Raw genomic sequence first — 1,113,123 nt, forward strand, 5'->3', positions numbered from 1 at the left:
TAAAATTCTGATTCCTCTCTCCCCCTGACCCCGTTTAAAAAGTAATTGAGAACCTCTGGTCCATTCTGACTATTTGTTTCTTCTCCCTGCTCCAGCAGATTAAAGCTGTGCTAAATTTGGCTTAACTGGCCATAGGGCTTCTAGATGCAACTGCAATACAATACAAATAAATAATAATAAATATTCCAGAGGAACGTACACAACCCTGATAATGGATAGTTTATGGAATCATTTTCCCATGGGGGATTTTTCTTTTTTAACTAGTGGAAGCATATGCTTTCTGGTTTAAAAAAAAAAAGAAAAGAAAAGAAAAAGAAAGCCAGATCAAGATATACCTAGGAAATCAAAGAGTTCATTGCTAGACAAGCCATGTCAGTAGTTGCTCACTATAAGACCAAATGTCTCGTTTGATGCTGTTCTTGTCAAAATCATATTTCACCAGGAAGCTTCCAGGGAGCATGAGATTCTTTGAATTTGTTGTTGAAATGCTGTGCAAAAGTACTTCAGGTTCAAGATAAAACCTTCCCTCCACACTTTTCCATCCCCTGCCCCTTCCCCATATCACTGCATGATGGGATAGGGATGGGTGTAACTTGTTTGAATAATATATATATATATATATATATATATATATGTGCACAATTTTGGTTGATCCACAACTATTTAAAAATTTGACACAATAGTTTTGGCTAGGAAAAAGTTTCCAGGTCAGCTTCCGAAAAGTGAATATGTTGTCTTCCTCCCATACTTTCAACCCAGTGGTTGGGACACGTGTTTGAGATGTGGGAGACCCAGGTTTAAATCCCCACTCGCAAGCAGACAATTGAATTCAGATTTTACTTTCACCCTTTTAGGTGACTCCCCTAACTATCAAGTGATGGGCTATTCTGCTCTCAAGGCTCCTGTTGAAGCCATTCCACTTTGTATACTTAATTAGGCGAAAGAGAATATGAGTGATTTTATAGCCTGGTGATTAAGGCACTTGGCTGTGACATAGGGAGATATGGATTCAAATCCCTCCTCTGAGTCAGGGCATGTTTACACTTAAAACAATGCAGCTGCACTGCTGTAGTGCTGTAATGAAGAATCTCTACGCTGATTGGAGAGAGCTCTCCTGTCAGCATAGTTAATCCACCCCTCTAAGAGGCTGTAGCTATGTCAACAGGATAAGCCCTCCTGCCAGGGCTGGCTCTAGCCATTTCGCCGCCCTAAGCACGGCGGCACACCGCGAGGGGCGCTCTGCCGCTTGCCGGTCCCGCAGCTCCGGTGGATCTCCTGCAGGCGTGGCTGCAGAGGGTCCGCTGGTCCTGTGGCTCCAGTGGACCTCCCGCAGGCACAGGCTCCACCAGAGCCACGGGACCAGCGGACCCTCCGCAGGCACGCCTGCTAGAGGTCCACCGGAGCCGCCTACCGGCAAGCGGCAAAGCACCCTCCATGGCATGCCGCCCCAAGCACGCGCTTGGCGCCCTGGGGCCTGGTGCCGGCCCTGCCTCCTGCCCACATAGAGCTGTCTACATGGTGGGCTGAGTTGGTATAACTGTCACTCAGGAGTGTGGCTTTTTCACATATCGTATTTACTGATCTAGGTTTGTAGTGTAGACCAGCCCTCAGACAGAGAGAATATTTGAATCTAGTTCTGCTTTCTGAGATCTGAACCATGGGAGGGGTATCAGCAGGACAGTGTTTTGGTCCCTGGAGAGAAACAGAAGCAAGAGCACTGTTTCTTGGGACCAGGCAGAAATGCCAGGCTCCTGCACAGGAAGACGTGGCTGCATTTTGATTGGTTTCTGCTGCTGTTTAAGGAAATAGGATGTATGTACATTATTTTACAAATAAACTAATGATTGTCACAGATTTCTCTTTTGAACAAAAATGTCCCAGACTTTACCTACCACTCAGCTAAAGATAAAGAGGCAACAGTAAAGTGGCAAGAATCTCTTGAAAGACCATAATCACTATTTACCTCCTTTAGTTTTTACTGCAACAAGTTCCTGGTAATTAATTTCAGAGATGTGCTGGACAGTCTTTGTGACTTCAGCAATACACCAAAAGGTCTGTATGATGCCAATACAAATACTGTAGGCAATACGTATACTTCCTGTGACAAAGTTACTAGTGTACATTATATCCTGTTATACACAGTACCAGTATTATACACAATCCAAATAAACATTTACCTCTTTCTCTAAGTGCTGTTCTTGGCAAATGTGTTGCTTTTTGTTCTGACATCTCTCTTCTGCTGTGGAGTATGTGTGTGGGGTTTTGTTTGTTTGCAATCCAGCCAAATCTAGCTACACCAAGAGGAAGAAGAGCAGCCAGGTCACACTCCAGTAAAAAGAACAAGAAATGTGTTAGTTAAAACAGCCTTTGAATTCTTTCCCCCTTGGAGATAATAGTGCCTTCTACTATCAGAAATCTGGATTAAGTAGAAGTTAGCACAAATCTTCCCATGAAGGGGTCAGGTTACCACTGGCACCTCCTGGTGGCCAGACAAGACATGGTGGCCAGACAAGTGCTCTCTTCACTGGTACATGCTGGTTCTGGCAGTTCCCCACTGTTGTGGCCTGCCTCTTCCTGTGACTTGCCTTTTGAGTCAGATGACTTCAAAGTCATCAGAACCTCCTGGATTTTCCCTCAGGGAGGGACCTTCAGGCAGTGGTTGTCAAGTAAACGCCTGCCTTCTGTCAGCTCCTCTCCTCAGGAGCTGAGGGTTGGAGGTATAGTCTGTTCCCTGGTCTGGCCACAAGAGAGCTGTTCTGCTTCCCTTTTAAACTCCTTCTCTGGCTGTGCATCTCTTGCAGGTGTGGTGGGGCAGAGCTGGCTGAGCCCAGAGCAGCTCCTTAACACTTGTCTACCCCATCATGCTTCCCAGGTAACAAATGGATAGAATTACTGAGGGGAACAGGAACGAACGGCAGTAGTAGTTAATTATGATTTGGTACATGTCTTTCATTAACCTGTTGTTTCCTTCCCTGTGGTCCTCAATAAGCCATTTTTCAAAACTCTCCTTGTGATTGCTTTTCTGGATGAATCATCCCATCCATCTGTAACAGCCATGATGTTGTGTTACATTCTGTGCTATGGCATTAATGAGCCTTGACTTATGCATTTTGAAACAGACTGATCGATATAATGAGTTTATAGAGAAAACCTGAAGAACACAAGGTTCCTGGCAAGCAGAGCTTTCACAGCAAAGTAACTTTTTGTATTTTTTGTTTTTAAACAGACTGACCACTGAGCGAAGTGTTTGGGTAATATGCATAAAGCAGCTGTTACGGCAATAGGTGTTGTGGGATAACAATGATACCAAGGTCATGTCAATCAAACTCTAACAAACAGGTTCCTTGGAATGAAGGAGACTCACAATCACTTATATGTGTAGTGACACAATGCAGTAACCATTCAGTTATGAATAGTGCACCCTAGTATTTGCAGTCCCAGATCAGAGTAGGACTTAAGTGGTGGATAAGTCTTGTGCTGGCCCTCTGTCTGGGGTGAAATTCTTTGAGTAATCTGGCCCCAGATAAGGATGACAGTCTACCCATATGAAAGCTCTAGTCCCTATCGAAAAGAGAATTGTTATTTTATGGAGGTTGGTCACAAAGACAGAAGAATGTTCACTAGTAGACTTCTTTGATGTTGGCAAGTCAACAGCTGGGACTATTTTGATACATGCTTTTCTGACAATAAAAATCCTAGTGGAACATGCAGAATTAAAATACTCCCAGAAATAATGGAAGGATTTGAGATTGAATGGGGCTTCACAACTGTGGAGGAGCAATACCTACTTACCATTAAAAGCAAGCAAGTGACTTATGGAGGGCTGAACTGATCTGATGGATACAATAAAATATCTAAAATATTTATATGTACTACTTATATACCTTAAAAAAGCCATCCAATTGCCCAGGAGAGGGCTGGACAGTGTAATACTCATGTTTTGGGGAAAATTTGGGATTGGGAGTGTGTTGCAAACAATAACCAAAGCTGCTGGAAGCCAGACTATGGCTGGTGCTCGCTGACTGGCTGCTGGGGTCAGATCTGCTGGACAGGGCTGTGCCTTTACACAGACACTCAGGGTGTGACTTGCATGCTGGCAGGCTGATTGTGAGCAACCCAAGTTGGAAGCTACAACGGAGAAGCATTGTGAGGCACCCCAGGTTGCATGGTAGGGTGACAGCCCCTCACTAGTCTGGATTTCACCCTGGAATGTCATAGTGGTCAGGCCAAGTATTCGTGGTGTGGCAGAAGGGAGAGGGCACAATGCAAAAGAAAAACAAGGGATGGAAAAGGAGGGACAAAATTGTGCATGACTTTCACAGTGAATAATGCCGTCATTCAGTAAGGTAGCTAGGCCTTTGCTTAAGTACTTTACTGAATCAGGGCCTAAGGCCCCAAAAGATGGATGCTTACCTAAACATCTCGTTTATGAGTAACTGAGCCAAAAAGTCTTGTTGATTAAGCTTTCTTGCAAGATTTCCAACACTTCCTCTAAGCTGTGATGCTGAGAGTAAAGCTTCTTTTATGATCCCTTAGCCCATCCAGGCAAAATAAAAAAGTACAATGATTTCCAAAAATTATATAATACTACGGTGTTCACTTAAGTTTCAGTTTAGATTCTAAAGTGGGTCTGGTTCAAACTTTGAACTCAGATTTGTGATGCTTCTCAGGGCTTGTCTACATCAGAAAGTTGCAGCGCTGGTGAGGGAGTTACAGCGCTGCAACTTTGAAGGTGTACACATCTGCAGGGCACCACCAGCGCTGCAACTCCCTGTTTGCAGCGCTGGCCGTACTCCCGTTTTGTCTCGGGTGTAGAGGATCCAGCGCTGGTGATCCAGCGCTGGTAATCCAATGTAGACACTTACCAGCGCTTTTCTTGACCTCCGTGGAAGGAGGAAGCCTCTGGTAATCAAGCTGGTCTCCTTTCCCGGTTTGCTCTCTCGTTCCCGGAGCCCAGAGCAAGCAGGTCTCCTTCCCTGCGGTTTGCTGGGTGGCTCCGGGAACGAGAGAGCAAACCGCGGCGAAGCGGGTCTCCTTTCCCGGTTTGCTCTCTCGTTCCCGGAGCCACCCAGCAAACCGCAGGGAAGGAGACCTGCTTGCTCGGGGCTCCGGGAACGAGAGAGCAAACCGCGGCGAAGCGGGTCTCCTTTCCCGGTTTGCTCTCTCGTTCCCGGAGCCCAGAGCAAGCAGGTCTCCTTCCCTGCGGTTTCCTGGGTGGCTCCGGGAACGCGAGAGCAAACCGGGAAAGGAGACCCGCTTCGCCGCGGTTTGCTCTCTCGTTCCCGGAGCCACCCAGCAAACCGCAGGGAAGGAGTCCTGCTTGCTCTGGGCTCCGGGAACGCGAGAGCAAACCGGGAAAGGAGACCCGCTTCGCCGCGGTTTGCTCTCTCGTTCCCGGAGCCACCCAGCAAACCGCAGGGAAGGAGTCCTGCTTGCTCTGGGCTCCGGGAACGAGAGAGCAAACCGGGAAAGGAGACCCGCTTCGCCGCGGTTTGCTCTCTCGTTCCCGGAGCCACCCAGCAAACCGCAGGGAAGGAGACCTGCTTGCTCGGGGCTCCGGGAACGAGAGAGCAAACCGCGGCGAAGCGGGTCTCCTTTCCCGGTTTGCTCTCTCGTTCCCAGAGCCCAGAGCAAGCAGGTCTCCTTCCCTGCGGTTTGCTGGGTGGCTCCGGGAACGAGAGAGCAAACCGCGGCGAAGCTGGTCTCCTTTCCCGGTTTGCTCTCGCGTTCCCGGAACCCCCCTTGAAGCCGCCCAACAGCGCTGCAGTGTGGCCACATCTAACACCACTTGCAGCGCTGGTTGCTGTAAGTGTGGCCACTCTGCAGCGCTGGCCCTATACAGCTGTACTAATACAGCTGTAACAACCAGCGCTGCAAAACTTTAGATGTAGACATGGCCTCAGTTCTAACTCCTGCGGTGGAAGAAATCCATTAGGTGAGCCAGTCTATTCCTTTGCTAGTGCAGGTCTATTCCCGCCCCCAGGAAAAGTCCCACCATTTCTATAAGGACATTCTTCAACAGCTTAGGAAGTTTCAGCGTCAAGAAATTTGCTCTAAACTTTTCTTTTCAAAATTACATCCCATTAGTACTTTCTCACACTCTAAATGATTCCTAGAATCTGAACTCTTGATAATAAAATTTGGCTTATAAAGACAACATGTAATCTAGTTTAGCTTCTTTCTTTTCTGCCCAAAATGGCTGGGGATAATATTTTCAAAAGCACCTAAACAATTCAGGAGTATAAACCTCATTGAAAGTTGATAGGGTCTAGGCTCTTAAGTGCCTAAGTCCATTTGGAAAATAGAACTAGGGCTCTTAAATCACTTAGGTGCTTCTGAAAGTTTTGCCTTAGGTATTTATTCATAGAATATCAGGGTTGGAAGGGACCTTGGGAGGTCATCTAGTCCAACCTCCTGCTTAAAGCAGGACAGCCCCAGACAGATTTTTGCCCCAGATCCTTAAATGCCCCCCTCAAGGACTGAACTCGCAACCCTGATCTTCTCTGGAAGTGTGTTCCAAAGATAAGGGGCCAGCTGCTGAAAAAAAGCTCAGTCTCCCATCCTCACAAGTATTGCTTTTTAAGGATCTCTTAGGTAGCTTGAGCCAATTCCACGGGGGGCTTACCACATGCCCCTCTAGTGGTCACTTAGCCAAATGCCATTTAGCTCTTTTAATCTTTCCTTATAAGACTATCCTCCAGCTTTTTAATCATTGTTGTTTTTCCCTGAACTACCTCCAGTTTGTTAATAGCTTTCTGGTAATAGAGGTGCCCAGAACCAAACATAACATTCCAGGTGCGATTGCACCAGAACCATATTTTTCATTTAGCATTTTGGAAGTTCCTTAGTCATAGTCATTTGGCAACATATAGAGCATGCTAAGTGACTTTTTCAGTCCAGGCAGTTTTATCTATTTTTTTTAACTGGCATATCCAAGTGTGCACCACAATTCATTAGCAAACCTGGCTCACCCATCTGACAAAAGGCTTGCAGCTGAGCAGAAGTCTCTCCGTTGCCATTTGTGGCAGTATATTAAGGTGTATATGTGGGTGGGGGTGAGGGAGATGACGTTCAGTGAATGCAGTAAAGTCAATTTCTGTGTGATTTTAATGAGACAATCCTGGTGACATCATGGGGATATAAACCACAGATCTAGACCATTTTCTGCAGTTTATATATAAAATATAAAGAACTTCAGAAAAAACAGATGCTTGGGGTATTAAATTCGTGCTTTATTCTCCCTTTCAAGTTAATTTCCTGTCTGACACTGGTTCTTCTTAGCTGACAGCGGCACTGCACTATTTATTCACTGCAAATCATCAGACAGAGGTTGGGAGAGTGGATGTCTGCCCCTTGAAGCCATTTGTTTAGCAATGCTGTTGGAGCACAGTTCAGAATTATCCTTAATACAGTGGTTCTCAAACTTTTGTACTGGTGACATATAGAAAACCTATGAGTGTGACCTCCCTCCCTCCCCCTTATAAATTAAAAACACTTTTTAATATATTTAACACCATTATAAATGCTGGAAGCAAAGTGAGGTTGGGCTGGAGGCTGACAGCTCATGATCCCCCATGTTATAACCTTGCAATCCCCTGAGAACCTCTGCCTTAATATGAAGGAGATGCTGGAACTACTTGGGAAGGCAGATGGAGGTTTTTTCAGATCCATAAACTTGTCTGCTGCATGTTTTACAGCACATTCATCATGTCTGCTTCTCTTGCAGCTTAACCTTGTTATGCCATCCCTAGGTTTTAGCTGGATGGTCCTGGGAATTACCTGGCTTGCTAGAAGGCCTTATTTTGCCCTCTCTGTCATACATGCCTCAGTTCCTCATACAAGTTGAAACCCATGGGACCGCTTCAGTCTCAGCACATTGCTGTTTTTGCAAACCACATGGGGAAGGAAGTAGATGAATGTGGCTAGTCAGATGGTTGACCATCCAAGAAGGCATGGGAAGGTCATATAGATGACTGGCAGTGGCCAGATATGTTGCCTTAGTATCTTGGAACCTGATCCAGCTCCACTGAAATCAGTAGAAATTTTGCTATTAACTTCAGTGCAAGCCGGCTCAGGTTCAATACAATACAGCAGTGCTATCCCATAAAGTGTGAGGTCTTCTTAATTTCTACTGGACTGGGCCTGCTGGGTACAGTTTACTGTGCTGGAGACGATGATGACTGCAAGTCTGCTAAGAAAAAAAAGAGTTTATCTTTGTTAAACAAGTCAAATATTTCTGGTGGATAGCCCAGATTTAATTAAAATAATGCCAAACAGACAGCACAGATGTTACCAGTTTCTCATTGGGAAGGTAGCAATGTTCTACAACTTTATTAAGAACAACATGTTACAATGCATGTAACTTAAGACAGGGAATGTTGTTTTTAAAGCCTTTATTTTTATTGAAACAAAGAAAAACACCATCTGAAAAGCCAAGAGAGAAAATAACTTTAGCAGTGTGCTAGCCCTTGTAATTTTAAGTCGTGTAATATTTGATGTTTTATTTAAAGTCCCAGCTGCTGGAGTCATGTGAATATATGAGGATTTCTTCTTTCATTCTTAGAGGACATTCTGATCCCTCCTGGTAGCAGAAAAAAAGCTTGAAAATGTGACCCAAATGCATCCCAAAGCTCACAAACCATAATGCAAATTAATTTAAAAAAATCTAGCTTGGAAATTCTGAATTTCTTTGAGGGGGGAGGCAACCTCATGATTTTGGAATATTTGGGTTTGGCAGTATTAATACTGACAATACTGTATACAAGAAACTTGTAGCAAGCAGTTTTTCAATTATTATAATCCAGTCAAGACAGATTGCAATGCATACCAGCCCAGACTTGTTTTCCCCATCTGTGTGTGTGTGTTAGCCCCAAGAATGGAGCTCTGACAGAATAGAAGGTCAGAGCACTCATCCCTAGTCCTCTGAGGAGAGGAAATATCAGGGAGAGCAAGTTCTGGGAAAGCTCCACCCTGGTTTCAAGACATGGTGCACACCAGGCTTGCTCTATAGGTAAGATAGGAGAAAAGCCTCCCTTAGTAAAGCATAGGGGAAGGAAGGTCTAGTTATCATGCCTCTCTTGGCAAAGCATGCTGGGAAAAGGGGAGAAATCTGGGACCTTCATAATTAAGTCTCCTCTTCTTCTCAGATAATGCTTCAGAGAGCAATAATATGGGGAGCCATAATGTCTGGGCTGAAAAAGGCCAGAGGTAAACTTTAGAGAGTACAGGTAGGGGGGAAACAGGGGTTTTCCTGATCCTAATGTCCAAAGTGGGGGAGGAAAGCTTTTTATTTAAATAATTCTAGGAAGTTATTTTTAGTATGACGACTAGAACAAGAGAACCAAGGTCTGGTGTCACGAGGGACTTTGTTGACTGCAGCACGAGGAGCTCAGAAATACAAACCGAGCTCAGACCACTTGCCCATAAACTCTAGAGCTTCACTCACCGCTCAGTGGACTAATAAGATCCCTTTCCTACAACTCTGCTGGACTGCTTGCACTTACTGCTGATGAAACATATATCACTGAGCACATTGGGGAACTGGCCCATGTAATCCATCTCTAATGGCATGATACTTTGGTTTTAAGAACCTATATCTCCATGACGTCTTCATCATATGGACCCATAGGAAGGAGGCCCTTGAAGAATTCCACCTGGATTTCAACAATTTCCACCCCACCATCAACCTCAGCTTGGACTAGTCCACACAAGAGATCCACTTCCTGGACACTACAGTGCAAATCAGTGATGGTCACATAAACACCACCCTATACCAGAAACCTACTGACTGCTATACTACCTACATGCCTCCAGATTCCATCCAGGACACAGCACACGATCCATTGTCTACAATCAAGCCCTAAAATACAGTCGCATTTGCTTCAATCCCTCAGACAGAGACAAACAGCTACAAAATCTCTATCAAGCATTCTTAAAACCACAATACCCACCTGAGGAAGTGAGGAAACAGATTGACAGAGCAAGACGGGTACCCAAAAGTCAGCTACTAAAGGACAGGCCCAACAAGGAAAATAGCAGAACACCACTGGCCATCACATACAGCCCCCAGCTAAAACCTCTCCAGTGCATCATCAACGATCTACAACCTATCCTAGAAAATGATTCCCCACTCTCATAGGCCTTGGAAGGCAAGCCAGTCCTCACTTCAGACAGCTCCCCAACCTGAAGCAAATACTCACCAGCAACTACAAACCACACCACAGAACTAACCCAGAAACCAATCCCTGTAACAAACCCCGTTGCTTTCTCTGTCCCCATATATACTTTAGTGACAACATCAGAGGACCCAACCACACCAGCCACACCATCAGGGACTCATTCACCTGCACATCTACTAATGTGATATATGTCATCATGTGCCAGCAATGCCCGTCTGCCATGTACATTGGCCAAACTGGACAGTCTCTATGTAAAAGGATAAATGGACACAAATCAGACATCAGGAATTGTAACATACAAAAGTGAGTAGGAGAACACTTCAATCTCCCTGGACATTCAATAACAGATGTAAAAGTAGCCATTCTTCAACAAAAAACCTTCAAAAACAGACTTCAAAGAGAAACTGCAGAGCTGCAATTCATTTGCAAACTTAACACCATCAATTTAGGCTTGAATAGGGACTCGGAGTAACTGGCTCACTACAAAAGCAATTTTCCCTCTCTTAGTATTGACACCTTCTCATCAACTATTGGGAGTGGACCACATCCACCCTGACTGAATTGGCCTTCAACATTGATTCTCCACTTGTAAGGTAACTCTGTCCTTTTTATGTCACCACTTTTGTGGTGGGCAAGTAGAATTGAACCCAGGGGTGAAATCCTGGCCTCACTGAAGTCACTGGCAAGATTTTTACTGACTTCAGTTGAGGCACGATTTCATGCCAGTTGTCTAATACACCAGACCTAAGTTTTATCCACACAGCTACACTATGTTTCAATGTTAGTTCTAGATCTCTGGCTTTGGTTCTCCTGTCTAGCCCAGCTAGATCACATTCACTTCCCAGAGCCAGAATAGAACTCAGGATTCCTGATCTCTAATATTCCTAAGCAAGTAGAGTGTGTATCAATTTGTCTTCTAGTGGCTGATTTGCAGCAGAGCAATTTCTCCTTAAGTTCAGGTGGTAGCAACCTGAAGCTCCAGGGTTCAACTTTTCTTAATGATATATGTAGTTTGGTCCTTATGTGTGTGTATAATGCAATCTATTTTCCCAGTTTTCTTTTGTAAAATGGCTTAATTCACACCGAGCAAACGTCCTTAAAAACAAGGTTTATTTTTTAAATGACATCTATCAATGACAGCATGAGGTGCTACAGATTTTCCTCATTCTAGTTATTTGTCACATTTTGCTTCTCACAATTGGCATGCTTGAAGGTTGAGAGACATGAGCACAGCAACTGTTCAACAGTGCACAGCTATGCTACACAACAGTTGACAATGAATACAATATTTTTCACTTCCTGTCCTAATAAAATAAAAGGACAGTACATAAGTAAACTTTAAATGCCAGCAGTGTTTAATTAGCAACAGAGTTATTTAGAGACTTTTAGCTTGCACATGGCTTATCCTTTAAAAATGAGGTTTTCAAGAAAATCATCTTGCTGAGCATATTTGTCATGTCTCTGTGAATCATGCAAATGTCTTTTTACCCTGTGGGATTTCAGACATTCCTTTTATAAATACTCTGTGGTCTGCATAGAAGTAATCTCCAACCCTAGGATTTTAACTATGGAGAGAATAATTGCTTTTTATGAGATCTTGACCTTTTGCTTAATATAAAGTTACACTGGCACTACCATTTTTTTTCTAGCCTCTTATATTCATCCTTCCGCTTTATTGCTTCACTTGTCTGTATCCACCTTACAGTGTATGTCAGAACTATTGGTCTTATTTTCAGCTTGGTAATAGAGCTAATAATTAGGTCTCAGTGCTTAATGGCCAATATCCATTTTCCCCATTTTTCTGTTGTGAGCCATTACACATGGGAGACAATGATTTCTGTCTAAAAAGAGTATCTACATTTTTAACTTTGAAGAAAAAAGAAGGAATACAGGAAAGAAGAATTTGTTTCCACATGGGCTATTTTTAACGGCTACATGGTTTCAGCACAAAAGTTGCCATTAGAATACATTTTGATATCCATCAGGTTACTGTGCAAACTTGGGTCACGTTCTAGTTCAGAAACCCTTGACTAAACTCATCCGGGAGGTATGCATATTTAGGAGTGCTGATCTTGCACAGGATCATGGATGCCTCATAGCAACAATGATGTTCTATTTAATAAAGTTCCAGAGGTGGGTACCTTTTTGCATCAAAACACTTCAGTGTTGACAAGCTTCATAATGAAACCTTCACTAATAGGTACATGCTAGTAATTTCCAACAAATATATTCTATGTGTTTACCATGATGGAAAAGTGGACTTTATTTCAAGATTCTATCATAGAAATTACTGGAAAACAAGTGTAACTAAGGAGAATGAAAAAGCAATGTTGGATTACAGATGATACAATCAAATTATGGGAGTGAAAAAAAAGGCATGGTGCAGAATGGATGCACTGGAAAGTCAGAGTCAAGTCAGTGAACAGAGGAAGATGAGTGGAATAGACAAAAAGGAATGCCTTGAGCAAGCAGTGTTAAAGGCCTGTTGGAATGATCGTAATCAGTGGTGGAATAGTATGGTGCAGTGTATTGAGGAAGCCTCTAAAAGACATGCCCAGAAATATATTTGAGACTTTGAAGGTCCTAACTTGAAGTCAATCATCACAGTGTCTGCAGGTTAATGACAAAAATGGGGGAAATGTACCATGGCTACATCATAGCAATGTGAAACTGCTGCTGCTGCAAACCTATAGGATAGGTGTCCAGAGCATAGGATTAGTGTCTGTAGCTGTATTTAAAATTCAAAGAAATAATAACATATTGAGAAGACTGCTTCTTTTACTCACTGTAAAAACTTAACCTTGTTAAAATTCAAAACTAGTTTGTGTTATTTTGCTGAACACAGGGATCGTAGCAATGCAATTTATAGCATTTGCCATCCCCTCTTAATACAAACAAAAAGAAAACAGCTGCCCATTAACACACTGACAATTTGACTCTGTCCTGACACAACTTGTCTGGATAAGTGGAAAGGTAGCTGAAGATAATGTTAACTTTGGTTTACATGTTTGCCAAATTATTCTGTATAAAAGCTAAAATAAATTCTGTAAATCAAAAGGCCATTTTGTTTTGGTAAAAGGACAAGGCGACCTCCTTTTTGGGTCAGGTTCTTATTCCTCAGTACCTAGAAAAGGCGAGAAAATGAGAAGAGCGGGAATCTAACCTTGCCCAGCAAACAGGGCTGTTGCTACCATTAAGGCAAACTAGATGGTTGCCTAGGGCACCAAGATTTGGGGGCACCAAAAAGCGGTGCCCCCAATTTTTTTTTCAGAGTTCCTCCCCGAGCGCGCGGTCGCTGCACCACTTCTCCCGCCTCCCAGGCTTGCAGGGCCAATCAGCTGTTTGGTGCCGCAAGCCTGGGAGGAGAATTAGAGCAGGGGCGGTGTGCTCGGGGAGGAGGCAGAGCAGAGGTGAGTGGGGTGGGGAGGTGCTTCATGGCTCCCCGGGGGGGAGCTGCCGCAGGGGTGGGGGGCACCTCAGGGTGGGGGGGGCGAGGAGCTGCCACAGGGCTGTGGGGGGGAGCAAGGTGGAAGTTTCGCCTAGGGCTCGAAACTTACCTGCACCAGCGCTGCAAGCAACAGCTCCCTATAAAGACCAATGAGGGAAAGGGCCAGGTGCACTGGCCCTTGTGCTTTGGAGCTGTCAGAGGTTCAAATGTCTAGCTCTCTCTTGTAGTACAGTATAATCTTGGCAGTGGCTATTAGCCTGCAGTAGTTACATAAGTTGGGGGTTGTTTGTTTGTTTGTTGTTTTGGGAAAGCAAACTTGCATACGCGGACCTGCTCCGATTAGTTAGATCAATCGTGCACGAGGACAATGCAAAGCAGGCTAGGGTGGGAGTCAAGATAGAGATACGCACCTGTTTATTTCATCTGTCATCCACAGTTGGTGTTCATCCCCGGCTTCTGTCATCTGGATCCTGCAGCCCCTTCATCGCTGACATCTGGAAGGTAGAAGAACATCTTGTATTATAAGTTCATGTGTGTGCCTGTGTGTTATTCTGAATCTCCAGAATCATTAATCCACTCCCCTTTCCTTCCTTTCCTTTGTCCCTTAGTAAATAAAGGTTGTTGTTAGTTTGCAATCATGTGTGTGTGGCTTATTGGAATCCAGCTCTGATAGATGGGCTTAACAGGGGGACTCAGCTGGAGGTAAACTGTAAGGCTCCCCGAAGTCTTCTGATCAGATCGGCCTAAAAGAGATAAAAATCCTTATAATCAGGTGTCCATGTGTATGTGTATACATATATATATATATATGTGCTAGACATTTATATATATATAAAAACCTCCTTTTAATTAGTACCTGTGATACTGAGTTGAGACCTTTTCTGTCTTTCCAGCTGGCACACTTATTAACAAAGCCTTCGTTGAAGGTTAAAGGGAACTGAGGCTGGGACATCTCCATTCTAGTCAGGATTCTTTAGTGAAGTTCTAGCCACCTAACCTTTGTTCCATTACCCCATTCCTTCTCCCATCTCAGTTCCAGTAATCTCCTTCTTCTTCTTGCCTGCTGGCAAACCCTGTCCTACCAGCCCTTTTCATTTTCATTACTCACCTCATTTTTGCTGGTGGCTAGTATCGCCTACTACATACCTTCCTTGTTCCCAGTCCCACTAGGAACACAGATGGACTACCACTTTGAGCTGTACAGTCAATTCTATTCCAGGATAATATCTTACAATAGCTAATCCCAGCTACTTCAGAGGAAGGTACATTAATCTCTAGGATTTACAATAATGGTATATAAGACATTTCTTCTTAACCCCTCTCATTTAGTTATTGTCTTCTTACCTGAAACATGGGTTTGTCTCTTATTACTTATCTAATATAACTGTGGATGTTCTATTCATATAATAACCAATAACTTGCTGTCTCTGTCATGCCCCTACATCCCAGTATTTATATTGGCTAAATTATTAACGCCTCTGATTTGGTAATAATACATATAACATCTGTTTCATCACTTATGTAAAATGTCTTTGTATTCCCTTACACAAAAGTTGCAAAGTCTTAGCAGGTTGCCTTTCCGTAAACAAGTAATTAAGAATAGAGCTTGTCAGAGAACTTTGACAGAACCATATTCCATCAGAATATGCAGTTCTGTTGAAGCATTCTCAGAAATCTGGTTATTTTATGCTGGACTTTCATTTTGGGAGAATGTGGAAATGTCCAGGATTTTTGTTTTGAAATGACTTTTCACTCTGAGTATTTTAAATTTTGTTTTCTATTATAAAGAATTCAAAATTAAAAGTAGAAATTAGGAAAAAAAAGTATTTCAGTTGATTCCAAACTATTTGTTTAAAATTTTCTTCATGGAGAATTTTAAAATGTAGGGGGGTTGTTCTTATTCAGAACAAAGCCAAATTTTGACATATCAAAATCCTTTGTGAAGTGGATCTTCCATCCTCTCACTGCTCTATTAATTTTGATCCTTCAGATTTAATTCAGGCAAAACTTCCATTAACTTCAATGATTTTTGTATAAGTAGGTTCTACAGGATCATGTCCCCAGGAAGTACTAACAGATGCTTTAAAAGGCCACAGGTTAATATAGAGAAACTTTATCCAGCTAGCCACCCAGGAAAGTGAATTTTCCTAATTTCTGGTATTGTCCTTTATTCTTCGCTGCAAGTCAGGTCAGTTAAAAACTCTTAAACATTTCTCATTTTGCTACATTTTTTGTAAGCCTTTGTCTGATCTCACCTACACTGGTTGTATGAGAGTGCAATTCCTTTGACTTCAACTGGTTTCTTTCTAGTTCTCACCAGTGTGAGAATAGAATTGAGCTCTGTTTTCAAACAGGTCCAATAACAATTGCTAGGGGCTTTCATTGCCCATCCAAAGCATGAAGATGTGCAACCTGCCACCAAAATTGTAAAGCAGTTCTCCAGCTGAGCAGCCCATGCTTATTGGATGCAGAGCATTCATCCATCTGTAGATTTTCTTGCTGTATTTAGGATGCCCAGTAGGAAAAAAAACCCACAACAATGCACCCTCTTTCTACCATCTGGCTGGAGCAGCATGAATTATTTTGAGTCAGTGGCATTAACACAAAGCAAACATATGTGATATTTTTCTAACTGCTTATGACTGATTTTCTATCACTCAGAGATTATAATTAATCCTAGTTCATGTACAAATAAAAGACAAGAGGAGAACTTTCAACACTGATTCCTGTATAAAAGCTCTCTGGTGTGCCAGCTGAGCCTTAACTCCTAGAGTGCTATGCTCTTCTGCCATGGCACTCAAAGATGTGGCTTTCAATGCAATTCTAATTCAGGGGACCACAAGCTGTGCTGTATATCCAACTGTATAGCTGTAGGGCTACATAGAGTTTGAGATGGTTGTGTAATATCTTACTGAAGCAATAGAGAAGCTAATGAAGCCGTCCCATTAAAATTAAGCTGCTATCCCTAGAACACTAATTTAAGGACATAGGATTTTCCACACCAGATTAGGCCTTTGGACCATGACTTCAGTATCCTATCTCCTGCGTGTGGGTTAATGCTGGATTCAGAGGGAAAGATACATGCCCCTACCCTATACATGGCCTCAAGTCCATCGCTAGGACTGGGAAAGAGATTCTTTTCTGTAGGTTATGAGTTTACACCAGGAAACATGAGTCTTTGTTTCCCTTGTATATTTTTAGCTCTAGTTCACTGGCAGCATTCATCTGAATATGGCAATGATAACTATAATCAGACAAGTGAGAAATTCTGAGCTGAGTCTTCGCATTGAACTGAATAGTCTTGAACAGCACAGCCATGCATCAAGGATGCAAACAACGCACAGAATTCAGGCGAAATGTACCTATTTTCTGTTTGCACTCACAAACGAAACCGGTAACTGGTATGTGGTTTACAGTCTCTTCGCAATTTATGGGGGGCTAATCTCACCCTATCCCAGACTTGCTTTGAAGAATATGTACACAACAAGGAATGGTGCCATTGTCACTGGAGGAGGGGCAAATGGTGACTTTGGGAAAACAGTGTAGGGTTTATATAAGAATCTGTTTTACTGTTTTACCCTAACTTTGTGGCCTGAGGCTGGAATTCTATGAGCATTGTTGGATGGAATTCTCCTCTGTCTTCAGTGATGAGAGATAACATTGACCCATGGTAGTTGGCCTACCTCTCTGAAATCCAGGGAAGGCTGGGATTTGTAGTCCAGCGGGCAGTCGTATCCAGACTCCTAGCTTCTGGCAAGGCCTGACGGGATATCAGGGGTGTATATAAATACTGGAGCACATATCCCACAGACCCAAGAGCGATATGGAAGAATTTGGGATATGTGAGCTATCTTTCCTGGAAGACAAGGGCAAGTAACTCCATTTCCTTATGTTTTACATTGTAGGAGTTTTCTTTGTAATGACTCCAGGGTGGACACCTCCAAAAACATCTGGAACAACCATGAAATGTTGTGCAGTTCTGATCTCTTTTCAGACCCTGAAAATAAAATTATCTATAAAAGAGGGATCTTTGTGTTAACACATTCCAAGAACTTATTCTTTTTTGGTTGGCCTGCAACAGCAACCTGGCAGAGTGTCTTAGATGCTGTACTAGATACCAGGTAAACATCAGGAGAGAGGTTATACATTTTCTCTAGCCCTATAAGATACATTTTTTCAAGCAGAGATGCTAAGAAAATTTGCTACACATGTGCAGACCTGAAGAACGTATGACATCAGGACCTGCATGTTTTTGTTAAATGGGAGACATTCATTTGCACAGGGTGCTCTATCTAATTACAATCCAGAGAAGATCCTCAGCTGGTGAAAATTGTTATTGACTGGAGCTTAAGTTGTGCCGTAGAATTCATTTCCCACCTCCGAGTAGTTCTTTTTAAAGGAAATAACCCTACATTTCACTGCAAACCATTATCAGTCTAACAGTTGAAAGGAGACCAGTTAAGCAAACAGCAGAGGTGATTAGAATCTAGGCTCAGTTGTGGTAATGGCACCACTGTGCAAAGTGAAAAGAGGAAAAGGTCAATAAACCAGTCACCAAGGAAACTGTTTTAGAAGCTAAATCCCATTTCTTCATTTAGAGGGATTTCAGCACTTTATAATGAATTTCCTAGGTGTCTAATACACTATCTCTACCTCTCACCACTCTTCAAAATATGCCATCACAAGCACGTCACCCCAAATCCTTTATAACCAGCTCTTCTCTAAACCACTGGTGTCTTGGAGGGTGGAAGAATTGTTAGAGAGCATGGCCAGAGGACTGTCTTTCCTGTTACTTTAAGAGGGTAGAGAATGAAGATAATAGAAAGTAATTCTTGTAAAATAAAACACTCCCCCACTCTCCAAAAAGACTAGGGTGGCTCAGATTAATCCCTGATCTAATTCTATCAGAGCTGCTTGGCCTATATATTTCAGACAATACACTTTTTTTTCATTTTTTCCCTTTTCTGCTCTATTTGTGAAACTTTAGTCAGCTGATCCCAATTTAAGTGAATATATTAGAAGTAGTAAACAAATGATTTTATCCTGTTTATTTGGAAGCTCTGCATTTTAACTAGTGGGCTGTTGTGTGGCCAGTAACCTAAATTGGATGCAATTATTTCTCCTTCAAGATTTGATGGCTGAAATTTCTAAGAACAGGAGATTTCTGAATTTGACAAATTTTCCGACAATGCTGTTTTTAGAATTGTGAATATTTTCATGCATAGCAATTGGCACACTGAACTCTTGTGACTATTAGATTACATGACCTCATGAATAATAATCTGAACATGGTGAATCCTTCTTTGGGTTTTTACTGTCCAATTAACTCACATCTATTAACAAAGGGATTTAAACTAAAGGAAGAATTTGGACCCATATATGAGAACTAGTGGTAAATATGCAGCCTCCAGGCTGTAACCTACCAGTCAAACCCATTGCACTGAAGCAGAAGTTTCTTGGGGTGGAGAGCAGGCTGGGTTTACACTGGGTGTGGTGCAGCCTTAACTCACCTAGGGATTCTTTTTTCCCGGCATGTTCATAAATCTCTTGAGAATTTGCACTTCTGCAGTAGCATTCTATTTGCCTTAAACATGCAGAATCTCTATTCATTTTTTGCAGCTCTGTTCATCCCTTTTCCCTCCTTCCCTCTCCTCCTAGCAGGTATGGTTACAGCCATTTTCTGCCTGAGAATTCTGGACTGCAAGCAGTTTTTCTCCTCAGGGACTTCCACCAACATTAACAGCCAGCGTTAGCAATTACTGGTAAATAAAGCCCTTTATGCCTACACAGGAAAATAACCATTCGCACATCCAGTAGTTCTCCTGAGGCCTCATTTCTCATTAAAACAAACTGGAGCCTACATTATGTATTTTTGATATAGGTCACAGCAGTGGCCTAGGAAAATGATGGCAGTAAATCCTGTTGTTTTCCCCGAGCAAATGCGTCCATGCATGATGAGATTCTGAGGAGACAGAGTGCAGAGACCAGTCATGGCCTCAGTTGTCTGAGTCCTTGCCAGGACACTTCTGTGCAAATCCCTTTCTTTCTGCTGTTCTGAATGGCACAAAGGGATATGAAGTTAGGGAAATGTTAGGCAATCATGAGAGATGAAGGCTGTGGTGTTACTGCAGGGACTTATGAGCATCTCAAGCAGCTGAAAGCAAAATGACAGGAGGCAAACTACTCTCTTCCCTGAAATCCTAACACTTGGGAAATAACCTGGCAGGTTTCAAAACAAAAGGAACCCAATTAAAATGGCTACATTACATCCAACAGATAAATAGTTTTCATTTCAGGAAGGCCCGTGCCTGTGATGTGCCAATGTGCACAGCACCATGCAGAATCAGATCCAAACGGAGGGAATCAGATAGGGAAGATTTCTTTCAAGACCTGATCTTTGACTAACTTAACTTTGAATATTTTCTGTGCTGTGATTTCAGTCTGTGAAGCTTTCAGTGCAGTCCTTCCGTAATCACTTCACTTACAGAAAGGAACTCTGCTGTTAAATGAGACCTTCAAAACTGAGGCCCTGACTGAATGAACTTTGGTGATATGTCTCAGAATGAGGGGTGTTTGCCCCAAAATATTCTGTCAAAATTTCCTTTCTTGGCAGCATTCAAGGTGTTGTGAGCCAGTTGGTTGCTTCCCTCCTCCCCAGAGGTATCTGCATTTCAGCAGTACTGTAAGAGTTTTATTTTTAGATTTTTAAATGGGCACCCATCATATTTTTTCAGGGCATATGGACTTAAATTACCAAAAAGCTCAATACCGATTTCAACTGACTAATAATATCAACTAAAACACAATCTCATAACCAGCTATAGAGAAATACTTCTCTATCACTCAGTCAGGTAAAAGCCTAAGGGCATGATTTTCCAAACTGCTGAATAACTGAATAAATTTGGAGTTGTGGGCTCAGCACATGTAGGTACATGTAGCTCCACAAATGTAGGCGCATTAGATTGTGATCCTATCGGAATATGTTTAGACTAAAGTATGCTATATAAACGTAAGCTATCACTGTTCCTGAATATAGTCCACTGTTGATTAAAATGAAGACAATGGTTTTGTCTTGTGAAGATACATATGACCTGATTTTGATTTCGTAGATCAGAGAGCTAACACTGTTGAGATCAGTGGAGTTACTGGTGTAGAAGTGGTTTTAGATCAGAGTTGGGTCTCTCTTTTAGTTCACAGATACTTCTGCTAAGGGCCTGTCAGTAAGTAGCTTAGATTTTGGGTTGGAAGATTCATGGAACATATTCTGAATCATTTTTAAGTTGTATCATTTAACACCTTCTTCATGCCATATGTCCAGCCATATCTTTTCCAGCTCCCACTCATAACTTAGATGCCATCTCTTAGAGTGCTAAATCTCAAGGTTCTTCTTTTGTTTTTTGAAACCACTGAGCTAACATCTTCAGTGATTTTTTTGCCCAAAGCAAAGTTTGCACATGTGCATGACAATTGTGCTGCACATTTGGCGAAAAAATATCTATCTATCTATCTAACAACTATATAGTTACAGTGCTATCTATTTTATGAAAAGGTTAAAGGCAGAAGGATTTGAATTAGATTAAACCTGGCTGGCACAAAGAGATACAAATTGAGCCTTCTTGCATAAAGGAGGCCAGATGTAGGAGGTACTTTTGCGGAATGACACATGGTGTTTCCACCGCTGCTATCCCTCAGAGATTGTGCTGGCAGCAGCTTTAATGTCTGCTGAGACCTTCACAAGAACTAGAGCTGGTCAGAATATTTTCAACTAAATAAAATTTTATCAAAATATTGTGCTTTGGCAAAGCTGAAACATTTTGTGGAAATGTCTCTATTTCAGCAAAGTTTTCTTTGGGAATGCTTTTTGGGTCCATGGCTCTCTGGTCTTAGGCTATGTCTACATTACAAGCGAGGGGCGTGATTTCCTCTGCTCATGGACACTTACCCATACTAGCTGTCATCAAGCTAGCATAAGTATACATAGCAGTGTACTAGCCAGTTTCAAGCAGGTTTGTATTCTGCATAGCTGCTGCTGCCCAGGCTACTGTGGCTACTCCACTGTTTATACTTGCACTAGCTAGATAAGAGCTACAGTGAGTGTGTGTGCATGAGCAGGGGAATCACATCCCTAGGGTAGTGAGAGAGAAAGAGAGAGCTCAATTTAAAAGCTCAGATTTTCAATGTGCAAATCACCATTTTGACACACAGCCTTTTGAATGTTTTTGCTAGATGGATTTTGGTTTGGTTCCACTGCGGAACAAAAACAAATGTTATCCTCCAAAGTTGCTGTGAAGCAGAATTGCCATCTTCCATGCAGCTCTCACAGGAATCCAGCAGGCAATGGTTGCTGAGAGGATGTAGTGAATCAACACCTTCATTGACCACTCCCCTCACTAGCCAGCAGCAGCCCATTGTTGGGTAAGTTCTTTCCACCCACTCCCCTGATGAGAGAGGAGGTTATCATCACTGTTCAAAAACAACAAGGAGTACTTGTGGCACCTTAGAGACTAACAAATTTATTTGGGCATAAGCTTCATCAGATGCATTGAGTGGAAAATACAGTAAGCAGGTATAAATATACAGCACATGAAAAGATGGGCATCGCCTTACCAAGTGTGTGTGTGTGTGGGGGGGGTCAGTGCTAACGAGGTCAATTCAATTAAGGTGGAAGTGGCCTATTCTCAACAGTTGATTACTTTTGCTCCTCTGCCATATACATTGGCCAAACCAGGCAGTCGCTGCACAAAAGAATAAATGGACATAAATCAGACATCAAGAATTGTAATATTCAAAAACCAGTAGAAGAGCACTTCAATCTCCCTGGACACTCAATAACAGACTTCTACAAGAAACTGCAGAACTGGAATTAATTTGCAGACTGGATACCATCAAATTAGGCCATAATAAAGACTAGGAGCAGATGGGTCAGTACAAAAACTAATTTTCCCTCTAGTGATACTCAAACCTTCTTGTCAACTGTTTGAAATTGGCCACCTTGTTTACATTGGCCTCATTAGCACTACAAAAGTGATTTCCACCCCTTCTTGTCAACTGTTGAGAATAGCCCACTTCCACCTTAATTGAATTGGCTTGTTGACACTGACCCCCTACTTGGTAAGGCAACTCCCATCTTTTCATATGCTGTGTATTTATACCTCCCTAGTGTATGTTCCACTCTGTGCATGTGATGAAGTGGGTTTTAGCCCACGAAAGCTTATGCCCAAATAAATGTGTTAGTCTCTAAGATGCCACGAAGACTTCTTGTAGCTTTTGTTTAGACTTAAAAGTGGAAATTCTTCAAGAAAAAAAAACTTCAAAAACAGACTTCAATGAGGAACTGAAGAACTAGAATTAATTTGCAAACTGGACACCATCAAATTAGGCCTGAATAAAGACTGAGAGTAGATAGGTCACTACAAAAAGTAATTTCCCCTCTGCTGATACTCACACCTTCTTGTCAACTGTTGGAAATGAGCAATGTCCACCTTTTTGACAGACTTTCCAGTGGTGGTGGCCACGCACTCTAGCTTCTGATGATGGAAGCCTATATAAACCTAATGCATAAAGCCTGTTAACTCAGGGAAGCCCTATGGTCTGTGTTATGCGGTAGGTTAGACTAGATGATCACTGTGGTCCATTCTGGCCTTATAACCTCTGAATGTACTAATTATTTTCCACAGTAGATTATAACATCCTATGGCTCACAAATGTTAGGGGGTAATAAAACCACTTCAGTAGTTCATATATCATGTCTGTCCACACGGAAAATTAAGGGTCAGTCCTGCAGTAGGTGTTCATGCAAATTTCCTGTTGGTCGCAATGCAAGTTTTACCTGCATGAAGCCCTAAGTGGATGTCATAATAGATTGTCTAATATATGGAGTGCAATGATGTTATGAAACCTGCAATAAGAGAGTGGAACTGGAGAAAGATAATGAAGTTTCTGGAGGGATGGCTATTGGTGTGGGACTAAAGGCCTGGGAGCTTAAGGGTATGTCTAAACTGCAATTAAAAACCAGTGACTGGCCTGTGCCAGCTGACTCAGGCTCGGGCTGCAGGGCTGCTTAATTGCAGTGTAGACTTCTGGGCTCGGTCTGGAGCCCAGGATCTATGACGTGCAAGGTGGGAGGGTCCCAGAGCTCACGTTCCAGCCTGAACTAGAATGTCTACACTGCAATTAAGCAGCCTCACAACCCGAATTCCAGAAGCCTGAGTCAGCTGGCATGGGCCAGCTGTGAGTGTCTAATTGTAGTATAGACATACGCTAAGTCTTGGAGTTGTTCCTCGGTATTGTCAGGAGAGAAGCAGTAGTGCCTGAGCATGTGATACTGGGCTCCTAGTATATTTAAAAAAAAACAAGGTTTCTTATTACTTTTCCTACTATTTTCATCACTTATTGCCAGTGAAATAGAACCTATTAAAGACTGAAACCAGGATGTGCAGAAACAAGCAAAAACAATGTTAAATAAAATATTGACCTTTGAATAGCTATAAGGTTTGGGTTCCCTTGGAGAGTTGGACAAATGTTTGGGTTTTATTTATTCAGAAATTACTTACATCAGAAGTTGTCTAGTAAGCTTTCTCTTCCTATATGATTTTGCAGTGTTTGCTAAATTTTATAGTGTCATATTGCAAAGTAAATGACCCTAGATATGAAAACAGGCAACATGTGTATTTATAAAAGGGAATGTAGATGTTTATGAGTAACTGTGAGCCGCTGTGGGGTTTTTTTTAGGCCAAAATTTGCAATATAACTGCCAATTTCATTGCTCTCAATGATTTTGATGGGATTTTGGGTGCTTAGCAGCTCTGAAAAATGAGGCCTCTTATATGTGCCTAAATATGGATTTAGGTGCCTAACTTTAGAGTTTAAAAAGGTTAACCAAAGTTTCCAGCATGACTGCCTTCAAATAGTTCCAAAATAACAGTTTTATTTTGGGTGATGGATGAGAGATGTCTTGGCTTTACATCCAAAGCATACCATTATAAATCACTGCTTTTCATTTGTAAGGAATAAAATTTTATTCAAATGCTGGCATCATTTATCATTTTGAGGCCAAGCCTGATATGAGTTCATTGTGGAAATGCTGAGAACTCAGGGAATGTATCTTATTAAAAGCATGCATGGTTTGCTATTACACCTGTATATACATGTTTCAAAAAGTTAAAAAAGATGAGTCCTCCTTAGAATGGTTCCTGTAAGTTAATATGACTACATAAATCTGTTGTTCAAAAGGCTACAGAAGATGTAAGTTTTTTGTCATTAGAAGTAAAGCACAGACCTAATCATGCCAGTATCTTTGACTTTTCATGTCTCCTTAATGATCCAATATGGTCTATTTATCTAAGGCTGCTTACTCTGTGAGCTAAAAAAAAGGAATAGCTACCATATTTCTGTTCATCAATTTGTCCTGTGGGAAATTGTCTCTTTATCTTTCTAAAGGGCCTTCATCTAAGCCATCTCTCCAGAGGTCTTTAGCCTTAGCAGCTAAAGTGGGTAATTAGGGCTGTCCCCACTGATATAGATTTTCATGAAATCTCTCATTTCTTATGTTGTCATTCCTCTAAAGTTGCCCAGCCTAAATGGAGGCTGTCAACAAAATTTCTGTTCAGAAATTATCCAGGTGTCTCTTCCTGATAGGAACCAAGTGCTACTGAGCCCTTTTGACTTCAGAGGATGTAAGGGTGCCTGAAACCTCAGAGGAGCCAGCTCACTAACTATAGCTCCACTAACCTAATGGGGCAACCAGGATACAGATTTTGATTGTACCATGAACTAGAGCATCATTCTATGCCTGAGCATTTAGACTCGAGGCATATGGTGTATGGAACATTTGGTGAAATTCACCCCTGACACTCAAGGCCAGCGGGTGGAGCTGCTATTCCAACCTAGCTGCAGCCCCTCTGGGCCAATTACACAACATACTGTTGACACTGGATTTGCATAAATGTGAATCTCTGGCAACTCAATTGACTTATTGTGTTCTTTCATGCTAGACTAGTTAGGGCTTATGAAGAGACCATTTCTATGGTTAGGGTATGGGTAAGCAATCTTCTACAGCCTCTTAGAAGCCTCTTACAAGCAATCTTCTACAGCTTCTACAGCCTCTTACTCTATGAGGCTTCAATGTTGCACAGGGCTTAATGCTAGTCCATTGCACTGCACTTACTTTTTTAGATAACTAATCACCCAAAAGACACAGACAAAAATAACTTCAATAGGAGACCTTACTGTTAAGAGATATGTCTATAGAAAAATGTCAGAAAAGCCTTTGTTCAACAAAACTGTGAAAAGAAAAGAAAGAAGAAGCAAAATACTCAGTAAATCTAACCTGAAATTCATTAGATATATGCAAGCCTTAATATTATCCAGAGAATGTGTTTTCTTTGTACTTTTTTTAGAGCTTATAGTAAATGTGTCATTATTTTCCTTCTTTCTTCACAAGGCTGATTCTCCTCTCTTATGCCAGTGTAAATCAGTAATGACTCCATTTATGTCAATGGAGTTACACTACAGTGCACATTTATTTAAAAAAATAAATAGAATCAGACCATGTATGTTTCTAAGTAGCTAATGGGAGAGGAAAGGGGAAAGAGACCTGGAGCCAAAATGATGCCTATAAATCTCCCTGGATTCCAAAGGCTATATGGCCTGTGGGTGAGGCTGTGCCTTTTATTTCAAGTGTTTGATGTTTGTTCTCTTTATTAACATTTCTATTTTGTGTGATTCTAGATTATTTCTGAAAATATTTCTAAACTGGGGGGAAAATATGAACCAAAACATTTCACACTGGGGTTAAGGAAAGTCAAACTGGAAAAAGAAAACAGTCATGTCAGAAAAAGATCGTGTAAACTGCTAATCAAATTAAATAAGACGCAATTGGCCCTAACTTCATCTTCTTTCCGCTGCAGAGCTCTTATGTGTGAGTTTACAAATACTGGGGCCAATATTTTGTTCTACTTAATCAAGAGGGGGGGGACGGATAGATCAGTGGTTTAAGCATTAGCCTGCTAAACCCAGGATTGTGAATTCAATCTTCAAGGGGGCCCTGTGGGGCAAAAATCTTTCTGGGGATTGGCCCTGCTTTGAGCAGGGGGTTGGACTAGATGACCCCCGGAGATCCTTTCTAACCCTGATATTCTATGAACCCTGCTTTCTTTGCATAGCCAAAGCTTCCATTCACTGCACTGGGAACTTGGAGTGCAGAAGGAATGCAGGATCAAGTCCAAAATTTTACTTCATTTTTCCAAACAATTCTCATTTGGCTTTTCTCCTCCTCTTGAAGAGCCTAACCCTGATGCCACTGAAGTGCATGGCAAAATTCCTAGTGCCTTCAATGGGAGCTGGGTCAAGCCCAGATATCCCATATTTATACAGCTGAACTAATCTTTTTCAGATCTGTCTATGTTTTACTTATGTGAAATGTTTTCAGTGATACACAAATTCACAGAACCTGTAACTATTTTAAATGACCAGCTTTGTTTGTTGCTAAGTCTTGCCACATCCTTCATTTACTTCACTTAAGGTCATTTTCCATGACTGCTTACTTACTGTGTAACTGGCAGAGTTCAAACACACCCTTCTGACCAACACTTCACTCATTCCCCTTCATTTCAATATGCGTGCAAAATAACTTCCTGCTGTGGCATATGCATTTTTTAAATGGACAATACTTTTCTTTTGGCCATTTAATACAGAACTGTTTAGATGCTCACAATCCATGTGCTTGCTCTGGAATAGATGTAAATCTATAATTTAAAGAATTTAACACCCCTACCCCTCCCAATTTGATGCTTTGGGAAAGGATTGTGTATAGAGATTATTCTATATTATGGAGGGGCCAGATCCTCAGCTGCTATAAATTGGTGTAGCTCCATTAAAGTCAATGAAGCACCCCTATTTCACTATAGCCCTTTGAAATCCTGGACACTGGAAAGAATAGAATATGAAATGTTTCTCCTAAGGTTTTGTCAACAGGGCTTATTTTCTTTCCTTGAGAGGAAGAAATTTGAAAGAAATACTGTTAAATGGAACCTCTTTTGTATTTTATTTTCCTGACAAGTGGAATTGTTTATTGTCTAAGGCACTATTTCAATAGTGATCAGTTTGTGATTTGTTTTAAAGTTTATACACACACTCACACAGAACCCAGTGAGAATGTTACAGAAAACAGAGTTTTTTGTGTATATTTTACATTCTCTGTGGGTGTAAGAAATTGGGGCTACCCACCTTGAGAGCGAGACTGTGTCTTGCCTTGCAGGAATAAGCGAGAATGCACCAGGAACCTTCTTTTCACGTATACTGTACAATGGCAGCCCCTTCACTTTGGGGAAAACAAGGCCTGCTTCTGTGTCTTCCCAACACCTCAGGGTGCAAGTTGCCCAAGGAAGTGGCTAGAAGAGAGCACAAATCACATTCCCCTCCTCTGTACCCTGTGCAAGAACCAAACACATTAGCAGTTGTGATCTGGGGAGACTGGAAAGGGGGACTTACTCCTTTCCCCTTCAATATTGACCCATGAAGAACCCTTGTCTCATGATTGCTATGATTTTTCCTCCCCTAGCTTCCTGGGTGGGCAAAGAGCAGCAGACAGCAGCATCCATAGGAAGTTCATTGTGCACATTCCGTCTGGACAGCAGGAAGCTGAGGGAAGGACAATTCTTGGTGCAGCTCTTCACTGCCTCGCAGGGGCGGCTCCAGGCGCCAGCGCACCAAGCGTGTGCCTGTGGCGGCAAGCTGCGGGGGACGGCCTGCCAGTTGCCATGAGGGTTGTAGTCAGGCTGCCTTCGGCAGCTTGCCTGTGGAAGGTCCACTGGTCCTGCACTTTTGGCAGCAATTCGGCGATGGGTACACCGAAGGCACGGGACCAGCAGACCTCCTGCAGGCATGCTGTTGAAAGCCATTTGACTGCCGTGCTTGGAGCGGCAAAATACATAGAGCCGTCCCTGCTGCCTCATCAGAGGCCTGTGCCTGTCTAGTGTGATCTTGTCCCTAGAGTCTAATAGGATGTCATTTTGGCTTATGGGAGATGTTTAATTTTGCTGACATATTTACCCCTATTTTGTCTGTTAGGTTGAGAGGGTGTTTGTTTTGTTTTTTTTAGAAGGCAAGCCACAGCTGAGTCACTTCCATCCTCCAGATGAAATGCATGCAGGCTGCTGCAAAACAGTGAACAAACAGCAATATTCTCAGCAGTGCTGACGGGCCCTATTCTGCCAGGGGCTGAGCATCCTCCATTCCAAAGGGAAGCTGAGGAATCCCTGCATCTCTCAGCAGATACTTGGCATCTCACAGGATTGGGCCAAAGACGACTGCAGTGGAATGGTACATACTAAGAGGAAGGACAATCCAGTGGTTAGGGCATTAGCTGGAGACTTAGAAGACCTAGGTTAAATTCCCTGCTTTTCCACAGATTTCCTGTGTAACCTTTGGCAAGTCATTTTGCCTTCTGTGCCTCAGTTCCCCATCTGTAAAATGGAAATAACAACACTTCCCTACATTAAAGGAGAGGCGAGGATATGAGGATTAATACGTTAAGGATGGTGAGGTACTCAGATACTGTGGAGACAGGGGCTATATAAGTACCTTAGATACTTACTATTGCTACTACTTTGAAAGTTCCCAGTAGACTGAGAGAGATTTTTCAATCCATATTATGGGGAATACAGATAGAAAATCTTGAAACTGGTAGAAATGTTTTAAGTGTATCGTCGGGATGGTGTTCTCTTACTGAGTGTCATCTGGACTTCAGAAGATGAGAGATTGTGAGGGGGCTTAATTTCAGGTCTAAATGTTTCAAAGAAAGAATTTTTTTTTAAATATCCTTCAACTAATTGAATACATGGATTACTTTCAAACTCCCCCTTCCCTCCAGACCTACCCATCATGCACTTGGAGAGATGATATGGAAAAGATAAGTTCTGGTACAAAAGAGGAAGGGAAAGGACTTGAATAAGAAAACCCAGAACAAACACAAAAGAAAAGTGTGGTGTGTCTCTTTCTGTCCCTTTTTTGGAAGGGCATTAGATGAGGCTGAAAAGGAGAGTTAAGACTTATCAGGGGCCTAAAATCTATGAGCTTGGGCAGCAAGTTGTCTAAGCACATATATAGTCAGGGCTGGCTGCAGGCACCAGCTCAGCAAGCAGGTGCTTGGGGCGGCCAAGGGGAAGGGGCAGCATGTCGGGCTCTTCGGCGGCAATTTAGCAGCGGGTCCCTCAGTCCTTCTTGGAGGGAAGGACCTGCCGCCAAATTGCCTCCAAAGAAGAAAGTGGCGTGGTAGAGCTACCGCCAATCACGATCGCTTTTTTTTTTTTTTCCGCCGCTTGGGGCAGCAAAAACCCTGGAGCTGGCTTTGTATATAGTCATTTCTTATGCAAGTCCAAAGGTATTTATGGTTATCCTGGGTAACCTACAGGCCATGAGACTCAAAGCTAAACTTGGCAATTGTTCCCTGAACAAAATCAACCATGTCCAGAGGAATCTATTTCTCATATTTCTAAGATCCCAACACCAATATATTTAGGTGCCAGAAGCAGACTTTGGCATGTACCTTAAATGTAAATCCCCTTTTGGGTATCTTTTCCATTGATCCTGTTGTAGTTGGGGGTTGCTAGTGTTGGATTGAGATAGTACAGTCTGCCCAATATTTTGCATTTTCAATTACCAAAATACTGTGATCCACCTAGCAAGACAGATGAACAGCTCTTGTCATCTTTTTCTTTGTGTTACTTATAAAGTTAGTATCCTGAATGCATTTTGCTATCTGCACAGGGCTAGCCAAAAAAAATAAATGTCACAAGACCAAGTGGGGCATATTCTGTCATAGAATCATAGAAGATCAGGGTTGGAAGAGACCTCAGGAGGTCATCTAGTCCAATCCCCTGCTCAAAGCAGGACCAACCCCAACTAAATCATCCCAGTCAGGGCTTTGGAAAGCCGGGCCTTAAAAACCTCTAAAGATGGAGAGTCAACCACCTCCCTAAGAAACCCATTTCAGTGCTTCATCACCCTCCTAGTTAAATAGTGTTTCCTAATATCCAACCTAGACCTCCCCCACTGCAACTTGAGTCCATTGCTCCTCCTTCTGTCATCTGCCACCACGGAGAACAGCTGAGCTCCATCCTCTTTGAACTCCCCCTTCAGGTAATTGAAGGCTGCTATCAAATCCTCCCTCACTCTTCTCTTCTGCAGACTAAATAAGCCCAGTTCCCTCAGCCACTCCTCATAAGTCACATGCCCCAGGCCCCTAATCATTTTTGTTGCCCTCCACTGGACTCTCTCCAATTTGTCCACATCCTTTCTGTAGTAGGGGGCCCAAAATGGGACACAGTGCTCCAGATATGGCCTCAATGGTGCCAAATAAAGGGGAATAATCACTTCCCTCAATGTGCTGGCAATGCTCCTTAGCATTAGTAGCCCAATATGCCATTAGCCTTCTTGGCAATAAGGGCACACTTTTGACTTATATGCAGCTTCTCGTCCACTATAATCCCCAGGTCCTTTTCTGCAGAACTGCTGCTTAGCCAGTCGGTCCCCAGCCTGTAGCAGTGCATGGGATTCTTCCGTCCTAAGTGTAGGACTCTGCATTTGTCCTTGTTGAAACTCATCAGATTTCTTTTGGCCAAATCTTCCAATTTGTCTAGGTCACTCTGGACCCTATCCCTACTCTCCAGCTTATCTACCTCTCCCCACAGCTTGGTGTCATCTGTGAACTTCGTGAGGGTAAAATCCATCCCATCATCCAGATCATTAATGAAGATGTTGAACAGAACTGGCCCCAGGACCGACCCCTGGGGCACTCCACTTGATATCGGCTGCCAACTAGATATCAAGCTGTTGATCACTACCCGTTGAGCCCAACAATCTAGCCAGATTTCTGTTCACCTTATAGTCCATTCATCCAATTCATACTTTTTAAACTTGCTGGCAAGAATACTGTGTTAGACCGTATCAAAAGCTTTGCTAAAGTCAAGGTATATCATGTCCACTGCTTTCCCCATATCCACAGAGCCAGTTATCTCATCATAGAAGGCAATTAGGTTTGTCAGGCATAACTTGCCCTTGGTGAATCCATGTTGACTGTTCCTGATCACTTTCCTCTCCTCTAAGTGCTTCAGAATGGATTCCTTGAGGACCTGTTCTCTGATTTTTCCAGGGACTGAGGTGAGGCTGACCGGTCTGTAGTTCCCTGGATTCTCCTTCCCATTTTTAAAGATGGGCACTATATTTGCCTTTTTCCAATCATCTGGGACCTCTCCTGATAGCCACAAGTTTTCAAAAATAATGGCCAATGGCTCTGCAATCACATCAGCCACCTCCCTCAGCTCCCTCAGATGCATTGCATCTGGCCTCATGGACTTGTGCATGTCCAGCTTTTCTAAATAGTCCTTAACCTGTTCTTTCACCACTGAGGGCTGCTCACCTCCTCCCCATACTGTGCTGCCCGGTGCAGCAATGTGGGAACTGACCATGTCTGTGAAGACTGAGGCAAAGAAAGCATTGAGTACTTCAGCTTTTTCCACATCATCCATCACTAGGTAGCCTCCCCCATTCAGTAAGGGTCCCACACTTTCCTTGACCATCTTCTTGTTGCTAACATACTTGTAGAAACCTTTCTTGTTACTGTTCATATCCCATGTAACTGCAACTCCAGTTGTACTTTGGCCTCCCTGCATGCTCAAGCAATATTTTATACTCCTTCCTAATCATCTGTCCAAGTTTCCACTTCTTGTAGGCTTCCTTTTTATGTTTAAACTCACCGAAGATTTCTCTGTTAAGACAAGCTGGTCGCCTGCCATATTTGCTATTCTTTTTGCACATCGGGATGGTTTGTTCCTGTGCCCTCATTTAGGCTTCTTTAAAATACAGCCAGCTCTCCTGGACTCCTTTCCCCCTCATATTAGCCTCCCATGGGATTCTGCCCATCAGTTCCCTGAGGGAGTCAAAGTCTGCTTTTCTGAAGTCCAGGGTCTGTATTCTGCTGCTTTCCTTTCTTCTTTTTGTCAGGATCCTTAACTTGAACATTTCATGGTCACTGATGCCCAGGTTGCCACCCACTTCTACTTCCCCTACCAATTCTTCAGTGTTTGTGAGAAGCAGGTCAAGAGAAGCACGGCCCTTAGTTGGTTCCTCCTGCACTTGCACCAGGAAGTTGTCCCCACCACTCCCCAAAAACTTCCTGGATTGTCTGTGCATTGCTATATTGCCCTCCCAGCAGATGTCAGGGTGATTGAAGTCCTCCATGAGAACCAGGGCCTGTGAACCTGTCCGCAGTTAAAGTCAATGATTTGCTAACATCTAGCTAAACATAGAATTTGGCTCACTGAAAGTAAACATGTCCACATAGCAGTTGTCAAAAATGAACGTTGCTCACAAAATAAGGTGTCGGTTTCAGCTCCTGGCAATGACTATTAAAAACAAGCTGTGGTTCTCTAGGTCAGAGGTTCACATAGGTCACAGAGCAGACTGCATAAAGCTGAAGGGGAAAACATATAGCTTGTCTCCCAAGCTCTTGCTCCTGGTATTTCTGTCATTCAGCGTAGATCCAATTTTCTCTGACACAGTGAAAGAGAGAGAGAGATATTAACCCAAACATTGGAGACACCACCTGAGGGGCGTCAAAACTATAGGAGGGCTGCACTGGCAACAAGCCAGCAGTCTAAGACTGATCTAATGTTTATATCTAAATTTACATTATTTGTTAATGCTAATAACTGAACATGGACATAATACTTGCTTAGAACCTAACTCTTCTTGTATTCGCATGGGTGCATCTGTGTAAATGAGAGCGGGATTTGGCCATGAGATGGATGAAACTCTCTGATGCTTGAAATCACCAACAATAAGAACCTGCAGCCTCTCAACTTCATCCTTGCCCTCCAGCTACAATGAGACTTCATTTTAGGATGCTCCAGCTGGGTGTCTCTACACTACTTCCAGGTGAGTAGTGATAAATCTATCAGTGACACAGATAGGAGAAACAGGTCCTAAGCCCTTGGGAGTAAGGTCAAGGCTTTACTAACAGTATCATGCTCTTGTCATACAGCACATCAAATGGGTGAACTCGTTCATATAAAATAAGAAATGATCCCATATCATCTAAAAAGAGCAAAATATGTGTTGATATTTGATTTAATTTCACTTGTGTCTCCACTTTATGGTTGTAGCTGGAAGTGGAAAATATTATTCTTGATCACCATATTTCTGGCCCAGTAGAATCCAGGTACATATATATACTTCACGGGATTACAGATAAGTGGCCTCCAAACTAGATATGATCCCAAAACAGAACACAGCATCCAAACTCTAGTTTGCAGCTCAGGATAGGAATTTTGCCTCTCAAGCCTAAATGCAACCTCCTGTTTTCCTTTACTGTCACTTCACCCACCCCCACATTTCTACTCTGCCTTTTTCAAACTGATTTCATGTTCTTTCTATTAATGGGGTTGTTCCCAGCTGTCAGGAAGCAAGTTCTGCTAATAGACTGTCTGGGTTCTGAAGCCAGGGTGTATCATATGTATTTTCTCTTCCTGCCTGCAGCACTGCTCATATGGTTTGTTACAGAACTTTTTCATCTCTAAAATGAGAGTAGTTGCAGAAAATAGAAAGATACATATTTTGCCAATGCACAAAGGAATTGAGTAAATCTACTTAGTGATACAAAAAGGCATAATAAATAGTAGTTTTGTTAGGAAGTTGGTAGATGCTTCGGGGAACAAATTTGACAACGATGTAGGAAGCGTCAGTAATTTTCCTGTTACATGACTGGCAAATTGGCAGGAAGAATAATAGGCAGCTTGATTCAGGAACCTAAATAAGTGGCCTGATTTCTCCATCCCCATCTCCCCTTTCTCCCCAGAGGTAGTTCTATTGATGTGACTCAGCTAAGGTCATGAAACAAGTCAGTTACAGAACATGGAATAGCTAGGATTCCTGACTCCCAATCCTTTGGGCTGACAGCCAGACCACGCTTCCCTCCCACTCACCCCTGGTAAAAGAATAACAGCATTCCTATATTACGGCTAAATGATTAACTAAAATAATCCTTCAGGTGCCAATAGAAGTCATTACAATTTGCCCAGTGCCTCTGCATGCAGTCCTATGGGGACAAGAAGGAGCCATGGAGTTCCAACTATCTTTATCATATGTCTTTTGATCACTTCACTATTTCTATTAGCGCCTGCATAGAATTTTTTATTGTTTTTTTTATAACAACCTCCCATTTCTTCTATGATGGGAGCCAACTTGAACAATAATAAAACCTCAGCAACAAAGAGACTCACATCCCCTTGTGCTCAAATTTCCGAAATGAAAATGGCAGTCTGCCGTAACAGTAACTCTTGCAGAGTACTTAATTTAATCTCCTTCAAGTGTTATTCAGAATGCATTTAGTGCTGCTGAGGATGCCCTTCTTCACAGTAAGGTGTCAGTCAGGTGTCTTCAATTTGGAGAATGTAGAGCAATCAATACCGTTAATAGTACTGCAAACAGAGAGATATTGGGGGTGTTTTATCTAGAAGATGCTACCTACTGAAAATGGTCTGGCTTCTGACATTGATCATGATAAATAGACTGTTATATCAGTCCAAGATGAGAACTTATAACAGCGTGAAAAGGATTGAGCTGAACATAAGTCACGTGGCAGAACTCTAGACATTCCTGACTGTGAGATGATTGACTAACTGGTATGTTTCACACACATACAGAGTCCCAAAGACTTGCTGCAGTTTGTATATGCCTCCACCTCCCCTTATTCTGTACTCTTTTGTAGTCAGAGCTGTTCACAGAAGTTCTGAAAGCTACACATTATAGAACATCACGGAGCTGTCTGTTGAAAGCTCCAGGTGAAAGTCTTTGAGTGTTGAGGTTAGGGATGGCACAAGCATGTTGGATTTTCATTATGGATCTCATCCTGTGCCAAATTTGAATTCAGCGGCAAAGATCCCATTAACTTTAATGGTACAGGGTCAAATTTTAGGTATGGGACAGCTGCGATTAAAACCCTGCTGGAACAGGCCCCAGTATGAATCTAATGTTGTTGCCTGGGATTATAACTAGGATAAACATTTTCTGGAAGAGGGAGTGATTACGGCTGGACTAAGGTCTGAATGGAATACAAATTGATTATAATAATTAGAGATAAGTGAATTATTTGCATTAAGTAATTCACTAGATGAACTAGTTTAACCTGTTTCTATGCTTGTGGAATGCCCCAAAGCAGACAAGTTTCCACAAATTTACTTGATAATCAAATGCATTTGACAGCATTTTTAAAATGTCTGAATTGATTGTGAATCATTTGAGCATTCAATAAGCAATACATTGAGTCATGTGGGTTAGTTGTGATTGCTGATATATCTCAGGGGTGTTTTTCTTTTATAATATTATGTTTTCTCTTATACTCTTGAATAAATTTCTGTTATCTTGAAGAAGGAACTGCAGTTTTGAATCTCAGGCAGGAGGTATCCATTTAAGGAGATAGAATAGGTAAACATGGTGAGGAAAAGATTAAACCGTTTCCTTTCTGGACCACAATAGACCTTTCCTGAGGCATCACTCCTATTAAAAATAGGCCACTATAAAAATTATTGACTGGCACAGCATTTTAATATAGTCTTCCATATGGCATTTATACGAAGTAAGGGCTGTGCATGGTCTTAGGCATAAAAGATCAATTGCATGCCTCTGTGTGAATGTGCCATCCTTTTGTCAAGGGAGTTTGTGCATTTGCTATGCTAAATTATGTCCCATATAAAAGGTACTGTCTACTTTCACTGGTCATCAGCCAGTGAGGAAAAAGGAGAGGATGGAGAGATCTGTTTGCCCAAAACACAGATTTAAGCTCCATAAAGACACAAGGGGCTGGTCCTAACAGTGGCACCAGCATAGCTTCATCCCAGCAACCTGGTCTTTCTGCCGGTCATAGGGAAATTCTACAAAGATGCTGAAAATATTAAAATATTGTTCTGTTCCACTCACTGTTTAACCTAGCAGGTAGTTGCGGGCAGGGGGCTATCATTTAAATTGAAAGGGTGTGGCGGTGCAGTTTGCCTAGGCAGAGGCTGATGGGTGTGATAACAATACACACGCATTTGGGGGAGGGGGTGAATCTAGCAGTGTTACATCTTTGAGTCATTCAGACATTGCTGCAAAGGCAGATACTCAAGAAAATATGAAGGAGAAGGAGTAGGAAGGTACTGATTTGAAATGCCATTTAGAAGGAAGTAGTAGAAATATGAGGAACTTGCTGTAGGATGCTAACTTCTATTATTTCTGTGATTGTATAGTATTTATTACAGCAGCTCCTAGCACCACCAGTCACACTGGGGCTCCAATGGGCTAGGCACTGTGCATATCCATAGTGAGAGTCAGTGCTTGTGCCACAGAGCTTACACCCTTAATACACAGGACAAAGAACAATAAGGGCATCAGGCACAGAGAGGGGAAATAATTTGTGCAAATTCACCGAGCAAGTCGGTGACACAGCTGGGAATAGAACCCAGGTCTCCTGAGTCCCATTCTAGTGCCGTATCCACATGTGAAGTATTCTACTTCGACAATGTCCAAAACTAAAGAACACATAGTATGGGGATTATGCAGGGAGAAATTGGCACTGGAACTAGCAAGGCTATGTAGAATAGTAGAAATAGAATTTTCTACGCAACAATCTCTACTGCTTCATAACAGCAACAAGCAGCAGCACTGAGTACAGTATCTGAAACATACCAGTGGCAGAAATCATGTAGATGAGTTTTTTTTTTTTTTTTTTTTTTAAACTTATTTGGCTTGTTTGGTATGCCAACTGATGATTAACTGTGGAACTGACCCAAACAGTTGAGTACCTCTTTTTGCTAAACCAGAAGGTCCAGAAGGTGAGAGGCAGACCAGCTGAAAGTCTCTGAGTAAAGATATAATTGGTAAAAAATAGGGGTGACATCATGTTAGGGGGTTCTACTGTATACCACCAAAGCAGAAAGAGGAGGTGGATGTGGCATTTCTAGAACAAATAACATACATATCCAAACAAGACCTGGTAGTAATTGGGGACTTTAACTACCCAGATATCTGTTGGAAAAATAATATGGCAAAACACAGAATTTCTAAGTTCTTGGGGACTACATTTTGTTTGAGAAAGTGGAGGAAGTAACGAAGGGGACAGCCATTTTAGTCTTGATTCTGAGCGACAGGGAGCAATCGGTAATGAATCTGAAGGCGGGAGGCAATTTGGGTGAAAGTGACCATGAAGTGATTGATTTCATGATTCTGAGGAAAGGGCGGAATGAGAGCAGCAGAATAAGGACAATGGATTTCAAAAAAGCCGACTTTAACCAACTCAGAAGTGGGAAGAAAATCTAAGGGAGAAAGGGTCTTCAGGAGATCATTTTCTCAAGGATACTATAGTAAAGGCACAACTGCAAATTATCCTTAAGCAAAGGAAATACAGGAATAATAGTAAAAGGCCAGTATGGCTCCACCAGAAGTTCTTTAATGACCTGAAAATCAAAAAGGAATCCTACAAAAAGTAGAAACGTGAATAGATTGCTAAGGAGAACAAAAGGATAGCACACACATATAGAAACAAAATCAGAAAGGCTAAGGCACAAAATGAGTTACTCCTAGCAAGGAACATAAAAGGGAATAAGAAGAGGTTATTTAAGTATATTAGGAACAATAGAAGGACTAATGAAAGTCAAGGTACTCTGCTTAGCAGGGAAGGAGAGCTAATAATTGATGTCAAAAAAGCTGAGGTGTTTAATGCTTATTTTGCTTCTTTCTTCACTTAAAAAGGCAAAAGAGTGACCAGATGTTCAACCCAATTAATATTAACAACAAGCGGGGAAGGAATGCAAGCCAAAATAGGGAAAGAATAGGTTAAGGAATATTTAGATAAGTTAGATGTATTCAAGTGAGCAGAGCCTGATAAAATTCATCCTAAAGTACTTAAGGAACTGTCTTATGCAATCTAGGAACTGTTAGCAATTAGCTTTGAGAGCTCCCAGAGGATAGGTGTTGTTCCAGAAGACTGAAGAAGGGTAAACATAGTACCTACCTTGAAAAAAGGGAGCAAAGAGGACTTGAGGAATTATAGACCAGTCAGCCTTTGATACCTAGAAAGATACTAGAACAAATTATTAAACAATCAATTTGTAATCACCTGTAGAATAATAGGGCTATAAGGAATAGCCAGCATGGATTTGTCAGGAACAAATCCTGCCAAACCGATCTAGTTTCCTTCTTTGACAGAGCTACTGATCTAGTGGATGGGGAGAAGCTGTAGATGTTCTATATCTTGATTTTAGTAAGGCTTTAGACACAATCCCACATGACATTCTGACAAACAAACTAGGGAAATGTGGTCTAGATGAAATTACTACAAGATGGGCACACAACTGATTAAAAGATTGTACTCAAAGAGGAGTTATCAATGGTTCGCTGTCAAACTGGGAGGGTGTATCTCATGGGGACCTGAAAAGGTTGGTCAATGGTCTGGAACTATTCTATATTTTCATTAATTACTTAGAAATGGCATGGAGAGTATGCTTACAAAATTTGCAGATGAGTTCAAGCTGGGAGGTTTTGTAAGCACTTGGAGGACAGGATTAGAATTCAAAATGACCTTGACAAATTGGAGAATTGTTCTGAATTCAACAAGATGAAATTCAATAAATACAACTGCAAAGTAGTTCACTTAGGAAGGAAAATTTAAATGCACAACTAAAAAATGGGGAATAGCTGGCTAGATGGTAGTACTGCTGGAAAGATTCTGGAGGCTAAAGTCTATCACAAACTGAATATGGGTCAACAATGTGATGCAATAATGAAAAAAGCTAATATAATTCTGGGGCATATTAAGAGGAGTGTAATATGTAAGACATGGGAGGTAATTGTCCCCTCTATGCATCACTGGAGAGGCCTCAGCTGGAGTACCATGTCAAATCATGGGTACCACACTTTAGGAAAGATGGAGACAAATTGGAGAGAGTTCAGATGAGAGCAACAAAGATGATTAAATGTTTAGAAAACCTATCCTGTGAGAAAAGGTTAAAAAAACTGAGCATGTTCAGTCTTGAAAAAAGAAGATTAAGGAAGGACCTGATAGTCTTCAAATATGTTAAGGGCTGTTATGAAGAGGACTGTGATCAGTTGTTCTCCGTGTCCACTGAAGTGAGGACAAGTAGTAATGGGCATAATCTACATCAAGGGAGATTTAGGTTAGATATTAGGAAACGCTTTCCAACTATAAGGGTAGTTAATTCTGGAATTGGCTTCCAAAGGAAGTTGTGAAATCCCCATCATTGTAGGTTTTGAAAAAACAGGTTGGACAAAGACCTTTATTTGATTCTGCCACAGAGCAGGGTGCTGGATTTGATGACTTCATGGTCCTTTCCAGCCCTCCATTTCTATGATTCTGTAATCTGCACGATTCTGTAATCTGCACAAAACACAATCCTAACAATTTCTATGCATTATCCCAGGTAGAGGGCAAGCCATTGTTGTGTCTGACAATACAGAACCTTTTCTTGAAATTCATTTTCTGTATCTGTCTCTGGTACCTTGTGAGGTCTCTCTATTCCCATCACCCTCTTTCTCTCTCCTTTCTTTGATCTCATAGACTCAGACTCTAGGACTGGAAGGGACCTCAAGAGGTCATCGAGTCCAGTCCCCTGCCCTCATGGTAGGACCAAATACTGTCTAGACCATCCCTGATAGACATTTATCTAACTTACTCTTAAATATCTCCAGAGATGGAGATTCCACAACCTCCCTATGCAATCTATTCCAGTGTTTAACTACCCTGACAGTTAGGAACTTTTTCCTAGTGTCCAACCTAAATCTCCCTTGCTGCAGTTTAAGCCCATTGCTTCTTGTTCTATCATTGGAGGCTAAGGTGAACAAGTTTTCTCCCTCCTCCTGATGACACCCTTTTAGATACCTGAAAACTGCTATCACGTCCCCTCTCAGTCTTCTCTTTTCCAAACTAAACAAACCCAATTCCTTCAGCCTTCCTTCATAGGTCATGTTCTCAAGACCTTTAATCATTCTTGTTGCTCTTCTCTGGACCCTCTCCAATTTCTCCACATCTTTCTTGAAATGCGGTGCCCAGAACTGGACACAATACTCCAGTTGAGGCCTAACCAGCGCAGAGTAAAGCAGAAGAATGACTTCTCGTGTCTTGTTTACAACACACCTGTTAATGCATCCCAGAATCACGTTTGCTTTTTTTGCAACAGTATCACACTGTTGACTCATATTAAGCTTGTGGTCCACTATGACCCCTAGATCTCTTTCTGCCATACTCCTTCCTAGACAGTCTCTTCCCATTCTGTATGTGTGAAACTGATTGTTCCTTCCTAAGTGGAGCACTTTGCATTTATCTTTATTGAACTTCATCCTGTTTACCTCAGATCATTTCTCCAATTTGTCCAGATCATTTTGAATTTTGACCCTGTCCTCCAAAGCAGTTGCAATCCCATCCAGTTTGGTATTGTCTGCAAACTTAATAAGCGTACTTTCTATGCCAACATCTAAATCATTGATGAAGATATTGAACAGAGCCGGTCCCAAAACAGACCCCTATGAAACCCCACTTGTTATACCTTTTCAGCAGGATTGGGAGCCATTAATAACTACTCCGAGTACTGTTATCCAGCCAGTTATGCACCCACCTTATAGTAGCCCCATCTAAATTGTACTTTCCTACTTTATCTATAAGAATATCATGCGAGACCGTATCAAATGCCTTACTAAAGTCTAGGTATATCACATCCACTGCTTCTCCCTTATCCACAAGGCTCGTTATCCTATCAAAGAATGCTATCAGATTAGTTTGACACGATTTGTTCTTTACAAATCCATGCTGGCTATTCCCTATCACCTTACCACCTTCCAAGTGTTTGCAGATGATTTCTTTAATTACCTGCTCCATTATCTTCCCTGGCACAGAAGTTAAACTAACTGGTCTGTAGTTTCCTGGGTTGTTTTTATTTCCCTTTTTATAGATGGGCACTATATTTGCCCCCTTCCAGTCTTCTGGAATATCCCCCGTCTCCCATGATTTCCCAAAGATAATAGCTAGAGGCTCAGATACCTCCTCTATTAACTCCTTGAGTATTCTAGGATGCATTTCATCAGGCCCTGGTGACTTGCAGGCATCTAACTTTTCTAAGTGATTTTTTACTTGCTCTTTTTTATTTTATCTTCTAAACCTACCCTCTTGCCGTAAGCATTCACTATACTAGACATTCCTTCAGACTTCTGAAGACCGAAACAAAGAAGTCATTAAGCATCTCTGCCATTTCCAAGTCTGCCGTTACTGTTTCCCCCTCCTCACTGAGCAGTGGGCCTACCCTGTCCTTGGTCTTCCTCTTGCTTCTAATGTATTGATAAAAAGTCTTCTTGTTTCCCTTTATTCCCATAGCTAGTTTGAGCTCATTTTGTGCCTTTGCCTTTCTAATCTTGTCTCTGCATTCCTGTGCTATTTGCCTATATTCGTCCTTTGTAATCTGACCTAGTTTCCATTTTTTATATGATGCCTTTTTATTTTGTAGGTCACGCAAGAGCTCATGGTTAAGCCAAGGTGGTCTTTTGCCACATTTTCTCTTTCCTAACCATCGGAATAGCTTGCTTTCGGGCCCTTAATAGTGTCCCTTTGAAAAACTGCCAACTCTCCTCAGTTGTTTTTCCTCTCAGTCTTGATTCCCATGGGACCTTACCTATCAGCTCTCTGAGCTTACCAAAATCCGCCTTCCTGAAATCCATTATCTATTTTGCTGTACTCCCTTCTACCCTTCCTTAGATTTGCAAACTCTGATTTCATGATCACTTTCACCCAAGCGTCCTTCTACTTCCCAATTCTCTAGTTCCTCCCTATTTGTTAAAATCAAGTCTAGAACAGCTTCCCCCCCCCAGTAGCTTTTTCAACTTTCTGAAATAAAAAGTTGTCTTCAGTGCAGTCCAGGAACTTATTGGAAAGTCTGTGCCCCGCGGTGTTATTTTCCCAACATATATCTGGATAGTTGAAGTCCCCCATCACCACCAAATCTTGGGCTTTGGATGATTTTGTTAGTTGTTTGAAAAAAGCCTCATCCACCTCTTCCACCTGATTAGGTGGCCTGTAGTAGACTCCCAGCATGACATCACCCGTGTTTTTTACCCCTTTTAGCCTAACCCAGAGACTCTCAACACTTCCATCTCCTATGTCCATCTCCACCTCAGTCCAAGTGTGTACATTTTTAATATATAAGGCAACACCTCCTCCCTTTTTCCCCTGTCTATCCTTCCTGAGCAAACTATACCCATCCACACCAACATTCCAGTCATGTGTATTATCCCACCAAGTTTCAGTAATGCCAACAATGTCATAGTTCTATTTAGTTATTAGCACTTCCAGTTCTTCCTGCTTATTACCCATACTTCTTGCATTTGTATATAGGCATCTAAGATACTGGTTTGATCTTGCCTCCCAGATTTGCCCTGACCCTCCTTTCTCTCTGCCATTATAGCCCGTGCTCCCGCCTGTTTCCAACCCATCTCCCAGGTCTTGTTCCCCACTTACCTGTGGGGTTTGCTCACCTGTCCCCGTCGAACCTAGTTTAAAGCCCTCCTTACTAGGTTAGCCAGTCTGTGCGCAAATAAGGCCTTTCCCCGCCTCAAAAGGTGAACGTCATCTGTGCCTAGCAGTCCTTCCTCAAATAGCATTCCGTGGTCGAGGAAGCCAAAGCCCTCCTGGCAACACCATCTTCGCAGCCAGGCATTCACCTCCATGATGCATCTGTCTCTGCCCGGGCCCCTACTGTCGACAGGAAGAATCGAAGAGAATGCCACCTGCACTCCATACTCCCAGAGCCCTGTAGTCACTCTTGATCTGCTCAGTGTCACACCTCACAGTATCATTTGTGCCCACATGGATGAGTAGCATGGGGTAGTAGTCAGAAGGCCGGATAATCCTCGACAATGCCTCTGTAACATCTCGGAGACGGGCCCCTGGCAGGCAGCACACCTCCTGGGATGAACGGTCAGGGCGACAGATGGGTGTCTCCGTCCCCCTCAGCAGAGAGTCTCCACCACCACTACCCTATGTTTCTTATTATCAGTGGTGGCAGCAGACCTCCCAGCCTTAGGGGTATGAGGCTCCGCCTCCTTAACTGTTGGGGGTGATTCCTTTTCTCCTGTATCAAGAAGAGCATAATGGTTATCTATTACCACAGCAGGAGGGTTCGCAGCAGGGGTGGAGCACTGCCTGCTGCCAGAAGTAACCAGCTGCCAGTGTCCACCCTGGGCCATCTCCTCCTCCACTGGTGTGTCAGTAGTCCTGTGAACTGGGACAGCTACGTCATCTGTCTCCACATGGATACTGTCCAGGAATTGCTCATGGATACGGATGTTCCTCAGCCTAGCCACCTCCTTCTGTAGCTCTCCCACCTGCTGCCTGAGAGATTCCACCAGTAGGCACCTTTCACATTGGATGCCACTCTCAGCCTGGATATCAGTAAGTGGAAATTGCAAGTTACAGTCTTTGCAAGCCCACACCAGAATCTGGGTAAAAGCATCCATGCTTTGGTGCTCTGTCTGGCTACAGGCGCAGGTGGAGGAGACAGAAGCAGTGCTGCCACAGGTGTTGCGGGTCCTCCTCACCATCGTAAGCCTCCCTCTGTCAAACTCTCTCAAATTCCCATCTGCAGCTTCCTGTCCACTCTGCTCTGCTTTAAACAGAAAGGTTTTGGATGTGGCTTGGTTTATAGGTTCAGGGGACTAATGGGTCACAGATGAGACCGACAAGGGACCCCCACTCCCTTCCTATTCCCCTTCAGAACTCCCTTGCGAAACTCCGTTAGCAGCTCCTGTTCACTAACCTCCCTGGTTGCTTGTGCGCAGCTTTATAAAGCCCTGGCCTGAGTGAATGCCCCACCCACTGGTTAAGGCTCAGCCAATTACCAGAGGCTTCTAGCTTTCAAACCTTCCTTGGTAGCTCCGCCTCCAACTGCCAGCTACAGCACATGGTCCTTCAAACAAACAAACAAACCACCACCACAACAACCAAACAGACTGACAAACACAAGCTCAGCACACAGCAAGTAACCCCCAAACACAAGCACAAACTGCAGACAGTCACTTACCCCACAGATGCTGTATGTGCTCCTCCTTCACCTGGAGAACTCCCTGTTAGCAGCTCCTGTTTGCTAAGCTCCCTGGTCGCTTGTGCGCAGCTTTATAAAGCCCTGGCCTGAGTGAATGCCCTGCCCACTCATTAAGGCTCAGCCAATTACCAGAGGCTTCTAGCTTTCAAACCTTCCTTGGTAGCTTCCTACTCAAAGTTATTCCCCCCACCCTATTCCTTTCTCCAGTCCCACTATTTGTTCTGCTCTGCTGGTCTCTGCAGCTATAGCGTTTAAGCTGAATACTTGAAAAACTCATCTTAAAATTTCAGTCCTGAAAACATGCCACTGTGACAAAACTTATTCTTAGCTGTATCTTGCCAAATGTCTCTCATGCTGTGTCCTTTAATTTACAATTATTAATCAGATGTTCAGACACTTGAGTTCAGTGAAGTCCCTCCTCCCCTCAACAGGCCATCAGTAATCAAAATCCATCACTGATTTAGTTGCTTTATAAAGAATATTAATGTTAAATTCCTGCCTATTAGAGAAGACCTGCCCTACTGAGATTGTTGAGCCTTGCAGGCAGCCTCTGCTGCTTTTCCCTCTATAAACATCATCAGAGCTACTTAAGCTAATTAATTACAGGCTCAAGGATGTTAATACCTCAAGATTTATGTACCAGGCACAAATCATTCTAAATCTTCAAATGACGAAATACAGCTATTGGTACTACATTTATGCTGGATCTTTAAAGCAACATATTGTCAGTTTTTGACAATATCCGATACCAGCCCTGAAAGAGTTAACTGTGCATTACAGGCTGAGGAAGCCCCACCCCTCCAACACTGCTAGGCATGCTCAGCCTGGAGGCAGAGTATAAAAGGAAGCAACCCAACTCTGTCTGGGCAGGCTGCTGAAAGGGGAAGATGTAGACTGCAATCTCTCCAAGGAGCTGCTACAGGCCCTGACTGAAGAGCTACAGGATGCAGAGTTCCAGATGGACTCCAGACTGCCTTATGAGCCTGGAGAGGAGACTGCGCTGGCAGGAGCTGTACTACTTGAGGACCCCAGAGACCTTGGGGAACTGTGCAGCATCACTGAGGAGAAAAGGTAGGAAGCAGTCCAGGGGACTTAGACTCTTCTCTGGTGAGTGAACTGAGGAACCAGTCAGTGTGTTTTTGGAGGATCCCTGCTGACTTGGTGGTGAGTACCACACCACTGCCAGGGCCCTGGGCTGGGACTTGGAGGAGCAGGGAAGGTCTGAGTCCCCCACCTTGGGTGCCACACACCTTTAGGTGGTGCCTCACTTCCCCAATGAGCCAATAGGCCACATGGCACCCCAGAAGTGGGGACCTTTGTTGACTCTGGCCGTTAGGCCATGCTGCCCTGAGTGGGAGGGCCACTCTATTGATTCTAGCCATTGGGCCATGCAGCCCTGTGTGGAAGGGAAGCTTTATGGACTCCAGTCACTAGGCAGTACTACCACGTAAAGTAGTAAGGGTCATCAGCATAGGACCTAACTGGCTGTGGTACAGCCTCTGCACTTCCTTCTGAGACACCCAACACCACATGACAGGATGTACCTACCTCATGACAGATACCTAGGTAACTAATTCTATCTTTGCTCCCACTAAACCTAGAAGATACTAGGGCTGAATTCTGCAAGGCGATACGCAGCTTCAGGAGTACTGAGCTTCTTGAGCTCCTGTTGGCTTTGAGCCCTCAGTGATCATAAGCATTACTTGCAACCACATTGATGACTGAAGAGAGAAAGTAACTTCCCAGAAGAAATCATCTTCCCTCTAGAAGCCATAATCACCAGTAAAAAATGTATGGGTCTAAATTCAGAGATGAGCATAAATCTAAATTCAGAGGTATTTCTAGAGAGATATTAAGTTGGTGCAACTTGTATCTTCCGTCCCCTCTCCCATGTTCATTAACATTACACAAACTTATACTCTGTCTACCATCTCTTAGACTTGGATTCACACTCACTCACCAGTGTGTGCCTTGCCTTACATATCACCTCAGAATTGATCCCACAGAATATAAGGGTCCCACCCTGGTCCCTTACAATTCAATGGTGAAATTTCTGTTGACTTCAGTGGTACAGAATGGAGTCTTAAATGCATCTTAAGTAGTGTAATGTGAACACCCAAGGTCCAAAAGAAGAAGGAATGCAACAAGCACAGTAACTAGCTGAAGGATGCAAGAACATGTAAGGGTTTGCCTACATCATAGGTGCCAACTCCATGGGTGCTCCAGGGCACAAGCACCCAGGAAAAAAAATAGAGGGTGCTCAGCATCCACCAGACACAGCTGTTTGGCAAGGTCCTGGGGCTGGACACCAATCTGCTGTTCGGTAGCTGGTGAGTGGTGCTTGGGGGAGAGTAGAGAGGAGCCAGAGGCAGGTGGAGGGGCCTTGTGGGAGGGGACTGAGAGGCACAAGCAAAGGGCAGGAGGAGTGGAGCGGGACTGGAAAGAGGTGGAGCGAGGGGGGGGGGGGGCTTCGAGGAAAAGGCAGACTGGGGTGGAGCCAGAGTGGAACACCCACTGGGAAAAATAAAATAAGCAAATGAGTGCATGGCAAACCAGAGTATGAATCTACAACACATCAGCTTGCTATGCAGTGATTCATTGTGTAGATATTGCTACGGTGCAGTGAAAGTCTTGGAGTGCACTGAAAATTCACACCCTGGCTTCCTGCACAGTAACTCATCTAGACAAGCCCTTAGTTATGGCAGGCCACTCCCTGTCATAATTCATACTTCCTTCCAGCTCCTTGACACGTGGCCTCTAATTTAGATTCAGGAAGTGGGTGCAAGTAGGTCTAAGGCCCAGATTTTAAAGTTATTTAGGCATTTGCTCAGCATTGCAATGCCTAACTGATTTAGGAGTCTAAATATTTTCAAAGGGATTTAGGCATTGTGCTAGGCACTGTGTTTACCGGGGTTTCAAACATGCTGCCCGCGGGCCGCATGCGGCCCGGGAGGTTATTTTCTGTGGCCCATGAGGACCTTGCAGCCCTCCCGCCCTCCTCCAGCATTTACCTAGAGCGGCTCCGGCCTGATGCGCACCGGGGGCAGGTCATCCCATACAAAAGGTCATATGCAGGATGGCGATTCAGATTATAACAGATGAGATGTATATGAAATCCGTGAAGTCCCCAGTAAGGACATTAATTGTATCTGAATTATTGCCAGACTTTGCCCATCTTCAGTATTTTTTGTCAAATGGAGAAATCTAGTTAACCTTTGGATATAAAAATGCAAATAAAAGATGGCTGCTCAACAGGAGCTAAGAATATCTAGCCAGCATTTTCTTAAAATAAGCTAATTCATTTGGACCACTAAATTGGACCAGTATTTTGGAATAGTATTTGAAATGAAGTTTTTCCCAGTTTTTTCAGTCTAGTTAAAGGTGAACAAAAGTCCACATCACACAACCTGCAGTCACCATTGATGTTGCATTAGTATTAATATGGGTGAAACTTAAATGATCAAGAAGCTGACTTTAAATAAGCCTCAAAATATTATTGCCATTAATAAATATTTATATTATAATGTCCAAGGTCCCAGTCAAGATTAGGATGTCATTGTGAGAGGTGCTGTAGAAACACATGTGAAGATCAAGTCCTTGTCTGTGGTATTTGAAATTTTTTTATTTAAGTATTCAAATCTTTTTTTCGCAATTTAGATTATAAATACGCTCTCTTTCATCTTCCGTCTCAGTCCATCTCCAGCTCTTTGCCTGTTATCCTTCTTTTAACCCATCCAGATTTCCCTTTCTCTCCTCCATTTAATCCTTCAATTATCCTAACCACCTTCCCAAATTGCTCTTTATCCCTGACCATCAAGCTTGTCAGGGAAATGTCCCTGCTGAGTTTGTAGGTCATGAGTTATCAGGTTTCCTTGTCAGGGGAATAATAGAATCTAATCTCCCATCCATCCTTGATGGGCCCTGAAGTCTTTGGTATTTGAACACTGTGACTAGCCTAGAAGATGTTAACTGTAACCCCAGTATAGGTTTCTGTAAGTGCAAGAAGCCTGTGGGGACCAGAGAGACATAGGGAGTTCTTATCTTACCTACCTTGCAGGGGTGCTGTGAGACTTCATTAACTAACGTTTTGTAAGGTGCTTTGATATCCTTAGATGAAAGGTGCTAGAGAAATGCAAAAATTGTATGTGCTAAATTTATCTCAAGACTTGGCTTCCACTCAGGCTAAATCCTTCTGTTTTCCAGACCAGGGCTCCAGTGATTCATTAACTCTGGGCTGGATTGGCCTGCACTGGAGGGCTTTGTAAGCAAAGAACAACATCCAAATGCATAAAAGAAATATGATTTTCCATTGTAGTTTTGCACTTTTGTATATAATGTACTCTATCCCACCTTCCATTTTGGTGCACTGAATGCTCTCTGATCACCTAAATGCTTCATCTGCTGCATGCCTGCATATACATGAAGTTGTGCTTCTGCTGAATTGACCTAGGTAGCTTATGGGATTGCAGCTTTTTCACTTCTTGCTGAAAGGAATGAATTGTTACAATTTGCCTATCCCTAAATAACTCCATTTTCATTCTAACTAACATGAAGAGGGAAAGGGTCAATTTGCTATTTTTATCCTCATTCATATTTGTGTTCAGTGTATCAAATTAAAAAAATTTATCTTGATGTTCATAGAGGTAGCAATTTCCTTTTTGTGTGTTTCAGTTCAAGGCTTCTTCAGGAAAAAACAAAATTGGCCTGTCTGTGATTGAATATGTTATCTTGTTTGTCTCCAATATTGTTTATAACATTTAATAATGAACATCCCTTTATCCATGATTTCATGGGTAAAGTGGCACATAGGATGTGAATCAGCCAGCAATGTGGAAATACTAACTATTTGTACCCTAGGCTCTTGAAGATGAATCAGAATCAAAAAAGGTGCCGGATCCCAGTACGTCAAATGAAATTAAGTCCCCTTTTGAGGAGAGGAGATGTTGCAGACACCATATGTGCAAAGCATTCTCAGGCAGGAACTAAATGAATCCTTCAACAGCAATGTACTATTTCACAATTACCACGCAGTTACAAATGAAGCAGTCAAGGGATTAAGGTATTATTCACTTTACCTGCCTAAGGATAGGAAAAAAAAATTACCTCATTTCTCAAAGGATAATTCCATCCAATGACCACCTAGAAGGTTGCAGGAATTGGATACTGAGTCCAAAGCTGTATTCTGAGGGGAAAAACCCTATATTCCTGCAAAAATCTGTTACAGGTGTTAATATTGCACAGTTAAGCACACAACAGTCAGAAAATACCAAAGTTAAGGTTGCATTTTGGTGTAAAGTGCTCTATCCACCTGAATGAGTGGTTGACTCTAAAACCTACTGCTCTAGTGTGGTTCCTTATTTATGCTACCCAACCAGTGAAAAGAATGGAAATGTCTTACTGCCAACGTCCCATCATGGCTCAGCTCAGATGGATGAGGACCGAATCTTCCCTCTTCTGATTTCCAGTCCAGGTCCTCTGACAACAGGGAGTAGTGGCTCAAAGGTAGGGGATGCTTAGTCTGCCCAAAAAGATGTGGCCCTACCAAGCCACCAGATGACTCTCGTGTGTGGGTTGCCACTGCCATTCAAGAAGGGGTGGGATCATGGACTGGCACAACAAGAGAGCCCTTATGTTGGGGTGTGCCAAGCATCTTGGATTATTTTAATCTGCCCCTGCTGCATAAGGGGTACCAGCTAGTGTTGCTATTTTTGCTGAATGTACTTAAGGGAATGTCTAGTTTGGGTGGGGAAGTGGCCATAGCTTTACCCCCATGTATGAGCAAGTGCCAGGAAATTGTACCAGATGACTGCAAGATTATCCTATATAATGGTCTAAGAACTCATGCAGGAAAGAGCTTTCAGGGACCATGATGAAGCATTACGCCTTTAGTAGTCAAACCACAAAGCCTTCAGTGATCATGGCTCAGGCATTGTATCCACTTCCTCTACGTACTGCCCTCAGAGCAACTCCTGCTCCTTGAGCCACAATATAGACCTCAGAGAGTAGTAGATCTGTCCTGGAGTGGTCAGGAGATCTGCAGAATATGTGCTCCATTCTTCCAGGTGTAGGGAGAATGTCATGTCTGAATGGAAGACAGGGAGTTCCAGAGAAAGTAAATATATGTACACACACCAATTTATATACATACAAATTATATACACACACACACGCATACCAGAGTACACAGCCAGACTATCTGTTGGAATCACTAAAATACCACTGATTTGCAGTCACTTCTGGGATGGAAGATGGCAGGCACTGGATGCTAAAGTGAAGAATAATTTCTGCAAAAACAGAAGAAAGTACAGGGAGAGTTTTTGTTGCTAATTTGCTTTACTTTTTAGGTTGATTGCAATAAATGGAAATGGTGTTTGGTAAGTGTGATAGATAAAATGGGGGGGATAGCTCCCTTTGATGGACACCCACCCAGCCAGTTAGCTGTACAATCCCTCTTGGTAGCTGTTCTTTACTTGCTTTACCTGTAAAGGGTTAAAAGTCCCCCCCCCCAGGTAAGGGGGGAAAAGTGGGCACCTGACCAAAAGAGACAATGGGAAAGTAGAACTTTTTAAAACTAGGAAAGAAACTGTGCCTTTGTCTGTCTGTTGGACGGACAGAGCAGCCACGCTATAAGCAGCTAAACCAGGTACGACTATAAGTCATCAGATCATGCCTAGAACTACTTATCTGAACTCCAAATGTGTAGGTAGATCAGAATGTTTAGCTAGACGCGATTAGGGTATGTCTTCTATTTCTTATTGGCTTGTGGACTCCTCTGTGCTAACCCCAGACACTTTTGTTTGCTTGTAACCCTTAAGCTGAACCCCCAAGAAAGCTATTTTGGGTGCCTGATTTTTGGAATTGCTCTTTTAAAATCTAGCAAAAGTTCCAGATGCATTTTCTTTCTTTTTGTTTTTAATAAAATTTACCTTTTTTAAAGAACAGGATTAAATTTTGGGTGTCCTAAGAGGTTTGTGTATGTTTGATTAGCTGGTAGCCATAGCTAATTTCCTTTGTTTCCTTTCTCAGCTCTGCCTCGGAGGGCAAGTGAAAGGGCTTGAGGGTACCCCACAAGGAGGAATTCCCAAGTGCTCCTTCCTAGGTTCAAAGGGGGGTTTGTTGCTTTTAAGTGGTGGTCAGAGAAAAGTGTAACCTTGGGAGTTTAATACAAGCCTGGGGTGGCCAGTATTAATTTTTAAAATCCTTGCAGGGCCCACTTCTGCATTTGGAGTGACATAGTTGAGATTCAGCCTTGACAGCAAAATTTAGCTTTTCCCTTGAAAAAAGTGTCATGGGATTGCCAATGGATTTCATTTATATGCAATGCTAAATACAGCCCTTCTGGAAGTAGAGAGCCCCCCAGTGGCATGCCAGGAAATTAGTTCAATACGAACTCAGAGAAAAGAGTGCTATCTACCTACTGATTTATTCATCTCACTTCCAGCAATTAGATTTTCATTGATGGTCTCACATCCTATGCTGATGAATCTTGTGAGATCTGATGAGAGTATAGTGCAAAGATAATAGTCCAAAACACCACTTTGACGGTACTTTTTTCTGGGAGCAGGAAAACCTTATTTAGCAAAAAACCAAAAACAAACAAAATACTGGCCATATTTTCATTAGTCTTGTTGCTCTATATTGGAGTCTTGTCAGGCATGCTGGTATGTTTAAGAAGTGATGCTTTAAGAATGTTTTTTGGCATTTAACGAAAAATCAATGTCAAGCATCTAAAATTTACAAACACCCTTTCCTGGCAACAAAGAGTGAGTCATTGACAGAATATACTGTGAATGGGCCAAATGCCATTTTGCTCCCTAGAGGTGTGCAATGGTTAATTATTAAATATGCAAAAACCTGTCATTTTAAAACTGCTTGTAAAATTTCTCCAAATGTAAGCAAATGACCAATCATCTAAAATGCCTGATTTACAATCCCTTTACCAATAAAATAACCAAAAAGTGTAATATTAATGATCTTTTATGCTTGTATCTCCCTCCATCTAAGGATATCAAGTCATGTTACAAACATTAATCAAGTCTCATGACTCTCCTGAGGTAAGCACCAACATTTCTTATGCCCATTTTCAATACCATGAGTGTGTGTTAGTCCTGATGAAAGCTGCATTATTGGAAGGACTTGAGGTTTACAGGATCCACAGTACAAATACAGCAGAGGAATATGCCTTTCCATCCAGATCAATTTATCTAGTTCTCTTTTAAACCCTGTTATAGTACTAGCCTTCACAACCTCCTCAGGCTATGAGTTCCACAGGCAAGGACTGTGCACTGTGTGAAGAAGAACTTCCTTTTATTTGTTTTAAACCTGCTGCCCATTAATTTCATTTGGTGGCCCCTAGTTCTTATATTATGGGAACAAGTAAATAACTTTTCCTTATTCACTTTCTCCACACCACAGGTGAGTAAAGTAGGGCACAGAAAGATAATTTGTCTAAGGTCATTCAGCAATCCAGGAATAGAACCAAGTAGTTTGATCCAATACTTAAATCAAACCTATTTTAACACTGCAAACAAAATAATGTAATAGATATAAGTAGACTAGCATAGAAGGAGATATATACACCAAAAAGACAAGACTAAATAGCATACAGATGATCTAAAAAAAAGAATTGAGAGGAGAGATGTATAACTGCACACTTGCTCAGTATGGTACTGTAGTTTGTCAATAAGGAGGAAATTAATGATAGCTTCTAGGCTGTCTCAATTTCTTTCAGAACATAGTTTGCATCAAAAGACACAGTTATTTGTAATAGCACATGTGTTCTTATTTAGCCAGCCTTCACACAATGCAGCCACAACCCTTTTCCAAGTACTTGTGGCTTAGCTTCATGACTAACTGTGGTAAGGGTTAGCATGATGGTGCCACTGGCTCCCACTCAGATAAGCCACTGACACATCTCCCAGATCAAATGACGTAGATTCCTGAGGGAATTTTGATCTTGGAATTTCTCATCCCTTCCCACAAATCCTCAGCCGAGGAGGCAAAAGTAGGGCATGTGTTGTAAAACTCAGGGAAGGGCCATATGTCAGACACAATAATGTATGCAGTGCCCAGAAGTGTGGGAGTTGCAAGGCTGATTTATTACTGTGCTAGAGAGAAGATTATTCTGAAAGGCCTCTTGCCATTTTCCCCTAACGCAACCGCAATGAGGATCAGCCTTGCAAGAGGAGAGAGGTCAATGACACAGGATTACATAAGGCTGTTTGCTATGTAGAAAAACGCAGATGGTCTAAAAGTGTTTCATGTTTTTAAATGAAGTCACATGTGAGAGAACTGCAATTTAAAGCAGAAGAGAAGTCTCTGAAGACTGAATACAGCAAAGGTTGTTTTGTTTTGGTTTAGTTGGAAATAATTTGAGACCGTCTCCGAGAAATAGATTTAGAAGAAAATGCTTAGCTCTCTGACATTCCAAGTGATTTAGAATAATTCCAAAAGCCTCCCATTGCTTATGCTTCATCTTAGAGCACTTTGAAGATACATTGCAGAGACTTGCACATGTCCTGGTCTAAAAGTAACTGATTCCCAATACGTATTGGGTCATATTACTGTTCCATGAGGCACCAAGCAAGATCAAGGCACAATAACTCTTTTTTTTTTTTTTATACTTGTTTATTCATGTATGTTCAGGATAAGCCCCTCTCTGTTGCATCTCTGAGGTATGTCACTTACTTCACTCCCAATTTACCTCCAACCCACCTAAACCTAGTGCTATTGTACTGTTTTTTTAAACCCATGTCCCATAAAATTTCCTTTATTTCTTGTATTTTTCAATCTGGGTCTTAGTTATATAATAAAAGTGTCCTTTTATTCCTGTGGATCTTGAAGGGTTACTTTGCATTTACTCTAACCAGCTTTTCCTTATAAGCAGCCCTTTCCTTAAAAAAGCATGGTGTAACAAAATGAAACTACACTATGATAAAAGAAAAGAGAACTCACTGTAGAATAATAGTCATTTCTATCAAGGTGAAAAATCATTTCAGATGCAGACATAAAAAGAACAGCATTTCAGTAAGTTAATTTATAAGATAAGTGAATTACTGTGCTAGATATTATATATTAAAGCAAACTTAATGCTCATGAAAAGTAGCAGACTTGACAGAAAGAAAGACTGAATGAGACTGGAATGTTCTCTCCTAAAAGAGGTGTAGCATCAGCTTTAATAATACTTAGCTCTTATGTAGATCTTTTTATCAGTAGCACTTCACACTATCATTATCCCCATTTTACAGGTAGGGAAACTAAGGCACAGGGAGGAAAGTGACTTGTCTAAGGTCATCCATTAGGTCAGTGGCAGAAGTGGAAATAGAACCCAGGTCCCCTGAGTCCCAGGCCACTCCTCAATCCACTAAGCAACACTGCCTCTTACAGTAGCACTGTAAGTGCCTTCCTCTGCCACATCAAAGTGCTATAGCCTTAGCTTTGAAGGACAGTCAGTAGTGCCAAGAGTGTAGGTCACTCAGTGTCCATCAGTCCTGGGAGACTGGCAACGAAGGTGCCAATTAGCACGTCTCTGATGTGAAAGCCTGTTCATCAGTAACTGGATTGAGATCTCGTCTTCATTTTAATGGGGCTTTGAGATCAACATTTAATAAACTTAAACATTCTCATATATTTGGAGAGCCTCCAAGATCATGTGTTAAAGAAAGAGAAAAAGATAACTGAGGCAAGTAAGAGAAGTTTCCAGTTCTTTACTTGTTCATTGTGACAGACCCAGACCAGTGGGGTACAGAAGTCTGGTAAAGGGCAAACATACTGGTCACTGGATGAGTAGTTTTCTGTTCCCTGAGTGACCAGAGCAGGGGCTGCACTAGAGTAATCAGGAACCTGCTAGAACCAATTAAGGCAGACAGGCTGATTAGAACACCTGCAGCCAATCAAGGCAGGCTAATCAGGGCACCTGGGTTTAAAAAGGAGCTCACTCCAGTCAGGCCAGGGGGAGCCAGAGGAAAGGAAGTGTGGGTGTGCTGCTGGAGGACTAAGGACTACAAGTGTTATCAGACACTGGGGGAAGGTCCGGTGATGAAGGAGAAATAAGGTGTTTGGAGGAGGCCATGGGAAAGTAGCCCAGGGAGTTGTAGCTGTCATGCAGCTGTTACAGGAGGCACTATAAACAGCTGCAATCCACAGGGCCCTGGGCTGGAACCCGGAGTAGGGGGTGGGCCTGGGTTCCCCCCAAACCTCCCAACTCCTGATCAGACACAGGAGAAGTTGACCCAGACTGTGGGGAAGATCACTGAGGTGAGTAAATCTGCCAATAAGTGCAGGACCCACCAAGGTAGAGGAGGAACTTTGTTACATCATGTATTCACTTAGGCAGGCTTTTCACTTGTCACTCAAATAATCATAGGGAGGGGGCAGTTAAGATGAGAGAACTCTGATTATTAGGCACCAAGACAATCTGGTAATAAAGGTGTGATACACAAGATGAGACTGAAACATTATTTTCTGGCCAGACACCTGACATGGTTCAGGGGCCAGAATTTGCTGATTCCCACAGCTACTGTTACAAACACAACTGTAAATGTAAATTGCACATGATACCGGGGTGGAATTGTTTTCTGGAGTAAGTCCATCATATAAGAACAAAGCCACTTGCCTCTTGAAAGTAGAATAACTTGTGGTGAGTAACTGAATGTGTCTAAAAATAAATCCATATGAATAAGTTTTAAGAATGTAACAACACACCAACTTCTGGAAAGATTTCACAGCAGTCTGTGTTGCCTGCTCTTTCAATATCTGGGAACAAATCAGGAAAGAATTGAGCCTCATTAGCAAACTTAGTTATTTCAAGAACTCTTTGATTATTAAAAAAATTGTAGTGTATTGGAGTGACAGGATTAGAGTTTTACATTTGTTTGGTGGGAGAGTTGTATCACAATGGCTAAATTTGCTAAGAAGTTACTCTGTGAATTAACACTTAACAAGGGGAGTTAAAGTAAATTAGAGGAGAAGGAACAACAGACCTCTCTCCCCTTCCCTCATGGTAAAATCAAAAGGGAATTTGTTCCCCCCTCCTTCCTCTCCCAAGGTTGATTAAACTTCTCTCCCACATAGCTCTTCTTCCTCTTTGGCTGGTGTGGTGAGAGCTCCCCCTCCTGTTTCACTTTCCTTTAATGACAGAATAACAGCCAAGAGTGTTTAAAAGGTTGAAAATAATACTGTGGAGAAGATTGATTGGGGGATTGAGTCATGAATGCCTGTCAGTAGTTCTACTCAAGAACCCCAATTTTTAGTACTAGAATGCAACTGGGTTTGTGCATAGATTTCCCCAATGTGCCTGTGACACTCTGTACCTCAAAGTAGCACCCTGGAACCCCCATATTCACCACTGTCATATCATTCTGATATGTGTTGTACGAAGTATGCCTTGTAGGGTATCATTTTAAAAGTCCTGATCTGTTGAACATTAATATCCTGTTGGATTATATGTGCTAGCATTGTATGTGAAGTTATAAAGTTTTGCTATGTGTGTGTGTGTTCCTGAAATACATTGTGAGGATGGGAGATAACTTTCAATTGCAACAAAGGACCTGGCAGCTAGTATTAATGGCTTATCCACATCCATCAAGGAAAGAATCCACTATTATCCCAGAGACTTCTCAGAGAGAGCACATATGCAGTGGGGACTGCCTGATCCCCACATTATGGCAAAGATCTCTTCAGCAAGCTGGAAGAAAATATAAAAGAAAGGAAGTGACATCATCACTTGCCCTCTTTTCCCCCCTCCCCTGCCCCCAACTCAACACCTGGAAGAATGTCTGGAAGACAAAAACTTTCAAGTAGGGAAGGGTGGTCTCAAGCTGGAAAAGGGAGTCCAGTCTGTGTATTGAGGATCTGTAACCTGCTTGTACCATCTGTTAGGGTGAGGCACCCCTTGATTCATATCCTGTTTTATTTGTAGAACTTAGACTGCAAATTTATCTTTGTTTCTTAAGTAACCAACTCTGATCTCGATGCCGCCTGCTTATTATCACTTACAATCTATCTTTCTGTAGTTAATAAATCTGTTTTATATTTTACCTAAAACTGTGGGTTTGGTTGAAGTGTTTGGGAAATCTCAGCTCAGATTACAAAGGCTTGTGTGTGTCCATGCCTAAATGAGAAAGTGGTGAACTGGATAATGAACACACACTGTCCAGGCTCCTGACCAGTGCAAGATGGTATAGTTCTGGGATGCAAGGCTGGGGAGCTGGGGGAAATTGGCTAGAACCTCCCTATTGATGGCTTATGAGTGGCTGGGAGATCATTCTTATAACACAGATGGGTTTGTCCCTGCCTCTGGATGTCTGTGAAAGTGCAGTGCCTGTCAGAGGTTTGTAGCTTGATATTAGTGTGAGAGGCAGTCTAGGTTGGTGAGTTCAGAAGGCTCAGCAGTTCCACAGTGCGGGATGCACCCCGGGGACCCAATCATAGTGCACTTCTGCCTGTGTATTGTTCACTTATGATCATACAAACTTGTGTGTATTAGGGAAACAACTCTTTAAAAAAGTTAGAAGAATCTAAGTTTGTCAACTGAGTTTATCATACCGCTCAAATGAAATATGCAATATGCTAAAAATCAACTCAACGTTCCATGCCAACAGGACAGATCTTTGAAAGTTATAGCTTTGTGCAGAGAACTGGTATAGCCCAGAGTGACAGTTTATTGACATCAGCCATACTTCAGACAGTCTGAAATGTCCAGAGACTTTAGTCTCTTTTTCACCTTTCACATTAGGCCATAGTGTGTTTATCTCTCTTGCTTCTGCTGAAATTTTCCATTCCTCAGTCCACAGGGTTCTGCGGATTCTTCCCTTATCTGCTACTTAACCCTTTTCCACAACAGGAGTTAGTAAATCTCTTCTTATTGCCCAAATTCTCTGTAATTTTCTTCCCCACATTTTACGCTTCCATTTTTCTGATGCTAGAATACCCCTCCTCCCCACTTTCATCCTCTTCCTATTATTGTGTGTTTCTTTAGTCCCACAATTGTTGAAAATTCCCTTAGTTATAGTATCAGCTGGAAAGAACACAGCCAGCATCTGAAAGTTGTCCTTCAGATCAGCTCTGCCTAGAAACTGCTTATGGCCTTCGGGTTCCATTTTGAGATTTCTATTTAATGACCTTTCCAAGGGTCAAGTGGTAGCATGAATTGGTATTGAAGTGTAAAGTACTTTCTATAGTTGATTGTATTCTGTAACATGTATTGCAGGTTTTTGTATTCTGAGATGTGACTTGGTATTATTTATTATCTTTATTAAGACCTGCTTGAAATCCTTTACAATGTATGTTTTGGGGAGGTTGAAATGACAAAATATGGTACCTCATAATGTGAGGAGAGTTATCCTCTCCCATTTATCTCACAATTTATCACAATGGTATGTCTTGCAGTGCAGAAAACTTTAGGGAAATTACTGTGGATTAAAGGTCCATAATTCATCCCTCTCTGTATGTCATCTCTGACTGACCTCATCACATATGATAAACTAAACAGTGTTGAGTCTGGCCAGTAGATGAATTTTCCATGGAGGTTTCCTATCCAAGTGCCACAAGAAGTGTCATTAGAAATTATGTGGCACTTCTTCCTCCTACTAAGCACTGAGACAATGCTACCACTGTTGTGTTAGGGGGTATCATTTGGGTTTTGTAGGTGCCCTCTTTCAATTAGATGTTGTGACGAAGTGGGACTGTTCTTCACGTTTCCTCTGAATACTATGTGGGTGCCTCAGTTTCTGGACGACACACTGTCTCCTGGCAACTAATGGCCTGGGCCTTTCCCCGCTGCAAGGGGATGCTAAAGGTGTGGGAGAACAAAGAGATCAGGTGACCTGCTGGCCTGGCAAAGAGACAAAGGCCAGAAAGGAGGGGCTGGAGGGAGTTTCAGACGGGAGCTGGCTGGGGATGGGAAGTGAGTGCAGACGGAATTGTCTGGCTCGCTGGGCCCCAGAATGGACCTGGCTGAGGGGTCCCGTCCTCTGTACCTACAAGCTCTGTTTTAGACCGTGTTCCTGTCATCTAATTAACCTCCATTTTACTGGCTGGCTAAGAGTCACATCTGACTGCAAAGTGGGGGTGCGTGCAGGACCCTCTGGCTTCCCCAGGACCCTGCCTGGGTGGACTCGCTGTGGGAAGCGCACGGAGGGGCATATGCTGAATGCTCCAAGGTCAGACCCAGGAAGGTGAAGCCATGCAAGCTTCTTGCCCTGAAGCTCTGCTCCAAGGGAGAGGAGGCCCCCCCGAAGTCCTGACTGGCTTTGTGGGAAGCAGTTCCAGAGCATCACCCGGGGACTCTGTGACAGACGTAAAACCAAAATGTTCAATGTTTGTGGTCATTAGAGGTCCCATGGCACTTTTCTTAACAGTAGGAGTGTTAACATCTGGTGTCCTGCCAAATGTCTTCCACCTTCTCTCCACCTAAAATTCCTCCTCCACTTTCAGTCTGATACTTTCGTCTTCCTCTGTAGTACTGGGAAAACTGATTTCCGTATATTGTAAACAAAGCTAGTTGAAATTTTTAAAATGAAAAGTTTCTAGTCAAAACATGGCATTTTTTGAAAAAAAAAATTCATGAAAAATTGTCAACATCATCCAAATATACTTTTTTTTTGTGGGGGGAGGGGACTCTTTTCAATATGGTGTTTTTTCATTTTTTAAAAAATAAAAATGTTTTGAAAATTGTTCTTTAGTTAAAATTGGGGATTTAAAAAACAATGTCAGTAACCATTTTGAGTTTTTTTAAAAAAATGAACAAATAGAAAAATGGATCAATTCCTGACACATTGAAACTAAAACAGCTTTGAAATTTTTAACAAAAACAGGTTGTTGGTTTGTTTGTTTTTTAAACCATCTCTAATAGCATAGTGTATAAACTGCTCTTCTGGATGAAAGACACTTCATAAATGCAACACTATTAGCATACGCTGTGATTCTGACACTGAGAACAATCTTCAGAAAGTATCTCCTGCCATAAGCAAAGCAACCATTTTAAAGTATCTCCGAGGTTTCCACTGCAATTCTGCTTGACCTTTGCAGGCCTCCTCTGAGAGGTAACTGATTTTGCTAGTCCCTTGAGTGATTGCTTAAGAAAGGCATCACTGCAAAGTAATCTCTGTCAGTCTTCCAGATCTGCTACATTTCAAATATCAGCTCCTGAGTTGCTTGACCCTCAAATAACTGAGCTAGTCTGTGGGTGTGTTACAGTTGTAAATAAATACATCCTACATCTCCCCTCTTGCTCATCATCTGGGGAAAAGAAGCCAATCAGGACTGCTACAGGAGCCAGGTAGCGCTCACTCTCACCTTCCCTCAAGGGGAAGAGGCATTTTTAGTAGGGGAGGGGGGAATAGGGGCACCTGCCACCAGGTTCACAAGAGGGCAGGAGGAAGCTGAAAGAACCCAGCACCTCAGGGCTGCTCAGCTCCATCCCCAATCTGTGAAAAATGAGAAATTCTGCTCTCCGCTCCTCTCCCCCCACCCCCAATCCCTGCAACATCTCACCCGGTAGGGAAGGGTGAGAGTGAAGAATTCCTTGCTATTGCCCAACCTCTATCCTGCCATATCAGGAAGGGACCCTAATGGAGCTGATTCCCTCAGGTCTGGGAGAAATGGGGTGGAGCTGGAAGGGTAGAAGTGCACTGAAGGGGAAGGGGCAGCTGTGGGGCTGGTGTGGGAGATAGAATTGATGTGAGGCTGAGAGGGCAAAGTTGGGGTGAGTGCATGATTACTTACTGGAAGTGGGAATGGCCAGATGTGGGGCACTGAGTTTGGGGGTTTGACGAGAAGCTGGCAGCCGTGAGAGCTCCTGCAGCAGAGGCTGATGTGACCTACTGTATATATTTGTGAGAGCTGGTAAATCACCACACTTATACCTGGAGGGTGGGTATTCAGCAATTGAAAGACGGGCCAAAAACCACAATATAAACTAAAATAAACAGAAAAAAAACACCTCATCATGAGCCAAGGTTCTATATCAATGTGGTTTCAGTGGCCAACATAAACACACACACAGCCTGTAGATGGTGATACAGTATCCAGTAGTAGTAGCTGCTGTTTTGAGCTGTGCTTCAGGCACTCACCTGCTTCTGGGTTTGGAAGTGGATTTTGCTCTCTAGGCCCAATATGCATCACTTGTATGGAGCCTCTGGCTTAATGTGTGTGAAATGAATTTCACCACGTGAGAATAAATCTCTACAATATAATGCACCCAGATCATCACACATAGATCTGCGATTGAGGGGGAATCTGTGACATTCCCCTCTGGTGTTATCTGGACTGGTGATCTGCTAGGTCACTCCAATCCTTGACTCTGGGAGCCAGCCTTACCCTGGTCTGCTGTGAGAACCCCCACTCCGAGGCTGTTCACGCACAGCCTCTAGCATGTAAACTGCTCCTTGGATTGTGCAACCAATGACACTAGCCAATATCTCCAGTCCCAGATGCAACCCCAGGAACCTCTGTCTTGTAGTGTCCAGTTATGCCTGCTGAACACTGCAAGCTTGTATGAGTTTGTCAATTTAACAAAGACATTGATATGGACCAGGCTTGTTATCTCAAGGAGAGTCTCTGACACATTTCAAACCAAACACACTGCTTCAAGTAAAATAAACAAACACATTTATTAACTACAAAAAATAGATTTTAAGTGACTATAAGTCAAAGTGTAACAAGTCAGATTTGGTTAAATGAAATAAAAGCAAAACTCATTCTAAGCTGATCTTAACACTTCCAGTGCCCTTACAAACTTAGATGGTTCTCACCCCAGACTGGCAGGTTGCCCTTCAGCCATGCTCTCCCCGTTGATCAGAACTTCAGTTGCTTGGTGGTGGTGTCTGTAGATGTAGGTAGAAGAGAGAGCAAGAGCATGGCAAATGTATCTCCCTTTTATAATGTTCTTTCTTGGCTTTGTCCCTTGCTTCAGAGTCAGATGAGCCTTACTTCGTTGTAGTTCCAAACTGACCAAGGGAATGTGGGTGACTAACTCAAAAGTCCAACAGAACCTTTGTTGCTGCCTAGTCCAGTGTCTTTTGTTCCTGTGAGGCAGGGCCAGGTTTGTCCCATACATACCCTGATGACGTGTGAACTGCCTTTCTGTTCCTGGAGAGTTTTGCCTGCGCTTGTTTTAAGTCATTAGGACACATTTTCAGCCTCATAACTATTTACATGAAATTGCAACCTAAAACATTACTATAACAACCATAGTCAGTGCATTGTGAGCCTTCCAAAAATACCCAACATGACAAACTTTGTATTGGATACCACACAATCATATTATAAGGATGAACGCTGGGGTGCACACTGTTCCCCCGAGATACAGAGTGTCACAGAATCTTCAGTGCTGCCTGTTTCAGAAGTGAAACAGCAAAGAAATACAGTCACTGTGCCAAGGTTGTTCCCAGGGCTGGGGAACAAAGCTCAGGAGACAGCCTTCCAACACACACAAGGCAACTTTATTAACCTCTACCCAAACCATGACATCCATAACAGGGAAAAGCCCCATCTTTGCCCACAGAGCATTGGACATCAAGGACTGAAGTTTCACACAATCCCATGGAGCTCCTCTCAATGGCTCTTCTCATGTGTGCAGCCCTTTCTTCTTCTTTCTTTCATACTTCATTGGTACTTGTCCCATAAGTATCTCTTGGTGTTTTTGTCTCCCTATTGTGCAATCTCTCATGGTCCTGCTGCTGCCTCATGTTCCACCCTGTACTGCTCCTGCTGCATCATCCCTCATGGTCTTGCTCTCCCCATTTCTGCCATCGTGTCCTGCTCGTGGTCCCCTCACTGCGCTGCTGCACTGCACCATCTCTAGTCATCTTGTCCCTCCATTGCTGCCACCATGCCAACCCTTGTGCCCCCTCCCCCATTGCAGCTACCACATAATGCCTCATCCTGCCCCCACTATGCAGGCCCAATTGGTCCCATGCCACTGCTGTGGCTGCACCATCTGTTGTGGTCTTTCTGCTGTCGCACCATCCCTCGTAGCACTTCCACCTCCTCCACCGACCACCTCTGCACAATCTCTCGCAGTCCCCCTGTGACACATATTGCAACTCAGTGCAGTACCTTGGGGAACCATATAATCTTAAGTTTATGATTGTTTTGTGTATCATGGTGGGCCAGGGATTGTCTGCAACATGTGAGGAGGGTTACTGCAGCTGCTTCAGGAACTAAAAAGTGTGTCTGTGAGAGAGAGATTACTACAGTCCCAGAGATTGTGAAAAGCTCCAGAGAAGTCCTATCCCTGCGGTGGGTTGCATATACTCATTTAGGGCAGTCCCAGAGTAGAGGCAAGAGACAAAGTAGAAATGGGCTATACAGGCTGAGTTTAAACACTCAGAGGGTTTTTTTTTGGTTCAGCAAATGGACAGGACCTTTAGTCCTGGGGTGGGGGGCGGTGGAGGAGCAGCTCTCACAGAAGGGTTGGAAGGACTTCAGCCTACCAGAGCCCCATGGGACTCCTGGGGGATTTCTGTTATGTTTAGTGCGCATGTAGGTTGGGGTGTGTGTATGTTTGTCTGTTTGTTTTTCTCGGCATGCTTTTATCCTAAATGAAGGTGCTGTGCTGAGACAGGTCTGTGTGGTAACTTGTAACTGCTGGCCATACACTGTTCATAGCCCTCAGGGAGAAAGCAATGCCCTACAGGAGCTGGCCTTTGGGCAGACTAGCTTGCTGGGGATATCACAGTGAACTGCAGACAGGCAATTGCAGCTTAAAACCTCCATCTGGAGATTCCTTCCCAGAAAGAGATACATTCCTTCCCAGAGCTAAATGGCCGAAACCTGACTGGACATTCCCAAGAGCCAGCCTTGTGGGAGGTACAAAGGTGTAGTTACCCTGAAACTGTGACACCTGCCATGGTGTGATCCCTGAGGGTCCTATTGCCTCTGTTGTGCCATTCCTTGTGGTCCTTGCACTGCCTCCTGTGTGTGTTCCCTCACTGCCCTTAATTTCAGGGAGCTCCCTGGTTTCGCTTTGAAATCCATTGCCTCGGCATTAGAAATGCAGATAATGATGTCCACATTTGGGAATCCTCTGAGTTCAGTTGTCCGCAAATGCTGCTTTTGTGTAGAACCATTTTCACTGATCACCCTGAAACTTCAACATACCTTTCATGCCTGGCTTCAGTTTTTTCAGTTTTTGTCGGTGGCTTGTGAAGTATGCCTTTAACTTGCTTGCAAGGACCTGAACTGGCTCCAATTGACTTCAATGAGAGCTAGATCAAGCCCTCAGCTGGCTTTTGAAATAAATCTTGGCTATATGAACTTCCTGTCATAGAAGCAGTTTTGAAGTCTGCAGCTGAAGTCCATTACAAGTTGTGGGGAGGTCACAGTCTTGCTAGTTACAATGTGTTACATAGTTGTAGTCAAAGGATTCTCTATATTTTAGAAAAAAAAAGTTCCTTCAAATGAGAGGGGAATCAAAATAGCATAAAGCAACCTCTCAGGTTTCAGAGAGCTTTTATTTATTATACATAGTAGTGAGGTAAAGAATTAGGAATTTGATTGGTGTCATTACATCCTGTCAGGATGGATGTCTACCTAGAATAAAAAATCTCCCCCAGGTACCCTGAAATGTCCCTTCTTGACAAGCAGTGAATCCTAGGTAAAAGCTGGAATGGATTCTTTGGGGATTGTCTCTACTTTATCTCCACACACCCCCAATGCCTGTTGAGGGTCACGTAGGGAATCATTACAGGACATTACGCACTCAGTGAGACCTTCACTTGGCTAGTTATGATCTTTCTTCTAAACTTTTCTGACCCCTTTTCTCAGAACTTAAAATCAGACAGCTGCATTGATTGTATTTTAATTTATATAATGGAAACATCCCTCCTCTTCCTCCTTCCTATTTCCCAAAACCCAGTAACATCATCCACTTTTTCATTGTTTGTTCTTTCAGTTTATAAGCAAACAGTAAACAACCGCCCATTGTCCTGGGTGTATTTACAATACATCAATATACACAGTATGAAAATATAAATTCATTACTAACTGTCAGAGGTAAACATAAGCCCCCATGCTAACTTTATTATCTTCTCCAGGTACCAAGGAGAAATGTTGATCTTCACAGCATAGATGGAGGGATAACAAATTCTGGCTCTGGAAGACCAAGGGTGAGATAGCACTACCCTTTGTATGCCAGGAAAAGGGATGAGAGGAATGCAAAGGGGCTGTGAGTCTACACTGCACTGTAAGCCCAGAGTTCGAACTCAGGCTCAAGCCAAACCCTCCTTCCATTTACATACAAATTGTACTACCCCAGGGCTTGGTCCCAGAACCTCAGAAGGGTTGAGTTTGAGTCAAGCCAGCACCCAGGATTTGAGCCCTATTGCTTTGCAGTATAGATGGAGATCCACTGGACTCGTGCTCTGGGAATCCACCACAAGTATTCCACAGTCCCCCAGGCCAATGTTCTTTGTTCTGTGGACAGTCAAGTTTTCCCACACTGCACCACAATCTAAGGGCTAGAACACCCATATTTTGGGAAGGCACTAAGAACTCTGGTATATGGGTGGCTAGGCCCACATAATGCAGTGTAGATGCTGAAAACTTCGCTATTATCTTTAACTCAAGCTGCTAACCCAAGTGGAAAGCTGTTTCCCTGTCTTCAGTTCTATTTTAACCCCAGGTAACATGGGTTAGCTACCATGAACTAAGAACATTTTTATTTTTTTGGCAGTGAAAACATACCTTGCATATGTAGACAGCAATTGCACCCAGCTTCATTTTCCACTAGGCAATTCATCTATTTCTTCCTGTGAACATTTCATTGAGGATTATTGCTTTCTAAGGTTCTTGCTCCCACCAAGTATCTTTGTGTTCAGTTTCTTCCTCCAAGATGATTTAGGCTGCATTTTTCAAACCCAGATCTCATGTGGTTACTTCCTTGCCTATGCTTTTAATCTCTCCAGGTGCTTTTGTACTCCTCTCAGTTTAGTGTCAGCTGCAAAATTTCATTAATTTGCAGTTTGCTCAGTGTCCTCGATCATTAATGAAGAGATTAAGATTCTGACACAGAGCGCCTCCCTTGCCACCTGCCTTTGCTGACACAGAGTATATTACTGCAGCAGCATGTAGAATGTCCATTGTTGCAAAGCAGCCCAGGCTCTCCTGAAGTTAGGCTTCTTTCATGGCAGCTCAGTGACTGCTGCCATCACCCCAATGCAGCAGTGAACATTACTAAAAACAAGACATTAAATTAAAAACTCCTGAAATGTACAATTTAACTCCCTCTCCCATCAGCACAGACACATTTTCCAAGAATCAGAGGGTAGCCGTGTTAGTCTGGATCTGTAAAAGCAGCAAAGAATCCTGTGGCACCTTATAGACTAACAGACGTTTTGGAGCATGAGCTTTCGTGGGTGAATACCCACTTCCTCAGATGCATGTAATGGAAATATCCAGGGGCAGGTATATATATGTGTGCTAGCAAGCAAGCTAGAGATAACGAGGTCAGTTCAATCAGGGAGGATGAGGCCCTGTTCTAGCAGTTGAGGTGTGAAAACCAAGAGAGGAGAAACTGGTTCTGTAATTGGCAAGCCATTCACAGTCTTTGTTCAATCCTGAGCTGATGGTGTCAAATTTGCAGATGAACTGAAGCTCAGCAGTTTCTCTTTGAAGTCTGGTCCTGAAGTTTTTTTGCTGCAGGATGGCCACCTTAAGGTCTGCTATAGTGTGGCCAGGGAGGTTGAAGTGCTCTCCTACAGGTTTTTGTATATTGCCATTCCTAATGTCTGATTTGTGTCCATTTATCCTTTTCCGTAGAGACTGTCCAGTTTGGCCGATGTACATAGCAGAGGGGCATTGCTGGCATATGATGGCGTATATTACATTGGTGGATGTGCAGGTGAATGAACCAGTGATGGTGTGGCTGATGTGGTTAGGTCCTGTGATGGTGTCGCTGGTGTAGATATGTGGGCAGAGTTGGCATTGAGGTTTGTTGCATGGATTGGTTCCTGAGCTAGAGTTATTATGGTGTGGTGTGCAGTCACTGGTGAGAATATGTTTCAGGTTGGCAGGTTGTCTGTGGGCAAGGATTGGCCTGCCACCCAAGGCCTGTGAAAGTGTGGGATCATTGTCCAGGATGGGTTGTAGATCCTTGATGATGCGTTGGAGGGGTTTTAGCTGGGGGCTGTATGTGATGGCCAGTGGAGTCCTGTTGGTTTCTCTCTTGGGTTTGTCTTGCAGTAGGAGGCTTCTGGGTACACGTCTGGCTCTGTTGATCTGTTTCCTTATTTCCTCTTGCGGGTATTGTAGTTTTGAGAATGCTTGGTGGAGATTTTGTAGGTGTTGGTCTCTGTCTGAGGGGTCAGAGCAGATGCGGTTGTACCTCAGTGCTTGGCTGTAGACAATGGATCGTGTGATGTGCCCGGGATGGAAGCTGGAGGCATGAAGGTAGGCATAGCGGTCGGTGGGTTTTCGATATAGGGTGGTGTTAATGTGACCATCACTTATTTGCACCGTGGTGTCAAGAAAGTGGACCTCCCGTGTAGATTGGTCCAGGCTGAGGTTGATGGTGGGGTGGAAGCTGTTGAAATCATGGTGGAATTTTTCCAGAGTCTCCTTCCCATGGGTCCAGATGATGAAGATGTCATCAATGTAGCGTAGATAGAGAAGGGGTGTGAGTGGACGAGAGCTGAGGAAGCGTTGTTCCAGGTCGGCCATGAAGATATTGGCATATTGTGGGGCCATGCGGGTGCCCATAGCAGTGCCACTGATCTGGAGATATATATTGTCATCAAATTTGAAATAGTTGTGTGTAAGTATAAAGGCACAGAGTTCAGCAGCCAGTTGTGCTGTGGCATCATCAGGGATAGTGTTCCTGACAGCTTGTATTCCATCTGTGTGTGGGATGTTTGTGTAGAGAGCCTCTACATCCATGGTGGCTAGGATGGTGTTTTCTGAGGAAACTACAATGCATTGGTGACCTCCCAGAAAACACCATCCTAGCCACCATGGATGTAGAGGCTCTCTACACAAACATCCCACACACAGATGGAATACAAGCTGTCAGGAACACTATCCCTGATGATGCCACAGCACAACTGGCTGCTGAACTCTGTGCCTTTATACTTACACACAACTATTTCAAATTTGATGACAATATATATCTCCAGATCAGTGGCACTGCTATGGGCACCCGCATGGCCCCACAATATGCCAATATCTTCATGGCCGACCTGGAACAACGCTTCCTCAGCTCTCGTCCACTCACACCCCTTCTCTATCTACGCTACATTGATGACATCTTCATCATCTGGACCCATGGGAAGGAGACTCTGGAAAAATTCCACCATGATTTCAACAGCTTCCACCCCACCATCAACCTCAACCTGGACCAATCTACACGGGAGGTCCACTTTCTTGACACCACGGTGCAAATAAGTGATGGTCACATTAACACCACCCTATATCGAAAACCCACCGACCGCTATGCCTACCTTCATGCCTCCAGCTTCCATCCCGGGCACATCACACGATCCATTGTCTACAGCCAAGCACTGAGGTACAACCGCATCTGCTCTGACCCCTCAGACAGAGACCAACACCTACAAAATCTCCACCAAGCATTCTCAAAACTACAATACCCGCAAGAGGAAATAAGGAAACAGATCAACAGAGCCAGACGTGTACCCAGAAGCCTCCTACTGCAAGACAAACCCAAGAGAGAAACCAACAGGACTCCACTGGCCATCACATACAGCCCCCAGCTAAAACCCCTCCAACGCATCATCAAGGATCTACAACCCATCCTGGACAATGATCCCACACTTTCACAGGCCTTGGGTGGCAGGCCAATCCTTGCCCACAGACAACCTGCCAACCTGAAACATATTCTCACCAGTGACTGCACACCACACCATAATAACTCTAGCTCAGGAACCAATCCATGCAACAAACCTCAATGCCAACTCTGCCCACATATCTACACCAGCGACACCATCACAGGACCTAACCACATCAGCCACACCATCACTGGTTCATTCACCTGCACATCCACCAATGTAATATACGCCATCATATGCCAGCAATGCCCCTCTGCTATGTACATCGGCCAAACTGGACAGTCTCTACGGAAAAGGATAAATGGACACAAATCAAACATTAGGAATGGCAATATACAAAAACCTGTAGGAGAGCACTTCAACCTCCCTGGCCACACTATAGCAGACCTTAAGGTGGCCATCCTGCAGCAAAAAAACTTCAGGACCAGACTTCAAAGAGAAACTGCTGAGCTTCAGTTCATCTGCAAATTTGACACCATCAGCTCAGGATTGAACAAAGACTGTGAATGGCTTGCCAATTACAGAACCAGTTTCTCCTCTCTTGGTTTTCACACCTCAACTGCTAGAACAGGGCCTCATCCTCCCTGATTGAACTGACCTCGTTATCTCTAGCTTGCTTGCTAGCACACATATATATACCTGCCCCTGGATATTTCCATTACATGCATCTGAGGAAGTGGGTATTCACCCACGAAAGCTCATGCTCCAAAACGTCTGTTAGTCTATAAGGTGCCACAGGATTCTTTGCTGATTTTCCAAGAAGGCACCAGGCTTTTGGTTTTTAATCTAGCCTGTGTTGCCAGATTCACAGCTTTGGAGACCAAACACTTCCATTCAGCCACAGAACAGCTGCCACACAGGTCTCAGCAGTGCAAGCTTCTTCACAGCATCCCTCAGGGGCTGTCTGTCAAGCTTCAGAGAGGAATTCAGTTTTCACAGTCATGTCCTTGGCCTCCTTATTGAGACTGCTAGTGTTGAAACCAGTCTAGAGGAACATCCTCATACCCACATCTATCATCAGGGTTTGTTGTTAGCCCCTTAAAAATATGTATATAATCAACAAGGATATGTGGGTGTAAACAGTCGAGGTACTTATTAAACCATCAACAGTTCTAAACAGAGTAAACCAGAGGTAAACGAAATTAATAGGAACACAGGTAAAGCGAGGACTCCCACAACAGGTGATATAAAGGTAAGTAAAGGACCTGCATTATGCTGACTGTGATTGAGGGTAAGTTCCCTTCCCTAGGACAGGACCCAGGTAAGAAAATGGAGGATCAATGGACCACTACCATGTCTTGCAGAGCTGAGGACCCTCACGACGACAGGACCGCTCTGGACTCCGTCCAGGTAGGTGGAACCCACAGGTAAGGAGTGGACCTCAGGATCAGGCGATGACAGCTCTTCCCCAGTGATGACTCAGCTTGTACTCCCCCTGCAACGTCGTGAGTGTGTATTTGTCCTCAGTGAAAGAGTGGCAGCTGGTGACACACTCTCTGCATGCAAGTGAGAATTACCCTCCCGCAACAGATGGAAGAGCACGGTTCTCAGCACATTCCTCTGAGGCAATCGAGAGAGCTGAGGTGTCTGCTGTGCTTTACGATGGTTGCAGCAGCAACACCTCCAGACTCTGACACTCAAAAGGGCAGCCTCCTCCCTCTGCTGTGCTGGTCCTTATATGCCCTACTGTTACCGGGGAGATCACAGGTCACCTGGTTTGCTTGATTTCCCACCTTTTGGCAGAAAAGGCGGGACACTACACCTGAGGAGCGGGGGAAACCGGCAACCAAGATGGATTCCCAGTTGTTGTTTGGGCATTTCAAGATGGTGCGCCTATGATGTTAAGTGCCAAAGTTTTCCCCTACACTAGGATATGTGTGCCAAGCAGTGTCAATTGTGGGATAGTGTCTATCGTAGAAGAAAACTAGTGGATACTGTGATCATACTGCAGAAAGTAACCATCTTTCCCTAAACATACTTGTATGGCCTCCATTACCACAGTATCTGAGCACTGAGTTAATCACTTGTTACAGTAACCAGTGCTATTGTATGTTACTTACACTTATGTCTGGGTCAGGGGCAGCTCTACGTATTTTGCCTCCCCAAGCATGGCAGTCAGGCGGCTTTCAGCGGCGCGCCTGTGGGAGGTCCGCTGGTCCTGCGGCTTCAGTGTACCTACAGCTGAATTGCTGCCGAAACCACGGAACCGGCAGACCTCCCACAGGCAAACCGCTGACTGCTGCCCTCACAGCGACTGGCAGGCTGCCCCCCGCGGCTTACCGCCCCAGGCACGTGCTTGGTGTGCTGGTGCCTGGAGCCTTCCCTGGTCTGGGTAGAACACACCTACTGGCCTGCTGAATGAATCAGGTTTCAATGGACTATTAATAAATGATAGCAGCACAAGAACTACAGTAGAGGTTTTTCAGCTTTGTTCAGGATCAATGTGAGTAAAACCTGCAGGAAATAAGGCTGGTGCCTTTGATCTGCAGTACTTAAAAGCAGTTCTTGCTTGGGTTTAGAGTCCATCGGGAACAAGGGCAAAAAGCTACAACAAAAAAAAAAGTGGAGGGGGGGGGAGAGAAAGCTTTACTTTTTAAGTTTGTATCAATAGGAGTTCACCCAATTTTCAGCTTTTTTACAATCATATATTACAGGAGGAAAACAAACATTCGCTACCAGATAAGATCACCAATGCATAACACAGGCTACAGTGCTTTGTACCATCACACACAGTAAGTCAGTTATGAAAAGAAGAAAAGGTGCTACGGTTTCTCAATTGTGTTCTTTCCGAAGCAAATAGGGAGATATCTGGGGGCAATTCAAAAGGCAGTACTGTGTTGCAGGACCAACCTTTTGTTTGGATAGTGTTCCTCTGGAGAAAAACCAAAGCACTGTCATGCTGCAGACTCCTGAATGTTAATATGTCTTGGTGGTTGGCTCTTTGAGTCGTAACCTAGTCCAAAAGATTTGCAAATAACCATAAAATAGATGTTGTTCAGAATACTCAAAAATACTTCTAACGCCTTTCAGTACTCAGGCAACTCAATCTGCCTTCTAAGCTTCTGAAGGAAGGGACTGGGGTAATCAAATCTTTAATACCTTCAGGAGACAATGAATGAACAATGAACAATGAATATTTGAGTTCAGATCTATCTATTATCTGAATTCAGCTTTAACACTGTAGGATGAAGAGAAGGGCTGGGTGGGATCCAAGGGATCCAAGAGAAATGCAAGGAGATAAGGAAAAGAACAATAAGTAAAATGCTGTAATGTAATCTTCTCTCTCCCCTCCATCACATCCCTGGCATATGGCAAGCTCTGCAGATTGCTCACCAGCTCCTCCTCTAACTGAATGCAGCATATCTCACATTTTTTCCAAGTTGTATTTTGTGTTATTTTCTCCCTAGCTACCCAGAATGTGGTGAATGAAATGATCCAATACTGCTCATATTAAAAATCTATGGGAATTTTGTCATTGAATTCAGTGAGACCAGCATGTTACTTTCAGACTGTGTTATATGCACATTGGGTCTGCTGTGGCACTTCTGTACCAATACAACATGGAGCTGTAAAGCCAACAGATCTGGCCAACTGAATATCCAGATGCTATAGACCCAGTACAACAGCTATATTGCCACCCTTTCACCACCTCACCTCCCTCCATGTAGAAGGCATGGCTGGGGAAAATAGGCTATACTCTGGCAATTGCTGAAACAGCCTGTTAGAGGTATTGGCAGCCAGGTATAATTTAGAGCCCTCAGGATAGCCTCAGAACTGCTCTAACTTTATGCTGGGGGTCAAAACTATTCCTAGCTGTCCCTAGAGGAGCTGCAAAGCTGCCATCAAGCCCCCTTTTGCCCCTCCCCCTAGTTCTGTGCTCAGCACAGCTCTATGTGACCCAAAATTAGTCCATGGCATAATGCCATGAAAATGAACGCCAGTACTTGCTTGGTGGTCAGCCTCATTGTACCTTGTCAGTTGCCAGGCTATATATAGTATCAAAGGACACAATTATGGTAGCATCATGTTCAGTGATAATGTGTTGAGATTACGTTTGTGAGGAAAATATCCAGTATAGTAATTGATAGGCTGTTTGAGAACCCACTGAGCCAACTGCTCTTTCATGCATTTTTAGTGTAAAGAAAAGGGTTGTCTCTTATCAGGTTTCACTCTATCCTGGAAGATAATTGATACTGAATTAAGATGAAGAAAATGTCTGTTTAATGCTTTTCCTTGCTATCTGGGAATTTAAAGTCTGGCTTAGGGTAACCTTTTCGTACAGGATAATGAAACATGTCTTTCTAATATATATTAGTGGGATTTTGCTTTGAAAGGTGACTGTAAATTGTGTTTCACTGATTACTAATTCAAGCAGCATATTTTCCTTCTAAAAAATCAGTGTCAATAATAAACATTCTGCAGCCCAACAAGGCTTGCAGAAACACCTGTGTAACCTTAGCATCCTCAGTGAGGTTGCACTTGCAAACATGCAATTGATTGAAACAATCAACCATTCTCATGATGAGGCACAAAAAGATAGAGGCCCCAATTTACTCTCCTAGTTGGTTTGGCTTTGTGGAGTTAATAGGATTAAACAAACGAGAACGGTTACTTTGCCTCTGCAGGCAGAAGGCATGATTCCCTATAAGTACAGGGACTAGATGTGTGAAGTTAAGGGAGGCTTTTTTACGTTGTCACTTTTCAGAGCAAAGCTGTACTGCAAAGTTGAACAGAAAAGGAACATTGTGGCTAATTTTTGTTGTTGTTTTTTTTTCATAAACCTACTCTGAGTGGGATTATGGATGTAACCAGTAAGTAAACTGTCATTTTTAAATTATCTCTCTTTTTGCAGTTAAGAATAGGTAACTGAATTGCAGGAAAATTTAATTGAGCAGACATTCAAATACACTCACATAATGGCATTTAACTGATAGCACTATTTTCAAGTTATGTCCAATGCAGGATCATTTTCAGATTAAAGATAGGCAAAATGATTCAGATTCAAATAAAAATTAACTATAATTTTTGCTCAAAGCTTAAACTAAGCTATTTTGTTGTTGTTGTTTTTTTTTAAAATCCTCCCATCCCTTCATTCCCTAGTTTTAGCCAAAACAGGGTAGCAAAAATAGCTGAAAGCCAATTTTCAATGTATTTTCAAATGAGCCCTAACCAAAAAGAACCAGCGAGAGCTTGAAATCATAAATGACTAGGATAAAAGGGTTCTAATAATTACCTTAGGCATTCAGATATTACCCTGTTGGACACAGTATAAGAATCTAAATAGAATATATAGAAAGTACTTGAGGTTGGCCTCACTCTAGTTCTGACTATGGCTGGTAGATGACAGCTGTGGCAGCTAATCAAAACAGTAGTAGCTTTTGCAATGGCCTCTACACAGGTAAGTTAGAATGGAAGCACCTACAAGTTACAGTGGTTAACAGAAAACTATGACAGTATCCTGCCATTTTAAGGGCTAGACTGAAAGATTGAACCTTCCTTTGGCTGCAATGCTAAAGGAAAAAGACATTTCATTATGACAGATACAGCGATTTCCTACAATATCTTGGATAAACCTTATTGAATTAAGCTTAAGTATCATGGGAATTTCTCCCTTAAGAATTCATTGTATTAAAAATGGAAATATCTGTGGGATTGTATGTAACTTCTTTAAGGGGGAGGTAGGACTAAAGAAAACCTTGAAGTGTTATGTACTTCAAAGGACTCAGTGAGACAGACAAGATTGAATTTTTAGTTGAGTGGGTTTCCTAGGAAATATTTGGGAGGAGGGGAATTCAAATTACCCACCTCTGGACACATCCTTTTGAAGCCACGCTAAGGAAAAAACCTATTGTCTATTGTTCGCTTGTTATGCGAGGGCAAAATCAGAGGCCCAAACTGGATAAGAGTGACTCTCCAATCCATGGGTTATGAACTTGTAACCACAGAAAAACCCCTTGGTGGGGTCTGAAGGTCTGCTCACTGGCTAGAGAGCTTGCTGGCATTAGGGTGATCATCCTTATTAGCATTCATGTAGGTTTTTACTGTTTTTAATGCTTTTTTTCCCTCTGAAATGTTTTTATTTTAAGAATAAATGTGCTTGCTTGGAAAGAGCTATATGGTAACTTTTAGCTGTGTCAATTGCACTGTTTATAGTCTTCAAAGAGAGAACAAAGCAGAGTAGGTCTGCTTAGGCAGTTTGACTTGCTGGGGAACTCATAGTGTATGCAGGGAGCAGTGCAGCCTAGGAGTACTCTGCACTTAGGTGGGGAAGAGAGAGAGAGCAAGAGAGACACATGCCTCTGTCCAAGAGAGGTGACCTCCGGGGAGTCAGAAGCCAGTGAATGGCTGCTGGACCACAGAGGGTAAATACAGGTGCAGTTGCCCTGAGCTGTGATACTCAGTAGCTATTGTCCAAATTAAAGCATATAGGGCAGGGTTCATTGTAGAAAGTGACAGCATAGCCATTATCAAACCATGCTGGCTTAGCCCTTCATGTACCCTTATTCTTCACTACACTCTATCGCCACTTTTCCTTACAAAAACTTATCTAAAATTTTAAATGCTGCACCATTGGGAAATCTGATATTGGCTGCCAGTGAGGTCAGTTCACATTCCTGAGAGTAATGCTTTCTAATCTACCTTCCCTGTTTCTGGAGTGGAAGGATGCTAGGCTGCTTGGAAAGGGCATTAAGCCTGCCCTCCTGCTGGAATGGATACCCTTCACGCTATCATAGCATCACTTCTGGGGAGTAGAGTCAAAAATCAATGTACGAAAGCTGCTTCAAAATAGGTCCTGGTCATGATCAAGTTTGACATGACTGCAGCCACTGATCTGTACCTGAAGAAGAAAGGCAAGAATTATACTCAAAATACTCTTGCAGCATAAAAGAAAATGACCATAATGTGAGTGATATATGCTGGAAAGAATGCAGCTGGTAACATAAAGTTGGAGTTAAGTTTGTTGGTCTTTGCGGCCTTGAGATAATGGACTCCTGCCTAGATTCTCAAAAGTATTTAGGCTTCTAATTCCCACTGAAATCAATGGGATTTTGGTGATCTGGGGGCCCATATTATGGTGCTAAACCACAGTTTGCAGTGGGGTAGGTTGAAGGGAGGCTCTGCACAGATGGCAACTGCTAAAGGATGTCTACCTAAGGCAGGTAGAATCTCCAGGAATGCAAGGGACTGCCTGCAGCATTACCTATTGCTTTCTCTTTTGAAAGGTGTAGTATGGGCCAGCTATGGTCTATTGGATGTTTTGGAAGGGACAGAGCATTGTCCTTGTACCCATCCTTAGTTTCCATGACCTTTTGGCATGGTGCTAGACACCATGCACTAAGGGAGTATAAGAATTGGGATTGTGGCCAGGCTGTGCCTCAGGAACTCAAATTGGGAGGCCTCCTTTAACCTTCTGCTGCTTGTGTGAGCTGACACAATGCTGGCCACAATCTGGCTCTGTACACGTAACTCTCCATTACTCTAGAGAGCACTTATACATTTGCATTAGAATGAGAGCATTTGTCTACAAACAGCTCTGTAGAGAGTTGTTCTTGTCTGTTGTCAGCTCAAATAATGTTGATTATTCTGATAAGGAAGCTCTCAAGGAGGTATATGAAATTTCACTGTGTGTCCAAGAAGACACTACTATGGTTGTAATTGTCAGTACTGTGTAGTAACAGTTATCTAAGATACCATGGGCCTTCCTTAGATTAGAAAATAGCATGCCAATAGATTGCTGTGACATTACCCAAGGTACAATCTGGTCTGATAGTTGTATCCCCTCAATTCTCCAAGCTGGGGTGCCTTTTACACAGCTTTGCTGTGATAGCAACTACTCATGGTCTGCCCCAATACAGCTTCTAGCATGTAAATCACTCCCAGCTATACTGTATGAGTTCTATATCCTGCTAGCCAGCCAGACACCCATGAATTACATTAGAGCAACACCAGCAAATTCCCAGTCCCTGGCTTTCTCCCAGAAATGTGCTTCTTTTACTGCCCAGTATCCTCCTGGACAAGACAAGCTCTTATAAAGTCCATTATTTCATTAATCAAAAATAATATACATAAATCTTGTTATCCCAAATGGAAGTTCCTAAAGACTTCAATCCAAATATACAGCGGTTTAGAGAAAACAAGTTTATTAACTGCAGAAAGATGGATTTCAAGTGACTACAAGTAATGAGGCATAAAAGTCATAATTGGTTACAAGTAAAAAAAATGCACACTAATACCTAACTTAACAAGCTAAAAGAATTGAAAGCAAAGTTTTCTTTCACCACATGCTTTAGCAATCTTACTGACTGGTATCCTTTCAGACGGGACTCCTCCTCCCAGTTCAGTGTTGATTTCCTTGTCTTTCAGGTGTTGAAGCCATGAGCAGAGATGAAGGGAGAAATTATTTGAGGCCTCTATTCCTCGTTTTTATCCTTTTCTTTGAGAATCATCTCCAGATGAGGTTCAGGAGACAAGAAGTCTGGAGAGATGGGAACTTCCAGCTGCTTCTTTGCTAAGATTTAAACTTCTCACTCACACCCTTTTTCCTGCCAAAGAATGGCAGTTTAACATGGTGTTGGGCTGTTTGATTTCATTGACACCTGGTGAAGGTGTCAGTTATCCTTTTGTCTTCAAGGAACTGGTTTGTGCCTGCTTTTCTAAACTGGAGTATGTCTCAGTAATGTTTGAGAATAGACTCTTATAATTTTATATACAATGTTGCCACACGTATTTTACCAGAACAATAACGATCAGCACATTATGAATTTTCAAATGATGTCTCAGAAGACTTACCTTTTTACAAAATCCAGTTTTATAAAAAGTGTGAACATAGGAATACAGACGGTCACAATTGCTAACACTGATTCTTTAATGGCTACTACCGTGTGTCATAATGAGAATTGTTGAACTTGGATACAAAGTATATGTTGATAGGCTGTGTCTGCCAGGGCTACAAGAACAGATTAGTAATACAGCTAGAATGAATCAAATGTTTCAGTGCAGTCTAATATTCTAATATTCATCATTATCCACTGAGCATCTCTGTAGATTTCTACACTAATGTCACAGCAAATCTATTCAGCTTTTCAGAAAGGAGACCATATTAATTTCTATTAATACCTAGCATAACAGGCACTTGTTTCACAAGCGCTTTAGACCTTACACCTACAATTAGTTAAAATTTACATGCTTTATCACCTTGTCTCGTTTACTGAGGTCTGGGTCTCCTCATTATTTGTGAATATTGTAAGCTGACAATATTTTATATTAGAAGGTACAGTTCTAAAGTAACTAGTCTTGGTAAATTTTGCCACTGCACAAGATTATTTTATATTAAGTTTTCACATTAACAAAATGAGATGAGAGTCAACTAGTCCTGTTCTAATTTATATCAGTTACTTGACACTACTCAGGCAGCACAGATGGCCTTAAAATGAAAGTAAACTATATTTGCAACCCGCTTTAAAATTCCCTTACACAACTAGAATGGTGTAACATGGCATTAGTGTAAATGAAAACAGAAATAGTTGGTGTTTTCATCTACACGTATATAAAACTGGTCAAATGTTGCCACCGGACAATGCTTAGAAAAGCAATTTTTTCAACACCTTCAAAGATTTCTTTTTGGGACAGCTAATTTTAATGGAGCCAGGATGAGGTGTTCTTCTCCATTTAATCCTACAGTAAGTAGCGCACAGAAGCTGGTTGGCAAGATGGTGACCACAGAGTAATTAAGTTCAGCATTGTGGCAGGGGAATCATAAAACAAACAGAAACAGCAACGTGTCAAACTTTAAAAGGGGATTTTTTTTTAAGAGGAGCCTATTCTCCCTAGTCTGTTATAAAATTAGTTATTGGGCTTGGACTAGCTGTTTTACAAGTTATAGTATGATGAATATTTTGCTATTTAAATGGTTGGCTATAAATTTTATTTAGTTGCCTAAAAGGAACATCTGGTAAAGACACATTTACTGACAGATAATGAGTTTAGTATCAAACCTTATCCCCTTAGTGGAAGTGATTGCATTTCAGCAATTAAATTAGGTTTCCCTGAAGCAAGTTAATAGAACTGATGTGCAGTATTTTTGCCAAGATTTATTCTTTTTGATAAATCTACTTGGTTCAGCTCTGTAGCTAAACCAGGTCTAATAATTAAACAGAATTATGAGGTTCAGATAGTTTAGGAAATTACCAAAGGTGGAGGGAAGCAGTTTGTACCTATGTCCAGATAGATGTGGTGGTTGTGATATCCATGAGGTAAATTATGAAACCATGTAATAAACTGCATTTACTGAATACCTCCGCTAACTTACTCTACCTCTGCTCACTAAGGCCTTGAAAAGTATATTGTGAGGAATGCCCAGTGATTACGGCACTAACCAGGGACATAGAAATCCAGAATTTTCTTCCTTGCATTGCTACAGACTTCCTGTGTGACCGGGGTCAATTCACTTAGCCTTTCTGTGTCTCAGTTCCCCGTTTGTACAATGAGGCTAATAGTATTATACTACCTCATGGGAGTGTTGTGAGGATAAAGACACTAAAACTATTTTGCCCTGCTCAGTATGATGATAGGTATTTACTTATATGGTCCTAAGATAGATAGAAACTGCAGGGGCTGAGTACCTCCTGGGAGTTAATGAGTATTCTCAGCTTCTATATCTATTTCTTGAATAGCTGTATTCCTGGAAAGTTATAGATTGTATATACTGGGACTTATGATTCATCCCCTCCAATCAAATGACTTGTATGTGAATTAAGCTGTTCTTTACCAAAAGCCTCTGAAGAGAGCTGCTGTGTCTCAAAGTCAATTTAATCTTTGAGGTCCGAAAAGACTGTGTGAACATTTGGGCCAAAAAATGCACTTGCTGACATTGCCCTTTTCAGTGACTCTCTATGTGCCTATATCTTCTTCTGACCAATGACAGTAAACGTATCATAGTTGAGACGGTCTCTGTGCCGTGATGGGTGCCATCACCAAGGAAGTACTGACCTAAGAGACCTCATTCTGTTTTCATTTTGACCCCAACTGCAAACAGTCTCCAAGTATAAAAAAGCATATTGAATTCACTTGACTAAGTTAACCTTAAAAGGAATATTAGAAGAGTTTAGGAGTGAAATAGTGCATGCAAAGGTGAATAGTTCAAAGAACAATCCTTACTAGAGAAACAGTTTCTCAGTACCCAGCAGAGAATAAAGCACATAAATTACATATATGCCAAACTACTTGAAAATAATCTGGATCCTCAGTGAAGCAAAGTATTGTATCCAATGGTTCACTGCTAGGGCAGATCCATCTGCTTTTCATTTCACTTTATCCACCATAAGAAAATCAACAGAGCCGCACTTTTGCACCCCAATCTACGATCCTTAAAATCAGAAATACCAAAACACCTTCTATCTAGAATGGAAGTCTGAAAGCTTAATTTCATGATAGGAAAAGGAATTCTGTGTGGTGCCTAATTACCTAATTTGAACACTATATTTTAGTGCGTGTAATGTGAGGGGAAAGAATATCAAATTTAGATCCAAGGAGCTAAACCTTTGAAATCAATCCTGTTGGGGTTGGATTGGAGTCAGATCCAAATCTAGGCATGTTTTGTAGATTCAAACTTGGCTCATGCTGATAGAAATCTAACAAAATCACCAGAAATTGTGGGGCTTCCACTGTTTACAGCTATGATATCACTCAAAGAGCAAATATGTGAATGGGAAGCCTTCAAGGAAATCTAGAGAAGGATTCAATAGATGAGTCTTTCCTCTGAATCAATATTGTATCAAGGTCTCAGAATGGTGTTAAGGAATCTCTGTGCTGTCTTTTAATGAGACATAAAACCAAATTTTCCTCATTACTTACAGTAATGAAAGAGCCAGTGGGACTGTTTATTGTATAATAGCTTTCTTGGCATGAGTCTGGGATGTCTACATTCAAAAGTGCTCAGCAATGGAATAGGAATTTTACCAGTGACTTCAACAGCGGTAATTGGGCTAACACTGAACTCCTTTAAATACCTAGGCTAGTTGTTTCAGAGACATTTAAAATGTTTGTTTGTACTGTTTGGGGATCCCTTCCCCTGTAACATCAGCCTCCACTAGTTACCGTGGGTTGGTATGATGAGGTGTGCTTCCCACACTTGCTCTGAAGGGGTTAATGTAGGCCAGATTGGCCTATTAATCTTTTAGGCAGCAAGCTGGGGGATATTTTGGATGAGAGGCAAGCCCCAATTAAGGGAGGTTCACTTTCGCAGGAACAGGCAGGACTTCTATAAAGCCAGGGAGCTGGTTATAGGGAGAAGGACTACAGTCCCTCTCTATGGGATAGGGGGAAGAAAGAGAAACTTAGAGCCAAGAGGAAGGGGTTGTCTAACAAGCCTAGGGGAAAGCCTGGCTGGAAGGATGGATAATGTGATCCTGGGATGGGTAAGATAGGAAGTAGTACAGGGGAGTATCAGGAAGGTTTGTGGTTGCCCAGATCTTCACTGCTGGATATAGGGCCTTGGACTGGAACCCAGAGTATAGGGCAAGTCTGGTTCCCCTACAAGCCACTGGCACAATCTGGGAAGTGAACTTGGATGCTGTCTGGGACCATGCATTCTAGCCACTGAAGGAGTGGCCCAGCCAGGGCAGTGGGTTTGAGGACTTTCTGGGACAGTGAGGAAGGAGTTATTACCATCGATGGGGAGGCTAAGCCGCAAAGGCAAGGTGCTGCAGCTCCTGAAGAGCAAGAAAGGGGCTGCAAACAAAGAGAGAAAGACAAGGGGCAGAGGAACTGCAAGAAGAAGGCATCAGGCTGAAAGAGCTAACCTCAGATTAGCCAGTAGGAGATATGCTCTGGCAGTGAGTAGAGCTCCCATGAGAGTCTGATTTGCAAAGGTATTTAAGCACCTAAAGATGCCGATCAGTACCTGCAAAACTGACCATACAAAATCAAGAGATAGAACAATGTGTTTTATCTTGTGAGGTTTTAAAAACTATTAAAACGTACTGCTGGTACTCTGACTTTTTTAAATATAAGCATTAGTGTAGTATAGTCCAATGTCTTGGCATGCTCCTTAGTTATAGTAGAAACAAGTGCTGTGTTCCCCTATTAGAAACCTGGGCATCTCCACTTCCCAGCTCCATTAAACACCTGTTTCTAGTAATCATAGGTTATAAGATATTGGACTTTATAACCCTCACTTTCCACAGCTAACTATTGCCAATCATGATCCTTGGACTACTGTAATTTTTTGAGGGTTGAATATTCTGCATTTGGGGGAAATATTTATCTGAGAGCAGGATTTTTACAAGACTGACAGCTAGCTGAGCTGCTGCTATATTAGTAATATTGCAGTAATCTCTGTAGAGAGATTAGTGAGCCCAATGCAGATGAGGTGGTCAAAACTTCACCATACATGCTATTTATCTGCTGGCTATCGCCACTATAGAGGTGATGCCAAGTAACTAATTTTACACTTCCCTGTGATTCATTGGGAGTTGCACCCATTTATGCAACAGCTAAATCTGAGGCTGATAAAGCACCTTGGGATACTTCTCACTGAAAAGTATTCTGTACACACATAAAACATTATTATTTATGAGCAGATTGAGTCAGACTGTCATGCCTGATACATTTCATCAATCTGAGATTAGACTCAGGCCTGAGATCAGCAACAGCTCAATAATACACACTGACAAAGAAATATTTTACCAGGCTAAAAACAAATCCGAGCAAAATAATAAACAAATCATCACAAACAAGCCTCCCCAAGCATGGCATTTCTGTGACTTGGCATTTGGAATGGCAGATGGGGTGGTGCAGAGATTTTCCCACTGGGACAAGAACCTGTGTTCCTTCTCCAGTCTGCTGCAGACATGTTTAATTTAGAGCACATAAAGATGAGGTAATTTTGCTGTGTGGTAGAACTGTAGAATGGTTATCAATATTTTATTAATCCTATGAATTTCAGCTGCATAGAAATGTTAGTAATACTGAAACCCATTGCAAACTACTGTAGCATGTTCTGTCCTTGGGAGAACCCTTGTTATTCAGTGAGCTCTCATCTGCCATGTGTGTCAACAGGCACGGAGAACAGATTCCTGTTTGCCACATTCAGCACTTCGTAGGCCAGCCTCATTTCCCCAGTCTGTATTCAAAGCTTACCCCATCCCTCCATTCAGATCTAGGAGAACACAGCCCTCCTCATGGCCACTACTTTATGTGCTTGATAATATTTCATTTTCTGAGCCAAAAGAGTTATCCTTTTCCAGTCTTACATTTTCTCTCCATTGGCTTTAATTAAGCTTACCCTAAGAAGCTTGTGAGGCTAGATAACCTTGTTACATGAAAGGAAAAGCTTACACACTAGGGGTGGCTCTCAAGCTTGCCCATTCTTTATAAAGCCAGGATTTAATATCTTTAAGCTTTTCAGACTCATTTTATTTAAACAGTATTTATATAAACTGCTCAACAGATTAGAGGGGCAGCTCCATAGCCTTAATTTCAAGTGTCACTTTGCAGATGTTTTGATCAGTCTTCATGCCTAAATTTAGTGTATTCGTGCACCCAAATACAAATATATCTCAATGATAAATCCTCTGGAAAGCAGGGGGGGGGTGGGGGAGGGAGAACCACAGGAAATAGCGTCTGTGAAAATCCAATGTAAATAAAAACAAAGGCCCACAGATAAACCAAATACAGTGAGAAAGTTTGAAAGCAAAATGAATGCTGAGTTTGGGCTTAAAACCCAATTATCCAGATCCTTAAAATTATGCATAAATACGGGGCTTGGGATTTCTGACCTAGTGTTTTCATGGATTTGTCAGTAACAGATGATAAGGGGATTAGTTATTAATAGCACATTGGGCTTGGGACCTGATCCAAAGCCCACTGAAGTCAGCTGAGGATCTCTAAGTGTGTTACAGATATTAATGAAGTTGTCAGATTACCTCAAAATCAATTTTTACTGTGGTAAATTCTTGCAATGGCATTCACCCCGAGCCAAAACAACAGGGCATGTTACAGAGGTCTTTTATTCAACTACCTATTAAAAGGATAGTTCCTCAGTGTATCACAACTATGAAAATTTTGTCATACTTGGTGTCTAAAGTTAAGCACCTAAATAATTGGCCTGATTTTTTTTTCCAGAGGCAGACACCTGCAGCTCCCATTAAAGTCCACCAGGATCTATTTGATACAGAGAACCTCTCAAAATCAGACCACTTACATAGGTGCCTACATTTGAAAATTTGGCTTTACCAAATTGTACTGAAGCATCTAATTTTGTGTGGACTTGAATTTATATTATTTACCCAGCATCTCTACATAATGTACCATTTTCTTTATATTTGCTATGGGAGAGAATATGTTTGAAAATCACTTTTCCAATTCCTAGTGCATTGAGATTGTTGGTTTTATGCCATAGTTAGGTTGTGCAATACTTGCAATATAATTTCCTATGACAAGGCAGAACTTAACCCTGTAAGGTGCATTCTGCAAAACCACTGTTTTGGGTTTCTCTCCTAAGCATTGAATAGTCTAAACCAAGCAGGGGGAATACTGTGAATTCCACAAGTGTGCAGTTGAATTTGAAAATGGTTTCACTTTCGCCATGTTTGCAAACTGAAAATCAAAAAATATGTTTTCAGTTTTTGAAAATTGATTAAATGAAATCGCAATTTGAAACAAAAAGAAAATTCTTGTATTTTTTTCCAAAATACTTTGTGGAAAAATTGAATTGTTTTCACAAAACATTTTAATTAAATTGATTTGAGGTCCTTTTGCATGGAAAAATGTAGGGGTTTTAGAGGGACAAGTGAGCTATTGTGATGTTAGTCTCAAACAATGAGTCAGCCATTCACTGTGTGAATGGACTAAACTGGTTTGCAAAACACTGGAGAGTGGGGATAGACACCAAGTTTGAAAATGACATACAAGTACGTTAATTTGTGGCTCCCATTTATCAACTGCTCTGAAAAGAGCATGTCACTGAAGGCCAACCTATTGCATACACATTCAAACTATGCATTTCTTTTATTGTGGCAATAATAATCATTTTGATCTAAGTATGTCTTTGGTAAATTTCATCTGGTGCATTGGCTGTATATTTTTTTCCTGTCATATAAATCCATTTAAGCTATTCAACCTTTTGGGAACTTCTTGCTCAGTTCAGCCTCGATTCAGCATTCCATCCCTGTTCAGCAAAGCACTCAAGCCTGTGCTTAAGTACTTTGCTAAATAGGGATGGGATGAAGTATAAGTTTAAATGTTTAGCTGAATTGGAACACTGAGAAAAAACACCTTTATCACTAAGGGCAATAAATATATCTGGAACTTTCCACCTTCAGTTATGTCTATATCTCATTTCCATCCTCTTTATTACCTTCAGACATGTCTCTTTGGCCTGAATTTTTTCCCTCTCTTTTCTGATCATATTTAGCTTTCTACCATTTTATCTTGCTGATCAGCTTTTTTTCCAATATTATAAGATGTTCCTTTTTAGGTAGGTTTTTTTTTTTTAAATTCAGGTCATCTTATAGAAGCTTAAAACTAAGTTGGACCATATCTTAGCCATGGCATGCATACCATATAACACATGGGCTACCTGAACACCATAGCAGACTTTAGATGCTCATGTATTCTGAAGGCATGTTCTAGGTGAATTGTTTTCTCTGTATTGTTTTGGGGTGCTTCACAAAAGCATAATGGTGGTGCCACAAAATTGCAGTAGGTTCTTTCTGCTTCAGGGCTTGTGGCAGCTGCAGGCTGTGTGGGGCACAAAATGTGGTTAGTGACTAATTAGGTTTGAAATGTCTGACTCATCCAGCCATTCGTGATAAGATTCTTCTTTTGTCCTGGCCACAAGTCCTTCCTGTACTAGTTGCAAGTAAGCTGATCACTGGAGGGCAGCCATCTGGTGTGGTATCAGTGATCAGCCATTCCAGGGAACCTACCATAGACATAATTCTATTTAATCAACCATAGTCCCTAGCCCCATCCTTCATTACACTTGTGTTGGATCAACTGTGGACCCTGAGGCCATACGGTTCTGTTCTTTAGAATGTTCCTTATAGCAGCCTTTTGGGATTAACTTTGCCATAGTTACAGATCTAGCTGCACATCTGTCCCATATCTGGGTTTTCTGAGTGCACCCATTAAGGTGTTAGGCCTTATGCTCTCACCTACTCTTGGACTGGGTCCTAGACTACAGTACCCTGGGTACCAACTATGCTTACTCAGCAGGTCCAGCTGCATTTGGCACCTGCAGTTCTTCCCTAAAGGAGTCTGATTCGTGGTGTAGAGAGAGACTAGACAGCCTTGTCTAGGGGCCCCTGTTTAATCTTAATAGTAGGAACAATGCATAACATGAGAGAGGATTTTAAAACCATAAACAGTCCTAACCTGTAGTTTTATTATCCAAAGCCCAACAAATCTTGAACAGCTTTCCAATAACATCATCCCTGCAGATGGGAAGAGAGTCATTTTTTTTTAATCCATCTAGCATTCCTTTGTCCTCTCAATTCCCAGCTTTTTGCCCCTGCTTGGCAAAACAAGTTCTATAACTTGGTAGAGTCAGGAGGTATAATCCTCACCACTACTAGCTTGAGCATTGCCACTTAGCAACTCTGAAATGTTTACCCAGGGGAGGGGGAGTGGCTTATATTGAGCCATTATTTTGCTTCCTGCCTGTTTTTACAACAACCTCCTATTAAACTAAACCAATATATGAATACAGGAAAGATCCCAATAACCAAGTCACATTAAGTATTCATGAATTATTACAGTATAGCCCCTTGTCTGTCACAAACTCAACTGGTTGGTGTCAGTGGTAGCACAGACCTAGTGAGAGAGAGAGAGATATGATCATATGCAAGGCAGAGAGCATAGTGCCCTGTTTGTCAGTAATGCCAAGTGAAATAATCCACTTTGCTTCTGGCATAACAGATGCATCTACAGAGATATGGAACTGTAGTTAGCTTTCAGAGTGTGCATGGGTCTCAATATCCCATGTACTCTGAGATCATACATCTTAGTCACTCCCAGAACATCAGCCTGATGGTGGGGGAGAAGAATAAATGCAAACAAACCCCATGTGGACTCAGTTGCCTGAGGGCATCCAGAATTATGATGAAGGTGCCTTGTACAGTCTTTATAAGAAAGCTAGGGTGTAAAACAAGCCTTCGTTAAGCAACTGCTTAACTGATTACCCATACCACCTTTCTTAGAGTCCTTTTAATTTTGATTGCTTAACTAAATAAAATGGACTCAAGGGTTGGAATTAGTTTTATAGAGTTTATTAAATATCCTTCACAATAGCAACTAATGTAGGATATAAGAAGGCAAAAAATATACTTAGTCCATACATTATAAAGTTGGTCAATATAACCATTTAGATTTTTCAGAATCAAATTACACAATCACAATAGAAAATAACATTTATACTCAACTATCTAGGGAAGTTGACTTTGTTTAGATTTTTGACAGAGTCCCGCAGAATGACCTTGCTTGTGTCAATTTGTTATCATCTTCAGCGTTGCTAACACAACAGATGAAAAACAATCCCAAGCTAGATCAATTATTTACATGCCTATTAACCAGTGTCTCCGTCCCAACAGATCTAGAGTAGCCAACCTATTTTCCAATGAATATTAGACCTAGTAGCTGACTAACAATCCTAACTACCTAAAATAAACTTCCGCATTTATGACAGACTGTATAGACTAGGTGCGGTATAATAAGTTTGCACACTTGATCTCATTTTATGTCTGTATACCCCAAGAACTTGAAAGGCTATATAAAACCAATAAATATGGTAGACATCTGTACATTTCTAAAGTCTGAAGTAACAAGAGTAACTTCTTCAGTTTGAAAGCTACTTTACAACAATCTTGACTGGAACTTGTTCCAAACAGACACACAGTAACTGTTACAATCTTTAAAAGCAGCAAAGAGTCCTGTGGCACCTTATAGACTAACAGAAGTTTTGGAGCATGAGCTTTCGTGGGTGAACACCCACTTCATCGGATGCAATCTTTAAAACACATACACAAGCATGTACACTTCCTTACTAATTAGGTATTCCACTTCAGGAAGTGTTCAGTTGACTGAGTTGGGTCATCACCCAAGAGAGTCTGTATTAGTTATCATCAGATCTTTGTTCAGCCATCAGTTTTCAGCTCAGTTATCATTCACAGCAGGAGTGAGCACTGCAAACTCAGTTGGGGCACAGGACAGAAACAGCTATAGTGTTTTCCTACATAGGCATAGTATGACTTCTATGTTTGGCGGTGGTGGGAGGAGCAGCTTCAGTCAGGCCAAGGGGGCTGTGCATGGGTTGGGGGAATTCTGTGCCTGACTGAAGTTTGTGGTTTGGGGATGGGCAAGGCCCCCAGCATGCCCCTCCTATACTTTGCCCATGATTTCCTAGTGTGCTAGCAGGCAACCCAAATTTCTGGAAAATTGAAAGAGAGTTAAAGGTTCCTATCTAAGGTAGGTACTTGATGTCACCAGGAGGAATCCCAGGTGGCCAGCCCAGAACCTCAGCCTTTTCTCTTCCAGCAACTTACCTCAGCAAATGACTTTCCATGGGGCCCTATATAGTGCATCTCTTGGCCAATTTTACAATTTCTCCTTCAACACTCTGCTAACTGTTGAAATGTCCAGTTTAAAGTTCATATAATTTGTATGAAGTCCCTCCATATTCTTTGATACTCTTTAAACTTGTTTTAATAGTTCATTATACAATGTAAAGTCACTTCAAGAACTATTGTTCTCACCAGGCTGGAATAGCTGGATAAATCTTTCATTTCTGTTTTGCTTGACAACAATAGAAGGACCTTAGTATGTGTGTCTGAGCTGAGTCTGTGCATCATTAATCAAACAGTTACGCTTCTGATTAATTCCACTCTGCGGTCAAGTTTCCTTATAAATACACTATTGGGTTTCAGTTCCTTTAATTTACTACCTCTTTCAACGCAGATGCATTTCACTAACTTGATAGCATAAGCATACTTGATTGCCAACAATAGCCTGCTGCTTCAATTTATCACTTAAACTAAAAGAAATCAATATGAATGCAAACCCTTTCTTTCCTAACAGGATTGCTCATGAGGTGAACCCTGTCTTTAAAGCTTACAATATTTTGCCCAAGCTGTATCCCTTATAGCTGACTTCCCTTTGCACATTTTAATGATAATATTAGATTCTGTCAAGTTCTTCATTTTACTACTGTATCTGGCACATCACATAAAATCAACGTTTGATATTAATGTAATATGATTTTTAATTAATTCATAGACAGGAAAAAAGGAGATGTCTCTGAACTACACCAGGGGTATACTCTTGCCAAAGGCTGCAGCAACTCTATTTCCTCAGACTGTTGAAGAAATCTAGTTATTAGACCTGAGTTGTTTTTATTCTTTCAGCCCTCTGTTCTATCTGTACTAAAGAGCTGTGATGCCTGGGCAATTCTTAAATAGTAATACTTTTTTCAGTTGAAGTAACTAAGGCCCTCAAACTATGAATTAACAGAAGCCCAATCCAGTCATTGACAATGAAAATCACTAGCCACAGATGGTGGCAGATCCATCTCGGGGCACTACAGAAGAAACTGTTTTGAGAACAAGAGGTGCTTGTGTGATCAAAAAGCTATTAAAGTTCAGAAAACGGTAGTTGCTAACTGATGTCCAATAACCTAACCTCCATCCTAGATATCTGTTTGTGTGCCTTTCATAAACTGGCCAAGTTTGTGGTTGTATTGGCTATTGTGTGATTTGCATTTGTTGAGGTTTTTAATTATTAAAAGTAGAGAGAGATCAGTAGCCACTAGAGCTGGTGATACTGACCAGTGAGTTCCTTTTCTGATGTCCAGCTTTTGTTGATGTTTTGTCGTCTGCCTTCTCTTTTGGTCCACACTTTCATTGTTCAAGTGAAGCATGGTGGTTGTGAGAGGTCATAACATGATTTTTGGAATCATGATCCATGCCATATGACTGGCCGGGAAACAGATCATTATCTCACTATGACTCATCAGAGTCACTGATTTATTGCAGTCTGCACCCTTCCCATGCTTTTTTCTGAATCCTTAGGTGAGTAGCTTTCTCCTGCCTTGGTTTCATTCCTTCCTTAGCAAGGAAAGCACTTTTGCACATTTGCAAACAGTCACCTAGTTCAATTCAGGTTGTCTTACTTAAACTCTGTTTTTATTTGAAAAAAAATTAGGGAGAGAATTGATCGGAAGGTATAAAAACAAGGAATCATGCATGCGTACCCTTCCGATTAATATTGCTAAAAATATCACGAAGTTGTTTAGAAAGGTATGTTACCAGCATGGAGTGTTACCACAGAATTCCTTTGTCTGACCCATGGCTGAAAATGCCATCTGCCTTGTCAGGGTTCCATTGAGGAAGAATCCTCAAATAAGAGGAAGAACCTCCCTTAAGCCAGGGTGTTAATGTCCAGGGAGTGACTTGCTGTCTCATTGGGAAGCCCTGGTCATGTGTTAAAGGTCTCCAGCTCCCCTCTTGCCCTATCTACAAGGAATTCACTTGCCTAACATTTTATCATCTTTCTCTCTCTTCTTCCCCAACAGAATCCTCCAGGCACAATATTCCCTTTGATGGCTTTCTTCATTGCTTGCTCCCTCAGCGAGGAGGCGTTTCTCCACTTTCTGCCTGTCTGGCTTTAAGCAAATGTAACCTTTTGGAATGGGATTGTAGCTTTCATCCAGATATGTTATCCTTTTTAACTCCCACTCCTTAATAGCTGATTACTGTTACTGGGAACTATTAAATGCTGGCTGGCCACATTCCAGCAGTGAGCAAAGTCACACTCTAATACCTCACAGGCAGTGGGTGAAGGAGAGCAAAATATGATGGGGAGCTCATCAGTTTTAGTGAGCCCTCATCACTGGTCTCATTGTCAAGGGGTGATAGGTCTTGTTGTAGTGAGACACAGAAAGCAGAGGAGGAGAATGGGGACAAAAGAGTTGTGCAGGAAAGGGAGTTCATGTCCCCAAGCAGTAGCCCTGTAACTGCGAAGCAGAAGTGTCTGTATGGTACATCTCTACAGTGGTCCTGATTTCCCCATACCTAGAACTGCTGCACTGTTATGCTTCTTTAGGATGGAGAATGTGTTGCTGTTAAAAAGAAAAATGGGGGAACCACATCTTTCCTCTTCCATGGAAAAGTCTGAAATACCTGGTGCAGGTTTCTACATTTCAGAAGATTTAAAGACTATTACAAAGGGATTTTTGTGCAGAATTGATTATGTACAATTTATCTCCTCCTGTTCTGCTGGAGGGAAGGGGGAAACTAAAGAAGATAGATCATATTTTAGAAAAGAAGATGACTCCCAGCAGGGATAACACTTATTCCCTTGTCAGATGTGGCTGCTGTTCCAGCTATTGTCAGGAAGGCTGGGAGAGCCCAAGAAACTTCTCAGCCATGCTCCTCCTCTTCCAACTTCAAAATGGCAAGGAAAGGACTCTCGGGAATCAGGAGGTAGGAGAGTGTCCTCCTTGTCACCAGGGTGAGGGATTGTTGAGGGGATGTCCTCTTCTGCTTTTAGTAGAGGTGAAGAAGTTATGCTCTCGAACACTCCCTTTCACTTTCACCCAGCTCACACGTGAAGCTGAATTCTCTGCGGTGGCATGGCTTGAGTATAGCTGTGCCAATTTACAGCAGAAAATTTGGTCCAGCATCAGCTGGGCTCCCAGCCTCATCTCTAAAAGCACTCTGTTTCTTGTGTCAGTTGTGCTGCTTTGAGCTGTTTGGACTTTCCACTAACTTTCACAGCTCACTGAAGAGCTTTCGGAAAACAGATGCTCTTTAAAAATGTTTATTTTTAAACGTATTTTATTTTTCTCACCTTTTTTTCCTCTGATATAAAACTGGCTGCAATTTGAGAGCATCAGCCAAAAAAAAAATAAAAAATCAGACCCTGACTAGATTATCTTCTGTAGTTGGTAAGCACGAAAATCTGAATTGTGTAACCACTGGCAACCTATTCCACTTTCCTAACAGGTACTTTTGCTACCTAGGGATCACAGGGGACTAGAAGAAGGGAGACTTTTTTGTTATCATAATCACCTTTGTCTGTATAGAACTAAGGGAAACTTCCATTTCTTCCCATCTTCTGAAAATCCCCAAGTTGCATTACGTATTTTTATTTTTTGTTGTTCTTGTTTGTTTTTGCAGCAGTTCTCCTAGTACTGGTTGATCTATGTCTCAAGACTTGGTTCCAGGGCTGGTTTTAGAGGCATTCAGAAAAAATGACTGTTCTCATCACTGTACATAAATATTGAGCATTTGCTACCTTGTTTGCCAGGAGAGAAGATATTATCACTTTATCATTATACTGTACTTTGGAAAACAATTGCTATGATATTTGTAGTTAGTTTCATCTTTAAAAGTGCTGTGGTGTTTTTTTCCCAGTTGAGGCTGTACATCAACTCCTCTACCAGAACATATATAAATATTTCAGTATGTGACAAACTGAAACTTGAAAATATCCTCAAATGCCCCATCGTAATCTGGCAAAAATGTTTAGTTTTGTACTCCATTATTAATCCTTCTTATTTCTTCCTCACTCCATTGCATTTTAAATGGCAATCTGGGGGCAGGGGATGGAGGATTGTGCTCTACTGTCTCTATGCACAGTATCTCTTTGTTGGGAGTTTACTTTACTATCCTTGTTTGCAGTAATCGGTGAATTTGCATGATCTATAATAATAAATCCATCAGCTGAAGCATGTTTTTTCTTCAGAAAACTCAGTACGGTTTCTTAGAGTCAGGTGCCAACTCCATTTCCATCATGTTACATAAGACAAGGCAAAGCAACCTACAACACTGGATGCAGTAGCACTTGGAGGAAAAGACTCTGGAGGGAATGCACTTCCAAGGAGCTGAGAGACTCTGCCCTGACTATTTTTCAGCTATTTCATTTAAAAAACAACAACCCAGAATATATAAAGGACCTGCTCATCATTACCCTACAGCCATTTTGGGTCTCAGGCCTTTACAGAGGCAGCCTCTGTAAAGTCCCATTTGGGCCAGTGAAGCATGAGTGCAATTTATAGGGGAAAAACTGACAGGATAACCCTGCCTCCCTCCAAGCTGAGGCTCTGAAGAAAAATCAAAGACTCTAAAGCTACATCTGCACTACAGCCGGGATCGACACTCTGAGCTTGATCCACTGGCAGTCGATTTAGCGGGTCTAGTGAAGACCTGCCAAATGTACAGCAGATCACTCTCCAGGCAACCCCTGCACTCTAGCCTTGATGAGAAGAATAAGGTAAGTCGATGGGAGAGTTTCCCCCATCAACCCCCTGCAGTGTAGACCCCACGGTAACTTGACCTAAGGTACGTCAACTCCAGCTACGTTATTTACGTAGCTGGAGTTGCGTAGCGTAGGTTGACTTACCGCGGTAGTGTAGACATAGCCTTAGGTATGTTGAGAAGGCTACATAATATTGCATCGATATCTTCCTTGTGGATGTCTCTGGGAGAGAGATTTGCCTGCAATAGAACTTTTCCCATCAAGTCACTGCACCTCGCAGCATCCTAGAACCTGAGCCGGAAATCTATATAGCAGTGAAACAACCTCATGGCCCGAGCCCGAGTCGACTGCCATGCACAAGCCGTGGGTCTCTAGTTGCTGTGTAATCATACCCTTCCTTAGAAGCCTGAGCAGGCCAGCACAAAACCAAAATAAATGGTGGAAGCTAGTGGAAGCCCTATGCAGCTGAAGGTGTGAAAAGATAAAAGAAATAGACTTGTGAAGTGTGAGACAGATGCATGGGCATCTAAGATTCAAAGGTGCATTAATGTTTCTGTATCAGTTAAGCTCTCTGTTGATAAACTTGATTGATAACACTGACTCTAGAAATATCATAGGGTAAAGTTATCCAACACGGTAGCCTTATTTTTTCAGAGATGCTGCGCACATCCAGCCCCAGTTGAAGTCAATGGGAAATGTCAGTGTTCTGAACTGGAGAAAATAAAGTTGTGGATTAGACTCCTATTTAAGCAGCTTGATTTTCAAAAGTGTTGAGCAACCACAAATCTCATTGAAATCAGTCTGCCGGTACTCAGCACCTTTTGGCTATTCAAGTAAATATGGATTTGGGAGCCAATGAAATCAGTGGGAGTTAGGATCCTAAATACAATTGAGGATTGGGGACCTAGATCTGAAAACATTGGATATCCTCTGTAAATAGTGCCAGCTGAATGTATAGTGAAATCAGAAATATAGATGTGATATTTTGTCCTTTTCCGGAAATGTACATTTGTTACAAAATTATGTGCAAAGAGCAAGAGACACCCAGAGTGGACGATGGTGGGGGTTTGAAAATAAAGATACAGGATTGCTATATTCAGAAAATATTTTTACCTCAAAGATGGTTCTAGTCTGATTGGAACTTGAGAAGGTGTCAGGGTTGTAAAATAGAAATAAACCAGAGAGCTGTAGGACTGCCACTTGGCAGCAGCCCCAGTTCAGCTTTTACAGTAAAGCAAATTAAGTATCACAGCATGAATTTGCTCAGCAGGTGCATGCAGTTGGTGTGGTATCTCTTCCCCCCCCCACCCCAAAACCGCCGTACATCTCATTTCTAGAAAATGAGACTAAAAACTGTCTGCACTGAGCTCCTGGCAGCTGCATGGGAGTCTGAGATGGTGCTGAGCAGTCTATGAGAAAAGGCAGCAAAGCATAAAAAACCAGCACAGAGTGGCTGTCTTGTGTTCCACAGACAGGAGCCCGGACACAGATTGCCATCCCTGGAAAAGGATCTGAGACTGAAGCATGTTGGTCTGAACAAGTGTATTCACCTGGAAATAAAATAGTCACTATTGCCATATTTATATTAAGAGGCTGAGTTACTTTCAGTTCTTAGGTTAAATAAACTCCCCCTCTTTTTTGAGGCACCCTGATTCTGGGCTGCTGCAACCAGCAGCAAGGAGTTAATTGTAAACCATGGCGACCAGCTGGTGATGCTAATTACAGTGCTTGTGAATTCAATGCATGTTGCTGCTGCTTTGATTATCTCAGTCACACCCAACTGATTTATCTTCTACACTTTTGAAATTTGTGGCTTCATTTACTTCAATGCATCAGTTCCGCAGAATGGTGTTTTGTTTTTGTTTTTCTTTTTATTGTTATGTGCTTTCTTTGGCTTTCCCTGAATTAGTGAGCAAGCAAACAAGCGATCTTTGGGGAGTTTTCAAAGTCAGTTGTGTGGAGCATAATTTATGATGCTGCTAACCCCTGTTCAGTGTTAACTCTTTCAAATCCATCTAATTACATGTTAAGAGAAGTATATTAATACCATCAATCTGCACTGCTAGCTCAGTATCCCAGACACTCAGCCCTTTGGCAACTCTCTTATGTAATAGAACAGCATAATTAATGTTAAAAAGGAAGTGTTCTGCATAGCATAGTATTTCTATCAGCTAGTTTGTAGTCGCTAAGCACATGAAAGTGAGGTTAACAAGCTCAAGGCCTGGTCAGCCATTGCTGGGGGTAGGGGAGTCATTCTTCCTCATTTCCCCACAATATGGCAGCAGGTATTTCTAAACTCTGGCTCATAAAACACAGAGATCTCAGGGTTGTTTTCCACCATATTCCTGCCTGCTGAAAGTTGAAGTGTCAGTCGATGCCTATTTTGGAAAAGCAGCTGGAAAGTTTTGTGTATATCACCAGTGCCACCTGGTGTTGGACGAGAACAAAAGCAGTGAAGACATTTCCTTCTCAATTAGCCTGACCTTCAGCGGTAAGCGAAGGGAGTTCATTTTTTCAGTCCCCGAAATGCACTGTCTCACTTCAATTCTTCCCTGTTCGTGGAATCTTTAGTGCTGTAATGACGCCTCTGTATCCATAATGCATTTCACTCTAAATATATGGGCTTATTTTGCAGGTAACTCAGCAGAGTGGCAAATACTTACGTTGGAGCTGTCAATTTCTTAGACACTTTGAGTCAAAATCAGGTAGGATATAACTGGTGCTGGACATTGGTGAGGCTCTGCACTGGTGTAATACAGTAAGTCTCCTCTCTATTTTATCTTACACCCCTGCCTGGGTGCTTTTCCTGTTTCAACCCCACCCTGTGTTTCCTCTCTGTATAACTTCCACACCCTTCCACCGATTTTCATCCTTTATGCTCCCTATGCATTTGGCTCTCTCTCTCTCTCTCTCTCTCTCTCTCTCTCTCTCTCTCTCTCTCTCTCTTTTAAACAAGATAACAAAATAGAATATACTGGCCAGTCCAGAATGAAGATCTCATCCACAGCAAATCAGAAGAGAGACAACTGTTGGGTTGTTGCAAGTTTCAGAATTTAAATAAGTGTGAAGGGATAATAGTCATCTTACCTGCTGGGAGGGTTTATTTTTATTGTAAATCGAGTCAAATGTATTTGGTCCTTTGAACTGCTTCTTCACTGTGATATACCAGAGTGTTCTTTTTAGTTCACATTGAGCAGCCGCCAGAAGATATGTAAAGGATTGTATTTTCAAGCTCAGATACTCACAACCCACCCTTCAATACCTGATATCAAATGAGAATAAGGATGATCCAGTGATTTGGGAACTAGTCTTGGACTCAGGAGACCTGGGTTCAATTTTGTCCTTTGCCAGAGATGTCGTGTGTGTGACCTGGGCAAGTGCATGTCATCTGACTGTGCTTCAGTTATCCACATGTAAAATGGGTTTAATAGCACTTCCTCACCTCACTGGGGTGTTGTGAGGAGCAAGATTTTGAAGTGCTCGGATATTACAGTTACGGGAGCCAGAAGTGCCTAATTCTACATATACAGAAATATTTAGATTAACTAGCTGAACCATCTTCCAGTTGCTCCCAGAAAGATCCTAGTCTGGATCTTACTTTCAGTTGCTGTACCTTCCCTTGATTGTGGTCCCAACCCCATTTCTCAGCTGTCACAGTCTAAGCTTCCAGCAACTCCAGCCTTTCAGACCTTACCTACCCACCTGCTGATAGCTCCCATTGTCTTCCCATTCAACAACTAATGCCCCAAACCCAATATCTGTCAGAAAAAAAGCCTTGTTTCCATTGTCCTCCTGGAAATTAAGTAGAAAAATTTGCTGCTGTTACCCCCCAAAAACCAAACAAACAAAAACAAAACCCACCACAAATTGCTGTAGCTTATTGAACTGTTGTTCTTTTCTCCTAGGAGGTAGAGTGTTTTATTCATTCTCTAACAAAAAGCTTCAGATTTTTCTGGATTTTTTTCGCCTCGTGCTATTTGATACTTTGAACCAAATGTTACCTTGAGGCAGCAGACAAAAATAAAAATTTAATTGGCCATTGAAATCAATAATTTTAAGCAGTGCTAGAATAAATGATTTTTGTTATACCATTCGTCCTGCCCCAGCATTGCTATTTTTAGTCAAGGGTGTAAGTTGCATTATAATAATCATAATTTGAAATAAAAACAGCTTGTAGAGATGTGAGCTGAATAATCATGCCCTATTTCCTACCCACTTCATTTTGGCATTTCTGGGTTGAGCTGCCATGTGAAAGAGCAGATGTTTGTGAAAATGAAGAACATTGACAAAAAATACTAGTTTTATAAGCACCTGAACAGAGATTCCATTTTAAATTAGAAAAATGGGCTATTTCTTATTGTATCAGAAGCAATTTATTATGTCCACTGTCCCTTCAGTTACCCTAAGCAGTAGGGCTAGGCAGAAAACAAGAATTCTGTTCAGCAAAAAGGTTGAGGTTTTGGCATTTTTTTTGTTCCATCGCCATAAGTGGAGTCTGAATGAGCTCTCCCCGACATCCAGTGGTGAACTGTGGGAAAGGACTTGAGCTGATCTCGTTTTCATGGGCACACCTACCCTGCCTAGATGCTCGGCATGATCGGATTACTTGCCCAAATGATCACTTGTGGCTGGTGTTGGATCCCCAGTTTCCTTGTTATTGGGGCAGGAGTAATAAAGGGTGGTTATCCTTGTTGTGTGAATTGAGGGCAACAGAACTGTACCTGGCATACCCCAATGGAGGGACTTACCCTCAACTGAATGGCACTCACTAGGAAAGAGACATGGGTTCCAAAGTCCAGTGAGTTGAGAGAGAGAGTGGGGACAGGTACTTGTACCTGGTGGTGTGGGCCCTGTTTAAGGGTCCTACACACCATTTGACTGTTCTTCTCTATGGTATAATAAAAGAGCTAATTTAGACTCATTTGAAAATCTTGTTACATGCTGAAATTACTGATACCTAGTATTAGACCTACTTTGGGACAGTGTCTCTGGTGTAAGACTGCCCACTATGCACCAGCAGTGAGGCTCCCCCACTAACAGCTGAAATCACTGAGAGCTTTGTTAAGTGGTGGGCCCAGAAAACATCTCAATGAGCAGCCAGGTAGGCAGCTGGCGGAGAGGTAAAGCAGGCAGGCAGCTGGTGAGTGCCCAAGTAGCAAAGCATGTAAAATGCCTCATCTCCCTCCCCTTCCACCTGTGATGTGAGATGAACTCTGCAGATGAACCTCTGAACTCTGGGGCTGCATTGACCAAGGACCACAACTGTGAGTGGGGTGCAGAAAAGGGACAGGCATGTTAAAGGGACTTTTGGGTTGCTGAACTTAAGAACCTGAGGGGAAAAGGACACAGCCCAACTTACTTGGGGGTGGGTTTTTTGCTCATCATTTGTTTATGAACCCTCGTTGTGGTGCTTTCCCAAATTAATGTTGAGTTACTTCCCTCCTTTTATTAACAACTTTTACTACACTCAGACTCTGTGCTTGCGAGAGGGGAAGTATTGCCTCTTAAAGGTGCCCGCGGGGTGGTGTGTAATTATCCCAGGTCACTGGGTGGAGGGCTCAAGCCAGTTTTGTGTTGTATTGTTGAAAGGGAACTCTTAGATACTGAACTCAGCCTTTGTTGCTACCAACTCTGTCTGGAAGAAGGGTTACATCACAATGAAATCTAGATATTTTGAAAATTTTTCATGAAAAATGAGAGAGTAGAAAAAAACAACCCACTCAGAATTGCCTGGCAGTTACGGCACTCACTTGGGATGTGGAAAAGCAGGGCTAAAGTCCCTGCTCTGAATTGGGCAGAGCTGGGACTTGAGTCACTCAGCCTTGGTCTACACTCCAGAATTGATGTTGAAAAATCTCTGTCCCTGAGCGATGCAGTTACACTGACCAAATGCCCAGTGTAGACAGCACTACATGGGCAGGAGGGCTTCTCCCATTGACACACATACCACCTCTGAGGAAGGTGAAATATCTATGCTGATGGGAACAGCTCTCCCATCAGCATAGCTGGCATCTTCACTAAGGCTTTGTCTATACTGGCACTTTTGTTGTTAAAACGTATGTCTCTTGGGGATATGAAAAAACACCCCCCTGAATGACACAAGTTTTAACAACGAAAAGTGCTACTTCAGTGGGAACTGTGCTCCCGGCAACGAAACTACCATCCCTCATTGGAGGTGGTTTTATTTTGTTGCCGGGAGAGCTGTCTCCCAGCAACAAAAAATGGCTACACAGCACACCCTACAACAGTGCGGCTGCAGTGGCACAGCCATGCCATTGTAAGCTGTGCAGTGTAGGCATAGCTTAAGTGCTATAGTGACAAAGCTGCACTGATGCAACTGCACCATTGCAGCACTATAAGTGTAGGCAAGTCCTTACTTTCTCTTGCTCGCCCCCGCATCTGTCCCCTATCCACTCAATCAGTCCAGGAACTGAGAGATCTTACCATGACATTTTTACTAAAACTATATTACATTTCCACAAAAAGTGTTTTGGTTTTGATGATGAGGGATTTTCTGTGGGTGTGTTTTTTTTTTTAAGTCAAATTGCTAACTCATCTTCCTAATCAGTGGATACTGTGACAAAATTCTTAGCTAGAAACCCTTCTTTTCTGAGACTGACTACATGTTGGAATGACATTGCTTCCACAATGTAGACAGGAACCCAGGATATGTTCATCTATTACATCTCCTTGCTTTCTACAAGTATAGCCCAATGTATGGGCCCAGTCGCCTCTCACTCTAGTGAATACCACCCTTAAGCCTAGGCAAATGAGAGCCATATCAGGTATATGGGTGAAATCCTGGCCCCAAAGTCCATCGCAAAACTCCAATTGGCTTCATTAGGGCCAATATTTTATCATATGACTTTAACAAATATATACATCACTTTCATCCTCTGAACCCCACTTTTTTGGGACCTACCCCTTGGAACCATGTGTAGGAATGACATACAAATCATACTCAAATGGCTTTGCAAAACTGACAAGAAAATTGACTGGCCCAAACATTAACTCTGCTTATCTGCCACTTTTGCTGATAATTGAAAACTGATGATCTGTTACTCATCTGCCAAGAAACAAACTCCCTGGATTGAGTGGGCGAGAGGAATTTTGCAAGGCGAGATTAAAATGTGCTCCCCTGTCTGCTGGGAGTCAGGAGTCAACTTTTTGTTTGTGAACCACAAAATTAATTGCTCCACAATAGAATCAGTTTCTATATTAATGAAAAATCGTGTTGTCACTTTGGTTCAATATCAGTAACTCAGCTAGCAAAACTGCTTCCATGAGCAGCTAGATAACAATCTACCCTTCATCCATCCTTCCCAATTACATTTTTCATTCTGATTTTTAAAAAAATGAACAGGAAAAAATGAAACTACAGAAAACTATGGAGTATCATATCATATGTGTCTGACAAGAACTCTGTTCCATACAGACTAACTCTAGTGATGAGAGAGTAGTTGCATCTCCATGCTCAACCAGTCCTTGGAGACTCTGATGACAGTGCCACCAGCAAGGGCCAATTAGACCCAGTTATTGTCATGGTTTCTTTGCAATGTGGACATCTCTCCACTTGGAACTCGGCTGAGACCACCAAACTCATGTCACAGTAAATCTCTTTCAAAGGGTAGCAGCTTTTTGGCTGCTACTCAATTGGCCTACCTTTTGAATCTGTGATCTAGAAGAAAAAGTCTTCAACATCCTGTTAATCTGTTAACAAAAATGGTCTGTAAAAATGGAGAATAGCCAGCGTCTCAAAATATCCTTAATTATATATCTCCTTAGTCTATCCTTACTCGGTGTCAAACCAGGACCCTGTGTCTGTTAGCTTACCCAGTTGCCCTGAGTTATTTGTTTCCATTGATACGGCACCCAAAAGGACTGTGGTCTGGCCAAAAATAGGTGGAATTTTATTAAAAAAAACCACTTGTTTCATTGTGATACTATAAAAGTAAGATGATTTTGGATGAGAATGTTGAGCATTAGTAAATGCTACCCTTACCTGGGTTAACTTAGAATTTTCAATCAATCCAAACATTCATTCGGGAGCGATCTGGCTGCACATGAGGTCTTGCACATCTGCTTACAAATCCAGAGATCCAAGTGCAGAATCTAGCACAGTGAGGCTCCATGTGGCAAGTAATGCTGCCTGAAAGGCTTTGGGACCATGAATCGGTGTATAGATTTACAATGAAAGACAGTATTTTCTAAGCTGGCAAAAAATAACCTACATAAACTAAGAGTATGTCAATTTTGCCTAAAAAATGACACTCTGAAATTCCCAGTGGTGAAAAAATCTCGCTAGGAATTACCTGGAAAATGTGTCTGAACTTTAATTTGACATCTTTTGAAACATCACCATTTTCTTTTAATTACTGTACAGGGCTGAATGAACAATTCACAGTGAATGGTTTACTTGGGGGCATAGTGGGGCTTATAACTATGTCTATGCGGCAGCTGTGAGATGCAATTCCCAGCTCCAGTAGACATATGCTAGCTTGGCTTGTGCTAGCATGAGTGGCAGCTTGGGCTAGCCACTCAAGTACATATCGAGAGGGTGGACAGCCTCCTACTCAGATGGCTAGCTTGAGCCGCTGTCTGTGTCACTGCAGCCACGTAGATATTTTTAGCACACCAGCTTGAGTGTAGCTAGCTTGTCTGTCTACCTGTGCTGGGAATCGCACCTCCCAGCTGCAGTGAAGGCTATGAGAACCTTGGGCCAAAGTGCACAGGAATAACTGGGTCCTCCATGCAGTAAGTGGGTGGGTATTGGTCAGAGCTTTTGCTACTCGCTCATTGGCCACAGGGGATGAGCCTGTGTGTGTGTGTTGGGGTGGGAGCATTAGTCATTAACTACTGATATAGCGCTGCAGGAAATAACTAGCCCCCAGGAGCAGGGGAGGAATTATGACCCAGAGGGCAATCTCTGCATCACAATGCCACTCGATGGGGTGGGGTCTTACTGTCTATTACTTCACTGTGTGGGTGTGTAGGGCCCAGACACAGTCTCTCACAACACGAGAAAGGGCAATAATAAGCAGCATGAGCTGTCTCCTCTCAGGTAAACAGATTATCAAGGAGTCGATTTTCTGATTTGAAGTCAGAACATGGCACCTTAAAACAATTTTCTTTTTAAATGCTTACACCTAGCTCGCAGATGCAGGGCTAGCTATAGATTGAACACTGGACATGTGTGTCGGAAGTTCAGATAGACAAATATCTCTCACAACCAGGTCAATGAATGCAGATCTATGAAAATGCAAGGGAAAAGTCAGGCATGTGCTGCTAACCAATCATGTCAAGAGGTCCACTAAACTTTCATCCTCAGAACTTTTTTTCCTTCCAGAGAACAGGAACTAACCCACAGTATCAAGAGCAAATATTTGTACTGTCCATTCAATCTGTCTAAATGCTTCAGCATTTATTGTACAATTATTGTCCTGCAATGTAACTAAAGTAGATAGACCTTAACTGTCTCCTAAACTAAGGTATTCTTAAAGTGCCTGTTGTATATAACAAAGTGCCAATTTATTCCACTTCCAGACAGTATATGTGCAATAAGAGTTAACTACAAATAGATCCAGTATTGAATGTTGTCAGAAATCTTTTTTTTTTTTTTTGACTATCCAAAAGACTTGCCACCATTTATAGTGCTCCTCTACTCTCTGTTCAGTAATCAGTTTTCTGTCCAGGTTATTATTCTGACTCTGATTCCAGAAGCTAGCATTTCATTCATTAACTTCTCATGCAAAGCCTTGTCAAAAGACTTTCTGAAGTCCAGGTTAAATGATAGCAGCCTCATGACCCTCATTTCATTTCTTGGTCACCTCATTAACTAACTCTATCAGATTTTTCTGACAGGCCTCTTTTTCGTGAACCCCTCACTGACAGTCTCCCTGTATAATGAGCTAAGAAGTTTTGTTCCTTTAGAAATATTCCCAAATCTTTTCTAGGACAAAACCAGATCAATTAAATTAGGTACTTACATGGCCCTCAGCACCTTGATGCCTGTAATTCACTGCATCACCTCTATTTCCCTGCTAGAGAATAAAGGGATATTGTTTCAGCTTCTCTCCATTCATTGAGAGCCTTAGCATTGGGAAGGTTCATGTACACACTGCCACTTATGTTAGTATAACTTATGTCGCTTGGAGATGGGAATAAGGCCATGTCTATACATATAGCTGCGCCGTTGTAATGTGTCTGGTTAAGATGCTCTATGCTAATGGGCAAGAGCTCTCCTGTCGGCATTAAAAAAAACCCCACCTCTGCGAGCAGCATAAGCTCTATTGGCGGAAGAAGCTCTTCCACCGACTGAAAGCCGTGCACATGAACATTTATGCTGATATAATTTATTTCCTCAATGGGGTGGAATATTCATACCCCTGAGTTTTGCCAACATAGGCTGTCATGTAGACATAGCCTATGCCACCACCTTAAGTGACGTAAATTACATCGACCTAAGTGCCGGTGTGGAGAGCTCCTACTGACATAGCTATTGCCTCTTGTGGGGCCTGGAGTAAAGTCAATGGGAGAGCTTTCTAGTCGTTGATTGCCCATCTTCTATTTTATTCCTTTACACTGCAACTGAGGTTAAAAAATAAAAAATCACCACCCATCAATTACAGCAAACTTTTGGATGGTGTTGTGTGTTCTTGTCCATGTTTCCAGCTTAATTTCTACAGGCCAATGGAAATGGCCAGCCATGGAAGGGAACGCACGTTCGTGTCATAACCAGTGCAGTGAGCTCTGAGAGGGTCCTGGAGTTGTTTTTTCCACGTCACCAACACAGGCCTGTGCCTAATAGGCATCATCTGGCCTTGTGTATACTATAGCACACTATTACTGCTGATAAAATGGATGTGCAGTACAGTTAGTACAGTACCACACATAAACATATTTATATGCAAAACTTGTTTAGAAACTGAAGACTTGACTATGTTACAAATAAAATGCAGTGGTAGACTGATGCCATGAAGGATCTTAAATCACTATTTTCTATTAAATAATCACATACTTTATTGCTCTATTTAGCTTTCTAAATTGCATGTTTCATTTTGATTTGATGAAACTGGTACATTGCCATTACTTATGAGTCCAAGAACCGTCGGCAAATTTTAAGTGAATGTGCTGATTAAATAGGAAAAAAAAATAGCTGGGGCCTCCTACACAGACCAGAGAGAGGGATATTTTCATGTACTGAAGCCTGTTATGCATCCCTCAAACCATCTATATGAATACCTATAATAGATGATTTTTGTGGTCTTTAGCTCAGAGGATATATTTGGGGTGACTATAATAACCTTGAGGTTTTGGATACTGTAACTTACCTGCCATTGTCTTCATTTCTAGTCTGTCATTTCCACAATGTTCTATTTATTCCTTTAAATAAAATAACCTGTCTCCATTTTCTGCTTCACTCATCTTTTCCTACATACAGTGGGTGACACTGGCAGCTCTCCACCAAAGCTGTTGCTGCTTCTGCAGTTGCAGAAATCAGATTCTGCTGCATAAGACTTTTCTTAAATTATATCTAAAATTGAGGGGGTGCATAAAATTAATTGATGAAATCTCACCTCAGGTACTGGTAGAAAACATAAATGGATGCCACAATCATAACAGTCAACAAAGGTATCTACCCCGGTCTCACCAGAGGGGGGTGAGTGCCTCATAAGAATAGAAGTTCATTGGGAGTTCGACACTTAACTCATTTAGGCTCTTTTGAAAATCCTAACTTGGATGGATATTGTAGACTTAACTCTCTTCTCAGCCCAAATGTGATCGTGCCTGAATGGTAACTTCATGCAGAAGCCAACCTGTCTCCAGGTAAAGCATCTTCAGGCTTTGGAAATTACCACCGACTGGGCAAGTCTCTCAGGATTTCTTTGTTTGGATACAAATGTCTGTCATTTGTCAGATGGTTAATTTTCAAGTTTTGTGATCCCCTTCATTAATAAGGCCACTCAAAGAATGCATGCTGTGCTTTTATTGCTACATCTTACTCATTAGTAATTAACAGTTTTACAGATGGTTGTGATGTCTAACTGTATTTTTTCAGTTTAAACTTCTACAACTTGTGGATGTGATTTAACATACCATTTAAAATTCAAAGCCCCCCTTGAAGAAAACATGCTTATCTGCTGTAGAAAAAGAAAATGCCTTTCATTTAGCATGTCCAGACAGTGGACAGGACTGGGCGGTACTTTTTTTTTTTTAAGTACACTTCAGATCAAAGTATCCAGTCAGTGACTGACAACCACTGCAAATTATGGCATTGTGAACTACGAGCGTGTTAAATGACAAGGAGACCCCAACATTGCTGGGGATAATTAAATAAAATGATGTTTTCTGCGTTAAAGCTGAATGCAAATAAGGGCAGCATAATCTCTGATTGACACTTGGCTCCTGCACAACTTGACTGTGATCAGACAAGGTCCTGACAAGCACATCAGCTTGACGAGAACAATTCTCCCAACACTAGTGGGCCCCAAAGTCAGAGCAGCTGCTTGCAAAATGAGATCAGTTTAGATGGCTAAAACGCAGACTAATAATCAGGAATTATAGCCATGTATTTGGTGGTTGTCAGCCATGTATTTGAACATAGTCACTATGGCATGGAATTCTTATAGGCGAACTCCAGTCAAAGGGAATTATTTTTGTCCCTACTATACTGTAGTTATTGTTAAAAGGGCAACATTTGCCCCAAGTAACTGACATCAGAGATTCTGCAGAAATGCAATGTACTTAGGATGGTATCCAGATGCCATAGTGACTGGCAATATGTTATATAGCAATATAAATAGTGCTGTGTGGTAGCTGTTACACTGAGATAGAATTAATATTTACTCTGTGTATCTAAGTTCTTGCACAGGGACTTTAGTTTTCAATGAGATTCATTTACAAGGATTCCCATCAGACATTATAGGGATACACAGAATATACTGTACCATTCCACTTTCTCTTAAAAAATAGTCCTCTTTCTGTCTATGCAATTGTTCCAAATAGGACAGTAATCAGAGATGGGAAAGATCTGATATATTTCATTGTTAGTATTTTTTTAAAATGATAGTCATCCTCAATTGTCCCAAACTTCATTTTATCCCCTTGCTCCCACTTCTGTCCCCTTGACACCAGTCCAAATAATTCCTTTCCCATCTACTGTTTACACCATTCAAATTAATTGAGTGAGAGACACAGAGAGAGAGAGAGAGAGTGTCACCATTTGGCCACTGTATATGATACATGAGGTCAAATTCAAATTCACCATATGCTCAAGGGTGTAAGTCAGGGCAGAACATTGCTCACTGGGCTCTTTACATCATAAGCCAGTCCCTCCAGACTTGCTTTCCAGTTGCTGAATCCTTTTCCTCTCTAACACAAGCGAAACACAAAGCTATTGCTCTTATATTGCTACCACCATCAACGAGGAAGATGAAGGAATGATACTGCTTTGAGCCCCTGGGTTGCTTGTAGCGCACAACAGACTTGACTAAGTATCCACCAGAAAATGAGAGTAAAAATATCAGAGGTCATTACTAGCCAGACCCGTAACTGACAGGGATATAAAACCATATGCTGGTGACAGCATGAAATTTAGACCCAGACTCATGTGATCTCTTCCTGGCTGTGCCAGTGAACTGTCTGACCTTAGGCAAGTCACTTAACCTCTGAATTTTATTTGTAAAATTGGAGATATTTTCATACTTCACAAGAATCTCTGAGACAAAATGAAATAATTATGTCAAGCACTTTGAATTCCTCAGACAAAAGATAGTATAGGAAAGCAAAGTATCATTTCCACTTATAATATAACAATATGCTTTTTAGAAGGTACAGTCTATTTGCAACCCACAGTGCAGAACAAGCTGAATAATCTTCTGGTGCTACAGTCTAGCTGCTATTAGATACACTAGAAGAGATCCTCAACTGGCATAGATCCACAGCAGTCAATGGAGCATCACTGGTTTACATCAGCAAAGGACTTGACCCATTGTTAGGCCATCCAAAAAAAAGTTAGTGAGCATTTAAGTTGCATAAATTATGCACATTAAAGTGGCATATTCTGACTCAAATTAGTATTTTCAAGTACTGAATACGTATTCAATGTAAGTAGAGATGGGCAAATTATGGGAAAAATACTTGTTAATTTATGTGAAGAAAAAATCACCAAATTCATCAAGTAAATTACTTGGTGAATGTTATTCAGCCAACTCTAACTAATCTGAGATATAAAAGGAGAAGAATGGACTAAATTCTGTGTGTTTGCTTTGCAGGATTTTGAGGATTGATTTCAGCACAACTGCATAGGGAGTAATTTAGCACATAATCTGTCCCCTTGATTCTAGAAAAAGACAGCAGTTCATGAGAGTTACAGTCAAGAAACAAACTAAGGGTTAAGAAGTGTGCAATCATTGCATATCTCTGGGCCTATTAATCTATCCATTCATGTGGGATTTATGCACAATATTTAGTGGGGATTTGCAGAGAAAATGTGCATGTCTCACTCCCATTAGCATTAACAGGAGTCATGCATGCAAATGTCTTGCACATTGATGGGAGAATAAATCCCCTTGAAGTATGGAAAATACGACTATGAATGAAGTTCATGGTACACTTTAACACTAACAGAAGTCGATCTAAACAGTCAGTACACAATTTCCTCCTAGTTATTAATATGGCATACACAGATCTCTCCAGCAGCAAGGACACTCTCTCTCTTTCTACATCCTTTTTCCCCCCCTCATCCTACTCTTCCCTTCTATTTTCTTCTCCCTTTTCAGTGTTTGCCTTTACCGAAAAATATAGGGCTAGATTCTCAGCTGTTTTAAATCAGCACTGTTCCGTTAACTACGCTGATTTACACTAGTGAAGGATCTGGCCAATAGTTTTTAGAATTTCTCATACCATGCCATACCATAGGTCTGTTTCCTTGTTCTCATTGTAACCCATGTGCCTAATAGGGACTCTAAGAGACCCATTGTGGGGAGGTAGGAATGTGTTGTGTCTGGGTCATTGTTCCTAGGCAGATTAAGCACTCCACATCCAGAAGCTTCTGGAATTGGGTGTGGTAGTTTTGGGTCTCCTCCAATAGGTTCCCTGTTGTTGAGGTCAGACTCAGTCAGGGCAGCTGCTTTATGGAAGGCCATGTGCCCTATGTGAGTTGGGAGAAGCTGAGCCCAGGAGCAGGAAGCAGGCTGTTGTTCCTACCTCTGAAACATTTAGTAGCAAATTAGTGATATTAAACCCTCTAACAGGGAAGCATGGGCAATGCTAATTACAGCAAAGGGAAATTGGGAGGGAAAATAACTTCTATTTTAATTGTATGCTTTGAATGTTGTTTTCATTTTGGCCAAACTGTTCTAGTTAAATTGTCTCAACTAGTCTGAGTCACCAACTTTTATTTAAATATAGTAATGGGGAAAGAGTCATTTATATTGTGCTATTCTCAGTTTTGTATTTTCTTGTAGCAGGGTTTTCTTTATAGACTTAACTCAGTGGTTGGTTAATCAGTTAGCTGACTGACTAGCAGTGATTTCAGCAGAGGAAGAGTCTGCATGGATTCCAACTGAAGATTCCTACAAGCAAGTGGAGAGATGTTTTAGACTCAGCAGCCTGTATACATTTTGGTGATCAAAGGCTAACTGAGACTTAGGTGAACAAAACCTAAGTTTTTGGGAACTCTCAGTTTCTTCTCACTGTATTTCTCTGGGGACCGAACTGTTCAGATACTATTTTTTCTTTATGTATAACTCTGAAGGTAATATCTGTGGATTATAAAATAGCCATGTCATGCTGTAAAAATTAGATTGTTTCTTTATCATAAGGTTTTATAAAGTTATTAAATTAAATTCATTTACTTAGTTCCCTTTGGACTTGAATGTAGGGAGGCTGACCCTGTGCAATCCTTGCTGAAAATCCTTAGAGACCGAACTCTGGGTCGCCAGCTACTTTCTATGGGAGTTGGGTTTTTTCTTTTTAAGGCACTGGAGATGAAAAATGAAGTGAACTCTAGCCCACCCAAAGGTTACACCATCACATGCTTGTTCAGTTGATGGAATTAGGAGCAGAGGAGGCAGGGTGGGACTATATCAGGTTGGTTGCAGTAGAAGAGGAGAAAAATGCTCCAAACTGTATGCCTTAAATAAGGGCCATTAGTGAGTGTGTTTACTGCAGGTCCCAGTGAGACTTAACCCTTACAAATAGGGCGACCAGACAGCAAGTGTGAAAAATTGGGACGGGGTGGGGAGTAATAGGCACCTTCATAAGACAAAGCCCCAAATATCGAGACTGTATAAAATCAGGACATCTGGTCACCTACTTACAAATTGTGTTGTTACTTGGATAGAAACCTACAGGTAAAATCCCAAGGAGCTGGCAGGAGTGGAGTGATTAATCAGTAGGTGGCACTCTTCCCTTTGACTCAGCATTGGCTCAGTGCCCAAGCATAGAAGCCAAATTTTTAGCTGGCGTAAAGCAGTATAGGTCAAATGAAGTCAATAGCTAGTCTGATTTACACCAGCTAGTTCAGGTCTCTGAACACATGTCTCAACACCAAAGATCCCAGGATATTTTTTTGAGATGAGTACTACTTGTAGGCTCTAACTGAATTTGAGCTCTGGTGATTGGATTCTGCCTACCTAAATCCTCCCTGCAGCTTCATTTGTATATAGTAGTATTATGTCACTTCCTGGACTACATACTTGTATAATGTTCCTGTGCAATGTTAATCAGGTATGACACGGCATCCTAAATGTGTCATGTTTCAAAGACAGAGATGGTGATTCTTCTATGTATACAGTAGAACCTCAGAGTTACAAACACTTCAGGAATGGAGGTTGTTCGTAACTCTGAAGTTACAACTGAAAAAGTTTTCAACTAAACATTGACTTAATATACCTTTGAAAGCTTACTACGCAGAAGTAAAATGCTGCTTCCCCCTTTTTTTAGTAGTTTAAAAGAGCACTGAACTGTTGCTTTTTTCTCCCTCTGCTGCTGTCTGATTGTGTACTTCTGCTTCCAAATGACATGTGTGGTTGACTGCTCAGTTTGTAATTCTGAGGTTCTACTGTGGTTTGGAAAGCAGCTTAGTATCTTTCTTTCAGAAAGATCCTATCTCTTCATCTGTGTTTGTACAGCACAAAGGGGCCCTGATCCTGACTGGGGCCTTTGAGTGCCACTGTAATATAAATGATTAATGATAATGTTAGGGCTTGTTTGCACTGAGACGGAATGTGTGGCAAGCTAGGGAGTGAATCTACAGCACACTAGCTGGGCCATGTGGACATAGCTACTGTGCACCCAAAGTTTCCCAGTAAGCATTGACTTACTGCTATTCCACAATACGTCAAAGCACACGACAGAACTTTTAGAGTGCCGTAGTAGGGTCAGTAAGTAGTACAGTAAGTGCACTGTAGATAAACACCCCGGCATGCCAGGCACTTGGTTGCCATGTAGACAAGCCCTTAGTTATCCATTTAATTTTCTCAGCTGACTTTTGGTTGACAGCATTTGGATTGTTGGGACAGGGCCAAACACTGTTGTCATCTGAAGCGCGGTGCAATGTGGTTGTGGTTTTGATAAACTTGATCAACCAAGTTATCAGAAAATATCACTGGATCCCACAACATTCACTTTCCTCCACATGGCTCTGTTTCTCCATTTTCTTTGAAATTGTGTAAGTGGAACAGATGCACTTCCCTGCAGCATGACAGAGGGAGATCACCTCTTCTAAAGTAATGCTGCAGGTATGTTCTAGCAACCACAGTTTCCAATGATCATTGCCTTAGAAGGGAAGGAGGGATGTGTTTTGTTTTGTTCTTAAATCCCCTTCTTTTTATATCTCTGACTTCAAAATGGATCCTTAATTCATTGCACCTGTCATAAACAGATGGTTAAGGGTTAATGCCTCTTTTACCTGTAAAGGGTTAAGAGGTTCACCTAGCCTAGCTAACACCTGACCAGAGGGACCAATGGGGGAACATGATGTTTCAAAAGGAAGGACGGAAGTTTTCCTTTGTTTAGAGTTTCAGTTTCAGCTGGAGTGAAAAAGATCAAGGAATCAGCCTCTTATCAGAGTAGTAAGTTTTAGAAAGGAATAAATAGGTTTATGTTTATTTCTTTGTAACCTGTCTTACACAATTAGAGGTAGAATCAAATTGGGTATTTATTTGTGTAACTAAATTTGTGCCCAGGGGAACATCCTCTGTATTTTGAATCTGTTGTCTTTGAGAGTAGCTGGTATGCTAATCTCTCCCAGAGGGTTTTCTTTTACCTTTCTTTTCTTTAAATAAAAGCCTTTTTCTTAATACCTGGTTGATTTTTCCTTGTTTTTAGATCTAAGGGGATTGGATCTGGACTCACTAGGGATTGGTGGGAGAAAGGAGGGGAGAAAGTTAATTTCTCCTTGTTTTAAGATCCAAGGGATTGGATCTGGACTCACCAGGGAATTGGTGAAGGAGTCTCTCAAGGCTACCCAGGGACGGGAAGGTTTTGGGGGGAAAGGGAGTGATCCAAACACTGAAAATTCTGGATGGTGGCAGTGGTACCAGATCTAAGCTAGTAATTAAGCTTAGAAATGTCCATGCAGGTCCCCACATCTGTACCCTAAAGATTAGAGTGGGGAAGGAACCTTGACAGCACCTGTAGTCAATTATCCAGTCAAAACAATTGCTATTTCACGGTGATTAGTTGATTTGCCAATATAACAAGTAGCTGGGTTTTCAATGGCCAAGTAGTAGAGTATGAAGGTATTAAATCTTCCAAATACAGATTTTTCTTCATTAAAAACATACACATTCCTGTTTCTAAATAAGGATTCCTTCTTCTAAAATAAGAATACAAGTATTTTTGGTTCTAAATGGAGAATCTGCAATGGGGTTTTGTTTTGTTTTGTTTTTTTTAAATGTCATATGACTATGCTGGGCAAATGTTCTCAGTGAAAAAACAATTTCTTTTCTCTTGTTAGCCAGGATTCAAACCATTTGGGGCACTGAGTGTTCTGGATTCCTGAGGAAAATGACACCACACCACAACTTCTGTGACACTTTAGATAAACCTTGTTCATCCGTGTCTAGTGATTTTCAAATCTTGGCTTTCCCTCAGTACAAAGGCTGTTGAAATATGAGAGACTATTGGCCAAGTATAATGTGTTTTGATATCTCATATAAGAGTTACATTGAAAATATAAGAAGAATCTACATTGGACCTGATCCTGCCCTCAGTTGTGTGGATGTAGATCAAGATTAACTTCACCAAAGTCAATGGAGTTACACCAATGTAAAAACAGTGTAAATGATATCAGAAGAAGACTCATAGTGGTTTTCATATGTAAATAAATTAAGGTATTGATCTTCTTTGTGTTTTAAAAGATTTATAGTATTTCACTGGAAACAAGCAAAGCCTTGTTTTGTTAATCATTTCTTGCAACAGTATACCTCCTGAAAATGGTTCCTTTTCATCTACAGTTGCTTTGGATTCTTTCTACATTGCACAATTACTAAATTGTTACTAAATCTGAATAGCAAGATGAAAATATTACTGATGAGGAATATGCTTCCCTTTTCTTGCTTTAACATGTTTGTGTGGATACAGAAAATGGGTTGTACCCATGGAAGTGGTTTCTAGGAGCTGTAGTTATTTATTTTATTGGAATACATTTGTTATAATTTATATGAATGAGATGATTATATGGTGTTAATATGGCAGTGTGGAAGATGGTGCGTGAATTTTTTTGGCCAGACTCTCAGTTGGTGTGAAATGATGTAGCATCATTGAAGTCAATGTGCCTGTGTTGATTTACACCATTTGAGGTTCTGGCTTAATATTTAGAAAAGAAGTTAATTGCAAAATACTTAATGTTCTGAAAGAAATTTTCAACATTCTTTCAGCACACTGAATTCCCAATCAAATCACTGTGTACTCTATTATTCACATAGACTTCTGCAGATAGCTTACTGGTTCTGCTTATGAAAGATCATTGCCCATTTCCTTTGCACTTATCATTAAGGTCTGTATCCAGTTCTGTTCTGCACCCCACCTGCATGAAAGCCTGTGAAACAGCTGGCTGAAGGTTGCTAAAGGTTGGCATTTTATGACACATTCCACAGGAATTTTCAAAGCAAGGCAAATAAACATTTAATTGTTAAAATGTCTCTCTTTCTACTCTAGTATACACAACTTCACCTAATTCAACACAGACCGAAACTTCTCTTTGTGCACCCAAGGAACCATGGCCATTTGAGATTAATCCAGCACAGCACTGGGATGTCACTAGTATACGTGCTGAACTATGGCTGAATAAATGTAGCACACTGGGCATTTCTGACTGGGTATCATACACCTGTACTTGAAGCACATATATGGTGTCTCGCCTCACTACAGTCATGTCCATCTGCTTGGAAGGCACTATATTCACTCACAGGTGCAGCAAGCAGGACCATTAGACTTTATTTGCCCGACAAAGATAGAGTTGGAATGCATAACACTGCCATCTCTTTGGTAGAAAGATCTCATTACTGCATGCGATTATGAGGAAACGCTGCCTGTTATATTTTAATACATATATATAGACACTTAACAGACAAGCCAAGGAGATGTGAAAAGAAGGAAGCTGCATAGTTCTCTGTGGAGACCAACAGTGACGGCTGCAGAGTAAACAGCTCAAGCTAGCAAAATAAGAGTCAATTTGACTTCAGTCATGTTTATCCAGGAATTCTCCTCTTTTTCTTGACATATCTTAAGTATAAAATTTGGGTATGAATAAAATATATTTGCAGGAATGTGAGATGTGATTTTTAGTAAGTGGCATGATTACCTTTGAACTGATACCAAACCAATACAAAAGCATAGTAATGTTGGAGGCCAGCTCCCACTGGGAGTTGCATATGCTATCCTTGAGAACACACTCGATCCCAAGTATTTAATTTACTGCTCTCCTGAGAAATATGTTTGGAATAACAGTAAGCAAGGGGCAAAACCAGTCTGACCACCTTGAAAGAACAGAGAACTGAGAAATCTGTTTTCTTCTTCCTGTCCAGAAGGAAGTAGCAAAAGGACTCTGCATGGAAGTGCAAAGACAAATGAAAAAGAAAATGTAAAAGAAACAATTAACCAAACTTTAGTAAATTTCAGAGTTTTGGTTTGATTTCAATTTGAGATTGGGGCAAATGTTGTGTAAGGGGTGTTATTATTTAAATACTTTCTATATATACCATCTTCCAAAGAGGAGAGTCTGAATTCTTACCCAGCATGAGGAGGGTCAGGAGAATGTCAGAATTTGAATCTCAGCACAGTGTGAGCAGCAGAAAGAAAACTTTTTTTTCCTCCAGAATCAAGTTTAAGATCCTTGGTGCTCAAGCCCCAGGATGTTTCATGGACCAAACTGCAGAAATCAGTCTTTTATCTGAGTTGAGCCCTCACCGATTATCATGAAAGCAGACTTGAAAGCAAGTCATATTCTCCTTTGTTCTTCCCTATCCACCTGCTTGCTTGCTTCTCTGATCTACATCTGAAAGAAGGGTTTGTTCAAATGCAGTGTAAGATATGACAATATAGCAGCGGATCTAAATCCAAATTGTTACATCCAATAGATGCAGTCTCAGTCTCCATAAAGAAAACAGCAAAGGAAAAGCTGCTTGAAAGTTTTGCAGTAATCATAAGACGAGAAATTCACAGGGTTTATTTCCTACAGGAACCCAACATTATATGACTTTAATCACTCAAAACAGTAGCTGTTGGTACATATTTTAGAACATGGTCCAGGCCACGGGATTTTTTTCTTCAATGGGAGGCACTAAATCACCTGGTGCTATGGTTTAATCATATCTCACAAGCTAAGCTGTATAGGGCCGGGCCGCTATGTGGATGAGAGAGATCTGGGTAAACCCCCATGACGTTATGAGAGGTAGTTCTGAAGGTTCAACAGATCACATGCTTTTCTGTGATCCAGTGTTAAAACTGGGCCCTAGCAGGGTGTGAGGGCCACTGAGGTGTTGTCAGGGTCATCTTTCAGACAAAACCCAAGATCCTGAGCATTTGTGACAGCAGTGGGAGTTAGTGGATTCAACATACCACCAAGAGTTACTACTGTTCAAAAGAGACAAATATTAAATGACACTTTTAGCAACTTTTTGGTCCCCAATTTTCATCAATATCTAACTCACCTCTAGTCAGTACTATTATTATTTAATTCATATATAGATGTGCATGACATTTTACAATAGAGATAAAGATTGCTCCCTGCCCGGAAGCTCTTACCATCAGGAAAGCATACCTATTCAGGAAGGGCACTGGAGGATATATTTAACTTCAAGCCAATAGGACTAAAGCACCTGCTTAAATTAAGCAACGTGCTTTCCTGGATAGGGATGAATTTATGAATGAAATGAAAAGAGACCCCTTTTTGGAAATAAGTCCTATTTATTTGTTCTGGGCACAAATACAACTCAAAGTCCCGTCATTGAGGCCCACATCACCTCTGGACTGCTTACATGCAAAATTCCAAACAGGAACAGGCCTGGGGAAACTGGATATGTTGCGTTTGTAGTGTACAGTGCATCACCTCTCAGGGAATGAAGAGCAGTTAGATTCTGGCAGTAGAACCTCCCTGAGGAGACTAATCTGTTGACCTGTTTCTTTACCGGTCATCAAATACAGCTGTTCTGTCTTCATTGACATGCAAATACAGGAAATACCCTGGATCCTAGCCTCGCACCTCATGAGCAGAGACTACTCCATCTTACCAAGGAAGCTGGGACTTGATACCCTATCCATTCAAAATGCAGCTGCTAAAATCTTCTGTTTTGCCTGTTGCTCTTATCACACAATCCCTTTCTTTTAGTCTTTTAATTGCTGTGTTACCTTTTCCTATTTTTTCACGGTACGTCCTGTCTCCACCTTGAAGGTCCTTCACAGCCCTATCCCTCCCTCGGCCACTCTCTCTAGTCTCTCATCTCGGAACATTAACTTAGCATGCCTTCAGTGAGTGGATGTAATAAAAATGAATTGGTTGTTTGCAATACTCCTAATCAAGGTGTTCATGTTTCTTTCTCCAAAGAGCTGTAACATCATTTAAAAAAAAGTGGCTTTTTATGACATGGGCTTCACTCACTCTTAAAATTAATTAACTCCATCACTAGATTACAGCTGGGCAAATAATGTTATTTGTGGTGGAAATTCATAGTCAGTCATGTCTGGACCAGGGAAAGAGAGTGAGATTTTTCTCTATAGCCTGTTGGTGGTTTAGGACAGTCATCTGGGATGTGAGAGAACCAAGTTCAAATCTCTGCTCCATTGACTATTTATACATGGTGTAACAGCTTCAACAGGAGAGACCCACATTCAGCCTAACCACTGGGCTATCGGACCAGAACCAAGTGCTTAGGGTGCTCTCCAGCAATGTGGGAGACCCAAGTCCAAATCCCTTCTCCACATCGGGCAGTGAGGTCAGTTGAATCTGGGTCTCCTTCCCCTCACCCAGCATTTTGTGAATCTAGTTCTTTGCTTTTCTGAAAACCAAATGGAAAAACTCCAGGTGGGGGAAAAATATTTCATTTAAATGTTACCAAAATATTTTGAGTTTTTTTGTTTAGTCTAACTTATTCAGCAAAACTGACACGAATTTGTGAATAATTTCAGTCAACCAAATCTGTGTTTTTCAGCAAATAAACTTTATTCAGCTCTATGCTTGATAAATATTACACTTAGTCTAGCATAGATAAGTTACTCTATCAAATTTTACTCATGCAGGTCTGGAAATGCAAAACTTAAGATTCTCATAGTAACCTTAAGATATATAAGGGATCCAGTTTTTGTTCCTACTCCTCTCATATGAGACTTCTGTGTGCCTATTTGAGGATAGGATTGGGCCTGTTATAAGATTACATCTAAGAGAATAAACAATAACCCATGCACTCAATGCCTTCAAGCTAAAGTTACTATGAGATTGTAACAGAATGCACCTTTGTATTCACACCCTACACACTATTGCAATAATCTTTGTACAACGTATGCCTTGTAAAGATCATTTGAAAACTCACAATTTTCTGGTCAGTATTGTCCTGGTAAAATGTGTAGCAACTTTGTGTGTGAAGTTATAAGATCCCCCTCCCACAGCCCTGCCCAAACAGAATTTGGAACACAGGTCTGTCCTAAACAAAGGAACATGTGCTCTGATTAATTTTCATTCAAGCGGTATTGTAGAAGGGTTCGGCTGGCTTCGTCCCTCTCCGGGGTAGTGGGGAACCACACCACCTCGCTATGTCTATTGGGTTACTTTGGGGGAACTAGCCTGGCCACGGGATTTCATGCTGTGGCAACGGTAGAGACCAACCAGCAGCTCTATTCTGCAGGCCCTAACCCTGGGTCAGGGCAGGGCAGTAGAGAGTCTCTGGCTCAAGTCCTTATGCAGGGGCTGAGCAAACAAATGAGTTCAGGAGGCCTAGGCCCTGGCTTCAAAGGGCCTGGGGAGAGGGGGAGACTGCTATCCACAAGTTGGGTGGCAGGGGGGATGCAGGTTCTCCCACTCCACTGCGTCCCAGCCCAGGGCCTTAACAGCGGCAGATGGCCTGCTGCTGTGTCAGTGGGGATCCTGGCCGCAACACACTGACATGGGCTCTGGGTGTGCTGCAGTCAGACGAGGGTCGGCTGCCCCTGGGCTACTTCCTACCTCCCCCTCTAGAGGTACCTGCGTCTGGACGATGTCCTCCAGGGAATCAAGCACCATGGGCTCCTCAGGGTACTCGGCAAGCGGTAGGCTTGGCAGCTTCTCTGGGTAGTTTGCAACAGGCAGGCTTAACAGTTTCTCTGGGGTCTGGTTGGCATCAGGCCTTGGCTAGTCTGGCCAGTCCTTGGGTTGATCGCAGACTGCAGGAGTCTCCCCACCTGGAGCTAGGCCACAGGTGACTGGCTTCTTTGGCAGCTGGGCCTCTAGTGAGCTCTGGGGTTGGGCTTTTGTACTTCCTGTCCTGCGCCCTGACCTCTGGGAGGTGAGCGCAAGCTCCACTGGCTCCGTCCACTTTGGCGTCGGGAGGGGCTCGTCCCTCTCCGGGGCAGCGGGGAACCAGACCGCCTCACTACAAGTATACAGAGTCATCAAGCAGGAAGGGAAGACAAAGGAATTTCAAACAATTGCCAAAACCAGGAGGGAATATCCTTCCGCATAGACCCTTTGGCTCCTGGTTCTCAGCTGGATTTTTTTTTTTTGAAGATGGGGACTGCAATTATAAAATGAAGGGACAAACATCCCAGGCACCCCTCTCTCTGCCTGCCCATCACATTCACTGTACCTGAAGAGACAAAGGAAACAACCATTGGATTCTGGGGGGGTGGGATGCAGACCTAAAAGGTTTGATCAGTAAGACTGCTGAAAGTATGTGGTGAGAAAACTTTGTTTTGAATCTAATGTAGTTCGTTAGGCACCAATAAGCATTTTATCTTTATTTTTCTTGTAACCATTTCTGATTTTTATGCCTCATTACTTGTACTTGCTTAAAACCTCTCTTTGTGGTTAATAAACCTGTTTTATTGTTTTATCTAATCCAATGTGTTCATATTGAAGGATCTAGATAATTCTATGTGGGGCAACAAGCTGTGTGCTTATTATTCCCTTAAAGGAATAATGGATTTAATATACCTGTACTGTCCAGAAGAAGACAGGTCAGTACAGGACATGAGTTTCTGAGGGGAAATCTGGAACTGGAAATGTGTTGGACTCACCTTGTAGTGATCTTTCAGACTGGTAATAGCCAAGTGTGTGGCTGGCTGCAGTGCCACACACAGAAGTAGCTAGGAGTGACTTACATGCTGGAGGCTGATTCTGAGTAATCCAGACTGGAGGCAACAGCAAGGCATTGTAAAGGGCACCACAGATCACGGGGCAGGGATGACGCAGTTACTCATTGGTCTGGATTGTACCCTGGTATGTCACAGAGATATTTTTACTTCCTTGATTTTTTTGAATGTTTAAAGTTGTAACCTTAACCTTACACTAAAGCAAGTTTTTGTGTTTAATTTATGTCTTCTAAATAGATAATTAAACAGACCATTAATTTCTATACAGACCTTAACTTGCTGTGTTGTTGCACGATCAAAATTTTCATCCAACTATAGTACCATGAAATAGCAATGCTATGCTGAACCTATATATTTACATTATTTTACAGTCCTAGAAATAGCAATGTAATTGTTAAGATAGTGTAAATTTTGTATTGGTCATCAACTAACCTGTTAACTTCAAACTCATATAACTCTTTTAGCTAATGTCACTTTTGTCCCATATCACTAAAAATAACAATTCTCGGCATGTAGCCGTCTTGGTCCCAGGAAGTCAGGGCAACAAGGTGGGTGAGGTAATATCTTGTATTGGATCAGCTTCTGTTGGTGAAAGAGACAAGCTTTCAAGCTACAGAGCTCTACTTTAGCTTTGAAAAACTGCTCTGTGTAGTTCTGTGTAGCTCTAAAGCTTGTCTCTTTCACCAACAGAAGCTGATCCAATACAAGATATTACCTCACCCACCTAGTCTCTCTAACTTGTGCATGTAATTACTGTTGTAAGAGTGATAATTTAGTTATTCATGCAAGTAAATCTGGTAATTGTGTGCACAATTATGCATGGACTTTAGTATGAGCAGTTATGAAAAGCAGATCTTTCATATTCTGCATTTAGGTAATATTGCTTTTCAGTAACAAGGCTTCCTTTCTTATTCAAAGCCATTTTATAAGACAGAAGCCTGAATCTCTATATCCCAGACAGAGCTACTGAGAAGAGAAACTTCATTCTATACCTGTAAGTGACTTCCTTTTTTAAATATCTTTCTCCACTGTTCTTCTTTGATCTTTGTATCTATTTATGAAGAGTGAAACAGACCCAACTTTATGTCTATTGTTGATCTTCTAATAAATAAAGGCCCAGTTTTGTTGCCTTTGAAGTCAGTGGGAGGTTTGCCATTGACTTCACCAAGTCATAGATCTTTTTGGTGGTGCAGTTTCATGAGTTTTTATGCGATTCCACAATCCAACTCACTGACCCAAGTAGTTCCATTGATATTCCCATAAGTATGTACTACTGAACAGGAGTAAGGGCTACAACACCTGGCTCCAAGTTTGCAGCGGAATAATAACCAAGACATCTAAAAGATAACCAGTCTGGGAAATGCAATTGCACTGGGAGAAAATTCACATTCAGAAATTATCCTAAATACATGGACTCCAACACACTGCAATTGTTTGTAAAATCAGATGACTTGCTGAGGTCTAGTTATGATAAGCTAATGGATAAAATAAATAATAATCTTCATTCTCCTAATGATTAAGTTAACTGGTACCTTGGAAAATACCAACATGTTAAAGGTTATTGAGCCTGGGTTGAACTTCTCATCAGAAATTTCAAGACGCCCTTCAGCAAACACAGTTACTTTGCATATGCAGATCCATCTGAATAAAGTCCCTGCATAAACATTGGCTTGGCAGATAGTGACAGCTCTTTTGGAGCCAGTACTCCCATGCCATTGATTTGTGGAGAGCAAGAGCATTTCCTAATACTTCTACTGAAGTCTTAATTGCATGATGTAACTTTTCCCTTTTGTTTTAATACCATTGTTTGCATAGTCGCAATGTTAAGTGTGATTGAGAGACAGAAGAAAAGATTGATTTCCTTCTGTGTCCTTTAAACTATACGATTGGTTGCGAGAGGGTGTGAGGTCAGCTTGTGATCTTACATAACTTGTGTGCTCTGAAAGCTAGAGGAGTAGTGTAAGTCATAGATGGAGTGACAAGCCTTAAACTAAATCTTGCTGTTGTGAGTTTAAGGAAGGATATTTCTTATTTCAAAGGAAGCAAACACTTTTTTTTAAAGCAATTTCCTTGGCTGGCTATTTTCCCATATTCCCTTTGCTATTATTTCAGCTGCAGTAGATGGTTGAATAATATATTCTCTCACAGACAGAACCTCTCCCTCAATTCCTCCTGCAGTCCAGTCATGACCTACATTTGCAATATTAGCCTCTGGCCATGAACATAACGTCACAGATTCAGTGTTATGGGCTAATGTCCATTGTGCATGCATGACCGTAATTGATTTTATTAAAATTGATCTTTATACAGAGAATAGAGGAAAGTGTAATATAAAATTTATCCCAGTGGGGTCTTGTTCCTGATTGGATAACTTAGGCATTGCTATAATACAAATAATAAATTAGAATAATTTTAAAATTCTAATAAAAAGAGAACACAGCCAAAATTCATGATACGTCATCTGTTAAATACAGAAGTGACTACTTTAGTTTAACAAAAATTCAAGCATAATGTAATAGAACAAAATTTTTCAATAAATTGGGCACTTATCTTGATTTAAATTCAACTGGCCATATTTTTGCACCTATTTTCATTGGAGGGTGCTTCTAATTATGGTTTGACAAGGTACTTAATCCCATGAGTAGACCTATTGAAATCAGTGGGACTATTTCATATTTAACATTAGACTTCTATGCTGAAGTACTTTGCTGTATTGGGGGCTAAAACTATAAAATTAAGATTCAAGATACCAGAGAGGAAATATGTAACTATAGAAAGAATTATGAGATCAGCCACCATTGGAGGCAGAGAGGAACCTTAGAAAACAAACATAAAAAATTTTTTTTGTATTGTCCCATAATGCCTAGAGGTGACATGTGGTGCTAAAGCTTGTCTACATGAAGCAGCAATGAGCAGTGGAGGAGAGTGATTTCTAAAGTGCACTAACTTTTTGACACTGAGTGGCCTGTATAGTCCCCTGGCATAAACTAAAGGTTCCCTCATGCAAGTTAACGAAGTGCTGTTTCAAACAGTGCTACATGAACGCACACTAGGGAACTTTAAGTTTGTGCCAGAAGGGTCTAGATGGGTCAGTTATCGTACAACACACTGGTGCACTTAAAAATCACACCCCTCCACTGCTCATTGTTGCTTTGTGTAGATAACCCCTAAATCAGTCTTTTTCTGAGGCACTGAGGAAACAAAATGCTTCACTTTTGTATAGTCCTTAGTGTTCCCGAAAAATGCATACAAGACTCGTTTTGTCACCCATGAGGAAAAAAGAGCTCTGCAGAAAACAGACATTTGTTCCTCTGCTTCTCCTACTTTCTTATGGGGAATAACTTCATTGCAGCTTTGCATGTGTAAAAAGCCTTAAAGCCCAATTCAAAGCCCACTGAGATCAAAGAGAGTCTTTCCCTTAGTCAGGGAAAAGAACAGGATTGTATTGCCTTTACAGCCAATGCCTCCTGTTGCTTTTCTTTTTTTTGTTCTCTGCTTATCCATGGATATCACACAAATGTTGCTGCCTAGATTGCCCTTTTCTTTACACATGGGGATTCTGTAGTTCTTTCCAACAGAGAGTGAGTCCTCAGTAATATCAGTTTTCAGGTGATCTGTAAAGGTTTTCCCCATAGCCCAAGGTTTAGAATGAAAGCTGTTTGGAAAGCATAGAAGTTGAAAGTTTCAAACTCTCACCTGGTTTCATAGTATTTCCTGTCCTCCCTCCATCCCCACCCAGGTTTTTTATTTATTAGAGAATTGATTCTAATTAAGGATCTTTCAAGTCTGGAGCATTCTCTTGCTGTTTCCTTTTGTGGTGGTGGTCTCATTCTCCCTGGGGTTCAATTGCTGCTCAGTACCAGCAGCTCAAGAGAACAGAGCATGTAACATTTTTTGATGGAGACACCACATCTTCCTCCATTGAGAATGCAGATTTTTGCAGAACATTTTAACACTGTAAGTTTTAAGGCAAAATTTCTTCTATAAGAGTCTCTATGAACAACCTTTTCTCCTGCTGGAGCAAGATGAAGCAGGTCTAAACAGTCAAGTTTCCCATTACTATTTTTTGATGCAGCCATGGGAAAGGTGTAAGGGAAGCCATTCTTCTCCTTAAGCATAAGAAGGAAGTTGCATGGGTTTGGGATGGTTTTATCCTCCAAAGCCAGAGCTGCTTTACCGTATATTGATCTAGGTGAGGCCACTGATTTCTGTACAGGACTGGGGGTAAGGAAATAACGTGATCTGTAGAGAAACTTTCTTGAATGTGTATATTTCTCTTCAACACTTAGCAAGTCTGGCAAGTAAATTCATTACAAATTTCCTTGATGACAAATTTTGCTTTAAGTTAAGGCTAAAATTTTTGAAAGAGATTGAGGAGCTCAAGTCTCATTGACTTTCAATGAGATTTTGATGCCTTAGTGCCTACATCTCTACTGAAATGGGACTTAAGTGACGTAGGAGCCTAAGAGCATTTGAAAAATTTCCCCTCAGATCCTTTGACAGAAACCTTGTCTACATGATGGAATATTACAAAATATTCTCTACAGTGTTATTCTCAGTTCCTTTGCACCAGTGTTAGTATCAATACCTGCTGATTTTGGTGGCTGGATCCATTTTTACCATTATGTTAGCTAAGGAGAGTTAACTACCCTCAGGGTTAAAATGTCATAAGCTGCCTGGGGCCAATGGCTCCCACTAATCCAAGCACCAATATACCCGAACTGCCTTAATGTTGCCCTAATAGGAAAATGTTTTGTAACATTCCACACAGCTAAGACTTTACTTTGTCAGACTTTTAACCAGTGTCGGTTAAAATTTTTCCATCAAAACCATTTTGTTTTGAGGTGGTTTTTTTCAGGGGGGTGGCTTGTTATACTTGCAAAACTGTGGTCTGCATTTGATCTTCAGGATAGAACAATAGCTCCACTGTCTTAATTCAGAGCAAGGTACTGGGAAAGGGCATCATGTAGTGAATTAGGAATGTGGAGCAAGGAGGAGCCTCCCAAGGAAGTTGAAAGATTAGAAAAATATTGCCCATCATATTTAGTTTATAAAATCAAGAGCAACATATAAGACTCTCTAATATAACATTGTTCTGCAGCATCTCTACTAAACCTTAGGGATCCTCTAACTAGTATTAGAACTGGAGACAAATGCTGCTGTTAAAGAGTAGCATTGCTGCATGTCACTATTTGTCTTTTCTACGGGGATCTTCTATAATTCAGTGTCTGAGAAGTTCTAATTATCTAATCAAGTCACCTGGAAATTGTTTATTGAATTCAGTAGATTCGTCTTTAAATGCTTTGGTCATTCTTTTCGAAGCACCAGTGGTAATTTGTGGTCAATCCAGTTTTAATGTACATTGCTGAATGTCTTTGGGGATTATCATTCAGTGTCCTGTGAATAATCTTTCCTAGCAGAAGATGGAATTGTTTGATTTAAATGATGGTTTTCTTTGATGTAAACAGTAATAAGCAAGCTGTATAGGAAAATTAATTCCTGCCTCTCTCCCGCCTGAACACAGCCATAAAAGCTCTGTGCCATGTATACATGTGCATTTGGTAACATCACTCCTCAGTCTAAATAGCGGCTCACCTTTGTGATGCGTACTAGAGAAGACGCATAGTTTTAATTTTCACAAAAAGTGGTAGAATATTTTTATTTTAAAAAATAGTTTTCAAAATTCTGCCTTGGGATACCCATACTTGACTTCTATTTGTGTGTATCTGATGTCAGATTCAAGTCTAGTGTTCTAATTTAGAACATCATCTCTGATAGCTTTATGATGATGTCTGGTGCATGTGCATGCTCATGTGCACATTACCCAACTGTCTGCTTGTAAATACATAGTATATGTTCCTGTCTTGCTCCCTTCACGCCACTCAAGTCAGTTTTCTAACTGCACACTTTGTAATCTCCTTCCACGTTTCTCTTCATGCCTTCTTTAACCCTGCACCCCAGACTTCAAATAATCTCTTGTCATTCAAATCCCTCCTTGAAATACACTTTTCTGTGGAGTATTTGAATGATAATCCACTAATTAAAGTGAGAGAGCAAGGAAAGAATTGAAACAATCTGCACCATGGTGAGACTGCCAACGTCCAATTGGATCACCCAAACTTGGGTCATGTAGGTGTCAATGTTGTAATGTCTCTACATCTTATGCCATGTAAGGACTGTCACTTCCATCTTTCAGGATAAATGTCCAATCCCTATGACAGCCCCACAACAAGAAAAGTCCCCAGGACACAGAGTTGTAATGGCCCTTATGCTAAGGAAGAGACTGGAGTTGGTTGTATTACAGTAAACTGCTGCAGTTCCCTCTGACTCTAGCTCCAGGCTGACTAGCAGAGCCTACGCTGCTTACTGTTACTAAACAAAGCCTCCCTTCCTGGCCTGAACAAAGTAGCCATGGAAGGGTCCATTGACTGCACGACAAGAGCCAAAAACTCAAATCAGCAAAAATGAAAAAAGCATGTATTGGAATCTTCACAGAATATAAAAGATAATCAAATGTTACATATGTGAGAATGGACTCTAGGAAGTGTTCCAGTAAGTGGCCCTACAGAATGATTTTTTTTTACTTGACCCTTTTCATGATAGTACACTCTTAGCTCTGTAACAGTTCAGAGCTGGTTGTTTTTTTCCCTCTGAGAGCTTTGAGGAATGGAACATGCTTCCAAAGGGAATTCTGTGTGTGACTGGAAATTGTCTCTTCTTAATTGAAATCCTCTGAAGGATTTTTCTGGGATCATCCCTGAGAGAGTTGCTGGGGCAGTCATCAATCAGCAGGGAGTTTATGGGAGAGTGCTGAATTGTGGCCTGGGAGCACAAGAGGGGGAGTAGTGTGGATGCATTGGGCCCCTGTGCAACTGCTCCAGCCCTCCCTGAATGACCCAGCAGCCCTGTGGATTGTGAGACATCTGCTGTTATGGAGGGTCATACTGTAGTCTTACCCACTACATAAAGGAGTGGTTGTATTAATGGGCACAGATGGGAAAAGATCCATATAAGTAACTCCTGGTGGAATGTTTCCACAGTAGCAATGAGTGCTGATGAAACTTGTTCTGGCTCTTCCCTGGGCTATGTCTGTGGAACAGAAGATATAGCCCTGTCATTTATGTTGAGGTGTTACAGTTCCAAAGCAGACCTATTCCTCAAAATACATATAACATTTTTGTTCCACCCACAGCCTCTTTTGCATATGCAAATTCTTTTCTCTGGTTCTTATTCCATATATTGACTTTTCTTTAAATGTTTCTCTTGTCAATTTCCACCTGTTTAAACAGAACACTAGGGTCTTCCAAACTGGAAACACCTCATAATGAAATCTTTGCATATGTTCTAACTAACTCTTTCTATGCCTTGTAGAAGATTGCATTCAGCCTTTCTAGGGATGGACTCAAATAATGTCAATGGGCCAGCCACAATTTTCTTACACCTCATTTATGTTTAAATTATCAAAAACACACTTGTTAACTAAAGTGGTTTTATAAAGTGATACAGGGTCTAAAACCACGATGAAGGCACAGTTTATAGAGAATTATAATGCAAAAAAATTATGTACATATTGAATCTAAAACTGTATTTCTTTTTTTAGTTAACATAATTGCTGCTCTATTTTCAGTAGTGTGCAATAGATATTTGGGGTCAAATTCATTTGTGGTCTAACTATTAAAGACAGTGGGTTACAAGAAGGATGAATTTAGCTCTTCATATTTAGTATTGTACTAACCAAAGTACAATACAAATCCTGATTTTCAATTACATGGATACATGAAATGAATAATACAAAAGAAATTTGCATTTATATAACATCTTTCATTGACAAGGAATCTCAGAGTGATTTGCAGATAGTCATATAAAATTCCAATTAAGGATTCTCTTCTGATTATTTTTACTTAAATGCATATCTCTCTTTAATCACCAGATTTTTATGCTTGAGTGTATTGATTGTGTCATATTCCAGTCTACAAGCATACAAATTATGAACTAGATTATGCATTTCTTCTCTGATTGGCGATCATATACTCTCATGAACAGACCCACTGAAGTCAGTGAGACTCCTCATGTGAGGAAGTACCACTAAAGTAAAGATGGTACAGCCTAGCCCTGTATGATAGTCTACTGCAATGCAGATGGGTCATTTTTGCTGCCTCATACATTTTGTCACTGACTACATATTAGACTCACTTTCCACCTCAGTAAATCATTATGCAGACCCCACCTACATTATCTTCATTCATTCTGATTCTTCATCTACCAGTTGATAGAAGATTGAAACATGCCATCAAGAATGCTACTGTTGGTGCTAATCTGGTTTCTCTTTCTCTTGCTGTGGTGGACATAGTTACTGTCACACATGTGATATCTGATTTCCTGCACAAAAGACAAAAAAATGAAATGTTTACAGACCCCTTTGTACTCAAGGAAAGGGAACCCAATCTCTTCACAAGCTACTGAAAGAGCAGGAACTTGGGAAGTTGGAGCCTCTGACATTGGCCTTTGGCAGCTGCTGTTATGTGGGCAGGGAGATGATAAAGAGGACTGGAGGATGGCAAGAAGAGGTTTGCCGTGTGCTGTTCAGATAGGCTTTATATGAGTGTGCCAGGCCTGGCCACTGACTATACAGGTCTCTGGGCTATACTTACCTAAATGTCACCAATGGAGACAGACTTTCTCCATATCCAATAATTAACCTAGCACTAACCAAACTAATGCACTCCATTATTCCTCACTTCCTTAGTCTCCTGAATTTTTTTCTTTATATCCCGCCACACTGTTCCCAAGTATGTCTAAACCCAAACGTTAAGCCACATCCTCTCAGCCTCTTATAATGGGAGCAGGAGCAGACCGTAGATGCCTAATTAAATTTGGTGGAACATTATTCTATTGTCCTTCTAGAATTTTTAAGTTACCCTCAGCCAAAAGCATGTTACGTAAGTCAGACATTAAATGGACACCCTCTTTCAAAGAAGAGGCAGAGGTTAATGAGTAAAACCAAAATGATGGATTACATGAGGATAGCAAGCTGCATCTGCACAATGGCAAAGGAGAATAGCATTACAGAAGCTGGAACCACTAGGATAAGATAAACCCACTAACATTGTTTTTTACAGGCACATTAAAAATGAATTCTATGACTACAGTAAAGCAAATTATTTAATGCACATTTTAAAAAAAGGTAAATCATGCTCTGTGCTTAGTCCAGTTCACTATACGGGTCAAATTCACAGGACGTGCTTAGTTTGATGCAAATTATACTTTCTCTTACTAACTCAGACTCCCTTTCACCCAGTTAGATGGCAGAGAGCATTCTCAAATGATGACTCCTCAAAGATTTGTTCTGTGTGTATTGGGAGAGGAGTTATAAACAGAGACACTGTGCTATTCTTTATTTTATCAGGGCAATTCACCTCAAATTTTTCTGATCTGAGGAGCGTGCACTAACCTGAATATAACTCTGTGATAGTATTTTGACGTTCCCACAATAAAGGATCTCATAAGAGCCATGGAGCAACTGCACAGTTGAAGTGACATTTGGCTCCAGAAGATTACAAATGGCACTAGTTTGGATGCAGTATGTTAGAGGGGTTCTCAGTGGGTTGTAGCAGAATAGGTATAATTATGTGGGTTTTCCTGACAATTAATTTGTAACTCTAACTTGGTATCAGCTATTGTTATTAAGGGTCTGACAGATATTGAAAAATGGCTTTGGGTTAGTTAGCGCTCTGATCAAGGATGGTTCTCCTGTAGCTGAATGGTTGTCACAATGGTGATGTTGAGTGTATGATAGATCCACATGTTTCTAATTTATAGTTCAGTTTATCGTTCTAGATTTCAGTTCTGGTTCAAACTGTGGTTTTGTGGTTCTAAATTAGTTTCTCTCACTATCATTGTTCCTAATGGAATTATAATCCACTTTATTCCAGACTTCTTGTAGATGATGCACAATATTTCCTTACTATCAGCTCATGCCCTGTTCAATAATCCATGCTATAACCAGTGTACATAATCTTTTCCCATTTGCAACAGAATTAATGATAAAGGCCATTTTGCTACAGTTGGGTACAATTTCCGTTTTGTGAATTTAATTAATGTCTGACAAGATTTTATGCAAATATCCAATATTGCATTGAGAATTAATCATTCTAAACATTTTTTGAAGTCACATAATTCATTTTAATTAATTCTTATTCTGCAAAGGATACAATATGCTTCTCTCTGTCTAATCCAAGGGGTTTCCAAACTGTGGTACATGTACCAGTGGTGGTACACGCGCTTGTTGGAAATGGTTATCCAAAACCTTTTTAAGTTTTTTTAAAAATCCTTTCAGTTTCAAATGAACAGTTGTCTCATGCACTGCAGCATGCCAGAACATGCCAGAGAACAAAATGCACTCTCCTTGTCCATCTGGGTACTTCTACACAGTGAGCAGCAGCCCGTGGAAGTGAATCTCAGCGCCCAGGTTGACTGACTCAGATTAGCAGGGCTCAGGCTACCACGCTAGAAACAGCTGTATAGATGCTAGAGCTCAGGCTCTGAAGTCAAGAGATGGGGTGGGCTTCAGAGTCTGAGTTTTGAGCCTGAGCCAGAATGTCTGCACAGCTATTTTTAGTGCGATAGTGCAAGCCCAGGCTCTGAGGCTTGCTGCCCAGGGCTGTGGAGATGTACTCTTACAGATCAGAGAACCAGGGCCACCCAGAGGATTTAGGGGGCCTGGGGCAAAGCAATTTCGGGGTCCCTTTCCAGAAAAAAAATTGCAATATTATAGAATTCTCATGGGGGCCCCTGCAGGGCTCGGGGCCTGGGACAAATTGCCCCACTTGCCCCCACCTCTGAGCAGTCCTGCAGAGAATCACACACACATGAGCCTACTGCAGAGCAGAAACTCTCTCTTCACTATCTGCCCTGTAGAGGCTGCAGCCTGGCCATTGGAGTGCTGGTAGGGAGGATGGGGGATGCATGAGGAGCCCATGGAAACTATTTTAATATATCCCTGTGGATTTTTGAGTAACTCAACCAGTCTGGTAACTTATATAGATCAGGTGTATGGTGCCTTCATTTAACACTTGAACATGAATAGCTAGGACTAGAGCAAGTTTTTGTTTGCAAGTGTCCAGCATTACTGTGTTGTAGTTACATATGTCTTGGCTCTACAAGGTGCTGAGTGCCTTCACTTCCCAGGAAGTAGCATCAGGACCATTATAGAGGGGTGGAAGCAACATTAATAGCCCCTTTTCTAAGTGTCATGCCTGGATTTAGCTTGCAGCCCTCATTGATGTTAACACACCAACCCCATGTGATCACCTCCTTTACCTTCCACGTTTTTAAGATCAGCCAGAGGTTAATGTAAAGAGAAATTGAGCAGAAAAAATACTGCTTAACTTCCTTTCCTTTCAATACACATAGATAATGTACAAGGTGATCAAAGGGTGCAATTGTTGTGGGGATTGGACAGTTTGTTAATTATGCAGCCTAAATAATAACACACTCTGACTATGCTTCTGTTAATTTTTCATTATTACAGTAGGCTAGAGCAAAAATTGTGATATGCACTTTACAGATAGATATGAAAACAAGATCCCTACCCCAAAAAGCTAAGGCTCCCATCCTGCAAATGACAATGTGCCTGTAGAATGTTCCAACCAAACAGAGCCCCACTGCAGTGTCTGAATAGACAAAAATACAGGGATAGTACGAGAGAAATAATTATTACAGAAAAGCAAGGTGATTGAGCAGATACATTTGATTTTGTTCCTTCTGCTTTTCTCTTCTTCCTGTTTGTGTCTGTGGGTTTTTTAAAAAAGCCTGTATCCTTTCACCTCTCTTGCTCCAGATGAAGGACCTCGCCCTTTGCAGACCCCCATGCTTTCCACTGCTATGGAAGGTCAGCAACCCCTCTCTCCCCCCTTAAGTCTAGATGTGACACAACTCACTAGGAAAAAAGGTAATGACCCATTAATCTTGAAGGCTGGTATGCTAAAACCGCCTCACACCACTGTAGGAACATAAAGGGGCCAGAGAACACTCCTCTGTGAGAGGGCTTCCCTGTTGGCAGAGAGCTGCTGGAATAGCCCTAACCTTCCCTGGACCTCTTCCCTGCTGTACCGGTTGTGTTTGTTGTCCAGGAGATGGGAAATGAGGAAGGAGATAGGAGGGGACATGGCCCATGCTCCAGCTAGTCTCTGCTTTCTTGGGCCCATGGGGGGCTATGGGAAGGAAAGCATGAGCTAGAACACCCATCAAGCTGCTTTAACTGATGCCAGAGTTTTTCATGCCTCCGAGGAGTTCTGGAATAGAGGTGCAACAAAAATGCGTTAAAGCTACTTTTACCCAGCTGTGCCTTTTCCTGCAAAAAGAGTAACAATGCCTTAGGCTCCATGTGTCCAAATGTATATTCCAGTCCATAGGCTAGTGATCGTGGCATGATGCTCTGGCTGCTGCTTTTTCCACAGTCAATGGTAGCAGCATCTGCTTTTCCAACTTCTCCAGTGGTAGAGGTGGGCATTTTTTCCCCAATCTGCATGGGCAGGCACATACACCTGCATCTCTAACCTCCCCTGCCCCAGTCGGGATAATCCTACGTTTTTTCAGTGTGAGAAGAAGCTTAATCTAGGCACATGCCCAAACACTGGCTGTAATGCTCAAGATGAAGGCTCACTAGCACTTTTTATTGCAGTTACTGATGGCCCTGGTGGTACCAAAGGAGCTGTTATATCTTCACTAGATTCTTTTGCCCTCCTTGATGTTCCTGAAAATATACTCTTCTTAATGAAACCCTCTTAGAACTGAACACTGGCGCTGAGCAGGAGGAGGGAGACAAGGCCGCCTGTGGTTAGTGTATGCTCACTTCTTTTTCAGTGATCTGTCTTTGTCTGAGATGAAAGAGTGGTGTCAGTTCTGCCCAGGAGCTACAGGCATCAAGCAAGGCCCTCAACATATTCATCTCTCTGAAACATTCCACTAATGCTGAATCAGCAGGCAGCTGACAAGCTTATGTTCCTGGGAGGGCAGGTTGTCATTACTTTTCATTAAATCAGACTTCCTTGAGGATCAGCTTTTATTGTAGACTAGTTTGTAAAGCCAGTGCTTTATAAAGGTCAGGTGATAAAAATGCTAATGAGTTGGGCTCATCGTCTAATGACGATTATTGCAATAGGCCAAAATTTCAAAGGTATGTAGCCACCGCAGTCCACCTACTCAACTGCTGGTCAGAACACAATGTGCACTGAAGTTCTCAATAGAATTTCCTAGTGGTGGGTGGCCTTTTAAGAACAAACTCAGTAGAAGAAGCTGCTGCAAACAACATCAGGGAATATGACAGGAAGCCTACCACCCCATTCCTCTGCAGAGCCAATCCTTAGCCTCTGGAGTCACCTCACCCCTTCCAAACCTTGTGTCACCTGGAATTGACACCTTTATAGGCTCAGGAACCCTGATGTGAGCAGTTCTAGAACTTATTAGCTGTTGTATGGGGCTGAGAGATGTGGGAAAGAGAGATAATAGGCTCTGCTAGCATCTTCACAGTGCAAATCTTAGGGACATCAAACCATACAGTTCCTCAGGCATGATTAATGAACTTTCTGCCTCTTGCACCTTACCCTGAAAGCACTCTCCCATCCTCCAGATAGTGCAAGAGAGTAGGAGGACTTTTATCCTAGGCATGGGGGCTTACACAGCAAGTGGTGAGCATTATTGGTCGAGGGGGTTGTGGTGACAGCTTAAACTTATATTAAAATAAACTAATAATGGTAGGCAGCAGGGGGGTTGGAAGAGAAAAGAAGAGACAGAACAATCACAGGCAGTGAGCACAGGTTTGAATTTTCTGGAGAGTGAGGAAGCACAGGAAGGATATGGCTTGATGTGGAATAGTTAAACTGATAAACTTGTAAATTATTGAGAATTATCAAACCGAGCACTTTGTTAGAGCCGGTGGAAACATTTTAAAAATGTTGAAAAGAGTTTCTGTGAAGTATTTCGCTTAATCTATTTCTATTTTTCAATGTTTCAAAATGGGAGCAAATTTACAGGAAAACTGGTTACGGATTTTTTTTCCTAGTTTTTGACCACCTCTTTTGTTAATGCATGTGTAACTGCATAATCTTTTCTCTTCCTCTCATATTTCCTGTTGCATCTTTCCCATATAACCTTAATTTTGCTGCCTCCTGTGTATACATTATGATTGAGCCTGGTTAAAAAAATTCAATTGAAACGTTTTCCTGCTAAAAAATTTTCCATGGCAAAAGATTAATTACATTGGGATTTTCCATCAGGAAATGGGCAACCTACAAGGCTCCATAGCAGATGAGCCACAGAGAGAAACCATGATTTGTCATGGCAGATACAGTTTGACTAGGAAGAAGGACCAAGAAGGGAGAAAATGGGGAGCATGTGCCTCAATCTCCATGAGGCACCATGGGAGCTCAGGTGGTCATATAAACTAATGTTGATCCAGCCCCAAATGTAACATGACAGTATTTCCAAATCTCAAATTTTCAGAACTTTTTGCTCAGTGAGAAATTTTCGTATTTCCAACTTCGGGCCAGACTGAGGACAAGAGCAAATGCTGAAAATATCAGAATTTCCTATAGAATGGAAATTCCATCTTTTCAATCAGCTCTAATGAGGATAGAATCTTCAATTACATGATCACATAGAATTTTTTCCACAGGACCCATGTCCTTTTTAGCACAGAGGCACAACAGTGAACCAGCTGAGATTGTGTAGTGAATGCTTGCCATCCATAGGTAGTAATCTTCTGAAATCTCTGAATAGGTGCTGTAGTAAATTTGAGCGATTCTTCCATATTATCCCCTCTTTAACAGTGGGTAATGAGAGTCTTAAACATTTTTAAATTAAAACAAATCAAGAGATGGATAAAATATCGAATAAATAGCATGTTTCGCATATGAAGGCTGATCCTGCTCCTTTCACTAGAGCAAAGGACCTTCATAATTCATTTATGCCTGTGCAGTTGTAACTTATGGGCCTTTTACACTCATGAAAGAAACATAATACTCACCCTTCATGGGTGAAATATTCTATCTGGACTTGGGATTTATTCTTTATTGGTCTCTCTCTGGAAGTGCTCATATTAAAAGTTTTCTTCAAGGATTAGATTTCTTTACAGAAATAAGAGCAGTTAATCTTCAAATCATAGACTAAATATGGTTCAGGCAGTTTCTCCCTCTTTATATTGGATTTACCTGACTTTACAGCTTTGTTCCAGTTTATTTGATGCCTGGGCTGGATGTGATGTAGCAAAGACATTAAGTACAGGATTTAGCTGCGAATATATTCAGGGTATATTGTACATATCTCTGTTTATAAATAGTTGTTATAGACTTTTGTGTTTACAGTTAGGATATTTATTTCAGTGGATCTCTTATTTACCCTGCAGAAGACAGTCTAGAGTAATGGTTAGAGCAGATGACTGGCAGTCAGAACTCCTGAAGCCAAATTCCACCTAGTAATACTTATGTATAATTGAATACTATGTGCTATGTAATTTATTTGAAGAGTTTTATAATACATTTTGAATACATTATTTGGTGGTATATTTCCATAATTCATACATTTTATAGAACTGAATAAGTCACATATTATTTTGTTCCAGTAAAACATTCATGCCCAGCTGTACATGCATGCAATTCCTACTGACATCAACAGAAGTTATGCATGAGTAGCTAACAGCAGAACTTGGCCCCAGGTACTATTCTTATCTCTTATCAGAGGGGTAGCCGTGTTAGTCTGGATCTGTAAAAGCAGCACGCACTGAGGTACAACCGCATCTGCTCTAACCCCTCAGACAGAGACCAACACCTACAAAATCTCCACCAAGCATTCTCAAAACTACAATACCCGCACGAGGAAATAAGGAAACAGATCAACAGAGCCAGACATATACCCAGAAGCCTCCTACTGCAAGACAAACCCAAGAAAGAAACCAACAGGGCTCCACTGGCCATCACATACAGTCCCCAGCTAAAACCTCTCCAACGCATCATCAGGGACCTACAACCCATCCTGGACAATGATCCCACACTTTCACAAGCCTTGGGTGGCAGGCCAGTCCTCGCCCACAGGCAACCTGCCAACCTGAAACATATTCTCACCAGTAACTGCACACCGTACCATAGTAACTCTAGCTCAGGAACCAATCCGTGCAACAAACCTCGATGCCAACTCTGCCCACATATCTACACCAGCGACACCATCACAGGACCTAACCAGATCAGCCATACCATCACTGGTTCATTCGCCTGCACGTCCACCAATGTAGTATATGCCATCATATGCCAGCAATGCCCCTCTGCTATGTACATCGGCCAAACTGGATAGTCACTACGGAAAAGGATAAATGGACACAAATCAGATATTAGGAATGGCAACATACAAAAACCTGTAGGAGAACACTTCAGCCTCCCTGGCCACACTATAGCAGACCTTAAGGTAGCCATCCTGCAGCAAAAAAAACTTCAGGACCAGACTTCAAAGAGAAACTGCTGAGCTTCAGTTCATCTGCAAATTTGACACCATCAGCTCAGGATTAAACAAAGACTGTGAATGGCTTGCCAGTTACAAAACCAGTTTCTCCTCCCTTGGTTTTCCACACCTCAACTGCTAGAACAGGGCCTCATCCTCCCTGATTGAACTACCTCATTATCTCTAGCTTGCCTGCATATATATACCTGCCCCTGGAAATTTCCACTACATGCATCTGATGAAGTGGGTATTCACCCACGAAAGCTCATGCTCCAAAACGTCTGTTAGTCTACAAGGTGCCACAGGATTCTTTGCTGCTTTTATTCTTATCTCTGTTACTAAGAGCTTACACAAGTATGTAGAATGGAACTACTTACATGCATAAAGTGAAGCAGTTGTGTAAGCATTTCTAGCATCTGAGCCTGTCTACACTGGAGCTAGAAGTTTAATTTCCAGCTCAGCTTTGCATATCCACATTAGCTATGATCAAGCTAGCATGCTGGTTTTAGTTCAGTCACAGCTAGCCCAGGTTTGTCTACCCAGGTCCAGTGCAGAATTAGCCTTAGACTAAGAGGCAGATTTAGAAGCCTATCTGCATCTTCAGGCAACTTTGTAAATCTAGTCCTAACTGTGTCACCTTGGACAAGTCACTTGGGTTTAGGTTTAAAAAAACAGAAAAACAAACAAAAAAAAGCACAAGACTAAAATTTGTAGTGTTTGGTGCTCACAGTTAGAACTAGACTTTCAGAAAAGCTCAGCTTTCACTTAGACATCTCAGTAATGGTTGGACTTTCAAAAGTGCTCAGCTTTCATTCTGACACTTGCAGACAGGTTTTCCCAACAGCTTACTACACTGGGGAATGAGCCCTTTTGAAAATGTGACCATTTATTTCTCTGTCTAAAAAGAAGCTGAGCCCTTTTGAAAATCTGGGCCCACATAAAGGTGCTGAACTCCTGAAAATCTGACCATTAAGGGACCAACATTCTAAAAAGTATGGAATTCCCACAATTATAGCTGAAGTCAATGGGAGCGGAAACTCTTCAGCAGCTCTGAAAAATCCAGTCCTGTCAACCTATGTGTCCCTCAAATATACCCTAATATATAAATGTTATTACCAAACTGCCAGGGGAGTTGGGAGGCCAACTTGGTGCTTGTAAAACATTTTTGAGATCCTCAGATGAAACATGGTATGAAAATACAAGTAATCATGGGGAAAGTCTCATACCCTCCAATGCTACATCATGAATCTTTTTTGTAAAACATCGAAGCCTGGGATAGCCATTAGAATTTGCTATTCATAAATCCAGTTCTACTATTTGAAGAGATCAAGCTTTATAGCACTTTCATGAAGATTTTGCTTCTCTTTTTTCCTTTTACTGCAGGCTAGAATGTATTGTGTAACACCTCATTAGATAATTACTTTATTACAATTTCACTTTCTTTCTGTAGAATCTTTCATGAGTAATACATTTTGGGGGCTAAAATTTTATGCTAATAGGTGTTAAACTACTGTATTTTAAATAGATTGCATGGATGTGATTATTCCATTAAACTGCACAGTTGTAATTGTGTGTAAGTGTGCTAGTAATAACGAGATAAAGGATACCGAGACCACAGGCTGAGTTTCACACCAGTCACCAGCTATCTATTCTGTAAATTTAATAAGGAAAAAAAAAGCCCTCTACATTTATGTAACATTAAAGTTCTAATTAAAATGCACAAAAGTCAGGAAATTCAGCGTTAAAGTGCAGTTCTAGTCTGAAAAGTGGCTTTGTAAAAACCTCAGTTCTGTTCTCTGTGTGCATTCAGATTCTTCTCATATCACTTACAAAAATGAGGTTTGTTTTTATTGCTTTAGTACTACAGGATGAATACAACTGAGAGGGAACGAGCAAGCCAGATACTTTCTTCCTTCTTGTGCATCAGTTATTTACTAACTTCTTCACAGTGACACTTGTTCAGCTGCCATTGATGCTAGTTGTGTGGCACAGGTCACACTGAGGTCACAATTGTAAATATCTTGGGGTTTCAGGGGTGTAAATGATGCTCATTTGGCTTGCAAACCTTTATCACTGGAGTTCATGTTTAAGGACAACTTCCTGACTTGATTCTCAGATATGGGGCTGGGCTTTCAGAGTGCAGTTGATTGAGAAATAAAGAAATAAATTGTAATAAATTGATAAAGAAATAACTGTAGGAAAGCAGACAGAAATCCACAGTCCTATTTTTAGTGATTCATTTTTCAAAGCAAACCCATAGCTGAATTCTTTCACAAAAGCTTTAACCCTTCCCCATCTGCTGAAAGGGATCATAGACATCATTCAGTTTCTGTTCACAAAGCACTGAGAAAGTGATATCTCTTTTTACAAATACATAGTCTCAGGATATTGCATAATGGAAATACAGAAGTTGAAGGCAGGCACACATAGGAGTAGATTTTCTAAAATAAGAGGGAATAAAAAAGGAATGCCAAGGAAAGAAGTTACATTTTGTTGACTATGAATCCCAGAAGGGATTCAGGATTCTTCCCATGGATGTTTTTTAAGCAGATGCAATTTAAAAGCATTCTTCAAAAAACTTTTTGGAAATGACCAAGTAAAAGAATAAAATTTAAGAAGCATAGGAGAGAGAGTACAGCAACAACTGAACAATGATAAACATGAGTGTGGAGATGGGACATGCAGTGAGAGGAGAAAAAAACAAGAGATAAATAAGGGATACATTAATGTGGCAAGAGCAGATGGTATCTATTTGTCTAAAGAAAAGCAGCTGAAATGCCCTGTTCTTCAAGTTGTATTGGAAACATTCTTCTGTTCAGAATCTGAGGGCTTGTCTACACGTACCGGATGATCGACAATGAGGCGACTGATGCATTGGCGTTTGATTTAGCGGGTCTAGTGAAGACCCGCTAAATCGATAGCTCTCCCGTCGACTCCTGTACTCTACCTGATTGAGAAGAGTAACGGGAGTCAACAGGAGAGCGTCTCCCATCAATGTTGCATAGTGTGGACTCTGTGGTAAGTAGATCTAAGCTACGTCATTTGAGTTACGCTATTCCCGTAACTCAAATTGCATAGTTTAGATCGACTTTTCCCTTTAGCGTAGACAAGGCTTAAGAAAGAAAGCCAAAGTGTATAGAAGTTGTTGTGATCCATTTGTATGTGTTCTGTGAGCTTTTCCATAATAAATGTCCCTACATCACAAAAGGCACCATCTCATTTGTCATTAATTACCTCACTTTGCTGCAGAGAAGCCAATGACTAAATGCGGATGGAGACTGAATTACACTCTCACTCTCCAGATTATGTCTGAGGCACTTTAGCAGGAGCCACAGTGTGGTGAGCTTGTACTGCCACTTCTCCGTCTGTCTCTCTTCTGTGGAGAAAATGAGCATGTTGGTCTGCAGGACTGTCTTACCAGGTCTCTTCACAAGCACTAAATTCACACTTAAAAAAATAAATGCAAAAATATCCAAGAGGGTGAAAAAATCCACAGAACTGACAGTTACCTTGGTTTAATGCCAATTGTAGATTCATTGGTTTCAAAGAAGTTATTAGTAATTTGCATTGATAAAAAGAATAAGGCTTTATATCTGTATAGCCAAAATCTACCTTTGTGCTGCTCCCACTGTTTGCAATGTGCAGTATTGTGTGCATTCAAGAACGGACACATATTATAGGTGGAGCTTGTATTCCTACCCAAGTTATGGTTGCCTGATACGTCCCATTATAAGATCTTTTTTCCAATTGTTTATAACTTAGCCAAAATGTAACTGTATGGGCTGAATTTTTTTCATGCTTGCGTGTCTACATCAGCCTAAATTTTGGGAGGGAAGTCCCAGCAAAATTGGTTCAACCATTTCTGAGAATACTATTATGGAAAAATGTTTTGCTCATATTAAAATTTTTTTTAACAATTTCTTTACCCATTTCTACCTTAATTTTGGCATTTTAATAACATTTGAGTACTTGATTTTGCAACCTTAATGGCCATTTAATATAATTCTAATATGTAAATCATAATATATTTGTACAGAAATGTAGATGTGATTATAAACAAACAGGATGAGAGTCAAAGAGAAATGATGATGTTTTCTAGTGCTTTTAAGGGGACTTTAGATTTGTTATTGTTGTAGTTCCCCAGCTCTGCTTAACAATGATAGCCCTATACAATTTGTGAATTAAGATCTTTTTATCATCGCTGGTCCATAGGGTCTCTGGGTAATTGTTCTACTAACAGTATGTACTCTCCCTGATATTTCTTGCAGCTGATTATTATTGCCACCTTTGTGTTGTAACATTGGGAAAAGGGCAGATTGCAAATGTTTTTCTGAAATGTGGATATGTGTATATATAAAGTATTTTCCCATCCTCATTGCCTATGGTTTCTCCACTGCTCCTTTCTTTCCTGGGCTCAGTAAGCATGCTTAACAGCTTACTTAACCTAGAATCATAGAATCCTAGAAGATTAGGGTTGGAAGAGGAACTGGAAGAGACCTCAGGAGGTCATCTAGTCCAATCCCCTGCTCAAAGCAGGACCAACTAAATCATCCCAGCCAGGGCTTTGTCAAGCCTGGCCTTAAAAACCTCTAAGGATGGAGATTTCACCACCTTCCTAGTAACCCATTCCAGTGCCTCACCACCCTCTTAGTGAGATAGTGTTTCCAAATATCCAACCAAGACCTCTCCCACTGCAACTTGAGACCACTGCTCCTTGTTCTGTCAACTTCCACCACTGAGAACAGCCGAGCTCCACCCTCTTTGGAATCCCTCTTCAGATGGTTGAAGGCTGCTATCAAATCCCCCCTCATTCTTCTCTTCTGTAGACTAAATAAGACCAGTTCCCTTAGCCTCTCCTCATAAGTCATGTGCCCCACCCCCCTGCTCATTTTCATTGCCCTCCACTGGATTCTCTCCAATTTGTCCACATCCCTTCTGTAGCAAAAGGCCCCAAAACTGGATACTCCAAATGTGGCCTCACCAGTGCCAAATAGAGGGGAATAATCACTTCCCTCCATCTGCTGGCAATGCTTCTACTAATGCAGCCCAATATGCCATGAATCTAGATGTGAATTGTTCTGTATTTTCTACTAAAAATATATTTGTACTAGTAAGTGCTTTTATGACCAGCACTTCCAAAGCAATCCCCTGGAAATTAGATGAAAGATCAAATGACACTTAGAAACCTTGCCTGGTTATATAAATTCCAGATAATCCAAGAATCTGTAATGTTATGACTCTAGGTCACAATGTAATAGTAATTAATAACACCTTGCTCTTATTTAGTGTTTTTCATCCGTAGATCTCCAAGCACTTAATGTGCTTTATGTGCAGGATGAAAAGTATGTGACTTCCCACAGTGCAAATCAGTTATTGGATAATTGGTACATTTGCTGACTAATGACGTGAATTAAATTAAAAAACACTATGTGAATGGTAATAACAAACTGAGGTCGGATCACTTAAGAAAAAATGATCTCTTTAAGTTGTGCAGTGCTTGGCTCATCAGGTTCTCCTCAGTCTGGTGTCGAAAGGCTAGAAAATACTTTTAAACCCATCTTTACATTAGAATGAAACCAGAACGGTAGCCAGCTACTCAGTTCTGGGCACCACACTTCAGGAAAGATGTGGACAAATTGGAGAAAGTCCAGAGGAGAGCAACAAAAATGATGATAGGTCTGAAAAAAAAAGTCCACGAGGAAAGAATGAAAAAATTGGGCTTGTTTAGTCTGGAGAAGAGAAGACTGATGTGGGGACATAACAGCCTTCATTTATGTAAAAGATTGTTATAAAGAGGAAGGTGATAAATTGTTCTCCTTAAACACTGAGGACAGGACAATAAATTAATGGGCTTAAATTACAGCAAAGGAGATTTAGTTTAGACATTAGGAAAAACTTTCCAACTATAAGGGTAATTAAACCTTGAAACAAATTACCTAGGGAGATCGTGGAATCTCCGTCATTGGAGATTTTTAAGAAGAGGTTAGATCAGGAGTACTGAATTCTTTTTTTGTCAAGGTCCATATTTATTGGTCAAGGTATAATAAAGGTCCAGACTCCAGGAGTCTAGAGATACATTTTTCACACTGCAACAACAATGATGATAAGTAAACAAAAATTTTACACTCCATTCAAAAGCATCTGGCAGTCTGGATTTGGTCTGCAGTCTGCCTATTAAGTACCCATGGGTTAGAGCAACATCTGCCAGGGATGATCTAGATAATACTTAGATCTGCCTCAGTGCAGGGGACTGGACTAGATGGACTATCAAGGTCTCTTCCAGTCCTAGAACTCTATTTCCATGATTCTATGCAAATTCCCTGCAGTTTAGCTGGCCAGGAATCAAACTGTGCAAAAGTGTAGTGCCAAAACTGGTTCAGTTTTGTTGCATTAGGGAGCCAGGGTTAATTTAAGATTTCACAGAGAAATCTTGAGAGAATCTGTTTTTTCATTGTTTTTGCCTAAAACTAGACAAAACTCCCAAGTTTCAGCAGAGTTTCACTTTTATGTTTGTGGTTCCTGTAGACAACCTCCTATAAAATGAAATTTAAAAAAAGATTTGCATCAGTCATCTGTGAACCAAATCCACCAAGTTTCATGCTGTTCTAGTCAGAAGCGACCCAGAAAGCATGATGATTATGGGACAATCTAAGATTAGAATGGGACCCATGCTATAAAATTCAGATCCAAATGCTAGATTTGGATGCTTTTGGCATGACAGATATTGTAGCTGCATGCAATATCTTTGGAGATCATGATGTGTAAAGTATATGAATAGTTTATGTATCATTGTGAGCCAGGAATGGCGTGCAATTTCAGGGGGGAGGATTGCCACAGCTCTGCCTCAGGGATCCCCTCAGGGATCCTTGCATGCATTGGTTCTAACCAGTTTTTCCAGAGACCAACAGACATGAAAAAGGTCTTTTGGCATAAAAAGGCTCAGTTTAAACTGACACAGGATCTTCTTTTTGATCCAGCAAATGAACAGGGCCTCCTGGCCAAAGGGGACCCCAACCCTTGTGGAAGGCTTGGAAAGACTTTGGCCTACTAGGTCCCCATAAAACTGATTGGTGGCCTGTGGTAAGCTTTTAGTATGTGTGTAAGAACTTTTATGTTGTTTATGTTTTCTCTGTAATGCTTTTACCTTAAGAATATAGGTGCTTGCTTAGAAAGAGCTGTATGGTAACTTGTAAGTGCTGGTAATAGGCAGCTCCTAGCCCTCAGAGAGAAAGAAAGACACAGGCGCTGGCCTTTATATAGACTGGCTTGCTTGGGGATATCATCGTGTAAGGCAGGGAGCTATGTAGCCTTCAAACCCTAGTCATGAGGGAGAGTCATGGGTCTCTGCCCACAACAGGTGATAGATGGGAGCCAGAAACCTTAAGTGGGTGCCTTTGAGGGACCACAGAGGGGGAATCCAGGTTCAGTTACCATGAAACTGTGATGTTTGGACTTGGGGTTCTGGTTCAGGGCCATCTTGACTAAAACTTGGTAATGAAGATCCCTCAGTAGAAAATGTGTACAGCTCCATAGCAAAGGCTCCAGCAGGGCTTTTCTACAGAACCTGTCACAAAAAGCCCCAGAGAACAGAGACATTGGCAAACATGTTTGCAGGACTAGGTTCTTAGGGAGAAATGTTGGACCTATTGAAGTCAATGGGAGTTTTGCCATTATAAAATTAGAAGCATTGAGCTCCATTAATCAAAAATATGTGATAGTTATCAGGTATGTGTATAAATATAGTTATAGATATTAAATGATTTATGAAGGGTTTTTTTTGAACTTTACAGTAGTGAATTTGGCTTCAAAAGAACTGGTCAGCAATTTGAAGAAAAAAATTAAAGCTGAGTTCAAAAGCAAAATGTCTGTCCTGGACATCAACAAATGACTGACAGAGGGTTCATGGGCAAAACTCCCTACTCTACCAACTTTTAGAACTCATGGCTCAAACTCACTCCCTTTATCAAAACATTTCTCACTGGCTTTAAGAAATCAGGCAAATTGGCTGCTGTTTGTGAATCAGACAGAAACCTCCATGGGGAAAGTAAGACATTCAGTTTTCAAAACTGAGGGATTTTCATCAGTTTCAGAACCCACCTCCCCTTTTTAGCTCACTTTGGAGAACTGTCAAACTTAAAAGAGAACGACTTGCACTAGTGAATCAGTGCTATTCTGTCAAATCTCCGTGTCCTGCTACCCATCTTTATATCATATAGATATATATATATTAGACCTAATTTCAACTGTATTCGGGCACCTAACTTCCTTAGACTTCTGAACATCCCAGTCTAATTGTAGTGGGAGGACTATCATTTGTCACCCAAGGAGAGGGGAAACTAGATGTAGGGAGTATGGTGTCCTGGCAGACTTAAGCATGGCTCTGGCTTTACTCAGTGCCCATTGTGGTAGGATGCTCGTTCAAGGGCAAGGGCTATGTTGTGGCTTTTAAATCCTCTGCCACATTCAGATTTCAAGTTGAAGAAGGACACTGTACTAGCAGCAGGTGGGCGCTTTCCACCCATGGAGAACACAGGTGGATTAAAAAGAAAAAGCCTCTCTGAGTGCTGGAACTCCATATAACAGGGTGCAATATACACTTCTTCCCAGCCATATGGAAGAGGAGTTGGAGCTATGGTGCTACTGATCGGGCTTCTTTTGAGATGTCTAGCACTATGACTGCCTTCCAGGGTCCATAAGCATGGAGTCTACAAAGGCAAATGATTTCCTGTGCCTTCTCCTCCCCCTGCGCAGAAGGAGCCAGAATCTGGAACTTAATGTACAGTTTGGGGCCTCCTACCTTACACCACATTTGTACATTTTCCTCCTAGGCTCTGTTTCTAGGGCACTATGGTACTCCGGGCTGGCAAGTGCTACACACAGCAGCTTCCTTTAGACCCCAAAGACACGGACCATTAAATAAAAACTGGTATGCACTGGTGCTTAAAATTAAATGTCATTTTTACTTACAGACATTATCAGGAGCAGAGCAGAAAAATCCCACACTAGGATAATCAGGGCTATATGTAGACAGGAAAGAAATATATGTGCAGGCTAAGTTTCTCCTCAACCCTGTCTCATGTGAACACAGTCTCCTGCCCTCCCACCAATCCCCCACTCATTCTCTCTCTCATTCAAACAGAAATACACACACGCTTTCCTTTTCTTTTATTTTTCTTCAGACCCCCACTTCTTCCTGCCTGGATGTTGAAACCTCTGTCATCTGATCTGAGCAAAGAATAAACTGAAACTAACATAAGGCTCCAATCTCAATATGGACTAAAGCATGTAGGAAGCTCAATTTGCAGGGAGTGATGACTATTTGTAACCTTACCTCCTTTCTAGAGGTTTTATAGCCTCTCTGATCCACATAGTAGCTTGTCGTGCTCCTGTTCCTAGATGCCTGGGATGCCAGCCATCCTCATACAGTTAATTGCCTGTAGCAATATAATGGCCTTCTTTACAAAAAAATTTGGTGCATTTAAAAATGGTTAGTATTGATGGAAGGTGCCAGTCAACTATTCTTGGAGGCTGGGCTCCTATATTTTTCCACAGAACAGGTACAGATAAGGTAGCTGTGCAAACATCCTCATACATTGTGTCTTTACAGCAATCCAACACCCACACTGACTGGCCCATGTTAGCTGACTTTGACTTGGGGAGCTTGTGCTGCAGGGCTGCTAAATGGCTGTGAAGATGTTCAGGCTGAGCCTGGAGCCCAAGCTCTGGGACCCTGTGAGTGGGGAGGGTCCCAGAGCCCACGCTCCAGATCCGAACATCTACATGGTAATTTTTAGCCCTGCAGCCTGAGTCTGCTGACTTAAGCCAGCTACAGGCATGCTGCAGGTCTTTTTTTTCAATGTAGACATACCCATGATGTCCTGCTAACATACTTCTTTCCTGACTTGGAGGAGCCATCTTCTAGGAATTAGAAGGTAGCTCAGAATCCAGGCCTATTGGAAAGGATAGTACCTTGTGTGAGTGGCATACTTGTCCTCTGAGAAATGGGCTGAGATCAGCACCTCATTTTACATTGGCTGTTGAACATAAGGTTAGTAATATTTTCTGCCAATCTCCTTTGGACTTGAACCTGCAATATACAGGAATAGTTCCGTATCCCATTATTCTGAGCCATCTAGTCTCCTTTTCTTCCTATACAGAATACACAATCATTTAAATTTCATCCACTTTCTTTTTACTGCAAACTCTCATTAGCCTACTGTTATCTGCCCAAAATGTGTAATGATGATGATGTTGGCTACATAGTGCTTTTCATTTTCAGAGCTTTTTACAAACCTTAATTAATGAAGAATGCAGAGCATCAAATAATGAATTTTTCACTCTATCAGCGAACTGATATAGACAGATAATGTGATTTGCTCACTACCTGAGTAGTTCAGAGGTGGACAGGAGCATCTCTAAATGAAAGTGCTGGCTAATTTAACTGTCGTTGATGGTGATGAAAAAATCAGTTTGTTTCTCTGAAATGTACTGTAAATTCCAGGACATAAAGCACCTATTTTCAATTGAATTTATACTTCAATTCTTCATTTATGATTAGTTTCATTTAATAGGCCGACGGGAGTACAATACACTCGGTTGCTCTGAAATGAAGGGATTAGGAGCCACACACTTATTTTTCAAAGGGTAAAAATCTATGGATTTGACATTTCAGCTGAATAAATAATTTCATACAATTTTGGAAGCTACTTTTAGACAATTTCATGCTCTATAAAAAATCCACTTGGAGGGAGAATTGTGATGTTTGGTGCAAACAGCTCACTTATTTGTTAATCACTCTGATTTTTCCATCTTCATTCTCATTGACCACTTAATGTATTTTCTTTTGAAGGACAAAAAAAGCTGCCATCAGTTTGTAGCTCACCAACTACAGTTCACTGGGCTTCCCCAATAATTCTGCTTTGTGTAATACAGCTGCACAACAGTTGATAGTGCATAGTCAAAGTGATGTTTGCAAGCCACCCACAATATGAAAATGATTAATCAAAATCATTTGTTTGGCAAATACTAATGAACAACGGTTCAAATATATTTGAAGATCATCAGCCCATTAGCAATTCACTAGCCAGAAAAGCAGCTAACACACAATTATTTGTAACAAGTATGTGATAGACCCAGGCCAGCTGGGTACAGCAGAATAGCAGAAGGCAGATATACTGGCCGCTGGATTAACAGTTTTCTGTTCCCTGACTGACCAGAGCAGGGGCTGTTCCAGGCTAATGAGAACACCTGATTCTAATTAACCTGCAAAGAGTCAGGTGAGGCCATTAAGCTAATATGACTACCTGACTCTAATTAAGGCCCGGCTGATACTATAAAAGGGCTCACTCCAGTCAGGCAGAGGAGAGTCAGGGGAGAGGCAGTGTGGCTGAAGGGCTGGTTAATGAAGACACCCTTAAACCAAGGGAGCCCTAAGGTAAGGATGAAGAAGGGAGAAGCAGAAGAGCTGTGGGGAAGCGGCCCAGGGAAATGTAGCAACTCTGGCAGTGGAAGGTTGGCTGCCAACAGCTGCTACCATTAAGGTCCCTGGACTGGAACCTGGAGTAGAGGGTGGGCCTGGGTTCCCCCCAACTCACCACTACAGGAACATCTCCTGGGAGGGGAAGTCAGGCCCCTGTCAGGACAGGAGGCTAAACTGTTCTGAAATAAGCCCCCAGGGGCACCAGAGACTGTGGGAGTTCTCTCACCAACCTCCTCGCTGGCCTAAAATGAAAAGGGCTAGTAGACTGTAACCCTGGCCCTAGAGAGAGAAGGGCTACGTGGAGGGTCACAGTGAGCCACTGAGGCTAGCATAAACCACCTAGAAGTGCTAGACTCACAGGGGCAAGGTCAGAGCTCTGCCACAAGTAGGTAAGCCAGTTTTGCATCGCACCTTGGAGGTATCCCTCTAGAGCAGTACCGAGGCACAAGGAGCATGTGTGTAGGGCATGAACCAGCATGGTTTATTTTCTAACTATTCTATGTATAAAACAGAAGAGTGTTTTCCAGTATTTTTCAATACTACTAAATTTAGACTTTTAAATGTTTTTTAAACAAATGATTTTCCTGTTTTCTCACAATTCCAAAGATAATGAATAAAAGTTTGAAACAAAGGCTGATTGGAGCCAAAAGAGATTACTTTCTGAATTTGCCATGAATTTGTCTCTAAATTTAAATATAAAGCAAATTGGGGAGGACGGATGCTGCTTGATTTAATTTAATTCTTGATTCACTCACAAATTGCTTGGCAAACAAGTTTATGCATATTAATTACATTTCTAATGAAAACTATTTGCAAGTTGCACCTGCTTTCATGGCAAAGCCAAGATTTTGGTTGCAAAGTGAATATATATCATTTAGTAGCTCTTGGCTCAGCTAGCTTCAGAGAATACCTATATTTAGATGAGCAAATGCTACCCTAGAGGTTTGGGGTTTTTTCAAGGTCCTTTGTGAAGGGTTAACTATAGGGGGTAGGAACTCATGTCAAGAAAGGACTCCAGGTTTCAAGGCTAATGACTATAACTGATTTGCTTTCAGTCAAGAGTATTTTCTCTTTTAGACTCAAACTTTGCCACAAGAATAATATGGTAGAGTGCTATGATCTTTCAGACTATGTCTCTAGTTTTGAGCAGTTAAATCATTTTAAAAAATTTCTATCATTTCACTGTAGGCTGTCCCCACACCTGCCACAGATCTGGGCTACTATGTTATAAATTAGAGGGAAAATAAGGCAGATATGGACCCTATTTAAAATGTACTAGTAGAACCACAAACATTTCTGTTGTCCTAAAATGCAGGACTACAGAAATGTGTGTGGTTTTTCTAGTGTTTGCACAAATTTTATCTCTAAGGGACATGCTTGGTTTTGAACAGTACAGTCTGGTGCCATTGAATTTTGCATCTCATTTGTTTATATTAACTGTTGTCCTTAAAAATAACACAATGTCTAAATTTAACGTTCAGTGTTTACTTCTGTTTCATCATATCAAAGTGTTTATTCAGTTGCACAATTTATTCTTCAATGAGCTTGTAATACATCTTGTATTAAATCATAAGCAGTATAATTTAACATTAGCAAATCTAATGCTAAATGATGCTTGATAATGGCTGAAATTACAGTCTGGATCCTGAATCCTTCTCACTTAGATATGAATTTGGAATTCATATTTAATGTTGATGAGAGTTATGCTTGTGGATCAAGAAGAGAATTCTTGCCATGACAACAGTGTCACATAGCTGTACTTCGTTACGCTGCACAGTAATAGAATGAGCACTTTTTTGCCATAAACCTTGCTCAAGGCACATTACTGCATTACAATGTAATTAATTACTATAATTACTTATTTTAAGTAGGTGTAATTGCCATTGATATTTCTTTTGAAATGCTTTGAATTGTGTTCTCTGTAAAATGAGCACTGCTGTTCTTTTTCCTCAAAAAAAAAAAAAAAAAAAAAAAAGCAGGCATCAAAGTCTGAATTCTTATTAATTAAAGGGCCACATTATGACAGGATTACTCACGTTGAGTGATATCTTATGCCACAAGTAGTCACATCGATCTTCATAGGACTACTCATGAAGTAAGATGCTGTTAAACATGAGAGAGGATGGCAGAATCTAGTCTCGAGGAAGACTGTGATAAACACTATACCAAACTCATCTGGTTACATAAGCTTCAGTTAGAATCTTGCTAATAGGAGGCATTTTAAGCTTTCTCATGATCTCTTCCTGACTTTTAAAAGTGTGGGGTTTTTTTGTTTGAAAGGAATACAGTTAGGAAACTTTTAAACCACTTTCCTTCAGTTTAATGTAGTGCAATTGAACAAACGCAGTAAAACCAAAGAAAATATCTAGGCCTGAGAATGACTTTCAGTTGAGCAAATGGATTTCACCTCTAAAGAATCAAACTGAAGCATGATGATTTTCTGGAACATTTAGAAGACTAAGTACCATATACCAAAAGTAAAATCACCAAAGTGAAGAATGTATTATATGATTTATGACATATTTCCCAAAACACAAGAGACTTGTGATGTGAGAAAGAGAGTTAACAAATCTAAAAAAAAAAAACATATAGTCACAAATAAGGCAGCTGACTTAAAAAGATAGGACAGAATGTCAAGAAATGACATTGTTTTGGTAAATTTGCACAAATCCGTTTTCATGGTAACTAAAGAAGACAGGCTTTAAAAAAAATGAAAGCATCCACAGAAGAAGGGAAAGGGTGTTTTTGTGAGCAAGGCTCTAGTCTAAGGCTCAAGAGACCTGGTTTCAGTTTCAAACCCTGCCACAGACTTCCGTGTGACCTTTTGTAGTAATTTATATGGGCTAAAAGTGTTAACATAAACCAATTACTGTCCGACATTAAACAGTATTAAACAAGGTGTGGGGTTTGGTGTACTGAGACCTCTGTCTGCTAGCTACGATGGCAAACATACCATTAAAAATCCTTTCTTTAAAGATAAATACAAGGAAAACAAGTTAAAGCATTTGAAATCTAAAGTATAGAATAAAGACTTTCATTTTTAACAACATCCCTTTCCACTTAGCTGGAGAGAGTTCTTAGAAGGAAAAAGTCTTGTTTGACAGTCTCTTAGATGGTATCAAAGATAACTGTGCTTTTTGGGAAAAGAGAAGAAGTTAGTTGATTGGCTTCAGCTGTTGGTCCTATTCTTGTTAAAGTCCAATCCCGTTTCATCCTAGGTGGTGGTTCGGATCCCAAGAGATGATGGGGATGATGATGATGATGATGGAGAAGGTCACTTCAGTAGCCAATTTTTCTCCCATACTCTTTTTCTTTTGAGGACTCACAAAGGGAAGGGTGTAGAATAGGCCCCACCTCCTCATTATTTTGTCACCAATTAGGCCTAGTTTCCAACATGCCAGTTTCAGTTCACTCATTTCTGGTTCCACTCTTCTCTTGCTTAATCTTTTTAAATACAGATCTTAAGACAGTCCTTGTGTTATATCAGTAGGCCTTTTTGTTTGAACTAGTTCTGCCTTTGTCTCCCGTTTATCCCTTCCCCATCAATATTTGTTGTCATATTTGTTGTGGTGATTTATGAATTTACATTCTTTACAACTGAGCTCACAATGAGTGTAAATTTGTAGGCCCAATTATCACAACAGACCTTGGCAAGTCACTTCATCTTTCTGTGCCTCACTTCCCCATCTGTTAAATGGGGATAATAATCTCCTACCCTTTGTCTGTCTTCTGTATTTAATTTGCAAATTCTTTTTGGAGGGGAATGGCACTTACCATATCAACTCTAGGTACTACTTTAAAACAAATAATTGGTATAAGATACTATGAAATTGAATGGAAATTACAGATATAACCATTGACTGATGTTTTGGGAATGTGGTCTAATACAAAAGATTGGAAGTCTAGACTCCTGAGTTCTATTTCTGGCTCTGCTGCTAACATGTTATCTTCAATAAGTCCTGTAACCTCAGCACTTCAGATTTTCCATATGCTAAATGAAGATTATACTTAACAACTCTCACTGATATTGTGAGACTTATATATTTTTGATAGTGTCTTGAGAACCTCACATGCAAGGCACCATAGAAGCATTGATAATGTAGATACAGCTTACAAATGGAATCCCACAGAGCAGATTTTCTTCCTCACCCTGCCACACTATTTAGATGAAAAGTGCTTTTGGCTGCAGAAGCTTGTTTTGACCAGTCCTTGAGCTCCTATAGCTGATGAGCTAAGCATGCTTCTTTGCTCTGTACCAGTTATGGTAATGTTGAATTTGTGGCTGACAGGCAACTCTGTGTGGAACTGAAATTGCAGCAGGCAATTGGTTAGTCTTTGAAGACCATTTGTATCATCTATAGTGAAGTATCTGCAGCTTCCTTAAGATCTCGAGCCAGATCCTCAGGTTGGCAACCATCAGCATAGACCCACAGACTTAAATGATGCTTTGCTGCTATTCCACCTGGCTCTATGTATGCAGACAATGATCCCAGAGGAAAAAAACTGAAATCACAGGGGAGCAATATTAAAAAGAGAACAATCATTACAAAAAGGGACTGATTCCTTGATGGCTTGTAACTCAGTGACTTTAGTGAAGTGACTCCTGACTTATACTAGTGTAAATATAAAGTGTGTCTGAAAAATAGGGTACTTGTGTATAAGGGCAAAGAGAAGAAAAGAAGCAGGTTTCAGAGCTGGGCAAAGTCTGATGTGGATAGAGTTCTGGATGAGAACAGAGCGCAGCCCTGGAGATAGGAACCCCAGGAGCTGCAAGGTATGGGGAATAAGATCTGTATGGATTTCATGTTGTCTTGTTGTTCGTTTTTCCTTGTTAAAAATCAAACACCAAGGACAAGTTTTGATTTCACAGGGTTCATGTATTGTGTGTTAAAGCAGATGCAAAATTCACTTGCTCAAACTGTCAAAGTCTGCAAATCTGTACATGGGAAACTATGGGCTTGTGTACACGGGGACTTCCAGGACAATTAATTTGAATTAACTTGAAGCTGTGACTTTGAAGTGGATTGGTTAAACCACATCGAATCCTTGTGTGGATGCCATTATTAGAATTAAGATGGCCATAATTTACTTTGGAAGTGAATTAAGATATTCAGAATTAAAGTGGCCTTAATTTGGTTTGAGGATGTTTACATGGTAGTTTAATGTGATTCATCTAATCCACTTTAAATTCACACCTTTAAATTAATTCAGATTAATTTCCTAGATGTCCTAGATAATTTCCTAGATAGACAAGCCCTGTGACTTACTACTTAGTGCTCTGCAGCAGGAGGTTGTCATATCTTAGCCCTGGTCTACACTACAAACTTATGTCTGTATAAAATCTACATCCCTGAGCAATGTAGTTATACCGACCTTACTCCCAGTGTAGGCAGAATATATCAACGGAAGGGCTTCTCTCATTAACATAGCTATCATCTCTCGGGAAGGTGGGGTACCTATGCTGGTTGGAGACACTTTCCTCTTGGCATAGGTGGCATCTGTGCAACACTGCAAATGTAAACAAGTCCTGAGAGTGAGTTCTGCAGCATCAGGACAGAAAATCTTTAGAACTTGGAATGATGATGGAGCATCTATTGTACTGTCCCATACAAGTCCCGCTAAGACTTCACTACCCAAATAGTAAATACTGGGCCAAGTGGGGTGGGCTGTAAGTCAGGATAAAATTTAGCCCATTTAATTTTGGTGTGCATTAAGATTATTCTGCCCCCTCAGAAAAAAAATCTGTCTAAGGCTGTTGCTAATATGGTGTAATAAATGGAAAGAGTTAACTTCCTTGAACAGCTAAGTTGATAGTGTAAATCCTGTTTGTTGTTCTACTGAACAGCTAATATGTTAATGTGCTTCTTATTTCAAATCCAACCAAAAATAATTAGGAACATTCAGACTGCTAATGAACTTGTGTCAATATTTTTTACTTTATGATTATTTCTAAAGCTGTATTTTCCATAACTAAGTATGTAGTTCAAATAGAGATGTAGAAAATAACGCAAGAATCATAGAGCACTAATGCCTGTGTGCATCTTAATGGGGAAAATGTAAAGGAGAAGCTCAAAGAGTCCATGTTGGGTTTGTTGGAGACTATAACAGCCCAAGTGCTAAGTTCAGTAATTCAGAATAAAGACAAGTTGAACTCTAACTTTGTTTGTACTTCAGGCTTTCAGCATTTGTAATTGATTTACTCAAGAGTTATCTCTGTCTCTTCAATAACCAGATGGATGATATTTATTTGGTGAAGCTGCACTACTCGTGTATTTACATACAGAATATGAAAGAAGCAAAATGTTCATTCCCACTGTATTGCATGTCTTTAATGCTGTAAATAAACTAAACATTTCTTTTGGGCTGCATTCCTGAATCACATCCCAAAATTGAAAAAGCATTTTATGGCTCCCCACCCCACACCCCATCAAGTACAGTATGGGCAACATTGTGCTTCCATTTATTAAATATTTCAAACAAGGAGAGTCATATGAAAAGCTTTCAAAAGTGTTACTTTATCTCTGTATTCTCTAGTCAGCATTGAAAGGCAACTCTCTTTTGGCTGTCTCACAGAATGAAAGATTTAAAGCCATCCCTTTGATTTCCCACTTTAAATAGAAAACAAAGTGACAATTTTGAACAAGATGAATAATTTTTTACTCTCTCATTAAGCTCACTAGAGATGTGTGCACCTCTGCACTTTCAAAGGTCTGCAAAGGGGTTTTAGCTTTGATTCCTGTTTCACTGAATCCCCATCCACTACTTTGAACATTTGGTGAAAAGGGTTAAGGGAAAATGTCTGTAGCATGGTATCTGTGAACAATCTTCATTTTTTGTTTGTTATAAAGCTAGTATGGATGTGCTTGCCTTGTTTATCTCTGAACTAGGAGGTGACCTAAATCTACACTCTTAACCTGAAGTGATATTTTTTTGACATTTGAAAAAGTTGGGTTAATTTTATTAATTTTCACTTTCTGTGATATTTTGGGCTAGATCTCCACTCTTCAGAGACGTAGCGAGCGCCCTCCGTACCCTCCGACCGGAGGGGGCCTTGCAAGGAAGGGGGCCCCTAAAAGTGGCAAAAAAAAATGTAAGGTATAACTAGGTAAGTGACATTTATTGATGCTATTGCACAATCCATGTTGGTTTTACTGACAAAACCGTGAAGTCATTATGATACATCATAATGCTATTGGCTACATCAGTTGTCTGTCGGTCAGTTTCGAATTTTAGTTGGACCCATTCCAAGAATGTGTATTTGTGTTCATAATGGCGGTTGGCGGATAAGTGTTATTAATTTAGTTGTTTAGTTTTTTATCATTTCTGCATTGTAAGGGGCCCCGGACATATGTTCGTAGGAGGCAACGTTCTTTGTTACTATGGCCCTGCCACTCTTGATGCTGTTCCAGTAGCACAAATGGGCTGTAAAGCTGCCTTAGGTAGACAGCTGATAATTATCCTAGCACCGAGGAATCCTTGCGGGACATAAATCTGGTCTAGTCACCTACCTTCTATGAGGTCCCCTAGGGAGGAGTCATGGCTGGAATACTGGGTACCCTATTTGGCATAATACCTTTGGAGGACCACTGCTAGGCAGTGTCAATTAGAGAAGTTTCAGGATTGCTCTACTTACACCTAGGCCAAACTAGCCCTCAGCATCCCTATGGATCATGGGGGCACAAAGGTGATATATGGTCACAGGTCATCTTTGCCTCTGTCTCCTAAGGCCCTACACTGATTGCAGATTGGCCAGATTTGAGAACCAGACTGCCTGGTTACATCTAGGACAAGAAGTGCCAAAGCGTCACAGGAAAGTCTTGTTCTAGTATTTCCAGTCCAATGAGAAGTAACAGAAGTCTCGTGACATTTGTAGTTCAGGTTGGCAGACTCATAGGTTTTGGACCCACACGTCCATCATCAAAAGGCAGTCTGAGATTCCCCATCACTACTCTGAATTGTCGAGAAATCATTTTAGCTGTTGCTATGCCCAGATGTAGGGCTCCCAAAGCAATACTGGGATGTGTGTGCTAACAATCAGATAACATTAAGCATATTTTTTGTTCAAGCAGGATGAAACCAACAGTGTTGTACAGAAATAGCGTTCACTAGAAATTACTCTGAACACCTATAGAATTGTATAGAGAATAAGATCTATAATATAAGTTTTTTAACTATTCTATAGCAGGATGATGATGATTCTCTAAATTCTATAAGATTCAAAAACAATTAATGAAATTTTGCTATTCTATCAAATTCAACAGGGCTTTTACATATGGACAAAGTGAAGCACATCAGCAAACAAAAAGGAATACAGGGTAAATTTGCAAAGTTGTGATAGCAATATTATTGGCTTGATTGGCAGTAGAATTATGTCAAAGTTGAATGCTTTTGAAAATCCCACCCACTAGTGATTATAAATAAATGCTATATAAATAAGATTGGAAAATAGGGCACACTATCTAAAGGAAAGATATCGCATGTTCAGCAGTGCAAATGTCCCGTCAGCCTCCCCACTGATTGGAGGTCCCCTCTCTTTGTCAAGATGATAATGCATTCCCAAACCCATTGTTTATTTCACAGTTGGATTGAGGGAAATTATTCATTTCTATTAGGCTACCAAATAATCAATGCATTGTACTGTAAGAAATTTAAGTCACACATCCTGTAAACTCAAGCAGATTCAAGCCAGTGACCTCAATGTGAAAGCTGCCACAGCTTCTGACCAACTCCCTGAGCCATCTATTCCATCCTCCCCACTCCTACCTTTGTGTGAACAGCTTTCTCTTTATTTAGTTTTTCTGCAATTTGAAATAATCATAAACAAGTTATTCTGCACTTTACGGTTTTCTATTATTAGATGACCCCTGAAATTCTGAGTATTGTACTTTGGCATTCAAATCCATTACATTTTCTACCTCATTATACACACTTCTCTACAATAGGCAAAAGCGGCATGCCAGCAGCTGCCCTGGGGAGAAGAGGTAGAACAATATACTTCATAATTCAAATATCAAAAATATCCATGAAACACAATTAAATAATAATTACATGTAAGTGCTGTGCAAATGATGTCGTCTGATTGAATGCCTCCTTTACTAGAGAATCTACTACTATGGTAACGAAGAGCCTAATTTATTCTGACTAATCAGGATTGATCTTAATTAAAGAAGAGTTCAAGATAATGAGTTCTCATTACTATGTGATAGATAGAAATAGATTGTTCTTCCTCTAGGTAAAATAATCAATTAGGTAACTTCTGTTATTTTTCCCCTCCAGAAGTCTTATCTCATCCTGCCTTCTTTCTATTGTCAAAATATTAATATTTACATGTCTGATTTTATCACTACACATCTAGATGGGTATGTTTTTTAAATTCAGACCAGCCTTTCTCCAATTCAATGGTCTTTTTTCTGCACCTACAAGGAAAAGCACAGAGTGAAAATAAAAAAACCACGTATGTACTGTGGAAAATACAAGGAAATGTGAGGGAAAAGAGTGTCAACTTTCACAGAGCCAGGAGTCAAAGCTTAGTTGGACAAAAAAATTGCTTTCAAAAAAATGTCGCCCAACGTTTGTCAGTCCCTATTTAAATGATTGGAAAGATGTCTATCTGTTTACTGCATTCTTGGAAAAAATATTTGCCCAGACTGATGGAGGATGAAAAAGGACTCATCAGGGAAGATGTTTGTTACAGACAAGTACAGTACTTCTACCTGAACAGGGGGCAAGGAAGGATATTTTTATTAAGACACTGTACTGGGAGTAAGGTGATCTGAGTTCTATGCCTGGGTCAGCTGCTGATTTCTCAAATATCACCTAATCAATAAGCTTGTATGAGAGTCAGGAACCTAAAATGTTCGTGATATTTGACATGCCAGGAAATTCTTGTAACGGGTCTAAGTCAGACCTGCTATACACCCTGAGAACTGTGTGGAAAGACTCTGCACTCACACAGAGCCCCATTGACATCACTTAGTCTAAACTTGGCTTGTTTCCCAAACTTCTGCTTGTAGGTTGTAACCCTTTTTCCTTTTCTTTGTCTGTCTCTCTATTTAAATAGTAAGCTCTTCAGAGCATCTGTCTTTTACTGGTTGTATATCCAATGCCAATGGGGCTCTGATTTTGGTTGGGGCTACTGGAGTACCAAATGATCATTAACACTAAAATAATAAAGCAATACAATTATAATGAATGGCACGTGTATTAGAATATGTGTCTATACAACAAGATGTAATTATATTAGACCCAAAATGGGTGCATACTTTAAAGGCTATCCTTGTGACTAGTGTCAGAATAGGCTACATTTGCAATTAGGGATTGATAAACCTGTTTTCAGCAATCATCAAGGCTGAAATTCTGTCTAATGAAGCCTATTAAAATAAACGTGTGCAAGTTTATTTTTGTCCATTAAATTTTAAGCTGAGTAAATGCAAATCAGACCCCAGATGACTGCACAAAAAGGGAAAGATATTTATTAGAGAGCCCATAACTACAGCATTTGTTAACACTAAAACAATGATACTTGGCACTTCTTCATTCATAATGCTCAAGGTGCTTTGCAATGGTTGATAAACATTATCACCATTTTATGGATAAGGAAGCTGAGGTACAGAAAGCTGAAGTGACTTTTCCATGTGTAGAGGGGTTTGGCCAGGGCTCGTCCCTCTCTGGGACGAGGCAGGGGACCATACCGCCTTGGTACTTCCTTCCAGTTGTTGACGGGAAATTAGCCCAGCTGCAGGAGTCTCTCGCCGTGGCAGCAGTAGAGGCAAACACGGACAGTTATTCACTCCCCGCCTGTGGTCAGTGGGCAATAGTGAGTCCAGGGCTCAGGTCCTCAGGCAGGAGCTGAGCAAACAGTTATAATTAGCAGGCCCAGGCCCTAGGTCAGGGCAGGGCAGCATAAAGTCAATGGCTCAGGCAAGGCTGAGCAAATGCAGGTAAACTACCAGCCCAGGCTCTTGGGTCAGAGGGGCCTAGGAAAGGGGGAGATGTTTGGTGGCGAGGGGACGCAGCCCACTGCATCCCAGCCTGGGGCCCTAGAAGTGGTAGAAGACTCGCTGCTGTGTCAGTGGGGATCCTGACTGCAACACACTGACATGATCTCTGGCAGTGCTGCAGCCAGACTAGAGTCAGCTGCTCCCAGGCTACTTCCTAACTGCCCCTCTAGAGGTACCTGGGTCCAAATGGTGTCCTCCAGGAGGTCAAGCACCATGGGCTGCTATGGGTAACTGGCGAGGGGCAGACTTGACAGCTCCTCCAGACTCTGGTCAGCATCAGGTGTTGGTCGGGTGGGCCAATCTTCGAGTCCACCACAGGTTGCCAGGGTCTCCCAACTGGGAGCTAGGCCACAAGCATCTGGCCTCTCCAGCAGCTGCTCCTCCACTGAGCTCTGGGGTTGGGCTTTTATACTTTCTGTCCTGCGGCTTGACCTCTGGGGGGTGGGTGCAGTACTCACTGTCTCTGCCCACTTTGGTGTCCGGGGGGAGCTCATCCCTCTCCAGTGGGGTGGGGGACCACACAGCCTCACTACACCATGTCACTCAAAGGTAATGGAATAGAAACTGGCTCATGCCATCACCAGCCCAGTGTTCCATGTATCTAGACAATACAACAAGTTAAGAGAAACTCTTGAAGCTCGGGGTAAAATTGTGTGCTGAGCCTCTAAGAAGAGCAACACAGAATTTGCAGACCAAGAAGACTGGGGACTGAGGTAGCTTTAAGCCATCATTTGCACCCTCCCATAGGCTGGAGCAGTTCCAGTATAACTTAGACCAGAGGTGGGCAACCTGTGGCCCATCAGGGTAATCCGCTGGTGGATTGCAAGACAGTTTGTTTACATTTGCGTGGCTGCCCACAGTTCCCAGTGACCATGGTTCACTGTTCCTGGCCAATGGGAGCTGCAGGAAGTGGCAGCCAGCACATCCCCATTGGCCAGGAACAGCGAACAGCAGCGACTGGGAGCTGCGAGCAGCCATGCAACGCTAAACAAACTGTCTGGCTGGAGGCCTCATTATAAGCCAGAAATATATGCCAGATAGGCATCGTTTGGTAAGACTGGGTCGAGTTTTGAAGAAACAGGATGAACTTTGAGTGGACCTGGGTTAAACTTGGACTGGTTCCTGGTTTCAGAAATAGGGAAATCCTATCAGTAAAATATGGTGGTTTCACATAGCTTTTACCAAGATCAGGCCAAATTCAGTCATTTGGGGTTAATATAGCTTTAAGTTTTGAGGTTTATTCAAATCTGAAAACTCAAAATGAAACCCAAGGGGCGCAAACTCATGTGAAATGAAGCAAAAAAACAGGACTGTGAACCAAAACTACTGAGCACTGTCCTGTTCTAAGGGTAATAATCATGGAAGTTAGAGATGAAAGTGTTATACTAGACTATCTAATCCATTCCCAAGGTACTAGTGTAGAATTGTTCCCTACTTATATTCTCTGTTTTGTCTAGTCCTGCTGTAAATGTTTCTAGCAGCTCCAAGTAAACAAGACTTCCTGATGTCTATGTAATGCATTAATTTTTAAACCAATTTAATTCTTTTCAATAGAACAAAATGGAAACTACAATGTAGAATAATTAAAAATACAGCAGTGTTTCTATGAATACAGCAGATTTAATGCTGGAGTACTTAGAGACAAAGGAAAGCATATTGATATTGTGACACCAGCAGACCAGGTGCCAGCTCATGCCAAAGCCCCAGGCTAATTAATTTGTGTAGTAGTATAGAGCGAAGTGATTGTTAAAACACCAACTGCACTCTTATATTTGATTTAACTTCATGAAAACTAATGGGATGTTACTTGCATTATTTTCACTTATCTGTATCCCGTTATATGGTAGTAGCAACCATTTATATTGTGTATATCCGTGTAATTAAATAACCCATCAAACAAAAAAGAAATGCAAATGAAGAACGTTAGCAGAAAAGTGTTAATTTCAAAGCAAGGAGTCATTATGTGTGGTAATCAGAGGTCAAAGACGCTGACAGAGAATGAGGATTGCATTTAATGGAAGACTCCACATGAGTAATGACCCTGTCAGCTTGTTTTCTGTGAGGAGAAGCTGTAAGTATGTGTCTGTTACAGCTGTCCCCCTGCTGCATTCCTTTTTCCCCTCTCCTTTCTGTTTGTCCTGTGTGGCCGCCCCTCCCGGCCATTGTGCTAACTAAAGTCACAGCCCTATTCATAGGAATGGCTTATACAGACTAACTGAAGCCATTGCTCTGCCTGGGGAGGGGGCTTCTTGCTTCTTTGTTTGGCTCCTTTCTTCAGACCCGGGCTCGGTGTGGGGGGCGCTGCCCAGAAATGCAAGACCTAAAGTGGCCAACTAATTAAGCATATGAGTCATATCTGTGGCTCAGAACATGCCCAGGCATGCCTATGCTTACCTGCAGCCTTTCCCTGCCTTCTCTCCTCCCCTGTATCAAGAGGAGCCAATCAAAAGTACTGGTGGGAAACTGCCTGAGTTTGCCTTTAAAGCCGGACATTTTCTGATCAGACCTGGGAGAAGGTCCTTGCTTTGCCACCTGGTCTGATCAGCTAGGGGTCTTTGGGGGGCCCTCTCCCCACTCTCATTTGTTTTTGAGCTTACCCCCGTTTTTAAACTCCCCTCCCACGAACAACGAATTTGTGCCTGGAGATCTCCTGATTATTGTAAGCGAATCGAGTCCTCTCTCCATCCTCCAATGCTACTGCTGTTCCTGCCTCTGTGCTTGCTGCTGTCCTGGGGATTGGTAAGAACTCCCTCATGCAGACTCCCCCTGTCCTAGCTGCTGGCCTTGTTTCCCCAGCAGACAGACCCAATCCTTGGTCTGTATCTGTAATCTGTTTCTTGCTCCGCAGCACCTTTGCTGCTAAAAATAAGCCTATGCCACTGCTAAACTGTGCCTTCCTGGACTGTACCTGGGCCGCCGGCTTGCCGCCGGCCCCACTGCTGCAGCCACTCCCCACCCCCCCAGGGCTGTACCCTGGGCACACATCACTCTGCCCTCTGGAACTGCTCCCCCTCCCGATCAAAGAATCGGCATAGTGTAAGGTGCACCTATTAGAATCAGGTTCTTAGTCTAGATAAGTTGTAATTTCATTTTGCATGGCTGTGGTTAAGTTAGGTTTAAAAAAGAATTGTTGCATTGTGTTCTGTTACTTGATAATTTGTGTAGTCTTGGTTAAGTTAGATCATAAATAAGATTTTGCTGTGTTCTGTATAATTGTGGTTGTCTGTCTTCCTGCTGCCCTAATCCCAAGCTTGCCCATGTCTCCCCCCGAGCTCCCCAGTCACTCGTTGCAGTCTCTCTGCTGTTTAAACTTGCAGCCTGTCTGCTCTGTGTCTCCCTGAGTTTAAATCTCCCTCTGCAGCGCCTCTGCCTTTGGTCTCTGCTCCACCACGTGCTCCTCTTTCCCCCATCCCACAACCTCATTCCTCTACCACTGCCTTTCTCTGTGTCTCTCTTTTAATCCCTTCCCCCACGTGTTCACCCCGCTCCTACTGCTGCCAAACCTCAATTGTATTACTGAAGTCTAGCATAAAACCCCATTGGTTATCCTTTTTCTCTCTGACACACCTCACATTTTACATTTACGCCACTGGGACAATTTTTACCTAGAGTTGTTGGTTATTTAACACATTTTACCCATAACTGTTAGTTGGTTATATGCTGCTGTGACACACCCTTTACATAGAAATTGTTAGCTACCTGTTACATTTATACTTCAGTGTTAATTGGTTACCAACTGTATTGTACCCCACTATTGAAACCCCCTATACTAGTTACTAAAAGAAACCCCTCCCCAATTGTCTACCTTAACAAACCCCATACCCTTCACTATTGAATTTTCCCTGTTTTTGCATTTTCTTAATAAAGCTTATTTTGCATCCCACCAGTGCAGTAGTTGTCCCCCAAGATCCCCTACCTGCTTGCAGGGTCAGTATGGATTCAGGGAAAGATCCTTCATCCTTGGAATGTTTGGAGTCTTACAGGGAAGGGTATCGGATGCAAAGTGGAGAGCCTCAGACAATCCTTTCCTTTTTGGGAGACTGGCACTTTATTACATCACTACCACCATTTGGAATTACACTGTCACTCACCTCTACATATATATTTACCTGCTTTAATCTCTCTAACTCTCAATTCCTTTGCTTAGCTAATAAACCTTAAGTTAGTCTACTATAGAATTGGCTATCAGTGTTGTCTTTGGTGTAAGATCTAGGGTACCAATTGATCTAGGGTAAGTGGCTGGTCGTTTGGGACTAGGAAGAACCTGAATGTGATGTGATTTTTTTTTTTTTGGTGTAAGTAACCATTTTTCACATAGCCCAGCTTGCCTGAGGGGCAAGACACTCCCCTGGAGTGTCTAAGGGGACTGTCTGTGACTCCACTGTAAGACTATTGTACTGCTTTGGGAGTTCATATTTGGTACTGGTGAAATCTGATTATAGACCACACCACCAGTTTAGGGTGTCTGCCATGTTTTCTGACAGTCTGCCCTGAGCCACTGCAGACAGCATGACATATATTATCTATTGGGTGGGGGGAGGGAAGAAGCAATTATATGTATGGAGACCCTGTCTGTCCTTCAGAGATTAATTTGTTCATATTATACAAATGGAATAGTAATTACTATGTTGCATATGTGGTGTGACAGACCCAAACCAGTGGGGTACAGGAGTCTGGTAGAGGGCAAATATACTGGTCACTGGATGAGTAGTTTTCTGTTCCCTGAGTGACCAGAGCAGGGGCTGCACTAGAGTAATCAGGAACCTGCTAGAACCAATTCAGGCAGACAGGCTGATTAAAACACCTGCAGCCAATCAAGGCAGGCTAATCAAGGCACCTGGGTTTAAAAAGGAGCTCACTCCAGTCAGGGAAAGGGAGCCAGAGGAAAGGAAGTGCATGTGAGGAGCTGGGAGCAAGAGGCACGAGGAGCTGAGAGTGAGAGGGTGTGCTGCTGGAGGACTAAGGAGTACAAGCATTATCAGACACCATAGGAAGGTCCTGTGGTGAGGATAAAGAAGGTGTTTGGAGGAGGCTATGGGGAAGTAGCCCAGGGAGTTGTAGCTGTCATGCAGCTGTTACAGCAGGCACTTTAGACAGCTACAATACACAGGGCCCTGGGCTGGAACCCGGAGAAGAGGATGGGCCCAGATTCCCCCCAAACCTCCCAACTCCTGATCCAACACAGGAGAAGTTGACCCAGACTGTGAGGAAGATCACTGAGGTGAGCAAATCTGCCAATAAGCGCAGGGCCCACCAAGGTAGAGGAGGAACTTTGTCACAGCGGTCACACGAAACTTCATAGCAACAGCTAGGATAAAGTTCAGATTCTCCTGCTCCAAAAGCAGAGTTCACTACCACCTGAGCTATAGGAGAATTTTTATTAGTTAGTACCAATATAGAATCTATGACATAACTGAGCAGCTTGTCTGCCAGTTTCACACACTCTAGCAACTTTATTACAACAGCCTACAAAGTTTTGCAAAACAATATAGAAATAATTAGGGTGAGAGGGGGTCCTAGGTATTTCTGGGGCATGTCTACAACCTTTTCATGGCATCCCCCTCATGAGTACTATAAAAATAAAGCAAAAGTAGACAAAATGCAAAAGACAGGCTCATGTTTTAATCAACAATCAGCCCCGATGTGCTGTCCTGCTCCTTTCAGATCCAGCACCTAAACTCTAGCACTGGGGCTGGTTTTCAAGATGCTGCATTTTAATAGTGAGGTGTTATGGCAGTGAAAAGGGATATTCTCTTCTACCTTGCTACAATCTTGAAGCACATGTAATCTTGCTTCAGGAGACACATTCTACCATTGATGTTTAACTTTCAGTTCCAGGCTTCGCTGCCATTGGCTCATCAACATCAGAAGCAGTATGGGAATAGAATATTTCATTACAGAAGGACTGTCCATTATTGCTATAGACACATGTGGTACAAATGACATCACAGAATGGCAGGCAATAAAGGTGAATGACCTTATGCTGATTGATGTCTACAAATCTTCATTAGTTAACTAACCAACCACTGATCTTCCCACCTTTCTGGGTCCTTCCATCTACAATGGTGACTTCAGTTTCCACCATGCCAATTGGGGATATCCTGACGACAATGCAGCAAAGAGAATCTAATGGGTATCAGTCACTGACCTGCAACTCCTCTTTGACCCAAAGCGAACAACAAGCTTTCACAGTAGCAGATGAGCAATGGGCTCTTGACCATCACTTTTTTCATCTTCTGGGTAACTGCTGCCAATGGTAATAGAGAAGAAGGTGCTTGAAGCTTTCGTGAAGTCTCAGCATTGTCCGTCTTTCATCACCAAGGGTCTGCGGATGTCAACAACAAACAGCTTGTGGAAGACCCGGAGGCATTGTCTGAAAGCTTGGTGGAAGGTCTTTCCAGCAGAATTAGAGATGTCTCTCAGCAAACTGGCTGAGCTGGACTTGACATGCCCAGCCAATATAAATGACTCCTACAAAACCTTCTGCAAATTAATTCAGGCAGATGCTAAGAAATCAATCCCTAGAAGCTATCACCAACAATATATCCCTCAGTGGTCAACAGAGGCAATTAAGCTTGACCAGGTATTGAAATCTGCTGGTAATGAACAGAAGACCATTAATAAGACCAATGAACTTCTTCAGCTGCTGGATCAAATCAGGAGTAATTGACTCTAGCTGGAAAGATCACCTAAAGACTTTCTGGAGACCCAACCTTGGCACAAATAAGTTTCCAGTCACTGCAAATGCTATTCCATCCTGGCTAATGGCTGTATACAGAACTTTCATAAGTCTTTCAGACATGTGCTCAAAACTGAGGTTACAGAGAAGTGGCAGGCTCCAACTGTTGATTCAAAATTGATGGCTCGTTTTTCAGCCGAACACTGGACCAGGTCATAAAGCTAATGAAAACAGAGGCTGCAGGCTTAGGCCAAAAATCTGGCACAGCGGAAAGGTTGTAGACATTCTAAAACCAGGAAAACAGCTGGAAGGTCCCAAGAGCTACTCTCCAATCTCAGTTGAACAATGGTCCAACAGCTATGTCATCACAGAGTGGCTGTAACTGTGCGATAGAAAGACAGACACATTGATGAATTTCAGAGGCCCTAATTTACACCTCCTTCTCTGCAAGCTAGAACATAGTTCCCAGAGTAGGCTTAACAGACATCTGACTGGAATGGCCTGTGTGGCTACCACAATGCAGAAATTTGGTTTAATCCAATCTTCACAGTGTGACTGTAAGGCAGCAATGCAGAGGGTCAAAAGTGGTGAAGGAGTACACAGAAGATTGGGGAGTGCATTGCGACACCTTGCTATTCTGTGTTCAGCCATCTAATTACTGCATCAATCTAGATATTTGAGTGGTGCATATGAAAGAACAGGACCCTTTAAAAACTCCAAGTTGCTCTTTAATAAGTGTATCTTAGATCTTTATAACCAAGTAATATTATTGAGGATCTCTTTATTTTTCTAATTTTGTCTAATATGAAGAATGTTAGATGTTTTAAAAATTTAAATGTTAGATTTGATTTTCCAATGTTCTCCTGTTTGGAGAACATTAAATTAATGCATGGGTGCATGACTAAATGAAGAAGTTATCAGTGACTGGGCATTAATAAAATCAGAGGGGTGGCAAATTCCTTTTGCTTCATACAGGGCTACTGTTTGTTGGATCCCTTTGGTACCATACAGCTACAGTACATATTTACTCAAAGTTTTAATAAAATTGAAAGTATCCAGCCTACAATTTGCCACTGGCCTAAACAATATCCCATTGAAGCAGCCCTGCTTTCCCACATAAATGGTTGCTGTAGAGTAAAAAAATAATTTAAAATGTTGAAACAAGTCTTCATCAGTACTTTCTGCCAGGGGATCTTTATCTTCTCTGATGGGGGAGGGAGGCTGCACAAATTTTCGGTTATAATCATTATCTACCTAGAAGAAATGTGATAATGAATGCTGCAGTTTTTGATGTCCTGTAATTAGAATGCTTTAGAATGGTAAAGAAAGTTGGTCTTAATGAAGAGGCTGAAGCCAGAGAAAGATACTTAACAAAGGTGAAGTAAGGTGTCATTGGAGATCTCACTAGATAAGTTCATAGCAGACAATAGAGTGGAAATAACAGTTTACTAATAACTTACATAAGTTAACCAAATATATGAGAACATAAGCTTCAGTGTGGCTCTTTGTGAAAGTACAGACCAAACCATCTATCCCAATTTGAACAGTCAGTTCAGCTCATAATATACCCTTATTATTCCATTTCAGCCTTTTCAAGAGACGAGTAACAGGCACTCACTGTTCCCAAGTTACTAGTTTTGGCAAGACCCATAGACGGCTAATAAAAATAGTCTGCCTAGAAGATACCTTACCAGGGAAGAGAGAGTGGTTGCTCTGTGAGAGGTTACATATATCTGAAGTCGTTCATCAAAGTGGCCAGTGAAAATCCTGGGCAAGAATCCTAGAAAACCATTTGTCATCTATTCCAGTTCCCTGGATGGAACAAGATTTCCCGCAAATTGTTTTTCTACCCCATTCTTAAACATCCCTAGTGATTGTTGCACTATCAGACCTTGCAGATCATTCCACATCTGAAAACTTCACTTATTTTGAAGAATATTTTTCTGAAGACTAACCTAAAGAACCTTTTAGTTCTTTTCATTTCCAGTAGTGACATTATCAACCGCTAGAAGTAAACCCTCTCCTCCTTTATATTTCTATGTCCCCAAATGGATCCAGGGGAATTTGCACAGCCTTTTCTGCAACAGGAATCTTTTGGGGGAAATTCACATGCTTAGACTTTTCTCTCACCATCCTTCTGTCTCTAAGCATGTCCAACGAATACCCTTCATCCTACCTCATAGTTCTCTGCTTCCCCATGTCTTCAGTTCCAAGGGTTTCTCTAATCAAACTATCAGTTTGATCCAAAAGCCCATTGAAATTACATGGAAACTTTCCATGGATTTTGGTAGACCTAGGCCATAGGTGAACAACCCTGCACATAGCATTTTAAATACTGTCTGACAAGTTTCTTAAGGGCACTGCCATTTTCTGGAAACACAACAGAACTGGAGCCCTAGTATTCATTTCAGTGCATATGACAAGAAGAAACAATTGTTCTGAAAGCAGTTAATCAAAGCAATCTAAAACTAAATCTACTGTATCATGTGGTGAGCCAAATACACCATAACGTCCTTGTTCAAATCAGTGCGTTGTAAAGATCACTTCTTGGAGCTCTCCAAGAAGCCATATTGCTTTGGAAGGATATATGAGTCATATGAAGAGAAATCAGGATGACAGCATTGTTTTAGGAGGGAAATGATAACAGTGAAAGGATAGGCAGCAGAGCCTGAGCTCTCATTTTGAAATACCTAGCCAGACTAGGAATCAGGACACCTGGTTCTCCTCCCAGCTCTGTTGCCACTAACTTGATCTGTCACCTTGGGCAAGTCATTTGACCTCTCAGCACTTTGGTTTTTCTAGCTGTAAAGTTGGGATAGTGTTGCTTATCCAACTTCAAGAAATACTCTGAAATGTACAGATGAAAAGTACTATATAACTTCTAGTTATTGTTAATTACTGAATGACTCTGTGTCCTTGTGGCAGGGTGCTGCTAGGGATGTGGGGAAATGGATTGGGGCTGCGTAAAAAGCCTAGGTTTGTGTAATCACTGACTGCACCTGCCAGCCTCATTAGGCAGGAGCTATAAGGCTGAGAGGAAGTGAGTGAAAAGGGGTGCAGAGACCAGGAAGGGAAGGGAGGCTCAGAGAGAGGTAGAAGCCTGCTACTCTGTTGCTGATCAGGCCTGTGTTAGGTCAAGCCATTGTAGATAGCCTGTATATAGTAGGAAACTGATGGTGAGGAAATGGACACAAAGAGTACAGGAGTTGCACCAGCTTGGAGTGTCCCTGAGTCTGTCAGGAGTGGAGCCAAGGGACTGGATATGCGGGGGTGCAATGGGGGGGCCTCCCATTACATGTGGGGGCTTATCCGGGATCTGAAGCCCCTGCCAGGAAGTGGGAACCCAAGCATGGAGGACACTATGCAATGGCTTGTTAAGCAGCAGCAGATGCTGCAGAAGACCCTCCAAGTCTTCTAGCAGTCCAACCAGGCCAAGACAGGCCTTACTCACCTGGCAGGCTGAGCAACAAAAGATCCTCCAGGAATTCATCCAGAAGCAGGCCAGTGTACAACAGCAGCTCCTGCACCAGTTGGCAAGTCCCCTGGGAGGTGATAGCAATGGCATGCCAGGGCTGGGACTCTGTAAAATGGGCCCAGACGACTCCAACACCTTCCTATGTACTTTTTGAATGGGTAGCCATGGGCGCCAGATGGGACAAGGTGACTCTGGCCCTAAGACTGGCTGGAGAGGTGCGGGTGGCCTACATGGACCTAAGTAATGAACAGGCCAAAGATTATGAGGCTGTGAAGGTGGCAGTCCTGTACCGGATGAGACTGTCTACAGAGAAGTACAGGCAAGTGGCCAGTGGACAGGGAGTTTGCAGTTCCGTGCTTTTGCCCAAAACTTACTGACTGGGCCATGCAGTGATTAAGGCCAGACACCCAGAAAGTGGGAGAGATAATGGACAGGGTGATTCTGGAGCAATTTGTGCAGGACCTCCCAGAAAATGAGTCTGGGTCTGGCGGCACCAGCCAGGTACAGTGGAGGCCGCAGTTAAACTGGCTGAGGAATACACTGAGGTGGATTTTCTTTGAAGGGACTGGTGGACAGGCTGGGACCTGGACTCAAGGAAGAAATTTCAAGACATTTTCCCCCACTCCTCCCGCCCCGGGAGGAACCCAGAAAAAAAGGAGGCTAAGGGAGACCCTAGTCGCCCAGGCCAGTTGGCCTGCTGGTGATGTGGGTGGTCGGGACACAAATGCAGAGATTGCCCAGAAATGGAGTGTGGGCTAGCAGAATTCTGTGACTGGAGGGAGGAAGCACGGGTAAGGACTGGCCACCTTTCCTGTGCAGGTGTGAAAGAGGGTCTTAGTGGACACGGCCTCAGTCAGTCCCTCATTTAAAGGAGGCTTGTGAAGCCTCAGTGGTTGATCCCTGGAGCAAGAACGATGCTTAAGTGCATCCCTGAGGATTGGAGGTTGAGGACCAGTTTGCCTGACAACGAGTAGGGCTGATAGAGGGGTTGCCATACCCTGTGATACTGGGGACAGATTGGGGCCCCTTTGCAAAGAGGAAAGGAGGTGGTAGCAGGGGATGCATTGGCAGAAAAAGGGCGGAGATCCCCTTGAAGAGGGGAAGCCCCTATGTCCCCCTGATCCCAGTGACAGCCAGACCCCCTAGGCCAGGTGCTGCACCAGAGGCCCTGGGCGGTCAGGGTGAGGTACAGACCCACCTGGCTCCCCTATAGGACAAAAAAAGGGGGGAGCAGCTGGGAGGGTGACCGAAAGGCTGCGACTGGTGTGAGGACCTGTGGGTAGCCATAGACCTGTGAGGCAGGCCACCCCCTACCTAGTGTACCTTTTGTGGCTGGGGGATGTACCACCCCAGTGAGGAAGACCCCAGGGATCTCCCAGTAGGCACCCCAGAGCAACATCCCAGACAGGGGGAGAAGGGTCCAGATCAAACCCCCCAGGCGGTTGCTTAATGGAGGAGGTGTGTGACAGGGTGCTGCTGGGGAAGCGTCAATCAGCTCCTGCCACTCCAGCCCCAATCCTTTTCCCCTGATTGGGGCTGGGTAAATAGCCTAGATTTTCCTAATCACTGACTGCACCTGCCAGCCTCATTAGGCAGGAGCTATAAGGCTGGGAGGAAGTGAGAAAAGGGGTGCAGAGACCAGCGGGGAAGGGAGGCTCAGGGAGAAGTAGAAGCCTGGTACTCTGTTGCTGACCAGGCCTATGTTAGGCCAAGTCATTGTAGATAGCCTGCATATGGTGGGAAACGGACACAAATAAAGAGCACAGGAGTTGCACCAGCTTGGAGTGTCCCTGAGTCTGTGAGGAGCAGGGCCAAGGGGCTGGATACGCAGGCGAACAACAGCACCCCACCCCCTCCCCCCCGTTACAGACCTCAACACATCCACACAACTTTTTGCAATTAAAGATGGGCTAAGGCAGGAGCCTCAAAACTGAATCATTGAAACTTGTAGTGGTGAAGATGCTTCAGATTTGAATCCCCAGACGCATTCAGTCTTGAGAGAAACCCAAGGAAAGTATTTGTTCATTCCTTGTATTAACCATAGATAGCTCTGTTATCTCCTTCTCCACTTCAGTTTGTGGAGAGATTGACAAAGCTTTCTGATAATGGCCTTCTGGGTGACAGCTGTACTGCAAATGATCAGTACTGAGCAGTGTGTATTGTACATAGTAGAGCTGGTCAGAAAAAAACATTGGAAAAGATTTGCCAACACTTGATTGTAATTAGGAAAATGTTGATGAGCTGTAATACATGAATGGTGTAACAAGCTGGGTGCGCTTTTCTATTGACTTGTACCGTTTGCATATGTTGGATCCAGCAGGGAACTGCTGATGGATTTCTACTGACACATTGTGGCAAGAATAGCAGTTACAGTTAATTAACTAAGCCATAAGGGTAGGAATGATTCTTTAGCCCGAGTGAATTAGAGTATGAGATGGAGAAACCTTGGGGAAAAAGGCTGGGAAGAAAATTTAGGCTGACAAATTATTTATGAATAACTCAAATACAAATGAATACTTTGCACTAAATACAGGGGGCCATAAAATGGTGTAAATTATAAACAAAGATATGACAATTTACACCACCTGAGGATATGACCCAGTGTGAGTATTTTTCATTCAAGTAGGGTGACAAAGCTGTCGTCACGTTTTAGTTTTTGTAGGATTTGTTGTAGAAAGATGGAAGAAAGGGCACTGACAAGTAACAGTTTTGGGCATAAGGCCAGGGATGGTCCATTGTCTTACAAAGAAGAGAAAAAAATCTCTGCCAGCTGCGCAAGGAATAATAAAACTGATAGATCAAAGCAAAAAAAATCAGAAGAGTCTGACAAGGTGGGTGAGTTAATATCATTTATTGGACCAACTTCTGTTGGCGAGCGATTTGACAAGCTGTCGAATTTACACAGAGCTCTTCTTCAGGTCTGGCAAATGTACTCAGAGTGTCACAGCTAAATACAAGGTGAAAAAGATTGTTTAGCATAAGTAGTTAACACAGATTTCAAAAAACCATCTAGGGTCAAGTAGCCCATAACACCGCTCCGTCACAGGGAGAAAGAAAGGAAAAGGAGAGGGGAAAGGGAGCTTGGACGAAGGGGTGTTGGTGGTTTACAGATTTAGTGCACTGGATGAAATACACCACAAATTGTGATAGGCAGTCTAGGACCCGTGGATCTTGAAAGGAGTGTGGTGGGGGGTGTTTGTCTGCAGGTTTTTCACCTGCTGTTCTGGCAGGGTCTGGTGTAGCTTTGAGTTGGCGTTTCCAGGTCTGTGGGGAGCTTGCACCTTATGATGCGCTTCGAGAGCCTGGGCGGTTGTTTGAAGGTCAGAGGAGGAGTAGAGGAAAGATTTCAATCTTTTCATTTTGCAAGATCAATGGGTCCTACACATGCCTATCACAACACATGGTGTAACTCATCCAGTGCACCTAAATGTCCCCAAAACAACTATATGGGTGAAACCAGACAATCGTTATGCTCTCAAATGAACTCTCACAGGAAAATGATAAAAGATAAAAACACCAGATCACCTGTGGGTGAACACACACACAGATCACTCTATATCTGACCTCTCAGTCCTCATTGTCAAAGTAAATTTGCACACCTTCAAAAATGGAGCCTGGGAGCATCAATTTGTAACTTTCCTGGATAATAAAAATCATGAACTGAATAGAGACACTGGATTGATGGCTTATTACAACAATCTGTAAACCACCAACAATCCCTCCATCTCCCTTCTTTCCCCCCTGTGACAAGAGGGGCCACTTCACCTTGAATGGTCCCTTGAAATGTGTTAACTGCTTACGCTAAACAATCTGTTCCACTTTGTATTTAGCTGTGACATTTTGAGTACGTTTTCCAGACCTGAGGAAGACTTCTGTGTAAGCTTGAAAGCTTGTCTCTCTCTCCAACACAAGTTGGTCCAAAAAAAAGATATTACCTCACCCACCTTGTCTCTAATATCTTGGCACCAACACAGCTACAACAACATTACAGAGAAGAAGTGAAACATGGTGTATAGGAAAAGCCATGGGAAAAGATTAAAATGATGCTAGAGGTGTAAATGTTTTTCTTTTCGGGAAGCAAGAAAATGGGCTGGGGTTAAGGAAAACATTTTATTAGAAACGAGTGAGGAGTTATATCAGTTTCCTTTTGTACACAGAAATCCTCCATAACAAGAAAACCACCATGGTAGCAGAGAATTTTTCCTTTGGACTCTCATCAGCTACAAAATATAACTACCACAAATGTTCTAGGACCTGTTCAGTGCCAGAAAATTCTCTGATGAATTGCACTTCATTTCTGCTGATCTGTGTCTTCCATCTTTTGGATGACATATGAAAACATGATTCTGACTACTTGTCATAAATGACTTTCTGGTACTTTTCGTGAGTGTTAATTCTCATGTCCTGGCCAAATTCCAATTTGGGTAATTACATCTGCATTACTGAAAAATTCCCATCTAAGTTCAATTAGAAACATCAAACTACACTTTCTGTCCTCAGGCCTAATCCTGCACTGAAGCCATTGACTTCAACAATAAAACAGGCTGCTAAACTACTAGTTGTTAACACATATTTTAACCCAGAGGTGGTGGAATTTTGGCAGATAAGAGTTTATGCCTGTGTGTAATGTGTGTTTAAGCTTTCAAACTGCTTTTGGGCTGTTCAGGATAAACTGAGCCTGTAAGTGTAAATTATATTCATATTGAAAAGAAGGGGGAAATATCTGGGAATATGGAAGAAAAGAGTAGGGGAAGAAGATGACAAATGAAAGGGAGGAAGAGGAATAAAAGGAAAACCTTCATAAAGGGGAAAGAAACTTGTGGTGCATTTATTGTTAAATCCAAGCCACAGCATAAGTCTGAACTTCCTGTTATGAGAAAATATAAAAGATTGACGGTTCACATTAAACTTTTATTTTTATTTTATTTTATTTTATTTTAAGGCTGTTAGAGAATTATTGTGCATGTCACTTGAAATACAGAGCAAAACTTTGGTTCACATTATTCAGGCAAAAACTGTGCTTGGATGGCTGTCATGATATTCTTGCATGTATCTCTTATATAAAATGACAGTCTGGGAAGACATATTCACGACTCCAAGGAAAATTGAGGTCTTATAGGTGCTTATATGCATGTTGAATTCACTGAAGATGTGTTTATTCATGTAAGTACTGAGGGAATTTAATTATTTACTAAATACTTGTACAAGAACTGACCACATACAACTGGTATCATCAGTAGAATTGATGCACTTCCATTAAAAATGTATCTTCTCCGATCTCAGTCATATATATTTCATGGATCATTGACATAATATTGTACCATTGTGTATTAAGGGAAGTTTTAATCTATGGATCATTGCAGTGATCAATTCTAATGGTACCTGGTCTACCAAGTGAATGCATATTGTACAGGGCAGTTTTTAAAGAATGTTGCTGAAGAACAAACTATTTCTAGGGGATTTCAGCGAGAATGCCTAGATAAATTAGAGGAATTGATTGGTTTTATTTTTGATTCATGATTATTTGATTGCATTATCAAACTAGGTGCCTCTTGTTTAATAAATCCAAATAAATATGCCTGGGGATTTCAATAGGAGTTGGGTGCCCAATTCATTTAGTTGTTTTAGAAAATGCCAACTTTAATAAATAGCCAGCAAGTCTAATCTATGGATTATTGGTAGGAGAGACCATAGCAAGGATTCTAATCAAATTTACTGACAAGTCCTTAATTATAACTGAGTCTATAATGGTGTTATACAATCAATATAATCACATGAGTCATACATTTTAAGGACACTAGGGACCATTATGATGTTCTAGTCTGACCCCTAGAACAACATAGGTCATAAATTTCACTTAGTGATTCCTGCATAAAGCCAATAACTTTTGGTTTGAGCTAGAGCATATCTCTTGGAAAGACCCTCTGCTATAAAGTGTTTGTGTAGAACTAGTACTCTGGTTTTCTTTTTATAGATTCAACATATATTTCTTAAAACCTTTGCAACACCAGATGCTACTCTGTGAACTCTAGATAAGTCCTACCATCTGATCAGTAGTGATACTTGATTTTAATAAAATTTTTCCTTTATAGCAAAATAGTTCTTAAATTTTTTGAAAGTATTTTGTTTGGTTTCTGTATAGTACATCTAGATCTTAATTAAGATTTATTATCATTTTAGGAGGCAGTAACCCAGCATCTTGGCTAAATGGGGAGCACTAAAAATATCATTAATGTAAAACATAGGACAAGACTGTGGCTTGAGGTAGGTGCATGTACAGGGGAATAATGGCAACAAGAACCCCCTTCTATATGGGCTACCCAGACCTTGGCTCTTTAAGCCTACTTACTCCCCAGAAGAACAGATGGGTGGGAAGGGGCAGAGAATTGCCAGAATCTTGATTCCTCCCCCAAACACACTGGCAAGCATGGGAAAGCAACTGCACGGAGCGTTGTCATTGACTGCTGGTGTAGGCCTTCAGCTATTGCTCCCTTCTCCAAATCCTCACCCTGCCCCCAGGAGAGCAGATATAGGATTGAGCCTTGGAGGGGTATTATCTAAGGGTACATCTAAGCTGCAGAATAAGACCCATGGCAGCAAGTCTCAGAGACCAGGACAACTGACTCGGGCTTGTGGGATTCGCTCTATGGAGCTAAAAAGAGCAGAGTAGATGTTTGGGCTCACGCTGGAAAGCAGGCGCCGAGATCCTCCTTCATCAGGTTTCAGAGCCCAGGCTCCAGTCCGACCCAAACGTCTACACTGCTATTTTTAGCCTTATAGCACAGAGCTCCTTGATTCTTTTTTTTGCCATGTAGACGTACCCCAAGTCACAGTGCTTCCCAGGACTACTCTGGAGAGCTTACGTATCACACTTTCTGCAAGACTGTGCCATAAAAGTACAATTTACCCCAAAGACATTAATATCAAGATTTTTCTCAAACAGAACGTCTTTGTTTTTAATAAAAAAAATAGTCCTAGTTGAGAGCAATTATTCACATAATTTGTTTTGTCCCCATATGCAGATTGCTAACACGCAATCACGAAAGGAAAAATTCAAATTTTGAGGTTTTCAAATTTTTTCTTGAGAGCCCCTAACAAAATTTTGGCTATCATAGGTGTACCTAGTCTGGATGTATGGCATGAAGACTAGAGCTGGTTGAAAAATTTCCAGTGCAATAGTTTTTCATCAGAAAATGCGGTTTTACCAAAATCAAAATATTTCACAGGAATGTCAGTTCTGATACATTTGTATAGGAAATATTGAAACGTCTTGTTTCAATAAAGTAAAAGGATTTTGTTTTGACTTTTTATTAAAATATTAATGTTATAGCTATGTATATATTTAATTAATTTTCACCTTATCCAAAAGTCACAACATTATTGGAAGAAAACATTTTGACAAACCTAAATTGAAATTTTCCTTGGAATGAAAATTTTGAAAAATTTCAACTTTTTTTGTTCTGTTTAGAACAACAAAATTGAAATGTTAGAATTTCCCACAAAACAGAAGTCTCCTGACTTGCTATAGAGAAGATTAACTGCACAGGAATTGCACAACAGGCAGGTTACCGTGTATTTACTTTGCCAGTTCTGAGATTGTGTGACAACTTGTACAGCAAACTGTAACTTGAGTCTTTATCTTTTAGGAGAGAAGGATGCTCTGTACCCCCATTACAGCTCTAAGGAACCCCTCTACTTTCCTCCACTTCCCAGTCTCACTCCACGAGGGCTCCCATATAATGGCCACCAGCCTATTATTTTTCATGATAGTAGCACCCCTAGTTTTAAGCTTCTATTTAAAGGGACAGATTCTGTCTGCTATGCTCCTTTTGTGCTGCTCAGTTATGAGAGTCTGTCATAACTGCTCTGGTGTGGATTCCTCCAGTGTTAGTGGGGGGAAGGGGCATAAAACCAATATGGCCCTCTTCTCCAGCTAGCAGTGTCTTTGAACAGAGCAGAGAATGTCTTTACTTGAGGAGACTGAATTGCCGGAGACTGAGAGCCTTGAACATTTGAAAGCCATCTCATCTAGCACACAGGCTTTTAAAAAAACATTTTTGGACTGGAGGTGCAATCAGGAAATAATATGTCCTATTTCACTCATGGTACTGAGGCTGCAGCAAAATGCAAAACTACTTTCACAGCAAGAAGGTTCAGAGAGCTGATATGACTCTGTTTTATAATTCTGGAGAGTACTATGTAAAGATTTTATGCCCAAACTAATAGTTTTGTTTACATCTGATCATTGCTGCTTTTTCATTTGTTACTCCACGTGCATATGATTCAGAATGTACAGTAGTTAGTCAGCTGTAATGAAAATAATGTAGCCTAGCTATTTTTTTTTAAAAAAGGCAAGATGAAGGGGTGGGGGAAACATTTACAGCTAAGAAATTACAGTGAACAGATGGAAGTAGCACCTAAATATGCAAAAACAAATCCATCCTAGTGTATACACAACCTTTTGAGTATAAAAGAGTTACACCAAGGATGAATTTGACCTGGGTTTGATTTCTTAGTATCAACAGCTGGGTTAAAAACAGCTGACTTCAAACTTTTTCACTCTCTTTAGTTCTCCTTTGTAAACAAACTTTAATCAAGGTCAGCATTTCAGTTTATTGGTTTGGTCTCAACCATTTATTTTTCCTTCTCCACCGATTGTAGGGAGTGAAAGAACGATCACATAGAATAACTGGCAAAGCAGCAACAGAAATGGGATGTTTGAGTGAATGGCCATTTGTATTTCAATGTTTGGATTAAACTCTGTTTGCTTTTGCTTCTGTACCAATAAAGTAACACAGTGTCCTTCATCCTAAAAGAGCTCAGTGCCTTATAAACTTTACATTTGTATGCAGGGATCACTCCATCAATCAGCCACTTCTGGGGTGGAATGTGATATATGTTTAGGGCTTCTGATTTTTGGTTTTAATTGATAAACACCAATGAAACATTTCAATATTAAAAAAAGAAATTGGTGTTTATTGAATAAACACTAGAAATGGTTAATTGTATCTAAGTACTTTTCTACTGGGTGTAGTAATGCAGACTATGGGAGTGTGATTTCTAAAGCAGACTAATGTGGTGCACATTAATTGGTTCACATAGATCAGAGGTTCTCAAACCGGGGGGTCAGGACCCCTCAGGGGGTTGCAAGGTTATTTTATGGGAATCACAAGCTGTCAGCCTCCACCCCAAACCTCGCTTTGCATCCAGCTTTTGTAATGGTGTTAAATATATAAAAATATATTAATTTTTAAGAGGGGGTCACACTCAGAGGCTTGCTATGTAAAAGGGGTCACTAGTACAAAAGTCTGAGAACCGCTGTCATAGATCCTAGTACTGCACACTAAAGATTCCCTAGTGCTGTTTGAAACAGTACTACATTGTAATATTTCCTAGTGTACTTTAAATAGATGACTGATTCTCTGTGTATACTTCTCACTACAGTAGTATATACTATAAAGCCCTGAAAAACCCTGATTTTTGGACATCTACATACAAATCAAAAATTGGTTTAAAAAAAAATAAACCCCCACATTTAAATTAATAAACTCTGAAAAACAAACTTATCTATATGTTTTACAGAGTACAAGAGCAGTATAGAATAGATTGGGACATGATGTGAAGAAAAATGGCATATCCAATGAAACTCATGGAAATTTACTGTAGGAAGGAACAATGTATTTGCATTCCAACTGTAATTTTCGCTAAGACACTAGCACTAACTCCTATTCCTGCAAAAAAGTACATGGGATGTACATGGGATGTACCCTAAGCTGTGATCAGTATCTTAGGTTTACATCTCATCTGCAGTGCATCATCTCCATCAGCACAGTGCCTGCTGAGAGTATACTGAAGCACAGTTTCAGTTGCAGGGAAATGAGATGCTTCCTGGTTTGGTTTAGCAATACCACAACTTACTATACCTGGAGTTTTCCTTGGAAGTTTCTGATCTAGTCAACTGGTGAGTTCTGATGATAGCTCAGCTGCAGTAATAAAACTGAAGAAGTGCACTCTCTTTATGCAGTATATCTTCCTCTGGCTACAACAGTAATCAGCCATTTATCAGATAATCAGATCTCTGCCAAACTATGTGCCAAATATCATTATCTGACAGATGAATAAATATAAAATGTAATTTTAGCTAGCCAATTTTTGTACATATTTCTCTTTTCAGACTGTCTTTCTGACCTTGTGAAAAATGGCTGCAGCTGAACAAAAAATGTGTTTTATTTCTAGATAATGGACTATGCCAACTTCCATTTCTTATAGAATTCAGTAGAAACTTGGTATATCAAGACATTTCCTACATCCTTATTTCCTTTCAGACTATACGTTTTAATATACCCAATGCCCCAATCTTATATCTCTTGACTTCAGCAATTGCTTTTTCAATTTCTATTGGTTTTTTTTATGCGGCAGGGACTTTTGCTACTGAGCAGTACATATAGTTTTCCACACATGAAGCTATGAGCTAAGAAATTACACCAATTCCTTGAGGCCTTTGGAGCTAAGTGATTTTGGCTCGATCTTTTCCAGCTATCATCCCTTCCATTAGTGTTAGAGGATGCTTCAGTGATATTTACTTGTTGTTCTGATCCTGCTAATTCATTTTCTTCTTTTGCTTTGATGCTGATATTTTGAAACTTGGGTCCCTGGAAGGGTGGCACTCCCTGCTGAAAGAGTCTAAGATGTGCTAATATAGTGGCACATGGTTGTCATAATCCCTGAAAAGGTCTTACAGGAACATGTGATTTTTTTTTTTGAATTATGTCTACTTCATAGCACAGAGAGACACCTGCTCTGTGTAGGGGCAATGTGTTCCTCTCCTGATGTGCTCCAATCTCTCCTGGGTTGCATGTGGTCTGCACTGACCATGGGCAATATTCACATTGCTCCCACCCAATGCCTACCTTACAAGCTTAATGCAGCTCCATGTGAGACATTTTAGGCAAAAGATTTAATTAGGTAATCACGTGTTTGCATATTATTTGCATATGGCCATAAACTTCCATTTGAGTAACTGATGTTTTGGTGATAGTGAATGTTGTCAAACTGAGACTAGATTTCCCTTATAGGATTCCCTAGATAGTGGATACAGGTTTGAAGAGTGTGGTATATTACTGATGAGAGAGATCAGCTTCAACATAATCCCTTTATTTAATAACAGAACCTACGTACAAATAAAAGGTATTTATTTATTTATTTATTTGCTGTTCTCTAGCTATAGCCTGCTACTGCTGTATCCTGTGTTCCTTTGTTTTCTCTGTCCCAGCATGAAACACCTCATGAGAAAGCAATCGGGTGCATAGTGTACAGGAAGTGTGGCATCTATATACTTCCTGGAGGATTTATTTTCTCTTTCTCGCTAACCTAAAACACTATTAATCAAAAACTGTTATAAACATAACTGAGTACTTAATGACTGTTCAGTTTGCTTTAACACAACTCTAATATGTCTCAATCAGTCTCTTAGGACATTTCTCCAATCTTTCCAATCTGCTATATTGCAAACCCTCCTTATACAAGCTATTGTCTGTGTCAGACTCGTCAGTCTTATAGTCAATAACAGGATCCATTTGTGAATTATTTTAGATTTGTGTGTCCTCACTTCGCTTGTCTCTGCCAAGTTCTCAGGGATCTTGAGCAGATGCTTATGAGTCCTTTGTAAAATTTTGATTTATGTGTGATCATTGAGTATGACAGAGGCGACTTTTCCTTGGTTGCTCTAGTTTTGCCATCTTGGTGAATACTTGTCTTTGTTTTTTAACTGTGGAAGAGGTCTTCTTCGTTTGTAAGTTTGTCTTTTCGTCACTATCACAGTCCTTAGTCATCTTTTGTGTTTGTCCCATGTCCAATCTGTTAGTTGTAGAGGAGTTCAAAAGGTGGCCATCTATGTTGCAGGGCAGGTAACTATAATTGAGTAGTGCTAAATATGGATCTTCTCTTGCATCTGTTTTTTTTTCTTTTTTAAGGCAAATTCTTTACTGTACATACTCCACATTCAGCTAACCCATTGGCTTGAGGCTATGTGAGACTAGATTTCTCATGATGAAAGTCATACATATTAACAAAGTCCAGGAATTCCCTATTCTTGAAAGGTCTGTTATCAGTTATTACTCTTCTTGGAATTCCATGATATGCAAATACAAATTTAATTTGTCTGACAAGTGTTGGAGCTGTGGTGCCTTCAAGTGTGATTACTTTTGGAGAAATTGGTAATGTGGTCCATTACAAACAGGTGATCATGTCTTCTCAGGCTGAACATGTCAGTTCTGACTTTGTCCCATGGGATTGCCACTTATTCACATGATATCATTGGTTCTTTCTGCCGGGAATCTTTGTACTTCAGACATGTTTCACACCTGGTCACTTCGATGTCAGTATCATCAGTAGTCAGAATACAATTTCTATAGTTCTCGCTTTTTGATTTGATCTTTCCCAAGTGTCCTTCATGGATATGTTCCCATATTTTCCTTTTTATCGCTGTGGGAACCATGATTTATGTTCCCTGTATTTTCATACTCATGAGCAAGACCAACTTAAAGATAAAGCTTTCATTAAGAAAGGAATCTATATATGGAAATAAAGTAAAAAAATTTTCTACTATTCTCTACCTGTAACTGCCCTGTCCTGGGCTTTTTGCTTTTCTCTGTCCTAGAATGCAGCACTTCCCAGTTAAACAGGCTACATGCCAGAAGTATGATATTTCTATACTTCCTGGAAGTCTTATCTGTCACACAGGGAGGTAGGAATTATTGCAGGCCTCAGAAGAGAGGGCCAAGGCCATGTAGGGAGCCTGAGGTGGGGAGTGCACTTGCTTAACTAGAGGGAGCCTGTGTGGCAAGGTTGCAGTATTGCCAGGTCTCACAATTTTATTATGACTGATGGGATTTTGGATGGTTTTGGAATCTGTCCCTTTCCACTAATAGCTGCTCTCACCTCTTCCCCTATAGTAGTTCCTCTGTCCCCCTTCCACCACTCTCTCCTCAAATAGTTCCTGGCTCTGTATGCTGCCCAAGGGACATCATCTGTTCTTCGTCCTTTGGAAAAATAAGGAGATTCATACAGAAATCAAGATTAAAATTATACAATGTTATTGTGATACCCACATTCTTATATGCTTCCAAAACCTCAAAAAGGGAAAAAGTCCACAACAGGAAACTTGACACATTCAGCAAGAGATGCTTGCGACGAATACTTGGTGTCCACTGTGGGATAAAGTAACTGCCAGAATGCTGATGTGTTGCAAAGGACAGACCAACAGATGGTAGAGACCATGATCTGAGAGAGAAGGCTACAGGGGTTTGGTCATGTTATCTAGATTTCAAAAAACTGTTTTCCTAGACAGGCCTTGGCTGGTTACCACTTGGTAGAAGATGGAAAAGAGAAGGACAACAGATGATATGTGAGAGAACCATTGAGAAAAATGCCAGTGTCATGAGAACAGACTACAATGGAGCAAAAAAGGCAGCATTAGACAAACAGGTAGAAACACTGGGTTGCCTCATGAGTCACAAGGCACAAGAGCATCTATTCTAATCTAAAAGAATAAATAAATCTAATCTCTCCTTCCAGAACTGGTAACTAGGCCCAGAGGTTTTATTCTACTTGTGAGGCTTCATCCCTGAGGCCCTTAAGTGCAGGAGCTCTGCCCTTTTCCCCCTGACCTCTGGTCTCCACCAAAAATTTTACAAGCATAGTGCCCATGTCTTTCCATTATCTCCCACTGCTTCACAGCCCTAAATTCAAGCTTCATGTCCTTGCTTTCAGGACCCTGTATAGTCCTGCTCCTCCTTTTTTTATCCCCCCTTTTCTAGTTCAGTATATACAACATTCATTGCTGCTTCTCCCTCAGACACCAGCCCTCACACACCATGTAGCCTTTGTCTTCGTGCACCATCTTATGCCTGGAATACCTTTCCTTAATGGGTCTGCAAGGCTACTCACCTTTCTGCTCTCAAATTCCTCCTGAAGACCCACATTTGCTATGATGACTACAAGAAACCAACTAGCTGTTTAGGGCAAGACAGAGGTAATTGGGATAATCCACACATAATCTTAATAGACACAAGCAAAACCATTATGTTGTCCCATGTTATTTTATGAAGATGTAATCAATCACCACCTTGAACAATTTGCCTTGCTGTAGCATGTCTTCCCTTACCCTTCATCTCTTTGTCTGTCTTTTGGTTTTAGATTTTCGGGGCAGGGACTATGCCCTCTTTTCTGTTTGTGCATTGTGCGCCTGGCAGTAAATAAATGTATAACATTAGACAGCATGCCCTCTTCTTTGGGGTTTTCAAAGACACGTAGGATGTCATTTCAATTCTGTTATGTACATGATCTTAAACAAAAAGTTAGTGTTTGAATTATTGCAGTGACTCAATTTTTTTAAATGAGTGAAAAATCTACTTATTGGACCAATACGAGGAGCCAATGTTAAAATGAGCGTGGTTGTTTTGGGGTTTGTTTTTTGCATCCTGTGACTGATGGAAGGTCACAATCCACTATATGGACAGCCCCAATAGGTATGTGCCAAGAAAGCATTCTCACAAGTCCTGTGCTCAAGTCAGCTCTCCCTCTCAACAGCTATCTATGACTTCTCCCCTGCCACCCTCCTTCTACACAAACCTTAGATTAAATTGGAGGCTCATTCCTTCATGACTCCACAGTGACAAGTGCCCTCATCCAAACTCTCTTAACAGCTGCTGAGATATTCCCACCCCCGTCGACTCTCCCTAAAGTTGCTTCCCAGCCCAGCTGTCAAAAATCCATCCATGAAACTTGCCTTAGATACCACATCTCTTACTTCACCCACACTCTCCAAAACTGTGGGATAGCTACAGTGTAGGGAATCTATGCACATTCTGCACAGACAGTGGTTCTATTGATACTGCCTTTTATGTTCATATTATTTTTTAAGATTTTCATACAGTTGTTAGCTCTGGTCTTTTGGAGAAATATATACAGTTCTTGTGTTTGGCATACAGGTGCCCTTTGGGAGATAGCTGTCAATGATTGTTGTTGTGTATATGATATCCAGACTGTATGTCTAATGCCCCTCACATAATAGGGATTTTAAGCTAGCTAGAAATCTGATGGTCTGCTTGGAAAGTTCTATGCTTTCTGATTGTCTTTTTTAAGCAATGCAATTTTGTTTGAAGGAAGCCTTGTGCTGAAGAAAAAGCAGCAAACAGAACTGATTGGATGGAAAACTTTAAGTAGCTTTTGAAAAATGCCCATTTTTTCCCCCTGATTTTGAAATTTGAAACTTTGTTAAAATGTCAGACTCCAAAAAATGGCAAACGGCTCGATAACACTGCTCTACAGCCAAAATGCTTCTGAAATAAATGTAGTCCAACTTTACTAATTCTGGGTCACTGAGAACGAAAATGATGCTTAAAATTGTTGTTTGGCTCTAATTTTCAAGATATGCTATTGGGTCAGTATATACAACCCTTGACTTGGGAATGGAGGAGGATAAGTGAGTTATAAAGGGAAGGGATCTCACTTTAAACCAGAAATGACTAAAATACATCTTTGACTGGATCTATGAATAAATCTATGACTGGGTTTGGACAGTACTTGCTTTTGAGGCAAAACAATGAATGATGCAATCTGAAGCTGGTATTGCATCATACATGATATGAATTGCATCATGTTATTCCTAGAAGTCATGGATGATGCAATCATAAAGAAGCTTACATCACTCTACTGAACAAATTGCCCTATATCAGCTCTAGAAATCATACAGTGTCGTGCTCTCTTCTTTGTCAGTGTTTGATTTTGCAAAGGGACACATTTCTGTTTAGCCAAAGTGAGCAGAGATGCCTCGTACTTGTGTGAACAGTGCAGATAACTTCTGCTATGTTTGTGGTGAAGTGATTTTTGCATCACAAAAGCGCAGTATAACCACTATGGTTAAGAGAGCCCATCACCTTTCTTTTGGCTGCAAAATTGGAGATCAGGACAAGAGATGGGCCCCACACATATGCTGCAACACTTGTGCAACAAATCTTCGCCAGTGGTTGAACAGCAAAAGGAAATCTATGCCTTTTGCAGTGCCAATGATTTGGAGAGAGCCAACAGATCATCCCAGCAATTGTTACTTCTGCATGGTGCCTCCAGTTGGGAAAGGTGTGTCAAAGATGAAAAAGTGGACTGTGCATTATCCAAACATTCCCTCAGCTATACGCCCAGTACCCCAAGGAGAAGGACTGCCGGTTCCTGATGCACCAGAATCATTCTCACTTGAATCAGACGAGGAAGAGGAAGAGGATGAAACTTCTGGTCCTGAACCATCAATTTCACAGGACCCACATTTTCTCCCATCCTCCTCTGAACCACATCTCATAACACAAGGTAAACTGAATGACCTTGTCAGGGATTTGGAACTACCCAAGAGTAAGGCAGAGCTGCCGGGCTCCAGACTACAGCAGTGGAATCTCCTGGCAGGCTACCAGGGCAAATGGAGCCCATCAGTGCTTGCAGACTACTGCTGGACAGTGACAAGAGATGCTCCATTTAATGAATACAGGAGACAAGCCAAGAAGCGCTGAGTAGACACTGAATAAGACTAAACTATGTACATAATAGTTTTTTGCCTTTTGTTTCATAATACATTTTATTTATACAACCCTTTTGCTGATTTTTAAAGTGTTACATGAACAGGACAGGTGAAATATTATCATGTAAAGCAACTATAAACACATGACCTAGGTTTACAGTTTATGATTAAAACTCTACTATCTACACAATATACATAGACCATAAAATGTAAAAACTTAAATATCTTAGAAACAGTAGCCCATCAGTTGTTTTAATTGTCATATTTGAATTCAGCACATCAAAATACATAATAAATATCACATTTTATCTCTGAAGCAGACGACTTCTCAAAAATTGTAGACCAGTGTAATTGGTCAAAGTATATGAGGGCAGGGGAGAATTGTGAACATACAATTTAAAAAGTTCTCATTTTTAATATTTTATATTTTACATATTAAATTGAAACTTTAAAATTTTGACCAGGTCTAGAAGAGACTGAATAGCAACTAACTCAATGCAGTTACAAAGCTATAGCAACAGCATCTATGTCATTATACCTCTCTGTGTGCAACTGCTCCCGATCTCAGAACAAAATGACTATTCTAAAAAGGCATTGTGTACAGTTTGTTACAGAAAACACCTGTTTCTGCTGCAGGAGTAGAATATTTGTTTTTTATATAGTTATTTGCAGGGTGATATCATGGGACATTAAAATGTTGAGAGGTCAAAATACAAAATCTTTAAAATGTAAAGGAAAACCAACCAACCAAATACAATGCACAGCTAGACAACATATAAACCTGTAGCCTACCCCAGGGAGAACAATTCAATTCTTAACTAGTTATAGGAAGGAGGAAAACAAAATAGTTATTTAAAAATGATAGGAAGGAAACAAAATTAGTTGTCGATAGTCCAGCTGAAATAAAAAGGATCTTGGTAGACCTACAGGAGTGCCAGTAGGAAAACACTGTCACAATATTGCCAACCCTAACCATTTCAAAATCATGAATGAGGCCATCAAAAGTCCTGAGATTGGTTAAAACTTGAGATTTTAAAAAAATAATAAATGATGGGTTCTTTTTATTTGTCCTCTGAATTCCAGAGCTTTTTAGGAATCATGTTTTCAAGTTTCCTCTGCCACCATGAGGGCTAGAAACTTACTTTCAATAAAAAGGAAGAAGAAAAAGCAAGTAAGGAAAGAGCTGAGATTTATCATACAATCACAAGCCTCTAGAATCTGGGGCATTAAGAAAAATGCCAAGCCTCACAATATTTGAAATTAAAGCACAAGAGTTGATATAAGGGAGTTTCACAATTGTGCACTCTCAGAAAACAAAGACCTGCCCCTTGTTTAATTCTAGGGAGTGACAGCCTACCGAGCTTGGCAACCAGAACTGCCAGCCTCCAGCCTTGACAAGAGGTGATGGTTCTTCAACAGAATTACTGCAGTTTGTACAGCTGTAGTGTGTTCTAAGCAGAATATGACAACTGAAGGCTTCTGCAGCAAAGTAGCTTGTGGCTCCTTTAAGTGCTTACGGAAGCAAGGCATAAGGACTGAATGCTGCTCTTTCAATGCCAGGAGAGTGCCTATTGGACACATGGTGTGCAACAGAGCAAGCACTCTGCCCTGAAAGGGCTCGTGTTCTGCAGCTAGGTTCTGTACATGAGAATCTAATCATAGTTTGCAGCACCCAGCAGGGAACAATATGAATTTTTAATAGATGGAAGCCAGCGGCACTGTAACCTAGCACCATGCAGTGTGAAATAAATGCTGTTAAACTCTCCCCATGCGATCTGACTCCCAACGAGCTTAATCATGCAGTGTACCCAGATAGCTGGCCTCTGAGAAGTCCTCTCCACGTTTTAATAAATATAAAGATGAGCTGCCTGAATCCTGTCCCTCTGAGAACCAAGCAAGAAATCAGACTGTCAAAGACAGTAAAGTAGCTTTACAAGTTAGTCTTCTCCACCTAAAAAACAGGCTTTGTAATTTAAGAGTTTACAATGGCTCCATATCAATTTATCCAGGCCTCCTTCAGTTGAAAGCAGATGTTTCATTTACACTTAATGCTCCAAAGGCTCATGTAATGAGTCAGAAATCAATTCTTTTTCCCTCTCCTCTCCACAAAATGAACAATGGTATTATACCCATAAAGCACAGGGAGCAAATGGAAAAATTATTCTGCCTCGCCTTAAACCTCAGTGCAAGCAGGATGCAAGCAGAGATTAGATTTATTTATTTTTTAAGATTAGAATAGATGCTCTTGTGCCCTGTGACTCATGAGGCAACCCAGTGTTTCAACTTGTCTGTCTAATTTTGACCTATTCCATTATGTAAACTAATTTCCTTTTCATAAATCAGATGTAAAATCAGGAATAACATAATCTGTTGTGGCTTGACAGGGACTCACCTGTCATTTCACTTAGTGACCATTATATGGGGCTTTTGACATTTTTCTGGTTTTTTCTCCCTTGTACTGTAGTAATATCCTGTTTTATCTGTACACTACACTATCAGTAAAAGTCCAGCACTCTCCAGCAAAAGGGAGTCTGAGCTGAGAATAGATGCTATATGTGTTTCTGCAGACAAGCTGTTCAGCGTAAAATAAAGGCCTGAATAGCTAGGGTTCTGCTAACTGATTTCATAGCTGGAAATATCCTGACTTTCCCGGGCCTGAGCTTTTCCTAAGCAGAAACCGTCAGTCATGTCATATATTTTATGATGATTGTGTGATGTCTCTATCATCCAGTGGTGACTAGGTTTATCTCACCAAATTTATTTCACTTGTGACCTTGGCCAGATGTCAACCCAGGCACCCAGAGATGAAAGGCTAATATATTCTCTCTATTGCATCTACCACTCCTTCCCTGTCTCTTGGCATGGTATCTGTGATTCTCAAACTTCAAATCCGAAATGAACCTTGGCAATATCACACTAAGAAAAGGTCTCAGAGTCCCTGAATAGGTCAATAGCCCTCCCAGCATTCCTTTGGCTCCTTTAAAGCCTGAGCGCAGTATTACTGCTGCCAGAAGTATAAGACAAAAGGTAATTAAACTAGTATGCGGGAACCTGGAGAAAGTTCAACAAACTGAGATGAAAAGGTGCTCTCAGAGCCAGTTTACAGCTGGGGGTATGGGTCCTAGCATATCTGACTGCAAAGAGAGTGGGCACTGCCTAGCCAGCCTAGCTTGAGGAGTCTGCACTTCCCAAAAAAGTTTTTTGAAAGGACAGTGGTGTGAATTCTGAGGAGGAGGCAAGAATGTGAAATAGAGGAACTCAGGCCACTTCCGCCAAGTAGCAGTCACCAGCAGGCTATATCAAGTGATAAAGAAAAGTTGTGTCAATTGATGGCATACACTGTGGTTTTTGTCTTTAAAAAATGTCAGACAAAAAGAAACCAAAAAAGAGTCTGCTACTGTCACTGGGTTGAAAAACAAATGGTTTTCAGAGTAGCTGAGTTTGATGTTTTGGAACAATGTATGATATTTTTCCTTCTGTAATGAAATCTAACAAAGGCAGGGCTTGCCGTTACTGTGAGATGACTTGGGGCAACTTAGCGGGGCAACAGTGAATTTTGTTAAACAACATATTGGGCAAAACAGACAACAGACAGTATGGGAGCCTGGGAATAAAATATTGATCTAGACATGGTGAGAAAGTCAAGTCCAGAGAAGGTCTGCAGACCTGGTTAGAATTGCCAGTGTCCTACCTGCTACCATTTCCACCACTCATTTTCCCCCAGTGCCCCTATCATCAGCAGTGCCCAATTCCAGCCACTGTGTTGCAAACGCCTCTGCTCCATTGGCTGTTGCTGTTGCTCTGCAACCAATTTCAGAAGTGATCCAGCCAAGTTTCCAGTTAATTGAGTAGATTTAATATTAGCCTCGTTTTTCAAGAGAAAAGGAGTTAATAGAATAAACAACTATTTAGAGCTCGGGGCAATGATTATTTTTGTTAAATAGGTATGTACAGCCCCTAGCACAATGGAGCCCTGCTCCCCAATTTTAGGCAACATTGTAATATTAAATACATCCAGGTGCCACTGCAATAATGAATAAAATGATGTACATAAAGTGCTTTAGATAGACCTGGCCACTTTTTTTCTCTTTTTTTTTTTTTTGGAATGAAATGGTTTCAACTTTCCATTTTCATGGAAAGTTTTTTGGATTTTCATTCAAACCTCATGTTGGCAACCAAATTCCCAATATGTTCAGTGTTAAAACATTTTTTTTTCGGTTTTTGGTTTGGAGTTTTCAGTTAAAACAGGGGGAAAATTGAAGACAATTTTCAGTGAAAGTGAAAAAAAATCTTCATTTTTGTTCAAATTTTCCACAGGGAAAATATCCTTTCTCTACCAGCCCTAGCTTTGGAGTTTTTCTAGATAAAAAAGTTGCATATATTTTGTTGTTATAATTTACTTCTTTTGTGGTGGCACCTAGGACCCCTAGATAGGGACCAGGATCCCATTGTGATAGGCACTGTACAAATACACAGTCAAAAGACAATCCCTCCCCCAAAGAGCTTACAGTCTTACAACCAAGTAAAGATTTATAAAGAGTAACCTGGAGATGAATGAGGAATCTTTTGATAATAAGTAATGATAATAAGCACAGATATTTGTTAAGCAAAACCCAAACTCCCAAAAGGCATCTTTTTATTAACACTGGAGTCACAGGAAGAAGCTGACAAAATTGATAGAGAAGTTTGAAAGTGAGGAAGAGAAAAAACAAAGCAAAATAAAAATGGAGGATGGTTTCTGAGAACCTGTAGGGAAAAAAATCCTTCTGTGAATATCTGACAATCCAGGGTAATAAATAAAATTTAAAATAAAAAATTAACAACAACAACAAAAACTTTCCCTTGTTCTTTTCTTCTTTTGTTGCCCCATATTAGTGTTGAAGACAGCTGCTTTGAGATCTGAGTGATCCATCTGTCATGAGAATATCTACCACATAAATTATCCACACTTTTTTCCCAAGAGCTACTCAGCCCAGATAATGCTTGCTGGCTTGGGTCCATTTATTAACACTTTACTTGTGCACTCCCCCTTACCATCTGTTTTATTTTGAGAATTAAACATTTTTCTCTAGATTTAAGGTGAGGGGGAGAGGTATGATTTTTAGGAGAGGCAGTGAAATCTTGTGGACAGGACACCAGACTGGGATTTCAAGAACCTGAGTTCTATTCCTGGCTCTGCCACAAACCTGCTGGGTGACCTTAGACAGGTCACTTCTCCCTCTGGGGTATGTCTACATTGCAATTAAAAACCCGCAGCTGGCCCATGCCACCTGGCTCAGGCTAAGGTGCTGTTTAACTGTTGTGTAAATGTTCAGGCTAGGGCTGGAGCCCAGGCTCTCGGACCCTGCGGGGGTATGGTCCCAGAGCTCAGGCTCCAAGTCAAAACATCTACACCACAATTAAACAGTCTCTTGCTCCGAGCCCCCACGAGCTCCGGTCAGCTGATACTGGCTAGCCATGGGTGACTAATGACAGTGTAGAGATGCCTTGGGGCCTCAGTTTCTCCTTTCATACTTTATTTCGACTGTTATATTGGGGCAGGGGCTGAATACCTTCAGTACATCGTACAATAAGACCTGTTCTTAGTTGGGGCAATTAGGCATTACAGTAATGTCATTATCAATTGCTAATTTATTGTTAATGTTTGACCTCACTTTTTAAAATACGGAGAAAGATAAACCGTGTTCTTTAAAACAAATACACTTATTTGCATTTTAAATTTTACCTCTCTAGTTGTGTGTCCCTTTCAGACCTCCATATTGTTTTAACGGGAACTATTGTAAAGCTGGTGCAGGTGTTAGTATTAACCCTCTGTAATAGAGTCAGTGACCCACTAAAGAAAATTGGTCTCAGCGCTCCAATTCCAGTCCAGGTACACCCTGTTTTGGCCAATTAAGAGGGCAGGGCAATGTCTGGGAAGCTACAGGAGGCCTGAGAGTGAGTTAAGTGGGTCAGAGCAGACTGGCTCAGTCAGGAAGAGCGGTTCCTGGGAGAGGGCTGAAAACCGGAGGTCAGCCAGGGGTTTGCAGGCTGGTGTCCCCGAGCCAGAAAGCCAAAGCCAAGAGACGGCTGAAGGCAGAAAGAGCAACAGAGGAAGATGCATGCTGGCTCTAAGCCACAGAGCGAGAGCCTAGCTAGAGGGCTGAAGGGAGGGAAGCAGCTGAGGGGCTTATCCACTGGTGTCTCCAAAGGAACCAGGAGAGGCTCTCAAGGGAGAAGCTGTGAGTTCCCACCAGAAAGAGCAGGGCTGTACCCCAGAAAGAAGGGCTGGACTGGCTGTCCTGGTGGAGAGGCAGATGATAGACTGAAAAAGAGTCCAGATCTGGCAGTAGGCACTGAGATGGTGAGAATGGAACGGGGTTTTTAAAGATTATGTGCAAGGGGTTGATGTGGACTGTGGTGTTGGACTTTTGGATTGGGACGTTTGCATGGTGTTTTGCTTTGTAAACCATGATGGACATGAAGAGATGCTTGAATGTGACTTACTGTGAACTCAAGAGAGAAACTGATGAGAGGGGTCACGCGGCTGCTCTGAGGTTACAAGGGGACACCTGGGAGGAGGCCACTCATTTGCATCTTCCAACAGCTTGTCTGCCAGTATTCAATGTTTACTAAACAGTGCATGATATACTTTTTTGTTCTTCCTCACTGGAGGGTGAAGAACTTCTGTGTCTTCCTAATGGGATGTCCTAGACACTTGTCCTGTCAGTTTCAGGCAAGAGAATATGCTACTGCTGTTGCTGCAAGAGGTTCTGCAGGGAAAAAATTATCCATGCAACAGAGGAGAAGTCTTACAGCCTTTCTGTTGGGGTGGGAGACAGTAGATGGAGATAAACACATATGACCCTTCCTAACTTTCCCAGAGAAGTAAAAGCAACCTGGTGGAGGCAGCAGAGATGCACCTGCATGCTCAAGAGGCCCATGATCGATTCACTAGTGTTCACATCCAACACACATTGAAGTCCAATGGGAGCTTTTCCTTTGACATAATTGGCATTGAATTAGGCCCTTGAGTTCAGACTACCTAAAGCTAGGCTGTGTAATTGGTAATTTCTAATGAGAAGAAAAATTTTCATATCTCGCAGAAAGGGATTACCAGTGCCATGATCAAAGGCAAAAGACCAGGGGGCTGCCACTCTACTCAGAAAAATGACTGAAAATTGCAGTGGGCTTGATTATGCTCCCACTGAAATGAAAAAGATGTTTTCATTGCTTTTAATATGAGCAGGAGCAGACTTGTTATGAAGTCCCCCCCTACCCCCATATTGAATTTGCTCACTTTACAGACCATGGTAAGGTTGGGGGTAGTTTTTTTATTAAACTCATCAGTTCTGAAAACTCACTCAATTGTATATCGCAGGAGCTGTATGCCTAAGATCCAGAGGCATGCAAGTGGTGGGGGTCTACAGTTTTTGGATCAGGAGCATCCAAGTTCTATCTCTGCTGTTGCCATGAAGCTCTAAGTAGCCATGGAGTACACTACAGTGACAACCATCAGGTCTATGGATTTTATGGAAGTATAAAAAAATTAATAGGGATTTGTAGGGAATTTTAATGCATGATAGTTTTTGTTACCCAAAAAGTTTGTTCTGCCACTAAAAATTTTACCTGTATTAAAATTATTCCAATAACTAATATAACCTGTACCTTATTGCAATATACCCCCTCCTATGCTATTAATGTCAATGCCTTTTAAAAATACCTAAAAATAATTAAATAACAAATGTAATATAGTACTACACCAAAAAAAAAGTATTAAAATATCAATAAATTGTAATTAATAAAACACTAAAAACTGTCAGATTTACATTGCCCTTATCCAGTTTCCAAATCACCTCTACATACCCAAATTGCTCACAAAAAGCTGCCATTAAATTAGCACAACAAAAAACCTGGGTTATTTCTTCTAAAAAAAAACAAAAAAAAAACTTGACCAAATCCCTATAAAATAAAATCAATAGTGCAGCAGCCATTTAAAATATTCTTAAAAGACAAAAACATAATAAAAAATTGGGCCAACTAAAAAAGGCCACTAGCCTTATCTCTAAAGCTCAGCTAACTCAAGTACAGGCTAAAATTAATAAGTTACATGTCATTTCCACCCTTAGTTCAATAACCCAAAAATTACTAACAAAAATAATATTAAATATCACTACAGCTAAAAAGACATTGCAATAAAATCTAATATTTAAAAATTCAAAATTTCCTAAACAACCAACTAATGGCCATTCAAAGTAATCTTAAGCACCAGACTTGGCCCACTGTGCTTACAAATGCATCAAAAATACCGTCTACTCTATGGTCATAAAAACATACTTAAACACTTTCTGGGTGGAAGTGTAGACATTCACAGTGCTCCTTCCAAGCATTTGGACTGGTTAGGGGGGTGTGCGCTCCCACATACCGAATCCTAACAAGTCCATAAAAAAATGCATATAAAACTAAATTATTCACTAAAACATCTAAAAAATTAAACCACCTGGTATACCTAACTAATTTATAATCCGTGCCCCTAAAATAACATCTAATATTTTAAATAAAAATAAAAAAATCAATAAACATTTGTCTGTTAAAACCCCTACTGCTTCAGTGTATCCATAAACTAAAGCCAAAAAAAATTATCACTCTTCATAATATTTGCTAAAAAAATAAAAAACAAAAAATTACCCTAACAAAACACTTACTTTTTCAAGCTAATAATAGCTATATGTATATTAAAAACACCACATTGCAAAATATGCATTTTAATCTCATTACCACTGCAGCAATCATATTATTTATTGGCCTGCAAATAAAATTTTGCAAATAACCCTTAGTTTCCAAATACCCTTTAATTAAACCAGCTTAGTACCTAATCAATTTCAAAATTTGCTTTCATTGTTACCAAAAGTTCAAAAAATCTCTAAAATATAAGAGCAAATTCTTATGCTTCAAAATATATATCAAGCTAAAAATATGCCTTTCATACAGCTTATAAAATGTTTACTTTATATACTAAGTATAATGTATTGTGCTTTGTAACCAAAACTATATAACAACTATATAACAACCCCATAATATTATTTCATGTCCATGCTAATCATACATTGTCATTACATTCAATCAAAACCCCTAAAGTTAAAACATCTAATATAAAATCAAAAATCCATGGCTTAATACAACTAAAAATTTAAAAATATCTGTTGTACAAAATGGAGTGTGGAAGTACAAAAAAATTAACAGGGATCTGAAGGGAATCTTAATGCATGACAGTCTCTGTTAGCAAAAGTTAGGGTAACTATAACCCTAATAACGCAAGATTTGTAAAAGCAAAAATTGTGTGAGGAGAGTAGAAAAAAAAACTGTGTAAAAAGTTGTTTTTTGACCTTGTATAAATAATACAATATGTAGACTGGCATCTCTTAAGTAAGAAAAACAAAATATCAGAATGACCTATATATAAACAAAATGCAGCTGTTGCTTATTATTATCTGTAACAAAAGTATGTCAAAGTTAGAATCAGGACTCACAATTTGTCAGACCACTCTGTTTATTAGCGCAGCGCTCCGCCAATAACATTCAGAATATGTGAGTGGCCATGCAAGGCCCAAACAGTCTTATTTATACAGATAAAAGAGCGGGAATTTAGACAAAGGGACAAAGAAATCAAAACAGTAAAATTCACATGGGGCACAGCATGCATATCCTATTTCCTTACTAACTGTTATCGATCTAAGGCTAATGCTTCACCAATTGCCCTTAAACGGTGCAATTGTTCTATGTTAATGTCTGTATTCCTGACACCTGGTTGCAACATTCCAACAACTTTGCTTAAAGGTACAGACAACATTTCTTTAATCCTTTCTATTCTTACTATATAATTCATTCTACTTTCACAAGTATAAATGCTTCTTGTAATTGTTTACCTACTAAAAAACCTGTCTAAAAAGGGGAGACTCTATGTCCTAGTGCACTCTCTCCCTGTTGTAGCTGCTAAACAAAATAAAGTATCTGACTCTGCTGTACCCAAACAAAAAGCGAAAACTAAGTTTTTGTCCTACAGTTTGTTACCGTAGAGTTATCGTGAGGAGGTGATGTGAAAAGGTGACCTTTTTTAGATAGCACCACACTTTAAGAGCCATGACTCTCAACAAGTCTGCCTTGTCTGCTTGCAGTCCTGTATGTTGGCAATTTCATCTGATAGTGGCTAGTTGGGGAGTGCTGTGACCACTCCTGTTGACTGGCTAAGAATTTGCACATCTTGTTACCCCGTTTCCCCCATCCCCACCCTGGCCCTCCTGTTGGTTTCATCCACCTGTTGTCTTGTCTTTTAGATTGCAAGCTTTTGGGGGGGCAAGGACTTGTTATATTTCTGTACAGTGTTATCCAATGCCTAGAAAAATAGGACCCAAATTGGATGTGGCCACTTAGATGCTACCAGAATATAAATAATAATAATAATAATTAGTAATAACTCATAGACTCATAGACTTTAAGGTCAGAAGGGACCATTATGATCATCTAGTCTGACCTCCTGCATAATGCAGGCCACAGAATCTCATCCACCCACTCCTGTAAGAAACACCTAACCTATGTCTGAGTTATTGAAGTCCTCAAATTGTGGTTTGAAGACCTCAAGCTGCAGAGAATCCTCCAGCAAGTGACCCATGCCCCATGCTGCAGTGGAAGGCGAAAGACCTCCAGAGCCTCTGCCAATCTGCTCTGGAGGAAAATTCCTTCCTGACTCCAAATATGGCGATCAGTTAAACCCTGAGCATGTGGGCAAGACTCACCAGCCAGCACCCAGGAAAGAATTCTCTGTAGTAATTCAGATCCCACCTCATCTAATTTCCCATCACAGACTACTGGGCATACTTACCTGCTGATAATCAAAGATCAATTGCCAAATTAATTGCCAAAATTAGGCTATCCCATCATACCATCCTCTCCATAAACTTATCAAGCTTAGTCTTAAAGCCAGATATGTCTTTTGCCCCCACTACTCCCCTTGGAAGGCTGTTCCAGAACTTCACTCCTCTAATGGTTAGAAACATTCATCTAATTTCAAGTCTAAACTTCCTACTGTCCAGTTTATATCCATTTGTTCTTGTGTCCACATTGGTACTAAGCTTAAATAATTCCTCTCCCTCCCTAATATTTATCCCTCTGATATATTTATAAAGAGCAATCATATCCCCCTAAACCTTCTTTTGGTTAGGCTAAACAAGCCAAGCTCTTTGAATCTCCTTTCATAAGATACGTTTTCCATTCCTCAGATCATCCTAGTAGTCCTTCTCTGTATCTGTTCCAGTTTGAATTCATCCTTCTTAAACTGTGATGTCTCAAATGCCATCCCCAAAGTATAAATCAAAATGTACAAATCATTCATTGCCAGGTAAAACTGTTCTATAAACTTAACACTAAGACTTTGTCCAGACGAGGAATTGGAAGTTGTTAGCTAACGTGATTACTCAACAAGTTTAATATGTGTTAAAGGCACATGGCCTTGTCTACATTAAGCTGTGAAGGTGTTAGTTAACACATGTTCCAAATAATACTTTACAGAAGGACTAAGATTCTCTTACTTATACTTTGAAAAAAGCACTACACATCAAGTAATAATCATTACTGAATGGGGGAAAGGTCTTCTCTCCTCATGCAGCTTTTATTTACTCTAAGCCAGTGGTTCTCAAACTTCATTGCACTGTGACCCCCTTCTGACAACATAAGAATTGGCCATACTGAGTCAGACCAAAGGTCCATCTAATCCAGTGTCCTGTCTTCCAACAGTGGCCAATGCCAGGTACTTCAGAGGAAGTGAACAGAACAGGGAATCATCAAGTGATCCATCCCCTGTCACCCATTCTCAGCTTCTGGCAAACAGGGTCTAGGGACACTATCCCTGCCTATCCTGGCTAATAGCCATTGATGGACATATCCTCCATGAATTACTACATGACCTACGGAGGTGGGAGTGGAGCCCAAGCTCTGCCACCCCAGGTGGGGGTGGAGCTCAAGCTTCAGCTTCAGCCCCAGGTCCCAGCAAGTCTAATACTGTCTTTGGCAACCCCATTAAAATGGGGTCCCAACCCACTTTGGGGTCTCAAGCCATAGTTTGAGAACCGCTGCATTAAGCTATAGTAAGTTCAACCAGAATTGGCAGCAAATGGCAATGTTTTTGCTCCTCTAAATCGAGAGACCAAGGATTGAACAAACCTGGAGAATAAACCTCTTTCACTTCTGTGGGTGATCCTTATAGCTCAGAGGGAAGTTGTATTAATGGGGTCATGAGATGGAATCTTACATTGCCACTTACCCTGGTTGTAGGCAGCGTATGTGGAAAAATAGAGGGATTCTCACTTCCAAAGCTGTCAATCTAGCATCTTTCATGCAGAGTAAATTCACTTTAGGAATATTAAAGACAACACTTTGCTCACATTGCTTGATCCCCAGTCTAGCGATTGACTGATACTCCCCAATATCTTTTCTGTTTACTAAAATGGCAGTTATTTTAAAGTAAAGAACTTGACCAAGCAGGGTGACAAAGAGAAGCAAAGAACAGAGAATTAAGAAAGGTGTTTCTCTACAATCAGATCAATTCCGTGACTAGTACTACAACTAATCTTTAAAAGCTAAACATAGATACAGCACGTGGAATCGGAATGGCATTTCTTTGTTAAAATGAACTGCTCACCATTACCCTGCCAAAAGTAAAATCTCTCACCTTTGATGAAGGGAACAAATGCCACTCTTTGTGCTATAAATACTCCATCTAGGCTGAAATTGGAGGACTTTCTAGACACATTGCAACATTAGCCAGAGCGACAAAAATAGACAGTCAATTCAGTCAAAAGCTTACTGGTTCATTATTTCACATCAACTGACTCTTGAAAAGAAATCTAATATTTACTCAGAAGAGACTAGAACTCAGCTTGTTACAATAATCTCCTTCTGGGTATTCTCTAGCTCTGACAGCATGTCAATACTTGGACTTTAGCCTGGACAAACAAGGCAAACTGAACTGCCTAGGGGATAAATAAGTTGGGCTATTATCCACTGTACATATGTGCCAATTTTCATTACATTCAGTATTAACAGATTTATCATGTAATCTTGTGTCCATAAGGGCTGGTCACAGAGAGATTTCATTGTGCCGAGTTGCCTCTGAGGAACATGATGACAGATATTTATTCTTTCATCCAAATGGCTGACGTGAAGACCAGAGTTAGAAATTCTAAGTTCAATCCCTCAGTGTATAGTCTACTGTGTATAGCACATGGTCTTCACAAAACAGGTGACAGAGTTGCCTGTGATGAAATCCAGCTGAGACCAGATCTCTACAGTATGAAATCTGTAGTAAGGTCCGTAGTAAGATGATGTGGGACCCTGCTGATGCAAGCCTATTTGAACTACAGCAGTAGCTGCAATGCAGGTAGAACTGCACGCACCAACAGCCACTGGCTCTGAAATTAGGATCTGTTTTAAAAGGGCTTCTGCTGTTCCTGCACCCTGCCCCATCACTAAAATGTGTTCCTGCTTAGCCTCCATTGTAGTTGAACCATGCCTTCCTATCTGTCCCTTTTGTGCCTTCCTATCAGTCCCTCTGGATGCATACATCAGCTTTACATGCTGATCCTATCACATTCAAGATTCAATCCTCTCAGTAGTTGGATGCTTTTTTTTTTTTCCTCTATACCTTGCAACCTGATCAATCAAGGTCTTACATGAGCTGGCAATATGTTTCACTGAGCCTGCAGCCAGGGAGTGAGGTAATTTTTTAGCAGCTCTTCCTCCCCTTGTAATATTTTAGCTTCTTCCTTCCATGTATTTACAGATATTTCAATGCCAGATTAGAGCTTTAGTAAAGCGTTAACCTTCCTGGTTCCTCTTTCTTCCTTGTCACTCAATGCTGAGTCCATGACAGATTATTCATGTGAGATTCGCCTCCTCTTTCCTTCCAACCCTGCTGTTGGACCTGATTCTCTGTTATCTCCCATCCTTTTTACATCCTCTGGGGGCATAAAAGGTCCATAAACTCATCTGAAATTACACCTGAATATCCTTTCAGGGCAAGGGGGTATCAAAGAACCAGCAGTACTCTGTGATGCTCCCAAGGCAGTCACTGGCATAGAGGGGCTGGCCAGAGTACACTACGGTCTGGTTCTTCTGAGCTGTGAAACAACCTCTAAGGGGCTGAACTAGGGTGACCAGATGCCCCGAGCTTATAGGGATAGTCCTGATATTTGGGGCTATTTTTTATATAGGATCCTATTACCCTCCCCCCCCCCAAAACCCCTGCCCCGATTTTTCACACTTGGTGTCTGGTCACCCTAGGCTGAACATAAATTAAAGCAGCCTTGAGCCTTTTATGACTTCTCTCAAGGACCAAACTGTCCCCAAAGGCCTAAGAATTAGAACCACCTTTTGGCCTTTCCCTTATCCTTGTACTACTAACTCAGTAGAATAGAGAATCAGGTCTGGTGACTCCACTGTAGACTAGGTGGGAAATGGAAAAACTGGGGAGGAAATTGAGGTGGGACAGAGATGCCATGGTCTTCCTCCTTTAATTTTCCAGAATATGGTGCTTTCTTTCTGTACTATGGCTCTACAGTACCATCGAGCACTTGATGGCATGTTGAAATAAATGTAGTGGTTTAAAATGTCTGACACAGCATGATTAAATTGATTGTGTCAATGGACTCTTTCCCCAAGTCATATAAATGGAACAATAATTTCTTTAATTAAGATTTGCATAATTGTGATTACTAACTTCCAAGAGAACTGTTGTGGTAACAGTACAGAAGCTTATCTAAGGGACATTAATTTGTTTCCTTTCTGATTTAATTCTTTTACATCACAAGAGCAGTAAACAGGATGTTTACTTGACTAATCATATTAAGTAGTTGTGGACTGAAGTGATTAAGAAAAGTTTGAGCACTTTAAAGCGCAAGAAAGGTTTTTTATTTGGAGGTTCACAAGAAGGCTCGGTGTTTCATATGCTGTCAGAAGCCCAGAAAACACATTGTGGATCATGTAATCAACTTGGAGTCTCTCCCCTCCTGCCCTGTGTTTTTTTTTCCAGGATTGTTCACTGACAGCCAGATTCTGATACCCTTACTCACCATGAATAGCACTTCACTCCATGACTCGTGCTACCAACATCAGTTGGACTATATGTTTAGTCAGTGACTATTCAGCATGAGCAAAGGTATCAGAATTTGGCCCTGAATAACATTCACACTAATGTCATAGCTAAACTGTTCCTGATCATCTTCAGTGATGGGGCCTGGACCACTCTTGGACCAAAACTAATGCAGAATTTTGTCCTGGCAATAATAGGGTTTGGAAATATTTCTTTGACTGAAAAGAAATTAGTAAAAGGGAAGTGGATATTGGAAAAGCAGCAAATAGCACTTTTTGGTCCTTTAAAATAAGGCCAAAGGATGACAGCGGGAGCTCAGAATCCAAGGCTATGTCTATACTTTGAGCTGGGGTGTGAGTCCCCTGCATGTGTACACACTCTCACACTAGCTCAATGAGGGTGCAGCAATAGAAACGCAGTTGCACAGGTAGCAGCAGCAGAGACACAGCTTAACCATGCCGAGTATGTACCCACTAGTGCGGCTACACTGCTGTTTATACTCAGTGCCAGCTGGTACAAGGATACGTACACAAGCAGGGGAATCATACCTCTAGTTTGTAGTGTAGACACAGGCCAATATACCAGGAGGAGGAGGGATCTGTGTGGAGAGGATAGAGAGGAGTTTTTAAGGTCAAACACACTCAGAAATCTTAGATTTGGTGTGTTTTTTTTGTTTTGGTGGTGGTGGAGAAAGAGGTAGAAAGGTGGGTAGCAGGCAGAAGAGAGAGTCTTGAATTTGATTATCCCCAAACTCAGTATCAAAATGTCAAAAATGATTGGAAGAAAGGAAGTGAGAAACAAAAGAAAGAGGCCCTTTCCCTGAGTCAGTCTAACAAAGCATGCAGTTATTTCATTCCCTCAACCCAGCTAGGTATTAGAGGAGCACTTATTCACATTGCTACTCTGACTGGTGTAATTAGAGTACCATGCTATTTGTCCATCGAAAGGTCACCTTACGAAGAACAGCTTTCCTAGGCCTAACAGACCAAGCCTACAGTCAGGTCTATTAGAGAGCTCTCAGCTAATCAGAAAGAAAACCTAAACATAATAATTATAGGACAATTTCTCTGAAGGTTGTCCACTTTTATGTTTATGGCTGTTCCTCTGTGTTCACAATTCTATGTCTGTTCTACTTCCCCTACCTCCCTTTTCCTGCAGCCTCCTGTTCATCTTATCCTCTCTGTTTGTGCCACACTCCTCTGTATTTCATTGAGTCCTGCACTTTATGCTTCTCTTCTGCTTGTTTTCGTTTTTCACCTAAGTATAACATGGTACTGCATCACCAAAGAAGTCGTCATAATTTTGGCTTCAGTGCACTGTTTAACTCCCCTGCTACCAATTTTCTCTAGAACTGTTCAGGTATTTTTACAAAGTAATCTTCAGTCACATTTTAGAAGAGACTTTTCTTCCTAGTCCCAGTATATTAAATTTCTATGACTTTTTTTAAAGATAAAGGTCATGAAATGGGTAATATTCTTTCCATTAATTTAGAATTAAAAAAAAATTATTTCTTTCATCAGCTAGCACCTGAACTTGGGCTTCCCTGACTCTTTTCTAACAAGCTGAAAATAGCAGAGAATGGATGAAAGAAGGTGAATTAAATGAAAAAGCTAGGAGCATCAATTGATGAAAACACAATGTTTTATAGAATTCTGAGAAGTCAGGTGTGCAATTTGGATGAGCCAAGAAGGAGTAAGTCAAAGTGACTGATGTGGACCAGAGAGCCTCCATGATGGGTTCAAAACACATGACTAACATATGGGCCAAATAAGCCCCAAGGCAGGTGTAAATTGAGTGACTAAACCATACGCTCCAGAATACTCTCACATTAGAAATAGAGCTTTACAGTACATAGGGGTCATGCACAATTGGTAAATACACACTTTTTTATTGCTTGTTTTGGTTTGGTTCCCATAGGTGGACACCCACGACGTAGGTTGGAATTAATCCAACTTTAAATAGCAAAACTCAGCTGAAGTGACAGAATTTCTTCCCTCGTCTGGAGACAAAACCACTGAGATTTGCAAGGATTCCTCTCAAAACCACAAATCTCTGTCTAGAGCCTGAAACCTGGCCCATAAAGTACAGCCTAGATTTGCCTAAACGTCCATGGCCCTCACTAAGCCTTTCACTGAAATTGACCAAAGCTTTTAATTTGCAATAAAATCTGAACATATCATTCTGAAAGTTTTCTACAGCTCTGATTAGAGCACATTAGAGAATAGCAGCTTCATTAATGAACAATATTAACAGCAGCTTTGTTAATAGAAAATTCATTTTTAATTGGATTTCACTGAATTAACATATAGGGCCAGATCCTTGCTATTGTAAATTGACATGGTTTCATGGGCGTCAGTGGAGCAGTGCTGATTTACACCAGTTGAGGATCTGGTCTATAGCTCACATTCAGCCCATGCCTTTGTGAAAGTATTAGCAAACTACTTCTCAAACTTCTCGGCTGTTTATTCTGGAAATTGTGTTAGAAATCACCCAGAGTCAAGCTTTTTTGGCAAGTTTCCCACTCAAGTACTACTTGGTGTTTACTGAGCCAGATATACCATGAGAACAGTTTTTTTCTCTCTCTCTTAATGTTTTGGAATTTCTACTTCTAAGCTTAGCTAAGCTAAATTTCTTAAACCAAACCAGTTTGCCCATTCCTGCTAAGAGCTAGAGTATGTGTCCAGGAAAAATTTGCATAGGCAGACCTCTAATATCCAGTATAGTGATCACTAGAATTACACAGTGCGTGAAATCCTAAACTCATTGAAGTCAATGGCAAAACTCTCAGTGATTGGCTCAGGATTTCACTATCTAGGGCAAGATGAAAGTGGACAGAAGATTGAGAGTCAGGGCTCCTGGGACCAAACTCATTGCCGGGATAACTCAATTGCAATCCTTTAACTGGGGGCCATATACTCTGCTTGTGTAAGTTAGTTTTGCTCCATGGACTGTATTCATGGCAATTATCCATGAGGCAGTGTGAACACAACCTCTATTTTTAGAAGCAAATTGAGCAAAATTTCATCTGGAGTCACTAAGCACAAACATGCACAGAAGCCCCAGAGGTCATTCCCATTCTAAATATGCAGAAACATCAGCCCCATTGTTTCAGTCTCGCTATTACACTATACCTAGGGTAAAGGCAGATTTAGGCCCTGCTCCTGCAAACACTTAAGCATGTGCTTCCCTTTAATCTTGTTGTCTGCATCCCCCTTAGTCCTATTGGCTTCAAAGGAGCAGATCATCAGCTGGTGTAAATGATAGCAGCTCCAGGAAGGCCAGGGGACAAGGAGCATGCTGCTCAGAAAAGTGACTAATAATAATAAAAAAAAAAATTGTCTGGTTTCCCTTTGCCTTGCACTTTGCATAGGCACTGACACCTGGGTGAAGTGGACATAAAATGCTCCCATTCGGATCTGGTGTTTTACACCCACTTGACTACACAAGGTGCAGAATCAGGGCCATTAAGTATTTAATAATCCCATAGCAAATACAGGGGAGCAATTGCATCTGTAGAGGAACCAGTCTGTTAATTAGGATTTATCTGCTATAGAAGAATTCTAATGTCCCTGTTTGCAACCAATCCCTTGTAAAGCCATTATTCAAACATTGCTAAAGGAGGGTCAGATCTAGAATGGCTTTCCCCCAAGACTTGGAAAAACTAGAACTGAAAGGTGGTGAAGGGCTCCATTGTAGAAATTTTTCTAAAGATTTGAAAGATAGCTAGAGCATCTATCAAGCAGGGGTGAGTGGGGATATATAGTATAGTCCTCCTGAGAAATAGAAGTACCTAATTGAGGGTATGATGCCCAGGGAGCCTATCCCCTCTTAAAAAGATTTAGCAAAGAGTCAAAATTGTTAGGTATAGGAGCTGTGGCCAAAGAGGCTGCCTGAAGATTCAGAAGGAAAATAAACCAGTGCAGTGAGGTGTAGTGCCTGGCTCACAATGTCTATATCAAATCTATGGATGGCAGTTGGAACACCTAGGTACTAGAAGTAAGGCTTAGATTAGCTGTCCCAAGGACTTAAAATGGCAATTGCCACTGGAGAAAAAAAATGTATCTGCAAAAGCAGAGCAAGTGACAAAAGCCATCTCTTGTCTTTTCCCATTATTAGAACTTTTAAAGGTTACCTTAGTAAAAAGGGAAGCTCTGAGTACTTTCAGGTTGTTCTTCCCAAAGAAACCGCTTTTTATCCCGATGTTCAATACATGTATCTTTGTAACTGACCTTGTGTCTAGTTGTCCGCGAAACAATATAGAGGTATGGAGTTATAACATTATGTAATGAATGATTATTTTCCCCTGTGTAGTAAGACCTCATTGTCAACTCAGTGTTAGTGTAGCATAATAGCCAATAGTCAATATATATTGGCAAACCAGTATGGCACTCCTCTGGTGACCCCATCAGTTTCTGCTCTATTTAAATTTTAATATGCAAAAAATGAAGTATCTAGTCTTATAATCACAAAGAAAACCTTCAGAATGTGAACCAGAACAGGGCTGAATCTACAGACCAGCAGACAAAACAATCTCTGAAAGAGAATTATGAACTACCCCACTCTTCTCAGAGGAGTATTAAATCTGAAGTCCAGTGGTGACAATGGGGATATTAACATTAACTGTTTCAGTGGTAACAATCTCAGCAAGAACATTCAGTCATCCAGGGAACTTGGGAGGGCTTTGGAATTATACACAATTCTTGAACAGTGACCCATCGTTATTTTTTTCCAAGCAGCCACACTGTTAATATCAAAGCTTAGCAGTCAGCCACTATGCTGCTTAGGGCTGGTCTACACTACAGGGGAAAATCGATCTTAGATACGCAACTTCAGCTACATGAATAACGTAGCTGAAGTCGAAGTATCTAAGATCGAATTACTCACCCTCCTCATGGCGCGGGATTGATGTCCACGGCTCCCCATGTCGATTCTGCAACTCCATTCAGGTTGGTGGAGTTACAGAATCGATATAAGCACGTTTGGGGATCAATATAGCGCGTCTAGGTGAGAAGCAATATATCGAACCCCAAGCAATTGATTGCTACCCGCCGATACAGCGGGTAGTGAAGACGTACCCTAAGTCACCAAAATGAGTGGTTAGGAAAATTCTCCAAATCAGTTTGCTTAGCAATGATTTAATTTCAGGGGTTTGTTTTTCTTGTATGGATTCCAGTTTGCTTGTGATTGCTGTGTTGAAACTGCAAAGATCCTAGGCATTTGCATATTGAAGTTAAACATTTCTTTGTAGGCTCTAGTCTGAGGCTAGAACATTTTAAAAAAGTAGTACATGCCTTTAAAAATTCTTCCATGAGAACCACTGGGGACACAATGGGTCAAATCCACTCCTGAAGTAAGTCCACTTAAGTTACAGGAATGATGTTTGCATCTCTCTTTGGCGATTCCTTCAAGTGAAAAGGAACATTAAATTGGGGTTGTTTCAATAATTAGATGTTTCAGCAAGTATTTCAAACCCATTGAAGTGTGGCTTATTCTTGAACTGTGACATGCAAGGATTTTCTACTTGTCTGGAAACATGAGAATCAAGGTGACTCAGGCGTAATTAATGCACATGGCTAACAATATTTCATGAGCAATAATGTAGCAAATAATGTGGCAAATCACACTGTGTCACAGGCACCATCTAAAAAAAATGTCACCACTTTCACACTTCAAATTTAGGTGACATTGCAACTACAAGCCACCAATTTGGAGTTCAAAAAAGGATGCCTCTCCACTATTAAAAATGGGTGATCCGAAAGGAAAAGACATTATGACACTCCTAAAATGTTAGGAAAGTGTTTTACACTGCTTCTTAGAGTACAGGCATCACACACACATAACCCCTATGACACAAAACCACCAGAAGCATCTGAGCCCCTAACAATATCATCACCACAGTATAAAGACTTATCATAATCTTGAGTCTTTCTTTCTCTTCTGTGAGCTAGCTAAAGGATTTTTGGTGTTACTCCTCCATCTTTTACCTTCTGCTCCTTTCAGTCTTAATTCTGTTGGTCTTGTGTTTTTTGTCTGGGAATTAGTATTTATTATATATAGTATTTCTATATTATAGAAGTATTAGTGAAAGCAGAAAGATAATGTTAGACACTCAGATTTCCTCAGAAAATATCTTTATTCACTTTCCTTTGTATCTTAGTTAATGATCACCTCATAAGCATTTTTTTAACTCTTTTCTGCTGGATTCTAAAATTATCAACATTTTCAAATGGAGCCATTTCTTCTTCATCTCCTTCAGTTATTTGAGAGCTACTGTCACTCAGGCAAAATTCACCTGCTCTAAGTGAAACCTCTCTAGAGAAGATTAGGGATAATGGTGTACGTGATCCTTCAGTGAGATGAGTCATGTCAGTGCTAAATAAAACACAGCCAGAAATGAAATTAGTGTGACTATGTACCCACAGGTCTTCCAATTTGTCAGACATGTCATCACCAAACAAAAGGACAATTTTGTGGAGTTTTGTGTTTTGATTTAAGTGTAGGAGGAGACTGAAGGCAGGATGGTTGGGTCTCACTTGTTTGCATGGGCTGACAATCTGTTACTAAGAGGAGAGAGAGGCTAGGAAGAGCAAGAGAGGAATTGTCTACAAATCAAACACTTTGAATAACAATTTTGAAATACCTAGTAAGGAGCTGGAGTCTTGCTTTTCTTCAGTTTATATGGTGTTAGTTGCTACATACTCACTTTCATCAGGCTAAGCTCTTCAGCAAGTATTAGAAAAATGCCCCCTCCAAAATCTACTTCCACTGGTTAAGGGACAAAGCAATTAACTAGGCTTATTTTTTCCCCAGAATCTAGCCTGGCTGCAGGGAGGTTGTTTATGGTGGCCATCATATAGAAAATGGCAAGCTTCTGTGAGAGTTTTAACTGAAAATGAATATTATCTCTATTACTTTGCAGCTCAGATAATGAGAACAAATGTACATTTCTTCTCTTAAATTATACTTCTAAATCAAAATGAGCTGAGGCAGCTGCAGAGTGCCTCCAACCTACCTGCAGGTGGCTATTCAAGCAGGGTATTTGCTGCTCCAACAGCAATCATTGGTGATGGGCAAATCTCAATAAAGGTTCAAAGATGAAAGTGGCTGGATGGTGGAAGGAAATATCCATTAACATTTTTGAGAATTCTCAATGGTACTTTGCAAAGCTTCTTAAAAATGGTAAATATGTTTTGTTAAAAAGAAATAATTCAACTTTCTATCTCTTTTGCCCCTCTCCCTCTTTATTTTCTTATGTCATCTTACCACTGAAAAATGTGGGGGAGAGAAAGGAAAGAATAGGAGAGTGGAAACAAGAACCTGAATAGAATAGAAACCCCCAAAATGTTTGGGGGTGCGTGTATGTGTGTTTAAACCAAAAATCAGAAAATGTTGAGTGGAAAATATAAAGATTTTCACAGAAAATCATTTTTTTAAAAAGACCAGGTTTTTCAGAAATGCAGAATTTTTGAAGAAAAAAATGAAGATTTTTCACAGAATGTTCAGATTTTTTGGATGAAGGAGATAAAACGCCAAATAGTTTTTCATGTTGTTCTTCAAGTGATGGTCCCTAGTTTTTTCATCTGCTATAGAAGGACTTGTTAACTTTTCAATGAGCTCTAGAATTTTGTTCTGGTCATGTTGACACCCTATTTTGTTCTCCTTTTGCTAACTAGATGTGTGCAGAAACAAATTTTGGAACTGTGAACAAAATTCACTGTGGATAGTAGCTGATAAAGGTTAGGTCATCTGGTGAGAGAAGAAAGAGAGAATACCACGTGGCTTAGGAGCCCAGACATAAAGTTGACTAGTCATTTATTAATGGTAAATATTTAACCGAATACTCCCTGTGAATAGTTTGTGAACACCATCAAACAATTTTAAATAATTAACAAATATGTAAAAACCATGATCTGTTTGGGTCACACTGGTCTACAATTTTTGAGAAGTCGTCTGCTTCAGAGATAAAATGAGCTATTTATTATGAATTTTGATGTTCTGAATTCAAATATAACAATTAAAACAACTGATTGGCTACTGTTTCTAAGATATTTAAGTTTTTACATTTTATGTCTATGTATATTGTGTAGATAGTAGAGTTTTAATCATAAATTGTAAACCTAGGTCTTTTCATGTGTTTATGGTTGCTTTACATGATAATATTTCACCTGTCCTGTTTATGTAACACTTTAAAAATCAGCAAAAGAGTTATATACATAAAATTTATTATGAAACAAAAGGCAGAAAACTATTATGTACATAGTTTAGTCCTATTCAGTATCTACTCAGCGCTTCTTGGCTTGTCTCTTGTATTCATAAAATGGAGCATCTCTTGTCACCGTCCAGCAATAGTCTGCAAGCACTGATGGGCTCCATTTGCCCTGATAGCCTGCCAGGAGATTCCACTGCTGTAGTCTGGAGCCCAACAGCTCTGCCTTACTCTTCAGTAGTTCCAAATCCCTGACAAGGTCATTCAGTTCACCTTGTGTTATGAGGTGTGGTTCAGAGGAGGAGGATGGGAGAAAATGTGGGTCCTGTGACATTGGTGGTTCAGGACCAGAAGTTTTCTCCTCTTCCTCTTCCTTGTCTGACTCAAGTGAGAATGATTCTGGTGCATCAGGAACCAGCAGTCCTTCTCCGTGGGGTACTGGGCGTATAGCTGATGGAATGTTTGGACAATGCACAGTCCACTTTTTCTTCTTTGACACACCTTTCCCAACTGGAGGCACCATGCAGAAGTAACAATTGCTAGTATGATCTGTTGGCTCTCTCCAAATCATTGGCACTGCAAAAGGCATAGATTTCCTTTTCCTGTTCAACCACTGGCAAAGATTTGTTGCACAAGTGTTGCAGCATAATATGTGTGGGGCCCACCTCTTGTCCTGATCTCCAATTTTGCAGCCAAAATAAAGGTGATAGGCTTTCTTAACCATAGTGGTTATACTGCACTTTTGTGATGCAAAAGTCACTTCACCACAAACATAGCAGAAGTTATCTGCACTGTTCACACAAGTACGAGGCATCTCTGCTCACTTTGGCTAAACAGAAATGTGTCACTTGCAAAATCAAACACTGACGAATAAGAGAGCACTACACTGTATGATTTCTAGACTTGATATAGGGCAATTTGTTCAGCAGAGTGATATAAGCTTCTTTATGATTGCATCATCCATGACTTCTAGGAATAACATGATGCAATTCATATCATGTATGACGCAATACCAGCTTCAGATTGCATCATTCATTGTTTTGCCTAAAAAGCAAGTACTGTCCAAACCCAGTCATAGATTTATTCCTAGATCCAGTCAAAGATGTATTTTAGTCATTTCTGGTTTAAATTGAGATCCCTTCCCTTTATAACTCACTTATCCTCCGCCATTCCCAAGTCAAGGGTCATATATACTGACCCAATAGTATATCTTGAAAACTAGAGCCAATCAACAATTTTAAGCATCATTTTCGTTCTCAGTGACCCAGAATTAGTAAAGTTGGACTACATTTATTTCAGAAGCATTTTGGCTGTAGAGCGGTGAATTTGCTAAATTCACCTACAAGAAATTAAATTAAAATATTAAGCTAGAAATAAAACCCTTGTCCATTAATAAGTGGATCTGACTAAGTGAATGCATGAACTTCTTTATATGGCAAAATCCAACTTAACCCCATCCTACTCTTTTCTATGCTATGCCACAAATATTATAACTCATCTATATGTTATACTGCAAGCCATTTGGGATAGGGTCCTGTCTAATAAGCTGCTCTTTTTAGATACCTAGCATACCTTTTTGGAGTGGTATAAATAAATAGTTCATAGATTCATAGACTCTAGGACTGGAAGGGACCTCGAGAGGTCATAGAATCCAGTCCCCTGCCCTCACGGCAGGACCAAATGCTGTCTAGACCATCCCTGATAGACATTTATCTAACTTACTCTTAAATATCTCCAGAGATGGAGATTCCACAACCTCCCTAGGCAATTTATTCCAGTGTCTAACTACCCTGACAGTTAGGAACTTTTTCCTAATGTCCAACCTAGATCTCCCTTGCTGCAGTTTAAGCCCATTGCTTCTTGTTCTATCATTAGAGGCTAAGGTGAACAAGTTTTCTCCCTCCTCCCCCCTCCATCATCATTATTATTCTAATATTATTTTTACAAGTTATAGTAGGGCCAACCCTCTTCATGGATCTAACTCAGGTAAGCATTAAAATACATGGCAAAAAAATTCTAAACACCCAAATGACACAGAAGCCGAAGTCCCATTTTCAAAAGCAGCTTAGGAGCCTAAATATCACTGAATATCAATGGAATGCAGGCATTTATGTCAACTAGGCACTTTTAACACTTTTACCCCTGAAATGCTTATCTAAACCTCTTTAATCTAGAACTCAAGCAAAAACTCTCAAGAGAAAAGGCACTCTCTCAACCTTTCAGTGGGATAAAAAATGCCGTACATCAATTCTTGTTCCCCTTTGCACCACTTCAGCAATGTAAAGGGAACAAACACCTGGTTTAAACCTGCAGGGCATTTCCCTTATATAGGTGGTATAAAGCCAGCATAGCCACCTGCCCCTGGTACCCCTGGCATACAAAGTATAATGGGGTATTGTCATAGAGCACTGTATAGTAAAGAATCCTGGGCTGGTTTAATGGCCCTTAGGGGGGCTGTTTGAACTGGCTTAATATAGCACAGCTTAAGGCAACTATCTTGTGCCAGAGACTGAAATGACCCCTATCTCTAAGACAAAGATGATAGAAAGCAGGGGTGAAAGTAGAAATAGGGACTTACCACTACGGGGCTGGGTTGGGGCTGGCTCTGGCCCCTGGAAGGGACAGGACCTCGGGTGGAAGGGGCTGGGATGAGGGGGTCAGAGCCAGCCTCAGCCCGCCCTGTACTGATAAATGCCCTCTCCCTCCCCTGCCGGGGTAGCAGCAGCAGCTGGGGGCTCCAACAGCAGTTTAAAGGGCCCAGGGGTCGGCCGCCACTACTGCCCTAGGCCCTTTAAACCACTGCTGGAGCCTCCAGCTGCCGCTGCTACCCCAGGGCTCCGGTAGCAGGGCTCCAGCGGCTATTTAAAGGGCCCCAGGGCTCCCCTGCCTCTACTGCCCCAGCCCTTTAAATAGCCGCCAGAGCCCTGGGGTAGCAGCGGCTGGGCTCTGGGGGCTATTTAAAGGGCCCAGGGCAGTAGAGGCAGCAGAAGACCCAGCCCTTTAGGTAACCTCTGGATCCCCACCGCTGCTACCCCAGGCTCCATCAGTGGGGCTCTGCCAGCAATTTAAAGGGCCTGGGGCTCCAACTGCTGCTGGGGGCCCCCAGACTTTTAAATTGATGCCTGGGGAAGCTGGGCCGTCCTAGTATGGCGTACTGGCTCTTGCCGGTACACTGTACCAGGGTGTACCTGTTTAGTTTCACCTCTGACAGAAAGCCATCTAGATTCCTGCTCCTCCTCGAGTCCCTGAGAATAGCCTCTCAGTCTAAATTCATGAGCTAGACATCAATGGACTTTGGAGACCAAGTAGTGTCCTGTTACTTTCCAGGATATGTTGAAAAGAAACCACAAAATTTGGTTTTTCACTCTTTCATGAAATGATAAAAATAGGACTGTTCAGTTGCGGTTATTGCTCCATGAAAGAAAATCAGTTTCTGCTCGACAGTTAGTAAAAGTAAAACTTTGTGTTTCATAATAAAAGCATACACACTTATGCCGAAAAGCAGTTAGAAACTCACACTCCAGAGCTTTGAGTCTGGACCTTAATTCTTCCAAATTTTTAATCTGATTAGTGCAGGGTTTGGGTTCAGTGAGTTAGAGATTGGATTTGAATCTAAAGTTTGCCAAAGTCAGTGGAGTGTTTTGATCCAGTGCTTTGTTTTGGACCAATCTCTATTTAAACAAGTAAATTACTCTTTGGTCTGATATATTTGTTTGCAGTGTTCAGATAAGAGAGGTTTTATGGTCTTGGTGGGCATTGACTCCAGTCCCAATCCCAGTCCCAGTCCCAGTCCCAGAGTATGGGACTGGAGACTAGGCCCCCTGGTTCCATTTTCTTACTCTGTGACCTTCAACAAAGTGAGTTAAACTCATAGGGCTAGGACAGTGGCCAGCTCTTAAGTAGCTATGCAGTGGGGGAGAGGGTTGGGAGGAAGAAAGGAACTTCTGCCATTTTGCTTCATTATGAGTTTAAATTTGGGAGTCAGCATATACTATTCTTGGATGCTCCTGTTAAGGAGGAGTAGACATTTCCAGTAGAAGTCTCTGTAACCTACATCAGCAGTTCTTAAGCAGGAGTCCAGGGCCCCCTGGGGAGGCAACTAGAAGGTTTCGGGGGGTCCACCAAAATAAATCAGAGAGCAGGGCCAGTGTTAGACTCACTGGGGCTTAGGGCAGAAAACTGAAGACCAAGTCCCTCCTCCCTGGGCTGAAGCCAAAGCCCAATCAACTTAGCTTGGTGGGGCCTCTTGTGGTGTGGGGCCCCAGGCAATCACTCTCCTTGCTACCACCTAACACCGACCCTGGCTTTTAATCTACTGGCAAACCATTGTTGTAGCACAGGTGGACCATGATGTTTTTATGGCATGTTGTGGGGGGCCTTGGAAGCAAAAAGGTTGAGAACCCCTGGCCTACATATCTATCCCTGAGATACTGAGTCTGTTTCACCTCTCACTTGCACTAGTTTGACACCAGTGTAGTTCTACTGACCTCTATGGAGTTACACCTGATTTACACCAGTGTGAGTGGGGAATTGGCCTGTATACATATCTCTGGAACTTCCTGTGCAACAGAGTGTATCCTGGAGTGTGGCAATGCACTAGCAAACTATGGAGTCCTGCAGCAAGCACCTTGAGCCTTTTCCTTCCCAGTGAACCACACTACCACAGTTCTGACAGTTTTGACCAGACATAAATCCCATGATCATCTTCAGTACTTCTTTCTGTAATTCCATTAGTGTTTTGTTAAGCGTCCAGCAGCGGGGCTTTGCTCTCTTACTGTGCAGTGCAATTGTCTTAATTTTTTTCCTCCCTTATGACACATTACACCATTACATCAAAAGAGATTCACCTTCAATGGGATCTGCTGTCAAATCTGTCCCTGCTTTTTATTTCTTTTTTCCTTTCATAGAGGAAACTCTGGTGACTTGTCTTTTCTCTATATATTTTCCCTCCTATGAACCCCAACCTCCATTCTATTCATTTTCTGTCTGACAAGAAAACCCAGCCTGGCTTTCTGTTAATTTTCTGTATTTGGTTCTATAACAAAGCAGAGGAACTCTGAGAAGCAGTCAGTGAGGCAATTCTCGCCTGCTCAAGTAAATTTTGCTTGGCATTTTCTTCTGCAGTTTCTTTCAGTGCCCATATGACCTCATTCCCCTGCAGAGCTCAGCATGAGCAGCAGCTTATAGGAGCAGAATAACTACACTCATTCTACAGCAGGAACTCTCAATACTTGGCACTTTTTCTGTTAATGCTTCAGTGGGAAAATTGAGTGCAGGAAAGGAGACCAGAATTAAAGAAGAGTATCACTTAGAATGCATGAGTTGTGACCTATTGCTTATTATAATTTAGCACATAAAGAGTGACTAAGGACTGAGAGTATGTTTAAAAAAAAATAGAATCTGTGTGTTTGGAAAGGGTCCAGTCAGCTAGGTTCTGTAGGTTTAATGTAATATACCATTATAAAGATAAACAGATAATCACAATTCTTACTCCTCTACATTAAACTCAATATGAGTAGGTTTTGAAGGATTCGATTTTTATCAGTAAACATTGATTTCACTGTACACACAGAAACTGACCAAAAAATATGCCCATCGATACTAATCAAAATTGACAGATAGGCAAGGTAAGAAAAATGCTGCTTTGAAACTTCTTGGAGTTTGGTTTAAGGTTATTTACTTGGCATATTTTGACATGTGATGTGACAATTTGTGTTTTAACAGTTCTAAAGATTTATTTTTTAGAATCCAAATGCATACATACATAATTATTGTCTGAGCCCATCATTGTGTGACCACCCATACTTCCCTGCAACTCTGAAAATTTAATTTAAATTTTCAGATAAAATAAATGCTTATAAATAAACATTGATATTATCTGTGGAAATTATATTAAAAAAAATTCTGCCAAGCCTAAACATGAGAGTATCAGGATCCTTATAGGAAAGGAGCGGTAATGAGACTAGACAGCAGGATTCTCCTGGCATGCAAAGGGGAGTAGGGGGGAAGAAAATATTGTCACATGTATCCCTAGGTGATTCTCACTATTCCACTAAAACACAGAGGTGCACCTTCAGCTCAAATTCTGGCATCAAGATGGTTTCCTGTCTGGCATTGTGCAAATTACTATCTCCCTGAGTTTTCCTGTCTGTAAAATGGGGCTGATCATTTTTAGTCTCCTCCCTGATACGTGTGTTATGAAGATTAATTAGCTCCTCTTTGTAAAGCATTTTGAAGAAGCAAAGTTCTGCTAACTTGCCCTTTAAGCAACTAACCCTTTTGCAACAATATAGAGGAAATGGGACTGCAGTTCATTGGTGTGGATCCATTTCTTTACTTATGGGTAAGAACTCAGTCATTTTCTATAATTCTCTAAATTGCCACACTGGCGTGAGGTATCACTGGTGAAACAGATCCTGAGGTGATGTGAATTGGAGCAGCTCCATTGATGGAATTATGCCAAATTACACCAGATGAGGATCTGTCCCAACATGTTCGTAATGCCTGAGGTGCATTAAGCAATTATAGAATAAATTATGGACAATGTTACACTAACATAGCCAGTTTTATAGCAATCACCCCTTTCTTTATCTGTATCATATTCTTTCTATCTTAGCATATTTGTATAAGTGATATGTTTTTGCTTAGCCTGAGACACTTGAAATATGCTCAGATCTCTTAATTCTATATTACTCTACATCTCACAGTAGATCTTTATAACTCCTGCCTCTCCTTCCTGGCCACAAGCAATGCATTTAAATATAAATGCAAAAGCTTCCCTGGAGAAAATAGTTTCTGCTCATCTATAAGATTGTGAAATTGATTAATTTCTCTGCTATTTTCAAATTGGTGACTAAGGGGTGTAATGGCTTAAGACAGAGAATAGGGGGGAATCTCAGGGCTGGATTTAAACCAGTAAGACTTTCATTCCTGTTCATGTTTTAATCTGTTTTGAAGATGGTGTATTTTTCTATTAAAGCCTAAGAACAATGGATTTTTATCTCTTTAGCAAGAGAGGGAAAATCCTTTAAACCTCAGAAAAGTGTTAAAATGATAATATACCAAACAATAAATTATTCTTCATTATGATTATAAATGGTAAGGAACACAAAGATGTACTGATCAGTAAGAGTTCTGCTTTGATTCACCACTGACCATTCATCTATTAGGAATTCAGACAAAGGGAAGAATCAGTTACAGAAATAATTAGGCCCAGGATAAAGAGAGAACCAACATGAAGTTTTATCTATCCCCTGAAACAGAGAAATAGAAGGCTGAAGGAACAGAGGTCCTTGATGCTTTTGGTCCCGTTATTGTCAGAGGAAATCAATCAAAAAGCTGCTTCCACATTATCTTAACAGATGGTCCCTGTTCCATGCTACAGAGGAAGTCAAAGGGCACCTGATACGCTAATATTCCTTCCTGAATCCAAATGTGTTGATTAGTCCTATTCTGTGAATAAGTGCCTCAAAAACTGTAGTGAGGCATCTAATCCCAGTTATACTCTATGATGCCATTGCTTGCAAGGAACAATCTACTTTTTTAGCTGAACCAGAACCTTTAAGGTTCAAAAACTTTTGGTTAAAATCCCTTAGCTTCCATCCCATTGTGCCTCCACGTATCTTGCTACTAGCCTTAAACTCAGTGCAGTCTCCCTTCCCCTGCAAGAACCCTCAAAATCCTACTAGCGATCCAAGGCCCTCATACTTCCTCCCTACTTTGAGTGACACCTCCAGACAGGCAGTTGATTTCCCATCATCAGTATATTTTTAAGATCTTTTGCAGAATCCAGCTATGCCACTGCTTAGCACCTACAACTCCACTTGACAACTGGACAAGGTGTAGCACCTTGTGAACTATTTTTGTTCTTCATCAGTAGTCCTTGGAACACTTGCTGATGGTCTATGGAGAGCTGACTGGTCACATGATGTTCACTCCCTCTCCTTATTTCTAACTACTAGCATGCCTTAAAAGAAGGTAAATATTCATTAGGTACTATCCTAATATCACTTTTTTTGTTGTAAGCAGTTGCTACAGTTGTCATAGGGATGATATTCAGTTCTCATGGGGATGGAAGTAATCTGTGCAATGGCCAGTGGGTGGGAAGTGTCCATGGGACAATTGTTCCATTGAGAAATAGTCCTCACTGTTCAAAAGTCTGAGAACCTCAGCGCTAGATAACCTAATGGTATTAGCAACACCAATTGAATGGAGCAGGAATGAGTAAATGCAATACAAAGTAGAGCAACTGGAATTGGATGGGAGTTATAGGTCCTCAGTACTATTTAGAGTTTGTCGGTGAGTTTCAGTGCAGCTGATAATCTATTACAAAGACCTCAGGTAGTTGGCATAGGGGACCCTTCTAGAGCTGCACGTAATATTTTATCCTTTGCAAAAGCATCTTCAGCTTTTGCACTCCAGTACTATCTTGGAAGTGGGTTGGGGTTTTGCCAATTTGCATCAATAACAATTTAAATATCTAATAATTTACAATAGATCATAAACTCTTGCTGTGAAAAGATTTCAGAGATTCCTGGTTGGTGCTAGCTTAATGCAAGACCTCATTAAGGGTGGCTGTGTCTGGTAGTCCAAGAGAAGGTGGTGGAGTGGAGGAGGAAAAGAAGATGAAGATGAGGGGGGCAAAATGGCCATTGGCATAAGAAGACAGAGTTCTAACCCTAAACAGCTTCCCCTCAGCTCCCATGGAAGAAGCGAAGACATATATGTGGATAGTGCTTACTGAAGCAGCAGGGGAGCTCTCACCATATTAGCCAGGGCAGAGAGGCAGGAGCTGTAAGGGAACATTGCTTCCCCAAGCCAGGCAGTTCTCCCCCGTCATTAGCTGAGGTTGGGGGATGCTGAACTCCTCTCACTCTCCCTTATTTTATCCCCCTACTATTATGTGGCTGGGAAGAAAAGGACGACAGATTCCAGCAGAGATTGGCTGGTCCTCTCCCAAATCCAAGAAGCCAGGTTCCTTGGAGAGGGGCTTTTGTAGGATGAGAGAGAGTATGTTGCAGAAGTGGCACCAATCAGGGTTCAGAGGCACAGGCTCTAGAAGCAGAGGGGAGGACGAGAGCACAGAGTCCATAGTGTGGTCTAGTGGTGTATAAAGCAGGGATTATCACATCAGAATGATTCCTGATTTGAACAAATTCATGCTGTACATTTGTAGTGACTGTTTCTGTAACTTTCTTCACACTCTGTGTTCCATTGTCTGCATTCCTCCACACACGGATGGCCTAGATTCTTTTGACCCTACATCTGCCTCACTTGCATGGATTTACAAAAGGAAAAGAAAAGCTTGTTGCTAAGCAAATGAATCAATGGTGGTTCAAGGTTGTGTCCCTTAATAACGAGGAGAAAGAACTACAGAAGCTACAAAAGTGAGAGCAAAAGCGTTTTTCTTCTCCATAAATATGTACATCAGTACCTCAGTTTTTATGAAATAGGGTTGAATCTGTCTGTTATAAAACTCATTTCTTGCCTTATTCTATGTTATACTTTGTCTGGGTAAAAGCTAATTTAAAGATATTTTAATGTCTGATTATTCGGTTTTTTCGGGAAAGCTAATGCTGTTTGTTAAAAATACTCCCATGGTTTATTAAAGAGCTATACTCATTATCTGCTCTTACTGTAAAGAGGTATAGGGCTATTCACATGCAATAAACTTCTGTTTCTCCCCTCCACCTCTTATATGACGTTAGTGGTACACTCAGAGAGATAGGGTGACATAATTTAGACATTGGCTTCATGATCCAGTGGCCGTAATTGTCTGAGGAGACAGCACTCACACATAAACCAGACTCATGCTTCCATCTGTTTAGGAAGCCAAGCATTTTCTGATTTAGGGCTAGTCACGGTGGGCCACACCTCTCAGGTCTTGGTTTGACGGTGGCTAGCTGTTTTCCTGCACTTGATTTAAATAGTAGTTTTATTTTTTATTGTTTTTTATAGAGAAATCCTCAGTATTTCAGATCTCATTCTCCATTCACCACCAAACAAAAACTTTCTAAAATAAAGCCTAGCTCCATGTCATGGAGAGGTATGTTCAGAACAAGGTGAGAGAAATTTATTTTTGCAAATCTGTTTTGGTTCTGGACTGTTGTTTCCAGAAGGTTTGGATTTAAAGGTCAACTGGAGAAAATACTTGAGAATGTATCATGGGAAATAACCCAAAACTGGCAAGCATAATAATGGACTATCTGACTTGTATCTCATTCTGACTGAAAAGTAAGTAAATGCAGTACATAAAAGAAAACAGCAGGAGAGCTCTTGGGTGAAAATGTAGTTGGAAAGAAAATGAAATGGTGGAGGTGCATACATGTTTGTGAGTTCCCTGAAACTGTAACAATGGTATCCATGTTTGCTGACTATCAATGACTCTGCACCAAATATGTAACCCAGAGTTCAGTGTGTGACACATCCCCTTCTGTGCCCAGTCCACAGATGACAGGAGCATTACAGCTTTAGAATTTAGGGCCAGATGTTTAAAGGGTATTTAGATGCTTAACGATGAGGATAGGCATGTAGTGAGATTTTTTTCAAGAGTATTTAGATGCCTATGTCCCATTGAAATCGATGAGAGTAAGGCACCTTGGAGCGTTTGAAAAATCCCACTAGGCATCTATCTATGCTTTTAAGAGCTTAAATATCTTTCAAAATCTAGCTCAATTAGCCCTTTAGCTCAAGCTGCACAGTCTCACCATTTAGTTCTGAAAGCTCCTGTTTCATTCCCCAGTCACAAAAGTGGGAACTCATCTAGCGTTCAAACTTAGGACTTCACAATTCGTTATTTACCTTTTTATGAATAAAAAGATGACATTTTCTAGCTGCTAGCCCTGCAGTATCAACCCAAGGTCTGAAGATCAAGCTGCAGGAAAGGGGAAGGCATCATAACCAAAGCAAAAAGCTGTCTAGGCCTAATGAGGCTCTCGGTGACACCTGCATACTTGGCCCTTAGTGAATTTGCATGAGTGGAATAGTTTGAGACTTAAGTGATTCTGATGAACAAACACTCCTGCTGACTCTCTTGTTGCACTAAAACAGGCAGTGAAACCTTATTTGTGTCACTAATGTGAGATCTGATTCTGAATACCCACTGAGGGGAGTGGATCGCTTCAGTAAGAAGGTGCCATTTTCAGAGTAGAACCATTCTTTCCTTCTTGAAGTTGCTTGCTTATTTATATCAAATTACAACAGCTAACAGGTAGAATTTTTCCATTTCTAACATCTTATCCTTTGAAAGGAAGACTCAGATTTGTTGATCAGGCACTAGACCAGGTTCTAAGAGACCTGGGTTCAGTTCCCAGCTCTGACAAAAACTGCCTGTGTAACCTTGGGTAAGTCACAAAGGGTATGTCTACACTGCATTTTAAAACTTGTTCAAGCTCCGACTCTGAAACCCAGGGTAGTTTTCAGAAGCCAAGCTCCAGCCTGAACAGCAATGTCTACACTGCTGATTCTAACGGGTTTTAAAACACAGTGTAGACATACCCTTAATCTCTCTGTGCCAAAGTAACACATCTGCAAAATAGGGCCTTTTGTGCATGTTGTCTATTTAGTCCATAAATTTTTCAGGCCAGGAACCCTCTTTCCATTCTTTTGTACAGTATAATCATTAATCTCACTTAGCCCTCTACATGCTACTACAATAAAAAAAAATAGAGGAATTGAAACATGGAGGGGGGGCGTATTCCATTTAAAATTTGTGGGTTTTTTTAAACATAAAATGTTGCTGAAACTTTTTGAAATTTTGGGAAATTTGGTGAAACAATCTCCAAAAATTCCATCCTGGGTTTTTTGTTTAATAACTGGAAATTTAGAAAACTCTGACCATCTGAAAGTCAACAAATAATAATATGAGAATATTAGATAATTGTAAGCAGTAAAGGCTTACTGATAATGTTCATTCTTTTGCATACTACAAGCTTGTCAGGTTACAAATCAACTCCAAAACCAATCAGCAAATAATAACATAGCCCACCTTTATAATACATTGTCAGAAATTTGAGAAGAGTGATGTCAGCAGTACACCTCCTCTTCTTGTGCTCTCTGGTTTCAGAAATCTAACAGCCCTTCCAAACACAAATCAGAAAAGAAAATGAGCAGCCAGATTTCATAAGTCATCTGAAGTTTATTTTGGTGACTTTCTTCCAATTCTTTTCATGAAATCTTTGCCAAGCAGCAGCAATAAGATTTCATTCCCTGAACCATTTCTCACCAGACTAACGTAAGAGCTTTCTTTTTCATGGATAGACGCACAGCTTGACTGCAGGAGAGATTCATGATATAATGTTTCCAACTAGAATACGAAATGTCATGTACTTTCTGATATCCAATAAGTAGTGGAGTAAGGTACAACTCAGCATGAGAAGACGACAGAATCTGATCCTTAACTAATAAGATATTTCTCAGTGTCAGTTATGTGTGGTGGAATCTGACCCTATATTATTAAATACAAAATAATAGAGAGAGAAAATCAACCATCAGTGGCACTATTCATGTGCTTTTATTTAGGCATCTGCTCCAGTACCTTACTGAATCAGGACTGAGAGAGTTGGGTCAGGCAGTAGACTATGTTTAGAATAGGGAGTTGTGAGAGGCAAAGACACTGGATTCCTATGCCTAATCTAAATATCAGGTATAATAAGCATATGTTTCCCAAGGACATGTTTGGAGTGTGTGATGGGGAGCCACAGTGACTAATAATACTAAATAAACTGAGCTTTTTCATGTTATGCAAAGAACATGTTGCCCACCTAGGGTGAAATCCTGCCTCCTCTGAAGTCAACAGCACAACTCCCTTTGGCTTCAGTGGGGCCAGAATTTCACTCCTGGTGAATATGGGAGATCTGGCCATGGGAGATCACAGTATATCTAGCGTGCTAGCAATGGTAGCCCAAACAGTTCGAGTATTCTCCAGCAAAATGCTTGTCAGAGGTTTGGACACTGGTATCGACACTTCAGTGGTTCATTTTTAATTGTGGGGGGAGGAGGGGGAATAGAACCATAATCAACATAACTAACATTTCAAGGAATAATCACATTAAGTCAGCTCCAAAACCAGTCTCGCTTCTGTACTTCTCCCTCTGCCCTGACAAATATGGTTCTATAAGCCAGAATCTTAGAGGTATTTAGGAACCTAAAGATGCAGATAGGAGCCTAGAGGGATTTTCAGAAGCTCATAGACAGCTAAGTCTCATTGAAATCTGTGGTTCTTTTGAAATTCCACTGGGTACCTATCTGTCTGTGTGGGTGTTTTGAGAGAGACATAAATGACAATTTGATGATCTACAAGACTGGATTCTGCTCCTACATACTCCAGTGTAAATTAGGAGTAAGGCCACTGTTCTTTGGCCTGAGGTCAGAATGAGGCCCAAAGACTCCAAAAGAGAACCTCTGTTTTGGTCTCATTGGAGAAATATATAATAAAGGCTAATAAAAACACTTGCCCAGTAGCAACCCACCTAACTTGCATATGAAATATTGCGTAAATCAGGTTAACAATTTTCCATCCATGCAGAGCCTAAATATTATTGCTAGGAAAGGCAAAAAATCTATATCCTCTGAAGAATAAACAAATAGTTAGTTGGAAATGAACATGGAAGGTGCTTTAAGTAAATAACATTGAAAGAACAAGAAAAGGATAAAATAACGTGCTAGAAAACTGCAGTTACAGGAAAAGAAATAAACATCCATCTTTTTGTTAAAGGAACACAAACTTAAATCCAAGCACTATGCAGAATTTAAACAGGGTCTGCCATTTCTCACTGGGTATTACTAAAATAAGGCAACAAGTGACTCCTTAACAGCACTACACTTATACTAGAGGAGTCACTTTGTTGCCTTAGTTAACAGCACTACACTTATTTAACAGTTGTGTTTTGAGATAATGGTATAACATTTATTTTATCTGCTACAGCAGGAATAACCACACTGCACTCGGGGGTCACATCAGCCCGTTGTGTGATCCCTGGTCTGGATTAATCTAGGCTCAGAATGTAGGGGTGAGAAGGATGTGGGGAGAAGGTAGCTTTACCCAACCTTTGTATTCCCTCAGTGTTTTCTACCTTGGTGCAAACGAAAGCAGCCTGAGAGCTGCAATAGCTTGTGCCAGCTGGAAACAGCCCCCCTGAGATGGTTAAACTGGATGGGGATCACTGGACTGCAGCAGCATGCTGGTCACCCTCTGACATATCCCCTATTCTGTGGGCTGCGGGAAGATAGGGATGTAGTGCTGTGACCCAAAGTGGCCTGCCCCTTTAAGAGTCAGGGGGCCTTGGAACAACCAGCTCTGTTCATTTTTCAGTCCCAGCTGGGAAGGGGTCAAGTGATCCTTATAAAAGGATGAGAGAGCAGTTTCAGGAGAGAGATGAGCTCCTGAAGTAGGCCCTGAAGCACCGGGGATTGAAGGCATGGGTATGTCCTCCTTTCACCACTCAGAGAGACAAGAGGGAAAACCTGTGACAGCTGTAGCCCAGGGTGAGCAGGGACATTGCTTTTCTTTGATGTTATGCCTAAATTTTATAGTCAATAAAACTATGCCTGGAGAAAGAGTTGGGCATGGGAAGGTCAGGAGATATAGCTACCCTAAACAGGAGAAACTGAGGCAGCTGCTAGCCTAAAGGCAAAGCCAGACTGGGTAGGTGGCATTGCTACAGGCTGGTATAGCCAACTCTATGCCATTTGGGGATTCTCCAGGCATTATTACAGCCTCTTTGCATCAGTGGAGTGATGGAAAGGGGTTGTATTGGGAGCAAAGAATCTGGAACATGGAATTCTAAAGTCTGGCCCATTTATGCCTTCCAGCTGTATCTGCAGGGTTAAGACAAAGCTGATTAAAAGAAGGTTTTAATTATTGCTAAATTCTAGCCTGCAATATCTGTTTCTCTGTCAAGGAAGAAGAAATGAATTAATATTATGCTGGTGTGCATTTGTCTTAACTTAAAATGTATACAAAATTACGGTATGCTTTTCTTACCTTAGTTTCTGTCTACTCTGAGCCCATGTTAGATATAACTAATAACTTTTAATAGCAGTTAAAGTACTCTTCTTGGATCAGAAATGCTGCGTGGAAATAGCTGGCAATTATGAGGCTTATAGCCTCTAGCCCTATGGAGTAAGTACATTTCTAAACACTTCTTACATTGCCCTTATGCCCTGTAATTTAATTTTTTTCAAAACCACAACCAACTGTGCAAAGCATAAAATTGCTGATGGACATTTTAAATCATACTTTGGATAGCTGCACATCAGACTGGTGGAAAGTAAATTTTCCAAAGTAAGGTGAATTTAATTCCTACTCTGCTGAAAGGAAGGAAACATGTCAGAGACTTTGGGATGGTAGAAGCTGATTATGTAAACATGGTTGCCTGCAGTAATAGGGGACTGGACTAGGTGATTTAAGGGTTCCTTTCCTGCACAATGGGAGATCTTTCTTCAGCTTAGGTACATGAATAAATGTTTGTCACCCTGTTTGCATGGAGATCAGAAATGACCAATCTTGACTGCTCTGAGAACCAAATAAAATGGATGAGGGCTTTTCATGGAATAAGGCAGGAGGGTTTTGGCATGCAGGACAGTTGCTTTGGGGGAGCTTGTCAAGGAGTGGGAAGATTTGGTACCAAGAGAGGATGCAGATATTTGTTTTTAGTGGGAAGGTTTGACAGCAGGGAGGGGAGGAGCTGTTGGGGAAATTTATTACTAGGAGAATGTTTGACAGCTTGTGGATTGGTTTGCAAATTCTTGTTACTGGAGAGGTCCCCTTCTTTCTAGAGTCACTACATCTTCTTCCTGCCTTTTCAGCCTCCATGTTTCCCCATTAGTTGTCATCGCCTCCTTGCCTTTCACCTACAGTATCACCCCTTCGCCCCATAAAAATATGATTTGAGACCAAGATGCTGTGTCTATGCTGGATCTGGACACTGCACCTGTAAACTTGTAGAGACGATTCACCTTTAGCTTCAGCTTTAAACCACAGTCTGCAAATCTGATATTGGTTCTGAATTTACAGCCATTTCCAAAGGTCTTCCAACCAATTATTCTTGGCCTTCATCGCTCATAATCCGCAGTCCACTTCTCTGACAGCTCTTCAATTGTCCAGGCAGATACTTGGATTACTTCTCATGACGTCTCTCATCTTCACCTATCTCAGATGCTCTACATCTGGATTTAGGTAACTAACTTGAGGACCCAAATTTTGGCTCATGTTCTTTGTTTGTTTTCTAGCTTACTCTGTTGCGTCTAAGTTCCTTTCTAAATAGCACTTATGGTATTTCCACACTATAGCTTGAAAGCATAATTTCCAGCTCAAATAGATATATCCATGCTAGCTCTGATCAAGCTAGTGCACTAAAAACAGAGCATAGCCCTGGTGTTGTAAGCAGCAGGAGGGCCTAGCCACCATGAGTTCAATCTCATCTGAGACTGTAGGTACGTAATTGGGCGGCTAGCTCCTCCCACAGGCATGGTTACTCTTCTATTTTTAGCATGCTATCTTGATCAGAACTAGTGCAGTTATGTCTCCTTGAGGTCAAAATTAGAGCTTTAGTGTAGACATAGTCTAAGACTCTGGGGTGCATACTACACAAGAGACTCAAGATTGTGATCAGAACAGTTTGTTTTTTAGCAAACTTTAAGCAGCTTGTCCCTATTTTATGCAGTTCTATACCAATACGATTGCATTTTGCTGATATATGGAATGCTGTCTTTTTTTTATTTAAAGATAGACAGCTCATATGGATATCTTTAAATTATGGCTGTCACAGTTTCAGTGTAGAGGCACTTGTATTCCCCCTCTGTGGTCCCTCAAGGGCATGCATTTAATGTTTCTGGCTCTCATCTATCACTTCTCTTGAGCAGGAAGCTGTGTCTCTCTCCCTCTTGACCAGGGATTTTAATGCTACACAACGTCTTGCCTTACACTGTGATATCCCCAGCAAGCCAGTCTGCCCAAAGGCCAGCACCTGCGCATTGCTTTCTCTCTCAGGCCTATCAACACGGTATCGCTGGCAGTTATAAGTTATCACACAGCTCTTTCTAAGCAAGTACCTTTGCTTTTAAGATAAAAGCGTTAGAGAAAACATATTTTAAAACAATAAAAGTTCCTATGCACATGCTAATAGCTTATCGGAGATCACCTATCAGACTTATGGGGCCCCAGTAGGTCAAAGTCTTTCCAATCCTTCCACAAGGGTTGGAGCCCTTGGACAGAAGCTCCTGTCCATTTTCAGGATCAGAAAGAAGCCCCCAAGTCAGTTTAAACACAACCTTTGGATGCCAAAAGCCCTATTTTTGTCTGTCGGTCTCTGGAAAAAAGTGATTCAGCTTAATCAACCCTCTGTTCTTGGTGCCTGGAGGAGCTGTGATAACCCTCCCTGGCCCACAGTGATGCATAAACTCAGTACAATATGGTGTCCAAAGATATTGCTTGTGGTTGCAGTATCCATCACAATCCATTGGCTCCTTTAGTTTTTCCTTTTGGTTCTGAAAACCAAGAACTTGCTGCTGAATTGTTTGTTTTTTCCAGTTGCCTTCTACATAGCAGAGCTCTACATTCAGATGAAGCACTACATTGATCACAGGGGCTAAAAGGGCTCTCACTCACTTTTGTCACTGTCACTCTTACGTTATTACAAGTAGCTTGGCTTCAAAGACTTCAGGTTGTGTGAAACTCTAATAACTCTGGACCGTAACATTGTCTGCATCAAAAATGGAAATGCCTGTGATAAAGAAAAAGAAGGAATGGTTAAGGTTTGGTCGTGACTCATTTGAAATAAATGGGGATATTATGGTGCAATATTGAAGCCGGTGGTGTCAGTGGATCAGGCCTTTCAGATGTTTCCTTAAAGCCACTGACTTAGGCCTGGGAGGGATGTTTGTATCCCAATGTACAAAAGGGAAAATCTGTAGTAAACAAAGCATTATCTACCCTCCCCTGGTCTCTGTAAGCAAAGGGCATGATTCTTATTTACAATGAGACCACCTTACACCAGGTGACACTTTAAAAGAGTGGTAGTAAATTATACTGAAACCCGTGTTAAGGCCCTTTTTCAGTGCTACAGCCTTAGTATAATTGAGAATCAAGCCCAAAGAAATAGCCTATAGAATTGAGGAAAAGAAATGTCAGTTTTGAGCATTACTGTACATGTTTTATTGCCGTACCCATCTGGCTATGCAGTGTTCTAGTATATGTGGAGGGTTGCTATGTAAAGCAGGGAATAATAGTGACAATAAAATAATGTAAGGAAGTATGTTTGAATTGTTTTGATGCATAAAACATCAGCCTCTTTGCCTGCTGGATTCACAGGACAGGACAGTGGCAGAGAAGAAAGAAACGCAATATTAAACCCTCTCAGCACATTCACATAGTCTAAACTGAGATCTAAATGCAGACCACAGGCAGCTTTGAAGAGAAACACAATATCTTTAGTACATTCACAAAACTGTGCTAAATGCCACATCCCAAATGGAACCATAAAAAAGAGGAAATAAAGCACAAGAGGAGCTAGGGCTATGTTGGTTTTAATAGCTGGACAGAAAAATGAAAACAAGACAGTATTTTACATCAGCTTAAAGGGATACTGTCACATGAAATCAAGGAGGCCCTGAACATCCTTTCTACAAGCTGCTTATGGTCTGTACATGTGAAAGGTGGAGGCGGAGAAGAGAACTGCTTCTGTGGCACTGGGGTTCCTTCCTATGGGATGGGGATGGGACCAGGAGCTGTCTGTAACATGTTCTGCCTTTGGTTGCCATAACAGATTGTCATGCAGAAATTAGTGAGAAATTGACCCCTGGTTTACAAGATCACAGCCCTGAGCTATGGGGCCCAATGCATAACTCATAACGTGTTAAACCCAAGAATGGAACTCAAGCATTTTATTTTCACAATCAATGCCTAATCCAAAAAGCAGGCGCTGGAATCCGTCCTGTTCCAAGAGATGTGTGCATAAATAGCTAGCAGATAAAGTGCCAGTCGATGGCACTCAAGAATATTTAGCTTAATCCTGGGGGATTTTAGGACTAATAAAGCTCCTTGTTGTACCCTGTATATCTTCCTCTGTGCAACTATTCAGATCTTAACAGAATTCAGCCACAAAGTTTTTTCTACTTCTTTTGTAATTCCGAGTAGCACTAAGGGCAGATTGTCCACCTTACTCACAACTGAGTCACTCCTTCCTTCCTCAGTATTCTCACGGCAGGCAGGAAGGAGTTAGCGGCTGAGGGTTTTAGAATCCAATCAGATGCTTGGCTAGCAAACACTGCAATGTGATACTTACATTAAACTATATACAATATTATGAAAAAATATTTCATTTTGTAAGAACCTACCCCTCTCTCAAACAATTAAAATAAATATGAAACACAGCAGAAAAAAAAGATTGGAAAGGGGAAATTAAATGTTACTAACTTGATTGAATGTCTCCATCCAAATATCTTGCATAAACAGAGATGTCACTTTAATCAGATGATAATCACCAGGGAATACGGTAATTATTTGTATTACTTCTTGACAGCTATGAAAAGCTAAAATGTTACAGTGCAAATTCTGTCTGAACAGTTTAAACAATTGAAAAATATGATTTAACAGCCCAAATAAACTTGATAAACTCTGGTTCACTATTGACATGAGGGAGATGTACTCACATGCTCTCTACATTTATTGAGAATTACCTGCATAGAACTCCCTGTCCCAAATACACGCCAACAGAATTATTAAAACCTGTTAAGACCCCCAGCACCTCATATAAACCCATTGTGAATAGCAGATTTCATATGCTGTCTTTTCGAGCACAGCTAGTTCTACAAGCTTCATTTCACTTAGCCTGTGGTAGGTCTTTGCCTTTTAGACTCTTAAAGAACCATAGCAAACTAGCAAAGGCCAATAACTTACTTGATGTTTCCTGCCAGAGGCCCACCTTCACTACCAATTGATGTGATTGGTTTGGATTTCATGAGGCACAATGACATGCTGTTCCAAGCAGAAGAGGATGAAAGGCAGGCGTGGGCTTATTGTGATGTGCTAGTATTGTTATTAAAATAGCAACCAATGGAAACAAAGGGCATAAGGACTAAAGCTCCATTTTGGGTCACTGGGAGTGGAAGCCAGGCTTTTGGACTCTGAGGAGAGGTATGGAGCTATTCTGCTGACTCCCCCAGGGAGTCAGACTAGGCAAGTTATTTTAGCTGTTACTCATTAAGGTGTGGTAGGTTGGGGGGGGGGGTGTTGTTTTTGTTTTCAATCACTGTCCTTCCTCGAGCTTATTCCTTCAGTGAAGAATTAAGGTAAATCCTGGAAAGCGGGTGTGAATTTGGGGGCAACACCTTCTCATGCATGCTGTGTTGAGGGGAGAATAGTATGGAGAATACCACCATTAACAATCATTATTAGTTTTATGGCTCTGTTTATGGGGTTAAAGTTTCAATAAATCACAATAAATCTTGTAAATTACAATTAAGTAATTATAACACTACACTGTGAGGGCTGTTAATTTGATCCCCATCATTCACATTTGTTCCAGCTTTACACAGAGTCTGGCTTCATTTGATCTTAGTGAGCTATCTTAAACAAGGCAACCTTCTTTAAGGAATATATTTTTGTCTTGCCACTGAAGTAATTTTCAGCACAATTTTCAATATAACACAGGGTCATCCGAATCAGAGCTCAGAACCTAAGAGCTCAAAGACTCAAGTGATACAGGCCAAACCCCAGTTTATTAGCAACAAAAGAAAGAAATACAAGGGTGGGAGGAGGGGCAGGAAATCAAGCTAAAACTGAATCAGAGCAGGGAATACCTTAACCACTGGGCTATCGGTTATTCTGGAGTGGGTTACACATGTTTTTCATGAAAAATTTTTAGACATCTCATTTTCATTCCATTGTGGAATGATAAAACTTTTGAGGTTTTGAAATTTATTTGGAAAATGGAATTCTTGTTTTCCAGCCAGGCATACTCCAGATGCCATTCTGAGTAGTGGTGGGAGAACTTAAAAAGATTCAAAAGTTTGGTTCAACAAAGTTCATGAATCAAAATGTTTGATTGTCATCATCTTCATCAGCTGCTCCATAGTAAGTGTCAGGACAAGATCAAAAGTGAAGATATTCAAAACCAAACCCAAGAACCCTCCTTCAGCACTGGTTTGATTATGGTGGCTTTCTTGGTATGCACATATTATTAGGATGGAAGATCAACAAATTACAAAGTGTATTTACCAGCAAATGCTGCTATGCAGCCAGTGATCACGTGGTTGCCAGAAGCTTTGGTGACAAGATAAGACCTCCATAGACAGACATAAACTGAATATCCAGCCAGACCACCTTCAGGACATAGAGTTCAATCTGGGTGGCACTCAATCTGCAAGGAGGCTACATCCCTTCAGGATTTGCCATGATGATGAAGAAGAATCAAAACTGGGCTAGATCAGAATTAGTACGGAAGAACATGGTACCTCCTGCTTCCAGCTGGATTCAAAATACCTCAAAGCCTTTCTTTTGTGATTGGTCAGCATTTCTGATCACAACTGGACCCAAGATGCACAGGGGCTTGTGAAAATGATGGGGAAAGGGAAACAAAAAAAAATGGAGGTTTTTCAAATATCACAGTATCTTCTGGTTCTGGGCAGTTGAGGCTGGTGTGTGTGTGGGAGGTTCCTATTTTATCCAACTGTCTTGCCCATCTGTTGTTTTTACAGGATTTTTTTCTATTTTTCTACCACATTGAAATATCTCTGTAAAACCCTGACCTTGGAATCAGATTTGCTAATACAAACCCCTTCCTTTCTGCAGAGTGTCTTGAGCTCTGCACAAAAAGAGAGGTTCATGCTAGCTGATCTGATGGGTCTAATTGTGGGAAACTGATTTTCTTCTCTTTTGTCAAATTTTATTTTTAACAACTTGATGATGTCACTCAAACATACCAGGCCAAATTCTGCTCCCAGTGACACCAATGTAACCCCACTGTCTACTGGAGGTTTTATTCTCAGCACTTCACCATTTTGTGTCTCTCATTCAGATGTACTTTCCCATCTCATCCCCTTTTGCTTTAGTTCTGTCTTTCTCCGGCATTGTATGTATTTCCTGTAAGAATTCCAGTACGTTTGCTTCCTCTAATGAGTTGTTTTTCGCCTTTGAATAACTTCTTCCTCATGTAGATTTCCTGAAGTACTTATCATTTATTGATGGCTAGTTAATTATAACCAGGCAATAGATCTTGTTAAACTCCCTGAAACAGCAGCAGTTGCTGACATTGTGTTTGCCTTGGCACCAATGATCTTTCATGATCACAGATATTTTTTCAGGCAGGTAATACATGAATCTGCATTTAATGAAACAGAATGAGTCAAGGATTTGTATTCCTCTCTGCTTACATCTCTGTGCGTCAGCCAACAGTCCTGATTCCCTTTCTATCCTTGCCTTTGTTTAATAAATGATTGATTTCCTGTATCCACTCTTTTCTATAGGCAAGATATTTTGCTGTACCATCAAAATACAAATTACATCTGAGTTTTTTAGTGTGGTTTCCACTACTCATCAAAATTATCCATTGCCCCTGCCTGGAGGCCTACATGTGAAACATCTCTGGCTCTTCTACTTTTCATGATGTATTATTAGCATATCACCCTTATTCCTGCTCTCCATAGTTACATGCACACACACACACACACACACACGGTAAAATCTTGGATGCTGCTCAGAGCCCCAGTAAACAGGATGACTGCAGGTACTGGGGGAAAATGAATCCCTCCCTACTCAGCCTGTAAAACAGTAGCAGAGCCACTCTGAGATTACTTCTGTAGCCATACAGCGGATGGCCTTTCCTCAGCAGTCCTGAACACCCTCTTTTCCATGTGGATTTTTGCCAGAATATCCACAGATGCACCCACACCGCACTAGACTGGCAGAGGTTACTTCTGTAGCCCTACAGCAGATGGCTTTTCCTCAGCAGTCCTGAACACCCTCTTCTCCATGTGGATTTTTGCCAGAATATCCACAGATGCACCCACACCGCACTAGACTGGCAGAGGTTAACTCCATATTGTGGGCTGAGGAAGTCACACCCCCGAATTCCTACTGGGAATGGTCCAAATGCAGCAGTAGTATAAAAGGAAGCAGCTCAGCTCAGTCTGGGTGGACAGCCAAAGAGGAAGGAGACTTACTGCAGGCTCCAGCCCACGAAGTGCCCAAGGCTCCAATAGCAGGAGCCAGGAACGCCAAGACCTAGGTGGAGACCCAGACACCCATGGACGTCTGAAAGAGCCCAGGGTCACTGGGAACCACCCACACCAACAACCCCAGAGACACCTGGACTACGACTACAAGGGACACAGTAGAAAGTAGCCCACAGGGGCTACCCATTGTCCTGAGTATTATCAGTGTGTTTTGACATATTTCCTGTTGATGCAGTGGCAGAGACCCTTGCTACTGGCAGGGCCCCGGGCTGGGACCCAGTGAAGCAGGGTGGGCCCGGGTCCCCCTACCCCAACCACCACCCATCCACAGGTCCTGACTCTGGCTACTAGGCCTTACCACCCTGTGGACAAGGGCAACCCTATTGACTCTGGACACTAGGCCTTATAACTCTGCAACCTAGAACAGAACAGCAAACCTGGTCATGAACCAGGAATACCCCCTTGGACCAAGGAGGATGGAGTGCCCCCCACCCCATCACACTGATGTACAATTCAGTAGCTGGTCTGCTGCTGGGACAGTGCAGCAATGTGTCACCCCTTACACAGGACAGACTACAAAGCTGTTATCTAAGCCACAGGGACACTAATTTACTTCCACCTCTCTAAATCCATGCAACAGCAAATTTAAAACATTTTATCCCACAGACTAAATGTAAGCTAATGTCGCTAATCAGCAATGAGAGACAAAAATATTTCATGCACAAACTCCACATGGAGGGAAGGAGGGGAATAGCTGTTCCAAAGATTTTTCATTAATTCTAATACCATAACATTGTATAGGTTAAGCATCTTCTCCATAAACCAAAGATTAATCTCATAGTAGAAGGAAGGGAGCCCTTGACAATACAAATATTTATGGAGAATAGTTACGGATCTTTTGAATAGAAGAATTTCTTGTGTTCCTTGCTGTAATAAACAACAGCAAGCCCATAATGCTAGCAGAGAAGATTTCCCTTGTTATGTGTTTAGTAATCAGGGCACATCATGCATTATTTATGGTCAAAAGATAACTGGACAAAACCAAACTCTTGATTCTAATGGAAATTCTGCCAGACATCAAACGGGGTTTCATCAATAAAACAAAAGGAGAAATAGCTGCAGAGACATAACCTACTGAATATATAAAAATGTACATACACTTACCTCTGAAATCCATACTAAATCCCACCTGGAAGGCTTGTAATTCATCTACCTTGGGAAATGAATCATACAGAGTAGACTCATACAGAGAGTATGATATTTCCAAAATTACAATATGTTCAAGAGAGCTATTTCTTGTTAGAACCAAGGAGCCAGATTATGTGGTTCAGTGGAGCCGTGTTCGTGTCATGCTTCAAGTAGAATCTGATGTAACAACCCCATGGGAGAGTCCCCACAATGAAAGGGTGATCCTCTGGTGACAGAGAGCCCATATTGGATTTCTTATGCCCCTTCCTATTGCCACTGCAGCCGGGAGAGGAGGGAATGGGTGAGAGGAAAGGGGTATGGCCACATGCCTCTGTGATGTGCCAATGTCCACTGCATTTTGAGCTTTGCAGGAGGACAAGTCTTGCACTGTGACACAACAGCAAGGTGAGTTTACACTCTCTCCCTCTCTCTCTTCCCACCATGTCATGGGCTCTTGTCTTTATCCAACTAATCAGTTAAGTATGTGCTTAAATGCTACACTGGACACTCGGATGCCAGAGTTTTTATTCACATTTAGAACTCTGATTGCCTATAGACTTCTAGATGTAAAATGTTAAGTTTTTAAAAGATTAGAGTCTATAAACCAGCCTCCCTTTTTCCTCCTCCATCTTCCAATACCCTCACGTCACAGCCAGGTTTAACACATGCCCAAACACAGATGCACCCACAGATGAACTCACATCTGTAGAAGGGGGGTACCCTAGTGGTGGTCCTCATATGATGTTTTGGCACAGGGCTGCCCTATAAATGGGCAATAATAAAAATCCAAATGCTGTTTCCAATATACTCTAACATAAACATCTATCAATCATAGGGGTTTCATATTCCCGCAATATCCAAGCATCTTTAATGTCCAACTGATGATAGTGAAATAACTAGTGGACTTCAGAGAGTCTCCATCACTTCTTCCTGGGTACACATGCAGTAACTGAGAATCGGGGTGTGACAAAGTGGGACTGTTCTTAATGTTTCCTCTGAATACAGTGTGGGTGCCTCAGTTTCCCCTATGCATTGCTTAAGTCTCCAACGTGCATAAATGGCCGACACTTTGTATCCTGGCAAAAAATAGCTGGGGCCCTTTCCCCCCTGCAAGGGAATAGCTAAAGGTGAACAAAAAGATCAGGTGACCTCCTGGCCCGGGAAAGAGACAAAGGCCAGAAAGGAGGGACTGGAAGGGGTTTTAGTTTGGGGCTGGCTGGGGATGGGAAGTGAGTGCAGACAGGGTTGTCTAGCTCGCTGAGCCCCAGAATGGACCCGGCTGAGGGGTCCCATTCGCTGTACCTACAAGTTCTGTTTTAGACCATGTTCCTGTCATCTAATAAACCTCAGTGTTACTGGCTGGCTGAGAGTCATGTCTGACTGCGAAGTTGGGGTTGTGTGCAGGACCCTTTAGCTTCTCCAGGACCCTGCCTGGGTGGGCTCGCTGTGGGAAGCGCATGGAAGGGCAGAGGATGTTGAATGCTCCAAGGTCCGACCCAGGAAGGTGAAGCCGTGTGAACTTCTTGCCCTGAGAACAGTCTGTTCCAAGTAAGAGGAGGCCCCCCTAAAGTCCTGACTGGCTTTGTGGGGAGCAGTTCCAGAGCATCGCCCGGGGACTCCGTGACACAGGGCCATTCCAGAATAAACTGTCTAATCAAAATGTGGAAGTGTGACACTTCACAACACTGCAGACATTTCAAAACTAATCCATTCTTGTCTGTCACATAGACTGCACTGGAGTTCCACTTTCACTTCCCAGAAATATGTTATGTGAATCTATATTTACATGAATATTTATTCATTTTTCATAATCAGGCCTGATATACTTGGTTTTCCCTTGCTTTTCTGCTGAGTGGGCCATTCACAGTAACAAAACGTAGGTATTTTAGAAATAGGAAAACATATCATTAAATGAAAATAAATTTTGCTTTTGTGAGTTTTGCACATAATTTTGCATATATCCAGTTTTTGCCTCAAATGATTGTGTCAAGGCAAACTGGACATTTTGCACGCCACCTTTTCACTTCTGCTTCATCAGTCTTGAGGAATCAGCATTGTATCTGTGGGGTAATGAAACATGTATGTCTGATCTGAACAACAAACCATTAGCATGACAGGATAAATTGATGCATGTAATTTATTGCCCATATTTTTTCATTCTCCTTTTATCATACCTTCTGCTATAGAATAAACCCAGTGTCAATAATAAATCAGATCAAATAATATTCCTCAACCATGAAAACTTATGGACCCCCCATGTGCCACAATATACTAGGTATGATTTAGGTATAATGAAATCAGCATTTTATACTGATGCAGGGAGAATGGATAAGATAACCAACTGTAGATCCCTTCTGAGCAAACTGAGCCTCAGCTTTATGCACCAAGTTTGAGGACTCCAGTCTTGAACTATTAAAGGATGATTCACTCTACAATTTCAAATTGGCTTTTTTACATGAGAAAAAGCTCAGTCTCTGAAATGTCAATCTTCAGTCCAAAAATTGCCCTTTCCAAATATATACAGCACAATGCAGAAAGTTATTAACATAATTGAAAACCAACTTGCAGATGAAAAACCAAGATCCTGACCATTCATAGTCGTTAAAGAACCCACAGCACATTTTTTGCACAGTTCCAGTTCCATTAATTATATTCTACCTACCTAAATGCTGTCTGGGGTTTCAGATTAAAACAGTATACTAAATCTCATCTAAATTTCTGTAGGGTGTTGCTGTGTGTTATTAAGTACTACCTCAGAGGTGCTTAAGTTTCCATGATGGATGAAGTAAGTATTGTAATAATCCCCATTTCCCACAAAATCCAAGTTGAAAATATCCTAGTTCCTGCTTTCTCTTCACTTTCTGGATTCCAGAGTGACCTGAAATTTCTTAATTTGGACAAGCTTTCCAAATCCAATCCCACTGACTTTCTCTTCTATTTCCTGCTCAGCCTTTTACAATCTTCAGCCCAAGATTTTGAACTTTAATTATTTATTGCACTATACATTAATCATTAGGGAAAACTTCCTAACGATCAGGGTGGTTAAGCACTGGAATAAATTGCCTAGGGAGGTTGTGAAATCTCCATCATTGGAGATTTTTAAGAGCAAGTTAGACAAACACCTGTCAGGGATGGTCTAGATAATACTTAGTCCTGCCAGAGGGGGACTGGACTAAAGGATGTGTCAAGGTCCCTTCCAGTCCTACATGTCTATGATTCGATGCAGACCTTTTCCCAAGCCTCAAAGTGCTTTATAGAATGACCAGCTCTACATTTATAGGGATCACTTCACCTCTCCATCAGAAAGCAGTCACCTCTGAGGTGGAATACAGCAGCCCCTGTAGACCTAAATGAAAGCCCTTTGAAGCTAATGGAAATGATGGGCCTTGGATCAGAACCTATAACAGGGCTAGCAATTCTACAGTACAGTGACAGGGGACCAAAAAAAATGCCCTTCAATAGGTAAACTTGCTGGAAGAATATAGTTACTGTTGTGACATTAGCTCACATTGATTTATACTATACAGTAGCTTTATGATGACTCTGAAAGTAGCTTGTTGGCATAAAGACCATAAAAAATGAGACTGAAGATACACAATATAACTAGCATAACCCTCTCTCATTCAAATCATTTACCACAGCTCTAGCCATTAGTTCTGTGGCAAAGACAAAGGAAAAGAAAAGCAAACAAAAGTAATAATTAGAAAAACTGTTTCTCAGATACTCTGGACCAGATCCTCAGCTAGTATAACTGTTTACACCAGCTAAGAATCTGACCCTCCAACTCTGAAAAGTTCCAGGCTTATTCATTCTAATACAATCCAGTAGAGACAGCCCTCTAGAAAGCGTGCATCAAACTTCTTCAAAGTAACAAGAGAATTTCATAATGTGTCTGAATCTACAAGCCTGGTTCCTTTAGCAAGAGAAAAAATAATTCCTGGGATCCTGAAATGAGTTGTGCATAGGCAGACTGTTGTGCCCACACAATACCTCACTGACTTCAGTAGGCATCTGGAGGGAACAGGGCTCTGTATTCATAGATTTCATGGCAGGATCAGGACTTTATTTGTCAATGTAAAAGATTAAAGTTAGTTCTGTGAAGCTTTGGACCAATATACATGCTTTAAAAAGTCTCTAGTTGCTTACAAAGCTCAGACACAATGGTGACGGATCACTTATAATTATTACTATTATTTATTATTTGTATTATCATAGCACCTAGGAGCGCTAGTCACAAACTAGGATCCCATTGTGTGAGGTGCTGTACAAACACAGAACAAAAAGACGGCCCCCACCCCAAAGATCTTACAATTTAAGTATAAGACAAGAGTCAGCAGCTAGATACGGACGAAGGGAGTCCAGGGAAATAAGACAAGATTGTTATAATGATAAGCTGTTGTCTCAGCAGCCTAACTGTCCTCAAGGTTGGCCTAGTGGAGTGAAAGTTAGATCTCTGCTAAATGAGAGACTTGAGAAGGAAATCCCCAATCTTTATACATCTGTCTTAGGTGCTTATAGAGCCTCCATTATGGTAGCATCTGAGCATTTCAAAATCATCAATCTATTAATTCTGACATCAGGCAGGTGAGATAATACTTTCCCATTATCCCCATTTTACAGATGAGAAACAGAGGGACTAAACAACTTACCCAGAGTCTCCCTGGGTTTCTGTGGTGGAGCAGATAATTAATCCTGGATCTCCTGAAATCCAAGCTAGTGCTCTAACCACTTGACAATCTTTCCTTTATGTTTTAGCTGTGTACACATTCAAGTAGAAACACCGTTTGTCTTTCCCACTTGTTAATGGAAGGAAATTAGTAGATTTTTCCATTAGAAGCGAAATACATTCATCATTTTGTGCTACTAAATGTGGGAGAAAAGGTTAAGAAACTGGGCTTACAGTCCTGTATAGATGATGAATTTCTTGTGGCAGAAACATTTTTTAAAATGTCCCTGTTAAGTGCATGGCCGAGTTGTGGTGTGGTGCTTAGGTAAATACAATTAAAACATCATTTCGGGGAGTACACCACACTGAAGGCCAGAAGTGAAACAGTCAGAAACAAAATGCTGCATAGGATTCATTGGGGACTTCATTCCAAAGAACCCGCTTTTACCTAGCATATTGACAGCTGGGATTGTTTTTACAGCAGAGATTTCTGAGGGTCTTTCTTTCTTTGCATTTGTAAGGACTGTCATGAAGCATTGAGTTGTAAGAAAACAAAGCGAAGGCTTTTGCTTTTTAAAGCCTGTAAATGACTTAGGAGCCTAGTCTCATTTTTGAAAGTGACTTGAGCACACAGGAGTCATCTCTGTAAAACTCAGTAAGACTAAGGAGCCTAAGTGTCTAAGTCGCTTCTGAAATTTGACTTAAACTCCTAAATCACTCAGGGTGCTTTTGAAAATGTTAGCCAAGACCTACAATGAACACTTAACTCTGTATATTGTCAGCTCATGTACACAGCATGCACATTCTCACACACACACGCACTCACACACACCCCTTTGTTTTACTCATTCTGCCCGAATAAAGTTTCAGAAATACATTAAAATGACCATGTCTTATCATAATCAGTGACAACATACATGACTGGATGGTTCTATTCCGGACTGAAGTTGTTTTTCAAATAAAGCCATCTTACAGAAGCCCTAATGCTATGGTCCTTGCATTCATGTCAAAAGAAGTGGGAGCTTTGTGTGCACAAGGACTGCAGTATCGGCCCCAGAAGATATACCCTCCATGCTATGTTAAAAAAACTGCCCTTTATGTAGCTTCTGACACGGTCGGCAATCAGCTATACATACCAGAGGGCAGTTTTTCCACTGCCAGGATGAAAGTTGGCTTCATGACAGTCATTCTTGATGTCAGACTGGTGGCTCAGTGTTAGATTTAGTAGCATTTCTTCTGTTACTATAAAAACCTGTTGAACCTTGAAAAATGTATTGCATATTCATTAGTGATCACTGCAGTAGATGGGGCCTTAAGGCAAAACACACAGATGAAATAATATGCATCTTCCTCTGACATTTGCTGGCTAATGCACTATCCATGAAATTACAAATAAAATCCACTAGGACCAGCTGCTCATTTTATCCACATCCATCCAATCAGACCAACTATTAAAGTTTATTTCCAGGCTAGTTTCACTTAGTTCACCTGGAGTCCCCTCAAAGCCGAGCTTTTCAAACAAGACTCCCAATTTACTCCACAAATGTTTCCCATCAATCTACAAATAAATAATTTATGAGTCATTTCTTTTCCCCTGCTCCGCCAGTTCTATAATCAGGTTCACTGAGTCTTTTCCCCTCTGCTTACCCCTAGATCAGTGGCTCTCAACCTTTCCAAACGACTGTACCCCTTTCAGGAGTCTGATTTGTCTTGCATACCCCAAGTTTCACCTCACTTTAAAACTACGTGCTTACAAAATCAGACATAAAAATACAAAAGTGTCACAGCACACTATTACTGAGAAATTGCTTACTGTCTTATTTTAGCCATATAATTATAAATCAATTGGAATATAAATATTGTACTATATTTCAGTGTATAGTATATAAAGCAGTATAAACAAGTCTTTGTCTGTATGAAATTTTAGTTTGCACTGACTTCGCTAGTGCTTTTTAAGTAGCCTGTTGTAAAACTATGCAAATATCTAGATGAGTTGATGTAACCCCTGGAGTATGTGTACCCCTGCTTGAGAACCACTGCCCTAGAAGACAGTGAAGAATCCTCTCCAAAATTAATGCAGCCTCAAATTGTACCTATATTGCCACTGAACTCCTCTCTGCTGTGGAACTCCACTTTACAGCCCAAGGGGTGCATGGGGCAGCTGCAAGCAGGGGAAGCTGCACAGGATACATGCTGAGAGAAGTGGGGGAGAACCACAGGAATGTGAGACATGGAGACTCTATGCAGACAAACCTCAGTTCCAGCACATCTCAGCTCCTGGGGGCTGAACCTTCCTTTCACTGTTGATGGAAACTCCTTCCCTGGAGAATAATCTAGTGAAAACATTCTCCACTATGCATGTTTTGTCACACAGGGGAATGATCTGACCTCAGAACAAAGTCCACCAGTAGCCTGCCTCCAGCACTGGTCACTAGCTGATGCTTCAGAGGAAAGTAAAAAAGCCTGACCAACTGTCTAATGCTGAACCTGAGGGAAATTTTACCCAGTCTTGAGCTTATTCCCTGAAACACAAGATTTCATTACCTATTAACTTAGCTTGCAGAAATACATTAAAATTGGTACTAGGTATTATTGGTCATAATATGTAGCCCTTATCAGTTTGTATACGCTTTTCTTTTCAGATCTCTCTTAAAGTAGACTTTCTACCCACAGTGTCATGTTGACTTCTTTTTCATTTACAGTAGTTTATTATTAACCTTTTTCCCACTGTAGCCCCACACTAACAAAGCATCCCACACTTTTACATTGAAATATATAATTTGATTTCTTTTTTTAATTGAGACCCTATTTATTCTCTCTCTCTCTCTCTCTGTATAATATGTGTTCCTACATAATGTGAATTTTTGGTATATGTATCATATCCTCAGTAAGCTGGGCTTTCTAACACATTTTGCTATAGATATCAGTTTTGAAATTGCAAGTTAATTATGCAGTAGTCCACAGAGGGAACTTCTTAAGACTTTTTGACATTTAAATCCTTCATTCGCACACCATTGATCAATCCTCTAGTAAGCCTGCATAACAGCTGAGTTGCATTCATATCTCAGTACACACCACGAAGGGAATTTTTCCCTAAAATTCAGGAGGTAAAGATCTTTTTGAAATGTGTGTTGGGAAAGAAAATATCCTACATAAAATTGCTAAATTTAAATAAGTTGGCCATTTTGAAGCATTTCAAAAAGAAATGTCAAAAGTTCACCGTGTACACTGAATTTCAGGGGTTTACATGTGAGTTATATGATAGTCAAGTTAACTTACAAAAATAGACATTTATAAATGGAAGATCTGAACTAACAGGAATGCATTATAATAATCCAGTGTTAAGTCACTATTCAGTTCATATAAAACAGAGATCATTCTCTAGCACTGATTTTCAGAACAGCTCTTGTTGGAGTCAATGGGTGTTCAACACCCTAAGAGAAGGGAATATAGTACCCTACAGAGTGAAGTCCTGCTGTGTTTTAATCTAACTCAACAAGGCACTAGAAGGCACTTGCATTTCACAGAGATGTGAGTATGAGGTGTCTGACTGTAAACAACTCAGTCAGGAAAGAGAAAGCTAAAGTATTTCTTAGGTGTCCATCTAACCTCTACTACTTGGTGCACTGAGCTTCCTTTCCAGGTCTGGGCAATATTTCTTTTTCTTCTTAATAATCCCAAAGGTGTTGCAAATTTGATTAGACATTTTGCAAAAAGCCTCTTTACCAAAATAAGCATGACAATCCGAGGGAACAATCTGGTGCAGAATATAGACAAATTGGTAAGATTACGCTTCCTTTTTGTGAACATAGGGCTGCTGCTAGAGTATTTGTGTCCCACAGCAAGACTTTCTTTTTTTCTGTTTTGTTTTCAAATATGCCAGTCTTAAATGGCTTGATCTAAAGCCAATTGAAATTGACAGAAAGACTCCCATTGACTTCAGTGGCCATCAGATCAGTCTTGTAAAGAAGACAGGAGGTTTGAAGGTTTAACTTTGTTTTTAAAGTAGCCAAAGTGTAAAAAGTGTTTGGGAGGAGAGTTTGTGTCTTACCACGAAGACATCCTCATTAAACATTAAAATGCTCTGAGGTTTTGATAGGGGCCACCAGGTCAGATTTCTTTCCCTTCACATTGCTTTCATTGGCACTGCTTTCTTGATGAGAGTCCTAATTGCATTAGGGGCTTCACTGGAATTTAGTTGAATTGGTTCATTTTAAATACTAATTTAAAAAAAAACACCTGAAAGCCAATCCATATATATAGTTGGTGGCAGGTGCTTGGTTATCACAACCTCTCCCCACCCCCTATTTAATACTTGATCCAAAAAAAGTCTAATTCTATTTGTTATCTGTCCCAGAGTTGGATCCTTAAAATGGTTTCGTTTAGTCAGGTTTTGAATATTTACTGATAGTGTTACATATTGGATGCCACCGGTTCCTATGGTCTCTCTGGCATTATTAGCCTTCTCTTGTGGCTGCTAGACCTTTCTCCTTACAGTGGCCTTTCCACTCTGTACATTTCAGCCTCACCTTGCTTCCCTGAAACTTTTAAAAACATCTACATAACATGATGTGTATGTACTGCCATTCCCCTGCAGCACTACGATCATGCTATCAGCACTTGAGTGGTGCATAGCAGCCATGACACAACAATGAAGGCATGGGATATTTTAGCCAGTGAAACAAGAACAAATCTTTATTCTTACGAAAATATCATAGCATGTCTTTTTTTAAAAGTCATTATAGTTTGTATCTCTACATAGGAATAAGAAACTATGGACCACTAACAAACTTTATGGCCCTGAGTTTGCGACTTGTTGCATGCTGGCAGACTACCTATTCCTTTGACTGCACTGAGATTCTACGTGAGCACAGAGGTCTGGCCACATGAAGTCATTTGCAGGACGAGTTCTAACCACTGTCCAAGTCCAAGGTTGGTACATCACTTCGTTTCCTCCAATCTCCTCCTCCCCCAGTCCCTACACAATAGCCGAAGTCTTGGACTTACTGAAATCAATGGGGGTTTTGACATTGACTTTAGCGAGACAAGGATTTTACTCAGGACCTCCCTAGCAAACTCATGTGTCTTTCTCTTGCCCATCAGCAGTTTCCTTTAGTTGACAGATCAATTCTTCCCATATCACATTCTTCAGTTTATCCATTAGTCTTATAAATATGGGACAAGACTCCCTTTTCACTTTCACTGGTGCAAATGAGGAGTCAATGGTGTTACACTCATGTACAAAATAATGTAGATAAAAATCAAATCAAGCCCAAACATTCATAGGAAGTATCAACCTCCTCAACAACAATCCAGTCTTTTAAGAGCGGGGTATGACTCTTCTACTTTCTATGGGCAACAGCACCAGTTTTACAGGACTTTGTAAACCCAAGGGTAGAATAAAAATCAAATAACAAATATAAAATTTTGTGAGACTGCTTACATGCTTGCTTTGGTGGGACTTGAGCATGTGTTTTGCTGCATCAAAGCCAAAGCGCTCAGCACCTTACCCGACAGAGCCCATAGTTGTGACTCATTTGGTTATTTGTGATTATGTACTATTTCCACGTGTATTCACACACGTTTAATTCTAGGCTATTCCCATTGCAGGATGTATTAAATTATTACCTGTGCTAATTCTCTCACTGTTCTCACACGTTGTTGTCTAGTAGGTCCCATTTGAATACCGCATGTAGGAGTCCAAGGCATTTGGCATGGTTTCAAAATGTTATTTCCTTGTCTGGCCCTCAATATGTGCAGTGTTTAGCAAGATCAGGCTCCTGTTGGACTTCTGAGGCCCCAGAGAGTATGTTTAAAACTGAGAGCATCTTTAAAAAACTGACCTTGACATGTCAATCAGTGAGAATTTTCTATGTTGCTGTTGAAGTAGAGAGGCTCAGCTCTCAGTGTTGTCTCTCAGGCATGCCAAAAAAAGCCACTTTTGAAAAGTTGGCTCTAATGTGATACTTTTGGTGACCTGAATTTGATGGGTGACATTTTATGGCTCGCCACTGAACGCATCCGACCAGAAGATTTATAGGTTCTTATCCAAGTCAGACTACAGAGTTCAAGAACCCAGAGAGTTCTATATTGGGAAAGGATTCTTGGGGTGCTTGGCAAGAACACATACACTAAGGACAATACCAAATTGATAACATCTTTATTGCCATTAACATAAAAACAAGGAATGCAATGAAATTTATAACTGCAAAACAGCAAAAGAATTCCAAAACTCCTGCTGGTAACATTTCTGTTATAGTACCTTAACATACTCACATCCTTCCTTGGGAGCCCGGTAATAAGAGGTGAAGATGCAGCCTCACTCCGGGCATGCCTGATTACGCGATAGTGCTGGCTTCCTCGTTGGTTAAGAATGTTGAGTAGTTATACTATACTGCACAAGCTGAGCTGATAGAATGATAGATAGAATATATAGATAGAACTTAGAAGAGTGAAACTTATCCCTAAAACTATTCCCTAAAACTAATCTAAAAGACTAACCCCTAAAAGACTAACTAACTAGCCAACCCTTACAGGGTATTTTATAGGATCCTGATCTATGTAATTCAGGCCCAACCTACTATACCCAAATCTTGTTTCTGGACCCTAAGAAATTTATGGGTACCCTTCTCCTATAGTTTAGTGGATTATGACACGTACTTTCTAAATATATTAAGAATTATCTCACTCCAAAACTGCCAACCTAGTCTCTGTTGGTGACCTTGAGTTGTGGTGTACCCTGAGGTTACCAACTGGTTGTAGAAGCCGGATAAACCTGTGACATGATGTGGATAATTCCTCCCTTTGGTTCCCCAAAGCTTCAGGGACTATTCTTATCTATGCCAAAGGCTGCCAACTTTTATGCTGACATATTTATAACTAATTCTTCTTTTTGCTATCTAGAAACTCTTACCGGATCCTACAGGCCGGCAGGCTTCTTGCATTTCAGCAAAACTTATTATTAGGAAATACATGTCTCGACACATCCTAAATTCCAAGAAATTAATACTGATATAAGAATAAAATGAATTAATATTAGAAAAAGAAACATATTAATTAATACCGCTGGCTGAATTAGTAGGATATAATAACTAGCAAAATAATCCTATGGGCTACACTTTCACTCCGTGGTCTGTGTTAGGAACTGAAGACTGGTCACATACTGCATGGTGTGCAAGGTTTTCCACTTACAAAACCAGTCAAGACAACAGTGTCTTGTGTATCTTATCTGCTCACTTCTCTGCTAACACAGGATACACTACTTCTCTCTCTTTCTAGGTATATCTACTGCGCTCCTGTGTGTTGTATCTGAGCCCTACTCCTAAGGATGCCCTTGATAGTAGCAAACAAGTCTTGTTATATCCAAAGATGACAGAGTCATCTGGGAATTAGAGCAGGGGATGGGGAGTCAGAACTCCTTGGTTCTATTCCTTGCTCTGACAATGCCTTTCTGTGTGACTTTGTGCAAACCACTGAATGTTTACAAGATTTAAGATAATGAGACTGCCTCTTCTTCCCCTCTCCTCTTTCGCAGTTTTAGCAGACAGCTAAGATGGCTTCTCTGTCTAGAGAATTGTTGTGCTAAAAGGCAAGAAATCCCAATCAGTAAAGCATTTTGAGATATGGAGATATATATATATATACACACTGTGACAACACACCTCTTTTGTCATGTCGGGGCTCAGCTTTTTTCTCTCAGGTATTGAGGGGATCTAGGGCAAATCAGTCCCATTCCAGAGGTTCAATGGTTCACATTGGTTTATTTACAATATTTTATAGGGTAGGACTTTGGCTTTGCTTGAGAGCTTCTTTAAACAAAACAAAAATTTCCTAACTCCCACTGGAGTACTTCCTCTTTTTATGCTGGTGCTAAACATAACTCCCTCTGGGTTCAGCTTCACAGGGAACAAAGACCCCCTTCCCACACAAAAAGAAACACAGGATTTCCCCTTATAGCAGTGTTGCCAACTCTCATGATTTTGTCACAAATCCCATGGTAATTATAGTTTTCCTTAAACCCCAGCTCCTGGAGTCAAATGGATATGTGATGATTTCAGCCTTCATTCTTAAAGAAAAAGTAAGTTTCTAGCCCTCATGGCTGTAGAGAAAGCTTCAGAGTGTGACCCTAGTGCACCCTAAAGGCTCAAAAAGCAGGAGTAAAATAAAAGACCACCAAATCTATTATTTTTACAGAATCTCATTATTTTAAAACCAATCTCATGATTTTTGGTGAGCCTGACTCATGATTTTTGAACATTTGGGGTTGGCAATATTGTTGTAGGGGAAAACAGCTCTTTACCTAGGAAAACCCTTTTTCCCTCATGGCACACAACTATTCTGCAGTTTGCGTCTCATTTCATCTCTCTTTTCTCTCTCACTGGAAGAAGTTGTTAAAAGTCACGGGCTATCCTTAATTACACTCAGCAGTCCATAATTAACCAGAGGTAGCCTCTTTCAGTTCATAGGAAAAAGGGATTTAACCACTCTAAGACTGATATACCTGCATTCAACCAGCCTTCCAGAACTGTCAGGTCTGTCTTTGTCACAATACATACACTCACACGAATACCAAATTAACACAGCCTCTCCCTTCCTCTCACCCCTGGGCCAGTCAGAGTCTGGGATGACAGAAGTTCAAAACCTCCTCAGCCACTATGATGTAGCAAACAGGAAAGCAACACAACACATCTTGATAAGTAGCCTCCAACATATACTTGAACGACAATTGGGCAAGTTGTTAGCTTCAAGAATCCTCTCCAAGGAGGGGGCAAGTTTGTTTTGCCAGGCAGGAAACTTGGAGATCAAAAGGCCTGAACATCTTTTAATGGAAACTCTCCCTAAAGAAGAGAAGAGATACAGTTTGTGAGTTAAGGGAACAGATTATGCCAGCCAGACTTTAGGGTTTTCAGGAAGTGTATAGAAAGCTCAGAACTACCAGGATTCCCATGTGAAAGATGGTTGGGTATGTGGCAACCTAGACATACACACAGATCCACTTCCTGGACACTACAGTGCAAATAAGTGATGGTCACATAATAAGGTGACCAGATGTCCCGATTTTGTAAGGACAGTCCCAATTTTTGGGTCTTTTTCTTACATAGGCTCCTATTACCCCCCACCTCCATCCTGATTTTTCACATTTGCTGTCTCGTCACCCTATCACATCACCACCATCCTATACCAGAAACCTACTGACCACTTTACTTACCTACATGCCTCCAGCTTCCATCCAGGACACATCACATGATCCATTGTCTACAGCCACGCCCTAAGATACAATCGCATTAGCTTCAATCCCTCAGACAGAGATAAACACCTACAAAATCTCTGACAAGCATTCTTGAAACTGCAATACCCACCTGGGGAAGTGAGGAAACAGATTGACAGAGCGAGATGGGTACCCAGAAGTCACCTACTACAGGACAGACCCAACAAGGAAAATAACAGAACACCATTGGCCATCATGTACAGTCCCCAGCTAAAACCTTTCCAGCACATCATCAACGATCTACAACCTACCCTGGAAAACGATTCCTCGCTCTCACAGACCTTGGAAGACAGGCCAGTCTTTGCCTACAGACAACCCCCCAACCTGAATCAAATACTCACCAGCAACTATACATCACACCACAAAAACACTAACCCAGGATCCAATCCCTGTAACAAACCTCATTGCCTACTCTGTCCCCATATCTACTCTAGCGACACCATCAGAGGACTTAACCACATCAACCACACCTGCTCATTCACCTGCACATCTACCAATGTGATATATGGCATCATGTGCCAGCAGTGCCCCTCTGCCATGTACATTAGCCAAACCGGACAGTCTCTACATAAAAGAATAAATGGACACAAATCAGACAGGAATGGTAACATACAAAAGCGAGTAGGAGAACACTTCAATCTCCCTGAATATTATATAACAGATTTAAAACTAGCCATCCTTCAAGAAAATACCTTCAAAAACAGACTTCAAAGAGAAACTGCAGAGCTCCAATTTATTTGCATATTTAACACCATTAATTTGGGCTGGAATAGGGCCTGGGAATGGCTGGCTCACTACAAAAGCAATTTTCCCTCTCTTGGTATTGACACCTCCTCATTAGTTACTGGGAGTGGATAACAGCCACCCTGATTGAATTGGTCCTGTCAACACCAGTTTTCTATTTGTGAGGTAACTCCCTTCTCTTCATGTGTCAATATATTTATGCCTGTATCTGTAATTTTCACTTCTGAAGAAGTAGGTTTTTTACCCACTAGAGTTTATGCCCAAATAAATCTGTTAGTCTTTAAGATGCCACTGGACTCCTCGTTGTTTTTGTGGATACAGGCTAACACAGCTACCCCTCTGATACTAGTCAGTTTGATGGTTTCAAGATATGTTTTCTCTGAAATGTTGTGTTCTAACTAAATGATACTTTGCTTTAAGGAGTCTGTTTGTCCCTGACCACCACTGTAATTGCCCTAGAGGGAACAGTACTGGAGGGTCTGAGCCTAAGTCTGAAGTAATCATGGTTAGTACTAGTGGACTGCAGCCAAGGCCCAGTCTGAGAGTGAAAGAATCACAGTGATTCCATCCAGAGGCAGTTGACAGCTTCAGACCTGACTCCTGAGAGCAGAGTGCACTCAATGAGGCCAGGAGGGATCAGAGGGGCAGTTAACCTGATAACTGTGACAATGATACCATGACTTATGTCGGTAAAAAAGATGATGAAAAATTCAAGGAACAACACTTCAGCCATGTTTGCTAGGTATCCTCTAATTCCTGGTGGTGTGTGAGACTCATTTCAGCAGTTATTTTGCACGTATGTGGTGCCCGGGGATTTCTTGAACACTCAACAGCATAATTATTATTTGACTATGATCTTTACTTTGACTTGTACATGGCAAGTCAATAGCTTTGATTCCTCCAGTGAAGCTCTTTTAGGCCATTGCTGTGCTATTAGAGATTTTTTTAAAATACTCAGTGGGGATAAGACAAATGAGAAGGAAAGCGGGTTCATGTGCAAATAAATGTCATCTGCCCATTTTTTTCCCCCACTGGGAGATACTGGGAATTGGATTTTGCTTTTTAAAAGACTGTTTAAAGCCAAGGAATTTTCCTTAAGCGAAGCAAATCGAGTGGCCTGTGGTGCAGTTAAACTGTCAAAAACTACAGCTCTCACTCTGAAAGGCGAGGTATGGATTTTAAGTTAGTTATACTACTAGTAAAAATGTTTCTTTACACTGCATTGGTATTCTCAGAAGATTTAATAGCACTTTATTTTAACAGACCTGTAGTCTGGATATCTGAATATCTGAAACAAAACAGTGCCTGTATAACTTGCTTTTCACTATATTGTAGGGGTTGGTAGAGTGACCAAATGTCCCGATTTTATAGGGACAGTCCCAATTTTTGGGTCTTTTTCTTATATAGGCTCCTATTACCCCCCCCACACACACACTCCCGTCCCAATTTTTCACACTTGCTGTCTGGTCACCCTAGGGGTTGGTGAAATTTGTTTATGATCTACAAACATTCATTAATTTAATCCTTGTTACATCCAAATGCACTGTGCTGAGCACTCTCATCTCCTTCTAAAGTCTCCTCTCCTGCTTCCCTCAGCTTATTTAGCATTGCTGTATTGTGATTAGCATAACACTGTGTTTAGCAGCCCTACCACAGGCTCAACACTGCTCTCTCACAACCTCCCTCTGCCCCTATGTATAATCAGGACCACCTCTTTGTGCAAATGCAATCAGTAAAGAACAGGCAAGTCCAAGCAGATTCTAACAGCCAGATCTTTGGCTGGTGTACATGATTGTAGAACCACTGAAGTCAATACAGATGCACTGATTCACGCTGGCTGAGAATTAGCAGATGGAAGTTTAGAAAGCTGTCAAACCAGTTGCTCTTTCTTACCTTTGGCCTAATATCTATCTGATCGTTGTAACTGGTGATTCCAAAGTGGCCATTGTGGGGAACTGCACCTTTAAGAGATTTATGGCATTTAAAGCAGATCTCTGTCAAGCACCTTGTCTCTGAGTGGTAACTGAATACAACAGCCACCACTGAAGAATCTAGGTACTGAATCACCACAAAACCCAAAATATACAAAATATGCCTTGTTTTCACTTTTATTACAAACTCAGGCCAGGCTCACAGATATTCAGTGACTTTCTTGAATCTTCCAAGTCAGCCTGGGCCAGTTATGGGTTTCAGTGAATCCATGTGAAATGGTTTTGATGTCATGTCTGTTACACTGGCAGCAGAACCAGGGCCTCAAAGTCCTCAGTTTTTAGAGTCCATTTTTATAGTAATTAATTCTTATGTTAGTCTATGAGAACCATTTCATCCTGCTGTTGTTGGCTTAATTAGCAGATGGCACATTCCTGGTGGCTCCACACTGTTTAAAGTGACAGATTCCTTCCAGGTGTTTGGGGTGGATCCCAGTGTACTCTCCGGGGGTTGTCTGGTGGTCCACTTGATACATTCTTCGTCCGATGGATCTTTTCCAGGCTGGACCTCCCTAACTATTCACGTACATCAAACATTCATCAACATACATTTCATATCTTAACCATATTTTAATTTACTGTCTCCACCACTTTTGGGGTGTGTGTTAATTTCTATGAGATTCCTGGCCCTGTAATCACAGAGGGTAGGAGTCTGTTTGTTTACATTGTATCAATTACAGTTTAAGGCTAGCATAGTGTTTACTTCAAGAACAAAGTCAATTAACTTGTTTGTAAGTTTTACATAGTAATAGAGTATCTTTCACAGGACAGATACAATCAGTGTTTTCTGCAGACAGGAGCTTACAAGTTTTAACATAAGGACTTCAAAGATTTTTGTACTTGGTGAACCTGGGGGGATTTTTGTCACTTGGGGGAATCACTGTTAGTATCTTCTTTAATATCCCTACAAGTTATGGGTTTCAGTGAAACCATGTGAAATGGTTTTGATGTCATGTCTGTTACATCTGACTTTGACTTTTGAGATCTGGGGTTCATGTGAACTCCAAAAATGGGCCCTGCTTCAGCATAGCACTTAAAGTACATAATTAATTTTAAACTTCAATTTAATTTAAAGCACTTTCTAAGTAATAGCAAAAAAAAATTAAGTATATCAGAAGCAGGAAGTCTGCTAAACAACCAGTGGGGCCACTGGACAATCAAGATGCTAAAGGATCATTGAGGATGATAAGGCCATTGCAGAGAAACTAAATGAACTCTTTGCATTGGTCTTCACATCTGACGATGTGAGGGAGATTCTCAAACCTGAACCATTCTTTTTAGGTGACAAACCTGAGGAACTGTCCCAGATTGAAGTGTCATTAGAGGAGGTTTAGGAACAAATTTATAAACTAAACACTAATAAGTCACCAGGACCAGATAGTATTCACCCAAGAGTTCTGAAGGAATTCAAATGTGAAATTGCAAAACTACTAACTGTAGTCTGTAACCTTTCATTTAAATCAGCTTCTGTACCAAATGACTGGAGGATACTAATGTGATGTCAATTTTTAAAAAGGGCTCCAGAGGTGATCCCAGCAATTACAGGCTGGTAAGCCTGACTTCAGTCCTGAGCAAACTGGTTGAAGCTATAGTAAAGAATAAAATTGTCACACACATAGATGAACATAATTTGTTGGGGAAGAGTCAACATGTGGACGAAGGTGATCCAGTGGATATAATGTACTTAGATTTTCAGAAAGCCTTTGACAAGGTCCCTCACCAAAGGCACTTAAGCAAAGGCTCTTAAGCTGTCATGGGATAAGAGGGAAGGTCCTCTCATGGATCAGTAACTGGTTAAAAGATAGGAAACAAAGGGTAGGTGTAAATGGTCAATTTTCAGAATGGAGAGGGGTAAATAGTGGTGTCCCCCGGGGTCTGTACTGGGACCAGTACTCTTCAACATATTCATACATGATCTGGAAAAAGGGGTAAACAGTGAGATGGCAAAATAGCAGATGATACAAAACTACTCAAGATAGTTAAGACCCAGGCAAACTGCAAAGAGCTTCAAAAGGATCTCACAAAACTGGGTGATTGGGAACCAAAATGGCAGATGAAATTCAGTTTTGATAAATGCAAAATAATGCACATTGGAAAAGATAATCCCAACTATACATATAAAATGACGGGGTATAAATTAGCTGTTACCACTCAAGAAAGAGATCTTGGAGTCTTTGTGGATAGTTCTCTGAAAACATCCACTCAACATGCAGCAGCAGTCAAAAGAGCAAACAGAATGTTGGGAGTTATTAAGAAAGGGGTAGATAATAAGACAGAAAACATCATATTGCCTCTATATAAATCCATGGTATGCACACAACTTGAATACTGTGTGAAAATGTGGTCGCCCCATCTCAAAAAAGATATATTGGAATTGGAAAAGGTTCAGAAAAGGGCAACAGAGACTATTAGGGGTATGGAACGGCTTCTGTATCAGGAGAGTTTAATAAGACTGGGACTTTTCAGCTTGGAAAAGAGACAACTAAGCGGGGTGGGGGTATGATTGAGGTCTATAAAATCATGACTGGTATGGAGAAAGTAAATAAGGAAGTGTTATTTACTCCTCCTAACACAAGAACTATTGATGAAATTAATAAGCAGCAGTTTTAAAACAAATAAAAATAAGTATTTTTTCACACAATGCGCAGTAAATCTGTGAAACTCTTTGCCAGAGGATGTTGTGAAGGCCAAGGCTATAACAAGGTTCAAGAAAGAACTAGATATGTTCATGCAGGATAGTTCCATCAATGGATATTAGCCAGGATGGGCAGGGATGGTGTCCCTAGCCTCTGTTTGCCAGAAGCTGGGAATGGGCGACAGGGATGGATCACTTGATGATTACCTGTTCTGTTCATTCCCTCTGAGGCACTTGACATTGGCCACTGTCAGAAGACAGGATACTAGGCTAGATGGACTTTTGGTCTGACCCAGTATGGCTGTTCTTATGCTTAATTTTAAATTAAGAACGTGCTTAAGTGCTATGTTGAATCACTTTCAATGAAACCCATAAACTGGCCCAGGCTGTCTTGGAAGGTTCAAGGAGGTCAGTGAATAAAAGTGAAAACCAGGCATGTTTTGTATATTTTGAGTTTTGTGGTGGTTCAGCACCTTTTTAATTTTTGATTTTTAAGCATGCAGGATTAAGTGCTATGCTAAATAAGGGCCCAAGTTTGGAGTGCACATGAACCCCAAGTCTCAAAAGTCAAACTCAAATTAAACAGCAGGAGTCTTTTTAAAAACAGGATACATCAAGAGTGAGCAGCTGTGGGGTAGGGAGTGACAAGAAGATAAAGTTGCAGCAAAGCAGTATGAAATAATAAAAATGCAGTAATCATTATGAAATAATTAAAAGTCAAGTGAGCCAGATCCTCACAAGTGTAAATCAGCATAGTTCCAATTTGGGGAAATTGTCTTAAATATACTTTATGACTCTGTATAATCTGCATATATATATTAATAATGCTCTGAAACCATATGTTAAAGCTCAGAAATTAGGAAATGAAAGGGTTAATGTTCTTGTATTAATTCTTGTAATAATATTAACTCATCTAGTCTCCAGTTAACCCAGGTACATAAGCATGTGCCTAACTATAAGCATGTAAGCAGTTCCCTTGGTAGTAACTGGCTTAATCAAGGCTCTAAGTGCAAGTATATAAAGTTTTCAAATACTAGCTAGATGTTTAAACAATTTATTTGGAGAAGATAAGAGGAAGTAAATAAAAGAAAACAGAAAAGAAACAAAATTTGCCTGTCCAAATGAAAGCTTTAAATGATACCTGTTACTGTTTTGCGAGTCTAATTTTTTATTAAAATAAATAGCCATAAATGATAAGCAACTATACAGGAGAAATGGATGTTTCTATTGCAATTCTAAAGGTTGAAGTGTGCTCTGGTGGAAGGGGGTGACGTTGGTGAAGGGACTAATGTTGAAATGATAAAGAAAAATGAACCGGGGAGGAGAAAAAAGAGAATTGGAAGAGATGGAGCACGAAGAACATTATTTTGTGTAAATTAAATTTAAATAAAAAAGGATGACACCGACTCTGATCTTGTCAGGCTGAAGTATTTTCAGGCCAGGCAGTAATAAGAGAATTATATATAATACAGGTGCCACAGGACTGCAATGCACAGCCTTTTTTTCTTCTTTTCTAATAATGGAGCTGCTGAGGCACATTTGTCAGGGAGACAAATAAACTCCCAAAATATTGACCCAAAAAAATGGTCAGGGTCAGTGAGCATCTTCAGAGACAGTCTGCATCAAGGTGAGGAACAGAGGGTATCTGCTAAGAAAGAAAATGCTTCAGACCTGTTAGTTTGCCATTTGACTCTTCTAGTGACCATACTTTCGTTCTTTAACCATTCTTTCTCATCTCTGTCAATTCTCCTGTAATGCTGGGACAGGACAGAGTGTCCTTTGCTGGGTCCTGCTGTTTCTATTCCACTGTAAAAGTTGATTTCTTCCGCTCAAACCTAATCAGCTCAGCAGCAGGCATCTTTAAAGGAAAACCCCTCCTGTTTAAGATAAGTGACAGCCCTGCCAAGGGACTTAAAGGAAAAGCTTTCACAAATCACAGAACTTTTTGTGCTTAGCACATTGAGGGCCCTACTGGGTGTAATAAGAAGTACAGTAGGCAAGTCCATTAAAGGGGGCTGACTGATTTTGCCATTTGAAAAAAAAATCAAGATAGTAATGTTTTAAAAATGTGCCCTGACTATTTGTACTTCAAGGCATTTCTTTTGGGAATATTAGCAGTAGTTCTTTTAGCATTACTCTTAGTAGTAAATAGGTACAGTCTCATCTATTTGTGGCTACATGCCACATTCCCCTAGATCAAGAATGTTACTTGCTCAACACAACGGCCAATCCCAGTGGGGAAGGGGCAACAGGCACACGGGGCTGCAGCTCCCCCCACCTTGCAAGGTAGGTGGCAATGGGCTTGCAGGGAAGGGAGAATCAATAGTCTTGACTGTTCCCCCATGGCATGGAGATGTCTAGGTCTGGGCAGGGAAATAATTTGTTTTAGTAGCAGGTTACGAATCTCCTGGCTCAAGAGGGTGGGAACCAGAAAACGAACTGTGGCTCTGAGTCACTGTTTGTTACTTGGTCTGTTCTTGGGGTAACTACATTTCTACATAGCTATATTTCCACCCTTTGTTATATTAAGGCCCTAATCCTGCAAAATCTTGTGCACATGCCTAAGATCATGCAGTGCAAATAGTCCCATTGTCCACATTCAAACTACAAACAGTGCACAAAGTTGCATTGGTGAGTAAGCCTCTGCAAGACCGGGGCTTAAGGTTGCAATCTAGCCCATTGTAAATATTATTATTTCTTATGATGTATTTTCACATCTGACTAATGATATTATTTGACATAACTGTAAAATCAGTATTGTTATAGTAGATTGTCTATTCCCACATTCTAATGATGTATTTACACATATCAATGGTAATGTAATCTTACCAACCCACAAGCAATAAAGAAAAAAGAAATTTATGTAACAAACTATTTTAAACAAATATAGGTGATGGAAGCAATCATCAATATAAGCATCAAATTTTTTACTTATGGATTAAACCTCTAATAACTTGGCACACGAGGAGGACAGGAGAGCCTTATAGTGCTTAGATGGTGAAAGTATCCTCTGCTGTAAATTTGCTTGGCCTTTGTGACAGGGTGTACCTACCCCACACCAGTTTGGCAGGGGTTAACCACATGGTGTGGGTTGAGGAAGCCATGCCCCCTCATCCCTGCTGGGCATGCTCCAACTGGAACCAGAGTATAAAAGGGAGTAGCTCAGCTCACTCTGGGCTGGCCACCAGCTAGAGCAGATGTGTGTTGCAGGCTCCTGCTGGGAAGCAGCTGGAGCTCCAGGACACAGAAAACAGACAGGCTGAGACTCTAGCAGACCCCCAGCCAACCACTGATGCTGGTGGGGGAGAGACAGTAGAAGCCATGAGACTACAAGCATTGGAAGGAATGGTAGGAAGTGACCCAGGGAATGAGACTGTAGTAATCAGTGACTGAGATTCATTATACAAGTACCAGTTCCCTAGGGCCCTGGGTCAGGACCCAGTAGAGAACTTTGGTTCCAGGTCTCCTCCCTCAGCTGCCCCGCCACCGAGGGCAGTCGACATGCAGAGGGGTGAACTTTACTGCAGAAAGACAGCCCTATTGACTCTGGCCATTGAGCCATACTGCCCTGAGCTGCAGGGCTGCTATACAGACTTGGGCCACTAGGCCATGCTGCCCTGAGCTGTAGGGCCACTACGTAGCCCCAGGCCATCATGAAATCACATAGCATATTAGGGTTTGAAGAGACCTCAGGAAGTCATCTAGTCCAACTCCCTACTCAAAGCAGGACCAACACCAACTAAATTATCCCAGCCAGGGCTTTGTCAAGCTGGGCCTTAAAAACCTCTAAGGATGGAGATTCCACCACCTCCCTAGGTAACCCATTCCAGTGCTTCACCACCCTCCTAGTGAAACAGTGTTTCCTAATATCCGACCTAGACCTCCCCCACTGCAACTTGAGACATTGTTCCTTGTTCTGTCATCTGCCACCACTGAGAATAGCCAAGCTCCATCCTCTTTGGAACCACTCTTCGGGTAGTTGAAGGCTGCTATCAAATCCTCCCTCATTCTTCTCTTCTGCAGAGTAAATAACCCCAGTTCCTCCAGCTTCTCCACATGAGTCATGTGCCCCAGTCCCCTAATCATTTTCGTTGCCCTCCACTGGATTCTCTCCAATTTGTCCACATCCTTTCTGTAGTAGGGGGATCAAAACTGGACGCAATACTCCAAGTGTGGCCTCACCAGTGCCGAATAGAGGGGAATAATCACTTTCCTCGATCTGCTGGCAGTGCCCCTACTAATTTGGGCCATCAAATTCGCATTTGAATAACCCCCATAATAAATACCCTGTGACAGGATGTACCTACCCAATGAAGTCCTGTAAAGTCCCATCTCAGAACTGAGATTATTTTTAAATCTTTTTTTCATTATGTGAATAACAATTTCAATAGTTCAGTCCTCGTTTGCTAAGGCAGAAAACCTACTTGTAGTCTAGTTTGTGGGCATTGTCTATACACTTCCAACTCTCTATAAGACAGTTTTCTTCTTTCAAATGGGACAAATATGAAATGAATAAAAGATTCTGCATTAAATAAAGATTTATAAACAAGAATGGGTGAAAAGAGGATACAAAAAAAATTAACATGATAAAGTGTAATTAGAAAGGTGAGTATTCATGCCCGACTAAAAAAAAAAAATTTCCAACATTGGGTATTTTCATATGACAAGAGAGATGCCATGTAAAAGCTCTGTGATTTAATTTCAGACTGATATCTTTTTCCTCTTAATATGTTGCTTTCAGTTTGCACAGAAATTATGTAAATTCTACTTTGGCGTTCCTGACCTGACCATACAATGGGATGTGTAATAGTGACATCTAATGGAACGTACCAGTATCACACAAAGAGAAACAAGTACAAGTACGTTAGGAATTGAAAGGAGAGATAGGTTGTGACTGAAATACTTGTCCAATTGAATGAAATATGGAGAGAACAATGACTGCTTGGGCTGGACTGAGAGCTACTGAAACATGAATGGCTTAAAGATTACTCTATTGAAAGAAGAGCTGTGAATTTCTCTCATCCCTGAGAATTCACAACTGCAGCAGTGAAGGGTGAACTTCAGAAAGCTCAGAACACAGATAGATCCATAGTCAAAATATGGATCTAGATTTCAGCCCTCCCCAGGTTTGGATCCATGAAATTCAGATTCAGATTCCTCTTCTGATTGGGCACATTGTCCTGGTCAAACTCATGTGGGGTTGGTTCAGGTCCATCCCTGGCTCAGAGGTTTGGAGGATCCCCACAAAATACAGGTCTTTATTTGAAGCTTATTCAAACCTTTTGATGTCTTTTCTTTGCATCTCATCTTTCTCTTCAATCCTTTCTTTCCCTTCTGTTCCTCTAGCTGATGCCCAACCTCGATCCCCAGAGAGTACAAATAGCTCTGTGGCCAGTTCTCTATTTGGACTCAGTGACTTCTGGTCCTCCACCCCCAATGCTTTTAGTTTTTCAGCAGGCTACTCCTATCATTACTAGTAACCTCTCAAGTCCAGCACAGTTTATCAGCAAACTGGGGAACCTATGTGAAGCAGGGAAGCATTGGAGGCTGGAAGGCTTGCAACAGCGCGTCTCCCTTGATTTGGGGAGTTTTCCAGTTTCTTCAAAGTTATGATGCAAACATCTAAACGGGGACATCCCCTCATGTCTTGCAATGTTCAGGGTAGGTTAAACCACCTCAAATGTGGGCAGTTCAGGCCAGCAGAGATTTCTGTCCAAACCTTTTACCCAGCCCTATTAAAGCACCTACTATAGTTGGTTGAGTTCTTTGTTGCTGTGCCTCATGTCACGAAGGCTTAGGTCCTGATTTGACAATTTAAGCAAAGGCCTAACTTTAAGCACATGAATAGTCCCATTGATATCAGTGCTTAGATTTAGGCAAGTGCTTAAGTACCTCGCTTAATCAAGACCTTATGTGAGTTGATACTGCCTCAAATTCATTTCTAGTTGTTAATTTCTGTTCATACTTCTCCCCTCCACGGTTCCCAGGAGTAATCGTGACCTGTGAGAAACCTTCAAGGTTCAGAGAAGTATCCAAAGTTTGGGAAGGTAGCCCAAACCCTAAATTATCTGACATTCACCTCACTAACTGATACAACAAAGATATATGATAATTATTGCTTGTACTAATTGGAGTTATCCAGTGTTATTTCCAGTCTTATTGGTTTAAATATTGTTGCTCGAAAAGGAATGATAATCTCCAGTATCATCCATTGCAAGTGACCTAACAGCTGATCTAGCACAGCAGCTATTCTAACAAAACATTGACTTAAAATCCAGCATTGTAAAAGCAACAAACTATCTGTCACCCACAGAGATACAGTTATTGTCTTCAAAGAACTGTGTACTCAGGTGACACTGACTGTATCTTAGCTGTAACTGCAAAAGCGTCTTGTATCCAAATCCTATCCTCTGTCACACCAGAGTAAGTCCATTGATCGCAATAGAATTATTAGAGATTTGCACCAAGGTGAGAGCAGAGTGTGGTCCTGTAGATTCCTTTAATTTTGCAAGTATGCTGTGACAGCCCCTTCATGCAAAGAGCTATGCAAAGGCATTACGTTGGGTAATGACTTCAGGTTCTCTCATGTGCAACTATCATTTTCTTTTTGTATTGCAGTTTAGCATTTTTATTACGTATTATATGTATTGTAGATGCATTTTTTAAACCATTCAATCTGTCTCCTCCATGCTGCCAAAAGGGTTTTTTTCATCCTACTTGCACTGTTGGGCTATGTACGCAATCAGAAAGTATTGAGAGTAGTTTCTCAGAGCATTCAACAAAGTAGTGGTAACACATAGGAAACATGTCACAAACAAGTTTTAGAAAGTTATTTCACCATATGGAAAACCAAAGGGCACACCGTTAATATCAGGGCTCTACTGGCATTCTAATAACGTTCTCATTAGAACAGAATATATTTGAGTAGTTATAGAGAATTCTGTATAGATCATCAGATTGAGCCAAAATGTCTTAAGAATTAAAAATTAATACAAGTTACAGGAAGAACATTTAAACCATATAAAGAAATTGTATCTATGGGCCAAGTTTGGTCCCATTGAAATCAATGGAAAAATTTCCTATGACATAAGTGGGAATGGTTAGCCAGTGCTTTCCCTGTGTAGGGATGAGTTTAAGCTCATGCTTAGGACCTTGCCTAAACCAAGACTAACCTGGTAAAGAGAGCTTTAAACTAGGTCCTATGCGGGATAGTGACAACAAATCCAGCCAATGTGCATCGAGGCTCAAGTAATGAAGACAAAGAGACTAATTTCTGGAGAAGGGTCTAGAAATCACAACCACATTAAAAAGGTAAGAAGAAACGCAACAGGGCAGTCTTCAAAATATCTTCAGTGCCTACATACAAATGCAAGGGGTATGGGGAACAAGCAGGACGAACTGGAAGTCATGGTGTGTGAAGAAAATTATGACTTAATTGGCATTACAGAGACATAGTGGGATAACTCCCATGAATGAAGTAAAAGCACTGAGAGATATTGTTAGTTCCAAAAGGATAGGTAAGGGGGAAAAGGAGGTGGCATTGCACTGTACATTATGTACATTGCTCCGAGGTCCAAAGAGAAGTGAGCAACAGACCTACTGAGAGTCTCTGGGTGAGAATAACAAAAGAAATGACCAGTAGCGATGTTATGGTGCGGGGTTACATTAGACCACAAAATCAGGAAGAGGAAGTGCATGAGTCATTCCACAAGCAGGTAACAAGATTAGCTAACACACATAAATTAGTATTAATGAGGGATTTTAACCTCCCTGATATCTGTTGGAAGACTATTACAGCAAAACATAATATGTCCTGCAAATTCTTAGCATGTGTAGGGGGCAACTTTCTGATTCAGAAAGTTCAGGAAACAATAGGGAGATCATCCATTTTGGATCTGGTTTTGACCAACATGGATGTATTCGTTGTGAAGGTGGTCAGGAATTTGGGAGAAATTGATCATGATCTGATATAATTTAAGATCCTATGGAAAGGAGGACATGAGAACAGCAAAACAAAGACACTGGACTTCAGAAAGGCAAGTTTCAGCTGACTCAGAGAAATACAAGGCAAGCTCCCATGGAAAGACCAATTAGGAAGAAAAGGAGTCAAAGGGGCCTGGCAGTTCCTAAAAAATGCAATACTAGAGATTCATCATCAAGCTATTTCAACTCAGAAGAAAGATAAGAAGAGTGACAGGAGTCCACTGTGGCTGCACAAGGAGCTTTTTGGCTATCTAAATACCAAAAGGGATATATACAGAAAATGGAGGGAGGGGCATGTCATCAAGGAAGTATAGTGGGAATAGCGCGAGAATGTAGGGACATAATCAGAAAAGCCAAGGCAAAGGATGAGTTACTGCTGGCAAGAAATGTTAGAAACAAGAAGGAGTTCTTGAAATATGTCAGACAAACGAACGATCAAGGACAGTGTTGATCCGCTGCTCAGTGAAGAAGGTGAGCTGATAACGGAAGGTGATAGGAAGGCAGAACTGCTCAGTGCCTATTTTGCTTCAGTCTTCTCACAAAAAAATAACATGTGACTGGATGACTAGCAAAGTTACAATGCATAGACAATAAAGGGGAAGGGATGCATATCAGAATAAGTAAAGAACACGTAAGAGATCTTCTGATCAATTTGAATGAATTCAAATCAATGGGACCAGATGCTCTTCACCCCAGGGTACTGAAGGAATTAGCCAAAGAAATCTCAGAGCCACTGGCAATAATATTTACAAACTCATGGATGACAGGCGAGGTCCTGGAAGACTGGAGAAGGGCTAATGCCCATCTTTAAAAAGGAAAATAAGGAGGAGCTGGGAAACTATAGACCAGTCAGCCTGACTTCAGTTCCTGGGAAGCTACTAGGGCAATGTATAAAACATTTAGTTTGTGAATACCTGGATGATGAAGGGGTAATCACTAATAATGTCCCAACTATATTAACTATTTAAGGGCTGTTGCCTGAGAGGTTCTAAGTATCCTCAGCTGACAATAAAATCAACAATAGTTGAGGCCACTCCACACCTCCCAGGATGCACTTAACACCTTGCAGGGCTGGACTCTACACTGCATTTTTAAATTAGGCACAGCTAGGACTAATTTAGAGGTAAGAGAATAATCCAGAGCTTCCACGTATGGATTTCTGAACCCTGTGGGGGCACAAGGTAGCCCTAGTTGTGTATTGTTTCCCTTTCCACCCACTTGCAACTCCCATGGATTTTAATGGGGGTTATAGGATGTAAATCCATGTATCATCTTTGTATATAAGTTATGAATATTGGTTGTGTGTTAGTATCTCAAACCTGTTGTTTTCTTGGGTGATGCCTCAAGACAGATATGCATGAAGTCCAATCAGAATTAAGGCCAATCAGCTTCCCCAGTGAGCTTCTCCTGGAGATGTTTCAGAGGGCACTGAGGCAAGGCTTGCCCATGATTCAACAAGGCATGTAAGGACATGTGATCTAAGACTCCATCTTTTTCCAGTAACTTTCCATGCACTTGGGCTGAAAGTATAAAAGGAAGCTGTGACATCACTGCTTTGTCTTCAGTCCTGCTCCTCACCTTTGGACTGTGATTTTCTAACAAAAGGAAACTTTGAACAAGGGACTGATGACCCCCAAACCATTTGGTAAACCAGAGAAACTTATTACAAGCCAGCAGACTTCCATCACTGCTATGGACCAGATCTGTAGACTGCAATCACTTGTAACGTATACAATTCCTTTAACCATTTAATAACTCTTTTCTTTTCTTTTTTATTAAATGAACCTTTAGGGTTTTTTTTAGTTACTAAAGGGCTGGCTACAAGCATGGTATTTGGTAAGATCTAAAATATATATAATGACCTGAGGGCAGGGGAGGAGTGGCTGATTCTTTGGAATTAAAAGAACCTTATGTATGATTAATCTGATTTTCAGTAACCTCTCATCATAAAGACCAGATGTCTGGGTGGTGCTAGAGGCTGAATTGCCTGAGGGGACTGTAATTTTAGCTTCTTGTTTATCAGTGTGGTGATATAAGAGCTCACTTTTGTTACTGGCTTGGTGAACTCTAATGTTAGAATAGCCACCAGTTTGGAGAGAATGGGGGGTGTCCTACTCTGTTTCCTGCAGTCTGCCCTGAATTTGGCATTCTCAGCGGAGACTCATACCAGACAGGGTCACAATCAGTACTCAGAATTTGCCCCAGTGTGTCAGAGAGGAAGGATGGTGCAATAGTTAGAGTGGACTATGGAGACCTGAGTTTAATTCTCTATATTCCCTGCAGACTTCGTATGTGACAGTGGGCAAATCTCTCGCTGCTAATAGAACATCCCTATCTCGCAGGGACTGTAGAGAGGATAAATACATTAAAAATCAGATACTGGAGGTCATATAAATTACTAAAATATCTAGAATAGAAATCATTAGAAACAATTTGAGAAAAACAAACTTTATCTTCTATTTCAGTCCTCCATTTCTCAGGAAGTAAGGCACCTTTTGAAATGATGGTGTTAACATGGTGTGAGTTGGAATATGGTAGGTCTGTGCAAAAACACAAAAGAGAGAGAGCTACAACAATTGGTATTGTCAGAACAACACCAGAGTCCTTTTCAAGTGAGTGCCTGTCTAGAGAGTGAGGCCGCGGTTTCTTTTTCATCTTGGCTTGGCTCCCAGCTGAGAGTCTCAGTAAATCAAAGAGAAGATTCTGTGGGTAAGGATGCATGAAAAGTTAAAATGTATTATTAATTATTCCCTTTTTGAACTATTCTTCTTGCTGAGGGTCACCTGCCTGCCTCTTCACTCTAACTGGTGACAGTGCATTGTCCATTATTGATCCAAAATTAGTTCGATTCTAAAACCTTGCTGCCATCTCACTGTTAAATAAATATCACACTTCTGCCTGAAAGTGGTTTCTCCAGCTTTATCACAAATGACACCCCTTGTTTCTTCCCTTCTCCCTGTTTCCTTAATGTGTGTGGTTGATGCTACTTCACGTGCAATCAGTTTCACTGTTTCCCCCTGTGCAGTCAAGGTGAATGGCCCTGTGTAGAGGGCCCATGCAAGAGTTTCTGTTCATCGTTCCAGGGTAAGGTACAGGAAAGAAGGAGAGAGAGATCAGGCTGGCCCAGGGGGTTTCTAAAGTACATGAGGTTCTAACAACCCCCTTGGAGCTGTTACGCTGCCTGAAAATAACTGGAGCACAGCGGACTTTGGTCACAACTTCTCCTACACCTAGCCTACCTCTAACAGATCCCCTACATGGAAAGCTTGACCAAGGGCCCACACTCAGCTGTTATACTGTCTCTAAGCTAGCCAGAGAACAAGGATGTTCTGTGCAGCCATTTACACCTGGAGTGGCATAAAAGGGGCACGTCATAAAACAGAATCACAGCCAAGGCTGTCTTTATCATTAGAACTCCAAATGAACCTTTTCTGAAGGGCTCATATGGGGCTTCGGTGATGCATAGGCCCTCTGCACAACAGTGAATTTCACTCTAGTCAGTTTCTCCTGTCATTTGTGTGGATCTTACATGTAGCAAGAGGGAAGAGAAAAACATTGGTATTGGAAAATGTGATTATAAAACCATTGCAAATAGTGGGGGGTTAAAGCACTAGTAGAGAATCTGAAACTATTTTTACCTCAGATTTTGAAAGTTACCAGATGTCAGGTTGACAATGTCCTTTTAAAATATTCTAAATTAGTGACCTCGGAAATCTTGAATCATGAATCTCAAACTACAGATGCTACTTTATACATTTTATATTGAGAAAATAATCCTCAGTCTAGGCTTCTTCCGCAGCATTTTGTTTCATGCGTCTTTTTCAGGGTGCTTCGTCACAAGTACAGGCCAGCGTTGAATGATATATGTTCTGGCACTGAGAGCCGTCTCTTGGAATCCAGAGACTCATTGGACCTTCTTGATTTTAGACTTTGTAACATTACGGCTTTGAAAAAGTTGTGAGCATGTGAGGGTGTTTTATGTAGGATTCAGGGTCAGGTGCACCATGACATTTTATCCAAAAATTACTACAATTCTGAGCCTGGGTCATGCAAAGACATATGCATGTGCTTAACCGTAAGCACGTGGTTAGACATACTGAACATAGTGTAAGTCTTTGCAGAGACAGGACCATAGCTTAGAAAAACAAAGACTGTGTGTACCAATTTATTAATAATTGATTCTGATTACAGTAGTTTGTTGATGTGCCATCTCTCTTTATTACATTAAGATTCTTATCAGGCCTTAGGAACATTACGATTTACACAAAGAAAGAGAATTCAGCTATATTAATGCATAATTTATTTTACAGGGACAATAAGAAACAAAACCAGTCAATAAAACTGTGTTTATTTCCTATCTTCTTTGTTGTAAACAACCTAAAGAGAGTTTACAACAGAGATTAGCCTTTATATAAGAATAAAAATCTCTTCCTCTCGGGGACAGTGTTCTCTCATTAGCTGAACTTATTAGAAGTTAATTATTCCCAAAATTAATAAGTGGATCTTGTCTAATTACCATAGATAATTCAAAGAATAACATGTCAATATCCAATTAAAATCAGTTTCAATAATAAAACTAGTCTGACCCAGTGACGTTGCTGTGGGTTTGTCTACACGGCAAAAAAGAAAAAAAACAGACAAAAACGTCGTGTTCTTAACTCAGGTAGGCATCCTGATTTAAAGTCTATAGGGGAATCTGAAGTTAAACTCAAGTGACTAACATGATGTTAAAAGACTAGGTGCTATGTCTTCTGTGCTATTTTAAGCTGAGTTAGCTACCGTGGATTTGCTACCCCGAGTTAAAACACAACTTTTATTGCCTTGTAAACGTATCCTAATTCATCACCGGAAGCTTGCCTTTGATGGTAGCATGTTCCTGCAGTGCTGTGCTTGAGCTGTGAGATTTTCTTCTGTTGCTGAACATTTCTTTTGATGCTGGGAGTTTCTCTTCTGTAGTGGGTGTCCTTTGCTCTTCTTTTTGATGCTGGGATTTTTTGTTTTTTGTTTTTGCTCTTCCTTTCCTCCCCTCCTGTTGTTCCCTTCCTTTTGCTCCTAAATTGCTCCAGTTTCTAGGAGCTTTTATTCTCTTTCTTTCTCACAGCACTCATTAAAAGTGGAGAATGTGCTCTTAATGGGGTAGATTGGATTGTGGTATTGTCATAAACAGATAGCTAAGGGTTAATGTCTCTTTCACCTGTAAAGGGTTAACAAACAGTGACCTGCAACACCTGACCAGAGGACCAATCAGGAGACAAGATACTTTCAAATCTCGGTGGAGGGAAGCCTTTGTGTGTGTTTTTGGGTTTGGCTTTGTTCTCTCTGGACTCTGAGAGTGACCACACGTACCTACAGGCTCTCTAATCTTCTATTCCCATTTTGTGAGTAAAAAGGTAGAAAGGCAGTATAGTCTTTTTTTTTCTTTTTCTTTATTTGCAATTGTGTAGTTTGCTGGAAGTATTTTAAATTGTATTTGCTGGGAGGAGGCTTCTTTTTAGTTTCTATAAGCTAACAGACCCTGTAACTTTTTACCATCTAAATTGCAGAGATAGACCTTTTACTTTTTTCTTTCTTTTTATTAAAAGTTTTGCTTTTAAGACCTGTCTGATTTTTTCTCCTTGTTGAGGCTCAAGGGAATTGAGTCTGTACTTAACAGGGAGGGAGGGAAGAAGGGGGAATACCTTTGTTTTAGATTCACGGAACTTGAATCTGGATTGCCTCTGGGGGAAGGTATCATTCCTCTCTGTGTGGTGATTCAAGGAGTTGAATCACGGTGATCTCCTAGTGTACCCAGGGCGGGAAAGAGCTGGGAGGAAGAAAGGAGGGGGAAGGGAAATGGTTTATTCCCCTTTGTTGTGAGACTCAAGGAATTTGGGTCTTGGGGTCCCCAGGGAAGGTTTTGGGGGAGACCAGAATCTATCAGGCGCTCTATTCTAAATCCTGATTGGTGGCAGCACTACAGGATCTAAGCTGGTAATTAAGCTTAGGGGAATTCATGCTAGTACCCATATTTTGGACGCTAAGGTTCAGATTTGGGAATTATACTATGACAGGTATCAGAGCTTATCATTTCTGCATTAACTCATCTCTTCAATGACGGACTTCAATTGCTTCTTGACTTCCTGCAGGTGTATCAGGAGTCATAAATTCTGATCAGATTCATTCAGGACCATCTCTCCTGGTGGAGATGGGTCTCAGAGTATCTAAGGTTTTACTTTAAAACATTTTCTTGTATTCAGTCCATCTGAAATATCATCTCAGTTCCATAAATGTCTGAGTGCCTAAAATTCTCTGACTATTGAGTTTAAACACAGACCATCTATATCAAGGTCTTTTCCGTGTTCAGGTACAGATTATGTTTTAACTTCTATTGTTAAATACTGTTACAGATAGAAAGCATTTAAATGTGCATCGCTCCTTCTAGTGACAATCTTTTTGACTCTCCTTGCACCTAGGTTTGGTAAGTTGCAGAACAATGTCACTTAGTTTCCCACTGAAGGCCAGCTTCTGTCAACTCTACTCAAAGAGGATACTTACAGAGTAAGGAGCTGCTCAAATGCTAAAATCAGGCCCTTAATATCTAAATATATTACATACCAAAAAAATCATGTTAAAAGAATGTAATTCCACTTGTAGTTGAACCAAGCATTTAAAAGTTAGAAAATGTCTCAATTAAAGTTGCCTGTGCAACTTTGGCTCTTTTGTGTATATATATTATGATAGTCTTTAATTACATGATCATCAACTATTTTTTAACATGACCCCTGCTTCATTCAGTGCATGGATAAGGCTAAGGGAATTAATCAGCATTGTGCAGTGAGTAGAGCTGGGCAAAATTTTTCAACCAAAACTTTTGTTGGCAAAAAAATGCAGATCTGGGGATGCCAAAACATTTTGCAAATTCATGTTGATTTCACTGAATTGCTTTGGTCAATCCTCCCTCCCCCAAAATGCAGACAAAATCTAAACATTTTGATTTCTCAGTTTGAAATTATTATGCCTTTCAGAGTTTCCTTTAATTTTATTTTTTTAATTTAAAACATTAAAACGCTCAAAATTGAAACAAACATTTTTCTTCAGCTCAAACAAAATGTGTTATTCAACCCAAAACATATTTTAAAATGTTTAGTTTAACCCCTCAGGCAATTTTTTTAGCTTTTTAATTTGCTGAAAAATTTTGATTTGACCCAAACTGATTTTCCCCCCGATTGTTCAGAATTGCCAGCAAACTGAAAATTCTGTTAATCATCACATCTAGTAGGGAAGGCAGCTGTTGTCTGTAGAACATTTGCTGCAGAAGCTGGAAGAATAGTGCACAGGACCACAGAAAGAAGAAGGACAGTCTTGTGGCTAAGGCTACATACATAGCGGCCCTGAGAACCATGTATTACTGTGAAACATACCCCTTAAGACCAGTGTCTGTTCTTATCAATGGGGTATGAGCTACAGTACAAGTGTGAAAAGAGAAGAGTCTATATTTTGTTGATACAAAAGCAGGCCATCATAGTTTAAAGTTTTTTATTTCATGATATACAACTCACAATAAAAAATTGGAACTAATATAACCCATAAACATAGTATGTAAGAATATATGAGAGTGCATATTATTACACATTAAATTTAGATCAGCAAGAATAAATAATATGAATTGTGTTTAAATCATAATTTGTATGAATAATTCATCATATGGCCAATAATTCTGATGGATTTTTGCCTCCCCAAAGCTCTCATTGTTTGGTTTATCCTTGCCATAAACACTGTGTGTATTTGTTGAGGTAATGTCATTGTGGTACTTAGGGACCAGTTTTGAACCACTCAGCTCACCAAGAGCTTTGTCATTGACTTCAGTGGGAATATGATCAGGCCCATAAAGCTTTGAATAACAGTGAATATATTCTGCTTTTATATTGTTTTCCTACATATATTCCGGCCTTGCTTCTGAGCTATATTTGTGCATGAGTGGTGGGTGGGGTGGGCAGACCTGGGAACTGAGAGCATTCTGCACCTTGCAAAGTCAGGCCCAGGATAAGGAAAGGAGCATATGCAGTTGAAAACGACCTTGTAGCAGGAATTTCAGGAATATTTGAAAAACTGCCATATTTTTGATGAACTGTTCACAAGAGGATCCTTACATGGTTTTAATGCCGTGCTAGCTTTGGGGAAATCAGGGCTCAATGTATTAATTGTGTAATAATAGTAGTTACATGTAATTAGCCTTTCTTAGGTTTATATAGTGCCTTTTGTCTCAAGAGATCTCAATATGCCTTACAAACTCCTGAAACAGAGCCACCTCTGAAGTCAGCTGCAACAGTAATATTACTGAATTCATCCATTTCATTCAAGGAAGCAAAGAAAAATATAATATTCAAGTAAACTGCAAGAGGAATTAGGAATTATCATGGAATTTGGCCACTGTGCCAAGGTTAACCCTTTTGTTGATGAACAAAAGTGGGCCTGAACCAAAACCCTGGGTCCAAATATCCTTGGTCTTTGAAAAAGTTTGGATCAGTAGCTAATTTTAATTTAAGGCCCAGTTTCTACTCCGTTCAGTAGTATAACATAACACAGAAGGCAACTATTCTATGTTCCAAAGGTTTGCATTGGTGGTTTGTTGTACAGTGACAGATTGTTAATGAGGGAAGCCTTCAAGAGAAGTATTAGGCCAGTTATAAAATTGATTCTGTGTGTCCAGAGTTGATTCATTTGTATATTGCATTTTCCCATATGTCTGAGTTATGTGGAAGATAAAAGCATTCTAGTCATCCTTCTAGCATGTGCCTGGAAAGCCCTGGACAAAGGCTAACTGTAATTGCAGGTTGATTAGGAAGAGATGGTAAAGGTTAACCATTTCAAAGACAGCACAGCTGTAAATACTCACTTGGTGTTACAGCAATAATAAGAGACAGGTCAGCCATTAAGCTTCTGGTGTATTGTCAAACCCTAAGAGGTTTCTCTTTGCCCTGACAGTGTTACTGAATATAGGAGCCATAAGTGTGTTTGATAGACTGGAAAACTCCGAAACACAAAGAGCACTTGAAATGATCAATCGCTTTTTAATGTGACTGCTAATGAAATATCATGGTGGGATAATGGTCCAAAGGTTTCTCTGTCGTATTTTGGAACTAACTGACTTGGCAGTGATTCTTTCCAGAGTCAAGGCCATATAAAAGCACCACAGGCAGGAAGTAGTGTGTGAGACACAGACACCAGCCTCACATAGCTGCTGATTTTCAGCATTCCACAGTAATTCTAGCAGACACCTACAGTGTCAGTTTCATAAATATTTAGGCAGGAAAATCTTAAAAGCAGAAAATTCCAGCTGAAGGTTAAGGGCACCTCATAACCCTGAAACATGCTCCATGTAAACATAGCAATGAAGTCTTGGCTTTCTCTCTGCCTTTTGGAAGCTAGTGCAAGGAAGCACAGCTGTTGATCAATGGATAAACTTCATTTGTACTCAGGCCCTGATTCAGCAACGTGCTTAGCACATACGTTAGGCATGTGCTTAAAGTTAAACACATGCTTTCAGTGCTTCTCTGAAGTATGGCCTAAATAGGGGTATTATTATTTTTTTATTATTACAATGACAGATTAGTCTTCCGTAGTGACTAGCTATGTACTTGCTAGAGCTCTTCCAGACTTTCTTCCTGTGATGGTTAGTGACCTTTTGCTGCTGTCTTAGGGCCTGATCCATAGCCCATTGAAGTCAATGGAAGGACTCCCACTGACTTCAACGGGCCTTGGATTGAGCCCTTGAGTATCTCTCATCTTTAGTCATGATGCGGTTAGCTTTAATGTTCTTTAAAAGCCCTGTGTACAAAGCCAATACTAGCATTAATTCTCTGCTAGCTCTTTGGCTTACATGGAGACTTGCTGTTATCTGCAAGTGACCGATGCTTCCGGAGACAAATTATATTTTTGAATCTTAATGCTCAAGGAGTTTTATTTTTTTCTCATTTTTTGATGGGTTTCCAATTCAGGTAACAAAGTAATTAACAGCACTGGATTTACTGTAATACGTATTCATCCAAATTTGATTTACATAGCCCAATTTTTAACCTTTTTTCCCCCTGAAGAACATGTACAAGGTCAGACAGGTGGATTATCTTTGCATAGTATTCATTATCAAGCATGGCTGGAACAGGTGGCAACATATTGATGTGTGTTTAAAGAAACACACATTTGAATGCATATTTCGTATGTGGGCAAATGTTTTCCTTTGTAATGCTGTCAACTTGTAATAAGTGACAGTTTCAGGGATATGCTACATAGTTCTTAACTGTCTCACTTTTATATCTTGTATTTGCATGCCAGTGTTTTATTTTGCACTCTTTTTCAATCTTCAGTGATGCCTACAGTGGGTGAGTCAAAGTTTAGTTATTTCTTGTGTGTGTGTGTGTGTGTGTGTGTGTGTGTGTGTGTGTGTATGTGCGCGCGCGCATTTGCAGGCTTCTGTGTCTGCATATAAAATAAGTCTGTGCATGTATCATCATTTTAGTGAACCATTATATATGTGCACATGCCTAAACTGAGTTACCACAGCATTGTATAACAGTAATCTTATCCTTCTGACCCCCTTCACCTCTGTAATGTTTGGCACTGTGATGGGGTGTACAAACCCCACAAGGGGCAACATGGGGTTAAGGGATTATTTTGGGTTTAGCCAGCCAGACCCTGTCACACCTGCAGTAAATGCTCCATCTACTGGATGAATTAAAAGACAGGGAATTAGCTCATTTGAATGGCAGAGCTGGAGGTGAGCAGACCTGCAGCCTACAGCTACAGCAAAACAGAGCAGAGCAGAGGGAAGCCTAAGGGCTGTGACACAGCTGCCCAAAGGGGCCCTCCTTGAGGGAAAGAAGGACCCACCCCAGAGACGACCAGAGAGGGAACTATCCTGTGACCTTGGACATTGGTAACTCCCTCTTACTTCTTTTTGGTTTGGATTTCCCCACCAGAGGAAGACCTTGGACTGAAGTGACCCCAGTGGGGGAGACAAGGGGAAGAGGCCCAGAGAGGACAGCCTTAAGAAGCCTTGGTTGCTAGGTTACTGGTAGCCCAAAGGACCGGGGGTCAGAGGTCTGTGGAGTGGGAGGGCCCAGGCTCCCCTCCCCACAACCCCTTTGGCAGTCTGGGTTGTGGCCATGACCACTAGGTCATGATCCCCAGCCAGACCCCAAGTGAGGACCATTACAGGCACCTTTACTAGTTGTGTTTAATTTCGTTCCTAATCCTGCAATCAGATTGATACAGATGGACCTTACACCTTTGGGGAACTTCTTTGACTCCACGTGACCAAAAACGTGTATCAGTATGGCTACACTTGCAGGACAGAGGCCTGACTTTGTACTTTCAAATATCTCATTATATCTTTTGTTAAGGACCTAGCATGCCTTTGTGTGCTATAAAATAATAAGTATGACTGGTAAGGAAATGGTTTTTTGGTCCTGTGGAAAACTTCAAGATTTCAAAAATTGTTCCCATCCTGAATTAGAATGAAAAGTTAAAATCTCAAAAATGTGCATAAATCAAAAAACCCATAACATTTTGGTTTGGGTCAATCAAAATGCTTTATATGAGATTTCAATCTTTTTTTCTCTTTTATTAAAACTTTATTAGTTTTAATTTTACTAAAATTTCCAAATAAGTTATTTCAACTCAAAAAACTCCAACTTTCCAATTTAGAAATATTTCAGAACTTTTTTTTCCAAAACTTTTTTGAGTCTGGAGGTTTCTCAAAACTGATCCTATTTTGTGAACAGTTTTGGTTTTGATGAATTTGCATTTTTCTGTGAACCCTGGTTCTAATAATCACTTGTATCTCAAATAATAATCTCTAATAATAGGTCGTAATCATAGCTGAGTGATTTCCTTCTTCTAGCACAGACATAGAAAGGACTGAAAATTTACACAAGATTTCCAGATCAAAGGCCTTCTAATGTTTGCCCAATGTTACTGAGGACACTTTTATTCATCCAAGGCCTGATTTAACTTCCGTTGATTCCAGTTGATGGATCAAGCCTTTGTACTTTGTTTCCGAAAACAAGTAAAACCAAAGGATCCATCCAGATCATGCTTACTTGACTTTTACCATATTTATATTCAACTCATTGGGATTAATCAAGTTGTCTCCAATTTAGCAAGGTGATGTGCATAATATTAAGTATTAAAGTTTAAGTACCTTATTGAATTGGGGCCATCAGTAAGCCAAGCAGGTTTGGTTTATTATTTTCATGTTATAGGAATAAGGTTTTTTTTTATTGATGCTGTTTTATTGAAACAAGAATTATGAAATATTGTAAATTTTTGTATATGTAATGCTCATAAGGGTCTTAATGAGTCAGTGCATTGGTAAGAACAGATATTTCTTGAAACCAGAGAATTTTTTTAACAAAAATGTAGACTATATATAACTAAAGTATATATTGTTAACTAATATCAGACACTTTGAAATAGGTGATTTTTTTTTTGCAATTCTACGTTCTTTAAGACATCTGTTGATTCCTGTAAACCTCTAACAAACAGCTGTGTATAGGAAGCTAATTAGTTTATTTTTTCCAAAATGGCCAATAGAATAAGTTAAAACAGTATCTGTTGACATCAGTTCCCAATAGCTCTTAAATCTTCATGATACAGAGAACTGACAACAATTTTTTATGATAGGAATCCTTCCTTTCACTGCGCTGCTTGTGTTTTCCCTAATACATACTGTGCTCTTCCAACATAGTCACCAGACATGTTCGTGATCCAACGTGATTCAAAAGAAGTGTCAAAACATAGTGCAAATGTATCTTAGCCCTTCTGAGACTGATAGAAGAAGTTGAAATGGTAGACATTTTGAGCAATATATTCCAATAATTAGGACCAGCAGTTTTCAACCAGGGGTCCTGGGCCCCTGGGGAGCCACAAGAAGGTTTTTGGGGGGTCCACCAAGCAGGGCCAGCATTAGACTCGCTGGAGCCCAAGGCAGAAGGCCAAAGCCCCATCGCGTGGGGCTGAAGCCCAAGACCCTGAACCCTGCCTGAAGCAGGGCTGAAGCAGAAGCCTGAGCAATGTAGCTTCATGGGGGTCCCCTGTGGTGTGGGCCCCAGCATTTCCCTGCTTACTACCCCCTAACGCTAGCCCTGGCTTTTACATTCAGAAAACCAGTGGTGGCACAGGTGGGCCATGAAGTTTTTATAGAATGTTGGAGTGGTCTCGGAAAGAAAAAGCTTGAGAACCTCTGAATAGGACTACAAAAGAATCAATAACCATTTGGCAAGTAATTTAGGCAGTGCTCAGAATATATGAGGGAAAGGGCTAAGAGCTAAACAGACTTTTTTTAATGGTCAGTGTCACAATCTTTCTTTTGCCTTTGTGCATGGTAAGCTGGAAACCAGTAAAGCAAGAAGAGATATTTCTCAGTAGAAATGTTAGGCCAACATTTTTCATTAGTTATATTAGCATGCCAAATGCTATGCATCTATGTACATAGTTCAGTACTTAAATAGAAGGGACAGATCATTTTTAGCTAGCTGTCTAAATATGATTTGGGTGCATAACACCCAGTTTAAAATGTTTGGCTTCCATGTGTAAGCTGGTATAATTTCAACAGCAGACATGATATACAAAAAGTAAAGTAACTGTTAATAGAAACCTTACCTAGAAATACTGGGTAAGATTCTGCTTTCATTTACACTGGCATCCTGTATATCCAGAGTAAATCCAGTAACTTCATGGATGTAGGCCTAATATAAATGATACCAGAATTGGGCCCATAAATTTTAAGTGACTAAGAAGTTCTGAAGGCAGTAAAATGAACTCATTGCATAGTTTGTACCAGCTCCCGTATTAATAAAGAGAGTGATCTACTAATAAATGCCAATCAATTTTGATTAATCACCTGGCCTGTAATGTGAATGGCCTTATTATTCACAAGCACAAGAGAGAGAGAAAAGAAAATAGAACAGTTTGAGAGATAATGAGCTGCCCTTGACTTTACACACTGTTTCTCAACAATCAAACAGCTGTACCATAAATTAGAGGAGATCTTAAAAGGGAAGCTCCCAATCAGCTCTGCTTTTCTTCTTTGACCATTGGAGATGACCTGAACACAGCTAGTAGTTGGAACTTGAAGGGTGACCTGGTGGTCTTTCAAGACACTGGTACCCCTAATCAGAACAACAGCCTTATTTTCTAGAGTTACCATTCTGTCATTCTTTGTGAGCCTCACTGTGCAGTTCTCACTCAGGCAAAAGTCTCTCTTGGTGTCAGTATTTTGCCTAAGTAAGGGATTTAAGGAATAGATCAAGAAGTTTTATCTGAGTAAGCACTGGGCCTTTTATCAACAAATATTGGGGGGTGAGAGACGGGAACACATTCACCGGGTAAGTTATATAAGTGTAAATCTGTGTCAAATTTGATATTGATTGTTTCTTGCATATCTTACCAGGAGTAGCCCTACTGGGATAGGTTATAACTACTTTCCCCCATTAGACAGTATTTAGAGAATCAAAGAAAGGCAGAGACACCATTATAATATAATTATCCTATCCCCATTCACCATTTCATCCTCCAGCAAGGACATTGACTCAAGCTGAGGAATGTATTTGGTATGTTTTATTTATTCCACAGCTACTTCATTAGTCATGTTCTTTTTCTCCTTTACCATACACAGTACAAACTGAAGTTTGAACACATCTGGGTGATGGTGATATGCTTCTGCCATCAACTGCCAATATGACGCTCACACAAAGGATGCGTTGGACTGTTGGTTGCTCAAACATTGCTGGCAGTCTGTTCACTGCAAGTTATTTGTCCGAGTCACTTGATCACAATGTACGTGTGACATGCTGATGAGTTTTTATGGGTGTATTGCATGAATCAGCAAGTGCTAGAAAAATATGCAACTCTCTTCTCCCCTTTAATCAATAAAAACAGCCTCTGCAGGGCAAAATAAATTACCAGGAGGCAAAGTCAACCACAAAGGAGTCCAGCCAAGAAAGCACAAGACAAGAGTTGCTGCGGGGCACCCAAAGCATCCTTATGCCTGGACTCCAGCCTGAGCTTGGAAGTCTACTCAGCAGGGAAAACCCCTGGAGCCTCAGCCCGAGTCAGCTCTCAAGGGCTAGCTGTGGATTTTTCTCTGCTGTGTAGACATACCCTAAAACCTCTCCCGTGCTCAGCTGAGGCACTCCCCCATCAGGAAAACACAGGATTTGTAGGTTACCTGACTCCAGACTTGACTTTAGCTGCACAACAGGTGTGTTGGGAGGCAATAGTTTTAGTTCCATGGGTGACAGATGTCTTTCTGAGCTTTGGAGGTGGATGAGGTAGCTTTTGAATTGCACTTTAGCCCTTCTTTCCAGAGCTGTGTGATATCCTAGCTCTGCTACTAAAACGACACAACTCCGGCATCCTCTCACCCTCATTTTGCTGAACAAGGTCCTTAAATATTAAAAACATTCAGTTCATATGGATAGCATCTAAATTCTAAGAACTGGGCAGGAGAGCAAAGTCTGTCAGACTGAATAAAGCCTGAGGCTGTCTTAGAGTAGAAGCACAACTGTACTTTTGTCTAATTTACAGTACATTTTGAAATGTACTTATGTCTTTTTCACTGCAGTCACTTATAATGGTCATTAGTGTACTGTGCATCAGCCCTTCCTTAGTGCTCTCATGAGTCTGAACAGTAGCAATTTATTACCCACAGGGCCATGCAGTTTCAGTGTCCAGTAGCACAATGAATTCTCTTTCACCACTGTATAGTGTGACAGACCCAGACCAGTGGGGTACAGGAGTCTGGTAGAGGGCAAATATACTGGTCACTGGATGAGTAGTTTTCTGTTCCCTGAGTGACCAGAGCAGGGACTGCACTAGAGTAATCAGGAACCTGCTAGAACCAATTAAGGCAGACTGGCTGATTAGATCACCTGCAGCCAATCAAGGCAGGCTAATTAGGGCACCTGGGTTTAAAAAGGAGCTCACTCCAGTCAGGTGAGGAGGAGCCAGAGGAGAGGAAGTGTGTGTGTGAGGAGCTGGGAGCAAGAGGCACAAGGAGCTGAGAGTGAGAGGGTGTGCTGCTGGAGGACTAAGGAGTGCAAGCATTATCAGACACCAGGAGGAAGGTCCTGTGGTGAGGATGAAGAAGGTGTTTAGAGGAGGCCATGTGGAAGTAGCCCAGGGAGTTGTAACTGTCATGCAGCTGTTACAAGAGGCACTATAAACAGCTGCAATCCACAGGGCCCTGGGCTGGAACCCAGAGTAGAGTGTGGACCCGGGTTCCCCCCAAACCTCCCAACTCCTGATCAGACACAGGAGGAGCTGATCCAGACTGTGGGAAAGATCACTGAGGTGAGCAAATCTGCCAATAAGAGCAGGACCCACCAAGGTAGAGGAGGAACTTTGTCACAATAGATATATATTTATTCTGATATATTCATTCACTTTCCCTGGAGACAGCTGTATTGCCCTGGTGAGAATTTAAGTACACAAATCTTCTTTCATTGTACAATATACATACTGAATTTTCCCTTGCATATCCACACAAATTAAAAATAGAGCAGACCTATTAGACCATCTTCTAGTCCAATAGTTCCCAACCAGGAGTACACGTACCCCTGGGGGTATGCAGAGCTTTCCCAGGAGATACAGCAATTAATCTAGATATTTGCCTAGTCTTACAAAAGGCTACATAAAAAGCACTAACAAAGGCAGTAAAAACTAAAATGTCATACAGACAAAATGAGAAAATAAGCAATTTTTCAGTACTAGTGTGCAGTGCCACTTTTGTATGTTTATGTCTGATTTTGTACACAAGTGGTTTTTAAGGGAGTCGAAACTTGGGGATACAAAAGACAAATCAGATCCTTAAAGGGGTACAGTAGTCTGGAAAGATTGAGAACCACTGTTCTAGTCCATCCCCATGCCAATGCAGGGTAGTGCCTTACCATAAGACCTTCATGCTAAAGAGGGTCAAATAGTACAGCAGGCCTATTTACCTCTTTCCCATCTAAAATCCCTGAGATGGGAATTCTAGGCAGAGGAGCACTCTGGGGAGGAAACACCTGTCAGAGTTTTCTCCAAATGGGTCTGGGGAACCCTATGAAACAAACCAGTTTCAACCCCACAGTCCACAGGTCTCTTGCTGAGGACCATCCTTGCTGAGACTCTGCACAGGCCAGGACTCCTCTCAAGCTTGTTCTCAGGGGGAGGGGCGGGGGAGGGTTACCTGACAACACTTTTCCCTGAGTCAGTTCCCTTCAGTTGGCTTTTCATTGTAAAGCCCTGTCTAAATTTTCACCAGTGTAATTATATGTGTGTAATTTCCTGAATCTAAATAGGACCTAAGCACTCCATTAACTTTCTCTTTTATGTCTCCTAGACAAACTCTTGTATCTCATGTTTATTCTTTTCAGGAAAAACCATGGGGGCATTCTGGATCTGAGTTCAACCAAAAACATTCCCCAAGACTCAGAGTCCTCCATTAGCTAATTTCGTATCTTAGGAATGCGTAAACCTTCAATATAGGCGACACTGTTGTTATACCACTCATCTTTAGAGTCCATTGACAGGACTATCCTTTGGTACTGAGAAATCACAGAACAGTGAGTCATCACAGACCCTTGCCCTGATGTTAAATCATGTAGAGTGAGTCACCTGATCTGATATGCTAATCAATGCCAGAGCAAGAGGTCTGGAATGCCCTAGGGACAGAAGATGGTTGCCCCTCTCATTGTTATCTAACTGCCTGAGATGTATAGGCAGGGCCGGCTCTACTGTTTTTGCCACCCCAAGCAGTGTGCCGAATTGCCGCCTCTGACGGCGAGGGAGGTCCATGTGCCGTTAGGGCGGCACGCACCTTTCCGCAGTGGCGGCAATTCGACGGCAGCTTCTGTCTTCAGCCAGAAGACAGAAGCTGCACCGCCGCAGACAGCCAAACATAGAAGCTGCGGCCAAATTGCCACCACCGCAGAAACATGCATGCCGCCCTAACGGCACACGGACTTCCCCCGCTGTCCACAGCGGCAATTCGGCACGCTGCCTGGGGCCAAAAACATAGGGACTGCCTCCCCTTGCAGATTGCTGCCCTAAGCACCTGCTTGGAATGCTGGTACCTGGAGCCAGCCCTGTGTATAGGCAACATTTTCTGTCTGATAGAACTTTTGAACTTGTACCTTTAATGTCAGAAATAGTTTAGTTCCTCAGAATCATAACTTAGAAGCTACTTAGATTGTAGGCTCTTCAGGACACGGAATGTCTTTTTGTTATATATGTGTGTACAGTGCCTAGCAAAGTGATTTTCAAATTTTTGTACTGGGGACCCCTTTCACACAGAAAGCCTATGAGTACGACCCCTCTAATAAATTAAAAACACTTTTTAATATATTTAACACCATTATAAATGTTGGAGGCAAAGGGGGGTTTAGGGTGGAGGCTGACAGCTTGTGACATCCCATGTAATAACCTTGCGACCCCCTGACGGGTCCTGACTCCCAGTTTGAGAACCCCTGGCCTAACACAATAGGGCCCTGATCCACAGCTGGGAGCTCAAAGTGCTACTGCAATATAAATGATGAAGTTATGCTTTCCTTACTAAGTTATGCTTTCCTTACTACCTTTTGTAATGTGTCTCATTCTAGTGTAATCACTAGTTCTAGAGCTGGTCAGAAAATTCCGCATGCTTTATTAGTTCATTAGATAGTGAAAAGGAAAACTGCCAGATTTTTTCTGTCTTTTGTTTCTTTTCCATTTTTTTGACCAGTTGGTTGGAAAAATTCAGAAATTTTGGTGAGAGAAAACATTTTCATCTAATTAGTTTCTATTTTTAACCGGCTCTAATTAGTTCCTCGATTGTTCTTTATGGACAACAAGAACCATCTATGGTTCAGAATAGTAATGATCCTTGATTAGTTTCTGACTTGCTCCTTGTTGAAATAAAGATGTAATTAAAATTAGGGGAATAACACATTAAAATTAATGATACATTTGAAAGACTATTTTTAGCAACATTTACCACCTTGAAAAGAACAGGATAAAACACGTAATCAGCCAGATCTTTAAAATGCCCAAGAGTCAGAAAGAATTGTTGAAAGTTTCTTTTAACTATATATGGGAAAATATAGTACAGTTAATTAGATAAAGGCATGTCTTCTGAGGCTGGCTAAATATGAAGAGCATTTTTAAAATAGTGTCACCATCTACTGGATGCTGAAAGGAATGCAGCTTGGAAATCTGCAAACTTTGAGAGATATGGCTATCGTACCGTTAGGAAGAAGGGATTGTCCCTCTACTTCTATGAAATACCTTCAAAGACCAGAAAATCTCTGAAAAGAGTGTTTTCCATCTCAGTAAGAAAGAGTTGGGAGTGTCCTAGAGCTGTGAGCCCAGCTACAGCTTTATGAACAGTCTAGGGCTGTGAATTCACCTCTCCCTTGGCTCCTGGAATCAGTGGTGCATTCCAGACCTGAAACAGGACTGAAAGGGCTGAGCTGCGAGTTCAGCAGAGCTGGGAACAGGAGGGCTACGATTTTTACCTTGCCTTCAGCTCAGGAAGCAAATAGTACAGTCTGAAAAAGAGAACCAAGATCTGCAGCACTGAGCTGATGTGATTTAGGTGAATTGTGCTATGGCACCACTGTCCCTGCCCATCCCAGAAGTTCTGGGATTAAGGAGAACAAAAAAATGCCTTCTCATGTTCGTTTTCATCAAAATAGCCTCCTCCTTCCTCTGTGCTGTCTTCCTTTCAGATACTTTGAGAAGGAGAAGAGTTTGTATTTTAAGGACCTCAGATTCATACACTTTCCCAGAATGCTTTGGCACAAAAAAGAGTGACAGCTAGGCCTAGTTTTGCCAACCCGGTGCCCCAAAATCATTGGTTAGCCCCCCTTAAATCATGACACTGGCTTAAAAATCACAACAATTAAAAATATAGTAAGTTTGGATTTTTCCCCTTCTAGTTTTTGAGCATTCAAAGGTCAGATTTTCAAGTTTCTCTGCAATCCTGAGCACTAGAAACTTACATTTTTTAAAATAGAAAGCTGAGTTTCTCAGATAACACAAGGCGTTGACTGGGGAGAGGGAGGGAATCACAAAGAGTTGCCAACTCTGCAAGCTAGAGAAATCCATAATTCAGGACCTGCTTCCTGTTGTTATTCACATTACAGTAGCATGGAGAAGCCACAGCCAACATAAGGGACTCATTGTACTAGCAACTATACAGACACATAGCTAGAGAAAGTCCCTTCCCTGAAGAGCTTAAAATCTAAACAGATGAGCCAAACAAAGGGTGGGAGGAAGGAAGGAATTATTATTCCCTTTTTACAGATGGAGAACTGAGACACAGATTGATTAAGTAATTTGCCTGATGACCTGATGATGGGATTGAGTACCAGGGAGTATTTTTGTCACTCCCAGCAAGTATTAAACCATTTGATAGCCTCCTTGGCTGAGTGGAGTTTATTAGGGGCCTGCTCTGGAGAGTTAATCTATGTGCTTTATAGTGGCATTAGCAACAAGAACTGTTAAGCCTTGACAATTATTTCAACACAGCTCAGTATGCCAGAGCTGGGAACTGAATTCACATCTGCCAAATCCCAGTCAAGTGCTTTAAACCACAAAATCGTCTATCACTGTCTTTCCTCACCACCATCCTGAAACTGAGTAACAATCTTCTGGTATTAGCAGAGGCGCTCCTGTCCGTGGTACCCTAGCTAAAATCAAATGGGAAAACAACTCTCACTTGTAACTGAGCACTGACTTTCTTCCCCAAGAGCTTTTGTCACTGCCTAGTGACAGCTTCTGCTTTCTAAATCAGAAGCCTGGAAAATAGGAGAACATTGCCAGCCAGGAAAGCTTAAGACGGTAGTAAGAGAGACTTCAGTCAGACTACTGACGCTTAAAATTAAACCTAGGAATGATTTTTCTGGATCAGGGCCAGTATGAATGGACACAGACATTTTAGTACCTATTTGGTTCTAAATCAAAATATTGCCTAAAAATATTGTGGTGGGCTAGTCATCTCTTTCTGGTTATCTGTATATCATAGGAAGAATTACCTGACTGGATCTTTGTATGAGATCTTCTGCATTTGTGAAAATTTGGCATTTAGCACATTTTCTGTTAAACTAAAAGGAGTAGTTACTAGCTCAAACAAACAACTTTCTAATCTCTTCCAGACAGGTATGGGGGAGGGATGAAATATGATGCTATTATATATTGGTAGAGCTAGAGAGAGAAAAATAACGTTACTTTCAATGCACAAAGTACTGCATGTAGCAGTTTTTAATTTTTCAGTTACCAGCATATCCTCTCCTTCCCATCAAAATTGCATTACAAGCTCTGAGAATGCTCAGTGAGAGCAGACTAATATCCTTCAAATCATCAAAGCCTCCAATATATCCAATGACACTTCTCAAAAGCATCAAAGCTCAAGGACTGTGTATTAGGTTGAGTGGTTTAATACTGGATATAGAAGAGTAGGGGGAAAAAACAACATATTCAACCCCTGCAACCTTTCTGAAGATTAGTTCAAATTCAGGGAGGCCATGGCAAATTGTTACAGGGGGTGGTGATGTGGAATTTCACCCTTATCCTTCTTTCCCATCTGCGGTATTAAACCACTTGATACAAATATAAATACTTGAGCTTTGGTGCTTCGTTCTTGAAGTACCAGAGGATTTGTTAGAGTTTTTGGAGCCTAGAGTTTTCATTCAGAGGAACTTTAGATAAAGAGGATCAAGCCATAATTCTCAGATTGAATCGAGTGCTTGAAAAAAAAATTTGAACAGTAACTTGTTACAGCACAGTACAATGGTTCTCAAACTGTGGGTCGCGACCTCATTTTGATGGGGTCGCCAAGGGCTGGCGTTAGCCTTGCTGGGGCCCAGGGCCAAAATCCAATCCCCACTGCCCAATGCTGAAGGTTACAGCCCCACCCCACCCCGGGGCTGAAGCCCTTGAGATTCAGCCTTGCCCCGCCCTCCTCCAGCAAGAGTGGTGGGGCTCTGGCTGTGGCTTTGGTCCTGCCTCCCACCACCCCTGCCCAGGGCAGCAGGGCTTGGGTGGGCTCAGGCTTCGGTTCCCCCCTCCGGGGTCATGTAGCAATTTTTGTTATCCGAAGGGGGTTGTGGTGCAATGAAGTTTGAGAATCCCTGGCTTAATATACAGGGTGTCCAATTTTCAAACTTGCATGTGTATTTTGGATGCATGTAAGGATCAGATTCTGCATATTTTCACCTGCACAAATAGTCTGTTTATATGAGTCTGCAGAATGAAGCCCCCTAGGTACCTAAAATGGCCATTTGGGTGGTTTTTTGGAGCACACAACTGAGGATATGCCTACACTGCAATTGGAGATGTGATTACAGCAAGGGTAGACATACCCATGTTTAGCATGGCTAAAAATAGCAGTGTAGTTGTGGTAACATGGACTTCAGCAGAGGCAGTACAAACCCATCTGGGACCCTGAATACACACCCATGTTACTAGCCTCATGGTCTGATTGTCCGATCCCCTAGAAGTTAGCACTCAGGGTGACTGCCCTGCTTGCCCATCCCTAGAACCAGTCCTATGGTCTGATTTGTTCCAGTTTATGGTATATAGGAAGGAATTTCTTTTCAAAAAGAGAAAGAAACAGGCAAACTCATAACCATACCTGTAATAATAACATCTCGCTGAACTATTGTTCTGAAAAGAATGGGAACATCAGTAAAAGTTCATTTATTTCAGATAATTAGATCCTGCTTACATTTTCTGCGGGAGAAAGTTGAGCAGAGCCAGTCACTCTAAGTGTTGTTCAATTACCAGAAATGAATATGAAATAATTGCAGCTTCCCATAAATAAAGGTGACACACAGCAATGCTTATTTTAGTCATGAATTTGTTTTCCAAAGCCTGTGCAGATGAAGTACATTAGAGGAAACCCCTCCCTTTTTTCCAGATTATCTAAACATGATTTGGTTGGGCTATGCAGGCCATGAAGTTGCACCAGATTATCCTGCCACATGAGGAGAAGAGTTTGGGTCCTCAGCTGGGTCCTGAGCTCCTGGAGTTGGCAGAAAGTTGGGAGCACTGTACAGGCAGTGTGTTCAGTAAATGAGAAGGAGGGACCCCTTCTAAAGAAATATAACTGTGAACACTTCTAGTAAACGTGACAGACTCCAGGCAGAGCCACGTACAGCCCATATTAGCCAGAAGTTGAGTTACCAAAGTGCATGGGCAAAATCCTGAAAGATTCTCACATGCATATTTTCCCATTCTCTGCAATATAAGAGTGATCATGTATCACTGAAGTCAGTGGGAATTTTGTCATTGATTTCAGTTGACACAGGCTGAGGCCCAAAGCCCTTAGGCACCAAGAAACATGAGCAAAGTAATTGGTCTACTAGTAATCAATCTCCTGAAATTTGGAGTATAGTCAAGACATTAGAGGATTAGACTGAACATGAGAGGTTCTGTTCTCATCTCTGTCACTGACTCGCTGTTCTCAATTTCCTCTTCTATAAAAAGTCACTTTTGAAAATGTATGCCCTGATGTGTTTAAAGTTTACTATTTAATACTTTTGGGGATAACTTCATTACAATGATTGCAATTACAGTACATTACAATTCAGCTCTTTGGTATGTGATCACCAAGCACGTAAGCTATGCAAGATCTTTATATTCCTGTATTTGATGAGTTAAATCATTAAAAAGGAAAGTTACATACAAAAATATGATGCTGTGTGCACAATTTATTTCCCATCCTCTTAAAACACTATATAGTCTGCAAAACACACTGGATATTTTTACTTCTGTTCCGGCTCCGTATAAAATTTTAAATGAGGAATATGACTCTTAGAGCTCTGTAAACCTGTATCTTTGGACATTTTACTTAGTTTTCCAGATGCAATAAATTGTCTCTGGAAGATCCACACCATCACCCAGATGTTAGCTTGTCACCTTGAGTAATAAAGTGCATAAATATTGTTTCATCTTTTCCATGGTAAGTTGCCTGAATAATATCAGAAGGGTCAGATCCCTTTGATGTATAGCTTGTATACTTTGTAAATGGCTCCTCCACAAACAACATGACAAAATCAAGGTAACTGATTTTCCTTTTCAGCCCAGGCCCAGTTTGCCAGTTGATATTTACAAGCATCAACATTAAAATATTGCAATTAGTGAAATTAATGTTTGGTAACTGCCTTCACAGGAACAATCAAGAACTGATTGTTCTGAAAGATGTGGAAGCTATTAGGGAATCACATGCTGTATTAGAAATGTTGATCCCGCTTCACTAAACAGCTTGGCATTTCCACCCTTGCTATTTACTGACAAGGCTATCAGAAATGGCACATTTGTCACTTATAATTGAAAAGTGGCTATCTACCTTCTCAGACCTTCCTTTCACTTAGGTGTTTGGTGTGATATGAAAATCATCCTTATGCTTGGCCCATCTGAACATTACCTTTGGTTTTCTAATGTTTGCTGCTAACGTTATGCAGGAGAACACACAGTGTTTCTTTCACATGCTGCCTGAGATGGACAGGGAAGAACAACAAACACAGGAATCATTTGTGTCAATGCATTTTTGGGGTCCAAGGGATAGATAAGGATCCATTAGTAAAAAATTAAAATCAATGTACCCTTTAAGATTGTCAGCTTCTGTCAGTGGTAGAACTAAGGCCAGATTTTTCAAAGTTCGGCACGTACAATTTGCTTGCTGTATTCTCAGATACCAGATACGCCCACAAATCCGGTATTTGGGCACACAAGTAGCTAGTTTTATACCTAACTGATTGAGAGCACATGCAAATACCTAATTTCATGCACAGCAGGGACAGTCATTTGGTTCTGTGTTTGCACAGCCCCTCACACCCTGGTCCATGACTGGGGCAACTAGGTACTATGATGATGATGATAATAAAAATAAAATAAAATAGGTACATGCAAATATACCCCTTCATTTGTCCTTGCCTAACTTTGAAAAACTGACTCCTAGTAATGAACAAAGCCACATACTGCAGTGATGGGCACAAGAGAACTGCATGAAGGGTCAGATTCTGTTAGCCTTACTTGCACTGAAAGTACCAGTTTACTCTGCGCATAATACTATGGATTTCAATTGAACTATCTGCAGACTTTGATACTACTCAATATGAATAAGGGTAGCAGAATACGAACCTAAGTGAGTAATCATACTTGTGTTCAAAGTATTAAGTTGAATAAGTCATTCCTACTTGGCTGTATTTGTTATTTGTAGCAGGGTACACTGACCCTTTAAGAGCAAAAGGGGCCAGAAGACACAATTTGAAGGCAGTGGGAATAAACTAAGGGTTCATCTACACAGCAAAACAAAAATGCACAGCATCCAGTCTCAGAGCCTGACTTAGGCTCGGGCTGCAGGGCTACAAATAGCAGTGCAGACATTCGGGCTTGGGCTGGAGCCTGGGCTCTGAGGCCCTCCCTCCTCACTGCATTTCAGACCCCAGGTTCTGTCTCCAACTCGAACCTCTAAGCTGCTATTTTTAGCCTATCAGCATGAGCCTGAGTCAGTTGACCCAGGGTCTGTGACTCACGGTTGTAGGTCTTTGTTGGCTAGGTAGACATACCTGAAGGTCCTGAAAATGGCCTGGTAGCGGAAGAGAGGAAGCCATTCTGGGGAGTTTGGAGTTAGATGAGGGTGGAGAAAACCTAGGACACTATTCTTTTTAAAGACCTGGGATTAGGAGCCCTGTAGGTTTGGGCAGGGCTCTGCTCTCTTCCAGCCAATTGGAAGGAGCTCTCTGTCGGAGGGCCAATTATAGACTGCCTTTTGTCTCAGAACAAGGGAGACACTGACAGGAGAAGCAAGCCATAGCCAGAAAGGGATGGAAACTGGCAGCGGCTGGTGGAGCAGACTGACAGAGAAAGAGCTCTGGGTGTGGCCAAGGCACTGGAGCTAAGTATGAACTGTTGAGTTATGATTATGGATGTTGTGTTGGGGACTCATTGAGGATTGTTTGGATTATTTTGTGATTGTAGGCTGTTTGGAGCACTTCAGGGGCCCGCAAGAGAGGGCTACCAGCAGCAGGGTGCCTGCAAAGCAAGCTATGAGGGAGCACTTAGTAAGCGGCCACCCCACTACATTATGTTTTACAAAACACTTTCATTTCAAGTAGGAAGGAACAGTTGACTTTAGAGTTCTTTTGCACAAAAACATTGTTTCCACAGCTTCTCATTTCTTGTCCTCCCTTTGATATTACTTTCAGATCTTTGTGTTTGAATGACTGCATCTGTCGTAGCCCAGCTGCTCCTTCCAAATGATCCTGCAGCAAAGTCATCATCATTATCTTGTTTGAGACACATTGACTGGCTGCTATGGAAAGGAATGAGATGTCACCAGCTCAGCATTACGGAAGGGAAAGGATGGGATGGGAAAGCGAAAAGCCCTTATGTAAATACCAATAGCTTCAATTAGAAACAAATGTGACAAGAAAAATTATGAGGCACATGAGACAAGTAAATGGTTTTATATACTCCAGTACATTTAAAAGCTTCCCCCTCTATGATGTGTCCACAAGTTCCCTATCATTGTGAGCTATTGTCTTATTATTTAAAGGTTGTCAAACAGAAACAGATTGTGATTGATGCAGAGAGAGAGGGATTTTAATAGATTCATACAACTTAAAGCCAGAAGGGACCATTAATCTGACCTCCTGTATAACAAAGGCCATAGAAGTTCATCCAGTTAGTTCTGTATTGAGTCCAAAGACTTGTGTTTGACTGAAGCACATCTTCCACCATGGCATCTGGTCTTCAACTGAAGATTTCAAAAGATGGAGAATCCACCACTTCCATTGGTAATGTGTTCCAGGGGTTAATCCCTCTCTCTGTTAAAAATGTGTGCTTTATTTCTAATTTGAATTTGTCTGTTTGTTTTTAACTTCCAGCCATTGGTTCTTCTCACGCATTTCTACGCTAGATTAAAAAGCCCTAAATACCCCATATTTTCTCCCTATAAATGTACTTACGCACTGTAATACACCACTTTGTTGTCACCTTTTTGATCAGATAAACAGATTGGGCTCCTTCAGTCTATCACTGTAAAAGCATTTTCTCCAACCCCTGAATCATTTTGGGGGCTCTTCTCTGCATGATTTTTCAACATCCTTTTTTAAATATGGACACCAGAACTGGACACAGTATTCTAGTATTAGTCTCAACGATGCTGTATATAGACATTCACCTCCCTACTGCTGCTCACTCCTCCCCAATTTATACATCAAAAGACTGCATTAGACCTCTTTGCCACAGCATCAGACTAGAGTAGGAAATTAGAAGACTAAAACAAGTTCACCTGAGAAGCAGTAAACATAACCTTGGCTAGAGCTCTGGAATATGACTACATATATTATTGAAGTACTGGTTAGAAAGACACATTCTGCTGCCAATACTGACTAATTTGAGTGAAAATAATTGTTGTGAGAAGATCTTATGCTTATACATATATAGTGGAGAGGAAAGAGGGAGACATTTAGTGGCTATCCAATACAAAACAGCCTTGGAGCATTATATTATGAATTAAGATAGTTCCCTTTGAAAGGCCTCCTCCCTATCTTGCATGATTGACAGGGCTGGAGGGGTGGGGCTAGCATCACCGCCAGGGCCTCTCTGGCCCCTTCCTTGTCTGTGTGGGGCTTATATACCCCATTACCCTGATGACATGCTAATATTTCTTCCTTCTGTCAGTGACTGGGACATGGATGGTCATATCTAGTGGTTGGGACAGGAGTCATGCCTAGTGGTCAGAGCAGGAGTCAATAGCCAGGAATTGGAGACCAGGGTCAGAGCCAGAGTCAGAGAGCAGGAGACAGAGTCAAGGGTCACAGCTGGAGTCAGGAACCAGGGTCTGAACCACAGTCAGAAGCCAGATGCCAGAGATAAGGATCAGAGCCAGAGCCAGGAGTTGGAGCCCAGCATCGGAACCTGGTTACCTGCAGGGGCAGGGCTTGGAACAAGCAGGCATGGAAGCTATCACAGTCATGGGCAAGTGCTTTGATTAATCACTGAACTGCTGCTGCTGTGCTTAAGAGTCAGTCTGCTGACCCTTCCAGCTAGCCACGGAGTATAGCCAATCAGGCATCCTACTATAGGCCAGCTCATTAGATTGTCCGGAGACTGGATCTGCTGCAGGCCCTGATTCCTGATACAGTTAGGACATCTTCTTGGGTTGGCCTCTCTTTTTCCTTCAGTCTTCGTCTGCTGGACTCTCTTATCCACGTAGATTTCAAGACTGCACTTCACTTGACTAACCCATCTGAGCCTGCACTCCCTCCTTTGTTTAGTTTTTGGGTGTTACTTTGAGTATGTCTCTAACATACACATTATTCATGTGGTCTTTCTTGCTTACCCCATTCATCCACCTCAACACTGACATTTCTGTGTTTGCTCGTGTTTATTCTTTGTTGCCCAACAATCACCACCATATATTAAAATTGGACTGACCATCGGTTTATAGATGTTCCCTTTTAATCTTACTGGTCTCTTCCTGTCACATACACCCCACTTATGTCTCTCCATTTGAACCAGTCTTTTATGATTCCAGATCTAACTTCATCCTCCATTTTCCCAGGTGCTTGAAACTTTGCATTGTCAGTATTGTCAGCCCATCTAGTTTCAAGGATAATTCTTCAGTGTTCACAGTGTATACTATTTCTTAAATTAAAATGGCCAAGAAAACATTTTATGCTTCATAACTTTAAAATAACGGACAATATGGGCATATTCTCTCAGCCATTGTAACCGCTTTCCCTCATTCTGACAACAAAAATCAGTCTGAAACCTAACTAGCCACTGGAGGGTCCTCCTTGCATAGGGAAATCCTCCAGTGGCATTGGGTCACAGTCACAGCTTGCCAGGATAAGGGTCATGGCCTTGGGAAAGGGGCGTGGCCAAATGCTTCTGCTCACTTGCTATCCCAAGCTCCCTGAACAACGCTTTGATGTAGTTGGCAGCCTGGTGGAGCAAGAAAGCTAACAAATCAGTTGCCTCCTCCTACTCCTTCTTTTCTTGTTGTTGAATATCAGAGTAAATTTCCATGGATATAAACAGCACGCCAGTTAGATATGCCAGTGGGGAAGACTCATCTAAAAAGGTGAGTGTGCTGGGACATTTTTCCCTGGGTAATTCTATTTTACTTAACTAGTCACAAGCCATGAGACTAAACCAGGCAAAACCTGTCTCCCTGATTCTGCTTCCTGGTGTGCGTACTTACTCCTGGGCACATGCAAGGTCCTTCCTTTGTGCACAGAGACGGAGGGATGTGTAGTCACTAAACATCCAGACTTTTAGATGCTTATCTGAACCAAACTCTCAGCTATTTAAGAACCATCCTATCCATTGCTGAGCCTCAATGGCTTTTTCTATTGGTATAATATTTCAGTGTGCCATTTTTCCTCCTCCGTGCTATACCAAGGGCTAAATTTTAAAGATGTTTAGGTACCTAAAGATGCAGGTAGGCGGCACCTAGCTACATCTTTATCATAGAATCATAGACTATTAGGGTTGGAAGGGACCTCAGGAGGTCATCTAGTCCAACCCCCTGCTCCAAGCAGGACCAATCCCCAGATTTTTACCCCAGTTCCCTTAATGGCCCCTTCAGGAATTGAACTCACAACCCTGGGTTTAGTAGGCCAATGCTCAAACCCCTGAGCTATCCCTCCCCCCTAAGTGCCTTTTTTAGGCACTTAAAAATTTGACCCTAAGTACTTTTAAAGCTCACACTCCTCTTTCCCTTTCCATGATGTTAATTATCATGGATAATGTGGAATAGCCCATTGCTTCTAGTGCTTAGCTAAATAAGATCCTTTCAGTGCCTCTTGCTGGCCCCCAAGTGATTGATTCCAAAGTGGGGTCATTTTAGTAATGCAGACTGTTATCACAAAGTGCCCCTTTTTGAGTATCAAGTTGGAATATTCACTTCCTACTGTGACAGGTGTCTCCCTGGCCATGGATTCTTCCCTTTCAACTGGGTTTTACATCTGAAGAATTTTTTTAAAAGATTGATTTATCACAAAAGAGGGTTTAAGTGAGGGCTTGATCTAACCAGCTGCACTACCATAATGGTTGGGAAATGGGTTCAACCTGCTGTCGATACAGAAACCACATTGGGTCCCAGGAAGAAGGGAATTCCCAGGTGAATCTAATGAAAGACAAGTTCAGTATAAAAGGAGTGGTGGATCAAGTAGGATATTTTTGTAAGGGGAGACGGAAAGTATTGGGGGAGGTGAACAGTGATTTTTGTTTTCTCTCCTCTCTTTAAACTTGGCTGGAATATGTATCAGTTAAACAGAGAGTTAAATGAATAAGCTGCCTAGAGATTCCATGACTGCTTAGCATTTACTAAGCCTGATAACTTCAGTACAGAAATAACAGAAAGGACTGAAAACAAGAGTTTGTAAACAGAGGAGGTCTTAAGATTTATAGAGTCCATTTATTTGAGGGGGGGGTTCACTTACCATTCTCCAAATGCCCAATCCTCATTCTACATTTGAGTTAGTGTTTCTGCTGCTTAGTTCACATCTTTCTACATTTTAAAAACAGCAGTTCTGAATGCAGCAGAAATAGTTTGTAGGCTCCGGACCCTAAGGATCTGTTCTCACATTCTCATACTCCACTGTGTTTGTCCCACCCCTTCAGTCATATTTCATATTGTCACCACCTTCATGTGAATGAAAAAATCCTAATCCTTTATGCATATTGTTTAGTTTAATATTAATTAAGAGTCCATTGACAAGTTAAGAAAAATTAAAGTCTGAACCTTAAAAAGACTCCCTAATTCTACTCTCTCATCATCTGATTCTGTACCATGTCATTAAAAATACAGTAGAACTCCACAGTAGAATATGTATAACATCATCTTAAAGCAAGCTAGAATGAAACTCATGAATTCTTTTTCAGCCCCAGTCTTGTGGCCCAGATGCTCAAAAGTATTTAGACTACTAACTTCTGGAGGATCTAGGCCCCTGTCGATAGGACAGTCTGTTTCTCATTTCCATTAGTTTCCCCCAGCAATGCCCCTAAAAGATCTAGTTATCAGGCAATGTGCCTGTATCTCTGTATGCATACTTGACTTTCCCCAATGGATTGGTCTGCCGACTAGACCTAACACCAAACAAGGCATTGGAGGCAAAAACCTTAATTTTACCCTCAAACATTACTGCCCATACTCTTGCTTTTACTGAGTAAGAAGTATCCCATAAGTTCCAACGAATAAACCAGGCAAAATAATCATAGCATGTGTTTTGTAGTCATGAGGTTACTCAGAACAGCACAGAACAACAGCATAATTTAAACAACCTATACAACAAACATAAGCAACACAAAGCAATTACATGAGCCACCTGAAACTCGCCAAATTGGAGCATCTGAGCAGGTGGAAAGTAGTTGCAGGAGGCAAAGAAAATAGGGTCCCTGTACCATGGCCTTCAGCAGGCCATGATAGCCTATGTGCAATCCATAACACAATCAGGGAAAATCCAGTGGACTGGCCCAACTACAACAACCACTTCTTGGCTCCAGTTAGCCTAGTGGTCCCCTGCAAGGGCTGGTGAATTGCCTTAGCTTAAAAAGGAACAGTGAAATTTGTGAAAAGGCTGGGAAGAGGAAGAAAATAGTGCAGAGATGAGTGAGGAACAAACTACACAAAGGATAGTTGCAGTTTGTTGGTCCCACCTCAGTCAAAGCAACGTGCACTCTACTGGAAGCGCAAACTAAAGGATGCCTTCCAAAAAACTCATGTGCACACTCAAATTCCTGCATGTCAACACTGAAAGGCTCAATAGCATTAACAACTGGACTCATGAAGTAAAAGAGTCACGCTCAACGCTTCCTGGACTGAGGCTCTAGTGGTTTGCTTTAGTCTTTATTTAGGGCTAGTTTTCACTACAGCGCTAAATCAGCGCAGCTGTGATCGATGCAGTGGGTATCAGTTTAGAGGGTTGGTGAAGATGCACTAAGTCAATAGGAGAGCACTCGCCTGTCGACTTCAGTACTCCAGTTCAACAAGAGGCAGAAGCTATGTCGACAAGAGACAAGTTACATGGACTTATTATTGTACTTACGTAACTTAACTAGTGTAACTTAGATCAACTTACAGTGTTAGTGTACACAAGGCCTGAGTAACTCTAGACACATGCTAGTAGACTTAGTAGACTATGTGATAGATCCAGAATGGGTGGGGTTCTAAAGGGTGAGTACATACAACTGTTTCTCAGCGTACACATCTCCCAATAATTGTTATGGAAGTTCTAAATTAACTATGCCAACATAAATGTGCCACAGTCCATTGGAGGAAAAGGAACTTATTGATGTCTTTAAGATCTATGTCACGTACCCAAATAGGTTTTAAACTGCTATTGATAATGAGGACATTTTGCCAGAAAGATTGACTCTGGCATCATGGTGAGAATTCCTTGATTAGTGCAAATAATGTGGTTTTTGGAAGGCTAAAGTGGCACTTCTCTAAATAGGCAATATTGTAGACAGTCTTTTTTTATGATGCTGAGTTCTTGAGATATGAGCTTTTCATAATTACACTTGTTTCATTCTAGACCATCTTTGCTAACAATGGGTTGAAGTGATTGGTCTGTATTGGGTACTGAACTCAGCTTGATCAGTGATGAACAAGCAATTTTAGTAATGTGCATGCCATTAGAGCTACTTCCTCTCCATCTGTTCACATGAGAATCTGGGCCAGAATCTCTGAAATTATTTACTGATGTGCATTACTGAGGTGCAGTAAATTTCTCAAACATGCAGAATATGCACTCTGCAGTTAACTTCTAATTACTGGGATTTAAGAGGACACATCCCAGGAGTAGGTTATGCCATCATTACATACTGCAGGGTTTCATGGCTCTTCTTCTGAAGCATCTGGTTTTGGCCACTATCAGAGACAGGATATTGGACTAGATAATTAATTGGTCAAATCCAATAAGACATTTTCTATGTTCCTATGTACAATTGGGAAAGTAATTTAAGTACAGCTATTGAGTGGGTTTGAATTTCATCTTGTTTTCTAATACAATATTTGCATACTTTATTATTCACCCAGAACTAGCTGAAAATATAAATAAACAAATTGAATGTCACTTTCCAATTTAAACTAACAATTATCAATTAGTCATGCACAATTAGAAGCACATGCAACTAATGTTACCGAGGATATTTTTAGCAATAAAATGTTTAAATGCTGAGTTGACATACATCTCTGCTCCGCATGTTTGGCAATTATGACTTCTGTAGTAAAACAACTGAATTGTCAAAGCAGTTGACCTTTGCAATCCAATTTATCTTCAACATCACTCAGATTCTTGTGTTCTTGTTGCCATTTTATCTTGGCTTTGGGAGCAACACAATCCTGTTCTCTATGATCCTTGTCAGATGATTCAGTCATATTTATACTCTTTCCATGTTCTGTCTTTCTTCATTGTTAAATCCTGACATTGCAAGTTTTGAAAAATAACCCATTTTTCCCAACTTCTGTCAATATTTTGTTCACATTCACCTGCATTTGTAGTTTGCTTTTTCTTTTTCTTTTTGACTAAAATGATAGTACTTTTTAGGGGTTGATGCTGTATTGATTTCCATTAAATTTCTTAGTATATGTGCAACTGAGTTTGTTTCCCTTCCGATATGGGTCAAAGTATGTTCCAACTGGTACAACCTTTCTTGTTCTTTTACTTGTATTTGGTGCTAGTACTGTGTCACCTATACTGTCAACTGACTTTCTTAGTACTCCTTTAGCTTCTAGCTTCCTATGCCAATATTTTTTTTCATGTGTACTTGGAATATTTTGTATAGTTCTTTCTGAAATGGTGGTTCTTTGGTTAACCAGGCCTTCCAGGCATTTCCTGTCAGCTTCCTTTTCTGCACACTACAGCCAATCCATTCTGTCTCCTGCTGAGCACTATCAGCACACCTGTCCACACCTTATTGTACTGGTGTCTGCATACACTGTGCAGCCACCTACTTGAAGCCAGTAAAGATGCTGTGCTATCTCTAAGACACAATGCTATTTGTCTATGGTGATGATCTTACTGGGGCTTTATTGGATGCTCAGCACATGGTGGCATGGATGATCACATGCATGACCTGAGATGTGTCCAGACATCTTTGCACACGATGCACCTGCCTCTTGGGGGAACATCAATGCTGACTGGTGGAGCTCAGTCCCTAATTACATATTTTCTCTAGTTCTTCAGCAACTGCTGAAAGTTCACATCACAGATTCTGAACCAGAGAAAATGCTGATAATACTTAAAACATTCAGCTTTCATTCCTGGAGATCAGCTTTGAAACTTGAAAAGGATAAGTTACTAATTCATAGCCAGAGAACCTGTAAAATTTCTGCAGATGAAGCAAAGGCAAAGTTACTTAAGCCTGGATGTAGAACTGCAACATCACAATTTCAGTAAGAAACATTTATTTTCCCGTGTTCACTTTCTTTATTATTCCTAGACAACAAAAAATCTTTAAAGAGTTAAGTTGAAAATGTGTTTAGGTGGAGTCCAGTGTAACATCCCAAAACACTAGTACAGTTCTGTGATAAAGATTCTACGCCTTAACAAGCGCAAATGATAGAAAGCCGGATTTCAATATATCTGTCTACTTGTATGGCTCTCATCACCTGAGAATCTGGCCATCTTGTGGTCATTAATGGGTTTTTACCCTTGCAATATTCCTCTAAGTTATGGAAGTACTAGCCCATTTCACTGGTAGGAAACTGTGAAAGAGGATAGATTAAGTGACTGGCCCAAGGTCTGACACTGTGTTTCCAAGCCAGGAACTGACTCCAAGAATCCTGGGTTTCCAGTCCAGGATCCTAGCCACTAGACATCCTTCCTTCCATAATGAGCAGTTCTTGGATGCGGCTATTTCTTCATTACCATACAATCGCTTCATTACTTCACCCACCCATTCAACCTTCAGTTTGCATCCTTGACAGCTTTTATAATAGCTGGGCTTGGCTCTTTTTATCAGTTCTATGAAAAAGTTTGCAACCAGCTTTTCCCCCAACACATTCCTCCTCCAACCCTACCCCCAGAAAAATCCTGACTCCTGTCCCACCCCCACAACATTAACAACTGACTCTTGTCCTACATGTTCACACCCTATTTTGCATCAATGTGAATGAATAACACACAAGCTTGTTTGGATAACCATGTGTCCCTAAAAACTGAGAAGGTCTTCTTTTTAGGGTCTGTATGTCAGGTTTTTATTCAAAACAGAGATTTTGAGGAGGGTTGTTTGCTTGTTCATTTTTCCAAACCCCAGCAGATGGGAAACCTGCAGGAGCTGCCAGTCAACTGAAACTGCAGCAGGCTGATAGTTTCCTCTTTGTGTCCCATTAAGTCTCTCAATGAGCACTCTCCCCAGCAGACGATCAGGTCCATGTGAAATCTAAGACTCTGGGCACTGATACAATTGGTGAGCCTACAGCCAGCTCAGTTGTCTTACCACCAAATGTAACTGGCTACTGATCCAGACTGTTTGAAAACTGGAAATATGATTTCAGCCTTAACTATGAGCCATTACACCACTCCATGAAACCATAAGCATAAAGAAACCTAAAATATTTAGTTCTGCTTGTGCCAGTGAAACATAACTTTTGGACCTTTTGGTTCTGCACCACAATAAAACTGTTCTTGAGCTTTCATCAAGGTTCATGCTAGACATTGAGCTACAGAAGATGTAGAACGTAGCAATCTCTCTAGGGACCTAGTCCAACTCCCACTTAAGTCAATGAGAGTTCATCCACAGATTTAAGTGGGAATAATTATTTATTATTAATTGCTTACATTGCAATATTACCTTGAGGCCCCCCTCAGAGATCAAGATCCTACTGTTCTAGGTACTTTACACATACAGGATAAGACCAGTCGTGCCTTAAAATACCTACAATCTAGGCTAGCGATGATGCAACAGACAAATAAGGAGAATGAATGGTTTGGGGTTATGGGTAGGGAAGAACAAGGTAACAATAACATGAGCATCATTTCACGCAGCATAGCTATGCAGATGGATGACATCCCAGACTGTGTCATCTGCAGAGAATTAGCCTGGAACCTCCAGATTTAAGAGCATGAGCAAGAGTTTGAGCCTAAAGAACCCGGGATTTTAGCTCAAAGGATATAGCAGGTTCATAAATCTCTACTTGTGGAGTAGTTCCAATAGGGGGACAAAGCACCCCCTGTGTTAGCATGGGATACATACACAATGTAGCTGAGTAGCTGTTATCAACCAGGAGTGTTCTATGGGCAGCATGGCAAAAGAGCATCCTAAGGAAGATTGAGTTTTTTCCTGGAGTTTTTGCCATGCATAAGAGGCAGCATGGGAGAAAGTGCAGAGGTGTTTGTGAGAGAAGTGGATTATTGACAGTAAAGGTTGGCCACATAGGCAGAGGCTGATAAAGCACTATGGTCTGATATGTAGGATGAAACGTATTTAAAGATAAGGCCAAGAAGTTTATATTTGATTTGATGGAGAAGGGAGAGCCTGTTTGGGGACTCAAAAGTGGGGGAATGGCATAATTAAAGCATCAAGTAAGGAAGATGATTTTTGGCAGCAGAGTTTTGAGTGGAATTGAGCAGGACAAAGCTTCAGTAACCCAGTCCAGAGAGAAGGAGATTGCAGTAGTCAATATGTGAGACTCTGAGAGCTTTGGCAATCTAAGCAGAGAGAGAAGGTTAGATCTTGGAGATGTTGAGATGAAAGAAGGAATTGGATCACACCCTTAGACATTGTAACTTCTAAGTGAATAAATTGCATATACGCTTTGCTTTATCAAGCTGTATGCTGAGTAACGGACATCAGACTTTGACCTCTGTAGATATACGACCAGAACGGTGGGGCCCCGATTTCAGGACCTTTAATGCTACTGTAATAAAAACAGTAATAATAATGTTCCCAGTCTAAGTATATATTATACAATTCAGACAAAGCTAGGATGTGAGTAGATATGTTTTTTAAAAAAGTTCCCCAGCTACACAATATCTTTGAAATATGAAATGTTCCTAATGCTTCTCCTTACAAGGTGTTACAGATTCATACATCTCCTATCAAAAATAAATTTCAAGCCTGTCAGTACATGCCAATTCTTATTAAGGAATTACATCTGTAAACATTTTCACCACCGAAGTGGCTTTCTGACATAAAGTACGGTTCTTTGATCACCAGGAACATCAAGTTACATTAAATATGAGCCCTTAAAAAGCAGACAACATAAGCAACTCCAGCAGAGGGAAGTACTGGAACTTCTTTATTTTGGCCTGCCTACTCCCCCTTTATTAACTAATCCCAAACCAATTTTGGTTACATATTTTTAAATATGTAAGTATTTCTACACTATTTTAGTAACAAGCAGAAATGCTTTGTTCTCGCACATTTACATACATTGACACACACGCCCTCATGATCACCATTTGACGCAACACACATCTGTCCAACAATCTAATTCTTCTCCCTCCCCTTTTCTCAATGGAGGGTAAATAAATGTTACCTCTTTATCTTCATTTTGTCACCTCAGCTGTTGCTGTTTGATCTGTATTCTCCTCCCCACTTGCGCTCCCACCCCACTACATTGATATTTCCAGTTTGAAAGCTGATGGATACACTGCTGGAATTCCGAAAGTCAACATTTGGAATGCTCACTTATATGTCAATAACCAAAACACTCTTCTGAGTTATAGCAGTTCCAGGTTTAGGACTCTGGCAACAAGATGGATGCTTTTGAATGCACTGACTTCTTCTATGTACTTTACACAGCAATAAAAGGTATTATCTATAGAAGTATTGTTCCACTTGAACAATACCTTTTCATCAAGACCACTTCTTCTGCTTTCACTAGGTTATTCAGGATGAGGCAAATATTATTTTTTTCCTAACAGCTTAAATACCTTGAGCATCTTTTTTGACACCTTTATTATATTTCCATCTGTGCCATGGAAAGGCAACTGCATTCAACTCTACTTATCCCAAGTGGGATTTCTGATCACAGAATATATTACAGAATAAAATAGAAGATGGTGCTTTGCTATTTGTCAGGTATTTTTGTCAGATGGTTTTGTGTTCTTAAAAAAATTATAAAGATTCTGAAATGTTTATTTATAACATTGGGTTACTGAACAGACTTTCCTAACACAAGTCAGGGTAGCAATGATCTTTGGGTTAGGTATTTATTATGCTGTTTAGTGCTTGAAAGTTAACAGCAGGGGGCAATAGGATACCAAAAGTGAACCAGAATTCTGTAACTAAGGAGCTGTGTGATTCAGCAAGGCTGCAGCATTTGATCTTTTTACCCTCTGACACGATTGAGCCATTCAAAGGTTGCCTTAGCTCTGTCTCTTGATTTGTAATACTTGGCTTAGCATTCACTTCTTGTCTTCTCTTGACAATATTCAGTCAAATCAAATTAATGTCAGAGAAAAAGAAAATCAGATTGAGATTAACTAATATGCATTTGCACAGCGCCCCCATCTCAGGGGTGCCCTCCTGCTCCCAAACACTGTGGGGAGGACCCTGAATAGCGCTGCAACCCCATGTGTGCAGTTGCAATGCCACTCGGGTGAGTGGCCCTCCCAATTTCCATAGTATACAGGGTCCCAATATTCTTTAATTTGCCACTGGAGGAAATCACCTCAAAACAGTGGTGGGCAACCTGCGGCCCATCAGGGTAAGCTGATTGTGGGCTGCAAGATATTTTTATGATGTTTACCATTTGCAGGCACAGCCCCCCGCACCTCCCAGTGGCCGCAGTTCACCGTTCCCGGCCAATGGTAGCTGTCAGAAGAAGCAGTGGGCTGCAGGGATGTGCTGGCTGCCACTTCCCACAGCTTCCATTGGCCGGGAACGGCGAACTATGGCCACTGGGAGCTGCCGGGGGCTGTGCCTGCAGATGGTCAACGTCAGCAAGATGTCTCGCGGCCTGCAATCAGCTTATCCTGATGGGCTGTATGGCCCACGGGCCGCACGTTGCCCACCACTGCCCCAAAACCTCTGCCTCAGGGCCAGAAAAGGGAGGCCTAGTTTCTGAGTGGAAGGGCAGTGAGGTTACAGCCAGAAGTGGAAAGATGGACAGGCAGTTGTTGAATGTGAACACTTTCACTTTGTGTCTCCCTCTCCTTTTTACGTAATTTGCTCTCTATTCCCTCTCTGCCTCACCTTTATCCCTTCCTTGTTCTCTTCTCCTTGCCAGGTTTTCTAGGTCTACTCTTTAAAAACAAAGTTGCTCCTGGAAAATTTCAGCTGGAAAAATGTCTTGACCTATATACTGACTAAGGGTTTGATCCTTATTTAGAGCCTTAATTTTGCCATAGGTTTCAATGGGAATAGGATCAAGCCATAATACCCTCATCCATTAAACCACATAAGCACATGCTTACTTCTAAGCACGTGAGTAGACTTATTGATTTCGGAGAGCAGCAAATCCATTCTCTGGTAAGGTTACTGTGTGCAGGATCAACAGAGTAGCAAAGACCTCATTTATTGATCCTTGGACTCCAAGGCCAGAAGGGACCATTGTGATCATCACGTCTGACCAGCTACGTAACGCAGGCCATAGAACTCTCCCAAAATAATGCTTAGGGCAGAACTTTTAGAAAAACATCCAATCTTGATTGAAAAATTGTCAGTGATGGAGATTCCACCATGACTCTTGGTAAACTGTTCCAACGGTTAATTACCTTCCTTGTTAAAAATACCCACCTTATTTCCGGTCAGAATTTGATTAGAGTCAGCTTCCAGCCATTGGATCATGTTACACCTTTCTCTGCTAGATTGAAGAGCCAATGATTAAATATTTGTTCCCCATGGAGGTACTTATAGCTGTAGTCAGGTCACCCCTCAACCTTTCCTTTGTTAAACTAAATGGATTGAGCTCCCTGAGTCCATCACTATACAGCAGGTTTTCTAATCCTTTAATCATTCTTGTGGCTCTTCTCTGAACCCTCTGCCATTTATCTTTCTTGAAATGTGGGCATCAGAACTGGACACAGTGTTCCAGCAGCAGTCATATCCGCACCACCTACAGAGGTAAAATAACCTTTCTACTCCCACTCCAGATCCCCCTTTTTATGAATTTAAGGATTGCATTAGCTCTCTTGGCCAGAGCATAACACTGACAGCTCATGTTCAGCTGATTATCCACCACGACCACAAAATCTTTTTTCAGTCTCTTCTTCCCAGATTGGAGACCCGACATCCTGTAAATATGGCCTCTGTTCTTTGTTCTTAGATGTAGACATTTACATTTAGCCATGTTCAAAAGCATATTGTTTGCATACACACACCCCTTAGCAAGCAAACCAGATCCCACCATATTAGCGAGCTGTCATCTTCATGATTTACCGCTCCCCCCATTTTTGTGTCATCTGCGAACTTTGTCAGTGATTTTATGGGTTTTTTTCTTCCCGGTCATTGATAAAAAGGTTAACTTAGATCTTCTTACTGTTTGAATTTAAAAAAAAACCTCTTTAAATCATTTTAATATTGTTGCCTACAAAGCCTCAGCAAAAGGGACCCTATTTCTCTACTAGTTATTCCTTAATTCCTTAATACGTGTTTCTAGACTGAGGAGTAACTCAGGTTTATTGTGTACCTAGAGTTGGTCATGTGACCCTTTTCAAATATGTGGTATAAATATAGCCCCTTTCTAATTAGTTCAGTCTAGAGCCGTTCAAAAATCTCACTTTTCCTTGTGAAATATTTCAAACAAAAACTTTTCATTGGATTTTTTTTTGGTTTGTTTTTAAACTTTTTGGTTGGGGGGATTTCAAAATGAAACTGAATGGAAAATTCATTTCTTTTTATTCAAATTCGAATTTTTGTTTTGGTTTTGAAAGCTGAAATTTTCAACATTTTGAATCTTTGTTTTTTCCACTGTCTCTCCCTTTTTTGCCACTGAGTGATTGGTTTGGTTAGCACTGCCCTAATCCTAACCCATTCCTGACTTCTGCCAAAGTATTTAATATTCACTAACTGGCATGGATAAATAACTTCTGATTTTACCTGTTTGCAGACTATTTGTTTAAAGTACCTGGTATTCATATTTGTCACCAGTGTTACATATGGTGTTACATATGTATTCTCTCTGCTCTAGATGCACAGAGATGGTGCAGTGCTGTGCTGGAGGAAGGAGGGCACAAGAAACATAACAGGCAGGCAGGAGAAAAGGTGAGAGAGAATAACAGAAAGCAGCAGGAGCTGCAGGGAGAGAGAGGAGGAGGAGCCTTTTATGTACCTCTCTGGAGACCCAGGAGCCTGGGCTGATTAACACCAGCTTCTCAGGGAGCTTCCTATTTCCTGCTGCTCAGGGCCGGTTCTACCATTTTTGCCGCCTCAAGCAAAAAAAAAAAAGCTGCTCAGACTGCTGAAGCAAAAATAAATAAATAATTTTTTTTCTTTTAAAAGAGACACTTGGACTGTGCCGCCCCAAGAATGGACTGAATGCTGCCCCTTAGCATGTGTCGCCCCAGGCACAAGCTTACTCTGCTGGTGCTTGGAGCCGGCCCTGCTGCTGCTTCCCTGAACCCACTTGAGGAGGACAGGCAGTCAACTGAAGTAGTAGGAGCCAGTTAGGCACTTAAGCAGGATAGGTGCAAGGATGTTTCATGCCCTAGGCAAAACATCCACCTTGCATCCATCCCCCCAGCCCTGTGGCAGCCCTCAATCCTAAGGCACTCCGTACCTGCGGCAGCTTCTCCCCCCCCACCCTGAGGCACCCCCCCGCGGCAGCTCCCCCCGGCCCAGGGAGCCATGAGGCAGTTCCCCACCCCTGCTCCCCTCTGCTCCACCTCCTCCCCGAGTATGCCGTCACCACTCCACTTCTCCTTCCTCCCAGGCTTGCAGCACCAATCAGCTGTTTGGCACCGCAAGCCTGGGAGGGAGACAAGCAGAGCGGGGCGGCATGCTCAGGGGAGGAGATGGAGCAGAGGTGAGCTGGGGTGGGGAGCGGTTCCCCTGCATGCTGCACCCCCCCTTACTTGCTGCAGGCGGCCCTCCCCGCACCCCCCTGTCCCAGGTCCCTCCACCTAAATTCTGATGACGACTGGGGCGGCCGAAGATCCGGCCACCGCAGTCGCCACTGAAGGACCTGAAACCCCGCCCCCCAAATGCTAGTGCCCTAGGCGACCGCCTAGGTCACCTAATAGGTTGCACCAGCCCTGCCCTTAAGATGGTGATATCTTCCCTCACTCAGGCCCTGCTACCAGCCTGCTTATTTGTCCCCTTCAGTTGAGTGTTGAGAGCCACTGTAGCTGGCATAGAACAGCAGTCATGAGTGAAAGAAGAAAACTCCCCTCTGGGGCAGCATTCAGAAAAAGAAAGAAAGCAAAGGAAACTTTTCTGTCTAAGCAAGAATGAGCTCTCCTGAGATACATAGACACAAATGTTCATGGTGAGCCTTCCGGCCCCAGTGAGGATGTGAGTGGTGAGGAGATGCCTGATCTTCCAGTTAGTCAGAGTGCAGGTGATCTGGCAGCTACTGCAGCATCCTTATCTCCATCTCAAATAGATGTAACCATGCACATTCCTGAAAAAAGTGTAGATCAGAGAAGAGTGTGGTAGAGGTGCATGAAACAGCTGCTGATGAGTTTAATTCCTTAAGTCTAGATGATCCAGGACTGTGGACTCACTTGAGTAGTAGCCTGAATGACTTCCTTGTACTGCGTGCGCCACAGCAAGTGAAAAACTTCATGTTCCCCAAAGACAATTAAAATAGAAGTTTCCATCCAACACATTACTGGTGACAAAGTTAAGAGGCCATGGCTTATGTACTCAAAAACCCAGAATGCTGCATACTGTTTTTGTTCAAACTCTTCCAGTCTAATGTTCCAGACACATTGGGTTCTACAGGAACAAAGGACTGGAAAAATCTGGCTAGAAATCTGACATACCATGAGAAGGCAGCAAATCACCAGAGAGCATTCCATAGGTGGAAAGAGCTTGAGATGAGACTAAGGCTAAAAGCCACCATAGATGATCAGCATCAAGAGAAGATTGCACCAGAGTCTCTTTACTGGCAAAATGTTCTGAAAAGGCTCATTGCCATTATGAGAATGCTTGCTACCCAAAACCTAGCACTGTGTGGCACTACAGATCTGCTGTATGTGCCAAACAATGGAAACTTCCTTAAAATTGTGGAGCTGATGGCTGAGTTTGATGCTGTACTCCAGGAGCATCTAAGAAGAGTCACCACCCAAGAAATGTACACACATCACTACCGTGGAAAAACAATTCAAAATGAGATCATACGGTTACTGGCAACAAAAGTCAAACAGAAGATTGTGGCAGATATGAAGTCACTGAAGAAGACATTTTGATTACGAGGCACAGGATAATCCCACAAGAGATCCCAAACAACAATTCAAAATTGAATTCTTTAACCAGGTGCTAGATTGTGCAATACAATCAGTTGAAGAACGTTTCATGTAGCTCAAGGAACACAGCAGTATATTTGCGATGTTGTATGATATTCCAAAACTTCTCACTATACCTGAAGAAGACCTACACCAGCAATGCAAGGCACTAGAGACTGCGTTGACATGTGATGACATGCGCAATATTGATGCGAGTGATTTAGGTGATGAACTGAAAGCCCTTTCAAGATACATTTCAGCAGGACCAACTCCAGAGGCTGTTCTGGAATATATGTGCACAAATAAGATGACAACCCTTTTTCCAAATGTTTTTGTTGCTCTGTGCATACTTCTAACATTTCCTGTAACAGTTGCCAGTGAAGAACACAGCCTCTCCAAGCTGAAGTTAATAAAAACACATCTATGCTCCACAATGACACAGGAGAGGCTGGTTGGCCTTGAAACCATCTCAATAGAGTATGAGCAGCCAAGAAGGCACAGAAACCACCACTTTGATTACACTGCTCTACAGCCAAAATGCTTCTGAAATAAATGTAGTCCAACTTTACTAATTCTGGGTCACTGAGAATGAAAATGATGCTTAAAATTGTTGATTGGCTCTAGTTTTCAAGATATGCTATTGGGTCAGTATATACGACCCTTGACTTGGGAATGGCAGAGGATAAGTGAGTTATAAAGGGAAGGGATCTCAATTTAAACCAGAAATGACTAAAATACATCTTTGACTGGATCTAGGAATAAATCTATGACTGGGTTCAGACAGTACTTGCTTTTTAGGCAAAACAATGACTGATGCAATCTGAAGCTGGTATTGTGTCATACATGATATGAATTGCATCATGTTATTCCTAGAAGTCATGGATGATGCAATCATAACGAAGCTTACATCACTCTACTGAACAAATTGCCCTATATCAAGTCTAGAAATCATACAGTGTCGTGCTCTCTTATTTGTCAGTGTTTGATTTTGCAAAGGGACACATTTCTGTTTAGCCAAAGTGAGCAGAGATGCCTCGTACTTGTGTGAACAGTGTAGATAACTTCTGCTATGTTTGTGGTGAAGTGACTTTTGCATCACAAAAGTGCAGTATAACCACTATGGTTAAGAAAGCCTATCACCTTTATTTTGGCTGCAAAATTGGAGATCAGGACAAGAGGTGGGCCCCACACATATGCTGCAACACTTGTGCAACAAATCTTTGCCAGTGGTTGAACAGGAAAAGGAAATTTATGCCTTTTGCAGTGCCAATGATTTGGAGAGAGCCAACAGATCATACCAGCAATTGTTACTTCTGCATGGTGCCTCCAGTTGGGAAAGGTGTGTCAAAGAAGAAAAAGTGGACTGTGCATTATCCAAACATTCCATCAGCTATACGCCCAGTACCCCATAGAGAAGGACTGCCAGTTCCTGATGCACCAGAATCATTCTCGCTTGAGTCAGACGAAGAAGAGGAAGAGGAGGAAACTTCTGGTCCTGAACCATCAATGTCACAGGACCCACATTTTCTCCCATCCTCCTCCTCTGAACCACCCCTCATAACACAAGGTGAATGGAATGACCTTCTCAGGGATTTGGAACTACCCAAGAGTAAGGCAGAGCTGTTGGGCTCCAGACTACAGCAGTGGAATCTCCTGGCAGGTAATGTTAGGATTTCCATGTTCCGTGACCGTCAAAAGGATCTTGTCCCAGTCTTCTTCATGGAAGGTGATCTTGTAGCCTGCAACAACATCGATGGTGTGATGGCAGCCCTCAACATAGGACACGATCCAGATGAGTGGAGACTGTTCATTGATTCATCGAAGACGAGTCTTAAAGCTGTTTTGCTGCATAATGGCAATGTTTTGCCATCAATTCCAGTTGGTCATGCAGTCCATATGAAGGAAACCTATGACAACATGAAACAACTTTTGAGGTGCATAAACTATGACCAACATCAGTGGCAGCTTTGTGGCGATTTGAAGGTTGTTGCTCTCTTGCTTGGTCTGCAGACTGGATACACAAAGTACTGCTGTTTTCTCTGCCAATGGGATAGTCGTGCAAGAGATTCCCACTACATCAAGAAAGATTGGTCACTCCGACAGCCATTGGATCCCGGGAGGAAAAGTGTTCAGCATCCACCACTTGTTGAATCAAAGAAGATTTTGTTACCACCCTTACACATCAAGCTAGGTCTGATGAAGAACTTTGTCAAGGCCATTGACAAAACACAAGCAGCTTTCAAGTACCTCCATGGAAAATTTCCGAGGTTAAGTGAAGCTAAGATAAAGGAAGATGTCTTTGTTGGTCCTCAGATTCGTGAACTTCTTCGAGATGATGCATTTGACCATGCACTGCGTGGCAAGGAAAAGACAGCATGGAAAGCCTACCAGTTAGTGGCAATAAATTTTCTCGGAAACAACAAGACAGACAACTACAGGTTGTTGGTGGAAAACCTCCTCAAGGCATACAAAAGCCTTGGTTGCAACATGTCACTAAAGATACATTTTTTGCACTCTCATCTAGATTTTTTTCCACCAAACTGCGGAGCAGTGAGCGACGAGCACGGCGAGCGATTTCACCAGGACATTGCAACAATGGAGAAACGCTATCAGGGCAAATGGAGCCCATCAATGCTTGCAGATTATTGCTGGACAGTGAGAAGAGATGCTCCATTTAATGAATACAAGAGACAAGCCAAAAAGAGCCGAGTAGACACTGAATAGGACTAAACTATGTACATAATAGTTTTTTGCCTTTTGTTTCATAATACATTTTATTTATATAAGCCTTTTGCTGATTTTTAAAGTGTTACATAAACAGGACAGGTGAAATATTATCATGTAAAGCAACCATAAACACATGAAAAGACCTAGGTTTACAATTTATGATTAAAACTCTACTATCTACACAATATACATAGACGTAAAATGTAAAAACTTAAATATCTTAGAAACAGTAGCCAATCAGTTGTTTTAATTGTCATATTTGAATTCAGCACATCAAAATATATAATAAATAGCACATTTTATCTCTGAAGCAGACGACTTCTCAAAAATTGTAGACCAGTGTTATTCAAACAGATAAAAATGCCAGTGTTTACTAAGCAGACAAGAAAAGTTACATTTGCTGTTCAGGCTTTTGAAAGTGTAGACCAGGCCTAAGACATGGATGAAATGGAAATAAGAAAATGTATAGACCCAAGACACTGGATCTCTGAGATAGTGAATGCAACCAGCACTTCAGATAGGTGAGATGTGCCATCCAAGACCAATGAAATCTGCTTCCCCACTACCTTATATATACATGCCAGTCCCTGTCTGAAGAGTGTAATGGTTTCCCTGTGTATGACATCTGTCAATCCACAGCATTCAAGTGCTTTAGCCCATTCACTGACGCCATAACATTTCAGCATGCTGCTGATGGTAATTGTTTTCCCTGAGACAAAAATGACGTATGTGGTGGATTTTTTCAACTCTGGATTTCCTGAAATTTGGGATTGCATAGACTGCACATGTTGCCATAGTTTCACCTGCATTAATACCAGGGAAATGTTTCCTTTTCTGAAACAGTTAATTATCAATAGCCAGATGGTATTTGACAGGTCATGTGTGGTGACGCATGTGCTTGGGGAATTTCCAGATTTTGTTCATGAGTCATTCAGTTTTGACTTGCCTTTCTTGAAGGAGCGGCCATCTCAGAATGTAATAATAATAATAAATAAGAGCTAATATTATACAGCACTTTACACATTCAAATGTGCACTCATTGACTTGCAGATTTTGGGTGACTGTTTCATGGATAATGCATAATGTGATGTTAAATCTCACAGGATTGCATGCATGGATTCCTCTCGGGTTTCCTTGTTTGTTTCATACAAATGATAGGTCGCATGAACCTTTTATGAGATTTACTGTATCTTATGCCAAGGCCATTTGCAGCTGAGGGGGACATAGTGGGATGGGCTCAGCTTTCCTAGCAGTCTGTGGGTCTATTCGTATTCCTGAATTAATAATGACAATAATACAAACTGTCACTCTCTTTTTATTCCAAGGGCGATGCTGGCTACTGACTGGCATTCTACAACCCAATACCGTATTTGCATCCAAGAACACAGTTACTATAATGCCAACTGAGTGATAAGGAGGACAGGAATGAAAATGTGCTTCTACTGTTGGCATCCAAGACAACAGATGTGACACATCAGTGTGATGTGTGATCTTCTACAGCATCATGTACTCAGAAGGGTCCCATTTCAGAGTGAAGTTGCAGAGGAGGCGTTGTAGCCAATGCAGAATGTGGCTGAAGCGCCAGGGCCAAATCATACTCACAATTCATTAACTTTATACTGTACACATTTCCAGGTGCTCTGATGGAGAGGGGCTCCCCCCCACACACCCTTGAAAGCTATGAGCCTGTTAACGTGCCACTTGTTTGTGGATGTGTGTGGTTAGGTGGATGTCGTGCTACTGTTAACATCAGTGCTGCGACAGTGTTTACAGCATCTGTGCCCCATGTCCTCTCAAATCACACTATCATTATGCTGTTCGCTGTCTGTACTGACAATCCTTCTTGTGTTCCTGTGTGTGACAACAAGTTGTTTTGAATTCCATTAACCAATATGTCACAGGGGTGTGTTCTGCTGTTGCTCCAGACATATCCTTACTGTGTTCTTGGATTGAAGAGTAACAATCCTCTTTGGTGTGTCCATGCTGGTATGTCCCCTCCTGTGTCTTTTACCTGCCTCATTCCTTTGATCCTGTCACTTGATGGCGTTCTAGGATGCTGCATTCACTGCCTTTATCGGTCTCTCTCTGCCCCCTGTCCAGTCTGTGAGCCAAGGTATCTGAACATATTTTGTGGGGGATGTTGTTGGAAGTTGTGGAGCAGCCTGTGTGCTTTGCAACAATTGCATCACCTCTCTCCTTCCCTTTATAGACAAGCCCTATATACTGTCAGTGCTTTCCTCCATAATAATACTGTATTTTAATACTCTTAAAGAGGCCCTGCCCAACTCCATCCCAACCCACATCTCTGATCTGAGCTTTATTGTAGTCCCTGTGCTTCCTCCATTCCTCCAATGACTCCACCCTTGACGCCCCATTCATTTCTTCCTCCCAATCTGTCTTTTTCTGTCCTATGACCCCTCTACAGGGGATGAGTCCCCTGTCCTCATTCAAGTCCCTCCTAAGGACACTGTTGCTGTGATACCCACAAGAAGAAAGCTAATAACATTACTTTTAAAAAGTCAATCCTTCTTGTTTCAGAATAGCAGCCGTGTTAGTCTGTATCCGCAAAAAGAACAAGAGTACTTGTGGCACCTTAGAGACTAACAAATTTATTTCAGCATAAGCTTTCGTGGGCTACAGCTCTCTTCTTCGGATGCATAGAATGGAACACACAGACAGGAGATATTTATATATACAGAGAATATGAAAAGGTGGAAGTATGCATACCAACAGAAAGAGTCCAATCAATTGAGATGAGCTACCATCAGCAGGAGAAAAAAACTTTTGAAGTGATAATTGAGATAACCCATAGAAGGTGTGAGGAGAACTTAACATAGGGAAATAGATTCAATTAGTGTAATGACCCAACCATTCCCAGTCTCTGTTTAAACCTAAGTTAATTGTATCTAATTTGCATATTAATTTGAGTTTAGCAGTCTCTCTTTGGAGTCTGTTTTAGAAGTTTTTTTGTTGCAAAATTGCCACCTTCAGTCTGTCACTGAGTGGTTAGAGAGGCTGAAGTGTTCTCTCACTGGTTTTTGAATGTTATGATTCCTGATGTCAGATTTGTGTCCATTTATTCTTTTGCGTAGAGACTGTCTGGTTTGGCCAATGTACATGGCAGAGGGGCATTGCTGGCACAATTCTTCTTGTGAGTTTCTTATCTCTTTTATTATTATTAATTATTGTTATTTTATTTAGCTGTTAAGCTCTTCAGGGCAGTGATTTTTCTCGTCTCATACAGCACCAAGGATGCTGTGGTCACTTCATGAACAGATAATACCACAATAATTAGAGTAACTTACAGTGCCTCTAAGATGATATTCTCCATGTACAAAGAATATCACAAATACATTGCCCATTCTACACCTGTGCATCTAAAGATGCAGAAAAAAATGTGGCATTTTAGAAATATTATTTTTTTGTATTATAGTGTTTATAGGCCTCTGTGGTTATCAAGACCCCACCGTGGTGTGGTCTGGATGAGGGAAACAGTGAATAAATTTCCCTGCTGTGAGGGGGTCTAGCCACACACAGGTAATGAAAGAGTTTATTGGAGACAGAGCAATTATTGCACCTGGATGGTGGACCAGGCCCAAATGAAGATGAAGCCCAGCTGGAGGAGGAGCTGGGTGGTTAGTATAAAAAGTAGAAGTCTAGTGTAGAAGGGGGCTGCAGAGAAACATGAGAGCCTTGACAAAATCACTGTGCTCATTGCTGCAGCTTCTACACACACTCTGAGGTCAAAGGGGTTTCCATTTTATGGTGGACTTACCTGCCATCTCGCTGGTAGATCAGCATTCTCACCCTGTTGATATGAGGATTACTGTTTACTCCAAATATGTTGTTGGCTGGCTTATTTCTACCTTTTCCAAATATGAACTACTGCAGTCACATTATTCTAGCTGTCAAAAATGAAATCACCCAAAAGTCGGAGCATAAACATCCATCCTGTTGTTTATGAACAGCTACAAAATGTTTGGGAGAAACACTTATAAAATGTTTGGTTTTTTAAGACTGATGATATCACATATATTACATAACAAAATAGCTTGTAAGAGTGCTTTGTCCAAATGTTAAAAAGACCAGTAAAAGAAAGCAATCACTCAGATATATTAGTGTACATGACTACATCTGATCCTGCTACTCTGTAAGCAACATAGAAAACATTCAGCTAGACGTCTCTAAAATGCCATCATAGGTTATCAGTGCTAGAAGGAGCAAACAATTGTATTGGATTAGTTCAACTGGGAGTAACTAGCGTACAGGGATGAAAATGAGAAAAGGAAAATTTGCAGTAGATTTCCCAATATTTCCAAAAAATAAAGGTCAATTAGATCTCAGAATAATGTTTCAAAATAAATGATAAAAGTGCAGTGGCTGTTTAAAATAAACAGAATATTCAGGACTTTTCCAAAAATTTGAAAATGGTGAGGCAGCTGGTGTACTGAGACCATTGCTTATCATACTGACTATTGTCTCATTTTCCTCTTGTGCTCTTCTGCATGCACTTGCTGTCTTTTCTATTACACTTTGACAGCTAGTTCTTTAGGGCATGGTCTGTCTTCAGGGCTGGCCTTAGGGAAAATGGTGCCCTGGGTGAACTTTCTTTGGCCCCAAGCAGCCACTCAGCAGGCAAAGCAGGAGCAGGTGGAGTCATGGGAGGCAAGTTTGTAGAAATTTTGGTGGTGCCCAGAACCCTCCTCCTCAACTCTACCCCCCCCAACTGTGCCCCCTCAAACTCCGCCTCCACCTGCCTAAGGCTCTGGGCGGGGTTTTGGGGGGAGGCCTGGGGTGCAGGTCCTGGGCTGGGGATTAGGGTGCAGGAGGGGTGCAGGCTTTGGGAAGCAGTTTGGGTCCTGGGTGCAGGCTCCGGGCTGGGGCACGGGGTGGGTGTGCAGGAGGGGCTGAGGGCTGCAGACTTTGGGATGGAGTTTGAGTGCAGCCTCTGGGCTGGTGGTGGGGGTGTAGGAAGGGGTGAGGGGTGCAGGCTCTGGGAGGGAGTTTGGGTGCTGGGTGCAGACTCTGGGCTAGGGCAGGGGGTGGGTGTGCAGGAGGGGGTGAGGGGTGCAGGCTTTAGGATGGAGTTTGGGTGCAGGCTTGGCTGGGGGTGAGAGTGTAGGAAGAGGGAGGTGGTGCATGCTGGGGCAGAGGATCAGGCTGCAGGGAAATGAGAGTTGGGGTTGAGGATGAGGGGTTCATGATGTGGGGGGGGTCAGAGCTGGAGCAGAGGCTCAGGGTGTAGGGGGATGAGGGCTCTGGCTGGGGCAGAGCATTAGGGTGCAGGGGGATGAGGGCTCTGGCTGGGGCTGAGGATTCAGGTGCAGGGGGATGAGGGCTCTGGCTGGGGATGAGGATTAGGGTGCAGAGGGATGATGGGTCTGGCTGGGGATGAGAATTAGGGTGCAGGGGGATGAGGGCTCTGGCTGGGAATGAGGATTAGGGTGCAGGGGGATGAGGGCTCTGGCTGGGAATGAGGATTAGGGTGCCGGGGGATGAGGGCTCTGGCTGGGGCAGAGGATCAGGGTGCAGGGGGATGAGGGTTGGGCTGAGGATGAGGGTTTGGGGCGTTGGAGAGGCTCAGGGCTAGGGTAGAAGAGCAGAGTAAGGACAGCCTGCCTTGTCATTACTGGATGGCAGGTGCTAGGACCCTGGAGCAGTAGACAGCAGTTCTGCCAGGAGCCGATCTGCGAGCAGGCAAGGACACGGCGGAGGGGGGATGCAGGGGGAGGGGTGGAAGGCGGAGGCCGGGACCCGCTCCAGGCAGGGATGCGGCAGGGCAGGGCGGTGGGGGGAGACCCGCGGGGGCTGGGGCCGGGACTCAATCCAGGCAGGGCCGGGGGAGAGACCCAGCTCCAAATATTGCTGGAGCAGGGCACCCAGCCCTGAATATTCCTGGAATCTGGGCACCTCGAGCCCATATAACCCGCCGCCTATGGGTGGAGTGGCAGTGAGGCTGCAGGTGTCATACTACTGTGAGGGCGGAGAGGGAATTCATGTGAGTGCCTGGCTCCCGCCCCATAGCCCCTTTTATCTCCTCTCCCCCCACCTCCTGGGTGGGCCCAGCCCTTCTGCAGCCTCCTGACCACAGCACCTCTCCCTCACCCCCGACCACGGTGCCGTGGGTGGTCACCCGCATCGCACACCCATAAGGCCAGCCTTGACCGTCTTTTTGTTCTGCGTTTGTACAGTGCCTGGGCCTGGCACAATGGGGACTTGGTCTATGTCACAATGCAAATGTTATTAATTTTCTATGGAGAACAATTCAGCATTTTCAAGGAGCTGAACTGGATGATCTAACAGATCCCTTCATTTCTAAATTCTATATTCTTGTTTGTTAAACAATGTGAATGCAGATATTTCCCCGTGTCACTCTCATTGGTACAGTTCTGTGTGTGAGAGTGCTAGTGAAGACAGGGCCAAAATCAAACAAAGCCCTAAACATCAAAAAGGGGAGGATGGGGGAATAACACATTCAGAATTTTTTTTAAAAAGAAATGAAAAACAGAATAAAAATGTTAAAGTTTCGTGTGTGTGTGTGTGACATAACTGTTGAAAATGACAGTTCCAGCCAAAAAATGTGGCTAATGAAATGTGGTGACCTTTGACTACAGATAAGACCTCAGCAGAGTCAGTTGCCAATGGAATCTACCTAGCATCACATTCAGGAGTGTGGAGTATATATGGTTTTACTTCTGTGGACTTGAGTGCTGCTCTGTCACGGCTTTCACTAATTTTAGAAACTGGTTGCCCTATATTGAATAAATTCTAAGGATCCACTTAGGTGTTTGATACAGTATTTACTACTATTAAAAAATGTTCCAGTACATATCACTGTCCTAATCTAAAGGCGTATATGGCAACTACCCTTCCATGTTTCAGTGTTTTAATGTACTTTTTTTAGCTTGCTTTCAAAGTAACCCAAGGTTTCATTTTGAAAGTGACACATTCAGGAATCTGTATGAAGTTTTATAAGTAACATATCTCCATCTTTGTCTGCATGCAGGAGCGTAATGGAGTTCCAAGTCCTTCTGTCATGCTCTTACACGCATGACAAGAACCTGACAGACTCCAGCATCTGATTGAGGAGATCAAAAGTGATCCATGTTGTCAAACACTGGCAGATTCATACCAGGCTAACACCTGCCTGGTTGTCAAAAAGTTCTGGGTATACGAAATGTTCAGGGAAAATGATGGAGTTGAGCAAGTCATTTTGTATTGATTGTAATACATACTGGTGTTCTTTGGTCATGCCTAACTCCTTATTAATACCTTTGTTTTGTCTGTTTTCCCCTTTGTCTAGTCACTGGATGTTCCTACTTGTGACATGACCTTAACTTTTAATTTGGTAAAGAATCACGGCCCATTTCTCTCAGCATCTAGTGTAGAGATATGTCTATAAAAGATTGTGATTTGGAGATGCCCCCTCATAAGGGACAGTGGTGGGAGTTTGGAGATCTGACCTGTAGGCACAGGTTCAGAACACTGCATGGATGTGCGCAGCAGCTCACTACAGAAGCCCTCCGGTTTGTTTTATTAAAATATTGCTCCTTTCTCGTTCCCTGGTTTGTTATTTTATGAACCCCAAGATCGTTACAGCTAGTATATTCTTTTTAATGTACATACTTTTCCGTTAGCCAAGCACTAGTTCTAGACTGTTTCTGTTTATATACAATTGTTTTCCTAATTGGGTAAAATATTTACTGTATAATGAAAATTCATGCTCTTGTAAAACAGTCTTTGGTGCTGTTACATATACCAATCCAATATTTCCTTTATACATCTGGTAACGTGGTCTTCATTTTTAACTTTAAATGCCTTTGAGAGCTCTGCTAGTTGTGCATTATGTGACATTCCGGGAACAGTATCTGCCTCAGGATATACAGTCTCTGCTCTCTACATTTAAAAAGAAATGGAATGTGTCAGAATGGCGAAGCTCTTAAATTGATTAAGCTGCAATATTGTCTATTATTGAGGAGGAGGTGAGATTGTGTGCATATGGATGCACATCCAATCAGATTATAATAATAATACTGCAACTGTAGAGTAATTTTGTAATGATACTGCTCATTCTGTGTGCATATATTGTGCACCACTGCCCTCTACTGGAATAAAATGGATAGAGCGGCACACACAAAATGAAAGTAACCAACTCAGTTTATCGCAGGAAAAACTTTTTTTTTTTTAATTATTGCAAATATTGTTTGAACATTGTCACAGCTGGAAAACAAAACAAAATCCTGACATGAGAGGTGAAGGTATGCTTGATGCAATCTCATTTTAACCCAAGAGATTAAGTAATTATCTATTTCACCACTTTCTCACTGTGATGGGTATACAGAGCCCACACTAAGGGGTTCATGAGAGACTGCTCTGCTACACCTGCAAAAGCTGTCAAGCCTAGAGAAAAGGGTTAAAGGTGCAAGCCCAGCTCAGTAGGGGCTGATTGGGAGAAGTAGTTTACTCCTGGAAAAAAGGGCTGGTTGGAGCCAGGGCCTATCCTGAGGCTGTCTGCAACAAGGCCCAGCTGAGGCCAAGAGTTTTCTAGATGCTGTTAGAGGCCTTCCTGGGGGAAGGTGGGCCTGGTATGGCTCTCTGTATACTTGCTTTGTTTGCTGTGATTTATGTTTTCCTTTTTGGATCTGTGGAGGTGTGAGCCCATGAAGGGAATGTAACAAATACCTAGAGACAGGCTGAGGTAAGAAGCAGTCCCTGGAGGAAGCAGGGCATCGAAGTAGACCAACTTCAGCTGTTCACTATAGGGCCTCTGGGCAGCAACCCAGTAAAGGAGGGGGCCCTGAGTTCCTTGATGGGCCCACTGATGAAAGTGGCATGAAGACTTCCAGAGACAAGGGGTGGAAGGACTACTGAGTCTGGACTTGGCTGAAGACTTGGCATGCTGGACTTTTGTGGTGTTGGATTCTGTTACCCTGGAATGGGTGGGAATGCACATCACCTGGCCAGAAGGCTGCATCAGGAGAAGACAGAGACCAGTGCAAGGTTGGAGCACCTGTTGGCAGGAAAGCACCAGAGGAGACCCTGCTCGGCCAGCTCTAAGGGAGCATGCTGGCTGGTGAGTTGTATTTCTACACTCAGATACAGCATTACATAATTGGCCAGCTGTCTTGCATTGAGACATCAGGCATGGGCAGGATATTAGATTTGTTTAACTATACATCTGATTGCGGTGGAAAATCTTGTGGGTGAAATCCTGGCCCCATAGACTCCGATGTGGGTGAAATCCTCGCTCATGTCTTTGAGATCCATAACATGAATGGGTTAGGTCACTTTTTCCCTTAAATTAGGGGAAAGGAACAGTATTCATATGAGGGAAACTTGTTTAGATAATCCAAAGGCCTGTTCTTGATATATTTACTATTTGAAGTTAGTTACTTAAGTCAAGTATGTTTTTTGCTTCTGGACAATTGAATGATTGAAGCTTTAATGAGAATGGCAATTAGCAAATGACAATACAATTTCAGTGTGAATTTACAAAGCTTTAGATTGATGAACATTTTAAAGAATGACCTAAATATTTCCACATAGGTAGTATAACATTCTGAATAGTAGTAAATTCTGCCAAGGCTGATTAGTTCATGAATCTAATTCTTGTTACTGAACCAGCTCTGATACTTGGCCACATACTGCAAGTTTCTCTCTCCTTTTGTCAATTCCCTGCAAATTGGCCATAGATTTATCATATTGTATTGACCTCTCAGGAGCTAACAATTTGGGGTAAAATTTTCAGAAGTGCCTAAGTCCCACTTTCAAAAGTTACTTAAGCATGTAATTGCCTAAGTTTCACTGACAGTCAATGATCTTCTGAAATGTTTACCTTTGGCCTTAGTTGATGATGCTGGGGGAGCCTACTGAGTCCACTCACTTTTCTATCTATGGTTTATTGATAAGCTTCAGCAAGGATGTAATAGCATAAACAATTTATAATTCAGATGTGGAGCTGCAGCAAAACAGCTTAATGTCTGTGTTCCAAAAAACCTCTTACTCCTCAGACAATGCTTCCAACTCTGTGGGTCTTTCATAAAGCCACCTATCTCCAAACAACCCGCACCACATGGTACTTCCCCAACTCCCCCGAATGTTGAATGTGTTCAGGGCCGGCGCTTCCATTAGGCAACCCTAGGCGGTCGCCTAGGTCACCAGGATTCGGGGGGCGGCATTTTGTTCGCTCCTCACGGGGCGCACAGGAGCTTCCGGTTCCGCTCCTGTCGCACCGCTGAAGAAGGACCTTCTGCCGACGTGCCGCGGAAAACAGTAGCAGGCAATTGAGCAGCTCAATGACTGCTGCTGTCGCCTACGACATTTCGGCAGAGGGTCCTTCTTCGGCGGCACGATGGGAGTGGAACCGGAAGCTCCCGTGCGCCCCATGGGGAGCACACAAAATGCCGCCCCTCCCCCCCCCGAATTCTGCCTAGGGCACCAGAAACCCTGGCGCCACTCCTGAATGTGTTTGGCTATGGCTTCCCACATGGTTCTGGGTATTTGGCAAGTCAGTTGACCTCCTGCTCTACAACCCAGAAGGAGCCTACTAGAGTTCAATGAAGCTCCTTCAGATGGAGTGAGCTAGGAACCAGCAGTTGTCTTATAGCTTTATTTGAACTCTAAACTGTTATCCTCCACTGCATGTTCTCATCTCAGTCATTTCTGTAGTGTAACTTTGCCACTCTCTTCCCCACTGCTGTCCCATGTTACTGTGACCTCCTAGAAACAAAGCAGTAAGTTTCACTATTGAAGTACACTACTCAGTTTTTTAATCACATTTTAGAGTTGCATGAGTGTCCATTTAGTACCCAGTAACCTCTCGAAGTCCTATCCCAGTATGCACTGGGTCAGTGTAAAACTTGAGATTGGATCTCCACAGTGACGCTTACTATCTGGTCCTTTTACTATGGTTACTAGCATCTGAGTGGAACTGAATGCCAAAAAATTCACAATAGGCTGACTCACTCTGGCTGGAAACCACGTTAATACTCTGGCTTCCCGGAAAGGCAGTCCCACTCCACAAAAACAAAGCTGCTACTGCATGCTGTGGGCCTTTGTGATAATTCCCATGTTGAATGTAGAACCAAGAACTGACTGATCTCTTCCTATGGTTAGGCAATTTTCTTGGTATTGCTCTTTCCCAAGATCCCTTCTACAGCCTATAGGCCTACAAAGGAAGGAGCCGTTGTGCTAACAGTTGAAAACTGTTGCTACAAACATTAAATTTGGAAAGCTATTATGGAAATTAAGAGGGGAGAATCCACAGAGCAGAAAATGGGAAATGAGTTCCCTCCCTCCCCCACCCCTTTTTTTTTTTTTAAACAACCTTCTTATCCTCACTTGGACTCTCACCTTTTTCCCAATTGGAAAAACTATAACAAAGTACCACCTTCTTTTTTAAGTGAAATACTTAAGTGAATGTTACAATTAACTAGTGAAAAGTAATACTTTCAAAATGAGTGTTACTTTCTGTGTTTTAAAAAATACTTTTCCCCACTTCACCAGGAAGACAAGCGGGGATTAAGTTACTGAGGTCGGACACTTTTATGGTTTCAATACTTTTTTAAAAATTGGGGAAAAAAATGTATAAAGCCAATTTTTGGCTAAGCACTTTCACTGAAATTTTCAGCTAGGGCAATTTTATTTTTAGTATATAAACTACTACAAAGTATGTATGGTAAAAAAGGCAAATCACTTCTGTCCTGCTACATATACAACTCAGTTTTTTGAAAAGCTATTTTGTTCATAATGCCATCTAGCCTGGCTTTCCTATGCCATTGTATTTAATCCACTATGATATATCTGAAAATTACTTAGTCCTAATCAGCCAGATCTCTCTGTGCCCTTTAGCACGGGGTCATTCTGATTTTAGCTGATGTCCTTCAATTTCAACAACCTGTGCTAACTGATATAGGTGGCATGAAACTGGCTCAGCCTCCTCCCTTGGCTATGCAAGTTGTCATGGCATCAGTGGCTTTTGGTTTGATGGCATTGGCATACAAATCACAGCTACAAAAGCAGACCATGAAGGCTGTGTTACGGTAGCAATGAAACTGGCATCCATGAAAGATGGCAAGGACCCAGCAGGCACAGTGGGGGTGTGTATAGCTCTGTGTGTTATTAGGAATGGAAGTAGACAAAGACCTTCATATTGTTCATCTTGTATTGGAATATCCTGGAACTCTCACAGGCAGTTCTTCACTGTGCAGCTAGTCTCTTGTATTGCAGACATCAAAACTGCTGCTTTTTTTTTTTTTGGAGGCTGGGCTAACGATTCATGACAATCAACTGCAGACAGGCTGCTGGGCAATGTCCTTGCTGGCAATTCAGGATTCCATTCCACACTAGCCATCCCAGAGCTGACTCTGGACTCTAGAAATATCTGTCTCTTAGTTGGAGTTCCTGAGCCTGCTTCCTTCCCTGTCCTTCATCCCCATCCCCACAATCCAATTCTCCTTGTCCACCTATGCTCTTCAGCCCTCAGGAGGCCAATGAGCACCTACTTCCAGTAGGCAGCAACAATATATGGCAGCCACATGCTCAAAACAACCCCATGCCAGTGAACTTTCTAACATGTTGACTGCGGCACTACTAAAGCCAGAGCCTGAAAGAATAATAAGGACCATTAATAGACTGTATTTGTATCATGGTAGCACCCAAAGACCCCATTCGAGCTCAGTCCCCAGTGTGCCAGGGATGAGATGATATGGCCCCTAACCCAACAAGGTCCCAATTCAATTTAGAGATGTGACAAATGAGGAGTGACAAAAAAATAGGAGGGCAACAGGGGAACAGGAATGAAGGCAGCAGTAATAAGTTAACACTCTTACATAGGCCAGATATCTGCACAATTTGATGGCTCCCTTAGGAAAGAACAAATAGTTTGCTAGCTGAGGAAGCCTACTGCCCTTCCACACGTTAGCCCCAAATTAAGGCAATTCCCACACTATCAGTACATTATAAACTAATAATGCCTGTGGACAATAGACACTACCTTAGGAATAAACTAGAAAGATGCCATTACTAGTGTTGTGAAGCCCTAAATCTAAGATGGACAAAAGAGATTACAGGGACACAGTCATAAGTATATATCATAATATAGGTATATTAGCTACTTCGAGTTCACTTTAATGCATGCCCTTGCCACATAATCCTATAACCAGAAAGTTAGGTGCATGACAAATACACGATGGCTACTAGAATTTGTCATATATATTTTCCTGATGCCAATATAATTGAAATTAGTGTACTAAAAATAATGATGTATTTCAAAAGTACTCCCCCAACTGTTGGCATAAATTCACTCTACCTGATACAATACATATAATTCAAGCAACAATTGTATAAGAAAGAAAGCATAGCTATGGGCCCCTTGATGCATTTGTTCATAACTGCTGTGCTCTGACTCTTATGCTAAAGTATCTGCTAGAGATTATTCAACGTTTTCAATGAATGTTTTTCACAAAGATTTGTTTAAAAAATTCTTTGACCAGCTTTAATTTACACAATATGCAATTAACCAAAACAAATTACCCTTTTTGCTGTGGTTTCTGAAAATACTGCTGTACTGTGCATGGCTAAAAATATAATTCCAATGCATGTCAGATTCTCCAACTCCTTCTTTTGAAGACTCCCCCCTCCCCCCCCAAAAAAAAGCATGTAAACTATACCTGGGTGCCATTTTAAGTTATGAAATAACATCAAGTAGTCACTTACCAACTGATGCCAAAAGCATCTGCACTGGAAACATTTCAGGAATGCCTCATAACATCACTTTCTACCATTACAACATTCTGATTCTCCCCTGAGAACTAAATTTCTAATGGAGCTATTTGCTAAAGTTTCCTTACCAAAAAGTCCTTCCGAGAGTGAGTGCTGTTTCCCTTTTGGAGCTCTGCTGCTTCCAGTCCTCAGCACATGTAGACACAGCACTGTGCAATCAGATACGCAGACACAGAGAGAGAGTTTTATTTTTGAACAAAGAGAATAAAGCATGTTGATCAACACATAAAGGAAACCAATAGTTCTATATTATACAGGAAAGCAGAGCAGGGATCTACAGGGCAACATCAATATCTTATTTGAATAAGCAGCACAGCATGCTTATGCTGACAGCAACTTTCTCACCACCACCCCCACCAATGCAAAACCTGCTGTCTTTAAAGGGAAGATGTTCCCCATGAGGCTTTGCTAAAAGAGGAAGTGGGGGGAGGGGAATTCCTCTTATAGCATTGCAGTAGGAGTCTAATAACCTTAACTGACCTCAGGTGTCTCACTGTTCCAGCTCTGCATCTCATCTTTAGCTCATTTTGCAAGAGCTACTTAACCTAATTACTGAGTGAAGACCACTCAAGACAGCGTGACTAGGAACAGGGGAAAGAAACAATGCCAAATATGCTTTTGTCATGTACTCTCATGCATGAGTTTTCAAAGATTAAAATGCCTTATTGATTTAAAAACTGAAATTGTATACATAACAGCAAATTAGGGAACAATCAACAACATGCATGCACATGATCTGTCTTGTAGGGCCCCAATTCAGGAAAGCATCTCAGTTCAGGAAAAGACTTAAATATGAGTTTAACTGCTTTGCTGAATCGGAATGAACTTAAGCTGAAGTGGTTTCCTAAATTGGGACCTAGAAAAACAAAATCCAAAAATGCTACCCAGCATCTCCCAAGGAATATCTTGGACCGCGTACTAGTGGCTTCTGTGTGTTCCTTTCTATAAGAAAGAAAATCTTCCCATGTCACAGGCAACTATTCAATTTTGTCATAAGTCTGCTTATAAATAAATTGCACATAGCAAACAATTTCTGTTGGGTCAACATACCTTTCTTTTTGTGGGCCACGACAGCTTTTCCACCTTCTAAGAATCAGTCTCCTTGCACAACCAAGTGCACTTGCCAACCCACTTCTTTAAAAGGCAGTGACATTCCATGAAAACATTGTGTCGCTCATATTGTTTGGAGTCAGGAGACAATGTATGATTCCACACCTCTTCTACAAAAGTCCACACACAGACAGTGAAAATGATTGAGGAATAAACAGGCTTTCTTGTGAGAAGACCACATTAAGATTAGGATTGTTTAGAACAGGAGTGGGCAAACTATGGCTCAGGGGCCACCTCCAGCGCTTCAGACATTTTAATCTAGCCCTTGAGTTCCCACTGAGGAACAGAATCTGAGGCTTGCCCTGCTCCAGCTGGGGAGTGGGGACGGGGCTTGCCCCACTCTGCATGTGCCATGGCTCTGCACAGCTCCTGGAAGGAGCGGCATGTCCCCCCTCCAGCTCCTACGCATGGGGCAGCCAGGGGGCTCTGCATACTGCCCCTGCCCCAAGTGCCACCCCAGCAGCTCCCATTGGCCTCGAACTGCAGCCAATGGGAGCTGCAGAGGTGGTGCCTACGGACGGGACAGCATGCAGAGCCACTTGGCTGCCCCTCTGCATAAGAGCTGGAGGGGGGACTACCGCTGCTTCTGGGAGCTGCTTGAGGTAAGTACCGCCCAGAGCCTGCACCCCTGCCCCCCTCCTGAGCCCCTGTCCCAGCCTTGATCCCCCTCCAAACCGCTCAATCGCAGCCCGGAGGACCGTCCTGCACCCCCAACCAGTCATCTCCAGCCCAGCCCAGAGCCACCTCCCGCACAGAACCTGCACCCCAGCTGGAGCCCTCACCCCCTCCCACACCCCAATCCCCAATTTTGTGAGCATTCATGGCCTGCCATACAATTTCCATATCCAGATGTGGCCCTTGAGCCAAAAAGTTTGCCCACCCCTGGTTCAGAGAGGATATAAGCTATGTAAAATAATGAATGGCATTGAGAGATTAAATAAGCACACCCAGCTGACCCTTTCTCATAACACAAGAACAAGTGAACATTCAATTAAATAAACCTAATGCCAGGAGCTCTAGTTTTTACACAATGTACAGTTAACCTGTGGAATTTGCTGCCTTAATATATTATTGAGGTAAAGAGTAGGCAGGATTTTAAAAAGGGATAGACACTCCCACAGAACTCTCTGATTACATAAGAGAGGATAAAAACAAATTAATAGGACATATACCCTTATGTGTCAGGAACAGCTAACTTCCTGGGGCTAGGAAGAAATTTCTCCAATGGACAGGTTAATACAGAACTGTCCATTGTGAAGCTTCTTGCACCTTCCCCTGAAGCATTTGGGTTTTGCCACTCTTGGGGAGAGAATACTGGACTGTCATAGGTAGACCACGTCAGAGCTGGTACGGCTTTATTTACTGCAATCAAAATCAAAAGCTTCTTCTAACAGGGGACTGTCAAATAATGGATCAAACTATCCTAATGTTATTGTCTAGTAGGCACATTTGAACAAGTGCATAGGAGTCTAAAATGAGAGAACATTTTTGAACTCACTAATAGACCTTTGTACTGTAGTCCAATACACTTTTTCTCATAAAAGTGCATGTGTGTATAAATGCATACGTACACTTGCATTACTGTTTCTTGCTGAGAAACTGAAATGCACAGAGTAGGATAAAATAATCCAAGTAACATTGCATACAATTTTGATTCTAGATGAGAAGAGGATGAATGTGTTCCTGTTGAAAGAGCTATAGATGATAGCTCTGGGCAAAATCTTGGCCTCAGTGAAGTAAATGACAAAACTCCCGTTGACTTCAGTGGGACCAGGATTTCACCTCTGGCATTTTAGGCAAGCAGGAATGTACATAGCTTGACATTACTTGAAATCTCAATTGTAGATTACTTCTCAATTTAAAAGATTTTGCAAGGAAATCTGCTAACGCCCTACATATAAATTCCCAAGAGAAAAATTATCCCTGCCAATCCCTATTCCTTCCAACAGAAATACACTTGATTTTTCATTTCAGTATTGCTCCTTATAAACGATGGGTTAATTATGATCTATGTGCCACTACACAAATGCTCTTCCTTTACTATAAAAGTGTGTATGTGAGCATTTTCACTGGTGAAGCTAGGGCAGGATTGCACTGGAAAAGATACCATTTCTAGAGTTTCTGAGTAGAAAATGGTTCAGTAGCTCCCAGAATTCCTGGAGTCTGTTATGAATGGCCATTTGCAATATAATAGTCCTATGTTTGGAAATTCTGAGCCACCTTTTTCATGAAACTCTTCTTTCAGTGTTAACTCTTGGGCTTTCTCCTTCAAGTACTGCTTAATGCAGTGCACAGTCAACCTGTGGAACTTCTTGCCAGGGGTTGTTGTGAAGGCCAAAACTATAATGAGGTTCAAAAAAGAATTAGATAAGTTCATGGAGGATAAACCTGTCAATGGCTATTAGCCAAGATGGTCAGAGATGCAACCCTATGTTCTGTGTGTCTCTAGGCCTCTGACTGCCAGATGCTGGGACTGGATGACGAGGATGGATCACTTGATGATTGCCCTGTTCTGTTCATTCCCTTTGAAGCATCTGGTATTGGCCACTGTCAGAAGACAGGATACTGGGCTAGTTGGACCACTGGTCTCGGTGCAGCGTTTTTGTACCCAGAAAGCCTCTCTGAAACTTATCTAGCCCCGAGCACGCTACAATATTTGTACAGACCAAAAGGCCACATGGAGAAGTGGACTCTAAAATGGCATCTGACCAGGGGAAGACAATAGCTTCTGCTTATTTAGTAAAGTATTCTCTTCAGTTTGGAGGGAGAAATGATACAATATCACTCTGACCAAATGTCTTTCAGGAAAATATTGTATTATGGTTACTCACAAATTGTTGTCTGTTCCATATGTTTTCAAACTTCAACTCAAAATTCATCAGAGATTAGAAATCTACAGAAATGCTTATTCCTATATTAAGGACCAAAACCTCAGAAACAGTTTCATAAATTTGCAGGTGTTCTGTAAACTGTGCCCAGACTTGACAGAATCCCTGCACCCAGATCCACAGACCCTTTGTTTGAGAAGCATTTGTTTAGATTTGATATAATATTGGCACTTGTTATATTTGTTCTGTCCTTAACATGATGCAGAAAGTTCCAAGAGCATACGTATGATCTGAAACTTGACATATATCACATTTAGGATCCTCTTGCTCCGTATATTTGAATATGTGATCCTACAAGAGCATCTAATAGAACTTTTTTTCCTGTATTTGTGCTGATTGCATGTGGTCTGACCTCTTGTGGCAGCCGGGTAAATTACTGATTTTTTTTTTTCTTTTTCCCCCTATTAAGGGGAATTGCATGTTACAATTAGAGCTGGCTGGGAATTCTCAAACAAAATGATTTTTCTTCTGAAAATCTGGATGCATCAAAACTAAAACTGTTTGTTTGCAGAAAACGGTCAGTTTCGATAAATCTCCCTTTTGGGGAAAACATTTTGAAGACAAAGTTTCAGAATTGCCGAAGTCCCATTTCAACATTTTGGAAAAGCTTGGCTTTTCACTTCGAAACCACTTTTAGTCTTGAAATTTTAGGAGATTCAAATTAAAGAGTCAACATTGAAATGAAATGTTTCAACTGATCTGATTTTAAAAAATTAGATTATCAGTCCTGCAAAAAAAATTGCAATTTTTATTTTTCATCCTGATTTGGGATGGGGAAAAAACCCCCAAACTCTTGAAAGTTCTAGTAGGATGGGAAAATCTGTTCCTGCCCAGCTCAAGTTGCAATGACCAGTCATGGTTTCATTTGGAGCTATGTAGAAAAATATCTATCTTATGACTCATCGGCGCATGCTTTGGGTAAACAAGTATTGATACTCAGACAACATATAGCCACCCAGAATTTAAAAGGAATATTTCTGTTTTCTGTTTGTGTTTTGGTCAACATGAGTTAGTGATGCAGGAATGGATCCATAGGATGTAGGTACTGGATTCACAACAGGACTTATCTGCCACTTTAGATATTTAGAGCACCGAATCAGGCCCTAACGGGCTTCACAAAACACCTGCCCAGTTGCCCCCAAAACCTGTATACTTACTCCACACCTAAATTTTGCAATAAAATTTCCCTAGGTACCTGTGTTTCTGGCTCTAGGCATGTGCACTGCAGCCCCACATCAGGCATCCAGATGCATAAGCCCCAGAGCAAGGCATAAACTAGTCAAAATAGGTATTCCTCTGCTTAACTGGGCCCATGGGTCCAGTAAACATGATCAAAGCTCACCTACTGGATTGGGCCCATATAGTCACATTGACTCAAAACAACTGAGACGGAGAACAACTTCCCTCATAACTTTTAGCCCAATGGTTACGGTACTCACCTGGGACGGGGGAGATCTTCAGTTCAAGCCCCCTGTCCATGTGAGGGGAAGACAGGATTTGTACAGGGCTTGGCTACCTCTCAAGTGCATGGTCTATGCTTTTGGTAGGGGGTAGAGAACAGACACTATGTGCCTCGCTAGCATGGGTATAAATAACATTGTAGATTCTGAGGCACTGCTTAGGTCCGTGTAAAATACGGACATGCCAGAGTCCCAGGATATATACCGTACACAGCTCTCTACAGGCCCAGGCTGCGCCTCCTATGTCTACATTGCTCTTTTTAACAATATAGTGCCACACTGGCAGAGCCTTGCCCTGCTGCTTCTCCCTCTACCAGAGCCTTTCACTGCCGCATGTAGCTACACATAGCAGTGTGGATGCAATCCACTTTTTACTGCAGTGTGTACTACACATATTCTACACACCTAGGGTTGCCAGGCATTCAGTTTTTGACCGGAATGCCCTGTCAAAAAAGGACCCTGGTTGCTGCCTGCCTTAGCTCCATGCGGCTCCCAGAAGCATCCGCCAGCTCTCTCCAGACCCTAGATGCATGGGTGACCAGGGAGGCTCCACGCACTGACCCCGCTCCGAGGGCTGGTTCCACAGCTCCCACTGGTTGGGAACTATGACCAATGGAAGCTGCAAGGGCGGTGCCTCTGGGCATGCGGGCAATGTATGGAGCCTCCCTGGCCACCCATGCATCTAGGGGCTGCAGGGACCAGGCAGCCGCTTCCTGGGAGTCATGGTAAGCGCCGCTGGGACCCCTCACCCTGAACCCTCACCAGCACCCCAACACCCTGCCCCAGCCCAGAATCCCCTCCCGCACCCTAACTCTCTCCCAGAACTTGCACCCCCACATCACCTCAATCTCCTGCCCGAGCCCCATACTGCACCCCAAACCCCTCATCCACAGCCCCACCCCAGAGCCCACATCTCCAGCCGGAGTGTGCACCCCTCCTACTGAATCCCACAGCCCTAGCCTGGAGCCCTCTACCGCACCCTGAACTCCTCATCCCTGGCCCCACCCCAGAATAAAGTTTACGGATGACACGAAGCTGGGGGGTATTGCTAACATGGAGAAGGACCGGGATATCATACAGGAAGATCTAGATGACCTTGTAAACTGGAGTAATAGTAATAGGATGAAATTTAATAGTGAAAAGTGCAAGGTCATGCACTTAGGGATTAATAATAAGAACTTTAGATATACATTGGGGACGCATCAGTTGGAAGCAACAGAGGAGGAGAAGGACCTTGGGGTATTGGTAGATCACAGGATGACTATGAGCCACCAATGTGATATGGCCGTTAAAAAAGCTAATGCGGTTTTAGGATGCATCAGGCGAGGTATTTCCAGCAAAGATAAGGAGGTGTTAGTACCGTTATATAAGGCGCTGGTGAGACCCCACCTGGAATACTGTGTGCAGTTCTGGTCTCCCATGTTTAACAAGGATGAATTCAAACTGGAACAGGTTCAGAGACGGGCTACTAGGATGATCCGAGGAATGGAAAACCTGTCATATGAAAGGAGACTCAAAGAGCTTGTCTTGTTTAGTCTAGCCAAAAGAAGGCTGAGGGGGGATATGCTTGCTCTTTATAGATATATCAGAGGGATTAATATTAGGGAGGAAGAGGAATTATTTAAGCTTAGTACCAATGTAGATACAAGAACAAATGGGTGTAAACTGGACACTAGGAAGTTTAGACTTGAAATTAGATGAAGGTTTCTAACCATTAGAGGAGTGAAGTTCTGGAACAGCCTTCCAAGGGGAGTAGTGGGGGCAAAAGACATATCTGGCTTTAAGACTAAGCTTGATAAGTTTATGGAAGGGATGGTATGATGGGATAGCCTAATTTTGGCAATTGATCTTTGATTATCAGCAGATAAGTATGCCCAGTGGTCGGTGATGGGATGGGATCTGAGTTACTGCAGAGAATTCTTTCCTGAGTGCTGGCTGGTGAGTCTTGCCCACATGCTCTGGGTTTAGCTGATCGCCATATTTGGGGTCTGGAAGGAATTTTCCTCCAGGGAAGATTGGCAGAGACCCTGGAGGTTTTTTGCCTTCCTCTGCAGCGTGGGGCATGGGTCACTTGCTGGTGGATTCTCTGCAGCTTGAGGTCTTCAAACCACAATTTGAAGTCTTCAATAACTCAGACATAGGTTAGGGGTTTGTTATAGAAGTGGATGGGTAGGGTTCTGTGGCCTGCTTTGTGCAGGGGGTCGGACTAGATGATCACATTGGTCCCTTCTGACCCTAGAATCTATGAGTCTATAACCTGCACCCCCAGCTAGAGCCCTTACCCCCTGTGATGATGCGGTTCCGGCAGGACCCAACTGAGAGTGCCAGGATCAATTGCTAAAACAGGGCAATTACAGCCCAAAACTGGGGTTTTTCCACCTCTAAGGCAAATCAAGCCGGTCAGACAAAGAGGACTTTGGTTTCACCCCACTGGCTAACCACAAGTCACACAAGCAATTCCCTTAGACACTCCAGTTTCCCAGTATCACCACCAGTGCCACTCATCCTGGGGATGAATGGTTATGAAAACCAACACCCCAATAAAAGAAAAAGGTTCTCTCGATCCCAAAGAATCAAGCCCCAGACCCAGGTCAATATACAAATCAGATCTTACCCACAAATCACGCTGTTGCCAGTCCTTTAGAATCTAAAATCCAAAGGTTTATTCATAAAAGGAAAAAGATATAGATGAGAGCTAGAACTGGTTAAATGGAGTCACTTACATACAGTAATGGCAAAGTTCTTAGTTCAGGCTTGTTGCAGTGATGGAGTAAACTGCAGGTTCAAATCAAGTCTCTGGAGTACATCCCCCTCTGGGATGGGTCATTCAGTCCTTTGTTCAGAGCTACAGTTTGTAGCAAAGTCCCTCCAGAGGTAAGAAGCAGGATTGAAGACAAGATGGAGATGAGGCAGCAGCCTTTTATAGCTTTTTTCAGGTGTAAGAACCTCTTTGTCCTTACTGTGGAAAATTACAGCAAAATGGAGTCTGGAGTCACATGGGCAAGTCCCTGCATACTTTGCTGAGTTACAAGGCGTATCTGCCTTCTCTCAATGGGTCAATGGTATAGCTGATGGTACTTAATGGGCCATCAAGCAGGCTCGGCAGAGCTAACACCAACTTGTCTGGGATGTGACCCAGAAGCACAGCACAAATTTGAAATACAGACGGTATAGAGCCAATGCTCATAACTTTAACTACAAAATGATACATACGTATAGACAGCATAATCATAACCAGCAACCCATAACCTGGTCTTGGACATGTTATATGACCCTCTTTAATTAAGATTTGGTGCCACTACAGGACCTCGGTTGCAACCATGTTCTATATGGTCCCAGATTATATCAATAACGTCACACACCCCCGGCCCCCTGCCCCAGCCTCGTGAGAATGAGCAACAGCAGGAGGGGGGATGGAGCGAGTGAGGGCAGGGCTTCTGAGAAGGGGTGGGGCCCCAGGGATGGGGCGGGGCAGGGGTGTTCAGTTTTGTGCGATTAGAAATTTGCCAACCCTATATACACCACCACCAGTGTAGACAAAGTCTTAGGGTACGTCTACACTACGGGATTATTCTGATTTTACATAAACCAGTTTTGTAAAACAGATTGTATAAAGTCGAGTGCACGCGGCCGCACTAAGCACATTAATTCAGCGGTGTGTGTCCATGTACCGAGGCTAGTGTCGATTTCCGGAGTGTTGCACTATGGGTAGCTATCCTGTAGCTACCCCATAATTCCTGCAATCTCCCTCACCCATTAGAATTCTGGGTTGAGATCCCAATGCAAAAACAGTGTCGCGGGTGATTCTGGGTAAATGTCGTCACTCAATCCTTCCTCCGTGAAAGCATCAGAGGGGTAGCCGTGTTAGTCTGGATCTGCAAAAGCAGCAAAGAATCCTGTGGCACCTTATAGATTAACAGACATTTTGGAGCATGAGCTTTTGTGGGTGAATACCCACTTCGTCAGATGCATGTAGTGGAAATTTCCAGGGGCAGGTATATATATGCAGGCAAGCTAGAGATAATGAGGTAGTTCAATCAGGGAGGATGAGGCCCTGTTCTAGCAGTTGAGGTGTGAAAACCAAGGGAGGAGAAACTGGTTTTGTAGTTGGCTAGCCATTCACAGTCTTTGTTTAATCGTGAGCTGATGAACTGTTTGCAAATATGCAGATGAACTGAAGCTCAGCAATTTCTCTTTGAAGTCTGGTCCTGAAGTTTTTTTGCTGCAGGATGGCCACCTTAAGGTTGCTATACTGTGGCCAGGGAGGTTGAAGTGTTCTCCTACAGTAGGCCTGCACAACATGTGGCCCACAGAGGCTCACTGTGCGGCCCGCGGCGGGATTCAAAAGGCTCTGAGCTGCCCGCAGTGGGGGGGAGCTCAGAGCTCTTTAAATCTCAGCCGCAGCAGGGATTCAAAAGGCTCTGAGCTGCCCGCAATGGCGGGGAGCCCAGAGCCATTTAAATCTCAGCAGTGGCCGTGATTCAAAAGGCTCTGGGCCGCCCGCAGCGGCGGGAAGCTCAGAGCGCTTTAAATCTCAGCCGCGGCAAGGGTTCAAAAGGCTCTGCGCTGCCCGCAGCGGCGGGGAGCTCAGAGCTCTTTAAATCTCAGCTGCGGCAGGGATTCAAAAGGCTCTGAGCTGCAGGCAGCCGTGAGCTCAGAGCTCTTTAAATCTCAGGCACAGCCGGGATTCAAAGGGCTCTGGACTGCCCACAGCTGCAGAGAGACCAGAGCCCTTTAAATCTCAGCCACCAGGGCCAGCTTTAGGCCAGTTCGACCAATTCCCCTGAATCAGCCTGCCCCTAAGAGGGCCACATGCCCAAGCCCCAGTACAGTGTACCGGCAAAAGCCAGTGCGCTGTAGCGGGGTGGTCCAGCTTCCCCAGGGGGCAATTTAAAAGGCCTGTGGCTCCCAGGCCCTTTAAATTGCCACCAGAGCACCACTGCTGGAGCCCTGGGGTAGGGCTGTGGGGCTCTGGGGGCTATTTAAAAAGTCCGGGGTTCCCATCGCTTCTACTGCCCCGGCCCTTTAAATAGCCACCGGAGCCCCACCACTTCCCGAGGGTTCCTGCCCCGGCCCTTTAAATAGCCCTGGGGTAGCGGGGGGCTCTGGGGGCTATTTAAAGGGCTGGGGCTCCAGCTGCCTCTGCCGCCCCGGTCCTTAAATAGTTGCTGAAGCCACACCGCTTCCCCAGGGCTCCCTCGGCTATTTACAGGGCTGTGGCGGTAGAAGCAGGGGAGCCGTGGGCTCTTTAAATAGCCCCCAGAGCCCTGGGATAGTGGGGGGGAGGGTCTCCAGATGCCTTTGCTGGCCTGGTCCTTTAAATAGCCCCTGGAACCCCACCACTTCCCCAGGGATCCTGCAGCTATTTACAGGGCTGGGGCAGTGGAAGCAGGGGAGCCCCAGGCCCTTTAAATAGCTCCTGAGCCAAAGGCTGCTACTGCTACCCTGGTGGGGGAGGCAGAAGGAGGGGGCACTCACCATACAGGATGGGCTGTACCCCTTGTACCTGCACCAGTTGCCCGCAGCCAACCCCTGCCGCACCTCCTGCCCTGCCTGCACCAGTTCCTGTCTGCAGCCAGCCCGGTACCCACTGCCCACAGCCAGCCCGTCTCCAGCCAGCCCCTCACCCCCTGCCTTGCCTTCAGCCCTGCACCAACCCCTGTCTCCAGCCAGCCCTGCACCCCCTTCCCTGTCTCCAGCCAACCCCTGCCGCACCCCCCTGCCTGAAGCCAGCCAGTCCTGCACTCCTTTTTCTCCAGCACTGCCAACCCAGGCTGCACCCCCTCTGTGGCCCTGCCTGAAGCCAGCCAGCCCATCCCACACGCTGTCTCCAGCCTGCCCCACACCCCTTGCCCAGCCTGCAGCCAGACCCTACTTCCAGCCACCTTCCCCCCATCTCCAGCCAGCCCCATGTCCACTGGTGCCCTGTAGTTCCCAGGGAAGTAACCCTGCACACCTGCTTCAATGAGGTGGACAGGGAGCAGCTGGGACCCACACATGTGCACCCTAGCACACCCTCAGGGAGTGGCGGAGTTCATTTCTAGTTCAGACCCATCTTTTTAAAAAAGAACTTTAGGTAGGGTTAACATACATCTGTACTTTCCCAGACATGTTAGGCTTTTTGGATCTTAAATCGCCATCCAGGAGGGAAATACAGATGTATGGTAACCCTATTGGTACAAAAAATACATACTGTGGAAGAACTTTTTATAGGGAACCGGTTGCTAAGAAATGAAAGGCTTTTTTTTTTTTTTTACATTTTTTTTTCTTTCAGTCATCCCTGCCGGGGCCCCCCTGAAAATGTTCGAATTGGGCCCTGCACTTCCTAAAGCCGGCCCTGCCAGCTGCAGATGGGATTCAAAGGCTCTGGGCTCCCCACAGCCATGGGGAGCCCAGAGCCCTTTAAATCTCAGCCACGGCCAGGATTTGAAGGGCTCTGAGATGCCCGCAGAGATTCTCGGCCGTGGCTGAGATTTAAAGGGCTCAGGGCTCCCCGTTGCCACGGGCAGCCCAGAGTCCTTTGAATCCCGGCGATGGCTCCAGTGGATGCGCTGGGGCTGGGATTTAAAGGGCTCGGGTTCCCCTCAGCAGCAGGAGGTCTGGGCCCTTTAAATCCCTGCCCCAGCCCCACAAAGCTCTGGGTTCCCGCAGCCGCTGGAGTCGAGGGCCCTTTAATTTGACCCTGTGGGCTCCCAGCCAGCTCTTCAGCTGGGAGCTCCTGGTTGATTTAAAATCAAGTATCACCTCCCCACCCTCAACCTTCCTTTTTGGCCCACAGCTGTTTTGGTGGGGCAGCACTGGGAAAGGAGGGTTTGTTTCTGCAGGGCTGGGCGGTGCTGGGGCGGAGTGTTTCCGCAGGGCCGGGGGGTTTCGGCCCTCAGCTGTTTTCGTTGCAGTAATGTGGCCCTCACCGCTTTACAAGTTGTGCAGGCCTGTCCTACAGGTTTTTGTATATTGCCATTCCTAATATCTGATTTGTATCCGTTTATCCTTTTCCGTAGCGACTGTCCAGTTTGGCCGATGTACATAGCAGAGGGGCATTGCTGGCATATGATGGCGTATATTACATTGGTGGACGTGCAGGTGAATGAACCGGTGATGGTGTGGCTGATCTGGTTAGGTCAAAGAGAAACTGCTGAGCTTCAGTTCATCTGCAAATTTGCAAACTGTTCATCAGCTCACGATTAAACAAAGACTGTGAATGGCTAGCCAACTACAAAACCAGTTTCTCCTCCCTTGGTTTTCACACCTCAACTGCTAGAACAGGGCCTCATTCTCCCTGATTGAACTACCTCATTATCTCTAGCTTGCCTGCATATATATACCTGCCCCTGGAAATTTCCACTACATGCATCTGACGAAGTGGGTATTCATCCATGAAAGCTCATGCTCCAAAACGTCTGTTAGTCTATAAGGTGCCACAGGATTCTTTGCTGCTTTTCCGTGAAGGCAATGGCAAACAATCATTTCACACTCTTTTCCCTGGATTGCCCTGGCAGACGCCATAGCATGGCAGCCATGGAGCCCATTTTGCCTTTTGTCATTGTCACCGTATGTGTACTGGATGCTGCTGACAGATGCAGTACTGCAGTGCTACACAGCAGCATTCATTTGCCTTTGCAAGGTAGCAGAGATGGTTACCATCCCTATTGCACCGTCTGCCATGCCATTGTAAATTGGCGATGAGAAGACAGTTATCAGTCGTTCTGTACCGTCTGCTGCTGTCATGGGTGCTCCTGGCTGGTGTCACTGAGGTCGGCCAGGGGCGCATGGACAAAAATGGGAATGACTCCCTGGGTCATTCCCTTCTTTATGTTTTGTCTAAAAATAGTCAGTCCTGCCTAGAATATGGGGCAAGTGTACTAGAGAACCATAGAGCACAGCTGCTCCATGTCAGAGCCCCTGAGATCCCGCAGAAATGATGAGCTGCATGCCATTCTAGGGGGTGCCCCTGCAACAACTCCACCCGTTGCTTCCCTCCTCCCCCAACCCTCCTGGGCTACCGTGGCAGTGTCCGCCATTTGTGTGATGAAGTAATAAAGAATGCAGGAATAAGAAACACTGACTTTTTAGTGAGAGAAAATGACGGAGAGGAAGCCTCCAGCTGCTATGATAGTCCAGGCAGGACATTAAAGGGTGGCAGGGGAGAGGAGCCCAGCCTCTCGCTGCTATGATAGTCCAGGCAGTACAGAATCTATTCTTTAGACATGAAAGGGGGGAGCTGATGGAGCTCAGCCTCCAGTTGCTATGATGAAGACTGTTCCCAGCCGTTCTGTACCATCTGCCGGGAATGACCAGGAGTCATTCCCATTTTTACCCAGGCGCCCCTGGCTGACCTCACCGAGGCCAGCCAGGAGCACTCATGGGCTGATGATGATGATGGATAGCAGTCATATTGTACCATCTGCCACCAGGAAGGGGATGCTGGTGTTCAGCGCTGCAGCACCCCATCTACCAGCAGCATGCAGTAGACATAGGGTGACATTGAAAAAAGATGAGAAATGATTTTTTTCCCTTTTTCTTTTGGGCGGAGGGGAGGGTGTAAATTGACGACATATACCCTGAAACACCCAGGAAAATGTTTTTGACTCTTCAGGCATTGGGAGCTCAGCCAAAAATGAAAATACTTTTCGGAGACTGCGGGGACTGTGGGATAGCTGGAGTCCTCAGTACCCCCTCTCTCCCTCCATGAGCGTCCATTTCATTCTTTGGCTTTCCATTACACTTGTCACACAGCACTGTGCTGTTGCCTCTGTCTATCATAGCCTGGAGATTTTTTCAAATGCTCTGTCATTTCGTCTTCTGGAACGGAGCTCTGCTAGAACAGATTTGTCTCCCTATACAGTGATCAGATCCAGTATCTCCCGTAGGGTCCATGCTGGAGCTCTTTTTGGATTTGGGACTGCATGGCCACCCGTGCTGATCAGAGCTCCATGCTGGGTAAACAGGAAATGAAATTCAAAAGTTTGCGGGGCTTTTCCTGTCTACCTGGCCAGTGCATCTGAGTTCAGATTGCTTTCCAGAACGGTCACAATGATGCACTGTGGGATACTGCCCGGAGGCCAATACCATCGATTTGCAGCCACACTAACCCTAATCCGACATGGCAATACCGATTTCAGCGCTTCATCTCTCGTCGGGGAGGAGTACAGAAATCGGTTTAAAGAGCCCTTTATATCGATGTAAAGGGCCTCATTGTGTGGACGGGTGCAGGGTTAAATTGGTTTAACGCTGCTAAATTCGGTTTAAACGCGTAGTGTAGACTAGGCCTTAGTGACTTGCCCATGGTCATACTGGAAGATTGTGGCCAAGCCAGGAACTGCCTTGAGGTCTCCTGAGCCCCAGTGCCATCACTTAAACACAAAGCCGTCTTTCACTTTGAGTAGATGATTTTCCAGGAGCCTGAGCAGATTTAGTTTGAGCTGGGTGCCCCTGAAGTTGATGTAAATATCATGCTTTCTCTCCAATCAACCTGCTCTTGAATGTTTGCTGAACATTACAAAAATTAAATGAAAAGCAATTAACATTTTTTTTAACTTGACAAAATGGTTGAGCAAATTCTAAATTAATCCAAACCTTAAAATCTGAGCCAACTTCATCTTAATTCTGCCAACAAGAACATATTACTAAATAACGCTTTCCAAGTTCTGTGTTTAATTAAAAATAGTTAAGATAATTTATTTTATCTTTAGTTCTATCCCAAGCCCATAGAGTAGCTTTTCCTGGAGGACGTGCGTACATTTCTGAGGGGCGTGACTGTTTTATTAATACATGGTAGCCTAGCCTAGTTTACACTGTCACAATTTTCTTGTTCAATAAAGCGCCACTGCTTGGCTGAGTTAAAGCGCCCCCAGCCCATTACTACTTTGAACTTGATAGTATCATAGAATATTTGGAACAGCTTGTTTAATGAATCTGTACAAGGGATCTGCATTCAATCTTGGTCTTTTCTTATTCTTTATAAATTCTACCATCACCTGTATTCCTATTAGGATTTTATCTGGGATGATTACAGAAATATTTTGAAACAAAGATATCCTTGGCAAAATCCTCAGTTTGACTGAGGATGTTCTTACCAATCGAGACATTGCATACTTCCCCCAATGGGCCAGATATTTTTTTTTCATTTGCTGAAGTAGTAGTTTGACATTCAAATCATAGAGCTCTTCTTGCCAGTGAGACCCATTGCAAATAATACAGATCTTAACCCAAATCACGAACCAGAGAGCTTTAAATAATTGGCCAGCCATTGAGCAAAGAAACGTGTCCCACTTACTTAGAGATCAAAACTAACTTTAACTAGCCCACTCTCCCATGGTACAACTACTTTCAAGTTAGCCATTGTTTCTCAACCTTCTAGCAAAACTGTCGTATACAGAAAGTTAACTTGGATAGAAGTGATGGTGTCTGGTTAATCAGGAAACAAAAAAATAACTAATTTACATCAATCTTTTCAGACAATATTCCTAACAAAAACACATCCATATATGATATGGTGGGGAAAGTATGTGGATTAACAAGACCCAGAGAAATGGTGTTGATCTGGAAAAAAGGACCAACAACCTGAGTCTGTAGCATGATAAATGAAAATGTCTTTAAAATACTGTTTTAATGGTATCTCGCATAATTCAGGTTTCAGAGGTTCTCAAACTTCCTTGCACCACATTCCCCTTCTGACAACAAAAATTACTTCATGACTCTAGGAGGGGGACTGAAAACTAAGCCCACCGGAGCTCCAGTGCCCCGGTGGGGGGAGGAGGGGACCAAAGCCAAAGCCCAATGGCTTCAGTCCCAGGCAGGGGGCCTGTAACCTGAGCCCGACCTGAGCCCTTGGGCTTCCACTTCGAACCCGGGAGATGGGGCTCTGGCTTCAGCTTCAGCACCAGGCCCTAGCCGGTCTCAGTCAGCCCTTGCGAGCCCATTAAAATGGGGTCACAACCCACTTTGGGGTCCTAACCAAAAGCTTGAGAACTGCTGGTTAATTTATAGATCGATAGATTGAATAAATGAATTGGGATAAATGTTGGAGAAATTGTCATGAAAGAGTTGATTTTATGCATTTATGGTGGACATGTCCTGTCATTTAGAGTATTGGGATGCAATTTGTAACCAGAGATCTCAAATTTTGGGGTATTTATTACCGAACGATCCTTTAGTAATCCTCCTGGGGCTTCCTGCCGGATGTGGTCACAAAAAGAAAATGAAGAATTAATTTCTCATCTGTTAGTAACTGCTAGGCTACTGATAGCCTCCCATTGGAAAAAGCAAAAAAGTCCAGCCATAGAGGAGTGGTTCAAAAATACGGAAGGTTGTTATAGATAAATTTCAAGCATCACTTATTTACCAGCAAAATAGACAGAGGACAAATAGATACTTAGATATTTGATTACCTTTTATTCAGTTATCAGACAAAGTGCATTTATTTGCCTGCAAAAAAAATAAATAAAAAAAAGCCCAAACCACCTGTCCACATTTTTTTGGGAATATTAACTCTTGTTAGACGTGCCTGGTCTGTTAAATATGTGTAATCAGGGTTTCACTCCGCTAAATAAAATCACTAGAAATGACATATCATGGGCAGTGTATAGGTGCTCACTCTGTAACATGGTAACACCTTGTTAAATAGAAATCCAGTGATTATATTATTGTATAATGTATTCTCTAAACAAAAGCTCTCTATTGTAATGATTGTTGCATTGTCTCAGATATTTACGTCCCAAGGATTTCTCTGTTAAAATGTCCTAAATAAAGAAATAGTTTAAAAAACAGTTAAAGAAATGCAGGGCTAGAAATTCTGTACATCCCTTCGGCAGAATGAGAAAATTCAGAGAGTGAAATACTTGCCCTATTGAAATTTGGTTGGAGTTTTGCCATTAGGTGAAATCCTGATTCCACTGAAATCAGCGTCCTTAAGGAACACCAGAGTTTCCATTCTGCATCAGACCTGTGATCGGTTCCATTCAGTATTCTGTCTATGGCACTGACCATTTGCAAATACTTCAGAGGAAGGTACGAGAATTCCTGAAATAAACAATTATGGAGTAACCTGCACACATAGGAAGTTTCTTCTTAACCCCATGCATTTAGTAGTTGGCTTATGCTGTGAAGCATAAAGGTTTATAGCTCTTAAATAATTTTTTATCTTTTCATTATACATATAAATGTATAAAACTTCTTTGAACATTGCTAAGCTCTTGGACTCAATGACATTTCATGACAGCAAGTTCCTTGGGTTTAATTATGCATTGTGTATAAAATTATTTCCTTTTAACAGTGTTAACAGTACTGTTTTTCAATTTAATTAGATATGCCCTTACTGCAATAAGAAAAAGAGCAAATAGTACAGCTGGTTTGAAGAAAAAAATTAAAAAAAGGAATTTCAAAACTATTCTATTTTCCAGGGTTTGAAATGGACCATTTTTAACTGTTTGCTAAAGATTCCATGACATTTCAATAATTATTTTAATAAAATGTTACTGAAACAATGTTCAAAATCATTTTAAGCATATTTTTGACACTATTTCAATGTTTTGATTTTTATAAAAAGTTTTTGGAATTTTCATGAAAAACAAAAAATTTCAAATTTGACAATTTTTTTGTGAAAATTGTCATGTTCAAAAAGAGGCCATTTTTTCTTCTGAAAGACTTTTCAGCTGGCTCTGGTAAATAGGAGGCTGTGATTTACCTTCTTAAACCATTCATTATTATGTATACCTCTATCATATACCCCATTATTCATCTCAGGTAAAAAAAAATTTTCAAAGTACCTAAATGATTTAATAATATATAATGCTTCTTGCATATAGAGATCAAAGCACAAAGTGAAGGCAGGCACTATCATTATCCTCATTTTACAGATGGGGAAACTGAGCCATGGGGAAGAAAGTGACTTTCCCAAGACCATCCCTGGGGCCAGTAGCAGAGTCAGGAAATAGACTTTAAGGCCAGAAGGGACCATCATGATCATTTATTCTGATCTCTTGCACCTTGCAGGCCACAGAACTTCACGCACCCACTCCTGTAATATACGCCTAACCTTTGGCTGAGTTACTGATGTCCTCAACTCATGATTTTAAGACTTCAAGTTACAGAGAATCCACCATTTACACTAGTTTAAACCTGCAAGTGACCCATACCCCATGCTGCAGAGGAAGGTGAAAAATCCCCAGGATCTCTTCCAATCTGACCTAGGGGAAAATTCCTTCTGACCCCAAATATGGCAATCAGTTAGACTCTGAGCATGTGAGCAAGACCCACCAGCCAGACATATGGGAAAGAATTATCTTTAGTAATTCAGAGCCCTGTCCATCTCATGTCCTATCGCCGGCCACTGGAGATATTTGCTGCTAGCAGTCACAGATCAGCTACATGCCACTGTAGGCAGTTTCATCATATCATCCCCTTCATACATTTATTAAGACCAGTCTTGAAGCCCGTTAGGATTTTTGCCCCCGCTGCTCCCCTTGGAAGATTGTTCCAGAACTTCACTTCCCCAATGGTTAGAAACCTTTATCAACAAGTTTAGGCTTGAAAGTAGATGACCAGTTTATATCCATCTTGTAGGTACATTGGCTCTTACCTTAAATAACTCATCTCCCTTCCTGTTATTTATCCCTCAGATGTATACATAGAGAGCAATCATATTTCCCTTCAACCTTCTTTTGGTTAGGCTAACCGAGCCAAGCTCTTTGAGTTTCCGCTCATAAGGTAGGTTTTCCATTCCTTGGATCATCTTAGTAGCCGTTCTGTGCACCTGTTCCAATTTGAATTCATCTGTCTTAAACCTGGGAGACCAGAGTTGCACACACAGTATTCCAGATGTGGTCTCACCAGTGCCTTGTATAATGATACCAACACTTCCCTGTCGCTACTGGAAAGATCTCACTTGATGCATCCTAGAACTGCATTAGCTTTTCTCATGGCCACAACACATTGGCAGCTCATAGTCATCCTGTGATCAACCAATACACCCAGGTCTTTCTCCTCCTTTGCCGCTTCCAACTGATAAATCTCCCGCTTATAGCAACATTTCTTGTTGTTAGTTCCTATTACTCCAGTTTTCAAGGTTATCCAGAATTTCTTGTATGATATTCCAGCCCTCCTTCCTATTGGCAATAGCTCCCAACTTGGTTTCATCTGCAAATTTTATTAGCACACACCCACTTTTTTTGCCAAGGTCATTAATAAAAATGTTAAATAAGATAGGTCCCAAGACCAGTCCCTAAGAAACTCCACTAGTAACTTCCCTACAGCCTGATAGTTCGCCTTTCAGTGTGACCCTAGTAGTCTCCCCTTTAACCAGTTCCTTATTCACATTTCAATTCTTATATTAATCCCCATCATCCTGGGGTATCCTGAGTCCCAGGCCAGGGCTCCATCCACTGTGCCCACTTAGGACTTAAAGACATAAATCTTATTCTAAATCATGGGCCTTAGACACTTAAGCTCCTAAGTGCCTTTTTAAAAATGGGACTTACTTTCCTAAGTCAGTCACTTAAATGCTTTTGAAAACTTTGCTTCCCCACCCAAAACTACGTCATTGTTCTTCATGCCATTTATTTAAGTGGTAAGTCTATCGCAAGCCCAATGCCCATAGAAATGTCTGTACATGAGTAAATCCTGCATTTTTCCAGACTATGGACCGCAGAACCAGGTCCTTAGGCTTTAAAAAGTCAGGTAGCACTCTGACACAAAGGAGAGCTACAAATGCTGCTTCCATTGCATATGGTTTTCTTGCTTACTTGCACTTTAATAATTTTATTACTATTATTGTCCAGAATAAGAGACAAAATTGCATAAAAGAAATGTGGAGATGCCCCCTATATAATCAGGACTTCCTTCCTATTTATTTGTTTTTAAGGAAGTTTATTTCCAGATATCCATTCTGCAAAAGCTTTTAAAGGTCTCAAACTTTAACAGTAAGTTGCCAACATTTAAGGTGACCTGCAATGGACCCCATTTGCCAAATATAAAGATGCTAATTATTTTATGCATAGGCCTTAACATGATTACAGCTAGCAGCGACATTGTTATTTGTTGTTATAGCAATTTGAATTAAATTATACTTGTGCCAGCATAATTAAGATATCATGCCAGTAACCTGTGGTGCAATTTTACTGTGCCATTATAGAAACATGATAAAAATGACAGTTTTACTTTAGATTACTATTTTTAAAGGCTGATCTCCTGAAGAATTTGGGTTTTCATTATCAAGGATGTAGTTGATGTTTCTTTTAAATTTAATTCCCATCGTTGACTTCCCTTCCCAAGTGTATTCTAATAAATAAAATTTGATTTAAAAAAAATTGAAACTAAAGTCGCAAAACCAAAATGTTTGTCATGTCCCTTCTCTTATAAACTGAATGCATTCACACAGTTAAAACTGCTGTGCCCCTGAAGTTCTCAGCCAGATAAAATTAATGAACCGTAAGCCTGCCGCTACTGATTAATCAAAAAATGTTAGGAAAATTGGCCCTAAAATTTACCATAGCCCGAGTGATAAATTAACACCACGGGAATGAGTTCCACAGAAAAAAGAGCTCTTGACAAATAGTACTCTGCCTGTGGCCCCTGACAATGTAGTTCCAAAAACCATCAGCAAAGATGGGCCCAGCAGTCTTAAGTGCAGTGAGAGGATTCAGTGTTAGGGTTATGGCTGGGGTTAAGATCTCCCTCACCAATAGAAGTTGGTTCAATAAAAGATACTTCCTCACCCACCTTGACTCTGTAAGAGGATTCAGGCAGTTTCTTGAGGTCTTAAATAGTTTAAGGATGTTATGGTATATAACCAACAACACAAGTTGTACCTGGAACCAAACAGGTAGAGCATATGGCACCGGTATAGTATCTTCTCCTGGCAAATCACCCTATATAAGAGCTAAGACAGATTCCCACTGAAGTCAATGGGAGACTTCTCTAAATTTTCAAGCCCCAGTTGAAGCTTTTTTTTTTTTAAGTAACCCCAAATAGTGCACTTCAATAACTGTTGCCTGGAGGTGACTTAAGCCTGGATCACAATGGTGAGTCTACATCCAAGTGAATGATCTCCAGTGATCTGGCTATCCTTACATTAAAGTCACTATATGAGTCACTGCAGCTGCCTGAGAATCCAAACACAGATCCTTAGGCTAGAGACTGTGTCTGCGAAGGGCAGGCATGTATCTCTTCCTGTGTCCTCTTAACCTGGGCATAATACTCCACCAGAAATGTACTTGGGAAATGGCAAAAATGTGCTCATCTGATTAGCTATCGCCTTCTTCATTCTTTCCCCAGAGTGAGAAGTGAAGGAAAGGAGATGGAGGGCAAATAAAGGAAAGAATGGGGTTTTAAAGGGATAGCTGGCTGCTATGCCCCTAGGGTTGTAAAGTGACCTACAATCTTCCCATCAACCCAGGCTAATATTAACAAGAAGCAGCAGCAGCACAGTCCTGGAGCTAGAAAGGGACTGTTTAAGTAATGCTAGGAGCAGGGCAGCCAGGAGCCACAGTAGCAGTGCAGTGGCGTGGAAAGCATGGGGGAGAGGAATCCCCAATGTTTATATAGCTCGCCTCACTTTATCAAGTAGCCACAGGCCAACACTCGCATCACCTACACAAACCACTGCCTAGCTTTTGAAAGTTAACTAGCCATCACATACTACACAGTAGAGACTTGTCCTTTCTGAGCTGAAGATTCTTGTTGCTAACTTCTTAATGGAAGATTCCAGAATAAGCAGGAACTGAATGCCTACTTCATGCCACTCCAGTGATGAGGCATCAAGAATGCCCTCAGGCAACATTTTTATCATTATTATTTGGATTGCAGTCATGTCTATGGGCCACAGCCCCTTTGTGTCCAGTACAGTACATTAGAAAAGGAAGACCCTGCTGTCAGAAGAAGGTGCAACAATATTAATAATAAATGGTATATAATATATTAGGCATAGTTCTGGAGCTTAGACATTCAAAGGTTTTGCCTACACTAGTACTTTTTTTGGTAAAACTTTTGCTAGTCAGGCTGTGAAAAAACACCCACCTGACCAACAAAAGTTTCACTGACAGAAGCACATCTCCCACCACTCATTTAATTATATCAGCAGGAGAACTCTCTACCGGCTGCATAGAGCAGCTATACGAGAGACCTTGCAGTGGTATAGATACAGTGGTACAGCTGAGCCGCTGTAAGGTCTGTAGTCTAAACATAGCCTCAGTTTCCTGAAGAGAGGAAAGCTGTTTTCATTTTTCACTATAACTCCAAGATATTCAAGAGCATTAATAATTAAATAATAATTAATATGATTAAGTAACATTTCTAAAGTGCATTAGTCCCTTAGGACCATGGCAGTACTGATATTGCAGTATTGATATTAGTGAGTTTGTGGTCCAGGTGCCACATCCTACAAGAATCCACCCTGAATAGCAGAAGATGTGGGATTTTAGTGTCCTAATTCAGCAAGATACTTACAAGGTGCTTAATTTAGTCAATTTAAGCACATGAGTTGAAGTCAATGGGTTACCCACGTACTTAAAGCTTTGCATGTGCTCATGTAATTTGTTGAATCAGGGACTAAGGTTATTAGTGTATTTTTAATTTTCTGCTACTTTGAATAATTTTATTTAACTTATTTATTTAGAAGCTAGAGATAAGGCCAATGCTAGCATATACACTGAGCATGAAGAGTTAAACATTTAGTTACACTAGGGTGACCAGATGTCCTGATTTTATAGGGACAGACCTGATTTTGGGGTCTTTTTCTTATATAGGCTTCTATTACCTCCAAGTCCCATCCTGATTTTTCACATTTGCTATCTGGTCACCCTAAGTTACATGTGCTTTCCAGCGATCTGCTTGACAGAACAACTTTCAATATATGAAAAGATGGTATCCTGGTTAATAACAAATTGTTAGAGGCATATGATGAGATCAGGATGATTTTAAAATGCCAAATAGAGTTAAACTAAACTATCAAAGCCTCGGGGTGAAATCCCAGCCCCGCTGGTGTAAATGACAAAACTCCCACTGATTTCAATGAGGCCAGGATTTCATCCTCAAAGTTCTGGATGATAGCACAAAAAAATAATTATTCCTGCTTTTTTACCAGGTCCCTATAATAGGTGAAGAACAAGGAAACATTAAATTAACAGCCAGTACATTTCAAACAAATATTTACTTCACACAGATTTCAATCACCTTGTGAAATTAACAGCCTCCAGAATCAAACATCAAGGAAGGATACTTTTACAAACATTAAATATCATCTACAGTTGTGCATGTTTTTAAAATAAGATGAATTAAATTTCATGTTCCAGAGCATAAACTGTCAACCACATGGCTCATAAAGCACTTTTTTTCCCATACCAAACCCATGCTCAGGACTGCATCAGTGTCAAGGGGAATTATTGAGGGGTAGAGGGTTACTTCTACTGAAGGATCAGGCTTGGGATAATGCCAGAAGCAAGGTTACCTAACTATGGGCATGATCCAAAGCCCATGGAAGTCAATGGGAGCCTATCAGTTGATTTCATGGGCTTTGGATCAGGCTCTAAATGAACCTGTAGGCTGATCTGGATACAGACATTTATGCATCCTAAGGTGATTTGTTTGTATGCACCCTTTTCTTTCTCCCCTTCCCTCTCTTTCCACATCCTCTGTCCACCACTGCGCTTCAGGATGGAATGCAGGCCTGTTCAAGAGAGTGTGACCATGTCCTGTCATGTGGGACACATCAAGAAGCTATGCCCCTGTGTGTACTACTACACAAGCATGAGAATTTCTCAGGTTGCCTAAGAAATAAGTACATCTGGTTGAAAATTGGGAGCAATTTTTTCACACAACTTTCATTGTTGTTGAACCTTTGTTTTTTGATCGAAATTTGCAAGATTTCCAACCACCTCTCATATTATCCTTGAAACCCAATGCAGTGACAGCAGGGATACATTTGGCACAGATATCTGGGCACAGTAGTGCAGGAGTGCCCCATTAGTGTCAGCCAATTGCAATGACTTCATTGCATCTTAATTCAATCTGTGACTATGACTCTTAATATAGATTTTTGTTACATGAGATTGAATACTATTCTTGTGAAAGCACTGCTTCTTGGAACATTTCAATGAGTTTATTATAAAAGCACTCATGAAATTGCAGAGGGGGGAAGCTATTTTAGGAATCTAAACTGAACTCTTGATATTTAGTATAGAACAGCCTTATGAATCTTCAGGGTGTTTTTTTTATGAAATCAGGTTACAATAAGAATAAATGCATCAAATATAATTCTTTAATATTAAATGTATGAATGTAGAATAGCTAGTAAAGACAGCACGTTCTAAGTATGACTGTATGAAACTTATGAAACAGGTTTTCGTAAGCTAAACTGACACTGCAGGGCAGAGAGTAGATACAATTGACTAGTTTACTGAGCTAACATGGCACAAAATATAAAGAGAGGGTACATACATATAATATTATGATTTCATTTTTACACTAGCAATGCACTTTATTTGAAGGAAATGAACAAAAATAGTTCATTATTTCCTCAAAGGTCTCTTGATGATAGTGCAGTCTAAATGCCACTGAAGTTAGTACAACTGAATCCTCTGGGTATTTTAAAATAGTTTGACTTTTGCTATCCCTTTCTGAGTTTGAGATGAGTTATTTACCTGTAATTTTTGCGCTCTTACTGTAGTCATGGTTCTCTCTCATCACCACAGTATCTGTTCATCTACCTGAGACAAGGATCAGAATGTTCCTTGGCTATTAAATTATCTTGCCTCTACATGGTATACATCTCTACTGGTCAGCGAGAGAGGGTGTCTTCCATCTATAATAACTCTATGTGCACATAGCTATTTGGTACATCTTGGCAGCATAGATTTATGGTCTTAATTAGGGATAGAATTCAGGATTACATATGTGCAGTTTTCAGAAGCACTCACCATTGGCCTAACTGCTCCCACTGAAGTTAAGGGGACAACTGAGTATTTTTGAAAATCTCATCTTCTATATTTAAAACATAGGTCTTTTCCGCTTGAATTAAAGAAGAATCTCCAGTTGTTATAAAGACATTTGGACACTTACCCTATGTGATCCTTCCACTGGGGGGTAACCTAGTAATACACCCTGACATTCCATCTAATTGAAAATTACAGGCCATTCTCTCTCTACTCTTCCTCTCCCTTATGTTCCTCACACACATACATTCCTCTTTGACTAAATGCACGATAGGGAAAATATAGAAAATGATCAATATTTTCCAAGAACACAGAGTAAGATGGATGGGAAAGATCAGAGTGATAAGCCACAGTCAATAAACACTGAGATCAGGGCAGAAAAAAGACCATACGTACATTGTAAACATGATAATGTGAACTTACACCGAGATAGTAGGAAGGATGGGGTACCTAACTCAGCCGTGTAATCTATACGGAAAGACATATGTGACAGCTGTGTGAGAAGAACATGGAAACAAAAATTACACTTCTTTGAACCTAGTAACAGATAATATCAACAATACTCCTCACATCCCCAAAATATCAACAACTGCATACTAAGAAATGAATCATGCATACGTAGGAAAAAGATCTCACATCACACATTTATGAGTACAGTAACGTCTGAGTTACGAACACCTCAGGAATGGAAGTCATTTGCAACTCTGAACAAAACGCTATGGTTGTTCTTTCAAAAGTTTACAACTGAACATTGACCACTTTGAAACTTTACTATGCAGAAGAAAATGCTGCTTTTAACCATCTTACCTTGTCAAATCTTCTTTTGTAAAAAACTTTCCCTTTACTTTTTAGTAGCTTACATTTAACACAGTATTGTGCTGTACAGTATTTGCTTTTCATTCCCCACCCACCCATCCATCCCCTGTCTCTGCTGCTGCCTGATCTCGTGCTTCTGGTTCCAAATGGAGGTATGCAGTTGACTGGTCAGTTCAGTCACTCTGGTGTTCATAACTCTGAGGTTCTACTATACGTTCATCCGCTTGTATCACATCTGCACAGTTTCCCATTACCTCTCCATGTCCATCATTTTTAGCCAAAGGAGCCCATGTCCTCATGATGGTGACATGAAATATGAATACATTATTAAAGTCGTGTAATTACTGTGTGAGATCTTGGAGGCAGTGTCATCTGGAGAATGAACACAAGTTGGTAGTCAAGGAGTCAGAGTGAAAATCCTGCCTCTGAAATTTACTTGTGAGACTTCAGCCGAATCATTTAATCTCTGTGCTTGTTTCCCTACCTGTGAAATAAAGATAATACTAATAGTGAACTATCTCACAGGGCTGTTGTGAAGATTGATTAGTTAATGGTTATACTCTGCTCAGAAAGTGATATATTGGGTATTATGAAGATCCACTCAGAATCACCTTGTCAAGAAGATAAAGGTCCTCAGATATTTTGTGTCAGATTGTAGATTGTTCTTAGGGGTCATATGGTAATGTATAAATGTAGAACTTGCAGTCTTTTATAGATACATAGGAATTGCCCAATTAGAACAGACTAGTGATGTATCTAACCCAGCACCATACCTCAGGCATAGGTCCTTGCAGGGTGCTTCTAAAGGAAAGGATTACAAATCCCTTATAACTCATCCGGTCAGGTGGGCAATATTAGACCATGGGGAGAACAGACATTTCTGACCTCTTCTGTCACTCATCTTATGCCAAGCAAGAGGATTATAACAAGTAACCTTGGAACTGTAACAGCAAATGTTAATCTTCATATCCATAGCCTAACATGTTCTATATTAAAATATAGAACAATCTGGTTTCTGAAACTTCCCTGAAATTTTCAAAAGTATCTAAATCCATGCCAAGAAAGTCCATTGTGTCCAACATGTGTTCCTAAACATAGCTGACAAATAATCGATTTTTCAGTTTGTTGGCAATTTTAAAAAATTGCAGGGAAAAAATCATTTTAGGTCAGATCGACAAATTTATTTTTGAAATCTTAGGTGAACCAAAATATTTAAAGAAAATTAATTTTGGATCAAACAAAACAATTTTTTAGTTCAACTATTTTTAAATATTTTTTTATTTTTTAAATAAAATTGAAGAAAATTTTGAGGTCATATCAAACTGAAAAATTGAAAGTTTTTTTGTTTTGAAATATGTTTTGTTTTTTTTTGTTTTGTTTTCAAAACCATTCAGCAAAACCCACACAAACTTGCAAATCATTGTGGTGTTGCAGAATCTGGATTTTTATTTTTATTTTTTGGATGTGAAGGAGGCAGAAAAATGTTTCAGACAAACAATTTCACCCAGGTCTTCTCCAAAATCTTTAGAAGCATTTGAAAATATCCCTTCCTTGTGGTTATTAATATGCTACTGTCCAGATAAGATACTGACCCACTGAAGATAATAACACTTAGCAGGGTCATGACTATCAAACAAGAAATATCCTCCTCCTTCCGTTATGTTATTCACTCCACCTTACCAAACTTCTCTAGCCATTGGCTGAGTGAACTTGTCATTTGGCATATTGAAGTTCTGTGCATCCTGGGTACATCCAGAACAGTCACCTAAAATATCCCTATGGCAGATCACATGCATGGCTATATTGCTTTAAATTTAGGCATAGTTATTCACCATTGCCTGGTGTTGGGGTGAAGGAATGTGACGCTCTGAATAGAGATCAGTCTAACTTGTTCAATAAGAGGAGGTGGAGGCCTGCTCTTACACCAGTAATCTTAGAACACATGGAGGCCAAATGACATGTAACCTGTTTTGCATAACCTCAGTGCAGCAGTTGGAATACAAACCTCACCTAGAGAATCTGGGAGACATCTTTTTATTCTGCAATAATTAGAAATAAGGCTATCAAAATAAAAGCAATCGGTATAAAATAGGAGCTGCAATGAAATCAGCAGCAGCTATGTTAGACACACACAACGCATGGCACTGAGAAAAGGTAAGGGTATGTTACATATGGATAATAGCATGTCTCCGGGACGTCACATCCATGTTCAGTTAGTGAATTAACAATATTAGCAGCTGTTCCCACTGTTTACTCTCCTGTAGGATAAGAGAAAAGGAAACTAAGAACACAAGAACCTGCATAATGGAGTCCTTAATATCAAACCGTGCACTGACCTATAACTGTAATATTGATTTCTACAGTGTCTCCCACACAGGAACAGCACTTCTAAACAGTAAAATTGGTCACTGGAGGAATACAATCTAAGATAATACAGCTGTTTGTAACCAGGTGACTAACTGACACAATTGATTTCTGTGTTCCCATGAAGTTGGGATATTGAAATTTGATACTTGTTCATTAAGAAGAGAGCTATGTACAGGTATTTGGATTGGCTCCCGAGGTATTCACAGATTCCAAGGCCAGAAGTGACCATTGTGATCATATAGTCTGATGTCCAGTATACCGCAGACCATAGTCTTTCCTGAAATAATTCCTAGAGCAGATCTTTCTTAAAAACATCCAATTTTGATTTGAAAATTGCCAGTGATTGGAAAAACCACCCTAACCCTTGGTAAATATTTCCAATGGTTAATTTCTCTCACTGTTAAAAACATACAGCTTATTTCCAGTCTGAATTTATCTAGCTGCAACTGCCAGCCATTGTTCCTGTTCTGCCTTTTTCTGCTAGGTTGAAGAGCCCATTATCCAATATGTGATCAAGTCACCCCTTTAGCTTTCTTTGTTAAACTAAGTAGATTGAGCTTCTTGAGACTGTCACCGTAAGGCCTGTTTTGTAATCCTTTAATCATTCTCATGGCTCTTCTCTGAATCCTCTCCAGTTTATCAACATCCTTCTTGAACTGTGGACACCAGAACTAGTCACAGTATTCCAGGAATGGTCGCACCAGTGTCAAAATAACCTCTCTACTCCTACTCAAAATTCCCCCATTTATGCATCTGAGAATCACGTTAGACCTTTGACCACACTGTCGCATTGGGAACTCACGTTCAGCTGATTATCCACCGCTTCCCAGGATAGAGTCCCCCATCTGTAAGTATGACCTACATTCTTTGTACCTAGATATTTATATTTAGCCATATTGCAATGCATACTGTTTGTGCCCAGCGTGCCAGATGATTCAGATTGCTCTGTATCCGTGAAAAGACGGTTACTCACCTTTGTAACTGTTGTTCTTCGAGATGTGTTGCTCATATCCATTCCAGGTAGGTGTACGCGCCGCGCGTGCACGTTTGCCGGAAACTTTTTACCCTAGCAACTCCAGTGGGCCAGCAGGTCGCCCTCTAGAGTGGCGCCACTATGGCACTAGATATATACCCCTGCCAGCCCACCCGCTCCTCAGTTCCTTCTTGCCGGCTACTCCGACAGTGGGGAAGGAGGGCGGGTGTGGATTGGATATGAGCAACACTCTCGAAGAACAACAGTTACAAAGGTGAGTAACCGTCTTTTCTTCTTCGAGTGATTGCTCATATCCATTCCAGGTAGGTGATTCCCAAGCCTTACCTAGGCGGTGGGGTCGGAGTGAGAGGTCGCGGCCTGGAGTACTGCAGAGCCGAAGGCCGCATCATCTCTGGACTGCTGAACCAGGGCGTAATGGGAAGCGAATGTGTGGACCGATGACCAGGTCGCCGCCCTACAAACCTCTAGGATTGGCACACGGGCAAGGAAAGCCAGCATGATGCCTGTGCTCTGGTGGAGTGAGCAGTCACACAGCCCGTCGGAACGTGGGCCAGGTCGTAGCAGGTCCTGATGCAGGAGGTAACCCAGGAAGATATCCTCTGGGAGGAAATCGGCAGCCCCTTGACCCGGTCCGCTACCGCCATGAATAACTGGGGGGACTTGCAGAATGGTTTGGTCCTGTCCACATAAAATGCTAGTGCCCGACGGACATCTAGCGAGTGGAGCTGTTGCTCCCTGCGGGACGAATGGGGCTTCGGGAAAAAGAGTGAGAGGAAGATCTCTTGGTTAACGTGGAAAGCTGAGACCACCTTGGGAAGAAAGGCAGGGTGAGGCCTCAGCTGTAACTTGTCTTTATGGAAGACGGTATACGGGGGGTCCACTGTGAGGGCCCTCAGCTCTGACACTCGTCTAGCCGAGGTAATGGCCACTAGGAAGGCGGTCTTCCACGAGAGGTAGAGCAGGGAGCAAGTAGCTAATGGCTCGAATGGAGGTCCCATGAGCCGAGTTAGGACCAGGTTGAGGTCCCATGAAGGGGCAGGAGGGCGGATCTGTGGATAGAGCCGCTCCAGCCCCTTCAGGAATCTCACCACCATGGGGTGGGAGAAGACGGAACATCCGTCCACTCCAGGATGAAACGCGGAGATGGCCGCTAGGTGGACCCGGAGGGACGACAACGCTAGACCCTGGGTCTTGAGGGACCAGATGTAGTCTAAAATGGTGGTGACAGGAGTCTCCATAGGTCGAAGACCTTTCTCCGAACACCAGCAGGAGAAACGCTTCCACTTAGCTGAGTAAGTAGCCCTGGTGGAAGGTTTTCTACTGCCCAGGAGAACCTCCCGAACCGGGGTAGAGCAGTGTAACTCGGAGCCTGTCAACCACGCAGGAGCCATGCCGTAAGGTGTAGAGACGGAAGGTCCGGGTGACAGAGCCTGCCGTGGTCCTGGGTGATCAGGTCCAGATGTAGGGGTAGGGCAACTGGGTTGGCTACTGAGAGGTCCAGCAACATGGGGTACCAATGCTGTCTGGCCCATGCTGGAGCTATGAGAATCACCTGAGCTCTGTCTCTGCGCACCTTGAGGAGAACCCTGTGTATCAGCGGGACGGGAGGGAATGCGTAAAACAGGTGGGTTGTCCATGGGATCAGGAATGCATCTGCTAGAGATCCTGGCTCCCGACCCTGGAAGGAGCAGAATGCTCGACACTTCCTGTTCTCCCTGGACACGAAGAGGTCCATCCAGGGACGACCCCACCTCTGGAAGAGTGAGAGGGCGACGTCTGGACGGAGGGACCACTCGTGCGAACGGAAGGATTGGCTCAGCCAATCCGCTAGAGTGTTCCGCACTCCCGGGAGATAGGAGGCGGAAAGGTGAACGGTATGGGCTATGCAAAACTCCCAGAGTCGCATTGCCTCGAGACGCAGGGGAGAAGACCTGGTGCCGCCCTGCTTGTTGATGTAAAACATAGTCGTCGTGTTGTCGGTGAACACCGCGACACAACGACCTTGAAGAAGATGGACAAATGCTTGACAAGCAAGACGGACCACTCTCAACTCCGTTGATATGGAGCTCCATTTCCTGAGGTGTCCACAGGCCCTGAGTTCTCTGGGCGCCGCAGTGTGCCCCCCAGCCCAGATCTGAGGCGTCCATAGTCAGGGATGCCGAGGGCTGGGGATGGAATGGTAGCCCCGCACAGACTACGGACTGGTCCAGCCACCACCGAAGGGAGTCCAGTACCCTCTGAGGAACGGTGACGACTGTGTCCAACGAATGTCTGGCCGGCCGGTACTGCGCGATGAGCCAAGATTGAAGAGGCCTCATGCGGAGTCGGGCATATGCCGTCACGAACGTACAGGCTGCCATGTGGCCTAGTAGGGCCAGGCATGTTCGTAGAGAGGTCAGCGGGGCCGCCTGCAAGCGCAGAATGATGGCCGACAGCGACTGGAACCTGGGCAAGGGTAGCAAGGCCCTGGCCAGGGTAGAGTCCAGAACGGCCCCGATGAACTCTATCCGCTGCGTGCGGAGCAGAGTAGACTTGTCCACATTGATGACGAGGCCCAAGGCAGCAAAGAGGGTGCTGATCCTGCAGACGTGGTCGCGGACCTGCAGCTCTGATGTGCCTCGGATCAGCCAGTCGTCCAGATAGGGGAAGACGTGAATGCGGCAATGTCGAAGGTGTGCGACGAAGACTGCCATGCATTTCATAAACACTCTCGGGGCCATAGAGAGGCCAAACGGGAGGACCGCAAATTGATAATGTTGGCGGTCGACCACAAAGCGGAGGAAACGTCTGTGCTGGGGGGCAATGGAGATGTGGAAGTAAGCGTCCTGCATGTCGAGGGCGGCGTACCAGTCTCCGGGATCCAGGGATGGGATGATGGTTCCAAGGGATACCATACGGAACTTCAACTTCACCATATACTTGTTGAGTTCCCGCAGGTCGAGGATGGGCCTGAGGCCACCCTTGGACTTGGGGATTAGAAAGTAGCGGGAATAAAACCCCTTGCCCTTCTCATTTTCCGGAACCTCCTCTATGGCTCCCTTGACGAGGAGCGCGTGCACCTCCTGACGGAGGAATTGCTCGTGAGAGCGGTCCCTGAAGAGGGACGGGGATGGTGGGTGCGGGAAGGGGGGGAAGAAAACTGCAGGTGATAACCGGCCTGCACCGTACGCAAGACCCAACAGTCCGATGTTATTCGGGTACACGCTGGGAGGAAAAAAGAAAGACGGTTGGAAAACTGCGGGGAAGGATCCGGAGGGGAAACTGGTACTGCGCCCTCGGGCGCACCTTCAAAATGAAGGCTTAGGTCCTGGAGGGGCCTTGGCGGAGCCTCGGTTCTGCCCCGTTTGGCCACCGGACTGCCTGCGGCGGTTGTTCCTGCCGCGGCGCCTAGAGAGGTCCTGCCACGGGTGGAACTGAGGGTATGGCCGCCGCTGCTGCTGCTGGTTCTGCTGCCAGAATGGCCTGCGCTGTGTCGCAGGCGTATGCATTCCCAGCGACCGTACTATGACCCTATTGTCCTTGAGGTCTTTTAGTCTGGGGTCTGTTTTATCAGAAAACAGGCCCTGGCCTTCAAAGGGGAGGTCCTGGATAGTATGTTGGAGCTCCGGTGGAAGGCCAGAGACCTGTAGCCAGGAAATTCGGCGCATCGTGAGCCCCGAGGCTAGGGTCCGAGTGGCCGAGTCGGCAGCATCTAGGGAGGCTTTTAGCGATGTCCTTGCTACTTTCTTGCCCTCATCCAGGATGGTGGAAAACTCCTGGCGGGCGTCCTGTGGCAAGAGCTCCGCGAACTTCCCTGCCGCTACCCACGAGTTGAAGGAGTAGCGGCTGAGGAGGGCCTGCTGGTTTGAGACCCTGAGCTGTAGCGCCCCCGCCGAATAGACCTTGCGGCCCAGGAGGTCCATTCATCTCGCCTCCTTTGACTTGGGCGCTGGGGCCTCTTGACCGTGGCACTCCCTGTCGTTCACCGACTGGACCACCAGTGAGCAGGGTGTCTGGTGAATGTAGAGGTATACATAGCCCTTCGAGGGGGCCATGTACTTCCGTTCCACCCCTCGAGCGGTCGGAGGGATGGAGGCCAGTGACTGCCAGATGTCAGTGGCGTTGGCCTGGATTGTTTTTATAAAGGGCAGGGCCACTCTGGTGGGCGCATCGGCGGAGAGGATGCTCACCACCGGGTCCTCAATTTCAGACACCTCCTCCGCTTGCAAGTCCAGGTTCTGTGCCACCCAGCGGAGGAGGTCCTGGTGCGCCCTAAGATCACCGGGGGAGGGCTGGAGGATGAGGTACCCTCCACTGCCTCATCCGGAGAAGACGACGAGGAAACCCCCGGCAACAGAGTGTCCACGGGGGGTTCCATCTGGGGCTGCACCTCCGTCTCTGGAGGGAGCTCTGGGTCCCGGTGACTGGACCTGCCGTCTGCTTCCAGGGAGGGAGGGGGTCTAGACACCGTCGCCTTCTGTGGTCTGCGTTCCCCATAGGGCGGGGTGTAATGTGCTGCGGACCCTGGGCTTGGCAATACGCCCATGGGGTCCAAAACCCCCACTGTTGAGGCCCTCGCTCTTGTGGTGGAGGGTCCTGGAACAGGGCCGAGTGCCTGTCCTGGCCCATGGCATAGGCGCTGTCAGCCCGGGAAGAGACCGATGGCTCCCTAGAAGGCCATGGAGGCGCTGAGCCTGATTGGTAGGCGTCTCTGTGCGCCGAGTCCGACGCTCCCCTCGGTGCCGAGGGTCGGTGCCGCAACCCATATCGGTGCCGAGATCGGGATCGGGAATGGCGTGATAACCGGTGCCGGGATCCGGATCGGGATCTGGAGCGATGTCGGTGCCGGGAGCGGGACCGCGACCTTCGATTAGCGCGGTGCTGGGATGGCAGTGGAGACCGGGACCTGCCACCGGCACGGTGCCGGGAGTTCGACCGGGATCGGGACCTACCACCAGTTCGGTGCCGGGAGGTCAACCGAGGAGCCGAACGCCGAGGTGAACGGCTCCTGGAGTCTCGGTGCCGGTGGTGAGAGGAGCCCGACCGGGACCGTGCAGATACCGATCGGTGCCGCGAGTACAACCGGTACCGCCTGGGAGAACGGTGCCGGGACTCCGAGCGGCGCCCCGAGCGCGAGTGTTCACGCCTCTGGGGTGATCGGTGCTGGGACTCTGGAGACAGCGCTCGAAGCATCGGTTTACCCCTGGAGGTTACCCGTCCCGGGGGTGCCAGCTGAGGCTGTGATGGCTCCGTCATCGCGATCAAGTCCCGTGCCGAGGCAAAGGTCTCCGGCGTAGACGGTACCAGTAGCTCGACCCCTGATCTTAAGGGGGAGCTAGGAGGGGCTGGACTCGACGGACCTTCCGGGCCCGGAGTCGACAGCAGCCCTGCAGGCGGTGCCGCGGCCAAGGTAGGTGCCGGGCGCTCCACTCGGGCCTGCCTCGATGGTGTTGCAGATGCCGAGGGACGTGAGTCTGCTCCCGGTGCCGGAAATGGTCGGTGCCGGGAAGTCTTGCCGGTGCCAGCGCGGTCTGGTGCCGGAGTAGAATTGGCCGACTGCGCCGCCGGTGCCGGAGTTAGAGCTGCTTCCATGAGGAGAGCGCGGAGCCTTTGATCCCTCTCCTTCTTCGTGCGAGGCTTAAAGGCCTTGCAAATGCGGCACTTTTCGCTGATGTGCGATTCCCCCAGGCACTTGAGGCACACGTCGTGGGGATCACTAGTAGGCATCGGCTTCTTGCATGCCGAGCACTGCTTGAAGCCCGGTGAGCCAGGCATGGGCCCGGTGCCGGGCGCCGGGGAGTGCAACGGCCCACTCGCAAGCAATGTTAAACAACTGTATACAAGACTCTAACTAGCTACTATACTATCAAACTATCTACGAATTATCTATGAACTATTTACAACTACGACGACGAACAAGTACAGGAGAGCTAGGGACGTGGAGGACAGCAAGCCACACTCCACAGTTCCAGCAACCGACACGGCGGTAAGAAGGAACTGAGGAGCGGGCAAGCCGGCAGGGGTATATATCTAGTGCCATAGTGGCGCCACTCTAGGGGGCGACCTGCCGGCCCACTAGAGTTGCTAGGGTAAAAAGTTTCCGGCAAACGTGCACGCGCGGCGCGTACACCTACCTGGAATGGATATGAGCAATCACTCGAAGAAGAATTTGACCTTTCCATCTGAGATCACCAAGAGGTTAGTCCTTTTTTTTAAAAAAATTCCAGTTACAAGCACTGAAACTCCCTTGTAAACTGCAACTTTATAATGTGGTACACATTTGCTGTGGTCCTCTGATTACAGAAAAACAAAAATTTGAAATTTGATATTTCTATCATCTGTCACCAAACAGTCATCAGTGTGACAATTTATCTATTTTTCTATCCGTTAGTCATGAATTCTCTAAATTTTGAAAAAATAAGGTAAATTGAGGTCACCAGTTCAATTTGTTGAGCAATTTCTTGACAAAATCCCAAAGAGGAGCAGGTGCACTGCAGACACTGATGCTGATAGCCACATCTATCCAAAGGTGGTTCTGCCATTTGGTGAAATACAAACAGGCAATGAGTTTTGTACTAGGAAAGCCCCATTTTGGAAGTCTCTCCTCTGCATCTCACAGGGGTGAAGAAGCCTCTTAAATATATAACAACTTAAAGTTTACATGACTGATTCACATTGCATTCTTAACTTTATCCCTGATTCAGCAAGGAACCCACATAAATTTGAGCACATGAGTAATCTAATCTCACAACACCAGCACTCCCTTTTATCCCTGCCAGCACCCCTTCCACAATGGAAATTAGCTCACTTGGATATATATTGACTAACATTATTCCCCTATCTCTGTGTACTTGTATGTCTGCCCTTTGACTGTGAGCTTCTCTGATTAGAGACCGAGTGTTTGGAAAGTGTCTTTACGCTACGCATAGAGGGTGTTAACATAAATGAATAACTAATAATAATAGTCATACTTGGACAGGCCACCTGGGCACAAAAGCATTGCCGGTCTTTTAGGGAAAATATTGGACATGAAACAGACAGTATCTGAAAATGTGAGTGTGGCTGTAATGAACCCCAGAATATCACCCTGATGATTAGTGTTCAGTTGATTGGAGAACCCACTCAGTGGGACTGAAGGTTAAGATATATAAACATCACAAGGAAGGGCTTCTTAATTACACCCCCTGTCCTTCTTTTGTTGCTAGCCACTAAGTGGATGTTAGGTCTATAGGTTATAGGAAAGTTATCCATCTCTCTGCTATTGGAGATGAGTGCTGGAGATTTCCCCAGAAACCTGTGGAAGCTCTCCAGAACCAGCTCTTCTTTGCAGCCTGAAGCTTGGTTTCCGTGACAGTGCAGTTAATCTGCTCACCTGCACACAAGGAGCAAGTGGATTGCAGCAACCAAAAACTCACTCCCTAGTTAAAAACAAACTCTGGAAGAAAATAATGAGAGAAAAGAGATTGATGACCAGCCTAGAAAAGACTCATTTATGCCCTCATGTCCACGTTTGCACGAGTAAGAAACAAAATACTTCCTCTAAAGGGAAAGCTAATTTTATAACCGTTTCTCATAGAAGGGCTTTCCGGCAGAGGTGCTGCTGAATACAAATTCTTCCATTCCTTAAAAGCCCCCTAAAATGAGCCAGGGCAAAGCAATAAATGGGAACAGATGTTGTCCTGCCTGTTCAAGCAAAGATCTTGGCAATGGAGCAGGTTTAAGCAGCCACACATGGGAAAAACATGATTATTGATCTGTGATCAAAATTAACCTGCCCGACTTGGCCAACTTAAGCAGGGAAGTCTGTCCATGTGCCTGACGCTCAAATGTGTGCCTTTCATGTGCTATGTAAATGCTTTGTTCAGCCTAGGCACTTTTTCCCATGGTCCATCTTACTTCCCATTTGCATTAGTGTAAATGAGAGCAGAATGTGACACTGTATTCACACGTATTCCAGCAATTGGTTGCACTGCAAACATATTCCCATTTACTTTATACATATACACTATAAAATTTAAGATTTAGATGGATTATGAGAAAATGATTTTGTCCATTAAAATAGTGTGCTACCACATCTTAGGAGGAAAAGCGAAGTTAATAATTGTCTCATTGTTTATTTGTACTTTCCATCTGTCTATATCCATCTGTCATCTCTTGTCTTATACTGTAGACTGTAAACTTCTCGAGACAAGGACTGTGTGTGTTTGTACAATGCCTGGTCTTCCTATAATGAAGTTCTGGTCCATGACTAGCGCTACTAGGTGTAATGGTAAAACAAATAATTTATAGTAACTGTAGACCTTTTTCCTAAAGTACGTTCATTATTTAAAAGTAGTGACATTCAGAAAATATTGTGCTGTGTTTGCACCAGGATCAGGTAATAGATCTTCATTTTCAGTCAATAAACCTGCAGTCTGAGCCTATTTTTGCCTCTTTCATTTGGCTCTAACCAGGACAGAGGGTCATGACAGGTCCTAAAGACAATTGCTGAAGGAAAAGTTGGAAGCCTATGATGATTAGTTTAGGTTTGCTAACTCTCTAGGCCACCCATTAGCAGACACACCAAAAAGTTTGGCTATTAAACTAATCAATTTACAGAGCATATCGCCCCTCCCCCCCCGACCTATGGTGCATTCCACACATCATGACAGCCCGGTATAACACCTTGAAGATCCCAGTACAAAGGCAGCATTGCTTCCAGGGTGAGCCAAAAGTGATTCTCTCCCTGGCTGAGGCTGTGCTGATCTTATCTCAGTGGGGAGTAACTAGTTGTATATCTTATAATCAGATGGGGTGTACATTTTTTTTTCTGTCCAGCAGCTTCTAGCTCACTATAAAGAATTGGCTGGTCTTTGCTGGGCTCATCTTGCTGAGTAGGCCCTTGTCTTGTTCCTCCTTGTAGCTACATCCATGCGAGGGATAAACAACTCGTATCACTCAGGTTGCCTTACTTCATTTCAAATACCAGTTGTGGATGTGACTGATTCTCTTGATAACTCCCCATTGCAGAGAAACACACACCTTCTGTCATAAACAGATAGCTAAGGGTTAATGTCTCTTTCACCTGAAGCACCTGACCAGAGGACCAATCAGGAAACCGGATTTTTTTTCAACTCTGGGTGGAGGGAAGTTTGTGTCTGAGTCTTTTGTCTGTCTGCCTGCTTTCTCTGAGCTCTGGAGAAGTAGTTTCTGCTTTCTACTCTTCTGTTTCTAAGTGTAAGGACAAAGAGATCAGATAGTAAGTTATATGGTTTCTTTTCTTTGGTATTTGCATGAATATAAGTGCTGGAGTGCTTTGATTTGTATTCTTTTTGAATAAGGCTGTTTATTCATATTTCTTTTAAGCAATTAACCCTGTATTTTGTCACCTTAATACAGAGAGACCATTTGTATGTATTTTTCTTTCTTTTTTATATAAAGCTTTCTTTTAAGACCTGTTGGAGTTTTTCTTTACTTCAGGGAAATTGAGTCTGTACTCACCAGGGAATTGGTGGGAGGAAGAATTCAGGGGGAGATCTGTGTGTGTTGGATTTGCTAGCCTGATTTTGCATTCCCTCTGGGTGAAGAGGAAAGTGCTTTTGTTTCCAGGACTGGGAACGGAGAGGGAGAGTCACTCTGTTTGGATTCACAGAGCTTGTGTCTGTGTATCTCTCCAGGAGCACCTGGAGGGGGGAAAGGAAAAAGGATTATTTCCCTTTGTTGTGAGACTCAAGGGATTTGGGTCTTGGGGTCCCCAGGGAAGGTTTTTCAGGGGGACCAGAGTGCCCCAAAACACTCTAATTTTTTGGGTGGTGGCAGCAAGTACCAGGTCCAAGCTGGTAGCTAAGCTTGAAGGTTTTCATGCTAACCCCCATATTTTGGACGCTAAGGTCCAAATCTGGGACTAAAGGTATGATACCTTCCCCAGGACACAATTCACTGGCATTTGGGAAACCTGAATTAAGTCAAGAACTCGTGTTTCCAATGATGCTTTTAGCACCGAGGTTGACGGAGTCAGCAAGGTCTGATTTTTTTTTCCATGTCCTTTAGCAACTAGGAAGGAATAACTATGAGAAGACGACTTGACGGTATATGCCGCACTACTGGCAGGGTCTTTGCTAGGTGGTCAGAAGAGTTCGAGGTGCCAGTGTGATGCTCTGCAGGATTGTGAGGCACCTCAATACTACCTTCCCTTAGTGTGAAGGAGTCTTTTCTGTGCCTGCCGTGAGTCAGCTCCATGAAACCAACAGCTGCTGGCAGCACAAGCACTATGTTCCAGGCTTCCACAGGCCTCTCTCTGTATAGGCAGAGACAGGCATGCACCAATCCGCAAGCCCTCTCTAAGCATTCCCTGTAGGATCCAGCCTCTTGCCTGCTGAACACTCACAGAAGTACCGGGCCTGGAAGGAAGCATACACAGCAGCCGGTAAGATTCAGCTCTGGACCAGCACTTGGCTTAACACCGCAGCACTGAGATATAGTTATGGTGAAAATAAGAAGTTTATTATTGGAGATTCAAGTAATTGTGAGTAATAATATTGGTAACAAATGGCTACATATAAAACAAAATCCTAACATGCTTTCCAGGGATTAAACTTAACTAACAAGTTAACCTCCTGTCTAAAGAAATTTATCTCACCCAAAATCCTTTTCAGCCAAGGTTGACTGAGACCACATTTTCACAAATGTAAACGAGCTGTCCATTTTACTTCTTAGATGAATCCTGAAGGGGCGCTGTCTAGAAATACCCGCAAAGTTCATTGTCTTTACTCAAAGGGAGGACTTGATTTGTCTTTTCCTGTGTGCTTCTTCCCCTGTTGATTTCATCTCTTTGTTAACTTTTGACTATGTATGTTAAATGGGCCTCCACTTTGTTAGCTATAATGCTTAAGTACTGTCCTGACAGAGGGAGATACAGTTCTTACCTCCCTTGTGGAGGAAAACCTGTTTTTCACCTTTACTGGTGACTACTATCTTGATACAGAGCCTAAAAACCATGACAAAGTTCCTCCTTTATCCTGCGCTTATTGGCGGATTTTGCTAGCTTCAGAGATCTTCCTGTGTTGGATCAGGAGTTGGGAGGTTTTGGGGGGAACTCGGGCCTGCCCTCTACTCTGGGTTCCAGCCCAGGGCCCAGTGGATTGCAGCTGTCTAGAGTGCCTCCTGTAACAGCTGCATGACAGCTACAACTCCCTGGGCTACTTCACCATGGCCTCCTCCAAACACCTTCTTTATCCTCACCACAGGACCTTCCTCCTGGGATAATACTTGTACTCCTTAGTCCTCCAGCAGCACACTCTCTCACTTTCAGCTCCTTGCGCCTCTTGCTCCCTGCTCCTCACACATGCACCACAAACTGAATGGAGCTCCCTTTTAAACCCAGGTGCCCTGATTAGCCTGCCTTAATTGATTCTAGTGGCTTCTTGATTAGCTGCACGTGTTCTAATCAGCCTGTCTGCCTTAATTGTTTCCAGAAAGTTCCTGATTGTTCTGGAACCTTCTCTGTTCCCTTACCCAGGGAAAGGGGACCTACTTAACCCGGGGCTAATATATCTGCCTTCTATCACTCTCCTGTAGCCACCTGGCTTGACCCTGTCACAGAATATATTTTCAGTGTACATACATAACTTCTGACACAGTATCTGTGCACACATTTCACAATTATATTAACATCTGAGCAAAACTGGCTTTCATCTGAAATCTCACGTGACTTCTTTGAACCAGAATGTACACAGCAGAATCAAGATATTCCTGTAACCCCCTTGCCAGTTGGCATTAAGAGGCTTTTGGCCTACTTTTTCTAACTTTCCCCTCAACTCATTCCTCAAGATATTCCACACTGCATGGCACTGGTGGAAGAAGTTAACCTAGTTCCTTGTTATCTCTTCCAGTGCTCGAGTCATTTAACATTGCAATTTCCCCATCTTAGCATATATCATGTACACAAATGACCTTTTTCATGTGCCTTAAGGACCCTCTGGATCTGCTGAATCAAGGAGATGGTGGAGATTTAAATTATAGAATTAAAGGCCCTCTGATGAAAATGCTCAGCTGCAAGCAGATATTGTGTTTTAGCTCAAGCACCTTAGTTGATATCAGTTGCCAAAGTAGTGTATGGGGGGAGAGGTGATTTCTGAGATACCTCAGGCCCAAATCATGTATGGTTTTACAATGGCACATCTATGGAGTAAAAGTTCATCAGAATGTAGGAACAGGTGAATCCTCTGATTTTTATATACATATGCATGCACAGGGCTAGTACCAGCCAATCACTGGCTCAGAAGTAGGGCTCTTGTAATTTTACAGATAGTTAAAGGTTTCCATAATTTCCAACTACTAATTTCTAAGGAATGTCTACATTCAGAAAGGGAGAAATACCAGGCTAATCCAGATAAAGGGACAAAATTTTCCACATTATTTCAGCATCTTTTTAGGAGACTATCTGGAAGAGGCCAGATCCTGATCACCTTATTCATGGTAAATAATACTTTTAATCCATGAGTCACAATAATACCTAGCTCCTAGTGCTTTTCATTTGTAGATCTCAAAGCACTTTCTAAAACAGAAAAGTCTCAGTCTCAGAGAGTATGTCTCTACAGCGATTAAACACCCACAGCTGGTCTGGGTCAACTGATACCAGGCTCCAGCCTGAGCCTGAATTTACAACCCACAGGTCTTTTATTCCAGTGTAGACATACCCACAATCACTTCAATGGGACTATTCTTTTGAATAACAGCTTGCCGTTGAGAGTAAAGGGTACACAATCTGTTCCAAAAATAATGGTGGAAAAAGTGATGAGCAGCAATTCTCTGGTTTTCCAAATTGTTCTGTGTAGTGATTTAGAAACTTACGTTGCACTAAAGGGTCATTGTTCTTGCCTGAAGCCTGTGGGTGCTTTTTTCATGGACGTGATGATACTGTAAGCTACATCTTGTGCAGCCCTCCTTGCCTTTCTTCTCAATAGTTCTGTTTCCCAAATACCCACATTTTCTTTGTTCCTTCCTCTTCACAACATTTAAAGAGTTGGCTTATATGTCTTGTATAATCTCCAATCTACTTTGAAATTAATAGTTCAGCACAGAGGTCTGTTCATGCAGCTCCCCTTACAGGATCGAGGTCACAAGCAGTAAGTTAGACTGTCTTAAAATGACTCAAAATGTGTTTGAAGAGGCCAAAGATTATTACTTACAAAGTAAGGTACTGCTCAATATGAGGAAGGATATCAGAGTCTTAGCCTTAGCCTTTTAATTATATTCTGTGCCTATCAATATCTATATGCACATGGGAAAATAAAATTAAAAATTACTACCAAATAAGACTCTATAACCTCCTGAATCAGCCCACAAATAAACCTAAATAGATAGATAGGCATTAAAGTGGACCTCAAGGTTCACCAAACTCTGGTCTTGATTCAAAGCATCCCTATTTAGGACAGCACTCAAGCACATGTTTAAATTACATTTAGGTCATGAGCATATGCGTAACTGCTCTCCTGAACAGGGATGGGCTTAAGCCTGTGTTCATGTGCATCCCTGAACTAAAGCCAATGAGAAGCAAATTCCTGGGTCTTAATAAGCCCCCAGTTGTACAAGTTTCAAAGCTCCTCATCTGATTCCATTTGCCAGGCATATGTCGGGGGAAGTAGTTTTTAAAATGTTGCCATAATTTATTCCTGATTGATGTTTATGAGCTCAGTTCTTTCGGCAGGGTCAATACTTCCACCTAGAGGTGGGTTTCAATAAGAGTGTTGAATTTATGTTATGTTAATTTATGTTGACATTTTTGTAGTCTTTTTCTGTAAAAATGAACAGACTGGATATTGAGGAAGAGCCAGAGCCTGATGAAGCCAATTGCTCTGAGCTGCCAGGAGTCTGTAGAAATCTTTCCTTTGGTTTTAAGTTGTGGAGATTCACCACCTGTGATGCAATTGCAGGTCTGGGGTTTAAGCAAATGTGAAAACACAAAGCAAAATTTAGCCAGAACCACAGTTTCACCTGGTTACATTGCAAAACATGCACGGAGGTCTGAAATTCAAATGAATTTTTCCTTTTTCGCCTTTAAAACATCAGGAATATCAAATCTTGTTTTCTCTCTTTTTTTTTTTTCCTGGAGGACTAGAGAACTGAAGAGAGAGAGAGATTAGCAGTCTTTGATGGTATAATCACAAAAGATCAATTCTGAAGTTTCTGCTCACATAGGATGAAATTCGTCCCTGCACAGAGAGGAACTAGCACAAGGCAACTTAAGCCCTACAGAAATCTTCAAAATACAGTTTAAGTGATGCACATGGCCTTCCACAGAGAGGTGAATTTTACCTATATATATTTCTATTCATACCCACCTTGCCTCCATCAGTCTGATATTCTGTCTCCTTAATTCAGAGCTCTGGAGTTAGCTTAATATTTCTGCAATCAGTGGGTCTGATTCTATTCTCATGTATGCTACTTTTATATTACTCCTGGTTTAACCTGGTGTAACTGAAAGAACAGTCAAGGCCAATAACTTCAAATTCTGCTAACTTCCTAAAGCATAGTTATTTTTAAATGTATTTCATAACTGAAATTTAAGAAGTTGAGGCAAAGAGCAGGTTTGTTTATTTGTATTAAGCTAATCAAGATTTTCAGTCTAAAAAATTCCCTACAAATTTATGTGATAAAATTAAACTTTAGACTTATTTTGACTCTGTCTTAATTATGAAAACACACAATTAAATCATTTTAAGGAGTTAAGAGAAGCCTTCAAAAGCAAGGATTTTGACCCCAATGGCAAAGTTTCCATTTTCTTCAGTAGGACCAGGCTTTCATCCTAAAACCTTCAGCACTTAGAAACTGTGAAGTCCTCTCACAGTGCCCTACCGTAGAGCATATTTGGTATTTCAGTGTTGAATCTGCACTGGAAATTTCTGAAAAGTGTGGACTGTAAGCTTACTACTTTGTATGTATCTTTGTTTTTGTGTTCGTTTTTTTAAATTATATTTCTTTTTATGTGAATATATCCAAAGGAACAAGCTGAAATCCTAAATCCATGTTTAAGCATCTAAATCAGTAGCCTGATTTTTCAGAAATGCTGAGCACCCATTGGCTTCCATTGTGCTTAATGGACAACAGAACTGCAGACTGAGGTGCTAAATACTGATAGACATTATAAATATTGGCACATGGTGCATAATGCAGCACTTGGGCCCTCACAGACCAGAATTTTAAGATGCATAGTTTAAAGAAAAAGAAAAACTCTCCCCTCTGAACAATGCTTTTAGCACACTGCTCTTGTGTTGCACTGTTACTTCATTGCTAATACACATGAGCTGCCTTGGAGCCATATAAAAATGTACTTATGAGCCTCAGATCAAAGCATTGATGAGAAGCCTGCCACCTTGCATGTTGCCCTACTGAAGCTCACAAAACCCTTGCTTTGCTGAACCACAAGAGGGGGAGCAAGTTCCACAGACAAGGTCCCTTAACAGCGAACACCCATCTGCCGGTTTTAGTGAGTTGTCTCTCAGGATCTGACAGAAGCACCTCAGACTGAGGTCCTCAGTTAATCTTAATTTGTGTGTTGGAGCAGAAAAGCGGGACATAGAAGACCTAGATTCTACCCCTAGTTCTAACACAGGCTTCCTGGGTGGCCATGGGCAAGTAATTTAACCTTTCTGTGCCTCCATTTCCCATCTATAAAATTGAAATAATAATACACCCCTACATGACAGGAATCTCATAAGGATTAACTAATGCTTGTGATGTGCTTTGAGATCCTCTGATGGAAGGTCCTAGTGTCATGACAGCAGTGTCATTGTTGCTTACCATATGCAACACCTATTTTTTATACCACACAAATCACTTGACAAGTTCAGGGAGTGACATTGGTCTCTGTATGTGCCACACATCTCTTAAATCAACTCCACATGCTAGCCATAAACAAGACTTTTTTCAAGTACTAGTCTGCTCTATATTTGAGAATGGCAGCAAAGGCCACAAAAAATATTGTTGTTGTGAGCAAAGCTAGTCATAAAACTAACTTCCAATAACAGAATTAAAATTCACTAACAGTTTTGCAAAAACTTTTTTCCTTTTCACACTAGCGCTAATAAGCATAAAGGCAGCGCTATAAAAGCAACTTTAATGGCAGATTTATAACAGCCTACTACTTGTTCACATCTGTAGGAGTTTCTCTTCTGGCTCCAGAGTGGTAAGGGTTTGAGTTTTGGTGCGTAAGGTTCAGGGCTCAACACTTGCTGTGGGGTATTTTGTGTTTAAATTATACATATGTAGCTGCAACTGGTTATAGTTTACCTAAAGGCCCTATCAGTACTAGAAAGTTGTACCACTTTAACTATACCAGTTAAAGCAATATAACCCTCTTTAGTGTGGATACAGTTATATCAGTATAAAGGTACATATCAGTATAGCTACTTCCTTTATGCTAATAGGAATAAGCTATACTGATTTGTCATCCACACTTGGGTTGCGCTAGTATACAGTAGAATCTCAGAGTTTCAAACACCAAAGTTACGAACTGACTGGTCAACCACACACCTCATTTGGAATCAGAAGTATGCAATCAGGCAGCAGCAGAGACAAAAAGAACAAAAAAACAAATACCGTACAGAACCGTGTTAAATGTAAACTTAAAAAAATAAAAAAGGGAATGTTAAAAGATTTGTCAAGATAAAGAAACTGTTTCTGTGCTTGTATCATTTCCATTAAGATGGTTGAAGTGGCATTTTTCTTCTGCATGGTATAATTTCAAAGCTGTATTAAGTCAATGTTCAGTTGTAAACTTTTGAAAGAACCATAATGTTTTGTTCAGCAGTATTTAGGGATCTGGGGCAAAAATCTGTCTGGGTATTGGTCCTGCTTTGAATAGGGGGTTGGACTAGATAACCTCCTGAGGTCCCTTCCAACCCAGATATTCTACGAACAAACTCCATTCCTGAGGTGTTTGTAACTCTGAGGTTCTACTGTAACTATATCAGTACAAAATCACACCCCTAACCAAAACTGGTATGAAAATTGTATGTAAACCAGGCTCTAGTGAAGCTGGATGTGAGGAATGCTTTCAGATTTCCACACTCTTCATGATTTTGACAATGCTAATCAAAGCAATCTCTGATGCACTAGCTAAAATAAAAAGCAAGTTCACTTCCTCTTTGTACTAATCTTGCTCTCAGTGACCTCGGTGATGCAGGATGGAGCCCAGTGTGCTAACTCCATGCAGAATCATAATGTTATCTTTTAGAGATGCACTTGATTTGTGACTTCCATGGGATTGGGCAATGCACACACGTTTGTGATACAAAATACAAGGTCTAACTAGCTAAGACAAAGAAACTGATGCTCTGCTAGAAGACAGAGAGGAGCACAGTCACAGACTGAAACAAGCCTTACAGAGACCAAGGGAGAATTTAAAGCTCAATAGAGAGAAAAACAAGATCACTATCAAGGAAATTAAGTATTTATGTTGCACAGTGAAACTGGAAGGCTTATAGACAGACAACTGAAAGACCAAACCAGTGCAAAGATGGATCTTCTATCTGAGAAGTAGATAGTTAGAGGTATGATCATAATACCTGAGGGGCTTTTATATTTAGGCTTAGCAGAATTCTATTTTTATTTTATTAATAATTTCAACAGATAATATCATTGTAAGGATTGGTAAAATTTTTATCAATTTACATTTTCACAGTTGCGGAGGAGGTCAGACAATTATTTAATGGCTGGCACTGAGACTCAAAAAATTAAGATAACCATTAAAACACACAGTCAACATCATATGTCAATGTATACAAAGTAAATAATTTTAAAACAAATATTAATAAGTTTTCAAGTAGCATTTTTCTTTCTTTGCCTATCTGTAAATATTGATTATTATCTATGGAAATATTTTTGTTTGTGTATGTATCATAGAATATCAGGGTTGGAAGGGATCTCAGGAGGTCATCTAATCCAACCCCCTGCTCAAAGCAGGACCAACCCCAACTAAATCGTCCCAGCCAGGGCTTTGTCAAACCTGACCTTAAAAACCTGTGTACAGTGAAATCAATGTTTGTCGATATTTATTTACCAATAAAAATCTAATCCTTCCAAGCCCATCTATACTCAAGCTCTCTAACTGGACAACCCCATTCAGAAAGAAGCCATAAACTGCATAGCATGGGAGGCGGGCAGCTGTAATGATGATTTTTGTTAATATTATATTATGTACCCAGCAAGTTAGCAATGGTTGCTTTAACAGTTAGCCAGCTAATCACACACGTGTGACGGTAGGGAGGAGCTGGCTGAGGAAGGATGAGGATTATAGAAATAAAGTCGTGCAGTTACTCCATTTATTCATATGAATATCTTGGTGGTATCAGCTGTATTGAAGACAGTGGAAATATGGGCATGAACATGGATTCATTTATGGTAGGAATTGTGAAAGAATTATTTTTCAGGAGGGGTTTGAGCCAGAGGATATAATGGCTTAGTGGACCAGAGTAGGGAACGTGATTCATACCTTAGGATGCCATGAAGAGGCTTGTGGGAGAAACACATGAGAAGCTGCAATGCAAAAGTCTTTTAAAAAACTTTTGAAAGGAATTAGAACCAAGACTGAGGTTTAATAGAACTGGTGGCTTTAAAAAACAAAGTTGAAGAGGGGAATGAGAGCTGCCATTTTAAAAAGATAATTGAACAGGATGTGGTGTAGAGTTAGTGGCTAGGACACTGAATTTGAAGCCAAGAATTCAGCTTTCTCCCCAGCTTTGCTACTGATCGGATGCATGATACAGGCAGTCCTCGGATTTATGACACAATTGGTTCCTGAAAATTGCATCTGTCATGGTATAATTCCCCACTCTGAAACTTAGTGTCCAAAAGATGGGGTACCAGCATGAATTCCTCTAAGCTCAATTACCAGCTTAGTACTTATAGCGCTGCCACCAACCAGGAATTCAAGTGCCTGGTATACTCTGGTCCCCCCAAAACCTTGCCCGGGGACCCCCAAGACCCAGTCCCTCTGGATCTTAACACAAGGAAAGTAAACCTTTCCCTCACCGTTGCCTCTCCCAGACTTCCCCTCCCTGGGTTACCCTGGAAGATCACTGTGATTCAAACTCCTTGAATCTTAAAACAGAGAGGAAAATTCACCTTCCCCTCTCCTTCTCTCTCCCCTTCACAGACTCTCCCTGAGAGAGAAAGTAATCCTAACACAGAGAGAAATTAACCTTTCTCTCCCCCTTCCCTCCTTTCTCCCCACCAATTCCCTGGTGGATCCAGACCCAGTCCCCTGGGATCTCACACCAGAATAAAAAAACAATCAGGTTCTTAAACAAGAAAAATTTTTAATTAAAGAAAGAAAAAACAGTAAAAATTATCTTTGTAAATTTAAGATGGAATATGTTACAGGGTCTTTCAGCTATAGACACTGGGAATACCCTCCCAGCCTAAGTATACAAGTACCAAATTAAAATCCTTTCAGCAAAATACAAATTTGAACTCCTCCCAGCCAAATACATATTTGCAAATAAAGAAAACAAACATAAGCCTAACTCACTTTATCTACCTAGTACTTACTATTCTGGACATATAATAGACTGTATCAGAGAGATTGGAGAGAAACCTGGTTGCATGTCTGGTCACTCTCAGAACTCAGAGAGAACAATAACCAAAAACTAACAGCACACACAAAAACTTCCCTTCCTCAAGATTTGAAAATATCCTGTCCCCTGATTGGTCCTCTGGTCATGTGACAGCCAGGCTCACTGATCTTGTTAACCCTTTACAGGCAAAAGAGATATGAAGTACTTCTGTTCTATTAACTCTTACTTATCTGTTTATGACAGCATTTATGTCAAAAACATTGTAACTCGAATTTCCCACAGGAACAATATTGGATTAAGCATCATAAAGTCAAAACTGACGTTGTAAAGTTGAAACATGATGACAATTTATAAACATCATAAAGTCGAGGATTGTCTGTATTAGGCAAGTCATTTCACCTGTCTCTGGCTCTGTTTATCTTCCTACTGTCTGTCCATCTATTTAGGCTGGAAGCTTTCAAGGTGGGGACTGTCTCTCACTATGTGTTTGTACCTAGCCCAGGGGAGGCCTGATCTGGGGGGACTTCAGATCGTATTGTAATACAAATAATATGTAATGATGATAATAATACCAAATGGCTAATATCTGCAATGAGTAAATGTAAGTGATCAGTAAAAAGTCAGACAAAAAAACACCGTTACAACAAACCATGGCCTGATGTAGAATTATTATTGGTAGGCTTGAAAGGATTATATTTTTATCAGTAAATGTTGATAAACATTGAATTCACTTACACACAAACCAGCAAAAATATATTTATATCGATAATAAACAAAATATACAGATAAGCAAAATAAGAAAAAAATGCTGCTTGAGAACTTCTTCTTAGAGTTTGATTTAAGGATATTTACTTTATATATTTTGACATACGATGTTGACAGTTCATGTTTTAAGATATCAGAGGGCTAGCCGTGTTAGTCTGGATCTGTAAAAGCAGCAAAGAGTCCTGTGCAACCTTATAGACTAACAGATGTTTTGGAGCATGAGCTTTCGTGGATGAATACCCACTACATGCATCCGACGAAATGGATATTCACCCACGAAAGCTCATGCTCCAATACTTCTGTTAGTCTATAAGGTGCCACAGGACTCTTTGCCACTTCTACATGTTTTAAGGGTTATACAGTCACTACATGATTCTCTGATCTCCCGTTGTCTGACCTCTTTCCCCCTCACCCCCATAATTTCCTGCAACTGTGAAAATTTAAATCAATTAAAAATAGAAAAAAAGAGGAATAGATATTTATCATAATTACTAAAAAAATTATTCTTTTTTCAGTCATTGTAGGTTTTTCTAAGTGACAGATGTGATGAACTCTGGATTGTAAAATAAATTTGGATATTACACCTTTTATAGGACCTAAATAAATAAGATGGAGGCAAGACCCACACTGGTATAAACTGGTGTGGCTCCACTGCTACACTGACTTACACCAGCTCCAGGCCTGGCCCTACATTTTCAACTTACACTTCTTGGATGGAGAGCAGTAAAATTTAAGGAAAATCCTAGAAGAAAAAAGAGTGTAGCTCTAATCCCTCAAGCAGAGTATTAGGCAAGGATTACTGAAACTTGGAACACAGCGCGTGATACTGATCTCATTTACACTGGTGCAACTCCAGTGCTGTGGAAAAGCTATTGGTTTACCCCACTATGAGATCAGCATCAGGTCCTTAGTATCTGTACGAGGATCTTTCATCCAACAACTAATTGTGTTCAGTAGTTGCTGATTTTAAATGGGCAGAAGTCATCAGGTCATTACTTCCTTGTCTGTAAGAAGTAATCCTCCCAATATAGGTCTCTCAGCAAAAGAGTGCAATTATTGACAAGACCTATCAAATGTTATAAAAAAATACATCTCCAGTAATCTAATTCCTCAACAAAAAAGCTCATAATTCACTCTCAGTAATTCAGGACTAAACAGTCCCTCCCTATGGAGAAACCTACAGAAAGAGGACAGAGGACCCAGGGAATTCAATGAGGTGAATTCTTTGGGCGTCTCCAAGTAATTGTCCTGTATCCATTGGTGTGTGCTTTCAATGACAAAGGTCTGAAGCAGGGGTCGGCAACTTTTCAGAAGTGGTATGCCGAATCTTCATTTATTCACTCTAATTTAAGGTGTCGTGTGCCAGTAATACATTTTAACGTTCTTAGAAGGTCTTTTTCTCTAAGTCTGTAATATATAACTAAACTATATTTAAAGTAAATAAGGTTTTTAAAATCTTTAAGAAGCTTCATTTAAAATTAAATAAAATGCAGAGCCCTCTGTACCAGTGACCAGGACCCAGGCAGTGTGAGTGCCACTAAAACTCAGCTTGCGTGCCGCCTTCGGCACCCGTGCCGTAGGTTGCCTACCCCTGGTCTAGAGTTCCATCCCCACTAACGTACTGTGGCGGGTTCATTACACTACTGTGAGGAGGGAGGAGTCATGTGACAATGGTAAAGAATAACTAGAAAGTCATTTCCTGCTACCAGTGAAGAAGGAACTTTATTGGCATAAAGAAAACGGTTGGTCCCCAATGCTTCTTTCTCTTTCTGTCTCTGTGCTGTACTGCCTAGAATCTTATCCAGATCCCTCCTTCCTGATCTCCTCCTACAGCTTTAAAGAAATATTACACACATCCTAACATTAGGTGGTAGAATGTAGTGCCTCCTTTAATTGTGTATCCAGGAGAGCTTGCACATAGGGCTGGTCTTTCAGTGTTCCCCTGTTGGACTGCTTAGGATTACAGTGCCTTCAGGAGCTGTGCTGCCATTGGCTAAGTCCTGCTATGATTCCACAGTCTGTCACAGAAGGACCCAGTAAGAGTTAATTCTGTCTGAAGTGGCATTAACGTACAGGCACACTTCTAATCAGAAATCTTTGGATGATGCCATGGAGAGCATCTGGTACCCACTCCTGACCTACCTCAGAATCTTCAGCAGAGGAGCTCTGTAAAATTGGGGAAAGCAAGGATGAACTTGTGAAGCTGCCATTTCTCCTCATCACCTCCGTGGACAGATCTGATGGGTCTGGTTCCCCTCTTCTCATATAGATGGGGCAATTTAACCTGTAGATTGGGAAATCTTAGCAGTTCAGGCCAAATCTATGGGAGTTAATGTTTGAGAGAATCAACCAAATGGACTAGACTCACTATCAATAAAAGTATATGATCTAAAACAGTGTCCAAATCGTGAAGAGAAGAGTACTCTGAGCAAATGGGTCTCAGTAAAAAAGCTGCTTTGGAAATATGAAATTCCCTGCGTGATTTCATGGAAGGGAGCACGTAGTAAAGCAAAGCCATACGTCTAAACAGTACCAGAAGTTAAGTCTGAATTAATTCTTTTCCAAGAGAAAATCTATCAATGGTGCTCATTTCTTGGACGAGAATGAGTTGAGGCTCTTTAAAATAATTTAAACTCTCTGTATCCTATGTTATGTGAGAGTTGTGTAGATTTTTTGAGGCATTTAAAAGGTAATTCTTGTGGTTCACTGTAAAATTTAAAACCCTGGTGAGGTCACCAAATGTGAGACTAGAATCTCCCAATAAAGATCAAATTCAGTGGTAAATTAAATGCTGGTGTACGTTGCCCGTCAACAGCCTGATTCCAATCTCTCACTACTGTGGTATAAACCAGGAGTAACTCTCCTGGAGTCAGTAGAATTACAGTGGTGTAAATAAAAGCAGAACCAAGGACCAGGTGAAACCTGACCACATAATGGGTGTAAGTGACAAAATAGCAACTTTCACTGATTTAGTAACAAAATTTGCTTTTACACTAATGTAAATCGGGGGTAGCTGCACTGAACTCAAAGGGAGTTATTTCAGGTGTACACTGGGGAGCTGAGAACAGAATATAGCCCTTAGCATTCAGTGGATGTGTAAAATCACCCATTTGGTGTAACACGGGGACCAAATTTGGCACTGGAATAATTCCCACCAAAGCCACTTATGCCAGGGCTAAATTTTACCACCAGAGTATTGAGGACAGTATGGACATATGTTAAATTATGGAGGAGCCTGTTCTACCATACTTACAGTTACCTCCTCCACTTCTGCCTCCTCAATATGTAGGTTACGTTCTCTTTGTGTACCTACTGACTCCAACCCGGTGCAAGTTGCAATACTTAGCTACTTATACCTGTTTTATGACCAGCTTGTGCATGAATTTTAACTTACCCACCTGCTTATATCATTTTTTAATCTGGCCAAAGATGCCCATGGAAGTTGTTCCCACTTAGTCCAGGCTGCATTTGATTGACTGCAGCCTTCTGTACAATTTTTAGTATTTCCCCTACAATGCCTGGAATTTCCAGCATCAGAATGGTAGACCACCATCTGGATGGCTTTGAATATCAAGAAAAAGTGTTTTCTTGATCACAAAATAATTTTTAATAATTAGTTATGAAAAAACAAACCTTATGAGAACCTCAGCAATGCCCAACTCAGACATTACGTTAAAAGGCAAAGGAACAGAAGAAGTGTGTCAATTCACAAACCTTGGCAGAAACATCGAAGCCAATGGGGCTAACCAGAAGGAAATAATGTCACAGATCTGGTCATTGAAAAACTACAACTTAAAGACCAAACTACAAATGTTCGACTCAGATGTTATTTCCACCTGAACAGCTGGGTGGGAAAGCTGGTAATCCACCAAAGATACAGACAGAGCTCTAAATGCCTTTGAAATCAAATGCCTCAGGAAAATACTGGGTACTAAATGAAATGCATTTCTAACAGATGCTGAGAATAATGAGAGAGTTCAACAACTTTTTATTTTCAAAGGTATCCAGAAAAGAAAATGGAACTATCTGGGAAAAGGGTTCAGAACGAAGCCAGAGCATCTGCCATGGCAGAGGTGCTAGTAGGCAGCTGGAGAAGCACATAAAAGGGTGGACTGAAAGAATTATTTAATCGAATAATACTTAGAAAGGAAAAAATTCTGGGACTTAACAACAAAGAGGACATGCAAAGAGCAGCCTAGGATAGACAGGGATGACAGAGCCTTGTTTATGCCTTCAGCAACATTTGAAGGTGCGGGAAGGATTCCAATTGAGACTATGAAAAAGTTAAGAGCGAAATAATTACAAGGATTCTAAGCTCCCTTTATGTTTTACTTTTGCCCTCTTCCCTACAAGTCTCCTCACAAACTGTATACTGCAAGGGCTTGGGTCCTGAGCCTACTCCTATTGAAATCAGTGGAAAAACTCCTATTGAGTTCCTTAGGAGTAAGATCATTCCCTTGCTGCTTTTCATTCCATCTCTCCTCCTATGTAACTTCTCTTTCTCGTTATCTAATTTCCTAGGCATTAGGCCTAAGTCTTTTCTCCCTTCTACTACACTTCAGGGAACTTACTCCCAATTTACATACAAACAAGAGGAGAATCAGGGTTAGTACTGAGTGAGAACCGGGCTTTCTATTCTGCAAAAAAAAACCCTGAGAATTTGAAATTTGTTTTCATTCCAAATCAGCACAAAACCAAGCCATTTCAAAATATTCGGCAAAGCAGAATTTTAAGAAAAATGTTAATTTTGGGTCTGCTGGAACATTGTTTTGATTAAATCAAAATATTTCATTCCTACTTCAGCTTTCTAAAATAAATAAGAATTAATTTTTTTGGAAAAAATTAAACAAACTTTCTAAATGAAAATCAATGAACTCTTTTTTTCTATTTGTTTTAAAAGAAATTTCATCAGAATTGACATGTTCCCAGGGAAAGTTTCACTTTGAAACAGCATTTTCCAACAACATTGTTTCATTGGAACTGGCTGAAAATTTTCTAATCAGGAACTTATTTTTTTATTTGTGAAATTATCTGAGGATGGGTGAAATTCAGATGTCAAAGGCCAGCACATGGCCTAATCCTTATTTAATCCCCCAAAATAGGGTTTGAATGGGCCTATGTGGTGCATAGGACTGTGCACATGGGTGAATTTTTCCTTTATGAATTAGCACAATGCATTGTATAATATTCTACTGCTGTTACACCAGACAACAAACTTAACTCTGTAGGTAAAGATACAATAAAGTTTCTATTACGACACCCACCCACTCCCAAACTTTTTTCAATTGTTCATCACCATCTCAAACCAACTCGTTCAGCCATTTTAAACTGTTTGTTAGTGTGTTTTGATAATGTGGGAAAAAACACACTTTGCAGGACCCTGAGTGCCATAACGCTGTGCCATTCAGCCATCTGTGCGTGTGTCAGGGGGTTATTTTTGCTCCACCGTTTTGGGGGTGGGGAGAGTGGTGCTGGAAATGTTTTCCAAACTAGCCAGCAAAATGCCTAGAGCCATGCCTATTTCTGTTCATTCTGACTGAAAGTGTCACACAGCTCAAAACCATCTGAAACTAGGAATATCACACCATTGACAGACAGAAGTCTATGGCAATTTTGGCATTATGGCCTAGTAAATGTGCACTGGACTGGGATTCAGGAGACCTGGGTTCTATTCTTAACTCTTGTCATAGATTTGCTAGTTGATCTTGGGCAAGTCGTCATTTTGCCTTGTGACTCAGTTTCCCCATCTGTAACAAGGTGATAATGATACTGACTGCCTTTGTAAAGTGCTCTGAGATCCATGCAGGAAAAGTGCAGTATGAGCTAGTAATTATCATTCTCTTGCCATTGACTTAAATGGGAAGAGGACTTGTCCTTTTGTTTCATAAAATCCTTGTTAGGAAACTAATCCAACAAGATGCTGAGCATCCTGATTTCCCAACGTGCAAGAAGCAGACAGCACCTTTTAGACAGCCCATTCATTTTGTTTTAAGCTGGCTAATCCTCTTTTTCTATAGTTTTGGCTCCTGTCCGGTACTGAGGCAAAACTGGATGTGGTGTCCAGTATCACAGATTGTGGGGATGCCATTTTGAAGTGTGTGCTGCCCTGCCCCTGCCAGTGTGACCAAACATGTTCCATATATGTGAGGTCACACCAGTGGGGGATGGGCGGTGTACTCTTCAAAATGGCATCCTCAGCATGGCATGACCTCATGCACTTTGCGTCTGATGTCATGCCAGCAGTGGTGGGCCCACACCATCTCCAGAACAACTGGAATGTCTGGTATTCTGAGGATGCAGCAGTAGCTACCCTAGCACCTTGCAGTATAAGGCCCTACTGAAGGCAAAAGCAATCCAACTTAAGACAACCACTTGAGGATTTTTGTGGTTCAAGTATAAATAGATGTTCACACAAACATGGTGGAATAGTTTATTTTTACTTTGCTTCAAACCTGCTGCAAGTAGTTTTGGCGATGACCTGGACTGTGTTAGTGTTAAGACACCATTAACACTTCCTGAGTAGACGCTGCCACATTTAAGGCTGAAAGTTGAAAAATTTTGCCCAAAGAAGGTGCCCATTTTGATAGTAAATTTTTCTTCATTTTTCTTTCAAGAAAGAGAATGCAAAAGTAAACAAAAGGTCCCACGTTTAGATTTTCACAACATTAACTCAGCAGCATTGTGCGGGGTAGTATTTTCTATACTTACTTATTTCTTTTTCCTTGTGAAATGTATACCTTCACCTGGCCCTGATCCTGCTAGCTTTACTCACGCAAGTAGATACAACTAGTCACATTGACGTCAATGGAGTTTATTCCCATGAGCATGAGCAGAATTTGTGACTATTCCCAAACAAAAACTTTAGACAGGAAATGTTCAAATGATGTCATTTTTTAAAAAGAGGATTGTATGGACTGTAAGGATTATTGCTCTTTATCTGTATTACTTTAACTGATTATTTCCATATGTCTCAGGGCTTGGATTTTATTAATTGCAGTGTTCTTGCTATGTAGGAATGTAATGGTTATGTTACCTCAGTGTTTCTCAAACTGAGGTCGCTGCTTTTGTAGGGAAAGCCCCTGTCGGGCCGGGCAAGTTTATTTACCTGCCCCGTCCACAAGTCCGGCCCATCGCAGCTCCTACTGGTCCCGGTTCACCGCTCCAGGTCAAAGGGGGTTGCTGTAAGCAGCAGCCAGCAAGTCCCTCGGCCCTCCCCACTTCCAGCAGCTCCCATTGGCCTGGAGCAGCGAGCCGTGGCCAGTGGGAGCCGTGATCGGCCGGACCTGCGGACGGGGCAGGTAAACACACTGGCCCAGCCCGCCAGGGGCTTTCCCTAAACAAGTGGCGACCCCAGTTTGATAAACACTGTGTTACCTGGTAACCACGGGGCTGACTTGCCACTGCTCTGCACCTTCCATAGTTATTTTCACCTGTCCACATCACAATGGAAGCATTTTATACCCATTTTGCCCAGGACTAAATCACAATTCAAGAGGCAAAGCAGTGGAGTATCAGACCTCTTACCTTTAAGATCTGTACCTATGCACCCCATATCACAATGTGGGTGAGACTCCAGCTGGCCTAAAGCTAGCATAGCTGGCTCCTGTGCCATCCCCAGAGTAAAGGTCATAGAGGCACTCTCCAGCTATGTGCATTTCCTGGTGTAGGTCAGAGAAGGTTCTAGGTTGCTCTAACCTATACTAGATATGGTACAGATTGGCCCAGGAAATCAAGGAGTTGCAACTCCTTGATTCTCCCGAATTTTTTGTACTGAATCAGAACATAAAAATGGCCATATTGGGTCAGACCAGTGGTCCATCTAGCCCAGTATCCTGTCGTCTGATGGTCACCAGTGCCAGATGCTTCGGAGGGAATGAACAGAACAAAGCAATGATCAAGTGATCCATCCTCTGTCATCCAGTCCCAGCATCTGGCAGTCAGAGGCCTTGGGACATGCAGAGCATGGGGTTGCATCCCTGACTATCTTGGCTAATAGCCATTGATTAACCTATCCTCCATGAACTTATCTAATTCTTTTCTGAACCCAGTTATACTTTTGGCCTTCACAATATCCCCTAGCAATGAGTTCCACAGGTTGATTATCCATTGTGTGAAGCTTATGTTTGTTTAAACATTCTGCCTTTTAATTTCATTAGGTCACCCCTGGTTTTTGAAGGGGTAAATAACACTCCTTATAGACTTTCTCCACACCATTTGTGATTTTATAGACTTCTATTATATCCCCCTTAGTCATCTCTTTTCCAAGCTAAATAGGTCCAGTCTTTTTAATTTCCCCTCATATGGAAGCTGTCCCATACTCCTAATCATTTGTGTTGCCCTTCTCTGTACTTTTAAAAATTCTAATATATCTTTTTTTGAGATGGCACAATCAGAACTGCACACAGTATTCAAGGTGTGGGTGTACCATGGATTGATATAGTGGAATGATAGAAAATATCTTTTTATCTATTCCTTTCTTAATGGCTCCTAACACTGCTAGCTTTTTTGATGGCTGATGCACATTTAGCATATGTTTCCAGACGACTATCCATGACTCAGAGATCTCTTTCTTGAGTGGTAACAGCTAATTGGACCTCCTCATTTTATACGTATATTTGGGATTATATTTTTCCAATGTGCATTACTTTGCATTTATCAACATTGAACTTCATCTGCTATTTTGTTGTCCAGTCACCTACTTTCATGAGCTCCCTTTGTAACTCTTCACAGTCAGCTTTGGACTTAACTTTCTTGAGTAATTTTGTATCATCTGCAAATTTTACCACCTCACTGTTTGCCACCTTTTCCAGATCTTTTATAAATATGTTGAATAGCACTGGTCTTGCTATTTATCTCTCTCCACTGTGAAATGTGAGCATTTATTCCTACCTTTGCTTCCTATCTTTTAACTAGTTACTGCTCCGTGAGAGGATCTTCCCTCTTATCCCATGACTGCCTCCTTTGTTTAAGAACCCTTGGTGAGGAACCTTGTCAAAGGTTTCTGAAAGTCTAAGTACACTATATGCACTGGATTACCCTTGTCCACATGTTGGTCGATCCTCTCCAAGAATTCTAATAGATCAGTGAGGCATGAGTTCCCTTTACAAAAACCAAGTTCATTCTTCCCTGATATTCTTCCCCAGATATACTGCCTGCCAGGGGCCCATATCTGAGATGTTATGGAGGGATTCTCAAGGATCATCCAGCTCTCTGACTACTACCCCATGCTACTCATCTATGTGGGCACTAGTGATCTTGCGAGGTATGACCCTGAGCAGATCAGAAATGACTACAGGGCTCTGGGAGTATAGGTGAAGGAGTTGGAGGCGCAGGTGGTGTTCTCTTCAATCCTTCCAGTCAAGAGTAGGGGCCCCGGTAGAGACAGATGCATCCTGGAGATGAATGCCTGGCTGTAAGGATGGTGTCACTAGGAGGGCTTTGGCTTTCTTGACCATGGGATGCTGTTCCATGAAGAAGGACTACTAAGCAGAGGTGTGGTCTACTTACTGAGGAAGGGGAGGAGCATATTTTGATACAGACTGCTTGTCTATTAAGGAGGGCTTTAAACTAGGCATGAAGGGGGCAGGTGACAAAAGCCCACAGGTAAGTCAAAAACATGGAGACCTGGGAAAAGGGTCAGAATCTGGTGCAAGCCTGGGCCTTTATAGCAGGAATAAGGGAGAGATAAGAGAGAACATAGGGGGGGAATCAGAACAGTATCTTAGATGTCTGCATACTTATGTGAGACTTATGTTCTTCCTGCTGATTCTCCATGAAATGTTAATAAACACAACTACGACATAATTGGAATCACAGATATTTTGTGGGATGATATGTATATTTCAGTTGCTCAGGAAGGACAGGCAGGGGAAAAAGGGAGGAGGTGTAGCCTTACATATGAAATAGGTATATACTTGGACTGAGGTTGAGGTGGAAATAGGAGACAGACTTGCTGAAAGTCTCTCGGTAAGGATAAAAGGGGTAAAAAAACCAAGGGTGATGCCATGGTAGGGGTATACTACAGACCACCTAACCAGGAAGAAGAGATGGGTGAGACTTTTTTTAAACAACTAACAAAATCATTCAAAGCACAGGACTAGGTGATGATGGGGGACTTCAACTACCCAGACATCTGTTGGGAAAATAATACAGGGCACAGATTATCCAACAAGTTCTTGGAATGAACTGGAGACATTTTTTTTGTTTCAGAAGGTGGAGAAAGCTACTAGGGGAAAGGCTGTTTTAGGTTTGATTTTGACAAATAGGGAGGAACTGGCTGAGAATTTGAAAGTGAAAAGAAGCTTGGGTGAAAGCAATCATGAAATGGTAGAGTTCACGATTCTAAGGAATGGTAGGAAGGAAAACAGCACAATAAAGGTAATGGATTTCAAGAAGGGAGATTTTAGCAAACCAAGGGAGTTTTTAGGTAAAATCCCATGGGAAGCAAGTTTAAGGGGAAAAACGGTTCAAGGGAGATGGTAGTTTTTCAAGGAGGCATTATTAAGCACAAAAACAAACTATCTCACTGTGTAGGAAAGATAAGAAGTATGGCAAGAGACCACCCTGGCTTAACCAAAAGATCTTCAATGATCTGAAACTCAAATAGAGTCCTACATAAAGTGGGAACTAGGTCAAATTACAAAGGATGAATATAAACAAATAACACAAGTATGCAGAGACAAAATTAGAAAGACCAAGGCACAAAATAAAATAAAATTAGCTAGAGATGTAAAGTGTAAAAAGAAAACATACTACAAATACACTAGAAGCAAGAAGACGACTAAGGACAGTGTAGGCCCATTACTCAGTGAGGGGAAAAAACAATAACAGAAAAATGTGGAAATGGCAGAAGTGCTAAATGACTTTTTTTTTTCCAGTTTTCACCAAAAAGGTAAGTAGCAATTGGACGTCTAACATAATGAATGCCAGTGAAAATGAAGTAGGATCTCAGGCTAAAATAGGGAAAGATCACCTTGATTGATCAGTCCTTCAGCCCTCATATAGATTGCACTATCATAACATGTCTTCCATTCTTCTCGTATCCTGGCCTCCCTTACCTATGTGCAGCCATGTCTTCTCACGATAAAATCTTCCCATCTCTTTGGAGGTCGGAAAATTGCACATATACAAAATGGGAAATGACTACCAAGGAAGGAGTACAGCAGAATAGGATATGGTGCTCATAGTGGATCACAAGCTAAATATGAGTCAACAGTGTAACACTGTTGCAAAAAAAAGCAAATCTCATTCTGGGATTTATTACCAGGAGTGTTGTAAGCAAGACACAAGAAATAATTCTTCCACTCTACTCCGTGCTGACTAGGCCTCAACTGGAGTATTGTGTCCAGTTCTGGGTGCCACATTTCAGGAAAGATGTGGACAAATTGGAGAAAGTCCAGAGAAAAGCAACAAAAATGATTAAATGTCTAGAAAACATGATCTATGAGGGAAGATTGAAAAAAATTGGATTTGTTAAATCTGGAGAAGAGAAGACTGAGAGAGGACTTGATGACGGTTTTCAAGTACACCTCTACCCCAATATAACAAGGTCCTTGGAAGACAAAAAAACTCACCGCGTTATAGGTGAGACCGCGTCATATTGAACTTGCTTTGGCCCCCCTGTTCCTTGTTCCCTGATCGTCCCCTCCAGAGACTCCTGTCCCTAATCACTTCCAGTAACCCACTCCATACCCAACCCCACTGCTCCCTGTCCCATAACTGCTCTGACCCCTATCCACACACCTCGCTTCCTGACAGGCAGCGGCAGGAAGCGGAGAAATGTGGCCATGGCCTGCTCCACTCCGCCAGCTCCCAGCCACAGCACTCCACTTCCTGCCGTCGGTGAGTGTGGGGAGATTAGGGAAAAGACATTCCCCATACTCACCTGCCTGACGGGAAGCAGAGCAAAGCAGCTGGGAGCTGGTGGAGTGGAGCAGGCTGGGGCCGGGCTGCTCTGCTTCCCGCTGCCGGTGAGCACGGGGAGCTTGGGGAAAGGATGCCCCCCAACACTCACCTGCAGCGGGAAGTGGAATAATGTGGCCCCAGCCCACTCTGCTTTTCTTCCTCAGGCCCAAGCCATGTCATTGGGGGCGGTGAGGGGATGGGGAAAGGTTCCGCACTCACCTGCAGCAGGAAGCGGAGCGCCAAGGCTGGGAGCTGGCAGAGTGGAGTGGGCTGGGGCCGGGCTGCTCCGCTTCTCACTGCCAATGAATGTGGAGAGGTTGGGGAAAGGACGCCCTCTGCATTCACTTGCGACGGGAAGCGGAGAGCCGAGGCTGGGAGCTGGCGGAATGGAGCGGGCTGGGGCCGGGTTGCTCCACCTCCGCCACTGTCGGTGAGTGTGGGGGGATCCCTTCCCCCGGCCCCCTCCCCCAAGCAACACGGCTGGGGCCGGGGTGAGGGAAGTGGAGTGGGCTGTTCCCAGCCCCCCGCTAATCCCCCGGGCCACTCTGGGACTGTGGGGCCTCCAAATTTGCCCCTCCCACAGCTCCTGCCCCCCGCAGACCCTGGGGGGGAGCCTCTGACTGCCCCCAATACTCTCTGCCCCTTATCCAACCAGGGCCAGCTCTAGCCATTTCGCCACCCCAAGCACAGCGGCATGCTGCAGGGGGCGCTCTGCCGCTCACCAGTCCCGCGGCTCTGGTGGATCTCCCACAGACGTGGCTGCGGAGGGTCCGCTGGTCCTGCAGCTCCGGTGGACCTCTTGCAGGCATGCCTGCGGATGCTACACTGTAGCCACGGGACCAGCGGACCCTCCACAGGCACGCCTGCAGGAGGTCCACCGAAGCCGCCTGCCGCCCTCCTAGCAACCGGCAGAGCGCCCCTAGAGGCATGCCACCCCAAGCACGCGCTTGGCGTACTGGGGCCTGGAGCCGGCCCTGTATTCAACCCCTCGGCCCTGGTCCGGCCCAGGACCCATAACACGCTGCTCGGAGCAGTGTGTCAGAGCTTTACCGCGTTGTATGTGAACCTGTGTTATATCAGGTCGCGTTATATCTGAGTAGAAATGTACATAAAAGGTTGTAACAAGGAGGAGGGAGAAAAATTGTTCAAGGGCGATTTAAGTTGGACATTAGGAAAAACTTCCTAACTGTCAGGATAGTTAAGCACTGGAATAAATTGCTGAGGTTGGTTGTGGAATCTCTGTCATTGGGGATTTTTAAGAGCGGATTAGACAAAAACCTGTCAGTGATGGTCTAGATAATACTTAGTCCTGCCATGAGTGCACGGGACTGGACTAGATGACCTCTCGAGGTCCTTTCCAGTCCTATGATTCTATGATTCTATATTGTGCTCACCCATGTGTCTGATAATTCCATTCTTTACTATAGTTTCAACCAATCTGCCTGGTACTGTAGTTAGGCTTACTGGCCTGTAATTGCCAGGATTGCCTCTGGAGCTTTTTTTAAAAATTGGTGCCACATTAGCTATCTGCCAGTCATCTGCTACAGAGGCTGATTTAAGTGACAGTTTACATACCAAAGTTGGTAGTAGTACGGTTTCATATTCCTTCAGAACTCATGAGTGACTTCTGTCTGGTCCTGGTGACTTATTACTGTTTAATTTATCAGTTTGTTCCAAAACCTTTTCTCCTGATATCTTAATCTCAGATAGTTCCTCAGATTTGCATGGTTCAGGTGTGGGAATCTTCCTCACATCCTCTGCCATGAAGATTGATGCAAGAAATTCATGTAGCTTCTTCGCAAGCCTCTTGTCTTCCTTGAGTGCTCCTTTAGCACCTCAATTGTCCAGTGGGCTCACTGATTGTTTGGCAGGCTTCCTGCTTCTGATGTACTTAAAAAAATGCTGTTGTTAATTTTTGTGTCTTTTGCTAGTTGCTCTTCAAACATTTTTCTTTTTTGGCCTGCCTAATTATACGTTTACACTTGAATTGCTGAAGTTTATGTTCCTTGGTAGGATTTGACTTCCAATTTTTAAAAGATATTGTTTTGTCTCTAACTGTCTCTTGTGCTCTGTTGTTTAGCCATGTTGGTTCTTTTTTATTTGGTTCTTTTACTGTGTTGTTTTTTGTTTGTTTTTTTAATTTGAGGTATACATATAGTTTGAGCCTCTATCATGGTGTTTTTAAAAGTATCCTTGGAGTTTGCAGGCATTACATTCAGGTGACTATTCCTTTTAATTTGCATTTAACTAGCCTCATTTTTGTGTAGTTCCTTTTTTTGACAATACATGCTACTGTGGTGGTTTCTTTTGTATTTTCCCCCTACAAGGATGTTAAATTTAATTACATTATTGTTGCTATTACTGAGCAGTTCACCTATATTCACTTCTTGGACCAGATCCTGTACACCACTTGAGATTAAATCAAGCGTTGCCTCTCCTTTTGTGGGTTCCAGGATTAATTTCACTATGAGGCAGTCATTAAAGGAATCTAGAAATTGTATGTCCACATCCCATCCTGAGGTGACATGTTCCCAGTCAATATGAGGATAGTTGAAATCTCCATTTATAGGTGAGTTTTCTGTTTTTGTAGCTTCTCTAATCTCTCTGAGCATTTCACAGTCACCATCTCGGTCAGGTGGTTGGTAGTATATTCTTACTGCTATATTCTTATTATTCAAGCATGGAAATTTCTATCCACAGAGATTGTATAGTACAGTTTGATTCATTTAAGATATTTACTTTCTTTGACTCTATGCTTTCTTTCACATATAGTGTCACTCCACACCAGCATGACCTACTCTGTCATTCTTACATGTTTTGTACCCTGGTGTTACCATGTCCCATTGATTGTCATCATTCCGCCAAGTTTCTGTGATGCCTGTTATATCAATATCCTCACTTAATACCAGGCACTCAAGTTCACCCATCTTAGTAATAAGACTTCTTGCATTTGACTACAAATATAAAATGTGTCAATATTCAGTTATCTACCTTCAAGGGGTGCAAGTAGTAGATCTTGGATGCAGGAGAGAACCTGGGTCTGAGTTAGTTTTTTGTTGTGCAATTTCCTAATTTTCCCTCTTTCAGAAATACTCTAAAGTATATTAAGAGAATAAATAGAGGTCAGCCATCAAATTTTATGTATATAATAGTTTACTGGCAGAAAATCGACTTCTGCATGTAAATTATTTGAATAGGTCTTAATGCGCTGAAACAAATGAACTGCATAAAATGCAATGCTTAAACTTTTCTTCTTCTATTCCTTCCTTTAATTGTTGTGGCTATGGGCCCCAGTTTTCGACAGATAGGTGTTTATGGTGGAAAAGGGCTGAAACTGGTGTGACAGAGGACTGTGATTGGCCTGCAGAGTTAGATGATATAAAACTGCAGACATGCCACTTTGTTTGCAAAATGACCGGGCAATTGTGGGCTGAAATTGCGTGCTCTCACCACATAATCACATGCAAAAGTGGGCAATTATGGTTATTTGTGCACATAGTCACAGGCTAATTAGGAGCACATACCCAGCATTTGTAGGCGTGGTTCCACAAATAAAGATTTTAAAAGTCAGTCCTTAAGTATAAAGAGGCATTTAATTGTTTGATGAAGCATAGTCAATAGGATGGAATTGACCCTTAGCAGATCTAGATTTACAAGACCTGTGCACCACTACGTTCTCAGGACAGGACATAAGTAGGAGTTAGATGGAGGCTCCTTGTGCTGCCCTGTTTCATAGAGGTGAATTTCACCCACACTCACCCATGCATTCTTAACAGTTTGCTGCAATCAAAGCTGTAGGGAGTGCATATGATGGACTATGTTTTGTAAGCTTTCTTTCTCCAGCAGTTTGTAATGGACTGAAAATATTTAATGAAATACTGGGAAAGTTGAGTTACTTTTTAAACATCTGAGTAAACCACTCCCTCTGTTCTTCTGGATTATCCGTAGCATCTTTTCTAATCTATGTCTGTCTTGTAGGAGTGCGTGGTGAAGTTTCTCACTTGTGACAGAGTGCTGAGGGCTAGTACTTAGCACTCCACTCACTATTAGTACTAATTAGGTACTGGAGCAGGCCTAATTGGACAGAGGTGTACCAAAGAGGGGCTAGTGAGTCAATGAGCCAATTAGTCCATTAACAGGGAAACTGTATAAAAGGGCACAGGAAGGGGGAGGTGACGGGAAAAAGAAAGAAATAAAAGGCTAGGCGAGTGTGATAAAGGGGCTCTCTGAGTAGAGACATCTGATGTGACGCCCTCCCTTTGGAGAAGGGATTACATAGTTGAGATATGGCATGGAAAGCTGTGGAGACACAGCTATGTTTGGTGGAGGGACTGAAACTCTGTAAATAAGCTACACAGCGGCATTTACAAGCAAGGTGTCAGAGAAATCTGTGTTCGTCGAAGAGGCAGGAATGTGGCACACTGTCCCATCACCATTTAGTGCTTGTCCAGGATTTGTGAATGCTGGTGTAGAGATCTGGCAGTTTGGGTGACGGAGGAAGGCAGCAATGGCTGGTGGAGCAGTGGAGAGAGCTGCAGGAGACCCTGCAGACCTTCCAACAATCCCACCATGCAGTGAAACAGTCCTTGCTTGCCTGGCAAGTGGAGCAGCAAAAGAGCCTGCAAGAACTGATAAGGGAGCAAGCCAGGTTCAGCAACTGCTCCTGTAAAGTTTGGTGAGTCCTGGGATGGGAAACAGAAACTGGGTGCAGGAAATAGGATTCTGTAAGGCGGGACCTGCAGATGACTCTGAGGTGTTTTTGGTTCATTTCGAAAGAGTTGAGGTGGGAGCCAGTTGAGACAGAACAAGGTGGGGTCCTTTGGCTGGGCATCCTATATAACTGGGGAAGCACAACCAACATATAAGGTGCTCTGTGATGAGCAGGTGAGAGACTATGATGTGGTTAAGGCAGCTGTCCTGGACTGGGTGGGTCTGTCCACTGAAAAATACAGGCAGAAATTTAGAGCAGCAAAATGGACTGGGGGTTTACAGCCATGAACATTTGCACATAAATTAACAGATTAGGCCACTCGTAGGTTAAGGCCAGATCTCCAAATTGTGGGGAGAGATCATGGACTCTGATTCTGGAACAGTTTCTTCAGAATCTTCCTAATACCCAAGTATGGATTAGATGGAATTAGCCAGTGAATCTGGGTGCCACAGTTCAATTTACAGAGAGGTTTCCAAAGATGGAGGCTCCCAGAGTGACTCAGCAGTTTAAGGGACTAGATCTAGGGAGGACTGGAGAGCTCATGAGTGGAAAGAAGAGGGAGAGGCTCCAAGGAAGTCGGTCACGGGGTTGGGAATAGTGTGTTTTCAATGTGAATGGGAAGGATATATAAAAAGAGACTGTGCAAACCCACAGCCCATGCAGGGCCGGCTCCAGGTTTTCTGCTGCCCCAAGCGGCAAAAAAAAAAAAGCCGCAGCATTGTGATCGCACCGCTGCACTCTTCGCTGGCAATTCAGCGGTGGATCCTTCGCTCCGACAGGGACTGAGGGACCCGCTGCCGAATTGCTGCTGAAGGGCTGGTCCCCATAGCGGCCGGAGTGCCACCCCTTGGTATTGGCCGCCCCAAGCACCTGCTTCCTTAGCTGGTGCCTGGAGCCGGCCCTGCGCCCATGAATGGACAGTTTTGTGTTTGGGCCAAGACCCCCCCAGGCAGGGAAGAAAAACGAAAGTACCTGCGCCATCTCGGTAAGGGTAGGGAGCTGATATCAAAGGGGTCTAGTAGACATGGCTTCATCCTGTTTACTAATCATGTGGACGTTACTGGAAACCCCCTGGATACTTCCTGGAGCAAGGTTCAAAACTGCTGCACAGTGGCATTTAGAAGCAAGAAGGTCTCAGAGCAGCCTGTGTTCGTGGAAGAGGTGGGGGTGTGGCATGCTGCCTTGTTACACTTGCCAAATTCATATGGGCCTTCAAATCCCAGTGGTGGCTCATAAAAAAGGGATTTGAGGATATTGATCTAGTATGACAATTTCTTGTTCTAGCTATCCATAAGGGTCACACATATATGTGAAGTTATTAGTGCACCACTGTTGACTTTGAATAGAGTCTGTTTAGTTGCAATTCCTCTGGTCATGACAAGTGGGATTTCAAGCTTCTGGTTCTACTCCACTCCCACCACCAGTTGTTTTTCCCTTCAATTATAATTTTTTCTGCATTCCTCTGACCCGTGTCCTGTAGGTCAATTTAAATCATAAATCAACAACTCTCCTTACCTATGTTTTACCCTCATCCAATTATTACAGAGAAACTATGCATCAGAGGTCTGAGTCTTTTCTTGCCCCAGTGATAATCAAGTGTAATTTCACTGAAGTCAAGGTGAAGTGGCCTGGTTCCCATTTGCCCTGTGCCTTGTGTCATCATATACGTGTGCCAAGTGGGTGTCAAGCACAAATCAAAATAGGATCTGACTCATTACCCACTGCCTTGGGGAGAGATTGGGAGAAATGGCAGGGAGGTGTGATCCAATGCATCCTCTTTGTTCCTCTCAGTGACTCACTGGCTCTGTTTTCTTCCTCTGAGAGCATTTTTCAGTAGTAGAGGGCTTCAAGCATCTACACAAAACTTGCCGCTGTTAATATTATTATTCCAGTAGTTCAGGCAGGAACCCAGGTGGGGTATGGGGCTAGATCCTTTCCAAATATATTGTAAGAGATGGCCCCTGCCCCAAAGAGCGTGCAATTTAACCTACTTTCTGCTTATAGGAACTACTCGCTGCAGCCACTAGGTGTCAGGATGTTTCTTTTTCAGGATGGCAGGGAGACAATTTACAGATGTGTAATCCTATGTGTTGTAATAACAGTCCTCCTCTTTGCCTCCCTCAGACAATCCTCCTTAGTCCAACTGTTGCATTATCATGTGATGAAAATCACAGAAGAGACTATTGCAAATACAATCTTCCTACTATTACATTTAGCCACCACCAAGGAAACAGGTCTGGTATGGATCCTATACCCCCATCATTCCCACCTGATGTGGCTGTCTCAGCCCAAGCATTCCAGGATAGTGGCTGGAAGGGCTGTGATCTAGGAAATTGAGGAAAGCATACTTGAATATAGGACCAGCCTTTTCATTCAAGTGTGTGACATTGATATCCTGTAACATTCAAATCACTGAAATGGGTGTACTAGCACCTACTCCTTCTCCCATTTAAGTCAATTAGAGTGGAATCAAGCCATGAGAGAACCATTTTGAATGACAATGAAATCATTTAGATAGAGTCTGGGAAGGCAGTTGGAAGTGTGATTTCTAGTGCTGATTTTCCTGCTGACTCTGGCTGACTTCAGAGAATCACTTAATCTCTCTGTGACTCATCTCCTCCATCTGTAAAATGGAGACGTTAATGTTTGCTTATCTCACTAGTGGTGTGAGGCTTACAGATATTAATTAACCTCCTTCAGATCCAGTTTGAAAGGTGCTACAGAAATGTGTATTGTTAATAATGCCATAATCACCCAGCACTTGGGAAAAAAACAGAGAAAAGAAAAAATGTATTTAAGATAAATTGTGCAGTTTTACATTTTAAAATGTAACCAAATTGAAAGACTCTATTTTTATGATCTGAATGGCATGCTTTGGGACATGCAGGCAATGTCACATAATTAGTTGCAGGCACTTAGGCCCAAATCCCCAAATATATGTATGTGTGTATATGTATATATAAAGGCACCTAACTTGCATTGATTTCAATGGGAGTTAGGTGCCTATACACACACACACACACACACACATATATATATATATCATTTATATCTGTAATGATCTAGCCCCTCTTGGTCTTCAACTTTGCTCCTAGAGCTTCACTTGAGCTATTTAGTTTAAAATGGCCTCAGAAACAGAACACCCTCCTCTGTTCTATACGTTTTACCTATTTTAAAATATCCATTCCAATATATTATTACAAGTAACACAATGTACAGTTTACAAATGCAGTGCCTGCTTCTGATCTCACACTAGTTGCATCACTGCTATTTTATACTAAAGCCAGTGGACCAAATCCTATTATAAAGCAGCATAGCTCCACTGAAGTCCATCTGAAATCAGCTTGTGATCTGACCTTGTGTGGTTACGTTAGTGTTTGCAACAGAAAATTCAGGCCTGCTGTTGACATTTTAATGGTTAACCGTTTCTTCCCAATTCTAATCCTTCATGCATGGATGACATGGAAGAAAACCATTGAAGAGTTATCCTGATGGGCTACAGTTACTTTTCTTAGAGTTCTTCTGTTTTCTTCCTTTTTTTCTCTCTCCTTTACTGCCTAATGTGAAAATTTTAAGGAACCAGCACAAAGATCTGCATGCACTGACTATGCCCTGGTCTACGCTACAAGTTTAGGTTGAATTTAGCAGTGTTACATCAATTTAGCCCTGCCCCCATCCACATGATGAAGCCCTTTTTTCCGACTTAAAGGGCTCCTAAAATCGATTTCGGTACTCCTCCCCTGATGAGAGGATTTGCACTGAAATCGACCTTGCCAAGTCGAATTTGGAGTAGTGTGGTCGCACTTCGATGGTATTAGCCTCCAGGAGCTATCCCAGAGTGCTCCATTGTAACCGCTCTGGACAGCACTCTCAACTCAGATGCACTGGCCAGATAGACAGGAAAAGGCCCACGAATTTTGAATCTCATTTCCTGTTTGGCCAGCTTGGCAATCTGCAGGTGAGTGCAGATCTCATCAGCAGAGGTGACAATGATGGAGTCCCAGAATTGCAAAAGAGCTCCAGCATGGACCAAACGGGAGGTATGGGATCTGATCGCTGTATGGTGAGATGAATCTGTGCTATCAGAACTCCATTCCAAAAGATGAAATGCCCAAACATTTGAAAAAATTTCCAAGGGCATGAAGGACAGAGGCTATAACAGGGACCCGCAGCAGTGCCGTGTGAAATTTAAGGAGCTGAGGCAAGTCTATCAAAAAACCAGAGAGGCAAACGGCCGCTCCAGGTCAGAGCCCCAGATATGCTGCATGCCATTCTAGGAGGTGCAGCCACCACTACCCCAACACCGTGCTTTGACTCCCTCAATGGAGTAGCAAGCAACAGGGATGCAGGTTTTGGGGACAAGGAAGATAGCTCACAGCAAGCAAGCAGAGAAACCATTTTTTCTGACAGCCAGGAACTGTTTCTCACCCTGGATCTGGAGCCAGTACACCCCGAACCCACCCAAGGCTCCCTCTCGGACCCGTCAGGTGGAGAAGGGACCTCTGGTGAGTGTACCTTTGTAAATATTAGACATGGTTTAAAAGCAAGCGTGTTTAATGATTAATTTGCCCTGGCATTTGCGGCCAGTATAGCTACTGGAAAAGTCTGTTAATGTGTCTGGGGATGGAGCAGAAATCCTCCAGGGATATCTCCATAAAGCTCTCCTAGATATACTCCCAAAGCCTTTGCAAAAGGTTTCTGGGGAGGGCAGCCTTATTCCGTCCTCCATGGTAGGACACTTTACCATGGCAGGCCAGTAGCATCTAGTCTGGAATCATTGCATAACACAGCATATGGTCCCAGTGTTTGCTGGCATTCAAACAACATCCATTCTTTATCTCTTTGTGTTATCCTCAGGAGAGTGATATCATTCATGGTCACCTGGTTGAAATAGGTTGATTTTATTAAGGGGACATTCATAGGTGCCCGTTCCTGCTGGGCTGTTTGCCTGTGGCTGAACAGAAATGTTCCCTGCTGTTAGCCACGTGGTGCGGGAAGGGGTGAAGCAATCATCCTGGAGAATTGGGGTGGGGGGTTAGTTGGGTTTGTTCTGCACGTTAACCTGAAAACCACAGCCCCTCCTTTTAATTTGACAGCCCATCTTAAATGGCCAAACTAACGGCTGCTTGGTATGGGAAATGAGGGCGCTGCTGTTTGAAACCATTCCCATATGTTATGATGGTTAAAGAAGCCAAAAGACTATCTTACCATGGCTGTCTGCAAGCCGAATTCTGTTGCCCTGCCCTGTGTGAGTGATCTCTCACACCAAACTGGCATACCCTCAATAAGAGGCAAAATGTGACCTTGTTCCAAAAGCACATGTGCAATGTAATGTTAACAGCAAGGTTTACCATGAAACAGCAAGGTTTACCATGAATGTGCATTTAAAAGCACACTGGTGAAGTTTACTGACTCGGATAGACCTCATTGTTCTCTAAAATGTGTCTTTTTAACTACCACTCTCCCTTTTTTTTCCTCCACCAGCTGCAAATGTTTCAACACTTCACACTCTCTTCTCCTTCCCAGAGGCTAGGGAAGATTAGAAGGTGAAAAAAACACACTCGTGATGAAATGTTCTCTGAGCTCATGCAGTCCTCCCACACTGAAAGAGTCCAACAGAATGCGTGGAGGCAGACAGTGTCAGAGTCCAGGAAAGCACAATATGAATGCGAGGACAGATGGCGGGCTGAAGGTGATAGATGGCATCAGCTTGCTGAGAGTAGGCAAGAGGCAAAGGTGAGGCTACTGGAGGAACAAACTGATATGCTCCAGCATATGGCTGAGGTTCAGGAAAGGTAACATGAGCACAGACTGCCGCTACAGCCCTTGTGTAACCAACCGCCCTCCTCCCCAAGTTCCATGGCTTCCTCACCCAGACACCCAAGAACGCAGTTGGCGGGCTCTGGGCACCCGACGACGCCACCACAGAAGACTGCCCAAGCAACAGAAAGCTGGCATTCAATGTTTTTAAAGTGCAGTGTGGCCTTGTCCTTCCCCCCTCCCCTACCCCACTTGTTGCTTCCCTCCTGCCCCACCCCTCCCGGGATACCTTGGCAGTTATCCCTCTATTTGTGTGTTGAATTAATAAAGAATGCATGAATGTGAAGCAACAATGACTTTATTGCATCTGCAAGCGGTGATCAAAGTGGGGAGGGGAGGGTGGTTAGCTTACAGGGAAGTAGAGTGAACCAAGGGGGGAGGGGATCATCAAGAAGAAACAACAGAACTTTCACACCATAGCCTGGCCAGTCATTAAACTGGTTTTCAAAGCTTCTCTGATGTGCACCACGTCCTCCTGTACTTTGCTAACCACCCTGGTGTATGTAATCAGCAGCCAGGTGATTTGCCTCAACCTCTCACCCTACCATAAACGTCTCCCTCTTACTCTCACAGATATTGTGGAGCGCACAGCAAGCAGTAATAACATGGGAATATCGGTTTCGTTGAGGTCTATCCGAGTCAGTAAACTTCACCAGTGTGCTTTTAAATGCACATTCTACGACCATTCTGCACTTATTTAGCCTATAGTTGAACAGCTCCTGACTACTGTCCAGGCTGCCTGGGTACAGCTTCATGAGCCATGGCATTAAGGGGTAGGCTGGGTCCCCAAGGATAACTATAGGCATTTCAACATACTCAGTGGTTATTTTCTGGTCTGGGAAGAAATTCCCTTGCTGCAGCTTTTGAAACAGACCAGGGTTCCTGAAGATGCAAGTGTCACGTACCTTTCCCAGCCATCCCACATTGATATTGGTGAAATGTCCCTTGTGATCCACCAGTCCTTTCAGCACCATTGAAAAGTACCCCTTTCGGTTTATGTACTCGCTGCCTTGGTGCTCTGGTGCCAAGATAGGGATATGGGTTCCGTCCATCACCCCACCACAGTTAGGGAATCCCCTTGTAGCAAAGCCATCCACTATGACCTACACATTTCCCAGAGTCACTACCCTTGATATCAGCAACTCTTTGATTGCTTTGGCTACTTGGATCACAGCATCTCCCACAGTAGATTTGCCCACTCCAAATTGATGCCTGACTGACTGGTGGCTGTCTGCTAGTGACAGTACTTGGTCCTGCAAGTGAAGGCAAAGGGCTGGACTCGATAACCTTTTGGGGTCCCTTCCAGTTCTATGAGATAGGTATATCTCCATATATATATGTGTTGCAAGCTTCCACAGGGCTATCACCACTGAACTGTGAGGGCTGCTCTCATCTTGGTATTCTTGCGCTTGAGGGCAGGGGAGAGCAAGTTCCATGAAAGTGCCCTTACGCATGCAAAAGTTTGACAGCCACTGCGAATCATCCCAGACATGCAACACTATGCGGTCCCACCAGTCTGTGCTTGTTTCCCGGGCCCAGAATCGGCGTTCCATAGCATGAACCTGCCCCATTAACACCATGATGACCGCATTGCCAGGGTCCATACTTTGAGAGAAGTCTGTGTCCATGTTCTCATCACTCTTGTCACCACGCTGCCGTCGCCTCCTCGCCTGTTTTTGTTTTTGCAGGTTCTGGTTCTACATATTCTGCAGGATAATGCGCGGGGTGTTTACAGTGCACATAATTGCTGCGGTGATCTAAGCAGGCTCCATGTTCTTAGTGCTATGGTGTCTGTGCTGAAAAAAGGCATGAAACGATTGTCTGCCATTGCTCTGACAGAGGAGGGGCAACTGACGACATGGCTTACAGGGAATTAAAATCAACAAAGGGGGTGGGTTTGCATCAATGAGAAACACACACATCTGTCATAGAAAATGGCCCCCTCAAGGACTGAACTCAAAACCCTAGATTTAGCAGGCCAATGCTCAAACCACAGAGCTATCCCTCCCTCAACTATTCAGAGAGGAAAGGAGGGGGAGCAAATGAATACAAACCAAATCTGGTTTCTTTCTTGTTTTGATCCACTCCATCTCTCTTATATATCTTAGACTGGCAGCAGATGGTGCAGTATGACTGCTAGCCGTCATTGTCTCCTAGCTGCTTGCCAGAAAACAATGCAGTATGACTGCTAGCTGTCGTTGTCTCCTGGCTGCTCACCAGAAGACAATGCAGTACAACTGCTGGCCATCATTGTCTCCTGGCTGCTCGCCAGAGGATGGTGCAGAACGATTGCTTGCCATTGTCGTCTCCTGGCTGCTCGCCAGAGGATGGTGCAGAACGATTGCTAGCCATCGTCGTCTCCTGGCTGCTCGCCAGAAGATGGTGCAGTACGACTGCAGGCAGGACTGAATCTCCATGAGACAAAACTTAAAAAGAGAATGACCTGGAATCACTCCCATTTATATCCAGGCGTCCATGACAGACCTCACCGAGGTCGGCTAAAAGAGCACCCAGGAGATGATGATGATGGCTACCAATCGTAATGCACCATCTGCTGCCAAAAGGCAATGAGCCGCTGCTGTGTAGCAATGCAGTCCCATGTCTGCCAGCACCCAGGAGACGTATGATGAGGGGTGACCTGAGTGGGCTCCATGCTTGCTGTGGTATGTCATCTGCTCAGGCAACCCAGGAAAAAAGGCTCGAAATGATTGTCTGCCATTGCTTTCACGGAGGGAGGGAGGGGGGACCTGATGACAAGTACCCAGAACCACCCATGACAATGTTTCTGACTCATCAGGCACTGGGATTTCAACCCAGAATTCCAATGGGCGGCGGAGACTGCAGGAACTGTGAGATAGCTATCCACAGAGCAACACTCCGGAAGTAGATGCTAGCCAAGGTACTGTGGACGCACTCTGCCGAGTTAATGGTCTTAATGGTCTTAAGTGGGGACACGCACACTTGACTGTATAAAATCAATTTCTAAAAAATTGACTTCTATAAATTTGACCTAATTTCATAGTGTAGACATATCCTATGTGTATTTTACTTAAAGGTAAAAAGTAGGGATGGAACCCAAACCACCCACCCACGGCCACCCAGATTTGAGGAAACTTGGATCCACATGTGAACCACTCTGGTGAATCTCTAGCAGAACTGTAGAAATTACTGGATGAGCATGTATAAATTGTTTAGAAGAATACTTCACACACAAACATCATGATAGAGCTACATTCTTTAGCTATTGGAAGAACACCAGGCACCCTTTAAGCCACATCTTGAATAATGAAAGGAACTTAAAATGTGCCTTACCATATCAGACCAGTGGTCCATATGTAGTATCCTGCTTCCAGCAGAGGCCTGTTCCTGATGCATCAGAGGAAAGTGAAAGATTTCCATAATGCACCTGGCTAAAAGCAGTGCTGTTCATGGTAAGGACAATTCATTTGACATCTTCAGTGATCATCTGATACCCTGAAGTATAAGAGTTGATCAAACCTTCTTGACATGCACAACTACAAATATGTCAGTGGTAGGTGGGATTTTCAAAAGCTTTCAATGTCTGCCTCGTTGAGCTCCCACTGAAGGCAAAGATAAAACTCTCATTGACTTCAGCGGGAGAAAAGTTAAGCCAATTCTGAATGCTTTTGAAAATCTCACCCAAAATGTATTCAGTCTCTTTTTAAATCCAGTTACAGACTTGATTCATCTCTGTTACTCCAATGTAAATCAGAAATAGTAACTCTAGGGAGGCAAGGGAGTTACGCCGCTGGGAAAGCTGATTAACTCCAGTTTGGACTTTAGTGGAGTTACTCCTGATTAACATTAGTTTTGTCAGAGGAGAATCTGACCTATAGCATTTGAGCACTACTATCTTCTGTAGCAGTGACTTCTACAGGCTAATTACATGCAGTTAAAACAATTATAACATTTTATTTAAGTTTATCTGCCATTAGTTTCCAGGAAAAGAAGTAAGAATTCTCTTATTCTGGGATAATGTAAATAGGAAAGATTGACACATTTTTGTTACAGAATCAGAGAATGTAAGAGATAGAAGGGACATATTCAGGCACCTAGTCCATTCCTGACAGATGCGGGATTTATTCTGTGACTGATTTATCAGGACATCGTGACTCTTCTAAATCTTCTTTGCATGCTACATAACTCTAGTTTGTTTTAGGGGATTTTTATCTCTCTCTTCATAAAAATCCCACTCAGACCTCTTGCCATATTCATTTGCTTATTACGGATCTTTTCAAACACAGATATATTTTTCTTAAGTTGGACTTTGAAAAGCTCTTTTAAATTGCTAATACAGTCCACGAGCTTGGATGCATGGGATCATGTCTCTCTCAAGTCACTGGACCTAGAAACCATAAAGCTTGTACTCACTGAGTGGTAACATAGTGGCTTTTTCAAGCACAAGTAGCAAAGGCTTGTGTTTTTGGTATGGCAAGGTTTGGTGTGGTAGGTTTGAGCCTCTGTGACCTGGTGTAAATCACCACCATTCCATGAAAGCCAATGGAGCTACACAGACTTACCAGCTGAGGGTCTGGATCCATTGTAACCACTACAGTTACATACAGTTACAGTTAAACAAGAGAAGAATCAGGTCTGTTTCAGTTAATTAAAAAAAATTGATCTAGGGCTAAATTCAATCCTCATTTTCACCCATGAAGCCCCACTGAATAAGTAAAGGAGACTGAAATTTGGCCCGTGGAATCACAAACATTGTCATTAACTCCCCACAGCTTCTTGTGAAGAAGCCTAAATCTGTTGACCTTCAGGATATCCTATAAGCTTCCTCTGCCCTTTATTTGAGGTTTTGGGGAGAAATGGGTGCAATGAGGGCTGGAATTTGTGGGTGCTGTGGAGTATTGTCAAGATATGGCTTCATTTGGTTTGTGTTTTCATGTCATGATACTTCGGCAGTGCCTACAGCCTAGAATAGGTATGTTTTGTTACAAATCTAAAGAAATAAAAATGAGCACACTTCACAATCTCACTGACCACTTCCTCCACCAAGTCATTAATAAATACTTAAATAATACTAGAACCAATGCCCTTGGGGCAACCCACTTATCAACCACCGACTACCGTTGTTTGCTTCTAGTTCATAGTGTTTAACACATAATAATAGACTGTGGAAAAGTGATTCATTTCCAAATATCAGATCATTTTAACTCCAATAGGTTCTCCAGTATGTCGGCAGGGCTCACTGGTATGTAACTTCTGCAGTTTTCCCTGCCATCTTTATTAAAAATACATTACTGGCAATGTTCTAATTTTCAAGATCAGTTGTTCCTAAATACTGATCCTAAGGAATTTGGGCTAAAAATTTCAAAGGCATCTAAGTCCCATTTTCAAAAGTGATTTGGTGCCTAGGTCTGATATAGGCAGAGCAGCTCATTGGCACCCATAAGGCTGCTTTAGCTTATGGCAGGGGCTGCACTAGTCCCAGAAGCAGCCCAGAATTAGGAAGGTGCAAAACTGGAATGTAGCCACATTTGGTCCTTCATTCCTCCAGCTTAGGCTGTGCAGCATAGAATCTGGCTCATAATGCCTCATGGACCTTTCCTCTCATTTGCAATCAGATAACATCCTTATGGCAACTTCGGCAATTGCTGACCTAGAATAGTCATATTAGCATAGTGTCAATATATTTTTAACTTCCTAAAATGCTCCAAAGGCCACTGGTTGTCTAAGGCTATTTCTACACCTACTGGTGATTGACGTTGCTGTGACTGATGCAGCGGGGGTCGATTTTAGCAAGTCTGGTGAAGACCCACTAAATCGACAGCAGAGGGCTCTCCGGTCAACTCCGGTACTCCACCAGAATGAGAAGAGTAAGCTAAGTCAGTGGGAGAGTGTCTCCCATTGACGCAGCGTGGTGTAAACACCATGGTCTGGGCGGCTCTAGCTTTTTGGCTGCCCCAACCACAGCAGGCAGGCAGCCTTCGGCGGCACGCCTGCGGGAGTTCCCTGGTCCCACAAATTCAGTGGCTTGCCTGCGGGAGGTCCCGGGTCCCGTGGATTCAGCAGCTCGCCTGCAGGAGGTCCCTGGTCTCATGGATTCAGTGGTTTGCCTGCGGGAGGTCCCTGGTCTCGCGGATTCAGCAGCTTGCCTGCGGGAGGTCCCTGGTCCTATGGATTCGGCGGCTTGCCCGTGGGAGATCCGCCGGTCCCGTGGCTTCGGCGTACCCACCGCTGAATCTGCAGGACCAGCAGACCTCCTGCAGGCGCGCCGCCGAAGGCTGCCTGACTTCCACCCTCGCAGGGACTGGCAGGGTGCCCTTCACAGCTTGCCACCCCAGACGTGCTTGGAGCACTGGTGCCTGGAGCCGCTGCTGACTGTGATAAGTCCACCTAAGCTATGTTGACTCCAGTTACATTGTTCATATAGCTGGATTAGCATAACTTAGGTCAATTTACCGCGGTAGTGTAGACAAGACCTAAGGACCATAACGTGGTAGAAACCACTGGAATAAAGAAAGGGCTGCAACCACCCTGTTTGGCTATTCAGTGCTTTCATCAGCATTAATTAGAATGGGGAAAGGAAAACAATCCTAAATCAAAATGAAACCTCAAAAGTTCAATTTAGGAAAGGAGTAGCTCTTATCTAGGTCAGTGCTCCTGAGCTCTCTAAATTCTATCACCATTCTCCTCAAAGGATTTTTCATCTGTAAGGTGAAATTCTTTATCTTAGGCTCTAAAGTGCAAGGAAAATTACAAAGAACTGGATTAAGGTTTATTCTCTCCCCCCCGCCCCACTTGTTTTTTAGTTTGGTTACTAGGTTGCTAGTTTAAGCCCAGATCTGGCTCTGCCTTTGAGTCACTCTGGTATTGGCTTGTGCAGTTACTGTAATGTTGCTTTAACAGGTTGATATTATTAGTATATGTGCACCCATTGTACAGGTTCCAAATAAAATTCACCTTGTGTAGAGGATCTGCATGTGTTACATGTCCCCATCCGTGCCCAGTCTGGCTCTTTACAAGGTTTAGAGGCTTCCCCAGTTCGGTCCTCAATGTCACAGAGATGAGCTAAGGAGGGAAGATGTGGTATGAAAAGTCATACTAGGCAAAGTCATGCTTGGCAAACTTGTGAGCTGTCTATGTTCATGGCTCTCGGGAGAGTTTTGAAGGGAGTTGAGAAAGAGAATGTGAGAGGCTTACTTCTAGATTCAGCACTATTTTACATCAAAATGGCTGGCGATGAAACAGAAACCTGCAAAGGACATGCCATGGTCTGGCTTCAGGCAGGAAAAAGAAGGCATTTCTTGTGCACGATGTGCAAACTGGTGGCTGTACTGGAGGAAAAGATTATTGGATTGGAGCAGCAAATTGAGATGCTATTGAGAAGCTGAGGAGCTCCTACACCAACAGGTTCATGAAACCCCAGTATTTCAGGTTCAAGGAAGAAGGGAATTGGCCACCAAGGAATCAGAGAAAGAGAGAAAGTCAAAGAGGAGGACTGGTGGCTCATACCACTAGAGGCAGGAGGTCACAGTGACATTCTACATGGCTGGATGAAGATGGACAGGCTGTGGCCACCAGAGAGAAGAGAAACAGGAGGCATTCTGGAAGTTTCAAATCCATACCAGGTCCTCAATATGCAAACTGCCTCTCAAGATCCAGCAGCTCCAAGGCAATGGAGAGATGTTTGGAACACACATGTGGAGGGCAGCTCAGCCCCACCTTTAAGAAAATCAAGCTTGCCCAAAAAGGGCTCTCCAGCCATCCAAGGAAGACAGATGATCTTGTTAGAGATTTCGTACTAAGGAGAATCCAAATAACATTCTGCAATGGACTGGTGGAGAACAGGACAGCGTGCTGCCATCCATAGGCACCAACTTTCCCCGGCACCGGTGGGTGCTCGTGCCCCCCCCAACCCCAGGCCCCATCCTGACCTTTCCCTGCCCCTTCCCCATCCCCACTCCAACCCCTTCCCCAAAGTCCCTGCCCCAACTCCGCCCCCTCCCTGTCCCTGTTGGATCCCTTCCCCAAATCCCCACCCTGGACCTGCCTCTTCCCCAAGCGTGCCATGTTTCCCCTCCTCCTCCCTCCCTCCCAGCGCTTGCCGCCATGAAACAGCTGTTTCGCGGTAGCAAGCGCTGGAGCTAGGGAAGAAGCGGCACGCTCAGGGGAGGAGGCATAGCGGAGGCGGAGGCAAGCTGGGGTGGAGGGCGGGGTAGGAGGCTGCTGGTGGGTCCAGAGCACCCACCACTTTTTCCCCATGGGTGCTCCAGCCCCAGAGCACCCATATATTCGGTGCCTATGCTGCCATCCCAGCACCAAGAGACACAATGTCATTCTAAGATGGGATAAGCTTCCGAAGTCAACAGGCAAGGATTCATTTATGATGGTTCATATTGGCACCACTGACACTGTGTCACAGGATATCTCACAGATAATGGATGACTTCAGGGAACTCGGAAGTGTGCTGAAGAAGAACATCCTAGTGATCTTCTCTGAGATCCTTCCTGTCCCATGAGTGAGGCAAGGCAGAAGATTCTGGAAGTAAACTATGGGCTAGGTAAGTAGTGGAAGACAGAGGATTTTGGTTTTGTGGAACATTGGTCCATCTCGGAAGAGGAGGCTGTATAGTTTGATGGCCCTCACTTCAGTAGAAGGGGGATCCATCTCCTTGGGGACATGCTGGCTAGAGTAGTCAGGAGGTTGTTAAACTAATAGCAAAAGGGGAGGGTAAAAAGAGGGATGTTATGAGCTCTCAGCACAAAATCAAGATGTTGAGAAAAATTTAATTTGATTAATTTTTTTAATAGTGTGATTAATCGTGATTACTTTTTTTAATTGCTTGACAGCTGTTCTCTCTCTCTATCATACACACACACACAGGTATATATGGGATTTCAAGCAATTAAAAAAATTAATCATGATTAATCGCACTGTTAAACAATAATAGAATATCATTTAGTTAAATATTTTTGGATGTTTTGTAAATTTTCAGATATATTGATTTCAGTTACAACACAGAATACAAAGTGTACAGTGCTCATTTTATATTTTTTTATTACAAGTATTTGCGCTGTAAAAAAACCAAAAGAAATATTATTTTTCAATTCACCTAATACAAGTACTTGTAATTATATACACAAAAATCAGCATTCAAAACTAAAACAATGTAAAACTTTAGAGCCTACAAGTCCACTCAGTCCTACTTCTTATTCAGCCAATCACTCAGATAAACAAGTTTGCTTACATTTGCAGAAGATAATGCTGCCTGCTTCTTGTTCATAATGTCACCTGAGCATGAGAACATGCATTTCCATGGCACTGTTGTAGCCGGTGTCGCAAGATATTTACATGCCAGATGCACTAAGAATTCACATATCCCTTGATGTTTCGACCACCATTCCAGAGGACAGGCAATCATGCTGATGATGGGTTCTGCAAAGCAGTGCGGACCAACACGTGTTCATTTTCATCATCTGAGTCAGATGCCAGCAGCAGAAGGTTCATTTTCTTTTTTGGTGGTTTGGGTTCTGTAGTTTCTGCATCAGAATCTTGTTCTTTTAAGATTTCCGAAAGCATGCTCCCCACCTCGTCCCTCTCAGATTTTGGAAGACACTTCAGATTCTTAAATCTTGAGTCAAGTGCTCTAGCCATCTTAAAAATGTCTTTGAGATCTTCTTTGCATTCTTATCAAATTTGCAGTGAAAGGGTTCTTAAAATGAACAACATGTTTTGGGTCATCATCTGACACTGCTATAACATGAAATATATGTCAGAATGCAGATAAAACAGAGCAGGAGACATAAAATTCTTCCCCAGTGAGTTCAGTCACAAATTTAATTAACACATTTTTTTAACGAGCGTCATCAGCATGGAAGCATGTCCCCTGGAATGGTGGCCGAAGTATGAAGAGGCATATGAGTCTTTAGCGCATCTGGCATGTAAATTTCTTGAGATGCCACTGTAGAGGTGCAGACTCACCGGTGGTGCCTCCTGCTGGTGACTTCTGGGAATTAGCCTGATTCCAGCTCCAGATGCTCTCTGCAGGCCAGTGATCCACCTGTCCTCTGGCCCCATGTCCCTCTCAGGACCCTGGTGTCCTGTTAGCTGGGGTGCTGCCCCCTGGCAGTAACCCCTTTCTCCCAGGGTCTCCCCTCCCTGGGAAACCCCCACCCTCTATCTCCACCTCACCTCAGTGTATGGCTACTGCCAGTCATTGCCTAGCCCCATGCCCTGAGGCAGACAGCAGTATCAACCTACTCATCACTGGCAAGGTTGGGTTTGGACCTGCTGCCTTGGCCTACCCCTGGGCTGCCCTCTGCAACCCCCAGTACCTGTTGGCCTTGTGCTAGGCCACAGCCTGGGGCTTTCCAGGCTGGAGCTCCCCATCTCCTCTGCCTTTCCCCAGCCCTGCTCCACTCAGGCACCCTGTCTCTAGCTCCCTGCAGCCAGGCCCTTCTCCCTCTACAAACAGAGAGAGACTGTTTGGGTTTCTGGCTCACAGCCTCTTATAGGGGCCAGCTGGGCTTGATTGGGACCTGGCCACAGCTGAGCCTGCTTTCCCCAATCAGCCCAGGCTTCTTGCCCCAGCCACAGCCCTCTCTCAGGGCTGTTCCAAGCCCTGAAGGGCAGGAGCAGGGGGACCACCCTGCTATAGCCACCTACAACAGTGCCATGCAAATGCCTGTTCTCACTTTCAGGGGATGTAATTAAGAAGTGAGCAACACTATCTCCTGTAGATGTAAGCAAATTTCTTTCTCTTAGTGATTGGCTGAACAAGAAGTAGGACTCAGTGGACTTGTAGGCTCTGAAGTTTTACATTGGTTTGTTTTTCAGTGCAGTTATATAACAAAACACCTTATATTTGTAGCTTGCACTTTCATGACAAAGAGATTGCACTCCAATATTTGTCTGAGGAGAATTGAAAAATACTATTTCTTTTATCATTTTTACCATGCAAATATTTGTAATAAAAATAATATAAAGTGAGCACTGTACATTTTGTATTCTGTGCTGTAATTGAAATCGATATATTTGAAAATTTGGAAAAACATCCAAAAATATTTAATAAATTTTAATTGGTATTCTTTGCTTAACAGTGTGATTAATCATGATTAATTTTTTAAATCAATCGTGTGAGTTAACTGTGATTAATTGACAGCACTAATATATAATATATTCACTTTAATATGGCCAGTTTCATAAAGCGGAAAACAATAATGAGCAAAGTCAACAGAGTGAAATAATTTAATCAGAAAAATGTGAATGATAATTGGGAATCATTTAAGAACACCTTACTAGAAACCAAAACTGTGGAAGAAGGTTATACTGGTTAAAAAACGGACCTGGGAAAATGAAGGAAGCTGGTGTGTGTGTGTGTGTGTGTGTGTGTGTGTGTGTTACAAATGAAGAAAGGGGTCGCTGACAGTAATGAATATTAGAAATTGTAGAAAATTGATAAAGGAAGCAAAGAGACACCAGGAGAAATATTTGGCTACTACACAATACAAAGGAGTTTTTTAAATATATTAGGAACAACAAGAATCCCTGACAATGGTATTGGTCCATGACTAGGTAGAAATGATAGAATTGTTAATTATAATGCAGAAGTGTTCAATAAATATTTGTCCTGTATTTGGAGAAAAAAATGATAATGTAGTCACATCATATGGTGATAACACTCTTTCCATTCCACTAGTATATCTGGAGAGTGTTAATCAGAAGCTACTAAAGTTAGCCATTTTTAAATCAGTGGGTACAGATAATGTGCATTGAGGAGTTTTAAAAGAGCTGACTTAGGGGCAAGCTGGACCATTAATGTTGATTTTCAGTAAGTCTTGGAACATTGGGGAAGTTCCAGAAGACTGGAAGAAAGCTAATGTGCCATTTTTTAAAAAAGGTAAATGGAATGACCCAGGCTCTTATAAAGCTGTCAGCCTCACATGGATCCCAGGCAAAATAATGGAGCGGTTGATATAGGACTCAATTAATAAAGAATTTAAGGAGGATAATGTAATTAATGCAAATCAACTGAGGTTTATGGAAAATAGAGCCTGTCAAACTAACTTGATACCTTTTATTGTGAGATTACGAAGTTTGATGATCAAAGGTAATAGTGTTGACTTAATATACTTAGACTTCCATAAGGCATTTGAGTTAATACCACACAAGATCTTGATTAAAAAACTGGAATAAGATAAAATTAACATGGCACACGTTAAGTGAATTAAAAACTGGTTAACAGATTGGTCTCAAAATGTAACTGTAAACAGAGAGTGGTCCTCAAGTGGGTGTTTCCAGTGGGGTTCTGCAGGGATTGGTTCTTGGCCATACACTATTTAAAACTTTTATCAATGGATGAAAACATTAAATCATCACTAATAAAGTTTGCAGATGACACAAAAATTAGAGAAGTGGTGAATAATAAAGAGGACTGGCCACTGATTTAGAGCAATCTGGATCACATGGTAGACTGGGCACAAGAAAACAATTTGCATTTTAATATGGCTAAATGTAAATTGTATACATCTAGGAACAAAGAATGTAGGCCATACTTACAGGATGGGGGACTCCATCCTGGGAAGCAGTGACTTTGAAAAAGATTTGATGGCCCTGGTGGATAATCAAATGAACATGAACTCTCGGTGTGATAGTGTGGCCCAAAGAGCTAACACGATCCTGGGATGCATAAACAGGGGAATCTGGAGGAGAAGAGAGATTATTTTACCTCTGTACTTTGCACTGATGCAACCACTATTGGCTTACTGTGTCCAGTTCTGGTGCCCACAATTCAAGAAGGATCATTGATAAACTGGAGAGGGTTCAAAGAAGAGCCATGAGAATGATTATAGGATTAGAAAACATGTTTTGTAATGGTGAACTCAAGGAACTCAATATATTTAGATTACGTTGAGCAGTGACTTGACTATAGTCTATAAATCTCTACATGGGGAAGAAATGTGTAATAATGTGCTCTTCAAACTAGCAGAGAAATGTATAACACAATCCAATGGCTGGAAGTTGAAGCTAGACAAATTCAGATGGGAATAAGGTGTACATTCTTAACAGTGAGACAAACTAACCACTGGAATAATTTACCAAGGGTCATGGTGGATTCTCCCATCACTGACAATTTTTATATCAAGATTGGATGTTTTTTCTAACAGTTATGCTCTAGGAATTATTTGGGGTAAATTCTATGGCTTGTATCATACAGGATGTCAGACTAGATCAGCACGCTGGTTCAGGGGTGCTAGAACAATATTTCTAGTGGGGGTGCTGACAGCTATTGAACCAAACTGTAAACCCTGTATATAATGGAAACCACTTCAAACCAGGCAGTGGGGCAGCAACCCTCGTTCCAGCACCTATGCACTGGTTCCTTTTGGCGTTGGAATCTATGCATCCTAGCGACGAAATCCTTGTGCCACTGAAGTCAGTGGCAAAACTCCTACTGACTTCTATGGCGGCAGAAGTTCACTCCTAGGCTGTTTTAGACTTAAGACAAAATATCTGGGGTGAGATCCTACCTTTACTGAAGTCAATGACAAAGTGTACCTTGGATTCAATAGAATCAGGATCTCACACTGGCTTTGGCTAAAAGCAGCCACTCCTTTTCACACATTATTTTTGTCATAAATAAATTCCTTCTTGGCTACTCTGCTTATCTACTGGCATCTCAGGTGATTTTAAGCAACCTTCCGAAAAATACGGCTGGCTCTTCTCACTGAACTGAGTGTATGAAAGGCTTGCAGATGGCATGAATAGAAACAGATTTCTCATTGATACTTATATAGATCTGACTTGCAATAGGATTTTTATTGATTGAGATGATGATGTGGGTATTGAAGGCAGAAAAATCAGATCAACATTAGTCAAAATATAAATCTTATTTGATTAATAAGATGATTAAGAACTGTTATGTTTACCAAGTGATAATTATCATTACAAATAATTTATTATTTTTATTCAGCTCCTTATATTTTAAATAATATTCATCAAATTATGTCAGTTTTAATTTTATCAGTTTGTTTAGTCTTTAAAATATATTGTATTTAATACTCTTCATTTTTTTCTATTCACATATTAACTGTTTCATAGTATGATCTATAAAAATGAATCACTAAAGGTGAAATGCGTGTGCAACTGCATGTACACACACACATACACACACACTTACTTTAAAAGACAATGTCTGTTCAATTAAATTATAATTTGCAATGTGGTCAGTCTTTCCTCCAGAAACCTCTCTGAAAAGTTATTGCCAGGAGGAATCCCTTTAAGATTCAGTAACCACTGGAAACTGAAAGAGACTTTTCATATGAAAAATCATCAACTATTATATTGCAGAACTTTACGAACTTCAGAATGATATGGTCTAAACTGTTCTATTGAGCTCAAGGCTCACTTTCCTAGCATCAGATCAATATAATTTCTGTTGAAGAACAAAGTCTGCTACAACAACCAGAAAACATGGTATGTGGACACATTTGTGAGCAAAATTCTGCTTTTCTTAAAACATTTCCTTACTAAAATGAATATTCAAAGAGTGTTACAGAAATTTCTGCTACATCTAATAGGACTTCAGTTTTTACAATCTTGGACCCTCCCAGTCCTGCAAAGACTTATGGACATGCTTAGCTTTTCACACTGTGAGTAGCCCAATGCATTTCAATGGGATTGCTCACTGTATGTAAAGTTGCTTACCTGTGTAAGTCTTTGCAGGATAGACACCTTAGGACTAATCCTCCAAGTATCTTTGCATATGTGGCCCTATGAAGACAATGGGGCTCTGTGCAGGTATGGGATCTGCCTATCCTGAAAACATTTCAGTATATGTCAGGTATCAGAGGGGTAGCCGTGTTAGTTTGGGTCTGTAAAAGCAGCAAAGAGTCCTGTGGCACGTTATAGACTAACAGACATTAGTCGACATGCATCCGACGAAGTGGGTATTCACCCATGAAAGCTCATGCTCCAATACGTCTGTTAGTCTATAAGGTGCCACAGGACTCTGCTGCTTTTTCAGTATATATGTAACTCGACAGTGGAAGTACAATTAAAATAATTGCCTAGTTATTCCCACTTATATCTAGCCAAAGATTTAACTTTAAAAAAAACCAAACCAAACTTTGTTTCTAGAACTTTCTAGTTCTTTGTTGGTGGCACATGCTGAAATTTTTGAAATGCCTTCATGTAGCACCAGGACCTTTTCTGATTTCTGTCTGATGCATAAATTGCACAAGAAACAATAATAGGAAAAAAATTCTCGTTGTGAGAAGTTAGAAGCGTCTTCAAGAAGGGTGCCCAAGAGAACTATCTTAGCATCTAGAGGAGAAAACTGATTCTTGTCCAAATTATGGACTCCTGCAGCTCCCAATGAAATCAGTGGGACTGGTAAGTGCTCAGCACCTAGCTCTCTTTTCCAACAGTTCATCCACTGTTTCTTGTATAATTTTCAATGTTGTTGTAACTTTGCAGAATTCCATATTAAGGGCCTGAGTCTGATCTGTCCTACCCTTGTGGAAATCAGTTGACAGCAATGGACTTACTTCTAAAATTATGATTTGTCATGGTTTACTGGTGCAGGAGTGAATCTTCTCCATCCTAGGCTCTAATTTTTTGGAGGGGGGTGAATCTCGATATTTGGGGGGAAGATACAAACATTTCTGTAGGCAGTTGCGTTTTTTAAATGGCATGGGTTGAAGCTGCTCAGAAGTTTAGGATGTTGGAATTAATCTTTGTTGTGGTGATGAACAAAGGGTCAGTGAGTTGGACAAAGGTGCATGATAAATTCATTTATCACATCATCCCACAATGTATTACATGGATATAATTTCTGTGCAGAATGGATATATAGTGGCCCAAATAGCATGGTAGTTCCTTCACTCCAGATGAACCTTGGCTGGGGTGAAGTTGGGGCCCAGGTCAGAGAGCAGCCACTCACCATGGCATGCTCCCAGGTAAATTTTTATTTAGAAGTTACAGCTGGTAAAACCTATAACTACCCAATCTGCACCTTCTATCCCACTACAGAGAGTATTTGTGGGTGACGGGGGTGGGGGAGGGCACAAATATGGAGGGAACAGCCATTAGCAGCACAGTACCTTTAGATCATGGAGATGAAGATGTGGAGAAGTGGCTGAGCAGAGAACATGCTCTGCTGGGATGATATCTGAGTCCCCTAAGGATCTATTCCTTCATCACGCTCCTTTCCCTCACATGGGGGATGCCACTTTAACCCTGGGTGTTCTGGTTTGCATGGCAGGGGACATGTTTTAACCTCCCACGTGGCTTATCTGCAGTATAAGACAGTTCATCCCTGTTCAGAGGACCTACAAAAGGCCCATGCACCACTTACTCAAAGTTGGGCCTAAGTGACGTATGGTAATTGATGCAGACTGTGCTTGTCCTCTGCTCACAGATGAATGTCATCCTGTGATCTGAGCAATAATAAATGTTTATTTAAATTGTACTTAAAATTCTCTTAAAGTATTTGTCTTTCTTTTAAAACCATAGGCCACCAATCTTTTACCAGAACACCTAATTTTCTTCAGTCGGACACAGAGACAATATGGCCCCAGTATCTGCAGCAAGCAAACATTTGAAAATCCACATATAAATTGTTAACAGCCCCAATGTAATGTATTCAATAAATATTTTATTTTAACACATTGTGGAAAGGGATGCTTACAGAAAGATTGACACAAGAAATAGTAAAGCATAAAATTATCATTCTCACATACTGAGAGAGATTTCTTCTCAGAAATGGGTTGTCCTCTTTTTTTATTGGTTGGGCACCATCTGTGCGCTCTGTGCTGCACAACCGATACAGAAAAGCCTGCATAAATATTTTCAAAAATACCCAAGTGATTTGGGAGCCTAAGTCCCACTTTTTCTTTTAATGGTGCTTATGTACTTTTGAAAATTTTATCTACGTTCTCTGCTCCATGGAGCTTGCAATGTAATGTCAGTGGGAGTCTTGCCATTGACTCCAAAAAGGTTCTGGATCAGGCTTCATCTTTTGAGGTGCTAAGTACCTACCACAAGATGATGAGTGCTCACTACCTTGTGGGACCCATAGACTGCTCTAGACTACCAGAGACAGATTACCTCAGGATACTGTTTGCAGGGAGGTAACAGCACAGCTACATAAATGAGCTGGGTTTTATCATTCACTCCTAAAATGGTTGAAGCTGGGAAAGTGGGGAGGGCAGTATTTAACATATATTTCGTTCAATTCGTAGCGAGTTAAGATGATCCATGAAAAATACTAACACTGTTTTTAAGTAAAATATTGCTGTCTTTGTTCATTCCTAATTCAGGCAACACTCTCGTCATCTCGCATGGGACTGTGCCATAGAATCAGCCCTACGACTGGCAAGCCAAAAAACCTGACCCACCTTATCTTCTTACACACAACTGTGAAGTCTTTTCAAATACAAGGTGCTCCTGGGGGGGTCACATTCAACAGTTGACAGAGTCTTGCTGCTGCTATGAAATCCACCCACATGTGTATCCCAAGCTGCTGAGAGCAAGTGTCTCCATGTGAACACATCAGAAGAGGGTTATCTGGTAAGAGATATATAGAAAGAACATTGGTAGACCTGTTGCTTTGGAAATCAGTGTGAAAACTACAGTGGACTTCAATGTCCTAAAGTGCATAAAATTCAAATCTGTACGTCTTCCAATTTCCGCAGCAACTGAGGCAGGGGCCATCTGTGGCACTTATGGCCCTCAGCCAGCAGTTGTTCTGGTGGGGCAAAATCCACACTTCCACAGACACAGTGCAAGGCCTATGCACTGCCTAAGCCATCACACTGGATCTAGTGCAGGAGTGGGCAAACTTTGTGGCCCAAAGGCCACATCTGTTTATGGAAATTGTATAGCGGGCCGTGAATGTTCACAAAATTGGGTTTGGGATGTGGGATGGGTGGTGCCAGAAATGAGGAGTTCAGGCTGTGGGAGGGGGCTCCGGCTGTGGTGGGAAGTTGAAGGTGGGGGGGGTGTGAACTCTGGGGTGGGGTTGGGGATGAGGGGGTTGAGGGTTCTCTGGGCTGGGACTGAGGTGTTCAGAGGGTGGGAGGGGGATCAGGGCTGGGGCAGAGGGTTGGGGCATGGGAGGTCAGAGGTGCAGACTCTGGGCAGCACTTACACCAAGCAGCTCCTGGAAGCAGCAGCATGTCCCCCCTCCAGCTCCTACGTGGAGGTGCAGCTCTGTGCACTGCCCTGTCTGCAGGTGCCACCTCTGCAGCTCCCATTGGCCATGTGGGAGCTGTGGGGGTGGCACTTGGGGCAGGGGCAGTGTGTGGAGCTCCCTGGCTGCCCCTACATATAGGAGCCGGAGGGGGGACATACTGCTCCTTTCAGGAGCCGCGTGGAGCCCCTGACCCCACTGCCTAGCTGCAGCGCTGGAGCGGAGTAAACCCCAGATCCTGCTTCCCGGCTGGAGCTCAAGGGTCGGATTAGAATGTTTGATGGGTCATCTATCTCAACAGGTGTGAATTTCATCCTTGGAGAATAAGTGAGCAAGGCTGCTTCGCAGAGGGTAGTTTTTCTGTGTTAGCGTATAATAGATGAGTGTGTTTAAAACATGCTTTTAAAATGTATTTAGTTATTTGTGTTAAAGAAAGGGCTCATAGTGCTTGTGAAAGATGCTAGTGCCTTGACAGCCCTGGAAAGTCAAGCCTTTATTTTAACCACAGATATGAAATAAGCTTTTAACAAAATGAATCCCTTTCATAAGATCTTTCATTGGGCTAAAGAAAGAAGTGGCAGGATTTTGTAACGTTACTGGTACCACAGACTAACCATGACCTTCCATGGAACTCAACTCCAAGGTGGAAGGTTACAATGAGGTTAAAGCTTATATCAAGTACCATGTGCCAGGACAGATTGAATGCTGTAACTCTCAGTGCTAGTATTTTTGTGGGAGTATTGAGGTTGGTATGGATGATCATAGCTATTGGGATGATAGATGCAACCAACATTTTAAAATAAAAAAGAAATGCTCCCTGAAATGAATACAGCTGGAGAATTTGACCTTAATCCTATTATGCCAAAAGAATTACTTTGCCATATCATATATACCAGTGGTTCTCAAACTTTTTTTCCTGTGGACCACTTGAAAATTGCTGAGTGTCTCGGGGGACCACTTTAATGATCTTTCCAAATGTTGTTTGTACCATTAGCTAACTATGGTAAAGCGCCTTGAATAAAAAGCACTATATAAAAAAAACTTAATAATAATTAACATTTTATGTTCTACAAATAAAAGCACATAACTCATATTTTAATATCAGTAGTCTTACCTTTCTAATCTGATGGATGTGCCCTCTCTCCTCTGCCACAGCAGCCCGAGCTGGGTCTGGGAAGGAGGGGGGGCCTCTCTCCCACCACAGCAGCCCCCGATCTAGCACTAGAAAGAAGTGGGGGGTCTCTCCCTTGCCACAGCAGCCACAGCGTTGAGGCTGGGAAGAAGAGCCATGTCTCCCCAGCAGCCACAGTCCTGGGGCTGGCCACCACAGCCCTGCACATCCCAAATTCTCACTGCCTCCTCTCATCTACCCCCTATTCCCTCCAAGGCCATCACCTCACCTTACATGTGCATCTTCTCCAGGATCCAGGCACCTAATTAGTGAAGCCACACCTGCACGGCTCCACTAATTAGCTGGATGGCCCTTCATTTTCTTGTGTGTGGCTGCCCAGGCGCACACCTTAGAGGGAACTATGCATGGACCACCTGAATGGAGCTCGTGGACCAGTTTGAGAACCTCTGATATATACTAAATGAGTCACAGACAAGACTAGGATAATTGGCAATAGCACCAGTATTGAGTCATCATGGTAATAGAGCGCTTGACTGTGGAAGGAAATCAAACTCGTCTTTACTTTTCAAGCATATATAACTGCTTGGGACCCAGAGCAGCTAGCTGTGTATTCGTGAAAATGCTCCAATAACACCAAGGTTTGTAGAATAAAGCCATCAGCCCCAGGGCTGTGGTTTGTGCAGGGTTATTGCCATGTGACTGAAAGCAGATCATCCCGTGACTCGCTGTCGAGGTCACATCTTGGAGTATTTTAGTGTCACTATAAAAGGGCTCTGTAAAATTAGAGGTTAAAAAATGAAGTCAGGAAAATATTTTAAATATTCTTACAGTAATGAAAACAGCAGCAAGATTACTCCACCTCAGGCTGGCCTTAGGAAAATGCTGAGTGGTCTAACAGGGAAAGCAACCTCACTGCCCCCTATTAGAATCACCATGGCCTGCTGGCCCAAATGACAGGGCATCACTTGGGAAAGCCTATCATCGCTCATGACAATAATTAAATGTCCTAATGTATTTGGGGGCCCTTTTATTAAACTACTACAATCAGTCACATAAAAGTCCTCGGAAAAGGACTACCCCACCCTTAAACCATACAAGAATACAGGTTTGAAGGAATTTGCTTTGATTTAAATGCTACTGCATTTGCATTCAATGTAAGGAGAAATTCTGGAAAAAGACGAACAATGAAATAATCCACTGGGAAAAGATAAGGTGAACCGCAGATCAGAAAGCAGGCAGAGTGAAAAAACAAATGCAGTGACAGTGTGGAAAGGAGCAAGACAGCGAGAAAATGTATTGACTATAACCTGTACAGTGTTCCTACTTGAGTCAGTTTGTCTTTGGGGTAAAGAGTCTTCTATCCCTATGTATGGGATAGAATATAAAATGTGTATTTATGTATGATGAAATGACTCAGCAGAACCAAAACACAGAAGCAGTTAGCCAAGAGTTTTCTCTCAAGGGATAATGCTTTATAATCAGAAATCAAATCAAGTTAATATATAAGCAACAACAACAAAAGGAATAATAGAAAATCTCCAGCATGGGGTTCAACCAGTCCTATGATGAAAAGGAGCCTACAAGTAAAATGGCTCCCCTGCTTCCTTATTCTCTCTGCAGCTAATAGTGGCTTTGGCCTGGACTGCTCTTCAAAGGAGAAGGTGCTCAAGCTGTTGCAATACACAGAACTGTTCAAGTACAAGCATAAACTGTGTGGAGGCACTGAAGTCCAAAGCAGTTCAGCCAGTCGCCTAAGTGAGGGTGTTACTGTTTTTAGGACCACTTCTGGGCAGTCACTTTGGCTAAATGATTGCTTCATACAGGCATCAGTCATGAAATAGGGGTGCTGCTGCACCCCCTGGCTTGAAGTGGTTTCCATCACATACAGGGTTAACAGTTTGGTATAATGGCTTGCAGCACCCCCACTATACAAATTGTTCCAGCTCCCCTGCATACAGGGAACTTAACATTGTAGAATGCCTGGCATTACCAGAGAGTGGTAGCTAACTAAAGGTGGGGCCTTTCAATGTTTTCCAAGGAAGATTAATATCAGATAAATTCATTGTGTATAATTTTAATGATTTATTCAATTGTTCTCCATAGACAATTTTGTAAACATGATGAATGTGCATTCTAGGAATGGTGCCTGTAACGCAATATACCTGGCTGCACATTTGTATACCTGTACCTGTGTGTGTGACAAATACATGTCTAAAAAAGATAATACGAAATCCATGAATGTGATTGTGGCTGCAAATCCATGCAAACTTACCTGCAGGAATAAAACTGAGCCTAGAACTCACTTGACTGGTGAAAAATGGACAGGTCCAACTGCGGAAATCTGACTCATGTTGGTGAGCATTTATAGATGCCACTGAAGTGATGAGGCTACTCGTGTGAGTAAGTACTCACCAACATGAGCTATAGCTCCACAATCTTGCTTTGTATAATCAGGCTCTAACCATATGCATCTGAGGTCCCTATTCATGCAGCATTTTCCTTTCATTCAATAGGGTGTTGGCACGTAGAGTTAAACGGGTTGAATTTTTTCATCCTAATATTTTTCTTGCCAATGAAGGGGAGTTCCACCAAAAATGAAAATTTAATGGAAAAATGCTTTATTATTTATTATTATTTTATTGCTGCACCACCTCAGACCTAGGACCCCATTGTACTAGGCATGGTTCAAACTCAGAACAAAAGGACAAGTCCCTGCCCCAAGGAGCTTACAATCTTCAGGTTCCAACGATGTATCTAAAAGGCCAGATGAAATGAAAAATTTCTATCAGAAATCTCTTGCCAAAAATTGAAAGATTTCTAACAAAACTTTTTCATCTGAAATTTTCACCAGAGGGAGGGGTGTTCAACTCGCCCTGCAGTGGAGCACTCATGAGGATCAGCCACTGGCACTGATCACGCTACTAGGCATTAACTATGTCTGGTGGTAAATGTAAGCAAGACTGGACCATAATCAGGCAGGCACACACGCACACCCCTCCCCCACCCAAGTTAAAATATTCTCTGCAGACAAGTGACATATTGGGAATGCTCCAAGGCCCATTTATGTTAATGGAAACCCTTCAAAGTCATTGGAAGGGCTCTGGATCAGGCCTATTCTTGGGGACAGAATGGAGGGAAGCTGTTGTCTGTGCTGTGTCAGTTGTATGGATAAACAAAGAGAGGCCTTTGCTCATTGCTGTCAGGCTAGCACCTTAGTTCAGCATTATTCACGTATACAACAGACCAAAAATAGATATGTTTTTTAAAAGTTCTATTTAGTTTTGACATCCAAGGGGCTCTGCGCAGGGTTCAGGTGGTTGACCCATTATATGAGCTTGCAAGATTGGGGACTAAATGGGCAAGGCTTAAAAATATTGTAACAATAAAGTGAAAGTGGGCAACGAAAACATGGCCAGGTGTGCATCAACACAAAGGGTCATAATATGCTTTCAGTGGGGTTCTGTGCAGCTGCAAAGAGTCCTTGTAAAATAGGGCAGAAAGATGATCCAGTAGTTAAGGCAATGAGCCTGGCGTCTTGGGAGACGTGGGTTTAATTCCACGTGTGGCAACAAATTCCAGTGTGACCTTGGGTATGTTGCTTGGCATCTCTGTGCCTCAGTTCCCCTTTGATAAAATGGAGATAATTTCCTGCCTGATGCAGATGTTCTAAGATTAAGAATATTACAGTCTGTGAGGCCTTCAGATTCTACAGTAATGGGGGTCAAATAAGGACCATGGATACAGGATCAGGGCCATGCTATGAAGGCAGCCCCAATGATTTCAGTGGGACTGCTTGAGGAGTACCATGGTAGGGAACATGAGTGAAGGTTAGATAAGTTAAAAACACAAAATGACAATTAGGCATGAGGTCAAGGAGCAATATCATTTGGAAATTGGGGATGAGGTCAAATATAGTAATTTTTAAAAAGTGTATTCCTTTCACCTTTCCCATATGTCTATACATTGAGTCAGGCCCTCACCCTACAAAAGCATCTGCTTGTGCAAACTGTTATGCCCGTGCAGGTCCCACTAAAGCGAATGGAACTCTGTGCAGGCAGATCCCCCTGCAGGATCAGGGCCCTAGTTCATCAATTCTTTGAAGCAGGGACTTTTTTCTGTATCCGTAAAGAACCTAGCACACTTATGTCCATGATAATATTATTATTAAGTATTAATTGATGTGATTGATGACATCATTATCCTATCGTGATCAAATAATATCTGTTTTCAGGTGCAATTAAGGTTTGGGTACTTAAGTCATCTGAGGCACTAAACTGGTCCATAATTTATGTGCATACACTGAAGGAAGAAGAGGTTTCCATCCACAGCAGAACAGCTACAGAATATCCCCTTCAGATAAGAAATGGTAACTCCAGCCACAGGACCAATGCAGGAGGGCCACTTCTTGAGACCCACGGAGTTGGCAGGCTGGTGCACCTTCTGCAGCACCTCAGAACCTTCTGGATTCAAGGAAAGTGGGTGAGAATCATTTGGCAGTGTTTACAGGCCTGCCAAACCTCCATTGGTGTCTCCATAAGAGGACACAATTTAACGCTATGGCTGGACGTCTTCATCTCTTCCATCTTGTTCACAGTTTCCCTCATACTATTATTTATAGTTAAAATACATGTTTTCAGGCTATATTTTTCCTTTCCATGCCTCAAGCTGTTCCTTATGAACCTTCATCCTTTGTATCTCCGTATGTATTTCCTACTTTCTTCTTACTATTTTCCCCTTTCTCTTTTTTTGTTGTTATTTTAAATGGCTAAACTAGTCCCCGACCCACACCAAGTACCCATCATTCTAAGTGATTTACAAACAGTTTCTGTTCTGAAGAGCTTACAATTTAAATAGACAAGACAGACGAAGATTGGGAGGGGTAGATACAGAGGTGAAGTGACTTACTGAAGGTAACGTGGCAGGTCAGTAGCAAAGCCAGGAATAGAATCTAGGTCTCCTGTCAGTGCAGTGCTCTATACACTGCCCTCTCTTATTCCTTGTGTTTCCCTAAAGATTGTTTTCCCTCTTCACCTCTCTAACAGAAAAAAAACAAACATTCCTTCAGCAAGTGGATGAGTCTACCCTTGCAGGAGAACTGTGTCACAGGCTAGCTGGAGCCTCTTTGCTTCCCTCAGCAGAACAGAACACATATAATCTGGTGCCGTCAGTCGCATTCTGGCCTCTTTGCCTTACAAATATAGGCCCTGATCCTTCACACTCTTAGGCACATGCTTTACCTTAAGCATTTGAAGAGTCTCTGGGACTACTCATGCTTGAAATTAAGCATGCACCTAAACATTTATAATATCAAGGCCCTTGTCAACACAGTGCTAAACCTAGTGGATTTTCCCTGTCACTGTACAGTGTCTCTTAATGCCATAAGTGTTAAGAAACATATAAATCACAATTACAACTTTTAGCCACTTCAAACATAAAATGTAATTAAAACTATCTAGTGTAGCTTAATTTTAGGTTGCTCTAACCTTCCTTCTTATGCCTCTCACATTCCAATACTGCTGAATAACTTTTCACCTTTTCTTTTGGTTACCCTCTTTTCTGCTCTCTCTGCTTATTGCTGTCATATATACATTTATTATAATTCTTATGTATTAATTTACCTTTCACTGAAATGGAGGTACTGAAGTTCTGTCATTCTCCTTCTGTCCAAACTCCCACTGATCTCCAGGAACTTCAGGACTGGATCCCAAAGAAGAAGAAACTATTTCTTTCCAGAATAATTTACAATCAAGTTGCCAAATCCTGCCAGTGAATAAGGCCAGCAAGATTTGGACTTAAGGGCATGATCCTGAGGACTGCTGAGTGCCTACAACTTCCACTAAAATGAATGGGAGTTGTGTGCTTAGCACTTCCCCAAGTGCTATCAATGTTCATTCTTAAATAATTCAGGTGCCTTGTTGCTCCCACCCCACATTGCCTATTTATATAAAAATATCATTTAAAAATATGCATATAGCACCACACTGTAAGCTTAGGCCCCAGTCCCGTGAAGGCTTGTGGATATGCTTAACTTTAAACAAATTAATAGACTCATTGGCTTCATTGGGACTACTCCCATGAGTAAAATTAAGGTTTAAGTCTTTGTAGGATTTGAGCCTAAGTTCCCAGTTCTGCAAGAAGCTTTGTGCTGGCAGACTCCTGCTCCCATGTACTAGTTGTGAAATAAATGAGACTCTGCAAGGGCATAGGGGTCTGCCCATGAAGAGCTCCTTGTAGAATTGGGTCCTAATGTTAAGACACGTTCCTTTCCCCCAGGAGTTTACATGAATCAATGGCAAAACTCCCATGGGAAGTTCAATGGGGCCAGGATTTCACCCTATAAATACCAGCTTGTATTTGCTGTCCAGCATCTCTCATGTTCCCTGTGCTTGTTATGCCACAATTTGCTCTTGACAGCTCTTGTCCATGGACCCATCCACCACTTCTCCCTTAAGTACCACTGCATCCTGGATCTTCATTACTTGAGAAAGAGGAAATGCATGCATTAGTATAGACAAATTTGCATTTATGTTTTTTTAAATATTTTTCCACCATGTCTCTGAGTACCAATGTGAAAGTATTTGTTTTAGGGGAGGAAAATGGGCCCTCCACTGTATAATTCTACTCCAGTGTTTCCTAATCTGGAGGATGCCAAGTTATGTCTGGGGCTATGGATAGATATAGGCCACAGGGAAAGTGCAGGAGCCTGTTCCACCACTACATGATGCTGTACCTGCCTTCCACAGCTGTATATAAAGCCTAACAACGATAAAGCATATACTTCCATAGCTGTCTTACGGCCTTCTCTCTCTCTGCTCACGTAACAATGGTCACATGTAGCCACCACAGTAGAAGCTCCCAGGGATCCAGAGCCTGCAGGCTCAGGCAGATGCTAGCTAGCCCACACTTTTCTTTTCCCATGCCACGCCACTCAGCACAGACAGGAAAGCACCCTTATGCTAGCCCTACGGAGCAACCAATGGCCACCTCTGCTCCACAGGCAGCATGTAGCCTCTGGTAGTGGTGGAATGGATAGGGAGAGGAATAATAAAGGGCCCATTCCTGTACCCATGGAAGTCAATGGACTTCACAGCTGGCCTCAAAACAGGAAAATACAAATATAAAACACAGAAGGGGCGAGGGAAGGGAGAGGGGACAGATGATAGCATATACCGTGTTAAGAGTGCCAAAGCATAGCTACTGGGGTATCATGGTACAGTGAGGGGCACCTAAATAACAAAACCTAACAATGAGATCTTCTCGTCTAGGCCCCAGATTCTTCAGCATGTAACACCCAGTCAGAATTCTGTATCTGTGAAGAGCCCCAGTGACTCAAGTAAGGCTCTGCATGGGTGCAGTAGTCCATTCGTATGGAACAAGGTCCAGGATCAGGGCCCTACTCGTTGGATTCTTTATTCAGATGTATGGAAATGTTTAAGAGGCTGCCTGGTTATACATTCTAGGCACCCTTGACATAACTTTAAAAATATAAGTTCAGCACAGCAGTACAATGTAAGATACTCCAAGATGGTGGGTTAACTTAAAAACGCAAATCTCACACACACACACGCACGCACACACACACACGAGATTCCTCACTGACTCCTCCTTCCATCTTATAACTCTTGACAGTAGTGAGTGAACAACGTCAGAAATATCTCCAAATGGGTGTTGTGAAAAATCCATCTGCTTAAAATAATATACATAAAACAAAACATAGGAAAGACATTCACTATCCCCGCCCTCATGTTGTTTATAAAAAGTGGCAAGTGATAGCGCTAGAAAATTAAAGTCCTTTCTTGCAATATATGATAAGTACATCAAGGGCAATAGAACTCAAACTTCTTATACTCCATACTACTAATGCACCTCAGCTCACTTGTGGAAGGACTATCTATCTCTAAGGATGGCACTTTAGAGATAGATCATCCTTCCTCAAGTGAAGGGTGATATGGTACCTTAGTTTCTACAGGAGTGACTGTCCACTGACTTGCCCCTTATGGAATCATTTACACCTGTGCAAAGTGGATGTAAATTTACATTCTAATTAGTAGCATTTAACATCCATTTTGCAGAGGTGTGACCAACCACACAAGGTGCAAGTGGGGAATCAGGCCTCATATATTGGCTTCTTTGCTGAGATTGCCAATAAGGGCACCAACTGTAATGCAGAATCCTATTAAGTATGAACTGGAGCAACATCATCAATTCATTTCACATACACCACCAAACAGCCGCACTAATTAATTTTTTTCAGTAATAATCTTGGCTGGGTTTGAACTGGTGATCAAGAAATGAAAGGTGCCATGATACAATATTAATCCCCATGCTGTAAGGCAGTAAATAAGGTAGAGGTACTAGAACTGGCACACAGGAACTTTAGGTTCTATTCCCAATTATGCCACTATTTAGCTGTGGCCTAGTTTATTTAACCTCTCTATGCATTAATTTCCCTATCTGTAAAAATGGAGATAATACTGCTTACCTACCTTTGTAAAATGTTTTGAGATCTATGTATAAAAATTACTAAATGTGCTAAGAACTATGGACATTTCCAAAAGTGACTAGTGATTTGGATGCCTCGATTTTTTACTGTCCAGCCTAAGACACATAAATTGGACCGGATTTTCAGAGGATGACTGTCATTCCTCAGCACTTTCTGAAAATCAAGAATGAAAACATTAAGTTGGGCACCCAAAAACCACTAATAATTTTGAAAATCTTGGCCTATAATTCATATTCAATTATTCTGTAACCAGCCATCCTTATTTACAACAAGAGCAAGATTATGTGATTTTACTATGCTGTTTAGAATTTTGCCCTTCTCCTAAGAAGAGTGTGATACAGTGCAGGCCAAGTTAAAGTGTATCTCTTAGCCACAAAGAAATTAATATATATTTACACAAATATACCCTTCTACAAATCTACTGTCATTTTAGTGAGATACATCATAATAAATAACTCATTTTAAAATGTTTGTAACTAAGGTGCACTGGAATAGAAGCAAGGAGAGGCCAAACAATAGGAAATGGGAGTTGAGGGGAAATCAACCCCTTTATTATGGAAAACCCACCAGTGGGAGCAGATGGAGAGGACCAAAGGATAAAAAACCGCTCTTATATCTTAAAAATAAATTAATATGTTGTCTGCATGAAGCTGTCACTCCCATTTTATTCTGTTATTAGTTATTATTTATGATTTTTTATTTTGCCAAATGCAGCTTGGAAGACATAATCCTAGCCTCAAAGAACTTGCAATCTGAGGGATAGTTTCTGTAAATCATAAAATAAATGAAACATTTTGTCTTTTAAAAATACTTAAGTGAAGTGCGGATGCCATATCTGACATAATGAACAATAATAAGATGAATTGGGTTACAGAGAATGTTTTCCTTACAATTATTTTGTTTTGTTTAAACAGAAAAAGGAGCTTTTCATAGTTGTAAGACGTGTCAGCAGGTTTTTCAAGCCTCAATTGCAACAGTGATGCAGTTACACCAAAAGTTGCTGGTGTCATACTGTTGTTTTGTTTGTGAAGGTCTGAGATTAAAAATAAATGTCTAGATTTACTTCACATCCATGTAAATAGTAATCTGTGAGAGACTTTAACAGGACTGCATGCATCACAGGGAAAAGAACATATGTATGGCATACTGTGTAGACTGTATTGTTATAATCTCCTAACTTATTTGATTAGCTTCAGTTTCCATATTAACCACTAATTTTAAAAAAACAACATACTGTTTATGGTAAATTGGTAAAGGCCTCTGAAACACCTTTTGAAGAGAGAGATTATTAACACAGCATGCAGTACTAGTCCTTCATAATATCGCTTTGCAATGTTATTGTCTGAAACCTTTTTGATAGTTCAGTGAGTAAATGACCATTTCAGAAAACTGTTTATCTTCATTGTTTTCAGACCAGTGTGATGGGATTGATTTTCTGTATTTACTTACTAACTAGTCATTGACTATATGGATGCATTTCAGCCTTTCTGAACTTCTCTGTTCTGTATGTTTTGGCCTCTGAATGAATCCATCCCGAGTAAAAATAAAAAAGATTGATAATCAGCAACAACTGAAATCCTGGCTTTTGCTACTTGTTTACCAGTTCAGACTGGCAAATCATAACACAAAGAATTGCTCTTCCATGGGGCTTGGGGCACTATACAGTGGCAATAAAAACCCCACTTCGGTATCCAGTGGAGTTGTAGTTTATTACCACAACCCTCCCAAGTCAACCAATGGACACCAGTTTCAAGCGTTTTAACTAGTGCAGATCATCCTTGCTCTCACTGACCTGAGTTTGCTGGTCCTTCTACCTGCCCTGCTAGGCTGTCTACAGGTCCTGAAACATTAGTAAAAGAAACGAGATGATCTTTGTGTGTGAGTGTGTGCATACGAGTGTGTGTGTGCGTGCGAGTCTCTCGCTCTTTGGGTGTAACAGGCCAGCTGTATGGCTGGCAAACCTGTCCCTCAGTCCCTGAGCCAATCGCAGGCTGCCTTATATAAAAATGAATGTTTTCAGTCTCTCCGGGTTGCATGTACTGTATGTGGAGCAGTGTACAGTGAAAACCGAGGCTCTGCTGAGTGCTCTTCTCTTTACTTTCACATAGAGAAACACTGACTGGCCACTGAAACACACGCACACACAGAGACACTCACAGAGGTAAGTGCACACAACCCCCCAGCCTTTCCCTTCGCAATCCGGGCAGGAGAGGTGCCCTCTCCACACACTTTCCTTCCTATTACTCACTTAGCAGCACTGGGGCAGCCCCCACGGACTCCTCCAGCAGCAGCAGCAGCAGCAGCCGGTAGGGTGGACTTGGAGGAAGGCAGAGACCTTTACATGTCCTGGGCTGCTGCTGCCACGATTTCCAGCCACTTTTCCTCCCTCTTTTCACCCCAGCCTTCATTTCAAACTTTGGGTGGGGAAGGGGTTTGTTTCTGTCGCCTCCTTTTCTCGTTAAAAGGCCGGGCGTGGAGGGGGGGGGGGGGAAGGGGAGGTGAATTGCAATGCAATGCATAAGAAAAAAAAATACACCAGGGGTAGGCCAGCCAGTGCCAGGCTGCGTTTGAACCAGTACCTCTCACCACAGAGAGGCAAGAGCAGCAGCAGCAGCAGCAACAACGGAGGAGCGAGGGGTGGGGGAAAGAAGCTGAAATAGCGAGGAGGGATAACAACAACACACCGGCTGTGCGGTTGTGGGGGGCTTGACAGGGAAATCGCGGCCGCCAGAAACGAAACTTCATCCCAGGGGCCGGTGGGGGGGAAAAGTGCGTTGATTTATTTTCGGGGCCAGGTTTCTCTGTGGTTTTGTGTCACTTAGAAAAGAGAGCGAGAGGGAGAGAGAAGCCAACAACAACCAGGCTCGGCTGTTCGCTCTGAGAGTTGGGAAGCTCTATTTTCCGGTAGAGCCATCCGTGCGATGCACTCCTCCCCCCCCCCACCCCATGTTGTAATTTGCTAGAGAAAAAGTGGGGCTAGTGCAAGCCGGGGAGGAAGAAATCATAAAGGGGGGCGGGGGAGGGACGGAGGAGGAGAGAGGCTGTGTCAGGATTTTGCATGAATGTGGGATTATGTTGTGTCAATAAGTTTAAGGTGGAGAGAGAGAGGCTGGGGGGGAAGGAAGGCCTTGGCTGTTTAAAGTCCTATTTCTGAAGGTAAGTTGTGACATTGGATGGTCGCGATGACAGAAAACTTGGAGATAATTTGCCCAGGGAGGGGGTTGGTGCCTTTAGTGGGGGTTACTCAGTCATCAGAAGCCAGATTGGTGTTAAACTGTTATTTGCTGCTGCGATATCGGGTCGCTGGTAAATTACCGAAATCAGACTCTCTTCGTCCCAACCCTCCCCCCCCCCCCCGTTTCTCTCTCTTCCTCCTCTCTCTCTGTTATTTGCAATGTATGAAACTTGCATGGCTGGGAGGAGAGAACCGAGCCAGTGTAGGTTTGCAATGGGGGAGGAAGGGAGGGAATAGCATTGATCCTGGGATCTGTAAAACAGCAGGTTTGTGTTTAGAAATATCTTTTTACAGCCCGCTGCCGCTGAACGAGGAAGGTAAAATGAAACGATGCAAAAAGAAGCTGAGACAACATGTACGACAGAGCGAGTGAGAGGCACAGACAAGCTATTTTTTTGCTTTCCTTTTCTGTAGAAAGGGGAAAGAAAATGCCTGAGTCTCTCCCACTCCCTGTGAGCAATGGCTTGCTGCTTTTATTTTAACTGTGTGAGGGGCAAATTAGCGACTTCTCACGAGAGGATCTTGTTTAAAAGTTTTTAAGAGGTGAGAGAGTATGTGTTGGGGAAAGGGGGTGGGGGGAAGCCTTGTGGAAGGTGGTGGCGAGAAACCAGCCAGGCTGCTGAGGATGGTCACTTGGCCTGGGGCTTTGAAACCATTGCCTGTCCTAATAGTGACACGTTCAAGTCCCAGATCTAGGCGCAGCAGGGGGTGGGGGCAGCTTGCCACCACCCTCAGCCCACTCCCCGATATTAACACGCTGTGGAGATGGAGCGGAGACAGGAGTCTAGGTCTCCATGTGGCTCTTTGCAGCAGCAGCAGCAGCAGCAGCACCTCCTCCCCGGTGGCAGCAGCGGGATCATCGCCCGGGCCCGAGGGGAGCAGTAGCAGGGAGGTGTTTTTTGCCAGTCTGATTCACCAAATCTCGTTGGGGAGGGAAAGCTGGAGGGCTGGGGGGAGCTGCCCTGTGGTCCCCCCCATTCTCCCTCTGCCTCCCCGTCCTCCCTCCCCTCCTGAAAGGTGTTGTGCAGACTTTTCCCCCTGGGAGGGTGAGATTTGTGCATTACATTATTGCTCCTCTCCTCCCCCCCAAAGCAAGATGGACTCTCTTCTCTCTCTCTCTCTTTCTCTCCCCCCTCTCCCTGTGTCTTGTCAGCCTTTAAGATCGACATTTTGTAACTAAGATGCAAACTTGATGGTGACCAGGAGGAAAAGGGGAAAGCCGTGGGTCAGTCTAGCCTCTCTCCATATTTAATACCTTTCCTTTCACCCCACCCCAGAGCCCGGATTCTGGTGGCTCTATACTTTGCACAGGGGGTGGGTGGCGGTGGTGGCTTGCAAATGCATTTCCCCATGCACTGTCTGGATTCAGGTCTCTAATCTCCGTGTGGATTGCGATGGTGGAAGGGCTTGTTTGGCAATTTCAGGACTCTCTAGATCTGGAAAAGGGGAATGGGCATTACCTGAAACAGTGCTACAACGTTGCAGCCGCCTCTCTCTCTCTCTGTGTATCTCGTACCTGAAATCTGGGCTTGATGATTTCCTAATATTATTATTACGTCGCTGAATTTATCCACGCTGGGGATTGAGCGAAAGCATTTGTGTAAATCGTTGGGCTTTATTGTGGTTTATTTTTGTGACCAACTTTCTGCCTTTTATTTTGATACGTCGCACATTTCATGGTGTGAGAGAGAAAATAACCCACCCCGCTGATGCACACTCAGATGATTTGTTCCACTTGCCCAGTCCCAATGCCCTTTAAAGACATGGTGCATCTTTTGTTTGCTGTTTAAGGCTTCCTGCGACTGTCAACCTGCTTCCCGTTTTAAGGAGAACTTATACGAGGGGGTGGGGAGTGTGAGGAGGAAGCAAGTTTCAAGTTTTGGGAATTTCTCCTCTTGTTGGCATTGTGGTGAGTTGCAATATTGTAAAATCATGGTGTACTGATGATGTGCCTGTATTTGATACTTTATAGGTCACTATCACATGACAAAGGCTTTGAGACAGCTTCATCTTCCTCTGTCTGTAATTTCCATTTGCCTTCCTGGGTAAGTATGTAAACTGTACAGGGGGGAGATAGTGTAATTGTTGTTCATGAGATCCAGGGTTCCTTGTTCCTTTTCATGGAGAAGATGTTTGTTCAGGTTTTAGCACCTCAGAAAACATAGCTTCTTTTGGGTGCTCACAGGAACTGTCAGATTACAAAGTTTGTGTGTTAGGAATGCAAGGGGATGGGTATTATGAACATGAAAATTAGAAGGCCCGCAGTATTGGGATCTTATTAGCTCATTTATGAAAGAAAAGCCCTTGGCTTTCAAAGAATAGTTGAATTATGGCAAAAGTTTTAAAACAACGATTGACATATGAAAAGTGAGTTAAAAAGTTATTAACCATATACAGCCTGTAAAACTTGAGGCTGGCAGTAGGAATGGGAAAATATGAAGAGGCATATGTTTAAGAAATCTAAGAGTTGGGGGACAGTTGTAATACTAGAGTGACAGGCATTAACTTGGTTTTAACATGCAAATCCCACTTTCCTGGTAATTCTTGTGCTTTCTATATCTCTTACCATTTCTCTTCCTGGGATTGGTTAACACAGGTAGCTGCTGAATTTGAAAGACAAATTTTATTGATTATATTGCTAACATTTTCAAAGTACTTTTAGGAACCAGAGCATTTTTGTTCATTTTCTTTGGAAGAGTTTGACACTATTGAACAGACATAATGTACTCATTTCAAACAGAGGTTTGAACCTGTGTGGCCAAATGAAGAGCTGATATAAGTGGGTGTAACTCAAATAGCTTCGGTGCAGTTGAGCCTACTGACAGTGGTTTGAATTTGGCCCTGATGATGGAAAAACATAGCAACATTGCAAATATTGAGTATCTATAATTAAAAAACCCCAACACACATTTAAGAGGTGAGTTTAGTTCTCATAAAAGCTCATTAATAACACAGTCTTGATCTTCAGCAGCCCCTGTATGGCAAACATGAGGTATGTGACGATCCCACATAGGCAAAGGAGGCTGTTGGGAGTAGCTGCTCTTATGGGATCATTTGAAATGGCTGCAGCCACAATACTAACTAGTGGGATACTGGCAGCGAAGAGACTGTGCCCTATGACCTGTCAGAGTATTGGTGGGAGGTGAATTCTGTTTCTTTTCCCAGTTCCTGCAGACATTAACACCCACATTCCAATAATTCAGCCTCTATGGGGAGTAGTGAGTGGAGGTATATACATGCTGTTCATACTTTGACATAAACTGTAATGTCGAAAGAAAATTAACACAAAATAAACTAATTACAATTTTATTACAAGACCAGTTGCACTGGAAAAATATAGTTCTCAAAAACTGCAAACCAGATTTTATAATCTTACTGATAAGACTCACATTATGAGCAGAATAGTTGTTTCAACAGTCTTTACAAAGTGAAATCACATACAAAATTCAAAAGCTTACCGATAGGACCCAGACTTTTGCTCAAAGCTGAACACACACACACACACACACACACACACACACACACACACACACACACACACACACACACACACACACACACACACACACACACACACACACACACACACACACACAGACTTTTGAAAAATGTTCTGTTTACATTTGAAGTCAAATTAGAAGTCTGTACACTACAAAGGGTTTTCTCTTTATTGACATAATGATGTAGGATTTTTGGGAAGAGCAGAACTTTGAGACTTTACATCATAACTGGCATTGTCCTAATACTGTCCTTGGTCCTTGCACTTAATAAATCGCTTCCACACAATATGGAGATGTGTGGGTGCATAGAATTCTGTTCCATAAATGACGGGCTGATCGTGTTCTCCATACAGCTCCACAAGAAGTGGACAGTTTAATTCTACTTATACATACAGAACCAGTGTAAATGCAGCTCCAAATAGCATTGAAATGGTATTTACAAATTAGGAAGCAGAGAAATGGTAAAATATCCTATTGAAGAGGAGGAAATAATGGAAACTTTAAGGAAGCACTGAATAAATTTTTGTTTAAATTGAAAAAGTAATATAAAAATGTATCTAGTTAATGGTAGAATGGAGATTTCCTCAAGGTTGGCTGTTACCAGATACTTTCATTTACTTTTGGGAATTCTTCTGTTTGATGAACGTTAAGATTTTTTTTTTAATCACATGGTTTTAGGAGCTATAATCACTGTATAATTTGATTTTAAACACAGTTTAGCAAACAATTTTCATACAAATCCCAATATAATGCATAGGGTCAGATTTTGATTTCACTTACAAACTAATCTACAATCCAAATTAAGTCAGGTGTTGTGGGGGTGCAGGAGTGGAGAATTGTTTCCTCCAGGATCCATGTGCAGAAGGACCAATAATCTCAGACACTGGCACATAATCTCAAATGTTGGGCATATTATCAACATACACAACTTGTCTGAATTACTGGAGCAAAATAATAAATAAGGTTTCAGGTAAACACATAATTCAAAATAATGTAAAATCCTCTTTGGTGTTTTTGGTCAGCATAGAATGTTTTAGTGAGCAAATCTAAGACCTGTATCACAAACCTACTGCATGCCCATGGAAGTTACCTTCAGCAAAAGGCCTGTAGGAGAGACGGTGATGCAAATTCATTTATAAGTATCTTCCTGTCCAATGTGAAGAGGAAAGCCCTAATGTCTCCTGGATGCTCTTTGAGTAATTAAAGATATTAAATGTCAGTTTTCTGCATTTAATATCAGTGATAAAAATGTTAAGTATAAAAATGATTTTCTTTCATCCCAAAGGATCTCAAAGCACTTTACAAACTATGACCCCAACTCACAGATCACATAAGTAATTTTAAGCAAATGAGTAGTCCCATTAAAGTCACTCATGTGGTTAAAATTATACCTGTGCCTAGGTGATCTGATGGATAGGGGGCCTAAATACTATACTTACAACAGCACTGAAACATCGCCAGCACTGGAGTGGAAAGTGACAGTCATCTTGCGTACAACACACAATGTAACAATGCAAGGATAGGAAATTTTGGCCAACAGCATTGGGGTAAACCTTTCTTTTACATAATGTGCAAAAGGAGGATGTATACGCACAAAGTAGCTAAGTCCTCTCTTTTACTTTTTATGGTAGATCTATCTATGCAAAGTAATTAGATACATGTGTGTATATAGATTGTTTATGAATCCATTCACCCAGCACCTGTGAGGTAAAACATGGCATCTGTTTAACAGTGCATGGCCTCCATAATATGCAAGATTTCGTGTATATTCAAAAGTGGTTTAGAGCAGAAGGATGGCATTATAGATTAGGCCCTGGGGTGGGACTCGAGATCTGCGTTCAATTACTGCTTCTGCCACACATTACCTGTGTGACCTAGGATAAATGGTTTAGTTCAGAAAGTTTCAAAAGTGGCCACTGGTTTTGCCTGACTTAATTTTTCAGTATGCTCCCTTGGGCTGAGCAGGCAAAGTTCCAGTTGAGGTCAGTGGGAGCGACAAGTGTTCAGACTGAGTCACCCTGAACTGGAGACTGCTTTTGAAAATGGAGGCTTTTATCTCCTGCTGCTTCACTTTTCCATCTGTAAAATGGAGACTATTAATATTTCCTTGTATCATAGGAGTGTTGCAACATTAAACTCATTCATATTTGTGGGATACTACAGTGATGTGAGCAACAGAAGTACCTGCAGATAAATCACATGGTGCACATGCTATACCACAGGTTTTCTTGCTGATTATGATGTTTCATAATTACAAATGATATTACTCTAAATATATTTTGTTCCTTGTTACTTAATAGACCACTTATCTTGATTTAAATACTGTAATTACATGTATTAAAATTACCTCTAGAACGTAAATATGAAAAAATCAACTTTCTTTCATTTAGAGTATAATTTATTTAGTTTGTTTCTGTGGTCTCTTGTTCAAAGCCATTTTATTTTTCAATTTTATATTAAAATGTTACTATTTCAGACCCTCATTTGTAGGTCCACAATAACAACCAATTCTCTGAGTTTAGCTGATGGTCTCAGTTCTGTTGCTAGTGGACATTTGTCAATTTCACAAAAAAAGTGCTATCACAGCTGACATCTTCCTTGATAGTTTCAGAATAGCCCACTGAATGAGCATAAAGATTGAGCTAATTGTAGGAGTGAGCCACCAAGTCACTGTTGAACCACATTGGTGAGGCAATGTGGAGAAGTTTGCACTCACATTGCTGTTCTTGTTCTAAAAATAAATAATAATAATTAGTGATAGGTCCTGATTCAGAAAAGTACTCACATCTGTGCTTCCAGCAAAGTACTTGAACCACTCTGTAGTCATAAATCTCAGAGGTGGACCAGCATTATTATCTCCATTTTGCAGATGAGAAAACCGAGGTGTAGAGAGATGGCTTGCACAAGGTCACAAAGCAGTCCAGCAGCAGACCCAGGAATAGAATCCAGATCTTATTCCCACTCTAGTGCCCTGTCCCCTGGAACATGCTGCCTCCAAAGCCCGGATTCAGGTAGATGCTTAAGCAGGTGCACTGAGCATGTGAGATGTCCAATTGACTTCAGTGGGACTACTGATATGCTTCAAGTTAGATACTTAAGGTACCTTGCTGAATTGGGGATTTGAATTTATAGGACTCCAGCTGTGTCAATTTGCTATTTTGTCAGTAATTCACTTACTAGTTACTAGTGCAAAAAAATAAAATAAATTTGCAACTTATATTCAGCTGTTAGTTTTTCTTTATAGTCAGATTAATGGACAGGAGCGTCTAAATATCCAGCAATTTATTAACCTGAGGCTTTTGCCTTTTCCATTACGTGCATCAGTATTTAACCAACAGTGGATAATTTTTTACTTTCCAGCATCAAGTTTTAGAAATAAGATGTTGCCTTGCAGGCATGTGGTAGTAAAGGAAACAAAATGTACTAAAACTCACCATCCCCTACAATGAAATTATATTAATATTTATTATTTATCTAATTTAAATCAGCATTAACTTTAATATGAAACATATAACTTCCTGAAGCAGCTACTTTGACTATATGACCATATTTTGGTAAATAAAGGTGATTTATCAATTTGAACTTTTACTTCTGAGCTCAGTAAACATATTTCAGTGTATCAATCACATTTGCTGGTTACTATTTCTTGACTGAGGATATGTTAGCTTTGATTTAAAATAAAAGTTCTCTTTGAGGAGAGGAAAAATAAATGCACCTATTTGTAGACCTATTTGTAGTGTGTGCTCACAATGATAGCAGTGCTTTATTATTTTATTATAGGCTCAGTTACATAAGAGATTAATCAACAAAGAAAAAAACACTTTTGACAGACTTTCCAGCACTTCTACTTTCTTTTTCTCTAGCATAGATATGCATAATATAAGAGCGGGTCCATAAGATTTTTTTTTTTGTATGAATAGGAAACTTCAACAATTCAACATGTGAAAATGTACTGGCTTTGGATACCTCTGCCAGCAAGAAAGTTTAATGCAATGAAAACTTAGCTTTCTTTCCCCTGCTAATGACTAACTGAATTTTGTAAGAGTAGATTCAGATTATTAGTTGCTTAGGAGACAGAGAATTTTTTTATAAGAGGAAGCCTTTCCCCCTAGTATTTTGGTGGAAGAGATTTCATAAGTGATGTATTTCTACACAGGTGAAAAAAAGTCACTTTGGAAAATATGAAGTAGCACTCCACTGGTCTGTAATGTCACTAAGGGCCTGTGACAATCAGGGGCCTCATTCAGCAAAATATATATTCAATGGGTTTCCATGAGATGGGATCTGTAGAGCTTAATTCAGATTCGAGAGACCAAAAATGTCTGTCTGTCTTTGCTATGGCTCTTAACAAGTTTTTTGTCTCCCCTTCCCTTGCTGCTTTGCAAGTGAATGGGAAGGTGCATCTCCCCCAGTGCCTGTTTTTCTGAAAGGTAATAAATGTGACAGGCTGGGTCAGATTCTGCTGTGAGCTTTGCCTTTGTAAATCCAGAGTAATTCCAGTCACTGTAATGGAGTTACTCTGTGTATGCACAGGTATAACTGAAAGTTCCATGTCACCCAGTATGCCTGAAAGAATGCATGCTAAGGGATTCATCCTGCTTCCACCAAATTCAGTGAAAGCAGGATCAGATGGTAGAGGGCCTGATCCTGCTCTTATTAATGTCAGTGACAGCAGAATCAAGGCCAGATGAGGATACAAATGAAGAAGGCGCACACAAACTGCCAGTGCCCTGGTAGATTGGGACTGCTAAATACACCATGATGCTGTTGCATTGAGGTCTTTGAACCCAGGCCCTTTCAGTCTCTGCAACATAATATTTTTAACAAGCTCCACCAAGACCTTTCAGAATATGCTTTGGCATAGTCTCATTTGTTCTCCAGTTTTATTTGTGTCTGTATGCCACTTTATCAGGAGTTACTCACACTACTAGCAAGAGCTCTTGAGGCTGGGTAATACACTTCACATGATAATAGTTAGGATTATCCCTCTTGCAGAGGAATAGTCAGTCATCTTTCTCCGGCATGTGTTCTTTTGTGCCATTTTTGTCTGTATGGGGTTTTTGTGGTTGGTAAAGCAATACATATGAGGATGTCATCCCAAGAGATTTGCAGATGAACTTGGGGTAGAGGAGAAGCAGGGTGGCTAGATTTCTTTTCACTTACACCAGTTTAAATCTGGAGTAACTCCACCAAAGTCAGTGGAGTTAAACTCTTGTGAGATTCTGATCCAAAGTCTGACAACAAAAGCGTCAAAAGGAAGTCTCCCCCAGTAGTGTTTTTTGCCAGGTTGCTGAAACTGTATTGGGTTTAGCCAGGTTGGATTTGCTTTCTGCAGATGGTCTTTGAGCCAACCAGGCAATGAAATATGAGACAGTGATTTTTCTTAGAGAGCGGATGATACATTGGGAAACTAAGGCATTTTTGGACTAATTGTCACTGAAGAACAGACTAGGGCCCAGTTCTGCATCTGGATCCATGCAATTTGATTCCTTACAGAGACACAGTGACTTCAGTGGGGCTCTGTTTGAGCACAGGGATTCACCCATATGCGTCCAGGTGCAGGATTGGATCTCTAAAGTTGTTAGAAGCCTCTAATTTTCCTCAGAGGAAGCAGCACATACCTTTGCTTCACATTATTATTAATTATCATTTATATTACAATAATGCCCAGAGGGCGCAATCTGGGTCATGGGCCCATTGTGCTGGAAGCTGCACAAACACATAGTAAGAGACAATCCAAGTCCTGAAGAGCTGCCAAGCTAAGATGACAAAAAGTATAGGGAGGGGGAGAGAGAGAGTCAAAATATACAGACTTCCCCTAACTGAGAGGGGATTCTCCCATTTTATGTTTTCCAGTCTATTTGTTGATGAAGTATATGGCGCACACATTATGATTTGTTGCAGTAAAACATACTACCCTAATTTGACCTTGGTACTAACAAGAAGGATCTTCTCTGGGCCAAGCTTTCATTTATGCCCTGTTTAAACTACACTACCAGTAATGCTTTCCTAACTGACAGGTATAAGTGTAGATTTAGGAAAACCATTATGCTTCTAAGACTTGATGTTTGGGTTTCAATACTCATCAAGAAATCTTTAATAAACCTTCCATGTAGATTTTGAATGCTTGTTATTAAGGGAGCATGCCACTACCATTCTAGTTCAGAGCAAGATCAGCTTTGAAAATCTCAGACACCCTGGATGGCTAAGTAAGGGGATCTTTTGGTAAATCCAGAATAGAACTGTGTATTGAGGAAGAAGTATTATCACACCCACCTTTCTGAAGTGTCCAATTTTAGCACTTCTTTCTCTTTACAAATGGTTTCTTCATGCCTAAGTTTCCAATTGAATATGACTGATTTATGTCATGTGAAAAATGACATGCGCGGCTCAAATCATGCCAGTCAGTGGGCATTCCATGTGCCATACTTGCAAGATCAGAGCATAACTTTAATTTGAAATAGTCTATAAAATAGATTAAAAACAAAAGAAAAGAACTCCTTTTTTTAGTTTGTATGGAATATTATTTCTGTACATCGTGTTAAATATCAGCCATACACATTATTCGTAATATATTTTGAAATAAGTATGCAAAATTGAAGCATGATCAAATACTGATTATGAGGCTGGTGTACAAATTAATAAGCAAATTAAAATAGCATAATTAATTTCCAGCTTCATTAGAAGAAACAGAGACATGCACTGGGGGAGGAGGAGAAAGGGAAAGAATTCAATGTTTGCAGAATGAAAAGTGCTAAAACTGGTAGTGAAGTAGGTTACGCAAGTAGCTACTGAAAATGTAGTATTCTGGTCCAATTGATAAGAACTTTCTTAATGCATAAATAGCAACCAGAAGTTCCAGAAATCATGAAATCAAGGAGGTTAGATTAAATAGAGAGAGCTAGTTTTTCAACTGGAACAAGCAGAGATAGCTTTAAATTTTGTTTATTGGTATACAGAAGATTAACAAGAGGAGGCAAAATATGAAGGGCTAAATACTGCCCTTGGAAGTATGTGTGGAACTCTCATTGACTAGAAAGAGAATTGCATGTGTGCATTTGGGGGTGAAATCTAGCATTAAGTGTTTGAATGCAAATTTGGTAATACAGCCATATTTGCTTTAAAGCCATAGTTTGTGCCTATTGCCAAATTACAATACTGCTTTATTTCTTAGTAATTCGGTATACAAAGTAGTCCATGTGTTTCACTGCACTCGATACTGTGACAAAACAACTGCAGGGTATGTGAAATGAGTTGTACAGTCAAAAGGCACACTGTGCGGCAAGGCTAAGATTTTCAAAACTGCCGCAGAGATTTGGACACTCCATTTCCATTCAAATTAATTAGAATTGAGCATCCAAAACCCTTTGGCAGCTTTTAAAATCACAGCCAAACTGTTTAACTCTTAGAAATGATTAGTTTAAGGTGCCTAGATAGCAAGTTTAAAAAATCAGGACAGAGTGTGAGGGGATAATCGGCACTTTTATAAGAAAAAGCCCCGAATATCAGAACTGTCCCTATAAAATTGGGACATCTTGTTACCCTAGACTAGTTTGACTGTTCACAAGAACAGTCCTGTCACTCTATCAAAAGCAAACTTTGGGGTGTGTTCCCTTTAAATTCTTTGCAGGATTATCTGATATTGGTCAGTTACAGAAGACCCATCAGTGGGAAAGCCATTGATCATGTTAAGTAGAAACCTTAATGTAAATTGTCAAGCCTTCCATCTCCATGTACTGCGTGTCATTTGGGCCAGACTGAATCAGAGGTACTCTGAAAAAAAGAGGCAGTTCAGAAGGCATAATCAGACATTCCACTCCTTGTGAGAATGGATTTCACCTAAAGAATTGGGATTAGCAACCAGTTGTAGCCAGAAGCCAAGTGGCTAGTTTATATGGGCAAAAATCCCCTCCCTGGTGGATCTGTAGAGTAATACTTAGTTTGCTATGGCTCTCCCTTTAGTGTGGTCAGACAGGAAGAAAACAAAACGAAGCTGTCAGGCAAAATGTCATCAGGGTCAGACACACCCTGTCCCACTGGTAGATGGAGATAGGAGATGTGCATTTCAGCTATCTGTCCACCCGCATTAAGGAATGCAAAGTTCCACATTTGGATTGTAGGCTCAGAAATGTACAGCTCACACAATTACACAAAATATTCACATTTTAGATGCTTTTTTTTTGACGGAGTGGTTATCCATTTATATGTCTATCCTAGCCCTTCCCTGAGAACTTGGGTTTTGTAATCTTGTCACTTGATCATGTTTTTCCATATTTTATCCTAATCAGTGAAGTTGATAGTCAGTCAGTTACGGTGACTCTTATATAACCAAATATTCACAGCTGAGGTTAGAGACGTGAATAGAAATTAAGAGAAAATTTGAAACAAAGGTTAAAATGATATTGTAAATTATGAGTGTTTGGAACAGTATATTAAAAAAAATCTTCCTTAAAAAGTATAAACCCGGGTCATTTTTAAAAAACAGATGGGAGAATTACTGAATATTATCTACTCTTTTTCCTAAGAGAACAGGCCTAAATAACAGGAATCAGTCACAATGAAGCAGTCACCATTCTCATCTTAATATACATTTGGAACTAGTGCAATCATGTCCAGAGTCTGGGGAAAGCCAGATATTTGGGTAGCTTATTATTTATTATTGAAACTGCAAATTACTGAGACACTCTATGAAATCCCCTTTAAAAAATAGCACTTATTTAACATGAGTGTTTTGAACAGAATATTTTACTGATGTGGCTGATTTTTATAGTTACCACAGCTTCATATGGTTGAACCATCCTTTTCCGAACTGGTGTGAGTCTTAAAAAAACAAAACAAAACAAAACCATGTAAAATATTTTGGATATTTTCCACAGGAGCTCCAACAGTGTGAGTTGTAACTAGGTGTTTGAACCACGATTTTCAATAGTGATTTTTGGGTGCCCAAGATGAAACACCCTAAAGGGGCCTGATATTCATAAAGTGTTTAGCACCATTCTCTGATAAATCAGACCCCTGTAAGGTCTTAAATGCTGGACACCCTGAAATTGAGCCACTCAAATTCACTCTTCATATTTGACAATATGAACTATGACGCTCTTTTAAAATGGTCTTATAGTCTTTGGGCCTAACTCAGACCTGGTTAAACTGGTGCAACTCTATCAGCTCTTACAGCAACTGCAAACAGAATTCAGCCTTTTTGTTTATAATGAAAGCACTAGCTAAGCCCACTAGGAGTAGTGCATGTTAAAAATATTGCTCTGACTACATTGATAGCGTGTGGTTGGAGGAACTATATCCATTTTTATATCTCATGGCTACAAATTAAACTTGCTGACTGTTTCCCTTCCCTTTGATCTATCTGATTATTTTCCCAACTTGATGAAAATATCCCACCAACATTTCTCTTAATATATCCTTATGTTTGTGCACTTACAGAAAATCTTAGCCCCGTTACCAAATGACATAATCCCATAACACAAGAAATATGCCACAGTCAGTCTGATCATGCTCCCACTGAAGCCAGTGAAAAATTTTGCCATTGACTTGGTGGATATAGATGTAGGTTCATAAGGAATACCTTCATGAATCTTTCCTACATCAAGAACATTTCTTAGGGTTCAGCTACACTTAAGCCCCACAACCACAGTAAAACTTTTTGTTAGTTATACCAGTAAAAACCCTAGTGTGGATACAGTGATAACGGTGTAAAGGTCCCTGACATCCATATAGTTTATTCAGCTTCCCAAACCAGAATAAACTATACCAGTTTAAGCACTTTTATATGGGTGTAATGATGTCTGCACTAATGAGATTTTTACCACTTGAATTATACTGGTATAATTTATCATGTAAGTTCACATAAAGCCAGATTGATGAGTTAAAGATAAGACTAAATATAGTACTTTTCTAAGCTAAAGAAAGGGTGGGGAGAGTGAAGAATGGTTCAGCAGATAAGGTTTTTTTGACCTATCCTGCAGACTGAGTAGCCCTTACAAAGTTTTGTGCACTCTTATCGCCAGCCTACCCTGTTTGGTATAAAAGACCAGGGCACTCATCTGGGTTCTTTGTGGCTTTGGACAAGTCAATTTGGGCTAGATTCACAAAGGGACTTAGATGCCCAACTGCCTCTTTTGGTACCTCAATCCAACATTTAGGTACTACTGACATTCTCAAAACCGCTGCTAAGCTGCTGCCTAACTCAGTAGGCACCAATGTTTCCCCTGGTAGACGTGCAAAGATAGCTAAGTGCTGATGCCGCTCTGCAGCAAATGAGCAGCTCAGAGTCTTAGCTCATGGCTAAGTGCTGGTGAGATTTTCAGGCTTGGCATTCTCCTGCTTATCTTGCCTGTGGGGCCCAATCTGGTAAGCATGCTAGTCCTTCCTCTTTCTCAGGCCAGGCCTATACTACGCACTTACTTTGGTATAAGTGTGTCGCTCAGGGATGTGAAAAATCCATACCCCAAGCATCATAGTTATACTGACCCTTACACACACACACACACACACACACACACACACACACACACACACACACACACACACACACACACACACACACACACACACACACCTGTAGACAGTGCTATGTCACCGGAAGAGTCCTCCCACCGACATAGCTACCGCCTCTCACAGAGATGGAGTTATTAAGCCAATGGGAGTCCTGTCATCTATAGAGCAGTGTCCCTCAAACTTTGGGGCTCATCCCCCTAGGGGGCACAGAGGAATATTAGGGGGGCATGTGGTAGGGAAGGAACATCACGCTTTCAAGCACGCTCAGCCCCCAGACCAGTTCTGCTCCTCCCTCAACCCCATTCAGCCTCCAGGCCGACCTCTGCCTTCACTCCCTCTCTGTCCCCAATCCCAGCTCCACTCTGCCCCCAGCTCCGCCTTCAGCCCAAGCTCTGCTGCGGAGGAAGCCTGGGCTGTAGCGTAATGGGGGGTGGAAGGCGGGGAACACGGACAGATTCCTTTAATGGTGGGAGCGTAGGGCCGTGTGCCTGAAAAAGTTTGAACGCTTAAAGCATCTTCACCAGGAGCATTACAGTGGGTCAGCTGCATTGGTGCAGCTGCGCTGATGCAAGTTTGTAGTGTTGACCTGCCCTAACTCTCAGTTTCCCTATTTGTAAAGCAGGGACGATAATACCTTCCTGACTTCGTAATCTTTTGCAACCTTCGGATGGAAAGCTCTGTGCTATAGAGCTGGTCAGGAAGTTTGAGAGTTTGAAATTGACTCCCATCTCCTCTTCTTTTCCCCCTCACCCCCCCCAAAAAAAGCTTTTTTCCCATTTTTTAACCCTCTGTTTCATGTAGTGAAAATACTTAGTAACTTAGTAACATTACTACTGCCAGTTGCTGTTTGGCATACACAGCGCATGAGCCTATTCAATTTTTGTTTAATATGCTTGCAGATCACCTGTAAGATCTGGAAAAGACATTCTTCTCAGTTTCCTCAAAAGCTTAAATTTGGCTAGATTGATTTGTGGCTTTCTGTCTTGCCATAGACAGGAAATGAATCTCTCTCTAACACAATGTGATATTAAATATACAACTGAATACATGTACACTAGGAAAGGCTTTCAAATTATACAAACCAAAGCAGCGGAGGTCATATTTTGTCAAACAGGGAAAATTTTTATAAAGTAATAATACTTAGCACTTTTATTGTGAACTTTACAGATATTAATTATCTAATCCTTACAACATCCCCATGTGACAGTTATTCTCATCTTCATTTTGTAGATGGAGAAATACACACAAGGATGTTAAGGTGAAGCCACCCAGTAAGTAGCAAAGCCAGACAGTTCTCCTAAAGTTCCTAACTTCTAGCCCTATGTTAAATCCACTAAACAATGTTGCCTCGTTGGAGCCATAAGTAGTGTATATGCAAACTCCTCGTGTCTGGAAAGAACTATTCCCCCCAGCTAGCTAACTAAGGCTATTTATTTATTTAACACACACACACACACACACACACACACACACACACACACACACACACACAGTAGTTAGTGTCAACAGTGACATTTCTCAAGAGACCATATCATTTCAGACTTCAGTATTATTAGCTATGTATATGCAGGGTGAGGATAAATCTTTTAGTGTCTTGGATCAATATTGCGAAGTGTTATATTTTCAAGATCTTGTGATGCATGATAAAAGCATTTGTGTTCTGCATCACATCCTTTAGGGCATAGGGCCTGGTTCTGTTGATCCAGAGTTCCACCTTTAATTCTCTGCAGTACATCTATTGCCATGCACTTTTCATAAATACAGAAAAAGTCTCTAAGACAGGCAATGAGTTCTGCTACTCTCAAGATCGGCATCACTGGTTTGGAAACAAAGACGGTCTCTTTGGCATGTTAGGGTTTTGTGAAGGACTTGATAATAAAAGTCCCAAAATGTACTTTTTCAGCTTTCTAAAGTTCAACAGTTTAATAACAGGCAAAACAAATGACTGTCTACATAAAGCAAATTGGCCTGAAAAGCCTTTGCTCTCACTCACTCTTTTCAGTGGCTTACACTGTTTTCAGCTCTAGGTTTTTATGCTGACCCAGAACTCCAAAAACATCCTGCCTCTTAATAGATACCTCATCTGAGCACGCTTGAATTCCAGTTCACAGAAAATTCTTAACACCAAAAACTCATCTCCAAGTGTTATAACCAGCACTGTAGTTGAGATTGTAAAACAGTTTCCATTAAACTCATTCAGAACTTTCCGAAATTTACAACTTCAGGGAATCCTGTAATACACTTCAAAAACCAAACGTGGGTACCAGAAAAAACAGTTGAAGTCTGGAACTTGGCATGAGGACTAATGCTTCAGCTTGACTTGAAAAAAAGAGTTGGTTTTATTTAACAAAAGTAAGAGTTCTTGGAAAATGGCGCCTTGATGGTGCATAGTAGACTCAGGTCTTTAAGCCTACAGTTGCACACTGGGGGCCTGATCCTGCAACTGCATCGACATGTGCAGGCTTCTAAGCCCATGCAGTTGCAGGAGCAAGGCCTTATACATGTGTGCAGCTAATTAAGGACCTGCTGCGACACTCAGATATGTTCATACAGACTTCTGTGCACATGCAGAGTTCTCTTGAAGCTAGTGGAGCTCTGCATAGGTGCTGCAGTCTACCTGAGCAGATTTGATTGTGGGTAGGGGTCTATGCTCAGAGAACATGGAGGTTTGTCTAGCAAAGCTGATGGAATCTGTAAACTACACAAGCTGAATCTACTTTGAGTCCAGGAGCTTGTAAATTCTACAAGTGGAGTAACTCTAGGTGTTTGTTTTGTTTTCATTTTTTAAAGAGATGAAGGGTAACTGAATGGAAAAAAGATTACAAAGTTAAGGATACACAGCATCATAAGGAGTCAGAAAAAGCTAAAGTTATAGTTACAACAGCACTGTTAACTTGGCTAGGTTGTGTATATATATGTAGTTTTCTGCTATTCTTTTTCCTGGTTAAATGTATTGCTTAATAAATTATTTTATACCACTCCTTGAAAAAACAAAATCCACCCATCCACAGGGAGCAAGAGCCTTTTCTGGTTGCTTGTCATCAACTTCAGCAGAATCTAAGCTTTCATTTAAAAAAAAAATTCTTGCCCCTGTGGTTGTGGAGAATAACCTTCCAGATGTCAACCAAGTGTAAAGCAAAACCATAATGTCTGCCTGAGTCTGCAGCTGGGGCCAGAACTTCTCCTTCTGTTCTGCATAGAGATTTTTCCAGTCTGTATAGAGTGACCAGATGTCCCGATTTTATAGGGACAGTCCTGATTTTGGGGTCTTTTTCTTATATAGGCACCTATCACCCCCTATCTCCTGTCCCGATTTTTCACACTTGCTGTCTGGTCACCCTAAATCTGTAGCAGAGTGAAATACTCTTCTGGTCAGTTTTCCGTACTGCTGTTGTATGTCCTGTGGACAGCAGTGAAACTGAAAAGAATCAGATCCTTTTCAGTCTTTGCTGTTTGGGAAAGCTGTCATCGGCAACACAGGCAGTCACCGGATTTGTTCCCTGGGAGGATGACTCGCAAATGAAGACTGGGAGAGAATAAGGCAGAGGAGAGAAGAGCCAATCTGTCTTTGCAGCAACCAGGAAGCTCCTGAGGCAGCTGGGATCTTACACTTTTTTCTGAAGCACCTGGTGCAGGCCACTGTTGGAGACAAAATACTGGGCTTAGCTGGGCTGGGGGGCTGGTTCAGTCCAATGTTCCTAGCCAGTGCTGCTTCTCCCTTTCAGCTGCCAGGGGGTTAGATTTGTCACCTAACACCTGCAGGCAAATATTTTTTTAAATAGAGCTCCCTACTAGAGTGAGGGATAGATAGCACCCTTATAGGAATCCCAGTACCCATCACTTTCCCAGCAACTGGAGCAAGGGAAGGAACTTGTCCCAAAGACATTGCTTGCTTCCACTGGCTTTCCTACTGGTCTTTGACTGCTCGGCTTAGTTCTCTGGCTATTGAATTGAGCCTTTTAAAATATAAGGGGTAAAGGGATGTGAAGGCTAGCCAGAAAGAAAGCAACTTGCACAGTGGTCAGGGAAGTATATGACCCTTAAAAGTTCTCCCTATTATAGGAAAGAGAAAATAGTGTACGAAAATGAATGCTGGTAGAGAATTGTTGCCTGATCATAGGTATATAATGCCACTTGGTTCCACTCCATTGACCAAGATCTCATGGTTGCTTCAGTCTGCTCTCTAACAGAAGTTAAAAAACAGAAGGTTTAAAAAAATACCTTGAGCATGAGTGAAAGAGGCCACCCCTGCCATGTTTCTCTCTGGGAAAAGGCCTGAGGATCTGTAATTGTTGCTTTTGAATGTCTTTATTAAACCCTGAACCAGCTACTATACCAAAGCCTTTACTAAAGAAGATTTGCTGAAGTCTCATGAACAGGTGTGCTTACCTGGGCCTATCAAAAGCCTTCTCTGCACCTAAAGAGAGTCCAGAGGAGTTAAGTTAAGAGAGGCTCTGCTTCATCTCAAATGTATACCAGTGTAACTTCCCTGAGCTCAGTGGTAAACACTTCTTTATTTACCTTGATGTGAGAGGAGAATTGGTTCCTAAGTTTTCTCACATTGCTATACCTATGCCTTTCTCACAGATCATTTGGTTCTGGCAAGCTTTAAAAGAGGCCAGTATCATTTAGGTTGTTGATGAGGGTTATGGGCATCCATACTCCACTTTCCTCTATTCACTTTTCTTCCTGAGGATTGGAGTGGCAGAGGTTTTATTTAAATATAAGCAGGGACCTAGCAACCAGCGATTCAAAGAAAACCTTCCCTCTGGGTCTCCACTGCTTGTACCTTGTGTGGTCATTGGTGCCTGTGCTAAGTGGGTATGGAAGGCTATCATTCTAATTGGGTACTGTTAACTTTAGACCCACTTACCACAAGTGTCAGTGATTGCACTGGGTGTTGGTTAGAATCTGAAACAAAAGGATCAATTTCCAATTTACCTCATCTAAGACCTCCTCAGCCTTTGTAGAATACATACATGGGTTGTCTGTCCAGGATAGCAGCCATAGGCAGGGGAGAGGGGATATAAGTAGAAGGTCAGCCAGGCCTACAAAAGGTTCACAGTAAATCAGCTCTGCAATCAGGTGGCTAGAAGAACATAACTTTTGAAATAACATCACAAACATCATTATCACAATTTGATGTCAGTAGGGCTGCTCACACTACTCAGAGTTAAGCACATACACAAATTGTTGCAGGACTGAGGCTTAATGTGCCATTGGATTCCATAAATATTTCTGATTTTCAAGGACAATAATCATCTGCAGGGATTTCCCACCTAAATCTATGGAATTTTTGTGTGGGATTTATATCAAATATATGGAATTTATTTTAGGGGTGGTGACTGCAGTGCTTGACCTGAGTGCATTTTTTAATTAATTTTAGACTTTTCCACAACATTAAGTGCCTATCCAGAGCTCAATGTTCTTGACTAATATTAAAAACAACCCATATGAACAATAAATCAGCATCCTTTTATCACACACAAAGCTGGAATTAGTAAACCAAGAAACATTCAAAATAACTCTGCCCTTGCCACAAATACCTCCTCCCCCTCCTCCTGTTTTAATATTGGGTAAAGTAAAACACAAGGAGAGGCATTCATAAATATTTATTCACTTAAACTGATCTGCCTTAGCTGCAGCAACATCATGCGTCCTGGGAGATCCACAGAACCCCACAAGGTGGCAGGAGCTAACTGCTCTAGATCACAGGTGTGCACAAAGGAACAGATTTCTCCCATTGCTAAATGTTCCCAACTCCTGTTGAAGCTAATGTAACTGCAGGGGTAAAAAAAAAAAAAAATCTAGTCCCAAAGAAACAAAAAAAAAAAAAAACCCCAAAGCAACCGCCCTCCCTATTTAAACAAAATACTCCACTGCACACACTTCTCACCCTAGGGAGGAGATGGGAAGACCATCTTTTTGTTTAGGTGTTTATACAACAGGGATTTGGTCCATGACTCAGGCTGTGGTAATACTTATAATAGTAACAAACACATGTCAGATGGAAATTACATTGCTTAATGCACTACTAGAAGGCGCTCAGATACTATAGTGATGACCACGGTATAAGAACTTATATGAAAAGAAAAAATAATTTATATTTGTGTTGCATGGACTTTGGACTGATTCAAGAAAGCAGCCTAATCACAGGAATTCTGCAAAAAGGGAGAGAGACATCACTGACGAAACTTGACTTTATATAGCTGCTAAATGGCAGGGCATGAGATTCAAAGTTTGAGAAATTGTCAGTGAGTGTGCATAACCTGCAAACTCACCTTGGGAAAGTTCATCATGAGTGCAGACTCAATAGCCAGGGCAGAGGAACTGGGTGGAGGACAGAAGACATTCTCTTCTGCATTTATAAAAGCTCTCCAAAAGATTTCCTGTGGAAACCATGAAGAATCAAAGTAACATGATGGGGGTTTGGGGATAACTGAAAGACATTAAGGGGCCTGCTTCTAATTAGGAAGCCAGTATAGGCTGGGGGATCAGGCCCTGGACAGTGATGCAGGAGATCTGGGTTTTCCTTCCAACTGTCCCAATGGACTGCTGGATGACCTTGGGCAAGTCACTTTTCCTCTCTGTGTCTCTGTTTCCGCATACAGTCCTCCTTTCTGAAGCACTTTGTGATCTATGGATGAAAAGTACTGTGTAAGTTATTATTAACCCAGCTTCTTTCATCAAATACATGAAGCCAAAGATAACTGGATCTGTAGGCATAGCTGCTTAAGCTCACTCTTTTGGTCTGAGACTTATGCTTCTGTAGGATTTCTCAGACCTATCTCCAAATCTCATCACTTTTAGCTATGAAAGTGACAGCATGCTGAGTACAGGAAGGACAGTGATGGGCCCTGATTAAGCAGGCCACAGAGAATACAATTTTTGAGACTTGCTGCTGACCAGAATCACTTAAAGTTGGGGAGTATGTTTTCCTGATTTTGTCAGGGTTTTGTTTTTATCATGAGACGCCACCTTGGGGACAAGGGCAAGAGGAGAAGCTAATAGACTTTGGGGAGGGGGTAAGGAGAGAGGGTCAGATAAAATTCTGCTGAGTTTCAATGTAGCAGCCAGGTATTTTGAGGAGGTTGAAGACAATCCTGTTTATGTGGAAAGAGATTTCAGGATCTCTGTTCAATCTACCGGATCCCCAGAAAAAATGATATCTACTGACTTTCTGAAGCAAGAGCTATGTCTTAGGAATAGAACTAGCTTTTATTATTGAGTGAAATTTGAGCATTCTTCCCTCTCTCCACTCATCTTCTAATGCTATATGTAGAAAGAAGAAAGGCTATGAAGGTAACCACCATGTTAGGATATCTGAAATAACTGTATTGGATGTCTTGACATTTAATTCTTCCATGCTGAGCTATGAAATCAAGTTGATCCTTTCCACTATGCTGATGGAGATGGCTTCTGAATTGATTAAGGACATTTAGACTCCATTCACAAGATGCTCACATCTTGTGTCAGATGCATGTTCATACAGCCTCTTTGCAGAGGAGAGGCAGATCAAGGCACAGAGATATTCTGTAAGTCACATAAGGTTATCATGAACTACCATGCTGTGGTAGCACCCACACCTGTCTCAGGCTTTAACTCCTTAGAATGCTTTGCTACTGGAGGTTGGAGGGAACATATCCTCTTTTAAGCCTCTGTATTCTGTGTGTGAATGTCTAGGAAAACTGACTCTTCGGGTTTAATTTTTCCACATTTGTTCTTAGTCCGGAGGTAAATACTTTTTTGGAGAGAGTGATCAAATTCTGTTTGATCATTTTTATGATTTTCAGTGTAAAACATGGTGATTTCCAGTAATTAAGCTTTTAAGGTGCTTTTTATGTTCTTTGTCTACATGTGGTTGTTTTAATGCGCACGCACTCTCTCTCTCTCTCTCTCTCTCTCTCTCTCTCTCTCTCTCTCTCTCAAAACTAAGCAAAGATTTAACACTTGATGAGGACTATAGTGAAATATATGACATTAGCCTGCAGACAGATTTGAAAAAATCTGGTTCACAAATGGCGTAAAAATACGATGAGACCATAAATGCATAACATGTTCTTTTTATAATCTCTTTTCACATAGGAAAACATGATATTCTAGATGTATTGACAGTCATGCACATATCTCATTGCACACTGAAATGAACATAACTATATCTGTTTCATTAGCGGTGGCTGAGATTTTCCAAGTCACCCAAAGGACTTAGATGCCCAGTTCCTATTAAAAATCAATGAGAACTGGGCATTAGATCACCTAGGCTGCTTTGAAAACCTCACCTTAAATATTCAAACAACACATGCTCTGGTATATGAAGAGCAGAGCTCGCCAGTAAATGCATTTAATGCTTTAAATTGGAGATTGCATAGTTAAGCAAATGTGCCCATTTTCAAGGCAGCATAATTTGTATCAAAATTCTTTGTACCAAAAGAGGAGGTGGCTAGCAGAGATGTCACTCCCCTGCATGTTCAGAATCCAGCAGCAGTGAGCCCCTTATATGTGGTTAGAATACAGACAATTCTTTCACAAGTTCAAGGGAGCTTTCTGATGATAGCCACGATATGGGCCTGAAAAATTAAGTGAGTGTTTGATTGCATATTGTGGCTTAATAAAAATGTGCAGAATTGGAAGGCTCAGGTTACTCTGCTGAACTTTTAATGTCAATCATCTTTGGTTTTAAGGAAAATTGTTTGTTCACAAAAAGTCAGTTGTTGTGACGGAGTGCCAGAGCTCAGCGGAGTAGCACAGAGAACTTGTATTAATTCCATCACAACCTCAGCGCAGAAAGAAGCTGCAATGTGCACAGCCTCATGTTCTCTGGTCAGAGTAGAGGTCTGTCAAAGAATAGCATATGACAGACGGTATTCTTTTACTGCAATGCAAATAAACATGCATGAGTTCTATTTAAATTGCAGGTGCATTTAGAGTGATTACAGTGACACTGAAGGTCTGCACAGATTGCTGAATAGTTTTGCAATTAGTTGACACTGCTGCATAATTCCCACTTTGCTGAAGACATTGGGGACCCCTGCATAGGAGTCCTCCTCTCTAATGCACATACCCACCTCCTATTCACCTTCCCCATTGCCGTCTCCAGACCCTGTCTTCAAACTCTCAGCCATGCTGGTGGTTTTAGTTAGTGAAGGGGCAGCTGTGGCCATTTCAGCTTCTAGGGCATGTTCCAGTGAGGTACTGAACACTTCTAGCTCTCACTGACTTCATTGGGAAGTCAAGGCATTCTGTACCTCGCAAGTGACCACCTAATGGGATATGAAGAGACCTGTAGTAAATGCCTAACACAACTGAGAAGTCTATCCAGCCAGGCACATGTACTGGCTGTTTAACAGGCTGAGTTGGATACATTCTGCATCCCTCATGCCTCTTGCTTGTTTCAGGATTTAGGTCTAATGGGCTGTACAGCACACAGGGCCTTAACGAACGGTTAAAGATTCTGTATTCCTACCAACCCTCACCGTCCCAAGCCATCCATTTCAGGTACAACATAGCTTGAATTTAACGATCAATTAAACTTGACATAGTATGTCTTAGGGTTTGAAATCATTTTCTCCAAGCTGACCAAGATGTCAAAGATGATTCAGTTTATGTATTTCTTTTTAGTACCCAGGAATTGGAAATAATACTTTTTTCACTCAGAATTTATTTTGACATTAAATTGTCTTCAGATTAAAAGTGAACTCCGTGAAGTTTGCAATTGGGTTTTTTTTATGCAGTTGTTCTGTGTAGTTGTGCTCAAGTAGAAGAATCATCAACTTAACTTTAGGTGTGGTTTTCTTTGAGAGAGTAAAAACACTGGTCGAAATAGCGAAATAAATAAGTCATCATTGAGGTAAAGGTACCGATATCAGTCTAAGGTATTTATAGAGCGTCAATCAACTTAGTACTTAGGAGGTGGTGTAATCTGTTGGTCAAACAGACAAAGCCTGTCTTTCAATGGTTTTGGAGAAAACTGGGCATGTTTAAGTGACATCAATTGTCCGGCAAGTTATAAATGTTACATGTGACTATGCTTTGAATATATAGACCGACCCCAAGGTCCTTACCCAGTTATAATCCCATAGAAATCCATGTACATACAGCCTGTGTACAGCAAGATCTCTTTTTTTTCTAAGTAATCTCTTCTAGAGAAAATATTAGGATTTTTTTTTTAAATCAATACAGCATTTTAGTGTGTTGAAGGTTTAAGTAAGTGCCCATAGACAGGGGATTATTATGTCTTTGTGGTTGAAGTAGTGCAGTGGTCTAAAAATTAAGTAGCTGAAGTTCATAACCCACATCCATACTAGAGTCAAAAGATTAAATTTATAATAGTAGGATTGCTTTGGGGAAAACAAATAAACAACAACAAAAAACGGCACGGGACTCAAACCTCCCCGTGTTGTTAGTTACAATACACGGTTGTATATAGAAGAGACAGGTAAAATTCTGATTCCAACAATGCTTTTTACTGCGGGCAATTAGCAGCAACTAGCCCCCTGCTTTATTACATTTCCCATCCAAAATGTGATGGGTGTAAATCTCTATGGTATACCTGTGGGGTCCAGTAAGAGGTAGGAGACTGACAGTCAGTAATTTCTCTACCTCCCACACTTCTGCAGCCCCAGTAGGTGTGCATGGAGGGCCTTTCTGTGAATTTAAACCCCTGTGCTTCTTTAATAATTCTGTTGCTACTTTTGGTCTGAGTGATTAGCTAGTATTCAGGAATTTGTCTATTAATTTAGTGGCATCAACCCATTATGCTGGGAGTTAGGTTATAAAAGTTTTTTCACAGCCCTGAGTGACTTAGGCCGGGTCTACACTAGACAATTAGGTCGGTTTAATTAGATTGGTCAGGGTTATGAAAAATCCACCCTGCTGAGCAGTGTTATTAAGCCGACCTAAGTCCCTGTGAAGACTGCACTAGATCGATGGAAGAATTCTTAGGTCATCCTATCTGCCTCTTCTTGGGGAGGTGGATTACCTATACTGTACTGACACAAGAGTCCCTCCTGTCAGCATAGGCAGTGTCTACACTAAAGTGCTACAGCAGTGCAGCTGCAGCGTTTTAAGTGTAGACAAGCCCTTAGCTAGGTCAATCTCATTTTTAATATCCGGCCTTAGACGCGCATGAGAAGTGAGTCACCAGGTCATATAGAGAGTTGAGAAAGAGTTGGAATTGAACCCTGTCACTTCAAAACCACTGTAGTGCCTTACCCACTACTCTGTGCTGCATCTCTATATAGAAAGAAGAGACAATTTGAGACTATAACCATTTACATTCTGCAGAAATGGAGGGTTTATTTATTTAGTGTGTGTGCATGTATGTGAGCTAATCTTTAAGCAGTAGCTGGATCCTGTGTAGCAACATTTGAATAACAGCCAAGGCCCCTTCCTCCTTCTACAGGTTCTCACTTAAATACCTCGCAATTGTGTGCATTTGCTATGGACCGATATTCCTCTCTAAGTTGATTTTCCTTGCAAATAAGTATGCTGCATTTATATCACTTAGTAGTTTGTATAATGTGTTTACTTTTAAGTCATTAGATTCAATTACCACAAGAGAGATTTTCTTAAGGATATAAGAGATCCACTGTTTTTAGCAAATGGTACTGCTGAATGTTGGTAATTTGCCTTGTGCTTTTATGCTATAATGTTAAATGTTGCAGAAGAGAAACATACATTTACATACACATAACACACCAAATTAAAAAAACTAGCTCAATTCTTGATTGATCAGGAAAGGTGAATCAGTCAGTTTTAAACACCATTCCTACAAGCATTGTATAAAAAGTCTTTGATAGAAAGGGATTTAGAAAAGCCAATGATTCACGTTAGCTTACTGTATTATGTTTTTGGATACAAATGGACTTAATAGTAAGAACAAGTAAGGCAATTGTTTTTTCAGGTGAGCAAAATTTCAGTAAACAAAATTTTTATCTCTGAAGGTGAAATGACCTAATGTTAAAGTGAGATTGCAATTAGCTAAAGCTGATCAATGATTTTATAAAGGTAAAATCATTTGTTGTAAATATGCACAGCTTAATCCAGAAGAGGTGGACTATTGGCTGGATGACTTGTGCACAAGAGATCTGTACCGTGATTGGAGGGGGAGAGGGGGGAACCATAAATATGGATCAGTTTGCATATGAAAACACCTGAATATGGTGGTTCTGTGGTCACATAGGCCTTAGTCCTCACTGCTTCCATAGAATTCTATAAAACTTATATTGACTTCAGTCAGAGCTGCCAACAGGTTTGGCTGGGACTGTTCCTTGCTTCAGGAATTAGTTCTAGAGTGTTTTTTCCCCGGTCCTGGCCGTGGTTCTGGGGACTGTGGGTTGTGGGGGCTGTAGCTCTGCTTGTCTTTCAGCTGAGGCAGCATGTGATCAGCATCTTGCTCCCCCTGCTGGCTCTCATAACCTTTAGCACCAAGTCGCTCCACTGTTCTCAGTGAGACTGTGAAAGCAAAAGGCAGCTGCTTCCACTGAAGCCGAAAAGCTCAGTGCAGATACTTGGGTTGGGCAGTCAGTGCTTTATGCTGTGCTAGTGAGGCCAAGCTAGGAATATCCTTGGTTGGGCAGAAATAGGATGATCCTTCAGGAGAGAGAAGGGGAGCATAATGGAGTGGGGAGGGGAAAAGGTTGTAATAGTCAAAGGACAGTTTCTGACCTAATCTATGGGTGTTCTGGGATCCTTCGTGCATATACACACTCTCTCCCCTCTCCCCCTTCCCACTGACCACTCTGGTGAAACTTTAGTTATTTCCTCTGCCTTTTTTTCACTCTTCTAGAAAGAAAGTTTGTGGTGAAAAATACAAGCTAAAATTCACCAGAATGGGCATTAAGGCCTCCAGCAGCGTCCAGACACCTCCCTGTGTTCTCCTTCCCTGCCTATCCCAAAGAGGCAGTTCTTACTTAAACTGGGGGCTGAGCAGGCCTTTGGCTTCCTCACACTGTGAGGCATACAAATATTGCTTAGAGCCACCTGTGCCCCACCTGCCCCTTCTCCGCCCTCCCACTCCTGCACTTACTGCAGGAAAGGAACATCTCAGAACTGGGGCATGGGACTTCAGTGGAAACAGGACAGGCTCTACAGTCTTGAACTATAACCAAGAGACAAGCAAATCTTCAGGCCTCTGACAGGCATAATACTAATGAACGAGCAGCCCTGACTTCAAAGGGAGTTTTGTCCAAGTAACAGCTGTAGCATTAGAACAACTAGTACTGAATTCTCTCTGGCTTCTGCACTTGTGCTTTGCTCTTGGTTTTTGCCTAATAATAAGCATACAGGTAAGTATCATTTTCAGGTTTTACAATATACAAACTGACCAGTGCTTTTTTTTTGACCAGTGCTTTTTTTTTTAAAATTGTAGTATTAAGGTGTTCTTAATAAGACTTTTTTTTTAATGTTGTAAGTTTAATTTCCCAGGAATCCAGTGTTGGGCAAAGGATTTAGTCAATGGCATTTGAAGCTAGAGGAGTTTCAACTGAGTAAAAACTGCAGTATTTGGCCCAATCATTATACGATTCAATAAAACAATTACTCATACTCCAGCAGGAAATTATTCAAACAAATAGTTGCATGCAGTGTCTGGTTCTAATTGAGCTTGATGTTTTATCAGTTAGCTCCCCATTTAGGAAAGACGATAGCAAGCATAAAGCTAATACAAATTAGTGGGGTGAGATGGATTTCTTTGCAACTGCTCTTCGCGGCTTTGCCTCTTTTTAAAACAAATATTTATTGAATACTTCAACTTTAACAGTGCAGCAAGTGCTTTAAGCTTTGAAAGAAAAGTGAATATCATGTTGTAAAGCAGCACAAGGATATGCCTTGTACATATTGTTTCTTATGTCAGAGCTGTAAAATGAACAGAGGTGTATATTAATGCAGTTTTCTAAAAATCTATTTTGCTTTTAAATCTTAGATTCACTCCCATTATTCCTAAGTAAAACAACACCTTAATTTATAGAAGAGTTAAGGTTGAAGATATGTTTTAATTGAGTCCAGCTAACATTCCATGCCATTACAGAATTATAAAAAAATTCTGCACCTGAAAACCCAAATGTTAAGAAGTCTCAAAATAAACAGCTACCCACACAATATTTGTCTGTTGTAGGGGTTTGCACTGCTGCCAGTCGCCATAGTATCTGAGTGCCTTCCACACAGAATGAAGAGCAATAGTGGAGATCCTAGCACAGTATTTTAGGGGGAGGCAGGAACTCTGTTTGTGGTAGGCTTTTGGTTTTGATATTTTTACATTTTATTTATTTACATTTTTCTCTTTAATCATCCTCACCTGATCTCGTAGCTGACCATCACTTTGCCCATTAGGGGTTTCTTTGTAATGGCAACATGTTGTTGGAGGATCTATCTATCTATCTATCTATCTATCTATATATCTATCAAAAGTGGAATAAAACTTTCAAAAGGTATATAGTACCAGGTTCTTTAATTTATGTCTGTTCTATTGGTTCTCACAGTGTGATATGTTTATGGGAATTAAAGAATATTTTTATGCACAACTGGGTTGATCTGTGTAATGTTATGAAACACTGAGTGTTGATTATATGTTATTTTTTGTAAGTATCGATTTGGATGTTGTATTACATTGAGTAGCAACTAGCAGGAATTTTTTAAACTAGTGAGTAATGTTGTAGTGTTTGTTCACGGTATTGGAAACTGATCCCTTGAATAGGAAGTGGAATTAGTAGAAATCAGAATTTATTGACCTTTGCATATATATGTTTTGCAAATTTTAGGAAGCAAGGTTAAAGATTGGAATTGCAAATCTGGTGCAGTGATGGTGAGTGATTATATGGCAGTGGGAAATTGGTTGGATCTCTTAACTGACAGTAAGTTTGTACAGACATGAAATTTTCTGGGTGTTTGTAGGAATCCAGTGAAAGATGCCTTCACCCTTATTTTGTTTGTAACTGTTATTTCTGCCCTTCATATTTTTCCCCAAAAATCTTCTACAATCTTGGTCTCTTTCTCAGTAATTTTAGTGCTCAGGAAAAGTACCAGATTGACAGTCCTCTCACAAACTGACTGAGCCTACTAGTTCCCCAGTCTTCCAATTTTGGAACTAATAATCTTAAACAGTTTGGTGAATTAAATCACCACCTGTCCATCTGGGGTGGAAGTTAGAAACTGTATCAAATAAGTTTTGACAGTTCTAGTTAAGTAGTAGTAAAATGTCAGGGTACTATTGATGATGTGACATCATATCCATTAGATTGAAAAGGTATGGATTAGAAATTCAGGCAGTAATTCAAAACATAACTTGAAGAAAAGCAACAAGCAAACTGGCAGGTATTGATTTGCCAACATATATTTCTGCACATTCTATGTTTTTCTTCTTTTATACAATAAATGATTCCATAACCAATTAACTGATCCCATTTGATGGTGGCCATTCACTAAATCTTCGTTTAATTTTCTCTGCAAGATCATCCTCAGCATAATCTAAAACTCCAGGGACAACTTTTTCAAACTGTTTTCTTTGTTACTCTTCTGCTAAAAATCCAGAGATGGTGACCTTTGAGTAGAAATATATTTGTTATTTTGATGCTCTCTGTCAAGAAATATCGAGAGAAGCAAAGATACAGACAATAATAATTTGAACTATATGAACTCAGGAGGCAGATGCTCCCCAAAGAAGGTTCATAAATACCAAGTTAATCTTGAAGAAATGATGCATTTTAGACTGAAAACGAAGCAATGCTTACAGCAGTGGCTCTCCAACTTTTTGCCTAGACCACCAATGGTCTGAAAAATGAATCATGTTGAGTACTAAACACTGGAGGATTGAGAGCAGTGGGGTGTCTGTAGGTGCATTCTATTATGAAATGTTTTTCAGAATAACTCAGTTGGAGAATTACTGATTTAAGAGCCAGTTCATTAAAGCACTTAAGCACATGCTTGAGTTCTTTGAATCAGGGTGGACTTAAACACATGTTTCAAGTGATGCATGTGCTTAAGTGCTTTGTGGAATCAGGCCCTTAAACTATTTAGTAGTTCTCCTTTTATTAATAAAAATGATGATATATTTGAGTTTTAGTGTTTAGTATTTTAGTGTAGGGTTTTTTTAGTGTGTGTTGTTTGAACTATCTAGCTTGGCCACTCGTCTTAAGTATGCATGAGGATGCTCCTTTGCATTTAAATACCCTTAAGTCAGGGGTCAGCAACCTCTGGCATGCTGCTCACCAGAGTAAGCACCCTGGTGGGCTGGGCCAGTTTGTTTACCTGCCGCGTCAGCAGGTTAGGCAGACGGCTGCTCCCACTGGCTGCGGTTCGCCATCCCAGGCCAATGGGGGTGGCGGGAAGCCGCGGCCGGCACTTCCCGCCACCCCCATTGGCCTGGGATAGTGAACCACGGCCAGTGGGAGTGGTGATCGGCCGAACCTACCGATGCGGCAGGTAAACAAATTGGCCCAGCCTGCCAGGGTGCTTACCCTGCTGAGCCGCGTGCCAGAGGTTGCCGACCCCTGACAGGAAAGAGGCTCATTTACTTTGACCCAACTAGTATCTGTATGAACTGATTGATAAGTACACTTGAAAAAGTATTGATGCTAAAAGTGTGAGACACTGTTTGCAATGTTTTTTTTTTAAGCGCACTGCAAAGATGGGCTTGGTTTGATCTCATTCACACAGGGATAAATGAGGAGTAAAGCCCAGATCCACCCAGGGGCGTGCGCACACATTGCAGATTTAGGCACCACTCTGTTCCACAAAACCCCTGCTCGGCTCCTGCCTAACCCTGTGGGTACCTAAACTCACTTGGCACCTACATTTTTTGCTGTAAAAGTTCCCTTGGAGCCTCAGTTTCTGCCTCTGAGCATGTGCAAAATACCTCACTCTAGGCATCTAGACACTTTTTTCTCTTGTCCAAGCCCCAGCAGGATCATCAAGCCAGGTGTGGTTAGTTGTTCTCCCACCTGCCTTGCCTGTAGGGCCCAATCTGATAGGCATGGTGTTCCAACATTCAGGGCTGGTTCTAGTGGTGGGCAAGTGGAGCAGTTGCAGTGGGCACCAGCTTCTGAGGGCATTGTAATGGTGGCTTTTCTGTCTGTCTGTCTTTCTTTCAGAGGGGTAGGTGTGGGGGGACATTTTCCACCTTGGCTGGCAAAACGCTTTGGGCCTCTCTTGGCAGTGCTCAGCACTGTAACTGCCAAGTCCCTTTGTGGATCCAGGCCTAACCACATTGGAGTCAGTAGAACTATTCTGGTGTGAAATCAGCCTGAGATCAGAATCAGGCCCAAGATCTCAGCTATGTCTGGTGTGTTCCCAGGGCTCTAACACAGCAGTGCTGTGACATTGCCTGTGATTTGAGGAGAAGTTTGGGCGCTTGTATACAAATAAGCACACCAACTGCAGCTCCAGAAAATAATTAGGTGTGTGAAATTGTTGGTGCTTGCAGCTGTTTATAAAACTGCATTAGAAGGACCCTTTTTCTGTCATGTAAATTGTGACCTTTTGTCCTACCACTCAACCAGTATGGCACAAGTTCCAAATCTTTCCTCTTTATAATGGGGATGACTGGGTGATACATGAGCTCATTCTCATAGTAACACGTACTGCTGGAGGCAAGATGGTGCCATATTCATTTTCCCTGTTTAGTAATATTTTGCTACAACAGAGGAATGTTTTAGATGCTTCTAATTTACCTATGTTAATCCCTTCATTTTGCCTCTGTTTTTTGTGCTTGCACTTGCAGCACAAACAAAGCTAAGCAACTGCAGCGTGATGGGTGAAATTCTATGCAAAGTGTTATGTGTTGCACAATTAAAATGTCTTGTTCATATTAAAGGTTACAAATTAACTGTAAATACTTAAGAAAGAGACCATTTCTGGGTAGCATGATGAAAACAGCTAATAAGTATGGTGCAATAGCCAAAATACAAAACAAAAACGAAAAAAACTCCAAGAGGTTAGGCTGCAGAATAATAGTGAAAATATTAAATGCTATTTTATAAGTAGATTCCCATGGTGAATGCGCCGTGCAATTCGGGTTCCCTGTCCTGAGGGTAACATAGCACCAAAGTGATTAGAGGCATAGAAAGACTTCCATAAGAGGGGGAAGTATATAAAATGAGCAGTATACAGAAGGTTAGTTGGGCACCCCTGTTTGCCGTAATACAAAGATAAAGGACACCAAATGAAATAAAAAAGGTGACACACTTAACTGGCAAACGGTTTCCCCCACAAAACAAAATTAACCACTGGAACTCACTACCACCTAGATCATGAGGTAAAACACTTGGAATTAAGTAGGTATATTATTAAATAAAAATATCCTCCACAGTTATACTAGCTCAGTTTTTGAAAATATAAGAGTTGTCTATTGTCATGATTTAGCATATAAACCAGCCCCTGACTACCTAGGAATAAACTTTTCGTAGGCATGCTGTTTTCCTGTATAAGAGTTCTGCTCCTTCCTTTGAAATATCTGGTACTAGCCACTGTCTGAGATAGGATACAAGACTAGATGAACCATTGGTCTGATGCAATCTAGCAGTTCCTACACATTATGTAACACATTCTGTTAAATGACTTTGATATTTGCAAGATTTTTATAAATGGCATTATTCTTCCAAACCAAAATCTATTTAGAATCTGCTGTAGCATTCTGTTTTAGTAGAACTTTATACTGACCTCATCACTGTAGTGACTGAATACTTTCCAATAGTGCATTAAGCAACATCACTGATATCCGTATTCTCATCGCTCTGAGGCAATACAATTAATAAAGCAAAGACAGTGTTTTCTTACAATTAAAAACCAGCTAAATATCCTTTTGGAATTTGTACCTAGAAGGCTCTTAGTTCTTTGGGTCAAAATTATTCTGTAAATAATCTCTCTCTTCTTTCATCTAAAACTTTACTTAAATTACTTATGTATGAGTGGCCATAGTTACTATTATTGAATGTACCCTAATCTCATTTTTGGTACATAAAATGAATTGATGTATTTATGAAAACAAGTAAGTTAACCCATTTTCGAAGACCTGGTTTCAAATCTATTTCAATTTACAAATGAAAGAAAGTTTTAATGCTGCATAATTATAGTTTGCATAGGCTGTCTTTATCCCGGGGAGAAACAGCAGGAACCATTTCAGGGGCAGAATTTGAGGTGCATGGGCAGGATTGTGTTGGATCTGGAGGAGGTGCTGCAGCTCAAGACTAAAGTGTCTTGGCAGAACTGTGGAAGGAAGTTTGCATATCTGTTGCCTGTATTACGTCTGGCTCTATGTAATACTCTCAAGCCCATTCTTTCATGAACACTGTGAATTCACTAACACATGCGAGAGACTGGTGGCGGTAGGGAGGGGGTTTATTGGTGTTTGTGTTAGCAATAATACTGGTATTTCAGTAATGCAGTGGTATTCAACTGTATTGCCAACAAAAAGCTATAAGCAACGAGTCGTGTCTCTGCTCCACTTTTCTTCAGCTCAGTTCTCCTCTGCTCTGCCCTGGCCCTGCTCTCAGTGCTGCTGAGACCAGCTTCCTGCTTTTCATGAAAGCTGTTCTCCTCTAGAAGTTAATACTCTTCCCCTGAAAGACTTATTTTTGTAAGTCTGGAGTCAGTTTCTTGGCTGGTTATGGGCTTTTTTCTGACAAGATAACATGACAGGCTAGGAAAGCAATATCATCATCATTTGTTTTATCATCACATCGTGCCAATATTACAATCAGATCTGTAGGCTGCTGCATTGAAATCATTTCTGTGACAGGTATGTGACTGAAAGGCTGAGAGGTGAGTGTTGGTTTTAGACACTGTAGGTCCAGGTAGTTGCGTAAGTAGAGCTTAGTTCTTAACCCTCATGAAGCTTAGTATTAGGAAATAAGCAATCGTAATACATCATTTAATACTACCGTAGTAGAGGGCACTCAGGTGGTGATAGTTCATGCCTTTGAAGCATTACAGTATATAAACATTTATGGGTGTGAAGTAGCTTTTCTTTGATTAAAGGCAGACAAATAAAATTGTTTCAGTATTTTGTAGCCACAGGGAACAGGTGGCAAAGGTAATTTGTACATTAAGCAAGTTGCGGTAGACAAGTACTTAGATGTGTAGCTTCTCAGATGGCTCTAATAATATCAGAAAGAGGTTATTTTGTGATTTAATAATAATTGTGGAGATAATCATAGTAGCATGATATATCTGAGGAAAAGACTTGAGTTGGTTGGATACCCAAGAACTTTGGCTTGATTTTAAAGTTAGATGCCCAAATCTTGTAGTCTCTCTTGAAAATCCTGGCCTTAAAACATTGGGCCCACATGTAGTAGCCGCTGGATAAAAATAATTATAGTTATTAAAAAAACAGGGATGTTCAAATATTCAGGAGGAGGAGGTAAAGAATGAAAATGACAGGACACTACTGTAATACAAGAAGGAAGGACAATCATGCTTGTGGGCAGTGGAATTAAGGTTTTTGGTGTTATAAAGAGAGATTCAAACAAAACTATGGTAGCTGTCAAGCTGAAACAATACAGAGGTATCAGGTCATAGAGATGTAGAAAATAAGGCCCCGACCCTGCAAATGTTGACGTGTAGTTAACTTTGATTTTCACTGGGACTTCTCACGTGAGCTAAGCGCATGTGTCAGCATTGGCAGGATTGGAGCCTGAGTTTGCGGACAACATTTTATAGAAGGACAGAATGTAGTTCTCTGAATTCAAGGTAGCGACCCAAAGGATTGTACCAAGACAACACAGTAATAAGTGAAAATACCACTTCTCTAATAGCCCCTGCCACCCACACATGCACAGAAGCACAAGACATCTACTTTAGTCTGGTGAATACTAGCTGGAGCTGAGCAGGCTGAATTTTTATAACAAGCTTTCATAAGTAAACTGTAACTGGTTGGTGATATTTCAGTTTATTATTTCACTTTCTTAGGTGCCTCAGTTTGGGCAACCATGCTCTTATTGTCTGGAGACACCCAAATAAAAATATGTTCACTAAAGTCTGAAGCTTTTTTAACTTAAACTAATGCAAAGGTAGCTTTACTTCTAATGCTGTCTTCTCCAGTTCAGAGATTTAAGAGAAGAACTCCCCCCCGCCCTTTCCCTCATAAAAGATCCCACTGAAGTAAATGGCAAAATTTCCATTGATTTCTTTGGAACAGGATTTCACCTTGCATGTGTAGTGAAGGGAGGGGAATCCATAACAAACTCTTCTACTGCAGGTCCTGTTTAAAGAGTCAATAGCCATGAGAAGTCCATGACATCAGTATCACCCCTGGCTAGCTATATCCCTTTTCTGCATTAGGGAGATCTCCCATCCTCCCAAGGGAGTTACAGACAAGAGATGAAAGAAGTCCTTTGTGTTAATCATAGATCACAAAGTATGATAAGAAGTTAGGTAATGAAGTTTGTACATTAAAACTCACAAAGAATCTGAGATAATGACAGCAGTTCTAGTATGAAATATAAAACAATATAAATTCAGAAGACAATAGGACAGGGAGAAATCTTTATGCTGAAAAGTAATTGACTAGTGAGTGATGCAACACGAAAGAAGAAAGGGTAAAGACTATTAGAGGTAAGAGGGTATATTTGAATACACCTGGTTTTTGTTTTTTTTTTTGTTGACTTGGGTGTTTTTTAGGAAGTTTCTGTTTATCTGTCATGAAGTCCTCTTTGTGTTACCTAAAGGGAGTAGGGACAGAGATAGCAGCAACATACTCATTAATTTAGCTTTATTTGAGCACTGGTTCTTATGTGCTATAAATGGAGCAAAATTAAATCCTTGGACAGTGTTAAAGTGTTTAGGGAAAGTTTGTTTTCCTTCAAAGTAAGAATCCCTTCATGGGAGTTAATGTTCTGAATACTTGTGGAGATATACTCAATTGGGAAAAAAAAATGATACTTTCAAATGGCAAACACAAGACGTGGAAAAATAGGAATTTTGATTGGAATTGCAGGAGCATTATTAGTCAGAATTGATGTTTATTGGAATGCGTGTGCAGAGAAGTTTCTTTATCACTTGTCCTTTTGTACGGTTAATATAAATTAGCATTAGTTAATCCATTGTTTAAGGTTTTGGGGCAAGCAGAACCACATTTATTTGAAGTATGTTGTATTGATGGATTTATATTTACCTAATACGAAATGTAGGGACAGATAGTTGTGAGGCCACTACTCAAGAATCATAGAATCATAGACTTTAAGGTCAGAAGGGATCATTATGATCATCTAGTCTGACCTTCTGCACAATGCAGGCCACAGAATCTCACCCACCCACTCCTGTATCAAATCTGTTTCTGAGCCACTGAAGTCCTCAAATCATGGTTTAAAGAGTTCAAGGTGCAGAGAACCTTCCAACAAGTGACCCGTTCCCCTACGCTGCAGAGGAAGGCGAAACCCCCACAGGGCTTCTGCCAATCTGCCCTGGAGGAAGATTCCTTCTCGACCCCAAATATGGCAATCAGCTAAACCCTGAGCATGTGGGAAAGACTCACCAGCCAGACACCCAGGAAAGAATTCTATGTAGTAATTCATATCCCACCCCATCTAACATCCCATCACAAGCCATTGGGCATATTTACTGCTAGTAGTCAAAGACGAATTAATTGCCAAAATTAGGCTGCCCCATTATACCATCCCCTCCATAAACTTATCAAGCTTAGTCTTAAAGCCAGATATGTCTTTTGCCCCCACTACTCCCCTTGGAAGACTGTTCCAGAACTTCACTCCTCTGATGGTTAGAAACCTTTGTCTAATTTCAAGTCTAAACTTCTTAATAGCCAGTTTATATCCATTTGTTCTTGTGTCCACATTGGTACTGAGCTTAAATAATTCCTTTCCCTCCCTGGTATTTATTCCTCTGATGTATTTATAGAGAGCAATCATATCTCCCCTCCGCCTTCTTTTGGTTAGGCTAAACAAGCCAAGCTCTTTGAGTCTCCTTTCATATGACAGGTTTTCCATTCCTTGGATCATCCTAGTAGCTCTGTTCCAGTTTGAATTCATCCTTCTTAAACGGAAGACCAGAACTGCAAACAGTATTCCAGATGAGGTCTCACCAGTGCCTTGTATAATGGTACTAACACCTCCTTATCTCTACTGGAAATACCTTGCCTGATGCATCCCAAGACCGAATTAGCTTTTTGCACAGCCATATCACATTGGTGGCTCATAGTCATCCTGTGATCAACCAATACTCCGAGGTCCTTCTCCTCCTCTGTTACTTCCAACTGATGCCTCCCCAGCTTATAACAATAGTTCTTGTTATTAATCCCTAAATGCATGACCTTGCACTTTTCAATATTAAATTTCATCCTATTCTATTATTCCAGTTTACACGGTCATCCAGATCTTCCTCTATGATATCCCGATCGTTCTCTGTATTGGCAGTACCTCCCAGCTTTGTGTCATTCGCAAACTTTATCAGCACATTCCCCCTTTTTGTTCCAAGGTCAGTAATAAAAAGATTAAGATTGGTCCCAAAACCGATCCCTGAGGAACTCCACTAGTAACGTCCCTCCAGCCTGACAATTCACCTTTCAGTACCACCCATTGTAGTCTCCCCTTTAATCAGTTCCATATTCACCTTTCAGTTTTCATATTGATTGCCATCTTTTCCAATTTAGCTAATAATTCCCCACGTGGAACCATATCAAATGCCTTGCTGAAATCGAGGTAAATTAGATCCACTACATTTCCTTTGTCTAAAATTTCTGTTAGCTTCTCAAAGAAGGAGATCAGGTTGGTTTGGCACGATCTACCTTTTGTAAAACCATGTTGTATTTTGTTCCTGTTACCATTGACCTCAATGTCCTTGACTACTTTTTCCTTCAAAATTTTTTCCAAGACCTTGCATACTACAGATGTCAAACTGACAGGCCTGTAGTTGCCTGGATCACTTTTTTTCCCCTTTCTTAAAGATAGGAACTGTGTTAGCAATTCTCTAGTCATACGGCACAACCCCTGAGTTTACAGATTCCTTAAAAATTCTTGCTAATGGGCTTGCAGTTTCATGTGCCAGGTCTTTTAATATTTTTGGATGAAGATTATATGGGCCCCCTGATTTTGTCCCATTAAACTGTTCGAGTTTGGCTTCTACTGTGGATGTGATAATTTCTACCTCCATATCCTCATTCCTATTTGTCATCCTACCATTATCCCTAAGCTCCTCATTAGCCTCATTAAAGACTGAGACAAAGTATATGTTTAGATATTGGACCATTCCCAGATTATCCTTAACCTCCACTCCATCCTCAGTATTTAGCCGTCCCACTTCTTCTTTCTTTGTTTTCTCTTTATTTATATGGCTACAGAACCTTTTACTATTGGTTTTAATTCCCTTTGCAAGGTCCAACTCTGCATGTTTTTTGACCTTTCTCACTTTATCCCTACATGTTCTGACCTCAATAAAGTAGCTTTCCTTGCTGATCACTCCCATCTTCCATTCCTTGTAGGCTTTATGCTTTTTCTTAACCACCTCTCTGAGATGCTTGCTCATCCAGCTTGGTCTACAACTCCTGCCTGTGATTTTTTTCCCCTTTCTTGGGATGCAGGCTTCTGATAGTTTCTGCAACTTTGACTTGAAGTAATTCCAGGCTTCCTCCACCTTTAGATCCCCAAGTTCTTCAGTCCAATCCACTTCCCTAACTAATTTCCTTAATTCTTTAAAGTTAGCGCTTTTGAAATCAAAAGCCCTAGTCACAGATTTATTTTTGTTTATCCTTCCATTTAGTTTAAACTGAATTAGCTCATGATCCCTCGAACCAAGATTGTCCCCTACAACCATTTCTTCTATGAGGTCCTCACTACTCAAGAAAACCAAATCTAAAATTGATTCAGCAACTTCTTGGCGAAGAAATCTATTAGCTATCGCATCTAGGAAAATCTGAGCCCTATTATTATTACTAGCAGTTGTCTTCCAGTCTATATCTATGAAGTTAGTCTCCCATGATCACACAATTCCCATTAGTATTTACTTCATTAAAAACATTAAAAAGGTCTTTATCCATATCTAAATCAGATTCCGGCGGTCTATCGCACACCCCAAGCACTGTCTCAGGAAAGGCTCTAGTAGCTTTCTCCCCCAGTGTGATATTTGCCCAGACAGACTCTGTCTTATCCATTCCATCCCTTCTTATTTCATTTTCAATCTACCTCATCATTGATATACAGTGCTACTCTACCACCTTTGCCTTTATTTCTGTCTTACTAAACAGCACATAACCTTCAATACCTGTACTCCAGTCATGACTGCTATTCCACCATGTTTCTGTTATCCCTATAATATCCGGTTTCACTTCCTGCACCAGTAACTCTAGTTCCTCCATATTGTTACTTAGGCTCCTGACATTGGTGTACAAACATCTTAATTCTTGCTGTTTGGCTTCATTCACATTCTTTACCCGATTAGGCCCAGATGTTCTACCACCAGTATCACCTACTAGAACTGTATTTACAGTACCCTTCCTCTGCATGTCCATTCTCCTACCCACGAAAGTATCCTTTCTTGCTTTTTTTTTTTTCCTCTCAATGTTATAATCTGGTGTGGAGATTACCTGGACGTCTCCCAACTACCTCCTCCCAATTCCTAGTTTAAAGCTCTCTTAATCAGTTGTGCCAGCCTCCATCCTAGAAATCTATTTCCCTCCCTACTCAGGTGAAGTCCATCCCGAGAGAACAGTCCTCTGTCCATGAATGCCTCCCAGTGGCCATATATCCCAAAGCCATCCTTATAGCACCACTGCCTAAGCCATCTGTGGAAACTAACAACCCACTAGTTATGAGTCAGTCTCCAGCTAGGATTGTTGGGCAAAATTATTAAGAAAGTGCTATAGAAGCTCTTGATGTCATACCCTGATCTCATGTATGGTCCTAAGCCTTAAGTCTGGTTTCAGGCTTTTGGGTAGTACACAGAGAGGGCTGCTGTTATGGTCCTTCGCCTTCTGTGAATTCATTGCAACAGGATCAATCTCTTGCTGTAGAATTGTGCTTCAGAATCTAAACTTTCATTAAACTGACCCCTGTTTCTAGTCCTTGTGGTATGAAAGTAGCGTGTATACTTTAATAGAATCTAAAAGAATAGGTCTAAGGGTCATCAACAGCTCCACGCACCTCGATGTGCTAATTCTGAAATCTAAAGATAACCTTTTAAATTGTCAGGATACACACTGAAAATACAAGGACAGCATACAATTCATTATCAAAGTAATAACCCAGGGGCTACTGTTCATTTTGATATTCAATGTAATTTAAAACTTCTTTTTAAATGTAAAGGAAGGTCCATCCATGAGCTTGTTCATTCCTCCTTGAAGAGATCCCAAAGTTTAGTAGTGAGTGCTTCCTCCCTGAGGACATCTAGATGTGGGATTCTATAGGATTCCATCTTGTCCGTCCCTCCCGTTCAGCGTGTATTTATGATTGCTATGGGAGGCAGACACTTGGTCTGCAGTGTCCCTCAATATACATAGAAGACACTCTCCTTTTCATTGAACCTTTGTACAGCAAGGTATTTTCCCTTCCCTTTCCCTCCACCCTCAACCCCAGAGGCCTGACATGGAGAAGTGGATGAGACTGAACTGGTTTGGACTAGTCCAGATAAAATGGATGGAAGAAAGAGGAAGCACCTGAGGAAAGGGATAAAATTTGTAAGTGTACTTTCCACTGAGTGTATGTCTACTCTCTGATAATATGATATGCAGTCTGATGGTCTCGTTAGATTAATTACCGCTGCTGGATTTACATATGTCACCTGTGGCATGTAGTGCCTCTTTCATCTTTGGTTGCCCCGTAGGCTACTTTCTTTCTGCTCTGATGCAGGCTTCACCTCACCTCCTTCCCTTTCTAACCTCCAGCGTAACATACTTTACTTGGGGCTAAACTTGAAAATTACGTGGAATTTTCATCTAGTACAGAATGCAGTGGCCCCATGTATGAGTTAAGCACGGTGCGCTGAGCTTCGAAGAAGCTGTCTCCTTACTTCGGAGCATGATTCACGGTATTGGTTAAAAGTATGGGGTCAGAGCCTTAGCTGGTGTAAATTGGCATTGTTCTACTTAAGTTAGTGAAGTTACACTATTTGCACCAGTTGAAGATCGGAACTATGATCTGTAAGGTGCTCAGTGGTTCAGGACTTGGTTACAAGAGTGTGTCTTTGATTCATTATAGGAGTTATGCTCCAGTGGTTTGGACTTATAGTCTGTTCCTGGGGTTGAATTCTAACTAATGGCAGGGCCTTTTTAGTGGAGAGTGCATGCCTGCCTCCAGTCATCTGCCAGAACGTGACATAGTGTCAGAGTATAGTGCAAGATTTATTTGTTTGGTCAGTGCTTTAAAAGATTTTTGGTTTAGTTTAAAATTAGAGATTTAGTTGTTTGTGTGTGTCTCTCTGATGGTGTTCGGAAGTTTTTGTTACTCTCTTTCAAGCTTAAACAATGTTGTTTTATATAAGTAAGATGCCCAGGTGCTTGGCAATGGAAGAATCCTAAGTAACATTTGAACACACTCCAAAAGGATACTGTCAACTTAAATTTCTTCCAGAATGCAAAGAGAGGGGAGAGTAGTGGAGGTTTGGGGGGGAGAAGGGAATGTTTTATAAAATCTTAAGTAAAAAAAAAAGCTTCTGTGATATGTTTTTAAAATTCCATTTAAAATGGTTGGTTTCAAAGTGATATTCTTGCTATGCAATCCTGTCAAATTAAAAAAAACAAAAACAGTGAAAGTGATTTCAGATACTACACTGACCCCTGATGGCCCCCACCAAGTCCTGTGATTTTTACAGTTATGTTTAATTTTTATTTTTTTATATTTTTAAGCCTCTCCTGTTGCTGTGTGAAAATAACAAAATCAGGGGAAACTAGCTATATAGAGTAAATAAACCCTGAAAGAGAGACTTTAGGGACTTGTTTATACACAAATTGTACCGCTTCTGGTATAGTTAAAGAAGCACAACCCCCTTGTGTGGATGCAGTTATACAAGTATAACGGTACTTTATTCTGCTGCAAATATTCTTATATGAGAGGGAAATAAGCTGTAACAGTATAAGATACCTTTATACTGGTATAAAGGTATGTCCACTCTAAGGGTTGTACTAGTATATGCTGAGTTAACTCCTCTTGAGTTAGCCTAGCTCAGGGGTTCTCAACTTGTGGCCCGTGGACCGCTTGCAGCTTTATCAGCACACAGCTGTGGCCCACGTGATATCCTCAGTGCCATACAGGTAGTATTGGATGCGGCCTACAATGGGAAATAGGTTGAGAACCACTGGAGAGAGTAGTCATGCTGCAAAACAACACTTCAGCAGCACAAAGTGGTTGAAATGTGAAGCAGAGGCTGTATCTGTGTCAGGTACAGAGTTTGAATAACAGGCCAGCAGACTTGAGGTAGAAGCACAACCACGTCCAAGTTAAAGGTTTTTGTGTGTGGACAGGATTCAAGTTATTAAACAATTTAGCTGTGCAGTGAAAATAAGCCCTTCATTGGTTCAAAAAAATCACACTCCTAACAGAAATATTTATATCGGCAGAACAACTGTGTGCAGGCTGGACCTTAGTTAAGTCTTGTTAAATACACAGAGTAAACCAACTGAAAACAGATTCTCCCCCCCCCCCCCCCTTCTCTAAAGGAATGGACAAGGGGGATACATAGTGAAAAGCAGAATGAATTTTTGTAATACTTTCACTTCCGGTTACCTAAAGTGTTGTTAATTTAGATAAAGAAAGGTTTATGGTTACAACTTGTTGGGTTTTGTTTTGTTTTGAATTGATAGTTACTTTCAGTGCTTGTCCACACATGGAGTTACTCAGGAATAGCAATAGTTATTCCTGAATAACTCCTGTGTGGAAGCAGCAAAGAATCCTGTGGCACCTTATAGACTAACAGACGTTTTGGAGCATGAACTTTCATGGATGAATACCCACTTTGTCGGATGCATGTAGTGCATGTAGTCCTGTGTGGACATTCTTATTCCTTCTGTTTCTTTCTGAAATGGATTAAAATAAACAGCAACAAGGTACCAATTCTGGAATAAGAATAACCCCCTGTGTGGACAATCAGGAATATCTGATGTGCTTTAAATGCACACCCTACATTAATCCAAACTAATTTAAGTGTTTGGGATTGAGTTATAACTGCCACAACAACATCCAATCGCCTACCCACATGCAGTACAGAAGTAGAATTTCCTCAAAGAGCAGCTACGCACCTCTGGGACCAATGAGTATCATTTGCTTCCTCCCTCATTAAAATGTTTAATACACAATATAGCAACTCATAAAGTAACTTTTCTATTCTGGAGAAAGTTTGGGAACTGGCAATAAAATGAATGCAGAATTTTTCAGTGATAAGGTGTCTGGAAAAACTAAAAATTAGGTCTGCAGTCTTTTAAAAATACAGAAATAGTACTCTGAGGGAGAGATTTTTCAGAGTTGAGTGCCCAACTCTCATTGATTTTCAGTGGGTGCTTAACTGCCCTTTGTGTCTCTGATGGTCTCTCCCTAAATTGTAACTTCTGAAACCTAACATGGCTGCATGATATAGAAGTGGAGGACAAGAGGAACTTAAACTGGCTATCTGTGGTAATGATGTCAGGGTTGGGGGAGAGAGAGTGTTTAAAATACATTCATTTACTCTATGAAATACTTTTTCTTATTAGTGTTTTCTAGTAACATTTCCACTTGTACATCTGCCAACCAAAGCTTGCACTCATAAAAGAAAATAAATCCCTCATCTCTGCCAAGACCCTCAGTAGTCTTGCAGCATGTCCTGCAGGTCAACAAAGGTAGGCTCTTCTGAATGATGAGGGGGCTCCCCAATGAGCATGCCCTGCCCCCCAGGATCAATGCATCTGTGGACTGACAACTCAGGTGTCTCTAGCTGATCTCAACTGCTGGTTTGAGACATGAGGAGACTTCCTGTCTCCTAAAATGCACAGCCCAAACAGTGAACTGCTTCTAAAGTGGGCAGCAGCCATCTCTTCCCACTGAAGTTCCCAAGTGGTTTTTGGGTCTAGTCAGTCCCAAGCAGAGTAGATTCCCTCAGTCTTCCTCGATGATGATAAAAGCATGAGTAATGTGATGAGGCTGATATCTGAAAGGAAACACCGTAACCTCCTTGCCAAGCACGGGTAGAGGGAGGCATTACCTGATTGCTGCTCTTTGGACACCTAGAAGTAGCTGAGGTTCCAACAAGAACCCCAAATTCTGAACATGGCTAGAAGGTGGATAAATACCCCAACAGTGGATGTGATGTTACCTCTGCAGTTTCCTCCAGTTCTTTTCTCAAGCCTGCCAACATTGCCTCTGTCCTGTGCAAGTAGTATTTCAGACATATAGCTGTCATCTGGGCCTTGATCTCTATGCTAGATATTGACAGCTGGTCAACTGCCCATTCTGGGTGCGATGAAATAGAGACACAAAGCTGAGTTTGCCAGTATTACTGATGATCTTTCAAACCAAACCATCCCACTACCTTTTCTTAAGGGTCTTAAAGACCCCCACAAAATGATATATATTCTACAGGACAAAGGACAGTAAATCTGTATTTTAATTACATACATGCTTCATGCAAAATTCACTTTCCAGGTCCACATAGTGGATCTCAACTAGATAGTCTGCTCTCATAGAGGTAGACATCTATAAAGGGAAGGCAGAATATTAAATTAATGGTGTGACACGATGATGTGAGAGCATAATTTTGCCCTTTATGCTAGATCCTCAGCTGGTATATGTTAGCATAGCTCCACTGAAATAACTCGGTTGTCTGATTTATACCAGCTGAGGATCTGGCCCTTTATGAGTAGATATGTAACGTACACACATTTACTTGGACAAAATAACCATCAAACTAGAATAGATCAAGAGTGTGTGATGGAGGCACAGGTAAGGAGACTTGCCTCTTGCAAGATACAGCTTAAATCACAAAAGAATGTATTTTTTTTAAATACAGACAATCTCTGTTTAGAAAATAGATCCATGCTCCACCTATCTGAACATTATGGGTACATGGAGTCCTGGTCTATGGCCAGGGCCCCTAGTCACTACAGTAATGCCAATAATATATATGTGCTGGAGAAATGCTGATGAATCCAAACAAAACAATGCTGCAGGACTGTTTTCTGTTATACAGGCTCCTGAGGGCATGCTACAGAGCAGCACATAGGGTCCTCACTCTGGATAACAAATCTGATCAACTTTCAGCCAGGTTGAACATGTGAGTGAGTAAAATGGAGGCAGTTAAGTAGCAGTCTTAAGTGTATTTAAACTGGTGCTTATTCCAGACTATTTTGTGGGAAACATCTATTCTTAACTCTGACTGTAATGATTGCAAGTAGTTGTTCTTGTTTGTTTGTTTCACCTGTTTGTTTGCTTTTGTCAGTGATCTGAAATATATTATTGTCCAGAAGTGCTAAACTACCAATAATAATTTGCACTTCTGTAGCACCTTCCATTTGAGAATATAAAGATGATTTATAGATATCAGTGAATTGAGCCCTGTAGTGCCCCTTTTGAGTTAGGTAATTGGGGTAAATAGGGAATCTGAGGCAGGGAGGTTAAATGTGATTTCCCCAAGGTTTCATAGCCAGGTTTAGTGGAAGATTTGAAAAAACCCATACTTCTTTAATCCTCCTCCCCCCAACCTCCAGTCCTGGCTTCAACTTTCAGGGTGAAGTAATAAGACTTCAAACCATATTGGTGATACACTGCCTTTATCCTTGCCTTTAATGTGCAATGCAGCACCCATTTCAGCAATTTCACCCTCTGTAAAAGTGTAAGAATCTGTGTAGAAAATGTCAAAGTAATGTCTCACCAGAGCACTGTACAATTGTCTTACACACTTGGAGAAGGAAAAGCAGCTGCAACATTTGAACTGTTACTGCATGGGATTTGGGTAGTGAAATACCCATGAGCGTGGCTTGAAGGAGTTACAGTATAGCACTACAGCAAATAGTACACATGGAATTGAGGAAAACTGAAATTAGTTAAACTTGTATTGGATCCATTTATCAAAGTGCTTCTATTTCTTGTCACAAGGCAGGTGAAGAAAAGGATAAATGTTAAGCAAAGAAAACTGACCTGAATTTGTAACTAATTAAAAATTTAAAAAAGATTTAGTCCATGCTTGTTGGCTTCTGATGTCTTATTTAATAGAATTAAAAATAACAATTCGTCAAGGAGAGATGCTCAGGCACAGTCTGAGGGATAAGTCTTGGAGTTGTCCTAACAAATTTTCTTCTTGTTAACTCCTGAAATGTTCCTGACTGAGGAAATTATGAGTGGAGAATTAAGGTGTAAATGTGACTGCAAGAGGAGGGATAGATGTCTTTGATATGTATGCCTTAATTTGTCCTTTTAAACTGCCGTAGCCCTTCAATCATTGTGTTTTTAAAAATAATGTGGCTGAACTTGACCTGTTTCTGATATAATAGCAAAGAGTCCTGTGGCACCTTATAGACTAACAGAAGTTTTGGAGCATGAGCTTTCGTGGGTGAATACCCACTTTGTCAGATGTTTCCGATATGTTCATCTAAAGTACTTATATGGCCCGCATTCCTGTAGTGTCTGAGCACCTCATAATCTCTAATGTATTTTTCCTTACAACCCTGCTGTGAGATAGGGAAGTACCATTATCATTTACAGATGGGGAACTCAGAGGCTAAGTGACTTGCCCAAGGTTATACAAGAAGTCTGTGACAGGGTGGGAAATTAACCTGTGTCTCCTGAGTCACAGGCTGTGTGGAAGAGTGGAAGCGAGAACTCTATTGAAGAGATAACAAATGTGAATCATTAACAGGATCTGAACCCGGTACCTTTGAAATGTGAAGTAGATGCTGTATTTGTATCTGGTACAGAGTTTGATTAACAGCAATTGTAAATGTATTACAGTAGTAATAAAGCTGTTTTTTATATATATGTGTGTGTTTGTGTATACACACACCTTTTCATCACTCAAAATTTGGAAAATTTCTACTAGCGCTAGAGTAATATTTTTATAATCATACTTACTGCACTGATTTAAAGTATTATTTTATCATCACTCAAGTGTTACTTTATTAATCATACTTCAAGCACCTGTTAAAAATGCTGGCATGTTCACTAATCTTGCATCCTGTGCAGCAGGCAAACGTCTCCATTTTTAAGGGAAAACTCCGAAGGGTTAAATGACAACGAATCAGGGTAGAACAGACTTTAGAACCCTAAAGTTGCCGTTCTATAGCTCTGTGTGCTAATCACTAGACCACACTGCAGTTTCAAGCATTGTACACATGTAACCAGCTGTTCCGAAGATCATTTTGTCCCTCTCTGAAATGAAGCTACTTCTGAGGTGACAGCTGCACTGCTTAGGTATGGTTAGGACAAAGTAAACTATTTAAGAGGGAATTAGGCAGGCAAAGTGTAACAGAATTCAGTGTGGTGGAACTGGTATTGATACCCCCTACTTGAAAGAAAAGTGCCACTGGACATCTAATTGTAAGAGTTCAGGCCTTCCATTTGTTTCATTCAAAAGATATATCCCCAGTAGCTGACTGCCTCCTACCACCATGCTGGGACAGCCAGTGACACTTATTGAATGGCCAACGCCACATTTTATAGCAATTAGGTGTTTTTTGGAGGTTGATCGTTTCAATTTGTGAGCTCCGATATAGTCACAATGCAAATTAGTATGGCTGCAAGTATTATTTTAGGCCACCAGAGGGCTCACATACCTTTCTGTTGGAAAACACAGACCTGTGGAAATTTAACATGCTGGGTGCTTTTCTTGTTTCTTAACTTGGAAAAGCAGGAGAGATTAATAACTAGGATTTTGGCTATAATTTTACAGATTAGATGCTTACAGAAATCACTTCTTCTCACTAGGAGTTTGTGAAAGCACACAGAATAATGCTCCAAGTTCTGGTGTGGTCAGGGAGGTTACATGGGCTATAGAAACCCTAGGTAGCTAATTTTGTGGTGTTCGTTACTGTCCTTAATTAGGCTGCAAGTGATGTCTGTACTGTTGTTGAGCTCTGATATTGTGTCTTTTAGGATTTGTGCAAGTTTAAAAAAACAAAAAACGACTCGTGGCTATTTGTTAAATAACATTATTAACTTTTGATTGATCATCCTTGTGACTTGATGATTAAAATAAATGAGTAGGACCCCCTAGAATGGAAAGTAATCCTCCCTACTGAAATTCTGCAGATCTTGGAGGGACTAGGGCCCGGTAGAAATTTACAGAAATTCTCTTTCGATTACAGTCCTGCCCTGAATAAGATCCATTCATTTAGGCGACCCCTTTGGGCAGTTGAGCTGATGGAATACTCTTCCTAGTGCAGAGAACCAGTGCTGCGGCTGCTACAGTCCGTATAGCTATTGCCATTATCATGTGTGTGCTAAATATTCAAGTACTGCTTCAGTATCTAAAATATGACATGTTCCCTTTGTTGTCCCATGTATTCTTTTTGGCATTCATTTCTGGTTTGGATCTGTAATAACGTATTGATATTGTCCGTTAACTTTGTTTAGTTGTTCTCATTAAACCCATGAAGAAACACACAAGTGATACAGATGGCTGGCTTAAAAAAAGCAGCCAACAAATCATTTCCCTTAGAGAGATGTGACTTGGCTGTTTTACTTTCTTGTGAAGGCTTTATGTTGTTTCTCAGAGTTATAATGTGTTCTGGGTTTCCTGAGAATCCCAAAGTTTGTTGTGTCTAATATGATAGTCATGCTACTGTAATTGATTCCATCTTAGGAGTGCACACTCTTTAAGAGTAGCACACTTGCCAGCCATTTCAGTTCCACCTTGTTTCTTCATCAAAAGATCTTCCTTTCTCCTCTCTGATAGTAAAGCCTTTTGATATGCTCAAGAGGCTCTTCTGAACTGGCTGCCTAAAATAAAGTGTTAGATTCTGGATTGAATGAGCTCTTTACAGATCAGGAATTGATGCTTTTTGGTCCAAGCGTTAGTCCCTGTGGAGGTTTATGTTTACCAGGCAGTGAACTGGGGCTTGGCTATTGAACTCTACTGTTCATGGCCAGATGGTGTAAAAGCAGCTTTTGGAATGGAGACATTTTTGTTTGTTTTTTTTTGTTATGGACTCATTCATATATGGCAAGCTGATGACTTTTTGGATTTTGAAAGTGTAATGGATGAAAAATGAAGATGGATGATCCAGTATTTTCAATCCAAATAATAGTTCTTACATATGCTATTGCATCATTTCTGTTCACTTGTAGGGAAAATAATTTCTAGGGCATTTAGTCACTTAAACCAGGACAATAAAAAGTCATCTGTATCTTTCTTTCCTGCTGCTGCTGCTACTATTGTAAAAGTTAAATTAACCAGTTTGTCCTATTTGTTTTTAAACTTGAAAAGTCTTAGGTTCAGTTTTGTAGTGATTTCTTGTGCATTGTAACATAAATCAGCAGTTTTCCTTCGGAATGTAGCTGGGGAAGCAGGAAGGATGGAAAGGAGCGATTGTTGATGCAGTTTGTTACAGTTTCTCTTCCCGCACTTTAGTCTAGTGCATTTCCAGTACTACAGTTATGGGGTCATTCAACTAAAACATGTGTACATCTAGATGCTACAGTTATTTAGTTTTATTTATTTATTTATTTTGAACCCTCATTGTTCCAAGTCTAAAACCTTCCCATTGTTGTACGATTTAAACTTTCTTCTGTTATGTGTTTTATTGCCCTCGGTGTAAGCTTTTCCTACTATTGTTGGTGGGAATTGCAAATGAGGATAGAGGGCATTGCATGGCTCAAAGTGAGGTGAATGCTGTGAATTGGGAATCTAACACATTTTAGCTGATCAGGCAGTCAGACTGGAATGTACAGCTTCATTTCACTTGCATCCATGTAAAAGGAACTGTAATTCACATGTTTTGTTTTGTTTTTTCTCTGTAAGAATCCCTGTATAAATCCTGCTGCTGCTGCTGAATGAAGTGTTGGAATTTACACATCTTATCAACCGTTGAACATCTCACATTTCATGAAGTAGAGAGACAAGGTGACTGAGGTAATTATTACCTCAGCTACCTTGTGTCTCTAATATCCTGGGACCAACATGGCTACAACTACACAGCATTTCATGAAGTAGTAAATCTGGTACAGCAGTCACTAGTACGCGTGACTGCTGTATACTTTTTGTTCAACTTCCAGTATCAACTGGTTGAAATGCGTTGATTTGCTGTACCGACAGCATAGTGAAAAAGGCTGAATGAAATTCTCTCTTCCCTTTTGTACCCCTAACATGCAGGGTTCTGTTGCTTGTTTAGTAGTTGCTGTTTTCTGTTCACGGTAAACTGACGTGATGATAAGAGAGCCAATCTAGATCTTTTTGACATTTCTTCATTTATTGGCCTTATTATAGAAACATCAACCCAGCTGATAGTCACAAAGCACAATTTTAAAAAGAAGGAAAGTATTGAGAATAATTTGAAAATGCGGATAGTGTGCTCGTTGTACAAAATGCAGGAAAGAACTGACTGTCCCGGAAAGACAATGCAAAAAGGACCATGAGAACCATAAGAAGCTGTTCACTTGAAGCATGGGGTTGTTTTGGTTGGTTGGTTTCATTGATGGGGTTGCTAACAGCAGTTTTTCTGATATGGAATAGTGGGTTTAAGCTTCAGAAGAAGTTTTGTGTTTTTCTAAATGTCTTTAAGTTGCATACTCAGGGTAATGGAATTATGTGGATCTCTCTCCAATGGACTCAGTATGGCAAAGTGGTGTAGTATGATTTTCTGTCTAAGACTGCCATTTGACATTTTGTCCAACGAAATTTTGGTATCCCTTGAATGAAAATGTGCTGATACTTTGTTCAGAAAGTGCTACCAGGACATAGGAATGTTGCTCAAACAAAGTTTGTGGGAGGAGGCATTGTTCTCCTCCCCCAATCAGTTTGGTCCCATTGCTGTTCCCACACCTACCACAAGTCATGTCATGCCCCTTGCAAAAGTTGAGTTTTAGCATTTAAAACGTTTATTGAAACAAAGCTGTGCTCTCACGTCACATTGAAGACTTCAGTAAAATCCACAGTGTGATTACAATGGAGTTGGGGAGACCTTGACAGTTAGGCAGAAGTTGCTTCAATGAATGGACACGGTGGATTCTGCATTAACACTTGAATGTAAACTTGAAACTCCTCCTAGTGCCTTTTTGCAAATGTCTTGGTAGGAGTTTCCCATTCTCGTTTATATGCTGGATTAGATTTCTTTAAATTGAAACAGGCCATCTTGAAACAAGAACCTCTAAGTTTTAATTGATCTTGAATCAGAAGAGAGAGAGTTTCATGCCTTGACCTTGCGTCATAAAATATCTGTACATGTACCACTGTCCTCTTAAGCGCAGGTGATATTGCATTAACATATCAGGTTTCTGTAACTCGAGTGATTCCCAGAATAAGTTTTTCAGAAGTCAAACTTGCCCTTCCTTTGATAATCTTGGCATAATTTTAAGACTAGTCTGTTTTATTGTTTCTTCTGAAATGTAGATGTTCCTTGATGTATATCCTGAAGATCGCTTTGCATGTGGTTGGGGTATTCTGTGTTTTAGGAATGGGAATTACCTCTAGTATTAGTTTTCCTCATCCTCAAAACATACCTGGAGTTGAAGTCCTTCCCCCTACTTCTTAGGTCTGGACTTGCCTTAATGTAGTGTCTGTTGACGATGCTTTGTGTATCAGGGTTTACCTGCGTTTGAAATGCAACAGTTGTATTGCTGTAGTACTTCAGTGTGGACAGTATCGATGCTGACTGGAGGGGTTCTTCTGTCAGCATAGGTAATCCATGTCCCAAAGAGGCAGTAGCTAGGTCGATGGAAGAATTCTTCCAATGACCTAGCACCGTCTACATGGTGGGGCTGTGTTGGCTTAACTACATTGCTAGTGAGGAGGATTTTTTACACCTCTGAGAGGTGTAGCTATGCTGATGTAAATTCCCAGGATAGACCAGCCCTCAGCTGACCACAGATGATTGCTCTGCAAGTCCTTTCCACACAGGGCTGAGTTTACAAACGACTGCAGGCCCTGGCTGGCCTGGGGAGCAGCAGACAAAGTGGAGGAAAGCACTTGGATCAGGGGGGTCTCAAACTTAATTTACCTTAGGGCCAGTGCCGCCGCTCAAATCTCCCAGCAGGCCAATAATGTCACTGAAGATGGTATTTAGAAAAGAAAGCGTTTATATTGTATTTTTTATTTCGAATTTCTTAGAAATAATAAAACTGTCATACAACTTTATACAATTCTTCACCTGCCAAAGAGTTTGTAGTGTTTGCCAGACACCTGGCAACACTTCAGTTCTGCCACTTTGTTGATGTCTGAGTGTCTGAGCATTTGAAACCGTCAGGATTGCAGCAAGATGTGCATCAGATAGTTGTGTTCAGTATTTTGACTTGTTTATATTCATTGTGAAAAAAAGTGACGCTGCCTCCATGGCTGGCTCAGCCCGGCAACTAATGATGTTGCCTCCATGGCTGACTCTGCCCGGTGACTAGTGATGCAGTCTCTGTCCCTCTCCCACAGCCAATGGGAGCTGCAGGGGGCAGCGCCTGCAGCAGACATTGTGGGCAGTGTGGCTGTAATGTGTCTCTCCTCTGTGGGCCGCAGTGGGGAAGTTCTCGGGCCGTAGATGGCCTGTGGGCTGGGACTTTTAGACCCCGACTTGGATTTTTGTGTGACAATGCTACGCTATTCAGCTGGCCCTGGAGTTAGCATGCTATTTTCTAGCTTGATACTGCAGTTAGTTAGAGGTTTGTTGAGATTCTTTTAGGTCATTTGTAAACATCAGCATGGATCTTACTGTGCCCAGTACAGTGTTTCCTGGTAGCCTTCTGAACCCTGAAATTATTGAGGCCACAGGTGCTAGTTCTGCAGCAGAATGATATGTTCAAAGGTGGTGCAAGTATAACCCACTCTTCAGTGTGTGTTACATGACTCTCTCTGTGCCCAGTCCACAGGGGATGTGAGACTGTAGCACCCCCAGCTACAGAGCCTGGTTCTTTAACTCAAGCTGTAGAGACTCCTGCTTTCAGCTATGGCGTTTCCAGGTTAAATCCCTGGCAGCCATTTGTATAAGCTGACTATGCCTGGTGAGCCAGTTGCCATAAAGCAGCAGTCAAAAATTGTGGATTCGCCTAGGAGATGGACATCTTATGTAGCTGGGCTTGTGCATCCTGCCATCCTGCACCCAGTCTGCCATCAAAATAGTATCAATGGAAACTTTTTGACCAGCCCTAGGCTCTGTCATTGAATGATCACATAGCACTGGACAAGAACATAGCATACTGTACAATTCAGCAAATGCTTATTCTGCAAATATGGGTTAATGGTTAATTATGTGTAAGTCTAGAAACATTCATATAGTAATTATAGTTAATTACCAGACTGCACAGGTAAATTGACATCTGCGAGGTCCCCAGAATACTCTGCAATTATGAGATGTGCTGCTAGGAAATGGATCTGAATATTAACCCATCTTTTTCACATACAACAGTACAGATTTAGTTCTTTAAAACCAAGAAAGCTACCAAACTAATTTTAACTAGTACACAGTATCTGAACTGCATTATCAAATGCTAAGCAAACCTTCAAATCCAATGCCAAATTCTGCCCTTTGAGTGCAAACATTGCCATTTCCCATTAACCTCAACAAACTTTCATGTGTGTGTCTGAGAACAGAATTTGCCCCGTGGCCATCATAACTAAAGCTGGTGTGGGGAACAGTTGGCCCATTTCTCTGTGCTTGATCCGGATGCAGGAGGATAAGGCACAGGTAGCTTTAAGCCACTATATGTACCTCTTTTATTTCTGGGTTGTCTAGCAGCCTGCCTGGCCCAATTTAGAGCAGTCCCAAGGGTGCTCTGGCTCCAAGGGACTTCTATTGGCTGTCCACAAGCCCCAAATAGCTGCTGTGTTCCTCCTTCCCTTTCCATGCCTCTGCAATGGTTTACGGGTGGGCATGCTCTGTGCTACCTGGGCCAGCCCTACAGTCTTGATCCTGCATGTACTTATACTTGTACGTAACTTTAAATAGATCAATAGCTCTACTGAAGTCAAGGGGACTACTCCTGAACTTTAAAGTTGAGCACATGTATAATGTATTTGCAGGATCAGGGCCATGGCTTGTGAAGCACCATGCAAATATACTGCCACTATATAATTTAAAAATAATACAATTATATTAACCGCTCACAATCATGACAAATATGATGTCCAATAAAGATCTCAGAATGGTTCATTATGAAGTTCTATTTAATTAGGTCATTAAATATTTCCAAAGTGGTCTGCACTGCCATTTGAAAATTTTTAGAGGTCCACAAATGAAAAACAATTGAAAACCACTGCTCTGCACTGAGGATGTTCATGGTATTGTAAGATGGGCAAGAGAAATAGGTGTGTGATTTATGGGTTCTGGAGGTTGAGTTGGTCTGTATATGGTATTTATAAAGAATTACTGCCTTGTATGCTGCCCACTCAGATTGTTTGTTTGAATTCTCTCTCAGCATTTCATTTACTTAATAATAGGATTTAAAAACATCTCTCACGATATATGTAACTCCCTTTTTGAAACTTATTTATTTTGATTCATTTAAATTTATAATCACAAGAAAATAAAGCCTTGATACCAGTTGCTCTGGGTGATTTCACAAATAATTAAAGATCCAAAACATCAAAACATAAAAAGCAGTAAAGATACAGAAATATATTGTCAATGTATTTTTAAAATTGTTTTTATTAGATTTTCAACTGAACATAAGCTGTTAGAATTACTAGAATTATTAGCATTTTGAATTACTGTATCATCAAGAAACTTCCACAAACATTGTAAACCTAGGGTCATTTTCTACCCCGTAATACACAAAACTCAAAGTGACTTTGATGAGAATACAGTCTGTATATATGGTCAGAAATAAAATATTACATAGGCTTTTCCACAGCACATCTCAAAGCACTTTTCCAAGGAGGTCAGTAACATTATCCCCATTTTACAGATGGAAAAACTGAGGCACAGGGAGGGCTTTGATTTGCCTGAGGTCACCCAGCAGGACAATGGCAGAGCTAGGAATTAGAACCAAGGTCTCCTGGGTCCCATTCCACTGCTCAAGCCACTAGTCACAATTATTACTGGAAGGGTAGTTGTTAACTCTGTAGCAACTAAACATATACAGTAGAACCTCAGAGTTACTAACACTTTGGGAATGGAGGCTGTTTGTAACTCGGAACAAAACATTGATTGTTCTTTCGAAAGTTTACAACTGAACATTGACTTAATGCGGCTTTGAAACTTTACTATGCAAAAGAAAAATGCGGCTTTTAACAATCTTAATTTAAATGCAACAAGCACAGAAACAGTTTCCTTATCATGGCAAATCTTTTTTAAACTTTCCCTTTATTTTTTTATTAGTTAACATTTAACATAGTACTATAGTTGCTTTGTTTGTTTGTTGTCTCTGCTGCTTCCTGATTGCGTCTTCTGGTTCCAAATGAGGTTGGTTCCAAATGTGGTTGACCGGTCAGTTCTAACTCTGGTGTTCATAAGTCTGAGGTTCTACTATATATTCCCCTAATGAAGACCCAAGTCACACTCGCTTACAGAAAAACATCATGGAATTGGCCCCCTGAGGGAGAGGAAGAATTAATAAGGATTCCGTTGTGGAAGTCTCCCTTGCTCATGAAAGAGGCAGGGTTCCCTCCTTCACCGCGAGTAATAGGCCATTGGGTTAGCCCTCAAATATGTCAGAGCCCAAGGGAACTACAGGAGGCCCCAACCATACACGTAGACAACCTGCTCCTTTGCTGTTTCTCTAGTGCCCAGTGGGCTCCCAGGCAGCTGAACTCCACTGGACTCACATAACTGGGAGGTCCAGCCCAGCCACCCAGGCCTAAACATTCATGTGAAGGTCATACAGAAAAATCGTATAGGCTCAGTGGATGGATGTCGATGGGTATAGTTTGCTCAGGAAGGATAGACAGGGGAAAAAGGGATGAGGTGTTGCCTTATATATTAAAAACGTACACACTTGGGCTGAGGTGGAGATGGACAAAGGAGACGGAAGTGTTGAGAGTCTCTGGGTTAGGATAAAAGGGGTAAAAAACAAGGGTGATGTCGTGCTAGGAGTCTGCTACAGGCCACCTAACCAGGTGGAAGAGGTGGATGAGGCATTTTTTAAACAACTAACAAAATCATCCAAAGCCCAAGATTTGGTGGTGATGGGGGACTTCAATATTCAAATATATGTTGGGAAAATAACACCACGGTGCACAGACTATCCAGTAAGTTCCTGGACTGCATTGCAGACAACTTTTTATGTCAGAAGGTTGAAAAAGCTACTGGAAGGAAGCTGTTCTAGACCTGATTTTAACAAACAGGGAGGAACTCGTTGAGAATTTGAAGGTAGAAGGAAGCTTGGATGAAAGTGATCATAAAATCATAGAGTTTGCAATTCTAAGGAAGGGTAGAAGGGAGTACAGCAAAATAGAGACAATGGATTTCAAGAAGGCAGATTTTGGTAAGCTCAGAGAGCTGATAGGTAAGGTCCCATGGGAATCAAGACTGAGGGGAAAAACAACTGAGGAGAGTTGGCAGTTTTTCAAAGGGACACTATTAAGGGCCCAAAAGCAAGCTATTCCAATGGGTAGGAAATATAGAAGATGTGGCAAAGGACCACCTTGGCTTAACCACGAGATCTTGCATGACCTACAAAATAAAAAGGAGTCATATAAAAAATGGAAACTAGGTTAGATTACAAAGGATGAATATAGGCAAACAACACAGGAATGCAGGGGCAAGATTAGAAAGGCAAAGGCACAAAATGAGCTCAAACTAGCTATGGGAATAAAGGGAAACGAGAAGACTTTTTATCAATACATTAGAAGCAAGAGGAAGACCAAGGACAGGGTAGGCCCATTGCTCAGTGAGGAGGGAGAAACAGTAACAGGAAACTTGGAAATGGCAGAGATGCTTAATGACTTCTTTGTTTCGGTCTTCACTGAGAAGTCTGAAGGAATGTCTAACATAGTGAATGCTTATGGGAAGGGGTAGGTTTAGAAGATAAAATAAAAAAAGAGCAAGTTAAAAATCACTTAGAAAAGTTAGATGCCTGCAAGTCACCAGGGCCTGATGAAATGCATCCTAGAATACTCAAGGAGTTAATAAAGGAGGTATCTGAGCCTCTAACTATTATCTTTGGAAAGTCATGGGAGATGGGAGAGATTCCAGAAGACTGGAAAAGGGCAAATATAGTGCCCATCTATAAAAAGGGAAATAAAAACAACCCAGGAAACTGCAGACCAGTTAGTTTAACTTCTGTGCCAGGGAAGATAATGGAGCAAGTAATTTAAGAAATCATCTGCAAACACTTGGAAGGTGGTAAGGTGATAGGGACTAGCCAGCATGGATTTGTAAAGAACAAATTGTGTCAAACCAATCTGATAGCTTTCTTTGATGGGATAACGAGTCTTGTGGATAAGGGAGAAGCGGTGGATGTGGTATACCTAGACTTTAGTAAGGCATTTGATATGGTCTCGCATTATATCCTTATCGATAAACTAGGCAAATAGAATTTAGATGGGGCTACTATAAGGTGTGTGCATAACTGGCTGGATAACCGTACTCAGAGAGTAGTTGTTAATGGCTCCCAATCCTACTGGAAAGGTATAACAAGTGGGGTTCCGCAGGGGTCTGTTTTGGGACCGGCTCTGTTCAATATCTTCATCAATGACTTAGATGTTGGCATAGAAAGTACGCTTATTAAGTTTGCAGACGATGCCAAACTGGGAGGGATTGCAACTGCTTTGAAGGACAGGGTCAAAATTCAAAATGATCTAGACATATTGGAGAAATGGTCTGAGGTAAACTGGATGAAGTTCAGTAAAGACAAATGCAAAGTGCTCCACTTAGGAAGGAACAATCAGTTTCACACATACAGAATGGGAAGAGACTGTCTAGGAAGGAGTATGGCAGAAAGAGATCTAGGGGTCATAGTGGACTACAAACTAAATATGAGTCAACAGTGGGATACTGTTGCAAAAAAAGCAAACATGATTCTGGGATGCATTAACGGGTGTGTTGTAACCAAGACATGAGAAGTCATTCTTCTGCTCTACTCTGCGCTGGTTAGGCCTCAACTGGAGTATTGTGTCCAGTTCTGGGCACCGCATTTCAAGAAAGATGTGGAGAAATTGGAGAGGGTCCAGAGAAGAACAAGAAGAATGATTAAAGGTCTTGAGAACATGACCTATGAAGGAAGGATGAAAGAATTGGGTTTATTTAGTTTGGAAAAGAGAAGACTGAGAGGGGACATGATAGCAGTTTTCAGGTATCTAAAAGGGTGTCATCAGGAGGAGGGAGAAAACTTGTTCACCTTAGCCTCTAATGATAGAACAGGAAGCAATGGGCTTAAACTGCAGCAAGGGAGATTTAGGTTGGACATTAGAAAAAAGTTCCTAACTCTCAGGGTAGTTAAACACTGGAATAAATTGCCTAGGGAGGTTGTGGAATCTCCATCTCTGGAGATATTTAAGAGTTGGTTAGATAAATGTCTATTAGGGATGGTCTAGACAGTATTTGGTCCTGCCATGAGGGCAGGGGACTGGAAGGGACCTCGAGAGGTCATCGAGTCCAGTCCTAGAGTCTGTGAATCTATGAATCAGGGGCTTTATTCTCTCTCTTGCCTCATTTTCTGTGGCGCTGAAGAGTGGATGGTTGCACAGTCCCCCTCTTTTTGTATCTCTTCAGGCCAAAGCCCGGCCCCAAAAGTAATAGAAGATAGTTTTGTCAAAATAAAATGAAATCACAGTGCATGGTGGAGCATTGGATCTCTCTGGTTAATACCTGTAGCAAATGTGTGTTTTCTGCATTTAAAATTTGTCACACTATGGTCCTAACATTATACAGGAACTATGATAATACAAATAATATACCCCTGGTACAAGCAAAACTCTTCTTGGAGTCCAGTCTGAGTTTTTAGCTGAGTAAGTAGCAGGGGCCAGAACTCATACATATTTTGTTTTTAAATACTACTTTGTTGACCAATGGCAGTCTTTCATATATCTTCATGCCCAGATCAACCCCTCTTGAGGGAAAAGCCCACAGGAACAGACTCTGAAGGAAGAAACCTCTACAAGTATTTCCGGTCTTGTTAGGAATCTGGTTTAGATCAGAAATGTGGTTCTTGACTTACTTTCGTGTAAAACCACTGATGTTGGTAGAGGTACTATTTACAGCAGTCTTAGTGGGACGAGAGTCAGCCTGCTACAATACTACCAATTGGCTTCACCACACGTTTCATGTGTCACTTTAGTCTATCAACCTTTCAACCTCCACTGTTGTTTAATACAAAGCCAAAACAAGGGTAATGCATACACACTTAAATAGATACAATTATCCACAGTGCTGTTCATCTCAAGTAAAAAAAAAAAGAAAAAAGTCGTCTAAACTAATTTGAGATATTCACATTCATGCGACTTCTGTTTACTGTGTGTGCTGCGCTTTTCAATACACTCGACATCTCCCTCACAATTAAGCTTTTTTATTTTTTTTCCTCACTTTGCACTGTCAGAAGGCAGAAAAACTGGGTTCTAACTGCTAACGTGTTTTATGCTGCTTTAGAGGATAAATAACTTACAATTATGGGGTAATTTATTTTTGTGGATATCATAACCTTAGTCCCAGATTTGGACCTTAGCGTCCAAAATATGGGGGTTAGCATGAAAACCTCCAAGCTCAGCTACCAGCTTGGACCTGGTACTTGCTGCCACCACCCAAAAAATTAGAGTGTTTTGGGGCACTCTGGTCCCCCTGAAAAAGCCTTCCCTGGGGACCCCAAGACCCAAATCCCTTGAGTCTCACAACAAAGGGAAATAATCCTTTTTCCCTTCCCCCCTCCAGGTGCTCCTGGAGAGATACACAGACACAAGCTCTGTGAATCCAAACAGAGTGACTCCCCCTCTCCGTTCCCAGTCCTGGAAACAAAAAACACTTTCCTCTTCACCCAGAGGAAATGCAAAATCAGGCTAGCAAATTCAACACACACAGATCTCCCCCTGATTTCTTCCTCCCACCAATTCCCTGGTGAGTACAGACTCAATTTCCCTGAAGTAAAGAAAAACTCCAACAGGTCTTAAAAGAAAGCTTTATATAAAAAAGAAAGAAAAAATACATACAAATGGTCTCTCTGTATTAAGGTGATGAAATACAGGGTCAATTGCTTAAAAGAATATTGAATAAACAGCCTTATTCAAAAAGAATACAAATCAAAGCACTCCAGCACTTATATTCATGCAAATACCAAAGAAAAGAAACCATATAACTTACTATCTGATCTCTTTGTCCTTACACTTAGAAACAGAAGATTAGAAAACAGAAACTACTTCTCCAAAGCTCAGAGAAAGCAGGCAGCCAGAAAACAAAGACTCAGACACAAACTTCCCTCCACCCAGAGTTGAAAAAATCCGGTTTCCTGATTGGTCCTCTGGTCAGGTGCTTCAGGTGAAAGAGACATTAACCCTTAGCTATCTGTTTATGACAGTGGACCAGTGTGTTTTTTAGAAAAATCTCCAAACAAAATCACTGTTAACCTCTAGGGCAAAATTGCTAAGATTTCAGTTACCTTTCAAGTGTATCCCTGGCAAATAAAGGATAACCTGTCACAAAGGAGTTGACTAATATTGCAACAGCCTGAAGATGTAGAGGGGCAAAAGGTTTTATTCTGCTTATTTTAATGTCAGATCTCAGGTGTGACTATTGTATTTTAAATAGCTGGCTTCGTCTCCAGAGTAGCCTTTTCATAATCGGATCAGTGACTGCAGCTCAATCACAAAGTATGGAAGAAGTGGCAGCTATTCTTGTCCATTTCTGAAACTGCCTATTTCAATGTAGGAAAGTATATTTTAACATCAACTAATAATTTGCTGCTTCAAGACCTATTTTCATCGGTTTGAAATGCATACAGACTTTTGGTCTCTAGAGGAGGAAAGAAATTTAACAATTTCTTGTCATTTCATCTTTTATCCATCCTACCATTTTCATCCCTTCTGGAAAAGCCTTAAAGAACTCAATAAGGATTAAATCTATAGCGTTAATACAAAATTATAGTTTCTCTAGGTTTCTTGAACCATGCTATAGTATTCTAAAGAAGAATTAGAATTCAATAGAGAATTTTATACAATGGATCCAAAACATAGTTTTTATTTCTTATTTTCTATTAAATTTGAGAGGGCTCTTTCATATATGCTCTGTTGTTTATATGTATTGCAGTAATTCATAGATGCTCAAATCAGGAAGCCAGGTCCCACTGTGCTTAGCACTGCACAGACATACCTAAAAAGACAGCTCGTACCCCTAAGACCTGGTAGTCTAAAATATAAAGTATTTTAACTTATTAAATAAATGGTAATTTTGGAAAAGAGAAAGTCAATAGAAGTTTTGCCTCCCTGCCAGTCTGCCCCATCACTCTGACAGCACTTTTCTCTAAAATTAAGGTGTCTGCCTGATAGCTGGTTTGTAGGTCAGTTTGAGGAGTATGCAGATAAAACAGATGAAATGTTGGAGGACTGTGGTTCCTTAAAGTTCAGTTTTATTCTGTTAAAATGGCATGTGGGGTTCCAGATTAGTCTTTCAGTGACTCAGTATCAAAATCGAATATGCTGAATCAACAAGTCACAAACTGAATTTATGTTCATTATTTGCCATTCTTTGAAACTCACCCTGCATCTGGAAGCTAAGTTGGATTTGCTCTGGCTTATGCATTATTGCCGGTAACAGAGATGTGTTTATAGCAGATTCTGTTTGTGTTTGTGTTCTGTGTTTGGTTGCACCTGTGCCAATATATATTTCAATGCAGAGGAGAGGGGAATAGATCATATTTGTAACTGTGGGCAGAAAGTGGCCCTGCAATTAAAATGTGGTTAGTGAATCTGTTGGTGATGTATCAGTCAGAATAGAAGCATGCTCATTCTCTTGCAGCTGGCTCAGCAATGGTAATAGGAGCAAAAACTAATAAAATTCACCTTTTGTGATGAAAGTGAGCATATACATCTTTCAATATGCATAGTGAACAGATCTGCTGAAGAAGAAACCATTTTTACAGTCACTTTTCAAATGAGCCACGCTTTAACAGTAGATTAATATTTAGATATAAGCTAACTACTCTGATAGCAAATCAGTGCTTTTCAAGCTTTTTCCCCATGAAGAGCTTGAATTACATACAATAAATAGTAAGTTAACAAAACTAAGTGTCAGCACTTAAAATTTAGTGCTTCCATTTGGGACAACCCAGTTAAACCATTAGCACTTAAAATTATTCCAAACCAGGCTTTGCATTAATACTGTTCAAATTAATGAAGGTGGATGTGTGCTGGGATTCAGAAGTCCTTGGGTACTGCTGTTTGCTATGGAGCTAATAAGTCAGCAGTGCATAGTAGAGCATGTAGGTTGTATTTGGCTATAGGAGGGCTAGACCATTTTCTTTTAATACATAACTTTAGATTTTGCACAACACAGGATGGTCTCAGGAATAGCCTGTGTGAGCAGAACTGTGTGGGTGTACAGGCCCATAGAGATAAATGAGGGGTCCCAGGTCATTATGCTAGCCTGTCCCATCCCCCCCCCAATTTCTTTATTTACAAAGACATTAAATGTTTTGAGTGCCAGCCTGAGCTCAGGGCCCCAGTACCAGTTGTCCTCCCTTTCCTCCTTTCATCAGCCCTGGGTGTGCTTCTTTCATACTATCCTGTTGTCCTGGATGATGACATCTGTCATGTATCCCTGTAATTCAGGGACTGATGGCCATCTGCGGGTAATCCATGGGATGAGTCTACAGGGGAGGAAATCTACGCATCTCTCAAGCTTTCCCCGCAGTTCCATCAGGGTTTTGCCTCTTGTAGCCCAGGCCATAGATCTTATCTCATGTTCCAGAGATCATCCAGTGGGAGACACTGTGATTCCATGCATCTTTGTGTCCCACTGATATCCCCACTCCTTCAACTTCTTGATAGGATGGCTCCAATGAATCTATGCTGCGTCAGCGGCTGCCCTAAATCCCTTTTCTAAAGGGTGGTGGGTGTTCCCTTCCTCCAGAGGTGGGGCACAATGTTAAATTCAGCTTTTGGGCTTTGTATCACAACTTCCTCCCTGGATTTTGTGGAGGCTGCTGCTGGGACATCGTGCAAGCCCCACTCTTTGCTCAGCCTAGCAGTATTGGCAGTATTGGCAATCCCAACCATTCAAATATCATGTCAGACCTCAAAAAAATCATGAGATTGACTTAACAGACGATGTAAAAGAAATTGGGGAGGGGGAGTCCTGTTATTTGCGTTCTGGTTTTTGAGCTTTTTAGAGTGCACTTGGATCATGTTTTCAAGCATTTCTCTGCAACCGTGATGGCTAGAATCCTGCTTTTATTTTTAAATGAAAGTAGAGAAAATCATGTAATCACTTGACTCCTGGAACTGGGGCTTTAAGAAAAATACCAAATATCACACAACTCATAATAATACTGGTCCAGGCACTTGCCTAGTCAGTCTCTTCCCAGCACCCTGTAAGCCTCAGAGAATGCACTGCATGGGGCACACGGAGACAATACTACTATGGAGGCAGATGAGTCAGCAGTTTCTGAAAAATCAGGCCCCTTTAAGCTATCTCCAGTTGGGAACCATAAAACTTAGGTGCCCAATATTTTAATCACTTTTGAAAATGTTTTCCTTGATCTTCAAACTAAAGAGCAAATGTTTTTTTTCTCCTTTGCATATAGATAATATATTAATGTCCCCCCTTTCCCTGTCTGGCTTAGCCTGGAAATCTATCTAAAATTAAATACACCCTTTTGAAAGTTTCTTTCTCAGATCTCTCCTTTCAGGCTGATGGGTTTACCTGCCTCCTTTGAAATTTAGAAAGGCAGAGCACAAGACAAATTTGAAGATTTTTGCTTCACTTTGCCAAAACCAGCTGGGTCTGCTAACCAAATAATTAGCTTGTCCTTATTCAGTTATAGTGCAAAATTAGCTCTAGCCCTTCCTATAGGATATGATTTATTTTTATTGGGGGAGGGGGCTTTCCCTGATATGATGAAGTCAAGTCTGTGAGATGTTTTTATCAGGAGGCAAACAACAGGTTGTACTGATGTACACTTTGACTCTGTCTTTGCTGAGGCACTGGCTGTTGCTGTAGTCTGGACCTACTCCAGGACATTTGTCTGTGGGGACCTAAAGGATTTCCAATTGGAAATTCATGCTAGTGTTTAGCACTTCTAGAGGCAGCAATAACTCCTTCTCCCACCGCTGGAGAAGGTGGTGGTATATACCATAGCTACTGGGTGACCAGTCAGTGGTGAGATAAGTCCTAAAAGGGCTCTAGAAAGTAGAGCTGAGAGGAAGGACGTCCACTGGGATGACCTGGGATCTATGGGGTTATGCTCTGTTTTCCCTGTGAATGATTAGGAATTGGGGACTAGTTCTTCTCTTTAGCGATGTAAATACAGTTAAAAAAATATGTCGTTTAAACAGTTAACCGATTAAGTGGCAGATCCCTCTGACCAGGCGGTGCTGCTCTGGCCGGGCGGCATGGCTGGGCTCTGTCCAGCCGGCGCGGGGCTGCAGGGCCCAGTTGGCCGGTTGGCCCCGGGTTAACAGTTAAGGTGGGTTAACTGGTAAGACTATTGCTTAACAGTTAACCTTTTATATCTCTACCCCTCTCCACTCTAAGAAGCTGTAAAACCTCATTTTGTAGTAGAGGTGAATCCAGCTCCACACACTCTCACCTCTCCATCTGCCACAGCCCCCAGATTCTGCCAGCAGGGAGCATCAGAATATAAATATTTAATGATCAAAACGGAAGTTGCTTTTATGTCAACAAAGTGCAGTTGGTTTGCAAAATTTGGACACCAGAGGGCAGGCTGGTACTTTACTGCATAATTTAGGAATCACAAATTTTAAAACTACAGAATTACTGAGATCTAAAACACATTGATGTGTGACTAGAATGCATGTGGCTGCTGGCTTGTTTTAATAAACCCAAATCAGAAAAACAAATTTTCAGTTTAGTTAAAGATTGTTAACTTTAAATCATAATTTTCTTCAAAATAGGGTTCCTTTCAATAAAGGAAAACCATAAAACATAGTTCAGAAGGACTTAAGTGTTGATGCAGTTATGCCTTAGAAGCCATACTGCTTATTATGCACTGAGACTTGATTGGTTTAACCTTTTAACTTTTATTTTGCGTAATGTTTGTATGTAACAGAAGTGTGCGTGCCCATACCACACCTAAAGGTTAATTGGTTACTGTGCATTCAGTGAACTAACTAGAGAATTCTCACTTATTCTGCGGTTCAGCAAAAAGAAGTAGAGTCACTGAAGCTTTGGGCCTAAATCACATTTGCCCTTCGCACCGATGCAAACATTTACACGAGGAAAAGGAGTAATACTTAGCTCCTACGTAGTGATTTTCATTACTAGATATCAAAGTCCTTGACAAAGAATACAATAGCATTATCTCCATTTTTTACATCAGGAAGCTGAGGCACGGAATGGTGAACTGACTTGCTCATTGTCATGCAACAGGCCAGAGCTAGGATTAAAAGCTAGATCTTCTGAGTCCCAGTCTAGCGCTATCCACTGGGCCAGTGTTTCTTAACCTTTCTGATACCAGAGATTGGCTTGCTGCCTTCCTAACTGTGTCAGGGAGATCTCAGGGACTGGCACCAGTGCACAGACCGGTCATTGAGAATCACTGTACTAGGCAACAACTCTATCATTCTGATTTAGCAGCATCTTGTACTGGTGTAAAGAACTGCACAAGACGTTCAAGAATAAGGCCGAAGGTATGAGGCAATACTGAATCAGGCCCTTTTTCAAGACAGCTGAGGAGAATAATCTACAAATTAATATTTCAGTAATTTTTTTCTAAGAACACACAGTGGCAGATGACTTTTACCTCTAGACCACACTTAGAATTTTCAGCCCCATATATTTGTCTTGGCTGTCTTTTATTCAGAACAGACTTATTAATAAAATATGATAATGGGAGTTGATCTGCTCAGTGCTATCCCATGCATTGCTTGTTACCTCAGAATATTAAAAAAAGTGAGAACAGCTGTTGCTTACAGGCTTGGGGGAGGGGGTCATTTAGAAAAATTCCTGTAACAAAAGAAGAAATCTGATTTCCTGATAAAGACACCGAATGTGCAAATTTCTGGATAACTATGCTAGTGGAAAATTATTAGCCAATTTATGATTCATTCACTTTTATACAAGAACCTACAAAATGTGCTTTCAAGGGAAGCTGTTAACTTAATTGTTGCCAGTTCTCACAATTTTATTGCAAGTCTTATAAGATACCAAACAAGCCATCATTCTCGCCTCTCTCTCTTTTCTTTCTATGTGCACAATTGGCTGGGGCCTCTTCAGTTTCAGCTCTCTAGATCAGGGGTCTGCAACCTTTCGGAAGTGGTGTGCGAGTCTTCATTTATTCACTCTAATTTAAGGTTTCGCGTGCCGGTAATACATTTTAACATTTTTAGAAGGTCTCTTTCTCTAAGTCTATAATATATAACTAAACTATTGTTGTATGTAAAGTAAACAAGGATTTTAAAATGTTTAAGAACGTTATTTTAAAATTAAATTAAAATGCAGAGCCCCCCCCATCGGCTGGTGGCAAGGGCCCGGGCAGTGTGAGTGCCACTGCAAATCAGCTTGCGTGCCACCTTCAGCACTTGTGCCATAGATTGCCTACCCCTGCTCTAGATCATACAGCTAAATAGCCTCATGCAGGGCCTAGGGAAATGCATGTGCCATCAGCAGAACAGCTAACGCCAGTTCTGTGCAAACATACCTCTCAACCTGGCAAAGCTTCAGTGGGGGTGGGATGCAATGTATAACAAAGCCGATGCAAACAAATTATTCCTGTAGAAAACGTCAAATGCTGTGGGATTCCTTCCTTTGATATAAAGAGCTCTTTCAACAGCCACAGTTTCATTATTCTGCATCTGTGGTATAAATAATTATTTTGACAATAAAGGCAAGGGGGTAGCAAATCTATTTGGAGCATAAGTAACTTTAGGGCTAAAAATGTTCTTAAAATGAGTTACAGTTGAAATATATGTACTCAGATGAGAGAGACAAGTGTCTCCTCCCATCTCTTTCAATAATTATAGGCATTTTTAGACATTACTTATAACAATGTAGGTACAACATATTTAGTTTGCAATTGTAATATTTCAAACCGATGGGTGCCTGTTAAAATCCTGGATTGTTGTTAGTTGATTATAGCTGCTTCATCCTTCCGAACATCTTTTTTCAAGCCGGTGACCTCGTCACAGTTAAAGTATCAGGATGACACATTCATTTGAATAAACACCTGAAATCACATGGCTTTTTCAAGCTTAATTGAAATTGTATTTCAGTCTCTTTTTCTTTTCTGTCTCCCTTCCTGTCTCCTCTGTGTTCCCTCCTCTACCTGTCCAAGTTGCTTTCCATCTCCTCCTCCTCCTATTCAGGGATTCTTATTGCTGAGTTGCATTTTCTGTGAGCGATCTCAGAGCTCCATCAATAGTTGGATAAACTCCTCATTTTTACTATATATGAAAAAAAGTGTAACTTAAAGCTTTTGATTCCTTTTTCTTTTCTGTTTCCTTACTTTTCTTTCTTTTACTATTCAGTCAGCTATCAGGTAGCATGAGTAATACAGCAAGGAACCATGGCTGTGGCATTGCTTTTGAAAATGTAAAACAACTTCCTTCCTCTTTCCCTTCAGCATTGGAAGAAATGGAGGCAAGGAAGCACTTCAGGACCTGCAAACAGCGTCATAAGTCTCATGCATTTCTCCCCAGTTTTCCTGGTAGCGCATACATGACCAGATCAACTGATTAATTTTAGTTTGCACTGAACATTTAATGTTCCTGGTCTATGTTTGTCCATACAAAATGAAACTGAACTGCTGATTTCCTTGAATCTTCAGAGTAGTTCCTAGTTAAGACTGGTTTCAGAGCCACAGGAGGAGGTAGGCGAAGAGTGCTGAATCACAGTGCAAAGTGAGGAAAAATTCAAACTGAATAAAACAATTGCATTTAATTTTTCCATACTTGAAATTCCCTAGAAACTTTTGTCAGGCTTGATATTGGTTAAAATAACGTTCTACACACCAGATCTAGAGTATGTACTGGGGATTTCCTAAAATGCCTGTTTCTGCTCTCAATAAAACCTTTCAGATAATGTAGCATGAATTAATATCCCCCTGTTCGATGCTCTGGAGCTAGAGCTGGGCAAAGTGTGTCAATTCCTGCCCTTGGCAGAGCTGGCTCTGACTTTTTTGCTGCCCCAAGCAAAAAAACAAAACAAAACAGGGCACAGGGCGGCCGGACCCAGAGGCAAAGCAAAAAAAACCCTGGGTGCAGGGCGGCCGGACTCAGAGGCCAAGTGAAAAAAAAAAAATAGGGCAGCCATGCCTCCCTAGGTTTGGCCAGAATGCTGCCCCTTAGGATCTGCCAACCCAAGCACGAGCTTACTTGGCTGGTGCCTGAAGCTGGCCCTGGCGCTTGGGTAGGGAATGGGGATGTGTGAACATGTTTTAAAGTTGCCTTTTGTATTCTCTATATTCTACTGGAGCCAGAGCCTCGCCAGTGCAAGTTAGAGCAGACTCAGGGCTGTTGTGTCCTCCTTCCTGTGGGCCTTGGCTATTACCCAGTATGGCCAGGGATGCAACCCCATGCTATGAGTGCCCCTGGCCTCTGATTGCCAGAAGCTAGGAGTGGCAACAGGAGATGGATCAGTCAATGATTGCCTGTTCTGTTCATTCCCTCTGAAGCACCTGGCATTGGTCGCTACTGGAAGACAGGATACTGGGCTAGATGGATCTTTGGTCTGACCTAGTATGGAAGTTCTTATGGAAGAAGATGACAGCCATAGTACAGTATGCAACAGCCACACATCCTCTCCACCCTCTTGTTACACCTCCCATTACCTCCCCCTGACTTGCCCCATATGCTGGCGGCTGGGAGCCATGTTTCAGCAGAGACCTTATGCTGGTCAGGCAGACAGGAGCTATTTCCAGTGGGCCCTTTCCACCCCCTTTTAGGTCCCATTATACAGCCTGAGCAGTGTGCCAGGGCCTGGGCTTGAGTGACTGGCTGGAAATAAGGGGAGCATTCACCCTCATTTTTGCAGACTCTGACTCCCTTTTTATTCAGCCATGTTCACAAACCTCTTGTTTGTCATGTGAACATCCAAGTGCGTGAAGCGTCTGTCCATATGGATGTTTTAGGGAAGCACATTCCAGGCCTTATGCCAAGAATTGTTTTAATCAAGAAATGAAATTTGTTTTGTGATCTAATTAAATTTTGTTTCAAGCAGAAGCTGAATTCAGCTAGAAAGGTTACATACATCTTTCATTCTGAGATTAGAAACCATAACGTGGCTCAGAGCTTCCCTTCCACCCCTACCCTCTGTGGTAAAACCCGTGGAAGAAGCTCAAGAGATGAAAATCTCGGAGAGGCTCAAGACACTCATTCTCCTCTGTGCCCCGTCTGAGGAGGTAAGATTTGGGCCTCCCCTGTGGAACAGGCTGCAGGACCGTCCCCCAGTCCTGGTTAATTTATGGGTTATCATGGTCATCTGCCTGAGGACCCTGTGCCTCTGCACTGGATTTGCCATCCCCCCTAGTTTCCTGGTAGCTCACCTTCACTCCTCCTGGCCACGGCTTCCTTCCAATCCCTTGGAGAGTGGGAGGAGACCTCTCCACAGAAAACATAGCACACAGCTTTGACTTTTGACTAATTTCCATAGGGTTGAAAGCGGGACAACCTTGTCCCCCAACTTGACATTCTGAGGCTGTAGCTCCGCTGCTCAACCCTCAGCATAGATTTCAGAAACTCTCTGGAGAGGCCTTCCATAGGGTGGGTGGGTGGCTGAGTGGGTAGCTGGAAGGGCAGGGAGGCATGTGTGCTTGATGTGTTACTGTTATCAATAACCAGGATATTTTCCAGCTCCATGGCTATGTTATGAGCCTGTGTTAATTTAACTGATTAATTAACATTTTTAGTATTCTTTGAAGATGGAAAGCTATGTGAGTATTTTTAAGAATTAATTGGACTGTGAGAGCCTTGGAGCAGGGCTTGTACTTGAGAGTTTGGAAAGCATGGTGAGCAGTATCATACATAGAAAATAATACCTTGGATCCAAGCCTTGCTACTAGGCATAGCATGTATTACAGTGAGATGTCCCACTAAGCATATAGGGCCATTATTATCGTTTAGAGTGGCTCTTAAGCTCTAGGTACAAACCAGAAGTGTGTGTGTGTGGAGCATTTTAAAAATATTACAAGTGTAGAAAAGTATTACCATCTTGTTATGGCATCTCAAGTGCACAGAGGTTGGGTTGGGGGAGAATCTTGCAGGCAAACCTCTGTTCTTCCCTTTCCCCACTGTTCAGTTGCTGAATAAGGTTGAAGTGTAAATAGGGCACTTATATGTTCTGACCAGTGTGTGAGTAGTGTCCTTCTCATGCTTGCCACTGTGGCTGGTTTGTCTGGTATTATGAATAGGGCCCATTGCAATAAAGAGGAAGAAATCAGTCTCAAGTTAGTTGATAGGACAGAATGATCATCATTACTATGAACCTTGTGCTGCTTAGTCTTTTCAACGTTGGTATGAATTCTGACTTTTCCACAGCACAGCGCTCTATTTTCCATATAGACAGGAGCTCTAGAACAGTTAACTCGAAACGTTCTAGATCACAATGTACAGGCAAGCAGAGGTTCTCATCTGTTGACTTGGATAGACTCCTCCAGAATGTAACACTTCTAGGGGGATTGTGGATAGGTTTATACTGTCTTCTATATTAATAATGTCCATTCTAGAGCAGAGTAAGTGAGTCTTTAAAAGTTTTTTCGGTGTAATCTCTCTCTTTATTTTTATTAACATGGTTTCCTGAAGTAGTTGCTGTTCACCCAAGAATCTTGGGGGGAAGGTGGGGGTAAATTCTTCTCATCAAAACAGTGGCAAAAATGGTTCGGCTTTCTTTTTAATAAATAATGTTGGGCCCAGATTTGTAGCCGTGGTGAATCAGGGTGGTTCCATTGAATTCACTAGGGCTGTGATGATGTACAGTAGATGAGGATATGTATCACTATTTTAAAAATAAGGACTGAAAATTGAGAATGTAATGCTGGCTAATAACATGGTACTTGCAGTATTTGATGTTGTCTGAGTCTTCAGAAAGACTCAGTGACTAAGTCTCCTCTTGCTCAAACCACCAATTTTATTTAAAATAAAATACAATGTTAAACTAAATCTCAGCAAATCTAAAATTATGCTGTTTGGCTCAGACAGCAGGTGGGGAGTGAGGGGCCGCTGCTAAGCCTCCAGTCTTATAGTCAGGGAGATCTGTTAGTGTGGATGAGGTGATGCCCAGGCTTAAGGCCAAATGCTGCTTGTCTTACCCAGGTTTTCCCATTTACTTCAGGCAAGTAGCCCCAAGTTTACAGTGAGACTTCTTGGATGTCTAGGGTAAGCAAGATTTGGCCCATAGTGTCAGGGACGGTGCAAGGATGTTTCGCGCCCTAGGCGAAAGTTCCACCTTGCACTCCCCCCCCGTGCCCCTGCCCTGAGGCGTCCCCCCCCCCCGCACGGCAGCTACCCCTCTCTGCCCTGAGGCACCCTCCCCGCGGCAGCTCCCCACCCTCCGCCCTGAGGCACCCCTGCCCTAGCTCACCCCTACTCCAAGCATGAGTATCCCAAGCACGCCGTTGCTGCTTCACTTCTCCCGCCTCCCAGGGTTGTGGCACCAATCAGCTTAAGCACTGCAAGCCTGGGAGGCAGGAGAAGTGAAGTGGCCACAGCATGCTCGAGGAGGAGGTGGGGCAGGGGTGAGCTGGGCAGGAAGTTCCCCTGCATGCAGCCTCCCGCTCGCCTTACTTGCTGCAGGCGGCCCTCCCCGCGCTCTCCTGCCCCAGCTCCCTCTGCCTAAATGTCAGCAGTGACCGGGGCGGCCAAAAATCCAACTGCAGCGGTCTCTGCCGAAGAAAATGGCGCCCCCCAAATGCCAGTGCCCTAGGCGACCGCCCAGGTCGTCTAAATGGTTGCACTGGCCCTGCATAGTGTGTTCCTGGACTGTGGGCTGACTTTGGACAATCCGATGTTGGCTCTAACTGGGCTCTTTAAAATAGTAAACGCCATAGGAATGTCACCAGCCTGCAAACCTTCCTCCTGAACTCTGATCTCATTACTATGACTCATGCCTTTATAGCTGCATTACAGCAACAAGCTCTCTATTGACTAACTGGAAAGCAGTTCTGTTGCCTGCAGCTGCTGCAGACGTTGGTAGCAAGACTGCTTTCTAGCGTGGTGAAAGGAATTCTACTTGCCTGCTTTTTCCATGCTCAGCTGTGCCTTTTGGGGAAATGGATTGTGTTTGGAACATTCTTGGAACCCAAGGACCTTGCTCAGGCTCTGACACTTCTAAGATTTCATGGTGACTTGTGATGGTTGAGGGTTTGGGCTGGGCCTCTGAGGGCCTCTGCAACCCTCTCTCTGTGGAGTGCTCCTCAGTTTTATGTTGAGAAATGGTACTGCTGGAGCAGTGAAAACAAGCCACAAAGCTTTATTTCTTTCCATTTGAAAAAAAAGTATTCTGCGTGTCGCTAGACTCCATTTTAATTCATCTGATGGACTTATTTGTAAGTCCTTTTAATGGGCTTAAGTCGTATTTTTGAGGTCCCTACAATACTACATCAGTTTGAAATACATATATTTTGTCTGAATCAGCTCTGTTACACCAATGTATCTCTTCTGATTTTCAAGGAATTACTCATGATTTAAACCCAGGGTAAGAGAGCAGAATCAGGCTCATTATTTTCTGTGCCTTAGTCTCTTAGAATGTAAATGCAATACATGAACTAGGGTGCCCTCCATCAAGGTAGGTGGTGGGGAAAATGTAAGGGGAGGAGATGGAAAAGATGTAGGAGATGGGGTCGATGATTAGGAAACCAGGACAAACCCCCCATTTTCCACAAAACACACTGGGATTCCCCAGAAAACCAGAGCAAGCCTGGCAATTTAAGTACTGTCAACTCCAAGCATTCAAGAGTTAGGCCTCAGGAATCATGAGATTGGATTAAAATTCATGCTTTAAAAAAAAAAAAGCTGTTTATTTGCCTCCTGGTTTTTTGAGCATTTTCACTCACTGTAACTTTTCCAGAAGCCTTAAGGTCAGGAGATGCTTGTTGTTGAATATTCAGACTTTTCAAAAGTACGGTTCTGCCTATATGGAAACACACAGCTTTGTGAATAGGCTGCTTTGGTTTGAAAATTAGCAACATCTAATGTACTGTTATAGAACCATGTATAAAGAGTCATGCTGCTCTGTAAAGTACAGTGCTCCTGCACATATTATGTTATCTGTAACGGTGGAAACCATTTACATGATGCAAGAATGTCTACAGAGTAGCTGTGTATCTACGGTGCCTTACATGGTGGCAAGTATCAGGGTAGCCGTGTTAGTCTGTATCCACAAAAACAACGAGGAGTCCGGTGTCATCTTAAAGACTAACATTTATTTGGGCATAAGCTTTCGCATATGAAGAAGTGGATTTTTTACCCACGAAAGCTTGTACCCAAATAAATCTGTTAGACTTTAAGGTGCCACCGGACTCCTTGTTGTTTTTGTGTATCTACAGTCTTAGAAAATGTACCAGATATTAGCCAGAGACTGATAGTAAGATGAGGGGAGACTACATAAGTTAGATCCAGGGGCCAAGACCTAATTAGAAGCTCATTATTTCCTCTTTGTCCAGCCATCACAACAAGTCTGAAGAGACTTCTAGAACTCCTGATAGTGCTGCCCCTGAACTTTGCTTGGGAGACCACTTCTTTTAGATCCATCTCTAGATATGTAAGTGATGAAGTGTTCGCAGCTGGGGCCTTCAAATATATTCAAGAGAAAAACATGTTATTTCTCTGTTCCTTTCCCCACATCAACCTCCATGGGTTTCTGATGCTTTTAATTTCTCCTCCAGTGAATGAATAGCTTCTGCCTTTCTCAAGCCAGCAACAGCAGAATGAAACTAATCTGATCATCAGTTTCACTTTGGCCTGCAAGATTCTGAGCAGCAGTGTGTTTATTCTTTACTGCAGCCTGAAAATATTCATGACCACAGCAGAGGGCACTGTAGCTGTCTCCGGACTTAGGCAGTCAGCAGTACTTTGATTATGCTTGGTCCGCATTCAAAACATTATCTTCGCAAGAGTTGGAAGCTTTTTTTATATATATAATATATTATCAAAGCTCTGATTTTGCAGGAGAGTGCCAAGTATTAGCATTAAACTACTATAATTAAACCACTATTTTTTTCTTGCAGATAAGGACTTATTTACATGCAGAGTTGTACCAGTTTAATTTGAGATGTGATTTGTTTAAAAACCAGGTTAGTTAAATCAATGCAAAAAAGGCTATGTTGAGACTCTCATATTAGTTTAAACCAGGCTTATTTCAGTCCAAGTTAGTTTTAAGCAAAACCAAAACACGCCACCCTTAAACTGAAATAAGAGTGTCCACTCAAGGATGTGAACTGGGTTAATTAAATTAAAGCAAGGTTGTATGTAGATGAGGCCAGAAGTTTCATTTTCCTGTCCACCATGCAGTAACTTATATGTAGATCTGCTTAGGTTTCAGTCATAAAAGAGTTGTCCCAAATCAGTTCAATGAATGAACAGATCTGTAGTTGCACAACAAAAGGTATTTGTGGGTACTGTTGAGAAAACAATGCGTGTTTCAAATCAGACACTGGCTGGAGTAACAAGAGCTGCCTAAATTTAGTAGGTGTTCATGTGTAGCACATTCTGCTGTTGAACTCTAAGACAATGCAGCATATCCTGTTTTCTATGGTGGCATCTTGCAAAACATTAACTCATGAGCTTTTTGGCAATTTAAAGAGAGTCTCTAGAAGGGGTTTAATTGTTTAGGTTCTTGTAAAAACACGCACAGTTATTAAACTTGTAAAGCCACAAGTTCAAGAGGTCCTAGAAGCAAAGCTGTTTCTCAAGCATGTGAGGCCTAGCACTTACTGATTTTCTTGCAGAAAATAGGTCTAATGATTTTAATAAAATAATAACTACTAGTTATTCCATTGTACCTTTGTTTGGTCTCATACAAAGAAGCAAGAACTATGTTAAAAATCTCTCTTAGACAACCACTTGAGACCAGCAAAAGTTAGTTAATTCCTTCCCCAAATACATTTTATTGTTATGAATGAATGTGCAGGAGGCTCATAATAAAACTGTGATTTGTACAAAATGGAAAATAGTACATATATGAGAGGATTTTGTCCTCTGCAGCGTTGAACTTAATAAACTCTTATGCCAACAGTATTTGTATTTTTACATCTTATCTCTGTCTTACCCATCCCTACTGCACCTCACCCTGCCCCTTTTGGAGGAAAAAAGCAAACTTTCCCACCAAAAATCCTAGCTCTTCTATTAAGATGTATTTGGCCTTACTGGGTACTACCTACGATTGAGGGGTGGTTCCTACACTAAGTCATTTATCAAATTCACAGACGGTCTTCAGGCATCATAAAATAAAGCTGTCAGTTTCAGTTTTCATTCTTGCCTGGGTTTTTTCTCCAGGAGCATATGATTTCTATCGTCATAGTGCAGGTAAAAGGCCTTTATCTAGCTTGTAAGATCTGCTTTCTGTGCTTCAGAAAAGGGACAGTCTCAAACCGTTCCATTCTGATGAGGGAAGTCCTTCAAAGGCAAAGATATGCAACAGATCTCTTTATGACATGCCTTACTAGTACAGTCCAGCTCTTGGGCTTGGCAATTAGCAGTGGCCCCAGTGTGCCACCTGCATACCATATTTCATACATGATGATTCAGATTCCTTTCTGAATGCAAAGCTGATATAACCCTAGGTATGACTTTGTCCTGAGTTTCTCTGATACCAGCCACAGTGGAGATTAGATTTTCTACGTCATTCTAACAGTGATCACTTGTTGTCCATCGATACTCTTACAGGTTTCTCTGGCCTACGTCTTACAAAGGACCCAGTTTCGTATGTAACTTGTATATGGGAGATATTCCTCCTCTGCAAAGGACATGAACAAAAAAAGTTACTTAACAGACCTCGCTTTCTCGTAAAGGAGGAAGAGAATTGTATTTAAAACATTTGGGAATACTTTGGAACAATTTCTAAGATGTGCAATTGCTTCATAAAGATGGTCTTTAGTACAGGCTTTATAGTGATTTCAGTTCTGTGTTTATCCCAATAGGAGGTCTTAGCATTCTGCATGTTATCCACCTAAAACAATAAGTAGATTAGAACTTTAGAATGTGTGCTCTTAGAGCCAGGATCTGGGTCTTCCTGTGTATGGAAAAAGTTTATAGCACATGTGGTGTACCGTTGCTTTCTGAATAATAAATAATTACATCCTACGTGAGAAAAAGATGAATTAAAGAGATCGTAAATGTATGCTGTTAACAGCACCCCTGACAGTCTTTTTTTCCAATCTTTTAGTATTACAGGAAACACCTATGATTATCACAATTGAAAGAGATTAGTCTCTAGTTCTTGTTTGTTTGCTTTATGTACATTTGACAGCACTCTGAATAATCATGAACACTGTTTCCTTTATATAGTCAGTCAGTTTCCCCTGCTTCTGAGAGTCTTACATATAGTGAAAGGGAAGCGAGAAATCTTTTTTTTTTTTTTTTTTTTTTAAGGAAACTGATTGTAAACCACTAATATAGGCAGGGACGTGTGTAATATCGTGTTAACTCTGAGAGCTCCAGCTGGGAGTGCCCCTTCAAAAGGCACTTGGATTTTGTAGACTCTTGACTACTGTTGGAATGAAGACCATAAAAGTACCTGAGGGCTTGTCTACATCACAAAGTTGCAGCGCTGGTGAGGGGGTTACAGCGCTGCAACTTAGGAGGTGTACACATCTGCAGGGCATCACCAGCGGTGCAACTCCCTGTTTGCAGCGCTGGCCGTACTCCCGTTTTGTCTCGGGTGTAGAGGATCCAGCGCTGGTGATCCAGCGCTGGTAATCAAGTGTAGACACTTACCAGCGCTTTTCTTGACCTCCGTGGAATAAGCAGGTATCGCAGCATACCTGAGGAAGCCTCTCTGGTAATCAAGCAGGTCTCCTTCCCCGGTTTGCTCTCGCGTTCCCCGAACCCCCGAGCAAGCAGGTCTCCTTCCCTGCGGTTTGCAAGGGGGTTCGGAGAACGCGAGAGCAAACCGCGGGGAAGCAGGTCTCCTTCCCCGGTTTGCTCTCGCGTTCCCCGAACCCCCGTGCAAGCAGGTCTCCTTTCCTGCGGTTTGCAGGGGGGTTCGGGGAACGCGAGAGCAAACCGCGGGGAAGCAGGTCTCCTTCCCCGGTTTGCTCTCGCGTTCCCCGAACCCCCGTGCAAGCAGGTCTCCTTCCCTGCGGTTTGCAGGGGGGTTCGGGGAACGCGAGAGCAAACCGCGGGGAAGCAGGTCTCCTTCCCCGGTTTGCTCTCGCGTTCCCCGAACCCCCGTGCAAGCAGGTCTCCTTCCCTGCGGTTTGCTCTCGCGTTCCCCGAACCCCCCTTGAAGCCGCCCAACAGCACTGCAGTGTGGCCACATCTAACACCACTTGCAGCGCTGGTTGCTGTAAGTGTGGCCACTCTGCAGCGCTGGCCCTATACAGCTGTACTAATACAGCTGTAACAACCAGCGCTGCAAAACTGTAGATGTAGACATACCCTAAGAAAAGGGCAGATGATTAATTATCCCAAATACTGAGCGAGGGTTAACCTTTTAGCTGGATGTGCTTCACTGCACCTGTGTGCTGATGTCATCCTTTGACATCAATTTAATGTTCAGGCTTGCCTGATGCAGTCACTTTCTGCAGATGTGTGCTGCCTGAATGTACTAGGAAATGTAGCAGCAGTTAATGCAGTTAACATAAGGCAATATTCTGAGGTGTGGTAAAAGCACTCATCCAGGCAGCTTGAGTGAGGAGCTATCCAATGCCACTCATTTGCAGTGAAGTTCCTGTGAGCCTTGCTGCACTGTGATTTGACTTCAGGTTTTGTCATCATTGTCATTTGTAGTTGAGAGAATTTCACTGTGAGGATTTAATAACCTGTCACGTACTCTTGTTCATTTTGATTATTATTTGAGTGCCACTGGAGTGCAAGAGAGTCTCTCTGGTATTTCTGGCTGGTGTTTGAAGACCTCTGTTTGCTTCAGTTGTTTTTTGATTGTCAGGGGATCAGGCTGAATGTTCTAGGCATAGGCATTACCCAGCTCGGTGGCTGTTTATGGGAAAATAGTTCTCTGATTGCCAATGGCCAGTCTGGAAAGTATAGTACCGATTGTACGGATAAGTGCTAGCATCACCTCATTTAAACTGTGACTTGGAGGTTCTTTTAAAACTACCTAGATTCAGCTTATGTTGCAAAGACAAGAGAAGTTTTTAATTGCTTTGGAGAAAATTAAGTGGGGAAAAATCTATCGCAGTTGAGGAAACTCAAGCTAAGGCAAGAACTGAATTATGCTGCCATAGACTTCACTGCAGGATAATTTAGGCTTAATCTAAAACTATCACTGCTTTTAAATTTAATCTATCAAAATCAGATTATTCAGCTAGATATTCTTACTAAACAATAAGTAGTGCTAAGTTTTAAGTACAGTAGTAGGAAAAAACAATGACAAATGTCACTGCAGGGGGAAAATTGCAGACTGTCTTTCTCTGTTGAAGAATAGCTCTTTACTTGTAGGGAGTGCTTTGCAAACAGGTGTTTTCTCTGAACAGAGATGCTTTGGTGTTGGTAGTTTCATTTGTGTGAGCTTCAGTTTGACTTCTGTGTTGTCTGTGCATGTCTGCAATTTGTCTTTTGCTGATAGCAGTGTAGTTTGCAGTAAACATTTATACTATATAAAACGTATCTTCCATTCAGGAATCAGAAAGCACTTTACAGACAGAATGCACTTGATAAAACTCTTTCTCATCTCCTTTTTTTCATGATCCATGTCAAACTTAACTTCTCAGTAAGTGAATGTGGTAAATACACAATGGAAGACCTTTTAATGACCAGCAGAAATGGGAAAAGGGGCTGCTCTTCATGCTGTAAAAAGAAATAGATTTTCCCCTCCAGTTTTAGAAATACCAAATCTTGTTTTTGTTGGAGAATTGCAGTAGGAGTTTTCTCTGCTCTCAATTTTTTGTGGCAAAAGTGTTGAATCTTTCATAATGAATTATTGTCCTGAGTGGGTATTAGGAATTGAGAGTTAAATAGGTGATAATGTAAACAAAAATCAAAGGTTTTTAAATGGTCTAACTAAAATCCCTTCCTCTTTTTGCTTCCTTAGGTTTCAGTCTCTTGTGATGTCATAATCCTACTAGTTCTCCAGGCTGCCGAGACTCTTCATCCAGCAGCAGGTAAGACAAGTCCTAATGGGCCAAGCTCCTCAGCTGGTGTCAGCATAACTCCAGTGTAGTCAATGGAACTATCCCAGTTTGCCTCAGCTGAGAGTCTGTCTCATTCTTCCTACTGTGTATGGTTTAAAACAAACAAACAAAAACTATTTCCAGACCTCCTTTATTCATAATCGGGAAACAAAAATAACACAAATCCAAATATTGAAGGTCAACTTTAAGGTAATTAAATGGCAGCAGGGAATAATGTATGTTAATGGGTCATCATCCTCTTTTCTGATACGTGTTGCAAGTGTGTTATTTAGAGACACGGAAATTCATTGCTTCCTTCCATTTTTGTGGTCATTCAGATTTTTCATCAATTTTACCTATTCATGTAATTACTTGGAGTTTCTGCAATGCTATCCTCATTTGTTTTGGGTGTTCTTCCAGTCTCAAAGAAAAATACGAAAGTGTGGCTTGTGGGTTTTGTTAATTTGTTTGTTTTGGGTTTGGTGTCTTGGTTTTGAATTTTGAGCTTTTCTTTTTGGCTGCCACGTGTGTGTACTGTTTTGATTTTAGTATCTGGCATGTCCAGTGGAATTTGTGAATACAAGGTGACTTTAGGAGCAATGACCATTTCCTGTGATTTAATTTTGCCCAACTAGGGGAAGAATCTACAATGAAGAAGATTGATTTGATATTCTGAGATGGTGGCAAAATGTTTTCAGTTACCATATTTTAGATTTTGAGAGAGGCAAACTGAGATACTTAATAATGAGATACTTTATGCTAGCACCAACTGAGTTACATCTAGAACCAACTCTTATAAGCCCTTGCTTTTTATTGTGGGCAGATTCATTTAATCTGGGGCAAATGGAAACAGCAAAGGACCATAGGGCATAAAGATGTTTAGTAGATGTTCGTTCAGCTCTTTCCCTGATCCCCAAAAGGGTTAATAATTAACGCCAGAACAAATGCTGGAAATACCTGCAATGACATTGTACTTCAGGATCATCCTTACTTTAGGATTCCTAATGTAGCTGAGTGAAAATAAATTCCTTAAGTCTCACCACACAAAGGAGAATAAAATATATTCTGAGAAAAATGGAGTCAAACAAGTTGCTTAGGGTCCACCTACTTAAGACTGCCTGTCTCCCTGTACCATACTGCTGCAGTCAGCAGAGGTGTTTATGTTGGAATCCCCATGATTTAATAGAAAAGAGGTCAGTGGTAGAACATACTCTGTAAGGAGCCCTGAGTTGTGGAACAGGCTTCTGTTTTGGTCCTGAGCAGTATGGGACTGGTGATCTCCAGAGTGTTTTGTAAGGCCCATCATGTTCTCCTGGGTGTTTTGAAGATGGTGGATCAGGTTGAGAGTGATTATTTATGGGGGATGGGAGTTTGGGTGAGTGAAAGACCTACTGTTTGGGCTGTGTCGGAATAGGGATTTGTTGGAGTTTTTCTTGGTTTTTTTGCTGCCCTTTTTTGTTTTATTAGGTGATATTATTGTTTTAATAATGCCAAAGGCACCCAGAGTAACAAATTGTAGGAAAGAGGGAATCATTTTATATCATTATATACTGAAATAAATATAATAAAATTAAAAAAAAATGTTACCAAAAGATATTGAATACTTCAAGGCTCCACAGACTAAGTGTCTCTGTATAATTGAACTATTTAGACCTAAAAAGAACATGCTGGCATTCATATACTGTAACTCCTCACTTAAAGTCATCCCGGTGAATGTTGTTTCGTTGTTATGTTGCTGATCAATTAGAGAACATACTCGTTTAAAGTTGTGCAACGCTCCCTTATAATGTTGTTTGGCAGCCGCCTGCTTTGTCCATTGCTTGCAGGAAGATCAGCCCGTTGGAGCTAGCTGGGGGGGACTTGGAACCAGGGTGGACTGGCAGCTACCCATAAGCTCACATAAGATCCCTGTGTGGCAGCTGCCCAGCAGGCTATCAATTGCTGGGCAGTTCAGCTGTCCCTCCCCATGCTGCCGTGTGCTGCTCTTTCCCTCTGCCTTGGAGCTGCTCCCGGGAGCCTCCTGCTTGTTGTGCACAGAGAGGGGGAAGAGGGATGCTAATGTCAGGTTGTCCCCCTCCCCCTGCTTCTGCCCCCTGCTCCTGTACCTCATCTCCACAAAGCAGGGCAGGGACATGACAGGGCTCAGGGTGGACGGAGCTTGTTGGCAGCAGTTGCTGTCTCAACTTGCTGATCTGCTTAAAAAGGCAGTGTACTTAGAATGGGGTCAGTATACTTAAAGGGACAATGCATGCCTCTCTCTCACACACACGGTGTGTGTCTCTGTCACTCTCTGCCATGCTCTCTCCTCTCCCTCCATTCCTGCTGCCTTGTAGAGTGTGAGGCTACATTAACAACGTGTTAACACTTGAGGGCTCAGCCGAGTGGTAGTTCATCACTTAGCAGTAAGGCATTCCCTGGGAAATATCCCACGCTATTCCACCCTCTTACTTCACCTCCTCAACCAAGCTTCACAATCATTATTACTGTGTACAGTATTAAATTGTTTGTTTATACACACACAAACACACACACTATAATATAGTCTATTGTCTGATAAAAAAAATTTCCCTGGAACCTAACCCCCTATTTACATTAATTCTTATGGGGAAAATTGGATTTGCTTAATATCGTTTCGCTTAAAGTAGCATTTTTCAGGAACATAACTACAACTTTAAGTGAGGAGCTATTGTATGTATGAAAATGCAACTGTTTTGAGAGGATTTTGTTAAGAGAGTCAGTTTTATGTTATGCCAAGATCTGCAGCTGGATCACAAGTCCTTTGTGCTCTGATGAAAGAAGCAATTCTTGATCTAATCCTAAGTGGCGCACAGAATCTGATCCAAGAGGTGAATACAGCTGAACAGCTTGGTAATAGCAATTTATTTGTAATTAATGTAATTAAATGTAGCGTCCTTGTAGGGGAGAAAAGACCAAAGAAACCCACCTCAGTAGCATTTAACTTCAAAAAAGGGAACTACACAAAAATGAGGAGGTTAGGAGGCAGTTAGAGAAAATAAAAGACATCTTTTAAAAGTTGGAAGTAAAATCCTACTCAGGAAAATAGAAAGTAACAAACTCTGGCAAGTCAGATGTAATATATCAGGCAGGCCAAAAAAAAAATGTAAGACCAAATACATGTTTCTACTTAGGTGTGTAAATTTAGATTTAGGAATCTAACTTTGGGCAACCGGGTTTGGAAGTTTTGGCCTAGGGTTATGTATTTATTTGGGGAGGTCTTTTGCACATTGAGTGACTGAAACATAGAATCACAGAAATGTGGGGCTGGAAGTGACCTCAAGAGGTCATCTAGTCCAGCCCCTCATGCTAGATCATCCCTGACAAGGGTTTGTCCAAACTCCTCCTTAGAAGCCTCCAATCACGGGGACGCAACAACTTCCCTTAGAAGCCCATTCCAATAGGAAGTATCCTCATAGTTATAAAGTTTTCCCTAATATCTAACCTGAATATTCCTGGCTGCAGATTAATCCCATTAGTAGTCCTACCTTCAGTAGACACGAAGAATAAATCATCACAGTTTCTTTTTAACAGCCCTTAACATCCCTTATCAGGTCCCCCTCAGTCTTCTTTTCTCAAGACTAAACATGTCCAGTTTTTTTAACCTTTCCTCATAGGTCAGGTTTTCTAAACCTTTTATCACTTTTCTTGCTCTTCTCTGGACACTCTCTCCAATTTATCTGCAAATTCCTGAAGTTTGGTGCCCAGATTTGGACACAATACTCCAGCTGAGGCTTTGCCAGTGCCAAGTAGAGCAGGGCAATTACTTCCTGTGTTTTACGTATGACACTCCTGTTAATGGAAACCAGAAAATTAGTTTTTTGCAACTGCATCACGTTGTGGACTCGTGTTGAATTTGTGATCCAGATCTTTTTCAGCAGTACTACCACTAGTTGTGCACCTACCTTTTAGTAATTTCATCTAGACTGTATTTCCCTAGTTTGCTTATGAGAAAGTCATGTGGGACTGCATCAAAAGCCTGACTAAAATCAAGATATATCCTGTCTACTGCTTCTCTTCTAGCCACTAGGCCAGTAACCCTATCAAACAAGGAAATTAGGTTGATTTGTCATGGTTTGTTCTTAATAAATTGATGCTGGCTATTTTTTATGAGCCTATTAGCCTAGAGGATACAAATTGATTGTTTAATAATTTGTTCCAGTATCTTTCTGGGTATCGAAGTTAGGCTGACTGGTGTATAATTTTTAAAGATATATGCTATGTTTGCCTTTCCTCAGTATTCTGGGACTTGATCCGTCCTCCATGAGTTCTCAAAGATGATTGCTTCAGTTAGGTTTTGAAGTACTGTAGGATTAATTTAATCAGGCCCTGCTGAAACATCTGAAATTAAGTTTCGTACCCTTTCTTTGGCTTTCTCTGCAATAAGGAATAGCTCTGTATGAGTTTGAAAAAATCAAGAAACTTTGAAAATAACATTTGACGTTCATGCTATGAAACCTTACTACATGTTATGATGCATATTTGTGTTTGGCCCCCTGAATGTGATCCCATGCAATGTGTTCACCTTCGCAGACAGCTCCTTGGTGTTGCTGAGCTCTGTGTCTTCCCCATGAGTAGAATTTCATGTTACCATGATGATAGAATGCCATGGAAATCTAGGGTGATATGATCAAAATCTATAAAATCATGAATGGTGTGGAAAAAATGAATAGAGAAGTGTTAATTACTATTTTTGACAATAAAAAACCTGGGTCATGTGATGAAATTAGTAGGCAGCAGGTTTAATACAAACAAGAGGAAGTACCTTTTTCTTCTTCAAGTGATGGTCCCTATTGTATTCCACTGAGGGGTTATACATGTGCATCATGTAACTGGAGCCAAAGAGTTTGAAAGTAGAGGTGATAAAGGGCCAGGCGGACCCACGGCACCTCCAGGTCCTTCTCACCACCATATGGTCCCAGTCAGAACTATTAGTGTCCTCTTGTTTGTAACGCACTTTTAAAAGAGTATAGTTTTATATAGTTTTGTTTTTGGGTTTTTTTGGTAGTATTTAGCTGCTTTTATATAGTTTTTAGAATGGGCATGTTCATGGGAAATGCAAGGAATACTATCAAACAGTAGGAAAGAGTCCACTATGTGTTCCTACTGAGCCAAATGGAACTACTTTGCCTCCTGGGCCCAACAGACAGGGCTTTCCGCAGAGGACCCTTCCTCCCCAGCCCTGCAAGTCTGACTGTCTGGCTAGGATGCAGCCAGGGTTTTTATAGAGGGCTTCCATACCCAGAACTCTTTGCAGAGAAAGAAAGTCCCTCCCCTGTCTCTGAGTGATTGGCTAGGCAAACTGTCAATCATCTTCCTTTACTCCTGGGTCTTATAAAGACTTCACCCATCACACACAATTATTATTTTTTCAATGAGTATGATTCTGCCACAGCAGGAGAGAAAGATAATAGAAGATCTTTGGCAACTGCATATTTTAATTTCTCTCTCTCTCTCTCTCTCTGAAACTATGTAATACTTAACGTGTGTGTATAGATAGATCCCTTAAAGGGCTTAGAAAGACAGACAGATAGATAGGTAGATCTAAATTTTCAAAAGAGGGGTCAATATTTTGGGTGCCTAACATTCAACTCCTTTTCTCCTGAAGTTAGGTATCCAGGTTTAGAGACTGCACAGAGAATTTGGGCCTACATGATTTGTACAAGGTCACACATTGAGTCAAAGGCTGAGCTCACATTTGAACCCAGGTCTCCTAACATCCGTCATCATGCCAATCCTCGTAGCCTACTCTGTTTGATGCTAAGTCCATACAGGATACAATGAGGTGGTTGTTTATTCTTTGGGACTTGTTATATGTCCATCCAAGGCCTTAATTAGCCTGCTGGCCTTTGTTATTGGACAGTATTCCACATCACAGAACCAGCACTGATGATTAAAAACTATTGTTAACCTATGCTGACGAAAGATCTGGACACAGTGAATGATAGAGTTTGCTTTTTTTTTAAATGGTTTCTCTAGATAAGATCTCTTAAAGGGCTTGATCATGCAAGATGCTGTGTACACTGCTCCCAGTCCAATCAGCAAAGTGCTTAAGCATATGCATTACTTTCAGATCGTGCTTATTATTGTAGGTCATGATCCTGCAGTGATAAGTACCATATTTTTCTGTTTAAAAATTTGGAGAGTTTAAAAAAAAACACTAGGTGGCGCCTGAAAGTTGTGTAATGAGACATTGCACAACCTTCCTGAGCTTTACTAGATCCAGAAAGAGTTTATGCAACTCACTATGGCTAAAAGAGGCAGAATCCTTTTGCAAATACTTTACACACACACTCAAAAAAGTAGAGTAGCAAAGCCTTTGGTTTCAGTTAATTTTTCTATAACTAAATTGAGACTCTGAACTAAAGAGTTTACAGTGCTCTAAAAGTCCATTTAAAATAATGCCTGCAGTAAAGGAAAAAGCATAAGAGAGACTGAATTTGCTTGCTCATCACGTTTTGTAAAAATATTTTATCTCTAGGTTTTTGCACAAGTTCTGTTTTTCAATCTGAATTTTTTAAAATCTTAAATGTAATTCTAGAGAACAATTATATCATTAAAATTTAAGACGGGCATGTGTAATACTAGAAAATTGGTATAATACTATCCATTGACAATCTCCTAGGGAAGAGATGACAAGGGAGTTGAATTCATGGGTACAATATTTTTCACACTGTAATTCTATAATCAGAGTATTGTAGCTATCTCATTTAAACAAACAAAAAAGATGGACAGCTTGATTTTGCAGGATGTATTGTGTTAATTTCGATAATAGCTAGGAATGTATTTTAGTTCATCTCAGGATATTTCTGTCAATAAACATTAAGCATATCTGTCTTGTCTAAAATGAATCCAGTATATTTTCATTGACTTTTTATTATTATTTTTTTTGAAGATGCAAGAATGCTACAGTATTATAATTTATGGCCTAATAGCACTTAATGGATCAGAAAATCAGGTTAAATACACTGTACAGACATTCATTTATCTTCCTTCTGCTGTTAAAGGAGCAGTGGGTAGTGATTGTTATGATGGCTTATTAACAACTGCTGTTTTAATCTGCTGAACACGAGTTCAAGGCGAAAGCGGAAACTATAACAAACACTACGCTTGTGCAAGAATATTTTAGATCCTATTAAACATGTATTAAAGGCCTAATTCTTTCATTTGCTCCTACAGCTGTATATGGTTACCTTTATCAGAGGGGTAGCCGTGTTAGTCTGGATCTGTAAAAGCAGCAAAGAATCCTGAAGCACCTTATAGACACTTCGTTGGATATTCACCCACGAAAGCTCATGCTCCAAAACGTCTGTTAGTCTATAAGGTGCCACAGGATTCTTCGCTGCTTTTATGGTTACCTTGACTCCTGTAGTAATTATGGGTGAATTTTATTATGGAAGCTTCATTGTGTGTACTCAGGCCTGTCGAAAGAAATTTGGGGACCCACTACATCATGTATGCTGGGGCCCCACCCTATCTTTCTTCATCCCCATTTCACCCCAATTACTGACATTTTGGGGCCCCTGAGCTTGAGGTCCCAGTACAATTATCCCCTCTTTTCCTCCATCTTGTCAATATATTTGAAAATATAGAAAAACATCCAAAAATATTTAATAAATTGGTATTCTATTGTTTAACAGTGCAGTTAAAACTGCGATTAGTCGTGATTAATTTTTTTAATCCTGATTAAATTTTTTTAGTTAATCACATGAGTTAACTGCAATTAGTCAACAGTCCTAATTTTAAGTAAAGAAGATGGGCCAAGATCTTCAGCTGGTGTTAACAGCATAATTCTATAGACTCCTATACTAATTTATATAGCTAAGGATTTGGCCCTGTATCTGAATTGTATAATGTTGCCAACTCTCGCATGTTATTGAGTCTACTGATGTTGGATGTTTTACTTGAAGCTCCAGTTCCTAGAGGCATGTATATATGTGTGAATCTCAACTTCACCAAAAAAAAAAAAAAGTTTCTAGTTTTTAGGATTCCAAAGAAAAGCTTAAAAATATGAGCTGAATATAGCCTAGCAGCTCAGATACCAGAAGGCAAATAAAAAGAAACCAACATATTTATTTTAATCTTTGTTCCATATGCGTGCAGGAGTTTGCCCACGTGCAGCAAGATGCAGGATCAGGGCTACTGATGAATTGTTATAAATTTGGAAATAAAGAATGCAGAGGAATGCTATTAGTTTTTTTCTTCCAAGCTTCCTTTCTTATTTTCTCATTCAGTCAGTTTCTAGCAGTTCGGAAGAACTAGATACTTCTACTTTTAAGATCATAATTTAAGTGGAAGACAATTTAAAGAAAATCTCTGTTGCCTCTTTTTTTGTTCTCGTTACCCAGCAGATATTTGGGGAGTTAAAATCTCCCCTAATGACATTATTCTAAAACTCTGTCTGGGAATTGTTTGGCTGTCTGACTTCTTCAGCCCTGCTGCCCTTTAACAAATGTTTACAGTAGCTTTTGGAGTTAGATTGTGATTTGACTGAATCTGCCCTGAGTACGGGTCTGCATGTAGCTGATCTGTCTCTGAGCAGAGTCACAAATCACTTTCTAGTCTCTGTATTTGTTCGGCAGGGGAGTAACCTGCAGCTGCTACTTACCAATAATAGATCATTCCCTTCTCTGTGGTACCTTAGCTGCACTGACCAGTACATTTGGGGAACAGAGGCAGAGTGCCCCCATTCCCCATCCCTTCCCGTACATGGAGCATTGTCTGTGCAAGCGAGGAATGAGGAACTTTATACTCCTTTATGACTGTATAGGCATGTAAGACCACTGTAATCTTGCCCTTAGACTTTATTCCTTCTTCTCTTGCTGTCCCTTGGTGTCAAAGATATTTACAATGTCATGTAAACACAGCCATCCATTTCTTTTTTCTCCTGCCTATGGATTATATCCATCTTCACTGATGTGAAAATAATCATCCACAGTATGCCCACTAGATGAAGATCTGCTGATATTTAGTGATGGCTTCTATTTCTCCTTGCTTGTTTTTTCATTATAATCATGCATGGATATTTCAATATATCTATTAGTTTCTCTCCGAATTTGTTTTGTTTTGGAACTGCTTTGTCTTCTACCATACATTGCCTGGCCAAAGTAACTGCCAGATTGAGTTATGCAAACCCATTTCCTGAACTCTTTTCCTTTCTTTCCTAGTCTAAAGCCCACTTGCTATGAGTATTGTGTGTGTTGAATGTAGTAGGAGTTTGATACTTCCTGTTCTTAACAGTAGTCTATCCAGTCCAAACAAGCTAGTTGATTCCTTTCTGATGGCTGGACTGTTTCACTATTTGAGTTAATATGAATTTTATTGCAAGTCTGAGCCAAAAAGATGACAGAGCCTGTTGTGTCAGGTGCAGCAAGTATATTTAAAAGCTACTACACGCTGCATAATAATATTTACCCCTGAGGGCATTTCGCACCAAAAAATTAAAAATTCTGTGCACAATATTTTAAAATTGTGCAAGTTTTATTTGTCAATAAATAAATGCAGAGGTTCCAGCATGGCAGTGGGGAGCACAGGCCACTGGCTTGCTGAAGGTGGGAGATCACCCTGCAGCCTCCTCATCCTCCACCTTGGGGACACAGACTCTGTGGTGAGGCTGCACCCTACCCTGACACAGCACAAGGCCTGGGCCTACCCCAGAAACAGCCTGGGAGCCTGCCCCTCTGCGCCAGGCACACCGGATGTGGGGCACGGAGGCTCAATCATAGAATCATAGAACTGGAAGGACCTCGAGGGGTCATCTAGTCCAGTCCCCTGCACACAAGGCAGGACTAAGTATTATCTAGACCATCCCTGACATGTGTTTGTCCAACCTGCTCCTAAAAATCCCCAAAGATGGAGATTCTGGAACCTCCCTAGGCAATTTATTCCACCCTGATAGTTAGGAAGTTTTTCCTAATGTGTTTTTCCTAATGTCCGACCTAAAGCTTGCTGCAAGTTAAGCCCATTGCTTCTTGTCCTGTCCTCAAAGGTTAAGAACAATTTTTCTCCCTCCTCCTTGTAACAACCTTTTATATACTTGAAAACTGTTACGTCCCCTCTCAGTCCTCTCTTCTCCAGACTAAACAAACCCAGTTTTTTCAATCTTCCCTCACAGGTCATGTTTTCTAGAAAAAGTTCTAAACTGAGAAAGAATAAGCAAGAGATTGAGGCTCTTGATATTATTTAAGATCTTCTAGGTACCCCAGAACTGTTGTACCCCGTTTATATTAAAACAGAATTTACTAGGTCAATGCCATTGGTTAATAGCTTCAGATTTTAAACTCAAATACATTGTAAGTGATTTGAGGAATTCGTTCAGCAATTAATTTTCTTGTAATGTCAACTTGTTATATTTACAAAACAGAAATTTCTAGGAACAGTATCCCTGAACTATTAATTCACTGTATATTTTGTTCTGTGTAAAGGCAAGCATCTGCTAACACTCTAGTGCTGGCACACTCAATCATTTTGCAAAACTACCATTAATACCTTTATACCTCCTACCACAAATGTTACCATGTGTTACTGTATTAAATTTCCAATAGGAGAGCACTTTACTTGGGGGGCGGGGGAGGGATAGCTCAGTGGTTTGAATGAGTTCAATCCTTGAGGGGGCCATTTAGGGATATGGGGGCAAAAACCTGTTGGATGATTTATTTGGGAATTGGTCCTGTTTTGAGCAGGTGGTTGGACTAGATGACCTCCTGAGGTCTCTTCCAACCCTGGTATTCTATGATACTTGGTCAAAACCAGTTAGTTGTTCTTGCTCTGTTGCTGTTGTGTATGAAGGCCAGTTGGTTGAGATTAAGAGCAGTTTTGTGTCTAAATCCCCTACTAAGCTTTGAAAAATCTCAGCTCTCTGGTGCAAATGGGATGTGGAGAGCAGGTTGATTAGAGTTGGTTGGTTCTGTAGGATTAGAGATCATATAGCACTTTGCAAATATTGAGTTAAGCCTCACCATTCCCCTGAGATCAGTATTCTACCTATTTTACAGATGCCTCAGTTCATCTTTAGAAGATGAAATGCTGACCCTAATGAAATCAGTGATGGTTTTCTATTGAATTGAGTGGAAACAGGATTTCACTCGGAGAGTGTAATCAAATATTGCAACATCTTTCTACAAAGTACAGTTTACTCACATGGATTAAGTAAGTGCATCAGACCAAATTAATTTCTGGTTGACCACAGTCTTCATCCTGGATCTTTAGATGGAGGCCCAAGCCATGGAGCGCCTTGACGATAAGAACCAACACCTTGAACTCGACTCTGTATTCTATGGGAAGCCAGTGCAAAGAGTGGAGCACAGGTCTGATGTGCAGTAGACATGGAAAGTGGTCGGTCTTGTCTCTTTTAATTTTTGAGAATATTTGGAATTGGCGGTGTATATGTGTGCAATATATGTGGTTTTATTTTACTTCGATGGTAATTGAGACACGCACATTGCTGTAACCATTTTGGAGGAAATGAAATGAATAATTCCCAAATATTTCCAAGTGGGAAAAGAGGTTGTGAAAGAAAGGGAAAATGTTAATGATGAGTGAAGAAATTGGTTGCCACTGGAAATAAATGTCTTGTTCCTCTCACATACAACAATTTGTTTTTTTCTTTGAAAGCTCATATTTTTTTGGTGGGCAGGAGAGAGAAATTTTGTAGACCTTCCATGATCATTTAAAACACAGAAATTCAAAGACTGTACTATTTCTAGGATAGAATTAGATAAATAAAATTAAAAACTGAGAACAAAAAAGGGAGCAATCAATGAAAGTTCAAAAAGAGAAATAAAGAATAGTTTGTCATTTACTTAAACAGGAAAGAGAGCTTCATTAAAAATTAAGTAAGAATTGTTGCTGTGTTAGTTACATGTGGTGACAGTCTTTCCCAAATTTCTGCCGGCAGACAGTATTCTGTTTAGTCACAGCATGTCCTCCATTAAACCATCACTTCTGTGAAAGTTAGAAAAGCTCATTAGTGGCTCTCTGCTGTGAAACAAGAATACATTCACTATCTGGTCAGTAATTAGTACCAATTAATTTCCTTTCTCCATTATAGTAAGCTAAAAGAAATTCTGCAGGTCAAGTTACCCCAGAGCTGAATAAACTATTTAATTAAAAACATACTCTTTTTTTCATTTATATATATTTTATCGTCTTGCATTTTAATTGTAATTGAAATATAAGGAATTGAGCTTCTCTGCTTGGAGAGAGAAGGGAAAATCAATGAGTTGGCCAAGTTAAGCTTCTTTATGGTACCCCTGCTTGGTGATTGAGACAACTCACCTCATCAGATCATTAACAATATCAGCATCTCAGTGATCAATCCTTCTGTATTTTTTTATGTTCTTATGGTATTTCTTAATGAGTAGCTTAGAAATTTGACTAGTGTGCTATGAGGTGGAAGATGCTGAATAAATTGCCTTAACATTACCTCATTCCTGTTCATGTACTAGTATTCCATGTGGACATAAGAAGAGCCCAGCCTAACTCCCAATAAAGTCAGTTTCAAAAATTCCTGTTGAAATCAAAGGGAGGTGGATGGGGCGCTTATAGTCTGAGATGCCAGTGTTCTACTTGAGGATCATAACAGTTTAGGTTTAGATCTATTTATCATTTGCATCAGTTCTTTGACACAGCAATTCAAGCTACATCACCAAGTATGCAAGAGGTGGTTTGCTGCAGTAGATATAGCAAAGAATACTGACTTGTCCATTAAAATGTTGGCTTTGCCACAGTTATTCTGGCAAGGCAGATTCGTTAATACTGTTCATAGTGGTAACAAGACAAATTCTGGTAAAATCCTGCCGTTCTGACATACGCACGGCACCCATAGAAAACATAAACCCACTGAAATCTTAGACCACCTAGGAGTTGCCATTCAAATCTCTGGAGTTTTGCTTTTGCAAGTAGACAATGTTGCTGTGGTGTTTCTTACACTTAATATTCTTCTTTAAGTGCTTGCTCATGTCCATTCAACTTAGGTGTGTGTGCTTACCACATGCACCGGTGGTTTTTCCCTCAGCAGTATCTGTAGGGGACTGGCTCCGGCACCCCCTGGAGTGGCACACACATGCCGCGGTATATAGGGCGCCACCAGTTCCCCCCACCCTCAGTTCCTTCTTGCTGCCAGTGACAGTGCTGGAACTGTTGCTGCTTCAGGTAGTCTGTTGCTAGTCGTTCTTGTGTTATCTAGTTATCTCTTGTATTATACTGTATATCATTTTCGGTTAGTGTTTTTAAAGCCCTAAGCTATAGTTAGAGACTTTGTAGGTCCCAAATGGGACTTTGCCTCGGGACGGGGCATGCCCCGGTCCCCAGGCTTTAAGACCTGTGATCACTGCAAGAGGCCCATGCTAGTTAATGATCTACACGGCAGTTGTCTGCGTTGCTTGGGCAAAGGGCACGTTAGTGAGAAGTGCAAATTTTACAAGTCCTTCAAGCCAAGAACTAAGGAGGAGCACAATATTGGTTTAAGGGCGCTCTTTATGGAGTTGGTTCACCTCGGCACCAGAGCAATGATCCAACTTGGCGCTGAGTACTGTAAGCTCAGTACGTGGCGCCCCACCAGACCATCCATTGGCCGGCACCAGTCCCTATCCGTGGCTCCAACCAAGAAGCCCAAGAAGGTGGGGCGAGGCCAGTCTCCAACCTCCCACAAGGCGAAGAATAAGACTGAGTGTAAGCAAGGTCCCATGCTGGGCAACTCTTCACTCATGTCAGGATCTCAGGCCCAAGCTCCAGTGGAGCAATGTAGCCTAACCTGCTCCCTACCAGCTACCCCAGATAGCCCGCTGGGCGGCCGAATGGGGCACCTCCCCTTCGCATTCTTCAGTGCAGTTAATCTTAGACTACATGCTTCATTTGAGGTACCAGGGCCTGGCACACTCCTCTATCAGGGTGCATCTGGCGGCCATTTCTGCCTTTCATCTGCCAATCCAGGGGCAGACGGTGTTCTCTCATGATATGAGAGTCAGGTTCCTCAGAGGCTTCGAGAGACTTTTTCCTCAAGTTCGATCTGCGGCCCCTCAATGGGATCTCAACTTGGTGTTGTTGAGACTCACGGGCCTGCCCTTTGAGCCTTTGGCCTCATGCTACCTATCTCATCAATCATAGAAGGTAGCTTTCCTGGTGGCAGTGACATCGGCGAGGCGAGTCTCTGAGCTGCGAGCCCTGACCTTAGAACCGCCGTACACGGTTTTCTTTAAGGACAAGGTCCAGCTCCGTCCCCACCTGGCCTTCCTTCCCAAGGTGGTGTCCTGGCTTATATGGAAAGTAGACATCTTCCTTCTGGTCTTCTGCCCTAAGCCCCATAAGACTAGTGAAGAGAGGCACCTTCACGCTTTGGATGTAAGGAGGGCCCTGGCTTTCCACGTAGATCGGACAAACCTTTTCATAAGTCAACTCAGCTTTTCATCTCTGATAGGATAAAGGGCCTCCTGGTGTCCACGCAGAGGATTTCTAACTGGATCACCTCTTGCATTTGGACCTGCTATAAGTTGGCGGGAGTCCCTTCGCCACCGATCGTCACTCGACCAGAGCGCAGGCATCTTTGGTGGCCTTCCTGGCACACTTCCCAATCCAGGATATCTTTCGAACTGCAACATGGTTCTTGGTGCACATGTTCACGGCCCACTATGCCATCTTCAGCAGGCCAGGGATGATGCTTGGTTCGGCAGGGCTGTGTTGCAATCTACACGTCCGTGAACTCCTACCCGCCTCCGAGGGGTACTGCTTGGAAGTCACCTAAGTTGAATGGACATGAGCAATCACTCGAAGAAGAAAAGACAGTTACCTTTTCTGTAACTGTTGTTCTTCGAGATGTATTGCTCATGTCCATTCCACAACCCACCCTCCTTCCCCACTGTCGGAGTTTCTGGCAAGAAGGAACTGAGGGTGGGGGGAACCCATGATGCCCCTTATACTGTGGCCTGTGCCTGCCCCTACAGATACTGCTAAGGGAAAAACTTCCAGCACCGGTGCATGTAGCAAACACACACACCTAAGATGAATAGACATGAGCAACACATCTTGAAGAACACCAGTTACAGAAAAGGTAACTGTCTTTTCGTAGGCCTGGAAGGGTTTGATTTTTATCAGTAAATGTCAGAAAACATAGATTGATGATAAAAATTTACAGATAGGCAAAGTAAGAGAAATGCTGCCTGAGAACTTCTAGGGGTTTGATATAGGGATATTTACTTTGTATATGTTGATATGTGATGTTGAAAATTTGTGTTTTTAACAATTATAAAGCTTCATTTTGATTCGCAGTCTCTGTCATTACATAATTGTTTGACATCCGCCTGCAATTGTAAAAGTTTAAATTGATAAAAATAAATGCAAAATAAAAGTAGACATTATATATTGAAATTTAAAAAAAAACCTTGAATTTTGCCAAGCTTATTGATGTAGAGGCAGTATAAATACTTTCCTAATGTTTAATTACTTGTAAAGACGTTTGTAAAAATTTTTATCACCACCACTGTAAATGTATAATTTTGTAGGTGCTCCATTAGTGTTAATGCAACATGTAAGGTTAAGAAATTATGCAGGCAACTGTCAATGTTCCCAAAGTTAAGACCATGGAATTGGTCTTATTTTTGCATACTGTTTTGTAAAGAATCTAGGAATGTAGGGAGAGAGAGAGCGGAAGTAGATGTCAGAGAGTAGGCACAATAAAACAGTTTGGGGGGGTTGCATTTTTAAAGATGAAAATTTGCCTCTAATTCTGTAACTAAATTTGAAAAAAAATATGTGTAAAAACCAAAAGCAATCCCTCTGCCCTCCAATTTTTTTTTACATTTTTACAGTTGATTACATTTTTCTGCTGCAAGCCTGCTTTGGGTGTACAGAGAATATTGTGTTTCCAGCAACAGAATATAAAAAGATAGCCAGCAGGAACAGACTGAAAAAATATTTTGACAATTCTATCGGTAAAATTTCTCTTTCACAATCACCCTGGAGGTATCTCTGTTGTCAATGGATCTGGAACATAAGTTTTGACAAGAATCATTTGCTGATGTTATACAGCGTGTGTGATTCATTTTAATCAAGGCTACCATACTTTGTCCAATATTTGGGAACATAACTCTTCTTTTCTCCTACTTTTGTATCAATTCTTTATTGTGCATGTGCCTGACAATTGCTTGTAATTTAACAAGCTTGTGAATTTGTTTCAATTTTCTTTTCTCTTTTCGTAGTAATGCTGCTTTAAAAAGTACCTTATTTATCTATATATCATTTGTTTGTCTGAGATGGACAGTCTAAATAGATTGGAAGATACCATTTAGCTCTACTGAGATTATAGGAGAGTTGATACTTCTCCTGATATGATACTTCATAAATTGCATTTACAAAAGTTGCAGTTCTGTGCAATGTATATTAATGTAACTATTCTTTTGTTACTCTTATGGGATTGCAAGACTAAGTCTTCAGTCGTTTTAAAGACTCTTGCACATGCTTAGCATTTCACACCAGGAGTCATCCTGATGTTTTCAGTGGCACTACTCAAAGGGTAAATGTAAGCATGTGTACAAGTCCTTGCAGGGTGAGAGCCTGAATCCCCAACCATCTCTCCAAAACGTTAGCCGTAGAGAGGCTTGCCAGACCTGACCTTTTCTTATATAGAATGTGCCTTCTCTTCCAAGCTGAATTGCAAATGCAACAGTGGTCATGCTAATTTTGCAGGCACCTCATTACCTTTTGTGGTTTTCCCTTGAGCTGTCATGGCGAGGTGGAGTCAAGAGAGCGTTTTTTATACTACTATTGATAGCAGTGTGGAATGGTTATTGGAGACCTATTAGTAGTTTTTTGCATCAGGAGCTGAGATCATTGCCCTTAGTATATATCATCACCATATGTTTATAGTCGTGTGAAGAACGTAGAAATGTCATGTAAACTTTCCATTAGACCTGGCTACGTCTATTTGTATATGAGCAATTCCCTGTGTAGGAAACAATCAGCTACCATGCTATTGGTTATATATTAAGAAAAAAGGATAAACATAAAAGCCTAAAGATTCAACTAAATGAATTCTATTAATGTTCAGTTAATCAATAAGTAAGCAATGATAGCATAGTACAAGATACCGTTAACTTATTTATGTGTTCATTTGAACTTTAATTGGATTTTATCCAGTGTGGTAATACTGTAAGTAGCCAAGAACTTGAAAGAAAAAATTAGGGAAATATTAAGTTCATGTGGATTAGAGGTATTTTTTGCTGTTGTGTTAAGCAACCCTTGGTAATTTACTAACTGTGACTATGTGTCGTCATGAGTATACTGTATCTGTGGAGCACATGGGCAGAATGGAAAGAACCTATTCAAAAGGAAAATGTTCAGCATGTGGTATCTCAGCTTCAGTCTGCAAAAGAAAAGTCTTATAGAATTTGGTAGAGGCTGATATCCTTTCTATACAACACTTACGTCCAGCTATGGAATTCTCTGACCTTCCTGTTGTGAGAGACTTCTGCCAGAAGAAAGTACAAGGGATCGTTCTCAGTAGACACCAACAAATGAAAACTACCATGAAACGTGTAGAGCAAAGATTACGTAAAATAAAATGAGATGCCCCCTCCCCTAAAAAAAATCTGAAAAGCTAAAACATTACAAAATAGTGATCCAAATAGCTTGAAAATGCCTGCTGTTATTTTCCTCAAAGTTTGTAGGAGAGGAATGTGACTTGATGGCACAGGTTATAGCTTTGCATACTTCCTGAGGGCATTTTGTCTTGTTTCTTTGCCCTGCTGCCGAGTTAGAGTGAAGACTGAAGGCTGGCCATGTTGTCGCCCTGATCCTGCTCCCACTGAAATCATGGCAAAACTCCTATTGACTTAAGGGATACAGGCTCAGGCCTTATCAGAGACTACTCCAACCTCGAGGGAGGAGAGACAATGTGTGTCTCTCTAAAGAGATCTACCTTTCTAATATCCAGGGTTTTGATTGATTTTGGTACCACAGACCTGAGTTTCTTGTTCCCTTGTTATGGTGAGCTGGTAGTTGCCTTATTGAGAGTGTCATTATAGGTGAACTATTGCATTATAATGACTGCAAGGGTAAAATATATCACAATTTCAAAAACCCTTAATTAATTTAACTAAATTCCAGGAAGCTGAATATTCATTTTTACCCATTCAGTAATGTGCAGGACAATGAGTACTCGATTCAGTTAATTGCTTTTAAGGGATAATTAGGTACTCAATGTTTGGCCTGTGTATAGGGAAAATATAAACAATAATTTGTGAGCAAGGGACAATAATAAATAAAGATCATGACGTGAATCCCTTACGGATTTTAGAAATGGCTAGTGCTCAGATCCTGTTTTCGCTTCCCTTTTCCAAAACTACTTGCTGGATAAGTTTTCAGATATAATTGAGAATACTTATAAAATATGCTGTGGGATCACTTATCTTTTGTGAAGATTTATCTTAATCCTCTTTAAAACTCGAGGGAGCAGAAAACTGCCCGTTAAACTTGATTTTTGAAATAGTAATGAGACTTCTATAGTGCCGGTAATATAATTTTAAAAGAAGTGTTGGTTACAGATAATTATCAGTGAAATAACTGACATGAAAAGCAGGTCTTAAATTAGCATTACATGGGAAATCAAAATGATACACACAACAATAAAATAAGTATCTTATGGGAAAGCTGCTAAGTTCCGAAGCATCCAGAACTGAGAGAGTCCTTGTTGTGTTAATAGGGAGAGAGGAACGAATAACAATTCGAATGCACATGTGTGAAATTACCAAGATGGTACAAATGTTCACAGTTTTAAAATTACTGAACCAACTTCTTCTGAGGTTGATTTTTTTCCCTTTTTCATTGAGGACTATTGAAATTACCCAAGTTAGAACTTCTTGAGGTAGCTTCTGACCTTTGGTGTGTGTATTCCTCAGTGAAGCTTTGATCATATGGGGCATCTCCCCCTAGCCCCTCTACCCTCATGTAATTCTTAAGTGAACAAAAGGATATTGCCCAGACTTTAACAAAAACCACGTCTTGGACGAGATGATGTATGGAAAGTTCTATCTTGAAAATACTGCACTGGATTCTTTTACTGTGCCAACATGTATTCCAGGGGTCAGCAACCTCTGGCACGCGGCTCGCCAGGGCAAGAACCCTGGCAGGCCGGGCCAGTTTGTTTACCCGACACGTCAGCAGGTTCGGCGGACCGCGGCTCCCACTGGCCGCGGTTCGCCATCCCAGGCCAATGGAGGCAGTGGGAAGCACCGCAGGCCAAGGGTTGTGCTGGCCATGGCTTCCTGCCACTCCTGTTGGCCTGGGAACGGCGAACTGCGGCCAGTGGGAGCCGCGATTGGCTGAACCTGCCGACACGGCAGGCAAACAAACTGGCCCGTCCCTCCAGGGTGCTTACCCTGGTGAGCCACGTGCCAGAGATTGCCGACCCCTGATGTATTCTGTTGTGGCTCGCTGATTCAAAAGCTGCTCTGACCCAGATATAAGTTAGGCTGCTCTAACTTATGAAATCTGTTTATGGATGCTTTTCGACCAGCAGAGAATTGGTGTAGTGGAAACGAGCTCTGCCCTCTCCCTTCCCTGACACAACTCCTGTGCCAGAAGGGGGCACTTAAAGGGGTTTGACAATCTTTGTGCAAGTAAATTTCCCCCAACAATGAATCTCTGAACTGCTCAGAGGCAGCCAAATTATGTACCCTTATGCAAAGGAGGTCAGAGCTGGGGCTGAGAATCTGGCACAATATTAATAACTAAAAACTGTATGTGCAATGGAACATGTAATTTGGACCCATCCATCCCCTCTTCTCATTCCTAATGGCCCCCTGGGGACCCCTGTCCCATTCAACCACCTCTTCTCCCTGTCCCCTGATCGCCCCCAGAATCTCTGCCCCTGACTGCCCCCTGCCGGCCTATCCAACCCCACCTCCTTCCTGACTGCCCCCCCCCCAGACCCCTGCCCCCATTCAACCCCCTGTTTCTCCCCCGACCACCATCCACACCACTGCCTCCTGACACCCCCCCCCCGAACTCCGCCGCCCTCTAGCCAACTCCTCTGCCCCCTTACTGCAATGCCTGTATCACCGGTGGCTGGCTGCACTACAGCCGCACTGCCTGGCTGGAGCTGGGCCACACTGCTGCCGCCCCCACCACCACCATGCAGCACAGAGACCGGGTCAGGCCAGGCTCTGCAACTGCGCTGTCCTAGGAACTCACAGCCCCATCGCCCAGAGCATTGCGCCAGCAGCGGAGTGAGCAAGCTGAGGCTGCGGGGGAGGGGCCGGGGGCTTGCCTTCTGGGCCAGGAGCTTGGGGGCCAGCCAGGATGGACCTGCAAGCCATAGTTTGCCCACCCCTGGCCTAGAACTAAAACATCATCATTCTAGTTACATTCCAAAAGCAGCATCTTCACCATGTTGCCTTCCTGCCCTTAAATGATTATACATCTTTCTCAATAGCCAAACCCTTGTCCTATTTGAAGTTAATGATGAAATTTCCATTGGGACCAAGATTTGACCATTATTGTTAGCTTGCCACTGAGAGATGACCATTAGCCTTTCAGAATCTTCCACAGATATTTTTACAGTCTATATACGTTATCTGTTGTCTAGATTCACTTGTTTTCCTATGTGTTTTTTCTGGTTACCATCAGTATAATCTTTGACTCTGCAGTGTATGTTAATGTCATGTTAACAAAAGGATGCAATGAACAAACCAGAAACATTCCATAAATAGTTGCTAACTCTTATCTTGGATACACGGAAGAAGGGTAGATTGAATTAAACTAAGGCAATTTAAATAATTGATTTTAATCAACTTTTCATTTGTACTTCAGTTATTTTCTAAAGAAAGGTGCATTCTCATTGGTTGATATAACCATTAAAACATATAACTAAATACAGCCTTTACGGTAGATTTGGTACTTTTTTTTTTTTTTTTTAGCTCCCTAGTAAGGTACACTATAGCTATATATAATTATATAGCTTCATATTTTCAGATTCTTATTAATTTGTTGGTTTTAGTATGTTAGAAAATAGTGAATGATATATTGCTTATTTAGTAGATTATTAACTTTTAGTTCATGATTTCTGTCAAGCTGTGTTAGGATGGCAACTGGGATTTAATTAAACACACAAACCAGCATACAAAATTTATTTTTAATAAACAAAACAAGCCGTAATATATTACATGAACTATTGTGCCATATTTATAAAGCTTGACTTCAAAAATTAGATGTTTACCCTCTGAGTCTTTTATATAGAAAAGGAGCCTTTAACTCCCAGGTTTTGGTAGAGGGTCAGGGATACAGGATATTTATTTTTATATTAATGTTTTAAGAGATTATAATAAATTTAGGCCTTAACGTATTAAATTCAGACTTCCTTTTAAACAGGTGTATTTTTCAAAAAGAAAAAAACGTATTATTTAAATCATGAAATAAAAAAATCCAATTTAATTTAAAACAAAATCTGATTTTTTTTTTCAAAAAAGAACCATTGATATGTATCCAGTGTGCATGGGGGGATATTATGCCTTGTTTCAAGATACACCTGGTTATCAGATCTTATAAGCAGCACCTTAAATTGGATGTTAACATTCAATAATTATGTATTTCAATGAAAGCAGATCTGAGACATTTAATATGAAATACAAATATGTAAGAGTGGTGATAAATATGATCTGTACTGTGTGAGTGTGCACTTCATTCTTTCAGGGGGGGTTGTATTGTGTACATGTTCATGTACAAAAGCATTTTGAAAATGTTTTTAGTGTAATTGCTTGTTGTTTGCTTCAAATTTATAATTCATCCCTTTAGGACTGAGAGTCAGATTTCTCTACTGCACTTGATAATGGCACTGGGGAAATCCTGTCTCATGGTGTCACAGGATTAAAAATCATCATTGCTAAATATAAGTGCATGATTTGCAATGGGTGGCTAGCAAGATGTTCTGGTCCTAAAAGAAGGTTTTTCCTGGCTTGACAAAATATGAAATACTGCAGTAGACAGGCTTGGGAGAAGCTTGAAGCCTCTTACTGACTCACTTAGCTGGTGAAGTGTGAATACTTTGAACTGTAGATTGGACAAGAGTGTGTTTGAGAGCTAAATAGGGCTAGTGTCCCTATTATTATGTAGTCATAATCTGGATGTCACAGGTTGATCTAGTAGCTTGAAGGGAGTGTTAAGACAAGAAAGGATTCATCCACGGTGACCTCACATAATGCCATATTAATAACCTATTAAATTAAATGTCCATATATAGTGTTGTCAAAAAAATTGAGAATCTTGTGTTGGATAAACCTCTGATTTGGGTATTAGTTTGTTCAGCTCTTTACAGGATGATTCTTTATGCTTAAGATGCATAAGTAATCTGCATGAATTTGGTAAAATGACTTTTGTGGCTGTTTTTGTATGGCAGGTCACAGTAATGAAAGGCAGTAATCGGAATAAGGATCATTCAACAGAAGGAGAGGGAACTGGGAAACGACCAAAGAGAAAGTGTCTTCAGTGGCATCCACTACTTGCAAAGAAAATCCTTGACTTTTCTGAAGAGGAGGAGGAAGAAGAGGAAGAAGAAGATATCGATAAGGTAGACTGTCCCTTCCAAAAGATACGCCCTTAGCATTACTCCATTTGTGTTGAGAGGCAGTCCAGTAAGGATCTTGAGTGGATCATTGAGAGTCAGGAATATGACTGATAAAATGATAACTTTCCTGCATGTGGAGGGAAAAACATCATTAGTTAGAAATGTGTGATGTATTTGAGGATATTTATGTGTTTTCGATTTTGGGTTAGCACTCATTTTATCTTTTATTAAACTGTGAGGAAACAAAACATCAGAGTGGATTTACAGTAGGCTGAGGAAACTTAAAATTTCAGTGTATATATTTAATTACTCAAATTAAGAAGTTTACCAAAGGTATAGTCAAGGTAACTCAACAGGATTAAAATGAACAACCAAGATTGAATTTATTACTGCACCTATGAACTGCAGTGTCTGGTCTTCCAGAAACTGATACTGTTTTAAAGGCCAAATTCAGCTCTTAGTTGCTTTTATAATCTGAAATAACTCCATATTCGTTTACACAAGTGTAACTGAGAGAGTTTGATCCTAAATTGTTGATGATGGGTCAAATTCTGTTTTTATATATTTTTCTTCCACCATGAATATAAGCCAGTGAAAAGAAACAGCAATCCGCCTTTGCAGAGATACAGGGATAAGCAGCAAATAATTATACAATTTTCAATTTCATTCATGTCTTTTAAAAATATGATACACATCTCATTTTACACTTATTCTGTAACAAAGATGCTGGCAAAAACTTTTTAATTGAATGTGGTATATCATGGCCTGGACTTCACAGGACGCCTTACATCTATTGTACTCTTTTTTTATTTTTTTTTTAAAGGAGTTTAGTACAGAGACAATGATATCCATGGTTTAATATCTTCTTCAGGTGATAGCGTCGGTGAGATCTGTCAACAACTTTTGCTACCATTGCCCACAAAATTTGACTCTCTTCCGGGATATTATGGGCACAGATGGGATGGTCCATTATTAGTTTACTACCTTGTCTTTGGCATTGTTCACAGAGCCTGGCCTCAGTTTTCTTCCTCAAAGGGCCTAGCATCCCAAGGGACACAGCATGTGAAGTCCTACAAGTTTACTGTTTGTCCGGGTTGATGAAGGATGCGTAGGGAAGACAGGAGAGATCATGATCTGCAGTGTCCCCAAGATGCAGTTAATACTCAAATCCACATCTCTTTGATGTCTGATAGAGTTGTGTTATGGGGGACAAGGTTGGGAGCAAACTGGCTTAGGCCAAACATAGATAAGACAGAGTGATGCAGATGGGTAGGGAGAAGTAACTAGAGAAATCCACTGAGGCTGTGAGGGTGAGTTCTGATGGAGCTGTTCCCTCACCTCCGCTGATAGAGTTTATATTGGCAGCATCATATTTGCTCCACAACTCTTCTGTACTATTAAATGGGCTTCCATGTGATATAGTAGAACTATTATATCTATAGTTGCTCCAGAAGTTTTGACTCGTCTTCTGGGAGGCGGGTCTTGCCACAGGGACTTACATCTATGAGCTCAAGGCTGAATTACTGCAGTGGTGTTCCAGCTGGGGTTACCTTCTGAAAAGCATTCGGCAACTTTTTAGTTATTGTATGGAACGGTGCAGCAACACAACTTTTGAGCAGGAAATGTTGCTGGAACTACAGAGCACCAGTCCTCTGTGCTAGCTAACTGTTCATTTCCGGTGGCAGTTCACACTGTTGGTTGCAAGCTACATGGTCTAAGCTAAGTTAACTAAGAGGCCCTTTCTCCATTGTTGCATTGTGACAATTATGTAATGGGTTGCTCTTTCTTTCAGTACCTGAGGTTGAACTCTATAGGCTGGTGGCAGAGAATGACCCTCACCTCTTTCGTCTCTTAATCTGAGCTCAAGTCTGGGAAGAGAGTTTCAGAGTGAAACTTTGGCTTGAACAAGCTTTTTCTGTAGACATATTTTGGGAAGGGCATGTGCATATAATTGTTTTAGTTATATATGTGTGTGCACAAATTTTAATATAATGAGTGACGCTTATCCATGTTTTATTGACTGACTATTTTTTTTTTAACATTTCTCTTTTGGTGCTAATAGGTCCAACTTCTTGGAGCTGAAGGTCTAGAGCACGATGCTGATGAAACAGAAGATGATGAATCCTCAGAGCAGCGAGCCCGCAGGCCAATGAACGCATTTCTCTTATTCTGCAAACGTCATCGCTCTCTTGTGCGTCAGGAACACCCCCGTCTGGACAATCGTGGTGCTACCAAGATATTGGCAGATTGGTGGGCTGTCCTGGACCCGAAAGAAAAGCAGAAATACACTGACATGGCCAAGGAGGTATGTACTATCCCAGTTGTAGGTGGTTGTCAACTGAATTTGTGCTGTAAATATCTTTTCTTCTGTGCATTATAATGTCTTAGCATTTAACGTGATATAAATATGTCACAGTACATGGTGTATCAGAAATTCTCGGAAGTGCCATTTTCTAAAGTAAGACTGTGCCCTGTGGTTTTGTACAGTGCTTTAATTTTAAGTTTGCTGGTATATGTTACTGTCACTAATGCGCATGTTATTTTGAATCAGAGTGCAAGGGAAGCAGTCTGTTTCGTATCCAAACTATCCTGCCCTTGGTAATCTTCAGAATGCAGTGGATATAGAGCATAGAGCTCATGATACGACATTCATATGATGCTAGCATGTAACTGGCATGTCGTCCGTTCAGAAAGCCTTGGCAGGAATGTGCCCAACGAAGGCATAATTAAAAGTCCATTCCATGTTAATCAACAGTACTGATAGATGACATTAGCTTGAACTGTGCATTTCCTATTGGTAATAGAGCCTGTTAAACAATCCTTGTTGAACCAAAAATTCCAAAAATATAGCCTATTTTTTTCCTTTGCTAATAAGATCAGTGTTCACCAAATAGTTTTGCCAAATAATTTTTAAGCTGCCAGTGGTTCATTAAGTGTTCACTTTGCGTATTCATTGTTCTTTCTCTCGTGTGGAATTGATCAGGTGGCAAGTGTTGCTATGGCAGAATCCAGTCCCTTAATCCATGAACAATATGTCATCAAACTCCCTTATGCGGGAATCCCGTGAGAAGTCCCTCATATCATAAAATGTCTGCTTCATCTCACAATTTAAATGTGAGGTTTTCTGTGGGAATAACTTGCTGAGTAAATTGGTCCCAAAAAGATTCCAAGTGCTGACGTTGGAATGAGTTTGTCTTTAGCCAGTTATATAGGATAGACTTCTTAGCCTGAAACAGAAGATAGTAATTAGTTTTTTAACATGGATTGTATGGAGAACTATGGAGTTTGACTTCAAACAAGGCAGCTGCTGGGGCAATGAAAAAGAAGAACACTATGTCTGAGCTCATGAACTATAGAATAAGTGGTAGATGGAGCCTGAGTCAGAGCTATTCTTAGGACAATTAAGGAGACAATTATCCATAACTTGTGCATATTATTTAGGATCATTTCTTTCTGTTTCCAAACACACATGAAGTTTGGATATCTTGAGGGAGCTGTATTAGATCACGTGGTTCTCTGGAGATCTGCTTATTTCTGGAGCTTCTGTCTTGGGACATGTTCAGAAATAGTAAGCACTGTACATGGCATAGACATACTTTTAAATAAAAAAATAAAAAGCAGATGTAAACAATTTCTGAAGCACCCAGTATTGTTCACAGTCTGTGACAGGGTACTGAGTTAGATGAACTATGAGTTTATTCCTGTTATTGCAGTTCCTAACTTATTCTATCTTCCCACTTAATTTTTAAAAGCACTGCCTAAGTTTAAGAAAAAGTCAGGGAAGAGATATAATACATATATTGGAAAAAGGAAGGAGGAAAGTTTTTTTACTTTTTTTTCAAAATAAGTATATCTAATGTACTTCTTTCTTTCCTTTTTTAATACTTGCTGAAAGAAACTTTTATTTAGTAAGGTTTGGGAGGGGAATAATTGCATAACTCATGAGAAATGACAGATCTGGAACTATTAATCATACTATTATATGTCACTGTTCCTGTAATGATTTAGTTTTTCTTGGCTTTAAGAACACATTGTGCATTCGCTATTGAAGAGAAACAATATATCCAAGGGAGTTCAGATCATTAAAATGAGTTCCAAGAATGTGTAGAAGATATAAAGCGTATAATTTTTATTCTTCAAATAGTTGTTCAGTGCAACAATAATAATTAGCAACAATAGTCTACAACTGAATGTCTTTAGTACTTCTCCATAATCAAGCTCACACTATAAAATAAACATAATCAACTGAAACCTCATTTTGAACTGTATTACTTCATATTATTTAGTGCTTGGGTTTGTTGTGGGGATTCTCAAGTGGGGTAACACAAACCTGTTAAGAAGTGTTGTTTGCCTTTTACTGAAGACAGTCAATTTACAGGCTAGCAGGTGGCCACCAATAAGAGGAAAGAATAAAATTACTTTCATATTGCAATTTTTTTTCTAATTAAGCAGCCATCTAAACTAACTGACACATTTCAGAAAATTATTATTTGAAATATTTTATAAAAGCTTTTCACTGTGGTAGTATTCTACCATTGCTATCATCAGATCTCAAGATTTTTACTGCAAATGGTCAAACCTTTCAAAATTGGATTCCTAAAGTTAAACATCTAAATAAGTGTTCTGAATTTCCTGAGAAGTGCTGAGCACCTGGCAATTCTCATGGACATCAGCAGTTTTGAAAATCGGGTCATTTATATAAGTACCTAACCATGAACTTAGAAGCCTAGCTGTAGGCACCAAGGCCAGATTTTCAAAGGTGTTCAGGCACTTAAAGGTGCAGGTAGGTTCCTAATGGGATTTTCAAAAGCTCTGAAGTGGACTGAGTGTCTAACTCTCATTGCCTTTCCGTGGGAATTAGGTGTCTAATGAACTGAGGCACCTAGTAGGAATTTCAGAAGTGCCTATCTGAATCTTTAGGTTCCCAAGTACCTTTGAAAATCTGGCCCCCAGTTTTAAAAATTGTCACCAACAATTCTGAGAGTACATGGAATTTTTGTTAGTTTAAAACATGGAAGTCAGTGGAAGTTCTGCTATTGTCTTCAGTAGGAGTGATGGCAGGCTTTTGATTTGTATCCTGTAATCTTTGTAGGTCAGCTTCAACTTAAACTATGAAACTTTTATTGCACAAGGGCAAAAGCTCAATAGCTGCTAAATACTTCTGGCAGATCCTCATGTGCTCCCTGCCATTTATTACCATTATAGTTTAGACCGAAAGAGCCATTTTCTCCTCAGTAAAGGTAGTCCTTATTCCCCAGTCACTCACAGCCTGAATTGTACATAAATATGTTTATCTGTTTTAATTATCTGAAAGCACAAAAGGGATAGAGTTCACCTCTTAAGAATGCCTCCCCACTGCTCCCTTTATATTTGGGCTAGAATTTTTCAAATGGCTTTTAAAAAAACAAAACAGAAAGGGCATTAGCACTAAAGCCTTGTTGGAAAACAGTTAGTTTTAAAATATGTCTTTGAATCCACAGTATCTGGGCCACCAGAATTGTTTGGCCTCTTTCCTGTGGTGAACAGCCTGATCAATGCAGACTGTTGCCACTCAGCAACAGATCTGAACACTTCTCAGTGTGAGGACTCTTTCAGCTATTTCACAGACAAGTTCAGACTCAGACCTTGTTTTGCGACTGCTTTGGAAGCAGCATCAAAATGAGAAGAGACAAATATTATGCTTTCACCAGTGCAGTTTTGCTAGATATGCTGGGAGAGATGTGGACCATGACATGCATGTAAACCATGTCCTTCACAGTGTTGCGAAAACTCTTGGTGCTTTTTTAGAGAACCCAGGCTCCTGAATTCATGTTATTTGTGAGAATATTACTTTAAAAAGAGAGCGAGAGAGAGAGAGTGTGTGTGTGTGTGTGTGTGTGTGTGTGTGTGTGTGTGTGTGTGTGAAATATCTAGTGTTCATGTTTTCAGAGAAAAGCTGGAAGCAACAATATAATAATAATGCCTATATTTTCATCAGTAGATCTCAAAGCCCTTCCCAGTATTTTGATCCTCACTGGAGGTAGGGAAGTGCTATTTTCCCCATTTTGCAGGTGGGGAGCTAAGGCACAGAGAGGCTAAGTGACTTGCCCAAGTTCACTCTGGAAGTCTGTGGCAAAGCAGTGAATTAAACCCAGGCTTTCCACATGCCAGGCCAGCACTTTAACCACTGGACCATCCATCTTCCCCAAACACCAATTTTGAAGGCTCAAATCCCAGAAGGGAAATAGAGAACCAGACTTTATTATTTTAAATCAATCTCGTGATTCTTATTTTTTTTTTCATTGAGTGTGTGTTTGTGTCCATGTCACACACGGATTTGTGAATTTTGAATGCTTGATGTTGGCAATATGTGACTGACTGAAAGCCAGCAAGGGAGTACTGATGGAAATTTTTAATGCTTCTTCCAAGAGGCGGTGGCAGTCATTTAACAACTGATGACTAGGCCCTCACTCAAGAAAACATCCTGTGTTATGAATAGCCATACAAGTTACAGTGCTGCCTGGAGCCATCTATTTTTATTTTTATTTTGTTTTAAAAATGTTTATTATTTTTAAGAAAAGAATTGAGCATATGTCAGGACACATTCAGATCCTACTTGGGCTCCCAGATCATTACGAATAGTTAAAAATGAAAAGTAATTAAGCAATAGCCAGGAGTTTTGTAATACAGAAATATGAGTAGATGATGTATTATGACCCTGTGAGGTTATATACTTTAGTGCTATTGGAGACTCTCTGCTTTTAACTGTGTGAGCAGGAAAACTGATTCATGTGTGGGCTTGATGTTCTAACAATAGAAAGTAAAATGGTTTCTTTGTGTGTGTGTTTTTCTCTTCCCTTGATGATACTATTTTCATGTGATGCAAATTCACTGTAAAATGAACTCTTCAAGCTGAATTAAAAAAAAAAAGGTAGGAAGTGCCACTGTCTTTAATTTTCCAATCTAATATGTGTTCCCCATTCAAGATATACAGAAAGAGAATATGTGGGTCAGCAGCACCTACACATTATTTATAGGAAAGCCTACGAATAAATAAAAATAGAATGTCACCCAGTGTATTCACGTAGTATTTTTGTTTTTCTGAGGTGAATCATCCATATCCATGCTACAATCTGGAGGCGGACAGTGACAGTTGATAGATTAAGACGGAAATGAAAGTACAAGAGACACACGTGCAATGATAGTACTGCCACAGAGCGCACATGGTTTTGCAGTTCACATGGATATTGATCTGGGAAAGCACTGGAGTAGCTGTGTTAGAGGATAGGGTTTTGAAAATATTTATTACCTGTTTCTAGTAACCAAAGGATTTATTTTCATTAGTTTTGTTTGTGTGCAATATTTTTTAAAGGGAATTCAGTGCTTTTGTGCGAAAGGTGGTTGGACTGATGTCACATGAATGAATGGAGCACATGGTACTGCACATGCTTTGAGTGTTCAAGGCCATAGAAAGTTTTCAAACGGCCACAGTGCATTCTAATGCTAAAGATCACTATGCATGGTGGTAAATTCTGATTATGAGTTCGGAGCAAAGTATCAGATGCACTGTCACAGAAAATGAGACAGTATCTGTAAGTAACAGTTTATTTTCTCAGGAATATACCTGGCTTTGAAAAGAGCATAACTAAAATATTGTAAAATACAAAGTTGTTGTCGTCACTTGCTCCCACCCCCTCCCAAAAAAAAAAAAAGTGTATGCAGAGCAAGGAGCCATGAAATCTTGCTACAATTATCTCCAAATGGTTTATTTTCAAGCTCCTGATAACCAGTAAGGAGAGGAAAAACTCTTGCTATTTTTAAATCCTGCTGTTTAATAACTTCATCTTGTTAGGTTTGGCTTGATGGTCAGAGTGAACTCAAAGCACAGGTTTAGAGATATGACTAAGACCTTTGATGAAACTCCACAATTAAGAGCATAAAAGGGACTCACCCCTGCAGTACCTCCTGCTGGTCTCTCAGAAATCAGCTCATTTCCAGCCTTGGTGTCCCGCTGTCGCTTGGCCCCCGTGTCCCTCCTGGACCCAATGCCCTGTTATCTGGGGTGCTGCCTCCTGGCCGTACACCCCTCAGTCTCGGTTTCCCCTCCTTGGAGAACCCCCAACCCCTGTCCCCACCTCACCTCAGTCATAGGCTACTGCCAGTCACCAACTCGCCCCCGTTCCCTGGGGCAGTCTACAGTATAAGCCACTCATCACTGGCAAGGAGGGTTTGGACCTGCTGCCTCTGCCTACTCGTGGGCTGCCCTCTGCAAGCCCCAGTACCCGTTGGGCCTTCTTCTAGGCTGCAGTCTGGGTCTTTCTAGGGTGGAGCCTCCCCTGCTCCTCTGCCTTTCCCCAGCCCTGCTCTGCTCTGCTCCACTCAAGTGCTCTGCTCAGGTCCATCTCCCTCTACAGCTAGAGAGAGACCCTGCCAGCTCCTAGCTCACTGGCCTTTTATAGAGCCAGCTATGGCCTGATTGGGGTGTGACCTCCCAGCTGAGGCTGCTTCCCCAATCAGTCTAGTAGCTGCTTTCTCCCAGCCACAGCCCTCCCCAGGGCTACTTTTAACTCCTCCCAGGTAGGAGCAGGTGATCACCCCACTACAATGCTGAATTGAACACTCTAATGAGCAGGTTGCTCCCCATTGTCCTGTAAATATCAGATTGCCATGTCTGATATGAATATTTTCCTTACCACTTATTTTTTCCTTTCCTGTCTAGTACAAAGATGCATTTATGAAGGCAAATCCTGGCTACAAGTGGTGCCCTACAACAAACAAACCTGTGAAAACCCAGTCATCCACTGTTACAAACAGGAAAAAGCTATGGGCCTTCCCACCAGAATCTGCAAAAGATTTACCAAGTCCCAAGAAAGTGGCAAAGAATGAAGAAATGCCTCAGCTGAACTTTGGAATGGCAGGTGAGCTTTATGTCCTTGTTTCCTGTGAGTATTGTCACTGTCACTGGGGGCATTAAGAGAGTCTATCCTGAAAGACAATAAGACTAGCTTTCTCCATTCCAAGCCTATTATAATTCTACGTTCTCCATTCCATGTTACAATTATAGACTCTAATTCAGGGAAGCACATCTGTTTAGGACCACACTGAAGTCTGTGCTTAGGTGCTATATATTGTTTTGATTAGAGATGAACTTAAGCACATAAGCTCTATCATAAATCAGAGCCAGAGACCGGACAACATCTAAAAGTGGGGCAGTTTTTGGTCTGGATCAAAATTTTGCAGCTCTAGCCCACCATTTTTTAGTTAGAACTAGACCTTTTCACTATAAATCAAAAAAAATATACTATTGATTGTATGCATTTTCTTTCTGTTACTTCCTGTGGCACTGTGCTATGTTTATCAATCTCATGTCAACAGAGATGATACACTGGTAACTACTAAAAAAAACTTGGAGTTTTTAACAAGCAGAGTGGTCAGAACTTTCAGGATCAGGTGTTTGATTAATACAGGCTCTAATGCGCTTGAGTATTGGCAACTTCAAAACCTAAAACTGGCGCAGACAGGAAGTGATTTAGAGGGTATAAAACAACCTCTTTTTCTCCCCTGCCCTCCCTCACTTTTTTTAAAGTCAACATTTACACAGGATATTACAAAACGTTTCACACTTCTTTAGCCTGTGCTCTATGTGTGACAGATAAAACAAGCTCTCTGCCCTGGGGAGCTTACAGACAAAGGGGTAGGGGAAATTTATGTGTGGAATGGGATTGGAAGGATAAAAAGCTTGTATCCATTTTTGCCCAACCTAGTGATATGAGAGTTCCCATAATGAAATTGCTCCTCAGCATGAAGGAAGTGTGAAATGTATTTCAAAATGAAGTTTGTAATGCTACAAAGCTATATAATTTGTGATGCTTGTTATTTGGGAGCCCAGCATCAGATACTGTAAATCCCTTCATTCCATTCTGCTTTTAACATCAGGAATAGCATTAACCATCTTTAAATGTTCTTGAGATTACATGATCAGCAGCTCGCATGGCTTATTCCTCCTGAGTGTAACCACCTCCCCTCTGTACACAGTAAACCCCTACAGTGTCCTTTAGTATAAACAGAGCTGTAAGCAACCTAGAAAAATTAAGTCTAGGAACTTAAAGTGAAGCTAGTCAATCTCTGCAGACGGAGTTAAAACTGGGCAACAAAACAGTCACTAGGTTTCTGGCAGGATCTGATACATTGAATGAAAAGGATCCACCATCTTCCCTAGAGTAAACAGGAGTCATCTATAAACAATAATAGGAAGGCTTTACAATTCTCTGTCCCAGTGTTGCAATTAATTATGCCTGTGCTTACCTCTGCTCATGTGAGCAGGCTACTTGTGTGAATAAAGTTAAGCATAGTTCTTCGAGAGGGAGAGATGTCCCTATGGGTGCTCCACTCCAGGTGTTGGTGCTTCCCTGCACCTTCGCTTGGAGATTTTTACAGCAGTACTCATACTGGTCGCGCACACGCAGAGCCTGCCTTCCCCCCCCCACTCTTGAGTGTACCTTAATAGTACATGTGTGCGACCAGTGTGCTCAGTTACTTCTCTTCCGTCCCTGGCCTGAGATGGAGCTCAGCAGACTCGTTAGAGAATTTCTTCTCTCCCTTGTTCAACTTTTTCCCCTCCTAGTTTAGCGTACCAGTATTAGTTAGGTACTCTTTGCCCTTCTCTTCTCTTTTAATTTTATTTTTATTTTTTTGTTCCTGTCAGCACAGTCGTTTCCTACATGCCTGGCTCTCCAGGTTTTAAGCGCTGCTCTAACTGTAATGATGCCATCCCTCTTTCAGGTGTCCACTCTAAATGTATTAAATGTTTGGGGGAGTCCCACATCCCCCAAAAATGTGCCCACTGCCGCAAGTTGAAATCCAGGGCGCGCAAAGACAGGGAGCTGCCATTAAAACTACTTCTGCTGCAAAAATCTCTCAGACCAGCCTCAGACCTGGCCTCTGACTTGGCTGTACACGGCAGTCCCCCTCACCCCTACCCACCTGCCCGCGCTTCAAAGAGAGAAAAGAAAACTTCAAAAAAAATCAGTCTCACCCGCAAAGGGTATTCACAGGGACAAACCATCTCCGGGTACTGCTTCCCTCCATGCGCTCCCCCGGCTGAGTACCTTTGATGTGCCGGGGTCTTCCGGCACCATGTGAAACCCATCTGCGGCAGTCACGCTAACCTCCGGTGCCAATGCTTCAGGCTTTCAGTTGACTGCCTCTCAGACGGCACTGTTCGGCACCGCAGTGGAAGCGATGCCGATGCTTACTAGCCTGCCTGACGCCCCGCAGGCTCCTCTCACTCTCCTGGCACCGTCAGCCTTTGAGCTAGCCAGCAGTGACAGAATGCTCAGGACACCAGTGCAGAGGAATCCCTCTTCACAACAAATTCCTCTCGCTCAGCCCTCCCCTCTCAGAGGTGCTGCGGCACCGCAATTCACGCAAGGGACCTCTTGATGTCACCTATCCTGCAGTTACCCCTGCTTAACACCTACTTTTCTCTGGACACTCAGGCAAGGTCCACACAACCTTCCTACAGTGAAGAGGAATCTGGGCTGCAGGGAGAATTTTCACTGTATCAGCTCTCCCGTCCACAGACTCCAATCAAGAGAAGAAAAGCTGCCTAGTCCTACTCTAATTGTCCTGCCCCATGGTGCGTGAACCCCTGGATGGCACCACCCATGCCCTTCCCATCACAGTGGCAATATTGGGCTCCGTGGGCTCCTTATACTCAGGACCACACTCGTTATACCACTGCAGCTAGGTGTGAGACTTGGTACCACCAGCTGATGACCCTGCCACTGACTCCGGACACCAGGCAGCCCTGTCACAACTGCAAGAGCAAGCACGGCCTGCCTCTAACCCGGTAGAACCAGTTGTTCCACCTGATGAAGCATTGCTTCTTCCTCCCCTGATGTGTTCGGACAACTTCTCAAAATTTAAAGACCTCTTTAAAAGAGTTGCCAATGAGCTACGAATTAACCTGGAGGAAGTCTCTGAACAGCAGCGTGAGCTAACCGACATCCTGCAGCCCTCTTCTTCTTCTTGAATTGCATTACCTATCAATGCAGCCCTGTTAGAACCTGCCAAGGCCAATTGGCAAACCCCAGCTGCAAGCCTGCCTACCTGTAAGAGAGCAGACCGAAAGTACTTTATTCCTTCTCAGGGCTCGGAATTCCTGTTTACTCACCCAGCGCCCAACTCGCTGGTAGTAGGCGCTGTTAACCAAAAGAACAAACACCAGTTTCCCCGCTCCACCCCTTCTGACAAGAACAGTAAGCGATTAGATCTGCTCGGATGTAAGGTATACGCTTCTTCCAAGTTGAAGTTTCACATTGCTAATTATTCAGCTGTTCTAGCAAATTACGACCACAGAAATTACAATAAATGCATGGACTTTATTGATCACATTCCAGAAGAAAAGAAACAACAATTTACAGCCATAGTTTCTGAGGGACAAATAATCTCCTGCACCGCTCTTCAAGCTGCCCTTGATGTGGCCAGTACTGTGGCACAGTCCACTGCCACAGCAGTCGTGATGCACCGAGGGTCATGGCTCTTGTCCTCTTCCTTTTCCTGGGAGGTCCAGGGTACCATTGATAATCTCCCCTTCGACGGTGACAGACTGTTTGCCTCCCACAAATGACGTACTCCACTCCATGAAGAATTCCAGGGCAACTCTCCGGTCTCTAGGAATTCAAACCCCTACAACCAGAAGGCGACAATATAGATATCAGCCTTACCAGCGACCACGCTACCCTGCGTTCACCCAGCAATACCATAGATCTCACGAGCAACAACAATAACAGCAACGCCAGAGACCCAGATACCAACGCCACCGTCCAACCTCCTTGGCAGCGTCTCAACCTCCTCTGACCAATAGCAAATTTGAAGCCTTGGTTGAGGGTATAGAAAACAATATTCCCACTTCAGCGCTTACACCACCTGCCCCTATTTTTGGTCATCAGTTGTGCCCTTTCTTCCATCAATGGCAAAATATTACCACCGACAAGTGAGCTTTAGAGGTCGTCACAGTTGACTGACTATTCCATCCTTTTCTTCTCCCCGCCTCCCACCCACCCTCCTCATTGCTGTTCAGGGACCTCTCTCATGATCAACTGCTCCTCCAAGAAGTACGTCATCTCCTTCAGTTGAGGACAGTGGAAATCGTGCCCAAACAACACAGAGAGAAAAGAAGTAATGGGAATAGAAACCTAACAGAAAAGAAAACTGGGGGATTCCAACTGATCCTCGACCTCAGGTGGTTAAACAAATTTATCAAAAAGCAAAATTTCAAAATGATTACCCTCACCACCATAATCCCAGCACAAGAGCAGAGTGATTGGTTTTCAGCCCTCAACCTACAGGATGCCTATTTTCATGTGACTATTCACCCATCCCACAGACGTTTTCTTCATTTTACCCTTGGTTCTACACATTTTCAATACAGAGTGTTGCTCTTTGGCCTATCTACTGCCTCCTGAGTTTTCTCCAAACTCCTAGCTGTGGTTACTGCCCACCTCAGGAAACGAGGTTATAATATTTCCTTACCTCGACATTTGTCTCCTCAAAGCCTCAACACTCGACGAAGCTCTTTGATCCATGCGGCTTACCATCGCTTGCTTCCTTTCCCTTGGCCTACAAAGAAAGAAAAACAAATCCACTTTATCTCCTACCCAACAACTGGAGTTCATAGGAGCACGCCTCGATTCCAGAATGGGAATAGCGTCTCTCCCACTCTATCGTTTCAACACCCTAAAACTCCTGGTTACAAAACTTTGCAACAGTCCCCAGGTCACTGCACGAGACTGCTTGCAACTATTAGGCCACGTGGCCTTGTGTACTTTTGTGGTCAAAAATGCATGCCTATACATGAGGTGCTTCCAAGCTTGGTTGGCCACAGTTTGCAGATCGAATGGTGGCTGCTGGCCAGGAGCCCAGCTCTGAAGGCAGAGCCGCTGCCAGCAGCAGTGCAGAAGTATGAATGGCATGGAATGGTATTGCCACTCTAACTTCTGTGCTGCTGCCTGCAGAACTTGGCCCTCAGTCAGCAGTGGCCACTCTCCATCTGTCCAGCTCTGAAGGCAGTGTAGAAGTAAGGGTGGTAATACTGTGACACCCTCCCACCACCACTAAAATAACTTTATAACCCCTTGCAACTTGCCTTTGGGTCAGGGCCCCAAGTCTGAGAAACGCTGGTCTCTCCTGTGAAATCTATATAGTATAGGGTAAAAGCACACAAAAGACCACATTTCACGGGAGGGCAGACCAGATTTCACGGTCCATGACACGTTTTTCAGCTGTGAATTTGGTAGTGCCCTACTTACAGGGCATAAGGCAAAGCTTAAATGCATTCAGTAGGCAGACATTCTGTACAGTGTCTCTCTTACATGAACATTTCTTGCAGTGTTCTGTCTTTTTATAATCCAGTAGTAATGAAATCCATCATTTGCAAACAAAGTGATACTCATGTTGTTAGCTTTAGCAAGAAACAAAGCTATAGTTAAGGTCACAAATCCACTTCCAGTATACCATTATACATTTAATATTCTTTCTTCTTCGAGTGATTGCTCACATCCATTCCAGTTAGGTGTGTGCGCCGCGCGTGCACGTTCGTCGGAAACTTTTTACTCTAGCAACTCCAGTGGGCCGGCAGGTCGCCCCCTGGAGTGGCGCCGCCATGGCGCTCGATATATACCCTTGCCGGCCCTCCCGCTCCTCAGTTCCTTCTTACCGCCGTGTCGGTCGTTGGAACTGTGGAGCGCGGCATAGCTGTCCTCCACGTCCCTAGCTCTCCTTGTTAACTACCGTTATTATTACAGTTGTTAGTTAGGTCGTTAAGTATAGTTAGTTAATTAGTTGTAGTGTAAATAGTATTGTATATAGTTGTTCGCCGGTCTGGGCTGTAGCCCTTCCCGGCACCGGGCTCATGCCTGGTTCGCCGGGCTTTAAGCAGTGTGCGGCCTGTAAAAAGCCTATGCCAACCAGCGACCCCCACGACGCGTGTCTGAAGTGCCTGGGGGAATCGCACAGGTCGGACAAGTGCCGCATTTGCAAGGCTTTTAAGCCAAGGACAAAGAAGGAGAGAGACCAGAGACTCAGGACTCTCCTAATGGAGGCGGCACTTGACCCAACAGCTTCACAGGCCGTGATCTCGACGCCGGCACCGGATCGCACCGGCACCGGAAAGACTCCCCGGCACCGACCTTCCCCGGCACCGGGTGCAGAAGCGAGACCGTCTACGTCTGCTACTCCAGCCAGGCAGACCCGAGTGGCGCGCCCGGCATCGACATCGGCCGCGGCGCTACCGGCACCGTCGACTCCGGGCCTGGTGGGTCCGTCGAGTCCGGTAGCGCCAAGCTCCCCCTTAAGATCTGGGGTTGAGCTATTGGTCCCATCCACTCTGGAGACCTTCGCCTCGGCACGGGACCTTATCGCCCTGACTGAGTCTACTCAGCCGCCACCCCCGGTACCTCCGGTACCTCCGGTGCGGGTAGCATCTAGGGGCAAGCCAATGATGACAGCACCGTCTCGGGACTCACGCTTGCGATCGAGGTCCCGACGCCACGGTCGCTCGAGATCCCGCCGCCGCTCGCAGTCCCGGCACCGCTCCCCTCGGCGGTACCGGTCGCACTCGCGGCACCGATCGACCTCCAGACGGTCGCGGTCTGACTCCAGCCGTCGTTACCGGCACCGTGACTCTAGGAGCCAGTCTCGCCGTCACTCACCGCGCCGGTCGACCTCCCGGCACCGAGCTGGTGGCAGGTCCCGGTCCCGGTCGACCTCCCAGCACCACGCCGGTGGCAGGTCCTGGTCCCGATCCCGGCACCGAAGCAGCGGCCGGTACCGATCCAGATCCCGGCACCGAGACAGAACCCGGTCCCGATCCCGGCACCGCTATGACTCCCGGTACCGATCCCCGGCACCGAGAAGATCTTCGGTGCCGAGCCACGCAGACGCTCATCAGCCGCGGTCGGCCCCGCCGTGGCCTTCTAGACAGCCGTCGGTGTCGTCGCAAGCGGACAGCGTGTATGCACTGGGCACCGACAGGCAGGCGGCATTGTTTCAAGACCCTCCGCAACAGGACCAGGGTCCGCAGCAGTGGGGGTTTTGGACACCCTGGGCATACCATCAAGCCCAGGGCCCCCAACAGCTTCCTGCTAGGCCTGCAACGGCGGAGCACAGGGTGCCAGAGGCTTCGTTGTCTCGCCCCCCTCCCTCCCCTGATGGAGAGGAAGGATCGAAGCAGCAAGACCCTGGTCTTGCTCCTGAGACAGAGGCGAGAGCTGAGGGGGACCCCTCACTGGACACTTTCTTGCCAGGGGTCTCCTCATCCTCCTCCCCCGACGAAGCAGTGGCTGGCACTTCCTCCAGTAGCCCTCCTCCGCTGGATCTCAGGGCGCACCAAGACCTCCTTAGGCGAGTAGCACAGAATCTGAGCTTGCAAGCCGAGGAGGTCTCTGAGATCGAGGACCCCATCGTCACCATCCTCTCATCTGATGCTCCCACCAGGGTCGCCCTACCCTTCATTCGGACGATCCAGGCCAACGCCAATACAATCTGGCAGTCACCGGCCTCCATCCCCCCTGCGGCGAGGGGCCTCGAGAGGAAGTACATGGCCCCCTCCAAGGGCTACGAGTACCTCCACGTCCACCCGACACCGTGTTCCCTGGTGGTGCAGTCGGTGAACGAGAGGGAGCGCCACGGACAGGAAGCTCCAGCCCCCAAATCCAAGGAGGCCAGGCGTATGGACCTCCTCGGCCGCAAGGTCTATTCGGCTGGGGCCCTTCAGCTCAGGGTTTCAAACCAGCAAGCCCTGCTCAGCAGATATGCCTTTAACTCGTGGGTGGCAGCGGACAAATTCAAAGAGCTGCTGCCACAGGAGGCCCGCCAAGAGTTTGCGGCCATTCTGGACGAGGGCAAGAAGGTTGCACGAACCTCGTTGCAGGCTTCTTTGGACGCTGCAGACTCGGCTGCCCGCACCCTCGCCTCGGGGGTAACGATGCGCCGTATCTCCTGGCTTCAGGTCTCTGGCCTTCCACCGGAGCTCCAATACACCATCCAGGACCTCCCGTTCGAAGGCCAGGGCCTGTTTTCAGAAAAGACAGACCCCAGACTCAAAAGTCTCAAAGACAATCGGGTCATTATGCGCTCCCTCGGGATGCATACGCCGGGAACGCAGCGCAGACCCTTCCGGCCACAGCAGCAACAGCAGCGCAGGCCATACCCCCAGTTCCGCCAACGGCAGGACCTCAATAGGCGCCGTGGCAGGAATGGAAGGCGTAGACATTCGGGGAACCACGGGGGGCAGAATCAAAGCTCCTCTAAGCCCCCGCCTGGGCCCAAGCCTTCGTTTTGAAGGTGCGCCCGAGGGCGTAGTAACAGTTTTCCCCACGGATCCTTCCCCCCCGTTTTCCAACCGCCTTTCGTTTTTCCTCCCAGCGTGGACCCAAATAACATCGGACCGCTGGGTCTTACGCACGGTGCAGACGGGATACCGCCTGCAGTTTATATCATTTCCTCCCTCCTGCCCCCCTTCCTTGTCCCTCTTCAGGGACCCCTCTCACGAGCAATTCCTTCGACAGGAGGTACAGGCGCTCCTCAACAAAGGAGCTATAGAGGCGGTTCCGGAAAACGAGAAAGGCAAGGGGTTTTATTCCCGCTACTTTCTGATCCCCAAGGCCAAGGGAGGCCTCAGGCCTATCCTCGACCTGCGAGAGCTCAACAAATACCTAGTGAAGTTGAAGTTCCGCATGGTATCCCTGGGGACCATTATCCCATCCCTGGATCCGGGAGACTGGTACGCTGCCCTCGACATGCAGGACGCTTATTTTCACATTGCCATTTGGCCACACCACAGACGTTTCCTTCGATTCGTGGTGGGCCGCCTTCACTACCAATTTGCAGTCCTCCCATTTGGCCTTTCTACGGCCCCAAGGGTATTCACAAAATGCATGGCCGTCGTTGTGGCACATCTTCGGCGCAGTCGTATCCACGTGTTCCCTTACCTAGGCGATTGGTTAATTCGGGGCATGTCGGAACTACAGGTTTGCAGCCACGTCCGCAGGATCACCGGCCTGTTTGCTACCTTGGGCCTCATGATCAACGTAGACAAGTCCACCCTGCTCCCCACGCAGAGGGTGGAGTTCATCGGGGCCGTCCTGGACTCCACCGTGGCCAGGGCTCTTCTGCCGTTACCGAGGTTCCAGGCGTTGTCGGCGATCGTTCAGCGATTGCGGGCAGCCCCCTTAACATCAATACGGACATGTCTAACCCTGTTAGGTCACATGGCAGCATGCACATTTGTGACCGGTTATGCTCGGCTCCGCATGAGGCCCCTCCAGTTGTGGCTCATCGCACATTACCGGCCGGCAAGGCAACCACTAGACATGCTGATCACAATCCCCCAGGGGGTGTTAGATTCTCTCGGCTGGTGGCTAGACCAGTCCGTAGTGTGTGCGGGGCTCCCTTTCCACCCACCCCAGCCTTCGGTGTCCCTAACGACGGATGCCTCAGATCTCGGCTGGGGGGCCCACCTGGGATCCCTGAGAACACAGGGCCTGTGGTCCCCGCAGGAGGTGAAGCTACACATCAACATGCGGGAGTTGAGAGCGGTCCGCCTTGCTTGTCAAACGTTCTGTCACCAGCTTCGGGGTCGTTGTGTCGCGGTGTTTACCGACAACACGACGACCATGTACTATATCAACAAGCAGGGCGGCACCAGATCCTCTCCCCTATGTCACAAGGCGATGCGACTCTGGGACTTTTGTGTAGCCCACTCCATTCACCTCACGGCTTCCTTCCTCCCCGGAGTACGGAACACGCTGGCGGACCGCCTGAGCAGATCCTTCCTCTCACACGAGTGGTCCCTTCGCCCGGACGTCGCCCTCTCAATCTTCCAGAGGTGGGGTTATCCCCGTGTGGACCCCTTCGCGTCCGGGGGGAACAGGAAATGCCAGGCGTTCTGCTCCTTTCAGGGCAGGGAGCCCGGGTCTATAGCGGATGCCTTCCTTATTCCGTGGACGACCCACTTGTACTACGCGTTTCCCCCGTTCCCACTGGTCCACAGGGTCCTTCTGAAGGTGCGCAGGGACAGGGCTCGCGTGATCATGGTAGCCCCGGCGTGGCCCAGGCAACATTGGTACCCCATGTTGCTGGACCTGGCCATAGCCGACCCAGTTCCCCTGCCCCTTCACCCAGACCTGATCACCCAGGAACACGGGTCTCTCTGTCACCCGGACCTGCAGTCGCTGCACCTAGCGGCGTGGTTCCTGCGTGGCTGACCAGTTCTGAACTGCGCTGCTCCACCCCGGTACGGGAGGTACTCTTGGGCAGCAGGAAGCCTTCCACTAGAGCGACATACTCGGCTAAGTGGAAGCGTTTCTCCTGTTGGTGCGTGGAGAAAGATCTCCGCCCTACGGAAGTTTCGGTGGCCAATATTTTAGACTATATTTGGTCCCTCAAACAGCAGGGCCTGGCGATATCGTCTTTGCGGGTCCACCTGGCAGCTATCTCCACCTTTCACCCGGGTGGGGATGGCCGCTCCATTTTTTCTCACCCGACGGTGACTAGATTCCTGAAGGGGCTGGAACGTTTGTACCCTAACGTCCGACTCCCTGCTCCAACCTGGGATCTTAACCTGGTGTTGTCTCGGCTCATGGGGCCCCCCTTTGAGCAGTTAGCTACTTGCTCCCTACTCTATCTCTCTTGGAAGACTGCCTTTCTAGTAGCTATCACCTCAGCTAGACGGGTGTCGGAGCTCCGGGCTCTAGTGGTAGACCCCCCGTATACAGTCTTCCATAAAGATAAGGTGCAGCTGAGGCCACACCCTGCCTTTCTCCCCAAGGTGGTCTCAGCCTTCCACATCAACCAAGAGATATTCCTCCCGGTTTTTTTCCCGAAACCTCACTCTTCAGGCAGGGAGCAACAGCTCCACTCGCTTGATGTCCGTAGGGCTCTCGCGTTCTATGTGGAGAGGACCAAGCCGTTACGCAAATCCCCCCAGCTTTTCGTGGCAGTAGCGGACCGCATGAAGGGGCTTCCCATCTCCTCGTAGAGGTTATCCTCATGGGTAACGTCCTGTATCAGGACCTGCTATGAGCTGGCCCACGTTCCTACGGGCCGTGTGACTGCGCATTCTACCAGGGCGCAGGCATCGTCGCTGGCTTTCCTCGCCCGTGTGCCCATCCAGGAAATCTGTCGTGCAGCGACCTGGTCATCGGTCCACACCTTTGCTTCCCACTACGCCCTGGTCCAGCAGTCAAGAGACGACGCGGCCTTTGGATCTGCAGTGCTCCATGCCGCGACTTCTCACTCCGACCCCACCGCCTAGGTATGGCTTGGGATTCACCTAACTGGAATGGATGTGAGCAATCACTCGAAGAAGAAAAGACGGTTACTCACCTTTGTAACTGTTGTTCTTCGAGATGTGTTGCTCACATCCATTCCACACCCGCTCTCCTTCCCCACTGTCGGAGTAGCCGGCAAGAAGGAACTGAGGAGCGGGTGGGCCGGCAAGGGTATATATCGAGCGCCATGGCGGCGCCACTCCAGGGGGCGACCTGCCGGCCCTCTGGAGTTGCTAGGGTAAAAAGTTTCCGACGAACGTGCACGCGCGGCGCGCACACCTAACTGGAATGGATGTGAGCAACACATCTCGAAGAACAACAGTTACAAAGGTGAGTAACCGTCTTTTTCTGAATAAGCCGATGATGAGAGAGATATCGCTTCTTTATTATTGTTGAATACCTGTAAATAATTTTAAAATAACATTTACTATTTTAAACTATTTATCTTTCTTAGTTTGTTCTTGGAGCCCTAAGTAACAGTTAAGCACAAGAGGATATAAACATAATGCAGTGTGTTATCACATAAATCTTATTTTTCCCTTTTGTTATTTTACTTTGAAATCTGAAACCTTAGTAGCAGCATTTTTGTCATCATCAAAAGCAGCTTTCCAACCTCCAGCTCTCTGCTTCAGCTGCAGCACAACTATTCGTTAGTTGCTTAAGCACTAAATTAAACTCTCACTTTCCACTAAGCTGTCATTTTTTCTCCTTTTGATTTTTATTTTTAAATACATGGTTTTAGTATCTGTTGCAACTACAGTAACACATTAAAATAAAACCCTTAATCTTCTCCTATAATTAAGAAGGTGCTCATTTAAAGGGAAGAGAAACAAGACCTTCTTTTGGAAAAGGGAATGCTTGGAAATGGGGAAAGGGTTTGGACCAGGCTATCACGCACATCGTCATTCCATATTTGAAGGATGCTGTTCCCCCTCCATCTGCTGAATTGCCCCATTCCTTTGCTTTGATGTCCCCCGACGGGAAGGACAAGAACTGCTGCCTGTCAGTTGGATTACTCTTGGAAGAGTTGGATTACTCTTCTGGTGAGGAGGGCTTTTAGAACTGGATAGCTTGGCCTGACAAGACAATACTTCTGTCATGTGACTGATTGCCCCTTCCCTCCCCTCCCTACCTTCTGCCTCCGGAGTTTTTCCATCCACTGCTTTTCACAAATCCTGCACCAAGCCAATGTATTTCCTCTTTGAGGATTATTTTATCTTTCTTCTCACTACTAATAAGACTTTAAACCCATATTTGGCCTCATTAAGGTTTATTTTTTTGCCCCATGAGAAGTGAAATGGGAAACTGGAAAAAGGCTTCTCCCGGTGCTCATTGTATTAAGGCAGAAAATTAATTCTGCATCAACATAGTGCCTGGAGTGACTCACTCTGGCATCAGGCAGTGTTCTTCAGTTATTGAGAGTCAGCTTCTCCCTCTTCACCCACCAACTCCAGTGGGTGACCTGGGGCAAATTTCTTAGCTTCTCTGAGCCTCTGTTTGCTCATCTATAAAAGCAGTATAAAAATACTTAACCCTGTGAATGTAACCATTAAAGTTTAGAGAGGAAAAATGGTTGTGTGATTAAGACAATGGATGAGAACTTACGAGATGTGGGCTTGATTCCCAGATCTGCCACAGACAGCTTGTGTGACCTTGGGAAAATAACAGAATCTCTCCATGCCTCAGGGTATGTCTACAGTGCATTGTAGCCTAAGGTCTGTGAACTTGGTGTTTTCAAGCCATTGTTTGAGCATCTATACTGCATTGTAGGTCTGGACTTAAAATTGCTAGACCCAGAACTCAAACAGCCATGCTGATGCGTCAGTACTGCACTATGCAGACCACCTGACTTGGGTCTCTAACTTGACCTCTGTCCACACTGCAGAATGTCAGGGCTTAAATCTAATACATAGCAGGACTCGGGCTCTCTCCCACTCCCCCTACGATGGTCCTAGGACCCAGGTCCTGAGTACTTGCTGACCTGAGTCAGGCTGATTTTGATTTGTGTGTGAATGGAAGGGGGGCTTGGGCTCAAACCTGAATCAGAACCTGGGCTCAGTGTAGAGTGTAGACCTGGGGTCGGCAACCTTTCAGAAGTGGTGTGCTGAGTCCTCATTTATTCACTCTAATTTTAGGTTTCATGTGCCAGTAATACATTTTAACGTTTTTATAAGGTCTCTTTCTATAAGTCTATAATATATAACTAAATTATTGTTGTATGTAAAGTAAATAAGGTTTTTAAAATATTTAAGAAGCTTCATTTAAAATTAAATTAAAATGCAGAGCCCCCCAGACTGATGGCCAGGATCCGGGCAGTGTGAGTGCCACTGAAAATCAGCTTGCGTGTGTGCCATAGGTTGCCTACCCCTGGTATAGACATACCTCATCTGAAAAATAAGGATAATTGTTTTCTCCCTCTCCCACTTGGTCGGTCTTGTGAGATCCTTAGGCACAAATTGTCTTACTATGCATCTGTACAGCACCTAGCATACCAGGGCCCTGATCTTCAATGGAGCCTACTGGCACTACTCTAATATCAATCATTAGTAATAATAGTAAAAAATGCTAGTATTGTGAGTACACAGTGTCACTGTTGATTGCAGTGTCAACACCAGGCATTATTTATTTGTTAAGATTACTTTAACTCTACCTAATATTGTATTGGCTGGGTGACATATGGGCAGGTTGCCCAACCAAATGCTGGTGCTTTACTGGTGCTGTGGATAAACAGAGGGCTAAGTTCTCCAGCGCTGTCAGCCTGGCATGCTTGAACACTAAATTCAGCTCTAGTTTAAAAATAAGTAAAAAGCAAACATGCTTCCCTTTTGTTAAAAGGAAGCTTCATCTCTGATGCGGTCCCTCCTCTTTCCTTGTTCTGTAGCTGAGGGAGGGTTACTCCCCCAGTCTGAGCTTCCAGTTCCATTGTAAATATTTGTGATATTAGCGTTGTTATGTGTATGTTTGGTATGAGATCATCACACTTGCTGTTTTAAAGATACCCATCACTGTAGTGCTTGGAACCTGTGGCAGTAAAATTGTAATGCCACACAAAGGGGAGTTAAGCACACAAATCCAATCAAATCCCTCAAACAACTTTGAATGTCTGTCCCAGAGGATATGTAGAAATGGTTATTTGTGATTCTCTTGGGCTGGCTTTGTGGCATCTTGCTTTGGAGCATTTGTGACAAGTAGGCTTTTGAGGTTTTTCAATGCACACAGTAAGTTCTTTCAGCTTGCAGATGAATCACCTTAATATTTGTTTTACTCTTGAACAGATCCTACGCAGATGGGAGGCCTAAGTATGCTGCTTTTAGCAGGGGAACATGCCCTGACTGCACAAGAAGTAAGTAACTATCTCTCTTCCCCGTCCCCAACCAATCAGTTAGCAGGAGTGCTTAAGAGGAATATTTGTAGTTATTATTATATTAATATAGTATACATCTTAGCCAACATTTAATGGCACCCATGTTTGAGCAGCCGACTCTCCTCAAAGCAATGAACACATGTTAGGCCTAATTTTGGTGTGTTTCTCTACTGGGGCAATATAATTCCACTGATTGACTTCAATGATATGAGACCCCTTATATCTCCCCATTAAGATATTATTGTTGTTGTCAAAAACAGAAGTACTGGAATGGAATGATTCTGTTAGACAGTAGATTGCAAGCTCTTCAGGGAAGGGACCATCTTGGCCTGCCTGTTTGTACAGGAGTCCAGGAGAGCTGGCTGTATTTTAAAGAATCCTTATTGAGGTTGCAGTAACAAACCATCCCAATGTGTAGAAAGAATAGTGAATATGGCAGGTGACCAGCTTGGCTTAACAGTGAAATCCTTGCTGATCTTAAACACAAAAAAGAAGCTTACAAGAAGTGGAAGAATGGACAGATAACCAGGGAGGAGTATAAAAATATTGCTCAGGCATGCAGGAGTGAAATCAGGAAGGCCAAATCTCACTTGGAGTTGCAGCTTGCAAGAGATGTTAAGAGTAACAAGAAGGGTTTCTTCAGGTATGTTAGCAACAAGAAGAAGGTCAAGGAAAGAGTGGGCTGAGGTAACCTAGTGACAGAGGATGTAGAAAAAGCTAATGTACTTAATGCTTTTTTTGCCTCTGTCTTCACAAACAAGGTCAGCTCCCAGACTACTGCACTGGGCAGCACAGCATGGGGAGGAGGTGGTGACCAGCCCTCCATGGAGAAAGAAGTGGTTCAGGACTATTTAGAAAAGCTGGACAAGCACAAGTCCATGGGGCCGGGTGCACTGCATCCGAGGGTGCTAAAGGAGTTGGCGGATGTGATTGCAGAGCCATTTGCCATTATCTTTGAAAACTCATGGTGGTCAGGGGAGGTCCCAGATGAGTGGGAAAAGGCTGTAATGCCCATCTTTAAAAAAGGGAAGGAGGAGGATCCAGGGAGCTACAGGCCAGTCTAAGGGCAAGCCATGCCTGACTAACGTAATTGCCTTCTACGATGAGATAACTGGCTCTGTGAATGAGGGGAAAGCAGTGGACGTGTTATTCCTTGACTTTAGCAAAGTTTTCGATATGTTCTCTCACAGTATTCTTGCCAGCAAGTTAAAGAAGTATGGGCTGGATGAATGGACTATAAGGTGGCTAGAAAGCTGGCTAGATTATCAGGCTCAACGGGTAGTGATCAATGGCTCCATGTCTAGTTGGCAGCTGGTATCAAGCAGAGTGCCCCAAGGGTCGCATCTGGTTCTGGTTTTGTTCAGTATCTTCATTAATGATCTGGAAGATGGCGTGGACTGCACCCTGAGCAAGTTTGCAGATGACACTAAACTGGGAGGAGTGGTAGATACACTGGAGGATAGGGACAGGATACAGAGGGACCTAGACAAATTAGAGGATTGGGACAAAAGAAACCTGATGAGGTTCAACAAGGACAAGTGCAGAGTCCTGCACTTAGGACGGAAGAATCCCATGCACTGCTACAGACTAGGGACTGAGTGGCTAGGCAGCAATTCTGCAGAAAAGGACCTAGGGGTTACAGTGAATGAGAAGCTGGATATGAGTCGACAGTGTGCCCTTGTTGCCAAGAAGACTAATGGCATTTTGGGTTGTATAAGTAGGAGCATTGTCAGCTGATCGAGGCATGTGATCATTCCCCTCTATTTATTTGGCATTGGTGAGGCCTCATCTGGAGTACTGTGTCTAGTTTTGGGCCCCACACAACAAGAAGGATGTTGAAAAATTTTAAAGTGTCCAGCGGAGGGCAACAAAAATTATTAGAGGGCTGGAGCACAAGACTTATGAAGAGAGGTTGAGGGAACTGGGATTATTTAGTCTGCAGAAGAGAAGAATAGGGGGAGGGGAATTTGATAACTGCTTTCAACTACCTGAAAGGGAGTTCCAAAGGGAATGGATCTAGACTGTTCTCAGTGGTACCAGATGACAGAACAAGGAGTAATGGTCTCAAGTTGCAGTGGGGGAGGTTTAGGCTATATATTAGGCAAAACTTTTTCACTGGAGGGGTGGTGAAGCACTGGAATGGGTTACCTAGGGAGGTGGGGGAATCCACTTTCTTAGAAGTTTAAGGTCAGGCTTGACAAATACCTGGCAGGGATGATTTAGTTGGGAATTGGTCCTGCTTTGAGCAGGGGTTGGACTGGATGACCTCCTGAGGTCCCTTCCAACTCTGATATTCTATGATTCTATGATAGTGCCTGGCACAACTCATCACCTTTCCTGACCTGTGCTTTTGAGAACTACAGCAATGTAAATATTTAATACTAAAACAATTACATTGGTCATATGTAAATTTTTATCTTGAAAGGGCTGCAAGTGCTAGCATATGTTCAAGGTATTATAGTCTGTTCCTGTTAATTAGGGCTCTGTGTTATGCACAGCAGGCATAAATGCTTTATAGTTCATTCACTGTAATACAAACATTTTGCACTTACGTAAGACTTCAGTAAATAAAAAATGTTTTTCCATTTCTCTCTAGGTTTCAGTAGATTGGTTGCTACTTAGAGTACATTTGAGGGCCCAAATCATGCATTTGGTGGCTCCAATAGGCCCAACAGGGGCATTATGAGTATTGTATATCACGAGTGAGATTTTTGATGCCCAGATTTGAACATTTGGCATAAATCCCTATTCCAAAAAGTATAAAAAATTATGTTTGGCCACGGAACAGGGAAAATATTTTTAACCAAAAGCTGAAAATAGTAACAGAATATATATATGGTTTGTGTAGATGGAAAAATTAGAAAATATTTGAAATGTATTGCTCCTTGACTTATCTGCCAATATCCAAGCTGCTCAGCTGCTAGGCAGAGGCGTGGCTAGGCAGCTCTGCATGCTGCCTCCACCCAGAGCACTGACTTTGCAGCTCCCATCAGAACCGTAGAACCGGGAACCACAGCCAATAGGAGCTGCGGGGGCAGTGCCTGCAGGCGGAGGCAGCACGCAGAGCTGCCTGGACATACCTCCGCCTAGCAACTGAGCAAGGGGGATGTCCCTGCTTCCAGGGAGTCCCCCAGGTACAGGGCCAGTGCAACCCATTAGGCAATCTAGGCGGTCGCCTAGGGTACTAGCATTTGTGGGGCAGCATTTCGGGTCCTTCAGCTGCAACTGCGGTGGCCAGATCTTCGGCTGCCCCAGTCATCGTCGGCATTTAGGTGGAGGGACCTGGGGAAGGGGGGCGCAGGGAGGGCCGCCTGCAGCAAGTAAGGGGGGGCGTGGCACGCAGGGGAACAGCTCCCTGCCCCAGCTCACCTCTGCTGCGCCTCTTCCCCTGAGCACGCCACCCCGCTCTGGTTCTCTCCCTCCCAGGGTCGCGGCGCCAAACAGGTGATTGGCGCCTCAAGCCTGGGAGGCGGGAGAAGTGGAGCAGTGACGGCGTGCTTGAGGAGGAGGCGGAGCAGAGGTAAGCTGGGTTGGGGAGCTGCTGCACAGCTCCCCGGGCCGGGGGGAGCGCCTCAGGGCATTGGAGGGAGAGCTGCCGTGGGGGGAGGGAGGCACCTTAGGGCGGAGAGCTGCTACAGGGTTTAGGGGGGGCGGGGTAGTGACCCAAGGTGGAAGTTTCTCCTAGGGCACGAAACATCCTTGCACCCGCCTCAGGTAAGGGCCGTCCAGAGCCCTGCTCACCCTATCTCGTGCCCGACACCCTGTTCTGTCCCACACCCAAACTCTGCTGGGGCAGGGGAGGCCCAGAGCCAAGTAGGGAGACTGCTGGTCCCGCCAACCCTCCTACCCGCGCCCCCAGCACCAGCACATTGCCACAGCCTCACCCTCCAAGTTTTATTCACTGGTATTTTTAGTAAAAATCATGAACAGGTCATGAGCCATGAATTTTTGTTTACTGCCCATGACCTGTTCATGATTTTTACTAAAAATATCTGTGACTAAAATGTAGTCTTACCAATGAGTTTCATAGCTATTTGCTAGGTGGCAAAGGAATGCTGAGTTTCAGGACCAGTGGAGACTGTAGCAGTGTAAACTGTAATGATCATCTTTATCTGCTCTTCTCCCTCCCTGCCCCCGTCTCTCCGCCAACTCAGGCTCCACTTCTCCCTCTCCTCCATAAGCTCCTGTCCCTGTCAGAAAAGAGAGTCTTCTTGCTTTCGGTTCTGTTGCCAGGCTCCAGGGCAACCCACAGCAGCCAGGAGGAGCAATTGTAGAGAAAGTCCTGTTAAGTCATTTCAGTCCCGAGATGCACTTACAAGGCTGTTGTGAGAGTTAGTGTGTGAGGGCTACAATTCACCAGAATGCGCACACAGCCTTCCCCTGACTGGGGACCTAGCAGCTCGCAGGCATCAGTTATTTGGATAATTGTCCTTTGCAAAATCTTTTTAAATGCCGGCGTTTACACTCTGTCTGCAGTCCAAGCAGCTTGACTCTGCTTCTGAAGCAGGGAGCTGAGAGGTGGACATCAAACTGAAGATCTCCTATTATGTAACATGAGCTCAGCGTGGGGTGTGTGCACAAGAATCATCTCAGTTAACCCTTCCCAGAATCCTCTGGCGAGTGCTAGGCATAGCAGTATCATCCCTGTTGGTGTGTTTGGCCAAGGGTGCATGATGTGAAAACCCCTCCCAAGATGGTAAAATAGGCCATCTGGGATTAGGAACAAGTGTAGCTATATGAGTTAGAGTACTTCATTTTGCTGCTTATTGAATCTAAAGGAAAGGAGCAAGAGAGCGCTAGTTTTATTAGTAAGAACATACATTTCTTGAGGATTAACAGGGATATAACGATACATATCTGTTGAGCCTCTGTACATCGTTTGACGTACATTAACTTCCTTGTTAAATCTACATTAAATGAGGTACCAAGTGTTACTTATAGTTGCAAAAGCTGTGGATTGGTGGGAACAATGTGTATATGTATCAGTAGAGGATGGGAAAAAGAGAAATCAACAGTGACATTTGCACAGTAGATCTGAGGTTTATGCCATCCCTATGTTCATCATACTGCCAGATACATCCCTGAATTTGTAATTGTTCAGCCAACTACACTGTTTTCCACTCTGTTAAGAAAATTCAATTTTGCTGACCAACACAGTTTCTAAACACAAGATTGAGCTTATTAGACAGGTGGGCAGGAGAACTTAAAGGTGGACACAAAAAAAGAGGTTTAATGAGAAGACTAGGCCCCCAGATAGATTGCATCAGTTATGCTAAATGTTGATGCAGACTTCTCCTCTGTCATCTCTTAAAACAAAGGGGAAAAGTTAGAACATAAGAATAGCCATACTGGGTCAGACCAAAGGTCCATCTAGCCCAGTAGCCTGTCTTCTGATAGTGGACAATGCCAGGTGCCCCAGAAGAAATGAACAGAACAGGTAATCATAAAATCATAGATTATCAGGGTTGGGAAGGGACCTCAGGAGGTCATCTAATTCAACCCCCTGCTCAAAGCAGGACCAATCCCCAGATAGATATTTGCCCCAGATCCCATTCGGACCGCCCGGCATCTACACCGGCTGCGGTACCGTCGACTCCAGTCCCGCGGCGGCCGTCGAGTCCGGTCCCTGAGAGCTCCCCGCCGAAGCCTGTGGTTGAGCTTACGGTCCCCTCTACACCGGAGACATTCTCCACAGCCAGGTACCTCATAGCTATGACGGAGTCTGTCCTGCCTCAACGCCCGGCACCGCCGGTGTGGGTATTACACTCGATAGGCAAGCCAGCCCTAATGAGACCGCGTTCAGTCGACCTGGCAGATCGGCACCAATCACGATCCAGATCCCGACCCCGTTTGCGGTCCCATCGACGATCACGGTCCCGACGCCGCTCACCTCTTCGGTACTAATCGTACTCGTGGCATAGATCGACGTCTCGGCCTCCGGCTCGGTACTCTCGGTACCGCTCCCAGCACCAGGACTCTTGCAGCTGTTTCCAACGCAGACCTTTGAGATCCAGGTCGACCTCCCGGCACCGTGCAGGTCGCAGTTCCCAATCTCGTTCTCGGTACCGGTATGGCTCCAGGTACCGATCCCCGGTGCCGAGGAGATCAGCAACGGCGAGAGAGAGAGACTCTTAACAGGGTCTTTCAGCTGCTCCCTGGCCATCCCGGCACCCATCCGTGTCTTCGCAGGCAGACAGTTCGTACGTCCAGGACAGAGATTCCGATGTGCCCACCAGGATATTCCACGAGCCCCAGGCCCAAGATCATGGCCCTCACCAGTGGGCATTCTGGACATCTTGGGCATATCATCAGGCCCAAGGTGCACATCCAGGCCCATCTCGCTCTGCCTCATCGGAGCACCGGGTGCTGGAAGCCACTATAAGCCGCCCTCCTCCTCCTACTTCCAAGGAAGTGTCGGTCCAGCCACAAGACTCCCAGATCCCAAGGGAGACAGAGGCTGGCCACCAAGAAGAGGCCTCAACTGACCCGCTTGTCCCTGGTCTCTCCTCATCCTCTTCCCCTGACGAGGCGGTAGCCGGAACATCATCTGTAAGCCCTCCGCCAATTGACCTGAGGGCCCACCAAGACCTCTTCAGGCGTGTGGCACTAAATATGAACTTGCAAGTCGAGGAGGTCCCGGAGGTAGAGGACCCAGTGGTGGACATTTTATCATCTGATGCCCCCGCGAGAGTGGCCCTCCCCTTTATCCGGACGATCCAGGCCAATGCCAACACGATCTGGCAGTCTCCGGCCTCTATCCCACCTGCTGCCCGGGGAGTGGAATGTAAATATATGGTGCCCTCCAAGAGCTACGAATATTTATACGTCCATCCTCCTCCCTGCTCCCTTGTTGTCCAGTAGGTCAATGAGAAAGAATGCCATGGCCAGCAGGCCCCAGCCCTGAAATCAAAGGATGCAAGGCGCATGGACTTGCTGGGGCGCAAAGTCTACTCTGCAGGGGCGCTCCAACTCCGCATGGCTAATCAGCAAGCCCTCCTTAGCTGCTATAACTATAATACCTGGGCGGCGGCGGACAAGTTTAAGGAGTTGCTCCCGCAAGACTCCCGGCAGGAATTTGCGGCCCTCCTGGACGAATGAAAAAAGGTGGCTAGAACTTCCCTCCAGACTTCCTTGGACGCAGAGGACTCTGCAGCCAGGACCCTAGCCTCTGGACTTACTATGAAATGTATCTCATGGCTGCAAGTCTCAGGCCTTCCCCTGGAGCTCCAGCATACAATCTAGGACCTCTCCTTTGAAGGGCAAGGCCTCTTCTCCGAAAAGACAGACCCTAGGCTGCAAAGCCTAAAAGATAACAGGGTCATTATGCGCTCGCTAGGCATGCACACGCCAGTGATTCAGCGCAGGCCCTTCCGCCCCCAGCCACACCGCTCTTACCCTCAGCCCAGACAGAGACAGGACTTTGCCAGAAGGCAGGGTAGAACCAGTCGTCAGAGGCAGTCAGGCATGCAAGGGGATCAGAACCAAGGTCCCTCCAAATCACCCACAGGGCCGAAACCTACCTTTTGAAGGTGCGCCCAAGGATAACATACCAGTTTCGTTAAAGGCTCCATTCCCTCCTTTCTCCAACTGCCTCTCCCTTTTCCTTTCTGCGTGATCCCAGCTAACGTCAGATCACTGGGTCTTAAGCACGCTGGAATTTGGGTACCACCTCCAATTTATTTCACGCCCCCCCTTCCACCTCCTTTCCTCTTCCTCTTCAGGGACCCCTCTCACGAGCAATTCCTCCTTCAGGAGGTGCAGACGCTCCTTGCCAAAGGAGCCATAGAGGAGGTACCAAAACACGAAAGGGGCACGGGGTTTTACTCCCGCTACTTCCTAATCCCCAAGGCAAAGTGGGGTCTCAGACCTATCCTGGATCTGCAGGAACTCAAGAAATTCATGATAAAGTTGAAGTTCTGCATGGTATCCCTGGGGACCATCATCCCATCCCCGGATCCCGGAGACTGGTATGCCGCCCTCGACATGAAAGATGCGTATTTTCACATAGCCATCTACCCTCCTCACAGGAGGTACCTCCAGTTCATAGCCAACCGCCAACATTTTCAGTTCGTGGTCCTACCGTTCGGCCTCTCTACAGCCCCAAGAGTATTTACGAAATGCATGGCTGTGGTCGCCGCCCACCTCCGCTGCCGTCGGATACACATTTTTCCGTATCTAGACGACTGGCTCATCCGAGGGGCCTCCGAGGCACAAGTCACCCATCACGTCGGCATTGTCAAGGACCTTTTCCTACATCTAGGCCTGATGATCAATGCGGAAAAATCCACTCTCTGATTCCCACTCAGAGGATAGACTTTTTTGGCGCCACCTTGGACTCCAATCTCGCCAGAGCCTGCTTACCGCTGCCCCAGTTCCAGGCAAGGGTGGCCATCATCCAGAGCCTGCAAGCTGTTCTGTTGACTTTGGTTCGCACTTGCCTCAGTCTCCTGGGTCACATGGCGGCCTGCACATTTGTGATGAAACACGCCAGACTGCGGCTCCGTCCCCTCCAATCATGGCTCAACTCACTGTACCAACCAGGCAGAGATGCCATAGACATGAGAGTCACCATTCCCCCGAGCATCCTAGGCTCCTTTGAATGGTGGCTGACCCCCTCCCTGGTGTGTGCAGGGCTGCCTTTCCATCCACCCCAGCCCTCTATGTCCCTGATGACGGACGTGTCATCTCTCGGCTGGGGTGCTCACCTCGGACATCTGTGCACTCAAGGCCTTTGGTCATCTCAGGAGCTGGCCTTGCACATCAATGTCTAGGAGCTGAGAGAAGTCCGCCTTGCGTGCCAGGCGTTTCAGCAGCACTTGCAAGGCCGTTGTGTTGTGTCAATATTCACAGACAACACAACAGCCATGTACTATATAAACAAACAGGGCGGGACAAGGTCCTCGACCCTTTGTCAAGAAGCCATGCGATTCTGGGACTTTTGTATAGCCCACTCTATAGACCTCATAGCGTCCTTTCTCCCAGAGGTTCAAAACACTCTGGCGGATCGCCTGAGCAGATCCTTCCTTTCTCACGAGTGGTTGCTTCACCTGGACGTTATTCTTTTGGTCTTCCGGAAGTGGGGATTTCTCTGTGTAGACCTCTTCGCGTCCCGCGAGAACAGGAAATGCCAGATATTCTGTTCCTTTCAAGGCCTCTCCCAGGATTCGATAGCAGACGCTTTCCTGATACCATGGACGACTCACGTGCTCTACGCTTTTCCACCGTTCCCACTCATCCACAAGGTCCTGCTGAAAGTACGCAGGGACAGAGCCCGCTTGATCATGATCACTCCAGCGTGGGCCAGGCAGCACTGGTACACCATGTTGCTCGACCTGTCAATAGCCAACCCCATCCCTCTACCTCTTCACCCGGACCTGATAACTCAGGACCATGGCAAACTTCACCACCCAGACCTACAGTCCCTCCATCTCACGGCATGGCTCCTAAGTGGTTCGCCCAGTCTGAGTTGTGTTGCTCTGCCCCAGTGCAAGAAGTGGGTAGCAGAAAACCTTCCACTCAATCAACATATCTGGCCAAGTGGAAGCGTTTCTCATGCTGGTGTGGAGAGCAGAACGTTCTTCCTGCCGAGGTCTCGATCCCCACCATCTTGGACTACCTCTGGTCTCTTAAAAAGCAGGGCCCAGCGGTATCATCATTGAGGGTACACTTGGTGGCCATCTCTACCTTCCGCCCAGGGGAGAATGGCCGCTCAGTGTTTTCACATCCTATGATATCTCGATTCCTCAAAGGCTTGGAGCGCCTATACCCCCGGGTACGCTGCCCCGCCCCAACCTGGGACCTCAACCTGGTTCTTACCAGACTTATGTTGGCCCCATTTGAGCCGTTAGCAACTTCCTCCCTTCTGTACCTGTCCTGGAAGACCGCTTTTCTCATGGCCATCACATCGGCAAGACGAGTTTCTGAGCTTCGGGCTCTCATGGCAAACCCTCCATATACTGTGTTCCACAAGGACAAGGTGCAGTTGCGACCACATCTGGCCTTTCTCCCCAAAGTGGTATCGGCCTTCCATGTTAGCCAGGAGATCTTCCTTCTGGTCTTCTTCCCGAAGCCACATTCATCACGCAGGGAGCAACAATTGCACTCCCTAGACATCCGCAGAGTACTCACTTTTTATATCGAGCGGACAAAGCCCTTCCGCAGAACACCCCAACTCTTCGTCGCGGTGCAGAGCGTATGAAGGGCCTACCCGTTTCCTCACAAAGGATTTCATCCTGGGTGACATCGTGCATCTGCACCTGTTACGACTTGACTCATGTCCCCTCGAGCCACGTCACTGCACACTCTACCAGGGCACACGCTTCATCTGCTGTCTTCCTGGCTCACGTGCCCATCCACGAGATATGTTGCACAACTACCTGGTCCTCGGTCCATAACTTCGCCTCTCGCTATGCCCTGGTTCAGCAGTCCAGAGATGACGCAGTATTGGCTCTGCAGTATTACACTCTGCGACATCGCACTCCGACCCCACTGCTTAGGTAAGGCTTGGGAATCACCTAACTGGAATGGATATGAGCAAGCACTCGAAGAAGAAAAGACAGTTACTCACCTTTGTATCTGTTGTTCTTCGAGATGTGTTGCTCATATCCATTCCAAACCCGCCGTCCTTCCCCACTGTCAGAGTAGCCGGCAAGAAGGAACTGAGGAGCGGTTGGGTCGGCAGGGGTATATATCTGGCACCATAGTGGCGCCACTCCTGGGGGCTACCCAGCCGACCCACCAAGTGTTGCTAGGGTAAAAAATCTTCCGACGAATGTGCACGCAGCGTGCGCACACCTAACTGGAATGGATATGAGCAACATATCTCGAAGAACAATAGTTACAAAGATGAGTAACCGTCTTTTACCTACCTTTTCGTAACTGTTGTTCTTCGAGATGTGTTGCTCATGTACATTCCATTACCTGCCCTTCTACCCCTCTGTCAGAGTTGCCGGCAAGAAGGAACTGAGAGAGCATAGGGCCGGCAGCGCCTAATATACCACTCAAGGGGCACCACAGCCAGCCCTATGGATACCACTAATGCAAAAATCTCTGACAGCCGTGCATATGGACATGCACACACGTAAAATGGAATGGACATGAGCAACACATACTGAAGAACAAGTTACAAAAAGGTAAGTAACCGTTTTTTTAAATTACGTTGTGCTGCTCCTATTTTGGATGTTGTTTTACTTGTGTTGTCTGATTCTACTATTTTGTTAGAAGAACAGAACATGAAATGCAGCAAAACACATTGTGGGAACAACAGAAACAGAAAGAGCTTCAGGATATGTTGGCTTGTCTCCATGGGAAATGCCTCTTGTATCAAATCTGACATCCCATAGATGATATCCCGTTATCCTGTTAGTGGTGTTTTTTGTTAAACTTACAGCAACACCTAGTGGCTTCAGTGAGTTACTTCAGAGAAGTTCCTCTGAGCAGCAGTGCTGCAGTTTTGCTCTTCATTATTCCCCCTGCCCTCAGTCATAATCTAATCTTGTTGCAGTCTAAGGTATTTACAAGGTGTCAGTCACTGCAATTTCTTTATTCCTCTCTTTTACTTTAGGCCAGGAAAGATGTGGGGAGAAGTGAGAATATGCGTAAAGTGTAAGGCTGCTTCTCTTCTGCTTCAGATAGAAGGGCTGCACTGTGCTGTATATGGGCTGGATGTTGAGCTCTGGCTCAGTTGATAACTACAAAGGGCCACGTTACCTGGAGTGTAAGTCTCCATGACTGATGGTCCAATGTCAGTTGTGTGTTGCTGAGGGGAATCTGGTACCGAGTTGGAGTGGACAAAAGAGGAGCAACAAACAGAAGGAGACGATTTCACTTATAGCAGCGTTAGTGATCACTATGACCATTCCAGGCCATGACCAAAGACTCAAGTACGTACTTCAACATTGAAATCAGCAGGGCTACTCACATGTAAGTCTTTGCAATAGTCTTAGACTGTTTCATTGCTGCAATTCCTGAATGTGGAAAAGCTGTTCTTGGCTTGGAACTAAATGATTTTTTGGGGGGAAATATTTAACAGAATTTTGTAAACAACACATTCTTAGGAGATTTCAAGGGGAAAAAAATCAGACTTGGTTTTCAATTACTTTAACTGGTTTTAATTTTGCCTAAATCCACCCTGCAAGATGAGTATTAGTCCGGGCTTGTCTACAACCACGGTTATTCCACAATCTCCAACAGTTACTTTTCAGTAAGTATTGTGTTTTTGTAGAGTAGCGCAAACAGCATCAGGCCAGAGATTCTGCTTGGCCTAAAAGGAAATGTGGAGCAGGACCCCTCCCCCTTTACAAACTGGCCAGCGGAGTTCTGAGGCACTATACTTCCTGGGACTTCTGCTGGGGGCTTCACACTGCCCCACATGTGGAGATCTGCTTGAAAGGCAAAATTAAGCCCTTGGGAGATTTTCACACTGATATTCCACAGTTCTTTATTACAGTCAGACTTCACTAGTGGCAGGGGCACTATGGCAGATGACTGAATTTTATAAGGGACAAATCCTGAGGACCCTTTACTCTTTGCAAACTCCCCATCAATGCAATGGCCTGAAATTGATGGACTCTGTGAAACAGCAAGGCGTGTGCATCACAAATGTATCTTTTTCAATCATTGTGATGATTATAATTAAGTTCCAGTTATTTATGGTACTCTGTCATATACTAGCAAGTGTACCATGTGGTATTTTGTAAACCCACTGATGCTAGACTGTGCAGTAACTGTGAAAAGTAACTGCAGAATAGCAAATTGCTATTTGGTGAGATTCTATTGGAATACAGATTACAACAGGGGGTGGCTATAGCTCAGTGGTTTAGCATTGGCCTGCTAAACCCAGGGTTCTGAGTTCAACCCTTGAGGGTGCCAGTTAGGGTTCAGGGGCAAAAATCTGTCTGGGGCTTGGTCCTGCTTTGAGCAGGGGGTTGGACTAGATGACCTCCTGAGGTCTCTTCCAACCCTGATATTTAAAAAAAACAAAAAAAAACACTCAGGAATGGTGTTTTGTTTAAGGGGGGAATAACTTTTATGAGGAGGAGAGGTGGCAGGAGGGTGTCAAGGCAGCCTTGTGAGGCTGTTTGTGTAAAATCTCATTCACTTTTGGCATATGAATTGCACTGATCATCTTGCAGAAAAAAGTAATCCATAAGTGAACGTAGGAGGCTAAATGAGCTGAGAGATCATCGACAGCAGGGTGAGATCAGAATCCCAAGTAGCAAATTCTTTGACAGTAACGTCTATCTGTGCCTCGGCTGCAATGAGGAGATTTCAGGAGCAATCTCCAAAAAGAAAAACTGGACGTTCTGGTGCCTTTTCTCGTCCTAGTTGTTTTAATGAATCCCCATGCTTATAGATAACAGACACGTGTGTTCTCACAAACGTACGTCCTTAGCTCGTAAAGCTCCAGAGTCACACCACTTAAGCTGCTGGTGGGTCAGTTTTTCAACTTATGCATAATATAAGCTAAAAAAAGCACACTTCTCCGGGGGTCTCAGCCTCACATTTAAAATGCAATTACACTGCTCTACAGCCAAAATGCTTCTGAAATAAAAATAGTCCAACTTTACTAATTCTGGGTCACTGAGAACGAAAATGATGCTTAAAATTGTTGATTGGCTCTAGTTTTCAAGATATGCTATTGGGTCAGTATATACGACCCTTGACTTGGGAATGGTGGAGGATAAGTGAGTTATAAAGGGAAGGGATCTCAATTTAAACCAGAAATGACCAAAATACATCTTTGACTGGATCTATGAATAAATCTATGCCTGGGTTTGAACAGTACTTGCTTTTTAGGCAAAACAATGAATGATGCAATCTGAAGCTGGTATTGCGTCATACATGATATGAATTGCATCATGTTATTCCTAGAAGTCATGGATGATGCAATCATAATGAAGCTTACATCACTCTGCTGAACAAATTGCCCTATATCAGCTCTAGAAATCATACAGTGTCTTGCTCTCTTATTTGTCAGTGTTTGATTTTGCAAAGGGACACATTTCTGTTTAGCCAAAGTGAGCAGAGATGCCTCGTACTTGTGTGAACAGTGCAGATAACTTCTGCTATGTTTGTGGTGAAGTGACTTTTGCATCACAAAAGCGCAGTATAACCACTATGGTTAAGAAAGCCTATCACCTTTATTTTGGTTGCAAAATTGGAGATCAGAACAAGAGGTGGGCCCCACACATCTGCTGCAACACTTGTGCAACAAATCTTCGCCAGTGGTTGAACAGGAAAAGGAAATCTATGCCTTTTGCAGTGCCAATGATTTGGAGAGAGCCAACAGATCATACCAGCAATTGTTACTTCTGCATGGTGCCTCCAGTTGGGAAAGGTGTGTCAAAGAAGAAAAAGTGGACTGTGCATTATCCAAACATTCCCTCAGCTATACGCCCAGTACCCCACGGAGAAGGACTGCCGGTTCCTGATGCACCACAATCCTTCTCACTTGAGTCAGAGGAGGAAGAGGAAGAGGATGAAACTTCTGGTCCTGAACCACCAATGTCACAGGACCCACATTTTCTCCCATCCTCCTCCTCTGAACCACACCTCATAACACAAGGTGAACTGAATGACCTTGTCAGGGATTTGGAACTACCCAAGAGTAAGGCAGAGCTGTTGGGCTCCAGACTACAGCAGTGGAATCTCCTGGCAGGCTATCAGGGCAAATGGAGTCCATCAATGCTTGCAGACTATTGCTGGACAGTGACAAGAGATGCTCCATTTAATGAATACAAGAGACCAGCCAAGAAGCCCGAGTAGACTCTGAATAGGACTAAACTATGTACATAATAGTTTTTTGCCTTTTGTTTCATAATACATTTTATTTATATAACCCTTTTGCTGATTTTTAAAGTGTTACATAAACAGGACAGGTGAAATATCATCATGTAAAGCAACCATAAACACATGAAAAGACCTAGGTTTACAATTTATGATTAAAACTCTACTATCTACACAATATACATAGACATAAAATGTAAAAACTTAAATATCTTAGAAACAGTAGCCAATCAATTGTTTTAATTGTCATATTTGAATTCAGCACATCAAAATACATAATAAATATCACATTTTATCTCTGAAGCAGACAACTTCTCAAAAATTGTAGACCAGTGTTATAGAACAATACAACCATCAGTCTCCCCTCACCTCCAAGTCAAAAATTACCAACCAGTAAATGGGGTGGGTGGGGAATATTTGTTTGTGGCAAATCAACAAGGGCTTTTGGGGCCCTCAGTGTTTTAGTGTGCAGCGCCTGTTACTAATTGCCATTGGCAAATTTATTGTGGTGAAGAATTTAAGATAAATGCCCAGGAAATTGTCTTGTTTGTTTATAAAATACTTTCATTAAAATACTTTAAATCTTCTTAATGCAGGAAATTGCATCTGGCATTTAAAAATTCTGTAGGGGAGAATCCCTAGATCCTCTCATTTAGAGGTGTGTGTGTGTGTGTATGTGTTTGTGTACGCACATACCCACAATTCCACAGAGCCTCCTCACTTTTGATTGGCTGTTGATCAGCTTCCAAAAGGTCCATGTACATAATTTCACCAAGCAATGCTACGCACTTCTATTAAGTTGCAAATACAAGTCTCCTGAGACAGCAACTATAACTCTTTACCCTGAAAAAATTGACATTTCATAAATATATTTCTTACTTAATGTTATCCTTTAAATGGGACTTGTTCTCCTAAGTCACTTAAATGCTTTTGAAAATCAAGTAAAAAGCAATGCATATTCAATCACAATAGCCTTTATTTTGACCCACAGAATAGTGTTTTAAATGTTCTATTTTTGTTAGCTTGTTTTGTGTTAAGTGAATTTCAGTGGAAAGTTCTAAGTGGTCCTAAGTCACTTAAGCACTCTTAAAAATTCTATACTATGTTATGTGAGCAATTCAAGACTTATGGTGTCGTTTAACTACTCATTTTCTTGCTTTTAAGTACTTGTTTTGTTTTTTTTTAATGTTATAAGTAAATACACTTTTGTCACGTAGCATACTTAATCAGGTTTTGAAATGATGTGGGTTGTGTTTTTGCTTTTGGAATAATCTAATTTTTTCTCCATAATGAATTTTCAAATAGGAGGTGTAGCTGATCCCACAGCATGACCAACACAAGTCATATGTATGTTTAATTTGAGACTGTCCTTTTAATATTTGGTTTCATAAACCCTTTTGTGAAGTTTAAAATCAAAACCAAACATTGTATTTTGGGCCTAACTGCTGTTTAAACCATTCTGAGTTGTATTAAAAAGGATTCTGTAGTACTGACCTCACCTTTATTTCCATTCACTTCTGTGTATTCAGGATTATGAAATATCAGGCTGTCCATCTTCTGTTAAACACTGCTTCTGAATGCTGTTGGTGTTGCTGCACAGTATTTCTTGTTACTAGATTTTGCTGCTGTCTTTGTAGGCACGTCATTGATGTTTTATTCCCTGTCATCACTGTTTCAGGTTTCCTCGAGTACTTGCCAGTCTGATGCATCTAATTCTACTGAAGCATGTCAGAAGTCCCAATTGTTCCAGTTTGCAGAGGTGAGTTTCCAAAAGTAACAGGATGATTTTTTCCACAAAAAAATTTTTTTAAAGAAACCCCAAACACTTTAGCTGAAGGAGACAAGCCTTTACTCAAATGTTTTCAACTACATGCTTCCCTCCCTCCATTCCTGTTATTTATGGGGAAGCCAGACTTGAGCTGCAGAAAAGTGTATATAGCACATGATGGAAACCCTAAACACAGCACTTTAATAGTGTTCAAAGAAGCACTCAGTTAGATATAGTGCAGGAGTGGCCTTAGCTAACAAGGCTCTTTACTTACAAGCCAAGGTTTTGATAGAGTTCTGTATAGTTAAATTATACATCTGAGTCAGTGTAACCATTTTAGCAGTTGACTTAGGGTACGTCTACACTACGGGATTATTCTGATTTTACATAAACCTTTTTTGTAAAACAGATTGTATAAATTTGAGTGCACGTGGCCACACTAAGCACATTAATTCGGCGGTGTGCGTCCATGGTCCGAGGCTAGCGTCGATTTCCGGAGCGTTGCACTGTGGGTAGCTATTCTGGAGCTATCCCATAGGTCCCACAGTCTCCCCACCCCTTGGAATTCTGGGTTGAGATCCCAGTGCCTGATGGGGCAAAAATCATTGTCGCGGGTGGTTCTGCATAAATGTTGTCACTCATTCCTTCCTCCAGGAAAGCAACGGCAGACAATCATTTTGCGCCCTTTTTCCCTGGATTGCCCTGGCAGACGCCATAGCACGGCAACCATGGAGCCCGTTCAGCTTTTTTTTTTTACTGTCACCGTATGTGTACTGGATGCCGCTAACAGAGGCGTTACTGCAGCGCTACACAGCAGCATTTGTTTGCTTTTGCATGATAGCAGAGACGGTTATCAGTCGTTCTGTACTGTCTGCTGCCATTGTAAATTGGCAGTAAGATTACGGTTATCTGTCGTTCTGTACTGTCTGCTGCTATCATGGGTGCCCCTGGCTGAGGTCGGCCGGGGGCGCAAAGGCAAAACTGGGAATGACTCCCCGAGTCAATCCCTCCTTTATGGTTTCTAAAAATAGAGTCAGTCCTGCCTAGAATATGGGGCAAGTGTGGTAGAGAACCAATGTATCAGAGAGCACAGCTGCTCCGTGTCAGATCCCGCAGAAATGATGAGCTACATGCCATTCACGAGGGGTGCCTCTGCAACAACCCCACCCGTTGCTTCCCTCCTCCCCCAACCTTCCTGGGCTACCATGGCAGTGTCCCCCCCATTTGTGTCATGAAGTTATAAAGAATGCAGGAATAAGAAACAGTGACTTGTTAGTGAGATAAAATGAGGGGGAGGCAGCCTCCCGCTGCTATGACAGTCCAGGCAGGACATTAAGCGGTGCGGAGGAGAGGAGCCCAGCATCCCGCTGCTATGATAGTCCAGGCAGGACAGAATCTTTTCTTTACACAGGAAAGGGAGGGGGCTGTTGGAGCTCAGCCCCCAGTTGCTATGATGAGGACGGTTACCAGCCGTTCTTCGAGTGATTGCTCACATCCATTCCAGTTAGGTGTGCGCGCCGTGCGTGCACGTTCGTCGGAAACTTTTTTTACCCTAGCAACTCCAGTGGGCCGGCAGGTCACCCCCTGGAGTGGCGCCGCCATGGCGCTCAATATATATCCCTGCCGGCCCACCCGCTCCTCAGTTCCTTCTTACCGCCGTGTCGGTCGTTGGAACTGTGGAGCGCGGCATAGCTGTCCTCCACGTCCCTAGCTCTCCTTGTTATCTCTCGTTATTGTTATAGTTGTTAGTTAGATCGTTAAGTTTAGTTAGTAAGTAATTAAGTGTAAATAGGTTGTAAATAGTTGTTCGCCGGGGGCTGTAGCCCTTCCCGGCACCCGGCACCGGGCTCATGCCTGGTTCGCCGGGCTTTAAGCAGTGTGCGGCCTGTAAGAAGCCTATGCCTACCAGCGACCCCCACGACGCGTGCCTGAAGTGCCTGGGGGAATCGCACAGATCGGACAAGTGCCGCATCTGCAAGGCTTTTAAGCCCAGGACAAAAAAGGAGAGAGACCAAAGACTCCGGACTCTCCTTATGGAGGCGGCACTTGACCCGGCGGCTTCGCAGGCCGTGATCTCGGCGCCGGCACCGGATCGCACCAGCACCGGAAAGACTCCCCGGCACCGACCTTCTCCGGCACCGGGTGCAGAGCCAAGACCGTCAGCGTCTGCTACTCCAGCCAGGCAGACCCGACTGGAGCGCCCGGCCTCAACATCAGCCGCGGCGCCGCCGGCACCGTCGACTCCGGGCCCGGCGGGTCCGTCGAGTCCGGTGCCGCCAAGCTCCCCCATAAGATCTGGGGTTGAGATATTGGTCCCATCCACGCCGGAGACCTTCGCCTCGGCACGGGACCTTATTGCCTTGACAGAGCCTACTCAGCTGCCACCCCCGGTACCTCCGGTGCGGGTCGCATCTAGAGGCAAGCCCATGATGTCGGCACCGTCTCGGGACTCGCGGTCCAGGTCCCGACGTCACGGCAGGTCAAGATCTCATCGCCGCTCGCAGTCCCGGCACCGCTCCCCTCGGCGGTACCGGTCGCACTCGCGGCACCGATCGACCTCCAGACGGTCGCGGTCTGACTCCAGCCGCCGATACCGGCACCGTGACTCCAGGAGCCAGTCCCGCCGTCACTCGCCGCACCGGTCGACCTCGCGGCACCGAGCTGGTGGCAGGTCCCGGTCCCGGTCGACCTCCCGGCACCGCGTCAGTGGCAGGTCCCGGTCCCGATCCCGGCACCGAAGTGGCGGCTGGTACCGGTCCAGATCCCGGCACCGAGACAGAACCCGGTCCCGGTCCCGATCCCGGCACCACTATGACTCCTGGTACCGATCCCCGGCACCGAGAAGATCGTCGCTGCCAACCCGCGCAGACCCTTACCAGCCAGGGTCGGCCCCGCAGTGGCCTTCTAGGCAGCCGTCGGTCTCTTCGCAAACGGACAGCGGGTATGCGCTGGGCACCGACTGGCAGGCGGCGCTCTTTTCAGACCCGCCACAACAAGACCAAGGCCCGCAGCAGTGGGGGTTTTGAACCCCATGGGCATACCATCAAGCCCAGGGCCCCCAACAGCTTCCTGCTAGGCCTGCGACGGCGGAGCACAGGGTGCCGGAAGCCTCGTTGTCTCGCCCCCCTCCCTCCCCGGATGGAGAGGAAGGGTCCAAGCAGCAAGACTCCGCTCTGGCTCCTGAGACAGAGGCGAGGGCCGAGGGGGACCCCCCATTGGACACTTTCTTGCCGGGGGTCTCCTCATCCTCCTCCCCTGATGAAGCGGTGGCTGGCACCTCCTCCAGTAGCCCCCCCCCGCTGGATCTCAGGGCGCACCAAGACCTCCTTAGGCGAGTAGCTCAGAATCTGAGCCTACAAGCCGAGGAGGTCTCGGAGATCGAGGATCCGATTGTCACCATCCTCTCGTCGGATGCTCCCACCAGGGTCGCCCTACCCTTCATAAGGACGATCCAGGCCAACGCCAATACCATCTGGCAGTCACCAGCCTCCATCCCCCCTACGGCGAGGGGCATCGAGAGGAAGTACATGGCCCCCTCTAAAGGCTATGAGTACCTCCATATCCACCTGACACCATGTTCCCTGGTGGTACAGTCGGTAAATGACAGAGAGCGTCACGGGCAGGAAGCTCCAGCCCCCAAATCCAGGGAGGCCAGGCGTATGGACCTCCTTGGACGCAAAGTATACTCGGCTGGGGCGCTGCAGCTCAGGGTTTTGAACCAACAAGCCCTGCTCAGCAGGTACGCTTTCAACTCATGGGTGGCAGCGGACAAATTTAAAGAGCTGCTGCCGCAAGACGCCCGCCAAGAATTTGCAGCCATCCTAGATGAGGGCAAGAAGGTTGCGCGTACATCATTGCAAGCTTCTTTGGACGCTGCAGACTCGGCTGCCCGCACCCTCGCTTCGGGGGTAACGACGCGCCGTATCTCCTGGCTGCAGGTCTCTGGCCTTCCTCCGGAGCTCCAACATACCATCCAGGACCTCCCATTCGAAGGCCAGGGCCTGTTTTCGGAGAAGACAGACCCCAGACTTAAGAGTCTAAAGGACAATCGGGTCATTATGCGCTCCCTCGGGATGCACACACCGGGAACGCAGCGCAGACCCTTCGGGCCACAGCAGCAACAGCAGCGAAGGCCATATCCCCAGTTCCGCCAACGGCAGGACCTTAATAGGCGCCGTGGCAGGAATGGAAGGCGCAGGCATTCGGGGAACCAAGGGGGGCAGAATCAAGGCTCCTCTAAGCCCCCGCCTGGACCCAAGCCTTCATTTTGAAGGTGCGCCCGAGGGCGCAGTAACAGTTTTCCCCACGGATCCTTCCCCCCCGTTTTCCAACCGCCTTTCGTTTTTCCTCCTGGCGTGGACCCAAATAACATCGGACCGCTGGGTCTTACGCACGGTGCAGACAGGATACCGCCTGCAGTTTATATCGTTTCCTCCTTCCCGCCCCCCTTCCTCGTCCCTCTTCAGGGACCCCTCTCACGAGCAATTCCTTCGGCAGGAGGTACAGGCGCTCCTCAGCAAAGGAGCTATAGAGGCGGTTCCGGTAAACGAGAAAGGCAAGGGGTTTTATTCCCGTTACTTTCTGATCCCCAAGGCCAAGGGAGGCCTCAGTCCTATCCTCGACCTGCAAGAGCTCAACAAATACCTGGTGAAGTTGAAGTTCCGCATGGTATCCCTGGGGACCATTATCCCATCCCTGGATCCGGGAGACTGGTACGCCGCCCTCGACATGCAGGACGCTTATTTTCACATTGCCATTTGGCCACACCACAGACGTTTCCTTCGTTTCGTGGTGGGCCCCCTTCACTACCAATTTGCAGTCCTCCCATTTGGCCTTTCTACGGCCCCGAGGGTATTTACAAAATGCATGGCAGTTGTTGTGGCACATCTTCGGCGCAGTCGTATCCACGTGTTCCCTTACCTAGACGATTGGTTAATTCGGGGCACGTCGGAACTGCAAGTTTGCAGCCATGTCCGCGTGATCACCGGCCTGTTTGCTACTTTGGGCCTCTTGATCAACATGGACAAGTCCACCCTGATCCCCACGCAGAGGGTGGAGTTCATCGGGGCCGTCCTGGACGCCACCGTGGCCAGGGCTCTTCTGCCGTTGCCGAGGTTCCAGGCATTGTCGGCGATCGTTCAACGACTGCGGGCAGCCCCCTTGACATCAGTGCAGACATGTCTAACCCTGTTAGGCCACATGGCAGCATGCACGTTTGTGACCGGTTATGCTCGGCTCCGCATGAGGCCCCTCCAGTTGTGGCTCATCGAACATTACCGGCCGGCAAGGCAGCCGCTAGACATGCTGATCACGATCCCCCAAGGGGTGTTAGATTCTCTCGACTGGTGGCTAGACCAGTCCGTAGTGTGTGCGGGGCTCCCTTTCCACCCACCTCAGCCCTCAGTGTCCCTGACAACGGATGCCTCAGATCTCGGCTGGGGGGCCCACCTGGGAACCCTGAGAACGCAGGGCCTGTGGTCCCCGCAGGAGGTGAGGTTGCACATCAACATGCGGGAGTTGAGAGCGGTCCGCCTTGCTTGTCAAACGTTCTGCCACCAGCTTCGAGGTCGTTGTGTCGCGGTGTTTACCGACAACACGACGACCATGTACTATATCAACAAGCAGGGCGGCACCAGATCCTCTCCCCTGTGTCACGAGGCGATACGACTCTGGGACTTTTGTGTAGCCCATTCCATTCACCTCACAGCTTCCTTCCTCCCCGGAGTACGGAACACGCTGGCGGATCACTTGAGCAGATCCTTCCTATCGCACGAGTGGTCCCTTCGCCCGGACGTCGCTCTCTCCATCTTCCAGAGGTGGGGTTATCCCCGTGTGGACCTCTTCGCGTCCGGGGGGAACAAGAAGTGCCAGGCGTTCTGCTCCTTTCAGGGCAGGGAGCCCGGGTCGATAGCGGATGCCTTCCTTATTCCGTGGACGACCCACTTGTACTACGCGTTTCCCCCGTTTCCTCTAGTTCACAAGGTCCTTCTGAAGGTGCGCAGGGACAGGGCTCGCGTGATCATGGTAGCCCCGGCATGGCCCAGGCAGCATTGGTACCCCATGCTGCTGGACCTGGCCATAGCCGACCCAGTTCCCCTGCCCCTTCACCCGGACCTGATTACCCAGGAGCACGGGACTCTCTGTCACCCGGACCTGCAGTCGCTGCACCTAGCGGCGTGGTTCCTGCGTGGCTGACCGGCTCTGAACTGCGCTGCTCCACACCGGTGAGGGAGGTGCTTTTGGGCAGCAGGAAGCCTTCCACGAGAGCGACATACTCGGCCAAGTGGAAGCGTTTCTCCTGTTGGTGCGTGGAGAGAGATCTCCGCCCTATGGAAGTTTCGGTGGCCAATATCTTAGACTACGTTTGGTCCCTCAAACAACAGGGTCTGGCGATATCGTCGTTGCGGGTCCACCTGGCAGCTATCTCCACCTTTCACCCGGGTGGGGATGGTCGCTCTGTTTTTTCTCACCCGACGGTGTCTAGATTCCTTAAGGGGCTGGAACGTTTATACCCTAACGTCCGACTCCCTGCTCCAACCTGGGATCTTAACCTGGTGTTGTCTCGGCTCATGGGGGCCCCCCTTTGAGCCGTTAGCTACTTGCTCCCTGCTTTACCTCTCTTGGAAGACTGCCTTTTTAGTAGCTATCACCTCAGCTAAGCGGGTGTCGGAACTCCGGGCTCTTGTGGTAGACCCCCCGTATACAGTCTTCCACAAAGATAAGGTGCAGCTGAGGCCACACCCTGCCTTTCTCCCCAAGGTAGTCTCGTCCTTCCACATCAACCAAAAGATATTCCTTCCGGTTTTTTTCCCGAAACCTCACTCCTCAGGCAGGGAGCAGCAGCTCCACTCGCTTGATGTCCGTAGGGCTCTCGCGTTCTATGTGGAGAGGACCAAGCCCTTCCGCAAATCCCCCCAGCTTTTCGTGGCGGTAGCGGACCGCATGAAGGGGCTTCCTATCTCCTCCCAGAGGTTATCCTCATGGGTAACGTCCTGTATCAGGACCTGCTATGACTTGGCCCACGTCCCTACGGGCCGGGTGACTGCGCATTCTACCAGGGCGCAGGCGTCGTCGCTGGCTTTCCTCGCCCGTGTGCCCATCCAGGAAATCTGTCGGGCGGCGACCTGGTCATCGGTCCACACCTTTGCTTCCCACTACGCCCTGGTCCAGCAGTCAAGAGAGGACGCGGCCTTCGGATCTGCAGTGCTCCATGCCGCGACTTCTCACTCCGACCCCACCGCCTAGGTATGGCTTGGGATTCACCTAACTGGAATGGATGTGAGCAATCACTCGAAGAAGAAAAGACGGTTACTCACCTTTGTAACTGTTGTTCTTCGAGATGTGTTGCTCACATCCATTCCACACCCGCCCTCCTTCCCCACTGTCGGAGTAGCCGGCAAGAAGGAACTGAGGAGCGGGTGGGCCGGCAGGGATATATATTGAGCGCCATGGCGGCGCCGCTCCAGGGGGCGACCTGCCGGCCCACTGGAGTTGCTAGGGTAAAAAAAGTTTCCGACGAACGTGCACGCGCGGCGCGCACACCTAACTGGAATGGATGTGAGCAACACATCTCGAAGAACAACAGTTACAAAGGTGAGTAACCGTCTTTTCTGTCCCATCTACTGGGAATGACCAGGAATCATTCCTATTTTTACCCAGGCGCCCCCGCCAGCCTCACCTGAGGCCAGCCAGGAGCACTCGCAGGCTGATGGTGACGACGGATATCAGTCATATTGTACCGTCTGCCACCAGGGAGGGGAGAGGAGCAGATACTGCTCTTCACTGCTGCAGCATCACGTCTACCAGCAGCATTCAGTAGACATAGGGTGAAATTGAAAAAAGTCAAGAAACGGTTTCTTTCCCTTTTCTTTCATGTGGGGGAGGGAGGGAGTAAATTGACGAGCTATACCCTGAACCACACTGGACAATGTGTTTGAACCTACAGGCACTGGGAGCTCAGCCAAGAATGCAAATACTTTTCGGAGACTGCTGTGGACTGTGGGATAGCTGGAGTCCTCAGTACCCCCTCCCTCCTTCCCTCCATGAGCGTCCATTTGATTCTTTGGCTTTCCGTTACACTTGTCACGCACTACTGTGTAGCCTGGAGATTTTTTTCAAACGCTTTGGCATTTTGTCTTCTGTAACGGAGCTCTGATAGAACAGATTTGTCTCCTCATACAGCGATCAGATCCAGTATCTCCTGTACGGTCCATGCTGGAGCTCTTTTTGGATTTGGGACTGCATCGCCACCCGTGCTGATCAGAGCCCCACGCTGGGCAAACAGGAAATGTAATTCAAAAGTTAGCGGGGCTTTTCCTGTTTACATGGCCACTGCATCCGAGTTCAGATTGCTGTTCAGAGCGGTCACAGTGGTGCACTGTGGGATACCGCCCGGAGGCCAATACTGTCGATTTGCGGCCACACTAACCCTAATCCGATATGGTAATACCGATTTTAGAGCTACTCCTCTCATTGGGGAGGAGTACAGAAACCGATTTAATGAGCCCTTTATATCGATATAAAGGGCCTCGTAGTGTGGACGGGTGCGGCGTTAAATCGGTTTAACGCTGCTAAAATCGGTTTAAACGCGTAGTGTAGACCAGGCCTTAGTCCAAAGTGATTGTATTGCTTCTGACAGCCTGTGGATGCTCCACAGTCTTTCTTTATTCTATAGCCACAGAGCTGACCAAACGCTCCGGGCCCATTCCAGCAAAGTCTTGTATGCCTCAGTCACTGTAGACTTGTGAGTAGTCCCACTGAGGACAGAGTAAGTCTTGTGTGGATTAAGTCCAGAATTCTCAGCTGTCCTAGAAGGCAGACTTTGTACTATATATCCCTTTCCCTGCTTCCTTTCATTACATACCACCAGCACTTCCTTTTGGCTTCACATATGGCAATTTGACACCAGAGGGTGACTTCACTTGACTTCTTGAACATGTTTAAGTCCTTTGAGTGTCTGTCAATAAAGTGGACTCTCTATTGCTAACAGCCAGGAAGAGTCTCAGGTTAATGATCACCTGGAGTTTGTTAGAAACTCCCAATTTTCAGGATATTGTAGTTTGGTAACAAAGTTCCTGTTTGGGCTTAAACTTGGCATATATCCTAGCCCAGCACCAAAGTATTTGTACATTCATTGATTTGTTGCGGGGTGAAATTTTCTTCTCATTTCAATTTCGATATTCTGTTAAGCACTATTTTTAAAATGTATCTTTTTTGCATGCCTGGAGATTATCTGTTGTTTTAAAAAAATGTAAAACAGCAGGAAATGTGAGCTACCAATACAAGGCTATTAGGCTGAGTATTCGGTTGAACCAAACTGTTCAAAAGTTCTGGAGCTGCTATTGTTTGGTATGTACGGCATATACTGGAACATCTGCAGTAGATGTTATATGCTGCAAATGTTTTTTATGAACAGTACACAGTTCCCAAAGAACCTCAGCCCTCACTGAACATCCAAGGCTCATTTGAGTTTATGCAATGTTTTTCTGATTTGTTAAAATGATTGTAAATAATGAAATCACACATAAATGTAAATATGTGAGCTGTGGAAATCTTGAGAACTATAGGGGGCATTGTGTGGCTAAGTTCCGTACAGCTCTTGGGCCGGGAGCGGGGGGCGGGGAACATAAGAGCTAATCTAAACCCATAAGCAAAGACATTCAGTTAAAGCAGACGCACTAGGGCCATATCCTTAGCTGGTGTAAATCACTCTAACTCCACTGAAGATACTCAAGCTTTGCCGATTTACACCGGCTATGGATCTGAGCCTCCTGTCTTTTAGTGCTAATAACATTGCCCTCTCTTCCTGCACCCCCAAAATAAATGAATGCCCATATCTTAACTTCAACCCACAAAACCCAAAGTTTCAAGCTAAGATCTCAAAACTCCTGAAATACATGAACAGAGAGATCCTTAATATGTTGGGAAAAATAACAGCCAGAATAAAATGTCTGATATTGAATTTTTAAAAGCTAATGGCTTCACTCTCGAAGGGAGGGGAAACTCAGTAATAAGATCACTTACCACCACCTTGAAAGTCCAATGTCCATGTTGGTGGTGGTGGGGATAATAAATAAATATTCATCATCCAATATTTCTAAAGTAACATTTGCACAATTCCTACAAAACAGTGAAAATCACTCTACTCAATCTTTTTTTTTTTTATGGCCTTTTGTTTGGAGTTTCCTGGTAATATAGGGGAAATCACAGCATTTGATTGCATGATTGCATTTGTTCATTCTGCCATGCTGTGGGCAGGAGGGACGTTGTGCAGCATTTTGTTAGGTGCTGTAGTTATGGTAATGCTGAGGCCCTGTGACTCCCACTAAATTCCACTGGCTTTTCCTTACCTAGTGGCAGGGTAGGGTGGCAATCCACAGCCATATCTGCACGTCCATCTTTTTAAGGTGAGCAAGTTGGAAGCTGTGCTTCATCTCAGATGCCTATTTTTGGCCTGTTTTAATTTCCTTGGAAATTAAAACATACTTCTGGTTACATTGCAGGCATCTGTGGCAGTAGAAAATAAATCACTGTACAAACCCAATGTTAATCTGAAATTCCGATTACAAAGGACAGTGTCTATGGCTTCTGGCATTTATCCAGTACCTCACTTTGGTTTGGTGCAGCTGTTATGATGTCTGCATCCGCACACATTCCAAACTAAGTAGCTTATTGTGCTTTTTAAATGCCAGCATACTGCAGTGAAATACCCCTTTTACTGAACTCTGAAACATGAGATGGTATTACTTTTTTATTTTGATTATTCGGTGAAGCAGTAAAAGCTCTTTAAAAATCTATTATGTTGTATTCATTCTCATGGTGATTTTAATAGTGAAAGTGATGTAATAACTTCTCACAGATTACCTTTGATTAGCCCCTTGGGAAAGCCAAGTACTCTTTACAGTACGGTTATCTGCATGGTCTTGGATACCGAGGGTCTTTATACATTTCGGTATAAGAAGTGTAGAATGTTGAAGCTAGAGATGATTATATACAAAATAATTGTTTTTCCCTCCAGCTCTCTTCAAGCCCATCACAACCTGATGCCCCGGCGACTGCAAAACAAACAGAGGAGTCAGCACTGTTTCAATTTGCGGAGGTATAACAACTTAACTATTTTTTTTTAAGTGGGAGAGAGGAAAGGATATTGTCAATTATGTCTGACCAGCCTTTGCAAGCATAATGCCGGGATGGAGCTGTACAGGCAATATTCTGTATAACTGTTCACTTCCCTTCTTCCTGCACCTCAGCTTAACTCTTTGCTGAAGTGTTACCCTATTCTCTCTCTCTCTCTCTAACTGAGACAGAATGCCAGATTAGAGCAGGTAGGTAATAGCTAAATGTAGGTCCACAGGCTCTGTAGCATCTAGGGGTAACAGATGCTCCCCTCCCAGCTCTCTGTTTAGGCCCAGAAAACACACCATAGTGGACCAAACATTAGCCTTCCCTAGTAAATACAGCTAGAATAGCCCTACGCCATGTCCAAAATGGCACAAGGAAAGGGACTCAGCCCTCACATTAGCTGCTGAGTCTACAGGGCTGTTTTTAACTCCTCTATAATCTTCCCCCACCCTTTCCACTCTGATTGGCTCAGCATTCAGAGGCTGACGAGGGTATGACCTGTCATGTGCGGTGACCACAATGAAAAAAGTTCCTATAGTCTCAGGATGGCTACCGAGCATATCTGGTAACTCTTCCACCCCATTCTGGAAGTTCCTGGATCCTTCCACCTGAGTTGCCCTGCTCTGTTCTCTGCATCTGTGCAGAGGCCAAGAGTATCTGGATAAGATTCATGTATCCTCCTCCACAAGAGAAACAAATTCAAATGCTGCAGTATAAAGCATGTGGGTTACACCAGGTGGTCACATCATTAGCAGCGAAAGGAACAAGCAGTAAATTCCCAGCAGCATAACAGAATTGATTTGAGCCTTCTGCTGGGGAAGAATGTTGGCGTAGTAACCAGTGATCCTGGGAGAGATAGGTTTGCTATTCTAACACACCGTACATAATACGCCAGAGCCCCACATACACAAAAGCAGTGAAGTCATGGATATTATGTGTCTTTCCATACCGAAGAACAGCCGCAGACTTTCATTCCAAAGGGCCTCTTACTTTAGATCAAGGGAAGCAACAAACAGAGGGTGATCGAAAGTGGCAGCATGCTCCTCCTTTGAAAGGAGCTGCAGCAGCTTGCAGAATGACAGCCACCTCCGCAGGCGGGAAGCATACACCTTAGAAATAGAGAGATGCAGAGCAAACAAATCTCAAGAGTTACAAGGCCACATAATGCCATAGTGGATCAGTAAATAACGCACGATAGACTGCATATCTAAAAATACCTTCAATGTCTGGCTAGAGCTGCTTCTTTTTTTTTTTTCCCCCCTGCTACCTGTACTTGAATGTGTACATTATGGTGGCCTACGGATAATTTTAACAGAGTTCTCTCAGCTGTAGGAATATGTTGAATGTATTTAATAATGTGGTCCTACCTCCTTCCAGTCTACTTTGGGGTCTAGTATTGCTCATGGAGCTAGGTGTTCGTAGTCTCTGTTCTTTGAGCATAAGAACTGGGATTGTGCCTGGCCCTGCACGGGTGCATTACGGGATCCAGGAACCCCTGTATTCCCTACTCATCACCGTTTGTTCTCATAGGGTCTTGGGCATAATCCAGCCCTCTGTCTTCCTTTGTGTTAAGATTTAAGATAATTATGTATTGCCTGGCTGTAATAGGCATTCAGGACACATCATTACTGACAAAAGATCTAAGTGTAAAACAATAATTTGCAGGTAACCATTAAGGGGCCAGAAAATGTCTGAATAGCAGTATCCTGACAAGACGCACAATAGCATGAATGTACAGTAGCAGTGAAGGACTTTCCAGATGTACTAAATGTTTTTCTTGAATGGTTATAAATCAGATTGGGCAACCCCCATGGGAAAAGCCTATAGAATTTAATAGGATAAGCCATAGGGTGAGACTTTTGAAGCTAGCGCCAGGATTTGGATACACAACTCCTATAAATGTGAATATCACAATTGAGTTGTGTAGCTAAATCCCCTCATCAGCTATTAAAATCTCTACCATTGTTTGTGTGCTATCTAAATGACTCTATTAACAACAACCTGTAGAACTGAACGGAATATGATCGCCTGCCTACAAAATTATTAAACCATCCTAAAGAAGTTAATAGATGATTATAGCGCTGATTTTAGGATTCCACAGAATCTCTGTAAAAATGTGTTAATATTTCCTAGCTTTCCTGTAGGAAGGTACTATAAGTGGGTTTAATGATGCACCTACGTATGCCCAGCTAGTTTACTCAGTATACTGAAGATGTTGTGTGAAACAGTAGAAGTCAGGGGAACTCAGAATATCAGGGTTGGAAGGGACCTCAGGAGGTCATCTAATCCAAACCCCTGCTCAAGCAGGACCAATCCCCAACTAAATCATCCCAGCCAGGGCTTTGTCAAGCCTGACTTTAAAAACCTCTAAGGAAGGAGATTCCACCACCTCCCTAGTAACCCATTCCAGTGCTTCACCACCCTCCTCGTGCAATAGTTTTTCCTAATATCCAACCTAAACCTCCCCCACTGCAACTTGAGACCATTACTCCTTGTTCTTTCATCTGGTAACACTGAGAATAGTCTAGATCCATCCTCTTTGGAACCCCCTTTCAGGTAGTTGAAAGCAGTTATCAAATCCCCCCCTTATTCTTCTCTTCTCCAGACTAAATATCCCAGTTCCCTCAGCCTCTCCTCATAAGTCATGTGCTCCAGCCTCCTAATCATTTTTGTTGCCCTTCGCTGGACGCTTTACAGTTTTTCCACATCTTTCTTGTAGTGTGGGGCCCAAAACTGGACACAGTACTTCAGATGAGGCCTCACCAATGCCAAATAGAGGGGAATGATCACATCCCTCGATCTGCTGGCAGTGCTCCTACTTATAAAGCCCAGAATGCCGTTAGGCTTCTTGGCAACAAGGGCACACTGTTGGCTCATATCCAGCTTCTCGGTCACTGTAACCCCTAGGTCCTTTTCTGCAGAACTGCTGCCTAGCCACTCGGTCTCTAGTCTGTAGCAGTGCATGGGATTCTTCTGTCCTAAGTGCAGGACTCTGCACTTGTCCTTGTTGAACCTCATTAGATTTCCTTTGGTCCAATCCTCTAATTTGTCTAGGTCCCTCTGTATGCTATCCCTATCGTCTAGCGTATCTACCACTGCTCCCAGTTTAGTATCATCTGAAAACTTGCTGAGGGTGCAGTCCACGCCATCCTCTAGATCATGAATTAGCCTTGTCAAAAGACCATCCAACAAAGGTTCCCTAATGGAATAGAAATAGAGAGCAAGGTGACAGGTTTTGCTACTGTATTTCAACTCTTACTGGGACAAGCTCTTCTGAAGGCGCAGCAGAGGGGGGGCTGATGACAGCCCTCCGCCAAGTAGTATGGATTACAAAGGAAGGATGATCTGTGCTGGACAAGTGATTGCTGGATAGTTCCCAGTAGTGTTACTTAATAAAGTTGCAGCATAGTTAAATCGTATGCCTTGTGTCTTGTCATTCTTCCTGTGGTGTCCGGGACAACAACAATCAAAATAAGCTTTTAAAAATATTCATTCTAAGGTGCAGTTTGTTGGTTAATTTGGAAGGGGGAAGTTTTAAATATAGGATCTGTTTTTTCTGTTGTTGGAAGTGTTAAAACCTCCCCTTACTCTGCTACTTGTAGCTAGGACTTATTTTATGTTGGAAGAGAAGAATGTCTGTTCCAGGCTGGCCTTGCCTCTGAAGTTTAGGACAATAATTTACTTCAAATTAGGGAACTGAGAGAGAGAAATCTGACCAGGGCCATAAAAACACTTCAGCACCAAGAACCTTTGTTCACTAAGGGTTACTCGCCTGTGTCATGTCAACATCATTGCAATGCTAACTGCAATGACTAACATCTTGCTGCACAGCATTGGGGAGGTGGTATGCAGCCTGGCTTCATCTAGGTTGTTCCAGAGGGAAACACACAGCAATCCATAGTATCTCTTTAAGCCCTTCTTTCTGCTGTTGGCTCTCCTTATGCTTTTTTCTAATACAGGACTTTCATTCACACAGGGCATCTTTGTCACACTTAACAAAAGTCCCATTCCTTGCTCGGCCAGTTCTTCCTGTGGCTGGTCTATTAATGCGTTGCTGACATTAGTAAGCTGAGTTATGGTAAGCAGTTTGCAACATACTGCAATGAGCAATGTACAGTGCCACTAAAAAAAGGAGTGAAAGTAGATATTTAACCAGTAGTGAAATAGTCCTGTGAAATGATCTGAAATGCATTGTGAGCCAGTGTGCCTGAGGATTCTTGGCAGCCATCCCAGATAGTGTTTTGTTCTGACTGAGTGTTCCTCGTATGTTCCCTTTCTCTGTATTCCCTTCGCAGCAGGAGTGGATAAGACTGACTCTTTGTGAAAAGAGTGATCCCATCGAGTAGATGGGTCACTTATAATGGCCATCCTTTGCCCCAGGAATAGAATTCCCCTGTCACTCATAGACAACTCATTATATACCATGGCATTCTTTCTTCCTGAAAGTCCCAGTATGCCTTTCACCTTCTTGTTTTCACCAAGTGCTATATTTTTCAATTAAAACTAATAGGGCTAATCAGGCCTGCCTGTTCTTGACCGGCCACAACAGGGGATGAGAGCCCTAGGAGTAGTGCAGCATGTCTGGATATGCATGCAGATGCCACAGAGATGTTTAAAAATCCATGGGAAAGTCCCACAGATCTGATGATATCATTGAGTTAAGGACCCCTGCTCACCCTGTAGTGGTTCTGACCACGTGAAGTCAAAAAAGCAAACAGGATGGTAGGAATCATTTAAAAAGGGATAGAGGATAAGACAGAGAATATCTTATTGTCCTTATATAAATCCATGGTACTTATTGTCTTATTGTCCTTATATAAATACATGAATACTGCATATAGATATGGTCTCCTCCTCTCAAAAAAGATATACTGGCATTAGAAAAGGTTCAGAGAAGGGCAACTAAAATGATTAGGGGTTTGGAATGGGTCTCATATGAGGAGAGATTAAAGAGGCTCGGACTTTTCAGCTTGGAAAAGAGAAGACTAAGGAGGGATATGATAGAGGTATATAAAATCATGATGGTGTGGAGAAAATGAATAAGGAAAAGTTACTTACTTGTCCCCATAATATAAGAACTAGGGGCCACCAAATGAAATTAATGGGCAACAGGTTTAAAATAAATAAAAGGAAGTTCTTCACACAGCGCACAGTCAACCTGTGGAACTCCTTGCCTGAGGAGATTGTGAAGGCTAAGACTATATAACAGGGTTTAAAAGAGAACTATACCTCTACCCTGACATAACGTGACCCGATGTAACACGAATTTGGATATAACACGGTAAAGCAGCGCTCCGGGGGGGGGGCAGGACTGCACACTCTGACGGATCAGAGCAAGTTTGGTATAACACAGTTTCACCTATAACGCGGTAAGATTTTTTGGCTCCCAAGGACAGCGTTATATTGGGGTATAGAGGTGTAGATAAATTCATCAAGGTTAAGTTCATTATTGGCTATTAGCCAGGATGGGTAAGGAATGGTGTCCCTAGCCTCTGTTTGTCAGAGGGTGGAGATGGATGGCAGGAGAGATCACTTGATCATTACCTGTTTTGTTCATTCCCTCTGGGACACCTGGCATTGGTCACTCTCGGTAGACAGGATACAGGGCTGGATGGACCTTTGGTCTGACCCAGTATGGCTGTTCTTATATTCTTAAATTTTGTCTCTCCATGGGGTTTTCAATGGAAGGTTATGATCTAGGCCAGAGGTTGGTCAGCAGACAATGGTTTGAGGTGCACTTGCTGGTGGTTGTTGGAGAGTTCTCTGGTCATGTGCTGCTGGCTGCTCCTCTCCTTCTTTCCATATGAGGAAAAAGGAGCAGGTGGAAACACTTGTTCTCGGGGCTTATTGAATCTCTGTTTGGCAAATGAGAACAGATAGTGATGAACACTGTGTAGTGAAGACTTGCAAACTCCCCTTGGGTTTACTTAACTAATTCTCATCTTTTATTAAACAATGAAAATGTTTCCAACGAATGATGGCAATAAAATCACTAATTTTTGAGGTGATGGCTAATCACCTCAAAAATCAGTGCCCTTCTTTTAGCTGCTCTACTAAAGCTTTTCTCTAGACTAACATCAAAACGAGTGCAGGCTAGTACCCTTGTTGCAGCAATGTATAATTTCCCTTTCTATTCCCTCAGTCTACTTGCAGTCAGGACACACAAATGCTTGGGGAGGAATTCATCCCCTGTGTAGCTTCACTGACCCACACGCAATAGACTTAGAGACAACTCTTTACATTTTGTTTGGGTTTTGTGCAAAATATTTAAATCTAGCAATTCGAGGCAAAACACCTGTGAATTAGAGGTTGACCTAGCAGCGTGATATTTGTATACACAATGGCTGATTCACTATTCCCCCTCTCTCCCAACTCCAAGTTTAGGGAAAAGCCATAATCTTCCTATATAGATTCATCATTATATAAAATATGTAAATATGCTTATAGTATTAGTGTTAGTTAAAGCCTTAACATTTTACTAAATGTCTGAGTTGCCCTATACTCCATAGGCAACAAAAAGTATATACTATGGCATAACATACAGCCCATGCCATAAATAGTAGCTTAAATATTGGCAATTATTGTAAAGGGCTCTGAGATAGTAACATGATCCTAAAAATAAGTGTGTTTGTGGGCTCAGAAGCCAACCCTGTGTATAAGAACTAGCCATTCACGCTTGACGTGAATGGATAGATACTGATAATTCTGTTAAAACTAGAAGATTGCATTTAATGAGAAGAAAGTAAAATTTGGAATCATTACTGGGAGCTGTTTGATCCTTCTGTCACCTCCCAAGCCCAGCAAACATCTTCGCTGTGGTAAATTCTAAGCTTGCTGTGCTGTGTTTCCTGCAGTTTGTTCTCATAGCTATTGAGTGTATTTCATGCTAAGGCAATATGTTGACTTCTCCTTCCATCTTGTAAAACCGTAACAACAGCTCTGCCATCATTTGGTTGTGAATGTCCACATCACAATTAATGATGTATTTCCACTCTGTTTGGTTTGCATGTGTGGTGTCAAAAATCAGACCATACCTCTGCGTGAGCTTGTGTTCTGTTTAAGCAACATGGAGTTACTTTTCCAGACCCCTCTGTAGCTTTGATGTTGAATTGAGGAGATTTGCCTTGTGGTTAATATTTTTATAATGTAAGTTACTATAGAATAGAAATGAAAGAAACTAAGGCCTGGATCCTGCAAGCCAATCTGTGCCAGAGGATCACTGAGTGTACTCATTTGTTGACTATAATGAGGCTCTGTGTACTTAAAAGGTCTGCCTCTATGGAGCTCATTGGAGGATCAGGTTTTAGACTGGAAGCTCTTTGGGGCGGGCTATATAGGCTATATAATGCCTCGCACAACAGAGACCCAATTTTGACTGGACCATCAGGAGCTACTGTAATAGAAGTAATAACTATTAATAAATATTTAAAATAGTGTTCCCATGTATTTTAAACATAGGCGTATGGTAAGTGAGTGGCAATAAAAATGGGTGGTGGTTGTTTAATTCCAGTGTATCCCCTTGAAAGTGCAAAGTGTAGTAATATATTCCAAAGGAAAAATGTGATATAAAAACACATTTAGATCCAGGGGTGGACAAACCTGCAAACAAAAAATAGATTGGCCTTGTATATACCAAAAGACTGTGAATATAAATGTGTGTTATGAAGAAACTGTTTCAGGAACACCTGTGCCCTGAAAAACCAGTGTTAAGGGATGGAGTCGCTCATTCCAAACAATACCATTTAATTCTACAAAGCCAAGATTGGGACAACACAATGAGCTGCTACGCTGATGCTATCTGAGCAGTGTGACTGCCATTAGATGAAAATGCTCTCTTTGCTGTGCCACCTGTAACAACAGGCAGATTGAGGCACTTCTGTGAAGTGGCCCACTAGGCAGCTGCTAAGGCAGGCATAGCAGTGTCTACGTAAAAGGGCAAATAAGACCTTATTGATCCAGAAAACTTTACTTACTGAAAGCTTTTGTTTAGCTTTAAAGCAGGGGTAGGCAACCTATGGCACACGTGCCAAAGGCGATACGCAAGCTGATTTTCAGTGGCACTCACACTGCCCTGGTCCTGGCCACCGGTCCGGGGGGCTCTGCATTTTAATTTAATTTTAAATGAAGCTTCTTAAACATTTTAAAAATCTTATTTACTTTACATACAACAATAGACTTAGAGAAAGAGACCTTCTGAAAACGTTAAAATGTATTACTGGCACGCAAAACCTTAAATTAGAGTGAATAAATGAAGACTTTGCACACTGCTTCTGAAAGGTTGCTGACCCCTGCTTTAAAGGAATACATTGAAGGCTACACCCATCTCAAACAATCAAGATTCCCCAAAGTTTCCAGTAGAACTTTATACTTTAGTAAAAGACTCAAATCTGCTAAGTAGCAGATAGGGGGTTTTTTTGTGGTCATTTAAGACAAGTGATGTAGAAAAACCTGCATGGCCAGCATGTGTCATCTATAGAGGTTACAAATCCTGTATAAAATGTGGTTACTCACCTAGGTCCTGATTCAGGAAAAAACTTTTACACATGCTTATATCCTGTTGACTTTCATGGAACTTCAGCACATGCTTAAGTGCTTCCTGAACAGGGATGCTTTCCTAACATGGGGCCCTGTGTTTATACTGACTGTCTGCAATATCCCAAGGGAAGCTGAAGGACAATCAGCCTTTTCCCCCCACCCCCTCTTTCCCCAGTGACCCTGAAATGTTCTCTCTTCTGTTTGTTCAAAATGTAGATCTCATCAAATACTTCACAGCTGGGGAGTCCTGAGCCTGTAAAAGACTGTGGGAAGTCAGCACTCTTCCAGCTGGCAGAGGTAAGGTTCCTGTTACCATCATGATGTGAATGTGTGTGCATATTTTTCCCAAAATGCGTGGGTTACACAAGTTAGTCTAGCACCAAACTTAGCTTTAGCAACAAGGAAAAAAGGGTAGCCTGAATGGTAATTCAAATAATGATGCTGTCATTTGGGATACCTACGGCTTACCTTTTTTAAATTCATTTATGTTGTAAATGTAAATGGACCCTTGGAAAGCAGGAGCAGATTCCTGCCCTGGAGAATTTACAGTACAACTCAGACAAAAACACCGTTCAGGACAACAGGTATGGCAAGAGAAGGTGTAGATGATTGGTCACTGCGGATACCAGGATCCTGATTCAGATAAGTATGTAGTCACAAAAACCCACTCTACATGGGTCCAAATTCTAGAGTTTTTTCATTCTGTCAAAGAGAAATCTAGAATTTGGAACCATTGAAAGGACTCTAGAATTTGGACCCATGTAGAGTGGTGGGTTTTTTTCCCCTGACTGCATAACAGTAATGTTTTGTGCCTTCTTGGTTAGAAAATAACGATACTAGAAAGATAAATTTTTGAAGAAACTTGCATGAGTGGAAAGAAGAGATTTGCCTTACCCTTTAGGCAGTCCCCAGGCTCGAACAGGGTTCATTAGTGTGTTTGTGCTACATTGCCAGCAGGGTGCATGCTAGAGTGATCACAGCAGGAGCTAGTGATCTGTAGGGGGATGTGACCTTTGCAGCTCTGAAAACAAGCCAAAAAAGCTAATGAATACTAGAAATGTGTTGAACTATCCACATCCTTTGCTTATTAGGCAGCATTCTATACATCACCTTAATGTTGTACCCCTTTAATAATAGTGAGCCTGACTTCACTGTAGTTACACCAACATGGCACTGGAGTAACACTGTTGAATCAGGCCTGATGTTTGCATATCACCACTAGGTGAAGGTCTGGCACCTCTTAAGAATCAAATCCTTAGGGGTCATAGGAAAGTCCATATGCTTTCCCACAGGAATGCAGAGTTGTAGCACAATTGAAGCAGAAGAGGAGACTGAGTCTGGCAATGAGAAACTTGGATCTGAAATAAATATCCAGGAGCTTTCTCACAATGATTGTTTAAGTAGGTCCATACAAACCTAATTTAATATACAAACTGAATATAAGGTACAGGCTCCAACTTAAATTAATAAAAACATGGCAGACATTCTGCACACATACTTCTTAAGATCCAGCATATTAGCTCTGGCTGAGTCAGCCTGAAAAGCCTGCCCTTGTGGCCACTACGGCACTAATCTCCAGGCCTCTTTTTTTGCACTAGTCTTCCAGGGAAACTCTTACAGACTTTAGGCCAGAGGGGACCATCATGATCATCTAGTCTGATCTCCTGCACATTCCAGGCCACAGACCTTCACCCACCCACTTCTGTAATAGACCCTTAACCTCTGGCTGAGTTACTGATGTCCTTAAATCATATTTTAAAGACTGCAAATTACAGAGGATCCACCATTTACACTAGTGTAAACATGCAATTGACCCGTCCCCCAGGCACCAGTGAGGTGCTGGTAGCAAACTTAGTAAACAGTCCCAAGAGCAACATAAACAAAAGGTCTTCTGCGCTTCCTGGGCTCCACAGTCAGTTCTTTCCCACTCTCCTACAGAGAGAGCTGACTGTCCGGGTTTTTCCTCTCTGGGAATCTCCCTTCTTCCAGGGCCAGTCACAGAGGCCAGATAGACTCCCTCCTGCAATCCTTCTCAGTCCTCTTCCAGGCCATCTGCCTGGGGGCTACCCTTCTCCTGAGTCTACCAGATAAACAAGGCCGTCTGATTCCTAGCTGATCAGCTGTGAGGGTCACTGGTCTGTTACAGGTGATGCTGGGCCCAAGTCCCCTTCAAGAATCAGCTAGCCTGTAAAAAGCTCACATAGATTTTTTTGGTGTGGTTTTGGTTTTGTGTTCTCTGTGACACCTGATCCCAGTTGGATGCATAAAATATGAGAGGTTCTGTTTAACTTTGAATTTCTTAAGCTTTAATGACTAATGGGTGAGCAGATCAGGCATTAATTTGAAGCTGCCCTAACATGTCGTGTTCAAACTCCTGGAGTGAACCCCAGAACTGCAAGTTCATTTGGCAGGTATTTGCATCCCACCATTGTAATCCAAACATCATGTGCTGTGTGCTGGAGAGGATCAGGCTTCCCCACTTACCACCCAGAGTGAACCCTGAGCTCTGGGGACCCATCATCGGCACCCAATAAGTAGTTCAGGTTTGACCATACTTGCATTTCCCCCCTCTTTTTTATTTGTATGGATTAGAATCAAACTCATGACTTCATCTCTGTTCTTTTAGATTGATTTTTGTCAGTATTATGCAAACTGTGTCAAAAATATATTTAAAAGTGGGCCAAATATCTTAGTGTACGCTTTAGTAATGATTGAAGCAACTACTTTTATGGCTACAACTGGTGCCTGCTTGGAAGGCCACAGCCATGCATCTCAGCCGTGAGTTCCATAGAGATCTTCATCTCTACAGAATCACTCTCTATCCTGTTTCCGGTCTTAAGGTGAGGAGAACCATGTCAGGGAGGCAGTGAGCGTTTGCAGTATCTCTGTGACTCAGTGCAGGGAATCTGGTTCTACCACAGATTGTTTATGAGCTGTGCAGCCTCAACAGCTGACAGCTCAGGGCCATTGAAGAATAATTCTGAGTGATTAGGAGATTATGTGAAAAGATACAACTCCTCAAGTATATTGACCTCCAGTAGGATATTTTTGATCTCTCTGTCTCTCTTCCTTCTATGGTAGTGATTTGAGAGTGTGGTGGGTCCCTGTAAAGTAACTCCCCATGGCTCCAATGGGGTAAGATGGAAGGACCAAAATGAGTGCAGAGTTGTTCGGAGATAGGATCTCTACCCCCTCAGGTTCTGCTCCTCACTCCCCTGAAGCAGCTGTGCAGCCCCTTCCCCCATTGCAAGGCTGGTGTAGAGCCTAACTGACGGCGTCAGAGTTCTTGGAGTATAAAAATAACAGCTTTGCAGGAATGTTGAGATGCTTGGATTGGTGCGCTAATACGTTTTAGAAAGTGGTTGTGTTTTAGAGTCTTCCTCAACACTTCTTATTCAGGCTCCCTTGAAGTACTGAAGATAAGCACTGAACTGATACAAGGGGAAAGGTACATTTAGAAAGAGTTTGGGCTAGATTCTGCACTAGTGTAAACCAGAGCAGTTCCATTGACTCCAAGAAGCCAGCGGAGCTATGACAGTGTACTTGAGCAGGAGAACTTGTCCTTTATGTCAGCCTTCTCCTAAATGATGCCCTGATTAATAAGAATCCAGAAGTAGAAAATCACTCCTAGTGTCACTGACTGAGGGCACTAGATTGTTATTTATACGGAGGAAAATCCAGCAATTTGGATGTACCATGAATACGATTTTTTTCCTCACAATATGGACTTTTATGAATGTTTCGCTGGAGGGAAAATCAGCCTTGTAAAAATTTTAAATTCAGCATACAGGAAGGCTGTATTGGAGAAGTAATGTTTTTTTCCTTCTTTGTTTTTTGCTTAAGATTTCCTCGAGTACATCCCATTCAGGCCCTCCTGACTTAACAAAGCAGTGTGGGACGTCAGCGTTGTTTCAGTTGGCAGAGGTAATATTAAAATACTGGTGATTAATTACCACTGGTACAGTGAGGAAGAGAAGCTAATAATGCTGATTGCCCGAGTCTAGCAGTCCGAACAGTGACACAGTCATTGGTGCTTCTATAAACAACAATACTAAGTGTCACTTGGATGCCAAGAGTCAAGATTTCCCTAGACTAGCCATTAAAGCACAGGCTCTTAATGCTACTGAGTTAACAGAACCTCTGATGGCAAAGGACTTATCTGATTTGTATTCAAATTATTTTAAATGAACACTTCTGGGGTTTTATCAGATCAGGGCATTGTCATTGCAAATATGTTTTAGAAGGCTTCAGTCACTTCCATTTATTTCCACTCTCATGCAGATTGTTATTTTAAAGGGATGAATACATGTATGACTTCTGGAGGAACTGTGTTCTGATACGTTGCAGCTGACATCAGACTGTCCTTCTGGGAGTAGTTACAGTGTGGAAACATATACAGTTCTCTTTTTTTCCAAGCCTTCCAAATCATAAGACCACAGGCCATGAGTTAATTTATCGCCTACAACACCCAAAGCCCCTTTGATAACCATGCAGCTAAAGCAGTCCTAAGTCTTCTCTGCTGGTTATGTTACAAGCTTTCGAAGAAAAGGTATAGAGCAGAGAAGAAGGGTTAAAAATGGAGTTGCTGTCACATGAACAGGATATTTTGAAGATTTAAGATTGAGATTTTCCAAGCCTGTTTAGGGGACTTCGAAAATTTCAGTTTATTTAAATAAACAGACTATAAAAGACAGTTACTCACCTTTGTAACTGTTGTTCTTCGAGATGTGTTGCACATATCCATTCCAGTCAGTTAGGTGTGCGCGTGCTGCATGCATATTCGTCGGAAGATTTTTACCCTAGCAACATTCGGTGGATCGGCTGGTCGCCTCCTGCAGTGATGGCGCCATCGCGACGGATATATACCTCTGCCGACCCAACCGCCCCTCAGTTCCTTCTTGCCGGCTACTCCGACAGTGGGGAAGGAGGGCGGGTTTCGAATGGATATGAACAACACATCTCAAAGAACAACAGTTACAAAGGTGAGTAACTGTCTTTTCTTCTTCGAGTGCTTGCTCATATCCATTCCAGTTAGGTGATTCCCAAGCCTTACCTGGGCAGTGGGGTCGAAGTGAGATGTGGCAGAATGCAAAACTGCTGAGCCGAAGGCTGCATCATCTCTTGACTGTTGAACCAGAGCATAATACGAAGCAAAGGTATGGACCGAGGACCAGGTAGCCATGCGACGTATCTCCTGGATAGGTACACGAGCCAGGAAGGCGGCAAATGAAGCCTGAGCTCTGGTAGAATGCACGGTGATGTGGCTTGGGGAAATGTGAGCCAAATCATAACAAGTGCGGATGCATGCCGTCACCCAAGATGAGATCCTCTGAGAAGAAACAAGTAGGCCTTTCATTTGGTCTGCTACCGCAACAAAGGGTTGGGGCGTTTTACGAAACGGTTTTGTCTGCTCAATATAAAATGCGAGCGCTCTACGGACGTCCAGGGAGTGCAGTTGTTACTCCCGTCACGTTGAGCGTGGCTTCAGGAAGAAGACCGGGAGAAAGATGTCCTGGTTAACATGAAAGGCCGAAACCACCTTAGGGAGGAATGCCTGGTGTGGTCGCAACTGCACCTTGTCCTTGTGGAACACAGTGTATGGCGGATCCACCATAAGAGCCCTAAGCTCGGAGACTCGTCTGGCCGATGTAATGGCTACGAGGAAAGCTGTCTTCCAAGACAGGTATAGTAGCGAGCAGGTTGCTAACAGCTCAAATGGGGGGGACATAAGTCTGGTTAAAACCAGGTTGAGGTCCCAGGTTGGGGCTGGGCGGCATACCTGAGGGTATAAGCGCTCCAAGCCCTTGAGGAACCTCGAAACCATAGGGTGTGAGAACATGGAACGGCCACCTTCGCCTGGGTGGAAGGTAGAGATGGCTGCCAAGTGTACCCTCAGTGAAGATACTGCTACGCCCTGCTGTTTGAAAGACCAGAGGTAGTCCAAAATAGAGGGGATCGAGACTTCAGTGGGAGTAAGATTAAGCGTTTCGCACCAGCGGGAGAAACGCTTCCACTCAGCCAGGTATGTTGACCAGGTGGAAGGCTTCCTGCTACCCAGGAGAACTTGTCATACTGATTCAGAACAATGTAATTCTGACTGGTTTAGCCACACAGCAGCCACGCCGTGAGGTGAAGAGCCTGCAGGTCCGGGTGGCAAAGCCTGCCGTGGTCTTGAGTTATGAGGTCTGGGTGGAGTGGCAGGGTAATTGGGTTGGCTATCGACAGGTTGAGCAACGTGGTGTACCAGTGCTGCCTGGGCCACGCTGGAGCGATCATGATGATGCGCGCTCTGTCCCTGCAGAGTTTCAGCGGGACCTTGTGAACCAGCGGGAACGGTGGGAAGGCATAAAGGAGCTGGCTCTTCCATGGCATCAGGAAAGCGTCCGAGATCGATCCCAGGGAGAGACCTTGGAAGGAGCAGAACATCTGGGATTTCCTGTTCTCGCGGGAAGCGAACAGGTCTATGTGGGACAGGAAAGACCTGCTGAGTCGATCTGTCAGGGTGTTCTAAACGCCTGGGAGAAAGGACGCTACCAGATCTATCGAGTGGGCTATGCAAAAGTCCCAGAGTTGGATGGCCTCCTGACAAAGGGGGGAGGACCGTGTCCCTCCCTGTTTGTTTATGTAGTACATGGCCATTGTGTTGTCTGTAAACAGAGACACAACGACCTCGCAACTGTTGCTGGAATGCCTGGCACGCCAGGCAGACTGCTCTCAGTTCTCGGACATTTATGTGTAATGCCAGCTCCTGAGAAGACCAAAGGCCTTGAGTACAAGGTGACCGAGGTGAGCACCGCAGCCGAGAGATGATGCGTCCGTCGTCAGGGACGTTGAGGGTTGGGGTGGATGGCACGGCATCCCTGCACACACCAGGGAGGGAGTTAGCCACCATTCTAGGGAGCCTAGGGTGCTCGGGGGAATGGTGACTATTGTGTCTATTGAGTCCCTGCCCGGGCGGTATACCGAGCTGAGCCAAACTTGGAGAGGATGGAGGCGGAGCCTGGTGTGTTTGGTTACAAATGTGTAGGCAGCCATATGACCCAGACCGAGACAAGTGCGAGCCGAGGTCGTCGGGCAGCGACTACGGCCATACACTTTGTAAATACTCTTGGAGCTGTAGAAAAGTCACATGGCAGGACCGTAAACTGGAAGTGCTGATGGTTGGCTACAAAGTGGAGGTATCTCCTTTGCGGAGGAAAGATCGCGATGTGAAAGTATGCGTCCTTCATATCGAAGGCGGCATACCAGTCTCCAGGATCCAAGGACAGGATAATGGTCCCCAGGGATATCATGCGGAACTTCAACTTTATCATAAACTGATTGAGTCCTCGAAGGTCTAGGATAGGTCTGAGACCTCCCTTTGACTTGGGGATTAGGAAATAACGGGAGTAAAACCCCTTGCCCCTTTCATCCATCGGTACCTCTATAGCTCCTATGGCAAGGAACATCTGCACCTCTTGTAAGAGGAATTGCTCGTGAGAGGGGTCCCTGAAGAGGGACAGGGTTGGAGGTTGGGAGGGAGGGGTTGAAATAAATTGGAGGTGGTACTAATACTCCACCATGCGTAGGACCCAGCGATCTGAAGTTAACTGGGACCATGCCGGGAGGAAGTAGGAGAGATGGTTGGAGAAGGGAGGAGAGGGATCCTGGCCTGTAACTGGTATGCCGCCCTCGGGCGCACCTTCAAAAGTTCGTCTTTGGTCCCGGTGGTGGTTTCGAGGGACCTTGATTTTGGCCCCCTTGGGGTCCTGACGGTCGTCTGCGACCACCTCGGCCATGCCGCCTGCCAAAGTCCTGTCTTTGTCTAGGCACAGAGTATGGGCAGTGAGGCTGGGGACAGAAAGGCCTGCGTTGGCTCACCAGCTTATGCATGCCGAGAGAACGCATTATGACTCTGTTGTCCTTCAGGCTTTGCAGCCTGAGGTCAGTCTTTTCCGAGAAGAGGCCTTTACCATCAAATGGCAAGTCCTGAATGGTATACTGCAGCTCCGGTGGGAGGTTTGAAACCTGAAGCCATGAGATGCGCCTCATGGCAACACCCAAGGCCAGAGTCCTGGCTGCTGAGTCTGCTGCATCCAACGAGGCCTGGAGGGAAGTTCTGGCCACCTTTTTCCCTTCCTCCAAGAGGACAGCGAACTCTTGGCGGGAGTCTTGAGGGAGAAGCTCCGTAAACTTACCCACTGCCGCCCAGGTATAATTATAGCGACTAAGCAAGGCTTGTTGATTTGTGACCCGGAGCTGTAGAGCCCCTGCCAAGTACACCTTGCGGCCGAGTAGGTCCATTCACCTAGCCTCCTTCGATTTCGGGGCTGGCGCCTGCTGGCCGTGACATTCCCTCTTATTAACGGACTGGACGACTAGTGAGCTGGGAGGAGGATGGACATACAAGTACTCGTACCCTTTAGGGGGCACCATATATTTACGCTCGACTCCCCTGGCCGCAGGACGGATAGAGGCTGAGGACTGCCATATAGTATCGGCATTTGCCTGGATGGTCCGAATAAACAGTAGGGCCACTCTAGTGGGGGCATCCGCCGATAGAATGTCCACTACCGAGTCCTCTCCCTCGGGACCTTCTCCACCTGGAGGGTCATATTGAGTTCTTCCCTCCTTAGGAGGTCCTGATAGGCTCTCAGGTCGATTGGAGGAGGGCCCGAGGAGGATGTTCCTGGCACCACCTCATCTGGAGAAGAGGAAGAGGAGATGCCGGCGACGAGCGGGTCCTGGGTGGCCTGTTGCTCTTGGGTGATCTCCTGCTCCAGAGGAACCTTGTAGTCCGGTGGGTGAACTGGGGCTTCCTCCGCACCAGTCGGAGGGGGACGGCTAACCGTCGCCTCTGGCACTCGGTGCTGTTATGAGACAGAGCGAGATGGACCTACTGGTATGCCTTAGGCCTGGTGGTACGCCCAAGGTGTCCAGAAAGACCACTGATGGGGTCCTTGGGCCTGGGCCTGGGTCTCTTGGAAGACTCTGATGGGCACATCAGAATCACGGTCCTGAGCATAAGAGCTGTCCACGTGGGACGACACTGATGCGTGTCTGGATGGCCATAGAGGTGCTGAAAAGCCCTGGGCAGAGTCTCTGTCTCTAGTGGTCCTTGCCCTACTCGGCACCGGGGATCGGTACCGGGAGGCATACCAGTACCGGGAACAAGATCGGGACCTGCGACTGGAGCGGTGCTGGGAGGTCGACCGAGATCTCGAGGCTCGACGTCGGGAGCGGCTACGGGAGTCACCGTGCCTGGAGCGGTGCCGGGAGCTGGAACGGTGCCGAGGGTAACGGGCCGGTGAACAGGATACTGACCGCTGCCACGAGTTCGACCAGTACCGAGGAGGAGAACGGTACCGGGACTGCGAGCGGCGTCGGGAGCGGGAGCGCCGACAGGACCTGGAACGTCTGCGGGACCGTGATCGTGAACAGTGCCGCTCTGCTGTGCCAACAGAGAATGGTCTTATCAAGGCAGGCTTGCCGATAGACTGTATTACCCACACCAGGGGTTGAGGGAGCGTCGACTCTGTCATGGCAATCAGATCCCTCACCGTTGAGAATGTCTCCGGCGTGGATGGAATAGTAAGCTCAACCATGGCTCGCTCCGGGGAGCTGATAGGCACTGGACTCGACGGCCCTCGTGGGACCGGAATCGACGGTGCCGATGTCGTCGGTGCCGCAGCAGGTGTCAGTGCCAGGCTATCCAACTTAGACGAGCTCTCTGGCTGTGGTGCAGGTGGCATGGAAGCAGCAGGAGTCTTAGGCTTTCTTGACCTCGGGGAGAGAGAGCGGTGCCAAGTCGAATTTTGAGCCGGCGATGGCCGGTGCTGAGAGGCCTTGGCAGTACCGGCGCGGTCCGGTGCCGAGGAGGTGCTTCTGCCCACCGATTGACCAGTGCTCGGTGCCAAAGACAGCGGGGTAAGAGCCGCCTCCATGAGGAGCTGCTTTACCCGAAAGTCCCACTCCTTTTTTGTTCTCGGCTTAAAAGCCTTGCAAATGCGACACTTATCTGTCTGGTGAGATTCCCCGAGGCACTTAAGGCAGGAGTTGTGTGGATCTCGTGTCAGCATCGGCTTATGACAGGCCGAGCACGGTTTGAAACCCGGTGAACCGAGCATGGGCCCTGGCACTGGGTGCAGGGAAGGGGCTAATCCCCAAACCCCTCTTAACTATACACTAACTATGAACAATAAAAACTAACTATAACTATATAACTTTGAACTATATACACAACAAAATAACTAGAGAACTACAAGTAGCTAGGGAGGTGGAGTTCAGTAAAACCGCACTCCACTGTTCCAACAACCGACACGGGCGGTAAGAAGGAACTGAGGGGCGGTTGGGTCGGCAGGGGTATATATCCGGCGCCATGGCTGCTCCACTCCAGGGGGCGCCCAGCTGACACACCAAGTGTTGCTAGGGTAAAAATCTTCCAACGAACGTGCACGCGGTGCGCGCACCCTTGACTGTCTGGAATGGATATGAGCAAGCACTCGAAGAAGAAGAGATTATTACCAGGATTTCTTTAGGTACTGTCTTTCTTATAGCCAAAACTGAACTCATGACAAAAGTAATAATAAAAAGAATCATGTCACCCAAATAGGGTGAGCAGACAGCAAGTATGAAAAATGGGGACACAAGTGGGCAGTAACCGATAATAGATGCCCACATAAGAAAAAGCCCCGAATATTGGGACTGTCCCTATAAAATCGGGAAATCTGGTCAGCATGCACCCAAAGGATCTCTAATTTCTGCAGATTTAACTAAAAGGACCTATTGAACTGTAAAGCAGGTAAAATAGGTTATGTGATTTAAAAAGATGTATGAGAAAAAGAAAACGTTCAGTTTCATAGTGACAAGGAGGCCCAGGGGATTTCTAAATTAGTACTAGGTATGGAGACTTCTAGGCCAATGGCTGAAATCCAGCCCAGGTCAGTAGTTATTACCTTCAAGTGGTTCTTTTGGTGATCTCTGTTGAAGGAGTTGGTGGTCGGTTGTTTCTATGTTTTGGTTTGATTTGTGTTTCTCTTAAAGTTTTGGATATCTTCCCAGAGGAAGTTGGTCTGACACTTGTGGTTACCCCTGTTAGCAGCCTTAGCCCAGAAGCCAAGGCATGGAGACAGTGAACTAGCCTGTCAGGTCCTGCGCTGATCCCTCTGTCACTGCTGAGGGCCAATGGGAGAGCAGTTAGGAGAAACTTGCATTTAATGCATCCTTTACAGTAGCTGTTCTGTGGGTAGATAGAGCGATTCAGTCTCCATTACTGGTATCACCAGGAAGGCTGACTCCGAGGTGGTAACACTTTACATTTCTGTGTTGAAGAGGCTTGTGATTCGAGAGGATTTTTCTGTATTATGTAAAAGAAATGTAAATGTTTTGTTTTGTTTTTTTACTTCATTTTGCAAACTGAATAAAGAAAAAATCTTAATATTAAGAATTAGTTAATTTATTCATTCACTGGCATTTTGAAAGTAGGAACCAGAATTAGAAGGAAGGGCTGGAATAGTTTGTAAGTTACCTGGTTTACTGATGGTGGGTTATAGTGAACTGTACCACTGCATTTAGGTACTATTTGTGTATTTTCCAAGGATGTCAAGGACATCTACAGCCTGATTCAGGCATCTTTCCCTCAAACCTGGAAATCATACAGCATACTGTCCTGAATGGGGGGGGAGGGATGTAGGAAGTACTGTTCGGAATGTGAGGGGCTGCTTTCCTAAATCAGGGCCTTAGATAAGTGCCCTTATCTAGCATTTCTGTAAATCAAAATAAATAAATTGAATGATAGGGGCATTTAATTGGTGGTGATTGGTTGTTTTAAACTTTTTAGATGTGCCTTGCATCAGAGGCGGTAAAAGTGAAAGAACCTGGGAAGGTGGAAGTGGAAACATCGGTGGATGTGAAAGCAGAAGCTCCAGAGGAAGAGAAAGTGAAAGAATTGGAGAAGGTTAATGTAGAAGACTCACAGGAAGTAAAAGTGGAAGAATCTGAGATGGTGAAAAATCAAAATGACGAAAAGACAAAAACTGAAGAGTTGGAGAAAGTTGCAAAATGCAGTCACTTTACTGATCCGGCAGCAGACAGCAGTCCTGTAGAGATAAATAATAGTACCACTGCAAAGGATCTCACATGCCATTCTCAAGAGCTTTCACTTGCTGACTTTAATTCCCTGGGACTGAGCAAACCAGAAAAGATAAAAAAGAAAAAGAAAAAAAATAAGCTGGACCGGCACACTAATGAAAAATGCACCACCAAGAAGGCTTGTAAAAAGAGGCAGTCCTCTGAGTCGGACATTGAAAGCGTCATTTATACTATCGAAGCAGTTGCAAAGGGCGACTGGGGCGCCGAGAGACTCGTCGAAATCCCCCGGAAGAAGGTCCGCCCTGCCTCAAACATGAAGGGAAGTGTGTTGGACACAAAGTCACCAAAGAAAAAAGTAAAATCAAAAGAGAAGAGAGCATCAAAGGAGAAATCCTCGGAGACCACCAAAGAATCAAGGCCTCCTGACTTTCTTAATATTACAGCCAATACGGAGGCGCCTTGTGAGGTACCTGACAACATAAAAGCAGAACCATTGACCCCAACAGAGGATGTGGTACCACAGAGTTTACCTGGACAGGTCAAAACAGCAGACAGTGACTGTAATAAAAAGATTGAAACCTGTGGCTCCAGGAAATCAGAGCGATCTTGCAAAGGTGCTCTTTATAAGACTCTGGTGTCAGAGGGCATGCTCACGTCCCTGCGTGCCAATGTGGACAGAGGTAGGTGATTTTTGCCATTTATTAACAGAGGAAGAGAAAAATAAATCAAAAGGTCTTATATTGTGTTTGAACAGCATCTCTCTCTTGGTCTGCCATGAATCAGGTGCGGGCTTGTAACGCAACCAGTGATTTATTTGGTTCAATTAATAGACATATTTCCCTCCCCTTTACTGCATATCTGATTGCAAAATATAGTCTTTAAAGCACTTTCACTTTAATAATACGTATGTTAACAGACCAATCTCCTGGTTTGTGCAGGGCTTGCATTTTTATGTAACCCTGACCAGCTACATTGGAGCATTAGTTGCCTATATGAAGAAATGCTGTTGATCTCCAGACATAGCTCTGAATCCTTGAAGAGGTAGATGTGTCTCAGACTCCTTTCTGGTGTACATTCTGGTCCCCAGATAAGGTACACAACCAGAATATCTAGAAACAGTATGGAGTTCATTCATTCAGAATAGACATAGGGAGATCAGCATGTGACATCAGTTTCCAAATTTAGCATCTCTTGTTAAAAGTGGATGATAATCAGTGAGAGAACCTTGAATTTGAATGGAAAGATGAATTTTGGTTTAAAATATGTGATGTACCTTTTCAGTAGGATGCATTTAAAAACATTTCTCTGAGCAGCAAATCAAAGATGATAATCTGAATAGCCAAACTGAAGAGCGAACCCTTGAGGTTACTTTTACTTTTGATTAAATCTCTGAAACCTTTTCTCCTTCATTATACCTCTGCAGATCCTCACTGTAGGGGTCCTGCAGTTTAGCAGAAGGTTCCAAAAGTGGGATATTTTAAGGTAGTAAATATGGGTAAATCTAGTTGCTACCAGGTAACCTTCTTATCCCTTAGGAACCCAAGTTGGCACAGAACCCATTTTAGAAACCTGAAGAGTCGGTCAGCAGAAGTTGCACTGTTGAGTGACTCTTGATGTACAGGGTCCTTGCAAGTCCAGTGCACTGTGACACAGATTCCATGATGAAAGTAAGAATCTTTTTTCTCTTTCCTAGGTAAACGAAGCTCAGGAAAAGGCAACTCCTCAGACCATGAAGGATGCTGGAATGAAGAAAACTGGGCCTTTTCCCAAAGTGGGATGAGTGGGAGTAAAAAGCTGAAAAAAACTAAGCCAAAGGAGGAATTTGTTCTGGGGTAAGTTAATGTAATTCACGTGAACAGAGTTTTGCACAAGCAGGATTTGTTTCCAATCTGCTTTACGCTACATAGGAATGGATTTGGTTGTCATAGTAAAAGTAGATGCCCTGTTTTTAGTGGAATGTGCACAGTTAATCTAGTATGAAGGTCATAGGGCTGGGAACCAGTCCTTCCTGTGTCCAGGTCTGGACTCTGTTTCCGTTTAGCTTTAGGCAAGGCGCAGAGATCAAAATTGTCAAAACGAACTCTGATTTTTCAGTGCCACATTTCAGACACTTGGGACCTGATTGTTAAAGGTGCTGAGCACTCTAAACTGCAGTTAAAGCCAATGGGAACAGCTGTTGTTCGCCACCTCTATAAGAGAGGCCCAAACTGTCTCAAGCTAGATACTCGCAATTAGAAAGCGCGTCTGAAACACCCAGCCTTAATCTCTCTGGGCTTGATTCTATCTTCTCACTCATTATTAAACCAATCTAATTCCATTGTGATCACTCATGATTTACACTGATATAAATCAGAATCAAATAATTATTTCCATGTTTCTAAAATAAGCACAATATTTACCTACCTAAGAGATGATGTAGAAGGTTAATTTAATTTTCAAAGTACTTTAGAAACATTATTTAAAGCTCTAGGTAGGTGCTTCGTTAACTGGAAAAGTGTTAATTTTTACCCCCAAAAAGGAGATAATTTGACAGTGCTCCTTTCACTTATTTATTATTTCTGTTATAGTAGCACCTAAGAGTCATTATTTTGCTTTGTAAGTGTTGTTCTAATGCAGTGGAGTGAATAGGGTAAATAAATGATTTTCAGTCAAGGAGGCAACTACTTGAATAGGAGATCAGCAGGTTAAGGCAGTGGAATAAATCAGTAGAAAAATAATTATTAATTATTTTTAAAAATTAACGCTTTTGCAAATCTACACAGAAGTGGCTCTCAGGAATCTGAATAGCAATTCTCCTTGTAGCACTAACAGATTTACTCAACTTCAGCGATAGTTGTGAAAAATCTACTTAGCCATTCATACTTTGCAAATCCTTGGATATTTCTAATTATATGAATTCAGAGGGAATAAATTGGATTAAAGGGAATAGATTCTCTTCATATTTCAGTCTTAAAGTTTTAATAGGTTTCTTTTGTGTAGATTTATAGTAAAATTTTTCATAACCTGATTTATCTGAAATGGAGTTGTAATGCACTTATAGCAAGGACATTAAATATTGAAAACCTCAAGGTGGTGTTATTATCTGGAATACGCTACGCAAAGTAACGCTGCACTTTTATAATTCTCAGTATGTAATGTACTCATCAGTGATATGGAGATTTTGTAAAGATCTTCTTGTAGTACACAATGTTCCATCAAAAAGTTAGCCAGCTTTTCATTTATTTAATTATGTTAAAACGTTAGGTGAGTTTGAGAAGATGATGAATTCCACAGCTCATCAACTAATCTAAAAAATGTAGATGCAAATAATTTATTCAGTGTTTGCCACTTAAAAGTTTTGAATAATGTATTTGATAAATATTGTGCTACCATCTGTACAACTGATTAGATAGTGAAGATATGTATGCGAGGATAGCTTATTTCCTGTCTCAGCAGTGTTATACATTACTATTATTCAACCAGTTCTAATAGAAGAAACCTTTATAATACATGGATTTAAGATTTTTTACTAAAAGTTCAAGAAACAATGGGTATGTCTCCACCACAGCGGCACACCTATGGTGCTGCAGCTCTACCACTGTCGCTCTGTAGTGTAGTTGGTTCCTACATTGACTGAAGGCGTTTTTCTGTCGATATAATTAGTGCACCTCTCCGAGAGATGAGAGCGAGGTCGAGGAAAGAATCCTTCCACTGATCTAGCTGTCTCTACACTGGGGGTTAGGTCGACCTAACTACTATGCTCAGGGTGAAAACTTTTTCACAGTCCTGAATGGCATAGTTGGGTCAATCTAATTTTTAAGTGTAGATCAGACCTATATATTAAACATCCCTCTTCAAGGCTCTGCATAATCTTGTTCCCATCTACATCACTCCTTTTATTTCCTCCCCTGCCACAAGCACACCTGGCTGCTCCCACCCCTCACCTTGCCGCTTCCTTCTTCTCTCAGACTCAGATTTGTACCTTCTCTTGCATTCCTTGCCCATTACCATAGGAACAAGCTCCCTCTTCTTGTCTGCCAGGTATCCTCTGCCTTCTTCATATTCATCCTTTTAAAAATCTACTAATTCCAGGTATAGGGTGGCCAGGTGCATGGTTTTCGACCGGAAAGTGCAGTCGAAAAGGGGACCTGATAGTGTCAGATCTCCTGACCAGACATTCAAAGTCTGGTTACTGTGGGTGGGGGAGGCAGGGAGGCGCTAGTCATCACCCGCACCAGCCCCTACTTAGCTGGGGCCGCCTCCTATGTGCCTCAGGTGGCTGCAACTCCCAGGGGGACAGCGGGGAAGGAGGAGTGAACAGGGATGGGGCCTCAGGGGGATGTGTCTGGTTTTTAAATATTACAAAGTTGCCAACCCTATCCAGGTATCCTCCCTATCGCCTCCTCCATTGGCAACTCCCTAGTGTTACATGCCATGTTTGTCTTGTCTGTCTTAGCTCCTGTCCTGTCATGAGCTCTGCAGAGGTAGACCCAGGCACTGTAGCAGTTCAGGGGTCTGCCTATGTGAATGTCGTTACAGGATCAGGGCCTTTGGTTGCAAACTCCTCAGGCCAGCTAATGTCTGTCTATATGTTTGTAAACCTCTGTATGTTTATGACACCATGATTGCTTTTTTAATCACTGGCATAGTGATGGCAGCACTCACTGCTTCTTCCACATCCCACATGCTATAAATTGTCTGTGATCTCACACACACGCGCACACACACACACACGCCCATAGGCAGGTGTAGTGGGAGTTAGAGAAGCAAATAAAACAGTGGGAGGGGAGATCATATGTCAGCCATCAAAGCAACAGCTCTGCTCGCTTCATGGATGTCTAGATACCCATGTACACAGTAGCATGGTAGCAGCACTGCCAGCTGCTTATACTAACAAAACAGTTGCTGTGAACCAAGTCTGCATTTCGTAACTGAAACCACTGCTGTTCTACATGGCTCTGATTGAACATCAAAGAAAGATGAAATACATTTCTAACAAAAATACAGAATAATGGTTATGGGGATAAGTGAATCAACTCTAATTTGTGAGTTTCGTTGCAGAGAAAACTGAAAAACTCTCACTTTTGCCTTTCTTCCAGGCACACAGTGCTTAGAGGCAGTTGCACCAAGCATACATGTTTACTCTCATTGTCTGCTGGTCTTTCATAGCAAAGAGAATTAGAGAGAAATAGGAAAACTCAGACTTCTCATGTCAGCACCAATTTATTGATTTGTTATTAAAAGCAAAAGCCACACAAGCTCAGAGAGTATATGTGCAGGAGCTCTAGTCGCCCTACCAACAGATACATTTACAAACAATTAAAGTATCATGCAGTTGGCTCTATGTAATAAAATAATTAATATATCACCAGATAAACGCAGCAGCCAATCCAATCCTGCTGCATCCCTAGCCCCATGCCCTAAATTCTTCCCAGAAGCCCTATTGAAGAGCTATGTATATTAAGTTGTTTGATTGGTTGTTTATTGCTTGCTTGGCTTTTCTAAATTGCTTTTCTTGTAGTTTTGGCAGAGGGAAGGGATTTTGTGTGTGTGAGAAACCAATTAGAACTTTAACATAAAGGCGCTCTTTATAAATAAAAAGGAGCAAATCTTTAAAAAAAAAAAAAAGTTGCCTTTTTCAGAAAACCTTTTTGTTCATAATCCAGTATTATTTACTCATTGATATTGGTGCCACTCTTTTTCAGTGTGTTTTTTCCTCCTTTTCTGATTGCTTAATCTCCCTCACGTGACAGATCAGGATTGAATGCCAAATACAATCGTTCAATTTTTGAAAAATGTACTGTATATATAAAATGACCTAATTGTGATGAGTTCAGGTATAAAAGTACCACTGAACCTTATCGACCCAGAACCTGTTTTTAACTTTATCTGTGTGAACCATGTGATTGACTTTGGGTTTTTCCCCCTCCCTTTCTTTAGTTTAGCAAAATTGGAAGAAGAATTTGAAAAAAAATTCAACAGCCTCCCTCAGTACAGTCCCATTACGTTTGACCGGAAAAGCGTATCTGTTCCAAGGAAAAAGAAGAAGGTTGGAAGCTGTCCAGCAGAACAACCAAAATCTAACAAAGGTAAGGTGCTTTCTGAAGTACGTTCGTAATCCATAATAGCTGCTGTGCTGGGTTCAGGAGCTGTTATTTTCTTACCTCAGCACACTTGCCTACATGTGAGGAATGTGGAGTCAGTGTTGCTTTCTTCATCATGACAAAGTTGATTATCACCAGGATTTTCACAGATTTTGTTTTTCCTTTTTTCCTTTTATTCATTGATTTAACATATTCTCACTCTGGGGATAAAACATTTCAGCAATAATGCCTCCATTCTTAAACCCTTTTAAGTCCAATACTCAGTCTCTCATGAGCAGAAACTTCCAGTTGTATCATGTTCTGCTGCAGTTTGTTTGTGTGGTTTGTGTAGTGTGGATGAGTATCCTTTAGGGCTAATTCTTTGAGCCTGTGGTATTTATACTGTATGTGAATATAAATGCATCAGGAAAGGAGGAATGATTACCAGTAATTCTGTTGTTTCCGAAGAGCTGAGGCAATAAGATGCTGAATACACCAATAAAATGAGAATAACTGTTACTGTCTGATCCCTGTGTTGGTGGCCCTGAGTACCTTATTCAAACATACGTAGCGTTGAGCTGTTTGTCTGACTTGCAAGCCACCAAATTACAATACGTGGCCCAGAACTGTTGGTGGTGATGTTTATACAGTGTGCCCAATATAGTATTGATTTTGTATTTATGTAAGTAGGGAGGGGCTGAGCAGGTTCTGGCAAAATTAGCCATTGTCCATAATATTTACTGAGGCCTGATCGTTGCTAATTGCAACTCTTTAGTTAGTATCTGAGAAATCTACAAGCCTGACCAGAACAAATGAACTAATTCTACAGCACAGTAATCTGGTGGTTTATTATGCAGCATGTTTTGGGAGCCAACTGCTAATCAGGTAGTGGTAATCAGCAGTAACTTCCCTGATTTCTAACAACAGCACACGCTGTTGGGTGCTTTATTGACATACTCATTTGTCTGGATATCGTGAGATATGTTCCATAGTCAGAGAGTGAATTCTGCCCTTGGCTTTATTAGCAAGTTGATCCCATTCTCATCTCCATTTTTGCAAAGCACAGTTGGAAAGCCTTGAATTTTTCTAGTCTCTTGTCTTAAGAGAAGGCCAGCAATACAATTGCAGATATGTAACAGGTCAGGTATGAGCAGTGCTGGCAGAGTCCTCTGGGTAAAATTATACAGCACTTGCCTATCCCATGGGTACATTTATACTTCCAGCTAGTGGTGTGATTCCCAGCTTGAGGAGACAAACTCATGAAAGCACCAGTCGAGCTAGTATGCTAAAAACAGAGCACAAGAGGAGGCACTAGTTGCTCCAAGTACATGCCTAGGTTCTCAAATGGGTATGTACTGTAGCTAGCTTTATTTTTATTGGATCTGTCTCTTTGAGCTGGATATCACACCCCGAGCTCGAAGTGTAGACATACCTTGTGTCTGGCCAAGCCACAGCTAACAGTTCCTCATTTCCATGAATACTGAATTCACTTGCAGCTATTGGGTGAGATTCTCAGCTGGGATAAGTCAGCACAGCTCCGTGGTGGGCTGGCACTGAGACATCAAGAGGTAGAGCTGGTAGAAAAATTTCCGTCAAAGCAATAATTCCATTGGAAAATGTCGATTCAACAAAATCAAAACCCAGTAACATGTTGATTTTGACATAATTTTGTCCTGGGGGGGGAATAATTAAAGGGAAGCATTTTGAAAGGGGAATGAAACACTTAGATATTTTGTCTTCAGATTTGTATATTTAAAAATTATATACAATTAAAAGATATATATTAAAAAGTCTCAAAATTAAAACGTTTAGTCTGAAACAAAAAAAAATCAGAAATTTCATTTCGTGGGAAATTTCAAACTTTCCACATTTCATTCCAGTTCAGAACGGCAACAAAAAAACCCTGAAATGTTGCTAGTTCCCAAGGAATGGAAATTTCTAATTTCAGTCAGTGCTACTAAGCGGTGATTGTGCTGCCAATAAATGTATCAGATCAACAGAGATGAGTAGCTCAGGTGTTGACCACAGTGGCTGGAAGTGGACTCTGGGATACTGCAGATCATGTGCAGCAGGGATATAAAGCAACCCGGACCCAACCATGAATTTTAACAGTGTAAAAGATAACTGTCCCATCAGGGCTAACTTCGTTAAGCTGAATCCCAAACTTATCCTGAGATGTAGTGAGGTTATTGCAATGAGTAGTGTCGGGCTCTGGCGCCTAGACCCACTGTGGGCTTTCCAAATTTGCCTTTAAGTTAACAGCTAACCAGATAGATGACCTGCTATATAGACTGTTACATCTACAAAGGTTACTATCGAATATTGACCTGAGAAACTGTCAGATGTGCATGACTGTGAAGGGGGCCCTTGTGCATGCTGCTAATAAAGAAGCACGTTAAGTGCAGCACATATAGTGAAAAGTCTTACAAAAATTATAGAAGAAAAGTATAGAAGTAGTTCTGAGGGATACTTTTTCTCCTGTGTTAGAACTCAAGCATTTTTCAAATAAATTGGAGAGGCAGTATGGGTCTAGGCCAATGGTTTTCATCCAGGGGTGTACGCATACCCAGGGGGTACACAGAGGTCTTACAGGTGGTACATCAACTCATCTAGATATTTGCCTAGTTTTACAACAGGCTACAGAAAAAGCTCTAGCAAAGTCAGTACCGAGTAAAATTTCATACGGACAATGACTTGTTTATACTGCTCTATATACTATACACTGGAATGTAAGTACAATATTTATATTCCAATTGAATTATTTTATAAGTATATGGTAAAAATAAGAAAGTAAGCCATTTTTCAGTAATAGTGTGCTGTGACACTTTTGTATGTTTATGTCTGATTTTGTAAGCACATAGTTTTTAAGTGAGGTGAAACTTGGGGGTGCGCAAGACAAATCAGACTCCTGAAAGGGGTACAGTAGTCTGGAAGGGTTGAGCGCCACTGGGCAAGTGGATATGGCACTGGATTGGGATTTAAGAGACCTAGAGTCTATTCTTGCCTCTGCCACTGACCAACTGTGTGCAGCTGTCTTCACTTCTCTGTGCCTCTGGTTCTCCTTCCACCCTCTGTCTATCTTGTCATTATAGACCGTTCATCAGATCAGGGACTGTTGCTTACTGTGTGTTTGTACAGTACCCCGTGCAATGGGGCTCCAGTCATAGTTGAGGACTCTAGGTCTGATTCTGATACACATGCAAAGTAATAATGATAGCACGGAGGCAGGGCCGTCCTTAGGAATTATGGGACCCTATGCAATATTATTAAACTGGTGCCCCTATGCCCAACGGCAGCCTGGGCTCGCATGTGTATTTTAGAAAAGGGGGGTCTTTTGAAGGATTTATTTAAACAACGATACGTCTGAAGATCCAAGCATTTAAGGCTAAAGATGAATACTCAGATTGTACATCTAAACATCTATGCAACGATCCTTTAGAGATGTGATTTTATAATCTTCAACATGCTAATGAAATATTTTTAAAGCAAATTTTAAACTAAGGTCCTGTAGACTGACATGTTCTGAGTAAATATTACAGTCATGCATAACAGTTTTTGTCAAGTAAATTCAGAAACTGACAGTATATACCTGGAGGTTGACAAATGCCTGTTAAATGGCTTCATTACTCCTTGAATGGCTCTTTAACAATTTCAGTGTTTCAATAAGTCTGGCAGGCCGCTTGGAAGCCTTTTTCACTTTTAAGTAGTAGATGCCCTGTGGGGGAGGACTCACCAGGCTGCAGCAGCCAGCTGTGGTGGGAGCCTGCAGAAAGTGTCAGAACAGGGATAGGAAGAGACGGGTGGGTGCCCACTAAGACCCAGGGGATGCTCCACATTTTCGGGTGCCCTACGCAACTGTGTATGCTGCGTATGCCTAAGGACGGCATGTAGGCCAGAGAAAACTTGTTTAAGAACATCTATCTTTCTCCTGGACAAAGGTCCACAGATTTGTAGCCCATAAGATAGACTTCCCGTGTATTCTTAGTGCCCAGTAGTTAGAGAAGCTTTTACTGTATCAGATCAGTGCTCCATAAATTGCCATTAAAAATTCAGTAAGTAGGCTTCAGTGTGATAGATTATTTCCCAGGATGCCAGGACATGACAGATTATGAGAGGTTGTATGTCATTTTTTCTTAAGTAAAATTTTTTTTAAAAGTAACTGTTTCTTAATCATGTCTTAAATACTTAAGAAATCACATACATTGCTTGTTTCAGTTGAAGACAATGGTGTTACATCAGTTTGTATTGTTGTAAAGCCGTTAACGTCAAATGGAGTTTGATTTATAATAGTCTAGTTCAGGCCTGATATGTCGAATAATCAAACAAGCAGGATAAGCAGGATAAGCAAGGCATTCAGCACATCAGTCAAATTAGCCTTTTTCCCAATACACCTTTTCTTTCATTTGCCCCAAAGTGCCAATCCCAAATGAGCTGGTGCCTTTTCTGCCTGATGTGACACCCCTCCAGCTCTGCAATTTAATTACACCCACCCACTGAAGGACACCAGAGCGCACAAGCTATGTGTATGAGTAAGGTATCTCTGAACTTTCTCCCTTAAGAAGCAGTTTCCTAAAATATGTTTAGGGACAGATTTTCAAAAGTATTCCACATTGGTCTGCTTCTGCTCTAATTGATGTCAGTGGGAGATTTTACTTCAAAGGGAGGAGAATTCGTCTTGAAAATCTCACCCTAAATATTTTTGTTCCATGCATATCAATGGTATAACAAAACTGCAGAGAACTGGAGTAAAGAGACAGGCTTAACCCATACAGACAGCATCCTGCACCAGAATTCATCACTTGTGATTGACGTCTTTAGCAAAACGTGCGCTGGGGCATCGTATCAAGCAGAAGCCATTGATCTACAATGGGTTGCCAATTTACATATCTACAGAAACATAGAGCAAAATCTGTAGTTATCATTTCTCTTTTGAACTATGAAAAATTATTTTTATGTTCCAAATAACCCAACTTACTTGTTGAGGGGCGTAGAAGGTGGTAATTCAATATATTTTCATTTGAGACAGGGATTGTCTTTTATTCTGTTTGCACAGCGCCTAGCACCATGGGGCTCCGATCTCAGCTGAGGCCTCTCGGCATTTCCAGAGTACAATCAAGAAATAGCACCATAAAGCTATTGCTCCTTTGGAGCATTGCTTTCTTGAAGCCACAGTCTTTCACTTGCTTTTTAGCTGCTCGGCACTAAGTCTACCTTGTGATTATGTGCCGCTATCTGTGCGCCAAATGGTTCACAGACAACGCCTTTAAGAACCGCTCTTGAGTTCTGAATCTCTAAAGATAGCTGGGAATGGAGAGAGAATAGATTTGTAAGTGTAGAGGCAAATATTTGGAGAACTCCAATTATTCTGGACGGCTCTGGCACTCCGGGCATTTAGCTCACAAAGTAAGTAGCCCTCCCCAAAGCAGGGCTGAGACAAGTTACAATTAAACTGGACAGAATGTAGCTCAGTGAAAATGGGTATCTGAACTGGGCTCCTGGAACCTGCCTTACACGTGTCTGAATTGGGAGCTTTGCCCCGGGAAACCTTAGAGACTCTGTTAGCACTAGTAAAACAAGACCTGAGACTTAATAGAATGAGTACATATGCCTTGTTTGTTGGAATACACTGTGCTAGCCATTTGATACATTCTTCTGATAGATTTTTTTTTTTTTGGAGGACGAAGAGAGTTTGTTTGTTTTTTTTTTAAATCCACCTATGAAATTTTGAACAAGTGTTGCTAGAGTTAGTCACACACTGTCTGTTCATTTTCTTGCTTGCTACTTTACTCTGCAGCTGCTTCTAGCCCAATTCTCACTAATCCCTGAGTGGTGCATATCCTTTCTGATATCAGGGAGCCTACTGGACAGACCAAGTAAACTACAAGCAGTTCCCATATGGTGGCAACTGCTGCAACACTAAAAACCCAAGAAAAATGGAGTATTATGTTAACTGCTGAGAAATATCCGCAGGAAAAGGGTTTACTTTAAAACCAAGAAGGCATTAAAAAAATGACATAAACCATTGTAGCCCAGTAGTTCTCAAAAGTTTTTCTTGTATAAAATCATTTCAAGACACGCAAGCTTTTAAAGTTTGCTTTTTCAACCTTACATTTTTTGTGAATTTAGTGCTGGTGGATGGAGTTGGGTTGACCTCTCTGGAGACTCAACATCTTTCTCCATGGAACAAACATAGCACATGCAGCAGCTGTGCAACCTTCCCTGGCCAGGGAGTTTGCACTTGTAAGAGTGAAAGATTCTTTGATCTCCATGATTGGCTCGTTCCTTGGCCTCTACTGATAACAGGAGTGACACTTGCACCCTGGGGTCTGGACCTGATATCATCTTATTATTTCTTCCTTGCCTGTTTGTTTGTTTGAATCCAAGAGCTTTGGTTCTTAGACTCATGGAATCTTAGAAATGTAGTACTGAAAGGGACCTCAGTAGTCCATTTAGTCCATTCCCCGCGCTAAGGCAGGACTAAGTATGATCAAGACCATCCCTGACAAGTGTTTGTCTAACCTATTCTTAAAAACCTCCAATGATGGAGATTCCACAACCTCCCTAGGTAACTGTCAATCCCATGCTAATATACTCACCTGCTATACAAACTGCATCTGTAATTAGCCCATCAACCAACTAAATAGATTAACATGAAGGAATTTTTCATGGATTGAAGACTTTCTTACTGTTGGGCCATAACATGTCACAAAAATTACCTGTTTTCGCCTTTGCTCCACATTAGTCATTTGATCCCTGCTGGAAGGATGCTTTAGTGACTATTTGGGAAAAATAGAACTCAGCATGAGGGGACAGAGAAGCGTTTCCTTTCCCTGTCACTGAAGTCCATCTCCTTGAGTTTGCATTTGAGAATAGAAGTTTTCATGAAACCATTGAGGGGGTTGTTTCGATGTTTGGTTGTGGTGAGTTCTTTAGAAGGGATGGTAGAAAGAGGATCATAAACAAAACACATTCTTCATTCTATGTAATATTTGTAAAGTTTATAACCTATTTCTATGGCTTCCTTAATCACTGCTTCTGTGCAGAATATCTGCTCCAGTGCTCAGCAATCTCTGACACTGCTGAGCTGTACTTTTCTGTGCAGTGTTGGTATAAGAGTATAGTAGTATAAACCTTTGTACTACTTTATAATGTGCCACATAGCCCAGTAACCTCCTAGCTGAAATCACCCCTTTGGACATTCCAAACACAATTTTTTCCATCTTTTAGGGCTTGGCCGTTCATTGGGGTCTGCTAGCATGGAGCCCTGCACCAATATTCAGTCCTGCTGGAGCCTTAGGGTGAAATCCTAACCCCATTGATTTCAATGGGCTTTTTGCCATTGACTTCAGGGAGCCAGGATTTCAGCCCTCCCCTTTCCCTCCGCCTGCCTGTGCTTTTACAAGCCTGGCTTTGCTTAACCCATCTCAACTTTTCTTGGCTGCTCATCAGCTCCACACCAATTATCTCTTTTTTGCTTTGGGTCGTGTCATCATTCTGAGGCTTTCTTCTACTCTCCTTGTCACCACTCTGCTCTCCTTGTCACCACTTCAGTATATGTCAACTGCCATGAGTTTACACTTTTCTGTACAAATGTGCGTGGATTGTGCTTACCTGTACACTCCTAATGCTCCTGATCTTTCCCACTCAGGGGATAAGGAGTAGGATGGCACGTGGTGGTGTTCTACATGAAGGCAACTCTCTTAAAAGGACAAATATCAAATTCTGTAAAAGAAAACCAGGCCTTCATGAAAATCAAAGGTTGAAACAATTCCATGGTGCTGACTAAATCGATTTATGGTGTTACTTCTGCCCCTTTTAACTATTACAATAGATTAATAACAAGCCCAAGTACAGACAGCAGATTTGTCTGCTCTTTTTTTGTTGTTGGATATAAATAAACTTGTAGATAAGAATAGCTTTAACATTTTTGCTCACCTTAAAATAACTTCCCACGTAACTCTGGCATCCTGGCTTGCAGTGGTAAAAAATGCAAAGCAGGCCAAATTCTGTGCTCAGTAATATGAATGCAACCATACGGACTGAAGAAGGATTGAACTTGTGTAACTAATTTGACCTACTCTGTTGAAGTTAAATAACTTTTAACAACCAATTATAATTAAATTAGTTCAGACTTAAGCTAAAATTACCCATGATGGTACCAACTGAGGACTGTCCTTTTTTGCATAATGCTGTAACCAGGGGCGGCTCCAGGCCCCAGCACGCCAAGCACGTGCTTGGGGTGGCAAGCCGCGGGGGGTGCTCAGCCAGTGCCACGAGGGTGGCAAGCAGGCTGCCCTTGGCGGGTTGCCTGTGGAGGGTCTGTTCGGAGGTCCGCGGCTTCGGTGGACCTCCTGCAGGCATGCCTGCAGAGGGTCCGCTGGTCCCGCGGCTTCGGAGGATCTCCCGCAGGCACGCTTGCGGGAGGTCTGCCGAAGCCGCAGGACCAGCGAACCCTCCGCAGGCAAACCGCCGGAGGCAGCCTGCCTGCCGTGCTTGGGGCGGCAAAATCCCTAGAGCCGCCCCTGGCTGTAACTTTTCAATTGTTTGTGACTTCTAACTACCATATCGAACTGAAAAAATTGACTGTTGACAGGAACTTCCCAAACCAAAGTACATCAGCACCTTACAGTTTCCAAATTTGTTGCTTGATTATACTGCTTTTATCTTTACATGTAGGTATGAGAATCTATATTTAAATATAAATAATTATATTTAGGCCTTCTCTACGCTACCGTTTTCACTTTAATATTTCCCGCTGGTGGAGCTGTATTGGTGGCAGCAATGATGGAAGACTTCGATGGGGGGTTGGGACAAGACCAATATAGATGAAGTTGGCAGTATGTAGTTCTGCTGTTAGCTTTAAATTCCAGGACTTAAAATATTTGTGGTGGCGTGTATTTTAAAGACAAGTAGGTAAGGGGGGGTTTGGTTTTTGCAGCTAGGAGCACATTCAAGCGAATTAGTATCAGATCAGATGCAAATGGGAAGTACTCCATCTTATAAAAACCACAAGTTGTCATTTCATATACCTTACCTCTCTGAATTCTTCTAAGGGGGGGTCCAGTCTGAAGCTAACATGAAGACTAGGTTCCCTGCTACTTTTTTGGAGGTAATGCTTTACAGTGCACTTTTACTCTGAAAAGTAACTCCGTAAAAGTGGCATTGCAGTGGAGGGGTTACCTGTTTGTTGTGTCTTGGCCACTTCTGTGTTATTTACCAGTCGAAAGATGTTTTTCTAACTGCCAATTCTCAAACTTCCCTGAGATATTTGTAGGTTAAGCAGTTCAGGCACCATCCTAAGTAATAAAGATTCTGCAGTCAGAACTGAGGATGATGCGTGAGCCAGGAGAGACTCCAGCTCCCAGAGCTGAGTTAGCTCTGCAATTAGTAAAAACTTACTTTTGTCACCAAAACCAAAGAGCTCTGACTCTGGATATACACAGAGAGCAGATGTTTGGAGGGGAAAGGGGCTATTTTTACATAGTCAACTTTTCTTGTCTCTTAAACTAAACTGGTATCTCTCTTTCACGTTAGAGGAGAATGATCCAATGCCCGCTGAGGTCAATGGAAAGCTTCCATTAACTCCCGTGGGTGTTGGATCAGGCACTGCACTGTAGAATGAAGTGGCATGCTGTAGTCATTAAAGAGGTAGTTATATTCGAAATGCTATAATTGTTTTGCTGTATAAAAACTTCTAATTAGAAATATATTATTATTAACATTGTCTGTAGGTTCATTCCAGTCTCAGAAAAAGAACTTATTCCACAAAATTGTCAACAAATATAAGCACAAAAAGGAGAAGTTTAATGTTCCAGAAAAAGGTACTGGTGCATTACTCAGTCAAGATTTCTGGCCACCTCCTCTCTGAACTCAGCCTTGGGTAATGCTTCCAGGCAAAGGATACTCAATTCTGTATCCCTTTCACTCTTTTGGCCCCTTACCTCACTTTCTGTGTGCTTCAGCTTCACCAGCTTCTGGCTCTGGCAATATCTTTCTTTGTTTCAATATTAAAAAAGCTGATTAATTGAAGACCTTCCCTAATGATCATTCCACCTCCTCTGCTTAAATCTCACTTTCCCCTCTACAATCAGGAGCTGAGTTGTTGAAATTGACCCTGATACCTCAGCTCTCTAATATTGGCTGCTTCTGTCTCCATAGCAGACACTGTCTTGAATACTCCTCTGCCAAAGCTCTTCTATATTGTCTCATCTCATCACCTCTTGACTGGAGTAACACCTGCTTTAATGATTTCCCCGTGTCTCAGTTCTACAAACTACAGTTGTCCAAAATGTGACTTTTTTTCCCTGTCAGTACCCAGTAATATATCCCCCTCGCAAACCCTCCGTCTTCAGACATCTTTACTGCCTTCCTATTCTTTACAGAATCCAGTTGAAAATCACCTTCCTACTCTTCAAGTTCCACCATGGATTTGCCCCTCGCTTCACCCAGCCCCTCCAGCTCTCCAAAATCATTTCTGTCTCTGTTCTCGGGGTCTGATCCTGCATTTCCAGCACACTCAAAACTCCCATGGGAATTTGCCAGTGAACAAGTTGTGCAGAATCAAAGTCCAAGCTGTTGACAAAGTTTTTCACTAGATTAAATTTTTTCCTCTTGTCTTCCCATACCCATTTGGTCTTTCATCAGTGGACAGGAGATTCTTCTCCCATGTCGACCCTGCTGCACAGAACAGCCTCTCTCCCTCTTTTTATTTAACTGACTCCTTGAATCTTTTCAGATGATCCCATTGCAAGACTCCTCCTCAACTCTGGTCTGACTCCTGACCCTCTTTCTCAGATAATGCAATTTAAATCCTACTCCCCAGCTCTCCCCATTGCCCCGTGCTTAATCCTTCTCCCTGGAGCTTGGCCATGGTGCCCCTCCTCATTCCCTGCTCTGTCACATCCACCAATGTTATTGTGCCTGTGTGCTGCATTGTGACCTGTCAAGTATCAGAGGGGTAGCCGTGTTAGTCTGGATCTGTAAAAGCAGCAAAGAATCCTGTGGCACCTTATAGACTAACAGACGTTTTGGAGCATGAGCTTTCGTGGGTGAATACCCACTTCGTCAGATGCATGACATGCATTCACCCACGAAAGCTCATGCTCCAAAACGTCTGTTAGTCTATAAGGTGCCATAGGATTCTTTGCTGCTTTTATTGTGACCTGTGTGGTCTATTTGTGCTATACTGGAATGCATAGACTGTACCCAGCTGTGAAGCATTCAGTGATAAAGAAATGTTGTGTGGTTAGTGGTATATAACAGTATACTTATTTGCACAAGTATATGTTGTGGTGGTTGTTTACAAGAAGTACCTTTCTTAATGGCTGAATGAGTATTGGTATAATATATATGTAGGTACAGTTCTTGCTGAGTACCTTTCAAATTACCATGCCTAAATTATGAATGAGTTGTATAGGCCATCTGCTAGGAAATACGTTTCTGTTTTGTTGAATCCTCATTAGGAAAAATAAGGGAACCAAACCATTGAATAAATATATGAGTAAAAACAAAAAAATCTTCATATCTACAACCAAAAAACAGAAAATCCTCCAAAGCTCAAAAGCACTTTGATTTTTCAAAATTTTCTGATACAAGGTGAAACACACATTGTAATAAAGGTCTCGAACCTGCCAGCTGTTAAGCACTCTGGCCCCAGTCCAAGAAAACACTTAAACATGTGCTTAACAATGAAGCATGTGAGTAGTCCCACTGCTTAAACATTAAGAATGTGCTTAATTGTTTTGCTGGACTGAGGCCAGATTGGTTAGCTCCATGCAGGGTTGAACCTGAAAGTAAGGAAAACTTGGAACTTCACAACATAGTTTATTTGTCATATAAAGGCCATCAGGGAAAGAACTGTGTGATTCTGTTCCGGTAATAGAAAGCTGCCTGATCTACTGATTAGAATTCAGGACTGGGATTAAGAGGATCTGGATTCTGGGTCAGATTTTCAGAAGTGAGGTGGGCATTTCGGATTCTAAGTCCTATTGAGTTTCAATGAAACTCAGACCCTTAAGGGCCAGATTTACAAAGGTATTTAGGTACCCAAGATGGAGATAGGTACCTAGTGGGATTTACAGAAGCACTAAGTGCGTAATGCCCATTGAAGTCACCTGCTTTTAGGAGATTTTGAAAATCCCACTAGGCACCTATTTGTAGCTTCAATCAACTAAATATCTTTGTAAATCTGGCCCTGAGTGCCTAAGTCACTTTTGTAAATGGAACTTAGGAGACTAAATCACTTAGACACTTTTCAAAATTTTATCCTCTATTTCCAACTCAGCCATTGGCTCACTGTATGACTTTAGCCAAGTCATTCTGACTCTGTGTGCCTCAGCTTCCTTATGTGCAAAATAAGAAAGAACTTTACCCACCTTTTGTAAAGTCTTTTGGAGATCTTTGGATGAACAGCTCAGCAGACTTAGTCTTTTCTTATGTTTCTATCCAGAAATATTGGAATCCCAGCAGAAATGGAAATAGTTTGAGCAAAGAAACGCACAAGAGCAGTACAGGCAGGGAGCAAATAATTGATGTCTTAATTTTGTGGGATTATGGGCACACTCTTAGCCTAGTCTACCCTGAGCTGTTTTTTAAAATGTCCTGGCATTGTAGTATCACCAGTTCTACTGGTGGGAGTTCTAGTGTAGACAAGGCTCTGGCAACCATTGGCATTTTTACTAGTGTCTCCTAGACATGCTCTGTGCAGGAATATACAATTCTTAAAAATCTGGTGCCTTGTCCAGTGGAAGTGCACTGGTACTATTGCAGTAGTGAGAAATTTTAAGCAAAAACTCTGTGTAGTTACAGCCTTGGGATAAAATGATGCCATCTCACCCATTCTATCCAGTCCTTAATAGTAAAGGCTCCATGCATTCCTAGGCAAGCTGGGCCTAATTTTTTTCAGCAAGGCCCTGGATTCTGCATCGTTCTGGTGTAGCAAAATGGAAAATCTGTTGCAGCTTTAATTTAAAAAACTCTTATTTTTTTAATGTAAATAATCAAATATTATAATGAGTAATTTCCCCTTGTGTTTAATTTGGTATGAAATGTTGTTAATTTGTGCTGGCCTCGTTTTCTGTGTCACAGATTTTTTGTATTGACAAACACAACTGCAGAAAAAAATGGAAATGGGGGAAACTGGGTGTTTTGATAAGTGGATCAGGGCCAGGTGGGGCTTTTGGCCACTGGGGAGGCATGAGACATAGCTTATGATTGTGCGATATGACCTTTAGCTGGATGTTTCTGCTAAAAAATAATAAGCCATGAAAGAGTTAACCGTATTGAAATGTAAACACTTACCTTTAGGTTTTAGATTTAACATCCGGTGGAGATGAATGGGGCAGTTTACACCTCTCAGTGGAAAATGCTGCTTCATTTCACTCTTTGTTCATGTTTTCAATGTTTTCTTGGCAACCATGAGAGCTAGAAAAGTGTGTATTTGTGTAATAGATGTTGTTTTGTTGTCGTGCGGTAGTGCCGGGGAGCACCATAGACCGGAACCCTGTTGTTCTAGGTGCTGTACAAACACAGAGTAAAAAGACAGTCCCTGCCCCCACAGAGCTCACTGTCTAAATAAAAGACAAGAAAAAAGCATATAGCTACAGACGGGAGTACAAGGAAACAGTGAGACAGCATTGTGTAAACAGGATGGATACAAGGTCGGGGGCCGAGTAGGACACAAGCAGAGTGCACAATGGAAGGGCAGCAAATGTTCTGTTGATTCCATTTATTTTATTTTGGAATGAAGGGTTAGTTACTTAGAAGGGGATCAGCTAACTGGAAAGCAAACGGAAGGAAAAGGAATAAGAGGAAAAAGTGTAGAATGAAGCTGAGGAGACGAGAGTCCGAGGAGGGTGCAGAAGGGTTGGCACAAACAACCACTCAGCACAGGACAGTGAAAGTCAGAGAACACGCTACACTTTTTACTGGAGTGTCCAGAAGTTGGAAGGTTCCTGCATTCGCTGCTTCTGGTCCTCTGCCAGGTGGAGTTTCTCTCCATAGCAGTGGTGTGCAAACTTTTCCAGTCGCGCCCCCTCTTACCCTTCATGGAATTTGTCATACCTCCCCGTTTACCTCATAGCAGAACTGGGATCCCACTGCCATAATAGTGGGAGCAGGATAAAAATGCGGCAAACAATGCACAAGCAGTTGGAGTAGGTATTATGAGACGGAAATGGGATTTAAAAAATAGTCTTCCTGTGCTGCAGACAACATGATCTCCCCGGCCGCCCCAACTCTGAAGGCAGCACCACCGCCAGCAGCAGCACAGAAGTAACTGTGGCAGTGCTGGCAGCAGTGCTGCCTTCAGAGCTGGGTGGCCAGAGAGCAGCAGCTGCTGGCCGGGGCATTCATGTTGTTTGCAACACGGAAGGACTTCTGTTTTTTAATAGTCTTTCATATATAAATATACAAAATACCCATTCTGCTTCTATCCTGCTCCTGATATTATGGCAGTAGGTCCTGCAGGACCCCAGTTTCTTTGTGCCCCACTTCCAGAGAACCTCTTGCTCCTCCCCACCCCACTCTATAACCCACATGGCCACGGGGAGATTCTGCTTGAAGGGGGAGATGCAAGTGTTGATCCTGGAGCACGCTTCTTCAGCAAGGATAAATTCCATGGCGAATTCTGCAGCTGCGGGATTGTGGGATGTATGGACCCTGTTTGCACTGGGCACTTATTTGGATTTGGATTTTGTTTCATCGACATGTTGCTATTAGCTAAGCATAGTATTGCTAATACAAGCTATTTCTTTGGGTGTGAAAGATTTATTTTTTAATTCCAGTAAAACAGTGGTACTAAGTAATTGGGAGTGAGAAGGGAGGATACCACCTCATCACCTTCCTTGCCACTATCAGCCAGCTGTGCTTTGCAGGCACAGTGGCAGAGGTGAACCATAAGGAGGGTACTTGTGGGGAAGGTAGGGATTACTCCCAACCACTGCACTGTAAAGAGGGTAGAGCTGGGCAACAAAATGGCAGATGAAATTCAATGTTGATAAATGCAAAGTAATGCACAATGGAAAACATAATCCCAACTATACATATAAAATGATGGGGTCTAAATTAGCTGTTACCACTCAAGAAAGAGATCTTGGAGTCATTGTGGATAGTTCTCTGAAAACATCCACTCTATGTGCAGCAGCCATCAAAAAAGCGAACAGAATGTTGGGAATCATTTGGAAACGGATAGATAATAAGAGAAAATATCATAATTCTAGTATATAAATCCATGGTACACCCACATCTTGAATACTGCGTGAAGATGTGGTCGTCCCATCTCAAAAAAGATATATTGGAATTGGGAAAGGTACAGAAAATGGCAACAAAAACTATTAATGTTATGGAATAGCTTCCATATGAGGAGATTTAATAAGACTGAAATTTTTCATCTTAGAAAAGAGACGATTAAGGGGGATATGATAGAGTTCTATAAAATCATGACTGGTGTGGAGAAAGTAAATAAGGAAGTGTTATTTACTCCTTCTCATAACAAGTAATAGGGGTTAGCCAATGAAATTAATAGGCAGCACGTTTAAAACAAACAAAAAAACATAAACTGTTGAGCAATAGTGAACATGGTTTCTATAAAGGGAAATTCTGTCTTACTAACCTATTAGAGTTCTTTGAAACGGTCAACAAACATGTGGACAAGGGGGATCCAGTGGACATAATCTACCTAGATTTCCAGAAAGCCTTTGACAAGGTCCCTCACCAAAGGCTCTTATGTAAATTAAGCTGTCATGGGATAATAGGGATGGTCCTTTCATGGATTGAGAACTGGTTAAAAGACAGGGAACAGAGGGTAGGAATTAATGGTAAATTCTCAGAATGGAGAGGGGTAACTAGTGGTGTTCCCCAAGGGTCACTCCTAGGACCAATCCTATTCAATTTATTCATAAATGATTTGGAGAAAGGGGTAAACAGTGAGGTGGCAAAGTTTGCAGACAATACTAAACTACTTAAGATAGTTAAGACCAAAGCAGATTGTGAAGAACTTCAAAAAGATCTCACAAAACTAAGTGATTGGGCAACCAAATGGCAAATGAAATTTAATGTGGATAAATGTAAAGTAATGCACACTGGAAAAAATAACCCCAACTATACATACAATATGATGAGGGCTAATTTAGCTACAATGAGTCAGGAAAAAGATCTTGAAGTCATCGTGGATAGTTCTCTGAAGATGTTCACGCAGTGTGCAGAGGCTGTCAAAAAAGCAAACAGGATGTTAGGAATCATTAAAAAGGGGCTGGAGAATAAGACTGAGAATATGTTATTGCCTTTATATAAATCCGTGGTACACCCACATCTTGAATACTGTGTACAGATGTGGTCTCCTCACCTCAAAAAAGATATTCTAGCACTAGAAAAGGTTCAGAAAAGGGCAACTAAAATGATTAGGGGTTGTTGGGGGGGTCCAATATGAGGAAAGATTAAAGAGGCTAGGACTCTTCAGCTTGGAAAAGAGGAGATTAAGGGGGGATATGATAGAAGTATATAAAATCATGAGTGATGTTGAGAAAGTGGATAAGGAAAAGTTATTTACTTATTCCCATAATACAAGAACTAGGGGTCACCAAATTAAATTAATAGGCAGCAGGTTTAAAACAAATGAAAGGAAGTTCTTCACGCAGCGCACAGACAACTTGTGGAACTCCTTACCTGAGGAGGTTGTGAAGGCTGGGACTATAACAGCGTTTAAAAGAGAACTGGATACATTCATGGTGGTTAAGTCCATAAATGGCTATTAGCCAGGATGGATAAAGAATGGTGTTCCTAGCCTCTGTTCGTCAGAGGATGGAGATGGATGTCAGGAGAGAGATCACTTGATCATTGCCTGGTAGGTTCACTCCCTCTGGTGCACTTGGCATTGGCTACTGTTGGTAGACAGTGGACTAGATGGACCTTTGGTCTAACCCGGTACGGCCGTTCTTATGTTCTTAAACAAAAGGAAGTATTTCTTCACACAATGCGCAGTCAACCTGTGGAACACTTTGCCAGAGGACATTGTGAAGGCCAATACTATAACAGGATTCAAAAAAGAGCTTGATAAGTTCACGGAGGATAGGTCCATCAATGACTATTAGTCAGGCTTGGCAGGGATGGTTCCCTAGCCTCTGTTTGCCAGAAGCTGGGAATGCGCAACAAAGGATGGATCACTTTATGTTTACCTGTTCAGATTCAGATTGAACTGTATGGGGAGAGAACCATGTGCTTAGCCTTGTACCTAAACTTTGCATAGTTTCATAAGCTCACACCTAAGTATGTTTTACTCTCTTTTGTTTAACCTTCACCTTTGCCTATTTTCTTATGGCTTTTAACCTCTTTCTGGTTCTTCCTCTGTTATAACCATTGCCTATTTCTCCTTTCTGGGTTTTTACTTTTTCAGTTCTTGGATTTTTTATTATTTTGTATTGTGAGAACTGAAGAGTTACTTTCAAGGGGAGCCATCCTACATGGATTCTCGGTGGTTCTGATCCAAATTGTTTGAAAGCAGTATGACTCAGTACATTTTATACATTTTATTCAAGCTAACAATCAAAAATAAAATCAAGAAAACATATTGTTCAGATTAAACCACTACAAACTCCTCTAAACTAAGGATTAAACAATACAATTGTCAAAATAAGGTCAAATTAAGATCAAGTCACCGAAGCCAAGTGTTAGCTACACTTTTGAATTACAACTAAATCATCAGAGTAACACATTATCAGTCCTTATAAAGCCCAAAATAGGACATCTAAAGAGGAGGCTGTCCATTCAGGGTATTTCTACACTGCAGTTGGGAGCAAGCCTCCCAGCCCAAGTAGACAAACTTGTGTTAGTGGAGCGCGAGCTAGTGCATTAAAAATAGCTGTGTGGATCTTTCAACTTGGGCTCTCAAGCCTTTGGAGTGGGCTCAGGCTTCACTCCCCCATGCTGGGGTCATGTAGTTTTTTTAATTGTCAGAAGGGGGTCGCGGTGCAATGAAGTTCGAAAACCCCTAATCTAAGTATTAAAGCCAATTTATTGTTACTCTTTTAAGTGGAGTCTTCAGACTCAGGTGGAACTTCCTGTTTAGATTTCATTAAATCTAAATTTACTAGATTCACTAGATTTCACTGGTGTCTGTAGTGGTTAGTCTGCTTCCTGCTCCTCCCTCATCTCCTGCTCAGAGTGTAACACCACACTTCTGATGCATGGAGGTTAGCAGCATCTAATAAGCAGAAGCGATAGCTGAGAGCCTCTATATGCTTCTACCAAACCAGAAACATGCACGCAGACTGCGTTATTTTTAGGAGACCATATTTTAGGGTGAACTAAATCAGGAGATTATTTCTTGGCACTTCCCCCTGAGGTCTTGAAGTGCTAATGCACACATGCATACAGTATACACACCCTCAAATTATAAAAGAAAAATAGAGATATCTCCCACTTAAAGACAAAAACTGGTTGTAGCTAGATTGACCTAGCTACATTGCTCAGGGCAGTGAAAAATATTGCACCCTGTGTGATATAGTTAAGTTAACCACCACTGTAGATGTAGCTAGGTCAACGGAAGAGTTCTGACATCAACCTAGCCACCACCTCTCAGAGAGGTGGCTAAGTACATAAATGGAAAATCCCCTTCTGTCTATATAGAAAGTGTCTACATTAAATCTCATACAGAGGCACAGCTACAGTTCCATAACTCTGCTGCTGTAGCCATTGTAACGTAGACAGTCTGTATTTAGGTGTACGCTATTTCTATCACAGTATTTTATTCCTTGTCTGATTTCTCTTTTAAGTGTTCACCTTTTAACCTGTCTTGTTTTTTTCTGCCTTTTAACCATTGCCTTATTTGTGTATTTACAATTTTTTAAAGACAGCAATATTATCTATTGGGGTAAACAGCAAAGGGTAAGTGGGGAGAGTGGATTGAGAACGTGAGTCGGGAACTCCAGCATTTTACTTGTGGCTTTGACTCCCTTACTCTCACTTTATGGAAGTCATTGAACTTATCTTTGCCTCCAGTTTCCCTATCTGTAAAGTGGGGATTGTCCTTAGCCAACTCACAAAGGTGATTAGTTAATGCTTGTAACTCACTCTGAAGATAAAAAGCACTCTGAGTGCTAAGCATTATGTTGTATTACTTGTACAGCAGACTACAACTCACAAAGTAGTCCTCATTCAGCAAGAAGTTTCCATACTTGGCCGAACAAAGGAGTTGTGGGGGGGGGGGGTGAGTACATTGGTGACTTTCCAGGAGCCCCAGTAGTGTAACACATTTGTGTCTACAGAGTCCAGGTACCCACCTTCCTCTGTTTTAAGATGAGCACAGCAGTGGGCTACTTTTTATAATTCCTTGGGCTACATTTAGTCCTCTGCCCGCCACTTAGCCACTCCTTTTCTAGAGTCTTTTACATACTGAGTGAAATCCTGTTTTCATTGATATCAGTGGTGCCAGGATTTCACCCACTGTTTCTGTCACAGTTCAGTCTAGCAAAAGCCCCCTAGGCTTCAAGTTGCCCTGGCCGTCACCTCTCCTGAGTGGAAATGCACCTCTCGCTCCCTTCTGACCAGGGTATTTCAGGCAGCACAGTCCCCACCCTGAATATACAGTAAGAGACTCTGAAGAGAGAGTAAGCAGGTCTGCTTAGGCAGAGATTAATACCAGAGTAATTGTTCTGCGAGTGCTGGTCACTGTGTGTATTCCGGGGTGGGTAGACATGCGCATGCCATGTGCCTGGAGCCAGAGAATTTTGAAAGCAGTGTCTGCTGGTCCACACACATGCCCTGGCTCATCTCGTGCCTCTGACCGAGGAGACAAAGAACCCAACTACTTCTCCAGTTCTTTCTCACCGCTGCGTGGTCTGGGTCAGAGCCTCCAGTTTCCAAAGCTTCAGCTTTCTCCTTTATCTGTGAATATATTTAGAGATCTGTAAATAGGTTTTTTTTTTAATCTGATTGTTTGTTTTTTTTATGAGTAGTTGGTCTCTCAGACCTGGAGAGGCCCCCTTCTGCCGCCACTCCCCCCTTCAACCCCCCGCCATCCCACTGGCTCCCTAGTTGGATGGTGGACTTTTGCCCAGGACTCCAGGCTTCAAAATTAGTGCCCAAAGTAGAGTTCGCATAGGCACCAGCACTCAAAGAAGAGAAGGTTACTTGCCTTATAGTAACTGGAGGTTCTACGAGATGCGTGATCCCTCTCTGTATTCCACTACCCCTCCTCTCCTTCCCCTGTGCTTTAGATCTTCTCTGATTCATGATAGAGAAGGAACTGGAGGGGTGGTCAGTCCACCTCACCCTTTATCCCCTGCGTTTTGAGGTGCAAGGTGAGCCGGGGTGCATGTGCGGGCCAATGGATGCTGCTTTCAAAATCTCCAGCTCCAGGCATGGCACACTTACATACCTGCAGTGGAATACAGGTAGGGAACCACACGTCTCAAAGAAAAGTTATTTTAAGATAAGTAACTTTCTCTTATAAAGTGCCACACAACACTTCTTATGCAAGCCTATTTAATTCTTAAGCTAAAACTACTACAGAGAACAATAAAAGGGACCCTCATGCATACCAATAAACTTACCAGAGTTACCCCCCAACACTAACATAGGCTCTGGCAGGAGCAGTCCTTCAGAACTCCACCCAAATAATTTCCTTCTGGTGTCAAGTTCATTACAACTTCAGCTCACAGTTTTAGAGGTCCTCTATAACCCCAGTGTTTCCAACCCTACCCTAAGAACTGGGGCCTGCCATGGAACATGGGACCTGGCCATTTTCTGGATCAAGAGGAAGGCCTTGAGCCTGTTTAAAACCACGTTATTTATCCAAAAATCCTTTTTCTGTCTCTTGGCCCCTGGAGAATCCACTTTGAATTAGTATATGTGAACCTCTTCAGGGGATGCCTTCAAAGGACTGAAAATCAGAGGAATTACATTAGGGTCCCCCTCCTAGAGGAGTTGCATACAGTTCCCCAATAACATGCACCATTATGTTTTTAATATAATGGACCCCAAAGGTATTAGCCTTAATTCAATAAAGTTTCTCTTAATTCCACAAGGTGTATCCAGAATGTTGCAGGATGTTGTCAGTTCGTCTCAGTTTGTACTTGCTAGATCTTTTTAAAACAATAGAAATTTGAACCTCAGAGAAACCTGCAAGAACTGGTCCAGTACTATTCCTTGCAAACCCAAAACACCGGGTGCAGCTCACAAACACTTCCATGACTCGAACACTGCATATTTCATACAGTCCCATTAGTGAGTATTTTAAGTGTCATGTACAGACAGATATGAATGTGTGTATAGTTAGCAATTCTGGTGTTTTACGTTTGACTTGTAATTGTAACTGACTTGTCCCGTTTCAGCCATACTTGCAGAAGACAAAAACCCCAGTGAGCCTGCACGGAAGAATAAAACTTCTGTATCTGTCCCAAGTACTCCAGAGCCAGCACTGCTGCATGAACCCTTGGTTGGTAGCCAAAAGAGGAAAGCGAGGAAAACTAAGATCACACATCTTGTTCGGACAGCAGATGGCCGAGTGTCACCAGCAGGAGGGGCTCAGGGTAAGTAAAAGGAGTCTAAATTTATGATAAATCTAGATTATTGAGGGTGGTTCTGAGGTATAAGTAAAGTAGTAGGGAAACATACCCCTAATAGGGAAGCCTGTACTGGAAAAATAATTCTGTAAAAACAGGTACCAATTGGGTCATACCATCTAGGGACTCAGTAAACTCCAAATAGGCAATTTACTGTTGGATAAAAATTTTAGATGTCAAAAAAAAATTTGTCTCTAAACTACTGTATGAGGAGTGGGAGAGGCACACAGAGAGTGTGCTGGAACAGAGTTTATCTCTCCTAAGGTAACATGCTCCTGGTCCAGCAAAGCAAAGGTATTGTGCCTGCACAGCGAGTGCAGTTAACGGATGTGAAATTGAGCCCTGTAGTGTATATAAAGACAGGGATAATGGGATGTCCCTAGGTAGGTCATCAGCAGTGGGGATTGAACTCGGGACCTCTGAATTTAAAAGCATGAGCTTCCACTGCCTGAGCGAAAATATCCAAATAGATCACAGTGCATAGCATAAACTTCTATGTCATCCAGCCATTAGAGGGAGGCAGAGAGCCCCAGTAGTAAACTTAGATTGCAGATGATAAAGTCTCAATTAATGATGGAAAAATGCATGTTAACACCTCTATACTAAGCACTGTTCAGTACACAGCTGTAGCTGACTTTTATGCCCCGCTGCCTGCAAGTTTTACTTTCTTTCTTTTGTTGTAGAGGAAAAACCAAAGGAGCTACCACAGAGTAGTCTCCAAAAAACATCAAGTGCGGAGACCGATTGCAACGACGAATGCTCTAGAAGTACAGAAGCAGAGGACACTCATAGTATTACGTCAGGCATGCCAGCTGTGTCTGCATTCTTTAGCTTAGCTGCTCTAGCAGAAGTAGCAGCAATGGAAAATGCACACAGGTCAGTGTATGCTGCATTTCTGCCTTGTCTGACAGGATTCTGCATTACGGCCCTCTTACACAGAATGCATGTGAAAGATTTAACATCTGAGTCAATTGGTTTTGTCATTTTTTCCACCGCTACTTCTCTTTTGCGCGCTTAGTTTATAGCACTGCCCTGTTTTAGAAGGATGAAATGCTCACTGGCTTAATTACCAGTGATATTGCCTTTTAATAATATACCAAGAGAACCACAGCGAGCAGCGCTGGCTTGCTGAGACGGAAGCAAGGAAGGCTTAGCACTTGTTCCCTCACAACTGTGCAATGCAAGGCAGAAGCAGACAGTGCTGAGGACATCCAAGTGCTTTTGTCTGCAAGACATATGAACACTCTGTGCTGTCACGGAGAGGAGCAGCCCAGATTAACCAGGCTTTGCACCACGTACGACAGTTCTGCCCTGTGAGATTTAGTAGAAGCTGTGGTGAAGGCAAAGAGACCTTCCTTCACTTCCCACACAGTGACACCACAGGAGTCAAAAGAACAAATTAGCTGCTGCTGGTCAGACTTAGCCTGAGGTTTCTGCCAGAAGTGTCTCCTCTCAGTCAAAGGCCACAGGCACGTTGTGGTTCTCTTGGTGCCACCGGTTACTGTCTAAAAGGTGGACCCTCTGTCCTTCCCAGGTGTCGAAGGCAAGTGGGGAATTCTGAGCCTATACGAGAATGTTAGTGACTTCCTCCATAATTAAGGCCCTACTAAATTCACTCACCATTTTGGTCAATTTCACTGTCAGAGGATTTTAAAAATTATAAATTTCCTGATTTCAGCTATTTAAATCTGAAATTTCACAGTGTTGTAATTGTAGGGGTCCTCACCCAAAAACGGGTTGTGGGGGGTCACAAGATTATTGAGGGGGTTGCATTAGTGCTGCCTTTACTTCTGCACTGCTGCAGGTGGCAGTGCTGCCTTCAGAGCTGGGCAGCTGAAGAGCAGTGACTGCAGGCCGGGAGCCAAGCTCTGAAGGCAGAGCTGCCACCAGCAGCAGCGCAGAAATAAGGATGGCAGGGTATGGTATTGCCACCGTTCCTTCTGTGCGGCTGCCTGCAGAGCTGGCCCTTAGTCAACAGCTGCCACGCTCCGGCCACCTAGCTCTGAAGGCAGCAGCACAGAAGTAAAGGGGCCATGGTATGGTATTGCTATGCTTATTTTTGTGCTGCTGCTAGCAGGGTGCTGCCTTCAGAGCTGGGCACCTGGCCAACAGCTGCTGCTCTCTGGCTACCCAGCTCTGAAGGCAGCCCAGAAGTAAGGATGGCAATACTGTGACACCCCTAAAATAATCTTGTGATGCCCCTGCAACTCCCTTTCAGGCAGGACACCCAATTTGAGAAAAGCTGGTCTCCCCCATGAAATCTGTATAGTATAGGGTAAAAGCACACAGGAGGACACCAGATTTCATGGACCATGACCCATTTTTCATGGCCGTGAATTTGGTATGGGCCTATCCATAATGGGGCTGAGGGACACACTTCCAGCTGTGCTCAAGGAACTCTTATGAGAAATCTACTCAAAGAAATCATTTCAGGACGTTGACAGTCTTGCCAGCTGCTGACCTTTATAAACGGTATGGACAACCTCATGGGCCAGGCCAATATTCCCCTTGTCAATAAAATTGGTTTTAATATTCAGCGATGTGTATTTGACTATTGCAAGGAGATTTGGAAAATCACACGTGCACAGAACAAAAATCAGATAAGTCTTTGAAGTCTTTTTGCAATCAACTATCTTCTGCAGACGTCATTTTCTTTTTAAAAGACATTTCTCATAAGAAAAGTTTTCTCACAGTGATATCCTTGGTCTTGCACCCAGCCCTGCAGAAAACCACTCTATTAATAACAAAAGCAACAGTGTGAAACAACTTCCGCTTCCTTGCATGTAGAGCAATATTAAAAGACCAGAGAGAGACCAGGAGAGATGCTGAATCAAATTCTATTCTCAGTTACAGTGGTGTAAATTAAACTTCTCTGACTCCAGGGTAATGCCTCGATTTACACTGGAGAAAAGGAGGACAAGTTGGTTCAGTCTTATTCATTCCTTTAATTTGTCCAAGAGTTCCTTGCCCACCTTTTTCACTGTTGCAGTGCCTCTCCTGAAGTGATGTTGGGCTACTTCAACTGGTTGGCATTTTTTTTTTTATTTTGTTCACAATTTATTCTCCCCTAATAGCAATGGCCAAGTAACACGTTACGTATGGTCAGAGGTGAAAGTAATAATAAATTCTTACCAGTACAGGGGCCGAGCCTTGGGTGGAAGGGGCAGGGCTGAGGCATCAGTCTCCCCCAGCCAGCCGATATGCACTGTCTGGCCCCTGCCTCTCGGGGCTCCAGTCGCGATTTAAAAGGGCCCGGGACAAAAATTTAAAAGGGCCACCAGCAGGGGAGACAAAAGGGACAGGGACATTAAAGCGCTGCCATGGCGCTTGGGGGCTGCATACGGGCCAGTAACAGCTTCTTACCGGTATACCATACTGGCCCGTACCGGCTCACTTTCACCCTTGCCTATGGTCTGAATAACAGACATGTAGATGTAGCAGTAGTTGGACAAATTGCTTTTCAGTTTCCAGTCACGTGGAAACAATGCCTGGGAACTCGTTTCTAACAGAAACTAAGCAAATGCCTCTTACAAACCTGGAGAATGGAAGACAAAATACAGATTTGGATCTGGTGTGCCAGATTCTGCCCTGACTTATACCCCAGGCTGTCCTACGAGTATCTGCTGCTGCCCTTTTCTTTGTATGTAAAGTACTTTGTGGATACCTGGGAGTTGTAGGAAAAACATCACAGGAAGGTTACTGTGTTTAACCTGTTGTGTTTGGTTGCCTATATTTAGTTACTAACTAATTTTACAGAGCCCCAGAGGCTATGGAAAACAAATTAGAGCTGGCTGGAAAATGCCACTTGTTCTCATCTGAACTCTTCTGATCGGCTCTAGCTTGAGATCTTTTTTGAGTGCTGGTTCTTATGGGTATTCACTGTGGGTGTGCATGTACTCTGAACACTAAGGACCAGATATTCTTCATAGCAGTGTTCAAATTCCATATCTGTGCCTCCTCTTGCTGCAAACTGTGGGTGGCACAGACCGACTGACTCATCAGTTTCTTTCTATCGCTCATAGTCTGAGACGAGACTTGCCTACTGGGTCTTACAGTAAGTGACCTGCATGAGAGCTACCTTTACTGCCATCAAAATGTGACATCTGCCAATCCTTTCCCCCTCATAGCAAGCAGTCCCAGCAGTTCAGGCATCTAATGGAGCTCTCCATTAGGCTTTTGTCTGATCTGGGATTGTCTTGCTCTCCACCGCATCGACCAGAACCTCCCACCAGTGCCCCTCCAGCATCTTCAAGGAGGCCCAACGATATCTCTCAGAGGAAACACAATGAGGGTAGAGAGAAACACCCACATAAGAAGACAAAATTGTCCCATAAGTCCTTGAGGAAGAGGGTGGCATCTCCCCTTTCCTTGACTAAGTGAAACTCCATGCCCTGGAGTGGGTGTGCCTGAAGCTCATGGGGAACACGGGCCAGCACTGACAGTAACATGAGCTTTCAGTGGCCCAAAACTAGCCAGGAAAGTGTATATGGACATACAAGAGCACTCTCCATCTGCCACTAGCAGTACCTCATGACACCATACCTCAGCCTGCATTGACAGATCCCATACCAACGATTCTGGCCAGTTTTCCTCCTGCCATACCTTGGTGTACACCCTTCTCAAGGACATAACAATTTACACGGACCAGGAATCACTGATCCTGCTGAACCTGGTGCGAATCTGACGCGTCACTACACATCCCACCCATTACTCACCAGTCCTGACCATGAGCAGAGCTGGGAATGCTCCATACTCACCAGAGTATGCCTTTGGAGAGCTGCCATAAGACACATGGTATCAATGCCTCTGCCATTTGAGTCAGACGCCTCATACTCTGAGGAAGAGAAGGAGCTAATACCTCCAGTTCCGACAAGTCCCCATGCTGAGCATCAGCCTAGATAAGATTTCTAAAGCATCCCAGAGACCCTTACATCTGATGGACCCATACCTGAAGACAGCAATCAAGGATACCCCCCAAGGGGTTTGCCCCTACCCCTGTGATCCTGCCCATTGGCCATAGTGCAGTGCTTGGGACACCTACTATTGACTCCCAGACTTTGACCACAGGGGGTTCTGCTCTCAACAGAGATCACGACCAGCAGAATGCTTTCCAGAGGAATTGGAGCAGCTAGCTCCACTGGATCTACTGATGACATCATCTTCATCTCTGGATGAAGGGATGACCCCTTCCCGACCCCTCCAGATGCATACAGGCAGTAACAAGAACTTCTCCAGAGAATTGCTAAAACCCTTTAGATCCCACTGAAAGAGGTTCAGGATCCCATACACAAGCTCCTAAATGTTCTGCCGTCAATGGTTCCCTCCAAAGTGGCACTCCCTATTAATGAGGTGATTTTGGAATGACATTTGGCACACCAGAGGTACCAAATTGGAGGTGGGGTGGGGGGCGTGAAGTCTAAAAAATTTACCAAACTGTTCCAAAAATTTAACTGAATAGTGTCAGGGTTGCAGGCTAACTAAACCAGCAATCCTGCAGCCTATGATGAAGCAACAAAACAGGCAAGTAATAATTACTTTAAATGTTTTGAAATCAAGGGAAATTTTCCATGATTTAATTGCACTCCACTTTTCCATTATTGCAGGGAGTCAACTATGTCCCTTTCACAAGCAAGGGAGAGCAAACAGTCCAGTCGAGGTACCTTTTTAACCAGTTTCATCCAGCTAAAGATTTGTTCTCCTATTGTAGAAGTTACAGTGATTGTATTTGCTAATTAAAGCAGCCCACAAATTTTAAAGTCCCCTTTTGAGCGCAGATGAATGTCTGATTACTTCATGCAAACTAAATTTGTTCAGAAATTCTTCTCAACGTGTGCTTGGACTGAGTCCGTTCCATCACCAGCTGTTTAGGTTGCACTTGCAAAAAGGAAATGCTTAAGTGAAGTTTTCTCATTTTGTTGTGTTTAGGTCTTTCAGGCATGTGATAACTGGAAAGATCTTTTGTTTCATCTCCTTATAAGCCAGATCCATCTCCTGCGCCATAACTGTGAGCACTTTCTACACTTCAAATCCGTAGATCTCTTCAACTATGTCTGTTTTGGGAATGCATTAGTAGGATCTCGAAACCAAGCAAGGGTCTGGCTTGGACAGTGACTCATTTTGTACTCTTGCTCAGGGTCATATTCCTCAGATTAGGTGACTTGCAAATAATCAAATGTCTTCTTTCCCAATAATACTGGTGCCTTAACTTGGGAATTGATATCAGCCTGTGAAATCTGGTTCAGACATTTAAGATGGTGTACATCAGTCAAGAAGCTGTAACAATGTCCAAGTTCTTGACTTGCAAAGATATAATTAAAGCATTTGATTTTTCGAGCAAAGGTCTCGTGAGAGCGAAAACTCAATCAAAAGGATAAATGAAGGCGAAGAAGTTTCCAGCGTTAGTTCTCGTTTCTGAACCAACCTGTAAATCTTGAAAAATATCATCTAGAAGTTACACCAGCCACTTGTGCTCCTACCCCGAAGAAGGTTGAAAAGTATTTTGTTCCCGCTGTGGGCACAGAATGTTTGTTCTCACAGCTAAACCCAAAACTCCCTGCTTGTCCAAGTGGTCATGGAGTGAAATACATTTCACCATGGTACAGGCAAGGATGACAAGAGACTAGATCTCTTTGGCAGAAAGCTTTTCTCCAACCACTCTACTCTTCCATGTTGCAAACTACCAGGAACCCATGTCGAAATACGACTTTATTAACTGTAACAATTTCTCAGAGTTCATCAGTAAATTACCCCAGGAACGTAGGCCCCAATTCCAGCTATTCTAGTTGACGGAAAACTAGAGGCCAAGTACTCCATTCAGGCTTCACTGATTGCAGCAGACAGAGCTTCTCACTCCATGGCGGTCTTAATGGTTGCTAGAGGGGCTTCTTGGTTGCAGGCATTGGGGTTCCCAAAGGATGGGCATCAGTGGTAGATCTCCCCTTCAAAGGCAACAACCTTTTCACTGAAAGAACTGATGAATCACTTCACTTAATCACTTAAAGACTCGGGTGCCACCCTGCATTCCTTTGGAATATACACTCCGGCATATCACAGAAAATATTCTAAGCTGTCACAGCTGCTCTATCTCCAGGAGTCCTATGAGCCACTGAGAAAGTGTGAGATGGTAAAGTCTGCAAGACACACTGCACCACTGTTCCTTCTCCAGACACAGCTGTCTACCAAGCCGTCATTTGGAGGGACGATCAAGGGCCCACAACCAGTCTTCCCCACCCCCTTTGGTGGCCACCTGGCCTGTTTTCTTCCAATGTGGCAGCACTTAACTATGGACAAATGGGTCTTAGACAACACCTCAACACAATTGAGTTCCTTTCTACCCCTTTTCCAAAACTTACCTCGCTGTTCCTCTGCAAGGATTCTTCTCATGAGAGGCTTCTCAGGCAGGAGGTAGACTCCCTAATCCACCTACCAGCTATAGAGCCAGTAGCTCCTCAACGCAGGGGAAGGGCTTTTATTCCAAATACTTCCCAGTGCCCAGAAGAAGGGGTGGACCCATCCTGAACCTCAGGCAGTTGAATGTCTTCATCCACCACTCAGGATGCAGGCTGATTACCCTGGCTGTTATAATTCCCTCTCTGAATGTAGGTGACTGGTTTGCAGTTTTTGATTTAAGACACGCTGTCCACCCAGCGCACCGGAGATCTATGGTGGGATGAGACCATTTCCAATACAAGGTGCTCCACTTTGTTCTTTCAACAGCCCTGCGGGTTTTTACAAAGGTCAAGTCTGTAGTGGCAGCACATCTTTGCCATTAATGCTATCATGTATTACCCTATTTAGACATCTGGCTCCTCAAGGGACAGTCATATCAGGAAGTGCAAATAGCAGTCACACTGCGCACCCACAGTGAATACCCATAGGGACCTCACATATTGAAGAACTCCAGTTGTTACAAGATCAGTAACCTTCCTTTACCTAGCATATGTCATTACTAAATACAAATACAATAGTCCTTTATGCTGGCAATGTTAAGGTGCCTTAGAATGGGCACAAAACACATCTGCACCTACACCCACTTTAAGGCACCTAAACACTCCCAGAGTGGCGTAAAGTAACTTAAAAGGAGAATGATGCTGTCATAGTCTGGGGTGCAATCAAGACCAATGAGGGTCTGTGTCACCACCTGCCCTGCAACCTTGGCTTCCTCCCAATGCTTTGCTGGTATAGCTCCCAACCTGGGCCTCTGATTTTTCACATTTGCTGTCTGGTCACCCTAGGGTCAATGTACAACAGTTTTCTACTTTTCTGGCATTACCAGACAATTCAGTTTAAACACAACACTGGATTAGTTTTGATTAAAAAATGAAACAAATTTATCGATAAAGAGACATTTGAAGTGAATACAGTTATAAGGTGTTAAAGTCAGAAATGATGACGAGAAATAAAGATAAAATGCTTTCTAGTTAACTAAAACTTAACAGGTTAGACTTGGTTCAAGGTAAAATTCTTACCACGTGTTCCCTGCAACAGAGTTGACCAAATTCTCTGGTCAGAACCTCTCCCAAAGTACATCAGGATGGTTCCTTTTACTCCGGGGAGAATGGTGCACCAAAATATTAAAAATTCTGCACAGAATATTTTAAATTTTGAAAAAATCTGCATATTTTATTTGTCAAAATAACACAATATAATCACACCAGTTTCAATTATTTTGGCAATTTATTAAAAATAGCTGTCAGGAAGTATGGCTGTAACAATACAGACAACAAAAAGATTCGGGATTTTTTTTGACAGGTTCCTTACTAGACATATTAATACAGAACTCTGAGTAATAATTCATTTAAACTACAATACAGAAACCTATTTTCCGAACCCCTCAGAAGCAGTGCAAAGGCTTGGGGGAGACAGGGGTAAGAGAGGAGCTGAGGGAGAGGGAAGTAATTGGTGGGAAGGAGCCTGGGTGTGAACTTGGAGGGTTGCTGGATATGTATGGAACAGGGTTTTGGGAGAGGGGACACGGGGAGGGATTCTTAGGGAGCTTCCCCCATGCATACCCTGGCTGACCTCTTGCCTCTCCCATTCAGTCAGGCACATCTGCCTCATCCCTATGTGTCCTGCACCCCCGTGTGTCATTGCACCCCTTATTCCCATGTGTTCCTGCACCTCCTCCCCCTGTCCTGTGTCTCTATGCCACCACATAGCGGCCCTCTTCCCCCATGTGTCTCTGTGCACCCACTCAGTCACCTCACTTCCTCCATGAGGCCCTGCACTTCCTTCCCCCATGGTCCTGTGCCTCCACTCCCATTCAGCCCCTAGTCTGTCCTCCCCCACTAGCCCTTATGAACTCCTGTTTGTGACACCCCCCCCCCCCCCGCAGCCTCATATGCCCCATGCTGTCTCTCTCCCCAGATCCCGTGTCTCCTGACCAGGACTGAGAAGTGCTGTGAAGAAGGCACTGCAGCCTTTCTCTTCCCTATGGTAGCTGGGGCTGTCTGGGAGCGGCTGCTCTGTTCTAACACCACAGTGCCCTCTTGTGGGGAAAAAGGCAGAACTGCACCAACTTTCCACATAGAAGTTATTTTCTGTAGGGGAAAAAAATTATGCACCGCACTTGAATTATGTGTGCATGCTAGGGTAACCAGACAGCAAGAGCGAAAAATCGGGATCGGGGTTGGGGGGAAGGGGGTAATAGGAGCCTATATAAGAAAAAGACCCAAAAATCAGGACTGTCCCTATAAAATCGTGACATCTGGTCACCCTCGCGCACGCAGTGGCACAGAATTCCCCCAGGAGTATCCTTTGTCTTAGGTGAATGAGAGAGAGAGTGAGATTCCCTGGTGTGGTTTTGCACCTCATTTTTATAGTCCAGTCTCCCTTTGAAGTGGGTTCTTCTGAGGATTTCCTCTCAAAGCAAAGCCCTATCCAGACAGTAAAGAAGGCGACAGGAGTCTGGGGGTGAAGGTGCTCCCGTGCTCTTTTCTTCTCTCCTGTATATGATTACATGTAGATTTGCCTTGTCTTCCTCTTGCTGTCTCAGGGACCCTGTTTACTACTTATAGTCACTTGAGGTAAACACATGCTCCTTAGTGTAAGTTAGACCTGCTGCCTCATCAGGGCTATGTGGGTTTGAACATGTGCTGCCAACCTCATATGGGGGAACTCGTAACTACATATAATGTTGCTACACACATGTCACCATGATAGTATTGACCAGTGAGTTACTAGTTTTCTAATTGTACCTCACAGGGCATATTTTGTGCAAAGATTATTACCCAATGTGTATACAGGGTTGCACTTGGTCACACGGGCCCAAAGCTCTTGTTGCTGTATATTTGATATGTTACATTAACCTCACAAGTCGTCACTATTTTTGTAGTTAAAATGCAGAGGTGGGCTGTCTGTGCAAATTTAAAAGATGAACCACAAATGAAATCTCCAAAGTCCATCTGCTTCCACAATTTATGTTAAATGCCAGCACATAATACTGGTGAACATGGACTTCTTTTGGAGTTCGTCTTTACGAAGTCCTGTACAGAGGTATCATGTACAAACTAACGTAAATATAACAACAACATGGAGGTTTTGCTGGAGTTGGTCATGAAAAGTTGGCAGCAGATTCTAGAGGAACCTAAATACTTTGCCACTCGCAAGTCATTGAGTGCGCTGTTTACTGCTTCCTGAATTGCAGTAAGTGTAAATGGGATGAGAGCAGTATTTCACCATATTGCTTTAACTCAGATCCATAGGTGTTTATATTCAGCATGTGCTCCTTGTGTGTTTACGTCTCTTCCACGAGTAAGCAATATTCTTTTGTTTCTCAGGTCTCCAGCTGTGTCACAATATACGGCTGCCCTTGTGTGCTTGTAATTTATTGTTTAGCTCTGTATTTTCTGTTGTGCTTCTGTGGCCTACTCAGATGCCGTCAAGACTTCAAATTTGTTTTACATTGGCTTCATAGGACATTTTCCGTGACTATTTCCTTGTAGCATGCCACAGACAACTAATGTATTAGTGCAACAGCAACAGCAGTTTATATTTCTGTAGAATAAGACAATTAAATGACTTCATCTACGCGTTTCATCCTTTCTAGTCTCAAAAATCTACCATTTTGCATATAATTATGGATGTTTTTCTCTGTTTTTTTGTAGAAGTCAGAGGGCAGCGCCTCTCCCACGTGACGGTCAGCCAAAAGAAATGTCTCAGGCTCCGGTGCTTATTTCCTGCGCCGACCAGTGAAGCTCCACCTTATTGTAAAACATTGTGCTTTACCTAATATCCTAGCCTTGTCTTTACCAAGGGAAGCTAGTCAGTCCATATGATGGAAAATATAGACTTGCAAACAAGTGCTTATTGCTGTGAGTGGCCCAGATTTCACTTGAAGCCAGAAGTTAGCAACTTGGGCCAAGTCCTCCAATTGGAACCCAGAATCTAGGAAGGTGGTGTTATTTGTCTAATAATGAAAAGAAATGGAATGATCCTGGAGCTTGCTTTCTATTGAAGGCTTTTAAACAGTAAACAGGTGGTTTGTGTGAAAAAGGCTGCCTTTACAGTAGCTCACACAGCATCTCTTCTATCAACCAGAGGGTATGGAAACTAGTTTCATATAATACCTAGTTATTCTAAACAAAAATACAAAAAAAAAAACAAAAAAAAACACTGACGCACTGCACTAGTTATTAGATATTCTTAGTCATTTTTGTACATGAAGATTTAAGTTCTAAGATGGTTTATATAATAGGTTATGCCTACATTTATATTGTAGAATGAATTTAAAAACCTGTTCTGGAGAACTCAAGGCAGCATGGACAGATGTACCATTGTTAGCGGTGTTTGCTCAACCATGTGGTCCAGATGTTCTGCACTTTTATATATGCCACCACAGTGGTAGAGTTTACTGGGCAAAAATTCTGACAGGCTGTGTTTGATTTTGTTGTTTGTTCGTTTTTTTAATTTAGCATTGAATAACCAGAATGATTTGCATTAGAAAAAGGAGTGGCATATGGGAAAGAACAATACTGCAGATTATGGACTGGTCTTTCATGCATTGGAGGGTCCCTTTATTCTGCACGGAGGTCTAAATGACTGAGTGAAATGGTCATGTAAACAAAAAAAATTACTACAGATACATTGTTCAGAAGTGACCTTAGTATTATTTCACTATTCTAAAAACCTTGAAGACATGACTTCAGTATACATGCACACTGATATACATACCTTTTACATTTGACAGACACTGGAATTGTTGTAATTACTATGCGCAATCTAAATTGGCTTTGTAGATTGTATAAAAAGAGCCAGTTATAGTTTGTGTTGGTAAAGTGGTAAGTTGTATGCAAGTAAACCAGGATTGAAGAATAATGTTTGACTAAAGTTAGGCTATCAAGCAGAGATCCACCTGCCAGTTCCTGTCCTTGCTTTTGTTTTCTTTATGTATTCTGCTCTCATAAATACATCCCAAAAGCCAGCACCAAGTGTATCACTTGGACTGTATCTTCACTATATTGACTTAAAATATTTCATAAGCCAGGTGGCTGTTTCCTACCAACAGATGCAAAATGATTACTAGAAATTAATCTGAAGCTACAAATTCAACAGGGTACTTCTTTCATAGCACAAGATGTTTCCCTACGTTTTGCGTCATAGCACAAAGATTTACCAAATTGGACCCCAGCAATAACTTTGTATTAGTCTTCTTCATACTGGCTGAAGTTTTGATAGTATTAGGTTGAGTTTGAAGCTCTTTAATTAAGTCTTTAAATAATGAGAGTTTACATGGTTCTATCAGGCATTCTTATTTATACTTGACTGAATTGATGTGTTTTTTTGGGGTGGGGAGGGATTTGTAATTCTAATTTGATGTAATAGCCATATGGAAAGTAACTCTATTAATGGTTGCTAGATTTTAGCCTTTTGTTGCTGTAGATAAGTGCAGATCTTCAGTTTAAATGTTGGGAAATGCTATACAACACACCACACAAGTTGTAACAAATGATGAAGTATTGATAAAAAGCAGGTAGCTTGGAAAATATGATTAAAATGCATGTAAAATATCACCCTCAAAGATGCTGGAGGAAGATATGTTGGCAGAAGGGAAGAAAAAGGAAATAAACTTTAATAGTAATAAGAGAGTTAAAAGGCTTTCTAAACTTCAGGTAGAAATAAGATTGGTAAAGAGCCCCCTATTATGCCATTGTAGCATGTGGCAATATTTTTAATAAAACTTTATTAATGTTTTCTAAATTATTTTAACAAAACAGAAAAACTGTCAACATTTAAAACCGTTGGGTCACGGTGAGGTGGCTGTTGGCGTTTTGGACCACTTTATAAATTATAATTAGCTGAAATCCAAATATTGTATGGTGCAGGCCGTTCACCTTGACAATGGTACTAACTTATTTCTCTAGAACCCACTAGAGTAGATATATTTTTGCCAGAGCATCCCATCATTCTTCAATTTGAATTTCAGTATTGTTCCTTAAGATATTTCTGTATATTAATGGTACCTTTTTTAAAAGAAAAAAATTACTTTTTTCTATGTGAATCAATATCTTACTTGATCTGCTTTTCCTTAGAGAGGGGTTGGGGCTGGGTCAATTTACTGAATATGACTGTTTTCAGATACTTAAAAACCTTTTTGTAGATATGCTTAATTTTTAAGCAGTTAGGCACTGAGAGTAGCAGAAATCCTGCAAAGCTTTATAGTTCATTAGGCACTTGCCTTCGTTGGTTCTCGGGGTGATGTCTTGATTTCAGTAGCAAGAATTTTCCCTGAATCTACTGAAGAGGGTAGCAGTATTTTCAGGTAACAAAATTTGTTAGCACAAGAAAATTTCAGACCAACATTTTACTGTATTGGGTTTGGTTTTGTTTTTTAATTTTTATTATTTTCAGTTGCTTTCATTTTGGAAAATCGGATTGCTGTGGTATGTACTTCAGCATACCAGCAAATACTTTCACTCATTGACATATGTCCACAAATGCTTCTAGAGAAGAAATTGTTGCACCTTATGTATATCTCAAGCAAACCAAAATATGATGCTTTTCTGCTTTGTTTATTCTAATTATGTTGTATCATTCGTTACTGAACTCATTCTCACGTAGCTAAACCTGTTGATATTTTTGCATTTAAACTTAATTTCTGGATCTGAACCTATGTATAAATCTTTCTTTTAAAAAACAAAAAGCAATTATCCCAGTCCTCTCTGAATTCTTGATGGGAGTGAGGAATCTTGTCTCAAGTGTAAAATGCAGTACTGTTCCAATTTTCTTTTGCTTTTATTTATTTGGTGATCTTTGATATTTTATGTGTAGTTTTGAGGTATACAAAGTGTATTATAGTAGCTAAAGCTACAGACATAAGCAACTGGGAGAAAAATACTGTAATGTTTTTATAATTGTTTCAGTACTGTAAATGAATACAGGAAGAATGTTCTGCAGAGCATTTAAGATGCAGGTTCTGATCCCCACGTTGTCTTATAGTCCAGATTAGACCAAAATTGGTCAAAAATGGTATGGAGATTAAATCATGCTGTTGTAATTATGGCAGTATTTATCCCTTGAATGTGCTGTAATTCCAGACATTGAATATATTTATTTAAGATGCTTGAATGCTCTTTTATACTAATTCAGTGTCCCAAAGTCATGAGCAAAGGATTTGTTGTTAGTTTCAATTCCCAGTTTATAGTGCCAGTGCATGAGTTTTGAAATAGAAAATAAACATTGGGTTGGGAAAGGAAGCAGAACCCTATGAGCTGGTATTTAAATTTCAACTCTTTTGTCATTTCCCGCCTTATTTAATTGAGTGACATTCTGTCTATGTAGCATGAAACTGGTAGACACAGTGCAGTCTTTGACTCTGTATTGCCACTTTGCATCCATGTCGAAACCCAGGAGAGTTGTAACTTGCCCCAGAAGAAGGACATACATTAATCTGGATGACATCTCTAATGATAAAGGGGGCATCTTTTAGTATGAGGCATTAATGTGAACCAGTTCTAAAATGTGCTGCATATTTAGCTACTGGACAAATATTGGAATATGCTCTGAAGCCATAAACCTGAGACAGTTAAGAGGGTGTCAAAGAAAAGACAGCCTTTTCTCAGCATGGTGAAATTATGGCAACAAAGGAGAGGTAAAAGGCTTTACATTCTGTAAAAGAAAAAAATAGGATGATAAATAATTCATTGGGTTTGCATGATGCTCTTGTGTACAGTGATTGTTGGCTGCACCTCCCCAGATGAATGCTAATTTTATTAGGGTTTCCTCTACTAAAAGGCTATTTTCTTTGACTTCCATTTGCTTTCCATTTTCATTTTAAATGGAATGTAATCTGTTCAGCCATCAATGCCATTTTTATATCATGGTATGTTTTAATTTCCAAGAACAATATTTATACAAAGGGAACAGTGTGACACAAAATATACAGTGAAAGCTGTACTGTTTATATTGCTGTTATGCTTTTGACTTGTCATAGTCATATAGATTGTCAGACATTGTCATTTAGCTCGTATTGGTTCAATAAGATGGTTTTTGTGACAACAGAAAATGTAGAGCTCATCAGGTGATTAACTTCAGATATTCCCAAAGGAAATGCAGTAATCCAAAAGCTGCATTTAATACTTAGTGGGTTACATTCACTATATCATGCTTTCAACTGAAAACATAATTGTGCAACTCATATGTCATAAACCATGTTTTATCCATTAGGCAGTCTCTCCTGTGCTTGTTAGATTGTAGAGTTTCTAGATACCTTTGTCACATTTTGTAATATTTCCAGCATTAATTCTCTTTACCTTGTACATATGTAAAAGAGTCATCTACAACTGTCAGAATATTAAGTCATTTCAGGACATACAGAGCTGTATATTAATGCATTTAGGCTGTGGCAGAGAAGTTTGCCTTTTCCCCTCAATTCCCCAATAAAAAGTCACAGTGAGGTTTACACTTCTCAATTAAATACCAAGTTAGTCTTGCAAATTTTCTAATAATTAAATTTACCTCTTTGAAGAAGATTGTAGAGGGGGGACACTGTACCTTAAACTTGTTTGCAGCTCATTAAGGCAGCGATCCAGAGAGAGCCAATTCTATGCCCTAATTCAACAAAGTATGTAAATTCAAGCTTACTAAACTCTTCAGCACGTGCTTAAATGTTAAGCATGTGTTTGTGTGCTGTCCTGATTGTCGATGTTTCTGTGAACTGGAGCCTTAATTCACATTAGACTTTAAACAAATACTAACAGTTTAACATTCATTAAGATTTTCCAGATAATTATTTTCTAATTACTGGATTCTGATTGTGTTATCAAGTACCATGTAGAAACTCTCCATATGCTTCAGTGGAAAAAGATGTTACTTCACAATCTGTAATAGAAATTACTTGGCTAAACGTGCCTCCTCAAATAACACTCTAATCCTACCCTTTTTACTCACAGAAGTAAAACAGTCTCCCTCCCCCTCCAACCCCCCGAAATCATCTTCACACCAGTGGCTGGAACTTTGAAAGTGACCAAAGAAATGTATGTAATGCAGAGCAGTGACCTGCAACTTTTTCTCTATGAACTAAGTATTTTACACTCGGGAGTTCAACTGTAAGACAGCCTGAGGTTTCTCACACTGTCTTATGAACTTTTATTTTTGTAGTTTTCAATCTTTCCCGTGCATATCATATGGTAGGATGAGATTTTTCAAAGTATCTAAAGTGAATAAGGAATACAAACCCCATTGAGTTACTCACTTAGCCACATTAGAAAATCCTACCCCTAAACAGAGTTTGCTTTGGCCATCAGGTCGTTCAGTCTATCAAGAGCTAAAACATGACTGAATTTCTATTGTCTGTTTTCATAGGGCCTGATCCTTCAACCTTTATTCTCACACATAATTCCATTGACTTCTGGTCCATAATTTGTCTTTATTTGCTCTAAAATTTGATGTAAACATACTTTGTAGTAATTATTTCCATTCAGTGGTCTAATAGCACTCTTGCCTTCGTAGATTAATAATCACATTTATAAAATACCTTTCCTCAAAACTTATACCTAATTTGATATTTTTTAAAATGCACATGTTAATTCATGTGTCTAAAGTACATTAACTGTGATCATGAAACTGTATAAAATATTTGAAAACAACCTTTCAAATAGATTACTTTATATTCACTCTATTTTAGCTATCCAATATGTACTTGTAAATAATTTCCCATTTTAAATTAATGGATGCAAATAAATACTTTAAGGAAGTTGAGCTTTTTTTGATATTTCACCTGTGCTTGTTTACCTTAATGTGACTCACGCACTAATTTATTAGTCTGGCAGTGAAGGAATTTTACTAAGATTCAGATTTGTTTTTTTTAAACTGAAAAATCTTGTTCGCCTCCTGAAAAAACAAGTTATTCAGAAACATAAACTGAACTAGATTGTCCAAACTGCACGCTATAATTTCTGTTTTCTTTAAAACCAACAATGTAACTACTCCAGTAGTCAATCAAAAATGTGTTGGCTGGGAGTGGTGTTATTTTAAATAGTTGTTGTTCTTACGCAGAAAATATGCCCAAACCAGCATAGTTTAGACTGCTTGTTTTGACATGCTGAGCTTGCTAGCACCACTGAAATCGGTGGAATGACCCCTACAGATCTCAACAGCCTTTGGATCTGGCTCTTACTGTGTGCTAATGCTGGCAAAGCACCATTGATTTCAATGGAAATACACCTGTGTAAAACTGGAGGAGCACAGTGAAGAATCAGGCCCTTTGTCTATCTCTGCTTTCTCGGATTTCGTCTTACACACCTGATTGCACATTTCATCTACAGCCCACAGACAATTAACTGAAATCATCTTTACGTAACAAAACCCTTACTTCATCCGTAGTCCTAGGACAGCAGAGGATTTATTTTTTAAAAATATATCCTTATTTTAAAATGTAATACTGGTGATGATTATTGCTTAGGGTTTATATTGTGGTAGCATCTCCAGGCCACAACCAGGTTGGGCCCCATTTGAACTTGGATTGTATTCAGTCCACAGTTTCCTCTTCTCCCCCCCCCCCACCCCCATATGCTTGAAAATGTAGATTCTTGGGGTCCAATCCTCCACTCTTCATGGACCTGAAACTTCCATTGACTTCACTGGGATGTTTTTGGTGTGCAAAGAATGCAAGTTTGTGCCCTCTCTGGATAGTATATAGAAGATAATACTTAGGGAACTGTGGCTGAAGGTGGGGTTTTGTGAATGCACATGTGCTTTCCTGGCCACAGCAGGTGCATGCCTATTGAAACTAGTGGAAGTCCTTTATACCTGTGACAGCAGAACTGACTGCATATAAGAGAGTCAAAAACAATGGGAGAGAATTCCTCACTCTTTTCTTTAATACTTATTCTGTCCTCCTTTACACAAGGGAGCAGAACATGTGAGCTGTCCTTCGTCTCCTATGTCTGAAAACTCTAGGCTCCCTACAAAGACATGCCAGGATTTGAACAGATGCAGGCAATGTTACAGGGATGAAGAGATCACATGGACAAAAAGGAAGGGCTTGTTATAATGAAAGAGAAATGCCAAGGGTATGTCTTCTTATGAGGAGAGCTCTAAATCCTCCACCTAATATTCTGAGTCTGTCACACTAGGGAATTTTAAATCACCATCCTTTTTTGATTACACAGTAACTCTAAAACATGATTATCTTTGCTTCATTACTCAGATTCTTTCTTTTTGTCTGCTTTCATTTTGTTCCTACCCACAAAACAACTTCTTCGCAAGAGATTTTAAACTGGCTCCAAGTGCATAAGACCTCTTCTGAAACCCAGTTCTCACCTGCCTTGTGTTTGCCAGGTGCATGGCATTATATTTACATTCTGTCAGTTCAGAGAGACACGTCCCTTTGTCACTCTACATCATTGACCCATTTTCCCACTATTTTTCCATTTCTTTAATATGCAACTAATCCTTTCAAAACAGAATTATTTTTCAAGTGGAAAAAGCAGAGTTTGAATACAAAAAATATACGCGATCATTCCATAAGCAGCCTAAAAATCATGGAATAACCAGTTCCTCAGTAGGATATTAGCACTTTGTAACAAAATGAGATACATTATATATTTGCTGCAAAGTTTTGTTTTGTGTTTTTTCTCAAAAATAAAACCTGTAAGATATCAAGTCTACAGTCCATTCAGTGTGAACTTCTTGTGTGGACCATTTCCAGCACAGAAACTATCAGAATTTGAGTTTTTAAAAAGTTACAATAGAATTTTGAGACTTACTCTGATGTTTTTAAGCTTAATTGTCCTTTGCTAATGGCTTTCCATTAGGACTAGAGAGGTATGTCAGCTCTTCAGCTGTTGTATATCTGCATAGCTCCATTAACTTCAGCTGAGCTGTCCCAGTTTTAAATTAGCTGAGAATCTAGCTTATTTAAAGTTAGTAATTTCTTTCACTTACAAGAGTTCACAAAATCAGTGTCTTTTTCAGTCCTTGGGAAGAAACTGGTCAAAAGAGACCCAAAAACCAAAATCTACTCAACAAGTTCAGTTAGAATATTAAGCTTAACACTAAGCTTGACACTTGTTGCTTGAATGCGAACCTTTTATGCTTTTAAGTCAGCGCTGTAGCAGTTGTTCATTTTAAATCCATTGGGTTCCTTTGCTATCTTAGCATAATTGGTTATGCTTCTTAGTCACAATATCTAGTGTACTAGGTGGATGATTTTTTTGTTGTTTCTTTTTGACATCCGTTTGAGAAATTTCCCTGAGTCACAACACACTCTATGCATGCAGTTTGTCTTTGATCAATAAAAGTGTAAAAAAGATGTAATGTGCACTTGAACTCATCCTCGCATACAAACAAGGACTGCAGACTGAGGGACAATTTAGTTACTTTCATTATATTTCACACCAAATTCCATTCTCAGACCAAAGAAAACCTAAATAACAACATGCACGATAGTAAAACTGTGCTGCATCTTCCGCAGTGTGAGAGACAGCAACGTTCATTCAAATATTTATGTTCAGCTTCAAACATTCCAAAATTGAAAGGGCCAGATCCTTGGTCCTGCTAAAGCTGTGTTGTGTTGCTTTCATGGTTGCTTTTCATGCTTCCTACTGTGCTGGAGAATCCTTCAGAGGCATAGAGTCAGCGTAGCGTTTCCTACGCAACCCACTCCCAGCCTTTGGTACAAGGTGCATGGGTGGAGATAAAACAGGATGTGGTCAGGTTTTCCCTATCCTCTGGCAATCACCGGTTACCAGAATGGTCTTCTGAGCTATGCCTGTCATCTCAAGGTCAAAACTGAGGATCTGGTCTGAAAAGCTGAATGTGAAGTTTAACAGAGGACCATGTTCTGTGTCACTATGTTGCCCATCGTGCATTAGTCAACAGTCATTATTAAAACAAAGTTTTAATGGTATGTCTTAAAATAGCTTAATAATGTGTCTGCTGTTCCTTAGGAAACGTGTGTGCCAGTTCTAAAATATTCCCTATAGAATTACCCTATATATATACATAATTGACCAGATGGTTTTTGCTCATGTTTCTTATGTTCCTCCATTTGTTCTGCTCCAGTACATTACATTCTACCTACATCTCCCAATTTCCATCTGCCTAGGATTTTCAGAGAAATTGTTTTTGACTGTATGTTTGCAGCTCTGACTTTCTATCTAAATATTGCTTAATGTGGGAGGAGGCACAGAGTGTGACACAGCCTCTCCTCAGCCCAAAATCTGAGACGGAAATGGGTGAGGTTTCGGTGTGTGAAATGACAAAACTGAATGACTAGTAAGTTAGCTGATGACTAATAACAGTGATATAATCCAGTGGCAGAACTGTAGCGAGCTTGGCAGGAACTAACAAATCATAAAATTAAACTGACAGTTCTACAGGGCTTCCTGCTTTGAAATCCCATTCCTTGCTGCACCCTAAAGAGCAGCCAGCCATCTCAGCATCCTTGGCCAGATCACGCTAACAAAAAATCTCATGAGGCTGGAAAAGCATAGTGAGCCCATAAACGTGGGGGAATTTTTGGTGCAGGGGAGGAGATCAGAGGTGTTTTTTAGCTCAAGTAGCATCCTCCTCTTTCAGATTCCATGGAAACCTCTTTGAGGCTCGGTGGATTTGAGCAGCATTATCCCTCCCTTTCAAAATCAGCAGATTCAAGGCTGACGCAATCTGTGTCACCTTGCCTGATTCATCTTCCATGTGCCAAACCATCTTCCATAGTTTAAGGGTGGGAATTTAGGGCAGTTTCTGGCAGGGTCTGGTTAAAGTGATGAGGAGGTGCTTCGCTGGATTTCCCTGTAGATCTTGGGGTGTGTGTGGGTTTGGAGGGCTACATACTCTGCTCGGTTGAGTGAGAAAACCTGTTTTCCACAAACTGGGATGGTCCCACAGCAGCGCAAGTTTCCTGGCTCTTCTGTGGGTTTCACTTGAGAATAGAATTTGGGCTGAAATATAATGAAGAACAAAATTAGTACTTCAATTGTAGTCCTTATTTGTGTGCAAGAGCCGAGGGTTCGAGTGCACATGAAAGTATTCAAGTATTGAAGTGAGGCAAGAAGGACCTTCTTCCATTGTTTTAAGCACAAAATAACTTCCTAGTGACCCTGACATGGGAAATTTTTCTGTTTAAACTCACTGTCCTGTCAGTGGTAATATTACAGTGTTTGTTTGAATTTATCTTGGTTAATAGTATATGATAAAAACAAACCTCAAGAGAAACCAAGTGCTGATAATCATGAACAGCTTATATTTTCTGACACTCAGGGATAGAAACTTCTTTTTCTGATCTCTAGTCCGGCACTAGTGTTAAGAAACGACAGTACTGAAAGCGTTTGTACTGATCCACAAAGAGATTTCTTGCTTTTCATTCAATTTCTGCTTGAGATTAGTTGCTAATGCCTAGCCAACTGCTGGAGTTATGAGTTGATACTTGGATTCCAGGCTTTAATATGATGAAAAGCATTAGGCTTGAGGAGTTATCAAGATAGTGGCTGCTAAAATTATGTTGCCACTGACAGGTTTAAAAACAACATGGTCATCTGAAGTTTTAGGTCTAGTGTCTCGGACTATCTTAAGAAGTTTACAGTGGGACTTCTATTCCAATTGAGGCCTGTAGGTATTACTACTGTAATATAAATGTTTAACAATAAAGCGTGTGAGCTTCAGGGACTTGAAACAAATGTTTAAATTATCTGAAATGCTGACACTTCCAGCTTCCCAGTGGTTTAAAGTGTTTATTTTTAGCCCTGTTTCACAACATATTGTATTTTGGAACTGTCACTAACCCAGCAAGTTCTTTAGCACTAGCCCAGGGCTTAAATACTGTATGGTAAACTCTGGACCTGAGGCCAGTGTAATTTTCAGTTCCTCAAAACTGTTTACCTGGGTTTTTAAGTGGCATTTTAAAATGACCAGTATGCACCTGCCTGTGGTGTAGTCTGCCCTGATTTAAAACCAGAGTTTGCAAAAGATTATTTCTGTCATCCCAGAAAGGAGAAATGGCAGAAAAATGTGTTAGGTGTCCAGCCTTCTGTCAATAAAAGACTGTTCCCTGAGTTGCATTCGAAATGCTTTGTCTAGTCTAATTCGAGTTGACTCAACCAAACACCAAATGTTCCCTTGGGTAAACATTAAATAGGAAGGGATGCTAATTTATTAAATTTGTCACAGCAGAGGGGTTATTAAGCTTTGTCACAGTGAGGCTCATTACTACTTAATAAAGAGAGCTCTCAAACACCCCTTCTGCCAGCCTCCTAGTCACAATCCCATTCAGGATGGAGCAACATTCCTGTGACTGCTGCAACATTTTTTTCTTAGTGCAGCCAGGCTGTCTTCTTTTTCGCAGCTGCTCCTACAGATGACCAGGCTCTTTACAAAAAGGAGCCAGTAATGACAGCTGGAATTGAGGCAGAAAAGTCAGTACTACAAGACCTTCCAGGTCTCCATAGACCACACATTGAGAATTGCTGATGGAGCATAAATGCAAAGATGTTCACATTAACATTGGATCAGAAATTACATATTAGATCAAGAAGAGAGGTTGCTTCCTGGAATAGCAGTGTTTTCTATTAGAAGTGAGAGAGTGAGAAAATTCCCCATCGTAGCCAATTCCCCCGACCTCCCCCCGCCCCGAAGGGGTCTGATTTCAGGAGCTAGATGGAGCAGCTTCTAAAAGAAGAGAAATTAAAACTAGTATGTGGTTGGGAAACAGCTGCAGTGGTCTGTTTTAGTGCCCGTGGCAATAATTTATATGTCAGAAAGAATGTGCAAGATACTTGAGGTGTGGTGCAATTTCTAAGTTACAGTGTAGCTTCCCCATGAAATATGCACTCAGCATCTGGCCAGAGTGCACTTAATAAATGTATTCATTCACATATTTCATTAACCATGTGAAGCTCTTAATTACAGCTTATGCAAACCCTGCACAGCAGGCTTCTGTAAAATATACTGCACTGGGCTGGTAGACAGCATAGTCTTCCTTGGAAAGGAATAGATAGAAGTAAACAGTTTGGCCATTTAATTTTGGCCTATGATTGTTCTCCTAAACCTCACTCACTCTAATTCTGTAGAGCATTGTTTCTGCCATGATTTTTTCTTCTTAAGGGGGATCGACTACTTGATTTTTCATGCATAAATCAAAGAGGGTGCTTAGTTAAATGTGAAACCCACAAACTCCTGGTACCCTTAAGAATTCATTTGTTTGTTTATAACATCGATCAAGGAGCCAGATCCTCAGCTGGTGTAAATGAGTATAGCTGCATTCAAATCAGTGAAGCTATGCCACTTTACTCCAACCAACCACCTGGTCCTATGTTTCTTAATGTTAGGAATGAGACTGGGTTAGAGAGAGCCTTATTTAAAAACAAATGTACAAAGTAACCGATACACTCTGCATAGTGGTCTTGCGTAGGCAGTTCAAGGATCATTAAACAGATTTCCTTGGTGTTTTAATGATACATTGTGTTTCAAATGTAGCTCAAGATTGCCAGGAATTTCTTGTGTGTTGCCCTGTTTTCCACAACTGAGCATTGTGAAGTTCCCACAGGATACACACTGGGATGTAGAGTAGAGTAGTGGGCTTTCCATCACCCTAGAACTGTGAGCACAACTCCCACTGACACATATGACAGCGCCACTGCGAACTGGGAGGCAGAAAAGTGGTAATCATTAAAGAGTCCACACATGCCAGAAGTTACCAGATGGTGAGGTCTCCCATCCCATTGTTTTCTATTCAAAGGGAATATAAATGTAGGTAATAACGGGAAGATCTCAGATGCCACTAGGCTGTTACTATTATGATATGTTGATTATTTTTTTAAGTGGTTATCTTTATGTATTATTTGTGTTGTCCTGGGTGCTGTAGAAACAGAAGAGAAAAGAGAGATCATCCTTAAATTGCTAATTAACCAGTTTTAAGCAAATCTATTCAAAGGACCAACAGAAATTGGTTGGGTTAACAAAGCTGACCTAATAAAGGTGGAGCAGATTTGTACCATACACTTGGGAATATTTTGAGCTGACCTAAAAAGTGTGGTCTCTTATACAGGTTTCATGTTATGCTGTAGTCTCTATTGTGCATAGCAAAAAGAAACCAGAAAAAATAGTCTGTACATAGAATCATAGACTATTAGGGTTGGAAGGGACCTCAGGAGGTCATCTAGTCCAACCCCCTGCTCCAAGCAGGACCAATCCCCAGATTTTTACCCCAGTTCCCTTAATGGCCCCCTCAGGGATTGAACTCACAACCCTGGGTTTAGTAGGCCAATGCTCAAACCCCTGAGCTATCCCTCCCCCCGTGGATATATCCTTTTAACATTAATGGTAAACATACCTATCCAGGGCAGAGCAAGTCAAATTCTCTCCTCTGTTAACCTGGAGAGTTATTCTGGGTTGACACTTGAGTAACAAAATTTAGTACTGTGCCTCAGAATAGGGTGCAAATAGCTTTGCATAGAAAACCACAGTGTGTAAATAGCCTTAAAAATCTTATTCCAGTGGCAAGGACATTGAGCTCAAGTAGCAAGATGATTTTTATCATTAGAATTAGTTAAAAGCAAAGCAGATGCACTTCTTGTTAGTGTTTTATAGTAAAATAACCAATTTGTATTTAGACTGAATTACATTGACATGGTTTGAAAGTTGATTCCCTTACTGCCTATTATGTCTGGATCAACAGGCAAAGCTCGATATTCTAATAGGAATGAATGAACTTGTAGAATAGATGGATAAGTTGCAGAGAGCATCTCTTGATCTAGGCAGACAACAGTGCAGCGCTCATTATATGTGGGGTGGCTTATCTTTTCAAAAGCCTGAGATATGGCTGAGCTATAAAATTGTGCTCTTAATCTAGATCAGAATTTCTCCTAAATTTGGGAATATTTGAGATCAGGGCTTATCTCTGCATCAAAACTAAAGAAGTTGTCATTAAGGGAGTACTACCCGGTGTGGTTGGGAGGATAGGATACTGGATCGTGCTCAGAAGACTAGGTTTCTGTTCCCAGCTTGGCCATTGGCCTGGTATGTGACCTTGTACTAATCACGTTGTGCCTCTTAGCCACCATTAAAATGGGGACATTATTATTATTATTATATTTATTATTTTATCTGAGGCCTCTGTCTATAACCCAGTTTCATTTCTAGATAAAAAGAAATTGTGTTATTCAGTTTCCAATATTTTTGGAACAAAGGCCTCATATACATCTACAATACAGGTACAAATTTTTCCATGACATCCACACAACAGCCTAATTGCAAATAAGTGTAAGTGCAAATAAGTGTATGTGCATTAGCCCATTCCACAGAGAAAATGTGGTTTGAAAATGTTTATCTCTTGTTCCATATCCCCATATATATGCTAACAGCATGACCAAATACTCTTACAATATGCGTGTGGAAACCTAATGGAATACATTTGGTGTGATATGCAGTTTTTACTGGTGTGAGTTTTGGATGGCTGTGTTACTCTTAAGACTCTCTCTCTCTCCCCTCCCCCCCTTTTCCACACATGCAGACTGAGTGCACGTTACATATTTGTGATAGAGTGAAAGGAACTGTTGTATTTTGTCACCAGGTAATTATAAAAATAATCTTCAGATCATCTGTAAGACTGTATTAACACATAAGCATGTTCAGGCAGCTAGTGTCTACCAAATGGCTCAAAAATATATGTAATTCATTTGTGACTGCTGTATACTTTATATATGGGACTGATAAGATCACACTAATGCATAAGAACTAAAATGAAAGCAGTCCTTTCATGTCATCATTCAGACACATAATTAATGTGCAGTTATATTTAAAAAAAACCCAAATACTATTATATAACTTACATATATTATCCTTTCCACATGGGTACATAACTGTAAGTCTGTTTCCTTTTGGGATCTAAAAACCATCTTTATAATGGGATCAAAATATATTCCTAGTGAGACCAAAATGTGCATGTTTTGATATTTGTTAGAAGTAAAATATTCACATTAATTAGCTGGAACAATAATTTGCAGGGGGACACAAGGGAGAAATAACATATTATAGATATATTATTATGTTTGGATAAAATTCCGAAATGCAATTAAATCAATGGTGCAAACAAAACGATGGATGGTGTTTTAAAATTACACATGTAGCGTCCAAACGAAATGAATTCCCTTGACAATGCTGCTCTGTTGCACTTCCACTGAGATATGTTAACGTGCGTGAAGCCCACAGCTGCCATAACGTCCTAGAAATCACAAAGGCTGATGAAATGCCATTGCCATTCCGAGATCAACTTTCACGAAAGCCTTTTTTTTTTTTTCTTCAAATCAGGTCTTGGTATTTGTCATCTCTGTCAACTTCACATCCCAGCTCTAGCCACCATTTACGTCATAAAATCAGACTCTCCTAGATGGAAGTGGTTATTATTTTATAGTTCATTGTAAGATTGGAAAGTCAGGCCTTGCTTAAAAATTGTCGGGGCCCCTTCCATGTCTTCCTCCTCTTTCCTTGGGCAATTAAGGGCTTGATCCCGCACTCATTGAAATCAATGGCAAAACTCCCATTGACTTTAATGGTGCAGGATCAGGCCCTTTAAGGGCCTTTCGAAGGTGCTCAGCAACTCTGAACATCAGGCTCAATATTTCTTTATGCTGTTTGGTGATCTTTCCATGCACTGTTGCTGACATGGGGAAAGTATTCCAAAGAGATCATCAAAAAGGAGGCAGCGTTGTCTAGTGGATTGAGCACTGGATTGGGACTTGGGAGACCTAGGTTCAATCTATGACTGTCACTGACCTGCTGGGTGACCTTGGGCAAGTCACTTCACCACTCTGCCTCAGTTTCTCCATCTCTAAAATAGGGATAATTCTGCCCTCCTTTGTGAGACCCAAAGATGAAAAGCACTAGGTAATAGCCAGATATTATTACCTGGGTCTATTCTGCCCCACCTTCCTCAAAACACACAAGCAACTCTAATAAATATTGAGTTCTGCTCATGCATCAACCTAAAAATATTCCCTGAAGTCAAGAAACTGAACAATTCTTCAGGATGAGCTGAAGTTCTTTCTCACCATCCCCCAGTGGCTTGTTGCTGACAGTAATGGACCATCTCCTTAACTGGTGTGAAATGGCATAGCTCTGCTAGATTTCCACCAATTGGATCTACATCAATGTAACCAGCTGGGAGGATCTGGCCCATTTTTTAATTGAAGTTCTGTTGTGGTAATTATTGAACACTGAAACAATATATTTGGCCTCTTCTGTTTTTTTCCAGAAGCATTTGTTAGCTCTGTCATATACTGGTCATTTCACAGTGGGCCTAAACCATATGATCCAAAATGTTTTTAATAAGAAATCACAAAAGGGGAAGCTTGTTTATCTTTCTTCCTGTAAAAGTACACCCAAACTAGGGATTGTTATGGATTAAGCAGAATCAGTTACTCAAGAAAAATGAATACCAAATGACCACAGCATTATACTGCTCTCCTCACTCATGCCAGCAGCCTAAATTGAAGTCACTTGTACTATTATTCCCATAAGCCTGGCAGGATCAGGGCCACGGTAAAGAGGAAGTCATAATTAATACTCTAGGGGCCTGAGTCTCCACTGTCTTCTGCCTTATGTTGTCTTTGTCCATTCAAAGTGAGAGCCCGGTGGGTGTAAACAGCTGCAGGCCTGATTCTCCTCTGTTCACCAGTTATACACAGGTGTAGCTTCATTGACTTCAGTGGAATTACTCCTGAATTACACTGGTGTGATAGGAGGATCCCAGGCTAATGTTCTCATTTGACATGCTACATATTTTATTCATAAAAGGTTTTTTTTTTATTTTGGGGTATTTCATCTAATTATATTTGAAAGCTAAATTAGTGTTTTTGTGCAGAATATCAGAATCTTAGTTTGTGCTAGACAGGAGCTCAGATAGCCCACAGTTGTGAGGTACATTTGAATAGGTAAGACTGAAAGTATGTGTTCGTGCAAACAGGTCCCTACTACATTTTAAAATAACAGGTCATTGTTAAGGTGTAAATGGAGGTGCTAGAGGAAGAGGTACCAGAACTAGGGTTTGAATACTGCATGGTAACTAATTAAAAATCCATGCTCATTTGCTTAGTTGACAAGTTACAGTCACACCAAGATATTTACATATATAGTGTCCAGCCATAACTTTGAAATACCATTATTGTGCTATGTCAGGGCTTGTCTACACACCTGATTAAGTATTCCAGAATAAGAAGATCCTCATACACAGTTAATTAGGAATAACTCCATGCATAGAAAAGCATAGCACACAGATTAAACTCTGCAAAATGTACTTGCCTTTCCATGTCATTGTAAAGGTTGGTTAACTGTATTATAATGAACAACTTTTGTAGTGAGAAGTAAACAAATCAATCCCCACAACCATTCATAAATCAATTCAGCATCCCATACAACGAATAGCATCTGGGTTTTTTTTTTGTTGTGTGTTGGTTTGTTTGGGTTCTTTGGTGCTAATTACTAGTAAGATCATCATGTTAATTCCTCTATCAAACAGCTGATGAAAACTCTTAGTGAGGCCAACTTTTGACTTGGTTAAGTTTGAAGAGGTACGTTTTCTATGCAGCAGAATATCTTTCAAGGTGTCAGTAGTTGTCAGTGATCGCTCACCTTGAAGTTTGTGAGTGTCTCTTTTTAAGGCCCTTGTGTGGAGCGGTTTGAAATCTTTTTCAAACAGGATTATGGGCTGTTTAAAAAGCCTGCTGGGGATTAGTGTGGGGAATTTATATGGTTAGTTTAAAAATAACACAATCAGCCCTCCTTGAAACATCAAACTATGCCAACTACAAACTAGAGCTGGTTGGAAATATTTGAATTTTTAATAACTTTTTGGAAAACTTTTTTTGTTCCTGTGTATCAGCCACCTAATAGATTGGTCAAAATGTTTCGTAAATGCAAAATGATGATTTAAAAAATTGTCATCACAACTGTCAAGCTTCTTTTTAATCCTCTTTTTACATTTTTCAACAAGCTCTACTCTAAAAAATGTTGAACAGGTTTGTAGCTGGCAACTGTTCATATGTGAAGAAAACCTAAATAACTCTTCTCAGAATCCTGGAACCATGTACATCTGCTGTTGGATTAATGGAATACAAAGGTAGATGGAGAATTGGGAAGCTGGTCAAGATCTTTAAATAGGCATCCCATATTGTAACAGTATAGGAAATTGCTAGTGTCTTGCATGCCCTACTTTGCTAAATTACCAAGCTGATAACTTCAGGACCTAGCAGCAAGATCAAACCCCAGATAAATAGCGTAACCATTTTTATAAATGCAACTTGAAATGTTCCGTTTGTTTCCTTCTTTAAATGATGAATTAAAAATCTGGGGTGACGTTTTCAAAGACACAAAAGGGTAGTTCTGCACCCAGCTCCACTGGCAGTTGAGTGCTTATAACTGCCTTTTATAATCCCGTCGCTCACTGCTCAGATGTCCCTTTGGAGGGCCCGACTGTCTATGACAAATCTTAGCCATATGAGCAGAGAAATTCCAAGCCACATTTCCTCTAAAGGTGTAGCTTTTATCTAAAAGGTCTTTATTTTTTTACCAAGTTTTGATGGTAATCCTAAACCTGTTTGTTTTTTACTCAGTACCTTTGTACAGATTTGCTATGAGAAGTCTGTTTTTAAAGCCAGGTTGTGAGGCACAAACCAAATAAAGAAAAAAATCCATCTACCCTGACACTGCTTGTAACCACTGATGAAGACCAAAAATGTTCAGCGACCCCTTGTATATCTAGATTTCAGTCACTTGGGTGGTGCACACCTTGTATATACAGTGCATACCATTCTAAGGCTTTTATTCTGGCTATTTGTTCGTGCTTTTAATGGAGCAGTTTTCCTGTGCACACGAGTCTGTTTTATGACTGTTTTCTTCATTGATTGATGCACCAAGATGTTGTATCCAATCTGCAATAAATTATAGAGAGAGGTCCCCGTATGGGACCTGATCCTGCTTCCATTTAAGTCTGTTAGCAAAATACCATTGAGTCCCATAGTACAGGAACTAGCACATATATTTATCTCTAGAGTTAAGGTGACACCATTGTTTTTGTGGTTAGTCTGAGATACACAACAAGACTAACTTATATACTCTCTCATGGGAAAAAACAAAAAATAAAAACAAAAACAAAAAAAAGTCTAAACAAACTCAGTAGAATAATTTTAAAATCCTTGTCATTTCTAATCTGAGATAGAACCAATACTTAATCAAGATTCAGGTGCTCTTTTCCTGTAGGTGTTATAATTAACATAGACAGATCTTGCTAGTCTAGCATACTGTTATACATGCAGACCTCCCCTTGCCATGAATGGGAGTTCAAGTAGAGACCAAGGGCAGAGTACGTCTCTAAATGTTACTGAAACTGGTTACTTTCACCTTGCAACCTGGCTGTGCCATATAGAAGCTCCCTGAGTGCAATTTTTAGGACATCAATGAGAACTGTATGGTCAGGACAGTGGCGGACTCCCACAACCTCAATTTGTTAGACCAAAAGTTACAGGCTTTGCTTTTCAAAGGAACATATGAGCCATAGGCCCAGATGCTGTTGAAATTTTTAAAGCTGTAACTTCTTTGAAAATTCCCATCGTAATCAAGATCTCCTACCTATGATTATCACATTAGGGCCAATATTTCTAAAGTTGATTAGGTTTAGTACTTCCATCTTTTAAAAAAAAAGTTATTTGCTAAATAAAAGTTAATGGTGATACTTTACACAAGTTCATGCTTTCAATACTCTTGTGAGTTAGATAGGTGTTATCCCCATTTTACAGATGGGGAAACTGAGGCAGGGCAGTGAAGTGATTTGCTCAAACCGGCTCAGTGAACCTGGAAAGGATGGGAGCTAGGAATTCCTGGCTCCCAGATGCACTTTCAGTCGACAAGACTGGAGTGAAAACTTATCAAACTTTATTTTAGCTGCAAATTAAGCAATATATACAGCAGCCCATTATTTTAATGCCAGCAGAAATCCTTAGTTATGTCTTAAGAATGCAATTTTTTTTCCTCTCTGGTGTTTCACACACTGCCCCCCTAGTACAAAAATCACCAGCCCCTCTTACCCCCATTGGTTTCATATGCTTGTGCCAGCAGCCATGCCAAGGATAAACAAAAAAAGATTGAAAAATCATGTAGCAGAGTCAGAGAAGACACTTGGGTGGCTCTCTGTTGGCCTGCATTTTGCAGATTTGCTCACTACATGTACAGTCCTGAATGTGCTTTCAGAATCCCACATTTTGCTGACAATATCCAAAGACATCAAAGGTTTGTCTCTGATTTGAATTTGTTGTATTTTGTATGCAATTTAGGTGTTCTCATCCCAAATTTTGCCTATATTTCCCATGAAGCTTGTTGGGTATAGCTTCCCTACCTTCCTGATATTTAAAATCTGCATCTAAGTGTCAACAAATGCTTTTAGCGTGAATTACAAATTTAACAGGAATTACCGATATAGTAAACTCTCCAGATACAGCATTCTCATTGAAGTCATTCTCTCAAAAACGGGAGTCTGATTGTTTTTATTTAAATTACACACCCATCTGAGCTGGGCAAGGTGTTAAGTAAAACCTGAATGTGGAGTAAATCTTTAAATTTTCCCCTCATGCTTACCCAGAGTAATTGAGATATGCACAACTTAAACTCGTATCAGAATGAATATCCCTAGACAAACAGAAATGCCCAAGCCCAATCATGCACAGTACAGATGACCCTCCAGCGTCAATGTTTTGTCTGCTCTTCCAGAGCTGTTTAAATGTAACATGCTCTAGCATCCAAGAATTGCTTTTACAACCAGCCCTTTTTGGTGCAACTCTTGATCCGTTTTTCCCGATGTAACTATATGAATGAAACTAAGAGAAACTGATTTCTAGTGACTCAGGAAGCAATGGGGAATTATCTGACTTTAGTGTCTTGTAAATAGAGTCAAACACTAATGTTGAATTCAGTAAATAAATGTTTGCCTTCTATAAGTTTAATGTTATTGTAGGTATGTTTATAATTCCCAGCATCAGCTGTCTATTCAGTTAGTTACTTTCTATCAGTGGTATTACAAATAGGTCTTGTTCCTCTAAGATTAACAAACTTTTTTATTAAAAAGTTAACCCATCAACATATTATAAAAACTAAAAAGCTTATAAAGTACTTGTTAAATCAGTATATTGTTGTGGAAAATTGTATCTGTCACCACACAGTTATTGAACAGTGCTTTGAATTATACTCAAAATATGGCATGTGTTTGGCTAACTGTTTTTGTTCAGATATCACATGGGTATATGATTTATATGCAAAGGCCTGTGACATGAAAGAGGTAAAATAGGTGATCATAATGGCCCCTCATGGCCTTGAAATCTGTGCTAAGCTACAATTGCTTTCAGGTTTGTAGCTTGGTGGAAGGTATATTACAATTAAGCATTTGTAAGCCATGGTTGTATACCTGGCCAAGTGTCAAAACAAAGCAAAACAAAGAATTTATTGCACCAACTAGTTTGACTCAAACGTTACAAGTAAAAAATGGATCTCAACATTCCTTGGCCTCCCACAGCTCATTTATCTTCAGTGGGAGTCTTGCCTGGGTTAAGACTCCAGTTCAAGGCCCATGGCTCATATGCACTGGAAAAAAATATCTGCTTTGTTGTAACTCTCTCCATATCCAGCCCAGTAAAGAACTGGATTTACAGAAAGTAGAACAATCAAGTATCAAAATGACAATGTTGATTCTGGAGGATGAATCTGTGAACTACAGAAAGTGTATTAAGGGGGCATACACTTCTGAGAAAAAAAAAGAACTAGTACTTCACGAGCAAAAAGCTGGGGGGTTGTTTTGGCAGTTGGATAACATTACATTTGAAAGCGGCATTGTGCCTTTATTTTTAACAGACAGCCCAATGTGAAAAGTTGCAACTTGTACATGCACACAGATTGAGGTTGTGTATCTGTGCATAGACTTCTCATCCGAAACACAGATGAGAGCGGACTAGAGACTAATGACACAAAATAAGGGCTCAGTCTTGCAAAGTGCTGACTATACCCCTTACCAATTGCTGACAGCCTTCCTCTCCTTTGAAATTAGTACACAGCACCTCACAGGATAAGGCTCTAAGAGGATTACTAAAGAACATTTTCAGCAGAAAGGGACAGATCCTCAGGTGATGTAAACTGGCACTGCTCCACTGATTTCTTGATTTTAATGGAGTGATGCCAGTATACCTGCTGAGGATGTGGCCCAAGAGATGTAGAAGTAATCCCCTAAATATAATGATGGATTTCATTACTCACATTCTCTGATATTTAGTTACTCTAAGGAAAGTAGACTATGACTAAAACAGAAAGGATATCATCTGAAAAATATGAGCTATCCTGCATGAAGGACCGCTGAGTTGCGTGGTAAGACAAGTAATACATTTTCCCTAGAAAGAATAGCCTTTCCGGGAGTGGGTTGGAGTACATATTTTTCATAAGTACAGCACTCTGAATGAGCAACTTATGTTAAGAATAGACAACAAAACTCTGCATGCAAATATAGGCTAGATCTTTATCATGCTGTCAGACTTTGACAATGTATTGCCGCATTATTGCTATTTATAATCAACAGAATTACTAGCACTAGAATCACATACACTTGGTGTTAGCAATTAAGGCAACATAAATAGCAATCCGAATGCCTAGACGCATCGTTCTCGGTGTTGATGGCAACTATAGCCATAGAAAATTTTCAAGGGAACATAACTCGAGTCTATATGCCAGCTAGGGTCGGCTAGCCTTTTTCTATGCCATTTTTAATATACTTCCTGAAATAAAGCTTCAGAAAGGTACACTGCCTCTTTAAAATTAGTCTAGGAACTACAGGTAGTTCACATTATTTTTAAAATAATAAATATATATCTATATTAAAATATATATGTATACATAAGTTGGCCTGCCTGCCTTATGGAGAGGCAGCTGCTGAACAAAGTTCTGAGCTAATATTGTACTACGATATTCTTTTGTTTTGTAGGTAGTCGTCCCTTATTAGATGAGATTATGTTCTTGCTCCACAGAAGGTGCCTGTGTATATAGCTCCTTTGTATTGCTTTCTGCAGAGTCCCTTATATATTTCTTACTATTAATGCTGTGTAGAAAATGAAATCCAGAGATTTTACTACTGATAACTAATCCTATAATGCCTCTAGCAAAATAAAGTTTGAGTTGTTTGAGAAACAGATAATTTATATTGTGTACAGTTTATTGCCTGATGCCTTGTTTGGTGACCGAATATTCTTTCCTTCTCCTGGACCCTTTATGCTTATTTCAGCTATGGTGTTTACTCCTCACTTTAATTAACTAGCAGGCAATAAAGTATATTCTATGTTTGGAAGCCAAGTAGTGTGCTGCTTAATTATCCATTAACAGGGATTAAACATGGATGGAAGGCCTGCAAATGGAGTTCCAGCTTTCCCTCAGCACAGTAAGTCCTTTCCAAATACATGCTACTGGTGCTCAGAAGATAGCCTCTTGACAAGACAGGATTGAAATGGTCAAGACAAAAATCTCTTCGTACTGAAAAGGAACAGAGCAGGGAAGGAGTGTTGAGAGCAGACAGCCACTGCTAGAGGCTGTTGTTTTTGTTTCTGGTCAACATTAAGAATATAAGAAAACCACACGGACACACCTGGGTTCCAACTAATTGTATCTACTAACTATATATAAATATATAGGCCTACTTACGTATAGATACCGCTGCTTGGGCAAGGTTCTGGGGTTTTACGCAATAGAAGACAGAAATGCCCACTAGAGGCATGCCAAACTGAAGGGATACATACGGCCTATTCACTACAAAGGCATAATGGGATCTGATCTGTCACACAAGGACATGTCTAACGGGAGAAGTTTCTACCTAAGTCCCATCTGTGTGTGTGTTTATGAGAAATTAGCCCATCAAATTTGGTCTTATTTTATTTAGAAGTGGAGTTTTTGGACAGAAAAATATTTTGTGTCATTTTCTACTTTTCAAAATTTTCCCCTGGAAACTTTTCATGGAAAAGTTGAACCCATTGGCTATTCCATGCGATATTTTTTAGTTTTTGTCTCTACCCCTCCCTCCCGCACCCGCTTTTATTGCCATTGTGTAACTACTGATTAGTCAGCGTGGTGACCTGATATCCCATGGTATCTTGCTGTTCCCTGAATGGATGAGTGTAATCATAATGTGAGGGGCGGGGGGTGTTGCAAGCAGAGGTTGTGACCAGTTCACTTGGCCTGCAGTTCAGGGCGGGGCAGGGGGTAGAGCACCTCAGCCAGATTCTGTAGTGGTCTAGAATATTATCCTTCCTTGTCTGGGCCATTGATGGAGGCGCAGTGGTCAGTGTAACACTATTGTTTAGATCTCTGATACAGTCTTGCTTTGACCAGAAACCAGGCAGTCTGCTAAAAACGGGCACCCCCACAGAAACAGCATTGTCCTCAGGGGCATCTGCAAGTGGCAGGCCAAGGGCTACAGTAAGGGAAATGAAATTCACTGCTGAAACCAGAAAGGAGCCCTGCACTCCCTCTCCTCTGTGGCTGGAGTGATTAGAGCTCTGCCTCCTGGTTCAGTCTGGTTTGGTTCTGCTACAGCTGCCTTTGCCACACGATGTGGCAGAGAGTAAGAAAGCCAGAGACAGAGAGGGGGAAGGGAGCCTATTGAGTGAGAGGAAGTGGTGAAGGTCACAAGTGCTGAATAAAAAGATGCAGAAGTGTCTATATATATATACATATACATATATCTATATATATGTATGGCAGCTCTCACAGCACCCAAAATGAGAGAGAAAAAGTGTGATCAAGCTAGCAGAGCCCTGTTAGTCGGTGAGGGGATGGGGGCCACGGAGGACTGGCTCTCTATGGAGCATTCCTGCGGTGGTTTAGCAGTGTTGCACCAGAAAGTATGCCTTTTGCCAGTGGGGGAGAGGGAAGCACCTTAGAGACTAACAAATTTATTTGAGCATAAGCTTTCGTGGGCTACAGCCCACTTCTTCAGATGCATAGAATGGAACATATAGTAAAGAGATGTATATACGTACAGAGAACTTGAAAAGGTGGAAGTAGCCATATCAACTCTAAGAGGCTAATTAATTAATTCATTGATATGGCTTTCCTGTCCCAAACAGGCTATGCCAGGGTGGCAAGGGCTTCAGTGAGGCAGGGCCTTTTGAGCTACAAGGGAGTGAGCTATGCTTGATCACAGATAAGCTGCAGATTACAGGCCAGTGGTGCACATTGACATTGACTTCCATGGCGCTACACGAAGTTACTCCAGCAGAGGATCTGGTCCTACATCTCACCCTGGCTGGGCTGCCGTAGCAGTGTGATTGTTTGCTGGCAGAACACACAGAGACTGCTGAGAAACAAGACGTTGCCAGCAGTACATTAGAGAAACCAGAGGCTGTCACTATAGAGTGGGTGATACCCTCCTCTTTCCCATCCCCACTTACTTTGAGGCCCAGAGAGATTAAGTGATTTTCCAAGGATATCACAGAAAATCTGTGAAAGTGAGGAGCTGAATTCAGAGTTCCCAAACCCTAAACCAGTGCCTTAACCACAAGATCATCCTGTCATTAACCTGAGCTGGATGAATGAATTGAATGCCTCCCCCGCAATAAAAATATCCACCTTAATCAATTAAACTCATTAGAGTTGGTACGGCAACACCCATTTTTTCATGTTTTTTCTCTCTCTCTCTCTCTCTCTATCTATCTTCCGTCTGTAATTTCCACTGCATGCATCTGATGAAGTGGACTTTAGCCCATGAAAGCTTATGCTCAAATAAATGTGTTAGTCTCTAAGGACTCCTAGTTCTTTTTGCTGATACAAACTAACATGGCTACCACTCTGAAACCTGTTGTCTGGAGTGATACCACTGAGAGTGGCTACCTTGAGGCAGACTGTAAGAAACAGGGCAGACACCCCAAGCTGGTGATGTGTTCTGTAATTAGATTTAATCAAGTCAATAATCAATGTGAATGTCTGGATCACTATATCAGTCTTACCATAGAGTCACAGAAAGTCCCTTTAGACTCTCCAGCCTATCTTGCCACTCAGGCAAACTGAACTTTGTGATAATGGTTATTTAAACCAAAAATCACACCAGAATGTTCACAGTCCCAAGAGACCAGCCACTTACCCTAGATCAATTGGTACTCTGGATTTTATCCCAAAGACAACGATGGCAGCCAATTTTATAGTAAACTAACTATAGAATTTATTATAGGACTATAGAACTAAGAAAGGGAAATGAAAGTTATTGAGAAGATAAAGCAGGTAAAGTATAACAACAGGTGAGTCACAGTTTGTAATTCAAAATGGTGGCAGTGATGTAATAAACTGCCAGGCTCCCAAAAATCTTTTTCAGGGTACCCAGATTGTCTCTGGGGATCTCCGCTTTGTGTCTGGTGCACATCCCTGTAACAGTCCAGAGATGAAGCACTTTTCTTGGAATTCATTCCTATATCATCTTCTGATAGAACATAAGCTGACAGTGTCTTTCCACATGGCCTTTTCCTTTGATGGTAAGTGAGGAATGCACTTAGAGGCTTTGACTTCCATCATCCCACATAATGACCACTTGCTTTGAAATTAGCGTTTTCTGTTAACGTCTTTCATTAACATTTCACAAGATTTTTTGATGAGTTATAGTTAAGGGGCATATATACAATGTAAATGTTTGCTATTACATTGTAAAAGAAACAGATCAGTGAAAACAATACAAGAAACATTCCACCAGTTTTTGTGAAGTTTAAACACCTGAATACACTCTTACATTTACATTCATTTTGCTCTATCCTAATACAGAAGTGAATTGGCCCATTGTGCTGATCTGACCTGGTCTGCCAGTCAGGGGCGGCTCTAGGTATTTTGCTGCCCCAAGAACTGCAGGCAGGCTGCCTTCGGCGGCTTGCCTGCGGGAGGTCCCCGGTCCAGTGGATTCGGCAGCATGCCTGTGGGAGGTTTGCAAAAGCCTCAGGACCAGCGGACTCTCCGCAGGCATGCCACCGAAGGCAACCTGCCTGCCGCCCTCGCTGCGACCGGCACAGCGCCCTCAGCGGCTTGCCGCCCAAGGCACGCGGTTGGCGTACTGGTGCCTGGAGCCGCCCCTGCTGCCAGCAGCACAAGATACACCAAACTAGCAATGTGGTTTTAGGAGAGTTCAGCCAGAGAAGAGAAGTGGAACCTAGTGGGCAGAGCAGCAGCCTGGGAAGAAGAGATCTGTGGTCTGTTCCTGCCTCTGTCCCTTTATAAATTTGGGCAACTCATTTGTTCTTCATTGTGTGCCTTGGGTTGTACCATGTGGGGGATTTGCCTCCAGATGAGGATAGGATATCTCTACTCAGGGGGTTCTGCTAGCAGCTGTAGATTAAAGCAGAAGCTCTGCAGCAATGCTGCTATCGGAGGCTACCCAAAAAAGATCAGGGCCTCCTCTGACTGCCTTTACCATATGCCCCCAAAACCCTAGATAGCCGACCTGCTTTTTGGATGACACTGTTCCTCCTGGCCCAGGTGATGTTGTCATAGCACAAGGCAATGGCATCCACCTTCTGGCTGTCATGGCACCTTGATTTATGCTGGCAGTCTGTATATCAGACATAAAGCCAGCCCCTGGGTAGTCGTATTTACCCAACTCACAGGGCTGCTGGGAGGATTCAAGTTTGTGAAGCACTTTGAGTTCCGTGGATAAAAACAGCGTGAAAGTACAAAATACATCATGCTGTTGTGTCATGACAAACACACAGCTCAGCTCTCTGTGGTGAGTACAGCTGGTTGAAACTTGGACTATCCAGTCCACGGAAAATTACAACATTAGCAAGAAAATTGTTCTGAATTGGAACCAAATGTCAACATTTTGAAGTTCCCAGGAAACAAAATTGCTGGGGGGCAGAATCAGAATCAAAAGGGTCCCATGGTATTTTGTAGATTTTTGACACAATATTTTTTTTGTTCCACTGGTAAACATCAGAGGCGCCCTAGTGGTGAGCAGTGTCTCCCCTTTGAAGTTTTCCGACCCTCTATACTATCATGTACTAGAGATGCAGGACTTCATAACTGAACTGTGGTTTGCACACAGTCTGCTATGTGGGATGGTGCCATCCCTCACCCTTGCTGAAGTGCTCTGCTGAGAAACATGCAGTGGGCTTGGTGTGAACAGAACTGCATGCTGTAGAAGAGAAGACACCTGGTAAGAGCTCGATTTATTGCAAACAAATAGTTTCTGATTTAAATTTTCTAGCTATCAGGGAGGGGCTGGTGCTCCTGTGGGTGTAATGAAGGCTTTTGACTTGGTCAGAATCCACAAATTCACCCTCCTTCTGTCCCTAATTAGAACACATGCAAACCCAGAAAATCAAGGATTTTGTACTGTGTATGAAAACTAACTGAGGTAAATGCTCCGGGGTGACCCTATTATCCCGCATAACTGTCCCCTTTTGTAGTTAAGGATTAATAGCACATGGGGAGAGGGTGGATTGGTAAGAGGGAGGTTGCTTCCTAGCAGCTCCGTGCATAAATCACATTTGAGTACTTAAATGTCAAGTCTATCTGTTAAAAAATTTCATCCTTTTCAGTTCTGCAAATAGAGGGTTGTGATTCATTTGGCTTTAGCAAGGCATTCCCTGCAGTTATTACTTCAACATTTTTATTGCTGGACCCCTTGGATGCCACCTAGATCAGGTCACCATTATGCTAAGCACTGTACAAAGAGACAGTGAATAACAGCTCCTGCCCCCTGGATCTTACAGTGTAAAGAGGAGATTTTCAAAGGGCTGATTTTCACATAGAGTTAGTCACCTAACTGTCATTTGTACCTTTGAAAATCTCCCCCTACCAGATTGAATGTCTCAAGAAATCCAGATTGGGAGGGAAGCAATAATTAATTGAAAATGATTTATATCTGCGCGCTAGCATGTGGATTGGAAATTAGCCAAAGAACTTTAACAAATAGTGTGGCCACCCTAGAGACGAATGAGGAAGTCATGGAGTCCCTGGAGAAGCACAGGTGCCATGTATCATGAGGAACAGATGTTTTTCATATGAGGGCCCAGAAAGAATGCAATGCTGCCTTTTTTCTACTATGTCGATACAGTGCCTGGCACAATGAGGCCTTGATACCTGCCTGAGAGGGGCCTCTCTGCACTGCTCTAACACAAATGATAACTAAACATTCTAATGACTAGGCTGTGTAACTGACTTTCAGTGCAGAAATGCATTCCTCATAAAACAGGAGCCAAATCAGAGCACAGGCCACTGAGCCTAACCTGAAGACTGGGGAGATTAACTACATTAATTACAAAGAACCTTTCAGCCAAACTTTTCCATTTCTTGTTTTCAGCCAATTTCTGCTTTGCTTTAAGCAATTCTTACAAAACAGAATGGCTGGCCTTTAACAAATAGCTGTTTAAGAGGAATTGGGCCTGGCCCAGTTGTGCTTAATCAGTGGCCTCCCCACTGATGCTGAGAGGCCAGGGATCAGGTGACTGCTTGAAGATCCTCAAGAAGTCATCAAGCAACTAGACTGAGGCCAGAGCTGTGAAAAGGCTCTTCCAGATAACCCAGGGTCAGGGAGATGAGCCAGAAGGGAGTTCCCCACATAGATCATAAGCGTTGGAAGGGACCTCAAGAGATTATCTAGTCCAACCCCCTGCTCAAAGGGGGACCAATCCCCAAATGACCTCCTCAAGGATTGAATTCACAACCCTGGGTTTAGCAGGCCAATGCTCAAACCACTGAGCTATCCTTCCCCCTCCCACATGGACCTGGGTGATGATACCTGCTGGGTTGGCAACAGCGGAAGTCCTCTGAGGCAGGGACCATAGGAGAGGGAGGTGGCAGGACCTGGTTTACCAGTTTTGATTGATGCTGACCTGTGTTTGTGTTTGAATAACAAATACATCCTTGGGGAGAGGGACTGAAATACCGACACTGGTAAGAACTTCATTTGATGCATCCCAGGCTGGTATTGGGAGGATCTGTTACACTATTCCTCCTTGTTGTTCACATCATTTAACTGTTTGCAGATAGTTATCATAGGGCCCATTATTTGTCAGTTAGCCAAGCTACAAGGTGCAAGACAGCAGAGAATCAGGTCCTCTGTGCCCAATTCTCCATCTGTAAAATAGAGCTAAGATAACTCACCATAGTGACCTCACAGTGGCATCCTGGGGCTTGTTAATGGGTGCAAACTGATTTGAAATCTTTGCATGGCAGGTCCTCTCTGAGAGTTGAGTTGCTATTAAGAGTGTAACAGACTAGAGTGGACTTTCAGTGCAGCAGTCTGTATGAAGAGATGAGGTGTTCTCATTATGCGAAAGGCCTTTCCCACTAGGAGCCATTGGCGTCTTAGAATGAAATCCTGCCCCCAGTGAAGTTAATGCCATAATTCCAGTTGACTTCAATATGGTCACGATTTTACCCTTTGTGCAGAGGGGAAAGAGGTATTGTACCAAGTCAATATGTTAATACTTGTGTACCTCTTGAGGGGTTTGAAGTTTAATATTTCTATAATGCTTTGGAGAATAAAAATACTATACATTAATATTATAATAGGCTTGAGTAATTCAATATGTGGCCTGACATCAGTGAATCTAAATGGTTCTGTGAATTCAAGACAATTTCAGTTCTTACTGGTACCTCTCCAGCCTCTCTCCACAGAAGAAAGAAAGAGAAAAATGGTTCCTTTCAATCCTTCCACAAGAAGTGCCTGGGGAAGCCTCTGGCCTAAACTCCTGAAGGGGTTCAGTATTTGGGAAGAACTAGAAAAGACAATATTATTCAACTCCATTTTAGGTGTGATTTTTGTGGCTAGAGTGTCAAAAGACTTGTAGCTAATTTTCTAATCTTTACCCGTGGTGAACTATTTCAGACTGTGAGCTCTCTGGAAACTGGTTATTCTGTGGCTAGGATGTGTGCAATGGGTTTGCATTCTGCTAAGAGGATATCACTCCCCATATAAAGGTCATTTGCTTTCCTTTGAAATCAACGTCACTTTTTTATTGTGCCAAAAACTGAACAAGAACTTTTCACTTAGAAAGATCACACAGACGTAGTTTGTCTCATTCTTATTTTTATCTACTGGAAGAACAGTGACAAGAATAGGCTTAGACTTGTGAACGTTACAGCCCCTCCGAAGTTTTTGTTTTTCTACAGCATCTTTCCCCTGAAAACAGCCTTCTGACTTGCAGGGCTCCAAGACAAAAGCAGCACCCCAATATGATGGAAGAGTTTTGACTTGATCCAGACTATCTCATGTTTGGCCCTCATTCTGAAATTTGGGAATAGTCTGGTGGTGAGATGATACCTTGTGTATTGGTCTTGCTGCCACAAGAGGCATAGAGGTCAGTTCACTTGCTCCAGAGTTTGCTTGAGATTAAAAAGAAAGTGGGGATCTAATAAGTTACTTGCTTAGTATGTAAGGAAGGCAGTCCCTGAGTGATATTTATAATTGTAGCTCTAAAACTTCTTGGATTGAACTATGCCATCTCCTCCACAGCGAAGAGCTGAGGTAAGCGGTGTCCCTGAAGTATTATTTGGTTTGAAAAATTCTTGAAGAGCCTCCCAGTAGGATTTGTGGCGGCAAACTGCCTAATTAGTTTCAAGATAGAGCTTGATAAATTTATGAGATGGAAACTGTGATGGGGGTGAGGTTGGATTCGGGGGCCCAGGGATTCCCTTTTGGTCCTATGTCTTCTGTTCCTAAATCTCATGCTTCAGGGCATCAGCCTGTCACCTGTAGGGGTCAGGAAGGAATTCTTTTCCCTCATGATGTATTCAAGATTAATTTTTTTTGCCCTTCTTCTGAAGCATCAGAGATGGAAACAGCTGGAGATGGGACACTGCACTGCTGGGCCAGCTTTGATGTAGTACAAAGAATTCTCTTTCTGAGGTGCTTGGCTGGTGGGTCTTGCTCACATGCTCAGGGTTGAATTGATCAGTGTTTCCACGATCTAGAAGGAATTTTTTACCTAGGTCAGATTGGCAGGAAATTTGAAGTGCTTGGTTTTTTTTAACCTGATGGGATGCATATGGTTTGCTAGGATCATCTCAGTATATCTCACCAAATCAATTCCCTGTCATTTCAGGGGCCTCAGGCACTGGCGCACCTCAGTCACTCCTTTTCTCTGCCTGTGGCATACAATAGTTTACTGTCTTGGGAGCTGTAATACTTTTGTTTAATCCAGGTTATTGGGCTCAAAACGGGTAACAGGGTGGAATTTAGAGGCCTGTGATGTGCAGGAGGTCAGTCTAGAAGATATGGTGGTCCCTTCTGGCTTGAAGCTCTGTGACTCTAGAGGAATGGAAATCAGTGAGTTTCTACCAAATTTCAAACCTTGTTTTACATTGGATTCACTCCTCTCCTCTGTTGGGTCTAACACAGTGGTTTTCAAATTGTGGGTCATGACCAAGTACTGGGTTGTGAAATGTAAGGCACTGGGTCGCGGAGGCTTTGGTCAGCAGTGCCAACCAAGCCATTAAAAGTCCTGTCGGCAGTGCTACCCGGCTACGGCAGGCTAATCCCTACCTATTTTAACACTGCGCTGTGCCCCAGAAGTGGCCAGAAGTTCTGGCTCCTAGGTGGGGGGGCATGGGGCTCCATGCGCTGCCCCTGCCCTGAGCACTGGCCAATGGGAGCTGGAGGGGGCAGTGCCTGTGGGTGAGAGCCATGCAGAGCTGCTTGCTTACCTCTGCCTAGGAGCCAGACCTGCTGCTGCCTGCTTCCAGGGTGAAGCGCAGTTCGCAGTGCTAGGCAGGAAGCCTAGCTGACCGAGAGTCGCCTGAGGTAAACCAACCCAGCACCCCAATCTCCTGCCCAGCCATGAGCCCCCCCAACCTGGAACCCCTTCCTGCACCCCAAACCCTCATCTCCGGTCCCAGCCCAGAGCCTTGACCCCCTCCTGCACCCCAACCCTCTGCCCCCAGCCCAGAGCCCCTCCCACGCCCCAAACCCCTCATCCCCAGCTCCACTGGGTCGCGGGCATTAACCATTTTCTTCAACTGGGTCACCAGAAAAAAGTTCGAAAACCACTGGTCTAACAGATCCCCAAGAGGGTACAGTTTCATCAGAAATGGGTGCACCAGGTTCCCTGACTTTGTGCCATGTTTCCCTGACCCATACTGATGCTGACTGCAGCAAAGGCCATTTGGTACTCAGTGACTCCCTTAGTATGTGGAACTGCTAACCGGATGGCTGGCTACATGTGCAAGTGCAAACAGTAGCAGTTAGGGGGCTATCGGGATTTGGAGTTTTCCCCCTTATACTACAACAAAGGTTGTTGCTAGATGTGACAGATGAAATCCTGCTCTCATTTATTTCAGATGACAGGGCCTGAATCTGCTCCCACTGAAACCAAAGGCAAAACTTCTTTCGAGGGAAGTTTCCCATTTAAAGGGAAACAGTGCCATTTTCCTCAGGCCAGGCTTCTCAGTGGTATATGTTACACAGCAGTATTCTGTGGGCGGGCATCACACAATTCAATTTTAGTCGCCCCTGTGTGTTAAACTTACAGTCCTTTCACTTGTTATGCATAGATCTAGGAATGGTGAGACTCGAATCTGTCGTTTAAACTTTCCTTACATACCCCACAGTTGTTCAGCAAGGATATATTCCTGCCTCCTTCAATAAAAAGATAGTATATACTGTGCACCCCGTGTGTACTTTACACAATCATCATTCAGTTGTCTGGAGAATACTTATGAAACTTAATTTGATCTCTTACAAAACAAACACATAGATGCCAAACATGAGATTCAGATATGGGTTGAACATTCAGCACATATTTCTGAAGTGCAGAACTGTAATTCCTTCTTGACCAAATTGATCCTGCTTTGAGCAGGGGGTTGGACTAGATGACCTCCTGAGGTCCCTTCCAACCCTGATATTCTGTGATTCTGTGAAATCTACCCTGTGAAATCCACATTCAGGGACAGGGAGGATTTGCAAAGTGAATAAATATTCACGCAAATTCAGAAGTGACATGCAAAAGTCTCCTGGATGGTTGAAGTCCTCATTTAAAATTCTTCAGAGGTATATGAGTAATATTGTGATCTGGGTTGCATGGAACAGATGAGCAACGCGGCTTGAAATTAAATCTTTGGGATGAAACCATTTGTACAATCATATCTAAAATATTGAATTTCTATTATGATTTAGCTGCTTTTGAAGATGCTGGTACTGTAAAGATGAAAGCAACAAGAGGTCTAAATCAGGAAGTTACATATTCAGGATTTGACTTTGCACCAAGGCAAGGGCTCATTCTTATTGAATACAGTCATGCGCTAGCAGCGTAGGGCTCCTCTGCAGAGCTCTGCTCTCTACTGCTCTGATTCTTAGGACAATGTCAGGAATTCCAGCTCCTCTATCTCAGGTTCTGCTATATTGTAGATCTCAAAAGGTTCTAAAGGCAAAGGTCATTAAACCACGGATGAGCTGAAAATAACACCCAGTTGCAAGGCAAGGTAAGTTTGCAGTCACTAATACATCAAATGAGGTAATTGATTTAACAAGCTGTACTTTACTTGGCTGGTGCGTCATGTTCATTAGTAAGCCAGTGCAATTTAGACAAGAAAGCTCTAGTGACTGAAAATTCACGATAGAGAACAACAGGGAATGAATATGGTGGAAATGTGGTAGAGAGGCGTTTTCTTGCAGTGACTTTGTGCTTGGAATCGGAATTTGTTTGTGAACTGTTAAGAGGCTAAGTTATAAATCTGAATCCTGAAGTTTAACGTCAGCAGCATTTTGATCCACATTTGTTAACTGCCAGCTCTGCCCAGCTCTGGTTACAATTCGTTATGGAACAAAGACAAGTGAATGTTAAAGAGAAAAGGGAAACAGAGAAAACACCAGGCAGCAGGAGCAGATAGATGGACTCCATCTGTGGTTCATAACTGAACGAGTTAGTTCTTCATTCTCCTTAGGAATATTCATCTATCCAGCATATTCATCTAGGTGTCACAGGTTTGGAGACAGGCTGGCAGTGACCTGTTCACTTTTCAAATTCACTGACTATTTTTCTTCATGTCTATGCCAGGCCATTATAACCCACTGAAAAAGTTATTTGGTTGCTGAAAGGGCAGAAGAATAGCCTTTCTGTTAAAGTTTAATACAAACACCCAAGATATGTCTATACAGCAGATGAGACCTGGGGTGTATGCTTGGGTGGCTAGCCCTTCACATGTGGCTGTACTGCTATTTTAAGTGAGCTGGCTCAGGAATGTCTACACACCTCTCACTGCTGTGTAAACATACACCTAGTTACCAGTGTGAAGAAAATTGTATGATGTCTTTGGGCCAGATCTCCATTGACCTCCATGGAACTGCACTGCTACACAGCTGCTGAGAAGCTGAACCTTTTATTCCCACAAGTTTCGGGTGTGTGGTTTTTGAGAGAGAATTTTTTAAAAAGAAATTTCCTGTTGTCTGTGTCAAACTCAGTGAGCAAAACAAGAGAAGAAAAAGAGATGGCAGATAATTTTGAAGCTTTAAATCCATATGCAGTTTGGGTATCCTTGAAGTTTTGCTTTACCAGGAGGTAAGGTGGTGGTATTGGTTTGAACAGGTATTCCCATTCTTGCAAGTAATAGAATTTCTTACAATGGGGACTACCCACACATACGTGTGATACTAATAGTAAAATACATTTTGTAAAAAACCTGCTAAAGGCTCCCAACGGACTGTAAAAATTTGCATAGAGTTACACAAGGTAAGACTCGATCCTGCACATTGTGACTAACTCTCTGAGTGGTCTCATGGACTTCAATTGCATTGCTCACAGTGCACAAAGTTAAGCGGGTGCTGAAGTCTTCAAAGGATCAGGACCTTAATGCACATTACCACTTGCTGTGGTATTGTGAGATGATAAATGGCACAATTCAGGGCCACGCAAAAACAATTTTAACAATACTAGGTCTTAAAATGTTAGCTTTGTACCGTGTATGCAGAGTGGTTGTAGCCGTGTTGGTCCCAGGGTATTGGAGAGACAAAGTGGGCAAAGTAATATCTTTTATCAGACACATAGACTTTAAGGTCAGACGGGACCATTGTGATCATCTAGTCTGACTTCCTGCGCATTGCAGGCCACAGAACCTCACCCGTCCACTCCTATAATAGACCCAACAACCTTCTGTTGTTGAGCAAGACAAGCTAGAGATCACCTCACCCTCCTTGTCTCTAAGCTTTGTACCTTCACAACAATCAGGAGGGGTCATCTTCTTAGAATCTTTCTTTACTTAACTTTTATCTGGTTGGTTTACCTCTGTTTGCCACAGTCACAATAGGAGCACAAGACATGCATCATTCAGACCATTCTAGTTCTCAGGGAATGGGAGATAATCTGTATTAAAATTGATTTGCAAAGGAAAAGAAACTGTGTGGAAGTTTCCTCCTCTACCCCAACCAGTTTTTCTGACATCAGAAATTCAGATCTTTCCCACCCTGATTTCCTGGAGCATTCTAAGGACAGCTGAGTAAATGTCAGTCCCTGAGCTTGGTTGGGGGTGGGTGCAGACTTGAGGTTGGAGTAACAGTCATAGGATGTTTTAGCATAGATGAGAGTTGTGTGCACAATTAATAAGCCAAACAGTAACAACTTGACACCCACCTAAACTGTGAACTTTAGCAATCTGTATTTCTGAGTAATTGCATCTTATTTACGTATGTTTCAATCATTAAAAATTCAGCACCCTGCCTGCTTTCAGTTAAGGGCAGAGTGAACTCAGTCTTCATCTGAAACCAACAAAAAGTCCTCTAGCAAATTTTAGGAAGACCAGATGAGACACCTGATATTTTTCTTGTTGTGTTTTGTTTTTTTGTTTTGTTTTGTTTTAAACCCTCTAGACATCATGAAGAAGAAAAGAGACAACCTCCTTCTTGTTCTCTCTGGCAGGTCACCCTTAAGTTACTACCTAAAGTCTCTTGGACAATAAGACATTCATTAAGTTACAATACGCTGTTGCACATAAAATAGTCTTCCCCCCCCCCCATTTTACTTTCTCAAAAACTTGGCACATAGGCAACTTGGGCACTCATCTTGGGCCCAGAAGTGATCAAGCAATGTAATCAAGTCTAGTGTTTTACAACATAGATACAAAATGTCCTCCTTGCCATTAACTAAGTATTTGCTAAATTAGTTATACAACCAACTGCATTCCAAAGTATATATGTCACTAATTGTCAAAACTGGGATCTTGTTGAAAAGTTTGGGTGTTTGATTTACAATCACTTGATTAAAAGCAGTAGTTTAGCAAATAATACTGCAAAGTAACAATCCAAAATGAACTCAAGTTGTGTAAAGATTTGTTTTAAGGGCTATGTTGATATAAGTGGCTGAGAAGGTCTCAAAAGTTGTTACCAGGATAACGTATAGTGTACGTATTAAGAAATTGAAACATAGGTTGCTAAATTAAACTGTACTGAAGTTGGAACATATAAGGTGGTCAGAGAATTCAAATCTGCTCGTCATATTTCAAGGCAAAAGCCATCCTGTCTGTCTTTTAAAAAGAAATGCATTTTCCACCCTATTGGAGAAATGGTGTTGTGTGTTTTGGAATCAGGAAAGCTTCAGCTAGGAATGAAAAGAGGAACATCAAATTTAGGATGATGTCCTATTTTTAAGCATTTTACTTTTATAATTGCTTAACTTCCTCCTGCTAAATCGAGAACTATATGCTTCTGCAACTGAATTATGGATGTGAACACTTCCATTTTGACTGAGAAAATAAATCAACATCAAAAACAGAAGCAATAACATTTGTTAACCTTTTGGCCCCATTGCAAACCCGGTGCTTTTCTGCCATACTGTAAGGAAAGGGGGGAGCTGAAGAGTTACAGCATTGATGGATTATGGTGGTTGCTATTTTTGTTCCTGAGGGGACTAGCTTTATTGTTGCCTATATGACAGTTATGTGCGTGAGAAGTCTTTAAGTATTGTGTGAAGTATTGAATTTTTTTGTGAAGCACTTGGAGCCGCAGAAGTGTACCGGGGGAAAAAAGTCTAGTCAGAAGTATTTTTTCTGTGTGTGTTCTATATAAGTCTAGTATCTGCTAATATTAAAGGAGGAAAAAACATGTTGTCTTCATAGTTTTAAGGTTTGTTTTACAGAGGTAAAATGTGTTGATGAAGATGTTTAATAAAGGCTTTTTCCTCATACCACGTAAGTAAACTGTGCTTACGTAACACTGGGTATGTCACTTTACATTCACGGACATGCAGAAATATGAGTTTTGACAGCTTGTCCTAACATGTCATTGTTTAAATTTAAAGCTTAAGCTATATCCATGCGTAATATAAAAATAACAGGACCACCTACTAGCGTGAGATTATACACACATGCACACACACACACACATATATATATGTATGTACGCACCCTAAATTTGATGCTGCACCAAGCACTGCTCCATGCAGCAGGGAGTAGAGAACTCTCAGGAAGCTGGTGACAGCTCTCTGATTCTTTTGAGGTTTCTGTGCCACTCCCAGCAGAGCTTACAAAACTTCAAATTGCTCTAAACTACGTCACCTGATAATAGTTTTCCAGAGACTATCTGCCACCTGGGAATTGTTGGTGTCGTGTGTGCTTCAGACAGGTTCTCCTAGAGCTGGCAATGGGAATTGGTATAGGAGCTGATTAGGTGATCTCTACACCAGCTGAGAACTCTCCACAAGGAAGGAATCATCACTGGGGAAGATCTGTCAAGTTTCCATCCCTTTTGCACCATCAGAGGACATAGTCCAGTGGAGAGAATCTGTCCCAGTGTATTTCATTGATTGACTAGTGCTGAACAATACTTTAACAGAACTTAGCTTTATCAATGTTACACAGTGTTGTTAATGTGATCCAGTGGAGTTAAGGCCCGGTCTGCACTAAATCTTTCCCAAGGTTGTTGGCTAGACTTGAATCCATGGTGAAGAAGCTTTAGTCAAAGGACTAGGGATAGGTTTGTTGTGTGAAATCTTGACCCTACTAGAGTCAACTTGGAATTTTGCCATTAACTTTAATAACACCAGGATTTCACTCATTAACTTTGGGAAACATTTTTCTTTTGCAGTGTCTCTTTTCCCCAACAGAAAATTAAGCCATTTCCGTTTATGTGGAAAGAAGCGCAGGAGATATTTTCTTCCTGTGACTAAATTATAGTTTACTTTGATAGATTTCTTGTCCCCCCACCACCACTCTTAATCACCATGTTCAGATTCAAATGTCCCCCTCCATGACAGATGCCAGCTTGGCCGCATGCTGGAGACCTCCAGAACTAAAAGCATGAGTTGCTACAGCTTGAGCTAAAGAGCCAAGGTTCTATCACTGGGGCTGTAACAACTCATCTCCTCTGTGGAATGGTGCAGATGGCGACCTGGAACACACATGCACAAGCAGGAGTGACTTCAGTTTGTCGTTGTTATAATTGTTATTTATTTGTCTTGTGCTAGCATCTAGAGGCTTCAATTGGGCATCGTGGCCTTGCTGCCATAGTGTCAGCTGGGCATGCCAAATTTGGCAAGCATAAGATGGATGCATCAAATTTAGGGACCAACCCTGCAAGCACTTAATAGAGGTGAGTGACATTACTCTGATGAAGAGTCCTGTTAAAGTCAAAAGGACTATTTTTATGTGGGTCAAATTACTCATGTATCTGTTTCCTCTTAGAGGACACTCAGGGTGACATAATCTGATACTATATAATTAAATAAAATATGCAAATGAAAGCCTTCTGGATGTATTTTATAATATGAGACCTGAAAACCTTTTGGTTTGGTCAATTATTTTATATATATATCTATAAAGGGAGTAACTACATTGATAAGTGATGAATATATATCATCACTTATCAATGTAGTTACCCCCTTTATTGAACGTTACTATCTTTTTATTCTCTATTAGACCAGCCAACCAAAGTGGTTCGAGGGATTGTCTACACAAAGAGTTGCATCAGCTTAACTTAAGAAGTGATTTCAAACTGGTTTAGTTAAACTGGTACAATAGGCTGTGCAGACACACGTATTTTGGTTAAACCAATCTTTACTTTGTTTTGATTATGTCAGTTAGAAACAGGCTTAAGCTAAACTGAAATAAAAAGGTGGTATGTCAGACAGTGAATCTCAACCTTAACTGTAGCAGAGTTGCTGCTCCATTATAATAAGCCATTCTGAAACCAAACCAAACCAAACTGAAGTGTGTGCTGTCTAACTAAACCGGTGCAAGTTTGTGTGTACACAGCTCCACAGCCTCTCAGTGGAAGCTTTCTAACAGCATTCCAGTTACCCTGTCGTCTCATAGATCATTAATTATGTTGTCCACGGAAAAACTTACATGTATTCTAATAAAACTTGCACCTATCATTTACATACATGACTCCTTTCAATCAGAGAGATGAACAATATCTGCAATATGCAGAAGCATGCACACTCTGCTCCTTATTAGTGCTATTAACAAAATCTATAATTATCTCATGTCATTTTAACGTATTATATCCATTTGTTGAGCACCTTTTGGAAATATTTGCTACCCAAACATACGAACTTCTACTTACCTTCATAAAGATCATTTAAAAAAAAATAATGCAGAATGGGTCACACGCAGGTCAGCTCTTGCAATCAGTTTCACACAGGAAGGCCCCTGACTCTGCACAGAGCTGACACATTTCATCTGGGCTCCATGGGTGTGCAGGAGATCACCTCAGCAAGCTCACTGCAACACCAGGGCCTTAGTTAAAACAAGCGGTCAGTTCAGTTGAGCTTGTCCAAACCATTAGGACAGCTGCCCCCCACTAGCAGGGGAACTAAGGGAAGCTGTGTCTGACATCTATTGTCAAGCACAACTAAAAATCCTAATGTAGGGCCATGCACATAACATATGCCATCGTATCATTCATTCCGCTTGTGTTGTTATAACCCTTTCCCCCACCAGTGCTTTTCCTGTCCATTTAGGGTGTAAACTGTTCAGGGCAGGGACCATCTACTGTTCTGTTTGTGCAGTGCCTAGCACAACAGGCCCCACTCTTGGCTGGCCCTTAGGCATTGCTGTAATAAACATGGTTACTAGTATTATACAAGCCACTTTTCAGAAGCATTTCTCACTCACCGTATGTTATTTGTTTTCTTGTTTTTTAAGTCGTACTTGGGTTACATTTCCAAAGCTTTCTTCACAATCACAAGGGCAAGGAATTGACTTCTTTTAAAACAAAATTTAAATGAAAACAGAGGGCCCCTTGCCCTCGGGAGCCTGGACTTTCTGTAAAACTTAACCATTTGTCATTTTTTACCACAAACTTCTTCAGCTCTCTAGATGTGGATTCAAATAGAGAAAATGAGTGGGATTCACAAAGGTGTTTAGGTGGCTGATGTCTAAATACTTTTGTGAATTCCACCCAAAGTATCATCATAAAGAGCCCTCTATATGTAATCTTATATATAAATGGCTGAATGAGAATTTTTTTATTGAAAAAATCTTTAAATTATTGAATTTTTCACACACATTTTGAATTTTGTTCAAAATTTTCTACTGAAAAACAAAGCTGAAAAGAAGAATTTCCCGTTGGCTGTGCTGTCCATGTTTTATGTGTTTTCACACATACCCGTCCCCAATTACTGGTGTCTTCATTGCTGATTGTGATTGATTATATATGACTAACCAGACCAATCTTTTCATTTTAGAAATTTTCATTTGCATGAAGATAAATAAGTTTAAGTCTACCCTAGACCAGAGTTTCTCAGCCTTTTAGATAGCAGACACTGGATTGCTGCCTTCCTAAACTCTGTCAGGGAGATCTCAGGGGGCGATGCCAGTCAACAGACAGGTCATTGAGAAATACTCCTTAGACCAGGGGTGGACAAACTTTTTGGCCTGAAAGCCACATCAGGGAATAGAAATTATATGGTGGGCCATGAATGCTCACAAAATTGGGGTTGGGGCAAGGGAGGGGATAAGGGCTCCGGGGTGTAGGAGGGTTCTCTGGGCTGGGACCAGGGGTTTGGAGGGTGGGAAGGGGATCGGGCTGGGTCAAGGGGTTGGGGTTCAGGAAGGGGAGCAGGCTCTGGGGTAGGGCTGGGGATGAGAGGTTTGGGGTGCAGGAAAGTGCTCCGGGGGTTCAGAGGGTGGGAGAGGGATCAGGGCTAGGAAAGGGGGTTGGGGCATGGGGAGAGGCTCAGGGCTCCAGGCTCTGAGTGGCACTTACCTTGAGCAGCTCCCGAAAGCAGTGGCATGTCTCTTCCATGTGTGGAGCGGTCCCTGACCCAGCTAGCACTGGAGTGGGGCCATGTAGCTGCTTCCGCCACATGTTTTGGCCTCTGACCCAGTTCCCCAGCTGGAGCACCTGTGGGGCATAGTTTGCCCACCTCTGGCTTAGACCAAGTCACAGTAAAATGTGTTTTCAATGAACATGGACAATCTGTGGCTTAACATTAAGGGTCTCCTTTCAGAATCGTACTCGGTGTTCCAGGTACATTCCTAGTATTGGAAAAGGGATTCGTCCTTAGGCCCACTCTATTTTAAGGCTACTTCAGGCCAGTTTCTTAAGACAGGCAGTTGTCCAATAAGTATGTCCTCTTGGACAAGTTTCACTGCAAAATAAAATAAAATAAAATAAAATAAAATAAAATAAAAGGAAGTCAGCCCTGAGTGCAGTGTGCTTAAACAATCCCTTCAGCTGAAGTAACAGAAAGATACTGGCTGTGAATAACACAACTTCCGTTATATTGTGGGAGCACTGGTCAAAGAACAAAGCCCTTTGGGCTTGTCTACACCATGCAGCTTTTAGTGATGAGGCTGTGTGGATGCAGCCTTGTCGCTAAAAGTCAGCGTGTGTAAACGCTCTCTGTCGGTACTTTGTCGGCACTTTTGCCAACAAAATACTTCCAGCCCCACAAGCGGCGTTAGCTTTGTCGGCAGCCATATTCACACTGCTATTTGCATCAGCAAAACTTTTGCCTTTCGCTGCGGGGGCTTTGTAAAGTACCCGTGAAAGACAAAAGTTTTGGCGACAACTTTGCAGTATAGACATACCCAAATATTTCCACCACACGTGGCCTTTTTGCCAAACAGTTTAACAGCAACACCAAAGATATTCTTAAAGTACCAGGAAGCAAAGTATTTTTATGCCTAGTAAGGTACAGTCACACTAGTAGCAGCAAGCACCTGTAACTTTCTTGCCCCTTTGTGGGTCAACAAGAACGCTGGATTCTGGCATAAATCCTGTTTTAATTTTTACTAAAAACTCTGTTTTCTTTATGGCAGTGAAGTTATTTGTGCTTTACACTGGTGTGAGAACAGAATCAAACTTCTCTTTTCAGTCTCTTTGTGGCTTGGAAAAAGGATATTATATTTCTGCTTTTGTTTTATAGACTCTCCACAAGATACAAATTCTGCATATGTGGTTTGGTGAGCATGCTTGGGCTTGGGACATATTTAGCCTGGTGGATTTTTGAGGGTGTCCAACATTATGTATGTGAGAAAAATCAAACCAGTTACACCCACCAATGAAATTCTCTTTCCGCCTCCTGTCTTGAATGAAATCCTCCTCCTGTACTGGGCTATGATCGGTGTTTTAAAGTGGCCAAGACTTTTTTAAATTTAATTTTGACTGTAGCTAGTGATTGACAGGAACAATTACATTATTTTCCTCCTTGTGAAGGAGAGGAAGTAAAACTGAGATGTTTGGGGTGGATAACCGAGACACTTTCTTTTGAGCTATGTGCAGCTGTGTGAAGAAGCTTAAATATCTCCCTAATTTCTTCCATGCAACCTGACGCTCACCTAAGAAGAATTATTACTGAACCATCCTTTTCAAAATGGATGCCTATGGTTAGGCTCCTATGACTAGGTGCCGGGATTTCCAAAACTGCTGAGTGTGCACTGACTGCTTTGACACCAGCAGCGTCCATTTAGGCTTTTTGAAAATCTTGGCCTAAAGTACCAGACTGGAGGAACTAAAAAAAAACATACTCAAAACTCAGTGAAAGCTTCTCCCAGAGACAAATGCCAAATCCCCCAATATAAGATTTCCACATAAGGGTAAATATAAATGAAGAGCAAAATAAGGAGAGACCCACAAAGCTCACCCAAGCCTGTCCGAAATACCCAGGTGTAATCTAGGGCTACCATCTTATGGGGGGCACCCCAAGGGAGAAGAGGAAAAAGACATGGAATTGAGGAGGATAAAATATGCCCTGTAAACCCAATGTCATATGGACCAAATGAAAAAGAGATTGAATAAATTTTTCTTTTGCTCTATACACAACAAATATAATATGAAGACACTACGTGGGCTTGGTGGGTCCAATTAACCATGTTTATTAAACATATACAACAGGCCTGGCCTAACTACATACACACACTGCTGCTCTGGCAGGGCTCTGGTGGCTTCTGAAGCATAGAGGACAGAGAGGGCCACTAGAGTGCTCATGAATTACATAAAGGGCTATTACTCAATTCCTATACACTAGGCTATATGGTTGCTCAGAGGCTGCCTATCCTATTCCTGCTCCTTTGCTAAGTGGCAGCAAATTTCAGGGCTTTGTATGTCAGAGCAGAAATCGATGATGCAGAGTCAGGTATTTTCTTTGTGTAATTTCTTTTTGTATAAAATATACACAAGTCCCATTTCATTGTACCCATCTGACATTGACTGCCTTGGTAGTGCAAAGCAGCTGTCATGGGCTCCTGTCTCTGTGACTCCCCAGAATCTCAGTACTTAAACACGCTGTTCTGTCTCTCCCTTAAGTGCCGAGCCTTCTGTCTAGGAAGCTCCCTAATCCAGCTCTCCTCACCAAGGATCACATGGCCTTGATGAGTGGCCTGGCTTTTGTGTAGCTGCTCTGCAACCTAACGGGACCCCAGAAGAGGTGTACTTGCCCATCAGAGATACAGACAGTCCCCTTAACATCTGTCTCGATTCAGTTGCCACGCGGCATTTTTAACTCTTTCTGTGGGGAGTATCATCCTAGGTCCTTGCGTGCTTCAGTGATGCATGATGACAGCACCTCTTGCCACATCAACACCTAAATATTAGTAGGTGGAGATTGGTGTTTGACCAGTTGCCCTAAAATTCATTTCTATGTTAATCATTCCTTTCTAGGTTCCTAATAATGATGGTCTACCGCTGGCTGGGCTGTGCAAAAGATCAGCAGGCAAATTGCTCAGCCCCACTAAAATCTTCTACACTTGTTATTCTTTATATTACAGGAGCACTGACTTAACTTTGACATTTCCTTGGAACTTGCAGTACTACGTGCACTGTGGCCTCTGAAATCCTAACATGTCTATGATCCAAATAGATGCTCTTGATGATGATAAAGACTAGCACCTTGCAAGCAGGCACTGGTTAACTCAACAGTGTTTTGCAGATGCCGCCCAGGGAACTTCAGCTGCCCAGAAGAGAAACTAAATTACTGGTGCTTTTAATATTCATCTTTCTTCTTTGTCACTCAGGTAGGCATATCGATTTGTAGTTCTGTTCAATATTCTTGTTCCCAGAGCTGTGTGTGTTCTCCCCGGATGGTATTTGGGGTGAGGTAGGGGCATATCTTCTCCTATATTTATTATAAACATGAAGGGCCAAATAGATCCCTGGATTTATCCCCACTTCAGTGGAGTTTGATTGAGAATGAAATCGGCCATCTAGACAGAACTCCGTTGTCACCCCAATATTTTGAAAACACTCCTGCCTCTTTCCAACTGGCTTATTTTAAAGGATTCCATTTGTTTCCTGTGTGGAATTGGTCATGATGTGAACCCTTCAGAAATGTCACTGCCCTTATTGTTGATGCTGCTTCTCCAAAGAGATGAATCATTGAAAGCTGCTGTTACTCAGTTTCTCCACTGATTCATGCTGAAACCAAACTGTTCTGATTTTCCTTCACCCTTTTTCCACTCCATCTACCAAAGCCCAAATAAAGGATCAAAACTCAAAATAAGAGGCTTAAAAAAATTAGAAATGCAGCAAGTTCCAACTGAAGGAAGAATAACTTATTTAATATCGCTTCTGTTTCAGGTACTCTCGCTTTTCATAATTTACAGCAATAAAATCAAAATTTAGAGTATGAAATTTGGGCCTAGTTCTGCTGATAGTTACCTGACTGTAAATACACAGTAATTCCTCTAAAGCCAGTGGAGTTACTTTGGATTAATTCCAAAAGAACTGAGATCAGAATTCGGTTTTTGTGTGCCTAAAGCAAAACTAAGGGACAGCTGAAAGGTATGTCCCTAACCTCAAATGTCTGCTACCTAATCTTACAATAGATAGTGAGATAGAAATAATCCACAGCCACTTACAGTATTCAAGAGCAGATTTGAGCCCAGGCATGTAAGGGGCTTCTATACGCTTATAAAAGAACAATCATTGCTTCATAAAGGTGAGGTGGACTTGCCAAAATCGATTCTAATAAATCCAATTTAAGATGCAAAACTATTTATTAACACTAGTAATATAACAAATGGTTAACATTTTCCGTAGATCCTCAGGCATAATCCCAAATGAAGACCTCCATTCCTGTAATGGAGCCCGCTTGTGGCCTAACCTCCCTCCCCACTCATCTCTATTTACAGAATGTGAAGGAGCTGTCTTATTCTTTAATATACGTGTAACTCATCTGTTCCATTTTCCTTTCCCATTTAGGGCCAATGATCCAAACCACATCCATTGCACTGAGTTCAAAGATGGTCTCAGCGTTACAGGGTGAAACGGTGAAAGCAGTCTGTGCGCAGAACATCGAAGAAACGGAAGGGTTCGCTATAACTCTGAGAAGAAATGGCAGCTCTGCTGAGCTGTGTTATACACAGCTTGGAAATTTCACCATTTGGAGCAGAAATTGCACAGAGCGTATAAACCTAGAATACAATAAGCTGACGAAAGGGTTTTATGTTGTTATGGAGAGCGTCTCTGTCAAAGATTCTGGCGTTTACAGCTGCACCTTGGACAAGACACTTCCCCCTCCTGTGAGAACACAAAGCCAGTCTAACATTTCCCTCACAGTGTCAGGTGAGCCGGGAGTTCCCTGTGTTCCAAATATCCTAAACGCTGCAGTGCTCTGATATGTGGTTGGAAGGACAGGTTGAAATGCTTGTGTGACGTTCACTACTGTAGAGTGTGGGCTACTTTGTGATGACTTAGCTCTGTAGTGACAATCTGAGCCAGTATGGTTACTGAGATGGCTTCCCATTTATCATAGTCCTTGTGGGGGTGCATCAAAGTCTCCCTCAGCTTCTGTTTAACAGGTAACACCTCGTTCCCTGGTGCTTCCCTTAAACACAGACACCAGTTCTGTGCACATAACCTATTTCCCCCACTCCCACCCTGGGACTGAGCCGCTCTCGCTGGTATGGGCAGAGCAGTTCAGGGCTGTTGAGGAGGAAGAGGTGGCAGTGCTCTGACCCTTGAGCCATGCCACTGGAACCCCAGCTGAATGGCTTCACGGGGACCCCCTGATTTATGTGACCCAGCCCTGGGCTATCCTGCAATGTCCCAATTTCACCTATGGGGCATTGTGCAGGTAAAGAGTTACAGCGAGCAGTGACTAGCTTTCTTCCCTCTTTTTCAGCTCTTCCAGTGGTTGAGGTTTCTTTGGCCTCTTCTTCACCCATTGACAAGGAGACCACATTAACTTGCAGTGCTTGGGACTTCTATCCTGGGGACATCCAGCTCTCCTGGAGTAAGGGCAGCCAGTTGCTCACTAACTCAACAAGGAATGACTCTCTGTTCCACAATAGCAATGGGTCTTATTCCTATATAAGTAACCTTGTTGTTTCCAACCATGACTGGAATGAATTTACTCTGTTTTCCTGCCAAGTGAATCACTCTACACTGAAAATGCCTGTTGTGAAAAACCTCACCCTGACCCAGTCTGAGCAAGGTAAATTGGTACTGTGCATTTTCAAGTTGTTTAGTAGCACTAGCCATTCAAGATGTTCATCTGTGTTTGTGTTAGGAAACAGGTATTAGCATTAATTTGTACACAGTGAAATAAGCCCTTTATTTTCATCGTTTGCTCTGAGTGTGCTGAAGTTGGGAGAGCTCACAGAGATGGAGTAATAGCTCCAAGGCCCACATATTTAAAGATACTTCCACTTTATGGTGCTCTGCCTTGCAACAAATAACTGATTTAGGATCCTAACTCTCAATTTCAAAAGGGATGTAGGCACTTAGGAGCCAAAATTCCATTGACAGTCCGTCGGATTCACAGCCAAACACAATTCAAGTTTTAGGACAAAACTCTGCCTCTAAATGGCAACATCTTTTAGTTGTTTAAATTGCTATTATTTGTAAATGAATAGAAACTGGGTCTCCTGAATCCCACTCCAGTGCTTTCTCCAGTAAGCCCTTGTGAAATTAAGGTCCTCTGTGTTTATCATTAGCGATCCCGCTTTTTGTAAAGAGTAGGAATGATAACACTTGATGGAGTAATTACTAAATCTGATGGAAAAAATTTTAGCTAAAAAGTTTTCTTGATCAAATATGAGATTTTGTCCTAATGAAAATATGTTTGCAGGAAAATGTCAATTTCAGTAAAATTTTCCAATTTTTTGAAGGGGAAAATTCAAAATCAAATGTTTTAAATTGACATTTTGCAATGTCAACATTTTCAATTTTCAAAACAAGATATTTTTGTTTTGATCCAAAATTTCAAAAAAAATTAGTTTCAACATCATGGAATCAATTTTTTTCTGAACTTTTGTTCCTTTAGAATTTCTGATATTTTGATTTTCATCCCAATTCAGGATGAAAACAAACACCAATCTATCAGAACTTCTCACAGGACAAGCAGCAAAGAATCCTGTGGCACTTTATAGACTAACAGACGTTTTGGAGCATGAGCTTTTGTGGGTGAATACCCACTTCTTCAGATGTATTCACCCACGAAAGCTCATGCTCCAAAACGTCTGTTAGTCTATAAGGTGCCACAGGATTCTTTGCTGCTTTTACAGATCCAGACTAACACGGCTACCCCTCTGATACTCTCACAGGACAGAAATTTCTATTCCCTACCAACTCTAGCAAATACATCTTGCCTTCCTAAATTCCCCTTGTAATTTTCTTCCAAAAAGTAGTGTTTGTTCCCTGAGGTGAAATGTTGATGTGCACTCTTGAATGGCTGCTGAACTTCCTATTGTGTAATTTACCTGTGTTTTGTTTTCTAAAGCATCTTTAGGTTACAACCTGTGGATCCTTGTCATAGTGTTTGGTCTCTTAGCAATATTGGTAGCAATAACTGTGGCAAAGTCTGTGAAATTAAGTGAGTATTCAGCTGTTTCTTTAGTCTTTTTTATTTATAGTTAATGTTATATATACTGATTAGTTATAACACTGTCTAGTGGCACCGTTGCCTTCTGTTTGAGGGAATCAAAACAACTTTAGTATTTGTGGTTATGTTGCCTTCTAATGACTTGAGGCCTACCAAGTTGATGTAAGCCTTAATACTGATGTGTAATGTCTTGCCTAACTCAAGTGATAGATGTCTGTGTATTTTGAACTGAAGAGCTGAAATAGAAAGAAAGTAAAAAATAAATAAAGATAATATCATTTTTTGTTAGAGTGGAGGTTATTGGTACTCAGGTAACCCCCTGGTGCTCTCCTACTCTGATGGACTGAATTATCACTTTTTCACTTCAGCAGCCGGCTGCCTGCTAAATACTGGAAATACCATTTCTGCAAACGTCCCCTACAGGCTTCCAAAGCCAACAGGCTGCTGTAGAGCTTTAAACTGGAAAAAGCTTGATGATTATGAAACTAATGATAGTAACACCAAAATTTAAAGAAACATATATAATATACAGGGAATGAGGTGGATAATGGGATATAGAGAACCTTTCACCTCTAGGTCACCAGCCTCCATTCATCCTTGGCCCAAAGTGAGCCAGAGTTTTTTTCCAACTGAAAGGTGACCTGTGTGAAATGAGTTGCTGGTCCCAGCGTGTAAGTGTTCAGATAATGAAAATCTTCCCTACAGTTGGTCTAATTGATACCTTTTGTTGGCAGCCTGAGTGGAGAGGCCAAGATCTGAGTAAGCATGGAGACTCAGTTACCCTTTCCCTTCGGCATGGAGGTTCATTGACAGGGTAGTGTAGGGAAGTCTGCACTGCTGCTGTCCGTGTTGTCTGGCTGAACAAGGGACTCCATGCCTGGGGCTGCCAGCCTTGCACATTTCATCATCGCTAAATTTGGGTGTCGATTTTAAAAGAAAAAATTGACAATGTACCCACAATGCTATACAATCGCAGCACATATCATGTGTTAGTGCAATAGTTTTCCCAGCTGGGTGTCACTTACGCATTATAAAGACATACACATGCACAGTGGGTGGAATACCAATCGACGCTGAATAAAACACTCCCCACAAAAGTGCTTGACACAAAAAGACATCTTCTGCTGGGGGTGAAATACGAACTTTAGTTCCACCTAATTAATCATAGAGTTAAGGTTTTGCTTCGCATTAACATTAGTGAGTGATGAAATTATACAACCTTATAAAACTAAAACTTTGCTCCTACCCCAGTAAGAGGATGTGTATTATCCCTCTGTGCAAAAAGCTACTGTATGCATTGTGTTCTATGAAATATACTCCCTCTTGTGGGCAAATATAACCAACATTAACACAAATGTATCACTGTTCTGTATAAATTAGAATATAATTTGTTAAAGTACCAGTGACACTTAGTTTTGGAATGTTGTACTGATTATTGATCTGTGTTTTATGTGTATAAAATGTGCTGTCTCTTTTGGAGCTAAGCCCAGTATTATCTTCCTGGTTTAGGATTCAAGTCCACATCACAGAGCTCTGCAGAAAGGGGATTGCCAGAGACAGCTGAGACGCATCCTCCACAAGAAAGCCAGAGTGATACAACCTATTCATTGCTTACTCGTTATCCAGGATCTGCTTTATGAGCTGCTGTCAAGTGTAGTATGTGGGCCCTGAAATAGAGAAGAAGAAAATGTTGCATCCCATTGCAGTTTTCAGTGCTGGATGTGCCTATCGGATGATTACAGACAGGAGTGTCTAGAGAAACAAATAATGACTTGCTCCTGGTAATACTGAAACCTAGAGCTGTTAAACAAGTGAAATAAAAGCAGGGGCAGAGCAGTTTGCTGGACACTCATTGGAATTCTCAGAGATAAGACAGTATTATGAAACAAGACAACAGGCATGTAATCTGACACATAAAGGGAATTGAAACACGCAGGGGATTTTTTAAAAGGTGCCCAATCTGAGTGCCAGGTTACTGTGTGCCTTGGGGAGATAATGCACTTATCTGGAGGTGAAGCATTATGGGCATGACCATGAGGTTAGGTGATTGTATGCGTCCAGCAGGAATTGATACTCTTCCTTTTGAGTCAGTATTGAACCAATATTCCATCAGAACAGTAGGGGGATGTTTTTGTTCAAGGTTCTGCTTTTCAGATGTCATGTTAAACTTAGGTATCAACCACTTATGATCATTAAATACCAAATATATCATATGTAAGATAATGAGTGTTCTGACTATATTCCTGTGTAACAGCAGTCTGTTGAAAATCCCCCGTCTAGTTTAATTCAGATACAGCACTATGTGTGCTGTCACACATCTGCCATATTCCACCACAGAGGTGGCTGCATTTCAGTAGCTGGTAAAGTGATCCTGCATACAGTATGTAGTTTGCAAACCACTTTGTGAGGTGCTTGGGAAGCTTTTTGGATGGAAAGAGCTAAATAAATGCAATGTTTTATCACTGAGTGAAATAACCCTGCACTTATTTTCTTCACAAATGTTACACAAATCCTTGCTCTCACCGTATTTGAGTGTATTACTCTTTGCTTCCTCAGCCATAGGCACTTCATGAAAGACACTGATTATCTAAGTTGTTGACTTTCATAGAAAAAACTATCACCAAGCAGCAATAAGAATAGCTATATTTTTTTACTATATTCTTACTAATCCTCAGTTCCGGGTGTTTATACCCAGGACACTGGAGTATATTAATGCATTGAAATGACAATGTCTGAAATTTCTAGACTTGAGATCAAAATGGAGGTGCTGTTGGGAAGAAAATGATGTTGTAGGTCAGGGCTTTCTGTTAAGTATGTGCTCGCTTGTCCATAATTTGTTCTCATGTGTCAATTGTATAATTGTTTAAAAATCATTAAAGATATTTAACAATGAAAGATAGCTAGAAGGATGGATAGGGAGTCTAGATATACATTTGTGTCAGACCCAATTATTTCAATTTTGCTTTTATTAGGTTTTCCAATGACCACTGCTGCTGAAGTATTTATTCAGGTATGAGAGAGAAAAAAGTGGAAAGAGGGTGAAAAGAGCTAATCAGAAGTGAGGGGGCTTTGTAGGCAAATTGCTAGCTGCTCATAAGGTTCTGAATTAATAATATAGCTGGGTTGAATTTTGAGAGATTTCTTTTAAATCATAATGGATGGGATTTTAACAACTGACTTGACATCCACTCCTGTTACTTTTAATGGGATTTGGGTATCCATGTCCCTCAGGCAACTTCAAAAATCTCAAGCTTTCATTTGAAAACAACATTAAAGCTAGCTCTCAGCCCTGCATCAAGCATAGTTCTTGTCTCTGTGTTTAATTCCATTAGTGCCAATTGATTTACCACCAGGGTAACTAAGATCAGAATCAGAATCAGGTCCCAGAGAAATAACACAAGTTTCTCTTTCTTTGCAATCAAGAGGCACAGAATACGTTCAGTTGGCCAGATATTCAGTAAAGAAACATTTCTAACTTACTTAGAGATCAAAACTAATTCTAACTGGCCCACTACCCTATGGTACCAGTGCTTTCAAGTTCAGCATTATGTTTCTCAGCTTTCTCGAAACAGAAAGCTCACTTTAATGGAAGTAATAGGGATTGGTCAATTAGGAAACAAACAAACACGTTAATCTATATCAATCTTTGCAGACAAATCCCTGACAAAAGGATGCCCATATATGAGACACTGGGAAAAGGACCAGAGTGGATAAATTACCCCCAGAGGAATGGGTTTGATATGGAAAGCAGAACCAGCAACCTCAGTCTATAGCATAAAAAAAAGAAAACGTCTTTAAGATCCTGTTTCAAAGGTAGTTCACACCAGCCAACTTAAAAAAAAGATTGAATGGGGGCGGGGGAGGAAATGGTGGAGAAATAGGAGATTTTATGCACGTGTGGTGGACGGATAAAGTCATTAGAGAATACTGGGATGCAGTTCATAACCAAATATAACTTGTTGGATATTTATTACCAAATGACCCTTTGATAATCTTCCTGGGGCTTCTTGGCAGAAATGTCACACAAAAGGAAGAGAAGAATTAATCTCTCAGCTGTTAGCAGTTGCTCAGCTAATGACAGCTTTTCATAGGAAAAAGAAAAAAATAGTCCGGCCATAGAGGAATGGTTCTAAAATATATTGGAGAAGGAAGTTATAGAAAAGTTAATGCAACAAATATATACTCAGCAAAGTACACAGAAGACAAATAGATACTTAGATATTTGGTTACCATTTATTTAATATTCAGACAAAATACATTCATCTGTTTAAAACAAAAAATCAGCACATCTGTCCAATTTTTTTTTTAATATTAACATGTGATAGACATACCTGGACTGTTAAATATGGGTAATCAGAGATTTCACTCAATTTAATAAAATCACTAGAAATGACATGTCATTGACGTAATGGTGCTCACTTTGTTACCCTGTGAAACAGAGAGATCTGATTACAATATACCTGCATAATGTGTCTCTAAACAAAAACTCACTGTTGTAATGACTGTCATTTTGTTTCTGATATTTACATGGCAAGGATTTGTAAACCTGCCAATACTTCCTAAATATATAAAGAGTTTTAAAAAAAAATCAAGTGGCTCAGAGTTCAGCCTTCCACGATTCTGCACAAGGACAGTCATCTTGCTCCCTGACAAATGTGACTTAAAGACAAAACAAGACAAAAGCTTGTGGGGACCGCAAGATCTAGTGATGTCTTCCTTAATTTCTTGTTTAACATTTGAGATCAAAGCTCACCCCATGCAGAGGACCATGCACTCCGTAAGTACTTGAGGAGGCGGAAGTACTTTTGGATTGGACCTCAGCACAGTGGTAAAATTCATGGCAAAGCAGCAGCAAACAGATCAGGGGAGGAGTCAGTGCTGGAGGTCTGATAAGGCCAGACTGAATATTTATTCCCTGAAAGGTTGAGTGCAAGATTCCATACCAGTAATAAGGGTGACCTGTTATTTCTTAAATATGTTGATCTACCTACTCCCCAAAGGCACATAATTTTGGATCTCAAATAGCAGCACTATATCAGCAAAACCTTACATGTAGGAAGCTCTTAGCCTGCAACAATGTTCTGACCAGTGACACTTACAAGGTTGAAAAGTGTTGACAATGTAATCTGCATGATGTACCTGGCCCCAGGCTTCTATGAGGGCTGGCCAAAAAGTTCCTGCCGAAAATATTTTTGACAAAACACTGGGTTTTTGGCAAAATTAAAATGTTTATGAAAACCCAAAACTTTTCAGGCAAAAACTCAAAATGTTTTGGGGGTTTTCGGGTTTGTTTGTTTTTTCACAGAGTGTGCAGGCAATGGGGAATCATGCCCTCCATCTTTTTTCAGACTGCATCTGCAAACCTATCTTTTCAAGCCTGTCAATATCTTTTAATTGCTCTTTCCTGCTGCTATTTATCATATTATTCCTTAGCTCTGTAGGTCTGCTATTTAATTCTGAAGCATACTTTTATTGGCAAGACCATAACCAGTGTTGGGCTCTGATCTTGCAATAGTAACTGTGTGGGTGATCTTGCACCCCTGCACAAAGTCCCATTGAGATTAATGGGGTGCCTCACAGGCATGATGGACCACCTAGGAGGACCACCTAGGAGGGTTGGATTGAGGAATCAGAGACCTGAAATTGTGTTGTAGCCTCACACTGTACATCGAGGAGGTTTATTTTATTATCACTGTCAAGAACAAGATGCAATAGGCTACAATCTGTAGAATAAGTGCAGTTCTTGAGTCTAAAAATTACAGTAATTTCACACCAGATGAATGAACATTGTGCGTGGGAAGATCCTCGCTTATGCACAAGGGCTACTCAGAAGTTACAGAGCTGATGTTAACCACAGGTGGTGGTGGTGTGTTGGTATTTTGCAAAGCATTTGCTATTTTCTCTCTCTCTCTCTCTCTTCTCTCTCTCTGTCAGATCTATCTCTTTGGTAAGTGTCTTGGTCACAGGGCTCACTGCACCTCTGTCCCATCTCTGGGCTCTCTAAGCCTACCCTTTGTGGCCTCAGGCCTCATGCCTTTACCTTGCCTGGGCTGGAGTCTCACAATTATCCTGCTCCTTAGACGAAGCCCTGAGTTACAACACTTTGTGTATCACTGTGCTTACCCAGCAGGGCCAACTGAGTTCTGTCACCTGAGGTTCTTCCCTTTGGGAGTCTGTGATCAGTGCTGAATACAGTAACCAAACAGCCTTTTCAACCCCAAGTGTTCTTTAATTTTAACAATGGGAACAAAGCTTTTGGAGAAAAAAGATTTAAAAAACAACAGTCAGTCTACACATGTCTCTCTTACCTAAAGGTTTACCATCCCTTGATGGCTATGTAGGCAGAACTACCTTCTTCAGACACCCCCAATGTCTCATTTTCGTTCTTGCAAACAACTTCCCCTCCACTCCCTTGAGAGTGTGTTCCTTTTTAAACCTGCCAAGCTTCTTTTGTTCTCAGGCCTTTTCTTATGCTGACATTGTTTCTTAACAGTCCTCAAATGTTTGAGGAGAGGCTTATCCTGAATCCTTTTTTTCCCTTGCTGGTTGTTTTTCCTGACAGCCCCCTATTACACTAAACCAATATTTTCATACCACAACATCCCAGTAACCAGGTCAACATACACTATCCATTACTATTACAGCACAGCTCCACATCCATCACATGGTGTCAAATCTTCATTCTTTATATTTTTGGAGGTAGTCGTTGACAGATGTCTAGTTCACAGACACTGCACTTGGAGGACAATGTTATTGGCAAGCATTTCAACTTCCTCCTTTCTACAGCACATGGAACACCAGCTGGAGCTTCCATCCTCCTACCCAAGCCAGTATGAGTCTGCCATGAGGTGATGTGTTTCTTAGGGCTTGTCTACAAAGAAATTGCACTGGTTTAACTAAATGTGGCATGTTAAACTCCTGAGACTTTGTGTGTGAATACTCCTACTTTGCTTTAAATTTAGCTTATTAGTTTAGCTTGCACTTATGACCTTATCTACATGACCAAGTTGCACTGGTTTAACTAAAGGTGTGATTTTTAAATGGATTTAGTTAAACAGGTGCAAACCCCTGTGTGGACATTCTTATTGTGGTTTAATAATAAAATCGATTTAGGAATCCCTTTAAATTAAATCATTCTTAAACTGAAATCAGTGTCTACACAGGGGTTTATGCTGGTTTGTTTAAAATTAGTTGAAAAATTGATTATAGGTTAAGCCAGTCACATTGTCTGACATAGACAAGACCACAGATTACACGTGCAAGCTAAACCCATGTAACCCAAGTTTAGTAGGGTCTACAGTTGTAACAGTTTAACTAAACCAGTTTACCATCACACCTCTATTAAACTGGTGCAACTTCGTAGACCAGGCCATAGAAAAAGCAAATGGCCCAATTCCTGTCTTTGTATCTCATGAAATGCCATTGACTTCAATGGAGTTGCAGCAGACTGAGACCAGTTCTGGAGTTTCACAATAGGGGCTGTATTGTGGCACCTACATGTGATTCACACATCTCAAATACACAAAGCACCTTAAACCAAAATTGGTGCTATATGGCTCATTTGCTCAAATTATGTGACTTAGGTGGGAACCCTTCCGAGTATTTGGTGTGTTTTTCAGGAAGCTTACTGTACAGCAGGAGGGGAGATGCCAACAATTATCTATCAGCTGGAAACCAGAATCCAGTGACAGCTTTTTCTGTATAACAAGAAAGCTAAACTGGCTGACAGCATTTGTGCTAGTAGCACTTAGTTACTGATTTCATGACAAAAGGTTTCGCTGAAGTTAGCAGCACCGTGCTTTTCCCTCTAAAATTCTAAATGCTGCTTTAAAATGGTGGTTTTGTGGAGGCCAACTTTCTGTCTCTGCTAAAAACTATTCCCTAGACACATACATGGGAGCTCCTGCACTGGGAATTGAGATGGCCGGTTTAGCCCTAACTGCATGATGTCTAATGTGGCTATTGAAATATCTACTCCTTATTTAGGTTGTAAGCTCTTTAGGTCTCTTTTTGTCCTGTGTTTGTACAATGTTTGGTTCATGACTGGGGCTCTTAGGTACAGCGCTATCCCTTGGGTTTGGCGAATCAGGGCGACTTCCCCGGGCTCCATGCTTTGGGAGGCCCTGTGCTTCGATAAAATTGTGAGGAGGCAGGCGGGAAGGTGAGGAAGGCGAGTGAGCAGGATGAGGATGTGAGCGGAAGGTGGAGGGGAGCAGGCAGAGCCCCGCTACCAGAACGTCCCCTCCCCCAAGCACCTCCTGCCGCCGGTGGGCCCTGTCAACCAGCATCTCCCCTCCCTCTCAGAGCCTACTGCGGATCAGATGTTTCACGGCATCAGGAGGAGCTGGCGGGGAGGGGAGAGGAGGCGTAACAGGGCTAGGAAGAGGCAAGGCAGGAAGGGAAGAGCGGGGGTGGGAAGAAACAAGGTGGGGGTGGGGCCTTGGGGGAAGGGGTGGAGTGGGGGAAGGGCCTGGGTGGATCCTGGGGGAGCATCCCCCCCAGCAGATTAGAAACTTGGCGTCTATGTTGTGGGCCCCACATGCCCCTAGGGATGGCTCTGCCTAGGTGTTAAGATAATGCAAATTTAAATATTACTGACCTCTGCCAAAACCAAGGAGCTCAGTACTGGAACTTCAGCATAATTCTGATCCAGATGTCAATTTAATGGCTCAGGATAATTTCTACTAAACATTGATCATTCCATATCTCAGCTTGGGGTTACAAAGGCCCCAGATTTGACCAGTTTTTTTATTCCTGTTTTGTTGTGTGATTTTAAAAGTATCTTTATTAAAATCATTGAAATAATAACAAAGACGTTTCTTTCCTAGGAGAAATTGCAGGACTCAAATAATACTTCCAATAAAGAGATGTTATATAGAGGGGAATACATGACAATCCCTGCTCAGGGCAGTCAGCAAAAGAGGCTTATGCTTTGAATTTTATGTGGGAGAGGATGAGGAGTGTTATCACTATTTTGTGTATTAAAAAACGTTTCCATCTGATTTCCTGGTAAGAAAAAAAATCATATTAATCAGAGACGAGACAACCCAGCTCTCAAGAGAAACCCTACAAAAAGAAACCTGTATTCAGGCAGGAGGAAAAGAAAAATTTGCTGAGGGAAACCGTTTGCGTCCAGGCTTTTAAGGGGCCATTCCAAGCAGGCGAGATAATCTACCTCAATATGAGGAGAAATGCTTTCATTTAATAACTCTTTTGATACACTGAGATCCTTCCCTGTGGATTCTCAGATAGAATGAGCAGCTTCAATAAAACTGTCATTAAGAGAACAAGGATGTAGGAGGGAGAAGATAATCTTGTGATAGTTACCTTTTTTAGTTATACAGTCATATTCAAATGCAAAATCCCTCCTTGCTCTGCTTCCTGCAGTTTGCTTTGTTCATATTCATGTGTTAGTACACTGGTCATTAACCACAGGCTCATGCTATAAACCACAAAGTAAGTCATGAACTTGGTTCTTCTTCCTGTAGACTCTCTAATATGCAAATATCTTTAAGGTGCTCACTCTTTGGTCCACTTTGGGAACTTTTTTCTTGTTAAATTTTGTTTTTACAGTTTAAAGGGAAGAAATCCCAGTTTGTCTGTTATTTGTTTGTTTTGCTGAATTTTTGGACTGATGAATGGATGGAAGAGTGAAATGCAGTGGAAAATCATCCATGAAATGAAAGCTAATTAATAGAAATAAAGCTTGAAACACAAAAACAGCTATCACCAGAGAGTCTGGAGGCCATAGAAGCCAAGACACCAATTATTGGAGGATCTACTGGGTAAGGAAATTAAATTACGGTGCTTTCTCTATGCTAAATTTGTAATACGTGCTAGTCATGATAGTGGAAAACCACACAAACCAGAGAGTTTGATGAAGCTTGTATCGTAAATGTTTGCTTTCACCCTGGACCATCAAAGTTTTTGAAGTTAATTTTCTTTGAGATGTTCAGGCAGCGAGAGGTTTTAAAAAGCCTCGAAACATAGCTTTGATCCCAAATTGCAATTTGTAATGTGTGGATCTTTTTTCATGATTTCACCAGGACTCTGCATGAGCACATGGATTTGCCCTAGTGATCCTGATGAAAGATCAGGGTTCATATGCACATCTGAGCAACTCTATAAATGTTGTCAGTCTATTCAATCCATACACAGCAGATTAAACATGAGAATTATACTAACCCTGTTATGGTGAAGCTGATTTTCATTAAACATTCTCTGTTTGAAATCCCTACTTCCCGTTACGCATACACAACACATGCTTTCTCTCTTCTGGTATAATCACCTTCTCCTTTAAAGGCAGCTATGTGCTACCACTTGAAAAGTGACATGCCCCGTTGATGTGAATAGCTTGATGAACTCCGGTGGGAAGAGTTCATTTGGAGAATCTAATCAAAAACGGCACTGGCTGCAGTTCTGTGTTCCACTGCGACTTGCTGGCTACACTGCAAGACTGTGTGTGGGTGAGAATTTTCCTAGATGAATTTATGTAGTTGTAAGTCTCTAGAGCACAGTTCCTACAGCTGTGCAAAAGTGCTGAATGCTTTTTTATGAAAATGTTCAGGATTTTGGTTTTGGTGATCTTTGTGCTCCTGTATTATGGCTTTTCCATGATATTCAGTTAAATAGCTTTTGTCACACTAAGAGCATGTGAAAATATTAGTGATCACAGGTTTTTGATTTCAGCAATGTTGTGCCCTCCTAAAATGTCGTTCTTTTTGTAAAATTCAGAGAAACAACTATTTTCAAATTGAAAACAATAGTTTTCAAGTTTTTTGAAGCAAAGCTACCTGCACTTAACCAAAAATCAAATTTCACTCAAAAGGTAAAATTCACACTTGTTGAATTTTTTAAAATCAAAATAGCACAATTTTCATTGTAATGAAATGGGGGGACCCTCAAATTCTGTGTGGTTTCCATTTTGTTGCCAATAGCTCACAAAGTTCTAATTACCTTGAATGAAAGTTTTTTTTAAAAAAAGAGCAAGAGCTCCTCAGACGAAGCTGGCAGCTCATTTCCGTCACGTTGACCAGGGGCGCTTTAACTTCCTTTCACATTCACCTCATTGATTGTGGTTTTTGCACAAGCTGTTGGTGATACAGCAGATGGCATGTTTACTGCTGAGGTCTAGCCTATATTAGAAAGGGTCTGCCAGTATAGCTCTACCTCTAATGAAAGCACAGCTTATACTAGCAAGAGCACTTTTGCCCAAGTAGTTAAAACCACTTTCCCAAACAAAATAAGTTACACCATCACAAGGACTTTTTGCCGGTATAACAGTGTTGTAGGAACAGCAGTGATCTGTATGCTCTGTGTGACTATGCTATGTATAACCTGTATGTTCAAAAGATCTGTTACATTCTCCTCCCCTTTTGTCTCCTCTCCCTCTTTGAATATTTGTGAAGTGGCTTTCCCCCTCCCTCCTGGAATGCTTGTGGGATGCTGGTTGAACAGCTGGAAGATCAGAAGAGCTCCCAGGTAGACAGTGTCTGGGAGTCTAATTGGGCAGCAATCACACACTGACTGCATGGACACTGGCCGAGGTAGAGTGAGACCAACCAGAAATGGCCAAGTCATCTCTAGTTGCAGGCCATGAGGAACAGGTCCTTAGAAGGGGAAGGGGCCATATGCTCAGCAGTGCACTCACAAGCTTGTACCTCCCGTGGAGACCCTTCGCCCAGACCGCCTGGCCAGTGGTTTGCTGCGTTGCATTCCATCGTGCCTCAGGATGACTTACCTCCATCATACCATCCATCACTGCACAGTGCGACACTTACCTTGGAGATCCTGATATCTCCAGTGCCATGCCTGTCCTGGGAGTATGAGTATGCGAGTGTAAATGTGACCCCCACCGCCTTCGTGCTGCTTTCTGTCAAACTCTGGAGGGTCATTAGTCCTCCCTAAGCTTACTAACTGGCCCAATTTTGGATAACAAACAGCATCTACAGTTAGGGCTTCTGCCAGCATAGCCATACATAGCAAACAAAACTATGCTTTTGAAAAAATGTTAAGTGTAGATTCAGTCTTAGTCAGCACTGAACCAACACCCATGTCACATCAGCAGTAGTTTGCTCTAATAAGCCTGGTCTACAGTTAAAAGCTCTGTTGGTAAAAGCAGTGACTTTTGCTGGTGTCTCAACTATACCAACAAATCTTTTGTAGGGTAGACAAGGCCTAAGTACCATTGAATTTGGCCTGACGTTAATGCAACGGTAAAGCTGAGATTTGAATTGATAGGACAGTCAAAGCTATCACTCCTATAGGAATTGTAACAAAGCCACATTGCACATAACATTGAGAAAGAAGAGTTATTACCTCAAGCACTCTGTAGCCAGCTCTACCCTGGGAGATGTCTGCGTTTACAAGAGCCCTGCTGAAGCTTCACTTTGTTGTTCTAGCATGTGAAACAATGCAGAAATCAGTGGGGCTCCCCACCATGCAGGCCTGATTGCAGAATGAGACCCATAGACAGTAGCAGGAAGTGTAATGTATGTGCAGGGGGAATGGAGATGAGAACTTTAAATGTCATAAACTTGTATAGGTCTAAAACTGAGTCATGAATTTCTATTAAACATGATCTGCAATGGGGAAAAATAGATTTCTGGCCACTTTGTTTCTTTATGAAGTAGAAAGAAGAGCTGACAAGGTGCTTTGGGGGTTGCACACCGCTACCTCGATATAACATTACCTGATATAACACGAATTTGGATATAACACGATAAAGCAGTGCTCGGAGGGGTGCGGGGCTGCGCACTTCAGTGGATCAAAGCAAGTTCAATATAACACAGTTTTACATATAGTGTGGTAAGATTTTTTGGCTCCCAAGGACAGCATTATATCAAGGTAGAGGTGTATTAGGGGTTTTATTTTGGTTTTTGTTTTTCTGAAGGGGAGTTTCTACTTGTTTGGGGTTTTTTAACCTTAGAGAAATAGCAGGAATATCAAGTCTTTTCTTGTCCTGTTTTGCTGGAGGTTTCCCTTAAAGGTCTCAGAAAATGTAGGTCAACCTAGCTATAGTGCTCCAGGGTGAGAAGTTCACACCTCCTGCACACTGCAGCTGTGCCGACCTAACTCCTTGTGTAGGTGTGGCTAAGTTGATGGAAAAATGCTTCAGTCACCAGAACTAATGCCACTCAGGGCAGTACATTACATACATGATCGAAAAATTCCTTCTTTTGCTGTAGGTGCTACAGAGGGATAGCTATGGCCCCGTATCTGTGCCGCTGTAGTATCTATTGTGTAGATATGGCCTCAGCCTTTAACTGAAGATACTACAGTGCTGAATTTTAACAAGAATTTTTATGTTAATTGTTAGACATTCATGTTAAGTAGCTGGTAGCACAAAATAAATTGCCTGATTCTTCACTGCATTACTGAGGTTTTACACTGGTCTAATGCCCCAGAAGCTTTGTCTACACATGCAATTTGTATCACTTTAACTACCATACCCATATAAAGTGGTACAATCTTTTGTCAGTGTCATAGTGTGCCACCTATAAATGTACCTATACCAGTACAGTATATTTCTGTGTACAAAGTGGAATAAATGATACCTGTATAAAGCACCTTTATACCAGTATAACTGCATTCACACTAGGAGTTGTGCAGTATAATTATACTGGTAAAGAAAACCACCCCAGGCCCTTAAGAGACATAGTTATACGGGTACCCACACTCAGTGGCAAATCAGGCCCAAAGAGTTTTAATAATTGACAAAATATAACTTTCTTTCTCATTTAATTTGGTTTCACTTGCTTGGTGTCTGTAATGCCACAACCCTACCAGTTCTCCAGCCATCCAGAGAGTCTTCCATGAAAAACAATGTCACTAACATCTGAATTTCTAATGTTAAAAAAGGCAAGAAAAAAATTAAAACAAGAGCTTGTAGCTGAAATTTTTCATGGCACACTAAGGGAATTAGGCAACTGACTCTCAATGAGATTCAGCAGTCACTGATCTCTGCACTCTCTTAAGTACCTTTGGGAATCTCAGTGTGCAATCCTAAACTATCAGCGAAATTAATTTCATTTAATAAGCTAAAATAACATTTAATTTAAAGTGAAACTACCTCTTCCAAATTTTAATAAAATTATAATTGAAATAAAGGTTAAATTTCTCCATAAATAGATAGTCCAAGTGATGAGTGCTCTTGGGAGACCCTTGGGTTCAAGTCCCTGTTCTATCACAGATTTCCTGTGTGCCCTTGGGCAAGTCACTTAGTGTCTCTCGACCAAATATGCAAAGATCTTTAGACACTCAAAGATGCAGATAGGCACTTACTGGGATTTTAAAAAGCACCAAGGGACTTAACTCTCATTGCCTAGGTGCTTTTGGAAATGCCAGCTGATACCTAGCTTCCTCTTCAGGTGACTCAATACCTTTAAAAATCTGGAGTTCTGTGCCTCAGTTTCCCATCTGTAAAATGGGGATAATAATAAATGAAAACTCACAGGAGTGTTGAAAGGCTAAATACATTAAAGATAGTAAGGCACTCAAATGCTCTGGGGATGGTGGCCATATAAGTACCTACGATACATACTTAGGACATTTTTACACAAGCAAACAGATCCTTGGAATCACAGAAAGGCCTTGTCCACATTAGAGAGCTGTAGCAAAAAATCTCAACTATGTCAGCTATAAGTACAATTAGTATGGTGATAAACATGCTGGAAGCCACCAGAGTCCTGCTTACTAATGCTATCACTGGTGCAACTGAATTGGGAGGAGTGTCCGTGGGAATTGCAGACAAGGCCACTGGGCAAATTGTGCTGAGTTACATTGGTGTGACTTTAACTGAGTTACTCTGAATTTACACCAATGTAACTGGCAGCAGAATGTGTCCCCAAAAAATGGTTCTAATGCTTGGTACTGTCATAGCCAATAACCCACATTCCCCTCATGCTCAGGCTTAACTAGACAGTAATGTTTGTGCTTTTTCTCTCTGTCACTACTCTGACTGTCAAGTATTTGTGAAAAAGAAGAGTTGGAAAGAGGGTTTCTGGAAGGAGATTATCAAGCACCTTAAAATGCCACTGTGTGTCTGTTTTATAGAAGCAGGCCCTGGCAATGCAGTTTCACAACAAAGAAATGATATGCTTCATGTACTTGCTTTGGATATCAGGTAAATACACTGTGTTTATTCCAGTGCATTTCTCTTTAGTGTACAGAAATTGAATTTCTTCAGCTTAATTAATGAATTTCATCTTAATAAAAATACATCCATCCACTGCACTAGGTGCATGTACTCCTGAGGCCCTAACCTACAGTCTGATTAGCAGTTTTGCTTATATAGGGTAGTGTCCCTTCAAATAGTTTGTGAGCCCAGCGCTCTAGTGGTACTCACTGTGTTCTATGTTCTAGCAGCCACCAGAAATCAGTCATAGCAGCAGTATGTAGGTAGCTGGTCCTTTCATGTCTGCATGTAGTTCATAAGCATGGTTATTTATCACCCAACTGAGCCTGTGTGGTTTCTTCATATTATTTTTGTGTGTAAAGAACAAAAGACACAACACCTGTGAATTCAAGAAAGGTAGAAATGTGAATCTGGAGAGGGAACTAGAGTCAAATGGAAGGAGAATTGGGGGGTATGCAAAGGTTCTTGAGTTTTTGTTGGAACAGCCTATCTTAAACTGTTATTTTAAGCAAGCTGGGTTAAAAGGACACAGCAATTTTGAAGAAAATTATTTTTGAGTACCTTCTTGAAAGCAATTGAATCAAATGCACTGTTCTTTTTACCGTGGGTTTATTTGGTTGTGTTTTTCAGGAAACAGTAGCATAAGAGCAAAATGCTTTGGCTCAAGCAATTCATTCCAAATTCACTTCCATAGTAATTCATCAAAACAAAGCATAGCTAAACTCATTGAGAGGTAATTAACCACAAAGAAAAGCAGGGGACCCTAGTATGAACAACAGTAAAATAAGTTCTATATTGCTTTTTTATGAGCTTATCTGCTTTAGAACTGACAAGCAGCTACAATCCATGTACATGACTTGGGGGGCTGGGCAACTGTCTACTTGCTTCAGCTCATTCAAGAAAATGGTCTCCTCAAGGAAGAGAGGTTCTCACTCTTATAAGAATATTGCCAAGATTAATTGAATTGTAATTCGCACCAGCCTGCTCCTTGGGGCAGCATGACCCTATGTTCCTGGAAATGGGAAAAGTCCTTGTTTTCAGGGCCAGACCCAATGTCCATATCAATTTAACAAAGAGAGTGTTTTGTCTCTGTTTTTGTGAGCCTTGCAGATAGGCCTGTAGGGACCATGTGTTTTCTGTGCTGTTACAGAACACAAAAGACTGACCTGGGCACAGGTACGTCCTTGGGAAATACTACTCATTAGGCCATCCCAGGTCGGCACCCTACCTGCCCCACTCCATCAAACTTCCTAGTGAGCTCTTCCCCCCTTCCCCCCTCACCACTACCATCTGCGTGAGTACTCAAGTCAGTCTTCCTACACACAGTCAAATCCACATGGAGGGGGAAGGACACAAATTATAAAACACTTCCTCAAAATTTGATAAGCATCCTTTTTGCAGATCTCTTCAAATGTCTTCTAGGTAGAGATGAGCACTGAGACTGTATTTTGGCTTTGCAAAAAAGAAATCTCACACCAGGTGAGATTTAGATCCATATTCTACATCATCTAAAGCCTCAGGAGAGTTCAGGTGAAAAGTTCTTGTTGTGGCCCATCTCTACTTAGTTGCATTTTAATCTGTTGGGCAGTTAAGCCTATGAACACACTAATGTGACATCCAAACATTTTCCCTTTATCATCTAATTCTCACTTTCCCTGATTTCCCTCCTCTGACTTGAAATTAAACCCACAATTCCAACCACAAGTATTCAAAAAGCACGAGTCAAGCCACCACCCAAAATCATGAGATTTTAAAAATAACATTTGTATCTTTTTATTTGTCTTCTGCTATTAGCCAGCCTACTAGCTTTTAGGGGTCCTATTTTCAAGTGTTTCTCCACAACCTTGTGCAAAGAAACTTTTTTTTTTTAAATAAAAACCAAGAATCTCATATAATCACATGACTCCAGGAGATGAGCCTTTAGGAAGATATCTCAAATACTATGAGACTTCTGATAAAATTGTAAGAGTTGACAACACTGCAGTTCCAACACTTTTTATTTCAGATCAGCAACTGCCAGTTTCTTACACTCTGCTTTACATCCCTTGGGAATGAGTGCAAGCAATAGCCTTTCTCTGAAGAGAGCATATTTAATGCTACACAGTATGAGTACATGCATCTAGATAAGGTCAGATTTTATGGTAGATAAACAGACAAAAGTTTAAATAGTACATTACACTCCAGCTTATCTTAATAAACAGAAGTCAGTTAGCACTGCATTTTGCAGGCAGGAAAAGACAAGATGTGATATAGAGGAAGTGATTTTGCCTATTAAAATCATGACAAAATTGTAACTCTCAATATTGCCAACCACAAGCTTTCAAACATCACAGGTCAAACACCAAAGAGTCATGGGACTAGCTTAAAAATGCAGGATTTTTTTAAAAAAACAATACATTTTGTAATTTTTTGTTTGTTTGTTTTTTTGCCTTCTGGTTTCTGAGCCATTAAGGTGCACTTTTTCAGGTTTTTCTCCAAAGCCATGAGAGCTAGAAGTCATTTTTTTTTTTTAAAAAAAAGAAAGCTGAAAGTCTCATGAAATCTCTTGCTTCCAGCCATTGGTGGGTGGCTTTTTTTTTTTTTTTTTTTTAAAGCCCCAAATATCAGGAGAGTTGGTAACATGCTCCACTCTTGCTTTTCTTAATTATTTGACTGACAGAAGGTTCAATCCTTTTTATAATCTTAAAAATTGCTGATCACTTCATTTGAGTTATCATTATATGTTATTTGATGGTGACCACAGGTATGCTTGGAACTACACAGAAAACACAAAAACTGAAACTTGGAGTTGCTCTGCTAGGAAGCAGTAGGAGGAGATAATGCTGAGGGCCCACACCCAGCAAAAGGTCCTTGTACAAATGGCCCTGACTTCCTTTATCCCTGATTTGGGGGCCAGTTCCAAAGTGTGTGTGTGTGTGTGTGTGTGTGAACCCCTGCTTCCCAACAGCAAAACTGGATTTCACTGCTTAAAAGAATTTAATTAATAAATTCTTCAGTCACCCAGAGATTTCCTTTCCGCTTGTTTTCTCACAAAAGTCGGTGGTCAGGCCTGCAAGTCATCACAGCATCTGCGTCATTTGTAGCAATTCAAATGAAGTAGAGTGGTCAATCCTGAGACAGGTAGGGCTGGCTCCAGGCACCAGCGCAGGAAGCAGGTGCTTGGGGTGGCCAATGGAAAGAGGCGGCATGTCCAGGTCTTTGGCGGCAATTCAGCGGCAGGTCCTTCAGTCTCTCTCAGAGGGAAGGACCTGCCGCCGAAGAATGAAGCAGCACGGTAGAGCAGAGTGCTGCTGATCGCGGCTTTTTCTTTCTTCCTCTTCACAGCTTGGGGCGGCCAAAAAGCAGGAGCCGGCCCTGGAGACAGGAGTACCTCTTCCTTCTCAGTGCTCGCGCATTGTCACAGAATAGTTTCCTCATGTGCTTTCTCCCCTCAGTGAACTAGACTTAACGAGCCTCTCATCCTTCATCAGGGGATTGGTCATGCAAACCACATTGGGCCTAGGCTCACGTAGTTTTAGGTAGGATGTGAATGTAAGAACTAAGCTCTGCCAGGACAATGCCACAGTAATCTTACTTCTCCTGACCCAGGGATAGCCCAGAGCAGAGGTAGGTGTCTACCTACTTCCCCCTCCACAGGCGTATTGGTGACTGGGCAGAGCTACCATCAAGACTAGCAGAATGGCTTTCACTAATATACCATCAGACTGGTTCCTCCTTTTCTCTTCCCCTCCAGCACACACATTTACATAACTATTTTTGTGAGGTGAGTAGGGTGGAAGAGACACATTGGGTCCGTACTGGTGGAGATTGTTGGCTGAGGAACCTGGACTGAGGGATGCGGTAGAGGACTATTTCAGAGAACTACACAGCAAATGTAACTAACAAGATACGTATCTTGGGAAGGTTCCTCCTCCTCTTGCCTGTCTGTCATTTGTCTGAGTTCTCTACTTGAAGGGTAAGATCTATTTAGACAGTGAGCTGTTTGGGGCAGAGAGTCTCTCTTACTATATGTTTGTACTGTGCTTACCACAGCAGGGTCCTGATATTGACTGAAGACTCTAGATCAGGTGTGGGTAAGCTACGGCCCAGGGGCCACATCTGGTCCTCCAGATGTTTTAATCTGACCCTTGAGCTCCCATCAGGGAGCAGGGTCCGGGGCTTGCCTGGCTCCGGCACTCCAGACAGGGAGCGGATTTGGGGGATTGCCCTGTTCTGCATGTGCTGTGGCTCCATGCGGCTCCCGGAAGCAGTGGCATGTCCCGCCTCTGGCTCCTATGCATAGGGGCAGCCAGGGGGCTCCACACACACTGCCCCTGCCCCAAGCGCCACCCCCGCAGCTCCCATTGGCCTGGAATCATGGCGCCTGTGGATGGGGCAGCGCTCAGAGCCACATGGCTGCTCCTCTGCATAGAAGCCAGAGGGGGGACATTCCTCTGCTTCTGGAAGCTGCTTGAGGTAAGTGTCGCTCGGAGTTTGCACCCCTGACTGCCTCCTGCACCCAACCTCCTGCCCAAGCTCTGATCCCCCTCCCACCCTCTGAATCCCTTGGTCACAGCCTGAAGCTCCCTCATGCAGCCCCAACCTCTCATCCCCACTCCCAGCCAGAGCCACAGCCCCCATCAACCTGGAGCCCTCCTGCACCCTGAACTCATTTTTGGCCCTACCCCACAGCCCATATCCCCAGATGGAGCCCTCACCCCCTCCCACACTCCAGCCCCCTATTTTGTAAGCATTCATGGCCCGCCATACAATTTTCATACCTAGATGTGCCCTCGGGCCAAAAAGTTTGTCCACTCTCCTCTGGTTGCTAGTGTGATACAAATAATGAATAACAGTCATGATGATAATAGCGAACAACAATTGTGTAACTCATCTGCTCCGTTTTCCTTTCCCATTTAGAGTCAATGATCCAAATCACATCCATTACACTGAGTTCAAAGATGGTCTCAGCATTACAGGGTGAAACGGTGAAAGCAGTCTGTGCGCAGAACATCAAAGAAACGGAAGGGTTCGCTATAACTCTGAGAAGAAATAGCAGCTCTGCTGAGCTGTGTTACATACAGATTAAAAATTTCACCATTTGGAGCAGAAATTGCACAGAGCATATAATCCTAGAATACGATAAGCAGACAAAAGGGTTTTATGTTGTTATGCAGAGAGTCTCTGTCAAAGATTCTGGTATTTACAGCTGCACCTTGGACAAGACACTTCCCCCTCCTGTGAGAACACAAAGCCAGTCTAACATTTCCCTCACAGTGTCAGGTGAGCCGGGAGTTCCCTGTGTTCCAAATATCCTAAACGCTGCAGTGCTCTGATATGCGGGTGGAAGGACAGGTTGAAATGCTTGTGTGACGTTCACTGCTGTAGAGTGTGGGCTACTTTGTGATGACTTAGCTCTGTAGTGACAATCTGAGCCAGTATGGTTACTGAGATGGCCCGGACGCCATGGTAAAAAATGTGGCAACGACCGCCCTGGGCGCTGCCACCGCGAAGCGAATAGGCAGAGCTCCTTCCGACCAAGATGTAGCCACCTTCCTGAGCGGTTCCCTGGATGGCGAATTCGCCTGGGACAGGGGTGACATGGCCTCGCTGTGGACCCGCGCCCGCAACACCCCGCACCGACTGGGAAAGCGACTGGGCTGCTGCTGGGTGTGGAGCGAGGAACAGCGGGAGCTGGGAGTCCTGGTACCGCGGATCGAGACAGAGGGCAACATCATCGTCAGCCCCGGAGCTAGAGGCTTGCTGGAGAAGTCCCTGAAGGCTGCCGTCCACGCGCTCTATGTGGACACCCTGAGGAAAAAACAGGACCAGGGCAAGGCCTTCGAGGTCACCAGCAAGTGGGATTCTAGCAACCACTTCCTCCCTGCAGGCAGCTTCACCCGATTCGCCGACTGGCGCTTCATACCCCATGCCCGACTGAACTGCGTCCCGCTCAATGGAGCCATCCGCAACGGGAACCCGGACAAGTGCTGCAGGAAGTGTGGGTACGCCATGGAGACCCTGCCCCAGGTCCTGTGCAGCTGCAGGCCCCATGCCAGAGCCTGGCAGCTGCGCCACAATGCCCTCCAGGACCGCCTAGTGAAGGCCATTGCCCCGCACCTGGGAGAGATCGCTGTCAACAGCACCATCCCCGACACCGACAGCCCACTGCGCCCGGACATCGTCGTCATGGACAAGGACCGGAAAAAGATCATCCTCGTCGATGTGACGATCCTGTTCGAGAACAGGACCTCGGCTTTCCGTGAAGCCCGAGCCCGCAAACTTGAGAAATACGCTTCCTTGGCGGACGACCTGCGGACAAAAGGCTACGAGGTCTACACCGACGCTCTGATCGTTGGGGCCATGGGTGCCTGGGACCCCTGTAATGAACGCGTACTTCGCACCTGTGGGGTGGGCTGTCGCTACGCGCGGCTCATGAGACGCCTAATGGTCTCGGACACTATTCGATGGTCTAGAGACATTTACACAGAGCACATCACTGGCCACCGCCAATACCGAGTGTGAGCTGGTGTGACTCTGTGAACCCACGAGGGGGAGGAAACTTGTGGATCTCCCCTGCTGGACTTTATCCCCTGAACCCACCGAACCGAACTCCACCATGTAAAGGTCATCTTATCCCCGTTACCCAGCCCGCTTATCTTTACCCATGACCGTCTGTAACCTGTATGTATGAGCGATGTACCCCCACTGCTTCTTGCCTGTATCTTGATCTCACCCACCGTACACCCCGCATTGGGAACATGGCAGACTGTATATGCTATGTGCCGTTCAATACCAAACTACTAGCATCCCCCTATACTCTGCATGCTACCCCCGATGATCAATAACTGACTTTTCAAACTCTCTGTATCGTTTATTTTTAAACATTTTCTAATAAACTTTTAGTCCTTGTGGGGGTGCATCAAAGTCTCCCTCAGCTTCTGTTTAACAGGTAACACCTCGTTCCCTGGTGCTCCTCATAAACAAGACACCAGTTCTGTGCACAAGACCTATTTCCCCCACTCCCACCCTGGGACTGAGCCGCTCTCGCTGGTATGGGCAGAGCAGTTCAGGACTGTTGAGGAGGAAGAGGTTGCAGCGCTCTGACCCTTGAGCCATGCCACTGGAACCCCAGCTGAATGGCTTCACGGGGACCCCCTGATTTATGTGAACCAGCCCTGGGCTATCCTGAAATGTCCCAATTTCACCTATGGGGCATTGTGCAGGTAAAGAGTTACAGCGAGCAGTGACTAGCTTTCTTCCCTCTTTTTCAGCTCTTCCAGTGGTTGAGGTTTCTTTGGCCTCTTCTTCACCCATTGACAAGGAGACCACATTAACTTGCAGTGCTTGGGACTTCTATCCTGGGGACATCCAGCTCTCCTGGAGTAAGGGCAGCCAGTTGCTCACTAACTCAACAAGGAATGACTCTCTGTTCCACAATAGCAATGGGTCTTATTCCTATATAAGTAACCTTGTTGTTTCCAAACATGACTGGAATGAATTTACTCAGTTTTCCTGCCAAGTGAATCACTCTACACTGAAAATGCCTGTTGTGAAAAACCTCACCCTGACCCAGTCTGAGCAAGGTAAATGGGTACTGTGCATTTTCAAGTTGTTTAGTAGCACTAGCCATTCAAGATGTTCATCTGTATTTGTGTTAGGAAACAGGTATTAGCATTAATTTGTACACAGTGAAATAAGCCCTTTATTTTCATCGTTTGCTCTGAGTGTGCTGAAGTTGGGAGAGCTCACAGAGATGGAGTAATAGCGCCAAGGCACACGTATTGAAAGATATTTCCACATTATGGTGCTCTGCCTTGCAACAAATAACTGAAAAACCTCACCCTGACTCAATCTGATCAAGATAAATGTGTACTGTGTATTATAACCTTCTTAGGTGGTACAATCTACTCACTACGGTCACCTGTGTCCAATAGGAAATATGGGTGTAAGATAAAAAATATGATATAAAACAAGCTGAACATTTTGATATTTTGGCTTCAGTACCTTGTTTTAAAGGCTGGTTCAGATCACCATTGGGTCTTTTCTGTTGGGAATTCTGACTGAGAATATGGAGCAGTACACAGTGCAGAACGGCTCAGAGATACAGAAAGACTATTACTTATTTTTATTTATTCAGTGTAATCGGTATTGTATAGACATAGAGCCAGACAGGACTCTGCCCCAAGAACATACCAAGTTAGGGGAGATTTTGAAAGTCAGTGGAGCTGGGTGCTTACCTGCACCTTGTGCCTTGTAAAATCTTTCCCAAAATAGACATTGCAAAGGGAAAGAGTTATAAATTAATGTTTTGTACTGCTCTACAGCAGCATATTCCATGCAGGACTCATTTCCCACACAGCACTGGTGTCTTTTTTGAAATGCTAGGTGAAATTGCAGAACAGTGTGAAGTTACTTGAATACATGAAGGTTTGAGGAACTGAAGTCATGGCTGTGAGCACCGATCTCCTTAATGAGCTGAAGATTTTTTTACTTTGGGAGATTTCAATAATCTACTAAGACAAAAAGAGAAGTACAAGGACAGTTCTTATTTGGAGCTTATATAGTCGCTGAAATGTTGATTGATTAGAGGTAAAAGTGGCTCAGCTTTATGGAATGGAGCATAGATGCTCAGCACTTGTTAATCAGGAGAAGTTACGTGGAAAAATAATGAACACTTAAATTCATAAATTCAATTATTTATAGTTTGGTTAAAATAAATACAGCAATAATTTGATTGCTCGAAGTAAATGTTCCACTTGTCTGCATGTACTTCTCTTCTATATTCGCAAGAGATATTTTTCTTAAAAAAGAAAAAAAAAAGAAATTTTGCTGTCCTAAAAGAATGCTTTAGTAAAATAATGTTTTCTATCACAGCAAATTCTGAAATGTCAAGTCCATACCTACGGGTTTTTATCATACCTAGTATGATGCTACTGCTGATGCTAATATCATATGTTGTTCTGAAGAAGTCTACAAAGCCATGTAAGTTCATCAATTTTACTTTACTATTCCAGTGTTTGTATTAACATCTTGCACTAAATCTTTGATGCTCAGTTTTCATCTGTCAGTTTGTGATTTCTCTTTGCAGATGGTTGTGTAATTTCAGGTGACAATTTGTTCATCCAGTGCAGTTCTAGGACTCAGTCCTGCAGTGTGCTGAGCACTCTGGTTCTGATCTATCAAAGCCCTTCATGCTTAACTTTAAAGATGTGATAATCCCAATGAAGTAAATTAAACTATTCCCATGCCTAAAGTTAGGTGCATATTTAAGTAAATTCGTCTATTGAGGCCTAGTTGAGGGAGATGAAGATGCTGGACAAGCCCCAGGAGATGTGCAGCACCTCACTCGATCAGGCCCTAACTCTTCAGAACTAGAGAAAACACCTCTTTAGAGGAGATGAACATCATACAGGACCATCTGTCTTATTTTCCATTGTCACTTTAGCTCCTCATGTTGAAGGAGATCTTCTTAACTTTGCTTTCTTACTCATTTGTTTGTGCTTATGTAACCATTAAGCAGACACCTTTCCATTTGTGCCATGCAGATCTTTGCATGTGTTCCATCTCCTATGGTATGCCCCTGTACGGCTCTTTTTCTGTCCCTGGGCTCTCTATCATGGCTAAAGATTTCTTTTTTAAAAAAGTTGGTCACTCTTCCAAAGCTTCCCATGCTGCCTTTTCACTTTCATTAACTCCATTCTTCTGATTTAAAATATATGTATTTGAAGGCAATGACTCAGAAGGAATTCTATACACAGGGGCGGCCCTAGGCATTTTGCCGCCCCAAGCACGGTAGGCAGGCTGCCTTAGGGAGCTTGCCTGTGGAAGGTGTGCTGCTGCGGGAGGTCTGCCGAAGCTGTGGGACCAGCGCACCCTCCGCACCCACCCGCCGAAGGCAGCCTGCCTGCCGTCCTCGCAGCGCTGACAGAGCGCTCCCTGCAGTTTGCCGCCCCAAGCATGTACATGGTGTGCTGGGGCCTGGAGCCGCCCTTGCCTATATATGTCAATTGGCCCAGGCCAATTTACTTATTAAAAACTCCTAAACCTTTCCCACATACTGACTTGTATCTTTTGGACACTTGGATTGAAGAACATTTCTGTACACAGTCTGCATTCTTTATTCGTTGCTTCTTTGTCCTACCAGTGTGCTTATTGTATTCCAAAAATGCTGATGGATGCTGAAATGCCTAATATGAGCAATGTTTGCATTTGTATAGACAGTGTCTTTGCCAATTTCTTAAGCCCATTCATGCACCTGCTACAAATGTTACTGGAAGGGAAATGGATGTGATTAAATCAAAAGCACTGAAATTTATGATGATTGTGCACACTGTAATAATTTGAGATGCATTAATCAATATTTCTGAAGCTGTACTTCCCAGCTTGGCTAAATAATGAGTAGTGGAAAAGTGCCAGTGGGGAACATCAGAACACTCAGCATATAGTTAGCTGAAGACTATAAAACCAAGACTGCAGAGGAGTTATTTAGGGCAGTGTACGAGGGTATGAATAGGAATAATGGAGGAAAATTAAGAAAGGGAAAATGTAGACTAAACAGCAAGAAGGCTTCCTGACAGAGAGAGGCATTAGGCTATGACATAGTCTAGCAATGTTCCTACAAGGTATTTTCCAATATCCTTCAAAATGTCTGAAGTGATTGGGTTTCTACCACTTCCCTTGGAGATGATCAGGGATATGGACTGGATATCTTTAATAGGTCTTTTGCATCTCTAGCTTCTATGATTCTTGAGACTGACTCCAACCAGATGTTGTTCCAGGTCTTGTCAGGTAATCCCTTCGAACAGCTCCTCACGATCAGCATGATGTAGTGGAAATAAATTTCAAAGAGTTAAGTTTTCTTTTAAATGTAATTTTGAAAATCTAATAAAGCTACATTTCTAGGTATGATGGTAGTTACCATAAAGTGCGGTGAGTGCACATGAAAATTATCATGGTGCCGTGAGGTATGCAGGCTGTCCTTGTTGCCATGGAAAAAGTACACATTTCCTGTGCTCCTACCTTATTTTACGCTGGCCACTACCATACTACTTTAGGAGAATGGGTTTTAGTGAACTTCTAGAGAGGTCAGTGTAGTGTTTATGGAAGACATGATAAGATTGGGGACCAGATTCATTGGAACGTTCCAGCTATTTTGTGCTGCTTCAGTGATATAACGCAGCCTCTACCCATTTTAACTAGCTGGATAAGCCAGTTTTATTATTGCTTTTGGCGACTGAAGCATCACAAAATAGCCAGCATAAACTGGTGAGTCTGGTCCTGTATTTTTAAGAGACTTCTGTAGTGCCACATTAGAAGATTTACTTCTAAAACACCAGAGGTAAGAATTAATAGGCCAGATTTTTAAAAGTATTTAGGCACCAAAAATGCCCTGGATGCTTTTGAAAATCACACTAATCTGTGTCTTTAGGTGCCTTTGAAAAGCTGGGCCAACAAACTGAGAGCTTGTCTACATGGACATTTAGTTCATAATGTGCTTTGATCTAATCTCATTTAAAAGAGGACTAGAACAAAGCGCTCTAATGAAGTTAGTGAACATCAGCAAGGTCAACGAGGACAGTTGGCGTGCAGAGGTGATAGTACAGGGTGAAGTCACACCCCAGTCTGCCTCAAAACTCAATGTTCGAGTAAACGAGCTCTAATTCTCTCACTTCAGCAGAATTGCTCTTCTCTTCAGTTGACTTTTACTAGCATGAGATCAGAATCAAACTCTGATTCATCACTTGTGTACAGCAAACTATCTGTTCTTATACTGAACAGTTAAAGAAATGCTCATAACGGCGTGCCACATACATCTGTGGCATAAAAATCCAGCCAGCGATTAATGGGCACAGAAGAGAGTAAGTAAATATTTAGTAACACTGGGAACACGTCCCTGCTTCTGTAGTTCATTCATAAAGAGCAATATCTTCTAGAACAAAATACCAAAAATTCTTCTTGGGATCAGGCAACATCTTAGTGAGAGGCTCCCAGGTCTGCTATTATCTGCCTATTATTCAACTTTCATATCTTGCAATTTTGGGGCGTAATTCACCTCTGTGCATAGGTTTATTTACCACTCAAATCCTCAGTATAGGCCTACAGTGGGATTCAACTGATGCCCAGACCTTGTGTTTACCCTCTGCATAAGGCTGACTTTCACCCTCAGTATATTGCTCTACTAAAAAGTGGTTTAGGAGCACTAGTTCCACAAAGGGAATGAGATTTGTCCTCCTAAATCACATAGGTGTTTCCAAAAAGCCCACCCCTAGTCTGTAGTTGGAAGGGATAGACCCTTCTAAAGGGTAAGAATGCTCATATTATGGTGAAATTGTGGTTCTCAAGTACAAAGCTTTAATGTAAACTAAGATTAAGGTTTTTCTCACTGTAACTAAGAGGCTTGCATCACCACTGTTTTATGCTGATGTATCTTCAGTGAAATAAATGGAGTTATACCAGTGTAAAACTGGAATGATAAAGTGGTGAATCAGGCCCACAGTCCATTAATGGTGAAATATATTACCCCTTAACAGCTGTCTCAAAAGCACATGGAAAATCCATCTTTACCCAGAAAATATGCAGTCTAGGACAATTTCAGTTTCCATAACTCTTTTTTTTGGGCTTTCCAGCAAAACACTGTGAGATTCTGTTTTTTGTCCAATGTATTCTCTTCATTACACTCCTGGGGCCAGATTCTGCTGTTACACTGGTGAATAGCTTGTCACATCATTCATAAGTTTCAATGGATTTACTCTGGATAGAGACCAATAGAACCAAGAGCACAATTTAGTCTTTGATTAATTGACTCAAGTATGCGGGGTTGGAAAAGTGTCTTATTATTTCAGGTAAATAGCAGAGAGGTGTCTTCTGTCTCAAACTTTCTTATTACAGTGAGTTGATTGACCTAATTTTTTCTTCTTTACAACTTTCCTCCTGCCTTTTTCACTTGCATTATTAACTCCTGGAGGTCATCCAGCAGTCGTTATCTCATACACGTGATAACATTTAACTGCATCACAAATGCTCCTCGTTAGGGTAGACACGAAGCACCTTCAGGGCAGGGACCATTTTCCCCTCTGTTTGGTACTGTGATGGGCACAATTATGGCCCATAATATTTCTTCAACCATAATTTGCTTACTGTTGCTGTGGTTAGTTTCTTTCCCACTCAATGTGTTACTAAAAGCTATTGACTCCTTGATGTAGTGTACCAGCCCTTCATTGTTGTACCAAGATTAGATTAATAGCTCAGAACTTAGGGTACGCTGTTTATTCCCTTTTTGCCAATTACCACTCAATTTTTTCTTAATGTACTCCGTCTTCTAGGAACATTAGAGATTGTGTAGGAACCAGGACAACACAGAACCAAGGTAGTTTAAGGTGGAGGAAGTGGTCAGCCCTGGGCAGCAGAGTAGATAGATTGGGCAATTAGATTAGTGAAGAGAACGAGGGCCAGGAAATGCTTGTGGGTGACGTTGGTAATGAAAGTTTAAGTTGCATGTAGATGGCTGATGCCAGACTGAGGGGACACTGGCAATACAGGGAAAGAAGGCACACAGGTCCCTGGAGCTGTCTCACTGGCCCCAAACAAGACTATTTTGGGTAAAAATTGCAAATGCACCTAAATAACTCTGGTCCAGATCCTCATCAGGGTTTAGTCACCTAACATCTATTGATGGGCCAAGTTGTTATTAAAAACAAGGATGGCTGAGTGGAATCTCTCCACAGCTACTCTATTCTCATCTTCTTGTAACCACAACACCAACTAATTCACTCCATAACCAACTATTCCCAGCTTTGGGAACTGGTGGGAAGGAAGGGAAAAAGGGGCTGTGGATAACAGCTATATTCAAATATAGTTCTAGGTCTTATCCTGCTCAGTTGTTTCAACATCATTCAAAAAAAATGCTTGTGAAATCTCTGGCCTTGCATCAAATTCCAAGATACATTTTTAGGACAACACTAAGGTTCTTATTGCTGTGAAACCTGAAAGCATTTGATGCAAACTTTCCATTTTATTACTACCAATAACTCATTCTAGCCTGAAGAAAGCCTCTAAGGTGTTTCACTGTTGTGCTGACTATGGTCAGTTGGTATCAAAGGCCAAGCTATGGTCCCACCCATTTCCCACCCCACTGCTCCTCTCCCCTGAAGCGGGCGGGGGCTCAGCTGGAACTCAGTCCTGCCAGCAGCCAGGGTGGTTTGGGCCAGTGTGGGGAGTTCCTCCAGCTGTGGGAGTGGGGCAGGCTCAGGGCTCTGATGGGCGTGGCCTCAGGCAGAACAGGCAGAGCCGGTGGGGTAGCCTCCCCAAAGCGGGGTGTTCACCCACCGTTCAAGTTACTGACGCAGCATTTGCATTTATTGCTAGGTCTACTTTAATGCTTAAATTCAGCATGTTTTGGAAGGATTTAATTGACCCTTTGGCAAACAAATCCCTCAAACTCCATCCTCAAACAAGAAGGGTTCAGCTTCCATTGACTACAGCCAGAGCTGTGTGTGCATAGCCAAAGGCAGACAAATGTGATTATACCCTCATTTGCCATTCATGCCAGATAGAATCTTCCTTTACCTGTTTTTATATTCTCATTAACTCACAGAGGTAGATGCATAAACCTGACAGTAAATGTTTGAAAGGAGTTCACCATGTATTTTGGATCATCTTTTAAATGGCTGAATTCTCTCCTTTCTGTGCAGCTCAAGAAATCATGGATGACGAACAGCATCTTTAGTTTTGATTCAACTCCTGCTCATCGTTATGCTCAACCTTGTACCGGCATCCTGACGAGATAAAGGAAACACCTTAATAGGTCTCTTTGAACAGCTGATTTTTGTATGGGGACATGATGAATTACCAGAGTGTACTTTTGCTGCTGCTTTCGTCTTGAGTAAATTTAACAAACAACAGAAAGAAAAATTGGGCTTCCCTATACAGTAAAAGCAGTCTTCAGTGGAGGCCAAATTGTGCCATTGGTTCTGTATGTGTAACTCCCAATGCCTTCAAAGGGGGTCAAATGCATGTAACTGAAGAGTGAATTTAGTCTTGAGATTTTGTTCATGCTAAACTGAGATCAATTAAACTGACCGTATATAACAGTTTGGAAAATATTGCCTCTGTTCTTTCGTGTTTCTGGAGAACCACTGTAAGTAAATAAAGAAAAAATGCAGCTAAGAAAACAGGCAAAGACATGAACTCAAAACCTGCAGTGGGATTTAGTGGGGGTAAGCAGTATATACCAGATGGATCTTTTAAATGGAGATGTTTTACTATTTCCTTCTATAAGATACCTAAAGGGGAAATGAGACCTTTTCCAGATTACACTGATCCCCTGCAACCAGTCAAATGGGAATAGATAGTCATTTCTGAAAGTACTGAATTTGCCTAGTCCAGCACTAACCAGGATGGTTGAACCTTTGCTTCTCCTGACCTTGGCTTATAGAATTCAGCGAGCAGGTGGAACAGTACATGAACCAAGACTAAGTCCTGCTGTACATACGGCCTTCATGCCCATGGAATGTAACACTTCACAAATTCCAATTTTATCCTCTCAGATATCCTGTGAGGTAGGGAAGGGTTGTCACCCACCCTGGAGATGAAGAATCTCATCAGAAAGATTACCCCAGACAGCACATGAATCACATGGCAGATGGGGTAACTGAATCCAGCTCTCCCAAATCCCACTTCATTCAATCCTTTAACGACAGTAGACGACCTTCCTTCCTCTCAGATATCAAAACTGCCATGTCAGCATACACCAACTGTTTATCTAGGCTGGTATCCTTGGTTTAGGATGCTTCAGAGGAAAGTTGCAAGGAAAAATAGGCAGTTTGGATTGAAGCAAGTAAGGAACACGGAGGAGAGGAGGGATCGAGAAATTTGAAATAGCCAGGAAAGCTTGAGAAAAGATGTTTGAGTAATGACAGCGAAGATTTAAAAATGGCATGAAACTAGTACTAAAGTCCTCAGAGCTGACTACCATCATGTTAAAGCCTCGGAAAATTCAGCTAAGAGCTTTCTGTCCTGGATAAATTTCAGTTACAATTTACGACCTAAAATTTTCGCAGTATATAGGTATGAGCCATCATCTTCCTGTTGCTGGATGCAGTTAAATGACTGCTACTTTCCATACCACTGGGCTGTTTCTCTGGTGAGAGAAGAGCTTCAATCTAGTTTATGAAGATTGTGAAGTCTTATTTACTTGACTGTCTGGGAGGGAACCCAAAGGCTGGGTTGCTTTTAAGGAAACTGGGTTTTGGCTTCTGTGTAACCAGTAAGGTATTGTGGAAGCAGCTTTGCCAACTGTCTGCCCCATTCTTTGCAGTTTGCCCAAACTGAATAACCTCAGTGTGGGCCCCTGTGACTCTGGTCACAGATTGTTTTGAGAAATGCATACCTTTGGCTCTAATCAGGATGATGGGGGAGAGGCCCAATAATGTCCAAATGATTGTGCTCACCTCTCAATTTCAATATTGTATGCAGCACAGTATGACTTTAATGATAGCTGTGAGCACTCAGCACCAGGTACTTTCAGATCTTCAAAGCTTTGCCACTGAGTTCCCAACACTGCAGAGGTCAGGCCAGTTTACACTATTAATTCTGCAGTGAAAGTCTGTGTGGCTACAAGATAATTAAATTGCTTACCTGGGAACGGCTTAAGACTTCCTTGCTAAATATTTTGCTCTGTTTAAAGGACACGAGACTGTGGTATTAAATGCTCAGACATTAGTATTTGTTAAAATAAAAGTGCTGCTAACTTTCCAGTTATGATGATTTCAATACAAAATAGGTTTGTTGAATCAAGTTAAGTAATTCCAATATACCCTAACCAGTGTTTTTCACAATTTACATGGCCTGCTTTTCCATCACAGTGGCTAACAATCCCTGAAATTATGCCTTTAAAGAGCAGTTACAGCAGTAATCAATTGTGGCAGGAATAAAGACTCTCAAACAGCTTAACATGGTTTTATTTTAAGTAAAATAGTGCAATATTTACAAAGTTATGTTCATAAATAACACCACTTGGGTAAAGATTGCAGATATCCAAAATGCCAAATCACGAGAAAATGGTTTTTAAACACACACACACACACACACCCCTCCCTCCCTTTGGTTTTTACTGGAGGGAAAGTAGTGTGAAGTGACTTTAAGAAATTAACTAACCCACTTTTAACTGGTGCCCAAGAGTAATCCAAAGCAGAGCCTTTGCATACAGCAGTATGATTAATAGACAAGTACTGGGTACTGAATTTGTTTGGTAATATTTTATTAAAGGAATTTGACTTCACCACAATAGCGGCTGCTAAATTCCAGTTTGCTTACAGTTGATTATAAAGTTATATTAAGAGTAAGGCAAAACAGAATTTCAAAGCCTGCTACTTCGTGGAGCTGCTATAAACTACTAGAGGATATCAGTAACTAGAGTGGTGTAGATGAGGAGTCCCATGCATAAATGTTAGGGAAGTCCCTGGATTGCCTCTTATTAATGATCCATACTGTCTCCCACATCTTACCTGGACTATTTTGATTAATGGGGGAGGCTTAACCAAAGGACTAATATATATGGATTTCAACTCTCTATGAATACCCTGATGCTATATCACATTCCCAAACCATACACCTTTAAAAAATTAAAGCAATATGGATTAGATCCTTACAAAGCAAATACAAACTTATACTCCCTAACATTTACACATATGAATATCCCATTGACTTCTGTAAGGGTGTAGTGGGTTAGCTGAGGTGCTCAATCCTACAGTCCTCACATGGGGCCTATGCACGTGAGTGTAGGCTGTAGGATTCGTCTGTCTTCCCTCCTACCCCTCAAGTTAATTCCATGGTCTCTATATCAAACTGGAATATGGCCCTGGCTCTCTATAGTCACAAAAATGCGTTAAAGGAGAACACTGCTTTCTTACTAGTTACAGTGGGTGAACCCTCAAAGTATAGCTGTTAGCAAGGCCTCACAGACTACACAAGACATGAAGAAATGATTCTAAATAGATTTTAATAAATTTTTATATGTAAAACTTGTACGCTCAGAAGCTGAATTTACTTATTCCCTGTTTGAAAGAGTCTTCTGTTTATGATATAATGACAATATCACAAAGTCAGTAGCAGGATCCCATGAACTAACATAGCTCATTTTTATGCATATATTCTTGGTAATAAGGAGGCAGATTTAAAATGCAGATTTGCTGCTAACTTTGATTATTCTCCATTTTCTGACAGCATCAAGAGGTTCTTAAACGTCAGCCTGCAAAGAAGAAACCCTTGACTGGTTTCAGTACTACAGACTATATCATATGAACATTAAGGGTACCTTTAACAATGAAATCAATGGGTATTGTGCCCAACAACCGCAGTGCTGAATTTGACTTGGGTTGAGTAATATTTAATCAAGACTACAACAAGAGGCACAAAAAACATCAGACTAAAATATCAGTAATGGAAGCACACCACACAACTACTATATACACAAGGAGACTATAATAGAATGCGGGAGTAGGGGGAACTTGGGTAATCATTAAAAAAGGCAAGGCTTTGTTTATGCAGTTTTTTTCAGTGTGGTAAGTGCCACTGTTTTCTATAATATATACATTGAAAGTGGAAAGAGTAACATTTGTACAAACAAACACTTTCTATTCATACCATATAAGCATGAACATATCTTGCCCGTGCACACACAAAACCCCATTAATCTAAATGTAATTACAAGCTTTAGCATATTTAACTTCATAGTAGCGACATTGGATTTTTTTTTTTTAATATTTGAGGGGAGAGAGGGTGAGAGAAACATGCAATACCAATTTGTTTAAATTATCACAAAGGTCTGTTCCAGTAGCACAGTGCTAGTATCATTTGGTCACTGACCTGGCCAAGTTTTAACACAGACTCCAGGGGGAAAAACCAACTCTCTTTCTTGAATGGAACTATCGCTGCTGTGACTATAAAATTACATGTAAATCATTTTAGCATTTTTTTTTCCAAACATGCAAAACAGCCAGCTTCCTGATTTTTTCTCTTTGACTAGTGCATCATCAAAGGCCACGGTGTATAAACAAATGTATTTCTTTTCACATATCACCACCTCTGTAGTAGATTCTGTCACTCTCGCCAGTTAGTTATGCTGGAAAATTACAAAACAAAACTATTATTCAAGAGTGTTTTGATTAACATCACCCACAATCACCTACACTTTGTACTGCCTAATTAAATTCAAACTTTACAATTTTTCTAAAATGTAGACAAATTCACTCATAAAAGCAAGAGTGGCTAATATTGGCTTGAGCCATGTATAGTAAAAACAACTGGGGTATAATTTCTCAGCACAGCTTGGCATCGTATCTCAGTTTTGACTGTAAAAATCCCTGTTACTCTAGGAGGTGATTTTTTAAAGGTACAAATAGCAGGTGCCTAACTAACCTATGTGTTTTTAAAAGTCTTCACCCAGACATGGAGTGAAGAATTTTGATTTGTATAAACAGGGCCCAGGAAAACATAGAACAATTCATTTAAAATTGTCTGTCAACGCAGAATTCGCCTTCAGAAGTGAAAGCTTGTTGCACTGACCCCATTCTGCTGACTTTATTGACATTTAAAAAAAATGTAGATGACAGAACTTCACACAGTATAATGGTCTGCTTGTGTCAGATCACTGCTGAGGGAAAAGGAAGTGTTGATTTCCAAAGCAGGAGCATAGATACTTTCTATGAAAGAGCATTCTCCCCCTCCCCAGTCTTTATTTCAGTTATACCAAATGACTAACATATTTTATCACTTTAAGGGATGCTGGTAAAGTTATTCATTGTCTCATATGAGCAGATGCATTCCTATTGGTTTAGAAAGCAGTCCTTATGTGTACTTGGATGAATCACAACACCTTAGCCATGAGTTACAGAAATTCAGCAGTACATTGTACTTAATTTAATATTCCAGCTTATAAGTATCAATAAATTAGCATCAGACAATCATCTTACTGGCTGCCTCTAGTTCCATTTGTGCTCTGCACAAAGATAAAATTGGTTGAAACCACTCCCATCTAATAAAGTAGAGTTCTCTCTAGACTTAGGGTCTGGCAGGTTCTTTGAACTGGCCTTCTAAGTCTCCAGGGGAAGCGAAAGTAGAGATAGTGTCTCCTAGTACTTATGTGGGTGGTACGTGAGAGCAGGAAATATAACATACTAGCATGAAGGAGGAATACAAGGAGAAAAATAGGGAGTCTACATGTAAGATAAGAACACGGACCATTAAAACAATAACTCAAACAGGTGACAAACCCACAAAGCCAAGGGAATTCTCTACTTGACGAAGTCAAACAGTGCAGAGACACTATAGAATGTCTGAGCATACATACTCAGGACACTACTAAATTGTGGAGATCCTCCTCTAGCAGGGGTGTGCATTTCTTTCTGAAAATGTTTGGTGGTTGCCTTAGCTCAACACTTCTTTGCTAAAATGTGTACCTCATAAATCTAAAAAAGCTATTACCTGTATTAAAGCAATTTTGTCACTCTACAAGCAAGTTCACATGGTAACACAGCTGCAAACATTCTCAAATTGCTACCATGATCACACTGGGTAAAGTGCTAGATTCACTAGTGTATAGTCAGTAAGATATCAGTGTGCAACTAATGTATTGGGAGAACTGTAGCAATACCAGTCAAAGCAGATAAAATATATGGTCACCAGACTAGCTTAGTATTTAAGTTAAGCTAGTTTTTCAAATAAATACATCAGTAAACAGAAAATTAAATGCATCATTATAATTTTTAAAAAAATTAACATTAAAATTTAATTGGTCAAAAGGCAATTTTTTTTTAATTTGACAAATAAAAATGCTACTTAACCAATAGCATTCTCCCCAAATACTATTAAGTTTTTGTACCAAGTGTCAGATAAAAAAATAAATAAAATAATTTCTAAGTGGAGGAATAATATGCATGTTCAAGCCTGAGAACAAATTACAATTGAAAATTTAACACAACCTTAAATTAATACATGATATTCTTTGCACTACTAACCCCATATTTGATTATTACAATTGCTAGAGATTTAAAAATGACATTTAATAATTTTTTATTTAACTTCTTGAACACCATTCTGTTTAGATAGTCCATAGTCACCTTTCTGGATCTAAAACTCCTGTTAAAAAGTGATTGTTTGGATTTCCAACAAAACAGGAAAATGCTTAAAATCAAAAGTAGTTTTTCATTTCACTTTTTATACTCTTGAAAAAATACTCTGTTTTTAAAAAGAAAAACCTTCAAAGTCTAAAAGTTGGACCCACACTACTTGGCAATGTCCCTTTAACTATAATCAGCAAAAGAGAGGAAAATCATTGAGTGTCTCCCCTCTTTTTGGCCCATTACAGTCCATAAAGGAGACAAAGGTCTATACACACCCTTTCCCCCACAACCAGGGGGAAAAAAAGTTAAAAGTTTTCTTTTGTACATTATAAATTCAGTTCTTGTTTACTCTCTTTTTACTGGTAGACTCTATAGATGATAGGAGTATTAGGAAGCTTATGACATCACAAAGTGATATTTGATCAACTGAAAGGGAAAGTGTTTTTTGTTAATACCTATTTAATTCACACACCTAACTGGTGGGAGGGCAAGGGAGCTCTTTTTTGTTCATAATTCGATACCTCTAGCCCTTCTGGTAAGAGCTAAGGCCTGGTCCACACTACGCTGTTAAACCGATTTTAACAGCATTAAATCGACTTAACGTTGCACCCGTCCACACTACACTGCTCTTTGTATCGATTTAAAAGGCTCTTTAAATTGATTTCTGTACTCCTACAAAACGAGAGGAGTAACGTTAAAATCGATATTACTATATCGATTTAGGGTTAGTGTGGACGCAAATCGACATTATTGGCCTCATTCTTTTACAGTAGCTACCCACAGTGCACCGCTCCAGAAATCGACGCTAGCCTCGGACCACGGACGCACACCACCGAATTAATGTGCCTAGTGTGGATGCGCACAATCGACTTTATAATATCTGTTTCATAAAATCGGTTTAAGCTAATTCAAATTTATCCTGTAGTGTAGACGTACCCTAAGAGAGGTTGCAGTTTGCATCTCTGACTCTTACAAAGGAGATTTCAGTTAAACAAAGATGGTAATACTTGACATTTCTGCTATTTCCAAGATAAAAAATAGCAGAAATAGTCCAATATTTAAACAATCCTACACACCCTTCACAATCCTTCTTTATACCATATATCATAAAGCAGTAAAAAAAAAAAAAACCAAAAGGATACAAATGCATGTGTTTTCAGGTCACCTATAACATTCCAGTACAATGCAACAGAACTTAAAGATTGCATCTTTCATGCGATCCGTATCCTACGCTGTATCATATATTAGCAGCATCCTCGGTATAGGTGATTTTTAATTTTAAAATCCCAGAGCAAATGTTAATTAACTGATCAAAATCTACAGCGGCAGGTAACATTCGACTCACCATCATTCTAACATCACTCCTTTTGCATCTTTAAAAGTCAAGCAGAGGATTAGTAATTAGCCAAGCAAATAATTAGAAATGTTACATGATTAGTATTCTGATTAGTTTTAAAATAGGTGTTGAGACATCACTACTTCCCAGTATGCCAATTAATGAATTTCCAAAAAGCCTAAGGAAGACAGGTTTCAGGGCCACCCTTCTTCCACTGTAAAAACCCCCCCCCCCATACCAGGCATTAATAATGTTTCCTTCCCATATCATTTTACACCACCACCATGGGTCTTCCCAAACCCAAGAGACCGCAGAGAAGAGGAGTGAGATTTTGCTTTATCCCACTGTGAAAGTCCCTTGTCCCACTTAAATGCACCTCATAAAGAATACTGGCTCAAGAACAGCCTTCCTGGAGGAACATACCTTTTCCTCAGTAAGAGGTGGCCTTTTTGCAAAGCCAATTGTGTTCCAATTGTGATGCTACTTTTGTTCTAAAGCAATCAGCAATCAATGGCTAGCAGGTGTAGACAGTACACAGCACTCCCTTATGCCCAGAGTTGCAGGCATCACACAACAGTGATACATCAAACTCTTAGTGGCTCAGGAAGCTGGATAACTTGAGACACCTTACTCAAAGCAATAGCACTCAGTGCTAGGCAAAACTGTAACCCATCTCTAAAAGTCTTTGTATAATCCCTTAAGTAAAAACATAAGATTTTGATTACCACCTACCATTAAGTGGTTCTTCTACAGCTTTCTGTAAAATATTTAAAAATATTTATATATATTTATATATATATAAAAAGCCTTCCTGTCTATTTTTGGCTCGCCACAGTTAAATTACTCTAATTGACATATACAGTAAGTAGTGATTCTACAAAAATGAAAGAAGCTGAAGATTAGTAACTATGGTTATGAAAAACAAATCCACCAATAATTGCACTCTCTTTATGTTATCTCCAACCACATCAGGAACCTCATTTTCCTAGTGAAATGTGTAGAGGTGGCAAGAGATACACAATAAGACATATTACTTGTAAGTGAAGCAGCAATGACTTTTCTCCGCAGTCTGATCATTGGTGCAGGAAGCAAACAGCACCAAGATTAAAAAGTACAAGTTAACAGCTCTACAGGAGACATCCCAAATACTTATGCATTTTATCTAGTAGGGAACTAACCAGAAGCAAAGTAATATGGACAAACTGGAAACTTGATAGATTTTAAAAGAAAATTGATTAAGGTTGACAGTCTCAAATACATGCCCTTTTCCCCTGGGCCTCAAGAAAGTGTCAAGAGTTATTTTAGAAATGTGCCCCTAATAAAAATAAATCACAGGTCTCAGAGTGCAAGGTTAACATAGCCCTTCGGTTATAAAGAATAAAAAAACTTTTAATTTTAAAGGCAACTGCATATCTTTTTATAAACCCCTTTAACCCACAGCAATAGGTGCTGAATTTCTCAATGGAGGCAGGCAACCCTAAACCTGATTTTCAGACCAGAATTTCATTGCGCCTCTAGACTCTTGTGTACTTTACTGTATCCACAAAACAATCTGTCTGTCTCTCTCTGGAATCATCCAGTGCCAAATGCTGGGGCACCGAGCCACAAGTCCATCCAGTAATCAGACATCCAAAATTATAGAGATTCTGATTGCAGTTGTAAAAAGGGCCAGTTTGCATTTGATTACCCTTTGGAAAACAGGGTAACCATAATTTTTGGAGGCAATTGCACCTAGTATATTTAAAAAAAAAGGCAGGCTGCAAAACCAGGATTACCTTCCTTACAAAGATTCAAAAACATACACTTATTCTGCATGACCTAAAGATAACAGCCACTCTGCTTTCAGATGGCCTCTTCAATATTAGGGACATTGAAAAGGAAATTATAAAGGGTATAGCATTTGTGTAGTTGGGAACCCAAAAGTGTTAGACCTTCCGTGTGAAAGAGACTGCGACAATGAAAAAAAAAAGCGTGTGTGTGTTTGTGTGTGTGGGGGAAATAATTTATTAAAGACAGACTGAAATCTTGTTTATTAAATGTTTATACATCTATTAGTGCCAATAAAGGGTGCACTGTCAACTGAAGTTATCCATACAGCCACACAAAATATGCAGCATGGTCAGTGGAACAGGAAGCTTCCTTAGACAGCCTGACAACCCAATGGTCCTTCCAACTCGAGCTGGATAGGGTAGCTCTGTTTCCATTCACATCCTTGGCCTGTCAGATAAGGTAGCCAGCAAGGGGACCAATTACAGATATCTGGAAGTAGATCATCAGGAACTGGACTAAGACCACCAATTCAATTAACACAAGCTACTGAAGAGCTACCATACAGCAGTGACTTTTGCTTGCTAGCAGCCTGGTCTGAATTCAAACTAGTGGTGAAAGGCTCAGTATCTCATTACTATACCTCATGTAATTACCCCAAATTTATTATTATTAAGCTTACCGTTGAAGCTTGATCTTTCTTGCTGGAACCTAAAAATATTACAGAACATAAAAATGAGCATGGTCTTAGCTATATAAAAGAATCCAACATGTAACTGAAGAAAAAGACAAAAGTTGGAGGAAAGCAACAATAGTTAGAAGGAATCACATCCTTAGTTATTTATCCCAAACTACTTTGTGTGATTTATACATTCTAGAAGACTGCATCACTCTTCTGAAGAGGGGATAAATGTTCCCAGCACATGTGCTCCGTGTAGTAATTCAGCTAAAGCACTTTGAGATCATGAATTAAAAGCATTACACAAAAGCATTGTTATTGTTACTATAGCACTCTTGTGTTGGGGAGGGGACGGTATTATTTCCACAATAATACATTTGCTATTTGATTGGCCAGCTCACTGCATAAAAATCTATCATATGAATGATGATGTTGCAATGGGATTTCACTGTAATAAAATCTACTCCTTACCTCCCAAAACCATATCTAATAAGACTGTAGCAGCACAACCTGGTGATATAAAAACCACAGAAGTGAAGCTAAATAGTTTAGATTAGCATGTTGCACCAAAGTCAAACTCTGCCAATGGAAGTTGTGTTAGGGTTACTCTGCTGCCTGTTCTGGTCTCTCTCGGTTCACCCTCTCAGGTGTCAAGCTCCATGCCTTTGCACCTCCTGGGATGGAAGTCTCTGATTCTCCTACTGTTAGGCCAGGTCCAGAGTAAAGTACCCTGAGTATGAACCATGATAACTCAGCAGGCCCAAAGGGGTTCAGCATTTGCAAGTCTTCATTTTGAGAGCTTGTGACCAATGGTTAATACAGGTGACCAGAACAAACCATTGTTTAATCTTAGCAGGAGCACAGTATAAAGAATTTTAACACAGCAAAGGGGCTAGGTGTACTTCTGCTTTACCCTAATCCTCACCGCCCTATGTTAATGGGCCAGGCATGTTTGCTTCTTCAGACCATCATGCAGAATGTCTGTCTCTGTCAGTCTTCTCTCAACAAACAGCTGCCTGGCAACTGCCTGCCCCTCTAGAGAATAACTTTTAACAGTTCAGTATCCTTTTGAACAGTTCTGGTTTCTAGCCTGAGCAAAACAAGTCTTGTAACTTTGTCTGGAGCCTGGAAGTAGTAGCTTCCTAGCTCACTGCTCAAGCAATATCACTTAATGACCTCTGCCCTTGCTTATGGGGAAGTGGTTTATCTAGAGTCACTGTATTGCCTTCCTGCTAGTTTCTTAGCAGACTTGCTATTCAACTATATCACCATCTGAATACAATAAACATTTCAATAATCACATATACCCATACAGCAGGGGTCAGCAACCTTTCAGAAGCGATGTGCTGAGTCTTCATTTATTCACTCTAATTCAGAGGTTCTCAAACTGGAGGTTGGGACCCCTAGGGGGGTCGTGAGCTATCAGCCTCCACCCCAAACCCCGCTCTGCCTCCAGCATTTATAATGGTGTTAAATATAAAAAAAAAAAAAAGTGTTTTTCATTTATAAGGTAGGGTTGCGCTCAGAGGCTTGCTATGTGAAAGGGGTCACCAGTACAAAAGTTTGAGAACCACTGCTCTAATTTAAGATTTTGCGTGTCTGTAATACATTTTAACATTTTTAGGAAATCTCTTTCTCTAAGTCTATAATATATAACTAAACTATTGCTGTATGTAAAGTAAATAAGGTTTTTAAAATGTTTAAGGAGTTCATTTAAAATTAAATTAAAATGCAGAGCCCCCCCGACCGGTGATCAGGACCCGAGCAGTGTGAGTGTCACTGAAAATCAGCCCGTGTGCCGCCTTTGGCACATGTGCCATAGGTTGCCTACCCCTGCCATACTGTATGTATCCCAATTACCAAGTCACATACAAAATAAAGAACATATTACAGATCAGCCCCACAACTTCCAGTCTGCACATATCCAGAAGCAGAATTTGTCCCATAACTACATCTAATACACATGAATATAAAAAGTTTCTCCCCCCAAACTAATCCTTCCCACCTACCTCAATTCTCCTTCTGCATTTAAGTTTCCCTCTGCCTGGGTCATTTTACCTACTCACTTTTTGGACACCCCCTTGGGTCCACTTCCTAAAGAAGTTTGTTTTTTACAGGTATTTATTGTATACTCCAAAAGCACATCATCAGATTATATACTTTTCTGATTACTTTATTCTGATGTCAATACTGGATGAGGAGACCAATTCATGCAATGAGACTGAAATACAAATCAGGCTACGTTAGTAAAACCAATTCTAGAATTATCTTGCTGGCCAGAGAATTTTCCCAGAAGTTTGGCTTTGAAAAAGCATAAGTGGACCACATTGTTCACTCCAGGTGTTCCCTTCACAAAATATCTACCAGATGTTCTCCCCACTCCTCAAGGAAAAGGGTTTTTGGAGAGGAAGGTTCACATGAGGGAGGGGAATATGTCGTAGATTAGTGGAGAAAAGGAAACTGGTGTTTGGAGTTGAGAGACCTGTATTTTTTTAAAACAACATAACTTGTAACATGCTATTTTTAAATACAATTAATTTCACCTCCAAAGAAATGAATCAGGAAACAGCTCTTCTGAACATTCAGATTAAAACACCAGAAAAAATGTAATAAAAAAAAGTATTAGGTGCTACTTACGCGTAAGAATTGCATGAATTAGGCCAACAACTGGTGTAAGAGCCATAATGGCTAAGCCAGCAATAACGACAGCACCATTTATCGGACGGCATGCTGTTGTAAACAAATTAAACATTTATATTATTTTATTTTAAGCCAGTAAAGGAAGATATAAGATGTAATTTCTCACTGAAATTTTTCTGTTTATAGCATGAGTGTTCATTTTCAGTGAGTAAGGGACAATAGCCTAATTTACCTATTTTAACGATATGCAGAAAAAAAATCCTTGTAATTTTTGAAATGTCATTTAACATATAAAATTATAGCAATCTGTTGCATTCTAAGGGCATTTTTAATTATTCAGTGTTTTTATCCTTTAGATTAGAACTTCTACTCCCTATTTGCAATATTGTGCAAATTTAATACAATGAAAAATAATTTTGGGGAGAGACATAATTAAGTACATAGCAAACGTTTTGGGTCAAATTCTGCTCTCCATTACACAAGTCTAAACCTGGAGTGGCTCAAAAATATCCCCCAGATTCTCCAAAGTTACATCAATAGAGCTGAGAGGAGAACTTGGCAGTTAAAATCTAACCTAGTCCCCCTCCAAAATGCCCACTCACTCTGGCTCCAATTAAGAAAAGAACTTAAGTTTAACTTCAGTAGGGCTACTCATCTGCTCAAAGCTAGGCATATGCTTAGACTCAAGGTCTCTAATTTCTACTGAAATATTTAAATGTTGAATTTTTAAATAAAATTCTGTCTCATGCTGTAAATAGGTACTGTGAAAGGGACATCATCAATTTGGGGAAATATTACTTCTGTTTGAAAATGCTGCACCTACTATAATAAAACCACCAGTGAAGGTTACGATAAATGAAAAAGATGAGCAAAAAAGTTCAGTTTATTTAACTGTTGCATTGGACAGCATTTAGGCCATGATCTTGCAAACACTTACTTACATGCTTAACTTCATGTATTTGTGTATTTGTTGGCAAGACCAGGATCGTAGTGTATAGTCAGATGGACTCTTTCACCTCTATAGTCAGTTTTTCTTTTGCTAAAAGACTCATTGAAAAACAGCAACAGAAAAACCTTATTTTTCTCAAAGGAGTTTTTTGTTTGTGATATTTTTAAAGTCAAGATGGTATTTAAAGGATGCTCTATCAGAAGCAGGATTTTTTAAAAATTAGGCAGTTAAAAAAAATCTAAGTTAACATAGCTTTAAGAACCTGTTTTCAAAAATTATTTGTAACCGTTTTTGAGGCCAGTGCAGAGATGGTATATTTAAAGGAGATCAGTTATTGAAAACTCTCCATAGCTTTTCTTCCCAACCCCCATTTAAAAATAGTTACAACCTGTTCACACTGGCCAAAACAGTAATGCTACTTGACACCATTTTCAAGAAAAGTTTTTGAAACTGTTTCTTAACCATGGTGCATTTAATAGAACAGAGGCATAATTCTCTCAAGTCAAATTCACATTTATGCTTTCTAGGATAAGTCACTTCAAGACATCTACAAGAGAAAGTATTCTACATGAACATAGTTCAGTGTTCTACCATTACTAGAGCTGTGTGCAGATACAAAATTTGCATCTGCATCTGATCCGGGAGCCGCAAAAATGGTCTGCTGATAAAAAGCAGATGATATCTGTGGATTTGCACGGCTCTAGCCATTATTCCCAAATACACTGCCAAGGTTGGCCAGCCCTAAATTTGCCCTCTCTTTCTTCTGAGATTACTTTGCTCTGTGTTTCACTCTTGAAGAAAAAAGCTTCAATTTTTTGCTGGACCACTAGAAAATAAAAGCCAAACGTTAATCAGTACTGTATCAGAACAATGCAGGCATTCTTCTGAGTTTACTGTTTAATGCATTAGCGTTCTTGCTGAAGCTCCTGTGATTCATTTGCCTCAACGATACAGTTAAAACCTGCACAGCAAAAGCAAAGGTTTGACAATGCACGCTACTGATTTATTCATTTAAACAACAGATATGGATTCTGCCTCTGTGCATGTGTGTGTTCTTTTTAAGATTTTGGAACACAATCAAAACAACACAGTAATGAGGGTCAATGGGTGGTTGTACGTGACTGTAGAGTATGCAGTGTTGCAAAACAAGTAGTAAAATAAAGCAATCCTTTTTTTAGGCAACTGCTTGCAGGACGCAGCCATGCTAGATAGTCAGACTAATGAAACTATAATATGTAAAACAGGGGTTGGCGACCTTTCAGAAGTGGTGTGCCAAGTCTTCATTTATTCACTCCAATTTAAGGTTTCGCGTGCCAGTAATACATGTTAACGTTTTTTAGAAAGTCTCTCTCTATAAGTCTATATATTATATAACTAAACTATTATTGTATGTAAAGTAAAGAAGGTTTTCAAAATGTTTAAGAAGCTTCATTTAAAATTAAATTAAAATGCTGATCTTACGCTGCCGGCCTCCTCAGTCTGCTGCCAGTCTGGGGTTCGATTCCCCTAGGCCAGCAGTGGGCTGAGTGGGGCCTGTGGCTGGGACCCCGGCTGGCAAGGGGCTGGCAGCCAGAACCCCAGACTGGTAGCAGGCTGAACGGCTCAGCCCACTGCTGCTCAGCCCACTGCTGGTCTGGGGTCCCGGCCCTGCTCCCACAGAGTGGGTACCTACCTTCTCACTGGTTTTAGCCCAATCTCTTCCTCGCTCTCTGCACTGAGCTGAGGGTGGGAGTGCACTGAGCACAGGGCTGGGGGTGAAAGAGCAGGCTGAGGGTTGGGGTGTAGGGTCTGCCAGGAGCTAGAATGAGGGAGGGGGCTCAGGGTTGGGGCAGGAGGTTTGGGTGTGGAGTGCTTACCTGGGCAGCTCCCATTTGGTGTGAGGGGTGGGGCTGGGTATGTGCGGGGGGTGCAGGAGCCAGGGCATGGAGTATGGGGGAGCTGGGTGAGGGCTGGGATTGTGGGGGGTGCAGGACTCAGGGCAGAGGGCTGAGGAGGTGGTGGTGGGGTTCAGGAGTCAGGGGAGATGGCCGGGGGTGTGGGCTGGAGTCGTGGGGATGCTCCCAGCCCCCTGCCCTGAGTGGCTCATGGCAGGGGGCTGGAGGGGATATGCCCTAATTCCATCCTCCTTCCCCAAGGCCCCAGCCCCGCCTCTTCTCCGGAGCAGTGAGCACCTAGTGGCTGAGGTTATGGTTCCCCTTCTCCCGCTCCCTCTCCAGGGCCATCAGCCGTTTGGCCGCAGGGAGGGAGAGGAGGAGAGGCAGGAACCCGGCATGCTAGGGGAAGAGGGGGCTTGGCTGCCAGTGGAGGCTGCCCTACAGCAGCAGTTGGCAGGACCGAGCTTCTGCCCCCTACCCCTGCAGGAGAGGGCAGTGGGCGGGGTCTGAGATGAGCAGGCTGGGCCGGGCAGGATTTTTAATGGCATGCTGCTGCCTGCCGGGGTCCTGGCCAACAGCCCCGCCCAGCCCCCTGCCAGCCTGAATTCGGCACCGGGCTGAGCGGTGCCAGCGGCCGGAACCCTGGCAGGCAGCAGCGTGCCATTAAAAATTGGCTTGCATGCCATAGGTTGCCAACCCCTGATGTAACGCAATGCTTTTAGGCTATATTTCCTTCACCAGATACAAGAGTAGTAACACAGCAGTCTTAGAATACATTTATAGCAATTCTATTACTAAATCATGAAGCAGAAAAGCCATTTTACAAAATATTCCAGTGTTAATGTGCAAGTAAACTGTTCCCATTAGATATAGACAAATGTAAAAAGAACAGAAACAAAAAACTATTTTGTGCAAGAGATTCTCAATTTTAGCAATTTGGTGTAACAATAAGTATATTTTCTTTTAAAAGAAGGTATAATGCTTACCTGTAACGCACAGACCAAATCCGATGACAGCAATCAAATAACCAAGTGATTCCAGAACTACCACACCAATTGCAAACAACAGATTATTTTCACAAACTGGGGAGGAAAAACCAAATATTCTACTGTAGCTTTTGAAAGGAGAACAAAAGAAAACGTGAATTTTGTGATCCAAACTGGATTAGGAACCAGGATCTTTTGAATCCTAGTCCTGGCCAGCTTGTGTGATGACTAAGGAAATCCTGAGCCAAACAGGTAGGCCTTTCCCTTAAAAGATAAGGTACACAATAAAAAGGAAGCAACGTAAGTTGAAAAGTTAACAAAAAATCCCCCCTGGTTGTGATTCAATCCAATCCTATGACCGCTGATGAGGAGTCTGAGCTACCCAAAGACATTCTACCCCCAAATTCCATCTTCTAAGCAGCCAATTCAGTTCTTTTCTTGAGCACCTAAGCCAGGTGATCTCAGATTATCCCCTTGTTCACAGGACATTAGGAATACCAGGACCCCAGCACACCGTCATAGTGCTTATTTCTGAATGGCAAACATCATGTTGTAGTAAAAAAAAAAAAAAAAAAAAAAAAAAAAATTGTTGCTAATAGTAGATTGAGAAGCTTTTAATGAGACAGTAAATAAATGAATCCTCACCTTTCTGAAGCAGAAAGTACTGAGACGGCACTAATATCACAGCAGGGAGTACAATTAAGCCAAGTCCAATTTGATTCTCTGGCTTAAACTCATCTGTAAAGAGTTGTACAAATTAGTAAAACAGAAAATCATGACTGACGTTAAGCCCATGCAAAGCAAGTAACCTCTTGGGATCCTCACACTTTTAGGGGTCTGGAAATCCCATGCAAGCTCTGCAACTCACTTCCTGACCTTTGATCTCTTCAAGCAGCGGGACAGGAGGAAATCAGTTTTTGGCCTGGTTCTTCCTTTCCACAGTTTCGAGCTCTGCAAATAATAAGGCTGCTCTGGAGCAAATCCAAATGAAGTAATACACTTTAAATAAACACCCAGTAACTATATAACCCATCAAATCTTGGTGAAAATTTTGTACTTTTTTCTTTCAACTGGCCAGATTCAACCTGGAGGCTTGGACATCTGCTGGGACAGTAAATGTTAGCCCTGTATATAAGGGAACTTGTTTAAATACCAGGCTCTGGATGGGATATTCGGAGCCCCAGGTATTGGAGTTTTGTTTAATATACTGTGTTGCTTACAGAGATAAGGTTTGGTTCAGTACTTTTCTCAGTCCTGTTCATCCCTCCTTAAAAAAAGTTTCCATTGCTTATATCTTGTATATTTAATACTATCTTGTCTCCTGATTCTTCCTTCTAGGATGGTGGATGCTCTTGGTAGCGCGGTACACTAAGGTTTCTGAGCACTCCACAGACAGATCCTATTGAACTTCACTTAGATTAAAGACATTGTTCTATTCTGGTAAAGTTTGTGACTCAGCCCAGTCAAGTACTGTACCAGACCAGTTTATGAGTTAGTCTCTAAGAGGAGGAGAGAGAATCTCTTCTAAACCAGATCCATATGTGTTACCACATATGGGGCCAGATCCTCAGCTTCATCAATTTACAACAGCTAAGAATCTGATCCATTGTGTTGGATACTGATATTAACATGTTTTGATATTGCTTTGTGCAGATTTGCACGTTAAACTGAAGTCTGCAAATATGGACAAAGATTAAAATACTTTTTGAGCCCCCGTTTAAAAAAACTGAACTCCAGGTATGAAATTTAAGCAAGCAACCTCTTACGAACTCTGAATTACCCATTAAGAAATCAAAATAGAAAGAGAGTATACATTTCAAATGGCATCATTACCAAGAATCACTAAACCCAAAAAGACGGTTACTCACCTTTGTAACTGTTGTTCTTTGAGACGCATTGCTCATATCCATTCCAATAAGGTGTGGGCACTGCGTGCACAATCGTCAGAAGATTTTTACCCTAGCAACACTCAGTGGGTCAGCTGAGGCACCCCCTGGAGTGGTGGCCTTATGGCGCCGGATATGCCTCTGCTGACCCAGAGCCCCCTCAGTTCCTTCTTGCCGGCTACTCCAACAGAGGGGAAGGAGGCCAGGTTTGGAATGAATATGAGAACACATCTCGAAGAACAACGGTTACAAAGGTGAGTAACCGTCTTTTCTTCTTTGAGTGCTTGCTCATATTGATTCCAATTAGGTGACTCCCAAGCCTTACATAGGCAGTGGGGTCGGAGTGAGATGTCGCGGAGTGCAGGACCGCTGAATCAAATTCAGCATCACCTCTGGACTGCTGCACTATCGCATAGTGGGAAGCGAACGTATGTACTGATGGCCAAGTTGCTGCCCTACAGATCTCCTGTATGGGCACGAGCCCTGAAGGTGGAGGATGAAGCTTGAACCCAAGTGGAGTGGGCAGTAAGGTGTGTAGCTGGGACACCAGCCAAGTCATAGCATGCACTGATGCATGATGTATTCCAGGAAGAGATGTGCTGTGTGGAGACCAGGAGGCCCTTCATCTGGTCTGCCACACCTATGAACAGCTGGGTCGTCCTAAAAGGTTTAGTTCATTTGATGTAAAAGGTGAGGGCCCTGCAAATGTCTAGGGAATGCAGCTGTTGTTCTTGTCGAAAAGCGTGTGGCTTCGGGTAGAAGACAGGAAGGAAGATGTCTTGGCTGACATGGAAGGCAAACACCACCTTAGGAAGGAAGGTGGGGTTTGGTCACAGCTGTACCTTGTCCTTATGAAACACCGTATGCAGTGGGTCCGATTTGAGGGCTCGAAGCTCCGACACATGTCTTGCCGAAGTGACGGCAACGAGGAAAGCTGTTTTCCAGGAGAGGTACAGGAGTGAGCAAGTGGCCATCGGCTTGAATGGGGCACCCATGTCTGGATAGGACCAGGTGGAGGTTCCACGTAGGGGTCGGATGCCGAATTTGCGGGTACAAACGTCCCAAACCCTTGAGGAACCTACTCTCCAATTGGGATTGGAGAAAACCGAGTGCCCATTTTCGCCCGGGTGGAAGGCTGAAATCACTACTAGGTGTACTCTGATGGATGAAATCGCCAGGCCTTGCTGTTTCAAAGACAAGAGGTAGTCTAAGATGGTAGGCACTGGCACCTCCAGAGGGCCAGTATTGCTCAGGGCACACCAGCAGGAGAAATGCTTCCACGTGGCCAGATATGTGGGCCTAGTAGAAGGGCTTTCCGCTACCCTAGAGTCTGTGCTGCAATGTGCGGGAGCAACGCAGTTCAGATTGAGCTAGTCATGAAACATCCATGATGTGAGATGGAGGGATTGCAGGTCCGAATGACAGTGTCGGCCATGCTCCTGAGCGATCAGGTCTGGCCACAACTGGAGTGGAACTGGTGTGGTCACCGACAGATCGAGGAGAGTGGTGTACCAATGCTGCCTGGGCCACACCGGGAAGATCAAGATTAAGCAGGCCCTGTCTCCGCGTAACTTGAGAAGGACCTTGTGGACTAATGGGAATGGAGGAAAGGTGTAAAACAGCAGGTCTTTCCATGGCATCAGGAAGGTGTTCGAAAGGAAACCCAGGGAATGCCCCTGGAGAGAGCAGAAGACCTGGCACTTCCGATTTTTGTGAGAGCCGAAAAGGTCTATGTGGGGAAACCCCCACTTCTGGAAAACTGAACAGATAACAACTGGGCAAAATTGACCACTCGTGAGCCAGAAAGTATCTGCTGAGGTGATCTGCCAAGGTATTGTGGACTCCCAGGAGAAACGACGCCACCAGGTCGATTGAGTGGGCAATGCAGAATTTCCACAGGCGAATGGCTTCCTGACACAGGGAAGATGATTGCGCTCCCGCTTGCTTGTTGATGTAAAACATGGCTGTTGTGTTGTCTGTGAGGACTGCGATACAGCGGCCCTGAAGGTGTTTGTGGAACACCTGACATGCCAGGCGTACTGCTCTCAGTTCCCGTACGTTGATGTGCAGGGTTATCTTTTGTGTGGAACAAAGGCCTTGTGTGTGAAAGTCTGCAAGGTGAGTGCCCCCGCCCAGAGATGATGCATCCGTGGTTAGGACTATGGAGGGCTGTGGGGCATGGAATGGCATCCCCTCGCATACCGAGCTGGGGTTTAGCCACCCAACCAGGGAGGTTAAGACTTCCATTGGTACTGTTAGCACTGTGTCTAAATTGTCCCACTGATGGTTGAGGGGTGGGGGTGGGAGGGCCTTGGTTCTGGCCCATCTGAGGACCAGGTTGCCTCCTCCTACCACCCCAGCCACATCTTCTAGAGAAGTCCTGTTTCGGCCAGGGTTAGGGTAGGTGCGCTGTAGTTGGGGTCGGAAGGGCCTACATTGCGCTACCGGGGTATGCATGCCCAGTGAGCGCATGATGGCCCTGTTATCCTTCAGACTCTGGAGTAAGTTTTGTCTGAAAATAGCCCCTGGCCATCAAAGGGCAGGTCCTGAATCATTTACTGCAGCTCCGGTGGGAGACCAGACACCTGCAGCCACAAAATGCAGCATTTTGCTATGCCCAAGGCTAGAGTCCTAGTCACCGAGTCTGCCGCATCTATTGAGGCCTGCAAGAATGTCCTAGCTACTTTCTCCTCTAGCAAGGCCCCAAACTCCTCCCTGGACTCCTGAGGAACTAGTTCTTTGAACTTCCCCATCGAGTTCCAGGTATTATAACAACTCAAGAGGGCCTGCTGGTTAGCCATGCTGAGTTGTAGGCTGCCAGTAGAATAGATCTTGTGCCCGAATAAATCCAGGCATCTAGCTTCCTTGGATTTAGGGGCAGGAGCTTGTTGACAGTCTTTCCCTCTCATTAACAGACTGTACAAAGAGGGAGCATGGTTGGAGGTGAATGTATAAGTACTCATAGTCTTTGCAGGGGACCAAGTATTTCCTCTCCACCTCCTTGGAAGCGGGAGGAATAGACGTCAGAGACTGCCAGATTGTACTGGCATTAGCCTGGATGGTCCAAATAAACGGCAAGGCTATCCGTGTGGAGGTACTGGCAGATAAAATGTCCACCACCGGATCCTCGACCTCCACCACCTGGAGGTTCATGTTTTGTGCCACCCTACGAAGTAAGTCTTGGTGGGTACGGAGGTCTATAGGTGGTAGTGGATACGCCCGGGATTAATGGGTCTTGGGGCAAGTCATGCTTGGGGGGAGGCGGCGGAGATCAGGCTGCTTTGGGTCCCCTATGCTAGGGGCATGGGCCTGAGCTGAGGGTAGGGCCGTTGCCTCTGATCCCCCTGGGGGGCAGGGGGGGACTGACCGTGACCTCCGGGACCCAGGTTCCGAGTGAGCAGAGTGAGAAGCCCCGAACGGGACACCCTAGGCCTGATGATATGCCCAAGAGGTCCAAAAGGGCCATTTTGGGGGTCCCTGAGCAGGATCCTGCCCTTCGTTGTGCCACTGGCTAGCACTGTCTGCGTCTTGGTAATGGATGTGGTAGCCACTCTCCACTTGGAACGACCTCGAGTTGGGGCAGGACGGCCAAGGTGGAGCCGATCGCTCATGCTGGGTCGCACTATCCTGTGTTGTTGGCTCTTGCTGTGGAGATGGAGATTGGCGTGGCAGACTTGAGCAGTACCTGTGACCTAGACTGGGACTGATGGTCGTATCAGTGCCAGAAGGCAGATCTGGACCTAGATGAAGATCTACAGCTGGAGCTGTACCAGGAACGACTCTGAGTAGACAGGTGCTGGGAGCTGGACCGGTACTGATCGTACTGGGAAGATCTTCGTGAGGCGGAGCAGTGCCACAAGTGCGACTGGCTCCAAAATGGTGATTGGTGCTGAGACTGCGAGCGGTGCCATGCACAAGACCAGTGCCTGGATCAGGACTATGACCTGGACTGGGACTGAAATTGGTGCCAACCCATCTCGCTATGCGATGGAGGGCACATCATGGAGGACTTCCCTCCAGCTGCTAACCCTGATGGGCCGGGACAACAACTAGTGAGGACTTTGGGGGGGGGGGGAGTAATCCCTGTGACCACCTCCCACATGACCCCACCCGTAGCCCAGGCCCTCCACACTCTCCCAATCCCATCCCTTCCCACCTTATCTGGGGAGGGCAAGGGGAGGATGTCTCTGGCCTGGCTGGAGCTGCTCTGGTAGGCTGTGCAGCGTGGCCACAGCATGTTCCAGCGGGCTGGGCCAGGTGGCACGGCCACAGCCTGCTCTGGGGGGCAGGGCCGAGCAGCACAGCTGCAGCCTGCCAGCCCCAGAGCTGCAGATGCTTCAGAGGCCGGGGGGGGGGGGGGGGCTGGGGGGAAGAGCAGCGAGGCCAGAAGCAGGGAAACTCTAGCCCCGCCTCTTCCCTTCTGGCTCTGCTGCCTCTCCTTGCTCCCTCTGTGGCAGGCAGGGGCTGTCCCCCACCTCTCCCTCTCTATAACTCGTTCATAAGCTGAGCTCCTTCACTGATACTTCCTTTTTAACTAAAAAAATCTGGCTTATGAACAAGTATATTTGGTAAATCTTTTAATCTACATATGAAATTTTTTTTTATTTTTAAACTGCAAAAAGAAAATCACTTTCAAACTAAGACAAACATCTACAGTATGTTTAAAGAATTAGAAATATACTTATCCAATATTTCATATTTCCTTCTGATTTTATGGAAGTTGAGCTGATTCTAGCTGATTATGTAGCTAAGGACTCAATCCAGACACTACTTTTCCATAAAGTGTAACTTTAATCAGACAAGTAGTCTTCTGTGACAATCTCCCTTGACTTTAACGAATAACTTTAGTCACATGTATCAATGTTTGCAAAAATCCAGGCTTAAGTCAGCACTCTGTAGTTATGGAAGTTATACAAGCAATTTTTTCCTCCAGGATCTACATGGTCGTACTCAAATTTTGGCATTGTTCTCTCATGATACATACGGAGTCTGCTTTTACATTAATGGGAAAGACACATGTAGCCTGAACTTACACAACTGAAGTCAATAGGAGTGCTATCATTGACTTTAATGGGAGTTCTGATTGGCTCAATTCTTAAATTATAAATATTGTGACTCCATCCTACAAGAAAACTTACTCTGCAGTTCATGGAATAACACTGATCTACCCTGTAACTACCAGCCCTTGCTTCTGGATAGTTCTGGGCACTTCAAGTAAATTGCCTTGGTCTGAATCCCTGTATGTGTGCACACACAGGAATACAAATAGAAATCCATTAATTTCTCAACTGCCTCTCTCTCTGTCTCCAACCAATACTGCAGTGCAAATGCATATGAATTACTTCTGGGGAGTTCTGTAACAAGGGAGAAGGAGCAGAGTGTTCAACCAGAAAGGGGCAACATGGGTGTAGAAGCACAACACTGGGGGTAGAAGGGAGAACATTCTTCAGAATGCAGCCTCTATTGTTGACTTCAACACCTGGTAACTGGAGCAAAAACTGCCATGTATACAGGTCATAAAAAAGGTCCTATTTGGGAATATTTCCAAGAAATTCCTGTACATCTGGATTAAAAAAAAATGAACATGTGCCAAATGCAAACAATACAATGAAAAGATGTAAGGCCTGGTTGCCAGAATGAAACATTATGAAAAATAATCCTCAGAAAGCAAAGACTTTGAAGATGATGATCTAGACATCAGGATCACGTGGTTAGTAAACTTATTTTTACACTATTCTATGGACTGCCTATGAGATCTTACTATGCTAGTGAACGATAAGTTAGATTGCTGTCGTAAGTTTGTGTTTTGGGTGGATTATTTATGCATTTCAAAATGTTTGTGTTTAAAATATAATTGACATTAGTTGTGGGAGTATTTATCAACTATATTTTTACTGTTACCGCTGCACTTCTGAAATGATTTTTTATTGCTCAATATAATCAAATATGGTGAAGGTGAAGATTTTCTGTTTAAAAGTAGTTTTATTAGGCATTTATTAATTTTAACATTAATTTTTTTCAAGCTGTTTGGTATGTTTGAGATAAACATTTAAATAGATGTATAGTGAAAATAAATCATAAGGATTATCTACAACTGGGTTTAGAATAAACTATCATTTAAACAGTGGTACAAACAGCTGCAGTAGGAGAATCTTTCATTTACCTTTAAAAAAAAAAAAAAAAAAAAAGCAGGGCATTGAATAATAGTGAGTGAGAGTAACTTTTTTTACCATTTTATTTCAGGGTCCACTTATATATAAGGGGCTAAGAATATCCATCATCAGAATGTCTCCAAGTTCAGAACCATCTGCTGGCAGCACCAGCAGAGCTGCAACTGAACATACATCAGATGATAAATTAACTGTATTAAAAAAAAAAAAAGCCAAACAAAAAAAACCTTCTCTTCATCATCCAGTAAAATCATGGATGAGTTTGTAATCAAGATCAGCTAGCTCCATCAAGACTCCATAGACTGCTCAGTTCATTTATGCAACAAATTCTCCCTTTCATCTTGTTCGGAATAAACATTTTTCAATGACATACTTCAATATTAAGATGAGGCTCCACTCAGCAGAGCAGACATTACTGAAAGGTTGCTGGATAGCTTCAATATTAAGATGAGGCTCCACTCGGCAGAGCAGATATTACTGAAAGGTTGCTGGATACAGTGTATGAGAAGGAAACTGCAGCGTGCAAAAAACATTGACAAGAAATTCCTTAATCTGGGTCTTGATATAGGAAAAGCTAATAATATGTGCTTGTGTGGCAACAAAAGATGGGATTGTCTACCTTATAGAAACAACAGGTACCCCAGAATACTTAAAAGTATTAAGAATACTTAAAACTAAAAGTAGCAGCAGCAAAAGCTGTATCAAACTGTGAACAAAAATTCAAGTGTCAAGTGCATAGCTTTTCACAGCAGCTATCCTTTGGTCCTATGTTGACTAATTTGACTCAAGAGAAATGTAGAAGATATGCTAGTTCTGTAGCCCTTGGACAAACTGCAGAAAGATAGCTGCTGTACTGCTTTGGAAAGTCTACAGACATGGAAAAAAGAAATATTCAGCAACGAAGTTAAATTTCAGGCAGTAAAGTAGTGGATGGATCAAGTACTTACTCCACGTCATTTTCTTGCCAATATTCTCAATTCAAAAATGAGGGAGTGGATGGGGTCTACAAGTTCTAAAAGTTTGAAGGACAGTCAAAGTAACTTGGGAAACTACTGTCATTTTCAAAAGACTTGGACAAATAAGAATATAAGCTTCAGTCACTTGGACATATTACAAAATTTTTCCAGGCTGACCTGAAATAATCAGTTTAATTCACTGATTACTGTTAATCCCTTTGTTTCTTTAATAATTCATTTAGTTGTAAATGTGAAACATGTTTTGATAAAAAGTTCATGTAGCCAAAACATTTAAGGTTGCTTTGTTTAATATGCTGTTTTGTGTTAATTAAATTTCAGTTACCATCCTAATGCAGTTTGTCACAAATCATAAAGAAAAAGTTAATCATCTAGTAAATAAGCAATATATCAGTCACCATTTTCTAACATACTCAAAATGTACAATAAACAAACATCTGAAAATAGTAAGCTATATAACTGCCGAAATAAATGTATACTGGTAATAGCATACCCGAGCAGCAAAAAGAAGAACCAAATCTATCCTGTGTATAAAGACTCTGTTTAGTTGAAAATCAACGTTTAATAGTTATACGAACAAATGAGAATGTACTTTTCTTTAGAAAATAACTAAAGGACAAATAGAAAAATGGATTAAAATCAATTATTTAAACTGACATTTTCCACTTGGTGATTTAAATAGCTTTGATTTAAATTAATCCACCCTGAATCAATGGTTCACTGTCAAACTGGGTCCATATATATAGTGGGTCCTCACAGAGATCTGTCCTGGGTCCGGTACTATTTTATATTTTCATTAACGACATGGGTAGAGGAGTGGAGAATATGCTTGTAAAATTTGTGGAGGATACCAAGTTGGAAGGGGTTGCTAGCACTTTGGAGGACAGTATTAGAATTCAAAATGATCTTGAAAAATTGTTGGTCTAAAATCAACAAGGTGAAATTCAATAAAAACAAGCACTACATTTAAGAAAAAAAGCTGAAATGGACAACTACAAAATGGGATATAACTGGCTAAGCAGTAGTACTGCTGAAAAGGAATTGGGGGCTTATAGTGGATCACAAATTAAACATGAGCCAAAAAATGTGATGGAGTTGCAAAAAGGCTATTATCATTCTCGGGTAATATTAACCGGAGTGCTGTATGTTAGATACAGGAGGGGCAATTGTCCAACTCTATCTGTCACTGGTGATGCCTTAGCGGGAGTACTGTGTCCTGTTCTTGGATGGTACACTTTAACAAAGATATGGACAAATTGGAGAGAGTCCAGAGGAGGGAAACAAAAATTATAAAAGATTTAGAAAGCCTGACCTCTGAGGAAAGGTTACAAGAACTGAGCAAATTCTGTCTCAAGAAAAGATGACTATAGGGGGGCCCAATACTTGTCTTCAAATATGTTAATGGCTGTTATAAAGAGGACAATGATCAATTGTTCTCCATGTGCACTGAAGGTAGGAAAATAACTTTAATCTGCAGCAAGGGAGATTTGGGTTGGATATTAGGAAGAGCTTTCTAACTATAAAGATAGTTAAGAACTGGATTAGGACTTCCAAGGGAGGTTGTAGAATCTCCACCACTGGAGGTTTTAAGAACAGGTCAGGGAAACACCTGTCAGGGATAGTCTAGGTTTACTTGGTCCTGCCTGACACAGGGGGCTGGACTGGATGGCCTCTCGAGGTCCCTTCAAGCCCTAAATTTCTATGATTCTATAAGACATTTGGAAAGATAAGCAAACATATGTTTACATTTTCTCAATAAAAAAACAAACTTTGAAATAGAAGGAAAGAAGGCTCTTTTGTGGTATGCGACTTTAATTTCTGATCCATTTCAAGTAATTTTACTGCAAAAGGAAAATTGGTAAAACATTGTTGAGCAAGTGATCTCTTTCAGCTCACTGACTCTATATGAAATTCCTACAGGAACGCCTCTACTGAGTCCACCTTTTCACAGCTATTGCTATGGCTCCTTTACCAATCAACCTATGTAGAAACATTGATTCTATCAAGAAATTCCAATTCCTACTTTCCCATCACAAATTACCCATCTTCCTTTTAACCATTTTTACTGATGGTGCCAGGGTGGATTTGATATAAATCAAATTGATTTAAATCACTAGTCAGGAAGATTTGATTTAATCATGGATTTCTAATTAAAAAGCACATGCTTGTTATAACCTTAATATGTATTCTTCACAACTCAGAGATAGATGTAGGTTTCATTTTTAGAAGGTATACACTATACATTTTTAAAGTGATTTATTTTCAAACATTTCAGATTAGTTTTACAGCTATATCAGAAAATGAATGATTGTTTGGTTATTTCATTTACCAAAAGGTAACTGAAGCAGATATTTATGAAGTCATTGGGAGGTGAACTATCTCCAATTCAATAGGTTAATCACTAATATTTGGAGGATTTTCTTGCCATGTTATATTAGGAGATCAGACAGACAAACTGTTTTATTTAACTAAAACAACATTAGCAAACATATAATATTTTAACAAAACAAGCATATGGATTTTTGAATTAGTTAAACATTCAAGTTTTTAAAATCAAGTTTGTTTTTGTTAATTGTTTTTAAGTAGTTAAATGAAATATTAAAAAAAATTACATCGACTATATCAGCCAAGTCAACATGAGAAGCTTAAAATATTGGCTTCTGCAGCTAACTCAGTCGTGTTCACCTTCATTTTCCTGTTTGTTCATAATCTGGAAAAGAAAAACAAGCTTTCCTGCTTTTTCAGGTCCCAAACGATTTCTCAATTGGGAATTAATTATTCCAAAAGGAAAAAAATTTTTTTTCTACACCAGCAGAAGATACTGCTGTTAAAAGTGAGATCATCACTTCAACAGTCTCTGAATCCAAGTACTTAAGTGACTTCCATCAGTTCACTGGTGTGACTTTCTTTAAAACATCATCAGCAGACATATATATCTTGAATGGTTCACCTTTAGCTCTGAAGTTTATTATAGTTGGCATTATGGAAGGATGATCGATGGATGCCCATGTCATAGCCAACACCTCGTCTTCAGCAGTTAAGGTTTGACCCTGGTAGCGAGTACTGAGAATATTTGCAAGAAAATGAGCTGACGATAGTGCCTGTCCCATTGTTTTTTTTAATGCCTGTAATTTAACTCTGTCATTGTATATTTCTCTTTTTAAGATCTCACTCAGTTACTTTCAAATTTTAACCATGTCAGCAATAAAACAGATATTTCCCTGCATTTTGTTCAAGGCTACAGAAATAGGCTTCAAGGTACTCAGCACGCGTTCAACGTTTCTCTTAAGCCCAATGCTGAGAACTTTGGCTGTGACAGTGACATCTATTTTTTTCGTGATTTTGTTCACAAATTCTCATCAGATTAGGCCAGTTCTTGATATACTGCTCAAAACAGTCCTCTGCTGAGTTCCATCACATGTCTTGTGGGAGAGTTAGCTTGGTTCTTCCCATTTTTTCAGAGCAGTTTCTGCAAAGTGGTTGTTACAGAAGTATTTTGGAATTTCAACATTAGCCTTTATTTCTGGAAAACTGAAGTCCTTGGCTAAGAGGTACATCAAATGAGCACTGACAGTATGTTATTAGCTTGGGACTCTCTTCACTCTCTTCTAAATAATTTCTTCTCATATTGGATACGTTTGCAGATTGTCTGTGATCAAGTTGCATACTGGACACTTGAATTTTTTTTCACAGTTTCTTATAGCTTTTACCACTACTACTTCTTGTAAGTATTCTGCTGTGTGTGCATTTCCTGATGTATCAATTCTTTCTGTAAGGAAGACAGTCCCTTCTTCTGTTGTCACACAAGCACATACAACAGGATCCTTGTGGACATTGCGCCACCCATCAAAACTCAGGTTAACAATTTTACTCTCTAGACCTTTTTGCACACTGCTCAATTTCTCTTTCATATACTTTATCCAGCAATTTGCCTGCAACATCTGCTCTGTTGGATGGACTGTATCCTGGTCTTAATGACTGAACCATGTTAACGAAGTGTGGTTCTCAATCACACAGAAAGGAGAGTTTGTTGTATAAACAAATCGGGCAATTTTTTCATCAATTATCTCTTTTTGTAATCTTTTGGTTCTTATCACAAATGGTTGTTCCTAGATGATGGAGATTTTTTTTCTTTTTGCTACAGGTGATAGATATTCTTTGGCTGTGTGACATACATGATGTGACTGAAACACTATCATTGGCAGATAACTCTGAAACTATACTAAATGATGGTTATCTTAAGGTGGATAGTCGTCAGAATCCTATATGTTGGGGACAGATTCTCCTAAACAAAATAAGTCAATGCAGTTATTTAATTATTACTACCATACTGTTCACTTAGTATTACTCATTGCATTCACTGACACTCAGGACTACTTTAAAGGTGAAATTGTAAAAGGAAGATCTGCCTATTTCAGCTATTTATTTTTTAATCTGCATCTAAAATGATATTGCCATATAGTAACAACTATATTTTTTACTCAAACATGAGAATTCAAGAATAGTCCAGAAGGAAGACAGTCAGTCCTTCAGAAAGAAGTTATGAAATAAAAAAAGCTTACCACCTGAAGATCCTGCATGTTCAGACATGTTCCTTTCATCATTTTCGACACAGTTTCCTTTGAGAAGGAACACTTCTCATGATATTGTTTCATTCAGGCTACCAGGCCTTGCATTTCTTCGTTGCACTGTTTGCATTTTGCATGTCATGCCTGTGTTACCCTCAGGTAGAGGAACTTCATTAAAATATTCCCAAATTGGGTCTCTTTTATGACCTGCTGTCATTATATGTTTTTCCTTCTAGTGAGAGAACGGTATGGTAGATCTCAAATCAATGAAGGCTACACTCTGAAAGACCTCAAGACTTCTGGAATATGTTGCTCAAACAGTTTCACTTTTGTTTCTATTGCCTGTCCCTCCCTTCTCACATTTATCTTCAGATTTCTTCTCCTTGTCCAGATCTATTCCACCCACAACAATCTTCTATTCAGTGAACTTTTTGAAACTTTGCACTTTTAGAAAGAGGCAAGGGATTGACTCTGTGTATACAAATTTGCAGAGGGACAAAAGGGTTGAGGTCTGTTATTTCTCACCTCTATATATTATTTATTTATTTAAAAACATTTTTGCTGTTAAACACGTTATCTCTGGAGACACAAATCCACAGTTTGAGAACTGCAAAACAAAGCATCGCTGACAGTATCTTCCAGACTGAGCCCTGAGTCCCATTGGGTAGATAGAAAGATTAACCTAAATAATCTATACAGAAGCCCCTGGAATCCCATAAAATTGGGTCCCTAATCCATGAACTATTGGAACTCACTTACAAAAAACTTTTCTTAAACATTACATGAATACATTGTCTCATATTATTGAATTAGAATTTATCATCCCTATTCCATGATGAGATATCTGAGCTATAATGTATCTTAATTAAAACTATCTTTAGATTGTTTTTCCTCAAAAAGCATTTAATCAAAAAAATTTGATTTAAATTAAAAATCCCATTTATTTTATTTTTTTTTAAATCATTTTTATCCACCCTGGATGGTGCACAAAAATTCAGTATTATACCAACTAAAACACAGAAGAATAAACCACTGGCCTGATTTTCAGAGGTGCTGACAACACGTATTTCCCAATAAAATCAACCTTCCGTATGCTTATCACTTCTGGCCACTAATACATTAGATGACAAATAATTATTACACTTACCTGAAATTAAAAGACTAAAACCAACTACAGCAAAAACTGAGATGACAACTCCTGCAATAAATAAGCTGATCTTCAGAAGTGTTGTTTCAAATTTTGATACTAAAGGAAAAGAAAAGTCAGAGAGATAATTTGTTTAGAAATGAAGTATCATTCACAAGAATACACAGCTTTTAAATTATGACCATGGGGTCAGAAAAAGGATTCCTTTAAGAATAGCACCTTAATGTTGTATATCTTTCCAGTTGTCCCTGCAGTACTGACAGCAATAAAACTTGAGGTAAGTATCCTAGATAAATTCCTAACCACAAATTAATTTAGCTCCTACCTACCACAGGGCACAAGTCAACTTTCATTGATTTCACTGTATCAGAGAGGTAGTCGTGTTAGTCTGGATCTGTAAAAGCAGCAGAGAGTCCTGTGGCACCTTACAGACTAACAGATGTATTGAAGCATGAGCTTTCGTGGGTGCATGCATCCGACGAAGTGGATATTCACCCACGAAAGCTCATGCTCCAATATGTCTGTTAGTTTATAGAGTGCCACAGGACTCTTTGCTGCTTTTATTGATTTCACTGCAAGCTGGATCAGTTCCATAAAACCCTTTTGCCATTTCAGTTAAATATGCTTAGTCTTCATTTCTTTTTTCTTTTTAAATTGCATTATGAACTGGTTGTTCAGGTGATTAGGATGCTAGCCATGGACATGGAAAACCTGCATTCAATTCTCTGCTCAGACACAGACTTCCTGTGTGACCTTGGACACCTCAGAGATTAATAAATTCCAAGGCCAGAAGGGACTAGTGTGATCATCTGGTCTGACCTACTGTGTAACAGGCCTTAGAACTTCCCTGACATAATTCCTAGAGCAGATCTTTCAGAAAAAGTCCAATTTTGATTTAAAAATTGGCAGTGATGGAAAGTCCAACATGACCCTTGGTAAATTGTTCCAATGGTTAATTACTCTCACTGTTTAAAATAGGGGTCGGCAACCTATGGCACGCGAACCAATTCTTAATGGCACGTGGCTGCCTGCTGGGACTCCGTGTGTCATTAAAAATCCTGAAGATGCGGCAAGCCGGGGGGTCCGCGGTCCCGCGCAGGACCAGCGCAGCAAGCCGCTGGCCCCTCCCCCACCTTCCCCCAGAGCCCTGCTGCCGCCCGCGCAGAGCTCTGGGGAGCTGGGGCTGCGCGCTTCCATGGGGCAGCGTTTGGCTCCGTGGGGAGGGAAAGACGCTCCCCGCTCACCCGGAGCCCTGCTGCTGCGCGCACAGTGCTCTGAAGGGTGGGGAAGAGCAGGGCTGCGTGCGGGGGGGGTGGCGGCGGCGCCAGGGCTCCGGATGAGCGAGGAGCCTCATGGTATGAGGGCCGGCTCCGGGGTTGGGTAATGGGTGGGGGCAGTCAAGGGACAGGGAGCAGGATGGGGGGGTGGCATACTAGCGGGTGATTAGGGGTGGGGGTCTCTGGAGGGAGCAGTCAGGGAGCAGGGGGCGTTGGATGGGGCATATGAGTCCCGAGGTCTGTTTGGGGGGTGGATAGGGGTCAGGGCAGTCAGGGGACAAGGAGTAAAGAGGGTCCTGGGGAAGCAGTTAGGGTAGGGGGGGTCTCTGCAGGGGGTGGTCAGGGGACAAGGAGCTGGGGGGGCTGGATGAGTCAGGAGTTCTGGGGGGACTGCTAGGAGGTAGGGGTGTGGAGAGGTGTTGGGGCAGGCAGGGAGCGGGTGGGAGGGTTGTATGGGTCCAGAGTTCTGGGGATCCTGTCAGGGGGCGGGGAGTGGTTAGATAGGCATGGGAGTCCAGGGGGTCTGTCTGGGTGTGGCGGTGTGGATAACCGTTGGGGCAGTCAGGGGACAGGTAGGGTCCTGGGGGGGCAGTCAGGAGATAAGGGGCAGAGAGGCTTAGATAAGGGGTGGGGTCCCAGGAAGGGGTAGTCGGGACAAGGAGTGGGGCGGGGGTTGGGGGTTCTGGGGGGTGCAGTCACCCAGCCCTCTGCCCTGATCCCCACACACACACACACATCCAGCCCTCTGTCCTGAGCCCTGCACCCTCACACAACCCCAGGCCCCTGCCCTGAGCCCTGTACCATCCAGCCCTCTGTTGACTCCTTGACAACCTCCCCATGATCCCAGCCCTGACTGGCACCCCCACACCTACCCAGCCCCCCTGTCCTGACACCTGTACCCCCCTCACATGCCCCCAGCCCTCTGCCCTGACTCTTGCACCCCCCACATCCCCAGCCCCCGCCCCCACATCCCATGCACCCTGCACATCCCCACCCCCACCCCGAGCACCAAACGGAGGATGGAACCCCTGAGCAGCAGGGAGCTGAGCCGCTCAGCCCACTGCTGGTCTGAGGTCCTGGCCGCTAGCATCACACAGCCCGCTACCAGCCTGGGGTTCTGGCTGCCAGACTCTTTCCAGCTGGAGTCCTGGCCGCAGGCCCCACTCAGCCCACTGTCGGCCTAGATGAACAGAATCCCACACCAGCAGCGAGCTGAGTGGGTCGGTGGCGTAAGATCAACATTTTAATTTAATTTTAAATTAAGCTTCTTAAACATTTTGAAAACCTTGTTTATTTTACAATACACTGGTTTAGTTATATAATATATATATAATATATAAACTTGTAGAGAAAGACCTTCTAAAATACATTAAAATGTATGACCGGCACGCGAAACCTTAAATTAGAGTGAATAAATGAAGACTCGGCACACCACTTCTGAAAGGTTGCCAACCCCTGGTTTAAAATATACACCTTATTTCAAGTCTCCATTCATCTAGCTTCAACTTCCAACCACTGGATTGTGTTATATCTTTCCCCATTAGACTGAATAGCCCATTACTAAATATTTGTTCCCCAGAGAGATACTTCTAAACTATAATCAAGTCACCCCTTAACCTTTTTCTTCTAAAGTGCAACCCAATCTGACTTCTACTTTCCATCTGATTTTTTAAAAAAACACTAGATTCCATTTTCTGTTACTCCATTTTACCCTGCTGCTTCATTTATGAAAATAATATTAGCACTAACATTCAGCATTTGTAAAGAATTTAAACAAAATTTAATACTTACCAGTAATGGCTAACTGAATCCAATAAAACAAAATAGCCAAGACCATGAAGAGTATGATGAGACTATTTTCTATTGGTGTAAACCATGACACTGAATTGAGACACAAAAAGAGGGAAAGGGAACAGAGGGGTACATAACATTTGAAGTTATTGGGTTTATATTGTAAGTGCTCATTTTAGCCTAGTCTCTAGACTGCTTAACACTCTTTGCTACAAATTTTGAAAGCTATAACTACAATCTCTGATCTTCTGACGTAACTGGGTAAAATATAACAGGCTGTTCCCTACTCATTCAAGATTTCAATTACCATAACTCCCAATTCAAGAAATATATATTTTTCCTATGTTTCTTATCCACATCTGGACTAAGGAAAGCATTTGCAAGGTTTTTCTTCTTGTTTCACACATTTCACCACCACCACATATACTGGTATTTCTGCATTGATCTCTACTCATCAGTACTCTCTGATTTCACCTCTCTGTCTCTTGGCTGCCATCCTCTCACTACTCTCTCATACCAGGTTGCCTGCCCTTCCTCAACAGCTATGGATGGGAATAGAGCCAACTGAAAGTTACATTACTTTTGTCAAGAGCATGCTGCTATTCATGGGCACAACACACAAAAAAGCAAGGAACAGAAGGAGAAGAGATTCTTTCTATGTAAAGTCATATGACTTTGTATGACACCTTCTGGCATGCATGCCAAGAGTTGCCTCCCAGTTACAGGACACAACAATTTCCAAAATATCATTACTTTGCTAAAAGGCATGCATAAATTCTTGCATTTCTGCACTTAGCCTTCTTGGTTTAAATTCATTCACCAAAGACCAAAGTCTACCTTTTCTAAATTGTCTCTACTGCTCCTCTATTCCTGCCAGTACAGCAGGGAGCATGAAGAAATACACATATTTAATAACGTATTGTTCCAGATCATCTCTCTGCCAAGAAATATTGGACTTTGTCTTTTCCATGTAGCCGAGCACACAGGCTAGTGGATCTCAGAAGCCATTCCAATTTATCTGCCTTCCCACTTTGCCCCACAAATGCACACCGGGGCTGCCCATTAAAATGTCCACCATCAGGGACAGGGCTACTAAGTCCTTCCAAAAAAAAAAAAAAAAAATCATAGCCAAAAGAATTTTGTCAGTGAATATTATTGGGCACCAGACTCAGATATTTATAAACATTCCCAGACACATAAAACATATCAGCAAACCTATGTACCAGGATTTATTTATTCAGTCATTCTAGCTGTACTGCATGAGAGAGTATTACACTCTCATGCAGTACACCAAGATCACACACCAAGAAGGCAGTGTGATCCAAAGGTCAGGGCACTGGACTAGGAATCAGGAAACCTGGTTATGTTCCTGGCTCTGTCACTGAATTCCTGTGTTACCTTGGGGAAGTCACTTCACCTCTCTGTTGAACAATTTCCACCACTGTAAAATGAGGCTAAGTACACTTTTCTGTATAAAGTGTTTTGAGATCTACCAACTGAAAACACTATATAAGAGCTAAGATATCATTGCAGAGAATATAATTTTACAACTCAATGATGCTAAAGTGAAGACTGGGATCGGATTTCCATTACAAACCCTTTTATAGTCACTTCTGTTAGATCTGTACATTGTGTTATTACTATATTTTTACCCTAAAAGTATCTTTGAAAATTAAATCAAAGCATAAAACACTTAAAAAAATGCAAAGTAGTACATTATAAGAATCGCAACCTGAGTTGCCTGTCTTATCTGCAATTAAAAATCTCAGACTTAACTTTGTATTTACATTTTCTCACATGTATTGTCAAATCCAGTCATCACTTTGCCACCACAATATTCTCCATTAACCAGGATTTTCCAATGAACACTGTCTCTCTTGGCTAGTGGTTCTCAACCCGTAGGCCGCTTGCGGCCCAATCAGCACACAGCTGTAGTCCATGTGACATTCTTAAGGCCATACAGGTAGTATATGTAGTGTGGTCTCAGCCCATATAACACATCTAGAGAGTTGCATATGTGGCCCACGATAGTAAACAGGTTGAGAACCATTGCTCCTGGCATTTCTGCTGCCTAGTGGAAAATGAAATCATAGAAGCCAAGTCCAGTTCCTGTTCCCAATACCCAGTCTTTATGCTTCTTTCAAAGCCATGCTGCTAAACAAAGAAAAATGTAAGACCACTAACCAAATTCAATGTCTTGATATCAATGCTTCACACATAAAGATAACAGTTCTATAGCAGCGATCCTCTACCTTTTCTGTCCCACAGACAGCTAGCTCACCATGGTGTAAACACATGCACACAGCTGTCCACGTAATAACCATCCCAGTCACATGCTCTCCTTGCTCAACACCCCAGGAAGTGACTGGATTTTCTTCAGGAAGGTAGAGGCACTGTCCCTCCCATCTGAGTTTAGTGCAGCCTCTTCCCAGCCCCTTCACTCTCCCTTCTCCTTATTCGGCATTAATGTCACTCCCAAAATAGCCAAATTAATTGTGTTGTTATTCCAGTTACCGGACATCAAAAACCATTCTGAATTTGTTGAAAGGAGGAAATCAATTATTTCGTTCCTCTGCATGGCTGGGAGCACCAGGTTTTGCGCTGGAAACAGGCTCTGCTCCATTAATGGTATTTCAAAGCCCCAGTTAGGAGACTGGAATATTTCATTTCATGCCATGGCAATTACCACAGTGGCTGTTGTTGTTAACCCCTGCAGTCTCTGATAGGCTAAGGCTGCTCTTTTGTTTGGGGCTGGGTTGGTATGCACCTTGCATGTGTGGATTAACTTGTCTGGGGCTACTTGTTTAATCAGGGATGTTCTCAAGCTGGGGCTTCCTACGACTGGCAACCTTGATTTCCCCTCATCCCCCTCCCCAGCCACTATTGAGCCACTGGGGATTTCCTCCCTGCTGGATGCGGCTGGGGAGCTGAGGGGGATTCATAGCCCTGCCCACAGCAGCTGGGGAGCCTGCAGCGACTGGGGAGCCGCAGGAGAGTCCCCTCTAGATGTAGTGTCTTCTCGCTGGGTGTGGCAACGGAGCACCCCTCAGCTGTTGTTGGAACTTGTTCTGTGCAGAAACAGTAGTGCTGCATTCTGCCCAGGTTAGGAAGTGGGTGATGGGCAGTTTTCTGCTGACTCTTTTTCAGGATCAGAGGAGGGCGCCTAGCAGCAATTCAAAGCAGTAAGCCTAGCCCTCTTAGCATCTCCCAAGGGTAAGAAGGCGGCAACAATGCTTGCTGAGAAACACCCACCAAATCAGTGCTGCAGCTACCCAAGCAGCATTGCAGGCTGTGGTTTGGGCAGAGACGCATCTCAGCTGTACTGTGAGTTCAGCAGGAGCATCTGGCGTTTGGACTGTCCTGTCCCTGCAGCGTTAGCTTTGTTAAAGTGTCGTCTGCTGCTGGAAAAAAAAACCAACTCCTTGGCTGAGAGCGCTATCGGGTGGGATGTACTCCCCTAGCAGGCTGTGATGCTGAAGGAGGTGGTGGGACAAGATGGGGGACTGGGATTGGTGCCCAGAGGCTCCAGGATTGACCAGTTGGTGACCACTGGTCTAGAGCAGTGGTTTTCAAACTGTGGATTGCAACCCAGTACTGGGTCACGGAATGTAAGACACTGGGTCATGGCGGCTTTAGTCAGCACAGCCGACTGGGCTGTTAAAAGTCCCATCAGTGGTGTTACCCGGCTACGACAGGCTAATCTCTACCTGTTCTGATATTGCGCTGCACCTGGAAGAGGCCAGTAGCAGGTCCAGCTCTTAGGTGGGGGTGGCCATTGGGCTCCGTGCACTATCCCTGCCCTGAGCACTGGAGCTGGAGGGGCTGGTGCCTGTGGGCAAGAGCCGCGTGGAGCCACTTGCGCACCTCTGCCTAGGTGCTGCTGGCGGCTTCCAAGATGCAGCGCGGTTCGCAGTGCCAGGACAGGCAGGAAGCCTGCCTTAGCACCTCCCCTCCCCCCCCCCCGCCACAGCGCCGCTGAGTGGGAGCCGCCCGAGGTAAGTCTGCGGCCCAGCTATGAACTCCCCGGGCTCCAACCCCTTACCCCCGGTCCCACCCCCGAGCCTGCATCCCCACCCGAGCCTTGACCCTCTCCCATACCCCAACCCCCTGACCTACTCCAGAGCCCCCTCCCACACCCTGAAGCCCTTATTCCCATCCCAACCTCACAGCCCTTACCCCCGCACCCCAACCCTCTGTCCAAACCCTGAGTCCCTCCCAAACCCCCCATTCCCAGCTCCACTGGGTCACAGGCATCAGCAATTTTCTTCAGCTGGGTTGCCAAAAAAAAAAAAAAAGTTTGAAAACCACTGGTCTAGATATATAGTTGGCCCTGCCTCAGCTCAGCGGTTCAAGGGGGATCTGTGGAACACATGACCTCTTGGGTTCCTTTCCAGCCCTGTGTTTCCATTATGTAGAGAGTGGATCAGAATATACATAAACTAAAATGAGTGTGGCACAAATACCATATAGTCAGTAAAAGCTAAATCAAGTGGAAAAGCCTCATTATCCCTAAAAGTTAACAAGACACAATGCCAGCCTGCAGGCCCAACTCTTACTCACAGAAATATTCCCCTTGATTTTGATATAACTATGCTCACAAGGACTGCTCAGGTGAGTAAAGACTGGACTTTACGTTCTAAATATTTTTAATGGTTCATTTTCACATTTGTTATTTTGTGTCCTTCCCTCAAGGCCTGGTTTGTTTCATTTCATAGCAGGCTTGCAAAATCACATGACATCTACTTACCTATACGGTATACAAGTTCAATTACAGTTTCTCCTTCCCTATTCGATTCTGTCACTTCACAACTGTAGTTTCCTGGAACTGCTTGCGTTTTTGAGATTGTCAATGAGGCAACGCCCAACTTCAAATTTTGTAGAGATTCTAATTTAGCAGATGAAAAACTCTCATTTGTGTGGCTCGTTTCTGTTTCTCCGGAAAAACTGAAAAATTCTTTTTTTTCTAGTTTCCATTTAACAAACATGACTTTAGTATTCTTCTGTGCTAAATTAGTCACTATGCAAGGCAGGATGACTGTTTGATTACAAATGGTTTGTTCAACAGACTTGATTACATTGAACTGCAACTGGGCAGAACCTGGAGGAAGAAAAAAAAAAAGTTTAATTAGACAGTCTTCCACAATTAATTTACCCAACACCTGAGCAACAAAAAAGCTACTGAAATACTGAAAAGTTTAATGGATGGCCAGACATGATCACACACTTGAAACAAGCACAGATTAATGTTCTTCATAAAAAATAAAGAGGGAAAACAAGAGATAAGACGACAAGAAGAAAAACTCTGAGAAAGAGGAAGGATGGATGAATTTAAAAAAATATTCCTCAAGAAGGCTATGCATGAAAAGAGAGAGGAAGAGGCAAGATGAGATTACAGCTCTATTTTAGACATATTTACTGCTTCTTGATTCTTACATGATGTTTAGGTACCACCACAAGTGGTGTCTTAGAAGTACCTAACATACATAAGTAAATATTAGTACAACATTCTCAGTGCTGCACCTAACCAGACAATTCTTCTGGGATATTTTCTGGGTCTAGGGCCATATGGAGAAAACATCTGCACTAAGGCCCAATTTCAGCAAAGCACATGTTTAACTAAGTACATGAGTAGCCCCACTAAAGCTCGACTGTGACCTAAGGCATCTATGTGCATGCCTGTACAATCAGTTACTGTTGAGGGAATTCTGGGAGCAGAATTTTTAATTTTTTGGCACAATATTTTAAAATTCTGCAAATTGTATGTGTTAATAAATAAATGTGGAGGCTCCAGCATGGCAGTGGGGAGCACAGGCACATGGAGGTGGGAGATCACACTGCAGCTCCCCCCCCACCCCCCGGGACAGCAACTTGGCGGTGAGGCTTCACCTGACCCTGACACAGCGCAAGGGCCGGGTGTGAGCCAGAAACACCCTAGAGCCCTATCCCCACAACATGCAGACCTCCCCCACTGAGCCTCACTGTGCCAGGCACATCAGGTGCAGGCAGGCAGGCTCAACGCAGCAGTATCCAAGTGCTGAGGGTCTTAGTGGGGGGGGACCCAAGCGTAGGACAAACTGGGTGCAGACAACTCAGTACAAGATCTGGATGCGGGGGGGCTCCAGGTGCAATAGGACTCTACAGGGGGAGTACAGGTGAATGTGGTTGGGGCTCAGTGGGGGAGGTCTGCATGTGGGGGGGATAGGGCTCAGCAGGGAGATACGGGTGCAGCTGGTTGGGGCTCGTTGGGATGAGGGTCTGGGCGGCTCATCGGGATGGTCCAGGGACAGGGAAGGTGGGGTCAGTTGGGGTGAGGGTTCGATGGGCTGGTTAACAAGGGAGACCCAGCTGCAACTGCTGCCAAGAGGACACCAGTTGCTGGGCTCCCGTTCCCTCTAACCCCTTCTCTTCCCCATCCCATCCACATTCCCTAACGCCCCTTGCCCCCGCTCTCCTCTCCCCATTCCTCTCCCCACTGTCCCCCACCTCTATTCCCCTCCCCTCACACCCACATCCACCTCCCCCGCCCTGTCCCACCCTCTTCTTTCCCTGCCTTCCCCCATTTTCCTCCCGTCATCCTTCCTGCCCTACCCCACTGCAGGCACTCACTGTTATAGAGAAAACAGGATGGTTCCCAGTACACAGAAAGGGAACATGACCAGCACTAGGACTCAGGAGGTGGTGTTCGAGCAGCGCCCTCCTTCAGCCGGGCAGTTTTGCGCTTGCAGAAATTTGGGAGGAGGTGGAGCGCAGTGGCAGGTGACTTGTGTGCCCTCCACCTTGCCTGTGTTTAGGAGGGGGATAATGCTCTTCCAAACTATGCCCATGGGCATCCCCATCCCCTCCCCATGTGGCTTCCCTGTCACTTTCTATAGGGAAGCAAAGAAATCTGCAGGAGGGACATGTTTTCCGTGTGCATGCAGTGGCACAGAATTCCCCCAGGAACAATCAGTAAGAGACAAACTCTTCTTCTGCAGAATTTTTTTTTGCAGCTGAAAGGGAGCTTAGGAGGGAAACAAACACCACTATTGTTTCTGCTTCCATGTTCTGTAGAGAAGGATGGAGGGAATGAGTGATGGCTTATACAAAAATTATGTTTGTTATTGTACTTCCTGTACTTTGAAGGTGGAGCCAAATCCCCTGAGGGTTAGAACTTATTTTGCAAATTATGTCCTACTTTTATAGAGGGGCTGCACACCCAAAAATATGTAGATCAAATAAGAGCCTATCTTCTCATTTATTTAGCTGCCTATGGTCAATAGGACAAATAATTCAGAAATTTCAGGTGGTTTTTTGCTACACTATGAACCAAAATTTATCAGAATTTTTAAAAACAAAAGGCCAAATTCTCTCTACATATCCATCTAAAGGCTATCTATAGCATTTATTGCCACAGCATCTAGACACTTCCCAGGTAAATGAGATCTGCATAGCAATGACTCTTGTGGACTTCATGAATATTCTACTCTTCTCTTCTACTGAGGCAACACATTTTGTTTCCTGTGCTCAAATGAAAGTTAGTTGCTCAACAGTATGAACATAGCCAAGGGCAGACTGTAACCCAAAGAGCTACATAGTCTAAGAATCATGACATGTGGTATCATTCTGATTACTACTGTTCTTTTTACCCTTTATTTCAATTCTTACCCCCATCATTATCTCAAGAAACACTAATGTTGCAACCTATCTAAAACAGTGGTCCCCAAACTTTTCCTCTCGTGCCTCCCTTTATCCCTGTCTGTCTCCCCCTTCCCCCAGCCACAGTTGGGAGGCAAGGCTGGAAGCGGGGCCACAGTCAGGGCTAGGGCCACAACTGGGCCATGGCTGGGGCCGGGGCCAGGGCCACGGACACAGCTGGGAGCAGGGACATGGTCAGAGCCTGGAGCCAAGGTTGGAGCTGCAGCCAGGCCAGGCCAGAAGCCAGGGGCTGAGGCCTCAGCTGGGGGCAGATCTGGGGCTGGGAGCAGAGCCATGGCTGGGACAGCAGTCCGGGGTGCAGCTGGAGTAGGGCCTGGAGGGAGCATCATGGCCACAAGCTAGGGACCGTGGCCATGAGTGGAGCTGTGGCCAGAGCAGAGCTGGGCAGCACTCCTTCTCCACCCTTCATAGGAGCATGCCCGGCCCTGTTGTGCCCCCTGAACATTCCTCCATGCCCCGCTAGGGGGGGCGTAGCCACAGTTTGGGGACCACTGATCTAAAAGCTTGGGATGCAAGCTTTCAAACAGCATAAAACATTCCTTTTCAACCCTAGGTTCTCAAGAATATTGGCTGCTATAACGTCAGAAATTTAAGTCAAATAGGGTGTCAGGAGAAGCAAGATGATAATCAAAATAATCTGATTTTACAGCATGAGTGTCTATATTCAGTATTTTTGTTAGTTATCTACAGTTGGAGAACTATAGTTTTTGTTATTGTTTTTTTAAAGATTCACAATATCCAATTGCCTTAATGCCCAGAAGCCTCAAACTGGATCAAGGATCTCAATGTGCTAGACACCATATCTAGACCCTCAAATCCTGTAAAGACTTGTGCATAAAGTTAACCATGTACATGAGTTACTGCTGGGGGCATTCTGCACCAAAAAATAAAAAATTATGTGCCAAAAATAAAAATTCTGCACACAATATTTAAAAATTCGACAAAATTCTGCGAATTTTATTTGTCAAAATAACACTACATAATCATACCAGTTTCAATTATTTTGATAATTTATTTTAAAATACCTGTCAGAAAGTATGTCTGTAACAATACAGACACACACACATACATTCCCCCAGGGAGAGAGAGAAAGAAACCCCTATGACAACCCGGTTCCTGTTTCTCCACCTCCTTTCCCACCCGGAGGCCAGCCAGAGACAGACACAAACAACCCCGCCACCTCCCGAGACAGCCAACCTCCCCTCTGAGACACCCAACCCCCTATCTGAGGCCAGTGGCAGAGGCCTCCTTTCCCCCTCTCCTCCCGAGCCCAGCCACAAGACCCCACTGGCCCAGATACCTGCAACCTCTCCCCTCTGAGCCCAGCCACGGCCCTCCCTCTTGTCCAGATACTCACATCCCCTCCCCCTAGAGCCCGACACCAGCCCCTTCTTCCCCACAAAGCTCAACCACGGCCTCCCCAGCCCAGACACCCCCAGCCCAGACAGCCAGAGGGAGAAACAGCCTGATGCTTGGGACCAGGCTTGCATGGAGTTTCTTGTGTGGTTGCACCGTCACTCCCACTAAGGGCGTGCTGGGAATTGCAGCTGCCAGGAACCCTCTAGCTCCCTCCCCCTCTCCCCAGCAGTATCTTCTATGGGCGAGCTGGGTTCTGCCAGGTCCAGTGGCCCCTAGTGGCAGCACACACAGCAGCCCATTTCTGTGAGGGAAAGAAAATTCAGCATTGCACAGTGAACAGCATTTCCCCAGGAGTAAAAGTAGTTCCAATTCCACTGACTTCATTTAGATTACTAACATGTATAAGTGCCTGCAGAATCATTGCATGTATCTGACAACCAACTATAGCTAGTAAAGCTTTTTTTCCAACTGGAACAGCTATTTGCAGTTCCAGTAAGCTTTTCCAAGCCTTGACCAATGATCACTTCCACTCCTCTCCCCCAAAAGCAGCTGATCCTTGAACTATATTACTGTAACACACTGGCACTAATCCCTGGGTTGGCCATTAATGTAACAAGCATAAACGAACTTTATATATACTACAGTGTTAGTTGGCACTTTGTAATGAAAAACACACACATATTGCTTTGGTCAAACAAAACAATCACTTAGCTTACTCATTGAACTTTCTTGACTATACCCTGAAAAAACCAAAACATAGTAGAACTGTACATAAACCTAAACACTATCATAGATTGTATAAACTTTATTTTAAAAAGTTTAAGTTAATATTAAGCAAATACACACCATTAAAAATGACACTGATGCCCTGATACAAAAAGTGAATAAATGACAACTAATATTTTTAATACTTCAGCTTTCACATTTAATAAAAAAAAGGTTCAACAGAGTTCACTGCACAAGGACAAGTTACAGCTTATGGGATGAGTCTGGCAAAAACATTATATGAAAAAAGTTAAACTTATACCAAAGAATGTAAATATTTTCCATTCTGACTTTAACACTACAGTATAGGAAAGTAGGTTATTTACCAAGTCTCATGAAAAACATGAAATCATCTAAACCACTAAAAATAAAAAGTACAGTAGAACCTCAGAGTTATGAATACCTTGGGAAAGGAGATTGTTTGCTGGGTCATTACACAAACTGAATCTATTTCCCCATGTTAAGTATCCTCACACCTTCTTGTCAACTGTCCGAAATGGGCCATCTTTATCATCACTACAAAACTTTTTTTTCTCCTGCTGATAATAGCTCATCTTAATTAATCAGCCTCTTAGAGTTGGTATGTCAACTTCCACCTTTTTATGTTCTCTGTATGTATATATATCTTCTCACTATATGTGCCATTCTGTGCATCAGATGAAGTGGGCTGTAGCCCACGAAAGCTTCTGCTCAAAAAAATGTTAGTCTCTAAGGTGCCACAAGTACTCCTGTTCTTTTCGCGGATACAGACTAACACAGCTGCTACTCTGAAATCTGAAATGTTCGTAACTCTGAACAAAATGTTATAGCTGTTCTTTCAAAACTTTAGAACCAAACGTTGACTTAATACAGCTTTGAAACTTTACAATGCAGAAGAAAAATGCTGCTTTTAACCATCGTAATTTAAATGAAACAAACACAAAAACAGTTTCCTTACCTTATCAAGTCTTTCTTTCTTTATTTATTTTAGTACATTATGTTTAACACAGTACTGTACTGTATTAGCTCTTTTATTGGTCTCTGCTGCTGCTTGATCTCATATTTCTGGTTCCAAATGAAGTGTGTGGTTGATTGGTCACAGTTTGTAACTGAAGTTCTACTGCAGGGGTCAGCAACCTTTCAGAAGTGGTGTGCCGAGTCTTCATTTATTCACTCTAATTTAAGGTTTCGCATGCCGGTAATACATTTTAATGTTTTTTAGACGGTCTCAGACTATGTATTATATAACTAAACTAGTGTTGTGTTGTAAAATAAACAAGGTTTTAAAAATGTTTAAGAAGCTTTATTTAAAATGAAATTAAAATATTTATCTCATGCTGCCGGTCTGCTCAGTCCGCTGCTGGTCTGGGGTTCTGTTTACCTAGGCCAGCAGCGGGCTGAGCGAGGCCTGTGGCCAGGACCCCGGCTGGCAAGGGTCCGGCAGCCAGAACTCCAGACCAGCAGCAGGCCATGCAGGGCCGGCGGCTGGGACCCAGAGGGCTGGGGGCAGAGGGCTGGAGTCAGGGCTGGGAGTTGGGTATGTGGAGGGGTGGAGGTGTCAGGGCAGAGGGGAGCCTGGGTATGTGTGGGGGTGCCAGAGTCAGGGCTAGAGTTGTTGGGAACTGGGGGGAAATGGAGTCAAGCAGAGGGCTGGGTGTGTATGAGGGAGGTACAGGGCTCAGGGCAGGGGTCTGGGGGTGTGTGCGAGCAGAGGGCAGTGTGTGCGTGGGGGGGTCAGGGGAGAGGGCTGGGTGACTGTCCCCCTAAGAACTCCCAACCCCCCTGCTCCTTTTCTCCTGACTACCTCCTTCTGGAATCCCTGCCCCAAATGCCCCCCAGGAGACCACCTCCTATCTAAGTCTCACTGTTCCTTGTCCCCAGACTAGACCCCACCCCCTTACCTATCCCCTGACTCTTATCCACACCCCCATCCCCAGCCAGACCCCCAGGACTCCCATGCCCCATCCAATCGCTCCCTGCCTCCTGATAGGACCCCCAGAACTCCCAACTCATCCAACCCCCCCCAACTCCTTGTCCCCTGACCACCCCCTCCAGAGACCCCCCCATCCTAACTGCCCCCCCATGACCCTCCTTGCTTCCAGTGCCTTGACTGCCCTGTCTCCTATCCATCCACCCCCACCCCCTGACAGACCCTGGGACTCCCATGCCCCATCCAACCCCCTCTGCTCCCTAACTGCCCCCTCCAGAGACCCCCACCTCATCACCCCCCATCCAACCCACCCTGTCCCCTGACCTCCCCCACCCCTTATCCAACCCCCCCAGCCCTGGGCCCCTTACCATGAGGCTCCACACAGAGCTAGACATGCTGCCCTGCAGGAGAGCACAGCCCCGCCCCTCAGTGTTGCGTGCGGCGGCAGCAGAGCTCCAGTTGAGCGGGAAGCGTGTCTGCCTCCCCGCAGAGCCAAACGCTGCCCCGCGGGAGTGCGCAGCCCCAACCCACAGAGTGCTGCGTGCGGCTGCAGGGCTCCAGGGGAGGGGAGAAGGCGGGGGAAGGGCCGGCAGCTTGCTGCACCTGGCCCGGTGCTCCAGATCGGAAGCACGGACCCACGGCTTGCCATGCCCAGAGAGTGGGGTCATTTGCCCACCCCGTGCGCACAGCTATGCTTCTGCTTCCTGCCCCTGCGGGAGGAGCTGAGGGCAGAGGACAGCAGGCAGGGCTGGGCAGGGCAGGATTTTTTAGTGGCATGCTGGAGTCCCAGCAGGCTCCAGCATGCCATTAAAAATTGGCTCGCGTGCCGTCTTTGGCACGCGTGCCATAGGTTGCCGACCCCTGTTCTACTGTATTAACTTAAATGTTCCTTTAAATTAACTACTAACATAAAACTCTTGAGAGTTATCACTTTGTCCCAGATTCAGCAAGGTATTCCAGCACAAGACAGTCCTATTAAGCTAAAGGGACTACTCATATGCTTAGATTTAGGCACATTACTGGACTGGGCCTGTCTGTTGACTTCATATAGCTGATTCCTGGTTTCAGCTTTTCATGATCCAAGGAAGACATACATAGGATCACAGAACGGGAAGGGACCTCAAGAGGTCATCTAGTCCAGTCCCCTGCACTCATGGCAGGACTAAGTATAATCTAGACCAGGGGTCAGCAACCTATGACACGCATGCCAAAGACAGCACGCGAGCTGATTTTCAGTGGCGCTGTCAGCCTGGGGTTCTGGCCACCAACCCCACTCAGCCCGCTGCTGGCCTGGATGGACAGAACCTTGGGCCGGCAGCAGGGACCCCAGCTAGCAGGGGCTGGCGGATGGAACCCCAGACCGGCAGTGGTTCTGTCTGCTGGCCCCTGCCAGCCGGGGTCCCCGCCACCGGCCCCACTCAGCCTGCTATCAATCTGGGGTTCTGTCTGCCAGTCCCTTTAAATGTAAAATGTATTACTTGCACACGAAACCTTAAATTACAGTGAGTAAATGAAGACTTGACACACCACTTCTGAAAGGCTGCCAACTCCTGATCTAGACCATTCCTGACAAGTGTTTGTTTAACATGTTCTTAAAAATCTCCAATGATGGACATTCCACAACCTCCCTAGACAATTTATTCCAACGCTTAACCACCCTGACAGATAGGAAGTTTTTCCTAATGTCCAGCCTAAACCTCCCTTGCTGCAATTTAAGCCCATTGCTCTTGTACTATCCTCAGAAGTTAAGAAAAACAACATTTTCTCCCTCTTCCTTGTAATAACCTTTTATGTACTTGAAAACTGTTACCTTGTCCCCCTTCAGTCTTCTCTTTTCCAGACCAAGGGTACGTCTTCATTACCGGTCATATCAGCGGGTAGCAATCGATTTCTCGGGGATCGATATATCGCATCTCATCTAGATGTGATATACTGATCCCCGAACAAGCTCCTGTCGACACCGGAACTCCACCAATCCGAATGGCGGTAGCGGAGTCGACAGGGGGAGCTGCGGACGTCGACCATGCACTGTGAGGACGGCAGGTAACTCAATCTAAGATACTTTGACTTCAGCTACGCTATTCATGTAGCTGAAGTTGTGTATCTTAGATCCATTTCCCCCCTAGTGTAGACCAGCCCTAAACAAGCCCAATTTTTTCAATCTTCCCTCATAAGTCATGTTTTCTTAGCCTTTAATCATTTTTGTCGCTCTTCTCTGGACTCTCTCCAATTTGTCCATATACTTCCTGAAACGCGGTGCCCAGCACTGGACACAATACTCCAATTGAGGCCTAATCAGCACGGAGTAGAGCAGAAGAATTACTTCTTGTGTCTTGTTTACAACACTCCTGCTAATACATCCCAGAAGAATGTTATCTTTTTTGGGAACAGCATTACACGGTTGACTCATATTTAGCCTGTGGTCCACTACGACCCCCAGATCTCTTTCTGCAGTACTCCTTCCTAGACAGTCATTTCCCATTTCGTATGTGTGCAACGGATTGTTCCTTCCTAAATGGAGTACTCTGCATTTGTCCTTATTCAATTTCATTCTATTTACTTCAGATCATTTCTCCAGTTTGTCCAGATCATTTTGAATTTTAATCCTATCCTCCAAAGCACTTGCAACCCCTCCTAGCTTGGTATCACCCACAAACTTTATAAGTGTCTATGCCATTACCTAAACCGTTGATGAAGATACTGAATAGAACCAGACACAGAACTGATCCGTGTGGGACCCCACTGATTATGCCCTTCCAGCATGACTGTGAACCACTGATAACTACTCTCTGGGAACGGTTTTCCAGCCAGTTTTGCACCCACCTTATACTGGCTACATACAGGATGCATTTCCCTAGTTTGTTTATGACAAGGTCATGTGGGACAGTATCAAAAGTTTTACTAAAGTCAAGCTATACCACACCTGCTGCTTCCCCCCATCCACACGGCTTATTAAGCTGTCAAAGAAAGCTATCAGGTTGGTTTGACATGATTTGTTTTTGACAAATCCATGCTGACTGCCACTTATCACCTTATTATCTTCTAGGTGTTTCCAAATCGATTGCTTAATTATTTGCTCCATCATCTTTCCAGGTACAGAAGTTAAGCAGCCTGGTCTGTAATTCCCCAGGTTGTTCCTATTTCCCTTTTTATAGATTGATATGACAAGAGAATTTATTTATTTACACAATTATATAATTATGTTGTAGGGGCCTCTGTGCACACACACTTCAAATCATGTAGCATAGGTCTCTGTGCATATACACTTCTAAGAACATACAAAGGGCTATAACATACCCCAGAATGTTAAACATCAATGTAAAAATTAGCTGGGTTCCCCAATGCCAGTCGCCTGCGCTTTGGGGGTACTGAGCACCTGCCACCCCCACTGCCTGCAGCGGAACCTGGGGGTGCTCGGCACTGAAAAGCCAGCCACCCCCTCCCCCCCGCAGGAGCCTAAAGACAGGAAGCGAAATGTAACTTCCACCCACAGAGGCTATATGGGAACGTGGCTTACACCGCTCCCAAGGCAGAGCCTGGCCCTGGGCTCGGTTCCCAACACAGACACACACGTGCCCCCTCCCCGCGCGCCCCCCAATGCGCCCTCCCCCCCCCGGCCCGGGCTCTCCCACGGACCTCTGCGGTGCCCGCCGCTTTCAGCAGAGCCGAGTGCAGGGCCCCGGCCCCCCTCCCCACGCGGCGCCCGGGCGCGACGAGCCACTACGGGCTGGCGGAGGGGTCCGGGCCCGCGGCTCGTCCCGCTCGGTGGCAGCGCCAGGCCCCGCCATTCCCGCCCGGGTGCCGCTGCCCGATGCGCCCGGCCAGGGGCTCTAGGCCCGGGGGGGGGGGGGGGGAGGGAAGCGGCGCGCGGGGACTCACCCGCGCACACGGCGCCCAGCAGCACCCAGGCGCCCAGCGCCCACATGGTCCCGTCCGCGAGGCGCTGCTCGGTCCAGGAAGCCTCCCCGCCTCCGCCGCGATGCGAACCGCGCTGGCCAGGGAGCCGCCCGAGCTGACGCGCTTCGCAGCCGGCGGGGCGGGGCCGGCGGGTTTCGCTTTCGGTTACCAGGGGCAGGGAGAGAATCCCAGCCCGAGCGCGCGAACGTTAGCGGGGGCGGCTGGGGGCGGGGGCAGAGGGGCGGCTGGGACCCCAGCGCGAGGGGGCGGGGATTGGGATCCCAGTGCGCGGGGTCTCTTGGTAGGGTCAGGGTGAGTCCTGCGCAGTTTCAAGTCTTTTGTAGGCTCCTGGTCTCTGCCCAGGCTCCTGGACCCTGTGGGGAGACACTGTCAAACTTGCAATACACTGTATTGCCAACCCCAAGAGTTAAAAACTCGCGAATCAGCCCCCTCCCCCTCCAAAGAGAATGGCTTAAAATCACAAATAAAAATTCACTTGGGGATCTTTTTATTTGGTATTTGGTGTTTGAGGTCTTCAGCTGAACTCAGGGCACATTTTCTAGCTTTCCTCCACACGCTGAGACCTAAAGTCTTCCTTTTCCTTAAAAAAATAAAGTCAGGGATTCTCATCTAATAACACACCAAAACAAAACATAGCCTACTAAGGCTATGTCTACACTACGCACCTTTTAGCAACACAGCTGTGCCACTACAGCCGTGCCACTAAAAGGTGGGCAGCATAACCGCTCCTTGTAGCCGAGCTCTCTCCCGCCAACAAAAAAATTCCACCTCTAACGAGAGGCAGGAGACAAAGCACTGTTCACACAGACACTGTTCATTGGTAAAACTTTTGTCTTTCAGGGGTGTGTGTAATCCTTGTTCCTTATCCTATTCATTCTCTGAATGCCATCGCCTCAGCCCTGCAAAACCTGTAAGACATCCCCTGTAGCTTGCAAACTCTGCAGGGACTCCTGTTATGGAGTAATTCACAATGTTTTAAAACTAGAGGGTCACACTCTTCGTTGTTCATGCAGGCCGATCTGTGTATGTGTTATTCAACTTCTTAAGTGCAAATGGAGGCCTGGCTGGAGAGGAACTTGTCAGAGCGGGTGGTGAGGGGCCCGGATGAAGGCTGGCCTGAATGACTGTCAGGGCCTAGCAAGGGTGCAGGAAAGAGGAGGCAAGGGTCCTGGTTGGTAAGGGAAGGAGCTGCCTGCAGTGGGATGGGAGGGGCAAGAGACCCAACTGGGTATACAGCTCACCTCACGTACGCAGTGAAGTGCGTGGCCCTCTAATAAGTGAATAGGCTACAGCAGAGAGCAACAGGGAACTTTCTCTGCCTGCAGCATTCTATAGGCCAGATAGTGGAAATCGGGCTTTTCCTGCTTTCTGATTATTACCAGAATCAATAGGCTTCTGCCCATTGATACCTAGAACATTCCCTCATATGCTGGAATTGATTGACTACAGTTTTCAAAAGTAATTGTGCTGCATACATACAAATGCCACAGAGTTGAGAGTAGGGCCTCACTTCTCTCTGTCCACTAATTAAATACCTTAAGTGGTAAACTTTATTAAATTGGAGTCAAGGTTGTAAATAGGGAGTGGAACTTAGCCTGGAAAATCATCCTGCAAAAAAAATTAGGAAGTATGGAATGGTGGAGCTGAATTCATCCAAGCAGCCTTAACTCTGTCCATGTCACCTCCCACAAAACAATTAAAAAACAGGAGAGAATGAACGCAATCTTCAAACATCATTCAACATCATCACCAATCTTACTTACTTTAGGATAAAACACAGTTGTCAGTAAAATAAATGCTGTGCCACTGGCTTGCTGGGTGACCTTGGGCAAGTCACTTCACTGCCCTGTGCCTCAGTTTTCCCATCTGTAAAAGGGGGATGATGCTAGTAACCGCTTTGTAAAGCACTTCGAGATCTACTAATAAAATGTGTTATTGAAGAGCTAGATATTATTTTATTATTTTATTTTTATTATTGTGGTTTATTTGATGTCTCTTCACCAAAAGTGACCACATTCTGGGCTATTTTTCAAGACAATTCCCTCCAAAATTATATGCCATTTCCAGTCTAAAACATGTTCTGTCCTGGGCACAGAGAGCTGCAGACTGGAGTTCTGGGACAATATCAGATTTGTGTACAGTTGTATAGTATGGTGCCAATGAGAGAAAACTGTGTGCACACTCTCTTTCTGCTGCAGAGTCCAGAGGGGTACAGCTGCAACACACCCACTCATCCCTGTTGCCAAGGCAGTATATATAGCACACCCACACCCTGCTGCAAAGGCAGCATATATAATATACCCAAAACCCTGCCGCCAATACAGCCATAGAGCACACATTCTTCTAGCTGCCAGGAGGCCTGTTCTTACCTATGGGAGAGATGCATGCTCTTAGTGTCAGGTGTTTATCTGTAAACTACAATAGTAGTCTGTGTTTCTGAATCCCAAGGATGATGCTGTGTGTACAGCTTCACTGTGCCATTAAGCTGGGTGCAGATCTGCAGCATGCACTACTGTAACTCTGCACCAGAAGTCTGCAGTATTCTACCCCCCTTCTAAGTTCTTGGGGCTGGGTATGCAGCACCCTCCTTTTCTGTTTCCAGTGCTTGTGGTTTCTACTGAAATGATCTACCGCTGTGCTGTCACTCCCTGCTGCAGGGCTGTCAAGCAAACTGCTTGTTGCCAAAAAGACTGTGTGCCTTTTACCAAGTCCTCTTCCATCATCAAGACACTGCATGCTAGTGTCACCACTGTCTACCCTTGCTGTCATGGGATACCATGTGCTTATGCTCATTTGGTTCCTGAGGCCCCTGGGGCACATGTAGCAGCAGTTCTCAAATGTAGAGGCAGAACTGCACTATCATTTACATATTTAATGTACGGTTCTATTTTTATGGATAAACATACCCATGTATGGTTGTAAAAGTGTATGTTATATACACCCTGCCTAGGAGGCACACTAACTTTCAATAGGCTATCTAATCTAGTCTCTAGTATAGCTACCAGTAGGCACTGATTTGCAATTTCAGATTCTTATTCCGTAAAGTGAAGCTGACTGTTATATGTGGTCACATTGGAAATGGGTAGAGACAAGTGTCACAGACACAGAGAATTGTCAGGGAGGCAGCTGACTGCTGTAGCTGGCAGGGAAATTCAGAAGAGTAGCATAAATAGGCCTGCATGCCTGAAGCCTCTTCAAAGGCTACCCGCAATAACAATTTGTCAGACTGACAGGGTGCGAGTGCCATTTCCTTCAGCGGCAAGAGAGCAGCCAGACCTCCATCTGTACACTTGGCATCTCCACAATACATTAATCATAAACACTGTCCATTAGTTTAACACTCACATTAACAGTCCCATGTCCAGAAGCCATGGCACAGCATTATAATAATAAATAACATTTTGCACTCATCTGTAAACCTCATTGTCTTTTACAAAAGTGGATATTGTTAGCTCCATTTTATTGATTGGGAATCGGAGGCACAGAGAAGTTAAATAATTTGAATAAAGATACGTAATGAGCCAATAGCAGAGCTAGGAACAGAATCCAGCTTACCAGATTTCCAGTTTTCTGAGCTAACCACTGTCCAAGTCCTGGGGGTATAGTCTAGCTATGTAACTATGAATCACTGCTCTATAGTCTGTGACTTTTGTTTATTGGAAAACTCAATCCTGCACCTTTATTATTGCTCTCAAACAAAGTATGAGAATAGACAATTTTTTCTCACTCCTACTATAAGTGATTATAAGAGGGATCCTGTCTTGAGCAAGAGGTGGGTAAATAGGATCAAAGTCAAGACAGAGTATTCATTACAGTCACACCATGCTTTTCAAAAGATAAACATTGCAGAGTAGGCAATGCTAACCAGAGATATAGGTTCTGCTTGGGCTCGGACTTGGCCTCTCCTGGTGAGCCCCTCTGTCTGCTAGCCATGAGAGAGGACAAAGGGATACATCTATTTCAGTTTCATTTGACATATTTCATTAAGTTACTGATGTCTGTAAGTATTCGTGCAACTCTAAGCACCAACATATGAAAGGTTCCATGAGAAGATCAAGCTAGGTTCAAAATCCAACAACATTTCCAAAAGAACTTGTCAAAAATAAAAAAACAATTTGGCAAAAAAAAAAACCAAAACCCTTTCAAAGTTGTTTCTATTTCACAGGGATAGAAATGGAATAATGTTGGGTTTTTTTTCCAGACTTTTTTTGCAAAATATTTGTTTGAAAAATCCTGAAATTTCAAAATTTTATTTCCCTCTTTTATTCCCTTTTTCTACTCAGTACAATACAATGAATAGTGTGCAGTTTTTTAATTCCATTTTTTTTATTGGTATCTTTCTTTCAGATACTCCTCTGGGGGTTTGTCAAGCATCTTTTTCCTTCAGTGGCTTCAGGGCACCTGGCAAATGTATTAAATTAAAAGCCCCCCATGCTGATAGGGCCACGGAATTCAATTAGAATTTTGCTATTGAGTTCATTGGATGCCTAATCATATCTTTAATTAGCTACTTACTTTTACATCACAGAGCAAGATAGGGTTTGATTGAGGCTCAGGTTAAATAAAAAAGACCTCTATGTCTGCCAGAGAGAGTCTGACATCTTCTTCTTGGGTATCATGTAATCTCTGATCCAGCGTGAGAGCATTGGAATTATGGCATTGACAAAGGGCTCAGTCAAGTAACAATAGACTAGGCTGCTTCTTGACAAGCAGTTGTGGGCTGATGGAGATAGGCCAACATTCCTCAGTCTTACTTGGGAATGGCCTCCCCTTATATACACAATTCCTATGGAATTAAATAGTGATGAAACATATAGGATTTTATAAAAATTACCATATTATTATGGAAGTTTGCAATAGAAGATGATCGCCTCTCTATAGGTGTTTTAAAACATTCTATAGAATTCTGTAGCAGGGAAACAATTTTGTGTTCAGTTCTATAGCATGATTAAAAAAAAAAATTAAAGAAGGAAGGGAAAGTTAGAATTTTCTATTACATGCCGTAGGAGTATTCCATAAGGATCCCATTCCAGCCAGAGAGGCATCTTAAGATGAAACGTTGGCTGCTGTCTCAGCACACCTTCAGCATTCACTGCCTGCTGCAGTGTGTTCGCCAAGCAGCATTCACTAGTCACAGACATACTTATGCATGTTGTTACAGTATGAAGCGTACTCTCTGCCCCTCTTGCACTTAGCAAGTCAGCCCTCCCTGGAGGCCCTTAGCAAGCCAGCCTATTCTGTCACTACAAGTTTTACAACCTGTCCATACAAGCCCTTGGCAACGCAGTGCCATTGCCTTCTCTGTACCAATGAAATATGTAAAATGAAACGGAAGAGGAAATTTCTCTCTTTCCGCCATCATGGCCAGCTGACTGAGGGGCTCTTAGGAGAGCCACGGTAGAGCAGTAGCAGAACCTATGCCTCTCTTATGTTAGAATCTCTTGTTCAGAAATGTTATCTTTTGGGAAGCCCAGTGTTGTACTAGGATTTCTCACAGGGCAGGTACTCGAAATATGCATGAAGGACAGTCTGACCTCATGAGATTGTCTTAAAAGTGTTGAGTTTAAAAATAAATTTGATTTTTTTTCCTTCGCCTTCTGGTTTGAGCCTTTATGATTCACATATTCAAGCTTTTTCCCCATACCACGTGGGCTAGAACTAATGTACTAGTTTTTGCTTAATGGGAGCTGAGACCTTCATGTAATCATATGACTCATGGCACTGGGGTTTTAAACAAGAGTGGATGACATTGGATCTCTGCTCTGAGGCACTCACAAGGTAAGGAAAGAGAAGCTGAGAACTCCTTCCTGAGGAGTTGTGAAAGCAACACCATTCCTATGAGCAGAAGAATGTTACACACTAGGTATAAATATGATGTGGATAACAAATAAAATAAAAAGTAATCCAGTCCCTCAAGGAATGATATAATAATGATCACATTTGGCTTCTCTAGCACTCCCTTCATCTGAAGAGCTTACGGATAGGGGATTATTATCACTTGCCAGAGGTGGATACTGAGCCACACAGAGGTTAAGTAACTTGCCCAAAGTCACACAAGGCTAGACTGTGACCTGGATTACAGGACTGCAGAAGGGAGTAAGACTCTTCTTTAGTCCTCAAGAATATACCTACACCACAGCCTTGAAGGTGCCTCTCAGCACGATTAGAAGACAGACATGAATTAGCTCTGCTTGAGCTAGCCCGCTAGAAATAGCAGTGTAAAGGCAAGAGCGGCAGCTCAGGCTAGTTTCCAGACTACAATCCCTCCTGCCTCCCGGGGTGTGTACTCTGGTGGCTAGCCTTAGCCCCTGCAGCTGAACTGCTATTTTTAGTGCCTTAACTTTTACATGTGTCTATCTACTCACGTACCCTCCCAGCTGCTCTGTAGACTTACAGTGTATGGGCTATCCAGATTATGGATCCAGAGTAGATGAGCCAGAGCGGTCAGTAGCAGTGTGTTCCTGTTATAGATAAAACCATGAATAAGCAGGAAGGGAGGAATATTGACTGAAACATGTGTCTCTGAGTCACAATGCCTTCTGGAGCTACTCCTTCCATGGTACAATTTACACAATCTAGCTCACAGAAAGTACCTGAGTCAAGAATTGAACTCCATATCCTTTTACTCCCAGTCTCTTGCCAATAGACCGTGCTGCCCATGTGCTATGAGTTAATTGTCTGTTAAATAGGATTATGATGAAAACCCATTATCAGAACCGATTTAATCTGAAATGCCCTTTTAGCTAAATATAGGTTATATCCCCCCTGTGTGAATTACTCATTTACTTCTCCTATTATCTGAACATCTCACTTCTGCATCCAAATGTTTTTAATACCCCCTTTTGAATGAATTGATTCTACCTGTATGTGTACTAGGAAAATCACTTAAGACTTCAAGCTTTTAAATAATAAATACTGAGACATACTAGAGAAACAAAGAGGTGCAGGTGGGATGGCTGTTCCTTTTCTCCTAGGGTAGTTACTTAGATTCATAGACTGTAGGACTGGAAGGGACCTCAAGAGGTCATCGAGTCCAGTCCCCTGCCCTCATGGCAGGACCAAATATTGTCTAGACCATCCCTAATAGACATTTATCTAACCTACTCTTAAATATCTCCAGAGATGGAGATTCCACAACTTCCCTAGGCAATCTATTCCAGTGTTTAACTACCCTGACAGTTAGAAACTTTTTCCTAATGTCCAACCTAAATCTCCCTTGCTGCAGTTTAAGCCCATTGCTTCTTGTTCTATCATTGGAGGCTAAGGTGAACAAGTTTTCTCCCTCCTCCTGATGACACCCTTTTAGATACCTGAAAACTGCTATCATGTCCCCTCTCAGTCTTCTCTTTTCCAAACTAAACAAACCCAATTCCTTCAGCCTTCCTTCATAGGTCATGTTCTCAAGACCTTTAATCATTCTTGTTGCTCTTCTCTGGACCCTCTCCAGTTTCTCCACATCTTTCTTGAAATGCGGTGTCCAGAACTGGACACAATACTCCAGCTGAGGCCTGACCAGCGCAGAGTAAAGCGGAAGAATGACTTCTCGTGTCTTGTTTACAACACACCTGTTAATGCATCCCAGAATCACGTTTGCTTTTTTTGCAACAGTATCACACTGTTGACTCATATTAAGCTTGTGGTCTACTATGACCCTTAGATTTCTTTCTGCCATACTCCTTCCTAGACAGTCTCTTCCCATTCTGTATGTGTGAAACTGATTGTTCCTTCCTAAGTGGAGCACTTTGCATTTATCTTTATTGAACTTCATCCTGTTTACCTCAGACCATTTCTCCAATTTGTCCAGATCGTTTTGAATTTTGACCCTGTCCTCCAAAGCAGTTGCAATCCCTCCCAGTTTGGTATCGTCCGCAAACTTAATAAGCGTACTTTCTATGCCAACATCTAAATCGTTGATGAAGATATTGAACAGAACCGGTCCCAAAACAGACCCCTGCGGAACCCCACTTGTTATACCTTTCCAGCAGGATTGGGAGCCATTAACAACTACTCTCTGAGTACGGTTATCCAGCCAGTTATGCACTCACCTCATAGTAGCCCCATCTAAATTGTACTTTCCTAGTTTATCTATAAGAATATCATGCGAGACCGTATCAAATGCCTTACTAAAGTCTAGGTATATCACATCCACTGCTTCTCCCTTATCCACAAGGCTCGTTATCCTATCAAAGAACGCTATCAGATTAGTTTGACACGATTTGTTCTTTACAAATTCATGCTGGCTATTCCCTATCACCTTACCACCTTCCAAGTGTTTGCAGATGATTTCTTTAATTACCTGCTCCATTATCTTCCCTGGCACAGAAGTTAAACTAACTGGTCTGTAGTTTCCTGGGTTGTTTTTATTTCCCTTTTTATAGATGGCACTATATTTGCCCCCTTCCAGTCTTCTGGAATATCCCCCGTCTCCCATGATTTCCCAAAGATAATAGCTAGAGGCTCAGATACCTCTTCTATTAACTCCTTGAGTATTCTAGGATGCATTTCATCAGGCCCTGGTGACTTGCAGGCATCTAACTTTTCTAAGTGATTTTTTACTTGCTCTTTTTTGATTTTATCTTCTAAACCTACCCTCTTCCCGTAAGCATTCACTATATTAGACATTCCTTCAGACTTCTCAGTGAAGACCGAAACAAAGAAGTCATTAAGCATCTCTGCCATTTCCAAGTCTCCCGTTACTGTTTCCCCCTCCTCACTGAGCAGTGGGCCTACCCTGTCCTTGGTCTTCCTCTTGCTTCTAATGTATTGATAAAAAGTCTTCTTGTTTCCCTTTATTCCCATAGCTAGTTTGAGCTCATTTTGTGCCTTTTAAAGGCACAATTAAATGTTGCATGGTATTAAGTTAAGGAAGGAATGGAAGCCTCAGGTTCATGGCATACATGGAATGTGCATTAAAGGTAAAGGCAAATATTACAGATATGTGATCACTGGTAGGTGGGGGGAAGAAAAGAGTTTAGAGATGCCAGGAAAAGCACTGCAAAAATATTTCCCATTTATCTAGTTTTAAGGGAGGGCTGGCTCCAGGGTTTTTGCTGCCCCAAGCAAAAAAAAACCAAACCAAACAAACAAACAAAAAAAACCCCAGTCCAAAATGGACTGCTTCCCCTTGAAAAGTGCTGCCCCAAGCACATACTTGGAATGCTGGTGCCTAGAGCCGGCCCTGCTTTAAGGATTGCAAACAGTTTCATAAACCATGCACATATAGCTCCATAGTAACATGGCTGCTTCAGGGATGAAGTGTAGCAGCAACCAAACCACAGAACAGTGTGGTGAAAAGAGAAAAATTTGGCCAAGGAGAACATAGCAAGGCCCCTACTTAGGGTGATCAGACAGCAAGTGTGAAAAATCGGGATGGGGGTGGGGGGTAATAGGAGCCTATATAAGAAAAAGACCAAAAAATCAGGACAGTCCCTATAAAATCGGGACATCTGGTCACCCTATCCCTACTCTTAAGAAAAGTGTCAAGAGAAGTTTTATATCCATGCAGAAGAAAGGTTTTGAAGTGGGGTATATATATACGTTATTCAAACATACACAACTTTTAACAAGCCTGCAACACTAACCTAAACACTCTGAAGCAAAGACAATAGCATTGATTTCAATTGAGTTGCTCCCTCTAACTCCATTAGTAAATTTGGCCCAGTGCATTAGCTTAAATGGCTGCCTGTCTTGATCTTTGAATGAGATTTTGGCTTATTCCAGCTTGATTTTTTTAAGGAATGTCTTTCTTGGCTCCAAAGAGCTTTTACTGGTTAAGTTTCCCCCTCTGGTTAAAAAAAGAAACTAGATGGATCTCTTTTGGCAGCTGTGAATAGGTTGCATATTGTGTGTGTTTTGCTGGTTAGCTTGCTTGAAAGTGATTTTATTTCCCTTCCAGCTACTTTTAGAACAATTTCCACACACAAATATGCATCTCATTCTTACACATCTGTGCAGTGGCATTCATACCATTTTGTGCATAATCATCAATAATAATTATAGCTGGTTGAACAGTAAAGTTGATTGAAGAATATATTCACAACTAAAGGCATCATGGTTTACTATGATTTTCATTAGTTATAATATTCATGGTCTCTTTCTTATCCTGTCCAGTGTGTTGAAAACTGTATTGTCATTGTAAGCTGTCACTTTAAATACTCAGAGGGATTTCCTAGTCCTGCTTGCAGGCTCGGGGCTCTTCAGGGATGTGTGCAATCTGGGCCTAACACTGCAGCGGTAGTCAGTATGCAGACAGCAAGTTTAGAATAAGGTGGCGTGAGTTGTGCCACTCTGTTTCTTAGGGAGCAGCCTGATTTCTCTCTCTTCCTCTCTGTTTTTGGGTTATTTTGTATTATTATTCTAAAGTCTAAGAACTAGTGTGATATTGCAACCTTCTAGTAAGAGTATGGTTTTATCTAACTCCTCAGTGTATATACTGTGAACATAACATGTCTCAGAGCCAAATTCAGGTGTTCTGTATAGAGGTGCAGTTCCCACTGTAGATAATGGGAGTGTCACAAAATTATGCCACAGATGAATTTGATTATTACATTATTATTAGTCCAAAAATCATGCCAGAAGTGCATTATTCACCATTAGCTATTCTGCTGTTTTAAAAGCTTCATTACCCAATCAGGGAGCATCACAACTTTATATGTGACTTAAATAGCTAGCCCCACTTCCCCTGTAATAAAAGTTGAAGTGAACAGTTCATGAACAACTCATAGACTGAACATTATATGTCCAGCTATTTAGCAAATACTTAGAAGTAAGGAATATATTTGAAAATGATCAGGATCAATTTGCAAAAAATTCACAAACAAAAAGGGATGGGGTAGGTGGGTGGGCTCATGCCCTCATCCTTCAAACACACATGCTGAACTTTACTCACAGAATGGCCATATTGAGTCTGATCAGTCGTTAATCTAGCCCAGTATTCTCTCTTCTGACAGTGGCCAATGAAAGATGCTTCAAAGGAAATGAACAGAACAGGGCAATCATCAAGTGATCCATCTCCTATCATCCAGTCCTAGCATCTGGCCATCAGAGGCTTATGGACACCCAGAGAATGGGGTTGCATCCCCAACTATCTTGACTGATAGCCATTGATGGATCTATCCTCCATGAACTTATCTAATTCTTTTTAAATTCCATTTATAGTTTGGGCCTTCACGACATCCCTTGCTAACGAGTTCCACAGGTTGACTTTGTGTTGTGTGAAGAAGTACTTTCTTTTGTTTGTTTGAAACCTGCTGCTTATTAATTTCATTGGATGACCCCTGGTTCTTGTGTTATGTGAAGGGGTAAATAACACTTCTATATTCACTTTCTCCATACCTGTCATGGTTTTATCGACTTCTATCACCCCTGCCCTGCGTCAGGTGTCTCTTTTCCAAGGTGAGTAGTTCCAGTCCTTTTAATCTCTCCTTATATGGAAGCTGTTCCACACCTTTAATAATTTTTGTTGCCCTTCTCTGTATCTTTCCCATTTCTAATATATCTTTTCTGAGATGGGGTGGCCAGAACTGAACACAGAATTCAAGGTGTGAAAATACCATGGATTTATATAGTGGCATTATGATATTTACTGTCTTATTATTCCTAATGGTTCCTAACATTCTGTTAGCTCTTTTGACTGCCGAGGCACTTTGAGCAGATATTTTCAGAGAACTATCCACAATGACTCCAAGATCTTTCTTCACTGGTAACAGCTAATTTAGATCCCATCATTTTGCATTCAGTTTGGATTATGTTTTTCAGTGTGTATTATTTTGCATTTATCAACCTTGAATTCCATCTGCCATTTTGTTGCCCAGTCACCCAGTTTTGTGAGATCCTGTTGTAATTATTTGCCATCTGCTTTGGACTTAACTATCTTGAGTAATTTTGTATCACTGCAAACTTTGCCACCTTCCCTCTTTTTCCAGATCATTTATGAATATGTTGAATAGCACTGGTCCCTGTATAGAGCCCTGGGGGACACCACTATTTACCTCTCTCCCTTCTGAAAACTGACCACGCTTTCCTACCCTTTGTTTCCTGTCTTTTAACCAGTTACTGATCTATGAGAAGTCCTTCCCTCTTATTCCATGACTGCTTAGTTTGCTTAAGAGCCTTTGGTGAGGGACCTTGTCAAAGGCTTTCTGAAAGTCCAGGTACATTCTATGCACTGGATCATCCTTATCCACATTTTTTGGCCTCCTCATAGAATTCTAATAGAGTGGTGGGGCACGATTTCCCTTTACAAAAGCCATATTGACTCTTCCCCCACAAATGGTGTTAATCTATATATCTGATAATTCTGTTCTTTACTATAGTTTCAGCCAGTTGCCTGGTACTGAAGTTAGGCTTACAGCTCTGTAATTGCTGAGATCACCAAAGAAGTCTTTTTAAAAAATTGGTGTCATATTAGCTATCCTCCAGTCATCTGGTACAGAAGATGGTTCAAGTGATAGGTTACATATCACAGTTAGTAGTTCTGCAATTTCATACTTGAGTTTCTTCAGAACTCTTGGGTCAATACCATCTTGTCCCAGTGGCTTTTTATTGTTTAATTAAACAATTTATTCCAAAATCTCCTTTATTGACCCCTCAATCTGGAACAGTTCCTCAGATTTGTCACGTAAAAAGAATGGCTCAGGTGTGGGCATCTCCCTCACTTACTCCGATGCAAAAAATTCGTTTAGCTTTTCTACAATGGCCATGTCTTCCTTGAGTGTTGCTTTACCACCTAGATTGTGGCCCCACTGATTGTTTGTCAGGCTTCCTGTTTCTGATGTACGAAATAACTTTTTTTTTTTGCAGTTAGTTTTTTTGCCTTTGGCTAGCTGCTTTTCAAATTCTGTTTTGGCCTGCCTAATTATACTTTTACACTTGACTTACCACAGTTTATACTCCTTTCTATTTTCCTCAATAGGATTTGACTTCAGAATTTTAAAGGATGCCTTTTTGCGTCTAACAGATTATTTTACTCTCTTGTTTAGCCATGGTGGCATTTTTGTCATCTTACTGTTCTTTTTAATTTGGGGTATACATTTAATTTGAGCCTCAATTATGATGTTAAAAACTTTCCATGCAGCTTGCAGGCATTTCACTTTTGTGACTGTTCCTCTTAATTTCCATTCAGCTAGCTTCCTCATTTTTATGTAGTTCCCCTTTCTGAAGTTAAACGCTACAATGGTGGGCTTCTTTAGTATTTTCCTCCTATAAGGATATTACATTTAATTATATTACGGTAGCTGTTATCGAGCAGTTCAGCTATATTCCACTCTTGGACCAGATCCTGTGCTCCACTTAGGACTAAATCAAGAATTGCCTCTCCCCTTAGGGGGTTCCAGAAGAAGCTGCTCCAAGAAGCAATCATTAATTGTGTCTAGAAAGTTGATTTCTGCATTCTGTTCCCAGGTGACATGTATCCAATCAACATGGGGATAGTTGAAATCTCTCATTATTATTGAGAGTTCTATTTTTATATCCTTTCTAATCTTCCTGAGCATTTCATAATCACCATCACCATCCTGGTCAGGTGGTTGGTAGTATATTCCCACTGCTATACTCTTATTATTCAAGCACTGAATTTCTATCCATAGAGATTCATTTAAGATTTTTACTATATTTGCCTATGCTTTCATTCATCTCTAGTGCCACTCTCTCAACAGCATGACCTATTCTGTCATTCCTATATATTTTATATCCTGGTATTACAGTGTCCTATTGATTGTCATCATTCCACCAAGTATCTGTGATGCCTAGTATATCAATATCTCTTCATTTAATACCACACACTCAAGTTCATCCATCTTCGTATTTAGATTTCTAGCATTTATATACAGTCATTCAGATAAGAAGGAATATATTTCAGCATGTACCTAAATAGTTGCAATATTGGGACCTAAATTTGTAATGAATACTAGCTAAATACAAAGGATGGGTCTAGAGAATAGGAGACTGGACTGGGACTCAGGAGACCTGAATCCAATTCCTGGCTTAGTCACAGACTTCCTATACAACATTGCCTAAAGTGCTTAATCTATCCTGTGCCTCAGTTCCCCATCTGTAAAATGGGATAATGATAGGGTGGGTTAAAACACTCCTCTTTTTGGGCAGTTCATCCTCTGTCCAGTAATAAGAAAAAAACAGATGTGGTTTTGTCCAGGGTAATGAATGGGAGATGCCATTTTGAAGAGCATGCTGCTCCACTACTGCTTGTGTGACCTTGCCCACCATGCACACTCTTCAGAATGGTGTCTTCTGTGAAGCATGACTTGGTCACGCTGGTGAAGGTGGAGTTATATAGGAGGGGACAGGCCCACTCTATTCCTCAAAGTATGGTACCTTAGTGTCTGGTGTTCTGGGGATGCGTGAGTGACCACCCTGCTAGTAGAACTTCCTCACCTCAGTGACATTGTAAGAATAAAATCTGTTAATCAGTCTGAGGTGCTCAGATCCTATGGTAAAGAAGTACACCATTAGATAATAGTACTGCAAGTTAAAGTAGCTGGAATTCTGCCATTCTCTTGTCCATAGCTTCACTGTTGGTAGTGACATTTTTGACTAGCAAAAGCCTAAGGGTTCTGTTTCCTCCTGAGATCAAAAGCCTTGGGGGAGGAGGGAGTCTCCTTGCAAGTCTCTTTCATTTGCCTCCAAAATGGGACTTTCCACAAGTCCCAAGGTCACAAGTCACTAAACTGGCATGGTGATTAAGATGAAATAGGAGGAAAAATTTTTTTGAATGCAGTAACTCAATTGTAATGATTGCCTTTCATCCAGGAGAGTTGTACCTCTCGGGTGTTTTGCAGATTATCAGCCAAATTCCACCCTGGTATAGCTGACTTCAGTGGAATTACTCCTGTTTACATCAGATCTGAACATTTACCCTGCAAGCTGAAGTCAGGAAGAATCAGGAAAGTATCTACATTGCGATTAACGTTTGTGAATTGGAAAACATAAAATGAAGCCCTTTTTTAAAAAATTGTATTTATTGCCAATGAGAGTTGCTGAACATGCAGCCCTGAACACTGAAGTCCTCTCTTTCCCAATGGAACAAGTAGCACAGAGGCATAAAATGCAGCTTGTGCCTCAGAATAAATATCCATTGCCCTGGAAAGAACTATTGTTGATATTTTTTTGCCCTTTCCCCTTAGGTAAAAAGGCAATAGTCAGGCATACAATGACAATGTTATCCTGGCTTGTAGATATTGCAAATAGGGTCTTGCTTGTACACTTGCATCAGCTTGCACTTCTCTTCACTGGCTCTTTGTGGCTGCAGCAGATATGTAATATCTCTCTGCATAACAACTGGAAGAGCTCCAGCTATTCAGGGAACAGAACTGAAAGAGCTACTAACAGCTGAAGACTATATGAAACACAACATTATTACAGCGTCTTTAGCTTTCTAGGCCCTGCTTTCCTCTCTTTCCACCCCCTCTTCTCCTCCCTCCTTAGATGTCCTTTGCTCATGTGTCCAACTCTGATGTCTCCTAGCTTTCGTCTTCATCTAACTCCTTGACGTAAATCATCTCTCTGTCCAGGTCCTGGCGTCCCTTGAGCTTTCTTTTATCTTCTCCTGGGACCAAATTCACTTCTGGCGTACAGGGGTGATGGGGGTCACATCAGTGTGCAGAAGGGCTCAATTTGACTCTCACTTATCATTAATCACTCTCTCTGCTGCCTCCTTTCACAACGTCCATTAAGCAGGCTGTTTCCTCTTTCCTGGATACTGCACTCAACCACATTCCCCTCTTGGTCACTGAGACTTCTTCATCTCAAAGCAGATGTTCTAGTCCCTGTGCCATGGCTTCTTCTCTGACTTCCTCCTTGATTCCTGCCCCACTGGCTTCCGCCATCTCCACTCCACAAGAACAGCCTCACTAAAGATACCAGAGAATTCTTCCTGCCATGGGTAAAGGCCACTTCTCAACAGTGAATCTTCTTGAGCTTTCTGCCAACTGTCACATGGCAAATTGCCCACTTCTGGAGATCCTCTTTCCCTTGGGCTTCTAGGTCTATCTTTTCCCCATGCTCTTACTTCTCCAGTAGCTCCACGAGTGCTGCTTTTTCACCTGCACTTCACTCTGTTGGTGATTCCAGTTGGCCTTATTTCCTCCTTTTTTCACCCTGCATGGTAAGGTCACTTCAACTGCTCCAGTGGTCAGGTCCCTTTAAACTCTCTTAGGATGGACAAGGAATCCAAAACTATGATGCTCTTGGCCATTTTACAGTGTAACACACTTTACTGTAAAACTAAATGACTCAGTATGAAAATGTGTCTGCTTAACATGAGAAGGTAAAATCAGTGCTGGAATTATTCCAGAGCTGACCCCAAGTAGCTGAGTAAAGAATCCTGCTGCTGTACCTCTGGGAAGCCAGACTTAAATGAAAGGAGACCTTGAGTTCTGGCAGCTGTATTGCAACATGGGGTGAAAAGCTCCAGTGTGTGACCTCTAGTACTAACCAGACCACTACTGGAAACAGAAGCCTTTTTATTTTCACATGACCAGTAAGCAATGACACCATTGTCTGTAATAAATGTGTTTGTGCCCAGAGGAAACAATTAAACCACTGATTAAACAATAATCAATCACAAAAGGGCAACACAGACAATCTAAAGGCAATGGTGTATGAAGCAAGGTTAAAAGATCAAAGTACATATAGTGGAACTAGATAAATAAGACAGCTTGAAGAGATAAGATCACTTTTCAGGATAAAATGTAAAAGTGAGGTCCTTACCATTGTATCCATAGCACCTTTTGCAATCTCAGCATTTGGCAAAATTCCAGTTTGGATAATTATATTCTGGCCACCTCAATTCCTTTGTAATCCACTTGGATAGAGCATTATGCACTGTCCTGTCCTGAATGACACAAACTGATGTTTCATCTGAGAGGCAGGCCTGATTAACTGCTGGGTTACTGCAGTTCTATGCTGGGCTAACTTCACTGAAATGAAGGCAGTAGTTCAGGGGGGAAACCAGACTACACACACCCATGCACTCAGGGGCACATTATGGCATTCTGAGGGCCTAGTCGCATCCTGACATGGGGCCCCTTATAGCTCCAAACTCATGGCTCTGCCCCCCATGCTGTGGACCTGCCCCCTCTTCCTCCCACAGTAGCAGGATACCCCTCTTCCTTCCCAGAGAGGTAAGGATGTAGGCATTCCCCATTCCCTTTACTTCCAAGGAGTGGCAGCATGGGCCCTCCTTCCTTTAAGAGCAGTAATGATGGCAGTATGGGTTCTCTTGTTACAAAGAGGCTGTGGTAGACCAGGGTTGGCTCTCCTGTACTTGGTCCAGCAGCCATGGTGTATCTGCTTGGGTCAGTGGGCTGGCCCTGCTGCACTCTTCTCCTGTCTCCATTGGAGTAGCATTGGCAACTCCTGCCCAGCAACGGGTCTTAGAGTTAACACTGCACTCACTCAGATGCATAGGCTAGGTCAGAGCTCAGAGCTATTGTTTAAGGCTGGCTGTAGACTCAGGCAGACCCACTGCAGCAGTTACATGCAGGTCCTTTTTTCAAGATTTTCTTCACATCCATATGAGCTAGAAACTTACATGTTTTAATGAAAGCTGAGAGTCTGGTGTAATCATATGACTCCAGGAGCTGGGGCTATAGACATGGGACTTAATCTGGCTCTGCACATTATAGTATGTGGTATAGTATATCATTTTCTTCCACTGAATTTGATAAGAATTTTGCCTGAGCATGGAATGCAGATTTAGCCCATAAATTGTACTAACTGCCTTCTGGTTTGTAAAGTGCTTTTGGATCCATTTGCAAAGAAGGCTTTCTATAGAAATGCAAGATTATTTTCATTAACTGCCTGTAATAATAGTATTTCTACAGCACTCGACATTTTCAAAGCGCTTTTTACAAACATTATCTGAAGGGAATCAAACTCAGAGAGGGGAAAAAAATGTATTTCTGTAAAGATGTGATAAATAGAGGAATAACCAGAAGAGATGAGTGGGATAATAATCTCTCAAGGAAAATCTGTAGTAGCAAAGTCAACTAGACTATGGAATAGTCTTTCAAAGAAAGTTTCTTGGCTTCCAGCAGTTGAGTCTATAATCCAGAAATCAATCTTGTATGTAGAGGGAAGAACTAGATGACCTACAATTGTCTTTCTTGTAACACAAGCATCTGTAACGGTGTTATTCGACAGAAATTTGAAAAAATTCACATTTGCATAAATCCATTTTTATTACGTAGAAATTATCAGAGGATTAAAGTACTTGTAAGCAACTGAACTATCAATCTGCCTCATCTAGAGTTAGACCTTGCATTTTCAGTACAACAGCTTTTTTCCTCTGCTGCTTAAAGTGTGGTACCTCCAAGAATAACATGAAAACAAGAGTGTTTTATCTGAACGCAGGTCACAGCCAGGACCGGCGCTAGGGGTTTGAGCGCCCTAGGCTGACGGAAATTTCGCTGCCCTGCGCACTGGTCCCGCGGCTCCGGTGGAGCTGCCACAGTGGTGTCTGCGGGAGGTCCACCTGAGCCGACCGTCCACAGGCACAACTGTGGCAGCTCCACCGGAGCTGCCTACTGCCTCCTCCGGACACCCTGGGCTACCGGCTGCCGTGGCGGCGCTCTGACCCAGGGGACACCCTGGGCTGCCGGCTGCCATGGCGGCGCCCTGACCCAGGGTCAGGGCGCCTTTGCGGCAGCCGGCAGCCCAGGGTTTCCCTGGGCCAGGGGACGCCCGCCCCTGGGCTGCCGGCTGCCGTAGAGGCGCCCTGACCCAAGGGACACCCTGGGCTGTCGGCTGCCGCCGGCAGCTCAGACTGCCTCTCTGTCCCAGCAGCAGCGGCTGCTCAACCATTTAAAAAAAAATTGGGGGGCGCTTTTTGGCACCCTCAAATCTCCGCGCCCTAGGCAACCACCTAGTCCACCTAAATGATTGCACCGGCCCTGGTCACAGCATAAGTATTCAGCTGAAAGCTGTAATTAAATGGCTGCCAGGCAGAGTAGGGCAAATTAGTGATCAACACTCTCAAGATCATGAACTTTCCATTGTTCAGCTGCTGTGCCTACACTGAAAAAGCTGTTGTGTGACATCATCCGTTAAGCACAGCAGTCCCTCCCATCTAGAGCTGAGTGAACAATGGAACTTTCCAATTAAATGGCTGCAATGAAAATTAAAAAAAAAAAAAAAAAAGTTTTGGATCAACCCAAAGTGGGAATTTTTCATTTTTTCTTGCTGAAAAGAGAAATCATTTTAGGTCAAAGAGAACATCTTGTTCAATTTAAAACAATTTTTTTTCCAGTTCATTAATTCAGGTGGATTTTTTTACCTTTTTGTTATTTTTTAAATAAATCTACATTTTTAAATGAAACAGCGTTTCAAAAGAAAATGTTGAAACATTTCATTTAGAAAATGTCAAAACAGAACATTTTGCCTTTTTCTATTTTTTTTTCATCTGAAACTATTTGCTGTTCTTGATCTGAATTCTCAAATTGTTTCAGCTGACCTGAATTACTCCATTCTTTGGCAAATAAACTATGCATCTGAAAAATGTTACCCAGCTCTAATCCCGCCCCCACCCACAAGCCGGTGTTGAAAACTGTTTTCCCTTTGCAGTAGACAAGGGAAACTATGTTCACCAACAGTTATAAGAAAACTTGACTGACACTTTTACACTGTTTTCAAACACTGGAGTGGAGGTGAGCTGAGAACTGCCATGTTTCTCCCCAAATATCAACCTCAGCCTTTCTCTCTCTCAGCCTACCTCTCATGGCAAGAAACTTGAACTATGCCAGCAGCAGAAGCTGCAGAAATTAAAAAAAAAATGTTTTGAATGAGATCACAGGGGTAACAGCTCGTTCTGAGGATATTTTGCTAAATGATTACTTTGTGCCTCTATAGCAGGGATAGGCAACCTGCGGCATGCGAGCTGATTTTCAGTGGCACTCACACTCAGTGGTGGATTAATAAATTTGCCTCCCCTAGGCCCTCAAAAAATTGCCGCTTCCCCTGCCCCAACTCACTTCTGCTACCTCGCGGCAAGCCAGGGAGGGAGGGGGGGTAGGTGAGTTGTGGTGTGCTTGGGGGATGGCAGAGATAGAGTGATGGTGAGCTGGGGCAGGGAGCAGTTGCTTGCCCCCCCCGAAGAAGTTACTCCTCACACCCTCCAGCCCCACATCACCTCTGCTATCCCCTGAGCGCACCGCTACGCGCTTCTCCTCCTTCCTTCCCAGCACTTTTGCGCGGTAAGCTTGGAAGGGAGCAGGGAGAAGGGGAGTTGTGGCGCGCTCAGGGGAGGGCAGTGGTGGAGCAGAGGTGAGCTGGGGCGGGGAGCGGTTCCGGCCCCCTGAGTTACTCCTCACACCTGCCGGCCCCAGCTCACGTCTGCTCTGCCATTTCCGAGTGACGCTACTTGCTTCTCCCTCCCAGCACTTTCGTGCGGCAAGTCGGGGAGGGAGGTAGAAGGAGGGAAGCGTGGCGTGCCTGGGGGAGGAGGCAGGCCGGGGATTTGGGGAACAGGCGGAGTTGGGGAGGGGGCACGAGCAAATTTGCCCCCCCTGCAAATTTGCCGCCTAGGCCTTGTTGGCCTAGGCGATAATACGCCACTGCTCACACTGCCTGGGTCCTGGCCACTGGTCCAGGGGGCTCTGCATTTTAATTTAATTTTAAATGAAGCTTCTTAAACATTTTAAAAACTATATTTACTTTACATACAACAATAGTTAAGTTATATATTATACTCTTATAGAAAGAGACCTTCTAAAAACATTAAAATGTATTACTGGCATGTGAAACCTTAAATTAGAGTGAATAAACGAAGACTCAGCACACCACTCCTGAAAGGTTGCCGACCCCTGCTCTATTGCATCTTACACCTGAAAGCCTTAAAGTATTCCCATTCAGCAACCTTCACAATGGCTAGCTAAGTGGTATATAGAAATTACCACCAAAACTCAGCCACCTCTGGAGTGGAACACAGTAACTGTACACAACCACACCGTACAACAATTTAGGGCAGGCAGAGAAAAAAGAATACTGTTTCCAACAGAAACTACAGGAGTATTATGCAAGAGAAAAAAAATGTAACTATCCAAGGTGTGTCTGCCTAAGAGGAAAAAACCTCAAACCTCTGCTCATGTAAACATAGTCCAGGGATAGTTTACAACTACACGTGATCAGGGCTGCTGTTTTGCAGCTAACAGGTAATACCTCCAGCAGCACAGTGATCTTAATACTCTCCTGAAGTACTAACTTGGTATTGACTGATATTGGAGAAGAGAAAGAGGATGGAGATTAGCTGAAGGAAAGAACCTATCTGGGAGAGGGGAGGAAGAACCAGGATGATGCAAAATGCAATATTATGTTATATCGAGACACTATTTGGGCATGACCCACCATTGTCTGGGTGTCACAGAACACATTTAAGAGCTTCCCATCTTGTCCTCTGCTTCCTTGAACTACATGGTTCTGGTGTTATTTGGGGACTTTCCCAGAAATAATCAAACACAGGCAGTTTCTACTCACTTCTTTGCAATCTTTCCTGGGGAAAGGCAAAGCTGATGCAATCACAGTTACTATAATTGAAACACTGATGATGAAGTGAATGGCCCAGAGGCTGCAGGAGTCAGGACACATGGCATTAACACAGTCACATTTCTAAGCTGCCAAAGCACAAACTCCGCCTTTGCTAGTTTCAGCAGAACAGCAGGCGGGAGTATGTGCAGTGTGTGGGGGCATGCACGTGCAGCTGCATTGTGCAGAAACACTGCAGCATTGACAGTCTGGAAGTGGGACTTGAGCCAGAATGAAAAGAAACAGCATCTCACTTATTCATTCGTCTTAAACAACATTTGTCACATTTGGAGACAGACTCGAGCTCCAAAAGTTGGATTCAGATTTCAAACAGCCCAGAGTCTGGGAATGTTTACATCTAGGATTTTGGTTCAGGCTCATCTCTATTCAGATCCTTTACATGATACACTGTCTTGATCTCTTATTTGCTCCTATCTTACCTTTTACTTAGCAATGTGCATGGTGACTTTTTTTGGAGGCCATATAGAAAGGCAGTGGCAGAGCTGGGAATACTCTTATAAATGTGACTGTTTTATAGTCTATAGCTTTTGAGGGCTTTCTTAAGAAGGAATTTTTTCAAGCTCTTCTCTTACTAGAAAAAGCTTTTTACGCAGCAAGGAGAAAGAGAAGGAAAACTTTGACCAGACCTGGGAGCTGTCTGTAACACTCTTTATGGCTTACATGGAATCACTTGAACTTGTGACTGCCTCCTTGAATAACCCTGTTTGTAAGAATGGAGATAACACAAATTTTCAGTCAACAAATCCTGAGATACCTCAGCGCTAAGGGCCTATATTCACAGCTTAGAGTAACTCCTTTGCCCTCAAAGGATTTACACTCCAGTGTAACGGAGATCAGAATCTGTCCCCTGTAGTGCAGTTGCTCTGCCACCCAACATGGAATGTATTACTGACACCTTGCCGTCGATAAGAGAAGGTGTTTTAGAGAGAAGGGGAATGGTGGCCAGGGCATTGCAGTTATTGCCTACTCACTTAGAAAGCTGTTATCTCACCTACATAGCCTCCAGAGAGATGCTGATGGGGCAGAAGCTTAATGATTCATTCAGAAGAATGCATCTCCACTACCCTGACAGCAAGGGGAATGAGCCCAAATCCTGGTGTGACACTTGTACTCACAATATTCTAGCCTGGAACTGAGAGTGTAACTAGCTGAACCAGAGAAACGCTGTACACTAGATCATGCAGAAGATACTGAATCAGTTATTTGATGGGGTCCAGCAGGGCTTCAGAGCAGAATGGAATGCCAGGAGAATTTCTGGCTAAGCAGAATTGCTCCTGAGGCTTAGGGGAACAAACGCTGGGTTGTCAGCTCTACCACATGTACATCCCCCGGGGTACATATCACAGGGGAGTTGGGGAATGATGGCTGAGCCTTCTTTGTTGGTGCGACTAGGGCTATTGGCCGCACTAGCCTGCAGCAATGCTCATGATCACAAGGAAAGGATTTTGGTTCCCCCATCAGAGCACCCAAAGTGGAGTCTCCTTGCACCTCTCCCACACCCCTTGCTCACTACGCCAAGTCTAAACACAATCTGTCCCTAGACCCGTCATTCATTTCAGATCCTGATTATTCTAATTACACATTTTCTACATTCTGTTCTATTTCAGACAGCTGACGTTTACAACACATTTTGGAAGAGGAGAGCTCTGCATAAATACTAAATATTAATGCTATTAATTATACTTCTGCCCCCACAATTATAAAAATGCTTTGGAACACGGATAAATTGTATCCCTTTCCAGAACAACTGCTGCAGAATGGTGCATTATTTGAGAGTGGAAAAAGCCATCACCACATCTTAATTTTATTAGCTACAAGCACTGAATCTTTTGTGTTGGATACATGAACCTCATGTGAAGTGACTGATTTAGCTTTAATTTTGCTTCTACTTCCTGCATTGATCCATCAGTAGAATAAATGACATGGCCGATTGCTCTTAAAAAAAAGGCAGTCTTTCAAGCTGCCAAAGGCAGAACTCTATCGCTATCCTTCTGCTTTTAGGAAGGGTGCAGTGACTATGTTAGCTCAGTAAGAATGCCTTTAAAGCAAAATTGTGCCCTCCTTGTTATGCAAGCTTGGGCAGCTGTCTATGCTGATCAGATGGTGATGCTAGGCCACATATCACCCTTGAAATGTCAATGGGAATTTCACATATAGACCAAAGGGCAAAAATAAGGTCCTAATTTTCATTTGTGAAGACACAAAAGACAAACAAACAATCCACCCGCCCCCACACACACACACCTGACAGCTATATTTTCTAGTTATTTTAGGATAAGGATTTTTTTTGGCCCAAAGTTAGAGACACTCATTTTTCCTTTAAATGAAAACATCCTCACCAACATCCTTTCACCAAGATGTTGAGCTTTGCTAGTGGTGTTTATCTTGCTCATCCAGTCTTCCAGAAGTTACTGAGACCACCAAACCTTGTTTTATAGAGGTTTTCTCCATCATCCTTTGTTCATAAATGCAAGCTGATTAATGTCAGCAAAGCGGGGGGTGGAGTGTTTGCGGGAGAGACAGGGGTGTGTGCACACCCACTCACCCCCTTTATGCAGTACATCACATTCAACCCAAAAAGGATCTCAAATGTGCTTTGCAGACTGCATAGAATGTGATTACTTTATCCACCAGTGAGATACAGACTTTTGAGGCATCATATGCAGCAGCAGCAGCAATACACAGCAGTGGATTCAGGAAAGAAAATGAATGACAATTTTTCTAAATTAAGATGAAGGTGGGAAGATTTTGGTAGGCAGCAAAAAAGGTTGGAAATTGGTTTCCAGTGTGACTCAATGGATTTCTGTGCAGCAATTTGCACAGATAAATTATAATACTTAGCATTTGTATGGCGCTTTTCATCTGTAAAGCTACTCTGCAAGAATGATTATCTGAATTTTAACGAATGGGAAAACTGAGGCACAGCATAGTACGCAACTTGCCAAAGGGTTCCATAGCAGATGTTCTCAGTCATGTGACCATACCACTGGATCTTGCAAATATTAAACAGACAAGGTCACTTTTTGCTACCCTAATGATTGTGAAGGACACTGAATCATGAACATACTCATTAGCTCTATTTAATGCCACTTTTTGTTGGCATTATACCAGGGATGTACTTGGTGCATACTAAGTACACAATTAACTTTATATTATAGTGTACTTAAGAAGGGGCAATTATTTACTCCGGGGCAATTATTTACTCCAGGGCAAAGCTTCTTTCCTCACCTCTGCCATCAATACCACCGAGAGAAGGGGCATCGCTGCTGCTATGTTGGTTTACTCCTGCTCCTTGCATTTCTCCTTCTGCTCCACCCACCCTAATTGGACATCACACATTTCTGCCTATTAAGGAGCTTGATTCCAATCTCAGTTACAATGTCATATATCAGGAATAGCTACAGAGGTAAAGAGAGTTAGTCTGCATTTATGATGGTGTAACAGAGAGCAGTGTCCAGCCCCATACATATTAAGGGAAAGCAGTGGTAAATTAGGGTGATCACATTTAAAAACAAAACACCATAAAACCAAGTGTTGTGTTTAATTCAGATGTAGCTGCTAAACAGTAGTTTGAGCGTTCTGAAATTTCAAAGGGGAAGTGCGTAGGCCTTTATGTTTTTTGAAAGAGCATCCATAAAAAAGGATAAACCACCTCAAAACAAGGTATACGCAAACCAGAGAGGAATATTCATGGAACAATCATAGTAAAAAGGAAGGAAAGGGGTCATGCATCCACACACTCATTTAGGGCTCAATTGTGGCTTTGCCACTAGCCCAAAGTAATAGCAGTATATAGCTGGGCTGCGCCAGGATCAGGCTATGACTATCTCAGTCTGGTCCTTGGTTCGCCATTGCTCCAGGGAAGGAGTAATCTGTACTAGTCCTATACCCAACAAACATTATTTCCGCCTCTGCATCAGCGAGGCTGTGCGAGGCCTGCATGTTGGGGGTAGAGGCGTGGAGCCAAGGCTCTACCACAATCCATCCCTCTGTATGGGGGAAGTAGCAACAACCCTGCATAAGGTGCTCCTCTCCCCCCCAGCCAAAAGCTACTACTGGCTATACTCTACTACGTGGGTGTGTAGCCAGTGTTATATTATGTCTTTATAGAAAAACTAGGGGAACTACTTATTTCACGAATGAGTGCATTAGGAATATACATCTGATCAAGACATCAAAGTCACAGGTTAAACTACTAGAAATGTAGGGAAAAATAACCTTTCCAAGGACATATGGCATAATATTCAACCTGTAACAATCTAGGAAGGCACATCAAATTTAGAATTCCCCCAAATTGTAGCTGACTACACACAGATTCACAGTCTCTTAGAAATATCAGCAATACGTTTCTTGAATTAAACAAATGTAAGCACTTTTCATCCAGATCTCAACCTCAATTGTAAGGAGTTTTAACTACTGTTGTCACAATCTTATAGATAAATTTTACTGATGCATAGAGAAGTTACATGAACAATGCAATGTCTCACACAGCAAATCAATGGCAGAGCCGGGAATAGAAGCAAGGTCTTATGCATTTTTCAGGTGCACTTGCCAGTAGATGATGCTGCCACGCTTATCAAAGTGAGGGACACGTAGGTCCTGATGGAGTCATGACACTAACAGCTGCCTTGCAAAGTACTGAGATTTTGAATTACAACAGCACTGCTAATCTCATCAAAACCTTCTCAGAAGAGTCTGTCAATCACCTCCAATTGTGCCAAACAGGACGGTTATTTTGTTCTATATATAAAATTCAAATAGGGGCTGGGAGGGGACCAAACAACTTACTTTCACTTGCAGCCAGAATCAGATTTGACCCAGGTCTCTAGAAAGGGTAGCGCTGCATTATTCCAATGTCAGCAATTAAATACTAATGTTAATCATATGTAAATGAGAATAAATAGCAGACATTTTAAATTCCTTTCAAGCCTTCAACAAGTAATTTTCTTTCAGAATATGTAATCAAGGCTTGAAGATTATAGGCTGTGTCAATAGACTTTTATACTACTTAACATACGACAGTGCAGAAGAAGAGACAAGTTAGTTAATGAGAATTTATTAATGTATTTATAAAAGACTTGCAATAAGTTTGAAATCTTTTAAGTCACAAAATTCTGCCTGGTTCCATTTATAGAGCCTAAAGTGCTATGTACACATCTGCAGCACCCTAAAATGCATGACAAGCATATTGTAAAAAAACAAGTTATAAAATTTTTTTTGTCTGAAATACAAGTACATTCCAAGCAACTTTAATAGGCGCCTATTGTAGTTTCAGGAATCATAGTTGCATGCATATCTCTAGTCATATTTGATTTCTCCTTCAGCTTCGACTGGAGTAACGTGTGTTCCACTACACCAATCCTTATGTCCATCTGAACTGTTTCCTGCTTCAGTTTGGTTAAGGCCTGCTTAATTTTTACTAAAGGAGCTGTTTAAAAAGAAGGACAAATAGTACATGTGTTAGTCTCCTGTACGTGAAAAGCATTACTTTTCCAATAATTCACTCCCTTTGCTAACTGGAGAATGAACAAAAGGAGACACGATTCTACTGAGACATCATTTTTAGCATGCAAGTCATATTAAAAATAGAAATAAGTGGTGATAATTTTGCTGCCTTCTTGACATGTTGGATCTGATAATGTGCATAAAAATGAGAATAGGTTTTCCAATTTCATATTTTTTGTACAGCAATAATGCTCACCCTTCTACCTGAGGTGGCGTTTGGTGGAGCAGGGAGCAATGAAGACACTGCCAGGAGCTGGCAGTGGAAGATCTCAGCTAAGGCAGTGTTTCACATACCCCATTCCTCTTCCTCCCACCACTTTGCACTTCTGCAAAGCAGACACTGCTTCTTCACCCCTCCACACCACTCTTTGTGGAGCAAGGCATGTGGGGACGGGTTGGGGGGCAGCACAAGCTGCAGGTTCCAGGCTCTGGAGCTTGTTCTACCCATCACCACTGTCATTGGGCAGGAAGGGTGGCATAAGGCCAGGTGATTAACTCTGTGTGGTGAGGGGAGGGTGTATACAGTTTGCTTCCAGGGTGAGATAGCTATTGCAGGTGGTTTATCACAGTTAGGCATCAGTAATTAAATAACATTGCAGTCCCTGTGTTTAACTCTATTAGAGTGTCTGTCTGATACTCTCCATGTCTGCATCACAATTCCTTTTACATTTGAAATAGAGCAGGTTTATCAGCCAAAAGAGACTTTAAGACAGCAAAACATTTAGGCTTATATGACTTTTAGAATAAATTTAAAACAGAAACAGTACAACCATCACAAGTACTACAATGAATTCTTCTACCAGCTATAGGCCCAATCCTGTGAACACCTGCCACCAAACATAATGCTTACTGCCATGAGCAAACTGATGGTAGTGAGTGTTTGCAGCATCAGGCCCTACATCACCAGCAGTGGGTTAGTTATGTAGTTATTCAAATTAGAGAGCCCATGAATTTTCTGAGATTTTTATGGTAAAATTCTCAAAAAACAAAATTTTGGAACCCAATGGGATTTAGACTCCTAAATGCCTAAGTCATTTTTGAAAGACTCCTAAATCACTTACACTCTTTTGAAAATTTTACCCCGATGTTTTCACTTATTTAGTAACTCATTCCTGCTTTTGTTTTGTTTATTTTTCATATACTAGATTATTCTTCTGTAACCTAGGCCTGAATGTGCACTTGTTTCTCAGGGAATGGAATTTTTTTTTCCTGAGGAAGGCATGTACATACCTCCATCAGTCATACTGCTTCCCTTCTCTTCCATTTCCTGCTTTACTTTTTCTAACACTTCAGTAATCTGAAATTGAAGAAATTGATATTAAGTGTGCATTATTTTTGAACTTCAATTAAAAAAATTCTGAATAACTACATTCTGAATAACTACAATAACTACATTCAGTTTTACAAAAATGACTAATCTGTGCTCAGCACTGTAAATAGAGTAACAATATTTCTCAATGCCAAATTACTAATCCCAAACTGGATCTTTAATGTGAAAAAAAGAACAATACAAATAATCTACATGAGTAACATTTTGGCAGTGGCCTGGGGTTACTGTTTTGAAGGGTCTCTCATCATACAGTAATAATAATAAAAGTGACGCATTTCAATAACTGATGGAAGACAAGAACCACTATTCTCTTAGAGAATGGTTGATGGAATAGCACTCCTGTCTACATTACAACAGATTAAGGATAAGGTTTGCTGAGCTAAAAAGTGGTTTGCCAGGTGATCGTGGTTACTACAAAAACCAGGTTGGTTAAGGAATCCAGAGGGATGGTACCAGAATAAAAAGATAGACAATGAAAGTCCCTGGGTTGTGTACATAAAGTTTATTGGGATGTCTGTGTATAGGGAGTAAGAAAAACTTCAGCCTGATATTGTATATTGAAAGGTCTGCATGTACAGTAGTATTGTGTCTGTAGCATGGATTGTGAAAAAGGAGCAATCTCGTTCGCTAATAAAGCACTTTGACCATGATATGAAAATGAATGGGTTGGAACCACCAAGCCACATTTACCCTCCCTATTTCAATATGTTCAGAGAGAGGAAAAAACATTTTCACTACACACTTAGGGTGTAATGGTATGTCGCAATGGGAAATGTTCTGATCACAGCTATACCAGTGAAAATCTATATAGCACCAAATATATCTGGCTTTACTTCTGATATGCATTAGTATAGCTGAGATTAGAATCATGTCCAATATCCACACCCTCAGTAATGCATTATTCTTTATTAGTTGCACACAAATTACCAAAGCACAAAAACATTATAAAGACTTCAAGTTCATATGGTGTTCTGTTTTTAAAAATTACTCCTGCTTTTAGGATGGAGCAGTATTAAACGCAAAGTTAAACATAATTGTACAATTAATTATTATTATTTTAAAAACAGGCATAAAACTCTGCAGAGGTACTACACTCAGAAGACAGATTTGTACTAAGAGAGACAAGGTGGGTGAGGTATTATTTTTTATTGGACCAACTTGTGTTAGTGAAAGAAACACGCTTTCAAGCTCCACAGAGCTTTTAGCTCAAAAGCTTGTCTCTCTCACCAAGAGAAGCTGGACCAATAGAAGATATTACCTCATCCATCTTGTGTCTCTAACATTTTAAAAAAAATCTTAATAAATGTTGTGATGATAGTTTCTAGTGTATTCTAGTAGTGTGATGTGATGAGGCTATAACAGAAATTTCGTCTTCTAGTGGATAAGGTTTTTTGCAACCTTAACCTAAATAGTAAAGGTTTCAGAGTAGCACCTGTGTTAGTTTGTATTCGCAAAAAGAACAGAGAACATGTTCTCTGTATGTATATATATCTTCTTACTATATGTTCCATTCTATGCATCTGATGAAGAGGGCTGCAGCCCACGACAGCTTATGCTCAAAGAAATTTGTTAGTCTCTAAAGGTGCCACAACTACTCCTGTACTTTTTGCTAAATAGTAAAGTTAGTAAGGGAATGAAATTTCCATAAAATTTTTTTATTTGGAGCACTGAAACAAAAGATTGACATTTGCAATCAAAACAAATTGATATTTTGAAACAAAATGTTTTGATTTTCCCCATCAACATTTTGAAACAAAACACTTGGTTTCAAAATATTGCTTCAGATAAACCAAAAAACGTCAGGTCACTGAAACTGACATTTTCCATCAGAAAAATTCAACAAAACCAGGTCTTCTGACAAACAAACTTTGTATTAGAAAATTTTTCGCTCATTGTACCAAATGTTAACTTTTAAAATAAATATAAATAATAAAATTTCCAATTTTCTCATCTTCAAAGCACTTTACAAACATTAAATCCTCAATAGCCCTAATGAGGCAGGTAAAATCTATATTTTATTTTATACATTTATATATTATTCTCCTTGGAGATAACATTTCCCCTGTAGTTTTCCTTAAGTAGCTTACCCACCTCACAGATAGAATCAGCAGCAGAGCTGGGATTAGAATTTCAGAAACTCTCTCTCAATTCTGGGCTCACAGTTCTAGACCACTTTCATGAAATGAACAAATTTCTAAACATTGATATGAAAAAGTACTTCATAAGAAAAAGTTTATTTAATAAAATGGTAAACCCCAATGTCAAATGACTGTGCACAATGGACTATTTTAGAAGTTAGAAAACAATGCATGAAAGATTGGAACTCTTTTCAGAATTAAGACCATAACACAAATTGTGTGAAAATATATTCTACCTCAGAGAGAGTTCTAGTCCTTTCCGTTACTCCTCCACTTCCCTGTTGGTATTTCTCTTTGGCCTGGAAGAGAGAACACTTTCTGTATTATTGACAAAACAGAAACATATATACAGTAACTCCTCACATAACGCTGTAATTATGTTCCTGAAAAATGCGACTTTAAGCAAAACAATGTTAAGCAAATCCAATTTCCCCATAAGAATTAATGTAAATGGAGGGGGGTTAGGTTCCAGGGAATTTTTTTTTCACCAGACAAAATAAATAAATAAATAAATAAATAAATATATGTCTTGTCTGGTGAAAAAAATTTATATATATTACACACACGTTTTCACGTTTTAAAGCAACAATTTAATACTAGAACACCACAGTGATGATTGTGAAAATTGTTTGAGGTGGTGGAGTCAGAGGATGGAAGAGGGTGCGATATTTCCCAGAGAATGCCTTACTGCTAAATGATGAACTAGCAATTGGCTGAGCCCTCAATGGTTAACTCATTGTTGTTAATGTAGCCTCACACTCCACAAGGCAGTGACTGGAGGGAGGTGAGACAGCATGGCAGACAGAGAGACACACCGTGGGTGAGAGAGTGAGAGACAGAGAGAGAGAGAGAGAGAGCGCGCATTGCTCCTTTAAGTATGCTGACCCCACTCTAAGTACACTGCCTTGTTAAGTAGATTAGCAAGCTGAGATGGCAGCTGCTGCCAGGAAGCTCCCTCCGTCCTGAGCCCTGTCATGTGTCCCCCCTGCTCTATGGAAGATGGGGCAAGCGGGGGGCAGGAGCCTCCCTTCCCCCCACTTGCACAGCAAGTGGGAGGCTCCCAGGAACAGCTCCAAGGCAGAGGGCAGGAGCAGCACATGGCAGTGGTGGGAGGGGCAGCTGAACTGCTGGCAACTGATAGCCTGCTGGGTGGCTGCCACACAGGGAACTTAGGGGAATGGGGAGCTGATGGGGTGTTGCTGGTCCACCACTAGCTAGCTGCAACGGGCTGCTCTTCCTGCAAGCAGTGGACAAAGCAGGCAGCTGCCAAACGACATTAGAAGGGAGCATTACGCAACTTTAAACATGCATGTTCTCTAATTGATCAGCAACATAACAATGAAACAATGTTAACCGGGACAACTTTAAGTGAGGATTTACTGTACTGCTTAGAGAATTTATTATAATACTCGCTCTTTTAGATCCCAATTCTGGAAATCCTCGTTCATGCATGTAGTGCCAATGAAACCAATGGAGTGTGAGGAAGAGTTTGCAAGATCTGGCCCATTTGTCTATCATTCAGGAATCTCAAGGCACCTTAACAAAATGGCAATTAAAGATCACAACGCTCATGTGAGGGAAGTAAGTTTACAGAACCACAGAGAGTGCAAGTGCCTTGCCCTAGACCACAGGGAGTTTGTCAGAACTGGGATGGAACTCAGCAGTCCTGAACCCAGGCCCTCTTTTGAGAAAGAGGAAATGTAATGTGTCACCACTCGGTTTAACTGCACCTCTGCCACATCCATGGGCTGGATTCAGCCCCACAGATAAGTTCACACAAAAGACCTGGGGGAGGCAGGGATGAGGAGGAGGAGCTTCCTCATAACTTTAAGCCCTGTGGTTAGGGTACTCACCTGGGATGTGGGAGACCCTCAGTTTGAGTCCCATCTCTGCCTGAGGGGGTGAAGGGGTTTTAACTGGTCTGACACCCTCTACCCTAGGCGAGTGCCCTAACTATTGCATTATAGGATGTGTGGCTGCCTCTCCTGTTGAAACTGTTGCTCTGGGTACAAATAATTAAAGAATTATTTGGGCTAGTGAAAGAGAGAGAGTACACATGACAGTGACAGCATAAGCATAATAATGACTGTAGCCTGGTGATGAGAGTACTGGCCTGGGATGTGGGAGAGCCAGGGTCCAGTCCCCCTGTGCCAGTTACTCTAATCATTGATTGAAAGATTGAGAGCCTCCCACACCAAATTAGCCCAGAGCCCAGGGGTCAGGGCACTCACCTAAGAGCTAGCAGATCCCTGTTTAAATCCCTTCTCCCCTCTACCTCAGATGGAGGGAGGGGGACTTGAACAGGGGGTCTCCCACATCCTAGGTGAGTACCCTAACCACTAAGCTAAAATTTATGAGGGAAGTTCTAGTCCTCCCCTGGTTTCTTGATAAAATATCACAGGTGCCTAACTCCAGAAGAGGGAGAATCATTAGGCACCTCTCCGTAACTTGAATTTGGGTGCCTATATGTGTATGATGTGTAGGGCTTAGCACACATCGGCATCTACCATTAGTCAACTCAGGCAGCTTTCTGTCTAGTATACTAGCTTTTATGAGTCACAGTCTAAGATGCCCCCTTTGCCCCCAGTCATTGCATAGGAACTCAGGCTTTGTTATCACAGCAATTTTCTAGGTGCCTAAAAGATAAATGTGATGCTCAGAGTCACCACGTCCAACTCCTTTTGTGTGTCCAGGCCTTTGTCTTCTACCTACAGTCAGAGGGAAAAAGTAGATGTGGACTCTGCAGGCTGCACTGGATCCTTGGGCCATACTGTAGACAACTCAGCCCTACAAAAAGCAACAGCAATGGGTCAGTGCATTACCTCACTCAGCTGAGCTTGTGCCGTACGATATTCCTGAACCAAATGCTCCAACTGATTGTTGAGGTACTTTTCCCGACTGTTGACCTTTTCGAGCGTCCTACTGATTTCGTTATGAAGTTTGTCAAGGTAACCCTAGAACATGATATTTTGTGGGTAAGATTATACTTTATATATAATGTATGAACACTGTTAAAATGCCTTTAATTCAGAAAGAATATTGAATCATAGAAGTCTGAGATGGAAAAGAATTACTAGGACACTTGGCCTATGGCAAGTGCAGGACTACATCTATGATGTTTTCTAATGTTTAGTTCCAGATTCAAATTTCTCAAGAAATGGTGCTTCTACCATTTCCCCTAAGATTATTCCTGTCTAATAAGTCTCACTGTTAGAAAGTTATTCTGATTACAGTATTTAGCTAAAATTTTTCTTTTTAAAATTCCCTCTGGATTATTAAGAAGTACCCTCCACAGGATAGTCTTTAAAAACTCCTCTCCATTTTCAGGATGTACACACTTCAAATACTTGTAGTCCGCTGTGTCCCCCATTAACTTATCCTTGGACAAATCATACAACTTTACTTTTTCCAATAATTTGTCCTTTGTCAATCACACCAGCCCTCAATCATATTTGTTGCATTGCTCCATAGTGCTGTAAAACAATCCCAAGAAAACTGAATCAAACTATATATCTAATCAAATAAGTCAGTTAAAAAATGCTGAGAACACAGTAGAGTACTCTGCATGTACAAGACATACCCTAGTCTCTTTTAAAGCAGATTCGATTCCATCTTTGTGCTGATGCATTTGATCTACATGGATTCTCCAATCCTAAAAATATATCAGAAAGATAATAAAATGTCTAAATTATAAATTCAGATAACAGCATAAGCATGAAAGAGCTCAAGAGGCTTGTATCCGATTCAAAGCTGTTGTCCTACCTGCCATATCCATTGAGTACTGTTGCTGTGTTAAGTTACACAGCTGCCATGTTCCATCCCTTCAGGCAACTGCTTTACGGTGAAGTAATTTATCAGACTCCTAAATGTCACACCGTGACATTCATGTCCAAAACCAAATACTGAACACGTCTGAGGCCACACTCTCTGTAGTGTATCTGATCTTCATTAAAGTACTTCTGCTAGAAAACACTGAGATGGAGCCTTCCAGGCACAAATATTGAGACTATTGATTACAACTCCACTAGCTCTGCTAGGGCTCAGGCAGAGAAAGAGAGCATAGCTAAACTGTCAAAAGACCTGCCAATGTTCAAGTTGTCAGATCTTCCCTTCCAATTCACCTCCAGAGTCATCAGGAGGAGAGAGAGGAAGGAAATGAAAGTGCAAGACTCCCTGACCCCTTCTCTGTGAGGGCAGGGAAAAGAAAGGAGGCGGAAAAAAAACATACTGCCAGCTGCTAATTGACAGCAAACGTACATAAACTACATATAGATTTGACAGAAATACCTAATAAAATATTACTCCATTTTCTAAAATCCATACACCAAACCATGGCCCAATCCTGCAAAACACTTTAAGCATGAGTAGCTGCACTGACTTCAATGAGAATACATATGTGCTTCAGTGTTTTGCTGGATTGGTGCCTATATGACATGAGACAGAAGCACAGATCACAGCTCCAGCAGTTGTTAAATCTCTGAGGCTTATTGCCTACAATCTTGCTCATGTCCAACACAATCTGTTCAGAAATTAGGAAAGGCTGTGAAAAGAAAAGATGAAATTTACACTGGCAGGTAGTAGAGGCTTAGAGTTTGGCAGTAGGTCACACATGTCCTTTTTTTAGTCTGGTGAAAATTGGTTGTGATATCAAATGTACAGGATTGGATTAAAAAAAAAAGTACTTCAGATTTGCATACAGTAACTCCTCATTTAAGGTTGTATTTATGTTCCTGAAAAATGTGACTTTATGCACGACGATGTTAAGCGAATCCAATTTCCCCATAAGAATTAATGTAAAAGGGGTGTGGGTGGGGGGAGGGTTATGTTCCAGGGGCATTTTTTTCACCAGACAAGAGATATTATATACATATACAGTATAAGTTTTAAACAAACTGTTTTATATTGTATACAACAATGAATGATTGTGGAGCTTGGTTGAGGTGGTGGAGTAAGAAGGTGGAATATTTCCCAGGGAATGCCTTGCTGCTAAATTATGAACTAGCACTCGGCTGAGCCCTCAAGGGTTAATACCCTGTTGTTAATGTAGCCTCATCCTCTAACAAGGCAGCATGGACTGAGGCAGGAGGGAGGAAACACGACAGATGTAGGGCAGTAGCTGCAAACACTTCCCTGCAAAAACTGAACATGATGAGCCCACGCTATCCAGCTGGAGCACACCACTCTCTCCTCCTAACAGCACACGCATGGCTGCACAGGTGTCGACTTTCCAAAGTGCTGGGGATGCATGCATGAGTGAGAGAGAGAGAGAGAGAGAGAGACGTGCATTGCCCCTTTAAGGATGCTGACCCCACTTCAAGTACATTGCCCTTTTAAGCAGATCAGCCACTTCACACAGGAAGCAACAGCTTCCAGCAAGTTCCCTCCCTTCTGTCCCTGAGCCCTGTCCCTCTCCTCTGCTTTGTGAAGACGGAGTGGGGGGGGGGGGGGGGCAGGAGCAGGGGGACATCCTGAGATCAGCACCCTTCTTCCCTCCTCCCCTAGCAAGTAGGAAGCTCCCGGGAGAAAAGCTTCAAGGCAGAGGGCAGGGGCAGGACGGCAGTGAGGGGAGGGGCACCTGAACTGCTGTCGGGCAGCTGCCAAGCCACATACCTTACAGGGAATTTAAGGGAGCTGATGAGGGAGGGGCTGCTGGCCCCCTCTGGTTCTAATCCCAAGGAGGGGCTGCTCTTCCAGAGAATCCTGCAAGCAGTGGACAAAGCAGACAACTGCCAAGATGTTATAAGGGAGCATTGTGCAACTTTAAACGAGCTTGTTCCCTAACAGATCAGCAACGTAACAATGTTAACTGGGACAACGTTAAGTGAGGAGTTACTGTACTATTTATTTCATAACATGCTCTGTTAATAATCTACCAATCTTCCATTGGTTCTGAGCGTGTATGCATAACTAAGAACCTGCAGAGAGTATGAAGTGTAATGCTCTTCTTTATACTGAGTGGGAGAGGCCAGGGAGGAAAGGAAACCAGCTTCCAGTTAGGGAAGCTCTCAGAGCACTAAAAGCATAGAGACTAAGACAATGAATCCTCTTCCTCTTGTGTTTAACATGGGAGATAGGGCTCTGGGTTGGGAACCAGCAGATCATGCATTGTAGTCTAGACTCTTGCACTGATTGGCTTTAACAAAATTCTACGCTTCACAGCTCACATTTAGCAAAGCTTCATTCCTCTACAGTAAGAGACAGATACCATGCTCCCCTTGGACGTTTAATAAATGGTCTGAGGACAAGACGGACGTGGCCCAAACTTAGAAAAGTTTGTAGCCGTGCTAGAACTAAAATCTATGCCTCTCATGTGGCTGACACAAAGTACTATCCAACAGTAATCCATGTGTTTGCTGTATTTCTGTAACTGTCCCAATAAAACCTTTTATTTGAAGCCAAATTAAAGGTTCGACCTGAAAAATGTTTTCCATGTTTTAAAAAGTTTCCACTGGAATTCAATTACACATTAGCAAATGACTGAAATGCTCTGATATTAGTACAGTAGAAATTACTGTAAAATATTAGAAAAACATTAAAATAAATAATTCTCATCTCTTGCAGGGGACAGCAAGTTACAGGTAGTTTTGGAACATCTCACTGTAAATTATTCAGTGTTGTTTAAAGACTGGGATATATAAAAATGGCAGATATTCACCATAAACTGCTTATTCAATTCATTTATACCAAAGCATACACATGTTCTTACACACCTTATTGTCAGTTCTGATTGTAACTTTCAGTTGTGGCAGAACACGTTCCACTTCCAGGTTCCACTCTGCTGCATCTGTTGTGGACTCTAAAATTTCTTCTTGTTTTGTAGATTCTTTCATATCCTAAACAAACATTTCAAGGTTTCTAAATTTCAAAAGAAAACAATTGCTAGGTGATCAAGTTACAATGGTTTAAAACATTCAGAACAAGGAGAAATATTCATGCTTAGGAAAATTTACAACAATTTGATTTATATTATTTTATGATTTATTGCTGTTTCTTTGTACCTTTAAGTATTAGGACTTAAAGCATCTTATCTGATTTTATTACAATTAAAATGAATGAATAAAGCATTACCAGTAAGATAGACATGAAACTATTTTGGATCCAATTAAAAAAAGATATGTACATAGAAACAAGGTGCTATTTAAGTTCTTGGAAGTTGATTCTCTAAGATTCGTAACTTTGAGAGATTCTGAAGTTTAGAAACCTGATGTATTTAAGTCTTTTAAAATAAGCTGGTCCTCTATAGTTAGTATGTTTTTGATATTTAGACTATATTGACAAACATCAAGTGATAGCCTTTATTCATAACAAATTGTAAAACCAATGTAAATAAGTTATGGTTTAAGCTGTAAAGATCTGCTATATTTTATCAGGATGCTAATAGGTAATAACTTACTGATCTATAAGTTTGTGCCTTTAGAACATTCAGATCAATAAAGTTCTCTTCATTGTCTGTCTCTTCTTCCTTAAAGAAAAGTTGCAGAACATTTCATTAGTAAACACTATTATTTTCCTTCAAAAACCTCAGCTTTTCCTGAACTAAAGCAGAACAAATAATATTTTTCAAGTTTTTGTAAAACAACATGTAGTTTTGGAAAGTACAGCCTGTGTTTATTGAAATTCATGAGGACATGCTGCATCTTTGGGTAGCATGTTTCTTTTATAGAAGTTAGATTTAAGATGGGATTTTAAAGGGAAAATAAGGGAGCTAGGTGTCCAGTTCCCAAGACTCTTGAAAAACCACAGCCTAAATTCATTGTCAAATGGAAGTTACATTCCAGACAGCACAAGTGACATAGTATATTACATTAACACACACAAGGCAGATCTACTCCAAGGATCAGATTAGTATTGGTGTAAATGACAATCTACACTTCACACCAGTGCAAAATTTGGCCCTTGAGCACAATTCAGTTACCTTTAAGCTCTGCCAGGCAGGGATGTTTTTTTGACATGTATTTGTACAGCATGTAACACAGTGAGGGTCTGGTCTGTGACTCAGCACTACCATAATATAGATAATAGCAGCTGTGAGAACCAAAGGCTAAATTGGGGCTTTACCCAGCTAATATTCCCCAAGGAGTCTTCACCCTTGTTACTTATTAAAAGAAACATGATTCAGTACCAGTTTTATAAATTTTATTAAAACTATTACACATAAAATTAAGAAAGCATATCACCAAAACTAAGCTATTGACACTACTACTAAACTAAATTAAAAAAAAGTTAAAGTATATTGGATTGGAATTAAATCATTACATTAATACAATAAATATTCCTCATAATTCCAAAAAGGAATCTAAGGAGGTGGTTTTCCATTGGTTAAAAACCCCAACTAAAAAGAGTTTTACCATTGGCAATAAAATCAAAATGTAGAGCTGACTGAATATTTTATAACGGAAACCAAATTATTGATTCAGGTCTTCTAAACCACAACCTCAAAGTCAAATATAAGATTCCTCCTGTGTGGTTTTCCTCTCCCCAACACAGATATCACAGCCTCAACAAAATACTCTAATGAGTGGAAGTTTGACAATTCTTGACAGTTTATAGCTGACAGCTTAAGTTTCTTAGGTTTCTCAGATGCAGAACACACTTTTACTGAACACCTAGGAGGCTAAGCTTAGGATTGTTTAAAATCTGAGGAACTTTCTTCTTTCTTGTGCCTTCCCTGTGTAGATTTTCTGGCTACTCATACACACATGCACCTATACAGCCACACTTTCCCAGCTAACAAAAACAAAAGAAAAAAGAAAAATGTGATATGTAAGATAATGGGGGTTTGCAAACTCTTCAACTCTTGCAGTTCTCTAGACTCTTCTGCCGTAGGAGCTGGGACTGCAGTCAAAGAAGCAGATGATGTTACTAACACAGTTCTCACTAGTTGGTCCTTGTCGGGGGTAGGGAGACCAGTCAAAAACCTTACATAGCATATTAGTCAATGTCTTGACTTCCTTTCCCTAGATTGTCTGGCCTTAGGTCTCAGGAACACAAGTCTTCCCTCAGGTGGTTTATTGACCCAACAGGGGAGGCTTCTTTACTTTTACCCTTAATTCTTTTGGCTTGTAAATTGCGCTTACTCAGCCCGGCCACACCTCCCTCCAATGCCTTTCAACAAATCAGGTGCCAGGCTAACTCATGTTTGAGTTAGGTCATGTTTAGTTAGCATCATATTCGGGAAAAGTACTACTTAAACCAGGAATTAAAACAAATATTCAATGTTTGCATGCCACAGAGGCTGCATATCTATGACACCCAGAAAATCAAAAAACACAGAATGGAGGCCACTTTTGAAGATGCTGACATGACCTCATCCAGATGAAAAGATCCTGTGATGATGTCATACCACCGGTTTATGGAAAATTAGACTCAAGTCCTATAAAAATATCTGAGTGAAAAAAAGACCTTTAGCAACCAAACAGCCACTCAACATCCATCCATCAGCAGAAATTAAATACGTCTTAAGTCCAGGTATCACAATCTTTTGCTAACAATGCAGCCTACAATAATCTTTATATTTAGGAATTAGGTGACCGGAATTTTACAGATTAACAGAAAAAGAACTACCAAAGTAAATGAGCGAAGAACCCATTTACAACAGAAATAAACCTCTGAATAATTAAAGTCTGTGGAAAGACTTCCTTTGGAATTGGATTGGACTCAGGTTGCAAATGCTTCATTCAGGAAATATATCTTGCTCTGCAATTTCCATTTAGATTTCTAGACTATTTGTGTAAATAAGGGTTGTAGGATTGGGCCCTGTATTTGTGAAGTGGTGTGGGACTTTTTAGCAATAAGCCAGATCCTGAAGTCCTTGCTTAAACAAAAACTCCAATTAACTCAATAAGAGTTTGCCTCAGCAGAAACAAAGCACCTCTGGATTCAGTCCCATAGGAAATAAGGTATTTCTTTCTATTCCACCATAAATGTCTATGATGCTTTACAATACCTGTACATGCAGATAAAGATGGATGCGCTGCCCTGTAAGGCTTACAGTCTAGAGTACTATGCTCTAAATTAAATTAAATAAAAAAGAGAACAAGGGGAAGTAAAGAGGAGCTGGCAACACAAGAAAGTCTAGGGGAAAAAAAAAGGATGAGGGCACGGACAACAAATCAAAATGAAAAGGCTCACTGTTGATAAGTATAACTGGAAAAAATCATATGGACCTACCTCAATTTCTTCCTCCAGTTTATTAAGTGTCAATTCCGCATCATCTTCTGTTATTGCTTCTTCTTCTAGCTCCTCTGTTGGGTATGCTGGTCTGAAACAACATACACATTCATGGAATGTTACAGCTTTCAAGCCACACAATAAATGTACTTCTCAAGAACAACTATAAGCAACAAAATTCTTAGGAGAGTTATGGATGCTGACTATGCCCAGCTATAATGAAGCACAGTGACGAGGAATTTACATAGACACAACATATTAGAGTCTTGACCTGAAAACATTTGACTAGTTTAGGCTTAGATCTGGTCTACACTACGGGATTAGGTCGAATTTAGCTGCGTTAGGTCAATTTAAAAATGAATGCGTCCACACCCAATCCCGTTCTGTCAACCTAAAGGGCTCTTAAAAATCGACTTCTGTACTCCTCCCGGTGAGGGGAGTCGCGCTAAAATTGACTTTGCTGGGTCGAATTTGGGGTACTGCAGATGCAAATCGACAGAACTGGCCTCCAGGAGCTATCCCAGAGTGTTCCATTGTGACCGCTCTGGATGGCACTTTGAACTCCAATGCACTAGGCAGGTACCCAGGAAAAGCCCAGGGAACTTTTGAATGTCATTTTCTGTTTGGTCAGTGTGGCGAACTCAGAAGCACAGGTGACCATGCAGTCCCCCCAGAATTGTAGAGCACAGAATGTTTCCTACGCTCCCCCTATCATCTCCATCCCTGAGGTTATCGCAGATTAGAAGGCGAAAAAAAACGCACTTGCGATGACATGATTTCCAAGCTCATGCAGTCGTCCCGCACTGATTGCCTCCATGCATTAAGCTGTGCCCTTTCAGTGGCAGAGGCTAGGAAGAATTAAGTGAGCACGAAGAGCGGAGGCAGGATGCAATGCTAGGGCTTATGGGTGAGCAAACGGACATGATGAAGCATCTGTTGGAGCTGCAGGAAAGCCAACAAGAGCACAGACCCCCGCTGTATAACCACCTGCCCTCCTCCCCATGTTCCACAGCCTCCTCACCCAGACGTCCCAGAAAAAGTGTTGGGAAGGCTCTGGGCACCCAGCCACCCCACTCCAGAGGATGGCCCAAGCAACAGAAGGCTGTCATTCAAACAGTTTGTTTTTTAGCGTGGCTACAATAAGCAATGTGGCCTTGTCCTTCAGTCCTCCCCCACCTTACCTGGGCTACCTTTTCCTTTATCTTTTTTTTTTTTTTAATTAAGAAAGAAAGAAAGAATGCATGGTTTCAAAACAATAGTTACTTTATTTTGAAGGGGAGAGAGGGTAGTTGGCTTACAGGGAATTAAAATCAACGAAGGGGGTGGGTTTGCATAAAGGAGAAACACACACAACTGTCACACCGAAGCCTGGCCAGTCATGAAACTGGTTTTCAAAGCCTCTCTGATGCGCAGCACGCCTTGCTGTGCTCTTCTAATCGCCCTAGTGTCTTGCTGCTCAAAATCTGACGCCACGCAATTTGCCTCAACCTCCCACCCCGCCATAAACGTCTCCCCCTTACTCTCACAGATATTATGGAGCACACGGCAAGCAGCAATAACAATGGGAAAGGGTATGAGGTCTGACCAACAGTGAGCTTTTAAAAATCCAAATGCACATTCTACTACCATTCTGCACTTGCTTGGCGTATAGTTGAACTGCTCCTTACTACTGTCCAGGCTTCATGAACGGATCCCCCGAGCTAGTTGCTGGGGAACAGTAGAGCAGAGCTGCAGGGAAAGTGATGGAGCCATACACCATGCCCTGGAGGTTGCTAGGAGCCGGGCAGGGAAGACTTCCCAGAACACCTGGCCAAGCTACACGTCTGACAAGAATGGCTAGCAGTCCTACTGCACCGCCTGCTGCCCGCAGCACCCAGGAGGACCAGTGTGGATCCCCCAAGCTCGTTGCTGGGAAGCAGGAGAGTAGAATTGCAGTGGAAGTGGTGGATGACGACAGTTAGCAGTCCTATTGCACCGTCTGCTGTGAAGCAATGCCAGCTGCTGCAGGTGCTTCTGTGTTGAATGCTTGGAGGTCCGGGTAGGGCAGCCAAGGCAAAAAAGAGCAAGAGCCTTGGAGCTGCTATGTGTGTCAACCACAGAAGCACTATGGGGTGTTACAGCGCCGACTAGACTGGAATGTACGGTTGCAAGACTTCTTCACCAGCGACAAAGGACAGGAATATGATGTACCTAAAATGTAAAAAGGCCCACTCGTTTCCCAAAGTCACTACCCTTGATAACAGAACGTCAATGATTGCATTGGCTACTTGGATCACAGCAGCCCCCACAGTAGACTTGCCCACAACAGCAGCGGTGACAGTGAGCTGAGTGGATTCCATGATTGCCATGGTATGGAGTCTGCACGGGTAACTCAGGAAAAAAGGCACAAAACGATTGTCTGCTGTTGCTTTCACGGAGGATGGGGCGACTGATGACATGTACCCAAAACCACCCGCAACAATGTTTCAGCCCCATCAGGTATTGGGAGCTTAACTCAGAATTTCAATGGGTGCTGGAGACTGTGGGAACTGTGGGATAGCTACCCACAGTGAACTGTTCCGTAAGTCGATGCTAGCCACGGTAGTGAGGACGCACTCTGCTGACTTAATGTGCTTAGTGTGAAGATATGCAATCGACTGTATAAATTCGATTCTATAAAATCGACCTAATTTCATAGTGTAGACATACCCTTAGAACTCAATGCATGGATTCATTATTGTACCAAACAGTACAATTTCTCTGTTGCGAAGACACCTAGGGATTAGGTTCAGACTCATTTTCACTTGTTACTTAACCTTAGAAGATTCAAGCACGAGTCACTACAGATTAATTTTTGTCTTATTGACAACATTTAAGTGATACGTAATAGTAAACAGTATACTTTAGCCATCACATTAATTTCCTCTGTATCATTTCAGAGCCAAACTAACAAAATTTCACTTCTTGGAAATTCCCCTCCACTCGCCTTTCTCCCAAATTTTCCTTTTGATCACAATATGTATTGAGCTTATTGTTTAATTGCATCTAGACTCTACGGTTCACCTTACTTACCATTGAAAAAAGCCAGAAATTAGGTATTGAGACTTTATAACAAGGCATCAATCAATAGGTCAATACCCAAATGTTTGATAGCAAAAGATAATACACCTCTGCTCTGATATAACGTGACCTGATATAACACGAATTTGGATATAATGAAGTATAGCAGTGCTTGGGGGGGGGGGGGGGGGGGGAAGGGACTGCACACTCCAGTGGATCAAAGCAAGTTCGATATAATGCGGTTTCACCTATAACACAGTAAGATTTTTTGGCTCCAGAGGATAGTGTTATATCGGCGTAGAGCTGTACTATACAGGAAGATAAACAAGAGCTATTAAACTAACCCAGCTAATCTAATCTAGTTAAATGAAAGCATTTGTTCATTTGAAAACCAGTTATACAGAGGGATTCTTATAAGTACACTATACCTTTTCCAGCTAAAGTCAGTATGTTTCAAGGCTTCTTCAGCTAAACAATCAAGAACATAACATGCTTGCTCTCCATAACCTGCCTTTAACTTTGAAGGAGGAAAATCCACGGACCTCCCCTAAAACAAAGAGATACATGATCACTGGCCAGCAATTAATAATGTTTTCCTTCAGACAGGTAACCAGATTTTCTACACTAATACCAAAGTGTTCACAGTATACAGTGCTTCTATAAATTTCTACCCACTTTTATTTAATTAGGAAGTTTTAACAGGTTTACAAATCCTTGCCATGTAAATATTGGAGACAAAACAATAACTATAAGTTTACTTTTGTTTAGAGAAACTTTATTCTGTAATATAATCATCAGATCTTTCTATTTAACAGGGTATTACCACATTACAGAGTGAGTATATTTACACTACTCCACACTCTTTCTAGTGATTTTATTAAATTATGTGAAATCACTAATTATACATATCTAACAAATGAGGCACGTCTAACTGAAAAAATTGGCCAGGTGTGCTGATTTTGTTTTTGACAGATGAACACACTGAGTATTGAATAAATCTAAATATCTATGTATCCTCGGTTTGATGGGTACATAATTTGTGCATTAATTTTTCCATATTTCTTGAGCAATTCCTCTAGAGTTGGATGCACTATTTTTATTTTTCCAATGAGAGACTATCAACAGCCGAGCAGCTACTAGCAGATGAGAAATTATTTCATTCTCTTTTGTGTGACCATTTCCACCAGAAAGCCACAGGAAGGTTAAGTATCCAACAAGTTGTAATACTTGATTATGAATCACATCCTAATACTCTCTAATGACTGGACATAAAATCACTTTCACCACAATTTCTCCAAGATAGATAAAAAGATTGAATGAGGATACATTTTTAACCTAACTGGCATGAGGTACCATTCAAACAGTATCTTAAGAAATTTTCTTTTATCATGCTACAGAGTGAGAGTGAGAGCCTTCTTTTCCAGCTCAGATCTCATTCGTCTGGGGTAATTTGTCTGCCCAGGTCCTTTTCCCATCATATAATATATATGGACATGTTTTTGTTAGGAAAGGTGTCTGCAAAGACTGATGTAAAATTAGCTATTTTTATGTTTCTTAATTGGCCTGACTCCATCACTTCTATTCAAGTTAGCTTTCTGTATAGGACAGCTTTTCTGGAAAGTTGGGACATATAATGCCACACTTGAAAGTAGTGATACCATGAGAGAGTAGATTGGTTAAAGTTAGTTTTGATCTCTAAATAAATTAGAAAAGTTTCTTTGCTGAATAGCTGGCCAACCATATGTAGTCGATGGCTCCCCCATTCTTTAAAACTCTCTGGTTCAAGATCTGGATATTTGCAAAGGGTGCCACTGGTGAGGGAAAAAAAATTTTTTTAGTTTTATCTAAAACCCATAGAATAGCCGTTGCTATTTCTGAATGGAGAGAGATTATTTATTATCATCATCATCTGTGGTAGTCTAGCAATATTTATACTGCTTCAATTTTCTTGTTCCATAAAGATCCTGTGTTTGGCTGAGTTTGAGCATCCCCAACCCACTACTGCTTTGAGATAGCTGGCTTGACATCAGAGAGTATTTGGAACAGTTAGGCCACTCTGTCCAATGAATTTATGCAAAGTATCTGCACTCACTCTTTTCTTATTCCATAGAAATACTAACATTCTTTATATTTCTGTAACCTTGAAACAAGGAAGAAATCTTTGACAAAATATTCATTTTGATTGAGTTTATTTTTCCCAAACAAGAAACTGCATACTTCCCTGAGCACTGCAGATCTTTTTTATTTGCTGAAATAGTGGTTTGACATTTAAATCATAGTTTTCTAGGTTGTATGAGATTTGAATTCCCAGGTATTTTATAGAATTTGTTGCCCATTTGTACCCAAATATTTTCTGGAAGGACTTCAGAGTCTGGTAAATATATAGATAGCTAGCATTTCAGATGTGACAATTTCCTTTCAGTCTAGACACTTTCCCAAAGTCATGGATTTCTTTAAATAGTAGTTTTAGGGAAAATGTTTGGGTTAAGTAAAAATAATTTCCTATCAGCAGCAAATAAAGCTATTTTATTACTGTCCTAGAGAAGGAACAGTTGCGTATGTTACTATTTTGTTTATGGAAGAACATCCTTACCATTCCAAGAGATGCCCCATCATTAGACCTTTCCATAGGACAGCACTTCAAACATTTTAAAACAGATTATTAAAGATATAGTTTCTCTTTTTACAATAGGTTTTGAATAGCTATTGGTTGTGGAGTATTCTCTAGTGGCAACCCTCCTCTAGTACTGTCCATGGAATATCTATCCTCGTCAGTTCTTTCTTTTAATTCAGTTATAATTCTTTTAATTTCTTTGTTGGAAAAAGATTTCCCAATAGTTCCTGTCAACGGAGCAGTTTGTGTCTGACTTTTATTCTTTAATAGAAGAAGAAAGAAGTCCAAAGTACAAGCCTAATTCTGAATCACTAACATCAATGGGAATTTTACCATTGATTTCAACAGGAGTAGGAACATTAACATTTGTACAAGGATTTAAGAGAAAAATCTTCAGTGTGTACATATAGCAGTGTATTTCCCATGCATCTTTTGTGGTAATGGAAAAAGTAAGTCTGATCTAACCCATTTTACAGAATGTTAAACTCAATTATTTTCGTGGAACACTGGTTCCTCTTCTGCTGAGGTGGAGGCCATCTAAACAGTAGCCCTCTCTCCCCTTAGAAGACTGGCTAATCTCCTGAGGGACAAACTGTCTAGTGTAGTCAGGAGGGGAAGTTTAAAAAGAGGGAAGATATAAACACTCATTTAGCACAAAAAGAGAGGTTGAGAACAAAATTTTTCAAGGAACCAAAGAACATGAAGAGAAAAAATTCCTGAATTGCCTAGACACCAGTACTAGGAGCATAGGTAACAAATAAGAGCAATTGGAATCGCTCATTTAATTATCATAAATTTAATCTAGATGGTATTATTGAAACCTGGTGCAATGATTCACATGATTGCAATGTTAAAATCAATGGTTATTGTGATGTGGCAGACCAGGTGCTAGCTTGTGCCATGGCCCCAGGCCTCACTGAACAGTTACAGATGCATAGCTGGAAACCAGTCTTACTTTCCTGTGTGTTGGCATTACTAAAATAGATATTAGATGTTAAATTGCTAAGGATGTGTTTAGTATTTAGACTTTATGAAATGCTGGTAGGATGCATATATCACTTATAATCTCTATGGCCCATGGTATAAAGTTATCTTGAGTATTTGCACTGTAAGCCTCTATAATTGTGTAACTCACCAAACAGGAAAAGGAGCAATGATTAAGGTAAAGTGCTCATCCACGGCCCACTGAAGGCACATGACGTATCAGGCAGCATCAAAGGACAGAGACTTTGTAGATTGCATTCCATACTCCCTCCAGGAGGGAGAGACCTACACATGAACTCATCCCATCAGTTTGGATAAAAATCCCTGACAAGGAGAAACTGAATCTCTCTTTGCTGTTTGAGTTCTCATAGGGGTTGAGCTAAGAAACAAAAAGCAGAGACCACCCAGGGTCAACCTGGGTTAGCCCTAAAAAACATTCAGTGGACAGATTATTGCATCTCTGTCACCTTTTGGAACCACAGACTGTGACTCATTTGTGCTTATATGTTGCCTGCTTTAAGCTGTAAAGCTCTTTTTCCTACTTAATAAATCCTTAATTAGTTTACTATAGAATTGGCTACCAGTGTTGTCTTTGGTATGAGATCTAAGATATAAATTGAACTGAGGTAAGGGATAGGTCTCTTGGGACTGGGAGCAACCTGAATATTTTGTGAGTTTTGGTTTAAGTGACCATTTATATCAATAAGTCCAGTTTGCTTGGATGGCAAGATAGACTAGAGTGCTCAAGGGGCAGTCTGTGACTGCATGGTAAGATGGTTACAAAGATCCAGGAGTTCACATTTGTCACTGGGTTGGTGAAACCTAATTACAGAGCATACCATCAGTTTGCTGTGTCTGTCCTGCTTTGACAGTCTGCTCTGAGGATGGCACTCACGGCTGTGAACCACTCCAGGCAGCATGACAGTTACAATCCATTTAGGAAGGATTGATTGGGCAAAAGGAAAGGGGGAGTGGCATTCTAGGTAAAAAAAAAAAAAAAAAAAAAATGGCATTACCTGTTTCCAAATCACTGATAATTTGGAAGAAAACAATAGTGAATGCAGATAAAGCATGATATGAGGTATTAGTTGGTGTCTGCTACAGAACACCAAATCACACAAGGGAACAGAATGACCACCTCCTTACACAGCTAACTATAATGTCTTGGGGGAAAAAGCTACGTGATCATGGGAACTTCAATTTGAGTGACATACGCTGTGCCGGTAATAGAGCATCCTTGGAATTTCTAATTCAAAAAGTGTTGCATCCAACATGCAGCCAAAGACAAATACTGGTAGCCAATTCTATAGTAAACTCATTAAGAATTTATTAAGTAAGAAAAAAAGAGTTATTTACAGGTTAAAGCAGGCAACATAAGCAAAATGAGTAGTAGACCTTGTCTTGACAGATGAAGAGGAACTGCTCATAAAACTAAAAATTAGTGGTAACTTAGGTACAAACTAACTTGATGCGTCTTTTCGATGAGATTACAAGTTTGATGGATAAAGGTCATAGCGCTGATAATATACTTAGGCTGATGTCCGCTCTGCCTCTTTGGTGACAACGACCTTAATCATTACTGTGCGTTTATGGTGAGGGATTGGAAACTGCAGGGAAATGTTTCTGGGGAACAGAGAAACTGGGGTTCACTGATTGTTACCTGCAAGGTAAGGTTTGGACTGGCAGAGTCTCGCTGAGTTTGCTGGCAAGGCAGATAGACTGGAGTGTCAAAAGGGAGCCGAGACACAGGTTAGCAACAGCACAGCTCTCAGTTGCTGTGGCAGAGGGGTAACACAGGATATTTTACACTGCAATAAAACACTTCTTGCTGGTCCAAGTCAGCTGACTCTGGTTTGAGGGGCTTGGGCTGTGGGGCTATAAAACTGCAGTGTAGATATTCGGGCTCCAGCTTGAACCCACAGTTGCTTACAGTTATGGGAATCCTGAGGAGAGCAACACATGTATAACGAGATCAAGTGTCTGGATGCTAAAGCTAGACAAATTCAGACTAGAAAAAAAGGAATAAATTTTTAAACACAGAGGGCAATTAACCATTGGAATAATTTACCAGGAGTTGTGGTGGATTCTCCATCACTGGCAATTTTTAAACAAGATTTTTCTAAAAGTTATGCTCTAGGAATTATTTTGGGGAAGTTCTATGACGTGTGTTATACAGACAATCAGACTCACTAGATGATTATAACAGTCTCTTCTGGCCTTGGAATCTATGAACTACTCAGAGTTTTGTGGGTGATAATAGCAGCCAAGGTTAAGAGCAAGCTTGCTGTAAAATGAAGCCATTTTTGCAGTTCACTACAGGGAATTAGTGGCCCCAGACTTTATAAGCTTCATGTTAAGTTTCATGGTACGAAACTTACAAATAAGAGTCTGTCAAGTCTTCGGAACTGTGAGCACAGAGAGATTTAAGAAGCAATTACTACCATTTCTGAAGTTTATAAGCACACCTAACACACCTTTGAAAACACAAAAATATGTTCAACACTTACAAATGATCGCAACTCTGAGAGTATGTTTGATATTGTTGCGTTGGGGTCATCATATTCTTGCGGCTGTTCAAAGGGATGTCCTGCTTTAGTAATCAGCCAAGCAGCAAGAGTGCAAAACATGTAGAACTGCTCGCCGGGATTAGTGGGCAATGCAAAGTAGTGCCTATTTGAAAAGGGAAAAAAGTTAAATATGGGATTCTCTGAACCTGAGATGCCTCAGTTATAGGGCAACACAGTATGGGAAAGCAGTTTCCTTGACAAGTCAGTTTGTGATAAGCTATTCACTTTTAGTAGCTTCCACCATAAATAAAGTCACAAAACGAGACCACCCAAGCCACTGTTATCTATCATGTATGTGACACACATAGAAAGACTAATTTCTATAAGACTACAGGTTTTAAATGCAGTTCATGTTTCCTGCCTTGACTGACTGAGCAACCAACAAGTGTGTCTATATGATGCAATAATGTGTAAGTTGTTTTTGGAGCTCCCGGTGGAACTAAACAGACCTCGGTCCTCCCTCTCCAGCTTGCTCAAGTAGTTTCAGTTGGGCTCACGCAATTTCAGTTACTCTGAATTGAGCTAGCCTCTTGCTTTTTATAAAACCCCAATAACTATTCTACATCACACTCAGACCCTTAAAATAGAGTGGGCTCAATTCTCTTCCCACTGACTTCTGTGAATTCAGAATCTGTCCCTATTATTCCAAAGACATCACCATCAAGTGATCACCTTGAAAGGGTCTATGCAAAATGTGCCTGCCAACAAATTGTACACAGAATAACATTAATTCGACTGATAGTGAAACATTAGAAATCTACCAAAGGAAAAAAAAAATGTGGTGTGAGAATAATTAGTTTAAATTCTCATGAGTGGCCACATGAAAAAATTGATGATAAATCTATAGCAGGGGTCGGCAACCTTTCAGAAGTGGTGTGCCGAGTCTTCATTTATTCACTCTAATTTAAAGTTTCACGTGCCGGTAATATATTTTAACATTTTTAGAAAGTCTCTTTCTATAAGTCTAGAATACATAACTAAAATATTGTTGTATGTAAAGTAAATAAGGTTTTAAAAATGTTTAAGAAGCTTCATTTAAAATTAAATTAAAATGCAGAGCCCCCCAGACCTGTGGCCAGGATCCGGGCAGTGTGAGTGCCATTGAAAATCAGCTTGTGTGCTGCCTTTGGCACAGGTGCCATAGGTTGCCTACCCTTGATCTATAGAAAAACAATAAGCAAAAAACAAAAAAAACAAAAACAGTATCAAAGGGTTGTGAATCTTAATTAAAAAAAAAGTCAGGAAAGAATTAATTCCAAATTTAAATATAAACCCATCTAGAAGAATACATTTATCAGGAAACCTCATTAGATGAGATATTAGATGTTTGGAAGAACTGTTTGTAGACGGGCCCAGGAAGAAGCCCAAAGAGGAAGAGGCAATGCAGAAGGACCCAGTGCCTGGCAAGTGGAAGACACATTCTTTGTTATTACAATAAATGGGAGGCATTTTGGGCTATGATCCATATAACTCTTATTTTGGAGGATATTACATGCAGGAGGTTGTAGTTACCTTCTGTTGAGCAGAGGAGCCATGCCATTTCTGTGGTGCCATTTCCCTGCTCCGCCACACCACATGGGATCCAAGATAGATTCCCAGAGAGGAAAAACTACTGAGACACAACTAGCTTTGTTTATATTATTATTTACTAACGCATGCTTATTTTAGAATATGCTTATTGTTACAAAAAGGGATCTGGGTTATAGTCTTAGCAGGCACAAGTGCATGTTTTATAGCAAGCCACCAGTCTGTTTGTAACTGTCATGCTGGAGTGCTGTTTTGAGTTTCACTGCTGTCAGCATTGCTGCAGTATCCCAGGCTGCTTTGATCACAAGTCCCAATAGCAACAAAGCTCCCGAGGATGGCTATATTTTCTTCCGCCCCTGTCTAGTCGCAGTATGCTGTCCGCAGTGGGAGAGTGAGACTGTCAATTCTACAGTTATAAAGCATGTGCATCCAAGCTCAGCATATTATTGATTTTTTCCCCAACTTTTTACCTACGCCAGGCTGGTGATGCTTGAAAACCAGGTGGTAGAAACACCAGATGATCAGCCAGATTCTGGGGCAGGGCATACTTGTAGTGGCCACCTCTGTAACTCACTAGCCCCTTCTCTGTTCATTGTTATGCTGTTCAGTCACCAGTCTTTTTTTTTTTTAAATCTATGCAAAAGGAGGTTTTTCAATGTTTCTGTAATATGCTTTGTTCTTAAATTGTTTTGGTTATAACATAGGACAAGTCAAAGTTTTTTTAAAAAGGTTTTAATAGAGAATCTGAATCCATATGAAACTATATCCATATTAAAGCTCAACTGCCTATATAAAATATAACTGTGGAAAACATTCTTAGGGCTTCCAGTTTTAGGTTTTAACTAGGGCTGGCAAGCGATTAAAAAAATTAATCATGATTAATCAATAATAGAATAACATTTATTTAAATATTTTTGGATGTCTTCTACATTTTTAAATATACTGATTTCAGTTACAACACAGAATAAAAAGTTTACAGTGCTCACTTTATTTTTTATTACAAATATTTGCACTGTAAAAAACAATAGTATTTTTCAGTTCATCTAAATACTGTAGTGCCATCTCTTTATCATGAAAGTTGAACTTAAAAACGTAGAATTATGTACAAAAAATAACTGCATTCAAAAATAAAACAATGTAAAACTGTAGAGCCTATGAGTCCACTCAGTCCTGTTTCTTGTTCAGCCAATCACGCAGACAAACAAGTTTGTTTACATCTGCAGGAGATAATTCTGCCTGTTTCCTGTTCACAATGTCACTGAAAGTGAGAACAGGCATTCACACGACACTGTTGCAGCCGGCATTGCAAGGTATTTATATGCTGGATGTGCTAAAGATTCATATGTCCCTTCATGCTTCATCTACCATTCCAGAGGACATGTGTCCATGCTGATGACAGGTTCTGCTCAATAAGGGTCCAAAGCAATGCAGACCGATCAATGAATGTTCATTTTCATAATCTGAGTCAGATGCTACCAACAGAAGGTTGATTTTCTTTTTTGGTGGTTCAGGTTCTGTAGTTTCCGCATCGGAGTGTTGCTCTTTTAAGACTTCTTAAAGCATACTCCAACACTTCATCCCTCTCAGATTTTGGAAGGCACTTCAGATTCTCAAAACCTTGGGTTGAGTGCTGTAGCTATCTCACATTGGTATCTGCTTTGTGTTTTGTCAAATCTGCAGTGAAAGTGTTCTTAAAATGAACATGTGCTCATTTATCTGAGACTACATAACTTGAAATATATTGCAGAATTTGGGTAAAACGGAGCCGGAGACATACAATTCTCCCCCAAGGATTCAGTCACAAATTAAGTCATTATTTTTTCAACGTGCACCATCAGCATGGAAGCATTTCCTCTGGAATGGCAACCAAAGCATGAAGGGGCATATGAATGTTTACCATATCCGGCACATAAATACCTTGCAATGCTGGCTACAGAAGTGCCATGTGAATGTCTGTTTTCACTTTCTGGTGACATTGTAAGAAGTGGCCAGCACTCTTCCCCGTAAATGTAAACAAACTTGTTTGTCTTAGCAATTGGCTGAACAAGTGAGTGGACTTGTAGCCTCCAAAGTTTTGTACTGATTTGTTTTTGAGTAGTTATGTAACAAAAAATTCTACATTTGTACGTTGCACTTTCACGATAAAGAGACTGCACTACAGTACTTGTATGAAGTGAACTGAAAAAATACTATTTTTAATCATTTTATAGTGAAAATATTTGTAATAAAAAATGAGCAGTACACTTTGTATTATGTGTTGTAACTGAAATCTATATATTTGAAAATGTAGAAAAAGATCCAAAATACTTCATAAATTTCAATTGGTATTCTGTAGATTAACAGTGTGATTAAAATGGCAATTAAGTGCAATTAATTGTTTTTGATCGCGATTAATTTTTGAGTGAAACACTGAGTTAACTACGATTAAACGACAGCACTAGTTTTAACTGATAAGATGCCCTCCAATACAAAACAAAATAACCCTGCATCGTTTATTCAAACACCACCACAAAAATCACCAGAAATGGTTACTCAAGTCGCGCTGACTTCACCTAGTGCAGTATGTTTATACAAGCAACCAAAACCCTCAATATACTGCAAAGCTCACATTAAATTTAGCAGTGGCACATAAAATCCAAGGCCCACAACAGTTTACAAGCATTAAACCCCCTCATCTACACCACCACGTGAACCTAGGATGAGGTTACACAAGGCATGTCTGATATCTTTTGCCTGTTTGGATCCAGCCCCAGTAACGACAGGTGCACTTTCTGGTTGCCTGTATTGGTCCTGCAAATCAGCAGCATTTTCAGTCCACTCCAAACAAAAATGCTGTTCTCGTACCTCACAGGTGTTGCGCAATGTGCAGCACGCCACAATGATATTGGTAACACTGGGAAGACAGCACAGTCTTTCCCAAGTCTGCCAGCTGTGCACTCCATCCTCATACTACAATCACTAAGCCTGAAACTGAACCTTCTTTTGCCAGGCCTTCTGAAGTCAGAGTATAGTTTAATGAGCCATGTCAGGAAAGGGTAAAAGCAGGATCCCCTAAAATTGGTGGGCACAGATACTTTATCACTTGGAGGGACTAGTGCATGCTTGCCCAAAAAGGTAAACACCAGGTCTCCTCAGCACCCTGGCATACATCTTGCCAGTACACCCCTTGCTGGTGTCCATGAACCTGCACCTGTGGTTGACCAAGGCCTGTATAACTAGGAAGTAGTGTCCTTTGTGGCTAACATTCTCTTGCTCCTTGCAAATAAACTATGGGCTTATGGCTACCATCAATGGCCCCAGTGCAGTTTGGGAAGCCCATTCCCTCAAAGCCAGCAATTATTTCAGGAACGTTAGGGCTGTGATTAGCCCAAAGCTGGCGGGTAAGTGATTGATTACACAACTATGAATGGTATGGAGAAAATGAATAGGAAAGTGTAATTTCAATATTCACATAACACAAGTACCAGGGCTTACTCAATAAAATTAACAGGCAACATGTTTAAAACAAACATAAGGAAGTACTTCTTTACACAGCACACACCAACCAGTGGAACTCGTTACCCGAGGATGTTGTGATGCCAAAAGCACAACTGGGTTCAAAAAAAAATTAAGTAAGTTCATGGAGGACAGGTCTATCAATGGTTATTAGACAAGACAGTCAGGTACACAATGCCATGCTCTGGGTGTCGCTAAACCTCCAACTGCCAGAAGCTGGGACTGGATCACTTGATAATTGCACTGTTCTGTTCATTCCCTCAGAAGCATCTGACACCATCCACTGTCAGAAGACAGGATACTGGGTAGATGGACCATTAGTCTGAGCCAGTATGACTATTTTTATAACCACAATCCACAGACAAACTGCCAACATCAAACTGGCTAGCCACAGACCTGTAGCATTGTGGAGTAGCCAGCTTCTAGATGGCAACAGCTACCCCTTTCTTCAATGATATGGCCTCACTCATATGCATATCCTGTCACTCGAAGGTCAGGGAAAGCTTCTCACACAGCTCCATGAAAGTCTACTTCTTCATGTAAATGTTCTGGAGCCACTGATAGTCATCCCAGGTCTGCAGGACAATGTGATTCCACCAGTCTGGGCTTGTGGCCCTGCTCAAGAAGCATGAGTCTACACAGTGGAAATCCATGGCTATGGTAGCAAGCACCAAGTGTGTCAAATGTGCTGCAGGTGCCAAGACTACCCTCCTTTAAGAGCTGCTGCCACCACCTTCAAAAGGGCAGACACCATAACTGAACTGTCCACTAGTCTCACAGACCTTGTGTGTGTGTGTCCTGCAACAACAGTGAAGCCATGAGCATGAACATGCAGACCCAGAAATGTCTTAGCTGGTGGGCTGAGAACACATCCACACAAGGCCAAAGGATGGACCGACAAGTTCTCCCACAATACCCCATGAACAGAGCCTTTGAGCAGCTCCAGCTAGCAAGGCATGAAGAACCCTGGATGCACACCAGAAGCTCAAGCTTTGAACAAAAGTCAATGCACCACCAATGTGGACAGGGCTACAGAAGTATGAAGTGTGCACACCACTGCAATGAGGCACAAAACTGCATTAAAAATACTAAGATTTAAAACCAAACCAAAACAAACACACTGAGTTTGTATTTACCTTCTCTGTGTTGAATGTGTGGGATGCACTAGGATCACATTTTCATACTTTATGCCTGAACTATATATATATAAATGGAGAATCTCATACATTCCTATGACCCCAAAGCTGGGGCTTTAAGGAACACACCAATTTTCATGGGGCTTGTGACAAAATCATGAAAGTGGACAACAGTGCAGTCTGCCAATGTACAAGCTGTAAGATTGAGACTTAGATTTTAAACGCTTCAGGGCAGGAACTTGCACATCCTCTTAGGTTCAAGTACTTCACACAATAGTATGGGGCCCTAATCCTATTGGGAGCCTCTGGGCACTAATACAGTATGAGTAATATTTTCATTAGTTCTCCAGTCACTGTACACTTATCCAAAGCAGATGAAACCTGAACCTCTCATAATACTTATTTTTTAAAATAGACACAAACTTAAAAAAAAAAAAGGAGAGACTTTTGGGAAGTTAATAAACTTTACAAGAGTTAGGGCTTGTCTACACTTAGGCTATGTCTACAGTAGCACTTTTTTTGGTAAAACTTTTGTCAGTCAAGGGTGTAAAAAAACCACTCCCCAACTGACAAAAGTGACAGTGCGGACAGCGCTGAGTCAGCAGGAAACACAGCTATCACCGCTCGTTGGCGGTGGTTTAATTATGCCTATGGGAGAGCTCTCTCCTGCTGGCACAGAGCAGCTACACAGGAGACCTTACAGTGGCACAGCTGCAACAGTACAGCAGTGCCACCATAAGGTCCGTCCCACAGACACAGATTTACAGTGCTGCAGCTCTGTAAACGATAGTGAAGATTCTGCCTATGACAAGGGGAAAGCATAGCTAGATCGGTATCACTACGTTGCTCAGGGGTGTGGATTTTCCACACCGCTGAGCGATGTAGTTCTACCAACTTAGGTTTGTAGCATAAACCAGGGCATAACCAGGCAGCCTGCCAATCCTGCTAACGAATATCTTACCCTTTCCTTGTGCGCCCCTTTCCGCCTGAACCCGTTCTCTCCCACCTCATACTTAGACTGCCAGCTCTTTGGGAAAGGGACCACCTCTTTTCCTGGCTGTACAGGGCTTAGCACGCCAGGGTCCTGGTCCACGACAACCCCCCACTCCCGTCCAAGAAGCGAGCAGCAAACCACCCCTACCCTTACCGGGGATGCGTATGTGGTGGGGGGGGGGGGCTGCTGCCAAGAGGCCCCTGTACATCCCCGCGCCCCTAGACTGTGGTGGGGTCAGACCCAGCTGCCCCCGTGGCCAGCACAGTGAGACACCCTCTCGCCCCACCCCGGTCACCGGCCGGGTCAGGGGTCACCTGGACAGAGGCCGCAGGTGGTGGCGCCGCAGCGCCTCCTCTTCGTAGTTCAGCAGCTTCAGCTTCTCCAGCAGATCCTCCATCAGCGCAAACATGTGATAGGCCGCGCCCGGGCCCCGCTCCGCCGCCTCCAGCTCCTGGGCGCCGCTGCCGGCCTCCTCCGCCATCAGCCCCCAGCCCCCAGCCACACACTCACACCCGCAGCGCAGGTGCGTCACCGGGGAAACAGACTCCACCCCCTGTCCCCACCCCGCGCCAGCGTTCCACCAATCAGCTCTCCCAGCCTCGCCTTCTACTCTGATCCACCAATCATTACCTCGCTGCGGCTCCTACCTTGCACCTATCAACTGCCCAGATTCTGGCCCAGGTCTCCGCTCACTCATCCAATCACCTCTCAGAGCCCCGCCCCTCATCAGAAGCGTCTTAGAGTGTAAAGGGCTTGGGTCTGTGCTACGCATTTTGTGTACGTCACTTCCGCTGGCCGACTGTACAGGAAAACCATAGAGACTGGGCCCCATGGATACGTTGCTGAGCAGTCACTGCCGTGTCTTCCAGCGGGGGGAGAAGAGGCTTTGCTTCTTCTTCCCCGCCACCCACTGATTGGCTGAACGCAAAAAGGGGCGGGAGGAGTCGCAGCGGACCCCAAGGGGCGGGGCTGAGTGCCAGAGCCGAGAGCTGATTGGCGGAACGGCCAGAGGGCCGCCCCTTCCCGTAGTCTTTCTTCGCGGCCTGCGCAGGATGCAGATGACGTCCCGCCCGGAGCCGGGGCAGGGGCTCCCTGCCAGCGCCTGAGGCCCCCACGATGGGGAGCGGGCGGGGGACCCCCTGCAACCGCCCCGCCCACACATGAGGAGCGGGTGGGAGACTAAGCGACCCGCCCACGCTCCGGGGAGCGGGCGGACGCGCTGCCCCCGGGCTTCAGGGCAGAGGGGACTGTGGCTGAGATAGAGCCCGAGCTGTGGCTGGGCAGGTTGGGGGCAGCTCGTTGCCTCGGTGTCTCTGTGGCGCCCTGAGGTAGCTTCCCAGCCCTGAGTGAGCGCTGAGGGTAAGCTTGAAAGCTTTGCTTCGCTCACCTGCAGAAGTGGATCCAATCAAAGCTGTTACCTCCGCCTCCCTGTCTGTCTCTCTGGGGCAGCGCAGATCTTCGGTGTGTGAAAGCTTCTCGCCTGTTTTTTGGGGGGATGGGCAAAAGGGTAAGTCTAGGAATTTGGGAGGTCGGATGGTTTCCACTTGCTACTGAGGATAAACTTGACCTAACCCTGTCTAGTTCCCACGGTCAGTCTCAGCTTGGAAGCACCTGGCTTTTAAAGGATGAAATTCATCTGCGGCGCCATGAAAGACACAAACCCAGCTGCATACAAGGGTGTAACGTCACTTTGAGCAACCCTCCCGTTTTCCAACTAGCTGCAGTTTCTACCACATAAGGAAACCATCTGTGCTCCTGCTCAGGAATTGCTGCTGCCTGGTCCATGAGCAGCAAAGAGTCCTGTGGCACCTTATAGACTAACAGACGTTTTGGAGCATGAGCTTTCGAGGGTGAATGCATGTCATGCATCTGAGGAAGTGGGTTCACCCACGAAAGCTCATGCTCCAAAACGTCTGTTAGTCTATAAGGTGCCGCAGGATTCTTTGCTGCTTTTACAGATCCAGACTAACACGGCTACCCTCTGATACTTGGTCCATGAGGTTGCAGATCGGGAGCAAAGGTTACTGGGCATACTCAATTCATGTGCGCATGATCAGTGCAGCTAAAGTGGGGAATCTGGAGCAGGATCTATTTCTGTCCTTACAAGGGCACTACCAAATGCCTACTGGGAACAGGTTTCACCAGTCCCTCATATCTTTCAGCTGCAGTAAATCTATTACGTAATTGTAAGAGCAACACATCTTTCAGCCCTCAAGTCTTTTGGTGTACTTGAATAGACTTTTGACCTCCAAGGAATATTACTTAACCCACCCACCTCTTTCTATAGAGAGGCATAGTTCAGTTTGGAACAGCTGACTGTGGCAGCACTGATTTCATTTACTGTGAGTACCATTTTTGCAATTTAGACCAAATGCTTAACAAAAATAGAAATATGATTAACGGCTGTTAAAGAGGGGGAAGTGTGAATTTTAAGAATGGATTTGTTTGGTCAGTAATTTAATTATGTTTAACTTATTAAAAGGTACTTTCAAAACTCAAATGCCATAATTATCCTATTGTCATATTTATTCCTTTAATACATTTGTTCATAGGTTTCTTACTACGTAGTCTGTCGCCTGACCTCAGGCTCACAGTTCTTTCTCTGTCTAAATTTCAACAACAGATCTGATTTTTTTTATTTACTGCCATTAAGTTTGACTTGCTAACAATTTTCAAAACTAATGTGAATTCAAATATCTGACAGTCAGTAAGAGTATATCCAGTGTGCTTGTAACTCTGTCCTATTCTTAATGGAGAGACAAGGTGGATGAGGTAATATCTTTTATGGGACCAACTTCTGCTTGTTTGGTTTTCATTTCAGATGGCTAAATTTAGTATCTTCCACTGTTCTATACAGGGTAGTTGTAGTCATGTCTGTCACAGGATAGTAGAAGGACAAGGTGGTTGAGGTCCAATCAGAGATTATCTCACCTGCTTTGTTTCTCCATTAAGTATAGACTCACAACAAAATGTATAGAAGCTCTAACAACTTGAATAATATTACACTAGATCAAACATGTCTTAGTTCTTTAGATCAGTCTCAAACTTGATGTAAAAAAAAATATACTAGCTATCTTTTATTTGTGCTAAATGGAGGGAGCAGTTAAATGCCCCTTTGTGTAGTGATAGCTGAAGGATGAGGACACTAGCAACACAGGGCAAGGTTTCACAGAGCAAGCCCAATCAGAAGCTAAGCCATGTAGATAGAAGGGTTTACCTGGGGACTGACTGGAAAAGCAGAGACTGATGGATTGATTGGTTTCATTTTTGTGTGTTAGAGAGAGAGAGTGAGAGGACTCGCTAGAGGCAGGCACAGATATCTGAGTATGGAAAATACCTCCTGTTTAACTGACACAGTTCAGGGCATCAGCACCTGTACTCTCCCTGTGTGGTCCAGCAAGGGCACCTGCTCAAGGCTTCTGGCTTCCCAGCTGTTGCTGTTGTTGGGTATTTCCAGGCTGAAGTTTCCTGGCTATACTGCAGCTGCCCCAGCATCAGCCAGACTACCTAAGCAGGCTTACTTCATTTCTTTCCTCATAGATGTACACAGTGTAATTCCCACAGTTAAGTTACCACACAGCTCTTTATAGCAAGTACACTTATTCTCAAGGTGAAAGCATTTTGGAAAAAACATATTAAAAACAAAATAATCTATATACATGCTAATATGCTTATCAAAGATCACCCCATTACTCCTGTAAGGGCTCTGGTTGGTGATTAGTCCTTCAGACCCCACATAGAGGTCTCTCCTGTGGTCATAAAATCATCACAGCTTCAACTCCGAACCAACACATTCACTCTTGTGTGGCCGCAGTAGGCCAAAGCCATTCCAACCCTTTCCTAAGGAATGGGGCCCTCTATGGATTGGAGATCTTGCCTGTTTGCTGGATCAGGTAGAAGGCCTTGATTCAGTTTAAACTGAGGTTATTTATGCCAAAATCCTTTGTCTATTGGTCTCTGGAGAATCCAGTTTCAACCAGTATATGCAAGCCTCTCTCTAGGCGGTAGTAGCTACATTTCAGTCATCATGGCAAATTCCAAAGGAACATAGCTTCCTTTCACATTGAAAGCCAGCCAAATTGATCTCTAGCTCAGGCTTTAAGACAGTCTGACCGGATGTTCAGTCTTTCTGTCATTGGTTATCTTACTGCATCACGAAAGCTTTTGCTGACCACCTGATTACTGACTATGTACTGGCATTCCTTAGTAAATGCACTCTGTAATTTGTTGGTCTTCCATCCTAATAATATGTCCATATCAAGAAAGCCGCTGAAATTGAACTGCTGCTGATGGGGAGAGTTGTTGGGTTGAGCTACCACTACTCTCATTGCCAAGATTGTCCTGCCACTTAATATGGAGCAGCTGGCAAAGACAAAGAATCAAAAATGTCAGTCTGCCACTCTTCATCCTTCCTCACTGCCAACAATACAGTTGGTATAACCATAGTTCTGTAGAGCCACAGCTTTGTAGTAATCTTGGTGGCCCAGTATCTCCACATATGCCGCTGAAGGGCCTGACACACACATGCTTGCTGTTGTAAGAGCACCCCCATCTTTTGAGCATCCTCCAGTCTGTTGCTTCCCGAGTACAGTATTTGACAGTTGCTACCCAGGAGCGGCACCAGGGTTTCTGGTGTCCTAGGCAGAATTTGGAGGGCAACATTTTGTGTGCTCCCCACGAGGCGTGCGGGAGCTTCTGGTTCCGCTCCCATCGCGCCGCCAAAGGACGACTCTCTGCCGAAATGCCGCAGGCGACATTGGCTGCTCAATTGCCTGCCGTTGTTTTCCATGGCACGTCGGCAGAAGGTCCTTCTTCGGTGGTGTGACGGGAGTGGAACCAGAAGCTCCCGTGTGCTCCAGGGGGAGCACACAAAATGCCACTCCCTGAATCCTGGTGCCCTAAGCAACCGCCTAGGGTCGCCTAATGGAAGCGCTGGCCCTGTTGCTACCTGCTTGTTATGTCCGCACAGGTTAGTACTGCACTGCTAGTAATCTGGAGGTGGAGGTTACTTAATGGTAATAGTCAGTGACTTAGTTGTATCTGGATTAATAACCAGACCAACGTGTGCTGCTTATTGCTTGACCAGATTGGCCATTAGCTGCAGCAGTTCACCATACTGAGCCAACAAGAAATAAAAGTGGAAAGAGAAGGGTGAGGGGAAGAAGGTGCCCCTGAGATGAGGTGGAGGGAGGGGAGTCCACACAGACACTCTGCTGTGGTGGAAGGTGGAAAAGAGGGAGCACAGAGAGCCCCTAAAATAGAGGGAAAGAGGGAATGCAGTTCAGTGTTCATTGTTATCAATTCTATTCCATATCATATGAATCATGGATATGAGTGTCAGGTAGACCTTACAACCTGGAATTTAAGTTATGCTGCTATACTGGCAAAACCCTCTTAAGTGTAGATGCAGTTTATACCTCCAAAAAAAAAGTGCTTTTGCTGGTATAGTTTAGTTTATGCTACTTTGGCAAGCAAGATAAATATAGTGGCAAAAGTCCTTTTATGCCAGTGTAACTGCTTCTACTAGGGCTTTTGCTGGTTTAGAAATACACACACACATACCACCCCCCTTAACCAACATTGCTATACTAGCAAAAGTTTCTAGCACCAAACTGGCTTAATTCTAGGACAGGGGTGAGCAAACTATGGCCCGGGGGCTGCATCCAGCCCTCCAGAGGCTTTAATACAGCCCTCAAACTCTCGCCGGGGAGTGGAGTCCAGGGCTTGCCCTGCTTTGGCGCTCCAGCCAGGGAGTGGGGTGGGGCGTTTGCCCCGCTCCATTTCGCTCCCAGAAGCAGTGGCATGCCCCCCCTCCTGCAGGGGTGGCTCCAGGCCCCAGCACGCCAAGCGCATGCTTCGGGCAGCAAGCCGCGGGGGACACTCTGCCGGTACCACGAGGGCGGCAGGCAGGCTGCCTCCGGCAGCTTGCCTGCAGAGAGTTTGCTGGTCCTGCAGCTTCGGAGGACAGTCTGACCGGATGTGGAAGCTGCGAGACCAGCAGACCCTCCGCAGGCAAGCCTGCCTGCTGTACTTGGGGCGGCAAAATCCCTAGAGCCGGCCCTGCCCTCCGGCACCTACACGTAGGGGCAGCCAAGGGCTCTGCATGCTGCCCCTGCAGTACCCATTGGCCAGGAACCGTGGCCCATGAGAGCTGCAGGGGCGGTGCCTGCGGACAGGGTGGTGTGCAGATCCACCTGGCTGCGCCTCCGTGTAGAAGCCAGAGTGGGGACATGCCGCTGCTTCTTGGAGCTGCTTGAGGTAAGCGCTGCCAAGAACCTGCACCCCTGAGCCCCTCCTGCAACCAACCCCCTGCCCCAGCCCTGATCCCCTTCCCTTCCTCCCTCTGAAACCCTTGGTCCCAGCCTGGAGCACCCTTCTGTACCCTCAGCTCCTAATCCCCATCCAGAGCCCTCATCCCCCTTCAACTCACCCCTAATTTCCCCATGAGCAGTCATGACCTGCCATTCAATTTCCATACCCAGTTATGGCCCTCAGGCTAAAAAGTGTGCCCACCCCTGTTCTAGGATGACCAGATGTCCCATTTTTATATGGACAGTCCTGATATTTGGCACCTATTACTCCCCAGCCCCTGTCTTGATTTTTCACACTTGCCGTCTGGTCACCCTACCTCTTTCTGACTTTTAAACCACTTCTGCCTTTTTATTAAAGAAAAACTTGCAGTATTGGCATATACTTCTTTATGAAAAAAATCAGTTTCCAGTTAGGTAAAGTGCCCCCAAGAGGAATGGTGACAGAAGAAATAGCACAAAGAGAACATATTACAGGATCCCAAAAGACTTCTCAACTTTTGACTACTTCTGCGGAGTTGCTACATACATGCTGGTTTCGGATAATTTCTGAAGTAACCCATATAAGGATCTACCACTGTAAACTGAAATTACTGAGTTCTGTAACAGCAGCGTCACGTTGCCCCCTTTCAGTGCTGGTTTCTGAAATACGGAGACAGCATACAAGATAAGGGGCTTCTAACAGGTAAAATGTGCCCTGGATTTGGTCTGTCGCAGCTAGAGATGGAAAACATCTAGGGTTTGGCTTCCTTGAGCTAATACAGGGATTTAACAATTTATAGACTGTAGTCATGTATTCTTTTTTGTGCAACAAAAGTCATCGGCACTAATATGCTGCTTTGGCTACCTGCAGCTTTCCAAGTTAGCTTTACTTCCTTATTGATAGAAGTATTAAGAGCTTTAATTCTTGTAAGCACTTACACATACTTTAAATCAGCTGTTGCCAGGTTACAATCATAAAGAGAGAGTAAAACGATCATCTGAAATGCCGTAGGCAAAGGAATAAATAAATCCTGGTTCTGAAACCAGACATGTTTTATAGGGTCCAAATCTGCTTTTATTTCAACTGGTAAAAATAGTTACTCCACTAAGAGTGTCACAGATAAAAACTATCTGTTCCATCTTGTATTTAGTGGTGGTGCTTGTAGTACCTTTCCCAGACCTGAAGAAGAGCTCCGTGTGGGTCAAAAGCTTGTCTCTCTCACCAACAGAAGTGGAGCCAATAAAATATAATCCCTCATCCATTTTCTCTCTCTAATATCCAGGGTGGATCCTTATAGAGTGACACTGCATGAGCAACAAAATGGCAGATGAAATTCAACAGTGATAAATGCAAGTAATGCATCTTGGAAAAGAACTCCACATATTTAATGATGGGTTTTAAATGAGCTGTTACCGCTCAAGAAAGAGATCTTGGGGTCATGGTGAACAGTTTTCTGAAAACTTCAGCTGAGTGCACAGCAGCAGTCAAAAACGTTAATGGTATGTTAGGAACTATTAGGAAAGGGATAGAAAATAAGACAGAAAATATCACGATTCACTAATCCATGGTGTCTCTACAGCTTGAATACTGTGTCCAGTTCTGGTCACCCATCTCAAAAAAGGATACAGTGGAAGTGGAAAAAGTTCAGAAAAGAGCAACAAAGACGATTAAGGGTATGGAATAGCTTGCATATGAGGAGAGACTAAAAGTATAAGGGCTGTTCAACTCAGAAAAGAGATGAGTAAGAGGGGATGTGATAGAGATCTATAAAATCATGAATGGTGTGGAAAAAGAGAATCAAGAAGTGTTATTTACCCTTTTCCATAATACAAAACCAGGGGTCACTGATTAAATTAATAGGCAGCAAGTTTAATACAAACAAGAGGAAATATGTTTGCACACAGTGCAGAATTAAGCTATAGAACTCATTGCTCTGGGATGTAGTGATGACCAAACGTATAACTAGGTTCAGAAGAGAACCGGTTAGGTCCATCAATGCCTGTTAACCAAGATGGTCAAGGAGGACGGCTGTGGATACATATACTGGGGAAGACATATTACCTCACACACTCCAGTCAGTTCAGCTCCCTGGGCTACATGGCCACAATTTCACACCTCCCCTCTAAGATCCAATTCAGCTGTGAGTGCCATAGTTTTGATAAGGCATGAGTTATTGTGTTTTAATAGCTCTATAAAGAGTCGTACTGGCTTCATGCTAGGTAATTTTCAAGTGTTTATCATGGGCAGCTAGTGAGCTGACTGTTGGGGGGGAGGCTAGTGCCCAGCCCCTCCCCTTCAGCCCTCCTTCCTCCATAGTAGCCCAGAGCACCCCCACTGTGGCCTCTGGCTCCAGCGCTGGGTGGCTGGACAGTGTGGCCGCAGCATACCAGCCCCAGTATGCCAGGCGACGCGGTCCAAGGACTGAGTAGGCAGTGCGGCCCCAGCGCCAGCTGCCCTGAGTCCCCTTGGCAGGCCGGCCAACTAGTCTGGGCCAGGGCAGAGCACCGGAACTGCACCAGGCTGCCTGGGGAGGCACAGCCTCCCCAGTTTATGATACCCACCTCCCATGGTGTTCCCCCTCTTTACCAGGTTATTCAAGTGTCTTTCCTAAAGGCAACTCACTTCCCCTCCTTTTCCTGTAGTGATAGCATAGTTTTACACACTGTCAGAAATGGCAGTCACAACCCCTCCAGCAGGGTCATTGTTGTACTTTGCATCTAGATTACAGCTGTTTACTCCAACCTACCATAATTACCTCTATTTTGTCTAGACTGGGTTTTAAACTATTCCCTACACATCCTGGGTCATTCATGCAACTGCCACAAGGGTGGAGGGTCAGATCAGAAGAAAGATTAGAATTGGGGGTCTGAAAGGTATGGCTGGACGTAGTGAATACCTTCCTTGTCCTAGCCACCCCAGAGATATTTGCCTTATCATATAGATAAAACTGTAATTTATCCTCTAGGGCATATGTATAGTATGGTTTTCCACTGGATAGCATTTGAAACCTACAGGAGTGTAGCAGGATGGAACACTCACTGCCATAGCGCCTCCTGCTTGTCAGTCTGGGAATTAGCTTATCCAGCTCAGGAGAGCCCTCCTCTGGTCTTTTACTCCCCTGTCCTTACCCCCATTTGCAGTCCCTTTATCTTCACCAGTTCAGAAACTGGTGCTCCTTACATTGGGTTGCTGCCCCATGACAGTATCCCACACTCTGGGTCTCCCCTCCCAGGGGAACCCCAAACCTGTATCTCCACCTTACCTCAGTGGCTACTGCCAGTAATCATCTAGCCCCTTCTCTCAGGGGCAAATGGCAGTCTGAAAAAGCCACTCATCACTGGCAAGGGAGTTGGACCCGCTGCCTTTTCTTGCCGTGTCTGCCTCCTTGGAGCCCTAATACCTCCTCAAGCCTTCACTCAGGTGGAGCTGCAAATAGTCAATCAGCCTAGGCTCTGGTTCAGAGCAGGGCAGGAAACAAAGTCACTGAGCTCCAACCTTGTACTCAGGTGAGGCTGCAAACAAAGTCAGGAAACTCAGGCTTTCCTTCAGCTAGCCTGAGGGAGCGGGAGACTGCTACCCACTGCTTGGGTGACAGGGGGGATGCAGGCGCTCCCGCTCCATTGCATCCCAGCCCAGGGCCCTAAGAGTGGTTGAGGGTTCTGCCACCATGTCAACGGGGATCCAAGTCATAACATGCTGAAACACCCTCTGCCAGCATTGCAGCCAGACAGGGGTCTACCACCTCTGGGCCACTTGCACTCTCCCCCTCCAAAGATACCTGCTGGTCCACTGAGGTAAGTTGATCAGTGGGGGCCTCAGTCACCAGAAGAAGTTCTACTGAGGTTGGGCCAGTCAGTGATCTAGGTCACCCATCTGTCTCCTGAGAGGTCGGGTGGTCCGGGCCAGTCATCTCCTTTCTGTGGGGCCAAGTAGTCCAGGGGTCTGGGCCAGTCATCTGCACTCTGTGGGCTTGCTGCCACCTCTCAGCATGAGTGCTCAGGAGACATATCTGTTCCTTCCAGTGGCTGTTAAAGTTGATGAATGTACTAAGTACCTTTCTTTCAAGCTAAATGGAAGGAGGAATTAAATACCCTTTAATGTAGTGATAGATATCAACAATAGACAGCCACTGCTTGAGGCAATCGGCCACACTGAACAGAAGCTAAACTATGTGACTGTGGGGTTTCCTTGGGACTGACTGTGAAACGCAGTGGTTTGGCGATTGATTGGTTGCAGCTGTGTGTATGAAAGGCTGAAAGCAGGAGGTAGCCAAGAGACAGACCTTCTTTTGGGCTAGAAGGGTAGACTTGGATTTCTTAGTGAAAACTACCTGCTATTAGTTCTTACTGTGTTCAGCGAAACAGGACTTTGTTTACATTGTATGTGAATAAACAGGATTGCTCTGAAGAAATACCTGACTTCTTTCATCAATTTCTCCTTCTAACAAAAACAACCCAGCAAGGCCCCAAGTATAGGCTAGCAAAGGGGTAACAGCCGTAATAGTATTAACTAGTGGAGGATGATTTTTCTTTGGCTCAAATGATAGAGGTCTGTGTTTCTAAAACAGGAGGCTCTAGCTTCTATATCTTCCTTGCACCTCCAGATCTGTATGGGCAGTTTAACTGGCAGTCTTGATTTCGGTATACACATGGCCATGAATTTATTTCAGTTATCCTCTATATAATCGAAGTTGACTTGCAAACTTTCTGGATGAAACATGCCGCAGCACTGTAAATTATAACATGGAAGCAAATGAGATTAAAATTGGCTGGAACCCTCCAAGGGCCAGTTGTGCAGATTCTACAAACTGGATCTTACAGAATCTGTTCACATACATTGGCAACAGGCTAACACCTGACCATTTGCTTGAAGTTTCAACTCTATAACTTTAATTTCTAAGGGGAGCTCCCATGCCTTCCCTCTTGCTGCTTCTCGAGGCCCCAGCCAAACTTCTAACTTAACCTTTGCTGTCTTATCATTTTGTGTGTGTTTTCAGGAGGTGTTGGATGGCTGCTTCATGTGTCTTCAGAGGGGATTTCCAGGTAGGGACACACTGTTATACTGCTAACCCATCTGGGTCTTTCTGATGACAGGAAACACCTGCTCCCAGCCACATAGGCAAGGGGAGTAGGAAAACACTTCCATTCCAGCAGCTTCTATAAAAGCAGCAGTGAGATAGTGCATCACATTGTATGTGGCTACAGAACCAACTGTTTTAAAAATGTTGACAGTATTGGACTCTTGAACTTAAATACAGTGCTTAATCTGTAATAAAAGAGGTGCTGGGACTCAAGCAATGTTTTTATTTTCATAACTGATGCAGCAAGGCAGAGGTGCCAGAGCTGTGAACTGCTCAAGCCTAGAAGTGCTGGGGCTCAGCCCTGACACAAATGAAGTACTGCTTAACTAGGGGCTGTGTTGATATCACAGACACCCTGACTAAGGAAGAGATTCAAACCATCAAATCCTTAAAAAATGGGAAAGCTCCTGGCAAGGATAACTTGAATGCAGAATTGTTCAAGGTAAATTCAAATTTAGCGGCATCTAACCTGGCCCATCTATTTACATCAGTCTGAGAAGGGGGAAAAGTGCCAGGTGAGTAGACCAATGGGATTATAGTGAAGTTACCAAAGAAAGGAGCTCTCAGTGATTGTAATAATTGGCATGGTATCACACTTTTATCTGTGCCAAGCAAAGTCTTGTGTAAGATCATAGTCCAGTGTATATCAGATATGTTGACAGCATTCTCAGAAAAGAGCAAGCAGGTTTTCAGAAAGGGCATGGATGCACAGACCAGATCTTAACTCTATGAAGCATAACAGAACAATGCTTAGAATGGCAACAGCATCTCTACATAAACTTCGTAGACTTTGAGAAGGCTTTTGATAGCATTCACAGGACAAGCCTATGGTGCATTCTGCAGGCACATGGATCCCTCTCCGTATAATCAACATCATCAAAAGCTTCTATTTCAACTTTACATGCAGCGTTGATCACCGTGAGCTCAGTTTTGAAGTCAAAACAGGAGTTTTGTCATCGAGTGTGTCGTGTCTGCAATCCTCTTCAACATTGCCATTGACTAGGTAATGCAGTGTGCAACAGAAGACATGCCAAGAGGCATTAAATGAACACCATTCTCATCCCTAGAAGACCTGGACTTCACAGATGATGTTGCTCTCCTGTCACACACCCAACACCATATAAAAACAACTTGACTCAATGCATTCAGCCAGCAAATTGGACTGAAAATCAATCACAATAAGACCGATAATATGAGCTTTAATATTGCCTCACCATCCTTGATAGAGGATTGTGTTCTCAGCAGTGTAGAAACATTCACAAACTTGGGCAGCACTATCAGCCAGGATGGTGGAACAAGCCAGGACATCTGGATCAAAATCAATAAAGCCAGGAACACCTTCAGGAGCTTAAATACAGTCTGGAAATAATAAAAAATAAAAAACCAAACTCAGAGCTGCGTACTTTCAACATTACTTTACAGTACAGAATGCTGGGGAATGACAATGTATGACATGTCCAAACTGTCTTCATTCCATACAACCTGCCTCAGAAAAATCTTCTGCACCTTTTGGCCCAGAACAATCTCAAACCAAGATCTATTAACACAGTGCAGCCAAGAGGATCTGAGCACCATCATTGCCTGGAGGCACTGGAGATGAATTGGCCGTGCGCTTCGGATGGGAACTGATTCCATCACCAGAGTAGCATTAAAAGATGGACACCTGAAGGCAAGCGAAAACGAGGCCACCTGAAAAAAACATGGTGAAGAGTTGTGGAAACTGAGCTGAGAAACCTGGGGCACAGCTGGGGAACCATTGAAAGACTTGCCAGAAACAAACAGTAGTGGAGGAGCTCTGTCACTGCCCTAAACGCTAGAAGCATCATGGTAACATGATGATGATGATAAATAGGGGCAGAATTGAGCTGTTAGTTTAAATCTCACTATTCTCTGAACTACAAAGACAACTTGTTAATTGCATAACTTTGCTGCATACAATAATTAGACTTATCACATTTGTTTAAAATCAGTTTTTCTTTGTCTTTAATGGTTCCTCACAACAGATTAAAGACTGGTAATTTTCTTTTATGTGATATTATCACTTTTCCTTTTTGTAAAATCAAGTTTCTAGCCCTCAAAGTTGCGGAGAAAATCTTGACAATATGAATGCTGAAGACCCAGAAACCAGAAGACATTTTTTTTCCTTTTAAATTGTGATTTTTAAGCCCTTTATGATTTTGAGAGCCTGACTCTTAATTTTTGAATACTTGGGATTAGCAGTGGAGTTGTTTGTATATTTCTCATTTAGGTCCATGATCATGTAGCTGGTAGGTGTGCATCCCTGCATTAGCCTGGAGCCCTGTTAAAGTAACTGGGGCTCCACAGTGTTGCAAAAGTTCACCCACTTGAAATGTTGCAGAATCAGGACTTTAAACTCTTGATAACAGACCTGCACTATGTCTAGAAAGGCCCTTTCACATCTAGAGCTATATAAATAACATCATAATAATTGTTGATTATTACAGTACAATAGGATAAGCATTTTACAGGCCTTAAACTCTTATTATTTTTTCTCCTCTGTGTTATCAGTTAGAAATGAAACTACTGTAAATCAAAGAAGACATGAAGGTGCAGAAAATACTTATCTTTCTGTTTCATTTGAATGCTGTAGCTTCAGGTAAGTTTTAGCTGTGTGTTCATGCAAATGATAAAGAAATTAAAGTTTTTTTTGCAAGAGGTGAATTACTTAAAAGGGATATCGTCAAGATAAAAATAATGGTAAAGAATCAGCTTAAGGCACTCAGTTGATATAAGACACTCAAAGCAGAACAAGGATGTCCTCATAAATGGATTGCATTGCAGCAAAGGAAACACAAACTTGCCTGTGCTCTTTTTTCTCCTTTCTTATATAAAGGCAGCTTGAAGCACATGGAAGCAGCAGTCTGAGAACAACAGGGTTCTTGAGTAGGTAGGTTTTAGTGTGCTGGAACTTTCTGTTCTGAAGCATCAGCCCCTCCCACTTGAGAATCTTCATTATCTGTAGCAGGTCTGTTCTCCTCTGTAGGCTGCAGCCCTCGGAATACAACATCATGATGATATACCCTTGAGCAGGTGTGACATTCCATTCAATAGCCATGGTTAACATACAGTCACCCTAGTTAAAGTCAGCTTTGGTTCCGATTCCAAATATATCAATCAGATACCAATTTGTAACAATTCTCTGATTATACTGACAAGTATCAATTACCAGCTATTCTACCTGATGTTGCTCCCCAGGTCTTCAGGGTAACAGTAGAGAGAGCACCCAGGAACTTTAGATCCAAATCGACAGGCTCCCTACCATCTGAGATAAAAGAACCTCTAGTAATGCTATGTTTAGCTTATAAATGTTAGAACAATAAAAAGGGCTATGGTTAATTAGCTAATGTTGGCACAGCGTACTGGAGCTGTAAAGTTATAGTTATGTTCTTGAAAAATGCTACTTTAAGCAGAACGATATTAAGTGAATCAAATTTCCCCATAAGAATTAATATATATAGGGAGAGTTAGGTTCCAGGGAAATTTTTTTTGCCAGACAAAAGGTACACACACACTTTCTCTAAGTTTTAAACAGACAATTTAATACTGTACACAGCAATGATGATTGTGAAGTTTGGTTGAGGTGGTAGAGTCAGGCCTGGTTTACACTGGGGAGGGGGGATCGATCAAGTTACGCAACTTCAGCTACGTGTATAAGTCAACGTACTTAGATCTACTTACCGTGATGTCTTCACCGTTGACCCAGTGGGTAATGTAGACAAGCCCTCAGAGAGTGGGATATTTCCCAGGGAATGCTTTGCTGCTAAATGATGAACTAGCACTTAGCTGAGCCATCAAGGGTTAACACGTTGTTAATGTAGCCTCACACTCTACAAGGCAGCACAGATGGAGGGAGGAGACACAATAGACGCATGGCAGTGGCTGCAAACATTCCCTGTGGAAACTGAAAATGATGGTGAACCCATGCTATCCCACTCAAGTGCACCACTCCCTCCACTTTCCAAAGTGCAGAGGAGTGCGTGTGTGTGTGTGTGTGTGTGTGTGTGTGTGTGTGTGTGAGAGAGAGAGAGAGAGAGAGAGAGAGAGACACAAACCATCTGTGTGTGAGGGAGAGAGATAGACACACACAAAAACTGTGTGTGTGTGTGTGTGAGAGAGACGCATTTCCCCTTTAAGTACTCTGACCCCACTCTAAGTACATTGCCTTTTAAAATAGATCAGGAAGTTGAGAAAGCAGCTGCTGCCAGCAATCTCCCTCCATCCTGAGCCTTGTTATGTCCCCCCACCCCTGCTCTGTGGAGATGGGGTACAGGAGTCTGGGGAGGGGGACACCCTGACAATAGCACCTCTATCCCCCCTTTCCCCCCGAAACAGCAAGCAGGAGGCTCTCAGGAGCAGCACACGGCAGTGGAGGGAGGGACAGCTGAACTGGCCGCAATTGATAGCCTGCTGGGCGGCTGCCTCACAGGGAACTTAGGGGAGTTGATGGGGGGGCTGCCAGTCCACCCTGGTTCCAAGCCCCCATCAGCTAGCTCCAACAGGCTGATCTTCCTGCAAGCAGTGGACAAAGCCGGCGGCTTTCAAATGACATTAGAACGGAGCGTTGCGCAACTTTAAATGAGCATGTTCCCTAATAGATCAGCGACATAACAATGAAACAACATTAACTAGGACAACATTAAGTGAAGAGAGTTACTGTATATAAATCTCAATTATCTGGGCACTGGAAGGCCGCAGTCTAGAACGTCAGTGATGCAGAGTTGAGTATGTCTGAACATGAGTGTCATGCATTAGAATACTGGTGTACTGGAGTAAGAATTATGTGACTGTCATCCCACCCTCTCTGCTTCAGGAGGTATGTGGGTGACCTGAAATTATAACGATGGGCATGTGTTTAAACAAACAAACGAATGATGGAAGATGTGCCCCTGTTAGGGCCAGAAGATCAGTTCAGCTGGACTGAAAGTTGTAATTTTATTTGAGGGTAGAGGTGGGGGGAGGAAGTACATGGATTTACCTAATTTATTTTTGGTAACCCATTCAGAAATGTTCATGCAGTTATAGTATGTGCATTGTGTTTTCAAGGTCCTGAAGAGGTAACCGGGCGATTATCCGAAGATTTTGTCCTTCCTTGCTCTTTTGCACCTGCAAAAGGTGAAGTAATTTACTGGAAGAAAGGGAACAAAAATGTGCACAGCTACTACTACGATAAGGATCAGCTAGAACGTCAAGACTCTGAGTACAAGGGGAGAACATTCCTTTTTCATGAGCAAATTCCCACTGGAAATGCATCCTTGAAACTGAGTAACTTGAGCCTGAGTGATGCGGGCTCCTACACCTGCTATGTGGGGACAAATCAAGATAAAACAGAAGTGGAAGTCAGGCTTCACGTAACAGGTCAGGAGGATATTTAACATACCTGAACTGCACAGGTAGCAGATCTTATTCTCTTCCCTCTCACCAGAAATTGAAATACCTCAGACCAGTAGTAGCACCAATATCTTTCCTGTCTATCAGCACTAAAAGGCAGCTCTGTACTTCACGGTTGCATTTCAGCAGTAAATAGGGTGACCAGACAGCAAGTGTGAAAAACCGGGACAGGAGGTGAGGGGGTAATAAGAGCCTATATAAGAAAAAGACCCAAAAATTGGGACCGTCTCTATAAAATCGGGACATCTTGTCACTCTAACTGTAAAAGAAATAACCTAGTTCTAGCAGAGGGTGAAAAGCTACAGTGCAGTCATTTGAGGTTAAAATTACTGCAGGTCTGCGGGATGCAATTGGGTAGTGGGTGAACTTAAATAGTAAGTAGGGAGGGTGGATTCTGACAGAAGTTTGGAAACTGATGATTGATAATGGGGCAAATGCAACACTGTAGTCTGAAATAAACACAAATAATTGGATTTGGCTTCTGTGTTCTGCGGATTCTGTCCTATAGTATTCCAGAAAACCAATCACACAAAGTTAAGCCGAATGTTGAAAATACCAGACTTTTTTTTTTGTCTTTACAGTTTCCCGCTCTTATGCAATGGAATATGAAAAACGAGACACTGAGAGACTGTTGAAATGTCTTGCCTTTCATATTTATCCTGAGCCAAACATATCATGGGCATATAACAGTACATCTATGCAAAATACAAAAATAGAAGTAACCCAGGATGGCCGTCTCTATTCAGTTAGAAGTGAGCAGAACATTACAAACAAAGTTTCTTCTTACCAGTGTCACGTTCAGTTTCACAACGAAAATTGGACTGCTGAATGGAAAATGGAAGGTAGGATTGAACTATTCTCCATCCCTTAAACATACATAAAGCCCAGGACAGTTGAGCCATAATGAGTCTATGCATCTATGTTGTACTTGATTGGTAGAAAGACAATAGTTCTGTAGACCTCAGCTGATTATAAAACCAGCTAGGCTGAGATGAGTGAAAACTCCTCAACATTCACCCCCAAATTTCAGAACTGTGAAATCCATTTATTTTGTGTGTGGCAGCTTCATATTTAGCTTTTGACCATGTGGGTTTTGCACCTCCCAAGTTGCACAACAATGAATTTCGAACTATTTCAAACTCACAAAGGTTTCCTCAATAGGTTTGTAGCTGGAGTTTTTCAATATAACCATAATGTGGTTTGGAGTGTCATTGCAAACCTATCACACAGTACCACCCAATAGTAAGACTTGCCTATAACCAACTCTAGATGGCTGTGGCTTGGCTTGTGCCCATTTAATACACTGGGGCAGCTAACTTTGTTTAGTGCACAGATTAATTTTATATTACAGTAGCACTCAATAGACTCAGTCTGGATTTAGGATCCATTGCACGTATTACTGTAAAGATCACTTAGTAAGAGATGCTCCCTGCTGTGAAGAGTTTATAATATAAATATTGTTCATATGTCATGCCTAGACAGACAACGTCCTTTTGTCTTTTTTTTAAATTGTCCCAATACATCCCTGACCTCTTTCTCTCCCATTGTCCAGGTGACCCAGCCAGACATTACCTGTGGCTGACCTAAAGCATTCTCCTTTCACACTGCCTGCTCTGCACAAGTAGCAGCAGGGAGATGGGGGGTGGAGAGAGAACTATTCCTCATCTATTGTTCTAGTTACCAGTCTGTCCCTATCTCAGTCCATTCCCTATTGCTTACTTGAGTCTATTTACTACCATTTGTCTTCTCTGTCTTCTTTCTGCACCCCTACCCTTCCCCAGATCACATCTCCTCACCTCTACTCAAACCCAAGGAGGGGGAGTAGAGCAGCAGCCAAACAGATTGTTCAGATTCAAACAACAAAATACACAGGGGCAGAAAATAGATAGTGTTACTCCATAAGGAAAAACAGAGCCACTGAAATTTAGCTCTCCCCTATGGTGCATTGACTCCTGCTGCATCAGGGTTTTTTTTGCATTCCCTAGAAATCCATTTCAGCAAATAACTATTGCTTTCCTGAGGCTCTTATCAATTAAGAAATATTTCTTAAGAGAGGCAACAACAATGAAAGAGCAAAGTTTCCTGTTAGATCTGCGTGATTGACCTTGACTCCACTACTCTGCGCTCCTTACGGCACATGCACAGAACTCATAGTTCTCAATCCACTGTGCACTCCTGTCATAGTATAATTCCCAAATCTGGACCTTAGCGTCCAAAATATGGGTACTAGCATGAATTCCCCTAAGCTTAATTACCAGCTTAGTTCTGATAGGCTGCCACCAATCAGGATTCTGAGTACCTGATAAACTCTGGTCTCCCCAAACCTTCCCTGGGGACCACAAGACCCAAATTCCTTGAGTCTCACAACAAAGGGAAATAAACCATTCCCTCCCCCCTCTTTACCTCCTCCCAGATCTTTCTTGCCTGGGTACACTAGGAGATTACCGTGATTCAATTCCTTGAATCACCACACAGAGAGGAATGATACCTTCCCCCAGAGGCAATCCAGATTCAAGCTCCGTGAATCTAAAACAAAGGGATTCCACCCTTTCCCTCCCTTCTCCTTCCCTGTTAAGTACAGACTCAATTCCTTTGAGCCTTAACTAGGAGAAAAAAATCAGACAGGTCTTAAAGCAAAACTTTTAATAAAAAAGAAGAAAAAAATAAAAGGTTTATCTCTGCAATTTAGATGGTAAAGAGTTACAGGGTCTTTCAGCTTATAGACAATAGAAAGAAAGTTTTCTCCAGCTGAAATACAATTTAAAATGTTTTCACCCCAATACAGATTAAAACTCTACCAGCCAGATACACAGTTGCAAATACAGAAAAACAATTAAAAAGACTAAACTGTCTTTCTACTTTTGTACTTACAAAATTGGAACAGAAGATTAGAGAGCCTGTAGGTATGTGTGGTCACTCTCAGAGCCTAGAGAGAACAAAGCCAAACCCAAAAACACAAACAAAGGCTTCCCTCCACCGAGATTTGAAAGTATCTTGTTTCCTGATTGGTCCTCAGGTCAGGTGTTTGGGTCCCTGTTTGTTAACCCTTTTCAGGTAAAAGAGACATTAACCCTTAACTATCTGTTTATGACAACTCTGCAGAGCAGAATTTTGTTCTGAATATGTGTACTATAGCATATTAATGTAGCTCATTAATGGAATCCCACATCTTAAAGGTCACATTGTGCTGAGTGTTATAAATGCCTCACGCTGACTAGAACTTGTCCTTACTAACAGCAAGTGAAATTCAAAAGAGCTAGGGGAGTGGTCTGGATAAGCATCCAGATTTCTGGCTGCTTACCTGAACCTCTTGAGATCATGTAGCCTTCTGCTAGCCAGGCAAGAAGCAATGTGAGGTGCAGTTTTTTCGCCCACATTGGCCCTCAGAGTCACTCTCTATATCCCCTCATGTCAGCTACATCTACACTATGAGCTGGAGGTGCAAGTCACAGCTTGTGAAAACATACTTGTACTAGCTCTCATTGGAGCTAGCGAACTAAAAATAGTAGTGTAGCTGCAGTAGCAGGGGCAGTGATGACATGGGCTAACTGCCCCAAGTACGTACTCAGAGATCAGGTGGGGTTGTAGCCTGTGTCGCTGCAGCCCATGCTATCATGGTTATGCTACTATTTTTAGCATGCTAGTGTAAATGTGTGCACACAAGCTGGGAATCATGCCCCTTGCTCATCATGTAGACCTCGTCCCACACACCAAGCATGCTAATGTAGTGTAGAAATGTTATGGCTCCCTGCCCCCAATACAAGTTGCCAACCATCCCTCTCCATTCATTAGTGCCTATTGAGGTGAGTTACTCTTCTCAGTCATAAACTCTACACCTAGCACTGGTTGCAATATTTCATCCCAAAGCACTGTGAATATGTGTGAGTATATGAGAATTTCTGTCCTACTTAACATCTTCCTTTGACCACTACTAATCTGTGAGTATCTTTTAGGAAGCCTTCCCCACCCCCCTTTAATAAAAGAAAAAAAACCAGTAACATTCTTTGAATGTTAATATTTTTTCTGTCTCCTAATCCTTATAGTTGAGGACTCTGTTCCACCACTGTTGTTTACTTTAGGAGCTGTGTGGTAGTACTAAGAACATAAGAACATACTATATTTTATTTTAGACAATTAACTAAGATGAAATGTTAGGAACCGAACAATTGTGGTGTCTAGATATTTTCCTCCCTTAAAAGGTTTGAAAAAAAAATCTAAATTTCATATTTTAAACTAGTACATTAATAATTAACTTTATTTAGAACCTGTGTTCTAAAAACATTAGATCTTTAACCAAAAATAAATGGAGTCTAATTTTGCATCTTTTATGCTTTTAACTGTTTGGCCTTCAGGCAGCTTAGATAGTAAAAATAAACTATGTGGTGCCTTTTGTTTGCATGAGTCAGAAAGCAAAGCTAATACAAGGTCACAGAGTTAGCAGAGGTGACTCAATAGGGAAATGTTCACATCTAAGAAAAAACCTCTTTGCAGTGGCAAAAACAAAAACTCATTTAGTATAAAGCAGTTGCCACCTCTCCACACTGACACCCCTTTTTGTTTGTTTCTTAAACCAGCTACCAAGGCTGAACTACAATGTCTGAAATGACTCTTTCAAGAAGTGGTTTCTGCAGTTGGATGTCTTGTGAGGCTTATAGTGAAGTATTAGTACAATTATATCAGAAGATTGCTTCAAAAATAGTGCACAAAAAATCTGAGCATCCTTCACAGTAGCTTGCTCAAACCATTGCTTTCCCATTAATTGTTACTTTTTAAATTGTATATTTCAGATCCATTTTTTAAAAAGGAAGGAGATACCGTTTCAATTCCATGTGAATTTATGGCTGAAGGGTCTCCATATACTAAAGACTTTATAGTTACTTGGACAATAATCAGACATGCATCTACCTTGGTTCTGGCATCCTCCGACAACCCATCACAAACCCCTGAACAGTTTAAAACTCGATTCTCTTGGGAGAAAATCAATGAACAGGACTATTCAATAATCTTAAGGGATCTTACTCTGGCAGACAGTGGAGAATACATGTGCAATATTTCAACACCACACTATACACAACTCACTGTAAGAATTTTGCACGTTGGGGGTAAGTTGCCGCAATTTCTACACTGCAGGTTGGGGAGAAAAAGGTCAATTCAAATCTGCAGAATGTCAGGAAAAATGACCTCAAGTCCTCTGAGAGACACAAGCCGAAGTTAATTTAACCATAAATTCCTTTATTAGACCCAAAGACCTAATGGCATTTATACAATTGCTCTAAACACGCCTACAAAGCTGTTTACTCCATCCAAACAGTTACAAAACATTTATAGGCATTTGATCAAGTACTTACAAATTGGCTAACCCCACGGGCATTTAGACCCATATTGTTTGGCTCCAACGTGGTCAGACAGGTATTAACAATGAACCCTTTAAGAGTTTACCCTTTTATACCCTTTAACAAACAAGTGATGTCATTATCAATTGTCAGATCTTAGCTAAGGGCAGATGGAGTTTCGTATATAGCCAATTCTTTACTGCACCTGGCACCCAATTAATTATATTTTATTTCTATTATTTTAGGCCAAACCTTTAATAATATCACACTGGGTTGCTACAAGTGGAACACAATTACTCTTCTTTATTATGGTTTCATTCTTTTTGATTCCATGCTGTGGGCCAATTGTTCATGCTAATATCCCAACACATTTTAAAATCATAGTTCATCTAAATCTTGTGTGGGTCTATATTCCTACAGAGGTAGAATAATGTTGTGGTGTTTTATTAGAGAAATATTGATCTGGATGAGAATAAAGTAAGTTTAGGCTTTTCTGAATATTGAGATTTATTTACTTGAGAGATTTGGAGATTTTTTCTTATATCAGTAGCTGATTTTGGACACAACCTTGTGAAGTGTCAAGTGTCATCAGTTCCTGCTGACTTCAGCTGGAACTAAGAATGCCCAGCAACTTGCAGGATCAGGCCCTAAATGCCATCTGTTGATGGAGACATCTCGGTACTAACTGCCTTCAGACATATGGTAAACTCACAAACTGCACTCTGCAGTGCCAGCTGATAAAGAAAATTGATTGGAGATCAACACAGTTATTTTGTATTTTTTTTTCAATTTTATGCCAAATAGAAGACGTTTATTTAGACTTACAAAAGAGAATTTTTATGTGCATGGCTAAACTTTATGAGACCTGTATAGTGGATTTTTAGCTGTGAGACCTCTTGGCTGTATTTATCATTGTAGTGCTGGGGACTCAATGAACAGCTTATTCAGCTCTTTCCAATTCTCTCTCAGTGAAGGTCAAATAGTAAGTTAAATCTAGTATTCAGAATTTATAATGTAAACAATTGTTAGGGAATGTAATTTGTCGTTTGGAGTTTTTTCCCCATGCAATACTTCAAAGTGAAAATAAACAAAAAATCTCTCAATCACGGTGTTTGAGAAGCATGGGCTGTTAAATGCAATTACTTAGGCCAGAGCTGGTTTAGGGACCCCAGTTCAGTCTTAAGTAAAATGAGAACTTTAAAATACCTCACTTGATGAGTAGGGAGGGAAAAGGAAGAGATACAGCTGGACGTAATGAAGGGTGATGGAGAAAGGAGCAGTAAATTTAAATTGTGCCCTACCTTCTCCAAGCTTGGCGTGGATCTGAGAACAGACAGCGTTGCTGCAAGTGTGTGTGTGTCTGTGAAAGTTTAAATAGTATAGAGCAAAGAAAAGAGGCGGTGTTTGTTAAACAGACAGGATTCCACACAATGCAAGTTCTAGCTTTGTCTTTGTGTCTCAGAGAGCACACCCCATGTGAGGAGCAAAGGTTTTAATTTAGGGACAGGAAAGGATCACATTGTTCTTTGGCCTGTCTTAGCCAGGAGTTCAGACTAGATGATCTCATTGGTCCTTTCTCGCGCTGGCATAGGTGCTGCTCCATAGGTGCTCCAGCCCTGGAGCACCCACAGGGAAAAATTAGTGGGTGCTCATCACCCACCGGCAGCCAAGTTTCCCTGCCCTCTCCTCGCTGCCTCCTCCTCCGAGCGCGCTGCATCTATGCTCCTCTCCCTCCCTCCCAGCACTTCCTGCTGTTTGGCGGCGCTTTGGACTTTCCGGGAAGGAGCGGGAGGAGCAGGGAAGTGGTGCGCTCTGGGGAGAAGGCGGAGAAGAGGCGGGGCACGGACAGGGACTTGGGGGAAGAGGGTGAAATGGGTGTGGAAACTTTGGCGAAAGGGTGGAATGGGGGGGTAAGAGTGGTGCACGGGTGGTGGTGGGGGGTCGAGCACCCACCGGGCAAAAGGGAAGTTGGCACCTATCGGCCTTGGAATCTAAGAATTCGTGAATATGGCTCTCAAATACCTCAGTTAATTTACCTTCATTCTCAAGATTTCTCCTACAGTTGCAAATTTGAAATAAGCTCTCTCTCTGTATACTTGGGATGGGTTTTATTACAAATTAATAAACAAGCAAACTTAAAATGAAAAGCTTGCTAAGGCTAACTGCTATAAACTGTTACTAACCTAACTGGGAATGAGAGAGACTAATTATCAAGTCAAGATCATAGATGGAACTGAGTCAATAAATCAAGGAATTTATTGAATTGACTCACCAACTAATTGAGTAATCAGATTGACAAAGCTGATCACACAGGGTCAGTTCTTACAAATGGTAACTGCAAGATTAAAGGAGGCAGTTGTCTGTTTTGCTCTAAACCCCAATTGTAGGATCTTGCTCCTGGCAACTACACTGGCTGAACATCTTAGATTGAGAATCAAACTTGTTTGCATGTTTGCACTCAAGGTAATATTTAGCCTCCTCTCAACATTCCTATGTACTTAGTGACTTATTGTTGGCTTCTCCCTGATCTGATTATCCTACTTGTATAACATAGCAACTCTAACTTCCATTTTATAGAGCAGAGGGATTTTGCTGTCCTCTTCTGTCCTTTTTTGCTGTCCCCTGGCATCAGAGCCACCCAGAAGAGGGGGCAAAATGGGCAGAGTGCCTCCACTGAGTGGCACTGCAACCCCAAGTGTCAAAGCCCAATGCTACTAACTGAAATTTGGTTCTGTGGTTTCTCTGTCACAATAATAAAACAGGGGAAAAAGATTGCTTAAGGAAAAACAAAGATTCACTGTTTGCATGTGTGGTCTTCAGAGTCAAGAATGCAGCTTGTGGGACCAGGTGATGTGGTCTCTGGTTAGTACCTCTCATCAGCATGGTCTTCTGGGCAACTTGGCTGTTCAGGCTTGTGTAGCCTGTGGTTGTCTTTGTCTCCTGTTTCTGTAGGGTCAGATTTTGAAAGCAGGGATGTCAGCCTTTATTGGTGTGGTGGTCCTAGAACACACATTCTTCCACCCGTAATGGTCAAGATTGCAGTTCTAGCTTACTCCACCCTATGGCACCTCCCTAGAGATTTTCTGAGCAACTCAGGGCATCATCGCATATCTTGGATCCTCACAATGTGGTCCAATCTTGGGCAAGCTTGATTCTTGGTCAGTTTGGAAAGCCCTGCTTTTCAATAATCCATCATTAGGCCACAAGCATGCGTACTCCAAAAATATAAAAAGAGTAGGGTAAGCAGGAGTTGACTCTAAGGAAGCAATCTCACCTCGAAAGAGGAGAGGAGAGGCTACAGTTGGAGGGTGCAGATGGCCCCAAGTTCCTTAAAAGGCCGTACACTTTCATGAATATAACTAATGGCCCAACGAACATCTCCTTCTCCTTTCAGACGGGAAGCCAACAATTCTGTTTTGGGTCTCCTGAAACAATTTTTTTTTCTTTAAAACCCTTCCTGCAAATACCAATCAATCAAGGTCTGAGGTTTCATCCTGAGCCAACACTCAATTCTTCTTACGGAAATGCAAAATGTTTCACTGGAAGGGATTTCCATTTCTTAGCCAGCTGTACTACCAGGCAGGGCTGGCTTTAGGCTGATTCCCCTGAATCGGGCCCCGCATCTAAGAAGGCCTTGCGCCCTAAAGAAGAGTGCCTAACTTTTTAATTTTTACTCACCTGGCAATGGTCCGGGTCTTTGGCAGCACTTCGGCGGCGGGTCCTTCACGTGCTCTGGGTCTTTGGTGGCGGGTCCTTCAGTGCCACGGAAGACCTGGAGCAAGTGAAGGACCAGCCACCGAAGTGCTGCCAAAGACCCAGACCGCCACTGCGTATTCAAATTGAGCCCCGCACTTCCTAAAGCTGGCCCTGCCAGCAGGCATAATATTTACTGCTGAGTAGTCCGGCTGCAAAGCAGTGAAGCTACTCATGGTAGTGAGCACTGTATCCAAAGACAGTATTTACAGAATGGGGCCAGTTGATCTTGTTTTTAATTAGACTGTTATGGAAGTCACCAGGCAAGACCTCTCTCTCCATAAGGCCACACACACAGAGCTCTGCCTTGAGAGTTTGGCAGTAAGCAAAGGAGCGTGTTTTCAGCAATTTGGGTTTCAAATGTACTTATCATTTGAAAATGTATATTCTCTTAAGATTGCAGGACCTTAAAAGCTTTTATTACAAAATAAATTGCAATTCAGTGTTAAGAGTAAAGTCATTTTAATTGAAAGAACAGATTAGTTCCCAGCTCAGTTAGAACTTTATGAATTATAAACGGGAAAGAAGTAATAGACTCATGCCCATTAAAATCACAGAATATCAGGGTTGGAAGGGACTTCAGGAGGTCATCTAGTCCAACCCCCTGCTCAAAGCAGGACCAATCCCCAACTAAATCATCCCAGCCAGGGCTTTGTCAAGCCTGACTTTAAAAACCTCTAAGGAAGGAGATTCCACCACCTCCTTAGGTAAGCCATTCCAGTGCATTGTGGACTGTTGTGAGTATTAAGTCAAGCTTGCACTGCTGTGTATTTCACTTAGATGGAGCACATAAGCTTTAAACCTTCTGAAACACTTGAAAAATGTTAATATCGTCTGTTTGTTTGAAATTAATATGAACTATATATTTTTAGAAAAATCCTCACATTACCACTGGATAGCTATAGTGCTGCTGATCCCCATCATTGCCTTGGTGGTATGGTGTGTTGTGAAGGTATGTATTACTTTAATATCTGTTTTTGTAAAATCCCCTAGAACAAGATGTATGTAAAAATATAACTACTGGTACTACAAATAAGGTCAGAATTTGGATGCTTGACAAGTATATTTGATTTGTTTTAGTTAAGAATCTGGCAAAAGACTGAAAGTATAAAATCATAGGTTGTAATTAATATTCCCCTGTTTCTGCTATTTCTTGTGATTAATAGGGAGCCGCAATGCCCCTATAGACTACAAGCAGTGTCTGCGTTGCTCTATTTTAGATGTTGGGTTGGCTGAGTGATCCAGGGTAGGTTCTTTTTGCTCTGCATATACCTAAGGTGAGGTCAGGAAATTATTTTTCTCTTCAAGAGCACACTGCACCAAGCAGATCTGAAAAACAGTCCTCAAATAGTCTACATTGAAAGAGAAGCTGTATGCAAGCATATAAGCCTTAAAGTGGCAAAAAACTAATCTTGATGCATCCAATCTCTGTTATTGAAATGAAAAATCAATTGCTTACACACACCTCTGCAGAGCCTCTCTTTCCCCAAACTCTTTCAATCCTTTTTTGACCCACAGATCCAAAGCTTTTAGAGATTCACAGCGGTTGGGTCTGGTTTGCTGCAGATCCCAAGCCCTCCAAGGTTATAGGCCACCCCCTGCCCATTCTTAGGGTATGTCTATATTACAGCAGCTACAGAGGTATAGCTACATCATGCTATAGGTAGCTATAGATACAGCTGCTGCAGTGTAGACATTCCTACATAGATGGAATGGTATTTTCTGTCACTGCAGGTAATCAATCTCTCTGAAGGGAATTCTTCCATCATCTTAGCTGCATCTACAGGGGTGGTTGGGTCGACCTAACTGCATCACAGGATGCAAAATTTTTCACAGCGCTGAGCGGTGAACTACGTGGACTTGTTTTAGGTTTAGACTGGACCTCACTCTGTATTGCTTTATTCCTTTCCATGTGTTTAGTGCAATAAAGGAACCTATGGGCTTCTATCCCCAGCTCTGACTTAGACCAAATTCCTTTTTAATGTGGACTTCCTCCATGACAACTGTGGTGCATTGAGGACTGCGTTAGAATTGTAAGCAATCACTTCAGGGGACTGCTTGCAGGCTAGGGAGACTGTAACAAAGCATAGGCTTGGAGTCGGTTTGAAAAGAGCCCGTTTAAAGGAAGAAGGAAGGGGTGATTTGTGCCTCCCTTCCTTAGGGAGCAGCCTGCTTGTCTTCCTCTCTGGTTTGGGTTCTTGTGTATTATTTTGAATTCTGTGAAATAGAGCAGTGTGATGTTGCAACCTTCCAGCAAGATTATTTGTTTTTATCTAATTTCATAGAGACGGCGGCGGACTGAGACATATTAGAAAAATAAAGAGAGAGCACAGATAAAATGGCTGCATACGGACAGTTTACAATGTAATGAAGAAGGAAAAGATTTCGTAACATATGATCAGAAACTTGAGCAATATTTTAATGCAAATGCTATGGAAGATATAGATGACTGTTTCCTAACATTGGTGTGTAAAACCACTTTTGCAGTATGTAAAAGTTTTCTGCAAGAACCTGACAAGCTGGAATATGAGAATATAAAAGAAATTCTAAAGAAGCATTTTTGTGCCTACCACCAATTTTTTAACAGAACCATATAAGTAAGTTTCATCTAAGAAACCAGCTAGAAGGAGAAAGCATCTCCGATTTTTTGGCAACCCTGAAAAAACTGTCCACTATTCTGTTTTGGTAATTTTCTGAAGGAGCTCTCAGATCAATTGGAATTAAGAAAGAGGTTGTTGGATGTTGTGTATCACAAGGAACTGCCACTAGATGAAGACTGCTCTATTTGAATCCACACAAAAAGTGCACCAAAATTTGAAAATAAATTGGCCTAATCATGCTGGGCTGGCCTCAGCAGTGGATGAAAGAAACACCACCACCTCTCATAGGATCCAAACAGAACAAAGGGAGCCCTGTTTCTGCTGTCTGGGGACACAACACCGGCAGGAGCACTGCACCAGGGTACAGCGAAGGATTGTCAAAAGGAAGCCAAAATGTCTACATGTAGGTGCCACCATCCTAGTTAGGTAGTGACTGTCAGGGTTGGAAGCAGGTCCCCTGGGGGAAAGGATGCATGAGCTATACCATTTCACAGAACTGTATGTGGTGGGAAATGGGACAGACATATCATCCCTTGTATTATGATAATGTAAGGGTAAATGACATGATATTGGCAATGGAAGCAGATACAGGAGTGACCATATCTGTGATCTCTGGGGGCAGGGAGGAGGGTGTTAAAATTTTTTTTTCCTGGGTTAAGATCAAGAGAAATAATGTACTTGGACAGCATTACAATTAGGGGCAGATAGCTGTGTTATGCAGCCTCCCCATTACTGTTATTTATATAGATATCTATTCACCATTAGAGTTAATTGTGAGTGAAGGAAATCTCCCTTCTCCACTGATGGGCACAAATTCGCTATACAAGTTTAAACTGGATTGGAGAGCAGTGCACGACATGCTGGACAGTGATGGAACTGAAAAATACAAAGCTGTCGGTGGATTGGACAGATGTGGGTTTGGAAAGAGGCAATAACTGTGAGGCTAGTTGTGTCTGACAAGGCCTAAATTCCTGAAGGCTAGACCTGTGCCTTATGCTCCACAAGAGCCTGTGGAAAAGAAAAGTGAAAAACCCACGACATAAACCTCCTAGATTTTTCTGCCTCAGGCAGTGATGGTACAAAATTACAGGAGAGGGATGAAGTTGGGGGGAAAAGTGTGGTAACGAAGATATTGGGCTTAATGACACATTTGATAGTGATAATGAAGAGGTACATTGATTAACTGTTACCAGATAAAAACTCAGTGTGTTTACAGAAGGTGGCCCCTGAAGCAAGAAGAAATTGTTTGGGTTTTTGTTGGCTGGAGGAGGAAGAATTGGTGCTGGAAGATGGTGGCCAAGAAGTGAAGAGTGCCCCTGCTGGGCCTGAGGAAAAAGTTTAGGTAGCCCTTTCTTTCCCTGACAAGTACCGCTGGCCACAACCTGTAGCAAAATGGCAAACCCAGCTGTAAGGTTAAACTTGTAATTTGGTTTTTACGGTTGTGTTTATTAATTAAGGAATTTACAGGGGAGGAGTGTGCTGTTTTGAGGAATATGTTGGAATTGCAAACTATTGCTTTAAGAGCAGGGTGAGGATGATTCCCTTGTCCTGCCTTACAGCCTAATGGGGCTCTGTAGCAAAGCATGAGATTGGCTCGGAATCGCTTTGAAAAGAGCTAGCTTAAAGTAAGGTAGGGAGAGTTGGGCCTCCCTGCTTTAGGGAGCAGCCTGTTTTTCTTCCTCTCCGTGTTTGGGTTTGTGTGTTATTGTTCAGCATTCTACAAAACATGGTTATGTTGCAACTTTTCAGCAACAGTAGCTATGTGTTTTAGCTGCTTCTCTGTGCATAGGCTGTGCACCTGTGCGCGTAACAAAAAGCAGGCTTGGATTGCTGAGCAAGAAAACTGTCTGCTGCTGTTTGCTCCTACTATATTCAGGGAAACAGGAGGTTGGACCATACTACTTAGAATTCAGAATGATAGCACATAAACTGCAAATCAACACTAGTATCAATAACAATCTGGCTGTGGAAGCACAGCTTGGCTGAGTACACACACTGCCAAAATTGAAGGGTACATGCAAAAGTGCCCAGCCGGGGCTTGACCCTCCCTGAGGAGAAGGGGAGCCACACCGGCCTCGCTACACGCTGTCCGAATCTGCCCTTCTTGTCAGGTCTAAGCGACGCTGCCCAGTCGCTTGGGACTCCGGGCTTCTGCTACAGGGCGGAGTAAACAAAAATTCAGCTCTCAGGGGTCTCAGGCCTTCAGTCCTGGGGCTGAGGGCCTCCTTGCCCAAGGCACGGGCTGCTCGAGCCCCTTTTAAGGGGCCCAGCTCGAGCCCCAAGTTTAAAGGGGCCCAGCCCTTGGGTCGGGCAGGGCACCAAACACACAGTTATAGAGGCTCAGGCCCTCTTGGCTCAGGGCTGAGCAACCAGTAGTTCAGGCTGCTCAGGTCCTTTGGGGCAGGACCAAGCAGTGGCACAGTTTAAAGGGGCCTAGCCCTTGGATCGGGCGGGGCACCAAACACAGTTATACAGGCTCAGGCCCTCTTGTTTTGACTTCAGGACACAAATACTCAAGGAAACAGACTGTGTGAAACACACTTGCTCAGGAGACAGAATAGGTGTCTGAGGTTTCAAGTAAATAGAAACTTAGAACCACGGAGAACTCTTTGCATTCTCTTTTAGGTACGCTGTGTACAGTTGCACTAGGAAAGAAAAACAAGGAAGCACTTTAGTTGCATTGAACTATTAGCAGCAGAACAAACCATAAAAAGATGGTTGAAAAGAGTTGAGCAGCTTGGGAGTGTTTTCATACTGACTCGCTCTGGTATGCAGAAAATTTGAACACAGTAGATGTATTCAAAAACTGGCGCAGTCCTAAGGAAAAATGTTTGTCCGTGCAGCAAAACAGCAAGAGACGGCTCAATGTCACGGTGCACTGTGTATTTGTAAACTAAGCCCCTTACGGTAAACACTTCTTAAAAATAGTTGTTAATTAGTGCTAATGAAATGGACTAGGACTGACAGCTTTGAAGACATCTACAATGGTACAGTTTGGGTATGAGAAGCATTACCATTAATTTTATGAAGACCTACTAAATATGCCATACATTTATACCTTACCTATTACTGGCTTAAACAAATCCAAAGAAGTGATGGGGGAGACAAATTATCTGACCTGAAAAGGAGTAAAGGCATCTCCTCATTCACTGAAAATCCTTACCTGTATACTGAATTAATAATACTTTCGATGGTTTTCCAGGGTGTAGAGGTGGGGTCCTTGTCACTATTCTATTTTTCATGCCTGTGACAGAGAAATGGGAAACTATTGTCTTGAAATTAAGATAGCTCAAATTTTTTAAGTATCAGAGCGGTAGCCGTGTTAGTCTGGATCTGTAAAAAGTGACAGAGAGTCCTGTGGCACCTTATAAACTAACAGACGTATTGGAGCTTAAGCTTTCGTGGGTGAATACTCACATGCATCTGATGAAGTGGGTATTCACCCACGAAAGATTATGCTCCAATACGTCTGTTAGCCTATAAGATGCCACAGGACTCTTTTGTTAAATATTTAAGTCATTTGTAGGTTCTGGTAAAGGCAATATGGTGCTGGTGCCATTTTTTAACACATTAGCATTTTGTAACTGATGTGGCGGATCCTGTATATTATTGTAATTTTGCACAAATCCAGCGCTAGGTGAGCATGGAAATCATGACTTTTGCACATTTGATAAGGTACACTTTCCAGTGTTGGAGGCTAGGCTTGTTTCAGTTTGTTTAATTTCTTGGGAATCTACCAGTACTAGGAACTCATTTGTACATAATATTGCTGGTAATATCTTGTCATGAAAAAGTAGAGGTTCCATGCCTGGCACGTATTTAATAGTGTAACATTGGAGCCAGGTTTAACCCAACATACCACTTTCCTGAAAGGTTTTTTGAACTCTGTTAATTTTTAAATGAAAAACACACTCTGAGCATTGCCCCAGATATGTCAGCGCACACACACACACACAGAGAGGAAAGTTTTCTGACATGCAGGGCTGCCAGACTGAATGTGGGAAGCCAAAGTAAATTATAATCAGGTAGAGAAAAAACATCAATGGAAACCTAGAATTGGGTTGAAAGTCTAAACCTTAAAAAAAGCCACGTATAACATTGGTATATTACCCTAACTAAGGAATTAAAACCCAATTTTTTAATCTTAGATTTTTTCTGTCTGCCAGCTGATTTTTCAATGCACAGATGACATCAAAACCCCTCTATTATTCTTCCTAAAACAAGTCCAGCTGAGGAGTCATGTTGCCTTTTTTCTATCTGCTATGACTGTAGACTATTTTAAAAAATGCAGGCTAATCTTAGGTTTTGGAGCAATAGGTGAATCACCCTGTGTGGGTTCCCATGCAGTTTCCTCCTCATCTCTGACCAAGACCCTACCACCTCTGTATACCCATGGATGCTTCCCTAGCTCAATTACCTACTGTCCACAGTCAGTTCATGGTGGTCAGGGCCGGCTTTAGGAAGTGCGGGGCCCAATTCAAACATTTTCGGCGGGGCCCTGGCAGGGATGACTTAAAGTGGAAAAAAAAAAAAAAGCCTTTCATTTCTTTCATGTATTATTTACTTGCCATAACTATATAAATAATAAAATTATATATTATGTACATTGCATCATATATGCTGTTAATTGGCTATTAATGACCGCCGTTTCACATGTGTGGGTCCCCACCACTCCCTGGGGGTGTGCACATGTATTGGTCCCAGCTGCTCCCTGCCCCCCCTCATTGAAGCAGGTGTGCAGGGTTACTGCCCTGGAAACATGGAGCCCTGGCCGGAGAGTGGCAAAGCCCCACTGCCCCGCTCTCCTGGCTGGAGCCCTGGCCGGAGCACGGCAAGCTCCGCCGCCCCGGCTGGAGCTCTAGCTGGGAGAGCGGGGCTGCGCCGCGCTCCCGCTGGCGCTTCACTCAAAGAAGCGGGACCATGGAAGACCCCAGAGCAGACCGCAGCTGGGGACCGGGGTAAGTTAAAAAAAAAATTAAAAAGGTGCCTAAGGCACAGGGCCCGATTCCCTGGAATCGGTCGAATCGGCCTAAAGCCGGCCCTGATGGTGGTGGGCTCCCATCACAGCTATGATGAGCCAAAGCCTTTAGTAGCCCACATTCACAGCCATGGGAAGTCAAGATGATGAGCTGAAGCTGAGGTTTCCAAGAGGAGAGCAGGGGAGAGAGGGTTAGGAGTTTGTCAGTCTCTGCTCTGACATGAAACTGGTATGGGACTGTGGCTGACAGGATGGATGTAAGTGGCATAGGGCCATAAATGTGGAAGGCTGTCCCCTGCACATGGTCACTTCAAAACTCTCTGTATGAAGAATGTTAACTGCGGGGGAGGGAGAGAGCGAGAGAGAGAGAGAGAGAGAGTTTTTGCATTACTAACAAGATAATGAGCAGGGCAATCAGCAGGATTCAAGTAGTTTTTTGAGCTCTGGGACCAGGGCTCAACAAGTGTAAGGGAAAGAAAAACACTGCAAAATCTGGTCTGGGTTTTCATTTCATTTTTATTTCTTAAGGTGCCTATTCTGCTTCAACTGCGTAGCTCATCAATTATAATGAAGCATCAAACACTGTTCAGTCTTCAGTGCACAGTATACTCACTCCTCTTCATGAACCTGAAATGTGATTTTTGTGAGAGAGACAGTATGATCAATTAAGAATGAAAATGTTTACATAGTTTCTTAAAGAGTAAATTCTCAGGTATCAGACAAAAGCTTCTATTCCCTTTCACTCATTGTATTAACAAATTCTCACTGGCATAAGCATAAACTGGCTTAGCTTTCTTGAAGTCAGTGGTGCTATACTGATTTCCACCAGCTGAGAAAACTGATCAGTTTCTTGTCAGGATACTATTGTGTATGTTATTAACAGTTTATGAATTTCATGCAGCACTGTTAGGAGGTACACCACAGTTCTGTGGCAATATAGTCCATTCTACTAAACTGTTCTCGCTAAGGGTTTGTCTATATGAACACTTAGTTTGCAGCAAGCCGGGGTGTATATGTATCCATCACTACCTTACTGGGCACTAAGTGTGTGAACTTTGCTGCCGTGCTCTATAAGTTCCTTAGTGCTTTTTGATCTTAGTTACTCTTTTGGGAGTAGATCAAAGTGCACTAGGGAACTTTAGTGCACGGAGGGGCACCAGTCATTTCAACCATGTCACTCCCCTCTTAGAATCCCTCTGTTGGTACTTCATATAACTCAGGCTTAGCAGCTTCAGCGTTCCACATAATGCTGCCCTGTCCTACTTATCTGAGCTTGTCTTGCTGCACGGTGCCCTGCTGTTCTACATAGGTTCTTACATTGCACAGCACTCATCACTGTAGCATCTGAGCACCTATCAGTAGTTCAGTAAGCAACGTGACTGGTGGCTGTCACATGTTTCTCATCCTCTCCTGAGAGAGAGAAGCATGTGCAAATGGAAGCATCTGCTGCCTCCCTTCTGCGAGTGTTCCCACCCTCAGCCACCCATCTGTCAACTTCTCATATCAGCGCCTCCATGCCTTTTTCCACACTGCCTCTCTGCACGGCACAGACTTATTGAGCTTAGCTAGAAGGCCTTTACTGTCCCAGCATTTAAGGCCCTCTTGAAGATCCACATTTGCCAAGTGCCTTATAGTGAATTAGCTCACAAGGAAAACTGTACCCCATTCTCCCAAGCCTCTATTTATTTGTTCTCAGACTGAGCTTCTTAAGGCTGGAAAAAGATACTTGTCTATCAGTGGCTGATGAATGCAAACAATGGATGCTGCTATTAATAATTAATATGACTCAAATTTTAATTTAAAATTATGTGTAGTAGTGTAAATTATAATAATTTATAAGATTAAATGAAACACAAGATGGATTTTAACAAATCTATGCAACAAGTTGGCTTTGTGTGTAACATGAATTCATGGGACTGGAAGAACTTGCACATTCACCAGAAAAATGCACTTTCAGAAACTAGTGAGTGAATAAACCGCCCCCCCAAGTTTAATTTTTTTTTAATAAAGCTACACAACACTGAGGAAGCCACATTTTCACCAATAATTTCAGGACCAGCACAGGGCCTAAAGGTATAGGACGCCAGATCCTTAGCTGGCTTAGGGCAGTGTGGTTTCATCATCAAGAAAGGTATACCAATTTACACCACTGGAGGACCTAGCCCAATATGATTTACTGTGGTATGGGCAAGCAAAGGAAATTAGAAAAATCTTGCCACACAATGGATATCATAACAGAAAGGAGAGGGTGATTGCATAAGGTCTCCTTTTTAAATTCTGGGTGGAGAGAGAGGTTTTCTTTGTCCTATCGTGGCTGGGGTTGGTTTCCCAAGGCAAACATTTCTAAAATCTTGAGCCTCAGAGTTTAGATTATGCCTCCAAGTCAAGTGGACAACAAAATAAAGATCATTCCAACTCCTTGTTCTATGCCCCATATGTTCATGAGCATACTTGTACCTGTTACCATTTGAGCAATCAAAGGCTCTCTCAATCTTAACTGCAGGTCACACCACATCCCTAAAGGTAAGTAATTTGGAACCTTTATTCAATAGCTTGGTGATAAGTTCTCTTTACTCCAAATACAAACCCACATACAAATATTAATAAAATATGAATAACTTAGAGTGCCTATACAGCCAATCATAAACACCCCAAACCACAAATGTTCCACCCAACTCCAAAAGCTATCACCCCCACACTGAAAGTGCAGTTTCAAGATAAAGGTGCAATTGTGTGTAACCAAAAAAATCTGCCAGTGCCATAATACACAGGCTGCAGTTTATTGTGGAAGAGGCCCTATAGGACAGATAGAAATCCATGTTACATTATGAGAGATGGTTCTTTTGAATACCCACTATCAAAGATTAGTTTGATTATGTTTAGCAAAAACCTCTCTTTGGGTTGCAGCTGCTTAAGTAACAAAGTTTGTACTAGGATATATTAAGGACATGTTTCTTGGGCAGGTTATAAGGTTCAGGTCACTCTCCCAAAGTTTTTCCATAATGTAAAAAAATAGAAGGCTGCATTGAAAACTCATATTTCGATCTGGTTCAAATTTATGATATGGAATAATTTTCCTATCTACCTTTGTAGAGCTGTGCTGATCAGTTCTCCTTCCTCTGCAAGTATGTGTGCACATGTGTTAGTGTGCAGAGACTCACTTATTCTGCAGAATAACACCATACCTTTTTTATCCCAATATCTCTTGTCTTGGTCCTCAGTTTATTAACTTGAGATTCAGCTATTTCAGCCCGTTCTTCAGCATCATCCAGCTCATGTTGCTGCTTCCTGTACTTTGCAAGATACTGATTGGATTGTGCTTCCTGGTAAGACAAAGGATTAGACACATTTTTTTCCCTGAAGGTTTGAAAATTGTGATCTTCAGTATCAGGCAAGGTTCAAGTGTGTGAGACTAAGCGGCAAATATGTGTGGGGTTTAACCAACCTTTGCGATGCAAACATTTAGTCAACTGTTTTGCTGGTTCTAGCAGTACTCCCCATTTTAAGGGATACTCTCAGGATGGGAAAAAACCCTTTCAACATGGAACTACGTTACAGGAATTTTTCAGTGATCACTGATTTAGCGGGTTAACAGAATGTCATGAAAAGTTTCACTTTGATTGATCCAAACCCCTTGCCCAGGATACAAAGAAAGACAGTCCCTGAAAACTATATCCATACACAACACCAAGTACAAGCTGCTTAAGATGGAATGGGTAGGGAGTGCACAGTGTAAATCAGTACCACGTAGATCTTCTGCTAGGATGAATATATTTAATAAAACTGCTAAATGATTTTTAGTATATGAAGGCCCCGAGACCCAGATCCTCAAAGGTACTGAGGTGCCTAACTCTCATTGGTCTTAATGGGAGGTGCCTAAATGTCTCTGGGGATGTGGGCTCAAATGACCATGGATGCAATTGTAAGTGAGGGCATGACTTGATTAAATAAATAAACAAACAATTCCATGTCACAACTGTTCCTGTCACTTACAGCTTCCTCAGCTTGATGCTTATAGCTTTTCACTTTTAATTGCAGCTTATCGATCAGCTCCTGCATCCTGGTCAGATTCTTCTTATCTTCCTCTGCCTACACCAAGCAAACAGAAAAAAAAATGCTTTAGTGATATGTAAAGGCAGAAGGTATGAGTATGTCACAAACCAAGTAAGTTTTGTGAGGCAATTATTTCTATCACATTGGAAATTTAGGACTTTGAAACAAAACAGTTCAATTAGTATCACTATGTATAGAAATAAGAAAAAAAATTCTAGTGGATTGACCAAGGATATGTATTTGTTTCAACAGTAAAAGCAACACTGAGCAGTGGAAAGAACTATCAGGAAATATATTTAGAAAGTATCAAGTATAGTGGTACAGACTCCCTAACGGATAATGCAGAGATGATGAAGGGCATTTCTACTCTATAGAATAAAAATGGTACTCCAGTGCAGATCTTCTCCCTGTGCATGTGGAAGTGTCTCTTTTTATTCCAGTGACAAAAGTAAGTTTAATCTATTTTATTCTGGTTAGCAGGGTCAACACCTGAGTGAGAGAGCTGGAGTCTCCTTCTCATGCATCAAGAAAAATGGTACCTGCAGCTGCTCCTCAGCAGGTTTAAAAAGCACCGTGTTAAAAATGCCAACACTCCAACTACACTAGATGAACAATTGTTTAGGTTAATTGAAGTAGCATTGGAAAGTGTTTTTCTAAAGTTCACTAGCATAGACAAAGCTTTCAGCAATGCTGATTTCCACTGGAAGAAGGATGCAGTTCAAGACTGTTTTTGAAAGAAAACATTTCTTCCAGGGACCCACAGTTTAGTATAATACTTAGAAGGACTGGGGTTTTTGCTCCAGTACCTGATAAGTCAACTCCTTTATGCGTCTCTCATATTTGCGGACTCCTTTCTGGGATTCTGTATTGCGACGGAGTTCATTCTCGAGATCATTTTCCAGCTCCCGTACCTGCAAGAGAAGAAACATGATGCAATTCCACGTTTAAACATCAAGTAGTTTAATTTACAGTTTAAGTGACATTCATCTTTTGTCACATATCTCCAAGTCTGTGCTTTAGCAGTAGATCAAAATTGCCATGCAGATGTTGCTTTTCTACCTGGTTTATTATGCATTTTTATTACATAATGGTTATATTGCACTAGCGGTTCCAATCAGGACTGGCACCCCAACACACTAGATATTGTACAAACACACAAAAACAAGCTAAGCTGGACGCATAAATGCTTTTGCCATTTTCAGACTTTTATTTTAGGCATGGGCTTTATCATATACTTGGTGTTGTCTACAACAACCGCATTGCTATGCCAACCAAGTTAGGTGATAAAAGGGAAAGATGGGTCCATGGCTTAGGTGTGATTCTTAAAAGCGTTTACTCTTAATATAATATCTAAAGAGTTCTTAGATGGTCCCTAAGCCAAGGTCAGAAGTGATTGTGTCCAGAGCAACCATTTTGTCTGAGTTTTATGAAGTATTTGGAAGCAGGCGACCATGGCCTATACACAGGACAGAAAACCTACCCTGGATTCCAGCTTTTGGATCTGCTTCTTGCCACCTTTCAGTGCTATTTGCTCTGCTTCATCCAGTCTTTTCTGTAGATCTTTAATAGTCTGTTCCATGTTCTTTTTCATTCTCTCCAAGTGGGCACTAGTATCTTGCTCCTTTTTAAGCTCCTCAGCCATCATTGCTGCCTAAAATAAAACATCACAGTGAGATCTGTTGGACTGTGGAAGAGGCTCGTAAGAGAAGTGAGGGAAGCCCCACTGTTTGTGTCATTTACACTGGACTGAACAAAGTACTAGAGAGTACTCTGTATAGAGTTGTCTTTCACAGGCAGATCTGACGGACAGACAATGTGACCTAATAGGTCTGTTCCATCTCTCTTCTAATTCTGTGATTTAAGATCTAGCTTCTTACTTCAATACCTGTATGTGGCTTTCCTGTTGAGTAAAGCTGGGCCATTTGTAAAAAGCGACAAAGAGTCCTGTGGCACTTTATAGACTAACAGACGTATGGAGCATGAGCTTTCATGGATGAATACCCACTTAGTCAGATGAATGCCATTTGTTACACACATTTTATCCAGGCTGTACTAAAAATGATCTGGATGCAATACTTGTGAAAATTGCTGAGCTAATAGGCCTGAAAGACCAATTCTCTATTTATCCGTAGCACAAGTAGAATCTGAGTTTCCCCAGACTGTGCCATCAGTGACCGGGAGGCACCACATCTAGGGACGAAGAATTCAGAGGCCATGTCCTATTGTGTTTTGGGTCTTTCGGCTGACATTGTTAATAGCAGTGCAATGAGTCTACTTCTGAACAGACAGATATGATAACACCAAGGTCCATCAACCTATTTTGGATAGGTCACTGAACAGCCATCAGAAGGTAATAACTGGGCTGGAGCTGAACTGGTGACATCTCCCACCTCTTAAGGAGATAGATCAGCTGAGGAACAGTTGGGAAGAAGATACAGGAGGAACTTCCTCCAGGAATTCTGAGTGTACAACTCATGGGGACTCAACACTGTGAAACCTGGGTCCCTGGATTTCACATTGTTTGCTGATATAACCATCTAGCAACATTGATTTCTCCAGTTCTGCTGGAGCTGAAACAACACTAGCTTGACTGCTTTGCTCTCCAAGAGAGGTCTTCGATCTCTTTTCTCTTGACCATAAGTCTTGTGCTGAGAGTAGTGTCATGTGGGTCCTACATCTCTGGATGGCATCTGACTTTCAAGTTACTCTTTTGGGAATCTGGAATGTTGCCCCTCCCCCACCATCAGAGCCTTTCTTCTGATCTACGCAGCTGCCAAGTGGAAGTTGGTGGGTGGGCTCCCAACTGGCTCAGCTTGTCCAGATGGAAAGATCTATTGGAGGTGACATGATCCAACCCAGAGTTTCAGGATCAGCAGATGTGCCCCTTCTTGGAGAAGATAAATTGAACAAGGAGAAAATGTTTCTATTTTCTGCACCAGGGCAGCATTAACCTCTTTCAGCTATCTCTGAAGCCCACTGAATAAACCGTTTTCCCCCCTTCATAGCCACAGAAATGGAAATTCAGGGGCAGTGAAGTGTTGTCAGAATATGGTGCTACACCTGCAAAAAGGGAACAAGCAGCCAGTCTACTTACATCAGTGATAGCTTTCTTGGCTTTTTCTTCAGCATTTCTGCATTCCTGTATAGCCTCCTCCACTTCATTCTGCATCTGAGAGATGTCAGTCTCCAGCTTCTTCTTCTGATTGATAAGGCTTGTGTTCTTTTTGTTAAAAAAAGAGGAGGAGAAAAATTATTAGGGACATAAATTGTTTAAGTCCTATAACAAGCCTATCTATGACCACACACCTATTTTTGCAGCTCCCTAGACTTCACAGGATACTGTATCTATTAACATGGTAGGGGCCTGGCTTTATTTTTTAGATTATCTTTAGATTGTGTGTATTTTATCTTTTTTAAAAAAGTTCCCAGAGCTATGAATATCCATATTTAACAATGAAAAGGGAACGGAACAAAAAAATTTAGCCAAACATTGAAATAGGGGACTGGTGCAGTGTTTTCAGCTCAGGTCAATGAAGGTCCCATAATCAGTTATTCTAAATGGTGATTAAAGTGGAAATCCAATATTGTGGCTGCAGTTCAGGAGGTAGCACATAATATGTTAGCAGCACAAGCTTTGCTAATGCATGACAAGCTTTCATAGCCTGCTGATAGTTAATTATTTGGAGATTGGCTTATATGGGTTTGGAGTGGAAATCCTAGTCTATGAAGGAAGACATGCCCTCCTAGAACCTGCTAAGAATTACAGTTTTCACTTGTGCTTAAGAAGGTAACAAGCAACAAGGGCAAATCACTTATTTTATCTGCTTCCCCATCCCAGCCCTCATTAGCCCACCATTTGATGGCCCTATATTGATGAGGACCTTTGACATGGTATGGAGCCTCTTGCTGCCAGTTACAATGTACTGTCTTGCTCAATGTAGCTATACATAATGAATGGACTTTGCATGTTTTACTGAAGGCTTCTCTAAGCAACTTGCATAAAAAGGTCTCACATACTGCTTCTCCGACCCCCCATCAAAATAGCGCCCATACAATCCACAAACCCAACTGGGTTTTAACATTGCTGAGTGTAAACACTAGTAGTAAGATAGCCTGAAATTCTATGACACCCTGTGAAGAAGGTAATCACCCAGTTATCATCTGACTTGGGTCTTTATCCTTTCTAGGAAGTGTTTATTATAGCAGACTAGATCACTTCTGCACTGATAGCATGATAGGAATGAAGTATAATATGGAGAGAGAGAGAGACTAACTCATTTCCTTTAGTGGAATGAATGAAACCTCTCTGACAACTGACAGTTGGTGGCTATGGAGTTCGTATCTTTCTGGCATGTGCAGTCTTCAGGTTTCCTCAATAGCCACTACTGCTGCTTGTTGAGACTAGTGCACACACAGTTTAGGAAACCACCCCCTCCCCCCAGTGAAATCCAACCTGGGTGTGGAGAAGGTTCACACGTTCAGTGGCTTCTAGTAGCTCTTGCTCTGCCAGCTTACGCCCACGTTCAGTCTGGTCTAGCAGGGCCCTCAGTTCATCAAGCTCTGACTGGATAAGATTGTTCCGCCTGTCAGTGACTGCCAGCTGCTCCTTCAGGTCTTCATTCAGGTGTTCTGAATCATCCAGCTGCACTTGCAGGTCCTGGAGCAGAAACAGCAGCATTCTCACACACCAGCATGATGGGACTTGAACTTAGGGGTGACACGATGTCCCGATTTTATAGGGCCAGTCCCAATATGCAGGGCTCCTGTTATGCTCCACCCTCGTCCTGATTTTTCATGCTTGCTGTCTGGTCACCCTACTTGAGCTCAAGTCTTTGCTGTTAACTGCCAAAGCCTCTGAAAATCTGACTGAACAATGTGGAGTGGGGACTCATCCAGACGGTCTTGAAGCTGTTTTAGCTCCTGCTTAGAAAAGTACTGAAAAAGACTTCCTCCCTGCCCCCACCCTCCATGTTGCGAGAAATAGGAATTTTAATTCACCCTGGCCTGCTGGGCATGAACTGAACCTTCCAAGTGGTGGTTTCAAGTGAGGGGTATTGTGGATTCATCCTCTGGGGAGTGCAGATGAGGGATTAAGGAGTCTCCAGGAAACCTGACTTTACAATGGTGTCGGAGCTTAATAGGAAACCAGTTGTCAGAGGCTCTGGAGAATTAAGTTAAATGAAACTACACAGATCATCTGGCCATTCTGACTCCCTGTCAAAAAGGCTACTCCTTTAAAGGACCCATCACCTGGGGAGAGGAAGTTCCTTGCACGGCTGCTTTTCCCCCCTCACAGAGGGCAGTCCATCCATTGGGGCCCTGAGACCCTCGGGCAGAATCTGATTTAATTTTTATCAAGCTCTTTGAAGATGTTATAGGCTAAGAAGTACTTTGCAGCAGACACACCCCAGTGACTGGCCATGCTTTGCATGGCACTCTAACTGTACCCAATCTTTTGGAACAGAGTCTCAATTTGTACTAATAATTATTGCTGTAAAAGCACTTGCTGTGTGTGTGTGTTTTTTCTGTTTGAATTGCTACATATTAATAAAACCCAGCCCTTGCTTGTAGTTGGGTAGTTCGGACTGGCAGCTCTATGCGGTACCTTTATTTGTGCCTGCAGGATACGTGCAGACTTTGTTGCCTCTGAGGCATGCCTGTTAGCATGGCTGAGCTGGATTTCCATCTCATTGAGGTCCCCTTCCATCTTCTTCTTCAGCCGGATGGCCTCATTTCTGCTCTTGGCTTCAGAATCAAGGGTGGACTGCAGCGAGTCTATGGTACGCTGCTGGTTTCTCCTAATTTTGGAGCAATATTCAAAAGACATTGTGGGTAAGGAATTCTTTCCCCTCCCACCACAGAAGTTTTAATTACCTCCAGTAATATTTTATTTCCCAAAAGAATTGCATTTTCAGGAATGGAATCATATTTCTATAAGGATGAGTGTATACAGCAGTAGTACATAATGACCCATGGTGACCACTAGATCTGTCTGATCCCCTCAATAAGCTCCTGATCATGGTAAGAGTTTAAGGCCAGAAGGGACCACCCGATCCTCCAGTCTGTCCTCCTCTATATCACAGGCCACCTGTGCCGCCCAGCACCAGCACACTAAACCCAACATCCTAAATTAGATCAAAGTATTACAGCCCAAAGGAGGCTAGACTATTATGTGCCACATAGCAAGCCACATTATTCCCCTCTTCTTCCTCCTTAAATGTCCAAATAGCACCTTTGAGGTTATTGTGACCTTTGAGGGTCACAAATTCTTTCTTCTGGATTTGAACCTAACAAACAATACTTAATTCTTGGCATTAGTTCAGTGCTTTACATCTGCGCCATTTTATACAGGCATTAACCATCAATCAATACTCAACACCTCTGATAGGTAGGCAAGTATTCCTGTTTTATACATGGAGAAACAGATACAGAGAGGTATGTAGTTTGTTCTCTGCAATACAGTGAGACATTAGAACTCAGGAATTCCATATTCTGATCCACATGGTTTTAGATTTTTGCAGTTTCTTCATTATCCCCTCTCTTGACCAGAAAAATAATTCAAAGCAAAGACTATACCTCATTTGACTGGAATTGTAAATATCTGGTATTTTTGTTTGCTGAACTTTTTAAAGGACTTCTGGCAGTGACTATATTGAGCCATAATTGGTCTGTTTCCTCTCTCAAAATAAGTGCTGAGATTCAGATCACTCACAACAGCCCCAGAGTTCTCAGGAACAGCCCAGCATGTCTGGGAACTGTTCCAAGTCTCACATAATCAAAATACCAAACCATTATTCAGACATATCAGGGACAGAAAGCACCTATTAGAGATCTCAGAGACATTGCAGGACTGTTCCCTATAGCACATTTTCTAGAATTTTGCCCAATCTAGTTCTAAAGGACAGTAATTCCTCAGCCTAATAGGGCTCACTAAAAGGGAAAAAAATACCCCGAGGAACAAGAAAAAAAACCTCTTTCATCTCCTTGCTTTCTAATACATCCTCTGTCCCCCTTGATAAGTTCTTCCCCATTCTGTCTCTGCTTAGCTACCACTACACACACAAGTGATGGATTTTTGCCCGTGGGCAGGTGTCCCGGAGCTTTACCTTGTGTTAAGTTGCTAGTGAAGATAAGCCTTTAGCCTATCCCTAGACATGTCCTTATATCTAGCTGGAGAATGTGTCTTTGTTTGGTTAATCTACCTGGTTTTCATGTGCTCCCTTACTGCATTCTGAATCATGTTACTGCAGCCAGGATTAATCCCAGTATGGAACACCCCTGCCTTTTTGGTAGGCAGAAGAAATTGTAAGTATTTGTAGTTGGAAAAAGTGGACTGCATCCAATTCTTACCCACACATGACCCATTTAACAGAACAATTGTGCAACGCTAAAAACAAAACCAACAGTTGAATATCTCTGTGCTTCCTTCTAAAGTTTTGCAAGAAACTTTATTTCAGCCAGATTTCCAGAATGATCAGAAAAGCTGGCAGAAGGCTTGAAGAAGCATCAGAACTTTTGAGTTTCACCCATTACAAACCATTTTCTCACTGTATAGTACCTAATGTTTTCCATTTCCTCATCCTTTTCTGCCAGTTTTCTTTCAAACTCTGCTTTAATCTGAGAAATTTCAAGTTGAAAACGAAGACTTTTGCTTTCTTCATGCTCCAGGGCTCCCTGAAATAAAATGCACACAACTGAACAAGCCTCTTAGGCCAGAGGTCCTTAGACTTTTTCAGAGTATGAATCACAACATTGAGATTGACCTGGACACCTCCTTCTGATTCCTGACTGTCTCCGCAGCCATCACCATCTACCTGTGGCAACTACAGTTGCTTCTGGAGAAAAGTAACCTGGCTTTCCTAATGTGTTTACTTATCTTTTAATGCAATTTGACAGCTGGGAACATGAGTAGTCAACCTCTTCAGACTACACGTGGTCAAACAGAACACAGTTTGACAACTGATGTCTTAGGCCTTGTCTACACAGTTTTTGTACCAATACAAAAACTGTATGTAGATAAGTTTTACACAGTAATGGTAAAAGGACTCCATCCTGCTCCCACTGAAGTGAGTGGCAAAACTCCCAAAGACTTCAGTGAGAGCAGAACTCAGCCACAGGATTGTTTGCAAAACCTCTCTAAATCTGTCTTTCCCTCATCTCCCCATAAGCCTTACAGCAATAGGTACATATGTTTGCTGAAATTCATATGATCATCAATTAAAGACATCTATACAGTACTCCTTGCCAAATCTTGTTCTAGAAGCATGCATGGTTCCTAGTGATGGCAGTGGGATCTGTGTATGTGAATCTATAACCCAGGGGTAGGCAACCTATGGCATGCATGCCGACTTCAGTGGCACTCACACTACCCGGATCCTGGCCACCGGTTCGGGGGAGCTCTGCATTTTAATTTAATTTTAAATGAAGCTACTTAAACATTTTAAAAACCTTATTTACTTTACATACAATAGTTTAGTTATATATTATAGACTTATAGAAAGAGACATTCTAAAAATGTTAAAATGTATTACTGGCACGTGAAACCTTAAATTAGAGCGAATAAATGAAGACTCGGCACAGCACTTCTGAAAGGCTGCCGACCCCTGCTACAACCTGACACCCAAAGGAAGGGAAAGATGAAAAGTATCAGGTTTTCATGACAAAATGTGTAGCTATCAAGATCTTCCCCTTTTCCATTAAAATACAGAAAAACCTGTAAGGAAACTATATGGTAACCTCTTATTTAATCCCATGACCTTTGTTTTTGTCCCTCCCCCACAAATGGCGAACAAGAGACTTTACATAATAGCTTATGGTTAAATACTAAGACCCCAGACTTGCAGGTCTTACTGAAGCAAAACTCCCATTGAAGTCAGTGGGAGTTCAGACTCATTTCTAACTGAGTCAAAACTTCCTCTGATTTAAGCAGGCAGATTAGCTGGGTAAGGACGGGTTACTTGTGAAGAGAGCAGAGTCACTCACTGATCTACATTTGTCTCAAGAGATGATATCACTAGAATAATGATGTGCAAAAGACATGGATAAGCAAATTATCCCTGACTTCTGGTCACCATGCACCATCTATATTCATTTTAACAAACACATCACACTAATAAGCTACCAATGGCAACCGCACACAAAAGTACTGCACATCAAAACAGCCAGCAACCCAGATTCGCAAGAAAAATCCTTATTCAAAAAATTTCACTCCACAAGTGACTTTTAAATAAGATACAGCATCATTTTGGGAATGTGACACAAACTTTACTTGCACTCATTAGCCTGATCTGCTCACAGACTTAGAATTCTGCTGAGCTTTTGCATGGGTGTGGGAAGTATTCCACATAATTTCTGAAAGTCAGGTGTGTCATTATATCCCCAAGAACTGATGCATTCTCTCTAATGAGATAAATATGTACGCAGTACATATAATCACTCAGCACCCCAGAGCTATGGAAAAAGATGCTATTTCCTCCGCTCTGATTTTAACACCTGTCTATGTGGCCATGAAATCCCTGCCAAGTATAAAACATCCTGTAACAGACCAAAAAACGTTACACATCTTTAGTGTATTAAGATTTTACAGGTATTTGATTCATTTCATTTTTGCAAGCATTGTTTAGAGGGCAAATAAGATACTGACACAAAAAGTTCAGCACTGGACTTTAATGAAAAATCCCCTGCCACAGGCTATACTAGCCATGATACACTGACCAACCTAGCCCTGCAGTTCACTAAAACCTCAAGAAATCTACAATCTTTTAAATGAATAATCAAGAGTAGATTTCCACCTGGAAAGTAATGAATTTTGTAGTGCTGGTTTACTCTCAAAAATTGTGGTGGGTCCTCCCTGGATATATCTATGCCTGTCACTGCAGAAATTACTGTAATGACGTTCAGTGATTTTTACCAAACTCCTTTGGGATTTAAAGATTTTCTAAATGGCCTCTTTTCATTTGGGTTTATGAGACTGCTACTCATGCTTAGCAGACTATCATTGCAGAAAGAAAGAAGGGCATTAATCTCAGTGCAATCCATAGTGACATTATTTAGAATAAAACTTCATAAAGTTTAGCTTTTAATTCTCAAAGAGGAAGATGAGAATTAAGAATTTGCTGATGAATACAAGATATTTGGTGTACTCAGTAAGGTTTTAAATTGGATGAACAAAACCAGTACCCTCGGCAGCTTTCATTTTCAAAAGTGAGTGGGAATTTGGAAGCTCCTAGTTGAGCTGTTTTGAAGAGGCCTGATTTTCAGAGGAAGGATTTCTTGCAGTTTCTGAAAATCAGGCCGCTTTACAGATGTCTCAGTTTGGGCATACAAAAATTGAAGCTGGCAAAATCATGTCACTTTTGAAAATTTAGGCCAGCGAGGTTGGTGTGTAAATACAGAGGAGCAAAGAACTATATCTCCTAATAATAGGTAATAAATGTTTGCTCTTTGCTGTGTGACTGAGAAAGCGATGCAGCAACAGATAAACCTCCTTCCCTCCCTCCCTTCCTTCCTCTTACCTCAGCTTCTTCCAGAGCTAACTGAACTTCTGACTTTTCTTGTTCAACCTGTTTCTTGATTTTTTCTATCTCATGAAGGCTCTTGTTTCCTTCACTAATCTGATCAGTCAGATCAGAAATCTCCTCTGAAATGACAAGAAGAAGAATTTGCATTGACGTCCCAGAAACATAGTACTGTACATACAAGTATAACGTTATGATTTTAGCACCGGGCCCAGAGAGTGATTACAAAAATCACCTTCCAAATAACTTGCTAAAGGTTTGTCTATACACACAGAAGTTGCACTGATTTCACTTAAATCTGTTTAATTAAACCAGTGCATCTTTTGTGTGGGGATTCTCCATAACCAGTTTTAAACTGGTTATTGCAGTTTAGCAAACTTGTTAATTTCTGGAAGGGCTCTGTCCAAGAAACTTCAGATGTCCCATGCAGCAGTCCATCTACATGCCTCACTCCTACTCCAAGTAGCACCTCTAAACCAGGGGTTCTCAAACTGGGGGTCAGGACCCCTCAGGTGGTCGCGAGGTTACATGGTTGCAAGCTGTCAACCTACACCCCAACCCTGCTTTGCCTCCAGCATTTATAATGGTGTTAAGTATGTAAAAAAGTGTTTTATTTATAAGGGGGGTTCACACTCAGATACTTGCTATGTGAAAGGGGTCACCAGTAAAAAAGTTTGAGAGCTACTGCTCTAAACAGTGACAGGGTATGTTAATTCTCCACGCTCACTCAAGACTTATGCTCACTCAGGTTACTGGCAAAAAGGCCGACAGTGATGATTGGGATTATTGTGTAATGTGAACTCCTCTGGGCCTATATGAAGCACTGGTTGGATTTCCTGTGGGTAACAAACACCCAAGAATTCCTTTATGATTCCATGGTCTTTTGAAATAGGACCTAGTATTTTAAACTTTAACTCTGTTCAGTAAGTGTCAGATGGATGGTACAGCTCAAAACAAAATTCTAGACGACAAGCCAATAAAGTTGAAGAACTTAGTACAGTTCCATTAAAATTTTTCTAATTACCTGGGACTGGATATTTCAAAATACTTGCTAAGGGATAGTGGCCAAAAATCTATTACAAAATGGCTGTTCAGTGGCCTCAGTGAAGCTATTTGTCTCTCATACACTAGTGGAGAAGTGTTCCATGTTACAAAAAGCACTGTAACTGGTACCAGTTAGGTCCTTTGTTGGCAGGCTCAGCAGTTTGCCAGCGATGGAAAGGGTTTGCTTTCTTCTTTATCCCATGAAGATAGAGCCTGCTGCAGGGTACTATTGGGGTACTTTAGCAGGGGAGTGTAGAAAAGCATTCACTAACTGCCTATATGTTGCTCCTGTTCCTGTGGTTAAATGCTGTTAATTCAGCATCTTTCATCAGCACCAAATTTGTTTAAAAACCGGATTTAGAGAAGGAAACTAGAACAGATTTCAGTGACAGAAGGAACAACCACCTCTCACTGCTCCAGTGCAGCAGCGAGACTAATGTTATCCAACTTCTACAGGTCCACGAAGTTGCCAAGTGGGCACCACATCTTAAGAAGACCAGGTTCTCTCTTAACTACTGCTGAGCCTATTATGCATGGCCTACCTTGGAGATTCTTGTTTTCCCTTTTCACTGTCTCCAGATTGTCCAGAGTCTCTTCATAGGCATTCTTCAGTTTAAACAGCTCTGTGCTCAGGCTGCGGGCTTCTTTCTGGGAAGCTTCAAGCTCTGCTTGCGTCTCCTCGTACTTCTGTTTCCAGTCACTGATGAGCTTGTCAAAATTACGCTGCTTCTTGTCCAGGGCTGCCGCTGCCGAATTGGCCCTTTCTAAGTCAATCACGATGTCCTCCAGCTCGTTCTGCAGCCTGTGCTTTGTCTTCTCCAGGGAAGAGCACTTGGCATTGGCTGCCTCAATTGCTTCCTCAGCTTCCTGTAGGCGAGCAGCCAGCTTTTTTCTAACACAGGGAAAAATGGGGCAGAGCAGTAAGACAACCATGAACAGGCTTGATTAGGCCTCAACGGGAGTATTGTGTCCAGTTCTGGGTGCCACATTTCAGGGAAGATATGGACAAATTAGAGAAAGTGCAGAAGAGAGCAACAAACATGATTAAAGGTCTAGAAAACATGACCTATGAGGGAAGATTGAAAAAATTGGATCTGTTTAGTCTGGAGAAAGAGAAGACTGGGGGTAGGGGACATAACAATTTTCAAGTACATAAAAGGTTGTTACAGGAGAAGGGAGAAAAATTGTTCTTCTTAATCGCTAAGAATAGGACAAGAAGTAATGGGCTTAAATTGAAGCAAGGGAGGTTTAGGTTGGACATTAGGAAAAACTTCCTAACTGTCAGGATGGTTAAGCACTGGAATAAATTGCCCTGGGAGGTTGTGGAATCTCCATTATTGTGGATTTTTAAGAGCAGGTTAGACAAACACCTGTCAGGGATGGTCTAGATCAGAGGTGGGCAAACTATGGCCCGCAGACCATATCCAGCCTGCGGGACCATTCTGCCCAGCTTCTGAGCTCCTGGCTCGGGAGGATAGCCCCCAGCCCCTCCCCTGCTGTTTCCCCTCCCCCACAGCCTCAGCTCACTGCACTGCTGGCCCAATGCTCTGGGCAGTGGGGCTGTGAGCTCCTGGGGTAATGCAGCTGCAGAGCCTGGCCTGACCCAGTCTCTGTGCTGCGCAGTGCGTGGCTGGCTCCATCTGGGCAATGCAGCTGCCCATCCTGGTGCAGCCGTGCCACCAGCCACCGGTGCTCCAGGCAGCATGGTAAGGGGGCAGGGAATGGTAGAGGGGGGTTGGGTAGAGGTCAGAGAGGTGCTCAGGGACTGGGGGTGTAGGTAGGGGTGGGGGTGGTCAGTGGGCGGGGAACAGGGGCATTGAATGGAGGCAGGGGTTCCAGAGGCGGTCAGGGAGAAGGGATAGTTGGATGGGGCAGGGGTCCCGGCGGGGGGACAGTCAGGAAGGTGAGGGGGGGTTGGATGGGGTGGTAGGGGGCAGTCATGGGTGTGGGGGTCAGGGGACAGATAGCAGGGGTGGTGGATGGGGCAGGGATCCTGGGGGAGGCCATCAGGGGGCAAGAAGCAGGGGGGCAAAGCCTCCCCTAACCGGCCCTCCATATAATTTCTGAAACCCGATGCAGCCCTCAGGCCAAAAAGTTTGTCCACCTCTGGTCTATCTAGATAATACTTAGTCCTGCCATGAGTGCAGGGGACTGGACTAGATGACCTCTCAAGCTTCCTTCAGTCCTATGATTCTATGAATAGCTCCCAAGCAAGTTATCAAGTAAGCATCGCTCCCGACTAATGGCACTAATGATTGTTCTCTTTCTTAACCCTTTGGAGATGGCAAACACAACACAGATAGAGCATACATTCAGATGACAGTGTGGAAACTACTAGCACTGTAATCTTCTTACTCTGCATATTTCAGGGTGGTTAAAATGCTGTGGAGTGTAGTTCTCCCAGTGGAGTACAGGAAAAAGGCAGTGTTAATAGAAACCACTTACTTGGCTTCTTCTAACTCCTCAGTTCTTTGAATGGCATCAGTTTCATATTTAGTCCTCCACTGTGCCACTTCTGCATTTCCCTTGGACAGAGCCCGCTGCAGCTCTGCCTTGGCTTCTTGCTCCTCTTCAAACTGCTCCCGCAGAAGATCGCAGTCATGCCTGGCAGCTTGCAGTGCATGAGCAAGGGCATTCTTGGACTGCAAGATTAAAGGTTACGTCATTATAGTCAAGGATGGCAAACCAGTCTGGGACACAAGAAGTCCCAATCAACAGGTCCCCAACGATCCAAACTGAGCCTTTCTAGGTTACAAAAACTTCAGTTCCTTTTCCTCTTTGTCTCCGAGTTTCTGACCACAGCTGAGGGGAGGGGAAGAGTACAAGAAAGGACAGTCTCATGGTATTTCTGGTCCAAATGGAAGTAAGAAACAACTTAAATGCCATGAGAAAGCCTGTTCCCTGCAACATGTCCAGCTCAGCATTGGAGATCAAAGATGTTCTAATTAATTTGCATAAGCATCCAAATGAAAATTCTAATATTTATGGAACACTTTTTAGTGTTTGAAGCCCCTGTTAGAATGATTCTTTCTAGAAAGAGAGAGAGAGTATAACTGATTTTTCTTCCTCACCTCTCTGACTTGTCCTGTTCAGATGCAGAAAGTCCTATTAGTACTGGCATGAGAATGTTCAGGCTCAAATGTCTGATTTTAGTTTTTCTCCATGTTAAAAGTAAACAAATCCATTCCCATTCATCTCAAATCAGCAAGCATTCCAGCCATCTCACTTTTTTTATTATGTATCATTGTCCAAAGCCTACACATAAGCAAATGGGGTGAAAGAGCCAAAGCATTACCTTGGTTTCCTCTTCCAGCAGTCTTCTAAGTTCTTCAATCTGCTGAGTGAATGACGTCTTTCCTCTGGAAAGCTGACTTATCAGTGACTCTTTCTCTTCTAGCTGTCTTGCAAATTCACCTGCCAAGGGATTTTAACCAAGCAAGATTGGAACGTGTGCTGCTTGCTATCCCACTGGGCCAAATTCAAGGTTTAGTTACATCTGCCCAACCCAACCCTCCTAGTGAATATGGCTGATCTCTTGTTAAGGAAAGCATCTGAGTCAGCCTTCTCAGATATAGGCAATGGTCAAACCCAACAGAAGGTTTCTTTTAGTTTATTTACACACGGCATGTACAGTGGTGCATTAATTTTAGTTGGACTCTTGCGTCATTCATTGAAGTAGACATACACTGGCTTCCATGTGTAATTACTGTTTTTTCCCTTCATACTTTTTATTACTGTACACTGCACTTCTATAGACCTTTTCCCCAACATTGCAAAGCACTTTAGAAACATCAACCTCACGACTCCCATCAGGGAGGTCAGGAGAATACATGGGAACACTTTAGCCACCACGTGAATACAGCCAGTGCAGAGGTTGTATGCAGCAGCCATTTAACAGTTCACAGCAATACTGCACACTAGTTTAGGATAGGAAATGAAAAACAATGCCCAAGTGAAAATACATAGGAATTTTGGTTAACAAAACAGTGATCAGAGTTGGAATTTGGTCAAAATTCAGAGATTAACACTCCTGCTCTTGCAAAAAGTGGCATAGGATCTTGAATAATCACTAAGATGACACTGGTTTCATGTCTCATTGAAAGAATGCCTGTCTAGAAGCACAATGCCCTAACACAGTGCTAGGGCCTAGCACACTCACAAACAATAATGCCACCTACTGTTTTAACACCACTACCTCCTGCAGCACCTAGGTTAGATGTTTCTTGTTCAGGGTCTTCACAGCTGAACCTTGCTCAGCATTGCCCTGTTTAGCTGAGGTGATATGATGGCAGCACAGCTCAAGGGTAGTCTGAGGGAAAGCTTATTCTTTTAGAAAAAGCCAGGTGTATTTGAGTGAGCTTCTACTTGCACACATGGGTGTCACTAATAAAGGAGACCTGTGAAAGGCAGGGGGGATGCTTTTTGATTAAAAAAGATCTATCTGGACATGTTTATAACCCAGATGAAGGGAAGTGAGGCAAGGCTCACCTGCGGTACCACACAGGTAGTATCTAACTAGGTGTTTACTCTCCACCCAGCTACCTGCATGAACAGAATTCCAGTTCCCTGCGGGGTCTAGCACATTCCTGCAATGAACTCAAAGAAGCTCACTGATGCTGCATATACCTACCATTCTCAGTTTGCAGCTTTCCTTTTTGGGTGGTGAGGTCATTCATTAAGCGAGTCATCTCATCCAGTTTAGTCTTTGTCTCATTGAGGTTGTCTTCATATGTGCGACAAAGTTTTTCTGCATTTGACTAATGGAATTGAGAGAAAAGATACACAAAGCTGCAAACTTCCCAGCCCAGGTACATTACCATCTGGTTTACCCTATAATACAAGGATTCAAAATAAAAACACTAATGATATTTTCACCCCAGACAAGTAGAATTTTGGAAGGCAGAAGTTAAAATCTTCAGTTCAATGAGTTTTGGAGTGAGAAGACTTGCATTTTGTTAATATTATACGCATAAGCAAGGAGTTTACTTAATAAGATTTTTATGGTGTTTGCCATTTTATACATTCTGCCTCCTGTTTTCTTGCCTGAGTAAAACTTGAATAATGACTTTAGGATTTGGCTCAGGTTTTAAGGTTACTCAGAAGAAATGATACCCCAGAGATTTTAAAAATGTAACTCTTAAAAATAAAATGAGTGCAAGGTGGTGATGCAAGAGGACAGAAAAATAGTTATTTTCTTTAATGATAGCCTTGGATTCTGAATGGAAACAATGTCGTAGAAAGCTTCTGCAATGATTTCAAAAGGTATCATATGCACAAGCATAAGTTTCTTCAAACTTCTTCTGAATTGCTGGATGGGATTAACCACCCAGAAGACTACACCTACAATTTATCTATCCAGAGTAACAGTACAGGCAGTGGCTGTGTAAACTACCCCGTCTCCACACCTCCCTGCTGATCTGACTCAAACCAGTGATCCAGAGGGACTTTGTGAGGTGGAGCAATAATTCAGTCTCCATCACCCCCCAGCACTTAGGTGCTCTTCAGGGAATGCTAAGAGGGACCTTATCACAGAAGTACTTTCTGAGATAAGGGCCTATGACTGGTAAAGACTGAGCTGCAGGACCAAACTCATTTCAGATGAGCCACCCAATATCCATCAGAAGGTCGTCACCAGCCTGGGAGGTAGTGAAACAAATGACCTAGATGTGAAAGCCTCCAGACCCTTTCTGTTGCTCTCCTGAATCATCCAACCCTCCTCTGCTTCTCTGGAAACTTTAAAACAAGCCCCTGTTTGTATGTTTGTGTACAAAGTCTCAGAAGCCCTACTTTTCCCTTGACCATCTGCTCCATGTTGGATAACAGGTCGTCCACTTCCAGCTTCAGCTCACTCTTCTCTTTCTCTAGTTTCTGCTTGACACGCTGCAGGTTGTCCACTTGCTCCCCCAGCTCCGCCATGCTGTCTGCGTGCTTCTTCCTCAGGGTGGCAGCTGTTGCCTCATAGTGCAGCGTGGCCTCCTCGAGGTCCCGCCGCACTTTCAGGAACTCGGCCTCCCGCTTCTTGTTCATCTCCAGTTGTGTTGCAGTGGCTCCTCCAGCCTCCTCCAGCCGCTCACTCAACTCCTCCAGCTCTCGAGCCAGATCCGATCTCTGCTTTTCCACCTTGGCTCGGGCAGCTCTTTCTGCTTCCAGCTCCTCTTCTAGCTCCTCTATACGAGCCTATGAGGCAAAGACACATATGCATGTAACACCCTTCACCTCCATAGCAATTGCCAGAGAAGCTCAAAGCACTTCATAACAGCTCCATGTCATACATACTGCAATTTAGAAATGACAAAACCAAGCCACAGCAGTGAAGTACCTTCCCCAGTGACAAACAAGTCAGTGTTGGAGCTGGAACAGGACCTATGCATCATATCGCCTACTAAAACCACTCAGTGCTTTCTCTACAAGCTTGAGTCCAAAGTCTGCAGACCAGGAATATAAGCAAAGTAATTTATTTGGAAGTGGGACAGAGGAGTATCTCCTCCTCTCCCAATTACTGTTCAAGAAAACTGTAAGAGGCTCTTTCCCGTTATTGTAAAAGCCATTGTGTAGCAAGTACTCTTCAACATCTGCCTGGGATGTGAGAGACTGAGGAGTGCCTGGGTAACGAGCAGGCCTCAAGACCTCTTTCTTCAACTTCCTCTCTCACCTCTGAACTGGGACCATCAGAGCTGTTCAGTCACAAATTTTGCCCTAGGAAGGAGCCAATGCATAATTAGTGCAGCATCCTGCACACTCCCGAGAAGCACAGGAAACTACCTTGGCAGATACAGAACGTAGGAGAGTAATGGAGCTTCCATGGATCAGCAGCATTTATTCTGGAATGAATTCTGGGTTTTATGTCTTAGTGATCATTAGTGACAAACTCTAGCTGTATCACATATCACAGCAGTTTGTATCTTTCCTTTCCTTTAACACACAGGGCTGTGACAGCCTGTAACTCAAGATCTGTGAGCCAAATTCACAATTTAATTCTTCAGTTTGCACAAGTGAAATCCAGGCTTTGAGCCTTCTGGTACCCAATTTCCTTCTTTATGTTCTCCTGCATCCACTCTCATGTAGATTTCCATCTCAGTCTCCCTCCTTATTGCCTTTCCTGAAACCCCATGTCATTAGTTAACCCAGGGTCCCTCTAGTTAAGCCTGGGCTTCTCTGTCCCCTGTGCTTGAAGGTGGCCTCCCAAAATTGGTTCTTCTTTGTCAAACTAGCCTCAAGCTCCCTAGGCTTGGGGATAGTCTCCTATTTATAAGTTCTTCTCAGATGGCTCAGCCTCCTTTATTATGGTCCATGCTTCAGAGTAGTCTGCCACAGCATTTGTGCTTCAGGCCGACCAGCTCACCTCCTTCCTTCTCTGTGCCATGTATCCAAGGCAGAAACATATGAGAGCACACCACTTCCTCTCTCCTTCCCTCACTCTCCAGCTTTTCTATTCCCTGCAAGGGTTCATTCCTGACACAGAAGAAGTGAAGACAAAAAAAATTACCTGCAGCTCCTTGATCTTCTTCTGGAGTTGCATCACTATGGTTTGTTCATCCTCAAGCTTGGAGTTCAGCTGATTTATTTCAAATTCTTTCCTGTCAAAGAAAATAAAGTTCTGCAGTAATAGATTTACCCTACCAGCTGAAGCAAAGATTTTCTAAAGCAAATTTTTATAGTCCCCTTATAAAGACCTGGGAATAAAAGTGCTGACTCAGTCAAAGCTGAAATGGGAAGAATGCTGCTGTTGTAATATCACAACTCCCAATCTCACCACTACTGGGTTTGGAAAAAATACAGTCTTCTGTCAGAACAGTATTGTCCAAGCTAAGACGATACACTCATATGTTGTGCTACTATACGTAAAGCGTCCTTACTTTGTACAATATCAGTGCTGGCTGGACTTGTGATATTATGAATATATATAGGTGAGAACTTCTTACCTCTGTTATTTGTAAAAGGTCACATGGAAATAAAATTGCTTTTCAAACTCAGTGGATAAGTATATTTAACAGAGCTGACATCCTAGAACTGTACTGTTAGCAGGTTAGATGGGGCAGACACCTTTTTTAGACTTCTGTAAATCCTTCTCTCTGGTCAGCTAAAACGCTCACTAATATTCATTTTATGCATATGAAGATGGGGATCAATCAAATCTCATGCTTCAGGGTACAAACTGCAGGCACCAAGAAGGAATTCTCTTATCCCTATTCAGCACTGCACAATATTCTTGGGTCACTTTCCTCTGAAATGGCATTCGGTGTCTGCCACTGTAGCAGGCAGGATTCTGGCGTTAATGGGTCTGAAATGGCAAGTCCCAGGTTCCTGTATTATTCTGTACAATACAAACAGTATCTTACTTCTTTAACTTTTCATCCAACTGCAGCTTATCATTTTCTAAATCCATGAGACTCTCCTGGGTCAGCTTCAAATCCCCTTCCAGTTTGCGTTTGACCCTTTCCAGGTCCATCCTTATTTTCTTCTCTTGTTCAAGTGAGCCCTCAAGCTATGGGAACGAAAAGCCAGTCATTAAATACAAGGTCCAGTTTTTGCTACATCCTAATGAACACTGAAGTAGAAGAGTTCAAGTACCAATGTCCTGTTTTTTTTTTCTTTCTAGCTGTCATCAGCCCATGTCAAGAACACAAACTGGGATTAATGTGATGTAAAGGCCACTCCATACTTCCTGTTTGTGCAGGCATTACCGCCCTTTCCCTCCAAGACAGCTCTGTTTGTCCACAGGTCAATTACACTGCAAATACAAACCAAATGGATTTCCTCTTGTTACTGTTGTGTAACCCACACATCTCCTAGGTGTGTTGTTCTGTCCCATCTAGTGGCACCGAGACCACTTAGAAAGAGAAAAAGAATTAATCAGTTGGCTTTTAGCTCATGTGGTAGAGGCTTATGCACTAAGCTTCAGAGGTCCCAGGTTCAATCCTGCTCACTGACGATCAGTCTGTCGGCATTACAGTCGCATGTTAAAAAAAGGTCAACTGTAGAGGAAAATAATAGTACCATTTTTGTTATACACCCTTCCCCTTGTGGTTTGCACTTTTATATCTAGCTCATTTACAAAAAAAAAAACAAAAACAGAAAATGTTCCCCAGCTTCCCAAAAGCCATAAGCAATGGAGAAATAAGTATTATGTAAATGAAGAGAAGGACAAACTCACATCATCTACTTGCTGTTCTAGTTTCAGTTTAGTTTTGCTCAGTGTGTTGACCTTGTCTTCCTCTGCCTGTAGGTCATCCAGTGCTTGCTGGTGAGCTTCCTGCAAAGATTTCTTCTCTTTAGTAAGTTTGCTTATGGTCTCATCCAGAGATGCCATTTCTTCTGTCAGATTTTTGACCTGTGTGGTAAAAGAAATGCAATAGCAGTGACCAATGTGCAGAAGATTATTGTAACCTTGCCAAAGGGAACTGCCTAGACCGTATTCCTTATTGGAAAATTAAAGAGTAGTTTATACTAAATCGGTTGGAGATGGATATTTTGTAAAAGCAGTTAACCTGGCTATTAGGATGATACAGTGAAGGGGGAGTTCATTTTAATTTTGACTTCTCAGCTATTATAATTAGTGCCAAATCTTGCAATGGCTTTGTTATGGGGACATCTGCTTTACAACTCTACCAATTTTTTTTCAGCATCACTGTAACTGGGGCAGGTTCTAGTTTTTTGTTCTCTGAAAAAAGAGAGGAGAAGTTTTGACTGTGCAAGAGGAAGAGTTTAAAGAACTCTGGGTTAGTAACAACCTGGTTATTTACTAGGGTAAAACCAGACATCATTCTTTGGTTTAGTAGCAGCAGAACTCACTTGGGAAACTGGAGATCAAGGCTCAACCTCTACTGTGTATATAATCTGATCTTACAGGGTGGCCTTTACTATATATGCCTTTCAATTAGCAGAACTCCAATATCTCCTCCATAAAGTAGCCCACCCTCTGTGCAAATGTATGGCCAAGCTCGAATGGTACCTTATTTTCAGTAGCATGTTTTTCTTTCTCTACTTTTGCCAATGTTATTTCAAGGTCATCAATGTCTTTCTTCAATTCAGAGCACTCATCTTCCAGTTTTCTCTTCTTGGAGGTCAGCTCAGAGTTCATCTCCTCTTCATCCTCCACCCGCTCTGTCAGTTCTTTGACTTTTGCCTCCATTTGGATCTTGGATTTAATCAGCAAGTCGCATCGTTCTTCTGCATCTGCTAGTGTGTCTTGCTCCTGGCATAACACAGAGAAGATGACAACAATGGCTGGGAATTACCAACTTAATTCTTTTGCATTTATTCCCCACTCATTTAGTTCTCATGGAGCCCAGACTAATATACGTTAGTACAGCAGATCATAAGAGTGCACCAAATGAGCTTTTTGAATGCTAACTCTGGGTCTACTCCTTCTCTCATTTGATGTCAAAGACAAAACTCCTGATATATTCAATGGAAGCAGGATGGAGCCTTTAACATTGAGCGTGCTCACTCATGCATGCAATTTGATGAAATATAATTCATAATATTAATTTTGACATTAATATTTCCTTGAACACCAGAATTTTTGCATTGGCAAACCATCAGCTTGTGCTCTCAAACATGAGAATTTATATCCATTGTAAATTTAACCTAATTTCCTACCCAAAGCAACTGCATAATTTAAAACTTCTTGTGTAAATACCTAAAAGCAAGTCTCTTTTGACTGCTTGGTTTGCAAGACATCATGTCTGAAAGAACATTAAATAAAACATGAACCAAATATAGCTTTGCCCACTCACTGCCTGCAGCTGAAGGAGCAAGTCATTCTTCTCCTGAACCAGAGAGACTTGCTTTTCTTCCAGTTCCTTCCTCCTGGCTTCAGATTTTTCCAAGGCCTCCTTCAGCTTCAAGAATTCCTCTTTCATATTGGCCATTTCCTTTTCAGTTTCTGCAGATTTCAGAAGGGGCTTGATCTTGAAGAAAAGCTTCATCCAGGGCCAGTTCTTCACAGCCATGAAAGCTCGAATGTTCCACTGGATCACAAGAAGGGCATCCCTGGTTTATAAAAATAAAAAAACAAAGTAAACCCAGCCTGAGTTGAGAGATATATACATTCTTTGAGCCTGTCCTCAGATCAATTGTCCTTTTGTGCTCTGAACAGCATTAGGAACTTGTGCTGACACAGGCAAGACAAAAGTATTATGGGTGGACTGCCAGAGACACTGAGCATCTACAACTGACTGGTTTTAGTTGAAATTGTGGGTGATCAATATGGAACTACTACTGTTGTAAATCTATATTAAAATTACTCTACGTAATTGTAGCGGGGTGGTTACCCGCTCCTGCCCTTTGCAGCTTAAAACAGCCCAGGAGGGGGCTGGAGCTGGAGCCAGAAGCTTGGGCTGATGGCGGGAGTGGCTGCAGCTAGAGGCCATGCCCCAAACTGAGCAATAAGGCTGTATAAGAAGGCCAGGGGAGCCAGAAGCAAGGAGAGTCTTCCTCTGGCTGTAGAGGGAGAAGGGCCTGGCTGCCAGGAACTAGACAAGGTACCTAGCGTGGAGCAGGGCTGGGGAAAGGCAGCGGAGCTGGGGAGCTCCTGCCTGGAAAGCCCCAGGCTGCGGCCTAGGATTAGGCCAAGAGGTACTGGGGTTGCAGTCCAGGGGTAGGCCAAGGCAGCAGGTCCAAACCCCTTTGCTGATGATGAGTGGCTGATACTGCAGTCTGCCCCAGGGCGTGGGGCTAGACAATGACTGGCAGTAGCCAATACTGAAGCAAAGTGGGGATAGAGGGTGGGGGGTTCCCAGGGAGGGGAAACCCTAAGGAAAAGGAGTTGCTGCCAGGGGGCAGAACCCCATGTAAAAGGGCACCGGGTCCAGGGAGTGACACAGGGGCCAGCCGGGACAGGTGGATTACTGGCCTAGAGAGGGTGCTCTGAGCTGGAATATTGAACTAATTCCCGAAGTGACTAGCAGGAGGTGCCGTGGGGGTGAGGCCGCCCGGTTACAGTAATCATTCATTTATGGCCAACTACAGACTTAGGTGCTACTAGAAGGGCCTTATTTAGTCATCAAGTGAGACAGGAGTGGTTTCATCCCCAAGACTGATGGGAATAACCCAAGATTGTCTGTACCTTCGCTCCACTATTTTTTGGAACTCAATACGCATCAGTTTGCCTCGTGCTCTTGCTTGGATCATTGTTAGGATTTTGGATAGTCTGTGATCCCTCATTTCTTCCAGATGGCCCAGGAGACCAGCCTTAAAGAATACCTAAAATATAGGCAGATGTCATTTAGGAACAAGCTCAGAATAATCCCATCTTCATGAAACATGGAGCAGTGTAAGTCAATTTTTATTGTAACAGTAGTGTTCAAGGGAAGGCTGGTAACAGAAGCAGAGTGATGGTTAGGTAATATAAAAGTCTGTGTCAGGGGATTGCATTATAACGTTATAATGACCCAACCACAGTATGCATCATAGTTTGATCTCACCTATTTCAAATGTGTCAAACTCATGTAATAACTACGAACGCTACTAATTGGTGTTAGACCCTTGGAATGTTTTTAACCTTTTTACTTGGGCACATAAAATAGGAACAAATCTATTGCGGTATAATTAATCTTATGAGCCTTTTCAAGCTAGAAAGTCAACCACCCGTTGCTGAAAATGAGTGCATCTGAACCTGTGCTAGTATCAATTTCATTGCAAGTGTAGACAGGACAGAGTTGTGTTTAGCACCATTTCACAAACTGTAGTAAAGACTTGGTCTGTGTAAATAAGACAGCTGAAATGGTGATGATCATAGTTTGGTCCTGTCTACACTGGCAGTTAAAGTGTTAGCAGCATTGGTTCAGCTACACCTGTTGGTAGCATTATTTCTGTAGGAAACAATATGCAGTGCTTGAGCTGCCGCTCGTGGCTTATAAAGCAGAACTCCTCCGTTTTATTTTTGTATTGTTATCTTAACATTAGAATTACTTGTGCTGCTAGGTCTCGTTTTAATCTCTCTCAGGTTCTAGTAGCCATAATCACTCACAGCTGTGTGGTGATTTACATGCGAAGAGCTATCTAATTCCTGGATAACAAGTGTCCTCACAATGCCGCCACAGACCAACTGCACTACTCCATCTATCTTACATTGAATATATGCTGCCATTAGAAAGCACGTTTAAAATGGTTGCATCAAGATATAGACTACTTCCTGATGGAGACATCAATATTTATGACAGAAACTTACAGCTCGGTTTTTCTACTTTTCTGCCTTTGTTTATCATCTGTTTTCAAATGTGGGCTTTGGTATGGTCATATCTTTATATAAAACATTAACTTCAGCAACATTTAGATCTAGATCTGAACCCTGCAGCTTTGAAATCTCTGCTTTCAAAAAGGAATCATATGCTTTTTTCTTGTTACCTTTGTGTGTCCAAAACGATACTGGGTTTGGTCAATATCTAAAGAAGCCAGCAGTTTTTCAGAAGCTTTTCTGCTGTCCACAAACTTATCTTCTGGAATGGCAGCTGGATTCAGAATACGGTACCTGTTAACAACAGGGAAAGAATGAATAAAGGGGGCCAGGATGCTGGGTCAGATTTTGCTCTCATTAAACTGTAATGAATGTGGAGTAACCTCAGCAATGCCAGTGGAACTACTTCAGATTTAAACTGAGAGTAGAATACTGCCCTCCAGTTCCAGGCATTTTGAACTGAAAATTAACTTGAGTAAAACAAAGAGGGGGAAAAGTACCCTGGCTCATTTTTATGCAGAAAGCTACAATGCTTCTGACTGGAACTTCATCATGAGAAGAAACGTGACCTGTGTCTGGGGCTGGTCTCTGTGTTACCTTTGTTTAAAATCAGCATAAAGCACTCTGTTTGGAAATCCCTTACGGCAAATACGGATTCCTTCCAGGACACCATTACAGCGAAGCTGGTGGAGGACAAGGTAAGCATCCATTGCACCTTGAAAAAATTCAAAAACTTAATTAAATAAGATCGTTCCATGAGGATTAAACCTTCATTTTGCTCAATAGGTGAGAAGAGTTGGAAGTAATGTCTCAAAACAACAGCTAGCATTGGAGGAGGAGAACAATCAAATTACTTTAAAGTGTGGACTGATGACTTAGAAATGGATTCTGGGATAAAAATACAGTAACTCCTCACTTAATGTTGTAGTTATGTTCCTGAAAAACGCAACTTTAAGTGAAACAATGTTAAACAAATCCAATTTCAGCATACAAATTAATGTAAATGAGGGGGTTAGGTTCCAGGGAAATTTTTTCAGACAAAAGACTATATTATATACACAGACACAGTATAAGTTTTAAACAAAAAATTTAATACTGGTACACAGCGATGATGATTGTGAAGCTTGGCTGAGGTGGAGGAGTCAAAGGGTGGGATATTTCCCTTACTGCTAAATGATGAACTAGCAATTGGCTGAGCCCTCAAGCTTTAACGCTCTCATTCTACAAGGCTGCAGGAATGGAGGGAGATATGCCATTTCCCCTTTAAGTACACTGCCTTGTTAATTAGATCAGCTTGCTGAGACCACAGCTTCTGCAAGCTCCCTCCATCCTGAGCTCTGGTGTGTCCCCCCTGCTCTATCAAAGATGGGGTAAGCAGGGTGCAGCAGCAGGGGGGAGGGGGACACTCTGATATTAGCCCCCCTCTTCCTTCCTTCCCCACCACACATCAAGCAGGAGTCTCGGGGAGCAGCTCCAAGGCAGAGGGCAGGAGCAGCACATGGCAGTGAGGGAGGGAGGGAGAGCTGAACTGCAGGCAGCTGCTCCACAGGGAACTTAGAGGAGCAGAGAGCTGATGGGGGAGCTGATAGCGGGGCTGCCAGTCCACCCTGGTTCCAAGCCCCCACCAGCTAGCTCCAATGGGCTGTTCTTCCTGCAAGCATTAGACAAAGCAGGCAGCTGCCAAACGATGTTAGAAGGGAGCATTGCACAACTTTAAACGAGCATGTTCCCTAATTGATCAACACCGTTAACAAAACAACGTTAACCGGGACGACTTTAAGTGAGGAGTTACTGTAACAGGATTAAAATGCAGATAGAATAACAGATTGCTGGATTTTTCCATACCTGGAGTTTTAGTTTCATTGGGGATAATACAGCGCACAAAGTGAGGAGCTGTAGATCTCAGGTTAGTCATCAGTTTATTTAAATTTTCCTAAAAAGGGTAAAAAAACCCCACAATTAGCTAAATCATTAGAAACCTAATATTGTACTAAGTGTATATGTAAGCAGCAATGCTATAAAATATACATTGTCTAATAAGCAGAAAATAAGGCAGATTTACAGGTGGATATTGGCCCCATCCTACAAACTATTCAGAGTGAATATTCTGCATATGTCAGTGCAATATATGTCTTCATGATGACTGTGTTGGGGGAGATTCTCAAAGACACTATGGGCATTTAGTTGCCCACCTACAGGGAGTTTAGCTGCAGGGGGATGAGTCCGAGGGACTATAACAATTAGAAATTCATCAAGTTGCCAAGGAAGGTAATTAACAAAATAAAGAAAAGCCAATAACACCTCACCAACATAGTCTAAACTTAAGCTATGTTAAAAAGCTACAAGAATAAAAAATTGCAGACAGAAGTTCAGCAGCAGGATTTGGGCTACCCAGTTTATTGCACTGAGTGCAACAAATAGGATTACCTGCCTCATGGGAAGGTGGCACATGTGTCGTGCTGTGCAAGCAGCCTATGGCCCTCAGAGACAGAGTATGGGAGACCAGAGTGGCTGAACTGGAGGAGCTAAAGAAGACAGAGGTACATGAGGAGACTTTCAGGGACATAGAGCGGTCCCACCTCCTGTCCAACAGCTCTTGTGCTGCTAAGGAGCATGAAAGTCTCAGGGAAGGAACCAGCAAGCTGGAGTAGAGGAGAATGATCCCATAGTTGGGACCCATCTTCTAGATAATGTCCTGATATTCTCTCGCACTCAAGGGATATCCCTCTGGAGGCAGGGGGCCCCATTATTAGGAAGAGACAGACAATACTACTGGAGGATTTGATTATTAGAAATATAGATAGCTGGGTTTGTGATGAGTGGGAGAACCACATGGTGAATTGCCTGCTAGGTGCAAAGGTAGTGGATCTCACAAAACATAGACAGACAGACTTATGTGCAGTGTTGGGGAGGAGCCAGTCATTGTGGTACATGTATGTCCCAATGACATAGGGAAAGGTAGGAGAGAGGTCCTGGAGGCCAAATTTAGTCCGCTAGGTGTAAAATGAAAGCCCAGAGAATTGTAGCATTCTCTGAAATGTTTCCAGTTCCATGGGCCAGGTCAGAAAGACAGGCAGAACTGCAGGGTTTCAATGCATGGATGAGATGATAGAGTAGGGAGGAGAGATTTAAGTGTACTAGAAATTGAAGAACCTTTTGGAGAAGGAGTGGACTACACAGGAGGGAATGGGCTTCACTTAAACCAAAATGGAAACAGACTGCTGGCACACAAAGTTAAAAAGCTCGTAGGGCATTTTTAAACTAAAGGCTGGGGGAAGACCAACAGCAGTGCAAGAGCACATGGTTTGGGCAGAGACATCTGTTAGGGTTGAAGTTATTAAAGGGGGAACTCTATATCCTAGTAAAGAGGATAGCAAAGAAGTTGATGTAATACAGGTAGGATATAGTCAATGAACAGGCAAATGAAAGAGTCTCAATTAAATATAACGAAGGCGAACAACTGAATATTGACAAAATGTACAAGTGCTTATATACAAATGCTAGAAGTCTGAATACTAAGATGAGTGAACTAGAGTGCTTGGCGTTAATGAGGATATTAGTACAAGAGGCATCACAGAAACTTGGTGGAATGAAGATAATCAATGGGACACAGTTATACCAGAGTATAAAACACATCAGAATGACAGAGAAGGAGTGGTTAGTGCGAATGGGGGAGTAGTATTAGATGTTAAAGGAAGCATGGAGTCAAATCAGGTAAAAATCTTACATGAAACAACACTATATAAAATTCTATGGACAGAAATTCCATGCTTGATTAAACAGAGTATAACAGTAGGAATATACTACCAACTACCTGAGAAGGATGATGACAGTGATTGTGAAATGTTAAGGGAGGCTGGAGAAGCTACAAAAGCAGAAATAATGGGTAATTTAAACTATCCTCATATTGGCTGGGTAAATGTCACCTCAAGATGTGATGCAGAGAGAAAATTTCTAGTCACCTTAAATGACTGCTTCTTGGAGCAGCTAGTCCTGGAACCCACAAAGGAAGAGGCAGTCCTTCATTTAGTCTTAAGTCCAGCATGGGATCTGATCCAAAAGGTAACTGTAGCTGAACTGCTTGGTAATAGTGACCATAATGTAATTAAATTTAACATTCTTGTGTGGGGATAAAATCAAACCCTCCCTCACCTACTCTAACATTTAACTTTAAAAAGGAGAATTACACAAGAATGAGATTGCTTGTTAGATAGAAATTAAAAGGAGTTCTCACAAGGGCTAGTTAAATGCCTGCAAACAGCATGAGAGCTATTTAAAAACACTATAAAAGAGGCTCAGACTAAGTGTATATCCCAAATCCGAAAAGACAATAAGAAGATCAAAAGAATGCCATCAGGGCTAAACAGCAAAGTAAAGGAGGTTGTTAGAGGCAAAAAGGCTTACTTTAAAATTTGGAAGTCAAATCCTAATAAGGATAGTAAGAAGATGCACAAACATTGGCAGAGTACGTGTAAAAGTATAGTAAGGTGGGGCAAGAAAGAAATTCAGAAGCAAGTTGCTAAAGAAGCAAAAACTACCAGTAAGAATTCTTTTAAGTACATCAGAAACAAAAGCCTGCCAAACAGGCAGTGGGGCCACTAGACAACAAAGGTGTTAAAGATACACTTAAGGAAGACAAGGCCATTGCAGAGAAGCGAAGTGAATTCTTTGCATCGGTCTTCACTGCAGAGGATGTGGGAGGAGATACCCACATCAGAGCTATTCTTTTCGGGTGACAAATCTAAGAAAATGTCTAACACTGAGGTGTCAATAGAAGAGGTTTTAGAATTTAAACAGCAATAAGTCACCAGGACCAGATGGTATTTACTCAAGTGTTCTGAAGGAACTCAGACATGAAATTGCAGAATTACTAACTGTGGTATGTAACCTATCATTTAAATCAGTTGCTGTACCCGATGATTGGAGGATAGCTAATGTGACACCAATTTTTAAGAAGGACTCCAGAGGTGATCCTGGCAATTATAGGCTGGTGAGCCCTACTTCAGTACCAGTCAAGGTTGGTAGAAATACAGTAAAGAACAGAATTACCAGACACATAGATGAACACGATTTGTTGGGGGAAGAGTTAAGGGAAATCATGCCTCACTAATCTATTAGACTTCTCTGAGGGGGACATGTGGATAAGATTGAGCCAATTGATATGTGTACTTAGATTTTCAGAAAGGCTTTGACAAGGTCTCCCACTAAAGGTTCTTAAGGAAACTAAAAAGTCATGGGATAAGAGGGAAGATCCTCTCATGGATCTGGGCAAATGACACGAAACAAAGGGGAGGAATAAATGGTTAGTTTTCACAAGGGAGAGAGATAAATAGCTGTGTCCCTCATGAATCTCTACTAGGATCTATGCTGTCCAACATATTCATTAATAATCTAGAAAAGGGAATGAACGATGAAGCAGCAAAGTTTGCAGATGATACAAAATTATTTAAGGTAAGTAAGTCCAAAGTTGATTGTGAAGAGTTAGAGGGATCTCATTAAACTAGGTGACTGAGCAACAAAATGGAAGATGAAATTCAGCAGTGATAACCGCCAAGTATCACACACTGGAAAAGTTAATTCCAACTATACATATATAATGATGGGTTCAAATTTAGCTTTTATCACTCAAGAAAGGGATCTTGGAGTCACCATGGATAGTTCTCTGAAAACTTCAGCTCAATGCGCAGCAGCAGTCACAAAGGCTAACAAATTGTTAGGAACTAGTCAAAGAGGGATAGACCATAAGACAGAAGATATATTAATGCCACTATATAAATTTCTAATGCACTTACACCTTGAATCCTGTGTCTAGTTCTGGATGCCCTTTTCCAAAAATAATATAGTGGAACTAGAAAAGGTGCAGAGAAGAGCAACAAAGATGATCAAGGGAATGGAACGGCTTCAGGAGAGACTAAAAAGATAAAGGGCTTTTCGGCTTAGAGAAGAGGCAACTAATAGACGATATGATAGAGGTCTATAAAATCATGAGTAGTATGGAAAAAGTGCATAAAGTATTTACCCATTCCTACAATCCAAAAAACAGAGGTCACCCAATGAAATTGATAGGCAGCAGGTTTAATACAAACAAGGTGAAGTACTTTTACACACAACATACAATTAACTCATTGCAACTCATTGCCATGGGATGTTGTGATGGCCAAAGCATAACTCTGTTAAAAAAAAACTGGATAAATTAATGGAGGAGAGGTTCATTAATGGCTATTAGCCAATATAGTCAGGGATGTAATCCTATGCCTGGGGTAACCCAAAACCTCTGATTGCCAGAAGCCAGGAGGGGAAGATGGGGTGGATCATTCCAACTGCCCTGTTCTGTACATTCCCCGGAAGCTCTGGCGCTGGCCACTGTCAGAAGACAGAATACTAGGCTAGATGGAATATTGGTCTGACCCAATATGGCAGTCATTATGTTCTTAACTCCAAGAGAAAGTCAATGAAATTGGACACCTTGCTGCCCTTTGTGCCTTCTTATTGATTATCAAGTGGCAGTCTGTGGAAATTTGCTTCAGTTATCTTCACACTTCTTTCACCTTTGTCTACACTGGCAAAAATATGACTCAATTCACCATTGATTTAGCTCTACTGGCAGTAGCTCTAAGCAAGATTAGATGACATGATGGGTAAAAACCACTCGAAGCTTGCCTACATTACAGCTTCCTCCATTGTTACCCCGGTGCAGTTGCTCCAGTGGTGAACAACAGGTCCTATTTTTGACAGTGAAGATATGGTCTTTCTGTCCACCTTCCACAAATAATACAAATGTATTTCAGTTTTAGTAGTATGGATGCTTGCAAAAAATGAACTTTAAGCTCCAATACTCATGTAAAGCAAATTTTACATCAGATTTCCATGAACATTCTAACCATGGAGCCTGTAGTAAGAGGGGGCCCTGAGATATAAACCTTGGTGTCAGAGGCCTGGTATGAGGCCTAAGGCCTGAATTAAAGTAATGATCAAGACTTTGCTAACATAAAGCAAAGTTAAGCTGTGAGCCAGAGGCAGGCCCTGCTCCCAGAAGCTGGCAAGGAAAGGGCTGCTGCAAGAAGATACATACCTAAAAGGTATTGAACACTAGATATCAGAACATTCACATACTTGTACATTCCACACAGATAACAAGGAACAGACTGACCCATCCCAATGACAGGGGCAAACGGGTAGTATGATGGATAGAGTTGTTTTGTCCAAACCAACATGTACAAGGTGAGAGGCGGCACCTTACTACGTAGAGGGGTTGTATCTTGCTATGTAGAAGGGTTGCACCTCAATACGTCAGGAGTGATGTGTAACTTGTTTGTACCTGGGTATAAGAATACATCCTTGGGGCAGTGTCTTTGTCCGGCCGAGGTGGCAGTGGAAAGTCCCACCACTGACTGAGCCAAGTCCATTGACTGTGGGCACATATTCGTAGTATGCCCGGTAGACTAAGTAATCTACAGGGAACTATCGTTGTTTCCAATATGGCAATAAACCTGGCCGAGGTGCCTTGGTACCTTACTAGACTCTGTGGTCATTGGGGGTTCTCTTCGAGTCTGCTGTGTCAGCTATCTTCGAAGAGCTGGGACAGCACAGAGGGAACACAAGCACACAGCCGAGTGATATCAACACTGAACAGAGCAGAGCACCACACCGGTAGCATCTGACAACAGAGCCTGATTATAAGCAGTACACTCATCCAATCAGGGAATAGAAAAAATATCATGTGCCCATCTCCATTTTCAAATGAGTATGAAACAATAACCATAGAGTACACAAAAATCAAAAAAGTTCAAAAATTGTGAATAATCTGTTCAAAAATTAAAAAACAACAAATTTGTTCAATGAACATTGAAAGAACAGAAGAGAAATGAAACAAATAAATAATTTGTTATGAATTAGTCACTTAGCCCTGATCAACACCTAAACCCAGACCCAAATTCAAACATTCAGTTTCAATCTCTCTACTAAAGCACTTGCAGTTCTTATTTTTGATTACAATGTAGCCTCATAGTTGAAATTACACAGAAAAATTATGAACTATTTAAATAAAAAATATAAAAATTACTTTGTGTAGCGATGACACTGTTTGGAAGGAAGCTCCTTTCTTGCGTTTCTTTTCTGTACTGTGATCAACTAAAAAAATTGAAATACATAAAGGACAGCTCAATCAAATGTAATATTCAGCTAAGAGATAAAGTCAGTAAAAACATTTCCAGAAGTACAATGTAATTAATATTTGGAATCAAGGTAAAATTAAAGTCATGTGAGTCTCTTTGGTCCTCAAGTGTTGTACAAAAGAAATCCAGTATTCCCAAACTTTAAATATTAAAGCCTTTTGTTTAAGGCTTTTGGTGACACGTGCTAAAGCACTCTCTTCCTTTCCATGGTTTTCATCAGAAACTTTCGCAAATTTACTGCATTATAGTTTCTCTACAGTCATATATGGTGTTAACTATTCATTTATGTAAACATGCCCCATAATAAGGGCATAAAATGAATTTCTGACAAAATATTAAGTAGTTTGGGATTCATTTATTTTGATTTCATACTATCAGATATATTCAGAAAAATGTCAAACTAAAGAAAATGACTAACCTGATCACAGAGCATGTGAACTATAGAATGTATATGGTCAGGCATTTGTCACCTGAGCACAACAGGCCATGTCAAGGAAAGTGAAAAGTACCATGTGTTATTCTCAAAAATACATCTCTCTCGCTGGTGACCGTGCCAAAAATAGCTATTCCTTTTGACTGGCACGGTGTGCAAGACAAGGTAGCACTCCTGGGACTGATGCTCTGTGGCAGATAGGCACTTTGCTACCTGCAACAGTTTTCTGGAGGCATGTGGGTCTTTGTTGTTTTTATTCTGCTCAGTTTCTAAACCACATTATGAAGTCTGCAGTTTTTACTTCTTTCATATGGAATTTTATGATTCATGACAACTACATCTATATAAATGAGGTTTGTAATAAATAGGCCGTAAGTGATTGTGACTTTAGGACATAACAGCTACATCTCTGTAATGAGTGCCAGTCCCATTTCCTTAATATCAATTTTATGGAAGCTTGTGACTTGCCTTACCCCAAATCAAACAGCTCAGTAAAAGAGAGTGTTTATTTCATAACTACTAGAAGCCTCATGAAAACCTATTCTTGCAAGTTTTTCCTACCTAATTTTGAAGACATTAGAGGTTTGGAGAAGCACTACGCAGGTATCATTCAGATTGTCCATCATTGATCCAAGAACATTTTGATCATATGAATTTTTATTATCACAGCAAGCGCATTCTCCTAGTTTAAGTATTGCTTTAGTTTAGACACTGTTTGGAAGCTTTGTAATTCAGCTAGAGAGAGAGCCATAATTTGGAGACATGACCTATTTTGTTGATAAACAATCATTTATGCATTTGTGTGCATCACTTGCACACCACTAGTGAGACTTTGCATATTTAATTCCCATTGGCCTGCTCAAACTGAGTGCCCATATACATATAGGCTATGCATGCAGAGAATCCAACAACTGTGTGCCAAAATGGCTCAAAGGAATATACATACAAATGACAGGCACACAGACAAACTGTGATAAGGCTTCTTAGATGCCATGCTCATTTAATTGATGAAAAAATGCCTGATTTAATGGCAGTCAGTGAATGCCTATAGTATGCTTTTGTGTTTTAAATTCCTTTCCAAGCATGTGCCCAGGAAGTGAAGGCAAATCCTTGTAAGATTATTCTACTTACCGGAGTCAGCACTGACATAGTTTTCAAACAGGCTTGCTAGCAGTTTGTTGGCAGATTTTTGAAAAATGCCCACCACAGTTTCATTGAGTGGGTCTTTGTTTTTCTCAAGCCAGCCAATGATGTTATAGGGCACCTAAGAAAGAACCATGTGGTCCAAAATTTAAGAAAAATAAACCATGTCAAACATTTTCCTCGGTAGTCTGTATCTCACACTTTCTTCCTCACAAGCAGTTACAGTTCTTTACAGCTTGGTTTGAAATTAATGGCACAAGCTTTATCCTGTAAAACACTTAATAGGGAATCACTGTCATGAGCCATACCTGCCAGTGAGTCTCCAATTCTCTGCTTCCTGATCTCACTCCCAACCGTTCCCCATCTGAATCCTCTATATCCCCTCCCAATCTTGCAATTCCCTCATCTTTCCTGTGCCTTAATGTGTTCTGTGGCCCCACAAGCCACTAGAAAGAACTCCATATGCCCCAGGTGGGTGTATCTTGAACCAGATCTTGAGAACTGCTAATAGAACAGACAAGTTATGGTCCTATATTACAACAATAGGCCCTTTACTATTCCAGAGCTCTCTATTGGATTTTCTGATGTAAACCTCTTAACTGAAGTCTCTTAAAAAGATACTATTCCTGGCTCTGCCAATGACCTACAGGGTGACCTTAAGCAACTCACAGCCACCCATGCCTCAGTTTTCCCACCTGTAAAATGGGGATAATTGACTTCCTTTCTAAAGTGCTTTGAACTCGCCAGACAAAAAGTGCTATATAAAAGATGGATATTAATTATATTATTATTAAATATACAAGTAGGTTGAAGTTCAATGGCACTCTGAATAGTGAGTCTAAAAGTGGCCTCATGGCGTGTCTACATTTTCTCAGTGACTTCATATCAGATTTGCTCCATTTGAGTAAAAGATGTTTTTTCTTTTGCCTCATTCTGAACTCAGAATGAGAAACTGGGTTTATTCTGATTCATGTATCACCTTTACCACCCATCTGCGACAGATTCTGCCGTTAGACCTTAATTAATAATCCGGTTAATTGTGCAAGGGGGAGAACAGAATTCATCTTACTTTTAGCTGTGTTGGCTCTGCAGCACTAACAGAAGTAAAAATCAGTAAAACCTTAGTTTGGTTGTCAATATAGCCACATATGACTGAATTTGTCCAGGGAATCAATATGTCAAGTAAGATGGCAGCATTTTTATATGGTCACTTTTCTGAAGGTGAGTAACTTAGGGTGATTTCACAGACAAGACTAGAAACACCTTGGCAACTCTTCACTTTAAACCACCATGTGCCCTCCTTAACTTGACCAGTTATATCCACGTTTTGATTCATCTGGATCCCTGTATCTCAATGTGCTATAATATCTAGGGCACAGGGGATGATGTTATCCTTATTTCTGACTGGCCCGTTTTTTAAACTCTTTTTAATATAACCTTTATTTATTTTTGTGGCTATGAGATGAATCCATTTGGAATAGTTCTAGTATTTCTGATGATACTAGAAACTTACCGCACCAGCATAATGAAGAAGTTCAAAGTGAGCTTCATATTTCCTTTTCTTGTCAATCCGAGGTTTCTGAAGGTTGGGTGACTTGCCAAGATGGTTGTCATAAAGTTTGGCTTTGAATGTCATATCTGTAGCCTTTGGGAACATGCACTCCTCTTCCAGGATAGACAGGATGCCCAATGGCTATTGATCCAAAGAGATTTTAATAAGAAAATTTTTAGGATTCAGTTTTTATGATTAAGCAGATTTTAGTAGCTGTGTCACAGCTAGGCTTGACTTGATGGAATTCCATGTTCACAGACATTCCTTGTCATACTGAGTGGGTGACTCATGTTTATTCTGTTAAATCAGCAAGCAGACTTTTGACAGCTCACTATGAAACTTCTGCCTTGAGAGGTTTTACACTGACTTCTCATAGCATTTTATATGGACTTTCAGATTTTGCTTTATTAACTTCCAAGGCATTTGACTGATATTTTAGAGTTGGTCATGCTGGACCTGATCCAACCCCCACTGAAGCCAATGGAAAAAGACTATTGATGCCAGTTGGAGGATACCACCATCTTCAGCGGGAGCGATCAGGTTCACAGTATGCTCCATATTTTTTCCCAAGAAAGGACAACTATTTTGTCAGGGCTGGAGACATTTTGTTTGGTAGTGACTAGGACCATAAAACTCCACCATGACAAGAATGCTCAGCCTCCCTCATTGCCTGCTCCGAGTACTGACACAACAGTGCTCAAATCTTCATTTTTCCTGTCAGGTCTGCAGAGGTTATGTGGCAGAAGGAGAGATGCTGCTAGGGCTCATGAACTGACCAGGTCCAGCAGATATTCATGAAAGGAGGAAGAGGAGAGGCATGGCCAGAGTTGGGGAAAGAATGGACTGAAATTAAGAAGAAACTATGAAACTCTGCTTTGAACCACAGAACAGGGAGGGCTTTGTATACTAATATTTATTGTATTATTCCTATTGTAATAATGCCTAAAGACCACAATCAGGATCTCATTCTGTGAGGTGCTCTACACACAGATGAATCCCAGCCCCTGCCTTGGTCAGCTTACAATTTAGTTTGAGGCAGCCAAAAGTGGGACAAACTAAAGGAGAGAAGTGAGGGAAAGAGAAGGTGAGGGCAAAAGAAGATACGACCATATAGCTACACAAGCTAGCTGTTGCATAACTTGATAGATTCTGTTGGTTCCATCGCTCTCTCTCTCATTTAGGCATCCTAAGTGTCACACAAATTAATCCTCCTTAGATTTTGCTTATATTGCAGAAAGGAGAAGAACTAGAGCTTTTGTTTGTTCAGCTACTCCCATCACTAAACCTACTTTAACACTGGAAATAAAAAAAGTCTCCAAGGAGAGCATTATGCTTGAAAATGGGTCTGAACATACATGCCTTTGTGCTCTTGTACGTACCTTTTCAATTAGGTCAATGCAGGCCTGCAAGTCCAAGCCAAAATCAATGAATACCCATTCGATGCCTTCCTTTTTGTATTCTTCTTGCTCCAAGACAAACATGTGGTGATTGAAAAACTGTTGCAGTTTTTCATTTGTGTAATTGATGCAAAGTTGCTCAAAGCTGTTATACTATGATGTAGAAGGGGAAGAGAGGGAAACAGTCACACAAAATTAAATATGAACAGAGTTCAGTGGAAGGGATCAGGCATGGAAGAAATGTTCTAAATCTAAACCTATGTTTCAAGTAACTGCCAGAGAGGCTACGGGGGAGTTTGTCAGGTTAACTGCTTCCTAATGTGCAGTACATAGATACATGAGAATTTCCAGATTTGATCAGAAAACTAGTCCATCGAGTTCATTATCTTCCTCTGGCAACAGTTAAAACCCAGTGCTTCCTAGGAAAGCAAAATCAACACATCAGCCAATTTGTGAAGCATTGTGCATGGGAAGTAACATTCCTTCTTGGCCCCTGTGGTAATTTACTTTCTGGATCAGGTGATTTGATCACTAGAGACATTTAGGATCTCTAGTGCTGCCAAAGCCCCAAAAAATATACACCAACATTCCTTTGACGTGAGTGGCAAGTCAATAGAAAGCAGCATCACAGAGAGTCAGAGCAAGGGCTGACAAAATGAGTGGTTTACACTGACCTGGTAAATAAACAAAGCACTATTGCCATCCAGTGTCTCAATTAATTTCAAGCAGACTTTCTACAACCAGGTGTTTCTGAATGTGAGTGGGTACAGGACCATTACTTGGTTTGCAGTGAACTAGGAATTAAGTCCAGTTTAGCTCTCTCCTCCTCCTTGTATAGGTGTCCCCAGAAGACTAAGCAGGAAAGGATACCAATGGGAAGCCTGGACTCCATACCAGCATTCCCAGGACTAGGCTGAACTCCAAGCTGTGGAATCTTTCAGTATATTTTCTAGTTATGTTGGCATATATTGAATTTCCTCCTTGTAAATACTGCCCTCTAGCCTTCAAGAATATATTTTGAGGAAGAGGCCTTAGCAATCAAGATCCTTTACTCACACACTTCAGTTTACAAAGACATTATAATGAAACATGAGCAATATCACAGAACATAATAAGTTTCCTCTCTAAGATAAAGAATAAAATACCCTAAATCACACCTTATTCCAGTCAACTTCAAATGCATGAGTCAAGAGCAGATGAGACAGAAGTCTTACTTAACTTTTGGAGCTGACCATCTTTATTGAATGTCCCAAACCTCCCCAATTCAAGCATGCCCAATCTTGCAAGGTGCTGAGTGCCACCAATGCCCACTGATATCAATACCTTTGCAGATTCTTGTTCATGATTCTCTCTTCAGTCACATTTGTTCTTTACCCTACCATTCATTTAGAAGATAGATGAAACTCAAGAACTATTGCTAAAAAGCATTTGGTGGCTTTCAGCTGAGTCCTTACCAAACAATACTCACATCAAAGATTTCAAAGCCAGCAATGTCCAAGACCCCAATGAAGAACTGTCTTGGCAGCCTAGTGTCCAAGGTCTTGTTAATACGGATCACTAGCCACTTGAACATTCGATCATACACTGCCTTGGATAAGGCTCCAACAGCATACACAACCTAAAGGACAGGTGTCAAACGCAGTTATCAGATAATCAGGATGACTATATGCCTTTACAGTACACAATACTTCTCATCTCAGGGCATTTTAGCTATTAGACCTCTACATGTAGTTTGAGGAGTGTTTTGCAGTAATCCTGACTCTGAGTGACAAATGCCTAATGAAATTAGGAAAGCTTTCCCCATAAGCTGTGCTGCACCTTATTTCTGTAGCACTAGTAATAATGTATTTTATTAAATCTATTTATCTGGGGCCAAATCACAGCCTTACCCCATTGTTTACTGAAGAGCTGGACAGCACCTTGCAACTTGGGATAACACGACAACCCTGGAATGCAGCTAGAATCTGGAGAGGGAAGCAGACCACCACTGATGGCTGTGCACCCTTCTACTGACTCATGAGGGCTCTGTAATCCAGGCCCATGGTGGTGCGGTCAAAGAGGCCCGCTATCTCCCTGAATGTGGTGGGAATAGAAGAGGTCCTCCAAGATGCAGGGGATCTGAATGGATCTGAATAGCCCAAGTTTACCATTGGCTAACTGCTCCTTATGTTTTGGGAAGTGCCATGGACCTCAAACTTGTGTCTGTGATGGCTAACTGTCTGTGATGGAAGGGACACTCAAAATATTAAAATAACCCCACACAACTAAACACACTAAATAGCATCAGGCAATGCTTCTTCATTATCCTCTCAAATAGCCAACTGTGCCAAGAGGAGAGGATGCACATAATATCTGATGGTGCTCTTATTATGAATCCTATGCCAGTACCTTGTCTTCAGACACCCATTTTCATTGTAACCTAAACTCTTCAGCACTATCCATACCGTTACTACTCCAACTTTTCAGAGAAACAACAGCACTAACTTAATGCCTTCTTTACTAGGTAAATTCAGAGATACTAATGTGTGAGGTTGCTCTGATCCAGTCTGGGACTTTTGGGTTCTAAATTATGTAAGACCAATGAATAAATAACAATCCAGTTCTCCTAGGTGACTAATTGAGATCCAGAGTTAGATACACTTATTTGTGGTTTACGCAAGTGGTTTCCTTGAGTGGGTGCTGCTATTACATAATGGAAACAATGCTACTGGAAAATATCCTCCTTCCATTATTCCCCTGTAGCACTGCCCTTGGGCTCATTACCCTATATCACTTTTAAAAATTATTAATGGCAAGAACCTACTCTGTGACCCAGATACCAACAATAGTGCAGTCAGAGGCCGAGTAGCACATGGCAGCAGCACAAAGCAGACTGCTGGACTGAGCCCCTTACTTGGAAAAGAGATCCAGGACTCAGGAGAAGATGAAAAACAAAAGTCCAGTTGGGAGAGTATCCATTGTATGCCAGGACAAATGGTGAAGAAAGGACAAGGTGGGAGTTGCCCATTTTAGAGTTGCCAAAAGTTTTGACAGAACTGGGCCCAATTCAGTTTTAAATCTACCCATGGCCAACACAATTATTAAAAAAAACAAACATGGGTTTTAGTACATGATTGAAATGCCATTTCCACAAATCAACAAGCTGTCTGCACCCGGGAAAAAAATTGTTTTCCAGGACCCTCCTCCCTCCCTTTGAGATGAGATTTAATTTTGGATTATAAGGAGATAAATTAGAAGAGAGTCCAGTGCTTGTATAATGCACAAAGACATTACATTAATATGTTAGCTATCTTTTCTTTGTGTAAAGTTCTACAGCAAAAAGTTGTCAGCTTGTAGAGCAGACGTCCAGTCTGTTGGATCAAATGCCTTGAAAGGTTCTTCTCACCTGTTCGACACTTTGACCTTTGGTGACATACTCATTTCCAACTTTCACTCTGGGGTGCAACAAACCCTTAGCCAAATCAGAGGAGTTAAGTCCCATCAGGTAAGCAGCTTTATCAGTACCTAGTCCAAAGAAACAGGATTTCAAATTAATTTTAATTGATACTTGAAAACATGCCTGCACAAGAACAGGAATTAGATCTATCAATTTCTAAACAGAGAAATTGGATAATGGCTTCTGAATTATTTCTAGGTTTGCCTTACTTTCAGTGCCATCAGTCTCTGCTTGCTCCTCCCTGGGTCTTTGTTTAAATTTCATGTTCCCAAAGTGCATGATCGAACCAGTAAGCTTGTAGGCACCATACTTTTCATCGGGAATAAAGCCCAAGATGTCCATGGCTTGCTATAAAAAGGAAACACAAGAGAATATTTTGTTACTTGCCTCTTTGATAACACCAGCATCTTACAGTTCCATAAGGTGTCTCTGAATGGCCGGCATTACAAACTGTTCTGGAGAGCCTCTCTGAAACAGGAGCTATTGTAACAGTCTTGAGACCACTCATTACAAGGGGTGTTACTTAGTCCCACCAGAAATCCACATTCTTCTTCATGTCTCCAACCCCATGGGCCTTTTATATGAAAGTGGAGAAGATTTTGTGCCCAGGAACAATACCTGCAGATGTTCAAGCCCAAATTGTAAGGATTATGATGTGAAACAATTAACACCTGGGCTCCACTCCTGCTTCCATTCACATCAATGGTAAAAATCCCACTGATTCCAATTAGAGAAGGACTAGGCTACTGACAGCACTCTTGTATCAAGCAAATGCCAAATTAACAAGGCCTTACATCTGTTGCCATCAGCTCTTCTCCATCATCCAAATTGTCCACAGTCACTGCCCCTTGTGAACTAAAGTGGTAGTCATAGGGATTGGTAGACACCAGCAACATATCTGCAAAAGAACCACCAGTCAAGCAGTGCCACTCCAAATGACCTGAAACTGATTCAAGATGAAAAAGAATCCACTGTTTGACATCTCTCTCTCTCTCTCTCTGTACAACTTCACAAGCACTTAGAGCACGCATCTCCTGAAGAGACAGTTTTTTGTTTTAAAAAGAGGAAACTAAGACTTGAAAACATTCAGAAGTTACACCCTGTAGGCATTTTCTACACACAGGTAGTCAGCTGGTACCCTCTCATAATCCCAATTTCACCAGGCAAGAACATTGTTTTCATTATCTGTGATTGGCTATTGACTGTAAACACAACTAGGCTATGCTAAAATATCTTATTTTGGTTACCCCATCCTTTCACCCACTCCCTTGTGTTTGTTTCATTCACTTTTTATTATTGTCTTTTAGACTATAAATTCTTTGATGGAAGGACTGTCATTAACTAGACATTTGAATAGTGTTTGGCTCCGACCTTATTGAGGCAGTAAGTCAGTGGCAGAGCCAGGAATCAAACCCAAGAATCTACCCTCTCAGTTCTCATTTCAACCTCTGTACCCTACTCCCTCTTTCAGACTGGAGACCAAGAATTGGAGAGAGCAAGAATAAAAAAGTGTCTGTAATTACACATCTATTACCCAGGAAGGCTGTTTTGGAGTATGTGAACGTCATTGGTCATGCATGTGAATGTGTGTTTTGGGGCATATGCCACCTGTACATCTTTAGAGACAATAGTACCCATACATATACAGAAGAGCAAATATCCCAGCATGATCCAAGACAGGGGCGTTAGACAATAAATAAGATAGAGGACCAAGTATGAGTATTCTGTGCTCTGCCTTGTTTCCAAGATAAACTCGGAGAATAATATATTTTAAGAATCCTTGGGCTGAGCTGTCCTTCACTAAACTTGTGTTTTAGGGGAATTCTCACTATCCTGAGGAAAGTAGAAAAAATATTTCACACTGTTGTCGATTAACAACAGTGCAACTAAGCTTCTGCTCTACTGCTTACTTCTCTTCCACAATGAAAAATAAAAATTAGAGATATACATTATAGAAAGTAGTTTGCTCTGCAAATGTTTGTGGATTTGCATCCTCTGTAACAAATGTGAACACCCTAATGGCACAAGCAGGGAATTGGGTTATCTTCCTGCCTTTACTACAGATGTCCTGAGTAATCTTGGGCAAGTCCTTTAAAGGTTTTGTCCCTCAATTTTCCCACATTTTAATGGAGATAGCCCCCAAACCTTACTACCTCAGATGGTGTTTTGAGGCTTATTGTTTCTAAGATGCTTTGTGATCCCTAGCTACATAAATGTTAAGTATTACTGTTTATTATAAATAGTAGTAAGAAAAATATTTTAAAAATCCAACCTGAGATTCCATTCTCCTATTCTAACATGTAACACTTATTAACATTAGTGGGCATTCTGTATCTGCATGTCAAAATGAAAATTGCCCTTCATGTTGCTGCTATCAAAAAAACCTCATTTTAAAAGATCCACAAATTAATGACATTTCATTTTGACAGACTCCATTTTTTCGACAAGTGGAAGCATAAGGATCCTCTTGAACATAACAGTATTTTTTTGCCTTTGGCCATTTACACAATCAGGTAAGGTCTGGTTTTTTGCGCTCAACCCCCCAATATTTTAGGCTTACCTTGTAGCTCTGCTTTCTTTCCTGACAGGATTTGGTAGAAGATATGATAGGATCTTTCACCTGGCTGCTGGAAAATCACTCGGGATTTCTCCAGCAAATCTGGGTAGATAATAAAAAGTTCAGTAAGAGAAAGCTTTTTCTCGGAAGTGTCAGACACGAATTTGTGATTCTATAGCAAGGAGAACGATTGTTGCTTACAAATTTCAATATCGGCAGATGACAGCTTGCCTGTGGTTCCAAAATGGATTCTGATAAATTTACCCTAATTTTGCAAAAGAACATTCTAATTACTGCAAATAAACTGTAAAGAGGCACAACAAATATCAAAATACAATGCCTGCATGATAGTCAGACTGCTTAGGATCTATTAACTTTCTGATGTGGGGAGAGGGTATTTTCCAACAAGATATGCTGAATGTACCAAATGTAGAGCTTAACTGAGTTATATATTATGCTTAACAGTTTTCAAAGCCGAAACAAAAACACACACTGTTGCGCATGTTTGTTTAGGCTTTGAAAAATGTTAAGCACAATGTATAAGTATGTTAATCATAATACTTAGTAGATTTTTTTATATATTACACTCGCAAACACACTCAAAAAATACCTGTGAGAAGGCAAGTATTATCATACACATTTGACAGACTAATATACAAACAGGTCCACCTAGCAAGTCTATGTGGTGTTCAACTGCCTGTTGCATCTTCACATTTTCCTTGGTTTGGGTGGCCATCTAACTCAGGCGGAGCAGTGAGGCCATCAATGATAGTGGCTCTCTCCTGACCACTGTTCTTCTTCCACTTCCCTGTTGGATTGTTACTTCTGGTCTTGTCCTTACAACATGCTGCCCAAGCTGTTCTACCCACTAGCTTATCAAAACAGGGCTGTTGTTTTCATGGTCCCTTGCTCTTGGAATTTGCCCAGAAAATAGGGCTCAATATCTCATTAAATTGTACCCAAATTATTTACTTCAGCTGTTGCATGCCCTGTTTAATCATGTGCAGTCTCTGTGGTGAAAAGGGCTACTATATGTGTACCGCCCTCTCTTTTTAAGTTATGCTCTTTGATGTGGCATTTTTTTAACATCATCAACAGTATTTTTTCTTGATTTGATCATTGTTAGTTACATTTCAACCATGAAGCAATCCAAGCACCTCAGTGGAGGAAATGACTGGCACTTTATAAATAGGATGAATAGATTATTATTATTATTACCACATTACATACTATTATTCTATATGTTATGAATAAGGGCAGGTTAACAGGACATTTGAACTACAGACTGGACTTACAAAACGTGAGGAGTTGTCATTTCTCAGGGTTTTGGCATTCCCAAAGGCTTCTAAGGCAGGATTTGCTTGGATGATTTGATCTTCCAAGGTTCCCTAAAAATCAAAGGGTTGAAACACGGTTAATAACCATCAGCATATAAACACATTATACAAATCTAATTCAACATGTGTAGCTCACACTTGTAGCTAGTACAGCCTGGACAGAGCACAGGAGCAAGATTCTCAGCCCTCAATATTCTAAAATCCTTGAATCCTAATAGCTGTCTTCTAGATTTCATGCTAAATGGCAACTGAGAACAAGTAAACCAACCCTGTTTTTGAAGGGCTATAGCACAGGTGTATATGGAAGTGTGTACATGTATGGGAGACACTATAGAATAAAGTCAGAAGCATTGACTAAATAACAGATACATTAGTACTGGTTGAAGGCACTCAAAATTCCTAATAGGTAAGATTTTCAATCACAGCTAGAGGATTTAGAACTTCACATAACTCCCATTAATTTAAATTAGCTTATGACTATGTGCTGAAGTGAACTTAATTTGAATAGTCTAGGCTCAGTCGGAATATGGGATAATAGAGAATGGAATTATATTAAACAGAGGCTCATGACCTGCCCTTGCAAACTAAGTACCATTTTCAGATTGAAAATATGAGACAAAATAGTGAAGTCATCTACTTACCCCAGTCCTGGTGGCTGGTTGCTACCAAAGGAGCAATAATAACAACAAACAACAACAACAACCACCAAACAAACAAAAAAGAAAGAAAGAAAGAAAGAAAGAAAGAAAAAGGGGGACATTATGATTACTACCATGAAGGAGTTTATGAAAGACTGAAAGATTAGCAAGGATTAGAGATCTAGTCAGCACAAACCAGGCATGCTCTAGGCATATACAGCTCACACATTTTGTGGGGAGTGGGGCCAGAGGTGAAACTAAGCCAGTCCGGTTTGGTGTGCCGACGAGGGCCAGTACACCATGCTGGACTGGACCGGCTTCCCCAGGATGGCAATTTAAAGGGCCTGGGGCTCCCTGCAGTGGCTGGAGCCCCGGGCCCATTAAATTGCTTCCAGAGCCCTGGCTTAGCAGCGGCAGGGCTCTGGCAGTGATTTAAAGGGCCTAGGGCTCCTGCTGCTGTGGGAACCCCCAAGCCCTTTAAATCACTGCTGGAGCCCTGCCGCTGCTGCCAGGGGGCTCCGGCAATGGGGCTTGGGTGGTGCTTTAAAGTGCCTGGGGCTCCCTGCAGCAGCAGGAGCCCTGGACCCTTTAAATCTTGATTTAAAGGGCCCTGGTATTTAAAGGCCTTGCCTCTTCTGGTTGAGGTCCCACCCCCTGCTCAGGACTCTGGAGTACCGGTAAGGCCTTTAAGTTACTTTCACTCCTGGGTGGGGCTCACTAACAGCACCCCCTCTCTCAGTGCATACTGTTGGCTTCCCTCTGCTGCTATTACCCCCTGCTCCTGGCACATCTTGGAATAGGAAAGTATGGGTCCAACCTTGTTTGTTCCCACAATCCCTTATCCAAACCAGCTGCCCCAGTGGATTCCAATCAGAACAGACAAACCGGATGCAGAGCTAAGACATGACATCAGAGAACAAGAACAAAGGGATATAAGCAGAAATAGACAAGCTTTAGAAAACTGGATCCTGTGGCATCTGAACTTCTGGAGCTGTAACATCTATTATTGATCATGATGAAGACAATGGAGATAAAGTGTTACCTCATTTATCAAACTATGGCCGAACTTCCATTTCAGTTTCCAGTCTGCATGACTCAGTGTGTATGCCCAACTGACTCCATCCCTCAAAATCAGGCACCCACCTGGTTTGCACATATAAGTTTTGCTACTGGGCACTCAGCCACCTGGTACTTGTTTTGTATGCACAAAATGAGTGCTTGCATGGTTTTGTGTCATCATCAGTCACATGTATAAAATCAGGGACTGACTGACAATTAGACCCTGTATATGCAGTATAGAGGACTCATTTAATACACCACAGAAGTGTATTCAGTGTAGAGGTGAAATGAGGCAACTTTTGGTTGAACAGCTCACAACACCACTACACAACAATATTCAAATGGAATTCCAGGCAGTGAGTACAGGCAGAATGTAACTTACCAAATTGGAATTTAGGAGAACTGGTTGAAATTTTTTTGTTAACATTCTTTTTTGGCAACCCTTTCTCCCCACTTCAAACAAACAATAAAATGGTTTTCAACAAAACAGAAGTTTTGTTGAGAAATTTTCCAAGTTTTTGACAACCAAAAACATTTTTAGTTTTTTTTAAACAAATGCCCAAAACATTCAGCAAAAAAATTAATTGAAAACAAAAAGTTCATTTTTATCTAAGTTTTTCATGGAAAAGCAAAGACAGTTCTTGATCAGCTCTAGAATCCAGTCAGCACACCAAGGCTAATGGTTTCTGGAAAAAAGTGCCATGCAGTCTTCAATAATCACAAGTGGTAGAAGCCTTGGCTTTGCTGTCCCATCTGGAAGGCAGCAGCTTCAGCAGAAGCTGTGCCCCTAACACCATGTTGAGGAAGACTACTGCTGACTCAGAAGGAGAAACACCACTTATTGAGTCATTAACACCTTTTCCTCAAGCACCCAGTCTTTTCCTTTTGGATCTCCTGTCCAAGTGGTGGTCATGTTCACTGCTGCTTAGCATGTGAGATCTGATGGTATGATTATGCACTCATAAGGTAGGTTTCACACAATAGGATAATCTTGGCCATCATTAAATAGCCCCTTGCATACTCACACTTTTTTTACCAGGTTCCCCGAGTGCTGCGACTGTGGCAAAATACTGAATGACACGCTTTGTATTCACAGTCTTGCCGGCACCAGATTCTCCACTAAAAGCAGAGGGATAATAATGACACTCCTAAACCAGCCATATTTCACCCTCCAATCCTGCCAACTCTTCATTCCTGAAAGGCTCTTCTCAGCTGCTTATTGTGTTCCTACTGCTGATGCTTGGACTTTAGAGTGGGGATTCATACCACTGATAGAATGAACAGGGATGAATATTGGCAACAGCAATAACTAATTATTCACCTGACTGGGCTCAGAAATGTAATAGTAATTTGCAATGTGTAGTGAGTTCCATCTAAGTACAGCGAGTTGCATTACAAACGTCAAGTCTCAACACTAGAGATAGGTGAATGTTACAGCCAGTAGGGTAACGGATCCAGAAAGGCAAAGTTACTTGATCAACATTACACAGCAAGTAGCTGAACTGTGAATAGTATTCAAGCACCGGGCTCTACAAACAGTGCTCTAGCCGCTAGACCATGCTCCCTACTTTGATTGTCATGGTTTGCTCCCTCCCTACATTTGACTGCCTCGTCAAAATGCCTAGTTTAAATATATTTTGTGCTGGTGAAAGTGCCAAATTAACCACTTTGGGAAAAGAGGTCTTCTATCTACCCATAGGACAGATAGAGCAAGGGCAGTAACAGCACACCTTTCATCTGTGCTGCCTTCCCAGTGTGCCTTGTGCCTGGACTGAAAGGACCACATCTGGTTCGTTAGGGAAGGGGTCACAGTGAGTTAAGTCCTGAGCCACTCATTTCACACTGGCTACCTTATAGCCATCTGATGGCAACAACTTCCAATCACAAACTCAGACTCAGACTTTAAGATCAGAAGGGACCATCATGATCATCTAATCCAGTGGTTTCCAACCTTTTTACATCCAAAATCACTTTTTGAATTTAATGGAAACCCAGGATCTACCCTGTCCCCTCCTTGAGGCCCCGCTCCACTCACTCCATCCGCCCACCATCACTCGCTCTCCCTCACCCTCCCTCACTCTCACCAGGCTGGGGCAGGGTTTCGGGAAGGAGTGTGGGCTCTGGGCTGGGATCGAGGGGTTCACAGTGTGGGAGGGGACTCTGGGCTGAGCTTGGGGTGCAGGAGGGGATGAGGGATGCAAGCTCTGAGACAGAGTTTGAGTGCAGAAGGGGGCTCTGGGCTGAGGCAGAGTGTTGACGTGTAGGAGGGGGTGCTGGCTGTGGGAGGGGGCTCAGGGCTGGGGTGCAGCCTTCTGCAAGGCAGCACTTACCTCCGGCAGCTCCTGGTCAGCGACGCAGCATGGCTGCTGCTAAGGCAGGCTCCCTGCCTACCCTGGCCCCATGCTGCTCCTGGAAGGGGCCAATGCGCTCCTGCGGCCCTTAGGGGGGCGGGCGGCATGAGATTCTACATGCTGCCTCTCTCTGCAAGCACTGCCCCTGGAACTCCCATTGGCCACAGCTCCCCATTCCCGGCCAATGGGAGTGGTGCTTGCAGAGAGAAGTAGCATGCAGAGGGAAACCCCTGACCCCCTGCCCTCGGGGCCACGCTGGCTGCTTCTGGGAGCAGTGTGGGGCCGGAGCAGGCAGGGAGCCTGTCTTAGTGGCAACCACGCTATGTCGCTGGAGATCACAATCGACTGGTTGGCCACCACTGATCTAGTCTGATCTCCTGACCATTGCAGGCCACAGAACCTCCCTCACTACCCACTCCTGTAATAGACCCTAACCTCTGGGCTGAGTTACTGAAGTCCTCAAATCATGGTTTAAAGACTTCAAGTTGCAGAGAGTTCACCATTTAAAGGTCAAGTTCAAAACAGTCACTCTAGAAATGCAAGACTGTGTACTCCATTCTTAAGCACATTGAAACTGGATGTCCAGGATGTCATTCACCTGGAAATTGCTCGGTATTCAAGGGTTAACTGAGTTTCCATCCCACTCATTCACAGACATTGCATTTCAGGAGGACTCTTTTTTTTTTTTTGCACTAACAGATTCCCAAACCAGATGAAAAATAAACACCTACGTGATCAGCATAGACTGGTTCTCTCGATCTAAGGAAAAAGAAAAGAGAAGAAAGGAAGGTTATTAAAAGTATGAGCGTAATAGGAAACAAACGAAAGGATCCAATCTTTAGAGGCCACTGTAAGTATAGCACGACATTAAATGCTCCAGTGCTTTGTCCAATCCAGTTTTAAAAGTCAAATGACGTTCATTCTGCCACTTCTCCTGAGAAACTATGCCATCATGTCAAAGCAAAATTTTCTTCCTGTTCCTCCTACACATAGCTTTGCTCACTTCCAACTGGTTCTTCTGCTCATGCCCCAGTGGACCACCCTAAATGTTTACACAGAGATGGTTCTTTTATATGTATAATTACTATACGTGCACTCAAGTTTCATTGTAGACTTAAAAAAAAAACGTGGCCAAAATTCATCTTCATTTTAATTCCACTGACCTCAGTGAGTTACACTCAGGATTTATTTGGCCCATTCTGACCATAATTGTGCCAATTGCTGATAAACCAACTTCTCTTCTGAGTCAAGTTTATGTTAACATCTCTCTGTTCTCCACCCTCTCCCATTCTTTTCCATTTGTTAGTCCCTTTTCGAGAGCAGGATGAAACTCCTGTAGTTTCTAAAAAAAAAAAATGTTAAAAATCACACGCTCCAGTAATTGCTTTTTTACATTTCCACCTGTAATAAGATTTCCTTATTGTAGCTGGCATGTGTGCACCATCACTGCCCTCTAATGGAAGGACTCAGACTTGATCAAATATTTATTGCATTGTTTCTAGTGGATATAAAGCCTAATACTACTGACTGCTAATGAGATTTTCCACTAATCCAAGAAGCAGCGCATGTGAACTTGACGCAGAAGATCCAGCATTCCTTCCTCCATGATTAGGTGTTCAGATTAGTGTAGAATAGGTGCATAGATGATGCACATATAGTTTAGACCAGTGGCTCTCAGACTTATTTGATAACTTCCCCCTTCTTCGTGTCTGTAGTAGGTTATACCCCCCAGCCAGAAAAGTACATACACTGATTAAAAAAACAACAACCCACCATGCAACTCTCACTAATATTAAAACAGTAAGACATTGATTCAATCCGAGCCAACGATCCATTGTAATAAGAGCAAAAGCAAAACTGTGATTGTGGTTGATGCTTACAATTAAATGTGCACGTCACACTTAATTGTAAGCACCTGTGTAGTAACAGCCATTAATTTGTGGCTCTCCCTCATTTTTACCTCTAGTTTGGTTTCCCCTCAATTTGTTAAAATCCTCTGCAACCAACTACTCTTTGAAAGTGAACCAGCATTTCCTCAACTACAGAAATAGTATGGCCTTCAGAAAGTAATGAAAAGACAGACAGCTCTGAGCTTTGCGCCAAGGATTTCAGACAGGTTGCATCAAAACAAAAAATCAGATACTTATTTTCAGATAACATATTATGAAGGTGGGTTGCCAACTTTCTAATCACACAAAACCGAACACCCTTGTTCCACTCCTAGCCCCGCCCTTTCCCCAAAGCCCTGCCCCTGCTCACTCCATCCCCACCTCCCTCCACTGCTCACTCTCCCTCACCCTCACTCACTTTCTGTGGGCTGGGGAAGTGGGTTGGGGTGCAGGAGGGAGTTCAGGGTGCAGGCTCCAGTTGGGCAGCACTTACCTTAGGCAGCTTCCGGAAGTAGCTGTCATGTCCAGCTCAAAGGCAGAAGGGCCAGGGAATTCTGCATGCTGTCCACGCCTTTAGGCACCGCGCCCACAGCTCCCATTGGCCATGGATGTGGCAGTGCGCCTAAGAGCCAGATGGCAGCCACATGGAGCCTGCCTTAGCCCACTGCACTGCCAACTGGACTTTTAGTGGCACAGTCAGCTGTGCTGAGTGGTGCCACCAGGGTCCCTTTTCGACCTGGCATTCTGGTCAAAAACCAGACACCTGGCAACCCTATATGAAGGTGCTCATGAACCTAGAGCTAACTTCCATTTTAACTCCTATTTTTCCTCCTCCTCTACCCCTCATTGAAGTTACTGATTTCTTTGTACGTTGAAATGCTTAAACTAGAGTGTAGGACACTTATTTTTACTGATAATTTGGAAGTTATAAGATTAAGAGGTTTATTTCCTACTTAACTGAAAGTTACGTGCCTTGAATTTTTCCTCAGGGCCTCATGATTTTTTTTTTTTTTGGTCCTCATATTTTCAGCAGTAGTAGATTTTCAAAGCTCCAATGGTCGCATAGAGAGAGCTCTTCACACACTCAGCACTGAACAATCTTTAGAAATGTTCATCATTAGGGACTGGAACCACAGAGAGTATAGGAGGAGATCAAACTAGTTTAAGCCAGTTTTATTACCCTATTTGTTTTCTATCCCTTGATTGGATAAGCTTGTTCTTCTTATTAGAAGACTTGAACAAGTCACTGGGGCTTTGTACCTCTCTGTTCTCAAGTCTAAACCCTTTTGGAGAGTACCTGGACACTCAGTGCTGGTCGGTTTCACTGTTAAAATTCTATCCAGTTAAAAAAAGAAGTGAGCATCAGTCACATAGGCAAAATAATGTAAATTCAAGTTTGAAAAGCAAATGATGCTACTTACTGCGCAGCATGTCATTGTATGCATTATCTGCAATGGAGAAGATGTGAGGGGGAGCCTCTGACCGCCTCTTGCCTTTGTATGCATTAACCACCTCTGGGTTGTAGACTGGAAGCCATTTGTAAGGGTTTATAGTCACACAGAATAAACCTGAATAGGTCTAAAAAGGAACCCAAGATGGGGAGTAAATGGCCTTTATATAGAGTGAGATTTAAGACAAATCAGTCATTTGTCAGTTTTAATATCAGTCATCCATTAGCTCTTACACAGTGCCTTTTGGCCCAGATTTTTAAAGGTATTTAGGTGCTGCTCCACTCAGCATTAAAAGGCCTAGGTGACTTAAATGACTTTCAAAAATGACTTAGGCACTTAGAGTATATGTACATTGCAATAAAAAACCCATGGCTGGCCCCTGCCAGCTGACTTGGGCTCGGTCCATGGGGCTGTTTAATTGAAGTATAGATGTCTGGGCTCAGACTGGAGCCCGCCTGTATGACCCTGTGAAGTAGGAGGGTCCCAGACTTCAGGCTGCAACCTGAGCTGGAATGTCTACACTACAGTTAAACAGCCCTATAGCCCAAGCCCGAGCCAGCCAACAAGGGCCAGCTACAGGTGCCTAATTGCAATGTAGACATACTCATAGGAGCCTAAGTCTCACTCAAAGTCACTGTCCTTTATCCATTGATATTAAAGGACTTTACAAAAGGAAGATGATAAGCGTGATCCCTGGTTAACATATGAGAAGCTAAAGAGCAGAGATGAATTCTGCTTTGAAATATGGACATGCAGCTTCCAATGATTTCAGTCAGAATTGCCTATATCAAGCTGAGGGGAAAATTTGGCCCGATTAAGTTAGTTGCTATTGAAGCTTTTCCTTGCAGTGAATAGAACTTGCAGTGATCTTTCTTTTTGGGGAGCTGCAGTACCAGGGAAGGGTTTAGAGCCAGACAAGATAGACAGACAGTGAGGCTGAAGACAGGAAAATAGAAAGCCAACTTCCCTCACCCTCTCCTGCCCCCCGCCCCGCCAAAACAAAACCAAAACCAAAACAGTTACACACATTTTAAGCTTGAGCCACTGATGCCTAAGGAACTAGGAATGTCTATGGAGGGCTCTTGATTAGTACTGAGAGCAGTATAAAATGAACCAGTCCATTCTGCTGTCCCACCCCTTGAGGCAAAAAAATCCACTGCCTTTATTTGCTTTTGTCTTTAGCTTAGTGTTCAGACACAAAATTGACCCCCCCCCCCGAATACATTTCCTTCCTGAAAATGAATTGAGGTCAATCAATTTTAGGGTCAATCAATGTTGGAAGTAGAATACGAAGTACAGGCAACGTCATTAGCATCGTGGCACTTGAGGAATACATTTCAAAACACATACGTTGAACCAATGACCCTTACATAAATCATCCAGTGGCTATAGCGCCTGTTCAAATTGTGCAGCACAGATGCCTCATTAAGATGAGTCAACATAGCCATGTCCTCAATCATGTCAAACTTCGGGGGGTTCATCGGCTGAACATCATCTTCTTTTACAGTGACGGTCTGCAGAGACAAACAAGTATAACATTGCTGGCAACTACTGTCACCTTGTCTTTCCACACTACCTACAGTGTGACATTAAAAAAAGCAACAAGTGAGCTGATGACACACCTTTAAGGAGATGCTCACATGTATTAAAGATTCCACTTGGGGATGGATTGACTACTGTATTTTTTAACCAATAGAAACTAAGCATTACTATTTTTTATTTATTTATATCAGGGGTGGGCAAACTATGGCCTGCGGGCCACATCTAGCCTGCAGGACCGTCCTGCCCGGCCTCTGAGCTCCTGGCTGGGTAGCTACTCCCAGTCCCTCTCCTACTGTCCCCCCTCCCCCACAGTCATGCCACCACACGGGCAGTGCTCTGGGTGGTGGGGCTGCATGCTCATGCAAGGCAGAATGGCAGTGTGTCTGGCTCTGGCATGGTAAGGGGACTGGGGCCAGAGGGTTGGATATGGGGCAGGTGGTTTGGGGGAAGCAGGGGACACAGAGCAGGGGGGGTGGTTGGATGGGGCAGAGATTTGGGGGAGGCAGGGGATGAGGAACAGGGGGGATTGGATGGGGGTGTGGTCCTGGGGGGGCCTGTCAGGGGCAGGGGTGTGGATAGGGGTCGGAGCAGTCAGGGGACAGGGAGCAGGTGGGGTTGGATAGGGAGTGGGGCCCCAGGGGGCAATTAGGAGTGGGAGTTCTGGGAGGGGGTAGTCAGGGGACAAGGAGCAGGGAGGAGGGTTGGATGGGCAGGGCTTCTGAGGGGGGCAGTCAGGGGGTGGAAAGTGGAAGGGGTCAGATGGAGGTGGGAGTCAGGCTGTTTGGGGAGGCACAGCCTTCCCTACCCAGCCCTCCATACAATTTCGCACCCTGATGTGGCCCTCGGGCCAAAAAGTTTGCCCATCCCTGATTTATATTCTGATATCACCCAGAGGCCTGAACTGAGATTGCGGCCCCATTGCACAAACACAGGGGGACAAACAGTCTGTGCCCTGATCTAACCACACAGGACAGACAGGGAAAACTACACAGGGTCAGACTCAAAAGGAAAACAAAGGAAGGGATGCAGCTTGCCCAAAGGTCATAGAGGAGGTCAGTGGCAGAGCCAGGAATAAGAAGCACATCTCCTCAGTCCCAGTACATCACACCCTGTGCATGACATGACACCGCCTCCCTGTGCAGGCTCTTTTACTGAAACTTCAAGAGACTCTCTCAGACCACATACATTTCTGATTCTTTGGGACCATAGAAGAAATTTTCCCAGCATGAGAAAATTCTTCAGATCAACCTGTCCTACATACATGATGTTCGCTGTTAGGGGTAACAGATGTCAGATGAGCATGAGGCATAAGAACAGGGAAAGACAGACAGAGGTGGTAAAATATGAAGTTGTATGATCCTGGAAATCATTAAGTACTATGCAGTTTAATTTTTTCCCTCTGGGATAGGATTGTTCAGTTGCGTACTTTGCTCTTCAGTACCAGAAAAGAGAAAAAATGTACAGAAAAAACAACAAAACAAAACAAAACAAAATAAAAACACACACATGGGCTGTGGCTATTAACTGGTTTGATTCTGATTACACCAATCATCAAGCATTGATAGACAAATTGAAAAATGTTCCATACCTTTCCATCCACAGTCTCAACAGTGACTTTGCCACCGCTGCTCTCTTTAATATCCCCTTCAGTATAAGCTTTCTTTTCATCAGGAATCCAACACTTCCTCTTCCCTATGGAATCAAATAGGTAATAATTGACCATATTATAGGGCTATTGATTAATATTAGTAAGATTACTTCCATACCACAAGCATACTGAAACCCTTTAGGTCATATCATACCATCAAACCAAGTGCTTGATGTCCACCAATAGCCATGGGAGCTGCATGTGTAGTTGTGGGGTATAAAGTCCCTTAATATTACTTTTATGATTTCCATTTGCAAATTCAACTTTTCTCTTCTATAGAGCCTTTCCTCAGGGTATGCAAAACATTTCACAAATGTTAATTAAGCCTCAACAACCTTGGAGAAAGGTAGGCATCATCATCAACTTACAGATGGGGAAACTGTGGCACAGATGTTAAGTATCTTCTCCAAAGTCATACAACAAACCACTATCAGAACCAAGAATAGATCCCACATTTCTTGCTTCCCAGCCATGTGGCATAATCACACTGTCACATTCTTCTAATTAGGTCTACTACTGTTTGCCGTGTAAATCATTAATAGTAGTAACAATCTGTATCCAGCTACACACATCTCCTTTCCTGGGCTAGGAGTAACTGAACTAGCTCCAAGATGTCTAAAAGCTATTACTCTTTACTATGGAATAGTAGAAACAATTTATTGATATACACAATAAATCCCTCCCCCTTATCTATGTATTTATACTCTCACTCGTTACTCTACATCAAGATCCTCTGTGAATGGCTTGCAAGAAAAATAAGTTATGGGAAATGAATCTTACAAAGTGAGGCCTGCAGACTAAATTCAAACCATACACTGTCATTAGAAAGTTAAGTCTGTGTACACAGACTAGATTTCAGGTGGATATATAGACAATAGATATACAATGCACAGGTAGCATAAATATAGATGTATTAGTCAGACCAGGGTAATTAATGTTTTTATTATAGTAGTATCAGTGTGCTACACTTTTTAAACAGACAAATATGAAAATCCCTCTCCTGAAGAACTTAACAGTTGTAATGTTCCTGTAAATCCAATTAAATATTCAGTTCACCAGCTATTTCAGGTTAACAGACCAAGCAAAGGAAAACATATCCTGTCTTACCATCAAATGCCACAGTTTGTAATATCATTATCTCCTTATCGCTCTTCCTGAGGAAAGGTGCAGCCTCCCCGAATTCCGACATGTCCATCATCTTGGCGAGTTCTCTAGACAGTGCAGCCCAAAGAGAGAAGAAAAGGGTCTAGGCTACAAAATAGAAAATTCTCTCATTTTACAATAAGTCTGAGATATGATCCAAAACATACAGAAAAAAATGATTGGGATGAAGGCTGTCAAGGGTGCCTGTAATAAGGGTGGCTACAATTTTCAAATGCAAATTTGAGAAGTCAATCATAGATTCTGGGCCACATTATATCCTCAGTTAACCTCTTCCCTTGCAAGCTCCTGGAAGTCAATGGAGTAGTAGCCATAGTTATGGGTCACAATTTTCTCCATGGGAGAATTTGGTATAGCCTTTTTTTCTGGCACAAATGGTAAACTATCATTTTAAACCAAAGTTCAGAAGACAAATGGAGAGGTGAGCTCCTGCATGTGAAAACTGACGCACTTAGTCCTGCCTGAGTCATTCACAATCAAGTGGAGGAAGGGGAAGATTTTCAAAACCACACAATGTTGCCTAATTCTTCTCCTGTTGAAGTCTGTGGGAGTTTGCTGAGCTGTTTTGAAAATTCCATTTCATTGTCCTAGGACTGCGTAACTGCTAGATGTTCCCAGTATGGTTCCATGTAAATGAATTTTCTTGACATGCAGATTAAATGGGATTCAGTATTTTATTGTCAACACACATTTTAAGACAATGGCTTTATGGTCTTTCTGATTCAGCCTTGTGGTCAAGCTTGTTTTTTTGTACTTTTGTTTTCTCTGATGCGCTCTGCCAAAAAAATGTGAGCTGTAGGAAGCCAAACAAACGTGTGTCTTATCCATTTTGCTTATCTAAATATTTGTTTGTCATTATAATTCTGAAGATGAATCCTGTAAACCATGCTTAAACAGCAACTGGGCTGAACAGGAATTTTGACTGTGCAAGAACTATAGGATTAGAGTCGAGTGATGGATTTCCACTCCATACGGCTAAATGCAGTGCAGACATGAATCTGACGAAGTGGGTATTCACCCACGAAAGCTCATGCTCCAGTATGTCTGTTAGTCTATAGGGTGCCACAGGACTCTTTGTCACTTTTTATAGGATTAGAATGTCCATGAGGGTTCTTTTTCAGACTATATTAGAAGCATTAAGAAGGAAAAGAAAAGTTACTGGGGATTGAAATGACCCTAACACTGAAAAAAGACAGCATGTGAGGTATGTTAGTGTGAAAGAGACTAACGGAAAACACAAATGTGTAAAAATAGTGCAAGACGCTTAGAAGCTAGTTGGATAGCCCAGGATGTGTCAGCCATTTTTATTGCTGAGATAATGTTAGTCACCTCAAGTCAGCAGCACTGATATCATGGAAACCTGTTAAATGTTCCATGTTAGAGCACACAGAAGTCACCCTTTAAACAGCATTAACACATTCAAATAATAGGTCAAAATGTTTTAGAAATAGTGGGCCAAATTCATCTCTGAAGTCAATGGAGTTGCACTGAGGGTTAAATTGTTCCTATATATTTACGGTTTACCTTTTCATAAAGATTACATATCTGTCTTTATTACAGTAGCATGCCAAAGGCCCAGCTAGGATTGGGGAACTATTGTGCAGCATGCTGTACAGACAGACAATAAGAGACAGTCTGCTCCTGAAAGGTTTTCAGTCACATTTAACAGATTTTTTTCTCTCTATTTTCTTTTACTCAAGATGCCATAATGATACACTTTTTTATGCCTGTTCAGTTCATTCTTGCAACAGATATTACCTTCAGAAGCTTTATTGATTGTGCCAGGACCAGAAGCAAAAGAAACATTTGCAGGAGGCATAAGTTAAGCAAGACTATCTTTGCAGTTTAAGGTTTTTATTATTTTTGCTTATTTATTTTACAGGATTTTTATGAAGCCAAAAAGTCTCCTCCAAGCAAGAATCAGTCTCCAGATACATGCCTTAAACACCAAAACAACCAATTATTTTTAAACATGCAAAGCAATACAAACAAGGCAGCTGTGTCTTCAGAGCTCTCAGTTCTCGCCACCATACACTAACCCATTTCTTTCTCCTGCAACTAGCCTAGGCTCTTGTAAAGATTCTGAGCCCTCCTAGGCTTGACTGCTGACAATTACTTCAGTGTCACTCTGAGGTGACTGAAAAGTCCTGCAGTGATTTAACTTCAAGATCCTCATAAGACTATCTGGATTGCTAGGGCCTCTTCTCACTGAGGATGAGTGCATCATGGTGGCAGGAAAAGACCTCTCATGGCACCAAGGATATGGCTATACTACAATTGAACACCTGTGTCTGGCCTCTGTCAGCTGACTTGGGCTTCTGGGGCCCAGGCTGCAGGGCTGTAAAATTGTTATGTAGGCTTTGCGGTTCAGGCTGGAGCCTGGACTCTGGAACCCAGGGAGGGTCCCCAGCCTGAACCCCAAAGCCTACACAATAATTTTCAGACCAGCAGCCCAAGCCCAGTGAGCCCATCAACTGACACAGGCCAGCCACAGGTGTTTAGTTGCTGTACAGACATACCCCAAGAGACTCATGGAACAGAACTATGATAAGAGTATGTGTGTGTCATTCCATGTTAAATGTGTAAATAAAACTGCGGCCACTTATCTATTAGCCCAGTATTTGATTCTATAAGTCTAAAATACAAAATAAGCTATTTCTATACCATTCACATTATATATATTTTTGCTCTTCATGACAGCTGTTACCAGGCTTCTTTCTTAGTTCTTAGGTGCACTATTGAGCTGCAGCCTGTCAACTGTTAGTGAATACAGGGCAAGCACATAAGTTAGGCATTTGACACTTTTACAAAAGCAGCACTACTAAAATGTGGGGGCATGATCCTGCAAGACATCTGTGCGTGAACATCCCGTTTACTTTAAATGGAATTCTGTGAATGGAGGGCTTGCAAATTTGGGCCCTTGTATGTATATAGAATGCAGTATGCTTTAGGAGTCTGCATGACAAAATCATTATAAGACAAGAAATTGAGGTTATTGTTCAGTCCATTGCATCTGCACAAATATTTTTAAGTTACCATAACCAGCAAATGTTAGCTTGAAACAAATATTCTGAAATCTGGGAAGCCTAAATCTCAGTCCATCCTAATCAGTAATAAAATACTATTACTTCTTCACACTTGTATAGTACCTTTCATCTAAGGGACTCAAAGCACTATATAAGCATTAGCTAAGACCCACAACACCCCTGGGAATTCTGTTAAATCCGTTTTCTAAATGGAGTAACTGATATACAAAGACGTTCAGTGATTCATCCAATATCATCAATAAATCAGTAGCAGAGCTAAGATTAGAAGGCAAGAGCACTAGTTTACCAACCCTGGCTTTGCTTTAGACACGAGATTACACAGCCAGTGAAGTCTGATTTGCAGGAGCAACGAAGGCAATCAGAGTACACATTTGAAATGGTACCCAACATTTCTCAAAGGATTGCAGTTCAGGTCAGTCTTAAGAATTCCTTGGGTAGCTGACCTGCTTGGAAGTTTGAACTACAGAATTCATAATCTTCCTGAGAACATGAAAAATGTGACCTGCATATAATAGCTGATCCATCCACCAGCTGCATTATAACGAGGAACCTGCAGTTTTGGCTCTTCCAGTTGGCTAAATGAATAAGTAAACACTAGATAGAGAACATTTCAAGAGCAAGACTTGTTTGCTACCTTACCATTAAGTTAAGGTAACCCAGTACCCCAGGGTTATTAATAGAGTGCTGTGTATTTATTGACATCACCACTAAAACCTGAAGCTGGTAGCAGCATAAAAATCAATGATACAACTGTTGACTATAAGTAAGTACGCTTAGCAGTAAAAGAGATAGGTACCTACCCTGTAAAGCAAAGACGAAAAGTATCAGGATTCTGCTTGATGCAGACTTTTTATACACCTTCCTCAAGGTCACTGGTGGTGATAACAATTTAAAGTCATCAGTAGCTTTCCTTTGTTTCTATATTTGTCTGCTGGGTCCTGGAAGAGATGGCAATGCTACAGCAGTGTACGTGTGAGGGTATGATTCTGGAGACTGTGGGGGAGTGGCATGCTATTGAGTTGCTTCCCTATCCACTCCATTCTTGCTAGATGACTTCATGGAATAACTCCTATCCCTGTCAGACTGCCTGTATTTTAACAATGGCAAGTGTTACTTTTTCTGAAAACCAAATTGCAGTTGGCTAAAAAGAGAAATAAGAAAGTTCAGATGTCATTACTTTGGAAAATGAATTGCTCACCTTTCTTATACCAGAGATAAGTGAACAGAAGGTGCTTTAGGTCCTATGTGCGTCTAGTGACTATGGAACAAATATACACTGTTCGCAAATAACAAAACTAGGAACTGATCCCAGGGCTTCTGAGATCTCCAGTACCTTAAGCACAAAACCATCCTTACTCTTACTTTGATGGCCTCAGAGCATTAAAATCAGGCTCAAGGACTTTGCAATTCCCAATTGCACGCAAGAGCTAGAGAATGAAGATGGTGAAGAATATAATGTTCCTATCTAAAAAGTTAAACAGCAGATAGTACTTTGGTAGTGTACAAATTAAGGGTGGATGTCGAGTATTGTGTTTCAAGAAATAGTCCAGGATCAGGACTTCTTGTGGTAAACTCTATTCCTGGACAGTGGAAATAGCCTAACAAATCCAGATCTCACTTTGTTTCATCCCATAAATAACTAAATGAACCCAAATCCTTGCAAATATTGAGATATCCAGGTTTATTAGGTACACCAGCATACCAAGTTATCTGGGTATCTTTGAGTTCCAGTATAAGTTGAATGTATGTACTGGTAGAATGTGAAAGTTGCAGATACTGTTAGTTGACTACAAGACAAGTAGCATAAGAGGGCTATGAAGAGTGTTAGTAGGAAAACTGAATTTCAAGAGTTAAAAAACTTTTAAAAAATCCAAGGTTATATTCCTAGATTTATATTGAGGCAATTATTTTTGTTTGTAATCAGACCAGAAAAATGACTTACAAATTGAATCTGCTCCTTTAAAGCTGCTGCCCTGATGGAACAGACAAGGACAGATTACAAAGACAAGGGGAACGCATGAGAAGAGATAGGCTCACAGAATAGATAAACTAATAGAGGAGATATTGATGTGCTATGCTTTGAAAGTGTGAACTCTTTACAGACAGGCTATGCTGAGTGTTCCAGGAGGAGAGAGAACATCAATCCATACAGGGGAGGTTACCAATACCAAGTGATACAGAAGCAATATTCCTTAACTAGAAACTATGTCCAGTTGGGTTAAAGGAGTTAAGGAGATTAAGGCAAAAGTTTCAATATGCTGTTCAATTTGGTTGCATTCATACAAGGAACATGCATTCAAACACAAAGCTAGGTACGTTTGTCATGTCCCCTGAAGTCCAAGCTGCTGTGGAAGATGTGTTCTTCACATTTCCATTGACCCAGTTTCATTTCACTCTCTCTCTCAAACCACTGCTCTAGAACTACTTGGCACTTTTCAACATGAAAACACTGTTACATAATAATCCACACCACACGATAAGAAACTTGCCTAAAACCACAAAAGAAGCCAGTGGCAGAGCTAAGAGGACAACTCGTCTGTTCCTGGGTCCGACTCTTGTACCTAGAACACTTGACAACTGTTTGCTACAGTTTTTTTTCCCTCCAGATCAATCCCATACTCCAGCTATCTTGTGCTCAGGCCTCAAAAGATTTGTTCTAAGGCCCTGCACTTTGTAATTTATTGTTTTATATCTGGCTCAGAACAAACTGATTTGATTGTCTGATTTAGAGTATTTAGGTGAAGAACGAATGAATGACCCTGTAAAACTTGATTGGATGCTCCTGATAGTGCAAGGCAAAACATGATAGATTGTATGCATGGCCCCGATTCATGTTTATGAGGAGGTGCTTAATCTGCTACTGAAGACTGGGAATGCTATAGCATTTCACATCACTCATGGCTGCGGACGTAATACACACATAATCTCTCCTCATGTCTCCTTTCTTACTCCATTAGTAATTATATTTCCAAACACAGAATTAAACATTAACAGTTTCTTATGTTAAAAAAACACCTATTATAACCACTGCATTATTTTTACATCTTCTGTTTTGAACATATTAATCCTCCTTACACCTGTGTTCACAAGGAGGGCAGACTAATGGCTGTTTTGGCAGCTGGTGCCAATGCTATTTCATGGGTTGTGTCACTTGAAAGTGGCGTAGGTAGCACTGGGTCCAGCATGATCAGTCTGTTTTCCTGGCAAATGCTGAGATGGTTGGTCACTGCTCATTTGTTATTCTTGCCTTGTTGGGCTTCTCTCTATTTTATTTTACTACTTACTCAAATAGACAACTTGATTATGTTTGGTAACAATGACAAACAAGGGCATTAGCTCCCGCAAAGCTACATTTAGAAAGGTTAATGCTGCTCACTATTTCTTTAACAGATGGTTAGGTTTGGAAAAGGAGGAACTTTGATAAAGTGCACTTGTGACTAACCTATTTTTAATAACATTACATATTGGAGAAGAATGCAATGGTATTTATCTTCTCTAGAGTCAGATAGTGTCAACATGGATGCCATGGTCTTAGAGAGGTTGTCATCTGGTTTGTGTAAAAGCCCATTTATGACACCTTACTGTTTTCTAAAACACAAAATGCATCTGATCAAGGGCTGGCTGTCCCTTAAAACATGACATTCATATTAAAGTCTGTTCTTCAATAGCATGCCTTGGAAATAAAATAGCTTGTACTACTGAAGAGAACTCTGCAAGTTAGAGGGATGCTATTGCTAACAAAGATATTTGGAGACTGTGTTTTTTGATTCACAGTTCCTTGGTCACTCCATATAGTAAGTGTAAAAGATTATCCCTCGATAAGGTGCACCGACCATAGCTGTATCTGAAGAGATTTAGAGCCCATTGTTTACCCAAGGGGCCCAGCTAGGTCATTGCTGATGGTGCATTCACAAGTGAGGGGTGTTGTATTAATTTAGATGGAATATATGGGCCCAAAGAATCAAAGGTGCTGATATGACCTTGTCACCGTCCAACATGAAACAGTCATAAACAAGGCTTGGTATACAAAGACCTCAAGCAGCTTAGTATCATGGCAAACATTGCAAACCAGAGGTGCTGGGCCAATTTTTCTAGTGGGGTGCTGAGACTCATTGAACCAAACTGTAAACCCTGTATGTGATGGAAACCACTTCAAGCCAGGGGGTGAGGCAGATGGTGATGTCATCCGGGTCCCTCTCATGGCCCAGTCTGGTCAGGACATCTCTGAGGATCAGGACAATGAAGGCCCAACAGCATTATAACAGAGCCTCTGCTCCCTGCAGAAGATGGGGCTGACAGCTATCATGACACAACTAACTCCTCCCCTTTTCAGTCAGTCACCATTGAGGTAGTGAGGTTTTCCCCAAAAGTCTCTTTCTGAGGACCTCAGGAGGGAGTGATGGGTGAAATAGCCCTCTCATTATTTTGTCTCCCAGTTAGGCCTGACTTCCAACACACCAGTTTTGGTTCATTGATTTCCAGTCCCACTCTTCTCTTACTTACCAGAGATGGTCCTAACACAGTCCTTCACTTATATCAGCAGGCCTTTTTTGTTTGGACTAATTCAATCTGGTCCCTTTTTTCAGCTTTTCCCATCAACATTTGTTATAGGTTATTGTGACACTTACGAACTTTTATCCACTTTCCCACAGTTAGGCTCACAAGTGGGGTAAATTTGTAGGCTCAATTATTACAACAGGGGACAAATGAGAAGAAAGAGATCAAATGAATTTGAGCAGTCTGGTGTGCTTTTTCGAAGACAAAGGTCATCTGCACAGTAGTCATTCCATGGGGAGAAAAATGTTCAAGTCACAGAGAGGAAAATTCATGGGCATTATGTATGGATTGGACCTCTTTCCTGTTGTGGAGAATCTTGGTTTAATTCTTAAGGATTTGTGCTCTTTAAGATAGTTTTGGAAAGGGGCAGTAAGAGGAGTCAGAGATAAGACTGTTGCAGAATGGAGAAAAAAAGCTAAACACCTGGGGGGAGGGGAAATCAGTACCTATTCTTTTTAAGTGGGTTCAGGAGCTTATCTGCCTACACAATTATGCTCTGCTACACCAGTAAAATTAAGCATGACAAAACTGACATTATTATACACACAAAATGAAATTACAAAATATGATTGTTCTTTTAGGAATGTGTAAGACTGCTAGATCAAATCATTAGCCTTGAGGGGTTTTTTTTAATGCCTCCCTGCATTTCATCGAGAAGAAGCAGGCATGCTAGACAGCTTTCTAGGAGACTATTGAGTCAAATGGTTGCAATGACAAGTACTCCCAGGTCTTTCTGCTAACTATAGAGGAATACATTTCACAATACTCATTTCTGAAGAGTTAAAATAGTATCCATTTAAATTATGTCCAACTTTTACAACTTTGCTGCTAGCTAGATCAGTTCTCTGTTGTGCAGCAAGCAAGCTACTACTGAGAAATATATCTGCTTCTGCCCTCAAATGTATTCAGGCCCTACCCATTGGGAAACAGTCCCTCAGGCCCCATACTGGACAATCAGATCCTTTCTGGGGGATAACATTACCTTCCCCATCTGTGCCTGTTAATCAAGACACAAAAAAGCTAGATTCCAAATGCTAAGCCGATATGAAGCAGTGCTAAGCTGTGTTTGCCAGGCTGCTCAGTGAGAGTCACCTGCAACAGCATCCTTTTTTGAATGACCACGTGCAGCTAAGGCAGATTACAGCACTCCGTCGAAAATGTTTACTTACAACTACCACTGTCAAGAACCACCAGCTGCACTTGGTAACACCCAAACAGCTAATAAGAATAATTTATAATTGCAAAACATCAGTAGACTTCCTGCAATGCCTTAAATGTCATCTCAGTTTTTCCTTACACCTAATGGATGCAGCTGAAATCTATGTCTTTGTACAGAGTGAACTTTCAATAAGTTGCACAAGCTCACATTCTGTTTAAGGATTTTACCAGATAAAAGCAACTGAAATCATTTTAAAAAGTTACTCATTACAAAAAATAGTTATATTGCTATTAGTTTACACAGCATTTACAAACAAAAATGTGTTTTCCTGCCTTAATGAGCTTATAGTTGAAGTAAAAATCACCAGTGCCCTAAGAAATACAATATCAAATGAAAATATGAAACCTCAAAGAAAAATAATCTAACAGTATATCAACTTCATACCACAAAAAGGTATTCACAGTCTCTGTTGTGTTTTCAGAAGACCACAATATCTAGCACATGATAATACACTATGTTTCATACTGAAACATCATGTGTGCTCCTTTTCCATCCCAGGCTAAGACAACATACATTTCAAAGCTGTCATTACGCTTTCCCCCTTGCTGACATTTGATCATTACTGTATCTTAAGAACTTCTAAATAGGTCATGCCTTTAGCAGGAGAAATCAGTTTCAGGAAGTGAGGCTGACAGAGTTCTTAAGCCTCTTACTAGTGATTACTGACATTGATGGATCCATCTGAGACTCCAGTGATGGACTTCTATACCCATTAGAGAAAGCAGCAAAAACAGGAGCCAGCTAAACAAATAGCTATGAGCTTTTTTAGTTCTGCCCACTTCTCCAAAAGGAAGGACTTTATCACATTCCCTGTTTTTCGTCTTATTTCTAAAAGCAAAAGCTGTCCTCTTCCTTTAAATCTCTCCCCAAACAAAAGCTTTTCCATGCCTCCAATCATTTTCATTACCCTACTCTGAAGCCTTATTTTGCACACGAGATCAGACATTAATTCAAATAATGACATATTTTTAGAATTATTCTTTAAAGCTTTCTTAATACAATTTTTAAAAAATAAATACTATTATATAATGAGTAGGGTTTTTTTTCTTGAGCTGTCAATTTAGGTTCTAAATTAATTATGATCACCTAAGGAAAAGACCTATCAATGTGTAAGTAGTTCAGGTTGTTCTTTTCATTATTCATTATTCGACAAATGAGATTTTATGTAGACAACTTTAGCAGGGCATTTGTAGGCCCTGCTAAAGTTCCTCAGAGCCTGACCATCTTCTCTAGTCTTGACTAGACAATACAATGATGTTACCCACACATTTGGCCCAAAGCTTTTCATTCTATGATCTACTTCATAACACAGACCATCTCATTATCCCTTCCTTTACCTTTCACCTTGCTTGTGACATTCTCTCTGCTCAAGTAGTTCAAGCACCATCTTGTGATAAGAGGCTCCAACCTAAAATACACATATGCCGTCAAACATGAGAGATATTCAGCTGAATTCCTCTCGGTGCCAATATCTGCTGTGGTAAATTCAACTTGGCTTTGCTTTTTATATCAAGTCATCCCCTTCACATGGGGGCAGAAATAGGGATGGTCTATGCTGGTCCCCTGGGTCTTTTGAACATAACATTTTCAGGTTTATTCCCTTCAGACACTCCATATCAAGGAACAATCTTGCTAGCAGTCAAATTTACATGTTAGTTGGTAGCTGTGTCTAGTTGAAGCTAATATCAGACTGTTCTACACATTTAGAAAAAATAAGCAGTGATAGTTTAATCTGTGAAATAATGTCTTTATTAGGATACTTTGAATACCTTTGCAAGTGCCAGAAAAACAAGGCTTACATTACTTAGGTTGACATTAGACATCAAGGAGAAGTAATAGCAGGAAGCAGAGAGAAACAGATGGTTTTTCCTTTATGTATGCTCTGTTTGTAAAGGGAGGATTTTTTTTTTTAAGGTGCAGCTGCAGTGAGCTGTCCGCCTTGTCAGGAAGCTCAGACTGCAAAGTTCCTCAAAAGCAGGTCATTGTATATACTAACAGAGACCTTGCTTTTCACCAAGAGCTTGAACAACTCCTCTGCTCTTCTAGGATATTCAGATGATTTCAAAAGGGGTTTTACAGATATCACCACAACAACCTTCGCGAGATAGGCATTATGGACTTTTTACAGTGAGAAACTGTCACAAATCAAACGGGTAGTATGACCAGGAATGAAACCACATTTGGATACAATGTTTATAGAGTAAGACTAGACACAGTGAATTCGCTGATCCATAATCTATGTGCCAAAAGGCCTTTTACATCAGAGAACTGCTAGCTAAGAGTACGGAGTTTGAGCTGATCTAAAGGCCAACCCATATGCTGACCATCAGTTAGGGTGACCAGCTGTCCCGATTTTATAGGGACAGTCCCAATTTTGGAGACTTTTTCTTATATAGGCTCCTATTATCCCTCACCCCCTGTCCTGATTTTTCACACTTGCCCTCTGGTCACCCGACCTTCAGTGCAGCGCTCAGCTCCACTTCTGTCACAATTAGAGATGCCCCTGGCACTTGCTTCCAGAGAGTGAGCAATGAAAAGTTTCACCTCTAAATACACGTTACCTAACAACCAGCAAAGCTCCTGAACTGCCAGAGGATATTCCTGAATCTCTGGAATCAGTTTCTTCTGAATGTGTCGATATTTTCCTTCCTCCTTTCCAACTGCGCATGAATATGCCAAGTCTGGGGCCAGATTGGTACCTATCTTGAAAAGCCAGGGAGAAAAGAGAGGTAAGACAGGTAAGAGAGGCAAGGTAAGGGTCAGAAGCAAAAGAAATATAAATTGAACTCCAGCATATTAAGATACAAGACAAGTCTGATGTAGCATAATTCAGCTGCAGAACAGAGTGGGGAAAAAACCTAAACTGTTTGATGGAGTACACGATAGGTTAAAGGGCTGAGCAGAGCATTAGAACTTTGGGTATGTTTACACTACGGGATTATTCCGATTTTACAGAAACTGATTTCTGGAAACAGATTGTATGAAGTCGAGTGCACACGGCCACACTAAGCACATTAATTCGGCTGTGTGCATCCATGTACCGAGGCTAGCGTCGACTTCCGGAGTGTTGCACTGTGGGTAGCTATCCCATAGTTTCTGCAGTCTCTCCAGCCCATTGGAATTCTGGGTTGAGATCCCAAAGCCTGATGGGGCCAAAAATTCATCGCGGGTCATTATGGGTAAATGTAGTCAGTCAATCCTCCCTCCGTGAAAGCAACGGCAGACAATCATTTCGCGCCCTTTTCCCTGGATTGTCCAAGCAAACGCCATAGCATGGCAACCATGAAGCCCGTTTAGCCTTTTTTCACTGTCACCGTATGTGTACTGGATGCTGCTGACAGACGTGGTACTGCAGTGCTACACAACAGCATCCCCTTGCCTTTGCAAGTTAACAGAGACGGTTACCAGTCCTACTGTACCGTCTGCTGCCTTGCAAGTTGACAATGACAGTTACCAGTCACACTGTACCGTCTGCTGCTGTCATGGGTGCTCCTGGCTGGCCTCGCCGAGGTCGGTCAGGGGCGCATGAACAAAAATGGTAATGACTCCCCAGGTCATTCCCTTCTTTAAGTTTTGTCTAATGGAGAGTTAGTCCTGCCTAGAATATCAGGCAAGCCTACTAAAGAACCAGTGAGGCAAACGGCCACTCAGGGTCAGAGCCCCAGACATCCCACAGAAATGATGAGCTGCATGCCATTCTAGGAGGTGCCCCTGCAACAACCCCACCCGTTGCTTCCCTCTTCCCCCAACCCTTCTGGGCTACTGTGGCAGTTATCCCCCCATTTGTGTGATGAAATAATAAAGAATGCATGAAGAAGAAACAACACTGACTTTATTGCCTCTGAAAGCAGAGATCAAAGTGGGGAGGGAAAGGTAGCCTCCAGCTGCTATGATATTCCAGGCAGGAATGAATCTCCATTAGACAAAGCTTTAAGAGTAATTCCCGGGAGTCATTCCCATTTTTGCCCAGGCGCCCCCGACCAACCTCTCCAAGGCCAGCCAGGAGCTCTCAAGGGACGACGATGACGGATATCAGTCCTACTGTACTGTCTGCTGTCTGCAAAGGAAGGGAAGGGAAGGGGATGCTGCTGTGTAGCGCTGCAGCACCGCATCTGCCAGCAGCATCCAGTAGACATACGGTGACAGTGAAAAAAGGCGAGAAAGGATTTTTTTCCCTTTGCTTTCATGGAGGGAGGAGGTGGGGCGACGAGATATACCCTGAACCACCCGCAACAATGTTTTTGACCATTCAGGCTTTGGGAGCTCAGCCAAGAATTCAAATGGTTTTCAGAGATTGCAGGAACTTTGGGATAGCTACAGTCATCAGTTGCCCCTCCCTCTGTGAGCATCCATTTCATTCTTTGGCTTTCTGGTACACTTGTCTCAGCTCCTTAAGTTTCACGCAGCACTGTGTCGAGTCCCTGTTGTGGCCTCTGTTCCTCATAGCCTTGGTGATTTTTTCAAATGTTTTGGCATTTCATCTTTTGGAACAGAGTTCTGATAGAACAGATTCATCTCCCCATACAGAGATTAGATTCAGTATCTCCCGTACAGTCCATGCTGGAGCTCTTTTTTGATTCTGAGACTGCATGGTCACTTGTGCTGATCAGCGCTCCATGCTGGGCAAACAAGAAATGAAATTCAAAAGTTTGCAGAGCTTTTCCTGTCTACCTGGCCAGTGCATCCGAGTTCAGATTGCTGTCTAGAGCGGGCATAATGGTGCACTGTGGGATAGTTCCCGGAAGCCAATACCGTTGAATTGCAGCCACACTAACCCTGTCAGGTAGTGCGAAGTCAAGTTATCTTTGCTAGTTTTCCAGCCACGCCAGAGTAGGATGTGTAGCAACTTCTACAGTTGAACAATTCTATAGCAGAACAGTTTGATTTGATTTTAAATATATTCTCATCTTTGAAAACTTAAAAGGATCTTTAGAGGAGAAAAAAAGATAGGCAGAGAAAACAGATCAAATACTTGATCACATATTTGCACCAAGCTGCAGTAACTACCATTCTGATGGAGTCATGTACTTTGATCCCATAGAACGGTCTAGTGACAAAACACAATTTGTCCTTGTATGGTAACGTACAGAGTGACCCTCTGCTAGACCACTTCACACACATGGAGAGAGGATGGAAAATGGAGTGTCTACTTCAGTGATTGCCTCTAAAATTGCACATGAAATATCACCACATCCCAAACCAACCATGCACATGCATGTAGAACAAAACTTTAAATCTAAAGGCACCTGACAGCTGGTTGAAAGTTTTTTCATTAAAGCTCTTTTTGGATGGAAAACTGGGTTTCTGACCACTTTGGGGTCCCGACCCACAGTTTGAGAGCCCCTGATCTAGAGTCAGTGGCAGCCTGCAGCGCCAAGCCTCCCAGCTCAGGTTAGCAGACTAGGGCTCATGTTAACATGCTAAAAATAGCTGCGTAGCTAGAGTTTTTAGTTGCAGCTTGGGCTGGAGCTAAGGCTCTGACACCCACTCTTATCTCTAGGCTTCAGAACTTGAGCTCCAGCCCAAGTCACAACATCAACACAACTACTTTTAGTGCAATAGCATGAATCTGAGTTTGTACCGTAAGTGACTTGCCCAAGATCACAGAGCAGGACCAGGAATAACCCTTCCCCACACCGCACCACCACACAAATGAACAAAATGGACCACCCAGTCGTAACAAATACTCAACAGCAGTCAACTTTAGAGGAAGGCTAGACTGCAAGATCACAATTAGATTTCTAGACAGATGGACATTATTGGAATTTTTACTTGAATTGGAAATAAACGTTATTATGCAGTCTCATTTCTGATTCTCAGACTAGTGGTGGTAGAGTTATCGTAATTTATACTGAAGCCAGGATAAAACTAAACATGTCAAACCAGGGGAGTCAGACAATTAAAAAACTTGGCACTATATTCCAAAAGCAGAACAAGAAAAATGCAGAAAAATGCCATTGCATAATAGTAGTGGCCACAGTGTTTCATTTCGAAGTACGTGACAGAATGAGATGTCAGAAAATGTGGGTCACATTTCATCAGATAACCAAATTTGAAGATTTAGCTACCAAGTAAATCAAAAATAGCTCCAACCTGCACTTGGTTTTTTTAAAAGAGGTTTCATCTTCTCTTACTGATGTACACGTGGAAATTCCATTAGCGTTTATGGAAGTTGCAGCTAATGTCACATGGAGTATAGATGCCCTAAGGGAGGGACGGAAAAAAGGAACATGAACTGAGCTACAAAACAGCACTTTATAATTTATTGCAACTTGAAAGGCAACAGAGAAGAATCAGGAAGCAGCTGTATGGATTTAATCTCTAAAAACAATCAGCACAGAAATTCTGTTTAACAAAGCCTCTAGCACCTGGAAAGGACTCTATTCTGTAGCTATTTCATGCATACAACTCCCATTGACTTAATTATGTGAAGTAGATACAGGATCTGTCTTGGCGCAAGAGAAGAGCAGAGTGCAAAAGGTAGCATGGACTGAGAAACAAAACATTTTATAACACCAGTATCACAAATAGAAATGATGCAGTGTTTCAAATTCTGACCTCAAGCATTCTGATGCCTTCTAAAGAATACCTTACCAAGTGCATGCTTTCATCTGCCAAATTATTTGTCTGCCCAAAAGCCAAAGAATCCAAGACTGGCTCTTGCTCTAACTATTAGTCAATACTCCCTAATATGGAAAAATTTTGAAAGTGAGTTTTCAGAAAAGCACCGCATGGGTACAGAAAATAACATCTCATCATTTCCAGCTCTCTACTCTATTATTCCATTTTATAGGCCACACGTTAAAGGCCATTTGTCACATATTATTAAGCAAGGATGTCACACTAGGTTTTCAGAAGATTGAGCTTTGTGCCTCTGATATTATTGTCAATATATTTTGTTCAGGTTATCACATTACTTTAATAATAATTCATTCTGCTTAGTTTGAGCAAGACTGTTTCATCAGAACTGCCTCACTGCCTTTTACAGACAATAGTTCACAAGAAACATTTTTTTTGGTTCTCTTTCTTCTAAGCTAAAAGAAGTTACATCTCCTTTATGTACTTGATTTGCCTTTTGGCAAATCGTGGCAACTTGACCTTATTTCCATCTGTAAAGTCCCCACTTTAAAAACCTTTCAAACCCTTGGGCACTGTGAACTGTCTTATTCCAGTTGCTCCAAAAAATAGTCCCTACACAACTGTTGTGATTATTGGGCCTTCAAATTTACCCTAACTGTGAGTTCAACAGTAAAAAGTGAGTGAAAGTTCATAGGGTTTCACAACAACCTATAATAATAAATATTGATGGGAACAGTTGCAAAAGGGAGACTGAACAACTGAATTAGTAAAAGCAAAAAGGCCTTCTGATTAAATTGTGGAGGTATACCTATCTCTCAGAACTGGAAGGGACCCTGAATGGTCATTAAGTCCAGCCCCCTGCCTTCACTAGCAGGGCCAAGTACTGATTTTGCCCCAGATCCCTAAGTGGCCCCCTCAAGCATTGAACTCACAATGCTGGGTTTAGCAGGCCAATGCTTAAACCACTGAACTAGCCCTCCCCTCACTGTAACTCAAGGACTGTGTTAAGATCACATCTGGTAAACAAGAACATTGTGAGACCAAATATCAATGACCCCAAACTGGTGTTATGGAAATGAGTTCTGTTGGTGCCCAAAGTAATGAGGGGATGAGCTGCTCAGCCCAACACTTCCTTTTGGATTTCTTAAAAAGACAGACTTTGGGAAAAACGTTGGCTCCAGAAGTGAGCTTCACCTTCATGACCGTCATCCCAAGACCTTCGTCATCCTAATCCTCAGAGATGTACTGACCAGACTGAGCCAAAGAGAGGGACCCCGATGACACTGCCACCTCTATCGGCTTCAGCTATATATTCCAAATACCACCTGGGATCGGAGACTACCTGCCCCTCCCTTCACCCTCTCCACTGTGTTCATTTCCCTCCCTAGCTTATTTCTTCTTTCCTATCTCTCTCCTTTTGCCTTTAGCTGGTCAAGACTGTATATTTTACAACACTGCTGTAAGCCTGTGAGCAGAAAGAACCTGCTAAATGCAATGCTCTAAAGATCCCCAAGCTGATACAAGTTTGCCAAGTCTGATTAGGAGTGGCTGATAAGCCCGTATGCTGTGCTGTGTGTTTTTCCAAGGCTGAGGCTGCACGTGAGTCAACACCAGAGACAGAAGCGGCATTTTCTACTTTTGCTGTTCTTTTCTCTCCCCTCTTATGTGTGTTTGTCTTCTTAACTAACTACTTCTTGTTTCCCTAAAAGGACAGTTATTACCAGCTTTAATACTGCCTAAAACTGTCAAACAAGGCCTTTTTTCCTTCTAAAGACTCTCTACAGCTAAGAGGGATGTTAACAGGAAAGACTTTCTTAATGCCTTACCTTTCAAAAGCTTTAACTGTTTTTTCTTCTTCTGTGTCTTTAATAAAAGTTTAAAAGGATGTTTAAGGGTGTGTTTGCCATGGTACTAAGCAGGCTGAGCTCTCTGTATACCAAACCCTGAACCTTGTTTAACACTGTTGGGCAGTGACTGGGTTATTTTAACACCGTTTAGCCCACATAGTCCATCTAAATTCATACCGTACCACCAAGGACGTCTTCATGAGGCTTCTGAGGCCATTTGCAGGCTGATGGATCTAAAAAGTCCAAACAGTACAGGCTTCTGGAGCTAAAAAGTCCATCATTGCCCATCATTATCGGAGCTCCCAACAGTGCTACCAGCAGCTGGAACTGAAAAGGTGTTAGCATAGGTAGAACATTTTTATCCAACTTCCCTAGTTTAAACAGGACTTCTGCAACTCCTCTTTTTTCCAGCAGTGCAGTAATAAGCTAAGGTACGGCTCAGAGCGGTGTGCAGAGAGAGAGCGAGAGAGAGAGAGAGAAAGTGCATGAGCTGCTGCTCAACAGCCTTGAGAGCCAGTTGAAGTGCAGGGAAGAAGCTTTTCTCTTCCCTCCACCACTTCTTCAGGAAGTAGGGGAAGGAAGAACCCCAGTAGCAACTGTTACTTAGTAGTACGATCATTTAATTCCCCCAAGTGGCAGCTCATTTTTCTCTTTTCTCCCAGTAAGAGGCGGAGAAACCCAAAGGCTGCTTAGTAGAGCAAAAAGAGACCACTTCACTGCTCATAGCAATACATTTATTTACACACACACACACACACACACACACACACACACACACACACACACACACACAGAGAAAGGGGAGGAAGCAGGAAAATTAGCTGATTGCATCCCACACTGTATCCCCCTTTTCTTTCTATCACTGATTTTGAAAACAATGAACACGTCACATTGGATGTTTTCACCGCTGATCATTTCAATAAAAGGCTTTAAAGGTTGATGTTTAACATGTCAATGTTTGGTTTCAGCATTAATACTTGCCCATGCCTGTCAGAGCTACTTTTCAGACTGGCTGCAGATTTGAGGGGGGGTGGGGGGAAAGTCCAGCATCTAATATTACTGGCGGAGGGGAAAGTAAGCCAGTCTGGTCCAGCGTACCGGCAAGGTGCAGCTTTCCCAGGATGGTGATTTAAAAGGCCCTTTCAATCGGCGCCAGAGCCCCACTGCCAGAGCCCCAGGGTAGTGGCAGCGGCTGAGAGTCCTGGGGCTCCGGCAGTGATTTAAAGGGCCCAGAGCTCCTAGTCGCTACTATCGCAGCGGAGCCCCTGGCTCTTTAAATAGCAGCCAGAGCCCTGCTGCTGGAGCAGTAGGGTAACATCGACAGCCCCAGGGCTCCAGCAACAATTTAAAGGGCCGGGGGCTTTGCTGCAGTAGCGGTGGCCAGGAGCGCCAGGCCTTTTAAATCGCTGCCAGGGTTCCGGCCGGCTACCGCTACCATGGGTCTCAGGTGGTGATTTAAAGGGCCCGGGGCTCCCAACTGCCGCTACCGAGCCAGAGCCCTGGACCCTTTAAATCTTGATTTAAAGGGCCCAGGGATTTAAAGGCCCTACCCCTTCTGGTTGAGGCTCAGCCCCCTGCTCAGGACTCCAGCATATTGGTAAGTCCTTTAAGTTTCTTTCACCTCCAAGTCATGGTAAGTTAACTACCTTCAGAACCATGAAGGACCTCACTTTTAAAATAAAATCTAAAGCTTCAGTTCTGCAGAAACTGATTGGAGAAGTATTTTCCTGTTAAAGTTTGAGGGTGTTGAACCACCAACCCCATTTACAGATAATTGTCTCTTCTGAATAGATCCATGTAAATCCTGCCTGGTGCTTCATTATATAAATATATATTAATACCAGATAAAACTACATTCAAATGGAGTTATGTTTGAGCGTATGTATCAGTAACTTAAGTGTGAAAAAATTACACGGATGTTGTAATTATCCTAAAACTAAGTATCACAAACCCAGGAAATTCAGAGACAAGGTTACAGTCAAAAGAAATCCAAACATGTTAGAGTGAGAAAGGCACAGTTAAGGCACCCAAACAACTGTAACTCTCCTGCACAGCGCTGCCATGCAATAACTGTATGATCATGATTAAGGCATTTTAGTATTTGTGGGCCCCGATCAGAATAAACTGTTTTTTTAAAGAGACATTATATTTTAACCCCATATTTTTCCCTTAAGTGATGTGTACTCTCAAGCACAACTTTGTCTTAACAATTTTTTCTCTGGGACTTTCCCTAGTTTTTTTTTTTAACTAAAAAAAACTCATACACAAACACTAAACAAGAAACCCAGAGACTGCTACCAAGTTTTATTTCAATTGGTCTGAAGGTATGTAGAATCAACCTGAGATCATGTTGTAAAATGTATGTACATACTTGTTTAGTTTTAACTTTTAAGGGCAGATTCACCAGTAGACCAAAGGAGCACAGAGCAGCCAGTGCCTACTGGTCAGTTAAATTGAGTTGACCGCTGTTTCAGGTTGCTAGTGCAGTGCAATACAGCCAAAGTGCAAAGTGGTGAATATGGCCTTTTGTTTGCAATTGACTTATTGGCTTGGAGGGCTGTGTTAGTGAGACCAACACTATGTGAAGGGAGGGCGGAGAGAGCCCAGTCCCTGAGCCCCAATGGCTCGATGTCTTATGCTCCTGCCTCAGTTTCCCCAGTAGTGCTCACTCAATGGAAAGTGCAATCAATGTATCTGTGCCATTGAGAGCTTTGATGCTGCATGTGGCCATGCAGCATCAAAGAGCAGGGACACTTGGGACAATAAATGTACCAGTGAGAACTCTTGATGCATATGCTCTGTGTCCCTCATACCACTAAGTCATTACAGCCAATTTGTTGATTTGATTAGCTGAGTTACATAGACCCACTTAATTGTTATTTGAGCCTTTCTGTAGCCCATATAATCTCAACAATTAGATATAACAGTTGCTTATAACTTAATTATAAACCAAGTTCTTCAAATATATCCTATGCACAAGATTTCAATTAGTTTAACTATATGGAAAATGTCAAGTGTCTGTGCTATTCCATTTTTACTCAGAACAAAGTAAACAGTGACAGATCTAAAATTCTTAAAGGATCCAGTTTGGAATGTATTTGAACTCTCACTAATTAATGGACCTGTAAATTCTCAGTACATTTAATCTATTCTCAAAGAGTAAGTGCTGTAACTTTTGGGCTGCTACACTTCATCTTTCGTACAGGAGCTAGAAACACAAAGATATGTATAACACTTATTGATACAAAGGTCTACAAAAATTCCATTTGCCCATAGCTTATGGCACACATCTCAATATAATAGTCTGAAGTCTCCATGCTTCCAATGTCTCACATTTGTCACATCTCCCCTCTGGAAACAATCAGTGACAATAAGAAGCAAAAGAAGTTAACCCCCTCATCCTGGTAGGTAACAGTATGTATGGCGGGGTTCAGGGGGACCAAATACATGTATTATTTCATAATATAAATCAGAAGTTTCCCAGTTCTCTACCCCTGGCAGCAATCTATTTGCATCATGAAACCGATTTGATTTCCTTTCTGTTTTGGTATATACTACTAAAATAATCCAACTGTTTTAAAGAACTACAGTATTTTACTTAATTAAAAAAAAACAACTATGAAAATATTAAATCCTTGACTGTGGTGACCAAAAAGTCACATTTTTACCCATGACAGAACTTCTTGAACTAGTTTTCAATGAGGTCATCATATCAAAATATATGTAATGGACAGTGTGATTTATTAGCTTGCTGTATCAACTTACTGTGAACAATGTAGATAGTCACAGGAAGTAACCTGCCTTTGTGTTTTACCTCTCTTTAAAAGACAGTCTGTTTACACTAGGAATCTGTGGAAATCAATTGACTGAACTGCAACTGTAATTATCCCAACTGGAAGAGTAAGCATAAGAGAGAACTGAGTTCATAGTCCTGCAACACCCTGCCTAAATGACATGAAGTGACCTTGTCTATTGTTCTCTAAGTGGTTTTTCCAGAATGTCACATGCATCTATTACCCACTTAAACCACTTGAGTATATATAAACCAGCCAATATTCTTCTTGCTACATATGGTTATTAAAAATGCAGTATCAATGTGCATTCAGTATCTCTAAACAACATTCCTAATCCATATACTGTAGAAATTTTATAATCTTAGATTAAAGATTTCACAAAAACATTTAATCTGAAGACAATAGTTCTAGAATAAATGTTTATATATAGCAATATACATCCAAAGGTTTTTATGCTTTTAATGGTTAAGAAGCGAGCTTCATAAAACCACTATGACGTGAGAGCTATGCCAATGTTTCACAGGGAAACTGAGGCAGAAAGTCCAAGACTTATCCAAGGTAATACAGGAATTGTATGGAAAGTCTAGAAGCCGAACTCCTTAGTGCCTAACTCTAGTCTTTATTAATGTAAATATTTTCCAAAGTATACTAGAACAAACATACCCTGCCCCTTGTTTTCTTAGTACAGACTCATGAATAATGAAAATACTACAAATGGGGAAAATGCAGGGATGAGAGGTCTGACAGGGTTATAACAAAAGGACTTGCAGTTACTTTGGTGAGTTGCCTGCATATTAAATGGTTGTGTTTATAAACAAATTTTAAAAGCTAGATTGTTACTTGGGCTACTTACACCCATGCCAGGAAATAAAGGGGAGGAGGAAAGGAAGAGAACCCTCCCTCGCCTACAGCTGTATGTAGACTACCCAGACCTTGGGTGTGCGCATGCCAGAGTAAGGTGGGGCACTAAGGAGTGAGAGGAACGGACCACTCCTCCTCTTGCTCTCACAATTTCTTTGCTAGGATGTTTCTGGCGTAGCACAGCTACATGTCCCTTAATATGAGCACTGTCCTTGGGACATAATCTAGGCCAAAACTGTTTTTGTGTTTTCAATTTAAGTGGTCACTAATTTAATATTTCAATTCATAACATATTTATGGGCATTAGGTTGATTGTCACTGTTTGTATTTCATGAGTCTGGGTTAAATCCAAGAAAATGTTACCACTTCACAACAGTCCAAGACTAATGCCAGACTTTAGCTACCTTATTTAAAACTTTATCTCACTTCTCAACACTATAGTGAATGGAAAATACTTACCAAAGATTAACACCACTCCTTGCAATCTGACCCTTTAGTTACTTATACGGATTTGTACTCTAGGTGCTTTGAAGCAGAAGATTGAAGGGAAAATCTATAATTTTACTGTGCAGCTGATCTGACATTTGATAATCTGTAAGAGAGGAAACATTCATATCTTCTGTATATCCACAGCAGCTGTGCTACAGAAATACTTTCAGTCTCAAAGACATTAAAAGTTTCTGTAAGAATAGAGAAAATTTACATTTCAAAAATCTCCTCGCCCCCAATTCTTTGGGTCTTATTCATGTAGAACATCAATATTTTACATCTATGTAGGATCATATTAGTAAGAGACAAGAGACCTATTGAAAATCCAACTTCCTACAAATGCAGAATACAGCCTCCCTGAAAAGACATTATGTAACAAAATTATCTTGGCCAAAAGGCCTTTTATTCTATAAGTTCCTAGTGCAATTTAAGCTATAGCCATATAGCTCTGCGTTGGAGAATAGCTCTGCTTTTATGGAGTGAATCAGCTTCTTCATGGCCCTGGTATACTGGGTGTTTCTACAGGCACACCTCAGAACCCTGGCTTCTTTCTCATCAGCCACCTCTTGTGCAAAAGCTGCTGGTGCACCTGAGTCAGGCAGGAGCATGATCAAGTATGGGGAAAGAACTAGAAATCTAGTGCATGGGATAGATGAATTGCTTTGATGCTCAAGTATAGCTGGAGATCCAGGCAAGTATGATGCTTTAGAGATAGCTCAGTAGTTTAAGCCTACTGGCCTACTAAACCCAAGATTGTGAGCTCAGTCTTTGAGGGGGCCACTTAGGGTTCTTGAGCAAAATCAGTACTTGGTCCTGCTAGTGAAGGCAGGGGGCTGGACTCGATGACCTTTCAGGGTCCCTTCCAGCTCTATGATATAGATATCTCTCTCTCTATATATAGAATATCTTGCGACTGGAGGGGCTGCAAAAATGTACAGGGTTAGTGTTATGCCACTGGCCATGTCTATGCTATGGCAGGTGGTAAGATCCACAAAGAAAAGACGGTTATTCACCTTTGTTACTGTTGTTCTTCGAGATGTGTTGCTCATATCCATTCCAATTAGGTGTGCACACGCTGCGTGCACGTTCGTCAGAAGATTTTTACCCTAGCAACACTCGGTGGGTCAGCTGGGTCGCCCCCTGTAGTGGCGCCGCTATGGCAGTGAGTATATACCCCTGCCAACTCAACGGCCCTTCAGTTCCTTCTTGCCGGCTGCTCCGACAGAGGGGAAGGAGGGCAGGTTTGGAATGGATATGAGAACACATCTCAAAGAACAACAGTTACAAAAGTGAGTAACCGTCTTTTCTTCTTCGAGTGCTTGCTCATATCGATTCCAATTAGGTGACTCCCAAGCCTTATCTAGGCGGTGGAGTTGGAGTGAGATGTTGCAAAATGTAGAACTGCTGAGCCAAATGCTGCATCATCTCTGGACTGTTGTACCAATGTGTAATGTGACGCAAAGGTGTGAATCGATGACCAAGTAGCTGCCCAACATATATCCTGGATGGGAACATGGGCCAGGAAGGCAGCAGATGAAGCCCGAGAAGAATGGGCAGTGGGGTGGCTAGCCGGAAGGTGATCCAAATCATAACAGGCACGGATGCAAAACGTCACCCAAGATGAAATTCACTGGGAGGAAACTGGCAGGCCCTTCATCTGGACTGCCACCACTATAAAGAGCTGAGGCCACTTTCAGACGAGTTTTGTTCTTTTGATATAAAAGGCGAGAGTCCTGTGGACGTCTAGGGAGTGCAGTTGTTGTTCCCGACGCGACGAGTGCAGCTTCAGGAAGAAGACCGGAAGGAAGATGTCTTGATTGACATGAAAGGCAGACACTACCTTAGGGAGGAAGGCGGGGTGTGGTCACAGCTGTACCTTGTCCTTATGAAACACCGTATACTGGGGGGGGGGTCCGCTGTCAGGGCCCGAAGTTCGGATACTCGCCTTGCTGAAGTAATAGCGATGAGGAAGGCCATCTTCCAGGGGAGGTACAGCAGCGAGCAGGTGGCTAGTGGTTTGAAAGGAGGACCCATAAGCTTGGCTAGAATGAGATTGAGGTCCCAGGTAGGGGTAAGGTGTCTAACCTGCGGGTATAAATGTTCCAAGCCCTTGAGGAACCTCGAAACCATGGGGTGAGAGAAGATTGATCGCCTGTCCTCCCCTAGGTGGATGGCGGAGATGGCTGCCAGATGCACTTTTATGAAAGAGACCGCTAGGCCTTGTTCTTTGAGGGACCAGAGGTACTCCAGGATTGTAGGAACTGGTACCTGCGTGGGGACAGGTTTATGTTGAGCGCACCAGCAGGAGAAACGCTTCCACTTGGCCAGGTATGTCAACTTAGTGGAAGGCTTCCTACTGCCCAAGAGCACCTGTTGGACCAAGGCAGAGCAACGTAACTCAGACCAGCTTAACCACGCAGCAACCATGCTGTGAGGTGAAGAGACTGTAGGTCTGGATGGTGAAGTCTGCCCAAGTCCTGAGTTATGAGATCTAGCCAGAGTGGTAGGGGAATTGGGTCTGCCACTGAGAGGTCAAACAACATGGTGTACCAGTGCTGCCTTGGCCACGCTGGAGTGATCATGATCAGGTAGGCACTGTTCCTGTTGAGCTTGAGAAGGACCCTGTGGATCAGCAGGAGCGGTGGAAAGGCGTAGAGTAGACGGTTCGTCCACGGTATCAGGAATGCATCTGAGAGGGAGCCCGGGGAGCGCCCCTGGAAGGAGCAGAACACATGGCATTTCCTGTTCTCGCGAGAGGTGAAGAGGTTTATGTGGGGAAAACCCCACTTCCGGAAAACAGAATGGATGATGTCCAGACAAATCGATCACTCATGAGACAGGACGGATCTGCTGAGGTGATGTGCCAGAGTGTTCTGAACTCCTGGGAGAAAGGACGCTACCAGATTGATCGAGTGGGCTATGCGAAAGTCCCAGAGCTGAATGGCTTCCTGACAAAGGAGGGAGGAGTGTGTGCCGCCCTGCGTGTTTATGTAAAACATGGCCGTTGTGTTGTCCATGAACACTGATACACAACGGCCTTGAAGATGCTCTCGAAACACCTGGCAAGCTAGACGAACTGCCCTCAGCTCCCGCACATTGATGTGTAAGGTTAGTTCTTGAGCTGACCAGAGGCCTTGAGTGTGGAGGCCCTCAAGGTGGGAACCCCAACCCAGAGATGATGCGTCCGTGGTTAGGGCCATTGAAGGTTGCGGTGAGTGGAATGGCATCCCTGCACAAACTGGGGTGGGAGTCAGCCACCAGGTTAGAGAGCCTAAAACATTCGGGGGAACAGTGAGTATTGAGTCCAGGCTGTCTCGGCCCGGCCAGTATACTGAGACAAGCCAGGTTTGAAATGGACGGAGGAGTAGCCTGGTGTGTTTGGTCACGAAGGTGCAGTCGGCCATGTGACCGAGCAGGCTGAGACAAACGCTAGCCGATGTTGTCAGGAAAGTTTGGAGGCCTTGAATAATTGTTGCCATAGCCTGAAAACGAGGCTGTGGCAGGCAGGCTCTGGCCAGAGTGGAGTCCAGCATCACCCCAATGAAGTCTATTCTCTGCGTGGGTATCAGAGTAGACTTCTCTATGTTGATCATCAGGCCTTGGCTCCTGAAGAGGTCTTTGATGATGTACAGGTGATGTCTCACTTGTGACTCAGAGGTCCCTTGAATGTGCCAATTGTCGAGATATGGGTAAACGTGCACCTGACGATGCTGGAGGGAGGCGGCGACTACGGCCATGCATTTTGTGAATACTTGCGGAGCCGTAGAAAGGCCAAATGGAAGGACCGTGAACTGAAAATGTTGATGGTTGACCACAAAACGGAGGTACCGTCTGTGTGGTGGGTAAATCGCGATGTGGAAACATGCGTCCTTCATATCGAGGGAGGCGTACCAGTCTACGGGATCCAAAGATGGGATAATGGTCCCCAGGGATACCATGCGTACCTTCAACTTTATCATGAATTTGTTGAGTCCTCGCAGGTCTAGGATCGGTCGTAGACCTCCCTTTGCCTTGGGGATTAGGAAGTATCGGGAATAAAACCCCTTGCCCCTCAGGTCTTTTGGTACCTCCTGTATGGCTCCAATGGTTAGGAGTGACTGGATCTCTTGTAAGAGGAATTGCTTGTGAGAGGGGTCCCTGAAGAGGGATAAGGAGGGAGGGTGGGAAGGTGGGGTTGAAACAAACTGAAGGTGGTATCCCAACTCCACCGTGCGCAGGACTCAACGATCCGAAGTTAGGTGGGACCACGCAGGGAGGAAATGGGAGAGGTGGTTGTAAAAGGGAGGAGAAGGATCTGAGAAAACAACTGGTGGGTCGTCCTCGGGTGTCCCATCAAAAGTTCTGTTTGGGCCCTGCCAGTGGTTTAGGCGGGGTCCAATTTTGCCCCCCTTGGGGGCCAGACTGCCTCCATCGATTCCCTTGGCCACACCTTCTGCTGAAGTCCTGTCATGGCCTAGGCAGGGGGTAAGTACGGTGAGGCTGGGGCCAGAAGGTCCTGCGTTGGGTCACTGGTGTGTGCATCCCCAGTGAGTGCATTATTACGCGACTGTCCTTCAGACTTTGTAATCTGGGATCAGTCTTGTCTGAGAAGAGCCCCTGGCCTTCAAAGGGCAAGTCCTGAATAGTTTGTTGTAATTCAGGAGGAAGGCCTGATACCTGGAGCCAGGAGATATGCCTCATCGTCATTCCTGACGCCAGAGTCCTGGCTGCAGAGTCCGCTGCATCCAGAAAAGCTTGGAGGGAGGTTCTCACCACCTTCTTACCCTCCTCAAGTAGGGCCTAAATTCCTGGCAGGACTCCTGGGGAAGAAGTTCTGTAAACTTCCCCAACGACGTCCACGTGTTATAGTTATACCTACTTAGGAGGGCTTTCTGGTTTGCCACCCTAAGTTGAAGGCCCTCAACCGAATATATTTTGCGGCCTAGGAGGTCCATGTGCCTAGCCTCCTTGGACTTGGGAGCAGGAGCTTGCTGGCCATGACGCTCCCTCTCATTTACCGATTGAACTACTAGGGAGCAAGGAAGTGGGTGTATGTAGAGATACTTGTACCCCTTGGAGGGTACCATGTATTTTCTCTCTACTCCCCTGGCTGTAGTGGGGATCGAGGCTGGGGATTGCCAAATGGTGTCCGCGTTTGCTTGAATAGTGTGGATAAAGGGCAGGGCCACTCTAGTGGGTGCATCTGCAGATAGGATGTCCACTACAGGGTCCTCTATTTCAGGGACCTCCTCCATCTGCAGATTCATATTCTGCACCACCCGTCTCAAGAGGTCTTGATGTGCCCTTAGGTCAATTGCGGGAGGGCTGGAGGAGGATGTTCCTGCCACAGCCTCGTCTGGCGAGGAGGAAGAGGAGGGGCCAGGGACAAGAGGGTCCTGTGGGGGCTTCTGTTCTTGATGAGAGGCGTCAGACTCAGGTGGGACCTGGGTGTCTGCAGGTGGTACTGAAGCTTCATCTGTACCCATGGGGGAGGTGTTATGGGGCTTACGGTTGCCTCTGGTGCCCGGTGTTCTGACGGGGCAGACCGTGGTGCAACTGAGGGAACACCTTGGGCTTGGTGGTACGCCCATGGTGTCCAGAAAGACCACAGATGGGGTCCTTGCTCGTGGCTCTGACTCTCAGGAAACATATGGCTGGGGACATCCGAGTCACGATCCTGTGGATAAGAAATGCTACTAGCCTGTGATGACACTGAGGTGTGTCTCGACGGCCAAGTCGGTGCTGATAGACCCTGAGAGGGAACCACATCTCGGGTTGGTCTTTCTTGGGATGGCACCGGGGAGCATTACCGGGAGTTGTAACGGTACCGCGAGGGAGACTGGGACCTATGACCGAAGTGGTGCCGGGAGGTCGACCGGGATCTTGAGTCCCTTCGCATGGAGCAGCTGCGAGATGCGCGGTGCTGTGAACGGTGCCGGGAGTTGGATCGGTACCGGGAGTATCTGGCAGGTGAACGGGACGCTGAGCGGTGCCACGAGTGCGATTGGTACCGTGATGGAGAGCAGTGCTGAGACTGTGAGCGGCGTCGGGACCGGGATCGGTGGTGGGACCGAGATCATTGGCGGGACCGAGATATTGAATGATGCCTCTCGGCGGCTCCCACAGAGGGCAGCCTCAGCAAGATAAGTTTGCCAATAGATTTGATGACATGCACCGGCGGTGCCGGGGGTTGAGGCAGTGTGGTCTCTGTCATCGCGATCAACTCTCGTGCTGTGGTGAAGGTCTCCAGCATGGATGGGAGAGACAGCTTGACCACGGCGTGAGTCGGGGAGCTTTCAGGCACCGGACTCAACGGCCCTTGCGGGACCGGAATCAATGATGCTGCACTCGGCGGTGCCGCAGCAGATGACGGTGCCAGGCGATCTGTCGTCGACGGGCACTCCTTCTGTGGTGCGAGTGGTGCCGAAGCAGTTGGAGCACTGTGTTGCTTCCTGGGCCTCGGGGACAGGGAATGGTGCCAAGCAGACATCGGTGCCGGTGAGGGTTGGTGCTGTGGCTCCTTCGCGGTACCGGAGCGGTCCAGAGCCAAAGGAACTCTTCTCACAGATGCAGGTGAATGCTCAGTACCGACGTTGCAGGGCTAAGTGCCACCTCCGTGAGAAGTTGTTTCAGTCGAAAGTCCCGCTCCTTCTTCATCTCGGTTTAAATGACTTACAGATGCTGCACTTGTCAGGAAGGTAGGATTCCCCTAGGCACTTGAGGAAGGAGTCTTGGGGATCCCCTATTGGCATCGGCTTCTGGCACGCCGAGCACGGTTTGAATCCCGGTGACGTGGGCATGAGCCCAGAACTGGGGTGGAGGAAAGGGGTTAAATACACTAGGCTACCCCCCCCTACTAAATATACTAATTATATATAAACACAACAACTAACACTAACTACAACTGTAAAACTCGAACTATAAACACAATTAACAGTAAAGAACAACGAGGAAGCTAGGGAAGTGGAGATCAGCAAAGCCGCGCTCCACAGTTCCAACGACCGTCACGGGCGGTAAGAAGGAACTGAAGGGCCGTTGGGTCAGCAGGGGTATATATTCACAGCCATAGCAGCACCACTCCAGGGGGTGACCCAGCCGACCCACCAAGTGTTGCTAGGATAAAAATCTTCCGCCGAACATGCACGTGGCGCACGCACACCTAATTGGAATCGATATGAGCGAGCACTCGAAGAAGAAAAGCATGTTTATTTCTTATCAGATATATACTGAAGAAATTAACAGTTTTTCACAGTATCAAATAGGTTCATTGTCTTCCACTTTTATTAAGTGATAAAGTTGTATTATGGCCAATGTGACGAAAACCCCAATACATGTTGTGGCATGTTGCCACATCTTAGTGTGCTGGGATAGTAATAATTTCCATAGCTACTTGTCTAAACAAAAATTTCTATTTAAGATAGAGCCTTTCAAAGCTCCGGTACTTGGTGTCCAGTGCCACTGAACTAATAGCTCCATTTAAGGTTACTTGCTTCTGAAGGTTTTACTATGGGCCTAGGACCCATAATGGCACCACCACCAGATGTCAAGGTAAAATGTTTAGAGAAGCATCCTTTGTGTTGAGATCAGAATGAACATCTTACATTTCCACAGCATTTTTCACCCTAAAATAAGTCAAAGCATTTCAAAATTTATTATAGGTGGGGCAGGGAGCACCACTTATTAAGATGCCTAATGCTTCCAATTGTAACACCCTGTTTTTAATGACTTTGCCCAACTTTAACGGCTTGGGCTAAAATTTTCCATGCTGAGTGACTGCCTCAGGCGAGAGCAAGAGAGAGAGAGAGAGCGTGTGTGTGTGTTGAAATTTCGGTCAAAATGGTTTAACCTTTTCCCAAAAGTAGGCTGAGGAAAAAACACTTTGTTTTTCTATATAAAAAAATTCTGGCCACCTTTTCTTTGAGAAGCTCATCACCCCTATGCTTTGGATCAGGGACTTAAATTTGGAAGGAGGTAGCCTTTGTGCCAGGGATGTGTGTCTTTTGCTGGTCCTGTGACAATCCACCCAAATTTGTCCTAGTAGAAATATCCCACTTCACACACGCTTAGTAAAGACTTTAGAGGTTTTAGCAGCTAAATTCTCCAAAGGTTCCCTCATCACTGAGCATGCTCAATCTCCTCAGAGCTCCCAGTGCTGACCAGATTGAGCATGCTTCAAGCCCAGGGCTACATGTGAAAAACTGGACATTTCCTGTAATGGCTGTTCATGGTTTGTCAAGGCGAGGGTGAGGCCAGACTTCAGAACTGAGAGCAGAGAGCATGTCTCTCTTGTACTCCCAATTACCACCCAAGCTGGTACCCAGGCAGCATAGAGGAGAAAGCCATCTGACTCGAATGCACAGGCCGACAAGAGCGGGGGGAAGCCGGTACAAATTACTGGGGCCTGGCGTTATGGAAGAGGGCCTGGCTTCATCAGCCCTGTTTAGCCGGTCTGCCCTTGCTGCGGGGGCCCCAAAATTTTTTTCACTGGGGCCCGAACCCACTCTCAGCAGCCCTGTGCACAGCAGAACAATAGGTGGACCAAGTAACTTCTCCCACATTGTCAAAGGCAAACTGCTTTTTATATACTGATGCAGTCTGCTTCTGAAAAGCTGTGAAGATTACAGTCCCTCATTGAGAATTCCTATTATTTTACAAGGCCACAAGAACAAGAGTTATATTCAGAATAGGACAAATCCACACAAGCAAGAAAATTCATAGATATTTCATTGTAACCTATATTTCAAGTTGGATAGGGCATAAAAATAAACCAAGGATGCGTCTAAGCTATACCCTCAGGAGATAAAAAGAGAAACAATTAAGGCACTTGATCTGACACAAATAAGCAAGCAGCAATGGCTCTTGACCTTTTTTCTAAGATAAAACAAAATATACTGTAACTGATCGCTGTTGTATTTTTTCAGGGCTTACCATAAGCCTCTGGATTTTAAAATTACAGCAGCTTTATACTTCCTTCAAAGGTCATAGGACTTTTTGGCTATCCAGTGAAACTCAGTTGAAATGCAACACTTGAATACCAACATAAACAAACAATACACACAGATACAGTATTCTAAAGTAAAATCTAGCCAAGACAACAGCTGCTTACTAGCAAAATTAGTTTTTAATAACATAATACAGTGTGAGACCCCAAAACACATTGTAAACTCACAGTTACTTTGAAGAACAATTTAGACCTTCATGAAGTATTTGTCCTCTAGTATAAAGACTCAGTTTATGTTTGCAGAAACCAAGGAAGAGGATTACAATTCCTGAGTAGCCATTTCTGCTATGTGGAAGATCCTAGCCCTATATAAATTCTGCTTTCCATGTTTGGGTAACTTTTTCCAGAGATGATATGCTTCATCTTGAGGGAAAGGAGCTGCAGAATTTAATCTGCATGTATTCAATGACAACCCATTGGATGGAGTCAGAACAAAGACTACTACACATATTGGGATTAGGAGACAATCACATTAAAAGAAAACCACAGCTGTTGGTTATTACACCATAGCTAGTTTAATTAATGTAGCCTTATTCAAGGAAACCTAGGACTTTTTCTTCCATCTAGTTCCCTTACTCCCCTATTGTGAATCCCTCCATTGTCTAAGAAGTGCTGCTACCTAGAGCCAATTTGGAACTTTGTGATGAAACATTTTTGCTTAGAAAATACAGATTCATTGGGAAGGTTTCACAGCTCTGGGATGGAATTTCTGTTCTGAAAATGAGAGACCCCACTCCAGAATAGCCAGTATCCTGGTGGTTAGGGCACTCACCAGGAATGTGGTTTTACTCTTTGGGACTGGGGCTTTACTGGTCTTGTGAAGTGCCTAGCACTTTTCTGGATGCTCTTGAAAAGAGTATTACCCATCTCCTGCCCCCACAAAAGCTAGAAGTGAAAATCCTGCCTTAACTTCCCTCTGCAGGTGCATGAAGTTCAGCCATTAACTTGTTCTGTTTCTTACCTATCTGGATACATATATTGTTCATATTACGGTTCTATCCCAGAACCTGTAATAGCAATGAGTCTGTTCATGCAGCACCTTCATTTTACATTGAGGGAACTGAGACATGAAATTAAAGTGACTTGCTCAAGACCACACAGACAGTCTTTGGTAGCAGAGCTAGAATATGAACTTAGATGTCCTGAGTCCCAATCTTAACGATAAGAGCATCCTTTTTCTTCACAAATCCGATTGTGAGTATGCATGAAGATTCAACTACTGCAAGGAAAGTGCAAAAGCATTTTGTCAGTCTCCTCAGGGGTTAATGGTTACAATGAGTTTCTCCTAAAGATGGCTTCTGCAGAAGCCTTCAAGTTGAAGGGCAGGAACTTGAGGTGGAATTTCTATTGAGTTCAAGTGGATGAGGTCTATGTGCTTAAGCAAAATAGAGGTGCATAAGAAGCCAGCATTCACTAGTATTGAAAACTAGTGTTAGACTCTCAACCCTACACAGTAGAGTTTACATTTTCAAGAAGTTCTTCACTGGGCCTGCAGACATGAGTGACTTGCCACCAAATTCTTGATTTAGTCCTAAGTGGAGCACAGAATCTGTTCCAAGAGGTGATTACAGTGGAACCACTTGGTAATAGGGACTATAATACAATTAGATTTAACATCCCTGGGGTAGAGGTTGGGGGGAAATACCAAAGAAGTCCACAACAGTAGTAAACTTCAGAATGGGGAACTACACAAAAAGTGAGGAAACTAAACAGAAAATAAAAGGTACAATCACAAGAGTGAAATGCCTGTAAACTACATGGAAACTTTTAAAAACCACCATAATAGAGGCTCAAATTAAATATCTACCCCAAATTAAACATAATAAGAGGCTAAAAAAAAGTATGCTACCATAGCTAAACAGTAGAATAAATGAAGCAGTCAAAGGCAAAAAGGCATCCTTTAAAAATTGGAAGTCAAACTCTACTGAGGAAAATAGAAAGGAGCATAAACTCTAGCAAACCAAGTGTAAGAGTATAATTAGGCAGGTCAAACCAGAATTTGAAGAGCAACTAGCAAAAGACTCAAAAACTAACAATTTTTTTCAAGTAAATCAGAAGCAGGAAGCCTGCCAAACAATCAGTGGGGCCACTGGACAATAAAGGAGTATTTGAGTAAGACAAGGCCATTGTGGAGAAGCTACATGAATTCTTTGCATCAATCTAAATGGCAGATGATGGGATGGAGATTCCCACACGTGAGCCATTCTTTTTAGGTGACAAATCTGAAGAACTGTTCCAGATTGAGGTGTCAATAGAGGAGGTTTTGGAATAAACTGTAAAATTAAACAGTAATAACACACCAGGATCAGATGGTATTTACCCAAGAGGTCTGAAGGAACTCAAATATGAAATTGCAGAACTGTGGTATGCAACCTATGACTTAAATCATCATTCTCCCTTGCTGCAGATTAAGCTCATTACTTCTTGACCTACTTTCAACGGACATTGAGATCAAAGTCCATTCCTCGTTGTTATTAGGTCCCCCTTCAGTCTTCTTTTCTCAAGACTAAACATGAGCAGTGTTTTTTAACCTTCTCTCATAGATCAGGTTTTATAAACCTTTTATCATTTTTGCTGTTCTCCTCTAGAATGTCTCCAATTTCTCCATATCTTTGGCACCCAAACTGGACATAGTACTCCAGCAGGAGCTTCATTAGTGCCAAGTAGACCAGGACAGTTAGCTCCCATGTCTTACCTATGACGCTCCCATTAATACACTCCAGAATATTAGCCCTTTTCACAACTGCATCACATTGTTGATTTATATTCAGTTTGTGGTCCACTATAACCCTCAATCTTTTTTCAGCAATGTACTACCTACCTGCTTATTCTCCATTTTGTTGTTGTGCATTCGATTTTTCCTTCTTAAGAGTAGTACTTTGCACTTGTTTTTATTGAATTTCATCTTGTTGATTTCAGACCAATTCTCTAATTTGCCAAGATAATTTTGAATTCTAAACTTATCCTCTCAAATGCTTGCAACCCTTTGCAGGTTGATGTCATCTGCAAATTTTACGAACACTCTCCATTCCATTATCCAAATCATTAATGAAACTATTGAATAGAACCAGACCCAGATCAGACCCCTTTGGGACCGCATTAGTTACACTCTCCCAGTCTGATAGAGTAGTTATCAATGGTTCACTGAGTACAGTCTTTTCCACCAGTTGTGCACCCACCTTATAGTAATTTCATCTAGACTGCATTTCCCTAGTTTGCCACATGGGACTGTATCAAAAGCTTTATTAAAATAGAGATACATTAAGTCTACAGCTTCCTCACTATCCAATAAGCCAGTAACTCTGCCAAAGAAGGAAATCAGGTTGATTTGACATGATTTGTTCTTGACAAATCCATACTGGCTATTATTTATCACTTTATTATCCTCTACATGCCTACAAATTGATTGTTTAATACATTTGTTCCAGTATGTATCCAACTATTGAAGTGAGGCTGATTGCCCTCTAATTCCCTGGATCCTCTTGGTTCCTCTTTTTAAAGATAGGTACTATGTTTGCCTTCTGAAGTTCACTGAGACCTCAATTGTCCTCTATGTGATTATCTTTGAAAACTCAAACAGTTCTGAGATTGTTTCAGCTGGTTCCTTAAGTATTCTAAGGTGCATTTCATCAGGCTCTGCTGACTTCAATATATCTAACTTGTCTAAATAGTCTTTACCCTATTAACCTAGTCTTTCCCTATTTTGGCTTGCATTCCTTCCCCCTTGTTGTTGTCACAATTTATAAGTTACAAGCCTTCTAATATGTACTAATAGAAACTTAAGTCAATACTAATTCTAATAGAAAGTTTTTACTATAATTGAATGATTCCATCACAAATCAATTTCATAATGGAAACTTACAATGCAAAGAAAAGCTACTTTCAACCTAACAGCAATTCTTCTCCTGAAAACATCAGTTCATGAATCACATGTTAAGAAGGAAGTAGCAGAGAAATAGAAGAGGATCTCTCTTTGGAAGGGTTACACAGAATGCAAGTACGAGAACCATCGACTTGACTTACGTGTATGCTCTGATGCAAAATCAACAAGCAAAAGAGTTTGCTTATCTCCATTGTAGGTGAATATAACAGAAGTTGGAGATAAAAACTGGAAAACATGTTAACTGACAATGTCTTCTCTGACATTTACATCTTCCCTCTGCAGTTTCCAGAGCAGTCCAGACCTATCACTCAAGCTCTGAGGCATGGCCATGTCCCTTCCCCACCTACTAGTTGAATATTTTCAAAGCTGCAGAGAAATATATATCCTGTTAAGTTCCAACCAATATTTAATTTTGAACATGACTAAACATCAGATTTTCAAGAAAATCATCCCACACAGATCAGATGGGAAATCAGGACCCCAGAAAATCTGTTGTCTGTGATAACTACGTGCAGACTGCTCCTGGCTTCAGTAGCCCTCTGCAACAGGAAAATACCGGTGAGAGGAAGTTGGTAAGAGGGAATTCCTATGTGTTAAGTTAGGCTGAGCAAAACTGAAGATTTCAGAAATAGTCAGGCCTAGAAGTGTGTGGAAGAGTCATTCTGTAAGTAACTCTGCAAGGCTGAATGAGTTTTCTTGACTTGACTTAATTACCTAATATACTCTCTCTCTTTAGGTGGCAACAAGAGATTGTTTTAGCTTCTAAAGGAACAAAGGAGTGCCTTTCTTTGCCGCTGGTTTGGGAAGAAGGAAGAACACTCGTTTGTTTACAATGAATAAGCTTTGCACAGACAGAATCAATGGAATGGATTTTCCCAATTTCTAACTTAACGCATGTTCAGGAGATCTGTGAGAGCCAAATTTGTGCCTTCTACAGAGCAGAACACTCCGCTAGATGTATCAAAGCATGTCTAGATAAATTTGTTCCACTTTTAAAGTCTGTACTGTTGAACAGTGTTCAACTTGTTTACAGTCCCAATTTCAGCTGAACCAGGAGATGATGAGGGGGCTAAAGGTCCACTAGAATGACTTGACAGAGTGCTCAAATGGATACCAACCACGTTTAGTGGAGTTAACCTAGTGATATTGTTCTAGGTCAGGGGTTCTCAAACTGGGGGTTGGGACCTGAGGGGTCACAAGCTGTCAGCATCCACCCCAAACCCCGCTTTGCCTCCAGCATTTATAATGGTGTTAAATATATAAAAAAGTGTTTTTAATTTATGGGGGGAGGGGGTGTCACACTCAGAGACTTGCTATGTAAAAGGGGCACCAGTACAAAAGTTTGAGAACCACTGCTCTAGGTGTCATCCAGTTATGTTAGATGACTGCTATATACAAAGAGGCCTCCCTAAAAAAGCACTATTTGAAACAAAAGTCTTATAAATTTCAACTTGTCAAGATAACACCTACCAGATGAACCTGCATCACTAGCATATGCCGACATCTTAAAGGGCTAGATAGCAAGTTGGAAAGCAGCTGTTCCATTTTTCACCAGTGATTCCACTGTTCTTACAGCTTATTTTGTCTAGTGTTTTGTAGAGTGCTGTGAACGCTTACAGCATTTCTATAAGAGCTACATGGTTTTATCTCAGCTTAAAAGACTATGTAAAATTTGAATGAAAAAATATATGCAGCCCTAAGGCTTCTGGCACATAGCTAACAGCTCTTGGCACTGCAAAGATTGTTCACTACTGAAAGCTATAGGTGAACTTTTGCAATTCTCTGCGTTGATCTGACAGAACTTTAGATTCTCCCTTTCTCGACTTTTCCCAAATCGATCTGCTTATCCACATATCTAGATCACTAGCAAACAAACTCAACATATGTTACAAATATAAACCTACTATAATTAATATCAGCAATTCAATACTTTGCTGAGTATAAGTTGAGCTGGTAGCATCTCATTACCAGCTCCCAGACTGCTGCACTGGGCAACACAGTATGGGGAGGAGGTGAGCAGCCCTCAGTGGTGAAAGAACAGGTTAAGGACTGTTTAGAAAAGCTGGACATGCACAAGTCCATGGGTGCAGATCTAATGCTGAAGGAGTTGGTTGATGTGATTGCAGAGCCATTGGCCATTATCTTTGAAAAATTGTGGCAACTGGGGAAGGTCCCAGACAATTGGAAAAAGGCAAATATAGTGCCCATATTTCAAAAAAGAGGAGAAAGAGAAACCGGGGAGCTACAGACTGGTCAGCCTCACTTCAGTACCCAGCAAAATCATGGAGCAGATCCTCAAGAAATCAATTTTGAAGCATTTGGAGTAGAGAAAGGTGATCAGGAACAGTCAACATGGATTCACCAAAGGCAAGTCATGCCTGACCAACCTGATTGCCTTCTATCATGAGATAACTGACTCTGTGGATATGCAGAAAGTGGTGGATGTGATATATCTTGACTTTAGCAAAGCTTTTGATACGTTCTCCCACGGTATCCTTGCCAGCAAGTTAAAGAAGTATGGGCTGAATGAATGGACTATAAGGTGGATAGAAATCTGGCTAGATCATTGGGCTCAAAAGCTTGATGTTTAGTTGGCAGCAGGTATCAAGCGGTTTTGTTCAACTTCTTGATTAACGATCTGGACGATGGGACGAATTTTGCACCCTCAGCAAGTTTGCAGATGACACTAAGCTGGGGAGAGAGAGAACGCTGGAGGGATAGGGTCCAGAGTCACCTAGACAAATTGGAGGACAGGGCCAAAAGAAATCTGATGAGGTTCAACAAGGACAAGTGCAGAGTCCTGCTCTTAGGACGGAAGAATCCCATGCACTGCTACAGGCTGGGGACCGACTGGCTAAGCAGCAGTTCTGCAGAAAAGGACCGGGGATTACAGTGGATGAGAAACTGGATACGAGTCAGCAGTGTGCCCTTGTTGCTAAGAAGGCCAACGGCATTTGGGGCTGTATTAATAGGAGCATTGCCAGCAGATCCAGGGAAGTGATTATTCCCCTCTCTTCCATGAGGCTAGCCAGCACACATGGACTAACCATCCTCAGTTCCTTCTCTACTGCAGAGTCATAAATGAGTACTCCAAAGTAGAGGGGAGGAGGGCAGGTTGTGGAATACCAGAGGGGGACACATCTTAAAGAGCCATTGTTACTGCACAAAGTGAGTAACTTCTTCTTTGAATAGTGTCCCTATTGGGTGCTGAATTGTAGGTGACTCCCGAGCAGTAGTCCTTCTGGAGGGCTGGGACTTCAGCATTGGGTCAGTCACAAATAACAGTACCATGGAATTTGGTAGCATTGTCTGAGATCCCCTTAGAGAGTCTTTGGACTGATATTGCTGAACCCTTAGATCTTTCCTCCATAGAGAGGAACACTTTCGGGACATCCTGAAGGCTCTTGTCCTACTGAGGTAGAATGCTAGGGCTCTCCTAACATCTAAGGTATGCAGTATGACTTCCCTATTGTCTTGGTGCGGCTTGGGGTAGAAGATGGGAAGGTGGACTGACTGGTTCATGTGAAAAGAGGTGGTTACCTTGGGAATGAACTTTGGATGCGGCCTGAGTGTAACCATGTCAGGGAAGAATACTGCATCAGGGGATGTGCCATCAGAGCTGCTATCTTCCCTATTCTTCTATTCAAGGTAACTGCCATCAGAAAGGCCATTTTGATCAATAGGTTATCAGTGAACAGGTAGCTACAGGTTCAAAGAGGGATCTGGTCAGTCCTTTCGGTACCAGGTTTGAGTCCCATGACAGGGTAGGAAGCCGAGGTTGAGGGAAGAGGTTTGTTATTCTCTTAAGAACCTTTTGGTGGGTGAGTAGGATAGTACAGAGTATCCCTCCATGGGCTGGTGAAACACTGTGATGACTGCTAGGTGGACCCTGAGAGAGCTCAAGGATAACCCTGATTTTTTTTTTTTAAAAGGGTCAGAGCATGTTTCAGAATATGTGGAAAAGTTGCTGACACTGGAGAGATTTGTTGGGACGTGCACTAAATCTGAAACCTTGACCACTTCTGCAGGTAAGTGCATCGCATGGAGGACTTTCTACTGTGTAACAGAACTTCCTGCCCTTCCTTTTTTATTTTTATTTATTTATTTTTTAATAAAACCAGGCATGGCCAAATAAATAATTAGCATGAGGAAAGAAACAAAAGAGGTTTCAAAGGAAGCTAAAATTTAGCAAAAGTAAGAGTTAACAATCAGCCAGTGAACAACTAGGGCTCTGAGACTCTAGCCGGGGTGGTTAAGAAAAGACTGAGGAGGATTAGCCTGTGTGCGGTGCCTATCCTCCTGGTGCATCTCTGCTTGTGCTTGCGCATGTGCGGGCCAGATGGACACTGTTACTGAAGTTCTCTGACCCTTCTCATGAGAGAGTTCAGGGACCCTTCTCATGAGAGTTTACTACCTCAGGAGACAGATTGACTCCTGCAGTTAGGAGCTGTAGACGCAGGGACACAGACACCTAAAAAGGAACACCCATAGGGATGGTACTTGAAGTAGTAAGAAGTTAAGGGGCAGGCAGAGAATTGGGACAAAGGAGCCAAAGAGTGGGGTCATTGAAATTGGATGAGGATCCCTCGGAGGCACATTGGGACTGGGAGCAGTTGCTACAGAGGCCAAAGTGAGAATAGAGAGACAGAGCAGATGAGAAGCCAGTAAGGAGTTAGTGGGGCAGGACTGGTATAGTCTGAAAGGGAAAGATTAGGATTTAATGGGCAGGAAGACTAGGATGGGAAATGGAGATGGGAATGATGAACAGGGGTGGGGAAGACAGAACCTGGCAGAGAGAGTTTGAAAGGGGCAGGGCAGAAATGGGGGTCAAGCTTGGGGAACGAGAAGGGCCTTTGCCCATTAAAAGAATCCTCCCCTATGGACCGTGGAATGGAATCAAAGATTCCCAAGTTTTACCATTCTTCTGCAGTCACCCTATAACTGTGGTAAAAAGCGTTCCATCCCACTCAAATGCTGGTCCACATAGAGGATGACAACCTACTACTGCTCTAAATTACTATTAACTCAGCTCAAGTGGCAGAAATCTGCCATGGCTCTAAAGATTTCAAACCCTGCTGATGATCCATAGGTCTGAATCTGATGCCATCTGATTGAATTTGGTTTTGGTTTTTAAAGAGACCTAGGAAATTACATACACACACTATATTAAGAGCATTCAAAATGAAAGGACAACCACTCAAAGGTTAAGTGCCAGAATTCAGGTTGCTTGTACAAACTTAATTCAGTTCCCCCTTGTGTGTATGCATTACGATGGTCTTAATTACATGTTCACTTTTTTTTTTTTTAAAAGACTTCTGCCTCATTTAGTGCACATAATAGTCCTACTCTGAAGCAGGGTTGTGTAGTGAAGGAGGCAGTTGTCTGCAGGACTCTTGCATTGTTTGTTGCAGAAGTGTGTAATAAATAAGGCAAGGGATTGTAGAAAGAGAAAGGAAAGCCTCCATTTAGGTATCTGAATGCTGCCTTAGAGAAATGGATTCTATCCCTGCTTCTGCCAGAGTACCTGTGTAATGCTAGACAAGTGCCTTAAGCCAAACTTTTTGCCTGGGGTCACTAATTATTTTCTGTGTGCACAACTTGAGGCTCTTGGGTTTTAAACTGCAGATGCTCCAATGCCTGCAACTGAAGTCAAGAGGAACTATGCTTAATTATAATATAGTAATTAATGCATAAACATCTCAAATTTTCCCCCCACCAAAACAGGATTTAATTATGACTGGTAGAAAGTGCTTTGTTTAAAATATGCCTAAGTTGTTTGTAAATTCCATTAAGTAATATTCAGTATTACAGGTTAGAGAATGCAAATTACAAGTAATACCAAAACACAAGTTTGGCCAAAGTGGTTTCATGTGTGCATGTTCATTTGTTATGAGTATTAATAAGGCTCAGCTAGAAAAGCAAAATTGGAGTAGTACATTTCTACAGAAACATTTATATAGAGCGTTTATCTTTGTGAATTCTGTGTACTAAACTCAAACATTCATTAATTAATTGGCTGTGGCCATGAAACTTTTTTTTATTGAATAGTCTCAATTCAGTGATCAGAATGCCTATTTTTAAGAGGGGAGAAAAATGCCATATTAACATTTATCAGTTAAATTCGTAAAACACTTGATACTTTGACTAAGTACTACCATACATAAAGGAGTTTTTGCCTGGTGAAAACATTTACTATCTTTTCACCCATGAGAAAGGTTTTTCAAAAATATACCCGAGCCCGTAAAATGATTTTATGACATTCCTCGACGTGTTAACCCTTTATGCTAAAACTATACATTTTAGCTAACAATCTATTTCTTCGATATAATATATGCATACAAGTCTAAAAAACTGACAAGCAACTGAGCCGGTAATAGAATTTTTACCTTCTAAAGCACCCGTTATCAAAGTCTGGAAAATGCATCAAAACTGGAATAGATTGACTGGTAACTGTATCTATAATTAAGGTTGCCCAATACTTTCTATTATAGCATATAAGAACAACAAACAAAATATGGAACAATTTTTTTTATTCCCCTTCCCGTCATGGATGCCAACGACATCTATAAACTGGCCAACGGCCAAAAGATACACCAAGTCATAATAAATATACAATTGATAAGCAAGTTAAAATAGCCACTATTCAGCTAGAGATTACAAATGTGTCTAATGTGTAAAAGATTGTGCTCAGACTCTATAGTTGCGCAGATTTAAAAAGATGGACCCACAATATAACTGAGAAAACTTAAGGCATCTACACTTATGGCAAGACCTTAAAGTCTGGTCAGTGCAAAATAAATAGTAAAATAATGGCAGTAATAATACAATTGTGGCACACATTACATCATTCAAAATGCTGCTATAATGTTTTTTCTAAAATGCACACAGCCATTCTTAAAATTTGAGGTTGTAGACATGTTATGTCACACATCCAATTTTAGTAAATTACAAGGAAAATAATGTTCCCATGGCTCCAAAAAAAGCACATCATCTGCGTTAAAAATATAAAATTTTTCTTCATATGAAAATGGCAAAAGTACTTATACTGTAAGCTTAAAACAGTATAAAATCCTTTATACAATGCACAATTGACAATGCTGAAAAAGCTAGTGTGTGCCAGGTAAAACTGGCGAATTAATTGCACACCTCTCAGAATCAGAAGAAAGTGCCGTAAAATTTAAGAGTAAGGTACTGATGGAGTTTAAAAGATATTTGAAGATGCATAGAGATGTAAAGTATTCCATAAATCTACCTTTTCTAATTGACACTACTTTCTGGAAATTTGACAAGTATGCATTTTCTTCCAAATTCATATCCTTTCACAAATATGTGGAGGCATTTCTAATATTAGTTCAATTTTAATACTTAATGTAATTTCAACTAAAGCTATGTCTAGTACAGTTCTTGCTGTGAAACAGGTCTCTTGCAACAAGTACTACCTTTTAATCCACATTATTGACTCCATTTTATTTCTAAATTTATACCTTAGACATTTGGAATCAATATTGCATTAATATTTCTATATGTGACATCTGAATATTCCATATGCCTTATTTTGAGTCTACTTACAGAAGTGGCACTTAACCCTTCCATAATGAAAGGGTCAGTATATCCTACTGGCAGTAACAGGATGGGTAGCAAGAAGAGGACTTTCTCCTTTTTATTCCAGTGTCAAGGGATTGTTAGTCACATTAACAAGACCAGGGCTTTATCCTGCTTCCACTGCAGTGACCAGGAATTTGGCCATTAAACCTCAACAGCAGGCCTACCTTCTGTAATATGGCTCAGATTTTTCAAGCCAAAGTGATTTTTAAAAACAAGCAATCATGTTTTTCTTCAATTAACAATGGTTTATGCTTGTGTCAATTTTAGGTGGGCTATGACATTTGAGCAAGATGGTGTATAAACTTTAGACTTACACAAACGTACAAGGTATCACAAAACCAAACTTTGTAACTACAGAGCCCTATAAACTGAGGTTCACATTTTCTGCATTTAGTTTACCACCACTTAAACTGTGAATCATTGCTATCATATGAGAATGTTTGCTCAGCTCTTCTTGCTGCAGTTTTACTATGGCTTCCTTTTCTTCCAAACGTCCTTCCAGTTGGGACTTTTGAACTTCGAGGGAAGATGCCTGCAACATGAACAAAAACCAGTTCAATAGTCTCTTCCACAACACAGATCACAGAACACTTTCATTTACGTGTAACAGACAAGTAACTGATGTAATACATTTAAGCAACATATTTAATAGCAAAGGCAGACTTTCAAAACAAAAGGGATTTGTTTTGGATGCGTCTTCCCCCCACACTTACACACACAAATTTTGTTCATAACTACTGCTATTACACTTCAGAAATGGTTTGGGTATTAATTTTTGTTTTAAATAGCTATTTGTTGTCCTGTCATCTTTCTAATGGTCAGGACATTGAGTGAAAACCTAAACAAAAAAGTTTGTGGTTGAATAAAAACTAGCTTTTTTCCCTTACAGAGATAAATGTGTGTAAGAACAGGGGCACTATCAGTTCTGTAGGGTGGTGGAAAATTAAGCTAGCCCTGATAGTCTAGGCATTTATTTGCTTGGTCTAGGCCTGCCTTGCAGCTAGCAGGCCCAAAACCTGAGCTAAGCTAAGTGTTGTGCTCCCTGACAGTGGCGATCAAAGGTTAAGACAGAGGGGGGAGGGGGACAAAAGGAAGGTGGTGGAAAGCCCCAGAAACAAGAACATTTTTCAGTATGTGTCTACTGCTTATGAAATATAATAACCGTTTGTGTGAAGCAATTATGTAAATTTTTAGATGCCCTCCCCTATGCCAATTGTGTAATTGGCCCCATTATGTAACTGTACCCTGTAAAGGACAATTGTGTAAGAAACTCCCTCAAAAAGGCCAGGTTATAACCATGGTGGAAAGTACCAAAAAGACCTTAACTCAAAGTACACCCATACCAGGCAAAGTTGCAAAAGAACACTGGAAAGTACAGAGACCCTAATTCTCTAATTCCTAATAAGGTCACTATTACCCAAGTATGTGTAACTTAATTCCTAATATGGAGGCCATTACTTAATGGTGTGTAATTTGTTTGGGGTTTTAAGCTTTAAAAGCTCCTGTATGCTTTGCTTTGGGAGAGCAGTTCCAATATCTGCTGCCCCCAACAGGTTGGTGTGCTATCAATAAACAGACCTCAGGCTGAGTCTCTGATCAAAAATGATGCGTGGGTGAATTTTTCCACAACAGTAGCTAGGGTGACCAGATGCCCCGATAACTCTCTTCCCCGCTGCCCCCCACCTGTCCCAATATTTTCACCCTGGTCACCCTATTTGTAGCAGACACTAGGGTCTCCGGATAATTAGCCTGCATTTCCAGGGAATGGATTACTACTACTGGTAAAAGCACCTGCTGTAATTTGCATCTTCAAAATGCTGTAAAAATATCAATACCCACCCCTGATAGGTAAGCATTAGCACCGTTTAAACAAATTTAAAGACCAAGTTGTCTCTTGCAAGAGCCTCTCTTTCTCCACAGACACCAACAGGGGCAAGACCCTTGTTGTGCTCAGTGCAAGGACAGATCCCTAACTAACTCCAAAGTAGAGATGTCTGTCTTCTAGACTAACCAACAGAGCCCGACAGTGATTGCAGAAGAACATACACCACTCTTTCACAACCTGGTATAGTATGTGCATTCTTCCACATGTTAGGTACTTAGGAGACATTGTGGCTCCCAGCAGCACATCTATAACTCTTACTGGACAGGGTGGATCTACACCAACTCAAATAGAAGCTCACTGCGTTAACAGCACAGATAACCCAAATCATACCTCTCTGGTTTAAATCTCAGAAGTCCCTTTCTCAATTAACTATGTAAGAAACTGGAGCAGCCTTAACTTTAGCCATTTCTACCATTTTCATACCAGTTTTTCATTTCTAGCAATTTTTTAACTCTGGGTTTTATAATTTTCAGTAAGCTGCCAACAGAGTCTTACCTTAATGCTCAATTCTTTCCTTGCCTGTTCCGTTTTACTTAATTCCTTTCTGAGAATGTCAATAGTTCCTTCCATATCTGTTTTTTCTTTCTGTCGGGCTTTCAGTTTTTCTTCCAGAAGCTTTATTTTTTGTTGCAAACCTTGTGAAAGATTTTTTAGAATCAGTTTGCAAGTTTTAATTTGCCCGATTACTAGTAAAACTCCCAGTATGTTTAAGTTTTACACACACCAGGGCTGCTAATATAAATTAATTACCCAGTACTGCCATCTACTGCAAAATTTTAGTAGGGAGTTACAGACATTTCATATTCACTGAAGATTTTGAAAATTATGATCTAACCTAATGTCTAATTTGTAGCTTAGCAGAAAACTTTCTAGTGAACTTGTTCTAAAAAGAAAGTTTTCAAGGAAGCAGCTATGGTTTTTGACAGCATGCAAAATGCAATGGTTTAAGCGTAAGTGTGGCAGACTTTTAAACATCCTTGAACTTTCCTCATCTGTCCTTAAAACAATTCCTCATTTTTTAGTTTACAGATATTTAAGTCTATGTTTTGAATAAGAGTTACAGGCTTTTCAGGAGCAGAAGGCAGCCAGAAGAGCATTTTGAGCCTTATGATATATTTAACAAAAATGTAGGTGCCCACAGAACTAAGAAGTTCACCAAAAAATAATCCAGCAATGGGTCTATTTAAATCCAGTTAATTCTATTCAGTATGGATAGCACAAGATTTACAAAACCAGACAGTGACTTACTTGATATTTTACTCTCTCTTTCCTGTAGCTGTTTCAGTAATTCTTTCCTATGATCTTCTGTTTCCATCAATTGTGCAACAGTTCTGAAATTGCAGGAAAATCCTGATTACCAGTTATTTCAAAGATAAAAGACAGATGCAAGATTCATGTCTCCATTTCTTTGCAGCAGCAAGTTAGAATAACTTGTGCAGCATTGCTTTGCACGGTCAGGCAAGTTCTTTTTGAGCTAGGCTGGCTAAAGTGCACCTTTAATTCCATGCTGTACAAATATATTCTTTTGATTCCTTATTTGGTTGAAACAATACAGTATTCAAGTTTTATTTCCTTCCCTCTGTCAAACACACACAGTAGAACCTCTATATCCTAAGAAACCTCATTCGTTCCTAGAGCTTGAATCCTGGAGAATCAGTCTCCACAACTACAAGCAGTAAAGCATTTTTGATATTACCAAGGAAATGAACCCAACCATCCTACTAAGACTCTAAAAAAAATAAAATAAAAAGTATCTAGTGTTTTAGATTTATTAATATTACACTATCCCATATTAAGCAAATTAGAAAAGTCTGCTTCAAGGAAAAAAAAAAGTGTCTTCTGCAACTACTGTGAAAAGTTTCCAGTACAATTTTGTTCATCCACTAAGACCAATGGTTCTCAACCAGGAGTACGTGTACCCACGGAGGCGTGCAGAGGTCTTCCAGGTTCTACATTAACTCATCTAGATATCTGCCTAGTTTTACAACAGGCTACATAAAAAGCACTTGCAAAGTGAGTACAAACTAAAATTTCACACAGAGAAAATAAGCCATTTTTCAGTAACAGCGTGCTATGACACTTTTATATTTTTATGTCTGATTTTGTAAGAAAGAAGTTTAAGTGAGGTGAAACTTGGGGTACGCAAGACAAATCAGACTCCTGAAAGGGGTACAGTAGTCTGGAAAGGTTGAGAACCACTGTACTAGACAAACTTTTTTGCTGGTAGCACATCTACACTTTAAAAAGGTATTAATTGCTTAAGTTAAAAATTTTAAATTGTGGGAATTTAAGTTTAATTTAACTCTACCACTATGACCACTAACTTATGCAAATGCACGAGTGTGTGTCACTTTGTCTGTTATTCACTTGTTGCCTATTTTCTAAATCCTAACTGGAAATTCGCAGGGTCCCTAGGCACTACCACAATAGATAATCTGAAAACGGCCATGTGAAACACAGAACAGCTTTCTGGTGCATTGAGTAATACCTGATTGCTAATACGCATTTTCACACCTATTAATGTGAACGGCATTCCATTCTGTCTCACAAATCAGACTAGTTAACTGAATTCTGATTGCAGAATGTTTACTACTGGCACTAACAAGAGCCACAAATAATGCAACTTGACCTTTAGGGCTGGCAGCTAGAAAAATTAAATTCACTTTATAAATAAAATGAATGATCTGGCCTCACTCTGTTATTTTGCAGAATAGTACCATCCTTTAAAATATCAGTTAGAAACATGAATTTTTTGTTGTTGTTTACAACCAGGAAGCCTCTTCCTTCAGCTGCTGCAGTAAAAGATAAGTTTGCCTGCCCCCCTGCTCTTGTCAGACCATCAAGTTGTAACAAACTGTAGTTTTTATTCTTAAAAACCTGGGTCAGGTGGTACTCTGATGGATTAGGAAAGACGGAAGAAAAACAAAATTCAGAATTCTTGCTCATTTGGTATAGTACTATGGGAATATACCTGTGCTTGTGAAGTGAAGAAAGAAATTAAAATTAGTAATTGATGTTTGATCATGTTTCAAGCCCTGCATCACAGGAAGAGAATGAAGTGCAGCAAAAGTGAATTATATATTGAATTACAGTAGTGATTATAGGTTGACCCACTGCAATGAAGGCCAGCCATCTACCACCATTACTTCAAGTTGTACAGAAGACCCCTGCTATAGAGGAAAGTGATGAACAAGTTAGAAGATCTACAATTGTAGAAGAGTGAATTTAAGAGTCATCTTCTTTGTCAAGTTCTCTATTGCCCTGACTACTACCAGCTATCAAAGTACTAATAAAGACTGTCAGATTTAGCCATAGACTAATCAAACTCCTATTGGACTCTAATAGAAAGTTGCCTGCCTCAAAGACCGAAATTTGGCCCACAATAGTTAAATGATAGTGAATTTCAAAAATCTCTGGCACCGATTTAAGATGCCCTCTAATGAGAGGGCATTACTTAATTAGCAAAACTTTTGACCCCATCTGCTGACAAAAGCAATATTCTGCATGAGTAGAGAGAATCCTTGTACATTAGAAGGGAATCTTGAAACCTATTAAGTTCCATAAAATACACTGATAGTAGTCTCAGGTATTATACATTACCTCACGTTCTCCTGCCTGTTTATGTGTAGAAACAAAACCAGTAGAAACTGATTATGCAGAGGAAACAGGTGAGTAACTACACAAAGCAAAATGAAGAAGTGCCTTGTCCCCCCCCACACCCCTAAGGTGATACTTGAAATCACAGATAATTAAACAATCAATATTGATGTGACTTGATGGTTTCCCTTTGATTTAAAAAAAAACAACTAAACTTACTTGTCATTTTGTTGCTTGAGCGATTCATTCAGCTTTTTCATGGCCTCAATTTGTTTATTTAGTGAATTACAGGTAATCTGCAGATCTTTATATTGTCTTTCAGTGGTTTCATGCCTAAAAGTTAGTTAACGGGTTATGGTTAAGAGGAGAAAGTACTTCTTAAAATCTTCACTGTGTCAGGAAAGAAGAAATACTTTTGACATCCAATGAGCTATTTTTCCACTCCACTTCCAAGCAAAAATTGTTATGCCCATTTTTGGCAAAAAACTTATTAAAAAACCTGCAGGGGATAAAATATAAAAAACAAACACACAGCAACTTTCATCTTAACCTCAATCCTCATTGGAACCCTTACACATTATCATTGACTGTCTGAAAGAAATATGTAGTCTCAATCCAATTCTTAATCTTAGTAAACAAAGTTCACCACAACCAGGTGGTTCACACAAATGTAACAAGTTATGCATAATCAGACCAGTAGCTGGGAATAGCTTGTCTGACAGAGGCCAGACCACTGCTTCAGAGGAAGTACAAGAATTCCCATAATGGACAATTATGGGATTATCTTCACATAGGAGATGTTCCTTCTTAAGGAATCTCTGGTAGAAGTTACTCTCTGTTTAAAGCACAAATGTTTTTATTCCTTTGAAATTTTTTGATCTTGTCTAATCTAACTCTGAATGGTCTCATCCAAACAAGTGCAATACTTTTTTGTATCTCATCAACCTCTTAGCCTAGTTTTTTTTGGTATTAGTGAAATAAAGGCAACAACTTTAAAGCTAAGTGTCTGTCCCCTTATTCTTGTATTATGAGGACAGGCAAATAGGAGCACTCTATTTGCCCTTTTCAGCCATTAATTTTGTACACCTACCATGTCCACTCAACAAACTAGCTCCATTCTTTCTTTACAAAGAAATCTTAATTATGCAAATCATCCTCACCCATTCCTTAACTTAATAGCTTTGGAATCTGCATTTTCATCCATCGATTTGTATATTCTGTTCAAGTTACAAACAAGATTAATTTGATCCAGGAACAAATAAAATTCAAGTACATTAAAGGTTTTAAGTGGGTCACTGCTAAACAGAGTGTTTTAACACTGTCCTGCAATATGATTAGCCTAGAAAAGGATAGTGCTTTGAACACATCAAAGTCCTCCTTCTGCTTCAGCTAGACTGGGCATTTACTGGATTCAGACAGAGCTCTACCCAGCATTCCTTGGCTGAAAGGACTAATCAGGTCAAAGTAGGTCCTTAAAGAAGGGCCTGTGAAAACCTATTTTCTCTTTTAATTGGTTATCTATCCGGAAATTTTTTGTTTTAGGTTAGTACACGAGTAGTACAAATAGATTTTAAGTTCTTACTTCTGTAGAAGATCAACGGATGATCTTTTCAGTATCTCATATTCTTCAGCCACTGTTTGTAACTTTCGATTGTGTTGAAAGAGCTGCTCTATGTCATTCTGCGCCCGTTCAGATTCTACCTGCTGAGTTTTCAGCAATACATCAAGTTCTTCATTTTTTCGCTCTGCATCCTTCAACATTGCAGCAAGCGTCCTTGCCTTTGAGTAAAAAGCAAATACAAAGACTCCTTTACAAGCTTAATCTATATGTTGCTTAACTCACTCAAAACAATGGGGAATTTCACACGGAATTAGAATTTACACTACTGCTAAATTATCCACAAAACCTCTATGATCAAATGCTCCATGGTCAGTGCACTATATTTAAAATTAGATAGCAAATTTTAAGCACTTTTAAAGTTTTGGCAAATGATGGCTGAATCAGTTTACACTCTGAGATACAGTAGTCATTTGTGACCTTAAATGTAAAACAAAAAATAGTTAGATACTCTTTAAAAAAAAAAAAAAAGTATCTGAAGTGATTACACTGGTGGCTTAAGTTTCTTTTGAAAGCATAACTATCCAAAAGAATATAGACTGGCTGTTAGCTTGCATATAAACAGGAAAAGGTTCTAGGACTGTCAGCAAACCCCTAACATTTTAGTACTGTACTTAGAAGTACAGTTTCTCTAAAATAGTGTTATAGAACAAACAGTAACATTAGTACAGTAAATCTTATTGCATAGTGGGAAGATTATTGAGGCTGTTCTGAAAGATCAACCATTAATGGGTCATTAACACTAGCTATCCACATCCACAAAAGGTCATATACGTAACTTAGCTAAACAGTGGAGGAAGGGAGGGCTTCAAAAATCACATAAGGTCATACCTAAAGGGCATAAATGTCAAATATGGAGGCTCAAAGATCTTATAGACATAAGAGGATGAAACAAAGAATATTTACAGTAAGTATCAGAAGAATTTAGCAGACACACCAGTTTGTGGAAAATATTCTAATCAAGTGGTAATCTTAATCTTTGTGTTTGGTTTTTAGAAGAAACTGAAGTTCTAACTTAAGACACATGTAGAGAACCATTCTGTACTGGGGCCTCCGTGAGAGAACACTGGGGTTTGGACTAGATGACCTTATAAGTATCTTCCACCTCTACCATCCAGCATGTGGTTGTTCATACTCACCTCAGATTCAGCTTGGACTCTCTGACAACGGTACTGGGCAATTAGCCTATCAGCCTGAGCAAGCGCTAATGCCTTTGCCTCCAATAGATCTTGTAATCTGGTTTCTTTGGACTAAAGATTAAGAAAGATTAGTAGCACTATTTCATTAATTTTATCTTTCATAGTAAGTACACATACTCTACAGTGACGTAAATACACATGTTCATATGTACTCACGGCTAATGCCGCTAGTTTCTGCTCATAGACATCCATTATGTCAGACATCCTCACATCAGTGATTGGTTCCTTAATCTGTGGGAGAAGTTAGAGTAGTAGAATTCAACAGCCTGAAGATAAATGGTCTAATTTGTAGCTTCTGGATGAAAAGTCGTTCGTCTTATACATCTTAATGAGAGGATAGTAATTAAATGAGCCCACAGGTTGGCAGCTGCTCTGCCTTCAAACATTAAAAGTCTTCCTGCATCAGTTTGGGTATAGCTCAGTCCTGTTCAGTTTAATTTAAGGAAGTACTGGAATTGATGAATAAAATTTTACCCAATAAAGGGGATGATCATAACATCAGCCATCATGATCATAAATTAGTGTTACTCCAGAAATGAGGGAAAACTCATTACATAGGCTGCTACAGTAAGCCTATTGGTTCAGTTGGGTGTGGGAAGCCCAAGTGTTCCTCCTGACAAATGGTATTTCAGTTCTGCAGGACTAGTGGCAGGGCATTATGGCCAAAAATTCTAATCTCAGAATTCCTTGACCTTGACAGAGATAGGTCAGAATATTTTGATGAAAACAATACAGAGAAAGTTTTTGTGAAACGTCTCCTCCATCTTTCATTAAGATCCTTTAGTATGCTAAAGAGTTTACTGACCTTTATGGCACAATACAGGGTTTATATTTTTATTCAGAGCTCAGAGGTTCCATCCGCCAGCTCCTGCCAACCGGGATCCCTGGCTGCCAGACTCGCTCAGCCCGCTGCCAGTCTGGGGTCCCGGCCCTGCCCACATACAGTGGGTACCTACCTTCTCCCTGGTTCTGGCCCATTCTCTTCCTCTCTCTGCACTGAGCTGAGGGTGGGCGTGGACCAAGCACAGGGCTGGGGGTGAAGGGTCTGGCCAGGAGATGGAATGAGAGAGGGGGCTCAGGGTTGGGGTCGGAGGTTTGGGTGTGGGGGCACTTACCTGAGCAGCTCCCATTTGGTGTGAGGGGTGCAGGTAGGAATAGGGGCGGGGTGCAAGAGCTCCCATTTGGTGCTCAGGATGGGGATGTGGAGGGTGCAAAAGTCAGGACGTGAAGGGGTGCAAGAGTCAGGGCAGAGGGCTGAGGGCATGTGGGGGGGGTGTAGGTGTCCGGGCATGGGGGGCTGGGTATGTGTGGGGGTGCCAGAGTCAGGGCTTGGGTCGTGGGGTGTGTGTGTGTGTGTGTGTGTGTGTGTGTGTGTGTGTGTGTGTGTGTGTGTGTGTGTGTGTGAAGGAGTCAAGCAGAGTGTTGAGTGTGTGTGAGGGAGGTACAGGGCTCAGGGCGGGGCCTGGGGTGTGTGCGGGGCTGCGGGCTGGGTGTGTGTGTGTGGAGGGGGTCAGGATGGAGGCCCCCACCAATACACTCCCGCAGCCCCCAGGTGGCTCACCAACTCGGGGCCCCGTGGCGCACTCCATGAGTGCAACTAGCGGCCCTCGGCGAGAGTCCCCTCTGGCTGTGTCTGGAGGAGCTGCTCCAGGTGGCGCATGACCCCGAGCTATGCGAGCTCCTTGCCCCAGGGCTCTCTGGACACCACCGATTCCTGCTCGCCCGCACCTGCTATGCACTCAGTGCCGCCGGGCCACGGGGCTTTTTGCTCCTCCCAACTCACGAACAGCAGGTACCAGTCCCTGTCTGCAGCCGGGTGCCTCCTCTTGAGGACGCTCAGCAGCCGGCGCTGCTGCTGCCGTCGGCCTCTCCCATCTCCACCGCCCCTGTGTCCTGCTGCCAGGAGTCGGGACCAGGTCCCGCTCCCCCGGCGCGCTGCCAATCCGCCATGGCCAGCTATACCAAGGAGGCCCAGGTGACTGGGCCCCTCCACGCCCCCTGGGCAGGTCTCCTTGCTGGGTAAGGGGACATGGGAGTCCACGGGCAGGCCGCTGAAGCGGCTCTTCTCTCGGGGGGCGCGGGCTCTGCCCCTCACTGGCTGTATGTTCTCGGGACTCTGGCAGGCAGCAGCGTGCCATTAAAAATTGTCACGTGTGCCACAGGTTGCCGACCCCTGTTCTACAGTGTCCACTTTTCTTCTGTAGCTTGTGTTAAACATTTAAGGCTGAAGTGTTTGATGTTCATGGAACAAAATATCAAATTTAAAAGTCATTCCCTCCTCGAAGGAGCAACTCCTCTGATCAGAAGAGTTAAGTGCATCACTAGATATATGCCAATAAGCTTTCTGTCACAAGTTCATCTTATGGTCTGGGTTGCAGGAGCTGTTCCTGTATTTGGAGTCCCTTTATGTTGGAGAAACCACAACTAATTTAATGCAACAAATTCTGCATTTGGTGCTTAGACAAATTCAAATAAAAGGAATGTTAATGTAATAAAGTTATTTGCTCAACTTACAATGCATGCTATATCACAGGGAAGCAAGATTTCCACTGTTGTCAAATGACTTCCCTATCTTACAGGGATACTGTGAGGATAAATATCAAGATCAGGTGATCAAATGCTACCATGTTTGGGGGGCACATACAAGTATCTAGAAGATGGGTGATTATGCCTGATCCTATATACCAGAATGTCGTCTGCCCCCCAGGGAGTGTCTTTCTGTAAAAAAACTTCTCCCTTTGTGCATCATTGCAACAGCTTAGATCTTCTGGGACACATCTGCTAAGTCCCCATATCTGAAAGCTGGGTAAACATATGCAATACACTCTCAGGGTAAAGGTTCTGAACTATTAAAGTCCGACAGACCAGACTGTTGACTTTTCTGGACACAACAGGGATCCTCTTTATTTGGGCTTCTGCCTGAGAATGTAATAGTATACATATTGAGTTCAGGTGAGGTGTCTGAGTTAACATTTGTCAACACACCCACTGTAGCCTAAAAGTTTCAGGTGCTATACCTCTTCTGTAAATACTAAGAATGTTAGTAGTTATCCTATCAGAAATATGAAAAATACTATTAACCTCCAGTCCAGACTGAAGTTTCTGTATTAGCTCTTGAATGTTCGAAGTTGTTGCATCATCATTTGAAGGATAGGAAGTAGAGCACTTCATGGACATAACACTAGTAATGGATGACCGCATATGGATTTTTTTTGGTGCATGCTCCGTCTCTTGTTGTCTATAGGCATTATTTGCTGCAATGCTTTCACCAAGCCTATATAACAAGATAAAGGAAGTAAGCAATAGAACCTGGCAAGAATGTTAATGTGAAGGTGGGAGACAATGATTTTACGTAAAAGAGGAGTCTACAACAATTACACACTAGACTTTGAAAACACATCAACCCTACTTGCACTAACATACTGTAGTAGGTACTTCAGTTAGATATTGCATACTCATATTTTGAGATATAAAAAGGAGAAATGCTAAAGAAAAAACCAGGATGATTGTTCACTGATAGCAGCTTCTCTCTACAATCACTATGTGAATTTTAAGGTTCCATTACTCATTATCTACTATATCTAGAAACAAGTGCCTTATCCTATTGGAAAAGATATTTCCAGCTCCTCTCAAATGGAGCATCTGTTTCTAGCTTTGATAGTTAGTTACTGGACTTTAAACCTGTCCGAGAACTGTGATGCATGCATGACAGACCAGAATTGGGGGCGATGAGAAGAACGATTCAACAATGAGAGCAGAAAAAATGTTTTGAAAAAGGTAACAATTACTCAAACACTTGGAACTTTCGTAGTCCTAATTTAAAAGATTCAAACACAGACTTAAAACAAGTCACTCAGACTAAAGTAATGAAAGTGAAAATCAGATTACCACCCCCTTACCACACATAAGAAACTCACACAATGGCAGGGAAGTCTGGTAATGGTGCTGCCTCAAACAGTATTCTAAGTCCAGCCTGTACTTGTTCTCTGTGGTCTGATGTTAAAGCAAAAGCCAAAGGTGTAATCAAACGTTGATCCTGGGCAGAAATCACTTATGTCAATTTATAATAAACTAAAGAATCCAGACATTGCAATAGACCAAAGCCAATGTGAACAGATATACATTTTTAAATTTCAGTTACACTTGTGTAAAAGAAGTATACACACACACTTGCAATTTTCTGAAAACCCATTTAGTTAACCAGAGCAATGAACTTTTACAAATCTGCAAAACTTGCTTTCAGGATTCTGTACATTATCTGCACAGAATTACGTAATACAAGCATTCAGTTCAGATGATGTGTAATGAGAGAGGCATTATGGTCTACAAGTACAAAATCATCTGATGTGTCCAAATACTAGTATTCCTCCCATCTGGCCTGGATAGCAGAAGGAAGACTAATGCCCCAAACCTGCAATCCATTAAGCATGTGCTTCACTTTGAACATGAGGGGTCATGAGCTGAAAGGGTTTACAAGATCATGCTAGACGCAGGCCTAGAATAGCTTAAGTTATCTACTGTCCTGAAAGCTACACAAATCTTGTTTTAGAGGGTCACCCAATGAGAACTAGAAGTAAGTTGAGTGTCGTTGCATTTGAGAAAAAGGGTGCCAAATACAGGCATTATGATGATTTTTGCACAGTGAACACCTGTCCACAAGAAAGCATACTGAATACAATTTATCGTACTTGTCAATAATGACTTATATTGTTCCATATGGACAAAACAGCTAAATTGGATTCAGACAAGAGGTGAAAAGTTTCATTTCCTAGTAACCAATCCCCTGAGACAGATACTTGATGTAGGAACCAAAATAATTTTCCGAGTATAAGACATTTTAAATTTCAACCCTAACACTATTACTGTAGTTGATCATAAACATTGTATTTAAGTATATCTTACATACATCACTGGAATAAAAGGCTCAAAACTTTAAAAACTAAATATTTTAAAACAAACAAAGAAACTTTTGGACTGAACAAAAAACACGAGGAATCAGAGCTCCCTGGGCAAGTTCTTCAATGAGTTATGGACACTTGAGATTTATGCTGGAAACACATTCAGAATCAAATCAAGGGTGATATAATATATATTCACCTTCTTAAACATTCTTTGTAAATCATTTAAAGCCTACCTGAAGAATTTTGTAGAAACTGACTTCCATACTAGGCACCAACTGTTTAAGTCTGCTCATAAGATCAAGTGTTTTCAAAATGACAGCAGCAGCAAGTTTGCTTTAAATAAAATAAAATTGGAATGAAAAGTGAGTTTTAAATATATACTGAGAGTAAGTTTGTGCTTTCTTTTTAGAAAAAAGGTTGACTTGAATTTAATGATATAATGGCTAACATGGAAATTAAATTCCACCACCAATTCATAGAACAGAAACAGATGGTAGCAATGCAGGGTTCCCCTACTCTACCATGCAATGTGTACCAGCTATTTCTAGCAGAAAGTTCAATCACTACACTGTGGTCTCTCTGCTGTGATCAAGGATAAGGAAGCAACAAGGGAGGATTTTACATGAGACATTTGTAAAACTTGAAGCAGACAAATTCATTTCACATAAGCCAATTAATAGAGAACAAATGATAACTCCTCGTCACCAATCATATGAGATAGTTTCAGATTGGTGACATTGAGGTGAAACCTATGATGATCCCGTTCTCATGCCCCAACACGTTTGGTCTCCCTGAAATCACGTATTTTCAATGTTTCTACCAAAATAATTTCAAACAGATTTCTGAAGTTCAGTTGTCTAAACCCAAGATGTAAAAGAATGGATGGCTTGAACATTAAAGGCACCTAGGATATAAACTGATAACTAAGGTTGGACTAGTTCATATTAGGTTTGCTTTTCTATATAACCAGAATTCCAATTTATCCTGAAAGAACTACAAAAGGTCTGACAATTTAAGGAAGACAATACTCAATGAACAGCTAAAGCTACCATTCTGCTCTCTCAATGCTGCTCTCTATTGCCAAGAAAATTAGCCTTAACAGAAGCATAGGTTTTTTTGGTACTTTATAACCCTCATTTTCAGAATGAATTCGGTTTTAACTTAATTTGATTTTAGCATGCTCACCACAGTTCAGAGTCCACCACCTTTGTCCCAAAGCCAACATCAATCCCACTGCATGTAAACTGGTGTTCTATTAGAGATGTGCATCTGCTTGCAGTCAGTGCCTTAGAGGCATGCATTTTCATTGTGTCATCTCCACAAAGCAGTAAATTCAGTTAAGGATGCAGACTAATTTATTCTTTTATGCATTATAATATATTAAAAGCTTTTTGGATTAGATTAAAAAGATCAAATATTTGAGACACTTGACAAGTGAACACCACTTCTCAATTACAATGAAGCTCCTTAAAGATACAAGGGAGTAAGCTTTTTTTTGTTTTTTTCTCTCTAAACAAAACGATTTTTTTGGCACTTAAAAAACCTAAACTCCTACCATATTAAGCTGTGAATCACTAGCAGAACAAAGTTTGGCTAGGCCAGTTCTTGGATGGGAATCTCCTAAGAACACCAAGATGCTACAGGAAATAACTGATGACTGAAAAGACGGCACCCTGCACTTTAGAGCTCACTCAAAAGAATACCCCTCCCTGCATGACAGGACACAGATCGTTAATGCTGTAGATGTAATTTTTACAAATTTACAAAAGAGGACCTACAAATAAATGCATGAATTGAAAGCTTTGTGGTGAGCCTCATAGTAACTGACCATTCCACATTGTTATGAATTTATCAACAACACTGATGTGAAATAGCATAATAGCAGCCCTTCCTCCTTTTTTTCTTTTCTTTTTTTTATATAGATGGGGCACTGACAGGGAGAAAGTGACTTGCTCAAGGTCACATGAAGTCTGTGGCAGGAACAGAACCCAGATTGCCTAAACAGCAGTCCAGGTTCTTAATCACAAAACAATCCTTTTTGCGATCATCTAAAATCCATGGATTCTTTGCAAAAGCAACTTAGCAAGTATGCGCTACTTAAGTTTCCCCTGCAGTTTCAACTAGAAAAGGTTATTTCCTGTCATAATTGTGGGTAGTGGTACTATGTGCTGTTAAACAGCTGCCTGCCACATTTCACCCTACAGGCACCTATACTGAATGTTAAATAAGGGATCTTTGTATATTGGTTACAATAACTAATAGAGTACTTTTCATCCTGAAGGATTTCAAGCTGCAAGGAAAAAAGGAAAATTTAATTTTGAAGTTCACTTTTAAGACATTAATTTCAGGTCACCTTAATATCTTTAAAAAAAACTGAAGTTTTTTTTTTTGAAAAAAGCAATTTTACAAGTATCTATTGTGACAGATCCAGACCAGTGGGGTACAGGAGTCTGGTATAGGGCAAATACACTGGATGAGTAGTTTTCTGTTCCCTGAGTGACCAGAGCAGGGGCTGCACTAGAGTAATCAGGAACCTGCTAGAACCAATTAAGGCAGACAGGCTGATTAGAACACCTGCAGCCAATCAAAGCAGGCTAATTAGGGCACCTGGGTTTAAAAAGGAGCTCACTCCAGTCAGGAGAGGGGGAGCTAGAGGAGAGGAAGTGTGTGTGAGGAGCTGGGAGCAAAAGGTGCCAAGGAGCTGAGAGTGAGAGGGTATGCTGCTGGAGGAGTAAGGAGTACAAGTGTTATCAGACACCAGGAGGAAGGTCATGTGGTGAGGATAAAGAAGGTGTTTGGAGGAGGTCATGGGGAAGTAGCCCAGGGAGTTGTAGCTGTCATGCAGCTGTTACAAGAGGTACTATAGACAGCTGCAATCCACAGGGCCCTGGGCTAGAACCCGGAGTAGAGGGTGGGCCCGGTTTCCCTCAAACCTCCCCACTCCTGATCAGACACAGGAGAAGTTGATTGAGACTGTGGGGAAGATCACTGAGGTGAGCAAATCTGCCAATAAGCACAGGACCCACCAAGGTAGAGGAGGAACTTTGTCACACTATAAAAATAGCAACTTGTAAGATCTTATAATAACAGAGCTCATATTATACAGCCAACAGGAGTAACTTGCATAAGGATATTTAGCATGACATCAATGACTTTGACCATTCTCTCACATTTCTTCTTCGCTAATAGCTCATCCAGATTCTGTTCTGGCAACTGAAGGTGATCAAGGAGGACAGGCAGCAAAAGATCAACAAAGCGTTCAGCTGAAGTGCCGTTTCCGGTATCAATAACATCCTGCAGCAAAACACATACAGATTCCAAACTGAATCAAAATTTAAACCACTAATCAAAGAGGTGTAAGCTACTCCTATCTGCATCAGCCTACTAACTTCCTCACCTTGGTCCCAGTAACATTCATGCAGTCCCGGCCTAGGGGCCTCTCCAGCTCTACTCCTAACTGATGATGCTGTTTTTAGATTTACTTTTCAAACTATTGACCAGCATCACCAGATTTGAGGAAAGACTTGTTAAGTATACACAATCAGCAGAGACCACCACACTTCTGCAAGTCCTTCAAAATAGCTACAATTGTTCACTTCTTGAAGAAATTTTGTATTCCAAACTTTTTAGAACTAATTGTAAGACTTCATGCATTTGGGTAACAGTTTTAGTGTATATCAGATATAAGATCTAGACTGACAGTGCCCTCTTAAGGGGAAAACCAAGTTACAAAATTTGGAAGTCTAGAAAGAAACATTACAGCAATTACACTCAGGGTTTATCTTCATGCTTTGCTTTCCAAATAAAAAATATGTATGTAATACACCATTTATGATTTGTAAAATACAGACGTGTGTGTTTCTGAATTGGATAACATTAATTCAGATACAAGGTGACCACTAAAATGAGTCTTAGTACCTCAAATATCTCCTTGAACAATTCTAAAGCTAGAACACAACAGTTTTCAGATCCTTCCAATGGTTGGTTTAACCAGTGCACTAAAACAATAGATGGCTCTGAAGGTTTAGAACGGGCTGCGAATCTGGTACTTCCAGAGACTGGCACACCAGATGGCTCCAGTATTGTCTGACGCACAACATGGCGCAGTTCAGTGACTGAACAAAAAGCAAGTAGTAATTCCAAGACCTGTACAAATCAGAAGCACAAGAGGAGTTAAATATTTTACAGTCACACAAATAAAGCAAATACCTTGTTTATTAGAATTGTGCACAGTGACACCTACTGCCAAGGTTGTCTCAGCACTTCCATGAGGGTGGATTGATTTAAAGTGATTTAAAACACTGATTGCTGAATTAAATCATAATTAAAACCAGGACATCTTGATTTAAGTCACCTAATTAGGAAAATAGCTAAAGTACAACTGCAAAACAAGGTTATAAACAAAAGTTGATTTTCATTGGCATTTAACCATGAAAACATTTATTTTTGCAACTAAATATAGCCTTTACATTAAATATGGTACTTTTTGCTACTAAGAGGATACACTATACACATTTGAGCAATTACATACCTTAAATTAAGAATCTGAACATATGTTAATGTTAGAAAATGGTGAATAATGCATTTCTTATTTACTAAATTAACTTCAATTTGTGACTTATGTCAAGTTGCACTTGAATAGAAATTTTAATTGAATTATTTAAATATTTTTTTAACTACCTTAAATTGCTGGATACATAAGAAAATTTATCAAAAACAAGTTTTGCATTTAAAACAGATGTATTAAACATAAGTATTAGCTGTAGTAAAATTAATTGAACTGATTTTTCCTAGTCACAACGTCCTACAAGATTATAGAACTAGCAGACCTCATCCTCTCAGACAGATTTTTATTCACAGATTGGAAGAGAAAACAAGCTTTTTCAGATCCCAGTCTGTTTCTCAGTTTTGAATGAGCTACTCGTTGAATTGAACTAGCTGAATAAAATAAAATGAAATGAAGAAAATACTCTCTCACACCAGCACAAGCAGCCACTGCTGTCAAAGCTGGTTTAGGATTTCAAGCTAATTCTAGTTCCAAGTACTTAGCCAGAGACATCCACTAGTACAGTAGTTTGTCCCTCTCTAAAACATTGGCAGCGAACTTGTACTGCTTGAGTATTATTTATTTCAAGTCACTTAAATTAATAGATTAGCCAGCTTAGGTCTTAAAATAGGTTCTGAAATTCAAATTTAATTTTAAATTAAATTACATTTTAAAAAAATATTAAAATAATTAAAATCAATATCCACTTTCTCCTTAAAAATGAAATCATCATCCACCCTGCTTTCCATTACAAAAGATCACTCGGTTGCTTATAACCTCCTCAGAACATTATTCTATTAAAGAAATTAGGTATACTTGCTCTCTTTTTAAGGGCAATTATTTTTCTTTGAAGTTAGCAGGTTCAAATTCCCTAAGATGCAGAAATCTCTTTAAATGGTCTGATGGAATCCCAACTAATTTGACCAAGTTATAAGGGTTAACAACAACAACAAAAAAAAAAACCACACACACATTGCCCATGCACACTGGATATTAAACAATGACTATTGCCAAGCAATCTATTGGCAATGCCCATGTATATATACTAGGATATTAATGGATGAAAATGTACACATTCACAAGAGATTTTAAATAACGAACCTCTAGGAACCTTCACATATCAAGCATGTATCTTAGTTCACTAGTAGACTCAATGTCCAACACATTAAAATGATTCAGCATTTATCATCTGCCATGATGTAAAACTCATTTTAGGAAGGTATACAAAAAAAACCTTTAAAAAACAGCTACTTTTACATTATATGCAAGGTACAACTGCAAAGACTATTTAACCTGTAACATTTCCAGGTTGCTATATGACTATTAATCTTCAAAACAAGAGGAATTATTTCATTTTATGAATGGTCAAATTGATAGATAGGTTACTGAGCCCCTTCAACTCCCACTGACTTTAATAGGACTTAGGTTTCAAGAGCTACTGAACACCTGTGAGAGAGATTTGCTCAAGGCCACAAAGTAACTAGAGACAGTATTAGAAGTTTTAAGAGCTCCTGATTTAGGCCAAATGCTTGATAAATTAGATTCCACAGTTTCTCTCACTGTAAAATACCTTTGATGATGAATCAGGATCCCTTCCGTGAAGAAGGCCTAATACTTGATTGAGGCATGAGGTGAAGTGTTCATATCTAGATTATAAATGAGAAAAATAAACTAAGCTCTTACTTCAATGAAGTAGTTACTAGATTAAACATTTATGAACAGCAGTGGATTAAAAGGCCCTCTCCCAGCCCCATCCCTCGAATAGTTACAAAAAGCCAATAGGAAGAAATAAAAGCCAAAGGAAGCATCCTCAACCTTTTAACCGCTATATTTAAAAAGACTGAGCTATACTTTAAAAATCACTTTCTCCTGAAGCTTGTTTTTGTATTTTAATGTTGCTATCTAAAGAATTTTATTATATTATATATATATATTTTTTTTAGGAACTCAGGATATTGAAGCTTCTTTCATCATTATTTGAAGATGAGTCTAAAACTGCAACTGGCTAATTTTACAAAGCGAAGTCATACCTAGTAAGATAATCTGCAATTTTGGGGTTCTTCAGCAGATCCATGAGTAGATCAACAGAATATTTTCTTGTCAGTGTGCCATCACCGTTTACAAGAATGTTGAATATTAACTGAAATGTCTGATGAATGTTTCGGGCATGGAAGAGCTAATAAAAGGAAATGAGAGCTATTTATGCTACACCACCAATAAATCATCTCCAACTAGTCAAAACAAACTACAGTCAGAAAAACCAACTCAGTCATTATGGTTATTTGATAGTTTTACTCAAAGTTTACAAATTTAAATGAGATTTTCATAACAAGACTCCAAAATATTTTCTTACCTTTTCTCCAACTTCTTCATTTAAAGTAAGGCTTGATAATATTGAAAGTGCAAACACAACCATAGTTAAACTACTATGGGCCAAGAAACTGATCAAGGTACGATAGAAACCCTTTACGTCATTCTATAGCAAAAAGGAGAAACTCATTAGCATTTGACAGTTTTAATGAGAACATAATTGACAGAACTGTCTGAAATAATGATTTATAAATAAGGATTTAACCTAGCCTAAAAACTACTCTACGGTGATACCAAGAAAGAGGTCAGTGAATTACATGGGAAATATAGTATCAGAGGGGTAGCCGTGTTAGTCTGGATCTGTAAAAGCAGCAAAGAGTCCTGTGGCACTTATAGACTAACAGACGTTTTGGAGCATGAGTTTTCGTGAGGGAATACCCACTTCATCGGATGCATGCTCCAAAACGTCTGTTAGAATTCTTTGCCACAGGATTCTTTGCTGCTTTCATGGGAAATATAGAAAATGTAATTTCCACATAAGGCACATACTGGCATGAAAAGTATCCGAAAGGAGATTTTAAGTTAAACTTGGTAAAGAAAAAGGGGAGGGAGGATTTTCACCCTCATTTTGCAAGATAATGGAATGCTATTTCATGAACACAAGTCTTTGTAGATAAAAGTTAGCTATCGTAAATGGACACTCGATTCCTGTCTAATTCAGCTATATTTTTTTCTTTATAAATATCAAGGTTACAATGGAAGTCTACTCTCAGTGTCATCTATGGAAGAATTAACTTCTCCACATACTGGAAATAACTATGTATGCCTCTAAATACTTTGGCAAAGCTGAGGGTAGATTTCACATTTCCATTTTATTCCCTTGTAGTCTTAATTAGAGTGAGAATTATTTGGTGAAAATTTTAGCTTTAGTTTGCCCCAAGAAACCAGGAGCAAGGTGTTAAAAGCCTGTGGAGTAGTTAACTAGGATCCTGTGTACTGTACTTCTGCAGCACTAGACTTCACCTAAAGTCTCCAAACACAATTTTGTGCCATTATCATAGTAGAGAAATTTAAAAAACAACCAAGACAATCCAAATGTAAAGCAACAGGATGATGCTTGAGTTTGCAGGGAAGCTAACTGAGATGTGGATTTCCCCTTTCACTTCAATCTGGCCCCCTGGATTAATTCCACTGGCATGGAATCTGTCGTTCTCTCCCATAAAATGCCACAATTTTTCCACTTTGCTGTGAATTCATCATTCAGCTACAAACCACAGTTAACAGGAACTTGTGCAGTGGTGGTAACAACAATGAAAGGTATATTACTGCTGAATAAACTTGTGTCGATGCAGAATAAGGGCATGAATCCAACACCAAGATCAGGGGCGATTTTTGCTTTTCTTCTCGGAAAGGCAAAAGCCTTTCATATTCAAGTTATGCCAAAAATCAATACTGGTTGCCCAAATTCATCTACAATATTAACATTAAAACAGTCTCATGTTGAAGGTATAGAGAAGATGCCATGCTTTTACAATGACAAAATGTAGCTTCTCCCACAAGATCTCAAATGGTGGGTCAGCTTCAGACCTCAACTTAATCTTTCACTAAAGATGCATGGAAGTGGCATCTGCAATCTGAACTGGGTGGTAGTGGTGTGAACAAAGCACAGAGAAGGGTAGGTGTTCCACATTAAAATTAGGGAAAATCATCAATGGAATAAAGCAGCACTGTAAGCTCTGGAGAGAAAGTTGGAATCTTCACTGCTGCATGAGGGATGAGTGGAAACAGGATGTCTGTGAAAAAGGGAGCTCTAAGTCCTCAAATGATCAGATTTCAACTACTCTCTTCCTTTCCTCTATCCCCAGAAGAGAAAATACATAATCAGAGAAGTTTCTTACCAAAGATTTTATATGAGCTTGAACAGAGAGATTGTGTCGACAAAGATTTGCCAGTAATCCCAAACACGGTATCGTTAATTCATCTTCTGTTGATTGACTAAAAAAGTTCCACAGGACTTAAGAATTTAACAGTTACAGCCATTTAGCTTCATTTATAGATTCAGAATTCAATGAAATCTCCTATGCATAAACATTCATCCATATTACAGTCATGTATTAAAGACATTTATAAACCTGCAATACATATTCACTATGGAAAAGCTACTCACAATACAAAAGGCCAATCACATGACAGTTCACTCATGTCTATGCTCCTAAACCTGCAATGAGCTTCAGGTGCATGTATTAAAGTCACTAGAGCTCTACACAGGCACAGCGATCTGTCAGGACAAAGCCTGTTGTAGAGTTGGTGCCTTAAATTGTGAAATAAGTTTAAATGCCAGGCAGAAGGTGTTCTCACTGCTATTTTAGTTTTTTGGTTAATTTCTTTATCTTATTTCTTCAAAAAGCTCAAATTCTCCTTAAACTCTACCAGCTGCAGAGTAAATGCCCCATCTTTGAATAGTCTTTGCAACAACAGCACTTTGAAAAAGACAAATGTCTGGTGATTTAGAAGTGATTACTACATAATTAATACTACATCCAAAGCTTGTGAAATAACAAATTAATGAAGCTATTAAAGAAAGCTCAGAAATGTGTTTAGCTAAAGAATTCTCCCCAAAAAGAAAACTGAACACATACTTACACATGATGCATTAGGAATAAAATCAATTCGTCAATATTAGTGCTGGCATGGAAAACTCTGACATTGTAGGTTAATTTCTGCAGAAGTTGAATACTCTGAAGAAATAAAACCAAGTCAATTACATAGCTTTCCCACAACATTCTACTTCAGAACACGGACATTTGGTGTTAAGCCTACAGAGCAGGCCTGTACCGCATGCCTCAAAGCCCCAAGTGTGCTGCGCTCCAACCGCTCTCATGGCCAGAGCCACACGTGTCTCTGTCTCCATCTCCCCCTGCCTGGCGTACGGCGGGTGCGTCACTTCTGGGGCCCGCTGAGGCGGAAAGCGCTGGGCACGAGGCAGAGCCAATAAGTGCCGAGCAAAGGGAGGGGCACCCAGCCTGGGCTCAAGCTGCAGCTCAGGGGCAGGGGGGCAGGACTGGGCTGAGACCCTTCCTAAGCACCCCCCTTCGGTTGGGGCGGGGTGGCTACTACACTGGTTGGTCCCAGGGCGGCCTCCGTAGTGATCGGTTGTGGAGGAGGGAGGGTGAACTGTCTGCGAGCAGCCAGGAAATCCCCGGGGGAGGTGTGTGTGTGTGTCTCTGGGTATGTCCACACTACCGGTCGGATTGGCGGTAGCGATGGATTTATCGGGGATCGATTTATCACATTTAGTGTAGACACAATAAATCAATCCTCAATCGCTCTCCCTTCGACTGCTGAACTCCAGCAGTGCGAAAGGCGGAAGCAAAATCAACAGGAGAGCCGCGACTGTCGATCCAGTGCTGCGAGGACACCAAAGTAAGTAATTTTAATTCGATCTAAGATATGTTGACTTCAGCTATGCTATTCTCGGAGCCAAAGATGCGTATCTTAAATTGATCTCCCCCCCAAGTGTAGACCAGGCCACAGTGTCTGTGTGTGTTGCATCTGCCCTGCTTCGACTGCTGCCCCCTTTCCTGGTCTAAGGACCTTCTCCCTCCTCAGCCCTATTACACTATCCCCTCCCCCCACCACGCCCCCAGCTCCCTGCAGCCCCTGTGTTTGTGTTGAGTGGAGGCTGTGTTTCCAGGGGGGGCGGGGCAGCGCAGCGCTGGGGGGGGTGTGTTTCAGTGGGGCTGGGTGGCACTCGGGGTCGGGGAGAGTGTTTCAGTGAGGCTGGGAGTTTCGGCCCTCAACTATTTACTTTGGAGTAACATGGCCCTCGCCGCTTTATGAGTTGTGCAGGCCTGCTACAGAGGATACTTCTCTACAGTTTAATGCAGGGGTTCTCAAACTGGGGGTCAGGACTCCTCAGGGGGGTCATGAGCTTATATTACATGGGCGGGTCGTGAGCTGCCAGCCTCCACCCCTAACCCCCATTCGCCTCCAGCATTTATAATGGTGTTAAATTAAAAACACTTTTTTACAAATTGGGGGGCGGGGGTTGTCAACGCACTCAGAGGCTTGCTATGTGAAAGGGATCACCAGTACAAAAGTTTGAGAACCACTGGTTTAATGCGTCATAAGAATAAGCAGTGTTAATTTTGAGACTTGAATCACGTTTAGGTCTCGTAAGTAGAAAGTTATGGTGTTACAGAAACAATGTAGTATTGATACATGTGGGATATTCACTTAGTATATCTTTACTTATTTAATGAAAGCAAGGTAACAATCTTGGATTAGTACATTTGAATGCTCAAACATGTATGACTTGCTTAGGAATAGGCTGCCCAGTTCTCCCACACAGCTTGGCCAACAAACTTGCAATGAGGTGGAGGGATTCTCTATATTTAACTGGGTTTCAGTGAAGCTCCTGAATTTTTTTTAAACAAATCCCATATAACTATTTAGAGACCTCCAAAATGTAATCTACAGCGGCAATAGTATATTGTAAGTAGACATGAATACTAAGAAGAACAGTATAATTATTTAATACGAAGGTTTTTTCCCCAAAGGAGTATGGCTTTTTTGTCAAAATGGAAATTTCCATAGGAAATGTCTGTTTATAACAAAACTTTTCCTGTAGAAAACATTTTCCAACGAACTCTACTATAAATACCCCCCAACTCCCCTTTTTTATGTGCAGAGAAATGAGCTTACCACTCAACTTCCCAAAGTAGCTAATTTGAGATTTGACTGTAAACGTTTACATAGTATAGCCAAGGATATCACTCAAATATATAACAACTTAAAATTTCTAAGTTAGGGAAGTGGGAACAAATATAAATAGGCGGGTTGCCACCACCGCCATCCTAGACACTTCACTGCTATTTTAAATGGGAATTTTCATACTGAGAGAAGCTTTCATATGTTAAGCACCAGACAAACCCATGAGCTGCCTGAGTCGCCTGGTACCTTAACAGTCCCTCACAGACCCTGTGACCTCTGGAGAATCCCCTCAGATCAAAAGAGATGGGCTGCAATGGTGACTCAGTCTGGTCCCTGCAGATTCCTGTCTAAACACTACCAAAGGAGTGCAGCATTGCAGGCAGATCCTGTTCTTTTGTCTGTCTTCACCATAAAGAAAGAGTTGCAACACAACAAGGATGGCAGAGAAATGACAGCTGGGAGACCAGTACCAGCTAAAAGAAAATCTACAGGGGTTAAAAAAAGCATTGCCAAATGCTCTTGATTAATAAAGAGGACAGACCAAAAATCAGTGAAATCAATCTGGGGAGGACTGCTTTAAGAGGAATGAGTAGGATCTGCCTGCAGCAGTTGATGGCAGAACATAAATGGCAGGGTCTAAAAAAATTCAGCCATTCCCCATTCTGCCTTGGCTGATAGGTCTGGTTCTGCCTTCAAATAGCTGTGAACAGATGGAAGAACAAAAACATGGAGCCACTGTAAGTAACCTGCAGAACTTCAGTGGGAAAAAGCCAGTTTTTCCTTCATTAATGACTGATGCTAGAGTAGACACAAATAAGTTGACCAGCGAATCAGGGTCTATGAGTGATATAAATAACTGTTCTCCCATCTGTGAAAAGGGATAGAGATGTCTGTCTCCATCTCTAGATCTCAAAGCACTTTACAAAGAAGAGTGTTGCAAGAGATGGGGAATTAAAAGAGTCTGTAACAAAAATGTAAAGATGGAAACATGCAAGACAGATATATTGGACTATCAAGAGTGATATTCTTAAAGCTAAATACTTGCTTCAAAATAACAGAAAGTGAACCAACTCCCCCCCCACTAGCTTCTCGAAGTAAACATTGCCAATTTCTAAAGGTTTGGCCACACTTGCAGCTGTACAGCACTGGGAGTTAAAGCTGTCTTCATACAGCTATGTAAGGAAAGCACTGCAGTGTGGCCACACTGACAGCTACCAGCGCTGCAGTGTGGCCACATTTGCAGCATTTGCAGCTGTGTTGGGAGTGGTGCATTATGGGCAGCTATCCCAGCCTTCAAGTGGCTGCAACGGTTGCAACCTGCTTTCCAAAAGCGGGGGTGGGGTGGAGTATGACAGGGAGCGTGGGGGACAGAGTGTGGATTTTTGGAGCCGACACTGTGTCAGCTCCCTGCCTTACAAATTCCGACCACTTCCCCCACCCCTCTCCCATTCACTCTTAAATGCAAATAGCCTTCAGACCAGATAAGCAGCTGCTCCGAGGGACTCCCCCCCACCAACCCCGCCGCCTTGCTGTTTCTCTTCTCAAGCAAACACTAGCTGTGGACATTCTCTGCCTGCCTCTGCTAGAGCAAACAATTGCTGTGTTTGTATTTTAGATAAGCAGCTCCAGGAGCTCGGAGATCACAACAAAACAAAGAGTTCTTTAGTTAAAAGCATTATGGGAAAATTCCGGAGGTCAGTTACAGTGTAGTAAAATTAATCACTGTTTACCCTGGCACTCCAGCTCTGCAGCACCAGCGCTGTTCTCTTTATTCCTCTCCTCCATGTGGAGTACAACCAGCGCTGTAGCCAGGGAGATACAGCGCTGTATGTGCCTTGCCAGTGTGGAAGGGGAGTAAGTTACAGTGCTGTAAAGCCACCATCAGCGCTGTAACTCTCAAGTGTAGCCAAGCCCTAAGTCAATTATTCATGTATATTAGAACAGGGTGAAAACACAAGATAAAAGTAAATAAGTAGTTTACCATAAGTAAATACTGAACAGTTCTAAAACCATTTGTACGTAACTTAGATACTATGATGATGGTGTTGTAGACAACTTTGACACAGTAAACAAAATATACAACTTAAATACTTCGATTCTATATATCAGGGAGATTACCTTGAACAGCGTTTCTTGCATGCAGCCACAGACTCCTGGGCAGTGACTGGGGCAGGAAAGCAGTGGCCCTTCTCCTGGGGCTGCCAGCAGGGGTTGGGCCCTGTTCCTTTCTGGAGCCACAAATGCCTGAGTAGCAGGCAGCTGACGTGAGTTCCCCATATTCCCAGGGGCAATGGGGCTTGGCCTTCCAGCTTCTGCCTGGGGTAGTGGGTGGCAGGCTCTGGCTGTGGGGCTCCAGCCCCCCGGCTGCCATGCTTCAAGCTCAGGCTGCAGGCTCACCAATCCCACAATGTCGCTGGACCCTGACACTTCCCGGGCCCTCCACTGCCCCTGGCCCCTGCTGCCTCGCTACCCGCCTCTCTATCCAGGGCTTAATTTGTTGCCCAGCTTGTGCCAGGGCTGAGTAATTCTGCTGTGAAAGGCGATATTTGTATGTTTGTTAACATCACTCTTCACTGCCTCTGAGCCATACAGTAAGTCTGAGATTTAAAGTGATATTAGCAAACATACAAGTACTAGTTTTCACAGCAGTAGACTTACCAGCTAGCAAGTCTAAAAAAAGAGAATAAAAAAAGCAAAAGAAACAACAAAAAAGACAAGACCAAGCAAAGCATCTTATTTTGTTTCTATTCTGTTTATGTCCAGTAAAGAAGAGACACAATTGTACATTATTTTTATTATCGAGTCAGCAAAAAAACCCTATTTAAATAAATTACGATTTGGACATGTATATGTGCATTTGTTTTTCCTAAAGTATTTTAAGAAAAATTGTCAGAGCACCCACCACCAAGAGTTGGTGGCTGCACTCTAAGGCTACCTAAACATTTCTTGTGAGAATCCCTGACCTTGAGTTTCCTAAAATGCACGATTTTCATTAGGGATCACTGCTTATTAAAAATACAGCATTTTGGTTTTGTTATAAATTTGAGAATAGACTCTTTAGAAGAATTAACTCTAGGATACCGATAAAATATTAAGAATTACTTTGTCTTACCTGTACCAAGACTGGATCATTAGGATTGGTAGAGCTTCGGTGAACCACTCCTGCCAGCACACTAGTCAAATTATAAGTATTTTGAAGAGCCTCTCTGGTCTCTTTGTCCAAAACTACAGTGTAAAGGCATTTGTTAAAGTCCTGCACAACAGCAGTTAATAATAAAAGCAATATCAGCTAGCAGTCTGAGCACTGAATTGGGAACCAGTAACTCTGAGCTCTAACCCTAGTTTTGTTGTTTTTTTTTTTAAACCAGCTCCATAACTTTTTACATGCTCTGTGACCAAGAGCAAGTAAAAACTTCTCTCTGCTTGTTCCAGATTACCTTCTGCCCAAATGCAACATGGGACCACTGCCACTTACTTCACAGGATATTGTAAGGACCATTCTACCCTGTCTAAAAAACCCTCTTGAAGTATTATAGGCCAGCTGCACAAAACTGACAAGCAGCTTTATTAACCTACACATAAAAATCTACTTGTGGCTCTTCATCCAAGATTGGGTGGGGGAGGACCCTCAAAACTAAGTTTACTCACAGATCACACACTGTAAGATAGAACTACTCTTCACTCTAGTGAGTAAACAAGCAGACTTTTTCACTCTTTACTAGAGTGAAGGCATTTTTCTAGGTTACTGCTACACATTTAAAAAAAACCAAAAAGAAACAACAACAACAACAGTTTCAAGCTCTAGGAATCCATAAAAATCCTTACCAAAAAAAAAAAAAAAAAAAAAAAAAAAAAAAAGATTTAAAACAGACTCCATCTACCCCATATCATATCGACATATAACCAGATGTAATAAACCTAAGACCACCAGCCCCCTTCAAATGCTCTGCAACCTCATTCGTTTCTCAACTTTTATGGGCTAAATGTCAAAGAAAAGATCATCCTTCAAGCATGCCCTGGAGATTGGCTTGAATCAGCCTGAGTCTGTTAAAGAGCAGAAGCAAGTTCCAACTGTGCAGCCCCGTAACAAATGCCCTGCCAGCAACCCTCTCTTTTATACCTCAGACACTTCTGCTAACTGCAACTGTGGAAGAATCCCAAAGGGAAAGCAGGTGTCGAAGAAAATGAATACTGCAAGTGTCATTCATCAGTTACACAAGCTAGGTTGATGGAGAGGGATAGCTCAGTGGTTTAAGCACTGGCCTGCTAAACCTAGGGTTGTGAGTTCAATCCTTGAGGGGGCCATTTTGGAAACGGGGGTAAAAATCTGGGGATTGGCCCTGCTTTGAGCAGGGGGTTGGACTAGATGACTTCCTGAGGTCCCTTCCAATTCTATGAGAGGGAGAAAAACCCTCAAGCTTTCGAACGTAAGACAACCACTAACTATATGGATTTAGGAACAAACTTCTCCTATGGGTGTATCAGATAGCTGTCAAGCACAAGAGCTTTTACATAATTCACTGAAACATCTGGTATGGGCCATATTAGAGACAATACTAAACCAGATGGATTTTTTTTTTCTGATTCAGTCTGGCAATTTCTGTGCTCCCATAGAATGCAAGATATCACACATTGCCAGGAATAAGATATTAGAAAACTAAATACTTATTATTTTATTTTATTACAGTACCGAGTTAATTATTCCCCATCCCTCAAATCAATTTGCACAGATAATATACAAATATAGCAGATAACTCACATGCGCATGCAACCTGTCACTGATTCCAACTGTTTTAAGACTTATTAAAAATCTTGCCTTAATTCCCCTAAGAGAAAACTTAAAAGATTTGAACAAGTTACCTAGTTGTGACAACAAAGTAATCACAGACAGGATTAGACATGGACTTATATTTGGGTCCTCAATGAGCTCTACTAGACAGCTGAGACATTCACTTGGCAGAATTTGGTTTGATGCAAACAATCTTGTTAGCTTCAATCCAGAGATAACCTAAAAAGACATTTTAAATTAAATAAGTATTATATAACTGCAACAATATGTGTCTTAGTTCAGAGGGGAATCATATTTTCAGTTCAATATAATATACTGCCAACACCAGTGGCATCATTGTCAGCACACGGATACTTTCACTTGCCTCTTTTAGCTCACTTTTGTTGAATTTGTATAACTCTGGAAATATGTTTTTCATTACTGTATGTGTGTCCTTAATATTTGAAAAACATGTATTTCTTCTGTTTCAGACTCATAAACAGTTGGTTTATTTTGTGCACAGCACTACCAATTATACCAGGGGGAATTGATTTTAAGTTAACAGCTGCTGCAGCGTGAACACAAATCATTACTAGTTTACAAATACAAAAATACTACAAGTCTGTATTTGTACATAAGAAACATACAGCACCAGGTAAATTACCCACCAGTTTATGCATCTTTTAGGATAAAAAAAATATTGGTTTTACATAGCCTGGAAATGTATTGTCTGAACAGAAGGTTTGAAAACTAGTTCCCAATTAAATATGATAGATTAATTCACAGTAAGACACAGAATTTCAATAAAAAGCATTATTCTGTACAAAGATATGAAATATTCACAAACAACATTTTGCTAATCCGTTGCATTGAAGAACCAGGGCAGGAAAGACTGAACTCTGTTTCTTCAACTCAAATTAGGGGGTGTCAAAGAATGACCTGTTTTCTTTAATTAGAACCATCAAATTCACTAAAACACGATGGAATTAATCTCATTTTAACTCTACAGCCCATACCATGGAATAGTTTGCTAGAAATAGTATATACACTAGACAACAAAAAAAGTTATAGCAGTTATGTCTACAGTTGGTTGCTATAGACAATGAAGAAAAAATGAACAAACATGAAAGAGTTACAGACATACTCATTAAAACATTAAATTAATTACCTGCATTTGAGCATATTTTGAAACTTAGGCAATTGACAATTTCAGTTGTAAAACATTCATGTACGACTCATAACTCGCACCAGTAGACTGTCAAGTGCATTTTGGGAAAATAAAGTTGATTAGGGTTTTAACTGGGGCTGTCAATTAATCGCTGTTAACTCACACAATTAACTCAAAATTAATTGCAATTAATCACAGTTTTAACCGCACTGTTCAACAATAGAACAACAATTGAAATTTATTAAATAGTTTGGATGTTTTTCTACATTTTCATATATATTGTATTCTGTGTCGTAACTGAATTCAAAGTGTATATTTTATTACAAATACGTGCACTGTAAACATGATAAACAGAATAAATAGTATTTTTCAATTCACCCCATACAAGTCCTGTAGTGCAATCTCTTTAGCGTGAAAGTGCAACTTACAAATAGAGATTTTTTTGTTATATAACTGCACTCAAAACCAAAACAATGTAAAATTTTAGCGTCTACAAGTCCTACTTCTTGTTCAGCCAATCGCTCAGACAAGCAAGTTTGTTACATTTATGGGAGATAATGCTGCCCTCTTCTTAATTACGAGATCACCAGAAACTGAGAACAGACATTTGCCTGGGAATTTTGGAGCTGGCATTGCAAGGTATTTACATGCCAAATATGCTGAACATTCATATACCCCTTCATGCTTCAGCCACCATTCCAGAGGACATGCTTCTATGCTGATGATGCTCGGCATGTGTCATAAACAGATAAGTAAGAGTTAATAGAACAAAAGTGCTTCATATCTCTTTTGCCTGGAAAGGGTTAACAAGAACAGTGAGCCTGGCTGTCACCTGACCAGAGGACCAATCAAAGGACAGGATACTTTCAAATCTTGAGGGAGGGAAGTTTTTGTGCGTGCTGTTAGAATTTGGTTGTTGTTCACTCTGGGGGCTCAGAGGGATCAGACGTGCAACCAGGTTTCTCTCCAATCTCTCCGATACAGGCTCTTATAAGTTCAGAACAGTGAGTACTAGATAAATAAAGCGAGTTAGGCTTATGGTTGTTTTCTTTATTTGCAAATGTGTATTTGGCTGAAAGGAGTTCAAATTGGTATTTTGCTGAAAAGATTTTAATTTGTACTTGTATACTTAGGCTGGGAGAGTATTCCCAGTGGCTATAGCTGAAAGACCCTGTACTATTCCATTTTTTGAATTTAGAAAGATAAATTTTACTATTTTTCTCTCTTTAATTAAAAGCTTTTCTTGTTTAAGAACCTGATTGTTCTTTTTGTTCTGGTGAGACCCCAGGGAACTGGTGGGGAGAAAGGAGGGAAGGGGGAGAGAAAGGTTAATTTCTCTCTATGTTAGGATTACTTTCTCTCTCAAGGAGAATCTGGGAGGCGGAGAGAGAAGGAGGGGGGAAGGTAAATTTTCCTCTCTGTTTTAAGATTCAAGGAGTTTGAATCACAGTGATCTTCCAGGGTAACCCAGGGAGGGGAAGTCTGGGAGAGGCAACGGTGAGGGAAAGGGTTTACTTTCCTTGTGTTAAGATCCAGAGGGACTGGGTCTTGGGGGTCCCCAGGCCAGGTTTTGGGGGGACCAGAGTGTACCAGGCACTGGAATTCCTGGTTGGTGGCAGTGCTACAAGTACTAAGCTGGTAATTGAGCTTAGAGGAATTCACGCTGGTACCCCCATCTTTTGGACGCTAAGGTTCAGAGTGGGGAATTATACCATGACAGCATGGAATTAAATTTGTTAATTAAATTTGTGATTGATCTCTTTTGGTGAGATATGTCCCCTGCTCTGTTTTACCCACATTCTTCCATATATTTCATGTTATAGGAGTCTTGAATGATGACCCAGAACGTTGTTCATTTTAAGAACACTTTCACTACAGATTTCACAAAATGCAAAGAAGGTACCAATGCTTGATTTCTAAAGATAGCTACAGCACTCAACCCAAGGTTTAAGAATCTGAAGTGCCTTCCAAAATCTGGGAGGGACTACGGGTGGACAGCATGCTTCCAGAAGTCTTAAAAGAGCAACACTCTAATGCGGAAGCTACAGAACCTGAACCACAAAAAAGAAAATCAACCTTCTGCTGGTGGCATCTGACTCAGATTATGAAAATGAACATGCGTCGGTCCACACTGCTTTGGATTGTTAATGAGCAGACCCCATCATCAGCATGGATGCATGTCCTCTGGAATGGTGGTTGAAGCATGAGGGGACATGAATCTTTAGCACATCTGGCATGTAAATATCTTGTGATGCCGGCTCAACAGTACAATGTCAGTTGACAGCCCGTTTTCACATGTATTTGGATTTTTTTAAAACCCTATCCACAGGGCTGGGAAAGGAGGCTTTAACTGTAAATACATACGTTATAATATAGGAAATTGCTTCATTCAAGTCTCACCCCATGGCTTTTGTTTGTTAATATTTATAATTTTTAGTTATGAAATGACCCCAATATATAATCTGTAGATCAAACTAAGAAGTGCTTTGGAGTCCTTAAGAGACTTCATAAATGCAGAATACTATTATTAAATGACAGCAAGAAAGTATTAGCTTATCTTCTACAGGAACAGTCATCCTGACGCTTTGATCAATTTAAGAAGTTAAAAAGTCTCAAGTGTATACCTGCCTTTTAGCTCCCTTACAGTTTTCATTGTTTTGTTTTATCAATATATATTTTTCTTAAATATACTCTGTCTATGCTCATATGAAGAGTCCAAACGAAAATAGGACAAATTGACTTACACAGGGGAAGCTATAAAACTGATCATACTCAAAAAGTAATTAACTATATACAGAAATAAAGTATCCCTCTAATGTCAGTTACAGCTATAGGCCAAGTTGTGTTCTCAGAAACAACAATATTTCCAAGGAGAGGTGCAATTTTAAAGACAATGATTTCTTTAACAAGAACCAGCAGCAAACATGGGAAGAGACTCTATAGAGGTAGGGGGCAATCAGAGCAGGGGCTCAATGGTCCATGCAGGGGCAAGAACAGCCTGGCTGAACTAAGCTAGTCTCCTTTATAACTGCATTTGCAATCCAGTTGCAACTGCAAATTAATTCAACAACAACAAAAGGCAAGGGTGGGGAGAAGAGGATCAAGGCGACTAAATAAACAAAAATACAGGGTGCAAGACCCCAGGAACCTGATGGGGCTGCCGCTGTAACTTTGCCAACCCCTAGCATTTACATAAAAAGCCAGGCACAAAGACACAACCAGGAAAAGATTTAAGAAGCAGCACAGACTGGGAAGGCTCGTTTTGCTACCCAGGACCACACCACGGGGTGGGCGAGGTTAAGGCATCTAAGTCACGTTTCCAAGCTCAACACAGATTTTTTTAAAAGTGACCCGCCCCGCCCCGCTGATCCTGGGACTCCCGGAGCTGGGGCTTTAAGAAAACACGCCCACAATACTGTGGGACCCACAGGAACTCTTTCCCACCGAGCAGAGAGAGAGGCCAGCGCGGCGGGCAAGGAACTCCCAGCCCGACGAGGGGTGTGAGACAAGAGCTGCGCGTTTCCCAGCCCCGTCTCTCCCGGGGGCCACGGGCCGACCGCGCGCTCACCTCCAGACTGCGCTGCAGCTGCGCCGCGTGGGGGGCGCTCTTGGCGGCCCGGTACTGGGCGGCGGCCAGCAGCAGGGACTTCATACAGGCCGAAGCGTCCATGCCGCCCGCGCCCCGCCTCGCTCGGCGCCTCACACGCGCAGCCGGCTCCCAATCGTATTTGGCGCCCGCGCCGCCATCTTAGCTCCGAGAGCGTCCGGACCCGGAAAGCCAGCCCGCCCCGCGCGGTGCATCACGGGACCGCGCTAGCTGAGACGGTCGCCATGGCGCTGTGGGTGGGTGGCCATGCGCGGGCAGCCTGGGAGCTCGGCCCAGCGGGCGGGGCGGAGTCAGGTTCCTGCCGGTGCATGCTGGGAACGGCGGCCGCCATCGCTTTGTGGGGGTAGAGCCCCGCCCGCTTCCTATGCCGGTTGGAAGTGTGGCCGCCATTGCTCTGTGGGGGTTCGCTCCCAAGGCGGGGAGACTAGGCAGCAGCTGGGTGCGTTGTCATTATGGGCAGGGGCGGCTGTAGGCATTTTGCCGCCCCAAGCACGGCAGGCAGGCTGCCTAGGGGAGCTCCGCAGAACCAGCGGACCCTCCGCAGGCATGCGGCCCAGGGCACCCTGCCTGCCGCCCTGGCGGTGCCGGCCGGCAGAGCGTCCCCCGCGGCTTGTTGGCCCAGGCACGCGCTTGGCTTGCTGGGGCTGTAAACGCTGCGTGTGATGGGACTCACTTAAAGCCCATGGGGGGGGGGGGAGTCCCGGCACCGGTGGGTGGGAACAGGGTAGCTGCGAGCTGGGCCTGCTTCAGTGCAACACCCTCTGCTCCACCCACGTGGGGGGAGGGTGCATCTGCCTGCTTGCTGCTCCGCTGGAGCCACAGTGTCCCCAGCCACCCTCGCCCTGACCCAGCCGGTATCCTGACAGATGCCTGTCGTGCTGCCCAGCCACCTAACAAGGCAGGATGCTGTCCATGGGCTGTGGAGGCTACATGAGCACTAAGTGTTACTGGCCCCTGGTTTGGGCGACCTGGCCAGTTAGCACGACACCTGCTCTATGGAACGTGAAAGTAGCACTGATAGAAAGTATCTCATGCAGGGAACCCATAGTATAGTTTTGCATTGTTACGAAAACGTTGTGGGCTTTAGGCATCTGAAAACCAGCACAATGCTTTCTGTGTGCAGAGGTGTTGGAGTATTGCTCCCAGCATATTAGACAGACAAGGTGGGTGAGGCAATATCTTTTATTGGACCAACTGCTGTTGGTGAGAGAGAAACTTTCAAGCCAAACACAGCTTTTCTTTATGTCATCTGCTTTGTGAGGCCATAAAAGCATGTCTCTTGCACCAACAGAAGTTGGTCCAATAAAAGCTATGACTTCTTGACACTTTATGCCCTTCAAATGTATGGCACAGTAGAGTGAGTCTGTGAAGTTCCCCCAGCATAGGGAAAATGTGATAGGCAGGAGAAGGGGTGGTAAAAGGAAAGGTTTAGGTAACACATTCGGCCAGAAGGGGGAGAGCTCAGTTAATACGAGGGACAGGACATCTCCTAATTTAAATCAAGGGGCAGAAGACAGTGAAAAACAGGCTGCCTAGGCTTCATCCCCTACAATTTTCTCAATATAGTAACCCATCCCTCCTATTCCACCCTCTAGAAAAACAGCCTTCTCTTTGGATTAAATGATTGTTAACTCTTTAGCTCACATGATAGCAATCTGTACTGGAATAGTGAAGGTTTAAGGCTAACCCTGCTATGATTCTTAGGGAGAAATTAGTTGTTAAAGTTGAACGCAAAATTTATTTTTTACCTTTTTTAATTAAAAAAAGCAAATAAATAATAAACATTATTTGAGAGTCAAGTACTCAAAAATTAGGAAATGCAAATGCAAGCTTATTTTCACCTGCATATATGTAGTGTGATATAGCCTTTAATTACATGATTATATACTTTTTCCCACTACAGCCATGCCTCATTCAGTGTACAGATGAATCCATAAGGGGAGCAGAATTAAGCCTGCACAAGCAACTATAAATCTATCATTTGCTAATCTTTGCATGCTTGAATTTTCTACCTAACACTTTTAATAGTTTGCGTGTAATACAGGTGATAGTTTGCCAGAATCCCTCAAGAAAAAGCTAATAAATCCTTGATAGGTTCCAGTCCCTGCTTGAGCTGCACATGGAAGAGTTTGCCTCTGGCATCAAAAGCCTTTCCAGTGAAAATGATAGTGTAGTTTAAGCCAACAAGGAACATTTGTTAATCCATTTAAAAGATTTGTTTTGAGATGATCTCTTAATTATGGTCAGTTGCTGTTGCAGAAACTCACCAGCTCTGCCGTTCAGCTGCAGACGAAATGTTCTGGCCATGCCCTATACTGTCCTACAACTGTAGGCTTGCTGAATGCTCAGTAAGAGAGAGAGAGAGGCTTACAAGGAAAGATCAGATGGTGTCATTATGAAACAGTTAATCATCTCTAAACTGTTCCTCGTTAGGAAAGACATCCCTAATTTTAGATTCTAATTTACTTTATGTACACACCTGGTGTTCTCACTTTGATTACTGAGTTAGAAATACTTAAGAAATTGAAATCAGAAATTCTTCTGGAGGCTGAAGAAATTGGTACAACACTCAGAGCTCCCTCCACTATCATCTTTCACTTGAACTCTATCTTATGTTATATTCCACATTGGGTCATTAGACTATCAAGCAGTATGGGCTAAGGAATCACCACAAATAACTGCTTGTTCCTGTGTCTACAAGCAGTTTTCAAAAGATCTTGGGGTTGTCCTTAAGGTTGACTCCAAGCAATTTAATGGTTTTTAAACCTGCCTACATTGAATCTTGTCATATTTTAATCCTCACTTAATATGCATTACATCTGCCTACTGTGGGGTTCTTATACCTTACTCTGAAGCATCTGATACTGAACACTATGAAAAGCAATGTAATGGAGTAGACGGACTTCAGTTTGATGCAATCTGGCAATTCCTATGTATTAGAAAACACATTTTTACTAGACAGATTGTGAGAGAACAAGATTTTTTTCCTCAAACTTCCAAAACATTAAAACCAATAGTGAGTAAATGTAAAATTACAGTTTATTTGGCTCTCTTATGTTGTTTCCAAGGCTGTGCTGGATTAGGGGAAATGAAAATTAGAGCAATGCGAAGTCTTTAGGCAAATGGTTAATTTTGCCAAAAATCCATTTTTCATGGCTCTGAAGTGATTCATTGAATTTGACTCAAGTTTGCAAATAGCTTTAGCTGAAAAAAGAAAAAAAGGAAAAGAAGAAACTTTCAAGAGTTAAAACAGTTCATTTCAGCCATTTTAAAATGAACTATTTTGTTTGGCCATTTTTAAATGAAACGAAACGTTTCAATTTTTCATTTGGAAACAGCATTTCATTTTGAAATTTAGCTAATTTTAACAAAAACTATCCAGAAAACTACCCCTTCCCCCAAAATGTTGTTTCAGATCAAATGAAATGTTCTGTTCAATCCAATGTGAACCAAATTGGATAGGGAAGGGGTGGAGGAGTCTCCAAAAATGAAAAATCAGTTATTCATGTGCTGGGCCTGGAAACATTAAGCTTTTGAAAAGCAGAATGCCCCCTTGAAGCACTGGGTGGGGGCAAAGTGGTACTGTAGCTTTGAATAGCTATAGCCAGTGTTTCCCCCATGCCATCATCCCCAGCATGCCATGCAGTGGGAAACATTTAGTGAATAATGACTGACAATATCCTTCTGAAGTTGTGCAATGTATTCCAGTGTCTTCCACTGTGCATCTAGCTACAGTGGTGTATAGGCCCATAATATGGCAAATTTGAAGACATTTTCTAATTACAAACAAAAATTCTCATTATAGTTCAGGCCCTTCCCTGGGCAGATGCCCATTGCATTGTGATTTGGTTTTTGGAAAAAAAACTGGGTAAGGTAGGAAATTAATCTTAAAATTTAAGAGATTGGGGAGAAGGGAAGAAGGATTAGCAATAAATTCAGTAGGAGATTGGAGGCCTCAGATTTTAAACATTTAATTAAAGGCCGTGTTTAAAGTGGTCTGAAAAAAAGTGCACGTAGGGGAGTCTTTTTCTACAGAAATGAAAGTAAAATCTGTTCTACACCCCTCCAGCCCCACCTCAATTCTGCATTCTCCACCTCTGCTTCTCCTGGGGCTCATCACCCCCTCTCCCAGGCCTACGTGGCCTGCAGCAGGATCCCCTTGTGACAGAATACACCCATTTTCACACCTTACACACTGTTGTACTAATCTTTGTGAAAATATGCCTTTTGAGATATCATTTGAAAAACTAAAGGTGCTGGTCAATAATATGTTGAGCTGTATATAGCAACATTAGATGTAAAGTTATGAACATGTGCTGAACTCATGACTATAGTATGTTTACCAGACAAGTCTGAGGAGTGGGTAAGCCTGGTTCTCAAAAACAAAGGACAAACTGACCCCTTTAGCCAGGTGTCATCAAAGCTGATGGGCCATCACCTGTCAAGTGGCCATTTTTTGGCAAAGAAGGGAAGTGGGAACAAACAGATCTACATCTTATCAAACAACAGCATGAACCCTCTTTCACCACAAGACAGCTTGCTGCTGTCCTCACAGCGAGAAGAAACTTTATCAGGAAAATGCATTTCAAAGGGTGACCGAACTATAAAAGTGAGGGGCAAAAACACCCATAGTTATCTCTCCCTGTCCATTTCTCTCTCTCCCCTTCATCCAAGATGACAAAAGAAACAGCCTCTGGACTTGGGGAGATCCTGGTCTGAGAGTTTGATCAGCCATGGTACTGGGAACACATGGTAAGAGATTTCACCTTGAACTAAGTCTAGTTTGTTACGTTTTAGTACTAGGAAGAGTATTTTCTTTATTTCTTTGGTAACCATTTCAGACTTTAATGCCTTATGCTTGTATTCACTTAAGCCTCTGTGTAATTTAATAAACTTTTTTATTCATTAATCAAAACTAATCCAGTGTTGTTTTTAAACTGACTTGTGTGAGTAACTCCAGTTAGGGTAGCAGACTGTTGTATCTGCTAAGTGGGGCACCAGACCTAATATATCTGGACTGGCAAGGAGAGGGCTGGACTGTGCAGAATACATGTTTTGGGAGAAAATTTGGGACTGGGAGGGTGTTGGGATCACTCTGCAAGTAGTAATCAAAGCTAGCGAAAGCCAGAGTGAGACTAACATGTGGCTGGCAGGTTACAGCTATACACAAACTCTCAGGGTGTGACCTGCCTGCAGTTTATCTGTTTGAGAGAGACCCAGGCGGGAGCTACAGCTACAAAGTATTGTGAGGCACTCCAGTTTGCAGGGCAAGGGTGAAACACCCCCTCAGTGGTCTGGATTGCTCCCTGAAATGTCATACCCCAGTACCTCTTCCAGGCTGGGTTCAGTAGGGAGGGGAGGGAAACAGCAGAGCCATCCTCTTGCTCACAGGACGGAAGGAGGGAGCAGAGCCATCCTAAGAGGATGGCTTATTTCTGTTCCCCTCTCCCCCTTCCCTTGAGAGCCACTTTGGCTCCTCAGAAGAGCCAGGCAGATCTTTTCCCTCCTTCCTGCAGCAGTTCTGATCTCTTGCTCTTCCCTGGGAGGCAGATACGTAGGGCAGGCAGACAATGAAATCAGCAAGGTTTTTGCCTCAGACAGGGCTGAAGTCTGCATCCCTGAGCTAACTGGCTCAAGCTGTAGCAATATTTTTAGCTGGGTCTGTGACCCAGCACTCCTTAAGCACTGGTAATAGAATAACATACAAAAGCCCTTCATCTCTAGGTCACCTATTCAAATCCAGCCCAGATTGGTAGTGACCAACAGTCATTACCATCCTAAAGTTGTTCAGTAGCCTGGGTGAAATGACACTGTCAACTCTGGTCTAGAGAATAAGTGTTTATCTCAGAAAAACAACATCACTTCATTGATAGCAACTGGTTCCACGGAAAGTCTCGACATTGGCTAAAAGTTGAAGAGGAAATCAAACTAATTTTGATTCACAAGGGCCCCTCCAAGTTAGAGTTAAAGTACATTGGAGAAGAGAGGTAGACAAGCTTGTGGTTTCCTGTGCTGTACTGTATCTAAGGCTATCTAAAAGTCAAGAAAAGGGAGCAAAGAATCCTGTGGCACCTTATAGACTAACAGACGTTTTGGAGCATGAGCTTTCGTGGGTGAATACCCACTTCCTCAGATGCATGTGCATCTGAAAAGGGAGTGACTCATTCTCTGCAGCTTTCAAGATAGAGTCTTTCCCCAGAATTAAATCTGACGTTCAACGATATTTTACTCATTCAGTATATATGGCCTGTGTTGACCTAATATGTTCATTAGAAAACACCTAGCAAAAATTTTTGCAGGAGTGAAATTAGTGAGCTAACTTAGTGAACTTTATTGAGCTCATTTGCAAGAAAAATGGATGGTCTTTTGCTGTTTTGTTTTTTTAAACATACATGTAGTGCAATACCTGCCTAGGACACTGGCATAAAGCTACCTCTTATATATACAGCCATGAGCTTTCCCTGAAACCTTTATAGCATTAATACCCCACTCATTATTTCAGGCCATTATCATCATCTAGTCTGACCTCCTGCGTAACACAGACCATGGTTGGGCCTTGATCTCTTGCATGCAAGTATGAGAAACTTGGGCCCATTTTCCTGATGCTCAAGGCCCGTGAATTATCTAGAAACATGTCATGATTTTAATGACAGATAAGACATCTGACTATATATTCCTCCCAACTGCCAATAATCTCACACATTGTCCAAAGAGCAACTACTGCATAGTCCAATGAGTCCTGTATCGGTACAAGTGGGTATTTTGGCTCAGTTTATCTTCATACCCTCCCGCTCCCCTCTTTTAGGGCCTGATCCTGCAAAGTGCTGACTGCTTTGTGCTTCTACTGACATCTACTGCACTTATTACTTCCAACTTCACAGGATCGAGTCCCTCATTCTCTCACATGTTCTTCCAAAGGATATGTAATTGGCTCACCTATTCTTCAGGCCATGGAGAACTGAACACAGCTTTTTGTGGAGCTTAGTCCAATGATGTACCATACTGTAATCTGGGAACCTGAACACTGCTGGCTCTTAGCTGGAGTCTATACTAAAAAGTTAGGTCAACTCAGTTACGTCACTCAGAGGAGTGAAAAATCCACACTTCCGAGTGACATAGTTAAGATTGCTATGCTTATAATAAGCATACAGAATTTTTAAAAAGGGGTGTCATAAACAGATGGTTGAGGGTTAATGTCTCTTTTACTTGTAAAGGGTTAAGAAGCTCAGTGAACCTGGCTGACACCTGACCAGAGGACCAATGGGAGGACAAGATACTTTCAAATCTTTTTGGAGGGAAGTCTTTCTTTGTGCTGTTTGTTTTGTTCATTGTTCGCTCTTGGAAAAAAGAGGGACCAGACTCTCCAAATCTTTCTGAATCAGTCTTTCATGTTTCAAACTTGTAAGTAGCCAGGCAAGGCGGATTAGTTTTATGTTTGTTTTCTTAACTTGTAAATGCGTCTTTTGCTGGAAGGATTTTTACCTCTGTTTGCTATAACTTTGAATCTCAGGCTAAGAGGGGGGGAGAGGTCCCTCTAGGCTAAATGAATCTGAATACCTTGTAAAACATTTTCCATCCTAATTTTACAGAGATAATTTTTACCTTTCTTTCTTTAATTAAAAGCTTTCTTTAAGAACCTGATTGATTTTTTCCCCTTGTTTTAAGATGCAAGGGAATTGGGTCTGAACTCACCGGGGATTGATGGGGCAAAAGGAAGGGGGGGAAGAATAATTCCTCTTTGTTTTAAGATCCAAGGAGTTTGGATCAGTGTAGCCTCTCAGGGTAACCCAGGGAGGGGAAAGTCTGGGGGGAAAAAGAGGGGAGGAAAGCTAATTTCTCCTTGTGTTCAAATCCAAAGGGTTTGGGTCTTGGGTTCCCCAGGGAAGGTTTTGGGGGAACAGAAAGTGTGCCAAACACTATATTTTTGGCTGGTGGCAGCGTACCAAATTTAAGCTGGTAATTAAGCTTAAAAGCAATCATGCAGGTCCCCACTTTTTGGATGCTAAAGTTCCAAGTGGGGAAAAAACCTTGACAAAGGGACAAGGCAATACACCATGTTTGAGAGTACAGTTCAAGCATTAAAATTTGTATATGCTTCCAATTACCACCCCCCTGCTCCAAAAGGTTCTGCAGCTGGATCTTATAGTTACCAGTCCTTAGTGTTGCTCTGTCACTTCCAGTGGTCAGCTGAAACCACACACGAGGGAGGGGAAGCTGTGCTCTGTCAAATGCGTTCGAAGCTCTGACGTTGATGCAGAATGAACCCAAAGTCCCATGGCAATACATCCTTTTTTATAGTAATAAGTTCCCGTACAAGTTTTGGACCTTGCTGTGTTATACCAGAGCTGTGCAAAGTTGCTTTAATTAGCATTATTTGGGTTGTTACTGGGAGTTATTCGCAGCTGTTTCATATCTCATCCCTCTGGCTTCACTCTATCTTGTTCTTGGGGTATATGGCTTTGCTTTAGGGTTGTTAATTTGCCATTTGGGTGAAAGTTGGTGCCTCTTGACTCCTCCACTCCCTTCTTGACCATCTGACCTAGCTGGTTGTTCTTTCTTAGTTAATTACCGTACATTCTTCACTCACCCCAAACAGTAAATAAAGCAATTACAGCCATAATATTTCCATCCTTCTAAAAACAATTATCAAACACAATTAGTAAAGAATAAACTCAGAACTATTTCTTCTTACTAATTCAAGGCTACAATTTGGGCTAGTGGTTTTAATTTGAGGCTAATTTATTTATTTTACTAATTTAACGCTAGCAAAATAAATTATACGGCAAAATAAGCAAAATAAAGTATAATTTTACTTGAAACAATTTCTTTCCACTAGGCTTTTGGCCTACAAGATGACCTAATCCCTGGCATAGACAGCGTTAGGTTGATGGGAGAGTTCTTCTGCCAACCAAGCTACTGGTTCTCCTGGATGTGGATTAACTACAGTGATAGGAAAATCCTTCCTGTTGCTGTAGTGAGTGTCTACATTGACATGCTACAGCGGTGCTGTAGCAGTCTGATGATAGAATGTGGAGCAGAGTGCTGGAGCTCTACTAATATGAAAGCATTAATCCCTGTATTTCTTTAAAGTAAGATTTTCCCTACAATACAGAACAGTTTTTTTTCCCTTTGGGTGACCACTTACTTTCTCAGACAAATCAATGTTTTGGCTGTCTACACTAATCTTAACTCTAAGGATTAATTTAAACACCTGTTTTCATCACAACACTGCAAATACCCTCTGATTTCAACATGTGGAATCACCAGCACTTTAAATTTACAACAAGCCAATAGTCATACTTCACAATTCTATGGCATGTTACCTGACGATCTCAAGGCCCTTTACAAACATTAAAGAAACAATCTTTGTTGTGCCTCTGTATCTTCATTTTACAGATGTGGAACACACACAGGAAGGTTAAATGACTTGCCAGAGGTCACAGAACAATCCATTTTCAGTTCTTAGTTCTGCCAGTCAATATTCCTGAGTTCTCTTTCTGGCATTTACCATTAGACACACTACTTCCCCAAGCAGTGACTTTCAGAACAAAGCTGTACAATAAGCAGATTCCTGATTTAATTCTTGAAAGCCAACTCTTGTTTAAAAAAAGAAATATAGGCACCACACAGCCATTTGTTTGCTGTCAAATACATGCAACAAATATTAAGTATAAAAAAATTAAACTGTTCCTAAAAGCATCTGTGTAAAACTTGCAGTCCCAAAGTAAGTCTTCAACAATACCATTGATAGATATGAAAACAGTCCAGGCCATTTATTTACACTGTATAGTAATATTCTCTATTTTCAATTGCTGCTACTTGTCAATGCTTTTTTGTCAGCAGCCTTAGATTGTATCAGTGCTACAGGATGATATTATTCCTTCAAGACATTAAAGATTCTGAAGCTGAATACACCATCTAGTTAGCTGAAAATGAAGCAAAACAAATGTCTCCTGCACAAAGTATGAAAATACAACAAAACGTGGTTTTAACATTCTGTGGAGTCTATAGTTTGTATCATAGTAGATTTCAGCTCTGCCATTATCATTTGATCTACCCATATGCAATTAACATATTTATCTTACTATTTTCTAACATGCTGCAGACCAGGGCAGCTAGAACTTCAGTTAGCAAAAAGGAAAATAATAAATTAAAAATAAAAACAAGTTATTCTAATAATGAATAAAATAAATATAACTTGTATTGTGTCCCAAAGAGTACAAGTCCATTACTTTGATGAGCTGCCCAGGAGAGTGAATTTCAGAGGCACAAGTCCACTGATGAGAATGTCCAGTCAGCAGATGTGGCATGTGCAAAGTTAAGTTCTCAGAGAAAGCTTTTTACATTTGATCTGTTGAGATGAAAGGCAGGATAAAAGATGGCCTCTGACAAAAATACAGGTCCCAGCTGATTTAAGGTAAGACATCAACATAATCTCTATCTTCAACTTCTGTAAAGAAAGCAGCATAACAGCATGGCATCATTTGTACATTCCAATGATCTTTTAGGAGGAGGAAAGAGGAGCTTGTTCTAAAATAACACATTTTATTTTGGTTTTTAAGATGGAATCATTCAATGTTCTGGACATCAATTAAATGTGACTCCAGTTAGGACTAGAGTCTTGCAGATTTGGCCCCCGAAGACCACTCCTCTGAGTGTGCCTGAAACTCAAGCTGCAGAGACTCTGCATTGTTCTTCAAGAACTGAGCTGTCAGGTTCTGGAGAACTATCGTATCCATGAAGTACAGTTAGGAATGTCTCATAGCAAGAAGTAATCAACTGAGTGGAAACAGTTTACAAGATAGGTCAGTGGCTCTGATTGCCATTGCTGCAACATATCCTTCCACTACGTGCAATAGTTCCAAATAGAAAGGCAATTGTAAACTAAGACTCCATCTCTCCAAGAATAATAAATGTAATGCTAACTAACTTCTGTATTTAGTTGGGGACAAGGATGAGATTTGAGCTCTTCAGACCCTCATCTCCCTCTCCATTAGCTTAGATGTCCATCCAAGCAGCTATCTGCGCTGAACATTTCGTATATTACTTTCATGTATTCAAATTTTGTGAGAGAAAGGAAGTTTAGCAGAGGCGCAGCTACTTCTAGATCTTGGACAGATAGTTGTCAAAAGGATATTGTGGTTTCCTTTAAGAGGCACCAGTGGCCTCTCCCGGTATCCAACGGCAGACAAACATTTTTTAACCTCAGCGCATCTGTGCAACTCAGTAGCATTACACAGGAGCCAAGGCTCCTGCAAAGTGGAGCTTTATGTAGGAAGGAACAGAAATGGAATAAAAATAAAATACAAACTATGTTTCCAATCCCAAAAGTGTTATGACAAATGCCTACACTCTAAGCATTAAGTATTTGCCAGGCCACAAGCCAAGTTCAGGCTTCAGTCTTTCTCCTCCAAGAGCCAATGCAGCTTTAGCATCAGATACTATAGCATATTTTAATAGATTAGCCTTTTTCTTAAAATCTCCCACCATTACTCTCCTGCCAGTAGAGCTCCCTTCACGCTAACAATGATGAGAGCTCTAGTTTAGACCAGCATTGTAGCCACCATGCCAGGAGACCTGCTCAGTGTCTTCTACTTCAGCTCAGAGCAGGTCTAGATTGCAACTGATCTACCCTAGTAGTCCCACCACGGCTACCAGCTATTGGGCAATTGTGGGGAGGCTGAATTGCTAGTATAAACAAGGCTGCAACTTTACTATTTATTGTTGGCAATGGTATTGCTGGTGCCAGTGTATCTGCATGTTGAACGTTAGTAGGCATAGGGCTCAAGGCATTCCCAGAGCAAGTCTTCTTGATGCTGTGCTGAAGATATCTAAGTACACCTCTACCCCGATATAACGTGACCCGATACAACACGAATTCGGATATAAAGTGGCAAAGCAGCGCTCCGATGGGGGCTGCACGCTCCAGCAGATCAAAGCAAGTTCGATATAACATGGTTTCACCTATAACGTGGTAAGATTTTTGGGTCCCGAGGACACCGTTATATCGAGATAGATGTGTATTTTAAACCATTGTTAGCACCAGGGTAGCTGCACCATTGCTGAAAAACAGGTGCAATGTGCCAATGTAGACAAGGCTCTAAAGCAATGCAAGAGCCGTATTCCTTACACCGCTTTAGATGTCAGGGATAGGGCTTAGCTCTTACTGAGGGACTCAGGTAAAAATATATTTCAGTTAACTATTAGCATGTACTTGTCATTTTAAGCCTTCCCCTATGTTCCACTAATGATTTTGACCCTTACAGACTGTGCCATTTAAACATAAAATGTCAGTTCACCTTAAATTAGGAGCTATTTCAAAGATCGCCATTCAGGGCTCCAGGTTACCCACAAGAGGTGTAACTCACACAGAGGATTGGAAACTCTGAATTTACATTCACATAGCCAGTGTGCCTAAGTGAGGACTCTTGTGTCATGCATACATGATTCCCACACGTTTGCTGGTATAAGCATTCACTCTTATGGGTAAGCAGTTCTAATGGATAAATGGTTTTAAATGACAAAAACAATGAGGAGTCCCTTGTGGCACCTTAGAGACTAAACACATTTATTTGGGCATAAGCAAGCAAGCTTATGCCCAAATAAATTTGTTAGTTTTAGCCAATGAAAGCTTATGTCCAAATAAATGTGTTAGTCTCCAAGGTGCCACAAGTTCTTCTCATTGTTTTTGCTGATACAGGCTACCATAGCTACCACTCTGAAATCTTTCTAATGACAATTCACATTGCCTGATTAACTCAGCAACTAAGCATTATTCAGCAGTTCTTACAGTCCTTTGCTCTGTGTCAACAGCACTGTCTGGGTTAACAATTACCACTTTTACTAAATTCATCCTAACAAAACCAAGGGCATGTTCCAGTAGAACTTACGACAACAATCAAAATATACTATATCTGAGAGCCTCATAATTTTTAATGTATTTATCCTAAACACCTTCATGAAGTATTAGGCACATTTTACAATTGGGGAACTGAGACGGAAACAATGTGAGTTTCCCAGCTTCACAGAATATGACTATGGCAAAGCAAGGATTGACCTTGGGTCTTACAACTTGCAGGACAGTGTCCTAACCACTGGACTGTACTTCCTCCCTAAAGTTTTATTTTTAGGACAGTTTGGATTTAAGACTACTTATGATGTTAGAACACAAGGCAAAACAAAAAAACAATGAGTTTGAAGTTAGATTATATTTTCTCCCCTAGGTCCTCAAAGAGAATTTAGTTAGCTTGTGCCATTTTTGGTATGAAAGTAATTTAGGACCCAGTCTCTCACTGAAATCAGTGGACTCAGCACCTTATAGGAAGTCTATTGCAAATAACCATACTAAAGTAATGCATACTGGCAATATTTTTATTTAAATCTTAAAACATTACAGGTCAAATTCCAGTTCCACCAAAGTCATTAAGTTTGTCTTTGTCCTCATTTTCATTACAGGGCTATTTTGCTAATGTCACTGGTAGAACTTTGATCACTTAGGCAGAATATGTAATTTTTGCTTTTCATTTTGAAATAAAAAGAAAGTTTAAAATCAAGTATGGGGGACTCAATGATTCAGGAATACAAAATATTTTGCCTCTAACTCATGGGTTCAGATCCAGCCTGTGTTGACAGTACTTAAGATTATAACCATCCAGAGGGTGCATCGGAGGCAAGAATTCTGAGTATCACTCCTGACTCTCACCTTGACATACTAAGAGAGTTTAGATGAATTCCAAAACCTTTCTGTGCCTCAGTTTTACCCATCTACAGTAGGCTGAATAGATTTTCACATGCCTGCTCATTGTGACACGGACACCTATTCTAAGAGTTGCCATTATATTGTTACTAAATGGCACCTTTATTGGCAGGCTAAGAAAGGCTGACAGAGCTCCTTTCTCACTCTTAAATGTGATTCAAAGTGTTATTGAAACACAGCAGCAAGGACTGGGTGGGAAATGTGTAGAACTGCTGTCTGTGCTCTCTGTGCACTGAGGATAAACAGAAGGGATTCACTCTCAGAACGGTCAATCCAGCACTAGGCTAAAAAGACAGAAATAAACCTCTTACCATCATAATCTCCATCCCCCTCTACCTTGGATTTCCTTATTCTCCTCCTAGGGGGCTTCGGTCTCCTTACTGGGTAGCGAAGGTTGACGACAAGTCCTTGATTTGGCTTTTCATATGCGTATATTAAGTCCTTTATTGTTTTGAAGACCCGTTTTGGAACATCTTCAGAAGTCTGAAAAAGTTTAAAAGCATTGCCATTGTATGTATGTTTCATCCATAGGGTGACCCTATTTCCCAAAGGGAAAACAGACCACCACCTGGCGCAGGGCTGGCCTGAGCCACTTGCCCAAGCTCCCCCCAGCCCCTGCACAGGGCTGGTGTCACTGCTTGCCCAAGCTCTGCCTGCCCCCCGTCTGAGTCCTGCCTCCTCCTGCCTCCGCCTGGCATGGGTCTGGCATCATAGCTCACCACACCCACACATTCCTCCACACCCTATTTTTTTTCACAAAAGTGGGTATTTGTCCCATTTGCTCTTGCCAACTGATCAAGTTGGCAAGAGCAAACGGGACAAATGCCTACTTTTGCCAAAAAAAGTCAGGATGGCCGGGACAAAGCTTAAAAAAGGGACTCTCTGGCTAAAATGGGACGTATGGTCACCCTATTCAGTCAGAGTACTGTAAGTGCGTGATCAGTAGTTCATTCTTAACTGAATGCTGAACAGATTTGGTGACTGATAAATAAATAAAAATAAAATGTTCAGTTATTTATAAAAGCACCAGTCTTATCATATAGAGAAGTGCTCATGTCACAGCTAAAGAGCTAGCTGTACCTCTGTCCCCTCTCTGGTCTCTCTGAGTGCACCCTCTTTGATGATGCAACTCTTGTCCTTATCTGTCTTAGGGTGGAATCACACAAGTCTTCCACTCTAAGACTGGGATCTGGTGCTTGTACCCTGTGTATACCAACCCTGTAAGACCAACTGGATTTTAGGCACCTGCATTTCTGCCCTTTGGGAATCTGTGACCAGTGGTATAGTGACCAAAAGCCTCCTTAAAACAAAGTATTTGTATTTACCAGTTGGATCAAAAGTGTTAGAGAAAAAAGAATTTTAGAGTAAACAGCCTACATGCATATTTAGTCTGATGCTTTGCTACAAGCTAAAACAGATAGCCTTTCTTCTTAAGTTAAAGGAATGTGGTTTGGCTCTGCCCTTTTAGGAAGCCAGAGAACTCTTGGCACCCAGCCTGAATTCAGTGTAGGCCTCATATACACTAAAAAAGGTTTGCCAGGATAGCTGTTCCAGCAAATCTTCCTAGTGTAGAAACAGCTTGTCTTAAAAAACAAAACAAAGTGCTTCTGCTATAGCTTATGCTTGGTTTTCTGAGTGAAATAAGATATATTGATATATCTGCATCGACACTGAGGCTTGTGCCAGTCAAGAAATACTGTTAAAAAGAGAGAGAGAGAGAAGTCACACTCTTAGCAGACATTTTTATCCCAGAGAAACTTTCTAGTGTACACCTTGCCTGAATCTCTCAAATAGCCAATCTGACCCACTCTGATCTAAATGTTTTTGTTGCTTCCCCAGAACAGCAGCTCTCCAGCCGGCATTAAACCACCCGCAACAAGCAGCGTTAACTATGTCGGCAGGAGAGCCTCTCCTGTCAACATAGCGCTGTCTACACCAGCACTTTTGCTGGTCAAACTCAGGTCGGTCAGGGGAGTGTTTTTTTCACATCCCTGACTGACAAAAGTTTTACCGATGAAAGTGGTAGTGTAGACAAAGCCTTAGGGAATCAAAGTTCACATTACAAACATCATCCTTCACATTCAACTGGATGTATAGCAGTCTTCTCTGCCCAGGGGCGGCTCTAGGTATTTTGCCGCCCCAAGCACGGCGGGCAGGCTGCCTTCGGCAGTTTGCCTGCGGGAGGTCCCCGGTCCTGAGGATTAGGCAGCACGCCTCCAGGAGGTCTGCTGAAGCCACGGGGCCAGCGGACCCTCTGCAGGCATGCTGCCGAAGGCAATCTGCCTGCCGCCCTCGCAGTGACCGGCAGAGTGCCCCCCGTGGCTTGCCGCCCCGTCTCTGCCCAACATTGTAAACAGCATTGAGACACTTAGGAGGGGTCATGCCTGTGATTGAGGGCCCAGGCTGCTGTGATCAAGGGGAGAAGTCTTTCGAGAGTTGTGGTGGGAAATATAAGGCTTGGAAGCTATTTCCCTATAAAAAGGATATACTGTAATGCCAATTCCAAGTGTTCCAAGATTAGGAGATTGGCTTAAAAGGGATACTTTTAAAAAAGTACTTTTGAGTTCTTTTTGTCTTCTGATGTCATAGTCTTTAGGTTGAACAGTTTGTCTGCAAGTTTTGCTCTGCAACCGTAAAGGATAGAAACTTTTTCTAAATGAATAAACACAGGCCATCAAATTCCACTCAAATACCCACCCACCAATACCTGATGCTCCTGGACTGCCAGTGAATTAGTTTGGTGAGATATCCCCAGATGATCCTAGCAAGCTATCTATACCCTGTGGTATACACACAGAAGGCAACAAAATAAAATAAAATAAAGCAGAATGCCCTTGCTTAGAAACCAGCTCAAATCAGTAATGCTCAAAAGCACCTCTCGGAGCATTACAGTCACACAAAAATATTACATATAGATCTTTTTAAAAGGAAAGGACTAATTCCAAAACTCAAAATCCCTTAACATTCAGAAGCACAAGGTGTTTGTACACAGGACCCAGCAATGTCTTTGGTGAAATGGAAGCACATTCCATCAGAAAAAGGAAGAAAAAATATGAGAGTAGATACTCAAGAGATAGATTTTATGCTATCAAAAAGACAGTCAAATCAGTAGCTATGGGCAAGCCACATAATAAATGATGGATACAAAGAGATTACTGTGGAGATAGCAGTAGTGTGTTACTTCCAAACTAGTGGGTATTGACAGAAAGTGTTGTCAAGGGTTCTGTGGGGCAGAATGCAGGTATGAAAATACCTTGTGAAGGTGAGATTTTATGGATATTATTTTTTAATCAGAAATTGACATTAAACAATATTTTTCTTGCAGATGAAATGACATTTTTTACCTGAATCCTAAGGTAACCTTCACTTTCCCTGAAGATTCGATAAGTGTAGATGAGCTGTTCAAAGCTGTGAAAAGATACCCTTTCATAAGTTGTGTTTTATCAACATTCAAGGAAGACCAATGGCTAGACACCACTACATCTAAACCTTTTGGTGGAAGTGTTTTTTTTTTTAAATGTAAACCAAGCTAAAACAATAAATGACTAAAACCCCAGGAAGCCAATCTCAGGAAATGTCTGTCATTACATTTTTTGCTAACAATTACATACCATTTAAATCTCTTCTAAAGTACAAAGTATGTCACTTGTACAAACAGCTATTTTAGAAAATGGTTAGCCATTTAATTAGTGAAGGTAGAAAGTCCAAAGCTAACTCTGCAGCCTAAATCTGATGAAAAAAAAGGAAAAGAAAAGCAGGAGTTCCTTAAAACAGAGATAGTGTCCATTTACCTTTTTAAAAAAGGGCACCTGAAGTGTATTGTGTGCATTTTTAAACAAACACTTTCCTTCAAGCACTACCATGAAAGGAGGATACTGGAGAGTTTCGGGCACACATTCATTTTCACATTAGATTTTATTAGGGCTGTCAATTAATCGCAGTTAACTCAAGCAATTAAATCAAACCAAATTAACTCGATTAAAAATTAATAGTGATTAAATGCAATTATAATTGCCCTGTTAAATAATAATAGAATACCAATTTAAATTTATTTTTTTTTTATATTTTCTACATTTTCAAATATGCTTATTTCAGTTACAACACAGAATACGAAGTATACAATGCTCACTTTATATTATTATTTCTGATTACAAATATTTGCACTGTAAAAAGATAAAGAAACAGTATTTTTCTATTCATCTCATGCAAGTACTGTAGTTCAATCTCTTTATCATGACCGTGCAATTTACAAATGTAGATTTTTTTATTTATGTACATAACTGCACTCAAAAATAAAACAATGTAAAACTTTAGAGCCTACAAGTCTACCGAGTCCTAAATCTTGTTCAACCAATCTCTAAGACAAACAAGTTTGTTTACATTTACAGGATATAATGCTGCCCACATGGCACTTTCGTAGCTGGCGTTGCAGAATATTCACATGCCAGATATTCTAAACATTCATATGCCCCTTCATGCTTCAACCTCCATTCCAGAGGACATGCATCCATGCTGATGACGGGTTCTGCTCAATAATGATCCAAAGCAGTGCGGACTGATGCACTTTTTTCCCCTCGCTCCCACTGGACTCAGATGCCACCAACAGAAGGTTGATTTTCTTTTTTTGGTGGTTTGGGTTGTGTAGTTTCCCCATCAGAGTGTTGCTCTTTTAAGGCTTCTGAAAGCATACACCACACCTCATCCCTCTCAGATTTCGGAAGGCACTTCAGATTCTTAAACCTTGAGTCGAGTGCCGTAGCTATCTTTAGAAATCTCACATTGATACCTTCTTTGTGTTTTGTCAAATCTGCAGTGAAAGTGTTCTTAAAATGAACAACATATGCTGGGCCATCATCTGAGACTGCTATAACATGAAATATATGGCATAACGTGGGTAAAACCACAGAGCAGAAGACATAAGTCTCCTCCCCAGGAGTTCAGTCAGAAATTTAATTAACACTTTTTTAAAATGAGCATCATCAGCATGGAAGCATGAAGAAGCACACAAATATTTAGTATATCTGGCACATAAATACCTTGCAATGCTGGCTACAAAAGTGTCAAGTGAGCATCTGTCCTGATTTTCAGGTGACACTGTAAATAAGAAGCGGACACAGCATTTATCTCCTGTAAATGCACACAAACTTGTTTGTCTTAGTGACTGGCTGAATAAGGAGTAGGACTGAGTGGACTTGTAGGTGCTAAAGTTTTATATTATTTTATTTTTGAGTGCAGTTATGTAGAAAAATAAAAAAATCTACATTTGTAAGTTGCACTTCCATGATAAAGAGATTGCACTACAGTAATTGCATGAGGTGAATTGAAAAATACTATTTCTTTTATTTATCTTTTTACAGTGCAAATATTTGTAATAAAAATAATAATATAAAATGAGAACTGTACACTTCGTATTCTGTGTTGTAATTGAAATAAGCATATTTGAAAATGTAGAAAACACCCAAAAATATTTAAGTAAATATAGGTGTGACTCCAGATGGAGCAGACATACTGAAGCTAACTTTAATTTAGCTAGCTCAGGTCCCAGAACAATGAAGCTGTGGCAGCACAAGCTTTAACATGGGCTACCCAGAACCCTAAAGCTTGGCCTGCTCATGGGGATTCCAGGTGTGATAATGAGCCAGGTCACTTTAACCTGGAGTATATCGGATTGGGCTGGACTGCAGCTAGAGATATATATGGGACTTGATCTTTAACATACTACCATGCCAGAGTATGCAAAGGATCCTGTGTACCACCCTTCCAACCTTTTCAATTTCAGGGCCTTCTAACTACAGGCACCTCCCTCATGCCAGAGATGTTTACTGCCTCCCCTGCCCCAGGGCTGCCGAGAACGGGTTTGGGCCCTGGTGAAAATTTTTTTTCGGGCTCCCCAGCAAGAGCGGGCTAGCTAAATAGGGCCAATGAAGGTGGGCCCCAGGCCCCCTTTTGGACTGCCGGGCCCCGGTAATTTGTACCGGCTTCCCCTCCCTTTCGTCGGCCCTTCCCCCCCATGCCCAAAGTCTTCACTCCCTCCTATGCCAGAGACAATGTGTGCCTCTTACCTCTGCAGAAGTATTTTGTACACTAACTAGGGATATGCAGCTTATTTAAATTTCTGGCCTGTGAGATCACTTTCACATTTGCTTCTTATTCACCTTTAAGGATGTGATAACTTTCACTTGTGGTTGTCTTAAAATTAATACAATTTTTAAGTATAAGTACAGTACTTACAAAACACAAAGACACAAGGCTCCTGCCATGCTCTCACTCTCTCGTAATAAAAAGCTGCCATCCTTGCCTTTCTTGCTTAGTAATTCTTCACAGGTTTTTCTCGTAATGTTTCCATGATAAAATGGGAGCTCCATGGAAGAACAGCAACCAGACCCCTTGCCTTTTTAACTGATTCCAGGTGAATTCAGCAGTCTGGCATGAAAATAAAGTTGGGCTACAGGATGTTGAAATTGAAACCGTGTGCTAGGAGATGTTTTTCTTGAAGCACTGCGTGTGTCAGTGGGTTCTTCTTTGTGGTTGTTACTGACCGTCTGGAAAGCTCTTCTAGCAGACAGAGATCAAATGAATATGATCAACACAGGAAATGCGAAATGGCCAATGGTGTAACTGAAATAGGCTCCATCCTCCAATGCTTCATTATAAGACCATGTTTTCCAATGCTCATAGCTTTGGCAAAGTTTAATCTATTGGGCTGATATTTTCCCTGTCAAGTGTACATCTCAGGCGTGGGGGAAGTATCTGCAAATGCTGCTCAACTATTTGAGAACAAAATTAGAGAAAAATATGTTTTACCCATGTTAAAAATTGTACACAACCATTTTGTGGAGCAGCTGTAGTGCAGCCAAGATTTAGAACATGGAATGGGAAATTTGGCTGAGCGGTGGGTTGCTCTGCTGTCAAGGATGTACCTTCTGCTGCCCCCATGAAAATCTGCTCAAATTTGGCCAAATTATAACTCTTTGAAAAATGTTGTGTGAGTTGCAACATTTAGAGTTTGGCAGCTAAGTTTGTACAGATTCAGTCTGTACCAAGTATGTGCCAGCCCAGAGATGTAAAGACAGAGCAGAACTTTCATTGGAATTGCTGCTACCAGCCACAGAGGCAGCAAAACTAAGAGCAGTGAGCTTGTCTTTTCTGTGTTCTCAGTGGTCTTTCTTTACTGCCCAGGTAGCATGGAGAAGGAGGAAGCATTCTGAGTTGAATGCAGAAGGGAAAAGAGGCAAAGTTGGGGGTGTGGCAAAGGAGGGATTAGACTGGGATGAAGAAGGGAAACCCAGAGGAGGAATCTGGGACTACTAAAGCAAATAGACTAAGACTAGTCTGAGGAACCTGTAAAGTGTAGAAGGGGCAAGAGACACACAGAACTAGAACAGAGTAGTCTGTGAGATTATGGCCATTCAAATATATTCCCCTTCGGGGCCTGGAATGGAACCCAAGATTCCCAAGTCTCACTATTCCTCTGCTGTCTGCCAATATCTGGTCAACTTGGCTGCATCATTACATCTATAACTGGCATGATGAGAAAGATCGAGATGGTTCATCAGTTGGCTGAGTTTGGTCACTTATTCCCACTTCCTTATTCAGATTCCCAGTTCCTTATTCAAAAGATGAAGTTCATTACTCATTCCCAGATTGAAATTTTAACTTTAAAAGAATTACCATTCTAAAACTGGGAATCTGCACTATGCTATTTGGCCACACTGTACCAATGCTCCTAAGTAGGTTGGAGGCGGGGTGAAAATACCTGTAAGTGACAAAAGAGATCTCCATTCACCAAACAATACAGCTCTGCAATCCCTAGACAATTCTGGATAGGAAAGAATCATCTAGGGATCTGCAGGATGTGTTATTTACCATACATTTGTAACATTTAGTTGGGAGTGAGGGGCTGATCTGTAAAGTAATTTTGCACAGAAATCCAGTACCATGTCAGTGATCACAGGGTCCTGCAGTTCAGTGTTGTCTAGTGGTCTCAGATGTATCGTTTGAGGTTACCTAAGAGCTATTTTGTTGAGAATCCACTTAGTGTATTTACAGACAATTTGGATCTGAACAAGAGTTAGGGTTGGATTGGGAAGGGCTGTCACAAGTTTTCATATACTGGGGATTCACGTGCGCGCGCGCGCACACACACACACTTTTATATTGATTCAGTTTACATAATTCCATGCCATTTTTTACTAATAGCTGTTTAAGAATATATGGTTTGACTTTGGTTACAAAGGAACCAACTTCAACCCTGGAAGCTAAAAATCAGATATTTAAATCCTAATCCCATATTTCCTTCTAAGAATGATTAAGAGCCAAGAAAGCCATAAGGTCTTTGACATTATGGAGGGACAAAGCAGCATAGTGCACATGTAAATGCCATACCTCCCCACAGTCCTGGGTTTCACTTCAAATCCTGCTTTCACCTGCTTTCCCTCCCACCCCGCAAACTCCATCCCCACTGAAGATGAACATTTCCCACATTCAGTGCTGTACACTAGTGGTTCTCAAACTAGGGTTGCTGCTTGTTCAGGGAAAGCCCCTGGTGGGCCAGGCCGGTTTGTTTACCTGCTGCATCTGCAGGTGTGGCCAATTGCTGCTCCCATTGGCTGCAGTTTGCTACTCCAGGCCAATGGGGGCTGCAGGAAGCGACACGGGCCGAGGGGAAAAAAAAAAAGGTTGAGAACCTCTGGCCTAGAGGCCTTCAATCACACCTTTGGGAACACAACTAACTCTGAGGATATTTATTTTAAGTTCCTTAATGTCCGACAGTAAAGGGGCAAGAAGGTTTCAGCTTATATACAGAGGCTGGAGAAACTGCTACAGAGAACTGTCAAGAGGAGAACAGTGACTGCTGAGCAGATGGATCAGACTAGACTGGCTCACACTGTAAGAAGAATTCAGTATCAAACCCAATTCTACTTCATCTTCAGTTATCAGAACAATAGGAAGGAAGAAAGGCAGCCAGTGAATTTTGGGAAGTCCAATCACGTGAGCCAGCCAACAAAGCACTGCTGGGAACAGCTGATGGTAAGCACCAGAGAGGAACTTGCCTAACTAGTATGGGATCTGATGGCACAGATGTCTGAACTACACGCAACATTAACAAAATGCTAAGCATGTGAACAGAAACAAACAGGAAATAGAGGAAGTGGTCATTTGTATTTTGACCATATAATAAAAGCGGATATGTGAGAGAAGAAAAACAATGCTGAGCTCCAACTCTATCTGCTGTCGTCTTTGATTCTTTCTGTAACATGTGAAAAACTGCCATGATGCAGGCCCCCCCCTCAGAATAGCATCATAAAATTAAAATATGACTCAGATTTACAGTGCAAACTTGACCAAACTAGGTTTTCAACGTATTACCAGACCACGTTGAAGTCTATAAAGTCCAAGGTAGCATGATTTAGGTATACAGTTTGGTCTCAACTACGTTGCAAGACCAACCCACATTTTAAGCCACAGTGTGCTGCCTCATTGTAACTGGGCTCTCCAATTAGATGGATTTTTCCATTGTAGATAGGCTCTTTGTTACAGCAGGATAATCAGATCTTCAGACTGAAAGAGGATAGTCACAATGTAAATTCAAGAAGCAAATATAGTTGCCAAGATCTGTAGATAATAGGTGTTACTAGAGTCAGTTTTGCAACACTAGAATAAAGATATATTATTAGATTGCCTCCAAACTGAAAAGCTAAGAGGAGACTTGATCCCATAACTCTCTTTAAAGTGGCTTATTTTTATGAAGGAATTAGGAAACAGAATAACAATCCAAATTTGCCTCTGATAAATCAGAATTGAAAAATGCAACATACCTAACTGCAGCCTTATCCACAATACCATTAGCAGATTGACCACCAAAATTTCCATCCTGCAGGAAATTCCAATATTTCAACATTAGTTTTCGACCTATACATAAGATGTGAAAAATTTTGATTCACAAATGTCGAAAGAATAAGATTAGATATTTTCTACCAAAATGAAATGCTTCAGCATTACCAGATGGAAGCAGTTTGTTGCATGAGGCAGCTCAGCCTCTCAGGTGGCATGTGCTGGAAGTGTTCTGGCACTTTTGCCACATGGAGGACGCAGTTTTATTTTGAAAATGGCATCCTCCGCATGCACCGTGTGCGTGAAGTCTTGCTGGCAGGGGCGTTCTGGTAGTATCTGTACTTGCCCATTCAGGACTACACCCCTGAAGAAGACACCACGGTGCATCAAGGGGAGATGTAGTCTAGCTGGAGAGCTGGATGTGCAGGAGAGAATGGAGGCATTAGGAACCTGGAATTACATCTCCCATGACACACTGCAGCAGCTCAGGCAGATACAGTGTTCAGTAGCTACGGTTATAACAGGTTAGATTCCTAATATTTAATTTCTAATCCATTTTGCTTCTCCATTCACTTTTAACATTGCCATGGAGTGTTAAGATCACCCCAAAACTTGGCATGGTATTAAAAGAAAAATGAACACATTCTACTCAAGTTTTGTAAAGAAAAATCTTTTTTAACCCTTACACGTTAAGACATTCAGCAGTACAATCCTAGAGTTTAAAAGCAACTAGAACTACTTTACTCTCCTCTTGACTAGTATCTGCCAGAAATAGAAACAAGGGACTACACAGAAACATCCTTACTTATGTCCAGCATAGATTATTAATACTGCTAATTTCAAAAATAAAATACCCTTTTCAGTATGTAAACGGTTTAGTGCATTTCATGCAGCAGATGTAGATAGAAGTTTCTCTTTCTGACTTCTATCCAGTTTTTCTTTCTAGTTCAGTCACCAACACTAACTTCTACAAAGAGCTTTGCATTCATAGATCTCGAAGCACTTTTACAAGGAGGGTAACTATTTTCATTTTACAGCTTCAGAAACTGAGGCACAGAAGCAATAGTAGTAGACCTTGGATGGGAACTCAGGTTTCCCAACATCCACTCCAGTCTCTAGCCCCTGGAGCTACAAAGCCATTGTGTTTGGGTTCAGGATCACACTCCTGAAAGGGACTGATTAAGTCTGTGGAGAGGAAAAAAAAAATGAAAAAGAAACAAACATTCTCCAACCCATGGGTGGCAAGTTTGTAGAAATTATGGTGGTGCCCAGAACCCGCCCCCCAACTCTGCCCCCCCCAACTCTGTCCCTGCCTGCCTAAGGCTCTGGGAGGGGACTTGGGGGGGAGGTCTGGGGTGCAGGTCCTGGGCTGGGGATTAGGATGCAGGAGGGGTGCAGGCTTTGCGATGGAGTTTGGGTGCTGGGTGCAGGCTCAGGGGTTGAGGGGTGCAGGCTCTGGGCTGGAGGTGGGGATGTAGGAAGGAGTGAGGGGTGCAGGCTCTGGGAGTGAGTTTGGGGGTGGGAAGGGGTATGTGGGAAGGGGGAGGGGTGCACACTCTGGGAGGGAGTTTGGGGATAGGAGGGAGTGCAGGGGTGAGGGCTGTGGGGCTGAGGATGAGGGATTCATGATGCAGGAGGGGGCTCAGGGCTGGGGCAGACGATTAGGATGCAAGAGGATGAGGGCTCTGGCTGATGCTGAGGGGTTCATGATGCAGGAGGGGGCTCAGGGCAGAGGTTTGGGGTGCAGGGTGAGGGCTGTGGGGCTGAGGATGAGGGGTTCATGATGTGGGGGAGCTCAGGGCTAGGGCAGAGGATTAGAGTGCGAGGGGATGAGGTCTCTGGCTGGGAATGAGGGGTTTGGGGCATTGAAGAGGCTCAGGGCTAAGGTGGAAGAGCAGGGTAAGGGCAGCCTGCCTTGCCAATAGGGGATGGCAGGCACTAGGACCCTGGGGCAGCAGACAGCAGTTCTGCCAGAGCTGCTCTACTCCGGCAGCACGAGCAGACAGGGGAGAGGCGCGCGCTGATTTCTGTCATGCAGAGACGTGGCGCAGTGTAGGCGTGGGGGACACACAGGGGGAGGAGTGGCAGGCGGGGGCTGGGACCTGCTCCAGGCAGGGACGCAGAGTGAGGGAGGCCCGCGGGGGCCGGGGCCTGATCTAGGCAGGGCCGGGGGAAGAGACCCAGCTCCAAATATTGCTGGAGCAGGGCACCCGGCCCTGAATATTCCTGGTGCCCGAGCACCGCAAATGTATATAACCTGCCGCCTATGCTCCAACCTATACATTGCAAAGCCCTTTCCAGAACCCTAGCACCTTAATTTTGAACAATGTTATATTTACAATTAAAAGTTCTTTTGCATTGTCAAGCACATAGCTGCCAACAGTCTTGGTTTGGCTGGATTAGTCCAAGATTTTGAATACCAGTCCCGGAGAACTGAAATACTAGCTGATTTCTCAGGACTGTGGCAGCTGGCAAGCTCCTTGCTCTGATCCTCCTTCCCATCTAAGGAAACAAAATGCAGTTCCTGGCCCAGTAAGATCTGATAGTAGTTTTACTGGAGGAGGAATTAAAAAAAAGCAGAAAGGTCAGGAGCTGGTCTTTAAATGTGTGCAGCAGGGCTAGTGCCTGCAGCAGCAGCTCCTTGTGAGTTTCTGTCAGGTGTGGGATAGCAGACACCTCCATACCACTACCTGGAAACTCTGATAGGACCATATGCATTATCACATAGAACCTGTGGAGATAAACACCACAGGAAGAGCCACCTCGGAAGGCTGGACTGATTCCTTTGCGGCCCCTGATTGGTCTAGGTGCCCTATTTAATCCGAGGAGGAGTTCCAGGAAGTGGCTGTGCAACAAGATGGTATCCACTGGCAATGGTAGTGATGGATCTGCCTCTTGACTTGTGCTTGGACTTCTGACCCCTGCTCTGACCTTTGGTTCTGACTCCTGGGTCCTGATCCTGGCACTGACCTTTAGTGCTATTTGTGGCCTCTGACCGCAACTGCTTCAACCACTAGGCCTGGCTGCCCAACTCTGGTTGTGACACATCTAGGACTCTCTCAGTGAGTAGCTAGGGGGCAGAGGCTCCCATGTGCTGCTGTAGCGCTCACCTCTTTGTTCTCTTCCTACTCTCATAGACTCATAGACTCTAGGACTGGAAGGGACCTCAAGAGGTCATCGAGTCCAGTCCCCTGCCCTCATGGCAGGACCAAATACTGTCTAGACCATCCCTAATAGACATTTATCTAACCTACTCTTAAATATCTCCAGAGATGGAGATTCCACAACTTCCCTAGGCAATCTATTCCAGTGTTTAACTACCCTGACAGTTAGGAACTTTTTCCTAATGTCCAACCTAAATCTCCCTTGCTGCAGTTTAAGCCCATTGCTTCTTGTTCTATCATTGGAGGCTAAGGTGAACAAGTTTTCTCCCTCCTCCTGATGACACCCTTTTAGATACCTGAAAACTGCTATCATGTCCCCTCTCAGTCTTCTCTTTTCCAAACTAAACAAACCCAATTCCTTCAGCCTTCCTTCATAGGTCATGTTCTCAAGACCTTTAATCATTCTTGTTGCTCTTCTCTGGACCCTCTCCAGTTTCTCCACATCTTTCTTGAAATGCGTTGCCCAGAACTGGACACAATACTCCAGTTGAGGCCTAACCAGCGCAGAGTAAAGCGGAAGAATGACTTCTCGTGTCTTGTTTACAACACACCTGTTAATGCATCCCAGAATCACATTTGCTTTTTTTGCCACAGTATCACACTGTTGACTCATATTAAGCTTGTGGTCCACTATGACCCCTAGATCTCTTTCTGCCATACTCCTTCCTAGACAGTCTCCTCCCATTCTGTATGTGTGAAACTGATTGTTCCTTCCTAAGTGGAGCACTTTGATTTATCTTTATTGAACTTCATCCTGTTTACCTCAGACCATTTCTCCAATTTGTACAGATCGTTTTGAATTTTGACCCTGTCCTCCAAAGCAGTTGCAATCCCTCCCAGTTTGGTATCGTCCACAAACTTAATAAGCGTACTTTCTATGCCAACATCTAAATCGTTGATGAAGATATTGAACAGAGCCGGTCCCAAAACAGACCCCTGCGGAACCCCACTTGTTATACCTTTCCAGCAGGATTGGGAGCCATTAATAACTACTCTCTGAGGTGGGAGCAGAGGGATAGATGTTCATGGGGCAACTCACAGCCATGGAGGAAATGGAGGTGAATAGGGCCCATGGATGTGGACATCTCAAACTGACAAAAAGGCCACAGAAAGATGGAGGGGAGAAGTGACAGATGAGGGAAGGCCTAACTCTGCCCTGCTCCTGAGAGAGAGACCCTGTGACAGGCCTGCACAACATGCGGCTCGCGGAGCCTCACTGTGTGGCCCGCGGGGGGGCTTCTAAATCCCCCACACACAGCGCTCCGTGGGCAGCCCAGAGCCCTTTGAATCCCTGCAGCGGCAGGGAGCCCAGAGCCCTTTAAATCTGAACCGCGGCCGGGAATCAAAGGGCTCTGGGCTGCCGGCAGTGGCGGGGAGCCCTGAGCCCTTTAAATCCCAGCCGTGGTCAGGAGTCAAAGGGCTCTGGGCTGCCCGCAGAGATTCCCAGGAGTGGCTGGGATTTAAAGGGCTCAGGGCTGCCTGCTGCTTTGGGCACCCCAGAGCCCTTTGAATCCTGGCCGCAGCTCCGGCGGCAGGGCCGCCTGGGATTTAAAGGGCTCAGGGCTCCCTGCAGCGACTGGCAGCCCAGAGCCCTTTGAATCCCCGCCGCAGCTGGGATTTAAAGGGCTCAGAGCTCCCCACGGCTGCGGGCACCCCAGAGCCCTTTGAATCCTGGCCGCGGCCGCTGATTGCCCGCTCCCTGGACCGCTGCCCCAACTGCCTCACAGGACCCCCACCCCCTATTTAAGCACCGCTGGTCCTTGTCCCCTGATACCCCTCTCCTGGGACCCCTGCGCCTAACTGCCTCCCAAGACCCCACCCCCTATCTAAATGCAGCTGCTGCTTGTCCCCCGATTGCCCCCTCCCGAGACCCCTGCCCCTAGGGACCCCAGCCCCTATCTAAGCCTCCCTTCTCCTTGTCCCCAACTGCCCCCTCCTGAGACCTTCCCCCAACTTCCCCCCAGGACCCCACCCCCTACCTATCCCCTGATAAACCCCTAGGACTCCCATGCCTATCCACTTGCTGCCTGTCCCCTGACTGCCCCCCCAAACCTCCGCCCCATACAACCTCCCCTGCTCCCTGTCCCTTGACTGCCCCCCCTGGAACTCCCTACCCCTTCTCCAACCCCCAACCCCCTTACCGTGCCACTCAGACCAGCATGTCTGGCTCTGTGCAGCTCCAGACATGTTGCTGCCATGCTCCTCCCCAAAGCCCACAGCTCCCCCCCCACCCTGCCCAGCACCTGTGTTCCAGATTTGACCACCTCAAAATTCAAGAGTGCTCACGCTCAGTTTGGGCAGCTGTTACTTCATTTCTCCCAAATCAAATATACTGATCCACTGTAACTTGCTGTAGAAAAAGTAGTAGTAAAATTGAGCAAGAAATGCTTATTAGAACTGGAATTGGTATTTTCAACAGCCATTGCCTTTTTGTTTGTTTGAAAGGAAGACAGTGGTATTGCATTGGCAAATTCCCCATAGAAAGAAAGAGTGGAACAAAAGAATAATAACGGCACCTCAACTTTTCCTATTTATGAAGAACATTCTTATAATATGCATCCAGATATCCTCCAATCACACAAGCTGAAAATTGTTCCACTTTACTGCAGCTCTGTAACCACATGGGAGCCAATCCTGTCTGTGTTTTGTGCACATCCAAAATTCCTGCTGAATGACCCACCCTGGGAGTGAGTTACCAGTGACCCAGGGCTGGGGTGACAGGAGGTGTGGGGGGGCAGTGGTGGGGGGGAGCTCAGGGCTGGGGCACCAGCGAGGTGGAGGGAGGGCACTGGTGGAGAAGAAAGGGGTAAGCCCAGAACTGGGGCGGCAGGGGGTGTGTGTGGGTGGGTGGGTGGGGGGAGAGCCCAGGACTGGGACAGCAGGGGGGTACAGAGGGGAGCCCAGGGCTGGGACGGGGGGCAGCCAAATTTTTTTTTTGCTTGGGGCAGCAAAAAACCTAGAGCCGGCCCTGCTGGGTTCCCCCAGCCGCCGGATCTGCGGGCCCTTTAATTTGATCCTGAGGGCTCCCAGCCACCTCTTCAGCTGGGAGCCCCTGGTTTATTTTAAATAAAGTGTCACCTCCCCACCCCCAACCTTCCTTTTTGGCCCACAGCTGTTTTGGTGGGGCGGCGCTGGGGAAGGAGGGTTTGTTTCCGCAGGGCTGGGCGGCCCTGGGGTGGGGTGTTTCTGCGGGGCCAGGAGGTTTCGGCCCTCAGCTGTTTTCTCTGGAGTAATGTGGTCCTCGCCACTTTATGAGTTGTGCAGGCCTGCCCTATGATCTGCTCCCATTCTGCAGCAAGAGATGCAGAAGCAATATTATCTGAAAACCAGTAGAGGGAGTTGGGCCAGTGTTGCCAACTCTCATTATTTTATTACAAGTTCTGCAATATTTGAGGTTTTGTTTAAACCTACAGCCAGTGAAGACAACCAATTATGTGAAATTCTCAGCTTTCAAACAGATAGCTAAGGGTTAATGTCTCTTTCACCTGAAGCACCTGACCAGAGGACCAATCAGGAAACCGGATTTTTTCAACTTTGGGTGGAGGGAATTGTGTGTCTAAGGTCTTTGTTGTCTGTCTGCCTGCTTTCTCTGAGCTTTGGAGAAGTAGTTTCTACTTTCTAGTCTTCTGTTTCTAAGTGTAAGGACAAAGAGATCAGATAGTAAGTTATATGGTTTCTTTTCTTTGGTATTTGCATGAATATAAGTGCTGGAGTGCTTTGATTTGTATTCTTTTTGAATAAGGCTGTTTATTCAATATTCTTTTAAGCAATCGACCCTGTATTTTATCACCTTAATACAGAGAGACCATTTGTATGTATTTTTCCTTTCTTTTTTTATATAAAGCTTTCTTTTAAGACCTGTTGAAGTTTTCTTTACTGGGAAATTTCAGGGAAATTGAGTCTGTACTCACCAGGGAATTGGTGGGAGGAAGAATTCAGGGGGAGATCTGTGTGTTGGATTTGCTAGCCTGATTTTGCATTCCCTCTGGGGGAATAGGAAAGTACTTTTGGTTTCCAGGACTGGGAACAGAGAGGGGGAGTCACTCTGTGTAGTTTCACAGAGCTTGTGTCTGTGTATCTCTCCAGGAGCACCTGGAGGGGGGAAGGGAAAAAGGATTATTTCCCTTTGTTGTGAGACTCAAGGGATTTGGGTCTTGGGGTCCCCAGGGAAGGTTTTTCAGGGGGACCAGAGTGCCCCAAAACACTCTAATTTTTTGGGTGGTGGCAGCAAGTACCAGGTCCAAGCTGGTAACTAAGCTTGGAGGTTTTCATGCTAACCCCCATATTTTGGACGCTAAGGTCTAAATCTGGGACTAAGGTTATGACAGTTGCCAACTCTCATTATTTTATTATAAGTTCTGCAATATTTGAGGTTTTGTTTAAACCTACAGCCAGTGAAGACAACCAATTATGTGAAATTCTCAGCTTTCAATTTATAAAAATGTTTTAGCCTTCATGGTTCAAAGGAAAACTTGAAAGGGTGACCCCAGTGCAGACATGAGGTGGCAAACAGAAAGAATCCCATTTTTTTTTAATCTCATGATTTTTAAGCCAACCTCACAACTTTTGAAATTTTGGGCACTGGCAATACTGTGGATCTGCTGCTTCTCCCTGAATAGTTTACAGGGGATTGCAAACCAGTGGACCTTCCCCCAGAAAGAGCGGGGGACACCTGTTGGAACAAAGGCAATCATTTGTGACTGGGGGCAGAGGTGGGGAAGTCAGCCATTTTCTGAGTTCTGACTGCTTAGCTTACTCACCAATCTTTGGAGGCCCTGAGAGAGGCCTCATTAAAACCATGTAAAATTCTCTAATATGCTAGCAACCACATGATCAAACAATTATTGGCTAACCAATTGAGTGCAATATAGAAGAAACCAGAGATATGGAAGACTTATTAAGCTACCTAACCCAACTCCTGAAACTGATGTTTCACCTTTCATCCTGAGACCATGTTCTACCTTGGCTCTGCATTCAGACCCTCAAACCACCTGAATGGAAAGTTGTTTGTTTAAGGTGGTAATATCCAGTTGACACTAGAATCCTTCCTCAAACCTTGAAGGCTTTTCTTTCATGACAGGACATAAGTTAAAGTTTGTTGGAGAATGAAAGTGAAATAGTTATAGGTATGGATCATCCTGGAGGATTATTTCAGTTTTACTGGCAAGGACCAAGTGGTTTTTCTAAATATGTAAATCTGTATTCTTCCCAGATTTTGGAAACAGAACAACAGTCCATGGAAATTAACTCAGTTGTTTCACTACATTTTTAGATACTATACTTTATAGGAATAAGTGTAATGGTACATTTTTGCAAAGACAGACTTTTACTTGACTTTACAATCCAAATATGCACATTTTTACCACATAAAGCTTCAGAGAAGGCAAGAAACACAGAAGGGATTTCTTCAAGCCAATGAAAACCAGCTGAGACAAGGACAACATACGTCAGTTATACTAACTCTAATGTCCAAAAAGATTACACACTGAATACAGCGCCATTTGTGACTGCAACATAATTCTTAAAACAACTGTAGTTAACTAGGTGGCTATTTCAATTATTTTCTTGCCTTTTTCCTTTCCATCCGCTTTGAATTAGTTAACTTAATTTTTAGCATCAGGATCTGAAAATGCATGTGGAAATGGTGATGGGACAGTAAAAGTCATTCTCTCAGTGTACTGTTTTGTTCTGAAAGCAAAGAGGTTTGATTGTATGCACGTGCATAGCCTTGAAGCTTTTTATTTATTTTAAATCGGAGCTGAAATCCTTTCAAAAACTTTATACAGGCTCTAGGTGGCACTGTGCCTCTGTATTAGTTCCTAATACACAGAGAGCAATACTATTAAAAACAGTTAATTTTTGACCTGCCAGGTGGAAAAGAATTTATAGCTGCCAAGCAATATGCTTCGAGTTCTTTATATATCGGGCAAGTGCAGTAATAGCTTAATTTATAGTGGTTAATTAGTTCTTCGGTCACAATGTAAGCTTATGCATGACAAATAATCTTACAGAAGTTGCTCGTAGCTAATGCTGGAAGTATAGCTTATAGATAAGCATAACAAAGTGGCCAGCTTTTTCGTAAAGAAAGTGAACTGGCAAGCTTCGATACAATTAATTAGGGGCTGAATACTTGATTAACATTGCATGGTTGTATGCACAAGAGGCAATGATCTTCATTTCTATAGCTGGATTGTGTGCTGTACGCAACAGTAATGAAGGGTTAATCAGCCATATGATTACCATTATTTTGCTAAAGCATATATAAGGTTATACTGTGTGTTGTCCTAGAACAAGCAAAAATATTTCTCCTGTTTCTGTAGTGGGATTAAACTGCTTAAATTATCTTTATAAAAATTGGTACCATTTTCCTAACTACTTTTTACACAAGCACCATCCCTAATGTGACAGCAGGATCATTAGCAGGTGATGCCTATGGAAATAAAAAATAATGAACAGGCTCAAGATTACAAGGCCCTGCCAAATTAGACATTACCCAACACAACATATTAAGCACTAGGCTAGAGTCACTAAGGCCCAGATCCTCACCTAACTCCCATTGTTTTTTTATAGGAATTAAGCACCTAAAACATCTTTGAGGATCTGGGATAATTGACCAGTGTTGCCAAAAAATTAAAACCTTTGATTCCTCAATGGCAAGCAGAGTACCTGTTTTAGTTCCAGTGAAAGATCAGGGGTAGTGTTCTGGTTATACTACATATTCCCTTATGTTTAGATTACAATTGGAATTCACCCCTAAAAATAATGAAATTAAGTTTTCCATGGAAAGGGTTAATCTGTCCCGTTACCAAGGATCTGCTTTACATGGTATGCTGGATGGTCCTTCAGATCCATGACATTTTGCTCAACTGACCACAAATTTTTGCATTTGAAGGAGTGCTGTGCATTACAACACACAGGCATGGATGACCTTCTTCACCAACAAGCTCCATTCCAACCAGAGAGGTAGGCTAGGATTTTCAAAAGAACCCAGCATTGGCCGAACTGTGCTTCCCTTGAAGTGAATGGAAGTGTTTAGGTGTTGGAGCCAGTGTGACAAATCTGCTTCAGTTCTCCGAATTGTGAGTTAATGTGTTACTCCTCTCAACCTCAGGCTGCAGTTCGAGATTTGCTGCTGCTGAGCTTTGTATCAGCTTCCTAACATACCAGTTGATCTACTCTGCCAGCAAACCCTTCAGCACATTGCTCGGCCAGACCTTGCCTAGCAGGCAACAATGAGTGAACTCCAATGCCCAAGTTCCTCAGAGACATTGCTCTACCCTGCTCTCTCACTGAGCACACATAGAGTTTTTAAAGGAGCAGCGAACTGAATGAGGCAGTACCCAGCAGCTCATCTTAACTAGGTACAAACACACTTTTAATCAAAGCACTGAATTGGTTAAAGTAAAGTAAGTTTATTAAACAAAAAGTCATAGGTTTAAGTGATAACAGGTATAAGGAATAAAGATAGAAAGGGTTACAACAATAGAAAGGGTTACAACAACAAAAAGTAAAAAAAATACACAAATCAGGTTTTAGTCTTGAATAACAATCTAGAGTCTCATGTTTGAAGAAGTGTTTCTTACCAAGTCTCTTTCCAGCAAGGCTGACCAGACTCTCTGGCCAGGACCCTTCACAGAGATCAAAGGGGTTGGTTTCTTTGTCTCGTTGGGTGAAAGATGCCAAATGGCTTTTTTTCCTCTGCTTATATCTTCCCCAAGTTCACTGACCCTGCTTGAAGAGGCAGGGAGGCTTCCTGGAGGTGCAATGGTCATCTTTCCCTACTTGCTCTCTTTTGTTTACCTTGCTTTCCTTTGTCTTTGGTCATACCTTTCTTAATTTACCTTGGAGACATTCAAGCAGGTGGAACCACATTCCATTGTCTGGAACATGCATGGCTTAGACACTGCTTGCCAAATACTTTAAGAACATATTCCCAGCACATATCTATAAAGTTCTTTGTGGGTTTGCTGTACATACAACACACAAGAATATTAATGATCAGTGAGTTACTGGTTTTCCAGTGATATATTACATGCCACCTTTTGGGTATATATCGCTATAACTGTGTGCCAACTGGCACTGGGGGACTCTTAGGATCACAGGAAGATACTAGATTTAGGAGCCTTACATTTTATTCCCACTCTGCTGCCAATGCTTCACTGGACCTGTTTTTCCTCTCAGTTACTCTCCTGCTAATCAGAAGTAACTATTCAAGATAAAAACAGATATGAGAGATGAGGCCCACAGTGCTACCTTAGATAACCAGTATACCTTCTCTAGTCTCTTGATCCAGCTGTAAAGTCAGCTGCCTTACAGGCAGGATTTCAGGCCCAGAACCTCGGAAAGCGCTTAACTTCCATTGAAATCAATGGGAATTAAGTTCCTAAGTGTCTCTGAGGATCTAGGCCTCAGAGATTTACAGAGTATTTAGTGGAGTGCAGATGTAGCTAACTTTGTGCCAGACATTCTCCTGGTTTACATCAGTGTAAACATACAGTTAAGCTGTTTGACCTCTGTTTTGTGGTTAATAAGAGTGTTAGGAGAAATAATCATTACTGCAGCTGATATTCTTAGACAAATCTCTCTATGTAGCCAATTTCTTTACCAAGCCCAAGAGGGAGCAGAGAGTATCCTTCTGCAATACAACTACCCTGTATCAAAGTCTTAAATAAATACTGACTGCTCCTGAGTTTTGTGTTTCAGATCTCGGTGAGCAGCCAGAATAAACTAGAAGGCATAAATTGAAAGAGAAAACCAAGACAGCTTTAACTGCAGAGGTAAACTAAGCAATAATATTTTAACAAGCAAACTCCTTGATCTTTACATTATTGACACATGATAAGCTGCAGGAGTCTCGCTCTCTCTTATACACACAGCCAGTTGGCATGGTTCTTTTCTTCTCTCATTTTGAAAGGTGAACTGCACTTGTCTTAGCCATACCACGCTAATGTCTTAAGTAGCTGAATAGCCAAACAATTATTTCAACATACATCTACAGTATGTTTAAATTATCCAGGTCCTCAAGGGTATGTCTACACTGCAGCTGGGAGCAAGACTTGCGTTAGCAGGGCTTGAGTTGATGCTAAAAACAGTAGTGTCTGCATTGCGGCACAGCCATTCAGGCTGGGAACTATATGCTGGGTGCTGCAATATCCACACAGCTATTTTTAGCATGCTAGATTGAGCCCTGCTAACGTGAGTCTGCCAACCTGGCCTAGAAGGCTCATTCCTGGCTGCTGCATAAACATACCCAAATGGCTTGCTCCAAGATTACCTTCCTGCTTTCCAGAATCATCCCTTATTTTCTAGAGGACATTGACCACCATTGCAATGCTACCACAGGAGAACTTGGTTACAAGGAAAGATACCTCTGCATATTGTTTGGTTCGCCGAGGTTCATTTTTCACATTGTATATGCTTTAAAAAAAATCCTTAGCAAGCTTCCCTGCATTGAACAAAACAAATAGTCCTCAGAAGCAGACTCCTGGCCTGCTTCAGTCTTCTGTATGCTGGGATGCTTGAGCAGAGCAGGAAGTTGATGACCATCATGAAGCAACAAAAGTTTATGTCCTTTCAGGACACTGTAAGACTTTATGAAAATACACATTAACTTTAGCCATCCAACTGCTCTGGAACGTAGATAGCAATTGACTACAGTGATGGAGCAAGGCCAGATGGCTACAGTAAAGTAGTGAGGAACAGGTATGTTAGCCCCTGGCTAAACAAATCCCTGGTACCATGGTAACCAAATGGCAGTTGCTCCAGGTTAATCAAGACACCTGAGACCAATTAAGAACCTTCTAGAAGGCAGAGGAGATAGCTAGATTGATTGGGACACCTGAAGCCAATCAAGGGCTGGCTGGAACTAGTTAAAAGCCTCCCAGTTAGTCAGTGAGGTGCAGGTAGGAGCTGTGCTGTTGGAGGAGTGAAGTAGTGTAAATTCATATCCAGAGCAAGGAAGGAGGCTCTGAGGTAATGGTGAAGGAGATATTGAGTGGGGGGCTGCTGTGAGGAAGTGGCCCAGGGAATTGTACATGTCCTATTTCCAAAAAATCAGCAACCATAGCTGCTAATTTTAGGGTCCCTAGGCTGGAGCCTGGAGTAGAACCAGGCTCCTCCCTCCCTGATTAATCACTGAGACTGGGAGACAATAGAAACTGTGTGAGGGAGGATTGTTTCTCCTTACCTCCCTTGATGGCTTATGATGAAAAAGGCTCAGTAAGCTGTGACCCTTGCCTCTAGAGAGAGAGAGAGAGGATATGTGGAGGGCCTCAGTGAGCCTCTGAGGCTAGCAAAATCTACCAGGAAACGCAGGACGAACAGAGTCAAGGACAGAGCTTTGTTGCACTACATATGGAAACATTTGTTTAGCCTACCTGTACCTGAACTTTACTACCCATAAGAACAGCCATATTGGGTCAGACCAAAGGTCCATCAAGCCCAGTATCCTGTCCTCTGACAGTGGCCAATGGCAGGTGCCCCAAAGGGAAAGAACAGACAGGTTATCATCAAGTGATCCATGCCCTGTCACCCAATCTCAGCTTCTGGCAAACAGAGGCTAGGGACACCATTCCTGCCCATCCTGGCTAATAGCCATTGATGGATCTATCTTCCATGAATCTATCTAGCTCCCTTTTGAACCCCCTTATAGTATTGGCCTTCACAACATCCTCTGGCAAGGAGTTCCAGAGGTCGGCAGTGTGTTGCCTGAAAAAATACTTTCTTGTGTTTGTTTTAAGCCTGCTACCTATTAATTTCATTTGGTGGCCCTTGTTCTTGTATTACGAGGAGTAAATAACACTTCCTTATTTACTTTCTCTATACCACTCATGATTTTATAGACCTCTATCATATCCCCCTTAGTCACCTCTTTTCCAAGCTGAAAAGTCCCAGTCTTATTAATCTCTCCTCATACAGAAGCCATTCCATACCCCAATCACTTTTGTTGCCCTTTTCTAAACCTTTTCCAATTCCAATATATCTTTTTTGAGATGGGGCAATCACATCTGCATGCAGTATTCAAGGCATATGCATACCATGGATTTATAGAGAGGCAACATGATATTTTCTGTCTTCTTATCTCTTTCTTGAGTCCCAACTTTGTGTTCACTTTTTTGACTGCCGCTGCACATTGAGAGGATGATTTCAGAGAACTATCCCCAATGACTCCAAAATCTTTCTTGAGTGCTAACAGCTAATTTAGACCCCATCATTTTATATGCATAGTCAGGATTATGTTTTCCAGTGTGCATTACTTTGCATTTATCAAGATTAAATTTAATCTCCACAGCTGAACCAACTCTTTGTTTTGGGAAAACAAACTCCAGTTGATTAGCCACCCCTTTTACCTATCCCTCATTCAGTATGAGGCCCTGTCTACATTAAGGAAATTCATAGTACAGGTACTCCCGTGAAGCTTCACTGGTCCAAGACCTGATTACAGATAAACTGTACCAGTCCAAAGTGGGGCAAATCCCAGTTTACTTCACTGTGTTACTAGATTAAGCTGCACAGGCATAAATGCTGCTTTAAAGTGACACAGCATATCTAGTAACTGAGCTCATCCTGGATATAGTTCATGTGAATTTCCTTAAAGCAGACAGGGTCTGAGAGGGGCCAAAACTAGAACATGTCATATAATCTGCTCACGGTAAAGATCTGTATCCTTGTGCTGGATGAGATATACTTGTGGCTTCTGGCTTGTGCGAACTCTGGAGAGCAGATAGGTGGCCAGATAGCTGACTTTGATGGACATTCTGAAGTTGCAGTGGAGAGGTAATTTAGACTAATAGATGGAACCTTGCACTACACCCTGCAGCTAGCATGATGGAGCGGACAATGGACTCGAACCCAAGTGTAAAGTCTGAACCTCTGCCTAGGCTACTTGGTGTAATCTGCAACTTGACTACCACAGGCCTGAAAGAGTTGTATAATGTTTGGACAGAGGCAGATTTATAGTTAGGTTAAATGGAACAATCAGTTTATAAAAGTTAGTGGGCAAAGCTTTGCATGAATTCCCAAATGTAGGAAGTTCAGATAAAATGCAGAGCGGATCTAATTTATGTTTTGCAAAGCAAGAACCATCCTGGGCTTATCAATTTATAGAAAGTGAAATGTTCATTTACAGAAATGCAGTTGCTGCTTTTTCCCCTCCCCTCTATAAGACCCTTCAGTCAAAAATAGGAAATGAGAAACAGATATTGCACATGCATGCTAAATACTGCACTTTATTTATTCCACTTTGTATTAGTCATCTTTTACATTCTGTGTTCCTAGCAAGACTGCAGATACTTTAGCCTTCATCTGCAAAAATACATCAACAAGGAATGGAGCTAGCAATAAGAAATGATTTGGCAGCAGGGGCTACCTGATCTTGCACTTAGATATATTTTATTTAGAGATAGACCTCAGGCATAACACCAAGACTGAGAAAAATTCAAATACCAGCTTCACAGCCAGGGCTGGCTCCAGCTTTTTTGCCACCCCAAAATGCAAAACAAACAAACAACCTGATCTAGCTGTCGCCAAGGTGCCACTGAAGAGGAAGACAGAGACTCAAGGACCCACTGTCGAATTGCCACAGAAGACATAATTGGACTGATTGAGCTGCTGCCGCCACCAGCCCAGACGTGCTGTCCCAACAATGGACGGACTGCTGCGCCTTTCTATTGGCTGCCCCAGGCACAGACTTCCTTCGCTGGTGCCTGGAGCCAGCCTTGTTCACAGCTGCATCTCACTAAATTAAACTGAATCCAAATCCAAACACTCAAGGATCACCACATTTTCACCTAGGATGAAGAAAATACAGCCAGAGAACTATTCAAACCCTGTACCAAGCCCCAAAACCACCTCACTGTTAAGTAAACACATTAAAAATACCAGGTATTGAAAGATCTTTTGGAAGAAAGTTCAGATTTGATCTAAATGTACTCAAGTTTGGAGTATCCTGACATGAGTTTCAATGACATTTTCTATTTTTGATTGAAGATTCAAAACAAAAATTGCAAATTGAAATATTTTGGAATTTTGTTCTGCAAAAGGTACTGCTATTTCAGGACAAAGTTACAGTGTCAAAATATTGGAATGTCTTGCAGGATTAAAAAAGAAAAATTCCAGTCTTCTCAAACAGCTCTAGTTTTGAACTGGGCTTTTCTCTAAATGCAGTTAAGTAAAGAACCAATGTGTTTGAACTTGTTTACAAGCAGTTACTTAAAATTTGCTCTCCTACTGTGAACTTAAATAAAGGGAAATATTCCATAAGGTACACTTCAATTAACTAGATGACAGTACAAGGGCTGCAGCATAGGTATTGATTATGATTGTTAGATCTCCTGTACAGAAACAAATGTAAAAAACACCACCACGCCCCCTAGTTGTAGAAGTTTGGGAGCACTCAATAGTCTAGTTCTCTAGAGAACCTTATGGTACACATAGCTGATCTTAGCTCTGCTCTTTTTTGATAAATTTATTAAGAAATAGACATTTTTAAACAAGAAATCTTGCTAAAAACGTATTTTCTTCAAGTTTTCCCTTTATGTCCATTATATCATTTTCCATTAAGTTATCTTAAATATAACCCTTCTGCCCCTCTGAGTTGGCAGCAACAAGGGCCGGGCTCAGTATCCAGGGGTTCTGTTTCAATAAAGCAATGCAAAACCGGCTTGAGCCCCCACCCAGTGACCTGGGACAATTACATACCACACCCCCCTGGGCTCCTCTAGGAGGCAATACTTTCCCTCTCGCAAGCGCAGAGTCTGAGCGTAGCAAAATCCTTTTTAATAAAGGTGGGAAACCATGTGGCATTATGTTGGGGAAACACCATAAACAGTAGCAAAAAAACTCACCTTCAAGTAAGTTTGGCAATGTCCTTTTCCTCTCAGGATCTTAAGTCCAAATCACCCCCAAAGTCCAACAACCCCAAAGTCTCTGTCCCTGGTCAGTGCCGCCCCAGAGTTCAAAAGTTTACCTGCAGAGTTTTACCCCCCCAGCCTGGGTGGAAATGGGGGAGGGCACACACGAGGTGTTAAGGGGCACCTTACGTGGGCTGAGGCCGACTGCCCCGCCTCTTCGTGGAGTTCTGCTGCAGCCTTCACCATGAATGGCTCTGCTCCACCAGCTGTCCCATGAGCCGCTCCAGCCATCTCCGCAAACTGCTCCGCTCTGATCCACTTGCTGTTCCATGGGCAGCTCCAACCATCCCACAAGGTGCTCCACTCTGCCAGCTGCTCCATTCCACCAGCTGTCCCATGAACTGCTCCAGCTGTCCCCGCAAACTGCTCAGCTCTGCTTGCCGCTCCAACCGTCCTGCAAACTTCTCCGCTCTACCAATCACTTAGCAATATATCTTCAGGCTCCCCCACTACTTAACACAGCACTCAGCTCAGTAATTTTAGCTCTTTTAGCGGTTTCAGCTCTTAGTAGGGGAGCCCCAATGCTGGTGCACCATTGGCCTAAAGTGAATTCAGCTCAGCAGCTTATAGTTAGACTCCTAACGGAATCAAAATTAGCTCTGCTATTCAACAGTGGGGGAAGGGGGAGAAAGAAAGAGATGCAATTGGTGTGCCAGGCCCTCAAAGGGGATCCATACCATCAGGTACACATACCTATCCCCAACCTCTCTCCATTCACTGGTTTTGGAACCCACGTCCCTTCTCTAGCGAGTGCTTCTTAGTTGATGGTGAGACCCTCTGTCATAGAACAGTCTCATAGTCCTTCATTCCCACAATCAGGGTAACAGAACTTTATTCTTCCTACCCCAACAACAGAGAAATTGGGGATCCACAGCTGTCAAAGTGACCATTTTGGCCTGCTGTGGGCTCATGATAGGTGGAGTGGGTGTGCCTATGCAAACATGATCAGCCTCTTAACTTCTTTTCTACACTTGCCATAATTCACCACCAAATGTCAGGGTAGAGCTCATCCTGAATCTGCTTATATAAATGAGAGTATGAGAAAGATAAATCCACAGCGAAGGTAATGAACAAAGCTAATTAGTGCTCCCTGATCCTGAGGGCCAGCCTGAACTAGCTCTGGTGAGAGAGAGCAGCTGAGGGGCTGCTCTACTTTAAGCCAGTGATGTAAGGTTTCTAGTGTGTGTTGGCATCCTTTCATCTGCGAGAGACTGTGGGAATTGCAGCCTATGATGTAGATGGTTTGCGATGTCTCATGAGACTGAATATGCCAATCGAGATTTGCATGATCTTTGGCAGTTATTGCAAATGTATCTATCTTGGTTGGGAGCTGCTTGCTTTCTATGGCCTCTTTTCTTCTCAAGCTGTGGGAGCCAGCTCTTGTCATGGACTTTCATACCATGATGGAGACAATGCTGCCACTTGTTATGATCACTTGTCAAGATTTCCCATTGGTCAGAATCAATTCCAAATTCCTTCATATCTCGCTTGCATGTGTCTTTATAGTGAAGTCTGGGACATCCTGTTGTTCTTGTTCCCTCTGATAGCTCCCCATATAGCATGTCCTTGGGTATGCATTCATCTTCGGACCTACTCAGATGGCCCAGCCACCACAGCTGTCACACTTCGTAAATTTGCCCTTTGAAGAACCTCTGCATTGGTGACTTTATCTTGCCATTTGGTGTTGAGTATGTGGCGTAAACAATGTAGCTGGAAACTGTTCAACCTTTTCTCCTGATGAACATAAGTTGTCCATGTTTCCCCACCATACATGAGAATGCTGAGGACGCAAGCTTGGTACACTAGATTTTAGTCTTGATGATAAGCTTTGAGTTGTTCCGTGCTCTTTTAGTTAATCTGCTAGAAGTGGTGGTAGGCTTTCTGATGCAAACATTTAGTTCTTCATCCAGTGAGAGGTTGGTTGTCACTGTGGCCTAAAAATAGCTGAACTTTTGGACATCTTCTAGCTGGTTTGCATTTAAGGTAATTGAAAGATCTTGTGGACCCCCCTGTCCTAATACAACCATTTTCTTGATGCTGATGGTGAGAGCAAATGCCTGACAAGTACTTGAAAGTCAGTCCAGGAGTTCTTGTAATAGATTTTCATTGTGGGCTATGAGGGCAGCATCACCAATGAATAGAAGTTCCCTGATTAGCACCTTTTTGACTTTGGTCTTTGACTTAAGTCAGGACAGGTTGAAGAGTTTCCCATCTAATCTTGTGTGGAGATACACTCCATCTTTCCTGTCCTTAAATGAACAGTTCAAGAATACTGAGAAGATTCCGAAGAGTGTACAGGCAAGAACACATCCTTACTTCACTTCACTTTTCATATCAAAGCTTTCTGAAGTAGACCTGTCAAACTGGACAGTTGCTCTCATGTTGTTGTGGAATGAACGTATAAGACTTTCTATCTCTTCTATCTCTTCTAGTATTGCAAATAGACCTGCTCTTCTGACTGTGTCAAATACTGTGGTTAGGTCCACAAAGGCTATGTACAATGGTCAGTTTTGCTCTCTGCACTTTTCTTAGAGTGGATGCAGAGAAAATATCATGTCTATAGTTGATCTTCCAGCCCAGAATCTGCACTGTGATTGAGGGTAGGCATGATTTGCCAACTGTTGTAGGCACAGTAAGATGACTTTTGCAAAAGCTTTTCCTGCTATGCTTAGTAGCAAGATACCCCTGGAGTTGTTGCAGTTGCCCTTTTCGTCTTAATTTTTTACACAAAGTCATGATGTTTGCATCACACATCTCTTGTGGTACCTCACCCCTTTTCTAGCCTTTAAGTAGCAGCTGATGAAACATATGGTAATAGTCTGTCTTTCCCGCACTTGAGGATTTCTGCTGAGATGCCATCTTTTCTAGTAGCCTTGCCACTTGGTAGCAAAATCAATGGTCTTACTTAGCTCTTCTACAATGGGCTCCACATCTAGCTCTGGCATGACTTGTAGAGTTTGTATTTGGTCCAGTGATTCACTGGTGATGTTTCTTTCTTGTGTGTATAGCTCTGAATAGTGTTCAACGCAACGAGACAACTGCCTGCTTTTATTTATAATGATTCCACTGCTGTGTGATTTGAGAGGGGCAACCTTGTTAACAGTGGGACCTAAAGCTTTCTTCAGGCCATCAAACAGGACTTTGAGGTTTCCTGTGTCTGAGGCTGTCTGTATCCTCTTCACAGAGCTTGATCCAGTAATGATTTGCACAGTGTCTGCTTGCTCTCAGTATTTCGGTTTTTGCATGTCAAAGTCTCACTTTGGTGCTCTCTCTTGGCTTCTTGTTGTTGTGTTCCAGACAGGTTGTGTTCTTAATATTGATGAGAGGTAACAGTTCCGCTTCATTTCCTTCAAACGAGGCCTTTTTTTGATGGTCTCTTTCCCACAAATATAGCTAATGCAATTTCATGGATTGTGGTTCTTAAATCTTCCCAAAATTCCTCTGCCTTCTCTGGTAATGACTTCCCATGCATGCTAAGTTCAAAAGCCTGCACAAACTCTGGCATTTCCTCTGTTTTTTGATGTTAATAGCATTGATTTTGGGCTTGCTCCTAAACTTTGCTCTATGTAGTTTCTTGGCTCCAATCGTCACTTTGCTAATAATCAAGGAATGGCCTGTGTCATAATCAGCGCTGGAGAACATTTGAGTGTTCTGCACTAAGGGTAGGTCTTTCCTCCTGACGATAACAAGGTCTAATTGGTGCCAGTGGTCTGATCGTGGATGTTGCCATGACACTTTGTGGTGATCTTTTCTTGTAAAATAGGAATTGGTAATGCACATTTGGTTTTGGGCGCAGAATTCAAGAAGTCATTGGCTGTTCTCATTCATCTTGCCAATGCCAAAATGTCCTAGGCAACCTGGCCATGAGTTATTGTCTGCACTGACTCTTGCGTTAAAGTCACCAAGGAGGAAAAGTTGCTCAGTTGATGGTATTCTTTTGACAACTTGATGCAAAGACCTATAAAATATATCCTTCTCCTCAGGGTTAGATTTGAGTGTTGGTGCCTATGCACCAATGATGTTCACAGAGCCGATGGTTGTCTGAAGTTTAAGTGAGATGATATGCTCTGACTTCCCAATGGGTGTCTCTAGGAGCTTTACTCACTTGTTTCTCACAGCAAAACCGACACTGTACAGACGATTTTCTTCACTGCTTTCACCTTGCCAAAAGAAGGTGTAATTGGCCTCTTGTTTCCTGAAGTGCTGCAATGTCAACATTTAGTTTGTAGAGCTCACAGTCTATCAAAGCTGACTTCCGTGTACTGCTTGTGTATTGTAGGTCGTCGTCTGTCAATCCCAGATGCATGGTCCTGACATTCCAGCTGCCAAGCCAGAAAGCTCTTGGTTTCTTATTTTTGCCAGGTGAAAAGTTTCCATTTGCCATTCAACTTTGGTCTAGCCCCACACACCCCATGAAATGCGCAGACCGTGGCGGGTCAACACTTAACTTTCCGGGAGCTGCCCAACTTTGTGGTGGGTAGTGGCTGACCAATTGAACATAGTGAGCACCCTCCTCTACGCCAATCAAATGGAAGCATATAACCCCTAACTGCCACCTTCTGTGTTGTGTCCATGTTGCCAGCAAGGATGGAGTGTTCTCTCCATGGCATGTGGCTGCAATAGCCTGGGCAGTTGATATGGAGGCACTGCTTTGCCCATATGTCAGCATCCCTCTTGTGACTTCACTGGTTTGAACCAAAGGAAGGATGGGAATTGATACGTTTGGAACCAGCTATGCTACAGGAGTTACCAGAGCAGAGGAGATCTTCCATCTGCCTGCCTTTTGGGGCTCCATTCCTACATTGGTTATCAGCCACAGCTGAAGGATCCAATCTGTCGTGTGTGGATGTCATTGGCAAAAACACTGGGTGTATTTGCACATCCACATTTTAATGGCATTTCCTCCATCAAGGGTTCCACTACCCATCTCAGGAGCTCATCAGTCCAAAGCCAATGGCGCATCCTGAGGTTTCTGGGTTAAATAACTGCCACCCAGCACTTGGCATCGACCACTACAAGTTGTACCACTTATAGTCATAGCAGTAGCAAATTTTCAGTTCTGACCTGACCAGAATAGGATAGGCCTTCCTTGCCATGTCCCCTCCACCACAGCTGGGTGAGACAACTGGTGAATACAGTGCCTTCACAAACTTTACACAAAGTTTTTCCCTGCACCAGTGGAATTCCCTTCATACAGATTCAGAATTCTTAATATGTGTCACTCCAGCAAGAGAGGTTGGATCTATGTAGATAATCTGGCTTTCTATGTTCAGATTTCAAGATCTAAGTTTAAATTTATTAAAAATAGCATTTTTTACTACCAATTGTGACTATTTAGCTAACCTCTGATGGAAAGGGCGAGAAATCACACAGTTACCGTACTGCATGAATAATCTCTTGCCCTCATGTCACTTGTTCCAAAAAGCAATTCATCTGAACGCAAGAGCTTTGTCACAGCAACATCAAAGTGTAGAATGTGTTGCATTTTAGTTGAAGGGGAAGAGGCCAGTTGCTTAGATCCTTTAGATATCCGGATAGGCCCTTGCAATTCTCAGCAGGCATCTGCCTTAGTGGAGTGGGCAATAGAGACAGGCTTATGGTTAAGGCACAGGCCTGGGAACCCAAAGATCAGGTTTCTATTTCCAGCTTCGCCACTGATGTACTTTGTAGCAGGCTGGTCACAATCAATACCTCAGAACAGGAACAATAGCAGCCTCTACAGGGTGTTGTGGTGTGCTTGATTCATTATTATTGATAAAGCACTCTGTGATCCACATATGGAAAAGTGCAAGAGTAGTAAACCTCATATCAAATCTCTAGCTAAAATAGGGTATTAGGAATGGGCTCTCAACCACAGCCTGGGACCTTGGGTGGATTAATTAACCTGTACGGATTAGTTTCCACACATGTAAAATGTGTAAATACTTCTCACAAGACTTTGTTTAATTATTGTGAATAATTTGGTGCTTTGATGTCCTCAGATGAGAAGTATGATATACTTTTTGTCATGATAACGCATTTAATGGTCAGACACCTCTACTGTAGAGAGAAAGTCAGACCTCTATTCCTCACTAACTGCCATTATTGCTATTTAAAGAGCTTTGAAGTTTGAGATATCTGCAAGTGTTCTCCAACATCCTGGCAATTAAAGTGAAAAGTGACACAGATAAGCTAAAAAGACCTGAAGAAGAGCTCTGTGCAAGCTCGAAAGCTCGTCTCTCACTAACAGATGTTGGTTCATAAGAGATCCTGCCTCATGCACCTTTTCAAGTTAAAAAGAGCTGATTCCAAATCATGGTCCAACAATTGTTGGGTCAACAGGTGCAAATCACATAGCTTCTTTGCTTCAGTATCCTTATCTGTAAAAGGGGCTACACTTCTACAGACTATTGAGATCAAAGAGGGAAAATTATGGTTTATTCCTGTTTTATTTTTGTTGAAGTCTTGTAACTAGATCCACTGGAAACCTAAGCCAAAACAAACCCCAGATAGGAAGAGTTAAATTAAATATTGGTTTTTACTGTCAATCTCCAGCTTCACTGAAGCGGCGTCCTAGGGCTTCTCTACACACCCATTTAGTTCACAGCAAGCTGGGGTGTGAATCTTCCTGGCATTAGGCTGCTGGGTCCACCTGGCTCCTGCTGATGTACAGTAACAGTTCCTTAGTGCACTTTGATCAACTCCTGTGTCAAAGTAGGGTAGAGCTAACGTGCAGTAAGGAACCATCCACATGGACACTCAGTGCACAGCAAGCTTGGGGGGGGGGGGCGGGGGGGCCATACCCCAGCTTGCCTCAAATGAAATGTTTATGTAGACAAGCCCTTATAAAATTTCTTATCAGCTTGATACTCCAAGATGCTGAGCGCTCTGGCAGCTGTTCAACAAACAGCTTAAGTGCATGCTTAGCTATCTTATTGGATAAGGGCCAGCATGCTCAGCACTGTGAAGGACTGAACCCTCTATTAATGGCTAGTAACATGTGCTTAGAGAAATGATGATGTGAAATTCAATTAAAAGGCAGAGATGAAAAATGTGCAAGTTCTTTCCACACATTTGGATTGGGACCATGGCGACCCTAACAAATTAGGAAGTCTAGATTTTGCTGCTTCATTTGCATAAACATAAATCATCTTATACTTGGGCAATGCCCTAAAGTTGTGTTTAGTAAAAATGAATCCTGAAGAGACTAAGGTTTTTAAATCTTTGGCTTATTGAAGCAGGATCACATGGCTCTGCCATATGTCCTGTTATTAAATTACAAAGATCTGAGAAACAAAAGCTTAAGCTCAGAAACCACACCCAGGTGTTCCATTTGGCAATCCAAACAGGGGTGGCTCTAGACATTTCGCCGACCCAAGCACGGCGGCATGCCGCGGGGACCGCTTTGCCAGTCGCAGGTCTCGCAGCTCCAGTGGACCTCCCACAGGCATGCCTGCGGAGGGTCCGCTGGTCCCACAGATCCACTAGAGCCACCTGCTGCCCTCCTGGCGACCAGCAGAGTGCCCCTGTGGCATGCTGCCCCAAGCACGCGCTTGGCGTGCTGGGGCCTGGAGCCGCCCCGCATCCAAAACAATAGAGCTAGGGCATGTGCCAGAGACAGTTTTGCTTTCCAGTGATTATCATCATGTGTTATGTCCAGCAGCTGCAAAGGAAATACAAGCTTCAACTGTAGCTGTAGAAAGAGCAAAATGCTTTTGTCGGATACTTAAAGTTTGCAATCCCCTGCTTAGAGTTTAAGTATTAGATCCTTGTCAATGCAGAAGTTCACTCGTAACTATGTTTGGAAGGATTAGTTTATCAGTAAATGTCGATCAACACAGATTTCCCCATACCTGCACAAACCACTGAAAACATATTTCCATCAATGCTAAGAGAAAATTTACAGATAGGCAAATTAAATTCACAAGCAGTATTTTTCTTAAAGTTTGCTTTAAGTCTATTCACTCTGTATACTTTGATATATGATATTGACGTGTGTTTTAATACTTAAAGTTCTAACTTTTTGAATCTCTGTTTGCTGTCATTAAATAATTGTCTGATCCCTCCCCCTTATAATTTCCTGCAACTGTAAACATTTAAATATATAGAAACAGAAAAAATGCTTAAAAATAAGCATTGGTCTTTTGTCAAAATTATGACTAAAAATAAAAATCAAATTGTGCCAAGCCTAGTCATGGCAAGATTAGTAATCACTGACAGACACCTAAGGCTTGGTTTTCCTTTTGAAGGAGACCACCGTAAGTCAGAAAATCAATGGCATTATAATGGAGGAGAGCTGGTGTTTGTTTTCATTTGTCTTCTGCATTAACAAGATTTATCCTTTTTATGTTAGAAGAATATCTCACCACTTCATCTATTAAATAGGACAGGTATCATTTCCTTTCTACTTTTATTTCCACATAGATTATGCTCAATCCCTTAAACTTTTTTATTTGTATTAAAGCCTCAACCCTTCAGGAGAAGGAGACCTTAAATGTCATCAGATTTTCAATATACAGGCACAATACTGCATTGGATTATGATGTGATTATTTGTATTACATTAATGCCTAATGGTTCCAAACAAGAGCCAAGGCCCATTGTGCCAAGCACCATACTTTAGATATAGTAAGATGCCTTGGCTGTGGTGGTGGTGGTGGTGGTGGTGGTATGTAGTGTATATGTAGCCACACTCCGCAGTGAAAACTGGGCTTCACCCATGCTGCAGTGTGTTAGCTACACAGGACAGTAAAAGGCTCCTGCAGGGGGCAATGGAAGCCTTTCCCTGCTGTGGGGAAAGGCTCCAGCAGTGGGACACTTCAGTGCTACACAGAGAGTGTAGAAGACAGAAGCACTGCTTGGACATGTAGAGAAATGTGTAGAATACATACTCTACGGTTCTTGTGTGTCTTTGACTAGGTCTACACTTATGGTGACATGTACAGCACATACACTCCACCCACCCCTAGCACAGGTCTATATAGCAGTACAGACCGAGAGGCACTGCTTAGGCAAGTAGAGCAAAGACACATGAGAACCTTAGGGTATGTATTCTACACATTTCTCTACATGCCCAAGCAGCGCCTCTCGGTCTATACTGCTATATAGACCTGTGCTAGGGGTGGGTGGAGTGTATGTGCTGTACATGTCACCATAAGTGTAGACATAGTCAGAGGCAGTTCTTTCCACAACAGATAGACAGTGGGCAAAAGTAAGTATTCACATTTTATGGATGGGGAACTGAGGTACTGAGCAATTAAGCAGTTTGTGCAACGTAATACTGAACATCCATGACAACTAGAATTGGGTGAAATTTTTCAAACTTTTTTCCAGAGAAAAATGCAGTTTTAGTGACAATGAAATATTTCACAAATTCATGTCAATTTCACCAAAGTGTTCATGGCAGGGAAAAACAAACAAATGGGGAAATTCCAATAGTTGATATGAAACATTTCAACATTTTCTAAATGAATATGTCACCGTGTTTTGGTTTGAAATAACTGTTTAGAAGTTTCCTTCAGGTTTAATTAAACATTAACCACTCATTGTCAAAATGTTTAGTTGGACTCAAAACAAAAATCTGATTTTTTTGGAATGGACAAAGATTTAAAAATCTGTTATTCCCACAGCACTAGTGACACTTGGGATTTGAACCTAGATCTCCTGAGTCTGTTCAATTCCTTCATCATAAGATCTCCCTTAATCTCTAATGTCTTTTTGTACAAACTGCAACAAAATGAATCTCAATAAATTAATTTTATATTTAGCACAGGGCTTGGAGAGTAAGTTAGGCATGGAGCCACCCAGCAGTGTTTTCCCCAGGAATTGAAATTAGGGAAGGTGTTTGAATTTATGGGGAGGGGTGAGAGCTCATGAGGGGTGAGAGTGTGAGGGTGAAGGTGGGCTGTATGGCACCATAGTAAAAATTGAAAAATGTTTCATGACCATTTTTATTAGATTTAACTCATGTTTTAAAACCATCACACAAATTAAAGTTGGCTACTCAAGCCTTCTATGAAGCACTACATCTACATCCTTCTTGGTTTCTTGTTATAATTTTGCATAACTCTGTTAATGAACTTATTAAATGCAGTGCATTCATCTTTGGTGGCTTTTCTTGTGTCCGGTACTTCCATTCCTTCAACTGATATGCTCATTAGTTCATTCACATGATCAGGCAGAAGGCGACTTCTTTCAGAACACAAAATTCTATTCAATGAGGCAAAAGAATGCACAACTGTAGCTGTTGTGACTGGGAGTAGCAAGAGACGAATTCCTTTCATCCCAGGAAACATAGCACAAAGATCGGGTTGAGCCACTAGTGATGATAAAAAAGTTTAAGTCAAACCTTCATTCATTCGTTGTATGATATTCCACTCTGTATTCAAATTCTCTATTCTGTCCTGAGCACATGGCAGCCCCATTGCTGGTAGTGCCTCACTCCACTCAACTGTTGGTGTTTTATAAGACAGGGATCTGTAAAAGCTATGTAGAGGTTGAGTAGAATCTAGCAGTCGCTCTTGTAGATTTTTAGGAATCAAGTCTGTGTACTTTTTCAGTTGTCTAACACACACTTCCTGTTCTCTTCACTTAAAGATTCAGAAGATAGATTATGGGTAATAATATCTTTCCCCTCTACTAGTAGTAGTGAATTCTCAATTCTATTCAACCTATGAGGCATGGAAAGCCATTACCATCTAAGGGTGGTTTGATACTTGGTCCATTAAATTGGCAGGCATCCAGATCACAAAAGCCACCAGAGTTGCTGTTATTTTGTACCATTTGGGGAAATTTTGAGGGAGTGGGAAGGACAGAGAAGCCAACTCCTATCCCCCTCCAAATAAAAACCCTATAACTGATCATGAAGACTGGATTACGTTCTTATCCCTACAGGCAGTGCCTGCAGAGGATCAGGGTTAGGTTCCATTGATCCATTCAGTGGGGAGAAACTTGAACTGCTACTGCTTATGACATCCCTATGTTATTGAGAGAAAATTTCTAACTCATGAGTTGGGTCCAATGTTCATCCCCAGCACTGAATTCTAGTTAAGTGAAAATAACCTTGTTCAAGCCATCAGAAAATTTCCTACCAGAATAGCCCCGTGGATCATAGTACAGGAGCCAAATCCCATTTTAAAAGGTAAATCACTGCTTATTATTGACAAAATTTAAACTCAAAATATTAATTTAGCTCACTGGGTATTTTACAAAGTGACAGAATTGACCAAAGTCAGCCTTGGAATAAGCTGTTTTGTCAGGGCTAAATTTAGCTTCATGTTTTATGGCAACTTCTCCACCTGATCAATGGGTACTTTGTCCTTCATCATTCATCCCTTTGGATCCCATCAGCATCTATCCTACTTGGTTTGTATTTTTTTGTTTTCCCCTTTAAGACAGGTTTTTTAAATCTAGGGAGCATTATTTAAGTTCTACAAGTAACCAAGTATCTAGTACAACTCATTCAGTTTGGAAATTGAGCTTGAATATTGTAGCTACTTCACTAACATGCTTTGAGGCATAAGAGAAAAGCAGTAAACAATAAACCACAGATGCCAAACTAACTGCTAAGGTGGACTAAAACCCACAAGATTGGGGTTTCAGTTTAATCCCACGTATGCTGGCTGCGATCAGAGACCCTCTATGGTACACAGGACAAAAAAAATAAAATAAAATGCACTACCACCTCATGGAAAATTTTCAAACATTCCTCGCACACAATTCTGTCAACATATTTTAGGAGATTCTCTTTTTATTACCAGGGTATTAGCCTGACTTTTTCTCTTGTTTTATTGCTCACCATCTACTACAATTATGAAGAGTCAGAAAATATAGAAGTAGCATTGGAACAATTTGTATAGTGGAGGTGCTGAGAGCCATTGAACCAAACTGTAAACTCTGTATGTGATGGGAACCAATTCAAGCCGGGGTGAGCTGATGCACCCCCAGCACTCCTAGTTCCAGCATCTTCCAGTATGGAAGCACTCCAGATTCCAACATGCATTATTATAAATGCAGCATCATAGGGATTCATTGCCATTTATAGGCAAATTGTGACAGGTTTCTGGCTCAAAGAGTTTACAGTCCAAGTCAGACAACATAGAAAAAAATAATGAAAGGCAGGGAAAGGCTGCAGGAGGGCAATGCTTACAACCATACAATAACAAAGTCTCATAGCTCAGAGGTATTTCTGCAGACAGCTGGTTTCCTTCCACCCCGCCTTTTATTTTTAAAGTGAGTTTACTTTGTGACCACAGTGAAGGCTGTTATAGAACAGCAGCTTTGTTGCTCCATTTTAGCTTTTGGTTTGGTCAGTTTAGATTTAGCAGCATGGAAAAGCTGAACATTCAGCTTCCCTGAGAGATTTTTAGGAAGGGACCCACACCAAGGCAATTTTCGGTACAATTTTCCATGTTAAGGACTGAAGTCAGACTTCACTGTTGCACAGGGCTTTGTGTGGGTGTGACGGGTTGGATCACAGAAACCCCCTTGGGAACTGCCAACTGATGTGCCAAGACTACTTCTGCCCCTGATTTCCTGCCCTGTCAGCCTGGGACTCGAGCATCCTGTCTTGTTGAGCCAGACACACCAGTCTGCTCCAACACAGACCCAGGTCTGAACCATGTGCCTTAAAGCTGCAGACTTAACCTGAAAGCAGCTCACAGATGTCTTCCTGTCTTTAACAATCAGATGCCCAACTGTCAATGGGGTCCAAACCCCAAATAAATCTGTTTTACCCTGTATAAAGCTTATACAGGGTAAACTCAAATTGTTCACCCTCTATAACACTGATAGAGAGAGAAGCACAGCTGTTTGCCCTCCCCCCAGGTATTAATACATACTCTGAGTTAATTAATAAGTAAGAAGTGATTTTATTAAATACAGAAAGTAGAATTTAAGTGGTTCCAAGTAGTAACAGACAGAACAAAGTGAATTACCAAGTGAAATAAAATAAAACGCGCAAATCTAAGCCTAATATAGTAATACAACTGACTACAGATAAAATCTCACCCTGAGAGATGTTTCAGTAAGTCTCTTTCACAGACTGGACACCTTCCTTGTCTAGGCACAGTCCTTTCTCCTGGTACAGCTCTTGTTCCAGCTCAGGTGGTAGCTAGAGGATTCTTCATGATGGCTCCCCCCTTTGTTCTGTTCCACCCATTTATATATCTTTTGCATAAGGCAGGAATCCTTTGTCCTTCTCTGGGTTCCCACCTCCTCCTTCTCAATGGAAAAGCACCAGGTTAAAGATGGATTCCAATTCAGGTGACACGATCATGTCACTCTAAGACTTCATTACCCACTTGTCAGCATGCGTATATACAGGAAGACTTACAGGTAAAACAGAGCCATCTGCAGACAATTGTCCTGGCTGATGGGAGCCATCAAGATTCCAAACCACCATTAATGGCCCACACTTTGCATAATTACAATTAGGCCCTCAGTTATATTTCATATTTCCAGTTTCAGATACAAGAGGGATATATTTATACAAAACAAGATGACCACACTCAGATTGTGAGCTTTGTAATGATATCTTACAAGAGACCTTTTGCATGAAGCATATTTCAGTTCTATTATATTCAAACTCATTAGCATATTTTCATAAAATCATATAGAGTGCAACGTCACAGTGGGCATGAGCCCCCCTAATCTGGGGTGAATTACATGGTGAGTAGCTATTCAACATACCTTTATATTAATGCACAGCTATCTCCCCTGCTGCATAGCTACTAAGCAACTTTGTGTACTGTTTTGAAGTGGACCAAGATCAGTTAGAGCTCCTGGGTCATAGAGTCAGAGATTAAGGCCAGAAGGAACCACCAGAGGTCTGGAATGACTACTAGAACATTTATTGTACAGTAAACAGATAGACTCGTCTCACTTGCTGTTTCAGCACTTGACTCAGCACTTAATTGGCATGACACGTAAACAAGTGTGGCCAGAGGATAAAGGATGGAATTCTCAAGAATCTGTCAGAGGGACAATAGTTCATCAATCCCAAAGTGTAGTTTGAAAAGTCAAACAACCTCACCATCAATAATACACTCCAGTAACCATTTCCAGGTGGAAATTACAGACAGAACCTGTCTATAAATGTTTACTTTCACACCCTGACTCAGATTCTGAAAGCTATGGTCCTCCCTACCCCTCAGTTTCCCCATCTGTAAAGTGAGGATATTGATACTTGCTTCCATTTGTAAAACACTGAGATCTACTGATGAAGAGCACTGTATAAGAACTAGGTATTATTTTGAGAGAAAAAGTATGGCAAAGAAAGAGAGTCAGGTTACATTTGAACATCACATTGTCTCCAATTCCATGGACATACATATCGTACCATCTTTGGGTACTTTATTTTCTAGTGCCAAGCCCTCTAGACTAGGGTACTTCCATACATCTGAATTTTAATTAGAGGAGGTTACTTTCAAGAAATAACAAATCTCTAGAATAAATTTGGTTAATTAAAACCCTGCACATACTATCATCCTCCTCTTAATCAAGTTAGTTTATCAATGTTACTCTTTTTGGAACTTCCAGTGTTCTCTATCACAGTTTTTAAAATAGCTGCATTAACAAGTGAGATCTGTTAGACTGTGGAAGAATCCCCATTTCATATAAGGTTAAATAGAACAGAGTACTTGGGCATGTACCATACAACACAAAGCTATATCGACAGAGGGATGGAGAGAATTAAGTAATAGGTATTTACCAATTCTGATAGGATTTATGAACCAACAGAACAAAATGTATGGTTTTCTGTGATACATTAGTTCCATGCTTATCATTTACCTTCCAGTTTATTGATTAACTGCACTTAACATATTTTGTCTGGTAGTTCAAAAATGGTTAAGATAAAAATTGAATTCTGGTTTCCAGTTTTGTGCCCACAACCAAATAGGAGTTCAGTTTTGTGGGTACAAAACAACAAGTCTGATTTGCAGGTGCAACTAGCTAAATCAATGTCTAAAGGAAATACTTAGTCTCCGCAAAATTGCAGGATGGTTTTATAACTGTTTTGCTCTTACAGTTTTTGCAGAAACAGGCTTGTCTCATTTCTGTTCTTTTTGTAGGTGTTCATTACAATCCTTTCCCCCAATAAGAACACAGTCTAGTTTTAAATTTCCTGTTGTGGTTAACACATTCCCCCCCTCCAAAGAACCCAACATGAATGATTGTAAATCTTATTTGTGTTATTGTATTTCTAGCAGAGTCAAAGAGGAAAACAAAGTCAGTTTTATTTAAGCCATAGTTTAAAGTGAGCCTTCAGTTTGCTTAAATTGGGAACTCGGAACAGAAAAGCAATGCATTCTCCAGTCATAGTTGGTTTATTTTACTTTCTCCTAATTAAGGCTTGGAAGAGCTTAACTGTCCAATGTGAAGGTATGGTCATAATATATTACAGATCTATTTCTTTAGCTACTAATACTCTTCTAATTTTGGAGGGGAAATTTAGTTTATTTCACCATCACTATATTGATCTTAAATAAGGCTGAAATCCTGGTCCCATTGAAGTCAATGGGCATGTCAGCGCGGATTTCATGTCAAGTGTTTTTCTCCTATTGAAATGTATAGTCATGAAACTAAAGGTACTTCACTAAAATCAAAAGGCAGAGCTTCAGGCTCCTTTGCTTTTGTCATTTTATAGCACAATCTCTTTTAAACTTAATTTTATAGTTAATATATTAGGTAAAAGTTTTGTTGGTGGCCAAGCAGTAATATTAGACAGGCTTGGACACATTTGTGGATGACAGAATTCACTTATGCTTCAAAATAATAGCCAAACTCAATGACATTTCTAAAAAGGAGGCATAGTAATGTTTTGTTATTGTGAATTTTTTTTTAACAACTTCTTTGCAGTCACAATATTTGGCAAACATTAAATGGAGCAATCCTCTTATCTGCTTTTTACGGCTGGGGAAAAATTAGCACAGAGGACATGTGATTTGCTTCAAATCACACTGCAAGGCTCTGGCAGAATTAGGAATAAAATCCCAAATATCCTGCTTCAGAGCCATATGTTTGGATTACCCTTCTTTTTCACTAACACAGAAAAGGTGGTTTATTTTGGAATACTTTCTCCATAAAAGATGACATGACTATAGCAGCTGTATGTTTACAGTAGCATAGCAACCAAGAATCAGGGAGGTCTGTGGTTTTGCCATTGAAATATCCATTTAAATTCAACTAGCCATTTTTAGAAGGGTGAGGAATGAAATGTTTGAGACCTAGGTCAGAACTTTATTTTGTATACATTGATTTAGAATGTTTCTCCTGTGCTTTGCTATGAAAAAAATTAAGTCCACAATAGCAGATAAGATTCAAACAAAGAAATGTAAATCTTTGCTTTGTAATTTCTTTATCATTGTGATATTTGAGAGCAAGAATTAACTAATTTTAGATTGTATTGTTCTATTCTGTACATATACCCTGTTCTGTCCGTTTAGAATAACACATGAATACAAGGTCTAGGAAGAATGGTTACCATGAACAGCACTGTACTGGTAACAGAAAGACAAGGTGGGTGAGGTAATATCTTTTATTGAACCAACTTCTCTTGGTGACAGAGACAAGCTTTCAAGCTCTACAGAGCTCTTCTTCAGGTCTGGGAAAGGTACTCAAAGCATCACAGCTAAATACAAGGTTTAGCATAAGTAGTTGACACATACTCTAAGGGATCATTCACACCTCTGCAGTCATAGAACAAAAAGAGGAGGGTTGGTGGGTTACAGATTGTTACAATAAGCCATAAATCCAGTGTTTATGAGGACCATGATTTTTAGTGTCTAGCAAAATTATGAATTTAAGCTCCCAGGCTCATCTACTGAAGGTAGCGTGCAGGTTTTCTTTAAGGATGAGGATTGAGAGGTCAGATACGGAGCAATTGTTTTGTGAAAAGCATCTGCATGCAGGCGACATGGTGTTTTCTTCTTCTATAATGTTTCTCTGTGAACTCATTCAAGAAACCAGACAATCACTATGTTCAGTCATGGTTTTTATTGGGGCATTTAGAGTGCACTAGATGAGGTACATCACAGGTTGTGATAGGCATGGCATGGATCTTTCAAGATGTGTTAAGTATCAGAGGGGTAGCCGTGTTAGTCTGGATCTCATGCATCTGACAAAATGGGTATTCACCCACGAAAGCTCATGCTCCAATACGTCTGTTAGTCTATAAGGTGCCACAGGACTCAAGGTGTATTGTGGGGGATATTGATCAGCATAGCAGGGGAGATATAAAATCTGCAGATTTTGTATCAGTGGTTCTGGCAGGGTCTGGTGCTGCTTTGAGTTGATGGCTACTGGTCTCTGGGGAGTGTGTTGCTGCTGCTACGTTGGCAAAGTTGGCAGTGTTTTGAGGCCAGAAGAGGGGGTTTAGGAAAGATTTCTTTCAGGATGTGGTTCCTACCTAGTATGGGTTGTAATTGTTTGATGATACCTTGTATAGGTTCCAGTGTGGGGTGGAAGGTGACAACCAGGGGTGTTCAGTCAGGGTTTTTTCCTGTATTGATACAGGTGTGCTGGTGGTATTTAGGTGTCCTGTTCCATGACACGATCTACTTCTCTGGGGGGAACGTCCTTGTTTGGTGAAGGTGGTTTTAAGTGTTAAGAAATGGATCCCAGAGTTTCTCCTTGGATCATACTGTGTGGTATCTAAGGGCCTGGCTGTAGATACGATTTCTTGGAGTCTTTGGGGAGGTTACTGGATCTGTGAAGGTAGGTGTGGTGATCCATGGGTGCCTCGTATATAGTTGTCTGGAGGGTTCTATTATTAAGCCGATCATATTGTCCAGGAAGTTGATTCTGGTGTGGGCGTATACTAGAGAGAGTTTGATGGATGGATGCTGGTGGTTGAGGTTGTGGTGGAAGTCTAAGCGGGAGTTTAGGGGGTCCATCCCAAGGATGAAAATAACAATGTATATAATTGGTTTTGTGGTGCATTGGTCCAGAAATTCCTCAAGATGGTCCTTGAAGAGGCTGGCATATTGGAGAGCCATCCAGTACCCATAGCTATTCCCATGGTTGATATTGAACTGGCATGGATAAACCCAATATATAAACATATGAAGTTTCTAAATCAGAAAGCAAGAACAAACAACCCATCTTCCAAATATTATTTTGTAGAGCCAAAATGTTAAGGTCATGGCTACTCACCTTAGGCTAATTCCTGAGCCCCTGGCCCTTATCCTGCAAAGCATTTAAGCAAATTCCTAACTTTAAGCATGTAAGTAGCCTTTTGAGCTCAGTGGGGCTGAACATGTGTTTAACTTTAAACATGTACTTAAGCGCTTCGTAGGGTCAGGGGGAGTGTGCTAAGCACCTTGCAGAATGAAGTCGTGTGTGTTAATTCATACAAAGTCTGATTCTATAGCCCTTCCATTGCAGTTTACAGTAATTTTAAGTATCTACGGACACTAGAGGCTAAACCTTTGAAGTGTAACCCTTCTGCCCCTCTGAGTTGGCAGCAACAAGGGCCGGGTTCAGTATCCAGGGGTTCCGTTTCAGTAACACAATGCATAACCGGCTTGAGCCCCCACCCAGTGACCTGGGACACTCACATATCACACCCCCCCGGGCACCTCTAGGAGGCAATACTTCCCCTCTCGCAAGCACGGAGTCTGAGTGTAGCAAAATCTTTTTAATAAAAGAAGGAATCAATGCGGCATCCCATTGGAGAAACACCACAAACAGGGTTATAACACAAACTATAAACAAAAACCCACCTCCAAGTATGTTTGGCACTGTCCTTTTTCCCCTTAGGGTTTTAAGTCCAATCACCCCAAAGTCCAACAACCCAAAAGTCTCTGGTCAATGCCACCCCAGAGTTCGAGAGTTTATCTGTAGAGGTCCCTCCCCCCAGCCTGGGTAGAAAGGGGCACCTTACGTGGTCCGGGGCCAACTGCCCTGCCTCTCCATGGGTTCTGCTTCCGCCTTCTCCACGAACTGCTCCGCTTCACCAGCCGCTCCACTCTGCTCCTCCAGCCGTCCTCAGAAACTGCTCCACTCCACCAGCTGCTCTGCTCCATGAGCTGCTCTAGTTCTCCCTGCAAACTGCTTGGCTCCGCTCACTCTGTGGGCCGCTCCACCCGTCCCACAGCTACTCCGCTCTGCCAGCCGCTCCGCTGCCACCAGCTGTCCCGTGATCCGCTCCAGCTGTCCCCACAACTGCTCCACTCCGCCAGCCACTCTGTTCCACAGTATATCTTCAGCCCCCCCCCACTAGTTAGCACAGTACTCAGTGCTCTCAGCTCAGTAATTTCAGCTCTTTAGTGATTTCAGCTCTTTAGTAGGGGAGCCCCAGTGCTAGTGCACCATTAGCCCAAAGTGAATTCAGCTCAGTAACCTGTATTTAGATTCTTGAGGGAATAAAAAAATCAACTCTGACATTCCACAGTGGAGAGAGGAGGGGGTGGAACTGGTGCTTCTGGCTCTACAAGGAGACTGCACCACCAGGCACAGATACCTGTCCCCAGCCTCTCTCAATTCACTGGGTTTTGGAACCCATGTCCCTTGTCTAGCAAGTACCACCCAACTGAGGGTGAGTCATTTGTCACCAAGCAGTCCCACAGCTCGGCAGTCTGGGATAGGGTAGGCGTGCCTATGCAAATACACTCTCTGAAATTCTTTCCACCAGATGTCAGGGTAGAGCTTATCCTGACTCTGCTTACAGAAGTATAAGCCTTTTTCTATGGATATTGCATCAACAAGTTAAAAATGATACATTCTAAGAGAAGCTGGTTAAAATTCTAGTGGTGCTCTTGAAAAAAAGACAAATTTTAGAGCAAGGATTCCAGCCAGAAAATAGTTTTGACCAGTAGCTAAAGTTGTCTTTTTCACTTGAATTTCTACTGTATTTTTTGCTGATCTTTGGAGAGCTAACATAACCAGATATCTTCCTGTATTGGACATATTAGACAACTGATAGCAGTGTTTGGGAAGAGCACCCATCTGGAAGGTTACAGCTGTGACAGACTTATAAAGGCACTCACCACTGTGATATCTGGGTGCAACTGACATGGCTGAAACTGGGTCATTGTGAATCCAGAAAGAAATAAACCATCCTTCCCAGCAGCTTTAAAAACAAAGGTGATGAACCTGGCCAATCAGCTACTGTCCAACTTTCTTAGGGTTAGTTAAGATTATTGCTTTGATATTTAAATGCCACTAAGACCCTAGGACTTCAGAGTTTGGTCAGCTGAAAAAGCCCGGGCCTCAAGACGAACCTTGACACTGTAGAGGTGGCCAAGCTTATGCTTCACAGTAGTTTCACTAGGCACATGGCCCCACTACAAAGAATGCCCTGCCTGGAGCTCCATTTATAGCAGCAAGTTCCAGGGCTGCAGTCTAGGTGCTAGGAGATGAAGACGCTGTCTTGAAGACCCTCCTGAGTTTTCAGACACGCATAATTACCTGCCTCACATGTGTGCTGTAAAGAGCAAAGAAAAATAATTGACAGATTCCATCCCAACCTCAATGGCTCATCTATTACGCCGCAGGGGGAAAATCCTGGTATTGGACAAAGTAATCCAACAAGTCTTTCCCATATCTGCTGCTTTTGTGACTTAGTCCTGTAGCTTCTCTCCTACAATGACAATGCTGGATAATTCACAGGTTAGTGTGAAACCCCACAATGGATCTGGTTCTGATCTCTCAATTTTACTCTAGCAGAGCATTATTTATTGTGTTTATTGCACTGGAGTTTCCCCCATCTACACTAGTGTTACTGGAAGTTGAATTGGACCCAGTCTAATCATGAGGTTCTTACATTCCTTGTTCACTCAGCCTTATCCAGAAGCCACTTACACCTCACATGACTCTAATGATCCCTTCTGGCCTTGGATCTCTGAATCATCTAGTCTGACCTTCCATACAACACAGGCCAGAGAACTTCCCCAAAATAATTTTTAGATTTTATACAAAGAAATCCAAGCTTGATTTAAAAATGGTCTGTGATGGAGCATCCACCACAACCCTTGATAAATTGTGTCAATGGTTAATTACTTCCACTATTAAGCATTTACACCTTATTTCAAGTCAGAATTTGTCTGGCTTCAACTTCCAGCCATTGGATCACGTTACACCTTTCTCTGCTAGACTGAAAAACCCATTTAGTAAATATATTTGTTCTCCATGTAGGTATTTATAGACTGTAATCAAGTTACCACTTAACCTTGGTCTTTGTTAAGATAAATAGATAAAGCTCCTTGACTATCACTATAAGGACTGTTATCTAATCCTTTAATCATTCTTGTGGCTCTTCTCCAAACTCTCTGCCATTTATCACAATCACAATGTGCAACTGTGCTGGATTAGGACCATTGCAAACTCTTTGGGGCAGGGACTGTACCTTTTAGGTTTGGACAGGAAATACCACATTCTGGGTGCTACAATAAGCAGTACCTAGTGAGGAACTCTGCAAGCTGATGCAGGAATGGCCATTACTGCAGTACTAGCTGAGCAGGAGCTTGACCTCAAATGATTTTCCAGTTAGCCCAGGAACAGTCTTTGGTAGTTGTTACTTTGGCCTGCATTGTCCTGCCAAATTCCAGATATTGATGTCTCCCTCACAGTGAGGGAGTGAGGATGTCTCCTCTAGTACAATCCCCCCACTCCTCTAAACCTCACAGGGACCTCTCCATGGGAAGTGGGTAGGAGACTGGACAGATTGGGCACAAGTGTGTGTGTATGCGGGGGGAGGAAAGCACATCATTTCCATCACTTCCACCACAAATGACATCCCTAATATGACAGCAGGATCATTAGCAGGTGATGCCTAAGGAAATAAAAAATAATGAACTGGGTCAGGATTACAAGGCCCTACCAAATTAGACACTACTCAAAATGTAACATATTGAGCACTATGCTAGAGTCACTAAGGATATTCAGGCATCTAACCCCTGTGGATTTAAATAGGAATTAAGCACCTAAACACCTTTGAGGATCTGGGCTAACTGACTAGCATTGCCAAAAAATTAAAAGCTCTTATTCCTTGATGGCAAGCAGAGAACATGTTTTAGTTCCAGTGAAAGATCAGGCCTAGTGTTTTGGCTACACTACATAGTCCCTCAGGTTTGGTTACAACTGGAAATCACCCTAAAAATTATGATTAAGAGATGACAGGAGTTTTCCATGGAAAGGGTTAATCTGTCCTGTTACCCACCATCCTTACAGAGAATCTGCTTTACACTGTATGATCCTTCGGATCCATGCCATTTTGCTCAATGGACCTCAAATGGCGGTGTCCTCTGAGGGAGAACTATCCCCTTAAAATACACAGGCATGGCCTTGTTCACCTGCAGGCTCCATGCCAGCTGGAGATACAGGCTAGGGTTTTCAGAAGTCCTCAGCATTGGCTCAACTGCTTTTCCACTGAAATGAATGGGAGGGTTTAGGGGTTGAAGCATGGTACTAGACTCAGGAGTCCTTTCCCAGCTCTGCCATTGGCTTAGTGGACAGATTGGGCTCAAGAGGAGGGGTGGAGCTGGGGGAATGCACATCAGTTCCCTCACCACCCCTGCAGAGATAGCCCAGGTTATGTATTTTTCGCAGAGTATCTCCCACCCCCACCCACTTGTGGCCAGCATTAACCTCCCTGAACTGCACTGTTAGTGAGCCAGAGGGGCCCCAATGGGGAAGAAGTGGGGCTCAGTTGACACAGAGGCACAGTCTCTCTGTGCTTATGGCTCTGGCCTTCCAAGGAACCCAGGGGATTTATTGAATTTGGGGCAAATTTCTCCTCTCAACAAAACAATGTGGGCAGGACAATTTCTGCAAGGTGAAACTTCACCTGAGTGTCTTCTCCTTGAGCCTCTGCTTATTGGTTTTTCCACACAAGGAGCTATCTGAGCTTATAGCGAGAATTTTCTGTGAGAATAAGAAACTCAAATACATAACGAACTTAACTTAACATGGGAACGATCACACCCCTCCTCTGATCATTTGCAATGGAGTTTCAACTAAACCCTTTTCTTGCTTTTACTATTCCCAAGGCTGTGTCAGTATTTCACACCAAACTTCGCTAAGGTTGAGCTGCAGGGCTGGCCTGCATACGTCTGGTAAATTCCCCAACCCCATGTGTGCAACAACATGCTCAGACTGATATTGTTTTAAGTATGGTTGGCCTCTTACTTTAGCTTTAATTTTTTCTTAATGTTTCCAGACACTGAAAAGGTGAGAAAAAAACCACATGGTGAACAAGCTGAAGACCTTTGGGGGTGGGGGTGGGGTGGGAAGAGGAGAAAAACTACCAGTGGTTCAGACGAGATCAGTATGCCACAACAGGATGTGCATATCCTGGCTCTAAGTGGTTATTTCATCCACCTCAAAAAGTACCCTGAAAACTAAGTAATGCAGGTACGAGCCTTCTGTTTTTGGAACGTGTTTTTAAAAAGGTGACAGTTTGGAGCATCCATTATAATTAGTTATGACAACTGGAGCAGTTTTCTGGTCTAAACCCAGTTTGAGATATAACAGTTCACCTGTTAATTTCCAATTTGTAAGATGTGAGACAACTCTCAACACACTCACCTGACATACCGTGTTCAGTTCTGGTCACTCAATTTGAAGATTTTACAGAAGCAAAACGGAGTCCATAAACAGACTAGCTAGAGGTGCAGAAAGACTTCTAGGAGAAGAAAGGAATAAGATTGTGATTATTTAATTTTAGAGAGAAGATTAATTTTAAGCAATGTTATTGAAAGCCAATGAGTTTAAAATTGATAGAAATAAACTGTACACAATGCCTAATTTAATTGTACAAGTCACTAAGTAACTAAGGCACTTGTCAAAGCAATCCAACTAACCATGCACATTTTAGAGTACTTAGAATAACAGATTTGAACAGACAGACAGCTAGAATAAACCTTAACTATAATAGACCTAGCAATCCATTGTAATATGGCCTTCATCACCATGGTGTGTGTGCGCGTGGGAGAGTGGCATTATATGTGAAAGAAAATGTAGAATCAAATGAAGTAAAAATCTTAAGTGAATCCACATGTTCCATAGAATCTCTATGGATAGTATCAGAGGGGTAGCCGTGTTAGTCTGGATCTGTAAAAGCAGCAAAGAATCCTGTGGCACCTTATAGACTAACAGACGTTTTGGAGCATGAGCTTTCATGGGTGAATACCCACTTCGTAAGATGCATCTGACGAAGTGGGTATTCACCCACGAAAGCTCATGCTCCAAAACGTCTGTTAGTCTATAAGGTGCCACAGGATTCTTTGCTGCTTTCTCTATGGATAGAAATTTCATGCTCTAAGAATATAACATTAGGGATCTATTATCTACCACCTGACCAGGACAGTGACAGTGATGATTAAATGTTAAGGGAAATTAGAGAGACTATCAAAATTAAGAATTCAATAACAGTGAGGGATTTCAATTATCCCCATATTGACTGGGAACATGTCACGTCAGGATGAAATGCAGAGACAAAATTTCTCAATACTTCAAATGACTTCTTCTTGGAGCAGCTGGCACGGGAACCCACAAGGGGAGAGGCAACTTTCAATTTAGTCCTGAGTGGAGCGCAGGAGCTGGTTCAAGAGGTAACTATAAGAGGACTGCTTGGAAATAGTGACCATAATATAACAACATTTAACATCCCTGTGGTGGGAAGAACACCTCAACAGTCCAACACTGTGACATTTAATTTCAAAAAAGGGAATTATGCAAAAATGAGGGGGCCAGTTAAACAGAAATTAAAAGGTACAGCGACTAAAGTGAAATCCCTGCAAGCTGCATGGGCGCTTTTTAAGAACACCATAATAGAGGCCCAACTTAAATGTATACCCCAAATTAAGAAACACAGTAAAAGAACTAAAAAAGAGCCATGGTGGCTCAAAAAGCATATAAAACAAGCAGCGAGAGATAAAAAGACTTTCTTTAAAAAGCGGAAGTCAAATCCTAGTGAGGTAAATAGAAAGGAGCATAAATAATGTCAAATTAAGTGTACAAATGTAATAAGAAAAGCCAAAGAGGAGTTGGAAGAATGGCTAGCCAAAAACTCAAAAGGTGGTAATAAAATGTTTAAGTACATCAGAAGCAGGAAGCCTGCTAAACAACCAGTGGGGCCCTTCTATGATCGAGATACAAAAGGAGCGCTTAAAGACGATAAAGTCATTGCGGAGAAACTAAATGGATTCTTTGCTTCAGTCTTCATGGCTGAGGATGTTAGGGAGATTCCCAAACCTGAGCCGGCTTTTGTAGGTGACAAATCTGAGGAACTGTCACAGATTGAAGTGTCACTAGAGGAGGTTTTGGAATTAATTGATAAACTCAACATTAACAAGTCACTGAGACCGGATGGCATTCACCCAAGAGTTCTGAAAGAACTCAAATGTAAAGTTGTGGAACTATTAATTAGGGTTTGTAACCTGTCCTTTAAATCAGCCTCTGTACCCAATGACTCGAAGTTAGCTAATGTAATGCCAATATTTAAAAAGGGCTCTAGAGGTGATCCCAGCAATTACAGACCAGTAAGTCTAACATCGGTACCGGGCAAAGTAGTCAAAACAATAGCAAAGAATAAAATTGTTAGACACATAGAAGAACATAAATTGTTGGGAAAAGTCAACAGGGTTTCTGTAAAGGAAAATTGTGTCTTACTAATCTATTAGAGTTCTTTGAAGGGGTCAACAAACATGTGGACAAGGGGGATCCAGTGGACATAGTGTACTTAGATTTCCAGAAAGCCTTTGACAAGGTCCCCACCAAAGGCTCTTATGTAAATTAAGTTGTCATGGGATAAGAGGAAAGATCCTTTCATGGACTGAGAACTGGTTAAAAGACAGGGAACAAAAAGGTAGGAATTAATGGTAAATTCTCAGAATGGAGAGGGGTAACTAGTGGTGTTCCCCAAGAGTCTGTTTTAGGACCAATCCTAATCAATTTATTCATAAATAATCTGGAGAAAGGGGTAAACAGTGAGGTGACAAACCTTGCAGATGATACTAAACTGCTCAACATAGTTAAGACCAAAGTAGGCTGTGAAGAACTTCAAAAAGATCTCACAAAACTAAGTGATTGGGCAACAAAATGGCAAATGACATTTAATGTGGATAAATGTAAAGTATTGCACATTGGAAAAAATAACCCCAACTATACATACACAATATGATGGGGGCTAATTTAGCTACAATGAGTCAGGAAAAAGATCTTGGAGTCATTATGGATAGTTTTCTGAAGATGTCCATGCAGTGTGCAGAGGTGGTCAAAAAAGCAAACAGGATGTTAGGAATTATTAAAAAGGGGATAAAGGGTAAGACTGAGAATATATTATTGCCCTTATATAAATAGATGGTATGCCCACATCTTGAATATTGCATACAGATGTGGTCTCCTCATCTCAAAAAAGATATACTGGCACTAGAAAGGTTCAGAGAAGGGCAACTAAAATGATTAGGGGTTTGGAACGGGTCCCATATGAGGAGAGATTAAAGAGGCTAGGACTTTTCAGCTTGGAAAAGAGGAGACTAAGGGGGGATATGATAGAGGTATATAAAATCATGAGTGATGTGGAGAAAGAGGATAAGGAAAAGTTATTTACTTATTCCCATAATACAAGAACTAGGGGTCACCAAATGAAATTAATAGGCAGCAGGTTTAAAACAAATAAAAGGAAGTTCTTCACACAGTGCACAGTCAACTTGTGGAACTCCTTGCCTGAGGAGGTTGTGAAGGCTAGGACTATAACAGCATTTAAAAGAGAACTGGAAAAAATTCATGGAGGTTAAGTCCATTAATGGCTATTAGCCCAGATGGGTAAGGAATTGTGTCCCTAGCCTCTGTCAGAAGGTGGAGATGGATGGCAGGAGAGAGATCACTTGATCATTACCTGCTAGGTTCACTCCCTCTGGGGCACCTGGCATTGGCCACTATCGGTAGACAGGATACTGGGCTAGATGGACCTTTGGTCTGACCCAGTATGGCCATTCTTATAGCATCTATGCACCTCACCATCTTTAATGTACTTAGGCCATGTCTAAGCTGGGTCGCTGTAAGATCTCCCATGTAACCACTCTATACTGGCAGGAGAGAGCTCTCCCATCGACGTAATAAAACCACCTTAACAAACAGCAGCAGCTAGGTCAAAGGGAAAAAATGATCCCACCGGCATAGTGCTGTGCACACTACCAGTTATGCCAACAAAACTTATGTCACTTAGGGATTTGGTTTTTTTTCACATCCCTGAGCGACATAAATTTTGCTGGCATAAGTGAGAGTGTAGACATGGCCTTACTCTCATAACAACTGAGAGGTAGGGAAGTGCTATTATTCCCTTTTTACAGAGGGGAAGCTGGGATACAGAGAGGCTAAGGGACTTACCCACAGTCATATAGGAAATTTGGAGTAGAGTAGGGATTTGAACTCTCATCTGTCAAAGCCTAGGTTAGTACCCTAATCCCTGGCCCATCCTCTTCCATTGCACCACCCAGCACAGTTATAGAGGCCAAACATTACCAAGTATGAAGAATATAAACCCTCATGCCATAAGGCAACCCCTAATTGCCAGAGTTAGGAAGAAATGTACCCAGTGGTAGTCAGCAATGTAGTGTCCTTACCACTGTTTCCTAAACCTTTTTCTGAAATATATGGTACTGGCCACTGTTAGAGACAGGATATTGGCCTAGATAAATCACTGGCATATTAGGAAATCTTGCAGATTTTGTTCCTTGCTTGAGTTTATATGATAAATTATTCACAAATTATGACCACGTACTGAAAATAGAACCCTCTTCCTCAAGAAAACATTGCCTAAGTGGATATACTTCATTACCAGGACGAATGTACAAGCCTTAATAGTGATGGGTGGACATTTACAAAAAAGTCTTGCTACTGAAAATTAAAGCCTCATAATAAGTAAGCATGAACGCCTGAGCTAAAAAGTAGGTGGTACTGTGAAGCTAAGCGAGTGACCTTGTGTCATAACTCTCCTACTCAGATCTGAACCTTAGAGTTCAGAACATGAGAAGCTAGCATGAAACCTCCAAACTTAATTACCAGCTTGGATCTGATATTGCTGCCACCAGCCAGAATTCCAGTGTCTGGCTCACTCTGGTCTCCCCAAAACCCTCCCAGGGGAACCCCCAAGACTCAGATGCCCTGAGTCTCACCACAAAGGGAAATAACCCACTTCCCTTCTCCCTCTTTACTTCCTCCCAGATTTCCCCACCCTGGGTACTCTACGAAATTCCCTGCTTCAAGTCCTTGAAACACAAGTACCGAGAGATCAATCTCTCTCTCCCCTCACCCAGAGGGTATGCAAATTCAGGCTTAGTAAATCTAACACAAAGATTCTCTCTTCCCCCCTGTCTTCTTCCTCCCACCAATTCCCTGGTGAGCTGCAGACTCAATCCCCTTGAGCCCCCACTAAAAAAAAAATCCACAGGTCTTAAAAAGAAAGCTTTATATAAAAAGAAAGGAAAAGACATAAAATGGTCTCTGTATCAAGGTGACAATATACAGGGTCAATTGCTTAACAGAAAAAATGAATAAACAGCCTTATCCAAAAAGAATACAATTTAACACATTCCAGCAACTACACACATGTAAATACAAAAAACAATATAAACCTATTGTCTTACTATTCTTGTACTTACAACTTGGAAACAGAAGATTAGAAAGCCAGGAGATAGAAAGCTCACTCTCAGAGACAAGAGGGTCACCGAACCAAGACAAAGAACAAAGAACTCACAATCAAAACTTCCCTCCACCCAGATTTGAAAAAGTCTTGTTTCCTGATTGGTCCTCTGGTCAGGTGTTTGGTTCCCTGTGTTAACCCTTTACAGGTAAAAGAACATTAACCTTTAGCTATCTGTTTATGACACCTTGACCCATAATGAAATAGGAATTTGCTGAGTAGGTGTTTGAGAGAGGAATTTTTAGTCTGAATGGCCTTCGGTTTTCCTGGAGTAGGCATAGCAAAGAACAGATGGACACTAAGACCAGGTCTACAGTCAAAAGTGACATCAACCCACCTACCTTGCTCAGCAGTGTGAACAATCTATACCCCTGAGCGACATATTAAAGCCGACCTAACCCCCACTGTAGACAGCACTAGGTTGCTGGAAGAAATCTTTCATCAATCTAAACTAACTACACCCCCTTCCATCACTGCAGTGAGTGGCTACACCTGAGACACTACAGCGGCACAGCTGCACCATGCTACTTTAGTTCAAACAGACTAGCCCTTAGTATTTCTCTATTGTTACTCTAAAACCACAACATCAGTTAGACACATTGCTTGTTCTTGGTGTCTATTGCTCTTAAACATAGAAGATTAAAAGATCAGATGCAGGCTTGAACATATTCAGCAACCTGTTATACAACATAATCCTCGATAAATCATGCATTATACAGCTTCCGCTATTGACCCAATGTCTTGGCATTATGTTGGGCTGGAGGTCAGTATTATGCCCTCAGCAGGATTTAGACACCAAGGCCAACATTTTCCAGCTCTGCTGCCAATAGGAAACTAAAGTAGTTGGGAGACCTTGCTGGAAAATTAGAGTCATCTAAAAGAGAGAATGATGGTAGCCAATGGAAACTTCAGCGTTTCATTTAAGATTGCAGGGGTGAGATCTTTACATCTGCTCTGGCCCCTTTACACTGGATAAAAGGGTCAAAGCAGCATAAAAAAGCCCTGAAAGCCCTGGTTCTGGGCAGACTAGGATTCACCTGGTATAGGCACTATGGCAGATGGCAGTAAATCCTCTTCCCAAAAACTATTCCTCCCATTGGAAGCCCTGGCGTAGAGGCTATGCTGGGAGTACGGCCACAAAACACAGTGCTGAGGCCCAAAGGGCAGCCCCAGGAGGCTTTTCCAACTTGGACCCCAACCCCACCAACGACGGTCACATTATGCCTCAGGCCTCTCCAGTCCCCAGCAGTCCAGAATCATGAGGGCACAAAGATAGCTTCAAGGTACTTTGGCCCCCTTCCCCGGAGCTGCAAATTCTGAGCTGTGACTTTTAGAACCGCAGCACGTAATCTGTGTGCAAACTTGTGAAGCAAAACCATCTGCAGATTTAGATTGTGTTGCTATCTGCAGGCAGGCAGGCAAAATCTGACCTCTCTTTCCTATTCGTACATACGTACATCTATGTCTAACACTACCGAGATTATTTGTCAACATGTACAAATTTGTTTACCGTTAATTTGTGCTTTATTCTAAGATCAAGCAGACAATTTATCTCAGGCTCTATCAATTTAATTGATCATGACTTGATCTTTCATCGCCACAGGAAACAAAAAAGCAAAAACTCCGCAGCACACACCTCTTGCCCTCTCACCCAATTACTTCCAAGCACCTTGTTCAAGGGTCCCGTCCAACCAGATTAAGATCTGCACCAGCCAATTCCCACTGCATTTTATATACGGTGGCTTTTAACAGAACAATTCTGTAATATCAGGTGGAATAGGAACCAGAGAAAGTAGCCAAGTCCTGCTCTGACCACCAGCTACCAAATTCCTATAGGACTGTACAGCTATATCTGGAATGCAAGCTCAACCTTAAAACAGGAGTGGAGCTACCTATCCATACCTAATGGTTCTGGAGTTTTGTAGTTGTGGACACTACAGTCAACAACTCTGTATTGTAGACCATGGAACACCTGTGTCTTCTTCCAAGAAGCTTTCTGTCATGCTGCAGGCATCCACCAAAAGGGGATGCTCCAAGTTCAGAGCAGCCTGCATCCTTTTGCTGGGAAGAGGAATGATGTGGAATATATTAATCTGGAATCAAACGTGTTTAATTTGCTCCCACCGTTTGTTGCTCTCTTTCTAGCTAATGGACTAAATATCAGCAAGGAAATCTTATTTGGTTTATGCAATGTATTTCTGCTTTATCTGCACTTATTCATAACCAACATCACAGCATAGCCCTAAGCACTATAACAGCCTCGATAAGCAGTATAAAACTTGGCAGCTTTTGTTTTCAAGGGGTTTGCAAAGCTTCTCTTGCTTTTTTGCTCAGAGTTTGTTTGTACTTTCTTGAGTTTCAGTTTTGAATTTACTCAAAATCTCAAAGAATTTCACATTGGTACCAAGCCACATAGCCCTGTCTGGCACCTAAAATGTGACCCTGTTTTACTTAAAATGCTTGTGAACTTGACCAAACAATGGTCAAGAGATCAGGTAACTCTTGTCATAAGCTAGGCAAGAGATTGGCACAGCTTTACTGTCACCAAACTATTGCCTACGGTCAAGATGAACTGACTGTACAAAAAGAACAGGAGTACTTGTGGCACCTAAGAGACTAACAAATTTATTTGAGCATAAGCTTTTGTGAGCTACAGCCCACTTCATAGAAGGCATAGAATGGAACATACAGTAAGGCTCTATCTATCGATATATACACACACACAGAGAACTTGAAAAAGTGGGAGAAGCCCTGCCAACTCTAAGAGGCTAATTAATTAAGATGAGCAATTATCAGGAGGAAAAAAATCTTTTGTATTGATAATCAAGGTGACCCATTTCGGACAGTTTGACCATTGTTACAGTTTCAGGGTCACTGCACCTGTATCTCCACTTCATGATCTGCTCCAGGAGTGCCCAGTCAGGTTTCACACTCCAGCTACACCTGTTGCTGGGCAGAGACCAGTGTCCCGCTCCCTTCTGAGTGAGGATGTCAAGGCTACATGGCTTCTTCACTGTGATATCCTCAGCACACCATCTGCCTAGCGGCCAGTGCCTGTGCATTGCTTTCTCCCTCAGGGCTATGAACAGTTACAAATTACTACACAGCTTTCTCAGCAGAGTATGTTTATCCTTAGGGTAAAAGCTTCGGGGGGGGGGGGAGAAAGAGAAATACAAAGAATAATAAAAAGTTCTTCCTACACACTTACTAAACATACCAGAAATCACCCATCTTCCATCTGGGGAGGCTGGGAGGCCAACACCCGCTCCAGTCCTTCAGCAAGGGTAGGATCTCCTTAGAACCAAAGGTCCTGCTTGTTTTCCAAATCAAAAAGGAAAACCCTGATGTTAGGGGTTTTCCCTGCCGCCCTCCACTGGTTCAGCAGTCCAAAGTGTAAGCAATGCAATGTTTATTGGGGTTAGTTCCAAGGAAACATGTCCATAGCTCTACACGCTGCCAGATTCCGTTTCCCGGTGTCCCCATTGCCAGCTCTGATGCTGCAGAGCCTTGCCTGTGTCCTCGTTCCCTATTCCCACCTCCTTCTTAGCAGGCCCAAATATACCTGCAGTGCACGTGCCTAGTCACACCCCTTACAACTTATGGTCATGTTCCATTTTGGAGGGTCGTGAGTCTGGGGTCCTTGTCCCACCTCTTTTGTATTCCTGTGTGAGGGGTAAGGAGTGAGGTTGTGCTCTGGCCAAGGCCAGGACTTTCTTTGGCTTTTAGTGTCTTATGCCTCCCCCCCCAAACCCCGTGCCCTTCCTAACTGGTTGCTTGACCTTGGCTTTAGAAAGGAGCCAGGCAGCCTACAGGTGTATGCTCATAAATTACAGTAACATTCTTTCTGCTTTTCTAACCAGAAGATTCTCCCTGGAGGGAGAGACACTGGTCCTGGAGGCACTGCAATACCAGGACAATGCATGGGGTGGACAGAGCAAGCTCATATTCCAGCCCCCTGTTTCAAAAATCAATTTAATATACAGTCCTCAAATAAAGGACATCAGATATTAAACTGATAAGAACAGATTTAAAATTTTATTAGAAAATGTTTAAAATAAATTATACAGAGCACTGAAAATTCAGTTAATAGTCAGTCATCAGGGGTACCATACAGAGTATAGGGGGATGTTAGTATTTTGACATTGGATAGCGCATAACACATACAGTCTGCAGTATCCCCAATGTGGGAGTTTAAGGTGGATGAATCAAGGTACAGTCAGCAAGCAGTGAGGGTACATCGCTCACACAGGGATTATAGGTAATCATAGGTATAAGTAAGTGGGCCGAGTAATGAGGATAGGATGACCCTCATACGGTGGAGTTCAGTTCAGTTCGGTGGGTTCCGCTCCCACCATACCCTGTAACACTTTTAACTGTTCTTATCAGTTCCCATTATACTAACAAACATCTGGCCAGGCAGAAGCCACACACACATACAGAGTCTTTTTCCTTTGTTCATACACATTAGCATAAGATATAAAAGTATCAAAAGGTCAAACCCAAAGTTCTATCCCAGGCTAAGTACTAACACCTGAGTCTGTGTAAACTCAGCCTCTTATATAAAAAGCCTTTATCTCCTGATTTCTGAAAAACTCAATTTGACAAATATATACAAGCCACTACAGGAGGTGGTACCTCTCTGGAGTCGTTTATAATCTGAGCAACTCATCTAAATCACACCCCCACATCCCACACACACAGTTTTGAGCTCCTGTAGGAGTTGTGGTTACCCGCCCCATAGTGTAGAACACAAATCATACCAAAACCATTAACAGATTTAATGCAGTGATGCCCTAAGATACTGCATGGGGTCACAATTATCGGTCACACCAGAACAACCACAGAAAGGGGGTCGTGGACAGGAAGTCAGAGATTTATAAGGGGGAGTATCATCAGTATTTGGTTTGTCATTATCTACACATAAAAAGTCTTTAGTTCTATTTCCCCATAAGCTCTCCAAGCTCTCCTACCTCTCAGGCAAGTCCAGAGCTTCCTAAAAAGGCAGGCAGAGCTCTGTTGGTGTCCAACTCTCTCCACACTGAGTACCCTTCTCCCCAAGAGGATTGGCTCTCCTGCTGCTCCCTTCTAGAGCTGTTTCCCCTCCCCAGCATTCCTTCCACCCCCCAAGATTTGAGTAATGTCTTTTCCCTCTAGAAAGAGCTGGGTCTGGGTTACGTAGGTCCCAGGCCCCTCCCACCAGCCTTTGAGAGGATTGGATAATTAAAGCCAGTTGCATGGGGATTTTAAATCCTCCTGCATATGACAGTTTGCTCTGGAATTTGTACCTCTTGCATTTCCGTTGTGAATTAACCCAAAAATTGCAAATAAATTCAGCAAATACAGCTAGATTTTACCCAGTTTTGGGTCACAACAATGCAAAACCCGCAGAATTTCATACTGGTACACCTGAAGCTACATAGCCCTGTCTGGCATTTCAGCAGACAAAACCATTGTTAGATATGGTAAGAAGAATAAATTAAGGCCATCTGACACCACAGGCAAAGTCCACATGGGTCCCCCATGTCCTGACCCCACACACCATGTCTCTGCTTCAATTCTATGGCCCCGTCCTTCGATAGGGTGGCAGCTATTTCAGCTGAGGCCTTTCTGAGTTATTGTTTCAGGCCACATGCAGATTCAGACAACCATCGGTTCATTCCATTCATATTTTCAAGCTTTTCTTTGCATCCATGTGGGCCAGAAACTTCTTAAAATGAAAGCCAATATCCTGATCTCATTATGCAGCTCCAGGATATGGAGTCCTAAGCACTGGCCTTTGGTTCTATGCCTTAAATACAGCCCTGGCAGCCAGGCAATTTCTATTTACCACAAACATCCCAAATAAAATCTTCATTTCTGAGCCACTAATTCAGTTTCATTAGTGCAGCTAGGCAAAAATCACAGACTGTAATCCAGATTTCACACAGTCCACGAGCTTTTAATTCATGCCTCAAGGTTGATTCTGAAAAACAAGCCAATGAAATGTAAAGGAAATAGGAATTAGAACCTTCTGCAGCACTTTGCTCTAGTCATCCATTATGAAGTAATTAGCAGACATTCTACAATAAGGAGAGTATCAACCAGCAACAATTGACAGATAAATCAGAGGCCATTAAGGTCTTTTTAGAACTTTATAAATAAGCGAGAGGAAGTGACAAGGTAAGTGAATTACTCAATTTGTAATTAAATATTGTAAAATAAGCTCATATTTATGACTCACTAAAGCTTCCATCTTAAACATCAATGGTTACAGAATCATAGAATCATCAAGGCCAACCCCCTGCATAGAGGCAAGACCAAGTAAACCTAGACCATTCCTGACAGGTGTGTTTGTCTAACTCATTGCTAAAAACCCATAACCTCCTTTGGAAGCCTAACTATCCTTGTAGTTAGAAAGTTTTTTCCTAATATCTAACCTAATAAACCTCTGATGAAGATTAAACCAGTTACTTCTCATCCTACCATTAGTGGACATGAGGAAAAAATTGATCACTGTCCTCTTTGTAACAACCCTTAACATATCAAGTCCCCCTTTATAGTCTTTTCTCAAGCCTAAACATGCCCAGCTTGTTTACCCTTTCTTCATAGTTCGGCATGACAGAGTGCATCTATTGAATTCTGGGAGGCGAGCCTGTACTCTAATCATTCAGATGCTAATTAGTTTCCCTTGAGAAAGCGGATGGGGGTAATTAGACAATTAGGCTGGCCAGCTGGATTGAATTAGGAGCTGTTTCTGGGGGAAGAAGGTGGGAGTGGAGCCATGTCGCATGCCAGTCAGGGTTTCTAAACCATTTATCATATCTGTTGCTCTCATCTGGACTTTCTCCAATTTGCCCACATATAGGATTCCCAGTGTACACCTAAGTCTGCAGCACACTCATGCTTTGGGAGTTGCATGCTTGGTCTCTGCCTTACAGTTTGTTCACTTTTTTCCAAACAATTCCAGAATCCTTTCAGCTGTTTTTCACTAAAAGTGGACAAGGGGAAAATTTTCCCTATTATACCCATAAATAAATGCATGCACGCACTGGAGACCAGCATGGGGCCAGAACAACATAGCTAGCTGCCTGAAGCCTGAGCTCTGAGAGGATCGCAAAGCTATCTGCTTCCATTGACCCCCAAGCCTACTAATCCCTCTCCCCCTGCCACACACACACACCCCAAAAACAAAACTAGAATAGAGTTGCAGAGAATGGGTTCTCCAAGAAAATCTGAAAATTTCAAGCTACCTCACTAAGAATACTTCTGGCTCACAGCATGAAGAAACTGCACAGACTCCAAGTGAACACATAGCAGCCAAACCAAGCAGAAATGCCAGAGTTGAAGAAAATCAGGTGGTCTGGTTTGCTAGCCATTTGAGGAGGATCTGTGAATCTAAGACCATGAGAGATGATCTGATGACTAAGCTTTTCACAGTAAAGGAAGTAGCTGATTTGAGAGTCACAGGGCTAGAGGCTGGTCCAAGAGAAGCAAGTGAGGAAACCAGAGCTGCATGACGGTAATTTCATCTCTCTCTCTTTGCTCAGTTTAAATGGGATGATATAGAAAACAGATCAAGATGGAACAACATCAGAATTAAGAGACTGCCTCAATACGCTGAGGGAGGAAATCCAATCTGGCATGTGTAAAAAAACACCCAAAACTTTAATTGTGGAGTTGTTACATCTGAGCTCTCTGGAAGAGTAAAAGTGGAGAGAGCAAATGGAGTGCTGCTCCCATGACCTGGCCTCACACTAATCATAAAAAATGCAGAGACCCAACTGAAATTTCATGATTATCAGCAGAAAAAAAAATTGTGAAAAAGCCAGAGTGCATTCAGAACTCGTACAAAAAAAGACCACTAGCTGCAAGTTTTCCATGACCAATTTTACTCTAACTTTTAAAAAGAGGAGAAGAGGTTGGGGAGGGGGATTACAGCAGCACTTAGGAGGTCAGATATCTACTGCAGATGGAGGTTCCCATTTGAACCCTCATTCAGCTTCCAAAAATCAGTATTATACAATAAGAGACTAAACAGGGGGGAAAAAACAACACTCTCATCACTTGGGATAGAAATCCAAACCTCAAAACGTACAAGACAACTCTCCAGAGGTAGTAACTACACAAACTGCTGAAAAAACTCTTGGCAAATGGTTAAAAACCAGGAAAAAGATGATAGAAGAGACTCTAGGAACCATACTGTCACTTGCAGAAGTTCAGACACCTGAATAGTAAACCAAAAAGCTAATCAGAAGGGACTTCTTGGGAGTCACCAGGAATGAACAGCTGAACAGTAACTGTGTTCATGTTATAAAAATAATAGTATGATGTTCACTTTAATTGGGGGTGAAGAGTAATAGGTTTGTTCTGTATTTTAAAATATAGAGTAAGTGAAGGACAATAAGTTCAATGTTGGAGGAGGTTGGAGAAAATAGAGAGGGGGAGGGAAGGAACCTTAGTTTAGAGGGTCTGTGTGAACCCAGCCCATAACTCAAAATGTCTAGATGGTAATCCATCCCTAAGGTTGAGGATCAAGGTCCTATAGGTGGAACAGGTACCTTCTTTTGGATTGCAATAGAAGCTGTTTAAGTTCTTTTGGAGAGATTACAGGGGCTCAGGGGTCAGCAAATCAGTCATTCGGGGACTGTTTTACATTTTATATTGGTATTATGTTTGTGGATTTAGAGTAAAGAGAACAGAGAAGAGGGGAGGTAACTGGGGAGGCAGGGAGGAATTAATACAAGAAATAGACATGGAAGCTCACAAACATAAACCATGCCATATTCCAGCACACAGTAGTAAATGCAGCATAATTAGAAACAAGAAAAATTGGCAACACAAGTGTTCATGTCATCAAACAGCTAAAGAATCATAATTTCAGGTTTAAGCTAAACTAGTTACTGTCAATGTCTCTTCCTTTCAAAATAACATCATTGAAAGTCAAAGAGCTAAATAATGTCATTAAAAGGAACAAAAAAGCCCTGGTGGAATTTAAAAACCCACTCTCAGATTATTCTACTTCAAGAAATCCATTTTCAGGAGGTGAAATTTATAGGCATGAAAGGTGACTGGTTTCCACAGACATATCTTACTTCAGCTAAAGAAAAGAGGAGTGGGCATAATATTTGCTAAACATGTACCTTTTCAGATTAAACATCAATTTAAGGATAAGAAGGGAAGATTTATATTGCAGGGTTATTAATAACAGTGGGTTCAGTTTAAAACCTGACAAAACTTTGGGGAAGGGGAAATTATATTTGGAGGAGACTTCAATCGTACTGGGACACATCTGGGGGAAAAAAAAACACCCCATGTTGGATAGGGAAGCAGGTACAGCTCTGACTTCCTGGTGCCAACTATTCACTCTTACAGATTGCTGGCGAGAATTATGCCAAGGGGAAAGAGATTAATCATGTTATTTACACTTTACAATCTCTCAATCCTTAATGAAGCAGACAAGATTTGCAGAAACTGGCAACATTACAGGATCATGCATCACTGGAAGTAATATTTGATAGCTGGGTTGGGTCCCAAAGATCACTATACTGGAAAATGAACTGCTTGCTTCTCCAGAAGAAATCCTAGAGGTAGTAGCAAGTATGGAAAGTGGTAAAACTCCAGGACCAGATAGCTTACAAAGTTCAGCTGGAAAGCCATGTAAGGAGGTATTAGTGGGTGCTTTGAGAGGTATCTTCAATGCAATTCTGTTAGGAGAGGAACTTCTACAACTTGTGAAAGAAAGAGTTAGTGTGTTTGTTCTCTCTAAAGAAGAAAAAGACCTTATTTTCCACAGTTTCTATAGGCCCATATCTCTGTTGAATTGTGACAAAGATTTTAGCAAAAATATTAGCCAGCCAACTTCAGTGTGTGCTCTCAGTTTATATAAATCCAGATCTAATTGGATTCATTAAGGACAGACAATCAGACAATATCTGGGGAGTGCTTGGAATCATCCATAATACCAGAGAAAGCCTTTGATAGAGTAGAATGGAACTTTGTTTCAAGTCCTGTCCCATATGGTCTTCAGCCCCAATTCCTTTAAATGGATAGCTGCTCTTTACACCAGCCCCAAAGCAGCTGTGCAAGTTAATGAGGTTAAATCTCCTCTGTTTGAATTACACAGAAGGACTAGGCAGGGGTGTCCACTGTCTCCTTTACTTTTTGCGCTGGCTATGGAGTCTTTTGAACAGAGGACAAGGAACAATGGATCCATCACAGGAATAAAAATTGCAGGAACACATCAGAAAATAGCATTATATGCAGATGTAATATTTTTATCTAAACCAAATATTTCCCTAAAATTAGTGTCTAAAGAAATCTAAGATTTTGGTAAAGCATCTGGATTTAAAGTAAATTATGCCAAATCTGAAATGCTAGCTATAAATTTGTCAGAATCTTAAAAGTCACTCTTCCAGAAAATAAATAGGCAACCAATTCTATAAGAGATGTGAGAATTTAAATCTTAAAACTTGGAAGAGCTTTATGATTAAAATGTCAAACTACTCCGTGGAATACTCACAGTTAGGCACTTTTGCTGAATAGCTGGCCACGTTATTTAGCAATCAAAACTAATTTTAACTGAACCACTCTCCCTGGTACCAGTACTTTCAAGTCAAGCATGGTATTTTTCAACTTTCTAGAAAATCTGTTTTATTCAGAAAGCTAACTTTAATAGAAATGATGGTATCCAGTCAATTAGGAAACAAAACTAGACAAACCACAAGTTTATATCAATCTTTGCAGACAGATTTTAAGAAAAAGTATCCCTATATGACACTTTGTGAAAAGTATGTGGATAGAAAAATTACTCCAGAGTAATAGGGTTTGATCTGGAAAAGACGACTACAACCTCAGTCTGAAGCACAATAAAAGAAAATTCCTTTAAGATACTATTTCAGTGGTACCTCACACCAGCCAGGTTTAAAAAAAAGACTGAATGGGGATAATGTTGGCAAAATTATGGTAGAAGAAGAGATTCTATGCATAGGAGATGGATATGTCCAGTCAGAGTGTGGACATATCTGTAACCAAATTGCTGGATATTTATCACCAAATGATCCTTTGGTAAACCCACTGGGGCTTCCTAGTGGAAATGGTCACACAAAAGGAAATGAAGAATTATTTTCTTATCTGTTAGAAGCTGCCTGGTAACTGGTAGTGTCTCAATGGAAAAATAAAAATAGCTCAACCATTGAGCAATGGTTCAAAAAAATTTAAGTTATGGTTATGAAAAAAATTAAACACACCAATTACCTATGCAGCAAAATAGGCAAAAAGATAGATATTTGGTTACCTTTTATTCAGTACTCAAAGTACATTCACCTAGCCTCCACACCAGCACACCTGCCTCTTTTCTTTTTTTTTTCTTTTTTTTAATATTAACATTTGATAGAGACACCTGGTCTGTTAAATATAGAGATTAGTGTATTTTATATATATATATGAGAGAGAGAGAGAGAGAGATTTCACTGCATTTAATGAAATCACTAGAAACAACACAGGTGTTGCAATGATGCTCATTCTGTAATATGGCAACACCCTGTTAAATAGAAAGATCTGATGACTAGATTCCTGTATAATGTCTCTTTAAACAGAAGATAACAGTTCTAATGATTGTTTGTTTCTCATATTTACATGGCAAGGATTTGTAAACTTGTTAAAACTTCAATAAATAAGAAAAAATGGATGCACTTTAGGTATTTGTAGCAATAGCATGTGAAAAAGCTGAATCTGAACTGAACCTTTGAAAAAGCATTTGAGCAATTTAGCAGCACAAATTCCATTGACTTTCAGTAGAACGTGCTACTAAATCACTTACCCCTTTTTGAAAAGCCAACCTTGTTAAGCTTTGGAAACTCAAGTTATGGACATTTGAACATCTCTGTAGGTACATGCACATTAATTTTGCAACGTGTTAAGTTAGGTATGAAGCTAACTCAATTTTTTGAGAAGACAGCTAGGCCCCTGAATTGTTTTGAATCACAGCAGCTTCCCCAGTATTTTAGGAACTCTACGGTCTGAAGGAAGGCATCAATCCTCTTCTCTCCACAAAAGTGCTCCCTTGGCTCATGGTTGTCCAACCTGATCCAATATTTCAACTGTATAACCAGAAAATATCCAGCATTTAACAATCTCCTTCTTACATAGGTAGTAGATGCACATGTAAGTGCGCCTCCACAGTATCCGTGCCAAGCTTTGCAGGATTGCTCACAATGAACAGTATTGCGCAAACATCAATAGGGAAGACATTGGGGCCTTACAGATAGAGCACCAGACTAGGACTGAGGAGACATAGGTTCTATTCCCAGCTCTGCTGCTGGGTGATCTTGGACCAGTCACTTCACCTCCCTGTCTTAATTTCCCCATCTATAAAATGGAGATAAGAATACTGAGTAAGTGCTTTGAGATCTCTAGATGGAAAGCACGATATAAGAGACTGGTATTATTACTTGTGTGTGAAAGCACTGCTCAGCTTTGGGGCTGCAGAAACAGACTATGTTGGATGACATACAGAAACTGGGCACTGCCATGGGGCTTTCACACAACATGGATGTTCCCACCTCTCTAACAAGACAATTTTTTAGAGATGAAAAACTTGCTTCAGGAAACCTGAACATTTTTTTTTAAATAGACAAAAAAAAGTGTGAATTGGGAACGAAAAGTCCAGACCCCTCTCTCCAGCAGAGGAGCTGTACTAATCTCTAATTACTCTCTTACATCCTCTCCCCTTCCAATGAGGGATTTCTTAAAGCAAGCAAACAGTGATAAAGCTTTGCTTCTGCTGTGATATAATCAGGAATGCTGATGTAACAGCCTCATGAGAGAACACAGCGCCTTCTAATTAAGGCTATTTTTAATCCATCAAACAGCCAGATTAGTACTTAATTACATATACAGGCAGATAAATCTTAAAGCAAGTGTGAAAATTTAGGACTAATTTGGAAGCAGTAGCTGAAGATCTAGGAGATAAGAAAGGCATGTGGACTAATAGATGATTTGTGCTTTTATTTCACAGCCTATATCACAGTACAGCAATATCCCGCCATAGCCTCTATTAAATATGGCACATCTGCACTTCTTGCTTGTATATTTGATTTCCAGTTTCTGTCAGAGGCTGAAATTGAAGTCTACTGGAATATTCAATTGCTGCTTTTTAATGATTCCATGAAGAAAATAGCCATGTCTTCAAAGATGTTGCCTTTAAACCAAAGTGCTTCGTTGTCAAAGGATGATGGAAAATACAAGCTCACAGGCAATCTTCTAAAAGGTGTAGTCTTCTTAGAAGTGAAGAATCTTCAACCACGGGATGTTGGTCTGTATACCTGCGAAGTAGCACGCCTGATACCACCTCCATATCTAGAAGGAAGTAGCAATGGAACTTATATCTGTGGTAGGATTTTGCTAAGCCTCATTTTGAAACTTTTCCTTGATCTTCAACTAAATGGTGTTAGTTTGAAAGGTACAATACCGTACATCAGTCGCTATTAACATACCAGTATTGCCAACGGACATCAGACTGTTATGTTTTATGGAGAGAAACTGTAGCATGAGAAACCATTGTATGATATTTGTTGGCAAATGGTGACTTCTTAAATAGCAACTACTGTCCATATTTAAGTCTAAATGTAATGAGCAGTCTTTATCTTTAGATACAGGCATTTTCCCCCATAGTCTGGAAAAAACAAAAAAACCAATTCCCCCCCTCCCCACACACACACTTTAATGCTAATGCAAAATGCTGCATCAACAACAGCTCTGGAGAATGCAGTTCTAGGTTTATCCACAGACCCAGTATGTCAGGGGCATCAGCAATTCACAAGTTTCTCCACTCTACCATGCATTTTACTGCTGTTTTGTACAGTACTGCCCTCTAGTGACTAGCCTACAGAATAGAAGAGCCATACTGTTACTAAAGTACCTAGCACAAATTGGGTGTTATGTAAATATCACATCCTCAGTATTCCAATTAAAAAGTTTCTCCTTTGGCCTAAGTCACGAACTTTGCGTTTTGGAAACAAACTCATTTTAAAATGCCACACCCGTGTGCTGTAGCAGATAACTGTTGCTTTCATACATAAAGTCATAGGTTTATTTATACCATCCAGAGCTGAATGTGCATTTATAAATGGTTATTCATTTCAGTAAAATATAGATTATATACTATAGAACAAGATGCTTTTAAAGTCACAGTAGAAAAACTACAATCTATGAATTATTGGCTTTCTGTGCCAGACATAAAATATTAAAATAATGTTCATGATTTTTAAGATTAAAACTTTTAAGAGTCCCAATACAGTTATATATTTCCAGCTGGTTTCTAATTTCTAGGCCCTGTTTTTAGACAGTGAAACATTTTTGCATACTAACTTGCAAATGGCTTAACATTTTGTTTTCCAAAAGCCCTTTTGGAATCCCTGTGTTTTGACTCTGCAAAAACAACAAAACATTTCTCTTGAAGTGTGTGGGGTTTTTTTGCTGCTGGTTTTTTTTTTTTTAAGAAACTACAAGGCAAAAGCCTACATTTTTGTGAAAAGCTCAATGAAACCTGAGGGAAGAGTATATGCTTCAGAACCAGGTTTTATTTTAAATTGTACTATTTTATGCTTAGGAATAGAAGATACATTGCAAGATTCCTGCAAGTCATCAGAAACTAAATTTGTCATATGCCTGGGGACCCTGGCAGCCTATACATTTGTGATCATCATGACTACCATAATTTATGTACTGGTAAGCACATCATTTTAATGATTAGATTTCCCAGAGTGACACAGCAGCACTTTGTTTACAGTGAGGTCCTGTTTCTTCTCAGTTTTGACAGGACTACAAAATAACTGACTTGTCCAAGGCCATGGAATATGAATTCAGACATGTCTAATGCACTCACCATTCTGGTATCTAGGTGTGCAGACCGGACCAGGAAATGGGCAACTCTTCATGTGAATCTTCCCCTTTTGAGATCTGAAATAACTATTAGTTTACCAAAGAATTTCTTTCCTGAAAGCATTAAAACTGTGCAACACATTCACAGCAAGCCACTGGGTTTGGAGTAGCTTTCCAAAGAACTAGGAACCAGGTTATCATTTCAGGTCAAACTACCCTGCAGCACGCTGGAACTTCTCATGGTTTGGGCCCAAAACCAAGGTGAAATGCAGAGATTTGGGGTGAATGCCACTGAGTTTTTGCAGGTTGTACAAACCTGAACTCAAAGTAAAACACAATAGGAGAAAAACCTGCAATACAGCAGGGAACTAAATATGAAGCTCCACCTACCTATCTTATGCATTTATGTGGCCCCCCAGTCCTGCAGTATGGAGGCTGTCACAATGTATTTATCCTCACAGCCCTGCTATGAGGTAGGGAAGTCCTATTATCTCCATTGTACAGGTGGGGAATGGAGTCACAGAGAGGCTAAAGTCACTGAATCAGAGGTGTGGCTGCAGCATCTGTAGCCATACCAGAGCTAGTTTTAATCTAGCTAGCTTGGATACCAATAACAATGAAGCTGTGACAACACGCACTAAAGCACAGGCTAGTCACCACTGCCAGAGTACACAGCCAGGGTCCTGGGTGGGCTTCTACAGCTCATGCTGTAGACCACGCCGCCATGGCTTCACTGCTCTCAGAACTTGAACTTGCTAGATGAAAGCTAATTCAGGTACATCTACATGTGCTGCAATCACTCCTCCAGCTGCAGCATAGGGATACCCTTAGTGATTTGACCAAGGTCACACAAGAAGTCTGGGGCATAAGAACAGAAATAAACAGCATAATCCAACAACAAAAACTTCTCCTATGGGGTATATCAAATAGGTTGAAGTAGGAAATAGTAGAAGTTCCACAAGAAAATTCTCTTTGTCAGAAAACCAGATCCCAGCATCCCCAGCAAATTGCAATAACCCTCCAAAATCTGGAAGGTTTATATGAACTGCAACATCGAAGTGTTTCCCGTTAGGAATTAGAAGCTGTAAGCCTTGTAGTTCCAGGTCCTTTTTCTTCTTTAGATCAGTCTGCTATTGCCCTCATTGCGTTATTTCAGTCTGACTGTTCTTTGTTTATATCTTAAAGCATTTTAGGAGATTACTTTTTCTTTGAAGTTTATTACTGTGCCACCAGTCACTCCCACAGTTACCAGAAATGTTTAGGAAAAAAAACAACCCACCCTGCACTTGCAACCATTTGGGAGATTAAATGTTTACTTAGTCACATTTTTAATCTTTTATACCAGGTTACACTGGAAATATTTTCCCCATTCCTTGTGTCCACTGAGTTGCACATCAGCTTGAACAGTTGTAATTACTAAAACAAGAAGATCTAGACGAAGAAAGGGGAAGAGGCTGCAGCTTTGATGATCATCCCAGAAATCAAAGTTCTGGTCTAAACTGCACAGGGACTAACAACAAACTCAGATCTGAATTACGGAGACAGTGTAGTGGTTCACTCTTCTGAACTCTAGCTAGAAATTAAAAACTATGTTTCTCGCCTCTGGCAGGACAGCAACAACAGAAGGTAGTTCTGCTCTTTCCCCATCAGAGAAAACTAGTGTGTGTAAAGCAATTTTAAAGCCTCCAATCAAAGGCACTTTTGGTCAAGGACTATCTCTTCCTCTGTGTTTGGAAAGTGCCTAGCACATTATGGCTGCTACTGCAATCCAAGTAACCGTTGCATTTTATACTAAGGGTAAATTTTAATAAATAGTTTATAAAGCTATAAGCATGTTACAGGCAAAAGTGTCATATGCTTCTAGTCATCTAGAACACAATTAAATGCTTCTAGAGGATGTTATGGATGATAAGCAACAGAAACAATGGACTTTTAATAAATAGCTAATCAATCAGCCTTTTGCTTACATATACAGATGTACTCCTCAAAATGTGATCTAAATGATAATAGATAATGCTAAGAACAAATTGCTATAGACAAATTCTGCCTTGGCAGCCATTCTTTCCTGACCCACCCCTTTTTGGTATCAATATCAGGCATTCTCTTTGTGGAAGCGTTCAGAAAAGCATGCTGGCAGGAATACTGTCGTACAGCTTGTGTTTTACATTAGACACTGGGTATTTGGGTTTTGTTTCAGCTGCTTTTGGGTACAGAACATGATTTACAAATCTGTGTAGCCTTAAATTGGCTTTGTTATTGGGTAGGACCTAAGTAGATCCTCTCTATATTATATTATGCAGGAGAAACTCACCAGGACTCCTTCAACCCCTAAGTTTCACAACAACCCAGCCATCCTACTCCACTCCTCACAGATTTAAGAGTCATTGCTACAATGAAGTCTTATTACTAAAATTTTTTACATGCACTAAGTACATGAGAAATAAGTGAAATTAAACTGTGTGTGTCAAACAAAATGAACCGAGTACAGTCTGTGGTGCAGAATGCTTGTTCGCTACCTAGTGCGCAAAATTTACTCACTCAAAGGAGCTTCCAGGACAGTGAGACTCAAGAGTTATATAATATGCTTTTATTTATATTGTCTGCTAGTGTTATATATTTCATTCTGAGCTGCATAGACTTATAGGCTTTAAGGCCAGACGGGACCATCGTGATTATCTACTCTGACTTCCTGGACATTGCAGGCAACAGACTCTCACTCACCCATTCCTGTCATAGGCCCATAACCTCTGGCTGAGTTAATGAAGTTCTCAAATCATGAGGAAGGTGAAATCCCTACAGGGTCTCTGTCAATCTGACCTGAGGAGTGGGGGATTCCTTCCTGATCCCAAATATGGCAATCAATCAGTTAGACCATGAGCATATGGGCAAGTCCCACCAGCCAGACACCTGAGAAATAATTCTTTGTAGAAACACAGAGCCCTCTCCATCTAGTGCCCCTTCACTGGCCATTGGCAACATTCACTGCTAACAGTAAAAGATCGGCTACATGCCATTGTAGGCAGTCCCATCATACCATCCCCTCCATAAACTTATCAAGCTCAGTCTTTAAGCCAGTTAGTTTTTTTGTCCTCACTGCTCCCCTTGGAAGGCTGTTTCAGAACTTCACTTCTCCAGTTGTTCGAAATCTTCATGTAATTTCAAGCCTAAACTTGTCAATGGCCAGTTTATAGCCATTTATTCTTGTATCCACGCTGGCTCTTCCAGGGAAGGAGAGGAGGAGTTATTTAAGTTTTCATCCCTCTGATGTATTTATATAGAGCAATCATCTCTCTCCTCAGCCTTCTTTTAGTTAGGCTAAACAAGCCAAACTCTTTGAGTCTCCTCTCATAAGGTAGGTTTTCCATTCCTTGGATCATGTTAGTAGCCTCTGTCTGCATCTGTTCCAATTTGAATTCATCTGTCTTAAACACGGGAGACCAGAACTGCACACAGTATTCCAGATGCGGTTTCACCAGTGCCTCATATAAAAGCACTAACACTTCCGTTTCTACTGGAATTACCTTGCCTGATGCATCCTAGGACTACATTAGCTTTTTTCACAGCCAAATCACATTGGTAGCTCAGTCATCCTGTGATCAATCAAATACACCTAGGTCTTTCTCCTCCTCAGTCTCTGCTGACTGATAAGTCACCAATTTATAGCAAAAATTGATATTATTAGTCTTTAAGTGCATGACCTTGCACTTAGCATTATTAAATTTCATCCCAATTCTATTACTCCAGTTTTCAAAGTCATCCAGATCTTCTTGTGGGATATTCCAGTCCTCCTTCATATTGGCAATACTTCCCAACTTTGTGTCATCCACAGAATTTTATTAGCACACACCCACTTTTTGTGCCAGGGTCATTAATAAAAATGTTAAATAAAATTGATCCCAAGGCTGATCTATGAGTATCTCCACTAGTAATCTCCCTCCAGCCTGACAGTTCACCTTTCAGTATGAGCCATTGTAGTCTCCTCTTTAATCAGTTCCTTATCCACCTTTCAATTCTCATATTAATCCCCATCTTCTCCAATTTAACTAATAATTTCCCAAGTGGAACTGTATGAAATGCCTTACTGAAATCCAGGTAGATTAGATTTACTGCACATCCTTTGCCAAAAATCAGTTAGCTTCTCAAAGAAGGAGATCAGGCATGATCTACCTTTTGTAAAGCCATGTTACATATTATCCCAATTACCATTTACCTCTATGTCCTTAACTATTTTCTCTTTCAAAATTTGTTCCAATATCTTGAATACAATTGAGGTCAAACTTACAGGCCAGGATCATTCCCCCCCACCCCTTCTTAAAAATAGAAACGACATTAGCAATTCTCCATTCATAGGGTGTGACCTCTGAATTTACAGACTCATTAAAAATCCTTGCTAATGGGCTTGCAATTTCATGTGCTGGCTCCTTGAATATTCTTGGATGGAGATTTTATGGGCTCCTGATTTAGACCCATTAAAGTGAATTTGAGTTCCATCTTGAATGTGGCAATTTCTACTTCCATATCCTTGTTCCCATTAACCACCCTGCCACTACCCCTCAGCTCTTCATTTGCTTTATTACAAAACTGAGGTAAAGTATACGTTTAGGTGTTGGGCACTGTCTAGATTATCTTTAATTTCCACCTCATCCTCAGTGTTTCGCATCCCACTTCTTTCGTTGTTTTCTTTTTTATTTATACGGCTATAAGACCTTTTACTATTGGTTTTAGTGTCCTTTGCAAGGTCCAACTCTGCTTGGCTTTTGGCAGTTCTCACTTTGTTCCCTACACTTTTTGACCTCCAAGAGGTAGCTTTTGTTGCTGAGCCAGCCCATCTTCCATTCCTCACATTCCATTCTGCTCTCTTTTAATAAAAGAGTGCGAGATACTGTTCAGCTTGGTCTGCCACCTTTCCCTATGAATTTTTTCCCCTTGCTTGGGATGCAGTCTTCGAATACTTTAAGCCAAAGTTGCAGAAACTAATTCCAAGCCTCCGCCACATTCAGATCCTCGAGTTCTTCAATCCAGTCCACTTCCCTAACTAATTCCCTTAAAAAAAATGTTTGCCCTTTTGAAATGAAGGAACCTAGTTGCAGATTTATTTTTATTTATATTTCCAGTTAGTTTAAACTGAATTAGCTCCTACAACCAGTTCTTCTAGGACAGAGGCTCTCAAACTGGGGGTCGGGACCCCTCGGGGGTTGCAAAGTCATTACATAGGGGGTTACGAGCTGTCAGCCTCTACCCCAAACCCCGCTTGCCTCCAGCATTTATAATGCTGTTAAATATATATTAAGAAAGTGTTTTTAATTTATAATGGGGGGAGTGCCGCACTCAGAGGCCTGTGATGTGAAAGGAGTCACCAGTAAAAAAGTTTGAGACCCACTGTTCTAGGAGGTCCTCACTACTCACCAATACCAAAGCTAAAATGATATCATCTTTTGTTGGTTCAGTGCTTATTGAGTGAAGAAATATGATGGCTATCACATTCAGGAAAATCTGGGCCCTACCATTATTAGTAGCTCTTGTCTTCCAATCTATAGCTGTGAAATTAAAGTCTTCCATAATCACACAATTCTGAGTACTATTTATTTCATTACAAATGTTAAAGATGTCTCTATCCACATCTGAATTGGATTCTGGTGGTCTGTAGAATACCCCCAAGCACTGCCCCAAGGGAACCTCTAGTAGCTTTCTTCTCCAAAGTGATTTTGGCCCAGACTCTTTTATCCATCCATCATCACTTGTAATTGTTTTTACAGTCTACCTCATCATCAATATACAATGCTACTACACCATTTAGCCTTTATTTCTGTCTTTCCTGAACAGCACATATCCTTCAATAGCTATACTCCAGTCATGACTATTATTCCACCATGTTTATTATCTCTGTAATATCTGGTTTTACTTCCTGTACCAGTAGTTCTAGTGCCTCCATTTTGTTACCCAGGATCCATGCATTGGTGTACAAACATTAGTTGTTGCTGCTTGGCTTCACCCACATTCCTCCTGACTGGATACAGTCATTTTACTGCCAGTGTCACTTACCTGACTGTTAGTGCCAATACTAAGGAAGTGGTCTTTCCTCTTAATGTCCATTCTCCTACCCACTGCTGTTCCTTTCTCCATTGCTGTATCCTTTCTTACTTGATTTTCCTCCCACTCAATGACAGAATCAGGCGTGGAGATCATGTCTCCCGACTGTCTCTGCCAAATTCCCAGTTTAAAAGCTCTTTTAATCAATTATGTCAACCTCCACTCCAGAAGTCTATTTCCCTCCCTATGCAGGTGGAGTCCATTCCATACAAACAGTCCTCTCCCTATGAATGCCTCCTTATAGCACCACTGCCTGAGCTATCTGTTGATCATCATACCTTCATTCTCCTCCTCTAGGGATGGGGACCTGAAGATCACCTGAGCCTCCATTTCCTTAAGTGTCTTCCCCAACCTGACAGTCTCCCTTGATATGTTCCAGTGAGAATCTATCTGTATCATTTGTTCCCACATGAAGGGCAATCAGTGGATTCTTTCCTGCTCCTATTAGTATCCTCTTCAACCTCAGGTCCACATCCCATATCTTAGCTCTTGGAAGACAGCATAACCTTCTGTTCTCTGGATCAGCTCCAGGGACAGGCCTGTCTATTCTTAGTATCGAGTCACCAATAATGTAGACTTACCTTTTCTTGGTGATGGCGTGATTCTCTAGCCTTCCTTCTGTTCTTTTTGGCTTCAAGTCATCTTGTTTTTTTAATTCTCCCTTGCAATCTTCTGTAAGTCATTCTGCATCCTCCTGGAGCTCTGAACTCTGGGTATCTCCATTGGCTCTTCCCCTCTTCTTACTGGACTAGCTTCTCTTTTTCCTGGCCCTCCCACCTTGTTACTGCCTGCTGGGCCCCTTCTTCATTTTTCAACTCAGCAAAGCTATTCCTGAGCTCTATTTCCCCTTCACTAGCTGGTCTTTTCCTCTGCTTGATTCTCATAGTCATATGCTTCCACTGGCCACTTTCCTCACCCAGCAGTCTCCCCTCAGAGTTCTTCAGCCCAGCTTGCATCCGCCAGTCTTGACTTTCCCTTTCAGCTCCTCTCGCCTTCCCTCATCATCTGCTCGAATCCCCTTCAAAATTCAACCATACTTTCCACCTGCATCTCCAAGCCTTGGATCTTTTCTTCATCAGCTTTATCTGGTGGTACTCCATACAAAGCTTTTTCATGTACAACCACCCACAGCTTCCACATCCAGTCATCTTCATTGCTTCTTCCATTCCTTGGGTCACTACCACTGCTGACTATCATGGCCTTTTAGCCTAACCTCCTGTCAAGGAAAACAAAAAACCAAAACGCCAAGCATGCCTCTCCCCAAACTCCCTTTACAAACTCCCCTATTTATGGGGGGAGGGATAGCTCAGTGGTTTAAGCATTGGCCTGCTAAACCCAGGGTTGTGAGCTCAATCCTTGAGGGGGCCACTTAGGGATCTAGGGCAAAAATTGGTCATGCTAGTGAAGGCAGGGGGCTGGACTCTATGACCTTTCAAGGTCCCTTCCAGTTCTAGGAGATTGGTATATCTCCAATTATCTCATCTATCTTATAGTTCTTTTTGCTGGCTTCTGTGCCACTGGTTGACTGACTGTATAACTGCCTTTATAGGACCCATAATCAGGGTTTTTCTTCTCTCACAGTACAGTGCCCCATGCCACCCTTTACAAACTGAAGAGCGCGTGCACACACACACACACACACACACCCACTCACCCACCAAGGAACATGGGCTTGCCTCCTCCCTTCTCTTCCAAGAGATTTCCCACTCAAGCTTCCCTATGCCTCTTATTATCCCTGTGAAGCCACGCAGCTGCATTTTTTTTTTTATTAATTCATGTTTCAACCTTTACTTTTGATCCATACCCAAAATGTAAGGCAGCTGATTAATGGTCACGAGGAGCCACTAAGGAGAAAGAAAAGGTAGGCTTTTCACAAGGCTGCCATGAAAATGGAAATGCTGAATTATAATAGTGGAACATTCTGATGGCCAAGAGACTGGGTTTTTGCCCACTTATACTGAAGGTGTCAAACAGCAAACTAGCTTCACTCAGAAGTGAATTAAAAAAGAAAAAAACTGCTCAACATTGGCTAGTGCCTCAGATCCAAGCACCCCTGACTTTTGGGACATTTGGATGGAGAGAGTCTTCACAGCCTGGATGCCTCTGCCTCAGCCACTTCATTTTATGTCCATATTGGTTGTAAGATCTACATCATGATTGAAATATACAGGCTTTCATTAATATCCAGTGTGAAACCCAACTACTGACGGACGTTTTTGATAAGTGGAGTGCCAAGTTCCACTTGAAACATTATTACTTAATAGATCAATTTTAAGTCAGAGGTACTGATGTTTTTATGGCCTCTCCATTCAGAATAATGGGTCTCTAGTCACAGAGGCTTCATAATTTGAATATAGGGCATCTTTTAGATTGACAATGTGATTTATAAATCTTGCATCATGAATTGAGAATCATTATGTAAATCAGAAATGTTTCTTGAAGTGAAAATTGCTGTTGCTTTGATGAATAAAATCTGTGTGTTCTTTGGAGAAATGTTTTAAATTCATAATCCCACCATATACTTTCATGGGAATAACATTATGCTAATGAAGCCTGTTATCGATTTGTAATCCTACCTAATTACATTTGAGCAATGGCTCGTCACGTAAAAACATATGTAGTTTAATTTCTTGTGTGACTCATTGTCATGCCATGGTCTCTAAAGGATCACACATAGTCTATGTCAACACATAAACAAGAAAAAACTCTCACAATGGGGGCAATTGTCAGGTGGAAGATCATGTGTCTTCTATTTTATCCTCAGAGTAATACTTGGTATTACCTGATTATTTTGTCAGACTATTGACATCAGAAATGTTGAGTCTTGCATGGGGTTTTATAGGGCCTGATCAGTCTCATAAGGGGTTGAAAAAATGGATCAGCTATTACAAATGGCTGCTTTTTCTTTGGTCTTTCACCTAGTATAAAGTATTTTAAAGACCTGCGGTGCATTTTCCCTGGCAGATGGAAAGATATGAAGAAAATAAACTAGCATTGATGGGGCAGGGTGGGTGGAGAGAAATCCTATGTTGTGTGTGACTAGTGAAATTATAACTACCTACAGTAGAATCCACATTTAAATCATCACTACTTACCCCTCCTCTTCTTATGAGCTGCTAGTCTCTCCTGCACTGTTGCTTCCTAATTATCTGATAAGCCAACCATTTCAAATCACACAAGCGGTGTCAAGATTAGGATCAAACTGTGTTATTGTTTATTTGATCTATTTATCTAGGTCTTATAGTTGTGTCTGTGTTTTAAAGAAGCAGCAGCTTCCCCATAATTAAAGTTTCATCTAGCTTCCATTTTACAGACCTCTTTTAGCACTCTGAGAACTTTGGCTTGAAATGTGTTCTTGACCTGAAAACTGTCATATTGACCCTGAAAATAGAGAAGAAATTTGAAAAATTTGAAGAAAATCCAACTATATTTGAGTTACAAGTTATTAAGAGTCACCCTGATTGAAGTTTTAGCTGTTGTCTAATGTTTCTCTCTCTCTCAAAAAATAGCATGTTGCTATTGTTCCTTCACACTTTCACATAGGTAAATCTCCATGAACATTTGTTCACAGGCTATATTTGAAGAACAGAGATTGTTTTTAAACAAAGCAGCGTGGCTGAGGACAATTTTGACTCCAGTCCTGCCCACCCTAAGGTCAATGGGAGATTTTTTGCTATGAACTTGAGTGAGAGCAGAATCGGGTGCAATGGATTTGTTACAGGAAGCTCACTATCTTTACCCCTAATGGTGATAAAGCAACACTGACAAATTAAGAAGTCAGAATAGAAGTCAACTCGTGTGTGTATAAGATGTGCCTGTGTAGCTTTCACAGATTACACATTTACTATTTATGTAACACATCTTAATGTTTTCTTTTCAGGTTAGAAGAAAATCTACCTGCACAAGTTCTCCACTGCCAAGCAGAGACTCCATGATATACGTGGATATGAATTTTGCAAAAGAAAGCATTAAGAGTGATGAATGAAAACTATAGAGCTAGAAATGTTGGAAAGTGGCTATCTGCCTTTGTTGAAATATTCTAGAATGATTGGATTTTTTTTTCCATCATAAAGCATGATGGGTGTAGAGCACTATATGCTTAAGAATAGCATTAGTTTGATGGGATTTTGATTTGTTTGTTTTTAAACATTGTAGAACTAGAATTTGTTATTGCAGCATGTAGTTCAGGCCCTTCATCAGCAAAGCACGTAAGCACTTGCTTAACCTCAAGTGATGCTTATGTCCCATGGAGGTCAGTGATTAGCTATTGTTAGTTGCACAATGTCTTAATTATTTTTTATGGTTTCTCTTACTACTTGTGTTGCATTTTAGCTTTTACAAGAAGCCAGCCTTTTTGTGGCTGCCCAAATAATAGGGATTGCAGCAACTTGACAACAGTTCTTTTGGTTTGTTTTTAAAAGCAATCACCATGAACCCCTGCATTATGAAGCATTCTGATGAACTAGTGAACACAGTAAAGGAGCCATTCCTCTTGATTGAAGAGCAAGGCCCGAACTGGTTGCATGTCTTAGTGGTTCTGAGTTACTCTTCACAACAGTAAAAATTTTTAAGCCGTGTTCTGGCCAAGTTCTAGTTTGGCTGTTTGTTTTCAGCATGCCTACAATCCCTTTCAACTAGATAGATACAATATCCTTCTTAGCTTCCAGTGTTGCTTTGAGCTGTGAAACCATTACTGCTCGCAAAGATACCTGCATTTCAGAGGTGGGAGTAATAATGACTGGGTATGGGGATGAAAATCATTCAATTAGAAAAGTTTCTACTCTTAAATGTAAGGGTCATCAGAAAACCATGAAATCCTACTTTTTCCCATTCACATTAGGAGAACACACAGAATCTCTGAGCATTAGAAATGAAAGCCAGTTCCTACAGTACATCCCTATTACTGTCATATTAACCAGAGATGCAAATGTAACCAGGAAGTAGAAAATCTGGATGAACTAAATCCATAGGCATGGGAAGTAAGGGTTCAGGGGGTGCTGCAGCACCTCCAGGTTTTATATGGAGCCTCTGGCCCCCAGCTCCACTCCCCGGCTTGGGTTCTGGGAGGTCTGGCTCTGCACCGAGGGCCCTGCTTCCAGCCCTCCACCTCCCTGGCCCCTCAGGTCCTGGCCAGCAGCTCTACTACCCAGCCACTGGCCCCACGCCCTGCACTCCAATCCCCAATCATGCACCTGGGGCTTGGGTTCTGGTTGCTGGCCCCATTCCCCAGCCACTGGCCCTGTGCCTGTGCCCAGGACCTCACACCCAGGGAGGGCCAGCGCTTCGATTTAGGCAACCTAGGTGGTTGCCTAGGGCGCCAGGATTTGGGCGGGGGCAGCATTTTGCCACCTCAGCAGCAATTCGGCAGCGGGGGGTCCTTCTGCGCTTCCGGTCTTCTGCGGCAATTCTGTGGCAGGTCCTTCACTTGCTCCAGGACCTGCCGCCAAAGTCTCCTGAAGACCGGGAACGTGGAAGGATCCCCCGGCTGCAGAATTGCCACTGACGACTGGGAACATGGAAGGACCCCAGCCTAGGGCACCAAAAATCCTGGCGCTGCTCCTGCGCCCAGGGCTCTGCTCCTGAGCCACAGCAGGGGCCCCAGCTGCCATCCCTGCTCCCCAGCTGCTAGATCCACTCCTGGTCACAGGGCTCTGTTCTTGGCCCTGCATGTGGAATCCCAGCTGCCAGCCCCTGGCCAGGGCTCCGCTCTTGGCTCTATGCCCTCCCCCAGCTGTGGCCACAGCCTTGGCCCCTCTTACCCCTGTTCGGGTTCCAGCGTCCGCTCGGGGGGGAGGAGGGCGAGCGGTGTAGACAAGGGTAAGGAGCTGGCTTTCAGCACTCCCAATGCTAACATTGTTCCAGCGCCACTGACTCATCCATTCTATTTCATATTCCATTCACACACTAATTGTCTGTATAAAGTTTTAGTTATCTTCCTCTTCTGAATACAAATTTGTATTTTAAAAACAGTGTCAGCACAAAAACATGCACAAACTTAAAAAAAAAAGTTAGCATCTTAAGAAGAGAAGGTATCAAGAGGAGACATATGTTGTACCATATTTCATCTGGCTCCATCTGGTTGAGAGATGAGGTGGGAAGAGCTCTGCAAGAGGACAGTTCATCTCTTCTCCTACTTTGTGGTACTTAGCTACCTGTCCCTCTTTGGAAAGGCTTCAAGTAACAAAGTTGTCTTGAAATAAGAAAAGTGAGATGAGACTTGAGCCACATGAATCCTTTAAACACACACATTTAAAGGGTTCACACAGCTGTCTGAAGGGGAGCCAAGTGAGAACTGGTTTTCCCATTCCATGAGAATTTTCAAGGTTAAACACACCAAAACACTCCATCCCAAATCAGGACTAAAGTAAAAAATAAAATCTCAAAAGTTTTCATGAATGAATAATCAAAAGTCAACGAAAACGTATCAGCAATTTCTAATGATTTTTTTTGTAGGAAAAAACCCACTAAAATTTGAAACCAAGAATTTTTGCACAAAACTCAAACTTTTCATTTCAAAAGTGTCAAAATAAGACACTTAATTTTGAAACTATTTTTTTTAAAATATCAGGAGAGTCATCAAAACAGACTCTTTCTAGTGAACACTCTGTTTTGACAAATCAGCATTTTCAGACAAAAAAGCATTTAGTCTGAAAACTCCCAATCAGCTCCAGTTCAGACTATCTAATGAGACAGAAAAGGCCATGATTCAAACCTACTAGAGGACACATACAGAACAGACATCGGGAGCAAAGTTTCTCTTCCAAGAGAATCATTAGAAAAATGAAGGGGACTATCCTGCTTAATTAAACAAACAAACTAACTATAGAGCAGTTTTCCCCCTGCAAAAGCATAAGGGATAAGAATCAGGTGAATCAACCATTCCTTTCACCCTTAATCACACAGAGAACATCCAAGCACTTGCCAGAAAGGGCACTGCCAGTAGTTGGATAGATCATCTGCACTTTAGCCCAGGGTTTACCCAGGCCTGTCTTCGTTATAGACATAATTTTCTTTAATGACACTTCTATTTATTTCTCCAAATCTGAAGTGCTTGTTAAAGGTTTCAAATTGATAGCCTTTCACTAGACTAACAAAAAGAGCAGCAATACAAGGTTCTGCTCAGGGCCCTGCAAATGTCACTCATTGCTGCCAGTCAGGATCACTTAAGGGTAAGCAGAACTTGGTTCATCATGTCCACTCTTACAGAGCAATACTTTGGTCATTATCCTATTGCTACTGCTAAGAACAACGATACTACCATGGTAGGGCAATTACTGAAGTGTTTTTAAGAGCATTTAGTGCTTAGGTTGTCTGTGCTAACTGCAAATGAGAAGGCCATCAGTGACTGGGTTTGTTTGTGTGGGAGGAGGGATACCTGATCCAGTAGACGATCTCAGTTGAATTCCATTTTTCATAGGAACCTAACAGCCCTCATTTACTCTCAGCCTACGCCACATTTGAACCAGTGAGGTGAAAGACTATTTGTATCCCATTACCAATTCCCCTGAGTCATCCAAGCCCTCTACAAATGTTTATTTTAATCTGGTTACCACAAGCCAATAACATCTCTGGACAGACGCTACCAGTACCTTCTCTAATACTTCGCCTACATGCAGACAGGCACTTCCTTAAATCTTCTATTCTAGCTCCATGTAACTAGCATGAGAATCACTTAATTTTCTCAGCATTATCACAGTTATTGGTCAAGCTAAGAGAAGCAGGAAGACGACTTCTCTCTAGGGTTAATTCACTTGTGCTATTCTCTCACTACTCCCTTTTCTGAAAAGAAGCAAGAGTAAGATTTAAAAGGCCCCAATAAGCTTATGCACAAGTATTAATTGGAATTCTGTTCCCATGGAGACAGATATCAAGATGCTCAGGAGGATACAAAATTACCAGGACAGTATATCCCCAGCCACAAGCGGCTTTTAGTATCTAAAGGATGGTGCAGCCATGTTACATGGAAGAGAGTTAGGTGGACAACTAATTTGTACAGAAAAATGTTAAACAGAATCATCAGTCTCACTTATTGCTAACGGCTCAAAAATATATTATAAAAATGGGAGGTCAAATTAAGATTTGTAGAGGTTACTGTAAATCTCATCAACTAAGAGAATAATAAAGCTTTAAATTGGCTTAGCAGCAGATCAGGCACATGAGGTTAAGAATTAGGTGATCTAGCATTCTGTGATGTTGCTAATAAGGGGAGGATATCAATGAAGGTGAATAACCTTTGCATTTATCTTCTTAATGATTATCTTAATCCTCTAGGTTGCCTCACTATGTAGCACAAAACCCAGCATTACAAATCCTCACTCAATTTTTGGAATATTATTTTCACCAAATGAAAACCTCTAAAGTCGTTGTCTGTTGTACTCAGTGGTAACAGTGCTTCATTCTCCAACACCCACCGCTTTCCTCATCAGCCAATTAGCTGTTCCAATCACATTCAATACAGCATGATGGTTTTCTGCTGATGAAGAGAGTTTACCATCTAGCAAACTTCAAGGAAGGCAACCTGGCTAGCAGAGTCAGGACCCTGGGATTTCATTGCTGGCTCTGCCACTGATTCCCTGCATGGTCCTGGTGGAGTCACTTAACATATCTGGAAAACAACAACAATGATATTTATGCCATTGTAGCTACTGGAGTGTTGTGAACTTTTACTTGTGTATAATGCTTAGAGCTCATGGCATGGAACAAGAGTTCTTATTATCTAAAGAACCAACTTTCATCATTGCTGGTTTCTCCCAACCTCCTTGTTCACTTCAGGTCCTCTTATCTGCATCTCATCTCTTTTTTTTAATTCCTCGGTCCTTACAGTTTTGACCATTCAATTGCATTTTCTTTTACTCCCTCTATTGCTGTCCCCTCCTCCATCTCTTTCCAATTTTCCATCATCTTCACTTACTGTTTCCCTTGCCATCTTACCCTTCCTCTTCAGTCCTTTATCTTGTATCCCCCCACCCTTTTCCATAGTCATTCTCCAGAAAATAAGCTTATAGTTATAAAAAAGAAGGGAAGGGATTTTATTTTTCTCCTTCCCAGGTGGTCTTGCAAAAACAAAAACAAACTTATTTTTATTACAGTACCACCTAGAGGTTCCAACTGACACAGGAATCCCATTGTAAGCTCTTCAAAAGAGAAAAAAGGATAATATTTCCCCATTCTGCAGGTACATGGACTAAAGGCCCAGATCCTCAAAGGAATTTAGACACTTAATTGGAACTGGTTGCATAACTATTTCTGAGTCTGTGGGCCTAAGTGACTTGCCTATGGTCACACAGGAAGCATGTGGCAGAGCCCAGAATTGATCATTAATCTCAGTCCCATTCTGGGGTCTTAACCACAAGATCATCCTTCCTCAAATATTCCTTCCAAAAAAGTTAAGAGGTTAGTCCACAGCAATGAGAGCACCGCAGATGATCTGCTCTCAACCCTAATGGAGTTTCTGGTTGTTTCACCTTGTGTCCACTGCACATTTCAGTACAAACTAAGCCAGGGTTGTGCTATGAACACAAGCAGAGCAGCTGCTACCAGTGTAAGAAAATTGGTTTCTACAAAGTTGTTTATTTAAAAAACAGAAAGAACCAAATTTTTTGCACCTATTTTTGTTACTCTTGTCTTCCTGATTCTTAAATAAGCACAAGAAAGTCAGCTTGGAAGATTATACATGGAAACATTACTAATAGTAACAATGTATGTACTTCAGCAGAGAGGAATTAGAAGATGTGCAGTTACAAATGATCTTTCCCTTCTTTTTTTTTTTTAAAATCAGATACAGGAAGCAGGAGGTTTCCATCTCAGTGATGGAGAGGCAACATGCTGCTACTGCACAGGCTGTAGGCGATCAGCAAAAGAAATGGAATAGCATTATACAAACCACTCATTCCATTCAGAGTGAAAATTTGTCCTCTGCAGCAACAGCAGGAAGCAGACTATAATGCATAAAGCTACAGAGCAGATTGCTTCTGACTGGGTGGTTGAGATGAGGTTGACTTGCTGAGTGGAGGTTTGAGCCATGTAGAAGACCTGTACTTGGGAACACCATAGCGCAGACACCAGAGTTCACCCCCACCTGCAGTTTGAGCAAGGAGAAGACTGCCAAATGCTAATTCGGCTATTGGCTCCCATGAAATCTGTTAGTGTCCCACTTAGATCAATGGGTGCAAGGGTTTGCCTGCAATGATCCAGTCTCCAGCAAAACTTTAGAGGAGACAGCAGTAGGTTGGTGATTACAGCACCAACTCAATCTTTCTTTACTTATGTATGGTGTTATGGAAGCATGCTTTACTTTGAAGGCAAGTTCTTCCTCATTCACAGCTGTTCAAAAAGGTAGGGGAGATTGGTGGGGCTGGAAAAAGAAAAATCAGGAAAAATTAAATCATCATAACCAAGAAAGCACGCATTGCCTCACCATTAGTGTAACACCCAAGAGTTCTCACGAAGACATGTTCCCCATGTCTCCTCCATGAGCTCATGAAAATGATTCATTTCAAGTACAATTGAGTCATAACAAAATCAAAGTTCTCAGGTTTAAAATAAACATAAAAATCAGATGCTCAGATACAGCCAGTCACCACAATCATGAGTCATCAGTTGCATAAAAATTGTTTGGGGTCCCGCTTTCATGAAACACTAGCCATCATCTATAGTTCAACAGTTCACCACTCAATAGTTCCATCCCCACCTCCCCAAAAGAAAAGAAAATACTCACAAGAGTACAGAGAAGCTCACTGATCTACCATTACTACACTACCTGTATTGAAAGTGGTATCTAGGCTGCAAGACCACCTCAGACTATAAAGGAGAGCAACCTAGGCAACAGCAAGATAAATAAATAGTTATGCTTTCATATCCCCACCACATACTTAAAAATTATGACATAAAACTGTTGAGAGCAATCTCATTGTGTGTCACTCCTCTCAGAGTTAAAAATTCCTGAACAGAAAATTGATAGATAGTGCACGTTTACCTATCAGTGATGAAAGAGTTTTTGAGGAACCTAAAGACCATTTTATAGCTGAAATAGGTTTTGATGCAATCATTAAAAGAGCATTGTACCTTTCTTACCTACAGGATTTTTTGGGCAGTTTTTCAGTTGGTTTCTCTTGACAGATCATTGCTCTTCCATGTTAGAAAACAAAACTAACATAACCAGGTTAAGTAGCACGGGGATACAGTCAAACTGCAGGAATACTGCTTTTAAGTCAGCAGCAAACCACAACCCAGAAGCCCTCTACTTTTTTGAAATGAGAACACAACCGCTTTCTCAAGTGGAGAGAAAACTACATTGGTATTGTGTGGGTGGAGCCTGAAAGAGAACTCTAGGCAACCCTATCTTTAGAGAAAACATCTGTTGATTTCCCAGCATTTGATGCATCATTACAGGCATTGGTCTGCTCATAACGCACCTGAGCGCACCTACTCCTGAGGATAAAGTATAAAAGAGCAGTTTGAAGAAGTATAAGAGTGTCACAAGTAGCTCTGAGCTGAATGTTTAATGTAAGGGTAGCTTAATGTATTTGAGTATTTCTTAGAAAATCCTTGTTTCCTTTGGAGCAAAAGGAGGGGAGGCCTTAAAGGACTTGCATGTGAATTTTTGCAGTAAGATATTTAGGCCCCAATCCTAGTGTTTATGAGCATTGACGACTTTACACAGGAAATCCCACTGAACTCAGGGCTCGCTCTGTACCAGGTCTGTGATTATGGAACCCTCTACCATTGGAGAGAAGTCTGAAATCACAGGACAACTCCTGTGTTTAAAGTTAAACATATGCATAAGTTTGCAGGATCAAGGCCCTAGTTTGTAAATCTCAACTCTGGAGATAGACAGTTTGCTGTCTTGCAAAGTCATGGAGCAGGTGGGCTTCCCATTCCTTTCTCCCCCCTTCCCCCTCCCTGCATAATTTTAATATGCCCATCACTGCAGTAGAAAGGTACCAAATGCAATGAATTAGCAAGAAAGAAATAGTTATCACTGGCAAATGATGAACCATCTTTTTTCCTCTTTGGCTACTTGTTAATCATTAAGAGGTGTCTCGTAATGTGCTGTCAAGGAAGTGAGATGCAAACTCAGCCTGATTTCCAGTGCTAGGGAGCTTCACAGCCACAGCCCTTTTATTCCAGAAGCCCCGTCTCTGACTCTCAAGATTTTTCACTGGGCTCCATCAACTCTCCTGTTCTTGTTGCTTGGAGTATTTGCAGGGTGGTGTGGAAGAACAGCTCTTCTCTGACACATACAGGTTCTCTACTAATTAGGATTTTGAAGATAGACACCAGCACTACATGTAGGCTGTCCAAACATTTTTTTGTTTTTGTTTGCCATACAAACTACATTTTGCATTTCTCTAGCACATGACCTAGCATGGGAGAGTTATCTGTACTTTAGCATTTGTGTCCTCTGGACTTGATTTTCTTTTTGGCTAAAATGAGTAAACAAGCATTATCAGTTTGTCACTGGATCAAAAGCAGCAGCCGCCAAGCACCTGCAAACGAGAGGAAATAAATTGCCTGTAAAACACGATAGCTAGTACTGTCTCAATCTTGTATCTGAAATGTCATCTTTAAACATGCAAGGGAGCATTGTTCTCAGCTGGTATTTTCTTGCAAAGCTAAGAATTCTTGCAGGTTTTGTTTACATTTGGGGCAGGCTGAGGTGAGGCAGAACAGGGTAGTCAGGAAACAGATAAAGATCCATTCATTTCAAAAGTCACTTTTTCAAACCTGTTATGTGTCTCCGTATGCAAAAGAGAAAGCATTCTGACCTGAAGACTTAATTCAGACAAAGTATTTGTTTCCCTTTTGTGTATGGAGAAATAGAACAGATTTCTGAAGATTAAAATTTGTGATTTGAAAATATTTCTTGTAACTGTCAGCCCTAAACTGAAGGACAAAAACGATTGTCTCTCTATTCATGAGTTCACAGAGACTTAAAAGGTGCGATAGAGTCCTGAAGTACATAGCATCATCCCAAATGTATAGTGCCTGAAGTTCAGCAATTGCCGTGAAATGAGTCTTAGTCCAGTTTCTGATAACTTAGTGTGCACTTCACAAACATACCACTGCTATTGGCATTCTTGTTACCAGTTGGGAAAGCACTGAAAGAATGCAAATAATGAAATACTCACCCACCCCTTAGGGGTGGTGTATTATTTTAGATTAAATATATGAGCCTAGAGTAGGGTGACCAGACAGCAAGTGTGAAAAATCGGGACAGAGTGTGGGGGATAATAGGCACCTATATAAGAAAAATCCCCAAATATTGAGACTGTCCCTATAAAATCAGGACATCTGCCTAGCCTAGAGTCTCAAAAACATTAACATGACCCCTATCACTGTCCAACATTAAAACTGTTTTAAACAAGTTTCTGGGTTTGGTATACAGAGACCTCAGGTTGCTTAGTACCATGGCAAACACATGATTAAAAAATCTTGTTAACCTTTTATTAAAAATAAGAGAAGGAGAAAGTGTTAAGCATTTGAAATGTAAAGTATTAAGTAATGCTTTCATTTTAACAACACTCCTTTTTCCCTTTAGCTGCAAGGAGTCTTTATAAGGAAAAAAAGCCTCTATTTGACAGTCAACTATCCTCTCGTTGGGGAAAAGATAAAAAATGTTAGTTGAGAGGAGCTGGAGCTGCTTTGTTAAAGACAAAAGGGAAGAGAAAAGAGTAGCAGAGATGAAAAATGAAGCTTTTATCTTTGCTTCTGACTTATATGCTAGAAAAGACATAGGTACAGCACATGGTCTTATCGGCCACTCTGAGACCTAGAAAACTTGTGCCAGTGTCAGGCCAATTAGAATATTGCTCTTTGGTCACAGGCTAAGAGCAGGGTTGCAAAATACGCAGTCTAGGCCAGCTAAGCCAAAGCCTTAGACAGAAGGCAAAAGGGGAGGATAGAAAAGAGAAAAATAAGGTGGAGAAGAAAAAGGATACACAGGAGAAGGAGATGACGATGAGATCTCACATCTCAGGTAGGTTTGAAACTTAGCCAGAGCTGGTGGAGATGGCGCTCTCATCTGGGTCCCCATCTTTGGCCTGGTCTGGACATCTCACAGGCTCAGGACAGTGAAGCGCAGTGGTATTATAGTGGATCCTAGGGTCCCAGGAAGTGGTAGGGATGGCAGCCATGATGGTGATGCTCACTCCTTCCTGTTTTCATCTTTCAGTCAGTCAGCCAGCATCTGTGTCCACCAATTTCCTTCCCAAAGATTTGAGGACCCCAACAGGGAAGTGGAATAGCTCATCCCCTCATCATTTTGCCCATCAAATAGGACGAATTTCCAATATCAATTCTGATTCATTGATTTCCAGTCCCATACTTGTCCTGTTTTCTGGGCATGATCTTTACAGAGTCTTTGAGGCCTTTTTGTTTAGGCAATTCAGTCTGTCTCTCTTTTGCACCTTCTCATCAGGAGTTATTGTTATAGATTAGTGACATTTTAACAACTTTTATCCACTCTCAAAGTTAGACTAAGAGTCGGGGCAGGCCTACTAGGCCCCAGATACAGGGGATCCCTCTGTGTCAACTTGAGGTATACTCAAAACTTCAATTTCATCTTGAAATTGAATATGGTCTTGTTTAAGACTATTCTTCTATTGGTGGCCTCAGGTCTGTTTGTCACTACACTAAGTGGTGCTAGTGCACAGAGGGCGGGGGGGTTGTGGTCAGACTTCTTGCTTTGTGCTGCAGTAAAACAGGAAGCAGGCAAAGCAACGTTCTTCATTCATAACACTGCAACATTAAACAGACATGAAAGACTACAGCCTAGGAGGGGGAAATTCACCCCCAAAGCAGAGAGCCAGCATAAGGCTATGAATTAATTTAGGCTGGGAATTAGAAGGTCTCTACCAGGAGTGAGGTTCTGGAACAGCCTTCTAATAGGGCAAACAACTAATTTTCAGATAGCACTTGATAAATTTACAAATGAGATTATACGATGGGATTGCCTGCAACAGCAGTGGACTAGACTTGATGACCCAGAAGGTCCCTTCCAGTCCTACATGCCTGTTTACAAACAGGCTTAAGTGATGCATATGACTTGTGCTGTGCCTCTGCACAGGGGGCATTTCACCCAGTGAGCAGTCTTTTGGATCAAAGTGGGTTAAAGGCTATTGAACAGTACAACAGACATTTAAACATGGAAGATTTCTTAAAACATGGTTAATATACTCTCCCTTTAAAGTTGTCCAGACAAAAAATCTAAAAGAATGGGTGGACTTTGGGCTAAATTCAATGTAGGCCCTATTCTGGCACTGGCAGAAGAGCCCCAGTGGTGGAAAATCAGTCAGGGGCTCAAGCTGCAATATTGGAAAGTGACTGTGAATGCCTCTATGTGGGGACGGACGTGTTGACCATTGACCCCTAAGGTGATATTGGAGACTCTGTGGTTTGGCATAAACTAGAATGCTAAGCATATATATAGAAATAATAATGGAAGTTACTGAAGCTGTAAAAGCAAATAGAAGAATCAAAATAGATGCATTAAAAATAATGCTAAAGCCCTACAGCCAAGGGCTGTGAAGGGCTTAGAGTCAGGCCTAGTAAAAGTTGGCAGTTGGTATAAGCTAGCATGAGTGTTATGTGCTTGGCCAAAAGTCATGGAGAGATATGTACTTGACCTAAGGTTATAAAATTTACCAATACATAACTTGTGATAGTTTAGTAATGCATCATGTGATAAATAGGTAAACCACAAACAAACATTATCAAATATGGTCCTGGACATGTGTGGGTGGAATAGGAAAAGGTGTGGTTATCCATCCTATTGTTGGGACACTCAAGGATGACCTGGGACATCTAGATAGGAAGCCTGGCCCAACCCTATCTTGGTTTCTAATGGTCTACATCACATTGTAAGTATGAACAATGCAGGAAACCACTTTATTGTGCCCATTTTATTTATATACTTATTTCAATTATATTTGTCTGTGACACATTCCCCTGGTGTTATCTGGAACAGTGATCTGCTAGGTCATGCCAATCCTCAACTCTGGGAGCCAGCCTTACCCAGTTTTGCTGTGAGAACCCCCACTCCTGGGCTATTCACGCACAGCATCTGGCATGTAAGCTGCTTTTTGGATTGTGTAATCGAGTGACACTAGCCAATATCTCCGGTCCCAGACACAACCCTGGGAACCTCCATCTTGCAGTGTCCAGTTATGCCCACTGGATGCTGCAAGCTTATCTGAGTTTGTCAATTTAACAAAGAAATTGATATGTACCAGGCTTGTTATCCCAAGGGAAATCTGACATGCTTCCAACCAAAAGCACCGCTTCAGGTAGAACAAATTTATTAGCTACAAAAGATTGACTTCTTTCTTTCTAACCATTAGAGGAGTGAAGTTCTGGAACAGCCTTCCAAGGGGAGTACTGGGGGCAAAAAACATATCTGGCTTTAAGACTAAGCTTGATAAGTTTATGGAAGGGATGGTATGATGGGATAGCTTAATTTTGGCAATTGATCTTTAATTATCAGCAGATAAGTATGTCCAGTGGTCTGTGATGAGATGTTGGATGGGATCCGAGTTGCTGCAGAGAATTCTTTCCTGAGTGCTGGCATGTGAGTCTTGCCCACATGCTCAGGGTTTAGCTGATCGCCATATTTGGGGTCGGGAAGGAATTTTCCTCCGGGGCAGATTGGCAGAGGCCCTGGAGGTTTCTCACCTTCCTCTGCAGCGTGGGGCATGGGTCACTTGCTGGTGGATTCTCTGCAGCTTGAGGTCTTCAAACCACAATTTGAAGACTTCAATAACTTGGACATAGGTTAGGGGTTTGTTATAGAAGTGGATGTGTAGGGTTCTGTGGCCTGCTTTGTGCAGGAGGTCAGACTAGATGATCATATTGGTCCCTTCTGACCCTGAAGTCTATGAGTCTATGACTTCTATCACTTAAAAATCTAAGCACAAGTTGGATTTGGTCAAATGAAATAAAAGCAAAAACACATTTTAAGCTAATCTTAACACTTTCAGTGCCCTTACAAACTTAGATGCCTCTCACCACAAACTGGCTGGTGGGCCTTCAGCCAGGCTCTCCCCTTTGATCAGCACTTCAGTTGCTTGGTGGTGGCTGTAGATGGAGATGGAAGAGAGAGGAAGAGCATGGCAAATGTCTCTCCCTTTTATCATGTCCTTTATTCCCTCTTGGCTTTGCCCGCCCCCCCCCCCCCTTCAAGGTCAGGTGAGCATTAGCTCATCATAATCCCAAACTGGCCAAGGGAATGGGGGTGATTTACTCAAGAGTCCAACAGATGCCTAGGCCAGCGTCCTTTGTTCCTGTGAGACGGGGCTGGGTTTGTCTCATTCATGCCCTGATGGGGGTGAACTTCCCCTCTGTTCCTGGGGAGTTTTTCCTGGGCTTATTTTAAGCCATGAGGATATGTTTTCAACCTCATACCATATACATATGAAATTACAACCTATAACATAACATTTCTATAACAATGCTCAGTGCATCCTTAGCCTTCTGAAGACACCTGACATGACAAATTTTGCATTGGATACCACATAATCATGTTTTAAAGATGAACATGGGAGTACAGAGTGTTCCTTCAAGATGCAGAGTGTCACAGTCTGTAATAAACAAGAGCTCAAAGTTTGTGTGTGTGCTTACCAAATTTATCTTCATAATTAACTCTAAGTAGTGGCCTGAAAAATAGGCTGTTATTTGGGACAGGTTGCAGCCAAAGGAATAATTTTATGAATGAAACAATTGATTAGGCTACAAAGGAAAGCAAAAATGGACAGACAGTTGCCATCCCAAAAGTGTCACAACTAAAAGCAACGTGGCAGCACTAGATTGGCATGGCATTGATCATGGAGACATTCTTTCCAAGTCTGATGATTACAGCTGCAAGTCTTTCACAGAGGTCACCGATTCCATGACTTTCCAGGACTTATGCAATGGTTGGTGTGGCTGACCCCAGGGACGCCTGAGCAGCTGAGGTGGCCCTGGGGCCAGCCACACCAGCCACTGCTCAGGGGACCCTGCACCCAGGAGACACAGTAGCAGTGATGTCTCTCTCCCCCATCCCCAAGCCACAGCAGTGGGAGTCCCCTGTCCCCTCCCCAGGCAGTCAGGGATATTTATATAGTACCAGAGATGGGAGGTGACTCAGACTTACATGCCAGAGGCTCTGCGTGAACAGCCCGCGATTGGGGGTTCTCACAGCAGAGCAGGGTAAGTCTGGGTCCCAGAGTTGAGGATTGGAGTGACCTAGCAGATCACTGTTCCAGATAACACCAGCGGAATGTGTCACAGACAAATATAATTGAAACAAGTATACAAATAAAATAGGTACAATAAAGTGGTTTCCTGCATTGTTCATACTTACAATGTGATGGAGACCATTAGAAACAAAGATAGGGTTGGGCCAGGCTTCCTATCCACACGTCCCAGGTCATCCCTGAGTGTCCCAACAATAGGATGGATAACCACACCTTTTATGCACCTTTTCCTGTTCCACTCACACATCCCCAGGACCATATTTGATAAACAGGTAAACCACAAACAAACATTATCACTTAATACATAACTGAATTATCACAAGTTATGTATTGGCAAATGTTATAACCTGAAGTCAAGTATGTATCACTTCACAACTTTTGGCCAAGCACTTAATACTCATGCTAGTTTATACCAAAGGTCAGCTTTTATCAGGCCTTACTCTAAGCCCTTCACGCTTAATGCTGAAGCCCTACAGCCAAGTCTATTTTTAATACATATATTTTGATTCTTCTATTTGCTTTTACAGCGTCAGTAACTTCCATTATCATTTCTATATGTAGGCTTAGCATTCTAGCTTATCCCAAACCACAGACTCTCCAATATCACCTTAGAGGGTCAAAGATCAACACCTCCCTCCCAACATAGAGGAGTTCATGATCACTTTCCAATAGTGCAGCATGAGCCCCTGGCTGATTTCCCACCACTAATTCCATATACACTGGGAACTGGGAGTTGCAGTAGGGAAGAGAGGAAGAGACACACAAAGCTGAGAAGAGGGAGAAAACTGAGAAAGGGAAATGGGTAAAGAAATTGAAGTGCAGAAATATTGTGCTCCTGTAGGAAAAAGTGTATAATTCACAATATCATGCGGAATAGGATGAAAAATGTAGTGAACAAATAGCCCAAGATTTAGTTACTAGATGAACTAACTGAAGGGTATTCTATCCTTGCTCTTCGTGCCACTGCCCCATTGACATCACGGGAGGTCTGGTGTGGATTAAGAGGAGTATGGAGAATCCTGCCTTTATAACCTGGCCCACGGGCCATTTTTGAAAATAGAATTTTGCCCTCTCCACAGAATGAGTTTGATGCTCTGATCTAATAACTGGCTGATGAATGAAATGGGCCAGTTCCAAGTGAAGTTTAGGATCCCTCTGTATTAAATAAAGGAAAAGGATTGAATCTTGGGAGATGCAGCTCTCCACACTAGGCATACTTGTGAGAAGGGATGCTGAAAGTGAATACCAATCAGTGGGGTAAAATGTTAGGTGAAGAGAATCAAGGTGGGAGAAGTAAAGAGTCATCATAATTTGTATAATCATAGCCCTAGGAGTCCCAATTATGGATCAGGACCACGTCTTGCTAGGCACGGTGATGTACAGAACACCCAGTCGTGCCGTAAAGAGTTTACTGTCCAGGTATTCTGACTTGACCTCTGCTGAACCCACCAGACTTTTTATGCAGCAGGACAAAAAGTTCAGTAATGGACAAGAACAAAAGGGACGCTGGGTGGGTTAGAGGACCTCTCCCTTTCCAGAAGGGAGGGAGCTGTTGGAGAGCTGTTTAAGCTGATACAGGCCCCACTGGGCATCTCTCAAAAAGTTAAGGCAGTTTAAGTTGTCACCAGAAGGCAGTAGGCCTCCTAGTAAGTCAGACATGAGGGCAGATAGTTTTAAAAACCTTTGTCTCTAAATCCTTTGTTAAAATTCAATAGTATTCTGGTGTAAGAAGGCTGTCTGGTCACTATATTCAGCATTGGTCACAAACTCCTGAATGTATGGGCTGCAGGTGCCAAATCCAGTAGAACCTGCTGAGTAAACAGTTGATAATACAGGGTGCTGGATGCCAGGGGCCAGTCTCAGAGTAGGAGAGTCATGGAGTTCCAGCTCAGGAGAGATAAAGGCAGTAGGCTTGACACAGACCTGAGGGGGTACGCTCAGAGCGGGAAAGGGACAGAAGGACAGCTAGCCTTGCAATTGTGTGACTTGTGGATCATTGTACCAGACCTAGGTAAGTATAACCGTTCCAGGACATCAACATTTTTACATCAGAGTTACAGCAGGGCAACCTCCATTACGAAACTGCCTGGGCAATATGGATGGTGGGGAATGTGTCTGGTGGGTGCCCCTCCCACCTTATCCTGGGATCCTATCACACTTCACAAATTATGCTGAGCTGAGCCGAGCCAGATCGCAATTTGAACACTAAATGGGGACTGAGTAGGCAGCAGTCTTGTGTTAGGCCAGTGATTTCCCAACTTTTAAAAGCTGAACCCTGCCCTATGGAAAAAGAAATCCTGCAACATGTTATCAAAGGCCTATAGGTCACTATATACTGCCTCTGTTTTCTACCACACCTAATCTGTTGTGCGTTCCCAAGCACCAACCACACACACATACACTATGAGGATCTTGCTATTACTCCTCCCTCTCTTTTTTAATATGTTGTGAAGAGCAGTAAAATAGTTGAAGCTAACATTTAAAGAATCATCATTGGCATCACAGTTAGCACCACTGAAATGAATACGACAATACATACTTCAGAGCTATTGTGTCAGGCTCTCTGCAAACTCAGGGAAACATTACTGCATCTGTGATACTCAGGGTCATAGAGACAGACTTCCTAATGTGACCCAACTGCTAGAGGCTAACAGAAAAAGAAAAAGAAGGAAGAAGGAAAGAAAGAAAGAACGAAAACTAAGGAGAACAGAATCCTATCTGTATCCCTGGAAGTGGATAAACAGAAGATGCTGCAGTAGGCCCCACTCCTCCACATTTGTGCACTTAGCTTTAGCCCTGTGAACAGATCAACTGATCACAGTTGGACTATTCATATTCAAATGAAGCATGTGCAAAAGAGTTTGCATGATCAGGGCCTCAATTAGTAGTAAACCAGATTCCAAGTATGTTGCTAGTGGGCACTGTGCTGCTGACCGTGTGGTCATTCAGATGAAATATAAAGATGATTCATGGCACTTTTGGAACAGTAATTAAAGATCCCTTACCCCCCTTTAGAAGAATAGAGAAATTAACTCCAGCATCCTGGCCAAATTCCAAGTTGCCTAATTACATTCTGCTTGGTAGAATTCTCCCTGTATTTTTCCAATAGGCAGCATTCTTCCATTCCTGCCTTAAACTCTTGTCTAGAGTTACTGCTGAATGGTTGCTATGTTTTACATCAAAACTGGCTGCAATTCAATGTTGAATGAAATGATCCTGGTTAATAATAAGTATCATTTATTGAGTTCAATTTGTTAAACATTTGAGATGTTTCAAGCATGCAAAACATGCTTTCCATGCAAGTCCTTTATAACAAATCTTCAAATCAGACTTTCATTCCTGCATGCCAGTAGGGATTAGATTTTGGGATTAGTTTTACCCACGCTGATAGAAGATGGCATATTGAAATACTGAATTACAAAGCATAGGGAAATAGTGCCTGTCTTGTCAGTTCACTATTTTAACATATGAATCTTGCATCTGATTATACATACTTGACAGACACAAGCATCAGAGAAAATGTTGTTAAACATACAATCTGTTGTGCTACAAATCCCTCAGATGTTTCTTCTCTCTTACTATAAATAAGAGATTAGGAAACTGCTTTAACGAAATATCTTTAGAGAGAGGGGAAAAAAAAAAAAAAAGAAGTGACAGGTCCTTTCCTAGGTACTATCATTTCCTAGAATATGTACTTGAAAAAAATATACTCACTAACTGCAGAGAGAGATAGAGAAAGGGATTCTGGGGCTTGTGTTTACAAATGAAGTATTGCACAGTTGTGTATACATTTCTGAGCCCCATCACTACCTATATACAGGGAATTAGCCAAAACTCCTCCTCCCCCTCATTTTTGGGCCAAATTCAGCTCTCATTTACAGCCATTCAATCCTAATTAATTCTGGTGCGTTGTAGTACTTGACTCCAAGAAGGTTTCACTCATGTAATGGAGGACAGAACTTGGGCTTCTGGGTCTACTAATATTAAAAATGCAGAATTACATGGTGAAAAAAAAGTTATCAGTTGCATAGTCTCAAGAATGATGACCGAACTTTGCTTTGCTTGGTCCCTGACTATGAACTAAACCGCAAAGTCTTTGATTCTTTATTTTCTTATAAATGATTAGTGTCTGGCTACATTTTCTACAGTGAGCATCTTAAGAAAGTGAGCTGGTGATGCCTGCCAGGACATCTGTAAAAGTCACAGAACAGACATTTAAAAAGGAAGAACAAAAGGGCTTGTAAAAAAGGGAAAAACCCCACAAACCAACGTGGTCAGCCTTGACCACATGGCTTTTTTTTTTACAAAGGCTGTAACACCTGCGCTGTTTGAAATACTGAGCACTCATCTTCTGAGGATTATATACAAAACAGTGTTAAAAGCTTTCCATTTATTTTTTAAACTACAGTTGTCAAACAAAGCTACAGCACAGGTTCTTCCCTACTCTTACAGGGACATTTCACTATATGTATGGAGAAGTCACTTTGGTGACAGTGAACATGAATGCATTTTCCATCATAGTTTCACCTGGAAGCAAAGCTGAGTGTTTTAAACTGTACCTTGAAGTCAGCAAAGGGCTCCATATATGTGGATCAGACTCCAACAGTGGAACCATTGCATGTTAAACTCACTTACTTTTCATTTAAATTGTAACCACTTCGGGGCAGGGGTCATCCTTTATGTTGTGTCTATAGAGAGTAATCTCATGGGTTCAGTCTTCTAAATCTACTGTAACATTATTAATACTAGTATTCCACTTTGTCACCGATGGAGAAAGTGAATTAACATGAAAGCAAACATTTCACTTAGGGCTCTCACTGCCTACCCTGCATTAAGGAACTGACAGCTTCTGACTACCAGCTAAAGAGCCTGCCTTTTAATTCATAATTAAAGTGTGACCTTCAGGTTATTTTGTAAGGTTCATGGTTGGCTTTTTTAGGAAGGCTCCTGAAGCAGTGTGAAGAATGACTCATCAGGAAAGTCAGACATTCCATTTCTTTCAGTGGCGCCTGTCTATTTAGTATTATTACATGCTTGGCTGGTCTTGTATTGACAGCCATACAGCAGTGTGCCGTACTACACTTCAGTGATGCATATAGACTCAGGCATTTTAAGTTGTCAGTCAAATCAGGCTCTGAACTGAAGTCTCCCAGCAGCCGCCAGCTAATGTCAACAGTGATACCTTTTATTTTGAAAGGCTGTTATATGGACTTGCTTCGCTTTATGAAAGGACAAGAAATCCACCACTGAATCCCTCTGATCAATATAGAAAATACAATAAATCACAGAAAGTGGCCCAGTGCAGATCATCTACTAATGATATGGCCTGACTCTGTGATGGCCTTTAGTTTTTTTGAGTGCTAAATTCACTTACAATGGTGGGGAAAAGAAACAGACACAAGTGACTTACAAATATTTCCTTGTCATATCTGCCTTATCACAGAAATGTAGGGCTGGAAGGGACCTCGAGAGGTCATCTAGTCCAGACCCGTGTGCTCAGTCAGGACCAAGTAAACCTAGACCTACCCTGACAGCTGCTCATCTAACCTGGTTTTAAAAGCCTCCAGTGATGGGGATTCCAGAGCCTCCTTCAGAAGCTTTATTCCAATGCTTGACTGCTCTTATAATGGGAAAGTTTTTCCTGATATTTAACCTAAATCTCCTTTGCTGCAGATTAAGCCCATTACTTGTTATCCTATCTTCAGTGGACATGGAGAACAATTGATTACCATCCTCTTTATAAGACAGGATTTTAGCATACAACAGGAATGGCAGTGCTATTCTTTAGACCCAAATATGCCAATACTCTCCAAATAAAAATGTGTAAAATAGGACTTTAGGAAGTAGAAGGCAAGGAGAATCTGTTTGAGATAGGAAACACCACAAAAGGCATTAAAATGGATAATCACAAAGAGGGGTCTCACTAATTTACACACGTCTTCTGGACTAGCAACAGAGCTCTTCCCTACTGCATGTGTAGGCACATACCGACTGTTGTATTACAAAGAAGTTGGTGCACGTTTTTCTTAACCCACATATTCTGTTGAAAAGGAAACAACACAAGAACAATGCTAAAGCGGTACAGTGGAGAATGTGGTGAGACATCACTATTTTCATCTATCAGATATTTCTTTAAATAGCCTGCAGCAAAACATGGCTGAGCTGAAAAGCAGCTTGGTTATTCAGCCTATTAGCTACTGCAATATAGTACACCGCTTCTTTTACTTTCTAAGGCACTGGTATCATAGGTGCTGACCAGCTCCGGGGCTGGGGCACCCACGGGGGGAAAAAAATGGTGGGCTGGAAGGGGCTGAGCACCCACCAGTAGCCCCCAACCAGAACCTCTCCCTAATACCCCATACACCACCTGCCCGCCAGCGGGCCCTGCAGATTAGCATCTTCCCTTCCCTCCCAGTGCCTACCGCCCGCTGCAGGTCAGCTGTTTCACGGCATCAGGATGCACAGGGAGGGAGAGAGAGAGAGAGAGAGAGAGGCGCTTATCTGCGGGGCCCTGAGGGAAGGGGTGGAGTGGGGCCAGGGCCTGGCAGAGCTAGTGGGGAGCATCCCCAGCAGATTAGAAACTCAGCACTCATGACTACTACTCAAAGATCTAAGCAGGGAACAAAGTTACACACTCTGACAACATAATGACAATCCTACTTTGAGATCTATTGAAAAGCACTATGTAAGTGCAATGGGGATTAGAATGAAGGGTTAACACAGTACCACCACCATGTGTATACACGAGTCTCAGACACAAAATGGGTAAAATTTTCTTAAGTGCCTGAGTCCCATTTCCAAAATGGACGGCTGCTTGGCAGCTTCTTTCTCACTTATAGTCAATGGACTCCTAATTGTATGCAGTGTTGTAGCCATGTTGATCCCAGGATATTAGAGAGACAAGGTGGGTGAGAGATCTTTTATTGGGTCAACTTCTGTTGGTGAGAGAGACAAGCTTTCAAGCTACACAGAGACCTGAAGAAGAGCTTGAAAGCTTGTCTCTCTCACCAAAAGAAGTTGACCCAATAGAAGATATTACCTCACCCACCTTGTGTGTCTAATGGATTCCTAAGTCACTTTTTAAAATGGGAGTGAAGCACAGTTTGAAAGTTTAAGCCACAGTTATGAATTCACCTCACACTTTGGTGCAAATCAGATAATAGGAGTTCACAGAGCTGGGAGGGGGTAAAGCCAGCAAGAAAGAGGAGAACCAGATGCCCTGAGTTCTGTGGGGCAACTCATGTTAGTAGAGGCTGCAGCAGGATCAGATTTCTACTTACAAAGGGGAAAAAACTTATTTAAAAAAACCCCACAAAGTTGCTTAGTTAACAGTGTCAAGGGAAATTATGGCAATCAAAAATCTACTTATAAGTAGAATACATAAAAACATTCCTCCAATGGAAAAGTCCCTCTTTATAGTGGCTATCAAAAGAGCCACTGACAGAGGGGGATGACTTCTTTCTCTCTTCCCCTCTCTCCGTAGCAGCTCTTCTGAGCCTGAACTAAAGCCCATTGAAGTTAATGGAAAGACTACTATTGACTTCAATGGGTTCTGGACAACGGGCTTTGCCTATTCCACTTGGGTCCAAAACCCACTCAGCTTTCTCATGCATGTAGTCCCAAAATATTGCAAGAGTAAGGTGTGTTCTCTCTCAGTGGAAATTTTGACACTGATTGCCACAAAGATAAGAGGTTTTTCTGCAGGTTCAGTTTAGTGTCAGCATCCTTGAGAATAAAGTTGTGCAGAAATTGGAAAAAAAGTAGTGGTTTCCCCACAGGAAATCTGTGATACAGGTTGTAATAAAAGACATCATTTGCTCGAGTGAGTGGGCTAAAAATAGCAGTGTGGCTGTGGCAGCATGAGCAGCAATCAGGCTAGTCACTCAGCTACTTACATAGGGGTCAGGCAGGATTGCAGTCAGGTGGCTAGATCCAGCTGCAGCCAGTGGCCAGGTCAGCAGTGGCACGCTAGCTGAAGCAGAGCTAGTGCATGTCTGTCCATGTGCCTCCACCTGCTGTGAAGCCAGACCCTCAAAGTGAATCTGTTCTGGAGCACTGGGAAAAGACAACTGTTGTTGAAATACACCCACATTTTTGAGGGGGACTCTGCATGGCACTGCAGAAGTGGAATCCAAGCTGGCCACAGTTGGTTACTGAATGCACAGAGACTACTCAACACATCTGAGCCTCAAGTCCTGCTTATGGGCCTGTTTCTGTTTACATGGTAGTGTAAGTGAGGAGTAATGCTACTGACATTACACTGGAGTAAAATTGCTGGGAAAACAGAATCAAGCCTTTGGAGGGGGACTTAAGTGATGCAGACCTAGCACATTTCTGCCCACTTGTGCTGGGGAAGCACCTTCTCAGCTGCTGTGTGCCCTAAGATAGAGGCTCTCAACCTTTCCAGATTACTGTACCCCTTTCAGGAGTCTGATTTGTCCTTGTGTACCCCAAGTTTCACCTCACTTAAAAACTACTTGCCTATAAAATCAGACACAAAAATATAGGAGTAAAATAAAGCACATTACTGAGAAATTGCTTAGTCTCATTTTTACCATATTATAACAATAAAATCAATTGGAATATAAATATTGTACTTGCATTTCAATGTACAGTATATAGAGCAGTAAAAACAAGTCATGGTCTGTAGGAAATTTTAGTCTGTACTGACTTCACTAGAGCTTTTTCAGTAGCCTGTTGTAAAACTAGGCAAATATCTAGATGAGTTCATGTACCTCAGAAGACCTCTGTGTACCCCCAGGGGTACATGTATCCCTGGCTGAGAACCACTGCCCTAAGAGATGCACACTGTAAACAGAATTACTATCCACACATTGTAGTAGCACTGAGACTATTCAGGACTTTCACTGTGAACGAAAATTACTGTCCATTCACCAGTGCATTCCATTGTTAGCCACAATGCCACTTATGCTGAGGGCTGTCTCTCAGTGGTTTTAATTCAGGTAATCATTATCCTTTAGGAAGCTGGATCATACACAAAGTACACATGAAGGGCCAAACTCTTCTGTCATCAGTTATGCCACTAATTTCAGTAGGAGTTATGTGGGGCATAAACACACCTGATGATTTAGCTCAGTTCCAGAAAATTATATTACCAATGCTTATTGAGACTGATAGAATGACTCTCAGTTTTAAATCCCAAGAGCAATATGTGCAAATTGCAAATTTGCAAATATGGAATACAATTTATGAAGCTAATTTACCCTATTACTTGAAAGAGATGGTTCTCTCCACTCTAATCAAGTATACCTGAGCCTTGTATCAGCTGTCTAGACTGTCATTTCTTTGATTTATGTATATGTTTTTCTCTTAGTTGATGAATTTGTTTTACATTAATTTTTTAAAACCAATTTCTTTTTTTAACGAAACGGCTGAGGCTTCCCATCCAGTGTTTGCACTATAAGACAGACCGTATAAACAACATTTTAGTAGGGCAACTATTCAAGGGAGTGACAAATCTCATCTGTCTCACAGCATTAGAAATTAGTTCCCATTAGAAGAGAGCAAATAGCAGGGTGGTGGTGGGTGGAAGCATTTAGATACATTTTTGACAAATCCTGACATTGCTTTTAATTTGAACGGATTTGAACCTAGTTTTGTCTGAGATTTCCAATCAAATTGTGCAGGCGGTGGAGGTTTGGATTAGAACTACGCAAAGCAATTAAAGTAAGGATGGACTTCTTGACAAAAAGTTTTGTTCAAAGATATAGTCATCTTTTCAGGCAGCTTGGTGTTCTGGCCAACAACTTATTCCTGCAAGGTGTGGAGTACTCTGCTCAGAATCAGAAATATACTGAGACACACACAAAGGTGGGTCTTATTCAAACCAATGTTAGACCAGGCCACTGCCTCAATTTCCCACTCCTTTCACCACAACTGGTGCTTTGTAATTATTCTCCCCTTCTGGGGTCTGATTTACAGTTCAGCTGAAACCTAGAAATCTATAGCCTTATTCTCCAGCTTGTTTAGTCGTTCATCCCTAGATAAGATACTGGTGTAGTAAATGCATTTTCTAAACATTGATCTAAGAAAATTAATATATAAAAATTATCCTTAAGGAATAATTGGAGTAGGAGAGACATGGAAAACAGCAGTATATTTTTTCCCCACAGTCTTTTCCAATGGGACAGGAATCAGCACCAGTATGATAAAAATGTAGAATATACATGAAATTACAACTCGTATAGATCGCAGAGACCAGCTTACTTACTGCAGGTTTATTCAGAAAAATATATATATATTCAAAATTATTGTTTTTGCATTAAAAAAAGTGTATACATAGGTTTAACCTAAAACACGGCATTTTAGTCTGAGGAAAACAGAAACAAAAGGCATGTCTCCATGAACGCGCAGTGTGTGCATGTCTCCTCGACAACAAGCTATAGCTGCTCTAAGAACACAATGGCTTCACTATCTGAACACCAGGCAGATACCACAAAATTTAAAGATACAACACACTATGACCTGGCCTCTGCTCCAGGTCTTGTGCAGGTTATACTTGCTAATCTGCATATTGCAAGAACCTAGATAATAGATTTTAAGGTGCGATGGGGGCCATACGATGATCTTCTAGTTTGACCTCCTGCATAACACAGACCATAGAATTTTACTGAGTAATTTCTACAACAAGCCTGTAAATTCTGGTTGAGCTAAAGTATCTTTTAAAAAGACATCCAAACTTGATTTAAAAGACTTAAAGTGACAAAGAACGCACCACAATACTAAATAAGACATTCCAGTGGTTAATTTCCCTAACTTAAAATGTTGTACCTCATTTGCTGTGTGGAACCACAGGCAAGCCTGAATTCAACACTACTCTGATATCATTCAGAAGCATCCAGTTTCCCCACAAAACCGAACGA

The 1,113,123-nt window shown here is 42.2% G+C and overlaps 8 protein-coding genes, 1 long non-coding RNA gene and 1 other non-coding gene across 25 annotated transcripts; 3 read left to right on the forward strand and 7 right to left on the reverse strand.

The window, feature by feature from the left end:
- Positions 1 to 67,019: 67,019 nt before the first annotated feature.
- Positions 67,020 to 857,130, forward strand: HHLA2 (HERV-H LTR-associating 2). 5 transcript variants are annotated; one of them, XM_050960696.1, is made up of 8 exons: positions 824,918 to 824,937; positions 833,883 to 833,928; positions 836,496 to 836,583; positions 839,031 to 839,342; positions 839,957 to 840,217; positions 844,163 to 844,477; positions 849,334 to 849,413; positions 850,747 to 857,130. In XM_050960696.1, exons 3-8 carry the CDS (start codon positions 836,529 to 836,531, stop codon positions 850,771 to 850,773), a joined length of 1,050 nt encoding a protein of 349 aa, XP_050816653.1. In that variant the 5' UTR covers positions 824,918 to 824,937; positions 833,883 to 833,928; positions 836,496 to 836,528; the 3' UTR covers positions 850,774 to 857,130. The 5 variants fall into 5 exon arrangements, with proteins under 5 accessions (XP_050816637.1, XP_050816641.1, XP_050816653.1 ...); XM_050960680.1 differs by lacking the exons at positions 833,883 to 833,928; positions 850,747 to 857,130 and adding an exon at positions 67,020 to 67,088 and having other exon boundaries at positions 849,334 to 849,997; XM_050960684.1 differs by lacking the exons at positions 833,883 to 833,928; positions 850,747 to 857,130 and adding an exon at positions 614,336 to 614,399 and having other exon boundaries at positions 849,334 to 849,997.
- BBX (BBX high mobility group box domain containing) lies at positions 422,247 to 644,043 on the forward strand. Of its 6 annotated transcripts, none has more exons than XM_050957572.1 (16): positions 422,247 to 422,358; positions 425,405 to 425,477; positions 502,717 to 502,786; positions 525,195 to 525,365; positions 527,425 to 527,667; positions 534,061 to 534,259; positions 548,950 to 549,017; positions 565,504 to 565,584; positions 576,611 to 576,691; positions 585,466 to 585,546; positions 597,068 to 597,998; positions 599,012 to 599,150; positions 603,238 to 603,386; positions 624,707 to 624,904; positions 625,621 to 625,813; positions 636,043 to 644,043. In XM_050957572.1, exons 4-16 carry the CDS (start codon positions 525,204 to 525,206, stop codon positions 636,128 to 636,130), a joined length of 2,613 nt encoding a protein of 870 aa, XP_050813529.1. In that variant the 5' UTR covers positions 422,247 to 422,358; positions 425,405 to 425,477; positions 502,717 to 502,786; positions 525,195 to 525,203; the 3' UTR covers positions 636,131 to 644,043. The 6 variants fall into 6 exon arrangements, with proteins under 6 accessions (XP_050813529.1, XP_050813540.1, XP_050813547.1 ...); XM_050957583.1 differs by lacking the exon at positions 422,247 to 422,358 and adding an exon at positions 422,701 to 423,353; XM_050957590.1 differs by lacking the exon at positions 422,247 to 422,358 and adding an exon at positions 422,701 to 423,101.
- Positions 717,809 to 765,644, reverse strand: CD47 (CD47 molecule). 5 transcript variants are annotated; one of them, XM_050961004.1, is made up of 11 exons: positions 765,503 to 765,642; positions 754,643 to 754,993; positions 749,896 to 749,985; positions 746,828 to 746,926; positions 732,728 to 732,820; positions 732,083 to 732,178; positions 728,271 to 728,363; positions 725,637 to 725,665; positions 723,920 to 723,944; positions 723,197 to 723,224; positions 717,809 to 719,852 (listed from the first exon to the last, which is right to left on the reverse strand). In XM_050961004.1, exons 1-10 carry the CDS (start codon positions 765,546 to 765,548, stop codon positions 723,199 to 723,201), a joined length of 948 nt encoding a protein of 315 aa, XP_050816961.1. In that variant the 5' UTR covers positions 765,549 to 765,642; the 3' UTR covers positions 717,809 to 719,852; positions 723,197 to 723,198. The 5 variants fall into 5 exon arrangements, with proteins under 5 accessions (XP_050816961.1, XP_050816970.1, XP_050816992.1 ...); XM_050961013.1 differs by lacking the exon at positions 723,197 to 723,224; XM_050961035.1 differs by lacking the exons at positions 723,197 to 723,224; positions 728,271 to 728,363 and having other exon boundaries at positions 765,503 to 765,644.
- On the reverse strand, positions 792,137 to 823,082 carry IFT57 (intraflagellar transport 57). 2 transcript variants are annotated; one of them, XM_050959920.1, is made up of 11 exons: positions 822,910 to 823,082; positions 815,384 to 815,546; positions 809,707 to 809,825; positions 806,240 to 806,330; positions 803,463 to 803,531; positions 802,780 to 802,902; positions 799,650 to 799,721; positions 798,892 to 799,023; positions 796,306 to 796,368; positions 793,832 to 793,898; positions 792,137 to 792,524 (listed from the first exon to the last, which is right to left on the reverse strand). In XM_050959920.1, exons 1-11 carry the CDS (start codon positions 823,074 to 823,076, stop codon positions 792,346 to 792,348), a joined length of 1,245 nt encoding a protein of 414 aa, XP_050815877.1. In that variant the 5' UTR covers positions 823,077 to 823,082; the 3' UTR covers positions 792,137 to 792,345. The 2 variants fall into 2 exon arrangements, with proteins under 2 accessions (XP_050815877.1, XP_050815887.1); XM_050959930.1 differs by lacking the exon at positions 793,832 to 793,898 and having other exon boundaries at positions 792,432 to 792,524.
- Positions 829,590 to 836,481, reverse strand: LOC127055780 (uncharacterized). Its single transcript, XR_007775619.1, has 3 exons — positions 835,181 to 836,481; positions 832,665 to 832,952; positions 829,590 to 830,190 (listed from the first exon to the last, which is right to left on the reverse strand). It is a non-coding gene; the product is annotated as an uncharacterized LOC127055780 (long non-coding RNA).
- Positions 856,575 to 916,641, reverse strand: MYH15 (myosin heavy chain 15). Its single transcript, XM_050956038.1, has 42 exons — positions 916,548 to 916,641; positions 915,381 to 915,484; positions 913,621 to 913,764; positions 912,221 to 912,377; positions 909,642 to 909,669; positions 907,585 to 907,678; positions 905,504 to 905,524; positions 904,821 to 904,913; positions 903,727 to 903,790; positions 903,529 to 903,627; positions 901,763 to 901,866; positions 901,178 to 901,316; positions 900,918 to 901,036; positions 899,001 to 899,150; positions 897,515 to 897,685; positions 896,097 to 896,276; positions 894,572 to 894,704; positions 892,896 to 892,963; positions 886,679 to 886,766; positions 885,431 to 885,548; positions 885,004 to 885,127; positions 883,724 to 883,860; positions 882,393 to 882,648; positions 881,606 to 881,848; positions 880,808 to 880,984; positions 879,993 to 880,138; positions 879,140 to 879,230; positions 877,441 to 877,830; positions 876,284 to 876,410; positions 874,949 to 875,067; positions 874,099 to 874,295; positions 872,196 to 872,545; positions 870,607 to 870,731; positions 867,651 to 867,766; positions 865,698 to 865,890; positions 864,546 to 864,749; positions 863,187 to 863,312; positions 861,573 to 861,743; positions 860,899 to 861,003; positions 860,033 to 860,128; positions 859,225 to 859,362; positions 856,575 to 856,666 (listed from the first exon to the last, which is right to left on the reverse strand). The coding sequence occupies exons 1-42, from the start codon at positions 916,636 to 916,638 to the stop codon at positions 856,649 to 856,651; spliced, it is 5,814 nt and encodes a 1,937-aa protein (XP_050811995.1). The 5' UTR covers positions 916,639 to 916,641; the 3' UTR covers positions 856,575 to 856,648.
- A 41,729-nt stretch (positions 916,642 to 958,370) lies between these two features.
- On the reverse strand, positions 958,371 to 993,862 carry CIP2A (cellular inhibitor of PP2A). 2 transcript variants are annotated; one of them, XM_050957386.1, is made up of 21 exons: positions 993,736 to 993,862; positions 989,092 to 989,239; positions 987,344 to 987,456; positions 982,162 to 982,256; positions 981,417 to 981,513; positions 979,562 to 979,684; positions 979,239 to 979,384; positions 978,779 to 978,854; positions 976,581 to 976,808; positions 975,797 to 975,956; positions 973,848 to 973,989; positions 972,896 to 972,995; positions 971,679 to 971,797; positions 970,843 to 971,035; positions 967,918 to 967,992; positions 967,702 to 967,812; positions 966,527 to 966,723; positions 965,164 to 965,277; positions 962,596 to 962,678; positions 961,843 to 961,982; positions 958,371 to 959,994 (listed from the first exon to the last, which is right to left on the reverse strand). In XM_050957386.1, the coding sequence occupies exons 1-21, from the start codon at positions 993,835 to 993,837 to the stop codon at positions 959,824 to 959,826; spliced, it is 2,733 nt and encodes a 910-aa protein (XP_050813343.1). In that variant the 5' UTR covers positions 993,838 to 993,862; the 3' UTR covers positions 958,371 to 959,823. The 2 variants fall into 2 exon arrangements, with proteins under 2 accessions (XP_050813343.1, XP_050813352.1); XM_050957395.1 differs by lacking the exons at positions 982,162 to 982,256; positions 989,092 to 989,239; positions 993,736 to 993,862 and having other exon boundaries at positions 987,344 to 987,450.
- Positions 993,863 to 1,003,401: 9,539 nt separating this feature from the next.
- Positions 1,003,402 to 1,014,022, reverse strand: SH2D1B (SH2 domain containing 1B). The gene is made up of 4 exons (XM_050962475.1): positions 1,013,762 to 1,014,022; positions 1,010,875 to 1,010,938; positions 1,007,842 to 1,008,013; positions 1,003,402 to 1,004,224 (listed from the first exon to the last, which is right to left on the reverse strand). The coding sequence occupies exons 1-4, from the start codon at positions 1,013,893 to 1,013,895 to the stop codon at positions 1,004,187 to 1,004,189; spliced, it is 408 nt and encodes a 135-aa protein (XP_050818432.1). The 5' UTR covers positions 1,013,896 to 1,014,022; the 3' UTR covers positions 1,003,402 to 1,004,186.
- A 35,639-nt stretch (positions 1,014,023 to 1,049,661) lies between these two features.
- LOC127055170 (sodium channel subunit beta-2-like) lies at positions 1,049,662 to 1,088,581 on the forward strand. Its single transcript, XM_050961856.1, has 4 exons — positions 1,049,662 to 1,049,797; positions 1,076,056 to 1,076,430; positions 1,077,649 to 1,077,767; positions 1,087,891 to 1,088,581. Exons 1-4 carry the CDS (start codon positions 1,049,719 to 1,049,721, stop codon positions 1,087,993 to 1,087,995), a joined length of 678 nt encoding a protein of 225 aa, XP_050817813.1. The 5' UTR covers positions 1,049,662 to 1,049,718; the 3' UTR covers positions 1,087,996 to 1,088,581.
- LOC127043397 (U2 spliceosomal RNA) lies at positions 1,066,937 to 1,067,121 on the reverse strand. The gene has a single exon (XR_007772253.1). It is a non-coding gene; the product is annotated as a U2 spliceosomal RNA (small nuclear RNA).
- Positions 1,088,582 to 1,113,123: the final 24,542 nt, after the last annotated feature.

Source organism: Gopherus flavomarginatus, chromosome 1 (genome assembly GCF_025201925.1).
Source record: "Gopherus flavomarginatus isolate rGopFla2 chromosome 1, rGopFla2.mat.asm, whole genome shotgun sequence".
NCBI lineage: Eukaryota > Metazoa > Chordata > Testudines > Testudinidae > Gopherus > Gopherus flavomarginatus.

What these genes read in the sequence shown, in the direction of transcription:
- BBX (XM_050957572.1), top strand. Translation starts at nt 525,204, where the DNA reads ATGAAAGGCAGTAATCGGAATAAGGATCATTCAACAGAAGGAGAGGGA. An exon ending in CACTCTTCCAGCTGGCAGAG is followed by an intron (nt 585,547 to 597,067) that starts GTAAGGTTCCTG and finishes TAAACTTTTTAG; the next exon opens with ATGTGCCTTGCATCAGAGGC. An exon ending in AAGGAGGAATTTGTTCTGGG is followed by an intron (nt 599,151 to 603,237) that starts GTAAGTTAATGT and finishes CCCTTTCTTTAG; the next exon opens with TTTAGCAAAATTGGAAGAAG.
- CD47 (XM_050961004.1), bottom strand. Translation starts at nt 765,548, where the DNA reads ATGTGGGCGCTGGGCGCCTGGGTGCTGCTGGGCGCCGTGTGCGCGG. An exon ending in GCTGGGCGCCGTGTGCGCGG is followed by an intron (nt 754,994 to 765,502) that starts GTGAGTCCCCGC and finishes TTCTTCCTCCAG; the next exon opens with GTTCTGCCCAGTTGCAGTTC. An exon ending in TTTTAGTCTTTTAATTTCAG is followed by an intron (nt 732,821 to 746,827) that starts GTAAGTGTAATA and finishes AACTCTTTACAG; the next exon opens with ATGAGTTTAAGCCAGAGAAT.
- IFT57 (XM_050959920.1), bottom strand. Translation starts at nt 823,076, where the DNA reads ATGGCGGAGGAGGCCGGCAGCGGCGCCCAGGAGCTGGAGGCGGCGGAG. An exon ending in CACCTGCGGCCTCTGTCCAG is followed by an intron (nt 815,547 to 822,909) that starts GTGACCCCTGAC and finishes CTTTTCAAATAG; the next exon opens with GCACTACTTTGCATTGCCCA. An exon ending in CACAAGCTCAGCTGAGTGAG is followed by an intron (nt 796,369 to 798,891) that starts GTAATGCACTGA and finishes TCTCTCTTCCAG; the next exon opens with GCCAAAGAGAAATACCAACA.
- HHLA2 (XM_050960680.1), top strand. Translation starts at nt 836,529, where the DNA reads ATGAAGGTGCAGAAAATACTTATCTTTCTGTTTCATTTGAATGCTGTA. An exon ending in TTTGAATGCTGTAGCTTCAG is followed by an intron (nt 836,584 to 839,030) that starts GTAAGTTTTAGC and finishes TGTGTTTTCAAG; the next exon opens with GTCCTGAAGAGGTAACCGGG. An exon ending in TGCTGAATGGAAAATGGAAG is followed by an intron (nt 840,218 to 844,162) that starts GTAGGATTGAAC and finishes TGTATATTTCAG; the next exon opens with ATCCATTTTTTAAAAAGGAA.
- MYH15 (XM_050956038.1), bottom strand. Translation starts at nt 916,638, where the DNA reads ATGATGGACATGTCGGAATTCGGGGAGGCTGCACCTTTCCTCAGGAAG. An exon ending in CAAAAAATAGTGGAGCGAAG is followed by an intron (nt 882,649 to 883,723) that starts GTACAGACAATC and finishes TTTATAAACCAG; the next exon opens with GGATGCCCTTCTTGTGATCC. An exon ending in TAAAGGAGTTGACTTATCAG is followed by an intron (nt 860,129 to 860,898) that starts GTACTGGAGCAA and finishes TGCTTGGTGTAG; the next exon opens with GCAGAGGAAGATAAGAAGAA.
- CIP2A (XM_050957386.1), bottom strand. Translation starts at nt 993,837, where the DNA reads ATGGACGCTTCGGCCTGTATGAAGTCCCTGCTGCTGGCCGCCGCCCAG. An exon ending in ATCCTGATTCATCATCAAAG is followed by an intron (nt 976,809 to 978,778) that starts GTATTTTACAGT and finishes TGATTTGTACAG; the next exon opens with GTCTTGGAATTACTACTTGC. An exon ending in CCAGACTTCCCTGCCATTGT is followed by an intron (nt 971,036 to 971,678) that starts GTGAGTTTCTTA and finishes CTTGTTATATAG; the next exon opens with GCTTGGTGAAAGCATTGCAG.
- SH2D1B (XM_050962475.1), bottom strand. Translation starts at nt 1,013,895, where the DNA reads ATGGAGCTCCCATTTTATCATGGAAACATTACGAGAAAAACCTGTGAA. An exon ending in GCCTTGTGTCTTTGTGTTTT is followed by an intron (nt 1,010,939 to 1,013,761) that starts GTAAGTACTGTA and finishes ATCTTTTCACAG; the next exon opens with CTTTGAACAGCTCATCTACA. An exon ending in GGGGGATGGAGATTATGATG is followed by an intron (nt 1,004,225 to 1,007,841) that starts GTAAGAGGTTTA and finishes CTTTCTTTACAG; the next exon opens with AAGTTGAAGATAGAGATTAT.
- LOC127055170 (XM_050961856.1), top strand. Translation starts at nt 1,049,719, where the DNA reads ATGCATTCTCCAGTCATAGTTGGTTTATTTTACTTTCTCCTAATTAAG. An exon ending in CAATGGAACTTATATCTGTG is followed by an intron (nt 1,076,431 to 1,077,648) that starts GTAGGATTTTGC and finishes TTTTATGCTTAG; the next exon opens with GAATAGAAGATACATTGCAA. An exon ending in CTACCATAATTTATGTACTG is followed by an intron (nt 1,077,768 to 1,087,890) that starts GTAAGCACATCA and finishes TTTTCTTTTCAG; the next exon opens with GTTAGAAGAAAATCTACCTG.